The following is a 1,153,433-nucleotide window of genomic DNA, read 5'->3' on the forward strand; positions in this document are numbered from 1 at the left end:
AGGAATGTGACTGGTATAAAATCTGGACCGAAGGCCTTGCTTTATTAAGTAGTTCAAGCTGCTTTGCGACAGTGACGATATCTACTTCTATGCTTCTCATCTTGGCAGTTGTTCTTGATTGGAATTCAGGAATATATACTTCGTCTTCGAGGGTAGATTGAAGTCATCACTGACTATAACTGTAAGAGTGGGGTTCCTATTTGAAATGAGACTCAAGTTTTCTTCGAACTGTTCATCTACTATATTATCTGGGTCGGGGGGTCGGTAGAACTATCCAATTAATAGTTCAGTCCGATAGTCATATATAACCTCTATCAGTACTATTTTGCAATAACTATCTACTTCAATTTCATTATAAGGTAAACTAGTTATTACACAAATCAATACTCCTCCACCAACTGTATTTAATCCGTCCTTTCTGAACACTGTTATGTTGTTTGAAAAATTTCGGCTGAACCTATTTCCAGATTTCGCCAGCGTTCTGTACCTACAACTATTTGAGCTTCAGTGCTTTCTATTAGGGCTTTTAGCTCTGGTTCTTTCCGAACACAGCTACGACAGTTTAAAACTACTGCACTTTACGTGCCCCCTTTAAGATGTATGCCCTTTCTGTGGTTTCCTAGACCCTCTAACCTAAATGTTCGCCCAGTCCCTTCCACATATCCTCCGATACCCGTCTAGAAGTTTCCTGTGTGTCGTGGACTCCTGACGTGTTAAGCGGAATCCGGAAACTCACTACCCAAGGCGCAAGTCAATGAATCTGCAATCTACACGCTCACAGAGCCGCCTGAGCATCTGATTCAGACCCTCCATTCAGCTCTGCACAAAAGGACCACAGTCGGTTCTGCCGACGATGCTGCAGATGGTGCGCTCCGCCTTAATCTCTCATGCAACACTAGCAGTCTTTACAATTTCCGATAATCGCCCGAAACCAGAGAGAATCTCCTCCGATCCAAAGTGATAAACGTCATTGGTACCGACATGAGCCACCACCTGCAATTTGCTGCACCCTATACTATTCATCGCATCCGGAAGCACCCTTTCCACACCCGGAATGACTCCTCCCTCGGTATGCATACTGAGTGCACACTTGCTTCCTTCCCCTCCTCGGCACCCATGTTCCTAAGGAGCCCCATTACGCGCCTAACGTTGGAGCTCCCAATTACCAGCCAACCCAGTCTCTGTGAATGCCCAGACCTTGCGGGCCGAGAAGCTTCCTCTGGGACAGAGTGGACGACTGCATCTGGCTCAGCCACAGATAACACCCGAAACCTGTTCGTCAAATGAACCGGCGAGGCCCTATGATCGGCTCCTCGCAAAGTTTTCACTGCCTTCCAGACTCTGGAATGATCTCCCACTCGACCACGGGTGAAGGATCAACCTGAGTGCAGGCATTACAGCAGTGGACTGATCGGGGGACACATGGGACGTGCTTGACATTCCTCGCTTACTCAAGTCCGACATCCCACATTGATGCCACTTGGCAGCATCCTCAAGCTTTTTGATTGAAGCCAACAGAGCCTGAAGCTGTGAGCGGCGCGTCAACTCAGCTCGCATCTGTACACAGGAATCACAGTTCCTGGCCATTACTGAAGTCGCGAATGGTGTAGTCATCTCTGAACTGGCACCTGACCGTATTAAGAGAGGAAGGTACTTATCTGGTGCTCGAAGACGTCTGGCAGGGAGGTCAAGTAAAACCCAACCATCTAGGAACTGCTTGAGGGCGGGGCGTTCGGCCACAGCATAGAAGAGACACGTTACACGTGAAAGCTCCAGAAAGATGCCACTTATATCACATCTTGTTAGATTTTTAAGGTACATAAAATGAGGCTTAATGATAGTACAGATTGTGTTTCTATGTCTCTGTAACTGAACGATTAATAATTAATTAATACAATATTGAATAAATGAAAATTAGATCACAAATCTATGTTCAACTTATTATAGAGCAATTTGTATATGATACCCCTCTCCCCAGATCAGGTTTTCGCTGAAACTGGTTTTCTAAGACAATGTAGAGATAACCTGTGGCTAGGGGTAGCGTCTTTGATTCATTATCAAAACGTCTTCGGTCCCGGGTTCGATCCCCACCACGGCCTAAATTTTGATAAATAATCAGCATTGGCTAAGAAGTCAGCCTCATTCTGCAAACGGCCTTGTCAAAGAGGGCGGAGGAGCGGATAGAGGTTCAGGGCACTCTGTCCTAGGGGTGGGAAATTGCCCCTAAAGGCGGAAGAATCAGCAATTATCAACGACATGAGGATGCAGAACGCAATGGAAACCACTGCATTAAAGACACGTAACGTGTATCCACAGGACATGTGGCCGGTAGTTGAAGAAGTGTCATGACGATCTCTCCATTGGCAAAAGATTCCGTAATAGTCCCCCATTCGGATCTCCGGGAGGGGACTGCCAAGGGGGAGGTTACCATGAGAAAAAGAGTGAATAATCACCGAAAGGATAATGTTCTACGAGTCGGGGCGTGGAATGTCAGAAGCTTGAACGTGATAGGGAAACTAGAAAATATGAAAAGGGAAAAGCAAAGGCTCAATCTAGATATAGTAGGGGTCATTGAAGTGAAGTGGAAGGAAGACAAGGATTTCTGGTCAGATGAGTATCGGGTAATATCAACAGCAGTAGAAAATCGTATATCAGGTGTAGGAAGGTAGGGCAGAGGGTGTGTTATTGTCAACAGTTCAGTGACCGGGTTGTTCTAATCAGAATCGACAGCAGACCAACACCGACAACGATAGTTCAGGTATACATGCCGACGTCGCAAGCTGAAGATGAACAGATAGAGAAAGTGTATAAGGATATTGAAAGGGTAATCCCGTATGCAAAGGGGGACCAAAATCTAATAGTCATGGGCGACTGGAATGCAGTTGTAGGGGAAGGAGTAGAAGGAAAGGTTACAGGAGAATATGGGCTTGGGACAAGGAATGAAAGAGGAGAGAGACTAATTGAGTTCTGTAACAAGTTTCAGCTAGTAATAGCGAATACCCTGTTCAAGAATCACAAGAGGAGGAGGTATACTTGGAAAAGGCCAGGAGATAGGGGAAGATTTCAATTAGATTACATCATGGTCAGACAGAGATTCCGAAATCAGATACTGGATTGTAAGGCGTACCCAGGAGTAGATATAGACTCAGATCACAATATAGTAGTGATGAAGAGTAGGCTGAAGTTCAAGACATTAGTCAGGAAGAATCAATACGCTAAGAAGTGGGATACGGAAGTTCTAAGGAATGACGAAATACGTTTGACGTTCTCTAACGCTATTGATACAGCAGTAAGGAATAGCGCAGTAGGCAACACAGTTGAAGAGGAATGGACGTCTCTAAAAAGGACCATCACAGAAGTTGGGAAGGAAAACATAGGTACAAAGAAGGTAGCTGCGAAGAAACCATAGGTAACAGAAGAAGTACTTCAGTTGATTGATGAAAGTAGGAAGTACAAACATGTTTCGAGAAAATCAGGAATACAGAATTACAAGTCGCTGAGGAATGAAATAAATAGGAAGTGCAGGGAAGCTAAAACGAAATGGCTGCAGGAAAAATGTGAAGACATCGAAAAAGATATGGTTGTCGGAGGGACAAACTCAGCATACGGGAAAGTCAAAACAACCTTTGGTGACATTAAAAGCAACGGTGGTAACACTAAGAGAACAACCGGAATTCCATTGTTAAATGCAGAGGAGAGAGCAGATAGGTGGAAAGAATACATTGAAAGCCTCTATGAGGGTGAAGATTTGTCTGATGTGATAGAAGAAGAAACAGGAGTCGATTTAGAAGAGATAGGGGATCCAGTATTAGAATCGGAATTTAAAAGAGCTTTGGAGGACTTACGGTCAAATAAGGCAGAAGGGATAGATAACATTCCATCAGAATTTCTAAAATCATTAGGGGAAGTGGCAACAAAACGACTATTCACGTTGGTATGTAGAATATATGAGTCTGGCGACCTACCATCTGACTTTCGGAAAAGCATCATCCACACAATTCCGAAGACGGCAAGAGCTGGCAAGTGCGAGAATTATCGCACAATCAACTTAATAGCTCATGCATCGAAGCTGCTTACAAGAACAATATACAGAAAAATGGAAAAGAAAATTGAGAATGCGCTAGGTGACGATCAGTTTGGCTTTAGGAAACGTAAAGGCACGAGAGAGGCAATTCTGACGTTACGGCTATTAATGGAAGCAAGGCTAAAGAAAAATCAAAACACGTTCATAGGATTTGTCGACCTGGAAAAAGCGTTCGACAATATAAAATGGTGCAAGCTGTTCAAGATTCTGAAAAAAGTAGGGGTAAGCTATAGGGAGAGACGGGTGATATACAATATGTACAACAACCAAGAGGGAATAATAAGAGTGGACGATCAAGAACGAAGTGCTCGTATTAAGAAGGGAGTAAGACAAGGCTGTAGCCTTTCGCCCCTACTCTTCAATCTGTACATCGAGGAAGCAATGATGGAAATAAAAGAAAGGTTCAGGAGTGGAATTAAAATACAAGGTGAAAGGATATCAATGATACGATTCGCTGATGACATTGCTATCCTGAGTGAACGTGAAGAAGTATTAAATGATCTGCTGAACGGAATAAACAGTGTAATGAGTACACAGTATGGTTTGAGAGTAAATCAGAGAAAGACTAAGGTAATGAGAAGTAGTGGAAATAAGAACAGCGAGAAACTTAACATCAGGATCGATGGTCACGAAGTCAATGAAGTTAAAGAATTCTGCTACCTAGGCAGTAAAATAACCAATGACGGACGGAGCAAGGAGGACATCAAAAGGAGACTCGCTATGGCACAAAGGCTTTCCTGGCCAAGAGAAGTCTACTAATAACAAGTACCGGTTTTAATTTGAGGAAGAAATTTCTGAGAATGTACTTCTCGAGTACAGCATTGTATGGTAGTGAAACATGGACTGTGGGAAAACCGGATCAGAAGAGAATCGAAGCATTTGAGATGTGGTGCTATAGACGAATGTTGAAAATTAGGTGGACTGATAAGGTAAGGAATGAGGAGGTTCTACGCAGGATCGGAGAGGAAAGGAATATGTGGAAAACAGTGATACGGAGAAGGGACAGGATGATAGGACATCTGCTAAGACATGAGGGAATGACTTCCATGGTACTAGAGGGAACTGTAGAGGGTAAAAACTGTAGAGGAAAACAGAGATTAGAATACGTCAAGCAAATAATTGAGGACGTAGGTTGCAAGTGCTACTGTGAGATGAAGAGGTTAGCACAGGAAAGGAATTCGTGGCGGGCCGCATGAAACCAGTCAGTAGACTGATGAAAAAAAAAAAAAAAGGTCAATGTAAAGTCATAGAGGTTTAAGAACAGTTGGTAGATAAGTTTTGTAAAATTTATTGCTTATATCCCTTATGCAAGGATAGTAACACTTCTTTTACTCATTCTGACAGCACATTCTTTCCTTCCATGCTCATTTGTGATTACATGTCTGAACATCCAGCAGTTAATGTTTACATCTACATCTAGATCTATACTCTCCAATCCTCCAGACGATGTGTATGGAACGTGCTCCTGGTAAAACTGTTCCATTCGTAAACGACACGAGGGAAGAATGACTGTCGGTAAGTCTCCATATTAGCCCTAATTTTGTCGAATTTTCTCGTCATGGTCGTTTCGTGAGATGTATGTTGGAGGAAATATTGTGTTTTTCGACCGTTTTTGAATTTCAATAGTAAACCACGATGCGCAACTGATCTCTCGTGCAGCGTCTGCCACCGGAGTCTGTTGATCATTTCTGTGTCCTTATCCCAGGACGAAACGAGCCAATCTCCGTTGGATGTTGTCTATCTTTTCTAGAAATCCAGTCTGGTAAGGGGCCCAGACTGATGGGCAATACTTCGGAATAGATGGAACGAAAGTCTCGTAAGCCACTTCTTCCATGATTGAATTACATTTCGTTAAGATCCTTACAATGAAACTGATCCTGTGATCAATTTTTCTACAGTTACTTTTATATAGTCGTTATACTTAATGTCCCACCACACTGTTGCTCGTAGCTGTATTACGGTAGTTACTGTTTCCAGCCATTTGTCACTAGCAGTGTAGTTGTACAGTAGTGGATTTATTCTTCTGTGTGTCAGCAGTACGTTAAATTTATTTACGTTCCCGCCTGCCGGTTACTGCACCATGCACGAATCGTCTTCAGGTTTTCCTGCAGCTCGCTAGAGACTTACGACGTTACTACCTTCTTACAGACAACAGCATCACCTGATAACAGCCTCATGGAGCTCATGATGTTACCTACAAGATCAATCATACACATTGTAAACAGTAGCGGTCCTATCAAAAGTCTTTTGGTTGTCCTGAAATTACCTTTACATCTGTCGGTTCAACTGCGTAAAAACGACATGTCGTGGTCAGTCTGCAAGGAAGTCTAGAATCCAGTCGCAAATATGGTCCGCTACTCGGTTGCGAAGGACTGCTGTTTGCGGGATCGCTGTTGATTTTTATACAGGAGATTTTCGTTCTCCAAAACGTTATAATACGTGAGTGTAAAACATTTATATAATTCTACGACCCACTGACGTCAGCGATATGGGCTTAAGTGCACTCTCTTTACTACCATTCTTTAAAACGAGAATGGCCTGCGCTTTTTTCCGGTTTCTAGGCACCTTTCCTTCCTTTAATGATGTTTCGCATAATCTCTGTATGATCTTACAGGTACCTGATCGGTTTCAATAATCTCTGTATGATCTTACAGGTACCTGATCTGTTCCCGCATTCTTTCCACTACTCAGCGATTGTTGTTGCTTTTGTGTTCCGCGATCACTTATCTCAATGGCTGCCATTGCGGTGTTCGTGCGATGATTCAAACCATGTTACGATCTTCCGCAGTGAAATAACTTCAGAAAACCGAATTCAGTATTTCGGCTTTTTATCTCTCATCTACTGTTTCGGTGCCAGTATCGTCACAAGATGACTACATAGATTATTCTCGATCCGCTTACTGCACCCTGTACTCTTCTTCGCATCCGGAAGCACCCTTTCCACACACGGAATTACTCCCCCCTCGGTATTCACACTGACTGCACACTTGCTTCCTACACTGCAGCTCTGACCATACACAAATACAAGGCAATGCCATCATATGTATGTTTAATGCATTTTTTTTTTTGGGTCATCAGTCTACTGACTGGTTGGATGCGGCCCGCCACGAATTCCTTTCCTGTGCTAACCTCTTCATCTCACAGTAGCACTTGCAACCTACGTCCTCAATTATTTGCTTGACGTATTCCAATCTCTGTCTTCCTCTACAGTTTTTGCCCTCTACAGCTCCCTTCAACATTCGTCTATAGCACCACATCTCAAATTCTTCGATTTTCTTCTGTTCCGGTTTTCCCACAGTCCATGTTTCACTACCATACAATGCTGTACTCCAGACGTACATCCTCAGAAATTTCTTCCTCAAATTAAGGCCGGTATTTGATATTAGTAGACTTCTCTAGGCCAGAAATACCTTTTTTGCCATAGCGAGTCTGCTTTTGATGTCCTCCTTGCTCCGTCCGTCACTGGTTATTTTACTGCCTAGGTAGCAGAATTCCTGAACTTAACTGTCTTCGTTACCATCAATCCTGATGTTAAGTTTCTCGCTGTTCTCATTTCTACTACTTCTCATTACCTTCGTCTTTCTCTGATTTACTCTAAAACCATACTGTGTACTCATTACACTGTTCATTCCGTTCAGCAGATCACTTAATTCTTCTTCACTTTCACTCAGGATAGCAATGTCATCAGCGAATCGTATCATTGATATCCTTTCACCTTGTATTTTAATTCCACTCCTGAACCTTTCTTTTATTTCTATCAATGTTTCATCGATGTACACATTGAAGAGTAGGGGCGAAAGGCTACAGCCTTGTCTTACTCCCTTCTTAATACGAGCACTTCGTTCTTGATCGTCCACTCTTATTATTCCCTCTTGGTTGTTGTACATACTGTATATCACCCGTCTCTCCCTATAGCTTACCCCTACTTTTTTCAGAATCTTGAACAGCTTGCATCATTTTATATTGTCGAACGCTTTTTCCAGGTCGACAAATCCTATGAACGTGTCTTGATTTTTCTTTAGCCTTGCTTCCATTATTAGCCGTAACGTCAGAATTGCCTATCTCGTCCCTTTAATTTTCCTAAAGCCAAATTGATCGTCACCTAGCGCATTCTCAGTTTTCTTTTCCATTCTTCTGTATATTATTCTTGTAAGCAGCTTCGATGCATGAGTTGTCAAGTTGATTTTGAGATAATTCTCGCACTTGTCGTCTTCGGAATTGTGTGGATGATGCTTTTCCGAAAGTCAGATGGTATGTCGCCATACTCCTATATTCTACATACCAACGTGAATAGTCGTTTTGTTGCCACTTCCCCTAATGATTTTAGAAATTCTGATGGAATGTTATCTATCCCTTCTGCCTTATTTGACCGTAAGTCCTCCAAAGCTCTTTTAAATTCCGATTCTAATACTGGATCCCCTATCTCTTCTAAATCGACTCCTGTTTCTTCTTCTATCACATCAGACAAATCTTCACCCTCATAGAGGCTTTCAATGTATTCTTTCCACCTATCTGCTCTCTCCTCTGCATTTAACAATGGAATTCCGGTTGTTCTCTTAGTGTTACCACCGTTGCTTTTAATGTCACCAAAGGTTGTTTTGACTTTCCCGTATGCTGAGTTTGTCCCTCCGACAATCATATCTTTTTCAATGTCTTCACATTTTTCTTGCAGCCATTTCGTCTTAGCTTCCCTGCACTTCCTATTTATTTCATTCCTCAGCGACTTGTATTTCTGTATTCCTGATTTTCTCGGAACATGTTTGTACTTCCTACTTTCATCAATCAACTGAAATATTTCTTCTGTTACCCATGGTTTCTTCGCAGCTACCTTCTTTGTACCTATGTTTTCCTTCCCAACTTCTGTGATGGTCCTTTTTAGAGACGTCCATTCCTCTTCAACTGTGTTGCCTACTGCGCTATTCCTTATTGCTGTATCAATAGCCTTAGAGAACTTCAAACGTATTTCGTCATTCCTTAGAACTTCCGTATCCCACTTCTTAGCGTATTGATTCTTCCTGACTAATGTCTTGAACTTCAGCCTACTCTTCATCACTACTATATTGTGATCTGAGTCTATATCTACTCCTGGGTACGCCTTACAATCCAGTAGCTGAAACTTGTTACAGAACTCAATTAGTCTCTCTCCTCTTTCATTCCTTGTCACAAGCCCATATTCTCCTGTAACCTTTCCTTCTACTCCTTCCCCTACAACTGCATTCCAGTCGCCCATGACTATTAGATTTTCGTCCCCCTTTACATACTGGTTTACCCTTTCAATATCCTCATACACTTTCTCTATCTGTTCATCTTCAGCTTGCGACGTCGGCATGTATACCTGAAGTATCGTTGTCGGTGTTGGTCTGCTGTCGATTCTGATTAGAACTACCCGGTCACTGAACTGTTGACAATAACACACCCTCTGCCCTACCTTCCTACACCTGATATACGGTTTTCTACTGCTGTTGATATTACCCGATACTCATCTGACCAGAAATCCTTGTCTTCCTTCCACTTCACTTCCCTTCACTGACCACTACTATGTCTAGATTGAGCCTTTGCTTTTCCCTTCACAGATTTTCTAGTTTCCCTACCACGTTCAAGCTTCTGACATTCTACGCCCCGACTCATAGAACATTATCCTTTCGTTGATTATTCAATCTTTTTCTCATGGTATCTATTACGGAAAATTACAGATGTTACTTCCATTTCCTACAATGTAACATTTCTCACACAATTTACAATAAGAGGTACAAGAATATGCCAAATGTTTTTCGAAGTATCGACAATGTATCCCCATAGTGTTTTTCTAGTAGTATATAGACCCTTAGATCATTATGTTCCATCAGGATGCACACCTATATAATATGTACTGGAAAACTGCATGGATAGTAAATGAAAATGGAGTACGGAAATTCAAGAAGTATTTGTGAAGTACAGTTTCGGGAGATACACATCACAACCCTGATTTTAATAAAATATGTTTTACGGAAGTGCCAGACGATACTCTTAAAATTGTAGTCTTAAAATTATATCCTGTGCAAACTGATTAAGTGCCCATAAACCCTGTTTCTCTCAGCAAATGAGAATATTAAAAAAAGTAAGAAAACATTTACCTAGCGTTAAGGAATACAGTAGATGAAAGGATTAAATCACATAAACTGTACTACAAGCTTAACACAAAATTATCCGAAGATCAGAGCACATTTGTCTCCAGGGTATTTCAACAAACTAGATAATAATTGTTAAAACACTGTAAAACTTGGAAATTAAAGAACAAGCCAGATTATCGTAGCAATTCCATCAAAAGATAAACATCTAACTAATCAAAGATAGGTCGTATATAACATACACTTTTAATAATATTTTCCTGTTACTTGCAGATTACGTTGGTCAATATTTCTCTGCCAGGTACACTACAGATCCATGTAAAAGTGTTGCAAAGCAGGTTTTGATAAAATTCAACTACATCCTAGACCTCGGAAATAAGATTTCAGGCCATTAAGTAATCTAAAATTAGATATGCAAGTCACTGACGTGAAGTTAGTAAAACAATGAAAGTTAGTCAAATGGTCTTTGTAATATGTTATTTCTGCAAGGAATCTTTTCAGAATTGCTTTGTCCCAGACTGACATAAACATGTCGTTGTTAGCCCCTTCAGAAAAATGACGTAGAGAAATAATTGATAAGAACTGACTCACTGCTGTATAGCTATTATTTATGCAAACTATAGACAAACATCCTCAGTGGCCAACAGCACTATCTAAAAAAGGACTGTGAACTTAGTTTTTTGTCAACTGTTCCACCACCCATTTAATCGCTAACGTCCTGAGCTGTCACCAAACCCTATCTTAAAAACATAGTGCAAATCATGAATACAGTAGCAGAAGCAAAGTTACATCCGGAACGAACTGACAGTTGTAGAGAAAGGAGTTACATACGTGAGTACACATATTGATCAATTCAACAACCTGCAAGTACGTATTTGGGAAATGTACTGGAGGTTGCTACTGAATTAAACATCTTTCTGTTGTGCCATTCTCATACTCCACGGAGCAGTATCCAAACAGGAAGTTTGAAATTAAATCTTTTAGGTAACATAATCTTTTCTTATTAGGGCTATGAGTTACATAAGGTGTGTAGCTTCGATATCTATCCACTTTCATGAAACCCCCTTCTATTCTATTTGAGCAATGTAGTAAAATATATGCACAACAGGGTTCGAGCTTCACATTGATAATCTCGTGGTCTGCATAAAGAAAAGATGTATGTGAGGTATGCTACTCATAAATTCGTTATATTATGACTTAAGGCGTTTATTTCTTGGCTGCCGAAGGACAAACACCGGTTTAAATCAACATTAGAACGAAGAGTGTGTATAGGGGCAGCTTCTCTGTCGAAAACTGTCATTGTGGAATGGTGCATTCGAACCTGTGACCGTAGCAGCAGCGCGGTTCCGGACTGAAGCGCCTAGAGCCGCTCGGCCACAGCGGCCGGCTTGTTAGCAGGATATCTTAAACTGTGCGAGCCGATGGTGTTTCGGTCGCTATTCGACGCAAGATGCTGATTGATCTGAGAGAAAAGCCTCATCCATTATGGACGACAACAACAAGTTGGCGATTAATAATGCTGTTAGGGTGGACCGGCGCATAACCATTTGCGTGCTAGCGAAGGATCTCGACATCAGCTTTGGTAGCGTGCCACATTTTGTCTGGCTGGACTTAGGCTGCCGTAAGATGCGCAGCCAGTGGGTACGCTGGAAGTCGATTGCAGAACAAAAGGCAAACCAGATGTCTGTTGGCATGTCGCATCTGATGCGATTCAATGTTGAAGGCAATACGTTCCTCGAGCAAACTGCTGCAGACGACGAAACCTGGTGGCATCACTGGAAAAGTCGAAAGTTCCTACGGTGCAGTGGTGGCATCCATCCTCGTCCCAGTAAGTTTGAGAGACAGCCATCTGCTGGAAAGGTGATGCTCACCCTAGTCTTTGCTTACCGGAGCCCATTGCTCATTGATTTCGAGGAACCTAATGCCTTCATCACTGAGGAACATTACCACGCAACGCTAAAGGAATTACTGCGTGCAAATCAAGGCGAAACGTCTGGGAATACTGCGATGAGGGATGCGGCTTCTTCATGACAAGGCACGTCCACATATTGCAAACACTTTAAATGTCGAGTTGCGCCAGCTCGAGTGGAAGACAATTGATCACCCGCCCTTTAGTGTCCGGATCTCTCCCCATGTGAGATATGCTTTCGATCCTTTAAAAAAAATCCCTTGAAAAGCCGATAGTTACCGTTGGACGAGGATGGGCAGCAGGCAGCTAAGGACTTCTTCACACAGAAGGACAAGGTGTCTTACCAAACGTGTATCTTCAATCTGATGCGTCGATCGGATGATCGCCTCAACGCTCACGAAGATTTTGCCTGATTATCATACCAAACCTGGGCTGTACGGCTTTCGAATGTAAATATTTTGATCGCCTCTTACATAATTTCGGCATTTTCTGTGATGTTAACAATAACTTTTGAATATATGGACCACAAATTTATAAACAGGTAATTAACGTGTTGCGGCGCGAAGAAAAGTCCTCTTCCATGATCAGAAAATTACTTTGGTAATTCAGAGGAAAAGGTGACTGAGACATGCCACACTTCACACGAACAACTAATCGGAGTAATTAAGGATTCCTCTAACGTTCGGTGCTGAATACACTTTTTTGCAACGTATTTATATATGTTTCAAATCTCTTTATAGAGCCTCTCAAAAAATGTTGTATTTGCTCATAAAAAAGATATGTTAGAAGGATCTCCCCTCCCGTCAAGCGAATTGACGCAACGTTTAAGGCCGCTGGACACAATTTCAGTAGGAGCAGAATTTCCTAAATTCCTTTCTTTCTCAGTCTCTCCCAATCAGAACACGTACACCACATGTAATAATCTCGTTGTGAAGGTGACTGTGAATTCTAATTTTCCATTATAGCATCGAACCCTAACTTACCTCACAGTCTAGATCAGGAGCAGTCAACATCTTTCACCTGCTCCCCACTGTGTTATCTCTATCAGTTATAAAATCTTCTGTTCACCCAACAGTTTTACAATAACGATAATTTATAATGTAGGGAAGTAACATTCCTTCACAAATTTTTTAAAGACAAGTTAGAGCAAGTTAAAGTATATAATAACAATACTTTACGCCGAAATTTTACGAAAACCTAATGAAAATGTATTAAAATTGTTAATATTCTGTATCATGCCAATAAAATATGTTGTAGCTGTCAATGCCCATGCTCATTATGAAACGCTTCGTTTAAAATTCAGTGGTGTGTATGAAATTAGCTAAAAAAAAGTTCATACCAAAACAGACTAACTATGGACCCCAGATTGGTAACATTATTACTTAAAAGTATCTGTCATTATAACTACAGTTCTTGGATTTTTGTAGGTTCCACAATAGTTCATCAAATCAGTTGTTGGATTTCTTCAGGTTGTTACGAAAGTTACTGCTGCAAGAAGCTCTTACAGTTGGATGAAAGTAGCGCTCCTAGATACTCCTGACGGGATACGAAGAAAGGACTCCCGCGCGCCTGCGTGGGCAATGGTTGTGCTACCGGGCTCTATGGCTAAAAGGTGAATTACAGCTCTGCAGAGCTCTGCGGCAGGAATGTTGCCTGAAGGGAATGTCATGGGATATTCCAACGAGTTCCATCCCCAAACTGAGACGCAGTTGTAGGTTTCTGTAGTGTAGAATATACTTCTGTTTGTTCCCTAGTGTTGTCAGCAGCTGCAGGAAGGAACCATTTCGCAGGGCTTTGTGTTCTGAACACAATTACAAGTCACTGTGTGCGTCAAGCAGATGGATGGCATACTGTCTCCAGCATCTGCAGCTATATCATTGATCTTTTCCTCTGTACGGCGATTTCTCGTTTGGACAACCACTGAAGGCCTCCAAATGGTAACTTTGCTGCATAGCTTGCCCATAGCGGTTGTTTGCCCCACTAGTAAATGTTATAACTAAAATCGTCAGCTGGTTTACATTTCTCATCAGTCATTCACGGGTTCACCTTCGCATACGCGTGCACTCTCTGACAAAATACCCAGTGTATCTAGTGTTCAAATTACAGATCAACTTCACCACTGTTCAATGGTTTCATATTCACATTTGTTCTTCTTAAAATTGCTTTACACGATAGTCCTGGCACGATGTAGCAAGAGTTAGCATCCTGAGTATATATACCCAGGCATACTGCCCAGAAAATTTCGAAAATGTTTGAGAGCAAGTGTAAAATGTAGCACAGGTGTGGGCAATAGAGGTCCGCAGATAACATGCGGCTCGCTAGTGGTTTTTGTGCGGCCCCCCGCACCCCCGAAGGTTTCCACTAGGACGGCCACGTCAAAGCGCGTGTGTAGATACTATTCGCGCTCCCATCAACCACTGCGGGCGCCGAAAAGCACTGTGCGAAGTACTATTCGTGCAAAGTTGACGGCACGGTGGCTAGGAGCGCTATCACGTCGAGGCAGAGAAAATCCCTGACCCCGCCGTGAATCGAACCCGGGAACCGAACCGCCTGAAAAAAATATGAAGTCACTCATGAACGTCTGATCTTTAATGAAGAGTGGACAAACACACATGTATTTGTTGATACCGTGAATCAAGTGGTGTCTTCATGGTGTCCCTTCGAGATGTTTCATTGCTCACCTTCTTCGCTCGCCACGGTGCTGGGAGTTTGTACCGTTGTTGAACAGAGATGCCTAGGTAAATTTACCAAGTGGAGATGGTTGCCTTGTCTGTGACGACTCAGCCTTCCTTACTGCGTCCCAAAAAGGAAGCACGCGTTCTCCTCGGGATATCGACAACTCACAATTTGTAGGTAGCTGTCATCAGGTGTTGTCGGTAGAGGTAGACCAGAGCGTCTGAATTTTCGAATGACGTCGGTCGCCCTAGTGTATGGCAATGAGGCGGGTGATTCCTCGTACTGATAACGTCCTCTTGTCGTAGAGTGTAACAGGTTGTTATATTAAGGGAAGTGGTAGTCTGTGATATTTGCCTTAGAAAACACTTTTTCTGAGAACATGTATAAAGGTTTCTCTGGATTCCAAAGTTCATGTTATTATCAAGGTGTCACTCGGCACGGGCAAGAATTTCGGTGTCGAACGTTGGTTCGATAAGGTTTGTGTGCAGGTCTGGAGGCCTGATTTCGCAATAGTGTTGCTGCAGCTTGGTTTTTTGTTGATGGTGGTAGTGGTGGTAAGATCCTATGGGATCAAACTGATGAGGTCATCGGTCCCAAGGCGTACACACTATTTAATCTAACTTAAACTAACTTATACTAAGGACAACACACACACCTATGACTGAGGGAGAACTCCAAACGTCGACGGGGGGAACTGCGCGAATCGTGGCAAGCTGCCCGAGACCACGCGGCTACCCCGCGCGGCTGCTTATACTAAGTAGGGTAACAGTAGCCAAGGACGTTCGTGCACTGGCATCGCAGGAAGTTGGATGATGCGTCTAAGGAACATTTTAAGTTTAGGCTTGTAAGTTTTCGTTACTTGCATTGTTTGACTGTTACGATACTGTTGTTTCAAATACCTCAGAAATGCAGGATCTCAGCAAAGAATGACATCACTCTTAGCTCCTATTTCTTTTAAAGTACTTATTGTAAGAGAAGTTTTATTCAAAATTCGAACGTTATAAATTTTACGTTCTATATTCAAAGTTATTACTGTTGCTTACAACAACGCTTCTTCACATTCTCTAATTTGGTTAATGAATGCAAGAGTAGAGCCCAATTAGTTTTCGGATTATTCAGTATTAAGCCTCCTCATCTCAGTTGCCATTTAAAAGTTTTTTTAAAGATACCAAATCTGACTCACATGGCAACTCCCATTATAAACTTCTGATCTGTTGGTGCTTAGCATACATTCCTTGCACTTTGCAAGTTGTAGGTAAGTAATGGAAAAAAAGTAGCGTGTTTCATTTCAGCGTGTTCCAGAAAAATGCAACTGCACTGCAATAGCCTAATTACTCGTGGCCTCATAGGAAAGACAAGTGATTATTAGGGCCCAAATTAAACATTGTTTAGTGCACTTAACGAACAGTGATCGTCTATTCAGATTCCATTCTGCGGAATAATAGCTGGTTTCACACATTTTCTGATATCATTTACTTCTGTGATTCTGTAAATGTTTTGCACTGGAGATATAACTACATTATTTAGATTACATATAAAGTTTTTACTGTAATATAGTTATCACACGTGGTAGGTCAGATCGGTAGTGTTTGTAAGGATAGAAGACCATGTAAATAATCATGCACGTAGGTACTTAAAAGTAGAATCTTAATAAGCAGTAAAATTTATGCTTACATACAATTTCACCACACTACTTAGATAGTCACACAGATAGAAAAGTTGAAGTATAAATGTTGCACAAGTACTGTTCTTAAGAACATTTAAAAAAAGAGTGAAAAGTTAGAGAGCTATACAGGCAGCAAAGTTCAAATCTGAAAAGTTTCAAGTAAATGTGGATTCATTGTTTAAGATTTTCATAGCCTTTAGAACATGTTGACTGACTACTCAATATGCGTAAACCGTATTAGCCCACTAACAGTTGGAGAGAAAATGCGTTCTACTGAATACAAAGTCAAAAGGACAGTGCAAATATTTTTTTAGCCCTGTACCTCTTATTAAAATTGTCTTCTAAACCCATTTTGAAGTTCCCTATCACGTTTTTCTGTTTTTCTTTTATGGGTAATCGGAGAAACTACTGTAGGTATTTTGATATAGTTTTCATTAAAAGATATACTGATTCACGAGTATGGGTTGTGCATATAATTTACTTTTTATAGTGATCATCAGTATATATTATATATACTGATATCTGTTCTATATTTAATCAGCGTCTGCAGTGACATATCGTGGCAATGATGGGAGTTACGAGCTGGTCAGCTACGTGTTCTTTCGTGTTCATGTCATATTTTGAGAGTAGCCCTTATTGTAACTTGATGAAATTCGACTCATGATCTCTTACTATTTCAAATATAAATTGACAAAACAAAAGTTGTGTTAGTTTTTTTCAAACCCCAACCATTAAAACACGTTGAAAGCTACAACCAGTAACCTACATAAAAAATTTAGCAGTACCTGTATTCAGTTAAATTCGTGAAGCTGTCGCGCGAATTTACACTGTGTCATTTACAACTAACACATTTATCAACGTACTATGAACTATTCAGAACGCTTTGTTCTTCATCTATAATTTCTAACTTTATGTCGATTCATCCATAATCCATAGGTGTTCCGGATTTACGCTTCCCTTTTAGTTCTCACCCTTTCTACTCCTTTTGATAGATATATAGTCGCACTTGCTTGTGGCTACAACCTGCTTTGAAGATGAAGTGCGCACATCTCAGGATCACATGAATATTATTGCCTATTCTTAGAGTTACATGATAGCTACAAATATGTGAACCATTATATCCAGCTAATCTTCTGATGGTTGCCCTAGTGCTAGTTTACAGAAATGGGATGTCATTTTTGAGAAACCGGAGTTTCATATGAAATAAATTTTAGCCCGGAATAACTGAATCACATTCCCGGCTCCTGTATTCAGAAATCCATATCCATACATATAAAAAATTTTGTATGTGTATGTATGTACATATGTTCCACATCTCCCCTAAACCACTGGACCGATTTGAATCAAATTTGGCACACATGTATATTACTGTCAAGCATCAATCGTGGGGGTAAGTACAAGTTACCTATCATAGCTTAGGAGATATAACGTCATAAACAGTGAAATGTGTAAAAATCTGCCGCATTGTTCATGACACTGACATTTATTACTTCTCTGCCACCGATTCTATTCGCAACGTATTTCACAGACAATATCTGTAGGATGCCGCTAATGTACCTACACAAATACGTCATTGTATGACACATATTTTTAGAGGTATGAAGTCATGAACACTGAGGTACGTGAAAAATGAACCATTACGCATTAAGTTTTAAAACATTTATTATTTACTACCAAGACACTCCTACACTCGAGTCAACTTAAAGAGCTTTTGACAACTTTCAGCTGCGAAATGCAAACGGCTGTAGTCTCATCAATGGCGGCCTATAGAGCTATCAAAAGACACTTTTACAAAATCGCGTTGTAGACGCTGGAAGTACCACCACCTAGTGAACAGAAAGTAATTCTTAATTTCAAAGGTATGTTCACGAATACATTACAAAAACAGTTCATTTTTTGTTTCCATTTATAACAGAAAATTGGCAAAATAAGTCCCCGAGTAATGCTTCTTTTGCCAGCTGATTTTTCAAAAAAATTAAATCTAACTGCGCAAAAAGTGGACTCTTTGCACAGAATAAGACCTCTCTCGAAGTCGCAAGCTGGAAATTTATTTAGCCCAGAAGCTATACAACAGCGACGAAGAAATTAAACTAAAAACTCGTATCAGACATCTGAGTATTCCACACCGTTGTTTGATATTTATTCACTCATGAAACATTTTTCACAGATCCCAACACGAAGAAGAAACATGAATGCGAAACGACCCCGAGTATAAGCTGGCAGAAACAGAGGCATGCAAAAAGAAAAAAAAATAGTTGTCAAACGTCCAGTTAACGGCCATGTAACTGCCGCACGCTATTTATTTTTGCTAGGGTTACAAGTGAATATAATAAAATTATAAGCCGTCCTGTTACATAAAAAAGTGTGTTACTACAGAACTTTTACTGTATAGTCTCCATTCCTTTGTAAGAACTTGATTCATTTTATTTGACAATATGGCCGTCAACACGTAAGTAGTATTTTTTTTATTTTCACAAAAATTAAGGATTAAATGCAAATAATGACTGATATATATCATGCCGCAAAGAGAAATTTTCAATTTGTCATTGTAGGTAATACGCTAAATTGTAGAGGGACGATAAATAACGTGTTTGTCAAGTAAGAAATTGTGGCGATTCCAGTTGCACTCCATACCTCTGCATATAAGATCAGATGCACAACTTTAGACAAAGAGACGGAACCTGCGTGGATGGAGGTGTACTTAACAGATTTCATCAAAAGTAGGTTTTTATTACTAACTGCAGGTACTATAATACTGAAAATACACAGTGAATGTAAGGATTCCAATATCGGGGAGGAAGTGCCCGCCAAAAGTTATCTGATTTCCATAATATTACTATTGCACGCGTTAATTTTCTGGAGCGCGTTTAATTTAAGTTATTTACATTCTCTCAGAACAGCAGTCTTGAAGGTATACATATAAAACTAACACCTTTATGTACAAGTAAACACACTGAAATAAGAGACTTTCCGGACTGATACGTCGCATATGCATTTCTCGGTGTGACCGCCGGACAATATTGTTCAAGTCTCAGAATATAAGCAAATGTCCGACCTCTTCAAAAATGGTTCAATGGCTCTAAGCACTATGGGACTTAACATCTGAGGTCATCAGTCCCCTAGAACTTAGAACTACTTAAACCTAACTAACCTAAGGACATCACACACATCCATGCCCGAGGCAGGATTCGAAAATGCGACCGTAGCAGCAGCACCTAGAACCGCTCGGTCACAACGGCCGGGCCCGACCGTTTCAGGTAGTTACGAAAGTTACTGCGGTACATGCATGATACAATGCTGGCGTTGGAAGCCTTGTATTGAGCAGACATATCGCACTGCGGAAGAATGCTTTATTGAAAGTCATCGCCACACACGCCTGGGTTAATCTCACAAATCAGCAGTAGAGGAATACAGCCTGTACATGGGACATGGATGTATTGTGAGGAGACTGAAGTTTCGTCCTCAGTATCGTCGTTCTGGAATGTGTTATATCCATTCCTCGGACTAGCTCATCAACAGGTGTCAGATTTCAAATAAGCAGTGCCTTGAATCAAGCTTTGGAAGACATTAAATAAAAACTGCGATCTTGAGCCTTGTTTATTGTTACAGCAAATGATGTGGAGTGGAAGTTACATGAAATGAAATGGAAATTGGTTGGTATCAATGGTATATGAGATACGAGAGACACATCAACGACTGCCCGATCTGTGAGGTCCATAGCTTCAATACAGTATTTGGTTTACTTTTAATCTGCGAACGTGTAGGATCAAAATGTTTCAATTGATTTATGTTCCATTGTAGTATTCTAATCATAAACGAATAACCTACAAAAGCTACTATTCTATTTTGTATTAAAACCACCTGTGAGGAAGTAAACAAAACCGCACATTTTTGTCTATACAATTTTCGTTTAAAATTACATATAAAGATAAAGAATGTATTTGGAAGAAACGTTTGTCTGATGATTTAACACCCTCTATCATAGTTAAAACTGTGAAAAAGTTAATGAAAGCACATTTTCCTCAACACGGCGTTTTCTTTCTCAAACAACTCATATTTTTGTTAGTCGCAGTATTTTTATGTTTTCTGGTGTTGTCTTGGGATAACTGGAAATATTTGTCGAAAACCTCATGAGAGAATGAGTAGAGCTCCTCCCATCACTTCGGAGTTTCCTCGCAAGTCTTATAACGTACTGTCCACGACTTCGAGTAATTTTTATGTGGCATTTTGCATTCGTCCAGAAGATAATTTTAGTTTGCTTTGGAAGTTCACCCCGTCAAATGCTTTTGACATTTTACATACCGGGATTGTTGTTCGGCTATATTCAACGGTAGTTGTAGGGCGGAATGGGCAGTTCGTCTTCCTTCCATACGTTGGCTGCGATGCCGGATGATTTCAGTCAAAGTGCGATGTGTTGTTTAGCACGTACGAGTATTTCCGCCAGCAACAAATTTATTAGAAACGTTCTCCCGGTGCCGCCTGGTGCGTCCAAGTAAATAATTCCACCAGTTTTGTTGTCGACCCGGTCCACGATAACATTGCAAAGTTCCTTTTGATTGTCATTGAAGAGTGGTTTGTTGCGAGCAAAGTACTGAAGTAGTTCGCTGATGTTACAGCTTTTTTTCCTTGCAATTTCGAAGTTAAGCACACTGGTAGCATCTTTACGAGCTGCTTGCATCCCAAGTTGTACTAAGAGGTCTGGCTGTTTATTGCTAAACATGTATCGTAGAGGGTGGATGCTGTCCGCACACTAGCTCCCTGCATTGGTGAAGTTTCCCATGTACAATGGTCACTACTTCACAGGTAAACGCGCTTTGACGAAACTCGATGAGTCTATCAGTGGCAGGTAGTCAGCCGATCATCATCATCAAGGGTGGGTCGTGGTTTCTCTGAAACCTAAAAGCCCGTCATTCTCTATGGTTCAAGCTCCGCACAAAATGGCGGCATGACTGAATGCCTTGAGCTACTAAGCTCTATTATACCGGGTGATCAAAAAGTCATTATAAATTTGAAAACTTAATAAACTACGGAATAATGTAGATAGAGAGATAAAGATTGACACATATGGTTGGCATGACATGGGTTTTATTAGAACAAAAAAACAAAAAAACTAAGTTCACAAAAGGGATTCCGTTGACAAATGCGGCAGTGACGAGAATGATTTCTAAGTTCGAAGCCACTGGTTGTTTAGACGATAGACCCCATACTGGCCGACCGAGCACAAGGCGTAATGCTGCTGAGACAGTTGAGGAAGAAATGGAGACTGTAGCGGGTTCGCCTATGCACGGGGAAGTCAGCGCTCGTGCAGTCGCACGTCGCACCGGCATTCCGTACACTACTGTTTGGTTGGCACTGAGGCGTACCCTCATACGCTATCCGTACAAAACCATCGGCATCATGAACTGTTACCTGGCGATTTAGTGAAGCAGAGGGTATTGGCGGTGTCGGCGTTGCAAAAGATGGCGGAAGATGACGATTGGTTGAGTAACGTGTTGTGGACCGACGAAGCTCATTTTACGGTCCGAGGGTCTGTCAACGCCCCCAACTGCAGAGTTTGGGCTACCGAAAATCCTAGAACTATCGTGGAAACTCCATTGCAAGACGAGAAAGTCACGGTATGGACTGGATTTACCACATCTAATCTTATCGGGCCTTTTTTTTCTTCAAGGAAATGCGTGATTCTGGGTTTGTAACTGCTACCGTGAGGGGTGAGAGGTAAGCTGATATATTACAGAATCGCATTATCCCCAGCTTGGCTGATAAACACTTGCTGGAACGTACGATGTTTATGCAGGATGGCGCTACACCCAATATTGCTAGACGAGTGGAAGATCTATTGCGCGCGGGTTGTTTGTTTATGATCGTGTGCTCAGCCGCCACTTTCGTCATGCTTGGCCTCCCAGGTCTCCAGACCTCAGTCCGTGCGATTATTGGCTTTGTGGATACCTGAAGTCGCAAGCGTATAGTGATCGACCGACATCTCTAGGGATGCTGAAAGACAACCCCCGACTCCAATGCCTCACCATAACTCCGGACATGCTTTACAGTGCTGTTCACAACATTGTTTCTCGCGTACAGCTATTGTTGACGAAGGGTGGTGGACATATTGAGCATTTCCTGTAAATAACATCATCTTTGCTCTGTCTTACTTTGTTATGCTAATTATTGCTATTCTTACCAGATGAAGCCCCATCCGTCGGACATTTTTTGAACTTTTGTATTTTTTTGGTTCTAATAAAACCCCATGTCATTTCAAACATCTGTGTCAATTTGTACCTCCCTATCTACATTATTCCGTGATTTATTCAGTTTTCAAATTTATACAGACTTTTTGGTCACCCGGTACATGCTGAAGTTGCACGAGTCATGGAATAGCGACTAGCACATACAGCGATGGCTGTAGTAACGCGTACAAAAGGGGAGTGCATTGGCGGAGCTGTCATTTGTACTCAGGTGATTCATGTGGACAGGTCTTTGACGTGATTATGGCGGCATGACGAGAATTAACATACTTTGAACGCTGAATAATACTTCGAGCTACATGCATGGGACATTTCATTCCGGAAACTGTTCTGAAGTTCAGTATTCTGAGACCCACAGTGTTAAGAGTGTGCTAAGAATACTAAATTTCAGAATTATCCCTCAACACAGATAACGTAGTGGCCGACTGGCTTCACTTAACGATAGAGAGCAGTGGCGTTTGCCCGAAGTTGTCAGTGCTAACAGACAAGCAACCCTGCGTGAAATAACCGCAGAAATCATTGTGGGACGTAGAACGAACGCGTGCGCTAGGACCGCGTGGAGAAATTTTGCGTCAGTGGGCTGTGGCTGCACACGACCGATGTGAGTGCCTTTGCTAACAGCACGACGTCACCAGCAGCGGCTCTACTGGGCTAATGGCCGTGTTGGCAGGACCCTACACGACTCGAAAACAACTGCCTGGTCAGATTAATCCCGATTTTAGATGGTAAGAGCTGACCGTAAGGATGGAGTGCGGTGCAGGCCCCACGAAGGAATGGACCAAGGTTGTCAATAGCCACTGTGCAAGCTGGTGGTGGCTCAATAATCATGCGTGGTGTTTTTTCGTGGAGTGGACTGTGTCCTATGATCCAGCTTAGCCGTTTATTGAATGTAAACCGTTATGTTCGACTACGTGGTGACCATTTTCAGCCATTCGACGATGGAAGTTTTTTAAATTATTTTCATGACATTGCGCCATGTCACCAGACCCCAGTTGTTCACGGCTGGTTTGAGGGATCTTCTGGACAATTCGAGCCAATGATTTGGCCACCGAGATCACTCAACATGAATTCCATCAATCATTTATGGGACATAATCAAGAGGTCAGCTCGTGTAAAAAATCTTGAACCGGCAGCGCTCTTACAATGGATGACTATAGAGGCAGCATGGCTCAGTATTTCTGCAGGGGACTGCCAACAACTTGTTGAGCAGTCGAACTGCTGCAATATGCCAGACAAAAGGAGGTCCGACACGATGTTGGGAGATATCTCATGACTTTTGTCACCTTAGTGTACAGCCCTACTGGAGGAGGACTGCGAAATGCGCCTTTCGGCTCCTCTCTCTGGCTACAGTTTTCTGTTGTCCACACAGGCACTGGCGTTGCCCATGGGGCTTCATGTAAGGCGACTGAATAAGTTTGTTCCCTATTATGTGACCCGTCAGGTTTTCCTAGATCGCTCTGCTCCGAGAACAGGTTGCTAGACCTGGTTATAATTGCAACTTGTGAGTTTCTCGGTAGCATACGTGCAAGAGTTACAAACTATTACTTCAATCTCGGTCGGTCTCAGTGTGTTAGCTGTTCCATGCACTCGACTGTTGACTGGTGTCGCAAACCGACGTCTGGCCGGAGTGTTTCATCGCAATATCAACAGTACTGTCCAGTGATTATCAGATCGGCTGGGATGTCCTACACTGCCTGGCCACGGTAGCAATAAAACTTGAAAAAGTCACAGTTCAAGCGCCGAACTTTTCTGGGGTGCTGCACTAGGACTGTAAGTAAACAGTCAAAGCTTTTATATAGCTACCAACGAAAGCATTTAAATTTACTTTACACAAGCTTTAACGTAAATATTACCAAATTTAGTGAAAAACATTAGTGTAGATAACTTTATAAAATTTGAATATTTATAATTTCTGTCAATTCAGTACCAAATTTTTCGATTTGTATCAAATGAAAGCAAAAATTCACAAAAGTATTGCTTGCATAGAAATTAACTTGCACAAATTTATTGTATTATTTTCTGGAAATGGAGTGATCGGTGTCCAGTGGCATCGAAGGGTTCCCAGTATACAATAGGCTTGAATACATCACAGATGGTAGACGACTGATAACACATGCTGAAATTACATATGACTGGCGTATTTTTGTGTAAATTCCATTTCAAGAAGTTGATAATTTTCACAAAGATGTCGTCTTTTATTAAAAGTAAGTCCTTTCTGTGAATTTGGACAATGCCTCGTGAAGGGATAAGCCGGAGTAGCGATTTCAGTCATTAGGAGATGTCAATGTCTTGCAGCCTAACGGGTCTGAGCAGCCTTCCCGAAGCTGTGGAAGTGAACTTAGTTACGTTGGCTGCAAAAAGTGACACATGTCTGGACAGTGTGAGATGCTCTGCAGGCAACACAGGTAGTCAGCGGTTACTGCGGTCAGCCTGCTGCCTGCAGACTATACGGACGTGGGCGTCTCGTTGCAGTGGTTTACGTGCCTAAACCCTCAGTAGTTCTGAAAAGGCCGCCGTTTTTATCAAGCTAAAAATTTATTGCCTTGTTTTTCGTTAGTCGCGACAATGTGGTGTTTCGAAATTACGATGGTAATAAGTGAGTACGACTGTGTCCGGAGTGCAGACGCCTCTATGCTTCCATTAAGGTAATGTCCTACGTGTTACTACCAAGTTCATCACTAGACAGAACCTGAATCACTCAAATTCAGTTTTTCTTATTTACTTTTTATATTCGAATAGATTCAATTATTTCTTGGGTGTGATTTTCCCTTATTGACCGAGGGCTGCCTGCGGTTCCTTGAATAGTTGCTCTCCATCATTATCAGTGCTTCTCCATCTCACTTTAGTACCTTCTTACGTATTGCATGCGAGCTTTCATGGACTTGTATAGTTGAAACTTTCTGAAACTACACTCATGTTCATAAATTAAGGATAATGCTCAGCTGGCCGCGGTGGCCGTGCGGTTCTAGGCGCTTCAGTCCGGAGCCGCGCGACTGCTACGGTCGCAGGTTCGAATCCTTCCTCAGGCATGCATGTGTGTGATGTCCTTACGTTAGTTAGGTTTAGATAGTTCTAAGTTCTACGGGACTGATGACCTCAGATATTAAGTCTCACAGTGCTCAGAGCCATTTGAACCATTTTTGGTAATGGCGATACATGGTGAAACAACGCTCTGGTGGACGGCATGCGGGTTTAAATCACCTCTGGGCATGACCATGAGGTGCATTTGACCTGCGGTCGTCGCACAGTGGCGCTGTCAGCAGTCCACATACGCAGAGGTGCGTTGGTGCATGTCAGGAACGGTGCAGAGAGTAAGTGTGCAGACGATTTCAGTCATGCTAATGATAACCGCGTGTTGAAAATGGCTCAGAGAACACATATTGATGACATTATGAGGTGTAGAATGCTAGGGCCACCTGAGGCTGGTCAAACACAGCAGCCGGTCGCTGTGGCCGAGCGGTTTTAGTCACTTCAGTCTGGAACCGCGCGACCGCTATGGTCGTAGGTTCGAATCCTGCCTCTGGCATGGATGTGTGTAATGTCCTTAGGTTAGTTAGGTTTAAGTAGATCTACGTTCTAGGGAACTGATGACCTCAGATGTTAAGTTCCATAGTGCTTAGGACAATTTGAACCATTTTTGAAACACAGAAGGTCGTAGCACCGGCCCTCCGTGTGCCAAAAAGTGTAATCTCAAGATTACGGCAACGATTCCAGAAGACAGGAAACGTGTCTTGGCCCTACAGTACGGGTCGTCCACAGTGTACAACACCACAAGAAGACCGATAGCTCACCATCAGTGCCCGCAAACGGCCACGGAGTACTGCAGGTAGCGTTGCTCGGGACCTTACCGCAGCCAAGGGAACAGTTGTCTCCAGTCACACAGTCTGCAGACGACTGAACAGACATAGTTTATTAGCCCAGAGACCTGCAAGGTGCATGCCACCGTAAAGCCCGGTGTCATGAACACAGTACATGGTCATTGGAACAGCGGTCCCAGGTTAAGTTCACGGACGAGTCCAGGTATAGTCTGAACAGTGATTTTCGCAGGGTTTTCATCTGGCTTCAACCAGGACCCAGATACTAACCCCTTAATGTCCTTGAAAGGGACCCGTATTTAGGTCGTGGTTTGATGGTGTGGGGTGGGATAATGATTGGTGCACGTACACCCCCTGCATGTCTTTGACAGAGGAACTGTTACAGGTCAGGTGTATCGGGGCATTTTGCACCAGTATGTCCGCCTTTTCAGGGGTGCTCCTGATAGATGATAACGCACGGCTTTACCGAGCTGCCATTATGGAGGAGTACCATGAAACAGAAGATATCAGGCGAATGGAGTGGCCTGCCTGTTATAAACCCCATCGAGCACGTCTGGGATGCTCTCGGTCGACGTATCGCTGCACGACTTCAAACTTTTAGGACTCTCCGACGGGCACTGGTGCAAGAATAGGCGGCTATACCCCAGCAGCTGTTCGACCACCTGATCCAGAGTATGTTAACCTGTTGTGCTGACTGCGTACGTGTGTATGGTGATCGTATCCCATATTGTTGTTGAGGTACATGCGCGTTTTGTAGCACATGTATTTCGGGACGGTTTTCTCAACCAATACCATGGACTTACAGATCTGTGTCGTGTGTGTTCCATATGTGCCTATGCTATTAGGGCCAGTTTTGTGTAGTGCCCCGTTGTGTGGTACCACATTCTGCAATTGTCCTTAATTTATTAGCATCAGCGACGTATCTGTATAACTTAGTCTGTATTCGAGCAGAGTTGTCCTGTCTCCGCCTGTCCTTAATTTTAATCATCATCGGCCCTCATGACCATGATCAAGCGTGACGCCAAGGTGAATTGCGTCTACAGTAGGAGAAGAAGATGGTCGGGACAGCATGATGAGACAGTTGTGTACTCAGTGTAATCAGCGAAGAAAAAATTGAGAACGCATTTCCGAGAGTGACACATGCAAAGCAAAGATCTCGCATCTCTTCATTTTAACGACAGCGCACAGCAGGTCACATGATGCGCTGATGCGTCCTCTCTAACTTCTTTCCATTGCGTTCTTGCAGGAAAGGACATATTCAAACAGAAAGGGAAGAAACTTCTCAAGGAAAAAGGTTCTCATGTGACTCATTCTCTCGGGAGCCAGTAAGGAGCTATTAGTCAGCCAATGAAATTTAATTTCCTTATATCTGTATTTTTTATAGTATTTTGATGGCAGTCCCATGTACTTGATCATCTCAATATACTCTGATCTTCAGGCACCTGTTACGCGTGGCACATGAATCGCATGCCATAAGTGCCGTAACTGACCTTCCATGAAGGGAGGCATCTATAATGTGTCTACCCTTGATGGAACGACAGTTACCGCTCTTACAGAATTCAGTTCATTAAGTCCACCTAACAGCTACCTGACGATAAGACAATTCTCTTAAAATCTCGAAATCCCTTAACAAACACTTCTTACAGGAAATCGACTTCAAAACTGTGAAAACCCCCAGTCGCGTATAATTTCCTTTAATACACTACTGGCCATTAAAATTGCTACACCACGAAGCTCACGTGCTAAAGACGTCACATTTAACCGACAGGAAGAAGATGCTGTGATATGATTAGCTTTTCAGAGCATTCACGCAAGGTTGGCACCGGTAGCGAGACCTACAACGTGCTGACATGATGAAAGTTTCCAACCGATTTCTCATACATAAAGTGCAATTGACCGGCGTTGCCTGATTAAACGTTGTTGTGATGCCTCGTGTAAGGAGGAGAAATGGGTACCATTACGTCTCCGACTTCGATAAAGGTCGGATTGTAGCCTATCGCGATTGCGGTTTATCGTATCTCGACTTTGCTGCTCGCTTTGGTCGATGTCTAATGACTGTTAGCAAATATGGAATCGGTGGGTTCAGTAGGGTAATGCGGAACGCCGTGCTGGATCCCAACGGCCTCGTATCACTAGCAGTCGAGATGACAGGCATCTTATCCGCATGGCTGTAACGGATCGTGCAGCCACGTCTCGATCCCTGAGTCAACAGATGGGGACGTTTGCAAGACAACAACCATCTGCACGAACAGTTCGACGACGTTTGCAGCAGCATGGACTATCAGCTCCGAGACCATGGCTGCGGTTACGCTTGACGCTGCATCACAGACAGGAGAGCCCGCGATGGTGTACTCAGCGACGAACATGGCTGCACGAATGGCAAAACGTCATTTTTTCGAATGAATTCTGGTTCTGTTTACAGTGTCATGATGACCGCATCCGTGTTTGACGACATCGCGGTGAAGACATTGGAAGCGTGTATTCGTCATCGCCATACTGGCGTATCACCCGGCTTGATGGTATGGAGTGCCATTGGTTACACGTCTCGGTCACCTCTTGTTCGCATTGAAGGCATTTTGAACAGTGGACGTTACATTTCAGATGTGTTACTACCAGTGGCTCTAACCTTCATTCGATCCCTGCGAAACTCTCTATTTCAGCAAGATACTGCACGACCGCATGTTGAAGGTCCTGTACGGGCCTTTCTGGATACAGAAAACGTTCGACTCCTGCCCTGGCCAGCACATTCTCCAGATCTCTCATCAATTGAAAACGATTGGTCAATGGTGGGCAAGCAACTGGCTCGTCACAATACGCCAGTCACTACTACTGATGGACTGTAGTATCGTGTTAAAGCTGCACGGGTATCATTGCCTGTACACGCCGTCCAAGCTCTGTTTGACCCAATGCCCAGGAGTATCAAGGCCGTTATTACGGCCACAAGTGGTTGTTCTGGGTACTGATTTCTCAGGATGTATGCACCCAAATTACGTGAAAATGTAATTACATGTCAGTTCTAGTATATTTTTCCAATGGATACCCGTTTATCATCTGCATTTCTTCTTGGTGTAGTAATTTTAATGGCCAGTAGTGTATTTATACAGTGTGTCCAGACTCGTGGTAGTGTGATAAACCTTTTGCATTTCCTTTACGTTTTCGTCTTCTTTAAAGGTGAAGAGCTAAGATGAAGCGGTAGCCCATCACAGAGCCTATGCCTACCGTAATGTATTTTTTGAATTTCAGTTGATAAAAAACAGAGGATATTTTCTGGTACCAGTAGGAGGAAGGAAGGATTCGCACTCAGCTAGTGAACGAGTGAGAAGCACGTCATTTTTAGCGAGTAATTGTGGACCGCCATTTTGGGGTCGCTATTAATTAAGTGAGGAGTATGTATTTCATTTGTGCACCCTTTAGAAAAATACAGTATTGTTTTATTAATAGAAAGGTCGAATGAGTTGTTTATTCAAATAGTACAATAATTACAAGAACTGAAGCCCACGTGTACACTATGGAAAATTACGAAGATTCGATAAGCTTAATGGGAACACGGTCAAGACTTCATAGGTGAACACGGTGACCAAACGTAACATTATAAAGAATGGTAAGCACAAATCTACAACGGAGAAAGAAACCGCCCTGCAAAATACACTCCTGGAAATGGTGCGTCAGACCCACCATACTTGCTCCGGACACTGCGAGAGGGCTGTACAAGCAATGATCACACGCACAGCACAGCGGACACACCAGGAACCGCGGTGTTGGCCGTCGAATTGCGCTAGCTGCGCAGCATTTGTGCACCGCCGCCGTCAGTGTCAGCCACTTTCCCGTGGCATACGGAGCTCCATCGCAGTCTTTAACACTGGTAGCATGCCGCGACAGCGTGGACGTGAACCCTATGTGCAGTTGACGGACTTTGAGCGAGGGCGTATAGTGGGCATGCGGAAGGCCGGGTGGACGTACCGCCGAATTGGTCAACACGTGGGGCGTGAAGTCTCCACAGTACATCGATGTTGTCGCCAGTGGTCGGCGGAAGGTGCACGTGCCCTTCGACCTGGGACCGGACCGCAGCGACGCACGGATGCACGCCAAGACCGTAGGATCCTACGCAGTGCCGTAGGGGACCGCACCGCCACTTCCCAGCAAATTAGGGACACTGTTGCTCCTGGGGTATCGGCGAGGACCATTCGCAACCGTCTCCATGAAGCTGGGCTACGGTCCCGCACACCGTTAGGGCGTCTTCCGCTCACGCCCCAACATCGTGCAGCCCGCCTCCAGTGGTGTCGCGACAGGCGCGAATGGAAGGACGAATGGAGACGTGTCGTCTTCAGCGATGAGAGTCGCTTCTGCTTTGGTGCCAATGATGGTCGTATGCGTGTTTGGCGCCGTGCAGGTGAGCGCCACAATCAGGACTGCATACGACCGAGGCACACAGGGCCAACACCCAGCATCATGATGTGGGGAGCGATCTCCTACACTGGCCGTACACCTCTGGTGATAGTCGAGGGGACACTGAATAGTGCACGCTACATCCAAACCGTCATCGAACCCATCGTTCTACCATTCCTAGACCGGCAAGGGAACTTGCTGTTCCAACAGGACAATGCACGTCCGCATGTATCCCGTGCCACGCAACGTGCCCTAGAAGGTGTAAGTCAACTACCCTGGCCAGCAAGATCTCCGGATCTGTCCCCCATTGAGCATGTTTGGGACTGGATGAAGCGTCGTCTCACGCGGTCTGCACGTCCAGCACGAACGCTGGTCCATCTGAGGCGCCAGGTGGAAATGGCATGGCAAGCCGTTCCACAGGACTACATCCAGCATCTCTACGATGGTCTCCATGGGAGAATAGCAGCCTGCAGTGTTGCGAAAGGTGGATATACACTGTACTAGTGCCGACATTGTGCATGCTCTGTTGCCTGTGTCAATGTGCCTGTGGTTCTGTCAGTGTGATCATGTGATGTATCTGACCTCAGGAATGTGTCAATAAAGTTTCCCTTCCTGGGACAATGAATTCACGGTGTTCTTATTTCAATTTCCAGGAGTGTAATATGAACTAATACGAACTTATTTACAGGCATAGCTCAGCTTATTGTGCTTATCATTCATGCCGAAAAATTAATCTCATTAGTTGAATACATTTTAAAAAGCCACGCATTTAAACATTGTGTTATCATCTGTTCCATTATTTTATTATATTATAAAGTGGCGACAGGTGACAGGCACGATACGAAGTGGACTAAACTGTGAGTACTAGTATTGTTAGGAAAATGAATATACATGTATGTTAACAATATCTTTATATTCCATGTACGCTGATGATGTGACGGAGACGGTGATGTGATACTGAAGAAATACTATCAAAAGGAAATAATAAATAAATTAGAAGGAAGAAAGCGACAATACCAAGAGCACACAACAAAGTACAATAGAGGAAGTACCATTTACAAGACAACAACCAGGTAGGACCGCGCAATGCATATAGAGTATGCGTTCCCAGTAGACCTATTAGAAAATCCATTCACCTATTTCCTAAAATCCAGAACCTAAAGCTTCAGAGATTAACGCTATTGTAGTCAAATAGAGATAATGGTATTTCTTTATTAGTACGGAAAATATACTGATTGAAGAACAGTTGAGACTATAATTACATACAACTGTATATGCATTTTTTCGCGTGAGAAGTAGCGCGGAAGTAAAATCTTAAAAAGAGAAAATTTTTATTTTGATAACTGCAGTGGTATAAGGCTTTCTATAATGGAGGGTCAAAACGATAAGGAAATGTCATTCGAAAAGCAGAATGCCAGTGTAGTGGATGTTCATTTGCAAAATGCAACAATTAGTAGTTTAGAACCGTTTAGCGGTGATTATTTGGATGCTGGGCACGACATGCCATTGTTGCATTCGACGCTCGTGAATACAGAACATTTAATTACAAGCAATACGTTAATTACAGTAGACGTAACTAATGGCACCTCGAGGCAAGAGAATATTTTAAATGAGAGTACTACGCATAGTACGGACGCAGATGCTGACAGGCGTAGGCCGGAAGTGAATACGGAAGATATGCAAGCCTTATTTCGAGCCTTAACAGAATCCATACAAAAAAGCATGAATGCAATGAGCGCAGACATAAATTCAAAAATGTCAGGTTTAGAGACTAAAATGTCAAGTTTACAAACGATACAAGCAGACATGACTAATATGAAAGCAGACATGACCACAGTTAAGTCCGCGAGAAGGTCAATACAAACATGACACACATTTCAGACGAGGTAAAAAATTTGCGCTCAGAACTCAGTAGTCTGGACACGATGTTTACACAGCAGATTTCACAAATCTCCACGGAGGTGGATAGGAAAATTAATGAACAAATACAAATTTCGCTTCACGATATGGGTGAGAAATTAAATGGCATAATGGGCGAAAAATTTGAAACATTAACACACACGCATCGACAGGAACTATCCGGAATTAGAGAAACCCAAGAGAATTTACAGGCAATGCAGGTCAACTTAGACAATGTACAATCAGAAGTAGTGGAACTACATTCTTTCTGTGGCGACCTGCCAGAAAATGTACAAAAATTCACATTGGAGGTAGGACTACTGAAGTTAGAACACAAGAGGATCACCTCAGACATTGTGCAACTTTATGAATCGGTAAAGAGCAATGCAAAGGACGAAAATACAACTTTCGGAGAAAAATGAGTTCGCGAACAGCGTACCTATGTGGAAGCGGTAAAGGAAGTAATGGGGGACAAGGAAGAAGAAATCTTAAAACGCGTAGGACATGATATGAGACAGTTAGAACAACGGTTAAGAGACGAAATAGTTAACAAACAAAGTACGGTAATATCATCGCCGGGGGCGGTAACCGGAGCGCTAAACAGCCATCCGCCAGTGGGAGGAATCAGTGGCGCGGACAACAATGCCCAACCCACGCCGCGCGACCGCTTGTCGACGAGCGACTCGAGCAGCGGGCAAAACTTTGCTGAAACAAATATACCATCACCGCAGGGAAATGCTGTTCCGCCGTGCTGGACAGCGTTGTTAATGGATGAGAGCTTAATAAAACATCGACAGTTTCCCGTATTCTCAAATGAGAAAGAGCGAACGCACCCAGTAGTGTTTGTCCGGGCCTTTAGAAATGTACTGCCCAGGACTTGGACAGAAGCTCAAAAGATTAAGTATGTAGTAGGACACACCGAGGGTGATGCCCTTTTGTGGGCTACGGAGATGTCAGAACTTTGCGAGACATATGATCAGTTTGAGAATGCATTTTTAGATAAATACTGGTCAACAGCTATCCAGGAGAGGTTAAGGCGAGAGGTATTTAACCCAGTACCATATCATTCAAAATTCGGGAGGCTAAGAAGCTATTTTGAAAAATACCCAAACAAGACCCGTTACTGGAATAACCCGATATGTCATTTCGATGTACTGAAAATCTTAAAGAACAAGTTACTTGCAAATGTTAGGGAAAAATTAATAACTGTTCCCGAATATGATCTCGAGTATTTTCTTTCAGTGCTCGACTCAATAGATCTGATTCATGAGGATGGGCAAGCCACGCCTAGTTATCGTAACGGTAATGGGCACAACCTAAACGAGAAGATCTACGGTAACGGCAATGGCTTTGGAAATTATAACGGTCGTGTGCGTATGAATGAATGGCCATAGGTACGGTAATGGCCGAGACAATAGAAATTCGAGGGAAAACTTCGACAATAGGCGACACGGGAAATGCAAATTACGAGGAACGGAATATGCAACAGAGACATCCGAGAGATAACAGGCAGCCCGTACATTAAAATCGAAACAACCGGGACACGAACTGGCGAGCACGCGAACATACGGTAAACATAGTAGAAGTGACGGCAGAAAATGAAAAAATAGCTTTACCGGCCCCAGGAAATAATAATCGAGCGTGACTAGAGGAAAAAAGTAATGAACTGTCAGTGTGCCACAGTACTAATATGAGCGACTTAAACACTAAAACGAACAGGAACGGAAAGGAGGAAGCAGACACTGAAACAAACCTACACATAGAGTATATCCGGAATCTATTTTTAAGGTATGATAAGAACGCAGAAATGAAGGAAGACTTGTTTATCGAAGAAAAAGAAACAACACGCAAGGTAAGTGAAATTATTCAAACAACAATAAAGGTAAATGTGGGAAACATAGATGTACTAGTTGTTTTCGATACTGGCGCATCGACAGGCCTAATGTCTACTAGCTTGTTCAAAGAGATAGCGAGGGAAGTAAATGTTCCCACACTACCTGTAGAGAACTGTAAGTTCGTAACGGCGATGGGAAGTAAATCTAAAGTTATAAAATTACAGGCCAGCATACCCATTATCATATGTGGTGTAATTTTGCACTGTACTTTCTTGTTGGTAGACAAAACTTATAGTGAACTGTATACTTGGTATGGAGGTGTTCAGAAGATATAGGATAAAAATAGATATCGGCAGTGGGGAATGCCAATTTCATGTAGGGGAGGGCACACTGACTGTGGACTTAATAAGAACTACAATGACAAATCAGATTAGGCCGATACCAGACATTAATGTTAAACTTGTCTACCCTCAATCCTTAATGGCGAGTGAGATGGAACTTAATGACGCTGGTAGGGAGATCCTCGATGAACAAATAGTAGACAGTAAAGTAAGTAAATCCACTTGTCTTAACAATGAACAACGAAGTGAACTGACAAAATTACTCTTCAAATATCATAACATTTTTCGTAAACAACCTAGTGTTATTAAGGGATATGAGTATACAATTGAAGTATACCCGCATGAAACATATTGTAGAACGTCATATGGCACCCCTTGGGCAAAGAGAAAGGCAGTAAGAAGAGAAATAGAGCGTATGATTAGGTGAAGGGTTATTAAAACATCGCACTCACCTTACTGCAGTCCGATTCTCGCAGCTGGTAAAACTGATGGAACGGTGCTGTTGGTGTTAGACGAGAGGGAAATAAACAAAATCATCGTTTCTATAAGAACAAGGCCAGAGAATCTAGAAGAGCAGCTATTAAAGTTTCATGGCGTTAAGTATTTAACATCCCTTGATTTGAAAGCTTCGTACTGACAAATTTTATTACATGAAGAGAGTAGAAAGTATACAACTTTCATAAATGCCGGGAGGAGCTACCAGTTTAGGGTGCTGCCTTTCGGATTAAATGTATGCGCTGGTGTATTTATTGAAGCGTTAGACAGGGTACTTGGACCGGAACTGCTTAGCCAGGTTACACTCTACGTTGATGATCTATTAATTGCAACTCAAACATGGGATGAACAAGTAAGTATTTTGGAAAGGATTTTTCAAAAATTTTATGAATACAATGTCACAGTTAACTTTAAAAAGTCTGAATTCGGAAAGGAAAAAATAAAATTCTTAGGGCATATTATTTCACCAGTAGGAATTCTACCTGACCCCAGTAAATTAGATGCGATACGGAATTTCCCAACACCCTATACTAAGAAACAATTGAAAGGTTTTCTAGGAATGGCCTCGTTTTTCAGGAAGTTTCTGCCACAAAAATTGTTGAACAGTAGTTCACTATTAAACTTACTGCGTAAAAACGACAGTTGGGTGTGGACTAAAGAATGTGGAAATGATTTTCAGCAGATTAAGCAGGCGCTGATTAACGCGCCTATCCTGAAACACCCAAATATGGAATTGGATTTTTATTTAAGCACCGATGCTAGTTACCAGGGGCTCGGTGCGTGCCTGTTTCAAATAATAACAAAGGATGGTAAGGAAGAAGTAAATGTAATCAGTTTTGCCAGTAGGACCCTCACAGAATGTGAAATATCTTATTCCGTAACAGAGCTAGAAGTGTTAGCAGTAGTTCGGGCGTTTCGTAAATTTCAATATTACCTTTGGGGAAAACATACCAAAGTTTACTGTGGTCATCAAGCCTTGTCCTTTCCTCTGACGTGCAAGTTGTTACATAAGAGAATAGCGAGGTGGTGCATGTATGTCCAAGAGTTTGATTTTGAGATAGTATACATAAAAGGGGAACAGAATGTTTTGGCAGATGCACTATCACGCCTACCTCAAGGTCTTACCGATTTCCACGAGTTAGAGGAACAAACATCAGACTTCAAGGTGCTTTTAATAAATGATGGAGCTTTTAAACCATATTATATTAAAATGTGCAAAAACATGTAACGTTTATAGGAAGAAGACCCGAGATGGAGCAAGGTAAGGAAAAAATTGCAGGCTAGAACACACGAACGTTTAGAGCAGTATTACATTATACATAATGGCGTCCTCTTTCACAGAAGAGATCTACGAATGGATAAGTGGTGTGTGTGCATACCTCAGGAATATGTGGAAAACTTAATTCAACACACACACCGCACATAGGGGCACTATGGAGTGCTAAAGTGTGCCACCAAAATTTCTATCTATTGTTATTTCCCTAATATAACGCGACGTATAGAGCAAGTAATCAGACGCTGTGCGGTGTGCCAAAAGGTCAAACATCAGAATAGAACATGTCATAACGTACTACACCCAATAATACCAAAGCTACCAAGAGATCTTGTATTTATTGACGCCGCAGGACCTTATCCCCAAGCCCGCGGCGGAGTTAAATACATCGTAGCCCTGTATAATGTTTTTAGTAAGTATCTCCAGCTGTACGCAGTCAAACCAGTTAAGTCAGGGCCAATTATAAGGCGAATTCTGGAAGACTAAACACCACGCATTGGGAAACCCCAAGCAGTCCTAACTGATGCGCCTCAGATTTTACATGTGACCAATGGAAATCATTTTAAAAATCACAAAACATACGTCATATTTTAGTATCCAAGTGCCACCCGGAAGCAAGTCCCGTCGAACGGTGCTTCCGTGAATTTAATGGGTTTATCAGCACATATATGCCATAGAACCAAAGGAAATGGATAGAATACTTGGGTCCGTTTCAGGACATAGTAAATCACCTACCACACACATCAACAGGGCACACACGGGCCGAACTAATGTTTGAAAAGGTGGAGCTAGATGAATGTGCTAAACCGATACCCAAATTACGGCACAAAGACGTAGTCTTAGATGATAAAGTACGGCGAGCGCTAATAACACTGGAAGAGCAAGCTCAAATAAGGAAAGGAATTTACGACAGGAAATTGAAAAAACGTAACGGAATTCCAGATTGGACAGGAGGTACTACTAAGAACGCATCCGAAATTATCGAAAGTAAAGGCATTCAATAAAAAATGGCACTTGTTATATGTTAGTCCGTATATCATTGTTGACAAGCCACATCCGGGTTGCTACTTGATAGGAAATATAAAAAATGGTAAAATAAAAGGCATTTATCCACATAAAGATTTGCGGAAATTTATTAAATGAAAATTCAGATCTCATTCTGTCGTCTGTTGCATCAGTAAAAAGCAAAAAGGTAGGAGGTTTGTCGCTCTTTGACGAATAAACCGACTGGCGCTCGGTTCCTCTCCAGATAGGGGGTACAATATTTATATTTCTGGTGCCCTCTCCCTCTTCTACTATCCTGCTTAATCAATAAGGAATGTTCAATTTTCTTTTGCTATCTAACATTCTGAGAGAGATGCAGCCTAGTGAAAATAAATTTTCCTTGTATTTTGATATTGTACTTTCTTAAGACTTAATTCACAGCGCGCGAGCTTTAAGCGAGAGGCATGAGCGATGAGGTATACTGAGCCGTGCTGCCGCGCTTAAAGCAGAGCGTACTTTAACAATTATATACGAAGCGGCTAACAGCTGATCGTAGGGACCAAGTAGGCAAAAGGCAAGGTTGAGATCAGACCCTGTACGATGCGCAAAGACACACTGCGCACCGCGACGGAAACCATTCTAGAATTTAAGCGAATCGGCATCCGCACCGCTCAACCAGCTGGACAAAACGGAAGCGACACGAAGTGGGGTACCTTATCAGCTACTTACTCTGACGTAGAAGAGCAACACAAACTAAACGAATAGAGACATTTATTCCTAAGTCGGCGACTATACTGTAAAGAGCACTAATTTTAAGAGTATATCATTAAGTGAAGCGTATGCAGCTTTAAGAAAATGAGCGCGTTGACGCAAGTGAACTATAAGGAGAGTAGAATAAGCTAAATTTGTGAACTTAACACAATCCATTGAACGTACATAGTTATACTTATTTCTCAGTATTCAACGTAGAAGAAAATAAACACAGGAAATGACCTATCCGACTATATACAACAGGATTAAGAAAAGTTGAAAAAAGTAGTAACAACATGTACACTTGAAAGAACGCGATTAGCACATAACTTAAGAACTAAGCGACTTACATACAACACATAACTGAGCGACGATGTGAAAGGTAGAGTGAGATATGACCATAGAAAAATGCGTGTGACTGAGACGTAAACTATAAAATAACATATCGTACAAGATTTAGCGAGAGAAGCAGTTGTACACTTATAGAACTACACTTCTTTACAGACAACATTGGAAGTAGTGAGCTTAATGTACAGGGAGAATACATATCCACAAATTTGTTATTACAGTACTCACCTATGTTAGTTACTATTAATTACACGATACCTTACAGTATAAGCAGCAAAATAAAGCTGTAAACATGAACTGAACAACACGCGGCAGATAAGCTAAGTAAATACAAAAACCAACCAATACGCACACAGCGTAATTACATGAACTTAAAACAAAAGAACTGAGGTAAGTACTGTATGTTCACAAAAACGATATGAAGAAATAAATCAAATTTCACTGCTGGATCATATTTTGAAGTAGAGAGAGTGAAAGGTTTTATTAGATTCGATTGAAGGTATTAATTAGTTAATCCACGTTTGTGGTGATGTACCGTGCATGCAGTGAATCTAGGAAGAGAATGAAAGTATATTAGGGTAATACGAGTTTATTTACATTAGTGGGAAGAAATAAATAGGGCGGTGGGTCTAGTGTGAGAACCCTGTAGGTTGTACATGAGTATAAACGGCTATTTATGTGGAATATTTTCAATGAATAATTATATGGGTAAACATCGATGAATATGAAGATTAATATTACAAGGGTACCTACGAAAGGGCCACGAAGCCGACGTAAGAAAGAATACACTATATAGTTTTAAGTCTTAGAATGAATGGTTGTATGAGTGTGGAAAGCAAAGTATGATGATGCATGTACGGTAAGTAATTATGAAAACGAACATCACGAAGTAGCAGTGAGGAGTATAGAAGAAACAGTGAATCCGATAGTAACAATGGTACATGATAACATTTAAAACACACCACAGCACAGTGATTTGCTACACAGACATCAGAATGTAAAACAACCTCGTATGAAAAATATTTCCTTAGCGAATAACTGTTACAGCTAGAGAAACTATAAGGTTAATGTAATGGAAAATATGATACACGATTCGTATGAGGAATGAACACAAAATGCAGTGAAACAATGTTTTCTACGCTGAGTTCTTGACGCACGCAGGAGCGAAAGCATTATTTTAGCACATGCGCGTTCTTCTTCAGCGATAATGAATTATGAGTGGAGTTACACATGACAAAAATACGGTAAAATTATCGGTCACACTTCACAAAGGTAAACATGTACATATCGTCGAATCAATAAGGCAGAAATAGGGCTTGAAATATGTGTTCACGAATGTGGAATATTACTAAGATTAACAAGCAGTGGTGAAGTCAGGATTGTCAAGGGTTAAAACATCCTCCACACTCGCTCACAAACGAGCACTAATAAATATTATACATAGCATGAAGATTTATCAAATGCAAAGGATAGAATAAGTACACTAACGACGCACTACAAATAGAAATCCTAGAAGTAGCTAGATCTCTGAAGCACACCTTAGCGAATCTTGTTTCCCATGTAGTGAGTAGTGCTCGAACGTATTTTCTGTGTGTATTTGTGATGGTAAAAACGGGCAGGAGGTTGGGCCTGCAAGTCAAGAGAAAAGCAAAAATTCAGAACAAATGAGATTCCTTCTAATTTACTTATTAGTGTGTAAGATGGATGTTGCCTAACATGGAACCCATATAAGAAATGTGAATGTGACTTGTAGATTTGTGTGTCAACTTTACTATTGCCCATGTCGATGTCTATGAAAATATGTATGTAGTATTTTCTATTGTAGTTGTCGATGGAAAAACGCGCTGGAGATCCGTCCTGCAAGACAAGAATAGAAAATGCCAATATGCAGAATAAATGAAAGATACCTCCTGATTTACATATTAGTGTGTAAGAGGGTGCATGTCATGGAGTCCATATATGAAATTTGAATGAGAATTGTAAATTTATGTGTCAACTCTGTTATTGTCAATATTTATATCTATGTATGTACTATTATCAATTTTATGTGAGATTTTATACTTGAAGAACAACAACTTATGTATGTATGTGAAGTACAACGCGACGGACGAGTAAAATACTCGCACGTGTGAAGTGATACAAAAATATTAAGGCCTAATAATATTGAAAATAACGGCTCAGACGTAATATGAGTAAACGCTACAGTCTAGCAAAGTGAATACAGAGAGTATGATGCGTTTGCGACGGAGATATCAGAGGAAATCCGTATAACCACGAGTTGAGGTGTGTGAACCGCTGAACTACAATGCACGACGGAAGATAATGCCGTATCCTGCAGGGCGACTCTTACCTTCAATGTCACTGGCCGAAAACCCCGCCCAGGCGTGAGGTGAGGTATTGGTGTTCTTCGGGTTAGAGCGTTGGAGCTGAATCCGTCGTATCCAGTCTCCGGACTGGAGGGCATACACAACACCGACTTCGTGAGCCTGGAGCGACCTTATAGTGTGTGCGTTGGCAGTGCTGCTGCTAACGTGGCACTTGCGTCACTATGTCGGGCGCGTTAAACAATGAGCTGCTGCTGGCCATAAGTGCAGCGAACAATGAGATAACGTGTGCCGAAAGAACAGCTTCTCAGAATGGCTAATGAACCGAAAGCCAAGCAGAAACAATTATCAAAATACAGTGACAGGACAATTTAAGAAATGTAACATTTCTCCCCTGGTAATCCTGCTTAACACACGTAAGGAGAAATAAGAGACGACGACGTTAGCACGCCATGGACGTGCGATATGTAATATGAACGTATGTGAATGTAATTACGTGATATAAGTATATGTGAATGTATTTATATGTATGAATTTGTAATGGCCGAGAAAATGAGCTTTGTAGATATACTTGTAGTAGCATAAGGGTATTAAAACTGCATTGACGTGCACCAAATGACTGAACTATGAGCCCTAAGGTTAATAAGGCTACTGTATCCTGTATCCCTAAATAAAGAGACTTATTTCCGACATAATACAGTAGGGGGGCATTTGTGATAAACCTTTTGCATTTCCTTTATGTTTTCGTCTTCTTTAAAGGCAAAGAGCGAAGTTGAAGCGGTAGCCCATCATAGAGCCTATGCCTACCGTCATGTATTTTTTGACTTTCAGTTGTTAAGAGCAGAAGATTTTTTCTGGTACCAGTAGGAGGAAGGAAGGATTCGCGCTCAGCTAGTGAACAAGTGAGAAGCATGGCATTTTTAGCGAGTAATTATAAACCGCCATGTTTGGGTCGCTATAAATTAAGAGAGGAGTATGTACACTCCTGGAAAATGAAATAAGAACACCGTGAATTCATTGTCCCAGGAAGGGGAAACTTTATTGACACATTCCTGGGGTCGGATACATCACATCATCACACTGACAGAACCACAGGCACATAGACACAGGCAACAGAGCATGCACAATGTCGGCACTAGTACAGTGTATATCCACCTTTCGCAGCAATGCAGGCTGCTATTCTCCCATGGAGACCATCGTAGAGATGCTGGATGTAGTCCTGTGGAACGGCTTGCCATGCCATTCCCACCTGGAGCCTCAGTTGGACCAGCGTTCGTGCTGGACATGCAGACCGCGGGAGACGACGCTTCATCCAGTCCCAAACATGCTCAATGGGGGACAGATCCGGAGATCTTGCTGGCCAGGGTAGTTGACTTACAACATCTAGAGCACGTTGGGTGGCACATGATACATGCGGACGTGCATTGTCCTGTTGGAACAGCAAATTCCCTTGCCGGTCTAGGAATGGTAGAACGATGGGTTCGATGACGGTTTGGATGTAGCGTGCACTATTCAGTGTCCCCTCGACGATCACCAGAGGTGTACGGCAAGTGTAGGAGATAGCTCCCCACACCATGATGCCTTGTGTTGGCCCTGTGTGCCTCGGTCGTATGCAGTCCTGATTGTGGCGCTCACCTGCACGGCGCCAAACACGCATACGACCATCATTGGCACCAAGGCAGAAGCGACTCTCATCGCTGAAGACGACACGTCTCCATTCGTCCCTCCATTCACGCCTGTCGCGACACCACTGGAGGCGGGCTGCACGATGTTGGGGCGTGAGCGGAAGACGGCCTAACGGTGTGCGGGACCGTAGCCCAGGTTCATGGAGACGGTTGCGAATGGTCCTCGCCGATACCCCAGGAGCAACAGTGTCCCTAATTTGCTGGGAAGTGGCGGTGCGGTCCCCTACGGCACTGCGTAGGTTCCTACGGTCTTGGTGTGCATCCGTGCGTCGCTGCGGTCCTGTCCCAGGTCGACGGGCACGTGCACCTTCCGCCGACCACTGGCGACAACATCGATGTACTGTGGAGACCTCACGCCCCACGTGTTGAGCAATTCGGCGGTACGTCCACCCGGCCTCCTGCATGCCCACTATACGCCCTCGCTCCAAGTCCGTCAACTGCACATACGGTTCACGTCCACGCTGTCGCGGCATGCTACCAGTGTTAAAGACTGCGATGGAGCTCCGTATGCCACGGCAAAGTGGCTGACACTGACGGCGGCGGTGCACAAATGCTGCGCAGCTAGCGCCATTGGACGGCCAACACCGCGGTTCCTAGTGTGTCCGCTGTGCCGTGCGTGTGATCATTGCTTGTACAGCCCTCTCGCAGTGTCCAGAGCAAGTATGGTGGGTCTGACACACCGGTGTCAATGTCTTCTTTTTTCCATTTCCAGGAGTGTATTTCATATGTGCACCGTTTGGAAAAATACGGTATTGTTTTATTAACAGAAAGGTCATGTGAGTTGTTATTTCAAATAGTACAATAATTACAAGAACTGAAGCCCACCTGTGTACTTTGGAAAATTACGAAGATCCGATAAGCTTAATGGGAACATGGTCAAGACTTCAAAGGTAACACGGCGACCAAACGTAGTATTATAAAGAATGGGAAGCATAAATCTACAGCGGAGAAAGGAACTACTTCGCCCTGCAAAATAATATGAACTAATACGAACTTATTTCCAGGCATAGCTCAGCTTTTTGGGCTTGTCAGTCATGCCGAAAAATTAATCTCATTAATTCTATACATTTTTAAAAGCCACGCATTTCAACATTTTATTATCATCTATTCCATTATTTTATGATATTATAGTAGGACTGGTCACTCGTTGTAATTATGCCACTTACCGATTTATACTACGCTGCAGGCCCCACGGAACACTATTTTTTAATATCGGTTTCGCTCTCAAAAGCATCTTCAGAGACTTGTACGTCCAGCGCCAAAAGTCGACTGTCGCGCTGCTATACAATTTTATATCCTACGGTCACTGTTCCCCCTGCAGTGGATTCCTGTTCTCGCTGAAACTGACATTGATTGCAATTAATAATCGACAGCTTTAAGACTTATAAATATTCAGGAAGTAGCTATTTTTTTCCTTTGTTGTTATTTGAATTCCCCATCAGGGGCGGGCTGGCAGCAGCATAAGCGCTGCTCTTCAGACAAGAGATCAAAATAGAAAGGAAGAAATTTAAAACAATATACGGAAGAAAACATTGCGGAATATAGAAAATAAAAAAGCGGTACAGAAGATAGGAAAGTACTGAATGTGGTGACTGTAAATCGGAGATAAAATCTAAAAAAAAAGTAATTCACAGAAAAAGACAAACACTTGAGTGAAAGGCACCAGACAAAGTACGGCCGGAGCAGAAAAGTCATCAAACTAAATGAAACAGCAACGTGATGGAGGCGTAGCACAGACCAGCCTGGACGATAAACAGGTTGAGCACACAGTTAAAACTACAGCTCTTGACGCACAGGAGAACAGCACCAAACAGGACTCTGACGTAGCACACTGATGACAGGGAAAAAGTGGGGTAGAGGGGAGGAGACGGGCGCGGGCGCGTCGAAGAGGGCTACGGAGAGAAAGATGCGGGAGGGACACAGTTGTGGAGGGGGTACTGGGTCGCATGGTGAGGGGGGTGGGAGGAGGAAAATCCGCTCTGGGAGAAGGAGGGGAGAGAAAAAGGGGGACCCTGGGGAGGGGAGGGAGGGAACAAGGCCAGGTTACAGCTGGAAGGAAGGGCAGATGTTACGGCGAAATTCAACATCCGGGAGGGGGAGCGGCTGGAAATTGCCCTGATGAAGGAGATGGAGCAAGTAGCTGTCTTCACAAAAAGTTATTACTGCGTCGGTTTTTATGTTTTCCTTCGTTTCTTAGTTACTTCCAACTTCCTGGAGATGTCGTCAGTCCACGGAATTAAATAAAGGCTGGGCTGCTTTTTTCAGCCATACTCATTTCGCTTCCTCTTGTGAAGCTTCTTCAGTGCCTAGTAATACATGTTCCATTTATGATTGTAATAACTGCAATATACACGATCCAGTCACATTAACGTGACCACCACCTAAGTTCGACGTCTAGGTGCAGTAACCACTCACAAGCGTCAGATGGCACCTCTAGCACTGGAAGGTATATAAGGTGTGTCACATGGTCGTGGAAAACAGTTCATCCATCGTAATGCGGAAATGGAGCGATTTATCTCGCCTCCGAAAGGGGAAGATCATTAGTTTTCGGGTCAAGTGTGGATTCATTTCCGAAACCGCTGAATTTTTACATTGTTTTCGTGCCGCCGTGGTTAAAATATACTGAACAAGGCAGAATGGAGCTATCCAGAACTGGCGACGAGATAACTGCGGTGCATTCGGGCCCATAGACTGCAGAGATGAGTGATGGGTACGGAGATGTGTACGAATGAACAGATGTGCAACGTCTGAGCAGCTGACCATCCTGATGAACGAACAGGCTACCAACAGTGTCTCCTCAACGACTGTTCACCGACCATTGCTGTATATAGGCTTTCGCAACACGCGCTTGATTCATGCAACAATGTTGATTGCTGTTCTTCGGCGACGAAGGTTGGAATTTGCTCACTAATACTGCAACTGGAGGTCCAATGAGTTGCTTCAGGTGACCTTTTAAGATGAATCACATTTTATGCTTCATAGGACAGATGCCCGTTGGAGTGAACGGCGAGAAACGTCTGTAGGCATACATCTTGGCACAATCAACACAACTCTGCAACTATCTTTGGGGACCGTACTCACCCCCATGCCCGATGGCATCTACCAGCACGACAGTACAACGTGTCACACAGCTTCCAATATACCTGTTTGTTTCGAAGAGCACCACGGTGAGTTTACCGTATTCCCCTGGCTACCAATACCTCGGATTAATAGGCGATCTAGATTCTGCAGGGCCATCTCCATCAGTGTCTTCCCACCATGGATCCTCAATCGTGAGAAGTAGTGCCATTGAACACGGCACTAGAAATGGCTTGGCTCCAGATCCCTGTCGGAACGTTCCAGAAATTCATTGACTCTCTTCCTGTTCGTCTCGCAGCGGTTTGCTCTGCATAATGTGATTATTCAGGCTTCTGTCAAATGGTGACACTGATGTGATTGGACAGTGTATAATGAATACTATATTGTATTTTTTGCCATCCAGTTGTTGTCAGGCGATAAATAAGTTTTTGGAGCACAATTTTAGTAAGGTTAAGTTACTGTTTAGTTGCTATTTATGATATTGTGACCTTATTAATCCATATGTGTCGTTCTGGAGATGCACTTAGAAGCCCTCCTACACCAGGATGTCCGACTTTTAGCATTTTGCGAATACGTAGAAACTGAACAATACACTTTCGAGGTTTACTCTGTGTTGATAGTACACGGTTTCTGTATCTAGTGTTACCAAGCGTCGCTTCATATTTTTTGTTCGTCTTATGTTAATGTTGTGTCTGATGTAGTTTGATATTTATTTGTCCGTTATGTGCGTAGGTGTGCTATTGGGTACGTGATTTTTTTTATTGTTTGTGGTGGGAGGGTAATTTAAAATAACAAACAGAAACGCAAAGCTTTGAACATGGCTGCTTGGTTCAGTGACTGTTTAGAAGTTAAAATTGAAACAAATGAGCCTCAGTCACAATCTTTTTGTCTTATGTAACCAGGTTTCAATAATTCTAAGAGTGCCTTCATAAGAATTCGGACATTTAGAGTGGTCTATAACATATTACAAATTTATGGGAAGAAATTTTTTTGTATAAAAACGGTCTAAGTACTGACTAACAATACAAGACAGAGTCAGTACTTACATGTCATGTATAAAATAAATAACAGGCCAGACGGGCTTTAGTCACAAAATATTTAAAAGGAATGTATGAAGGTGAGCCTGTGGCTGTACAGGTATGAGGAGCCCTTAGAGGCTTGCCTTCACACATTTTGTGACTAAAGCCCTTCGCCTGTTATTTATGTTATACGTGACATGTAAGTACCGTCTCTGTCTTGTATTGTTAGTCAGTACTTACACCTTTTTCATATAAAAATTTGTTCCTTCCCTTAAATTTGTAATTATGTTATAGACCACTTTAAATGTCTAAATTCTGATGAAGGCACTCTTAGAAGTGTTGAAACCTGATTAATAAGACTAAAAGATTGTGACCGAGGGCTCATTTGTTTCAATTTTAACGAACAGAAATGCAGACGAACAAGACTGTGTAACAACTTACTCTCCCACTGCAGACACACAATGATCTTGTAACTGCAATTCCAATTCATCAGAGCTCCCCATACGTACCTGTCTTAGTAAAATTCTGATGTAGTTCGCTAATTACTGACAGAAAGATTTCATTAAATCTTTGTGCAACTCTACCGGATCATTAGCAGATCACACTTAAAACTTCCGGGTTGTTAGGTCATGGTCGATGTATAAAACTTCCTCCTAACAGTTCCTCTCCGACTGCGGAGACGTCTTCAGAGGTAAAGTTCCGAGAAAGCTTACAATGTATGATTAGCACTTCAACTTCCTCACACTTCCTGACACTGTTCATCTTTCACAGCAACCTATGTAGTTTTAATTTGGATCCCAGAGCTCTTTGTTCTCTGTGAATATTTGATGCTGTTGGCTTGTCTTATTTAATTATTTTGTAACTTAAAATTGTTCATAAAATATCATTCACAATCAAACTTTAGTAATGTGCCATAGATGTACAAAATATATCAAATAGTCCTTTTTCTTGTAAACCTGGGATTTCAATTTCAGGATGTTAGTTAACCCGGAAAAAGTATCATAATTCAAGAAAGAACAGGTTTTGTAGTGCAGTGACCGATAGTGAACATATTGCAGCAACAAAAGGACTGTTGTTGAATAGTAAATGATCAGTGTGTCATTGTATCAGAATGAGAATTTAAAAATGCTTAATAAACGTCATTCATACGAAATTTAAAGAGGGAGAACATACTGATTTATATCACACAACTTTATTTACAATATATTTATAAAATTCACATCAGAGATAAGAAATTTACATCTATATATTAATCTTGGTGTATTCACAGTATGAAATATGGACTTTACACAAATTAGACTCTGCGTGCTGAAAAACTGTAATAAATTATTTCTCATTAAAAACATCTTTACAGCAGATATACCAGATACGGAAAGGATGATTTGCGCTGCGACGCGAAGAGAAACGTACTTATTACAGCCGACACATTATTTCCGCTCTTAGCAAAGACACTGAAAATATTTCAGTTAGCTGCAGCATTTCAAGCCGTCTATGGTGGAAAACCCGAAGTAGCAGTAAATAAAGATGACGATGAAGAAGCTCGAATTTAAAAAGACAGAAATATAAAATCCACGGCACTCCCGTTTACGCCTAACATATGCTGCATGAATTACAGTTTCTACATTTTCTGTATCTTCCTTCGTTTTCTTGGTCTAGTTTTTTCCGTAAGGCATCTGAAACAGAAAACAAAACCGTCAGTTAAATTTTCAGGAACAACAATAATTTGCCACGATACAACTGTTATTTTCTGATAGTAATGCAATAAAAAGTACCTCGACACCTCTTTCATGTACATCACACACAATGTGTCACTCATTGCATGACAAAATATTTGCGCACGTGAAGTAAGTTTAGGCGACTTACCAGCAACACCTTTCTTATCAATCGCTGTCAAACTCTCGTAGAGTTCTTTGATGGGATTCACTTCAGGGCCAAGGCCATGCGCCCATATCAACATCATCCGGAAGCCATGTTCTTTGTAGCTGGACGGACCTGAATACATAACATATATTAAATTGACAGTTTGTTTGACTTATCGCTGTTTGTGGCTCTAAGATAAGAAATTTTAAGAAATAAGATAAGAGAAGATAAGAAAGATAAGAGTTGAAAAAAAGAAATTTTAAAACAATTATAAAAATGATGTAATAATGTACCAACGTCAACACTATGGTCTTATGTATTACTAAATGTATGTACCCTTAAATGATAATCTATTTAGACTTATGCAGAGCATAGAGAATTAGGCAAATAATGTCAGCAAGGAATTTTACAAACACGTTTCTTGTAGTGGCCATTTTCGCAGCAGCTGTATATAAATTGCAGTTGTTTATAAGAAAATGCGTTTTTTTGCACGCTACACATTCCAAAAATAACAAAAACACAGAATCTACCAAAAAGCAGGAATATACCAACTACAGTGCAACACATGTGATGGAAGGTATATAGCACAAACCAGCAGAACATTTGACACCCGGTACAAAGCATATCACAGCATGGGAATGTGGAACGAACCACTCAACTTTTGCAGAACATCTCAGAGAAAATAACCACAATCCTACTACAAGACAAAATGATATGAAAATAATTTGAATAAATAATGAAAGACATCTGATAAGATTACAGGAAAATTATCAAATATACAAAAAAAGGCTGAAAAGAAACAACTACTAAATGAACAAGTAAATATGACTAAAAACTCACTGTTTGCAGTGATTGACCATATAATAGACAGAAATCCCAACAAATGTTTACACATCTGATTCCTCTTACAAATATATACAAGAAAATATAGTAATAATAATAATAAAATTATTATTATCATTTTTAAGAATAAATTAATAAAAACAGTAATAAAATGAATTATTTAATTTATTAAAAAAAAAGAAATTTCTCTCCCTCTCTATTACACACACACACACACACACACACACACACACACACACATTCACTAAACAGTTGATTGCAGGAAGCTGATAATGTTGGTAACACTTAGAAAAACAAATGAAACTCTGTATTAAAAAGATGGCAGTTACAGTGATGTGCAACGTAAACAGTGAACTGAAATGAATCGTTAGATGTCCACCTGGTTGCCAGATCAGAAAAGGCAGTTAGCTTAGATATAGTGAATTAGAAGTCACCTGTAAGTACATTTCCATTGCATAAAAAAGTTAAAAAACTGTTTTTAAATCTATAACCTAGATTTGACACCATAACCTACGTGTAAAAACGGACAAATCAAGTAAAATATCAGAACATCCACTGAAGATGCCTTGTAAAAAAAGGTGCAACGCGTCTGGGTGCTTAAATAAGAGTAAAAATTTCGATGTGCAGCATGCAAGAAAGGCATTTTCTTTTAAACAACTGCAATTTATAATTTTAAAAAATGTTTTACAGACCATTTACTCTATTACGTAGCTTTTCGTCAACTATTAAGCACGTCATGTAAATGGGTTTAACGTGACAAAAGAATGACACACATTATCCGACTTCTAACTAAATCATTGAATCTAGTAATTTCATATTCCTTAACAATATTACTAGCAGTATAAGGGTTTGTCTTTCTTTTATTCAGTCGGTTAGGAAGCTCAATTGACCCATTAATGCTGCCGTAAATGACTCCTCACGCTTTCCTCATGTGATTAATGTTTGTCTCTCCCGTTTTGGGCAAAATATACAGCAAAGTATAGGCTCTGCACATTGCGCATCTCACTTTAGATCTGTTGTACAGTTTATTTTAGCTTCTGCTTTTTCAAATATTTTTATTTTTTAAATCGAGTTTTATGGGTAGTACGAGGAGCGTCCATCGAACTTTCAATATTCTTCAGAAGCACCACGTCGCAAATGCTTCGATTCTCTTCTGTTCCGGTTTTCCCACAGTCTATGTTTCGCTACCATTCAATGCTGTGCTCCAAACGTACATTCTGATAAATTTTTTCCTCCTATGTTTAATCCTAATAAACTTCTCTTGGTCAGGAATGTCCTTTCTGCCATTGCTAGTATGCTTTTTATGTCCTCCTTGCTCCGTCTGTCATGGGTTATTTTGCTGCCTAGGTAACAGGACTCCTCAGCTTTATCTACTCCGAGGTAACCAATTATGCTGTTAAGTTTGTAGCTGTTCTCATTTATACTACTTCTCAATACTTTCGTCTTTCTTGGATTTACTCTCTGCCCATATTCTGTTCTCATTAGACTGATCATTCCATTCAGAGGATCCTGTAATTCTTCTTCATTTTCACTCAAGATAGCAATGAAAGCAGCGAATCATATCATTGGCATCCCTTCATCTTGGATTTTATTTCCGCTCCTGTACTTACCTTTTATTTTCATCACTATTTCTTCGATATGTAGATTGAACAGTCTGCTTTACACCCTTTTTAATCCGAACACTTCGTTCTTGGTTTTCTTCTCTTACTATTCCTTCTTGGTTTTGGTACATGCTGTACATTACCCGACTCTTCACATAGCTTACCTCTACTTTCTTCAGAATTTCGAACAACTTGCATCATTTGACATTGTCGAACGCTGTTTCCAGGTCGACAAATAGTTGATTTTTCTTTAGCCTTGTTTCCATTATCAACCGCAAGGTCAGAATTGTCTCTCTGGTGCCTTTACCTTCCCTAAAGCCAAACTGGTCGGACATCTAACACATACTCAATTTTCTTCTCCATTCTTCTGCATATTGTTCTTGTCAGCACCTTGGATGCGTGAGCTGTTCAGCTGATTGTGCAATAATTCTCGCACTTTGTCAGCTCTTGCAGTCTTCGGAATTGTGTGGATGATATTTTTCCGGAAGTCCGATCGTATATCGCAAAACTCATACATACTCTTACATTCTACATACGATTTTCCCCTATGGAATTTTATCTATCTCTTCTGCACTGTTTTATCTCAAGTATTCCAAAGCTCTTTTAAATTCTGAGTCTAATACCGGATCCCTTGTCTCTTCTAAATTGGCTCCTGTTTCTTCTTCTTTCATATCAGACAAATCTTTCCCCTCATAGGGGCCTTCAATCGTGCTCTTTTCACCTATCCGCTCTCTCTTTTGCATTTTACCACCATTGGTTTTAATTTCACCGAACCTTGTCTTGACTTTTCTTGTGCTGAGTCAATACATCCAGGAAGCATATCTTTTCCGATTTCTTCATATTTCTCACCCAGTTATTTCGTTTTAGCTTCCCTGTACTTCCTATTTATGACATTCCTCAGCGACTTGTATTTCTGAAGTCCACAATTTCAGTGAACATTTTTCCACTTAAATTCTTTCATCGATCATCTGAAGTTACCTTCTTTGTACTATGTTTTAATTTCCATCTTCCGTGATTGTCCTTTTTGGAGATATACATTCCTCTTCAACTGTACTGCCTTCTGAGCTATTCCTTGTTGTAGTGCCTACAGTCTTAGAGAATTTCAACCATATCTCTTCATTGCTTAGTACTTCTGTATCCCACTTCTTTGCGTATTGATTCTTCCTGACTAACTTCAGTCTACTCTTCCTCATTACTACAATGTGGTCTGAGTCTATATCTGCTCCTGGATACACCTTACAATCTAGTTTCTGATTCCGCCATCTCTGACTGACAATAATGTAATCTAACTCAAATCGTTCCGCAATTCCCTGCCTTTTCCAAGCGTACCTCTTCCTCTTGTGATTCTTGAACAGAGTATTCGCCTTTACAAGCTGTAATTTATTACAGAAATCCATTGGTCTTTCTCCTCTCTCAATCCCAGTTCCAAGACCGTATTATCAAGTAACCCTTTCTTCTAATCCTTCCCCTACAGCCGCATTCCAGTCCCTCATGACTATTAGATTTTCATCTCCCTTTACGTACTGCATTACGCGTTTAATATCCTCATAAACTTCCTCTATCTCTTCGTCTTCAGCTGGCGACGTCGGCACGTCGGTGTCGGTATGCTGTCTATTCTGAAGAGAACAACCCCATTACTGTACTCTTGCAGTAGCTCACTCTGTGCCACACCTTCCTATTCGTAACGATTCCTACTCCCGTTATAGCATTTTCTGCTACCATATATATTACCCTATCCTCGTCTGACTGGAACACATCGTCTTCTTTCCATTTCACTTCACTGGTGACCACTGCTTCTACACTGAAACTCAACATTTCTCCTTTCAGATTTTCTAGCTTCGTTACCACGTTCAAATTTCTGACATTGCATGCCACGACTCGCAGAATGTTACCTTTTCGTCCGTCATCGAATTTTTTTCTTATGACCACCTCCCCCTTGGCAGTCCCTCCCGGAGATCCTGATGGGGGACTAGTCAGGAATCTTTGGCCGCTGGAGAAATCATGAGACTTTTCAATTACAGGCCACATTCCCTGTGACTACAGATTATGAGTGTTGAATGCAGTGTTTTCCATTACCATATGTATCCTCCTGCCGCTAATCATTGCTGATTCTTCGGCCTTTTAGGGGCAGTTTCCCACCAGAAGGGCAAGAGAGTACGCTAAACATCTGTCCGCTCCTCTTTGAAAAGACCGTTGGAAGAACGAGCGTGACTTCTTACGTCGGAGGTCTTCGGCCGCCAATGCTGTTGGTTTTTATTCAGAATTTAGGCAGAGGGGGGTTCGAACCTGGGACCGGGGACGTTTTGATTACTTACCAAAGACGCTTCTCCTAGGCCACAGGTGTGACATCTAAATTCTATGACTCTGTAACGAAACACAAGAAGAAAAAAGGAAGATTTTTAGTGTGACATCCCGTCGAAAACGGGATTATTTGAGACGAAGTGCAAGCTCGGATTAGGGAGGGATGGGGAAGGAAATGAGACGTCCTCTATGCAAAGGGCGATCCCAGTATTTGCCAGTAGAGGTTTAGGAAAATCACAGAAAAACCTAAGTCTGGATACCTAGGTAGTTATTAGAACTTCGTCCTCCAGAATAAGAGTCCAGTGCTGTAGCCACTTCACCACCTCGCTTTTTTTAACATTTTATCAAAATTGTTATTGTTTTCTTATATTTATTCCGCCTCCTGTAACAAGTAAATGACCTATGCTCCAGTTACTGCGCCAATGAAGGTGAGGTCCTTCGTTTAAATCTGAAGTAATGCCGGCATGTAAATGAGAGAGGATGTAAAACTCTTATTGTTATACAACAGAGTAGAGAGAAACTGAATCGACAACTGAATGTCATTGTATTTAAACGTTGTTAGAAAGCAGTAACACGCAAAGGCATTTCCTTAATACTTCGTGTTTATGAATTCAACAAAATGGTACATTAGCACAAAGTTTAAGGTATTTTCCATAAACGAATTAGAGATACTGCACAGAATAATGTACTTTTCAACAATTACACTCTACATTATTTCACAACTTGCAAACTAAGGATAATCTTTAAGACTTTCCAATCTAATGCTTCATTTGTTTTCCTTCTTTTGTCTTGCTTGCCTCTCTGTACCAGCGTTATTACATGTCTTTCGATATCGTTTATTAATTTTGCAAGAGCTCTCGGATTAGCTCCATGTTCCATCAACCGTACACAGAGCACCAGAGTGTTAGGATCGAGATCCGCACTCAACAGCTGTTTAAACTTCATGCACTTTATTTATCAAATATGGAGCCTGAAGAACTTTTCTCCATTTGGATTACCTGTTGCTAACATTTTTTGCCAGTTGTTTGCTACAAAATTCACACAGTACAATTTGACGCGAAATGACTCGATGCTTGGAACATTAAAGACCACTCATGTTTTATAACGGAATACTTTGAAAAAATCCCAATTTCTAAAGTTTTATTTCTCAGTGCTTTGATCATAGGAAGGGTTATGCTTTCATAGCACACTGTATTCTGCTTCATGCTGTAGCCAGTTTTGCGTATACACAGCTCGTCAGATAGCAAGAAGATTCACTGAATTAGTATGAAAATCTGTACATAGAAATTGACAGAAGAAACATTTGCTTAAAGCCAAGAACCGCGCCAAGAAACCATAGGTAAGACAAAAAGTTTCGAAGAAGTGGAAGAAAGAAGGAAATATGCAATTTCTACACTGAAAGTAGCAAAATATGGGGGTCCCCAATCAGCTCCAGAAGGAAGCTGACTGAGCTAGATCAGAATTGTTACAACAGTAATGTGTAGAAATGTAGCAACTAGAAAGATTGAGGAGGTACGATGTAATGTACCAGTGTAACCACACTTTATGTGGTTGGAGATTACTGTTTAGTTTTTACGAACAATTTCTTTACACTGAACAACTGTAGTAATATTTTAGTAATAAGAATAGGGCAGTTTCCAAAAATGATAAGGTTCAAATGAGCCGAATATGGAATATAAAACTCTTTGGAGGATTTTATAAGCCTACGTTAGCGTATTGTGAAGCTATTACCGTTATTACCATTACTACCGTTTCTGTTTCGACTACTTTTGCTATTAGGGTTACTGGTACTATTGATGGTATGCGGCTTGTCGTCAAATTTACACGCTCGTGTGAGCTATTTGTGTCTTGTGAAGCGAACGTTGAGAAAATATATTGCAGAAAAGTGTTTCATGATGTTTTAGTGCTCTGAGTGATTGGAAAATTAATGTTCGAAGACAGCGTCTCTGCTCAAGCGTATGCTTAAGTTCAGAAAGGAATTAATTCAATAAAATCTAAAGTTAAAGGCCTAGAGCAGACGATAAAGACAGTTTCAAATCAGGACCTTTTTTCTGAACAATAATGCGCAACTAAACGTCTGAGACGTACCACTTGACTCGCAGCAAGAGAATAATATCTCTGACCGCTGCCGTAAACGTTTCTAAGTAATTACAGAACAAGCCATTACAAGTTATTTAGTGTGAAATGTAAGTACTTTCCTAGACAATACTTTAAATAGAATGTGATTTATTGAAGAACTGTAGCTGTAACTAAGTAGTTAGCGAAACAACACATGCTCTACCAAGACAAACAATATTAACATACGTAAATGTGTGCTGTGAACAGGAAGGCAAACGACATAGGTTTCTCATTCAGATCATTAACTGACGCCCCTTACAAAAGGAACCATTAGTCGTTTAACGAACAGAGCCACTTCCTGCTATAATAACCAGTCCATCTTGTGTCTCTGGCATCCCAGTCAAGTTAGCTTGATGAAACTAACATTACGTTCACTGAGCCAAGTAGGAGGCCATTTGACCAGAAAGTAAGTAACCTGAACTTTAGGAAGGGGAAGGAGAACACTATGCGGATGACAGAAGATGAGAACGGTAATGAAACTGTATAAAATCAAGAAATGAGTGAATGGAAGAGGTACTTATGATAACTGTATGAGGCAAGAGGCCTTCTGGGTGCTTTGGATGTGGAGGGCAAAAAATAACTCTACAATGAGAGCACAGGATTTACGATCACTGCGCAAGAAGTTCAGACGACAGTTAAGGACATGAAATGGGCATAAGGGCGTTCCGGAAAACGAGCCGGAAGGGCGTTCCGGTACCTCCCAGGGTTTTTCTAACTCAAACAACAAGTCAGTACTGAAGATTTAAAATAGTACACGTGCATTAAATCCGGTCGTAAGTATAACTTCCCGATGAGCCAGCACCAATGAAGATGACAATGGATGAGCAACGTGTTGTGATGGGCTGTGGCGTGGAGCAAGGTACAGCGTGTGCACGCGCGAGCGATTGCGGGACACACACCGCAAGCAGGGCTTCGTGCCGAAGTTGTGATCGATACAAACCAGTGTAACCTTCGTGTCGACGTTCATCTTTTTACTGTGGCGTTTACGCTACATCCCTGCCCGTGTTTATTACACATTTGTTGCTAAGGTTTAAGGCACAGCATAGGAATATTTTTTTACGGGAGGCTAGCAAATACTGAGGATCACAAGGCAGAATCATCGAACGATGCGCCAGATAGTCAAACAGCGTGAGAACGGCCAGGTGAGTAAGAAGCGTATCTAACTGGAATAGTGGGAGATAGTGGTGATTCAGCTATAACTCCAGGCATCAAGAAACGAATCTTTTGTTATTTATATTTGCTGTTTGAATATGAATATAGAGCTCCAATCGTGCTGGGAACTTGTTAGTTATTATTTAAATATTACTCAGTTCACCAGGAAACGCTGCTTACTAGTTTCAGTTAGTCAGTGCTTATTGATGGGAAAGAAGGAACACTCTTAAGCGCGCTCTGAGAGGTATTTTTATTTAAATATCGACGAAATATCGATTTATCGATAGTATCGTCACTATCAGTAGTCTGGTTTAACTGTCGATAGTCCTATCGTTTATAATGTAATTCTTTTTGAATTTGCGCCTGAAAAATTGTCGGTTCCCGTTACCTCCATGGCGTTTAGAGTGCAGACTGAAAGTAGATTGAGTGGAGGTGTTTATTCAACAACAAACATGATGACCTCTTAGTCGGTCTAAGTTATTTATAAGCTAAGTTCTTAATAAATTGGTCGCTGTGGGGGAGGGGTCCTGAAAGAGGGAATTTTCTTGTTTATCTTTCAGAGATGAAAACTCACGTTTGTGCGCATGTTGTACGGATCAGATGCTTATGGTAAAACACACACACGTAAATAACATGCATTAGTGAATATGCATTAAACTGATTTCCATCTTGAAACGTGTGAGCTTGCTTACCTGTCGCAAGAAATACAAATATAATTAAAGCTGTTGTAATACAGCGCAGTTAGTAGAGGAAAGAATGACCTTTTGAAGATTTGTTAAGTGTTTCTGATTGTACAGTATAACGCATTTTAAAATAAATACAGTTATTGTCGTTATTAATTAAACACACCTGCTACATTCCTCTTCTTCTTCATTGTACTTTCAAGTGTTTTCAGTTGTACATGTTAATGTATAAAGTGATTCTCAAACACAAAACACTGACGTAGTCCTAATGCCCCTGCGTCACTGCTGCTTTTGCAGCAGGCACAACTATCATTCATATGTTGTTGTCGATTAGCGATGCTTGTTCCTTCAAGGGTACACCAGGTCCCGCAACACTGAGTGTAGTAAAAGCACAGCCCGTCAAGTGCCAAGTTTTTCCACTTGTATAGTGGCTGGACATAATCATCAAAGAATACAGTTGTATTTTCATGCTATCTTCTTTCACAGAATTGCAGAGCATATTGATAGGTAATTTGGGAGAATTGTGAATGTTTCAGTGGATGTGAGGCCAAACTGATATCTTCTTGCCAAGAGTTCACTGTGAATGTCAAGGAATGTATTAGCAAAACTTCAAATCCTGTAGATATTTCTTAAGCTCTGGCCCGCTACTGGTGAAACCCCTTGTTTGAAACTTGTGCAGTGGGTGAATAAGCTCACTATTATTATTATTTTTCTTTTTTTCGAGTTTACATCATTCTGCAGCCTGATTAATAGTTTTGCGAGCGTCACGAGAAGGAATTCTGCCTCTAAAGCTTCTAGCTCTATGGGGTATCGTAGGAGGTGACCTGAATGTGCCAACAATGGCTTCTTCCTCACTCATTTAGTTACTTAAACGCCACACAACAATAGGATTATTCTTCATCACGCAACCATATTGCCACAACTTTTAAATCGCTGTCGTGGGCAGCTGTGAGACAAACAGCACAGGAGCAAAGAAGTGTTGCAAATGATGCTGACATGAAACGGTCAATACTTTTTCCACGCAGCCGTTAGTCTCTGTTGGCTGAGGAAATTCCGGACTTCCAAGATTATTTTGTTTATGTAACAGGTGCGTAAACTGTAAAAATCAATCGTCTGTGTGGGATTTTTTCAAGGAAGTGTGGGGTATTAGTCAGTTTGTGAAGTATTCCTTCTGCATTAATGATTATGAACATGATCAGGGAATAGCACCAATTTAAGAGGCCGCTAAAAAAAGGGTAAGATGAAAGGTGAGGGATCAATTTGTGAACTAGATCAAGTGCCGGAGGTGCAACCAAAATAATCTAGAGTCTCTATAAAAATTATTTTTACAGAATTCTTATTCTACGATGCCAGTTGAAAGGTAAAAAAAAGAGCTTGATTCTCCTTATGCAAAAATGATTGCTATCCATATGCAACCGTACACAACTTCGGACCATCAAGGTTTGATAAAAAATTGTTTATGCCTTAGACAGCAGTATGAGTTTCCAGATAAAACCATACTTAAATATTTGCTGAACTCAAAACTATAGGAAGAGATAAACCATAAATTAGAGGAAGCCCGTACAGAATGTAATTTTTGTAGTGTTACAACGGATATGTAAAACGGCAACGTGAGTGAAGGCATAATGACATTGACTTGTCACTTTCTTATAGACGAAAAATTAGTTTCACCTGTATTAAAAGTGACAGAAACTGCAGGTCATCACTACGCAGAATCTATATACCCTATAACTCAGCACCGTAAGAGAGCTGTCACTTACACCGGGAAAAGTGTACGAATACTAGAAATGAAAGTTTGTAAGCTCGCATCCATAATTTTTAATGTATACCTGTAAAGCTTCCAGCTAGACAGCTGCTAGGTTCAAATTAATTTAGTTTGTTTCTGTTTCACTTAGAAAGAGACGTAGTGATATTGGAGAAGAAGTCGAGGGCTTTAGCAAATTAGTGATAAGGAATACGATCGCGGAGTTCTCTACACAAAGAACGCACTTCCTAACATGGCAGATCTTCTTCTGGCAGTGCGTGAGTAGATAAAATTGAAGATAGGGCTGTACCTCATTAAAAACGTAAGTCGATGGGATTCGTATGAAAATCCGTACTAAACAAACGCGATGACATTGTTCTTTGGCGGTCTCGTTCTGGGCGAGAACGACGCAAGGAGATTATCATGGCCAAATGCACTCTCAGAATTTCGAGAAGTGGTTTTCGGTGATGATGCTCTCAACCGTTTCGCCAAATTCTGTCACTATTATGGACAATGCCTCGTATCACTGTAGGCATGGGGACAAAACAACATCAGTATACTATCCATGGGTGGCGATGAAAGAATGGCTGCGGAAAAGGAAAGTTAAATGCAATGACAGCATCACAAGGGCTGAGCTGTATGCACTTGTGCAGGCGAGTGAACCGAGTGAAAAGATGTATGCAGGAGACAAACTGACTGAGAGTACAGGCCACACCGTAGTTCGCCTACCGCCGTACAATTTGCCACCCTAACGCAACTGAACTTGCATGGGCGAAATTTAAACTTTACATGAGGGAGCACAACGTCTCTGTCAACACGTCTGTAGCCAATCCCAAGAAACTGACACATGATGGCTTCAGTTCTGTCACTCTAAACGAATGGGAAGGCAGTGTAGAGAAGTTGAAGAGATGGAGCATGATCACGGGATGCGCGAGCGTGTGATGGATTGACGACATCATAATAAGTGTGAACGGCTCTAGTGAGGACTCGTCCACCAGAGACTCAGCGGAGCGTGAGAGTTCATCGCGGACTGACAAAGCTAATAATCAATCTTCACGTACTGACGCGGCAGAGAGTGAGTGAAAGTGAGTGCAATAAATAGTCAAACTGTTTCACGCAGTATGCAAATGTTGTATACGTATTTAATTACACTAGAAGTATGAATTAACAAACGCCATCAGTACACGAAGTATTTCGGACGCAGTGGGTCCATCATCAGGTGTAATTTGTCTTAATATATGCTTTATTTTTTCTATTGAATGGGGTGAAACGCATATTCCTGTCACGAAAAGGTTTTGTGTTAGGTTACAGATTTTGTAAGTCAGATGCGGAAAATATATGCGAAACAGTGGAAAAGGTGAACAGAGTAAACTTACGCTAGCTGATCAAAAGTATCCGGATACCTGGCTGAAAATGACTAACAAGTTCGTGGTGCCCTCCATCGGTAATGCTGGAGATCCATATGGTGTTGGCCCACACTTAACATTGATGACAGCTTCCAGTCTCGCAGGTATACGTTCAATCACGTGCTAGAATTTTTGTTGGGGAATGGCAGCCCATTATTCATGGTGTGTGGCACTGACGAGAGGTATCAACGTCGGTCGGTGAGGCCTGGCACGAAGTCGGCGTTCCAAAACTTCCCAAAAGTATTCTATAGAATTCAGGTCAGAACTCTGTGCAGGCCAATCCATTACAGAGATGTTATTGTTGTGTAGCCACGCCGCCACAGGCCGTGCATTATGACAAGGTGCTCGATCGTGTGGAAAGATGCAATCGCCATCCCCGAATTGCTCTTTAACAGTGGGAAGCAAGAAGGTACTTATCACTCCACACAACGTTCTTCACTATTCAATCGTCCAATGTTCACGCTCCTTACACATAGTGAGGCGTCTTTTGACATTTACGCGCGTGATGTGTGGCCTATGAGTAGCCACTCAACCGTGAAATTCAAGTTTTCTCACGTCCCACCTATCATAGTACTAGCAGTGAATCCTGGTGCAGTTTTGAATTCCTATGTGATGATCTGGATAGATGTCTGCCCATTACACGTTACGAGCCTCTTCAACTGTCGGCGGACTCTGTCACTCAAGAGACGATGTCGGCCTGTTCGCTTTGGTGCTGTAGGAGTCCCTTTACGTTTCCACTCCACTATCACATTGCAAACAGTGGACCTAGGGATAAGGAGTGTGGAAATCTTGCGTGCAGACATATGACACAAGTGACAACCAATCACCTGACCACGTTGAAAGTCCGTGAGTTCCGCGGAGCGTCCAATTCTGCTGTCTCACGATGTTACTGAGGTCGCTGGTATGGAGTACCTGGCAGTAGGTGGTAGCACAGTGCACTTAATATGAAAAACGTGTGTTTTTGAGGGTGTCCGAATACTATTGATTACATATTGTACCATATAATCCAAGAAAATCTCTCAAACATTTTCTACGTTTTAGTTACGAAATTCATAACCTAACACCAAATCTTTTCATGACAGGAATATGCATTTCACCTCTTTCATGAGAATAAAGCACGTATTAAGACAAATAATACCCGTACCACTAAGGCGCTACTATTGTGCTCTTACAGCCAAATAACAGTCCTCTCTCCTGAAGTCACACATGGTCGGCCCTGCCCTGGTCTTTGGGATACAGTTTTGGTATCAGGGTCCGAAAAGCAGCGTATACAACACGAAAAGTTGTGACCGAAGGCGTTTGTTAATTCAGATTTCCTTTTTTTTTTAAATACAGTCACGTTTGAATCTGCGAAATATGGATAAAATTTTAAAAAGATCTTACAACTTTAAACATAGCTGTGTGCAGCAATCCTGAAAATATTTTTTACAGGAAAGAAAGCCCACTGGTTGAAATGGATTTTGTAGTCGAATCGACCATGGTTTCGACTCCTAAACTAAGGGATTTAGGAGGTTGGGGATTCATGTTAATCAACTGCTTTTTGTGATAGGGTTTAAGTAGAAATTTTGTATTTTTAACGGAAAACTTAATTTCTTTTTGCAAAGACGGAGTCGGATATTCGTTTAGTTAGGAAATATGGTTTTCCTCGAAAAATTGTAAGGTTTTAATTACATATTCACTTTTACTGGTAACAATAAGCGAACTACCTTTGTCGGATTTTGTCACTAAGGCATCATTTTCTTTAAGCTTCTTATTAATAGCTGTAACTAATCTCCTCTCGTTGCTTACAGTATTTTGTACAGTGGTTAAATTTTTATTAATGATGTTACATACATCATAGGCTATTCTGGTTTGTCGTGAATTTTCGGCTTTAGTATAATCAACACCAGTTTTAAGCTCTACAATCAGATTTTCTATGACTTTTGTGCCTGCTACACACCCACAGTCTCAAAAACATGCCTTTTTTCATTCGTCCATACACAGAGCTGTTACCTGTTGATAACCTCAATGTTGAGATAAATTTGATTAAAACTATCGCAGTTAATAATGGATACGAACCCACGATAGTAGATGATATCTTCAAGCAGCAAACTAACACCAGAGTTACTACTCTCGGTTCCTAAAGTACCGAACAGCAAGAAAAGAAATATTTTTCCATTCCGTTTTTAGGGTCTATTTCTTACAGAATCCAGCACCTCCTTAAAAACAAATATAACTGCGATGTTACATTCTCCACTAATAATAACCTGAAAACCAATCTCCTTCACAACTGAAAATCAGTATGTTCCCCTTTGTCACATTCAGGAGTCTATAAAATCATTTGCGACGCATGTCCTTCATATTATATAGGACAAACAGTGCGAGCTTTTTCAGTCAGGTATAAAGAGCATCTACTGGGGAAAAAAGGCACTAACATTCATAATTCTGCTTTCGCTGATCATTTGCTGATCACAGGCCACAAACCTAAGGAATTAATGCAATTAATATTCTGTACACAGAGGAAAAAGGTCGTAGACTTGATATTCTTGAGGAAATGGAAATATTCAAACTCTTCTCTCTCAATGATAACCTCATTCTTAATGAACAGTTACAATTACGTAACAAGAATTTTTTCAATTGCTTCAAAACTTTACTGAAGTATCCTTAAAAGATATTTTTCATTTATGTCATTTTTCCTCGTGTTTTTTTCTGAAATGTTGTTTTCCTCCCTATACTCTCATTGTAGTTTAATCACTTACTGTATTTTACTGTAACAAATTACTGAAAAAAATTTCTTACTGCTTTTAAATTGTAACATATCTTTATACTATAAAATGTTTAAAAGTTGTAGATACATGTGCTATACAAACTGCTGTAACCTTTCTATTACGTAAAGCAGATTTCATCAATTTTCATCACTAGATGGCATGACACCTCATGTCCACATCGTAGTATAGCCGGCGCACGCGCCATCCAGTCTGATGCCACCTGTTTCAGTATACACAAGCAGCAATTAGCGGCAATCTTTAATTTTTAATTAGAAATGTGTTGGGTTGGGTTGTTTTGTGGAAGAGACCAAACAGAGAGGCCATCGGACTCATTGGACTAGGGAAGGAAGTCGGCCGTGCCTTTTCAAAGGAACCATCCCGGCATTTGCCTGGAGCGATTTAGGGAAATCACGGAAAACCTAAATCAGAATGGCCGGCCGGTATTGAAACGTCGTTCTCGCGAATGCGTGTCCAGTGTGCTAACCACAAGTAGAAATGACAGTAAAACTTTTACGTACGATGTTTTATTATGTGACGTGGCCTTTTTGGCGTTAAAATTGTATGACGATAACTGTTATGCTCAACTTCTTACGTATGTAAGTACATCTTTATATATGAATATTAATTATTACTGTCTTGTATTTTTCTTATTTATGACTAACTTTGTATCCCTCTTATTTAGATAATGCAAATTCTGATGAAGACTCCCTTAATTTAGGAGTCGAAACCATGGTCAATTCGACTACGGAATCCATTGCAACCAGTGGGCTGGCTTTACTATAAAAAAATTAATTACATTCGATTTCTACCGTAAATTGTGTTTATCTGTAATTTTATTTCATTTCTGCTAACTGTTATACACTTAGTTGCAATGGATGTCCTCTCTGGTTTCGGCATTCAGTATCACCCGGCTTCAGAAATGTTTTTGCTGAAGCGCGAAACACGGATGTAGACTGGCTGCCCTGCGAGAGGGTGGCGGGGCTTGTTCCTGCGCACCTCTCCTCTCTCCTCTACCTGCTATGGTCCTCGTTTGTTTACGCTCGCGGCCCACTGTCTCGAAATAGTGTCCGAGTATTGACTGCCGACAACCTCAGCGCTCTAGCATCGTGGCGTGTCAATAGAAATAAATGAGTAAGTAGTGTTTTAACATGAGCGTGTGTGCACTGTGCTTCCACGAATTCTTGTTTCTTCCGTGTTTTAATTTATTCCATAGATGCTCATCAACTGCACGCACTTTCTTTGTTAGCCAGACTTGTCAGAGGACACTGGGAGGATTGGAGTCACTTAAACATCACGTCATGTGGGTGGTGCAATATTGTCGTACATTACCAGCAGCTAAGCGTGATTTGTCGTACGTTGCGTCTGAGTCACTTAACCATCATGTCATGTGGGTGGTGCAATATTGTCGTACATTACCAGCAGCTAAGCGTGATTTGTCGTACGTTGCGTCTGAGTCACTTAACCATCATGTCATGTGGGTGGTGCAATATTGTCGTACATTACCAGCAGCTAAGCGTGATTTGTCGTACGTTGCGTCTGAGTCACTTAACCATCATGTCATGTGGGTGGTGCAATATTGTCGTACATTACCAGCAGCTAAGCGTGATTTGTCGTACGTTGCGTCTGAGTCACTTAACCATCATGTCATGTGGGTGGTGCAATATTGTCGTACATTACCAGCAGCTAAGCGTGATTTGTCGTACGTTGCGTCTGAGTCACTTAACCATCATGTCATGTGGGTGGTGCAATATTGTCGTACATTACCAGCAGCTAAGCGTGATTTGTCGTACGTTGCGTCTGAGTCACTTAACCATCATGTCATGTGGGTGGTGCAATATTGTCGTACATTACCAGCAGCTAAGCGTGATTTGTCGTACGTTGCGTCTGAGTCACTTAACCATCATGTCATGTGGGCGGTGCAATATTGTCGTACATTACCAGCAGCTAAGCGTGATTTGTCGTACGTTGCGTCTGAGTCACTTAACCATCATGTCATGTGGGTGGTGCAATATTGTCGTACATTACCAGCAGCTAAGCGTGATTTGTCGTACGTTGCGTCTGAGTCACTTAACCATCATGTCATGTGGGTGGTGCAATATTGTCGTACATTACCAGCAGCTAAGCGTGATTTGTCGTACGTTGCGTCTGAGTCACTTAACCATCATGTCATGTGGGTGGTGCAATATTGTCGTACATTACCAGCAGCTAAGCGTGATTTGTCGTACGTTGCGTCTGAGTCACTTAACCATCATGTCATGTGGGTGGTGCAATATTGTCGTACATTACCAGCAGCTAAGCGTGATTTGTCGTACGTTGCGTCTGAGTCACTTAACCATCATGTCATGTGGGTGGTGCAATATTGTCGTACATTACCAGCAGCTAAGCGTGATTTGTCGTACGTTGCGTCTGAGTCACTTAACCATCATGTCATGTGGGTGGTGCAATATTGTCGTACATTACCAGCAGCTAAGCGTGATTTGTCGTACGTTGCGTCTGAGTCACTTAACCATCATGTCATGTGGGTGGTGCAATATTGTCGTACATTACCAGCAGCTAAGCGTGATTTGTCGTACGTTGCGTCTGAGTCACTTAACCATCATGTCATGTGGGTGGTGCAATATTGTCGTACATTACCAGCAGCTAAGCGTGATTTGTCGTACGTTGCGTCTGAGTCACTTAACCATCATGTCATGTGGGTGGTGCAATATTGTCGTACATTACCAGCAGCTAAGCGTGATTTGTCGTACGTTGCGTCTGAGTCACTTAACCATCATGTCATGTGGGTGGTGCAATATTGTCGTACATTACCAGCAGCTAAGCGTGATTTGTCGTACGTTGCGTCTGAGTCACTTAACCATCATGTCATGTGGGTGGTGCAATATTGTCGTACATTACCAGCAGCTAAGCGTGATTTGTCGTACGTTGCGTCTGAGTCACTTAACCATCATGTCATGTGGGTGGTGCAATATTGTCGTACATTACCAGCAGCTAAGCGTGATTTGTCGTACGTTGCGTCTGAGTCACTTAACCATCATGTCATGTGGGTGGTGCAATATTGTCGTACATTACCAGCAGCTAAGCGTGATTTGTCGTACGTTGCGTCTGAGTCACTTAACCATCATGTCATGTGGGTGGTGCAATATTGTCGTACATTACCAGCAGCTAAGCGTGATTTGTCGTACGTTGCGTCTGAGTCACTTAACCATCATGTCATGTGGGTGGTGCAATATTGTCGTACATTACCAGCAGCTAAGCGTGATTTGTCGTACGTTGCGTCTGAGTCACTTAACCATCATGTCATGTGGGTGGTGCAATATTGTCGTACATTACCAGCAGCTAAGCGTGATTTGTCGTACGTTGCGTCTGAGTCACTTAACCATCATGTCATGTGGGTGGTGCAATATTGTCGTACATTACCAGCAGCTAAGCGTGATTTGTCCTACGTTGCGTCTGAGTCACTTAACCATCATGTCATGTGGGTGGTGCAATATTGTCGTACATTACCAGCAGCTAAGCGTGATTTGTCGTACGTTGCGTCTGAGTCACAAGGGCTAACGATGTAGGCGGCACACATTGAACCAGTATGTATCGAGCAGAACTATGAAACAAAGAGAGGCTACTACAGTGACACACGGCAGTACCTTTTTTACATTAAATTTTGTGGTTTAATTATTTGATTATAAAAAATATGCTTTAAAAACCAGAACTTCAGAACTACATTTTGAAAAAACTAATTGTAAATAATAAGTTTTATCACAAGTTTTCAAAATCGAAACTTGTAATTTTTTATGGCTGGGGATGGGTGAAGAGTGTGAGGGCGGTTTGGAGGTGGAGGGGCTGCAGACGGTTGTATGGTTGAAGAGGTGAGTTCCGGCACCTAAAATTTTAGAAATTAAACACTGGCAACAACTCGTGTAGGTGGGACTCAGACTATACTCATCAAAAGTTTAACTCAAAGAAACGTCGAAAAACTGAATTTCTGAAACCGCGTTTATAAGAAAGGGAAGTGGTCTTATGACATCACACAAAGAGTGATGGTGCCAATACCAAAGAAAACAAGTAGCACAAAAGTTACACAATGCAGGACAATAAGTCTGACATCCCATTCATCAAAAATTCTACTAAGAATAGCAAATAGACAACTGAAATCCAACGTTGAGAGAGAACTACACAAAAAACAGTGTGATTTCAGAAAGAGCGAATGAACAAGACTTGGTGTAAGACGCGTATACTTCTATTGTCAAACCACAATTTATGAAAGATGTTTATATTTTATTAATAGGATTAAGTAGGAATAAATAATATTTGTCATGTTGGAAATAATTGTGGTAGCAGGGAATGTCTGCACCAAAGTATTGTTGGCAGGAGAGCCCGCACATTGATATAATTTTAAAAAGGGCGGGAGAGACCGCGTATGGATACATTTAAAGAAAAGAGCGGGAAAGACCGCGCATTGATACATTTTATAATGGTAGCAGGGATTGTCTACACTAGAAAGCATTGTTGGCGGGAGAGACTGCACTTTAGCGTTCGTAGGAAGTCAGTAGTAAGCGAGACGTGAAGTGAGTCGGTAGCAGGTCTGAAGCGAGAGGTTGAGAGGAGCGGTGTGCGTGCCAGCCACAAGCTATGATTTACAACAGGTTATAAACGGATGCACAGACACATCAGCTACATATTGTCATAAGAGGAACTAATATTACTGAATTATCTTTTTGAGAAACTCACGACTACTGAAGGTATGTTTGCGCAATGCTAGTTGTAAGATTACTGTAAAAAGTAAGTCCCATTTGAACGTGTGTTAAATCATTTCATTCAGAATTTAATTAATTTTTGCCAGCAATATTGCATTACTGATTATAATCCGTCCCAAAAACCATCAACATAAAACTTTGCAAATTTTTATTGTTGTCAAGAAAAAGTTTAACTATTAACTACGTAACTTCAGTCAAATTAATTAAAGAATAACGTCAGCTTTGATAATAAATACAGCCACTTACTATGACAAACCACCAGCAGCTAACAGAGTATTGTAAAACAGAGTAAGTATATTCATGTCGCAGTTCGATGTAGCAGTCAGATGGCGATCCAGTAACAGTACAAAAGCTAAGGAACAGTTTTGGGTTGTTGCAAGTAACGACTGAGGACCACGACGACGACACATTCTATGTTTCGTCGCAATAATCAGAAAATCACTTTTAATAAGTAGCATTTAAATTTGTATGCGGAGATTGAGAAAGAGAATTAATTTGAAAGGGTAGATTTCATTTGTTATTATTAAGCAAGAGACAGAAATCCTAAGGGAAGACTGCGTAACAAAAGAGATATAGAGAAGACGGGAAGCTTTCAATAGAACTGAACAGGATATCTAGATAAAAGTAACGAAGTTTCTACAGTTCTTGTTGACTTGGAAAAAGCCTATGATAGACTTTGTATGTATGTATGTATTGAACTGGGGACCTAGAAACGACAAGAGGCTTCGTCCCTGCCGTAGCCCTCAGTGGTACACAACCCCACAGCAGGCTACAGCAGGCCACTCACCCCACCATCGTCCCACAGACCCCCTGGAAACGTCTCATTTCAGTAGAGTATAACCCCAATGTTTGCGTGTAAGAGTAATTATGGTGTACGCGTACGTGGAGACAGTGTTTGCGCGGAAATCGCCGACATAGTGTCACTGAGGTAGTTTAAAGGGAACCAGCCCGCATTCGGCGAGGCAGATGGAAAATCGCCTCAAAAACCATCCACAGACTTGTCAGCACTCCTGACTTCGACGCTAATCCGCAGGGCGGATTCGTGCCTTAGACCGGCACCCCTTCCCCATCGTGAAGCAGTGCGTTAGACCCCACGACTAGCCGGGCGGGCTTGACAGAGTTTAGCGAGTTAAAACGTTCAGATTTCCTGAAGGACATCGGAAGCAACTTCAGGAAAAGGGGGCTATTAAGCTATCTATACGTCACAAAAGAGAAAAAGTTAGAATAGGAGACGAGTTGACAGATGGAATTAAAACTGGTTAGGATTAGACAAAGCTGTCGTCTTTCACCTTCGCTTTTTAATATCTATGTAAATTATGTAGTTCAAAACTGCTACAAAAAAGAATGTGGTGTGACAAAAGGAGGAAGGAAATTAAAGTGTGTAAGGTTTGGTGATGACATAGTATTACTGTGCGAAAATGAAAAAGCAATTAACGACGTGTTAAAAGAACTGGACACCGACTGTGAGGAATATGGAGTGAAGAAAATGTGAAAAAAAACTAAGGCAAAGATTTGTACAAAGCAATGAAGAAAGAGCGAGGTTAAGAAATGTGATGGGTTAGTGAAACAACTTCAACTACCTAAGATGCAAAATTAAAAGTAACATGGCACGTAATCAATATAAATAATAAATATTTTGCCTATGCATATCCCTATAACTCCACAAACCCACCCACCAGCCCACTGGGGGTTACGTGATATGGTAGCCCTTCATCGCTACCACGAGCAAAGTTTCACTTCGGAAGTGCAGAGATTGGTTTCAAAGAGGTATCAAAAGAAGGCATTGCACCGATGGATTTCTTATGGGAAGTCTATGAAACCGTTGGGAATCGTGTGCAGAAGTGAACTGAGACTGGCCAGAATGTTCACGAATCATCTAGAATGTTCCAGACACAATGTCTTAGTATGTTCTGGAATGTTAGAGAATTTTCTAGAATTTTTCAGAGGTTCTAGAATGTTCCAAAATGTTCTTGAATGTTCTCGAATGTTGCACAGCCATGTTGTTGTGGGGATACGATTCAGCTGAGATGGGTGTGTATAGGTGACGATGATACGCACGCGTCAGTGTTAGATTATAGCGGATCAAGAAAAACAGAAAGTGAAATAAGGATGTGAAAATGTTACTGAATGTTTAGGGTGAATTTAAATTTTTCAGAGTGTTCTACAATGTTTCAGAATGTTCGAGAAAGTTCTGGAATGTTCCACAATCTTGCTGTGGTGGGGTTACGTTCCGGCTCCAATGCGTGTATTTAAGGGAAGACGATAAGCATGCCACAGTACATTTTTAGAAATCGATTACAGTGACCAAAGAAAAGTGAAAGTGAGAGGCAGAGAAACTAAATTAAGCGACAGTGAATTAAGTGCATGTTTACGGTGTTGTGGATTATTAATGTTTAAAGGATAACGAAAAGATTATATATTTCCAATAGTGAATTCAAAAGAAGGAAACAGAGCGAACAGCGAAGAAATGAAACAGATGAGGAAGAAGAGGTACATCTACCTCAATAACGGAAAAAGTCAACAGATTAAGGGAAAACTTTTCAGATGAACAACGAGATGAGATTACAGAAGACGATCGATAGTAACGTTCAGCAATGAGTTAAAGAGAAACTGCCGAAGATACAAGATAACGAAATTAACTAAGCATGGAAGAAAGCGATTAGAAGAACGTGAACAAAACATTAATACACAAGAAGTGAAGAACGTAAAAAGAAAAGATTCCATTGTCGCAGAAGAAGCATTATGTTATGATACCGCAAAAAGTACAGCAGACACAAAGACGTTGTCTATGGCAAAAATAGATCAACTGTGTCACTTCTGTACCGCCAAAAAATTCAGGAGTAGAGCACAATGAATGTGTTACATGAGTGGAAAAATTCCATTAATGCCACTGGATGTGTTTCTACCAGAATTGTTTCATTACATGACTGGACAATCTCTAGATTCATAAGCTTAACTTTCAAATTACATCATTTGGTGCTATTTCCATCAGGAGTGAAAAAGCCTGTCATAGAGTGGTCCCACTGTTACCAATGCGAAATGAAACCTATAATTTTTGTCAAGTGTATTTCATTGGTGACGGACGAGTGAAAGTCTATCAACTTTGGGCAAATTTAAATGGACTGAGATGGGAAATCACTGAAAAACTGCAGAGGATTTTTCATAAGTGCAATCAATTAGTTCACGTGCTTCAAACGGCATTATATCAAATGGCATCCGATGAGTATAAAGTTATGATTCGAGCTGCCAAAAGACCAGACGGAGAACACGGACTCCGATTCCAAGCACATCAAGTCAATTAAACTACTGTTGTCAGTGTGGAAAGCGAGCAAATACCAGTACGTCTTGTAGAACTGTTCAACGAAGAATGGAAGGGCTGCAGAGTATCACAGAATGCGATCGTTCTCACAGCAAACTTCAATATCTGTTAATTTTTATAAGAGGAGAAGGCGTTATTATTTCAATTTGAAACAAGTGAACCCAAACGAAGAAACAGAAACCAACAAAAAGTAACATAAAGCAATTTTATGCGTGTCGCGTAATTACCAGATACTACGAGGGATAAAATCATATTACCAGTTCCTGTCGTTTATTTCAACAGTTAAAAAATACACAAAAGAAGAGGCAGAACGAATGCTAAGTCGTACGACAGAACCAAAAGAAATATCGTCGAGGAAATTACAGTGATTTTAGAGATGTGATAATGTATGACGCCAACATTGGCAACATTGGAAGACTGGTGATTTTACTATCAGCTTACACAGGAAGTCCATAACACAGCACTAGTACTCACAACATGCCACCCCATGTAAGAAAACGGCGGCCCTGATATTTTCATAACGTTTACTAGAAATTTGCCATGGTCAGAGACCAAAGAAGATATGATTTATGGACAAGTTCTCTTGGCCGCTATGACATAACAACAGTTTTTCGACAGACACAAGTGATATTTATGTATGTCATCCCCAACAATAATATTTTTCGAAAACTTAGATAACAGATGCACACAATCCAATGGCTGAAATGAAGATACCTCATTCACACATAATAGTGAAAGTGATGATTCGTGGTCCATAAGGAATATTAAACATGAGTTCACCATGTATGAGTGAAAATAAGAGGACAACTGTGCCATGTTTCAATGAGACACAAACAGAAGAAGAGTCTACGGAAAATGATAGTTTCTCTACAAAAATAAGAATGGGGACCAAGCAAGAGATAGATGTAGATAACCACTGTGTGGTAAAATACAATCCTTCTCTTTCAAAAGTATTCCAAGCAGACGTCAATGGCGAGTACTGCAACTCAGTGAAAGCAATCAACTCTATGTGTAATTACGTTACCAACCAGAGAAAAAAGAAAAGAACTGCTGAAAGGTAAAATACTTTAAAGTCAGATGAGCACATGAATATACAAGTAATGAAGCTACTTGGCGAATGTTGGGATTCCTCATGGTGATCGAGATACAGCAGTTGTTCATTTGGCAGTGCATTTAGAAACTGGTCAACAGGAGAAACTGCAGTGAGAGTAGGCAGTGAACCACATGTGATAAAACGTTAACAGCACTATGCAAATGTACCATTATATCACGCACGGAATGCAACAACATGCACCTTTCAAGTAAGAAGAGAAGAAACTGTCGTCGAAGGTCACGAAGGAATCTTAAAACACGATGCATTGATAGAGTGTGCATAACGCATCCAAAACTGCAGTGTGCGTCCATCTCCGAAGACTATTGCTTGATATTCGCGGAAAAACATTTTTCACAGATTTGGAAATAAATCGAAGACATTTATGTAAAATGAACAGAGAAGCACATCAGCGTTTAGGATTACTGGAAAAAGATAAAGCAGTGCACTTCGAGAACCTGCATTGACAGCAACGACAGAAGGAATGGAGTAGTTGTTTGCGACAATATTGATCACGTGTATTTTCTAGTATTCAGTTATTTTATGGGAGAAAGTCAAAACAAGTATAAGCGATGATGTATCAGGTGTGACAGGCTCACATGGAATTAATTATCTATTTCGATAAAGAGATATTAAATGAAGAATTTATTGGTTTGGAAGATAAAATATTTGACAATAAACGATTAAAGTTCAGGTGAGCTTGGATTCTAGGTGCTACGAAGAGACAGAATCAATGCAGAGGATTCTGAGACATTCAAGAGAAAATTTTATAATGTTGAAGAATTATTGCCATACATCACTCTAAACAAATCTTGTTAATCGAAAATGAAAAGAGAGCTTATGATTTCGTCGTGGATCATGTAAACAGAGATACTGGTGGAGTAATGTATTGAGAGGCACCAGGAGACAACAAAAGACGTTTTTATACATTTAATATTGCCTGCAACTAAAAGAAAAAAACATTGGGTTTGCATTCGAATCATATGGAACTGCGGGAACGTTAATCAAAGGAGGACAAACTGCACATTCTACTTTAAACTGTCATTAAATGTTGCAGAAGAAGGATTTCTGGTCTGTAATGTATTAAGAAGATCTCGACAACGTCACGTTTTGAAGCAGTGTAGGGTAATCATTTGAGACGCATGTACAACAGCGCATAAAAGTCACTCGATGTATTAGATAGGACACTGCAAGATCTTCAGGGTAATTCGGAAGTAATGGAAGATGCATCTGTTATCATTTCCGCAGATTTTCGGCAAACGCTTCCAGTTATTCCAAAGCAATTTCAACAGATGAAACCAATGCGTGTATAAAGCAATCATTTTCTTAGCATCGAGTTTAGAAAGTGGAATTAAAAATGAATACGAGATTTCTGCATTCCAATTACCACCAACGAGACATTTTGCCGAAAAATTGTTACTTATTGGTGAAAGCAATCAAAATGGTTCAAATGGCTCTGAGCACTATGGACTTAACATATCAGATTATCAGTCCCCAAGAACTACTTAAAGCTAACTAACCTAAGGACATCACACAATCCAAGCCCGAGGCAGGATTCGAACCTGCGGTCGTAGCGGTCGCGCGATTCCAAACTGAAGCGCCTAGAATCGCTCGGCCACCGCGGATGGTGGTGAGAGCTATCACTGAGTTCCAGTGTAACTGGCCAAACTGAAGTTACAAGTGAGTTGTGAAATTTTTCCAAAAGTACAGATGAATTAACAGACAGAATTAATCCGAAAATTATTCAGCATTACATATATTCAAAATGGCTATCTGGCGAGGAAAGAATATATAAATCAACCGGGTCAGTGTTTGGTGGAAAAGAAAGTTTTGATTTTCCCCAAGGAATTTTGATTTCCATGTACGTGCCAGGTATGCTTTTCAATGATTAACGTCTACAAAAAGATAACGAATTGTTTCGTTGGCAAATTTAGATTCATCAAGTCAAATTTACGTAATTGGATAGTAATAACTTTGAAGCAGCTGATTACAATATAACTGGAGCAAAAGTAATGTCAGGAACAGATTAAGGAGAAGCAGTATTTATAGCATTTATTCAGAGGATTACACTAGTACCTACGAACTACTGTTTCGTTTCAAAAGACTGCGATGTCCAGTAAGATCAGCATTTAGGGTAATATAAATAAGAAACAAGGACAAACCAACGAAAACATAAAGTGGCATTACGTTGAGATACAGTGGTATTAATTTCAAAGAATCATGCTTTTATCACGGTCACAAATATCTGAAAAATATTGAATTTGCATATCTACTCGCCCAACAATGCAGCAAATGTAGTTCATAACCACTCACAGACGTTGGGGAGAAAAATATAGGTATAATGAATGTAACTTCGAAGTAACCATGAGTAATAGAAGAAATACATCAGTTAATCAACGAATGAAAGAGACACAAAAATGACAGCGGATATTCAAGAATTCACAAGTACAACTCACATGTGAAAGAAATAAACAGGAAGTACAGGGAAGCTAAGGCGAAATAGCTACATAAAAAAATTGATAAAATCGGAAAAGAAACGACTGTCCCAACGACTGACTCATCACATAAAAAAGTCAAAACAACCTTTGGCGATATTAAAAGCAAGGACGGTAACATTAAGAATGCAATGGGAATTCCACCGTTAAATGCAGAGGGGACAGTGGAAAGGCTTATATGAGGGGGAAGGTTTATCTAGAGATGTGATAGAAGGAGCAATACGAGTAGACGAGGAAGAGACAGGGGATCCAGTATTAGGATACAGAACTCAGAGAGGTATTGGAAGACTGAAATCAAATAAGGCAGAATGGATAGATAACATTAGACCAGAATTTCTAAAATCGTTGGGGAAGTGGTAATAGAACTATTATTCACTTTGGTGTGCAGAATGTGTGAGACTGGTGATATACTATGAGACTTTAGGAAAAATATCATCCACTCAATTCTCAAGGTTGCAAGGACCAATAAGTGAGAGAATTATCGCACCATCAGCTTCTCATGTTTCCAAACTGCTCTCAAGAATAATGTACAGAAGAATGGGAAAGAAAATTGAGGACCTGTTAGACAACGATCAGTTTGACTTTAGAAAAGGTAAAGGCACTAGACAGGCGATTCGTCGATCTGGGAAAAGCGTTCTACAATGTCAGATAGAGTAAGATGTTCAAATTTCTAAGGAAAGTAGGGGTACAGTATAGGGAGAGCCGGGTAATATACGACATTGGCAAGAGCCAAGAGGGATTAACAAGAGTGGAAGGAAAAGAAAGAAGTGTTAGGATTAAAAATGGGGTGAGACAGAGATGTAGTCTTCCGCCTCTAGGGTTCAGTCTGTATATCGAAGAAACAATGACGGAAATAGAAAAAAAGATTAAAGAGTGGGATTCAAATTCAACGTGGAAGACTATCAATAATATGGTTCGCTGATGACATTACTCTCTTTAGTGAAAGCGAAGAAATATTATAGGATTTCTTGAATGGAATGGAGAGTCTAGCGAGTTCAGAATATGGATTGAGAGTGAATCACAGAAAAGAGAAAGAAATGAGAAGTATAAGAAATGAGAACAGCGAGGAACTTAACATAAAAGTTGGAGATCATGAAGTAGGTGAACTTAAGGAATTCTTCTAGCTAGGCAGCAAAATAACGCATGAGAGACGGGTCAAGAAGGACACTAGCACTGGAAGAAAGGGCACTAGTATCAAATATGGGCCTTAATTTGAGTAAGAAATTTCTGAGAACGTACGGTTGGAGCACAGCATTGTATTGTAGTGAAACATGATCTGTGGGGGCACTGAAATGGAAGAGAATCGAAGCATTTAACATGCTGTGCTACAGAAGAATGTTGAAAAGTAGATGGCATGATAACGAGTAAGGAGGTTCTCCACAGGAGCGGCGAGGAAAGAAATATATGATAATCGGTTACAAGAAGAAGGATCAAAATGATTGGACGTGGTAGGACATCAGAGACAATCTTCCTTGATACTAGAGGGAGCTGTGGAGGGTATTAGCTGTAGAGGAAGACAGAGATTGGAATACACCCAGCAAATAATTGAGGACGTAAGTTGCAAGTGCTGCTCAGAGATGAAAAGGTTGGCACAGGAGAGGAATTCGAGACGTGTCACATCGAACAGGTTAAAGGCCGAGGACTCAAAAAAAAATGTAAAATGAGGAAAGTACTGTAAAATACTAAGTTAAGTAAGTATGAAATTAGGTGAAACAAGGCGGAGTTTCTTTTCACTGTTTTCACTGATTTAGTTTAACTTAATAATTTGTTTCTTCAACGGTTCATTTTTGAAATTCACACTTGATTGGAGGTGGCTAGCTTTGTCCGAGCAAAGCGAGGTTAACTCATGCTACAGTCATACAAACATTAAAGTGATATGGGATAAGTTTATAGTACATTCAAATCCAGTGTAGCAGATTAACGGTCGTAGCTGTTGTAGTTGTAGAGATATAAGTATGTGAAGTGGTCGCTATCATATCGTCTTGGTCCACAGCATATCTCCCATCACTTCTGCATAAATTTATACCTCAAAATACAAAATTCCTGGTTTATACGAGGGTCACTCCAAAAGAAATGCACACTATTTTTGTAAAAATACAGTTTTCATTCTGTATGTGTGAAAGTTTTACAGTGTGTAGATACATCCTTCCCGCTTGTTTTCAAACTTAGTTCAACCTGTTCCCGTGAGTGGCGCCGTCACAGCATGTCTTCAGGATGGATGCTACATTTCGCGTTCGTCAGAAGCAACGTGCTCTCATTGAATTCCTGTGCTGTGAAAACGAGACAGGTTGAAAAAGGTGTATGGAGATGCTGCTGTCTACAACAGTACAGTCAGTCGGTGGGCAAGCAGGTTACGTAATAAAAGCGGGCACAGCAATACTGAGGATTGTCCTCGCAGCGACAGGTCTCGTACTTCACACACTCCAGACAATGTGCAGAGAGGTAACGAATTTCTGACTGCTGACAGACGCATCACAGTGAACAAATTGTCACGCTACGTTGAGATAGGGGAAGGAAGTATCTGCACAATACTGAAAGTGTTGGTGTTAAAAAAGTTTAGCGCCGGGTGGGTTCCTAGGATGTTGAAAGTGGCTCACAAAGAAGCAAGAAAAACGGTATTCAGCGAACTTTCAGAACAGTACGAGAATGGTGGAGATGAATTTCTTGGAAGAATTGTGACAGGTGATGAAACATTGCTCCATCATTTTTCACCAGAGACGAAGAGGCAATCAATGGAATGGCGTTATGCAAATTCATCCAAGAAAAAAATTCAGTACCACATCTTCTGCTGGAAACGTTATGGCTACAGTGTTATTCGATTCCGAAAAACTCTTGCTTGTGGCCATCATGCCAAGTGGAATCACTATAAACTGTGATGTAAATGTGACGACAACGAAGAAACTTCAAGCTCGACTGAGCCGTTTTGTACTATATAGGCAAAAGCAGGATGTTTTGCTGTTGCACGACAATGCACGGCCACATGTCAGTCAAAAAACGATCACAAAACTCCGATGACAACACTGAAACACTGACCTGGCTCCACGTGATTATCATCTCTTTGGGAAACTGGAAGACTCTCTTTGTGGAACAAGGTTTGAAGATGAGTACTCCCTTGTGCACACTGCCAAACATTGGCTCCAACACAATGCTCCAGTATTTTACCGTGCGGGTATACAGGCGTAAGGCAGTTGAGATAAATGGAAATTATGTGGAGAACTGAAAGTATTGTTTCTGAAGGATGCATCTACAGACTGTAAAACTTTCAAACATGTAGAATAAAAGATGGAGTTTAAAAAAATAGTGTGCATTTCTTTTGGAGTGACCCTCGTATATAGTGTCCTCGAGGTATCGCGATATTCTTCAATGTTAATGATTGTTTTATAATGTTCTAAAATGTACTCTAATGTTCCACAATACTCCGGAGTTTTATACATTATCCTATAGTGTTCGTAAACGTTGTCGAATGTCCCTGAATGTTTTAGAAATTTCTGAAATATTTTACAAAGTTCCAAAGTTTTCTTTAGCAATTGAAAATATATTTGAAAGTTTTTGATTGTCCTAGAATGTTTAGAAAAATGAATAAGGTACTTCAAGAATATTTTATTTCGAATTGGGGTATTATTGAATATTTAAGTAGATGGAAGAGTATTTTTGAACACTCTAGACAATTTCTGAGTGCGAAATGCAATTTTCTCGGTGTGTATTTTGACGATGCTATGAATGTTTTGGAGTGATCTGAAATCTTCTTAGAAAAAATTGAAAGTAAATATCAAGCAAAGCGAATCTTTTTCAGTTAGTCAAGAAATAAAAACGATAGCTTTTGCAAAAGAAATTTTTTTTACACAAGGAGGAGTGTCTGCATTAGTGCATTAAAGAAACGCTTCAGGAAAAGGTAAATGAAGTATTTTGTACGTCCTGTTTCCTTGTATGGTGTCGAAACATGGATACTGCGGAGAAGGGAGGAGAAATTGTAAGAGGATTTTAAGACGTGGATCTGAAGAAGAATAAAAGGTGTGCAATGAACAGATAAAGTAAGGACTGAGATTTTATTTTACAGGGTGAGCGAGGAAAGATAGTTACGGAAAACAGTTAAGGGGAAGAAAAATATTACCTAGGACACTGGATGAGAAGAGACTGGGTAATAAAAGATGCAGTACAAGAAATGGTGACTGCAAAGAGGACCAGGGATAGAAGAAGCTGACAGATAAGTGACAACATCAAGATAAATGCATTTGAAACAAGTGGAAAGTATAGCAGATAACCAGGAGAACTGGAAGATGCCAGACTTGCTGCGACGGATCTGCCTAATGGGTAGAACACAACGCCATCATCATAATCTTCATAGTCAGTTGTGGTATTTGCATAAGTCAATTCATTGCCCACATTAAATTCGTTTACCTGTCAATGATGATGTCTTCGAGGATGATGCAGCCAAAATTTAGTAAGCATAATATAAAAAATCTTTACCGCCAGAAAACGCCCGTGATTTGAACGAGTGAGGTTTGGAAGTCCTAACATAGCTTTAGTGGCCATAGCCAAGCCCTCTGCCAGAGGCATCACCATGGCCCCAAGGTAGTCGCAGATATTATTGATACCCACAAGTGCAACCTAACGCTTCCGATGACCGCCCTAGTCCATACACTAGGATTGCAAATCACTTTAAGCAAAGTTTTGAACCTGTGAAGATGCCAACAATGGCCGCTTCTAGCAGATGTAAATGCACGCAGACGGCCGAACTCATGTCGGCCGGGGGAAGGGTGGAGGCTCAAAAGGCCTCATTTCCTGCACTCTTATAGATATCGTTCAATATTTTCCCAATATAGCAATGACCGATACTATAACAAACTTGATACAGTTATGAAATGACACTGGAATCTTTTTACTAAATGGCGAGTGAAGTGAGAAAATTATAAATTGCCATGTACATTTCTATATGTTTGTTCTCCCTTAGCTACTAAACAGGTTAACATATTTCTTTTTCTGGATGCTTTTGACTGAGGGCCTTAGCAGAATGGTTTCACATTATCGTGATTTGTTACAATGTTAGTCAGATCACTTAGAAAATTTCCACGGGTGAAGCTGTAAATTTATGTGGGTGGATCTCTAAATTGCCACGAGTAGAGAAGCCAAACAGAATATTATTGTGTGCCACCTGTTTCACATGTAGCAGGCTCGCCGATTTAACAGTATATACCGTATGTTACTGATATGGTGCTGATCTGAAGTATCTACTATTTCTATCAATTATTTCGAAAAATATGTCTCGTTGCAAACCTTGTTCACAGTACGAGCAGCACTTAGCGGCTCGCCATCTGACAACTGTTTATGAAGTCGCCTTTCCGGCTCAGATATTTTTTAATATGTGATTTGTAAGTACTGCATCTCTTCCAGTCAGTACAAACTTTAATTTTATTAATGTACTATATACTTAATATGTTTTAGAACAGTTAGTCTAATTCTGAAGACGACGCTCATAGTAGCGTCGAAACAAGGTCAATTTTGACTTAATATTTGTGACCGAAGGCTTATTTGTTCCAATATGTTCCAACAACTTTGTGTAACGAATGATTTGTCAATAATCATTGCGGGACTCACTTACGTTCCTTTATATTGTCCTGAAATTCTCTTGGACACTGAAACTGAGAAGATATTTTACTACTATAATTATTCTGGGGTGTTTCTTTGGCAATAAAATGACTTGTCATTTGCACTAATTTTGACTGAAACGATTTTGAACTCTTTTCGGAAAACAGTTTTCCTTCTGATACACAGTAAATTCGGCACCTATAGACATTACTTCAAAATGCCTCAGTTGGAACTATGTTGTGAGAGACGCTAAAATTTCATAATCTGTTTCCACAATTACTTTATACAGTTTTTGCACCCCTCGCATTTTTGCTGTATCTTTATTCTCAGACCTTTCATAATCCTGGTAACGAATTTCTGCGGTGCTGTAATTGAATTCTTGGTCGCGGGAGAAAAACCATAGTGAACATCCGAAAACGTTGGTGGTAGTATGAGGTACTCATGCAGTTGACAGGGTTGCTTCGGGTAAAGAGAGCTGTGGTGTCAGGATGTGCTGAAACTAAACCAGCGCTCCCGACATAGTACATTGCACGAATACCATTATTCAAGCACACTGGCGCATCACAAAAGGATGGCAGGATCCACAGCTATCGATGAGGATTGGAAGTGCCTGTGCCGTCCAAGACTGTTGGATAAAAAAGGACAGAGGGACGACATCACCGGTTGTCACCAAAAAAGGAAGGAATTGAGCTGCCTCTGCTGGCAAAGTTATGATGAATGTATTTTTTTTAGGATACTGATGATACTATTCTCCAGGATGTATTACAATCCGAAGGAAATCTTGCTCCAACACGACAATGCGCGTCGACAAACGTCTCACAATCCACGAACAATCGTCAAATTGGATTGGACATCACTGTCTCTGCTAAACTACAGCCCAAATATGGCGCACTCAAACATCCATTGGTTTGGACCACTTAAGTATTCTTTACGTGGGGCACAATTTTGAGGGTCATGAGAGCGTGACTCGTGCTGTGATGACTAGGAGCAGGGGGTCAAGTAGTTTTACGAACAGGGAGCAGGTGCTCTTCCTCATTGCTAGATGACGTAGAGCTCGATTGACTGATGTTGTCACCAAATGGTAACTCTAAAAATAAATATTTCTGAGAAAAAATTGTGATGTGTTATTTATTGAACGATCCTGGTAACTAGGGATGCCCCCCATGACTAGTTAAGTAAGTGAATTAATTTTATTAATTTTCTCGATTTAAAGAGATCTTTAATTAGTATTGATCAGCAAATAATTCCATTTCTCGATTGTATTACTGATGTTTACCGAAGGAACGCAGCGATTCATTCTGTTCCTTTTATTTGTTTCTATGCAAGTGGTTCCATTCGTTTTCGCTTAAAGATTCACCAGCAAAAAACAGTTATAATGTCACTTATCTTACAGGTGTTGAATCCCAATAATGCAATAATGTTATACAAAATTATTAAAAGAAATGATACCTAGTCTTTCACATAACTATACGAAAACAGCAACGTCCACAAGGTATCAAGATTCATAAGCCACGTAATATATGACAACTTGTACTACGTAATGTATAACAAGTTTTACTTCTTAGCCAGCAGCTGTGACAGCGAAACATGTGTGGAGCACGTATGAGTAACAATCCAGAGCTGAGGTGGATCAGATGAAACAAAACTGTCCCATGGCTACTTCAATGACACAGATATTTTTTAAAGGATGACTAGAAGGTACACAGATCCTGACAGATTTCTAGTTGACTTGTAAATCATCTTTTAGGAGTGGAGTGTTTACAGTATTCTGCGAAGTGGTTAAGAAGTTGTGAATTGTTCATCTGTTTGTAATGCATTGTGTTATTAATGATCAATACCATAGCACTGGGAGAAGAGACCCTCTCAGTTGCCAGTGGATATTATTCAGTATTTGCTATTGCCTGATGTCAAGGAATAAGGCGAACCCACGACAAGCACACAATTTGTCTACTTTCCTCTGAGGCCTCATTTCCTTAATGTGTGAGTAGGAGGTAGCTGGTGGTGGTAAGTTACCATGGGACGAAACTGCTGAGGTCATCGATCCCTAGGCTTACACACTACTTAATCTAACTTAAACTAACTTACGGTAAGGACAACACACACACTCATGCCCCTGGGAGGAGTCGAACCTCCGACGGGGGAAGCCGCACGGACCGTGGAAAGGTGTCTCAGACCGCACGGCTACCCGAGCGACACGTACAAGGTCGAAAGGCATCTAACCATTGTTGTTTCGTTTGAAACTTTAGCAACGTTTACTGACAGTACTTACTAAACAGTACCGTAAAAACAGTTAACTGCTCAACAACGTTTTTTCTTGTTTTTCTTTATATTATTTTCGATTTCTTTTTTCCAAAATCGCCCGTTCAGTAATTACCGTTGCTTTTCGTTGGGGGTAACTATGTCTCCTCTTTGCAAAATTAGATTTAAAATTTAAACCAATGACAGACAAACAATAGGAAATGCTCGTGTGTCCTGCGGTTATTGCGTGAGGGAGGAATACTTTATTTCCTCCTTCTGTATCATTCCTCACCCCGTGGCCATCAGTGCACTGAGAAACAGAATGCGCATAATTCATACAATTGTAGTTGCCCCAGTCTCTACAGGCAGCTTGAAGAGAACATCTTCTATAACATTAGACTCGAAAAATTGACGTACAAAAAAGGGTTGATTGTAATTTAAAGCCTCAGAGACGACCGGAACACTAAAGACAGAATCTCGAACTGGCGAAAGATGGAAAAAGAAACCGACCAGACCATCTTCAGAGGACTCATTCCGGAATCCGCCATCAAGGACAACTGGAGTATTTGTATTTGCTGACAATATCAAATTTTATTCTATCTGCTTAAAATACTCTGAATTCGATTTTTAAACGATGTACTGCACATTTTCGCATTGCGACTGCAACAGTATTAAATTCTCAGTTTTCCTCGTTGGTAATTGCAACGTACTAGTAGCGTTTTTCATGGATGGGTAGAAAACTGACAACTTTATTTCTGTTTTCAAGACTTTAATGCCAGTAATAAAATTACACTGTTTGCAAACCGTGTGAGACATTCTCTTGTTTTCTGTATTTGATTACAAGTAATGCATGCGATTCGTATTTAGAGAAGTATTCTTGCTTATGCCTGCTTTTTTGCATGAAAAGGCCTGTGGCTAACTGAAGTGTATTTTATAAACCGTGTGAATTGGGAAAAGAAACTGAAGAACTGTTTGCAGCCAATTGGAAACATCGTTCCAGCGTCTTAATCAGCAGAAGAACCTGATGTGATAAGACTGGAGATGCAGAGAACCAAAGCTAAAGTTACGTTCCTTCCCTCTGCAGTTACCCCTTAAAGAGAGAAGGTTAAGGAACATTTCTGAAATTATCGCCATAAGCAAACTGTCAGAGGTTCGCACTGCAAAAGATTCTCCAAAGGAAATGTTTCTCTAGAGTTTGAACGACATATCGATCTGGCTGCTCAGTTTATGTTTATTTTCCAGTGAATGTAAACACAATTACAAGTTTGATAACATTGGTGTTTACAGTGTGAACCTGATGTTAGTGCAAAGGCTGCGAGCCACTGCTAAAGGAAGAGCAGCAGGAACCGTGCTGTGCGGTGTAATTAATCTTCAAACTCTACCGCTCTGAAACTGAGGATTCAGATCATTACCTTCGCAAGGATCGGTAGAGGAAGCCGTCAAAGAAAATAACAGCTTCGTTTGAACTTAACAATAATTTTCGATGGTACTTGGCAGAAACGGGATCACGTCTCCAACAAATTTACAAATACGGCCAATGAAAAGGTGGTTGTTATGTTATCTATGTCAAAGCACTGCCGCTGTGATACTGTGTTAAATAATGAACTCAGTGAGTTAGTCTAATAATAGTGATGGTGTGCTACAGTACAAAAAATCTACGATCACTCATCTCAGTTGTATAATGTACTGTATATAAAATACTTGACTTTAATTTTAAAAAGTTCATATTCATCATTTGGACTTGCTGCTCTTGCTTTCTCTGTGTCTGCAGTTCAAATTTTTGCACATAAGGTCAGTCTGTTACGCAAAACACTGTTTTCTCATATGAGCCTAACATGTTTCAGTATCTCTGTGCCACCTTCTGTGCTTTTTATTAATTAAAATCTGTGATTTATGAAAATATGTTGAGTGACAACTAATCCTCGAAAATTGGGCCTACAGAAAAGTTTTCGTTTGTTTCGCGATACCTTAATTTTACATTATACGTTTCTGCAAGTCCATTTGTGCATTATCATGAACTAGTTGCCTGTCATCTGAAACCACACGACGTTAATGTGTACTAACGAATAACTTTACGTTTTAAAGTAATTTTATTGTGGCAAGACAATTAAACTAAGTTTTAAAAGTTATCTATATGGAAATACTGTTGAGGCAGAAGAAGTCGAATGTGAGGGGTATATAAGAAAAGGAATGGTAGCTACTCATAGATCACAAGGATTATGATAAAAAAAAACTTAGTAACGTAAAGATAATAGCTGGTAAAGGGATGTTGACTGATGCAGTTTAACAGTAGCACAAAACACCACAGACAAGGAGACGGTATTTCATTTATATTGTTTAATTGTGTCCTGCAAAAGTCCATCGGGAAATGGGTAAGAGCTCTACCAGTGAACACCACATCAAGGACGGGGATCAAAGGAGACAGTATAAGGATCCCATACCTGGCCTTTGGTGATGACCTGACTTTAGTAGCAGACGCCACGCCAGGGGATCCCATTCAATTCTAGGTACGGCCCATCTACTGGCGAGGAAACACGTTCACTGATTAATATCGGAAAGATCGAATTCTTTAGCAACATTAAAGACGCCAATAGAACCAATAGAGTTGATGCTACAAAGCATATGAAGAGAGCTGTAACCGTAACGTGTCTTCGAGAACGGATCTTAGTGCAATTGTAGCTCTAGAACACAGAAAGATCAAATTAGATGGGGCAAACTGTGCTCGCAGTAAAAGATACGCTTTGAAACATATATCTATGAATATCAATCTAAGACATAAAACAGTAGTCAGATCGTCAGTCCTCTATGCAACAGAATGCTTACTCCTAGCCAAGAAGATCGCAATAAGAATCTGCGAATTACAAGAATGCAAATATCTGGAAAAGATAGAATCCTACCATATATGAGAAAATGCTACAAACTTAATCGTGAACCAACCAACAGCAAGAAAACCTCACCAATACCATCAGAAGAAGACAACTGGCTTTCTGCATCTACCTGCTCAGAATGGAACTCCAACAGCTATAAGATCTTAAAATTAGCTCAAAAGGGTAAAGCCTGTGGCTCAAGTAAATAGAGAAATACCTTGCAGAACTTGCATTAGGTAAGACTCAATAACTAAAAAGGGATACTACTATTTAGCTATTGAAACCAGGCCGTTCCTAATAACCCTTGCGTAAGTTACCCACAGTGAGGATCGGAGGAGCGGAAAATAGAGCTCAGCAGGAAAATGAAGGAACACTAACAGAACAGGTTAACGTACTAATAAGAAGACAACTATTAAACTTCACCAAGAACACCAGAAGTGACAGACTACAGCAACACAACAAAAACGGAAGCACCGTGATTCACAGATAGCCCAAACAAGTTTTAAAAAATGCGTGAGAAAGCACAACACCGAATTGCGATCATCACCACAGTTTACCAGCAGCTGCAGAGCAAGCAATGAAACTAATCTTCGGAGGCCATTCTGCTGCAAAGCTCCAGAAAAAACGTGTTCATGAGAGAACGCAATATACACTCCTATGCCATCTGTGAAATTTGACTTCGTGTCGCCAAAACAAAGTTTTTGGGCAGTAAAGATTTTCATTTTGGTTTTTCTGTGGCATTTTTGAGCTAAGGTAACTTCATATAATTCCAGGTTATTGAAATGTTGTGATTCACTGTTGGCTGCCTAACGCTAAGCGCCATATCGGCTTTTCATCGTGTCTGGCTACACTCTCACAGGTTTACTGAAGAAAGCATGACAAATCAAAAGAGACGCTTTGAGAAGAGCTTAGGATGCATTTGAAGATGAAGACCACACTACGGAGCAGAGATGTCCCCCCCCCCCCCCTCAAACAAAAAAATTATCATAATTAGTGGTTTTTTTTAGGTTGCACAAAAGATAAAACAAAAATTTTACGGAGTATTTAAGCAAACAATCTACTTGCACTGAAACGGTACACCATACAATTACTGTCACCAGTGGAGAACACTTTGAAAGCAAATAAAGAAATTTATAGTTTCAATTTTGTTTATTTTATGGTACCATTAATCAGTCTCCTCTATAACAAAGTGAGTAATGATGAATAGAAGGTTAGAGGAGCTCTATTTAGGTAACTTCGAGTCTTCTAAACAATTTCATTCCATTTTGTATATTCGATGAAGTAGATATAGTGTCGTCCAAGGCAACTTCGTCAGAAACGACTACTGTTGAATCTCAAGCGTCGAGATTACATTTTGTCCGGTTTGTAATTCATTTATAGTGGTGTAAATCATATTAGGCTTGCTTCAGACTGTTCCAAGTCTACTAAAAAAAAATGGCTCTGAGCACTATGGGACTTAACATCTTAGGTCATCAATCCCCTATAACTTAGAACTACTTAAACCTAACTAACCTAAGGACATCACACACTTCCATGCCCGAGGCAGGATTCGAATCTGCGGCCGTAGCAGTCGCGCGGTTCCGGACTGCAGCGCCTAACCCGCGTGCTAGTCTACTGAATTGAGTAATTTAGGGTGTATGATGTACTACGGAAAATCCCATCCGGAAAAATTAAAAGTGATTATTACTGTATGAATTTCTTTTCTCTGTCATTACAGTTAAAAAGATATTATGTCCTTTGTGTGTTACGGGCACAAGATGATGGAAGCATGATATAGATTCTTTCTGTAAACTGTAAAAAATCCCAAGTAAATCCGTTACATAAAAAGAGTAAAAGAACGGACCTGCACAAATGCTAACCAATATCCTTAGGTTCGGTATGCTGCAAAATTCCTGAACATATTCTGTGTCAGAATACAATAAATTTTGTTGAGGTCGAAATCGTATTAGCACGATTTTAAAAGGCATCTCTCGTATGAAGCTCAGCTTGTCCTTTTCTCAAATGATAATGCTAATTATGGATGCAGTGCAACGGGTGGATTCCAATTTCCTAGATTTGTTAAAAGCATTTTACACGGTGCTCCACTGTGAACTATTACGAGCGTATGGAATGGGTTCTCAAATATGTGAGTGGCATAAAGGGTTCTTAAGTAATAGAAGCAAGTGGGCTGTCCTCTACGATGACTGTTCGTCAGCGACAAGAATGTCGTCAGGAATGCCCGAAGGACCGCTGTTATATGTTAAATGCATGAATGATCTGACGGACAGGGAGGAAAGCCGTCGGCGGTTGTTTGCTGATTACGCCGTGGTGTGCGGGAAGTTGTCGAATGAGTGAGTGTGGGAGGACACTAGGTGACTTAGACAAAACTTCTACTTAGTGTGATAAATGGCAGCCAGTTATAAATAAGGAACATTGTAAGGTAATGCGGGTAAGTAGGTAAAGGAAATCCGTGATGTCCGAATTCAGCGTTAGTAATCACATGCTTGAAAGAGTCACGTCGTTTAAATACACAGGTCTGCGACATGAAAAATGTTTCAAATTTATTAAGTGATTCTTATAGTGTTTTCAACACTAATTTCGGGTAAAATAGTGAAACATTCCATCGCGTACAGTTATTTCACAAACTGCTTGTCTTGTTCTAGCTTTTTTCGATATTTCAGCACTTTAGTGAGTTCACAAGACCTCTTCACTCTGTATTGTTCACGTGTTGTTGTTACTAGCGCTTTAAGTAGTGACTGTTTCCTTGTGTTGTGAAGTTGTTTTATTGACAATGGCTACCAAAGGATGTATAAACTCGCCAGGATCCTTCTGCTACATTTATGGTAACAATGCCGTTAAAAAGCGACAAAAAATTTCTCCGATTTTGTTGAAAAAGCATATTTCGCCTATTTCGGTATAAAGCTAGACGATCTAGATAAGCCTTGGGTCCCACACAAAGTTTGTTTAGTGTGTGTTGAAGAACTGAGGCAATGGTTTCAACGTAAAAAACAGTCCTTACGTTTTGGAATACCAATGGTTTGGAGGAAGCCCAAAAATCATAGTGATGACTGCTATTTTTGTTCTTGCAACGTACGAGGATTCAGTTTGAAAAACAAAAAGGATATTACCTACCCTAACATTCAATCAACCATTCGCTCTGTTCCTCATGGACCTGAAGTACCAATACCCTCTCCTCCAGATTCTTTGGATGATATAGGTGATCAAAAACCATTGGCTCAGCAAGGTGATAGTGAAGGAGACAGAGATTGCTACGATCCTGGCACAACCGATCACATTCGATTCTCACAATCTGAACTGAACGATTTAGTTAGAGACCAAGGCCTTTCTAAAGAATCGGCAGAGGTTTCAGGATCCAGATTGAAAGATAAGGGCTCCAGGTTCATTTTTTCTTGGTATCGATCGTGGGAAAGGAGTTTGTATCATTCTTCTCTCAAGAAGGCGACATGGTGTTTTTCAGTGATGTTCCTGGATTTATCGCACGTTTCAAAATAGAATGTGCTCCTGGTGAGTGGAGACTTTTTATTGATTCTTATACAAGAAGCCTTAAAGCAGTACTTCTACACAATGACAATAAGTATGCTTCTATACCAGTTGGACACTCGGTTCACTTAAAAGAATCTTTCGAAAACCTTCAACTGGTTTTAAGCAAACTCTGCTATTGAGACCGCAAATGGACACTATGTGGTGATTTAAAAGTGATTTAAATGCTGCTTGGTCAAAAAAGCCGCTATACAAAGTTCCCTTGCTTTCTCAGTGAATGGGACAGAAACCAACACTACAGATAGGGGTTAAAAATGTTGAGAGTAAAAGCCTTGTTGATCCCAAAAAGGTGCTACTTCCTCCACTTCACATTAAGTAGGGGCTGATGAAACAATTTGTTAAGGCATTGCCAAAGGAAGGGGAGTGTTTCAGATAACTTCGTGGAGAGTATCCTGGTTTATCCGAGGCAAAGGTAAAGCAAGGAATCTTTGTCGGACCATACGTCAGAAAACTAATGACAGATCCCAACTTTGTGGACAAAATGGTACCAAAAGAAAAGTCAGCATGGACATCTTTTAAATTAGTTGTTACCGGTTTCCTAGGAAGCAAAAGAGACTCAGACTACAAGACAATCGTCGCAGACATGCTCGACAACTTTAAGAGGTGGGCTGTAACATGAGCATCAAAGTTCATTTTCTCCAATCACGACTACTTTCCTGCAAACCTTGGTGATGTAAGTGAAGAGCAGGGCGAAAGATTCCACCAAGACATCAAAGAAATGGAAAGAAGACATCAAGGAAGACGGAACGCACACATGATAGTGGACTACTGCAGGATAATAAAAAGAGATGATCTTCAACGAGTCCACAGCCGGAAAAGCTTCGACAGAAAGCAAAAGCATTATTACAAGGACTTATGAGCTTAAATAGGAATGGAAGTGTGCTGGAAATGTAGTTTAGAACATGATTTACAAATAAAATAGTATTTTATGACGTTGAAAAAAATGTGATATATTGCTTAAATTTTCTTATCGTAACCAAAAATACTCCTTTTTTATGATAAAACCTGAATCTGATAGAAAAAAATAGATTGAAGTTTTGAAATCAGCGCTGAAAAGTACATAAAAGTCCTGTGATATCTGGGCGTAACGTTGCAAAGCGATATGAAATGGAACGAGTGTGTGAAGACAGCGGTAGGGAAAGTGAACGATCACTTCAGTACATTGGGGCTATTTTGGGAAAGTAGGTTCATCTGTAAAGGAGACCACATATAGGACGTTGGTGCGATCTTTTCTAGAGAAATGCTCAAGTGTTTGGGATCCGCATCAGACCAGATTAAAGGAAGACATTGAAACTATTCGGAGGCGGGCTGCTAGATTTTTTACCGGTAGTTTCGAAGAACGTGCTGGTATTACGGAGATGTTTGAAGAACTTCAATGGAAATCCCTGAAGGGGAGGGGACGTTCTTTTCAAAGAATGCTATTGAGAAAATTTAGAGGACCGGCATCGATACCGAGTTTAGGGCGATTTTACTGCCACAAACGTACATTTCGCGTAAGGATCATGATACGAGAAATTAGGGCTCATACGAAGTCATATAGACAGTCATGTTTCCCTTGCTCTATTCATGAGTGGGTACTTCCGCCACGCACCATACGGTGACTTACGGAGTTCTTGTGTGGCTGTAGATGGAGAACTGTATAACATGGTGGCTCATTTCTAATGGACCGCTGCAGGAAGCATACCATAACTCCATGCGCTCACAGGAAATCTACCTGATAGGCCACGTGGGACCTTCAGATACATATAACCACGGTGCAGCATGTGCACTACGTATATACCTTGCGAAAGCTGCTACCCACACAGTAAGGCGAGTTCAGGATGCTCTTCAGACTTTTCCAGGGTGGTGGATGGGTCAAGGAGCACTGTTACCGCTACCAACATTCTCGACCTTGCGTTTCTGAAGACTACTGAAGTGCAATTTGAAAAATTAGTTTAATCCCAAAAGAAATAATGTTGGATCGTGATATCCAGGGTCATACCAGAGAAATGGAGCGAATGTGAATAGAAGCTGAACTGGTAATAACAAAGGACAACGGGCTAAAGTGCTTTGCAAACCTGGGGTCCCCAAGACCTACGAGGGCTGGAACTTAAATAATGGCAAATATTTATTTACAGCTCATACAAAATAGATACGTGTTTCAAAGTTGTACTGACCTTCAAAGTAGTAACCAGCTTTGTGTAAAGCCCGTTGCCAGCGATGTGGAAGTCGTAGGATACTCTTAGCAGTGACAGTTGTGTTGGCAGTTCGAGAGGCGTTTCTGAAGACTACTGAAGTGCAATTTGAAAAATTAGTTTAATCCCAAAAGAAATAATGTTGGATCGTGATATCCAGGGTCATACCAGAGAAATGGAGCGAATGTGAATAGAAGCTGAACTGGTAATAACAAAGGACAACGGGCTAAAGTGCTTTGCAAACCTGGGGTCCCCAAGACCTACGAGGGCTGGAACTTAAATAATGGCAAATATTTATTTACAGCTCATACAAAATAGATACGTGTTTCAAAGTTGTACTGACCTTCAAAGTAGTAACCAGCTTTGTGTAAAGCCCGTTGCCAGCGATGTGGAAGTCGTAGGATACTCTTAGCAGTGACAGTTGTGTTGGCAGTTCGAGAGGCGTTTCTGAAGACTACTGAAGTGCAATTTGAAAAATTAGTTTAATCCCAAAAGAAATAATGTTGGATCGTGATATCCAGGGTCATACCAGAGAAATGGAGCGAATGTGAATAGAAGCTGAACTGGTAATAACAAAGGACAACGGGCTAAAGTGCTTTGCAAACCTGGGGTCCCCAAGACCTACGAGGGCTGGAACTTAAATAATGGCAAATATTTATTTACAGCTCATACAAAATAGATACGTGTTTCAAAGTTGTACTGACCTTCAAAGTAGTAACCAGCTTTGTGTAAAGCCCGTTGCCAGCGATGTGGAAGTCGTAGGATACTCTTAGCAGTGACAGTTGTGTTGGCAGTTCGAGAGGCGCGATCTATTGCCCGACGAATTTGTAGCAGCTCTGGAGCGAATGCCATGAAGCGTTTTCTTCAGTTTGGAATCCAAGTTGAACTCACGAGGGCGTAAGTCAGGGAAGTGCAGCAGGTGGTACAGCACTTAGCAGCCCAATCAGTCAAACACATCAGTAACAGCTTACACTGTACGTGCTTGAGCATTGTCCTGATGGTCAGGTCCTGCAGAAAGTGTCATCACTTCTGTCTCTAAGCTGGTCGTAGGTAGTGTTCCAAAAATGAACAGCACAGAGACAGACGTGATGACACATTCTACAAGATCTGACTATCATTTTGAAGGACAATGTTCAGGCACGTACAGTGCAAGCTGTTACTGACTTGTTTGACTGATGGGTCTGCTAAATGCTATACCACCTACTGCACTCCCTGTCTTAAGCCCTCGTAAGTTCAACTTCACGGCATTCGCTTCAGAACTGCTACAAATTTGTCGGGCCACTCGAACTGTCAACACAACTGGCACTGCTAATAGTATACTAAAACTTCCACATTTCTGGCAATGTGTTATGCACAATGTTGGTGACTACTTTGAATGTCAATAAAACTTTAAAACACGTATATATTTTGTACGAGCTGTAAATAAAAAGTTGGCACTCTTAAAGTTTCAACTCTCGTATTTGTGCTGGATGTATATTGAAGGGTCTCTGCATGAGCCTTTTCATGAATTTACCATATCACAAAGCTTCCTTTGTTCGCCTCTGGCACCTCAACTGACGGTGAAAGTGGTCTGTTACCCTAAATGTAAAGAAGAAAAGGAAAAAGACTGAGCAGCTGAGTGCGTTTGTTGTGGCCACACTATACTATCCGTATTTCGTTTTAACATTTCCTTAGGTTGTTCGTACTTGTCGGAGCCCTACACGCATGCTTGACACATTTTAGTGCCATATTTCAATGTATCTATTCCTTCCTCTTCTTTTACAATCAGTTGAATCTATGACTGAGAGTGTGCAAGGATTTCATTTGGGAGCTTAGTAATCAACCACTGTGTCAGAACAGACAGCTGTAGGAAACACGAACCAGGTAGCAAATAGGTTTCTGTTTGCCTTGTACGAACCTTTCGTATAGGTTGGCACGACAGTAGAGGTTCCTCTCACCACTTCCGTTCGTACGGGGAACGGTTTTTGTTTCAGGGCGAATGCACGTGGAGTGCTCCGTGGGACGCGAGACGAGTGAGGCCTACTGGCGGTAAGTGTGCCTTTTCGATGAGAAGTTAATGTTGTGTTTTGTGTAGGTTTTACAAAGCTACTCAAAGTAAACGATTCCTTAAATCGTTCATAGTTTATTATCGAGTGTGACAAATTTTACTAATTCGCGAGTGTTAAATGCCTTAAAATACAGGGAAGGTGTAGGCTATAGTTCAGTTGAACTGTGAATCAAACACGTGGGACCGTGTTGCGTTTATTGTGGTTCAGATCATTTTGTTTAGTATCCCTTTCGTGAGAGTATGTATATTGCGTATGATTTACGTGAGTTTATCACTGAATTTTGTGCAGGTCGTCTCACCTGATAACTTTCTTTGTGAGGACCACGTGGTCGTGTTCTAAAGAGAAAGTCTACAGTGCGAAGGCCACAGTGATCGAAGGCTGTAGAATATCTGAATTAATTGTGATTCTTATTTATGCTTCATTTTATAGTAATTCAGTTTAATAGAAATTTTATTCATTTATCCCGTATGTTAAAATCAAGGGAACAGCCCCTCTTGCTACCCACGTGTGCTATGGTGAAGGTTTTTATTTCTTTTCGACCCAGTTAGTCTCTCAAGTGCATGTGAGTGTAAGTGTTTATGAGTAAACCATCCTTTGATCATTCCTCTTCCATAGATTATCGACCTTGCAGGGGACTACAAATTACAGTTCTAGGTTAAATTAATATGCAGCGTAATAGACTACAGGCAATATTACTCATTATACATATTCATGGGTGTAATTAAATTTACTGATCTAATAAAAGTTCCTTCGCCAGAATTTTTGTTTGCCCTATCACTGCTAAAAATCCATGCTTCATCCAGCTCTGATGTACGGAACATCCTAGTGCATTTCGTTTGCGCGACAGTTGTATTGAGGCCATACTTTACTCCCCATATTCATATTAATTGTAAAGACACCCCTTAATTGTAAACATGCCTCTCAATACCTTTATTCTTGATTTCTAAGAGATTAAGTAGTTACATTGATGGAAAGGGACAGTGTTACACCATGAAGCCGTTGAGCGAACGCTGCCAAGTTGTACTCCAGTATTCCCATGCTAGTGGAACATGCTGATTAACATTTAATCATGTGGGCACCTTTTTTTCAACATTTTCAGTGCAGATAAAAGCCATAACTATAGATGAAAGTTGAAGACTGTCTGGCGTGTCTAACGTTACTGGAACATGTCAGAAAGAGATCATGACAAAATAATGATTCAAACGGCTCTGAGTACTATGGGACTTAACATCTGAGGTCATCAGTTCCCTAGAACTTAGAACTACTTAAACCTGACTATCCGCAGGACATCACACACATCCAAGCCCGAGGCAGGATTCAAAACTGCGACCGTACCGGTCGCTCGGAGATCATGACAGATACCCAGTGGTTGTACACGAGCAGGTTATCTCCATATTTCGAGCTTTAAGAAATATTGAACCATTGCCATGAGCGACTTATGTGTCGAGACGAGAGAATTGTATGAAAGCAAGTCCGAAAGAACAGAAACCACAAATTCAAACAACCTTCAGCGCAGATGCATATTTATATTCGACCTCCAGCAACAATCTAAAATCAGCGAGCATGGAGGACATGGACGTCGACCGCTTACAGGTGGCTCTAGGCGGGAGTGTTGGTTAGAGAGCCTGTATAGGGAGAGAGTGGCCAACCGGACGATACGGCGGCCATTTTTCTGCCAATCTGCAGGCGGGACTTCTGAATTGCCAGTAGTGGAGTATTCGCTCACCGAATCAAAAGCACAAGACAATATGACGAAATCATTCGTTAAATGCCTTTCTTTACAGCTATAATATACTCATAGTAGCCTACTACGTACAGCACAGGAAAATTTGATACAGTGGCTGTAAAAATTATTCGTTACTTGCATTTATCTCCTTTAAAGTTCGTTTACTAGACATATTGCTATGAAAGTAACGTAAATATAAAAATAGAGTGTATAGCATTTGTTTTGTAATGGAAGTGCAATTCCGCTAATGGTTTAACGTACCTGTATTACGTCAGATGAATGAAAGTCCTAAGCAGTTGTTTACTTGTGACATGCAAAAAGTGTAAGACGTATTAGTACTTCCTTGCCACGTTTTCACCCTTTTTGCATGTCACAAGTAAATAACTGCTTACGACTTTCGTTCACATATATACTGAATACCGCTCGTAGATAACAAAAGAAAAAGATTACAAAAATCAGGTAATGTTAAATGTAGGCTACTGTAATAACGACCAAATATAACAAGAAAACTACCGTATCCCTTCTACCCACAGTAAGTAGGCGTGTTAAAAACTGTCTTCAAGAGTACCTACAATTACTTACTATGAATAACGTTTCAGCAACCACGACAACTGCGGAAAACGTGCTTACAACTTGCCTGCGTCCCCAGTCAGGCAATAATACTGAAACCAAAATAATGCCCAGTGTTCTGATTCTGAACTAAATAAAGTTTGACGCTATGAAGTCGAATGAGCATGGCACAACAATTACAGGAACAGACATTGGCTTCATAAATGCTTGTGATGTTACATGCGAAATCAACCTTCGCCTCTATTGGAACAACCAAATGCAGCACAACCTGGCATCGCTTACGAACGTCTGCAGAACGAATTACAGATGTCAAAAACAATACTGCACAATTACTAACGTGTTTACTTCAAACATGTAGGCCTACCGACTTCATCACAAAACGCTAATTACGCACTAAAAACGATATACAACTAACTCCAACATGTATGCAGAACGCATAACAAGTCTCTCAATAATTCAAATACCTTTTAATCGTTTCCAAAAGTCCTCTGAACTTCAATTCAACTCAAAAGCACGGCGAACATAGGAAGCGCGAGAGTCGTTTAGCAGAACAATAGCGCCAAAGCTAATCAACCAATCACGGGCAACTTCACCTATGGCCACTCTCTCTGTATACAGGCTCTCTAGTGTTGGTCAGCTGGGGAAAGTGCCGAGATAGTCCATGAACACTGTGTCCGAGTGGCGCAGTGGCTAACGTAACTGCCTAGTATGCAGGTGATTCCAGACTCGAATCATGGTCCAGCACACATTTTCACTCATCGGCACTGATTCCGGCCAAAATCCCGATGCAGCTGGTATCATTAGTTTTCCTTTCCTTTCCTTACCATCTCGGGAATCTGAATGCCTAGAGGGTAGCCTACACCGGTTTAGCTGGTTTTCGAGCGAGCAGATGGGAGCGTATGGTACCCGCGCCCTACAGAGCAGTGATGCAGTGAGGATCATCTGACCAGACTGTTGTAACACTTTCCATCTTCTACTTGTGTAGTCCTGTCTTCCTCAGTTGCGTGTAATATAACGGTATATTGGTAATTTTTACTTACTGACCGTCTGACAGCAACTGAATAAAACACAATTTTAGTGCCATACGCGTTTCGCCTTTATTTTCTTCAAGGCATCGTCAATGGCTTGGAATATGTACATATGTTAGCTATTTAATTTACATTTTCGTCACTGTGCCCACTGAAACATATGACTGTAAAATAAGTAGAATGCCTGGTTAGATGTAAGAGAGGGCCTGATGGCCCTAATCTTGCCAGGTTAAATAAATAAATAAATAAATAAATATAGGTTATAAACAGTTCTGGTGGCTGGTATTTCCTATTAAGTAGTAATGTTTTTAACTGTACTTACAGGTTGAGTTGACAATTTCTTACATATTACGCTCCTGTTGCATTTTTGGTGTTGTTCTTCGTAATATGAATGCCAATTTGCTGTTTCTTCCCCACATTCTGCAGCACTATGAACTGAACGCTTGTTTCAATGCAACGTTTTTGTTTCTGTTGCCGACTGTCAAATGTTCCTGCCAAAGATCGAATGTTATTGCCAAACTTTCGAGTGTAATTATTGAAATATCTGTGATCTGTTCGTGTATGCATATGTGTGTACGTTTGTGTTTGTGTGTGTGTGTGTGTTTTGTTGTGATGTAATTTTTTGTTCTGTGTGTGTGTGTGTGTGTGTGTGTGTGTGTGTGTGTGTGTGTGTGTGTGTGTAGAGTTTTTTTTGTTTGATATTATCATTTCCTTTATTAAGTAGGGAGCCTGTGCTTATGTGTGTTTGTTCATTTATCACATGTTTGTTTTCTGCTATGGCTTTCCGGATGTGAAAGTTTTCTTGCGTTTGTATAAGATGTTTGTCATGGTTGCTTATTGTCATTATTTTCATTTCTTGTTCCATGTTTGTAGGATGATGTTTATGGTGTTTTAAATGCTCTGCAAACGTGAAATGATTTGTGTCATGCTGTGTGATGTATTGCAGTATACATATGCATGACATGCAGGAATTTTGAAACAAGATACAAAGAACAAATCAGATGTTAGAAGTATGAAAAAAACCATTGCACATTTGCAGAGCATTTGAAACACCATAACCATCATCCTCCAAACATCTGGACACACACACACACACACACACACACACACACACACACAGAGAGAGAGAGAGAGAGAGAGAGAGAGAGAGAGAGAGAGAGAGACAAACGCACACACTAACAGATCACAGATACTTCAATAATTACACTCGAAAGTTTGGCAATGACATTCGGTCTTTGGCAGGAACATTTGGCAGTCGGCAATAGAAACCAAAACATTACATTGAACAAGCGTTCAGTTCATAGTGCTGTGGAATGTGGGAAAAATTGGCATTCATAATAAGAAGAACAACACCAAAAATGCAAGAGGAGCGTTAATATGTAAGAAATTGTCAACGCAACCTGTAAGTACAGTTAAAAAAATAACTACTTAAAAGGAAATACCAGCCACCAGAACTATTTAAAACCGATAGGCACACGACAAAAATGTAAATTAAATAGCTAACATATGTACATATTGCAGGCCACTGAATGTAGAAAATAAAGGCGAAACGCGTATGGCACTAAAATTATGTTTTATTCAACTGCTGTCAGACAGTCCATACGTAAAAATTATCAATATACCGTAATAACACCTTCCAGTTCCGTCAGTGTAAGAAGGAAAGACCGCGTGCAGCGGCGCAGGCCTTACCGGTGTACTGGTGCTCGATGGCCTTGATCTGCTCGTCGGTGAAGGCCCAGTGGTGCGCGAGGCGCTTCCACTCTCCCGGAGCCAGCTGCTTGTAGGCCACCTTCCAGAGGACGGCGCGCAGGCGCTCGTTGCCCGTCGCGGCCTCCTCGCGGCTCAGCTGCCAGCGCCGCCGGCCGCGCCCCCCTCTCTCCGCGCCCTCGCCGTCCTCGTCGGCCGCGTCCTGTGCAACACGGCCACACTCGTTCCTCTCACTCGCCCATCGCAACGGGTAAGGCGGCTGCTGACAGTCGGGAGTATCACATTGCTTGACAACAACTGACACTTGCTGAGAAATAACGTTCTTGCTGTGGAACAACCAGACAATTACTATGGAGCACCTTGAGGCGTGGGAAAAATTGTTGTTTTGAAGAGTGTGCTCCAGCGCTTAGTGTGAAGTAGTCGCCCTCCGTTTTTGGCGGTGGCGCCGCTGTGGCAAGAGCATCTTTGGTGTCTCTCTCTGTTGGGAAAGGGGAAAGGTTGCCTGTTCACGTGTATTTAAGGGGCGCTTTGAGCTCGCCAGCGGCCGCGCCTGTATTCCCATGTCCCACCTGCTCTCCATCTCTCCACCCTCCTTACCCTCTCCCAAGGTGGCTTCCGCCAGCTCCCCCTCCCTGATGATGCCCTCCTCCCCTCTATCTACCCCTCCTACCAACTTTGATCTTCCCTCTCTTCCTGTGTATGTTCCTTCCGGTACCCTCCCCCCCTTCTCCCCCCCTTCTCTCCCCTCCCTCTCTCCCCACTCCTCCCCTGGGCTTCCCCTCCAGCCCTTCCTCCATCTTCTACTTCCATCTCCTCCGCCATTGGCATCCTTGCTCACTCCTCTCCCTCCCACTCCCCCTTCTTCCCCTCTTGGCAAGTCCCCAGACTCGTACACGCTCTGTGGACATTCGCGCGCCAGAGATCATACCCATCAGTTTCGCATGAGTGTGCCGTCGTTTTGTCTTTTTAGTGTCCGCCGTCACGCTCATACGTTCACCTGTGCCGTCGGATTCCTCAGTGTTATGTGCGCCGTGTGAACATGTTTTCATTGTCGTTATCGTCGAGCGTGAACGGCTCTGTGTTTTTTTGTATTTCTGTGTCCACTACTTTTTGCCTGTCACTATGTTTACTCTGGATCTCCATTCTGTCTTATATCATTGTCAACTCTATGGCTGAAGAGCGGTGTAGCATGCCGCTGACAGCCTACCTGATTGTACAGGTATGAAAATAACAATAAAGAAATAAAAACTCGCCAGCGGATCAATTGGTCAGCTGGGTCAGTCTGGGGCAATCGGTGTCTGTCTGTCGTCCGGAGTGCTGCTCGAGTTTCTTCAGGCAGTGGTCATTGACGGTTGTATCGATGGGCTGGTCGGTCGCGCACTGGCACATATGATGACTTGTCCGTCTTGAGCGTCGGCGCATGTGAGGTCGCCACGTCAGTCCAGTGGGCCTCGCAGTATAGCGAGGGGTAGTGGCTTCGCAGCCGACACGAGAGCAACAGGAGTCAACCCACGACATCGGTCTGGCCGGCGCGAGCTGCGACAACGTGAGACGGGAGATAGGCGCGCCTTCCTGCGCCTGTTGAAGCGGCTGGCAGTGGACGGTTCGGGAGAGCGTTTTGGGCGTGCTGCGCCAGGTCTACGCCAGACATCGCAGTTTATTAGAAATTAAGTGATTCGTGATACGTTGTTTCATTTACTTGTTAAATTCTATTTGTTTTCTTGGTCAGTCTCTCGTCCCCAGCTCGCTGCTCTGTCTCTCGTCCGCATTTGTTAGGCAGTTAGTGTCTGTCTGTCTGTCTGTCGGTATGCCGTACGATAATAGCTGCCTCTGTCATGTTTGTCGGATTCGGTGTTAACGAATTTATTGCTTAAGGTGTAAAGGCTAAATTCCTTAAATATGTTTTTATCTTGCCTATCATCTTGAGAGGCAGTATATGTGTAATGTAGAGCATGTTAGTATATTTTATGTAAGACTGCATTTCATGGGTTTTTATTTAAATGGTCATTTTAGTATGTAAAGTTGCCACCCTTCCATTGTAACAATTTTTTTTAATCATGTTGCACCTTTGGTGGCAAGTTATTTTTTTAATGTTAGTGTTTTGTACCATTTCCATCCCTCATATGGGGTGCATGTGCTTGTATGAGTTGGTAAAATTTTTAGTTCAAAGTAGAATGGTGTGTTGCAGATTTGCACCAGTGTAGTCTTTCAGATGTTGTGAGCGGTCGTGACTACGGCCGTGTCAAAAGGTAGCGACAAGGTTTTCAGCCCGAAAGCTCAGACTATCAAAATTGGTTCTTTCTGCCTCTGAATAAATTGTAAATTGATAATTACAGGGTGCTTTCTGATTATAATTTTAAATCTGTTTCAAAAAAAGGGGACTTTAAGGAATAAAATTTCCATTTGTTGAAAAAAATTTGTTTTCGTGAGTTACCCACTGGCAACTACTTCCACGCTCACATAGCGTGATTAAATGTCTTAATGTTCTTGATGAATCGCTAGTAAATAAAGAAAATTCTTAAGAAAAGGTTTTGAAAGTAAACCCACGATTCACACCTGACCAATGATAGTAAAAGGAACTGTAGCAGGCAGGATTAAATGCAGCAAAGCCTTTGCACGAAAGCTCTATATGGATTCGACTGATTACGCGGCACGACATTTGATAAAGGTTGTTGTGGAACCGACTACTGCGACATTCCGCATGGTACGACATTTCTGCAAGACATCTGAGTGCTCACGACCGTGTAAGTGCAGTTGGACCGCTAGAACGCGGTCAAAGAGTCATTACTATTGCCACGCTATGGAAGTTTGGAACAGTGGCATCTCGTGACTAAAAAAGACCGCTGAAGCTCTAAGTACTACGTGGAAGGATGTCGGTGATAGATGACGGGCCGCCACACTGCACGAGGATCCATACGTAGCCCTAGTGGCAAAAAGGAACAGATATCTGACTACCAAACAGGGCCTGGAACTGCTACCGGTGCTCGTACCTCTGCTAGAACTACACTGCTGTTCATTAACATTGCTACATCAAGAAGAAATGCAGATGATAAACAGGTGTTCATTGGACAAATACATTATACTAGACCGGACATGTGGTTACATTTTCACGCAATTTGGGTGCACAGATCCTGAGAAATCAGGACCCAGATCAACCACCTCTGACCGTAATAACGGCCTTGATACGCCTGGACATTGAGTCCAAGAGAGCTTGGATGGCGTGTACAGGTACATCTGCCCATGCAGCTTCAACATGATACCACAGTTCATCAACAGTTGTGACTGGCATATTGTGACGATCCAGTTGCTCGGTCACCATTGACCAGACGTTTTCAGTTGGTTAGAGATCTGGAGAAGGTGCTGGCCAGGGCAGCAGACGAACATTTTCTGTATCCAGAAAGGCCCGTACAGGACTTGCAACATTCAGTCGTGCATTATCCTGCAGAAATGAAGGGTCTCGAAGGGATCGGATGATGGTAGAGCCACGGGTCGTAACACATCTGAAATGTAACGTCCACTGTTCAAAGTGTCGTCAATGTGATCAAGAGGTGACCGAGACGTGTAACCAATGCCACCCCCTACCATCACGCCGGGCGATACGCCAGTATAGCGATGACGAATACACACTTCCACTACGCGTTCACTGCGATGTCGCCAAACACGGACGCGACCATCATGATTCTGTAAACAGAACCTGGATTCATCAGAAATAATGAGTATACAATCGCAGGCGTTCCTGTCTGTGATGCAGCGTCAAGGGTAACCGCAGCCACGGTCTCCGAGCTGATAGTCCGTGTGGCTGCAAACGTTTTCGAACTGTTCGTGCAGATGGTTGTTGTCTTACGAAAGTCGCCATCTGTTGACTCAGGGATCGAGACGTGGCTGCACGATCCGTTACAGCCAACGGATAAGATGCCTGTCATCTCGACTGCTAGTGATACGAGGCAGTTAGGATCCAGCACGGAAAGCCATATTACCTTCCTGAACCCAGCGATTCCATATTATGCTAACAGTCATTGGATCTTGAACAACGCGAGCAGCAATGTCGCGACAGGATAGACCGCAATCGTGATAGGCTCCAATCCGACCATGATCAAAGTCGGAAACGTGATGGTACGCATTTCTCCCGCTTACACGAGGCATCACAACAAAGTTTCACCAGGTAACGCCAGTCAACTGCTGTTGGTGCATGAGAAATCGGTTGGACACTTTCCTCATGTCAGCTCGTTGCATGTGTCGCCACCGGTGCCAACCAATGTTCTGAAAGGCTAATCATTTGTATATCGCATTTTCTTCCTGTCGGTTAAATTTCGCGTCTGGAACACGTCATCACGTGGTATAGCAATTTTAATGGCTAGTAATGTATTTCGGGGCGATTAAATCAGGTAAGTTTGTATGCTCGGAAGCTTGTTAAATACTTGGCTAGTGTAGTGAACGCACTGATTGGTGTGAACAATGGAGATCCAGAGTGATGTAAATGGAAATGAGCGTTGGGCGTCATTGGCCTGGAGGCCCCTTGCTGGGCAGGTCCGGCCATCTTGGTGCAGGTCTTATTACATTCGATGCCACATTGGGCGACACAGTCCATGAGCAGAGAAAATCCCCGACCCAGCCGGGAATCGAACTGGGCCGGTAGAACCGCAATCCGTCACGCTGACCACTCAGCTATCGGGGCAGACCCACCCAAAGTGATGTTCTCCGACGAATCCTGTTTCATTGCGACAGGTGATTCTGGCCACCAGTTAGTGTGGAGAGGCAGTTGAACACGTTACATAGCACAGAATACTCATGATCGTCATTGATACTGCCTAAGCGTTATGGTGTAGTCAGGCATTATGCACAAAGACCGAATACTGCTGCATCTTTTCCGCAAGGTACTGATACGTCGCACTGGTATTGCAGGGAGATTATTCGGATCATGTTGCGGGTGCAGTAGGTCCCGACTTTCTCTTTATGGACGACAATGCCAGCGCAGACAGAACCAGTGAGGTGTCACACACAGTGGAAAGTGAAGGTATTGAACGTTTGGAATGGCCTGGGTACTCCTCGGGCGTTAACCCTATAGGGAATGCTTTGGATACTTTTGGAAGAACTGTTTATCAAAGAACACCGCCCCTCTGAACTGCGAAAGTGCTGAAAACCGCTTTGGGAGAGGGGTGGGAGAGAATCCCCCAGGGACTCCTCAACAGTTTAGTAGCCTGCATGTATATTAGATGCAAAATAAACGTTAGAGCTCGAGGAAGGTATTTTTCTTACTGACAGTCCGATATCATCTTTTATGTTGGGTATCTGACCTGTGTCAAACATGAGCGTTATTTATTTCCGTTGTGCTGCATTCCTCCATGTGTTCAAATCTGTATTATTTTTCATTATAAACGCACTATTTCAACTCTATTACATATGTGCAATGTTTCAGTGTCGTTCACCATTACCTGCGATTATTTCTGTCCAACAGTTTTAATATGTCGTGGTTGTGAAATACTGCCAGGAATTACCTACAGAAGTATGGAAAGACGCAGCAGTTGATTTCAGGGAAGATCGGTTGTGGCTCTGGAAAATTGTTGGAACACGTGAGGCAGTGCTAACACTAAGGCTTATTCTAGAAGATAGACTGAAGCAGGGAAAATTCAGATCTATTGCATCTGTAGATAATTTGATAATGTTGGCTGGAATAACTTTCTAATTCTGAATGTAGAAGTGACAAATAACGAGAAACCAAAAGTTATCTACAAGTTGTGCACGATCCACACTACAGTTAGGAAGATAAAAGGAGACCGTAATTGAGAAAGGAATGACCCAGGGCTGTAGGCTATACCTGATGGTATTATTTCTGTATACCGTGTGTCTCAGGAGAAATTTTAAGCATTCGGGGATCTGGCAGGTACGATCACTCGATGTATAAAAGTACAGTAAACATGGGTTGAAATAGGTACCTTAAGAGCTAAGGGGAGTCCTTTATCTCCGATATTGTGAAACAAATGTCTTCTACTGCAAGCTCTTTGCTTCCTATATTTTGGGAGGTGGTAGGTAGTATTAGCTATGGGAAAAATCGGTCTGTTAAAACCGATACCGTTCTTTTAGTTATGCATAACCCTGCATTTTTCGGTATTTGTCTAGTCTCAGTTATAACGGTAGTTTGTAATTTTTTGCTAATAAACGAGTAAAAACTGAAATATCACTTATCCGTAGCAGCATTGCAAACATTTTTCATTTTTAAATCAATCTTTTTAAAAAGGAGTAATTTGTATTTGTAAAATTTGCAGTGGTTTGAAATATTGAGTTGTATTAGAAATTGGGAAATGCAATCAGTGATATTTTTAATGCCGACGAAACGAACGCCAAAGACATCCCATAAGAACTGGTACAGTATTGCTGAGACTGTAATGAACCTGTTGCCGTATTCGTGGGCAAGGTACAGGTTTACGCGCATTATGCAAGACGTGCCCCCACCTGTTTTATTTGGTAGTTTCTCGCTGTCATCGCCGGGCATCGGTTGTATTGCAGAATGGCACCAACTCTAGTCTGGAAATATTTTGAAGTAGTGACATAGCAGTGAAGTACAATGCGTTATCTGTTTTACAAAGTGAAAGATTTTTCTGTCATTTCTATGAAATAATAAAAGAGTAAGAGAATTGTGGTAACAGTAATAAATTAAAAACCAACAACAAATCATCCATACTATACATTAAAAACAGAAAGTAGCTCATCTGTTGCATGTCTCTACACAACATGCCTTTACCTGCCTGTAGCTCGTACAAAGAGACAAATTAATACGAAAAAAAGTTCGTCATGTCAGTTTTCACTCTTAACCACTGGCTATTCGTAATGCGCAAACAATGGTACGATCGCCGACAACAACAGGAGTTTTGAGCAGAATTTAAACAAATATTACAGTCAGTAGGTAATGTTTTGTATTATTCAAGATCGTATCACTTTTAGAGGTAAGCAGCGAACGTTCGACGGTGTAGGCTTTCTTTTAATTGCTCATTTGCCTTAGTATTTTGAGTCTACGTATCTTGAAACAGAGAGTGAAAACTGTAGTGTTTGTTCGACTTATAGGTTTATAACAGGAAATTATAGGAATAAAAAACCGGCAAACGGTTATTTCAAATAGCGGTTAAACTGAGCGATTTTAACAGCCAGGTTAAACTGGCGTGGAGAAAAGCTGGTATAATCGAAAATCGGCAGTTTCAGCGATAATTGACATCAGTAGGTGGTATGGACCAAAATAAGTAAAAAAAGCCCACTAAACATGGGTTCTAAATTGTATGTCCAAAGAGCTACAAGCAGTTGCTCATCTTTGCTACTGTCCATCACATCTCTTCTACTGAACAAGATCTCAGAGCTCTTAAGGCATGCATGTTGCAGTCCATGTTTAGTACACTTTTGTGCTTTGAATGATTGTTCTTGTCATATCCCTCAATATTGACCATTCCTCCTGGAACATCATATATTGGGCAAACAGTAAAGGAAACTAAGGAGAAATTTGCAGAGTGATAGAGTTCAAGAAGAAAAGATTTAAAAAATTAAGGTTTTCCGATTACTACATTATTCTTTGAAATTCACTAGAACATCTAGTTAATGTGTGGGTTAATGTTTCAAAAGGTGTCTTGGTATAAATATCAAACAAAGTAAAACAATAAGAAATAGAATGTAGTCGAATTAAACGAGACTATTCTGAGAATATTAGGTTAGAGTTGAGATACTAAAAGCAGGAGATGATCTTGGCATTTGAGCACGAAACTATCTGACTATTGTTGGTATGGAGAGTGTGTGGAGAGCTGAATTAAAAACCGGCCTTCGAACTGCAGACCGCGACAATAACAGAACACGTGCTAAACACTACACTTACATTCACTGCTCGTAACTCCACTACAGGATGGAGTTGGTCATTATCATAACCTCTAATTAGCAAAGGAAGAAAAGAATTTTTCAGAAACAAAGATGGAATATGAATAAGTTTTAGGAAGTCTCTTATGGAGGCATGTGCACAGCGGACGTGGACAGCAAACAGTTCAGGCAAGTCGAGAATATAAGCTTTTGTAATCTGGTCCTATGGAAGAGTGTTGAAGATTACATGAGTAGATAGAGTAACTAATGAAGAGGTGCTAAATCGAATGGCGGAGAAAAGAAATGTGTGGCACTATTTGAGTAAAAGATGGGATCAGTTGACAGAACACATTCTGAGGTGTCAAGGAATTGTCAGTTTGGTAATGAAAAAAAAATGGAAGTGGCGGGGGTTAAGAACTGTATAGAGAAAGATCATGATTTTAGTACAGGAAGCACGTTCAAAAGATACAGTTTGCAGTGGTGATGCAGAGGAGGCGGCACGTGCAAACGATACCCCAGCATGGAGAACTGAATTAATAACTTGTATTTGAACTGGAGACCACGACAGTAACAGAACACGTGCTAAACACTACACTTACATTCACTACTCGTAACTAGACTAGAGGACGGAGTTAGTCAATATCATACCCTCTAATTAGAAATTTAAAATAAACACCCACCAAATACGATGGAAAGCCCTCCCTGACAAAAAGAAGAACTTCAGTTGGGGCTCATGGTAGGCTAACAATAAACATAAATAGTGGTTTTTCGGGTTTTACACCATTTCACGCAACATTTCTTATGACAGGCCTTAATTTTAAACTAGCTGTCTTCTATACCAATGGAATCGTTTCCTCTCCGAATACCTTGTGCCATTGACGCTCCATGGCCCAAAGAAGGCATTGGCCCAATGGATGACGCAAAACGGTGCTCGATCCACAGCAGACACTTTTGTTTCTCAGTTGCAAGGAAATAGTCTGAACTGCAACCTTCTTTGGCTGGTCGAAATGTATAATTTCGTCTAACCAAGTAACAAAGTTAGGAGTCAAAACACTGTGCTCACATTTACGAAGTTTATACCATACTTTGTTGTAGGTGCTTTATCATGAAGGTTTTGTTCATGCGGTTCTCGTCGTACTCAGCTCTCAAGACACGTTTTTCTTCCTTCAGTTGCTTTCATTATCGCCTTATTAGCTACGACAAACATCTTCCAGCATTATGCCTAAGAGGCGAACTGTGTACGCTGCCGCAGTAAATTATCACGAGAAAGAAAAAAAAAAAACAGAGAACAAGAGCTAAATATACGCTTTAGAAAAAAGGTATGAGCTTATTTAATGAGCCACAAAAATACCAGTTTGTGGATTTTAGTTTAATTTGCAGCATAAAGCGTCGCAAGACGTCTGTGACCCTTACATGAATAACTGAGCAAGTCCTTATCACCGTTTTTGGCCGCTAGTAGCAGCAGTGCACTTGTCTGTGAAGTGTTCCACCGACGCTTTTCTGGCATGACCCGTCATCAAAACGTCAGAGAAAAACAGAATACCATGTATCGAGTGGATGGTATCTACCGGAAAATTGGAAGTAATTACGAGATGCTTACTTTCCTCTGGCTCAAGAGTCATTGACAAAAGTATTGTTTTCTTGTTGATGGATTATAAAGATAAAACACATTTTATGCCGTCAGATGATTAGTTGAACTGATGCCGAAGTTATTTTGCAGTTGTACTTGCCTTTCTCAGTCTCCTTAATGCAAGTGAGACCCACCTTCAGAAAACCATGTCGGTGTCTCCTATGTTTAACACCAGCCAGCTAAATGGCAGAAGGGAGGTAAGGAAATACGTAATATCATCATCTGACGACATTCTCTCCCTCCTCGTGCATGCGTGTTCACTCATTCGACAGAGAAACTTAATTTTAGACGTTACTGACCAAGATGAAAGAAATATAGCGCAATAAAACGATCACTTGAAAAGTGGGATGTAGAGAAAACTACTTGCGGCAATCCCGAAAAAATGATCAGCGATTTTTCATCCTTAGACTTGGCTGCCATCACCAAATCAGTGTAATTGGTGGTAGGTTTCATACCATTAAACATTAAATGAAGAACCAATCAGTTGAGTTACTCGGGAACTGTGAAAAACACATTAAACTAAAAGATATTATTTCTACTGGTCCCGAAACGATTCACTCTCGATATCATAAACCATATTTGTTAGCTGCTGCTAACCGTGGATCTATACTGATGGTCTAGGTTTACTTCACTGTAACAATCAAAATTTGAGACTTACACTCTCTGACTTGTACACTTAATGTACATTTTGGAAGAACATGATCGATAAGACCTTGTCATTAGTTCGAACCGAAACAATATGGCCACACTGCTCAATAATGAAAATGTTTCAGGCTCAAAGATAGCCTACTCTTACGTGTTTCCATCTGTTTAATTCAAAAATCACCATGACATATTACCTTTTGTTTTGAAGTTAAAATGACATGTCATTCTTTTCCACTTCAAAATTTTAGTTTGTGAGTAGTTATGGTTTTGGGGTTATCATAACTGTTAAATGACAAAATAAAACGTTCGCTAGCCGTTTGCAGGTTAAAAATGTTATTAATGCTACAGTGAGTGAGAGTTTCGTATTATTTGCCTAGTAATTAGTGTAGAGTAACCGGTTTCGAGTGCTTCTGCAATGTAAAGTTTCTTTAATCAAAACGCCACGAAAATAAGCAACTTCACTGCAAAAGTTTGTTACATTTGTGGCGAAATAACACGATCGTCACAGAAACGTAGTCTGACGCCACATTCAAAGACGGCGTACAAGCATTATTTTGGTATGAAGATAGGGGAACATGATAACTAACAGGCTCCTCACATTCATAGCAACTCTTGGTCAGCTATACCACGAGAATGGCTAAGAAATTAAAAAAAAAAAGGATGTTTGTCTTTTCTTGTGCCTATAGTTTGGCTGGAGCCTCCAAAGATACAAATAATAACTTCTTCTGTTTGACTCCACGCGTAAAGGCAGGATTGTCAATGAAGAAGAGAGGAGGGGTTTGGTATTGTTACGTTCTATCTGGTAGTCAATCCATTCCACGTTCAGTTGATTTACCAGTTCCAGAATGATAAGCTTCATGCAGAAGCTGAAGACGGTGTGGAAGCAGGAAAATCCGACGGGCCTCTCATATCCTACGCATCTGATTTTGACAAAATAAATGAATAAATAAATAAATAAAATAAACCTCGCAGACTGAGTCAATCAGAACTGATTTATCTCATTCGAGACCTTCATTTGGCGAAAGAGAAGACAGTGCTTCTATGGTGAGAACGTCAGTAATGGAATCTTCTCCAAAGTGATTCCCGGGTCTCACAATACAGACAATATCGTAGGGAATGATTCATTTGAGAAGGAAAACAGTTTTGGTGGTTCCAGTGATGTTAATGTTTTGATGAAATATTTGAGACTGAACAATGATCCAAATGACAGAAGACTATTCATAGACTTCTCAAAGCTTAGTTCGAAAGCTGCATTGCGTCACAGCGCGTAGTCTGAATGTACTGGTGCTCCAGAGCTAACTCGCACGAGGCAAGCCAAAAGAAGGCGACCTGATAAAGCCACCATATAATTCTGTTCCAACCCAACCAACTGCTAAACATTGATCCATCAGTTCAGAAACCTTAGAAAATATCAGTCACATAAAAACGTGATACGGATTCTCAGTGTTGTTGGCATATACAGTCAAAATGTATTGTATTCTCTCAACCCATTAGTGTATAATAGTGTATAATAGAAACATATTTCTTTGTCACAGTTGGTTTCCCAAAATCAAAAGCAGTATGATGAAGCGAAAGTAAAATTTAAAATAATTTTTTACTTTTGGGAAATGTAATTATGGGCTTTCGCAAGTCTTGGCAAGGTGCAGAGCCGGAGTCTCTTTCCCACCGTAATATGTCTTGGTGATGGTTGTGATGAGTGCTCGAGTAGCACTGTGTTGTGTTCCAGTCACTGCGATTTATTAAGTAAATGGAAGTAGCTAGGGTAATGCTCAGAGTCAGGATACGTCTTATCCCTCTCGAGTTGCTCCAAATTGTCCCTCAAACCTCAATCTTCCATCCCAGTGGGGCATATCCTCCGGCGAATATATATATTTGGGTGTAGTACTCAGTACACTGGTGAACTGTCTGATGATCGTAGACTGTTAGCCAAATATCATCGATGAAAATGTCTTTCGCCGCATGGACCGGTGTCAGGTGTCTGTGGGTCTAGCTCCATCTCCCAATCGTGCATTGTTAAGCTTGGTGATTACGAGTATAATTTATGTGTTTGAACTTGGGAACTACAGAAGGAGGTAGGAGAAAGATCCATGCACCAGATCAACGGATTAGAGAGAGAGACTCGGTACATTAATGTCAGTTCCGTTTCAGTTTCTATACAGAGAGAAACACAAGTAAGAAACCGCCTAAGGGATCTAAACGTCAAGTGTGAAATTAGCTGGACGATAGAGGTTCCTACGAGAAGAGAGACGGAAGTGCAAGTTTCCGCTACGGCCGGAGAGAGCGGCCTGCGAGCAGTGTGCAATACGTACGTTGGCCGGGTAGTCGAGCCGGGCGGTCTTGATGATCATGTCGACGATAGCGGTGAAACTGCCCCTCGCCGCGATATACAGCGGCGTCTTCCCACCCTGCAACACAGACGTCCACTGCTCACTGTGCGATCCGTCAAGGGCGGCGACGGCTTAGAGGCGCGGACCCACAGTAACGCAAAGTGTACAGTCAGCAGAGCGCGCAGTCACTGTACCCGGCATCCTCCAAGAGTTCGTAAGTAAAAAGTTTCAACGACCTCTTACATCTGACAATACCGAATTCCAAAATAAGGTAAACGCTGTATTTTTGGGGGTGCGCCGCTTATTTCTAGACGGCATTCAAAATTACACTAGTGGCCGTTAAAATTGCTACATCACGAAGATGACGTGCTACAGGCGTGAAATTTAACCAACAGGAAGAAGATGCTGTGATATGCAAATGATTAGCTTTTCAGAGCATTCGCACAAGGTTGGCGCCGGTGGCGACAACTATAATGTGCTGACATGGGTAAAGTTTCCAACCGATTTCTCATGCACAAACAGCAGTTGACCGGCACTGCCTGGTGAAACGTTGTTGTGGTGCCTGGTGTAATGAGGAGAAATGCATACCATCACGTTTTCGACTTTGATAAAGGTCGGATTGTAGCCTATCGCGATTGCGGTTAATCGTAACGCGACGCTGCTGCTACGTTGGTCGAGATCCAATGACTGCTAGCATCTTATCCGCATGCCTGTAACGGATCGTGCAGCCACGTCTCGATCTCTTAATCAACAGATGGGGACGTTTGTAAGACAACAACCATCTGCACGAACAGTTCTACGACGTTTGCAGCAGCATCGACTATCAGCTCGGAGATCATATATGCGGTTACCCTTGACGCTGCATCACAGACAGGAGCGCCTGCGATGGTGTACTCAACGACAAACCTGGGTGTACGAATGGCAAGACGTCATTTTTTCAGATGAATCCAGATTCTGTTTACAGCATCATGATGGTAGCATCCGTGTTTGGGTACATCGCAGTGTACGCACACTGGAAGCGTGTATTCGTCGTCGCCATACTGGCGTATCACCCGGCATGATGGAATGGAGTGCCATTGGTTACACGTCTCGGTCACATCTTGTTCTCACTGACGGCACTTTGAACAGTGGACGCTACATTTCGAATATGTTACGACCCGTGGCTCTACCCTTCATTCGATCCCTGCGAAACCCTACATTTCTGGAGGATAATGCACGACCGCATGTTGCAGGTCCTATACTGACCTTTCTATACAGAAAATGTTCGACTGCTGCTCTGGCCAGCTCAGTCTCCAGATCTTCTCACCAATTGAAAACGGTTGGTCAATGGTCGCCGAGCAGCTGGCTCATCACAATACGCCAGTCACTACTCTTGGTGAACTGTGGTATCGTGTTCAAGCTGCATGGGCAGCTGTACCTGTACACGCCATCCAAGCTCAATGCCCAGGCGTATCAAGGCCGTTATTACGGCCAGAGGTGGTTGGTCTGGGTACTGATATATCAGGATCTATGCACCCAAACTGCGTGAAAATGTAATCACGTGTCATTTCTAGTATAATGTATTTGTCCAATGAATATCCGTTTATTATCTGCATTTCTTCTTGGTGTAGCAATTTTAATGCCCAGTAGTGTATATTTCAGCGACCCGCTATGCTCAGATGAAACGCTGCGTTCTACCGTTCTGAACTATACCTGTAAGAGAGAGGGACCTCTTACTTGACAAAAGAAAACAGAGCACGTTCTACAGTCTGCGATAGTACGCTCGTACTGATGTAAATGTTTCACCGACCTATGATCAGTTTTTAACGAAGTGACAGGAAATAAATGAACAATACAGGCAGGTAGGTTAAGATATCGTTCTTACGCAGCCTATTGAATTTCTATTGTCTGACAAGTTGATGTTATTGCAATAACTACAAAATCAAGTCAAACTCAGAGAACTTCGCAATATGAGACCACTTATCAGTCTGACTTTCCTCCTCATTTGGCCTGGGTACATGCATTGATTCTGTTGGGAAGGGTGTCACTAGGCCACTGTATCCTTTCCTGAGGCAGCAACTGTTGTAACTGGTCCCTGGTACCTTGGATACCGCTGCTGGGACGGAGGTAGCATCCGATCTTGTTCCACACGTCTTCTGTCGAGGACAGATCAGGGAATTTTGCAGGCCATGGAAGGATCTCAACGTCACGCAGACGGTTCATAGAGACACGTGCCGTCTGTACACGAGCCTAGTCCTGTAGAAAGACGGCATCATGATACTGTCGCTTCATAGGCAGTACATGAAGACGCAGGATGTCTCTGACGTACCTTCCTGACGTCAATCATTACCAACCGTGACCTGACGTGTTAGCAGACGGGCCCCACGCTCTGACGACACCAGTAACACCGCTGTATGTCTTCAAAACACTTGAAAAATGGGACCTCTCTCCAAGTCATTGTCATACTCGCCGACGATGGTCATTCGGTGAAGTGCAGAGCTGTGACTCATTGCTGAACACAGTGCGACGCCTTTCATCAGTAGTCTATGATTCCCAGTGGTGGCACCACTCCAAACGTAGCCGTTTGTGTTATAGTGTTAATGATAGCCCACGCATGGAACTATAACTATCTGGTACGGCTGCTGCTGGTCTCCAACCAATAGTGCGGGATGACACGCAATGTTGCGGGAAATCCAATACTTGTTCTCGGATCGAAGGTGCAGATGTGAACGGAGAAAACGATGTACTTAGTACAAAATGCATCCGTCGTGCCTTCTCGTGGTCAGACGTCGATCGGAACGTTGACGAACAGTATGCCTGCTCTCACATTCCCGTGCAGGCAAGTATCAAGCCACATTCACACGGCACAATTCGACCAGCCAGCGGTGATCACCAACTCACGCGGTTCGCGCCTCTTACACACTGATGTCTCAAACGTCATGGGGTAGCGACATTCACGTGTACGGATGGCGGGAGTATAGCATAAGCAAGCAATACACTAAAGCGCTAAAGAAACGTACAGACCAACAAGTGCCTGACACAGTTGTTAGATCCGTTACCTCTGCTACAATGGGAGGTTATCAAGAATTATACGAGTTTGAATGTGGTGCCATAGTCGGCGCACGAGCGATGGGACACAGCATCTCCGAGGTAGCAATGAAGTAGTGATTTTCCCGTACGAGCACTTCATGAGTGTACCGTGAATATTAGAAATCCAGTAAAACATCAAATCTCCGACATCAATGTGGCCGGAAAAATATCCTGCAAGAACTGGACCAACGACGACTGAAGAGAATCGTTGAACGTTACAGAATTGCAACCCTCCAGTAAACTGCTGCTAATTTCAATGCTGGGCCATGAACAAGCATCAGCATGGGAGCCATTCGACGAAACATCATCGATATGGGCTTTCGGAGCCGATGACCCACTCGTCCACCCTTGATGACTGCACGATACAGAGCTTTACGCCTCGCCTGATCCCGTCATCAGCGACATTGGATTGTTGATGATTGGAAACATGTTGCAGGGTCGGACGAGTCTCTTTTCAAATTGTATCGAGCGGATGTACGTGAACGGGTATAGAGTCAACAGGGGACTGTTCAAACAGGAGGAGGCTCGGTAATGGTGTGGGGCGTGTGCAGTTGGAGTGATACGGGACCCGTGATACGTCTAGATGCGACTCTGACAGGTGACACATACGTAAGCATTCTGTCTGATCACCTGCATCCATTCATGATTTTTGTTCCTTCGGACGGACTTGGGCAATTCCAGCAGGACAATGAGACGCCCTACAGGTCCAGAATTGCTATCGAGTAGCTCCAGGAACGCGCTTCCGAGTTTAAACACTTCCGCTGGCCACAAAACTCCCCAGAGAAGAACGTTATTGATCTTGTATGGGATGGCTTGCAACGTGCAGGTCAGAAATACCCTCCCCCTTGTACTCTTACGGATTTATGGACGGCCCTGCAGGATTGTTGGTGTCAATTCTTTCCAGCACTACTTCAGACATTAGTCGAGTGCCTTTGGTATCAACAGGTGTCTATGCTGGGCTCGTGACCGTAACTTTGGACTCCAGAAGACTAGGAAGCCGTAGTCTAGTCAGGTTAGTCCCGATTTCGTTTGGTAAGAGTTGGTGGTAGGGATCGATAGCGGCGGATAGGGATCCATAGCGGCCACGGACGCCATTTGTCAACAAGGCATTCCGGAAGCTGGTGATGGATCCATATTGTTCTGGGCTATGTTTACATGGAGTGGACTGGGTCCTCTGGCCCACCTGTACCGATCATTGACTGGTAATTGTTATGTTCGGATACTTGCAGACCATTTGCAGCAATTCGAGACGTCATATCCCCAAACAAAGATTGCACTTTTATGGATGATATTTCGCCATGTCACCTGACTATAGTTGTTGGCAATTGGTTTAAAGAACTTTCTGGACAAATTGAGCGGATGATTTGGCCGCACAGATCACCAGACATGAATCACATCGAACATCTCCGGGGTACAACTGAAAGGTCAGTTCGCCCACAAAATTCTCATCCGAAACACTTTTATGTGCGGCTATAGAAGCACCTTAGCTCAATATTTCTGCAAGTGACTTACAACGACTTATCGAGCTGAAACCACGTCAAGCTGCTGCTCTATGCCAGGCAAAAGGAGGTCCAGCGCGCTATTAAGCTGTAGGTCATGACTTATGTCACTTCTACACTCCTGGAAATTGAAATAAGAACACCGTGAATTCATTGTCCCAGGAAGGGGACTCTTTATTGACACATTCCTGGGGTCAGATACATCACATGATCACACTGACAGAACCACAGGTACATAGACACAGGCAACAGAGCATGCACAATGTCGGCACTAGTACAGTGTATATCCACCTTTCGCAGCAATGCAGGCTGCTATTCTCCCATGGAGACGATCGTAGAGATGATGGATGTAGTCCTGTGGAACGGCTTGCCATGCCATTTCCACCTGGCGCCTCAGTTGGAGCAGCGTTCGTGCTGGACGTGCAGACCGCGTGAGACGACGCTTCATCCAGTCCCAACCACGCTCAATGGGGGGACAGATCCGGAGATCTTGCTGGCCAGGGTAGTTGACTTACACCTTCTAGAGCACGTTGGGTGGCACGGGATACATGCGGACGTGCATTGTCCTGTTGGAACAGCAAGTTCCCTTGCCGGTCTAGGAATGGTAGAACGATGGGTTCGATGACGGTTTGAATGTACCGTGCACTATTCATTGTCCCCTCGACGATCACCAGAGGTGAACGGCCAGTGTAGGAGATCGCTCCCCACACCATGATGCCGGGTGTTGGCCCTGTGTGCCTCGGTCGTATGCAGTCCTGATTGTGGCGCTCACCTCCACGGCGCCAAGCACGCATACGACCATCATTGGCACCAAGGCAGAAGCAACTCTCATCGCTGAAGACGACACGTCTCCATTCGTCCCTCCATTCACGCCTGTCTCGACACCACTGGAGGCGGGCTGCACGATGTTGGGGCGTGAGCGGAAGACGGCCTAACGGTGTGCGGGACCGTAGCCCAGCTTCATGGAGACGGTTGCGAATGGTACTCGCCGATACCCCAGGAGCAACAGTGTCCCTAGTTTGCTGGGAAGTGGCGGTGCGACGCTGCGTAGGATCCTACGGTCTTAGCGTGCATCCGTGCGTCGCTGCGGTCCGGTCCCAGGTCGACGGGCACGTGCACCTTCCGCCGACCACTGGCGACAACATCGATGTACTGTGGAGACCTCACGCCCCACGTGTTGAGCAATTCAGTGGTACGTCCACCCGGCCTCCCGCATGCCCACTATACGCCCTCGCTCAAAGTCCGTCAACTGCACATACGGTTCACGCCCACGCTGTCGCGGCATGCTACCAGTGTTAAAGACTGCGATGGAGCTCTGTATGCCACGCACTGGCTGACACTGACGGCGGCGGTGCACAAATGCTGCGCAGCTAGCGCCATTCGACGGCCAACACCGCGGTTCCTGGTGTGTCCGCTGTACCGTGCGTGTGATCATTGCTTGTACAGCCCTCTCGCAGTGTCCGGAGCAAGTACGGTGGGCACACCAGTGTCAATGTGTTCTTTTTTCCATTTCCAGGAGTGTATCAGGCCAGGTAGCAACAGTAAACACGAACAACACTAACGCACTGTGGTTTCCGTTCTATATGCCACAGGCAAATGTAAAACTAACCATTTACAAACCTGCTGTGGTACTGATAGCAACGATGCCACGGAATAGTTTCTCAAGCTGGCACTACGAGAGACACAGACGACAGCGCCCTCTAGTCGCTGCTGTCGAGGTCTACGAGCTCCGCCGGCCGCGGTGGTCTCGCGGTTCTAGGCGCGCAGTCCGGAACCGTGCGACTGCTACGGTCGCAGGTTCGAATCCTGCCTCGGGCATGGATGTGTGTGATGTCCTTAGGTTAGTTAGGTTTAAGTAGTTCTAAGTTCTAGGGGACTAATGACCACAGTAGTTGAGTCCCATAGTGCTCAGAGCCATTTGAACATTTCTACGAGCTCCGCGAATGATGCGGCCCATGTGATCAGGTGCAGCCAGCCAGGACACTTCGCTTCAGCATCGCACCTACGTACAGAGTTATATAATCGTTTATCACTTTGTTTTTGCACCAGTAAACCATTTTCTTGCAGTACCGACTTGTGTTATCTTCTTCCGTTCCTACCTGAGCGCCGCCTCCCAGGCGGGATACAAAACCCGCCTATGGAGCATGCATGTACGAGGGTGTGTCAAATGAAAACTTTAAATATTTTTAAATATTATTTATTGTGCAGAAGTGGTACAGATCTGTTTCACTTTTCAACGTAATCTCCCCCACGCTCAATCCAAGTCCTCCAGCGCTATCAAAGTGGATAAATTCTGTTAGAAAAAAATTCTTTTGGTAGTCTGCGCGAACACTCATGCACCGCGTGGCGTACCTCTTCATCAGAACGAAACTTCTTTCCTCCCATTGCTTCTTTGAGTGGTCAAAACATATGGAAATTAGTTGGGGCAAGGTCTGGTGAGTATGGTGGATGCAGAAGACACTCAAAATGAAGGTTTGTGATTGTTGCAACTGTTGTACCGGCAGTGTGTGGCCTTGCATTGTCATGTTGCAAAAGGACACTTGCTGACAGCAATCCACGTTGCTTTGATTTGATTGTTGGACACAAATGATTTTTTAGGAGATCTGTGTATGATGCACTGGTCACAGTGGTTTCTCTAGGCATGTAATGCTCCAAAATGACGACTTTTTCGTCCCAAAAGTGAGTGAGCGTAACCTTCCCTGCTGACAGTTCTGTTCGAAACTTCTTTGGTTTTGGTGATGAGGAATGGCGCCATTCCTTGCTCGCTCTCTTCGTTTACGGTTGGTGGAAGTGAATCCAGGTTTCATCCCCAGTAACGATTCTTGCAACTAAGCCATCAGTTTCTCGTTCAAAGAGCCGAAGAAGTTTTTCACAAGCATCAACACGTCGTTCTCTCATTTCAGGAGTCAGCTGCCGTGGCACCCATCGTGCAGACACTTTGTGAATCTGGAGCACATCATGCACAATGTGGTGTGCTGACCCATGACTAATCTGTAAACATGGTGCAATGTCATTCAGTGTCACTCGGCGGTTTTCCTTCACTATCGCTTCAACTGCTTCAATGTTCTGTGGAGTCACAAATCGTTGTGCCTGACCTGGACGAGGAGCATCTTCCACTGAAGTCAGACCATTTGTGAATTTCCTACTCCATTCGTAGACGTGCTTCTGTGACAAACATGCATCATTGTACTGAACCTTCAATCGTCGATGAAATTCACTATGCAAAAACCTAATAACAGAACGCTGTTCTTCCCTGGTGCAAATCGCAAGTGGGGTGGCCATCTTTATACTGATACTGCGACGGTATGTGTGCTGCCACCTACAGGCCATTCTGCACGCTGTTTGTAGCACACTTACCAACTTAAAGGATAACGGTGCGAAAATTCGATTTGTTATTACAAATTTAAGGTTTTAATTTGACTCACTCTCGTACGACTTTGCGTAAATGTGGACCTTCTTCTGGGAGCCTTCCTTTTTTTTATCGGGCAGTGAAGATTGGCCGATAATCTAATTAACAGAGACAATAGTGTTCTCCGGCGCTAGACTTAGAAACATGATTTACTACACATCTAGGAGTAATTGGCTTTTTCTCAAACGGTAAAGTGTTTCAGAAACGAATCTCCACAATAATAAAAGACTGTTGCTGAGATTTACCACATAAGGGCAGTTCAAGTATATGTGAAATGATTCGGAGGGCAGCACTAATGGGTATATTCTGCTAGTTCTTTCTTCGACTCATACAGGGCGATAACAAGGAAAATGTGCGGAACACTGTTTGCAGCGTTAGTGATGACGCCATGTAAGCTATAAAAATTTACGGTCCATATGATATGAGATGAACTTCTATACGGATAATTTCTGCAAGATGGAAGAAAAAATGGGGCCGCACATAAGTCTTAGCACTTACGGACCTTTCCTCATCTCATAACCTAGTGCTGCCTTAGCACTGACTCATGAGATGAGAAAAATGTCCATCAGAAAAAGTAAATGAAATCTCTTGCCTCCAAGATCGCTTCATCCTCCTCGCTGTGATTTTTAAAGGGTCACGTAGCTCAGATGATCCTCTCATATCGGAGGAGGGGTAGTAGCACACTGCTCTGCAGAGTTTCTACGTGTGTCTCAAAGTTTGATGAATCACGTCCGACGATGCATTGATGCTGACGGTGGCCATTTCCAGCACCCTCATTGTCGATGAATGACAATGTATCAGATTGCTGACAGAGGCAAATATTTTAACGTCCGTAGCTGCCGGATTATGAAACCAGCACTGGACTTTCTAATGCATTCATACATTTTTTGCTACAACACTGGAAAGATCCTTCGAAGAGGACTTCAGAGAGGAACTAGATCAAATAACAACGAGATAACAGCGCCGCAGACCACTGTCACGGCCTCTCAGGAGATAATTTCGCTCAGGCGCCTCTGATGCTGCAGGAAAAATGCAAGCAAACACGTTTCTTAGGTACGTTCAAGTGCACAAAATGTTGACCTTGGGCATGTCAGAAAGTGATTTTGGACAGGTTATACTGCACGTTGAATATCATCGCAACAAATCGACTGTTTACAGCATTTCATATTTTCGGGAATCGTCGGTATTTCCAAATTATTGCTTAAATTTCCACCTTTAGAGATGAAGTCTGGCGAGCAAAGAGGTCATTTTCTGTTTACCGAACGACCGACGCAGCGAACTTCAAATGTCTTGTAAGAGCTTCTATAATTAGAAATGTGATGGACATGCAACATGTTGGTCCCACGTAAATTACCCCGATCCAATAACCACGCCAGCACATGTTTTAGGAACGTCAGACAGCCCGGCCGTTTGGGGCTCCATAAACAACGATCAATGACGCGACTTTTCAAATGCACGGGTCACACCCTTGGCGGAAAAGGTCTTTGTTTACCCACATCTTTCACCTAACATAGAGTTTCACTTGACCGGCATTGCATATTGCGAGGAATGATTTGCCCATGGATCTCTAAAACAGTGATTCACCTGTAACCAAATTGTTGCAAGGCCAAGGTCGTTGTCTAGCCACTTCCCTCAGCTAGCGTGTATACTAAATTGACCGGTAGTGCATATTTAGAGGAATGATTTGTACATAGGTTTCTAGACGATGGTTCACCAGTAAACTAAGTTCTCCATGACCAAGGTCGTTGTATGCCCACTTCTCTCAGCTAGACTGGATATTCAATTCATTAGTGGTAAATACTGCATGAAAAGATTCCTTTTGCAAAATACAGGGTGATTCAAAAAGAATACCACAACTTTAGGAATTTAAAGCTCTGCAACGACAAAAGGCACAGCTAAGCACTATCTCTCGGCGAATTAAGGGAGCTATAAAGTTTCATTTAGTTGTACATTTGTTCGCTTGAGGCGCTGTTGACTAGGCGTCAGCGTCAGTTGATGCTAAGATGGCGACCTCTCAACAGAAAGCTTTTTGTGCTATTGAGCATGGCAGAAGTGAATCGACGACAGTTGTTCAGCGTGCATTTCGAACGAAGTATGGTGTTAAACTTCCTGACAGGTGGTGTATTAAACGTTGGTATAAACAGTTTACAGAGAATGGGTGTTTGTGCAAAGGGAAAAGTTCTGGACGGCCGAGAACGCATCCAGAAAAGCATTTGTTCGCAGCCCAGGAAAATCGACTCGCAGAGCAAGCAGAGAGCAGCAAATTCCACAATCAACTGTATGGAGAGTCCTACGAAAAAGGTTAGTTATGAAACCTTATCGTCTGAAATTGGTTCAAGCACTGTCTGCAGCTGATAAGATTAAAAGAATCGATTTCTGTGATTTTATCCTTGCTCAAATGGAAACAGATGAATCTTTCGTTTCAAAGATTGTGTTTAGTGATGAAGCAACTTTCCACACTAACGGGAAAGTCAACCGTCACAATGTCTGTATATGGGGCACTGAGAATCCGCGGGAAACAACTCAGTATGAACGTGACTCGCCTAAGGTGAACGTTTTCTGTGCCATTTCAGCCAATAAAGTTCTTTTTCTTCTTAGGTGCTACTGTAACTGGACTACAGTATCTGGAGATGTTAGAGAATTGGCTGTTCCCTCAGTTCGAACAAGAAGCACAACAATTCATATTTCAGCAGGATGGAGCGCCACCACATTGGCACTTATCTGTCGGTAACTACCTGAACGTCACCTACCCGAGGCGATGGAACGGCCGCCAGGCAGCCCGTGACAGAGCACTTCATCACTGGCCTCCAAGAAGCCCTGATCTTACCCCCTGCGATTTTTTCTTATGGGGGTATGTTAAGGATATGGCGTTTCGGCCACCTCTCCCAGCCACCATTCATGATTTGAAACGAGAAATAACAGCAGCTATCTTAACTGTTACGCCTGATATGCTACAGAGAGTGTGGAACGAGTTGGAGTATCGGGTTGATATTGCTCGAGTGTCTGGAGGGGGCCATATTGAACATCTCTGAACTTGTTTTTGAGTGAAAAAATACCTTTTTAAATACTCTTTGTAATGATGTATAACAGAAGGGTTTTATTATGTTTCTTTCATTAAATACACATTTTTAAAGTTGTGGTAATCTTTTTGAATCACCCTGTATTTTAATTAGGCTGAAATTAATGCTCAGATAAAAGCATTATGGACCGTTCGGATTCTACGTGTAAAAGCAGTCATGCTCGTTCAGATTTTATGCGCAAAAAGGGCTACCCTTAAATAACTTCGAACTGGAACGAAACTGATGGTTAAGATTTACTTCACGAGTGGTCGGACGTAGTTCTAAGATAAGTTTTAAGTGTTTGAAAGAAATCTTGCTTCAATAGGATTTTACATGAGAAGGACATATTTTTCTGGAAGGTTTTTGTACTTTAAACTTGTACGAATGGGTTCAAACTTTGCATGAAGGTAGATGACTGGATAAAGTTAAAAAGTAATTTTTTAATCCAATAATCTTTATCTGTTGTCGAGTACGAATGTTGAATTTCGAGCTACATGTACCATGTAAAATTAGTTTTTACGTGAACTGCACGAGCAGAAACGGTTTATTGTGAATCAGTTGACTAGAACAGCAGAGGAGAGCACGAGCAGAAACGGTTTAGTGTAAATCAGAAGACTAAAACATGCATTCTAACATTAAAATTTTATGCTCGATTTAAAAAATTCAGCTTCATTCGCATTTTACCTGGAAAAGCAAGTTTTTTCTGAGTTCTGTTACGCACGCCACTACTGTATTTCAGAACTGAGCGACTCTGTTCAAATTTTGTAAGAAAGTAGATAAATGCATGTAATTAATGGCCGTCCTATTGTTGTGGAAGCTTTATACGTTGACACGATATAGAAATTTGAATTAGCACATAAAATGCATGTAAAACAGGTTTCAAGCAAATTGCACGTGCTGAGATGGTTTAAAGTGATACACATGGTAAAAAAAAATATTATTACGATAATTATAAGAATAGGTTGCATAAATATCTCTTTCTTTTCGATTTACGTGCGAAAAATCATGCGCAAGCACATGAAATTGCTTTTCGTAGAAATGTGTTACTTTTAAGCGCTGCATTCGGATACAATTTAAAAAACTGATTATTACAGCTTGACTGTCGCTTCTTCGCTTATATTATAAAGATGGCTCAAAATCATCTAGAAATCTTTCAAAGTGCAAAACAATGCACATACCAAACCAGAATTATGGTCAGCCCTGAACAAAATTATATATTGTTTGATCGAGTATTTAAAGCATCAGCATTGACCGTGCAGGAAATTAAACGAAGTCGAAAATTACTGTTAAATAATTGTCAAAAGGAAGGTCACAGTATACCTAACCAATAATATTTTACAGCGTTTTCTTCAAAAACTACTATGCTACCTTTTAGAAAATTTATTTTTAGACAAAATAAGCTTAAATCAATCAATTCTCGTATGGGGTTGCAAAGCTGACAGTCTATTGCCAAGCATACATTGTTTCCCAGTTCTTCTGCATATTTCAGCCGATCATATTCCTACTTAACTCGAATTGGTTGTTGCAACATTCCGCTCCAAAATTATTCAGCTCAGTTTTTCTAGTTCGGCTTCTTAATTATCACTTTTTGTTGTTGCATACTTTAAACAAACAGTGAGAAGAATTTGGAGATTAAAGATAATTGCAAGATGTATGCTTTTCAATAGTGTACTATTTATTTGTGGGAATCGTTCAGATTGCGGTGTAGTAAGCTTTAATGTAAGTTTATCAACGTAACATGGTCGTATCCTAAGATTATCTACGTCATATAAGCTATTTACATACACTGTTACCATAAACTTCACACTGTATTCAATATTTCGTTTGGTACAATATTTACTTTTGCTGTTATTTTTTGTACTTTATTAAGTATATGTCATTTTTCATATTTTTATATATACATTCTTATGCGAACAAGAACGAAATTTATCCAACTATAAAACAAAAAACTAAAAAACGTAAAAACTTAAACAAAATTCTAAAAAATGAAAAATATAAAACAAAATAGGAAATAATAAAAATAAAAAATATGAAAAAATAATAATGTGAAACAAAAAGCATCCAGGTGGCATGTGACTTTGACCTAATGGTAATGCTTGCGTGCTATGATGACACAGCAGGCTGTACTGTAGAGGTTCAGCCATAGCAGGCAGGTAACTGTAAAGGAGTCAGACTAACGATGCCCAACTCAAGCTACATTGTTCGAAGGGCAATAAAATTAGAAGTATAGCTGACCTCTCGTCGCCCGAGTCGGTTGCCAAGATACGGCAGTCTAAGGCGGCGCTGCGCCACGCTTCCCTACCCCCAGGATAGGCTGCTGTGGTTTGACACTGATCTCTATCTTCTGTGGACAGCTTCCATCTCGCATCCAACCAAAGCTTCATTCAACATCCCCCTGCTAGATGCCAGCACAATGGAGAAAAATACTTTAAGAGGACTGTCCAATAACGAAGTCATTTTGGCACCAGTGATAAACTCTACCGTGGCCACACTTCACTATCGCATTTGTCATCTTCGTCTCATACAGGGTGTAAATTTTAAGTAGACAAACCAGAATAAATCGAAAAATAAGCTTGACACGAAAAAATGTGTAGAATCAAAAGTTGATTATTTTCGAGGGGGACATCTAAAAAATGGTTCAAATGGCTCTGAGCGCTATGGGACTTAACATCTATGGTCATCAGTCCCCTAGAACTACTTAAACCTAACTAACCTAAGGACAGCACACAACACCCACCCATCACGAGGCAGAGAAAATACCTGACCCCGCCGGGCATCGAACCCGGGAACCTGGGCGTGAGAAGCTAGAACGCTACCGCACGACCACGAGATTCGGGTAGGGAGACGCCTGCTGGAGCTACAATTAGCCCGCTACCCCAGCCCCCTGGCGGTGGGGCGGGAGGAAACTTGAAAATTTCAATTAGGAACCCCCATTCTTTATTGCAGAATCAGATTCTACGCAATTAACTACGTTCATTTTGTCTTAAACATTTGTTTTGATTCTTGGTAGTTGGCTCTGTAATTCAAGAAAATCCATGTTCTCATTTTTACTTGGAGAATGGTTACGGATAAACAAAAACTACTTATTTACTTCGTATATTTTGATTCGCTAAAACTAAAACTCTCTCCCTCTTCCCATAGGTTGGGTTTTGAGAGACAGGAATTAGAGTTTTACAAATTTTGACCCAAATATCCGAATCTGCGGGAAAAAATTTATATTTGTGTCAACATTTGTAAAACTCTAATTCCTCTCTCTCAAACACCACTCTATGGGGAGAGAAGGAGAGTTTTAGTTTTAGCGAATCAAAATTTATGGAGTAAATAAGTGTTTTTTATTCATCCGTAACCGTTCTGCATGAAAAAATGAGAACATGGGTTTTCTTGAATCACAGCGCCGAATACCAAGATTCAAAACAAAGAGAAAATGTACATCGTTTTTTATGTAGAATAGTTTTTAATGTAGAATGTGATTCTGCAATAAAAATGGGGTTTCCCATTTGAAATTTTCAAGTTGCCTCCCATCTCACCCCCCGGGGGATGAGGTGGCGGGCTAATTTAAGCACAAGCAGATGTCCCCCTGGAAAATAACTAATTTTGGATTCTACACAGAATTTCGTGTGAAGTTTGTTTTTCCAGTTATTCTGGTTTGTTCAAATGGCTCTAAGCGCTATGGAACTTAACATCTGAATTCATCAGTCCCAATCACCTAACTAACAACATAAGGACATCACACACATCAATGACCGAGGCAGGATTCGAACCTGCGGTCGTAGCAGCAGCGCGGCTCCGGACTGAAGAGCCTAGAACCGCTCGGCCACAGAGGCCAGTTATTCTGGTGTGTCAACTTAAAATTTACACCCGGTATACTGTAGCGTGATCTTACCTGACATCGAGTGCCTACATGATATATACGATTCAGGAACTATTTAATTTGAAATATGATGCATCTCCCATTGCTATGCAGCTCGTATTTAAAAAGAAAACCGTTGATGAGGGCATATAGAAGTTAGTTTATAAGCAAGTACATTACTTACATCTCACTCCGAAGATGTGCAGTCTTGCTGTTTAACGAGTTGTAGGCTAGAGCCTGTAGGTGACATGTGCACAGGGCTTGTGACTGTATTCCAGTTACACACAGGTCGACCTGAGAGTTACATTCATATACACCTCTGTGTTATAAATGCTATTGTACGCATTTGAAATGTTTTGCAACATTCTCGGTGATTCATGATTCAACACCACCATTCCATTAGACAGAAGCCCTCTCCAGCCCCAACCTATCGTTAGCAATGGTGACAGATACCGCAATGCGAGAAATAAACAGCTAAAACTACATTCATTCCTTAGGCGACTACTCAGTCGATTTACCTCTTCACTTAGCTAATCCATACGTGCGCCTCTTGTATTTCTGACAACATGAGCTTTACCCAGATTATGATATTGTCTCTACGAGGACTCCAACGAAATCAGATGCGTAACGTCTGCTTACCACCAGGTGATGCGTGGAGAGCGTACTGCAACCATTTAACCTCCATTCCAGCTCATTTCGAGTGGTAAGTAATTTGTAAGCATCGCTTGCAATCTGATATGGCCCGCTTTCTCAACTAGCAGTTTCTATTCTTTTTTTATAGCAGTTCTTTTGCCGTATCCTCCAGTTTGCGTACATGAACTTGCTTCCCTATTTGCTGCTCATAGCGTGCTATGTGATTGATATTGTGCAAACACTGACCAATCAAAATTTCAGCACGTGATCTAAAGTGTCCCACAAAAACATACGTTTTTCATTTTGGGTGCATTGTCTGCCATCTGCTGCCAGGTACTCCATATCAGCGACCTGAGAAGTCATTATATGTCGTGAGAGAGCAGAATGGGGCGCTCCGCTTACGGACTTCAATGGTTCAAATGGCTCTGAGCACTATGCGACTTAACTTCTGAGGTCATCAGTCGCCTAGAACTCACGGACTTCGATCGTGGTAAAGTGATGGGTTGTCACTTGTATGACACGTCGGTACGCGAGACTTCCACATTCCGGAACATCCCTAGGTCCACTGTTTCCGATATGACAGGGAAGTGAAAACGTGAAGGGACACGTACCGCACAAAAGCGTACAGGCCGACCTCGTCTCTTGACTGACACCGCCGACCATTGAAGAGGGTCGTAATGTGTAATAGGCAGACATCAATCCACACCATCACACAGGAATTCCAAACTGCATCAAGATCCACTGCAAGTACTATGGAAGTGAGGCGAGAGATGAGATCACTTGGATTTCATGGTCGAGCGGCTGCTCATAAGCCACACATCACGCCGGTAAATGCCAAACGACGCCTCGCTCGGTGTAAGGAGCGTGAACATTGGACAATTGAACAGTGGAAAAACCAGTGTGGAGTGATGAATCACGGTACGCAATGTGGCGATCTGATGGCAGGGTGTGGGTATGGGGAATGCCCGGTGAACGTCATTTGTCAGCGTGTGTAGTGACTACAATAAAATTCCGAGGGGGTGATATTATGGTGTGGTCATGTTTTTTCATAGGGGAGGGGGGGGGGGGGCGGCGGCTTTAGTCTCCTGTTGTTTTGCGTGACACTATCACAGCGCAGGCCTACACTGATGTTTTAAGCACCATCCCACTGTTGAAGAGCAATTCGGGGATGGAAACTGCATCTTTCAACACGATGGAGAAACTTTTCATAATGAAAGGCCTGTGGCGTAGTGGTTGCACGACAATAACATTCCTGTAATGTACTGGCCTGCGCAGAGTCCTCTTCTGAATCCCATAGAACACCTTTGGGATGTTTTGGAACGCCGACTTCGTGCGAGGCCTCACCGACCGACATCGATACGTCTTCTCAGTGCAGCACTCCGTGAAGAATGGACTGCCATTCCCCAAGAAACCTTTCAGCACCTGACTGAAATGGTTCAAATGGCTCTGAGCACTATGGGACTCAACTGCTGTGGTTATCAGTCCCCTAGAACTTAGAACTACTTAAACCTAACTAACCTAAGGACATCACACACATCCATGCCCGAGGCAGGATTCGAACCTGCGACCGTAGCAACCTGACTGAACGTATGACTGCAAGATTGGAAGCTGTCATCAAGGCTAAGGTGGTCCAACACCACACTGAATTCCTGCATTACCGATGGATCAACATCCAGACACATAATACTACATAAGCCGCGGTACGGTGGATGGTGGAGGGTATATCGTAAGACTATTATGGATTATCGATTTTCTTTCATATTCCACCCCCGAGTACTGATAGGGGAGAAATGATTGTCTATATACCTCCGTACGTACCCTAATCTTTGTTATTTTATTTTTATGACTCGTATCCCAGATGTACAATGAAGGTGACATGGCAGCCGCTTTAGTTTTAGTTTGTTTGAATATGTATTAATCTTCCTTAGACTAATGAAAAAACTTTTATTCTAGATAAAACTGGATTGTGATATCACACCCAGCAGCTCCCGTGAATATCTGTTCTTCTTCTTACAGCGCTAGACGAGGCCCTTCACCTCCCAAATGGTTCAAATGGCTCTGACCACTATGGGACTTAACATCTGAGGTCATCAGTCCTCTAGGCTTAGAACTACTTAAACCTAACTAACCTAAGAACATTACACACATCCATGCCCGAGGCAGGATTCGACTGTAGCAGCAGCGCGGTTCCGGACTGAAGCGCCTAGCACCGCTCGGTCACAGAGGTCGGCTTTTCAACTCGTATCACTGATTAATTTCGATGCCCTAATGCGCCCGACGTCGCTAAAATTTTCCGGAATATTATAAATTTAAAGATAAAGATATGGTATATACTAATAACTACCGCATTATTAGTGAACATAAAAAATAAGCAGGTGTACAGAGCGTAGTAAAAGTACAAAAAAAAAACATTTAATAGAATAATAACTTGCGTTAATGCAGAAAGCGCTCGTGATTGCTTACATACGGATCATAGTACGTTTGCCAATATGGTATAAGGACACCAAACACTAAGTGCGAGAACTGGAAAAGACGGAAAACTGATATATAGGAACAACTAAATTAATTGTTACTGTAGTCAAATGAGTAAAGCACTAGCTCACTGAATGATAACGTTCCGACTATGACAGTCGACAGATTCGCATCTGTATCTAAGTGAGAAAATCACTTATATGACAGAAACTGATGACAAAGCACTGCAATCATAGTAGACTGTGAGAAAACGTGGTCAGTTTGGGGGGGGGGGGGGGGGGAGGCGGGGCATTTTGATGGGGGAAGGGAGAGAAAGGTCTCAAACAGAAAGATGTAGGGGGACAAGGACATAAAGTGCCCGAAATCTGTAAAGAAATAACATTTCTTTTGTGCAACTGGTTTCTGATTTTTTTCAAGAACAAAAATTGGAAGGGATGCAGGATCAGATGTAGACCAGCCTCAGCTCTTCCTATAAAATTAAAATCAAAAAAACTAATATAAAACTATTAGCGGTGAGTAGGCAAACCAACGATGCTCTTTGCTCAGTAAACAGTGAGGCTGAAGCCTATCGAATTCTTCGCACGCCCAGCGATTAAAATTATATCATGATGAGGATCTAAGACAGACGTCGCGAACCGAATCCACCAGGCAAAGACTGTTTGTAACATGAGAATAAACCTTTTTACATTCACTGGAATAAACAAATATTTCAAGAAAGAAGTTTTAGTACCTGTGCTGTGTTGTTGTACAGAAGTGAAACATGGACAATCGGAGAAGCCAAAACAAATGAAGATGTGCTTACACCGTGGAGGAAGAGAATCTGTGTCTTCTTCAGAAGCTTATCTAACGTAGCAGCGATACGTAGGCCGGCCATCTGCTGAAACATTATAGCGTCGTTAAACATATGGGTCAATGGACAACTAATCGGAAGAACACAAGAGGTAGACCGAGGTTGCATATGTCTGTCATATCACGAAGGACAGCAGCAGCATCGTCCATACCGGCTTCAGGAGGAGGGCCAATGACAGAAAAGTTTGCCAAACTAGAGAGACCCAACCTGATGATCGAAGAGCTATTGAAAGGACCTAGGAGATACCGATGTAGGCCTAAAAAGGACGTTAGAAATATTTGTCTCTTCTTTTGCTTGATTAGCAAACCTATACATAAAATCTGAACCAAGTCTGAGACTGTCGAGTGAGCACACCTACACAACTTGATATCGTAGTGGTATGCAAACAAGGAAGTGTACCGACTGTAACATATTTTCCACTGAATCTTGGACGAAGCTTTGTACACACCTGAGCTTAAAAGGTTACGCGCAACGATTCTAGCCAATGGCTTCAGCCGTAAGTCGATAAACAAAGCCTTTTCGACGAACACAAGCACGAAAGATAAGCAAGAAATAGACAAACTGCTGCCAACAGTACGCTTACCTTATGTGAAAAACGTTACTGACCGAATAGGCAAACACCTTCGCCGCGTTGGGGTGCAGCCTGTCTTCTATAGTAGTCGTAGGATCCAGGACGTGCTAGGCTCCTCTAAGGACAAGGTGGATGCATTACACACCGTAGGCGTTTACAAGGTGGAATGCGAATGTAGAGAGGCATACATCGGCGAGCCTGGTAGGCCAATAGTAACGCGCATACGGGAACACGAGCGTTATATTCGTCTAGGGCAACACAACAAATCCTCAGTGGCAGAACATCACCAAGACTGCGGAAAAGAAATAAAATTCAGCGAAGCCTGTGTGTTGGCGAAGCAGGCCAAATATGACGAAACGCAAAATCAGAGAGGCCATCGAAATACGTAAACACCCTAATAACATGAACAGGGAGGATGGACTCAGGCTTGCCCCGTCTTGGCTGCCAGCAGTCAGAGCCCAACAGACCACACTGTCAACACGAGGCACGAGCGCTACCGGCGAGTAACTGCCGCGCGCGGGCGACGTCCAGCAGTTGGCAAACAGCAGCCAGCTTCTCATCCGACGTTCTCCCTCCACCGCAATGACCTATTAAAATATAGTTCCCTCTCCTTCATCCTTAAGTGACCAATGAAACTAACTACCATTTTAAAATTATGACGTAATGACATGCGCAGTGAACACTAACAACAAAATATAAAGGACACTGTTTAGATAGAACGCACCACTAGAGCCAGAAGAAGGCCGCTGCAACCGTGGCCGAAACGTTGGTTTTTCTCAAGCAGCGGTAGTTTTTTACATTATGACGCGGTACCAAACTTTTATGTCGACTGACTCTGGCCGCGGAAACCTACGCAATTCTTTTGGAAAATGCTTAGTTTGAAGCACAAATTACGAGAACATCCGTGGAGCCTCAGCGTCATCAGTTGCACGAATACTTTTAAAACGCATTCATCCCACGCCATCAAAAGAACGGCAGCGGCTTCGTCGGTAGTGTAGGCGCGCGCCGCCGGAGAGCGCTGGCGTCGCGGCGGCGCCCTCGCGGCTATTGTATCGGCAGCAAGTTTGGCTGTGTTTGCCCTCCTCGTTAGCGCTGCACGCCCACGCGCTGCGAGCCGTTGTATTTTTAACGTGCGCGCCGTTCCATCTGCCCACAACGGGCGCAGCGCCCGTGCGGGGGAGGGTTTTGACACACGCGCAGTCCGTGCTAAAGGGCGCCACCGAGGGAGAAAGTGTAAAGCGCTCGCTGCTTGTTTGTGGCCCACGGGCTGCGGTTGCAGGGCTTCACTGAGCTCCGGGACAAATGACGTCACGTCAGAGTTAGGAAAGCAACCGCTCTAGTACCAGGCGACGTTGAAAACTCTGGTAAAATATATCTTCTACGACTCTTCTCAAACTAAAATGGAGTATAAAAGGAAGAGACCTATGTATGTGCTTCATCGATCTAGAAAAGACATTTGACAATGTGGTTTCGGACAAGCTGGTGGCTATAATGAGGGAAAAGAGAATGGACTTATAAACTCATTATATTTTAATCAAAAAGTTTCAGTTAAAGTGAGAGGAGAAAGTACAGACTGGATCAGACTAGAAAAAGCAGTAAGACAAGAATGCTGTGTATCACCTACTCTTTTCAACCTCTACTTGGAAAATATGATTGACTAATGCTCATTAGATGGCAAAGGAGTAGAAATTAGAGGAAGAAGAGTAGAGTGTTTGAGGTTTGCTGATGACATAGTCCTTGTAGCCAGGGGGGAAAAAGAATTACAGGATTTGGTGGAGACCATTGCAACTAACGGAAAAAATATGGAATGAAAATTAACACAAATAAAACAAAATTATTGACACTATGGGGAAACAAGGAAGTAAAAATTATGGCAGAAATACTAGAACAGGTGCTACATTTTAAGTATCTTGGAAGCAGGATAGACACCGGCTGGAAGTGCACCATAGAAATTAAAAAACAAGAATAGCAGTGGCAAAAGAGGCGTTTTATAAGAAAACGAGAATTTTCTGCAGCGGTCTGGACAGGGAACTCAGAAAGAGACTCATAAAATGTCTTGTATGGAGTATTCCTCCATATGGCGCTGAAGCATGGACTATGAGGAAAAAAGACAGAGACAGGATGTAGGCTTTTGAGATCTGGACATGGCGGAGGATGGAATGAATAAGTTGGATGGACAGAGTAAAAAATGAAGAGATACAGACAGAAAAGACAGTTACTAGATGTAATAAAGAGAAGAAAAAGAAATTGGATTGAGCAAGTATTAAGAAAGAATGACGGACTGATAAAAACAGTTTTAGAAGCTTATGTAGAAGGGAAAAGGAAGCGAGGAAGGAAGAGATTCCAGATACTGGATGACATGATGGATGTTACAACATACAGCAGCCTTAACAAGGAAGCAATGGATCGCAGAAAATGGAGAGGCAAGGGACCTGCTAATATAGCAGATAACTGATGATGATGATACAGGGCCCAAGGATAACAGATCGCTTTGGGTGGGAAGACTTCTGTTAGAAACAAATTATTCGCTGAGTCTTTCCTTCAATGCGAAGTGCCCTTCAGTATTCGCCGGCCCGAGGACGACGAGATTTCACCGAAGCAGCAGGGTCTACTAACTAGCTGCGCTGCATACTACCTACTCCAGTAAATAAATAGAGGGATTTTCAACACGAAAATCTCATTGAGTGTCTCGCTGCGCAGAAAGATGTTTTAGAATTGAATCAGAATCTGTGATTTTGCTCTATCTACTCACCTTCCATACAGAGAAGCTGCTTTGGTTGTAGGCTACACACAAGGTACACACACGCCGCGGAATGCCGACGCCCTGTCATGTCTCAGAGGCAAACACAATGCGTAAGGATGCCTCGTGTCGGGAAACATTTTATATGGAACAACAGTTATCGCGCCCTGACTTTTCACTTCTAAACATTTGACGCAAAGAGTTAAAAACTCTCTACGTGCTAGGATTCTCAAACCGGTCTTCCATTAATACGTTTGGTACTCATTTCGGTGTGGTTCTACAGAAGAATGCTGAAGATTAGATGGGTAGATCACATAATTAATGAGGATGTATTGAATAGAATTGGGGAGGAGTTTTCGGCACAACTTGACTCGAAGAAGGGATCGGTTGATAGGACATGTTCTGAGGCATCAAGGGATCGCCAATTTAGTTATTGGAGGGCAGCGTGGAGGGTAACAATCGTTGAGGGAGACCAAGAAATGAATACACTAAGCAGATTCAGAAGGATGTAGGTACTGGGAGATGAAAAAGTTTGCACAGGATAGAGTAGCATGGAGAGCTGCATCAAACCAGTCTCAGGACTGAAGACAATAAAAACGGCAACAACTCATTTCACATGTCGTAGTAGCGGAATTCTTACTGAGCCGTGCGTGGTTTGGGTCATGCCGTTTATTACTCTCATATTGTTTTTGTGGATCTGTAGCCTGGTTTTTTCTTTTAATTCGATTTACTGGCGTCACTAGGTTGCTGGTTTGCTTTCCCGTGAGTGGCAGCAGCAGCACTTATCGATAAGTGCACTGTCGTACCATCTCTGGAGCTTCCGCTAGGATTTACAGGTCGTGGTTTGTCGGTAGTTCAGTCCGGACACAGCAGCAGTGGAGTCGGGGATGGACCATCAGTGGAGTCGGGGACAGAGCGCCAGTGAGATGCGGACAGCCAGTGCTAGCAGACTGCTGGCGACACACATGAACTGTCCGACGGAAGGAGATTGGAGCGGGATGAACGTTGGTTTGTCGTTTGGTTGGTCGTCTCATCGGGCGACGCAGACAGCATTCATCTGCTCAGTGGAAATCACCGCAGCCACACACGGTTCCACGTAAACACACTTGGTCTTTTTGCAGTTTCTGGGCCTCGTCAGTTCGTCTTCTTCCTGGACGTGGGTCGGTTCCTTCCTTGTGGAGAGATATCGTGGCCAATGGGCAAAAGTTACCTCTGTGTGGAAGGGTCCGAGCCAAGGTGCCCGGGTCGCTGTGCCTCCGAATTCCGAACGGACATCGAGTTAAGTCGGGTTGGAGGTGCAGTCAGCCCTGGACAGCCTAGACTCGCCCCACAGTTGCCGACACACGTAACTTGAGTGGGAACGACCTGGGTTGGTCGTTCGGTCGGTCGTGTCATCGGAAGACGAGTATTTGGTCGCCGACCCTTTGTGGAAACTCCCTGTGGGTAGAATTGATTCGTCCTTGTTGTTCCACAGTGATTGATTTCACGATTGTTCGAGTTCTTTTGCATGTGTGTTTACGTGGAACAGTGTGTAGCTTCGGTGATTTCCACTGAGCAGATGAATGCTGTCTGTGCTTCGGTTATTTCCACTGAGCAGATGAATGCTGTCTGTGTACTGGAGTAGTCAGTCGGTCGGTTGAAATAGAGCAGCGAGTGTGTCGGGCGGAAGCGAATTGATTAGGCTGTTGGTTGGTTCTTCAGCCGTCCCTAGCTCGTGTTGCCACCTGATTCTTTAGTGTTAGCTTGGCTGCCTGTCTCACCTAAACTATGCTTAGAGTTTCCTCCCCAGGCCGACCCTTGGAACACTTCTGAGCATCACTGTTTGTTGTTTGAGATTGTCGTTTTATTTAGTCGCAGGTACTGTGCCAGGTCTTCAGCCCTGTATTAATTGGTCTGTTCTATGTTTAGTGTATGGCCTTCAGCCGAACCCCCTGTCAAGTATTTTTGTTGCTCTGCATTTAGGCCAGCAGCCGCGTTTGTTTCAGAATCTGTGGCTTTAATATGTAAATCCTTGTCTGTAAATTTTGTCTTTAATTATCTTGAATTCTTGAAACGGCCTTCAACCGTGTTCCGCATATGTTTATCTTAAGGTTGTCTTTCATTATTTTTGAATAATTGTTTGGGGCTTCAGCCGACAAGATACTTCAAATTTTCTTAACTTATTTTTTCTGTTGTCTTGTGTAAAAGCTTTTATTGTGCTTTCAGCCGAAGAATTAATTTGAATTTTTCTTAACATAGCCTTTAGCCGAAATTTGGTAAATGTTTCTTGGCCTTCAAAGAATTTCCTTAGCTGGTCTAAAATATTATTTAGCCCTTTACCCGATAAGATATGGCAATTTTACTTCGGTAAGGCCTTCAGCCGTTTCTCGAATTCCTGATGTTTTATAAGCAATCATTTAAACTCGTTTTGGAAAAGTTAATTGGGCCCTCAGCCGTGATTTGATCTATGTTGTTTTAAAGAGAAAACTGTGCATTGATTTGAGGAATAATGTTGTGTGTTCTTGTACAACTAACAGTAATTGATGGTGGCCCCTTTCCACAACCCGATACGCTCTGTCCTGGGAATCCAGATTTCACTTACTGCTTCCAATATGAAAGTCTATTTTCTTCCTTGTAGTTTATTATGTTTCAGCTCTGAATTAATGTTAGAATCCTGACGATTAAAAAGGCAAAGTTAACAAACTGTATGTATACAACCTGTTAACTACAGAATTCCAGCATTATGAGGTGCAAAGAATGAACATTGCCAGTGAAAATGACAGGACATCAGGAAACAATGGTCATGTGAAACTCAACTCGCACTGTTCACAACTGATACCTGAAGAGATACTGATGTATGTAATCAAGCAGACTAATTATTTCTAGACTTTATAAAGCTTTAGATTCTGATTTATTCATGTATCACGATATTCCAGCCTACCCACATCCCAAGACTGTCCTTTAAAGCATTTACTATGTATTATTTTCATCCACGTACGTCTCGCGAAATGAAGATGGCGAGAAAATCAGACAAATTATGTTTCTGTTCATATGGAAGCTTACTGGCAGTTGCTCTTCCCATGCACCATTTCTGCATGGTTTAGAGCACGGGGATATAGTGTACATTAGAGAAGAAAGATTGTATTTCATTTATTTACTTTTTTCTGGCTACCTTTAACAATATCAGTACGAGATTCTGTCCATGTCCATTAAGTATTTGAGTTTGGCCTGTAAACTCAAGCTAATTTATTAATTTCTGAAAACATAGTACGTTCTGACCTATTGTGACGCAAATGTGTCGGAGCACCAAGGAAAGAAGTAGGTTAAAGTGGTGGCGCAAGAATCCCATGTGGTAGGTTCTGGATTTAGAAATATCTCTACTGGCGAGAAGCACCGGGAATAAGTTACAGAAGATTCCTCTCATGGGCATATACTCGGCACTTTAGTCGTAGACAGTACAACGGAGCATATTTTAATTTTTAATTGGACGGTTCATAAAGGAACTTTCATAAAGTCCACTGTGTCCTCCATCAGCAAATGCAGAGGATTAAGTTGATACAAGGTTCGATCAAAAAGTTTCCGTTGGATGGCCGTACAGTCCAGAATCGATATGCCAATCAGGCAAAATCGCCGTGAACACTGAGGCAACCATTCCAACAAGGCGCCCAGTTGAAGATACCCATTTGGTAGAACACCGTGTCCTACTGCTTGAAGAAGTCCATAAATGCCTGCTGCATATCCTCGTCGGACAGGGATCACCGACCCTTCAACCTCTTCTTTAAGGGACCGAAGGCGCGATAATCGCATGCGGAGAGACTATATGACGGATGCCTGAGTGCCTCGCCCTTGTTCGTAATCGATGAAGTTGGTCTCCCAGATCGACGTACTTCTCGTGTCGAATCGCGACAAGTAAGGAACTTGGTGCCCGATACACATTTTTCGTTCGCCTATGGATAACTGGCGGTTTTGTTCTTCGGCAGCCAAGAAATGAATAATAGTACTTTAGTCCTGTTTGGACGCATGTGGTAGAAACGTAGGCATAGTTAACTTTTCCGCATTTACGGCACATACGTCGTAAAGACACGATTGTAACACTAATTCCTTGCCTAAATCTCGGTGCTTATATATTATACGCTCAAAAGTAGGCACTTGGCGCGGAGCCTGATGGGAGCGACTGTATATGGGAAAAGCCTTTATTGTCGCTATCAGCCTGTAAACCGCGCCAAGTGTCAGCTTTGTCTACGGATACAATACCCACATCGAGGTCGTGCCACGTTGCGTATATGTACGCTGCAGCATCGCTCTCAGACGAAAATTCTTTCATCGCCCCATACAGAAACATACGTAAAGAGTGAAGACTACGTTAGCGGATAAAAGAGTAAAATACCAGACGTTCAGGGTGGCATATTATGCTTATAAACTGCTAACCAGAGTAATATCAAGATAAATTGTAAAGGTACTTAACAAAGAAAGGTTTAAGGGAACGGAATGTTATCACAGGAGAAATTTAGATTTTTGGTTCAGCCATGAGAAGAGTTATAGAAAAGAATGGAGGTATCTTCCGACCATCTGCGAACGACGAGAAAGCATTCAGTAGCTGAAACGTACCAGTAATAATTCTGGAGGATTTAGCTGTACTTCGTAGCATCTGGAGTTTAATATTAAGTTGGTAAGTAAGTTCAAATGGTCCAAATGGCTCTAAGAACTATGGGATTTAACTTCGGAGGTCATCAGTCCCCTAGAACTTAGAACTACTAAAACCTAACTAACCTAAGGACAACACACACATCCATGCCCGAGGCAGGATTCGAACCTGCGACCGTAGCTGTCGCGCGGTTCCAGACTGCAGCTCCTAGAACCGCTCGGTCACTACGGCCGGGTAAGTTAGTAAGGAGGAAGGTTATTGTAATGATCTAATGTTTTGTGTAGTATCAGTTGTTGCAGAACTGTTTCATATAATCAGGGCATTTTGACGTAACGGTCTGGTGGAGACAGTGCGGAAACCAAAGGCGTGGGCGCAGATGGCACGCCTATGGCTCCAGTTCAAAAGTTAACAGTTCCTGATCCCAGCAACACATCCTGTGCTGTTCGTAGTCTCACAGAGAGAATCAAATAACTATAGGAAGCAGAGTACCTCCCCTAAGAAAATCATAACAGTCAGTCTCATTGTTCCTAACATAGCCGACAACGACTGAAAGGTAGTGTATTCTCCTAGCTTCCGATTCATTTAGTATACTCAAAAGACTTGTGTTCACAATCACAGTGCTAAGTGAATTACCGATTGTGGTCTGCACATATTTAAGTTTTTTTTCGTGTGAATGACAACGTTGTCAAACGTCTTCGAATTTTCTGCTATTACAGGTCTTAAATTAACTGCTTTACACGCGTACTTAAGTTTGGAGCCTAATGTTTTTCAAGTGATGTATTTCTCACAAGTGCAATTTCTTGTTAGCCAATGCTACAGTTGTGTTATAAAGGACTTATTATTTTATCAAAATTGGGCATATATACCACTACGAAGTGTTCTGCAATTCTTGTTTCTAGAAAGTACACTTATTTTCAGTCTTTTTAATGTTACATAAGTGTGCAAAAATGAAAGTCGAAAGTAAGTTTCGCATGATGTGTTAGTGTCAGTAAGGTAGCTCGTTCAAACTTGGCCCAACTACCGTGTCTTGATTGCCTAACAATCTGATTTGAAATTTTCTTTTACGTCAAGCTCTTTATCGATACATACGAACAGCAGCAAGCAGAAATCACGTGATTTCTTTCTGCAAACTCTTATCAGCAGCAAGCAGAAATAGCACGACTTTTTCTTTAAAGTTCTGTGTGAACGTCACAGTAAATTCATTCAGTTGAAATATCTCGTACAGTGGAGACATATCCTTCTTCACGTAGTTTTAGTCTGCAAGTTCTAGTTACCTCTCTGTGAACTACAGTTGTTTGCTGAGATATTAAGTAGGTGATTAAAACGCCCCAGGATCATTGTTTCACAATCCAAGCTAAAACTTAGCAATTCGAAAATAAAGTCTCAAATTTCTGTGAAGAGTCTGCACCAGTTTCTCCGATTTCGATGCCAGTAGGCAAAACATGCATACGGAAATGTGTAAGAACAGCACGAAACTAGTTTTTTTCGTCCTCTACGTCACGCTGACCACTTCAGATATTAGCCAACGAAAAACTGTATGTAATAACTGTTTAAAATGTGCGCCAAGAGCGATACAAGAGTTGCGCTTGAAGACCCCTCTTTCTGCTCTTAAATAGGATTTCCGTTCTTGAATAGGGTTGTTAAACTTCCCTCGCATTTCTCTCTGACGCTACCAACTCTTTTTGCTTACTCCACTGACCACCGCGTACTTAGTGGACCTGGTGCTCTACTCAACAGATTGCAAGGCAAATCCTGGCCTGTAAGAGGAGGTGGATGATCCATGCTCGACTGTCTTACATAAATCTCGTACTTGTCCGTCTTTCTAGAGACGGAATAGCGCAGCCGAGATCCAGACTTTATTTCCTCCTTGGGATAAATTAACACTAAACAGTATTTGTGATTCACAGAATTTCTTATTCAGATTGAAAGGCATTTGAAGATTTTGTAAATGAATTATTTGATGGAGATGTTAGTCAATTGGAGCTCTCCGATGTTGGCGATGATGATGATGATAATATCTACACAGATCCAGATTACCCTTTTAACAGTAAACTAATAAATCTGACCAAGAGAAACTCGCCCTTCGTCCAGAAGCTTACGTCGACGCTCCATCTGTGACCGTCTCATGCACTGTGTGGCCACTGGTATCTTAGACTACGTCTGTTTCTCCTTCAGCTTCGTGAACATCGAAAATGGCTCTGAGCACTATGGGAATTAACATCTTAGGTCATCAGTCCCCTAGAACTTAGAACTACTTAAACCTAACTAACCTAAGGGCATCACACACATCCATGTCCGAGGCAGGATTCGAACCTGCGACCGTAGCAGTCCCGCTGTTCCCGACTGAAGCGCCTAGAACCGCTCGGCCACCGCGGCCGGCTTCGTGAACATCTTCTTCCTAATTATAAGTAACTACTTCTTAATTTTCAGAGTTTGTCTAATCTTCAACATTTTGCTGTAGCACCACATTTCAAAAAGATCTACTCATGTTTTAGAAACGAGGTTAAACGACACCACAAACTGCTTTTTAAATTATTCTTTGATGTGCGATTGTTCTTGGTCAAGGACAATTACTCAACAACTACTGTACAAAGGTGATCAATATAGAAGAAGAAATCCATTTATACTAGAACTTTCAAAAATGCTCTTCACGTGAAATTTCCTTGTATGTGCTTTTGTTCTGGAAAATGGTGCCGCCGCTGTGGCCGAGCGATTCTAGGTACTTCAGTCCGGAACCACGCGGCTGCTATGGTCGCAGGTTCGAATCCTGCCTCGGGTATGGATGTGTGTGATGTCCGTAGGTTAGTTAGGTTTAAGTAGTTCTAAGTTTAGGGGACTTTTGACCTCAGATGTTAAGTCCCATAGTGCTTAGAGCAATCTGAAGTGGATTTTTTATTTTTTATTTTTTTAAAAAATTTTATGTTTTAGATGGTCTGACCGAGAACGGTCACACATTAAAGAATAAATTGAACGGCATCTTACAGTATTATGTAATTTGTTCTCCAACGGTTACCAAACCTGTAGAACACCTTCAAGGAAACATATTTTTTTTTCTGAAATGTATTTCATCCACGTTTCATACTAGGCTAAATTCCAGACAAACACCTTCAGCAAAGAAATTTATATGCTGTGGTAGATAATGAATTCTGACAGCAGCAATCAAATCGTTTCTGAAAAAGATATTTATTTTATTTCTACTTCTACTATTACCACTTGTTTTGTTACACAAGTACGAGCAAAACTCGCTTAGTTATTACTTCCTTCAGAATCGCTGCTTTATTTCACCTACTTTTCATTACATTTGTTTTAATCGAATTGATGCTCACCTTATAACCTAGTTTCAAGATGTTATCCATCCCGTTCAACTGCTGTTCCAAATCTTTCACTGTTTCTGACAGAATTACATTGTCATCCTACAAATGCAGTCTGGTTGCTGCTGTGTCCGCCGTCAGTTATGGAACTAAGCTGTACCTACAGAGCTCGCCATTAGTGAGGCAGTCCAAGCGTAGCACCAGATCGTTAGGACCAGTCGCCACAAACGGTGGCGCATGTAACAGTAACCTCATTATCTTTCCGCTATGAGACTTACAAAAAGTCCGCTCTATCCGCTGACAGTTATGTCTGCCGCCACATGGAGCACTGACTACTAGGGACTACTGTTTCCATTCTGCCAAATAGTTTGCAAATGAAAATCATTCCACTGTTCGTGAGTAAACGCAGCCGCACTGATTCACTCGGCTATAAGTCGCAGTTGTGGCAGAGGATTAGTTGCCTAACACTTATCTATCAGTGGCACAGTTATAGTTCATCTGCTATCAACGAGTGATCATCGCATAGTCAACACCGAGTGTCGAAGTTTTTGTCATTATTTGAGCCAGAACTATAAATTCCCGCCAAAAGCAGACCACACTTAACAATTTCAGATTAGTAGCCAACGTTCACTGGGTTAGGTTTGACAGGTGTGCAGTACTCTTACTTCAATGTCACGACTTACCGTCAGACTGAAGCTAATTGTTTATGAACATATTATTTTAATAAATGACTTTTCATTATTAATGAGCTTCCCCCCATGAACCATGAACCTTGCCGTTGGTGGGGAGGCTTGAGTGCCTCAGCCATACAGATGGCCCTACCGTAGGTGCAACCACAACGGAGGGGTATCTGTTGAGAGGCCAGACAAATGTGTGGTTCCTAAAGACGGTCAGCAGCCTTTTCAGTAGTTGCAGGGGCAACAATCTGGATGATTGATTGATCGGGCCTTGTAACATTAACCAAAACGGCCTTGCTGTGCTGGAACTGCGAACGGCTGAAAGCAAGGGGAAACTACAGCCGTAATTTTTCCCGAGGGCATGCAGCTTTACTGTATGGTTAATAATGATGGCGTCCTCTTGGGTAAAATATTCCGGAGGTAAGATAGTCCCCCATTGCGATCTCCGGGCGTGGACTACTCGCGAGGACATCGTATCAGGAGAAAGAAAACTGGCATACTACGGATCGGAGAGTGGAATGTCACATCCGGGCAGGTAGGTTAGAAAATTTTAAAATGGAAATGGATAGGGTAATGCTAGATATAGTGGGAATTACTGAAATTCGATGGCAGAAGGAACAAGACTTCTGGTCAGGTGAATAGAGGGTTATAAATACAAAATCAAATAGGGGTAATGCAGGAGTAGGTTTAATCATGAATAAGAAATAGGAATGCGGATAAGCTACTACATAAGCATAGTGAACGCATTATTGTGGCCAAGACAGATACCAAGCGCATGCCTAGCACAGTAGTAGAAGTTCATATGCCAACTAGCTCCACAGAAGACGAAGAGAGTGATAAAATGTATGAGGATATAAAAGAAATTATTCAGATAGTGAAGGGAGACAAAAATTTAATAGTCATAGGTGAATGGAATTCGATAGCAGGAAAAGGAAGAGAAGGAAAAGTAGTAGGTGAGTATGGAATGGGGTTAAGGAATGAAAGAGGAAGCCGTCTGGTAGAATTTTGCACAGAGCATAACTTATTCATAGCTAACACTTGGTTAAAGAATCATGAAAGAAGTCTGTATACATTGAAGGGGCGTGAAGACACTAGAAGGTTTCAGATAGATTATATAATGGTAAGACAGAGATTTAGGAATCAGGTGTTAAGGGGCAGGTGTGGCCTCTGACCACAATCTATTGGTTATTAACTGTAGACTGAAAAAGGAAAAAACTGCGAAAAGTTGGGAATTTGAGGAGATGGGACCAGGATAAAATTACTAAACCAGAGGTTGTACAGTGTTTCGGGGAGAGCATGAGGGAACAACTGACAGTAACGGGGGAAAGCAATGCAGTAGAAGAAGAATGGGTAACTCTGAGGGATGAAGTAATGAAGGCAGCAGAGGATCAAGTAGGTAAATAGACGAGGCCTAGTAGAAATCCTTGGGTAACATAAGAAATACTGAATTTAATTGATGAAAGAAAATATAAAAGTGCAATAAATGAAGCAGGCAAAAAAGAATACAAATGTCTCAAAAATGAGATCGACAGGAAGTGCAAAATGGCTAAGCAGGGATGGCTAGAAGACAAATGTAAGGATGTAGAGGCATACATCACTAGGGGTAAGATAGATACTGCCTACAGTAAAATTAAAGAAACCTCTGGAGAAAAGAGAACCACTTGCATGAATATCAAGAGCTTAGATGGAAACCCAGTTCTAACCAAAGATGGGAAAGCAGAAAGGTAGAAGAAATATACAGAGGGACTATACAAGGGCGATGTACTTGAGGGCAATATAATGGAAATGGAATAGGACGTAGATGAAGATTAAAGGCATATATGATATATCGAAACAAGGCCCCGTGGGTAGAAAACGTTCCATTAGAGCTGCTGATAGCCTTTAGAGAGCCAGCCCTAACACAACTCTACCATCTGGTGAATAAAGATATATGAGACAGGCGAAATACCCTCAGACTTCAAGAAGAATATAATAATTCCAATCCCAAAGAAATCAGGTGTTGAGAGAGGTGAAAATTACCAAACTATCAGTTTAATAAGTCACGGCTGCAAAATACCAACACGAAAATTGTTTACAGACGAATGGAAAAACTAGTAGCAGCCGACCTCGGTGTTGATCAGTTTGGATTCCGCAGAAATGTTGGACCACGTAAGGCAATACTGACGTTACGACTTTCTTATAAGATAGATTAAGGAAAGGCAAACCTAAGTTTCTAGCATTTGTACACTTAGAAAAAGCTTTTGGAAATATTGACTGGAATGCTCTCTTTCAAATTCTGAAGGTGGCAGGAGTAAAATACAGGGAGCGAAAGGCTATTTACAATTTGTACAGAAACCAGATGGCAGTTATAAGAGTCGAGGAACATGAAAGGGAAGCAGTGGTTGGGAAGGGAGTGAGGCAGGGTTGTAACCTATCACCGATGTTATTTAGTCTGTATATTGAGCAAGCAGTAAAGAAAGCAAAAGGAATATTTGGAATAGGAAATAAAATCCATGGAGAAGAAATATAAACTTTGAGGTTCACCGATGACATTGTAATTCAGTCAGAGACAGCGAAGGACCGGGAAGAGCAGTTGAACGGAATGGGCAGTGTCCTGAAAGAAGGATTATAGATGAACATCAACAAAAGCAAAACGAGGATAATGGAATGTAGTCGAATTAAATCTGGTGATGCTGAGGGAATTATATTAGGAAATGAGTCCCTTAAAGTAGTAAAGGAGTTTTGGTATTTGCGGAGCAAAATAGCTGATGATGGTCGAATATGAGAGGATATAAAATGTAGACTGGCAATGGTAAGGAAAGCGTTTCTAAAGAAGATAAATTTTTTAACATCGAGTATAGATTTAAGTGTCAGGAAGTCGTTTCTGAAAGCATTTGTATGGAGAGTAGCCATGTATGGAAGTGAAACATGGACGATAAATATTTTAGGTAAGAAGAGAATAGAAGCTTTCGAAATGTGATGCTACAGATGAATGCTGAAGATTAGATGGGTAGATCAGAGAATAGAAGCTTTCGAAATGTGGCGCTACAGAAGAATGCTGAAGATTAGATGGGCAGATCACATAAATAATGAGGAGGTACTGAATAGAATTGGGGACAAACGACATGTGGCACAACTTGACTAGAAAAAGGAAACAGTTGGTAAGACATGTTCTCAGGCATCAATGGATCACCAGTCTTGTATTGGAGGGCAGTAGGGAGGTAAAAGTCGTAGAGTGAGACCAAGAGATAAATACACTAAACAGATTCAGAAGGATGTAGGCTGCAGCAGATGAAGAAGCTTCACAGGATAGAGTAGCATGGAGAACTGCATCAAACATTATCTGGACTGAAGACCACAACAACAACTATTAATGAGGGCGTTTACAATCTTATTTATTTTTTAGTTTATATTGTACCTTGATGAATCTAGTTGCAAGCATGTAAACACGCCATCTAAATATAGAAGTTACAGAAGATGGTCTGTGGTAAGACGTTCGCTTCCTCCAACCTTTATGTGGGGCGCGAAACTTAATTGGTAAATACAAAAGTTTTTGTACAAAATTCTATACAGCCTTTCGATCCATATATTTTACCCTTTCTGTTTTCAGAATTTCGAAGCAAACATGGATACCAACTGGCATATTGTTAAAAGCGTTCTCTATATCAACAATTCCTACAAATTTAGATTTGCCTTCCCTCAACCTGACTTCTATGATAAGTCATAGGAGCAACATTGCCTCGCGTGTTACTCCATTTCTATAGAACTCAAACTGATTCATGTCGTGGTCATTTCTACCCATTCTCTCCATTCTACTGTAAATAATTCGATAGGTAATCTATTTAATGGTACTCTATTTCACTGGCTAGTCTGTCTTTCGTCTTGAACATACCTGGAATAAAAAAGGAAATTTTGTTGGTACACATCTAATTCACTCTTCCATAATTATTGATCTGATCGTTGTTGCAACTCATGACAACACCAGAAGCATTTGAGGTCTCCGTGTATGGGTCACTGTGTTGCTCTCGTTTTTGATATTCACAGCAATTTATTCTTCTACTCATTGTATGCTGCAGGTTGATCAGAAACTGGCTGAGACCTCATCAAGCGCGGTCGTACAAGAGATGTGAACGTTTTTAGAGATCGCGTTGCGAGCACTGTTCTAGCTCTGAATTCGTTGCATTTATGGGTTCCGGCAAAAGTCTCATTCGCTGAAAGTAGCTCGTAAATCTAAACCTGTTTAATGTGCACGTTGCAGAGAAGAGCTGAGTGTGGTTGACTTTTGGTTTCACAGGAATACAATGCCACATGGAACCTAGTTTTAACAGCCTCTGGGTAATACCGGGCGGGCAGTATGTTCTTAACAAGGAATTTGTGACAACCTAACCACTACCTACGACTGTGCTATATTTTCTGAATGAAGCCAAATGAGTTTAGAAGATTTTGAATAATTTAATGGTAAACTGTATATATTTATTAAAGCTAAGTCAGTAAAAATGTGTGTCTCAGATCTGTAAAGTTGTCATTGCTTCTAGGAATGAAAGAGAATTTAGGTCATCTGGTAGATTACGCAAAGTAAAACGGTAGAAGTTCTCGACTCCTTTACTACACGGAGCGGAAAAAGTAAACGCATCCGAAGTTGATCTTTGTGGGTGCACTAACATATAGAAAACAGTATAGATCAAGGGTAAAACCGGAAACCACTCACAATTATACATCCTCGGGTAACAAGCTGTACTCATCCATCTATCTCTCTCAGCGCATAGATGTAGTGAAGTGGCTCGCATTTAATGTTAGTCTCCTTTCGCGCTGGGAAGATCTGCACGAACAGCTCAATCGACTGTCGGCCACCTGCACGGATTGTCGAAACAATAGAACTGGCCTGTATTTCGACCTGCATTTGTAAAACAGTGAGATCAGCGAGAAGAAACAGATTTTTGATAAATATAAATTTCACAAAAGCCAAGAGAATCCTTAAAAACCCCAAAAACATGATTGCTTCCCGCCGCTCCTCATGTTCTAGGCAGGACTGTTTATGACAATCTGGTTTCAGACAACAAGCTGTTTGTCGGCTTCGTCCCAGTTTGGAAATTTCTGTATTGTCATACTGTTAATGACACATATGGTGGATATTAGTATCATAGAGAATCAGGGAAACTCGACAAATCTACGATGGCCGACCCCTACTTCGTAAGGCCACGAGGTGATAGAGAGGAACGCCGACATCCTCATCTCTGCCTCCTGATTCTAGGAAGAAGTTATTATATACGCTTCCCTTATCGGCCCATCACCTGAGTTACGTACATACTAGATATAGTCTCGGAAACCTGTAGGAAGAGAAGCTTACCAGCTAAAATCACGTTGATGATCACGTGGATGATGAAACACAATATCCTTGTGTTGTTCTCAATGCATCAAGAAATGAATGATACTTTGCGTCATACAGTAAGTGAGAAGAGTAAATAAACTGTCAGCAAGTTTCATATCAGTGCACATTCCGCTGCAGAGTGATAATTTCATTCCGCAACTATTCCCCGGGCTGTGGTTAAGCCAGGTCACTCCAATATGCTTTCTTCCAGGAGTGCTTGGCCTACAAGTTTCGCAGGAGAACGTCTGTGAAACTTCCTGGTAGATTAAAACTGTGTGCCCTATCAAGACTCGAACTCGAGGACTTTGCTTTTCGCGGGCAATTGCTCTATCAACTGAACTGCCGAAGAAGCAAAAGTCGTGAGTTAGACTCTCAGACCGGCATACAGTGTTAATGTGCCAGGAAGATTCAATAACTTCGTGAGGCCCATTCCTAATGACAAATTTTGTGCAAGTCGTCAACGCGGATCCTGTCTGGTGGAGATGAAGAATGAAAACATGTGCGAGGAAACGTATGGTGTGTGCTGAGAGCCAAAGTCGGAGAGACTCGCTACGCCGCGCCACATACCTGCTCTCGCTGGTCGATGTTTGCGCCCGCGGCCAGGAGCAGCTTGCAGATCTCCGTGTAGCCCTGCTCGGCCGCGATGTGGATTGGCGACTGCAGTCTCTGTCAGGGAAACAAGCAACATTAGTAGCCTGCTGTGTCACATTGTCACACAGAAGACCCAAATAATGCAAGGAAAACATTACGGTAAGCCAAAGAACAGTATCGAAAGAAAATCTTAACAGAACAGCGAGAAGTGTATGAAAATATATTTAGTATATCAGCATTTGCACCAGTTTTATGGGGGATACTCATTTAGAACTGAAGTCCCCAATTTGGGTCGACCGAAGCGTCCGATTCCACCCGTCAGCTTTGACCCGTGACGTAAGGCTGTTGTGGTGCGTGACGTCACGTCGGCGCGGAATTTAGTTTGTGAGTGTGGATTGCTTGTAGGTGTCGTTTTGATGTGATCGGTGGTGCTCTCTGGTGGAGTGTAAGGTGATGGTTTTGTTTCAGTTTGCGAGTGTGGCGTCGTGTGTGAATTTTGGTAAATTGCTGTTTTTATGTCTTTGGTAGGTATGGATATGACTGACAGGGTCAACAGTTTTCGGTTGTCGGCTATGATGGAGGACAGTGCCTTGTCTCAAATAAAATTTTTTCAACTACTCGGATTTTTGGATGAAGTCGTGAAGTGTTCAGTATGTCGTGAAGAAATGAGGCTTACTTAAAGTTCCGGCGTCTCGGACCAGGGACGGCTGTATGTGGGGATGTCGGAAGGATAACAGGTCAAGGGAAGTGTTCGATCCCAATGTGTGGCTGAGAATGTTGGTGTCGGGATATGTTTTTGAGCTATATAGGTCAAGGGAAGTGTTAGATCCTAATTGATGGGATCGGGATCTGCTGTTGAGCTATATAGGTGAAGGGAAGTGTCCGATTCCAGATAATATTCTGTTTAGTGGTATTTGGGGAGTTTTGTGTACGCAACGACTTTATATGCGCCATATTGGAATCGTGGTTTATGGTCGTTTCAGCCAAATTTGTGACGTCATGAGTCAAAGCAGACGGGCGGGATCGGACGTTTTCGTATTTCCCACAATTTAAAGTGCTCTTCAGTCAAACTATGTTTACACAGACATGGTGTATATCTTTCAATATGAGAGAGAAACAATCCCTTTTTTATCTCTAAAATTCATTTAGAAATTCGATGTAGTCTTTTCTCATATCGATACTCATTGTCCAAAAAGTTTTCATTGAGTAGACTGCAATATTCTTCCAAAAGGAAGGTCTTCCATACCCTCACATACAATTTTCATAGCCCTTACATTGCTGTCAGATCATTTACCTGCAGTAAATTTCTCGTTAGGAAGGAATGGTATTAGATAAAGTAGGCAATGTTGATGTTTCTGCTATACTGCTCTGTTCAGAATGAGACACGGGTAAGGAGTGGATGAAATCTCCTATGGCACGAGTGGAATTGCTGCACGGTCGGCGTCAGCGTTAATGGAGTAATGGGTCGTGTCGCTCATAAATTACTGTGTGTAAAATACGTTGTACATGCGATGCCGATCACAGTGAACCAGTGGCGGCTGCTGTGGAAGAGCACAAGAGCATGTAAACTCCCTAACTTTCGACGCCTTGCGGTTTTATTGATTATTTTTCTTTGAATGATGTTAAACGTAACATAGATGCTACAATCTGAAACATATGGCATGCAAATCTACCGCACTACTGCTCCCCTACATTCCGTAAAACTTGGATTCCGGGCCGAGAGCACACCTTCAGTTGCGCACGTTTTAAGTAGCTTTTGCACATCAGCAACTCGCGTGACTTAACTGCCTTATGGGCCAAATACATAAGGATACAATGATCAACGGGCATGGTTCACGATGTACACAGGTAGGTCTTGCTACTCAACCAGAAGTTCATGTCAGTCCCACCAGTTGGTAGCACACTGTGGGACACTTTTATCCCCGTTCGCTGGGCATAAAGCCTGCTACATGATAGCACACTCTTCAGGTATGATAATTCATTCACTATATAATACAGGAAAATTGGATCGGATGTCAGTGTATGTGACAGTCGAACTGACAGTAAATCTGCCGGCCGCATTGGCGGAGCGGTTCTAGGCGCTTGTCTCAAACCGCGCGACCGTTACGGTCGCAGGTTCGAATCCTGCCTCGGGCATGGATGTGTGTGATGTCCTTAGGTTAATTAGGTCTAAGTAGTTCTACGTTCTAGGGCACTGATGACCTCAGATATTAAGTCCCCTAGTGCTCAGAGCCATTTGAACCATTTTTGAACAGTAAATCTACTTTGAAGGTTTCTGAATGAGTTATAGTATATTAAGTTACGAAATTTATCATATAGTAATCCATTTGAGGCGCTTAGAAACATAACGGCTTGAAGCACATCACCGTCGACTTTGAGATTGTAGCATTTATTCATATTTTGAAATCTGGTGATCTTACGGTGAGTCACGAATATCCGTACTGTAGGCCCACACTATGTACACGAAAATTCATGAAAAGCTGTATCACTGATTTCTCTGATATTTCGTTAAATGTGGTATCGCTGGCAGTGTGCTTTAGCCCCTTAAGGATCTCAGCGTCTCATTTGTATTCTAGTCAAGTGGCCATGTTGGTAAACATTACTACTTGAGTTTAATCATTTTCACAAATGACGTTTTTTGTTTGGAGTTGGTTGTTTACTGTGCAGGAATCGCATTTCGTGTGCAGTGTAAACATGAACTATGTTGAATCTATTGTAGATGCTAATGGTAAAGTAAATCTATGAGGACGGGCCGTGAGTGGTGGTTGGGTAGCTCAGTAGGTAGAGCAGTTGCCCACGAAAGGCGAAGGTTCCGAGTTCGAACTTCAGTCCGACACACAGCTATAATCTGCAACGAAATTTCATGTCAGCGCACACACCGCTGCAGAGGGAAAATCTCTTTCAGTGAACAGTAAAATAAGTTAGCAGAAAAGATAGCTGCAAAGGAACCAGGGCCTCCAAAAACATATCTTTGTCTGAGAGAATGACGAAATGACACAAGCGTGACTACAGGCGAACATTTAACGAGGAAGTGTCCTGTTAGCACAAGTTGTTGTGTGGGTGCAGCGTAAGAAAATCTTATTTTCAGCCTGGAAGTAAATCCGTGAACTACTGCATCTGTTAAGGATTTTGTACAGTTGTCCAAAAAAACTGGAAAAGCACAAGAACTTCCACTTACACAAAAATGCGAGTGGAGGGATTGCGAAAACTTGCACGTTATTTTGTAATTGCTATTATTATTTTTATTATTCTTATTTATGTTATTATTATCATTGATATTTGCTCTAGTTGTATATACTTGTTGATAAGCATGTTATACAGCAGATGCTGTTAACTTCACACTTTCAAATTTATCTGAATCTATAAAAATTTGTGAACAAATGTGTGAACACCTAGAATGTATTCTCACGAACCGCCACTACTGCGAACCAACGGCCACTAATTATTGTAACAGCGTGCGCCACACATTTACATCAGTGGATCGGATTGGGACTCACATGGAGAACAGGACAAGTGTCATAACCCGATTTCCCAGAAACTTCACTCAGTTGAAGATGGGTCAAAATAAGCGAAGACGTGTCTCGGCTTATCCGTAGATTCTCGACTGTTTCTGAGAAAACGACGATCAAAGATCGTGAGGTAATTTATGTGCCATTTAGAGGATAAATTCTTCAGAGCAAGTGGTAGAGCGGTAGTTAGTGTTGCGAAAAACTTTTCCGCCCCATGTTGGAAATCCGATTATTTCTTTAATTTCTGTTTATCTACCCATGTTCGTAGAAGATTACTACACAGATATTTTCCAGTGTATATTGAAATAATGCTGTCCCTATTCGTTTCATAACTGTATGTCTGCTGAATGAATTAAAAAAAATAAAAACAATAAATTAATGAGAAAACGATTTGGAATTCTTTATGGTGAAATTCCATTAGTGTATCTTCATTCAGACTCATATGAAAGCATGTTTTCAGTAAAGTGGTGGATGACGCGTTGTTTGCCGCGAAATTACTGCCGACGACTGAAAAAGGGTTCAAATGGCTCTGAGAACTATGGGACTTAACATCTGAGGTCATCAGTCCCCTAGAACGTGGAACTACTTTAATCTAACTAACCTAAGGACATCACACACACCCATGCCCTAGGCAGGATTCGAACCTGCGACCTTAGCGGTCGCGCGGTTCAAGACTGTAGCGCCTAGAACCGCTCGACCACCCCAGACGGCCGACGACTGAAATCTTCAGCAGTGTTGACGATGTATCTTTCCCAAGTGTGCCGCGCGGGGTAGCCGAACGGCTTAGATCGCTTTGCCATGGTTCGCGCGGCTGCCCCCGTCGGAGATTCGAGTCTTCCCTCTGGCATAGGTGTGTATGTTGTCCTTAGAGTAAGTTAGTATGTTAAACTGAGTAGTGTGTAAGCTGTGGGACCGATTATCTCAGTACTTCGATCCCAAAGACCTTACCACAAATTTCGAAATTTCCGGTTTCCTGAGTGAGATTCATACGAATAAACGCCACTGTCTCATACGCGCCTTCTTGCGATGCTCGTGGTGTTCGGAATTTCTGTTTCGAATGTTTTTACAATTGGTGTCATCCAAGAAAATGCACCAAATCTTCCTGAAGAATAACCATAAGAATAAAATACAGGAATTTATATAAAAATGAAATATTTTAAAAAGATTGTAACACCTGACTAATAAAACAAAAACAATAAACAGGTTTCGAACTTGGAGCGCTGAAGTGTGAAGCCACGGCGCTTGCTACAGTGCCACCACTTCTGCTGTACGATCTATCGGTTAAATGGTACATTAAGTACCTTGAAAACTTTGCCCGTCGTTTTCTCAGAAACGGTCGAATATCTACAGTTAAGCCGAGACACGTAGTTCATTTTAACCCCTCTTCCAGTGAGCGAAGATGCTGGGAAATCGGGTTATGGCACTTGCCGTGTTCTCCTCGTCAGCCACATACAGCAGCAGCCGACTCCACTGCGGTGTAGGGTTTCCCCTGCACTGCCTCATTTATGTGGCCATGTTGCCAAATCACTGCTATGGTGCAGTGCAACGTTGCCAAAATTCTTTCAGCATGCACTACCCTGCAACGATATTATTGCAGTTTCCTTCCCACTGCCACTGTCAGAAACCTGCCGTGACGGTATAGTGTCAGTAAGTGCTGACTAAAGAAAGCGCATCGTACTGTGAATAATTTCGAGACAATTGTGCAAATAAGATATTAAGTGTGTACTAGTAAAGTATCACCATAAAAACTCAGGATAAGCCAGAGGAAGCACCCACATTCCCAGGTGCAGTAATATTGTGATCGACCAATACAGGGTGTCCAAAATAAAAGAGATCCGTGATATACTGATCGTGATGACTGAAGCAGTCAGTGTATTGTTATTTCTTAACGCTAGGGCGGCGCTCAGCGCTCGAATGTGGTCACGTGATGTCAGGTGACGTCGAGTGCTGATGTAGTGATCAGAGGGGCGTTGTCAGTAGTCAGTTTCAAGCTTCTTGTGAATACAGTTCTGCAGAACGTGATTTTCAGTCGAACAAAGAATGTTTATTGTTGAATGTTTTTTAAGGACATAAATCGCTTAAGATGTTTAGTGAAAGGTTAACGATAAATAAACCAGAAACAGCTGCTCCTGAAGAAAGAGTTGTACAGAAATTGTTCTCTAAATTTAGACAAACATGTTTAGTCACTAACGCCTAACGTAGCAGTGTAAAGAAAGCTTGTCCGCCGAAATATTGTACGTGTTCAAAAGACTATCGTAAGAAGTCCGTCCACCTAGCTAAACATCAAACGAAAGTGAGGACAGAACATGTTGAAGTGTTAGTTGTGCGAGCATACAAAATAAGAGTCATGCAACCATTACAAAAAAAAAATGGTTCAAATGGCTCTGAGCACTATGGGACTCAACTGCTGTGGTCATTAGTCCCCTAGAACTTAGAACTACTTAAACCTAACTAACCTAAGGACATCACACACATCCATGCCCGAGGCAGGATTCGAACCTGCGACCGTAGCAGTCGCACGGTTCCGGACTGCGCGCCTAGAACCGCGAGACCACCGCGGCCGGCGCAACCATTACAACCTACAGATTACGCACAACGACGTCACTATTGCGAATGATTACTAATGCATGTCGCTGATCTGGATCCAAATCTTTACGTCAACTTAAACGAAGTATGGTGTCGCTTCAGCCAATATGTATCTTCTCAGAACACACGCTATTGGTAAGCAGACAATCCCAGGGTTTGCATTTTCTCGCCAACGAATTGTGCGGACCATTTTCTTTATAAACACTGTAAACTCTGAAATGCATGCAATGGAACTGTTGCAACCGTTCAGGCCGCAGCTAACGGACGAAGAACGATAATATGCATTTTTCCAGCAATATGGCGCTATGGCGCATACTTCACGGTTTTCGGTGTCGTACGTCCATGAAGCTTCAGGAAAATAACGTACAGTTTAGGAGGTTTATCGCCTTTCAGATCGCCCCATCTGTCTACTTGTGATTTTTGCTTCTGTGGTAATCTAAAGTCTACAGTAACAACATGCATGCAGTTGAAGGGTTGAAATCACACCGAATTAATTGGCATAAGTTTCCTGAAACATGTTGAGACATGCTAAGTTGCTATCGAAGGTTACAGTTAACATTATCAGTACCTCCTTTGAACTACTGAGCTACTGGATGATCAGTACGTTGTTTTAGATGACAGTAATGTATTCGAATTAAGTCGGGTGATGTTGAGGGAATTAGATTAAGAAATGAGACACTTAAAGTAGTATAGGAGTTTTGTTATTTGGGGAGCAAAATAACTGATGATGGTCGAAGTAGAGAGGATATCAGTTGTAGACTGGCATGGTAAGGAAAGCGTTTCTGAAGAAGAGAAATTTGTTATCATCGAGTATAGATTTAAGTGTCAGGAAGTCCTTTCTGAAAGTATTTGTATGGAGTGTAGCCATGTTGGAAGTGAAACATGAACGATAAATAGTTTGGACAAGAAAAGAATAGAAGCTTTCGAAATGTGGTGCTACAGAAGAATGCTGAAGATTAGATAGGTAGATCACATAACTAATGAGGAAGTATTGAATAGGATTGGGGAGAAGACAAGTTTGTGGAACAACTTCACAGAAGAAGGGATCGGTTGGTAGGACATGTTCTGAGGCATCAAGGCATCACCAATTTAGTACTGGAGGGCAGTGTGGAGGGTAAAAATCGTAGAGGGAGACCAACAGATGAATATACGAAGCAGATTTAGAAGGATGTAGGTTGCAGTAGGTACTGGGAGATGAAGAAGCTTGCACAGGATAGAGTAGCATGGAGAGCTGCATCAAACCAGTCTCAGGACTGAAGATAATAACAACAACAACAATTTACTACTCTGTATTCTGTATTTACAATAAACGAGTAAATCGTCTGTATGTTGTCTGTATGACATGAGTCCTCTTTTGTTTTGGCCCCGCTTTATCTGTACACACCTGTGTTTGTAAATATCTACTCACACACATACATGAGTTCTAATTATTAGTACCAAAAATTCTTAAGTTTTCTCATGGCCGAAACCACGTCACAGGACCTTCTCCTAATGGAATTTATTTATTTTGCTTTTGTATGTCAAGCCCGTAATTATCTGTTCTTAAATCCCAGTTGGTCCATATCACATGTATTGCATTCATATTCTCCAACTATTAAACCCCTGCATGGTAATCACCAAAATATTCCTCTTCCAATCTCAGTAAATTCTTGCCCTATCCAGTGCGACAGAATGAAACTGAGTGATGATGTACGCCCATTGAATTCATACCAACCATTGATTGTAGTTTCATTTCTAACGTGATGTGGTGGACGCACTTCTTGTCCTTAGGTATGAATCTGCGAAATTTGTTTTCTTTTTAAAACAGTGCAAACACTCACGTAGTTAATTCATTACTTAAAATATATTGTACCTAAGGTTCTGAAGTGCCTACAATACCCAGCGTTCTATACATCTTTAATTAACGACAGATATTTGCTATACTTCCACTTCGTCAGTGCTTTCAGCTGTAGTTGTCGTTAAGGGATGTCTCCCACATCTCTTGTCTTCAAAGTAAATATGCCCACTTTTTAACTCAGTTACCTGCTTGCTAACTGTTCAGCTGTTAGAAATGAAGGAGCAGCTTTTTACTTACAAATTTTCATGAGCTTCGGTTCATTTCTTTGGCAAAAATAGTACAAATCAAAGAATTTTGTGATGGCATGGCATATTACTTGATGAATTTCAACGGGACATACAAACCGCTACTACCCAAACTACCTGGATGAACAAAACTTCTTTCATATCATGCTGACATCTGATGTGCGTCAGTGCTAAAAAAGGCACCAACTTAACAAAAACTCAACCTGTGTCAGCGCCATTTTTGTGCTAGGTAGAGACAGTTTACGCTTTTACCGTCTCTGTTACATAAAGCATTTGCTACTTTCGGCCGCTCTGAAGACGAAACTGTAGAGAGATACTGATAACTGCAACCACAGTTACTTAATAAGGAAACTAAAATCAAATGCCCTTATACACGTCACGATTATTCAGAATGAACGGAAGTTTTAGAATTTTATACGTGGCTGAAGCAGCAACCATAGGATAAAATCTTGGTGAAGAAATAATAAACAGGCAATCATTTAGAAAATAGAAGTCTTATTGACACGTCTTGACCATGGCTTCAGCGTTTACAAAATGTCTTGTTCGAAAGGAAAATAGTGAGGACTGGGTTACATGTCATAGCGGAAGTACGCCGAAATATAGCCGAATGGCGTTAGTACAATCACCTCCGTTATATTAAAAACATGGTAGTCGTCTTTGAGCAGTACTTCACCAACGTACAGATAGTGCACTAAAATTAGCTGTTCGTTGGTGAAGTACTGCTCAAAAACGACAACCATCTTTTTAGACAACGGAGATGAAATTTTATATTTTAAGAACGCCATTCAGCTGTGTTTCGGTGTACCTCCGCTACTTGTGTTAGTAGATATATCCATTTTATGGTAAACAATTTTAATTAGATGAAAACCTAGTGTATGTGTTCGACGAAGGACTTCCTGATGAACTGAAAACTATTTGAAAAAAGAAATTTGGGAAACCAAAGTTTTCATTAATCATATTGTGCCCATTTAGTTGACTGCCAAAAAATATTTCTAGCTATAATGAGATTTACACTCTGCAGCGGAGTGTGCGCTGATATGAAACTTCCTGGCAGATTAAAACTGTGTGCCCGACCGAGACTCGAACTGGGGACCTTTGCCTTTAGCGGGCAAGTTTGGAAGGTAGTAGACGGATACTGGCAGAAGTAAAGCTGTGAGTACCGGATGTGAGTCGTGCTTCGGTAGCTCAGTTGGTAGAGCACTTGCCCGCGAAAGGCAAAGGTCCCGAGTTCGAGTCTCGGTCGGGCACACAGTTTTAATCTGCCAGGAAGTTTCATTTCTAGCTATAACCGACATATTCGGATTGAGAAGTTCAGCAACTGTATTAATATTTAAGATATTTATCATTTATTCTTCCGTCTGCGTTGAACATTTCTAATTGGATTATGTGTTTCGATCACTCAGGATCACCTTCAGGTCCAAGTAGTTGAGTTAGCACCAATTTTTGTCACGCAGAACTACGTATCATAGTACAGTGTTTTGACAGTGCGGTCAGTGTTTTAAAATATTGACTGCAATTGCAAGACACAGTATTCTGATATTTGGTTGTGAGTAGACAAGACGGGTTGCTAACGCTAGTGCTTATATCTGAAAATGATCGTATAATCTAATTATAAATGTGCAACTGTGACGGGGATGATAAATGAGAAATAAGTATTCCTAGCTCTTCGTACGTGTTCACTTCGTGCTCTTTATTCACGTTATGGCGTACGAAGAGACTTCAACAGTTAATTACACTTATCGTCCCTTTATAAGACCATTGCGCATCAAGAGTGGTGTACTTTCGGAGGAGAGTAGATATTCTGGGTTTCATGCAGTCTCACCTCTGTGGCGATACGGATAACAGGTGTTAGGGCTGTAGGCAGAATACCGATATATGGAAAAATTTTCCAATAAGCACTTTATGTATCGGTGATATATTTGCCCGATACATCGATATCGGAATGGCAATATCGAAAGTCGATATCTTTACTTTACATTTTTTTTCACAATTTTTGGCAAATATTTAAAGTGGTTCTTTTGAAAATGTAGTCTAACATAATTTTATTTTGACTTTGTCAAGGAGTCTACTACTTTTAGAGCTTCGGTCAGGTCCAGTCTTTCATTTTGACTGTGTGAAGCAAATATATGTGGCAGAAAAGATAATGTCCGATTACACAAGGGGAGGGGGCTGGGGGTAGCGATGTGAAAGGAATAACAAGAATTCCGTTGTGAAGAAACAGGACTGCTATTTTTTCACACCCTATTCTTGGAAAATAGCTGCTGAAAATTATGGACAAAAATCTAAATGACAAGACTGGTTTTTATTGTGTGCGCAGACGTGTAAGTGGGAACGCTGACGGAATTGGCGGTAGCGCTACCATCAGAAACAGCAATGTTTAGCTTCATCATGCAATTTCGACACTACAACTACTAGGTCGCTTGCGTTGGCAGAAATGAAAAAAAAAACATGGAAGCCGATATGAAGTGTTCCGGATAAATCCGATGTGACGAAACCGAATGACGGAACCGCTTGCATGGCTTGCCAGAGACGGATCAACGCATTATTGATTTGTTCAATTGGTGAAGTCTAACTCTTGAATAAATCAGCCAGTTTTTTTGAAATTTTAATCACTTGTTTGTCTTTATTTGTATATCACATCTTCCGATTTCCGTCCCACACGGATAATTCTTTGGAGGTGCGTTGTTTTTTTTTGTTTTGTTTTTGTTTGTTTGTTTGTTTGTGTGTGTGTGTGTGTGTGTGTGTGTGTGTGTTTCAAAAGCTTCGGCTCAGGACTTAAATCAGCTGGAATAACCTGATGGCGATGACTATGATGGTGATAATACTATCTTACTCCGTGAAAAACGAACGGTCCATCAGATTGCATGCCTGATAGTCTTTCAAACTTCATATTCTCTGGGAACCCAAGTAATTTGTCTTTCTATTAATTACCACTCCTATCTATTGATGACCGCTGCGTTACGACTCTGGCGCTTCCAGACTTTCTTCTCAAAGTCAGCTTTCGGATAGGGGAATACATTGCCTTATCTGCTTGTACCTCTATCACGGAAACGGTACGTTTCCCGAACTTAAGTTCCTATTCAACATTATATCGTCTCAGTTCCCAGTACAAGACGTCATAAAAGTAGGTGTAATTTAAGAACACACTGCACCTGATGCTAGTAATTACGTAGGATTTTTAATTGTGCGGTACGCTCCAGGATGTTATCACACAAACAAAACGTATATCCACGAAATTAATCCGGCGACTACAGTGAAATCTATAACAAAATTTCCAGAATCAGTGAATAGCAAAATTTCAAGAATCATTGAATATGTATGCTGGACTAAAACGAGAATTCTATTCTTTAGTTCTCGCAGTAATCATTTTATGAAAGTAGGAGTTGGATTCTAGCGGTTTAAATTTTTGAGTCGGTCAGTGGGAATGGGCAGCATGTCTCATTCGTTCAGGGTGAGCACCACAGAAGACACTTCTTTCTCCCCCACCAGTGCATCTGAAGCTCTGGCATCTGGAGCACTCTGCTTTCCTGTCGACAGACCGATTCGCTATATACACTTCCAATGAGTCTAAAGAAGTAGTATTAAATTATATTCGATGTTTTTCAAACTCCTTATACCGACCTGTATTGATACTATGAAAGTCTACAAAAATCTGAGTTCAATGTCTTCAGTTCATGCGGAGATATAAAATTTTACCTAAAAACCACAATACTGATACTACAAAAACTGACCTAGGGATTGTAATGTGTTCTTTTGTAATATGATTTGAAACTGTAACTAAAAAGATTAATTACATAGAAATTATTTTTCTAGATTTTTCTTCACTTCCGAAACGATAACTTGATGGCGTAATAGTAACGTTTTCAAAAATTATTTAATTATGTTTTGCTGTGTGAGTGTTTTGGAGAGAGTGAGAGGGTGCATGAAGGGCTTGCGTAAAGTGTGAATGTTTTATTTTGTTAAAAAATGTTGTAAAACATATCCCTGGGAAAGTTGTGCAAGTAGGAATCATGTCACGTATGCCAAGCGTACATGCTTTTGCATAAAAGCAGCCAGAAGAAAAGCTAAGCGTTAAAATCAATTGGTATTTCATCTCTGGGGATAATTTGTATTTTCTTTTATTTAACCGAAATTTGCTTTCGAACGCTCAGAATTTCTATTATGAATTTCTGTCGCCAATTCTTTCGGAACATTTGGGCGAGCACTTCTTTTTAAAAAAAACTACAGAACAACCTGACGTAGGACGTAAAAATCATTCGGGTCGGACTGGTAAACTTCCAGGTGCTTTCGTGTGAAAACTTTGTAGTAAAAACCGCAATTAACTTGCACCATTAACAGTTTTGACAATAAATACAGGCAATATAGCCTTTTACAACTTCATAAAGGCAATAAAACCTAATCAGTTGAACTTCAAATCTTTTCGCGCGAGTTGTTTAGAATCCGGCACGCCCGAAATTTTGTGAACTTTACAGATCCTTCCTCGAAGTTTGAGTTATATGACCTTTGCCTGATAGACATTGAGTCGAATTTTCTTCAACGCTGCTTTTTTTCGGTTGACGTAGTGCCTACCAACTCAGAGTTAAGGGGGTAGGCGTCAAGAAGCCTACTAAAGTAGATGGAACGAACTACCAGAGGTGACGAATGACGAACCCATGCCGCTGCTGCATCTAGTATAATGCTTTCACTTCACAGAATACATTTGTGACATGAAAATGTGACAACAGAACTGTAAGGAACTGGTGATCGTTTCATTATTGCACTGCACTGATTACCATAGGAGATAAAAATGAAAGGACCAAGTTGAAAGAAATATTACATACTGACATTAAATTTCCATTTAGCAGTATACAAGAGGTATGAGGCATACTATTAAATCGCACTAGAGACAATTTCTTAACCATTTTAAGATTCGGGTAATTACTTGCTACGTTTTGATGTTGACGTAGTGCATCGGTGAAACTGAGACTTGAATGCACGTACTTACCACGTTAAGCGCGTTAAGATCTGCACCCTTGCTGACGAGGAGTTGCACGTACTTACCACGTTAAGCGCGTTAAGATCTGCACCCTTGCTGACGAGGAGTTGCACGTACTTACCACGTTAAGCGCGTTAAGATCTGCACCCTTGCTGACGAGGAGTTGCACGTACTTACCACGTGAAGCGCGTTAAGATCTGCACCCTTGCTGACGAGGAGTTGCACGTACTTACCACGTTAAGCGCGTTAAGATCTGCACCCTTGCTGACGAGGAGTTGCACGTACTTACCACGTTAAGCGCGTTAAGATCTGCACCCTTGCTGACGAGGAGTTGCACGTACTTACCACGTTAAGCGCGTTAAGATCTGCACCCTTGCTGACGAGGAGTTGCACGTACTTACCACGTTAAGCGCGTTAAGATCTGCACCCTTGCTGACGAGGAGTTCGACGGTTTCCAGTTTGTTGGCTTGACACGCCATGTGCAGCGGCGTATTGCCATTCTGAAATCCACAGTTCCATCAAAATAAACATGTAACAGCACAAACATAATAACATATTAAAGGAAATAAAAAAGACACCATTGTCAAACATCCCTGTATGAACTTTTGCGGTTCAGGTCTTCCGAAAGAGAAGACGGATGACTTTACTAATTTGGCATTCTTAAATGTTATTAATATTAGTACTGAATTTTACTGATCAGTGATTATTCAAGAAATATTGTGGCAAATATTGTTCAATATAATCAGATGTAGTTATGAATCCATGCAGAGGCAGGGTCACTTATGAAACGATGTTGTTAAATAGTACATTATTTATAGCACCCATAACAGGTAATAGCAAGAGAAAAGTAAGTTCTTTTCTCAGTATGAGGTGTCTGGACGGGATAGTACCTCCAACCACCTCCACCAATATCGAGGTTTTGTGGAGATATTGGCGTTCCTATCAGCTTATGAATATTACAGCTTTAAGCCGTGAAAATATCGGGTTCTTAAAGATGCGGTTAAATAATGTGAAATCTGACATTATTACTTGGCCAGTATTTCCTAACGTATTGAAAAATTGCGAGACGCACTCCACGCAATAATGGAAGGAAAAGCGCAATTTCCGCTTCGCTCTTCCATATTCCTTGAGAGTGCAAGAAAAGTATAATCTGTTAGGCTCATGGTTCTGGTAGGCAGTTTCAAAGAAATTACAATAACAGAACACATGTACGGAATTTATTTGTAGCGAAGACAAGATCAGCAGAGGAAGAGTTATACCAACAAAAGAGTGGGAGCCACAGAAAGGTAATATTTGCATTTCAGACACACCGCAACTCAGTAACGGCACGTCCATGAAACCAATTGGTGCGTTGACTGCCATATATTTCATGGACGAAAACGACAGTTCACAAAACGATAAGTAGCAGGAGACGTTCTTGACAACATAAAACCATACTCTAAGGATATCGTGAGGCTGCAATGCTATTGATGGTGATCTGACCCCTCTGGAGTGTACTGCGACTGCAAATTATGCTCTGCTGTACAGCTTGGAATCACTAGGTACGGTTAACAACCATTCGAATCAAGTGCAACATTAAGACTTGGGTGACTAAAACAGGAAAAAGTCCATCTAAGGTCCACCAGTTCGGCAAAACCCTCGGTGCCAACCAAGAACCTGAGTTGAGCGTGTTACAAATGTGCCTGTCAGAAACTTGGCCACATATTGAGTCTCGGGGCTGCCCTAGGGCCATTTGCCAATTCTCATGTGTGTTTTCGTGCACTACAGCAGCCGCAAATCTGAATTTTCTTATAGGTACATTTGCAACATACTTAGCTAAGGTTGGTACCAAGGGTGCTCCCGTAATGGGAGGTCTTAGAGTGACTATTTACCGTTTTATTCACGCAAATCTTAATGTCACATCAGACTGTGGTAACGCCACAGGAGGGCGTGGAAATGTAGGGATGAGAAAGAATCTGAACCCTTTATTGCTTCGGATCACATTCAGATAACGTCGAATGGATTTTAGCAGTCCAGCAGTCCAGCCTAGTTTACAAGACGACACTAGGTTGCAGGCAACAGCGCTACCGGCCACTGCGCATGCGCGCCGCCCGTTTACGCAAGTTGTTGGTGAAACTAAACACATTCGGCGTGTTCCAACTTTGGTGACACATTTTGAAAATAAGAAAAGCTTAGACAAAAGCTATGTTGAGTATTAAACAAAGGAGCATAGATCGCCGTAACATCATAACTGAGAACAACGCAGTAACATAAGAATGAAACTCTTTAACTGTACTGAAGGATAATAGCAGCAATTGGTCAAACTAAGAAGCACACTGACACATATAAAAAAAAAATATTTCTTCACTAGAAGATTCCTTGCGACATCAAATACCGATAAGGAACTGAAAAGAAGTTTCGACAAATGTAGGTCTAGAGCAGTCCATATCATGGAAGTGACCACACTAAATACAAAGAAAACCAGGTGTATTTGCAGAGTTGTCAAAGAATATTAGAAATGAGGTACAAATGGTAATAAACGAAGCAGGTAAAAAAGTACGTCTACTGAAAACCTTTACCAGAGAAATTTGTATGTTACTTCATATATGCTGTTGGATTCAGGATTAATTTTACTTGGTGCAAGTAGATAGTGGAAATTTGTATGGTCAGGCTAAGACTAGAGTATGTAAACTAGATTATAGATATGCAGTAAACGGGTAGTGATAAAAACTGTAGAGAGGAATCGATGGCATCAAATAAATTGGAACACATATACATTATATCCTACATCTGAATCTAGTTTTGTAACTTGTGTAAGTCGAACGTGACTGACAGTTATGTAAGTATAAATAATTACACTGAGTAGTCTAGAAGATGCCGGTTTGGTTAAAATTAGACAATACATAACAATTGTATTTAAAATAACACTCATAGTAACATAAATAAAAGACAAGAGTTTCTGGGAAAAAACTTCAAAAGATATTACTTATGGACTGTGATGAATAGACAAAAGCCGGCCGGAGTGGCCGTGCGGTTATGGGCGCTACAGTCTGGAACCGAGCGACCGTTACGGTGGCAGGTTCGAATACTGCCTCGGGCATGGATGTGTGTGATGTTCTTAGGTTAGTTAGGTTTAATTAGTTCTAAGTTCTAGGCGACTGATGACCTCAGAAGTTAAGTCGCATAGTGCTCATACCATTTCGAATAGACAAAAAGTTCTCACTTACAATTGTAACACAGTGGGTTATACGTAAGCTAAGTTGTATATCAGTAAGTAAGAGGGGTATACTGACAATGAAAATGAAATAAGGACTACGTACATGTGAATTTCATTTACAAATATGAAGATGTACCAATCAGCGTCGGCAGAATCAATTAACGTATTCTTTTCATACTCTAGATAGGCCCGTTATTTGACGTGCACAGCCTTCATGCCACCAGTGTGCAAGTACGAAATTTGCAGCTCATCGACTTTCGCAGTATATGAATAAAACATCATTCTGTTTGCTCTATGTTATTAACCACATACATAATCTCCAAACATCTGTGAAGTGCTTGGAGAGGGAACTTGTCGGTTTTTCTTCCCGTTCCAACGACGTGCGGGAAGATTCACTGCTTCAATGTCTTTGTAGCTGTCATGTCTTCGAAGTCCCTGTAGGGACGAAGAGGGGGGTGGGGGAAAGGGGCTGAAATCTATTTCTAGGTTCTTTACCAGTTAGTGGATCTTGAAGCTACGTACTTCGGGATGATTGGCATCTCTTCCCAACCATTTTCCACTATAGCTTTCTCAGCGTTTCACTGTAGCTCTCCTGCAAGTCAGAACAAGTTTGTGAGCATTCGAGCTGCCCTTCTGTGCATACATACAACACCTCACGTTAGTCCAGATTCGTATAGGCCCCACACATTTGTGTTATATTCTAGGATATGTCGCACACGTTACTTGTTAAGTTGAAGTTTGAGTACGTTTTCCCAGTATCTTACTTATGGACCTCACGTCTGAGACAATTGTACTCGCAACTACAATGGTTGTGAGAACCGTGGATAATGTTGCTTGCTCTACACAGATCTGTTGTAAGCATACAGCATCATATACGATGCTGTAAGCTTACAGTTTATTCCCGCGATACAAGTAACAGAGGGAACTTCAAGATACTAAAGCCAGCGAAATCAGCTGATAGCTAAATCACGCCGGAAAGCAATTTATCTGAAGAAATACCACATAATATTACTTTTGTTAACACCAACTGAAATGTTATGGGGAAGTCAAGAAGTACTACATCCACCTGATTGCCTCGATCCATGGCTTCCAATATATCAAGTGAGAAAAACGCGAGTTGGGCTCTGGCTCATTCGATGTTTTCGGAATCCATTGTGCCTGGCATGGAGGAGGTGATTCTGTTCGAGCTACCTCATTACATATGAGGTCTGAATATCTTCTAAGGTTCTACCTCATTACATATAAGGTCTGAATATCTTCTAAGGTTCTACGAAAGGCGTTCAATTAGTAACGCAACATTTTTTTTTCTCAGATCATGTTGGATTTATTCAGGATTCCAACAAACAATATTATTCCCCACTCTTTTGGCTTAGAAACCCTATTTTTAACTTAATTTCCGTTCGGTTCGACGGCCATATCCACCTTTCTGCGAGGACCTGTATGCACACGTTGTATCACTCTGCTGGTCGGCCGGCCGGAATGGCCGAGCGGTTCTAGGCACTACAGTCTGGAACCGCGCCACCGCTACGGTCGCATGTTCGAATCCTGCCTCGGGCATGCATGTGTGTGATATCATTAGGTTATTTAGGTTTAACTAGTTCTAAGTTCTAGGGGACTGATGACCTCAGAAGTTAAGTTCCATAGTGCTCAGAGCCATTTTGAACCATTTTTTCTGCTGGTCTATGTCGCAGCCGACGTTGTCCTGCATCAATAACCTCCGCATAATCCAAATACTGTTTACCGCGCAGTACGTCCTTCGTTGGGCAAAAGATATGTAAGTCGGAAGATGCTAGATCTGGCCTGTAGAGTGGATGAGGAACCCTGCGTGCACAGTCCGCAGAGTACCCAAAATGGTGGCCTAGTGCGTCAGTACTACCAATAGAGACGTTCAGTTGAGCAACGGAGTATTTGATTGTGACCCGTCCACCGTCTCGAATGGTAGTGTCCACATGTTCGTTCCAACATTGCATGAGTCACAGCTGTGTGCAGCCGGCCGTCACGCGAGAGATCGAACAGGTTTGAGCGATCTTATTGCGATGATGAGAGAAACCTTGCCCAACGATTCATCGTGCTTCTGTTCACTGCGAAGTCTCCGTAGACATCCTGCAAGCGCCTATGAGTATCTGCATTCTACGGTTTACTGCAAAAGAAACTCAATGAAAGCTCTCTGCTTGAAACGCACCTACGCTAAAGACGACATTTTGAAGGCCAAGTATAGCGCTGTAATCTATCGGAACTTCATGAAGCTATAGGACCTAAGCACGAATATACAACAATGTCACACAACAAATTCTTCATTTCTTCCACCGAAATTGCCGGAGAAAGAAAATGATTTACATTACTTATTGAACGCCCCTCGTACAACACATTAATGTAAATGAGGATGGACAGTAATTTTTTTCGATAGCGTTTACTACCCTCTCTGTACATGGGTGTGAAGTGTGCTACTTTCCATTCGCTGGTCACTGTCGTATCGATTGATGTAAGGTAGACCATGGTTAAAATCCTTACGTAAGCTAACCGTCGGACAGGTGCTTACCTTTCCGTGGTGGTTGATGCAGCTGCCGTGCTGCAGGAGGGACTCAATGATGCCGCGACAGCCCAGGCTGGCCGCCACGTGCAGCGGGGTGAAGCCTTTCTGTAACACACCGACACCTCCATCACAAAGGGCAGCTTTCACTGGCTGGCCAGCTGAAGCTTGCAACTCAGTGATTCCCAGTCTTTCTGGGACGACCACATCCTTGTGCAATCAGATATAACCTGGCAGCATCCCCGCCTCGTACAACTCCTCAAACACCCCCCCCCCCCCCCCCCCCACCCACCACAATCCCCACTCCATTATCAACGTTATCACGGAACTAAAGTTCAGATTGAAAAATAATTTTCTTTTAATAATTCAATTTACACTACTGGCCATTAAAATTGCTACACCAAGAAGAAATGCAGTTGATAAACGGGTATTCATTGGACAAATATATTATACTAGAACTGACATGTGATTACATTTTCACGCAATTTGGGTGCATAGATCCTGAGACATCAGTACCCAGAACATCCACCTCTGGCCGTAATAACGGCAGTGATACTCCTGGGCATTGAGTCAATCAGAGCTTGTATGGCATGTACAGGTACAGTTGCCCATGCAGCTTCAACACGGTACCACAGTTCATCAAAAGTATTGTGACGAGCCATTTGCTCGGCCACCATTGACCAGACGTTTCCATTTGGTGAGAGATCTGGAGAATGTGCTGGTCAGGGCAGCAGTCAAACATTTTCAGTATCCAGAAAGGCCCGTTCAGGACCTGCAACATTCAGTCGTGCATTATCCTCCTGAAATGTCGGGTTTCGCAGGGATCGAATGAAGGTTAGAGCGACGGGTCCTAACACATCTGAAATGTAACGTCTACTGTTCAAAGTGCCGTCAATGCGAACAAGAGGTGACCGAGACGTGTAACCAATGGCACCCAATACCATCACGCTGGGTGACATGCCAGTATAGCGATGACGAATACACGCTTCCAATGTGCGTTCACCGCGATGTCGCCAAACACGGATGCGACCACCATGATGCTGTAAACAGAACTTTCGTGCCCCGAGGTTCGTCGTTGAGTACACCATCGCAGGCTCTCCTGTCTGTGATGCAGCGTCAAGGGTAACCGCAGCCTCAGTCTCCGAGCAGATAGTCCATGCTGCTGCAAACGTCGTCGTACTGTTCGTGCAGATGGTTGTTGTCTTGCAAACGTCCCCATGTGTTGATTCATGGAACGAGACGTGGCTACACGATCCGTTACAGCCATGCGGATAAGATGCCTGTCATCTCGACTGCTAGTTATACGTGGCCGCTGGGATCCAGCACGGCGTTCCGTATTATCCTCCTAAACCCACCGATTCCGTATTCTGCCAACAGTCATTGGATCTCGACCAACGCGAGCAGCAATGTCGCGATACGATAAACCGCAATCGCGATAGGCTACAATTCGACCTTCATCAAAGTCGGAAACGTGATGGTACGCATTTCTCCTCGTTACACGAGGCATCACAACCACGTTTCACCAGGCAACGCCGGTCAATTGCTCTTTGTGTATGAGAAATCGGTTGAAAACTTTCCTCATGTCAGCACGTTGTAGGTGTCGCCACGGGCGCCAGCTTTGTGTGAATGCTCAGAAAAGCTAATCATTTGCATATCACAGCATCTTCTCCCTGTCGGTTCATTGTCGCGTCTGTAGCACGTCATATTCGTGGTGTAGCAATTTTAATGGCCAGTAGTGTAGTTTTGGTTGGAATTTTATCAAACCTCGAACTGATGAATCAATCAGATAAATGGTAAAACTTATTTCCAACAACCTTCTTTCATAGAACGATGTAGCGATTGTCAGTCCATCGTGAGCGCTACCTACAGCGTGCGGCACGTAAAACCGGCCCGTAAAATCAATACATGATATGAAATGTAATGTTCTGAACCTTCACCGTATGTGTTGAAAGTATCCTCCGCCCACTTCAGCACGCATGTGACCACGCTTGAGGAGATTCATGCATATCTTTCACAGTTCTTGTGTTGTGATGCTGTTGATGACGTCCTGAACCCCGGTTCTTCAACAGTCCCCACAAGTAAAACTCAAAAGTGGACACGTCTGGTGACCGAGGAGGCCATAAACCTTTCCTGATTGTCCTGTCTGGTGTAAACATCTCATATACACGTAACTGACGCTCATCTTCTGTAAAGTTTGCATAAAACTCCTCCAGTATTCTGAAATACATGACACTGTTCACTGTCGTCTCAAAGAGTATGGGCTCCATAACGCGTGTGGCAGAAGCGGCACACCAAACATCAATCTTTTCGTCATACGAGGCTACCTGGTGGATCCCGTGTGGATTTTCTGTCGACCAGTACCGGCTGTCTATGTCGGCGGCGGCTGCGCGCTTTCTCCACGTACGCGTAGACCAAAATTACTCTACCACGAAAACATTGTGGTTACACTCGTCTGGTGTGAGACGCTCGCTGGGGGGCCCACTATGGGCCGAACCGCACAATAACTCTGGTTTCGGTGTGGGGCGGCGGTGGGGTGAGTGGACTGCTGCAGCCTGTTGTGGGGTGTGAACCACTGAGGGCTACTGCGGGGACGAAGCCTCTTCGTCGTTTCTGGGTCCCCAGTACAATGCAATACAATACAATACTGGCTGTTTTGAGAATTTATGTGCCAAAGCAGGTGTAACAACGCCTCGTCACTCAAGATGAATCTTAGTGGGTGCAAGACACAACTGGCAACATTTCTCAACAGCCACAAACAGAAATGCGCCCCCTTCTGCAAGTCAGGGTCCTTCAGTTCTTGCACAAAACATATCCGGTACGGTTTTAACTTCAGTCACCTTAAAACACGTCTGCATCTACTCTCACTCGCATGAACCTGTTGATTCAGTCTCCTGGTTGACGTACGAGGACGTCGCGTCATTATCTCCTGCACCTGCCTCTTCAATTTAGGTGTGCAGACAGGTGGTGGATTGTTCATGGGAGCATATTGAACCGATTCTCTACGCCGCCGTTTTCCAATCATTTCCTGTATGGTGTTTTTTGCTGGCACCTAACGTCCTGCAAGATTCTACTGAAACAAATTCCAAACGAACTAACCATTTCCACAGATTTTCCGACAGTGTGCGGAACTTTGTAAGGCGGTTGGCGTCGCAGCCAGTCAAATTAGTCGATATCAGTTGAGAAAAAGGCCTGGCTTTGTGAAGCCGGTTTAGTGTGAATTTGCTAACCGAAAGTTTTTCGTTTTCCATTATTACCGACGAACGCACTGGAGCATTATGGTTGCGTACGACGGGCCGGTTTTACGTGTTGGACCCTGTACAATTCTCAGAAAAAAGTTGACGATTAACATTGAGAGAAGACACTTGTTGCGAAACATGCTTCGTCCGCACCACTTCTCTCCATAGCGATACTTGCTTCACCCGAGTCCTGCACCGACATTTAAAACGAACCAAATTAAAATGTGTGCTCCACTAAGACCTTCTTCTTCTAAAGCACTTGACTGCTCGATTCCTTACTTCTGAAGTGGCACAAATAAGCAAACTTCAGGCTACCAATGGTTTGTATCTGATCATTGCCACTGATAATAGTAATAATAATCACAATTATAATGCGGTGTGCGCCCTATTGTAAGGCAGTAGACGTTATATAGTTATTATTGTGTTGTGCCGTCAATTATTTCATTGATTGTCGTTTATTGTTGGAAACTGAATAGTGAAGCAGTTATGGTCTACTGCGGGGACTATAAGAGGCAGTCAATAGAAAACGCGACAGACGGAGAAAGGTAAGTAAACTGTTTATTAATTCAAAAGAACTAGTACATAATACACTTTTCCCATGGTTAATGCATAATATGAGTGTCATTCAATAATTAAAGAGACAAATCGGTCTGGGAAAAAATGTTGGTTGGACAAGTTTGGTACTTTTATGCCTTTAACTTGGCATCACTGGGATGAGCCCTGATCAGCTGATGTATCAACATTGTTTTGTTTATAACCTCAAAAATAATTTCTAGATGGTGTGTCCGCTTGAAACGTCCACATTAGTTGAATAACGTTCTGCTATTCGGTTTTTATTTGCTAAAGGCGAGAAACCAGAGAATAAATACTGTAGAATGTCTAAAGTTTATGGTGAAGATTGCATGAATCGTGAAAATTTTTACAAGTGGGTAGAGCAGTTCAAAAATGGTCACGACTTAGTGCCGGCGAACACTGTTCTGGACGACCAGTTGCAGTTTCAACTCCCTCACTTGAAAGTCGATTTGACGACATTATAGACCGGCCGCGGTGGTCTCGCGGTTCTAGGCGCTCAGTCCGGAGCCGCGCGACTGCTACGGTCGCAGGTTCGAATCCTGCCTCGGGCATGGATGTGTGTGATATCTTTAGGTTATTTAGGTTTAAGTAGTTCTAAGTCTAGGGGACTGATGACCACAGATGTTAAGTCCCATAGTGCTCAGAGCCATTTGAACCATTTTTTTTTTTTTTTTGACGACATTATTCGTGCCGACTGTGGAAGTGATAGTTGCTAAGGCTCAAGTTAGTACTGGTACAGCTTATAACATCTATAACAAGTTGAAGTACCGCAAAACATGTGCAACATGGGTCTCAAAGGAGTTGACGCGACTACACAAGGTTCAAAATGGCTCTGAGAACTATGTGACGTAACTTATGAGGTCATTAGTCGCCTAGAACTTAGAACTACTCAAACCTACCTAACCTAGGGACATCATACACATCCATGCCCGAGGCAGGTTTCGAACCTGCGACCTTAGCGGTCGCGCGGTTCCATACTGTGGGGCCTAGAACCGTTCGGCCACCCGGCCGCCGACTACACAAGGGAACAAGGTTTAGAGTGAGTACAGAGCTAAAGGAATGTTCTGAAAGAGAAGGTGAGCACTTCAACAAAATTGTAACTTGTGAGGAAACTTGGGTTCACTGTTATGAGCCAGAATCAAGAAGACAAAACATGGAGTGGAAGCACACCGACTTTCCTGTCAAGAAAAAATTCAAAACCCAAGCACCAGCACGAAAAGTCATGTTGACGGTGTTTTGGGATGCTGAAGGTCCAGTTTTTCGTGATTATCTCGAAGAGCAGCATACGCTGAACAGTCAGTATTATTCGGATTTGATTTTAAACAAGGTGAAGCCAGCCATGAGAAAGAGACTTCGTGGATCTCCTAGGAGAGGTGTGATTCTCCAGCAAGACAACGCACGTCTTCATATTGCTCAACTAACCCATGAAACCACCGACAAAATGGACTGAGAAGTAGTGCCTCATCCCCGTTACAGTCCTGATTTAGCACCTAGTGGTTTCCATTTGTTTGGTGCACTAAAGGAGGCATTACGTGGGAAGAGGTTCCAGGACAACGAGGACGTCAAAAAGTTTGTGGGAAATTGGTTCAAACATGAAGATCCGGAATAAAAAACTTGTATCCCATTGGAACAAGTGGATAAATGTTCAAGGGGATTATGGTGACAAGTAGAAATAAACTCTTCTTTCTCCAGACCAATTTGTCTCTTTAATTAGTGAATGACCCTGCTACATAATACTGTAAGAAAAATGGTCATTGCCTTCCTGGAATAATATTCGTAGTTTCCTTCGGAACCACAATTGTACCCATGCCAGCACTTTTTCGCCCGAAGCAAATAGGCAACCACGAATACAGGGCATCAAAGGTATGTAAATCGCGTGGGGAGAGATCAAGGCTGTACGGAGAACGTGTAAGACCTTCCCAGCGAAGCTTCTGCAGCGTAGTCCAAACAACAGGCACACCAGCTCCGCAGAGGCCTGACGACCTCCTTCGGTGGCTGCAAGGGCATCCGCTGCTCATTGACTTTCTAGAACAAGGCATCACAATTAACGCACAAATGTACGTGGGCACTTTGCAAAACTGAAGCTTCCCATCAAGTCCAAACGTCCAGAAATGTTGAAAGACAGAATAATTCTGTTGCAGGATAACGCCCGCCCACATGCTGTCAAGGTTATTTCGATTACGTTGCAAAAATTTTGCTTGGAAGCCCTTACGCTTCATTTGTACAGTCCCTATCTCTCTCTCTGCGCTGTTTCCACAGTTTTGAAGCGCTGAAAAAATACTTTCGTGGGCATTGATTAACTTCGAATGAAAAGGTGCATCACTGGCTTCAATCGCGGTTCCATAGGCAAACGCAAACGTTTTTCCATGAAGCCACTGACCGCCATCACAGAGCGATGATGTTTGAAATTATAAACAGTTTACTGACTTTTTTGTCATGTGTCTCGTTTTCAGTTGACTGCCCCTTATTATCGAGAAAGCATTTCCATGAGATATTAAGTATATGGGACGTATTTTACAAGGTACGTGTGTAGTGGCTAGTCCATTTGTGGAAGATGTTGTTCATGCAGTAGTTGTAAGAGGTCCATGATTAAGCAATTTGTTGCTAGCGCACTCGAGCAGATGTAATTTCGATGAATTGCTCACGCGATGCCTGCGATATGTAAGCTGTAAGAGAATCTCAGACCAGAGAGCAGTGTTGTATGCAGTAGGAACTGTGTAGCAGTTATAGTAGTAGTAGCTATCAGTCTGGTGTATCGAGTCGGCTGGCCGGTCGTGGGAGCGATGGCGGTGCCTGAGCGTTGTAGGATAAGGCAAAAGCTGCCTCGCACATATGCACTATTGTTATATCAAGTCCCATGTAAATGCTTTTAAAAAGAAATCTCTTAGTAATAATATTTCTTATAAAAAATTAACTTTTGACAATCATTCATCTCAATTTAAAGAATTTATTAATTTCTCCAATTCATGGTCATCCCGATTATTGTAAAGAAAAATCGGTTGTTTCTTTTATACATGACAAATCAATCGGCCAGCATTGCACTGGGCTGTGCCAGAAAAATTTCTTGTAGGAGCAGATATATATGCGTTATCCGGCGTCCTTATTGATTTAAGAATTTTCAATTTATTCAGAATGATCTTTCAGGGCCATGACGCAGCACTGCTGACGTCCAAAATGTACCTCTTTAAATTCACAGTCAATTATTGAGAGGTTATAAATGAGCCACAACTTTATTGAGAGATTAGTCATTTTATTATTTGTAGGTTACGGAATTTGTCTGTTGGTAGATTACGCTGAATGTGAATGAATGCTTTAATACATAATTATATTTTTTCCTGTTGGGAGGTATTTTATTTTACTGTGGGGAGGTTATACTTTTTGTGGGGAGGCTACAGTTTCACAAGTTGTTACCTCCAACACACTGTCGTGCATTAATGCCGGCACTGTATATTATCCGTAATTCGAGGTAAACGGGGCAGGGACAACCTCGAACTATGTGGGAAAAGAAATACAGTGAAGTACCAAAGAAACTGGTATAGGCATGCGTATTCAAATACAGAGATATGTAAACAAGCAGAATACAGGGCTACGGTCGGTAACGCCTATGTAAGACAACATGTTCCTGCGCAGATGTTAGATCGGTTACTGCTGCTACAATGGCAAGTTATCATGATTTAAGTGAGTTTGAACGAGCATTTATAATCGGCGCACAAGTGGTGGGACACAGCATCACCGAGGTAGCGAGAAGTGGGGACTTTCCCTTTTGATTATTTCACGAGTGTACCGTGAATATCAGGTATCCAGTAAAACATCAAATCTCCGAACAACGAAAGATCATCGATATTGCCTTTCGGTGCCGAAAGCCCACTAGTGTACCTTGATGATTGCACTACACAAAGATTTACGCCTCGCCTGGGCCCGTCGACATCGGCATTGGACTGCTGATGATTGGAAAAGTGCTGCCTGATCGGATGGGTCTCGTTTCAAATTGTATAGTGCGAATGGACGTGTAAGGGTATGGAGACAACCTTATGAATCCATGGACCCTATGTGTCAGCAGGGGACTGCTCAAGCTAGTGGAGGATCTGGAATGGTGTGTGGCATATGTAGTTGGAGTGATATCGAACCCTTGATACGTCTACATACGATTGTGACAGGTGACACATTCGCAAGTATCCTGTCTGATCACCTGCATCCATTCATGTCCATTGTGCATTTCGACGGACTTGGGCTATTCCAGCAGGACAAAGCGACGCTCCACACGTCCAGAACTGCTACAGAGTGGCTCCAGGAAGACTATTTTTAGTTTAGACACCTCCGTTGGCCACAAAACTCCCCAGACATGAGCATTATTGAGCATATCTGGGATACCTTGCAACGTGCTGTTCAAAAGAGATTTCCATCCCCTCTTTTTCTTACGGATTTATGGACAGCCCTGCAAGATTCATGGCGTCAGTTCCCTCCACCACTACTTCAGACATTGGTTGAATCCATGCTACGTCGTGTTGCGACACTTCTCCATCCTCGCGGGGCCCTACATAATATTATGATATTAGGCAAGGGTACCAGTTTCTTTGGTTCCTCAGTGTGTAACGATGTTTATTACAATAAACCACACGAAGAACGTCTGACTCGCTTTTTTTTGGTGAGATTCCGACTTCTTTATAGTTTTACGGTTGAGAGATTCTTCAGAGCAAATATTTGAAGAAAACTGTTCCAATTGAAGTCGATTCCTGGGCCAGTCGCCAACAGTAACTTCGTCTACACCATTTTCGAGAGCTATTTTTTTCGTTGTTTTTCCTTTGTCAAGTAGTTTCAATGTTTCTGACTTAACATTAAAAGGCACAAATTTGCTTTTCTTTGTTTCAGCAGTCCTTTTTAGATGTATAAGCAAAACAGTCAACAAAGAAAGAGAAGCACAGCACTGTACTTTATCGATAATGACTAACCTAAACTCCACATTGAACAAAAGGTATGCTTATGTAAATAATTAAAGACCGAGGGAAGCGATTGTGTGGTGTCGTCGAACAGGTGATGTGCCTTCATTGCCTGGGGTAAAGGCATCGAGGCTCAGTAAGCTGTACAGTAGTTCTTATTTTTTAGTAGGCTCGGGTTTATGGGACACCCGTGATTTCGAGAATCAAAAAGTATAGACTCTAGTGTATTTGAAGAGAATGTTATTTATTGGTGACTTAGTTAATCAGTATTACAGTCGTACGAAGTAATGTTGATCTTTTAAAAATAATTGACTTTCCTTACTTGTTTTTACCCCTCAGAGAACTACATTTTACCCGTTGGAACGGTAGTTATCCCCAGACGGGGAACCACTGTATGTAACTGCACAGTGTCATCCATTGCAGTCAACGAACCCATATATGTTGGTCAGTTCTTCGTTATCAAACTGCTGTGTATTACCTTTAAGCTCAACTAACACAACTGCGAAGGCAAACCAGAAAGAGAACCGATCACTACTCAATGCAAGCTGGAGGGCAAAGAGTAAAGTGAGGATCGCTTTTGTCAGCATCAAGTACCGTGAGCGAATAGCACAATTTTCTTTCAAAATAAGCCAGTTTCTTTTGCACCCTTGTGTTGGTATTTTAACGCAACTACACTGCAGCCTGAAAGAAAAATTACCCAGACGGAGGAGGAAACGAAATGAAACTTGACGTGTTGGGAAGATATGTAACGTTACATCAGTGATTACAAAATCTAGTCAGATTTTCGAGGAACTTGGGAATACGAGTCCGCTTATCAGTATGACGTGGGACCGCTTCTGGTCTTGATGCGTGCACTGATTCGGTCGGGAAGGTTATTATAAAGTCGTTGTATCCTCTCCTGAGGCAAGATGGCCCACAACTGTTGTAACAGGTCCTTGACATACTGAATAATGGACTTGGGACAGAGTTGACGTTTGACCTGACCTCACAAATGTTCTGTCGGAAATAGATCTGAGGAGCTTCCTCGGCACAGGAGTACCTCAGCGATTCATACAGACACGTACTATGTACTGATGAGCATTGTCCTGTTGAAAATTGGCAGGAAGACACTGTAGCGTTAGAGGTAATATATTACAAGGCTGGATGTCCGTGACATACCGTTATTCCATCAGGATTCTGTCAGTCACTACCAGCCATGATCTGAATGTATACCCTAAGAGTCCCCACACCTTGCCTCCTGGAGTAACACCGCTTCTCCCTTACTCATATCGCCACTACATTCGGTAGTGCAGAGACGCGATTCATCGCTGAACACATTGCGATTCCATTCATCACCAGCCCATGCTCGAAACTCTGGTGACAATGCAGTAGTGTTAACTACAGCCTACACATGGAAGAAAAATTCCCCATTCTAGCTGTGGCCTCTTTCAACCTTTTTTCTGGTGTTGATAACGCTGCCTCAAATGAACATGCGGCATTTCAGTGGCCTTCTCAGTGATCACTCAACATAATAATACAACATAATAATATAATCACATTATGATGCTGTTCACAGTCCTCATACATTGTACCAAGAACAAAAGTAGCGCACTCCTGTGGCCGTACTAACTGTCATAGAGAATTACAGCTCTAATTATTTACATGCTCGCCGATGATGCGAATGTGTCATCCGAATATGTCTTCTGAGCGCTTCACACTTTTTTTTTATTGGATTTCAATTTCCCTCCGTCCCTCTCCGAGAAAATAAAATAAAACATAAAGAGAATAGAAACAAACAAGAAAAACAGGCGATAAAATTGTGACATTGTAAAAAACTTTAAAATGGCATTAAGTTGTGGAATTGAAAATATAAAAACACTGCGGTGACAATGCGGATGAAGACACACGAGAAGCAGACAGGCACAATTAAAAAAGCACAGTAACAGTCTGGTTTCTGTTCGCACAATATAAAAAACACAACTAGTGAGTGACAGTATAGCAGCTTAGCGGATGTCCGCAACAGTGAAAGGCGACACAACACGGAACACTCACTTATATCTGCACTATACAGGTGGCACGGTGACAGATGGGTGGGGGGGGGGAGGGTAGGGGGGAAGGACCCGGACCTACGAGGAGGAAAAGGAGGCAGGAGAGGAAAAGAAAAAAGGGGGGCCGATGGAGGGAGGGGACAGAGAAAAGGGGGGGCTGGGCAGACGTGAGAAGGAGTGGGAAAGGCAGTGGAGGGGAGCGCAGGAAGTGCTCAGGGGAGAGAGAGTAGGCAGAAAAAAAAGCAGGATTGAAGGGGGGAAGAGGGAGCGTGGGGAAAGGGCAGAGGGAAGGAGGGGGAGGTGAGGATCAGAGTTGATAGGTGGGATAAAGGGAGGGAGAGAGGGCATTATCTGGGAGGGGGAATTGACAGAACACGTTCTGTCTGGAAGTGTATGTTTTATCAAATCACTTCCCCCTACTTGGTTCGGTCACTGGGCATCTTCAAAGGACTGTCAGTACAAAGCAAAGAATTAGAAAACAGTCGTGGCTTAGACCAAAGTAAATTTACTATTTTCAAACATGCCATTAACCCGAATCTATGCAAGCTATCTCGTTGCAGATGCTGGTGCGAAGCTTAAGGGCAAACTGAAACAATAGGGCAAGCTGTATCCAACAATAAAATTATTTTCTACGCCAGATGGCTCTAGAGAACAAGCAACCATAGAAATGGCGGTCACATCAAGGTAAATTTACAACAGACGTTTAGTACACTCTTGACATGTCGACATCTCACATTGCGTGTGACAAGTAACCATTCATCCAGAGTAGATTAATGCAACAACTATAATGCTATGAATAATACAGTCCACAGACTATACCATAATTCCCATTTGTTGTCTCTCCAGTTCGATAATGAAATCGGTGCACTCTAATTTAAATAATAATCGTAATCTGACCAAGCAAAGTGCTTAAAATTTCACTATGATCGTGTTTATAATTATACAAAAAGACAGAACTAGTTACAAAATTTGAGTCTAGAACACGAAAAGCACCTCCTGACATAGAAATTCATAAATTCTGTTCTAGAGCAATGAACAGTATCATATCTAATATAAATCTGCGGAAAATGAAAACAGATACAGAAGAAATGGAAACAAATTCTGTAGATCAGTTGGGGCTTTCGGTGGGTGGTAACAGCAGAGATTGTAATCGTCCAAAAGTTCTGTCAAAATCGTTGACATCATCAGAAGTCTGCTAAAGGATATATCGTGTTACAAAAGGTGTACATCATTCACTTAACTTAATTTGAAAACAAAAGCTGAGGATCGTAAGCATATGAAACATTCTCATTTATATAGCAACTGGAATCCTAGTGGCATTCAGAAGAAAGACTGACGTTTTAAGATTGGGAACACCTACCTACAGTGTACAATTACCATGGAAGAAAACAACAAATAATATGTTAATTCAACTGAACCGGAAGATTAAGATGACGGTAGTGTCGGTGATCACAATAATGATAATGATAGCGATAGTAAATAATGAACAACATTAACATTTTGCAAGGTATGAAAAACCACCGAATAGCTTCAGTTTTCTTTGTTTTTTATTCTCAGACAAATTCCGGAAATATAGATTTCCGTTATCTTATGCTGCAAGGTGCACCAGAACTGGTTCATACGACATTTAAGAACCATCATACAGCATTGAAAAGGTTCCGAAACGTGTCTCTCAAAGAATTCAAAGAAAATTGTAGTTGTTCAATGGAATTTCTTCCCCTCCAAAATGCATTTTAAAGGCACAGATTCAATGCAAGCATCCAGCACATATTAATACATCGAAAATAATCTTACAAATTATACTCATTTCGAAACGATTGGTTATATGACTATATTAACATATTTATTACTCATCTACCTAAAGTTATACACTACAGAATTACTCAACTTTCATAACGCAAAATAAATCGAACTATTTCAGTTTTATAATAATCCCCTTCTCCATTCTTTCCTTTTTTTAAATCACAATTTCTACATGAATAGGTTATTATACTTGAAGACTTTTTTTCCTACCTAACCGAATGAAAATAATAAGTCAGTTTTCTCTATGACTCAGATAATGCTAACCTCACTTTAAAACCACGGTACATGTTTCGGACAAAAAAACGCAGAAAAATTGAACATAAACATAAAGAAATGCATCGCTGCTGACATGAGAGATTCCTATGTGGTAATACCTACGATCACAGGACCGCAATATTATGCTCATCTTAAAGATCACCACTTGCCGAGCAGCACTAGAAAGAGTTTGTTACCCCGGTTTATGCATTCTACATCAGTTGCAAGGACACTTGCAACGAAAATATGTGCCCAAACGTGGACATAAATGAAAGTTGCGGTCTTCTTCCAGTCTACAAGAAATGAGCTGTGTTTAGAGCGCCACAGTGTGTGTCTACGTTTCTTGTTAAACAATTGTATTTACAGCAATGGACGGCTGGCAAACAAGTGGACAGCTGATTAGGTAAGTAGGGATGTAACACTGAGCAGCTGACAAGCCTGCCCCATTGTGTTGACGTTCTGGTGTATGTTGCCTTCGCTTTCGACCGTCTGCTGTCCACAAACACTATTTACGCGTGAACATAATGGCGTACCATTCCCTCCTCACGTCGTCTTGAGCCAGAATAACGCAGCCTGTCTTAAGTCCAAAACTCGTGGATTCAAACACGGTCAGTGTTAGGTACCTGTCTCACGTGTTTACTGACGTTGGTGCCTCGCAAACAGCGTTAGGTTGGCTCATCTTCAGCTAGCGTAGATTTTTCTACTACTTTTCTAAATGAGTAATTTCGTAAGCGAAGTCAAGTAGCAAAAATCTTACGATGTTCATATACGTTGCACTGGACAGCTTAAAGGTCATATGGAATCCCACTGTGTTCTATAAAAAAATCTCAAACACGTTTCACTGTTAGCCGTATTCTTCGTTCGTGTCATCGTAAAGATTTGGAAGTTCTATTGAGGATAGCATATTATTAGCAATTAATCAAATAAATCAATCCGAAAGCACAGATGATTAATTTAGATTCAACGTGATCTTATAGTACACAAGTATACGAACATATCACATTCACTGGTCACTTGCTTTCCCTCGAAGTCCTTTGATGTTTGACATTAACACCAGAACTATATTCTTACATGTCAAAATTTGATGCTTGTATTAAGTTATTTGTTTGTTTTAGCGAAAAGAACTGTATCCCAGTCACAGACAATGGTATCTCTTCCTAAGACCTTCTATATTAAAGCACACTTTGGCGTATATGATACTGCTACATTTTTAGTTTTATGCTATGAACTTAACAATGTGTTTCATTTGCAATGCATCAAGATTTCCTATCGACAATTATTACTTGATTGTTCAAAGTTGCTTGGTTCATCCCCTTTCTTCCCGGATCCAAACACACACACACACACACACACACACACACACACACACACCGACTCACTCTGTTTCTCCCTAATGTATCTGCTATAGCATCTACTACTTCTTAATTATAACGTAACCAAATTTTTCAGAATATCATTTCTTAGTAACGCTGAAAATAACGATATATTGTGCAGGTGGTGCCTCACGGCTCTCAAATATTTGCAGAAAGCCGTATTTCAGAATTACGCAGGGCTGATAAAAAATAAATCTTTGTTAACTACAGAAACAGAGACAAAAATGAGCTGTGGAGTCAGTCCGCAGTGTGTACTGCATACAGGAAGATTAATAAACTATATCAATGCCCTTTACTGTTGAGTAGATAACATATTTCCTGTTTACGGAATCCACGTGGGGAAGTTTTTATTTTATTTGACGTTACAGTAATAAAGGTGCCATACACGCTGTTATAAAAATGTTTGTGACACCTGAAGCTGATCAGACGATCGACACCGGAGTTAGTACATATTTATTTGCCGACAGCCTTTGGTTATTCTGAAATATGTCTTCTTTCTCAAACTAATTGTATTGTCTCCAACAAGAATCATTTTGGTGGAAATTTCGAAATGAACTTTCATTTGAAAAGAGAAAATGTTGTGAGCTGTCTGCAGTGAAATTGGTGGGCGATGCGGACACAGAACAAAGAACGCTCCTATGGGCTCCCAAGGCTGTGTTTATACTGGGCACGGAAGCAAACAGGGTGTATTTTCCGCCCGTTTCAGAAATTACCTTACGGCGTAATTTTAACTCTTGGCCGAGAAGTCGTAAATAAAAGTTTCTTTTACCGTTAAGAGAGTTAGAGCGAAGAATTTTATATTTGCTTTAGTCAGATGAAGTAACAGTTTCTGTGTCTCAAATTCCTTCTCCTTTATCTGCTCGTTAATGTCACCTCTTTGAGTGTTTTTTACGTGTTTATTGAAATGTTCCTGACTCTTTTTTTTACGATAGGTGTGCTATAATATTTCTTGACTTTCACAACTCTTTTTAAAAACTGTAAACCTTCTTGTCAATGTCTTTTCAGTTTACTTTAGATAATTTTTGCGGCTGTCGAACTGTCCGAATCGAGTATGAGTGTTTTACATTGAGAACACGCTTTGTTGCGAAATAAACCTGACCTTGTACCTAATACGAATTCGCATCTCTTACACGTTTCAAATAGCAGAGCGAGGTGGCGCAGTAGTTACCACATTGGTATCGCATTCGGGGGAACTACGGTTCAAATCCGCGCCTGCCAATCCTCATTTAGATTTTCATCGTTTTTCCTAAATCGCTTCAGGCAAATGCTGGCACATTCCCTTTGACAGAATAAGATTGATTCCTATCCACGCTCTTGGAACAATCTGAACTGCTGCTTCACACATAATGACCTCAATGTCGACAGGACATTAAACCCTAATTTTCCTTCCTATTTTTTTTTACTTTTCAAATGTTACAGTTATTCAGTAAAAACTGGAAAATGTCAGTTTGAAATAATAACATTACAAGTCACATTACTTTGATTTATTGTCCATTTAGCACGTAACACACTTTCCTAACAATGCTTAAACTCATCCAGTTTCGTGATATTAACAGTTACGCTGGTCTCGCATTCATACAGAAATAACCATTGTTACGTTGCGTTTTCATATTATTTAAAGACGTGATCATTTAGTTTGTGGTATCAACATGTTCCTTCACGACACGTATTCATTTACAGACACGACACTGTTTCAACCATAAATCGCAACAGAATGAAAAATGCTCCTATAGCAGCACAAAAAAGGCGATTATGTCCTGGCAGACACAGGGATGTAAAGAGAGGGAACTATCTTTTCGACTTATCCGGCAGCTTCAGATACGTTTAAATCAAAACGTCTTGACATATTCGCCTATTTTTTACTGGTTAGTATTAGTGTCCACGTAATGTAATGTAATGTGTCGTTTCAAATGAAGTAACATTATACATTATGTCATGTCGCATAACGTGACATATGCAATCGCACATGGCATTTGTCATATCGTGCTGTATGACACAACTTGTCATTAACGTTTGGGGTGTATGCATCCCCAATCTGCGATACTTCCTATTATAGCTCCGCCCTTCTCATGGATACTTCCTACTGTATGTACGTCCCGCTCTCTAGAAGCAAATAAATTTGTTTCTATGTGTTCCCCTCACCTGCAGACAAAAGAGGGTCGATGTATGAGAGCCCACTGCTCTGGCGAAGTAAGGTTAGCTCCTAAAAAAGCACGAATATGTCAAAATTTATGGATTCAAATGTCTTTGAAGCTGTCCAGGACATATTCGGCTTACTGCTCTAGGATAGGAGCATTTGTCCTGCTGGTTACCAATTTTTACTCTTCCTTATTTTTGACATTGGACGGCCATAGCTTGATAAGAGTTATAAGAGTCGAGGGACATGAAAGGGAAGCAGTGGTTGGGAAGGGAGTGAGACAGAGTTGTAGCCTCTCCCCGATGTTGCTCAATCTGTATGTTGAGTAAGTAGTGAAGGAAACAAAATAAAAATTCGAAGTAGGTATTAAAATCCACGCAGAAGAAATAAAAACTTTAAGGTTCGCCGATGACATTGTAATTCTGTCAGAGACATCAAAGGACTTAGAAGAGCAGTTGAACGGAATGGACAGTGTCTTGAAAGGAGGAAATAAAATGAACATCAACAAAAGCAAAACGAAGATAATGGAATGTAGTCGAATTAAGTCAGGTGATGCTGAAGGAATTAGATTAGGAAATGAGGCACTTAAAGTAGTAAAGAAGTTTTGATATTTGTGGAGCAAAGTAACTGATGATGGTCGAAGTAGAGAAGATATAAAATGTAGACTGGCAGTGACAAGGGAAGTGTTTCTGAAGAAGAGAAATTTTTTAACATCGAGAATATTCTGAAAGTATTTGTAAAAAGTGTAGCCATGTATGGAAGTGAGACATGGACAATAAATAGTTTGGACAAGAAGAGAATAGAAGCTTCCGAAATGCGGTTCTACAGAAGAATGCTGAAAATTAGATGGGTAGATCATATAACTAATGAGGAGGTATTGAATAGAATTGGGGAGAAGAGGAGTTTGTGGCACAACGTGACTAGAAGTAAGCGATCGGTTGGTAGGACATGTTCTGAGGCATCAGGGGTCACCATTTTAGTACTGGAGGGCAGCGTTGAGGGTAAAATCGTAGAGGGATACCAAGAGATGAACACACTAAGCAGATTCAGAAGGATGTAGGCTGCAGTACGTATTGGGAGATGAAGAAGCTTGCACAGGATAGAGTAGCATGGAGAGCTGCATCAAACCAGTCTCAGGACTGACGACCACAACAACAACAACAACAGCTTGATAACCGATATGGATTTTTGTTGACTCGCGCGACAACTGATCCTGTAGAGTGTTTTTTTAATTATTATTATTACTTTCGAGCCATATTGCTTACGTCATAGCAGCGGACGAAGCTTTCACAAAACAACAGAACGACCATTAATTACATATATTTTTGCTACCTTCTTACAAAACGTGCACCGATTCGCACAAGTCTGAAACACAGAAGTGGCTTGCGTAATAAATGTCACAAAAAAGATCCAAATAAAGCAGGATTTTTCAAACGGTTAAAACACTATCACAGACGAAGTTCTGAGACATCGGTGAGCCAAATTTTATCTATCAAACTCACCCCAGTCAAGTGTTCAGACGGACTATTTTTGCACGCAAAATCCAAATGGTACTCTTACAAAAGATGTCTTTAACTGAGCATTAATTTCAGCCCAATGAAAAAATTTTCCAAAACAATTAATCGAATCGTACAATTTGCCTCGACGCAAGCCTCGGTTCGTTGTTCAAATTTTGCTTAATATCCCGTAACATGGTTACAGTAAAACAGATGTTCGAGTGGCTGTAGAAATAATCGCTAGTCCGAGTTAAACCAAAAACTTTTCACCCCATGTTCCTGGCTCAATTAGAACCGAGCATCAATGCCCCCGAGACCGCGATTCTGTCTGCTTCGCGCTGTGACGATGATTAATCCCGCTGGCCTTCCCGGAATATAACTGAAAAAGTTTTCTGCGACGACGCCACAAAACTCTTTTAATTATCTTCCTAAAAAAATTCTTCACACTAATTATCGCGTCGGAACTGCGCCAGACAGCACCTTCCGGGAGTTCAACAACAACTCCTCCACACACCAAGAAATCACGTGACCACTACTGCTGGGGCATCACTGTCATAATCAGCAACACAATACACTCTCAGAAAGTCGGCGCACTCGGCTTCGAAAAGTTCCAGAAGCCAGCGGTAAGAAAGGAATACAATGTGGATCATCATGACATGACAGCTTCATTCCATACAAGAATCCCTTCCCAGTGAGTGAAGTGACGCACCCAGTTTCAGATCCCCGCCGGTGGTCATCGTTCACATTTACAAACAAGATGTGGTCGTTTCTTTGTCCTATTGCGCCTATTCTGCGGTTCATACAACCTCAATATCGACCGCAAACGTCATCGCTTCTCTCGCCTTGGTCTTTAACATTTTCTTAATGCATATAACCTTCACATCACTTTTCCATCTTTCCTCTATACCTTCCGCTGTCAGAATCTCAAATTATGTGTGACTACACTGTTAACCATTTTCCACCTACAAATTGTTTCAGGAGAAATAAAAGTTTCGCTTTGTGAAGAGCAGTGTCACAATTATATTTATTACTATACTATATGTATTATTACCATTATTGCAGTAACAGCAGTAGACACGTAAAATGAGGTCCCTATGGTGGATTTCAAATTTTATCCCGAGCGGTTCCAGGCGCTTCAGTCTGGAAACGCATGTTAGAATCTTGCCTCGGGCATGGATGTGTGTGATGTCCTTAGGTTAGTTAGGTTTAAGTAGTTCTAAATTCTAGTGTACTGATGACCTCAGATGTTAAGTCCAATAGAGAGAAAAAAAAGTGTGATGCATTGATGGATAATTCGTGAAGGATCTCCAGTAGATTAGCTCCTGGAAGTTGTCAAATGAATACTTTATTAATGTCAGTAATTTTCAAGTGCACTCTAAGATCTTTCGGCACTGCTCCTAATTTACCCAGAACCACTGTGCCTTCTTTCGCTGGTTCACGCCACAGTCAATTCAGCTCGACTTTCGAGGAACACTGTCAAACAAGTTTTTCTAGTTATTTCTCGTCTATTCCGCCATCAGATGGGAGGGCACCGTTAATGTTGCAGAAGTACGCCTGCGTAGTTGACGGGCCAGTATATCTGACAACCACACAGAGGTCCTGAGGTCTATTTCCGACAATGGCACAGCTCTTTCGTTAACGAAAAGACTGCCAAGATCAGTCTCGTGAGGTCAGTGTTTGAAACATGTCTGAAACATAAAGGCTCTGAGACCTGGATAGTTCCCAACGGCCCATCCAAATAACGCCATTAGGCAGAATATGACACGACCTCCCGTCAGTATCGGTTGGTCCTCCGTACCTGATCGCAGATTTACATTGTTATGATCACTACTATTGTCAGTAGCAGTATTGGCAGCACAGCCATTAAGGCGTTTTTATGAAACAATTCCTCAGTTGCTCTTCAAATGTGTGTGAAATCTTATGGGACTTAACTGCTAAGGTCATCAATCCCTAAGCTTACACACTACTTAACCTAAATTATCCTAAGGACAAACACACACACCCATGCCCGAGGGAGGACTCGAACCTCCTCCGGGACCAGTCGCTTAGTCCATAACTGCAGCGCCTCAGACCGCTCGCCTAATCCCGCGCGGCCCTTCAGTTGTTGTGTACGGTATTCATTACATATGTTACTGGAAGAGAAGGCTCTAACGTCCTAACCTAGACAGCTAGGATAAATGGCTCAAGAAAACTGAAAAAAAACTAATGACATGCACGCGATATACACTGTCCTATCACAATTCTCAGCTGATGATGCTCTTCATGTTTATTTTACGAAAAACGCTCGCAATAAGATTCCAACGTACAGGTATGCTTAATTACATTATTAGCCACATATGATATAAAAATACTGAGCACTATCATTCAGGTCTTTGAATCATAGCAATGTAAATTCTGATTAACTGGACTGATGTTGATGATGACCATCAGTTCTGAATGGAATAAAGGTTTATTCATTTCATTCCCGTTACATGAAGAACATCTTAACGGTACTTGATGGTGTAACACTTTCCACTCCCGTTAGTATATTAGGGAAAAAGGCGAATGTCTTGGCACAAATTACCTCACGGTGAGAACCGTTTATTCATCTATCTGTTTGATTCTGTGATGATTCTCTTTATGCATCGTTCTGTGTAGCCGTGTAACTAGTAAAATGATGAAACTTCCTGGCAGATTAAAACTGTGTGCCCGACAGAGACTCGAACTCGGGACCTTTCCCTTTCGCGTACAAGTGCTCTACCAACTGAGCTACCGCCCAGTACTCACAGCTTTACTTCTGCCAGTATCCGTCTCCTACCTTCCAAACTTTACAGAAGCTCTTCTGCGAAACATGCAGAACTAGCACTCCTGAAAGAAAGGATACTGTGGAGACATGGCTTAGCCACAGTTTTAATCTGCCAGGAAGTTTCATATCAGCGTACACTCCGCTGCAGAGTGAAAATCTCATTCTGGAAACATCCCCCAGGCTGTGGCTAAGCCATGTCTCCACAGTATCCTTTCTTTCAGGAGTGCTAGTTCTGCATGTTTCGCAGAAGAGCTTCTGTAAAGTTTGGAAGGTAGGAGACGGATACTGGCGGAAGTAAAGCTGTGAGTACGGGGCGTGAGTCGTGCTTCGGTAGCTCAGTTGGTAGAGCACTTGCCCGCGAAGGGCAAAGGTCCCGAGTTCGAGTCTCGGTCGGGCACACAGTTTTAATCTGCCAGGAAGTTTCATATCAGCGCACACTCCGCTTCAGAGTGAAAATTTCGTTCTAGTAAAATGATGCTTACGAAATTCGAATGTTACATGAGAAATGTTTACACCACTAAACAGAGTGTAACATAAATCATTTGTTAGCAGAATAGCACCCAAAGGATATTTTCTCAAATTCGTAACCTTTTGTTTTCTAACAGAAATGCAAGGAGAAAATAACCCTTCGCAGGACGCTATTTTTTTCAAATTATGATTCCTCGATGGGTAGTGAGTAATAGCCCCAAACTGCACCACCAATTGACCGTTACATCAAGTATTGCTCCTGGTTGTCTTTTCTACTGTGTTCACCAGGACATCAGTACTGCCGCTGCCTAGAAAAATTTAACATATTGAAGCTGATGCTAGGAAAAAGTAAAGCGTAACTACAGTCAACAGACGCTACAACAGGGACGAGAAAGACCAGTAGCTGTACGAACGGTTTGTCCTGTACTGGAGCAGTGAAGGGTGGTTGACATGGGAGTACCTGATAAGAACGAGAACAGTAAATCTTTTTCGTTGATGGATAACTTATTCTCTTTGATCGGTCGCCATTCTGTCTGACGGCTTACTTTAAATACAAATCATGCTTATGTCGTAACAAAGTGTTTCATTAATTTTCCCATTTACTGTATACAATAGGATTTTTTATACTATATAATAAAAAGCATATTGCTCGAAAACTGTGGAGATACAAAAAAACAAGGCTAGATTTGGCTTCAGCTCAAAAAAGCTATAAAGAACAGCCATAAAAGCAAAAAAAAAGTTAAAAAAATTCGTTGGCCTGTGTTATCGTCGCAATTGTGTTTTCCTTTTTAATAGACGTCTGATTATAAGAGATGCACTGGCATTAAATAAACGTTTTCTCCATCGCAGAACGACAGGCCTACTGGAGGCACTGGAGGAATGCCTAGTCTGTGTGTGAGGTCACTGATGCAGCTGCGCCCTGACCAGGGCACGGCATTTGGAGCGCCGCTGTGCCACTATGCTCTTTCGGTGGCCCTCAAATTATCTTCTGTTGTTCAGTTGACTTTACATGCTTTTGTGTTTGCGATGGCCTGATGGTGGACCATCGCCTTGATCTGGGTGGGCGCTACTTGTCTCCCAGCTGGAAGGGGGTGGTATGCAACAGAAAAATCATGAGGCATGTGGCAGTAGCACTTGACCATTTGAAAAAGCCTGTGTCCCCCTGTAATTGGAGGGAGGGAGGGGTGGTGGAGGGGAACAGATGAGAGGAGGTAAGAGGGTCTTTAATTTTCGACAGTTTGTGTACATCAAGGACAATGCATATTTAACTACCGCCCCATCTGCAATCTTTGAGAACGACGACTTTCCCCAGTACATGTGTTGCATTATGAACTACTCATTACGAGTGCTGGTGTTTTTCACGACAATCTCGATGTGTAATTAGAACAGTTATGCATTTTTTCCATCAGCTGTGATAGAGTGTGTTGGCTTCAATTACCTGGGCTGCAGGGTGATTGTCAAACAGGCGTCTGTAGCATACTCCGACGTCAAATGGCGATTGATACAGACCTCACCTGATTGCTTACAGGTAACAAACTTATTAAACTCCTCTCTGTCCAACACCAGCATCTCGTCAGTGGAATATATTCCTCCCAAAAGAATAATGGTAGTACCTTCCGACCAGCCTTTTCCCGCCAGCTTGTAGGTAAAGGGTAGAGTTTGTGTGCATCTGCCACTAGTTTTGAGTGGCTCTGTGAAATTCTTTCCAAGTGGGTACCATCAGTTGTAAGGCGTCATGAATTTTTGAGCTGTATTGAGATTTTTGACTTTTACTTCAGGTTCCCAACTAAAATAAAGTGCACTGATCTATGTATCTATGTATTAAACCGGGGACCTAGAAATGACAGAGAGGCTTCATCCTGCAATACCCCTCAGTGGTTCACAACCCAACAACGGGCCACAGCAATCCACCCACCCCACCGCCGTCTCACACCAAACCCCGGGTTGTTGTGCAAGCCCCCAGTTGACCACCATGGAAACGTCCTATACCAGATGAGTGTAATCCCATATGTTTGCGTGGTAGAATAACTATGGTGTATGTGTACGTGGGAACGGTGTTTGCGCAGCAATCGCTAACACAGTGTAAATGAAGCGGAATAAGGCGAACCAACCCGCTTTCACCGAGGTAGATAGAAAACCGCCTTAAAAACCATCTACAGGCTGGCCGGCACACTGGACCTCGACACTAATACACCACCTAGATTTGTCCTGGGAACCGGCATGCCTTCCCGCTCGGGCAGCAGTGTGTTGGACCATGCGGCTATCCAGGCCGGCACACTAAACTACCCTCCTCCCCTGCATGTGGGCAGTTTCCATGTGTTGTTTTTGCTTTCTGTCCAGAAGACAAGGTTTCGAGTTGTGTAAAGGACACTGCCATGTTTAATTTCCCAAGAATTCCTGGGTGGGACGTCAGCACAGTCTGGGACAAAGAAAGTCCCACCAAAATTCGAAATTCCCGCGAAAATTCGGAATTTCTGCCAATAATATGGGAGTGGGAGTGGTAAGTTGAGGGGTGGGTGGGAGGGAGGATGCGGGGACACACGTGAAAGCTGAGGGAAACACATAATGTCATCCGGTGGTGGCCGTGGGCGTGGATGGGGGAGGGTAGTTAACTGATCAATTTAATTAAGTTGCATATCAATTTGATATCAAAATTGCATCCCGAGCCCCAGTATCCTAGTATCAACGCGACCTCTCCTTAGGCAAATGGGGCAGCAGTGGGGCCATTTGTGTAGGTGTCAACAATTTGTCGTCGACAGATTGGTTCAAAATGGTTCAAATGGCTCTGAGCACTATGGGACTTAACTTCTGAGGTCATCAGTCCCCTAGAACTAAGAACTACTTAAACATAACTAAGGACATCATGCTCGAGGCACGATTCAAACCTGCGACCGTAGCGGTCGCGTGTTTCCAGACTGACGAGCCTTGAACCGCTCGGCCACAAGGCCGACTGTATGTTTTAGAACCAGCGACTGTTTATTTAGTGTAAAAACATGAAAGTGTAACTGGTCACATTTTTGAAATAGTTATTTATTCATTCCATGAATCGGTTTTCTAACTTCGTCTTCAGATGGTTTTCCAAAAGTTACATAGCTATTTCAAGCATAATGCTTGGTGCTGGCTATGTGGCAAGAAGATAGAATATGCTTTAATGCCTCGCCATGCGAAAAACCGATTCATGGAATGAATAAGTAACTATTTCAGGAAAGTGACTGGTTGCAGTTTTATGTATTTACATATCGTTCCTTTTGTCTGTGAGGTCTTTCCATAGTTTTGTTAACTCAGTGGACCAAGAGCGTTTCTATTTCAGTGCACGGTTTGTCATGGGGATAGTTAATTATATGAATGCTGGGTGATGGATCGCCTGTCCTCAAGTGCGAATGCACAAATACACCTGACCTTATGTGAGAATATCTGAGTAGCGAACAAGAGTATAGTGGACAGAAATTAAGGAAACGTGGCGCTAGGTGGGAGTGTGGATCGGCCGTGAGACGTGCCCATAAAGTCTTTGGAGTGACAATAAAGCTGTGTCCTGGGTGGCGTAATGGTTACCATGCCTGCTTAGTAAGCAGTAGGTCCCGGGTCCGAATTCTGCTCCAGTGCACATTTTTGCTCGTCAACGCTGATTCCGCTTAATGTCTCGTTGGAACTCATAGAAGTGTTCCCCCTTTAATTTACATATGGATAGCTAATTGTTGTGCTTTGTCCATCAGGTCCGTCAGAATGTTTGCTTTGTGGTTCATGCTACCACTGACCGTATGGAGGGAACGTTCTTCAACCAGGTCCTTTAGCTTTTGCCAGTCATCCTTGTTTAGAATAAGTTATCGTTTTTGTCGGTGTGAAGTTCGTGTGTTTGTGTTTGCGTATATGTCAGTATGGGTTAGTATGGCGTTATAGTCACTGCGGCATTTTCTAGTCCTTCCCATTTGCTGAGGTACAAAATAGACGCCGCATTTGCTAGGGAGATGTCAGTACTGCAGGTTACTCCTGTGTTGTCGTGTATATAGGTGTTAGGCCTGCTTTGTTTAAACCAAAGAGGTAGCATTCATTTACTGTGTCAACTACGATTTGCCCCCAACTGTCTGTTCTGTCTGCGTGCCATAGCGTCGACCGTGCATTCATGTCACTCAGTATGTGTAATCTTTTGTCCATAGAAAATTTTGCTATATATCCTGTTTGGTCTGAAAAAGTTTTTATGTCATAATAATTCTATGTATGAACGGATGTGATAATCCAAAATTCTCGTCCATGGGTAATTTCAGCTGTGGCTGAATGTTCATTGCAAAGTGGTGTTATTTTTGTGACTGTTTAATTCATGTTCGCTATTACAATTGCAGCCTTGACATTTTGGGTCCCGGTAATTTTTATGATATGTTTGGGAAAGACTCTGCCTGTACTTCATTCAGACGTCTGCCCAGTTCTACTCCAACCAAAGTTTCTCTATTGTAGTTTAGGTGTATGATCTTCACTGTGAAGGCATTTAGGCATTGTCTCCTTATCGTAATAAACACGCTCATGTGTCCTTACGAGATCCTTATGAAGTTTATCTCCATTTAAGCCCTCACGTATTTGTGTACGTGTTTGCCCTAAGTGTCTGCAGAGCTCACGAAAATCGGTTGGCAGGTTATCTGTTCTACGTGTCGTTCTCTCTTAGGGTGAGCATACGTCCCGATTAATTGGGATTGTCCCGTTTTTTGAGGCTCAAAAATTTGTCCCGACTTTTTAAAAAAAAAAAAAAAACAAGCAATTTGTTCCGATTTTCAATGATTATTTTCAGACATTTACAAAGTGGTTAAAATATTTTCTGAGTGTCGATTTTATAAGCTATCAATTGAAACTGACACTATGAACGTTGGTACCCCCTTGATAATGTACAGCTTAAGCACTATAATTGTTGCAACTCTTACTTTCTTTGCTTTTGCTTGCCATTGTTGTCATCACTCAGTATCAGTTTCGTGAAGTGCTAGCACGTCGTGGCGATACCGAAACGAAAATCAAAGTTTTTGGAAGAGCATCAGAGGAAATTTCCTTGATTTACTGCTACAGACAATGACTGTTCAGCAAAATGTAAATTATGTAACTGTGCTGTATCCGTGTCTCATGGTGGTGCTGCAGATCTCAAGCATCATATAGATTCAGAGAAACACAGGGAGAATCTTCGATCGGCAGGTTCCTCGCAAAAAATGACGAGATATTTTGTAACTTCAAATACACAGGAACAGTAAAACGTAGCTGGAGCAAAAGGGATCCTGTCATTCCATGTTGTTAAACACCATAAAAGCTATCGTTCTAATGATTGCAGTGTTCAACTAAACAAAAAAATTCCTGATTCTAATATTGCAGAAAATGTTTAGTGTGTAAGAACAAAGTGTGAAGCAATTATCAACATTGTTATAGCTCCGCATTCCCGGAAACAGGTAATAGCTGTTGTAAACAGTGCAAAATACTTTTCAATATCTACTGATGCTAGCAACGATGGGCATCAGAAAATTTGTCCTGTGATAGTTCAGTATTTTTCTGTAAGGGAGGGTGGACTGTAGACGAAATTGCTTTATCCTGATGAATTGAAGAAATAAAAGTCCTAAACAATTTCCAATTATCTTTCTCATGTTATACAGTCATTCAGTATCATCTCAAAGTGTGTTGCATTTGGTGCAGACAATACTAACTGATATTTTGGGGGGTTAATGAAGAAAGAGAGTAATCATGTTTTCACACATCTGAAATAAATATTAACAAACTCTATCATTGTTGGCATAGGTTATCCAGCACATGTTGTTCATAACACACTTCATAGTGCTTGTGATGTTTTACCTGCTGACATTGACTGCATTGTCGTGAAATTGTACAACCATTTTCATATTTTTTTCTATTCATGTTTCAGAACTCACTGAATTCTGTGAATTTGTTGGTGTCACTTAAAAAATGTACTTTCCTTTTCCAAGACAAGGTGGCTTTCATTGTTGCCGGCCATAGAAAGGCTCTTGAAAATGTATGAACCTTTGAAATCTTACTTTTTGTCACAGTCTAACTCAAAGTGCCTTGCAATCTTAAAGAGTTTTCTCAGTGATCCTATAAATGAATGTTATTTACTTTTTATACATTCACAAATGAATGTTTTCCAACAATCCATTCTGAGCATTGCGAAACAGAATAATTCCATATCTGAAATATTAGCAGTCTTAAATAAAGCTCTGAAAAGTCTAAATTCAAGGAAACATGAACATTTTGTACTACTAAGTGTAAAAAGAAAGTGCTGAATGATTGTGATGACCAGTCTGTTAAGAAATTTGACATAGCAGTAGCAACGTTTTAAGATGCTTCAGTAGACCATTTATCCTCATGGTTACATGGAATAGCTGAGTTTTCTGTATTCTCATGGATTATGCTCACAGAACCACCAGAATGGTCAGTAGTTGAAAATACTTTAATGTATTTAAATGAAAAGGGCATTCTAGTAAATGACAGCCTCTTATAATATGATATAGTTCATATCCAGTCATTTGTAAAACAACAAGTGGAAACAGACAGCGAACAATGGAATCAGTTGATGGACACGAAAAATGGTGTAGGTTTTTCAGATCTTGCCAGTGTAATGAACAGTTCAGAGAATCGCTTAATATAGCGCAGTACTTATTTTCACTCCCTCCCCACAATGCAAATGTTGAAAGAGTTTTTATCTTACTATCGTCACAGTGGACAGATGGGAGGAATAGATTAACAGTGAGGAGCATTATGTGTATTTTACTGACCTGTTTAAACTTCAGTAAAAACAGTTGCATTGACTTCTATTCATACCTATTAGGCAAACCTGAGTTGCTGAATGAAATTTCATCTTCGAAGAAATAGGACTGTACTGTGGAATCCACAAAACCATAAATTCCTTGTGTTCACTAAGAACTTTTTTGTAGTGATTGTTACTGTATGTCTTTCTACATTCTGTGTTATAAATGTTAATTTCTTAATAAGTAAATTTATGAAAATTTGAAATGTACTTCTTTCCAGTCTTTCCATTCTTTGTTTGTTTTTGTACACACACGCACACACACACACACACACACACACACACACAAATATTAGTGAAGGCTATATTTGCAAAGGAAGAAGAAATGTCAGCATTAAAAGTGGTATTTAACGAGAAACAAAAATTGTCCCACTTTTTGGCCAAGAAAATGTATGAAAGTCCCACTTTTGTCCGAAGAAAATATGGTCACTCTATTCTCTCTGCCTGCTCCGTTGTTGAGAAACATATTTTTCCCCTCCGGGTCACTGAGGCGAATCACCAGACGGAGAGCAGTCTGAAAAATTTCCGAACCTACTTATGTGCAAGTTACTCTCAAGATCATCGTAATCAGTTACGTTGTTCTTGTGTTATTTGTGGCTTCTGTATGTGTCCTGTGATATATCACGACGTTTGTCTTCCTCCGCTAGGGTACACTGGGAGCTGTGTGTGGATGAAGTGTTACTAATCTTATTATTAGGCATATTGTTTGTATTTTGCATTAGCTTGCCCTATTTATGTTGTAGTAATACTGTTTGCCTACCTTATGGTTATTTGGCAGCTGAGTGCTTTCTTAGTGGTTATTCCCATGTTTGTCTGTGCTCTTTGTACTGCCACATAAAAAAACAATACATGCTTTATGTGCTGTCAGCATCTGCTAGAGTCATTTTCTGAATGTAATTTTAATTATGTGTTTTGATACAGTGAACTGTTCTCAGGTGTTGTATCTTTTTGTGTTCCTTGTGCTAATGTATCAATATTTCTATCTGCTCATTGTTTTTCGGTTTCGTGAGGTGTATGTGCGGGTATCATTGAGGTGCCCTACGACATCCTCTCGTGTTTGTTTTTTGACTGTTTCGTTACATTCCCCGCTGAAATGGTGGAAAACGTCGTCCTGAAGCTGCTCCAGTCGTAGCAGAAATCCTGTCTGGAAGATCGCCCACTGGAACATTTCGTGTTTTAATTGCCTTGCTACGTGGTTGTCAATAGCTTTCTGCACGCACATGTCGTCTACATAATCAGTGATGTTACAATATCTTTGCTGTATTGTGTCACATATTTGCAGCGATGAAAGATGATTAGTTTCTAGGTCTCTTAATTGTGTTAGACCCACGAGCTGTCGCCAGACAACCGCACACCACCAATATCTTGTTGCAGTTTATGCAGACATATGTTTGCGTCTGCATTTACTGTTTCTTTGCACATTTGTATCTACGTTTAAGGAGGGGGTTAATGTCAGATAGGTGTACCTGTAGTCAGTACTAATGAACTTTGTCGGTAACGTCAATTCGGTGCGCTTTATTTGAAATTAGATTAATTCATTTTTCGTTCCATAGACCCAAAAATAAGATGATTCTCGTGGATGAGAAACATGTTAGAAAGCTCTAACATGAAAAACGTAGAACATATTAATATAGTACTTCGCTGATCATTCGAGGGGAGACTGCAAAGCTACGTGAATACATTACAGTACACTGGAACTGCTAATATTTACAGAATTAACTGTCTGAATAAAACATAGTTATGCACCTTTAATAAATTTACCGTACACAAAATACCTAATCTTGACTGTTGTGACGAAGTCCTGTCACGACTGAAATCTAACACATACACGCATTTTAACTTAAGCTGGTCTAACAGTCCTTGGTAAGAAATTAATCTGTAGAGTAGAAGGAACTGCCTACCAAAAAGTCTTTCAAACTCTGTTAAAACTAATAATTTTCTCGTAATTCGGGGCCACAGTCATAAAATATTTCTTTAAAGACAGTACCGCCATTAGACTGTTGTTTATTTACAGTGCTACATTTACACTTACACAATCATGATTTCGGCTTCAAAGTGTCATTATCAAGTATTTTGTCAGTCTGAAGCCGAAATCATGATTTTGCAAGTGTGATTGTAACACTGTAAATAAAAAAAACAGTCTAATGGCGGTACTGACTTTAAAGGAATCTGTTAAAACTGCTTTATATGAAACCGCTTGTTGGTAGGAAAATCAGGCCTCCTGCCTTATCACATATCCTGTTTCTACATTGGCATTGAATGAATCCAATTGTAGATGGATTCTGACTTCTTGAGGTCTGGCTTCGCACATTTTTCACAAAGTAGTTGTTTATCGCAACGTTCTAGTGGATGACCTGTTGTTGTTGTTGTTGTATTCAGTCCTGAGACTGGTTTGATGCAGCTCTCCATGCTACTCTATCATGTGCAAGCTTCTTCATCTCCCAGTACTTACTGCAACCTACATCCTTCTGAATCTGCTTAGTGTATTCATCGGTTGGTCTCCCTCTACGATTTTGACCCTCCACGCTGCCCTGCAATGCTAAATTTGTGATCCCTTGATGCCTCAGAACATGCCCTACCAATCGGTCCCTTCTTCTTGTCAAGTTGTGCCACAAACTCCTCTTCTCGCCAATTCTGTTCAATACCTCCTCATTTGTTATGCGATCTACCCATCTAATCTTCAGCGTTCTTCTGTAGCACCACATTTCGAAAGCTTCTATTCTCTTCTTGTCCAAACTATTTATTGTCCATGTCTCACTTCCATACATGGCTACACTTTTTACAAATACTTTCAGAAACGACTTCCTGACACTTATATCTATTCTCGATGTTAAAAAATTCTCTTCTTTGAAACACTTTTCTTGTCATTGCCAGTCTACATTTTATATCTTCTCTACTTCGACCATCATCAGTTACTTTGCTCCACAAATATCAAAACTCCTTTACTACTTTAAGTGCCTCATTTCCTAATCTAATTCCTTAAGCATCACCTGACTTAATTCGACTACATTCCATTATCTTCGTTTTGCTTTTGTTGATGTTCATCTTATATCCTCCTTTCAAGACACTGTCCATTCCGTTCAACTGCTCCTCCAAGTCCTTTGCTTCCTCTGACAGAATTGCAATTTCAGCGCCGAACCTCAAAGTTTAATGATCTAGGCCCCAGAAACTGAAGCATTTCTGAACACTCACAAAATGTTTGATGTATAACGAGTCGAACTGAATATACACTCTTGCCCTTTGCAGCCTCAGAAGAAGAACCCTTAGCGTGACTTCCAGGATAGTATTAGTGTTTGTTTACCTTGTGGTCCTGTTTTGATCTTTAACTTCCTCGTAGAAATTTTTCTTAGGGATGCTTTCGCGTACGTTGATCTCATATAGTAGAGTAGCTGCTGTAATAAAGGTAGTAACTGTTGTATCCGCGTCCAGCAGCGAGGATGACGCAGAGATGTTTGATCTACCACTGGCTGAGGGCATGGGTATGGCCAGTACAGGATTTTATTGAGAGGCAGAGCCCGACAGAGGCCACTCGCAGCATTAGAAGCTGTTGCAGACGCAGACTGTAGTGGGCAAACTCTCTCGCGTGAGGCAATCAAGGAAGTCCGTCACAGTCTATGATGCCAGAGTAGTTCTCCCCGCTGTATGAAGTTTTTGGGTACGCATCGTACTAGGGTGTGAATAAGCTCACTGTAAACTTTGATTTGCTACTGTATTTCTTGTCCAACATGTCGTACCCTGGTGTTGATGGGCTTCGCTGCGTTTACGCAACGACTGGCTCGTAACTTCTCCTGTGAAGACGCTCGCACACCGTCTTGGGGCAGGTACGAACTCGGAACGTACGCTGCACATTCCACGGCTAATCCGTCGGCGTTTAGTTGTTTGTTGGACTCTCATTTGGTCTATGTAAAGGACAGTGCTTGTTTATGTCTTGCGGGACACAAAAGTGGTGGTTGTAATACGGATTTTAATATTTGTAATAGTTGTGTAGTAGTAGTAGAAAATGTAGATGTAGTCGTATCTGCAGGTTTCCCAGAGAGTGTAATTGGAATTGGGATTTCATACTTTTATTTCAGTATTCTCCTGTAATTTTAAAGTGCAATTCACTGTGGCATACATGCCGAGTAGTATCGTCGCTTCAGGAAAGACATGTTGCTAGGGAAATTGATGTGCTGACAACATGCCAACAATGTTCCTGTTCTAGTTAACCAATAGCAAAGCCTGAGAGAGAGATCACGTGATAACTGGTGGTCACCGCCTGGAGCGTCGAATTTTTTCCGACACCTTTTCCCGCGGAATTTGTTCCGACACAGAAATTAACATCTTCTTCTGACCACCAAAATTGTGTAACGGCCTCTCAGGCCGACCTGGATGTGCCCCCATATCTTCCGTCTACTCAGCACAGCGAGTATATTAACTTTCGACTGACTCTTTTATTCTAAAAACTCACTTCACTTCAGGTACCCACAACCTTACCAACCTGACCAGATGCCTTCCACATCAGTACACATAATAGTTCTAATAGCACTAATACCAGGAGGTGACAAAGAATATAATGAAACTAGTTAAAAGAAATAGAAGCAAGGAAAACTTATTCGTTATTATTGGTAACTGTACTGGGACACCTGAGAGTAGAAATTAAGCTGTAGCAGATTTGTATACGCAGTAGCGGTAAGCAACCATCTAAATCTTAGTTGCACAAACAAGAACAAATAATGAAAACTAATATCACAAGTATTGTATACACAAGAGAAATACTTTTGGATGTTAAACTTCATTATTATAGAACATTAAAACAATTGTATAATCGCAGTGCCTACAGGCGTATAAAATGTTCAAATAGTCCACAGGAACGCAACTGGATGACACCTCGACTACCGCCGATACTTGATAGAAGTACACCTCGTTTCTTCCAGGCACAAATGCAATGAGAGTGCTGTGCAAGGGAATTTACAACCACGGTATGTTGGGAATATGCGAAAAGACAACACATAAACAATGTTAACACTAGCGCCACGGTGTGTTCATTGTCTTTCCGCATATGCTACGCATTCTGAGGTTTTAGATTTACTTGCACAGGGCACTGTCTCACTGGATTTGTACCTTGAAAACAACAGGACGTACAACTATCTAATAACGGCGATTGCAATGCTGTAGCACAAGTTTCCAGTTAGTTGACTGAACTATACAACCAACGCGATGTTTCAATCGTATTTTTACTGGTCAACAGGGCAACAAAACAGCTACATTCTGGAGATGGCCTTCTCTATGCATGCCGTCTTGTTTCGGTCATCGTATTCACCTGAAAACCGAAGTTAGTCGGTATGCACTACAACACAAGAAAACAAAACGACGCACCACCAAGGATTGTCCACATGGGGATATACAGACAAATGATTTCAGTTGCAGAATAAATGGACAATTTATTGAAGAGAAACGCCTTCCCTAATTGAGCAAGTCTGTGACTCCATCCGTGACACTTAAGCAACCAGCTATTCTGCTTTGTAGTGATTCATAAATTTGTTGACTGTCCTCCTAAATTCTGCCCAATAGAGGCGCCAGAACGACTAAATCACGAGAGGAATTTGGTTGGAGGGCCCGCCCATAATGCTCAAACTTTCAGAAGTTGGGAAAGATTCGGTGACCTCATTGGCCTAGGCATGGTTTTGCGAGCGCGAAGAAAGCAGTACAATCTCTTGCCGTGCACAGGCTGACATTATCTTGCTCAAATCCATGCCCAGGACGGAGTGCCATGAAGGACAACAAAATGGGACGTAGAATACCGTCGATGCACCACTTTTCTGTAAGGGTGCCGCAGTTGTCTGCCGCTGTTGACTACCAAAGGGGTCCTGCTACGAAATCAAATAGCACCCTTTATCATCACTCCTGGTGTTGGGCCGTGTGATGGGCGACAGTCTAGTTGGTATCGCACCACTGTTCAGGGTGTTTCCACACACGTTTTCGCTGGTCACCGGAGCTCATTTCAAAGTGGAACCCATCAGCTGGACGTATGGGACTGACCCCCTGCAAACGTGGGTTTGGTGAGCAGAGGTCAATGGTACTCGGGGCAAAGAGGTGACGTGAGCACAATCCTCATTTTGTGAGCACCCTATTATTGGTCTTTGAGGTCACTCAAGCACCAGTTGCACGTCGGATCGATGATGATGCTGTACCTGTAGCTCAGAATCCCTGTCTGATCATTGATCAGTGCTCATGTTCCGTTATCTGCCTAATCGACCGCTTGTTTCTTGACGTTGTGTTCTGCCATGGCACAACCATTCCTGCCAGCATCGTCGAATAGTGGCATTGCTCAATTCAGATGTCGAGCGAATTGCAGATACTCACTCACCTTCATTGGGCCCGACAACACATCCTCTTTGAAATGTTGACGTATCTACACTGAAGGGCCAAAGAAACTGGTACACGTGCCTAATATCGTGTCAGGGGTCGCTCGAGGACACGGGAGTACCGCAACAAGAGTCGACTAATGTATGAATTAGTGCTGGAGGGAACTGACACCATGAATCCTGCAGGTTGTCCATAAATCCGTAAGAGTACAACGAGGTGGAGATCTCTTCTGAACAGTACCTTGCAAGGCATCCCAGATGTGCGCAGTAATGTTCATGACTGGGGAGTTCTGTGGCCAACCGAAGAGTTTACACTCAGAAGAGTGCTCGTGAGACACTGTATGGCAATTCTGGTCGTGAAGGGTGTCCCATTGTCCGGCTGTAATTCCCCAAGTCCGTCGGAATGCACAATGGACATGAATGGATGCAGATAATCACACAGAATGCTTACGCACGTGTCACCTGTCAGAGTCGTATCTAGTCGGATCGAGGGTTCCATATCACTCAAACTCCACACGCGCCACACCATTGCAGAGCCTCTACCAGACTGGTCCCCTTCTGACATGCAGGGTCATGAACTCATCAGGTTGTCTCCATATTCGTACACGTCCATCCGCTCGATACAATTTGAAACGAGACTCATCCAACCAGGCAACATGTTTAAACAATCATCAACAGTTTAATGTCGTGTTGACGGGCCCAGGCGAGGCGTATATCTTTTTGTCGTGCAGTCAGCAAGGGCACACGAATAGGTCTCCGGCTCCGAAAGTCCATATCGATGATGTTTCGTTGAAAGGTTCGCACGCTGACACAGTTTAGAAATATGCAGCAATTTGCGTAAGCGTTGCACTTCTGTCACCTTGAACGATTCTGTTCAGTCGTCGTTGGTCCTGTTCTTGCAGGATCTTTTTCCGACAGCGGTGAAGTCGGAGGTCTGATGTTTAAGCGGGCTCCTAGTATTCACGGTTCACTCGTGAAATGGCCTTATGGGAAAATCCACACCCCATCTCTATCTCGGAGATGCTGTATCTAATCGATCGTGCGCTGACTAAAACAGCACGTTCAAACTCACTTGAATCCTAATAACCTGCCATTGTAGCAATAGTAACAGGTCTAATAACTGCGCCAGACACTTATGGTCTTATATAGGCGTTGCCGAGGGCAGCGCCGTATTCTGCTTGTTTACATATCTCTGAATACGCATACCTATACCAGTTTATTTGGCTCTTCAGTGTACGTTATTCACGCGCCTGCGTGCGACGCATGGTTACTCTCCTTCTCAGTACACGGAATGAAATTCACAGAGACGTTATGCCCTGCTATTGGCCTGTGCCCTGAACGCTGACACAGTTTAGAAATGTGCAGCAATTTGCGCAAGCGTTGCACTTCTGTCACCTGTCCCGTTCTTGCAGGATGTTTTCCGACGGCAGTGATGTCGGAGGTCTGATGTTTCAGTGGGCAGGAGTGGACTGGAGCGCCTGCGATGGTGACTCAACGACGAACCTGGATGCACGAATGGGAAAACGTCATTCTTCCGGATGAATCCAGGTTCTGTTTACAGCATCATGATGGTCGCATCCGTGTTTGGCAACATCGCGGTGAACGCACATTGGAAGCGTGTATTTGTCATCGCCATACTGGCGTATCACCTGGTGTGATGGTATGGGGTGCCATTGGTTACACGTCTCGGTCACCTCTTGTTCACACTGATGGCTCTTTCATCTGCCCAGTAAATTTGTGCCGCAGCGTGACACATTCATCCATCGGCCGCCGAAGTTTAGACCTTTAAATTTTCTGTTGATACGGGTATCAAAATCATTTTGAGACCAAATTTTCTCATCAAATCTTCTTAATGTAGCGATGACCATCTCCAGAGCCATGGAATTTAATCCCCTGAAGGACAGTCGAAATGTCAACTATATAACAGTTTTATAGTATGTAATGTAGCGGCCTAAAAACTAAAACGATTTAGTCAATCTGGGCACTCGTCGTGGAAGACTTATATCTTAAACTCACACTGCTGGCCGTTAAAATTGCAACACCACGTAGATGACGTGCTACAGACTCGAAATTTAGCCAACAGGGAGAAGATGCTGTGATATACAAATGATTAGCTTTTCAGAGCATTCACACAAGGTTGGCGCCGGTGGCGACACCTACAACATGCTGACACGAGTAAAGTTTCCAACAGATTTCTCTACACAAACAACAGTTGACCGCCGTTGCCTGGTGAAACGCTGTTGTGATGCCTCGTGTAAGGAACAGAAATGCGAACCATAACGTTTGCGACTTTGATAAAGGTGGGACTGTAGCCTATCTCGATTGAGGTTTATCGTATCGCGACATTGCTGCTCGCGTTGGTAGAGATCGAATGACTGACAGCTGAATATGGAATCGGTGTATTCAGGAGGGTAATACGTAACTGCGTGCTGGATCCCAACGGCCTCGTATCACTAGCAGTCGAGATGACAGTCATCTTATTCGCATGGCTGTATCGGATCGTGCATCCACGTCTCGATCCCTGAATCAACAGATGGGGACGTTTACTAGAACAACCGTCTGCATGAACAGTTCAACGACGTTTGCAGCGGCATGGACTATCAGCTTAAAGACCATGGCTGCGGTTACCCTCGACGCTGCATCACAGACAGGAGCGCCTGCGATGGTGCACACTACGACGAACCTGGGTGCACGAAAGGCAAAACGTCATTTTTTTGGATGAATCCAAGATCTGTTTACAGCATCATGATGGTCGCATCCATGTTTGGCGACATCGCGGTGAACGCACATTGGAAGCGTGTATTCGTTATCGCCATACTGGCGTATTACCCGGCGTGATGGTATGGGGTGCCATTTTTTACACGTCTCGGTCACCTCTTGTTCGCATTGACGGCACTTTGAGCAGTGGACGTTACATTTCAGATGTGTTACGACCCGTGGCTCTACACTTCATTCGATCCCTGCGAAACCCTACATTTCAGCAGGATAATGCACGACTGCAGGTTGCAGGTCCTGTAAGGGCCTTTCTAGATACAGAGAATGTTCGACTGCTGCCCTGGCGAGCACATTCTCCAGATCTCTGACCAACTGAAAACGTCCGCTCCCTGGTGGCCGAGCAACTGGCTCATCACAATACGCCAGTCACTACTCTTGATGAACTGTGGTATCGTCTTGAAGCTCCATGGGCAGCTGTACCTGTACACGCCATCCAAGATCTGTCTGACTCAATGCCCAGGCGTAGCGAGGCCGTTATTGCGGCCAGAGGTGGTCGTTTTGGGTACTGATTTCTCAGGATCTATGCACCGAAATTGCGTGAAATAGTAATCACATGTCAGTTCCAGTATAACACGAGGGCTGTCCAGAAAGTAAGTTACGATCGGTCGAGAAATGGAAACGACTACGAAAATCCGATAAAGCTTTGCAAAGACGTGTTGGACAGTGTCTCTAGTATGACTCTAGGTAGAATTATGTCGCTCTTTTCACTGTTGAGATCTTAGTGAGCGCTTAAAGATGTTATAGAAAATAGTGTCTCCCGCCAAGTACGAGGGCCTGGTGAGAATTTTCCCCTGAAGCTATGCAGCCAAGATTACATAACAGTCTTGCGGTTTATTCTTCAAGACAATTCTCAGCCTCATTCTGCAGGGGCAATGAAGATGTTCCTGTATCGTTTCAATTGGAAATGTTTGGTTACCCACAATACAGCCTGTAATTGTATCCCACTGAGTTTCATCTCTGCTCAAACGAACCGCTGGCTATGAAGACAACATTTTGCGCAGACAACGAGCTTTAGGCCAGCGTAGAGAGTTGGCGGAAAGCACTGGCGGCTGCCTTCTATGATGAGGGTATTGGAAAGTTGGTACAACGCTACGACGAATGTCTGAGTCAGAACGGCGACTACGTAGAGAAGTAGCTGAAAGGTGTAGGTAACTGTTACAAATGAAACATTTCTGATTTTCACTGTGATTTTCATTTCGCGATCAATCGTAACTTACTTTCTGGACAGCCCTCGTATATTTGTCCAATCATCTGCATTTCTTCTTGGTGTAGCAATTTTAATGGGCAGTAGTGCAGTTCGAAATATTTTAAAAAATAGTGTTGTAATGATTCAGGTAACTGATGGGTGACAGGCCCTTGATCTTACAAAGAGAGTAGAGCAGAGAGTAGACGTAATGAAGTAGTGTGGGTAGCGGCGTGCCGCGGGCTGCGCGCCTACCTTGTTCTCGGGGTCGGTGAGGCAGCCGGCGTCGAGCAGCGCCTGCGCGGCGCGCGTCTGCTGGCCGTCGCAGGCGACGTGCAGCGGCGTGTTGCCGTCCTCGTCCTGCGCGTTCGTGTCGACGCCCAGCCGCACCAGCAGCTCCACCACGTCCAGGTGGCCGCGCTCGCACGCCACGTGCAGCGGCGTCTTGCCTTGCTGCCGGCACACGCGGCATCACACCACCGCACGTCTCAGAGGGCCGTAACTCACACTGTATCAACAGTAACATCTGCACCCGCATCCGTACTTTGCAAACTACCTGACAGAGGGTACTGTCACGGCTCACTCCCATAGTTTTTTTTTTGTATTCTCATATAAAAATATCCGGTGGATATAATTACAGTTCAGCTTCTCACAGGGGTCCAGTTTGGGCTGTGATTATAGAATGGCATCTGAACTTGGTAGATATTCTGACTCGCCAATGCGGAACCAATTTACGCTCGAAAAAAATTAGTTCCAGTTTTGGCCACCAGGTGCAAATATAAAAATGCCCTCTAGCTAGAGTAAGGTAACAGCAGAGCGCGAAGCGGGAATTTCAAAAGGAACGCGCTACACACAAGGAGGAAACGCAGAGAAGCAACCGTGACATTTCGTCACGGTTTACATCTGAAAAACTGAATTTCATCAGTTTCAGCGACCTGCAGATCCTGGCTCATTCATAATAGGCATTCTCGCTCACAGGGTATTGAGAAGCGATTTCTGTGATGAGCAGAACAGGGTCCAGAAACAACTAAGGGAATAAATGGAGCTGGTGAACGCATAAAGCACTATTTTGAATAGTCATTTCTGCACTTGTATTCACTATATTCATATTAATTAGAGCCTGAGCAAGCTTTCGGGCTAGAATGCGTCCAATAGACTTTAAGATGGGGTACCAGGTATCTGCAGTTCACAGTTCACCTACGATTTATAGATGATGTGAGATTCACAGAGATTGAGTTAACAATTTACGCAAATAATCACTTTTGGACAGATACAGATGCTGTAGGTATCGTGGGAGCAAGGCACAAGGTTTCATTTAATATGTCTGTAGACGGGAGTTGTGGATGTGAGACTCAATAGGCCATACACTTTACGAGATCAGTTCCCAGGTGCAGTATAGCAAGATACATCGCCTGTAGGGAACCTCACACAAGCTTTCTTTGCACCTGTAATCAATCATGACCCAAGAGAATACTTCTACGTGTTCAGAGTGACATACATTCACACGTGCATCATTAACCTCTTTGAAGCCGTATGCATGCCCTGAACAGTAATCCGATATCATATACAAATCTACAAATCACGAAACATGGTTCAAATAATCTAATTAACGTCAAACTTCGCATAGCATTTTGTAATTATGATAATTAACAACAGTTTGGAGTTCAGACGTTTAGCTTGAGTAACTTTTGGTATACACATTTACATACACTGTGCAACGGAATTAAAGATTCACTTTCTTCGAAACCTCGTAACTGTCCCTCATTTCGTAGCATAAGATTGCAAATTGTCTGTCACCCTTGGGCTCGACGAGGCTTCAAATATCAAAGCGTAAAAAAAGGTCAGAGCTCAGAATTCCATGTGATATGTTAATTGGACTAATGATATCACATTGGCATCAAATTTCACCGTAACTCTGCTCAGCGTCGTAATGGACGTTTCACACGATGGGAATGGCGTTACAGCCTCTCTTACCAACATATCACCCATCTTTTGACGGCTCTATAACGGAGGTCATAGCCGCCTTGGCTAGTGTTAAAAGAAGCGGTTTTCTTATGGGGTGACTAGGGAAACATTTTAGACACACCACCGTTGACAATCGATACGAAAGAGCCTCAGAGGTGGCATAATGGGCGTCTATGAAACCATCCTTTCCCTTGGGACATTGATGACCACATATCTGGTACTGAAAAACGACAGTCTGCAGTGTGATGAACAACAGGAAGACGTTCTTCATACTCTTCAATACTGCTGACATCTCCCTGTCTCTTCAACTCTTTTCTAAGGACAGTGTGGGCTAGCAACCCCACTGGATGTAATCTCTGCAATTTGGAGTGCAAGGCAACTACTATTTTTGCTATGGTGTACAGGGTGCATTGAAGAGGGGCCATTGAAAAACCATTCGACTAAATCTGAATGTCATGTGAAGCAGTACACGGCTCATATGTTTTTTCAGTGATCCTGTTTCACTCCCTCTTGTGGCGCGATAACGGTAGGGTGCAACATTGACACATGTGTGAGTAAAACAGCGAAGAGTTTCTTAGAGACCCCCCCCCTCCCCCTTGTTCTGCAACAACCTCAGTGGCACACATCCCCATTTACTGAAAATTTTAAAAAATTGTGCCTTTAGAAAGAAAACCGGTCAAATAGTGCTAGGCGCCTGCAGGTAGGCAACCACTTGATACCTCATCCTGCGCCAGTTGCCTTCTCTCCATACCTCTAGCACTACTTTGGAGGTTCTGAACGGCCTGTTACGTTTCCACCCTGTACTCTTAGAGCAAAACGTTCGGTCGCACTGCACTCTAAAGGGATGAGAACACGTTCAGTGGGGTTTCTAACCCATCATCTCCTTAGAGAAGCATTGAAGCATCAAGGGGACGTGACCAGTATCAAATTTTGTCAAGAACGTCTGGCTGTCGTTCGTCGCACTGCAAACTGTCGGTTTCGACCACGAACTGTGTGGGAGTCAACGTCCAAAGGAAAGAAGTGGTTTCATTTGAGCCCTTTAAGCCACTCCCTGAGACTTATTCGTGTCTTTGCTGAGCGTCGGTGTGTCTGAAATGTTGTCCTCGGTACGTCATAAGAAAAACGCGTGACTTCGACGCTAGACGTCGCGTTTCTAACTTCCACCGCAGGGGTGATACGTCGGTAAGACAGGTTTGACGACCTTCCTATCGTGTGACTCTTCCAACGGCGGCGTTGGGCAAAATCGTGATGAAATTTGGTGCCAATGCGACAACGTTAACCCACTTTACGCGTCACATGAACTTCAGCCTTTTTCCGCATGCGTCGACAACATGCTGTTTGAAGCGCCGAGGAGCCCGAAAGTGAGGTCGCAGGGTGTCACGCCTTTGTACCATCACATAGGAGGATCGTAGGTGCCTTGGAACCGAAAATCAAGCTTATGCATTGCAGTGGAAGACTTTAAGGGTTTCGAAAAAGTGATCCTTTACATCTGTTGTGTACTGTAGTGGAGCAGTCGTTGTCCACATCTTCTGCTGATATCTTGTCAGATTGGAATGAGGTTAGCGGACTGGCTTCGTAGGACTGAGATTAGAGGAGTGGGCTTAGAATTACAGGTGCTATGAGAAAGAGGTTAGAATAAGGAGTTTTTGACAGTGAGGTTAGATTAGCAGGATTAAAGGAGTGGAGTGAGTTTAGAGGAGTAAGACTAGAGGAATGAGATAGGGGAGGGAGAGTGAGGAAATGAATCTAGATGAGTGAGGCTACGGAGTGAAGTTAGGGGAGTGAGATCAGGAGCGACGGGTTAGGGGAGTGTGTTGGGGGTATGAATGTGATATGTCGGTAGGGGGAGTGTGTTAGGAGAATGAAGTTATGTAAATGAGGTTACGGTAGAGAGGCTAGGGGACCGGACCCACCTTGTCTCGGACGTCGGCACGCGCGCCCGCGGCCGCCAGCCTCTGGACGACGGCGGCGTGGCCACCCTGCGCCGCGTGGAACAGCGCCGTCTGCTGCTCGGCGTCCGTCGCGTCCAGCCGCACGTCTTCCAGCGTCTCCAGCAGCAGCTCCAGCACGTCCACGCGGTTGTTGCGCGCCGCGCACATCAGCAACGTGTACTGCTTCTGTAACGTGACATCGCGTCAACGACATACCAACCGTCACTTATTTTCTGCTGTTATGACATTCGGATATGTAATACTCAGAAAAATTCTGACACAAGCTGGAAAGCATTTTTTGTATACAAGCTATTCTATACGATGGTGCAAATTTACTCTTCATCGCCCCCCCCCCCCTCTCTCTCTCTCACTCTCTCTCTCTCTCTCTCTCTCTCTCTCTAGCGTGCGTGCGCGCGCGCACACACATACATCTACCCACACCCACCCACCCACCCACCCACATACACACACGCACACACGCACACACACACACACACACACACACACACACACACACACACACACAGACACACGTCTCATATGACGTTTTTGGTGTCATCATCATTCTGAATGATATGATGTCATCTGCCATGACTTCCTCTCCTGCGTCAACACTCCATTGTAGAGTGGTACTGATACCCAACGCTCTCAATTATCTCAATTATTTGTCGCATGTATTCCAACCATTTTCTTGCTCTACAGTTTTTTTAATTTTACAGCTCTCTCTGGTGACATCTGCGTTAGTCCCTAATATTTTAACGTATGTTCCAGTGTCTTGTTCCGTAGTATTTTTACGCCTTTTTTGTTTTATGAATTTGCTTTTTGGCAGGAGCTGGATATTTTTGCTTTGAATTATCCTTAGAACAGTAACTTCTTTTTCGGTCGTCCAGTGAGAAACTACTGACTTTCAATGCGTATTTTTGTCGAATTATTGGTCGTACTGACAGAATCTGGTAATACCATTGTTTGCATACTCGTAGCAGCAGCTTATAAATTACATCAGACATGCATTTGTATGTAGGCCTCGTATGTTGATGCACTCCATGCCTGCCACGCAGCAGCCAGTCACAATGGAGCCTGTAGATAACCTACCTCTGCTCTCCAATTACGCCATTTATGCATGTACGGGCAATCTTAATTATGCGCAATCAGTATTTTTCTTACGTGATTACGTGTTATAAGCTTTTTATTGTCCTAATAGGTTATAGGGTCATCCCTTGTCGCCCAAAGTTTGTTTCGACCAGCTCGATGAAAAGCTTCTTTCAAAACCTACAAAAGCGATATGGGCTTAAAGATGGAAATTCTTACGGCTTTCCTATTAGCCTTTTCATTGTAAGAGTGATTTCGTTGTTAAATGACTGTCACTACATGATCGTCCGTTTTTTTCTCCTCTCTGACGTTTCTGGAGAACCTACGCAAATAGAAACGTTATTCTGCTGTCGAAGATTTGTCAATTAATTTTGCACACAACGTTCGATAGACCAATTTAGACAAAGTTTCCACATCCTCTTCTATTACTCTCTCTCAAAAGATTACTAATTACCTTTTCGCTAAATGTGACTCATATATTCGTTGTACATCCCCCAGCACAAACCCATTTTAATCAGCTGAAAAGCACGCAGCACCATATTTAAATTTTTTGTTCTGCCATATAGTGCTCGTAAAATTCTACCGTTGTGTAGTTGTAACCGAACGACGGGTCATAAAGGAAAGTCCAATTCACAGCTGTAACAATTATAACGCTAACCAGAGGTTAGACTGCGGCATACAAGTTTCAGAACACGAATGAGGCAGCAGCTAAGTTGATTCGTGTGGCGATTCGGCCGCGCATTCCTGCTTGAACATAGTTTTACGTGTGTGCACTCTCAGCAGTTGCAATCTTATCGGTTGAGTCGCAGTTGAGACTCAGAAAATATTTCGTTCGTTGGTTGTCGAACTTTTTTTTTTCTTTTTTTTTTTTTGAGCGAATGTGTGGAGTTTAACTTACACTAATCACACTGGATCCTGAAATTAAATACGAGAGGCATTCAATTAGCTAAGCAACACGTTTCTTTCCTCGGCGAATTTCTCTTCAAAAAATGCAGAGGTTTTTGTCGGACATTGTGAAATTTTCCCCCTTCAGTTCCTGCAGTTTCATGAGGTTCCGACAGGTGTGGCGCTATATGTAGCGTATAAAATGCCGTCTGTAACGGAGATGGGTGCCAAGCAGAGGACTGTCATTGAGCTTCGTTGGACGGAAAGCAGAATGCAGTGAACAAAAGCACGATGAGTCGTTAGGCGAGGATATCGACGGTGAGGTGATCGACAGATCACAAACACATCACTGCACAACTGGACGTCTCTGTAGGTAGTGCTGACACACTCGTCCACCATTTCGGGTACTCAAAGGTGGGTGCCCCCTGGAAGACAATAAACAGCAACAAAGGACCATTTCCTTGCGCGTTATGAGACTAGTCGTATCGGTTTTTGGCGAACAACTCAACAGACGATGAAACAAAACGGCAATCCATATAGTGGCGTCACACCACCTCTCCTCCGAAGAAAAAGTTCATAGCTGCAACACCCGGTACAGTCAGGGCGACGTTCTTCTGGGACTCCGAAGGGGTTATTCTGTTTGATCTCCACCATTTAAGTGCTACTTATAAGTGTATTGTACTACTCTCAGTAAATTGAAGAAATGACTTCAGCCTGTTGGCATAAAAATTCAATCTCACTTCTCGTTTTCTACGACACGGCAATGCGTCGCACAAATCTGACCACCAGAGAGAAGTTCACTAAAACTCAACAGACTGTTGTTCCTCGTCCACCCTACAGCTCGGATATCACACCTTCCAATCTCCATCTGTTGGGGCCAGTGAAGAATGCACTCCGCGGGAAGCAGTACGTCGATGATGGTGAGGTTATTGATGCAGCAGGACGTTGGCTCCGACGTCAACCAGTAATGTGTCAAGACCAGGGCATACAGGCCCTCACAGTAAGATGGCGTAAGGCCATCGCATTCAACGTAGATTATGTTGAAAAATACGGTTTTGTAGCCCAAATAGTGGGGACTAATATGATGTACTGGAATGCTAGATACAACCAGTCTATTAAAAAAAAAATTGCATTACTTATTGAACTCTCCCCGTAATAGTGGCCACTCTGTGCTCCGTGAATATACCAGGGTCACTGCAAAAGAAATTCACACTATTTTTCTAAAAATCCTTCCCACTTGTTTTCAAACTTAGTCCAACCTGTTCCCGTGAGTGGCGCCGTCACAGCGTGTCTTCAAGATGGCTGCTACACTTGACGTTCGTCAGAAGCAGCGTGCTGTCATAGAATTCCTGTGCTGTGAAAACGAGACAGTGGGAAACATCCACAAGAGGTATATGGAGATGCTGCTGTCGATCACCGTACAGTTAGTCGGTAGGCAAGCAGGTTACGTGATGAAAGCGGGCACGGCAATATTGAGGATTATCCTCGCAGTGGCAGGCCTCGTACTGCACACACTCCAGACAATGTGAAGACAGTTAGGGAATTGGTGACTGCTGTCAGATCCATCACAGTGAACAAATTGTCACGCTACGTTGGGATAGGGGAAGGGAGTGTTTCTAGAATACTGAAAGTGTTGGCGTTAAAAAAGGTTTGTACCAGGTGGGTTCCCAGGAAGTTGACAGTGGCTGACAAAGAAACAAGAAAAACGGTATGCAGCGAACTTTTGGAACAGTACGAGAATGGCGGAGATGAATTTCTTGGAAGAATTGTGAAAGGTGGTGAAACATGGCTCCAAAATTTTTCACCAGAGATGAAGAGGCAATAAATGGAGTGGCATCATGCAAAATTACGCAAGAAAGAAAATTCAAAACCACACCTTCTGCTGGAAAAGTTATGGCTACGGTGTTTTTCGATTCCGAAGGACTCCTGCTTGGGGACATCATGCCAAGTGGAACCACCATAAAGTCTAATGCATATGTGACGACACTGAAGAAACTTCAAGCTCGACTGAGTCGTGTTCAACCACAACGGCAAAAGCAGTATGTTTTGCTGTTGCACGACAATGCACGGCCACATGTCAGTCAAAAAACCATGGAAGCGATCACAAAACTCCGATGGACAACAATGAAACACCCGCCTTACAGTTATGACCTGGCTCCATGTGACTATCATCTCTTAGGGACACTGGAAGACTCTCTTCGTGGAACAAAGTTTGAAGATGATGTCTCCCTTGTGCACGTCGCCAAACAGTAGCTCCAACAAGTGGATGCGGGATTTGACCGTGCGGGTATACTGATGCTGGTTCCAAGATGGCATAAGGCAGTTGAGAGGGATTGGAAATTTTGTGGAGAAATGAAAATGTTGTTCCGAAAGGATTTATCTACACACTGTAAAACTTCGAAACATGTAGAATAAAAGATGGATTATAAAAGAAATAGTGTGCATTTGCTTTGGAGTGACCCTCGTATAATGTATGTAGATGATTCTCTAAATAAAACTCACTAGTTTTAATACGAGCAATTTCGTCTCCACTAAAGCGATCTATAGTAGCTCATTACCCGCCTGAAGTTATACCATGCTCTTACAGCTATTCAGGTGGAGACTGCATGCTACTGCCGAAACGTCCCCTTAGAAAAATTATACATGACTGTGCTTAAACTTACGCACAATAGTTTTAGCGCAACGGAATCTGACTTTCTATAATCCATACAAAAGAGTGGCCCTGACTATCATTAACCTATACCTTTCACAAATCACTTACCTCACAAAAATCTTCGTTACTCAAGATACTGCAATACAGCGAGCGGCACTACTGCCAGCTAAATGAAAGATTCAAACTACTGAAGGTACTAACTACCGATAGGCATAGTTAGCAAATGAAAGATTTTAATAGGGAACAAACAATGTATTTACCTTAATAGTGTTCAAAAGTCATTATATATATGAATTTACTGTCTCTGTCCAGATCATACGCTCTCAAAATTCCGCCATCTCACTCCCCACATCCACCACTGCTGGCGTCTCACCTCCAACTGCGCAACGCTACGCACTGTTAACAGCCAACTGCCCAACACTACAATAGCCGACAACAATGCAAACCAGCCACAGACTGCATACAGCACAGCCAGTGATTTTCATACAGAGCGCTACGTGGCGTTACCAATATAAAAACCTAAGCAGCCTACTTACACTGCGAACTGACAGAGATGGGTGAGACCACCTCTCCTCCCTCGTGTTTTTATTTAATTCACTCATCAATACTACACTACCTACTTTAAATTTTAGACATTCGGTCATTAACCATTTTTTGACATCGCATTTGAGCAGGAACGTCACGCTGTTGAGGGGTAAGTGTTGAAGATAGCGTATGTATCCACCAGGAAAAGGCACTCGGTATCGACTCGCGTGACGCCGAGCGCAAATGCAGTTGGAGCGCGCTGGGAGTTGGAGGGACGGGCACGGGCACACGCGCCTGCCGCCCTGCCGTTCCTCATTTCGCGTCGCCTCATACCTCATACCTCATCCGTATGCTGTGCGGGGCCCGCGCCGCGCCGCTGCGCGCGGATGAGTTTGGTGCCGACCTGGGCGGCCGTAATGAGCGCTTCCGCCATCCCTCGATGCCGCACAGAAATGGTCCGGAACACGGCCGGTATTGAACGGTCCGCTGGCAGTTGCTTGCGTGCACAGAATAATTAGGCGGCGAGAGATCTGCGAGGCGCTGTGACATTCTATTAGCAGCAAGAAGGCTTTTAGGTCCTCATATTGGTAACACCTCACGCTAGACGTCCCATACGGAAATACCTACCCATTAACGTGCTATCTAAAAGAACGCACTTTAACGAATTTAGTACCAAAATGCACCTAGCATATCATTTAAATATTAGCTTGGTACATAAGTTCGTTGCGTTTTTGTTTCTCATGTCCGTATTCCGGGTGCTATGGGTTTATTTATTGACAGTCATTTCTTATTTGTAGTTGACTGTTGCTGTTTGAGTTTATAAATTGTTATTTTGTCATTTGGAGATAGTGTGTGGAGCTGTAGACCACAGAAGATGGAGCGCCAAGTGGAGAAATCGGAGCATTCTCTCCTGTTTAGTTGAATAGAGGGGTGCCAGCAGCAAAGGCAGCCAGAACGATTTGTGTCGTGTAAGAGGATAATGAAATTGGACAAAGCACGGGGAGAAAATGATTTTCTCGTTTTACGATGTATCGTTTTGACATACACGAATCCGCTGACGTGCACGAAACCATTCGAGGAGTTTTGTTGAATCCAATCATCTGCATCACTGTACTCGCAAACTGACAAACGTGATGAACTGTGATCATTCCACCATTATGCGACATCTGGATGCAATGGAAAAGTTCAAATGTGTGTGAAATCTTACGGGACTTAACTGCTAAGGTCGCCAGTCCCTAAGCTTACACACTACTTAACCTAAATTATCCTAAGGACAAACACACACACCCATCCCCGAGGGAGGACTCGAACCTCCGCCGGGACCAGCCGCACAGTCCATGACTGCAGCGCCTTAGACCGCTCGGCTACTTCCTTGCGGCCATGCAATGGAGAAGGTTGAAAAATCGGATTTATTTAGACCGCTCGCTCTAAGCGAAAATCACAAAAATCAGCGGGCGGCTATATGTGCATCTCTGCTTGTTCGTCATGAATTGACTTCGGAATGAAACCGACGACTCCTATCTCGCATCATTACTGGTGACGGGAAATAGTGTCTTTATGCTAAAGTAACGCATAGAAAGAAATGAATGACCCCGAGCAAAGCGGCAACTCTACGTACAAAGACCTGCGAACTTCCACAAAAGATAATGTTACGCATCTGCTGGAAAAGAGACGATGTGGTGTACTATGAATTGCTTCCCGAGGTGTATCCATCACAATTTAGACATCTTGAAGACGCAGTCCAAGAACAACAGCCGAGAAGACAGCGTAAAAAGATGCCACTCCTCCATAAAGCCTGCCCGAATTCTGCCACACTGACAAAAAACACTTTGCAGAGTTGGGTAGGGAAGTCAATCCGCACCCACCTTATTGACCTGATATTGCACGCCCAGATTCTTACGTTCTCCGCTCTCTATCGAGCAATCTTCAAGGAACTATCTTCCCGGATGAAAGTGCGCTGCAAACATGGCTCGACGAGTTCTCAAAAATCACATCATTTCAAAAGTCGCGGAATCGAAATATTATCCCAGCATTGTCAGACTGTAGTAAATAGTGAAGGAGAATATATTATATAAGTCTCTGTTGCGTATATTTGCTGTCTTCATTAAACTTACGGAAAAACGCTACAAACTTAGGCATCGACCTAATACACGCTGGTGTGTACTCTTCGGGAACAGCAGTCACAAAGCTGCTCAATTTCTTGTGTATTTTTAAGTCCACCATGAGTAATAGAGCGATTCACGCCAATGAATGAAGTGCCCGGAAGCTGTGCTGATAATATTTGAAAAAAAAATTGCAGAAAATTAGTACTCTCAGCTTCCGTAAGTTAACGTAAGTCCTCAAAAGAAAGACATTTCCCAAAGGAATGGCGTTCAGTTCACAACCAATTTTAGATCACGCACATAAATACACATATGCACCCATTTCAGAATGTGAGTCAGTTTCGCGACTTCCATGAAACGCTTCTTCAAGCCCAGGTCAACAATTTACGCTACATGCCGCACCTGTACTAAATGTCCCACCCACTTGATGCTGTGTTTCCCAGACTACGATCAGTTTCTGTAATAATGATCAGTACTGTAGCAACAGAGCTACTTATCTGTATGAGTTCCCTTCAAATTCTGAATCTTCTGAGTACTTCTCTGTGGCCTCTTACCACACGTTCATTACACGATGAGCCAGACCTTCGTCAGCCATGGAGCTATGCCAACTCACAAAGTCATTTTCATAGAAGTGAAATAAATATTTACGAATTTCGGTATGATCCCGTTATCTATAAAAACTAACAAAAAATGAGTAAATAATACGCCTGTAACATTGAAGTGTCTGTATAAACTGTTTTCGTCATCTTGTTTATTTTCAGTAATCATCCTACAAGTGCACTTCAGCAGAAATAATGTTAATATCTAAAAGGCTAACATTTTTACGTAATTTATGAAACAATATTATCTGCAACGTTCATTCTTCATTAGAAGAAGCATTTCTTAGCAGCTAATCAATAAAATTAAATATAACCAAGAACAGAATTAACAATAATCTATTTGATCACATGTACGGCGCAGAAGGAAACTAGGTGTAAATAAGCTCATAAACGATGTCGGTTTCATTTTATACTTCATAATGCAGGAAATGCTACTGTGGGTTGAACTTACTACCGTCGTATTTCAGAAGATACCGTAAGAGTAAATCCATAGGTGATAAGTGCTAGCTGAAAAAAAAAAAAATCTTGAGGATGGAAGCCTCACAGTCCATTGGTAGATATTCACACCATTACTCATTCGTTCGCCGACAACTCCAGCCTCTCGATTTAGAAACGTAAGAAAGGTATTCATGCTTGTGAGAGAAACTATTATGAATTAATATCAATAAAATCGCTTGTTTATACTAAATAACATAATAAACAGCCTTTAAGACAAGTGGTGTCTGTGGTTACAGTTGTCACTAGAAAGTTTAAGGTACTCATTACACTGAACTTCCTGTATATAGTAGTATTTAGCAATAATCCCCACATCGATCCTCGATTGTTTAAAGTTTCGGACTCCCATGCGTAAGACACCCGTTTCACTCAGCTCCATATTTATGACGCCATACTTTCTGAACTAACTGCCGCACGATGATATTTCCAGGTACATCCAGTCTTAAACATGTGCATACTGTCTGCAAAATGTATTACCAATGGAGTTAGTAACAGAGAAGTAAGAAATTAAAAAAAAATTCCCTGATACTGAAGGTTTATTGCACGAACAGCGAAAATATACTGACGGCAAACTTCTCTCCTTTCATTATTTTGTGGGGGTCTCGGAGAGGATAAGCTTTGAAATGTTTTGAAACGATGTGTAAAGTTGATGCTCTCACTCTAAAATACTTGAGTATAATGTGGGTAATTTGCAGGTTATGAGGTACGCTGCATCAAGACGATTGTCCGTTTTCAATTTTAAACTTTGTCTAATTGTGTTAAATCTTTAACGTAAGATTATGCCGCTTAATGAGTAGATTATGATAGGAATTTAAATATTTAAATTCTGTCGATGAATATGTGAAATGCTGAATATCAGATTTTTGTTGCTCTAGAAGCTATTAAGTAGGTAACCCGCAACTGAGATTGCATAACCGTTTAGCCGTTTAATAATACGAATTTCTACTCTAAATTCTGAAATTGTAAGGTTTTGCGGCATGACTTACCAACATGTATACAAAAACAGAAATCCTAGTTAATAACGGACAAGTTAAAATTAAAGGGATTTATTAGTAAAGAAAGAAAGAGACAGTTGAAAAGTAGTTTCCTCGATATGTCTAGAGATATTCCTGAAAATATTATGAAATGTATCTATTTCTTTTCTTCATTGTCGGACGTGCAGCATATATCACGTCACGGTAGCACATTGTGCAGAGAACTGGAAAACAGTTTGAAGTGTGATATTTTATTTTATTTTAGTATATATGCTTATTTCAGCTTTATTTCCTTCACCAGTATATCTACAAACAGCCGTATTTTTTATAATTTACATAATATACGATTTATAAAGCTTTTTTTTTACTTTTGATGTTGTACTCACGTCCTGACGTTGTAGCTGGACATAAGTCAACCTTGAGTAAAGCATTATTACTGCCTGTAATCGTTGGTTGTACTATTTTCTTCAGCTACACTTTAAAGTTGTGTGGTCTGCTGTTGCACGTATATTAGAATACGTTTTTTACTATCTGACAGTTGCAGAAAGACAAGTTTGACAGCTAGATCTTTACTCTAGTATAATTATGTTGCTATGGGTTGTGTCTCGGGTTGTGTCTCTATAGAATTGTTATTTTTGTGTTTGTAATTTCTGCGGTTTTGGTTATCCGTTCGTTTCATACGTTAGCATTAACTAGCGCTACTTGTATTATTCTAGCGTATAATAGTTTTTTTCCGTTATGGGTCACATCCGGTAAGACGACCGTTTGAACTCCCGTCCGACTATCCAGATTGAGGTTTCTCGTGATTCCGCTAAATCGTTCCAGGCAAATGCCGGGATGGTTCATTTGAAAAAAGGTAGGGCCGCTTTCCTACCCATCCTTTCACAAGCCGAGCTTCTGCTCCGTCTCGAACGATCCTGTTGTCGACGGGATATTAAATTCCAACCTTCCTTCCTTCCTTCGGTTATGGGTGTCGTACGTCTTTTGACTCATCACAATTCTGTGGGGCTTATATAGATTTTAAGATCACTGGAGGTAATACTGGTCACACCATTAAATGAGCAGTCTGGTTGCTTTGGTGCCCTGTAGGTCGTGTACACCTGACATAAGTGGTGGCGGTGTTGTGGTGTGTCTTCAGCAGTCGGTGGTAGTAAGCAGTACGCGCATTAAGATGTAGAGACGTGGAAGGGAGAACGATCATGTATGGCCGTAGTCCATAACCACACCGTGAACGAAGTTGCCCAATTTTTTTGATCAACGCCGGCTGGTCAAAGTGTCTGCAGGGAACGGTGTATCTCACTGAGCTACGTAACACAGTGTAACAACATTATTAGTTAAAAGATCTTTGCACACAGGGTTCTCAGACTTGAGATACGCCATATCTACGATAGTCAGATAGAAAATCGACAACAATTGGCCCTGTCTGTGACGTAGCTTCATCTAAAATTGTTTCCGAGCGAACACTCCGATGGGATCCGAATGCAATGTTATTTGGTGTTAGGTACTTCTTAAAAGGCCATTGCATACAGTGAAACAATAGGCTGCACATATTCATCAGACCAAACAACACGCAAACTTCGTAGTAGTCCAGCGTGGTGTGGTGTGGTGCAGAGAGACGTGATTGTCCTCATTTCATTCATTCAGGTAGCCATGAACTTCAAACATGATCCATCTTTCAGTATTTTTGGAGACCAAGTATTGCCGCGCATTCTACTTCATAATGTATGTGCTGTGGACACCACCACCAAGATGACAAAGGCCATGAACACGGGCATAACCGTACTGCATATTGTAAGGTGTCAGGTAAATCCAACACCTTCCATGAAAACCCTGACATAGTAAGCAAATCTACTAGCATGTCACATAGCTCCGAATAAATCGTGACATTACATTAACCAAAGTAATACAAGTAACGAGTGAGCAAATGGAATGCCACAGACTAACACAAGAATGCCTAAATGCATGTCGTACCTTCCCACCGTCAGGCAGACACAGTTCCGAGGGGAGAAACGAGGACAGAAGCCGAGAGCAGAACCGTGTTAAGCTAGAAGGCCCTACGATAAGGGACGGTCTGGACACCCACGCCGCCAGCCTACCTGTACAACTACCACCCCCCGCACGTTTTTGCGTGAGACTTTTTCGCGTCTCAGGTACGTCAAGGACCCCCCCCCCCCTCCCCAGCCCATGTTAAAATATAGAGCCCTCCAGAAGAACAGTATAGATCTTACGATAACGCTGCAGGTTTTAGCGTGAGACTTTTTAGCGTCTCTGTTACGTTGCAAACTTTAAAAACATTGCCCCACCACGAAAAGTATAACGTTTCTCATTGTATAGACAGAATTATTGTAGGCGGAGCTTAAGGTTATCATTGAGACCCTGATTGGTCAGATGAAAACACAGCCAGATAGTTCTTTAAACCAACTTCGGTAAATTGTAGTAAGGAGAAGTTAAGAGGAGAGTTAGTTCCGAGACGGCGAGCTGGATGGCTGGTGCGCCGGCCGCTCTCGCCGTGACGCTGCCTAAACACCGACAAGGTAATGAAAGCACGCGATGCCGCATTTTTGAGCGCATAAGGCTTCACTCAGAACTGCAGAAGACTCATCTATTACACCCCTTTTTGCGTAATACTAGTGTCGATCGTTAATTAAAACTCATGGTTTTCACATTTGCCACTTGAAGTAAAGATCTGAAACGCGATGATTTTTCTATTTATTGAGAAGCCACATCAGCCACTGTAATTTACGACAGGTTAGATTAGTAATTAAAGATAATTGAGGGTCACTGTAGACCATGTTGATAGTTTTCTCTTTTGTGAAACTTAATTTAAACATAGATTATAGATGTGATATGGCATAGGTCATCCTTCGATCCATTGTAGAACTTGGAAACCCATTCAGGGAATATTCGTTCACATTTTTGTTGAACGCAGTTTTTTTTTACCATCCTGTATTAAAACATCTCCTTTTATCAATAGTGCAATTTATAAACAATGTTTTGTGAGTAGAATAAAATTTCCAATGGTAAACTTAAATGCTTTTTCGACGTTATTTTACCAGGTAACTAAAAATAGGAAAGCCTTGAACCCCTTCCACTAAATTTAGTTAGTATTAAGATTCTTTTACAGGGAGTGCAGTGGAGCTGACGCTGAGATCATTAAGTATTTGGTTATATCATCTCTAGTCTCACTGAACTCTTCTGAATTCTACATGTCATGTGTGGTCTGGCGTCTCCTTACCAGCAACAGGTCCCAGGTTCAAACTAGTTAATTCCCTAAAAAACACGCTCAGAGTGTCGTTGTGCGAAAGTGGTAGGGAGACATGATATAGAACAATCAGACACCACCATGAATGTTTAGAATGTGTTTCTAGTTTGACGAATAATCAGACAACATATACCTCCTCGATAGGCCAGATTATTCTTCTTACGTTAAGCTAACATCGAATGTATTTCGCTGTTTGGCCTCAGCAGCAGATAGCTTTATGAGATCTTCTCGTTTATAACCAGAACTTCATTTAGAATCAGATACTCAAAGAAAAATGAGGCGAAATTTTACCGACACACACACACACACACACACACACACACACACACACACACACACACACACACACTACACCAGCCCAATATCGTGTGGAGTCCCCGCGAGCACGACGAAGTGACGCAACACCACGTGGCATGGACTCGACTTATGTCTGAAGTAGTGCTATAGGGAACTGACACTACGAATCATGCAGAGCTGTCCCTAAACCGTACGAGTACGAGGGGGTGGACGTCTCTTCTGAACAGGACATTGCAAGGCAACCCAGGTGTGCTTAAAATGTTCATGTATGGGGAGTCTGTAGCCCAGCGGAAAATTTTAAGCTCCGAAGAATGTTCATGGAGCCCTCCTGAACGTTTGGAGTGTCGCATTGTCATGCTGGAATTGCTCAAGGCCGTCGGAATGCACAATGCACATGAATGGATGCAGGTGATTCGACAGGATGTCTACTTAAGTGTCACCTGTCAGAGTCGTATCTAGACGTATCAGGGGTTCCATATCACTCAAACTGCACACGCCCCACACCATAGCAGAGCCTCTAGCAGATTGAACAGCCCCCTTCTGAAACGCAGGGTCCATGGACTCATCAGGTTGTTTCCCTGTCCGTACACGTCCATACGCTCTATACAATTTGAAATGAAATTCGTCCAACCAGGCAACATGTTTCCAGTCATCAACAGTCCAATGTCGGAGTTCACGGGCCCTGGCGAGGCGTAAAGCTTTGTGTCGTGCAGTCATGAAGGCTACACTAGTGGGTCTCCGAAAGCCCATATCGATTATGTTTGTTCGAAAGGTTCATACGCTGACACTTGTTGATGACCCAGCTTTGAAATCTGCAGCAAGTTTCGGAAGGGTTGTTTGTCACATTCAACGATTCTCTCCAGCCGTCGTTGGTTCCGATCTTGCAGGATCTTTTTCCGGCCGGAGTGATGTCGGAGATTTAATGTTTTAGCGGACTTCTGGTACTCACGGTACATTTATGAAATGGTCGTACGGGAAAACCCTCACTTCATCGCTACTTCGCGCGCCGACTTTAACACCACGTTGAAACTCACTTAAATCTTGATAACCTACCATTGTAGCAGCAGTAACCGATGTAACAACTACTCTAGACACTTGCTGTCTTGTACAGGCGTTGCCGACAGCAGCGCCATATCCTGCCTGTTTACATATCTCTGTATTTGAATACGCATGCCTAAACCACTTTCTTTGGTGCTTCTGTGTGTACGGTGGGCGGGTGGGCGCACTTGCCATCCTTAAAGTCTTTGTATTTATGAAGCTATGAGGTCTACACCAGTGGAAGAAGGCAGTCCGTCACTAACTGTACCTTTATTTTTCATTTTCGCAGAATGTGTCATTTAAAGAGACGTATCTGTATACTGAAGATGATGTTTATTTACATTTATGGATGGGCGGCACAGTTTCCGCCGTAACGGGCAGAGCAAAACAGCAGGCTTTAGGACAGTGTAGGCAAGTCGCATTATGGTATTAGAGCATTATGGCAGAAGCTGTGGTCCCGTTTCCATCATTTAAAGTATTCCAGAAAGTACAAGGAATAGAGCACTGAAATCAAGTCTGCCACTACTAACTGTACGTCTAGTTTTCATTTCGCTAGAAAAAAACATACATGTATCATTCAAAAAACGTAATCTTGAATTGAAAGTGATGCTCATTTTCTTGTAGGGACTGTACATTCCTCCCTTTGTCTGAGTCCCTGTCGTAAGTACATACCTGGCCAATTACATTTTTTACATTTTGTTTCATTTTGGGAATATATAATGTGGTTAAGTATGGTGGGACACCCAGTATATATATATACAGGGCGGTTGGAAACAGTCTGGAAAGCTTTTAAAGGTGTTGCAGAGGAGGTTGTGCTGAAAACAATATTGTTAGGAAATAGTTATTTACGTTGCACCGTTCAAATGGTTCAAATGGCTCTGAGCAATATGCGACTTAACTTCTGAGGTCATCAGTCGCCTAGAACTTAGAACTAATTAAACCTAACTAACCTAAGGACATCACACACATCCATGCCCGAGGCAGACTGTAGCGCCTAGAACCGCACTGCCATTCCGGCCGGCACGTTGCACCGTATCCGAGTTAATTAGCATTGTTGGTACCCAATGAGACTGCTGTGCGCACAAAAGGGATGGTGTAGCCAGATGTGTACTGAGTTTGGTTTCCTGATACCGAACGAGAGAGCGATACAAAAATTCGACACAGGACTGTAGTAAGGATCTAAACCGAGCCATAGGCTAGGGAGTTTCGTGGGCCATCATCTACTTTATGAGAACAACAGATTAATTGTACCTGGCGGGCCCCATGAATGTGGCACACAACCGCCTGATCGGTTAGCCTCAATACTAATTAACTCGGTAACTGCGCAGCGCACGTAATTTTGTTCTTAACAGTTATTTCCAATATCAACTTTCCTGGAACACCCTTAGAAGCTTTGAAGCCACCCCATATATCAACCATGGGTACAGACTACTGAGGCATATTGTTCAACGCCTGTTACAGTTGCGCGCAGTACAGAGGTTAAGAAACGTTAAAATGTCAAGCTATTACACCTGCAATAATAGTATGAAAGACAGGAGAAAATAGGTAACACACAGACTGTCCAAAATGTTCCGAGACTGATTTTATATCTTTATATAAGAATCGTCACTGCAGTTATTACTGCTGCAGCTTCAACTAACAACTACAATAAACAGATGTGCATTCGACCAATCAATCGTGAGCAGGCAGTGTTAATTAATGGATGTGCCACCGTAGTGTGTCATCGTTGTTATGTCCCGAATCGCAACGAACTGAATATCTTTCAATCATATGTTCTAAACATTGTTCAGAATGTTTTGAAGAAGAGAAATGTGTTTGCAAAGTTTGTTCAATCCACCTCGACTCCCGGACAAAAACAAGGACGCATGTGTGCCTGCCGCGACTTCATTGAAATTCAAAACGTGGACAATTCTTTTATGATAAAAATCATAAACGGTGATGAAACTTCATGCTGTTGATGTAAGCCTACCACCAAACAGCAAAGTGCAGAAATTCGCGTTAAGGGTCGACACTTCGACAACATAACCGAAGTTCAAGATAACGAGACACGCGGGTTGAACACAACGATGCAAGGAGGTACCTTTCTGACAGTTGCACATTGTTGGGCAAAAATTCTGTGTATTGTGCTCAAGTGGGTGGAGACTGTTAGAATACCTACTGCATTAACAGCAGTATTTTAACTTTTCTCTAGTTTTTACCATACAGTTTCGACACGTTTTGGACTGACGGGGTACATACACGCAGTAGAACATGAAGTAATTTGGTTTAACTATATGCTGCGCAATCAACGAATGGCAAAACTCGTGAGTGATACTTTATAAAGTGCAACTTTTAATGGGGACGGGGATTTCCAATGACCGCCTGGGATATTTTTGGACTTGGAGCCATAAGATTCCTCCAAAAGAGTCAACCCACAGTTTGGCTGAGATTACGGTAGATGAGGCATGGCGTAAGAGATGGGGTGAGAGGAATGCAGCAGACGAGGCAGTGCGAACCACTTCCGCGGGAAATTTCGCCTATTTAGTAGGAGGGTAATCTGACTGACTGTCTGTACAGAAGCCAGCGCCCCAAATTTGTTAGATTTATTAATTAATATTTCATAAAATATAACATTGATATTGTTGTCTGTCATGCCGAATAAACTTTTAATAGCAAGCTTTAATCCACTTATTTCAGACCTTATTTGATTACAGCTATGATTAAAATCAGAATAGCGACATTCTGATGTAGCACTTCGTGTACATTCGGCTCCCGCCAAAAGTGCGCTCCGAAGCGAAGTGACTCGGGCTGTCTAGTTCAGTCAGGAGCGGGGAGTTGAGTGGTAAGGTTTGCGCTACTAGCCGCTCGTTTAATCTCTCCAACCTACTCCGTATAATATAGTATTGAAAGGACGCATCTCTGCGTGCAAGCGAGAGAAGACTGCATCAACAGTGTATAATTTTTGTTAACACGTTTTTTACGCCACTTCGTGAAACAGGAGTGTGACAGATTCTAACAAGAAGTGTGGAACCGTAACATTGAAATCGAAAGAACGCAAAACTTCTCGTTATCACAAATAAAGCAGGAAAGCTACTGCCTTCTCTAATTTCTAACGAATAAGATTATTTAGTAGAGCAAAGAGCCTTAGTCACCTCACAAATTATTTTACATCCTCTCTCCAAGAAGAAAAACATCGCGATCTGAGTGCTACCTCTGTGCCGGAACACGTCATCTATACAAGACCTAACGTTAGTGAACTGTAACAGAACTTCTGCCTTCCACCCTGAAAATGCAAAACACAATTAGGCCCCTCTAGTATCCTGCTTTTACAGTGCAAATGGACACATTTACGTGTACAGGCAAATGCCGGGATGGTTCCTTTGAAAGGGCACGGCCGACTTCCTTCCCCGTCCTTTCCTAATCCGATGTGATTGATGACCTCGCTGTTTGGTTCCCTACCCCCCCCCCCCCCCCCCCCCCGCCACCACCACCAAAAAAAACCATTTACGTCTAATTCATGCGAGACCGTGAGGTAACGAGCATTTCACTCTCATTTAAGTTTATGGCTGAAAGAGTCAGCCTACACGAGTTGTGAAACGAACCCTGTCGTCGAGATCCGCTTGCCACAAAGGGTTCATATTCACCATGAGAAGAGGAAACTCACAGGCGTCTATTGTCTATTGAGGCCTAAGCGCTGTTGTATACAAAAACCTACGTCATAGGGAAACCCAGAAGAAGGCTTTTGTGCACAGGGATCCGTAGCAGTGTTAAATATGGCGTACCTGAGGTCGGTCATAAAGGGAAACATTTATGAAAAATATTTAATTGTGTAGTAATTCATGGAATCAAGCCACAGTAATTTTAATCTACCATCCTATTATTTATACTATTTAATTGTGTGGTAATACAGGGAATCAAGCCACATTAATGTTAATCTACCACCCTCCATAAATTTTCATGATGATCCCAATAAAACTTGAATATGGATCATATCTATAATAGTTTAGCCGGCCGGTATGACCGAGCGGTCCTAGGCGCTTCAGTCTGGAACCGCGCGACCGCTAATGTCGCAGGTTCGAATCCTGCCTCGAGCATGGATGTGTATGATGTTCTTGGGTTAGTTAGGTTTAAGTAGTTCTAAGTTGTAGAGGACTGATGACCTCAGATGTTACGTCCCATAGTGCTCAGAGTCATTTGAACCACTGTATAATAGTTTAGGATTTACTGTTAAAGTGAAATTAACAAGTTTCGTAACAAAGACCTGAATGCTGAAATCTGAACGCTTTGGTCGATATTAACGATCGACATTTCATATAGAAGCGCACCATTAAAATGACAAACGTTGTATATATCCACTCTGTAACTTTATTTGTTTAAAAGATATAGTAAATTTAAATTATCAGTATTTTCAGATAAGCATCAGATCATCATTTCCTCCACACGAAACACATAGAACGATGACAACATGACACCTTATTGAACCATTAGTTAATATAACATTTGTTGTAAAGTTTAGTGCATAATAGTTACTTTCGTTCTTTATCCATTTATCAGAAAGCACATTAGTGCAAGGCTACTGGCCGTGACATTCAAAGCCAAGAAGGAAATTGTATTGGTATTATGTAAAAGAATTTAACGTTTATTATGTAAAGGATATTAATGTTACTTTATTTAGAACGTGAAAGTGGTCAAGTTTTGATTATATAATATGCTAAAAAGAAAAATGTTATGGAATAAGCTGTAGCTAAACAGATTGGCGCCTTCAGGAAAGGGAACTGCCCTAGTAAGTTGAGTGACGATATTCGGCGCGCGGGAAAACGAGGCCGGAGACGGGCAGGGAGGGGCAGTTATGGTGTAAACACCAAAGGGAACATTTCTGGTAGAGACACGAAAGCGAACGGTCGATCTTTACGTAGCTAGGAAGTGAAACGACTAAGAAATTTTCGCGTTGTGTGGTATCGTGGGACTTTGTCTCTGAGCGGTGAGTAGCCGCGCGCCTGGTGTAAACTCCAACATTTCGCGAAGATGGCTCTGAGCACAATGGGACACAACTTCTGAGGTCATCAGTCCCCTACAACTTTGAACTACTTAAACCTAACTAACCTAAGGACGTCACACACATCGATGCCAGAGGTAGCATTCGAACCTGCGACCGTAGCGGTCGCTCGGTTCCAGACTGTAGCGCCTAGAACCGCACGTCCACTCCGGCTTCGCGAAGATAACGAGGTGGAATATTAGACTTGTGTTTCGCAATGACATTGTGTATGATCGAAATGTGTGAAATGGATATGCGCTCGAGTGCAATAGTAATTGTAAATACTACCACTTTCGCTATTAGTTTGCTTTACGAATAAACATTAGTCTAAGCAAATGGCAACTGTGTGCCCTGCATCATTTATGGGTTGTTTAATTTAGTTCCCGATATTATTATTACTGTTATTAAATGCCATGTTAACTTCGTATTTCACAAACTTGCCATCAGGCAGACAATTTAACCAGAGGGTAAATAGTGTCTAATTTAGGGCGAGTAATGCGACATCTGCGGTTCAAACCCTAGACGAGTTTGAGCCCGAACACCTTTGGGATGTTAACTCGCAAGGCAGAGAAACTGTACACCTGGCCAATACCATGTAGGGACCCCGCGAGCCCGCAGAAGTGTCGCAACACGACGTAGCATAGACTCGACTAATGTCTGAAGTAATGCTCGAAGGAGTTGACGCCATGAATCCTGCAGGGCTCTCTATCAAGCCGTACGACAGCACGTTGCGCGGCATCCGAGAAGGCTAAATAATGTTCATGTTTCGAGAGTTTAATGACCATCGGAAATGTGTGAACTCAGAAGAGTGTTCCTGGAGACACTCTACTGCAAGCTGGATGTGTCGGGTTGTCGCATTGTGCTGCTAGAATTGCCCTAGTCCGTCGGAATCCATGATGGACGTGAATGGATGCAGGTGATGAGACAGGATGCTTATGTACATGTCACCTATGAGAGTCGTATCTAGACGTATCAGGGGCCCCATTACAGACACTCCACCAGCTTGAACAGTTCCCTGCTGACCTACAGGGTCCATAGATTCATGAGGCTGTTTCCGTACCCGTACACATCCATCCACTCTATACAATTTGAAACGAGACTCGTCCAACCAGGAAACATGTTTCTAGTCATCAACAATCCAAAACCAGTGTTGAAGGGCCAAGGCGAGGTGTGTCTATGACAGTTTTTCTGAACCGCAATTTAACTCATTACGCTTTTGAGCGTGAATTGTTACATGTTTACATATTTTACAATGTCTTTCCCTCCAGGCATTGGTGAAGATCAGCAGCTGTATTAAATTCAGGTAATTTATTCACCATTTGGCAGTCCTTTTGACATCAGTCGTATTAGGTTCGGAAATATTACCTACTGGTGATACATGAAAATTTTTTCCGGAACGGGACTCGAACTCGGATTTTCCACTTGCATTATTTCCATACCTAATACAGCTAAGGTCACAAGAATCGGCAACTGCAGAATAAATTTCGTAACCTTATACATATTTTCTTACAGCAACTGATTTGTTCTCTTTCTCTCTTGTCACAGCTAACGTAATTTGGGGGTGCTGCTGTCACAATGTCGTCTATGAAGGAGAAAGCGCAATGCGTGAGTTTTGTCATTTCATGAAACACGGTCGCCAATTTCCGTTCAGCGACGGTTGCAAAGAGCCAATGGTCGAAATCCACCAGAGTTGAGCATTAGACGATGGTGTGGAAAGTTTAAAGGGACTCGCAGTGTTGGTGACACTGCCAGAAATTGTAGACCTGGAGTGAGTGATGAGACGCTGTTGATACCGTGCTTACAGAATTTCATTGCAATCCGCGGGAAGTGACACGTCATGTTCCCAGAAAAGCAGGCATACATCAGACAACTGTGGTGAAGATTTTACACAAACGGCTGCATTTCCAACCCGACAAAAGACAACTCCAGAAGGCTATGCAACCATTCTATAGACTCAGGAGTGCTGAGTTGGCTAGGAATGTGCTGGGGAAATGAGAATGTGTAGTGCAACTTATTGCACAACATAATTGTTCAACCGTTCCTTTTCATTGAGTCTACCATTACAGCAGCAGTTTACCTGGTCATGTAGGTACTTGGTGCTGCACCTCAGTTAGTGGAATTTCAAGCAAGGGCTGTGTTTCAACAAGATTATGCGCCATCCCACGGTGGTTATTTGTTCGCCATTTCTTGAATAAAGCCTTTACAGGCGGATGGATCGGTAGAGGCGGTCCAGCATCGTGGGCACCACGTTCGCCACACTTAATCTCTCTTAACTTTATTTTGTGAGGCTACGTTAAGGAGGAAGTGTTCCTCTGCCATTTCCTGATGTGCTAACTCTGCTGTAGAGGTGGTGGTGCAATACATTTTGACAAATACATGGAAAGAAATTGAGCGTCACACAGATTTTCTAAGGGCAACGAAAGGAGTACACATAGCAGTGTACCCATAGAAATGTGCATGAGTTAAGCTACCATTTGGAATAGTCGCATAGCTGTATCTAGTGAACGAGGCATGTTTAGGAAATATATGTATTAAATGTTTATATTTTTTAGCAAAAGTGGACTATTTTTCCATTTAATCGTCATCCTGTTCAGTGCATTCAGAGTCGTGGCATATGGTTCTTCACACCCTCCTCGAAAAACTCTCCCACAGGCTTCTTCCTTCAGAACACCTTTCTGGACCTGCTCATCAGCTGAAAATTTCATTCCGCTCATGTGTAAGAAGACGATAGTCTGAGGGCGCCATCTCAGGGGAAACTGGGGTGATTCAGAACATCGGAACCAAATGACAACAGCGGCACCTTGATGCCTACGGCTTTGTGAGAACGGGCGGTGTCATGCAACAAGTATACTCCTCGTCAGCATCCACTCCTTTTGTTTCGAATGCTCCTTTTGAGGTTCCTTAGCGACTCTGAATACCGCTACGCATTGACAGCCTTCCCATGAGGCAGATATTCGACAAACATGATGCCAAAAGCATTGGACCACAATTTTTTTGCCCGAAGCTATGCTTTTAATTTTTTGGCAGATGGAGAATTCGTGTGAACCCACGGTGACACTGTCTTTTTGTCTCTGGCGTGAAACGAGCCACCCTCATTTCTTCTTCATTCATAATAGAGCTCAGAAAACCCTTGATTTCCAATTCAAGTCGCTAAAAAACTCGCGGGCGTTATTGACCAGATTTTTCTTGTACTATTCTATCTGCTGTTTGGTGACCTATCTCACGCACAGTTTTCGGTACCCCTGTGTGTCTGTGAGTGTTTCGAATAAGAGAGTTCTGGAGAGTTCTACATCTACATCTACATTAATACTCCGCAAGCCAATCAACGGTGTGTGGCGGAGGGCACTTTACGTGCCACTGTCATTACCTTCCTTTCCTGTTCCGGTCGCGTATGGTTCGCGGAAAGAACGACTGCCTGAAAGCCTCCGTGCGCGCTCTAATCTCTCTAATTTTACATTCGTGATTTCCTCGGGAGGTATAAGTAGGGGGAAGCAATATATTCGATACCTCACCCAGAAACGCACCCTCTCGAAACCTGGCGAGCAAGCTACACCTCGATGCAGAGCGCCTCTCTTGCAGAGTCTGCCACTTAAGTTTGTTAAACATCTCCGTAACGCTATCACGGTTACCAGATAACCCTGTGACGAAACGCGCTGCTCCTCTTTGGATCATCTCTATCTCCTCAGTCAACCCGATCTGATACGGATTCCACACTGATGAGCAATACTCAAGTAAAGGTCGAACGAGTGTTTTGTATGCCACTTCCTTTATAGATGGACTACATTTTCTAAGGACTCTCCCAATGAATCTCAACCTGGTACCCGCCTTGCCAACAATTAATTTTACATGATCATTCCACTTCCAATCGTTCCGTAACGCATACTCCCAGATATTTTACAGAAGTAACTGCTACCAGTGTTTGTTCCGCTATCATATAATCATACAATAAAGGATCCTTCTTTCTACGTGTTCGGAATACATTCCATTTGTCTATGTTAAGGGTCAGTTTCCACTCCCTGCACCAAGTGCCTATCCGTTGCAGATCTTTCTGCATTTCGCTGCAGTTTTCTAATGCTGCAACTTCTCTGTATACTACATCATCATCCGCGAAAAGCAATGGTCCCCTAACACTCCCCTGTGGCACGCCAGAGGTTACTTTAACGTCTGTAGACGTCTCTCCATTGATAACAACACGCTGTGTTCTGTTTGCTAAAAACTCTTCAATCCAGCCAAACAGCTGGTCTGATATTTCGTAGGTTCTTGTGGGAACATTGCAGGACTTCCATCCACTGTCAATCGGCGGTCTTCACGAAAAGTTTACACGATTTCTTGCAGTCAAAATGGAAGGTCTTCTAATCCTCTGTTCGTCATGAACATTTGTTTAGCCCCACTAAACTCCCTTCACCATTTCAACACATTCCTGTTTTTCCTAACAATTTAGCCGTGAACCCTTTTGATTCGCGAAAAAATGTCGGTAAGTGATATTTCTTGCTCGGGTAGGATGCGGGTCACAGCACGTGGCTCGCAATTTGCGGGCTTTTTTACCGATATTTTTACGCGCTACTGGTCACTACATCGTATGTTTACGTACTACCTATCCTCTTTGGTCAGGGCATCCTCCGCCCCCCCCCCGCCCAAATCAAAAACAAAAGAAACACACCGCTTTATGGTCACAGTACATATTTTTCTTGAACATGTTCAAATGGTTCAAATGGCTCTGAGCACTATGGGACTTCACTTCTGAGGTCATCAGTCTCCTAGAAGTTAGAACTACTTAAACGTAACTAACCTAAGGACATCACACACATACATGCCCGAGCAGGATTCGAACATGCGACCGTAGCGGTGGCGCGGCTCCAGACTGTAGCGCTTAGACCCGCACGGCTACTCCGGCCAGCTCTTCAACATGTCTCGGAGTTCCTTAGACATACATTTTTGTAATCATAAAAAGACTTTGTGCACACTCTGGATTCCTGAACGAAGCTTAGATTCTGTAGTTGATGCGCTGCTCTCTTCTACGGGAATCGTGAAAAATCGTCCAATAATAGCGTAGAGCTTGAGGCGAAGAGTGATGGAAAGCGAGGGGGTTGGAGCGGTAAGGGGGGGGGGGGAGGGGAGGCAGCGGGAGAGGCGGAGTGAGGGAACCTGTCTGACGCCGTGACACCCCGCCTGGGCTGATAGCGGGCGCGACCTGGCGGCTGCCGCGTCCCATTCAGTGGCGTGGCGTCGGCGGCAGGTGGCGCAGCTCAGTGGAGTGGACCAGAATGTCAATACGGCGCGTGCTCCCATCCGCCAGGCGTCCACCATTCTGCGCCAGGCGGCCGCACAATGGCAGAGGCAATAGCACGCCCAGGTGCCCCACATTCAGCCGATGCGGCGCGGCCGTTCGCATTCACGCCCGTGTCGAGTGCCTTCACTCGCCGGATTTTCCCCGTCAGCACAATAAAACTCTACACCGGCTCTCGACCGATCACGAACGCTGTTCTGGCTTCTGGCAGCTCGAAAGGCGCCATGTCAACCGACATAAAGCCCTCGACAGCAGTCTGATACCGCTATTTGAAGCATATGTCATGCTAAACGAACAACACGAACACGAAATGCATCTCCAACGTGTCAGAAACAACGTTAGAGCCCGATGTACTTCTAACAAGGGAACCTCCCCACCGCACCCCCCTCAGATGCAGTTATAAGTTGGCACAGTGGTGAGGCCTTGAAAAACTGAACACAGATCAATCGAGAAAACAGGAAGAAGTTGTGTGGAACTATGAAAAAAAAATTAGTAAAATATACAAACTGAGTAGTCCATGCGCAAGACAGGCAACATCAAGGAAAACTTGACCTCAGGAGCGCCGTGGTCACGTGGTTAGCGAGAGCAGCTGCGGAACGAGAGGTGATAGGTTCAAGTCTTCCCTTGAGTTAAAAGTTTAATTTTTTATTTTCAGTTTATGTGACAAACTCTTATGCTTTCATCACTTTTTTGGGAGTGATTATGACATCCACAAGAAAACCTAAATCGGGTAAGGTAGAAGAGTCTTTTTACCCATCCGCCAAGTGCACAAGTTAGGTGGGTCGACAACGTATTCCCGTCATGTGACGCACATGCCGTCGCCAGTGTCGTATATAATTTATCAGACGTGTTCTCCTGTGGAGGAATCGGTTGACCTATGACCTTGCGATCAAATGTTTTCGGTCCCCATTGGAGAGGCACGCCCTTCCGTCTACTAAGGTGCGGTTTTGAGGTGCGGTCGCAAAACACAGACACTAAACTTATTGCAGTGAACAGAGACGTCAATGAACGAACGGACAGATCATAACTTTGCGAAAATAAAGAAAGTAAAATTTTCAATCGAGGGAATACTTGAACCAAGGAACTCTCGTTCCGCAGCTACTCACGCTAACCAGGGGACCATGGTGCTCCTGAAATCACGCTTTCCTTGATGTTGCCTATCTTGCGCATGGACTACTCAGTTTGTATATTTTACTAATTTTTTTCGTAGTTCCACACAACTTCTTCCTGTTTTCTCGATTGATCTATGTTCAGTTTTGCAAGGCATACCCACTGTGCCAAATTATAACTAAATCCGAGGGGGGTGCAATGGGGAGGTTCCCTCGTAAGTAGAGTGGTGGGTTGTTACTATCCACAATACATTGATTATCTTATGACATGATTGACTGGGTGACCCCATGGCGTAGATTCAGCTAATTGAATAGTCATCCGTCTCAGTGACAGCTTTCGTTCCTAAAGTGTGAGTTTCGTGTAGTAAGTGTATCTGCTTAGTTCAGGTGATCGTTGTGGTATCGATAGCCACGGCGTAGGTGCTAGTTCTTAGGTTGGCACTACGACCCTCGACCATAAATATAATAGACTGGCCCTGACGTCATTTTCGTGGCTTCAACATCTCTGGGCTAAAGTCACGTGAATGTTGGCAAAACATGGTTGTTTCGTGTTGCGCTTACGGCTGTACTCAGAGTTTTGTCGGGGGAAATGGCATTGCATTTCACGTCTGTTTCTATGATATGCAGATTCGTTTATAGAAATATGATGAAGTGACTTTTATATGTTTTTTTACACCTGAAATAGAGTATCACGTAAATTAAAGTGTTGAAAGTGATGCTTGTAAAGTCAGATTCATATTACATTTTGGAAAGTTTATGTGATAATTCGGTTACAGAAGTAAGTATAACTGTTTCTCGTTCCTACTCGTACTTTCCCTAAGGATGAAAACCGAAGGCAGCTTTGGACACAGGCCCTGAAACGGAAAAACTTTAAGCCATCTGCACATACGCGCCTTTTTGTATATAAAAGTGAGATTATAAGAAGGTAAGAGCACCTATAATCGACACATGAAGAGAATTGTTTTCTACCTTCTAATACTATTAAATAAATGTAGACTCCAAAATTATTTTCTGAAACTTCAGAGTCTCACCTTTCATCTAAAATATCTTTTTTTTAAACTGATAGTTTAAACTTTTGTAAAAATAGTAGGAACTGAACCTTTGAAGTGCACCTAAAATTGATACTCCAAAATGGACCTGCTCCTAAAGTCGACAATTTTGGCACCTATAGTTGACATAATTCCCATATCCCATTTTCTTTTATAAGTAACTAGAGCTCAAAACAAGGTGAATCCAAGGTTTAAGGTTTTGACACGAGCCCACTCTTACTGTTTAAAAGAATTTTAACGACATTTTACTTTAATTGATAGTTTATAGTAATTTCGTCCCGCTGCCCACCAGAGGGGCGTTCGATGTATTTGTTAGATTTTATAAATGGCACTGTGAACAAATCCAGGTCAAATGTATTTCTGACATAATTTTTCGCAAATAAAAAAGTAATTTTGGTAGGAAGCGTTCGACAGTCAATTGAGAAATATGGGTAAAATGCGATACAAACCTGGGATGGCAGACCGCTGATTTGAAATCCCGCCACGTTTTGCCAACAGTCACGTGGTTTATGTTGGAGCCACACCAGCCGTATAGCTTCTGCACAGCAAGGCCAGTCTACTAGAATCTATGGTCGAAGACTACCATACCGGCACAGACGACAGCGCCCTCTAGCCTGCACTGTGCAGCTCTACGAGAGACGCTCCAGTTTCAGCCCATTCGATTCCGAGTAAACGACCAAGCAACATTGTTTCTATTTCATAGTGGGTGAGCTACTACAGATTTTACCTTTGTAACTTGGTGTACAGCTTCGCACCTATGGGCTCCTCTCAGCAAAAGTTAAGTACAAGTTATTGTGTGGTGACATAGTAGAACCACTTTTAGTTGCAGTACCAAGTGTTCTACCTCACCTGCTCCTCCTAGCTTTCTACATTCGGCCTACACTTCAGTTTTCAGGAGCAGACCCACACGCCACTTACCAGGCGGAATACAAAAATCTTGATGAATGTGTGTACTGCGGTCTTACGTCTGTGTAGCCAACTCCTGTATGAAACATTTATTTATTAAATTCCGTTACCAAAAAAGACAAAACAAATATTCCAGAATTCGAACCAAGAACTGCCGCTGACATGAGTAAATTAGAAGTAGATATCTTCAGCGTAGCGAAGCAACTCAGACCACTTTATAAACAAGTATTCCAGTCAAGATTATATACCAGTTAAGATCTTTTCAGAGTATACTGGACAATATCTCCATACTTAGCACTCGCCGACCGCTGCGACCGAGCGATTCTAGGCGCTTCAGTCCGGAAGCGCGCTGCTGCTACGGTCGCAGGTTCGAATCCTGCCTCGGGCATGGATGTGTGTGATGTCCTTAAGTTAGTTAAGTTGTAAAGTTGTTACTTTATTTTATTCTGCAAGCGGTGCTGATATTCAAGACCATAAAAGTGGGTTAAAAGCTGTGAGCTATGTGGGGAAGTTAACCTTGCATTGCTGCGCAACTGTTTCACCAGGTATCCAGTCTAGCTTACCAAATTCCCAACCAGACTAACATTAATTATAGTCTTTCAATTGTCTTACGATAACCGATGATTTATATATATATATATATATATATATATATATATATATATATATATATATATATATATAAATAAAGAGAATTTAAATAAAAAGAAATTAATCAGTTTATATTTGGAAATTTATTTTAACATTGATCATTTAAATTTCAGCATATTAAACTTGATTCATAACTGCCTTATTTAGGATTGTGAAAATGTGGGATTGTAATCTTACGGAACACTTCAAATATGGAGCCAAGATTGGGAGACTGCATACAACACTGCATTCACAATATAACACACGAAGAACATTGAAACATATGCAAGAGGAAATTAACCACAACCAACCGATTCAATTTTCACCCAAAAAAGTTACGTTAGTAGAGTAAACCTGTCCGTCATGTAATTGCCACACACTGGTATACTAAATTCATACTAACTCTCTGTGAAATCTTCCCGAAAAGAATAGCTGAGGATTACTTTGATGATTACACCACTTGCTTCACGTGGTCAACTTGGTTTACACAAACAGTGTAACTCCACAATAATTTTGATAATTAAAATAAATTAGATCGAAAAGCAATTTACAAAAGAAAAACCTCGAACTAGTTACTATCGTCTTACTATTAACCTGATGAGTCAAACAATTGTATAAGCACGTGGTACTGGTCTCACAAAGTACACCCCACGTGGGTTGAACATAAAGAAAAGTTGCTATATTGAAAAATATTGTCAATACGAGGTGTTACAATCTCACGCACATTCGCATTTAAGATTGATGATCTTAATTAGAGTCACTCATGAACACGTGGTTCCACTTTACTCACAAAGTTGTGACAAAGCAACTACCGGAAGATATTCTGAACTTCACACTCGAATTACACTGCATTGCAATTTAAGATAACATTACATATTTTAGAGCTAAACCTGAAATAAAGGTAATTAAATTTTCAGTTAGGCTGAACTCAAGAAATCCATTGTCCTACAGACTTAGCAGACACGCCCTTAGCCGGAGATCTTACCACTTCAGACGCTCGCCGCGGACAGACTGGCCTGGGATCCTACCGAGCGTGCTTAACAGATACAAACGGAAGTGACCAGAGAGGCAGCTTCCTATACCAAAATGACAAGGGACAATACTCTGTTTTTTGAAAGCGTAGCTACCTGTTCCAACGTTGGTCCTACTGTTCTCTAGCAGACAGGCTTGTCTGCTACCATTAAGCATGCAACTAGAAATACCTTTGCTCATTCATCCTCTCACACAGAAGGGAAGGAGGTTATAAGTCTACTGACTGGTTTGATGCGGCCCGCCACGAATTCCTTTCCTGTGCTAACCTCTTCATCTCAGAGTAGCACTTGCAACCTACGTCCTCAGTTATTTGCTTGACGTATTCCAATCTCTGTCTTCCTCTACAGTTTTTGCCCTCTACAGCTCCCTCTAGTACCATGGAAGTCATTCCCTCATGTCTTAGCAGATGTCCTATCATCCTGTCCCTTCTCCTTATCAGAGTTTTCCACATATTCCTTTCCTCTCCGGTTCTGCGTAGAACCTCCTCATTCCTTACCTTATCAGTCCACCTAATCTTCAACATTCGTCTATAGCACCACATCTCAAATGCTTCGATTCTCTTCTGTTTCGGTTTTCCCACAGTCCATGTTTCACTACCATACATTGCAGTACTCAAGACGTACATCCTCACAAATTTCTTCCTCAAATTAAGGCCGGTATTTGATATTAGTAGTCTTCTCTTGGCCAGAAATGCCTTTTTTCCCATAGTGAGTCTGCTTTGATGTCCTCCTTGCTCCGTCAGTCATTGGTTATTTTACTGCCTATGCAGCAGAATTCCTTAACTTCATTGACTTCGTGACCATCAATCCTGATGTTAAGTTTCTCGCTGTTCTCATTTCTACTACTTGTCATTACCTTCGTCTTTCTCCGATTTACTCTCAAACCATACTGTGTACTCATTAGACTGTTCATTCTGTTCAGCAGATCGTTTAATTCTTCTTCACTTTCACTCAGGATAGCAATGTCATCAGCGAATCGTATCATTGATATCCTTTCACCTTGTATTTTAATTCCACCCCTGAACCTTTCTTTTATTTCCATCATTGCTTCCTCGATGTACAGATTGAAGAGTAGGGGCGAAAGGCTACAGCCTTGTCTTACACCCTTCTTAATACTAGCACTTCTTTCTTGATCATCCACTCTTATTATTCCCTCTTGGTTGTTGTACATATTGTATATGACCCGTCTCTCCCTATAATATTCTTTAGCCTTGCTTCCATTATTAGCCGTAACGTCAGAATTGCCTCTCTCGTGCCTTTACTTTTCCTAAAGCCAAACTGATCATCACCTTGCACAATATCAATTTTCTTTTCCATTGTTCTATATATTATTCTTGTAAGCAGCTTCGATGCATGAGCTGTTAAGCTGATTGTGCGATAATTCTCGCACTTGTCAGCTCTTGCCGTCTTCGGAATTGTGTGGATGATGCTTTTCCGAAAGTCAGATGGTTTGTCGCGAGACTCATTTATTCTACACACCAACGTGAATAGTCGTTTTGTTGCCACTTCCCCTAATTATTTTAGAAATTCTGATGGAATGTTATCTATCCCTTCTGCCTAATTTGACCGTAAGTCCTCCAAAGCTCTTTTAAATTCCGATTCTAATACTGGATCCCCTATCTCTTGTAAATCGACTCCTGTTTCTTCTTCTATCACAACAGACAAATGTTCACCCTCATAGAGGCTTTCAATGTATTCTTTCCACCTATCTGCTCTCTCCTCTGCATTTAACAATGGAATTCCCGTTGCACTCTTAACGTTACCAACGTTGCTTTTAATGTCACCAAAGGTCGTTTTGACTTTCCTGTATGCCGAGTCTGTCCTTCCGACAATCATATCTTTTTCGATGTCTTCACATTTTTCCTGCAGCCATTTCGTCTTAGCTTCCCTGCACTTCCTGTTTATTTCATTCCTCAGCGGCTTGTATTTCTGCATTCCTGATTTTCCCGGAACATGTTTGTACTTCCTCCTTTCATCAATCAACTGAAGTATTTCTTCTGTTACCCATGGTTTCTTCGCAGCTACCTTCTTTGTACCTATGTTTTCCTTCCCAACTTCTGTGATGGCCCTTTTTAGAGATGTCCATTCCTCTTCAACTGTGCTGCCTACTGCGCTATTCCATATTGCTGTATCTATAGCGTTAGAGAACTTCCAACGTATCTCGTCATTCCTTAGAACTTCCGTATCCCACTTCTTTGCGTATTGATTCTTCCTGACTAATGTCTTGAACTTCAGCCTACTCTTCATCACTACTATATTGTGATCTGAGTCTATATCTGCTCCTGGGTACGCCTTACAATCCAGTATCTGATTTCGGAATCTCTGTCTGACCATGATGTAATCTAATTGAAATCTTCCCGTATCTCCTGGCCTTTTTCAAGTATACCTCCTCCTCTTGTGATTCTTGATCAGGGTATTCGCTATTACTAGCTGAAACTTGTTACAGAACTCAATTAGTCTTTATTCTCTTTCATTCCTTGTCCCAAGTCCATATTCTCCTGTAACGTTTTTTTCTACTCCTTCTCCTACAACTGCTTCCAGTCACCCATCACTATTAGATTTTCGTCCCCCTTTACATACTGCATTACCCTTTCAATATCCTCATACACTTTCTCTATCAGTTCCTCTTCAGCTTGCGACATCGGCATGTATACCTGAACTATCGTTGTCGGTGTTGGTCTGCTGTCGATTCTGATTAGAACATCCCGGTCACTGAACTGTTCACAGTAACACACCCTCTACCCTACCTTCCTATTCATAACGAATCCTACACCTGTTATACCATTTTCTGCTGCTGTTGATATTACCCGATACTCATCTGACCAGAAATCCTTGTCTTCCTTCCACTTCACTTCACTGACCCCTACTATATCTAGATTGAGCCTTTGCATTTCCCTTTTCAGATTTTCTAGTTTCCCTACCACGTTCAAGCTTCTGACATTCCACGCCCCGATTCGTAGAACATTATCCTTTCGTTGATTATTCAATCTTTTTCTCACGGTAACCTCCCCCTTGGCAGTCCCCTCCCGGAGATCCGAATGGGGGACTATTCCGGAATCTTTTGCCAATGGAGAGATCATCATGACACTTCTTCAACTACAGGCCACATGTCCTGTGGATACACGCTACGTGTCTTTAATGCAGTGGTTTCCATTGCCTTCTGCATCCTCATGTTGTTGATCATTGCTGATTCTTCCGCCTTTAGGGGCAATTTCCCACCCCTAGGACAAGAGAGTGCCCTGAACCTCTATCCGCTCCTCCCCCCTCTTTGAAAAGGCCGTTGGCAGAATGAGGCTGACTTCTTATGCCGGAAGTCTTCGGCCGCCAATGCTGATTATTTATCAAAATTTAGGCAGTGGAGGGGATCGAACCCGGGACCGAAGACGTTTTGATTATTTATCAAAGACGCTACCCTTTTTTTTCTTTTTTTTAATCTCATTTTGTTCGTTATTGTTCGTTTCAATTGTTCGTGGCGGACATCACCTGACGCCCGATGGAGTTCGTTATTGATCCATTAACTCAGTTTTTTTATTACAGAGGGCAGCTAACCCTCTGACCGAACACGCTGAGCTACCGTGCCGGCATTCCTAGACCATGGCGTCTATCTTATCATATACAGTATATAATAGAAAGCGGATGTAGGTTTCGTATGAGACTGTGTGACATGAATTACATATAAACTGTGTTTTAATGTGTAGTAGTGTGACAGATCGTTCTTGTTTATGTGTAAAAGTAACACGTTTCACTGCTCAGTCTCCTCCCAGATAGAAACACCACAGTAAATTTAGAAGAGGAATTTATGCCGTAAATGAAAACAGATTTAAGAAATTAACATGAAAGGAATCCAACAGAAACCTGTCAAGGTTTAAGTAGTTCTAAGTCTAAGTCTGATGACCTCCGATGTTAAGTCCCATAGAGCCTAGAGCCATTTGAACTTAGAGCATACAACAGCTCACTCGGTGAAAGATCCGTACCCACAAACTGGAAAGTTGCACATATCACACCGGTCCTCGAGGAAGAAATTAGTAGTTATCAGATCAATTATAGACCCATATCACTGATGTCGGCCTGCAGAAGTATTTTGGAACATACGCTGTGTTCGAAAATTATGAATTACCTCGAATCAAACGATCTATTGACACACGGTCACCACTGACACAGAAAATATGATTCGTGTACAACACAACTCAATCGTTATTCTTATGAAATAATAAGCACTGTCAACAGAAAATCTCAAACTGATTGCATATTTATAGATTTCCAGAATATTATTCTTACTGTTCAGATTGTATGCCTATGGAATATCGCCTCAACTCTGAATCTGGATTCGTCATTTCCTTCCAGAAACGTCACAGTTCGAAGTAATCGACAGAAAGTGATTCAGTAGAACATAAGTGATATCTGGCATTTCCCAATGAACTGGAAAAGTGGCTGGTCCTTTGGGTTCGCCTTTGCCACAAAACTGATCAGTTGTGGACCACACGCAGACTAGAGCACTCGTGTCACATGAACGAGGCACAGTGATTACAAGTCAACGAACAGTATAGAGGATTGACAGTCGCGAAGTTTTGCATGCAGTGTTTTGAGATGAAGGAATTCTGCTCGTGTTGGAAACTTGTCTTCCTCATAGATAGCTAAGGCTGCTGTCGGGTACAGCGGCCGCCTCTGATAGCGGGACATCCACTTTATTACTGACGATTTAGACAACGCGAAGTGTTGAGCTAAGGTGTGCTGGGGCAATGTAGGAAGAGTTCTTTTCTTTTTTCAATATTTGTGGTAAGTTTCTATGGGACCAAACTGCTGAGGTCATCGGTCCCTAGGCTTACACACTTAAACTAACTTACGCTAAGGACAAAATACACACCCATGCCCGAGGGAGGATTCGAAACTCCAACGGGGGCAGCCGCGCGGCAAGGCGCCTAAGACCACGCGGCAACCCCGCTTGGCCAGGAAGAGTCTTCGTTACTGCTTCTTCCTCTGGGAGGAGCGACGTTGGACGGGCCATAATAGCAAGGGGTTTGCCTGTGCCCCGCAGGTACCCGTATTTCCCGGGGCATTTCTGTACAGAGGCTGGAGGCCGAGTTGTTAGGGCCTCTTTGTCGGATAGCGTCGGCAGGGGACCCTAGTAATTGACTGCTGCAGAGGAGTGAGTGCGCCTCAGGTTTCGCGGGTAGCCATAAGAGTGTTTTTCTTTGGCGTTTCTGAAAAAATCTTATCAGTCAGGTTAAGAAAACATTTTGCTTCAGACGCCATAATGAGCCAGCGAAGCTTGACGTCGGCCGCACAGGCTTTCCAAGAAGTACTGCATTTTTCGAGGGACATCTAGGCTTCTACGCCAGTGTTCCCACATGAACGATAAATCTACCAGTACGTCTCGAATAGGTGAGCTGATATCAGGCCGTTTTATCGTAGGGTGCCTGTTCGATTGCATAATAGAAAGAGGATAGGTGTAAAAGGATCTGCCCATGTGTTAAAAGCAGGTAGCATGTGGTATTAAAAAATATGCTATCGGCGAGAAACATCATCCAACACACCGTCATTGGTGGATTGAGCTTTTCGAAGGAGCTCCATATGGATCATATGGGTTTTCGGGAGAGTACTAAGGATGAGGAAGCCAGTGACTAGTGGAAAGGCCTAGGCAGAAGACAAATGTGGTCAGGCGGCCGGAGTAAGACAGAAATGTGAAGTGTTGTGAGGTAGCTGCATACACTTGGTGTTAGGTGCGAGCAGCTGTGGCCGATTGTCCGTTTGTTGTTGTGAGGCATATCTGAATTAATTTTCTGACTGTGCGCCTTGGTTCGCGTGGCATGGCAGTTTTGCATCTAGTTTAGAGCCGCAGTTCCAGGTCCTACATCATGCAGCGGGTGCTGCGGTTCTTCAGCCGAGACCCCACTGTGGCGCGTAGTTCACCGCTTTGCAGACTCCCCATGGTGTGCAGTAAGCATTGCGATCCTCCAGCTTGAAAGCAACACTGGATGCAAATTGTTCACAGCGTACAGTGTTCACCCCTGCAAACAGCAGCAGTCACAACTCTATACATACACGGCGCATTAGTTTGTATTTCGCCGTTCACTGTCTGTCAGTCCAGTCAATCGTAGTCAGATAGTATTATTCATATCGAAGGTGGTCCGCAGCTCGTGGTCTAGCTCGCACGGTAGCTCAGCGTGTTCGGTCGTGAACGGATGAACGATGAACTTGAATAAGCATAAATCTCGTCAATGAAGGCATCTCCTTGTTCGGGTTGCTGATTCACGCAACACATCTCGCGGTCAAAAGCGACAGTGCGCAGTGCTGGATGTGTGAGAATCAACTGTGCCACTACTGACACCTGGCGGATTGTTCTGTAAGGACGTCGTGGGCCTGCAGCCACACCGAACCTGATCGCAGTCCTTCGGAGTGCAGAGCTCGCGCAGTGATTGCTTTGGTATCTTGGGTGGGACCGTAGGGGACAGTTCAGAACCATTCGATTCAATTAGAACGTGATCTGAAGCAGCAAAGAGTGTTTACAGCGCAACTCAGTGCCTCATAATTTTTCTGTTAGTTAATTACATAATTTTGAAATAATTTCATTCATATGTATGTACTTCATTAAGTCTGTCACTATCCACTATTTAAAAATTGTAATATGATTACGAAGATGCTATTGCATAATAATCTAGTGATAACTCTGTAGTAGAAACGCTGCTGAAGTCAGGGACGTTCGTATTGTACAACATGCAAAAAATCTGCTTCAAAATTGGCAATACCATTGTTCGACACGATCGTGAGCAGGACTGTTGCGGAGAGGGAGTTGGAAGTCTTCTGCGGTGAAGTATGAATGCAGAGCGGCAGTGCTCAAGGCTATAATGAATGTTTTCGAAATGTTGTTTTAAGCATGACAAGGCATGTGGACTGATGAGCAAGCACATATCTGTGCACAGTACAAAGCATAAATCAGGAATTTGTAACCTAAAAAGAGTAGTGTGTGACCAAAATTATTAAAAGTTTCTCGTTCTTCCAGAATAGCCTACTGCCAATAATGGACGTTATAAAATGCATTACTTTGCACCATCTGTAAATTCATCACAAACTAAGATCAAGCTAGCTTTCCAGTTATGTACACGGTGTGAACACAGAAATGATTTTTTTAATTGAACTATAAATAATATCAATACTACTGATTACCCATATTTATTAGCTGTCAGCAGGGTTCTATCATAACTGAAAGAGATAAAGTTATTTCAGTGGAGAGAAAACTAATTACGTTTGCAGTTAACTTGAAGCAATTAGTAATATTTAATGTTCTTCGGGCATTTTAGTGGTGCTACTAAATTCAATTAGTAACTCAGTGAAGGTAATACAAATTCAAAGTTATGGCAAGTAATTGACAAAGTAAATTGAACATTCGATTTTGAGTAAAGTGATTTTTATAATTTTTATTGTGTGTTTGCAAATCTTTAGTGTTTATGACATTGCAAAGTTGTCGCCAAGGAAACTATTACGAACTTTTCTGAAGTAACTTCTATTACTAAACAGTGACTGTTCGTGGGTATTTGCTTCACAAAACCTGACGACAGATAGCACTACAGTGACGTCATTCAATACATCTCGCATGATGTGGTGCTAGGAAGTAACCGTCGTTTATTTTTTAATTACAGGTAATGGCAATATTTTCTTAATTAACATAAAATCATTTTATCATTCGTTGTTTTTCATTTAAATTCCCACGTGTGCAGTTTCGTCCCACTACTGAATTCGTATAACTTTGAAATTAGTACGAGACTTCATGTCAGTTCAGATATTAAACATTATTAACTTTTGCTCGATTTTAAGCTGTGGCAGTAATTTATTAATCAGCAATCCAGAATGTATTAACAATTTCAGTTACTTACTCAAAATTATAGGTACCTACAGCAAACCATATAACTTCTTACAATATTTAAGTTTCGTTCGTTGTCGTATTTGGAAAACAGCTGTGCGATATAACGTTCGGTTATACCCGTGACTGCAACTCTTCCGGTTAGCATTATTCTTCAGAATCGATGCCATTCCTGTTAAATAAAGAACATCACAACGGGAGAATTGACTCATAACTGCAGAGGAACGAACCGCCAGATCACACCTAACGACGAAGATTTGGGAACGAAACAAAACTGTTGACTCCTAAGTTACAAACTTCTTCACTGCAGATTCTGCTGCATAATGCTTGATTCTAATGCTGCAATGTAGACGTAAACTGTGTAAATAAACAAATAATAAATCAGGAACATTAAGTAACACGAGTCCTTAAAAAACTGATTAAGGGAGAGTGTAGGCGAGTTACATGTCCTAAGATGCAACAAATCCACTAACGAGACTGCCTATACTACGCTTGTCCGTCATCTGTTACGAGTATCTCTGTACGGTATAGCATCCTTACAGAGAAATATGATTATCGTAATAAAATAAAAGAAATTCGATCTCGCACGGGAAGTTTTCAGTGTTCGTTTACCCGCGCGTTGGTCGAGAGTGGAACGGTAGGGAAATATTGTGAAAGTGGTTCAATGAACCTTTTGCCAGAGACTTACGCGTGAATTGCAGAGCAGTGATGTAGATGTATATGCAGATGAAATCTGGCAGCGCTGTCCGGAATATGCGAGGAGCGTTCGGCTTGACAAGACCGACGAGTCTAGAGTGGCAGAGCACAGCATCAATGGAGGACAAATGCGTGGCTTTGAACAGACAAAGCACTTGGCCGCGCCATTGGTTTCGGAAATTCCGACAGCAAAGCCGCAGTAAGAATATAAGACGAACATTTCAACGGAGAGGGCGGTTTCCAGCTGAGCTCTGCATCTGATGTGGCGCTAGGAAAAATATACCAGGAACGTACTGATGCGAAAGAAGCGAACACAAAGGACGCATGAATCCCCTCCACCCCACAATTCCGCAGCACTTCACATGATCGGAAGCTCGAGATTAGCCCGTCCATTGGGCCAGCGGTGGGCAGCCTGCTTATAAAGGAAGAAATAGGACACGAGCCCGAGTGGTCCGAACGCAAGGAAAATTGTAAAATACCACACAAACTGGAACAGATACAAAGAAATAGTCGACCATTAAATAGAAGATTACGCGCCAGACATGCCCCGCAAACGAGACATAGACAAGGACATACAAGAATTCACCCGAACGGTGACCCCCTGCAATGAAATAGCTACGGTGAAAATAATAATTGACCCAAGAGGAAACGACGTCACACCAGACCTTGCTCAGCTAATTGCAGATTAAAAACGCGCGAGAAGGATCTGGCAGCAATTCAGGGATTCCCAAGCCAAAAGAAACATGGAGCAGATGGCTAGAGAGATCCGCCACCGACTCCAGCTGGTAGAAAACGCATGCTAGGAACAAGGTCTAGCAGAAGCTGGAGGAAACCCACAGCATTTTTGTCAAAAAGCTAAGGCCAGGAGACAATACAGGAAGGCTAACACTCCTCTCCGTGGGGAAAACGGCATCGTTTACCCCCCAGAAGAAAAGGCAGACGCCATGGCAAACACGTTAGAGCGCCACTTCCAAGAAAATATCGCAGAGGACTACGAAGGCGAACTCGAGCAGAACGAACGGAAAGTGCGTCGATAACTACGACGTAAATTTCAAGGAAAACCGCACAAAACCTTCGAAGTAGTCAGCGAGCACACAGTGGGCGCTCTTGTCAGGCGAATCGGCAACGCTAAAGCCCCAGATCCAGATCGTATGAAGCTCTTTTCCCTCAAAAAATGTCCCACAGTCGGCCATATCTCACCTCATAGCCATCCTCAACAACAACCTATAGCTAAATTATTCCTCTTCATTCTGGTAGGCTGCAAAAGCTAATATAAATTCCCAAACAAAACATAGACAATCTGAGTGTTGAGCTGCATAAGGTACCCTTTCTGTGCAGCGACCGTGGAATATAAAATTATAAAGAATGTAGCAACTAGTCGCGGAAACATAATTTATTTATCTTGTTGGAAATGGTTTTCGACTTATATCAGTCATCATCGGTGCTAAAACAAATACAAGAGACAGGGCATAAACAATAATAAGATTCTGGGAGTACAAACAGGGATATGGAGCCGTGCAGGCTCCAGTGCAGTGGCAGCTGCGCCAGGTTTCTCCGTGACACGAATAGCCCGAGGAGGTCCCACAGATTCTCGACTGTGTATAAATGTGGAGAATTTGGTGAGCAGTGGGATATAGGTAATTCACCCTGGCACCCTTTGAACCACGCGCATACACTGCGAGCTGTGTGACACGTTGTTTTGTCATACTTTTAATTCCTGTCGTACTGAGGAAAAGCAGGCTGCATATATCGACGAGATCACGCAGGCAATGTCACGAAAGGATTTCCTAGAGCATAAGACTGCCTCCTCTGGCCTGAACCCTTCCGACGATGGTTTCATGGGATTGCTTTGAGACGTTTCACGCCGTACACGCCATATCCATCTGTCCGATGGAGCATGAAAAGTGTTTCGTCCGAAAAGGCCACGTGTCACTTCTCAGTGGACGTATAGTTGCGGTATTAGCCTGCAAATTACAACCCTCGTCGCCGATGAACAGCAGTTAGCGAGAGTGCATGAACCAGATGCCTGATGTGGTGACCCATACGCAGAAATGTCCGTTGAACGTTTTTTGAGGAGGCACTGCTGGTAGCCCCTTGGTTTATCTGAGAGCATGGTTCCTCAACAGTCCCACATCTATTCGCGTCTACACATCCCTGACACCCATGGTCCTTGGTGCACCACTGTTACCTCGGCGCACAGTATACTTTAACCACTGCGGCATGTGGGCAGTTTACTGCCTTGGTCACTTAAGAAAAGCTTCCACCCTTGGGCTGAAAGCCAGTGATCGTGCCCTTTAAGACGTCAAATAATTAGCTCCGTTTCCGTATTACGACGACGACTGCAATATTGTCCACGCTCTCCCCCCCCCCCCCCCCCCCCCGGCGCTCTTTATGTTGACTTCACTGCTAGTGCTGCCAACTGACATCTGTGAGTGATCATTGCACATTGATATCCAACATAGGTGGTGGTCACATTAATGTGACTGAACCGTGTAGTTCCGTTACTTGCTGTCTCATACATCTCTTCGTTCACTCTTGCCGTTAGTGTGATGCGGTACGAATCGTGAAACTGAATTTGTCCATTTCTTGAAAGATTTGTCGCTACTAGACGCGTTATCATAAGCTGGCAAATCATCTGAAATTCAAATTCTCCTGACGAAACAGAACAGTCATTCACTACGATAGCTCGCTGACACCTCTTCCGAGTGACTCCTACCGCCCGAGTCGTTAGACACATGGCAAAACCCGCCCACAGTTGTTGTCAGAGATGCAGCTTTATTTATTCTAAAAAGTCGTCGCTATTGGCAGGTTCGATACACATATCTATATACGGAGGAGCTCTGAGAAAAGCAACGCTTGAATCATTTCTCCCGCCGCCACCCAAGTACTGCCATTGAAAATTTCCTTCTCGAACAGTATTCGAACCAGCTTGCCCGGAGTCGAGTGCCACACGAGAGACACCCGTTAGCGACCTCGGCTGCAGTGGCGTGTACGCACATTGGAGTAAAACTTGGTTAAATTGTCTCCAAGAAACGACATGCTACTGCTGAATAACTCCAACTGTAGCCTTGATAATCGCCTCACGCCGAAGTGGAAGAGAGTCCACAGGTTTCGTGAGGTATGCGATACACAACTGAAACGCCAGTCATTGACGTTTAGATCCCGCACAGCTAAGAAACTGGGAGAAAATACTGTAGATTCCTACATTTCACCCGTTGCTCCTAAGTAGACTCAGATATTTTCTGTGAGATGAAGACGAGATTATTTAGAGAGACGGATCGTGGTGCGATGCGTTTGCTGAACGTGAAACCACACTTAAGCATGCAGCCCTTGGATTACAGCTGAATTTGTTTTGCAGGACGGAAGGGTCTACGGCGTTTTCGTCATGAATATATAGAAGAAAGTGCAGTACACTATAAGACAAAAAGGGTCGCACAAAGAAGGAGTTATCCGAATGTGAAGGAAATCGGTAGATGTGATGGTCGTAAACAGACAAAAAAATGATTACAATTTCGAGAAAATTCGACGATTTATTCAAGAGAAATAGCTTTACAAACTGAGCAAGTCAGTAACCCACCTCTGGCCCTTCTGTAAACAGATTGATTGATAGAGTTGTTGGATGCCCTCTTGAGGGATGTTGTGCCAGTTTCTGTCCAATTGGAGTGTTAAATCGTCAAAATGCCGAGCTCTGGAGGGCCCTACTCATAATTCTCGAAACGTTCTTAGTTGGGGAGAGGTCCGGTGACCCTGCTGGCCAAAGTAGGGTCAGGCAAGCACGGAGGCAAGCAGTTTGAAACTCTCGCCGTGTGCAGGTGGTAATTATATTGCTGAATTATAAGCCCAGGATGGCTTGCCTTGAAGGGCAAGAGAATATCTCAATGATCAGAATATTTCTATGACCAGACTGTAATTCCCTTCAGTGATGAGCCCCGCTTCCAATTGAGCCCCATTCAGGGAGTAAAGACAGAATTTGGCACGATATCCCTCAGGAGGACAACCAACAATTCTACCAATCAATGCCAAGCCGAATAACTGCTTGCGTAAGGACCAGGGATAGAGGCCAGGAGTATACAAACGCATTATTGACTTGCTAGATTCGTAAACTGCTTTTTCCTGTATAAATCACTCTTTTTTTAAAAAAATTGAAATCACTCGTTTGTATGTGCATGTACATCACACCTCCCTATTTCCGTCCCACGCATGAATCCAGCGTGGTGGGATTTTTTTTAATATATATATCTTGGTTCATATTCACGGTAACATGAATGAGGGGGCATTATTCATGATACGAAAAACATCACAGAACATCTCCGTCCTTAAGGGGATTCACCGGTCTCGCAGACTGTTTTTTATGCCCATGTTCAGATCTTTTTTCTGCAAAAAAAATTTTTCATACAGTTCTTTATAAACAAAGTACGTATTTTCAGTGTTATGGAAATAATTTTTAGACTGTAAATTGATGAGCCCTTGCATCTCAAAACGGCGGCCAATATACCTGTGCGCGGATGGTTTACTCAATTGAAGAACGAAGTATACGCCAAAATTAAACATACATTATGTGAAATAAGCTCTCTATGGCGTGAACCTAGAAAACCAGATTTTGTAAAGTGCATTTCAAAATGGGGGCCACTTGGAAACACAGGTAGTGAATACTGTCATATTTTGTTGACTTTAAATGTAAATGATTAACAGAGATATTGAAAAATGTATTATTTTTTTGACGCTCGCGACGAAATTACAATGGCTATTGCATTAAATCCAAAATGGCATCCAATTTTACTGAGCAATATTTTTGAATCATGCGAACCAGTTCAGTAAACGTTGTCTTGAGAAATACGCTTTTAATGTTCTGAGTTAGATTTTTGTGTATCCTTATTTACAATTTTTCAACTTGGATGAATGTGCAATTCCTGTTCCACAAGGTAAACTTTCTTCTTCTTCGAAGATATTTTCTAGAGCGCACGTCTCCCTAGCCGCAATTCTAGACTTGCTGCTGCTCTTTAACGATCGCTGGTCCGAACGCTTGAGGCATTTCGCCCCGCTTTTCGTGGTGAAGAGCAAGCCCAGGTACCGATTACGACTCTCATGACTTTCATGTTACGCAGTACATCCATAAATCCGACATTACAAATGAGGCGCACCCTGTTGTTAAGAAATTTCGGTGACTCTTACACTATAAGACATGTATTTTGGACCGTTAGTCCAAATTAATGAATTCAGTGCTTCTGTGTTGTTACGCATATAGTTTCCATGGTATCTCTGCATCAGACTGTTGTCGGTCATATGTGTGTACACATGAGCAATAGATTCTGGGCTTGTTTCCATTTACACCGACTTTCAGGACAGTAATCGTGCTGCGGTTTGTAATTCGTTGTACTGCTATGAAGAAGAATCATCATAGCAGCTTCTTTCCACGTCACTTATGTCGAAAGCATATACTTGAGACATTTACTCGACAAGTACAACACTCATTAGTATCTATACAACGCCGCGCGGAGTGGCCGTGAGGTTTAAGGCGCCACGTCACTGATTGCGCGGCCCCTCCCGCCGTAGGTTCGAGTCCTCCCTCGGGCATGGGTGTGTGTGTTGTTCTTAGCAAAAGTTAGTTTAAGTAGTGTATAAGTCTAGGACCGATGACCTGAGCAGTTTGGTCCGTTTGGAATTCACACACATTTGAACATTTTTAGTGTCTATACAACACCTATAGTATAGTATCTATACAACACTATACAGTATATAATATAACGCCTATAAGGATATTATCTTCGACCTAGACTGTTACAATAATTTCCCAGACGCCCAAGCGCCGAGAGGAGCTACAATTGACGTATATGTACTTCCATTGAAACTTGATTTTAAGATATAAAGAATAATTTTCCGACAAAATCCTTTTGAGCCAATATTCTTAAGACTACATGTAGACAAAATACGCAAGAAGAAAACGATTTTTTGAAACCATGAAACCGGATAACCCCCTTAGATATAGGCTCCACACACTGGGGGCGAAACACATTGGGATATCCCGTTCCGTTCGGTGCTGAGGGGCTGTTCCATTACAGTTGGAGAGCCTCTGCAATGGTATTCGAGTTTAAGGAGAACCAAGTGGGCTGAGACGTGAATAGCAATTTGTACTGAGGAGGGAGGCGTACTACAGCTGTCCACGTAGTTGTGCAAAACCGCTGTGCCAGGGAGGTATAATGGTTCAAATGGTTCAAATGGCTCTGAGCACTATGGGACTTAACAGCTGTGGTCATCAGTCCCCTAGAACTTAGAACTAATTAAACCTAACTAAACTAAGGACATCACATACATCCATGCCCGCGGCAGGATTCGAACCTGCGACCGTAGCAGTCGCACAGCTCCGGACTGCGCGCCTAGAACCGCGAGACCACCGCGGCCGGCGGAGGTATAATGGTTAGTGTTTTTACCTAATGAGTGGGAGTTCTGGATTCGAATCCCAGCGTTAGTACAAATTTTTATTTGTCGCCTTAATCAGCATATACATATCATATGTGAACCTTTGCAAGTCAAAATCGTTTTCATCCTTTTGATTCCCTCGTTAAGCTCATCGTAATACATATAATCATATAAGCGATAATGCACTCGTAGTCCATACTGGGTGTAGAACCTCAGATGCAAACAACACAACAACAAATGTTGAGAAATACTGGAAGAGGAGAAGCAGCACAACATCTAACTAAGAGTTGGCAACATTTTGTATCGTTCCACAGCCAATGAGCCTCAGTCATGGTTCAAATGGTTCAAATGGCTCTGAGCACTATGGGACTTAACATCTGAGGTCATCAGTCCCTTACAACTTAGATCTACTTAAACCTAACTAACGTAAGGACATCACACACATCCATGCCCGAGGCAGGATTCGAACCTGCGACCGTCGCAGTCGCGCGGTTCCGGACTGAAGCGCCTAGAACCGCTCAACCACCGCGGCCGGCCCTCAGTCATGTGCATGAACCGTGAATAACAGGTTATACTGCTTATGTTCCTCAACTACAAAACAGTCCTCATCGTGTGATTTATCGTCCTTCAATTTGTCAGCGAAGTCCTTAAAGTCTGTTGTAATTGACAATGCTATGACAAGGACTTGCTCGTACCTGTTGTTCAGCGAGGACTATTATGTAGCTTATCTGGACGGAAATGACAAAGACAGCTTCATCAGTTTAGAAAATATTCAGATCACTCTTGAAAGATAGAGTGCTCTCCATTATTATAGCATACAAATTTTGTTTAGCGAAAAGGATATCAAGTTACACAGCCGTATCTTTCTTAGACGCCACGGTGTATTTTTTTGTACCTCTGTCTGCCTGGGTAGTTGAGAAATGACTGCACCACGTCGCTACGCAAACAGAGCCCTCAGAGTATGGTGATCAATGAACTGCCCGCCCTCTTAGCCTCTGGTGGCACACGTCATTAGTCCGCTCTCCTGTCGTGGCTGCCTAATACGAAATCGATACCCGGCCATTATGCGGTGCCAGTCTGCGTCCTCTACCCTTACCTTGTTTCCTCCTCGCTCTCCCCCACCCCCAGTGCTAACTGGTGCTATTAGCTCATGACGGAGGGTTGTGAGGCCTTCGATTACTTTTTTATGGAGATGAGTCACGAATTTATTTTATTTCTTACTGAATTGATACCGCCCAACATGTCAGCTAGTTTCCTGGGTGAAACGTGTGATGGATGGGGTGGCAGTTCCTTGACCTACAACCAAATATACAAGGTGATTTTTCTAAATGGGGATAAAACTACTGAAAGAATAAGGTTCAATAACGAGCAAAGAAGCTCACATGCGAGAAAATGCGTCTGTCTGTGCTACAGGGTATTTATTAATTCATGTCTTCTGCACAGTACAATCCAGTTCACGGCATTCTGTGATAAGAGTCCGTAAGAAGTGGGTGTTTGAATGTACTGCCACGGGCCTCTAACCACGTGTGAACTCGGCATACCACTGACTGACGCTTTCTTTCAAATGTGATATTCTGAAAATGAATGGCGTCACAGGCAGCATGAATGCGTTGCTCTATAGTCTGAACGTACGGGTTGGGCTCTGCATACACTTCTTATCAGGTGCTCTCACAAGTAGAAATCTAGAGGGTTGAGGTCGAACGAGCGAGCGAGCGGACCATGCGATTGGACCACCTCGTTCGTTCCATAGGGGTAGCTGTCTTTCAGATACCTCCGCACGGAAATGTGAAAGTGACCTGGAGCACCATCAAGTAGAAGCTTCACTACCCATCGAACCAGCAGAGAGACGTCTTCCAACAGAGGAGGCCAGATGATTCGCACAGGTGCAGATGTGTCTCTCCTATGAGGCATTGGGGACGGATGACTGGTCTCACGAGGCAGTGCCAATAATCCCCTCTCACATACTGAGGCTGAATGGGTGCCGGTGGTTCGCTGCCACCACAGCATGAGGGCTCTCCGTAAGCAACAGGTGGATGCTATGAATATTGGAGCGCACTGTGGGGCCAGCCATGAGACGGACCGGACGCGGGAGCACAGCAGCTCGCAGATTTGGTGAGATAGAAATTAGGTAATATGGCTAAAAATTCACCACAGGGTATAGTCATAGTACGCATTGAGCATACCTTCATCGGTACAGGTCACGGTTTTAATTTATTTGCAATAGTTTTCTCTGAAATGTGTTTGTGAAATTTTGCTTTGTGGTAGTGAGCATGCAACAGGAACCATCAGTTCATGTAGCTATTTCCCGAGTTATAAGCTTCACTTTTAGCTCAATGAGTGCAGCTTGCGTATCAGATGGTAGTTCGAGAAATTTCTGTCGCGAAATTTAATTATTTTTTGTACTTTCTTTCTGAGTTCAGATCGCACTTCATTTTGGTGCCAATAGTGCATCATTTTTGCCCAGAATCTTTTCTCTGATAGAGGTTATCTACCTTCAGCAGTGCCCTACCTTAAATTTTTAGTGGTGTAATTCATGCATAACGATAAGTGAGTCTTAAAGAATGAATGAAGATTTTCCCGCTAAAGACGGTGTGGCCCACTTATGTATTTTTTATGTTATTATGAAATTATGTTTCAGATATTTTTGTGTTATTATGAAATTATGTGTCATATATGAAATTATTCGTATAGTGTTTTCGTTTTGTAATTGTCCTATCCATGAGAGGTAACGCTGATTCAAACATAAGTTCTATAACTAAAGAAAAATTGTAATGTATCGGCTTCTAAAGTTTTGATCAAAGTAGAAAATAAATCTTTTAAGTGAGAGTCAGCATTTCAGTTAAGGAATATTCCCCCAGTCACCTGACACATGAAATGGGAAGGATGTATCATATTCAGTTCGATTTTCTAAAGTTAATGAAAGACAGAAATAATCTGCAATTTGAATTTTGATAGGCTACCAGCTGCTACAGGACGGCTATGAGTTCAAACACCCCAGAACGTATTATCTTAAAGAAACTCGCACCAGTTTCCGTTGCTCATACTTCAAAAAATAATTAATTTGTTTATCAAGTTAATCAAATAAGGGTCACAATATTGACACCTTTTGTTATGGGCCTGGTATATTAGCAGCCAGGACGCAAAATCGAGCACAATTCTCTAAGGTAACGCGATATGGTCACACAGGTTCAATATAAATTAAAAATATATAAAGAACCAGCATACAGCCAACCAACAGTCATATAGAAAGGTAGCCTCATCAGCAAACAGACAGGATTTCAGAAATTCCATATTTATGGTGGCCTGTGCCACGAACCAGCGACAAACCTGTCGACCTGGATTAATGGGGCCCGAACGCGTTGTATGTGATAGGGGATGGTTCAAATGGTTCAAATGGCTCTGAGCACTATGGGACTTCAGATCTGAGGTCATCAGTCCCCTAGAACTTAGAACTAATTAAACCTAGCTAACCTAAGGACATCACACACATCCATACCCGAAGCAGGATTCGAACCTGCGACAGTGCGGTCGCGCGGTTCCAGACTGTAGCGCGTAGAACAGCTCGGCCACCTCGGCTGGCAGTGATAGGGGAAGTGCCGGTTGTCGTGGAGAATCGTGCACAAGGTCGTCTGGCGCATCCAAAACTAGTCCTAATGATAAATTTGTAAAAATTATCACCTGAGAAGGAGTGATATGGACATATAGGAAATTAAATCTTAGAGTTTCTTCTTCATGAAAATCGATCCATGACGGCGACCACGGCGAAAAATAAAAAAAAAAAATGTAAAAATCTATAGATCGGATCGAAAAATGTTAAATGAGGAAGTTGTAGGGTTTAAAAAATCTATCGACTGCTTTTTTATAAGTATCAGTTGCTTTCTGAAGTTTCGACCATTAAAAAATCGGTTTCTGTATAACTTGTTTCCACTTGTTTGAAAAATTCAAAAATACTACTTACTTTTCGAGAGATCGAGTAAAAGAAAATGCTCCCGAACATGCCACGAACGCCCAACGGTACCGACCGGCTGCCGTGTCATCCTCATCAGTCCACAGGCGGCACTGGATGTGGATACGGAGGGGCATGTGGTCAGCACGCTGCTCACCCGGCCGTATGCCAGTTTCAGAGACCGGAGCCGCTACTTCTCAGTCAAGTAGCTCCTCAGTTTACCGCACAAGGGGGTGCACCCCGCTTGCCTACGGTGCTCGGCAAATCGGATGGTCACCCATCCAAGTGATAATCCAGCCCGACAGCGCTTAACTACGGTGATCTGACGGGAACCGTTGTTGCCACTGCCGCAAGGCCGTTGGCGATTTTTTAAAAAGAGACTCGATTATCGGCTAGATCTTGTCAGCGGATGGCCCTACAGTAACGGTTTTGGACTTATTTTCATCCCAAAGAATTGTCCTATAATGCTATTAAATTTTATTAATTAGTTTGAAAAACTTGCTACTTTGTCGGGCTCGTTGTTTTTAACTAACTTAATTTTTTTCAATAAGAAATACAAGGATATATTTTATTCGTTTTTGGTAATAGCATCTGAGCAGAGAAGGGAAGCATGCAAACGCGCAGTGCGTCAGCTGGAGCCATCGGAGGAGTGGGGGAACCGGCTTCCGGTCGCGCCGAAAACTGATCGTAAAATGTCAGCGCTTCCATAATCTTTGATATCTGAGTTTTTGCATCAAGTACAAAAATGGATTTGTAGTTACTATATGGTGGATTGACGAGATCAACATGAATGTTATAGTAAGACGCAAAGTAGCTCCAGAAATAGGTAACATTTATTTAATTTACATTTTGTTAACGTCGTTTTAAAATTTGGATTATGGCATCATTGTTTTTCATGCAATATTTTCAATATTAACCTCCCTCAAGAGCATCACTGAAATATGTTAGTTGCGTCAACTAAAAAAATCTTTTCACGGTTTCAGAATTTTTTTTAAATTAATGAAAATATTTTAGAAATTTCTTTTTATTAAAGGTTATTTTCATAAAATACAAAATGAGATGGTTAATTAAAAACAACACCCCCAACAAAAATGAAAGTTTTGACTCTGTCAATAAACTCGTAAAAGTAATTTAAAAGTGTTGTAGCACAACTCCTTGCGAAGAAAATAAGCCTAAAACCGGTATTGCAGCGATAGACAGTTATCGAGAGCACGTTTTTTCCAAACAATCGATAAAATTTGAAAACTAATATCTTTAAAAATTTTTCGCGGAAGTACTTTTGGACTTACCACGAGCTAAACGTACAGTAAACAGCAGGTGTTGGAGAATGGACTGCAAATCAATACCGACAACAATAGTTCACGTATACATGCCGACATCGCAAGCAGAAGATGCAGAGGTACAGAAACTATATGAGGATACTGAACGCGCAATACAGTTCGTATAGGAAGATGAAAATCTAGTAGTCCTGCGGGACTGGAATGCGGGTGTAGGGGATGGAGTAGAAGAACCGGTTACGTGAGAATGTAGGCTTGGTAGTCGGAACGACAGAGAAGTAAGTTTCAGTTTTGCAATAAATTCTAGCTAGTAATAACGAATACTCTATTCAAGAACAACAAGAGGAGGAGCTATACTTGGAAAAGCCCGGGAGATACGGGAAGATTCCAGTTAGATTACATCATGGTCAAGCAGAGATTCCGAAATCAGATATTTGATTCCAAGGCGTATCCAGAAGCTGATTCTCAGATCTTAATTTAGTGACGATGGAGAGTAAGCTGAAGTTAAAGAGACCATTCAGGAATTATTAATGGAAGAAGAAGTTGGGTAAGGAAATAGTAAGGAATAAAGAGATATGCTAGAAATTCGCAGAGGCTATAGATGCTGCAACATGAGTAGCTAAATAGGCAGTTCGTTTAAAGAGGAATGCACATTCATAAAAAGGGGAATCACGAAAACTGGAGACAAACATAAATGCAAAGAAGTTAACTGCGAAGAAATAATAAGTAACAGAATAAATATTTCAGCCGATCGACGAGAGAAGGAAGTAGAAAATTATTCATGGAGATTCAGGAATACAGAAATTTCTCATGTAGCATTTTTCGATCGAAGCTATGTTTCTTTTTTTTTTCCTATTTAAGCAAAACGTTTTGGAACTTTTCGGGTCTTTTCGGCCATGTTCGTCATCTTGGATCGAGTTTCATGAAAAAGAAACCTCGTTGTAATTTGATTTCCTATATTCTCGTACTGTTTTTCAGATAACAATTTTTGTAATCACTTGTCCGTAATGTTTGGACTATACTGGAGTGTGTTAATGGAGGGGTTGTATTCTATAGTGTTCAACGCATGTGCATCCAAGACCTTCACGCTCACCTTGCTCACAGATTTTTGAAGTGACTAGCAAAGCGTTGCAACACAGCAATGTTAGAAGGTAGACGTGGTGTTTTCGGTTGGCCAGACTTTTCCTTACGCACAGTCACATATTGAACAGTACCGTCGGCTTCAAATTTATCCCGAACGATAATATTTTGTACACGTTCGCGGCTCAGCTCCGTACACATTACGCCATTGCCGTAAAACCTCCATCATATTTTCGTACATCCAGTACCACTTCAATACTGCCTGGTGTTGCTCAAACTACAGTCTTCCTTCATACATTACTGCAGTGTCATCTGCTGGAAAACGCGAACCAGATCTGTTGAGAAAGGTATGGACTACGATACCGCACAAAACAACAACGATACGTCGTTTTGTTCCAAAGATATTAACTATGAAAGAGTGTCTACATTTTTCTGGACCCCTCCGTATGTGTATATGCAACGTTTTGTTCATACAATAGTGTCGATATCTAAAGAATTATTGGAGGACAGATTGAGAATTCATCGTAGATGAAATGTTTGATTTGTGGAAGAAAATAATATGAGTAGTGATTTGTGGCCAAGAGCACGTACACATTAATGTTGGAACTACCACGTCTTAACGATCTTAAAACTAAAGAAGTGTTGCTCTGGTAGCCAATCCAGTGCTTAGTGATGGGAACCACTATTTAGAACAGGGATAGAAACTTGGACCACTGTTTACAAGCAACCATTTCTCCCTATGTTAAGGCATGCGTATGACTAACCTAAAGTAGTCATGCAAAAATCGATGCTCTAAATTGTTTCCTCTGTGATGCTGAGACTTGTCTGTTTTTTAAGCGTTTTCATTTTGCTCAAATTATAAATTTTTTTCCTGTAGGTTGAAATACTTATATTTTCCGTACTCTGCACCAATAAACAATAACCTGCCCAGCTTAAGTGAATAAGCTGTGCAGCAAACTCTTTGCTTGATCACTGTTACAGTTTTAGGTCTTTGACGAGTCAGTTTGCTCACATCCACTAGAAGTCATGTGGGCTTCCTTGTTTGATGGGGTTCAACCATTCGGTCTGTATGTTCCATTTGGTTACTTGGATGGAGAAGTCGAAGAGGCGTTGCTCTGTGTTCTGACGTGGAGCCGAAAGCTGCCGTTGTTCGATGGATGTTGATACTGTTGAGCAGATACTACAAGGCAATGGGTGAAACCATTACAACTTCTTTGCAGTGTGGTTAGTTTGACAGTACTTAATGAAGATTTTTCTGGCATCTGTTCACGTGCTTCTGCGAAGTGAAGTAGCGGCTCTTATGTTGCTACTGCATAACTGTTTGGAAGCTAGTTATTGCATCTCTCATACATGATTATCCTTTGTGGCATTATAAATTTAAAACGATTACTGTCTCCTAAAGTATAAAGATAAGTTTTCTCAATAAATTAAAATTGTTTGTTACGAAGAACTTGAATCTGTGCTTGTACAGTCAAATTCTGGAACTGTAAATTAAAATATCCCTACGGTGCTGTAAAGTTATCCCTTTGTATTTACTGATAATATACCACTTTTTTATTTACTTCTCTCGGTTTCATTTATAAACGAACCTTGTCATACCTCTGTATTTCGGCCTCTTGAGTCGACCACGTTGTTGGGCCGCCGTCGTGTTACGTTATGTTAGCGAGCTTCCTGACTTACCAGCATTCTGACGAATAGGGTTCAGGTGATGAGCTGTCACTAAGCAATATTAATAACAAGCAATCGTTCTCTGCAAGCTATTAGGTACAGGTGGTGAGAAAGGTACTCGAACGTGTGGTGAAATTCTGCTTTTCATTGAGTATTGGAGTACCTGAATTTAAATACAGTTACGGTGTTAAGTATAAGAGAGATCACGCTTTAGAATCTCATGATTAACGGCCTTCTTACGCGTACACAGTCGGGGAGACAGCCCCATCGCATAGCTCGACGCTCTAATCTGAAGGCTAACACATGTTAATGCAACCCATTGCCTTACCGAACTAATATGTTCACTGTGTAATATGCAAATATTAGATACTCACATCCATTTCTTTTCATTGTGCTAAACTTATGGAAGTATGTTTGTTGCTTGACTACTTTCTATTCAGTTCACAAAAGAGATCGTGTTTCTAATTTATTTATGGGTCATTAGAATTATACATTCTGCATGTCTTGAAAGTCTCATGGTAAATTATCATTAGTTTGGGAGCAGTATAGGGTTTTGTGACACACACGAACACAAACACATATTTCGACACGAAGAGCGACCTGTATTTGTGGTTCGTATTTGCTAAGTTTAATATAGAACTAGAATACTCCTGTTCAACTGCTTGCTTAAGATGCTTTCGGAGAATTGAATTAAAAGGACGTTATAGTAAATTTAGGATTTCTCGCAAATATTACGACACTTGCAAAACTTGCAACCCGGAGAAGATATATGAGCCGTAAATGATCTTTGTCCTATAGTTTCGTACATGATCACATAGAGATGCGGACGAAAACAGCCCCTTACATGAATTCTGACTATGAGTGTAGTGTGTGGTAATTCCTACACGTCGGGACGTGGACGCAAAGAAGGCCTGTTTAAGTTCCTAGTGCATATTTCTATAAGGGGTTGATAAGTAAGTCCACATAGGAGCAATAATGCTTGATGGATGAACTTGATAGAAAAATTGCTGATGAAGCATACCAAGAAATTTGGGTATATGGTTGTGGTGTACGCTAGGAATGTATTGGTTTCTGTATTTCAAAGAAGCCATATATACTACTCTCAATGGTTTTGCTGGTAAATCCGTAATGAAATGTGGACTCCAACGATTCCTGAAGCAGTGCAGTGATAGGTTTCTGTAGCTGCACTGTAGCATTGCCTTTCGGATAACGCAGGAGTCAAGATCAAATATTGCATTCAGTTGAGTTGTACGCCTCATGTGCGTTAAGCGTCCTCTACACAGTTCAATACCGATGGCTGACAGACTTTCGTTCCCATGGTAGCGACTGAAAGTAAGCGTTGAGTGGGCCTTTGCGAGGAGCCTGCACGAAACCAATAATGTGAAAGCGGCGCGTTCACGGTTCACAGAAAGGAATCGAGAGAGCCTGAAGTGCGGTGGCTGAGCGCCCTCAGAATAAGGTTTGAAACTGAACGTGAAGGTCCATCTTCTACACTAATGCGTGACAGTGATGTAATTATTATTGCTTGTAAGCTGCTCGATGACGCGGAAAACAAGAAGGATGTAAGCACATTGTCTACAACCAAAGATTCGATAACGGAGAGTTTTATTTTCTCTTTCCATATCTGATGTAAGGTAACATAAAGTTCTTTTAGTATCATGTTAGCATGATATTTAGTATCGTATCACTGAATTACTAATTCAGAACTATATTCACGACAAGTTTACTGCTCTTCTTGACTTTTTTGTGATCGAACTAGGCAAAATAATACGATTCGGAAAGGCTGTTCGACCACAGGAAAGAATATTACTTACTTTGGAGTACACTTATTCTTTAAATCAATCACTCTATTTTACTTTACATGAAACATTACAAGGACTTTTATCGTAAATGAGTACGCCGCACTTTCCGATACAGCTGCCGCTACAGAATTTTTTTTTTCTTGAGGATTGTAGGAGTTTTCTAAAAATGCTCATTCTCTTTATCTCTTGCAGTTACCACGTCAAGCGCCTTTCTTTTTGTAACAACCTGATCTCCCAATCACAAGGTTTTGGCCGACTATACCATATGATGAAGTCTGTTACATATTTGCCAATTTTAGCTGTTTTATCTCCAATATTATTTTTACTCTCTTAATATTCTCGAAGAACAGCAGCTTCGAATGGTTCTCCCTTGCCATGTTTATCCCTCAGCACGCATTTTCCAGAGGGTTATTCATAAGTACCTCTGAGGGTTCATAAGATTACTGCGCTAAAACTACTAGACAAACAGAAAAATGATACGTATCTACACCTACATTTACGTGTCCACTCCACGTCACTTTTAAGTGCTGGGAGAGCGTTTATCGAACCAGCTTCAAACAATTTATCTCATTCAATCCCGAACAGCGCACGGAATAAACGAACGCTTAGATCTTTCCATGTGATTTCTGATTGCTCTTATTTCATTACGGTTATTATTTTTCCGTATGTAAGTGGGAATCAATATGTATTTAGCGTTCCGAGGAGAAAGCTCAAGAACTAAATTTCGCGACAAGACCTCGCTAAAACGAAGAACGCTTTTATTTTAATTATTGCCACCACTACTCTCGAATCATATCCATGACACTCTCCCCTATTTCGCGATAGGACAAATGATCAGCCATTCCTTGAAGTGTTGTGATGCCATCCATCAATCATATTCCGTAAGAATTCTTGAAACGTAGGTTGTCTGAGAAATAATTGTTAAGGAAAACTTCCACACGTTACGCCATTTCCAAGTAAATTAGAATTAAAGTGATTTTGTATTTCGACGTAACTGCCACCAAGGAGTGTGACTGAATGAAATTTCTAATGTTTTTCTGACACCACGAGCTGTCGACAAGGCACAGCCACTAAAATTATGATATTTTTAAAAGGTTACATAAGTAATTTCGGCTCACTGATTCTCCATTTTTAAGTGTAGTCACAAACCTGGAAAACTGCATTAATAATTGCAACCACACTTTTTTCAAATATTGCGAAAAATACACTAAAACCTTTAAACTGAAGCAAAGACAGCACGTACGTGTGACAGGTTCTCATAATTTTGGTTGATCAGTCATTTCACATCTGCACTGCATTACGGTGTGTAATGACTGATCAATAAAAATTTTCATGACGTCTTATGACCCGTTTCTGCGGCCTTTGCTTCATTTCACTGGTTTTAATGTATTTCTAGCAATATTTGAAAGAGGTGTGGTTGCAATTAGTAATGCAGTTTTCCAGGTTTGTGATTACACTTGAAAATGGAGAATCAGTGTATCGAAAGTAGTTATGTAACCTTGTAAAAACTTCGTTGATTTAGTGATCGTTTTGGTGCCAAATAAATATGTTAGGAGTAAAGTGAAACAAATAGGCTGTTGTGCGCGCAAATTCAAGCAGCGTATCAGACACATTTTGTGTCTGTTGTTCTCATTGCTTAGATGATAGCGCAAGAGGTTGTTCAGCCTTGGCCGCGCGGGATTAACCGAGTGGTCCCAGGTGCTGCAGTCATGGACTGTGCGGCTGCTCCCGGCGGAAGTTCGAGTCCTCCCTCGGGCATGGGTGTGTGTTTGTTCTTAGGATAATTTAGGTGAAGTAGTGTGTAAGCTTAGGTACTGCTGACCTTAGCAGTTAAGTCCCATAAGGTTTCACACACATCTGAACATTTTTTAGTTCAGCCTTTAGCTAGGATTCGTTCCTCATTACCGTCCCACGTCAAATTTTGGAATCCCCCTTTTGTTCGGTTTAATGATCCAAACGAAGAAAACGTTTGGCAGACTTTACCTGTGATGATGATGGTGATGATGATGTTTGGCTTGTGGGCGCTCAACTGTGCAGTCATCAGCGCCCATATGAAGTACCAATTGTTTTTACACTTACATTTTTTACATAGTCCAATCTAGCCACTGGCACGAATGGTGATGATGGTGAAGTGATGAGGACATTACACACACACAATCCCCGGGCAGAGAAAATCAGCAACCCGGCCGGGAATCGAACCCGGGACCCCTTGATCCAATGGGAGCAACGCTATTCACTAGACCACGAGCTGCGGACAGACACCATCTGCGATGGGTCCCTTGAATTTGCTCCCGCAACTTCCTGATTGCCTAATTTCACTATTCTAATTAACTATTACTTCTCAGCACAACATATCCTGCAGTACCGTCATAAGCTTCTCAAACGTTTCTGAACACTCTGTATTCTTAGTAAACGCAGTCAAGCCCGCAGGGAACAAATTAACCATTAGGAATTTCTGAACATATGAACCTCCACAGCTGACGTCTTGTTTGATTTTTTTCTCGTTTCATTCTGAGGAGGCGAGCATTTTCAGTTATTCGCCTTCGTGACTGCGACAGATTAATGTTTTAACGATCCGTTCAGGGCTTTTTCACGTACGATGCACTGAACGTGTAGGATTAATCACGCAGGTTATTTCTTTTGTTCTTCACGACGAGACCACGTATCAGGCAATCGAGTTTAAATTTAATCCTGATACTGAAACGCATCAACGTCAGATTGAAGCATAAATACTTTTGGACGGCACCATAAGCGCAAACAATATACATTAAAAGGCTACTGGGAATAATGCGACCTTCAGAAATGACAGTACCGATAAATCGATTTATTGCTAGGTTCACACATCACACAGCAGAATCTTCAGAAGTTCATTGTCTTGAATGGGACACGTGAAACATGGCTATGCATAAATACGCGACGTCATGGTTTTAAGTACAAAGCAATGTCTCTGTCACTGAATCCCACACTTGCTGTAATGCGTGAGACGTCTTTTCTAAGTGTCATTAACTCAGTCAGAATGAGTACATCCACTATCATGGAAGGACAAGTACCTTGTTTGCTTACAAAGATTACAAGTTGAGTATTTGTGGAAACAGGGCTGAATGAAAGTGTTCTGCAGCAGCAGATGTTCCGCAATCGCTACAGTGTTTTCTGTTTCTCTGTCCGGAAACGCCATCAATAAAACCTGTGTTGTTGCAGCCTAATGGAAATTCAATACGAAGATATTAGCGTTCTCCTGCAACACGTGCTCATTGTGAATTTAGGAGCCATTCGCATTCAGTGAGCAGAGCTGAAATCTGGTACCCGTTCTGCTTCCAGATGCACATCTTATTACTTGATGGGTCTGTACCACAACTTCTTGCGATTACATTAAGAGATCCTTGTTTATGGAATACTGGAATATTTCCATAAATTATCAAAGAATTTTATTCAATTTTCAAATACATTTGTCTATCATGAACGCTGAGGACACTTCTATAGCAACACACAAAGTGTTGATGTTATTGTGTCATCTTCCTGTCAGTGAGGCAGCGCGTTGAGCATACATACACCTAGGTGTAATCTGACCTTATCGTCAGAATGTGATAATGAGATTCTCTTATAATAAGCATATCATGTACGCATTTAAAAATATTTCCAAGTATTTATATTAGACGTCGGGATTCCCCTCAGCTTAGAAAATATCGCACCCCGGCAAGAAAAGTAGGAAAAAAATTATTTTATTTTATGTCACTAAAAAAAAAAAATTGAAGTGCCTCAACATACCGAAAAGAATCACATTTCTATCTCGCAATTTATTCACTTCATGGCAGTTGTATTAGTTTTATTGAAGGATATTTCATGAATCACCACGGCAAGAACAGATTCGCTTCAGCGTTGCTACTGGCGTGTGTGCCTGGATCGTTGAAGAAGAGCAACACATTCTGAATTGTGTCACTTTTTGTGTGTAGGATAAGTTGAATGAATTTTTTAATATCACTGATTCTTACAATGTATATGTGTATACAGCGTCTGTATATTATATTACATTTCATGCATGTCTGAAGGTACAGGGACCGTTTTCACAATTATAGCTGTTGTAAATATTAGAAAAGATAATGCGTTGCAGCGAACAAGAAATGGAAATTTCTGCTATAAAGGAAGCTCATATTTATGCCATTCCCTGGCGAAAAGTATTGCTGCGTTATATAAATCCATTTGTAATTCTTTATTTTCGTAAATTGTACCTGATTAATTTTCCTTATTAAATTGTATTAATTTTCATAAATTATAATTTTACATTTTCTGTTTTCTAATAAAACTACTGCTAATTTTGATTGACGGAGTTTCGAATGTCGTATTATAAGAAGTATTCAAACGAAACCCGGTAACAAGTTAAAGTAACGGTAATGATTTTATTAACTCAAAGATGTAGTTACACAGAGTACACATACTCAAAAATAGTCACCAAAACGCTTGGCACATTTATCCCACTGCAACACTAGCCGGTCATTTCCACCCTTGAAGAAGCCAGTAGGCTGCTGTCGGATCCATTCCTGGACCCAGCCACACACTTCGTCGTCCGTTGCGAATCGATGTCCGCGAATAGCTCGTTTTAGGGGTTCAAACACGTGAAAGTCACGCCGTGAAAGGTCGTGGGCCCCACTGGTAAAAAAAGGACATCCTGACATTACGAAAACTGGTGTGCACGGCCTATGATTTCTTCGGAGATGGTGACGACGCATGTTTCCGCTGCTTGCTATGACGCTTGCTTTCCGTTTCAAAATGGTGACACTTTTTCGTCACCTGTGACCATACGCGACAGAAATCGAACCCGGGACCCCTTGATCCAGCGGCAGCAACGCTATTCACTAGACCACGAGCTGCGGACAGACACCATCTGTGATGGGTCGCTTTAATTTGCTCCCGCAACGTCCTGATTGGCTAATTTCACTATTCTAATTAACTATTACTTCTCAGCACAACATATCCTGCAGTACCGTCATAAGCTTCTCAAACATTTCTGAACACTCTGTATTCTTAGTAAACGCAGTCAAGCCCGCAGGGAAAAAAGTAACCATTAGGAATGTCTGAACATATAAACCTTCACAGCTTGCGTCTTGTTAGATTTATTTCTCGTTTGATTCTGAGGAGGTGAGCATTTTCAGTTATTCGCCTTCGTGACAGCGACAGGCTAATGTTTTAACGATCCGTTCAGGGCTTTTTCACGTACGATGCACTGGAAGTGTAGGATTAATCACACAGGTTATTTCTTTTGTTCTTCGCGACGACGCCACGTATCAGGCAATCGAGTTAAATTTAATCCTGATACTGAAACGCATCAACGTCAGATTGAAGCATAAATACTTTTGGACGACAACTCCCCACGACAGCGTTGCAGACGACTCAAAGATTCGAGTATTGCGCTGTTCGGGGGTCAGTTGGAGGGGAACAGATTTTTTGAACGTTCAAGTGTTGATGCATTATGGTGTGGGCGGTGCCAACGCTAATACCCAGTAACCGATGGATCTCGCCCACGGCGATTCTGCGGTTTTCCAAGAATATGGCATTTACTTCAGCAACCATTTTCCGTGTCATGACACGATGAGCCTGTCCAGGACGAGCATCGTCTTCCAGTGACTCGCGCCTCTCAAGGAATCGCTTGAAAATGGTTCAAACGGCTCTGAGCACTATGGGACTTAACTTCTGAGGTCGTAAGTCCCCTAGAACTTAGAACTACTTAAACCTAACTAACCTACGGACAGCATACACATCCATGCCCGAGGCAAGATTCGAGCCTGCGACCGTAGCAGTCGCGCGATTCTGGACTGAAGCGCCTAGTCCGGCCGAGGTGGCTGAGCGGTTCTAGGCGCTACAGTGTGGAACCGCTTGACCGCTACGGTCGCAGGTTCGAATCTCGCCTCGGGGATGGATGTGTGTGATGTCCTTGGGTTTCTTCGGTTTAAGTAGTTCTAAGTTCTAGGGGACTGATGACCTCAGATGTTAGTGCTCAGAGCCATTTGAACCATTTTTGAAGTGCCTAGAACCGCTCGGCCACCGTGGCCGGCATGCAGCCTTCATCCGTCGATATATTTCATGGCCTCCAACTCCCTACGCAGCCCAAAATCGATTCACTCCTCGTTGTTCCTGCTTACTCGCCTGCATATTTGGTAGTGGAAGATAACTTGTGTGACCACCTTCTATTCGGCGTGAAACCACACTGGCGCTGTGCAACATCAAACGGGGCGCTCACGTGTCTCTCTACCAATAGATGGCGCCACCATACCAGCAGTTACGTGGTGCCACCTCGCGTGTATGGCAGGTTTCATTTGAATGAACCTTATATATTACGGTAAGTAAAAACAAAATATTATTTGGGGTGGAAAAGTGGCAGTAGTACAACATGAGGTGAATTAGCAAAAAGAAAACAGTTTTTAGAAAAGCAAGAAAAGTGACAATTCAAAAAACTACCTAATAACTACCTGATAACAAATGGCTCTGAGTGCTATGGGACTTAACATTTCTGGTCATTAGTCCCCTAAAATTACTTAAACGTAACTAACCTAAGGACATCACAGTCATCCATGCCCGAGGCAGAATTCGAACCTGCGACCGTAGCAGTTGCGCTGTTCCGGACTGAGTGCCTTAACCGCGAGACCACCGCGGCCGGCACCTGATAACATCTCGCAATGGACGAGAAACGAACTACATGTCAGTATTACTATCATATAGAGTATAAAGTAATTTACTGTCAAAAATACTTCAAATTTAAAGGAAGTTTACATTATTTCAATAGAAGTTTTCTAGATTTATTTCAGTCGATTTTTCTCAAACGTCATATTTTTGAGTTATGACACTGCTCTTGCCGGGGTGCGTGCTAATCTCCGAACACTGGTTCCTAACTCTAAACTCAACAATAAGGAAAATTGAGATTTTCCACACTTATCTAGTTGGATACTGAAAACCGTCAATCATTTACCGTCGTATGTAACTGAAAATTATGAAATTATGAAGGGAACATTGATGCATATGACAGATTACTGTCTGCACTGCGGATGGTTGGGTACCATGGGTAATGTTCTAATTTTTGGACAAATAAACAAAAGGCAAAGGTGTAAAACAATCACAAAATGCTCCTTACTAAATTACAGAGGTGAGGAAGGAAAAATGCTAAGAGTAGGAATGCTGCTACATAAAAAGCCACAGAAAAGACATAGAATAAAAGGCGATGCAAGTAAGGAAGCTGATTCAGTAAAACTGAAACTGGATGCCTGAAACACAGATTCGTACGTAATTGTCCGAGGACACAGAAAATTCCATAAAGATAAGGTTGGAAACTTTCTAAGCGTCGTGGTATACAATAATGTTAAAAGTTAATGTAGCGTAAACAGTACGAAACGAAGAAGAACTCCGAAATTTATGCGAGAAGGCTAGAATACGGGCAATCACTATTCAGAGAATAGCTTGGTTAATGGTCATGTGCTGCAGAATGCAGTGACATCGTATTTGGTACCGGGAAAAGCAGCAGAATAAAAAAAAAAACTGTACTGCTCAGGCAAATATTGTACTAAAACAGTTGTCCAAGGTGCTAGACGAAGTACTAATATGGAGAAAAGTTTGTTAGCACACGTAAGGATGAGATGACATCACACTAGTCAAAAGGTCCTGAACTCGGTAAAAGTGTTCTGCATCTCCACGTTGCAGCAGGCACTGACTTTAGGCTTAGGAATGACAATGGCCCTCCGAATAGGACCGATCGCCTCGCGGAGAAACTTAAAACGGAGAACATCGAACAAATGGAGTACCTGCTCGTTCGCTAGCCCTGATTTCCGACGTTCGTTGAATATTCTCATGAGACGGTTTGCATTGACTGTCTGCCATCTTTCTTTGAAAGAGAAGTGGGGAATGGAACAAAGTGCTTCCAGAATTTTTGGACCACTCAAACAGCTGTTCTTCAGCCCTGGTGCCCACTGTAGATGTAATTGTTTTTGATCTGTTGGGAATGGTAAGACATTGGGAATGGTTGCTGTCATACACTGAGGTTACAGAAGTCAGGCGACAGCAATAGCACGGCGGTAGTACCACATACATAAGTTATAAAAGGTCAGTCCATTGGCGGAGCTGTCATTTGCACACAAGTGATTCATGTGAAAAGGCATCGCCATGCTTATGGCCGCACTTGGGAATTAACAGACTTTTAACGTGGAATGGTAGTTGGATCTAGACGCATGGGACATACCATTTCGAAAATTGTTAGGGAATTAAATATTCCAATACCCACAGTGATAAAAGTGTGCTGAGAATATAGAATTTCAGGCATTACCTCTTAACACGATCAACGCGTTGGCCGACGGCCTTCGCATAATTGCAGAGGGCAGCGGCGTTTCCGTAGAATTTTCAGTGCTAACAGACAAGCAATACTATGTGCGATAACCGCATATATGAGTCCCGGGGAGTGCGGCGAAATTAAGCGTTAATGGGCTATGGCAGCAGACGATCGACGCGAGTGCTTTTGTTAACAGAACAGCATGGCCTACAGTGCCTCTCCTGGGCTTGTGACCATATTGGTTCGACTCTAGACGACTGGAAGACCATGGCCTGGAAAGATGAGTTCCGATTTCAGTTGGTAAGAGCTGATGATAGGGCTAGAGTGTGGCAGAGACTCCACGAAGCCGTAGAAACAAGTTGTCAACAGTGCACTGTGCTAGCTGGTAGTGGCTCCAAATTGGTGTTAACTGTATTTTCATGGAATGGACTGGATACTCTGGTCCAACTGAACCGATCATGGCCGGTTACTTGGAGCCATTTGAAGCCATTCACGGCCTTCATTGTCATGGATGATAATGCCCCCTGTCATCGGGCGCCAGTTGTTCGCGATTGGTTTGAAGAACAATTTGAACAATTCGAACAAATGATTCGGCCACCCAGATAGCCAGACATGAAACACAGCGAGCATTTATGGACATAACTTAGAGGCCAGTTCGTGCTCAAAATATTGCACCGCAAACACTTCGCAATTATCGACAGCTATGAAGGCAGTAGGGCTCTAAATATCTACAGGAGACTTCCAACGACTTGTTGAGTCGACGTCACCTAGAGTTCACATCGAGTTGTCGCACTAAGGCTCGATAAAGGAGCCCGAGTGTGTTAGGAGGTATCCCATGACTTTTGTCACCTCGGTAGATTTCTAGTCCGTTCTGTCCTGTTTTTCTCGTGGTAGAGAAGTCATATCTCACCACTGAAGTAAATTTTCCTAGATGTTCTACTGCTCTGTGTCGTGTAACAACAGCGATGTCAACAGAAGAACACACGATGTGCATTTCTTCTGTTTCAGTAACTTGTCGATCGTTTTCAAGCGGTGGATACGATTCAGACAGCTGAGCTTCAGTTATCCATACAGAATGCAGTTGCTTTGCACACATGATACTTCGCAAATAGGTGACGCAGATGAACACGTAGGATCTGTCGTCTTAGACTCACGAATGACGTTAGACAGTGTACCACAATATTGCCTGTTAACGAAGGTGAAACGCACCCAGTGTCACAGCTATGTTATTGTGTCTATCAACAGTGGATTAATAGAATATAGGACAAAGAAGAGAAAATAATATCGAGTTTGCCTCAAGTAAGCGTAAGAGTACGACCAGTGATTTCTTAGGTTAACTGGCTGGCTCTGAGCACTATGGGACTTAACTTCTGAGGTCATCAGTCCCCTAGAACTTAGAACTGCTTAAACCTATCTAACCTAAGGACATCACACACATCCATGCGCGAGGCAGGATGCGAACCTGCGACCGTAGCGGTAGCGCGGTTCCAGACTATGGCGCGTAGAACCGGCCGGCCTCATACGTTGACTGCTGATGGTGCTGTTGTTTACAGAAAAGTGTAACCAGTTTACGAATCCAAGGAAATACAGACCAAGATATAGGCCTACGTTACTACTTTAGGAGTACCGAAAAATAGCTCTTCTTAGACAGAGAGAAAGCATTGATGATGCTCGTACGAAATTATGTACTCGAATACGATACAGTATGACTGTTTGTTTATCTAGAGTTAGAAATGTGAACCATTATGGAATGGGACGAAAGCGCGAATACAGCACTACAGGAGAAGTAAGATATGTGGCAAGGATTCTGGAAGAGTGCAGTTCATGTGTTAAGGAAATCACGTTTATATAGGATCATAATGCGGCCTACACCAATCACGCGTCAGAGTTTGGAGTCGTTATTATTCAGCCCGTGAAAGGTAAGTCGCCACTCAGAGCTATGAACGAGTCTCGAGCAGGGGGAAAGCTGGAAGAAAAATATAACATTAGCTCAAGTGTTAGCCTCGATAGCTGCGAGGTCAGCGCGGCGGATTGCTAACCGAAAGGCCATGTATTCCTTTCCCGGCCAATCGGAGATTTTCTCCGCACGGGGACATGTATTGTGTCGTCCTTATGTACGTATCGTCATATCTGACATTCCGCTGTCTTGATGGTTGAATGGATACGTCCAGAAAGGCATTGCTGAGAATGTGTTTTATGGGTGGGTACAGTACAGAAACAGGATGGGACACATACTTTGTTACAGACTTAACATTATTTTTACCGAAACATTAGACAATTCTTAGGGATCCAAACGACTGCCACTCAACAGTCGTTATTGTTTTGCCGAAACGTCAGAAAGTGTCTCTGGGAACTAAACAGCTGGTGCTACTCAACAGGTATTCTTTTGAAGCACGGAAGCTTCAATCGATATATGAAATTATCATGGCCTTTCAGGGTATTAGGAGGGAAAAAGATTGAATAATCAACGAAAGGATAATGTTTTACGAGTCGGGGCGTGGAATGTCAGAAGCTTGAACGTGGTAGGGAAATTAGAAAATCTGAAAAGGGAAATGCAAAGGCTCAATCTAGATACAGTAGGGGTCAGTGAAGTGAAGTGGAAGGAAGACAAGGATTTCTGGTCAGATCAGTATCGGGTAATATCAACAGCAGCAGAAAATGGTATAACAGGTGTAGGATTCGTTATGAATAGGAAGGTACGGCAGAGGGTGTGTTACTGTAAACAATTCAGTGACCGGGTTGTTCTAATCAGAATCGACAGCAGACCAACACCGACAACGATAGTTCAGGTATACATGCCGACGTCGCAAGCTGAAGATGAACAGATAGAGAAAGTGTATGAGGATATTGATAGGGTAATGCAGTATGTAAGGGGGACGAAAATCTAATAGTCATGGGCGACTGGAATGCGGTTGTAGGGGAAGGCGTAGAAGAAAAGGTTACAGGAGAATATGGGCTTGGGACAAGGAATGAAAGAGGAGAAAGATTAATTGAGTTCTGTAACAAGTTTCAGCTAGTAATAGCGAATACCCTGTTCAAGAATCACAAGAGGAGGAGGTATACTTGGAAAAGGCCGGGAGATACGGGAAGATTTCAATTAGATTACATCATGGTCAGACAGAGATTCCGAAGTCAGATACTGGATTGTAAGGCGTACCCAGGAGCAGATATAGACTCAGATCACAATATAGTAGTGATGAAGAGTAGGCTTAAGTTCAAGACATTAGTCAGGAAGAATCAATACGCAAAGAAGTGGGATACGGAAGTTCTAAGGAATGACGAGATACGTTTGAAGTTCTCTAAAGCTATAGATACAGCAATAAGGAAAAGCGCAGTAGGCAACACAGTTGAAGAGGAATGGACGTCTCTAAAAAGGGCCATCAGAGAAGTTGGGAAGGAAAACATAGGTACAAAGAAGGTAGCTGCGAAGAAACCATGGGTAACAGAAGAAATACTTCAGTTGATTGATGAAAGGAGGAAGAACAAACATGTTCCGGGAAAATCAGGAATACAGAAATACAAGTCGCTGAGGAATGAAATAAATAGGAAGTGCAGGGAAGCTAACCGAAATGGTTGCAGGATAAATGTGAAGACATCGAAAGAGATATGATTGTCGAAAGGACAGATTCAGCATACAGGAAAGTCAAAACAACCTTTGGTGGCATTAAAAGCAACGTTGGTAACATTAAGAGTGCAACGGGAATTCCACTGTTAAATGCAGAGGAGAGAGCAGATAGGTGGAAAGAATACATTGAAAGCCTCTATGCGAGTGAAGATTTGTCTGATGTGTTAGAAGAAGAAACAGGAGTCGATTTAGAAGAGATAGGGGATCCAGTATTAGAATCGGAATTTAAAAGACCTTTGGAGGACTTACGGTCAAATAAGGCAGAAGAGATAGATAACATTCCATCAGAATTTCTAAAATCATTAGGGGATGTGGCAACAAAACGACTATTCACGTTGGTGTGTAGAATATATGAGTCTGGCGACATACCATCTGACTTTCGGAAAAGCATCATCCACACAATTCCGAAGACGGCAAGAGCTGACAAGTGCGAGAATTATCGCACAATCAGCTTAACAGCTCATGCATCGAAGCTGCTTACAAGAATAATATACAGAAGAATGGAAAAGAAAATTGAGAATGCGCTAGGTGACGATCAGTTTGGCTTTAGGAAAAGTAAAGGCACGAGAGTGGCAGTTCTGACGTTACGGCTCATAATGGAAGCAAGGCTAAAGAAAAATCAAGACACGTTCATAGGATTTGTCGATCTGGAAAAAGCGTTCGACAACATAAAATGGTGCTAGCTGTTCGAGATCCTGAAAAAAGTAGGGGTAAGCTATAGGGAGAGACGGGTCATATACAATATGTACAACAACAATCAAGAACGAAATGCTCGTATTAAGAAGGGAGTAAGACAAGGCTGTAGCCTTTCGCTCCTACTCTTCAATCTGTACATTGAGGAAGCAATGATGGAAATAAAACAAAGGTTCAGGAGCGGAATTAAAATAGAAGGTGAAAGGATGTCAATGATGCGATTCGCTGATGACATTACTATCCTGAAGGAAAGTGAAGAATAATTAAATGATCTGCTGAGCGGAATGAACAGTCTAATGAGTACCCAGTATGGTTTGAGAGTAAATCGGAGAAAGACGAAGGTAATGAGAAGTAGTAGAAAGTAGAACAGCGAGAAACTTAACATCAGGATTGATGGTCACGAAGTCAATGAAGTTAAGGAATTCCGCTACGTAGGCAGTAAAATAACCAATGACGGACGGAGCAAGGAGGACATCAAAAGCAGACTCGCTATGGCAAAAAAGGCATTTCTGGCCAAGAGAAGTCTACTAATATCAAATACCGGCCTTAATTTGAGGAAGAAATTTGTGAGGATGTACGTCTGGAGTACAACATTGTGTGGTAGTGAAACATGGACTGTGGGAAAACCGGAACAGAAGAGAATCGAAGCATTTGAGATGTGGTGCTATAGACGAATGTTGAAAATTAGGTGGACTGATAAGGTAAGATAAGAGGAAAGGATTATGTGGAAAACACTGATAAGGAGAAGAGACAGGATGATAGGACATCTGGTAAGACATGAGGGAATGACTCCCTTGGTACTAGAGGGAGCTGTAGAGGGCGAAAACTGTAGAGGAAGACAGAGATTGGAATACGTCAAGCAAAAATGACCGAAAAAAAATGTCCTTACTATTCAGTGACGCGATGTGAAGATAACACTGTTTTACATGTCTTTGTTGGTGTAGTATACTCGAAAAAATACAGGCGGTGCATGCCGCCACATGTTTTTCACACTCATGCTCTGCATCTTTGCACGTTAAGATCTTTCTGGAGCGTGTTTCCTTGATGTGATTTATGGTGGGGTCGGGGAGTGGGTGGCGAATATGGGGGGGGGGGGGGGGGGGGAAGAAGGGACCTGAAAATGCCTGCTGATAACTCGTAAACTATCGAACGAAATCGAGTGTGTTATGTACCACTAAACGGACCGATTTCTCAGCTTTCCATTGGTATACAATTAGTTAGGCCATCTGTTACCAGGGAAGAAGAAACACTAAGCAGAAACTATGGCGGTGAGCCGATGGATTAATAGCTTCGCCCTGCTGTTCATCGCGCTGCGAACTGTCGATTCAGAAATGTGGGGGAATCAAAGTCCCAACGAAAGGTGGGGTTTCATTGAAGCACTGTGTCCGAAATGTTATCCAGGGCCACTCAGCGTGATTTCAAGGCTGGGCGTCGCGGTTGATGTCTTTCGCAGAGGCGTCAAAAAAAGGCGTGAAATGTGGGTAGGAAAGGGACCGGCGACCTTCCCACTATGTGACACGCTGTGGCACTGGGCAGACTTGCGAGAACCTTGTGCGACTGTGACGTAACTGACCCACCTTATACGTCACATGAACTTCTGAGCTCTGGCTTTTTTTGTCGACTCCTTGTAGTCTGAAGCATCACCAAGCCCAAGGGTGACGTCGCAGGACACCACGCTTTCGCATCATTACATAGGAATATCGTAGACATCTCTGAGACAAATTTCAAACTTCTGCGTTGCAATGGGGGTCAATTATTGGGTTTCCAAGTAGTGACCATTTAATTGTGTTATGCAGTGTATTAAGATGCGGCACCTTTAGCAAAAGAAAAATACCAACAAGCGCAAAGAAGTTAGACCATTCCAAATAAGGCATCCCACCTCTCTGTGTCGATCAGCTAAACATGCCATACAAGTTTAAGTAAGTAGTAATACAGGGTGAGCACAAAGTCTTGACCTGATTATAAAAAAATATAACAGAATAACCGTTTGACATAATAAGTTGCATTTGATGCCGTTACATAGGTTAGTGTTACTAGTTATTGTGACCAATAAATGGCGCTAGTGCTCCACAACACCGACGCCGTCTGTTAGGTCACTTCAGTTGCTGGAGAAATGGCATCGAATCAGGAGAAAGCGCAATATGTGCCTTGGTTAACGAAATGAAATCACCCATCAGTGTTCAGTGTAAATTTCGGGCTTCTAATGGACGCAGCCCCCCCCCCCCCCCTCTGGCGTTAAATCAATAAAGCGATGGTATGCAAAGTATAAAGAAACAGGCAAAGTCGAAGATCATCCTCGAAGTGGCAGGCCTCGTGTGAGCGATGCAACTGCTAATCGTGTTCGGCAATCGTTTTAACGGAGTCCGTGTAAATCAACTCGTCAAGCGTCACGTGAACTTCAAATACTGCAAGCAATGGTGATGAAGATTCTTCATGAAAGGCTTAGGTTGCATGCTTACAAAGTGCAAATTGTGCAGGCCTTGCAAACGAATGATTTTCTGACACGTGCTGAGTTTGCAACTGAGATTCTCAACAGGATCGATGGCACTAACGATTACTTAAATCGCATATGCTTTACCGATGAATCCATCTTTCTTGTCAGTCCAATGGTAAATAGGCATAATGTCTGTATATGGCGTTCAGAGTCTCCTTATGTTGCCCAGTTACAGCGGGACATCGAAAAAGTGAATGTTTGGTGCGGCGTCAAGCATAACAAGGTTTTGAACCGTTTCTCTTCGCGGATTACTTAGACGTTTTGCAACAGTTTATTTGCCCACAGTTAGAAGAATATCAACCACGGATAATTTTCCAGGAAGATAGAACAACCCCCCCCCCCCCCCCCCCCCCCCGCCCAACTGGGCTTTGATAGTGCGTGATTTCCTGGGTGAAACATTTATGGATCGGTGGATTGTAAGGAACCGTGCAACACCCTGGCCACCCCGCTCTCCAGACATGAAGCCCCTTGACTTTTTTTCTGAGGCTATATCAAGGACAGAGTCGCCGTCTCACCTGTTGCTGACGTCGACGAACTGAAGGCTAGGCTACAAGCTGCTGCGGGTACTGTGACAGAACACATGTTACAAAACACCTGGCGGGAACTGGAATTCTGTCTCGACATTCTCCGAGCTACCAAGGGAGCACACGTTGAGGTTTACTAACGTAAGTGGGCTTAAAAAAAACTAGTAACACTATCCTATGTAACGACATCAAATGTAAATTATTATGTCAAACGGTTATCCTGTAATAAATTGCTATAATCAGGGCAAGACTGCATTTTATTGAAGCACTTGGAGTCACTTAAAGTTGCTTAAACTGTGTCAGAAATACACCTCTTCCTTTTGTTCCAGGGCACTCGTCGAGCATTCATTCTTAAAATTTGCTCCCACTTAATCGTATTTCTTAACTACAGCAAGTGCACTGATTTTCTACAAAGCAGCAGAAAATTGGTCTCAGTTAAGTAGAAACCCTCGTTATAAATCCGAAAAGGGAAAAACTACACTTGTTCCGATCAGAGAATTTTATTTACTTGTGTTGCACACATAGGGCTTCGTGTTCTCCATGTCAAATATGAGCACTAATATTCGGTTAAGCATGTTGCTGTTGGCTGATATCTGCACGTGGGATATGAATATTAATGTACGTTCTACGTGGTAATAAGCTGTGCCTGATAACGGTGTCAGAGGTACCCGCCAGAGATGGTTCCTCAATATTCATAAGCAACACGCAGTCTGCTCGAGATACCCGCAGCTATCATTATCTGCTGTTTAGTGGTCGATAAAGGGATGCCAGGCTGAAACGCACAGTGTATATGGTAGAACAAAGCGTATGTGCGATCGAACGATATGACGTTATTAATCATGTCTAATCGTGAATTTGCTATTTATACAGAGGTCATAAGGTAAAGTGGCAAATGAGTAACGCAACTGATGTTAATGCAAAACAGTGAGATTACTGTGCCATAGATGCTTTATCTTAAACCGTAGTTATCGTATGCGAGCACTCAAGTGCGCAGTTCGCACTATTTTCAGTGTCGCGTAATAGCGCTTTGCAGAACCAACAATTTTCCTTTGTGGAGCGCCATCTTACAGGACGTTTCTAAACATTGATAACAAACGTTGAGGAGTGATCTTAATTCTGTCGTTTACTGAACAAAATACGAGTTTACAGTGTACCGGATGACATTTGTAACTGCGTTCAAGATTTCCTAGAAGATTGTTGTTAACGGGAAAATATTTGATTACACACAAAAGAAAAGTCGGGAGTATTGCATGTGACAATGTTTACAATATATATACGGTGTTAAAAGAATGTCACGTATTCCTGCAAGGGGTAGTAGCGGTTAAAACTAGAAGTTCCTTTTCATAATGATAGTCTGGAAATAAATACTTGAAATATGGGCCAATCCATTCTGCCTGTTACGCTAATCAGACACTATAGGCTGTGCTGCGTGTTGTTAACACGCACCCCGAAACTTGCTTCAGCCCTTTTTCACAGGGGATCATGCACTCTTTCAAACACACCTGGCTCTATTAAGACTGCGTCACTTGCATTCATCACACGCCGCTGTAAAGTCTGCACATTGTCGGTGGGCTGGATTCACACACTAACGCATTTAAATGTCCTCATATCCAGAAAGCCAACTGATTCAGGTCCACTGAAAGGAGAAGCCATGCTACTGGACGTCCTCGCCCACGAAACGTTACTGTCCCACGCACCGTAGAAAATGCGGTGGTGCACCTTCGTGCGTGAACCACACTTGTTTCTCTGGGAGGCTAACGTTCTCCAATGAGGCTGGTAATTTATTGAACAGAAATCGATATTACAATGCACCTGTTAATCTGTTTGCTAATGTGTATGCCTCTAAGGCTGTCATTGACAGTTCCTGCTGATACGTTGGTACTGAATCTATTCAGAAGGCTCACCTCAATCATATCCTTGCAGATGTGCACCTTCCCGCACTTGAGTAGTTTCGTTATTTACTGTGCCGTCTCTAGTGATCCCACCTCATCTGTAAATAAAATGATATCTGTGAAGTGCGGGTCGTCAACGGCCCATGTTGTAACAGGTATTGATTTCCAGTCGTATAGCTAATATTTTTCCTCTATTTTTGAGGAAAATTACCTCCTGTAGGAGTAAGTGACACATTTTTTTGAAACATCCAGTATAAAGTATCTAGCTAATAGTGTCGGAAGCTATGTGAGATATATCGCGCAATTTAAAAATTTCATAAACATTTTGTCAATGGTCGTTCAACATTTGGCGCAGAATAAGCACTCAAAAGGTTCCATGGACAACAGCTTGAGAATTCTTCATAATTAAAGTAAGTGATTACTACTTAATACCCTTTAGGAGACTGAATTTACGCCCACCTTAAAAATAAAGCATTATTGTTATTGAATGAACAGCTTGCCTTTAGAGAAAGATGCTTCTTTGGATTTTTGACGATTTACTGTAAGACTGCTGCAGACCTCTATTTATACTTTTATAATAAAGAAATCACGAGCTCCATAAAGTATCACATGCCATTGGTACCAACTATACTAGTTAAGAGTATTGTGGCTGTACATACTCGAATTGTCTTACCATAGTTATACCCATAAATGTTGACTCAAATCCTCTCTCTTTTAATCCAATATTCTAGGATTTTAATAATTGTAACATAAATAAGCCTACCAGATGATTCCAGAAACTGTTTTCTATAGCAATCACTCATTCTCTGAATGATGTAACTGACGCGTATTTTACATATACCATATGTGCTTCTTTTATTTACACGATTTTCTGTCGTCAGCTAACGTGGTAACCAAATTTATATTTTTTGGAGTGTCGTACTTCACGTTGTTTCACACAGTATTTATTTACAAGACCAATGTACTATTACTTTAAAGGAAATATTTCGTTAGTGGTAAATAGTAAGTAGAAACTTCCGAGAGAGAATTTGTCCAGTTTTATAACCAGGTACTTTGACATTAGGGTACAAACCATGAGAGTGATCGCTTAAGCGGGTTATTCTGACCAGTGGAGGCCGAACTGTGGCAGTCGGTTTCTTCTCTACTATTGTGTCTCAAAGCTGAAACACGACGATCGACTTGCAAGCCATCGGACAGAGACTGCCTCCTCAGGGTTTCGTCCACTGCAAAGGTGTCTGCGTGGGCCTCGCTGGAATGCCACTGTCGACACCAGCTAGCCACTGCAATGGTAATCTAATACAGCCATCTCCGCTGTGACTACTTTCAACGAGTACATACAAACCTCAATACAGGGCAATCTACACACAAAAAGGATCAAAATATATCTGTTATTTAGTTTCTTTGCTTTGAATGAATTAGAATTTGTTGTGAACCTTTATGTACGTAATTCTTGTATATATGTATGTATCTATTTGTCTTGTAAATACGCCATTAAACGTAGCATATCTCTCGTAAGAAACACATGACTGGTTGTCAATGATCTAACGCTGTATATGAGTGGCGGAAAAAAAATTGGTTCAGAAACTTATAGGTGACCCAGAACGTAAATAAGTATAACGTAGAGTGCATAAATAGCCGAAGAGGTCAATTAAAGGCCTATTACAGTAGTGCCGATAAATCACTGCCAAGAGAAATAACATTTTGGAAAATCTTGCGTATTGCGCATGCGCGACGGTTACAGTGGCGTTATCAAGCTGAAATTGATGTCAGTTGTGTGTGAGACTTGAGGCGTGACGTTTGTATATGTGTTTGCTGGTTCGCGTGGCCATCTCTTGATTAATTAAGTTTTAAAATGAAAGCTGAAAGAGAGTCAGACCGGATTACAGATAGTGACCAGCATTCCTACATCAAATTCGAACCGCTACATGGAAAAACCCAAAGGAAATTTGCAACGTTTTGAGAGGAGTGTGTGGGAATAGTGTAGTGGAACGTAGCACAATATCACGGTGGTATGCTCGTTTCCGTGAAGATCCAATAAGCACTGAGGATAATCCAAGAAGTGGAAGGCCATCAACTGCAACAGACTACACCTCTCAGGTTGTTGTTAATGACATTTTGGGAGCGGATCGACGAACAACATGTAGGAAAATTGTATATGAGGCCAGAATGTCTGTCACTTCAGTTTACAGAAACATAACAGAAAATTTAAAGATGATAAAAGTTGCTACCAGATGGCTGCCACATGATATGGATGAAGAGCAGAAAGCACGTCGCAATAGAATTGCTTCGACGTTATCGAGCAGAAGGACAACAGTTTCTGAAAAAGATTGTTGCCCTTGATGGGGCCCGGACACGAGACTTGTAGCCAGAACTGAAGTCTCAATCATTACAATAGAAAAGTTCTGACTCTTCACACTCGAAAAATTCCGCCGCTAACAATCAAAGGTACAACTGATGACTATCTTAGCGTATGGCGTAAATCGGGTCACAGCTATAAATGCAGTGCCCTAGTGACGTCTGTAACAGGCGCGTACTATATTTCTGCAAAATGATCTGCGCCCGAAAATTCGTCAAAGAAGGCCTGGCGTGCTTGCAACTGGTGTACTCACTTTGCACAATGCAAGACCCTAGATTGCCCTACGAGTGAGAGAAACGCTCGACCAATGCGGATGAGAAAATACTCCCCCATCCGCCATACAGTCCTGCTATGAGTCCACCAGATTTCGATTTGTTTCCCAAATTGAAGGAGCAACTCTGTGAGAAACGTTTTGATACAACTGATGAAGCTTCCATTGAGGTGATCCAAATAACCAGACAGCTCGACAATGAAGGTGCCCTACCCGGAATATAGAAGTCACCAAAACGTTGGGTAGCTACCAAAATTAAGACCGGAGGCTATATTGAACATTTTCTAAAATATTTTCTTCAGTTCCACCTTACAGCGTGCAGAACTTTTGAAATGGCTTTCGCGGTTGTAGGAAATGCAGAAGACAGGCTGAGACTTACTGGCAAAATCTAAGGAAAATGTAATTCATCTACGAAAAAAGTGGCGCTTTTGGCCGTTTATTGATAAATGCTTCTTAGCCTCAGACCCTTACAAAGTAGGCTTAATTGAGGAGATAGAGAAGATCATAAAGAGAGCTATACATCTCGTATAGTAAGACCGTTACAGAGATGCTCATCAGACTCCAATAACAGTCCCTGCAGAAGAAGAGTTGTGCATTGTGAAGAAGTTTACTACTGAAAGTCTCCAAGAGAGGACGGGCTGTAATACCACTTCCTCCTGCGTACGTCTCTTGAAATGTCCACAACGAGACAATCAGTGAAATTAGAGTTCATACATAGCTCCCACACACCATTCCTGAATGGAACAGGATTTAGAGGGAGGTTATATTGAAACCAGAAACTCCCTCCACCACATACCATTAGGTGGCGTGTGGAGTAAAGATGTGAATCAAACAATAAAAGCGTATATTCTGCATGGTTTATGCTCCGTTTCAAGAAAAGCTAGTTTTTCACGTATCTCAATCTCAATGCCCTCATATTTCCCAAGTACCGTGTGTGGCATACAATAATAAGAGTACAATTATGCGAGTTGCTTCAGTGATATATGTGGGTTTTGCTTGCAAATATAATTGCTAATAAAGTTCATAGCAAAGAAATGATACACTGAAATGTACTGCCTGATGCCGAAGTTTTACTACGTGAATAGCCAAATAGTAGCAATTGATACAAATTTTTTGTTATTTACTGGCGAGGGCCAGTGAGGAGAAGTTTCTAAAAGATCTGACTACATGTACAAAATTTGTTGGAAGCCGCTATGTGCTCTCATCCTTAAATACTGAATCAATATAGTCTACGTAATTTGTGCGCCGTCGGTTACTCTGCCTCCAGACATATACAAGGTTTTTAACTTCAATAACTGACTTATTGTGTTCCAACTTCAATATAAATTTTAAATTTGGTCTATTATCATATGAGATACAGAATATCAAATTTTTGTTGCTCCTGGAAGCAGTCAGATAGGAACCAGCTAGTGGGTCGGGTGACCGTAGCCGGTAAGTAAAACTGATTGTGAAAGTTTCCCTGTATCTTCACAGAATATTCGTATTTCTTTTCCATGGTAAAAAGTGCACTTTCGAAAGGAAGCACAAGTCCCTACATTACAGGACTTGACACTGATAATGCTATCTCGATACAGGATAACTGCAACGGTTTCAATTTGCTCCTACCACACATCAGTGAAATATATTGCGACAATTTGTGCTATTTCTAGTTCACTTTCTCTGGCTTCCCATGTGGGAACACTATCCGAGCGAAGTCTCCCAGCATCGTCGCACATCGATTCTGGGAAGAATACATCAAACAGCAGATGTAACAGAGGCTTTAGCAAGTCTGCCTTACGCACGAGTAGGAACAGTGAGACACGACTTCTCGCTTTTACATTCCGTTTCTCATTTAATTTTCCAAGTAACGATTCATCGAGTCAAACAACCGTGTTTGGCTCTATATTCTATTTCTATTCCCATTACTGTTGTGTTGTGTTACGAAACAGGACTGAGATCATAAACAAGGGCCTCAATCTTTCCGATGTAAGATCGTCTAATGCCTCACACATCTACAGAAGTACACAACAACTTACGAAAAAACAATAACAATACTCGCCCCATTAATTGTTAGTACTTTTCCTTCATACGTTTCACATATGGCTCAAAGCGGCGTCTGATTTCACATATTTTACATAAGGAACGAATTAAACATGCCACACATATTGGACAAGGTTTCGAGATTGCAGCTGGATGACGTCGACTTCTTCCCTCGATATTTCGGCTGTCAACCATGCAACCATCTTCAGGTGAGCGTTTTGCTCTGTAGATTGATAGTTCACGTCGCTATACTGAAAATTTGCGAGGGGGCGGTTGCGCAGAGGCAGCCGCTGCTTGAGCAACGTTTGTTGAGTTTCGTGCCTTCTTCGTGTATTGCTTCACCTATGCCTCAAAAGTGCGTGCGTAATGGTGATACTAAATACGCGATCTCTGTCTGAATGCGGGCTCGCGGAGCTAAGATTCAGACGTCAAATTAATAAAATTAACTACCGTTAGAAGTGTCATTAGTCATGTTTCCATTCTGTAGATATTACACAAATCACTGGGTCCCACACCTTATACAGTTGAAAACCGCCAACAGTATTAATCAGATCTTCCGTCAAAAGAATATCTACTGACTCCTTAATTACTGAATCCCCGAAGGGTCTCGTCGAGGGCAAGATTTTCGTGGCAGAATAACCAGGAAATACTTTGAGGAGAGAGCACCTGATTCGGCACAACTTACACCAAAACTCTTTTAACGGTATGTAGATGATACTTCTGCAGTTTGACCCCATGGTGAAGAAGAACCATCACGCTTTCTGCAGCAGCTGAATTGTCACGAGAATATAAAATTTAAGATGGAAGTTGAGAAGGACGGCTTCCTGCCGTTTTTGGATGTGATGGTCTGTCACAATATCGATGGATCACTCGAGTATTCCGTTTATCGTAAGCCCAAATATACAGACCCGTATTTGCAAGCATATAGCCACCATCCATCACAATCTATGGCCGTACTTCGAACATTGGTGCACCGGGTACATGTTGAGTCCATTGTGTCTGATGGTATGGAAATGCCGTGTGGCTAGGGACTCCCGTCGGGTAGATCGTTCGCCTGGTGCAAGTCTTTCGAGTTGACGTCACTGCGGCGACTTGCGTGTCGATGGGGATGAAATGATGATGATTAGGACAACACAAAACCCAGTCACTGAGTGGGAATCGAACCCAGGCCGTTACGTATAACATTCCGTCACTGGCCACTCAGCTACCAGGGGCTCACTGTCTGATGGTGGAAGCTTTCCGAAGGCTGCCTCCATGGATGATCTCTATGGATAATCTCCACATCAGATCAGAACCACTCACAAAATCAAAAGGAGAAGGAGCGGTTCAAGTCCAGGGTGTTCCTCCCTTACACCGGCAATATTTCGACTGAATTAGATAGAATCTTAAGGAAATGTCATGCCAAAGTAATCTTCCGCCCACCTGCAAAGAATAGTGCTCTTCTCGGTTCGGCAGAGGATGACCCGGGTTTGCCGAGAGCTAGAATCTACAGAATACTTTGCCAGTGTGGCAAAGTCTACGTTGGGCAGACAACGCGTACAGTTCGCGAAGGGTGCTTTGAACATGATCGCCACATCTGTCTTTCACAGCCGTGTAAATTAGCTATAAGCCGAGCATTGTATGTCCCAGGACATTCCAACGATTATTCTTTTCGGTATAAAATTAGCGAGGTGAACTAGCAGTCTCTAGTGTTAAACAATCACTTGAAAATAGCTCAATGGTTATCAGCTGAAATATCGTGGCAAGAAGTCGTCATCTGGCTGCAACCCCGAAACTTCATGGAATACAGTTTACGCCGGTAAATTTCACATATCATATAATGGACATGATCAGTAAACATTTTAGACATTCCACACATTGCTTTTACGTAGAGGAGATAGTATACACACGCTGAAATCTATCAGACTAACTTGAAGCGTCCAGTGCTCCTTGTAAAGCACAAAGCATTTTAGCGATTTCTCGGCTATTTTGGCGCCGTAACTCACCTTGTTGACGGCGACGAGGCTGGCGCCGCAGTTGATGAGCATCTGGACGGCGTCCCTGTGGCCGTGCCACGCCGCCATCAGGATGGGCCGCATGCCGTACTGCAGACACAAAAGCACCTCGTCACCTGTCGTTCTGCCCTACACGTCAGCTCTTATTTTATTTTGCTTTTGGCTCAGTGATTTACGAATTTTCTTGAAATTTACAATGTAAGGATTCACGTACACTGATGGAAACAAATGGCAGCGCCAAGGACTTGTGCAACATAAACGAGAGTTGGTAGACATGTTGTGAGTGTGTGGGTTTTGTTTTGTCAAGTTGCGCAATGGATTGATCCAAGAAGTACCCTTTGGCTCCTGCAAGAAACAATTTCCCCCTCACACTACTACAGAAGTCATACACAGGCTCCTAATATATCAACAAAAACTGCTTGAAAAACATTCCGCAACAAATATCTTCTGGAGTCGACGGCTGTAAGGAAAAGACACAAAAGTATTCTATATTCTTACATAACTACTGGAATAGTTGCATATGGGAATATTGCTAGTTAGCGTAAGAACAACATTAAACGAACGAAAAATATTATTGATTACAAAAAATTCTGAGAAATTTAGTGAAACTTTTTCTTATAAAATGATAATAAATTTCTGGGTTCTTTTCGGAACATTAGATTGCCTCTTATGGATGCGAATGCTATTATTTTACAAAGTATAGAAAGGTTCTTTTCTCACTTTTCTTTAAGAAAGTTATTTACTAGGCAGAATGGCTGAGAACCGCGCCTACAAATGTTGAATGACTTTTCCAGGTTCGGTCAAATCTATCCGATGAGAAATGTTGTGGGGTGTACTGTTACGGAGGACAGATGGGGCTCGCATACGCTGTGGCGCACAATACTGTGAGCTGCGACGACTGTTGCCTGCATTGCTCGCTGCTGACAGATAACACAACTATCTCTTTCTATCTGGATTGACCTTCGCCTAGCAAAGTCTCCCTACGCCTTGATGAAGTCAAGGACTCATATCCACCCATAGTCTTACTATTGGCATGGTACACCGGTCAGATAACCAGTCCACCACTATGCCACTCAATACTCGCTGGCAGGCGTGTAACTAGTACTCTGTCCATGTTCACACCGCAACAATAAGTGTGGCGGCCAACACAGTGAACAACGCTTAATCGCGAGCGACTCAATACAGAGTGTCACTCCGATTCGCTAATGACAGAGGTGTTCTCCCAGTGAAGTACTGAGGAGAGACTTTGTTCCTCGCTCTTTGCATACACGTATGAGCGCACTCGCTCTGATTACATGTTCCCACTCCAAGAGCGACAACGGAACGGCCCCTTTTTCTGGAAAAGTTGCAAGGGTATACCATTCGCTACCTTCCCTCACTCCTCTCACTCTTTGCATCAGAAATATTCCGCCAATCAGCGTTGCTCTTTTAAACGGGAGAATGACGTTTTGTTTGAGTCGACCAATGCGGAAATCTGTAGGAAATCTGTAGCACATCCGTTAGGTGTATACTGTTCTCCTGTGAGAAATCCGTAACCACGCGGTCGGTCAGTGAAAAAAATGCATCTTCTGAGCGCTCCCGGACAATGTAGGAGAATTTGCTTTTAAGTCAAACATGGGCAAAAGCTGTCCTGTCTCTGGGCGGTCGCTTTGGCCGAAATAGGTATGTTGTTGACCCACCCCTCTGAATGGACGGTCTTCCCAGCGGGCTGGTTTCCTCTTTAGAACCAAAATTCGTGTGGCCATCACGTTGTGTACGCCAGCCTCGACTTTTTCAATCTCAGTGCGCACTTGCGATTTACTTATCAGATTTGCATATCGCTTACATGAATTCAGACAAAAGTAACTCTACCTTATCGACTTTGAGTTCGAATGTAGCGTCTTGATGTGCAGAATACGATTGTGAGGATGGAACAAGTGCCCGCATCTCGTGGTCGTGCAGTAGCGTTCTCGCTTCCCACGCCCGGGTTCCCGGGTTCGATTCCCGGCGGGGTCAGGGATTTTTCTCTGCCTGGTGATGGTTGGGTGTTGTGTGATGTCGTTAGGTTAGTTAGGTTTAGGTAGTTCTAAGTTCTAGGGGACTGATGACCATAGATGTTAAGTCCCATAGTGCTCAGAGCCATTTGAACCATTTTTTTGATGGAACAAGTAAGAAATGAAGGTCAGGAGACGACGCCACCTTACAGTGTTTCAACTGCTGAAAGGTGATATCTATTCAGATAGCGCCACTATCAGTATGAAATCAGGTTTGCTTTAGATACCCGTTGTAACGCCCGTTAGTTGTAGTTACCCTTCAGATTGGACGCAGTGAGTTGACGCCAGTAGAGAATCTCTTTCAATCGCCAAAGACGCCTTTAACAACGACCTCATTGAGCTTCAACGAGGTCTTGTAACTGGACTACGAGAAGCTTGATGTTCCTTTTGCGATATTGCAGAAATACTTGGCAGGAACATAGCCACTGTTCATGACTGCTTGCAGCGGTGCTGTCGAGAATGTACTGCCACCAGAAGACCAGGCTCCAGACGGTCACATGGCATTATCGAGAGGGAAGACCATCGTGTTCGATATATGGCTCTGGCGCATCGTACTGCTTCTGCAGCAGCAATCTGGGCAGCAGTTGGCAACACAGCGAGACAAATAACTGTTACAAATCGATTATTTCAAGGATAGCTCCGAGCCACATGCCCTGAAGCATTCATTCCACTTATCACAAACCACCGCCATTTGCGATTTCAATGGTGTCAAGCGGAAGATCATTGGAGGGAAAAGTTGAAGTCTGTTTTGTTTTCTGATGAAAGCTGGGTCTAACGCTGTGCCGAGGATGGCCGTGTGTTGGTCAGATGGAGGACAGTTGAGGCTCTGTAACCAAGCTGTAGACTCGGGTGGGATTTCGTAGGATTGCAGGAACACTCTCGTGGTTATCCCACGCACCCTGGCTAGAAAACTGTACGTCAGTCTGGTGATTAGACTGTTCATGGATGGCAGCATTCCAGGGGCTGTTTCCCAACAGGGTAGCGCTCGCCCAAATATCGCTGTTGTAACTCAACATGGTCTACAGAGTGCCAAGATGTTGCCTGCTCGACCACCATATCTGTCCCCAGTCGAGCACATATGGGACACCATTAGATGACAACTCCAGTGTCGTTCCCAAACAGCATTAGTACATATCGATCAGAATTAACAGGCATGGTACCGCATCCCAGAAAGTGACATTCGATACATGTACAAGACAATGCATGAACTCTTTGCATGCTTGCATTAAACATTTTGGCTGTTTAACCGGTTATTAATGTATCAGCATTTCACATTTTCATTGTGGCTACTTACATTAATCTACGATCTTCCAATATTAAGCATTTAAAAATATGTTACCTAAACAAATGTATTGTCGAAATTTCATTACTCTACATTAATAATTTTTTGTTGTTGCGACTTTTTCCGTCATTGTATATGACTCGTAACGCAGTTTCCTGCACTTCACAGATACATTTAACACACATCTGTGTGGTTCCGCGGGGTGGGGCTGTTACTCGTGGAGGAAGAAAACTCATTCCCATCAAGTGGCTGAACCATCCTCTTGGCGTCTCTCATCCAACAATGTCATACGATTCCTTCCATTACCATGGAAAGTTTGGTATTGTGCAAGGATATTTTATGATTGTACCCGTTCGTTTCGTTTAGACAGTTGACTATTTGATAGCCGGCCGCGGTGGCCGAGAGGTTCTAGGCGCTTCAGTCCGGAACCGCGCAACCGTTACGGTCGCAGGTTCGAATCCTGCCTCGGGCGTGGGTATGTGTGATGTCCTTAGGTTAGTTAGTTTTAAGTAGTTCTAAGTTCTAGGGAACTGATGGCCTCAGAAGTTAAGTCCCATAGTGCTCAGAGCCATTTTAACCAATTGACTGTTTGCTTCGAGTACTTACTAGTTATTTCAGCAAATGCTATTCCATGTCCATGCTGTAGTCCCTGCCATTCCACCCCGATTTGATGTGTCAGACGTGAGAGGATAAAATACGGGCCTCAGTCCCTTAAAATGAAACATTTTGGTGGAGGGAGACAACTCTGACAGAAAAACAGGGAGGTGAGTATGCCGCATAGTTGCAGTCCACCTACGAACTGTCGCAATTATGAAGTAGCATTCCATACCAGAGGGAATCCCTTTGTACTCTCATAGTCTTCACGATGAAATCTTAAAATACTCGAACAATATTTGCGCCTAAAGGCTGTATTCGATCGTTTGGCTATTTCGGTGGTGAGTAAGTTTCTTGTCCACAACTGGTCCCATTTCTCCTGCAGTTGGAGCGCTGCTATGGTCGCAGATACTAAACTGTACGTGGGTACGTCAGCGCACTGTTGTGTCCTACGTACAGAAGATATAAAATGATCTGTGATGTGCTCCTTGGCATGTGGAATTTCTGTGCAGCACTGATAGGGAAGGAAGGCAATGGCTTGACGGTATTTGGCCCAAAATATCAGTTGAAAAAATGGTATTTACAAGGCAAACATAAAACAATTGCTTACAGGGTAAGGTATCTAAGCCAGGCCACCCCAGAATCAGTAAATATATGATGTGCGATTTTCATAAAGATAATGTGGTAAATCTTCTGGCATTCGCAAGTAGTTTTTAATGTTATGCCACGTACCTAGTTTTTCTCTGGAGTAACCATATGTTTTTTTTTCTGTACCATAGAGGCCTTCGAGAGACTTCAGTGACTTAACAAGTGTGCAACCCGATGAAATAGAAACAATATAAAAGTGCTGCAAGCAACTACCCTTTCGCGAGGAGAAGAGGGCTCACCAAATGTCTGCCGTACTGAACCAAATGTAAACAGACACGAAACTCTGGTTCGATTCGAGGGTTTATCATTATGACTGTCATTTCAAGAGCTCAAAATATTGTCTTTGTGTACTAGCTGATGCTATGCAGCGATTCCCGACGGAAAAAACTACACGTTGAATTTCATCCGCACCGGTTGGTATTTCTCATGCCGTCTGGAATCGTTGGAGTTTCCTTTTCTCTTATTTTTCCAATATATGGGAGTCCAGGGATGTTAAGTTTTGTGACCTTACAGGCTACTTTGAGTTTCCTGAACGAACGATGGAACATGCACATGATTTCTAATCGATGCTCCAATCATAAGCAAAACCTAGAAAAGTCACATCACTTTGAAGTTTTCATACAGATTGTTCAGGGAAGTGTAAAGCACAAAGGCAGTCTTGTGAATGAATCGAGCATTGTGATTGGCTATTATGAAATCTACTGATAAAGCCAGTGTGGAAGCAGCACCAGCCTCTTCTTTTTTTCTGCAAATGGAGCTTTCCGAGCCAAAAACTATGTTACACAGATTCCCATACTGCATCGACAATTAAACCCTGCAAAGTGCACTAGATATCCTCAAATATGGAAAGACTCTTACTCCATTACACTGCTCTCCCACTGATGATAGGAGCTTGAATATTAGAGCATGAAATCGATCTCCAAACCTGCCGTATATCACTGCCTACTGTTTTGATGTAGTACACATGCAAATCGTATAGTCTGCCATACAAAATCATCCCTTTTACATCACTTGTACATATACCACCAAGACAGACAGCACTGTATATACCCCTTACAGCACTAGATATTTCCCTGCCAGGTCGGCGGTCATCCAAGCCTGACGGGTGACCAGAATGCCCTCAATGGACCTAAGTCACACTCAGAACTCGTCTACAAGTTTTGGCTTGCTTCCCCTCAGCAGTAACGCGTTACTGTTTCTGGTCCCGATCTGATTGCTAGCTTGTATTTCTACACCCATCTCGGGACTCTGGGATTACAAGAACCGATGTATTTTCGCATGGTTTGCGATAATAATATACCATTTTCGAGGTATTTCTCGATATTAAGCACACGGCAGCATCCTACCGATCGCTGACGGAACATAATTCCCAAGATATAGACTGGAAATTATTTCTCTACGAACCCAAAACTTCATCGAGGTAGAATGTGCTCTGTACCACTGATTAACTGGAAACTTATCCCATGTGAGAGGACCTTTATGTGAAAAAAATTGACAAAAAAAATAGATGCAACTGATTTTTCCGCTCACTAATACTGATGTTGGTGATGTAACAGATTCCAAATCATCCCTATAACTTACAAAGAAACGTTTTTCTCATGTCTAGAGAACCAGCAAACGTGTCTTTCACCTGACAGCTGCACACACCACAATCCATGTTCCCTCAACTAAATAAAGGCGTGAAATGTGCAGAAGCAATGAACAGAACCATTCACATGGGTGGGAATAACGACCCAGCGCAAACACACGTCCATATTGAATCTTCTCAAATATCCATGGATTCGCGAAGGCTATCCAAAACGTTCTAAGGTCTCTAATCTGACGTCTAGAGAACGACATCGTTAACTCAGCTACATTCCTATGATCCAAAAGGCCTCTCAATTCAGACAGATCCCAATGATAATCAGAAACGTGAGTTAGGCCTCCGACATACCATGCATAGACAGAATCATCCTAGAAAACCGGTCACATATATGTTTTATCATTGTACTTACAATTAAATGTTACGGTCACAGTCACAACTGAATGAAATTCGACAATGAGCGAAGTATCAGAAATAATCCTTGTTGAAGGCTGTGTCTCTGGAAATAGAAATATCTGTACCATTCTCATGACTTGACTGTGGAATACTGTGTTAACAGTGCTATCATAGTATTCGACAGTCATCTCCTTTGCACATGTCGAAACACAAACACATACTGTGTAAGCCTGATACTTGAGGTGAACCCATCACACATCCCCTACTACTATTAAGTATAAAACTTGACCAATCAATGATTCCACACGATACAACATAATGATGAGAGAAAATCAGCCGTGGGTGGACATGTCTCATAAGTTTTTCTTGCGAGTGTTACCACTGTGTCTTAGAAAAAGAGGCGTAATCTGCCATATTTTTAAAAAACTCGTTCGCAACAAATACAGTATGTTGCTGCCACAAGTGATCTTCGCTCTACAGGTGCACACAAAAATCCGTGTTAGAAGCTATACTGGCTTTATAAATCGATGTATGGCATTACCTACGAATCACGTGGTTTTTCCAGACAAATACCGATACGGTGATCATAGGAATGTAAATTATTAGACCAGCAGTCTGGTTACATGTAACCGACGATGCAATATCGTCATAAAAACGATTATTTGTGAAGGTGTTTCGGCTAAGGAACGTGATATGAAACAGCTATCTGCAACTCCCTCAAGCCACAAGATATTTCTCATATATGTGTAATATATTCCATCTCGATACCATGTCAGAGGTTCTGCGCTATATCCACTGAGTTATATGCGATGACTGGTTGAGAAGGATCACAAATAATAGTGGATGGTGCGCTGATTGAAGTCGCAAGAAATGTTCACTAGCTTTTCAGATCTCTAATGTTACACTATCAACAAGATATGATGTCTGTGTGTTGGATCGTATGGAGAAGTCCTATAATGATTGCAGTCACTAGTAAATCGTTTTTCTGGCACTCACATATCTCGAAACGACCACTGGCTACTGCGACATCAGCTGATGACGCGAGTACCAGTATCCAAAATGGTGGGAAACAGTGTCTTCACCACAAGATGTGGACCTAGTACACAGTACCACTCATCCGTGACATAAACCAAGAAGGCTGCCATGACATAAACTGATGACACAAGTACCACTACCCAAGATGGGCTGGCTGGAATGGCCGAGCAGTTCTAGGCTCTACGGTCTGGAACCGCATGACCGCTACAGTTAGTTCTAAGTTTTAGGGGACTGATGGCCTCAGAAGTAGTACCATAGTGCTCAGAGCCATTTGAACCATTTGAACCGAAGATGGTGGGAAGCAGAGTGTTCATCATGAGGTCCAAGTGGCCTAGTACACAGTACCACCACCAGAGCCCTCTGTCATCCTTTCCATGATGTAATTCAACATGACGGTCTGGGGTGGGGAAAATGACAGGAAAATAGATCAATTGGGCTACCCCCACTGACCGAACCCCCTCCCCCATAAAATTGCAGGAAGTTCAAATTCAATCAGGACAAGGCAGCGTCTACTAATGTAAGAAAAATGGCGGAAAAGAAAGGGCACTTGGACTACCTCTACTAAAGTAAGTCACCCGAGCACCACCTCTTCCTAGAAAATGGCTAGGGAGAGCTCTACATTTGCTAGCATTAGTCTTTAGTCTTTTTGCATGCACTACCCTGTATTTAAACAATTTGATGCAGCCCAGCCATCCATTTTGTTCACCATGAGGTCTAAGAGCCCAACAGACCTAATACACAGTACCACCACCAGATGGCGCTGTGATCCCTGACGTAATTAAGATGGCTATCATGAGGTCAGCTGATGACACAAGTACCATTATCCAAGATGGCAGGAAACAGTGTGTTCGCCACAAAGCCCAGGTCAAGTACACAGCACCACCACCAGAGCACCGTCATCCATTATGTGATGTAATCAAAGATGACAGTCTGGGTGGGGGGTATGGGTGGGTGGGGGGAAAGGACTCGGCCTGTGATGGATATAAGTGTTTATTTTGCAGGCAGTGTCTCCACCACAAGATCTAGAGTCCAAGCGACGTAGGACACATTACTATCACCAGAGGGTGCTGTCATCCCTTGTGTGATGTAATCTATGATAGTGGTCCGGAGGGGGAAAATGGTGCGAAAATGACTCAGCCTATGCTGTGCTGCTGGAGAGAGTAGGGAAGGCGTGTGCTTTATTTATTTTATATCAATTTATTTGGGTTTGGATTTTGAAAGATAGTAGTATATTTCGACATAAAAGTTTTCTAGGTACGGTAACTCATCTTAATGTAAAAACTATTGCTGCTGGAGAAAAACCAACGTTTTGGCCATGATTGCAGTGGCCTTCTTCTGGGTCTAATGGTGCATTCCAGCTGTGCAGTGTCCTTTATGTTTTTTGTTAGTGTTCACTGCGTTTCATGGTCAGCTTTTACTTGAAATCACTATTTACTAACGTGCCAGGAGATGAAACTATCTGCATCCTTCAGGAGCATGTCCCGCCAGACATATGCGAGCTGGTAGAGTTGTGCCTGACTTCATCATACTTCAAATGGCAAAGAAAATACTACGAGCAGACAGACGGCGTAGCAATGAGGTGTCCCCTATCTCCGCTGGTACCGACATATTCATGAAAGCCTTTGAAGCAACAGCCCTTGGTTCAGCACCCTTACACCTACGTTGCTGGTTCAGACACATGGACGACATGTTCGCTATATGGCCTCATGGTGAAATGGAGTTACACAAGTTTCACGAATATTTGAACAATAAGCACGGGAAGATAGAGTTCACGCTGGAAGTAGAAAAGAATGGTGTTATCCCATTTCTAGACGTCGAAGTGTACAGGAGAACGGAGGGTTCACTGGGTCGAAGAGTATATCACTAGCCTACACATACAGACAGGTATCTGCATGCCCAATCCTACCACCACCCAGCGAAGAAGAACTCTGTCATCCGTTCTTTGGCAATCCATGCGCAGTGCCTAAGTGATGGTCAAAGCATCGCACCTGAGATTGAAAGGTTACGCACAACGTTTCTAGCCAAAGGCTACAGCCATAAGTCGATAAACACAGCCTTGTCGACGAACACAAGCAAGAAAGTAAAGCAAGAAATAGACAAACTGCAGCCAACAGTGCGATTACCTTATGTGAAGAACGTTACTGACCGAATAGGCAAACAACTTCGCCGTTTTGGGTTGCAGCCTGTCTTCTATAGTGGTCGTAGGATTCAGGATGTGCTAGGCTCCAGGTGGATGCATTAAAAGGACAAGGTGTTTGCATTACACTCTGCAGGCGTCTACAAGGCTGAATGTGAATGTGGAGAGGCATACATCGGCAAAACTGGTAGGCCAATGGCAACGCAGGTTCGGGAACATGAGATTTATATTCGTCTAGGTCAACACAACAAATCCGCAGTGGCAGAACACCAGCGAGACTGCGGAAAAGACATAAAATTCTGCGAAGCCTGTGTGTTGGCCAAGCTGCCAATTATGACGAAACGCAAAATCAGAGAGGCCATCGAAATACTTAAACACCCTAACAACATGAACAGGGAGGTTGGACTCAGGCTTGCCCCATCTTGGCTGCCAGCAATCAGAGCTCAACAGACCACACTGTCAACACGAGGAACGAGCACCACCGGCGAGTAACTGCCGACGCGCGGCCGACGTCCAGCAGTTGGTAGACAACAGCAAGCTTCTGATTCGACGGTGACCGCCAATCATGCTACGTAACCAAGAGCCAATAGATAACAGAGGTCACGTTCTCCATCCACCGCAATAACGTATTAAAATAAAGTTCCCTCACCTTCTTCCTCAAGGGACCAATGAAACTAAATACCTTTTTAAAATTATGATTTAATGGCAAGCGCAGGGTGCACTAACAACAAAATATATAGGACACTTCACAGCTAGAACGCACCATTAGGTCCAGAAGAAGGCCACTGCAATCGTGGCCGAAACGTTGGTTTTTCTCCTGCAGCAGTAGTTTTTACATTATGACGCAGTACCATACCCGGAAAACTTTTATACCGACTGACTCTGGTAACGGAAACCTACGCAATTATTGTAGTATATTTATCACACTGTTACAAAACACGCGCTCTGACGTATTTGGTGTCATGCCACACAGCCCACAGACCCGTAAACTACTTCTAAATAACGCTCTGCAGACACGCAAACAACTCCTAAAGTACCGAAGTAATTTCACTACAGACATGAAAAGTCCTCCTAAATAATGCGGTACACTAATGTGTAGACCCACTCAGTACTTATAAACTGTCCAAATAACACATAGTGCAGCCTACAGACCTGCTCGCAAAATAATGTAACAGAGACATGCAGGCACCACCCGCCAGCCCAGTTTGCTGGGTCGCAAAGAAGGTTACTACACATCTTCCCTGAAGTGGAGATCCACCGGCATTCTCAAACCATGCACAGGTGCCCGCAAACATGAGGTGGCGACATCCCTTTCATACTTGACTCCTGAGAAACTCCTCTCAAAATATGTGATCAGCTAGACACCGTTGCTGAAGTAACTGGATGGGAGCGAAGACCTATTTGCAGAGCATAGACGCTCCAAGAGTGCACGTACATCCATCCAACCATGAGCCACCACAAGACAGAAGTCAGTGCGAGCCACGACTCTCATGCTGCTGCTACCTGCAGTGGGAAAGTGAAAGTTGCTTCTATTTTCGGGTATTCAGTTAAAGTTCTCTGAGTGTTATACATATGTCACACAACTCCAACATGCACTCACACCAGTCCCATATGGGAGACACCTCTGGGCAGCATGTGTATTTTACGATTGATGATATGCTCATGTAGTGTGTACCCAAACTAGATACACATACTACAAACCGAAGCAGATCTGCATCCATCACATCTATCTCCCCAACATGCTGTCATCGTTATTCTGTACCATACAACAGAAAAAAATTACGAGCTATAAAAGCTCCACTAAGTGCTTCCGATACAGAACTCCCCTAGGCGCCGTTGCTGGAGCGATGATGCATAGCTGTGATGTGGGCCCGGCACAAAGAGAGAATTGTTGCAATTCTTCCCAGAATGGCATTCCTAACGGTACACCCCGTCCATCATCGAATTTACCTGTCAAACTGCTGATAGTGCCGATGCGAGACGATCCTTTTTAATACACAGCTTTTGATCCGTTGCAGAAGTAAGTTTATGGTTTCATCACCCATACTGCAGGAGGCTGGCCGTATCCTACAGACTATACCTTTAGTCACAAGAGACGCTCCCTGTGACACTGTGCCATTGTTTTCTAACACTCTTCGAACACTGCCACACATTTTGTTTTTCTGCCACAACTTTGAGGTCTGTATCTGGTCCTAAATTGGCCTATAAGACGCTATTATCCTCAGCCTGCCACAGAAAACTAGACATTGTACAATTTAAATCATATTGTTACTGTGGCTACCGTAACACGCCACAAACACTGTATGATTTTAAATAAAAGAGAGTTAGAACATAAGCAAATTGGGGGAGTTTTGCAGCTTTGTGGATGGTTTCCAAACTACAATCCGAAAGTGGGTCAAAATGGTTCAAATGGCTCTGAGCACTATGGGACTTAACATATATGGTCATCAGTCCTCTAGAACGTAGAACTACTTAAACCTAACTAACCTAAGGACATCACACACATCCATGCCCGAGGCAGGATTCGAACCTGCGACCGTAGCAGTCGCGCGGCTCCGGACTGAGCGCCTAGAACCTCTAGACCACCGCGGCTGGCCTCCGAAAGCGATTCACGAGCTTTACATTTAAATTTATCTGTCATAGTCATGGAATAGCTGATGACTCTACGTTCCATTTCGACTGATTCAACATATTGTAGTCAGGTACGCGGTCACTATTTCGGTGCTGTCCAACCCAGAAGCTGTTGTCCATCCACCAAAACTCTTTCTCAATCATTATGTGGTCACCAACAGCATGCAGTGGGCAGATTGGGTAGGAAAGACATCAGCGATGTACTCTAACAATAGGCATCAAAGTTGAGAGTGCGAACAATTTTAGCAATTTTAGAGTAATTTCAACACTAACCAATGATGTGACAGCATGTTTCCCAGTTTCATTATCATAGTTAAACCACCCCTTCTCCACTTTGCTAGTATCATTGTGAATGTGGAAAGATGACTCTGCAGGATGTCCATTCACTGTTAATTCTCGAACACATACAACATCTCAGTATATCAGACACCTCCAGGATACTGCTTAATTTACGATCTGTCTCCGTGTATAGGAGTCACAGAGGATTCTCACTGTCTTGGGGTAGAATTAGATAGTGAGAGACCCTCCTCAAACTGTCATTGACTAATCCACCCTGCAGCACCATTACCGATTCAATCTGCAACCGACCAGAAGTAGGCCGCAACACATCACGTCTCGTGACTGAACGGAGCTTTCCTAGTACTCATCCATCCAAGTGCACAAGATTACTCGAGATGCGCTGTTAATATTCCAAAGCAAGAAATACATTGCAAGCGGGTGACGTAGATGCTTCTTCCCAGTTTCTCTACGACAAAATATATTATCGAATGGTGATACGAGAAAACTACTTCCCTAAAACATACTAGTACAATATAGCTTTCTGGAGATGTATAGCACCCAATGTTCACATCCGATCACAGCTCGGAATTTATACTATGCCTGCATCAGCCCTATATAAAAAGACCGTTAGTAACAGCGAATACCTCTTACAAGGAAACAGATAAGCGCATAGCAGCAGCATCCGACAAGTGATAATTACAAGTCATTCCGCCGCTATCTCTGCAAACAGCACATCTGTCAGGCAAATGTATACATGAGGATTATAGTAACTCACAGTCACCTATCGATAACTTAGTTATGAACCAGAAGACTCGATTTTACACCCAAGATGCGACGAGGGGTTGGAGTTCAATGCATAAATCAAAGTTAGTTTAAAGGATAGTGCCATGTTTCATCACACATGAGATGGAAGTCCTCTGATGACCAACAAGTTTGCCATTAACGAGTGCAAGTAGACAGTGATTGAAATCACATGCAGAAGAAGAACCATGGATCTTGCCGTTGGTGGGGAGGCTTGCGTGCCTCAGCGAGATGACCGTACCGTAGGTGCAACCACAACGGAGGGGTATCTGCTGAGAGGCCAGACAAGCGTGAGGTTCCTGAAGAGGGGCAGCAGCCTTTTCAGTAGTTGCAGGGGCACAAGTCTGGATGATTGACTGATCTGGCCTTGTAACACTAACCAAAACGGCCTTGCTGTGCTGGTACTGCGAACGGCTGAAAGCAAGGGGAAACTACAGCCGTAATTTTTCCCGAGGGCATGCAGATTTACCGTATGGTTAAGTGATGATGGCGTCCTCTGGCTTAAAATATTCCGGAGGTAAAATAGTCACCCATTCGGATCTCCCGGCGGAGACTACTCAAGAGGACGTCGTTATCAGGAGAACGAAAACTGGCGTTCTACGGATTGTAGCGTGGAATGTCGGGTCCCTTAATCGGGCAGGTAGCTTAGAAAACTTAAAAAGGGGAATGGATAGGTTACATTAAGATATCGTGGGAGTTAGTGAAGTTCGGTGGCGGGAGGAACAAGACTTCTGGTCAGGTGAATACAAGGTTATAAATACAAAATCAAATAGGGGTGATGCAGGAGTAGGTTTAAAAATGGATTAAAAAATAGGATTTTGGGTAAGCTACTACAAACAGCATAGTGAACGCATTATTGTGGCCAACGTAGACACGAAGACCACGCCTACTACAGTAGTACAAGTTTATATGCCAACTAGCTCGGCAGATGACGAAGAAATTGATGAAATGTATGATGAAATAAAAGAAATTATTCAGATAGTGAAGGGAGACGAAAGTTTAATAGTCATCGGTGACGGGAATTCGGTGGTAGGAAAAGGGAGAGAAGGAAACGTAGTAGGTGAATATGGATTGGGGGAGAGAAATGAAAGAGGAAGCCGCCTGATAGAATTTTGCACAGAGCACAACTTAATTATAGCTAACACTTGGTTCAAAAATCATAAAAGAAGGTTGTATACATGGAAGAAGCCTGGAGATACTAACAGGTTTCAGACAGATTACATAATGGTAAGACAGAGACGTAGAAACCAGGTTTTAAATTGTAAAACATTTCCAGGGCAGATGTGGACTCTGATCAAAAAGGTGGGAATTTAAGGAGATGGGACCTGGAAAAACTGAAAGAACCAGGGGTTGTACAGAATTTCAGAGAGAGCATAAGGGAACAATTGACTGGAATAGGGCAAAGAAATAAAGTAGAAGAAGAACGGGTAGCTTTCAGAGATGAAGTAGTGAAGGCAGCAGAGGACCTAGTAGGTAAAAAGACGAGGGTTACTAGAAATACTTGGGTAACAGAAAAAATACTGAATTTAATTGACGAAAGGAGAAAATATAAAAATGCAGTAAATGAGGCAGGCAAAAAGGAATACAAACGTCTCAAAAACGAGATCGTCAGGAAGTGCAAAATGGCTAAGCAGGGATGGGTAGAGGACAAATGTAAGGATGTAGAGGGTTATCTCACTAAGGGTAAGATAGAAACTGCCTATAGGAAAAGTAAAGAGACGTTTGGAGAAAAAAGAACCACTTGTATGAATATCAAGAGCTCAGATGAAAACCCATTTCTAAGCAAAGAAGGGAAAGCAGAAAGGTGGAGGGTGTATATAGAGGGCCTATACAAGGGCAATGTACTTGAGGACAATATTATGGAAATGGAAGAGGATATAGATGAAGATGAAATGGGAGATACGATACTGCGTGAATAGTTTGACCCAGCCCTGAAAGACCTGAGTCGAAACAAGGCTAAGGGAGTAGACAACATTCCATTAGAACTACTGACGGCTTTGGGAGAGCCAGTACTGACAAAACTCTGCCATCTGGTGAGCAAGATGTATGAGACAGGCGAAATACCGTCACACTTCAAGAAGAATATAATAATTGCAAACCCAAAGAAAGCAGGTGTTGACAGATGCGAAAATTACCGAACTATCAGTTTAATAAGTCACAGCTGCAAAATACTAACACGAATTCTTTATAGACGAAAGGAAGAACTGGTAGAATCCGACCTCGGGAGGGATCAGTTTGGATTACGTAGAAATGCTGGATCACGTGAGACAATACTGGCCCTACGACTTATGTTAGAAGCTAGATTAAGGAAAGGCAAACCTACGTTTCTAGCATTTGTAGACTTAGAGAAAGCTTTTGACAATGTTGACTGGAATACTATCTTTCAAATTCTGAAGGTGGCAGGGGTAAAATACTGGGAGCGAAAGGCTATTTACAATTTGTACAGTAACGAGATGGCAGTTACAAGAGTCGAGGGGCACGAAAGGGAAGCAGTGGTTGGGAAGGGAGTGAGACAGGGTTGTAGCCTATCCCCAATGTTATTCAATCTGTATATTGAGCAAGCAGTGAAGGAAACAAAAGACAAATTCGAAGTAGGTATTAAAATCCATGGAGAAGAAATAAAAATTTGAGGTTCGCCGATGACATTGTAATTCTGTCAGAGACAGCAAAGGACTTGGAAGAGCAGTTGAACAGAATGGACAGTTTCCTGAAAGGAGGGTATAAGATGAACATTAACAAAAGCAAAACGAGGTTAATGGAATGTATTCGAATTAAATCGGATGATACTGAGGGAATGAGATTAGGAAATGAGACACTTAAAGTAGTAAAGGAGTTTTGGTATTTGGGGAGCAAAATAACTGATGATGGTCGAAGTAGAGAGGATATCAAATGTAGACTGACAATGGAAAGGAAAGCATTTCTGAAGAAGACAAATTTGTTATCATCGAGTATTGATTTAAGTGTCAGGAAGTCGTTTCTGAAAGTATTTGTATGGAGCGTAGCCATGTATGGAAGTGAATATAGACGATAAATAGTTTGGACAAGAAGAGAATAGAAGCTTTCGAAATGTGGTGCTACAGAAGAATGCTGAAGATTAGATGGGTAGATCATATAACTAATGAGGAAGTATTGAATAGGATTGGGGAGAAGAGAACATTGTGACACAACTTAACTAGAAGAAGGAATCGATTGGTAGGACATGTTCTGAGGCATCAAGGGGTCACCAATTTAGTATTGGAGGGCAGCGTGGAGGGTAAAAATCGTAGAGGGAGACCAAGAGATGAATACACTAAACAGATTCAGAAGGATGTAGGTTGCAGTAGATACTGGGACATGAAGAAGCTTGCACAGGATAGAATAGCATGGAGAGCTGCATCAAACCAGTCTCAGGACTGAAGACCACAACAACAACAACAACAACAACAGAAGACGTGGTTGTATACCAGTCGTATGCTGGTTAGGTCACGTGGCTGATGCAAACTGACAAAACAGTGGAAAAATTGACATGTAGCACCTTTTCCCTCTATAGAAAGCATGATCAGTCTACCCCGTCCACTCACTGTTATCCTTTAACGCAGATGCATGTAAGTTTAGAGGCGGATGGTTCTCTGCTTCTAGGAAAGTGTCAAATACAGCAGTAACTCAGGTGTACCACTGGTACCGCAATAGACATACAGTATAATGCTAGCTCGATGGAGAAAAAATTTACAGCTCTGATACGTTCACTTCCATGTCGACATTTTCTCGGATTGCTATTGCTGGCACATACTTTTCCCCACGCAAACCAGCAGATACATAAGTACTTCCTCAATTTCCCTGGATTCTGTGTATATACCGTGAATTTATACCTACTCCCTGGCAGTTTTCTCAGTCTGTCGATTTTTTTGTGTCAGTTCTATACATGCAATCATGACCTAACCTCTGGTTCCATGTTCTAAAACTGCTTGTAAATGTAGCACAGCTGACAATACCTAAGCCAAATGCGCTCATTTGGGGGCACAAAACACTGTATTCGATTGTATCCAGTCACCTCCACATTAGGAGAGGGTTTGTTCTTTTTTTCTGTATGACTGTGTATATGCATGTGTCTCAGAAGGCTCTGAGGACCTGCAGGAGATCCAAGTTAGCGTTCAAAGGTGGATCTGCCCCACTTTATATCTTGAGCAACGTTGGGATGCAGATCCACAATATACCACATTCAAGTTAGAATTCAAGTGTGGATCTGCCATGGACTATATATCCGGACTGATGTTCGTGGGTGTATCCCCCACACGTCACATCTGTGATAGGGTTCGCAGGTGCACCAACCACGCATTACGCCCAAGCACGTATTCTGTGTTCAAAGTTTGGTCCACCAGTGGAAGGGACTGGGTCCTGGGAGACGTTCTTGATGTTGTTTGAGTGTGTGCAGAGCGTTATTTAGAAGTAGTTTACAGGTCTGTGAACTGTGTGCCGTGACACCAAACATGTCAGAGTGCGTGTTTGGTTTCAGTGTGATAAATATAGTATTATCTTTCATAATCCATACCTAAATAAATTGTTCCAAAATAAATGAAGTACACTCAGTCCTTACTCTCTCCAGCAGAACAGCGCAGGCTGAGTAATTTTCGTGCCATTTTCCCCCTCCGAACCACCATCATAGATTACATCACAGGAGGGATGACAGCACCTTCTTGTGGTAGTCATATGTACTGGATCATTTGGACTCTAGAGCTTGTGGTGGAGACACTGCCTGCACAGGCAGAGTACTTTTCCCCCCATTTCCCCCACCCAGAACGTCATCTTGGATTACATCACAGAACTAATGACTGCGCTCTCTGGTGGTGGTGCTGTGTACTAGACCCAGGCTTCATGGCGAACACACTGTTTCCCGCCACCTTGGATAGCTGTACTTGTGTCATCAGTTGATGTCATGGTAGCCATCCTGAATTATGTCAGAGATGAGAGCGCCCTCCGGCAGTGGTACTGTTTGCTTGAGTCTACACCTCATGGTGAAGAAACTGTTTCCTGCTATCTCGGATAATGGTACTCTCAAAAGCAGCTGACGTCACAGTGGCCATCTTGGATTACATCATGGATGAGAGCACCGTCTGGTAGCAGTACTAGGTCAGTTGGAGTCCGGACATCGTGGCAAACTTCCTGGATGGTGGTACTGCCTCTAACTGCTTAAATAGAGACTGTTGCATGCAAAATAATAAACACTTATGTCCAGCACAGGTCGAGTCCCCCTCTCACTATTTCCTAGAATGAGGTGGTGGTCAGGTGACTCAAGTTAGTGGAGGCAGTCCAAGCGCCCTTTCATTCGCTCCATTTTCTTAGGTTAGGTGGTGGTGTGATGCATAATCCCAATGGAATTTGAATTTCCCGCCATTTTCTGAGGAAAGGGAGGTGAGGTGGTTTTGGTTAGTGAGGTAGCCCAATTAACCTATCTTCCCATCAAAATTCAAACTTCCTGCCAAAATCCGCCATTGTGGTTGATGTCATCAGATGATGTCACGGCCGCTGTCTTGTGTGGCGTCATCGCCACGGTCTTGGATAATAGTACTTTGGGGTAGAACTGGCCTTGCGCCAATACTCCCATATCATTCCAACTGCACACACCCCACATCGTTACGGAGCCTGAACCAGCTTGAAAAGTACCCTACAGACATGCAGGGTCATTGGATTCATGAGGTTCTTTCCATACCCATACACGTCCATTGGCTCGGTACAATTTGAAACGAGACTCGTCCAAACAAGGTAAGATGTTTCCAGTCATCAACAATCCAATGTCGGTGACGATGGGTCAAGGCGAGGCTTAAAGCTTTGTGTTGTGCAGTCATCAAGGATACACGATTGGGCCTTTGAGTCCGGAAGCCCATATCGATGAAATTTCGTTGAATGTTTCACGCACTGAAACCTGCCGTTATTTGCCAAAGGGTTGCACTTCTGCCACGATTCTCTTCAGTTGTCATTGGTCACATTCTTACAGGCTGTTTTTCCGGCCGCAGCGTTGTCGGAGATTTGATGTTTTACCTGATTCCTGATATTCACGGTACATTCGTGAAATGGTCGTACGGGAAAATCCCCATTTGTTCCCTATCTCGCAGACGCTGGATCCCATAGCTCGTGCGCCGACCAAAACACCACGTTCAAACTTGATAACCTGGCATTGTATCAGCAGTAGCCTAAGAACTGCGTCAGACACTTGTCTTATATAGGGGTTACCGACCGTATTCCGCCTGTTTACATATCTTTGTATTTGAATACGCATGCGTATATCAGTTTCTTTGGCGCCTCAGTATACATTGCGAATGCCTTGTCTTCACTGACTCAGACATGTACGTACCGATATGGAGCGATGAAAGGAATCCCTCAGAAATTAGAACTGACTTGTAATTTGTTAATTAGAGGCACAAAATACTGCATTTTGTTCACACGCTGTTCAAGATGTGGGGTGATCTGATTACATCTTCAGTGGTCTGACAGCCTACTGAGCAGGAAATCAACAAGTATGTGTGGTTCTTAGATGTGAACCAATGTCCTAAAACTTAGAAATTGATACGCCAGTAAACAACATCATAAAAGTGTAACGCTGTACGCCAACAATTAAAGCGGAAAAGAACATAATTAGGCGCCGTTACCACATCTAGACCTAACTGCAGTAACTCTAAAGAAAATATAATTTATTTCTGAAACATAGATTACAATCGCGTGTACCATATGGCCATAAATTTCTAAACGAGCTAGGCTGCCTAACATTACGTTTTATCCCATTCAGATCTAAAACAGAAAGGGGCCGGTACAGATGAGTCGATAACCGCCAGAATTATATATCACACAATTTCCTGCTGCTTTCGTTCTCTATCAGTACTCGTAAACACGCAAAACCGCGTGTAACGATGTCCATCATGTCTCAGTAAAGGTCAGTTTCATAAAGGCCGTACTCGTGAAAACGACGGAAGAATTGCCACTGCATAGTAAATTACACCACTCTGTGAATTAGTAGACGCGGCAGGCTGAAACACGTTAGATCCTGTACTTCAAACACGATACGACTGAAGACAGGAGTTGCGTGCTAATCATTGTTCAAATAGAGATCTGTCGCGCTTTAAAGTTTATCGGGGAAATTTAAAAACATAGCACAGTTTATAACCAAGCGAATGTTGCCATATGTGGAGCACGTCCTACAGTTTTGGGGATGAAATTATTTACATGTATGGAGCCAATGATCGGAAATACATGCACTCTAAGACAAAAAAAGAGAAAAGTCGCTCACGCAGTATGGAAATCGATAGATGTGATAGGCATGTACAGACAAATAAATGATTCCATTTTCAGAAAAACTGGGTGATTTATTCAAGACAAAGAGTTTCATATGTTGATCAAGTCAATAACGTGTCGATCCAAGGGATGTCGTTGCAAATTCTTTCTGATTGGCACATTACATAGCCAAAATCCTGAGCTGGTTGGAGGGCCCTACCCATAAGCCTCCAAACTTTCTCAACTGGGGAGAGATCTGGCGAACTCGATGGCCAAGGCAGGAATTTAAAAGCACGAAGACATGTAGTGTAGGCTCTCAACGTGTGCTGGCGTGCATTATCTTACTGAAATTTAGTTCCAGGGTGGTTTTAAATGAAGGGCGACCAAACGGAGCGTAGAATATCGTCGACTTACCCATGGGCTGTAAGGGTGCCACGGATTACAACGAAAGGTGTCGTGTTATGAAATGAAATGGCACACCAGACTACCACTCCTAGTTGTGGGGTCGTATGGCGGGCGAAACATCTTCGGGCTGGAGTCTCATTGAGTGGTATTTGCCTTGAAGGATGAGTCTCGCTCCGAAATGAGCCGCCATGATCACCAAAGGTTTCTGGGGTTGCCGCTGACTGTGGTGGGATACCGACGTGACTATTGCCAGCCATATGGCTCGACATTCAGGAATGATAGTCTGGGGTGCCACTTCTTTTCATAGCAGGAACCCACTGGTCGTCATTCGTGACTAACGTACAGCACAGTGGTACGTCGACGTTATTCTCCATCCCAAGCAATCGTGGGCGAACATTTAAGCAAGATAATTCCCGTCCGCGCAGGGAGAGAGTTTGTTCTCCCTGTCTTCGTGCTTGAAAAACCTTCTGGTCGGATCCTTCCCCAGTTGAAAACCTCTGGAAAATTATGGGCAGGGTCCTCCAACCGTCTCGGCATTTTGACTATCAAAGATGCCAGTTGTCCACAGTTTGGCACAATAACCAACAACGCTATTAATCAGTGCTATGCCGAATAACTGCTTGATAAGGACCAGAGGTGAAACGACGCGTTGTTGACTTCCTCAAATTTTGAAGCTATTGCTCTCGAATAAATCATCCAGTATTTGTGAAATTGTAATGATCTGTATGTACGTGACATCTACTGATTTCCGCCCCATTCTAATAATCTCTTCGTAGTGCGTGCTTTCCTTTTTGTTTTTTTTTTTTGTCTTAGAGTGTACGTGCAGAACGTCCTACAGCATTGGGGTGAAATTATATAGATTTAAATATCTAGAACCAATGATAGGAAATAAATATTTCAGGAGGGTACGAATGTGTTCAGCTCTAGGGTAAACAACAGCTTAACTCTTAAACTCTAAATTATGTCTCAGAAATGGCCCTTTTTCTGAGGAAAGTACTCAGGGGTTGGTCAAGTTCGAGTACCTCGGGTCCCATACAAATAAATACATACTATTAAAATAAGTGTACAATGTGTGTGCTGCTAAAAATCAGAAACTAGTCCCGCTACGATCAAGGGAGTTACATGATATTGTAGCCCTCTACCCCCATTCTTGAAGCAAAATCCCGTTTTTACCTGAACGGCACACTTACGAAGATATAAGGACTGGGACGATTCGGCCCCTAGAAATTTGTAGAACATTCCAGAACGCTGGACAGTATTCGAGATTCCAGAACATTGAAGAGAATTCTAGAGCATTACACAACCTTTCAGAATGTTCCGGAATGTTCCACAATGATTTGGGATATTCCGGAATATTCGGGAATAGTCTGGAGTTTCAGGAAGATTCCAGAATATTCAGAAATATCTCAGATCATTGTGGAACAGAACGCTCTCGAATGTTGTGGAATGTTCTGGAACATTGTGCATCATTCGTAGCCTTTTGGTTCTAGAATTGGTCACTGGTGGGTCTTCCCATTGGAAGGAGTATATAAAGCAAGACCCGTCATGGCTTCGAATGTCTGTTTCTTTTAAGTGACGAAAGGAGGAACCAAGAAAGTAGTGCAGTGAGTGAATAAAAACAAACAGTGATGTGTGAGTAGTCAAAGTGATTTAGTGACTGAATATAAAACGAAAATAAAGTACCAAGGAGTGTAAAGAGTACTTAGTGTATTTGATAGTAAAAAGATGATTTGATGTATGTTTTAGACACTGCCCAGCCATTAGAGAGGAGGAGATCTGGCTACTTCTGAAGCAAAACAGCGAAAGGAAAAAGAACAGTGAATAAACGAAACAGATGAAGAGGGTGAAGCACGTTCAAGTTCCCGACGAACGAGAATGAGCACAATGAGAAGCACAAAAATCGAAGAACAACGACATGAACGGAATGAAGAATTGCGACATGATCTGATAATACAAAAGTGCGAACTCAAATCGGCCACGAAAATATCAGGCTATGAGAAGCGCGGACGAGGACAAGTAAACAGTACCACTTAACAAGTGAAGCATTCCACTACGACCCGACGAAAGAATATAACAAACACCAACACGTCGTAACTGGAAAAAATGGATAACATCTGTCAGTTTTGCAAAGCGAAGAGGTTCAGTGGAGAAACACCAGGATTCTGTTGAAAAAATGGAAAAACTCGATTACCAACATAGGTAGAACGTCCGCAGGAATATTTACATTACATGACCTGTCAAACACCAGAATGAAAACAAATTCTTTAAAATATAAAAAAAGTGTAACACCTGCTTCCAAATTCTTTCCTTCACTGTCGCTTCGACCTGTACAGACAGAGACGAAATCGATTACGTTTTTTCCATCCAAGGACAAATCTGTCACAACATGAGATCATTACTACCACTGCCCAACGAAGACCATAAATTTCTGCAAGTATATTTAATCGGAAATAAAGGAACAGGAATCGACCAACGATGCACAGATATCAATGGACTGAGTCGAGAAGTAGTTTGAGATATACGGAGGATCTTACACGAATGATACAATCAACTGATTCACGATATTCAAAACTGCACTAGACCGAATGATTTCTAAACAGTGTAAAGCTATAATTCGAACCAACAAAAGACAGTATGGAGAATACGAACGTCGATTTAATGCACCTCAGATAGGCGACGTCGCCATTATAATTGTGGACAGTGAAAACACAAGCCGTGACATAACTGTAAAAGGAAGAAGAGAAGGACTACGACGCATTGCAGAGACACACCATTCATATGATACCCTCCAGTATCCATTAGTATTTGTGCACAGAAAGGACGGATATGATTTTAATGTGAAACAAATCCAAACAGGTGCAGAAACAAACAAAAAAGCTTTTCGGAGGAGTTCTATGCTTACCGCTTAATGATCAGAGACACATACTATCGCGTTCTCGACACTCGCCGTTTGTTCCAACAATTCCTGATAGATATGTTTGCAAAAACAGAAGCAGGATGGATGGTTTACATAAGACTGAATCAGAAGAAACCACACACAGAAGAATGCATCGACCTTCAAGACGCAGTCATATATGGAGGAAACATTGACGGCATTGGAACAATTGTAATCTTAGCCTCATACGTAGGAAGTCCGAGACACATGCGCGAATGTCCGCAAGACGCCATGACCCCCATAAGAAAATATGGACGACCTGACCTATTCATAAAGTTCCCATGCAACTCGTGGTGGCCAGAAATCAAAGAACAACGAAGATACAGACAAGCCCCCATGCATCGACAGGACATAATAGCCCGAGTTTTCCGACAAAAACAAATGAGATTTATTGAAGTCGTAAGAAAATACATCTTTGGAACCGTTAGACGTCGGATGGGCACAATCGAATGGCAAAAACGAAGACTGCCTCGGTCACACAATATCGAATGGCTACACGACGGAATTCATCCCCCGGGTATCGAGAAAATCACTCCAGCTGAATTTCCCAGTCCACAAGAAGATTCAAACCTGTACAACATAATAGTGAAAAACACGATTCATGGACCATATGGACCATTAAACCCCAATGTTGAGTGTTTATGGAAAAAGTTCAGGGCAATCGTAAAATGCGTTTTAGACAGGTACGTGCCGAGTAAAGCTGTGAGGGACGGGAAAAACACACCGTGGTTCAACAACAAAGTTAGGAAACTACTGCGAAAGAAAAGAGAGCTTCACTGCAAATTTAAACGCAGCCAAAACCTCTAAGACAAACAGAAGCTAAACGATGTCAAAGTTAGCGTAAGAAGGCCTCTGCGTGAATCGTTCAGTGAATTCGAAAGTAAAATTCTACGTACCGACTTGACAGAAAATCCTAGGAAGTTCTGGTCTTACGTTACATCAGTAAATGGATCGAAACAGCATATCCAGACACTCTGGGATGGTAATGGCATTGAAACAGAGGGTGACACGCTTAAACCTGAAATACTAAACACCAATTTCCAAAGCTGTTTCACAGAGGAAGCCCGCATTGCAGTTCCTTCTCTAAATACTTGCACGGACGAAAAAATGGCTGACATCGAATTAAGTGTCTAAGGAACAGAAAAGCAACTGAAATCACTCAACAGAAGAAACTCTACGGAACCTGATGGGATTCCAATTAGATTCTACACAGAGTACGCGAAAGAACTTGCCCCCATTCTAACAGCCGTGTATCGTAAGTCTCTAGAGGAGCGGAAGGTTCCAAATGATTGGAAAAGAGCACAGGTAGTCCCAGTCTTCAAGAAAGGTCGTCGAGCAGATGCTCAAAACTGTAGGCCTGTATCTCTGGCATCAATCTGTTGTAGAATTTTTGCTCGCGTATCATGTCATTTCTGGAAACCCAGAATCTACTCTGTAGGAATCAACAAAGATTCCGGAAACAGCAATCATGTGAGACCCAACTCGCTTTATTTGTTCGTGAGACCCAGAAAATATTAGATGCAGGCTCCCAGATAGATGCCATTTTCCTTGACTTCCGGAAGGCGTTCGATACAGTTCCGCACTGTCGACTGATAAACAAAGCAAGAGCCTACGGAATATCAGAGCAGCTGTGTAGGTGGATTGAAGAGTTTTTAGCAAACAGAACACAGCATGTTGTTCTCAATAGAGAGACATCTACAGGAGTTAAAGTAACCTCTACGTGCCACAGGGGAGTGTTATGGGACCATTGCTTTTCACAATGTATATAAATGACCTAGCAGATAGTGTCGGAAGTTCTATGCGGCTTTTCACGGATGATGCTGTAGTATACAGAGAAGTTGCAGCATTAGAAAACTGCAGCGAAATGCAGGAAAATATGCAGCGGATAGGCACTTGGTGCAGGGAGTGGCAACTGACCCTTAACATAGACAAATGTAATGTATTGCGAACAAATAGAAAGAAGGATCCTTTATTGTATGATTATAAGATAGCGGAACAAACACTGGTAGCAGTTACTTCTGTAAAATATCTGGGAGTATGCGTGCGGAACGATTTGAAGTGGAATGATCAGATAATATTAATTGTTGGTAAGGCGGGTACCAGGTTGAGATTCATTGAGAGAGTCCTTAGAAAATGTAGTACATGTAGTCCATCAACAAAGCAGGTGTTTTACAAAACACTCGTTCGACCTATACTTGAGTATTGGTCATCTGTGTGGGATCTGTACCAGGTCGGGTTGACGGAGGAGGTGGAGAAGATCCAAATAAGAGCGGCACATTTCGTCACAGGGTTATATGGTAAGCGTGATAGCGCTACGGAGATGTTTAGGAAACTCAAATGGCAGACTTTGCAAGAGAAGCGCTCAGCATCGCGGTTTAGCTTGCTGTCCAGGTTTCGAGAGGGTGCGTTTCTGGATGAGGTATCGAATATATTGCTTCCCCCTACTTATACCTCCCGAGGAGATCACGAATGTAAAATTAGAGGGATTCGAGCGCGCACTGAGGCTTTCAGGCAGTCGTTCTTCCCGCGAACCATACGCGACTGGAACAGGAAAGGGAGGTAATGACAGTGGCACGTAAAGTGCCCTCCGCCACACAGCGTTGGGTGGCTTGCGGAGTATAATTGCGGTTGTAGATGTAGAATTCACCATGTATGAGTGAATGAAAACGTACAAAAAATACACAACACCATACTTGGACGACACACAAACCGGAGCTGGGGGCTATCCCAAAAACAGAAATCACCCAAAAGCAGTAGATTCGCACCAAAAATACGAATACGAAGCAGTGACTAACTGGAATTAGATAATCAATGGGTAGTATCATATAACATACTAATTGCCAAAGTGTTCCAAGCACACATAAATGTAGATTACTGCTACTTACTTAAATCCATCAAATATATATGCAAGTGTGTGAACAAAGGCAGTGACATGGCAGTATTTCAAACAGCCAAAAACAGCGAACGCAAAACAGAAACGACGAGATCCTCATGTACCAAGTAAGAAGCTGCTTCAACAGTAGCGAAGCAGCATTCGAATTTTTTGGTTTTCCCATACACGAACGCGAACCAATTGTGCAAATTCTACCAGTACATTTGGAGAATGGATAGAGAGCTTACTTCACGAATGACACATCCAGAAAAACTGCAAGCTAACTGTCTCATCCCGCATCTTGTGGTCGTGCGGTAGCGTTCTCACTTCCCACGCCCGGGTTCCCGGGTTCGATTTCCGGCGGGGTCAGGGATTTTCTCTGCCTCGTGGTGGCTGGGTGTTGTGTGATGTCCTTAGGTTAGTTAGGTTTAAGTAGTTCTAAGTTCTAGGGGACTAATGACCATAGATGTTAAGTCCCATAGTGCTCAGAGCCATTTTTTTAACTATCTCAGGACACAACATTAACAGCTTTTTATCAACGACGCTAAACGGATCCATTCGTGGAAACACTATACGTTGACGTCCTTACCTATGATACGTGGAACATAACAAGTAAAACCCTTCAACGCCGGAAACAGGAAATTCTAGTAAAAGATCATACAGCAGACATGAACACTGGCGCACTAGGCCGAGTATACAACGTATATCCGAACAACACCGAATGTTTCTGTGCCCGGATGTTGCTACACGGGGACCAACGAGTTTCACACATCTCAAGACTATTAACGGTTATGTATGTCAGACGTACAGAGGAACATGCCAACACGTAGGACTACTGGAAAACGACAACCACAGGAAATTAACAATATGAGAAGCCTCACTCATGCCTCAGATGAACAAATGGGAGACTTAGTTGCCAGCATTCTAACAACATGCAACCCATTGAATCCAAAAGAGATATGGGATTCCTTCAAAGAGAGTATGAGTGATGACATCCTGTATCAAATCCGACAAGCTCATCCTGAACTGACCATCGAATTCAAGGACGACATCTTCAATGAAAGACTTATTACCCTAGGAGATAAATGTCTAGCAATAATCAGCTGGACCTTAGTACAACTTGGGATGCATGCACCACGAAAAGATACTAAGAGTGCGCTCAACTTAGAAATTACAAAAAAAAAGCTACTTCAACCACTACTTTAGTACATTGCTCAGAACAAACCACTTCTCATTGACAGTCAAAAGGAAATTTACAGCGTTATCATGGACAGGATCGACAACAACACTGGCGGAATTATTTACTTGGACACATTAGGAGGCACCGGGAAAACGTTTCTAATAAATCTACTGCAGGTGGAAATACGTGCTAAACAGCTCGTCTCACTTCCACAGGCATCATCCGACACTGAAGCCACACTTACGAAAGGAGGGCGAACTGCCCATTGCGCCCGACAAATTCCGTTGAATATACCTAAAGAACAATCCCGGTTATGTAAAATCTTAGGGGCATCCGGACTGGGTGAACTTTTAAAGCAAACTAAAATTATCTTCTGGAACGAATGCATAATGGCGCTTAAAAATATCTCCCAAGGCCATGGACTCAACACTACAAGACTTGCGCGAAAATTCTGAGGTGGTGAGAGGGGCTCTATTCATACTCTATGGTGATTTTCGACAAACACTTCCAGTTATCCCCACGCCAACACCAGCAGGTGAGATCAATGCATGCTTAAAAAAAAAAAAAAAAAAAAAAAAAAAAAAAAAAAAAAAAGTCACAACTCTGGCCACAAATTCAAATACTGCCACTAACAATAACTATGAGAGTTGAACTATCGAAAGGTGAAACAACAGCACACTTTGCCCAACAACTTAGACAAATAGGCGAAGGAACATATCCTACTGACCGGACTACTGACCTTATTAAACTCAACATAATTTCTGCAACATAGCCCTGATGAAAACGAACTCATCGATCAAATTTATCGAAGCATTGTTCACAATTATACAAATCCGGACTGGTTATTTGAAAGTGCAGTTTAGGCAACGTAAAGTAATATCGTCCACGATATCAATTTTAATATTCAAAAGAAAATCCTCGATGCAAAGAGAATATACAAATCGATCGCCACGAACGTCAAAGCTGAAAATGTGTGAACGTTTATACAGAATTTCTAAACTCTCTGGAAAAACCAAGAACGCCATTACATTGCATTAGGCGTAAAATTGAATCTCCGATCATACTACTCAGAAATCTCAACTCACCAAAACTATGTAATGAAACAAGGATGATCCTCAGCTGTCGAATAATATCATCGAAGACGAAATTGTGACTTGAAAGTACAAAGGACACACGCTATTTATTGCCAGAATATCACTGATCTCTACTTTACTGCCATTCCGATTTAAAAGACTGGAATTTCCAGTCAAATTAGCCTATAGTTTTGGAATTAACAATGTGCAAGCACAAATTTTTAAAATGCAACATTTTAAGCGGCATCAACCTCAAAGATTCCTGCATTTTTCGCGGTGAACTACACGTAGCAGGCTCTCGAGTAGTAGATTTGAAAAATTTGCACACATATACCCCGGGTAACAAAATGAAACATGTTGTTTATAAAAAAATATTGTAAATCCTTGTAATATGTTTCCAATATTTTTTTTATTTCTTATACTTTAAAGTTTATCCTTTTATTGCAACTACCAAACAATCTCATATCAACTCCCGAGAGAAGCCAGGTACCACAGCTAGAGTAATTATATTTTCGTGGTTGTCAGATACGGTCTGAAAAACTTGTAAGGGTATGGCAGGGTAGACTGTGCTGAGGATTAATCGTTCAGAATACATTTGTTTATATTGTGCCGATTCTGAATTAATTAGCACTGACGTTAGCCAATCAAGTCGTTGTGTACCCAAATTACAGCAGCCCGCCGGAGTCAGTGTCGCCAAAGGTATCCTTTGTTTTGTTTCTTAAAATGAAACATGAGGGCGATAGGAAAACTGGCCACGAGACGGTACTGTGGATCGAACACGAGCCAAAGGTTGAGCAGTCTCGTGCGCTATCATCTAAGCTATGAGAGCGACTGACACTAATTGTGTCTGGCGAGCCACTGACATTTGTGCGCGCTAGGGCTTGATTGCCTGAATTCAATTTTAATTAACTCGTAATCGGCGAACCGCAAACTACGCTGCAATACCCTGACAAGCTCTTCAGACTTTTTCTGATCACCCACTATAGGTAGTTCACGCATCCCGGGAATCAAGAATCTCGACGATTTTTGCGGTTTCGATATCGATACCGGCAAGATATTGGTCACAAGAATTGCAAGACTTTCCAGAATTTTTTTGATTTTAAGTTTAAAATTTAAAGGGGTCTAACAGACGGACGGAGAGACAGAGTGATAACAAGTGACAAAAATATTTTTCTATGTTATATAATTACAAACTAACATTTTTCTCTTTATTTGTGCTGTGAAACCTGGCTTCTTGCCTAATTTCATGATTCTAGATAATCGGGAAGTTCCATACAGGTTTTGATGAGTGAGTTTATGAGTGTCAAAGTATATAACGTAAGTAGCCGTATCTTTTGAGTGCATTAACTTAGAAGCTAACGTTTTTTACACCTTCAAGGGACAGTAGTTCTTAGTATGTGACGTATATTTGAATATGCTACGACTGTCTGTTTCTGAGAAAAAGGGCTCTTAACAGACAGTCGGACAAAAAAGTGATCCTGTAATGGTTCCGTTTTTACCGACAGTTGTATGTAACTGTCAAAATAATTTTTTGAGTGAAAGCGTTATTTTCATACTTCTCGTTTATTTAATTCACGTGGTCGATGTTCAAATTATATAACTCCATTTTGAGATTTGCTGTGACAGTCCAACTCACGCGGAACACTGAAGTACATAGGTGTCTAGTGATTCAAAGTGTAACCACATCGAGGATCAGAAGTGGTACAGTAAGCAAGAAAAATGCCTGTCCTCGTGTGCGCACAGTACAAAGACGAAAAATAGTGTTAGTCAAGTTAATGATTGCTCAGTGAAAAAGTAAGCTACGACACGACTAGAGCACCTTTGAGTTTCGATTTAGTTATGTTCTGGATAACTTTATAAACCTCAGTGTTTCGGCTGAGTTGGGCTGTCACAAGTACGTCAGAAGTTGAAATCGGAGAATTCTGAAAACAATCATTTGAATTAAGTATAAACAAAAAAACAGCTCACTTGTTATTTACTAACTGAATATTAACCACTACTCATCAGTGGGTCTTTATTATAAAGTAGGGGGGGGGGGGGGCTTTCAATAAGTAGTGAAACGTATTTTTTCCTTGTCAATTTCCGTTGAAAAGGCGCGGAATTGTTTCTAGACATCGTGGAATATTCCCGCTTCACGAAGTTTCGATAGGTGGAGGCACTACACTTAGCTTCAAATTGGCATCCGTAATGGAGGTGGCTTCCAAGTACGGAGCTGTCATTGATTTTGTTTTGTAGGAATATCACAGCACCGCAGATATTCATAGGCGCTTGCAGTATGTCTACGCAGACCTGGCAGTAAGTCGATGTCGAGGCATCACTCATCATCTCAATAAGATCGCGCAAATCTGTCCAGTCTCCCGCATGCTGGCCGGCTATAAACAGCTGCGACTCCTGAAATTCTGGAACGTACGGACTCTCTCATTCGAGGTGATCGACGGATCAGAATCTGACACCGTATTATGAAACAGGATGTCTCTGTTGGTAGTGCTGACACACTTATCCAACTATTGGAGTACTCAAGTGTGTGTGACCGTCAGTTTTCTCGCCGCTTAAAAGAAGACCATAAAGAGCAACGAAGGACCTTCTGTTGCTTGCGCGTTACGAGGCTGACCATGACAATTTTTCGTCTAATAACGTCACAGGCGATGAAGAATGGGTTCCTGACTTCGAAAAGGAAACAAAATCGCACTCCACGGAGTTGCGTCACACCACCTACTCTCTGATGAAAAATTTTGAAACCGCACCATCAGGCGGTAAAGCCATGGCAGGGTCTTCTGGGACTCTGAAAGGGTATTCTGTTTGATGTGCTCCATCATGGCGTAACTATCAACTAGGAAGTCTATTGTGCTACCCTGAGGAGACTGAATAAATGATTTCAGCGTGTTTGTCGCCACAAAAGTGCAATCTCCTACTTCTCCGTGACAACGCAAGGCCACTCAGAAGTCTGCGCAGCGGAGAGCAGCTGTCAAAACTTCAATACTTTCAGCATTTCGCGGCCCTGTCAGCAACTGTATGGATATTAAATTCAAAATTAACAGCCTCAGTTGCGGAGTTACCTAGATTTACCTAGGTTTCAATTGGGATAACCCAACCTTCTTCAGAATTACACTTACTAATGTTTGTCCATAATGGACATTGTCAAACTAAAATTACAAATACACCAAGTGTCGTCATATTTTAAAAACTTAACTGAAGCTGCCTTAGCCCCACTTCCCGACAGCGATGCTGCAGCCAATAGTGTTGTACTGGAACTCGAGTCCCAGTACAACACTCGTGGCTGCCGTATCGCGCTCGGGAAGTGGGGCTGAGGCAGCTTCAGTTAAGTTTTTAAAATATGACGACACTTGGTGTATTTGTAATTTTAGTTTGACAATGTCCATTATGGACAAACATTAGTAAGTGTAATTCTGAAGAAGGTTGGGTTATCCCAATTGAAACCTAGGTAAATCTAGGTAACTCCGCAACTGAGGCTGTTAATTTTGAATTTACTGTCAAAACTTCATTGGACTGTTCTTCGTTATCCATCGTACAGCCTGGATCTCGCAACTTCCGTCTGTTTGACCCACTGAAGGACGCATTCCACAGGAAGCAGTACGTAGATGGAAATGGAAATGAGTTTTTGGCCTCATTGGCCGGGAGGCCCCTAGCGGGGCAGGTCCAGCCGCCTTGGTGCAGGTCTTATTACATTCGACGCCACATTGGGCGACTTGCGCGCCGAATGAGGATGAAATGATGATGAAGACAACACAACACCCAGTCCCTGAGTGGAGAAAATCTCCGACCCAGCCAGGAATCGAACCCGGGCCTGTAGGACGGCAATCCTGACCACTCAGCTATCGGGACAGACTAGTACGTAGATGATGGGGAGGTTACTGGTACAGCAAGACGTTGTCTGCGACGTCGACCAGTATAGTGGTATCATGCGAGCATACAAGACCTGCCAGTGAGGTGCCGTAAGGCCTGTCGCATTGAAAGGAGATTATGTTGAAAAATAGCGTTTGGTAGCCCGACGTGAGGCGAGTAATATGGTGTATTGTAATGCTGAATAAAAGCAACCTGCTTTCATAAAAAAGTGCGTCACATTACTTGCTCACCACCCCTAGTTTAGGACCATGTACGATATTTATAAATTTGACCTTGCAGGTTTCGGGAACCTTCGAGTAAGTGGCTGTAAAACAAGTGGGTGACAAATATACACTGGGGTCTTAAGAGTAAATATACAAGGCACTGACTAGCAACGCGCTGATTGGTTGAGCCCACTGAGTTTAATATCTAAAACGGCTTGGCAGATGATGTACGTGTGTACAAGAGAGACGTACCTTGTCTCGAGCCTCTATGTCACACTTGGCGGCGATGAGCATCTCCATGATCTCCGTGTTGCCTCGGGAGGCCGCCCAGTGGATGGGAGCCCGACCATACTGCAACAGACAAGGCACAGACACCTTAAGAGACAGACACAAAATCACGCAATTTTTTTCTTTCTCTTTTTTAAAAATGAGATACATTCTATATCAAGTACAGTGTTTCTCAAAAAGATTGATCCGAATTCACAAAACTATACCATCTACATACAAGGGGATGGAACTTCGAGGTAAATTTTTACTTATACATAGGAGTACAAAACCCCAAGAGAACAATCCGATCTTTTTTGTACAGGGTGTTCCATTTATCTGATGACCGCACGCGTCACCGGGTTGTGTTTGCCAGGCATCAGAACCGAGCAGGCTGTTCGAACGGGTCCCGTTGCCAAACAACCCACCTTTTCAGCCAGCGTCATTCGAACTATGAAATAAACATCACGTGTGTATGAGTGACGTCTTTGAGAGCAACAGTGGCAATACCGAATCATTCCGTTCCACAAGGAGTGTTTTTTTTACGATACGAACTTCTTGCACCTCTACACAAAGAGCTGTTAACTTATGTGTGCTAAGACCCCTCTAAGTAACAGTAGCGTCATGTCTTAAAACTGTCGATCCTGCACACAGATGTAGATTTTCCGAGTGGGTTTTGAAACCAGTGAAATAGATTCTTACCTCATTCTGTCTTCAGATGTGGTTCGGTTCCATTTACACGCCGATGGAGTGCCGATAGAGTGCCTATAAATCTGTTTTGCTTCATGGGGAACCCATTCACGTTCAGAAAACAGGAGTGTGGTGGATAGTTAGCGGTGACAGAGCAATAGGTCCAATTTTTTTATGTCACAGTTAACAGTGAAATATATGTGCAAAACATTTTGCATTTTGCATTTGTTTATAATAAAATGAGTGAAGAGAATGAAACTTAGTATTTTTTTCTGCAGTATTCGGCAAGGTCAATGTTTTTTTGCCCGTAATTCACCGAATATTCCATGACAGAATCATTAGCAACAATATCTGACTTAACATAATCCCAGTTTAGCCCCATGCGATTTACATTACTGACCATTAAAATTGATTCACCAAGAAGAAATGCAGATGATAAGCGGGTATTCATTGGACAAGTATATTATACTAGAACTGACATGTGATTACATTTTCACGCAATTTGGGTGCATAGATCCTGAGAAATCAGTACCCAGAACAACCAATTCTGGTCGTAATAACGGCCTTGATACGCCTCGGCATTGAGTCAATCAGAGCTTGGATGGCGTGCACAGGTACAGCTGCCCATGGAGCTGCAACACGATACCACAGTTAATCAAAAGTAGTGACTAGCGTATTGTGACGAGCCAGGTGCTCGGCCACTATTGAAGAACCTTTTCAATTGGTGATAGATCTGGAGAATGTGCTCGCCAGGGCAGCAGTCGAACATTTTCTGTATCCAGAAAGGCCAGTAAAGGACATGCAACATGCCGTCGTGCATTATCCTGCTGAAATGTAGGGTTTCGCAGGGATCGAATGAAGGATAGAGCCACGGGTCGTAACACATCTGAAACGTAACGTCCACTGTTCAAAGTAGCGTCAATGCGAACAAGAGGTTACCGAGACGTGTAACTAATACCATACCATCACGCCGGGTTATGCGCCAGTATGACGGTGACGAATACACGCTTCCAATGTGCGTTCACCGCAATGTCGCCAAACACGGTTGAAACCATCATGATGCTGTAAAGAGAACCTGGATTTTTCTGAAAAAATGACGTTTTGCCATTCGTGCACAAAGGTTCGTCATTGAGTACACCATCGCAGGCGCTCTTGTCTGTGATGCAGCGTCAAAGGTAACCACAGCCATGGTCTCCGACCTGATAGTCCATGATGCTGCAAAGGTCGTCGAACTCCTCGTGCAGATGGTTGTTGCCTTGCAAACGTCCCCATCTGTTGACTCAGGGCTCGAGACGTGGCTCCACGATCCGTTACAGCCATGCGGATAAGATGCGTGTCATCTCGACTGATAGTGATAAGAGGCCGTTGGGATCCAGCACAGCGTTCCGTATTACCCTCATGAACCCACCGATTCCATATTTTGCTAAGTCATTGGATCTCGAGCAACGCAAGCAGCAATGTCGTGATACTACAAACCGAAATCGCGATAGGCTACAATCCGACCTTTATCAAAGTCGGAAACGTGATGGTACGCATTTCTCCTCCTTACACGAGGCATCACAACAACGTTTCACCAGGCAACGCCGGTCAACGGATGTTTGTGTATGAGAAATCGGTTGGAAACTTTCCTCACGTCAGCGCGTTGTAAGTATCTCCACCGGCGCCATCCTTGTGTGAATGCTCTGAAAACCTAATCATTTGCATATCATAGCATCTTCTTACTGTCGGTTAAATTTCGCGTCTGTAGCAAGTCATCTTCGTGGTGTAGCAATTTTAATGGCCAGTAGCGTACGTATGTGGGGAGAACTAAAAGATGAAGTGTACGCGACTTTACGTGACATCAAGGACAATATCTGCGAGTCAATTTCTTCACCTTCTCAAAGAGAATTACACGCTTTGGTGCGTAATTTCTTGAGAAAAAGTCAGAAATGTTACGCAAACAATGGCAGACAGTTCCAGCATCTCCTTTCATGCCGTGGGTGAGTAGAAAATTTATCTGCATACTTATAAATTTGGTCCTGTGGCAATAGACGGCCTCCGCATCACCGGGCCAGGGAGCTCTCCTATCTCACCATCTACAATTACATTTAGGATCGAAGTTTTTAGTTGTTGCCGGCCGCTGTGACCGAGAGGTTCTAGGCTCTTCAGCCCGTAACCGCGCTGCTGTTACTGTCGCAGGTTCGAACCCTTCCTGTGGCATGGGTGTGTGTGATGTTCTTAGGTTAGTTAAGTTTAAGTAGTTCTACATCTAGGGGACTGATGACCTCAGATGTTACGTCCCGTAGTGCTTAGAGCCATCTGAACCAACTGAATTTTTTAGTCGTTTTTCACAAAAAAATAATTAAATGAGCGTATGACATTGTTGGCCAGGAGGCCCCATCCGGGTAAGTTCACCAGCCGAGTGCATGTTTCAGTCGACGCAACATTGGGCGACTTGCGCGCCGATGATGAGGAGGAAACAATGATGAGGACAACACATTACTCAGTCCACGAGCGGAGAAAATCACCAACCCGGCCGGGAATCAAACCCGGGCCCCTGCATGGGAGGCAAGCACGTTACCACTCAGCTAATCGGGCGTTCTGCTTTTCACAAATCTTCAGTCTGACCTACAATAGCTTCAAGATAAACTTTCAGGCTATATACTAACTCGTTTCGTACTTTTAACATGTCTGGAGCTAATACATTCACTGCAATTGCTATATCACTGTTCAGCCACAACTTTTGAAAGAGAAGGGACATTGACGGGATTCTTCCCAAGCCCCCACAAAAACGATTACATATCTCACATACGCACGCCCCTTATTCAACGCTGAGGCAGCTCATTAAAAAAATGCGCTTACGTGCAAGTGCCAATTTGTATTGCTTCATCTTGTTGAAAAGTTCGGCATGTCCTCGCAATGGCGGAAGAAGTCAGATCCCAAAAATATCCAGGCATGTGGTTCTTGTAATCAGCCGAACCTGCTGCACCAGAAGAACCCCTACTTGTACTCTAACTGCATGAATCGGCAACTTAGGAATGGGGAAAAAGTTGGTATTTTGTTTCGATGCCTTCATTAAAATTCACTCCAACATTCTCTCTTCACATAGTAGATATAGCCCCGTGAATGTGCATGAATCTTTTGGAAACATCCTGTATTCCATTGATAATATCGGTTTCGGCCCAATAAGACCATCTTCAGATGAAAAATATTCCGATTACGAGTGATGTCACCAGCATCAGCTGACACGACATCAAGTTGTCCTGCTCTGACAGTTACAATGTGGGCCAAAACACTACGACCAATTCCCACATGGTGGCGTTTCCAACACGTGACACAGTAAGAATTATATATAATAGGAGTAGAAACGCATAGAGTATCATTCATACGGGTTACAATAGGGCATTGCAGTGAGAGAAGCGACTGACAAACGGCATATTTTTATGGCCCAGCACTTGGGAACAAGCATATCCGAAATGGCGGAGCTTGTCAACTGTTCGGATGCTACGGTCGTTAACATTGATGGAAAGTCGTTGAAGGTTGATGGGGAACTATCAGTACACGACAGGCTCTCGGATATTCACGACTGATCACAGAACGTGGAGGTCAGAGACTGACTCTGACTGTAAAGCAGGATAGGCATTGATTTGCGGTAGATCTGATGACAAAGTACTATACTTCTGCAGGCACAAGTGCTTCGCAGCGCACTGATCAGAACATACTCTTGAACGTGTGCCTTCACATCCGACGAAACGTTGGTGTTCCCAGTTTGGAACAAAAACATCATCGTCTACAGCTGTAGTGGACACGGGATAACCGAGATTGGACTGGGTGTGAATGGAGATGTTGCGCCTGATCGGATGAATCACGTTTCCTGTAACTTCAAGTCGATGGTCACGTACACAGGCTGGAATCTAAGCGAACGGTTGCTCGTAAAGTGCGCCGCGCCATGGGCGACAGGGGACATTCATCTGGGCTTCCATGGGACCCGTGGTATTAATCGAACACGTCATCAAAGCTGTGGGCTACGTCAAAATCATTGAGAGCCACTTGTTTGCTTCATGACTGATGTCTTCCCCATCGGCGCCAGCATTTTCTACCTGGTAACTGTCCTTGTCACAAAGCCAGACTCATGCTGCACTGGTTTCGGGAGTATGACAGTGAATTCACGGTGATATATGAGCTACTATATTCACGTGATCTGTAACTAAATTCACATGATCTGAAACCAATTGAACATACGTCTACGCCATTGTGCCTCATATGCGCCCCCACTTACCACTGACACATAATTTACGAGATCTGCGTTACGCTGACGCAGATTTATGGTGATACGTAACTCCAGAAGACCAGTCGAAGACTCGCCAAATCCATGCCACACAGAGTAGCTAATGTGTTGCATTATAGAGGTGGAAAAACGCTACAAAGCAGGTAGGCATAATGTTTTGTCTCACCAGTGTATTCTACTCTGCATATTTTCATTCTGCGGATTACCTATTCCAAACTGGACCGCTCATATCGGTAAATCAAATAATCTACACAGTACTTCGTTTAGTAATTCACAAGACAAGCTACCTTTTTCCCAGGCGCCACTCAGCTCTGTACAAACGTTACTTAACGTTTGCCCCCAATTCACTCGTGTGGTAGTGATACTCACTTTAATATTCAAAGTCACAACTGTATTGCTTGAAACATCCCCTTAGAAATATTTATCATTTACTGTACTGGTTATGCCCTTACGTTATTTTATTTTCAAACAGCTGAGCAGAACTGAACGTCCTCAGACACTACCCTCTTTACTTATTCTGATCAGTACTAAACTGACACAATATTTTTAGCGCAACGCAATCTGACTTTCAATAATCCTTACAAAAGAATGGCCGTGACTAACAATAATCTGTACCTATCATGAATCACTTTTTTTTTTTTTTTGTGTCATCAGTCAACTGACTGGTTTGATGCGGCCCGCCACGCATTCCTTTCCTGTGCTAACCTCTTTATCTCAAAGTAGCACTTGCAACCTACGTCCTCAATTATTTGCTTGACGTATTCCAATCTCTGTCTTCCTCTACAGTTTTTGCCCTCTACAGTTCCCTCTAATACCATGGAAGTCATTCCCTCATGTCTTAGCAGATGTCCTATCATCCTGTCCCTTCTCCTTATCAATGTTTCCCACATATTCCTTTCCTCTCCGATTCTGCGTAGAACCTCCTCATTCCTTACTTTATCAGTCCACCTAATTTTCAACATTCGTGTACAGCACCACATCTCAAATGCTTCGATTCTCTTCTGTTCCAGTTTCCCCACAGTCCATGTTTCACTACCATACAATGCTGTACTCCAGACGTACATCCTCAGAAATTTCTTCCTCAAATTAAGGCCGGTATTTGATATTAGTAGACTTCTCTTGGCCAGAAATGCCTTTTTTGCCATAGCGAGTCTGCTTTTGATGTCTTCCTTGCTCCGTCCGTCATTGGTTATTTTACTGCCTAGGTACCAGAATTCCTTAACTTCATTGACCGTGACCATCAATCCTAATGTTAAGTTTCTCTCTGTTCTCATTTCTGCTACTTCTCACTACCTTCGTCTTTCTCCGATTTGCTCTCAAACCATACTCTGCACTCATTAAACTGCTCATTCCGTTCAGCAGATCATTTAATTCTTCTTCACTTTCACTCAGGATAGCAATGTCATCAGCGAATCGTATCATTGATATTCTTTCACCTTGTACTTTAATTCCACTCCTGAACTTTTCTTTTATTTCCATCATTGCTTCCTCGATGTACTGATTGAAGAGTAGGGGCGAAAGGCTACAGCCTTGTCTTACACCCTTCTTAATACGAGCACTTCGTTCTTGATCGTCCACTCTTATTATTCCCTCTTAGTTGTTGTACATATTGTATATGACCCGTCTCTCCCTATAGCTTACCCCTACTTTTTTCAGTATCTCGAACAGCTTGCACCATTTTATATTGTCGAACGCTTTTTCCAGGTCGACAAATCCTATGAACGTGTCTTGAATTTTCTTTAGCCTTGCTTCCATTATTAGCCGTAACGTCAGAATTGCCTCTCTCGTGCCTTTACTTTTCCTAAAGCCAAACTGATCGTCACCTAGCGCATTTTCAATTTCCTTTTCCATTCTTCTGAATATTATTCTTGTAAGCAGCTTCGATGCATGAGCTGTTAAACTGATTGTGCGATAATTCTCGCACTTGCCAGCTCTTGCCGTCTTCGGAATTGTGTGGATGATGCTTTTCCGAAAGTCAGATGGTATGTCGCCAGACTCATATATTCTACTAACCAACGTGAATAGTCGTTTTGTTGCCACTTCCCCTAATGATTTTAGAAATTCTAATGGAATGTTATCTATCCCTTCTGCCTTATATGACCGGAAGTCCTCCAAAGCTCTTTTAAATTCCGATTCTAATACTGGATCCCCTATCTCTTCTAAATATACTCCTGTTTCTTCTTCTATCACATCAAACAAATCTTCACCCTCATAGAGGCTTTCAATGTATTCTTTCCACCTATCTGCTCTCTCCTCTGCATTTAACAGTGGAATTCCTGTTGCACTCTTAATGTTACCACCGTTGCTTTTAATGTCACCAAAGTTTGTTTTGACTTTTCTGTACGCTGAGTCTGTCTTTCCGACAATCATATCTTTTTCGATGTCTTCACATTTTTCCTGCAGCCATTTTGTCTTAGCTTCCCTGCACTTCCTATTTATTTCATTCCTCAGCGACTTGTATTTCTGTATTCCTGATTTTCCCGGAACAAGTTTGTACTTCCTCCTTTCATCAATCAACTGAGGTATTTCTTCTGTTACCCATGGTTTCTTCGAAGCTACCTTCTTTGTACCTATGTTTTCCTTCCCAACTTCTGTAATTGCCCTTTTTAGAGACGTCCATTCCTCTTCAACTGTACTGCCCATTGAGCTATTTCTTATTGCTGTATCTATAGCGTTAGAGAACTTCAAATACATCTCGTCATTCCTTAGATCTTCCGTATCCCACTTCTTTGCGCATTGATTCTTCCTGACTAATGTCTTGAACTTCAACCTACTCTTCATCACTACTGTATTATGATCAGAGTCAATATCTGCTCCTCGGTACGCCTTACAATCCAGTATCTGATTTCGGAATCTCTGTCTGACCATGATGTAATCTAATTGAAATCTTCCCGTATCTCCCGGCCTTTTCCAAGTATATATCCTCCTCTTGTGATTCTTGACCAGGGTATTCGCTATTACTAGCTGAAACTTGTTACAGAATTCAATTAGTCTTTCTCCTCTTTCATTCCTTGTCCCAAGCCCATACTCTCCTGTAACCTTTTCTTCTACTACTTCCCCTACAACTGCATTCCAGTCGCCCATGACTATTAGATTTTCGTCCCCCTTTAAATACTGCATTACCCTTTCAATATCCTCATACACTTTCTCTATCTGTTCATCTTCAGCTTGCCACGTCGGCATGTATACCTGAACTATCGTTGTCGGTGTTGCTCTGCTGTCGATTCTGATTAGAACAACCCGGTCACTGAACTGTTCACAGTAACACACCCTCTGCCCTACCTTCCTATTCATAACGAATCCTACACCTGTTATACCATTTTCTGCTGCTGTTGATATTACCCGATACTCATCTGACCAGAAATCCTTGTCTTCCTTCCACTTCACTTCACTGACCCCTACTATATCTAGATTGAGCCTTTGCATTTCCCTTTTCAGATTTTCTGGTTTCCCTACCACGTTCAAGCTTCTGACATTCCACGTCCCGACTCGTAGAACGTTATCCTTTCGTTGATTATTTAATCTTTTTCTCATGGTAACCTCCCCCTGGGCAGTCCCTTCCCGGAGATCCGAATGGGGGACTATTCCGGAATCTTTTGCCAATGGAGAGATCTTCATGACACTTCTTCAACTACAGGCCACATGTCCTGTGGATACACGTTACGTGTCTTTAATGCAGTGGTTTCCATTGCCTTCTGCATCCTCATGTCGTTGATCATTGCTGATTCTTCCGCCTTTAGGGGCAATTTCCCACCCCTAGCACAAGAGAGTGCCCAGAACCTCTATCCGCTCCTCCGCCCTCTTTGACAAGGCCGTTGGCAGAATGAGGCTGACTTCTTATACCCGAAGTTTTCGGCCGCACGTGTTGATTATTTATCAAAATTTAGGCCGTGGCGAGGATCGAACCCGGGACCGAAGACGTTTTGATTATGAATCAAACACGCTACGGCCTTTTTTTTTTAATCTCATTTTTGTTCTCTTGTGTTCGTTGCATCTGCTCGGGGCGGACGTCGTAAGACATCGATTTATGTTCGTTGTTGATCGATTGACTCAGTTTTTTTATTACAGAGGGCACGTACCCTCTGACCGAACACGCTGAGCTACCGTGCCGGCTATCCCTAGACCACGGGTACACTTACGAATCACTTACCTCACAAAAAATCTTCTTTACTCAAACAACTGCAATACAGCGAGCGCCAATATACACTCCTGGAAATTGAAATAAGAACATCGTGAATTCATTGTCCCAGGAAGGGGAAACTTTATTGACACATTCCTGGGGTCAGATACCTCACATGATCACACTGACAGAACCACAGGTACATAGACACAGGCAACAGAGCATGCACAATGTCGGCACTAGTACAGTGTATATCCACCTTTCGCAGCAATGAAGGCTGCTATTCTCCCATGGACCCGATCATAGAGATGCTGGATGTAGTCCTGTGGAACGGCTTGCCATGCCATTTCCACCTGGCGCCTCAGTTGGACCAGCGTTCGTGCTGGACGTGCAGACCGCGTGAGACGACGCTTCATCCAGTCCCAAACATGCTCAATGGGGGACAGATCCGGAGACTTTGCTCGCCAGAGTAGTTCTAGAGCACGCTGGGTGGCACGGGATACATGCGGACGTGCATTGTCCTGTTGGAACAGCAAGTTCCCTTGCCGGTCTAGGAATGGTAGAACGATGGGTTCGATAACGGTTTGGATGTACCGTGCACTATTCAGTGTCCCCTCGACGATCACCAGAGGTGTACGGCCAGTGTAGGAGATCGCTCCCCACACCATAATGCCGGGTGTTGGTCCTGTGTTCCTCGGTCGTATGCAGTCCTGATTGTGGCGCTCACCTGCACGGCGCCAAACACGCATACGACCATCATTGGCACCAAGGCAGAAGCGACTCTCATCGCTGAAGACGACACGTCTCCATTCGTCCCTCCATTCACGCCTGTCGCGACACCACTGGAGGCGGGCTGCATGATGTTGGGGCTTGAGCGGAAGACGGCCTAACGGTGTGCGGGACCGTAGCCCAGCTTCATGGAGACGGTTGCGAATGGTCCTCGCCGATACCCCAGGAGCAACAGTGTCCCTAATTTGCTGGGAAGTGGCGGTGCGGTCCCCTACGGCACTGCGTAACATCCTACGGTCTTGGCGTGCATCCGTGCGTCGCTGCGGTCCGGTCCCAGGTCGACGGGCACGTGCACCTTCCGCCGACCACTGGCGACAACATCGATGTACTGTGGAGACCTCACGCCCCACGTGTTGAGCAATTCGGCGGGACGTCCACCCGGCCTCCCGCATGCCCACTATACGCCCTCGCTCAAAGTTCGTCAACTGCACATACGGTTCACGTCCACGCTGTCGCGGCATGCTACCAGTGTTAAAGACTGCGATGGAGCTCCGTATGCCACGGCAAACTGGCTGACACTGACGGCGGCGGTGCACAAATGCTGCGCAGCTGGCGCCATTCGACGGCCAACACCGCGGTTCCTGGTGTGTCCGCTGTGCCGTGCGTGTGATCATTGCTTGTACAGCCCTCTCGCAGTGTCCGGAGCAAGTATGGTGGGTCTGACACACCGGTGTCAATGTGTTCTTTTTTCCATTTCCAGGAGGGTACATACATCCAGTGTTACAAACTTCGTTTTTTTGAAGGACACACGTCCAGATCGTCCGCTCTCGAAATAAAATAATAAATCGCAAAACAGAAATTCATGAAACGTCGCTTTAATATTTCGTCAAACTCACATGAAACATCTTTCTTTATTCATAAACAACTTTTGCATTTATTAATAATAACAGGAAACTCTTGCCTGTGATCATGATAAAGGACGTTCTGTTGAGTGCCAAATAACTATATATGATGTTTGAGCGTGTGAACTGTACTTGCATCAAAAGTAATTGATTTGGTTACATAAAAACGAAGAGGTTGATCATAAAGTACCATTTTTGTATTCTAATGCTATAAGGCACACAATGGATTAACGTGGAAGATACGTGTGAGACAAACAACCAGACAAACAAAAAAGCAAAGAAGTCTTCGGCTCTCAGTTTCTCTCTGGCACATTCGTGTTTCTTTCCCTACCAATGCTACTAACACTACCGGTAATCCTACCATTTACTATGTTACTTATGTAGTGTACCAGAACTACCGAATCACAGTGTTAGTAGAGCGCAGCTATAATCATAAACTGAAAACTTATCCAATCTGCCGCAGATACCATATAACACCCGATGTGGAGGATGATTACAGTCAGTTTCGCTAGGAAGAACTTCCCTAAGATTAACGCACAGTTTAAATAAATTTATGGTTCGTTATCTCTCTCCACGCCGATTCATTACTCTGTGGATAAGGTGCTCCATTTTCGCAACCGCAGAGCGCTGGTATAATTATCTGCTTCTCATAACTATTCCCGTGAGTTGCAAGTTCACTCTTTACTACCACCAAATGGTGCTCGCAGATTAGCGACCTTCATCTGAGACTCTAGAAGCCAAGGGGTATAAGCAAGAAAATGTTAGTTTTGAGTAAATGATTTCAATTTTGAGGCAATTCAGTAAATTCCATGAACAACTTCAGGAAAAAATAATTATTTGCACATTTTTGAGACTTTATTGCCTACCTTATCTAGAACAATCAATGCTGAATTTTTCCAGTTAGAATTCTTTTATAAATAATTAAAAATCATGTATCACAGCGACGTTAATAGGATCACTTCAATGGCAGGCAGTAACTTGCTACTTGCGGTGAGCACGACTGGGTGTGCTCAGTGCCTGTTTCTAAAATCCTGCCATGTTCATTTTCCGAGTAACGATTAACTTCTTCATGATTCTGATTAACTGGCTGCAGTGTTCTTGTAGCTTCATGGTATGGAAGTCTCTAGTAAAATGAATCATGTGCTGGTGGCACAAAGGGAAGTTGAGTATGTATATCTCTGTTTTTCAGATATGTTACCTCCCATTTTTCGTTATCTAGTTCTAGAGCAGGGAATACTTAATATTTCTGCCACAACGATGTACTTTCTTATGATTAAGCTTTTGAATCTCTTCAAATTCCTCTTCAAGAGATACTTAGTAAAACAAGATGAAGAGTGACTCTTTTTGAAAATGCATTTACCACATTTTTCTAAAACGTTTCACTACGTGTTTGAAATAATGCTTGAGTCCACTTGGTGTGATAAAATCATCGTCAATCATCTCGACTACCTTAAATTTCCTGCTGGCCTTTAAATGAACAATACCCGCTAATCAGGTACAAAAATCCAATGATTTTTTCCTGGCAACTTTCTTAATAATTTCTAAACCTTGGTCGCATTCCATATAGGAATGTCTAGAAATTATGAATTTGTGATCCACAGTTTCATTGTGTGTGATTTTGGAAACGTAATGCCAGAACTTTACTATAAATTTATTTTTACATTGACACCCAGCATTGTCACTAAAAGCTGTGATGCGTTTAACTGACGTGGGCAATAGTGTAAAAGACATGAAGCAATTTCTTGCCATTCACTAGCGAGATGACTCTCATGTCATACGTACATTTTGCTACTTGTCATATTCTGAACATTCTTTTGCATTATTTTTTCCCTCTCTAGCTACATGTGCCTTACGAAAATACAATTCTATTTCAAGGAACAGAGTCTGAACATTTTTGGTCTCCATGAAGTATCTATCAAATTCTACAACCTGTCACACGTCACAAACACCAGCACAATGTGTATAGAAACCCAGATTGAAGCCCGTACTGAACATAAATGTATAGTTGTCCTTTTTAACAGGTGGTAAATTATTATAGTGCACAAATCTCTTTATAGAGTTTAGTCATAGTCCACAGATGAGAACATGTTTTTATAGTTTAAAACCATCTATAACATTGACGAAATGCGTAGGAAACAAAATAATAACGATAAACCAAGAAAAACCAATATAAAAATCTAAATTAAACTACTTTTCTTAAAGATTCAGCCAGGAAAATCAAAAACTGGTAGCAGTCTCTTGGTAGCCAAGAGATACAAGTGCACTTCTACACTTTGAATTCAAAAGAAAATATGAACTGTCTTAGCAGTATTCTTTTCAACCACTAGAAGTCAGCACCAGGTTGCTTCTTACTTGTATTTATTGGCCACCTAGACTTAGGTCTGTTTCAACTATGGAAAACTACACTTGCCTCCAAAATTAAATTTTTTTCTTATACTCCTTAACTCTCATTTCAAATTTTACTTGGGCTTAAAATACAGCTGAGAAATGTGTAATCCAACGAGAATTTCCCACCCAACGTGGTGTGTCAAAGCACGGCAGTTTATTTTCCCGTGTGCAAACATGCAGAAACAAAGGTGAAGGGAAAAAAGCAATATACGGAGATCTGCCGTTAGTCGTTATTGCAGGGTACCATTCGTGAGAGTAACAGGTCAGGAGGGGACGGCGTGGGTGGAGATCAGGTAGTGGGGTGGAAAGGGCGGGAATGCGGGAGTGGATAACAGCGATGTAACTTCGTGACACCGTGTGACGTACCGGGAAGCGGTCACGGAAGCTTGCAGTACGCCGGCAACGATCTTGCCGACTAGGTTTTCCAGGTAGGGCGCACAAAATGGTGACATAAAATCTACGTAGCAGGTTGGCAAATACTGTATATACAGTGTGGTTAAATGTGTCTCATAACTTTGGACAAATAGGAAGAAATAGAGGAAATATTTGAAAAAACTTTTAAATATGGTTTTGGAGATAAAAGGAGAAAATTGAATAGATTGAATGAGTAGGAAATTATGATGTGTTTGAAAGAGGAAAAGAAAAAGATTGTTCAAAGCCATGTTGAAAGAGGAAACAAAGCTGCGTTGGACACACTGTCTGACTATTCATTTATACAATAAAATATGGAGTTCGGAGGTACCAATATGTTTAATTCTCAGAACCTGCAAAGTGAAGATTTGGTACAGTTTGTGGCATTCCAGGCTGTGATCGTGACACTATTCCCTACAGTAAATATCAAAGAATTTGGCAAGAAGCCACAAGTGCAACTAATACCTTCTGAGCTGCGACGAATCTGCTGTAGGGAGGTTTTATGTTCGGCTACTCTTAGCTTTTAAGCGGTTTCTATGAAAATAACACAATTAACCTCGTTATGAACGTTACAATTTACGTACATTTCATACTGTACGACACATTTAATTTGTAAATAAACATAAAGACCCAGATTGCTGACAATTGGGGTTTCTGTGCATTATAGGAACTTGAATGAACTCAATCTTTTGTGGTTATCAACTAAATGGTACTCCCACTCCGTAAACACTTTCATTAAGTGGTGCTAAAATCCAACTCTCAATCGTGACTTGATTCGTAGAGTAATATGGCTGAAAAGTAACAACATTCAGTGTTTAACTAAACTGTTATTGACGTCTGTCCTATAAAGTAAAACCACTGTAGAATTTGACTTATGAAATTGTGAGTGTATATACCTCTAAGAAAATACAAAATTGAGCTGTACTAACATGTTTCTGTTGCGATCTTCAGTTGGAAGACCGGATGTACGTAGCTGTCAACACCTGTCCGTTCTGTGCACGCCTCTTCATCTCTGCATGATTATCGCAACCCACAATGATCTTATTTTGCTTACTGTAGAGATGTCTTGGCCTCCTTCCACAGACTCATCTAGTCTTTAGCAAAATTCTGCAGCATCTCTTTCAAAACCTATTCTCTTGTTATTTGACCTGTTTATCATAAACGTTTAATCAACTTGTACAGCAGAACTCAAGGCAAACATCTTCAGGGAAGAAATAATAACATTTAAATTTATTTTCCAAGTTAATATATTTCTCTTTAGGAGAAATGCTCTTCATTTCACTGTCAGACTGCGTTTTATACGCCTTGTAATTCGGCAATCTTCTGTTTATTAGCTGCACAAAGAAGGAAACTCGTCTACTGAATTCATTGTCGCATTTGCTAATCTAATTCCCTCTACATACCCCGATTTATTTCGCCTACGTTGCATTACACATACACTATGTGATCAAAAGTATCCGGACTGGCTGAAAATTGCAAGTTCGTGGCTCCCTCCATCGGTTATGCTGGAATTCAGTATGGTGTTGGCTCACCCTTAGCCTTGATGACAGCTTCCACTCTTGCAGGCGTACCTTCAATCAGGTACTGGAAGCTTTCTTGGGGAATGGCAGCCCATTTTTCACTGCGTGCTGCACTGAGAAGAGGTATCGATGTCGATAGGTGAGGCCTGGCACGTTCCAAAACATCCCAAAGGTGTTCTATGGCATTCAGGTCAGGATTCTGGGCAGGCCAGTCCATTAAAGGAATATTACTGTCGTGCAACCACTCCGCCGACGGCAGTGTATTATGAACAGGTGCTCGATCGTGTTAAAAGATGCATTGCCCATCCACGAATTGCTCTTTAACAGTGGGAAGCAAGAAAGTGCTTAAAACATCAATGTAGGCCTGTGCTATGATAGTGCCACGCAAAACAACAAGGGGTGCAAGCCCCCCTCAATAGAAAACACGAGCACACTATAACATCACCGCCTTCGAATTTTCCGTTAGCACTACAAACTCTGGCAGATGACGTTCACCGCGCGTTCCCCATACCCTCAACCTGCCACAGGATCGCCACATTGTTTACCGTGATTCGTCACTTAAGAAAACGTTTTTCCATTGTTCAATCGTCCAATGTTTACACTCCTTACACCAAGCGTGGCGTCGTTTGGCATTTACCAGCGTGGTGTGTGGCTTATGAGCAGCCGCTCGACCACTAAATGCAAGTTTTCTCACCTCCCGCCTAACTTTCATAGTACTTGCAGTAGATCCTGACGTAGTTTAGAATTCCTGTGTGATGGTCTGTGCAGATGTCTGCCTATTACACATTAGGACCCTCTTCAACTGTCGGCGGTCTCTGTCAGTCAACAAACCAAGTCGGCCTTTGCGCTTTAGTGCTGTACGTGTCCCCTCACATTCCCACTTCACTATCACATCCGAGACAGTGGAGCTAGGTATGTTGAGGAGTCTGTAAATGTGTACAGACGTATGACGCAAGTGACACCCAATTACCTGACCACGTCCGAAGACCGTGAGTTCCGTGGAGCCTCCCATTCTGCTCTCTCACGATTTCTAATGACTACTGAGGTAGCTGATATGGAGTACCTGGCAGTACGTGACAGCAGATTGCACCTAATATGAAAAAAAATATGTTTGGAGGGGTGTTCGGATACTTTTGATCACATGGTGTATCTTACTTTGTTCATGGCCTGCTTACAACCTTTTTTCAAGACACTAACTATTCCGTTCAATAACTGCCCCACGTTCACTGGCGTCTTTGACGCAATTACACTGACGTCAGCAAACCTTAAAATTTTAATTAATTCTTCCTGAACTTTCCTTTCGTTTATATTTTTGTCCTTTGTTTTCCGCTTAAGTTTGCTCAATACACACATTGCATAATGCTAGGAATAGGTTACAAACCGGTCTCACTCTCTTCCAAACTGTCGCTTTCTTTTCATGTTACTCGACTCTGTAGATAACGTTTGGCTCTCTTACTTTTATTCCTGGCACCTGCAAAATTTTAAAGAGTGTATTATAGTCACCGTTGTTATAAGTTTGTTGTAAATTTAGCAATACTGTACATGGATTAGTCTTACTTCGTTTGTTAAATGTGAGTCATAAGGTCAATACCGCCTCACGTGTTTATACATTTCTCCAGATCCCACACTGAACCTCACCGGAGCTGGCTTTCAGCTTTTCCATTTTTCTGTTCATAATTCGTTGGTATATTGCAATCATTATGGCTCAGTAGAATTCACAACTGTCAGCTAATATATGCTTTAGAAATGAACTTATAAAATGTTTCTTTAAGGCTGAGGCTATTTCGCCTGTCTCAGTATCTTGTGTAATTCACGAAATAGTTTTGTCGTGGCTGGCCCTCCCATACCTCTCAATAATTATGAGAGAACGCTGTACGCTCTAGAGGCCTTTTTTCACTTGCGTCTTTAAGTTGTCTGTCACAGTCTTCCAACAATATATCTCCCATCTCATCTCAATTTTTTTTCTCTTCTCTTTTTGTGAAGCGTCTAGATGGCAACTCCTAAATAAAAGGTGCGTGTGGAAAGTAGGATGAATGGCTTCAGAAAATAAAGGAAATGAGAGTTACAAACAAAATACCCTTACTGGCCCACAAAGTAATCACCATTAGGTAGTGGTCGAGCGGTTCAAGGCGCTGCGGTTTGGAACCGCGCTACTGCTGCAGTCGCAGGTTCGAATCCTGCCTCGGGCATGGATGTTTGTGATGTCCTTAGGTTAGTTAGGTTTAAGTAGTTCTAAGTTCTAGGGGACTGATAACCTCAGAAGTTAAGTCCCATCGTGCTCGGAGCCATTTGAACCATTAGGTACAACACACTTCTGACACCGATTGTAAAGCTGTTGGAAACTATCAGTAAACGCTTCTTGTGCCGCCTCTCTAAGCACTGTGGTCACGTGTTGTTGGATATCCGCGTTATTACAGTCGATGATCTGAGAGCACACGACATTCGGTGTCGTAGTGCCAATCTTCTTCCCCACCTCTCTCGGTCGGAAATTCATGATGGATCTAGTCTTACCTGTCAACAAAGGTAATAGACATCGTCATAGCCTTGCATATTGTTAGGAGACTTTACCTGAGAGACGGTGAAGACCATGAACACCATGCCATCGACTGTCGCTTGGTCTCCTGATCGTATTGGCAGCACCAGATCTCATCTCGTGTAAATATGCTAATATCCAATAACTCCTGATCACTGTGCTTCGATCGATTACAGAAGAAGCGTTGTTGACAATTCCAACAGCTCTAAAATCGTTGTTAGAAGTGTGTTGTAACTAACGAAGAGTACTTTGAGTGTCTGCAAAGGTCTTTCTTTCGAAACTCTTGTTACCTTTTTTTTTCCAAAGACCGTTAGCTGAACTTAACAGGGGCACCTTCTAGTTCCTTTATTTATTCAGATGAGCTTGAAAATGATGTGAGATATGCAAAATTCCTATGGTATTAGGCTTCCCTTTGGCTTGTTTCATATTCCATATAAAAATGCTATGTCTTTTAAATGATATCTAAAGCAAACCAATACGCATCCCGACCATTTAAGCATTGTATTCCATTTAACCACCTGTTGAGCAAATGGCACAGGCGAATTACTGTCGGACTGGAAGAGGACTGTAATGATTCCAGTTCCAAAGCAAGGAGGTGCCGACAAGTTAATGGTTTAATAAGTTATGGCTGCAAAATAAAGACATGAAATATTTGCAGAACACTGGAGAAACTGGTACAAGCCGACCTCATGGAAGTTACGTTTGGATATCGGATAAGTGTAGAAACACACGAGGCAAAACTAACTGTTCGACTTATGTTAGAAGATACGTTAAATAAACGCAAACTTAGCACAATACCATTTGTACGCTTAGAGAAATCAGTAATCAGAGTTTCTTGGAATACGCACTTTAAAATACTGATTACAGCAGAGACAAAATATGGAGAAAGAAAGGTTATTTACAACATCTACAGAAATCAGACAGCTGTTCTAAGAGTCGTACGGCATGAAAGCAAAGCAGTGGTTTAGAAGGTAGTTAGACAGTTTTGTAGCCTATACCTGTTTTTCTTATTCTGTAAGTTGAGCATGTACTAATGTAAATAAAAGACAAATTTGGAGAAGGAAAGTAAGTTGAGGGAGAGGATATAAGACTTTGAGGTTTGAAGATGACACAGTGATTAGAGACAGCAATGGACTTGGAAGAATAGTTTAGCGGAATGGACAGTGTCCTGAAATAAGGATATAAGATGAGCACCAACAAAAGCAAAACAAAGGTAATGGAATGTAGTCGGAATAAATCAGGTGATGCTGAGGGAATCAGATTGGGAAAATAGACACTAAAATTACTAGAGGAATTTTGCTATTTGAGCAGCAAAATAACTGGCAGAGGTCGAAGTAGAGAGGATATAAAATGCTAACTGGCTGTAGCAAGTTTCTCAAAAAGATGAGTTCGTTAACATCTAATATACACTCATGTTCAGAAAAAAACAGAACACCTTGAACTACTAGATATAGGACGTTCATATTCACAGTACATGTACATTAGTATATTCTGCAGCAAGGATTAGCATTTGAACATGTCGACCCACGGTTTGATGGCTAACATCGATATCGTGGCGCAATACCACCTACCGGTAAAATGTGCCTGCGGCTCTCGTTGTCGCTATAAACGGAAGGTAATGGAACAGTGTGACTTGAGCAGACGTGCAGGATGCCTCGCAGATCAATGTGCGAACCGTACCCTCAAATCAGTGAGCCGGCCGTGGTGGCCGTGCGGTTCTAGGCGCTTCGGTCCGGAACCGCGTGGCCGCTACGGTCGCAGGTTCGAATCCTGTCTCGTGCATGGATGTGTGTGATATTATTGGGTTAGTTAGGTTTAAGTAGTTCTAAGTTATACGGGCCTGATGACCTCAGAGGTTGAGTCCCATAGTGCTCAGAGCCATTTGAACCAAATCAGTGAGTTTGAAAGAGGACACATTATTGGCACGAGAGAATGTGATGTATTCATTCGGGAAACTGCTGCTCGCGTAGGACGAAGTATTTCGGTAGAGCAACTGGTGTGTGCAGAATGGTTCACGGAAGTCCGTATAATACGACGTGATGGGCCGGGTCACGCCACCCATACCAAGAAGATCAACATTTCATCCGAACGGCATTGCAGGACATATGAGTTCTCTTTGACTCTGGCGCAACAGTGTAACACATCATACGCTATGGGGGGTGGCAGTCTGTCACCATTTACTGATGGGTTGCGTGCGCGTCGTCCACTCCTCCCCCTATCTTTGAAGAATGTTCAGGAACATGATAGATGTCACTGTGGACAGGAATGGCATCATATAGTGCTTTCGGATGAATCCAGGTTCTGTTTGTTTGAATATGATGGCCGCATTTTGGTTCGCCGCGGACAGAGAGAGCGGCATCACAGTGGCTGCTTTCACACAGGACTTACCGGCCTTATGGTGTGGGGTCCTATTGGGCACAACCACAAATCACTGTTGGTGTATGTCTAGGGCGCTATGATGAGTGTGACCTACGTGAATGACATCCTGCGACCCTCGCAATAACCTTTTGGCAATACGTCTCAGACACCATTTTTCACAGTGCAATACCAAAGGCTGCAGCAGGAACACGTGCCTTCTTGGTGTCAGGGTGTCAGCCTTTTTCCGTGGCCCGCCAGATCACCAGACTTCTCACCAATCGAAAATGTGTAGGGTATGCTGAAATGACAGGTGAAGTGCTGTAACCCAACGCCAACCACCATAGAAGAACTTTGGAACCAGTTCAATGCAGCGTCGATGCCATCAGCATGAAACAAGTGATCAGAGCTCATGGCGGACCCTGTGCTTACTAGGCATGCTGAACTGAGGTGCCTGAAATGCTAATCATTTTTGCAGAAGATAGTAACGCCCTATCTTTAGTCGTTAAAGACGTTCAGTTTTTCCTGAACACGAGTGTACATTTGTCAGGAAGTATTTTCTGAAGATACTTGACTGGAGTGTAGCTGCGTACTCAAGTAAAACATAGACAAACAGAGAACAGAACCTTTTGAAATGTGGTGCTACAGCAGAATTCTGAAGATTAAATGCGTTACTAATGAAAAGGTCCTAAATGGGTGCAACTGAGGACAAAAGAAATGTATGGTAAAACTTGAGCTACAGAAGGGATCGTTCGATAGGTCACATTCTGAGACATCAAGGAATCATCAGCTTAGTACAAGAGAAAAGTGTAGGGGATAAAAATTATATAGCGAGGCCAGGAGATGAACACAGTAAGCAGGTTCAAATGTACAAGCAAATATGTCGTCTGCAGTATTTATTCCGAGATGAAGAGACTTGCACGGCATAAAGCAGTATGGAGAGCTGCATCATACCCCTCTGCTTACTGAAGACCACAGAACCATCATCACCTTTAAAGGCTATTATCTCAGTATTTATATGGATTAGAGAACCAACAGATAATACATTAGTTTTTTTTTTTAAAAAAAAGTTCTCATATTACTCAGTGGTGCTGTAAAATATGGTCTAATTTTTTGGAGTCCTAGAAGGATTACTTACATACCATTTATTTTCCAAGAAATTGTCCTCCTTAACATTTGCTTTTCTGGGAAGATAGGAGGCTACCATTCTCAATATAGTTACTCTTACCAACAGACTAACATATCGACTCTATTTTGACAAACTTTACGAGTTAGAATCTTGTTGGCCATATAATGAAGGTATAAGTAACCTAACGAGCACATTCCTAATGTTTTTACCTTGCATCTAAATCGGAAAAAGTGAACACCTGTCCAGTTCGAGCTGACACAATGTGTTTTGATGTTATTTAGGGACTGCGTGGGTTATTTTGGCTAGACAGTTTACACGCGCTATTCTCGATGCATTTTGAACAGGAAAACAACTGCAATAAACGTGACGTAAACGGAAAGAATCTTGAGTGGCCGAAGTGATTTTGATGAGAGGCGACAATTTTCGTTATGTGGACAGCAGTTATTCGTCGCTAGACATAAGCATTTCTTACGTATTTGTCAGTTATATGAGACTTCTACAGATCACCGCTCTCAGTTAAGCGATTCCTCCTGGAAAGAGTTACGAATTCTTGTGCGAAGTCTACCATGCCCTCGACGACTCGGCAGCTGAACCAGCGATTGCAGATAGAGGAGCACCTCGCCTGTTGAGAAATGCGTGACTCAGCAACCGGTGGGCATTCGTTCGGCTGCCACACCTTACCACTGGCGGCTGCCATCTGGACTGCTGACGTCATGCTCTATGGGACTGACGCGTGAACCTCCAGTTTCCGTCGCCACTCTGGTATCGCTCTTCTGTCCGCTAAGCTAGATAAACGTTCTCTTTTTACAAGTCACCTACAGTCATGGTTTGTGCCTTGTCATCAGTGTCCGGCCTGTGTGGCCGTGCGGTTCTAGGCGCTTCAGTCTGGAACCGCGTGACCGCTACGGTCGCAGGCTCGAATCCTGCCTCGGGCATGGAAGTGTGTGATGTCCTTAGGTTAGTTAGATTTAAGTAGTTCTAAGTTCTAAGGGACTGATGACCAGAGATGTCAAGTCCCACAGTGCTCAGAGCCATTTGAACCATTTGTCATCAGTGCATAATCAGAAGTGCTGCATAGCATACTGTTGGTACGCATTCTCTGTCTTAAGTTACGGAATAATTTTTGTGATCAGAAACAGTAACTGTGGCCACAATATTCATATTACATAACATTTTTGTGAAGAAATGGCGGACTGTGAAAGTCCAATTGTAAAACTGACAATGGAAATTGCATCATCTAAACAAATCAACCGTTCCATTACGCACATTAAGAAAACCCACAGGGATTATCATACTAACAGATTTATTGATGACCTCGGAAGAAGAGTGAGACTTAGCATACACGTACAGAAATAAATTAAAGAAAAACCTCAGTATTTTCTATCGCAGAATCAAATACAATGAAATACAAGAGATAACTAAAATCAACCGATTTAAGGAATTAGTTAACTAGTATCTCTTCAGGAATACATAGAGTACGAGACTGCTTAAATCTCAGAGAGAAGTGGGTGGAAAAACAGTGTGAGGTAATAAGGGAACACACCAATTCGTAAACCCACGTAACTACCAAAATAAAAGGCGATAACAAAATAATATCTGACAGACAAACACACATATACACTCAGAGTAAGACAGAAAAGAGAGAGAGAAGTTAGGACATATCACACACATAGACACATGAGGGATAAATAAAAACACACAGACGATTAGCCGACGCTGCCCCAGCCACAAGAGCAGAACAAAAGACGATCGCATTTGACGTAATGAAAATAACGCACACGAGGTGAATGTGTATAGATTAAAACATTACAACGCAAAAATGTCATGTCAACGCAATGCAATGTGCTAAAAATCGAACCGACTGCTTCTGAAGCGAGCGCCAGTGTACATGCGTACATTATCGATCAGTGGCAAGTAGGAGGGGTAGATAGACAAATAAAGAAAGTAATGTAGAGGCAGAGACACCACTATAATAATAAAATTATCGAGAGGGGCGTGTATGAAAAGAGTGTAGTGCCTGAAGAGATGCCAGTAAACAACGTAACATGAGATTTGAAATTAACTAGGCCAGCAAGTAATTACATGTCTCCACGACTGGTCTACTGTTTATTGATGTCAAAATTTTGTAGGTTTAATATCACTTTAAAAGGATGTCTGGACATATAAAAAACTAAATAATGTCACCCGATAGTTGTATGATGCACTACCTTAATGTTTCCCCCACCAGGTGCACTGACTCAGATAACACTAATTTCTACATCAATCTGAGGATGAGCGATAACTGAAGCATAACCTCGAGTTACATTTACTAGTGTTGTACAAAGCAGTATACTAGAGCGACCATATGTAAGTAGGCTGTTTACGTTTTCTTATTGGTAACGCCACGTAGCGCTCTGTATGAAAAATCACTGGCTGTGCTGTGCGCAGTCTGTGGCTGGTTTGCATTGTTGTCTGCCATTGTAGTGTTGGGCAGCGGCAGCTGGATGCTAACAGCGCGTAGCGTTGCGCAGTTGGAGGTGAGCCGCCAGCAGTGGTGGACGTGGGGAGAGAGATGGCGGAGTTTTGAAATTTGTAAGAATTGGTGTCACGAACTGATATATATATATTATGACTATTAAGGCAAATACATTGTTTGTTCTCTATTAAAATCTATCATTTGATAACTGTGCCTATCAGTAGTTAGTGACTTCTGTAGTTTGAATCTTTTAGTTAGCTGGCAGTACTGGCGCTCGCTGTATTGCAGTAGTTCGAGTACTGAAGATTTTTGTAAGGTAAGTGATTTGTGAAAGGTATAGGTTAATGTTAGTCAGGGCCATTCTTTCGTAGGGATTTTTGAAAGTCAGATTGCGTTGCGCTAAAAACTATTGTGTGTCAGTTTAAGCACATTCGTGTATAATTGTTCAAAGAGGACGTTTCACATAAGCACAGTCTTGTACAATTTTTCTAAGGGGACGTTTCATACATAGTAGTTTGCGATAAGCACAATGGGTAGGGCTGTGGATTCATTCTTGAATTCGTCGTCCGGTAACTCAAATTTAGGTGGCAAAAAGCTTTCAGCTGATTCATCGCCTGTTGATCAACTAGATAATGATCCCAACGACCAGAACTAGTTTGTAATAAACAATGTTAGCCACATTTTTAGGGTCGAAGATGTAATAAAAAAACTACTATCGGTTTATCTTCCAGTGAACAATGCATTATGGAACACATTGTTTCATTTGTCTGTTCCTATATCATGGATCATATTTTATTTTCAATTCATAATGTTCGGTGATTTTGTTACATGTGGACAACCTACAGGAAACGATTCCTCAGAGAACAGAGAGTAAAAATGTCATAAGTACTTACGACTGGAAATACATGGTGACAGTGCAACAGGGTATTTAGTAATTCATCATACAGTACAGTACAGTGCACGACAAACTGTGGTGAGAGCGAATGTGTGTGTGAATTCCTAAGGGACCAACCTGCTGAAGTCATCGGTCCCTACACTTACACGCTACATAAACTAAATTTTGCTAGGAGCAATACACACACCCATGCCCGAGGGAGGACTCGAAGCTCCGGTGGGAGGAACCGCGCAAAAGTGACATGGCGGCTGTAACCGCGCGGCCACTCCGCACGTTAGAATGTTCCATTCCGCAACCGAATTACGTCACAGGCAGCAAGAATGGTTTGATTCTGTGTCTGTACGTACGGTATGTGCTCCGCAGTTACGAATTCTTCCAGCTACTTCCACAGGTAGAAAGTTGAAGGGATAAGGTCCACAACAGGGCAGGCCATGCGACTGCACCTCCTCGTCCGATTCATCGGCCGTGTGATACATTGGGACAATGTGGGAACGAGCTGGAGCACCATCAAGTGGAAGCCACACCACCAACGTCCCATCTTCCTGAAGGGAGGCTGCGTCACCCGAGAAATTGCAGATATGCCTCGTCTGTGAGGCGTTTGATTTGTTAGCGTGAGTGTTTATTAACTTTAACATATACACCGACGGAAAAAATTGCAACACCAGAAATAATTCATCTACATGACTACTCTGCAATTCACATTTAAGTGCTTGGCAGAGGGTTCATCGAACCACAATCATACTATCTCTCTACTATTCCACTCCCGAACAGCGAGCGGGAAAAACGAACACCTAAACCTTTCTGTTCGAGCTCTGATTTCTCTTATTTTATTTTGATGATCATTCCTACCTATGTAGGTTGGGCTCACCAAAATATTTTCGCGTTCGGAAGAGAAAGTTGGTGACTGAAATTTCGTAAAAAGGTCTCGCCGCGACGAAAAACGTCTATGCTGTAATGACTTCCATCCCAACTCGTGTATCATATCTGCCACACTCTCTCCCCTATAACGTGATAATACAAAACGAGCTGCCCTTTTTTGCACCCTTGCGATGTCCTCCGTCAATTCCACCTGGTAAGGATCCCACACCGCGCAGCAATATTCTAACAGAGGACGAACGAGTGCAGTGTAAGCTGTCTCTTTAGTGGACTTGTTGCATCTTCTATGTGTCCTGCGAATGAAACGCAACCTTTGGCTCGCCTTCCCGACAATATTATCTATGTGGTCCTTCCAACTGAAGTTGCTCGTAATTTTAACACCCAGGTACTTAGTTGAATTGACAGCCTTGAGAATTGTACTATTTATCGAGTAATCGAATTCCAACGGATTTCTTTTGGAACTCATGTGGATAATCTCACACTTTTCGGTATTTAGCGTCAACTACCACCTGACACACCATACAGCAATGTTTTCTAAATCGCTTTGCAACTGATACTGGTCTTCGGATGACCTTACTAGACGATAAATTACAGCATCATCTGCGAACAATCTAAGAGAACTGCTGAGATTGTCACCCAGGTCATTTATATAGATCAGGAACAGCAGAGGTCCCAGGACGCTTCCCTGGGGAACACCTGATATCACTTCAGTTTTACTCGATGATTTGCCGTCTATTACTACGAACTGCGACCTTCCTGACAGGAAATCACGAATCCAGTCGCACAACTGAGATGATAACCCATAGCTCCGCAGCTTGATTAGAAGTCGCTTATGAGGAACGGTGTCAAAAGCTTTCCGGAAATCTAGAAATACGGAATCAACTTGAGATCCCCTGTCGATAGCGGCCATTACTTCGTGCGAATAAAGAGCTAGCTGCGTTGCACAAGAGCGATGTTTTCTGAAGCCATGCTGATTACGTGTCAATAGATCGTTCCCCTCGAGGTGATTCATAATGTTTGAATACAGTATATGCTCCAAAACCCTACTGCAAACCGACGTCAATGATATAGGTCTGTAGTTAAATGGATTACTCCTACTACCCTTCTTGAACACTGGTGCGACCTGCGCAATTTTCCAATCTGTAGGTACATATATATCGGTGAGCGAGCGGTTGTATATGAGTGCTAAGTAGGGAGCTATAGTATCAGCGTAATCTGAAAGGAACCTAATTAATGTAGAGTAAAGTAATTTCGGGAATACGTTTGTCTATGTAACATACTGATGTGATTAATATTATAGGATGACAGGTTAATGTAACTGGGAGATAAGCCATTGCGAATGTGAAATACTGGTACATTAATAATCGATATAACTGCCAAAATGTTGAATTCAGGCGTTGTACATGCATGTATTGTATCGTACAGGTGCCAGATGTCAGTTTGTGGAGTGGAGTATCGTGCCTGTTGCACTTGAGCGGTCAACATAGGGACCGTTAGTGCTCGTTGTGAATGACGCTGGCGTTCTCGTCCGATGATGTCCCATATGTGTTCGACTGAAGAGAGCTGGTGATCGAGCAGGACTAGGCAACATGTCGACACTCTGTAGAGCATGTCGATTTCCAAAAGTGGTATGCGGACGAGCGTTATCCTGCTGGAAAACATCCCATGAAATGTTATTCATGAAAGACGGCACGACATGTCGAATCACCAGATTGACGTATAATATTGCAGTCGGGGTGCGTGGGATAACCACGAGAATGCTCCTGCTGTCATACGAAAGCGTCCCTCAGAGCGTAACTCCAGCTGCATCTCCAGTGTGTCTAGGACGCAAACAGGTTGGCTAGAGGCCCTCACCGACACCAAGGCGGATCTCGTTTTCATCAGAAAATGCAACAGACCCGCAATGAGCTCTCGCTTGACGCCAATAAAGTCGCAAACGGCCATGTTTTGTGGTCGGTTGAACACACGCTACATGGCATTTGGCTCTAATCTGCCTTTGAAGTAATCGATTTGTAACAGTTGATTGTGTCACTGTGATGCCAACCGCTGCTCAAATTTCCGCTGCAGACGCAGTAAGTCGCACCACACCCATATGCTGAACACGATGGACTTCCCTCTCGGTAGTGTCACGTGACCATCCGAAACCCGGTCTTCTTGCGACTGCACATTCTCGTCACCATCACTGCCAGTAATCTTTTACTCTGACAAGTCTTCCTGTGGTATCGCAAAAGGAACATCCAACTTCTCGTAGCCCTGTCACACGACATCGTTCAAACCCAATGAGGTTTGGATAATGGCCTTTCTGTCACCTTAGAGGCATTCCTGACTAACATTAACTCAAAGCGGCCCCAATTTGAATCCTCACAGTGGTGCTACTACCACCAGACATGCGGCTGCTGCGACATTTGAACAGACATCATCTTTCAGATACAGGAACACGCCTAACAACTTTCGTTTGTGTCGCACAACTCCTTCTTGGCGTTGCGATTTTTTTTCCTGTCAGTGTACAGTTCTGTTAATGTACATTTGAAAAGTGATATCACGTAATTGATTTTCTGTGTCTTTAAATTTTGTAATATAAATATATTATATTGTTTCATGAAATTTTAATTACTTCTGTCATCCAAAAATTTTAATCAAACCATGATTTTATTATTTTAAAAATAAAGAAAGACTTGCTACAGAGGTTACTGACGTGCATTTCTCCTTTTCTGGCTTTGATAAATATGCTGTATGAAACTAATTCCTCAATGCTTTGTTGAAACTGATGTTTAGTTTTGACTTCTGTTAGAAAAACTGCAGATTTCTGAGTTTAATACAGGAACGGTATTATAGGTATGTTTTAGCTGTGACGTTGAGATAGAGCGTTGTCCGTGTTGAGAATTTCCAAAACACAACCCGCTACTTCATTAATATTAGGAGTACGAGGAGCTGAGAGAAGGAAACCGAAATAGCAACCAGTACACATGAAAACTGATCTGCACACTGATTTGTTGTTCATAATTAAACAGTGTTATCCACTATGACTTAATCCTCGTGAGTCTTGCCAGTTAAGAACTTTAATTTCTTCTTTCACACATGCTTCTCCCTTCAGAAACTCAGTTCTTCAACACTTACCTAAAAATGACGCATACGTCATGCTTGTGTCCGTAAATAGGTAATACCACACGTATATTCCTGACCACTAACACTGCTCTTCTAATCAGATAATATGTAGGTTACTTGAGAGCCTATAAATCTGTGGAGCTGACAGAACAGACTATTAAAAAATTTCAGCTCCTTTCATGAAATTTTCAATATGGGACCTAAAACAGCTGTTTTTCAGTACTGCATACGCCGCCGCTGGCGGTCGACAGGAATTTGTGGCGTCATTAAGAAGTGCTGAGCCATCTTAATGGTTTTCACTTTTAGCGAATTTGTTGCTCAAACAAATAATTTCTAAAGGACTTAAATATTCAGCTGTCATTAGCCAACAGTTTTACTGAAAACACCTTCAGCTAAGGTACCTAACTGCTCAACGCTTTAAAAAATTGGTGTGCTAAAAATATTGGCGGGTCCTTAATCTGCAGAGCAGGCTTTACTATGCATTGACTACCGAAAATTCACTTGTATTTTAATTATTTCTGTACGTTTCCTGGCCGTAGGCATAAATGCTATCGCTTGTACCGTATTTAGTTCCTAGTGGTGACTGACATTATGCACAGTCTTTTTTCATGTTGTTGTTGTTGTTGTTGTTGTTGTTGTAGTCTTCAGTCGTGAGACTGGTTTGCTGCAACTCTCCATGCTACTCTATCATGTGCAAGCTTCTTCAGCTCCCAGTACTTACTGCAACCTACATCCTTCTGAATCTGCTTAGTATATTCGTTTCTTGGTCTCCCTATACGATTTTTACCCACCACGCTGCCCTCCAATGCTAAATTTGTAATCGCCTCATGCTTCACAACATGTCCTACCAACCGGTAGCTTCTTCTTGTCAAGTTCTGCCACAAAAACCTCTTCTCCGCAATTCTATTCAATACCTCCTCATTGGTTATGTGATCTACCCAACTAATCTTCAGCATTCTTCTGTAGCACCACATTTCGAACGCTTCTATTCTCTTCTTGTCCAAACTATTTATCGTCCGTGTTTCACTTCCACACATGACTACACTGCATACAGATACTTTCAGAAACGAATTCCTGACACTTAAATTTATACTCGATGTTAACAAATTTCTCTTCTTCAGAAACGCTTTCCTTGCCATTGACAGTTTACATTTTATACCCTCTCTACTTCGACCATCATCAGTTATTTTTCTCCACAAATAGCAAAACTCCTTCACTACTTTAAGTGTCTCATTTCCTAATCTAATACCCTCAGCATCACCCGATTTAATTCGACTACATTCCATTATCCTCGTTTTGCTTTTGTTGATGTACATCTTATATCCTCCTTTCAAGACACTGTCCATTCCGTTCAACAGCTCTTCCAAGTCCTTTGCTGTCTCTGACAGAATTACAATGTCATCGGCGAACATAAAAGTTTTTATTTCTTCTCCCTGAATTTTAATACCTACTCCGAATTTTTCTTTTGTTTCCTTTCCTGCTTGTTCAGCATACAGATTGAATAGCGTCGGGGATAGGCTATAACCCTGTCTCACTCCCTTGGCAACCACTCCTTCCTTTTCGTGCCCTTCGACTCTTACAACTGCCGTCTGGTTTCTATACAAATTGTAAATAGTCTTTCGCTCCCTGTATTTTACCCCAGCCACCTTCAGAATTTCAACGAGGGTATTCTACTCAAAAACTTTCTGTAAGTCTACAAATACTAGAAACGTAGGTTTACCTTTTCTTAATATCCATCTACATCTACATCTACATCTACATGACTAGTCTGCAATTCACATTCAAGTGCTTGGCAGAGGTTACATCGGACCACAATCATACTATCTCTGTACCATTCCACTCCCAAACAGCGCGCGGGAAAAACGAACACCTAAACCTTTCTGTTCGAGCTCTGATTTCTCTTATTTTATTTTGATCATCATTCCTAAGTATGTAGGTTGGGCTCAACAAAATATTTTCGCATCCGGAAGAGAAAGTTGGTGACGGAAATTTCGTAAATAGATCTCGCCGCGACGAAAAACGTCTTCGCTTTAATGACTTCCATCCCAACTCGCGTATCATATCTGCCATACTCTCTCTCCTATTACGTGATAATACAAAACGAGCTGCCCTTTTTTGCACCCTTTCGATGTCCTCCGTCAATCCCACCTCATAAGGATCCCACATCGCGCAGCAATATTCTAACAGAGGACGAACGAGTGTAGTGTAAGCTGTCTCTCTAGTGGACTTGTTGCATCTTTTAAGTGTCCTGCCAATGAAACGCATCCTTTGGCTCGCCTTCCCCACAATATTATCTATGTGGGCTTTCCAACAGAAGTTGTTCGTAATTTTAACACCCAGGTACTTAGTTGAATTGATAGCATTGAGAATTGTACTATTTATCGAGTAATCGAATTCGAACGGATTTCTTTTGGAACTCATGTGGACCACCTCACACTCTTCGTTATTTAGCGTCAACTTCCACCTGCCACACCATGCAACAATCTTTTCTAAATCGCTTTGCAACTGATACTGGTCTTTAGATGACCTTACTAGGCGATAAATTACAGCATCATCTGCGAACAACCTAAGAGAACTGCTCAGATTGTCACCCAGGTCATTTATATAGATCAGGAACAGCAAAGGTCCCAGGACGCTTCCTTGGGGAACACCTGATATGACTTCAGTTTTATTCGATGATTTGCCGTCTATTACTACGAACTGCGAGGCTCCTGACAGGAAATCACGAATCCAGCCGGTGGTTCATAATGTTTGAATACAGCATATGCTCCAAAACCTTACTGCAAACCGACGTCAATGATAGGTTCTAAGATAATTCGTAGGGGCAGTATTGCCTCACGTGTTCCGTTATTTCTACGGAATCCAAACTGTTCTTCACCGAGGTAGACTTCTATCAGTTTTTCCATTCACGTAAAGAATTCGCGTTATTATTTTGCAGCCGTGACTTATTAAACTGATAGTTCGGTAATTTTCACATCTGTCAACACCTGCTATTTTTGGGATTGAAATTATTATATTCTTCTTGATGTCTGAGGGTATTTCACCTATCTCATGCATTTTTCTCACCAGATGGTAAACTTTTGTCAGGACTGGCTCTCTAAACACCGTCAGTAGTTCTAATGGACTCTTGTCTACTCCCGGGGCCTTGTTTCGACTCAGGTCTTTCAGTGCTCTGTCGAACTCTTCACGCAGTATTATATCTCCCGTTTCATCCTGGTCTACATCCTTTTCCGTTTCCATAATATTGCCCTCAAGTACATCGCCCTTGTATAGACCCTCTATATACTCCTTCCACCTTTCTGCTTTCCCTTCTTTGCTTAGAACTGGGTTTCCATCTGATATATTGTTTGATGAATTTTTAATTACTTTTCTCATCCAAAAATTTCAATCAAATCATGATTCTTTTATTTTAAAAATGAAATAAGACTTGCTACAGAGGTTTCTCATTATCGTTTCTCGTTTTCTGGTATCGATAAATATGCTTCATGAAACTAACCCCTCAATGCGTTCTTGAAAATGGCGTTCAGTTTTTACTTTTGTTAGAAAAACTGTAGTTTTTTAGTTTAATAGAGAACCGGTATTACACGTAAGCTTTAACTGTGACGTTGAGACAGAGCGTGGTCAGTGTTGAGAATCTCCAAAACAGAGCCCGCTACTTCATTAATATTAGGAGTACAAGAACTGAGAGAAGGAAACCGAAATAGCAACCAGTACATATAAAAACTTATCTCCATAGTGCTTTGTCGTTCATAATTAGTGTTATTCACTTTGATTTAATCCTCGTGAACCTTGGCGGTTACAAACATTAATTTCTTCTTTCACACATATCTTTTCGTTCAGAAACGCAATTCTTCAACACAATTCGTCAAAAATGACGCATACGTATGCAGGTTACTTGAGAGCCTATAAATCTGTGGAGCGGACTGAGAACAGACTATTAAAAAATTTCAGCTCCTTTCATGGGATTTTCAATATGGGAATTTTAACAGTTGTTTTTCAGTACTGCATACGCCACCGCTGGCAGTCGACAGAAATTTATGGCGTCATTAAGAATTGCTGAGCCATCTTAATGGTTTTCTCTTTGAGCGAATTTGTAACTCAAATAAATGATTTCTAAGGGACTTAAGCATTCAGCTGTAATTAGCCAACAGTTTTACTGAAAATACCTTCAGCTAAGGTACCTAACTGTTCAACGCTTCAAAAAAATAAAGTGCTAAAAATATTGGCAGGCTTTACTACACATAGATTATCGAAAATTCATTGGTATTTAAATTAGTTCTTAAAGTTCCTTGGCCGTGGACACGAATGCTACCGCTTGTGCCGTATTTAGTTCCTAATGGTGACTGAATTTATGTGCATTCTTTTTTCATAGCGATCCAACAATAAGTGAAAAATTTAGGCCCATATTTGATTGTGTATAATACTACTCAATTTATTACACAAGTCATAATCATTCCTCATTTTATTATAACGGGTAAAATGTATTTAAAAAACGAAGCTTGTTACTAGTCATTAAGCAGAATAATGTTTTGTGCATGTATGTGGTTTACTGAGTACTCTACTATTGGCACTTCTTCGAAATAGAAAAACGATCGGCTTACATGGATCACGAAGCTGACTACAAATCCTAGGCCCACTAGCTGCATATTAAACTTACCAGGTAATTCCATGAAAACAGGCCTCTTCTTGTACCCATCAGTCCTCTGTAATGAGCTCTTAGCTCAATCCGTAAGGCCGTCGAACGAGAAAAATTTATCACCATTTCCGTACTTATGCATACCAACAGTGTTTATGAAAGTAATTAGAGCTAAGCCCGTGGCTGCTAATTATCCACAAGAGGACATTAGTCTCTTCGCAACGTGACCACGTCATCAAGTCTGACAAAGTATATAATGGACATGTGATGCATCAGATTGTTAGTGAGCACTGCCAAAGACCACAGGCAGCGCCGCGTGCTCCCATTGGCTGCATTGTGAGCCCTCAATAGTTCCAAAGGAATATCACTGTAGATCTGTGAGTCACTGGAAAATCAAGCTGTGAAAAACTGGTTTGGTACTGGTCCAGTGTAGAGCACAATGGAAACATGAGGGGAAACATACGCGTCGGCAACGTGTAGCCACACCAAGACAGAACTGCCCTCTTGCACACCAGTCACATCTATTCCCTTTGCATGTTCAGCTGAAATCAACGCTGAAACAGTGGACTCACTAAAACATCTAGTGTCATCCTGCTGCGGTGGTTGGAGAACAGTCGATTTTCAAGTCGATCATACGTCCATAATTCATGTAGAATGCTAATGACTACTCCTTTATTTGTCCCACGTGGGATGTGAAGTGGTGCTTCGATGGTATCGGCAGAATGTTCATTTCTCGTAAATGTGTACCGAAATCGGTAGCATTGTTATCACTGTGTTCCAAAACGCTTTGTGTTATTACAGGCGCGCTCAAATTAAGTAGAAACGACTCCGGCGTAGGGTGGAGTGGCATATGCAGATTTCTCGCTCTCTCCCACTTTCCCTTTCTAGTGTAATATGGTTCTTATTCCACGATCATTACGATCTCTGCTATCGTAAATTTTAATGACCATTTCCCAGCCGCAACCGTTATTGGCCGGCTGCTTCTGTGAGACAACAATTTATCTCCAATTCTCTCCATCTGTTGACGGACAGAGATAGAAGATACATTAAATCTATTCGCACTTGCGAATACCAACAACCATCAGTTGCATAAGGCAATGACGCAATGAAAATTTGTGCAGGACCGGGAGCTACACCCGCTTTACACGAGCAGTCGCCTCAACTGCTTCGGCTACCAGTGTACGAATCTGCCAGACCCAATTTTCCACATGTCGTCATTCTGTCTCGTAACCTGTACTTTATTTATTTATTTATTGTTCTGTGGGACCAAATTAAGGAGAAGTGTCCATGGTCATGGAACGAGTGCGCTCATACACACATTACGTAACTCCCATACAGAGGGAGGGCACTTGACTGAAACTCACTCCTTGGTATCGGAGGATAAATATTATATTGCAGGGCCTGTGTTGTTAAGAAAAACAATGCAATGTTCCTTTGGACATGCACATACTTCTTGGCAAGTTTATTCACACTCTGTATTTCTGAAATTTAGCTGGCAGAGGCACTTCATAAAGATTTTTTTGAAGAAAATTAGAAGTTGTTGAGGCTATCTGAATGGTGAAGTAATGATAAACAAGTTGTGATAATGATGCCCTAGTGTGAACTACATGCTGGTGTTCAGTCGAATATTCAAAGAATCTGTGCTTCGAAACAGTAAACGTCTGATTAGAAGCTCTCTTGATGTTCAACTGAAACAGCTTTTATAGGTGGGATGAGAAATCTAAAAACAGATCTTCTATAACACCAACCACTGCGAACCTCTTGGATGTGTTTCACAAGCCAGAGTCTGTGTGCTGTTTTGCATAATGACAAGGAGAGGTCTGGAAACGTCTGGTTGCCCATATACTAGATGGTTGACGAGACTATTCCTTGTGTTATTTAAAAATGGTTCAATTGACAGGGCCGGCCGGTGTGGCCGAGCGGTTCCAGGCGCTACAGTCTGGAACCGCGCGACCGCTACGGTCGCAGGTCCGAATCCTGCTTCGGGCATGCATATGTGTGATGTCTTCAGGTTAGTTAGGTTTAAGTATTTCTAAGTTCTAGGGGGCTAATGTCCTCAGAAGTTAATTCCCATAGTGCTCAGAGCCATTTCTGTTGACAGGTCTCATTCCTGAGTCAAAAAATTGTGCAATTCTAAAACCAATGCAATGCTAATAAAACCTTATTTTCTGCCAAAAGTTGGATGTACCTGTTTATTCCACCCTTTCCTTCAATTACAGTCAATACAGACTTACGATCAGTGAATAATAATGGTCAGTGGAGAACTGAGGACAATGGATAATGAAGGTCAAAGTAAAATCATGGTTGGCAGAGAATTATCGTCATTGGAGAACTGTGGTCAATGGATAATGATGCTGGGGAGTTATGATCAATGGTGAATAAAGGTCAGTGTGTAATGATGATCAATGGAGATTTGTGGGGTAGCAGTTACTATCAGTGGAGTAAATGACTGCCAGTGGTGAATTATGATTAATGGAAACTTATGCCCCCCCCCCCCCCCCCCCATGAACCATGGACCTTGCCGTTGGTGTGCAGGCTTGCGTGCCTCAGCGATACAGATAGCCGTACCGTAGGTGCAACCACAACGGAGGGGTATCTGTTGAGAGGCCAGACAAGCGTGAGGTTCCTGAAGAGGGGCAGCAGCCTTTAAGTAGTTGCAGGGGCACAAGTCTGGATGATTGACTGATCTGGCCTTGTAACAATAACCAAAACGGCCGTGCTGTGCTGGTACTGCGAACGGCTGAAAGCAAGGGGAAACTACGGCCGTAATTTTTCCCGAGGGCATGCAGCTTTACTGTATGATTAAATGATGATGGCGTCCTCTTGGATAAAATATTCCGGAGGTAAAATAGTCCCCCATTCGGATCTCCGGGCGGGGACTACTCAAGAGGATGTCGTTATCAGCAGAAAGAAAACTGGCATTCTACGGATCGGAGCGTGGAATGTCAGATTCCTTAATCGGGCATGTAGGTTAGAAAATTTAAAAAGGGAAATGGATAGGTTAAAGTTAGATATAGTGGGAATTAGTGAATTTCGGTGGCAGGAGGAACAAGACTTCTGGTCAGGTGATTACAGGGTTATAAACACAAAATCAAATAGGGGTAATGCAGGAGTAGGTTTAATAATGAATAGGAAAATAGGAATGCGGGTAAGCTGCTACAAACAGCATAGTGAACGCATTATTGTGGCTAAGACAGATACGAAGCCCACACCTACTACAGTAGTACAAGTTTATATGCCAACTAGCTCTGCAGATGACGAAGAAATTGAAGAAATGTATGATGAAATAAAAGAAATTATTCAGATAGTAAAGGGTGATGAAAATTTAATAGTTATGGGTGACTGGAATTCGGCAGTAGGGAAAGGGAGAGAAGGAAACGTAGTAGGTGAATATGGATTGGGGCTAAGAAATGAAAGAGGAAGCCGCCTGGTAGAATTTTGCACAGAGCACAACTTAATCATAGCTAATACTTGGTTTAAGAATCATGAAAGAAGGTTGTGTACATGGAAGAACCCTGGAGATACTAAAAGGTATCAGATAGATTATATAATGGTAAGACAGAGATTTAGAAACCAGGTTTTAAATTATAAGACATTTCCAGGGGCAGATGTGGACTCTGACCACAATCTGTTAGTTATGACCTGTAGATTAAAACTGAAGAAACTGCAAAAAGGAGGGAACTTAAGGAGATATTACCTGGATAACCTGAAAGAACCAGAGGTTGTACAGAGTTTCAGGGAGAGGGTAAGGGAGCAATTGACAGGAATGGGGGAAAGAAATACGGTAGAAGAAGAATGGGTAGCTTTGAGGGATGAAGTAGTGAAGGCAGCAGAGGATCAAGTGGGTAAAAAGACGAAGGCTAGAAGAAATCCTTGAAGAAATATTGAATTTTATTGATGAAAGGAGAAAATATAAAATTCCAGTAAATGAAGCAGACAAAAAGGAACACAGACGTCTCAAAAATGAGATCGACAGGAAGTGCAAAGTGGCTAAGCAGGGATGGCTAGAGGGCAAATGTAAGGATCTAGAGGCTTATCTCACTAGGGGGGTAAAATAGATACAGCCTACAGGAAAATTAAAGAGACCTTTGGAGATAAGAGAACCACTTGTATGAACATCAAGAGCTCAGATGGAAATCCAGTTCTAAGCAAAGAAGGGAAAGCAGGAAGGTGGAAAGAGTATATAGAGGGTCTATACAAGGGCGATGTACTTGAGGACAATATTGTGGAAATGGAAGAGGACGTTGATGAAGATGAAATGGGAGGTACGATACTGCGTGAAGAGTTTGACAGAGCACTGAAAGACCTGAGTCGAAACAAGGCCCCCGGAGTAGATAACATTCCATTGGAACTACTGACGGCCTTGGGAGAGCCAGTCCAGACAAAACTCTACCGTCTGGTGAGCAAGATGTATGAGACAGGTGAAATACCCTCAGACTTCAAGATGAAAATAATAATTCCAATCCCAAAGAAAGCAGGTGTTGACACATGAGAAAGTTACAGAACTATCAGTTAAATAAGTCACAGCTGCAAAATACTAACGCGAATTCTTTACAGACGAATGGAAAAACTAGTAGAAGCCGACCTCGGGGAAGATCAGTTTGGATTCCGTAGAAATGTTGGAACACGTGAGGCAATACTCTCCCTACGACTTATCTTAGAAGCTAGATTAAGGAAGGGCAAACCTACGTTTCTAGCATTTGTAGACTTAGAGAAAGCTTTTGACAATGTTGATTGGAATACTCTCTTTCAAATTCTGAAGGTAGCAGGGATAAAATACAGGGAGCGTAAGGCTATTTACAATTTGTACAGAAACCAGATGGCAGTTATAAGAGTCGAGGGACATGGAAGGGAAGCAGTGGTTGGGAAGGGAGTGAGACAGGGTTAGTGAAGGAAACAATAGAAAAAATTCGGACTAGGTATTAACATCCATGGAGAAGAAATAAAAACATTTAGGTTTGCCGATGACATCGTAATTCTGTCAGAGACAGCAAAGGACTTGGGAGAGCAGTTGAACGGAATCGAGAGTCTCTTGAAAGGAGGATATAAGATGAACATCAACAAAAGCAAAATGAGGATAATGGAATGTAGTCGAATAAAGTCTAGTGATGCTGAGGGAATTAGATTAGGAAATGAGACACTTAAAGTAGTAAAGGAGTTTTGCTATTTGTGGAGCAAAATAACTGATGATGGTCGAAGTAGAGAGGATATAAGATGTAGACTGGCAATGGCAAGGAAAGCGTTTCTGAAGAAGAGTAATTTGTTAACATCGAGTATAGATTTAAGTGCCAGGAAGACATTTCTGAAAGTATTTGTATGGAGTGTAGCCTTGTATGGAAGTGAAACATGGACGATAATTAGTTTGGACAAGAAGAGAATAGAAGCTTTCGAAATGTGGTGCTACAGAAGAATGCTGAAGATTAGATGGGTAGATCACATAACTAATGAGGAAGTATAGAATAGAATTGGGGAGAAGAGAAGTTTGTGGCACAACTAGACCAGAAGAAGGGATCGGTTGGTAGGACATGTTCTGAGGCATCGAGGGATCATCAATTTAGTATTAGAGTGCAGCGTGGAGGGTAAAAATCGTAGAGGGAGACCAAGAGATGACTACACTAAGCAGATTCAGAAGGATGTAGGTTGCAGTAGGTACTGGGAGATGAAGAAGTTTGCACAAGATAGAGTAGCATGGAGAACTGCATCAAACCAGTCTCAGGACTGAAGACCACAACAACAACATGGTATGTCACGACAAGTGTATAAAAAAATTCGTAATATATTTGTTTTTCTCATTTTCAGGGCAAGTTGATATACTATTGAGGTAAGTTGATACAATTTTGGCACAAGTTGATTTATTTTTTGGAGAGGCTGATACACTTTTGGGACAGCTGATACTGTTTACATTTCTGAGGTAAGTTGATTCATATATGATCCCAGGTGATGCATTTTTGGGGTGTAAGTCGATACATTTTTCTTGTGAGTTGATTCATTTGTGCGGAAAGTTGACACATTTTTGGGAATAAGATGATACAGTGTCAGGTCAAACAGAAAAGATTTAGAGGTGAGTTGATAAATTCTTGTTGGAGCAGTTGATATATTTTAGGGAGGCAAGTTGCTACATATTCAGGTCAAGCACAAAGATATTTACAGAGCAAGTTGGCACAAATGACAAGTGCACACAACACCAAAAAAATACACACATTGTTTATACATCTGCTTCATCATAATCTGTCTGATTTATACACGACAGTAAATCAAATCTCTCTCCCTGTAAAACTCATTTTAACGAGTCAACAACATTATAATATATATTACAGACGAATTCATTTTCCCTCAAGTTTCCACTGTGCAACAGCAGAAAAATGAAAACATATTTTTACTGTGCTGGTGGTAGGCATTTTGATCATATTGGTATGATAAATGCAATTCTAGATGGTTTTGTGATGTCACTGTTTACTATGGTATTTCTGAGCATACTTTAGGCTGTGAGACACATCTGCAGTGCTGTTATAGATGAATATCATGTTGTAAATAAGTTAGCTGCGTGTATTTTAATAAGTTGTAAACACAATTTGTCTGCAGAAGTGTTTAATTTGGAGATCCAGCTTCCTTGTAAGATGTAATATGTAATGTCGTGTGACGAGGGCCTCCCGTCGGGTAGACCGTTCGCCTGGTGCAAGTCTTTCGATTTGACGCCACTTCGGCGACTTGAGCGTCGATGGGGATGAAATTATAATGATTAGGACAGCACAACACCCAGCGGAGAAAATCTCCAACCCAGCCGGGAATCGAACCCGGGCCCTTTGGATTGACAGTCTGTCGCGCTGACCACTCAGCTACAGAGGGCGGACTCCTTGTAAGATGTCACAGAACTATTGAACTTTTCGTTGTAGAGTCTAGTGTTGGATGTGAGACTAACAATGTTAATTTTTGGTGCATTTTAGTCTGCAACGTAAACCAGCAGTAGTGCTCATGTGCATGTTTTTGCTATTTATTTTAATGTACTTAGATTAATATTAAGGATGGTGCCAAGATTGAACTACAGCGCTCGACTAAACTATAATTACTTTCACTAATTCAAGTAGGTAAGACGCTTGTATTTTAAAAATTTAGAAGTGAAAATATTTAGTTTGAGGATCCATAGAGATTCTGAAGTGTAGTACAGCAATCAAACTTTCACAGTTAATGAGTCATTCTTAGCGTTAAGGCTCAGTGGTGCCAACAAGCAATCTGTGTGAATGTTAGTAAGTAATATGGACAATTTAGACTGGGCAATATTTAACTGGAAGGTTGATTGTGCTTCAAAAGTGTGCAAAATCGCAATTATTTTAAAAATATTAACTTGTCTCATATTTTCATAGAAATCTTTAATTATTCTTGTGTAGCATAATAAGAACTTAAGCAAAATATATTTTAATCACATTTACAGACAGTCTTGATGTGGAAATACTTAAGAAGGACTACTGTATTCCAAAGTGTGCGAAATCTTATGTATTACAGTAAATAATACAACCTTATTTTGCTCATTTTTTCGTAGATGCTTGTAATCTACTTACACATTATGCTAAGAAACCTGCACGTGTGTGCATCTTTTTGTGCTCAATAAATGATAAATAATTTTAGCACAGAATATATTTTCGATATATCCTTCCTGTCTTCATCTTCGTAGATGTAACATGTCAGCGTCTTTCGTTGTATTTTTATGTGTGTATACGCGTAAGCAAAGCAGTTAATCTACACTTCAGGAGATTTCTTTCTGCCTAAACTAGTTTTGCTGTTAAAGTGGTAGAAATATCTTCATTCCTTGTAAAATTCATGTCTGTCTATGTTATTTGTGTGAGTGTGATACTTTACCTCACATAATATTATTGCATTCTTCTGTTGTTTAGTGATTGATTACAGAAAATATAGTCTGCATACGGTTTATAGAGTCTTAATTACGACTGGTAAACATTTTAGACAGCAATAATTGCGGTTGCAGCAGTTTGTTTCACATTTACATTCGACTAGGTCCAATCATTTGTAATAACTGCCAATCAGGATTATTAATTATATAGTTTTCTGGTGATAGATAACCTTCATCTAACCCTAAATTATTGGAGAAATATCTTAATTATCTTTAGAATGCCTGCATGTTGTGTTTTTGCCTAGTCTATTTATCTTTGATACGTTTGTATTGGCTTTATACACCTATCTTTAAGCGTCAAATGAAGGGTGTAGGAAAACACAATGGTAACCCATTCTATCTGTGAATTGAGATACTCCATTGGAAAAGTTTAGAAAAACATTTCATTCATTTTATTATTTATGAAACTGACAGTCACTGTACAACATCTTCAGCACACAAATCAATGGAAAATATACAAACTTTGAGTTAATAATGTCCAAAACCCTATCGTTTCCTAGCAGTGGCGAACCTATTATGTGTCATACCATTGTTTTCCTGCTACAACCACAGGACAACTGAAAATTCTCACATTTCGTCAGCAGATGCATCTAAATACTCATTCTCATTTGTAGATATTTTCTTGGTTTTTATTGCGTTTTAGAATTTGTGGTAAATAGGTGGAATCCAGCTCAGTGCAGATATGAGGTTTTGCTTCTTCTTCGAGTCAGTTGGAACCGACCTGGAATACCTCTAAGGTTGCAGGGCGACCTCATTTGTGTAAAATGACTTTATGCCAGTCTTCCCCATGCAATGTATTTGATATGAACAAGATTCCTGGGTCATCTGCATCGAGAAGGAGTCGCACAGCCTTTCACAATAACACCTTGTGCCCTTCTAGTGAGATATTCTTTTGCCTAAATGTAGATCTTATGTCACTCATGCATACAAAATTTTCTGATGAGATAACATGGACGCAAAAATGGTCGCCTTTGGCCACACTTCTTCTTGTCCTCCCAGTCTTGAGTGCATATGCAAAATGCATAGGTCGGCGAACATACTGCTCCACATCAGCATAACATCGATCGCTTGGTAACATGGAATATCCAGGAAGTGGGAAGTGGTGCTCAGTGGTGGAAAATCTTCCTTTTGCAGTAAGCAGCATCCAAACAAACACAATGTTCCAGTTCTTTTTGTCCAGAGTAGTTGTCTGAAATTGCACTCAGCTTATTCCCTGGTATACTATGATCTTCAAAATACTTCAGTAAGCAGCTGCCTAAATCCTCTGTACCCCTTGTACTGCCGTTTCATCCCGAACAAAGAAATGACCTGGTGCGGTATTACTGGGATGAATGCTGAAGTTATATGTCCACAGTTTCCTCATATAGAACATTGGACCTGTAGAGAGTTCAGGAGTGGGCAATGCCTGTTGTAGATCGAAAGTTATTACATGAATATTTTTATCAAAAACTGCCTTCTGTGTTTGTACTTTCACATTATCTTGACCTGCCTGGGCATTTATGAGATGTAACTCCTTCTGCATATTTATTTCTCTTAATTTTTCCAGGTCTTTTTTTGCTTCTGTCAGTCGAATTTCATTTGTATCGTATGTTGTGCAAGTATTTGATTCTGGCAGTTTGAATAAAACACTGAAATCTTGAATGAAAATGCGATAATACTTATCAGAAGACACAGGCTTCGCTTTGATATCAGGACAGTTTTCATCTTTATAATGGTTGTAGCAACTTTATATGGAATATTCCATCGACACACAAAACTTTTCAGCATTACCTTTTCTCCTGTAATGACTTTTGTGTTTTGGAATACCTTCTATATGTTTTTTGACTAATTCCTCTAAGGAGGCATGTACTCTATTTTGTGTTTGCCCCTTCTATCTTTTGGTAGAGTAGTAGCCGCTGTTCGTATTTTGGATTTTATGTTTTCTTCTCTACCTCTGTTGTGCTGCAAACCATGGATGCTTAAAAATAAATGTTCAAATGTGTGCAAAATCGTATCGGACTTAACTGCTAAGGCTATCAGTCCCTAAGATTACACGCTACTTAACCTAAATTATCGTAAGGACAAACACACACACACCCATGCCCGAGGGAGGATTCGAACCTCCGCCGGGACCAGCCTCACAGTCCACGACTGCCGCGCCCCAAACCGCTCGGTTAATCCCTCGCGGCTGTGCTGAAAACTGCAGCTTCACAGTCATCAGTGCTTCTGCCATCTTCTATAACACAGTATCATACAGTATTGTTACAGCTGCGAATTTCATTGCCTGTATATCTTCTTTGTATGGGTTCTCTCAGCATGGAACCCAGCAAACAAACTTTTTGTCTACTGAAGTCCCCAATGTTCCAGAATGGCTCTGTATGAGCTTCTCCCCAATCCGTTCATAACACTTTTTAGAGCATTTACAGGAAGCTCCGACTAAACTTCTCGCCTGGAACATGTATCTTATTTTGTAGTATATTCAAGTCCTCTATTCCTTGCAAGTTTCTTCTTTTGTTGTTTGTTCAGTAGTTTTTTTTTTCTTTTCTCGATGGTTTCAATGTGACATCTTCGTTCCCAGGGTCTGTTCTGTTTCAGTCCTCTTCATTCTATTAAAAATATTTTTGTGTGGATAGTGTAATATTAAAGACGTGCTGTTAACCAATGAAATGGTACCCTCATCAACAATAAGATGAATAAAATGGTAACCCACAAATAAGAGACTATTTCTTTTTGTAAACATCCCATGATTTACAGATGACAATGTAGTTTCATTAAAAGACGTGTTGGCTATCTTCGTATCAATATCTTGTAAAAAGGTTAATACGAAAATAAAACACGTACTTTGACTAGCTAGTACAAAGATAATGGTTACTACCAAATAACAATATGATGTGGAAAACAAAAATTGCTTCCATCTCCTTGTTTAAATTAAGATCTGGATCATTAACCTGATCATCAATACAGTCAGAAACACTGGAATCACCATACAATTCACTTACAATTACAAATATCACAGCTTCCCTCACTGCTACCTGGTGCTGTCTCCATTTTGAATTTGTGGGTTACCATTGTTTCTCACCAGCGTATGTGGGTTCCCACAGAAGCAAATGAACATCGTACTGCCATCTACCATCAATAAGATGACCTTGTTACACCACCTAGCGTTGATCAGGGTTACCATGGAGATACTGTACTTGGTTTGAAAAATTGAAATTTGAGTGTTTCCATTGTCTTTCCCTGTATCCTTCAAATGTGCGTTATTTTCCTTAAGCCATATATGTTTGAGCATGGATGCAACACATTTTAGAGTTCACATTTATGTTTTAGACACCAATTTGACAAATATTTGTTGAAAATAACATCGTTATAGTTGACGTAAACATTGGTACACTCTAACATTCTGCGTGGTGTCTGTTGTTCTATGTCGTGTCTCTGGGCCACTTTCGCGCAACGACGCTCTGAGCGTGTTTTTTAGGGAATTGACTAGTTTGAACCTGGCATCTGTTGCTGGTAAGGAGACGCTAGACCACACATGACGTGTAGATTTCAGAAGAGTTCAGTGAGACTAGCGATGATATAACCAAATACTTAATGACTTCAGCGTCAGCTCCACTGCACTTCCTGTAAAGAATCTTAATACTAACTAAATTTAGTGGGAAGGGTTCAATGCTTTCCTATTTTTAGTTAGCTGGTAAAACAACGTCGAAAAATCAGTTAAGTTTACCATTGGAAATTTTATTCTACTCACAAAACATTGTTTATAAATTGCACTATTGATAAAAGGAAATGTTTTAATACAGGATGATAATAACCAACTTCGTTCAACAAAAATGTGAACGAATATTCCCTGAATGGGCTTCCAAGTTCTACAATGGATCGAAGGATGACCTATGCCATGTCACAAGTATAATCTAGGTTTAAATTAAGTTTCACAAAAGAGAAAACTATCAAAATGGTCTACAGTGACCCTCAATTATTTTTAATTACTTATCTAACTTGGCTGATGTGGCTTCTCAATAATTATATAACAGAAAAATCATCACGTTTCAGATTTTAACTTACGTAGCAAATGTGAACACCATGAGCTTCAACTGACGATCGACACTAGTATTACATACAAAGGGGATGTAACAGATGAGACTTCTGCAGTTCTGAGTGAAGCCTTATGCGCTCAAAAATGCAGCATCGCATGCGTTCAGTACCTTGTCTGTGTTCGTCAGGGGGCGGCGGTCGGCGCAGCCCCACACAGCTCGCCGTCTCGGAAGCAACTCCCTCCTAACTTCTCCTTACTACAATTTACCGAAGTTGGTTTAAAAAAAAACTATCTTGCTGTGTTTTCATCTGACCAATCAGGGTCTCAATGTTAACTTTAAGCTCCACCTACAAAAATTCTCTCTATCCAATGAGAAACGTTATACTTTTCATGGTGGGGCAATGTTTTAAAAGTTTGCAACGTAACAGAGACGCGAAAAAGTCTCACACTAAAACTTGCAGCTGGTGTGGCCCTTTCAGTGTTAGCGTAAGATCTATACTGTTCTTATGGAGGGTTCTATCTTCTAACAGGGCCTGGGGGGTGGTCCTGGCGGTTACTTTTCGTGTTGTGGCAATGTTTTCAACGTTTGCAACGTAACAGAGACGCGAAAAAGTCTCACGCTAAAACTTACTGCTGGTGTGGCACTTTTAGTGTTATCTTAAGATCTATACTATTCTTCTGGAGGGTTCTAGCTTTTAACATGGGCTGGGGGGGGGGGTGGTCCTGATTGTTATCTGGCGACGTGGGTAGGGCCTTCTAGCTAGCTTAACACGCTTCTGCTCTCGGCTTCTGTTCTCGTTTCTCCCCTCGGGACTGCGTCTGTCTCACAGTGGGAAGGTATGACATGTATTTAGGCACTCTTGTGTTAGTCTGTAGTATTCCATTTGCTCACTCGTTACTCATATTACTTTGGTTAATTTAATGTCACGATTTATTCGGAGCTATTTGACATACTACTGGATTTGCTTATCATGTCAGGGTTTTCATGGAAGGTGTTTGATTTGCCTGACACCTTACAACACTATGTGTAAACAAAGAACATCTGTACGTTAGTGACGCACTTTTGCAGTCACTTTAAACTTGTGAGGTATATGGTAATTTTCAACAGGCACCACAGTGTGGTACATAATTAACTCGAGCCTCTGTTGTGTCTTCCACCATGGCACAACAATCGAAATCTGAATGATTACTAGTGCAGCCATCTATTGGCGAAGACATGCAACAACGAGTACAAATCAGCTGTTTATTTTATTTCATGTATGACAGATCATGTTTGACAAACACATGTTATAAATTCGTCAGTTTATTTGTATAAGCCAATGTTGGTTTTTAACTATTTATGGAGAGAATATCTTACACTTATTCTAACAATCCATAGCAAATGATATAGATCTCCCAGTGAAATTCACAGATACAACTGGCGAGCTAGTCCTTAATTGAGTTTTTGTTAAAATTAATGAAAACTTGTTTGACAATATTTTCAGTGTTCTTGTGTATGTTTGTGTCAATGGAATTCAGAAGAAAATATTTTACATGAATATCTTTGATTTTTGTGCCTGTGAAGGCAATAACATCTCTGAATGGGTCTTTCTTCCACATGATTTTCATATGGTGATTAGCTGCAAAGAAGATGGAGTTGGGGGTAAAGGGCGGTGTGGCTTGTGTTTTTGTTTTTATTTCTAGCACTGCTTTTTGATTTTTGATTGATGGTTTCATTTTAATACGGCGCTATAATTGGCAGCAGAAGGATGCGGGTGAAATGTGGGTAGGAGGCAGATGAGGAGGAGGAGTAGGGAATAGATGATGAAAGGAGTGAGAGGGGGCGTCGTTTGATGATATTATGCGACTGCTGCACGAACATGTGGCAGAAACGTGAACTGTGTCCCAGGGACCCCATAGACGTGTTATTTACGTACCTGTATCCTGTATTTGTTTATTTCTAGTCTCTCCTCAGAAACACATTTACACTAAACTGTTCCGTATAGCAGAAACGTTCCTGTGGAATGACCACTAATCACTTACCTTTTCAAATAAGAGATGTCTGTTGATATAGTGCTAATGCCTCTTTTCTTACATTTATATTACTTAATACACGTGACACTTTTTTTGTACTCGGTGTTACTTCATTATTCTCCACATTTTCGTTAGAGAATAATTTAATTATAGTTACCATTACTGATAGTGATAGTTTCATTCACAGCGAAATATTGTACGTCATGTCCAATTCATCTCTTTTTCCCTAAAATATCTATTGTCACAATGATGATAATTTTGTTTTCACGTTGAGTAATAGTGGTAACGTCGTAATAACAAAGATTATGGAAATATATTTATCACTGTTTACGGGCTCCCTGCTAATATTCGCTATTGTTAAAAACGTCAGTGATATGTTCAACGTACGAAAAGATGTGTGAGATAATACACCTAAACAGGACACCATTTACGATAACCGACTACTGGAAGACAATTGAAAAATAATGCAAAGCTGAGAAGAGTTTTAATCTTCTCTGAAACGTGTTCTCAATTCTAAGATAAGTGATACTGTTTATCAATTAACAAACTTCCTTCATGTTTGCTTAATAGCGTTCTGCATGCAATATGCGTCGTTCGGGAGCAGTTTCCATGACTGAGGACGAAACTTTTAAACAAAATTCACTGCACAGTTCCAAAAAATATAAAAACAGTCTAGCGTCCGGTTGATCAGTGTTTCAAAGTTACTTTATATACTGATACGAGCAGCTGTCTTTACTCTGTACGAGCGAAAATTTCTGTTTTGCAATATACACACTGTCAACACTGCCTAAAGCAATAATGCGCGCAGAGCCGGAAATCTGCCTTATGAAAGAGTTATTAAATTTGTGTGCAGCGAAGACGGTCGGCGCCGGAGGCATTAGCGGAGAACGCAGCCGTACGTGCGTAAATATTCATTACGGCGGGCGGATCTCAAAATAGCCTGAGCGTAGCTAACCCTCTGCGGCGGTAAGAATTTGCATTTCCTTCCTGGGCGAGTGTGTCGGCTCCAGCGAGTGTAAACTTAAACAAATGGCGGAGACGCCAGAAACGCTAGTGGACACGCGACTATTCCCCAGAGCTGCGTTTTAATGTTCACACTTATCGTCTACAACATAAAAGCTACTTTTGTCATCGCTACAGGAAATTAAAATGAACAGCTATTTAAGAAACGTAGCAGTTCACAGTTTTGAAGGGGGTGGTAATGGATATGTAACTATGATCCCTACTGACAGATAAATTACTAATAAAAAATTTCTTGCAAAATTTGCTGCTCGTAATTTGTAAAAGGACGCGTACTTTCTAACCCTTTGCTGAAAACTGGTACCATATTTTCTCGTTGTGTGTAGGTATTGAATTTCTTTCAGAGCCTCTGAAATCCCGGTCCTGGCGTAACTTCCAATCCTGGTGGACCCGTGGGGCATCCTAGGATTTTCAGGGATCTCGTCGCTTGTGTGCGTTGCTTTCGGTGCTCTGCTTTGGTGCCCTGGATGGTCACAGCGGGGCTCTCGCTTTGACGAGGGATAGCAAGCTGATCCGGAGTCCATGTTCTTTGACGGATAAACGCGGTTTTATAACTCTTCGTCACGTAGCGATTCATGAGTATCAAACGACACACACACACACACACACACACACACACACACACACACACACACACACGCGCGCAAACACACACACACACACACACACACGTAAATAAGTGTGTGTGTGTGTGTGTGTGTGTGTGTGTGTGTGTGTGTGTGTGTGTATGTACTGATGTATGTATGGAAACCTGGTCGATTGTGTGGATTTGTTCAAATAGATATTCAAACATCCCTACCGTCACTTCGGATGCAAGATGTATCAGAAAAAAAACTCAGTAACAGCTATGTTAGTTACAGATGGATCTTGTACGTATAAACATACTAACAGAAGAAGTACTATAGGGATAAGACGTGCCTATTTCATCAAAAGGTAAAGTTCTGACAACAAGGGGCTTATGTAAAAATCGTCATTACATACATAAATAGGTTAGAGTGTGGTAACTGCGACAGTTTTCGATGAAAAAATTTAATTCACAGTTTAATCGTATAATTAAAACTCAGTCTTAAATAATATTTTATTGTAATTACTCAATTAGGACGGTGACATAATAAATATTACATGCACCCACGAGTCACTGTCGTGAGATACAAGAAAAATATGATGTCGATACGAGTGTTGCAAAGGCAGACTTGTGAGCTATTCAATCAACATGTGATGGCTTTTTAAGAATCCACTGATATTGTCTAAGTTCAAATTATAAATGAATATCAGTCCCTACGGTAAAGAGCCATGGAATACGTTCGTTGTTGTGAATATGAGGTAACAGAGGTTTTGGAACGACGTATTCCTCTTTAATGGTAGTATACGAAGGTGCACATGCGCGATTTGTTCAAAATGTAAATGAACGTGCTGTTTATCTACTTCTTTTAATGAAGTGGCACAGCAAAGTGCTACTAGTTTCACATGGGCAATGTTTCGTTTCCGATGTATTGTTATTTGAGTGTGAGACATAATAAAATTCCCTTCTTTTATTGTACAGATATCTTACATTAGTAACAGTGGAACGTGCGACTTTAGTTTACAAGTGGGAAAAAGTATATAGTACCGTCTTAAATTTCCAAGCACGCTTACGCAGATGAAGTTCGATGTCGTACTATGATTATTTCTCCCGAATAAATAATGGAAATAGATCGCCTGAGGATGAACCAGAAAGTCCTTCGATTTCAAATGGTGGCGTTCACACTTTAAAAAAATCAAGCATATGGCACACACTAATCGTCGACTGTGATAGAACTTGCAGATGCCGCCGTCGTTTTACGAGAAAAAACTAGGAAGGAGACAGATTTAGCGTTTGTAAAGAACTGACAGAAAAACTTGACAATGACGAAACATTTTTGAGAAGGATCATCAAGAAATACAGTGAAGGAAAGAAACGCAACCCTAAAAAAATATAAATGTAGATACTTTTATCCAGATGTGATACTGAAGTGATTAACATTGCAAGATCACAGATCAATGTCAGCGCGGGACAAGCTACTGCAAATGTGAAATGCTGATACATTACTAATCGGTTTAACCATCAGAATGTTCGATCCAAGCATGCAAATGTATATGCATCGCGTTAAACAGGTGCCAGATGTCAATTTGTGTAATGTAGCACCGTGCCTGTCACACCTGGTCGGTCAGTACACGAAAGGTTGATGCTGTTTGTGGATAAGGCTAGAGTTGTCGTCCTATGATGTCCCACATGTTTTCGAATGGAGACAGATCTGGTGATGGAGAAGGCTAAGGCGACATGTCGACACTCTGTCGAGCGCGTTGGGTTACAACAGCGGTGTGTGAGTGAGCGTTATCCGGTTGGTAATCACCCCTTATAATGTTATTCAAATTGGTTCAAATGGGTCTGAGCACTATGGGACTTAACATCTCAGGTCATCAGTCCCCTAGAACTTAAAACTATTTAAACCTAACTAACCTAAGAACATCACATTCATCCATGCCCGAGGCAGGATTCGAATCTGCGACGGTAGCGGTAGCGCGGTTCCGGACTGAAGCGCCTAGAACCACTCGGCCACATCGGCCGGCCGAAATGTTATTCATGAATGATAGCACAATAGGTCGAATCACCAGACTGACTACAAATTTGAAGCCAGGGTGTGACTGGCACCGAGGCGGAACCAGGTTTCATCAGAAAATACAACAGACCTCCGCCGTGCCCACCAATGAACTATCGCTTGATCTCACTGAAGTCACAAATGGCGGTGGTTTGGGGTCAGTGCAGTGCACGCTACAGTGCTACTGACTCAGAGCTGTTCTTGAAGTTACAGGTTGATATCTGTTCGTAGTGTCACTGTGATACAAACTGCTGCTCACATTGCCGGTGTAGGTGCAGTACGATGCGCCAGAGCCATCGGCCGAACGCGATAGTCTTCTCTTTCGGTAGTGCCAAGTGGCCGTCCGGAGCCCGGTCTCCTTGTGGCCGTACTGTCTCGAGACCACCAATGCCAGTAATCTTATACGGTGGATACATTCCTGACAAGTCTTTCTGCAATATAACGGAAGGCACATCGAGTTTCTTGAAGCCCTGTTACACGACCTCTTCAAATTCCGCCAGGTGGTTCTTGATGGCGACTTTGTCGACTTACAGATATTATTGACTAACATCAAGTCCAATGTCATGTTCTTTATAGCTTGAATTTAAATTAAATGTAATTTGCATCCTCCTATTGGTGCTACTAGCGCCACTGTTGTGCAACAGCTGCGAAACTAAATTAGCCGTTATCTTTCAGGTGTAGATGCACGCCTACCAACTTTCGTTAATGTCGCACAACTCCATCTTGGTGATGCGACTTTTTACTGTCAGTGTATTTTTTAAATACAAAATAAAAATATCTGCTGACAGCAATCCGTTTAGACATCATTCATCATTTTAAGAATTTCCCACGGACGCTGAAGGACATATGCACAGAAACCTCGTAGAACCACTTGGCTCAGAGGAGAGGAATACTTCACGAGATAAAGACTAAACGTCTGTAAATTTAAAAAGTAACATTATAAAAAGTTCGGCATTTTCCCTACAGAGATTGTACGGTGATGTTATGTTCAGTTTAAAGTTCAATTAATTTCTAGTAATAGCGACATCTGTCAGACACATATCAAAAAAATGTGAATACGTATGGTTCTGTTATTGAGTGTGGCATTCATGAGCGTGCGTATAACATTTGCCGGGATCCTTTCACAAATACTCGTATAATTTACTATATAATCAGGGGATTTCAAAATGAATATATCGATTACAAACCACTTGAACTATTAATTGGATTGTGATACATCGACGAGAATTGGCGGTAATGTAAAATAGTGTTCACAGCTTTGATCATGTCGAAAGCGCAGTGACCAGGAAGCTGGAGCATACATAAGTGAATAGTTCTGTGTCGTAAATGCAAATGGCATATTCCGTACGGCAGACATTCTTTGTCTTAGAATTTAATCACTGACTTTCTGTCATCAACAAACTCTTACCTGTACATGTTTAACCAATGAATCATGGAACAGCTTCATAAGGATTCCGTAGATTACATTTTTTAACCAAATGTATCTCCCCCCCCCCCATCCCATATCTGCGAAACAATGTTCGCACACTTTTAAATCAATGTCTCCCAAGCTATTGGATCGGTTGTACTGGATGTGACTACACAGTGTTCTTCTACTGGTCACTTAGATCTACGGTCCTCACACCCGATACTGACGTCCAAGGATTTCTTTTTGTAGGGTCATATCACAGACTTTGTCAAAACACGCGCTCACGTCGGTGGTTCCAAAAAGATCGTGAAATAAATTATCGCTTAGATGTTGTCAGTGTGACCAAGGAGAGCCATATAAAACAACTACAAACATAGTAAACTTTTGAACCATCTTTTATGTTCTCTGTAATTCTCATTAATTAAATTCTTAATCGCTACATTAATTTTGAATTTCCATGCATCACATTTAGATGGCACAAATTAAATTCGCGTCTAGTGGTAACGGTATTTTGTAAAGCGTGTAGTGCTGTCAAATAGTGTGAATATCGTAAGTATTACTGTTAACCGAATGAACCCTGGAATGTCAAGGTTAGTTTCCCACAGCGAGCTTGTCGGACAAGGGTGCCGTGGACTGAAAAGTTCTCATATGAAAACAAAGTGGACAGCAAGTCAACACTATAGGGAAAAAGACCGTAGAAGTACCCGCGAGCTGCAGAAGCTCCCTCCAGTGTGGAACCGAGGTAGACGTAGACCATTGTGGCCGTGCAGACAAGAAAGCAGCGATCCACACGACGGTCAATAGCACTATCTTGTACATGTTAGCCGCTTCAGGTGACCATTTTCTGTTGATTTACACCATACACGCGTAATGTTGTAGCAGCGGCTCTCTTTAGTGATCTCGTCTCCACGGGACGTTAAAATTCAAATCCATTTTTTTTATTTTTATTTTTTTTGTGAGATGACGAGTCGGTACCCACAGTAAGATCATTCTACCCCCGTCACTCTCGCTCAATACATCCAATGCGAAGTGCGTAGGACATCAATTTGTATCACATGTCAGAATCTTTTTCTCAAGGTTTCTTCCCGTTTCTTTCACGTAAATTGGGTGGCAAGAAATGTTTCTTAAAATATCCTGTGGACATTAACACCACGACTGAAATGAGCACGTGACCCTCGGCACTGTACGTTGGCGCAGTGGCACAGCGTTGCATCATCTGATAAATCCCGATACGTTCTTCATCACGCCGATGGGTGGGCGCGAATCCGTCGTCTTCCAGGCGAACAGCTCATTGATACGTGCTCTGCGGGACGGACACAAGCTGGTGGCAGCTCCATTATGCCGCTATCGACAGGGGATCTCAAGTTCATTCCGTACTTCTAGATTTCCGGAAAGCCTTTGACACCGTTCCTCACAAGGTACTTCTAAGCAAGCTGCGGGCTTACGGGGTATCCTCTCAGTTTTGCGACTGGATTCGTGATTTCCTGCCAGGAAGGTCACCGTTCGTAGTAAATCATCGAGTAAAACTGAAGTGATATTAGGTGTTCTCCAGGGAAGCGTCCTGAGACCTCTGCTGTTCCTGATCTATATAAGTGACCTGGGTGACAATATGAGCAGTTCTCTTAGGTTGTTCGCAGATGATGCTGTAATTTACCGACTAGTAAGGTCATCCGAAGACCAGTATCAGTTGCAAAGCGATTTAGAAAAGATTTCTGTATGGTGTGGCAGGTGGCAGTTGACGCTAAATAACGAAAAGTGTGAGGTGATCCACATGAGTTCCAAAAGAAATCCTTTGGAATTCGATTACTCGATAAATAGTACAATTCTCAATTCAACTAAGTACCTGGGTGTTAAAATTACGAACAACTTCAGTTGGAAGGACCACATAGATAATATTGTTGGGAAGGCGAGCCAAAGGTTGCGTTTCATTGGCAGGACACTTAGAAGATGCAACAAGTCCACTAAAGAGACGGCTTACACTATACTCGTTCGTCCTCTGTTAGAATATTGCTGCGCGGTGTAGGATCCTTACCAGGTGGGAATGACGGAGGACGTCGAAAGGATGCAAAAAAGAGCAGCGCGTTTTGTATTATCTCGTAATAGGGGAGAGAGTGTGGCTGATATGATACGCGAGTTGGAATGCAAGTCATTAAATCAAAGACGTTTTTCGTCGCGGCGAGATCTATTTACGAAATTTCAGTCACCAACTTGTTGAGCCCAACCTACATAGGTAGGAATGATCATCGAAATAGAATAAGAGAAATCAGAGCTCGAACAGAAAGGTTTAGGTGTTCGTTTTTCCCGCGCTCTGTTTGGGAGTGGAATGGTAGAGAGATAGTATGACTGTAGTTCGATGAACCCTCTGCCAAGCACTTAAATGTGAATTGCAGAGTAATCATGTAGATGTAGATGTGAAAGATTCACGTGGGCAGTAGAACGTCCAATGAAGTTCATTCAAGGAACCGCTACGGCCAAGGAGAATTGTACGCTGGTTGTACACCACGGAAACCCCACATGACGATCATGATTCCCGACAGCAAGATAATGGGCCATGTCACAAGGCCAGGAGTTGCTCGATGTGTTGACCCCCGAACTTTGTCACCTCAGTTTATACCATCAAACGGTTCAAATGGGTCTGAGAACTATGGGACTTAACTGCTGAGGTCATCAGTCCCCTAGAACGTAGAACTACTTTAACATAACTAACCTAAGGACATCACTCACATCCGTGCCCGAGGCAGGATTCGAACCTGCGCCCGTAGCGGTCGCGCGGTTCCAGACTGTAGCGCCTAGAACCGCTCGGCCACGCCGGCCGGCGTTTATACCATCACACAATAATTGCCTGTGATATTATGACCTTCAGTGTGACCGTGGGAAGATAGGTTAATTTATGCAAACTACGTCGTTGATTACTCATTTAATACACGCGAGTCAAATTAATTTCTCTGGGAGGCTAGTTGAGCGTGGGCGCGAAATTATGGAGGCGTGCGGATGCGGCTACAGCATAATGCCTCCTTGTCCCGTGGGAAATTGGCGACACAGGACTGCAGGTATTTCTGCTCAAGAAGAGGCGTACCCCGTCCAGAACAGCTGCAACCCCGCTTTCAGTTGAGCCACAGCCATGTTATGTAGAAGGAATTCCTCTTCTCGTAGAAAGATATCGACCAACACAGTTTTAATTAGACGAATTGAAGACAGCGAGATATCGTCTCTGTGTCTTGTAAGGCCTTTGAAACCATTCCCGTGGCGTCCAGTTCCGTACCTCTGCCAACACTGACACCGGAAAATACAGTACGCAGTATGGATTGTTACAGCGTTGTTACCCTACAAACACAGAAAGCGAGTAACTTCTTTTAATCAATGAGCTACGGTTTGTTATTCTAGCTGAGTGCTACGTTAATGTTGCTTGGGGACTTCATTGTATTCCAAGAGACAAAACATGTACCTGAAAACTAGCAAATATGAATTACGTAATTCTATTTTTTCGAGTTATTATTTAAAACCTTATGATTACCCTCCTAGAGGCTCAGTGCTTTATGATTACTCTCCTAGTGGCTCAGTGAGGTTCAGCTATTCTTGTAGTATGCGGAACAAGTGCTCTTTTGGTGAGAAGTAGAAAGTGAGTGCGAACTCAGACAAAAGATTACGGTAAGTTGATGCTTTTAGTCGATCCTCAGTGAGTGCCCAAGCAGAACAAATGATAGAGTGCTGCAAGATTGTTGTAACTTGTCGCATGAAACAGTCTTTCATATAAACAGTCTTAGCCACAAAATCCTTGACATCTGAAATGCTACGACTGTATAAGCTCAGTTGTAACGACATCGAAAGCTGGCTTCTGTTGAATGACAGCACATTATAAAATACAACGTTTCGAACACAAGTTTCATTCGAAACGCTTCCACCACTTAGGTTTTTTCCCCCAATTTGTGGGACCTGCATTTTGTTGAATGAACTAGAGGTATCGACCAAATGCAAAAATGAACAAATCCGTATAGCGCGACAGTCTGTGCGTCGCTCAAGAGGAATGCTTACAAGGGGCAGGTCTGACATAGGGATCACCGATTTTGATCAAGCTTAGAAAGGACGAACTATACCGAAAATAAAGAGACACGATTTCGGCTTTTTGCCAGACACCACTTACTTTTTGAAAAAAATGGAGGTCCCAATTGATGACGAAAAATCATATTTTAAATGCTGAGCCGGCCCCTGTGACTGAGAGGCTCTAGGCGCTTCAGTCCGGAACCGTGCTGCTACCGTCGCAGATTCGAATCCTGACTCGGGCATGGATCTGTGCCCTTGGGTTAGTTAGGTTTAAGTAGTTCTAAGTGTAGGGAACCGATGACATCAGATGTTAAGTCCCATAGTGCTTAGAGCCATTTGAACCATCTTTCAATGCTGCACTTCGAAAGATCGTCTAAAAACAAACATTTTGTATTGGTGTAATATGGGGTTCAAAGTTAATAGTATTCTAATTATTAACATTTGGTGTTTTCATGCTGTAGTCAGGGTACCCATCATTCTACACATCTGTTAGAGCAAGGACGGTGATCGAACTTTTACGAATTATAATCAAGTATGATTCTTCAGTTTCTCCCGGCGTATTTTCCTCTAACAGTCCACGGGTATACTGGCGGTTCATAGTGTCCAACGGGCATAACATTTCGGCGATCAGATGTGTCGCCATCGTCAGGTGCGCTGACGAACTGGGCTCCTGAGTGGGGGGCGGCCGATTTAAATCCCCTCCCCCCGCGGACCGCTCTCTTCACCGTCCGCGCGCGCGTGCCGGCGGTCGCGAAGACGTGGGGATCGGAATCTGTCGTAGCGTCGATGTGCTTGCTACGTCCGCCCTGGTCGCCAGTTCGTACTTCTTGCCGAGAGTCTTCTTAATTACATTCAATGCCAGGTCCCAAGCCTTGCTGAGATTGTAGCCGCAATCTCGCTTGATAAGATCTTCTCTGGTGCGAATTTCGATAGCCTCGATAGACTGTAATATCCTAATAAGTCGGCGGTAGCAGAGCACTGTTTGTCCGAGAAACACGAGATGGATTATGAGCGTACCGAGATCCTGGCCCAGACGTCTAAATATTGGGACAGCGTTATAAGGGAGGCTACCGAAATTGGCACCAGAGAAGATCTTATTAACCGAGATTGCGGCAACAATCTCAGCAAGGCTTGGGACCCGGCATTGAATGTAATTAAGAAGCCTCGCAGCAAGAAGTACGAACTGGCGACCAGCGCGGACGTAGTAAGCACATCGACGCTACGACAGATTCCGACGACCACGTCATCGCGACCGCCGGCGCGCGGCGCGGACGGCGAATAGAGCGGCCCGCGGGGGGAGGGGATTTAAATCGACCGCTCGCCCTCAGGAGCTCAGTTATTACCACACACGAGTCGCTGAGATGTGCAGCCGCGAGAAGGACGTACCTGCGCTTGCTAGCGACGCGAAGGGTGTTGCAGATCGCCGTCCGGCCGCGCTTGCGCCGTCGGCGGCCCCAAATGGCCCCCCACCTACGACGACCAGTGCTATGGCTATGGATTTGATGGACACAGCTCTGGAAACTTTGAAGACAGCGCTATCTGCTCCGGTCACCGATTCTGAAGATAAGAGCTCCACCGCCCCTCAGTCACGCGGACGAAGCGGGTAACAGAAGAGGAGGGCAACTGCCGCGATGTCTGCTGTTCGCAGCTCACCGATCGAGAAGAGGGCCAAGCAAGATTTCGCCCCTGACGCTGATGGTTTTGCCCCTGGCCGGCGAACTGCAAGACGACTGCAATCATCGGCGACGCTTCCAACTGCCGTCGCCAACTCATTCGACGCGCTCGCTGACGCGCCAGACCAGCTGCCGCGCGATCCTACGCCGAAGAAAGACTCCCATCTTCCGCCGGTGGTCCTCCAGTTTCGGCCGCCCTATGGGGAACTGCAGAAATTGTTGCGCAGCTGTACAACGGCCGTGTACACCGTGAAGCCTGCCGGACGTGACCTGTACAGGGCTACACTCCGCACTGCTGACGATTATCGCCAGGTCACTCAGGCGGCGTTTGAGCGTGGTATCCCGTTCTATACCCACGCTTCCGCGCCTGACAAGGTCTAGAAGATTGTAATCTGGGACCTCCCATTCAACATGGAAGCCGATCACCTGCATAGTGAACTCGCTGACCCGGGCTTCTACATACAGGCAGTCGTGAAGACGAAGTGGCCTAAATCACTCGATGATATGCCGCTCTTCCTGGTCGTCTGCTCCGACGCTGTGGAGAACCGCAAACACTAGCAATTGACGCGGGTCGCCGACGTTCCGGTTCAGACCGAAGATCTTCACTCCCGGAGAGGCCCTGTGCAGTGCTTTCGCTGCCAGGGGATCAATCACGTCGCGCGCCACTGCTCCATGCCGGACAGATGGGACAGATGTGTTAAATTCGCCGGCGCCCATGCAGGAAGTGCGTGCCCCCGTCCGCCCACCGAGAAGCCGACATGTGCACTCTGTGGCGGTGCTCACGTGGCCAGCTATCATGGGTGTGAGGTGTGGAAGCGTGCCATCGCTCGCCAACGTGGCCAAACACCAGCGCCACGTCCGAAGAAGTCAGCAACGAAACGGCCTGGCGTCTCTTTCGCGGCGGTAACGTCAGGGGCGCCCTACCTGGTCCCTGCTGCGTCGGCTGCTCCTGCTCCTGCCGCGTCCGAGGCCGTGTCGACACCTGAGGCTCCTGCGCCTCCACCACAGCTGCTAGTGGCGGACCCGGGTACTACCTCTCCCGGGACGTCAGACGGACCGCGCCCCGCACATCGCCGGCGCGGGGGTCTGCGCCCCGTGGGTACCAAGCGCTCAGCACCGTCAGTCGAGCAGCCCCAGGTGGACTCTCACAGCGAGTCAGTCACGCCTCCCCCTTCCAGCGACGGGGGCCGCGACGGCTGCCTCCACCGATGACTTGGCCAACCTCGTCGCACAGCTCACTGCCCTTGTGACCAATGCAACGAAGTTGTTTGAAGTCCTGTCGCAGCAACTCACCGCTGCAGTGCCGATGGCCTCTTTGGCCCCGACCGCTGTCACCACTCACCAGCTGCACCATGGGCAGCGTTAGAGGGCTCACGGTCGTCGCGTGGAATGCCAACAGTGTCCACACTCAAGCTAGCGAACGTCGCCTATTTCTTCGAGATGAAGCCTTCGACGTCTGCCTTATCAACGAAACCCTCATGAAGCCTGGGGTCGACGTCAGGGCGGCCAACTACTCCAGCTATCGCACCGATCGACTGACGGCGGTTGGTGGGACAGCCGTATACGTCCGCAATGGCATTCGTCATCACGTGATACGACTTCCACCACTGGCAACCCTGGAGGCCACTGGTGTCGTCGTTCACTCTTTGGCGGGCGCCATCACGTTCGTCGCTGATATCGACCGCCGTCTCGTCCACTGGACCCTGCTGACATCGATGCTCTGCTCTCCTTGAGGGGGCGGGTGTTCGTCGCTGGGGACTTCAATAGTAAACATGTCTTCTGGAACTCCAGGATCACCAATGCGGCTGGCCGCTGGCCGCTGGCCGCTGCCTGCTCCGGGTAGCGGAACGTCACCATGCGCTTGTGGTGGGGCCGTACGACCCGACAACTTTCCCTGCCCGTGGCCTCCCGGGTATAATCGGCATCGCGGTCGTCAAGGGCATCCCTCATCAGATCGCCGCCACGACGAGGACGGCACTGTCTTCTGATCATGTCCCAGTGGTTTTTGATATCGACGTAGACGCCCTCCAACAGCCCTGGCATCGACTGGGGCAGGTTTCAAGCAGCTGTGACGGACTCACTCGCCACCGCGCCGCCCCCTGCGGACGCTGGAGCGGACGCAGCACTTCTGCACTTTGCGGCAACCACGATCGACGCTGCCATTATAGCAACGCCGCCCCGACCTCGCACTCCGCCTGACTACTTCCGCCAGCTGCAGCCGGACATCCTTGCGGCCATCACTGAGAAGAACCGGGTCTACTGGGAGTGGCAGCGGACAAGAAATGCCGACACCAAGCGCTTCCTCAACAGGATGCGGCGGGACATCCGGGTCGCCATTGATAACCATCGCAATCGCGACTGGAATAACGAGATCGCCACCCTCTGTCTTGACGACGGCACGGCCTGGCAGACGACGAAGCGTTTCCTACGCCGCACGCAACGTATCCCTCCGCTGCTGGTCCAAGGTCATGCTGTCTGCGAACCAGCTGCGAAGGCTGATGATCTCGCAGACGTCTTTGAGGCTACGTTTACGCCGATCGAAGACCCGACCGACGCTGTCCACGACGACCTGGTTGCTGACCGGCTCCCACGCTACTTGGAGGCACGCGACGACGATGACGTCATTGAAGAGACGACGGCGGAGGAAGTGTCGTCCATCCTGCATGCCCTTAACACCAGGAAAGCTGTGGGCCCAGACGAAGTTTCCAACGCCCTACTCCAGAAGTTGCCGCCGGTTGCTGTCACTCATCTCGCCGACGTCTTTAATGTAATCCTCCGGTCCTGCAGCTTTCCTCAGTCCTGGAAGTATGCAGAGATCGTGGCGATTCCGAAGATGGGGAAGGATCTGCTTCAGCCTGCGAACTACAGACCTATTAGTTTACTGCCAGCCGTCTCCAAGGTCTTTGAAAGGGTGTACATCAAGGCGGCTGCAGCGCCACGTTGACGAGGAAGGCCTCCTGCCCGAAAAACAGTTCGGCTTTCGCAGGGGCCACTCGGCAGTTCCCCAACTCCTACGGCTAGTGGAAGATGCGTTCGTCGCCCTCGAGCAGCGCAAATACTTCGGCGCGGTGTTCCTGGACGTGTCGCGTGCTTTCGACAGTGTGTGGCACCACGGCCTCTTGTTCAGACTTTTTGAACTTGGGGTCCCGACGTCGCGCATCCGTCTCATCCGTTCCTATCTTGCCGATAGAACCTTCCATGTGCGGGCCGCGCATGGCTTGTCCTCCGTCCGCCGCATCAACGCCGGTGTGCCACAGGGCTCGGTCTTGGGACCACTCCTGTACTCGCTGTACACTTCTGATGCGCCTCACCCTGTACGCGGATGACACGGCTTTATATACGTGGAGCCTCAATACCGCCGTCATGCGCCGCTGTCTGCAGCTCGCCGTTGACACCCTTGCAGCCTGGGCCGTCAAGTGGCGTCTACAATTCAATGGGGCCAAGACGCAGTTCCTGATCGTCGCCAGGCGACTCGTTCCTGCAGGTCTGCAACCGCTCACCATCGGTGGCAGCCCTGTCGCGTGGCGTCCAACGGCCCATTACCTCGGCGTCACCATCGACCGCCGAGTCACGTGGGTTCCGCACATCCGCGAAGTGAAGGCCAAAGTGCGGAACCGGCTCCGCCTCCTGTACCCGGTGCTGAACCTCGGCTCCCAACTACCACCGCGGCTGGGCATCAACCTCTACAAGGCGCTGCTCCGCCCTGTACTCCAATACGCCGCTGTCGTCTGGGGGAATGCCGCCGACACGAACCTGAAGAAGCTGGAGACACTGCAGAATCGCATCCTTCGGCTGGCCTTGCACCTTGTAAGTAGGTTGTTTAGGTTTTTTTTTATTGGTAACGTCATGTAGCGCTCTGTATGAAGATCACTGGCTGTGCTGTGTGCAGTCTGTGGCTGGTTGGCATTGTTGTAATACTCGCCATTGTAGTGTTGGACAGCTGGATGCTAACAGCGCGTAGCGTTGCGCAGTTGGAGGTGAGCCGCCAGCAGTGGTGGACGTGGGGAGAGAGATGGCAGAGTTTTGAAATTTGTCAGAATTGATGTCATGAACTGATATATATATATTATGACTATTAAGGTAAATACATTGTTTGTTCTCTATTAAAATCTTTCATTTGCTGACTCTGCTTATCAGTAGTTAGTACCTTCAGAAGTTTGAATCTTTTATTTAGCTGGCAGTAGTGGCGCTCGCTGTATTGCAGTAGCTTGATTAATGAAGATTTTTGTGAATTAAGTGATTTGTGAAACGTATAGGTTAATGTTAGTCAGGGCCATTCTTTCGTAGGGATTTTTGGAAGTCAGATTGCGTTGCGCCAAAAATATTGTGTTTCAGTTTAAGCACAGTCTTGTATAATTTTTCTAAGGGGACGTTTCAACCTGCCTTACGATTTCCCCACCGCTCATCTTCACAACATCGCGGAAGTACCTCTGCTCCGTGACCTCTTCCAGGCGATCGTGCTGGCCGGTCACACAACGCCCAAATCCGGACGCTGGGCCGCAAACTGCCGCGCAGCGTCAACACCCGCTGGCCACACCTGCTCGCTGCATAGCTAGCACTGCAGAACTGTGCTGAGGAGACACCCAAGAATCTACACGTGAAGACGCATTACGTCAGCATGCATGGGAGGCAAAGCAATAACTGCTACGAACTCCATCACACATCGGAGGACAAGTTATCTCCGTGCAGATCCACGCGAGGAGCTCCGTTCGTCAGCGCACCCGACAATGGCGACATGTCTGATCGCCGAAATATTGTGCCCGTTGGATACTATGAACCGCCAGTATACCCGCGGACTGTTCGAGCTATAATCAAGTAATTAAAAAAATTAATAAATAAAAATTGTAGCACCAATGATCCTATCGCCATGAGAGACTTTTGGGAATAGTTAGGGGAAAACATGAAGAGTGATAGTTCATTTTTATATGGTAGGCTGTGCCAAGTAGTGCATTTTATTTCAAGATTGAATTTAATTAGATAAGTAAGAAAATATAAAAAAAATAAAGCGGCCATGGCAGTCGACTACAGGGCTTTTGGTCCACGTTCGACTGCTTTTTTAATTCAATACTTTTTCGGTGTATCTGATAATCGACATAGGTTTCTTTGCCTTTTTGTATAATTAAAATATGGGGAGGTGTGATTAATAATCAAATAAGTAGGTATAATACACTAACAGCTATTTTCGTTGAGCTACAAAGTACAAAAATAGACCTAAAACATGTTGCTTAATCGTAAATGATTGTCTATTCTTGAGTGCTCTCACCAGCAGTGTAGTGAAACTTCTTATAGAAGTAGGCAAAACATAAAAATTCCACACACCATGCGCAATACAAGAACTAAATATCGCTACATTGACATATTTCCAAGTATATTGTTCGTGGTAAACATAGCTGATTCACGTTGCTGAAAGCAGACCTGTCAGATACCACTTTGGATGAATACCATGCGTTTAAAAGCATATAGACAGGCGCGGACAAATCGTTACAGAACAATGCCTGAATTTTGATAGCATCCGCTCGATTTTTTAATTCTCTTCTCTGCTGTGATACATTTAGACGATCTTTCGAAGTACAGCACTGGAAATACGATTTGCCACCATCAACTTTGACCTAGATTTTTTAAAAATTTGGGAGTGTTTCAATCGAAACACGTATCACTTTATTTTAAACATAGCCTTGAAAAGCTTGATCAGAAACCCGGTTCCCTGGACGTTAGACCCTCCCCTTGTTAGCCACCTTATCAGTTGAGGACATTAAGTCTTAAAATGAGTCCGTGATCATATTTTGGCACTCTTATTTTATAGGTCCCCCTTGATCACACAAACTTTTACACTTCACTATTACCGGTTTCGCTACTGCCATCTTCAGGTCATAAAATATTCTGATGTACCCAAGCTATAGTGCCCTCTGCTGGTCTCAGTTTCTATGTACTCATATAAATACCAGACGCATTCTCAACATCACCAGCACTTACTGTATACCTCCATGTTTAGTTTGACGTTGATACTATATCAGAATATTCTATGATCTTAAGGTGGAAGTAGCCGAAAACGGTAATAGTGAAGTGTAAATGTTTGTACGATCAGGACGGACTTGTTTACCAATTCTTTCCGTAGGACACCACTTCGGCGATTGCCTGCTCTTAACCCATATATGCTCACACGGTCGACGACGGACCTGCTGCGACATGAAAAAGCCAACATATAATTCTCACTGGTCAGGTCAGAAGAAGGCGTGCGCTTTGCAGAAATAAATCTGTCAATATGTTTCGCAAATCTAAGATAAATTTGCATCACAAACACTTCTAAAATGAAAGCTGCCGACAGGCGTTGATATACATCAACGGGGACAGTTGGAAATATGTGCCCCGTCCAGGACTTGACCCCGGGATCTCCTGCTTACATGGCAGACGCTCCATCCATCTGAGCCACCGATGGCACAGAGGATAGTGCGACTGCAGTGATTTATCCCTTGCACGCTCCCCGTGAGACCGACATTCCAAACTTCATGCCCACACACTACATTCGTTGTGCCTCTGCCCATTACACTCATTACTCGCAGCAGACAATTTACTTAGTCTCGTAAGAGTTCGGACAGTTCGTGTGCATCCTCACAGAAGAAGGTCAATGGCCGGTTAGCCTTAACTATATGAAGATGGTACCTGTTCTTTCGGACATGTCTGATACCACCTTCATTATACTTCTAAGAGTTTCATGTTCTATGTTCCTTGCCTGCCTAATAAAAGTATGATTACTTAATAGTTCGTAGCTTGTAATAATGCACACTGGTTATCAGAGTTTTAATACACTGTTTAGAGTAAAATATGTATTACTTTGAGTCTTCCTGTTCCACAGCAATGTACGATATTTTGTGCCCATCCGGGGTCACTGTCGACGCTCTGCAAAAACCTCCTTTCAGGACTGACAACTTAAAAATTACTGTTACAGCTATCGTCTATGGGCACTAATAAATGACGTATGTGAATATCATAAAACTCCATGTCAAAAGAAAAGTTCTGGGAATATATACTTTAAACTATCACAGTAATCCAACTGGGGGAACGAGAACAACAGTTTAAACTGAAATACGAATCCCGTGTCGTTTCTGGAATATCTTCACATCATTGAGATATGGAGGTTGGTGTAAGGGCTGTAAAATTATCGTGTCTGACTGGAATCATATTCCGTGACCTTGCAATCTCTAGGCCCACCCTTTATTACTGCATGCTCGACTATATGCAGAGAAAATGGTGTTAGACTTCAAGCTCTGAAAGTTAGTCTTTGGTTTTGAAACAGAATTAGGCAGTCAAGTTAGGCTGTAACAAAATAGCATGAATATGGAGGCTGTTCACTGAAGTTTACTTCCGCACTGTGTAGTGTACTTCGCAGCAAATCCGGATTAGCTGTCGCTAATTACAAAAAAATCGTGGGATTCGGAAGTAAGCTACGGCATTGTGATTCCATCCGTCATACACAGCTGAAAAATATATTCAACTCCCTCGTGTAAATCTAAATTTTACAAATCCCTTGCATTGTGAACGCATTTCCCCGGTATTTCCTGCCATCTCGGGAAGGATGCGTGCATGAATAGCAGAACGGAAAGAGAGGCGTTTCCTACCTCCACTGTGAAACAACTCAGGCGTCACTTATCTGACGGCCGGGAAAAATTGTTTTTAAAAAAAGGAGAAAACACTCGCAACAGCAAACCAATCCTGTGCGCTAATACTGTCTGGAGATTAGGCATCTCACGCAGTATGGGAAAAAATTCGAAGCCTAGCAACATATTTCAAACTCAGCGGGCCTCGTGAATGAAATGTACACTGAGGTAACAAAAGACGTGGGGTGGCGACATATACATGGCGGTAGTACCACATACACAATATATAAAAAGGCATCGCATTGGCAGCACTGTCACTGGTACTGAGGGTGATTCATATGAAAAGGATTGCACGACGGCAATTAACTGACTTTGAACGCGGAATGGTAGAGAGAGATACGTGAGACATTTCATTCGAATATCGTTAGCGACTTCTATATACCGAGATCAACAGTGTCAAGAGTGTACCGAAGAACACCTAATTCCAAGCGTTATCTCTCACCATAGACAAAGCCTTGACTTAACAACTGAGAGCAGCGGTGTCTGTGCTAAGAGGCAAGCAACACTGCGTGAAATGAATGAGAGACCGTTAGGACAGTGCGGCGGAATTAGCAGTTAACGGGCTGTGGCAGCAGACGGCCGACGCGAGTGCCTTTGCTTATAGAACGACTTTGCCTGGACCGGCCGGTGTGGCCGTGCGGTTCTAGGAGCTTCAGTCTGGAACCGCGTGACCGCTCCGGTCGCAGATTCGAATCCTCCCTCGGGCGTGGATGTGTGTGATGTCCTTAGGTTAGTTAGGTTTAAGTAGTTCTAAGTTCGAGTGGTCCGATGACCACAGATGTTAAGTCCCATAGTGCTCAGAGCCATTTGCACCATTTAACCGACTTCGCTGGAGCGCCTCTCCTGGGCTGGTGACCATATCGGTTAGACTCTACATGACTGGAAAACCATGCCCTGTTCAGACGGGTCCCCACTTAAGTTTGTGAGAGCTGATGGTACGGTTCGAGTGTAGCACTCACCCCACGAAGCCACAGACACAAGTTTTCAATAAAACACCGTGCAAGCTGGTGGCTGCTCCATAATGGCGTCGGCTGCACTGGATCGTGTGGTCAAATTGAACCTATCAGTGACAAGAAACGGCAATGTTCGGCTACGTGGAGACCATAATCAGCCATAAAAGTACTTCATGTTGCTAAACAACAAAGGTACCTTCGTGAATGACAATCCGCCATGTCACTGGGCCACACATGTTCGCGATTGGTTTTTAAGAACCTTCTGGATAATTCCAGCCAATGATTTGGCTACCCAGATCGCCCGACATGAATTCCATCGAACATTTTTGGGACGTAAGCGTGAGGCTAGTTCCTACACAAAATCCTGTACCGTAACGCTTCCGAAATTATGGACGGTTACAAATGCACCATGGCTCAACATTTCTACTGTAGACTTCCAACGACTTGTTGAGTCCATACCATGTCGAGTTGCTGCCAATTAGGCCCAAACGATATTAGGAGTTATCCCACGACTTTTGTCAACTTAGCGTAAATTTTATATATCTTTCAAGAATACTGTTTACTTTTGAGTTTACCAGTATGTGAATGTGTTTTGAGACTGAACACAACAACGTTGATTTCACAATATAAATTGGCAAGATAACCATAAACAATTTTGATATCAACGATCATTTGAATAGCGGAGTTGTTCTCCACGAGCGAAGAGATACCTTGAAAAACTATTGTGCTATCACGAATCTTAACCCTAGATGTTTTAAAATAAATTTACTGATGAAAGTGAATCTGATGTTAGCCATGAGGTGTGGAAGTAATAGCTTACGGAACTTCCTCCGCCAAACCATGCATCAAAGTCTTCTCTGTAGCACTGCATGATTCAGTAGTTGATTATTTTTGACTGAGTGGATCACAAGAAAGTAATGAATGACGAAATCAGGGTAATTAAGAACTCACTGATCCTGTTATCCACAAAAACAATAACGAACTGAGATGTAGAACATACACAAACTGAAAACTAACTAAAAAAATACTACACACACACACACACACACACACACACACACACACACACACACACACACACACGGAGAGAGAGATAGCGATAGAGAGAGAGAGAGAGAGAGAGAGAGAGAGAGAGAGAGAGAGAGAGAGAGAGGGAGGGAGGGGGGGAGAGCAAAAAATATATAAGTAACTTAGAAACAGTGATCAGTGGAAGTGAGGTGTTAAGTTGAAATGTGTTGATAAAAGGCTGAAAATCGTTCGCGGAGTATCCAACTCCAGGTCGGCAAATATGCACTAATAAGATCACAAAACATAAGCAGAAACAACTTTTATATAGTAACAAGTCTGTAATTTATATTGGGTTGATGTTTAAGCTCATAGTGTTTTTGCATAATTTCAATCAACACAACAGACACATGTAATAGAGACTTTAATCATCAACAATACCGGGTGCACATGAAGTCTAGGAACACTTTCAATTATTTATTGCACAAGAACCAAATATTGTACAGATATCATACATATGTCATTTTGAAGAGAAACCCTCCATGTGTGCCGCCACAGCGTAGTTCGTGGGTACCTGAACACGGAGCTGCCGCATCGATGGATCGGCAGTGCTACAGAAAGCGACAGCTGTTTCATGAAATGGCCTCCCTGACCACCATCTCACTCCGTGTGCCTCCTCCTTTCTGTGGGGACATATTAAAGATCTGGTGTATGTACCGCCTCTACCTTGTCATGTAGCAGAGCTCCGGAAGAGAATACGGGAAGCGACGGCCACAGTCGACGATGCCATACGTGCCCTTAGCGTTAGGATTTCACCCGGAACAAGTCCCGCCCATTCACCCCCTCTCCCCCCCCCCCCCCCCCCCCCACCATGGCTATCCGTAGTGTAAGGCCCTCCCCTAAACAGCCGCCAGTTCCGCAAACTGGGAGGCTACAACAAAGTTGTTATCGTCACAGTCCAACACACGTTACACTGTGATGAAATTCAGTAATGATAAGAAATTTAAGTTGTTCCAGATGGTAATATAACATGAATTTGCATTACTAAAGAAATAAAATTTTTTATAGAGAATTGATAGCATCGCCGGTAATAGAAAACAAAAAATTAACGTGATGTTATTTAAATGCAATAAGGACAAATTTTCATTAAGTAATTCACTTATTATAATACGTTTACTTGAGGGTAACAGCAGAGCAAACATACAATGCGAAAACAATGGTCTTGAATCTGTCACGTCGGTAGTAAAGCCACGGATGCAGGCGACTAACTCTGTTGTCTAAAATCAACGTTATATAGAAATAAGGCAAGGTCGTTTTGTTTATGTAGGCCCTCATAGTAACTCGCGAAAATTAAAGAATATAAGAATGCCATAAAGTAGAAATGCCTAACTAAAGCAGTACGATATTTGCTTATATGACATATTTCGTTAGTATTTGCATGGGTAATGAGTGAATTTTAGCTTGTAAATTCTTCCAATGCCATACCTGCGCTTTATAAACGAGGTTATAAAAAGAATTGTCGATGTTTCTGTGTGATTAATGTACTACATGCTGTTCCAAACGTCTCAGGGAAATAATCTGTCGTTATTATTTGTCCTGTCTATTTTTAACAAAAGATTTATTAATTTTGTAAATTTCATTCAAACAATTTTTAAATAATGATGGTGTGTATGTTTGTCACAGATCAATTACAGAGGAATTTAATGCTGCACTGTTTCACAGCTCTAAAACGTTCTTCTTGCTGTGCTAGCTCTCCTTCCACCCCTAAAACTTTTCAACAAAACTATCCAGCGAATAACACGCGAAAACAGCCTGGATCGATCTAGCAAGAACAAAGTAATTTTGATGCCCTCTGGAATTATAGTGAACACTGATGCCTGTTTCGCGTATACTATCTGAGTTCTGAAAGTTAAGTGTCAAGTATACTGCGGTTCCTCTTTCTCCAAAAAAACTATTATTTGAGGGTTGGTTTTTCCTGTTGTAGCTTTGGGCGCATTTCCTCACATAGAAGTATGTTTCTTCATAGACTATTCATATGAATACTGAGTTCTCGTACTTAAAGAATTCAGTGCTAAATTGTTTTCTCTTATGTTTGCTGTGGAAGTACCTGGCACAGCTAAGGCCGAGTGTCAAAGTTTTTTTGTAACGTGTCTTTTAACTATGTGGCAAAATTTAAGATCTACCAAGATATTAATTTAACATTCACTCCGAGCGGGTGCAGCTGAACGCATTAAACCACGTGGGTCAACTGAAACGATGCCCAGGCGCCGAACAAAGACCGGGGAAGACCCGGGGTGAGTGGGCGGGACTTGTTCCTGGTGAAATCCTGGCGCTAACGATTCCTCGAGGCCATGCTGGGACGGGTATGCCAAGAATTCGATTACGGTATTGACACCTGTCGGTGTGACATCTGTACAATGTTTAGTTCTTGAGCAATAAATAACTGAAAGTGTTTCTAGACTTCATGTGCACTCTGTACAGTCTCCTTCACTCTTTACAACAGTCTGCCATCGCTGGAGTAACGTTTAGATTCCGCAACTGAATATATCACGCGGTTCTGAGACGAAGAACTGGTCGACCCATGTTTGGAGTGCATTTCCATCCGGAAAGGAAGTGCCTTGAAGGATGTTCGATAGTGAGCGGAAGAGGTGAAAATATGAAGGCGTGAGATCCGGTGAATAAGGTCAGTGCGGAATGACTTCCCAATCCAACTACTGCTTAGTTTTTTTTTTGTGGGTGTGGCAGAATGGCGGCAGGTGTTATTGTGGAGTAGCATCAGTTCGTGAAGCCTTCCTGGTAGTCGTTCTTGGACTGCGTCTACAATACCTCTTCTCAGTTGTTGACAATAAATGTCAGCAGTGATGGTTAAACTTCGGGGAGCAATTCGTAGTACACCACATCGTCGCTGATCCACCAGATGCATAACATAACCTTTTGTGGATACGTGCAGGCGTTACTACGGGGGGTTGCTGCTCTGTTTGGGCTCAACCATTCTTTTCTTTGGCTTATGTTAGCATAATGAGACCATTGCTCGTCACCAGTAACGATGCTGCATAGGAATGGCCGGTGTTGTTCACGAGCGAAACCATGGCGAGCAAGCAGATCCGCACATGTGGCCATTAATTAATTTTTATGATTTTGGGTTACAGTGTAGGATACCCATACATCCGATTTTTGAACCTTCCTCACTGCATGGAAATGTCGCACGATAGTGAACTTTCACAGTCCGTAACATTTGCCAGTTCTCAAGTAAACTAATGTGGACAATTGTTGGTTAATTCATTTAAACGATCTGCTTCAAATCTTGAATATCTCCCTGAACGTGGAGAGTTAACAGTGTTAAAACGAACCTCCTCAAAACGAGAAAACCATTTTCTTGCCGTACTCTGTTCAAAGGCATTATTCTCACATACAGTGCAATTTTTTCTGGCTGCTGTCTTCCCTCTATTAAACACCTACAGAATATGTCGGAAATGTTCCTATTTCTTCATTTAACACTCCATTTTCTAACGTCTACAGATACACTCACTATCTCCAAGTGACAAAATGACAATAAGCAAACTTAAATAGCAAGAGTGAGCTACAAATAAAAAACATTAATCGGTAAATTAACCCATAACAACCGGAATGCCAACATGCAAAACAAAACTGTTACTAACTCATGCACCAACCCACTATAACGCAATTATTACATACAAAAGCAAACTGCAATACAGAAGCTTCACAAATAAAGGGAAGCGAACCGGGTGTGGCACTAACAAAACATCCCTTTATTTAGTTGCATTATATCAATCACAACTCAAAAGCGTACGAGTAGAAGCAACCAAGGAATGACATAAAAGCTGAAGAAATGAAGATCATAAAATGGTTTAGATCTTATATAGAGTTATTAAAAATTTATTCTTGTTGTACGTTGCTGTAGATGTAATGCTGGTTAACTGTCTCCTATCTTTAGCACGTACACTTTCATGAAATATTGGTTGACTTGGTAACGTTTACACCACTGCCCTTTTTACAATGATCCCTCACCACAAAAATATTTAAATTTTAACTGTGAAGCGTTCAGAATTGCGGATATCAGCGTACGCACTAATTTTCTGTGCCCAACATAATAAACTGAAGTGAGGAATCCAATGCACAAATCTTCGTTTCTGTACAATAAGCAAATTTTTTTTATGTGTGTTATGCGCTTACACGAACTGCAAGTACGTATTTGCTGACACACAGCGCAGACACATTCGGACCATCCTATAACGTTTTAAGATCGATTGTTGATGCAAAAGAAATTCTGTCTGAAATAAGAAAAAAAGCTAACTCCCTTCTTTCGTAATTTACGGTTCTCAGAAGGCTGGTTAGTGCCCCGAGGAAGACAGTTTATATCTCCAGCTGCATTAATTGCGTTGGTTAGAAGGAATACTCCAAGTTAATTACGACACTCCAGAGCTTATCAACCTCATTTAGTGACCTATTAAAGTCGATATTCGCTATACTTTTTTAAGGGCGCTAAAGCGGTGAACTGGAGTGTTATCTCCTATTTTATTATATTATTTAACTGACACTGCAAGAAATATTCTGAAGTTGTAATACGCTCCAAAGATTCTCACGTTACTTCTTACATTCTACAGAAGACGGTAAAATTAATATTCTTCAATGTACCATCTGAGACATAATAAAGTAACATCACAAATTAAAAGGCTACTAGGGTACGCTTAGACTAATTTCATTTTTTAAAATCTATCTTGAAAGATAATCACTACTTTACTGTACTCTGTCCTGGTGGAAAGTAACCTCGAAAATTAGTTTCCTTTCACTGTACGGGTTTCTACACTACTGGCCATTAAAACTGCTACACCAAGAATAAATGCAGATGATAAACGGGTATTCCTTGGAGAAATATATTCTACCAGAAATGACATGTGATTACATTTTCACGCAATTTGGGTGCATAGATCCTGCGAAATCAGTACCCAGAATAACCACCTCTGGCCGTAATAACGGCCTTGATACGCCTAGGCATTGAGTCAAACAGAGCTTGGATGACGTGTACAGGTACAGCTGTCAGTGTAGCTTCAACACGAAACCACAGTTCATCAAGAGTAGTGACTGGTGTATTGTGACGAGCCAGTTGCTCGGCCACCAATGACCAGACGTTTTCAATTGGTGAGAGATCTGGAGAATATGCTGGCCAGGGCAGCAGTCCAACATTTTCTGTATCCAGAAAGGCCCGTACAGGACGTGCAACATGCGGTCGTGCATTATCCTGCGGAAACCTAGGGTTTCGCAGGGATCGAATGAAGGGTAGAGCCACGGGTCGAAACACATTCCATTGTTCAAAGTACCGTCAATGCGAACAAGAGGTGACCGAGACGTGCAACTAATGGCACACCATACCATCACGCCGGTTGATACGCCAGTATGGCTATGGCGAATAGACGCTTCCAATGTGCGTTCACCGCGATGTCGCCAAACACGGATGCGACAATCATGATGCTGTAAACAGAACCTGGATTCATCCGAAAAAACGACGTTTTGCCATTCGTGCACCCAGGTTCGTCGTTGAGTACACCATCGCAGGCGCTCCTGTCTGTGATGCAGCGTCAAGGATAACCGCACCCATGGTCTCCGAGCTGATAGTCCATGCTACTGCAAACGACGTCGAAATGTTCGTGCAGATGGTTGTTGTCTAGCAAACGTCCCATCTGTTGACTCAGGGATCGAGACAAGGCTGCACGATCCGTTACAGCCATGCGGATAAGATGCCTGTCATCTCGACTGCTAGTTATACGAGGCCGTTGGGATCCAACACGGCGGTCCCTATCACCCTCCTGAACCCACCGATTCCATACTCTGCTAACAGTCATTGGATCTCGACCAACGCGAGCAGTAGTGTCGCGAGACGATAAACCGCTATCGCGATAGGCTAAAATCCGACCTTTATCAAAGTCGGGAACGTGATGGTACGCATTTCTGCCCCATACGGGAGGCATCACAACAACGTTTCACCAGGCAACGCCGGTCAACTGCTGTGTGTGTATGAGAAATCGGTTGCAAACTTCCCTCATGTCAGAACGTTGTAGGAATCGCCACTGGCGCCAACTTTGTGTGAATGCTCTGAAAAGCTAATCATTTGCATATCACAGCATCTTCTTCCTTTCGGTTAAATTTCGCGTCTGTAGCACGTCATCTTCGTGGTGTAGAAATTTTAAGGCCAGTAGTGTAAAAAGCACCGTTACTGGACTGCTGCCAATTTCAACACGAAGCGAGTGAGGATATCCCTGTGAAAACCAGTCCCATAATACCGTGATGTGCGACGATCAGAAATTCAACTCCGGGAAAAAAAAGAGCACACTTCGAAATATTACTTCGAATTTGATCTGATGACGGCATCTGTCACCTGGGGGATAGTAGATTGTATTGACGATGGTTTCAAAGCCGTCCACCCACAGATAGCGTAGAAGCTTAGCTGCCAGAACCCCATCTCTCTCCTATGCTTAAACAGATGCAAGGAGGCAACCATGCCACGGTGATGCACTCGTGCCTCCTACAGCCAACTGGGCGAGTTTGAAAGGGGTCAAATTGTGGCCTTCCGAGTAGCGCGATGGGTCCTTTCGAAGATCTGTCACACAGATTGGAAGTACTGTGTCAGCTGTGCAAAGATGCTGGTATCAGGGGTCACGTGAACATTCACACTCGCGTAGACGTGGTTTTGCACGTCCACTCAGCCCAGACGCCCGCCGAGATCGTAGTATTGTGAGGGCAGCAGCAGCAGGTCGTACAACTACCACAGTATAGATAAAAGTGTTTGCGAGCCCAGACGCTTCAACACGAACTGTTCCGAACGGGTTATTAGTAGCGTAACTACGGGTACGCTCGCCTCTAGCCCCTCTCCAACATCATCGATGTTCATGGCTCGACTCTTGCCGTCAGAGGATCACTTGGAAGGTGAAATGGCGCGCCGTGTTCTTCGGTGTTAAAGCAGATTCTGTTTGCACGCAAGTGTTGGTCATTTGTGCATATGACGTAGATCTGGTGGGCTCTATCTCGTAGCGTGCATTCGTCCAGGACACACTGGTCCCATCTTATGGTCTGGGGTGGAATGAGCTATAAGCCTCGTTCACATTTGGTGTTCTGGAGGGGACGCTAACAAGCGCTCGCTACGTTATCATGTTGTTAGACCCGTTCTTTTACTAATCATGCAACGAGACGGTGACGTGTTGCTCCAACAGATATAACTGTTGCAGAACTACATGAACAGGTCGAACAGGAGTGGAATAATGTATCCCAGTGCAGCATTCGCCATCTGTAGGACCGACTAGACGCCACAGTCAGCGCTTGCATAGCCTCCTGTGGAGACTACCCCACTTACTAATATGGGTGTTAACAACTTGAATACAAAGTATTAGTTTTCTACAATAATATTTACTTAATAGGTCGTTACGAACCGGCTTTCGTCTTCCTGTGCCATGGTCAGATAACTTAATTTCTAAACAAATAGTCCACAGAACACCAGCGAGAATCCATAGCTGTACAAAGATTGCTGTACAAAATATGTGACACTTTATAACTATATCGACACAAAACGCAAACATAATGTAATATCTAAAGTGACTCTGAAAAAATAAATCTACGGTACATTCAAATATTAAAATTAGGTGAAAGTATAACCCAAAAAGGCTACTGTGTGATATAGAAAAATTGAGGAATGTGATGAACGGACTGAATAAAGGGAGGGGGAAAAGAAGTCTATGCAATGTGGGTCTGGAACAGCTATAACAAACTTATTATCTAATTGTGTTATAAATAATAACTGCTTGCAGCCAGTTATTATTTCTCTCATCATTAGATAATAACTGTGTTGTAACTGTTCAACTGCACACTCATTTAATTCAAAAAAATGTTCAAATGTGTGTGAAACCTTATGGGGTTCACCTGCTAAGGTCATGAGTCCCTACACACACACACACACACACACACACACACACACACACACACACACATGCCCGAGGGAGGACTCGAACCTCCGCCAGTATCAGACTCGTTTCGTTATTCTAATCGATTTACAGTGGTGATTGCTATAGTATAGCGTGAATTTCAACTCGGAGTGTTCCACAAGGGAACTTACCGTCATATCCGACAATATCACGGACTTTATATCCTTCGTACTATGATGATGATAATGATTATATTTGGTTTGTGGGGGCGCTCAACTGCGCTGTCATCAAAATCTTTTCACAATGCAGTCTTCGCCACTTTTCCCGAAAGATGGTGAAACGATGAAGATAACACCAATCCCCAGTCCGTGGGCGGAGAAAACTCCCGACCTAGTCGGGAATCGAACCTGGGACTACGTGACCCACAGGTAGCAACGCTAGCTACTATACCACTTTTGTACGAGTACTGTCGCTCTCTCACGACATTTTTCCATTGACGCCGCAATGTTCTTGGTACATTGCAATGTTCTTGCTACATTGCATACTTCCTAACCAAGGACTGGTGGACTACCGCCTAGAAGGCAATACAAGCAACGACATACTATCCTTGGACATGTGATCATAATGTCGCCAATTTCCCCAGCTGTTATGGCCAGTAGATGAATCCTGATGTCGACTTTGCTATTCAAGCAGCTCGTCATTTGACCTCACGAGGCTAAGTGGTCGTTCTAGACCTCGCTGATTAGGAGAAAATGTGAGGAGACACGGCGAAACCAACTTGAGTTTTTCTGCACCGAGGACATCGATACTAACCATTCGGTTTCGGAGGCGACAATATAATGACGCTTTACTTAATCTACTTATATCATTTATAATAACAATTTTAGAATAATTATTTCTTCTTCTTTTCCGTAGTGTTTTAACTCATTCACTTTGGGGTCCGCTTTTTGTGGACTTGTCTTGTCGTTATTTAAGTTTGTAGCCCGGTGCCCTTCTCGACGCAGCAGTCGTAAAGATAACCTAGGGAGGGAAGTGTGCTTCATCTCTATGAAAAGTTTAAAATTTATTTCTGTCTATTATCTTGTTTTAATTATTTGTTTACCGTATCGTGTTTGGTGGGGAGTACTCTGGGGACAAGCTCAGCAGTAACTAAAAAATAAAAAACATAAATATCTACAACAAGTTTAAATTCGGAGCACACTTCTATGAAACTCCCTCGTTTAGTATCCGTTTCCTTATACAAGGGGTGTTCAATAGTAATACAGAACGTTCTTTTTACGGCCAGTTTCGGTTTAAAAATGCCGAATTTGTTGTGGGATGCCGCTTCCACCCCTATAGTATCATGGTTGTCGGCGCTTTACGTAGGCCTTAAACTGGCGTCTGTAACGGAGGTGTGTCCCAAGCAGAGAGTTGTTATCGAGTTTCTCTTGACGGAAAATCAGATATTAATAGGCACTTGCATAATTTCTACGCCCTACAGAGACCTCACAGTGAACAAAAGCACGGCGAGTCCTTGGGCGAGGCGTCTGTCATCATCGCAACAACGTCTCGGAAACCTGTCTGATCTCCCACGTGCCGGCCGGCCGTATACAGCCGTGACTCCTGCAATGTTGGGACGTGGGAACACTCTCATTCCAGGTCATCGACGGATCACAATTAAAAACCTCGCTGCACAACTGGATGTCTCTCTTGGCAGTGCTGAAACACTCGTACACCATTTGGAGTATTCAAAAGGTTGTGCCCGTTGGGTTCCTCGCTGCAATGTAGGACAATATGTGCGGTATTGTTTGTGTATGACAATTTCTTGTCAAACATTGTGAAAGGCGATGAAGCACCGGTTCATCACTTCGAGCAGGAAACAAAACGGCAATTGATGGAATTGTGCCACACCATCTCTCCCTCCAAGAAGAGCTGATAAAGTCATGGCGATCGTCTTCTAGGACTCTGAACTATTCGCGCCCAATAGGAGCTAACAAAACTTCAATAGAACCTTCTTCATACATCGTACAGTCCTGATCTCACACATTTTAATTCCCATCTGATAAGACCACTGAAGAACAAGTAGATAATGGGAAGATTATTGATGCAACAAGACGCTGGCTCCGACTTTGACCGGTAGATGCGGGCATACAGGCCTTCCCAGTAGATGGTGCCATAAGCCTGCCGCATTGAACGTAGCTTATGTTGAGAAATAGGGCTTTTTAGCCAAAACAGTGAGGAAAAATACGGTAGATTGGCGTCGTGAATAAGATCAACCCGCTTTCAGACAAAAAACTATGCTGCATTTCTTATTGAACGCCTCTCTTATTAATTCAAAACTTTTCGTAATATTTCCTGTAATTTCTCCGGTACACTCGAGTTGAGCAGTGACTCAATTGACAATTTGTTTATTATTCCCGTCTAATCGCCCTCGACGTTTTAATAGAACTGAGCCGCAGAGATCGTAGAGATGTCCTAATTACTGCAGGGCAGGATGGGGCAGGATATGCAAGCGTGTTCAGGTTGGGCATGGCAATTACAGCTTGCGGTCTTCACTGTATACCGTGCCTTTTTTAAAATTAATACTGTCTAGCGATAGAGCACGGCGATCATCGTTTCGTTGTACAATTACATACTTTCTATTTAATGTACAAGGCGTTGATGAATGATTCCTGGGTTTTAACGCTTTATAATATTTATTACATTAAACTTACAGTTATAAATGATAAGTCATATGAATGAGCAACTCAAACAGTTTTACCAAGAACCTTATAAATGATCAATGTGAACACCATTTGTCAGATGGCACACATCAAGTCTATAGCCGAGTTCTTCCCAACGTTGATAAGTGTGTCTTCAGTGATTGTACCAACCACTACTTCAATCCGGTTTCTTAATTCAGGGACGTCTGCTGGTAGGAGAGGCGCGTACACACGATCCTTGATGAAGCCCAAAGGATAAAATCGCATGCCAGCTGTTGCTACAATCACTGAAGACACACTTATCAACGTCTCGAAAGAACTCGGCTATAGAATTGATGTGTGCCGAGTGACAAATGGTGCTCTCATTGAACATTTATAAGGTTCTTGATAAAACTGATTGAGTTGGTCTGTCATTTGACATATCATTTATCACTGTAAGTCTTGTATAATAAATATTATAAAGCATTAAAACCCCGATATTCATTCATAAACACCCTGTATTATTTGGTGAGATATCTTAGAGAGATGATCATGTGAAAGGGTCGCCATTTATTGAAGTGGTTTGCCGCACTCCATCAGAGGAGCCGAGTGCGGCGGCCCAGTTAACAGCAGGTAAGGGAGCTAGACAAGTGCTTAATGAGGCAGGGCGAAGGCTCTCGTTAGTTGGTACATTTGTGTCACCCCGGCGAATGCAGTGACCTCTCATTACGGGGACACAGTTGTACCAGCTCTGTTTTGTGCCTCCGTTCTCACATTCGTCGTAGTTGTTGTGGTCTTCAAGACGAAGACAGCTTGGGTACAGTTCTCAGCACTTGTACAAGTCACTTCATCTCTGCTTAGCTACATCAACCTACATCCATTGAAATCTAGCCCCGGGTATCCTCAACATACTTACCTACTTTAAAAATTAGATTTTTCTTGATCCCTTAGTATATGACCTCTCAACAGTTTCCTTCGTTCGATGAACTTGAATGATAATGATATTTTGTCCGGCACTCGATTCAGTACCTCTTGCTTTTAATCACCCTAGCATTCAGATCTTTAGCATTGGTCTGTGGTATCAGAATCGATTCTCTGCTTGTTTTTACTGTTGTCGACCACGATTCACTTACACTGAAGCGTCAAAGAAACTGGTATAGGAATGCGCATTCAAATATATAGATATGTAAACAGGCAGAATACGACGCTGCGGTCGGCAACACCTACATAAGATAGCAAGTGTCTGTCGCAATTGTTAGACCGAATACTGCTGCTACAATGGCAGGTTATTAAGATTTGGGTGTAATTGAACGTGGTGTTATTGTCGGCGCGCTAGCGATGGGACACAGTATCTCAGAGGCAACAAAAAAGTACGACGATTTCACGAGTGTACCGTGAATATGAGGAATCCGGTAAACCATCAAATCTCCGACATCGCTGTGGCCGGAAAATGATGATTCAAGAATGGGACCAATGATGACTGAAGAGAATAGTTCAGCGTGGTAGAGGTGCAACGCTTTCGCAAATTCTTGCAGATTTCAATGCTGGACCATCAAACAAGTGTCAGCGTGCGAATCATTCAACGTAACATCATTGATATGGGCTTTTGGAACCGAAGGGACACTCGTAAACCTTTGATGACTGCGCGACACAAAGGTTAACGCCTCGCCTGGGACCGTCAACCCCGACATTGGACTGTTGATGGCTGGAACCATGTTGCCCGGTCGGACGAGTCTCGTTTCTAATTGCATAGAGAGGATGGACGTGTACGTGTATGGAGACAACCTTATGAATCGATGGACCATGCAGGTCAGCAAGGGGCTGTTCAAACTGGTGGAGGCTCTGTAATGGTTTGGGATGTGTGCGGTTGGAGTGATATGATGCTGTGGTATACCGAGAGGTGGTAACAATGGAAAATTGTACTGAAATGCAGGAGGATCTGCAGCGAATTGACGCATGGTGCAGGGAATGGCAACTGAATCTCAATGTAGACAAGTGTAAAGCGCTGCGAATACATAGTAAGAAAGATCCTTATCATTTAGCTGCAATATAGCAGGTCAGCAACTGGAAGCAGTTAATTCCATAAATTATCTGGGATTACGCATTAGGAGTGATTTAAAATGGAATGATCATATAAAGTTGATTGCCGGTAGAGCGGATACCAGAATGAGATTCATTGGAAGAATCCGAAGGAAATGCAATCCTACAACAAAGGAAGTAGGTTACAGTACGCTCGTTCGCCCACTGCTTGACTACTGCTCAGCAGTGTGGGATCCATATGAGATAAGGTTGATAGAAGAGATCCAACGGAGAGCAGCGCGCTTCGTTACAGGATCATTTAGTAATCACGAAAGCGTTACGATGTTGATAGATAAACTACAGTTGAAGACACTGCAGGAGAGACGCTCAGTAGCTCGGTACGGGCTTTTGCTGGAGTTTCGAGAACATACCTTCATCGAGGAGTCAAGCAGTATATTGCTCCCTCCTACGTATATCTCGCGAAGAGACCATGAGGATACAATCAGAGAGATTAGAGCCCACACAGAGGCATACCGACAATCCTTCTTTCCACGAACAATACGAGACTGGAATAGAAGGGAGAACCGATAGAGGTACTCAAGGTACCCTCCGCCACGCACCGTCAGGTGGATTGCAGAGTATAGATGTAGATGTAGATAGATGTAGAAATGGGACCCATGATACGTCTAGATACACGTCTGACAGGTGACATGTACGTAAGCATCCTGTCTGATCACCTGCATCCATTCATGTCCATTGTGCATTCTGACGGGGTTCGGCAATTCTAGCAGGACAATGCGATACCCCACACGTACAGAATTTCTCCACGAATATTCTTCTGAGTTTAAACACTTCCGCTGGGCACCAGACTCTCCAGACACGAACATTATTAAGCATATCTGAGATGCCTTGCAACGTGTTGTGCAGAAGAGATCTCCACCCCCTCGTACTCTTCAATAATTATGGACAGTGCTGCAGGATTCATGGTGTCAGTTGTCTCCAGCACTACTTCAGACATTAGTCGAGTCTATGCCACGCCGTGTTGCGACACTTCTGCGTGCTCGAAGAGCCCCAAACGATATTAGGCAGGTGTACCAGTTTCTATGGCTTTTCAGTGAATATAAGCCAACACTGTAGGTATATATCTGCAGAAAAAACTTCCTCACACTTTTATTTACTGTATCACTTAAATAAAACAGTATATTTTCCATCTTTTGCAAACTGAGTGTTTATTTTGTTTTCATGGCAAATGTTGCACTTACCTATATTGGGTATTATCAGGGGCCTATAAGATGATGAAAATTTATTAATTATACGTATTTCATTACGAAGTATAAAGCTTTTCTTTGCAGCACATTTAAATTAACTGTTTACAATTATAAGGTTGTGATTCATCACGTACTTCAATTTTTTCTGTTCCTTTAGTATGTGTATTGGTTGCCCTGTTGACATTTGATGCACACGGTGCATGTTGACAGTTCGTAGCATGTCATAGTTCCAACATGCTACTGCAAGCGGGTGTAAAATGAATGTGCGCAACGGAAATACTGAACGCGAAAATGAAGATTTGGGCCTGTTTGACTACCCCCTGAAGCATATCTTAGGATCTCTTAATGTTGATTACCTCCTTCTTGGTCTTTAACATACAAATTACAACATAAACATAAATGAATGATTAAGGGAACTCGTTACTACCAAATGATAAATGCTGTTTGTGGTTATGCATTTATTGTAGATCAAAACCCCTTTAAATTAGAAATGTTTATAAATCAATGTCCAATGGACATAAAGAGATACAAATGAATTTCCTAACTAATACGGTTGATAAATTGCCCAAATCTGCCCCCTTTTACGGCTAAGCGGTCTAATATAAATAGACTAACGCGAGACGATTGTCATAATCTATTTACCAAACACTAGAAAACACTACTTTCAAAGATGATCTACAGTGGTGTGGAACCTCAGTGGAAATAAAATTTACGTTCTCACAGCTGTTAAGCTTTATAGCCCTAATAAGCAGAAGCAATTAACTATATCACCGTACATACTGCGTCCGGTGCGTCGGAGTGATGGTTCTCGTACACGTCTGCGACGACGGAAGTACTTCGGCCACAAAATATAAAGACCAAAAAAACTCATTTAAACACTAGGACGGCAAAAGACAGTCCGCTGACTAGTATAATCTAACACCGTCTTCTCCTCTCTGTGTTCTACCTACGGGAAACGCGAACTCTGAGCCAGAAGGACGAAGTTCAGATAACGTCTCAACGTTAGTATAGGTAGAAGTAGTGCTCTCAACCACTGAATGCTACGTACTCATTGACGACTCCTAACCGGGATGTGAGGTTCAGAATCGTGTAAGTTCGCTACAGCACAGTACCCAACCATTCTAACTATAAAATCTCCTTAGAGCAAAGACAGCAAGTCCGTCTGTACCAACGAAAGCTGATACTGAGCAACTGTCAAACTCGGACGCTCAAAACGGAAGGACATCTTCTCTCCATCGCTGCCTTCCCATCATAACTCGGCTCCCCTCCCTCGAAACACAGAAGGCGAATCTCGAAAGCACGGAATATTCTCCCTCCCTAGAGATTCTTCCGAACGCAGACCAACCATCTTTTAGTCTTTTGTCGTCCAGTGCGGAAAGTTTGCGAGGAAATACCTGTAATCATACAATGGTATGCTTCTCAGAGTGACAATCCTCGGGAAAAACCAAGCCTGCGATTTGCGAGGAAACGCTTCCTCGTTCCTCTCAGCTGCGTCCAAGATTTTCAGAGTTTCCAAAGTATTATCCGCTTATCCTTCCGGGCCCGCTACAATACCGTCAGGCCATCGCTGTATTGTTCTTCAGCTCGCAAGTGCCCAGACCGTCCATCCTGGCACTTCTTGGTGAAACAGGACCAACACACCTCTGCGGGCTTTTCCACCTAGGGCTTGAGTTACGCCTTCCGTTTCATTCCCACTGGCGTTCTAACCTCTACTAGTATAGGCAATCATTCATTACGCCATTTTGATAATACAGACACTCTGTCACCTTTCATGCAATAAGCACTAACAATTATTTACAAGGTGTACGTGAAAATGTTACTCTTCTTTAAATATTCATGTATACGACGTACCACCTACCAAATAATAGGTAATTCCGGTTATAAATCACGGCAAAGTATGTAGATGAGTGCTTGTAAGGTGCGAAATTATAGCCACCTTACACAGTTTTGCACTTCTCCTTATATAACCATTCTTGCTGCACAGTGCACATTAACTTGTTTGGTTACTGTAGGATATTGCCTAGAGGGTCGTGTGAATTGTAGAAGGTAAGAGTGGAGTGGGGGTGTTCGGCTGAGGAATGGTAGCACTGTGTATGTGTGGTTTTTTTCTCATTATTTTTCCAATTTTTAAATAAATTTCAGAAAGATTTTCAGTATTTTGTCAAGTTCTGAATTAGTGAAAATACTGTTCTATAGTTATTCTTTTTTTGTACGTTCAGTTTTAAAACGCGGATAATATCTGCTGTCATCTGCATGACAAACATAATTCAAACTGGAAGTGAGCAAGAATGGCTGCGATTACACTGCGCAACGGAATTAAAGACTCAATTTTTCGAAAGTCGGTTGTTGTCTCCTACTGCCACGCATATGTGTGAAATTTGCCTCAAATGTACCTACTCCCTTCCTCTGTAAAGGTGCAAAAGCGTGTCGTACTATAACGTCACCCTCGGGCTCGACGGCGCTTCTAACCACAAGGTATCGTCACACCCATAAAAAGTCCATGTGACGTGTAAAGTGCGTTAATGACGTCATATTGGCACCAAATTTCACCACAGTTCTGCCCGCCGTCACCGTCGACGTGTCGACAGTGGAAAGGTCGTCACAGCCCCTCTTACTCATATTTCGCCCTTCTTTTGGCTCATCTAGGGTCGAGATCAGAACGCGCTTTCTTATGGGTGGACTACGGAAACATTTCAGATACTCCTCCGCTCAGAATCGGCACGAGAATGGTTCAGGGGCTGGCGTAAAGGAAGTCAGTAAAACTATCCATTCCCTTGGTGGTAGAATGGTTTCCACATATTTCGCCGTCGACAAGACAGTTTGTAATATGATGAGCAAGACGTTCTCGACAATTGATACTCCTGATACATTCATCAAACTTAAATCCCTCCGAAGGACATCGTGGGCTAGTACTCCAATTGAAAATGATCTCACTTTTTTGGAGTGGAGAGTGACCTCAATCTTTGCTCTGGTGTGCAAGGTGCGACCACGAGGGTCTGTTTTCCTCGGCCACTCACAACAAAACCACGTGATTTCAACGCTGGGAGTCGCTGTTCTCTGTTACATTGCAGAGTCGTCAAATGAAGAGGTGATATATGGGTAAGAGGGGCTGTGACGACCTTCCCATCGTGTCACACGTCGACGGTGTTGTTGGAAAGAACTGTGGTGAAGTTTGGTGCCACTTTGACGTCATTAACACACTTTTCACGTAACATTGACTGGTGAGATCCGGCCTGTTTTTCGCATGTTACGACACCTTGCTGTTTGAAACATCGGCGAGCCCAAGTGTGAAGTCACAGGGCGCTCCCCTTTCCTGCCATTACAGAGGAAGGTTGTAGGCAGCTTTCAGCAAAATTTCAAACTTATGTGTCTCGGTGGGAAACAGTTATGGGCTTTGCGCCCTGTAGCAGCAACATACTTAAATTTACATTTTATTGCACACTCATTTAATTGTAACACTCGTCTGGAAAACATTGAGACACATGGAATAGAATTGCGAACTCTATCAATTGTTTGCATGCAGGAAGAAAAAGCTTTTATCTCTCACTTAGGATCACTCAGTGCCATGCAGAAAGGCCTACGCCCCAGCAGGCTCAGAACTTACCACTCACGTACACGAGGTTCACCGCCGTTCTCCTCAAGCGCCAAGCAGCTCTACTGCATTACACCACCCGCAGGTCTTTTAGCCAGTCCGAGTAGAATATACGAGGTGTTATCCAAAATTTTCGGGACTGGTCCTACCATGTGTTGAAAACCTTACCTTTGGACTAATAGTGACCATCACTCTCGAAGTAGTTCCCATCTGCACGTACAAACCAGTCCCAGCGCTTCTGCCACTGGTCAAACGTTTTCTGGAAGTCCTTTTTATTCGAGGGTGTTTATCACCACCAGCGATGCTTCTCGAATCCTCTCTAGGGTATCGAACCGAAGGTCTTTCAACTTGAGTTTCAGTTTTGGGAATAGCGCGAAGTCGCAAGCTGCCAAATCTGGCGAGTACAGTGGTTGGGGTACAACCGCCATGTTGTTTTTTGCCAAAAAGGTCCTGCTGAGCAAGGATGTGTGACAGGGCGCGTTGTCGTGATGCAGCAGCCAGTTCCTTGGGTGGGACGTATACTTTGTGGACAATTCCCTTGGTATCAAGGAAAACGATGATCATGCTTTTCACTTTTCTCTTCACCTGTCTCGCTTTTTTGGGTCTTGGAGAGCCCAGGCTCTTCCACTGGGACGATTGTTGCTTTGTCTCTGGGTCATAAAAGTAAATCCAGCTCTCGTCGCCAGTGATAACCCATACCAAGAAGGTTGGATCATCAGATGCGGTGTCGTGAAGGTCCGTGCACACTTCAACACGCTGTGCCTTCTGATCGGCAGTCAACATCCTTGGTACTTGTTGAAGTTTGGCAACAATGTCTGGCGTTGTGCGCCTAAAGGCCCTTCCAGTGTGAGCATCATCTTCGCCTTCTGTACGGCCGGCCCTGAACCGAGCATTCCACTCAAACACACATGTACGGCTCATGCTCTGTCCCCCAAATACTTGTTGAATCATTGCAAGGATCTCCGTAGCACTTTCCCCGAGATTCGCACAGAATTTTATACACACGTGCTGTTCTGATCCATCGTAAAATCGCCTCACACCAAACACAGAGTATTACAGAAGTTACTGTTGATGTACCACATCTCTGAGCTGAAGGCGACTCCGCACACTGACTCATCAGATATGCAGCTCTCGTCACCAAACGGTGCAAAGATCTACTACTCCTACTTTCGAGATGGCAGCACCAGTCCCGAAAATTTTGGATTCCACCTCGTAGGTGAGCGCCGCCGGGAATTACATGTTACAAGCTCTCTGCTTCCCTACCCTTATACCTGCTAATGCTGGTAAATATGTGAACAGGTAACTGCTGAATAATTTGTAATCTATGTTTATGTGTGGTAGTTCAGCAAACAGTGATGCCACTTATAAATACTGTGACGAGGTACATGAATAAAGGTAGTTTCAATCCGTCTGTAGCGTACAGTGACCTACCACAATAAACCCATAACACGAAGCATATCATAAACAGTCTCCAAAACGAATAATTCAATCCAAAATAACATACAAATAACGAAATCCGAAGGATACCAGCAGCCTGGTTTCAACCAGCTGAGATGCAGGGACTGCGACTAAATCTACATCTGGGTGACAGGCAGATCGTTTGATAAAAGATTTAAAAAGCACGTCCGACCATGGAAATACAGTACGTACTATTGCTACCCAACATTTTCAGTCCACCTTAAACAGGAATATCACTGGCCAAGCATAATAAGAAAAGACATGAGCATAATGAAAATCCATAAAATCAGACGTCTGACGACTTTTCAATAAAACTAGCGAATACAGAAAACAGTGACATACAATAAAGACCTTCTTCATGACCAGGTAAATATTGCAAGAAAAGGGAGGGAGTAATAATAGAGTTTAACGTCCCGTCGACAACGGCGTCTTAGAAACGGATCAGAAGCTCGGATTACGAAAGGATGGACGAGGAAATCTGTCGTGCCCTTTTCAAAGAATCATGCCGGAATTTGCCTGGAGCCGTTTAGGAAAATAGCGGAAAACCTAAAACCGGAGGGTCGAATGGGGATTTGAACCGTCTTCCTCCCGAATGCAAGCCTAGTGATAGATATTGGGAACCGGTCGCTAGACAAAATCATTCAACAAACCACGTACAAAATAAAAACTTTTCCACATCCCTCTATCTCTGTCTGTCTCTCCCTTCCTCTTTCCGTCTTTCTCTCTCTCTCTCTCTCTCTCTCTCTCTCTCTCTCTGTCTGTCTGTCTCGCTCTCGCTCTCTCACTGCCCTTTTTCTCCGTCTCACACCAGCTCACTGTTCCTTCCTCTACTAGATCTTCTGCAACTCCTTCAATTCACTTGCATATTAAATGAACGCATAGAAGATAATGAAACGACGAAATACGCGTATGACATGCCACACATGAAGCGAACATTTTTAGATAAAATGAAAACCAAAACTAGCGGGTGAGTTGGCAAAATAATTCACGCAAAGACACGTTTAGCCAGAATTATTCAGAGAACGCAGAGGTGCTATATCATGTCATGTTACTGAACGATGCGTGGTGCTACAAAGCAGTCTGGAATTAGGCAAAACACAGTAGTATCAAATGAGGAAATATCTCCGAAATGTGTAAGCGAAAGGAGCTTTCTTTGTGCGACAATCGATCAAAAAATAGAGTAACTAAACTCACACCTCAGTGACTTTGGTAACGAACTTGGATCAAGAAAGCAATCAAAATAGTAAATAAGATCTAGAAAGGAAGCCAAATAGGAAATATGTTCCTTTACAAATGTTATATATCAATTAATCGAAACGCGTTTTGTGAAAAATAAACACATTTTGTTGTTGTTGCAGAGACGTATTTAAAACACACTCAGTAATCTCCATATTTAGCTGCGTCAGCAAATACATGCAATGAAAGCTGCACAGGTCTTCCCAACATGAACAAAATCTGTTGTTAGACAATTGACTGTAATGTCGCGGCCGAGACAGCCTTCACACTTGAGAAGTCGGCTATGAGTGAATGAAACTGTCGGTGAACGCAGTATCTAGCATACGAGCCGTATCTGCAACACCACCCCCGTCGACATATGGCTATCGGTGGACGCCGATATGTGCTCTGAATCTTTATCAGAAACGCAACGTGCTGGTTACAGAGACAGGGAGATATGCCAGAACAGAACAGAATAAACGCACCACAATGACTGGCAAACGAACCTGGTTAAGAGCTTTCTCGCACGTAAAGATAAAGAACAGCTGATTCCGCACCTCCTTTAAATAAATACTGAAAACATTTACCATAATAATGTACAGATAAAACGATATTTTACGTTTGTGGAAAAGGAGACGGCATCCGTCTACCATGGAAACATAAAAGCAACTGCAAACCGGGGGTGACCATACTTAGTACTTCCTGCTATAGATGGGAAGAAAGCCGATGGACCACTATAAGACGAAGTAGATGCTTTATTCATCGATGACTATGGGAAAGATTATCCCGGTGGAATCTTTTATAAAGCTGAATGGAGCATTCCCATTGGAATTCTGAAGTGATCAGAGGTAAAACAGTGGGAGCTGAAGTTTATGTACAATTCGCACAGAAACAAGATTGCAGATATACGAGTCGACGGGTGAGAAAGGAATACAGAAATTTAGAGATAAAGAAATGGGAGAGTATTTGTGTATCCCCCATTTTATTCAGTCAATACATTAAGCATGCACAACAGGAGGTTTTGAGTTAGCGACTTTTTCGGTAATCAGAATGCCTTCGGTCCGAGGTTCGAACCTCGCAACTAATTAAATTTTGAATAAAACTCATAAAAATTGATGGCCGAGGACTTCCCGCTTAAGAAATCACTTTCAATCAGCCAACGGCCTTGCCAAAGAGGCTGGAGGAGCGGATGGACATTCTGGACACTCTCTTTCCCTTGGGATGCGAATCTGGCCCTAAGGGCGAATGAATCAGCAGAGATCAACGGCATGAGATTCAGATGGCTATGGAAACAACTGCATTAAAGGCACAATGAGTACCCACAGGACTTGTGGCCTGTAATCGAAAAAGCGTCATGATCATCTGTTTAAATGGTTCAAATGGCTTTGAGCACTATGGAACTTAACATTTGAGGTCATCAGTCCTCTAGTCTGAGAACTACTTAAACCTAACTAACCTAAGGACATCATACACATCCATACGCGAGGCAGGATTCAAACCTGTGGCCGTAGCAGCAGCGCAATTCCGGATTGAAGCTCCTAGAACCGCTCGGCCACAGCGACCGACTTCAAAATTATCCATACATCTCTCATTGTATAAGTTTCCCCTATTTTACTCAATAGTTATGTAATGATCTGTTTGAAACTCTCACCAACGGTCGATTGCTTCAAGTCGGAGGGGTCATACACTGAAGGGAAAAAAATCACAACACTAAGAAAGGGTCTTGCGCCATAAACGAAGTTACTAGGCGTGTTGCTACATCTGAAAGTTGCTGTCCATTAAAATGTCGTGCCAGTAGCCTAAGAGTGCTGGTAGTGGACCATGCTGTAATGATCGTCAGCGTTAGTTGACTTTAAGATTGCTTGTAGTGAGCTGATGTTAATCAAGAGTGCCTTTAAGGCCAAAAAGACGCCGTTGTCAGCATCTCACTGAGTGTGACAGACGTTGCGCAATAGGGCTACGAGAAGCTGGAGACTCCTTGTGCAATATTGCTGAAATACTTGGGAGGATTGCAAAACCGACACCTGGCACATATACAACACAATGGATGCATTTTTGCATGATTACATTGAACACTCTTTCGGCTACACCTGTTATTACTTTATCAGAATTTCACATTAGCAATTTCTTATCTCGCGCTTTCATTAACCTGCAATCTTGCAATGTTGATCGCTTAAACGTGTTACCCGAACAAATGTATTCCCGAAATTTCATTACTCTACATTAATTATTTCTTTGGTATTGCGCGATTTTTATCCGTAAGTATATATACTCATTTTCCTGCTTTTCTGTAATTTATTGTGTTAATCTGTAGTTCACAACCAATAAGTTATAGTCAGAATCCACATCTACTCCTAGATGTATTTTTGGAGTAAAACCTAGTTTCTTAATCTCATTCTCTCTAAGGCGTATACAGCCGCCTTTCGCGATTATAAAACCAAATGTTAGCTACGATTAAGTTTGCACTCTGCGCAAAATTCAACTAGTCTGCATCATCTTCTTTCTACTCTCTTTCCTACTACCGAATTCTGATCAACTACAACAATTAAATTTTTATTTCTCTTAACGCTCTGAATAATTTCTTCTATTTCATCATATATTCTTTCTCCTCTTCATCGGTTATGGTCCTAGTCGGCTTATACGCTTGTACTACTGTTGTGGGTGTTGGATTTGTGACTATCGTCGCCACAATAATACTTCATTATGCTGTTCATAGTTGATGACCGACATCCCTATTTTTATATTCATTATTAGAGTATTTTTCCGAAGACACGTGATACCTCTCAGGTCTGGGGCTATGTAAATACTTGACAAGAAATGCGCAAAGAACGCCCAGAATGCGCAAATTTCAAGAAAATTCTGACAAATACAAATCTGGACCTAAACTTTAAAGTACGATTTGTAAGATGCTACATCTGGTGGTGTACTTCTACAGATTATGAATAATGGACAGTAAATATGTCAACAGCAAAGAAAAGAATAGTCTTTAAAACGTGGATTTATCGCAGGATGCAAAAATAACTAACACCGATGTATTTTTACGAATATACCAACAGCGAAAAGGTTTAAGAAACAAGAAAACTGCAAACCCGTGACATGTCTTGGGGAACATCAAATTTGTCGTTCCACAACTGATACTAGAAAGTAAGATCGATGGTCAAGGGAAGGGCGAACGTCGTTCGCAGGAGAGCTTCTGTAAAGTGTGGAAGGTAGGAGACGAGGTACTGGCAGAAGTAAAGCTGTGAGGACGGGGCGTGAGTCGTGCTTGGGTAGCTCAGTTGGTAGAGCGCTTGCCAGCGAAAAGCAAAGGTCCCGAGTTCAAGTCTCGGCCCGGCACATACTTTTAATCTGCCAGGAAGTTTCAATCAGCATCGAAATTAGGCAGTCAGGCCATTGCGCGCGCTAACTGAAGAGGCCCGCCAGAGACGGTGTCGCCAGACCTGTGCTTCATGTAGTTTCCTAAAACCGAACCAGACAGTGATTTTAAAAAAAAAGTGGACAAGGTACGGTAGATCGAGAGCCAAAGGTTGAGCAGTCTCCAGAGCTATCAGCTACTCTATGAGGACAACTGGCACTAATAGCGTCTGACGGACCACTGTAATCTACGCTCTGATTGGCTTCCATCAATGATAATTAACTCTGAAACGGAGCTACGTATCGAATTTTTTTCTTGACAATTATTTCTCAACACAACCTATCTTGCAAACACTCTGAGAAGCTAAACAGACTGTTTCTGACCATCTTGCAGAAAGTTCAATGGTGACCTATTGTTAATTCCTTGATTTGGGGCATGCAGCCCTGCGAGTAAAAATTCTTTCGCTGATATCTGGGCCGTGTATCATGCGCCCATCCTCGTAGTAAATCTACCCTTGCAATGAGCACAAGGGTGGGCGAAAGATATGCGGCAGAATTACCTGTGGAAAAATTGGCATTTGTGCAGATGCATGCGCGATATTTAAAAGGTCACTCATTACCACATAAAAATCAGATACTGTATATCAAGAGCTAGTTGGTTCTTCGTAATATTATTCAAGTGTCGCAGGACTGTCTCAGAAAGATTAAATATACCCAGAGGAAAGACGCTCTAATAAAAAGCACTGTACGTCATATTTGATTCTATTTTATTGCTAAACCTCCGACAACTGACGGAACATATTACTTTAATACCAGCACCGCGTGTAGTGATCGTTAAAAAATTAGAGCTGTTTACGATTACAGATTAAACCTGAGGTTCAATATCCATACTATTACCTTACTTTCTGAGCAGTATATTTGGCTGTTCAATGGCAGGAGATTTACATGGAAAAATAATGAAATGTGCACTAAAATTACTCTACTATAACAAACTGTTTTAAATTCAGCGGTAATGAAAAAATTTCAATTACATCTTGCTCTTTCTTGTAACTATCGTTGCACACTATTTTGAGCAAAAGCGGTGTACGATATAGGTTGATTTGGAAGTAATGAGATGAGGGTCGCAAAACTCACGTTGTTCCTCGAGTTGACGTCGAGTGGCTCCTTGAGTACTTTGCGGACTCCTTCAGCGTCGTTCTTGATCACCGCCTCGTGCAGCATCAGCTCGTTCTTCAGCACTGAAATCAAAAAGGCGACCAGTGTTGGAGCATGTCTTATCTCGAGGTACCGTTCATTAAGTCAGTCGTACGTGTTAAAATACTGCATTCAGATAAAAGGTACCATCTCACTAGGTAGAGACAATATATGCAACTGAAGAAAGCCTTCTGTACCAGACTTATTCACTGGGGCATTGAATTTCAGAATCAACTAAAGCGTAGTATCCTATAGCAATATTTCAATGATTCACAACTGGACTCTGTTAGCACGTACAACTGCGGGAATGTGAAATGGAATGATCACTCACACTCGATCGCAGATAAAGCGCATCACATTTATAGGACACTGGGAAAATCGAGTTTTTGATTCATTATCTCGTTTCAGTCATATGGTTCACATAAGCGGAAGTATAGGTGGAACCCAGTTTCAAAAATTTTCAACTAAAAGAGGGATTGTCAACCATCGTGCTATTAGAGAAACAGTTCACGAAAGTCTAGGGTTCGTCAAAAAGTTTTTGTGTTTCGTCAATTGATATACAATCCTAAGTCACCTAATTATAAGACGAATGCTTTCTTCCAGGGGAGCTAATCCAGCAAGGTATGCAGCAAATTATTTATGAATTTATTCCTGTAAACATGTGTGTCCTTAATAAATGAATCGTGCAGTTAGAGTCCAGTGCTGATTTAGAGAATCGAAGATATGTTCTAAGGCGCTGCAGTCATGGACTGTGCGGCTAGTCCCGGCGGAGGTTTGAGTCCTCACTCGAGCATGGGTGTGTCCGTGTGTTTGTCTTTCGGATCATTTAGGTTAAGCAGTGTGTAAGCTTAGGGACTGATGACCTTAGCAGTTAAGTCCCATAAGATTTCACACACATTTCAACATTTTTTGTAAGAGGGGAACACCTTAATCACGTTTTCGATACAAGGATACCGACTAGCTGACTAGGATATGTTCCAGTGGCTATGATGGGACCTAATCGACATACTAACTGGTATCATTGGGAACTGGAATTACTGAAACATGGGCGAAAACTGATGCGAGCACTGCTGGGCCATGATTGGCTGTGTTTATATCTCTCGACATACAGGCAGGGTCCTGGTAGGTTACTATAGCTTACCACGCATGGTGTTATTTGATTCCATTTTGACAATATGGAGCTCCTGCAATATCAGTATTGACTAGCGAGTGAAAGAATGTTTGGACCAGTGTACTGGGGGAACTGAAGCAATGGTTTTAGGCCATGGGATACGCAAAGTTTCGTGCCTGCACCTTGCCTCGCTAGCTTGATCGTTGTACAGTAGTTACCTGGACCACAGAAGTCCAAAGGTTTGTAATTTCTATTTATTCACGAATATTAATCAGCGTAACTGTGCGCGCCGAATATGAGTTATTGGAGGTAGATGAGCGGTTAAATAGCTTCAAACCGTATACAGTAAGATTTATCAGAGATGTAGCGAAAGTACTATGGGCCCAATATAACTTGGCTCTTTTCTCGTAGTGAAGGAATATGTGGAAATCAGATGACTTCGGGCCAGTATTGAAAGTTTTCGCCCACTGCCAGCGTTACCTGTTAAATAATACAACAGGCCTTCGGTGCCGGCAGAAATTTTTCAGGAAGATTCAAAAATTACCATTTTCTTTTTCATTAATTGGGTGAGCTTGAAAACGTGTCGTGTCCCAAGAACCATATCTGACATTATTTTCAAGTTATATTACTCTGATAGGTATCTAACCGGTAAGCGTATTTCAATAGTATATCCAAAGTACATATTTTTATAATATTAATATATGTTTGTCACCTTTTTGGTTCTACAGTCTGAAATTACAACTTCACATAATTAGATTTAAAAACGTAAACGAGCTTATATTGTCTTCACAGACTGGGGAAAAGCATCTGATGTTATCTGGGAAGAGATGTATGAAATGCTGTAGAAAACAGGTCTAAAACACAAAGGCATTCATGTGATACTCAGCTCCTATAAGAACAAAGTGGTTGTGATTAGGAATTTTCATGAGGGACAAGAAGCAAAACTTACAAACGGCGTGAGATAGGGGTGTGATCTCTCCTCTTTCATTCAATGCTTCCATCCTGGAAACTACAGACCAAATTCGCGAAACTGCTGATGCGGGGATCAAAATAAATGGATAAAAGACAGACATTTTGCATTACGCAGATAATATTGTTGTGGTCACGGAGACGAAACAAGATCTAGAGATGATCCTCAGCACAATGGAAAGCATTTTCTGTAATCATTGTTGTAAGGGAATAGATAGGTGAAAGACTAAAGTTATGGAATGCAGAACTGAAGAAAAATGTGAACCTCCAAGAAGAGACATTGGAAGAATTAGAAGTAACACATGAATGATATAAGCTGGAAGGAAATTGTGAGTAGACAATTGCAGGCCAAAATCGCATTTAATTTGAGAAATAACTTATTCACCGACCAGAACACCAGTCTCGGAATAATGAAGTGTATCATGAAAGCATTTTTTTGGAGTGTGAAACTCGGATAATATCAAAACATGAGACAAGGCGGATAAAACGTTGGAGATTTCGTGCTACGGAGGGTGATGAACATCAGCAGGAGAGACTGAATTACCTGTCAGCAGTGTAGAAGAAAACTGATTTCTGTTGAGTCACATCCAATCGGGAAGACACAGACTCATAGGACACATTTTAAGATCCAACAACACCACTGAAACTATAGCTCTGTTTGAGGGAAGGACTTGCCGAGAACGACCAGGGATATCGTACATGCATCAAATTATGAATGGTGTGGGACGCACTACATCTGCAGCAATGAAGAGAAAGGAGGACGGAAGAGGGCCTTGGGGTACTGCTGCATGCCAAACTCAGGACTAAACACGAAGAGAAGATAATTAAATCCAAGGTATCCATTACGTTACAAAATAAAGTTAGCAACTATTTTCAAAAATAATTTACTCACACTTCAATAATGTTAGGCTGAACTCACAACTGAAAACCAGAAATGTGAAGAAGAAAGTCCAAGTGATTGTGAAAATCCTGTTGGACTTCAACACAAAGGCCAGATGAATACCTCTTGAAGCGCCTTAACAAGGAAAAATCTTTTCAGTTGGTTTATTCAAACATGACGCGATCTACAACAAATTGTTTGTGTATAATACTTCACATTAACGATGTTTTGCACGTTCTACTTTGTTGTATCATGATTCGTATTTACGATGTAGACTTGCAGAACCGAAATTAAACATAACGTATTTGGAATGGGACACATCTTTCTGTTGGTTAGGTACAGTTTAGCCCAGGGACAATATAAGACTAGATGAAAGTGCGAAATCTCCGAAAACCAGCCTTAAATCGACCTGTAGAACCAACTACTTGCAGCCTAGGAGAGTACCAACGTAACCCTCGTCTCTTCAGTTTATCTGATTGCTGTGCAGCACGACAACTGGAATACACAATTCGTAGGTTTTGAGACTGCATACGTCACTGTGTTGCATACATAGATTTTGGGACTTTCTGGGGAATCCTGGAGAGCACATTTTAACTACCTTGAAATTTTACACTTCTCTTCCTCTTTTCTAGTAAGGAAAATGATTTTTTTCTGTTATCGACTGATGTACGTGAAATTCAGTACAGATATAGATGCCTACAATATAGCTTGGCTGTATTCTGTAGCTTATACTAAAGTAGCTCTGTCGTGTGCATCTGAATGCAGGATCAAAAAAATTATTCAAATGGCTCTGAGCACTATGGGACTTAACATCTGAGGTCATCAGTCCGCTAGAACTTAGAACTACTTAACCCTAACTAACCTAAGGACATCACAAACATCCATGCCCGAGGCAGGATTCGAACCTGTGATGGAATCCGCGCACCAGTGCGTTGTGTTGGCTTTTTCTGTTGCTAGGTAATGGTTGAATAAGGAAACGGCCGACAAAAGTTGATGACATTATTTATACATGGTTCTGGAAGGCTTCTTATGAGTCTTGGCAGCACATCTGCGGTGGAAGTGCTGCAGCCGGCCGCGGTGGCGGAGCGGTTCTAGGCGCTGCAGTCCGGAACCGCGCGACTGCTACGGTCGCAGGTTCGAATCCTGCCTCGGGCATGGATGTGTGCGATGTCCTTAGGTTAGTTAGGTTTAAATAGTTCTACGTTCTAGGGGACTGATGACGTCAGATGGTAAGTCCCATAGTGCTCAGAGCCATTTAAACCATTTTGAAGTGCTACACTGGCAAGGAATTTCCCGTGAACAGATTGAGAACAAGGAAATACGAATATGTACCGGTACACTACCGGTCAAAAGTTTTCGGTCACCCATAAGAAAAGTTATACACTTAATTTCAGTGTACAAACACATATATGGTTTAGATTTTTACGTCTACAAAGTATTCACCCTTTGACCTCAAAACAGCTGCACAAATTTTTGGAATTCTGGAGACAAGGTTTTGTCTAGTCCAACGCATCTCTAAATTATTCAACAGATCTTTAACTTTCGATGACCTCAGTTTTCTGACCCATCTGTCCAGTACTTCGTATAAGAGATCAAGAGGGTTTAAGTCAGGTGACTGACTTGGCCGACTCATATTCTTCAGTTCTCCACATTTCTCTTATCTGTTGGTGAACCGTAGCGAGTTGGCGCTAGTGTAATTTTGTTCATGTATCGTTGAGATCGATTGTGGTTCAGCTAAGCTATCTTTGGTTTTCGCGTGACTTATCTTCCGGGTTGGCGGGCGAAGCAATTTGGTTGTTAGCCTCCGACGGGTAACCCTCGAGATCTCGTGACATTCGCTGGGAGACGAGTGTCAACGGCTGCCGAACGAGCGTGATCACCCTTATATGTTGTGGTGTGAAACTGGTCGGGAGTTTTGGCGACATGGGCAGCTTGGAGATAGACGTTCTGTGACTTCTCTGGGAACACAATTTGAAGTGAAGCGGCGAAGCTGTCGAACGCGCTCCTTCGTATTGTGTACGTGATATGAAGTAAGTGGTCGTAACTGTGTTTTGTTGACCGACGCACTCAGAGGCATTTAAATTTTATTATTATGTTGAGACTTTCATAGTCGAACTTTAAGATGGTGTGGAAGAGTTCAGTTGGCCTAGTTTAAGCGGTGGCCGTTATTTGAAAGCTTCCTCGGGAGTTTTACTAGTGCTCTGTGTTTCTTGTAATCAAATGATTTTATGTTGGCGTTTTCAAAGCCTGCACTCTGTTAATACACTTGTCCATGCGTAAAATGCTTAAGTTCAAAGTTGTGAATTTGTCAGTAGTGTAACACGTTCCTTAGATACATCGAGTCAAAGGTTCTGCCGAGTGTTTCTATGTTTCAGAGTTATTGGACTGTCTTTGTGATTCGCGCAAAAACCTTTGATTGTGCCAGCGCCTTGGCGGGGAGTGGAATGTCATCCGCGCTCAAGGCCTGGCAGTGTCTAAGAACCTGGTCACTACCTGGAGTTGTTCACATACAGCCTTCCAACGTTTAGTATTTATCTTCCTTCCACCAAGCAGTGTTAAGCTGGTAGATGTATAAATATATACTGTAAGTAACCTGTTCTTATACGAACCTATTTCCTTAAATATTAGCGACTGGCAACTGGCTAAACTTTAAATTGCATAGCACTTACGAGTTCCTTGCGCAGCTCTTTCTAGTAGCTCTTTATTAACACGTCTGAGCACGTGAACATTCATTTTTAAAGATCAGTGTTTCTGCTGTAGTTTTTTATGTAAGTGGTTCTATCATGTTATGTAATTGGATCATAGCTTGGCATTAGTGCTGAAGTGTCATTAAGTTACCCTTTATTGGTAACTACACTCCTGGAAATGGAAAAAAGAACACATTGACACCTGTGTGTCAGACCTACCATACTTGCTCCGGACACTGCGAGAGGGCTGTACAAGCAATGATCACACGCAGGGCACAGCAGACGCACCAGGAACCGCGGTGTTGGCCGTCGAATGGCGCTAGCTGCGCAGCATTTGTACATTTGTACACCGCCGCCGTCAGTGTCAGCCAGTTTGCTGTGGCATACGGAGCTCCATCGCAGTCTTTAACACTGGTAGCATGCCGCGACAGCGTGGACGTGAACCGTATGTGCAGTTGACGGACTTTGAGCGAAGGCGTATAGTGGGCATGCGGGAGGCCGGTTGGACGTACCGCCGAATTGCTCAACACGTGGGGCGTGAGGTCTCCACAGTACATCGATGTTGTCGCCAGTGCTCGGCGGAAGGTGCACGTGCCCGTCGACCTGGGACCGGACCGCAGCGACGCACGGATGCACGCCAAGAACGTAGGATCCTACGCAGTGCCGTAGGGGACCGCACCGCCACTTCCCAGCAAATTAGGGACACTGTTGCTCCTGGGGTATCGGCAAGGACCATTCGCAACCGTCTCCATGAAGCTGGGCTACGGTCCCGCACACCGTTAGGCCGTCTTCCGCTCACGCCCCAACATCGTGCAGCCCGCCTCCAGTGGTGTCGCGACAGGCGTGAATGGAGGGACGAATGGAGACGTGTCGTCTTCAGCGATGAGAGTCGCTTCTGCCTTGGTGCCAATGATGGTCGTATGCGTGTTTGGCGCCGTGCAGGTGAGCGCCACAATCAGGACTGCATACGACCGAGGCACACAGGGCCAACACCCGGCATCATGGTGTGGGGAGCGATCTCCTACACTGGCCGTACACCTCTGGTGATCGTCGAGGGGACACTGAATAGTGCACGGTACATCCAAACTGTCATCGAACCCATCGTTCTACCATTCCTAGACCGGCAAGGAAACTTGCTGTTCCAACAGGACAATGCACGTCCGCATGTATCCCGTGCCACCCAACGTGCTCTAGAAGGTGTAAGTCAACTACCCTGGCCAGCAAGATCTCCGGATCTGTCCCCCATTGAGCATGTTTGGGACTGGATGAAGCGTCGTCTCACGCGGTCTGCACGTCCAGCACGAACGCTGGTCCAACTGAGGCGCCAGGTGGAAATCCTATATGGAAGTTTGAATTTCTGAAGTTTGTCAGTATCTCTGTTTTCTTAATAAGGGAAAATAAAGGGACGGGTATTAGTGCCCGGCAGCGTTAAGTTTGTGATTGACCTTTTAATAAGTGCTTCTTTAACTGATTGAAACAGTAAGTTTATAAAGGTATTTTAATGAATATTGTTAAGTATGGCCATCTTAATGTAATAACTGGTTTTAAGGAGTTTGAAGAAGTGGCTATGTGAAGTAATTGATAATTGCTATGCTTAGGGTTTCTATAAATGCCTGACACATTAAGTTTTTATAACTTTGTCTTAACGGACTGTTCATTTGAGTACTAAGTACGTTGGGTTTCTAAATGTATTTGCACACCTTAAGCTACTGACTTGTCCACAATTTGTAATCCTCAAATGCCTTAAAAGGCGTAATGTCAATAAATTACCTTAATTATAAATTGTGAGTACCAACCTTCCATCCCGCTTCCTCTTATATGGTGGGTGAGTATGGTACAAATAGGGATCCACGTACCAGTTGTCATGCCGTCTGCACAATTTGGAAGCACGTTTAGGGTGGTTGCCCTGCTGTGGAACAAACCCGTACTAATAAATCTCTTCAAGATGGGACTGTACAGTTGGTCGGGGTCATGTGATATCCTTCTTTCTTTAATATTCCATTAATTCTTACTATATCACAGACTTCACCACTCGCAAGAAAAACCCAAAGCATGACCGACCCCCACCCATCCCTCCCCCTCCCACCCATGCTTCACCGTTGGTATCACATACTGATTCTCCACACGTTCTCCACTAACAAACATTCAACGATGGCTTCCAAATACGTCAAACTTAAATTCGTCCATGAGTAACACTTTGGACCAGTGCTGCACGCTCCAGTTTTTACGCTGTTGTGCCCACTGCAATCGTTTCACTTTACTTTGTTAGCGTAGTAATAGTTTTTTTTCCGACTATTCTCCCTTTAAACCGTTTTCACGGAGACGTCGTTGCATTGTTGAGAGACAGATTGGAACTGCTCGAGTACAGTTTTACTTCCTCGTGAATTTCAGGTTTAGAGGCAGCGACTTTGAATAGTAATCAGGTCCCTGATTCGAACCTCGCCACAGCATAAATTCCGAGTAAGACTCATTATCAATGGCGGCCAATGATTTCCGGTATGATTTCCTCATTCTGCCAGAGTCCTTGTCAAATATGGGAGCAGGTGGACTGAGGTTCAAAGAGCTGTATTCCCCTTTGGGTAGGAAGCTGCACCTAAAAGGCGGAAGAAATAGCAATAAACAATGTCATGAGGATGTAAAGGCATTAGAAACCACTGCATTAAAGACACAGCACGTGTATCCACATAACATATTGCCTGTAATCGAAAAAGGATCCATTGGCAAAAGATTCCGGAATAGTCCCCTACTCAGATCTCCGGCAGAAGACTGCCAAGGGGTAGGTGACCATGAAAAAAAGATTGAATAACCAAGGAAAGGGTAACGTTCTAAGAGCTTGACGCGGAGTATCAGGAGTCGGGAAGCTAGAAAATCTGCGAAATAGTAAGGATCAGTCTTCATATAGTGGAGGCCAGTGAATTGAAATGGAACGGAACAGAGGAGAAGGAAGGGTTAATGGCAATGTGGTCTTGGTAGCAGAAACCAGAGAGGAGAAAGACTAATTGAGTTCCGCGTAAAATATCAGTCAATAACAGCGAAGAATCTGTTCCAGAATCACAAGAAAGGAGGTATACTTCGAAAAGGTCGGGGGGAATGGTAACATTTCAGTTATATTGCATCGTAGTCAGGCAGAGATTCCGAAATCAGATGTTGGGTTATAGGACATTTTTAGGAGCAGATATAGACTTTTAGTAATATAAAGAGTAGGCCGAAGTTTAAGAGGCTGCTGAGGAAGAACCAATGCGCAAGGAAGAAGGGATACGGATCTACTAAGGAACGACGAGACACGCTTGCAGTTATCTTAAGCTATAGATACTGCATTAATGAATAGCTCGGTAGGCCTTTCAGTTGAAGAGGAAGGACATCTCAAAAAATGGCAATCACAGACGTTGGGAAGAAAACCGTAGGTTCGATTAAACCAGTGATAACACATTAAATACTTCAGCTGATCGACGAATGAAGGAGATAGAAAAAAGTTCAGGGAACTTCAGGAATACAGAAATACAAGTAACTTAGGAATGTAATAAATAGGAAGTGCAGGAAAATAAGGCAAAATGGCTGCATGAAAAATGTGAAGATACTGAGAAAGAAATGATTGTGGGAAGGACGGACTCGACATACATAAAAACCAAAACACCCTTCGGTGAAATTTAAATCAAGGGTGGTAACATTAAGAGGGTATGGAAATTCCACTGTTGAATACAGAGGAGAGAGCGGAAGAGTGGAAAGAGTACATTGAAGGCCTCTACGAGAGGGAAGAATTGTCTGATGACGTGATAGAAGAAACGAGAACCTACAAGGAAGGAATAGGGGTCCAGTATTAAAATCGGCACATAAAATAGCTTTGGATGACTTAAGATCAAATAAGACAGAAGGGATAGATAACATTCCATTGGTATTTGTAAAATCACTGGGGGAGGTGGTAACTAAACGATTATTCACGTTGCTGTACCATATGACTTCCGGAGAAACATCATCCACATATTCCTGAAGAATGTAGAAGGCGGAAAGTGCGGTAATTATCGTACAATCAGCTTAACAGCTCATGCAGCCAAGTTGCTGACAAGAATTATACACTCCTGGAAATTGAAATAAGAACACCGTGAATTCCTTGTCCCAGGAAGGGGAAACTTTATTGACACATTCCTGGGGTCAGATACATCACATGATCACACTGACAGAACCACAGGCACATAGACACAGGCAATAGAGCATGCACAATGTCGGCACTAGCACAGTGTATATCCACCTTTCGCAGCAATGCAGGCTGCTATTCTCCCATGGAGACGATCGTAGAGATGCTGGATGAGTCGACGCTTCATCCAATCCCAAACATGCTCAATGGGGGACAGATCCGGAGATCTTGCTGGCCAGGGTAGTTGACTTACACCTTCTAGAGCACGTTGGGTGGCACGGGATATATGCGGACGTGCATTGTCCTGTTGGAACAGCAAGTTCCCTTGCCGGTCTAGGAATGGTAGAACGATGGGTTCGATGACGGTTTGGATGTACCGTGCACTATTCAGTGTCCCGTCGACGATCATCAGAGGTGTACAGCCAGTGTAGGAGATCGCTCGCCACATCATGATGCAGGGTGTTGGCCCTGTGTGCCTCGGTCGTATGCAGTCCTGATTGTGGCGCTCACCTGCACGGCGTCAAACACGCATACGACCATCATTGGCACCAAGGCAGAAGCGACTCTCATCGCTGAAGACGACACGTCTCCATTCGTCCCTCCATTCACGCCTGTCGCGACACCACTGGAGGCGGGCTGCACGATGTTGGGTCGTGAGTGGAAGACGGCCTAACGGTGTGCGGGACCGTAGCCCAGCTTCGTGGAGATGGTTGCGAATGGTCCTCGCCGGTACCCCAGGAGCAACAGTGTCCCTAATTTGCTTGGAAGTGGCGGTGCGGTCCCCTACGGCACTGCGTAGGATCCTACGGTCTTGGCGTGCATCAGTGCGTCGCTGCGGTCCGGTCCCGGGTCGACGGGCACGTGCACCTTCCGCCGACCACTGGCGACAACATCGATGTACTGTGGAGACCTCACGCCCCACGTGTTGAGCAATTCGGCGGTACGTCCACCTGGCCTCCCGCATGCCCACTATACGCCCTCGCTCAAAGTCCGTCAACTGCACATACGGTTCACGTCCACGCTGTCGCGGCATGCTACCAGTGTTAAAGACTGCGATGGAGATCCGTATGCCACGGCTTACTGGCTGACACTGACGGCGGCGGTGCACAAATGCTGCGCAGCTAGCGCCACTCGACGACCAACACCGCGGTTCCTGGTGTGTCCGGTGTGCCGTGCGTGTGATCATTGCTTGTACAGCCCTCTCGCAGTGTCCGGAGCAAGTGTGGTGGGTCTGACACACCGGTGTCAATGTGTTCTTTTTTTCCATTTCCAGGAGTGTACAAAAGAATGGAAAAGAAAATTGAAGACCTGCTATATGACGATCAGTATGGCTTTAGGAAAGGGGAAGATACCAGAGAGATTGTTCTGACTTTTGCGGTTGATAATGGAAGCAAGACTAAACAAAAATCCAGACACGCTCATTGTATCTGTCGACTTGGAAAAAGCGTTCTACAATGTAAGGCGGTGCTAGATGATCAAAATTCTGAGAAAAATACACAAGAAGCAAGGTAGAACAGTAAGAATGGAAGATAAACAAGTGCTCTGATCAAAAAGGATATAGCAGAAATTCAGTCTCTCGAACCTACTGTTGAGCCTACTAATCGAAGAAGCAATAGGGAAATGTAAGAAAGATTCAAGACTGGAATCAAAATTCAGAGTGAATGATATCAATGGTGAGATTCGCTGATGACATTGCAGTTCTCAGTGAAAGTGAAGATAAATTACAGGATGTGCTGAATGGATTTATGGCGCTTAAGTGCTTAGGCTCCACAGCTTCATTTGCAAAAGCGCCAGTTACGTTGTACCTATACTACAGAACGAAATGGAACTAACGTCAAGACGAAACATTTATGGCAGAGAAATAGAGGGGTTCGACAAAAATATGGAAAACAGCGAGAAATGCGTACATGAACGTAAATGAAAGTGCGCTGTTGTAATTGGCCAAGAACTAAATACATTGCAAGTGTCACCCGTCGTGAGAAGAAAGATCTTTGCAGATCAGTTAATTATTCTGACCTAAGTGAATTCGAACTTGGGAAATTTGTGGGAGCTACAGAAACCAAGAGAGACGGAGTGTTTAATGTTACAAGAGGCACCGTATCGTGTATTTATTACTCTTAGAGGGAAAGCGGAAAAATATCATCCCCTAAATCAGAACGCGGACGATATGTGTGTTGAGTGGCCTTGACAAACGGTCACTGAACAGCATTGAGACAAAAAATAAGACGACGACGGCTGCAAAGATCACTGCAGGACTGAATCTCGCTCTCGCGAATCTTGTCGGCACCAAAACAATTCGGAGGGGGCTCCATAAACATGGAACTGCAGGACGAGCTAGAATAGCAACACCACTGATAATGATGCAAATTTCTCTATAAGGTACCGAAGCCATGAAACCTGGGCTGTGGGGAAATGGAAGGAAATCATTTGGTCGAATGCACGAAAGGCAAGTGCCCCGAGTTCGAGTCTCGGCCCGGCACACAGTTTTACTCTGCCAGGTAGTTTCACATCAGCCCACACTCCGCTGCGGACTGAAAATGTCATTCTGGAAACTTTCCCCAGGCTATGGCTAACCCATATCTGCGAAATATCCTCTCGTCCAGGAGTGCTAGATCTGCAAGTTTCGCAGGATAGCTTCTGTGAAGTTTGGAAGCTAGGAGACGTGGCACAGGCGGGACTGAAGATGTGAGGACGCGTCGTGAGTCGTGCTTAGGCGGCTCAGTCGGTAGAGCACTGGCCCACGAAAGATGAAGGCCCCGAGTTCGAGTCTCCGTCCGGCACACAGTTGTAAACTGCCGGGAAGTTTCGTATCAGTGCACCCTCTGCTGCAGAGGGAAAATTTCATTCTCGAATGAGTCTTGTTTCACAGTTTCCAGCTCTGGCCAAAATTTACGTACCAAGAGTGAAACGTAATGGAGGTCTGGTCCTTTTTGTGGACAGCCTTATCACGATATTCCACAAGTCCCATGGTTACTGTGCAACGTCGCCTTGCATCATGTGACCATTTTGGCTGATCAGATCCATGCCATGCTACAACTTTTGTTCCCCAGAGCTACTGTTGTGTTCCCCAAGATGACAAGACAACTATTCACATAGCTCGAATAGCCCAATACTGGTTTTTTGAGCACGAGAATGAATTGTCGCTTCTCCACTGGAGACCAAATCACCAGAACTCAGTGTCATTAAGGCCTGGTGATCTGCTTCGAAGATGTACTGTCACTATTTTGTGGGAAAAATGGTATAAGTTTCCTTGAAAAATGGGTTTCCCACGTGGTGTTAGGCCTGGTAATGCATCATGTTTTTTGTGTTTCCATACTTTCGTTCAGTTTCTTTAAAGCAGGGAGGAAGTAGATATGTAAGTTCTATTGTAAACAACACAATTAAACACTGAAGAAATCTCAGACAGAATACCACGACTTGTATTGTAAATAAACAAATAATATTACACAGAAATAACTGAAACTCCTCACCAACATGCTTTCTTCTTCGAAGTGTTGCAAAAACTAGTAAATGACGGAAAATCTCACTACAGGATAGCAATACGAGACTTAAATGCAAAAGTAGGGCAAACCTAAAGGAATATGTTTTAGACCGGATTTCTGGGTGTTCGTGAATCACACGACACACGTAAGTATAATTTTTGATGAAGACCAACATGTAGCAGTTTGACAGCTTATTTGAAAATGTTTTGTAAATCAATTAAAACAATGTGTAATAAACAAATCTAAATAAGGACTGCAATTAATAACAATGAAAATTGGAACCAGTTGCTTAGATTTGTATTTATGAATTCTGCTAACGACGGCTGGGCGGATGATAAGGGAAATACACAGAAAATAAGTATAATTTGGATAGCTTTTGCTAAACGAAACAATTTTCTGAACTAATTTTAGGATTTTTTTTATATAGGAAGCTACGAATCACTGCTGTTTACTACCTTTCACATGTGGCAGTGAATATGGACTCTTAATGTGCAAATTAGTTTTGAAACATTATGGTTTCTCGATGAGCAATGAAGAGATAGGGAAGTATGTTGTACCTTGTAACACTGTTTGCAAATTCGTCGGTATCCAGTCCTGTTATGGAAGTTTCATGTATTTTTTATTCTATTTAGAAATGATACGATTTACACACATAAGTGAGCTGTAATCTTTTTTCTGAAGTTAAAAATATTGCCCGGAAGAAGTAAGGTTTTACTATTGTAAAAGCTTGTTCCAAAATTGTCATATAACAACGAGTAAATATTTTTATCATATTTGAAAGTGTTTTAAACTTTAAAATCAGGTAAATAGTCACTGAACAACGAGTGGTGCCGCCAGACCGTGACGGGGCCCATTACAATATAATCCACACTAATACAAAAAGGCCTTCAGGCATGACCCCAGTTCCCAGAACTCCTGACTGTGGGTGTTATATCACAGACACAGTCCCTTTTGACTGTTCAGAGACGTCACTAAACGAGCCAGAACACGTAACAACCATACATGAGCAGCGCCTACTACACGGAGGGGGTTCGATAGCCGATCAGTTCCAGTCATTCCCCTGTAGTTAAACCATGCCTAGACGGCCAATACTGTGGTCCGTTCGCGTCTGCATTGTTACTTTGTGCCAGGAAGAACTCTCAACAAGGAAAGTGTCCTGGCGTCTCGGAGTGAACCAAAGCGATGTTATTCGGACATGGAGGAGATACAGAGAGTGTCGATAACTTGTCTCGCTCAGGTCGCCCAAGGGCTACTACTACAGTGGACGACCACTACCTATGGATTATGGCTCGGAGTAACCGTGACAGCGACGCCACCATGTTGAATAATGCTTTTTGTGCAGCCACAGGACATCGTGTTACGACCCAAACTGTGTGCAATAGACTGGACGATGCGCAACTTCACTCGCATGGAGGGGTCTATGTTTACAACTACGGCACCATGCAGCGCCGTACAGATGGGCCCAGAAACATGCCGAATTAACCGCTCGGGATTGGCATCGCCTTCTCTTCACCGATAAGTGTCGCATTTGCCTTCAACCAGACAATCGTCGGAGACGTGTTTGGAGCCAACCGGGTCAGTGTGAACGCCTTAGACACTCAGAACAGCGAGTGCAGTTATTTGGAGGTTCCCTGCTGTTTGGGGTGGCATAATGTGGGGCCGACGTACGTCACTGGTACAAAACGTGAAAGCCATCCTCCGACGGATAATGCAACCATATTCGCATAATATTGCGAGGCAATCGCCTTCATGGACGACGTCAGTGGCGCCTTTGACAACCTGTGGTGGGCTTGACTCTTCTCCTGCTTGCGAGAGAAAGTGTTACCAGAGCCACTATACGATTGTCTGAGGAGCTATTGTGAGGGAAACGAGGTTTGGGTATCGTTCCCTAGCAGGTGTATTAGTAAAAGGATAACGATGTCAGCAGGGCTCTGTCCTGAGACCACTCTTTTGTGAGATTAATATGGAGCCATTGTTCGACAGTCTACAACGTAGAGACGAAGTGCTACATGTGATAGCCTACGCAGACGACGTACTCCTGTTGGTTAGCGACCGCATCCGCGAGGACCTAAGATAGAGCTGGCAGTGTCTTTATTATCAGATTGGTGCCGAAAATCCAAAATTGAGATTGCCCTAAACATATAAATCTATCTGTTACTAAACGGACACTTAATCAGAAATGCAACAGTAGTAATCAATGGCTCACCAATTCTTCGGGGTCGTGAGACACGATACCTGGGGCTCCTCGATGATGAACTTCACCACACACATCGAGACTGTGACACAGAGATCGCTAGAAGTACTTAATTATCTCATCGGAATCGTACATAAGAGATTACATCTCCCGACGAATCTAATTAAACTATATTACAATAGTACTCTCACTTACATCGTGAGTTTCAGTCAAAGGATCACGAAGGTCATGTTTGGCATGACTGGGCGAACAGCGCAACGGAACACGCTATTATGTTCAACTGGGCGTGCAGGACAAGTCCGGGAGAGTCCTTGCTAGCGTTCATAGTATCTTTACCCACTCGACATCATAGTGCGAGACCAAGCAGCTTGGTACTGGATGTAGAGGGGCAGAATTCAAAAGGCAGCAGAAATTTTGGGGGGTTCAAGTAGGAAACAAAATTGCGGTTAGAAGGCGAGTGGACGACCTGTGGCATGAGACCTGGGAGACAGACAAGACAGGAAGAAGATGATGTGATATGCAAATGAATAGCTTTTCAGAGCATACACACAAGGTTGGCGCCGGTGGTGACACCTACAACGTGCTGACATGAGGAAAGTCTACAATCGTTTTCTCATACACAAACAGTAGTTGACTGGCGTTGCCTGGTGAAACGTTGTTGTTGTGATGCCTCGTGTAAGGAGAAGAATGCGTATCCTCACGTTTACGACTTTGATAAAGGTCGGATTGTAGCCTGTCGCGATTGAGGTTTATCGTATCGCGACATTGCTGCTCATGTTGGACGAGATTCCAATGGCTGTTATAAGAAGATGGAAACGGTGGGTTCAAGAGGGTTATTCGGAACGCCGTGCTGGATCCCAAGGGCCTAGTATAACTAGCAGTCGAGATGACAGACATCGTATCTACATGGCTGTAACGTATCGTGCAGCCACGTCTCGATCCCTGAGTCAACAGATGGGAACGTTTGCAAGACGACAACCATCTGCACGAACGGTTCGACGACGTTTGCAGCAGCATGGACCATCAGCTCGGAGACCATGCCTGCGGTTACCCTTGACGCTGCGTCAGAGACAGGAGCGCCTGCGATGTTGTACTCAACAACGAACCTGGGTGCACGAATGGCAAAACATCATTTTTTCGGATGAATTCAGGTTCTATTTACAGCATCATGATGGTCGCATCCGTGTTTGGCGACATCGCGATGAACGCACATTGGAAGCGTGTATATCAATTATTTCCAAACATTATGGATCGGATGTAGCTTAAGTACTTCCAACACAATGGATGTGTGTTGCACTTTTTCACGGAACATTGGCCCTACCCCACCCATCTGTGCCGGTTTGGGAAGCGGCTGCGCCCTGGTGTGACTATGGAGACTTGGAGGCCAGTTCGTATCATATGGTCTATGAGTGCCCCGTACCCGACGACGTGGCAGCTAATCCGAGGCGTCAATTAATGAACCATGACACCTTTGACCTGATCAGACATCAAAAGACCTCCGAAAATCTTGGAAGCCTGTCCAACGGGGTATCAGCTAGGACTGTGAAGAGTTACTTGAGATCTACATCTACATCCATACTCCGCAAAGCCACCTGCCTGACCGTGTGTGGCGGAGGGTACTTTGAGTACCTCTATCGGTTCTACCTTCTATTCCAGTCTCATATTGTTCGTGGGAAGAAAGACTGTCCGTATGCCTCTGTGTGGGCTCTAATCTCTCTGATTTTATCCTCATGGTCTCTTCGCGATATATACGTAGGAGAGAGCAATATACTGCTTGACTCCTCGGTGAATGTATGTTCTCGAAACTTCAACAAAAGCCCGTGCCGAGCTACTGAGCGACTCTCCTGCAAAGTCTTCCACTGGAGTTATCTATCATATCCGTAACGCTTTCGCGATTACTAAATGATCCCGTAACGAAGCGCGCTGCTCTACTTTGGACCTTCTCTATCTCTTCTATTAACCCTATCTGGTAAGGATCCCACACTGCTCAGCAGTATTCAAGCAGTGGGCGAACAAGTGGACTGTAACCTACTTCCTTTGTTTTCGGATTGCACTTCCTTAGGATTCTTCCAATGAATCTCAATTGGCATCTGCTTTACCGACGATCAACTTTATGCTCATTCCATTTTAAATCACTCCTAAAGCCTACTCCCAGATAATAACTGCTTGCGGTTGCTGACCTGGTGTATTGTAGATACATGATAAAGGATTTTTCTTTCTATGCTTTCGTAGCACATTACACATGTCTACATTGAGATTCAATTGCCATTCCCTGCACCATGCGTAAATTCGTAGCAGATCCTCCTGCATTTCAGTACAATTTTCCATTGTTACAACCTCTCGATATACTACAGCATAATCCGCAAAAAGCCTCAGTGAACTTCCGATGTTATCCACAAGGTAATTTATGTATATTGTGAATAGCAATGGTCTTACGACTCTCCCCTGCGGCACACCTGAAATCACTCTTACTTCGGAAGAGTTCTCTCCATTGAGAATGACATTCTGCATTCTGTTATCTAGGAACTCTACAATCCAATCACACAATTGGTCTGATAGTCCATATGCTCTTACATTGTTCATTAAACGACTGTGGGGAACTGTATCGACACCTTGCGGAAGTTAAGAAACGCGGCATCTACCTGGGAACCCGTGTCTATTGCCCTCTGAGTCTCGTGGACGAATAGCGTGAGCTGGATTTCACACGAACTTCTTTTTCGAAACTCATGCTGATTCCTACTTCTAGTCGCCAGAAAAGTCTTTATACTACAACATAATAAGTGTTCCAAAATGCTACAACTGATCGACTATAGGTCTATAGTTCTGCTCTTCGATGTCCCTTCTTGAAAACGAGGATGACCTGTGCTCTTTTCCAATCCTTTGGTACGCTACGCTCTTCTAGAGACCTACGGTACACCGCTTTAAGAAGGGGGACAAGATATAACAATGAACAGCAGAAAATGGAAAGTAAAGCACCCGCGCACTTGCCCTGTACCGCAGCCCTGGACGATCGCCGTTACTGTCAGAATCCGCCACGTCACGGACTAGGAGAGAGGGGCGTTTACAAGTGAGAAGGATACTGCACCAGTCTTTTCAGTTGTAGAAACAGATTAGTTACAGTAGGAATAGTCATTTGAAAGCACTAGCTGGTATCCTACAGCGAAAGTTAAGTTTACAGGGACACTGGGGTTAGTTTGGCGGACACGGCCAGAATAGTAGTTTCGTAGTTTTCTGTCACATCTGTAACGCTGCAGGTAGTATAGACAGTAAAAATGGTCAATTTATAGCTTTCAGTAGAGTCAATAGTACAGTAAATGTAGCTTGCCCGTTGGAATCAACCGTAAGAACACTACTAGACATTAGCTAAACTTTGAATAATATTGTAACTGTAGGAACCAATAAAAGTTAGGTAGTGGCTTATCATTGTATCAGTGCCTTATCATTGTATAAGTAACACTGTTACGAATAAAGAATTGTTTAAAAATTAAAGAAAAATATATTTAAAAAAGAGCTGAACCGACTTTGATGAAACCTGGTTTGACGATAGCTTCAACGCAGAGGAACGACATAGGCTACTTTAGAAAGTGTGTAGTACAACATATTCATTGATTTGAAGAATATATTGCGAAGTGCGAGATATGGGACAATAATTACTCTTTAAAAAAACTATCTGCTCTTTGAATGTAGAACTTTATCATGTATGTGAAAATGCGTTTATTGTTTGATATATTCTACATAATACGATTCAACATAATAAATTCAACGCTTATACAATTTACTCCGTGTTTAATCACTACTTCCATACAAATAACAACCACATGCGCTTCGCATTTTAGCCGCTGAGCATATGGGTTCCTTATAGCTTCTAAGTTGCACTGGTGTTTGCGAAAACAGATCGTGGTCATGTGGTTAATTTTAGAGAAGCCCTGGTTCGATTCCAGAACGGGTCGGTTTTTTCTCCGATCGCGACCGGACGTGTGTGTTGTGCTGATCATCGTTTTATCATCATCGACGTGCAAGTCGCCGAAGTGGTGTCAAATAAAAAGACCTGCAAGAAGATCCAGAACATCGCGACCAGGATCTCCCGAAAAATAAAGCCATACGCACATTTCATTTCATTTTACCTATATGCTTGGCTACCGGCGGGTAACAGCTAAAATATACACTACTGGCCATTTAAAATACCTACACCACGAAGATGACGTGCTACAGACGCGAAATTTGACCGACAGGAAGAAGATGGTTGGTAGGTGGTTAGTGTTGACAGGAAGAAGATGATGTGATATGCAAATGATTAGCTTTTCAGAGCATACACACAAGGTTGGCGCCGGTGGTGACACCTACAACGTGCTGACATGAGGAAGTCTCCAATCGTTTTCTCATACACAAACAGTAGTTGACTGGCGTTGCCTGGTGAAACGTTGTTGTTGTGATGCCTCGTGTAAGGAGAAGAATGCGTATCCTCCCGTTTACGACTTTGATAAAGGTCGGATTGTACCTGTCGCGATTGCGGTTTATCGTATCGCGACATTGCTGCTCATGATGGACAAGATTCCAATGGCTGTTATCAGAATATGGAAACGGTGGGTTCAAGAGGGTTATTCGGAACGCCGTGCTAGATCCCAACGGCCTCGTATAACTAGCAGTCGAGATGACAGGCATCGTATCTACATGGCTGTAACGTATCGTGCAGCCACGTCTCGATCCCTGAGTCAACAGATGGGGACGTTTTCAAGACGACAACCATCTGCACGAACGGTTCGACGACGTTTGCAGCAGCATGGACTATCAGCTCGGAGACCATGGCTGCGTTTACCCTTGATGCTGCGTCAGAGACAGGAGCGCCTGCGATGGTGTACTCAACAACGAACCTGGGTGCACGAATGGCAAAACATCATTTTTTCGGATGAATTCAGGTTCTATTTACAGCATCATGATGGTCGCATCCGTGTTTGGTGACATCGCGGTGAACGCACATTGGAAGCGTGTATACGTCATCGCCATACTGGCGTATCACACGGAGTGATGGTATGGGGTGCCATTGGTTACACGTCGTGGTCAGCTCTTGTTCGCATTGACGGGACTTTGAACAGTGGACGTAACATTTAAGATGTGTTACGACCCGTGGCTCTACCCTTCATTCGATCCCTGTGAAACCCTACATTTCAGCAGGACAATGCACGACCGCATGTTGCAGGTCCTGTATGGGCCTTTTTGGATTCAGAAAATGTTCGACTGCTGCCCTGGCCAGCACATTCTCCAGACCTCTCACCAATTGAAAACGTCTGGTCAATAGTGGGCGAGCAACTGACTTGTCACAATACGCCAGTCAATACTCTTGATGAACTGTGGTATCGTGTTGAACCTGCATGGGCAGCTGTACCTGTACACGTCATCCAAGCCCTGTTTGACTCAATGTCCAGGCGTATCGAGGCCGTTATACGGCCAGAGGTGGTTGTTCTGGGTACCGATTTCATAGGATCTATGCACCAAAACTGCGTAAAAATGTAATCATATGTCAGTTCTAGTATAATATATTTGTTCAATGAGTACCCGTTTCTTATCTGCATTTCTTCTTGGTGCAGCAATTTTAATGACCAGTAGTGTAGTTTCTCTGGTTTATAACCATCATCAGAAACGTGTGATACAGAAGAACAAACAGTTATGTGTACATCAATTTCTACAAAACTTGAGCTGCATATACAGGCTGGTCCATTGATAGTACCGGGCCAAATATCTCACGAAATAAGAGTCAAACGAAAAAACTCCGATGAACGAAAATCGTCTAGCGTGAAGGAAGAAACCACATGGCGCTATGGTTGTCCCGCTAGATGATGCTGCCATAGGTCAAAAGGATATCAACTGCGCTTTTTTAAACAGGAACTCCCATTTTTTATTACTTATTCGTGTAGCACGTAAAGAAATATGAATGTTTTAGTTTGACCACATTTTCAGCTTTGTGGTAGATGGCGCGGTAAAAGCCACAAACGGTCCCGAGTTCGAGTCTCGGTCCGACACACAGTTTTAATCTGCCTGGAAGTTACATATCAGCGCACACTCCGCTGCAGAGTGAAAATCTCATTCTAGTCACAAAAGTATAAGTACGTAGTTGCACGTAACATTCCGCCAGTGCGGACGGTATTTGCTTCGTTATATATTACCCGTGTTAAAATGGACCGTTTACCAATTGCGGAAAAGGTCGATATCGTGTTGACGTATGGCTATTGTTATCAAAATGCCCATCTGGCGTGTGCTATGTATACTGCTCGGTATCTTGGATGACATCATCCAAGTGTCCGGACTGTTCATCGGATAGTTACGTTATTTAAGGAAACAGGAAGTGTTCAGTCATATGTGAAACGTCAACCACGACCTGCAACAAATGATGATGCCCAAGTAGGTCTTTTAGCTGCTGTCGCGGCTAATACGCACATCAGTAACACACAAATTGCGCTAGAATCTGGAATGTCAAAAGCGTCTGTGTTGAGAATGCTACATCAACATCGATTGCACCCGTACCATATTTCTGTGAACCAGGAATTGCATGGCGACGACTTTGAACGTCGTGTACAGTTCTGCCACTGGGCACAAGGGAAATTACGGGACGATGACAGATTTTTTTGCACGCGTTCTATCTAGCGACGAAACGTCATTCACCAACAGCGGTAACGTAAACCGCCATAATATGCACTACTGGGCAACGGAAAATCCACGATGACTGCGACAAGTGGAACATCAGCGACCTTGGCGGGTTAATGTATGGTGCGGCATTATGGGAGGAAGGATAATTGGCCCCCATTTTGTCGGTGACAATCTAAATGGTGCAATGTATGCTGATTTCCTACGTAATGTTCTAGCGATGTTACTACAAGATATTTCACTGCATGACAGAATGGCGATGTACTTCCGAAGTGCGGCACATAGCTCGCGTGCGGTTGAAGCGGTATTGAATAGCATATTTCACGACAGGAGGATTGGTCGTCGAAGCATGGCCCGCACGTTCACCTGATCTGACGTCCCCGGATTTCCTTCCGTGGGGAAAGTTGAAGGATATTTGCTGTCGTGATCCACCGACAACGCCTTACAACATACGTCAGTGCATTGGCAATGCAAGTGCGAATATTACGGAAGGCGAACTACTCGCTGTTGAGAGGAATGTCATTAGACGTTTTGCCAAATGCATTGAGGTTGACAGACATCATTTTGAGCATTTATTGCTTTAATGTGGTATTTATAGGTAATCACGCTGTAACAGCACGCGTTCTCCTAAAAATCATAAGTTCACAAAATGTTGAAACGTAAATACGTTCTATATTTTAATTTAAAAAACCTACCTGTTACCACCTGTTCGTCTAAAATTGTGAGCCATATGTTTGTGACTATTACAGCGCCATCTATCATAAGACGAAAAAGTGGTCCAACTAAAACATTCATAATTCTTTAAGTACTATACGAATATGTAATAAAAATGCTGGTTCCTATTTTTTAAAAAACGCAGTTGATATCCGCCCGACCTATGGCATCGTAGGAGAGAAATTTGTTAACATCGAGTATAGGTTGACTGTTAGGAAGTGTTCTCTGAATGTATTTGCAAGGAGAATAACGATGTATGGAGGTGAAACATGGACCATAAACAGTTTAGATAAAAAAATTATAGATGCTTTCGAAATGTGGTGCTACAGAAAAATGCCGAAGATGAGGTGGGTCGATCACGTAATTAATGAGAAAGTACTAAACAGAATTGGGGAGACATAAAAAATGTAGCACAACTCTACCAAAAGAAGGCATCGATTGATACGATACGTTCTGACTCATGAAGGGGTCAAAAATTTAATATTGGAATGAAGTGTGGTTGGTAAAAATCGTATAAAGAGACGAAGAGGCGAAAACCGCTAGCAGATTGAGAAAGGTGTAAGTTACAGTGGTTATTCGGAACCGGCCGGTGTGGCCGTGCGGTTCTAGGTGCTTCGGTCTGGAACCGCGTGATCGCTACGGTCGCAGGTTCGAATCCTGCCTCGGGCACGGATGTGTGTGATGTCCTTAGGTTAGTTAGGTTTAAGTAGTTCTAAGTTCTAGGGGACTGATGACCTCAGGTGTCAAGTCCCATAGTGCTCAGAGCCATTTGAACCATTTTTTTGGTTATTCGGAGACGAAAGGGCTCACACACCATGGAGAGCTGCATCAAACCAATCTTTGGACTGCAGAAAAAGACAGTAATAAAAAAATTAAAGAAAAGTTTGATCTACATTGCTGATTTCATTGTCATACTTATGTATATGTTAACTATGTTATCATCCGAACTTTACTACTGAAAGTCGTGCTAAATACAAAGCGATTTCCAATAAGCCATTTTTAATTTTGCAGCAGTGGATCCATTACAGAACGGGAGGTGACAGCTAATATTCTTAATAAAGCAATGTTGTAAGGAGTGTGCCCCATTGTTGTGATAATATGGACAACCTCACAAAACTGAGCAAATTGTCTTCACCCGGAAAGTACACTAGGAGTAAATATGTTTTCATTCACTCTGGCTCAGTGTAAGAACAATGAACGTTAAAATCTACCAGTGCTCGCAGATAGCAAACGTCGTTAGTGAGGAAGAGTTAGTAACAATAACGGTATTCCTATCTCAGATCTTTTAATCGAATGACGCTGTTGTCAGTCAGCTAACGAAATTTGTCTTTTCGTAAATGAGTCGCACTACTTAGAACAGAAGCATAAAGCTAATAAGTCATGATTTCTCAAATTCGTTGAAAATGAATGATGACATACACTACTGGCCATTAAAATTCTTACACCACGAAGATGACGTGAGACAGATGCGAAATTTAACCCACAGGAAGAAGATGCTGTGATATGCAAATGATTAGTTTTTAAGAGCATTCACACAAGGTTGGCGCTGGTGCGACACCTACAACGTGCTGACATGATGAATGTTTCCAACTGGTTTCTCATACACAAACAGCAGTTGACCGGCACTGCATGGTGAAACGTTGTTGTGATTGCTCGTGTAAGGAGGAGAAATGCGTACCATCACGTTTCCGACTTCCATAAAGTTAGGATTGTAGCCTATCGCGATTGCGGTTTATCGTATCGTGACATTCCTGTTCGCGTTGGTCGAGATCCTACGACTGTTAGCAGAATATAGAATCGGTGGGTTCAGGAGGGTAATACAGAACGTCATGCTGGACCCCAACGGCTTCGTCTTGCTAGCAGTCGAGATGACAGGCATCTTATCCGCATGGCTGTAACGGATCGTGCAGCCACGTCTCGATCCCTGAGTCAACAGATGGGGACGTTTGCAAGACAACAACCATCTGCACGAGCAGTTCGACGACGTTCGCAGCAGCATGGACTATCAGTTCGGAGACCATGGCTGCAGTTACCCTTGACGCTGCATCACAGACAGGAGCGCCTGTGATGGTGTACTCAACGACGAACGTGGGTGCACGAATGGCAAAACATAATTTTTTCGCATGAATCCAGGTTCTGTTTAGAGCATCATGATGGTCGCATCCGTGTTTGACGACATCGCGGTGAACGCACAATGGAAGCGTGTATTCGTCATAGCCATACTGGCGTATCACCCGGCGTAATGGTATGGGGTGCCATTTTTTACACGTCTCGGTCACCTCTTGTTCGCATTAACGGCACTTTGAACAGTCGACGTTACATTTAAGATGTGTTACGTCCCGTGGCTATACCCTTCATTCGATCCCTGCGAAACCCTACATTTCAGCAGGATAATGCACGACCGCATGTTGCAGGCCCTGTACGGGCCTTTCTGGATACAGAAAATGTTCGACTGGCGCTGGCCAGAACGTTCTCCAGATCTCTCACCAATTTAAAACGTCTGGTCAATGGTGGACGAGCAACTGGCTTGTCACTATACGCAAGACACTACTCTTGATGAACTGTGGTATCGTGTTAAAGCTGCATGGACAGCTGTACCTGTACACACGATCCAAGGTGTGTTTGACTCAATGCCCAGGCGTATCAAGGCCGTTATTACGGCTAGAGGTGGTAGTTCTGGGTACTGATTTCTCAGGATCTAGGCACCCAAATTGCGTGAAAATGCAATCATATGTTAGTTCTAGTATAATATATTTGTCCAATGATTACCCGTTTATCTGCATTTGTTCTTGGTGTAGCAATTTTTACGGCCAGCAGTGTATATTCTAGACTGCGATGAACGGTTTTGAAAATGTTGCAAATATTGGCAACAGAGCGCTTAATATTACTATTCTTCCGGTTCTAAAAAGAAAGAGGAAAATATCAGAATAAAAATACGTGTCTTATCAGCATATACGAATCTGGATGCAGTAAAAGGACCAACACTGATTTGTATTAGTATACGATTATTTCAGTAACTAGTAGTTATCAAGGAATGACGGCTGGTCCCGATGTTGCAGGTAAACAAGAAACTATGGAAAACAACTGCCAGAGCCAGGGAAAGGCTACCGGAACAGCTAATTATCTTGGCATTAGAAGCAACTAGTATCATGAAAAATCGTAGGAACAAATGAAAAATAGAATGATATGGAGATTTGCGTGTCAATGCGTATGTAGACGTGAAATAAAGAACACAAAATAAATACTCATGGAACACACCCTCTAACCAGCCGGAAGCAGAAAAATGATAAGTAAAATGGAGTACAACAAATCGATCTCAGTGATAAGTCAGAACATCGTTTATGTAAATTTGTCAACCTAAAGAGGAAATAAAAACAAAAAAGAAAAATAGCCATAGTATCATTTTTGCCCTTCGTGATTTCCAGTGATGTAAGACAAATGGGGAAAGGTACTTCATCAGTTAGGCGTCTATGGAAGAAAATTTTACTTGCATTCACTTTTCACTAAAAGCAAACAGTATTTTGCTAGATACAGTGCATGTGTGATTACGTACAGGGTGTTTTTTATTAAAATTTAAAAAACCTCACAGCAGCCTAAATGACGCTGAGAAAAATAATTTAGTGTAAGACACATGGGGTCGCAAACGTCCGGAAATATTCCAAAACGTAGGAGACAAGTGCTCAGCATTTCACGGTAACGGGTGACATACCTTACTGCACGTGTAGTGATTGGCGTTTTCCATAGTGCTCTCGCTAGTAGGGTCAGTGCTACACATCGGTACCGTAGGCTATACTGTTTTCGTAAATGTAAACCAATTTATCGTAATCTTGTACTACTACCACAAGCGCTACCGTGTCACATCATATAATGCAGGAGCGAAAGCGACTAGCCTAGCGAAAGCGAAGCGACGTTCAGCACTGTCCCCTGCTGGCGAGGGTAGGATCGACAAGCCCTCAATTGCTGCACATGAAATGAAGTGCCTCATCTGTTGACGTCTTGTTCCACAGGTGCCGGCTGTTCTCAGCATATTTGCCCGACATATGCAGCCCCATGTGTCTTATATTAAATTCCTTGTCTCACCGTTATCTTCATCGCTTCGGGGTGTATTCAACGTTTGTATGAATCTCCCTGGCTATCTGTACTCTCTTCTCTAGCAACATCAATGTATAAAACGTTAATACTAATACATTGTTTTACATGTACTTACCTCCATAGCGCCTTCATAAAGAACTGGTTTTATGTATATAGACTGAAGCGTCGAGGGGAAGTTTACATAAGCCAGGTATCGTAACCGAATGTCCTGCTTAGTTTTTTTCTTTTTCATTGTTTTTTTATTATTTTTTTGGGAATATGTATCCGTTGCATCTTGGAATAACCGTGCACTGGACTCGCATTCGGGAGGACGACGGTTCAATCCCGTCTTCGGCCATCCTCATTTAGGTTTTCCGTGATTTCCCTAAATCGCATCAGGCAAATGCTGAGATGGTTCCTTTGAAAGGGCACGGCCGATTTCCTTCCCCGTCCTTCCCTCACCCGAACTTGCGCTAGGTTTCTAATGACCTCGTTGTCGACGGGACGTTAAACACTAATCTCCTCCTCCAATAACCGTGCATGGTAGCACAATTTTGTATCTTTCTTCTGGTGAGTAGAAAAGGGATTCAAATAAGGAAAGGGAAATAACCACCGCCGTTTTTGCCGTCCGTAAAAGAAAACAAATCGTCACTTCAGGTCGTGGCCGATATTTAATTCTACTCCCAGTACGTCTGACCGGGAACTGTGAGGGGGCGAGGAAGGGTAAAGGGGAGGAAACCGCTGAGGAGCCATAAATTTAAACCCGGATAGGTTCACATTAGGTTTCAGCTTCCCACGGCTTGGATGTTCCAGCTACGAGGCGGATCATTAAAGGTTCAAATGGTTCAAATGGCTCTGAGTACTATGGGACTTAACTACTGTGGTCATCAGTCCCCTAGAACTTAGAACTACTTAAACCTAACTAACCTAAGGACATCACACACATCCATGCCCGAGGCAGAATTCGAACCTGCGACCATAGCAGTCGCGCGGTTCCGGACTGCGCGCCTAGAACCGCTAGACCACCGCGGCCGGCTCATTAAAGGTTTTAAAAGATTTGCTGATAGCGTGGGTTGCGTGTTACGACTCTCTGTCGTTCGTTGACATAATTCCAATATCCTAGCACTGACTTATGGTCAGAGTTAAAAAGATAACGGATCGTGTGGCGACAGATCTAGTTCAAAGGGTGAGTTTAGCTGGTGGGGAAAAAAGTCCCCTTTGGGAAAGAAGTGTGTAGATGTCGATCTGAGCAGGTGTTTGGCGTGTAAGAAACGCAAAAGTACGCCGCACAAGCGTCCTGACATTGGAAACCTGTGGTCGTCTGTGTCATCCACTCCACAGTTGGTGGAGAGGGTCGAGTCAGCTAGATGAATACGATGCAGTCAATGTCGGTTAATTTGTTTGCCATTCGCTATGATGTATCACGCTGATTGGACGTCGGATTTGAGAAAGGTGCCTTGGACAGCTTTCTACATGTGCCACTTAACATATTGTGGATGCTAAATTTCGATGGGATTGGGCGGGCGGTATTGTTGTAACTCATTGTAAACTGTTTTCACCTGATACAAATGTGTAAGTGGTATATACCAGTAGACATAACTGAAGTCCAGGAAAAATAGTCGGATATGATAAAAGGGCGGTGGAATGGTTGATACCAAAACTGGGACGCAAAGTCTTGGAATAGGTGTCCAGTGGGGCTCTGTGGGCAACGATGAGTTGGGAGGTGCCGTGGAAGTGCAGGAGAGTCATATTGTACTTTGAATAACATCCCAGGAGAGTTGGGACCGGTAGTAACTGAGCCATGTGTAATGCACGGGACGCATGATAGTTGTCCACTTATTGCCCGCGTTGGGTAGTGTCGAGGGTTCGTAGCCAGTGAGCTGTATTGCTCTGACGGTCTGTAGCAAACGCCTGCAGTTAATAAATGCTGAGCGACGGAGATTGGCCGTGAATTCACTGCCGAGGCATCGAACGTTGGCGGCGACGAGAAGGGGGCGACGCTTCTCTCGGGGCGGCCCTCACCAATGAGCAAGACCTTGGATTTGCCCACGTTGAGGGAGCTTCGCCGTAAGTCACCACGCATGTCGGGGCAATTCAAACTTCATACTTACTGTGCAGATAAAGGACTAGGTCGTCTGCAAAAGCTATGCAACAGAAACGGTGCCCATGCAACGCCATACCTGCCAAACGTAGGTGCAGTCCTGGAGCAGGGGATCCAAAGCGAAAGCATACAAAATCGTGGGAAGGAGGCAGCCTTGCCGGACAGATCGTGCTACGATGAGCGGCGCTGTGAGGCGGCCGTTGTACACAATTTTGGAGGTCGCGCCGCTCAAAAGGTGCAAAACTATCATGTCAATATTGATGGAGAAACCAATATGCTGAAGCACTGTCGGCAGATAGGAGTGGTCAACATGTTCGAACCCTGGCTAAAGTCCAGCGATGCCAAGGCAACAGGGTGACGTTTGTGACAAGCAGATGTCTCGGTAACAGCAAAGGGCATATGGGTATTGTGGCCACCTAGGGAAGTCTGGTCGCAGTATGAGGCGAAGCATGCGACCATCTAGAGTCGCGATGCCAGCAGACACGACGTGATTCCTTCATCTTCGGAATCAAATCAAAGTCACAAGGACTTAAGTCAACTGCGACCAGAATTGCGAAAGAAGCGGCGACACTCTCTGCGCGACCCACCCATCATTTTGCACGACAATGAGCGGGCGCATACAGCGCAATGTGTGTTTGCTCCATTCGGTTGATGGGACTGGGAAGTACTGTACCATCCACCATACTCCCCGGATTTAAATCGTGGTGACTTTGATTTGATTTAGAAGGAATCACTTCGTGGCATTCGCTTCAGAACTGTTCCAGACTTTCGACAGGCAGTAGACTGCTCCATTCGCACCATCAACAGAACAGGCACTGCTAAAGGTATACTACGCCTTCCACATCGCTGGCAATTGGTTCTACACAACGCTGGTGACTACTATGAAGGACAGTAACAGGTGCAAACATGTAACTCTTTTGTATCGATTTTGAACAAATACTTGCCAGTATTTACGTTCCAGCTGACGTATCAATGAATAAAAACAGTACACCAATCAAGAGATATTATTCCGGACAGTTTGCACACGCTTGATGAAACTGTGTCCACACCGCGATTTTGTACACGTCATTGTGGCAACGCCTCGTCATAGCTCTGTAGTCGATTACTGTTTTCACCTATAGCTGTTTGCGCTTCGAGTTAAAAGTTGTCAAAAGCGCTGTCAGGTGTCAGGAATTTACTTGATTTGACTGTAGGAGTGTCTTAATAGTAGATAATAAACGTATTAAAGTATCACAACGTCATTTTTTCACGTATCCCAGTGTTCATGACGTCATATCTGATGTAATATTTATCTTACAATGATATACACTCCTGGAAATGGAAAAAAGAACACATTGACACCGGTTTGTCAGACCCACCATACTTGCTCCGGACACTGCGAGAGGGCTGTACAAGCAATGATCACACGCACGGCACAGCGGACACACCAGGAACCGCGGTGTTGGCCGTCGAATGGCGCTAGCTGCGCAGCATATGTGCACCGCCGCCGTCAGTGTCAGCCAGTATGCCGTGGCATACGGAGCTCCATCGCAGTCTTTAACACTGGTAGCATGCAGCGACAGCGTGGACGTGAACCGTATGTGCAGTTGACGGGCTTTGAGCGAGGGCGTATAGTGGGCATGCGGGAGGCCGGGTGGACGTACCGCCGAATTGCTCAACACGTGGGGCGTGAGGTCTCCACATTACATCGATGTTGTCGTCAGTGGTCGGCGGAAGGTGCACGTGCCCGTCGACCTGGGACCGGACCGCAGCGACGCACGGATGCACGCCAAGACCGTAGGATCCTACGCAGTGCCGTAGGGGACCGCACCGCCACTTCCCTGCAAATTAGGGACACTGTTGCTCCTGGGGTATCGGCGAGGACCATTCGCAACCCTCTCCATGAAGCTGGGCTACGGTCCCGCACACCGTTAGGCCGTCTTCCGCTCACGCTCCAACATCGTGCAGCCCGCCTCCAGTGGTGTCGCGACAGGCGTGAATGGAGGGACGAATGGAGACGTGTCGTCTTCAGCGATGAGAGTCGCTTCTGCCTTGGTGCCAATGATGGTCGTATACGTGTTTGGCGCCGTGCAGGTGAGAGCCACAATTAGGACTGCATACGACCGAGACACACAGGGCCAACACCCGGCATCATGGTGTGGGGAGCGATCTCCTACACTGGCCGTACACCTCTGGTGATCGTCGAGGGGACACTGAATAGTGCACGGTACATCCAAATCGTCATCGAACCCATCGTTCTACCATTCCTAGACCGGCAAGGGAACTTGCTGTTCCAACAGGACAATGCACGTCCACATGTATCCCGTGCCACCCAACGTGCTCTAGAAGGTGTAAGTCAACTACCCTGGCCAGCAAGATCTCCGGATCTGTCCCCCATTGAGCATGTTTGGGACTGGATGAATCGTCGACTCACGCGGTCTGCACGTCCAGCACGAACGCTGGTCCAACTGAGGCGCCAGGTGGAAATGGCATGGCAAGCCGTTCCACAGGACTACATCCAGCATCTCTACGATCGTCTCCATGGGAGAATAGCAGCCTGCATTGCTGCGAAAGGTGGATATACACTGTACTAGTGCCGACATTGTGCATGCTCTGTTGCCTGTGTCTATGTGCCTGTGGTTCTGTCAGTGTGATCATGTGATGTATCTGACACCAGGAATGTGTCAATGAAGTTTCCCCTTCCGGGACAATGAATTCACGGTGCTCTTATTTCGATTTCCAGGAGTGTATTTGTGGAGGTAGACTGGATGGCAATAAGTCGTCTCTTTATGATGTCATGTCTCCTGAACTGTAAGCAGTACCATGATATAACTTTTTGCATCTAGAAGCATATGTGGACACTGCCTGTGAAATTTATTGTGAATACAGTTAGTAGCACGGAAGTAATAATTTTAAACGTCACATAACGTTGTAGATTTTCACGCGTCTTACTTTGTATGGCGTCGTATCTCGTGAACTAGGATAGGTAGATGGTTATTCCGGCCACAGCGATTGTTGCCTGCCGGTAAGGGATTTCTGTGTCGAGTTTGGTTGAAGCCGGTCAAGCGGTTTAGGAGGAGACTTGGAACATACACACTCACATACATGCATACGTAGGCCCCTACACATATTTTTATAATGTTTTGGGTATAGGAATTTTTTATTGCACATGTTCTTTGCAAAGTTGAATGCCCTTTGCATTTTCAGGCTCTCTTTCGGTTAGCTGCTTTACCCAGAGAGTTTGGCTGGATTATTTCCCCCAAGTATTTGAATTCTGGAACTCTGGTACAGGACAGCCAGCCAGTCTGGGAATAGTTACGATTTTTAATCAGTATTGTATTTCAATTTTTTTCCAGTGAGTGTTTTCAGCACTCAGCCATTGTAACCTCACTGAAGTCTACGTAGCAAACCAGCCTGCTTTTCAGAACACAAGCAGTTCATTCCAGTAATGAATGCAGACAGGGTACGCTTCGCACGCTACCACATTTAACCAACACAAGGCGTGAGGACAAGGAGTGCTATAGACGCGAAATTTAAGCCACAGGAAGAGGACGCTGTGATATGAAAATGATTAGCTTTTCAGAGCATTCACACAACATGCTGACATGAGATAAGTTTCCAACCGATTTCTCATACACAAATCAGTTGGTTCAGGAGCGTAATCGTGCTGGATCCCGACGGCCTCGTATCCTAAGCAGTCGAGATGACAGGCAACTTATCCGCATGGCTGTAACGGATCGTGCTGCCACGTCTCGATCCCTGAGTCAACAGATGGGGAAGTTAGCGAAACAACAACCATCTGCACGAACAGTTCGACGACGTTTGCAGCAGCATGGACTATCATCTCGGAGCTCATGACTGCGGTTACCCTTGACGCTGCATCACATAGAGAAGCACCTGCGGTGGTGTACTCAACGACGAACCTGGGTGCACGAATGGCAAAACGTCATTTTTTCGGATGAATCCAGGTTCTGGTTGCAGCATCATGATGGTCGCATCCGTGTTTGGCGATATCGCGGTGAACGCACATTGGAAGCGAGTATTCGTCATCGCCATACTGGCGTATCACCCGGCGTGATAGTATGGGGTGCCATTGGTTACACGTCTCGGTCACCTCTTGTTCGCACTAACGGCACATTGAACAGTGGACTTTACATTTCAGATGTGTTACGACCCGTGGCCCTACACTTCATTCGTTCCCTGCCAAACCCTACATTTCAGCAGGATAATACACGACTGTATGTTGCAGGTCCTGTATGGGCCTTTCTGGATACAGAAAATTTTCGACTGCTGCCCTGGCCAGCACATTTTCTAGTTCTCTCACCAATTTAAAACGTCTGGTCAATGGTGGCCGAGCAACTTGCTCGTCACAATACGCTAATCACTACTCTGATGAACTGTGGTATCGTGTTGAAGGTGCATAGGCAGCTGTACCTGTACACGCTATCCAAGCTCTGTTTGACTCAATGCCCAGGCGTATCAAGGCCGTTATTACGGCCGGAGGTGTTGTTCTGGGAACCGATTTCTCAGGATCTATGCACCCAAATTGCGTGGAAATGTAATCACATGTCAGTTCTGGTATAATATATTTGTCCAATGAATACCCGTTTATCATCTGCATTTCTTCTTGGTGTAGCTATTTTAATGGCCAGTAGTGTACTAAAGTACTCGTTCTGTCTCTAGCCGTTGAATGTGTTGTGTTTTTTCTGAACGTGAGCGGAAGAGCAGATAGTGAGAGAGGGGTGCTAGATCCGCGAGCGGTCTTGAAGTAGCTTGCAAGGCACAGAGAAAAAATTACAGAGGGTGATGAACGGTGAAATATGATTTGGTAAAGGATAATTTCGGAAGTGAAGATGTGCAGGTACAGTTGTTGCGGCAATGCTTGTTTGCGCGGAGTTATGACGTGCTTGAACAACTAACGGTTTTAATGGAATTTCTCTTTGTTGGTTTTGGTTAGGTAGTCCGTTGTTCAGACGAAGTATGTTATCAGTTCACATGACTTGTATCCAGAGGTTATAGATTTTTTCACTCCTTTACCATTTTAGAAATTATTTACTTGAACAGTATATTTTTCCATAAAAGATAAATTTTTGTAATTTTGATAGTAATAAACAATGAGTTTCAGTTTTCGCAATACTGTTTTGTTAAGTTGAATTACTTTCACCCTCATTTAGCAAATTCAAATTCCCCACATTGCACTTTGCGGAACAAAGTGGGTGAAGCATGAGCTCGTTAGAATAACTGCATGTTCTTGCGTTGTATTGCACACGGCTCTCTCTCTCCTATTTAGCGCTCTTCCTGCTGCGCTGTGTATTTTATGGTATTCACTCTGAGCAGTACCAAGCTTCCGTTGCCTCAGGTAAGCTACGTGAAATTTGTTAGCTCCAGTTTTGTGTTACAGGTTACAGTTGCATCATTCAGTTAGCTTTGCTTTTCAAAATTCAATATCGGGTCGGTTTACGCAAAGTTCAGTTAAAACTTCATTTCACATGCAGACTGTGTTATTTCACAGTCCAGTGTCACTTTCGCGTTTGCAGTATTCGGTGTTCGTAATTTGTTTAGTCAGATAGCGCAGATAAATTTACAGGGAATTTTTGTAGAAGCATTTGGTGATTTATTCCTTGAGAATCTCATTAGTAGTTTTACGGAACATTTTTCATCCTGTTAGCTGTGTGTTTTGGAATTACAAGCCACGTATTGTGACGTCTCGTGTTGCATCACTTCACTGTACTGCACAACAGATTTTCACAGGACGGCTTATTTAATCACGTTGACAAGGTTAGTCAAAAACACAGGTTAAATTTGGCCGACTCATTTTATTATATAGTGTTTTCGTAATAAAACCACTTGCATTGCTCAAGACAATACAGACAAACGAATTAACAAAGAACAGCAATTAACTTTACTCTAGTTATAGTTCAGAAGATTAAAAACGAAAAGTTTCGACCTGTCCCTGCCGTCAGCCCCCGTGACCGGCGACCAGCAGAAATTGTCGTGAACCGCCTTCTCTCGGTCAATCCTTCCTTTATTTCACCACCGCCTCTCCCTATAGTCATTCTTTACTCCCACCGCGGGTGAGTCCATTTGCATTTAGAGTACCGAGAATGTAGTCACAGTTTACTTTATTCTACCACCTCCTTTCCGACGTCCATCCACTCCGTTTCTTTCCATATTTTGATTCCATACATTTTCGCACATCCTTAACGTTGATCATGAACATAATATTTTAGAACAAAATTTTAAATCCAGTTTTTTCTGTTACTTCTTGGACATTGCTTATATGACTCGTCGTATCTAGTAGGTTCACTCCTACAACAAAAGCTAAACATACTGTTTCAAGGTCCTCTGGTTTTCGTCCTAGATCCACGTTATTTGTTCCCTCTTCTTCCGTTCCTTTTCTCCATTCTCGTACTACTTTCTTCAAAATGCATTTGAAAAATAACTGCGATGGTCTATCCTCCTAATTCTCGCCTGTTTTAATTTTGGAAGTTTCTGATAATTCACCTAAAAATGTAACTTAGAAAGACGTATTAATCAAAGACTAGCGGTTGCCATCGTTTTATATGCAGCTCTAAATTCTTCCGTTGTGACTGACAATTTCCAATTTTTCACAAACACAACTTTTATTCAGGTAAGTTCACAAGGTTGATGACTGAACAACAAACAATAAGGTAACAATAACGATGCCAGTAAAAGTCTCTTAATTGAGACAAACAAAAGTTCACTTCTAATTTCCTACAAAAGTTCGTGGTAACACACACACACTTGCAAGAGTCCAATTGAAAGACCAAGACGTAATCTTCAGCTGTCGAAGTACACGAGGTCGGCATCCATAGTTAACTGAACTTTGGTGCTAGTTCTAGCCCCTAAATAGCTGTCTCCAGCCAATCAGGTTATGGCGTAGCGATAGTTCCTGCATGCCGTGGCTCGAGCTCCGCCTGCAGGATGTAGTGCTCGGGATGTCTGTTTCCATTACCTTGTATGTAAATAGCTAGTGTTTACCATGGTGCTTTTGGTACGCCTTGGACATAGACAACGCCGTCCTCTGTGGTGTAATATGGGATGCCGGTCCTCAGGGGCTACCTTGACTCCGGCATAACATCTTCTAAGACTCTGAATAGTGTATCTCTATAGGCTGTTTTAAAATCAACGAATGATGCATAAAGAGTTTGGGCTGGAAGTCTCTTGTACCTGGGTAAGAGATTTAGGTTTAATACCTCCTGATATGGTGCCAAATCGTGTCCAGTTGGCGAGTTCGATCGGCAAACTCCCGAGCTGGTAGGAAGGCTCTGCCCATAATGCCGTAAACGTTCTCAACTGAGGAGAGATCCTGCACCCTTTCTGGCCAAGATGGAGTTTGGAAGGCACGGAGAAACTACCGCCGCGTCCAGAGGGGCATTATCTTGACGAAATGTAGGCCAAGGATAGCTGACCATGAAAGGCAACAAAACGGGGCGTAGAATGCCGTCGACACACCGTTTTACTGCAAGGCTATAGGGAGTGAAAACCAAAGGGGCCCAGCTATGAAAAGAAATGGCACCCCAGAGTACCACTTGTGGTTGTCGAGCCGTATGGCGGGAAACTGTCAGGAGTGTATCCCACACCTGTCCGAGGCGTCTCCAGACACGTCTTCGCTAGTCATCCTGGCTCAGTTGGAAGCGGGAGTCTCACTGCAGACAATTCTACTCCAGTGAATGAGTCCAAGCCAACGATGTCACTGGGGACGCATCGGACAGCAGTGGGATACCACCCTGACAGTCGCCATTTATACAGCACAACAGCTGGGAGTGATGTTGTACAGTGCCATTTTTTTAAAATAGTACAACGCCTTTGGTTGTCATCCGTGACACTCTTTAGAGCACAGCGGTACGTTAACAATAGTTTACGCCCAGTTTTTTCCCCTTCGTAGCAAGTTACCATGGGTTTACATTTCAGCAACATAATGTCCGCACTTACACAGCAGGAGTTTATAGTACTTTCTTCGTGCTTGCCCAACCCTACCTTGGTCAGCAAGGTCTCACATCCCCAAATGAGAACGTCTGGAGCATTATGGTCTGGGCCCTCCAACTATCTCGGGATTTTGACGATCTAAACCGCCAACTGGATAGAATGTGGCGCAATGTCCCTCAGGAGGATGTTGTGTCTGACAGTTCGCAATTTTTCCCAAATACAACTTTTATTTATTTTAAGTTTACAAGGAGGATGGCTGAACAACAAAAGAAAGGTAACAATAACAATGGCAGTAAGAGCCTGCTAATTGAGGCAACCAAAAGTTCACTTCTCATTTTCCAGAAAGGCTCGTTGTAACACACACATTAGTCCATTTCAGAGACGAAGACGTTATCTTCAGCGTTCGAAGTCCACGAGGTCGCCATCCAGAGTGAACTGAAATTCAGGGCTGGTTCTAGCCCGTAAATAGCTGTCTCCAGCCAGTCAGGTTCTGGCCTGGTGATACTTCCTGCAGGCCGTGGCTCGACCTCCCCCTGCAGGAAGTAGTGCTCGGAATGTCTGTTTCCATTATCTTGTATGTAAATAGTCAGTATTTACCATGGTGCTTTAGGTACGCCTTGAACATAAAGAATCCCGTCCTCTGTGGTGTAATATTGGTTGCCGGCCCTCAGGGGCTACCTTGTTGGCTCTGGCGTAACACAGGACATCAAAAAACCCTGACAATAATTGCCAAGCCGAATACTGCTTGCAAAAGAGCCAGAGGTGGGCCATCTCGGTGTTGACTTGTTCAATTTGTGGAGCACTTTACCTTGAATAAATGATCCAAGTTTTCCGAAACTGTAATCATTTGGCCGGCTGGGGTGGCCGAGAGGTTCTAGGCGCTACAGTGTGGAACCACGCGACCGCTACAGTCGTAGGTTCGAATCCTGCCTCGGGTATGGATGTGTGTGATGTCCTTAGGTTATTTAGGTTTAAGTAGTTCTAAGTTCTAGGGGACTGATGACCTCAGAGCCATTTGAACCATTTTGTAATCATTTGTTGTCCGTACGTTGTAATGGGACAAAATCCTCTTCTAGCATTACTTTTCATCAACAGTAATTGTCGATACCAGTATTATTTTTAGAATTTTGGACAGGTCAATATTATCTCAGTTGCTTTTCTTAAACTTTCATATAATTTTATATACAGTATGCTATATTTCAAGCTACAATATATGAAAAGGAATTACTTTATAAAATATTTTAGTTTCGATATTATAATCGATAAGTACTAGTTCTGAATGTGCAGTTAAAATTAGGGACCGATGACCATAGCAGTCTGGTCCCTTTAATCCCCAAAACCAACCAGTTAAAATTATTTTTCTTAGAAACATTTCAAATTACGAAATATTTGCATACTTAAAATTTCTATCGTTTATTGCCGAATCCTGTACTGCTTGCTAGGTTTATTTCTGGATTCATTTATGAAATAATAATCGAAATTAGTAATGTAACGAAAGCTAGTAGGAATTCATTTGTTAAGAAAAATTGTAAATTGTTTGGAATATTGTTTTTTCCGCAGAGTGAGAGAGTCATAAGCTTGCCTCTGATGTGATCGGACATATTTTTGTAGAATAGGGGCGAACAATGTAATTTTGGCTTTGTTATAGTGAAAAGTCAAATGACTGTATGATATACAAAAATGTGAGAAAATATATTTACGTAAGAAAAATTCTGTAACGACAATTTTCAAATTGTTTTGTGGGGCGGGCAACCACTGCCAAACCTCGACATTTTTCAAAGAAAATTCCGCACTGGCTGTATGAATGATTTTTATTAAATCTGCGGCCTGTTTCGCTCCACTTATCGGTGCATCCTCAGGCAATCTGAACAAAAAGTATTATAAAAAGAGATCATATAAACTATTCGATCCTCCAATTTTGAGGTGTAAATTAAACTTTTAAATAGCCAGTTTTTACAATGAAACAAGAAAGTACCCACATACGCTGTTTATAACATAGTAACGTTGAACATTGCCTTGTAGCCGCTCCCCACCGTTTACGTTCAATACACCGTCATCTGGTGAAAGCGGTAGTTAATATTTAAAAATCTTTTTAAATTTTTTTTTTACGTGATGGGAGCAGCTATGACCTAGAAATTATAAAATTCGATGCTGATAAAACTTCCCTAAACACGAACGACGAAGAGCGGAACATTAGCATGAACAAACAGCGGAATTAGGGCCGTGTAAACATATCTGAACTTACCGTGCAAGTTGAGAGGAGCGGCACGGCAGCGGAGACGGCCTGACCGACTGGCCGAAACGCGGAAAAAGCAATCACACAGTGGCGCGGGAATCACCAGAGGCCGGATGACGTGTACAAGGTGTGATGAGTGGGGGGTGCTGAACATTTGATAAACACCTCCTTATGTCTATTGTTTGAATACAAATACCATACTAGGTGACCAACATAAGAAATGGGCAATTAGTCAAAAATATAAGTATAGTAAATGTGGTTCTGAATGCGTGAGGCTCGGAGTAGGCCTAAAAATATATTGGAAAGAACCTACTAACAAGTAAGCTATAAGGGTAAGGCTACCTGTTTAAGTAATCAAAATTTTCTAAAAGACCCCTGTGCCTTAGATCGGTCTGGACATTAAGTGAGGAGCAAGGGGATTTTTCAGATCACTGAAGATTTCAACCTCTTCCAAAAGATTAAGGTTGTTGCCCTTACTTTCCAAGTGTAACACCCGCATGTTGTTCTGGATACCGGTGATATGGTGACCAGTTTCACGCAAATGCGCACCTACGGCTGATTTCGAGCCTGGATCGCTGATGTGCTCCTTAAAGTAGGTCTCAAAAATTCTTCCTGTCTTACCTATGTACACCGCATCACGATCATCACATGCGATATTATATACCCTGGACGACTTGAACCTATTCCATGTTGCAGCCTCCTTGTGCCTGAACTTCTGCCCATTGTTTTTAGGAATATAAAATGCTGGATTTTTAAATTTTAACTATCGCTTTCACCAGATAACGGTATATCGGACGTGAATGGTGAGGAGTGGCTACAGGGCAATGTTCAACGTTATTATGTTATAAATAGCGTATGTGGGTAGTTTCTTGTTTCATCCAAAAAACTGGCTATTTAAACGTTTAATTTTCACCTCAAAATTGGGGGATCGAATAGTTTATATGATCTCTTATTATAAGACTTTTTGTACAGATTGTCTGAGTATGCACCGGTAAGTGGTGCGAAACCGTTCGCAAATTTAATAAAAATCATTCATACAGGCAGTGCGGAAATTTCTTTGAAAAAAATCTTCAAATTTATTTAGTTCAAACCAACCGTGAAGACCTGATGTAAGCTTTTCAGTTTCAAGAATCAGACCCCTAGACAAGAAGGACTGGAGCCATCTCAACACGACAAGCTAAGTAAACTTGAATGTTTATTCTAATCTTCGCTCGTCTCGAAATTTCCTTAGACTTTGCTTATTAATTGCTTGGACTCGGAATTGTTTATGTGGACAATAGCTGGAAAAAGGAAGGTAGGGGGAGATTACAACATATACATTTGTTTGGATAATTTCTTTGTGGTGCGTTCTCTCTCTCTTTTTTTGTATATATCTTGTATTCGCTGTCGAATGTAATATCCCTTGTGCTTTCATTACACCCGGTTAAATGCACAGCAGAGGAGGAATAATTTAGGCACTTTATCAGCACTCCCTCGCCGGGCTGTTATTAACTTCTCTTTTTGCGCCCTCAGGATGAAAGCGAGAGCGGCAGAGTTTGATTCTGCCCACCTGAGCGCAGTAAGAGGCGGCGAGGCCTCGGGCGAGCGCCACAAGAGGCCCGCCAGCGCCGAGGGGCCATTGTTTCGGCCGCTCTCATTGTCGGCCGCGTTCCAGACTTGTTTGTACACCGGCAGCGGTGCAGCGGAGTGCAGCAACAGGGCTGTGGACTTCGGCAGCCAAGAGGCAGGGACGCCTGAATAGCTGCTGCGCCGTGGCTGCATTGTTCCGACCCGCTGTCGCTGTTAACACTCATTTAATTTGTTACACGGCAAACACCGGATTGAATTATGTAGCGCTGCAGAGTTTCGCGAGGGTTACGGCCCAACTAGAAAACTTATAATTCCTCACTTTACGGGCACTTTAAAATTCCATCAGGCAAGTTGTGCACATCCGCGTGTAAGTCCTGAAGAGAAGTAAATCGTGAAAGGTCGTCAGAGTTCCGCTGTCGAGAGCGACGTGAATGACTTGTGCATATTGCTGAGGCTGACACTAAAGCCCATATGAACAATATAGGTTGCTGCATGCGGAATAATCATTGAAAAGCAATTTCGTAACTGGAGATAGAAGGAATACTGTAGCTTAACTTTCCGTAACCATCATTATCTATATTTGCATGATTAGAACAACCTTGTGTTTTGTCTTCTTTTCCTTATGCAGTTTCGGCTGTGAAGTCATTTTCAAGTGTGTTGTATAAGTAGGGTTCCGACCTTTCCTTGAGCAAAGAAAGTACATTGGTTATTAAAAGTAGGAAAAAGTACATTGTAGCAAACTAAAATGTTATTTTATTTAAACAGGTATTGACTTTTGCTTTCAGCAGTATGTAACAAATAATTGTCGCTTCCAAACACCTCCACAACGTCTATTTGTCTGTATTTGAGATAAATAAATAATTCATCTTTTATCACATTCAGACAACTTTTTTGCGTCCTGCAACTTAACATAGGGCATATTAAAAGATGCGTTATAAGCATGGTGGTCGGAAGATGAGTACCATGTGAGTGTATTTTGTTAGTTAAATTACGCTCGAAAATGCTTCGTCTGCGTGCTAGCGTCTCTGAAACGTGGAGTAGGCCATAGGCAGTTTCCTTACTAGGTGAGGAGTAAAGGAGACAATATACGTTAGTGTCACTAAACACCAGTTCGGTTAACTTACAGAAGGTGCTCCATATGACCACCGTTTGGACACCAACTTTGGCAACAGATTGATTTGACGTGGAGACCCAATAGTTTGGCTCCCTCGCTCAGTGCACCTGATATCACTGGATTTTCATTTCTAGGGTACATGAAACGCTTCTGTAAGAAGCACCTGTGGAGCAACAGCAGGATATTGTGGCACAAATACAAGTAGCAGCGGAATCATCCGCTATAAGCCCGGAATCTTTCCAAAAGTTCCGCAAGACATCATCAGGGGATACAAAAAAATGTATTGAAGTTGGTCACGGTTATACTGACCACTTTCTGTAAGTGAATTATACTCGTGTTTCCTGTCAGCAAAGTACAATGTCACCTTTCCTCCTTGCCTAGCTTGTATGGTCCAAATAGTCCAGTCCCCCTCCATATAAGACACAGGCACGCAAACGAAGCGTTTTTGAACATAAGTTTATTCGCAAAATATGCTCTCATGGTACCCATCTACCAACCACAACGCCATGTAACACACCTTTTGATACATTCTGTATGTCTCATGAAAAGACTCTCTGTGAACGCTTTGGCGAAATCAGTAATAGAAATCAAATTAATTTCTACGAATTTGTAGAACCATCATTTGTCTTATTAAACATTTGTTGCCATTTTTGTATTATTGATAATTCTGTAAAATCTTATATAAGTTCAAAAATGCAGTCCCCCCCTAAGCATCATCAGTAGAGACCGGATTATTTGCATTTGCATATTGCATACGCATTTGCACATATGGCTCCTTTTCACCTATTATTGCGTATTTTAACTAAAAACTAGTGAGAGCGCATATTTTCTCTGTGTGTTTACAATATTTTAAAAATTTAGACTGCTGGTCTCTAGCTCGATCTAGTTTTTCTGTCTCACAGACTGACCGTGACCTAGAACTGCGTGCAATCGCTAACCAATACCCACTGCCCAGGAGCAGGAAGAGGCAGACGGAGTCAAAAATATTATATAAATTAAAATGTAAGGTGTGAAATTTTTATATCTGTAATATACATAATAGGTGGAATTAAATAGGTCTATTACCCCAGCCAACCAGTCATACATATTTGGTAGAAAATTTCGTCCCCTTCAAATGTATAACATTGGATTAAATGGTACCTAAATTTGAAGAAGTATTTTTGAAAAAAATGCATTAATTACTTTCTAATTTTTTAATAGCCCGAAGCAGGTACAAAATTTTTCGAAATACTTCTAATTTGTTTAGAAAGTGTGTTTCATTATCTGATTTCAACAAAAAATGTGTGGAATATATAAATTACAAACAATGCCAGAAAGAAATAGATGTTGATTTTTACATAATATTGAGCCAGAAAAGTACCCTGCGTTCTTAAAAAGCCTAAAAATCAGGGTTTCGCGCGGAATGAATCTGTTCAGCTAATGAATAAAATTATTCTAGTGAAGTCCTCATTGCCAGAGGTATTCCCAAGAAAACTGAAATAAAAGTTTGGAAACATTTTAAACAATAATGCAGGCTTGGAACCCTTGTGCCAAATTCATAGATTTGTTAATGGGGCAGGTGAACATTTACCACAAACAATAAGTGCCAGCGTAGCACCCAAATTCAAATACTGCCCAGTTACCTCAGTTGACACAAATATTCCTTTTCTGATTATAAAAATGTTTTGAGTGACTGAAGACACAGTCTTACTACTGAACATTTGGAACAGTACTTGGTCATTAATGTTTACAGTAATAGAAAAATATAAAATAAATTGTAAATGATGCTTTTGTCCTATGGTATAAATGAAAAATTAATGCTATTAAAAATTCACAATTGTATGTTTTTTTAAAGTAAAATAAGCATGCCCCTCTGTATGCGATGTATGTCGAAGATTGTCTCCTACATATCGATTGTTTTTCTATGACTCACTCGCATCGCTTCCTCTTGTTATCGAGAACAAAAGCAAAGAAGGTACAACACGGTATGCGTCACCATTCAGCAATTTTTTAGAAAATAATGCCAAAGAGACCCCCTTCCTACCCCTACCCGAAAGTATTCAGGAAACGATATCAGCGTTCGAAATGTACAGATTTTTCGCGTGGCCGGCGCTCTTCTTCGTAACCAATATGCACTGGTTCGACTTTGAGATAGAGTGCATGCAGTAACTTGATGTGCCTTTGTTATTTTATCTTGCGTATTTCGACACTTTTCATGCGTTTTCAAACTTTTTCATGCATATTTGCATCCATATTTTAAGGTTCTTTTATGCATATAATCAGGCCTCTAACTATCAGTATCTGAATTGAGTTTTTGGAACTATAAATTTTCAGAGACTTTAACAAAATGGTCAGAATCACACTGCTTTTTTAATGCATTGACAATGTTGGAATTTAAAGACGGATTAAGTTCATAAACTAGTGCTCAGTTTTTAGTTTAGTTACCCTGCCGAACCGTTATACACAAAATACGATCAACTTTTGTAATCCTTTTATGATGAACGTAAAATGAATCCTAGAAAAAATGAGACTGTGTGAAATAAAGTTTTTTTTACATACTGGTGTTTCAACATTCTCATAAATTATAATGGACAGTTTCCCAAAATAACGTACAATATTTTATTATACATTACAGGTGGCAAACCTAGTTACAACCTGGGAAATGTACGTCTTTGAGCTACAGTCCAGAATATTTGTAGACATATATCCAAGAAAGGCCAAGATTCCAAAATTATCATTACTGTTATGTCTGATCCAATGAATTTGAAAATGACGTGCCAGAATAAGTAAATATTATGGAGGTACACAAAACCTATTGTACTTAAAATTGGTGTAAGTAGGCTGATTACGTTTTCTTATTGGTAAAGCCACGTAGCGCTCTGTATGAAAATCACTGGCTGTGCTGTGTCCAGTCTGTGGCTAACTGCATTGTTGTCTGCCATTGTAGTGTTGGGAAGCTGGATGTTAACAGCGAGTAGCGTTGCGCAGTTGGAGGTGAGCCGCCAGTAGTGGTGGATGTGGGGAAGTGACATGGCGGATTTTTGAGAGTGGATGATCTGGACGTGTGTCCATCAGAAACAGTACATTTGTAAGAATGGATGTCAAGAACTGCTATACATATTATGACTTTTGAACACTACTAAGCTGGCAGTAGTGGCGCTCGCTGTATTGCAGTACTTCGAGTAACGAAAATTTTTGTGAGGTAAGTGATTTGTGAAAGGTATAGGTTAATGTCAGTCAGGGTCATTCTTTTGTAGGGATTATTGAAAGTCAGACTGAGTTGCACTGAAAATATTGTGTGTCAGTTTAAGCACACTCATGTATAATTTTTCTAAGGGAGCGTTTCATATGTCGACCCTTAGCCGAGGATACCTCACTAGAATCTTCTGATTTTTTCTTGTAGTTTGTGTAATTAGTGTAGCTTTTGTTTATTGCGAGCACGTAATTGTAGAGAGAATCTCCTTTGTAGTTACAGTCTTTCATTGTTGCACAGTAAAACAGTCGTGGCTTACATGTAGATTTGCACCAAGTATTTCGCAGCTGCGCTTGCAATTAACTGGATATTATTTTCAGTGCTATGTTAATGTGTTTTCTTATTTTGCTCTTCAAATTGTGCTTTTCTGCGTTATCGTGTGAAATATTGTGACAATAATGGCGTGTGAAAAACGTAACACTATGCTCCAAAGTAGACTGAGAAATAATAGTGAGGACGAGCATAGCTTATCAGCACCACTGTGTAATGAATTAACAGACATTCGTAGTAGTAATTTGGTAATTGTGCGTAGGGAAATGAAGCGGGTGTCAAATAATGCTGTAGACAATGAAACAAGTACTGAACAGGGAATCATTATCGATCAATGGGTCAGCAACAGCTCGCCTCAGGAAATCGAAATGACAGAACACAATATTGCAAATACTGTAGACTCAGGTTCTGGGTCCTCACCGTTTTCTAAAATGAGTCAAGACACATTTTCTGCTCGTCAAAATGTGAATGTTGCCGGAGCAAATGCACTGCCGAAAAGCATAGAGGAACAGATTCCAGACACTAATACATTCTTATTGCAATTAATGCAACAAATAACAAAAATCAGAGACAAACACAGCAACAGTTAGACACAATGGAACAAAATCTTCAAAAGTTAGACACAATGAAACAAAATCAGAGACAAACACAGCAAGAGCTTCAAAAGTTACACACAATGGAACAAAATCTTCGGAAGTTAGACACCACGCTTGAACAAACACGTGAAGATTTAACTACTGAGTTACATAAAATCGAATCGAAATGTCAAAAAGTCTGTAATGACGTAAAAACACAAATTTGTGAGCATTTCCAACCTATTTTTTTCGCGTCATGAAAATGCATTACAAAATCACGAAGCAGCCATAAAGGAACTGCAAGCTATTGTTCATGAAAATCCCGACACCTTGCAAGCTAAAATTAACTCATTTGCATCTACCGATTCGGTTATGCAACTTTCAAAATCTCTGGAAAACTTAAAGGACACAGTAGATACTCTGAAAATTGGTTCAGAAACACACTTGGAGGAAATTAGTTCATTATCAGATAAAGTAGTTGAACTTTCGGATCAGCTAAATAATTTATCTACGAAGGTAGATGATAATCTAAATGAGACAAATCCGTTAGTCCTTATTTACAAAGAAGAGTGCAAACAAATTAGGAAATTCAAACAAAATCAGAATCAAATTAATACGCAACACCAAAAAATATCCGGGAAGTACAAGGTCAGTTGACACAGGTAATACAAGAATTACATATTTTAGAGGACACTCAAGCTCCAATACGGGAAGAGGGACATAGAAATACGGAACGGCCACTAAATAATAACATAGCACATTGCGGAAATTATGAAAGAAATTGGCAAGGTGCACCGAATTTTGAGATGGAACCGCCGACACGACGTAACAACGACCGATATGCGACTCGCCGACACGATGATTTTGCCGATAAGCTGTTCATTACTACACGTAAATTCAAAATATTTAATTATTCTGGCAACGACATTAATCCACAAACGTGGCTTCATCAGTTCCTTCATTGTTTCCCTCCCAACTGGTCATTAGAGCACAGATTAGAATCTATGTGTGGCTATTTAGAGAATGAACCATCTGTAAGAATGCGATCTGTCATTCACGATTGCCACAGTGAAGGAGAATTTTATCATGCCTTCCTCTCAGCATATTGGTCTCAAGCTACACAAGACCGAGTAAAACATAGCATCATAGTGATGAAACATTTCGAACAATCTGAATTCTCCAGTCTTGTGAAACATTTTGAATACTTGTTGGACAAGAGTCAGTACCTGTCAAACCCCTACAGCCCCTCAGAACTCATCCGCATTTGCGTAATCAAATTACCTGAACATTTACGACATATTATTTTAGCAGGACGTTGTAAAGACGACATTGAAGCTTTTCAGGGACTCTTACAAGAATTAGAAATTGACAATGACAATCGCGGAACGCGAAAACAGGAACAGAACAATTACAGATCACATCCGTCTCAATTCCGCGATGAAAGAAATAATAACTGGACATGACAAGGCTATTCTCACAACACAAATAGTGACCAAAACAGACACCACCCGTATGACAACCGATGACAGAGTAGTAATAATTACAGGGAAAGATCACCTCTCCACAGGAGTGACTACGACAGAGACAATCAGAGAAAGACACAATATGGGAACCAAAATAATTATTATCAAGGGAGACAGAATAACTTCAGACGCAACGGTCCAGCGCGCAGTTACGATTCAGGGAGACATTCACCACCACGTGACCGACAAGAAAGAAACTATGGAATCTACAGACAAAACGACAGACCGGAATTCCATCAGAACTGGCGAGCTTCAAACAGGGCAGGGCCTTCTCGTCAAGGTGAATTTGTAGAAGTTAGGTCTCCTAATCTCAATAACGACGCACGCCAACAAAGAGATAGGCACCCAGGTGCACCGGCTGGCTCAGAGAGAAATAACATACGTTAGCCTCGAGAAAAATTCCAATATTATTCACCGACGTATGCATCATAATTGTTTTCAAGTTGAAACTCTGCGTTCTAGGAAGAGTAAAGTTTACACCACATTTCACATGTAAAACCGTTTATTGAGAGATAATCTGCTTTTTAACTTAGTGTTTGCTATAAAACTTTTCACTGCACGTTACTAGTCCTCTTTGTCACACTTAGAAACTCTTAACATGCAACTATGTTTTAAAATGAACTATCCAGTCTAGAACATAGGGAACATATTTAGACAAGTAATTACGAATGCGTTGTTATAGTGAACAGACGACACAGTGTTGTTATTTGTACATTCTTGCTTGTTAGTTGCACGATTACGTAACGACAATCTGGCTTACATACTTAGAACATATACAGGTACTGCTAATGAGATTTTAATGCAACATTTTGGTTTACTTGAAAATACACTCTTTATTTGAAGTACTTTCTGTGGGATTAAAGATGACTTAGCATTTGGTTTCTTTGACAGCTACACGATTATATCACAACGCCACTAATGTGTGACACAATTTGCGTTGTTGCTTTTGCAGTGTATCTATTTTTCTAAACTCTTCTGGAAAGTAAAACGTGTTTTAGTAGTAACTTTTATGGTATAGCTACAATGGGACAGCCTTTTTCTTAGCACAGCAATACGTTACATTATAGTACTTTATTGATCATGGTAAGGTACGTAATAACTACGATATCTATACGCAAAGCATTTCACTTTCGTTTATGATGAGGTAAGTACATTGACTTCAGCAGAACTTTGCTTACAGAGGATAACACTATCCTCTTCAACACTGTTATATCCACGATGCTGCATTGATTTGCCAGAAGCAGCCAGACAGATACCAAAAGAGGAGGAAACAGAAGAGGAAGAAATGTAAGTAGCAGAGGAAGAAAAAGCAGAAAATGCAAGTCCATCAGCTGCTGCTAGAGATCACCCACCTGCATCACATACAGTGAATGGAGATGCTACTCACGAGGAGAACAAAGATGTAGAACCAAAATCAGAAGATGGAGAAGAAGCAAAGGAAAATGGTGCAGAAGAAGACAGAAATGACATCAGTGCCCAAAACAATTTGTAAAATTTTTTGTGGGGAGCATGGGGGCTATGCAAGTAGGCTGTTCACGTTTTATTATTGTTAACGCCACGTAGTGCTCTGTATGAAAATCACTGGCTGTGCTGTGTGCAGTCTGTGGCTACCTTGCATTGTTGTCTGCCATTGGAGTGTTTGGCAGCTGGATGATAACAGCGCGTAGCGTTGCGCAATTGGAGGTGAGCTGCCAGTAGTGCTGGATGTGGGGAAGTGACATGGCGGATTTTTGAGAGTGGATGATCTGGACGTGTGTCCATCAGAAACAGTACATTTGCAAGAATGGATGTCATGAACTGCTATATATATATTATGACATTTGAACACTATTAAGCTGGCAGTAGCGGCGCTCGCTGTATTGCAGTAGTTCGAGTAACGAAAATTTTTGTGAGTTAAGTGATTTGTGAAAGGTATAGGTTAATGTTAGTCAGGGTCATTCTTTTGTAGGGATTATTGAAAGTCAGACTGCGTTGCGCTAAAAATATTGTGTGTCAGTTTAAGCACACTCCTGTATAATTTTTCTAAGGAAACGTTTCATTGGTTATAGATGTCCTATCAATATTTTTGAATGTAGATTTCTTCATTTCACTAGCATCATTCATTAAGGTACACGAAGGGCTACTTTCTATGTTATTAGTATGACTGCGGACGCCACCTTTCAGTTTGATATAATGATCCAAAAATTAGCTGCATCCAATGACTACGAAAATAAAGTTGAGAATTACAAAGAGTATTTTATTCATAACAATAATGTTAGATTGGCCCTGGACCAAATTCCTTAAAGGAGATCAGTCAAATCATCCAAGAAATTTGGCGGAGAGATAAAATTCCAGAGGATTGGAAATGTCCGCTCATTCATCAATTGCACAAAAATGTAGATAGATCTTATGTAAAGAACTAGAGAGGCATTTGACTTCTGCCAGTCACTTACAAAATTTTATCGGTGTGCCTTCTAAAGAGAGCACAAGATCAGCTGCAACACACAATTTCAGATTACCAAACAGGCTTTCAGGTCCAAACCAAAAGTCTGCACATTTTTTGATTTTAAAATAGCATACGATTCTATAGATAGACAATCCCTATGCAGAATCCTAGAAGAACATAGAGTAGACACCGATACACTAAAACTGATCGAACAAAAACTGTCTGAATGCAAATCAAAAATTAAATTCATAGATGAAATTTCGGAACCATTCTTAGTTAAAACAGGAGTGAGACATGGACATAGGATCCCGCCACTATTATTCAAGCTAGTATTAGACAAAGTAATGAAACAATGGGAAATGGAACTAACAAAACAAAACTTTTGGAGCCAATCGAACTAGGAAGAGGTGAAGGAAAATTGAACGTTCCATGCTTAGCATTTGCAGATGACTTGGCGATACTAAACAACAGTGAAGAAACAGCAGTGAAACAAACTGAGACCCTCAAAGAATCTGCTTAGAAGTTTGGCCTGAAAATCTCCTTTGCGAAGACTGAATTCATGTGTTCCAAGCTAGATATTCCGAAACATAAAACAAATTATGATGAAATCAACATAGTCAAACACTTACCTCAGTGAAATTACTGAACCAACAGGACTTGAAAAAATAGCACAAATAGCAGTTTGCAGAAAATCAAGAAAGTGTTCGAGCTCGTTTCAGATTTGTATAACAAAACATGCCTGTCAAAAAGCACCTAAATCAGATATTACTGCACACTAATGAAACGGACAGTCACATGTGCAAGTGAAACACTCTCATTGCATCGAAAACTAGATTTACAAGTATTTAAGAAAGTAGAGAGAATTATTATTAGAAACGTTTTGGGGTCACGATACACAAAAGATGGACACAGACTGCAAACCATCGAGACAACAGAAAAAGTATCAGACCTCGAAATAGATATCAGAAAGAGATAAATGAAGTTCTATGTACACCTAGACAGATTACCAGGAAACAGACTAAGTAAACATCTATTGGACTATGTGACATCCCTTAAAGTATCAATACCTCGGGAAACTGAAGTTATGAAGGATTTGACAAAAGCAACAATTGACGTAACCAACACAACATACAGGGATACATTCAGAAGCAAAATCGAGAAGTGGAAGTTTATTAAACAGACGGAACCAAAACCATTGCCGCGCGGAGTGGCCGTGTGGTCTGGGGTGCCATGTTACGGATTGCGCTGCTTCTCCCGCCGGAGGTTCCAGTCCTCCCTCTGGCGTGTATGGGTGTGTTGGTCTTAGTATAAGTTAGCTTAAGTAGTGTGTAAGTCTAAGGACTGATGACCTCAGCAGTTTTGTCTCTTAGGAATTCACACACATTTGAACATTTGAACCAAAACTATTCCGACCAAAGAGGAGTGAAGAAAGAATGAAGGCCTATGAGGAGTAAATGAAGGAATATTGGGAACATAGGAAGAACCCTGAGGAACACTGAAAAAAAAAAAAACAAATAATCATATGGCATTGTTGGCTGGGAGGTCCCATTCGGGTTTGGCCACCAAGTGCAAGTCTTATTTCAGTCGGCACTACATTGTGACATTCGGCAGATGATGGGGATGAAATGATGATAAGATCTACACAACACCCAGTCTATGAGCGGAGAAAATCTCCAACCCAGCGAGGAATCGAACCCCGGCCCAGTGTATGATAGGCAAGCACATTACGACCCTGCTAAGAAGGTGGACAGTAAGACTGAAAATATTCTGCTTATCGTGCTCTAATGGGGTTATTTGCTAATAATAATAGTGTCATATCTACATTTGGGAAGAAACATAATGTAGAATTTCAACAAATATAACTACAAAACATATTACTGAGCCATACTTTACAAAGTAGAGATAAAAGCAATAAACTGAAGAAAAGAAATTGACTTTGATGCCATTCAGAACACTGTTTGCTTACCAATCTCCACATCGTAATATTTTAATTTCTTGAATTTTTTCCATGTTTTGTACTTTTCAATTGTAAGACGTCGTGGTCTCCTGACCTTCACATCAAGACGCTTCATTCGAACCTAAAGTCGATATGATAAAGTCAATGTTGTATGAATTCATGTAAACGATTTGCAGATAACAAGTGCACACCGGGGTTGAAATACTCGAGGCTGGCGTACACACATACATTCCAGGCACGACGGACACAGGAGCTTTTAGTTCGAGAGCGGCAGATCACTCACCGGGAGGCCGGTCCCTTCAGAGAACGAATCAACCACAGCCGCCCATGGAGCAGACAGCATGTGCCCGAGTGAAAGGGGGAACGATCCCGTGTTTGGCTTAAAAGCAAATTCCGCTACATTGTGAGGGAGCGTCCAACCTACGCATTCTTTACACATAGCATGCAGTTTCAGAGATTTTCACAGGGAGACAGCAAACGCCAAACGCCAATACTACATATTTCAGGATTGGTCACATTAAACGAAACCACATTCTCCCGTTTTAGAAGAGCAATGCTGATTGGCAGACGATATTTCTGACGCCCTGAGCTGAAGGAGTAATGAAGAGACCGAAAGATACACCCCTTCACGTCAGGCGTGAGAGGCGCCGATGCGTTGTCGCTCTTGGAGCGAGGAACAAGTCTCTCCTCAGCACTTCACTGAGAGAGCACCTCTGTCGAGAGCGAATCGAAGTACGACTCTATACTGAAACCTTGCGATTAAGCGTTGTTCACTGTGTTGGCTGACACACTTATTGTGCGGTGTGAACGGACAGAGTTATAGTTAAACGCCTGCGAGCGATTTTTTGAGTGGCATCGTGGTGGACTGGTTATCTGACAGGTGTACCATGCCAGTAGTTAGACAGAAGCGAATAGGAATCCATGACTTCATCAAGGCGTAGGGAGAGTTTGATAGGCGAAGGTCAATCCAGATAGAGCGAGAGTTATCTTATTTGTTAGCAGTGAGCAGCTTACGGTAATGTGCGCTACAGCTATTGCAAGTCCCATATTACCTCCACAACAGTACACTTCATTGCATTTCACACGCGACAGCCTCGACCATACCTAGCAACACTCTAAAGGATAATTATTCAATTCCAATAGGCGCACCTCTCAACCATTCTGCCAAGTCAATAACAATCTTAAACATTATATAGAAGTTTCATTAGCGAATCCTATCCTTGCGAGGTAACTTCACATTCCAAAAAGAACCAGGATATAACTTGTTCAATTCATATCTAAAAGTGTCATTGTGAGTTCTCAGAATTTTTGCAAAATAAATAATAATTTTCCTTAGTTTTATGTTTTTCTTACACTAACTAGCACTACTCCAGTACCCAAGTATCTCACTAGTTTCATAAGATATTTTGTGAATTTTTGTGTCATTTCCTTAGAGCGGACGACTCCAGAAGATATTTATTGCTGAAAGTTTTTCAGGCATTTCTCTTTAGAGCGTTAGGAGCGCCTGTCTGACTTCTGTAGTAGTGCGGGGGTGGAAATTGCATCTTGTAGGATCGTCAGGGTAAAGGGTACATCTCATATTAATCCGTTGTGCAGAATAACATAATAGCAGATCAACCCCATTCTCACACAATGACGACATGTTTTTGTAAGTTATATTTACTTATTTTCATGTGTAAACTGCGTCATAAGATATCACATATCAATAACACCCCACGGGAGTCAAATTTGAAAAAGGAATTGTAAGTTTGCGCGAGACATCGACAGCAGTAGTACGGGATCCTGCCGACCCAATGGTCCACGCCAGCTGAGCCACGGCTCCCTATTTTCTTGTGTAAACTGCGTCATAAGATATCACATATCAATAAAACCCCACGGGAGTCAAATTTGAAAAAGGAATTGTAAGTTTGCGCGAGACACCGACAGCAGTCATACGGGATCCTGCCGACCCAATGGTCCACTCCAGCTGAGCCACGGCTCCAGTGGCCCTGGAGTATGACCTCCCTCTGCTGCTGCAACACAGCATGGCCGGCAGCAGGCAGACAGACCACTAGCGCTCGGAGACGCTTTGCTACGGCACCATTGATTGCGTTTAGTTCAGAGGTGTCATCCTTGTTGACATCGATAGCTGGACTTCTTGCTGCATTATTTGTAATGAATCTTCGTATGTTTGGAGAAATACAAGTAAATCTTCTGTTAAATTTTCCGCTAATAATTTATGTTCTTGTTCAACTCTCCTACGACGACAGTTGTTGCTTAACTCTGTAGCCCACATCTCCATACTGTTGTGTTACGAAGTTGTACATAACATATCCCAGGCTCATCATTCAACTAGAAGACTGTAAATCTTCCAAAATTACTTTCAAATTAGCTTGCAGTACGGACGAGCACATAACATAGTAGCCTACGACCCGAACAAGACGATTTCGCCTTCCCAGCTTATTATGGAGCCCTGCCATTTGGACTGCGGAGTTCCTATATTTCTGATTAGGCCCACATGTTACGTTTCAGAAATGGAGAAGGTACCTTGACCTTAGGAACCCACGCTTTTTTTCTACCCTTCTCTCGTAGAAATTGTCTCTTTCTACTTGTAGCATTTGGTTCTATTGGTGAAGCACAGACTAGCGCACCTATAGTATAGCAATAAATTCTTGCAGGGTATGGTGAAGTTCCTCAGCCATATAAAATTAATTGCAGACTCATCCTACCATCTCACATGTTGTATCCCAACGGACAAAATGTACCTGCTCTTTTATTTATGTCGTGCACTATGGGGAGCGGGTGCCCTCGTGGCATATGCGAATGGTTGTCTGCAACTGTACCCTTGTATTGCCGGTGAGGGAGGAAGGAGATGTCTTGCCAATAGGTAACGGACGCTGCTTTAGGTGTGAGACTGGCCCTTTCCATAGGGGCTTGCATTAGCAAGCGAGAGACGAGAGACGAGACACTGGGCAGTATTTCCATTAAGTTCTGTAACGGTTTGCATCACTTTTCATTGTTGGGCAGTTCCGGTCTATTGTCGAATGAAGGAAACGGCAAATTTCTCGTGAATACCGTGACATGCTAACAGAGGCAAGCTATAATGTGATTACGAAAGCCACAGTATTCTCTTCAAGCTTGGACGGACGCCAACGGCTGCAGTCAAAACTTATGTTGGTCGTACATGGTTAAAATCCAGTGTGTGGCCAGCCTTTGAAACACGCTACACAGCACCAAGTGTTCCTTGAATAGCTGTGAAGTAAGATACTAGTTGCATGTATGAGGATGCTTCCATACTCATTTGTACTGTGACAGTCATAGAGCTGTTTATAATATGGCTGTCATCCGTCTCTATTTATCGGGACAGTGACCATTACAGACCCTCTTCTCGCAAAAACCTTACAAGTCGCAATTTTGTTCAGATTTTGCCAAATAATGTTACCAACTTGACTCAAGCACTGAAGTAACGCCATCTGTTAGGGCAACACATAAATGCAGCCTCATTTCATTTTATTTATGTCAACAAGTTTATGTGGACAGCGTCGTCTAACAGATGGCGTTGCATGTTGCGGATCCTGTATCGACGATACAAGAACTTTGGAAATTTGTGGTAATTTCCTATGGGACCTAACTGCTGAGGTCATCGGTCCCTAGACTTACACACTACTTAATCTAACTTAAACTTACTTACGCTAAGAACAACATACACACCCATGCCCGAAGGACGACTCGAATCTCCGACGGGAGGAATCCGCGTGAACCGTGGTAAGGTGCCCTGAACCACATGGCTATGCCTGTGGGGTGACGATGCAAAAACTTCATAGATCTACAGCCATCATTAAAGAAAATAACAAGCTTCTCCGGTAGTACGGAGCTGGAACTATTTAAGCAGCACCACGCAGAAGAATCAGTTACTATTTGAATCGTGATCTGTTAAAACGAAGCTTTCTAATCATAAACGAACAACGAGTGCACGTTAGTGATGTTTGAAGCTTTTACAGCGGGTATATGATGTGTGTAGGGTATAGTGACGCGTATGTCGATGACTGAAGTGTTATTGTCGACTGTTTACCGTCTAATAAACTTATCATAGCTCACGTACGATGCGTGTTTTGCGAGATATTTAGTTATTCTATATCTCACTAGGGGTAAAATAAATAATGCTTACAGGAAAATTAAAGAGACCTTTGGAGAAAGGAGAACCACTTGCATGAATATCAAGAGCTTTGATGGAAACCCAGTTCTAAGCAAAGAAGGGAAAGCAGAAAGGTCGAAGGAGTGTATAGACGGTCTATACAAGGGCGAAGTACTTGAGGACAATATTATCGAAATGAAAGAGGATGTAAATGAATATGAAATGGGAGATACGATACTGCGTAAAGAGTTTTACAGAGCACTGAAAGACCTGAGTCGAAACAAGGCCCCCGGAGTAGACAACATTCCATTAGAACTACTGAGAGCCTTGGGAGAGCCAGTCCTGACCAAACTCTACCATCTGGTGAGCAAGATGTATGAGACAGGCGAAATACCCTCAGACTTCAAGAAGAACATAATAATTCCAATCCCAAAGAAAGCAGGTGTTGACAGATGTGAAAATTACCGAACTATCAGTTTAATATGTCACAGCTGCAAAATACTAACGCGAATTCTTTACAGACGAATGGAAAAACTGGTAGAAGCCAACCTTGGGGAAGATAAGTTTGGATTCCATAGCAATATTAGAACACGTGAGGCAATACTGACCCTACGACTTATCTTAGAAGAAAGATTAAGGAAAGGCAAACCTACGTTTCTAGCATTTGTAGACTTAGAGAAAGGTTTTGACAATGTTGATTGGAATACTCTCTTTCAAATTCTGAAGGTGGCAGGGCTAAAATACAAGGAGCGAAAGGCTATTTACAATTTGTACAGAAAGCAGATGGCAGTTATAAGAGTCGAGTGGTATGAAAGGGAAGCTGTGGTTGGGAAGGGAGTGAGACAGTGTTGTAGACTATCCCCGATGTTAGTCAATCTGTATATTCAGCAAGCAACAAAGGAAACAAAAGAAAAGTTCGGAGTAGGTATTAAAATCCATGGAGAAGAAATAAAAACTTTGAGGTTCGCCGATGACATTGTAATTCTGTCAGAGACAGCAAAGGACTTGGAAGAGCAGCTGATCGGAATGGACAGTGTTTTGAAAAGAGGGTACAAGATGGCAAGATGGACATTAACAAAAGGAAAACGAGGATAGTGGAATGTAGTTGAATTAAGTCGGGTGATGCTGAGGGAATTAGATTAGGAAATGAGACACTTAAAGTAGTAAAAGAGTTTTGCTACTTGGGGAGCAAAATAACTGACGATGGTCGAAGTAGAGAGGATATAAAATGTAGACTAGCAATGGCAAGGAAAGCGTTTCTGAAGGTGAAAAATTTGTTAACATCGAGTATAGATTTAAATGTCAGGAAGTCGTTTCTGAAAGTACTTGTATGGAGTGTTTCCATGTATGAAAGTGAAACGTGGACAATAAACGTTTTAGACAGGAAGAGAATAGAAGCTTTCGAAATGTGGTGCTGCAGAGGAATGCTGAAGATTAGATGGGTAGATCACATAACTAATGAGGTATTGAATAGAATTGGGGAGAAGAGGAACTTGTGGCACAACTTGACTAGAAGAAGGGATCGGTTGGTAGGACATGTTCTGAGACATCGAGGGTCATCAATTTAGTATTGGAGGGCAGCGTGGAGGGTGAAAATCGTAGGAGACCAAGAGTTGAATACACTAAGCATATTCAGAAGGATGTAGACCGCAGTAGGTACTGGGAGATGAAGAAGCTTGCACACGATAGAACAGCATGGAGAGCTGCATCAAACCAGTCTTGGGACTGAAGACCACAACAACAACAACAAATTAAAACCAATGGCCTATATATACCAATTTTTGGCAATATTGTTGCATTCCTGAGAGCGATATAAGTAAATACAAGAATATGAACTGGGGCGAGCACAGACACATAAAGCAGTCCTGCTTCCTCTCGCTAAGTGCGTGGATGGAAGTGGAAGCACAGTATTACAGGTTGTTAATACAGGCTATTACAGGAACTTAAGAAAAAGAATCGAAAACTTTGAGAGCTGGTATTTGGTAGTATTCATAGGAAAAAGAGGAACATGGTTCTGCAAAAGCATTATGTCGTAGATGAGAACATTTGTGCATGGGATAGGCTGAAAGACGTATAGTTGAGATTACGAACACAGTAGTTACATATATGTGCGGTCAGCAAGGTTAACAAAGTGTTTTGATATCTTTCCGTACCATATTGCTTTACGTACACTTTATTCTGGTCGTGAGGTAGTTTGCACTCTGGTCGAGCCATGTTAGTCATGTTAACGTGAGTTATTACTCACTACTCTTGGTCTGTATCGTTGTGTGCTAAATATTAATTAAAATTACTTCACTTTTATATTTAATGTTAAATGTGAAAATTTGTGGTATGGTCCTATGGGACCAAACTGCTGAGGTCATCGGACCATAGGATTACACACTACTTGATCTAACTTAAACTAACTTACGCTAAGGACAACGGACACACCCATGCCCGAGGGAGGACTCGAACTTCCGACGGGGGGAGCCACCTACTGGGCTGTTTGAACGTATAAATGATAAAGTACACTTTATTTTCACTTTCCCACCAGTTGCTGGCAATGGAAGGCACTTACTTGAAAGCGATGTTGCTCAAGCGATCTCTGGTTCTGGTACAACAAATGGAAAAGCTTGTGAGCCCATGCCCTCTAAACAGAAAAAGTACCGTTAAAAGCTGCTTTGCTAATTTTTCCTCCGTCTTAGGAACTTCTTGTTCTATTTATCATATTCATGATGAATGTTACTGATGTGGGATGCGTTAACAAAATACCTGGAAGACATGTGTACACTATATGATTAAAAGCATCCAGTGGACATTAAGATGGGGTTTGTCCACCTTTCTCCTTTATGGTGGCTTAAACTCTGCTGGAGAATCTTTCACTCAGGTTTCTTAGTGTCTGTTCACTCTTCCCGAAGAGCCTTAGAAGGCAGTGCAGTTGTATTGGGCCCAGGTCGGCACTCTGGACACGTCAGTCCATTTCAGGAATGATGTTGTCCACAAACCATTGCTCATGGTGTTGCTTTCTGACTGTGTGCGTTGTGATCCTGATATAAAGAATCATCATCTCCCAACTGCTCCTCCTCTGTAGGCAGTACACGGTGCTGTAAAATGTGTTCATACCGTTTTGCATTTATCGTTTTCTTAGCCACAATATAAGGTGAGCACACCATCACCACCGACACCACAGCGCAATTTCCTCCGAACTTCATTGTTCCTACTGCATACGATGGCAAGTAACGTATTCCAGACATTCGCCAAACCCAAACCCTTCCATCGAATTGCCGCACATTATAGCTTGACTCATCACTCCAAATCACTGGTGACTGTCTGACAACCACTGCCCACAATGGTCGACGGTCCTTGCCCGTCAGTACATGAGGTCCGCTTCAGAAGGGCTGAAGTACTCCTGTTTTATTTGTCACTCAGGTGACATCCAACGATTAGTTCACGTCCGAAGTCACTGAGCTCCCTTGAACGCTCCCTTTTGCTGTTACCACTTCTTTATGGACAACACAATAATACTCCCCGCCTTCCTTATACTAGCTGGTCCACCTCTCATGGCATCTAGTGGTCAATTCCGCATTACACTGTGTTGTCCAGATACTTTTCATCAGGTATTATATACATCCAAAAAATATGGAAAAAATATTTATATGAAGTGCGACAATAAAGTAATGAGACTGATTTTCTGTGCAAGGTGTGGCAACCCTGCAGGGTTGCTTAGGCACAATACATTTGACCTTGGTCTATAAGCTGCTTCTAGTCCAAGCAGCACATCGATGCAACTGCTCAGTCGTGAGTTGTGCTGTAGTAAATTAAAATGTGTCTCTCGTCACAGAAATGGAACTGCATAATATTTCTTAACGGTATGCCATTTCTTTTTGCATTAAATTGGGTGAAAACACGACGAAAACTGATAGTAAGCTTCAGAAGGCTTTTGGAAAGGAGGTTATGTCAAGAGCTCAAGTTTTTTGTTGGCATAAAATGTTTAGTGAAGTCAGAACGAATGTTGAAGATCAAGAACGCAGTGGACGACCATCAACCTCAAGGGATGGATGTCCACTTCGCCAGGATGCGTGAACTCGTACGATCTGATCGAAGATTACCCGTGAAAATGATTTGAAGAACCGAACATCAATCGAGAAATGGTTTGTCAAATAATAATTTAAGATCTTGGTATGAGGAAGATTGTGCAAAAATGGTCCCCAAAAATCTCATACCACAACAGCGAGAAATACGGGAAAATGTGGCAGCCAAACTGTTAGAGCAATCGGAAATCAATCCAGAATTGTTGAGCAGTGTTATCACTGGTGATGAAAGTTGGTTTTTTCAGTAAGATCCAGAAACAAAATAAGCTCTCATGTCTAAGTCAAAACTGAAGTGCATGCTTGTGTTCAACTTTGATTCCAAGGGAATTGTTCATAAGAAGTGGGTGCCTCCTGGACAAACAATTAACCAATATTACTACAAAGAAATTTTAGAAAGACTTCGTAAAAGAGTTAGTCGTGTCCATGCCATCATTGCTGATAATTGAATTCTGCCATCCCGTATTGCTCTGTCAGTATACCAATTTTTAACCTCAAAACAAATTTCAGTACCACCACAGGCACCTTATACACGAGATATCACTCCGCGCGACTTATTTCTATTACCAAGAGTAAAAACGGCGGTCAAGGGACACTATTTTCAAATAAATGGTTCAAATAGCTCCGAGCACTATGGGACTTAACATCTGAGGTCATCAGTCCCCTAGAACTTAGAACTACTTAAATCTAGCTAACCTAAGGACATCACACACGTCCATGCCCAAGGCAGGATTCGAAACTGCGACCGTAGCGGTCGCGCGGTTCCAGGCTGGAGCGCCTAGAGCCGCTCGGCCACACCGGCCGGCACACCATTTTCAAACAACACAAGATGTCCAAAAGCTGTGACGATGGTCTTGGAGGATATTGCAGAAGATGAGTTCCAGAAATGTTACCATCAATGACAGAAGCGCTGGTAAAAATTTGTGCAGTCAGAAGGAAATTTATTTGAAGGAGACGACAATAAACTTGACTAAAACGGTAAGCATTTTTTTTTTCACATCAGTCTCATTACTTTATTGTCGCACCTTGTATAGCTACATGCTGGCCATTTAGAGGTATTTACTGTACGAGTGACCATACAAAAATTCTTCTGTAGTATACAAGAAGTGTTAAAGAGAAACACCTTTGAACTATATTTAAAAGCACTTTTAATATCACTGAGAAATATTGATTTTCGTAGGGAGATTGCCGAAGAGTTTTACAACAGCATTTTTCACCTCTTTCTGTGCTAAAGATTGATTCATTAACAGTTTACTGTAGATAATTTTTCGTTCTGGTATTGTGCTCGTGAATATTTCCGTTACTCTCAAATACAGATAGATTGTAGATGACAAATTCCATAAGTTATTAAATGTACTCTGTGGCTGTAGTTAATACTCCCACCTGTTTAAGAGATACCTGCAGGATGTGCATGTATCAACCCCACACATAATTTCGTTTGTGTAACAAATACTGCCTAAGTGAGGAGGAGCTACCCTAGAATACTAACCCATTAAACATCAGGGAATGAAAGGATGTAAAATAGGTTTGCCATATGTCTAAAGCTGATAATTATTTTTACTGCAAAAACAGGCGTACCTAAACGTTTTAGGTCTACTTCACCGGTTTTCCAGTTTGAGTGGGGTACTGATGACCTTAGGTGTTTAGTCCCCCTTAAACATCCCAACAACCACCACCACCACCAGTTTGAGTTTTCGTTAATATGCACACTTCAGAAGCTAGAATTCTCTATCCTGTTTATTGTATCTTGTTGGTATACAAGATTAATAGTATGCCGCATATTTTTGACTTTACAAATATGATGAGCTCTATTTTTTTCTAAATTTAAAGCTATACCATTTAAGAAAAACCAGATAGTAACATTTACAAGAATAACATTTACTGTTTTCTTTGTTGATGTTTCTTTGCTCTGCTTCACAATAATGCTTGTATCACCTGCAAACAGGACTAATTCTGCCATTGAGCAAGAGCAGGTTTGGTCCAAAGATTGAGACTTGTGGGATGCTCAGTGTAATCTCTCACCACGCAGATACTATGACACCGCTTTCTGTATTACTCGAACAACCGGGGTAACTATCTGCGTTCTGCTTCTTAAAAACGAACTAAACCGGGCATGTCATGGACTACGTATTTCATAGAAATTACACTTGTCTAATAGAATATCATGACTGACACAATAAAATGCCTTTGATAAGTCACGAAAAACTCCAGTCAGAGACATTTAGTCATTTAAAGCTTTTATTTTATTCTCTAGCTTCTTGGAAGTATTCTTTGCAAGGCTTCACCATCCTGCACACTTTAGATGGCGAGCCTGTGCACCATTGGGATGATGAAGAGCAAGGCTATTCGAACCGCAGAACTCCAGCGGTCTACCTAATGCTCAGACTATAGTGCAGCTCAGTATTGTGATCAGGAAAGACATCAAACTCCCAATACTGACCTTGCTGACATGGCACTATTGCAACGTCTGTGCTCAAACTTCTTTCAGCCACTCTTACCAGCAAGAATTTAGATATTAGAAAGTATGCAGAACTATTGTTTGTTGCACTTATTGCTTCATCGAGTACCTCCACCAATCACAATATTCGACAGCTTTAACACCCTATATACAGGGTGTCTCAAGCCTTTTGGGTCAAATTGAAGCAGATGATAGTGGGTCCAAAACCGATTATGTTGAGACCGGGAGCCAATTGTCGGAAATGGATATTTACTGTGTCATGCACATACACAGCGTACACTGTATAACAACAAAGTACCGCACAGGAATTTTCCAAGTGATGATCGCCACTCTCAATTCATGCATGACAGAGGTATACGGAGTTCTGCCGCACTCTCTCAAAGATCCCTGGTGTCTGTTGCACCACGAAACAAGCAGCTTTGACCCTAGCAAGCAGGTCTTCATGCCTTTCTACTGGGGATTTCATACACCAACGTCTTTATATAATCCCAGAGAAGGAAGTTCTAACGTGTGAGATCCGGCGATCGCACTGCTCATGGCACAGGACCTGCCCTTCGAATCCAGTGATGAGAGTACACGTTGTACAGGTACGGACATTAAAACCAGGGTTGGCTGGTGCTCCGTCGTGTGGAAACCACATCCTTTAATGGACAGCAAAGGGTAGAGTCCCAAAGAACTGTGAAGCACATCTCGAGGAATACCAGGTAACAATCTCAATATGTTGACAGAGAATAGTTGCAGGTGGCCACCTATGCGGGTGATGTGGTGATTGTCCTCTCTCCAGACATGGAAATACCTGCATTGAGACTGGCGGTCGCCGCATTAAACAATTATTACGAGCTACGTTGTTACAAGGGGTGATTTTTAATTAAGGTCCGTTTTGTTGTAGACACTAGTAGTTCCTCCGCATACGGCAACGAGCGCATGCGTCGTGTACCGTCATGCTTCGGGTACAACGGCGCTCAGTTTCAGCCCTGTAGCTAACCTATGCGGTTCTGTTTTGTGCTTTCAAAATGTTTAAGACTGTCAACTCGCCCGCCGCGTGTGTGGTTCGATTAGTGATACTGTTTTTGTCAGCAAGAAAACTATCTGCTACAGAAATTCATCGACAGATTTGCGAAGTGTACAGTGATACTGTTATGAGTGAAAGCAAATTGCGTAGGTGGGTATGAGAATTTAAAGATGGCCGTGACAACATCCATGATGAGGACTGCTCTAGTCGCCCTTATTTGATTACAGACGATTTGATGTCTTCAGTTGAAGCGAGGATTCGTGAGAATAGGCGCTTCACAATAACAGGTCTCTCAAACGAATTTCCTGACGTGTCGATATCAGTGCTTTACAACACTGTTTCTCAATACCTAATGTTTAGGAAACTGTGCTCCCGTTGGGTCCCGAAACTCCTAACAGAGGACCACAAAAAACCATAGATTTGAGTGTGCGATGCAGTTCTTGACTCGTTATCGTGAAAAGGTGACGGATTCTTTAGTCAGATTATAACTGGAGACGAAATACGGGTTTCGCTTATCACGCCCGAATCGAAGAAACAGAGCATTGAACCGAGACATATACACTCGCCTGTAAAGGTGAAGGCCAAACAGATTGTGTGTCCCAGCGCAAGATCATGGGGTCGGTGTTTTGGATAGGCATGGTGTTTTGTTGGTCGACTTCATGCAGCGAAGAACTATTATCAATGCAGAAGCATACTGCCAACCCCTGAGAAAGCTACGCAGAGCAATTCAAAACAAAAGATGCAGCAGGATGCTGACAAAGGGAATTGCTCTTCTCCATGACAGTGCAAGACCTTACACTGCAGTTCAGACCCGCGATTTACTGGACATTTTTGGCTGGGAAGTTTTAGACTACCCACCCTAAAGTCCTGATCTTGCGCCGAGCGATTACCATCTGTTCCTCCCACCTCAAACAACACCTCAGTGGCAACCGTTACAAGGATGATGATGAGGTGAAAACGGCAGTGGACTCTTGGTTATCAGAGCAGACGGTACGTTTTTATGAAGAGGGTATGGTTGGCTCTGAGCACTATGGGACTTAACTTCTGAGGTCATCAGTCCTCTAGAACTACCTAAACCAAACTAACCTAAGGACATCCCACACATTCATGCCCGAGGCAGGATTCGAACCTTAGACTGTAGCCGTCGCACGGTTCCAGACTGTAGCGCCTAGAACGGCTCGGCCACCCCGGCCGGCAGGGTATGGTAAAATTGGTTGAGAGGTATGATACGTGTTTGAGCAAACTTGGCAACTAAGTAGAAAAACAGGGTGAAGTATGTACCTTCTGAAGGTAACTTTACTTTTTTTGAAGTAACCTTTCTTTGTGTAACAATTTGTCCATTTTATTTGCTTTTGCACAGGCCTGCTGCAGCATCCAAACTGCTGTCGAGATTGTACTACTGTAGTAACTGATGATCCATGTAATTTGCCAGCTGAAGATGGGTGCAAACCCGAAATGCATATTGGCGTAAATAAAAAAACGATTTAAAAAGTGGCTGGTTGCCGTAATTTTTCAGTGAAATTTCTTTCTGTACTTTTGTTCAAACGGACCTTACTCTTTTTTTTTAAAAAAATGGAAAAAAACGCCTTGTATTATGCTGTGTACGGTTCTTATGTCCATAACACAAAATAAAACTATTCCGGAAAAGGGGTTCACGTACTTTAAGATATGCAGTCCAAATTATGCCACACACATATGTGACAGAAGATATAAGTTGGGTTGCCTAACTTACGGTGCATGAATTATTTCCCCGCACAGTTTCATTTTGCTCATCCTGTAATACACGGCAGTGTAACCTGGTGACTTATCTGTGTTTATGCTCGAAAAACGAGGAGAAGTGGTAGCAACAGGGCATACTCCAGTAGTCTTACTTTTGTTTGACAATACACCTTGAGCACCATCATCTGGCCTGTATTTATCAATAGAGTAATGTGTATGAATCGTCTAAAGCAACCACTGGCCATTTTAATTCCTAATCCTCAAAATTTCGTACTAATACAACGCAGTTTGCTATTTTTGAAACTATGACGTCTCCTTCGTAAGAGGTAGCTCACTTATTGTGGCACATTTTAAAAATGTGTTTCATAGAGTGAAAAATTTCTGTATTGAATGCATTTTCTTGTACGTAGCTTAAGGTACCAGGTATCTCTAGACTGGTATGGTGTACATTTTGGGATCAATATTAGTGGAATAGTAATTTTGCTTTTGTCGGAGTCGAACTCTGTTGGTATTTGTGATTGAAAATAAGGGAGAAGGCAGCTGAAGCAATAACAGTAAGACGCTGGTTCATGGTTGTAAAATTAATCTATGAAAAGTCTACATTGCAGAATGTTAGTGACATTAGTTTCCCCGCGATTTATTTGGACGTTATATGCATCTGTGACAAGGACTTTTTTATATGATGTTCATGGTGAGAGAACAATTTATTCCCGGTGTTTCCGGGTTGACCATCACTCCAAAAATTATTATGAGTAACGTAATAGACAAATTTGTACGCTCCTGCTGCCTATTAAGATCAAACCAAATGTATCTCACTTCCATGTCATCCAATTCTTAATCAGCGTAATGAAGGCGGTTATCAGCTCTGCTGTTAAAAGTAATTACGATAACATCAAGACTGCAATGGGAATTCCAGTGCTGAACGCAGAGAAGGGAGCGGATAAGTAGGACTTGTCTGATGGTCTAATAGACAAAGAAACTGGTTTCCATACACAAGACATGTGGGATCCCGTATTAGTGTTAAATTTTCAAAGAGCCCTGGAAGACTTCAGATCAGGTAAGACAGAAGGAATAGATAAAATACGTCGTAATTCCTAAAATCATTAGTGGAAGTTGTTGCTACTCGCCATATAGCGGAGATGCTGAGCCGCAGATGGACACAGCAAAAAGACTGTCAGAAAATGAGCTTTCGGCCAACATGAACTTCGTCGGAGATAGAACACACACACACACACACACACACACACACACACACACACACACAAGACTGCAATCTCTGGCAGCTAAAGCCACACCCATTCCATCCTGGATTTTACGCTGTTAGATTATTCAAGCTGGTGTGTGGACCCTATGAGATCGGCAATGTACCATCAAATTTTTGGAAAAACATCATAGCCATAATTCCGGAGACAGAAATGGCAGATAAGTCCGAAAGCTACCGCACAATCAGTTCGACAGCTCATGCTGACAGTAATAACATACAGAATCATTGGAAAGAAAACTGAAGATCTGTTAGACAATGATTTTAGGAAAAATAAAGCCCCCAAAGAGGCAGTTCGTACTCTGTGCTTGATAATGAAAGCAAGAGTCAATAAAAATCAAGGCACGCTCATAGGATCTGTAGACCTAGATAAAGCATACGTCAGTACGCAATGTTACAGAGCGTTGTATGACGGCGAAATGTGGATTCTGGGAAACCGACACAGAAGAAGATCGAAGCATTTTTGATGTGGTGGCTACAGAAGGACATTGTAAATTAGGTGAAATCATAAGGTAAGGAATGAGGAAGTTCTCTGAGCTATCCGCAGAAACGGAGACGAAAGGAACACGTGAAGAATGCTGCCATGAAGAAGAGACAGTATGATGGAATGTGTTTTAAGACAACAGGGAATTGCTTCCGTTGTATTAGACGGAGATATAAAGAGTAAATACTGTAGGAGAAGGCAGCGATTGGAGTACATACAACAAATAGTTGAGAACTAATATACAAGATGTTGGCATGACGGGAATCCGTAGCGGACCGCATCAAACCAGTCAGAAAGCTGATGACTCAGAAAAAATATCACACGACCTTGTCACGTTACACAACTGCAATACTGCGATAATTTTAGCAGATAGGAACTAGTATCATATCTTCCGGTATTTCTTGAATGAATATTTACAGGATGATCGATTTTAAGTTGAAAAAACTTACACCGTAAATCACATCACCAATCGCTTCGTTCTCCGATCACAATTCCCGACCACACATCCTCCCCTGAACAAAGTTTTTGTGCTAGCCTTGGTTGACAATTCTTTGTGTTGTTCATATCATTGCATGAATTTTTGCCTAATATAATGCAGTTATCCATACTGTCAATCTCATATTTGTCGCCTTAACTTTCCTGCTTTTCCTTTTCTTTGGGATAAGTAATTCTGTTTTCAATCACTTCAACATCGTGTCTCTCCTACAGCAGTTTGCATGGTTTCAATTTTATCAGCTTCGAATGTTCCAAGTACATTAATTTTTTTCATCCCTTCGCTAAAAATTAATTTCAAGTTCAAATCTAGGGAGATTTATTTTCCAGCTGTTATCGTGGAATGGAAGAACGCCAACAAGTGACTAAAATCATTTTATTAATAACTTTAGAAAACAATCTGTTGAAAGTAATCGGCGAAGAACGCCAGAACCACCCCAGCTTCGCGTTCCGGGGAATGCAGTACCCGGGAGACTAATTATAACGCGGTGGAGAGGCGAAATAGTGGTTTAAAAGGCGCGGCATCCTGAAAGCGCCTTTGTCCCGAAAGAAAGGGAGACAATTTTAAAATTGTATCAGTTTGTCTTTGCACTGTGTTCGTTCTAAACCAGCATGTTTATATTTGCGCCAACGTATGGTTATCTACATAAAAAGAAATGTCCAGTCTGACCAACTGACTCACCAAAACACTAAGGATAGAAACTTGAAATTTGGTGAGGGTGATGATTTTATATTTTAGGCATCGTTTAAGAGGGGTTTTTCAAAATTCGCATCCTAAGGGAGTGAAATAAGGGACGAAAGGTTTTTTGAAAAATATGTTTGTTAAGGCAATTTTGAAACTACACTTATGAAAACTGGCATTTGGTTTCTTTTTCAGAAACTAAAAAAAAATGTTTTTCTCCATTTTAGAACATTCTGTCCATTAAGAGGGAAAAATAGGAATTGAAAATTGTATGAAAATAGTTCATTCTGAAACCATTTTAAAGCTAAATCTTTGATCAGTTGTGATTCGTTTCTCGGTCACAAATCAAAAAATTCATCCCCGGAGGGGGTGATACAGAAGATGCAAGCTTTATGGAAACTTTCATTACGAAGGCATTTTTTAGGCTTAATCTATGAAAATTTCTATTTGGCTTCTCTGACGAATTTTTTTTTCAAACCCTGTTTCAGTGATTTTGGGAATTCAGCCCCTAAGGAGGTAAATAAGGGATGAAAATTTGTATCAAAGTATTTCATCATATTAAAACTTTCTTAAAGCTAACTCTATGAAAACTGATATGTAACTTCCCGCTTATAAATAATGAGGTATGTGTTACGGGATGAACGTTTCAATTGGAATATCGCAGAAAGAACTAAAAACAGAATTAAGGAAAATCTCCGACTCTACCTACCACAAAAGCTTTTTCGTCAGAAATGAAGGGTATAGTCAAAATAATGTGAACAATGGTAGTAATGGGATGGCTGTGTTTGGCGGTCACCAACGCAGATAAGGCACGTGTCGCGTAGGACTGCGCGAGTTCAGTACGGACTGGGCATCAGTGCACGTAGTTTAATAGTACTGCACACTTCGTATTTGCATTCAGAGATCGAGGTCGACGAGCAATGAAAGACCTAACAGAGTTCCAAAGAGGGCAGATTGTGGGGGCCTGATCAGCTGGAGCGTCAGTAGCCAAGATAGCCAACTTACTGAATGTTTCAAGAGCAACTGTTTCAACAATCACGACAGCCTACACAAGACATGGAAAGACATCATCGTGTAAACCTAATAGCGAGCGTAAATCAAATCTAAATGAGGGAGAACGTCGTACACTAACACGAATAGTGTCATTAACAACACAAAACTACGGCGGTTAAAGTGACTGCGGAACTCAATAGCCTTCTTCGAGGCCCCGTATCTATCGTCACCGTTCGCCGAGAACTCAATAAAGCGAATACTCATAGACGAGCTGCTATACAGAAACCATTAGTGACGACGACCAACGCAAAGAAGCGCAAAACATGGTGTCAGGAGCATAAATCCTGGACGGATGACAAGTGGAAACACGTTTTCGATATTTCCAACATCGGGCATTGTTTACGTCTGGAGAATGCAAAAAGAAGTCTGCAATTATGATTGCTTGATTCCAACAGTTAAGCATGGAGGTGTAAATGCGATGGTGTGGGCAGCCATATCATGGTATTCTGCTGGTCCCATCATTTCTCTCCAATTCCGTGTTACAGCCAATGATTGAGTGAACATTTCGGGTGATCAGGTGCACCCCACGATTCAATTGTTGTTCCTCAACAATGATGACATATTTCAGGACGAGAATGCACCCACTCAGACAGCCACGACAGTACAATCGTAGTATGAGGAGCATGCAACTGAACTGTAGTGTCTTCCCTGGCCAGCACAGTCCCCAGGCATGGACATTATCGAGCCATTGTGGGCGGTACTAATCAGATTTCCACCACCCTCGTCACTGCAGCAGTTAGAAGATGTTCTGATCGAGGAATGGCATAACATTCCACTGGAGATTATACAGTCATTATATGCTAGTATTCTAACAAGAATCGCAGCTGTATTAAGGGCAAATGGGGGTCCAACCGCTTATTAATAAACCATTAACAAGTAAGAACATGTGTTCACATTATTTTGCATATCCTCTGTACGTTCGGAAAAGACCATTCTTTTATGGCTTAATTAGCGTGAAAATTTTAGAAGGAGTAGGAAATTGCAAAGTAAATCAAAGAAAGCTATTTGTCAGAACTGCATAGAAAAAGAAGCAGCTCTTTAGTACCTTAATTTTCAGTAGGTATAATACTTGTTAAATGATTATTATTTGATGAATGGTATCTAGAAAGTGATTTTGCAAACAGACTCTGGGGAAGCTACTCTGCAGTCTATTGTAAGTTACGTGTGCCACAAAATTTTGCTGGGTCACCATTTAGTTGGATTGAAATTGGGAAATTTAATATAAGAACTGAATTAATCACTAAATCGGCAAGCATACCTAGCGTGTTCATATTAATAAAAAGGTTCTAGTCAATATGTGGAATGGGTAAATGGAAACAATTTACGTAGAAACGTTAAATCAAGTAATTCGCAGAAAGCAGGAGCTTAAGCCTCAACAAAATGGATAAGACACTTAGACAAAAGTCTACATATATAAGGGCTGCCTTTTGCGCTTCAGGAATTGGACAAACAGTAGTCACAGTGTAACAAGGTTTATTAAAATAAAACATCATATTAAAAATTCACCAAGTAATTGTAAAATATAATCAGTCATTGTCTGTTATTTAATTAATTAACTCACTTATATTATTATTATATTGAGTGCTGAAGTACTTTGAGGTGATAAATGTAAAGGAATTCTTAGACCTGCGTGGGAAGAGTTCACTAAAACATACATGATTTAGACACATAAGAATAGAGATGAAAAGAATTTGGCCCATCAAAATAAGTCAAAGACTCAGATGGTTCAAATGGCTATGAGCACTATGGGACTCAACTGCTGTGGTCATTAGTCCCCTAGAACTTAGAACTACTTAAACCTAACTAACCTAAGGACATCACACACATCCATGCCCGAGGCAGGATTCGAACCTTCGACCGTAGCAGTCGCACGGTTCCGGACTGCGCGCCTAGAACCGCGAGACCACCGCGGCCGGCGACTCAGATGTTCATCCCTATTACTATGATTGAATTATTGTCAATACGAACACTATGGAACACTTTCCAACAAAGACGTTTATTTGAATCAGCTTGCACAAGAAACTAAGGTATGCTGGCGTGAAACACCTGCAAATGCCGTAAATGTTTATGAACGAAGTCAAATTACTCGTTAAAACTTCAAGAATACAAATGTAAACCCTATAGACACAAATATCAATAAAATGTAACGCAGACTTAAGAATAAAACTTATTCGAGGTGGTACTGAAACTGCACACGGTGAAATTTCCACTACACTGAAGAACTTCGTACAACCATGTGTTCTGCATACACAAAAGGACCGGAAAAACTTCTAAAGGCAGAAAATATACTCATGACTACACTACCGAAATCGAAAATGAACTAGCAGATCAGACGTGTACGTCAGTTGAAATAACTACACGGCACGACACATTAATACACTCACCAGCGCCAAGCCGCTCTTCATTAATCAACGATTCAGTCCCGAATGCCGAGAGCACGCTCTCCCTGTAACGAGCTCCCCCCACACAGCCGGAAGGGACCAGAGGGGTCCTATCCGTCCCCAGCTTGACTACTTTCGAATGACCACCGAAAAGATATAAATCTCTCTGCCTTGTCTGAGACAGTTACGTTGGCTACACTGTTGCTACCACAGCAGACAGTCAGCTGCCGTACTGCTACCATGTATAAGACAAATTCAACGTACGCGCTCACTCACTCATTCGTACAAAGGATATAGAGAGGAAGGGAAATTTGTAGGCTCCAACTTCATGTAATATACATAGGATTAGGTAGTTGCAAGTAGGCTGTTTAGGTTTTTGTGTTGGTAACGTCACGTAGCGCTCTGTATGAAAATCGCTGACTGTGCTGTGTGCAGTCTGTGGCTGGTTTGCATTGTGGGAATATTTGCTATTGCGTACAGAGCGTAGCGTTGCGCAGTTGGAGGTGAGCCGTCAGCAGTGGTGGTATTTGAATTACGTAACCAGTACGGCACCTCAACTCAACCTCTCGACACCAGCAGTATTCTACTATGTTTCTGTAAAGTAGTTAACATATTTCTGACACAACATTCAGATTTGATTTCGTTAATGTAGAGGTACTTTAATACATCGATATGTTTATCTTGCAATGATATTATTCTTATGTGCATTCTTTCTTTTGTCACTATGAGCTTTGACGTACTTGTAACTCTGATTTTTGGGCGCGTAAGCGATTTTTTAGCTAGTTAGAGATTTAGAGAGTGAGACCTTGAAAAAGTCAAGTCTTGGACGTCATATTGGAAAGACGCATATTGTAGCCAGTTTATAAAATGTGAAATTTAACAGTGAGGAAGATGTTTTCAAGTATGTTTTGTATTGTGAAGTGTTGTTTTGTGTGATACGTGATATTGCAGCAAAAGTAATAAAAAAGAAGTGTAACTTAAATTCAGAGGGCTGCTACCTTTTTTACATCACCATTGTCCTGAAAATGTGCAATCTTCAAGAATGGTTTGTGAAGCGCATCTACAAAACTTTTGAATATCGCATAATAAAACCTAGACCTCTTTGCATCCGAGCTTGGAATCATCACCACCTAGATTTTGACGATTGAGCCATGATTTTACAACGAGACCAGCGTGGGAAACACGAAAAGATGAGGGCCTAGTTTATTCATTATTACATGAAATTACTTTATTAACTGCGCTCTAATGACACCTGCCACATAATAACTTTGTTGTTGCCCGAAAATGAAGTATTTAGCAGTGTGAGCAACACCAAAATCATTATTAAATTTTGACCTTTGTTGTGGTAGGATTGTTAGAGAAGAGAGATGGCAGAGTTTTGAGAGGGACGATCTGGACGTGTATCCGTCATAAAAACGAAATTTGTAAGACTGGATGTCATGAATATATATATATATATATATATATATATATATATATATATATATATATATATATATATGACTTTTGAACACTATTAAGGTAAATACATTGTTTGTTCTCTATCAAAATCTTTCATTTGCCAACCATGCCTATCCATAGTTAGTGCCTTCAGTAGTTAGAATCCTTTATTTGGCTGACAGTATTGGCGCTCGCGGTATTGCAGTAGTTCGGGTAACGAAAATTTTTGTGAGGTAAGTCATTCATGAAAGGTATAGGTTATTGTTAGTCACAGCCATTCCTTTGTAGGGATTATTGAAAGTCAGACTGCGTTGCGCTAAAAATATTGTGTGTCATATTATTGAGAATCAGAGTAAGTAAAGAGAAAAATGTCTGACTACGTTGAGTTCTGCTCAGCTGTTTGAAAATCAAATAATGTAAGAGGTTTATTAGCACAGTATTTCACAAATTTTTCAAAGGGGGTGTTTCATAGTTACTGAAAAATTAATACTTAAAGGTAGTTCTATACCACGAAATTGGGACACACATAAAGTAAAAAAACTAAATTACAAATGATTGAGTGTGACAGCACGAAATACAAGTTAAATAATATGAATCGAATCTAACAGAGACGTTCCGATGTTTACAAAATTATTTTTGCTATAATTACTACGCAAACGGTAGCGAAGAAAGAAGCAGGCGCTAAGCTAGTCGTTAAGGGTTTTTAAATGCTGTGAGGAAGTTACTACTACAAGGTGCGTTGCTATCATACTATAAAAAGAATATGTATAGTGTTTTGCTCCCAGCTGTCAGGCGTTTCCTTGTTGGCGTTTAAGTGATGTAATTTATTTTCAACCAATCCAGTTTAATGTCCTATTTAAAAAAATGCTATATCGAGCTTAGACAGTTATTTTCGCTTCGACATATCATTCAGGATTCTTTGGTTTTGTTACCGACGCCCGTAACGGTGGAAGATTGTTTTAGGCACTCCTAAGGGACATTTAGGGCCCCACATTATGTTTATGCGGTAACTTATATTTTCCATTGCATTTTTATTTTAGACCTCTTATAGCGGTAGCTCACATTAACAAAATTACATGAACCTTAGCGCTCAGATTTGGAGGTAAAACGTAAGATACTTTTAATTAAATTCGACCTTCTTTTTATGTTCTGGAACGGGGAGGGGCCAGAAGCTTTAACATTTTGTTTGCACATTTCGTCGCGTTTTCCGTGTGACCTTTCGCTGTTTGCTCCTTCTCATAAATTAATTTTGTTAAGTGCAAGTTCTCACTATCCGGATTGCTGGAGCGTTGGTGTACCTAGTCAAGCGGCTGAGTTAGTTCCCGCTACTGCCAGTTATATGGTTCGCTTTGCCGAGTATTACGTCTGTCAGCGGAAAAATTATCGGAGCACAAAAAAGGCGATTATGCTCCTCTTCAAAGTGAAAGACTCTGACTGGAAAGAGTTGTACCAGCTGCCCATTCTATCTTTCTCAGACTTTTAAAATTTTTTCCACAAATCTTGACATGCGACCATTTTGGCGCTTTTTTAAACATGCAACTCACCTCTCACTCCCACCCGCTCACACCCACTATTCCATCGCTGTAAAAAGTCGACCATACCCACCCGCTCCCACTTGCCCATTCTCATTCGATCTCTCAGTCCAACTTATTGTCATTATCTCTTCGTACCTCTCTGTCATTGTCTCCTATATATCAGCAACAATTACCTTCGTTCTATTGTATTACTACTGTCTCCTCTCAGTGTCACTGCCTGCCTCTTGCTCTCCCACGCTATTACTATCTGATTCATTTCTTTCCACTGCCACTGTCTTTTTCATTGTTGTCATTGTCTTAGACTCTCTCTCACATTATCGCTGGCTGTCACCGAATTCCGTATTCTCCTTCTCTTTATTCTTCTCTCACTGGCATTGTCACCTTCGCTATTTTTCTGGCACTGCCCTCTCGCTGTTAACTATGTCCCACTGTCACTGTGTCCCTCTCTTTCTCTCACACTGCCATTGCCTACTTCACTCTTTCTACACTACAACCACTGTCTGTTATCATTCAGCATTTTATTACTATTCAGTTTTTTCCCACTCAAAATAAAAATCAGGAATATGCCAAAATTATTGGGAAAATATTTCAAGGTGCTAAGGAAGATAGAATGAGGCAGCTGGTGCTCCACATTTTAGTAATTCCTTCAAAAAGGAAAAAAAATCATGTATTTTGTGCTCCACTAGGAGCATTTTACCATTGGTTCCTTTCTTTCCCCTGCTAAAAAAGAATAACTTTATGAGCCAGTAAAATTTAGATAGTTTACTTATGTGAAATTAAAATAACGCAAAATTAATTTTATATCTCACATCTGATTTTATGTGTACAAAAATTTTTCTGATGTTCCCAGACCCCTTCTGATGATGAGGGAGACAAATCGCACAGACTTAACGGCTTATTTCTCCTTTTTCTTTCCTTATTGTATTTCGATTCCCCCTGAAGTGGGCGGGCTGGCAGCAGCTTATTCCGCTGCTCTGCAGCATACTGACTTTTTAAAACGTAAGAAAGAAGATCAGAAACAATAAAAGCAGGTGATACAACGGTGACGGAAATTGTAAAACGGCGGAAAATTGTGGAAAGTTAAAACATAAAGCAAAGGGTTGGCAAAGCTGATAAAATACACAGGAAGCAGACAGGGAACATAGTAGACAGACAATTAAAAAACATGGCGACAGTCTGGTTTCTGTTCGCAAGACATATAAGAATCACACCCAGCGACAGTATGATGGCCGTTCGCAACACTTCGGAGAAGACACACGACACTGAACACTCACTGTAAACACTGTAGTAAAATGTCGGCACAAGAATAGCACACCACAGCCGAGGGCAGATGGGGGGAGGGGTCCTGGGCAGATGGGGGAGAAAACAAGGAGGGAGGAGAGGAAAATCAAAAGGGGGGGGGGTACCAAAGGAGGGAGAGGACTCATAACGGGGGCCGGGGCAGTTCAGACACGAGAGGGAATGGAAATGCAAAAGAACGGGGGTGAGAAGGGGGGCAGAGAGAGCGTAGGTGGAGAAAAAAAGAGGATGGAAGTGGGGAGAGGGAGCCCAGGAAAAGGACAGAGGAAAGGAGGGGGACTGAGGATCAAAGTTGATACTAGGGATAAATGGAGGGAGAGACGGCATCATCCAGGAGGGGGGGTTGATGGAAGCCACCTTGGGAAAGGAGATGATAGGTGTAGAGATGGAGGGTAGGGAAGACATAACATTGAAGACGTGGCAGGGGGTGGGGATAGGAGAGGAGAGGAGCAACCAGGGGGTGAGGGGGATCAAGGCGGCGTGAGGTGTAGAGTATGCGAATATGTTTGAGGAATAGGAGCAGATGGGGGAAAGGAATGACATCATAGAGGATCTGCGTGGGGTATGGGAGGTGTGTACTGAAGTCGAGGCGGAGTGCATGACGCTCAAGGATCTGGAGGGACTTATAGAATGGGTGGGGCAGATACCCAGGTGGGAGTAGCATAACAGAGGATGGGACGGATTAAGGATTTGTAGTTGTGGAGGATGGTAAAGGGTGCAAACCCCATGTCTGGCCAGAGAGGAGTTTAAAGAGTTGGAGGCGGTTATTTGCTTTGGCTTGGATGGAGCAGAGATGAGGGATCCAGGTGAGTGGACGGTCTATTTCTCCTTGTTGCAACACTTTATAAACTACGTTTTCGCCTCACACCACATTCTACGTGTAGATTGCGGGTAAATTTGAAACAAAGTATCTCAGAAAAAGACCAAGATATGAAAAAAATTTTCATGGTCCTTAGACATTATGAAATTAGGAATATATCGTAAAAACTAAAGCCATTTGCTGTGCATAGCCTTTTTGAAATCAACAGCTAGGTTTTGGTACCCAAGTAACATCTCTATGGTTTTTTTCGATAACGGATATACGAGGACGGTTTGAAAAGTTCTCGGAATCACCACGAGAGATCAGCGCTGGCGCAACGAGTTGTTAAAGTGATATTCACTGGACATTTGCCTTGAAACACGTGCCATGTCAGCACTCTTGGAAGAGAGCTGTGTCAGTGACGCGGCTCTGTTGATGTTCCCGCATAGTGATTTGCAAAAATAGAAAAAAAACGAGATTTAAGTAACGATTACCACGACTCTTGCCACGCGCCCACACACATGTGTCGTCGCCATGGCAATATTACACGAACTAAGGTATGAATTGTGGACACGCCCGCCTCCTTCACATGATATGACTCTGTCAGACTTCTGTCTAAAAGTGAAAATATTTCTTGGTTGACATTGATGTACTTCAGACGAAGAATTGATAGCCGGAGTTGACAACAATGTTGCAGGCCTCGAGGAAAATCATTTTCGAGATGGGATCAAGGCACTGGAAGATAGTTGGGCCAAGTGAATTATTCTACATAGAGACTAATTGAAATACAAAAAAAGTTTCAGTGATATAAGTAGTTATTTTCTAATCCATTCCGGGAACTTTTTAAGTCACTCTCATATATATTTAAAACCGAGAGGATGGCAGTTCTAGATAGATAATTCGATATTAACCGATAAAATTTGAGCAGCTTGGTGCGTTTAATTGTTTAGATGTTCATTGTTGACGAAGACAAAACGCTGAAAAATTCTTTTTTCGTGTTTTCTCGGCAACAGCACATGAACTAAGTCTAATAGTTCCAAAAGGGCAACAGTTGACCATGTCTAATTTAAAAATAATGCCTCAGTTTACTCCGTTTGCCTAAGCTGGAGAAAGGCTGTAACGTTCACATTTTGACCCTGTGCTGTTGGATAGTTACACTAATATGATTCTTCTTTGCGTATACAAATGGTCCCCACCCCACGGGCTATCCAAAGCATTTTCTGTCTCCAACAGACAGGAAAGTTATCGTTTTTATGCGCTTCGTCTTCATCATCATCATCATTATCATCATCATCATCATTTAAGACTGATTATGCCTTTCAGCGTTCAGTCTGGAGCATAGTCCCCGTTATAAAATTCCTCCATGATCCCCTATTCAGTGCTAACATTGGTGCCTCTTCTGATGTTAAGTCTATTACTTCAAAATCATTCTTAACCGAATCCAGGTACCTTCTCCTTGGTCTACCCCGACTCCTCCTACCCTCTATTGGTGAACCCATGAGTCTCTTGGGTAACCTTGCTTCTCCCATGTGTGTAACATGACCCCACCATCTAGGCCTGCTCGCCCTGACTGCTACATCTATGGAGTTCATTCCCAGTTTTTCTTTGATTTCCTCATTGTTCCCATCTACTAGTACCTGCAATCATCCTAGCTACTTTCATATCCGTAACCTGAACCTTATTGATAAGGAAACGTGTATCCACCCAGCTTTCGCTCCCATACAACAATGTTAGTCGAAATATTGAACGGTGTACAGATAACTTAGTCTTGGTACTGACTTCCTTCTTGCAGAAGAGAGTAGATCGTAGCTAAGCGCTCACTGCATTAGCTTTGCTACACCTCGCTTCCAGTTCTTTCACTATGTTGCCATCCTGTAAGAATATGCATCCCAAGTACTTGAATCCGACCACCTGTCCTAACTTTGTTCCTCATATTTTGCACTCAATCCGTTTATATTTCTTTCCCACTGACATTACTTTCGTTTTGGAGATGATAATCTTCATACCATAGTCCTTACAATTGTGATCTAGCTCTGAAATATTACTTTGCAAACTTTGAATCGAATCAGCCATGGTAACTAAGTCCTCCGCATATGCGAGACTGCTTATTTTGTGTTCACATATCTTAATCTCACCCAGCCAGTCTATTGTTTTCAACGTATGATCCATAAATAATATGAACAACAATGGAGACAGGTTGCAGCCTTTTCTTGCCCCTAGAACTACTCTGAACCGTGAACTCAATTTACCGTCAACTCTAACTGATCCCTGAGTATCTATGTAAAGACCTTTAAAAACTTTTGCAAGCAATTAAAAGTCTTTACATGGATAGTCAGGCAGCAGTTAGAGTAGACGGTAAATTGAGTTCACGGTTCAGAGTAGTTTCAGGGGCAAGAAAAGGCTGCAACCTGTATCCACTGTTGTTCACATTAGTTATGGATCATACGTTGAAAACAATATACTGGCTTGGTGAGATTAAGATATGTGAATACAAAATAAGCAGTGTCGCATATGCGGAGGACTTGGTTGTGATGGCAGCTTCGATTGAAAGTTGCAAAGTAATATTTCAGAGCTAGATCACAAATGTAAGGATTATGGTATGATGATTAGCATCTCCAAAACGAAAGTAATGTCAGTGGGAAAGAGATATAAATGGATTGAGCGCCAAATAGGAGGAACAAAGTTAGAACAGGTGCGCTTCGTTTTGGAAGATATTGGTAGAATATTCTGGTGCTGGCGTTCCGATGCACTCTTAGACGTAGACGCGTGTGTACTGACCTCTGGCGCTGACGTGCGACAGCGCCTCTTCTGCGTCCGCCATGGTGGCGTGGTCGCGGGTAACAGACGGCGGCGGCAACTGTGACGGCGGTCAGGGGTGCGCCGGCCATCTCAGGGGAGCGCCGGGGCTGGCCGCGGTGACCAGTGGCTGGCGGCGGCGGAGACGGGGGCGAGGTTGCGTGACGTCAGTGGCAGAGGGCACCGCAGCGCGCGGTTGCAGGCGGCGGGCGGTGCCGAGGCCATGCTCCCAGGCTGTCCCCACAGCAGTCACTGCAACAACAAGAGAACCTCAGCTGGCACTCTCTGAATCTGTGCTAACATGCTGTTTTTTCTGCAATTGTATATAATTTCTGAATTAATACAAAATAGAGGTTACGCCGAAGAGCCAAAGAAATTGCTACAACTGCCCAATATCATGTAGGGCCCTCGCGAGCATGTACAAGTGCCGCAGCAGGACGTGGCATGGACTTGACTAATGTCTGAAGTATCGCTGGAGGGAGCTGACACTATGAATCCTGCAGGGTTGTCCATAAATCCGTAAGAATACGAGGGGTGGAGTCTCTTCTGGACAGCATGGTGCAAGGCATCCCAGATATACTCAATAATGTTCATGTCTGGGAAGTCTGGTGGCCAGCAGAAGTGTTTAAACTTAGAAGAGTCTTTCTGGGACCACTCTGTATCGATTCTGTATGTATGAAATGTCGCATCGTCCTATTGGAATGGCCCAAGTCGGTCGGAATGCACAATGGACTTGAATGGATGCAGGTGATCACACAGGATACTTACGTACATGTCACCTGTCAGAAGTACATCTGGACGTATTAGGGATCTCATATCACTCCAATTACACACGCTTCCACGAGCTTTAGAAGTCCCATGCTGACACGCAAGGTCCATGGGTTCATAAGTTTCAAATGATTCAAAGGCTCTGAGGACTATGGGACTTAACTTCTAAGGTCATCAGTCCCCTAGAACATAGAACTACTTAAACCGAACTAACCTAAGGACATCACACACATCGCTGCCGGAGGCAGGATTCGAACCTGCGACCGTAGCGGTCTCGCGGTTCCAGACTGTAGCGCCTAGAACAGCTTGGCCATCCCGGCCGGCGGTTCGTAAGTCTGTCTCTGTACCTATACATGTCCATCCTCTCGATACCATTTAAAACGAGACTCGTCCGATCAGGCAACATGTTTCCAGTCATCAACAGACCAATGACGGTGATGACGGGCCCAGGCGAGGCGTAAAGATTTGTGCCGCCCAGTGATCAAGTGTATACGAGTGGGCCTTCGGCTTTCGAAGCCTATATCGACGATGTTTCGTTGAATGGTTCTCACGCTGACACTTGTTGATGGCGTAACATTGAAATCTGCAACAATTTGTGGAACGGTTGTACTTTTGTCACACTGAACGACTCTCTTCAGCCATCGTTGGACTCATTCTTGGAGGATCTTTTTCCGGCTGCAGCGATGTCGGATTCCTGATCCTCACGGTACAGTCGTGAAATGGTCGTACAGGAAAATCACCACTTCATCGCTACCTCGGAGATGCTGTGTCCCATCGTTCGTGCGTCGACTGTAACACCACGTTCAGACTCACTTAAATCTTGATAACCTGCCATTGTAGCAACAGTAACCGACCTGATAACTGCGCCAGACATTGTTGTCTTATGTACACGTTGGTGACTGCTGAGCTGTATTCTGCCTGTTTACATATCTCTGTATTCGAATACACATGTCTACACCAGTTGTTATTAAAGGATTGATACAACAAAGCCGCATAATAGCTGTGGATAAAGATTGAGTAGTGCAGAGAATATTATATGGTAGGGTGTCTACATGCAAATGCCAACACATTCCTTCCCAATCATATTAATGCACATTTTCTTTAGTGGCAGCAACTGAGACTGAAGTCAAGATGTCCTTCTGCAGCAGTCGCCAACAAACTCAGCAACTTCAGCATCAGTTATCATTGGACATCACTTAGCTAGGATGTCACGAAACTTACAACGTACCTATATTTCCTCTCCCCAGAAGACAGTGGTGCAACACCAGGACGATTTGTACAAAATATGGTATCTGAAACAAGAGCCCGACTCAGTGAGGAGCTTCAGAATGCCCCTGATACAACTGATGTCGAGCTGGAGTGTAAGCGATTGGTCATTTGGCTCTGGTTTGTCTGGAAACCTCTACATCTACATCTACATCCATACTCCGCAAGCCACCTGACGGTGTGTGGCGGAGGGTACCCTGAGTACCTCTATCGGTTCTCCCTTCTATTCCAGTCTGGTATTGTACGTGGAAAGAAGGATTGTCGGTATGCTTCTGTGTGGGCTCTAATCTCTCTGATTTTATCCTCATGGTCTCTTCGCGAGATATACGTAGGAGGGAGCAATATACTGCTTGACTCTTCGGTGAAGGTATGTTCTCGAAACTTTAACAAAAGCCCGTACCGAGCTACTGAGCGTCTCTCCTGCAGAGTCTTCCACTGGAGTTTATCTATCATCTCCGTAACGCTTTCGCAATTACTAAATGATCCTGTAACGAAGCGCGCTGCTCTCCGTTGGATCTTCTCTATCCCTTCTATCAACACTACCTGGTGCGGATCCCACACTGCTGAGCAGTATTCAAGCATTGGGCGAACAAGCGTACTGTAACCTACTTCCTTTGTTGTCGGATTGCATTTCCTTAGGATTCTTCCAATGAATCTCAGTCTGGCATCTGCTTTACCGACGATCAACTTTATATGATCATTCCATTTTAAATCACTCCTAATGAGTACTCCCAGATAATTTATGGAATTAACTGCTTCCAGTTGCTAACCTGCTATTTTGTAGCTAAATGATAAGGGACCTATCTTTCTATGTATTCGCATCACATTACACTTGTCTACATTGAGATTCAATTGCCATTCCGTGCACCATGCGTCAATTCGCTGCAGATCCTCCTGCATATCAGTACAATTTTCCATTGTTGCAACCTCTCGATACACCACAGCATCATCTGCAAAAAGCCTCAGTGAACTTCCGATGTCATCCACCAGGTCATTTATGTATATTGTGAATAGCAACGGTCCTATGACACTCCCCTGCGGCACACCTGAAATCACTCTTACTTCGGAAGACTTCTCTCCATTGAGAATGACATGCTGCGTTCTGTTATCTAGGAACTCCTCAATCCAATCACACAATTTATCTGATAGTCCGTATGCTCTTACTTTGTTCATTAAACGACTGCCGGGAACTGTGTCAAACGCCTTGCGGAAGTCCAGAAACTCGGCATCTACCTGTGAACCCGTGTCTAAGGCCCTCTGAGTCTCGTGGACGAATAGCGCGAGCTGGGTTTCACACGACCGCCTTTTTCGAAACCCATGCTGATTCGTACAGAGTAGATTTCTAGTCTCCAGAAAAGTCATTATACTCGAACATAATACGTGTTCCAAAATTCTACAACTGATCGACGTTAGAGATATAGGTCTATAGTTCTGCACATCTGTTCGACGTCCCTTCTTGAAAACGGGAATGACCTGTGCCCTTTTCCAATCCTTTGGAACGCTTCGCTCTTCTAGAGACCTACAGTACACCGCTGCAAGAAGGGGGGCAAGTTCCTTCGCGTACTCTGTGTAAAATCGAACTGGTATTCCATCAGGACCAGCGGCCTTTCCTCTTTTGAGCGATCTTAATTGTTTCTCTATCCCTCTGTCGTCTACTTCGATATCTACCATTTTGTCAACTGTGCGACAATCTAGAGAAGGAAGCACAGTGCAGTCTTCCTCTGTGAAACAGCTTTGGAAGAAGACATTTAGTAATTCGGCCTTTAGTCTGTCATCCTCTGTTTCAGTACCATTTTGGTCACAGAGTGTCTGGACATTTTGTTTTGATCCACCTACCGCTTTGACATAGGACCAAAATTTCTTACGATTTTCTGCCAAATCAGTACATAGAACTTTACTTTCGAATTCATTGAAAGCCTCTCGCATAGCCCTCCTCACACTGCATTTCGCTTCGCGTAATTTTTGTTTGTCTGCAAGGCTTTGGCTATGTTTATGTTTGCTGTGAAGTTCCCTTTGCTTCCGCAGCAGTTTTCTAACTCGGTTGTTGTACCACGATGGCTCTTTCCCATCTCTTACGATCTTGCTTTGCACATACTCATCTAACGCATATTGTACCATGGTTTTGAACTTTGTCCACTGATCCTCAACACTATCTGCACTTGAGACAAAACTTTTGTGTTGAGCCGTCAGGTACTCTGTAATCTGCTTTTTGTCACTTTTGCTAAACAGAAAAATCTTCCTACCTTTTTTAATATTTCTATTTACGGCTGAAATTATCGATGCAGTAACCGCTTTATGATCGCTGATTCCCTGTTCTGCATTAACTGATTCAAATAGTTCGGGTCTGTTTGTCACCAGAAGGTCTAATATGTTATCGCCACGAGTCGGTTTTCTGTTTAACTGCTCAAGGTAGTTTTCAGATAAAGCAATTAAAAATATTTCACTGGATTCTTTGTCCCTCCCACCCGTTATGAACGTTTGGGTCTCCCAGTCTGTATTCGGCAAATTAAAATCTCCACCCAGAACTATAACATGGTGGGGAAATCTACTCGAAATATTTTCCAAATTATTCTTCAGGTGCTGAGCCACAACAGCTGCTGAGCCCGGGGGCCTATAGAGACATCCAATCACCATGTCTGAGCCTGCTTTAACCGTGACCTTCACCCAAATCATTTCACAATTCGAATCTCCGTCAATTTCCTTCGATACTATTGCACTTCTTATCGCTATAAACACGCCTCCCCCTTCACTGTCCAGCCTATCTCTGCGGTATACATTCCAATCCGAGTTTAGTATTTCATTACTGTTTACGTCTGGTTTCAGCCAACTTTCTGTTCCTAGTACTATATGGGCGTTGTGACCGTTTATTAATGAGAGCAGTTCTGGGACCTTTCTATAGACGCTCCTGCAGTTTACTATTAGCACTTTAATATTGTTATTCCTTGTTGCATTTTGCCTACTCCTGCCTTGCCGCGTCTCAAGAGGCGTCTTGTCGGGCCTAGGGAGGTGTGTTACAAGACATCCACAGCCTCACCATCAAAATGTTGGGATGGCTGGGCCATACTTTCCTGCCTTTGTGATAAAAAAAGGAAAAGTGTAGTGCAAAAAATACATATCAGTTATTTTGCCAAAATGTGTGTAAGTTCATATACATGTGTGTGTGTGTGTGCGAATGAACAGATGAACAGATAGGTAGGACGTTTTAGGACACGAGCGTGATGGCAGCAGAGCTAGGAAATGGTAGGTTGTAACCTTAATTTTGACAAGATATAGGTAAAATAGGGTATGGGTGGAAAGATGGGTACTTTTAATTGTAACTTCATGGTTGCCATTACACATGGAACAGATTGAATAAATGTGCAATTTTTTTTTTTTTTTTACAATCACTTCCATTACATTTCAAGGAGAATTTTACTGGCAGATTGTGGCTTATAAAGTATTTGTGTTAGAAACCGTCATTCCACAACAGAAGTGTGTTTTTGTACTTGTTTATCTCTTGCTCCATTGCGACTAGTTTTGCCTTTGCATCCTCACTTCCAGGTGTTTCAGCACAGTCTCCAAGTGGGACTTTGCAAATCAAATGGCTCTGAGCACTATGGGACTCAACTGCTGTGGTCATCAGTCCCCTAGAACTTAGAACTACTTAAACCTAACTAACCTAAGGACATCACACACATCCACGCCCCAGGCAGGATTCGAACCTGCGACCGTAGCAGTCGCACGATTCCGGACTGCGCGCCTAGAACCGCGAGACCACCGGGGCCGGCAGGACTTTGCAAGTAGCCAAGTTATACGAATGTGGGCAGCAGTCACAGTCCTACAGTTAGATGCTCTAATAATGCTGCCACAAGCGGTTGTGAGGCTGACAGAAAACCAGCAATAACGCATTCCCACATTGGTGGTGTACTGTACTGCTACGTTGTGTAGAACAATACGGCTTGTTTCCATAGCTGGGTACATGAAAGGTGTCTGTCTCCTTTGACACACCTAGTGATAGTATAAATATTCCATGTATGAGCCTATAACCTATAGACTAAAGGGAATTACAACATTTTTTAAAAAATTTTACCAAACCGTATATTATAAAATATCGGTATTGCCATGATGGAAAAAGCTTCTGATTTGAAACTACAAAACTGAGAGTTAATTAATATGTGTCAAATAGTAATTGGAATATGATACAAATAATGTTTATAAAATATGAGTGACAGTAATTGCTGTATCCCCACGCGGAGTGGCGATGTGGCTAGAGGCACCATGTCACGAATTGCATGGCCCCTCCCGCCGGAGGTTCGAGTCCTCCCTCCGTCAAGAGTGTGTGTGTTGTTCTTAGCTTAAGTTAGCTTAAGTAGTGTGTAAATCTAGAGACCGATGACCTCAGCAGTTTGGTCCCTTAGGAATTCACACACGTTTGGAAATTTGAAATGCTGTGTCAGGGGACGTCCCCTACTCTGCCAGCAAGCCAGCAACCCACATTACAGAGGAGATATGCAGTCAACCAGAGACACTAAGACTACCACGTTTTGTCGGTCACCAGACGGCCGCCAGAGGTCGCTGGCCCAATGGACCTTTTCCTTGCGTGGTCCAAATGACTCTAAACAAGAGCAGCTGTATCCTGGCTTTGGGGCTGTATGTATGACTGCGAATGGTCCGTGAGCAATGGTCCACTCTGAGTGGGCGTTCTGGGCAGGCATCCGGATGCAGTCACATTCCATCAATCAGAGTATCACTTTGTAGCTGCGAAAACAATGACACCGAGTTTCAGGCAAGTGCTTCTGTGAGTGGACTTGTAAGAAATTTGTTTTCATTTGCGATACACAGAACTTGAATATCTCTTCGTACTAAAACTTCAGTACTGGATTGTCCTTCAGAAAGTTTAGCTTGAATTGGGTCAGAGTTCTCAACAACTATACTTGTGACTGTCCTTTTGGGCCTTCAGCCTCTTCTTGCATAGTGCTTTGTGAACTAACTAGTTAGTAACATGTTAACAGCGCGGTTGTTTTCTTCTGCCTAAGGACTATATGTTTATTCTTTCTTGTCTCTGGCTACACTGAGACTTTGCTAGCCCCTTTTGGTCTCCAATTGTGGGATCTTGTGTGCGAAGGCTATAGCTAAGAGCCTTGTTTACTTACTTGAGAAATCACCACCCTTCGTCACAGTAACTGTTTAACGTCAACTTCAGAAGCTTTTGTTTTATTTGATTCTGGTTACGAACTGACCACAACATGAGATTACTGTGGTAACTGTGTCTATATAAACTTGAGGTTCTTTACATAGCTGGTCCTCCTTTCCTTGATCACCTGTAGCGAATATTTTAGTAGCACTTTCAAACGTTCAATCACGAAAGCCAGAGACATAAATTATGTTTCCCTTCGGCGCCATTTTGGATGATCTTGACGTGCCTAGCGGCGTGTCCAGTAGGGTTTAGGCAGGGAGGACAGAGAGCGTGTGGAAGTGTTGTTAATGCCTGGAGATGTTAATTTAAAAATGTGCTTAATGGCAGGTCGAAACGTTTACAAAATGGTGTGCTATAAACTTTCACAATTATAAGGCATCTCTGAAATTCATTTGACGCGGACAAACAAAGAACCAAAGTAGTTGGACCACTGCTCGATTTGGGACGATGGCTGTGGAAAGCATCGAAGGGAGCCGTAGTAATTAACAATGTCAGACACGTGGAGAAGCCTGTGCTGGATTGGTTGCCACCACAACTTACGACATCGCATCAACTGCAAAGCAAGAAGTTTACTGTATGTTGTAGTTAGCCATGCACAGAGAATTACAGTCATCTCAATGCATGTGTTCCACACTGCTTTCTATAAACGATATAGTTTTTTACATTCTCAGAAGTACTAAATTTAATTTCTGCCTATATATATTTACTGCTCCTATTCCTTTTGTCAGATTTTAAATAATGATTTTTGTTATAACTACGATTTAGTAAAATGCACTTATATAATACCACAATGTCTCATAATCGTACAAATAACAAGGTGCTTACAGGCGATATCTGTCCAAACTGTATGTGAATTAGTATTAGTCACGCTGTTTCCCAGTGTAGTAACGGTCCATGTGGTTAAATGATAGTTCTAATTCTATTGCAACTAACAGTTTGTTACGACAGCTGAAGCTTACCACATGTTTCGCAGCTAAAATCACGTGACGAGTTCAGACTTCGCAGGCGCACACAGACACGTTTTCGAAGGTAAGAGTTTAAAAGCAGAGCTTTGGCACACGTAGTTCATTATAAAAATTTTCACTACACGTGGCATTTATATACGATATTAACAGACTAAACAAAATGTAGACAAGGTCACACTTGTCATAGCAAAGCAATATTAAGTTACGGTTACAACAGTTTCGGTTACTCGTGATTTGTTGTTACAGTAAATGACAGATTACTAGTTACATGTTGTATAGAGTTCGGTTATACGTTGGCAAAATTATTCGGCATCCTTCTGTTCACCGGCATAGTCTTCTGGTCAGTCACCAGTCGAATCCCCGGCTAAAGTGCGCGTCCTTTATGAAGGAGGCCGAGTTTAGGTTCGTTCTGCACATCTGACGTCACAAAACACATTCAGCCAATGAACAGAGAACGACGTTTCCAGAGCTCGACTGCAGTGCAGAGCATGGACGAATGAAATCAGTTTTAGAAACAATCAATCATAAATAAAGTAATAGAACAAAAGCTATGTCTTGATAGCAGACTTCCTGTTATAGAAAGTTTGGAAAAAGCATTTTTTATTGGAGTTGCTTCATATTCTATTAATTAATTAAGCCAAACAAGCAAATCGGCTCCAAATCCAGGCGATAGCAAGGAAAGGTGTTTGTATCATACTCACGACCCGCATTTTCGCAATAAAGAACAGCAATAATTGTTTATTTCCTGTTGTACTTCGACGGAACATGAGTAATTCATAGTCATATCAACAGTGTTTGTCGGTATTTTGCGTGCCGTGTTAGAATCCTCGAGGAGATGCGCTGTATAACGAGCTATGCTAGCGTAGTGGTTAAGGTGTTGGGCTGCTAAGTGGAAGGTTGTGAGTTCGAGCCTTGTGCGGTGGTTTGTTGGTTTGTGGGATTAAAAGGACCAGACTGCTACGGTCATCGGTCCCATCCTGCGGTGCTTTTAATGTTTTCTTCATTTAAAAACAATATCGAAGTGCCTTAATTCATGAATTTTATTCGTTTGAATGTAATTTTTTGAAATTTCTAGAGCTTTGTCTCTACATTATCCCTTTCGCTGCTACAGAGACGTGCTCCCCGCATTCCGCGCTGTGCGTGATTTCGTCATCACTGCACTACTCGCCTGTGCAGACCCGTGGTGTGTCGACTGCTATGACACACTTATTCGATTTCACAAAAACTATTTGGCCCAAAAATTTGATTTTTACACATCTTCTGGAGTGATACCTTCCCCCTATAAATGACTTAATTTTGTCTCGATGTGCAACGCAGATGAGAATGAAGTGTGGACAAGATACCTAAGTTTCATATAAAATTTACTATATAACAATATCTCATTTAATTTAAGTACCAGATAGGTGTCGTATGTAATACTGAGAAATGTTCCATATTTCGCGACTGTAATAAAAGTTTTATTTACAACGGGCGCGTTTGGCCTTATTTTAAAGCACTTCAGTCAGTCAAAAGGAAATAAACAAAATACATCGAAACAAATTAAGTCATTTATGGGGGGAAGGTATCAGTCAAGAAGATATGTAAAAATCAAATTTTTTGTCCAAATAGTTTTTGTGAAATCGAATGATAAGTGTGTCAAAGCAGTCGAACACCACGTCTCTGCACAGGGACAAAAACGCGCACAGCGCGCAATGCGGGCAGCACGTCTGTGTAGCAGCGAAAGGGTTAATGCGGCCGTGGTGGGTTTATCTCATAAACTGCGCGCTCCCCCCTAAACGTAAGTTTGTGAACTGTACTATACTATGGCGCTGCTTCTCTTGGAGCGAGCGTCGTTTGCAACTGGCAACGCAGCTATGTCCGGCGTCTGGATGGGCCTGCGCGAGCAGCCAAGATAAAAGAATTGAACTATAGTCCATACCAGCTTTCAACAACCAGTGGTCTTTACAATGACAGCCAGTGCTCACTGCTCATGACACTCCCGTAGCGCTCCGAGTGTCCTGAACTCATTTCAGACAGCCCGAGCGCCTTCACTCAGCCGCTACTGTGTCGATGTTTGCAGTCATCAGTCAATAAAACGAATACAAAGTGCTCCTGCATTCCTAACACAGCGTTTGCTGCGGTACTGGAGGATGCATTTCACACACTGCAGTTAAGTCTGAGGTGACCATACGTAATTATTGCTGCCATCAACGAAACCACCAGGCTAGAATCCTTGTCACTCACGGTCACAACCAGTCTAAAAATGATTCGGACTTCATATCGTTTCAGGATTTGGTGAGAGTGATAAAAATTGGGAGGAGCATAATTTCACGCAACATGGGCAAGTGTAAGGATGAGACAGATACGGTTATATAAGTGTGAATGGCGATTAGGGGATTTAATCCTCATGTTTGACCAGTTAAATGATCTGGACTATTGCAGGATTTCTTCCGGAAAGTTAGCATGTAACAGTTTCAGGTTAATGTTGGTCCAAAGTTAATCCCATTTATTTTAGCGATTTAGCTTAGGGGATGGAACAGTCGCGGATTTTGGGGAAAGTTCTGGGATGGAATACTTGCATGGTTTTTCACGTAATTATTGCCTGGGTTTTAGCAGGATCGATGAGAACTTATTCACTTGTTGAACCAGTAATTGCAGCTGGACAGGTAATTGAGACAAATCAAAGGTAGAAGGGCGGCTTTAGCTACACAGGCGGGGCCGGCTGGGATGTCGGCTGTGTATTTATCAAATGTATCCTTATGCTACGCTAATAGTTGGCTGGAAAATACAGGATTAACAGTTGTTGATTGTTGTGTAAGAGGGGTGGTTAGGTGAATTTAATTTTTTAGAAAAGCGTACCAGACGAATTTCATGAATGAAAGACACGATTTGTGTTTTATGTCCCTGCCAGCTACGGATGTCGATAACAATAATGTTTCGCAACTCCGCCCCGGGCAGCAATATGTTTGCATCGTTCCCACCAGCCACACCACCCACCCATGGAGCAAACCACGTGACGACGAGGTAGGTGCCCAAGGAACGAAGCTGAGGCACACCTCGTCATCTTTCTGATCCCCTAAGATCGGTAGCGGCCGTAGCTACTCAGCACATGTACAGCAACTCACTGTATTCACTCTGTACTATCGTCAACAAATACACTTAGGCGTATACTAGTCTTTCATAAATATTTATCCAAGAATTACATTAAAAATAGATCGAAAATAATCTCAACCCAAAATAATCTCAAATAGGTGTCTCACTTCCCCACCGCCAGCTCGCTTTGTATTTCAATGAACAGACTATGTCACTTCCGTCGGTCAGAACTTGAACATCCCACTCCACGTACAAATGAATATAAAAGAAAAGAAAAAGAAATAAAGAGAAACTGGATCAGATTACATTGGCCAGACTTTCATGAATATGTACCGTCATATGTATCGTCCCTCTGACTAATTTCAGCAGGCAAAATGAACGACCACTTTATTGTACGTCTTCGGCCAGACTAGGCCGCTCTCAAAGGTGTCCTCGTTCTTCAGTTATTTCACAAATAACTGAATGGAGATATATACAGACATTTCCATGAGTTCCGATTTTAGGCTGACAATTTATTATCAACTAGCTGGGGGTTACCCAGGTGTTTACTTACAGTTCTGCCGGTACCACGCAGCGTCTGACCAGTCGCTTAACGTTAATGACGTCATATCTCCTGAACTATCCGTCGGACAATGACATAATTTTGCATGTACAGTCAGTGGTGTAGCTGCATACAATCTACACAATTTGTCGCGAATATATTTAGTAGTAAATAAATAGTAGATGGTAACGTCATGCCCCTTGCGGTACTTTTACTACAAGAATAGCGGAAAAATAGTAATAGATACACATTTTTCCTTTCATTAGTCTGTAGGGGTTGTCAGCTAGAAACATTTCGTAAATGCTTCAAATTATATCTAAAGTTTGTTGCATGTCGCATTAAGCTCTCATTCTCAAATATTGGATGAATAAAATCTGGGAAATCAGGCCTCACGGATTACGCTTCTTTTTTATCCCCACCCCCACTCCTATAATGAGTAGGTGACTCTTACCCGCACAGTGATTGTTGCCTGACAGTAAAATATATCTATACCGATTTGGTTGAAATCGGTCCGGTGATTTTGGAGAAGATGTGGAACACATACAAACGCTTACATACATAAATACACACTATTTTATAATATGGATGGATAAAAGATAACTTCGCAGGGAATTAGAAATACCTCTCGCTGCTTTTTGTATCTGGCTGAATAAACTTTTACACGACATCCCAACTTCTCCACTTCTTGACTCAAACGACGTATCATGTAGGGTGGACAGCGCCTTACACTATTATTTGCTCATGTTGTTATTTACGGGAAAGTGTTCTCGTTGAGCGACTGTATAGGAATTCTGAATGAGCAGGACAGAATTTATTTGTGGTATTACGAATGGCACCCTGGTTTAAAAAAATCCTTCCCTTTTGACCTGAAACAGAAATATGAACAAACGCTTGTACTTTCAAATGTTGAGTACAGTGGTGTTTTTCTGCAAGTTCTTTCTCAGAAATACTCCTGGCGTTTACAACTAGTGATGAACATCTACGTGGGTCAAATCTGAGACGATCATCTTTTTCGCCATATTCTACCACTGCACCAGCTCCAGCTATCTTGGCTACGTGGATACAACCGCAAAGATTTCCGCACTCTCTCTCTCTCTCTCTCTCTCTCTCTCTCTCTCCCCTGCCGTTTTGTCAACAAACAGAATCCCTCATGTCTCCCCTCTATCTTAACAATATTGTGCGAAAAACGCTCATCCCACCGGAGAACAATTCTTTGTGCCCCAAGCAAAATCCTTTCCGTCCCATTTCATCGCTCAGTCGTCTTCTCTGAATACTTTCCAGTACCACGGATCTGACTCAGGAACAACCACCTTCATTGTAACTTCTAACAACAGCAAATGACATGTTTATTAGAAAAGCAATAATGTGTATATTGGTCCTGTACGCACCAGTTATCCCGATAAAAAAAAAATATCCTTTTTTTCCACGAGCTGTTCCTCATTTCCCAGAGCCCTTAGCTGAAATATTCTGTCTAAAGAGCTCTTCCTCAGAGTTCGCTGTCAGAGAATATAGCTTTTGTACAATCAAAAATACATTTTGTGTCGGCCACTATCTTTATTATTATCATTATTAGCAGCAGCATACTTATTGTACTACAAGTTATTATAATAGTAGTTGTGTTAGTAGTAATTATACTGTCAGTATTTTTATTCACAGTCGCATTAAGTGCACTCAAATAATTGTTAACTCGTGTACTACCATTTTATTATTGTTTGTCATATTAAAATTACTGTACTACTTATTATGTAAAATCATGTGGGAGAGGTTAATAGAGTTTCTGTTTTGTACCTTGATACTACCAGTTTCGCAAACAGAATCTATCACAATTCAAACTGAGCTTCAGTAACGTGCTGTAGGGAATCGCTTTAAGGGCACAAAGGAAGGACACTTTATGTTATTTACAGCAGTTTGGGTGCTGTATAATAATTTTACAGCTCTCGCATAACGCCTCTACGTGGGACGTACGCTTACGCCTATTAAAATCAGCTGAGCGCAGTCTGCTCCAGTGCGTGGGACCCATACCAAACAGAACTAATATAAGGAAGAGCAGCACGAAATTGTCAGATTCAAAGGAAAGCGTAACGGAAATGCTGAAACGCACAATGCCTGGCAACGTATCGCCTAATGTATAACTAGAGTGGTTTCATGCACCTCTATAGTGGTAATACAGTTGATCGATATACAGGGTGGTCCATTGATAGTGACCGGGCTTAATATTGCACGAAATGATCATCAAACGAAAAAACTAAAAAGAAGGAAACTCGAGTAGCCTGAAGGGGGAAACCAGATGGCGCTATGGTTGGCCCGCTAGATGGCGCTACCATAGGTCAAACGGGTATCAATTGTGTTTTTTTATTGCATATTCGTGTAGTACGTAAAGAAATATGAATGTTTCAGTTGGACCACTTTTCTTGTTTTGTGATAGACGGCGCTGTAATAGTCACAAACGTATATGTACGTGGTATCACGTAACATTCCACCAATGCTGACGGTATTTGCTTCGTGATACATTACCCGTGTTAAAATAGACCGTTTACCAATTGCGGGAAAGGTCGATATCGTGTTGATGTATGGCTATTGTGATCAAAATGCCCAACGGGCGTGTGCTATGTATGCTGCTCGGTATCCTGGACAACATCATCCAAGTGTCCGGACCGTTCGCCGGATAATTACGTTATTTAAAGAAACAGGAAGTATTCAGCCACTTGTGAAATTTGAACCACGACCTGCAACAAATGATGATGTCCAAGTAGGTGTTTCAGCTGCTGTCGCAGCTGATCCGCACATCAGTACCTGACATATTGCGCGAGAATCAGGAATCTGATAAACGTCGGTGTTGAGAATGCTACATCAACATCGATTGCACCCGTACCATATCTCTGTGCAGCAGGAACTGCATGGTGACGACTTTGAAAGTCGTGTACAGTTCTGCCACTGGCCACAAGAGAAATTACGGGACGATGACAGACTTTTTGCACGCGTTCTATTTAGCGCCGAAGCGTCATTCACACACAGCGGTAACGTAAACCAGCATAATATGCACTATTGGGCAAGGGAAAATCCACGATGGCTGCGAGAAGTGGAACATCAGCGACTTTGGCGGGTTAATGTGTGGTGCGGCATTATGGGAGGTTCCCGGCGGGGTCCAGGATTTTCTCTGCCTCGTGATGACTGGTTATTGTGTGATGTCCTTAGGTTAGTTAGGTTTACGAAGTTCTAAGTTCTAGGGGACTGATGACCAGAGATGTTAAGTCCCATAGTGCTCAGAGCCATTTGAACCATTTGAGAATTATGGGAGGAAGGATAATTGGCCCCCATTGTATCGATGACAATCTAAATGGTGCAATGTATGCTGATTTCCTAGGTAATGTTCTACCGATGTTACTGCGTTTCACTGTTTGACAGAATGGCGATGTACTTTCAACATGATGGATGTCCGGCAACTATCTCGCGTGCGGTTGAAGCGGCATTGAATAGCATATTTCATGACAGGTGGATTGGTCGTCGAAGCACCATACCATGGCCCGCACGTTCACCGGATGAGACGTCCCCGGATTTCTGTCTGTGGGGAAGGTTGTAGGATATTTGCTATCGTGAACCACCGACAACGCCTGACAACGTGTGTCAGTGCATTGTCAATGAATGTGCAAACATTACGGAAGGCGAACTACTCGCTGTTGAAAGGAATGTCGTTACATGTATTGCCAAATGCATAGAGATTGACGGACATCATTTTGAGCATTTATTGCATTAATGTGGTACTTACAGGTAATCACACTGTAACAGCATGCGTTATCAGAAATGATAAGTTCACAAAGGTACATATATCGCATTGGAACAGCCGAAATAAAATGTTCAAGCGAATTACGTTCTGTATTTTAATTTAAAAAACCTACCTGTTACCGACAGTTTGTGATTATTACAGCGCCATCTATCACAAGGAGGAAAAAGTGATCCAACTGAAACGTTCGTATTTATTTACTTACTACACGAAAATGTAATAAAAATAAGGGCTCCTATTTTAAAAACGCAGTTGATATCTGTTTGACCTAAGACAGAGCCATCTATCGGGCCAATCACAGCGCCATCTGGTTTCCCCCTTCAAGCTAGACATGTTTCGTTCCTTGTAGTTTTTTCGTTAGACGCTTATTTCGTGAGATATTTGGCCCGGTCACAATCAATGGAACACCCTGTAGAGGAAGGTCAGGCATAATAGTACGTGCAGGTTTGCCAGCTATTTTAATTTGTGAGCCTGTACAATGCTGCAGTCGTACAAGAAAATGCATAAAGGTGTCACTCAAAACCCCCTCAGAATCGTCTGTTGTAGGAGTCCGGATATTACGCCGCCTCCCATATCTGAGGAAACTTCCCATCACATGTAATTATTACCAATCTACATATTAAGCTAAGTTTTTCTAACTTAATTGTGTTGATAGACTTTTTAGTATGCGACAAATTCCCACGTCGATGAATGCTTCATCGCAGGCCGTCGCTAACTGACATCAACTTTTGTGGAACAGCATCAAGGCGAGTACAATGGCTTGTCAGTGGCCAACATACCCGCCTAGCGAAATACCCACATGTTTCAAGAGGAATATAATAATCGCAATTCTAAAGGAATCAGGTACTGACAAGTATGAATTTTACCGAAATATCTCTCTAATAAGTCATAGATGGAAAATACTATCACCAAACTTTACAGAAGAGTGGAACAACGCAGAAGGAAACCTCGGGGAAGATCAGTTTGGATTCCGGAGAAAAGTTGGAACATGCGAGGCTGTACTGACCCTATGACATCCCTCAATAGACAGGTTAATTAAAGTCAGGCATACGTTTATAGCATTTGAAAACCTAGAGAAAGCTTTTGACAATATTAAGTGGAGTACTATCTTTGAAACTGTGAAGGTAGCAGGGGTAACATACGTAACGAAAGGTTATTTACAACTTTTACAGGTTGTTGGAGATAAGATTTTTCGGCGTTACAGTTAAAATATTAGCGCTGCGCAACATTTGAACTGGCATAGAGGATCCAATTATCAACATAATTTTAATAAGGAAACGAGAACGGCCATACAGGTGTGAAATACTGGTTTCAAGAAAAGATTTCCAACCTTAGGGTTGTGTTAAAGAGCACAATATAACCCTTTTGGACCCATGAACATAGGGCTGTTTTTGGAGAGAAGGAAATTGACAGTTTGTGCCAAACTGCGCCTAAAATTTGTTACTTACTTTACCTTACTTTTTCTCAGTATTAAAAGTGATTTTCTCTTTAAGTTATTTCATTTAAATAATTTTTTGCTCTCAACATGAAATTTCCACTGCAATTCCATACTACTGTATAAAGACAAGGTGTAGATTAACATAGTTACCAAAAATCTCCGAAAGTTCTTCATATTTTTACATGATGCTTTAACAAATGTTCGAACGGCCACAGGCATTACATTTTATAAACTCTCGGGAGGTTCCTGACCGATTTAGTTCAAATTTTTATGTGATACTGCAATGAACGTGCGGACAGACTTATTTTGGACTACATATTTGTTTTAAATGTTTACGGCATAAGTTTAATGTTGGCACCAAAAATCTAGTAAAGCTAGTGACCGATCTACTTCAAACGTTTACACAATGCTATAAGCGCTGCGACGGACATAGCCTACATATATAAAGAGGAAACGTTGGTTACAAAAAATTTCGAAAATTTCGCGATCGATCTACTGCAGATTTTTACACGTTACTGTAATAAACTTTCGGACAGACATAGGCTGTAGATTGGATTGTTAGAAGAATATATTAAAAAGATTTGAAGTAAAACTTCAAATTGTTTCACGATACCCTACTGACATTCAGACGAACAAAAGCCATATATATGTTTTTAAACAATATCGCACAGATTTTCTGTTAAAACCGATTGCGAGAAGTAAATGCTGTCATGTGAAAATATGCTGCTCCATTTTCTTTCTCGCAGTTTAAACTTAGATATCGGGGCACTTAAGCCATTAGACAAATTGTATTTTCCACATATATTCTTTCTTCCTGTATATGATTTTAAACAGAAGTTGTATAATAATTTGTGCTGTTTAGTTTTCTTCGTTGCAGACAGGATTAACAGGAAAGTAGTATGTTGAATTTATGGATTGTCTACACGTGATTAGAACACCAGTGTAGAATCGGATACGTCCGAAACTCTGCAATTGTACCGATTCATAAATTAAAACTATGAGAAATCTCTCGTGTACGCTTTATATTAATGATAACAACCGATCTACCCTTTGATGTTAAGTAACTTCATTTTCGAATCGAGGTTTCGTTTGCAACAACAATACACAAGGCTCAAGGAAGACGTGGGTATGTAGGGGGAAAATGGATAAAGATAGGGGGATAGAGTAGATGGACAGAGATTGGGATAAGGAGGAGGTGTAGAGAGATGTGGGAAGAAGGGAAGAGGAGGAGATTGACGAATAGAGGAGTTGGAGAAGTTGGTCAGAGAGAAGGAGAGGCGGAGATTAGGATGTATATACAATTCCAATACATATCTAGCAAATGCGAAGCATTGATTGTTTCGCTACTAAGTTATATTTTCTCTCAGTACAATTAGGTATTATTAAAACTGATTTTAGCAGTTTACTTAGCGGTTCTCAGCTTTGTGTTCATTAAATGCTACTTGGGTATTTTTCGGATTGTCCTTTACTTATATGCGTTACTGTTGTGCAACAAGAATTGAAAAATAAATCAAGTAGATAGGAGGATAGTCTGATTGGATTTTCCAGAGTTTGCAGTTTCTACATCGACTAAAACGTACCTGCAAACATTGCCAAACCTCAATATGGCCATAGTGCCCGCCTTTCCCTGCAAAAGACGGACGCTTAAACTGTTGTTTGATCTAAACTGCTAGTTTTAATAAAGAAACCACCAACAACTGTTTTGCCTCATCATTATTTTTCGAAACATAAAGTCTTTGCAATAAAGGAATAAGCCAAACTTACAGCGTAGAGGTTACGCTTACTTAATACATATGTACGTCGAAGAAATACTTCATCGTCATGATATCACTTTTAGGATTTAGAGCGTGGAGTTAGACCTAATCTTCATACCTGATGTTTTGTCTGCAACTACGGGAGGCTTTATCGGCGCCGTGTAGCAAGATGGTTCAATTCTTCGACGATTTATATGTCTTTCAATGTTGGAAGAACTTTGAGAGAAAATATTTTGTTCAACTTCTGTTGATGATTACGCTGCAGTCACTAACACATAATCAAGCCTCTTCACCAAGGCTTACGAATATACTGATATACACCTGATACAGATCAGGATATTTAGAGAATCACCCGTGACAATTTGAGAACCTGCTGAATTTTGATTTATATTTTGTTCTCCATCGTGATTATTATTTGAAGAAATTTCATTCATTTATGTGTATGGTGTAAAAAACGCTGTTTTTAGTATTTATTTACAGATGGTCGTTATTGAATGATTTTGTATCACTTATTGTACTAAAATATATGTAGGTGAAATGGTAACCTAAAAAACAAAACAAAAAAGATAGAAAGTTTAATATTTCTGATGAGAGATGGAATTACACAAGATGGCCAAAGAATGCCTAGACGATTTCTTAAAAAAGGGCTTGGACAATTTCTTGCCACATCTTATGCAGCACACGTTGGTCGTTCGTTGACGAAACCTTAAACCACAATCGTCAATCTTTCAGGGAACGCAATAATTGAGGCAAATGCAGACCATGTGTACTCAACTTATTGGCGCTAGTCGGTCCACGTACACCCGTGGAACTCATTACAGTAGGTGCCGCGCGGGTGATTATACCACGCACCGAGGTAGCTCATTACAGGAGCGTGTATCAGCGCGGGCGCATAATCCTGCAATCAGCATCACACGCTCCGCTAACGAATGATAATCACGCTCTGGTATGATCAATAATGCAGGAGTCGCATACGGACATCCAAGTGTACTGCACCTCTGCTCATTAAGCAATATGGTTCACGTTACTACGATCTTCGAAATTGTTTCCCAGTCAGTGTAATATGTTGATTGTGTCCATACAACAGAGGACTTTATTAGGGAACGGAACACAGTTAAAGCTTTACTTCGAATTGCACCAGCTGTATTAGTAAGTAATTCATATTCTCAGCTGAATAACACGTTCCTGTTCAGCAGACATTTGCGAATTTAAAAACATCCTTGTACAGTTGCTATAAATTATTCGTGTTTATTTCACTGTAATATCTCGGAAAATAATAAAATAATTACAGCAAACTATCAATGAATGTAACTGCAAACATCCTGGTAAACTATACTATGAACACTTGCCATGAAAATCACCTTATAGCATTCTTACGATTGCATAATAAACGCAAAGAGCGCAAAATGAGAAACTATATTTTAAGCTGTATTTCAAGTAACAGGATTCGAATAAGCAACGTATAGGAAAGATGCAGAACATCAGTGTGTTACTGTTCGTTGTGAGCGTCTGCAGATGATTACGTAACGATCGGAACTATCAAAGTTCCTGTTATTATTGTGTAAAGAATTATTTTATGGAGATAGGAACCGTATGAAGGAAAGAGTTTTTAATGTGTTTCTTTAGTTAATGTTTTTGGGCCATCCTGGAGTAGCAATTATGTTTTTGTCCACATTATTACTTTCTGCGCATTTTTGTAACTCATTTTCATGGCAAACCGTCAAATATTCATTAAGACGTATTCACCTATGCCACTCGAATTCGGAACACGTCCTTCACAGTTTGTGATCTTTTGGGCTTGCTCCGTCATCAGTTTATATCTAATAGAACGGCTAATACGTTTATTGTATTTCATATAAGTTACTTCTGAACAATACGATACCGTTTACAATCACAAACACTTTCATTAATGAAATAACATTTTACGACAGATATGTCGATGACACAATAATGCTTATAGATGGAAACAGTCAGAACATTGAACATATACAAATGAAATTCTGCATCTCGACTTGACCTTAAGTGATATTAACAGTACTCATAAATTTGAAATATACCGAAAGCCACCAAGAACTGACAACATTATCGGTGTATAATTCCTGTCTCCCAAAATCACACAAATATACATCCTTTCACACCATGAGCAATAGAACCTGCCTCTAGAACAGAACGTTGTGCAAAAAGAAATTAGAATCCAGCAACACATGACATGAGAGAACGAATACCATCTACAAATAACCACAGACTTGCATAACAAACAGACAAACTCCCACGATTTACTTCACCTAACAGAATAACATTTATCAGAAAAACACGAACAAAACAGAACATTACATGTGTAACCATTACATACCTGGGAAGCATATCAAAGAAAATTAACGTAGTACTGAAAAATACCAACACACGTTTTGCTTACAAAACAAGACATAACACAAAAATAAAAGTACAGTCATGCAGCTGGAAACCGCTGATATACTCAAACCTCGTTTTATATAAAATTCACTGCAAGGACTGTGAAAAATACTACATAGAACAGAGAGGCAGCAACTTCGCCACTATATATTGAGAACATGTTGGATTAAGTGACAATAGCCCACCATCTTTTTCCACAATATAAAAAATTAAAGCCACTCAACACACCCATTGAAAAGCGCTATCGATATTTTACACATTCACAAACACCGAAAGGATCGGTAATTAATGTATTGGAGGAAATGTGGAGATATTTGCGCACAAGAAATTATCGACATTTAATCCTCAACGAACAAATTGACCTAAAATACGAACACTTCATCAAAAATTTTATTGACATTATCCACCAAGATCCCAGACGAAACATAATACAACCAGAGGCAAAATGTAGCTTGAATAAAACAACAAAAGCAATATCCATTTAGTATAATCCAACAACATCGCTGATTGAATTGTCAACAAGAGGATGTAACTATACAATATTGATGATCGTCTGACATAACTGATGTCAGCCAGCCAGAGTGGCCGAGCGGTTCTAGGCGCTACAGTCCGGAACCGCGCGACAGCTACGGTCGCAGTTTCGAATCCTGCCTCGGGCATGGATGTGTGTCATGTCCTTGGGTTAGTTAGGTTTCAGTAGTTCTAAGTTCTAGGGGACTGATGACCACAGCAGTTAAGTCAGTGCTCAGAGCCATTTGAACCATTTGAACTTATGTCACGAATTTCATTTGGAAACTAACTTTATTTCAAACCACAGCTAATGAAGTGTCAGAATGTAACACACAACTGATTACTATTACGGTAACAGAGAAAGAATATGGTAAGGAAACCAATAAACAACAACAGAAATCACAAAATCGCTTATCATCTGTTGCAACTGCTGTCACTAAATGTCAATTACGGTCTAAGATTTATTTCTGACCACTACTAAAAGGAAATACTACAGAACTGATTACTAGTGTACATTAATGTAAAATATAATCAGTATCAAACAAACAGCAACGGAAACAAAGATGTTAGTGCTATATTGATGAAATAAACCTATAGTTAAAACAAAAATAATATTCAGAGCAGCGTAACTGGTTATATAAATCTATTATGTACTGGAATGACATCCTTTACAGATAGCCTGACGCTCCCATCTTGTTTTGAGTCACTGTGTTCGAGGTTGCTCACGCCTACTTCTACCGTTGTACTCCTATTTAATGTGACTGGTCAGAATATTCGTCGCTATTTTGCCGTCAAGTAAAAACTTGGTTGGCTAAAATTTTTTACCACCAGCCTCAGTCTCAAAGTTCGAGAAATATTCCAAATCTCTTTACAGAGTTCATCGAGCAAGAACATTGTAAGTGCAAAGCGTTCTAAGTGAAGAATCACACATTTGTCAGAAGAATTTTAAAAAAATGTATCTCTATTCGTACAAAACTTGTTTGAATCCAAAAACTCAAGAAGGCATTCTGATACGATAGAATTATGCTGCTTACTTCATCACTGCGAAAAATAATGGGGTAGAAAGTAAACAACTTATTAAGGAACGTTCTAAGTGTCACACAGGCAAGTGACTGGTTATAAGCCTCAGTTAGAAAGTATTCGTTCCTGGAGCCTATTAAAGCAGAGGACTCCGTTCTGTTTGCGATAATACAAGTATAGAAACAGAACACTAGTGTTGTTACTAGTCGAACTAATCTCAATAGAAGCTATGTGAATTTCTTCTCACACAACAAAATTAAGTTCATTAAAAAATATTCCTCAGTATTGACTTTTCTCTCGTACGCAACTCCATTCTTGGTATCACATATTGGGAAGTTTATGGTAAAACTCCCTGTGCTGTTGAGGAAGAAGTGGTAACATCATCAACAGGTCTGTGTTTTGCATCCTATAAACGAGCTCACTTTATGATGAAGTATAGCTTGGGTTACAACTGCCCTACATTTCCTCTTTTGAATACATTGACATCTTTACATTTTTCTGTTTCACAGTAAGAATGTTTAAAAGATGTTTATGAGACACTTTGATCATACTGAATTTGGAGATCTAAGAAGCCTGCAATGACAACGATATTTCAGACGGGTCTCTAAAATCTATGAAATCAGTTGTATGCACTGGAACTACATGGAACTGGTTGACAGCTTCAAGTGAATGTTATTCATAGTGGATGCTGTTGAACTCCGTGATTATTCCTTTAAAGGATGTAGAAAAAATTCCGCTAGCAATCACAATAAAATATTATTTATTCGTCACACGTCCAGTTTCGGGTTTGTGCCCGTAATCAAGTGTTTATATATTGATGTACATGATTATATTACTGGAGATCATCTTTATTGTGACTAGTAGCGGAAATTTTTGTACACCATTCATACACTATATGATCAAAAGTATCCGGACACCTGTCTGAAAATGACATACAAGTTCGTGGCACCCTCCATCGGTAATGCTGGAATTCAATATTCTGTTGGCCAACCCATAGCCTTGATGACAACTTCCACTCCCGCAGGCATACGTTCAATCAGGTGCTGGAAGGTATGTTGGGGAATGGTAGCCCATTCTTCAAGGAGTTCTGCACTGAGGAGAGGTAGCGATTTCGGTCGGTGAGGCCTGGCATGGATAAGGGTTTCCAAAACATCCCAGAGGTGTTCTATAGGATCAGGTCAGGACTATGTGCGTGCCAGTCCATTCAGGTATGTTATTGTCAGGTAACCACTCCGCCACAGGCCGTGCATTATGAACAGGTGCTCGATCGTGTTGAAAGAAGCAATCGCCATCCCCGAATTTCTCTTCAACAGTTGGAAGCAAAAGATGCTTAAAGCATCCATGTAGGCCTGTGCTGTGATAGTGCCACGCAAAACAACAAGGATTCCAAGAACCTCCATGAATAACACGACCACACCATAACACCACCGCCTCCGAATTTTACTGTTGGCACTACACACGCTGGCAGATGAAATGGCTCTGAGCACTATGGGACTTAACATCTATGGTCATCAGTCCCCTAGAACTTAGAACTACTTAAACCTAACTAACCTAAGGACATCACACACATCCATACCCGAGGCAGGATTCGAACCTGCGACCGTAGCAGTCGCGTTGTTCCGGACTGAGCGCCTTAACCGCGAGACCACCGCGGCCGGCGCTGGCAGATGACATTCACCGGGCACTCGCCATACCCACGCCCTGCCATCGGATCGCCGCACTGTGTACCGTGATTCGTCACTCTACACAACGTTTTTACACTGTTCAGTCGCTCCTTACACCAAGAGAGGCGTCGTTTGGCATTTACCTGCGTGATGTGTGGCTTGTAAGTAGCCGCTTGGCCATGAAATCCAAGTTTTCTCACCTTTCGCCTAAGTGTCATAGTACTTGCAATGGATCCTGATGCAGTTTGGAATTCTTGTGTGATGGTCTGGATAGATGACTGCCTATTACACATTACGACCCTTTCTAGCTGTCGACGGTTTCTGTCAGTCAATGGACGAGGTCGGCCTGTACGATTTTGATGTTTCTCTTCGCGTTTACACTTCACAAACACATCGGAAACAGTGGACATAGGGATGTTTAGGAAAGTGGAAATCTCGCGTAAAGACGTATGATACAAGTGACACGCTGCCTATCACCTGACCATGTTCGAAGTCCGTGAGTTCTGTGGAGCTCCCCATTCTGCTCTCTCACGTTTTTAATTGGCCACTGAGGTCGCTGATATGGAGTACCTGGCAGTAGGTGGCAGCACAATCCCCCTAATATGAAAAACGTATGTTTTGGGGGTGTCCGGATACTTTTGATCACATACTCGTAGTGTAGCTGTAGCTCATTCAGAAATAGTGTGTAAATATTGCGAAACAAAGACTCTGACGCGTGGCACTTATATCTCATGAGGAAAGCAACACTTGGCACAGATACCATGGACCTTCTGGTAATGGGTATTTGAAATATTACCTCCATCATTTGACACTTATAATAAGTATAGGAGCTTGCAATAGAGTAGCGAGAACACAACAGAACTGAAAATGCGTTTATGGAAAAAATTGCCCGAAGAATACTTTCCATTTACACTCTTCATTTGACACTACTGAAGGCGATTCTGCCATAGGATATGGACGGTAAGGTCTGTGGTCACCTGGAAGCTGTAGAGTGTGAGCCAGAGCGAGGTTTCACCCTGGGCTTTCCGTCTCATCGTGGTCGTGCGGTAGCGTTCTCGCTTCCCACACCCGGGTTCCTGGGTTCGATTCCCGGCGGTGTCAGGGATTTTTTCTGCCTCGTGATGAATGGGTGTTGTGTGATGTCCTTACGTTAGTTAGGTTTAAGTAGTTCTAAGTTCTAGGGGACTGATGACCATAGATGTTAAGTCCCATAGTGCTCAGAGCCATTTGAACCACTTGAACAAGAACAGATGACAGTCGCAAACACTACACGGTCACGCTGAAATGGCGTCTATTACAGAAGCTTCCATTAGACTTCGACTCAAATAAATAAATAATGATATGTATGTGCTCCAAGAAAAAAGAAAATCGGTGCAAAATTTGACCGAGTGCTGGAAATAGTTTACGCAACATTTACAACATAATTTTAGCGAAAACGTTCAAACCCAAGCATTCTACAGAAGTTACATAACGTTTTATGAGGTAATCCTACAGTCAATGGGGACTGACTTCTATGTACACGAATAATTTATTACAAAATTAACGAGAAAAAATTTTTCGTATCAGCTTACTGATCTGCTGGGTTTTAATATCTGAAACGACTTATCTAGTACATCGTTCGATGCACAGAGCGATTAAAGCATATATTTGGAAGATCCTGCGGCTGGCTAGTATGTGGAAGTCTGAGTTAATTTGCGTCGTTTTAAAACTCCTTTCCTGATGTTGCCTGGGGTTGATAAAAATTCGCGAACCAACTAACAGCTAACCATAATAACCAAAATGAAGTTTCTGAGAAGAATCAAGACCTGTAGCATATTTTATGACATTCGGAATGAAGACATCAGAAGAGAATTTAAGATGTTCTCACTACTAGAAAATGTCAAAAAATATAGGTGAAAATACATGAAACATATCCTTCGAAAGGGAAACGAGGGACTGCCAGAAGAAGGAACTGAATACCTACCGTTAGGAAAAGATGTTTGCGAAGACCAAGAAAAAGGTGGACTGAAGGGTCTGAACAGCCCCTCCAAAACTGACCTATGGTGACGATTACAGTACTGCTGACTAAGGTACACGAAAGGAGATTTCACGGGCTTTGCTTATACGTTACAGGTAAAGCTGTCATCAACTTAAAAGCTGCTTTGAACGGTGCTCTGCCAGGGATAAACCCATTCGAGATGAAATCCTTTGCCTTTCTGTGACCTTTAAACTGACTTATTCAGCCAATAATAGGGGATCTCCAGTATAACATTGATACCGAACCAGAGTACAATTTGGCATTTTTCACATTTACAAACATTGTCAGACGCAAAAGAACTGAAAAGGCACAGATAAAATTCCTACAACGGACCGGAGATCGAAACCTACATATTTAGATCCTTAGCAATTAATCACTGAACCAGCGTGAAACATTATTAAGGATTTTTGATTACCGTCGCTAAGTTAACTGCTATGTTAGAAACATTCGAAAGAACTCACACGTAATTTTCAACAGTACTAAAATCGAAAATATTAAAAGGTCTAGTGAGTATCCAGCGTTACGCAGGTGGGTATTTATTCTAATCTTCAATTAGTCCATCTCCTCCTTTCACTCTCTCTCTCTCTCTCTCTCTGTCCATCTCCTCCTTCCATTGTCTCTGTCCATCCTATCCTTCGCCTCCTTTCTGCCCATTTACTCCTTCCCCATCTCCACCGCCTTCCTTTATGTGCCCACCTCTTCCTCTCCCCTCTATCTGTTCATCTCCTCCTCTTTACGTTCATTTCTTCCTCCGCTCTGTCTGTTCATTTCCTCCTCCTCTTCTCTCCAAGTTCAAAATGGTTGAAATGGCTCTGAGCATTATGGAACTTAACATCTGAGGTCATCAGTCCCCTAGAACTTAGAACTACTTAAACCTAACTCACCTAAGAACATCACACACATCCACGCCCGAGGCAGGATTCGAACCTGGGACCGTAGCAGTTGATCGGTTCCGGACTGAAGCGCCTAGAACCGCTCGGCCATCTGTTTCTGCCGCTGTCCGTCCATCTCCTCGTCTCTTCTTTCCCTGACCATCTACTCCTCTCCCCTCTCTCTGTCCATTCTCTTCCCTCTGTCGATTTCTCCCTTTCCTATCTCTATCCATCTCCTCTTCCTTCTCCTCCTATTTTTTTCTGTCTCTTCCTTCCCTCTCCCTGAATGTCCATCTCCTCGTCCCTCCTTCTCTCTCGACGTCATCACCCGCGTCTTTGTCGGAAGGTGGTGGTTCTTACCCCTACAGTATTTTTTTTCAAACTGTAACTAATAAATTTACCAAATTTGACTGAAATCGTTCGAGGGTCTTAAGATGAACTTTTTAACCGTGGCTTTGCCCATATACACACATAATGTATTTTAGAAATATTTAAAATATTTAACGTCAATTTGAACACATACTGGAGAAGACAGCAATGGTTCTTGACTACTAAACATGTGTAGCAATTGGATATACATTCTAATCTCCTTCACCCACCTCCCCCTCTGTCCATCTCCTCATATCCCCTCTGTCTGTTTATCTCCTTGTCCCCCTCTTTCTGCATCACCTCCTCGTTTTGTCTTTGTCCGTTTCGCACTACCTTCTGTTTCTCTGCACGTCTTCCTTCCTCCTCGCTTTGTACATTTCCCCCTCCCCGTCTATATACCCATTTCCTCTCCCCCCCCCCCCCCCCCTGTTGCTGACTTTGAGTCTTGTTTTCGTTATTGCTAACGAATTCTTGATTGGGAATTGAAGTCGCTTAAAATGGGTAACCAGTTACTGCCCGCCATCCATGTTGAATACGTATTGGTCTCACCGCGGACATCTAGTACTCAGCCACACACAATTGATATCATCAAAGTGTACGGGCCTGAAGATGGCGTTGACGTAGCGTCGGAACTAGTCGCCATATAGATATGAAATCATAAGTACAGCTGGAGGAGTTTTACTTTTAACAAAAATTGTATCAGCTTATGTCCTACCATCATCCTATTTAACTATAGATGTACGAAGATTGAAATGGGTAAATCTGCTTCGATCGTTAATATATAGTGTCTGAGATTCCATTCCTGCTGCTGGATCTGTGAAGTTATTAGTTTCAATAACTGTATTTCACATAGTTTCAATCCGTGAACAGGTAGGATTACGAAGTTTTGAACGATTCAGATTCCGTAATATTACTCTAATCATAAGCCCATAAGCCATAAAAACTACTTTCCTGTTTTCTGTTAAAACTGAGAGCGAGAAAGAAAATAAAACAGCAAATAGTTGTGTGTACAATTTTTGTTTAAAATTATGTATAATGAGAAAGGATATACAGGGTACGGCCAAACTTTCACGAAAGATTCCTCACACACAAATAAAGAAAAGATGTTATGTGGACATGTGTCCGGAAATGCTTAATTTCCATGTTAGAGCTCATTTTAGTTTCGTTCCACCTACGCTCAATGGAGCACGTTATCATGATTTCATATGGGATACCCTACCTGTGCTGCTAGAACATGTGCCTTTACAAGTACGACACAACATGTGGTTCATACACGATGGAGCTCGTGCACATTTCAGTCGAAGTGTTCGTACGCTTCTCAACAACAGATTCGGTGACCGATGGATTGGTAGAGGCGGACCAATTCCATGGCCCCCACGGTCTCCCGACCTCAACCCTGTTGAGTTTCATTCATGGGGGCATTTGAAAGCTCTTGTCTACGCAACCCCGGTACCAAATGTAGAGACACTTCGTGCTCGTAATGTAGACGGCTGTCATACAATACGCCATTGTCCAGGGCTGCATCAGCGCATCAGGGATTCCATGCGACGGAGGGTGGATGCATGTATCCTCGCTAACGGAGAACACACCGAGCGAGGTGGCGCAGTGGTTAGCACACTGGACTCGCATTCCGGAGGACGACGGTTCAATCCCGTCTCCGGCCATCCTGATTTAGGTTTTCCGTGATTTCCCTAAATCGTTTCAGGCAAATGCCGGGATGGTTCCTTTGAAAGGGCACGGCCGATTTCCTTCCCAATCCTTCCCTAACCCGAGCTTGCGCTCCGTCTCTAATGACCTCGTTGTCGACGGGACGTTAAACACTAATCGCCACCGCCGCCACGGAGAACATTTTGAACATTTCCTGTAACAAAGTGTTTGAAGTCACGCTGGTACGTTCTGTTGCTGTGTGTTTCCATTCCAGTGTTTTTAAGAGAAGTAATGAAATGACTCTAACATGGAAAGTAAGCCTTTCCGGACACATGTCCACCTAGCATATTTTCTTTCCTTATGTGTGAGGAATGTTTGCTGAAAATTTGGCCGTACCTTTTTGTAACACCCTATATATGTGAGAAACAATTTGTCTAAGAGTTTAGCTGCGCTGCTTTGATAGTTAAAACTGTCTACGAGAAAGAAACCGAAACCGCACGTTTTCACTACACAGTATACCACAGCATATTCTTTCTCGCAGTTTGTTTAGAAGAAAACTTTTACACAGTTCTTTCAAGAAGTAGCATATCATATGCCCGTCTGAAAGTTTATTAGAATACTATATACAAATCTGAAGTGAATCAGTCGAGAACTTTGCGAGGTTTTTGGTAACAACAGTTTCGTATTATATAACGATCAGTAATTTTTCGAGATTACTGAGAACAACGTTAAATATCGACCTGTTTTTACATAGCACTATAGATTGTAAATATATGTTTCTATACCACATACATTAAATATATGTAACCTAGGTCCATTCCAAAGTGTATTAGTTACATGTAAAAATCTGAAGTAAAACGGTCAGGAACTTTTCCAGATTTTCGGTGCGAACGTTAAACAGTGACCTGTTTTTATGTAGTAACATAGATAACGAAAAGGTTTCCACTGACCCAATGAAGAGACTGTCCACTTAGGCGTCCAGTGGGTAACAACATGTTCTGCGAGCCACCAGCGTGAAAGCATTTCACGCCCTGCTGCCGAAGAGCGCTACGGGTCGTCGCCAGAACACTGTAGCCCCGCGGGGCTATCAACGCGCGAACGGGCCCGCCAGTTAACGAGACAATGATGGCGGCGCAGCCGTGTCGCGACACGACCGCCACTACCGCCGCGGTGTGACTGCTGTGCGTGCGTGGGTGCTGTGGCGGGGGCAGGAGGTGGGGGGCGGGAAGGGCTGGGGTGGGTTCTGGAGGCTGAGGCTGGAGGCTGGAGGCGGCTGATAGCCCGCTAATCGCGCTGCCTGCGACAGCGCAGTCCGTCCGCTGCCCTAAAATTAGACGTCGGGCAGGCGACGTCGCAGCGGCCTGGCCAGCCTTCTAAGTGGCTGCTGACAGCACAAAGCCACGCCGTCTCCTGTGTCCTCGCGTGTCCCAACATCTACAAACGACGCCTTGTCTCTCTGTTCTGTCGTGCAAGAAAAAAACGTACGAGTTGAGATAGCGCTCTGAAGGTTCCGCACAACTTCATTATGTAGTGCGACTGGATTCGTGATTTCCTGTCAGGAAGTTCGCAATTCGAGTTCCAAAAGAAATCCGTTGGAATTCTATTACCCGATAAATAGTACAATTCCCAAGGCTGTCAATTGAACTAAGTACATGGGCGTTAAAATTACGAAAAACTTCATTTGGAAAGACCACATAGATAATATTGTTGGGAAGGCGAGCCGATTGCGTTTCATTTGCAGGACACTTAGAAGATGCAACAACTCCACTAAAGAGACGGCTTAAACTACACTCGTTCGCCCTCTGTTAGAATACTGCTGCGCGGTGTGGGATCCTTACCAGGTGGGATTGATGGAGGACATCGAAAGGGTGCAAAAAAGGGCAGCTCGTTTTGTATTATCACGTAATAGGGGACAGAGTGTGGCAGATATGAAACGCGAGTTGGGATGGCAGTCATTAAAGCGAAGACGTTTTTCGTCGCGGCGAGATCTATTTACGAAATTTCAGTTACCAACTTTCTCTTCCGACTGCGAAAATATTTTGTTGATCCCAACCTTCATAGGTAGGAATAATCATCAAAATAAGATAAGAGAAATCAGAGCTCGAACAGAATGGTTTAGGTGTTCGTTTTTCCCACGCGCTGTTCGGGAGTGAAATGGTAGATAGTATGATTGTGGTTCGATGAACCCTCTGCCAAGCACTTAAATGTGAATTGTAGAGTAATCATGTAGATGTAGATGTAGAAATTTCGTGTGGCTCAAACGGTATGGTGCTTGTGTCTTTACCGGCAGCCCGTTCCCTGACGTATTTGTCCCTAACCTACCCCAATTGGTTCAAATGGCTCTGAGTACTACGGGACTTTACTTCTGAGGTCATCAGTCCCCTACAACTCAGAACTACTTAAACTTAACCAACCTAAGGACATCACACACACCCATGCCCGACGCAGGATCGAACCTGCGACCGTAGCGGTCACGCTGTTCCAGACTGTAGCGCCTAGAACTGCTCGGCCCCTACCCCATGTATCGAGGCGGAAACAAGAATCAACAATTCGACGTGAAATCCAAACGACGCGTTCTTTCTGGCGACTCCTCATATCGTCGGCATTTGAAGGCTAAGTTGATACGAAGACTGAAAACGGCTCACCGCGAAGGAATTAGTCAAATGATTAACTTTCATGGAAATCAAATGATTTATTAAGAGAAAGAGTTTGACAAATTGAGCAATTCAGTATCGAGAAAGTCCACCTATGTCCTTTATGCAGGCCTTATGCTGCTTGGTGATGATTGATAGAACTGTTGGAAGACCTCCTGTGGGATATCTGGCCAATATGTGTCCAGTTGGCGTATTAGATCGTCAAAATCCAGATCTCTGTAATAAATGCAGCTAACGTTCTCAACTTTGGGGAGATCAGTCGATCTTGTTGGCCAAGGCGGGGTGTGCCAAAAGCACTAAGACAAGCAATATAAACTCTCGCTGTTTGCGAGTGGGCGTTACCTTGCTCAAAAGTAAGACTAGTATGGCTTGCCAAGGAAGGCAACAAAACGGGGAGTAGAATATCGTCGAATATCGCTGGGCTGTAAAGTTGTCACGGATGCGGATGCTATAAAAAGAAATGTCACCCCTGGACAATCACTTCCGGTTGTTGAGCCTTATGGCGGGCAGCAGTCACGTTGGTATCCCTTTGCTATCCCCGACGACTCCATACACGTCTTTGGTGGTCAGCAGGGCTCAGATCGAAGTGGCACTCATCACGGAAGACAATTCTCCTCCTGTCAATCTGATTCCAGGCCGAAGACGTGTATGGAGACTGTCGCCCGCCATATGGCCCGATAGGGAGGAGTAACTGTCTAGGGGTGCCATTTCTTTTGTTCATAACGTGATCCCTTTGGTCATCATCTATGGCGCCCTTTTGCTTAGAGGCACGTCGATGTTATTCTACGCCGTTTTGTTTTCCTTAATGACAATCCATCTTTAGCTTACATTTCAACAATATATTGCTCACTTCCACATAGAGAGAGTTTCAACTCCTTGTCTTCGTTTTTGTCAAACCCTACTTTGGCCAGCAAGATCGACGGATGTCTCCACAGTTTATAAAGTGTGCAGTATTGATTGCAGGACCCTCCAGCCAGATATTGAGTTTCACGATCTGATATTCCAACTGGGCTGAATATGGCACATTATCCCGCAGGAGGACATTCGTGAGTTCTACCAATCAACGCTAAGCCGAATAACTGTTTGCGTGAGAGCCAGACAGTGACTAAAGTGTCATAGACTTGCTCAATTTCTGAACCTCCTTCTCTTGAATAAATCATTCAGTTGTTCTGAAAGTGTAATAATTTTTTTGTCGCTACATATACATAATATCTACCGATTTTCGTCCCATTTGGATAATCGCTTCGTGGTGCGTTTTTTTTTTTTTTTTTTTTTTTTTTTTGTTTTTACTTACAACTTAGAGCGTAGTTAATCCACAGGTCTTGGTTGATAGAATTTCCGAGTATCAAAAAATGTGACGTAAAAGGAATTATCTTTTGACTACATCGACTCAGACCTTTTTTCACACCTAGAAGGGATCGTAGGTGTTACGTATAACATGAATTTTAACTTTATGTCTCTATACGTTCGTGAGAAAATGTAATATTAACGTTTCGATGGACAGACAGGCAGACATATAGACAGACGAACGGACAAGATGGTAGTCCTATAATTAAGTGTTCCGTTTTTATTGTTTGAAGTACTGAACCTTAAGAAGGGTACATACATGATGTCAGGCGTTTATCATCAGCAATGTGAAAGTTGCCTAAAATTATCTGGCAACGGATCGAGCTCTCTTTCCAACGAGGGTCACTCCGAAACTAATTCCTGCCATTTATTTTCAAGTCATTTAAGCTCATAGGTCAAAATAGTCATTCTCTTAATAGAGAACAGTGGTCGCTTTGGAGCGCTGCAGATATGTCGAGCTTGTACTAGGCATCATATCACTCTCCTTCTTTTTTTTTTTTTTCTTTGGTCATCAGTCGACTGACTGGTTTGATGCGGCCCGCCAGGAATTCCTCCCCTGTGCTAACCTCTTCACCTCAGAGTAGCACTTGCAACCTACTTCCTCAATTATTTGCTTGACGTATTCCAATCTCTGTCTTCCTCTACAGTTTTTGCCCTCTACAGCTCCCTCTAGTACCATGGAAGTCATTCCCTCATGTCTTAGCAGATGTCCTATCATCCTGTCCGTTCTCCTTATCAGTGTTTTCCACATGTTCCTTTCCTCTCCGATTCTGCGTAGAATCTCCTCATTCCTTACCTTATCAGTCCACCTAATTTTCAACATTCGTCTATAGCACCACATCTCAAATGCTTCGATTCTCTTCTGTTCCGGTTTTCCCACAGTCCATGTTTCACTACTATACAATGCTGTACTCCAGACGTACATCCTCACAAATTTCTTCCTCAAATTAAGGCCAGTATTTGATATTAGTAGACTTCTCTTGGCCAGAAATGCCTTTTTTGCGATAGCGAGTGTGCTTTCGATGTGCTCCTTGCTCCGCCCGTCATTGGTTATTTTACTGCCTAGGTTGCAGAATTCCTTAACTGCATTGACTTCGTGACCATCAATCCTGATGTTAAGTTTCTCGCTGTTCTCATTTCTACTACTTCTCATTACCTTCGTCTTTCTCCGATTTACTCTCAAACCATACTGTGTACTCATTAGACTGTTCATTCCGTTCAGCAGATCATTTAATTCTTCTTCACTTTCACTCAGGATAGCAATGTCATCAGCGAATCGTATCATTGATATCCTATCACCTTTTATTTTAATTCCGCTCCTGAACCTTTCTTTTATTTCCATCATTTCTTCCTCGATGTACAGATTGAAGAGTAGGGGCGAAAGGCCACAGCTTTTTCTTACAACCTTCTTAATACGGGCACTTCGTTCTTGATCGTCCACTCTTATTATTCCCTCTTGGTTGTTGTACATATTGTATTTGACCCGTCTCTCCCTATAGCTTACCCCTACTTTTTTCAGATTCTTGAACAGCTTGCACCATTTTATGTTGTCGAACGCTTTTTCCAGGTCGACAAATCCTATGAACGTGTCTTGATTTTTCTTTAGCCTTGCTTCCATTATTAGCCGTAACGTCAGAATTGCCTCTCTCGTGCCTTTCCTTTTCCTAAAGTCAAACTGATCGTCACCTAGCGCATTTTCAATTTTCTTTTCCATTCTTCTGTATATTATTCTTGTAAGCAGCTTCGATGCATGAGCTGTTAAGCTGATTGTGCGATAATTCTCGCACTTGTCAGCTCTTGCCGTCTTCGGAATTGTGTGGATGATGCTTTTTCGAAAGTCAGATGGTATGTCGCCAGACTCATATATTCTACACACCAACGTGAATAGTCGTTTTGTTGCCACTTCCCCTAATGATTTTAGAAATTCTGATGGAATGTTATCTATTCCTTCTGCCCTATTTGACCTTACGTCCTCCAAAGCTCTTTTAAATTCCGATTCTAATACTGGATCCCCTATCTTTTCTAAATCGACTCCTGTTTCTTCTTCTATCACATCAGACAAATCTTCACCCTCATAGAGGCTTTCAATGTATTCTTTCCACCTATCTGCTCTCTCGTCTGAATTTAACAGTGGAATTCCCGTTGCACTCTTAATGTTACCACCGTTGCTTTTAATGTCACCAAAGGTTGTTTTGACTTTCCTGTATGCTGAATCTGTCCTTCCGACAATCATATCTTTTTCGATGTCTTCACATCTTTTCCTGCAGCCATTTCGTCTTAGCTCCCCTGCACTTCCTATTTATTTCATTCCGCAGCGACTTGTAATTCTGTATTCCTGATTTTCCCGGAACATGTTTGTACTTCCTCCTTTCATCAATCAACTGAAGTATTTCTTCTGTTACCCATGGTTTCTTCGCAGCTACCTTCTTTGTACCTACGTTTTCCTCCTTCCCACCTTCTGTGATGGCCCTTTTTAGAGACGTCCACTCCTCTTCAACTGTGTTGCCTACTGCGCTATTCCTTATAGCTCTTCATGTGTGACGTAATTCATGGCACCGCAGTCATTTCAATGGGACAGTCGGCTATTTGGGTCAACAAAGTGATACAGGTGAAATTTTACGCCAACTCTGAAAGCTGTGAAAGTTGCCTGGTATTCCTGGAAACTACCTGGTCCCTAAGTCATAGATTACTTGTCCCCGAAATTTCCCAAGTTTCACTGGAAACGCTCCACATGCCCGTAGTAGGATTTAGAGTCCGGTACCTACTACAAGGACATGGCTCCTAACAGCACACGAAATCCACCGCAGTATGGCAAATAACTCAGAAACTGTACATTACCTCTCTGGAGGCGTGTTATGTGGCCCCGAAAGGTCCCAGTTACGAAAAACCTCGAGGGCATTGCCTAATGAGGCAATACAATTAGTGGAAGGCGAAGTTCAGGACGGAGGATAGTTATTCACTTAAAAGAGAACAGCCATAAAAAGTATGTCTTTCGCATCAGGACTTGGGATCAATCATTCAGATTAGGGGAACATGAAGTAGGAAATTTATTTTAGTTTTCGCCTTGACAAAGTTTTCTTCTTTCTTCTACATGTACCAAGATGACAAATGTGTTCGAAGTGCTGCACGCATACGTTTCTGTTTTTGACAAACGCTCAGGCACCCTACCGCACCTGGCCCACCAGATACCAGATCTTAATCTGTAAAATAGTGAGCAGTTATCTGAAACAGCGGGTGAAACGTAGCCGTCACCATCTCCGCAAACTTACAGCGTTACATCATCTAATCACCACTGTCTTCTGCAATGGCACCCCTGAATACACTGAGGAGAGAAAAGTTACGAGGCAGCGGTATCCACATATACAGGTAGTGGCAGTATCGCCTACGCAAGGTATAGTAGGGCAGTACATTGGAGGAGGTGTCATTTGTGCTCAGGTGATTCATGTCATAAGGTATCCGACGTGAACATGGCTGCACGACGGGAACTAACAGACTTTGGACTTGGAATGGTAGTTGGAGCTAGAGGCATGGGGTATTCCATTTTGGAAGTCGTTAAGAAATTCAATATCCCGAGATCCACGACGCAATAGTGTGTGATGAAAACGACGGCCTTCACTGAGCGACCGGAAGCACTGGCGCTGACGTAGAGGTGTTAGTGCTAACAGACAAGCAACACTGCGGGAAATAAACGTTGAAATCAAAATGGTCCTACGACGAATATATCCGTTAGGACAGCGAGGCGAAATTTGGCGTTATTGGGCTGTGGCAGCAGACGATCGTAGTGAGTAGCTTTGCTAACAGCACGACATCGCCTGCAGCGCCTCTCCTGGGCTCGTCACCACATCGGTTGGACCCTACATGACTGGATAATCGTGGCCTGGTCAGATGATTCCCGATTTCGGTTGTGATGGTAGGGTTCGAACGAGATCCCACGAAGTCACTCACCCAAGGTGGGAGCAAGGCACTATGCAAAGTTCAAATGGTTCAAATGGCTCTAAGCACTATGGGACATAACATCTGAGGTCATCAGTTCCCTAGACATAGAACTACTTAAACCTAACTAACCTAAGGACATCACACACATCCAATCCCAAGGCAGGATTCGAACCTGCGACCGTAGGAGCAGCGCAGTTCTAGACTGAAGAGTCTAGAACCATTCGGCCACAACGACAGGCCTACTGTGCAAGCTGGTGGTGGTTCCATAATGGTGTGTGCTCTGTTCACATGGAATGGACTATGTCTTCTGCTCCAACTCAGTCGATCATTCACTGGAAGTTATTATGTTCGGTTACTTGGAGACCATCTGGAGCCATTCATGGACTTCATGTTCCGAAACAAAGATGATATTTTTATGGATGACAATCCGACCACAGTTGTTCGAGGCTGGTTTGAAGAACATTCTGCACAGTTCGAGCGAATAATTTGGCCACCCAGATCGTCCATTGTGAATTCCATAGAACATTTATGGGACATAATCGAGAAGTCAATTCGTGCACAAAATCCTTCACCGGCAACACTTTCACAGTTATGGACCGTTCGTTGTAGAGGCAGCATAGCTCAATATTTAAGCAGGGCACATTCCGCGGTTCCTGAGTCCGTGCCAAGTCGACTTGCTGCACTCCTCCGGGGGAAAGGAGGTCAGACGCGGTATTATTGAGGTATTCCATGACCTTTGCCACCTCAGTGTATATTTGTGTTTGCTTACTGTCCTCCTCGTCGAACTTAGACCATTTTAAACGCTACTGATATCTCTGCGCATTATTAGTGTCATGCCTCTTGGGGTGACTAATTGTTTTGCCCGGTTTGCTTACAAAGATAGAGTAAGCACATTAACCCAGTAAAACAGCACAAGATTTCATTTACGTACTGCCAGTTTCCCAATCAGTGACCACCAGTCGTTATAAGCTTTTTCCAAAAATGAAAAAGAGCCTACATGCAGTGTTCCTGAAAGCTGGAACTGTAGCTATTGTCCTAGAGGTTTGACGACATCTGAGTCCCCAGAATTTTGACCATGTTTCCAGACGCCCGGTGAGATGAAAGTCTCAAAGATAAAGTCTCAAGATCATAAAACATTAGGTGGCTCCATCCAAATCTGGTAATGAGTTCCGCGATCATAAATCTGCGACAGGTCCTGGAATTACCGTGTTTGTCTTAAAAATTAAAGACGGCGGATGGCGGGAATATTTGAAAATTATTATGCACCGTGCGCGGTACCACTGGCGGGAAAAACCACACTGAAATAAGTACAGCAGTTTTTTCCAATGCTCGCTATGATTGAATGAATCCACCGCAGTTTTCCACAGTGGTACTTCTGAAAAATATTTTAAGAATACATAGCCACTGATTTTCTAGCGTCATGTCCAAATATGTTCAATTAACTATAGTATTTCCACAACTATCTTTACCTAAACTGAGTGTAATGTTCACAATTATTCTGTCATTTACTAAAATTTATGTAAGCACTCTCTCTCTCTCTCTCTCTCTCTCTCTCTCTCTCTCTCTCTGTCTGTCTCTCTCTCATACACAACCACATACATACACACACACACACACACACACACACACACACACACAAGCTGCTTCAGGTCAACTGATGCCACATTCACATTTATACAAGAATTATTTAAATAGCGTTATTTGCAGTATTTTGATGTACCTCACAGAGTGCTCAAAAGTATCCCAAGGCTATGAATTACTTTTTTGCGCTATATGAAAAATATTATCTGGAAAATTACGTAAACCATATAAATTGCAATATTTCAGAGTACTTTACAGGGTGCTCAGAAGATCTCAAAGCTCGCGAGTTTTGTTTTACACCTCAGTCAACCAAAAATTTACATAAAGGGTGTAAATGGTTGTATTTTAATGTATGTGACATGACGATCAAAAGCATCTGATCGCTACGAATTATTTGAGCTGTGTTCTAAAGGATTTATCGAAAAGTTACATAAAGTACCACTTTCGAATGTGCAGAGAATAATTTCTTTCACCTTATAATACCTCCATGGTATCAGCCTTGCAAGTATAAGAAGAGGAGAATTCATAACGTTTCTCCGTTATAGATATTCGACGATCACCGCGTTTAGCTAGATCATATAGATGCCAATCTTTTTTCTTTTCTTCCGAGGTTCGTCACAGTCGCGATAATAGTCATTTCTTTCTGGCCGATGACTGTTATCGTAACTGTGAGGCATGTTAGAAGCAAATTTAATTTTGGACACTGTAAGCATGTTCTGCATTATATGCGGCTTGTGGAATATCATAAAGCGTGACTTAGAATTCAACCGTCAAGATTTCGGAGGTTATTTAAGTATATTTCTGCGTAAGGGCCCACGGTCTCGATAACTGGTTACAGCGTAATTACATTTCGTTACATTTATCACCCCTCCTATCTTCGCACTTGTGTTACACTGAAAATTTCTGGGCAAAAGTGCAAATGCCGACGGCGTACGCTGTGTATCATGTTTGGAAATAAACTCCTTTCAATCGCTCGCGGTACTTGCTATTGACAACAGTAATGGTTACTTCACTCGTCGCTCTCAAAGACTGCATTGATCAGCGCTGGGATCTCTTTCGGGTTTGTTTATCTGACAGAGTTAGTTGCGCGTTAACGGTGATACAGAGCACTGTGGATAGCTTTACACGCGTTGAGTTCGCAGATCGGAATCTCGTGCGTGGCTGAATGCAACACAGAGCGGCGCAGCGACGCAACATTGAGCTGTTCCCGTAGCGGCGACCAACAAATCACCGCACGAAGGCATGCTTTCGCGGCGACATCCATTAATATAATATTTTCCTGTATGAAACCGCGTCAGGTGGTTAACAGCCCACGAGCTATCGGCATAGATCCCCTTTTACATTATCTCCACCATGTAAAAAATACGATGACGTCAAGATATGTTTAAATAATTCCACGATGGTGTCGTCAAAGAGCCGGGACAAGAAGTCTATAGAGTCTGTAATGCAAGCAGACGTTAATACACTACTGGCCATTAAAAATGCTACGCCAAGAAGAAATGCAGGTGATAAACGGGTATTCATACACTCCTGGAAATGGAAAAAAGAACACTGACACCGGTGTGTCAGACCCACCACACTTGCTGCGGACTCTGCGAGAGGGCATACTGACAGAACCAAAGGCACATAGACACAGGCAACAGAGCATGCACAATGTCGGCACTAGTACAGTGTATATCCACCTTTCGCAGCAATGCAAGCTGCTATTCTCCCATGGAGACGACCGTAGAGATGCTGGATGTAGTCCTGTGGAACGGCTTGCCATGCCGTTTCCACCTGGCGCCTCAGTTGGACCAGCGTTCGTGCTGGACGTGCAGACCGCGTGAGACGACGCTTCATCCAGTCCCAAACATGCTCAATGGGGGACAGATCCGGAGATCTTGCTGACCAGGGTAGTTGACTTACACCTTCTAGAGCACGTTGGGTGGCACAGGATACATGCGGACGTGCATTGTCCTGTTGGAACAGCAAGTTCCCTTGCCGGTCTAGGAATGGTAGAACGACGGTTTGGATGTACCGTGCACTATTCAGTGTCCCCTCGACGATCACCAGAGGTGTACGGCCAGTGTAGGAGATCGCTCCCCACACCATGATGCCGGGTGTTGGCCCTGTGTGCCTCGGTCGTATGCAGTCCTGTTTGTGGCGCTCACCTGCACGGCGCCAAACACGTATACGACCATCATTGGCACCAAGGCAGAAGCGACTCTCATCGCTGAAGACGACACGTCTCCATTCGTCCCTCCATTGACGCCTGTCGCGACACCACTGGAGGCGGGCTGCACGATGTTGGGGCGTGAGCGCAAGGCGGCCTAACGGTGTGCGGGACCGTAGCCCAGCTTAATGGAGACAGTTGCGAATGGTCCTCGCCGATACCCCAGGAGCAACAGTGTCCCTAATTTGCAGGGAAGTGGCGGTGCGGTCCCCTACGGCACTGCGTAGGATCCTACGGTCTTGGCGTACATCCGTGCGTCGCTGCGGTCCGGTCCCAGGTCGACGGGCACGTGCACCTTCCGCCGACCACTGGCGACAACATCGATGTACTGTGGAGACCCTACGCCCCACGTGTTGAGCAATTCGGCGGTACGTCCACCCGGCCTCCCGCATTCCCACTATACTCCCTCCCTCAAAGTCCGTCAACTGCACATACGGTTCACGTCCACGCTGTCGCGGCATGCTACCAGTGTTAAAGACTGCGATGGAGCTCCGTATGCCACGGCAAACTGGCTGACACTGACGGCGGTGGTGTACAAATGCTGCTCAGCTAGCGCCATTCGACGGCCAACACCGCGGTTCCTGGTGTGTCCGCTGTGCCGTGCGTGTGATCATTGCTTGTACAGCCCTCTCGCAGTGTCCGGAGCAAGTATGGTGGGTCTGACACACCGGTGTCAATGTGTTCTTTTTTCCATTTCCAGGAGTGTATTTCAGTGCCAATATCCAGGCTATCAACGACAAGTTACATTAGCCGTGCGCCACCTTGCCTCAGGATAGGAACTAATGTTTGTTTGACGCTGTTCTAAACTGACTCACTGCATGTATCCAGGTCAGAGGGAGAGGGCTCCTTCTTTGGAAATTTTCTAATCACAGAAAAACCATTGTATAACCTCTCAACCCGGGGAATTTCATTTCGTTTCTTCTTTCCGTTCTACATCCTTAACTTCTTTGTCCAGGCGGACTATTTTTATGGCAACAGTCTAGTTGATTTACTGCCAGCGTTCACATCACAAACAGGAAAGAAATCCTTGTTGGTCCATCATGGTCAGGGGACATCGGCTGGTTAAGTAATTGCCAGTGTCAATGAAATTTAGCAACAGTCTTGTATCTTAAGGTGATATTTTACTTTATTTTCAAGGCTACCAGTTTCAGCATTTCATTACGGCATCAGGGATGGAGAGGTGCTTATCCTGAAGCTGGCATAATGAAATGCTGGAACTGGTAATCTTCAAAATAAAATAAAATAACATATTAGGTTACAGGGCTGTTGGTGATTTTCATTGACTTCGACAACAGGAAAGCGGGTTGAGAATAGCAGTCATTGATTCCTTATATCCTCTACGAGATGCATAATGAAGATTATCACGTATCCGAATGACAATCTGTTATCACAGAGGGGCCTGAAGGTGGTGTAATGGAACACAAAGGTACACTACTGGCCATTAAAATTGCTACACGAAGAAGATATGCAGATGATAAACGGGTATTCATTGGACGAATATATTATACTAGAACTGTCATGTTATTATATTTTCACGCAATTTGGGTGCATAGACCCTGAGAAATCAGTACCCAGGACAACCACCTCTGGCCATATTAACGGCCTTGATACGCCTGGGCATGGAGTCAGACAGATCTTGGACGGCGTGTACAGTTACAGCCTCCCATGCAGCTTCAACACGATACCACAGTTCATCAAGAGTAGTGACTGGCGTATTGTGACGAGCCAGTTGCTCGGCCACCAGTGACCCGACGGTTTCAATTGGTGAGAGACCTGGAGAATGTGCTCGCCAGGGCAGCAGTCGAACATTTTCTGTATCGATAAAGGCCCGAACGGGACCTGCAACATGCGGTCGTGCATTATCCTGCTGAAATTTAGGGTTTCGTAAGGATCGAATGAAGGGTGGAGCCACGGGTCGTAACACATCTGAAATGTAGCGTCCACTGTTCAAAGTGCCGTCAATGCTAACAAGAGGTGACCGAGACGTGTAACCAATGGCAGCCCAGCCCACCACGCCGGGTGATACGTCAGTAAGGCGATGACGAATATACGCTTCCAATGTGCGTTCACAGCGATGTCACCAAACACGGATGCGACAATCATGATGTTGTAAACAGAACCTGGATTCATCCGAAAAAATGACGTTTTGCCATCCGTGCACCCGGTTTCGTCGTTGAGTACACCATCGCAGGCGCTCCTGTCTGTGATGCAGCGTCAAGGGTAACCGCAGCCATGGTCTCCGAACTGATAGTCCATGCTGCTGGAAACGTCGTCGAACTGTTCGTTCATATGGTTGTTGTCTTGCAAACGTCCCCATCTGTTGACTCAGGGATCGAGACGTGTCTGCACGATCCGTTGCAGCCATGCGGATAAGATGCCAGTCATCTCGACTGCTAGTGATACAAGGGGATCCAGCACGGCGTTCCGTGTTACCCTCCCGAACACACCGATTCCGTATTCTGTTAACAGTCATTGGATCTCGACCAACGCGAGCAGCAATGTCGCGATACGATAAACCGCAATCGCGATAGGCTACAATCCGACATTTATCAAAGTCGGAAGCGTGATGGTACGCATTTCTCCTCCTAACACGAGGCATCACAACAACGTTTCACCAGGCAACGCCGATCAACTGCTGTTTTTGTATGAGAAATTGGTTGGGTACTTTGATCATGTCAGCACCTTGTAGGTGTCGCCACCAGCGCCAACCTTGTGTGAATGCTCTGAAAAGCTAATCATTTGCACATCACAGCATCTTCTTCCTGTCGGTTATATTTCTCATCTCTAGCACGACATCTTCGTGGTGTAGCAATTTTAATGGCCATTAGTGTAGATAATACATACAACTGAATGTATCATTTCCTTACATACAGGTTTTTGTGAACTATTTTGTCTGACATACGTGCGCGAGGAGAATACCGTGAAGAGGGAGGAGCGGCTGGGACCGTCGACCGCTTTTCCTTGGCGTGGGGCCATCAAGCGTCATTCCCGCCTATCTGCGACTGGTGGGCTATTACGCCTGTCCCGGGTTTTTGCAGACGGCTTTTCGCTTTCTAGCCACCGCTTCTGCCAGTGCTCTCGCCCGCGGATAGGTGTGACATACGACCCGTGGCAACGTATTTCCCTTGCTCTATCTCCCGTAGGACATCAAGTGTTAAACAGCGCGTTCATTCATCATGATATTCAGGTAGAGCTCATTGTTCCTTGCTATGAAACATTCCTGCTTTCTTCTTTTACACAAAGGTAACCTTGATGTTTTGTTCCACCACTGCATTACCAGTAGTTCGCGCACACTTGTTATATTACAGGTAGGCAATTGGTTGGGGCAGATCACGTACGTTAACCTCAATGTGGCTGTTTAAGGCTATATAAGTATATCCCCAAATCCGAGAAAGGAATAAAAGTATAAATCAAACGTAGTCGAATTTGTTTAAACCCTACCGACGAAATGTTGTAACAGGTAATTCTGATTCAATCCGTCTGGAACACAGCATAATGACAGTGAAACGTGGTGTGTGCTGACACCGACAAAGAAGGAACTGGAAGAATTTGGTGTTACAAATTAATGTCAGAAATTAACTGGCGTTAGAAATCAGTCTTCCTCGCCGACTGCCATGGTAACAACACATGTCATATTACACCGACCCTTCTTCTGAAATATCTTCCTCGTTTAAATATCTGAGCGTAGCGCGGCAAAGCGATGTGAAATGGAATAAACATGTGAGAACTGTGGTAGGGAAGACGAATAGTTGACTTTGTTGTTACTGATAGAAGTCTGGTTCATTTGAAAAGGAGACAGCAAATAGAACGCTGGTACAACCTGTTCTTCAGTAATGCTCGAGTGTTTGGAATCCGTATCGGTTCGGATTAAAGGAAGACATCGAACCAACTCAGGGGCGGGCTGCCAAATTTATTACCGGTTAGTTCCGGCAACACGTGAGTGTTATGGAGATGGTTCGGCAACTCAAACGAGAATCCCTGGTGCAAAGGTGACGTTCTTCTCTAGGAATACAATGGAGAAAATTTGGACAATCGACATTTGAAGCTGGATGTAGAACGATTCTACTGCCGCCAACGTACATTGCTCTTGAAGATCACGAAGATAACATACGAGAGATTAGGACTCATACGGAGGCGTATAGACAGTCGTTTTTCCCTCGCTCTATATGCGGTTGGGACGGGAAAGGTAATGGTTATCAGTGGTACAGGGTACCCTTCGCCATCACGCCATATGTTGGCTTGTTGAGGACCTAACTAGATGTAGACGTAGAATATTCACAATACGGAGGTATGTGAAATCACAGATGGGGAGGACGGGGGGAGTGAGAAAACCACAGAAAAGATTTTTCAGAAGAAGGGTCGGTTTGATATGACATCTGTTGTCATTGCAATCAAAGGGAGAGACGGATTGCTCATTTTCAGTGGTAAACAATAAGTATTATATGTGAAACATGTTATGGAGGATACTGATTGTAGCAGACACATAAAATTGACAAGATTAATATAATATAGAAGAGAAACATCGTTGATTTACGAAAAGAAAACGCAATAATTGTAAATGGGTCCCCTGGAACAGCACTTGTATAATCCAGTACGAATTATAACCTCACTTTTAACGATGAACCTAAACATCGGTTTTATAGTTCTAATCGTAGTCTGCAAAGAAATACACATAATTAACTTTCAAAGAAAGTACTACAACAGTTCGTAACCGTAACGAAAATTCTACCACTGTCGTAGGCAACACACGTGGGTCGAAGCCTTCCGCAAATTCCAAAACCCCATAAGTCTAATCTCCTCTGAAGTCTTCAGATCTAGAAGAAAAAAGCCAACAGTCACATTTTCGGGTCTCATAACGTTAAATTCCTGCAAAATTCTGTGCGTAAGTGTTCAAAACAAAAATAATCCAGACATCGATTAAACATGCCCGGTTGTATAAGCCAACTTAAGAGGAACTTAAAAATAGATGTGCTCTAAAGAATAAATAAATAGGAATGACAAATAACGAAACGTCCTAGAAACGCTTGTTGTGTAAATACAAAAACATTTAACTCCGTTACCTGATTACAGTTCCTACTGTAAATCTGTAGGTTTTAATTCTTAAACAGGCAAATAAACTACACACATTAAGAAAACTGTCAAGGTTCGGTCAGATATATGGGTAATTCAGCAAATAACTGGAAAATAAGGTAGTTAAAATTCCCTAATATAACTTCAGATACAACATGGAAACTCGACTCAGAATGTAAAAAGGAGGGTACACACTTCATACTTACTTTGAATTAACGTTGTTCGTCTGCTGCTAAATCTTCCGGACTCACAGATACTGAATCTTATTAGTTTCGGCACTGCATTGAAAACTGCAATGACAAGGTTAAACTAGTGAAATATATTTTTTGTCTGGTTGTGAATATAGTGTCGAAAGCAAGGTCGTCCTTCGGTGTCTATTGTTTGGATGACTCTGATAAGTTCTTGCACTGGTGGGTGTTCTGTTCGTGCTGCAAAGGATGAAACGAAGGCAGACACTAAAAGACGTTGAAAGTCGGTACCGGCACATACCCTACAACTAAAAGTGTATATGCAGACTGAAGCGACGAATGAAAATTTGTACCAAGGCCCGGGGTTCGCACCCGCATCTTGTGCTTACTAGGGAGTTGCGCTAACCATTATGCTACCCTGGATGAGTGCCTTCGCACAACAGCATGGTCTACTCTATCACGCCTCTCTTTCAATACAGGTTCCCACTCACGCCTCACCCAACTCAGCTACTTAAAATTGCTACACCAAGAAGAAATGCAGATAATAAACGGGTATTCAGAGGACAAATATATTATACTAGAACTTATCTGTTATTATATTTTCACGCAATTTGGGTGCAGAGACCCTGAGAAATCAGTACCCAGAACAACCACCTCTGGCCGTAATAACGGACTTGATACGCCTGGGCATTGAGTCAAACAGAGCTTGGATGGCGTGTGCAGGTACAGCTGTCCATGCAGCTTCAACACGAAACCACAGTTCATCAAGAGTAGTGACTGGCGTGTTGTGACGCCCCAGTTGCTCGACCACCATTGAGCCGACGTTTTCAATTGGTGAGAGATCTGGAAATGTGCTGGCCAGGGCGGCAGTCGTTCATTTTCTGTATCCAAAAAAGCACGAACAGGAAATATAAGATGCGGTCGTGAATTATCCTGCGGAAATGTGGGGTTTCCCAGTGGTCGAATGAAGGGTAGAGCCACGGGTCGGTAACACATCTGAAATGTAATGTCCACTGTTCAAAGTGCCGTCAATGTGAACAAGAGGTGACCGACACGTGTAAGCAATGGCACCCCATACCATCATGCCGAGTGATATGCTAGTATGGCGATGATGAATACACGCTTCCAATGTGCGTTCACCGCGATGTCGCCAACACGGATGCGACCATCATAATGCTGTAAACAGAATGTGGGTTCATCCGAAAAAATGAAACTTTTGCCATCCGTGCACCCAGGTTCGTCGTTGAGTACACCATCGCAGGCGCTCCTGTCTGTGTTGCAGCGCCAAGGGTAGCAGCAGCCATGGTCTGTGTGTGTGTGTGTGTGTGTGTGTGTGTGTGTGTGTGTGTGTGTGTGTGTGTGTTTGGGGTTTACGGGCACTAAACAGCGTGGTCATCAGCGCCCTACCCATGGTCTCTGAGCTGATAGTCCATGCTGCTGCAAACGTCTTCGAAGTGTTCGTGCAGATGGTTGTTGTCTTGCAAACGTCCCCATCTGTTGACTCAGGGATCGAGACGTGTCTGCACGATCCGTTACAGCAATGCAGATAAGATGCCTGTCATCTCCATTGCTAGTGATACGAGGCCGCTGGGATCCAGCACGAGGTTCCGTATTACCCTTCTGAGCCGAGTGATTCCATATTCTGCTAACAGTCACTGGATCTCGACCAACGCGAGCAGCAATGCCGCGATGCGATAAACCGCAATCGCGATAGGCTACAATACGACCTTTATCAAAGTCGTAAATGTGATGGTATGCATTTCTCCTCCTTACATGAGGCATCACAACAACGTTACACCAGGCGACGCCGGTCAACTGCTGTATGAGAAATCGGTTGGAAACTTTCCTCATATCAGCACGTTGTAGGTGTCGCCACCGGCGCCAACCTTGTGTGAGTGCTGTGTAAGGCCAATCAGTTGCATATCACAGAATCTTCTTCCTGTCAGTTAAACTTCTGGTCTGTAGCACCTCATCTTCATGGTGTAGCAATTTTAATGGCCAGTAGTGTATCACATAGCACCAGTGTGTCGTCGAGCTTAAACACCCCTATCCGTCGGGCAAATCACCATCAACAGAGTAACACATGCCCTCATGTCCTTAGAAACTTGGATATTAGCCCAGGACATTAGAGCAAAGTCAAAGTGAGAGATTTGTAAGCCATCACGTTTCTTCCCCTTAGCAGCCAGGTCAAAGCGATTCAAATGTCTCCCGTATTCGAGCCGGTTACCTGTGCGCTGAACGCCTTTTTTGTAGCGTGTATAAACAACTGGCTACGGAGGTGGCTACCTCGAGAAATCATAATTTGGACATTGCGTCAGGTAATAATTCCACAACAATGGAAAATACAGAGTGAGAACTATTGAACAATATGTAATAAAATCGTCATAACATCAGAATGGTTTGCGTTAGGATGTTTAAACTGCACGGCTGGCCGCTGAGCTTCACGGAAATTACTATGGTTTGATTTATTGACGAATCCCACTTTCATAAGCGAAATTGGCTCATCTGCGGGACTGAGAATCCGCATTTCGCGATGGAGAAGTCTCTTCTCCCTCAACGGGTTTAGTGAGTAATGCCCTGTCACGGAATAATCGGTGCGATATTCCACGAAGGCACAGTGACTGCCGAAGGGTATGTGAAGATTTTGGAAGATGGTTTCGTCAACATTACCCAATGTGACCCTGATTTCGACAATACGTGGTTCATGCAATACGTAATTCGACCCCATAGAAGCAGGAGAATGTTGGATGTCCTGGAGGAGTTCTTTGGGGACAGTATTATGGCACCATGGTACCAAGAGCCCACTGGCATGGGTCTCCAAATCTGAAAAAAATGCGACTCCTTTTTGTGGGGCTATATTAAAGACAAAGTGTACAGCAACGAGCCTAAAACCATTGCTGAGCCAAAAACAGCCATTCATGAGATCATCGACAGCATCGACGTTCCGACACTTCAGCGGGTCATGTAGAATTTCGTTATTCGTCTGCGCCAAATAATCGCGCCAGTGATGGTAGGAATATCGAACATGTCATACCCTAAATCCGAACATCTGTAGTGACGTTTAAATGTAGAATAAAGTGTGTGCTCGCCGTAGTTTGTAACTAATTTACATTTTTCTTCATATGTTCATGAATTTTCACCCTGTAGCAATTGTCTTTCGACGTAGTACAGAGCACAAAGGAAGCGTTTTGTGAATGGACTTCCATTTGAGCAGTGTCTTGAATGATGATTTACAAGAAGCTGAAGCAGTTCATAAAAGCGAAAAGAGGTGGGTGTTAAGTTACGATTTGTGTTAATCGCGATTCCCGGAGTATCTACTGACAGACTGTGTTCCATCAGGGGTCAAATGAGCTGCATAGTCTGCAGATAAATCTGTATCCAAAATTCTGCTTGCGAGATAACCCTGAGAATCGTAAACATGGAAAGAGTTAAGAGATGATGGAGGGAACTAATTTGTCGCTCTTAATTATATCTCGAGCAGTAACAGTAAAATTGAAAAGAAGAAAGAAAACACGTGGTTCAGAGCGCCGCGCTAGTGGGAATCGCCATGACACAGCGTAAAAAATGTTTCCGGTGATAACGGGAGAGGCAGCGGCGGGAACAATACCGCTGTGGCCGACGCTGCGACCCGAGATTGAAGTGCGTTGGCCACGGTTGCGTGGGACGTGCCGCAGAGCGAAGAGAAGGACCTGTGGAGGGAGGAGGAGGGGGGGAGGAGGGAGGAGCTGCCGTCACAGGATTCCCAGGGGTCAGAAAGGAGGACGCCGTGGCAACCAAAACAACGCACCCTCGCTCCACAGTATTGCGAGTAACGTATTCTGTGATTCGAAACCTGCCTCATGGTATGTTCGTATTATTACGATCGTGAGTTTAAAGCTAATGTGTGGCGGTTAAATGAACTGGATGCAATGGTAAGTTTTGATATTCCTAGTATTGAAGCCGCCACTTTATACCTCAAGTTTTGTGGTTGTGGTCTTTAGAAGACTAGTTTCACGCAGCTCTCCACGCCTGTTCATCCCATGAAATCCACTTTATCTCAACTTAATTATTTTAATCTGCATTCGCTCGAATTTATCTGCTGGAGTCGTGCTTTAAAATTTTTACTTCTTCACATCCTTCCATTATCAATCTGACAATTGTTTGATGCCTTACGTTGCGTTCTATCAATCGAACCCTCCTGCTGGTCAAGTGCTGGCTCGTGTTCCCTTTCCCTTTAGTGCTTCCTGATTAGTTATCCAACCTATTCATCTGATCTCAGTATTCCACTACGTAACCACATTTCTAGAGCTTCTTTTCTCTTCTTCTACAAACAGCCCCGTGTTCTCTTTCATAAAAGGCTACATTTCAGACCAATATCTTCCGACATGACTTACTAACACTTAAATTTGTATTCGACGTGAATAACTTTCTCTCCCTCAGAACTTTTTTCTGGCCAGCGCCCTTAAGCAGTAGCATACTCTTTACTTCCGCTGCCGACTTTTATTTTCCAGCTGAAATACCCAGACTCTTACGCTATCATTAGTGTCCCGTTTCTTTGTCTAATTGCCTAATTGAAAAAATTCGTTTACATTCCATAATTGCTATTTTACTTTTTCTGTAATTCATGTTGCAGAGAATAGAGATGACTTTCAGATGGGAGTCTCTGAGGTGCAGCAGAAAACCACAGAAATTAATCTAAAATTCTCTGTAGATAAAATTAAAGTCTAGGCATCAATCAGTAACATCGAAAACAGACTTGACTAATAAAATCTTGGAGCAGGTTGAATATTTTAAGTATGTAGGATGCGACTTCATATACGAATACCACCATAAAGTGGTCCAAAAATGAAATTTACTTCCACATGTAGAAGGACTGTAAAAACTTTGTCAGTAAAGAAAACCAGCTGATGTTTTATAAAACAATAGTAGTGTATCACATAGCACCAGTGGTGTCGTCGAGCTTAAGCATCCCTATCCGTCGGGCAGATCACCATCAGCAGAGTAACACATGCCCTCATGTCCTTAGAAACTTGGATTTTAGCCCAGGACATTAGAGCAAAGTCAACCTGACAGATTTGTAATCCATCATGTTTCTTTCCCTTAGCAGCCAGGTCATAGCAATTCCAATTTCTTCCATCACCCGTATTCGAGCCGGTTACCTGTGCGCTGAACGCTGTTTTTGTAGCGTGTATAAAGAACTGGCTACGGGGGAGCCTCCCTCGAGAAATCATAATTTGGACATTGTGTCAGGTAATAATTCCACAACAATTCCAATTTCTTCCATCACCCGTATTCGAGCCGGTTACCTGTGCGCTGAACGCTGTTTTTGTAGCGTGTATAAACAACTGGCTACGGAGGCGGCTCCCTCGAAAAATCATAATTTGGACATTGCGTCAGGTAATAATTCCACAACAATGGAAAATACAGAGTGAGAATTATTGAACAATATGTATCAAAATCGTCATAACATCAGAATGGTTTGCGTTAGGATGTTTAAACTGCACGGCTGCCGCGGAGCATGACGGGAATTACTATGGTTTGATTTATTGACGAATCCCACTTTCATAAGCGAAATTGGCTGATCTGCGGGACTGAGAATCCGCATTTCGCGATGGAGAAATCTCTTCTCTCTCAATGGGCTTAGTGAGTAATTCCCTGTCACGGAATAATCGGTGCGGTATTCCACAAAGGCACAGTGACTGCCGAAGGGTATATGAAGATTTTGGAAGATGGTTTCATCCCCATTACCCAATGTGACCCTGATTTCGACAATACGTTGTTCATGCAAGACGTAATTCGACCCCATAGAAGCAGGAGAATGTTGGATGTCCTGGAGGAGCACTTTGGGGACCGTATTATGGCACCATTGTACCAAGAGGCCACTGGCATGGGTCTCCAAATCTGAAAAAAAATGCGACTCCTTTTTGTGGGGCTATATTAAAGACAAAGTGTACAGCAACGAGCCTAAAACCATTGCTGAGCCAAAAACAGCCATTCATGAGATCATCGACAGCATCGACGTTCCGACACTTCAGCGGGTCATGTAGAATTTCGTTATTCGTCTGCGCCAAATAATCGCGCCAGTGATGGTAGGAATATCGAACATGTCATACCCTAAATCCGAACATCTGTAGTGACGTTTAAATGTAGAATAAAGTGTGTGCTCGCCGTAGTTTGCAACTAATTTACGTTTTTCTTCATTTGTTCATGAATTTTCACCCTGTAGCAATTGTCTTTGATGTAGTACAGAGCACAAAGGAAGCGTTTTGTGAATGGATTTCCATTTGAGCAGTGTCTTGAATGATGATTTACAAGAAGCTGAAGCAGTTCATAAAAGCGAAAAGAGGTGGGTGTTAAGTTACGATTTGTGTTAATCGCGATTCCCGGAGTATCTACTGACAGACTGTGTTCCATCAGGGGTCAAATGAGCTGCATAGTCTGCAGATAAATCTGTATCCAAAATTCTGCTTGCGAGATAACCCTGAGAATCGTAAACGTGGAAGAGTTAAGAGATGATGGAGGGAACTAATTTGTCGCTCTTAATTATATCTCGAGCAGTAACAGTAAAATTGAAAAGAAGAAAGAAAACACGTGGTTCAGAGCGCCGCGCTAGTGGGAATCGCCATGACACAGCGTAAAAAATGTTTCCGGTGATAACGGGAGAGGCAGCGGCGGGAACAATACCGCTGTGGCCGACGCTGCGACCCGAGATTGAAGTGCGTTGGCCACGGTTGCGTGGGACGTGCCGCAGAGCGAAGAGAAGGACCTGTGGAGGGAGGAGGAGGGGGGGAGGAGGGAGGAGCTGCCGTCACAGGATTCCCAGGGGTCAGAAAGGAGGACGCCGTGGCAACCAAAACAACGCACCCTCGCTCCACAGCATTGCGAGTAACGTTCTCTGTGATTCGAAACCTGCCTCATGGTATGTTCGTTTTATTACGATCGTGAGTTTAAAGCTAATGTGTGGCGGTTAAATGAACTGGATGCAATGGTAAGTTTTGATGTTCCTAGTAGTGAAGCCGCCACTTTATACCTCAAGTTTTGTGGTTGTGGTCTTTAGAAGACTAGTTTCACGCAGCTCTCCACGCCTGTTCATCCCATGAAATCCACTTTATCTCAACTTAATTATTTTAATCTGCATTCGCTCGAATTTATCTGCTGGAGTCGTGCTTTAAAATTTTTACTTCTTCACATCCTTCCATTATCAAACTGACAATTGTTTGATGCCTTACGTTGCGTTCTATCAATCGAACCCTCCTGCTGGTCAAGTGCTGGCTCGTGTTCCCTTTCCCTTTAGTGCTTCCTGATTAGTTATCCAACCTATTCATCTGATCTCAGTATTCCACTACGTAACCACATTTCTAGAGCTTCTTTTCTCTTCTTCTACAAACAGCCCCGTGTTCTCTTTCATAAAAGGCTACATTTCAGACCAATATCTTCCGACATGACTTACTAACACTTAAATTTGTATTCGACGTGAATAACTTTCTCTCCCTCAGAACTTTTTTCTGGCCAGCGCCCTTAAGCAGTAGCATACTCTTTACTTCCGCTGCCGACTTTTATTTTCCAGCTGAAATACCCAGACTCTTACGCTATCATTAGTGTCCCGTTTCTTTGTCTAATTGCCTAATTGAAAAAATTCGTTTACATTCCATAATTGCTATTTTACTTTTTCTGTAATTCATGTTGCAGAGAATAGAGATGACTTTCAGATGGGAGTCTCTGAGGTGCAGCAGAAAACCACAGAAATTAATCTAAAATTCTCTGTAGATAAAATTAAAGTCTAGGCATCAATCAGTAACATCGAAAACAGATTTGACTAATAAAATCTTGGAGCAGGTTGAATATTTTAAGTATGTAGGATGCGACTTCATATACGAATACCACCATAAAGTGGTCCAAAAATGAAATTTACTTCCACATGTAGAAGGACTGTAAAAACTTTGTCAGTAAAGAAAACCAGCTGATGTTTTATAAAACAATAGCAGCACCACGCCTTATTTATAGAAAGTAATTGTGGACGACAACAAGGCACTAAGAAATAGAACAGAAGCTTCATATTTGTAAGAAAACAGACTTGACTAATAAAATCTTGGAGCAGGTTGAATATTTTAAGTATGTAGGATGCGACTTCATATATGAATACAACCATGAAGTGGTCCAAAAATGAAATTTACTTCCACATGTAGAAAGACTGTAAAAACTTTGTCAGTAAAGAAAACCAGCTGAAGTGTTATAAAACAATAGCAGCACCACGCCTTATTTATAGAAAGTAATTGTGGATGACAACAAGGCACTGTGAAGTAGAACAGAAGCTTGAGATTTGTAAGAAGAGAGGAATGATGTATAACAGAAGATCATGAAAGAAATGAAAAAGTAAGAATATCCGCCCTAAGAAAAAAATAATAATAGAAAATGGAAGAAATATGTAGACCACGTAGGTGGTAAAGGACCTCCAGTAAAGGCTCTCAGTTATAAATGCAATGGAAGAAGAAATATGCTAAGGTCTTACAAGAAATGGAGTACATTAACAGGCAATTTGCCTAATATATGACGTGAAGAAGACGAAGAAGGTGATTCATCTTGCAACCTCTGTTCAAGAAACTGTCCACTCCATTCTACTGACCGGCCAGGTCCTTTACCGACTCGACAGATTCACAGCTTTAGCAACCAAACTGAAAATTTTTATTTTGTTCTACGAACTTTAATTACCTTTCTTTCTACTTGGTTTCCTTTACTGCTTGCACAATATACGAGGGCTATTCGGAAAGTAAGGAAGGATAGGTCGCGATATGGAAACCACATTGAAAGTCAAAACTGTTTTATTTGCAACAGGTAGCCATAACTTCCAGCTACTTATCACCATAGTCGCCGATCCGACTTAGGCGTTTGTCGTTGCGTTGTTCGAACTTTCAGTACCAGTGCTTTCCGCCAACTGTCTACGCTGGCCTACAGCTCGTTTTCTGTGCCAGAATGTTGTCTTCATAGCCAGCAGTTCAAGTGAGGAGAGATGAAACTCAGAGGAAGACAATTACAAGGTGTATTGTGGGTAATCAATCATTTCCAATTGAAAAAGATGCAGGATCATCTTCATTGCCCCTGCAGAATGCGGCTCAGAATTGTCTTTAAGAAGAAAAGGCACAACAGTTATGTAATGTGGGCTGCATAGCTTCAGGCGAAATTTCACACCAGGCCCTCGTACTTGACGGGAGACGCTTTTGTTCTACGTATCTTTATGTGGTCCCTGTGTGATCAGAACTAAAATGAACGACGTAACGCGATCGACGGGTATACTACAGACACTGCCCAACACACCTGTGCAAAACTTCATCGGATTTTCACTGAGGTTTCCATTTCGCGACCTATCGGTCCTTACTTTCCGAACAATCATCGTAATTTCGAATAACATCAGGGAGAGGTTACTATCCTCTGCCACTCCTTCACAGCTTCATCTTCCTTTTCATGCTCTTCGACTCTTTTCAACTCCTGTCTGGTTTTTGTGCTACTGCTATTAAGTAGTAATTCACTTTTCTCCAAATAGATTTGAGTTTTCATAGTTATCTGGCAGACGTTACAGCTAAAAGTGTTGTAAACTACGTTCCATGATTACAGGGTATGCCAAATTTATAGTTAACAATGCTGAAACGACTGGGCTTTTACGCTGAGTTGACTGGCATACTCAAAAAATAAAGGAGGTTGACGAGGGTATAATGTTCTGTCGATAAAGAGGTCATTAGAGACGGATGACAAGCTCGGATTGGGGTTTGATGCCCTTTCAAAGGTACTATTCCGGCATTTCCCTCAAGAAATTTAGAAAAACCGCGAAAAAGCTGAATCCGGATGACCAGACAGATACTTGAAATACAATCCTTCAAAAATGCATGTGACGTTTTAATACTTTAAACTAGTGGAAAATTGTTTAATAGCCATCGAGTCTTTAAACAAGAGTCGTTTAATAAGTAATTCAACAGTTTCTGTTCTGAAAGCAGGTTGGTTTTATGTGTGTGTGAAATCTTATGGGACTTAACTGCTAAGATCATGAGTCCCTAAGCTTACACACTACTTAACCTAAATCATCCTAAAAGCTTACACACTACTTAACCTAAATTATCCTAAGGACAAACGCACACACCCATGCCCGAGGGAGGACTTGAACCTCCGCCGGGACCAGCCGCACAGTCCATAACTGCAGCGCCCAAGTCCGTTCCGCTAATTCCGCGCGGCGTTGGTATTATTCACGATTCATATACACCGTATTATTCCCCACTATTTTGGCTGTGGAACACTATCTTTCAACATAATCTCCGTTCAATGCAACACCATTACTCCACCTTAGTAGGATAGTCTGTACGTCTGCATGGTACTACTCTGCCGATTGCTATCGGAACCAACATCTTACTGCATTAATAACATCCCCATTATGCCCGTACTGCTTCCCGTGAAGTACATCCGTCATTGGGCCAGATCTATGTGATCGTTCCAATTCAGGTTATTTGTAATTGTAATTCCTAAGTATTTGGTTGAATTTACAGCCCTCAGATTTGTGTGACTTATCGCGTAATCTAAATTTAGCTGATTTCTTTAAGTACTCTATGTGAATAACTTCGCACATTTCTTTATTCGGGGTCAATTATCACTTTTCGCACCATACAGATATCTTATCTAAATATGCACACTGAGAAGTGTCGGTAGAAATTCTGTAGGCGCGTATGAATATCTACGACGTACTGGTTTTCTGCAAAAAAAAAAAAAAATCAATGACAGCTTTCTGCTCGGAACGTACCTCTGTTACAGATGCTATTTTGAACGCTATGTACTCGTTTAGCTCCACCACCCATCGGAACTTCATGAAACTTTGGGGCTGATACAAAAATATTCCAACATGTCCCACAGTAAATTATTTAACTGAAAAAGTATGGTTTTTGTGAAAATTTTTGTGTGGTAAAGGCCACGGACATACGTAATCGAACACTTTCTGTATTCACATTTCAGGTTTTCAAGATTGCCGTGAAACACGTACACATCGAGGCAAAACACAGCGAATTGAGTGTAAAACGTTGCTTGAAGTTTTCCAAATTCAAACCGTCTTGTATTTACAGTTGCATGGAACACAGTGGCGAAATATTTTTGAGTTTTCGTGACAAATGACTGTGAATACATGTTCTGGCCCTTTTCTGATTGATAATGAATTGGAACGTTAGTCTGTGCACGTGGAATTTCGGTTTGCAGAGAACCTATATTCTTAAGGTAAGAGGACAAGCTAGAAAAACGCAGTTCGTTTCACTCCCTGAGTGAGTCACTCTCATGTCTCAGGTGACAAACGGCTTGTCTCGGGGGGAGCCTCAAGATTCTCCGTGCTCTGCGTGATAGCCCGCCAAAAAGCTTATCCGATTTACATAATACCATTATGGAAATGAACAAAAGAAAATGCGATGTTGCGAAGATTGTCACAAATTGAACCCAAATAGAGAAGCCACAACGTGTTGGCTTTGCATTTGGGTAAAGTAATATTGCTGACCTGTACGCAATACAAAGTACCAGATTAGAATGGTAGCTATGATCTATGGAGGAATGTTGCCTATGCAGATGAAAGTTATTAGCTGCCTTCTCTAAAACTACATTGGGCCGATATTTATTAGGAAACATACTGGGGGGGGGGGGGAGGGGGTATAAATATAGTGTCTCATATGGTATAGGATACAATTTGGCATCAAAACTGCTTCCAATCGTTCCGTAATGGAGAGATACAGGTCCTATATAGTTTTCAGGGGAATTTTATTCCATTCATCCTGCATAATTGTGGCAAGCTCAGGTAACGATGGAAATTGATGGCGATGACTCAGCACAAAGGCTCAATAACATTGGTATCTGGTGAGTGTGCTGGCCAGAGAAGATGCGACAACTCATATATATGCTCACATAAGAAGTCCTGGATCATACGAGCTATGCGAACTGGGGCTTGTCTGCTTGGAACCCAGCATCCACATTAAGAAACAAGCATTGCACCATGGGATGGACCTGAACATTCAAAATGGTCACATAAACCTTGGCGGTAATGCCACCTTGCAGAATAATCATGGGGCCCAAACATTAGTACTATATGGCATACCAAATCATCACAGAACCCCATGTTTACTCGTGTGGTCTATGTTCGGATAGGCGTTGTAGATGGTATGAAGCAAGAATCATCTAACCAGAGGACTTCCTTCCAGTTCTCCTTAGTCCGGAGATTTATGACACCGGCACTACGTTTTCCTTTTATGGACATTTGGATCGCTGATGAGTGGGTTTGGAATTCCAACTTGCCCTCCAGTTCCATGGTTATGGAGCTCTCCTCGTGTGATTTTGGTGCTGACAAGAGTTTGCGAGTGCGACATTCACTTCTGATGAGACTTTTACAGCTGCCCTATCCTTCGTATTCCTCATAGTCCTCTTTAATGAACGTCTGTCACCAACACTCAACACACACTTCCGTTGGAGTTGTGACTTATCAGATGATGATTTTTTCCGTTTTCACTCTATAGTTTATACGGCCCCCTGAAACACCAACACTTCGGCTACCTATGGAAGTACCCACCAGATGAGCACCATCAGTTTGTCCACGTTCAAATTCGCTTAGTTCCTAGATAATGCACTCAAAACTACATTTTTCTGACCACAATTGACTCTTGAAACGAACCGAGTATATTTCACAGATGTCGTTTGTGGGCGAATGCAACAGTGCAACCTGCAGAATTGGCTAGCATCTGCATTTTGTTCAGTCATGCATTTCTTGGGGTGTTTCCATATTTTTGTCCAACGCTTGTAATTATTTGCTGCATCAAACACCATCAACAGGAACATTGGCACTCACGTGCTGAAATTTCGACTGTGCTACAACATCTAAATTACAGATTTCCAGACGGCATAACGATAATTTTACTGTCTGTAAACATATAGGTAGCATATCAAAGGTTGTTAGCATTTTTCCATTGAATTCTTTATAAACAAAAAGCCTCGTTTTGATTGTGGGAACTAATAGAACGATGTCAGTATTGTGGTGAAAACGCTGAAATAATCTCTGTAGACGTTATGTAGGTAGATGCAATGTCAGTATTATAGTGAAAACGTTGCAATAATCTCTATAGACGTTATGTAGACAGATGCAATACAGAAACACAAACTATTTCACTTATTGCAATATGATCCATGTTCATTCTCGAAGATTACGGAGAGCCTGGCAGCCACAAGTCCGCTGGCTGTAACTTTTGATAAGTTGTAGCTTGCAGCTGTTCATATTAGGTTCTTAATGAAGTTGTGCAACCACTGTTTATATGTAGCTTTTTTTTTTTAAACTTCATGGCGTAGTACAACTGTATGCGGGACCGAAAACTTGAACTCGGGACCTTTTCCCTTTGTGGGCAGGTGCTCTACCATCAGAGCTACCCAAGCATTGTTAACGACCCGTCCTGACAGCTTCCATTCTGTCAGTGCCATGTCTCCCACCTTCCAAACTTGACAGAAGCTCTTCTGCGAAGAGTCTGACACACAGTTTTAATCAGCCAGGAAGTTTTATATCAGCGCACACTCCGCTGCAGAGTGAAAAATCTCATTCTGTAGTTTTTTGTTTATGTTCCAATAAATAAATAAATACGCAGCGTTACTATGACCTCGGGATATGTCGTATGTAGCTTTCGTTTATGTTGAACATTCGTGTAGTTTCTGTCAGCCCAAAATACGAGTACTTCGGAATATACCCCATTTTTGCTATGGGTTGATAGTGTGGAATATCGTTTAGATATCTAGAAATAGAGATTCCACCTTTTAAGTCTTGTGCACTATATGCAAAACGTATTTGATAAAACTCAATGATGGTTAGCTCTCACAATTTTCCACTCCTGGGTTGGTTCAAATGGCTCTGAGCACTATGGAACTTAACCTCTGTTGTCATCAGTCCCCTAGAACTTAGAACTACTTAAACCTAACTAGCCTAAGGACATCACACACATACATGCCCGAGGCAGGATTCGAACCTGCGACCGTAGCAGTCGCACGGTTCCGGACTGAGTGCCTAGAACCGCTAGACCACCGCGGCCGGCTCCACTCCTCGAATTGATCATTTGTCTCGTGGTCATACTAAAGAGTCTGCCTACACTATGCGGCTCGAAATTTTGGGAAATCGTTAGGGAATTCAATAGTCTGAATCCCACAGTGTCAACGGCGTGCCGAAAATACCAAATTTTATGCATTGCCTCTCACCACGGACAACTCTGTGGTCGACGGCCTTTGCTTAACGGCCGAGAGCAGCGGCGTTGGCGTTGAGTGTCAGTGCAAACAGACAAGCAACACTTCTGGCGAATACTTAGTATAGTAGAACACTCAGTACAATGTTGTTAATTGAAACTGAACTACACTTCTTGAACAATCACAATATACACACAAAAACAAATAACTTGTAGACGACCATTCATCAAAAGCGTCGGTGAGGCCCGTCGGAGCTGGTCCTAGCTCCACGAGGAACTTGCTTTACTGCTGCTGCGCTGGTCGTATGAAGCAAGTGGAGGCCGGCGGAGTACTCCAACTTTTCCTGTATCTGTGAGGCATTCTCTGCAGAAAAAGGTTCGCCTTAGTCTCTAGCAAGTTCTGTTTGTTTTGAAGAATTGTTTTCCTCTTGGTTGCGCCTGGAAGTGGTTGTGTAAGTCATATGGTACACAGGGGTGTCTTGAGTGTAGTCTGCCTGGCAGGGCCCGTCTGTGGCAACTTCGTGAAAGAATCGGCAGAAATCGATGTGGGACGTTCAACGAACGTATCCGTTATGGCAGAGTGGCGAAATTTGGAGTCATTCGGCTATGACAGCGAACTACTGACGCCAGCTCCTTCGCTGACAGCATGACATCGCCTGCAGTGCCTCTTCTGGCCTCGTGACCACGTCTGCTGGTCAGATGAGTCCAGGTGTCAGTTGGTAAGAGATAATGCTAGGTTTCGAGTGTAGCACAGATCCCCTGAACCACGGACCCAGGTTATCATAAAGACGCTGTATATGTTGGGGATGGTTCCATAATGGCGTGGGCTGTGTTTACACGGAATGGACTGGGTCCTCTGGTTCAACTGAAGCTATCATTTATTGGAATCGGTTATGTTCGGCTACTTAGAGACCACTGCAGTGATTCACGGATTTCATGTTTCCATACAACGATGGATGAAAATCCGCCATGCCACCAGCCCACAATTGTTTGGATGTGGTTTGAAGAACATTGTGAACAGTTCGAGCGAATGACCTGGTCACACACTTCCCCTTACATAAATCACATCGAACATTTAAGATGTAGTTGTTATGGTCTTCCGTCCTGAGATTGGTTTGATGCAGCTCTCCATGCTACTCTATCCTGTGCAAGCTTCTTCATCTCCCAGTACGTACTGCAGTATACATCCTTCTGAATCTGCTTAGTGTATTCATCTCTTGGTCCCCCTTTACGATTTTTACCCTTCACGCTGCCCTCCAATACTAAATTGGTGGTCCCTTGATGCCTCAGAACATGTCCTACCAACTGATCCCTTCTTCTAGTCAAGTTGTGCCACAAACTCCTCTTCTCCCCAATCCTATTCAATATCTCTTCATTAGTTTTGTGGTCTACCCATCTAATCTTCAGCATTCTTCTGTAGCACCACATTTCGAAAGCTTCTATTCTCTTCATGTCTAAACTATTTATCGTCCATACATGGCTACACTCCATACAAATACTTTCAGAACTGACACTCAAATCTATACTCGATGTTGACAAATTTCTCTTCTTCGGACACGCTTTCCTCGCCATTGCCAGTCCACATTTTATAACCTCTCTACTTCCACAATCATCAGTTGTTTTGCTCCCCAAATAGCAAATCTTCTTTTCTAAAAGTGTCTCATTTCCTAACATTTATGGTACAAAATTGAAAGATCAGTTCATGCCCAAAATCCTACACCGGCAACACTTTCGCGATTGGGGACGGCTATACAAGCAACATGGCCCAGTATTATTGCAGGAGACTTCGAATGACTTGTTGAGTGGATGCCATGTCGAATTACTGTACTACGCCTGGCAAAAGAAGGTCGACACTATACTGGGAGGCATTCCATGACTTTTCTCACCTCAGTGTATTCGTTAGTATTATGCCCAGGCGTAAAGAAAATGTAACGAAATATCGTCTGTCTCCCGTGGGTTTTCTTTCACAGCACGCATGAGCAACTTCAGCACATGGTGGACCGTCCGTTTGGGTTTCGGAATAATGTAGAATGTCACCAGGTATTTCTGACCCTACAACGCCTTTTAGAAGACGGTTAGAAGAAAGAAAACACAACATTCATACCTGTAGGTTAAAAAACCTCTTTTGACAACACTGACTGAAATTCCCTGAAATTCTGAGTTTTATCATCGATTAAATACAGAGAGCGGAGGTTATCCACAACTAGCATAAAACTCGATTGCAGTTATAACAAAGAGAAACTGCACGAAGGGTTTGAGAGAGGGATGCGGCCTATCCCTCATGTGAATAAATGCGTACGTAGAGCCTGCAGTAAACGGAACGTATGGAAATTTCGGAAAAAATAATTAAATTTCAGGAAGAAGACATTGTAATACTGTCACAGACGGCAAAGGATGATTAACTGAACGTAACAAGATAGTGTCTTTAAAAGTGATTTTACAGTGAATGTTAACAAAGGCAGTAGTGAAGCCGGGATAGTTGAATGCGCTCGAATCAAATCAAGTAATGCTGAAGCATTTAGATTAGGACATGACACACTGAAATTAGCAGATGGGTGTCGCTATTTGCGCAAAAATGTAAGGATGTCGGCCGAAGTGAAGAGGACATAAAATGCAGACTGGTAATAGCGAGGAAATTCGGTAACTGGGTGTATTAAAACGGTATGGACATACTTTTATGAAACTTTCCTCGCAAATAGATGAATAAAATATGTTATATGGACGTGCGTCTGGAAATGTTTCATTTGTGTGTCTGAACCCTACGTAACCAAATTAATGATAGGAAACAGAAACAGGATGTACTAACATTACATGAAATGTTTTATTACATGAATTGTCCAAAATACCCTCCTCGTTACGTTTGGTTAGAATGTACCGGGTGATCAAAAAGCCAGTGTAAATTTGAAAACTGAATAAATCACGGAATAATGTAGAATGACATGGGGTTTTATTAGAACCAAAAAAATACAAAAGTAGAAAAATGTCCGACAGATGGTGCTTCATGTGATGAGAATAGCAATAAATAGCATAACAAAGTAAGACAAAGCAAAGATGATGTTCTTTACAAGAAATGCTCAATATGTCCACCACCATTCCTCAACAATAGCTGTAGTCGAGGAATAATGTGAGCAGCACTGTAAAGCATGTCCGGAGTTATGGTGAGGCACTGGCATCGGATGATGTCTTTCAGCATCCCTAGAGATGTCGGTCGATCACGATGCACTTGCGACTTCAGGTAACCCCAAAGCCAATAATCGCACGGACTAAGGTCTGGGTATCTGGGAGACCAAGCATGACGAATGTGGCGGCTGAGCACACGACCATCACCAAACGATGCGCGCAAGAGATCTTTTACACGTCTAGCAATATAGGGTGGAGCGCCATCCTGCATAAACATCGCATGTTCCAGCAGGCGTTTATAAACCAGGCTGGGGATGATGCGATTCTGTAACATATTGGCGTACCGATCACCCGTCACAGTAGCGGTTGCTGACGTTTTGCTGTCCAGCACCATCTGTCGGACATTTTGTGAACTTTTTTTTTTTAGTTCTAATAAAACCCCATGTCATTCCAAGCATGTGTGTTAATTTTTTCTCTATCTACATTATTCCGTGGTTTATTAAGTTTTCAAATTTATACTGACATTTTGATCACCCTGTACAGTAAGCTGTAATTCTTAAGTTCATCGCCAGTGTTTGTTGTTCCAGTTCGAATGCAGGTAATGTTGTCCTACTAGCATCATCACGTAGCGTGAATTATTTAGTGTTGATCACGGACTGTGGAAGCACGTAGCATCAAATGTTTGGAATTCATCACGGGATTGGTTAACTGGTGCAGTTCAATGGAAGCATACCCGATTGTCGAGCTGTAGATGACCATTTTCTGTATGGATTAGCAGATGTTACTGACCATGGCGCTCAAATGATTGAAGCGATTGATCGACGTCCTAGGGAACATGGGACATTTAAGCCTACTGCTCCAGACTGTGGGAGGCCTAGAAATCCAAGGACACCACAACTGGAGTAGGAACTTGTTCGTGCAGTTAACGCCAACCACAGTGCCAGCGTAAGAAAATTAACTGCAACAAGTAGTTTTGACTGTAAGACTATTCTGGAGAGTGCTACTTGAGAACCTGCTACAGTCGTACCGTGTACCACGTAGCCAAGTGGTTATTTTGGACGTTTCATGCGGGGAAAGGTTTCACGTAATGCTGGCTCGTTCTGTTTTAGTGTCTCCCACGATTAATGTGATTATAAACAGAAGTCGAAAATGAGCTCTCACTGGGAAACAAAGCGTTCACGGATCCATCAGCATATAAAATATCATCTTTCTCTACGGGTGAGGAATGCTTCCTGAAAGTTTGGCCATAATATATCGTTACACCCTATATTTAAGTGTAAGTCTTTTCGGGAAATATTTGTGAGGAGGGGAGACTCATAAAGAAGTGAAAAGTGAACGATAAAAAGCACACACAGGGGAAAGTGTGGGGGACGAAATCGTAGAGACAGACCAGTGCTTGCACACCGTTGACAAGTTCGCGTGCTTGCGGATTGCAGTGGTTATGCTGACAGGAAGAAACTTCCACATGACAGAACAGCGTGGAGAGCTGCATCACACCAAACTTCGGACTGAAGACAAAAAGAAACGCTCTTGAAAAATTTTACATTTATGAAAGGAAGTTTCGTATTGCACATTCCCAAATATCTGTCTATTTACAAATAACGTCCGGGAATTCAGCCAGGTAACACTTTCAGCCACCGCCGATATTTCGACGGGAGAACACCCCGCCATTTTGAAGGCAAACTGCAACGGACAGGCCCCGTACATGCAAATTTAAAACCTCGGCTCTCGGACCGAAGCAGGAAAGACAACACACACACACTGAACACTAGTGCCACCAAAGATGACCAAAGTCAGAGCTATCGATAGTGAGACTATGAATTCGCAGGTGAGGTAGCATTGACTCTGGCCTTCTGTTTTTTGACAAGGGAGACAGCCGGATTCCAAACAGAGTTTAAACAGAAACCTCCATCCCTGTTAACGACGTTGCTCGCTAATTTAATCTCAATGCCTCCCTAATAACACTGTCCCAACAGCTGGACTTGTATGCCAATATCTCGGTGTTATTATATAACATGGGGTGACCAGTATCCAAGCAATGTTCGGCAATAGCAGATCTACTTAGCTGCTGTAATCGTGTGTGCCGTTTATGTTCAGTACATCGGTCCTCCACTGTCCTGATAGTTTGACCAATATATGCCTCGCTGCAGCTACAAGGAGTACGATATACACCCGCCTTACGCAGTCCAAGATCATCCTTAACGGAACTCAAAAGCGCTCTAATTTGAGATGGAGGTCGGAAAACACATACCACATCGTATTTCCGAAAAATACAACCGATCTTGTTGGACGTGTTTCCTACGTAAGGCAAAAAGGCAGTACACTTAGGTGTTGACTCAAAATTATCAATCACAGTTGGTCGATAACGGAACGCACGTTCAATGTGTCTATCACTATAACCATTTTGACGAAATGTAACTTCAAGATGGGATAGCTCAGCTGGCAAAGTCTCAGCGTCAGAAACGACATGTGCCCTGTGTACCAAGGTACAATGTACCCCTTCACGCTGAGCCGGATAGTGACAAATATTAGCCTGTAAGTACAAGTCGGTGTGAGTACGTTTCCTGTAGACTGCATGCCCCAATGATCCATCATCCTTCCTCCTAACCAACACGTCAAGAAGGGGAAGGCAACAATCCTCTTCCACCTCCATCGTAAAACGAATGTTCGGGTGGATCGAGTTCAGATGTTCTAGAAAGACATTCAAATTCTCCCTACCATGAGGCCAAACAACGAAGGTATCGTCAAAGTATCTAAAGAAACACGCGGGTTTCAAAGGCGCCGACTCCAATGCACGTTCCTTGAAGTCTCCCGCCGAAATATCGGCGGTCGCTGAAAGTGTTATCTGGCTGAATTCCCTGAAGTTATTTGAAAGTTGTATACGCCAGGAGAAACTGAGGTCTCACAGCTGTCTATTTTTGTTACTGCGTAGAAAAGTACGATTAGCATTTGCCAAGTGAAACAGTTTGCTTCGCTAACAAACATACAGACTGAAATCTGTGAAACTTTTCCGGGTAGTTCAGTGACGTAACTGTACCGGAGGTGCCCCGTCGCTTCTTGAAACTAATATTTCACCATCGTTTCCGCTGTTAATTGCATAAAACGTCCACTTACAGTAACAGTTATGAGATTACGTGAAGGCTATAAATCAAATTAAAAATTATTGGCGTGGTGCCATCAGGGAAACGGCCAGATCGCTTCGTAAATTCGAGGCCTGATGTAGGCAGGAAATTCCCGCATAATTGAGAGGCGCACATTAATAACGTTTCGCGGTTGGAGCACCGTTAATCATGGGAACGGCGACGTGCAGCCATTTTTTCAATTTTTTTCCTTTTTGCGGTGTTGTGTTTGACTGGTTGCATGTGCGTCCCGCCGTAGAACCATATCCTGTCTAGCGGCGGTCGCGTATCGCGTTCATTTTCAGCTCTAGTCTGAATGCGAGCTTCAGACGACCTCACGGGACCGCATTACGCCGGTGACGGAAGCGAAACGCTAATGGAGTTCCGCGGTGGGTGGAATATTAATGTCAGACGTCTACCTGAGCTTAGGCTCAAAGCATTAGGCCAGAACACGTCCCATCCTTCTGACATATGGTTGTGCATCCATATTTCCTTCCATATCAGGCTATCAGTTTGAATGACGAGTATGTTCTAGTGTGCACAAGCGTTAATATGGAGAGCGGTGTAGTATAGGATTATTTCAACGTCCAGGTCTTAAAGATTCGCATCGTCGCTTGTGTAGCCTTAAGTAGGGCAGTCTGTAAGACAATTGGAACGGATGACCTAAATTTCTATAGGGCAAATGACCGCGCAGTTAAGTGGTGACCTAATCTCGTTATGAACTTGTGTTGGTTAACACTGACTAATCCCACACTAGGAATTCTGAGGCAAAATCTTGAAATTAAATTTATTGTTTAACTCCAAAACAATAAAACTGGAATTATATTTTTGTCCTGTACCATTACTCAAACATGCAAAAACCAGGATCACAAAAACTGAATAAACGTAATTTTCTGGCATTAAATATGTTTGCCACAAATGCAGAGCTACAATGTACACTCCTGGAAATGGAAAAAAGAACACATTGACACCGGTGTGTCAGACCCACCATACTTGCTCCGGACACTGCGAGAGGGCTGTACAAGCAATGATCACACGCACGGCACAGCGGACACACCAGGAACCGCGGTGTTGGCCGTCGAATGGCGCTAGCTGCGCAGCATTTGTGCACCGCCGCCGTCAGTGTCAGCTAGTTTGCCGTGGCATACGGAGCTCCATCGCAGTCTTTAACACTGGTAGCATGCCGCGACAGCGTGGACGTGAACCGTATGTGCAGCTGACGGACTTTGAGCGAGGGCGTATAGTGGACCTGCGGGAGGCCGGGTGGACGTACCGCCGAATTGCTCAACACGTGGGGCGTGAGGTCTCAACAGTACATCGATGTTGTCGCCAGTGGTCGGCGGAAGGTGCACGTGCCCGTCGACCTGTGACCGGACCGCAGCGACGCACGGATGCACGCCAAGACCGTATGATCCTACGCAGTGCCGTAGGGGACCGCACCGCCACTTTCCAGCAATTTAGGGACACTGTTGCTCCTGGGGTATCGGCGAGGACCATTCGCAACCGTCTCCATGAAGCTGGGCTACGGTCCCGCACACCGTTAGGCCGTCTTCCGCTCACGCCCCAACATCGTGCAGCCCGCCTCCAGCGGTGTCGCGACAGGCGTGAATGGAGGGACGAATGGAGACGTGTCGTCTTCAGCGATGAGAGTCGCTTCTGCCTTGGTGCCAATGATGGTCGTATGCGTGTTTGGCGCCGTGCAGGTGAGCGCCACAATCAGGACTGCATACGACCGAGGCACACAGGGCCAACACCCGGTATCATGGTGTGGGGAGCGATCTCCTACAGTGGCCGTACACCTCTGGTGATCGTCGAGGGGACACTGAATAGTGCACGGTACATCCAATCCGTCATGGAACCCATCGTTCTACCATTCCTAGACCGGCAAGGGAACTTGCTGTTCCAACAGGACAATGCACGTCCGCATGTATCCCGTGCCACCCAACGTGCTCTAGAAGGTGTAAGTCAACTACCCTGGCCAGCAAGATCTCCGGATCTGTTCCCCATTGAGCATGTTTGGGACTGGATGAAGTGTCGTCTGACGCGGTCTGCACGTCCAGCACGAACGCTGGTCCAACTGAGGCGCCAGGTGGAAATGGCATGGTAAGCCGTTCCACAGGACTACATCCAGCATCTCTACGATCGTCTCCATGGGAGAATAGCAGCCTGCATTGCTGCGAAAGGTGGATATACACTGTACTAGTGCCGACATTGTGCATGCTCTGTTGCCTGTGTCTATGTGCCTGTGGTTCTGTCAGTGTGATCATGTGATGTATCTGACCCCAGGAATGTGTCAATAAAGTTTCCCTTTCCTAGGACAATGAATTCACGGTGTTCTTATTTCAATTTCCAGGAGTGCACTTGAACCGTTACACTTCGGATGCGATGTAACAAATACGTCCGAAAAGACCGCGCGCAGATCCCGCGGTTTGTGGGAGTCTTGGTGCTCGGTTCCTATTTAACTAGGAAAATGGAGTAACCGGTTTCTGCTTTAGCTCGGACCAGCGGCCAATCGTATGACAGTTTGAATATCTGTCTTACTGTAGCTACGTTACAGTACATTAGATTAATTTTGAATGACCAACCGGAGCAGACGAACAGGCAAAATTGCGCGAATCGATTAATTCTTTTTGCAAAAGATTTTAATTGGGCTGAAATTAATGATCAGATAATGGCATCATTTGTGCCTACACTGTCCGGATGTTACGTGCAAAAGCAGTCACCATTAAATAACTCCATACTGGGGCGAGACTGATGGTTCAAATTTGGTCCACCAGTGTATCGGATCTTAGTCTAACATAAAATTTTGCTACGTTTGGGTTTTACGTGAAGAAACAAGTTTGTCTGGGAGCTTTTTGAAGCGCGCCACTTCTGTACGTTAAACTTGTACGGATCGGTTAAAACTTAGCACAAAGGTAGATAAATGGATAAAATCGAAACTAATTTCTTTTGCCCGGTAATTTTCATCCGTTTTCGAAATATGACGGTGTTAAATCGAGCTGAATGCAGTATGTAAAATTATTTATTACGTTAACTGAATGCTCACAAATGGCTTACACTGAATCATATAAATAAAAAATGAATTATTACGTTGAAATGGAAAACGCGATTTTAAAAAATCTAGCTTCATTACGATTTTACGCGCAAGAAACATGTTTCTGTGAGTTTTTCGTATGCACGTCACTTCTGTGTTTAGACTTGTGCGAATTACTTAAAATTTTTGCACAGAGTAGACAATGACATACAATTAATGGTCGTCCTGTTGTTGTGGTCAAGCTTATGATAGATGCAACATAGTTCCGAAGACAATAAAAAAACCTTTCAGGATCAATATTTGCCATATTTAAAAACAAATTTTCGATTTTTTACGCTATGGTGGACTACTGTAAAAAAAGGGTGGAGTAGAAGTTGGGAACCAAAATGAAAAATGCACCTGTCGTAGTGCAAAAAATGAGAGATGTGTCCTGGACAGAGTTAAGTTAGGGATTTAAGAGAAGGGAACTATCTTTTTCGACTTAACATGTTTAACCTGTGTGTGAATTCCTAAGGGACCAAACTGCTGAGGCCATCGGTCCCTAACTTACACATTACGTAAACCAACTTACACTAACTTACGTTAAGGAAAACACACACACCCGAGTGAGGACTCGAACCTCCGGTGGGAGGGGCCGGACAATCCGTGACATGGCGCCTAGCTTTTCGACTAATCTGGCAGCTTCAAAGACATTTAAATTAAAACATCCAGATAAGTCGTAAATCTAGTTCTCTTCTTTTATGTCCCTCGTCTTTTCTGTGCTTCGATGACGAGCCTTTTTCACTCTGGTAAAAAGTGTACATGCATCCAGACGTGCACTTAGTTATTCGAAATACACTGAGGTACTAAACAGACACAACTTTTATAATACTATAAACAAACCATCCCTAGAAACGTGTGCGGCACCTGTCGCACATGAACATCATGCGGTCGCTGGTTCTAGACAAATCAGAAAAAAGCACATCTATGATGGATTCTCGGGGGCGGCATATAATGGCCGGTTCTAAATCTGTTCTTTTTTGGCATACTTATTTATTTATTACTTGAGTGATCAGAATCTGCGAATCTTAGCATATACAGTGAAAAAACGGGAGCACGTGTGACTACGTTTTCTAAATAGCAGAAAAATTGTGGGAGGAAGGTGGTACAAAAATTACAATTACGTATCGGTACTACTGTTACAATAACAGTGTTGTTGGAAATCGTCTAATTACAGTCTCACTACAAGAACAACACTTATTTTAAAAAGAAAACAGGTACTACATTATTTTTGCAACTGAGAATGTGATCGCACTAAAATATGTTTCAAAAATACCCGTTTTATCGGCGCCCAATCACGCTGCAATTTTCCAAGATAGTGTGGTGATGATGACCGCATTTCTGGCATCTGACGCTTCTGCGCTGGAAATGCCTCCAGATCCGATTGCCATCTATTGAGGGTATTGACAAGCCTCCTGTACTCTCGCAGTCGTCTTTGTGAGCTTCAACTTGTGGGACTGCAGATCAAGAGTATGGGCTGACGTAATGACTAATTACTGTATTCGTCTGTACAATGTCCTACACCGTGAAGTGAAGAGGGATCTGTTGAATGGAATGAACACTGTAATGAGTACAGAACATGAATTGAGAGTGACACGGGGAAAGACAAAGGTAATGAGAAGTAGCATGAATGAGAATAGCCAGAAACATAACATCAAAATAGGTGGTCATGATGCAGACGAAGTTAAGGAGTTCCACTATCTTGGAAGCAAAATAATTCTTGGCGAACGAAGCAAGTAGCGCATAACAAAATCAAACTAGTAGAATCAAAGAGCGCATTCATGCCAAAGACAAGTCTACTGGTACCAAACATAGGCGTGAATTTGAAATACTTGAGAACATATGTTCCAAGCACAGTAGTATATGGTGTTGAATCACTGACTGTGGGAAATTCGGACCAGAAGAGAATCGAAATGTTTGACATGTGGTACTACAGAAGGATGTTGAAAATTAGGTGATCTGATAAGGAATGAGGATGTTCTCCGCAGAACCAGCGAAGAAAGAAACGTATGGAAAACACCGGCAAGAAGAGGGGACTGGATGATAGGACACATGTTAACTCATCAGGAGGTAACTTCCACAGCGCTAGAGGGAACTCCAGAGGGTAAAAACTATAGGGGAAAACAGATATTGGGATACGTCATGCAATTAATTTAGGGCTTAGGGTGCCTGTGGTGCTTTGAGATGAAGACGTTGGGGCAGGAGAGGAATTCGTGGGTTCCCGCATCATAACAGTCAGAAGACTGAAAAAAAAAAAAACTCTGTGACACCCGTGAAACAGTTCCAGTTGGAGTGTTACGACACAGTTCAAGATTTCTTCACGTCGAAGCACAGTCCTTGTAATGTGCAGTCCTGATAACGTGCACACATATTGGCTTACCAGTGACCCGCCAATTTGCGTACGCTGCACACGACCAAACTGTCTATTTCATCCATGCATACTGCAGAGAGCACAGTTCAGTGTTTACTGAGTACCAGTCTTCGTCTTCCTGCAGTTCATACGATATAATGCTCTTGGTCATTCCAATGTTCTATCCGCGTCTATATGCGCGAAAATGGTGCCCCAGCCAAGCCACAACAGTCTGCGTCTTCCTCGTCACCGTCCAACCTCCCGATTGTTCAGTCTCGACATTGGGTGTCAATAGATTGAAATATTAGAATAACATAAATGTTTCGATGTATCTACATACATCTTCGCTATAAGATAAACAGAACAATTTGAGATAAAAATACAACTAGGATATCAAAAAGACGGTATTTCAACTTTTTAATACCCGAATCATATTACCCCGGTGTATTCCCATCGTGTAATCACCAGTCTCAGTAAGTTTGCATACAAACTTTTCCCGTAGATTAGGCTCTTGCGCAAAATGGGATCTTGACGTTTCCTTCTACCCATTTTTGTAATTTCTCGGCCGGCCGCGGTGGCCGTGCGGTTCTGGCTCTGCAGTCCGGAACCGCGGGACTGCTACGGTCGCAGGTTCGAACCCTGCCTCGGGCATGGATGTTTGTGATGTCCTTAGGTTAGTTAGGTTTAAGTAGTTCTAAGTTCTAGGGGACTTATGACCTAAGATGTTGTGTCCCATAGTGTACAGAGCCATGTGAACCATCTTTTTCGTAATTTCTCGCATCTTACATAATCTGAAGATGCCTATGACAGGCAAAACGCGTTACTGAAATTTGAAAATAAAAACCTTCGCAACCAGGATTGTATTTTTATCTCAGATCTTACACTGGTTGTTGTATCAGCCGCAATTATGGAAGGAAGAAATTTTAAATAGAAACATTTGTGTTACGTAACACTTAAATGTATGACATTTCTTACTAAGCGTTATGAGTAAAACAAAATAATAAAAAATATTTATACATGCTGTCTAGAGCAATACATCACAAGACATCAATGTGAATATTGAACACCGCAGTGTCTTACAACCCATCGTGCTGTACGAGATGATATGCCCGTATCATCCTCTGGCCTTTGACTTTCTTTACTCTGGCACGAAAGGGCGATTGATGGTTAACGTCTGCTCTCGGTGCAGTTTGGCGTTGTGTACATCAACAGATCGTCCACTTTGGATTCATACTCGACAACTGGACTCTGAGATACCGAGCTGCGTATTGTCAACACAAAAGTGACGTCGTTACAAAATATTCTGTGTGGCGGATCCCCAGCTAAACGAGCGCTGTGTAAATTAAGGCCCTACTCTGGACCATTTACAAATCCACTACATTAACGTCATAGACAGAGGACAGTCTCCAAGACGGAAAGTAGTCAATCGAAACGTAAAAATGAATTTTAACTTTCATTAATAACCTCTCCCATGGCAGAAAGTCTAAGAAAAACGTAGTTTAAATTCTCCATGCACGTTGCAGCGTGCTCTACTACTGCAGATAGTAGGTGGTAATAACAGCAGCTCCTGTTACAACTACAATGAATTGAAGATAACATCATTTTCAAGTAAAATCAAGTACTTAACGTATTCAGCGTCATCGTGTTCTTGATGACAACTGAAAACAGCTTTTCACGAGGCAAAAATCAGCCGTGTTTTTAAATTAAAAATACAAGGTGAACATTAATAAAACAAACTGCAGGGACGGGTACCGGACTGGAAACGGTGAAAAAAAGGTCCTATGAATATGTGACGGTGTGCGTGAAACAAAAAATCGCCCAGGAACACAGTACAGAGCTGCATCGCATCCACGTCACAACAGATGTTCAAAGTGGCCCCCACGGGACTGCAGGAGATAGGGATAGTAGCCGATTTCATGCAGGATACGAATAATCGAACCTTGGCTTACACCATGCTGGCAGGCCACTTGCCGGTACTTGTACTAGGGTTCGTCTCAACAGAACCCGGTAATGCAAATAGGGTGTAGGCACCGTACGTCGCCCCCCTGCACGTTCGTCTGTCGGAAAGGACCCATGATCACACAAGAGCCCGAAAAGGCCTAGAAATCTTGTGCGATGTTGTTGGTGTCTGTGAGGGTACTTATTTAGATTTAGCCGTGCTGCTTCTCGACCACTTCCATATGCTTGGTCGTACACAAACACCATGTCGGCTTGTTCCCGACATGAATATTGGACCATTCTGCTGCTTACAACACGCTGCGTCGATCACACAGCTAGCAACACAGAAGGGGCACAAGGCACGTGGTCAGAGGTACTGTCATTCGTCCACGCCGTCTACCGTGGCAACGATGCGTTTCCGAACACATGTCATTCGACCTTTTTTTTTACTTCATTTCCAATCAGAAATGTGTCCCTATATTTGTCACTTTCATGTTCAACCTGATTGTAACTGGATAACATTCAATGATAATCTCCTTCGTACAGGGTTACAATTATTGAACTGTATGAAATAAAATCGTCGTAACTTCTGAACAGTCTGCGTTACGACGTTCAAACTGAACGGTTGGCTGCGGGGAACGATGGGAATTAATGCGTGCTGTATGGTTTTATTTAGCGTCGAAGACCATTTGCATTTGGATGGATTCGTCAATAAGTAAAACCGGATCATTTGGGGGACTGGGAACCTGCATTCCGCGATCGAGAAGTCTCTTCACCATCTACGGGTGACTGTATGATGTGCAATGTCCAGTCACGGAATGTTCGGTGCGACATTCCTTGATGGCACGGTGACTACCGAACGGCACGTGAAAGTTTTGGTAGATGATTTCATCCCCATTATTCAAAGTGACCCTGGTTTAGTATGGTTCATACAAGGCGGAGCTTACACCGTCGAAGTACGAGAGTGTTTGATGTCCTTGCCGAGCACTCTGAGAACCGCATTCTGGCTCCGGGATACCCAGAGGCCACTGGCAAGAGCCTCGATTGGGTGCAATATTCTCCGGATTAGAACACATGCGACTCTTATTTGTGGGGCTATGTTAAAGACAAGGTTAACAGCAATAGCCCCAAAACCATTGCTGTGCTGGAAACATCAATTCAGGAGGTCATCGACACATCGATGTTTCGACACTTTAGCGTGTCATGCAGAATTTCGCTATGCGTCTGCGCCACAAATGGTTCAAATGGCTCTGAGCACTATGGGACTTAACATCTTAGGTCATCAGTCCCCTAAAACTTAGAACTACATAAACCTAACTAACCTAAGGACATCACACAACACCCAGCCATCACGAGGCAGAGAAAATCCCTGACCCCGCCGGGAATCGAACCTGGGTTTGCGCCACATCATCGCCAATAATAGAGACCATGTCATAACTAAATCCGAATATCTGTAGTGCACACGTGGAATAAAGTGTGTGCACGCCGTAGATTGTAACTAATTTACGTTTTCCTTCATACAGTTCAATAATTGTATTCTAGTATCCATCTGGAATATCCGCTCCCTTCCCTACCTTTCGGTTCCTTCCATCGCCAAGTTAATCATATCTACACACCAAACCATAGATTAATTCGCCCTCTTTTGCGTTAAGAGTTTTTCATATACATCTATCGCCTTCTATTCCTTTTGGTAAATCTCCATATCACATCCTGACAATCCACTTACGTTCCATAATAAATAAGTAAATAGAACAAGTTCAAGGCAAAATGGTCAGTTGGTCCCGAACATACCTGTTCGCTTGTTTCTTCCTTCTTGTTCTCTATGTTGCGGACTACAGCATCGCAGTCTTCAAATGGTTCAAATGGCTCTGAGCACTATGTCACTTAACATCTGCGGTCATCAGTCTCCCAAAACTTAGAAGTTCTTAAACCTAACTAACCTAAGGACATCACACACATCCATGCCGGAGGCAGTATTCGACCCTTCAACCGTAGCAGTCGCTCGCTTCGGGATTGAAGCGCCTAGAACCGCTTGGCCACAACGGCCGGCTCGCAATCTTCATTCCAGTGGCACATCCATATCATTCACGGTAAATGATAACAGCCAAACAGTTCCAGGATGAAGATTTATTGAAATCCTTGACTACGTTTTCACTGTGTCTAAATATACCTTCTTCAGTTCACAGAGTAAGTACTGATAGTATGCCGTGTCCTCATAGAACATCTCTTCATAATTATGATCTACAGATGGAGGTGATACTTTAATTTTAACTGCTGACGACGCCTTTGGCACGATTGTTTTGGGCATCTCCATTGCCGGGTGTGATTTTAGTGTATTTTTGCTTCTGATGAAGGTATATTTAGATATATCGAAACCGTGATCAAAGATTTCAGTAAATCTTTATCCTGCAACTGTTTGGCTGTTATCGTTTACCGTGAAGATCTACAACAGTTGCTGCTTCAGCCATGTTTAAAATTATTATTAATTCTGTCTGTTCAGCTACGCTGGAGGTGCGGCACAGAGATTTTACGATGCAGCAAACCGTGTGGTACTCGACTGCGTGTTGTTGAAGTCTTTCGTTTACGACCGTTATCAAAGGTACGGTACCGAGCTACATCACAGTAATATTCTTAGCGTATATTATAATGTCGTACCTACAGCATATCATCAGGATATATGGCACGATGTTTTCTGACTTGGAAATAGTACTGTTGCAATAATTTTGGTTTTCGAAGCTATGTCAATGAATCTACCGTAGTTGACTGGTTATACGTTACACAACACCAGAAACCAACCTGAAACAAGTAATGCTGCAATATGAGACTAATAGCTGAGGCGGAATTTTTCATACTGTCTTTACATAAACTATGAAAAAAAGTGTTGGCAGAGCTTTCTTTCTATGCTCATGACACATAACGGAACGAAAATTCCTGCTCGTCTCGTTGGCTGTGGGTGGGTACTCCGGCCGTGGAACCGAGCACTGGGATGAGTGAGCAGAAGCTTTACTATTGCGTTATTCACCGCGCTAAACTGTTCCCTCTACACCAGAGGCGTACGAGGTTGACACAAGCCCGTAACAAAGGCGGCAAAGCAGCAGTAGCAGCGGCAGTGGGGTCTCAGGCAAACACGCACTCTCTCACCGCAGACGCGCCCACACACTGGAGTGTAAACACTTCGCAGCGGGGGGCCCTTTCGATTTGTTCCGGCACACACAGTGCCGAGGCAACTATTCAGCTGTTGACTGTGCAGAGAAGGTCACTAATTACGGCATTTGTCTCGCCCGGCTGAACACGTGAATCCAGCTACATGCACTCGGTGGCGGAAGTACGTTCACGAGCCTGCCATTTGGTGCTCGCAAACGGCAACTGTAACGAAACAGAAATAAAATGCTGCAGGTGTCAATCACAACAGTTTTATAACGTCTTAAAAATCAATCTGCAACTAACAAGTGAAACTCCCCATTGCTCTCCCCATCATATTTAGAGGTAAAATGGCACAGTGGAGAGACCCTAAAAAACTTAACACATATCATACATGAAGACAGGAAGACGGTGTACTGAAGTGTGCAAAACGAAGCAAAATCGAAACAGTGAACGACCCAAGCTCAAGATGTGCAACATAAAATGAATTTCAAACATCACGAAGTCGTGGTTCTGTAGTCACAGTGTTGGACTCTGAAGGGAGAGATTCGTAGTCAAATCCGTCTCGTCACGCAAAATCATGGAAATTTGTTGTAAGTTCCTTTGTGTTCAAACTGCTGAAGTCATCGGTCCCTAGGACCTCCAGCGGGGGCACACAACAACCTCCGATGGGGACACACAAAATTATGAAATGTCCATGCGGTCATTGAAGTGTCTGTTCCACTGTGTTCAGATTTGCGTCTATGTTGGGTTGTAATGTCCATTTGCAACTGCTAGGTGTAATGAAGGACCTCCAGACGACGTACCTCCTGAATGAGATTTTCACTCTGCAGAGGAGTGTGCGCTGACATAAAACTTCCTGGCAGATTAAAACTGTGTGCCGGACTGAAACTCGAACTCTGGACCTTTGCCTTTCGCGGGCAAGTGCTCTACCATCTGGGCTACCCAAGCCCGACTCACGGCCTGTCCACAAAGCTTTATTTCTGCCAGTATCTCGTCTCCTACCTTCCAAAATTTACAGAAGCTCTCCTGCTACCTTGCAGAACTAGCACTCCTGAAAGAAAGGATATTCCGGAGACATGGCTTAGCCACAGCCTGGGTAATATTTCTAGAATGGATTGTATCAGGAGAGTTTCTGTAAAGTTTGGAAGGAAGGAGACGAGATACTGGCAGAAATACCGCTGTGAGGGAGGGGCGTGAGTCGTGCTTGGGTAGCTCAGTTGATGGAGCACTTGCCCGCGAAAGTCAAAGGGCGCGAGTTCGAGTCTCGGTCCGGCACACTGTTTTAATCGGCCAGGAAGTTTCACACGTACCTCCTGTTTGTTCTAACCAAGTACCACATGTTATGACTCTTGGGTTCCGTTTTAGAAGTGTTGACTTTTGAATTCCTTTGTTATGACATAGTTCACACCAGTTTATTTGTTGTTTCCATTCGTGTGAGGGATCTATGGGTCATCTTCCCTGCTCTCACTATTCATCATAATTACTTGCAAATGTACCACATGACTAATATTCTGTAAACACTGTATAGCACGACAACCGACAAAACTACAGAAGGAGAACAGAAACGTCAAATACCGGACGGAAAACCCATAATTTTTTGTAAAGAAAGAAAATGGTACATGAGGCAGATTTCAACAAAGACCCCCCGCTTTGCAGTCTAACACCGTCACCCCACAACCACGACGCCGTTATGTTTGCAATCCGGCTCATGTTGCACACTTTGAGTTTGGACCGTTCACTGTTTCGATTTTGCCTTTCCTTTACAGTTCAGTATACCTTCTTGCTGTTTTCATACTTCATGTGTGTACTGTTTTTGATTGGCTATCCTCTGGGCCATTTTACCACTGCATGTGTGGGGCTTTCAGTGGGGAGTTTCTCTTGTAAGAAACTGGGGCATGGTGTTCTTCCTTCTTTACACATTACCTGGATTGTAGCACTTTATGTGACATCGATGTCTTCTTCTGCTTGAAAGTGTTGTTCTCATTTGCCCCAACTTCCGAGAATCATATTTTACTCATCTGTCACTCGCAAGCAAACTTAGCTGTATGTCTGCGGCTACTCGTCGATTATCCGTGTAGTCGTTTCTGCAACTACTTCATTGGTTTGTCTTACCAAAGATCTTTGAGGTGAGAACTGTCTCGGCGAATGAGGATGGAAGGCGATGATACTGACAACTTCGTTGAAAAAAACAAAGCTTTCTTTCGGAATTAATTTGCTGAATGCGAAATCATCGACATAAGTTGTATTAGTTATACACCTACTATCCGATAGTGACATATGAAAATCTGTGCTGAACCGGAACTCAAACCTGCCACAAATTTTCGTATGTCACTGCAGGATAGTGGAGGTATTCAATCGCGCCGAGTGTTAACTCTGTTTGCGCATTTAATATACCTAACACACCTGATGTCAATGAAAACAGTCAGCGAATTAATTTCGAATTACTTCGTTCAGCTGGGGTTCACCAACAGTGTCTATTGTTTCACACTTGCATGTAAGTAAAACAAATGGTTTTTTCGTCCGATTCTATTCGATTCTGTTTTGGCGTTCGTAGTGTGCATTTGCTTAGACGTGATTATATGCATGTCTCCTATGATTTATACTGCAGCTGAATACACTGCGACATGTCGAAACATGCCCCAACAGAATATCCTTTAATTTTACCTGATAAGAGGCAGTGCAGGTATTTAAAAAATATTGAAAACTGCCAGATCCGTAGCACACCTGGCGGCTGGAGGCATCTACACCCCTACCGGAGCTGTAGCAGACTGCCCGTGCGCAACGTGGCATCCTCACATCCTTGGTTGACGGCGCATCTGTTAAACAGATAACATCTTTCGGCGAGATCGTAAATTTCAGAGCGAATTTTGGTTTTTAATGATATTTTCTCTGGAACGAAAGCCTGCAGTTCACTCAAATTTGCATCTCATTTTAAATCCAAAATAATTACTAGTCGCTATTGCGGTAGTGTGTAAACAGTGGAGATGTAATTAATATTCATTGTGTTTAATGCTTAACGTTAAGCAGTGTGCAAATCCAGTTGTTCTGCGTGAAATATGATTGTGAACAGTGTATATGTAAGAAAAACTTGCATGACGTAATACATACACGCATACACGCCAAAATGAAACACGCTAAACTGTGGAAGAAAAGCCATATCAAAGGTTTAGTGTACATGGTGGCTACAAAGTTCTGCCCCTCCCCCAGTAATAACCAACATAAACCCTAAATTTGAATAAATAGATGAACAACATTTCTTTAGAAAGTTTTATTGCGATGTGAACCATGTCGAGCTGCTTGCGATTGGCAGTGCACTGTTACCGATGGATATCAATGACGCAGGGCCCTCTGAATCGCAGCTCAGATGAACATTGCTAAGTTCAAGTCCCCTTTGACCTGGTGAAGCAGTTTCAAGAAATCATACAGTATGGAAAGTCACAAAGCAACGAAGTTTACTTCAAGTAAAAGGTGCTGTTAATTCTTCGCTGACGTGACAATTAAGCACACTCTTACCCACACATCTGCTATGTCTAACGCTCACCACTCAGGTTTCGTGAAAAACTGCGACCAAACCACACTTTACCATTTTGAGGCGAAAAGCGAGAGAGTCGGTTGTGCAAACGATTAATGCTATGACACATTCATATAGACCAATGACAGTGGTAAGTATGAGTGGATTGCTGTTTCCGCAGCTTTATATCTGTCTTCAAGGACCTTAACGTATATTAGGATCAAAAAACATGAACGCACTGTTCAGTGGCAAAACTCTCATAATCGACCTATCGAAATCTGGAAAAATAGGAAAGAATAATTTTTAACATTTCATTTGAAACTGTTTCTAACCAGTTTCATAAATTAATTCATTGTGTTTGTTGGACTCTTGGCCTCGATATAACGATAACTCTGTCTTTGGATGACGACGATAACACTGTTAATATAATTCAGATTCCACCTGGGACAATCAGTGTAACTCTTGATAAAGAATTTTTTTCGTGTGATGAAAGTACTTTTAAAGAAACGTCGGACAATATAATTTTTGACAGCTCTACGTCGTTTGAGGTTGAGCAGGAGAACAGTATTCTTAAGTTTCAATCATTTGTGAATTATCAGTCTGCGTTGGCACATTTTATCGCTCGGTATGTAGTGCAATAAACAGAATGATGATCTGGACAATTTCTTACTCCACCGCAATTCTTTCGAAATAAAACTAATAATCACTGTGATGCGCCCAAAAATATAAATTCTTTTTTCATCAGGTGTGTCTGTGGTAAGAAAAATGGCCTTTCGCAATTGCGGAACGAAGTTTGATTGTTACGAAAATATACGTTATTCAAAAATTGTCTTAAAAACTGTGCGACATGATCTGTTATAAAGTGATGTATGTGCAAGAAATATTGTATTTTAGTAAATTAAAGTCAGCATTGATGGAAGTCGTCTGTAGTGTAACATCAAACACTACCTTCATTTATTTTCCCCTGCGCCTCACCTTTGTAACAATTACGTGCGCAACAGTTTAGCTGTCGATATGAACCGCCCATTATTCAGAACATTAAAGATAGGTGACAGTTTTTGTACGGTTTATTAGAGGGTTCAAATTCGCTTGTGTCACTCCGGATATTAGCTCCATGCATCCCTGTGTCACGGCCCATTGCGCGCTAGACGATGTCATAAATCATTGTTCATGCAACAAAAACGCGTAACCTAATAATTAAAAAAAGTACTTACTGTGGGCCTTAGCAGCTAAAATTGTAACAGCATATTTCTTTCGTTATGTTCCCTTATGAGAAGGAATGCGAGTGATGTATGAAATCAGCTTTGGGTCCTATGTGTCAGATTCTCCTGGGAATTGCATATGCAGTTCTCTATGCGTCTGCTCCGAAAGCCGAGATAACATTTTCGTTAGCGACTAATTCTGGATGAGAAGATTCCGTTTCTACGGTAGTAGCATGAATAGCGAAGGGGGACTAGTGGTTACGACTAATATGGGGCAGTTTAGTGCTATCTTTATATGGAGTATTTCATTCGTAATCGGCTTGAGCAAACAGGTTTTTCAGTCGCCTAAGGTTTCGTCCATTTTATTGGTTTCACTAACATTCTTTATATAGAGGTGTGTGGGTGCCCTATGATTTTTGTGATATTAACTTTGATGCTGCTTGCTAAAGTGTTTGTATCTTATGGGTTTTAAACCAATAGATATCGCTAAACTTCTGGTATTCATTTACGTCATTCCCTCATCAGATTAACAACAAAAACACAAATTTTCCATAAAGTTTGTCTTTGAAGTATATGATGCTAGCTGCACTTAAGTAGCGTAATTAATGTAATGTAATTTTCTTAATAATTAATTTCTCAACATAAAACTTATCAACAGTAAAAGATTTCATGCAGTATCCTAGTAGACTTATTTCAGTTTGTAGAAGGTCAAAAAGGTCAAGAAATTCCGACCAGCAGTAGTAGTGCCGTGTTCGATGCATTGTTTTAGAAGTACCTAGCGTTGTCAGCTTCTCTATGGAAAAGTGTTCTGGATTATTAGAAGATCCAAGCATGCTCCTTTCATTTCCTTTAGATATAAGGTGTAATACAGGAAATGTTTAGGGGATAGCCTTTTAGTTTCTGCGATAGGACTCTAACGTAAAATATTGCTCCAGGTGTTAATAACCAGCGTGTACATGTTAGGGTTCCTTCGGGTTAGGTTGCTGATCAGTAATTAGTGTTCTGCTTTTGAATTTCCTCCTCAGCTGTAACGAGAATCCTGTGAAAGGCGTCAGCAACAAATACGTATGAGGTTTCGTAATAATGCTTAGGATCGCTGTAGCTATATCTCAGTTTTAAGTGCGGTACCTCCAGGCGTTTCATCCATGTGTACAAATTAAGACAGCTACAATCTTCCTTTTTTCCTCCGTTTTGCTTGCTTTGTCAAAAAACGCACGCTCCCCATGCAAAATATCTGAGTTACGTATCGCGGCTACAACTAGTAACCTGTCGAGTGAAACCCGTATATCTATGATTAGCGCCAAAAAGACAATAACACAGCATTCTTAGGGTTGTCGCGCTGTCCGTCTCTGCAAACAACGAAACAAACGTGTCAAATTCAAACAGACGCAAAATCCCCAATATTGACGATCTTTTACACAAGCTCGAAATTTAGCGCGGACCTCAATGCGAGATGCTTATAACAGTTTCCACAACGAAACTTTGTCTCGAAACCTGGCAGAAAATCCAAAGAGATTCTAGTCGTATGTGAAGTATGTTAGCGGCAAGATACAATCAATGCCTTCTTTGCGCGATAGCAATGAAGATAGTATCGAAGACAGTCCTGCCAAAGCACAGTTATTAAACACAACCTCCCGAATTGCCTTCACGAAAGAAGACGAAGTAAATAGTATAGAATTCGGATCGAGAACAGCTGTCAACATGAGTAACGTAGAAGTAAATATCGTCGGAATACTGAAGCAACTTATATCACTTAATAAAAGCAAGTCTTCTTGTCAAAACTGTATACCAATTAGGTTCCTTTCGGAGTATGCTGATGCATTAGCTCCACACTTAATAATCATATACAACCGTTCGCTCGACGAAAGATACGTACCCAAAGACTGGAAAGTTGCACAGGTCACACCAATAGTCTAGAAATGTAGTATTAGTAATTCACCAAATTACAGCCCCATATCGTTAACGTCGATATGCAGCAGGATTTTGGAACATATATTGTGTTCAAACGTTATGAATTTCCACGAAGAAAACTGTCTATTGACACACAGTCAACATGGGATTAAATCGTTCATTTATTCATGGGATTAAGAAACATCGTTCCTATGAAACACAACTAGCTCTCTATGCACATGAAGTGTTGAGTGCTATTGAAAAGGAATTTTAGATCGATTCCCTATTTATGGATTTCCAGAAGGGTTTTTACACTATACCACACAAGCGGGTTGTAGTGAAATTGCGTGCGTATGGAATATGTGATTGGATTTGTGATTTCCTGTCAGAGAGGTCACAGTTCGTAGTAATTGATGCAAAGTCATCGAGTAGATCAGAAGTGATTTCTGACGTTCCCCAAGGTAGTGTTATAGGCCCTTTGATGTCCCTTACCTATATAAACGATTTGGGAGACATTCTGAGCAGCCGTCTTAGGATGTTTGCAGATGACGCTGCCGTTTATCGGCTAATAAAGTCATCAGAAGGTCAAAACAAATTGCAAAACGATTTAGAAAAGATATATGAATGGTGCGAAAAGTGACAGTTAACCCTAAATAACAAAAAGTGTGCTAGAAGTAATTCGTTAAACTTCGGTTACACGATAAATCAGTCAAATCTAAAAGCCGTAAATTCAACTAAACACCTAAGCATTACTATTACGAACAACTTAAACTGTAAGGAACACATAGAATATGTTGTGGGGAAAGCCAACGAAAGACTGCGTTTTATTGGAAAGACACTTAGAAAATGTAACAGTCTACTAAGGAGACTGCCTACACTACGGTTGTCCGTCCTCTTTTAGAATACTGCTGGGTGGTGTGGGATTCTCACCAGATAGGACTGACGGAGTACATCGAAAAAGATCAAAGAAGGGCAGCACTTTTGTATTATCGCGAAATATCGGAGAGAGTGTCGCAGAATGATACAGAATTTGGGCTGGATGTCATTAAAAGAAAGGGGTTTTTCGTTGCGACGGAATCTTCCCAGGAAATTCCAATCATCAACTTTCTCCTCCGAATGCGAAAATATTTTGTTGACACCGACCTACATAGAGAGAAATGCTCATCGCGATAAAATAATGGCAATCAGAGCTCATACGGAAACATAAAGGAGTTAGTTTTTTCCGCGGGCTATACGGAATTGGAATAATAGAGAATTGTGAAGGTGGTTCGATGAACCCTCTCCCAGGCACTTAAATGTGATTTGCAGAGTATCCATGTAGATGTAGATGGTGTTCTGTTCCATTCCGTCCAGTGTAAGCGCTTACTCACAACTACACGCGAGCGGTAGTGAACACCGGCGAATGCTTTGCGATTGCTGGTTCTTTTGTGTTTACTTCGTTTTGCTCTCACGTGAACCAGGATTATGGCTAAAGTACAACGCTTACAATTGGCAGCGCTAGATAGCGCAAGAGGCTGTTGGCGGTAAGGAGGCTACGTGACCGAAAACAATTGAAATCTGTTGGGCTGACGCAACACTGAGACGTTACCGTAGCGACGTGTATAAAAACGCGTTATGTGATCGGCTGTGGAGCACGTGGGAAGCAGCCGTGACCATCCAACGTTAACGGTCAGGGGTGTCCTTCACCGTGCAGAGTTCAGACCCCATCTTCGGCAATAGCGGGTAGCTGTGGACTTGCGGATCGCAGCGTTAAAAGATAAGTACAACCAACATTGAGACGCAATTGATATGTTGTATGACTGATTCTAATGCCATAAGCAGTCCGGAAGTTTTTGTGGTTCATTGAGGTTGATAAATGCGACAGATAGTCGAAATTCAGTAGAGAAAATACAGCGTGGTAATCCTTATGCAGTTATTAACTTTGTTGCTACTTTATCTAGACGACTTGGAGTTAAAGGTTTCATAAATAAAACGTTTGTGATAATTAAAACCCTCACGAACTTGGGAGGAATAAGTGCAGTCATGAATAATTAATTTGGTGGGCTTAAGAGTGAGTTAAATGAACTTGAAAATAAAGTAGTGGATCTGCATGAGAAATTCACAGAACGTATAAATTTGTTAGAGGGAATTAAATTGGGTTTTGTGAAGTGTATGCTAAATTAGCAAAGAAGATTAAGCTGTGGAAAAAGGACTTGAGGGAACTAATAGATGGACAAAGGATGACATGCTTGTAACGAGAAGGGATTTTATATCAGTTCACATTGTGCCAGTTGAGGAAATGACGGATTGTACTGTAAATTGAAAGGCATGTAGAAGGGGAGAGGAAATGGTGACAAAATCAAATCACAGAGCGTAAAGACATGATAAATAAGATGGCAGTCGGGCAGAAGGATGTAACGTTAAGTTTTTATATGACTAAGTACTGAATACAAGAACGTATTTACGGGACAAAAGGTATCATGTAGACGACTTTTTGGCTCCGTCGAAACATATTTTTATTGCAAGTGTGTTACTACTAAAACCATTTCAGTAAAACGTAATTTGGGTGTCTCTGCTCAATCGTATATGTATAAAAATTCAGCTTCTCTTAAAGGCTTTGCCGTTTTTAAATCAGCGATAATCGGAAAATACTAGAAGCAAGTGAAACAAATACAACACAGAACAAATTTTTGGAATGGACTTGCATCATAACGGAGGAGGGGCAACATCAACAATTTTCACCAAAACGAACTGCATAACTTACTTAGACCGTTTCGTGTGCTAATCACGATCTCAACTTTAAAGAAGCACCTATCCTAGAATATTTAGCGTGAACTGTTACACAGTCAGAATGTTTCTCCAGAAACATGATTTCTTCGACAAAATGGACCTGACACTTTGGTGCAAGCGAGAGATACTAATTTAAGATATAATCAAAACAGAAATGGGAGATAAGATAGTTTCCGCGTTAATGGTTGCAGTTCGAGGGAAAATGCACTTCAAGGAGGAAAATTAAATAATATAAATAACAGCAGTAGGGGAGATTTTGAATGACGGTGGAAGACTATCGGAAGCAGTGACATTCAGACAGGTCCCAGAGTCTATGTGCTGGAGAAACTAGTCGAACATCGAACTGACTCTGCTTAGAAGTTCGGAATTTATCGTAGTAAAGGAGCAGATGCTTTACGAAAATTAATTACAGTGTGGCACACGAAATGTGTCACTATTTGTTTTGTACATCATTTATGAGTCTCACGAGATGTCTCTTTGAGCATCTCAAATGCAGTAGCAGCAGAGCTGGGAGAAATGAGTAAGTAACGAAATTATGCGCTGTTCATGATACCGTCACTAACAGAGTAAGAGTTTACAGCATGGTCGACAGTGGACGACTAACAACGTAGCAGCGATCGGTAGTTGACTTATTTTTGTCACGAAACTAAAAATCGTGTTGCGACTCAGAGACGGTTTTGACAGCAATTAAAACATTCAGAGGCTGTAGGATCAGTTTTGTATGAGAAGGATCAATACTGGAAGCGAAGCGACGTCGGTCGGTGTTTGTTTGTTCGCCGGAGGATATTGTAGCGGTACACGTTACCCAAAAGAGAAACGCCAGCAAGTCTAGCAGAGAGGTTGCAGTGCAACTGGGCTTATCCAGACGCTCCGTTCAATAGATGTACCCGTACGAAATGACCTCCGCTCAGTAGCTCACCGAAGAACACAAGCGTCAGTGCCTACTGTTTTCTCGCTGGGCGGCGGATGGGGAACAAGCTCTCAGCAACGTTTGACTTTCAGCCGGGGTGCATTTTTATTTAGCGGGTGTGGTTAACAAACAAAACTCACGAGTGACTCATGAACGATATCATGCTCCAGGGACTACTGTGTGGTTCGCAATTTCCAATCACCGACTAATTCGACATTTGTCTTTGAAGAAAAAATGAACAGTGCGTACCAGCTAACCGTGCTTCATTCGACAGCTTTTTGCTATGCGTTTCCCTTCAGCACGCAGTGGTTCATGCAAGAGGAATCAAGACCACATACTGAGATTTCCAAGTAGTTCCAATTCCGGACAATTTGGCGCCCCGATAGTCCAGACCTCATGCGTGTGAGTTCTTTCTTTAGGGGTACGTAAAGGAAACATTGTTCCCGAAACGTCCACACGATTTAATTGAGATCAGACGCCTTATTCCTCAAAACGTGCACTGAAATCACGGAAGACATGAGCCCGGCCGTGGTGGCCGAGCGGTTCTAGGCGCTACAGTCTGGAACCGCGCGACCGCTGCGGTCGCAGGTCCGAATCCTGCCTCGGGAATGGATGTGTGAGATGTCCTTAGGTTAGTTAGGTTTGCGTAGTTCTACGTTCTAGGGGACTGATGACCTTAGAAGTTAAGTTCCATAGTGCTCAGAGCCATTTGAACCATTTTGAATACATGAGCCGTAGGGTTATCGATGCATCAGTGTCGTGTGGTAGATACTCTAAGCATGTGCTGTGTTAGAAAAATTCTCCAAAGAATGTTTTCCGCGATAGTATGTGTTTGAGTTTCTCTTGACAGTAAAGGGGTTATTCATAAACAAAATGGTGTCACATTTTCTGCACCACCCTGTGTAATAGAAAAATTAAGGACGACTGACAGGATCTAACAAGGGGACCCTCCATGCTGTAAATCCGGTTTTTTAGCGACGGGCTTTGGGTTTTGAGAAACTCGATTTTGAAGTTCATTGCGTGATATGTATACCCGTAACATTACATGTATTCCGTGCAAGTCAGTGCAATGCAGCGGTAAAGGTTCATGGCTACCGCGCTGGAGGTACCGTGTTCGATTCCTGATCGCGTACATTTGTCTTTTTTTTTCAAAATCGTCTCGAAATTTTCAATTTTATTTCAAAGAATATCAATAAACAGTGCAAGGTGTGCCACATTATAATGATATATTCATTTATTAATTTTTTCTGTCATACAATATTACAAAATACTATTTTCCATTCCAAATTGATTGATGTGCCAGATCAATATTGTGGGTGATACATATCATAGAAACAACCAAAGCACGAATTTAGAAGCACAACGCTCAGTTTATGAAAGCAACCGTCGTGCAAGCGCACGATTTGTTCATGAGCGATACCGGGAAAAACAATTATTTTGCATTCAAAAAGATTTCTCTTTCAACCGCTAATTTCGGTGCAAACCATGCTTTCAAAATTAGGTGCGCTGAATTGATATAGGATTAGCGAATGTAATTTTATCGATTCTTCCCTAGAAGCGGACTCTCTATTGTTTTTCATCAAGTCGGGAGCAATCTGAGTAATTTTCGTGAAGATTTTCACCTGTCGGTAAAAACAAACATCGCAGCGCTGGCAATAAGGGGTGCACTTTGGTGGGACCACTTTTAGGGTGCATGTGCTCGCTTTCCTTTCATCAGTGAATAGATGAGGGTATAAAGTTTAATCGGTTTTCCCTCCCCACGAATCGATAATGTACAAAAAAAAAAAAAAAAATTCTGGCCCACGTACGGAAGAATTATAGAACGCCAAAATTCTTCGTACAGCAGTTTCGTGAACTTCCCGAATTTCGTGCAGGACACGGCTACATTTCTGTATTTCCCAATTAATTCGTCTACTCGTTTTTGAAAGTTAGGACCAAATTATCCGGACATTCTTGCATAATAAAGAAACATATGGAAGCAGGATTCGAACACGGTACCTCCAAAGCGATAGCCGTGAACCTTTATCGCTGCGCTACGCTGACTTGCTAGGAATACATGTAGTGTTACTGGTATACAAAACACGCAATGAACTTCCAAACCGATTTTCTTGAAAACCAAGGCCCTTCGCTGAAAAACCGGATAGCTAGTTACTCAGGGTAAGTGCCTCTATAACATATTTAAAGCGCATCAAAATCCATAATTTGCGGCATGAATGGTCCCCTTGTAGTTATGATTACTGTGGAGGCGGTTTTAAATAATTGCCGGCTGTGCCGGCCGCGGTGGTCTCGCGGTTCTAGGCGCGCAGTCCGGAACCGTGTAACTGCTACGGTCGCAGGTTCGAATCCTGCCTCGGGCATGGATGTGTGTGATGTCCTTAGGCTAGTTAGGTTTAAGTAGCTCTAAGTTCTAGGGGACTGATAACCTCAGCAGTTATGTCCCATAGTGCTCATAGCCATTTGAACCATTGGAACAATCATAAAGATGCGTTTTATGCTGTGTTACACCCATATAGACTAAGCGATAATGCGGGACAACAGCTTTACCGGCGCATTTAACTTGGACAGCGATAACTAGCCAGCTGGTCCAACTAAGCTGCAATGATATGAGAGCAGTTGCATTCAGACGTAAAAAGAGACGAGCAGAGAAACAATACAGATTCGCATGTCATTTAATTCTTAAAGACAATGAAATAATATTCGACGAAACTCCAGCACTACCGCACGCTTCTTCGGTGGTCAGACGGAAAGAATAAAATGCTCTAGTTCTCACCTACCGCTGTATTCTAATTACAAACAAGAGTGATAAAATTTCTAGCTTAGGCACAGCGTACGTTTTCTGAGCGAGCTATGTGTTAAAGCCACTGAAAATATTAATTACAGTCAGGCCTCTGGTAATCTCTTAGCTCCTCCCATATCCGAAGCCGAGAAATACATTTCATTTCTGGAACCGCGTTGATAACGAGTCGATCAAAGACAGAATTCACGGAGCTGCGCAGGCAACGCATTTTCTGCCCTTCTTTTATGACGTGCCATTCTATATCCGGCCGGCGTTCGGCAGTGACATTTTAAATAGCCGCAAGCGTTAGTTTTAGTACGTGTAGTGGCTTAACAGTCTCGCAATTTCTCACAACGAATTCGCTGACTTGGCTCCAGATCAGCTCTGTTGGGTTCGTGTGGTAATGGTATAACTGCAAATGTAAAAATGCAGCATTTGTTAGTGTCATCAATTCTGTGATAATGATTGTTTTTCATGTCTGTACGACACTTATCACTCTTGGTCGTGTGGCACTACAACTGTCGCATAAAACAATGGACATAGTCCAAATAAAGAGTATTTGGTTTCTCATTTTTGCCATAGAAAATTAAACTGTTATATTATATTAATTATATTAATTATCAGGGATATGACAGTAACGATCATCCGAAGCAAAAATGAATAGTAAATATGGGCTCTAAAGTGCATACTCTCAGAACTGTGAGCACTTCTTCGTTTTCGATACTATGAAACAAATCTGTTTTGCTGAGAGTTCTTTCTGTTCCATAGTTTTCGAGAATTTAGCATGGATCAAAACAGAAAAAGTCCATGAAAATGGACTCCAAAATGCGTGCCTTAAGAAGTGTGAGCACTTGTTCAATAGAAGAGAACTGCTTCACGATAGCGAAGATGAACAAGAGCTCATAGGTCTTTAGGTATGAACCCTCGAGCTCATGTGAGACCTGCATTTCTCCTGGTGTATACAACTTTCAAATAAGTTCCAGGAATTCAGCTAGGTAACACTTTCAGCAACCACGAACTCATGGTAACTGGTAATTTTGTTCTTGTTGTGTACTAGAACTTCTCAAAGTATGGAATACAAAATGCTTGCAGTAGAAGAGGTCCACTGTCGGAGGCATCAGAACGTTTTTTGATTATAACTTTGTTTCATAGTATCGAAGATGAAGAAGTGCTCATAGCTCTTAAGGTATGCACTTCGAATAATGGTTGCAGTCATATCACTGAATATTGACCATTCCTCCTGGGTCCCATGTCTAGAGGTAAATGAAGGTACGGATGTAGAGACGGAGTTACAGGAAGAGTGTTGAGAGAGTGTTTAAGAAATCGCAACTGTTTGACGTGCTGACAACGGCTGGCACATAAAATAAAAGGAAGAAGCAATGAAAACGTACTATCAAGCACTAACAAGAAGAAAATCAAACAAGATTACAGATGGGGTGGGACAGTCAGAAAACGAATGAGAGGCGGTACACAAGACGGAGGTGATGCCAAACACCGAATGAAAACAATGCTGAACAAAGAGAAGAAAAGTGGCCTCAGGAAGGAATTGTGAAACCAAATCAGCTCTCGGATCCAGGAGAAACAATATTTAACGTAAACACACTATGTTGAGAATTTATCAATACGTGGCAATGCAAAAACTATCAAAATATAAAATTAACAATGCCCTTTTAAAGACATTTTTGTCTACATTTAAGACATCCACGTCATCGTGTTAACGTTGAAATCAGATTGGATTTAGATGATGTCACTGATGTTTGCATTTATGTTCTGAAACGTATGAAATAATCCTCATGGTATTGTCCAGTGTAATTTCGTGGAATTCAATGTCTGAATTTTAATAAAAGCAATTTAGGCACTTTAATGGTATCAGAGTTTGTAACTGAATGCTATTAGATATTTCATTATTAAGTTATACAACGTAATATCTAGACCAACATAAAACAGGTGCATATATTACAGTTACTACTACAAAGAGCTCTTTAGGGATTTTTAATTGTGAGCTTAGTGTACAGTAATACATAACCTGACTCTGAATTTCTCTATGTTTTGACTTTGAGATAACCGTAGAACATCAGAGACAACAAGTCTGCAAATAATTATACTACATGTTAATCGCAAACAGTACATGTTTTAAGAATGTAAACCTATATATTTTTCGATCGACTCAAGTAAATATTTATAAGAAATCGTTGAAGAATTGCAACTACGACAAGCTTACAGTTCTAGGCTTGACAAAGATATCCGTTAAGACGCTCGCACAACTTCATCCGTAGCAGACGAATTGTGATTGATGGACAAGGAGGAAGAGATATGAGGGGATGGGGGGGGGGGGGGGTAGAGCTTGAAACGGTCGATACAGCTAGTCGTGGGTTAAGTACTTTGTTCTACCGAATAGAACGTAGGAAATGAAACTCTCCAATGATAAACTCTCCTTCTCAAGAGAACGCTTTTTGTTCGAAACTAAGCCAGAACAACGCCCGCACTGTTTGATGTGGCAGAGAAAGGTGCAAAAATTTCGACAATAGGACTCAGGCATTCTCCTGCTAAGAGGTGCCTAAACTGCGGCACAGTTGCACCAACATGCAACAAGTCTTCGTTCGACACAAAATAAATAAATAAATAAATAAATAAAAAATAAAAAAATTAAAAAAATCGTCTTGAACGTGTGTTGAGTTTATTACATCAGTTCTATAAATGCCGTTACCGTTCATAACATCTTAAGGTTCTTTTGCACGGCTTATTTGCACAGTGCCTGCCGGTGATCCGAATCTAGATTCCCGCCGGATGGACGATGTTTTCCTAATAAATAATTCACGAAGACTGTATTTGTCAAACAACCCATACAGTATCGTCTCCTGCGGAAATCAGCTATTACCTGGCGATAAACAAATTTTCTGTGGCTTGCCGATTCGCAACCCTTTGCCGGAAAGATTTTTCTTACTATTGGAATTTGGCCAACACCGGCAAAGGATCAAAGAAGGTAGTGTGTACGTCGTAGAGACATTACGGTTTATCAACGTAGGGCCACAATTCCTGCTTTATAGGTACTGCCTTTTCCACGGCATGGCTGCTAATACAGACAACCTCAAATACGACCAGATAGTATGAATATGTCAAGCTGCGTTTTCCCTAGCACGTAATCGACGATGTTTTGACCTAACCGGATAATATTTTTTTTTGGTTTATAGCTCACGAGTTATGACATTGACTTTTTTTTAACGAAACTAAATACTTATTCATTACATCTGAAGTGTTCAGCCGCATATATTCCGCTTCTTCCTCAAATATTTTGGCTGTACCGAACGAGGTGACGCAGTGATTACCACACTGGACTCACATCCTGGAGGGCGACGGTTCACACCCGTGTCCAGTCATCCATATTTCCTTAAATTGCTCCAGTCATATCCCGGAATATTTCCTTCAAAAGGGCAAGATATAATCTGAGCTTCTGCTCCAACGACCTTGATGTCGACGGGATGTTAAATCCAATCTTCCTTCCTTTTATTTCTTCGGCTGCATATCGTTCAGTCATCTTCATAATGAGCCCAAAAGAATGACTCTCCAGCACTCGCTTTGTCCTTTTAAGCTCGCGGGCCATGCGTGCATGCGGCCACAGACACACAGGCGCTAGAGACGTTGTTCGGCGACACAGTAGTACAATGTACAGTCGTGCTCAAAAGTATCAGAACGACCTGAATTGCATTTCGCCTGATTCGCATGCAACCCACATAACGCAGCTGTCTAGCAGCTCCTCTAATCGCTCCTTGGTACAGTCGTTTGACTATTGAAAATGGCTCCAATAAGTCACCACTAGAAAACTCGACTCTGTATCGCAGTAACTCAAGATGTATAGTAATACCACGATACTACAAATATCAGGGACAGCTTATCACAGATAAGACTGTCGTTAAGTCTTGTAAGCTCTCATTTATTGCAATAAATGACATACCTGAAATGTTACCACTCTCATTATTACGTCAGATAGGTAACGCACCTTGTAAGTTCATCGTTTTCACTACTTTTAGATTCAAACACCTAGCAGCCGGCAATAAAAACCAATGCCCAATGTTTAACATTTGATTTTCTTAGTTAACAATCTGATTACGTGTTGGGTTCGTACCTCCGTCACAGAACTTCACATTGATCTTTACATGCATAGACACTTTGTTAATTCTGAATGGAGGTATACCAGACATCTTTCGTGGTTAGTTAACAGGGATGAAAGGGTCTTGATAGAAGTCCCGGTTTATTACAAAAACTGTCGACTTTTATTTTCAAGTTTAGACTTGGTTACTGATATTGGCGAAAATTTCGGTAATTCATGACTCTTCAGGGCTAGTCAGCAATATGATATGATTAGATTAGATGAGATTAATACTTGTTCCATGGATCATGAACATGACATTTTGTAATGATGGGGAATGTGTTATTTTCATGAAATATTTCTTTACAAAAATTTTCTATCTCACTCACTTTATCTTTATTTTTGTCTCTCTCTCTCTCTCTCTCTCTCTCTTCTTCTCTCTCTCTCTCTCTCTCTCTCTCTCTCTCTCTCTCTCTCTCTCTCTCTCTCTCTCTCTCTCTCTCTCACACACACACACACACACACACACACACACACACACACACACACACGCACACACACACACACACATACTTTTTTTAAAATTTGTTTGGGGTGCTCGACTATCGGCGAGGTACGAAAACGTCCGTGAATGAGTTTCTTAGTTTTGAGTACAGTTACGAAAGAAATATAAAAACAACGATGAGAGTTACTGATTTATGATGCTTAGTTTGCAGTCAGTTCTGAGTATTATTTGTAACTACGCTCCACTCCCTAAACCTGGTTACAGAAATACGAATCAGACGCGTTAGTATCCAGGCCGTAGCAGCCGCGTCTTTCAGAGGCCAGCTATGGTCACTTCCCAGCCTACTGTTGGGTCACATCGGTTCGTCTTCTTCCTGCTAGTACTGTAACTGAGATTTGGCAACAAGGCGAAGTATATTTGGCAGCTCTGTGATCGACGAGTTACTTCCTAGTGTGCACGGAATTAAGCCTCAAAGTTCACTTGATTTTTCCTGTCATTTCCATTGAATAATCTGAGTTATTATCGCTTGAGGTGTAACAAAAGATTGTACCGTTTTGAGCCCAGGAAAGTCGTTGCATGTGGAAATCATAACTAGACTCGTCCTTTAAATACCTGTTTACGACTTCTAGCCACTATTGGCCTCGTAAGAGGATTGCAGAACACATACGTCTTTGTTAGCTCTGTGGTGACGTGCTGACCTCTAAAGAAGCGTCTGTTCGGGTTTGTGGTTCCATTCTCGCTGAAAGTAACGTTTTTATTCCTTCTCTGAAAGAGCTACCGGCAGTCAGATCAAACATCGATAAGAAAATCGCAAGAAAATACTTTCAGCTCATAGTGCAATGGTGAAAAACTTTCAATGCTGCACAACAGTTAACGCATCGTTCCGCTGCTGAGAAGCAAATTTTGGGTCTCTAGGAGTATGTAACTTTATTTATGAAATGCCACATTTGCAGTTTCGTAAGGTTTCTTTTAGTGCTGTTAAAACGATACTAAACATGAGACAGAAATTAGTCATCAACGATATATGCGAATTCCCTGATGTTATCTCTGACAGTCTGACAATGCACATGCAGTTTATTGATTACATGCATATAGAAAACTTGTTCTGAGTTAAAGTTGTCAAACAAGGCTTGAAGAAGAATAAAATGCCACTTCCAGACGGCAGCTAAAGTAGAAAATATTTTTCAGACTATTTTGACACGATGCGCTCTCCCCATACGTAATACAAAAGGTTCAAGATGCATCTGCTGCCTGGCAGTCTATTAAACCTGGAAAGAACACAATGTTTCAGAATTAGCCCTTTTTCCACATGCGGCTATTTTGGGTTGAGAAGTGAAGGGAATTTTGTTCAAAGTTCCATTAAATAAATAACTTCAGCAGACAGCAGAATTGCGTTGTAAAAAATGTAGCAGTGAATGCAATAGAACTCGCGACATCTTAGCTATGGTGCGCGACAGTTACCGAGACGCTGCTAGCTTTCATCTAGCTTGAGCGCCTCCAGAAGTCAAGAACTGTTCCTCCAGAACTTCCCCATTCCACAGTGCTGTGAGAGAATCCATATGGCGGGATCTAGGCTTCTGAGAGACAGACAGTTACAGCTTTTCTTTTGCACTGCAGGACGTTTTCAACAAACAGATAGCGCAGTAGAGTAGCTCAACTGGAAAGGAACACTTCCTATTTAAATTTCTGCATCCTGCACAGTTGGAAGTTCTGTGTAGGTGGCAGTTACGTGATTTAATTTTGGTGATTACAAAATAGAGTCGAATGTATGCACTGGGTAGCCGAGGCAGCTAGTTCATGGAGATTCGGTCAACCAAGTAAATGAATGTAATGAACATGCTGCAAACCACTACAGGGAGCCTGTGTGTCAGAATTCTTATCGAGTGTGCCGCAACGGTGTTATAATAGAAAATGGGTCATACAGAAGAGGCGTTGGTGGTCTGTTGGATTGGTGATAAGTTCCTATGATGATGGTCTGGGTTCGATTCAAGCTTCTGCCAATGATTTTTAATAGGGAGAGACTGATTCTAATGTCTTCTGGCTACGCCAAGCGAAGAAGGTATAATGGCATTGTGGTCTGAAATCCACATTAAACATGATATTCCTTCTGCACCAAGTAGACGTAAGGCTGAAACACAATACAGTCAGGAGTGACGAAATGTGGGAACTCCATCACCAGTAACCTTTCTTATACTAGTTATTTATTTCTAGTTACGAAGCGAACGCTATGTAGGGTCACAGGACCCTTATTCCATCTTTTATTTGAGCTTGTGTATGTCGATGCCAGACGGTGTGGCCGTGCGGGTCTAGGCGCTTCAGTCTGGAACCGCGTAACCGCTACGGTTGGAGGTTCTAATCCTGCCTCGGGCATGGATGGGTGTGATGTCCTTAGGTTAGTTAGGATTAAGTAGTTCTAAGTTCTAGGGGACTGACGACGACAGATGTTGTCCCATAGTGCTCAGAGCCAATTGAACCATTTTTTGAAAATTGGTTCTGAACTTGGAATGCAACTCAGTCCGCCCTTAACGCGGAATCTGATGCCTTCGTAACAACACAGCTCGACTACATATCGCGCGTGAATGGGTTCGAATGCTGGCCCAGCACTAAAGCTTTCATTATGTATTATCAGGCACTAGCATGAGATTACCTGTCTGCTGGTGGATAATAATTTTGACTTTTAATGAGTTTTCATTCGTTGTTAACGCTAACGATATCTGTCAGTTTTGACTCCCAGTGAGACACAGGACTATTTGAGAGATCACTGTAAGTTCAAAGATGTTATTCCAAGTTGCTGGTGGAGAAAAATTCGGTAGCTAGCGTCTCTTTGTGTGCAGTCAACAACGGTATATGTGGGGTTCGATTCCCAGTCAGCACTGAACACTTCGTCATATTATTTCTAGCTCAAACATGCTCACATGTTACTGCTGATGTAACAAACTCATATTTAACTTTCGTTTTCTCTAGAATATAACAGCGATACGTTCCGGGTTGGATTACTGGGAAGCAAAAAAATAATGTTTCGTATCGTCATTTCAGTTAAAACATCTACCTACTATCGAAAAAATACGATATTTCACAGTTGATTGTGCTTCGATAACAATCTGATTAGGTTCTGGGCTCGAATCCCTGCCCACCACAAAGTTGTACCTCACGGCATTTCAAGTAAGTTACCTGTGAAGAAGCAATATCTAACATCTCTCGTAGTTCGTTAACAGCGACAATAGATGCACGGTAGGAATTCGTGTCCGTTAAAAATGTTTACGTTATGTAATTTAAAGTTCATATTTGCTAACTTATACTGTCTAAAATCGAGGTATATCACTCTCTGTATTCCTAGTCAGGAATGACTCTTAGTTTCCGTCAGTGACGAAATCTTAGTCTGCGTGACCTGGGTTTGAATCCATATGCAGAACGAGACGGTTAGTTGTGTCATTTGAAGTTCATACATATTCTAAACTAGCTACTCGTGAATAACTTAAATTTATAATGTCATTTTGTGTTGAATAACAAGCACTTTGAAGACTAAATCATGAATACGACGAACTTACTAGGTGCATTAGCTACCTGACGTAATAATGAGAGTGGTAACATTTCAGGTATGTCAGGTATGTCATTTATTGCAATAAATGTGAGCTTACAAGCCTTAAGGACAGTCATATCTGTGATAAAGTGTTCCCTGATATTTTTAGTATCGTGGTATGACTTTACAGTTTGAGCTATTGCGTTACAGAGCCGAATTTTCTGGGGGTTACTTTTTGGAGCAATTTTCAATAGTCAAGCGACTGTGCCAAGGAGCGATTAGAGGACCTGCTAGACATCTGCGTTATGCTGGTTGCATGAGAATCAGGCGAAATGCAATTCAGGTAGTTCGGATACCTTTGAGCACGACTGTACATGAATTATATCCGTGACTGCGCAGTCGATAGACGCTGGGATCTCGATGTATCATTCTGATCTGCACTGTCACGACATCATTTTTTAAGTTTATAACAGAATCAGCCGGATTCCAAGACTTATGTAAGTTGAATCCGCTATCTCGATTAATCAAATACGTCACCATGCGAATTTCAATTGGCTCTTTCACCACCCAGGTCCATAAATATGATGCAGACGCTAAAATTCAATGCTTTCGGACTACATAGAGTGACCAGTATGAATACTGTGTTCTGGCACCGCCGATTAATTTGGCTGTAAGAGGCAGTGTATCTGATGCGTTCCACACATCGGTCATGTGAATGTTATTGGCTCTGACTCTGTCGTTCGTTCCTTCACGCACATTAAAATGTTTGCCTGCTTTTTACTCAAAACTGAATGTACTGTCCTCTGTTATAATAAGGTTGAACCGAAATTCCTATTGTTCGCAACAGTGCACACATTCACACAAAGACAAAAGTAATTGGCGTTCACTGTGAGGAAATTAAATCGAAACTAATGCTCAAAAACCACTACCTAAATCAAACTGTACATTGGCCCCCCTCCCCCCCCCCCCAAAAAAAAGAAAAGTGAACACTCAAATTACGTAGCAACACCATGCAACACACAATGTTCACTAGCCAATGAAAAATATAAATTACAAAGAAGTTGCTTAGAATTTGCGCACTGGAAACGTCAGATGAGAAATGAAAGAAATATTAAAATAGGAGAAGGATCTTACCTGAAAAATTACAGCATAATCAGCAGGAACAGCACAACATGAAGAAATTGCGCCAGCTAAAATATGCTAAAGTAGAACTAAACCTCTGGGAGAAAGCGTGCGGTGATTTTCTCGTATTAAAAAAATCTTGTCACTTCAATTGAAAATACTAATCCGTTCATTAGAATGACAATTCTGTGTTTTAAACTGTTATTTCACAAGAACTTAAAACTCACAGAAAATCAAGAACATTACTTTCTTCACAAAAGTCTTACAACGCAATGTTTTTACGATTGCAAACTCAAATGAATTAAACTCTATTGGCCTAACGGAGGTAGAGAGGCAGACTGTTCTGTTACAAGAATCACTGCCATTATCAGTACGCGCCAGCAAAAATTATTATCTTAAAACCATATCTGTAGTGAAAATCCATTCTCTCTGTTCCATAAACGCTGAGTCTGTCTATCCTTACATCAGATTACTAATTCCTAACAATTCTCTTCACCAAAATCCTCCTCCAGTATGCACTACATTTTCTCTGCCTCGTGATGACTGGGTGTTGTGTGATGTCCTTGGGTTAATTAGGTTTAAGTAGTTCTAAGTTTAGGGGACTGATGACCATAGATATTTAGTCCCATAGTGCACAGGGCTATTTGAACCATTTTATGCACTACGCTAAAAGTTATGCCAGCTTACGCCAACTCCAATATTTGACTCTTCTCTATCCTAGAACTGAGCCATAGGTACACAAGTTCAGAGATACTGCTGTCACTGTCGTAAATCAACTATTCCACTGATGTCACACACAACTGTCACTCTCGTAATTTGAAATTTCCACTCATTCTGAAACTATCCGCAAATAAATGTCCAGGCCACCTGTATATATCCGCCATGTCCACCTTTCACATGAAATGTACAAGTCATCTGTCCGGTGTATGAGAGGGCACACTCGCAAGGGATCTTGCAAACACCTGCCTTCCGGAGCGTCAACGAAACCCAACAGTGCAGCTGTCTTCGGTTGAAGATGATAAACACTTTTACTTTTTGCTTGTTGTGGATCCGTCCTATTTTTGACGATAGTCTTCCCATGTATGCCAGTAAATACAAAGATTTAAAACTCTTTATGTCTTCTTCTGCACTGCTTATGAGTAACCTTGGTTTCATTCATAGCGCCTTGTGAATGTGCTGCAGAGAATACCTGTTGGCTTCAAAAACTCTGTATAAGTGAAGGAGGTCGTCCTGCGGACCGTTCTTGTCAGCAATAATGTGTGCTCTGTGAAGTTCTGAAAACACTGATCGTTTCTGAAGAACGGTGGCAGCTATTTGCGCGTAAATATGAACCTGTATGCCTCGGTTTCCGATGTTCTGTATATCCCATAGTGCCATCATCTTTGGGCCGAACCAAGCCATCTAAAAATGGAATGCATCTCTTCTTTTCAATTTCCATCGTAAAATGGATTTGTGCATGGATGAAATTTAAATGGTTTAAAAGTTCTTGTAATTTATCTTCACGCAAGTATGTCATCGACAGATCTCCAAAGCACTGTGGGGTTTAAGACAGCATATCCCAGCGCCTTTTCCTCAAAGTCCTCCATAAATAAATTGGCCACCATGGACAACGAGGGCCTAGCCATGGCGACACTTTCTAAATAGTACGTCGTGGTCTTTACATATCTGAACAAAGCTGAAATATCTTAATCAGAACTTCTACCAATAAATGACAAGGATTCTGAAAGCGGAACCTTTGTGAATTAACCGCAGGTACATCCACCTCTTACAACGAAATAAATCGCCTGTGCCAGAACACTATATTCATACTAGTTACTCCATGTTGCACACAAAGTCGAGATTTTAGCGTCTAAATCATCTTCCTGGGACGCGGCGGTGAATGAAGCAACTGGAATTCGCTTGGCGCCGAATTTGATTAACAGAGACAGCGTCTTCAGCTTGGATAAGTCAAGGAACCCGGCGCTTTCTGTAATAAACTTAAAATGACGTCGCGACACTCCAGCACAGAATGATACATCGAAGTCCCCGCGTGGATCGACTGCGCAGCCACAGATATAGTTATGTACATTGTACTATTTTGCCGCTAGTCAATATCTCTAGAGCCTTTGTATCTTTGGCAAAGCTTAACGTGGAGCGGTCTGCGAGTTTAAAAGGGGGGGAGCGATTACTGGAGACCACTCAGCTATTCCGTCGTCCACACTTACATCTCTCCATATACAACCAACCCATCCCTCTAACAAAGAAAAGTTCTTACGACTAACTCCCGAAAGAAAACCAACATGGAACGCACATCTCCTTACGATCCAACACAAAGCCCGAAACAGACTAAAACTACTAAAATTACTATGTGCCTAATGTATCTGTGCGTAGGTGCTTAACATTAAGAGTTCATGGGGTCAAGAGGTTAGCGTTCGAGCCTCGTAAGACGAACGTTTATGAGGCAACGGTTCGACTCCTGCTCAGACATAACTTTTAATCTATATTTTTTCATCACTAGTCATATTATTTAATTTATATGTCATTTTAGAAGAAACATAATTTTAAAAAACGCGTGTATTTGCATGAAATTATAGTGAATTCCATGTTATTTTACTGCTTACTATTTTTAATTAAATTTAGTTACTAAGACAAACATGTTTATAACTATCCTCAAGTGAACGAAGAAACACATAGTTTTCGTGAAAATGTGTGCCCGTCGTGATTTGCGAAATCCCTTATATTTGCAAAGGTACCCGGAAGCAATTTGTACCTCGACAATTCGAGGTGGAGACACAGAGGCAGGCCCCATTTGGCTGTAAACCTGCGTAGTTGTGAAGAGTTGCTAATGTAGCAAGAACGAGGAACGTGGTGCAAATTTTTTTTAATATCACAGATTTTACACCTATACTACAAAATGACATTGACTCCTTGTTTTTCGACTACTACAGATAATGACTGTCATGACGATTCGAGCCGTCGCCTCGTCCACGACCCATCTGCAAAGCGCGAACGCTAACCGCTTTTTTTATCAGATTGCCTTGGTATTTTCATGAAAATCAAACAACCATGGTCAAATCATCATTTAATATCGGTTGCAAAAAGAAACCGCTTGACCCCACTGACTTCTTACGGCTTATACCGTTGTACAGATACTTCAGTTACATAATATACGCGTGAAACTACTCTTGCAATTGCATCTTACTACGTGCACATCACATCGTTTTAATGGTTTACTAAAGGTGTACATAAGATAGCTCGATACTAGTCAACGATCGGTTTCCGAGAAGGTGATAAATATGCCTGTGCAAAAATCGTATCTCATGTGAGGACGTAACAGTTTGGTGAAGAAAAATTGCCTCGGCTGACCTACTTGTGCAATGTTGTGTTACTCCCAGATTAGTCTCCAATCGGTTTTTGAGGTGGCAACACCCGAACTTGTGTGTGAAGTGCGACTCCACGACAAGGCAGAATTAATTGTTAAAGTTGCCTCGGAAAAGGTATTTGTGCGATATCGTGTGGATTCTAAGATCGTGTGAACCATTTTGTGAGTATGGCGGTGCTCGGGAGCTAATGACTAATGACAGGGAATCGTCTTACGAATATGAACGATACAGTGGCTCTAGAATCTGTTTTACTAATTTTGCAGTTGGGTAAATAAAACAAAATTAGTTGGGATCGTAACATTTTACAATTCTCATTATGCTTAAGCATTTAAACCTACCCATTTGCGACATTGTTACGTTTTGTTAGTTGTACACGCATTACAGTTCGCGACCGAGGAAAAGAAACGAATCGGAGGAACGTCTACAAAATGTGAGGTAAGCAAACTGGCTACAAGTCAGTTACGAGAAGTGGGCGGCTGAGGAATTGGACTTACATAGGTAAACAATACGTAGTATCATCGTGCGTGCCCCTGTACCTATTGTGGCAGAGGATATTTCGAACATTCATTCTCCTGTCTGCTGGTATAGCGTTACACCTGGCATCCTTTGTGTGGGGAAAAGTATCTTTAAAAAGCAATTAATTTAAATGGGAGCATTAAACCCTCAGGATAGTGTAACACAGCCAGCTGTGAGCAGGCAAAGCTAAGTAATGGACTTGAGGTCGTAATGTGCCAAGAATGTTGTCACAAAAGGCAATGCTGATCAGTCTCTCTAAATTTAGTGTTCAAGATATTTCTCGGAATGTTTAGAAGAAAAAAAAAACATAGTGTGCTAAGTTTGTCCCACCCAGCTTGACTTGCGAACAATAAACAGCAGTGAGCTCGCATCTCGTGGTCGTGCGGTAGCCTTCTCGCTTCCCTCGCCTTGGTTCCCGGGTTCGATTCCCGGCGGGGTCAGGGATTTTCTCTGCCTCGTGATGGCTGGGTGTTGTGTGATGTCCTTAGGTTAGTTAGGTCTAAGTAGTTCTAAGTTCTAGGGGACTGCTGACCATAGATGTTAAGTCTCATAGTGCTCAGAGCCATTTGAACCAAACAGCAGTGAGTGGATGCTTACTGCAACTTTAATGAAATTAAAACGTGAACAATACTTTTTTGGAAAATATCGCCACAGGTCATGACACTTGGTGCTATCAATACGAACATGCGACCAATCGACAAAGCACAGAAATCCTCATGAAGTGTCAACGCTTTGACGACATAACAGATATTCAAACCAAGGTAAAGCGCAAGCTGAATAAGACGCCAAAGAAGGACTTTTCTAACAGTTTCACATGGCTGTACGGTCGTTCTGTGCGTTGTTTTCAACTGGGGAGAGACAATGTAGAACGCCCGAAACATTAAAACCACCATCTTAACTTTTATCTACACTCATGCTCATAAATTAAAGATAATACTGATACATGGTGAAACAACGCTCTGGTGGGCGGTTTCCGAGTTTTAATCATCTCAGGGTATGACGATGCGGTGCATTTGACCTGCGGTCGTCGCACGGTGGCGCTGGCAGCAGTCCGCTTATGCAGAGGTGTGTTGGTGCATGTCAGAGTACAGTGCAACGAGTAAGTGTGCAGATCTTTTCAGACGTGCTAATGGAGGCTGTGTGTTGAAAATGGCTCAAAGAACACATATTGATGACGTTATGAGGGGGTAGAATACTAGGGCGACTAGAGGCTGGTCAAACACAGCAGACCGTAGCACGGGCCCTCCGTGTGCCACAAAGTGTGATCTCAATATTATGGCAATGATTCCAGCAGACAGGAAACGTGTCCAGGCGCTACAGTACAGGGTGTCCACAGTGTACAACACCACCTGAAGACCGATATCTCTCCATCAGTGCCCGCAGACGGCCACGGAGTACTGCAGGTAGCCTTGCTCGGGACATTACCGCAGCCACTGGAACAGTTGTCTCCAGACACACGGTATACAGACGACTCAACAGACATGTTTTATTCGCCTGGAGACCTGCAAGGTGCATTCGACTGACCTCTGGTCACAGGAGAGCCCATAAATCCTGGTGTCAAGAACACAGTACATGGTCATTGGGACAGTGGTCCCAGGTTATGTTCACGGACGACTCCAGCTATTGTCTGAACAATGATTCTCACCGTGTTTTCATCTGGCGTGAACCAGGAACGAGATACCAACCCCTTAGTGTCCTTGAAAGGGACTTGTATGGAGGTAGTGGTTTGATGGTGTAGGGTGCGATTATGACTGATGCACGTACGCCCCTGCAAGTTTCTGACAGACGAACTGTAACAGGTCAGGTGTATCGGGACGTCGTTTTGTACCAGTATGTCCGCATTTTCGGGGCGCAGTGCGTCCAAACTTACTCCTGATGGATGATAACGCACGGCCCCACCGAGTTTCCATCGTGGAGAAGTACCTTGAAACAGAAGACATCAGGCGAATTTAGTGGCCTGCCTGTTCTCGAGACCTGAACCCCATCTAGCACGTCTGGGATGCTCTCGGTCTCGCATTTCTGCACGCCTTCAAACCCCTACGACACTTCAGAAGCTCCGACAGGCACTGGTGCAAGAATGGGAGGCTATACCCCAGCAGCTGCTCGACCACCTGATCCAGAGAATGCCAACCCGTTGTGCGGCCTGTGTACGTCTGCATGGTGATCATGTCCCATACTGATGTCGGGGTACTTGCACAGGAAACAGTGGCGTTTCGTAGCACATGTGTTTCCGAACAGTTTTCTCAACTTATCACCAATACCGTGGACTTACAGATCTGTGTCGAGTGTGTTCCCTATGTGCCTATACCATGTCCAGTTTTGTGTAATGCCACGTTGGATGGCACCACATTCTGCAATTATCCTTAATTTATGACCATGAGTGTATTTCTTATTAATCCACTCTCGAAACTTTGTGGACTGGCGCGATGTGTTGAAAGGTATTCTGATCATGGTCACCCGCGCTATCTGAGTGTGCAAAAAATTTTATAAGCTGTTAACTTCTAGTATTGTGGTAAATAAAATATACCCACTAAAGAGAACAGTAGTTGATGAGAGAAATATAACTAATAGTTAAGGAGCAACAAGAAACAATCGATACGTCACTATGGGGCAGTTTGAATGTACCAATGCCATCACCCAAAGAAGAGTTCTGGGAGTACTACATTCCGACGCATTTTGTCCTTTCCACATTCTCTTCATTAAATGCTTCATGGCAATGGTTTCTGAATGGTGTCTACTAAAACTGTACTGGGATGTGACCTTTTCATATTGGATTGGTGTATGGTTCAAATGGCTCTGAGCACTATGGCACATCTGAGGTCTTCAGTCCCCGAGACTTAGAACTACTTACACGTAACTAACTCAAGGACATCACACACATGCATGCCCAAGCCAGGATTCGAACCAGCGACCGTAGCGGTCGTGCGGTTCCGGACAGAAGCGCCTAGAACCGCTGTGTCACAGCGGCCGGCTGGATTGGTGTATATGAGTTCGTAGTGTTTTTGCATAATTTTAATAAACGCAACAGACAGAGATACCGCAGACGTAACTCATCAGTAATATATTATCCTTCACTATTTACAACAGTCTATTGACGCAGGACACTGGACTCGCATTCGGGAAGACGACGGTTCAATCCCGTCTCCAGCTATCCTGATTTAGGTTTTCCGTGATTTCCCTAAATCGTTTCAGGCAAATGCCGGGATGGTTCCTTTGAAAGGGCACGTCCGATTTCCTTCCCCATCCTTCCCTAACCCGAGCTTGCGCTCCGTCTCTAATGACGGTCTCTATTAACGGTGGGATAACGCATGTAGAAATGACGTGATCTTGAAGCGAGAAATTCGACGAGCCCTGTTCTGCCATCCGGAAAGGAAGTTCCTTGAAGGTTGTTCGATAGAGAGCAGAATAGGTGAAAATCTGAGGTTGTAAGATCAGGTGAATAAGGTGGGTGCGGAATGATTTCACAACCCAACTATTGTATACTGTTTTTGTCACTCTGGCAGGATGCAGGCGGGCATTATCGTGGAGCAACATCACTTCACGCACTCATTGTTCTCGGACTGACAAGAAAAAAACACAGTTTCTCGTCACCAGCAACGATAGAGGATATGAATGGTCGGTTTTGCTCAAGAGCCAACTGACGACGAGCAAGGAGGGATGCACAGGTTGTCACCCGCTGCTTTTTGTGATTTTGGCTTAGAGCATGCGGTACCCATACATCTGAGTTTTTAATCTTCCCCGCTGGATGCAAATGTCGCAAGATAATGAAATGATCATAGTTCATCACATTCGCCATTTCTCGAGTAGAATAACTTGGATAATTGAGGATTAATACGTCCAAACGATCTTCATAGCTTTCCTACACACTTCCTGAACGTGGAGAGTCACTAATACCAAAACGACCCTACTTAAAATAAGACATGAATCTAGACAGAAAAATATGTTGAAATGTTACGATTTCTTCTCTTGTCACTCCATTTTCTAGCGTACACAGCTCCACTCACTATCTCCAAATGAGAGAATGGCAACATGTAGACTCATATAGCAACAGTGAAGTACAAACAAAAAATAACCATCGACAAATAAACCGATAGCAACAGTAGTACGAACATCCAGTAAAAACGCTACCAACTTATGCGTCAATCTAGTAAAAGATTTTATTTACAAATGAAGCATTGTCCAGAACCCATGGGAAAATCAATCCTCAGTATATGCGCTACTGCTTAGTTAAAAATTCAGATAGGCTGAAGGCAGTGGGAAACAATATTCCTGGTCTTTCAAGGTGTGCTGCGGGCTTTTTACGGATCTCATCCTCGGGCCCTGTTTTACTGACTAAAATGAAATAGCTACACGTCTCTACAGTCCTGAACAGGCATGCTGTTGCAATTATAGGAAGACATCCCACTGGACATGAGACAGTCCATCTTGTACCAATCTGCTGGATGTTCCACACACTCCGGACCGACAGTTGCAGGCCTTCTATCCTGAGCATTTGCTTGTGGTTGGATCGGTTGTTCGGGAAACACAAAATGACATGAACGCTCATCAAACTTAACACCCATGGATTTTTATCTTTGGGAAAATTAAAAGAAATGAAAGATGTGCAATGAGATATCGACGACTACCGAAACCATGAAATGCCATGTTCTGTGAGGTGTCCAGATGAAATTCAGCGTGCAGATTGATCTGTCCTAAATCACTTTATACCATGTATCTGTGAAGAAAGTCAACATTTTGAACACTTGATGCGACAGTCACAACAATAAAGGCAAATATAGTACCCAAATTATGTGTTTATTCGAATTTGGTACAGCAGGGCACATATTTGTCAGACGTCCGCTCCTGACTGCGTGACAGTATTTGATGGCTCCGTCATTTCTTTACTTGATCAAATCCCTCACATGTGCGGTAGATGTAAATGTAAATTCCTGTGTCGTTAGAGTCCTCTTTGAAGGACCTACCCAGTGTCACAAAAAATGTATATTTGGAATTTTCTGGAAGATTAAAACTGTGTGCCGGACCCAGACTCGAACACGGGACGTTTGATTTTCTCAGGCAACTGCTCTTACAGTGTGCTTGCATTAAAATTAGTCGCTGTCATAATTGCGTAGCTATAAACATTAAAGCATTACTTCCATTTGTCAGAAATATAGCCACATTCTCGGCCACAGCTTAGCGAAAAAGAGGTACTTCGATATATTTACTGGTTCACTGGAATGCGCAGGAACAGTCCGACACATCACATGTGAGTACCGCAGTCAAATAAACATTGCGCAATATCCCTTCGCGTAATGCTAAGTCTCGTTTGAAGCTTATAAATGAGGAAGTACATTTTAAAAATGCACGGTTATTCCCATGGGTAATGACACCCACACAATTTCTCTGCTAATTGATATTGTGTTATTCTCATAGATTTCTTCTGTTTCGTCGTCTTGCATGTCGACGTCTACCTATTGCGTCGTCACGGTGTTTATGACCATGTGTTTCGCAGTCTACGCAAGTCTCTCTTTCCTTCAACGCAAATCTCTCTTTCCTTCAGTGTTATAAGCGATGATTTTCCTGAGTAAACTTTCAGCTGTCTTCCTGTTCGTACAGTGCCCCCTCCCCCACCTGCCATCTTTCTTTTCGGCTTTATTCTCTTTAACACTACTTGTAATTAGATTCCTTCCAGAGCAATCTCTAATTAATCTCATTTCTGCTGATGGTATTCTGCTGCCATCTTTCCTTTCTTAACGAAATGTCGCTCTCATACGACAGCAACGAAGCCGAGTTATTCTAATAAAATTTGATTTTTCATATGGTTTGCAGTCTTGTTGTTTTTTTCTGTCCATTGTGCGAAATGTTCATCAAAATATTTGCTGCTTTCCGTCTACGTCATTAACATAGCCATAACTAGTGTCCCAGTCCTGATACTTAAACCGTAAAAAAGGCTATTAGAGGTTGACGTTCTGTCGACAGGGAGGCCATTAGAGACGGAACACAAGCTCGGATTAAGGAAGGATGAGGAAGGATATCGTCCGTTCCCTTTTCAGATGAACCACCCCAGCATTTACCCTAAGCGATTTACGGATATCACGGGAAACCTAAATCTGAACAGGGATTTAACCGTCGTCCTCCCGAATGCCAGTCTAGTGTGCCAACCACGTACCACGCCGATCGGTGTTAAAAACGTGTTCTCTTCTCATTGATTGCGGTCTTTAACTATACTTAGTTTATTTCCGCTAAAACGAGTAACTGTTGTCTTACGTATGGAAATAGTGAGAGCCAGTCGGTGTGGTCGAGCGGTTCTAGGCGCTACAGTCTGGAACCGCTGTCGCGTGCCTCGGACATTGATGTGTGTAATGTCCTTAGGTTAGTTAGGTTTAAGTAGTTCTAAGTTGTAGGGGATCAACTTCAGACGTTAAGTCCCATAGTGCTCAGAGCCATTTGAACCAAATTTTGAGTACATACTGCCCAAATTTAGTTTAGCCGATGTTTTGCCATTTCCTGCCCATCTTCACTTTTTTGTATTGTTACTTTGTCATCTATAAGCAATTCTGCACTGATATTTGAGGGTTTATCTGAATTTATTCGTGTATTATCCTCCAATTTCCACTTTCTAAAGAGATATCTATTATAAATGATAGAAATGTGTGCGTTTCATTTCTTACTGGTTTTTATCACGTCTACCATTACCTCTCCTGTATTTATTACCACATTAAGTCTTATCAAGTGCACGTTATATTACAGTGGCGTGAACTGTATCCCTTCGTGGTTAGATACTGCGCACTTGGTGGAATAATGTCCTGGGGTGAGTCACCTACATGGAATAATGTGCTTGGGTACACGTCCGTAAGAAATAAATTCTTCATTGCTCTGAAATGCAGTTTAAGAATAATACGTTACACTCACCCACAATCCCCTTGCAGACATCTTTTTAAGGATGTTCGGTACTTTGACTACTGTTCACAGTATATCTATTCCCACATAAAGTTTTTTTTGTTTGTAAATATACCACTTCAGTTCAAAAGGAACAATGATATACATACATAGTACCAGAAGGAAAAATTACGTCCATGACTCCACATTAAGGTTGTCTTTAGCACAAAAAGGAGTGCACAATGCCGCAACAAAAAGTTTAGATCACTTACCTACTGATATAAAACATCTGACAAACAACAAAGTAAAATTTGAAAACAAATTGAAAAAGTTTCCCCTCCACAACTTCTTCTGTTCCATAATTAAACTTGTAGGAGTTACTCACTCACTTATGTATATTCAACATGTAGCCATATTTACAAATTTAGTTGCTATGTGAATGTAAAATGACTCTTTCCGCTTCATTGTGAATTTTCCAGCAAAATTGTCCATGGAACAAGAAAATAACAAACTAATTTAGCTTTCAACAGGTCGTATAGCATCATTTCCATCAAAATATACAGTTCTCGTGGTATTTCTCGATTACTGATGCGGTTTCGTGCACTTCAGAGTAATCAACTATGTTAAGATGTGTTACTCAGGCAGGTGATGATAAACCTGCTTTAGTAATCACTCTAATAACTTTATCGGGGAGATGGTTGTACGCATACCATTAGGAACATAGTCTCGTGAAAGACGTTGTATGTTTGTTAAATGAAAAATCCTATGTGCGATATCAATCTTGACCTGGGTACTACGGACCCTTGTCACATTTCTGAATTGTGTAAATGGCAGCATAAACACGTATGTGAAGAATCAGATAATAAACGTCCATGAATATCTCTGCTGTTGTTTCTCAGAAACAGTGGAAATTTTGTTCCTGGGCTTACTAGGAGCAACTGCCACAGAGTGAATTCAAAACTACAATAACACCATGAGAACTGTTTATCAGCTAAGAAGGTTACATTTGTATTATATTGAATTTCAGCACACTGTTACTACTGAACAATGTGTGACTTTAACTTTCAATTTTTTGTCTTTACACCAGACATTGATCAGGCTTCATCTTCAGAAAGTCTCTTCACATTTACAAACCCGCCGCAACATACATCCATTGGAATCGGTTTGTTCTATTAATACTTTAGAATCCCTCTAAAAATTTTACCCCCCCACACTTTCTGCTATTACTAAATTAATAAAGTTATGTCTCAGGATGTGTGAAGTAAAGTTGTACTGTAAAGGTCTTTTATACCCGATTCGATTTAGGACTTCTTTAATAGTCATTGAATATACCTACCTAATCTCTCAGACTCTCTCTAGCTTTTACTACTTACCATCAGTTTCACTTCCACATGCCGCTACAAACACATACTTCCATAAAACATGTGTTAACACGTTGTTGCTTTTCATACGATTTCCTTCTTATTCTCTGTATCCATTTTATACCCCCTTTACTTCTAACACCGTCAGTTTTTTCCGTCCAAACAGTAAAACTCGCCAACTACTTTTAGCGTATCATTTCCTAGTCTAAAAAACCATCTATAACTGTACCCAATTCGATTATACGTCGTTGACCCCATTTTACTCTTATTAATTATTACCTTATAACCTCTTTTGAAAGACAGTATTTGTTTCATTAACTGACTTTAGCAGCCCTTTGGTGTCCCTTACAGCATCAACTGGTAATCAAAATGTAAAATGCTTCTTTTCTCTCCCCTAAATGTAATTAATTTTGCTAATTTCTACTGTGTTTGTTGCTTACTTCATGTAAGATTGAATATTGTGGAACATAATGTGTAGCTTAGCTCTGAGCACTATGCGTCTTAACTTCTGAGGTCATCAGTCGCCTAGAACTTAGAACTAATTAAACCTAACTAACCTAAGAACATCACGTACATCCATGCCCGAGGCAGGATTCGAACCTGCGACCGTAGCGGTCGCTCGGTTCCAGACTGTAGCGCCTAGAACCGCACGGCCACTCCGGCCGGCCATAATGAGTAGCTATACCTCATTTTGTTCTCAGTTAATGCCTCTCTTCCATGCCCTTTGTTCAAGTATGTTTTCTATACAAACTGTGGAATATCATAAGCTCCCGGTATATTACCCATGATAACTTCAAGCTTCCAGTGATTGTATTCCTATCAATGTTGAGAACAGCTTTTTCTATATTTACGAATGTTAAAAGAAACGGTTTTCTTGCTTCCTAGGGAAGTCCCACCTATCGTCTCCATATCATAATTAACGAAGTGTGGTTGTAGTCCATATTTCTTCCTGGGAACATTTGTGTTTAAAACCTGGTTTCCTAATATCTAGTTCATTATGTAGCCCCTGCAACACCTTCCAGTGTCTCCTGGCTACTTCTAATTACGCGACGTTATTCCAGCATCTTTAAACTAAGTGTTTGAATGAATTAAATTGTGTTTTGGGCAAAATTCCACCTGAAGCGTTTCCGTCAGTCCTTTCCATGTTCTCCAACTATAGCCCCTTCTCTTCCTTTACCCATTATCGAATTCCAGTCTCCCACAACAATTCGTTTTTTTCTCCTTTGACTCACAGAATCCTTGTTTTTATCTCATACAAGATTTCTTTTCATCGTCTGAAAACCTGAATCATTCAGTGTACTTACGATACACACATAAAAACTATACGCTTGGACTTCTGGAAGTTCTGAGTGGTGATACGAAACATTAGAAGCTAATACCATGAGTATTTTGTATCTATTAGATATTTAATTTTTGGTACTTTATAGTTTCAGTAGGAATCTGGTATAGTTGTAGTGCAAGTCATATACATATTTAAAAATGTTATCACAAAGACAAAGTCCTACGCCTTGATTATTTCGAGAAAGGAGTATTTTCATCTGCGAAATAGTATAGTTTGCTTACTCATTGCCTAAATTGTGTTTACATTCCATTTTGTAGGCGGTCAATTTGTTCTTTATTCGCCGGCCGCAGAAAAAGCTTTTACCGTGTTGCATACCTACCTCATGAATCTTTCACCATGTCACTCCGTCACTATTTGTAGGCCCATTTTTGTGCTTGCTGGTTTCCAAGGTAACACTCACGTCAGTATGCCCATTAAAGAAGCGAGTAAATGAACTTGCCTGTCCAAACAACAGCTCCGGCCGGATGTTTATGCTTCCCGGGAGAGTTTCCATCGATTCGTCTCGGTTTTCAGCCTGCTTTTCTCCCCTCCTACTTTCTCATCAGCTCGTTCTCCGATATTAAAGAATAACAGGTGCTAACTGACACAGTGTGCGGCATGTAAAAGGCTTCAGCAACATTGGAAACTGAGGTTTTTTTTTAACTCGTCAGACTGTAAATTAATCGAATACGTAATTACAATAAATTTGTGCTTTCCAGCTACTGTATGGTTCACCTTGTCCCTTAAAATTTCTTTCCAATAATGTTAGGTGGTGTCTGGAAAATATTTTGTAAATGGCATCATAACAGAAACGAAAGAAAACAAAGTACGTAACCCTATTTACCTTCATTCGGCGTAAGACTGCTTTCGAAGCTGTTATCGAAACTGACGTGGGAATCTATTGGAGGAGTACTGCTGTCACACGTCTTTGTATATCGGAGGAAATGTGACGCGAACAGCTTTGAACTCCAATGGTGACGGTTGTTTACCTTACTCCACGTGGGAGCTGTTAGCACTTGTTGGAGTAAGGTAACTCATGTCAATGAAATTTAGAATGTTGCCAACTCCATGACCTTCCGCGCATCAGCGTATTTGAGCAGCACACGAAAGCATCTGGTAACGCTGTTGATGTTGTGGTTGTTGTTTTTGTCGTTATCATCAAAGAGTAATTTTATGCATCTCTTCAGTCTGGTCTATCCTGCACAAACCGCTCAACCTCTGCATAATTACTGAAACCTACACTTGTACTGGAACACGCTTGCTGCTATCAAGAATTAGTCTCCCTCTAAAATATCCCCCCACCACCTCCCTACAGCACTATTATCAAACAAACTTGATTGGTGCATCAGGCTACCACAGTGTAATCTATCTCCTCTTTTAGTCCAATTTTGACATGAAGCTCTTTTCTCCTCCGTTAGATTGAGTGTCTCTTCATTAATTGCTCTATCTACCCGTAGAATCTCTACCATTCTACAATATCGTCATGAGTTCCCCATTAAAGTGAGATGCGATCGTTCTTGCTCTTTGTAAAGGGTGAACCAGAGCTCCACCGACAATATTTCGAAGGCTCTTCATGGGTATAATCTGAGTATTTCGGCATAAGGGACCTGTTGTATCTGGTGGCTCGTTACAGAATAATTGCACTTCATTTGATTTCTTGCCCTTATTTATTTTTATGTCTGTACTGCACTGAATATGTCTACGTAACACTGAAAACGTGTCTCTTGTGTAGGAACATTTGTTCCATTCACCCATGTTACTTGTTGTTGACAACAGTAAAATCCACTGTATTCTTCGAACTCGAAATTCCATGCAGTACTGCTCGATCCTGTCTCGTTCTTTTTTTTTTTTTTTTTGGTCAGGCTGAGTTAGTTGTTTGTTAACAGTGATATACAGCAGTCCTGACAGATTTACGCATGGAGAGTTTACCGGAATGCAACCTCTGTGTGCATTTACTGACTGCAAGGGAAGAGCGGCAGTGCATAACTATGAATGATTTTCCGGTTCCCTGACTGATGTTAACTGGCCCTAACAAAATTTTCATGACTGAGGTTGCAGCCGGATGCTGTGACCTAGCGGTTCTAGGCGCTTCAGTCGGGAACCGCGCGACCGCTACGGTCGCAGGTTCGAATCCTGCCTCGGGCATGGATGTTTGTGGTGTCCTTAGGTTCGTTAGGTTTAAGTAGTTATCAGTTCTAGGGGACTGATGACATCAGATGTTAAGCCCCATGGCGTTCAGAGCCATTTGAACCATCTAAACTTAACTTGCGACAGTGGAAACTTGGTATCGCTCGAAAGTGGTGAATGTTAACAAGTAGCACATCGAAAGAAAATAAACATTGCCCAAGAGCAATGTAAGGAAGTGAATCTATTTTAAGGACATCATTTTTTACTTTGTACGAATGTGTTCCGCTAAGTGTAAGTTGGCGAAACACGATTACAAAAGAAATTTTCTTGAGGAGACGGTGGAAGTAATTCAGCTTACTGACTAATGTAGAAAAAACTAGCGTTCAAAAATGTATTGTGAAACTGTGATTCCTTAACAATAACAATAATCTTAACAAACCTTAATTTCCTATAAAAATAGCATTCTTCCTCGTAATTGGTTATTGAAATGGTAAAAGACGGGTGAATCTATAACTATGATTGCAAAACATGTGAGGAGATAGCTATTTTTAATGCAGCCTTCTTCTGAAAGCAGGTGCGTACTTATGAATAACCTTAGAGACAAGTGATTTAACGCGTAGGCGAGAATCTATATACAACAGTTTGTTGATGGTGGTATAAAGAACGAAAAGTGTCGTCGTTAGGTGATCGTAGGAGAATACACGACGACTTACGTGGAATTTCTATTTCCTCTAACGAATGGCAGCTCGCTCTATATGTGGAGATTGACGGATGTGGCAAAAGCCATGCGACACCTCCTAATACCATGTCGGACCTCCTTTCACCCGACCTAGAGCAGCAGCTCAACTTTGCATGGACTCAGTAAGTCGCCGAAAGTCCCTTGACGAAATATTGAGCCACACTGCCTACATAGCGGACCATAGTTTTAAAGGCGCTGCCACTGCAGGATTTTTGTCCGAACTGACGTCCGATAATGTTCCATATATGTTTGATGGGATTCATGTTTGGCTAACTGGTGGACAAATCATTCACCTGAACTGTTCACAACGTTCTTCAAACCAGTCGCGAATAGTTGTGGCCCCGTGACATTTCGCATTGTAATCCATAAAAATTCCGTTGTTGTTTGGCAATATGAAGTCCATGAAAGGTTCTAAATGGTCTCCAAGAGGCCGAACGTAGCCATAGTCAACGATCGATTCAACTGGACCAGAGGACCCAATCCATTCCACATACACTACTGGCCATTACAATTGTTAAACCACGAAGATGACGTGCTACAGATGCGAATTTTAACCGACAGGAAGAAGATACTGTGATATGCAAATGATTAGCTTTTCAGAGCAATCACACAAGGCTGGCACCGGTGGCGACACCTACAATGTGCTGACATGAGCAAAGTTTCCAACCGATTTCTCATACAAAAACAGCAGTTGACCGGCGTTGCCTGGTGAAACGTTGTTGTGATGCCTCGTGTAAGGAGGAGAAATGCGTAGCATCACGTTTCTGACTTTGATAAAGATCGAATTGTAGCCTATCGCGATTGTGGTTTATCGTATCCTGACGTTGCTGTTCGCGTTGGTCGAGATCCAGTGACTGTTAGCAGAATATGGAATCGGTGGTTCGGGAGGTTAACACGGAACGCCGTGCTGGAGCCCAAGGGCCTCGTATCACTATCAGTCTAGACGACAAGCATCTTATCCGCATGGCTGTAACGGATCGCGCAGCCACGTCTCGATCCCTGAGTCAACAGATTGGGACGTTTGCAAGACATCAACCATCCGCACGAACAGTTCGACGACGTTTGGAGCAGCATGGACTATCAGCTCGGAGACCAGGGCTGCGGTTACCCGTGACGCTGCATCACAGACAGGAGGGGGTCAGAGATTTTTCTGCCTCGTGATGATTGGGTGTTGTGCAATGTCCTTAGGTTAATAAGTTTTAAGTAGTTCTAAGTTCTAGGGGACTGATGACCATAGCTGTTAAGTCCCATAGTGCTCGTAGCCATTTGAACCATTTTGAACAGACAGGAGAGCCTGCGATGGTGTACTCAGTGACAAATCTGAGGGCACGAATGGCAAAACGTCATTTTTTTGGATGAATCCAAGTTCGTTTACAGCATCATGATGGTCACATCTATGTTTGGCGACATCGTGGTGAACGCACATTGGAAGCGTGTATTTGTCATCGCCATACTGGCGTATCACCCGGCGTGATGTTATGCGATGCCACCGGTTACACGTCTCGGTCACCTCTTGTTCACATTGACGACACTTTGAACAGTGGACGTTACATTTCAGATGTGTTACGTCCCGTGGCTCCAAAAACGTCTGGTCAGTGGTGGCCGAGCCACTGGCTGGTCACCATACGCCAGGTACTATTCTTGATGAATTGTTGTATCGTGTTACAGCTGAATGGGCAGCTGTACGTTTACACGCCAATCCAAGCTCTGTTTGACTCAATGCCCAGGCGTATGAAGGCCGTTATTACGGCCAGAGGTGGTTGTTCTGGATACTGATTTCTCAGGATCTATGCACCCAAATTGCGTGAAAATGTAATCACATATCAGTTCTAGTATAATATATTTGTATAATGAATACCCGTTTATCATCTGCATTTCTTCTTGGTGTAGAAATTTTATTGGCCAGTAGCGTAAACACATCCCACACCACCATGGAGCCACCGGCAGCTTGCACAGTGGCTTGTTGACAATTTAGATCCATATTTTGATGGGATGTGCTCCACGCTAAGCAGCGCGGAGTGGCCGTGTGCGGTTTGAGGCGCCATGTCACCGACTGCGCGCCTTCTCCCGCCGGAGGTTCGAGTCCCCCTGCGGGCATGGGTGGGTGTGTTATTCTTAGCATAAGTTAGTTGATGTTCGTTTAAGTAGTGTGTAAGACTAGGGACCGATGACCTCAGCAGTTGGGTCCCTTAGATATTCAAACACATTTTTGCGCCACACTCCATCTTTTGCAAGCAATTAAAGGTCTTTACATGGATAGTCAGGCAGCAGTTAAAGTTGACGGTAAATTGAGTTCATGGTTCAGAGTAGTTTCAGAGGTAAGACAAGGTTGCAACCTGTCTCCACTGTTGTTAATATTATTTATGGATCATATGTTGAAAACAATAGACTGGCTGGGTGCGATTAAGATATGTGAACATAAAATAAGCAGTCTCGCATATGCGGATGACTTAGTTGTGATGGCAGATTCGATTGAAAGTTTGCAAAGTAATATTTCAGAGCTAGATCAGAAATGAAAGGCTATGGTATGAAGATTAGCATCTCCAAAACGAAAGTAATGTCAGTGGACAGAGATATAAACGGAATGAGTGCCAAATAGGAGAAACAAAGTTAGAACATGTGGACGGTTTTAAGTACTTAGGATGCATATTCTCACAGGATGGCAACATAGTGAAAGAACTGGAAGCGAGGTGTAGCAAAGCTAATGCAGTGAGCGCTCAACTACGATCTATTCTCTTGTGCAAAAAGGAAGTCAGTACCAATACTAAGTTATCTGTGCACCGTTCAATCTTTCGACCAACTTTGTTGTATGGGAGCGAAAGCTGGGTCGATTCAGGTTACCTTATCAATAAGGCTGAGGTTACGGATATGAAAGTAGCTAGGGTGATTGCAGATACTGGTAGATGGGAACAATGGCAGGAGGGTGTCCACAATGAGGAAATCAAAGAAAAACTGGGAATGGACTCTATAGATGTAGCAGTCAGGGCGAACACGCTTAGATGGTGGGGTCATGTTACACGCATGCGAGAAGCAAGGTTACCCAAGACACTCAAGGGTTCAGCAGTAGAGGGTAGGAGGAGTCGGGGTAGACCAAGGAGAAGGTACTTGTATTCGGTTAAGAATGATTTTGAAGTAATGGGCTTAACATCAGAAGAGGCACCAATGTTAGCACTGAATAGGGGATCATGGAGGAATTTTATAAGGGGGACTATGCTCCAGACTGAAGGCTGAAAGGCATAATCAGTCTTAAATGATGATGATGACTCGAACTCTACCATACGGTCACTGACTGAAATCTGTACTCATCTGACATCAGGAGAGGTATTTAAGGCTATGTCGTGCTGTTAACAAAGGCACTCGCGTTGGTAGTCTGCTGTCATATCCCGTTAACGCCGAATTTCGCCACACGTCCCACATTGATTTCTGCTGCTATTTTGCCCAGTGTTGCTTTTCTACTAGCGCTGTACACTCCACTCTGATGCTGCTGCTCTCGGTAGTTAAGTGAAGGCCGTTGTCCATGGTGAGAGGTAATACATGAAAAGTGGTATTCTCGGCACACACTTGTCGCTGTGGGTCTCGGACCTTTGAATTCCCAAACAGTTTCAAAAAGTGGGAGTGTTCCATGCGTCTAGCTCGAACTACGATTTGGCGTTCAAAGTCTGTTAATTCTCGTCATATGGCCATAACCTCGTCGGAATTCTTTTAATGTGAATCACCTGGGTACAATCGACAGCTCTACCAATGAACTACACTTATGTTTTGTATACGCAATACAAACGCCATTTACAGGGTGTAAATTTTAAGTTGACAAACCAGAATAACTGGAAAAATAATCTTCACACGAAAAAATGTGTAGACTCCAAAGCTGACTATTTTCGAGGGGGACATTTGCAAAACTCTAATTCCTCTCTCTCACCCCACCCTATAGGGAGAGGGAGAGTTTTACATTCAGCAAATCAAAATTAACGAACTAAATAAGTATTTTTTATTTATCCTTATCCATTTTCCACGCAAAAATGAGAACTACCAAGAATCAAAACAGGTGTTTAAGACAATATGTACGCAATTTTTATGTAGAATATTATACTTCCATAAAAAGGGGGGGGGTGGATTTGAAATGTTAAAGTTGCGTCCCGGCCCACCCCTAGGAGGCTCGGGTGGCGGGCTAATTTTAGCACCAGCAGCTGTCCCCCTCGAAAATAATCAACTTGGGATTCTACACATTTTTTCGTGTGAAGCTTACTTTTCGAGTTATTCTCGTTTCTCCACTTAAAATTTACACCCTGTATATACGTTGAAATCGCTGTCCCATGACTTACGTCACCTCACTGTATACGAGTTAATGCAGATGAATATTAAAACTAATCACGTCTATTAAATATCTGCCGTATTGTTTCTAAGTGGCGTGAAATGGAACGAGCACTAAGGGTGGTTGTAGAATGACCAATGGTTGAATTCAATTTACTGGGCGGTTTCTTGGAAACTATACTTCATCTGTAAAGGAGATCGCGTACAGAAAACATTTGGGACTTGTTTTTGAGTACTGCTTCGACTGTTTGAGATCGCCACCATTTCGGATTAAAGGAAGGCATCGAAGCAGTTCAGTGGCGTTTTGCTAGATTTGTTACCTGTGGGTCCGACCAAAACGCAAGTATCACAGAAATGCTCTGCGAGTCCCTGCAGTGAATTAGTCGTTTTTTTTTCGTGAAACATGTTGAGGAAGTTTAGAAAACTGGCATCTGCGACTGCAGAGCAATACTACTGCCACGAATACCTCGCGTAAAGGCCGCGAAGACAAGTGAGGTGAAACAGGTCTCGTACGACATCATAATGACATTGCTAGTGGAACACGAAAGCGAATGACTACCGTTGGTTCAAAGTTACCTTTGCGGTGCATTGTATTGTGGCTTGTGGAGAGTGTCTGTTGATGTAGGTTTTCTTTGTAGTTTCGGACAAGACTTCTTAATAATTTTATATTCCATATAAACAAATATTTCCATACAAGAAACCTTTTATTAATATTGCCAGTCAACATCTTACATCCAGTTTACTTCCGTCAATACTCTTCTACTGTTGTCAGTGTCTCATTTCTTTCAACATCACCCGACGTAATTAGAGTAACGTTAATAACCAACAAATCTATCGGTAGGAGACTCGAGATAGTTTCCATTTATTTATGTTTTTTTTTTTTTTTTTAGTCGCATCGGACGTGGAGCATCACCAGCAATTACCTCTACGTCCAGAAATCGTTTTGTGAACATGTTTTCTCCTCACGGCTTCTGTTCAATAGATTTGCACAAAAACTAGATTGACTGATTCTCGCAACTTGTAAGCCAAACTGATGTTTCCGTATCGCAGCAAGACAATTGTTACCCATTCAGTACGCACGACTGGCTCCACCGAATAAATCTGTTTAAATTTAATATGTTTGGTTTCACGCATATTGGCATGCTATCATATTCAAATACTTCTACTTCTTATTCTGCTTGTCCATAAATAGGTATTGGCGACCACACGTTGCATGTTTGTTCTATGAACCATATATGTAGCTGTTTAGAAGCGTCTCATTAGCTGAAATATTTAGGTACACTTTGTAAATAAATTCTCTCAAGTATTCAACCGGAGTACGATACAGACGTTCTAGAAATTACCACTAAATCTGAAATTTCCTCACTCCTATAATACATTTTCATATACGCTCATCGCTCAAAAACTGTACATTAAAAAATATTGTACAGAGAACTAATGAAAGACACAAACTAAGTAAGTAAGTTTGCAAGCTGAGGAAACAAGTATGAATGTCATAAAGTGGTTGAATACGCATACGCGTAATAAAATATGGCATTAAACTACTTTACAGCTAATCTCATTACGGAGGCAGAACTGCGGCATCCAACTAACATATCGTTTGCAGAAAAAAACAATCGTGTGATTCGTAATACACTTGTGCGCTTCTTTGGATCGTTCTCCGACAATAGTGTAAGAAATATACATCAGTATCTCACCTTGAAAATAAGATATTTTCTCTTGATAATATTTGAGACTGATAAGTTATTGAGTGTGCTAGAAAAGGTGCTGCAGTTCATCTCATTATTTGTGAATAGACTTAGACGTGCAAATGTGGATATTATAGTCGTGGAAAACTGCAGGCTAATAAGCGATTACCATACATTGTAATTGGTGACGTAAAATTCCGAACAATCCTTATCCACAATTACATCAGTAGGGCAAGAACAAGAAAATAGTGAAGCAGCTACCCTCACAAATCTAGGGCCTGCTCCTAGTTCATCTGCAGTCAGTACGTTAGTTCATAGTGAAAGTTTCTTCCGGGGTCTGCCACTGTAAGCCTGACTTATCCCTTGGTTATGATCAATGGATTTTTATATCTTCCTTGAAGTCTTTCCTAGGGTTCGAAAATAGCTGTAGCCGCCATGCGGGTCATAATATTCATAGATGAGACTGCACAAAACAATGCAATGTGAGTGAGGGTGCCGTCACTTTGTCACTAAAACAGACCGCCTGGCGTCTCAGATGCTATACCGTGGTCATTATAAGAATAAACTTGAGGTACATATTACACCATGTATTCTTTCGCGTTTGCTTGAATCTCATTGATTTAGTTTCACTAGGAGCTGAAGTGAAGCTGTGTCCAGTACAGTGAAGTACGATCATAAGGATACGTCTTATGTTGTGTAACGCGCACATAGAGTGAGCGAAAATACGGAAAAGACCTTCATCGGCGTAATTAACTGGCGCAGCACGGGCCAACCAGCTGCTCCAGTTAACCTGCAACGATGTGAGCAGTTGAAGTTCAGACGTAAAGAGAGACGAACAGAGAAAAAATACAGCTCGAATATCGTTAAACGTTTCGAGAGTGTGAAATAATATTAATCAAAACTCCAGCACTACCGCACGCTCCTTAGATGATCAGACGGAAAGCATAAAATGCTCTCGTTGTCACCTATCATAGTATTCTAATTGCAAACAGAAGTGATGAAAATTCCTAATTCAAACATAGGGTAAGTTTTCTGTGCGAGCTATGTGTGATGCAAAAGCATACTACAGGGATTTCGAGGTATTGTTGAATACTGAAGCCACTGAAGGTATTAATGATAAACAGTCACCCGGTAATCTCTTAGCTCCTTCCTTATCAGATCAGAGAAATATATTTCAGTTCTGGAACTGTCATCTGCCACGTTGGTAACGAGTCGATCAACAACAAAGTCCTGAAGCGCCACATTTTCTCCCCTTATAACGTGCCGTTCTATACCACGCCAGCGTTCGGCACTGACACTTGAAAAAGCTGGATGCGTTAGTTCCAGTACGTCCGGCAGCTTAACAGCCTCGTAATTTTTGGTGACAAATCCCTTGACTTGGCTCCAGATCTCATATTGACGTGATACAGTGGAAAAGGCAAAAGCGCAACAATTGTATGGTATGCTCGATGCTGTGAAGAAGATTGTTTTTCATGTTTCTACAGCACTTAAATCACTCTCGCTTCGTGTTACACTACATCTGTCGTATAAAACAATGGATGTAATCCAAATAAAGAGTATTTGTTTTTTTCATTTTTGACCTAAAATTAAATTGTTGTGTTTACTTAATTTGAGCAACCTTTACCAACAATTTTTCATAAAATATCGACAGTCAACAATTTATATTTGAAATGAAAACTGGAATTTCGCGTGCAATATACCGGGTGATCAAAAAGTCAGTATAAATTTGAAAACTGAATCAATCATGGAATAATGTAGATAGAGAGGTACAAATTGACTCACATGCTTGGAATGATATGGGGTTTTATTAGAACAAAAAAAAAATACAAAAGTTCAAAAAATGTCCGACGGACGGCGCTTCATCTGATCAGAGTAGCAATAATTAGCACGACAAAGTAAGATGGTTCAAATGGCTCTAAGCACTATGGGACTCAACTGTTGTGGTCATTAGTCCCCTAGAACTTAGAACTACTTAAACCTAACTAATCTAAGGGCATCACACACAACCATGCCAGAGGCAGGATTCGAACCTGCGACCGTAGCAGTCGCACGGTTCCGGACTGCGCGCCTAGAACCGCGAGACCATCGCGGCCGGCACAAAGTAAGACAAAGCAAAGATGATGTTCTTTACAGGAAATGCTCAATATGTCCACCATCATTCCTCAACAATAGCTGTAGTCGAGGAATAATGTTGTGAACAGCACTGTAAAGCATGTCCGGAGTTATGGTGAGGCATTGGCGTCGCATGTTGTCTATCAGCATCTCTAGAGATGTCAGTCGATCACGATACACTTGCGACTTCAGGTAACGTCAAAGCCAATAATCGCACGGACTGAGGTCTGGGGACCTGGCTGGCCAAGCATGACGAAAGTGGCGGCTGACCACACGATCATCACCAAACGACGCACGCAAGAGATCTTTCACGCGGCCATTTTGTGAACTTTTTTTGTTCTAATAAAATCCCATGTCATTCCAAGCATGTGTGTCAATTTTTATTTCTCTGTCTACATTATTCCATGGTTTATTAAGTTTTCAAATTTATGCTGACTTTTTTATCACCCGGTATAATTAGAAACAAGAAGACGTGCATATTTCATAAAGAATGATGATAAATTTTACATTTGTTAGATGTAGGTGTTTCAATTTGAACGAAAAAAAGGGGCTCCGCTATACATGCGGTATGTATGTGTATCTCAACTGTAGCAAATGCAGCCCCTCGGGAAACTTCAAAGTCGATTTTTTTCTGCAAATTTATGAAAAACTTTAAGAACAATATATTTTTCGGCACTTTTTAACATGTTCCACACGCTTGTTCCAGTACGGAACAGGAAGCACCCTCAGCCATTTACATACTGCGTATTAACAGAGTGACAATCAGAGCACAACAGTACAGAGATTGCGAGTGAACACAATTTTTGAAATAAAATCTACATAGCTGAAGCTTGATTTAGAAGAACTTTGATAGCTGTTAATACATTAAAATATTTGAAGCTTCACTTAACGTAACGTAGTAATACTACATTTAATAAGATATCTAGTATAAGTAGGGCCCACAGCCAAGAGCGTAACAACACCAGTGTGCATGTGCTAAGGCTTTCGATCAATGATATCGTTTGTGTTTGTTTACGTCAGGTTTATTCTTATGATGAATACAGTATAGACTACAAGCTCGGATTCGGGAGATAGACTGAGTTCACTAACCTCATTCTTGTGGAGGCGGGAAATCAAGCTGGCAGAACGACAGAATGAGTGCACAAGACACGAGCTGTAACATCTCAGAATGAATGTACCTCGCACAACATTGGTACTGGTTGTTCTCACCTATTAGTATCACCTATAGGGTGTTTCAAAAATGACCGGTATATTTAAAACGGCAATACAAACTAAACGAGCAGCGATAGAAATACACCGTTTGTTGCAATATGCTTGGGACAACTGTACATTTTCAGGCAGACAAACTTTCGAAATTACAGTAGTTACAATTGTCACCAACAGATGGCGCTGCGGTCTGGGAAACTCTATAGTACGATATTTTCCACATATCCACCATGCGTAGCAATAATATGGCGTAGTCTCTGAATGAAATTACCCGAAACCTTTGACAACGTGTCTGGAGGAATGGCTTCACATGCAGATGAGATGTACTGCTTCAGCTGTTCAATTGTTTCTGGATTCTGGCGGTACACCTGGTCTTCCAAGTGCCCCCACAGAAAGAAGTCACAGGGGTTCATGTCTGGCGAATAGGGAGGCCAATCCACGCCGCCTCCTGTATGTTTCGGATAGCCCAAAGCAATCTCAAGATCATCGAAATATTCATTCAGGAAATTAAAGACGTCGGCCGTGCGATGTGGCCGGGCATCATCTTGCATAAACCACGAGGTGTTCGCAGTGTCGTCTAAGGCAGTTTGTACCGCCACAAATTCACGAAGAATGTCCAGATAGCGTGATGCAGTAATCGTTTCGGATCTGAAAAATGGGCCAATGATTCCTTTGGAAGAAATGGCGGCCCAGACCAGTACTTTTTGAGGATGCAGGGACGATGGGACTGCAATATGGGGCTTTTCGGTTCCCCATATGCGCCAGTTCGGTTTGTTGACGAAGCCGTCCAGGTAAAAATAAGCTTCGTCATTAAACCAAATGCTGTCCACATGCATATCGCCGTCATCAATCCTGTGCACTATATCGTTAGCGAATGTCTCTCGTGCAGCAATGGTAGCGGCGCTGAGGGGTTGCCGCGTTTGAATTTTGTATGGATAGAAGTGTAAACTCTGGCGCATGAGATGATACGTGGACGTTGGTGTCATTTGAACCGCAGCCGCAACATGGCGAACGGAAACCCGAGGCCGCTGTTGGATCACCTGCTGCACTAGCTGCGCATTGCTCTCTGTGGTTGCCGTAAGCGGTCGCCCTACCTTTCCAGCATGTTCATCTGTCACGTTCCCAGTCCGTTGAAATTTTTCAAACAGATCCTTTATTGTATCGCTTTTCGGTCCTTTGGTTACAGTAAACCTCCGTTGAAAACTTCGTCTTGTTGCAACAACACTGTGTTCTAGGCAGTGGAATTCCAACACCAGAAAAATCCTCTTGTTCTAAGGAATAAAGCATGTTGTCCACAGCACACTTGCACGTTGTGAACAGCACACGCTTACAGCAGAAAGACGACGTACAGAATGGCGCACCCACAGACTGTGTTGTCTTCTATATCTATCACATCACTTGCAGCGCCATCTGTTGTTGAAAATTGTAACTACTGTAATTTCGAAAGTTTGTCCGCCTGAAAATGTACTGTTGTCCCAAGTATATTGCAACAAACGGTGTATTTCTATCGCTGCTCGTTTAGTTTTTATTGCCGTTTCAAATATACCGGTCATTTTTGAAACACCCTGTATTAGCAGAACACCAAGAAAACATTTCCTGTTTAATATCAATTTCATATTACTTCTTTATATTGAAGATGATCGAAATACTCAAAAAGATACGTGTACACTGTAGAGAAATAGGGGTTGTATGTAACATGTGGGAGAATCGAGATGGAACAAAAAAAAAAAAATGGTTCAAATGGCTCTGAGCACTATGCGACTTAACTTCTGAGGTCAAGAGTCGCCTAGAACTTAGAAGTAATTAAACTTAACTATCCCAAGGACATCACACAACACCCATGCCCGAGTCAGGATTCGAACTTGCGACTGTAGGGGTCGCTCGGCTCGAGACTGCAGCGCCTAGAGCCGCACGTCACTCCGGCCGGCGGGATGGAACAGTAAGAGCAGCAAATCAAGAGAAGTGGACAGATTAAAGCCTCGTTTGCCACCCACGCAGTCTTCTTCCTCTATTGCTCAACACGTCTGTCTCAGAAGCAACAAAGGATGATAAGGTTCCCTCATGACACTGGTATCTTCTGTTAAACTGAGGGATATTTATGGGAATTACTGAACTGATGAACAGGCTGCTGAGTATACAATATGGAGTGAGAGTAAAGCAAAGAATTGCGGAAATACGAGGGTGAGTCACATGAAAACCTTAAATTTATTTAAAATATTATTTATTGTGCAGAAGTGGTACAAAGCTGTATCACATTTCAGAATTATCTCCCCCACGCTCAATGCAAGTCCTCCAGCGCTTACAAGGTGCATAAATTCCTTTAGAAAAAAATTCTTTTGGTAGTCCGCGCAACAACTCATGCACAGCGTGGCGTACCTCTTCTTCAGAACGGAACTTCTTTCCGCCCATTGCGTCTTTGAGTGGTCCAGACACATGGAAAATCACCTGGGGCAAGGTCTGGTTAGTATGGTGGATGACAAAGACACTCAAAATGCAAGTCTGTGATTGTTGCACATCACGCACAATGTGGTGTGCTGACCCATGACTAATCTGTAAACGTGCTGCAATGTCATTCAGTGTCACACGGCGGTATTCCTTCACTGTGGCTTCAATTGCTGCAATGTTGTGTGTAGTCACAACTCGTTGTGCCTGACCTGAAGAGGAACATCTTCCACTGAGGTCACACCATTTGCGAACTTCCTATTCCATTCGTAGACTTGCTGCTGTGACAAACATGCATCACCGTAATGAACCTTCATTCGTCGATGAATTTCAATAGGTTTCACACCTTCACTACGCAAAAACCGAATAACAGATCGCTGTTCTTTCCTGGTGTAAATCTCAAGTGCGGCGGTCATCTTTATACTGATACTGCTACGGTGTGTGTGCATCTGCACTATGCTGCCACCTACAGGCCATTCTGCATGCTGTTTGTAACACGCTTTCCAACTTACAGGATAACGGTGCGAAATTTCGATTTGTTATTACAAATTTAAGGTTTTCATTTGATTCACCCTCGTATTTAAAAGAGAAACGAAATTAACAGGCTATTAATACCAAGGGATCACCAATTTAGTATTGGAGGACAGCGTGGAGGGTAAAAATCGTAGAGGGAGGCCAAGAGATGAATACACTAAGCAGATTCAGAGGGATGTAGGTTGCAGTAGTTCCTGGGAGATGAAGAAGCTTGCACAGGATAGAGTAGCATGGAGAGCTCCATCAAACCAGTCTCAGGACTGAAGACCACAACAACATTAATATAAATATTTGTGGTTATGTAGTAAATATGGTGAAGTATTGTGGAACGTTGTTACTGAATGCTACAAAAAGTTCACTGACATTACAGGTTATGAAAGCGAACTCTCAGTTCCTCTTCGATTAATTCCATTAAGACAAATATAAGTAGTTCCGATACAATAAAATACAATCAATAATTTTCATTAAGGTTGTGTTGCAAAGTACACTTAACTTTGGTACAGTTTGATACATTGCACTTCATGTTCTAGACCAAATCCAATGCAGTCTAAATAACTTTGTTGTCTACTGGCAGTCTATGATATTATTACTGTTAACTGAATGTAATTCTTGCAGACCCTCATGCTTCCCCTATTACTCCATAAACAGCTTCCGCAGCTCGTGGCCGTGCGGTAGCGTTCTCGCTTCCCGCGCCCGGGTACCCGGGTTCGATTCCCGTCGGGGTCAGGGATTTTCTCTGCCTCGTGATGACTGGGTGTTGTGTGCTGTCCTTAGGTTAATTAGGTTTAAGTAGTTCTAAGTTCTAGGGGACTGATGACCATAGATGTTAAGTCCCATAGTGCTCAGAGCCATTTGACCTATAAACAACGATCGCTAAGTCTGAGACTGGCCTTCTCAGCGAACTTGTGGAACTGGCTGTCTAGAGTAATTGCAGCAAATATACTGCGCTTCTTGCTTGTAGGCGATGAACGGAATCGCTTGACTGCTGGATCGGGACTGTCAGCAGAAGGTTTTTCATGTCCGCCAGTATTGGTGCAAGGCCCAAGCAGAGCAGTCCCCAGTTGAAAGCGCTCTCTTTGGCAGCTGGCAACACTATCGCAGACTACGTGAAGATAGACGTGGCGCGGAAGCAGGAAGTGAGGCGAATTTGTGAGAGCCACCTGGAGGCTGGTGGTCAGAAGTACAGACTGCTCCTCAGATGTGAGCAGCGCCAGGCGAGTAGTTGCGCCTGTGTGGTGGCGGCCTCTAGTGGTATTTCTCGTGTGGCCTTAAGCCTGGTACACAACATGAATGTCCGCCCCCGGTAGCAGCGTGGTCAGCGACACAGAATGTCAGTCCTAAGGGCCCGGATTCGATTCCCGGAGATTTTCTCCGATAGAGGGACTGGGCGTTGTGTTGTCCTAATCATCATCATTTCATCCCCATCGATGCGCAAGTCGCCGAAGTGACGTCAAATCCAACGGTCCAACGGTCCACCTGACAGGAGGCCCCAGTCACACGACATTTACATTCTTTACAACATGAAAGAACATTGCTAATCTGGAAGTACAGTAATGAATGACGTACAGAGCAAGTAGGGCATAATAAAACAACTCGTTCAGACAAAGAGGGCATCTTTCATTCGTGGAACACTTGTAGCATCAAACACATGACATAAGTTCTATAGTTATGAGGAGGTACTCCAATATACTTCTGTAGCACCACGTTTCGAAAGCTTTCATTATTTTTTGTCTTAACTGTTTATCGTCCATGTTTCACTTCCATACATGGCAACATTTCATGCAAATACGTTCATAAAAGACTTCTTAACACTTAAATCTATATTCGATGTTAAAAATGTTCTCTTCTTCAGAAATTCTTTTCTTGTCACTGCCAATCTTAGATTTATATGCTCTCTACTTCCATCATCATCAGGTATATTGCTGCCTAAGTAGCAAAACGCATCTACTACTTTTTCTCGGTTGCTAAGCTATTTCCCCTCAACAGCACCCGATTTAGTTCGAACACATTCCATTACCCTTCTTTTGCTTTTGTTGATATTCATGTTATATTTCCCTTTCAACACACTGTCCATTTCATTCAACTGCTCTTCCATGTCCTTTGCTGTCTCTGACAGAATTACAATGTCATCAGCGAACCTTGACTTTAATTCCTCCTCCATAGTCGGCTGTTGTGGCCTAGCGGTTCTAGGCAGTTCAGTCTGGAACCGTGCGACCGCTGCGTCGCAGGTTCGAATCCTGCCTTGGGCATGGATATGCGTGATGTCCTTAGGTTAGTTCGGTTTAAGTAGTTCTAAGTTCTAGGGGACTGATGACCTGAGAAGTTAAGTCCCATTGTGCTCAGAGCCATTTGAACCATTTGTTTGAGATGTGGTGTTACGTTAGGAACCTCAAAATTAAGGGTAATAATATAGGACACAATTAATATAAAAAACAGATAGCTCCTCCACAAATACGACGAGTGCAGAAATGCGTGGGAAATATCGCATACGGAGAGGATCATTGGACTTGCATTAACACATAGCAGAATAACATACGTCCTACTAAGTGAGTGTGGAGGGAGCACAAATTGTAGAATATAACAAAGATTTAAACAGTTCGTGAAAATGGTTTACCACCGATTGCAGGTAACCGAAAAAAATTCAAATTCAAAGCCATCAAGAGATGCTGATGTAATAAATATTTTTAACAGATGGGTTCGATCTTATGGTCAAAACCATCAGGTAGCACAAAATTATTTGCAGTAGCCTATGTATTATCATTCTTATTGTGGCTTCAGATACAGCAAGAACCATCCCGCACCGCTGTCGGTAATGGTAAAATGTATTTTACTAACATGCATTGTTTGAATAACTACACTGAAGCGCCAAAGAAATTGGTATAGGCATGCGTATTCAAATACATAGATCTGTAAACAGGTAGAATACGGCGCTACAGTCGGCAAACTCGTATATATAACATGAAGTGTCTGGCGCAGTTGTTAGATCTGTTACTGCTGCTACAACGTCAGGTTACCAAGATTTAAGTAAGTTTGAACGTAGTGCTATAGTCGGCGCACGAGCGATGGGACACAGTATCTCCAAGGCAGCGATGAACTGGGGATTTTCTCGTGCGGCTGTTCACAAGTGTACCGTGAATTTAAGGAATACGGTAAAACATCAGTTCTTCGACATTGCTGATTCTGGAGAAAGATTCTCCAAGATCTGGGCCAATGACCACTGAAGGGAATCGCACAGCATGATAGAAGTGCAACCCAACTGCAAATTGCTGCGCATTTCAGTACTAGGCCATCAACAAGTGTCGGCTTGCGAACTATTCAACGAAACATCGATATGGGCTTTCGGAGCCGAAGGCCCACTCGTGTATCCTTGATGACTGCACGAAACAAAGCTTTGCGTCTCGCCAGGGCCCGCCAACAGGGACACGGGTGTGGAGACAACGTCATGAATCCATGGACTCTGCATGTCAAGCTATTCAAGCTGTTGGAGGCTCTGTAAAAGTGTAGGGCGTGTGCAGTTTGACTGATACGAAACATCTGGATACATCTCTGATAGGTGACATGTACGAGAGCATCCTGTCTGATCACCTGCATCCATTCATGTCTATTGTGCCTTCCGACGGACTTCGGCAATTCCAGCAGGACAATGCGACGTCCATCACGTCCAGAATTGCTACAGAGTGGCCCCAGGAACATTCTTTTGAGTTTAAACACTTCCGGTGGCCACCAAACTCCCCAAACATGAACATTATTGGGCATATCTTGGATGCCTTGCAACGTGCTGTTCAGATGAGCTCTCCACCCCCTCGTATTCTTAAGGATTTATGAAAGGCCCTGCAAGATTGACGGCGTCATTTCTCTCTAGCACTACTTCAGACAGTTGTCGAGTCCATACCACGTTGTGTTGCGGCGTATCTGCGTGCTCACGGGAAGCTACACGATATTATGCAGGTGTACCAGTTTCTTTAACTCTTCAGTGTATATGTGACACTTCTCTTAGTAAGCTTTGAGGTAAGAGATTCAGCTGATTAAAACGAAGAGGGAGAGAAGATTAAGGGTTACTGCCCGATCGACAACGAGGTCATTAGAGACACAGCTCGATTTCGGACTGGTGAAGACAATCGTCATACCCTTATACATGGGACTAGAACGAAAATTAATCCATTTTCCTAGTAGTGAGCGACCTCCTTTGGTCATTTCCTAAGACTCATACTATGCTCCAGTATAGAAAATTACTTACGTTCATCAGTCTTTTTGCCACGTTCAGTACAAGAGGACACTGAAAGTTTCTACTGTCTTCCCTTTTTTATGTTGTAACTACAAATCTACAGATACCCACGCATTTTCCTTCTGTTGTATTAGGCTGGACTGCTACTGACAACAGAGAAGAAGACCACAGACGTGGGATATCGCAGAAGATAGCGCGCATCCAGAGCTGCGGCAGTCGACCGTGAATATCCTTTAGTTGTCGAGCTCAGCGAAGCGGAGCCCTTACACGGTACCTCTCCACTAAAGCCCACTCGACACAGAAGCGAAAGCAAGAGAACGTGCTACAGCGAACAAGGATTTTCTCTGCTGTAAACGATACGCGCGCGTCAGCAAACGGCATTCGGTCGCATACGGTTCGATTTAGGTTGTGTTCGCTCGTGTTTCAATGGTTGTCTATCTTTTATTGAACCATCAAAAGAAGTTCGAGTCCTCTCCGATGGCAGCACAGCAATGTTTCTTCTGCTATTGTTTCCACTTTTGTTGTTGCTGACGTTAGTTGTGAGCGATAGAGTGGTTCCAAGAGAATGTAATGCAGCTCACAGGAGAATATGGGTACAATACGTGCTTCTGGGAGCTACGAGATCCACAGCAGAAATGCCAAATGAAAAAATACTGGCAGAAGATTGCTGAAGCACTCAAAAGGTCCTTTTGGGACATAAGAAATACGATAAATTCATTAGATGTTTGTATCAGGCAGGAACGGCATGAATCAAAACTGGCTCTATAGCTCTCTTTATCAAAAAAGAAAAGCAGAATAAATTTCCTTTGAAGTAAACACGGGTGCATGTAAACCTGTTATGCTGATTAAAATTAGAAATACACGAAAATTTTGATTATTTTCGTTGCTTAACTGCATGGTATCTGTAATTAAATGGCTGATGTGTCACTGTTATATTAGAGATTTTTTAGGATAAATAAAAATGGTTAGCCCGGGATTAGGCTATCTGCTCTGCTACCAGCTACTGGTATATTGCAAATTTTATCAAGTAGCCTACGTGAGAAGTCGTTTGTATACTTCACATTCAATTATTCAGAATTTATTGGCAATATCTCACTTATACGTACTTCAATGAAATCTTTGAAGTGCTTCCGATATGTCACTGTAGACATCAGGCACTATCTGATGCACATAAAGTTTCTGTAATGATGTTACAGACTTTCAAGGATGATACAGACGCGTAAATGCATGAAACTGAGGTAAGGGACATTGGTCCGGAAACGACAGAGTGGAAAGTTATAAACAAAAAATTATTGACATCTCTGCGAGTGGAGTATTATGTTACGATACTGTTGTTGCTAACATTGTGGGATAGGCAACTTTCAGAAGAGATAGTATGGAACGAAACAAGTAAAATATGTCTTGTAAATATTGGCTCTAAAATGCAAATCTTGAGATCTTCAGAGTTCTGAGTACGTGTTCCTCTTCGCTACTGTGGAACTCCACTTCGTGCTGAACAAGTGTCCATACGTCTTGAGGTATGATTTTACACTCCATATTCACTAGACTTTTTTTCTTCTTTTGATTGGTACTACCTCCTCCAAAAACATATAAATCAGAGAGCTTGCATTAGAAGAGATGTGTTTCATAATATCGAATATAAACAAGTGCTCATAGGTCTTAAGCTATGTATTTTAAACCTCACGTTTAGTAGACATTTTTACTCTTGTTTTGTTACGTACTACCATCTTTGAAAGTTGCCTGCCCTACATCTTAACAACAACAGTACCGGTACATGTATTCCTCTGTCAGAGGTATCAGAACGATTTCCACTTATAACTTTAGAATTAGTCGTTTCCCGATACGGCTCCTTTATCTCAGATCGATATATTTACCCTTCTCCATCATCCACGAAATTTTGAAATATCACCATGGAATTACCCTGTATAGCATATGCCGGGATTCGAAACATATGTAAATATTTCTCGTTTGTAAAAAACAGATTGTTAATGCTAGCCTTTCTTCAGGTTACGTTGGTCGTCTATAATTAGAATTTTTGCTTTAAATGCACTCCTGAATTGTAATGCGAAACCAGAGAAAAGTGCCAACCGACTTATGTGCAAAGAGTACTAAGGAAAGGTGGATCTTCAGTTCAGTGTTACGTGCATTACATCAACATCTAGCTTTACATCTACGTAGATACTGCGTGTGCCACCGTACTGTGCGTGGCGCAGGGACCTTGTACCACCAATAGTCATTTCCTTTTCTGTTCCACTCGCAAATACAGCGACGGAAAAACGACTGTGTGTATGCTTCCGTATCAGCCCCAATTTTTCCTATCTTGTCTCCGCGATCCTTATGTACACTGTATGTTGGTGCCAGTAGAATCATTCGGCAGTCAGCTTCAATAATGTTTCACGAAAAGAAACTAGCCTTCCCTTCAGGGATTTCCATTTCAGTTCGCGAAGCATCTGCGTCACACTTACGTGCTATTCGCACCTACCGATAACAAAACCAGCAGCCCGCCTCTGAATTGCTTCGACGTTTTCCTTCAATCCAACCTGGTACAGATCCCAAACACTCAAGCGGTACTCAAGATAGCATCCAACATGCGGTTTACTTTGCAGGTAAACTACTCTTTCCTAAATTTCTGCCTTATCAACGGTAGGCCCATATATTTAAAGGACTTGACTGAGTCAAGCAGGATATTAGTAATAATGTGTCCGAACATTACCCATTTGTTCTTCCTACACATCCTCATCAACTTACATCTTTCCACACTTAAGGCTAGCTACAATTCATCACGTCAACTGGAAATTTTGTCTAAATCGGATTGTATCTCCCTACAGCTACACAACTTCGACACCTTAACGTATACCACGGCGTCATCGGCAAGCGACCGCAGACTGCTGCCCACCCTGTCCACCAAACCGTCTATGTATATAGAGAACAACAGCGGTCCTATCACACTTCCCTGGGTCACGCCTGAGGATACCCATGTCTCTGGTGAACAGTCGCCGTCGAGGACAACATACAAACTGGGTTCTACTGCGTAAGAAATCTTCGAGCCACTCACATGTCTGTGAACTTATTCCACATGCTCGTACCTTTGTTAACAGCCTGCAATGGGGCACAGTGTCAACCGCTTGCGGAAATATAGAAACATAGTATCTGCCTGTTGCCCTTCATCCGTAGTTCACCGCGGGTGATGCTTGAACATAAGCTCAAGAAAGCTCGTTATATTCGGACTGAGAATATGTTCAAGGGTTCTGCAGCAAACAGATGTTAGGGACATTGGCCTGCAATTTTGCGGGTCAATTCTTTTACCCTTCTTATATACCGGAATCACCAGCTTTTTTTTTTTTTTTTTTTGCCGAAGTGGTATTCCATCCCGACCTGGTTATTTATTTGTTTTCTAATCTTTCAGTTGTTTCTCTACGCCGGGTATGGTTATTACTGTGTCGTCCATACGGAAATCTGTCCGATGGTCAAATGACAGTATGTTTATACGATTCTCCTGTGTGAACGATTTTCTTGAACGTGAAATTCAAAACTTCGGCTTTCATTTTACTATCTTCGACTGCCAGCTGGAGACTGAATCGAAGTCTTAGACCAGCTGAGCGATTTTGCCTCCACGTATTTCAAGTTTAGATACAATGTAAGACACCAGATTGTTCCTTTCCTGCGCCATGTTGCGCACTTTGTCGAAAACAGTAAGTTCAACTTGCAAAATAATCCTATCAGAATAACAGAGTTTTTCATCGCGATTCTATTTATATGTATAATCAGTACCAAAAGACTAGTTGCGAACGGAGTAATGCACCCGTGACAGACTCCAATGAACATGCCTACACATACCGAATTTTCTCATTGTAAACCTCTAAACCAGTGTGGCAGACATATAGTATACACAAACGATGAATATGCGGATATATTTCTGGTCCTTGGTGCATCTCATAACCAGGCGGGTGTTGCCTTTCACGAATATGCTGCTTGATATCCTCGTCGACGCCATTTAGATAAAAATGTATTTCTTCATCTGAAGCTGCGTCTTCAGGGGTCAGGTTTCCACCCTCCACCATAGCGTGACAGAGGACGTCCACGGACTCGCCGCACTCCAGCTACTGAGAGAGCTATTTTAGAGGTAATACACCAAGAATCTCAGCGAAGTGCACGTTGTGTAGCAAGGCAGCTGCGTGTATCGCAACGCACGCTCGTTAACGTGCTGCCCGAGGATGGGCTCCTCCTCTATCATTATGATTTCACCGAACACATGTATTCTGCAGATGGCCATTAGCGGATTCAATTTTGCGAGTGGTTCCAACAACAACAGGAAGCCAACGATGACTTCGTGAACTATGTAATACAGTCGGATGAAGCAGCATTAACTCGTGAGGGTGTCTTCAATATGCACAATGTCCACCATCGGTGTAAGGTTAATCCGCACGTCACCTGCGACCGTGGATGTCAAGTTCGCTTTGGTATGTCTGGGCCGGAACATTGGGCGACAGGTGTTTGGGCCGCTACATGTTGCCTGACAGGTTAACTGCATGAAGGTATCACGCACTCCTCTCAAACTATCTGCATGATGCGCTATAAAATATTCCACTACATATTCAGTAGAGGATATGGTTCCAACATGATACGTCTCCACACTCTCAAATTAATGTGCGACAGGATTTGGACAGGATATTTCCAGGGATATTGTTCGGACATGGAGGTCCAGTTGTGTGGCCACCACATTCACCTGACCTATATCCGCTGGATTTTTTCTTGTGGGGACACCTGAGGGACACCTGTGTACTCCACTCCTCCGACGAATGTGGAAGAATTGGTAGCGCGTGTTCATGCTGCTCCTGTTACCGTGGACACAACTTTGCTGCGAAGGGTCCAGAGCTGTATGGTCCGGCGCGTTGTGCAATGTTTGGACGTGCAGGAATGTCGCTTTGAGCATCTGTTGTTCTGAGGACAACGTATGCTATTGTGAAGGTCATGTGGACATTATTATTGTCACTGGTTGCTAATGTGCGACATCTGAGCACTCATATTAGATGTAGCTTAAACGACAATTAGATGTTATGTTATTATACTATGCTATCATCTTTAGCACCTCTAAATTGCTTTTTTGCTTTGTAGTTACTCTGTCCTATGACAGGTCATCAGTGTCAACTGTCTGTTTCTTATTTGTCTAACCACATATTTGTTATGTTCAGCATTACAACATTACATCAGTATTTACGTCATTTGCAGACTAATAACTATAGCTTTTACAAGTGTCATGTTTTTACATTGGGTAATACCTCCAAGTACATGTGTCAAGAGCATGCTTTTAATGCTTCTTTCCCCCTGAGCAGCAGGTCAGGTATTGAAGTATGGGCACTTGGAAACAAACCGAAGTGTCTATACTGACAGATGCTGTCCACTTAGTGGTGCATTCACAACTGTAGAGAAAATGACAAACAGTAAATTATGTGTCATGTTATTGGGAAGACTGTTCACTGTTCGACACAGAGAAAAACAACCAACCCACTGATGTATAGATTGAATATATTAAGTTACAACACATAAAGACATATGTTGTTATACCGTATACAGGGGACATATATAAGATTAGGAACATATTGCTTTATCATGATTAATTTAGCTAGCATGGCTAAGAAAAATTGAGAGACATGCGTCAGTTTAGGCAAGCCAGGCGATGTAACATCAGAGACTGTTACCATACGCCACAATCATGCTGAGGGACCAGAAGCATAATACCACTGACGCATCAGTGGTGCAACTGACCTGATTGCTTCTCATTTGAGCCACAGATCTGTTACGACTTACGTGACAGAAACTAAGGCTTTAGAAAAACAAGGGTGTCCCAAGCCCAATTAAATACTCCTTAATTCTGGACACAGGTGTGGCAGCCTGCCAGCTACCAGTACTGTGAGGAGACCTACTGTTTTTGTTTTTTGTGGTTATTAGCGCCTAGCGAGGGACTGTGGTTCCATGAGTCTGGATGGATCAACAAGTCAACACCTCTGGACTCTGTTGCTACTGATTGCAGCCATGCTACTCACTCTATGTCCAGGACTCTGGAATCTGCATCTTTCCCTCTTTGGCCTACATTTTGAGCCCAGGTGGGAAATCTTCTTGATTCCAGACCCACCTTGTCTGAGCAAACACTGTGGCTGCTGTTAGAGGTCTCATCCTCAGTGACTCTGTACGCCTTGGTGTGCCCGTCGTGCACAGTCTCTAGCCTGCATTGAGGTCCCGCTGCACACTGCTGCGGTCAGCGTTCTCGATAGGTCACTTTCATCATCACTCCATCAGCTGCATGACGCAGCAAGCCGCAGGGCTGCCGGATGATTGCACCTCTTCACCAGGCCACCTACCACTTACATCCCAGAGGACGCTGACTTCTCTGAATATTGTCACTACTGTTGTAGGATGCATTTGCATAATTTAACGATGGTATTTTCAAGTCGACATCTTGAACGAGGTATCCACTCACCACTCCATTAGTACCCCACCCAGGCTGGTGAACTACTGGAATCCTGACAGCTGCCAGCCTACTTCAACCACCCAACATCGAGGCTTGCCACCTCAGCCTCTATGACATGTTAGATTAACAAACTCTTCACTGCAACAACAGACAGGTCTAACAATGTGAACTGCACTCACATGTGTAAAGTGTGAGAAACAACTGTTGATCATAGGCTATGCTCGGGTCGATGTTCATATAAACAACAACATGTATGAACAAATGCGACAAACTGTAACAGCCTAGATTTGACAGAGGCTGACTGTGTGACTGAAATCGGAGAAATTGCGAATTTGTAACATTTTCAAGATTCGTAAGTTCTGTTTTGCAGCCCAATAACCTCTTTCTGGGCATATTCCACAGCCTCCTTTCCCGAGGCAATGAACTTTTTCCTTGCATCTGCCCCTCCTATTACATCTGATCTTATTCTGACGACTATATATCACTTCAAGATTCTCTCCTCTTTTCCATGTGTATATTTTTCTCGCCTATAACATACATCTCGTCTGATCTCAGTCCTAGCGAGCACCTTGCAGAATCGTATATTTTTTGCGACCTACCCTCGTACACTAAAATCCGCACATACCAACACAGTATTTCCATTGCCACCACACTCTTCAAAACATCGCATGACTCTCCTACTCCCAACTTGTTAGTTCAGTTCAGCTGCTGTTCAAATGCGCTATGGGACTTAACATCTGACGTCATCATTCCCTTGACTTAGAACTCCTTAAATATAACTAACCTAAGGACATCACACACATCCACGCCCGAGGCAGGAGTCTAACCTGCGACCGTAGCAGCAGCGCGGTTCCGGACTGAAGCACAAGAACTGCTCGGCCACAGTGGCCGGTATTATAAAGAATTTTATGAACATTTTTGTTTTTAAAATTCAACATCCATTTTCCATCAGTGTACAACTGTCATCCATAAAAATTATAAATTATAGTCCCTCAACGCATTTCTCTGTCTGTATGTAAAGGTTAATCTCCAGAACTACTGTAGAGATTTTCATTCTGTTTTCACTGACACTTCACGAGGAAAATTTGTGTATATAGTTCATTACCGCCAAGGCAAACAAATCGCCTAGCCCTAGATACATAGTGCTGCCTGTGCGGAGCCGAAACTAGCTGCTATTTTTATACAATTTCTAAGAACTCTTGTAGTGTTTTATTGTAAATGTACCAATGACAATCTGCCCTCACTCATTAGGGTGAGGTAATGGAATTATAATAAAGGAAAAAGAAATACAATTAAAAATCGATCAGCTGCACCTGTGGTGTTACTCGCAGTTAAACAGTTTTTTTTATAAAGAATTGTTAATGCTGAAACTCACTATCCACTCTTATGCACCATTGTAAATGATATATCTTGGATACCAAATTTTGATAGGATGAGTGAAGCTGACGGAATTCCAATCGTTCACAACTTAAATTACACAATCCAAATGATAAACATTAAGCCTCCTGAATCACTGAGATCCAGAAGGAAAAGAAATTTATAAATAAATAAATAAATAAATAAATAAATAAAATTAAAATCATTCAAATCCAAACAGAAAACCCAAGTCAGTTTTTACGAATCCCTATAACATCATAGTGCAAATACTTGCAAAACATTCTGCATGCTCCGAAATATTTTGATGCGCATATATTATATTGTTAGGGAGTTTTATGATGATTTTATGCTGCAGGAATATTTCTGCTGTCCTAGATTTAGGTACGTACTTATTTCATATGTTAAAACAGTTAAAAATAATCTAAACGATTTTAAGACATTAATTTGATAGTCCTCCCCCCATGAACCATGGACCTTGCAGTTGGTGGGGAGGCTTGCGTGCCTCAGCGACACAGATAGCCGTACCGTAGGTTCAACCACAACAGAGGGTTATCTGTTGTGGTTCCTGAAGAGGGGCAGCAGCCTTTTCAGTAGTTGCAGGGGCAAAAGTCTGGATGACTGACTGATCTCGCCTTGTAACAATAACCAAAACGGCCTTGCTGTGCTGGTACTGCGAACGGCTGAAAGCAAGGGGAAACTACGGCCGTAATTTTTCCCGAGGGCATGCAGCTTTACTGTATGATTAAATAATGATGGCGTCCTCTTGGGTAAAATATTCCGGAGGTAAAATAGTCCCCCGGGCGGGGACTACTCAAGAGGATGTCGTTATCAGGAGAAAGAAAACTGGCATTCTACGGATCGGAGCGTGGAATGTCAGATCTCTTAATCGGGCAGGTAGATTAGAAATTTGAAAAAGGGAAATGGATAGGTTAAAGTTAGATATAGTGGGAATTAGTGAAGTTCGGTGGCAGGAGGAACAAGACTTCTGGTCAGGTGACTACAGGGTTATAAACACAAAATCAAATAGGGGTAATGCAGGAGTAGGTTTAATAATGAATAGGAAAATAGGAATTCGGGTAAGCTACTACAAACAGCATAGTGAACGCATTATTGTGGCCAAGATAGATACGAAGCCCACACCTACTACAGTAGTACAAGTTTATATGCCAACTAGCTCTGCAGATGACGAAGAAATTGGTGAAATGTATGATCAAATAAAAGAAATTATTCAGATAGTGAAGGGAGACGAAAATTTAATAGTCATGGGTGACTGGAATTCGGTAGTAGGAAAAGGGAGAGAAGGAAACATAGTAGGTGAATATGGATTGGGGCAAATAAATGAAAGAGGAAGCCGCCTGGTAGAATTTTGCACAGAGCACAACTTAATCATAGGTAACACTTGGTTCAAGAATCATAGAAGCAGGCTGTTAACATGGAAGAAGCCTCGAGATACTGACAGGTTTCAGATAGATTACATAATGGTAAGACAGAGATTTAGGAACCAGGTTTTAAATTGTAAGACATTTCCAGGGGCAGATGTGGACTCTGACCACAATCTATTGGTTATGACCTGTAGATTAAAACTGGAGAAACTGCAAAAAGGTGGAAATTTAAGGAGATAGGACCTGGATAAACTGAAAGAACCAGAGGTAGCTTTGAGGAATGAAGTAGTGAAGGCAGCAGAGGATCAAGTAGGTAAAAAGACGAGGGCTAGAAGAAATCCTTGGGTAACAGAAGAAATATTGAATTTAATTCATGAAAGGAGAAAATATAAAAATGCACTAAATGAAGCAGGCAAAAAGGAATACAGACGTCTCAAAAATGAGATCGGCAAGAAGGGCAAAATGGCTAAGCAGGGATGGCTAGAGGACAAATGTAAGGATTTAGAGGGTTGTCTCACTAGGGGTAAGGTAGATACTGCCCACAGGAAAATTAAAGAGACCTTTGGAGATAAGAGAACCACTTCTATGAACATCAAGAGCTCAGATGGAAACCCAGTTCTAAGCAAAGAAGGGAAAGCAGAAAGGTGGAAGGAGAATATAGAGGGTCTATACAAGGGCGATGTACTTGAGGACAATATTATGGAAATGGAAGAGGATGTAGATGAAGATGAAATGGGAGATACGATACTGCGTGCAGAGTTTGACAGAGCACTGAAAGACCTGAGTCGAAACAAGGCCCCCGGAGTAGACAACATTCCATTGGAACTACTGACGGCCTTGGGAGAGCCAGTCCTGACAAAACTCTACCATCTGGTGAGCAAGATGTATGAGACAGGTGAAATACCCTCAGACTTCATGAAGAATATAATAATTCCAATCTCAAAGAAAGCAGGTGTTTACAGATGTGAAAATTACCGAACTATCAGTTTAATAAGTCACACCTGCAGAATACTTACGCGAATTCTTTACAGAAGAGTGGTAAAACTAGTAGAATCCGACCTCAGGGAAGATCAGTTTGGATTACGTAGAAATGCTGGAACACGTGAGGCAATACTAACTCTACGACTTATCTTAGAAACTAGATTAAGGAAGGGCAAACCTACGTTTCTAGAATTTGTAGACTTAGACAAAGCTTTTGATAATGTTGACTGGAATACTCTCTTTCATATTCTGAAGGTGGCAGGGGTAAAATACAGGGAGCGAAAGGCTATTTGCAATTTGTACGGAAACCAGATGGCAGTTATAAGGGTCGAGAGACATGAAAAGGAAGCAGTGGTTGGGAAGGGAGTGAGACAGGGTTGTAGCCTCTCCCCGATGTTATTCAATCTGTATATTGAGCAAACAGTGAAGGAAACAAAAGAAAAGTTCGGAGTAGATTTTAAAATCCATGGAGAAGAAATAAAAACTTTGAGGTTCGCCGATGACATTGTAATTCTGTCAGAGACAGCAAAGGACTTGGAAGAGCAGTTGAAAGGAATGGATAGTATCTTGAAAGGAGGATATAAGATGAACATCAACAAAAGCAAAACGAGGATAATGGAATGTAGTCAAATTAAGTCGGGTGCTATTGAGGGTATTAGATTAGGAAATGAGACACTTAAAGTAGTAAAGGAGTTTTGCTATTTGGGGAGCAAAATAACTGATGATGGTTGAAGTAGAGAGGATATAAAATGTAGACTGGCAATGACAAGGAAAGCGTTTCTGAAGAAGAGAAATTTGTTAACATCGTGTATAGATTTAAGTGCGAGGAAGACCTTTCTGAAAGTATTTGTATGGAGTGTAGCCATTTATGGAAGTGAAACATGGACGATAAATAGTTTGGACAAGAAGAGAATAGAAGCTTTCGAAATGTGGTGCTACAGAAGAATGCTGAATATTAGATGGGTAGATCACATAACTAATGAGGAAGTATTGAATAGGATTGGGGAGAAGAGAAGTTTGTGGCATAACTTGACCAGAAGAAGGGATCGGTTGGTAGGACATCTTCTGAGGCACCAATTTAGTATTGGAGGGCAGCGTGGAGGGTAAAAATCGTACAGTGAGTCCAAGAGATGACTACACTACGCAGATTCAGAAGGATGTAGGTTGCAGTGGGTACTGGGAGATGAAGAGGCTTGCACTGGATAGAGTAGCATGGAGAGCTGCATCAAACCAGTCTCAGGACTGAAGACCACAACAACAACAACAATTTGATAGTTAACTTTCACGGACGATATTTTGATCACATTACCCATCCTGGGGGAATATTAATCATGTTGATCATCACACTTGGAACACTGATTTTTTTGGAAGAAAAGGTAGCCTATGCCTTAACTGAGGGTATAATGTATCTCCATCCCAAAGTTTGTCCTAGTCCGTCCAGTCGCCTCAGAGTGAAGGAATAACTAACATACTAACTAGACGAAGAACGGAAGTAAGCAGCCTATAGTTGGGTACAGCGCAGTTTATATATATTTTTATACGTGCAACAACTTCATCTGCCCTGAAGTGTGTGCCTCTTAACAGCGGCAGCACTAGCATATCATAGTCAAATCCAGCCTCACTAGAAACCCAACACGTTCTACATATAAAAGCATGACGTCTCTCTGTCATACAATATTTAAATAACACCATTGTTGTGAATCTTCAAGCGTCTTAGCTGCAATAAGATACGCTTAGCGGCTACTATGCAACGGGGTGGTGTGGAAGTAGAGATTAAACAATTTGAGGATTGTATGAGCATTGTATTCATTACTTTCAATCGTATCTTGAAGGGCATAATAAACAGTAAAAGCATTTTCACAAATACTATACAACTCAAAAGTCAAAGAGTAGATAGCTTTTTCCTAATAGTAATTATTTTTCCCCATTTCTCGTTATATTCATCAAATCAATAAATCTCTTGTACTACACACTTCTGAACGTAGCCTACGTGTTAATTCAGGACATAAGCTAATTCAATGTCAAATGTCTTCCAAATTCGTCCAGCCGTTTCAGTGTGAAGGAGTAATAAAACTACTCACACACAGACTTTCGCATTTATAGCACACTCACGGAAAAACAATTCGTCACACCAAGAAGAAGTAGTGCGATATACACGAAAGTCGGTAGGTGTGTTTCTACAACTGAAAGATGATGTCGGTTCAAATTTCGCGTCAGTCGCCTAATACTGGCCATAGTAGCGCCACTCTGAGGGTGCAAATCCAGATTGACTTAAGTACACGCTATAACGGTCATTAGCGTTAGTTACCTTCGAGACTGGACTCGGTGAGTTGATGTTGGCCTCAAGGCGACAAAAGTGCAGTTATCAGCACCTCACTGAGTTCCAGTGCGGTCGTGTACATGGGATACGAGTAGCCGGATGTTCCTTCTGCGATATTGCAAATAGACTTGATAGGAATTGAGCCACTGTGCATCATAGTCGGCAGCGGTGGTTACGAGAATGTAAGGTCGTAAGAAGAGCGTGTTCCGGACAGCCAGGTGGAACTACCGAAAGGGAAGATCATCGTCTTCAGCACATGACTCTGGCATATCGTACTGCATCTACATCAGCAGTTTGAGCAGCAGATAGCACCGCAGTGACAAATCGGTTACTTCAAGGACAGCTCCGAGCCAGACTCCCTGGGCGTACTTTCCGCTGACCCCAAACCACCACCAGTTGGAACTTCAGTGCTGTCAAGAGGGAGGTCATTGGAGGGCAGAGTGGAGATCTGTCGTGTTTTCTCATGAGAGCTGGTTAAGCATCGGTGCCAGTGATGGCCGTGAGTTGGTAGAAGGAGATCAGTTCAGGACCTGTAACCAACTTAACTTTGTGTCTGGACCTACTTATGAAGGTATGGTCTGCGGTGAGGGTTCGTTTGGTACCAGGAGCACTTTCGTGCTTATCCCACGCACCGTGATTGCATATTTGTGCGTTGAGATACTATTCATGAAGAGCATTCCAAGGGGTGTTTTACAACAGGATAACGCACGCTCACATACCACTGTTGAAACCCAAAATGCTCAACAGAGTTTCGACATTTTGTCTTTAACTGTTCGATCGCCAAATATGTCTCCAATCGAGCACATATAGAACATCACCGGACGATAATAACAACTTCATCCACAAACAGCATCAAGCGACCCTGTTTGACTGACCAAATGCTCCAGGCATGGAACTATTAGAGTTGGGCAAAGTCGTTCATCCTTGAGAATTAGTTCACTGGTGATCGCTCTTTGCCGGGAACCGTTCATTTTCACTCGTTCACCGTTCATTGTACTTGGTATATGTTTCTTATGAAACATTGAAAATTAGTAGCGTAGTTGACTGAAGATGGAAGGCGCCAAGAGGGCGCACTTGCCTCCCCCCTCGAGTACAGAGTTTTTATTCATAACAGAATTCTCACACACTTGTAATTTTCGTGATCCTGCAAAACATCTCGTTTAACCAACTGTAGCGTTATGTGACTGATCGCAGTGAAATAGTATAAGGTGGCGCACGAAAAACCCGCCCCGAGTACAGACTAATCTCCAAATACGCACGATTTTTTGACCGCTGCGAGTAGAATAGATAAAAACGTAGTAATTAGGCAGTGGAGAAATAATAAATAAGATAATGCAACCAACGTCGAAACAATAGATGATGATTGGTGGACGATAATGAGCAGTCTAGTACTCGGGGCCGATTTTTCGTGCGCCACCCTGTACCACTGAATTTTGTAGGTGTTATCATATTCTCTTTACAAAATGTGACAGCATACACTCGATTACGAAGCGAGGGCTTCAATCGGTTGTAATTAGATCTGTCTTCGATAGCAATGAACATGCTCTTTTACCTTGGATCAAAAAAGACGGAAAATGGCTACTCGTGTGTGCTATGCCGACGTCCTTTGCATGTGTAATAATAAAAAAATATTGCATTTTTACAAGTATTTCTTCTGCTGTTTATCGAAATAGTGAAGTAAGCTGATACGCCAATTTGTTATCTGAAAATACATTTTAATTACCGATCGTGGACGCTGCATAGAATACGAAAAGAACCAGAAGTTCAGAGTTCAAAAAAGGTTTGAAATAGATCTAGAATGGGCCTGTGAAGCGAACGAAAGGAAACGAATAACAACAACTCGATACTGAACTGTGAGCAGTCGGCAGTGGAATTGTAACGAGTGGCCAAACAAAAAAGGACGAGTCCATCCGAACGAGACCGAGACCGAGACAGGCGGGATATGGACCGAGGTTGGAACGAGACCGGCCGATGTGCCGATGCGGGAACGAGACCGACCGTTTCCCTTTCCCGGGAACTATAAGTAGAAAGCCGCGAAGTGAATTTTGAAAGGCAGTTCCTTAGAATTCTTTCCTCACTCGTTCCGTTCATCTTGGTGACCCACTCCCTTGGAGCCGTTAGTTCGCGAACGACCCATCTCTAGGAACTACATCCCACAAACTAACACGCGGAACCGGTAAAACACAAGCCATGAACGTTTGCGTGCTGGCATTTAATATTCTGCCGATTACGCCGGTTACTTATGTATTCGCATTTCACATTTGTAATAGCGTATCTTGCGTGTACATTAAACTTTCATCTTGCAGTGTTTAAATACACTACTGGTCATTAAAATTGCTACACCTAGAAGAAATGCAGATGATAAACGGGTATTCATTGCACAAATACATTATACTAGAACTGACATGTGATTACATTTTCAGGCAATTTGGGTGCATAGAGCCTGAGAAATCAGAACAACCGCCTCTGGCCGTAATAACAGCCTTGATACGTCTGGACATTGAGTCAAAGAAGGCTTGGACGGCGCGTACAGGTACAGCTGCCCATACATCTTCAACATGATACCACAATTCATCAAGAGTAGTGAATGGCGTATTGTGACGAACCGGTTGCTTGGCCACCATTGACCAGACGTTTTCAGTTGATGAAAGATCTGGAAAATGTGCTGGCCAGGGCAGCAGTCGAACATTTTCTGTATCCAGAAACATCCGTACAGGACCTGCAACATACGATCGTGCATTATGCTGCTGAAATGTAGGGCTTCGCAGGGATCGAATGAAGGGTAGAGCCACGGGTCGTAACACATCTGAAATGTAACGTTCACTGTTCAAAGTACGGTCAGTGCGAACAAGAGATGACCGAGACGTGTAACCAATGACACTCCATACCATCGCGTCGGGTGATACGCCAGTATGGCGATGACGAATACTCGCTTCACCGTGATGTTGCCAAACACGGATGCGACCACCATGATGCTGTAAACAGAAACTGAATTCATCACAAAAAATGACGTTTTGCCATTCGTGCACCCAGGTTCGCCGTTGAGTAAACCATCGCAGGCGCTCCTGCCTGTGATGAAGCGTCAAGGGTAACAACAGCCATGGTCTCCGAGCTGATAGTCCATGCTGCTGGAAACGTCGTCGAACTGTTCGTGCAGATGGTTGTTGTCTAGCTAACGTCCCCATCTGTTGACTCAGGGATCGAGACGTGGGTGCACGATCCGTTACAGCCATGCGGATAAGATGCCTGTCATCTCGACTGCTAGTGATACGAGGCCGTTGGGATCTAGAACGGCGGTCCCGTATTACCCTCCTGAACCCACCGATTCCATATTCTGCTAACAGTCATTGGATCTAGACCAACATGAGCAGCAATGTCGCGATACGATAAACCGCAATCGTGATAGAATACAATCCGACCTCTATCAAAGTCGGAAACGTAACTGTACGCATTTCTCTTCCTTACACGAGGCATCACAACAACGTTTCATCAGGCAACTCCGGTCGACTGTTGTTTGTGTATGAGAAATCGGTTGGAAACTTTCCTCATGTCAGCACGTTGTAGGTGTCGCCACCGGCGCCAACCTTGTGTGACTGGTCCGAAAAGCTAATGATTTGCATATCACAGCATCTTCTTCCAGTCGGTTAAACTACGCGTCTGCAGCACTTCATCTTCGTGGTGTAGCAATTTTAATGGTCAGTGGTGTACATATGTTGCTTCCTAGGAGAAACGTGTTGTGTTTTGTACATCGGGTACACCACATTATGGACTGTCACTCTAAAGGCGGCGGACAGCTCGTTGGTATTTTACTGCAAAATGGGGCATGGCAAGCGCAGGACCATCACCTCTACTCCTTCACAGAGTGGCTTGTTTCCTGGTTTGCTGTAGACGTAGTTAACACTTGGGGGTTGCGCGCGTCACGTCAAGCGCAATGCATAGCGGGCTGGCGTGCGTGTTTCCGTAGCGACGTTAATATTGACACGGCGCAGGCGGTGGCACGGTTCCGGCACTGCGTGTTGAGTCCCGAGGGAGTGTAGGGGCGTCGGCGGTCGAACGTGGCCGGCGGTGGGCCGCGTGTTGCATACGGCCGTTACCCGCGGGTCGCACACGCCAGTGGCGTGTCGCCTTACTGCGGTGCGGTGAAAAACTCACGGCCTCTTCCCTTCCAACAACTACACCGTTGAAAGCACACCGCAGCTGTTGGAGAGATTGCGAGATTTTCGCCATGGACTCAAAAGTTCCGGGACAGCACTACGTAATACGAAATGGATGACTAGATAATAGGCGGACGAGGAAGTGTAGAGGGAAGTGGGAAGTTTTTTGATGTCAGTAGACAAGCAGTAAGAGCAGAATCAAAAAATGGCTCTAAGTACTATGGGACTTATCTGAGGTCATCATTCCCCTAGACTAAGAATTACTTAAACCTAACTTTTCATATGGTTCAAATGGCTCTGAGTACTATGGGACTTAAACATCTATGGTCATCAGGCCCCTAGAACTTAGAACTACTTAAACCTAACTAACCCAAGGACTTCACACAACACCCAGCCATCACGAGGCAGAGAAAATCCTTGACCCCGCCGGAAATCGAATCCGGGAACCCGGGCGTGGGAAGCGAGAACGCTACCGCACGACCACGAGACGCGGGCAAACCTATCTTAAGGTGGGTAGGACGTCAAACGGGACGACTTGGAGCAGGAGAGAGACCACAGGAACTTTTAATTTCCACTGTCTATACTTTTAAAAATAAATTCATAAAACTTTGTCAGAATGACCAGAAAGGATTCAGGATTTACACTTATAGTAGTGGAACTTCCAAATTATTAGAAAATAATTTATTTTTTTACATTTGTATTTCACCTTTTGTTCACTTACCATTGGCTGCATTTGTTGCTTTAAGTACATTTTTCTTCATAACTAAGGGAGATTTTTCGATGAATTTTGCACAGCATACAAACCATACTTATAGGTGTATGAAACTCTCGAATTTTCCAAAAATATTAAAAACTTTGGTTAAAATTGAGATAATTAACTATAAAATTTGCGTTTTTTCTAAACATGAGGTTTAAAATGAAAGAGCACAATCATTTTTTCATAACTTAAATAGTCTCTAGACTTTCATACACCTGGAAGTATGGTTTGTATGCTGTGCAAAATTCATCGAAGAATCTTTCTTATGAAGAAACGTGTACCTATAACAACAAACGCAGCCAATAGAAGTGAAAAAATCATGAACTTTCGCATGGAAAAAAAAAATATTTTCTTGTTTGTTTGAACTTCCACTGCTATGATTGTGAATCCTGAATCCTTCCTGGTCATGCTAACAAAGTTTTATGAATTTATTCGTGAAGGTATAGACCGTGAAAAATAAAATGTCCACCGGTGTCCCTTCTGCTCCAAGACGGCCGTTTGACGTCCTACCCTCCTTAAGGACATCACACACATCCATTCCCGAGGCAGGATTCGAATCTGTAGCCGTAGTAGTAGCGCTGTTCTGCACTGAAGCGCCCAGAACCGCTCTGCCACAGCGACCGGCTTAAGAGCAGAATTGGCGGGTCATAAGAGTTGACTGACTTCGAACGTGGCCTAGTGATTCGATGTCACCTAAGTAATAGATCCATCCGGGACATTTCAGCACTTCTAAACCTGCACAAGTCGGCTGTTGGTGATGTGTTTGTGAAGTGGAAACGCGAAAGAGTAATCACAGATGAACAAAGACCGGGCAGACATCACGTACTGACGGCAGAAGAAGCGTCGACCGTTGCTGGTTGGTTTCATGAAATCCGTGGAAAAGTTGACTCGTGAGTGGTTCAAATGGCTCTGAGCACTATGCGACTTAACTTCTGAGATTAGCAGTCACCTAGAACTTAGACCTAATTAAACCTAACTAACCAAAGGACATCACACTCATCCACGCCCGAGGCAGGATTCGAACCTGCGACCGTAGCGGTCGCTCGGCTCCAGACTGTAGCGCCTAGAACCGCACGGCCACTCCGGCCGGCTGACACGTGAGTTCCAAAAGGCTATCCTCAGTGCAGTTAACACAGTTACTGTGCGTAGGGAGTTACCGAGAATGGAGTACAGTGGTCGAACATTTCCACATAAACCACACATTTCTGTAGTCAATAATAAGCGACGCTTTGGGTGATGTAAAGAGTGATAACACTGTCAACTGATGACCAGGAACTGCTGATTTGGGGACGATTAATCGCGCTATGCGCTGTGGCAATTCCACTGAAGGGTTTGTGTTCGGCGGATGCCTGCCATCATGTGCAGTGATAAAACAAGTATGAAGTTGATGGTGTTTCGGTATGGGAGTTATTTTTCCTGTTTAGGATTTGGTTCCCTTATTGTGATTTGGAACATGCTGAATGGGGAAGGATATATACAAAGATTGCAGCATTGGATGTTGCATATCGTACAAGAACAATTTGCAGATTAGCGTGACAATGCATCCTATCATAGAACAGCATCTATGAGGCAATGATTTGTGGGCAACAATATGCACCGAGCGAGGTGGCACAGTAGGCAGCACACTGGACTCGCATTCAGGAGGACGATGGTTCAATCCCGCGTCCGGCCATCCTGATTTAGGTTTTCTGTGATTTCCCTAAAGCGCTTCACCCAAATTCTGGGATGGTTCCTTCGAAAAGGCGTGGCCTCCTTCCCTCCCAATCCATCCCGAATCCGATAGGACCGATGACCTCGCTGTACGGTGCCCTCCCCCCAACTAACCAATAACATTTGTGAAATGGAGCGGTCTGTCCAGAGTCCCGACTTGAACCCAATGGAGCGCCTTTGGCATGAGTTACAACGTCGACCTCGCTTCAGAATCTAGCGTCGTCATAAGCCACTCATTCCCGTAGTGAGCGCTAAGCGCCGCTTTAGGTGATGCAAAGAACGGCGCCATTGGGCAGTGGATGACTATAAATGAATGATTTGGAGTGATTAATCGTGCTATGCTCTGTGGCAATCCGATGGATGGGTTTGGGTCTGGCGAATGCCTGGTGAACCTTACCGGTAGTCACGTGCATTTTCGACTTCCGAGGAAGAATCGGGTGAGTGCCCATCACAGAAATTCAGACACCTCATTGATATGTGTTCCCAGAAGAGTTCCAGCCACCATAAGGGCGGAAGACAGACACAACCCACATAAATGTGCACTAATAGGTGTCCAAATACTTTAATCACATAACGCATACACCTTTACACAAACTTTGGAAGAAACAGCTTACAGGTGGAGATTGAGACGATGGGGGAGGGGAGGTGGAATATGGGTAATGAGGTCCCTCCCTCTTTTCCACCCAACTACATTTGACTAAATCGGTTACTTTCTTCCATGCATCCATTTCTATATTTCTCAGCTATCTGTGTTTTATTTGCCGAACATATAGAATGCCCAACAAATCTACTAAAGGGACAATATCGTTGCGCTGTATGGGTTCCATACACTACTGGATTGATGAAGGACAATGAAAGAGTTTAAAGAAGGGCACTCGTTTCTACTATCGTGGAAGAGGGGAGAGGATATGATTAATATGGGGTGACAAACATTAAAACAAAGGCGTTTTTCTTAGCGGTGATATCTCTTCACGAAATTAGTCACCACTTTCTCCTCAACGAATGACAATTTGTTTTTTAACTCCTACCTACTTAGGGAAGAATTATATCCATGGTAAAGTAAAAAAATATTCACATCCCGAAATGAAAGGTGTAAGCATGGATTGTTCCCACGTGCTGTTCGAAAGGGGAACGGTAGGAAAATAAACTGAAAATACCCAGCACAACTGGGTCTTGTAATAGTTCCATTCAAAAATAACCACCACCCGGGTTAAGACGTTTATCCCTCTGGGAGACGACACGATCAGTTCCTGTTTCGTAGAATGCGGTCGGCTGCTGACGGGGCCAAAAGCGCATCCAATCTTGTACATCCTCGTCCGACTGAAGCCGACGTTCGCGCATGCCTTTCTTCAGTTCACCAAAAGTGAAAATCACACGTTAAAGGGTCAGAGCTGTACAGAAGTAGCTGCAGTGTTTCCCCACTAAATCACTGAAGCGAAGCCTTTGTCGATTGGCAGCGTCGGGGCGGGCGTTTTTGTACACCAGGATGATTCCGTCCGACAGCTTTGCACTACGTTTTGATTTTATAACGCATCGTAGTTCCGACAAAGTATCTTTATAGCGCTGCGCATTGATAGTGGTTCCACGTTAGACGAACGCGACGAGCAGAGGGCCCCTGCTGTCGAAAAAGGTCATCGTGACCTTTTAGGAACTTCTGGGAACAGCTTTGGGTTTCTTTGGCTGGGGAGAAGTGGAATGTCTCCACTGCTGGCTTTGCCTTTTGTCCTCGGGCTTTTGACTGCCCGTTACAGTATGAACGCTTCGTGTTTCTACAGTAGCAGTCTATGGACACAGGAGACCTTCCAGTAAATACCTGTAATAGACGGGCTTTCGACCCTACCACGGCAGAGAATGCATCAGCCTGATAAAAGATGCTATCCACAGGCTGACCATTCTTGGAGCCACCAGGTAATGCAAGACGCTTCGCGAGTCTCCAGGTACAACCGACGGACCACAATAAGCTCATTGAGGTAAGAGAGAAGAGCCAAGGCACTCCGCACAGTAGGAAAAAAAATACAAATAAAAATAAGACTCATTTTCCTCATCTCAGGCTGAAATGACTGAAAAATGTTGAAATGTGTGTGAAATCTTATGGGACTTAACTGCTAAGATCATCAGTCCCTAAATTATCCTAAGGACAAACACACACACCCATGCCCGAGGGAGGACTCGAACCTCCGCCGGGACCAGACGCCCAGTCCATGACCGCAGGGCCTCAGACCACTCGGCTAATCCCGCACCGCTGAAATGACTGAAGAAAACAGCATTCCCTCGATTTACACACACCAAGTCTTTAATCACAATCCTCAGGCCTGACTTCACGGAAATAGTGCAACACTGACACTGGCTGTAAAATTTTCGTCCATCGACTCGATTCTAAGTCGTGTAAATTATAACGTCGTGTATGTTCTGCGAGTTTGTAACTGTAACAGTTCATAAATCAACTGCAACACATGTACTTCTTAAATATGCCGACTAATAGTTTTCAAACTATGCAGCACTTTGAAATGAAATTTCTTGTATGTTACATTAAAATGATGAAAAGTGTACTGATGTACACAACTTATTGTTATTATATTGACACATTTAATATATACTGTGTCACAAACTAAGTGTACAAAATTTTAGAGTTTTTAGAGGACATAAAAAGAACCACTTTTCTCATATGACGAAAATGTTGCAGTTCCAGTAGGGGTTTATGAAGGTTTTGACGCTACTTATATTCAGAGACTGTGTTCAAACTGCTGTGTCATTAATATATTTTTAGAGATTTTGATGACCTATCTACTCTTTGTTTCATTTTTTGTGAGGGGAAGGGGGTGAGGGAGGGGAGATGGAAGTGTTTGGTGTACTCGTCACTGACGGAGCAGCTTGTTTTGAGCTTGTTAGACAAGCACTGGACGCAGATATCAATTATAGTTAATGTAAAAGGTCAAAACTCTGAACAGTACCTCTGAGACAATATTCATCACGCGACATTTGAACACCATCTTTGCTTTGTACACCATTGGTGTCAAAAGTTGCCTTCGTAGCCAAGGTCACTGACGCACGACTGGGTGGTCGCGCTCGACTCGGAAGTAAGCTGGTTTGAATCTCGTTGGTGGTGATGGATGACATTTTTACTGCCACCATTTCGCCGGCAAGACCAGGAAAGGTGGTAGCGTAATGCTGCTGCTCGTCAGTCTTTGTGCAAACATCATGGATGAAATTCCGTACCTCTCCGCAGTGAAGACATACGACACAACTCTCACATACGTCGAAGGAAATGAACCAATATACTCTAAGGAATAACATCATTTCCGCTAGGCGGCTGCACCCATCCCGAAGGATGTCCCAACTAAAACTGCCATAAGAAATTTACACTTTCCTTACTAGCGTCAGAATCATCATGGATCCCTAGTGGGGAACTACCAGCGATATTATTGTCACTTGAAAAAAGTATTTATTCTCATCTCCTCTAAACACTTTAAATTTTTATCTGTAGTTTTTTGACATCACTTGTCAGGTTAAAAGTAGGGATTACGGCAGCTTACATTTGTAAGTTGGTGTGGAGAGGTGTCAAGGGTCGTCGGGTGGGAGGGGGCGAGGGAGAGGGGGAGCCTTGGGGAGTAACTAACATACTCTGGACCTCCGCCTCCCCCATTCACAGAACGTAATTCCGGATTCGCGCCTGATACAGCTATACAAAGAAGAATACAATAACATTTTTTGTGCAGGTGAAGCTTCATAGCTCGTGTATATTTGAATTTCTAATCTCCGTTAATTTTTGGTTACCCTCAGGTATCATCACGTTATCTTCAGAAGGTGGTATGACCACGTTACTACCGTAGCTACGAAGAAACCGGTAGTTAATATATTTTTTTTTTTGATCAGTAGTTCTTGACTATTCAAGTTTGTCTTTTAGCAAATGATTAACATTAATTTCTTGTGCTATTGTTTTATTTTTCAGTTAGAAGATTTATTTCATACAGCTATCAACAGTAGGCTACAGGATGCAAATTTCTTAGTCTCCATATAGCTTCTCGAACCCACATCTATTTGTCGTGTGCACCTATCACTTCTGTTTGACATAAAGCGAATGTCTCTCCGATTTGATTCAGTACCTCTTTATTAGATGCCTGATCCACTCAGACAATATTTAGCAACCTTCTGTATCTCCTCATTTGAGAAGTCTCTGTCTCGTCATTTGAGAGGTCTCTTTTTGTCTGCATTGTTAATAGTCCCAGTTTCACTTTCATACAACACTACACTCTCGGCTAATTACTTCAGAAAATATTTACTTATATTCTGTGTTAAGATTTTTTTGTTTTCCGAAAAAACTTTTCTTGCCATTGGTAAACTATATTTGACATACTATGATTTTTCCCTGTGAGTTCCTTTCCTGCCCAAATGGCAAAATTTTGGTGTTTCATTTTTAATCAGATTCTCCCTGCATTTTTTATTTTTATTTTTGCTGCATAAACTTCAATTCCCTTCCTAAATTTTCCTTGCTTGCTCGCTGTACAGATTGAATAGCATAGTGAACAGTGTAGAACTCTTTCTTACTTCCTTCTCAACTAATGCTTACTTTTCGTGTCCTTCAGCCATTACAACTATAATCTGGTTTCTGTACCTGTTATCTTAAAATATCAAAGAATGTATGTCAGTGAACATTGTTAAAATCTTTCTCTACATCTGTAAAAGGTACGAATATGTGTTTATCTCCATTATATCTCTTTTATAAGATAAGCGACGGCAGCAGTATTGCTTCCCCAGTTCCCATTTCTCAGGAAAGCAGACTAATTTTCCGCCACGTTGGCTTCTGCCAGTCTCTCTGTTTTTGTGTAAACATTTCGTGTTGGTTTTGCATCCATGTTGTATTACACTGACGATTTATAATATTCACTAGTTCTGCCCCCATCTTCAACTGAATTGGGAAACAAATGCCTTCGAATAATTGTAGTTCCCCCTTTATTTCTCACTGAGTACCTATACACCACAATAAACAGTGTTAACACTGACACTCAAGACCGAATGCACATTTTAATTCCCTGCTTCGTTTCATTCTTTCAGTTTTTCTTGTTAAAGGAGTAGGCTTATGTTCGAGAAATACAGCAGCTGTATATGACGTAAAGCTTCCTTCAGAGCTGTGAGAAAATGTATGTCGTCATAAACGATCTCCACCGTTAGAGAGCATCTACATTGGTTGTTCACGGCGTAACACGGTACGTGTAGTTTTGGGCAGTGATTGACTGTATCCACAGTAAATCACTACAACCTATCATTCGAGATGTGAAGAAGGCTTTGAATTGACGAAATCGCTTATGTTCACCTACATCATTTCGATTTCAGAATGGCACAATCATCTTTTTCTGCTCTCATCTCGTTTTCTTCTGTACTATATTTGAAAATGTGTGACAGTTACAATTATGTAAGTAAGATGGTTACTATCAGATTAAACTTTAATACTTCCTCTGACAAACTGTCTCGAATAAGATTACTTAGGTTTGCACTGTAACCTTTACAGTTCTTGAGTGAAGGGCTTCAACGTTATAACCTGGCGATATCAAACAAATAAATAACACAATAAATAAGGCTCCCTCCGTTGTTCACCAGAATCGTCTTGAAATATGAATTGTGGTGTAGATGCAAAAGCTTAGATTTCAAGGAACTCGAATGAAAATAATGTGGGTAGCTACTATGTAGTACAGAAAACGATTCAACGGAAACTAGTCTTTTTGTTGACAAATAGATGATAAAGCTAGGATGGTGTAAAGATTCGCTACTAAAACATACTGTGCATGTGGGTTTATAACTGCAACGAAACAAACGTTGGTTTTCGGTAGAAAAAACTACCCTATCACACACACAAATTTAATTAGTGTTGAATATTATCTGTATTAAACTCTTATCTTCGTCCAATCACCGTTTTCTCAACAGACATTCTACCGGCGTGTTGTATTTTATTTCTAGTATTAAAACAGAGTGAGGGAAGACGAAGGCTGGCCGCAAAGAAAATTAGACACAAAATTAAAGATATAGGACAGAATACAAAATAATACACTTATTACAATTCTGATGAAGCCTGGATAAACCGCAGAGATAAAAGGATTATCCGCAATTTGTAGCGAAAGTAGGTTGAAAAAACGAAGAGTCCAAAAATTTGAGAGGGAGTAGTCGTTGAGAAGGGCGTGGAACAAGGTTGTAGCCCATCTGCGATATGGTTTAACCTGTGCATTAAGCAAACAGTAAAGAAAACCATTGATAAATATGGAAAGAAGATTAAAGTGCAGGGATAAAATATAAAAACTTAGCGGTTTGACAATGACACAGTTTTCAGGGACAGCACAGGAATTCAAAGGTCTGTTGAACAGAATAGACAGTTGCTTGGTAAGTAATAAAAAGACAATTAACGACAAAACTAGAGAAAGAGGAATAGGAAGTAGTCGAATTACATCAAAGTTGTGGCAATTAGATTAGGAAACGAGGCACTAAAACTAGAACATTCATGGATTTTGCTAGTTGTTCGGCAAAATAAGTGACACTGGCAGAAATAAAGATGATGTAAAACGGAGATGCAGTAACACGAAGAGCTTCACTGAAAACAAGAAATTCGACAACGTCGAACACATATCTAAATGTAAGGGAATCTTTTCCTGAAGGCATTCATCTGGATTGTAGTCTTGTACAGAAGTGAAACGTGGAGGGTAATCAGTTCATACACGAAAACAATTGGAACTTGTGAAACGTGTTGCTACAAAGGAATATTGAAGATTTGGTGGATAAATCTCGTAAGTATAAATATTCAACCGAATTAGGGAAAAATAAATTTGTGGCACAGTTCTTGTGAAAGAAGGGATCGATTGCATAGAAGACATCTAAAGGCATACAAGAATGGTCAGTTTGAAAGTAGAGGCTAGCGTGAGGGGTAGTTCAGTAGGAAATTGGATCGCAGAAGTTATGCAGAGATGAAGCAGCTTGCGTAGGATAGACCCGCATGAAGATCTACATCGGCCAGACATCTGAGTAAAGAGAATACATCCTACAGTAAGGTAACAGAAGTCTTGGGACAGCGATATGCACATATACAGCTGGCGGTAGTATCGCGTACAGAAGGTATAAAGGGCATTGCATTCGCGAAGATATCATTTGTACTCAAGTGATCCATGTGAAAATGTTTCCAACCCGATTATGGCCGCACGATGGGCATTAACAGACTTTGAACGCGGAAATCGTTAGGGAATTCAATATACCGATATCCACAGTGTCAAGAGTGTGCTGAGAATACCAGTTCAGGCATTGCCTCACGTCATGGAAAACGCAGTGACCAAAGACCTTCATTTAAGGACCGAGAGCAGCGGCATTTGCGTAGAGTTGTCGGTGCCAAGAAACAACATTGCGTGACATAACGCTAGGAATCAACGGGGAATGTACGAAGAACGTATCCGTTAGGATTGTGCTGCGAAATGTGGTCTCATTGGGCTACGGTACAAATGACCGGCGCAAGTGCCATTGCTAATCGCACATCTCTTCTCCTTTGTACTCAAATGGTTCAAATGGCTGTGAGCACTATGGGACTGAGGTCATCAGTCCCCTAGAACGTAGAACTACTTAAACCTAACTAACCTAGGGACAACCATGCCTGAAGCCGGATTCGAATCTGTAACCGTAGCAGTTGCGCAGTTCCTGACTGAAGCACCTATAACAGCTCGGCCACCGCGGCCGGCTCATTTGTACTGACTGGGTTGGTCGGATCCTAGAAGACTGGAAAACCATCGACGTGTCAGGTGAGACCTGGTCGGAGTTGGTAAGAGTTGTTGGTAGGGTTCGACTGCGGCACAGATCCCACGAAGCCAAGGACCGAAGCTGCCAACAAGGCACTGTGCAAGATGGTGCCGGCTCCGTAATGGCGCGGGTTGTTTTTACATGGAATTGACTGGATCCTCTGGTTCCACTGACCCAATCAATGACTGAAAACGGTTATGTTCGGCTACTTGAAGACCATCTGCTGCCATTCTCGGTTTTCTTGTTCCCAACCAACGATGAAATTTTTATGGATTAAAGAGAGGCACTTCACTGGATCACAGCTGTTCGCAATTGATTTGAAGAACACTCTAGGCAACTCTAGCGAGCGATTTGACCACCTAGGTATACCGAAATAAGTCCCATCGAACATTTATGGGAGATAATGGAAGGATCAGATAGTACACAAAGTCATGCGCCAGCAACACCTTCGGAATTGCGGATGGCTATAGGGGCAGCATGGCCCCAAATTGTTGCAAGGGACTCCCTACGACTTGTTGAGTCTATGTCATTGCGAGTTAATGCACCATGCTGACAAAGTAAGGTGCGACGCGATATTAGGTGGTTTCCTAAGTAACTTCAGTGCAAAGAGGACCTGGATATAAAAAGTGGTATTTCGTTGCATGAACGTGTCCAGAGAGAAAGCAAATGAAGATGCGAAGAAGTCGTGCGAAAATTTCTCATTTTTCAGTCGTTCGAGTAGCAGAACATCTGGCAGAGAAACGTTTTGCACGTAAAATAGATGTCGCCCAGAACTCTCTATTTCGAGGCGGAGTCGTTCTTTGGCCCTGTCATGCCTCAACGCGGCCCAGTAGTCAACACACAACGCTACTCGTCTGGAATGGCGGAAGTTTTACAATAGTGTGAGTGTGTAGCACCGTGGGTCTCATTTCCTCGCCTCCACTTCCCTCCCTCCCGGGAGGAAGCTGCGGCCGTGGTAGATCTGCAGGCGTGGTGTGATCGTTATCTGCGGCCTCGGCAATAATTCAGGCGAATGGCAGCCGCGAGGTTTTTCATTATTCACTCTCGCCGCCGAGGAGTCGCGGCGGTCCCAGAGGACGGACGCTGCCAAATCCAGGCCGACCTGGCCAGCGGCTACCTGGCCCTGACCGAGGAGCACGTGTGAGACGCAATCCAGCCACCAGAGATCATTAATCAATTACGCTTTACTGATTTGAAAAATTGCACCACGCACAGAAGCAGAAGGACGAAATTAACTTGTTCACCTTTGCTGAAATTTGTCTATGTACGCTAACCCATCAAAAGAATTCGGACAGTCCTATGTAATGCGGAAACGACCACTTGATGCCACGATAGGCGGACCAGTCTGCATAAAAGGAGGCGGGATGTATAATGTTATCAGTAAAGAAGCAGTAACATTAGAATGGATTGGTCAGGAGAGCTACCTGATTTCGAACCTGACCTAACCATTAGATGTCACCTTAGTAACAAATCCGTCAGCGAAATAGCAACACTTTAAGAGTTGCCGAGGTCGGTTGTTTGCGATGTGACTGTCAAGTGGAAACGCGAAGGAACAACCACACCTGCACTAACACCACATAGATCTCATGGGGCAAGTACCGTCAAGCAGTGAGGAGGGTGGTTGTAAAAGAATCACATGAAAACAAGGGAAGGAATTAGGGCTGTATATAAAATGCCGATACGTCTATACACCGATTTTTTTCTATTCTGGAAATTCTATTACGATTTCAAATGAACAATTTCAAATATTTACCGAAAATTGCGACAAAATACAACATAAAATAAAAATAAAAATACCGCCTATATATGTACAGGGTGGTCCGTTCCTAGTGACCGGGCCAAATATCTCACGAAATAAGCATCAAACGAAAAAAACTACAAAGAACGAAACTCGTCTAACTTGAACGGGGAAACCAGATGGCGTTATGGTTGGCCCGCTAGATAGCGCTGCCATGGGTCAAATGGATGTCAACTGCATTGAGGTCGACGACATCATTTTGAGCATTTATTGCATTAATGATAAGTTCACAAAGGTACACGTATCACATTGGAACAACCGAAATACAATGTTTAAACGTACCTACGTTCTGTATTTTAATTTAAAAAAACCTACCTGGTACCAACAGTTATAATAAAATTGTGAGTCATTTGTTTGTGATTATTACAGCTCCACCTATCACAAAGTGAAAAAAGTGATCCAACTAAAACATTCATATTTGTTTACATACTACACGAATATGTAATAAAAATGGGGGTTCCTATTTTAAAAAACGCAGTTGATATCGGTTTGACCTATGGCAGCACCATCTAGCGCGCCAACCATAGCTTTATCTGGTTTCCCCCTTCTAGCTAGGCAAGTTTCATTCTTTGTAGTTTTTTCATTTGACGCTTATTTCGTGAGATATTTGGCCCGGTCACAATCAATGGACCCCCTGTATACAGGCGATATTTTTCCACGATATATCGATATTGGAATGGTAACAACGATATTTTTATTTTATGATATATTTTTTCGCAATCTTCGGTAAATATTTGAAATTGTTCATTTGAAATCGTAACAGAAGATAATTTTTCTTTCACTGTGTGAAGGAATCTTACTACTTTTTGAGCTTTCATCAGGTCCAGTCCTCTTTGACTGTGAAGCAAGTGCAGATGGCACAAAGAAGAAAGCCACTGCACTTGGGAGGGTGGGCGAGGGGGTCGTGGCTCTGTGAATGGAATAACAGCATTTCCGATGTGAAGAAATAGCACACCAGTTGCGTTAAAAACAATTGTTAATGCAACTACTGTGCTATTTCTTCACATTAGCACTCTTCAAAAACAGTTGCTGAAAATGCTGTACAAAAATCTAAATGGTCTTTGCGGTGGGCGGAGACGTGTGAGGGAAAATGCTGACGTAATTGGCGGTAGGTGCTGCCAACAGAAACTGCAACGTTCAACTTTACCACCCAGTTTTGACACTGCAACTGTTAAGTCGCTGGCGTCGGCAGAAATGGAAGGACACGATGTCGACGTGATGTTTTCTGGACAAATCCGCTTTGTGGCGAAACCGAACGGTGGAACCATCGGACACCTTTTATCGTGCCACTTACACGCACTTACCATTATTAGCAATGTGATTACTGTCAAGAGTTAACGTGCATAATTTTCCTTTCAACTCTTACTCTATAGGTGACAGGCAGGCCGCTCGCTATATGTAGCAATAAATCAGTACTTAATTATACAGCTCTAAAACTGGCAGTATATTTACAATGTGCAATCCATATCTCATTAACCGATAAATCAATATTTTTCCCGACGATACATCGATACTGTTTCTCCACAATCACTTTTTAAATATCGATGTATGTGATTCCCGATAACTGGAAACGAATGATTTGGCGTCTAAATCACGCTGTATTCTGTGACAATTCAATTGATGGGTTTGGTTTTCGTGAATGCCTGGAGGACGTTATCTGCCATAGCTTGGAAGGACGGAGGAAGTGGAATTACAGTATGAGTGTGCTTTTCAGGGTTAATATGTGCTCCTCTCATAGCGCTTAAGAAAACGCTGAGTGCGTACATAGAGTAACGTTTCCTAGACGATTACTGATGGTATCAGTAAGACAGTGCACCCTGCCATAAAGCAGCAGCTATGAGGCAATCGTTCGTGGGCCACAACATTCCCGAAATCGACAGTCCAGCACAGAGTCCCAACGTGGACCTTGTGGAACACGTTCGAGATAATTTAGGACGTCGACTTTGTTCCACTTGCAATTGCGAGGTTAAGGTTGTTCCACTTAAAGAAAATATACACCTACACAAATATTTCGCGAACAACCCTACGGTGCGTGGCGGAGGGTACCCTGTACCGCTGCTAGTCATTTCCTTTTTTGTTCCACTTGCAGACAGAGTGAGGGAAAAACTCTGTCTATATGCTTCCATATGAGCCCTAATTTCTCGTATCTTATCTTCGTGACCCTTACGTGCAGTGCATGTTGGCGGCACAGTAGAATCGTTTGGCAGTCACCGTGAAATGAGAGTTCTCTCAATTTTCTCAATAGTATTTCTCGAAAAGAAAGTCGTCTTCCCTTCAGGGATTCCCATTTGAGATCCCGAAACATCTCCGTAACACTTAAAGTGTTGTTCGAACCTAGCAGTAATAAATCCAGCACCCCTTCTCTGAATAGCTTCGATGTCTTCCTTCAATCCGACCTGGTATGCAACTCCAATACTGGAGCAGTACTAAAGAACAGGTCGCAGCACCGTGCTATATGCGGTCTCCTTTACAGCTGAACAGTTCTTTCCTAAAATTTCCACTATAGACCGAAGTCGACTATCCGCCCTCTCTGCCACAGTTCTCACGTGCTCGTTTCATCTCATATCGTGTTACAGCGTTACGCCCAGATATTTAAACGAATTGACTGTGTCAAGCAGGACACTAGTAATAATGATCCGAACATTACAGGTTTCATCTTCCTACTCATCCGCATTTACTTAAATTTTTCATCATTTAGAGCTATCTCCCATTCATCACACCAACTGGAAATTATGTAGACTCCAGTTGTGGTGATCTTTTTCCGCAGCAGGAACGCACGCCTTCCCTGTAAGAGAACGCACAATATTCACTGAAGAGCCAAAGAAACTAATACACCTGCCTAATATCGTGTAGGACCCGCGCGAGTGCAAACCAATGCCGCAGTACGATATGGCATGGACTCCACTAATGTCTGAAGGAGTGCTGGAGAGAAGTGACACCATTAATCCTGCAGGGCTGCCCAGAAATCTATAAGAATACGAGGGGGTGGCGATTTCTTGTGAACAGCACGTTGCAAGGCACTCAGACATGCTCAATAATGTTCATGCCTGGGGAGTTTGGTGGCCAGCGGAAGTGTTTAAACTCAGAAGAGTGTTCCCGGAGACACTCTGTACCAATTCGTGACCTGTGGAGTGTCGTATTGTCATGCTGGAATTGCCCAAGTCCGTCGGAATGCACAATGGACATGAATGGATGCAGGTGTTCACGCAGGATGCGTAATTAAGTGTCACTTGTGAGAGTCGTATCTAGACGTATCAGGGGTACCGTATCGCTACAGCTCCACACGCCCCACGTCATTACTTTGACTCCACGTTTGAACACTCTCCTGCTGACATGCAGGATCCATCTGGTCAAATTGTATCGAGCGGATGGACTTGTATGGATATGCAGAGAACCACATCTACATCTACATCTCCATCTGCATACATACTTTGCAATCCATCATACGGTTCTCGGTGGAGGGTACCTCGAACCACAACTTGCATCATCGCTCTCTGTTCTACTCCCACACAGAATGAGGGAAAATGACTGCGTATATGTCTCTGTACGGGCCCTACTATCTCTTATCTCATCTTTGTGGTCTTTCCGCGAATTGTAAGTTGTCAACAGTAAAATTGTACTGCAGTCAGCCTCAAATGCAGTACAATTTTATTGCCGCCAACTTACATTTTGCTTATTTCAACTGTGTTACACAGCTTCATTGAAATGTGTAAATGTATGTAATAACATAAGTGTTTGATATCCTGTGCTTTAATTTTTAGAACAAGCGTTAAGTGGATTATACATAGGACTTTAGCTACAAATAAAAAGAACCAGTGAAGACTAATTTGTCTTAAGAAACAATTTTCCTTAGTCTTTTTTAAAGAACTAAGCCGATAATATGTTCGTATTATTTTACGAATGATTTTTAACCAACTCAGAAATGTATACTTACATAGCAGTGCTTATACCCACGTATGATATACGTGATTGACAACCGCTTTCAAAGGAGCAGTAACAACAGATAGGAACGATGAGTTTGTACGAGCACATCCTTAACTACAAGTCAATAAATTTTCGCATTAGCTTCATCCTATGTCTTGAGCAGATTAGTACAAGTGCTCAAGACTGCTAGCAACAACACAGTCTCCATCCTATATTGAAGGATTTTTTCCTGGCCAGTCTATCTAATACCGGAGAATACATGAGGTAGACTTAATTGTGTTGTGGTTATCAGCCCCGCATCTATGATATTTCCGAACCGGGGCAAAACCGTGACAGTGGCGCCAACCCATTGAGCGTTTGAGATTGGAGGCCAAAAATTAGAAAAAAATGTTTTTAAAAATATGTTCATTTTGTAGCACATATATTTCTGAAGAGTTTGATATAAAAACATATATATGTTCTAGAAAATGTAAGATGTGTTATCGGTCTTAAGTGTGTCAGAGTGCAGTGCTACGCCCATTCACACAGCATTCTTCTACCGCAAATCATTGTATTTCGCTCTGTGGAATTCCAACGTATATATTTTGTAATGGAAGTCATCAACTTATATTCAGGACTATGGTAATTAAAATGTCCTGTGGTGCATCTCTGGGCCTCAGTCGGACGGTCTGACATCCTACTCCGCTTAAAAAAGGACTCGCTGTTAATGCTTGGTGGAATTATTTGTGACCGAGAGAATAAGGACTCTTCAGAAAATTTACATTGCCTATTAGCAACAAACTTTCTCTACTGTGTGACATAAAATTAAATATAGGAAATATAAAACCAGGAAAGATAAGAGAGAAGCAAGACAGTACACATTTCTTCAGTCCTTAGGTCCCAGCGCTTTTCTTTTCTCTAATATTGTTACAGCTTTACACGACGTGCTTTCCTTCCTGCGAAACAATCTATTACCTCAAAGTTCGTCAAACATTTTGCTATACAAAAAATCAAATTATCGTTGTCTCATACTGAAAAACTTGTTAATACGAATAGTACCCACGAGTGGTGTGGTTTCCCGATTTCATTACGTCTGTTTTGTCAGTGTCTCCGAAACGAAAGGAAATAGGCGTTTCTAATGTTGGAGCACACGACGATAAAGTGAGACTGTTCTGAGACAAATTGCCATTTATATGTACCTCATTTACATAAATAACACCACGGAACATAATTCACGAAATACCAATATCGAACGCCTGTTATGCCCATTGCAAGCAAAATGTTTTATGTTAGGAAATAGTTTCACTTTCATTCATACGCTCCAGTTTCTCCAGCATGAGATCGAAATGTAGCAGTACGAAATTTTTATATAAATTTGGAATCATCATATTCTTCCATATAATTAGTGTAATGGCCCCGTTTCTTTTCCTTCCTTATTCTAACAAACAACCCTGTCATCACTTATTCAGCGACTATTTCTGCCATTGACAAAACCTATTTTTCAGTTAACTTCACTAACCCTGCCAGAACCCGGTCAGCCGTTGTCACGTGTTCGTACGACGAGTACTCCGCGTTGGTCCTAGAATAAAACTTAAGCGGCTGCCAACCGGGGACTCTCGTACGACTGGCAGTGTAGCGATCTTACAAACATTTTCTGTCAAAATTTCATTTTCTTGGACACACCAAGAAGGTAAAATGTAACCTTTCTTACGTCTTATTCCTGTTAGTTGTTTATTTCCACTCTGGTTATCTCAATCTAAGGATTCCACTAGTAATTATTATAACGCTGGTCATTCGCTCACCGAATCAACGACAGAAACAAACAGCAATTGGCATTCACCTGCTCGGATTTATTCGACTCAGCTCGTATAGCCCCGTCACCTTTTGTTTGTGGGAAAGTTTTTATTTCTAGACGGGACGGGGTTTACCCTGAAAGAGACATAACGTATACTATGTACGCATCCATCAATCAACTCATGATTAGTTCAGAAATCAACTTTTAGAATGCGTTCAAAAATGTTCAAAACCCAAGAGGGATGCGTGTCAAAATCATATAAATAATCGATAGAACAACATGCACTGGATGATAGGCGCTTTGTGAAACAAAGTTTTTTCCTTCAATAATATGAATTTGGCGGTCCCTGAAATTGCCGCCCAGGGCAGATACCCCGGTCTGCTCCCCCTCCCCCCCCCCCCCCATCCCCCTCTCCCGTCGATCCGGGCCTGATGATAATGCAATTCTCTGAAACTAATTCAGCTAAATATGAGATCGCTATTTGATGTAATATGTTTTAGCTTTTAGCGGATGGTGCTGTAGTATACAGGGAATTTGCAGCATTAGAAAATTGCAGCGATATGCAGAAAGATCTGCTGCGAATAGGCACTTTGTGCAGGGAGTGGCAATTGACCCTTAAAATAGACAAATGTAATGTATTGCGAATACATAGAAAGAAGGATCCTTTACTGTAGGATTACATGATAGCGGAACAAAAACTGGTAATAGTTACGTCTGTAAAATATCTGGGAATATGCGTGCGGAACGATTTGAAGTGGAATGATCATATAAAATTGCTTGTTGGTAAGGCGGGTACCAGGTTGAGATTCATTGGGAGAGTCCTTAGAAAATGTAGTCCATCAACAAAGGAGGTGGCTTACAAAACACTCGTTCGACCTATACTTGAGTATTGCTCATCAGTGTGGGGTCCGTACCAGGTAGGGTTGACAGAGGAGGTAGAGAAGATCCAAAGAAGAGTGGCGCGTTTCGTCACAGATGTTTAGCAAAGTGGCAGACTCTGCAAGAGAGGTGCTCTGCATCGCGGTGTAGCTTGCTGTCCAGGTTTCGAGAGGGTGCTTCTCTGGATGAGGTATCAAATATATTGCTTCCCCCTACTTATACCTCCCGAGGATATTACGAATGTAAAATTAGAGAGATTCGAGCGCGCATGGAGGCTTTTCGGCAGTCGTTCTTCCCGCGAACCATACGCGACTGGAACAGGAAAGGGAGGTAGTGACAGTGGCACGTGAAGTGCCCTCTGCCACACACAGTTGGGTGGCTTGCGGAGTATAAATGTAGATGTAGAAAGTCACGTAAAGTGCATTACGGTGTACAAAATGTATTCAGGTAAAGAAAAATACAGATTGCTTTTCTATCGTCCACACATACGTCACTGTAATAGAATGTTGAGGTTGTTACATTTTGCACTTTTCTTGCCTGTTATTTCGATTAGAAAAATGTAATAGGTTCTGTCCCAAGCAGACTTCACAGTCCGTGGCCAGGCGAGTCATCATGTTACCAGGGAAATTCCGCTGTCAGGACAGGTGTACTTCTAAGACGACGGGTCCAAGACACCCGACCAGAGCAATAGCGAGCGAAGTTACCTCATGATGCACTGTCTCGGATCCACTACATGCCCAGAAGCAGCGCCTTGTCGTAATAAAATAAGGAAGACCGAGTATAAATAAGAGCTGCGATGTCCTAGCGGCAACTGTCATCGACTGCTGCCATTGCCGAGAATTGCTCCACTTCAGCCATCGTCCTGATGTCGATCATCTAATCTCGATTACAACGAGCCACCGCTTCCGTCTGCTGTTGGTCTACGGACCACGCCTATACATGACGCTTCGGTGCCTTAAAGGACGTCAGCTGGCTGTAGACTCCTTCCAGATGTCATCAATGACATTTGAACGCCTCAGAACGGAACCCCGGTTTGCTGACTGCATTTGGCGCATCACACACCTTGACCTACTACTGCCGACTGCTGCCTGTCAGGCACTTAGTTACCTAGCTGTCAGCAGAATGCCACAGATTGTAACCGTCTCGCAAGGCTGCTGATGAAGCGATTCTTGCAAGGCCGCCTTGCTGCCTGCTGTAGTCCTTAACCTGCCAGCGTACCGACTTGTTTTATGCTAACAGGGCCTCTATCTATTAGGTACTTCGTTATCTTGCTGTCAGCAGAATGCCTGACACAGTGACGCGCTAGCAAGGCTTCTGACGCAGCGACTCTAACGAGGTCGCCTTGCTGCGTTCTGGCGTACGCGCTGTGTCAGCTCACCACCTTGTGTTACGCTGACACGGGCTCTGCCTACTGGGGTCGGTGCACACAATAGAGACACCGCGTGCTGCTACTTTACGAGTTCTTGCTAAGTAAAATTCTTCTTTTGCTACTGTCTTTATTCCGCATTGTGCGCAGGGTCGGTAGGGTTAAGTACGGAATTGGCGTGGTTAATTTTGAGGGGTGGCTGGATGCCCTACCTGCCACCACCCCATACCCCCCCAGGACGGAAGTAGTGTACACCAGCTGTCTGCCCCTAGTGTAAATCGTGAAATAGTGTGAATGCGTTTCAAATGTCTGAGGGGCGTGTAACTGAGGAGGGACGTGGGGACCAGCCCGGTATTCAGCTAGTAGGATGTAGAAAACCGCCTAACAACCACATCCAGGCTGGTCGGCACACCGGCCGTCGTCGTTAATCCGCCGGACGGATTCGATCTGGGGACCGGAGCGCCTACCCGAGTCCAGGAAGCAGCGCGTTAGCGCTCTCGGCTACCCTGGCGGGTTTTTTGCTAAGTGAAATATGATGTTTACATTGCCGCATTTCTGATTCAGTGGCCACCAGCGAGCTGATGATTCTTGCCCATCTCCCTGCTCACTTTCCTGAGCAGTCCTCCCGACGTTTTATGGCATTACTGGCTACTACCTATAATAACTGGCGCCACAAGTGTGCCAGCCACAACAATGGTTGTACTGCACTGTATTCTTATTACTGGTATTGGTATATTTATTCCGTCAGCTCATAATTCCATGTTGTATTATTCTGTTTGTTTGCTTTCAGCGGATTTTGAGTTTGAGTCACTGACGTAAACCTAACAAAATGGATAATGTAAATGTAAATCAGCAAGGAAAGAAATATATTTTAATAGGAACTTCTCCTATATTGACAACTGAGATATAAGAGGAAATTACTGCAGCTGTGAATAAGAGAAGCCGTTAGTCGATAGTGGACGTAGCATATTGTATCATTAATATTCACTGTTGGGAAACAAACAATCCTTCAACAAAATCTTTTATTTGTCTGCATAGGTTAAATAAATACTTGTAAGTTACTCTCAAGACACTGTAATGAAGTGTGAGTTTTCTAATTTTCAGGGTGAATGGTAAATCACTTTTTCACTTAGCATTGGGTCCGCCCTCGGTAGCTGAGTGGCCGGCGCAACAGACTGTCAATCCTATGGGTCAGGGTTAAATTCCCGGTTGCGTTGGAGGTTTTCTCCGCTCAGTGGCTGGGTTTTGTGTCGTCCTAATCATCATCATTTCATCCCCATAGACGCGCAAGTAGCCGAAGCGGCGTAAAATCGAAATACTTGCACCCGGCGAACGGTCTACCCGACTGGAGGCCTTAGTCACACGACTTAGTATAGGCACTCGACTATTCCCGTCATTTCATATTCGAAGCGTTGGGAAACGTTACTCGAACAGAAGAGTGACTCTGTATGTTGCTCAACTTCAATTAGTGCTTAATGAAGCTGTCCAAAATTCAGGCTGCTGATTCCTACAGTAAAGAGTATGGGCTCACTGATATGTTTGCTTTGGTCTGACTCCACGTGAAACATTCATGGTCAGACTTTGTAAGCACCTCATTTGTGTCACCTAGAGCAAACCTCTGAAGTTCGGGAAGTTCATCACGTAGATGGTCCAGAAATACATCGAAGTGATTTTTTTCTAATCTTTGTGAAAATGCGGATATTAATGTTCTTGATTGGCACAGAAAATGAGCTAATGACAGTCGTAAACAGCAAGACTTCAATGCTTATTCGAAGGAGTCTTCACGCTCCAAACACTCTGCTGGTGGTTTGTCGAAAGTCGTTGATCTTTCTGGAGAGCAACGCTCCGATGGTTCATGGGATATGTGGCACGGGTAATCACCATAATCTCCAGCGCCTCTCTACTTCTGGTGCTTCTTTGTTTTACATGTAAAGCGAGGTAAATTAATCGTCAGATGATATGTAATGAGAATCTAATTACAAATACGTTATTAACACACGTATGAAAATTCGATTATGATGTCTGCTCGGAAATAGTATCACTTGACCGGTAATATCCCTAGGTAGACTGTGCCGTGCCTTACGTCAAGAAATAAGCAACAGTCAATCTTCAGCAGTTGATGGTAACAAGATTATGGTTCAATTTAAATTCTGAAAATACGCACTTGGACACCAGTTCACAAAGCACAGGAAATTTCAGTTCTTAGTCACGAATTACGATAAAAGCTTTCCATGCAATAATTTGCATTAAACGATCTGTATTTTAGCATCTTTATTGAAGCATATTGTTGTACTTAGAGAACCTAGAGAGCCTTGCTTGCTATCAGTTATAAGCGAATATTTGAAACAGCTTTTCCCTTCTCGTGTAGTTGCTTAAATTCGGAAACTCGTATCGGTGTCAACCACGGAAATCAAACACTTGATGAACTCCCCCCCCCCCCCCCCCCCGCCCGCCCCATTCTGTAACAAGGTTAATTAGTTATATCTTTATTAGATTCATAGCCCAGACAAAGAGAAATAAATTTTGGTATATTATTAACTCAACGCCACAGGTTGTTCGGAAGTTCGCACTTCATTAGCTGGTATTGATTCAGAAGCAAATGTAGCGCGAAGCTTGAAGCCAATCCTATTAGCGAGCAAATTCAGAGACGGCGAGATGAACAAACACGGACAATAATTGCCAATCAGGGCGAGGTTGTCTCTCTCCGGTATTCGCACGGACTGCACTGTACACAGAACTGTCTGTTAAGGATAACAATGGTGCACTTCTCTGTATATTGCATTCCGAACACCGGACACAGACTATGTCTCTCGTATGCACCTACGTAGATGCGATTCACTGAAAAAGCGCGTCATGTAAAATAGTGACATTCGATGTCACCATGTAAGAAATTTATCGCTGCCCACAAAGATATTTAGGTCTCAGCTCCGGTAATTAACTACATCGCAGTTGGAGCTACAAGAACTTCAAGAAATATGCTACGAAAAATGCTCACAGCTGATCCATCTAGTTACGAACTTCGAGAACAGAAACTAGTACACTAGCACTAGCTCTTCTTCAATTCCTAATTTTCATTGCTAAGAACATCTACATTATGTGATCAAAAATATCCGGACATCCGCAAGTGCATTGTGCTGCCTGGTACTCCATATCAGAGATCCCAGTAGTCATTAGACAGCGAGAGAGAGCCTAATGTGGCACTCCGTGGAACTCACTGACAGTCTGTTGACTGACAGAGACCGCCAACAGTTGAAGAGGGTAATTCACAACTGCATCAGGACCCACTGCAAGTACACTCCTGGAAATGGAAAAAGGAACACATTGACACCGTTGTGTCAGACCCACTATACTTGCTCCGGACACTGCGAGAGGGCTGTACAAGCAATGATCACACGCACGGCACAGCGGACACACCAGGAACCGCGGTGTCGGCCGTCGAATGGCGCTAGCTGCGCAGCATTTGTGCACCGCCGCCGTCAATGTCAGCCATTTTGCCGTGGCATACGGAGCTCCATCGCAGTCTTTAACACTGGTAGCATGCCGCGACAGCGTGGACGTGAACCGTATGTGCAGTTGACGGACTTTGAGCGAGGGCGTATAGTGGGCATGCGGGAGGCCGGGTGGACGTACCGCCGAATTGCTCAACACGTGGGGCGTGAGGTCTCCACAGTACATCGGTGTTGTCGCCAGTGGTCGGCGGAAGGTGCACGTGCCCGTCGACCTGGGACCGGACCGCAGCGACGCTCGGATGCACGCCATGACCGTAGGATCCTACGCAGTGCCGTAGGGGACCGCACCGCCACTTCCCAGCAAATTAGGGACACTGTTGCTCCTGCGGTATCGGCGAGGACCATTCGCAACCGTCTCCATGAAGCTGGGCTACGGTCCCGCACACCGTTAGGCCGTCTTCCCCTCACGCCCCAACATTGTGCAGCTCGCCTCCAGTGGTGTCGCGACAGGCGTGAATGGAGGGACGAATGGAGACTTGTCGTCTTCAGCGATGAGAGTCGCTTCTGCCTTGGTGCCACTGATGGTCGTATGCGTGTTTGGCGCCGTGCAGGTGAGCGCCACAATCAGGACTGCATACGACCGAGGCACACAGGGCCAACACCCGGCATCATGGTGTAGGGAACGATCTCATACACTGGCCGTACACCTCTGGTGATCGTCGAGGGGCCGGCCGCGGTGGTCTCGCGGTTCTAGGCGCGCAGTCCGGAACCGTGCGACTGCTACGGTCGCAGGTTCGAATCCTGCCTCGGGCATGGATGTGTGTGATGTCCTTAGGTTAGTTAGGTTTAAGTAGTTCTAAGTTCTAGGGGACTGATGACCACAGCAGTTGAGTCCCATAGTGCTCAGAGCCATTTGATCGTCGAGGGGACACTGAATAGTGCACGGTACATCCAAACCGTCATCGAACCATCGTTCTACCATTCCTAGACCGGCAAGGGAACTTGCTGTTCCAATAGGACAATGCACGACCGCATGTATCCCGTGCCACCCAACGTGCCCTAGAAGGTGTAAGTCAACTACCCTGGCCAGCAAGATCTCCGGATCTGTCCCCCATTGAGCACGTTTGGGACTGGATGAAGCGTCGTCTCACGCGGTCTGCACGTCCAGCACGAACGCTGGTCCAACTGAGGCGCCAGGTGGAAATGGCATGGCAAGCCGTTCCACAGGACTACATCCAGCATCTCTACGATCGTCTCCATGGGAGAATAGCAGCCTGCATTGCTGCGAAAGGTGGATATGCACTGTACTAGTGCCGTCATTGTGCATGCTCTGTTGCCTGTGTCTATGTGCCTGTGATTCTGTCAGTGTGATCATGTGATGTATCTGACCCCAGGAGTGTGTCAATAAAGTTTCCCCTTCCTGGGACAATGAATTCACGGTGTTCTTATTTCAATTTCCAGGAGTGTACTATGACAGTTAGGCGGGAGGTGAGACAATTTGGATTTCATGGTCGAGCGTCTGCCCATAAGCCGCACATCACGCCGGTAAATGCCGAACGACACATTGCTTGGTGTAAGGAGCGTAAACAATGGACGATTGAACAGTGGAAAAACGTTGAGTGGAGTGACGAATCACGGTACACAATGGGCTAGCACCCCTTGTTGTTTTGAGTGGTAGTATCACAGCACAGGCATACTGGGTGATTAAAAAGTCAGTATAAATTTGAAAACTTAATAAACCACGGAATAATGTAAATAGACATGTAAAAATTAACACACATGCTTGAAATGACATGGGGTTTTATTAGAGCAAAAAGAAAAATACCCCATATTGCTAGACGCGTAAAAGACCTCTTGCGCGCGTCGTTTGGTGATGATCGTGTGCTCAGCTGCCACATTCGTCATGCTTGGTCTCCCAGGTACCCAGACCTTAGTCCGTGCGATTATTGGCTTTGGGGTTACCTGAAGTCGCGAGTGTATCGTGATCGACCGACATCTATAGGGATGCTGAAAGACAGCATCCGACGCCAATGCCTCACCATAATTCCGGATATGCTTTACAGCGATGCTCACAGCATTATTCCTCGACTACAGCTATGTTGAGGAATGATGGTGGACATACTGAGAATTTCCTGTAAAGAACATCAGCTTTGCTTTGTCTTACTTTGTTATGCTAATTATTGCTATTCTGATCAGATGAAGTGCCATCTGTCGGACATTTTTTGAACGTTTGTATTTTTTTGGTTGTAATAAAACCCCAAGTCATTCCAAGCATGCGTGTCAATTTGTATCTCTCTATCTACATTATTCCGTGATTTATTGAGTTTTCAAATTTATACTGACTTTTTAATCACCCGGTACATTAATATTTTAAGCACCTTCTTGCTTTGCACTGTTGAAGTTCAATTCGCGGATGGAGATTGCATCTTTCAACACGATCTAGCACCTGTTCATAATGCACGGGTTGTAGCGGAGTGGATACAAGACAATAACATCCCTGTAGTGGACTGGTCTGCACAGAATCCTGACCTGAATCCTATAGAACACCTTTGGGATGTTTTTGAACGCCGACTTCGTGCCAGGCCTCACCGACCGACATCGATACCTCTCCTCAGCGCAGCACTCCGTGGAGAATGGACTGCCATTTCCCAAGAAATCATCCAGCACCTGATTGAACGTATGCCTGCGAGAGTGGAAGCTGTCATCAAGGCTAAGGGTAGGCCAACACCATATTAAATTCCAGCATTACCGATGGAGAGCGCCACGAACTTGTAAGTCATTTTCAGCCAGGTTTCCTGATACTTTTGATTACTTAGTGTACATCTACGTCATATTCCTCAAGCAGCCTGACGGTATGTGGCAGAGGGTACTTCTGGTCCCAGTAACTGATGACCGTTAACCTGTTCCAGTCGCGAGGTGCGCGTCGGAAGAACGACTGTCGGTAACTCTTTGTATTGGCTTTAATTTTTCGAATTTTCTCGTTGTGGCCGTTACTTGAGATGTATGTGGAAGAAAGTAAGATGTTGTCCGACTCCTCCTGGAACGTGCTCTCTCGAAATTTCAGTAGCAAACCTATCCATGATACACAACACCTCTCTTGTAATGTCTGCCTGTGGAGATTGCTGAGAATCTCTGTAACGCTCTCGCACCTACTAAACGACCTCGTGACGAAATGTGCTGCTCTTAGTTGAATCTTTTCTATCGCTTCTGACAGTCCTACCTGGTAAGGGTCTCATACTGATCAGCAGTACTCAAGAATCGCTCGAACAAGCGCGCTATACGGCATTTCCTTCGTGGATGAGTTACATTTTCTTAAGATTCTTCCTACGAATCTCAATATAGCATCTGCTGTTCCTGACATTTGTTTCATGTGGTCAATCTACTTAAGGCCACTCTGGACAGTTCTCCTAGATATTGTACAGTAGAATCTGTTTCCAGCAGCTTTTCGGCAATGGTGTAGTTGTACAGGAGTGGCTTTCTTTTCCTGTGTATGCATTCATTCACGTCCAGGGTCAAATGCCAGAGCCTGAACCAATCATCAATCATCTGCAGGTCATTATGTGAATCTGGCATTACTATTTACTTGTAGAGAACCGGATCACTAGCGAACAGTCTTAAACAGCTTCCGACGCTTTCTGTTAGATAGTTTATACTATATATTGTAAAGAATAAACGGTCGTAAGACAGTTCTTTACGGTACTCCGTCGATTTTGATCCGTTAAGAGCGACGTGTTGAGTTCTATCTGAAAGGAAGTGTTGAATCCAGACGCAAATGTGGTCAGGTACCTGATAAGTCAAGTTTTTTCACACTAAACGGCAGTGCGGGACCGTGCCAAATGCCTTCCTGAAGTCAAGGAACACGGCATCAACCTGAGCGTCATTGTCTACAGCGCTATGGATAGCATGGAAGATGACTGAGAGCTGAGTGTTCGCAAGATCTCTGTTTGCGGAATGCATGCTGATTTTTATGGAGGAGATTTTCGTTCTCCAGAAAAGTCATAATTCTTGAACGTAAAACACGTTCCAAAACTCTACAAAAAATAGAGGTCAACGATATAGGTCTACATTTGTGTGCCTCTGTCCTATGACCCTTTTTGAAAACTGGAATGACTTATGCTTTTTCCAATCGTTATGTAACCTTGTTAGCTCAGTGCTCTACGACAAACTGCTGGTAGAAGACGAGAAAGTTCTATCGGGTAATCTTTGTAGAATCTTACAGGACTGTCATGTCCGCCCCCGGTAGCTGAGTGGTCAGCGCGACGGTTTGTCAATCCTAAGGGCCCGGGTTCGATTCCCGGCTAGGTCGGAGATTTTCTTTGCTCAGGGACTGCGTGTGGTGTTGTCCTAATAATCATCATTTCATCGACGCGCAAGTAGCCGGTGTGACGTCAAATCGAAAGACTTGCACCAGGCGAGCGGTCTACCCGACGGGAGGCCCTCGTCACACGGCAATATATATATAGGATTGTAACCTCGTCCTGATGCTTTTCCACTCCTAAGCGATTGTATTTGTTTTTGTATTCCGCGATCTGTTATTCAATATCTGCCATTTCGACGTTCGTACCAGTATTGGAAGGTGGGGCTTTGTTACGATCTTCCGCGGTGAAATAATATCAGATGACGGAATTCAGTATTTTGGCCTGCTCTCTGTTGTCTTCCGTTTCAGTGCCAGTACGGTTTCTGAGTGAATGAATGGATGATTTTGAAACGCTTACTAATTTTACCTAAGACAAAAACACCTTAGCGTCTTCACTCAGATCGAGTGACGAAATTTTACTTTCAAAATCATTGAACTCTTCTGTAATTGCTGTTCTTACGCTCATTTTCCCTTCGTTCAGGTTTCGTTCGTCAGCTAGGATTATCTTAACAAATTTGACATATACTAATAGGTCTTCATTTCTATACGTATTGTTCAGGTAAGAGTTTTTGAGTTGATCTGATGCCGTCTTATATTGATTTGTTTTCTCTGCCAATTTCTGCATTCTACTAAACTTGCTACACTGAATGTCGCCATTGCCACACACTTGAAAACTTCAGTGTCGTTTGGTGACCTCACAGACTTTCAGCAAACGTAATTTCACTATGCTCATCTCGGCTGTAACCTAGAGTAGTACAAGCGTTTCCGACCTACAATGAGAAAGCTCTCTGCTTCGGAAAAGAATTTATTTCGGTTTTCAAATAATTTAATTTTTCCTTTTCCCACCTAAAAGCTGTAACTGCATTACCTTTCATTCCTCAACAAGTCGCGAAGATATTTTTCAAAACTAGTGTCGTTTGACGTCCTACGAAAATCGAGGGAAGAAGTAGCTGATCTCCGTAATATCTGTGGTATGAATCACGATGGGGGATAGATACTTGGCGTCTGAGCGTAAGCGGCGCCCACAGAATGGGGAACGCCGGTTATTGGAAAACACGGCGTGGCTGGCGCCTGCATATTCCTGCCTCTCGTGTTCTGCAGAGCAGGCCGCAGGTGCCTCCGTTCTCTCGTGAAGTCCCCCCTCCTTCCCCCCTTCTCCTCCCTCCTGTCTCATATTATCAGCCAGATATTGGGTTGCGCTCTCACAACGGAAGTTCAGGAAGCTAGAGGAAAGGCATCCATTTCACAGATTTATTTCTTTTTAAATTATGTTCCACCTAAATTAAAAAAGCTCCTTCGAATCGATACGGCATTTTTACAGCACAGAACTTTTTAGCGTCTAATATTGTACTCTCTTATTTTAACTGACTTTGTTTCTTCTACACTTACGCTTATGTGGCACGTTATTATTTATTTGAGAACGCACATCAGTTTCTAGCGATTTAGAAAAAGAAATAATCGACCATACATTCAGAATCAGTATAGGATTGCAAAAGGCCTATAACCATTTAACGCTGGTTGGATGTCATTAAAGGCAAAGGCCTTGCCGTAGTGGTAACACTAGTTCACGTCAATCACTGAAGTTCATTACTGTCTGGCTGGGCTAGCACTTGGATGGGTGACCGTCCAGGTCTGGCTGACTCTGATCACTACAGGACTCAACTTCTGACGTCATCAGTCCCCTAGAACTTAGAACTACTTAAACGTAACTAGCCTAAGGACATCACACACATCCATGCCCGAGGCAGGATTCGAACCTGCGATTGTAGCGGTCGCGCGGTTCCAGACTGTAGCGCCTAGAACCGCTCGGCCAACCGTCCAGGTCTGCTCAGTGCTCTTGGCAAGCGAGGTGCTCTCAGACCTTGCAAGGTCAGTTGAGGAACTACCTGACTGAGAAGTAACGGCTCCGGTCACGAAAACTGGCAATGTCCAGGATGGCGGTGTGCTGGCCACATCCCCTCCACTTCCGACACGGTCATGTTGCAAAATCACCTTTTCATGTCTATCGTTGTGCTGTGGCCGTTTGTCTTTCAGTGCTCGGCTCAAACACATCAATTACTTTCAATAACGATCTCCTGTGATTGTTCCCGTCGGTTGCAGTGGCATCGAAAGCCTTCCCTCTTTTACAACCATGGCGATCTTCAAAGTGATAATCACCGTTCTTGAAGCAAGGAAACCATTTTCGCCAAAGTTCTCTCACTAACAGGCGACTCATCATAGATCTTACCCAGATTTTTATGAGCCTCATCCACAGATTTATTCATATCTTCTATATTCGGGGCGCGTGAGAGCCAACGCTCTTACTGTTTCGGCGTGACTCGATCCTTCCCAACAGTAGGGGAGACCAGGTCTAGTTGATACAGGGTCAAGTTGATACAGGCCCAATAACTTCCAAAAGCGAAGACGCTTGCAAACGGGAACGGGAGTGAGTGGGGGGGAGGGGGGGGGGGGGGACGACACTGATCGACATTCAGTAATCACGCATGTGTCGGAAGTGAAGGTTGCTTGTCGCTGTGTTTTATGAATAAAAACAGTTTTTTTCCAGCTGAAAGTAAAGTTTTACTAGATACTTTCATCTTTTATTTTAGCGTTATTCGTGAGCTAGTTGAACAATCAAACATATCACATTGTTTCATGGTTTGGAGGAAGAATATTAACTTTGAAGAGTAATATTAACTGCTACCTGTTCCTCGTATATTTTAGTTTAGTATAATGGCATCGTTTGGGTCAAGTTGATACGCTCCTTTTGGGTCGAGTTGATATGGTGTATCAACTTAACCCAGAAGTATTTTCTTACGTGGTTTTTTTTATTTCAGAAATGCCGGGGAATTATAAGAAGAACACTGAATGGGGTGAAATATCTATTGATATACACATCAAAAAAGTTTTACATCACCCCGGTTCCCAGAACTCCTGAAAATAGACGTTGAATGTGGATATTGTGTCACAGACACAGTCCCTTTGACTGTTCAGAGACATCATGAAACCTGCCCAAAGATGTAAACAACCACGCATTAGCAGCGCATATTAGACTGAGGTGTCCGACAGCCGATCAGTTCCAGTCATTCCACCAGGAAGGAGGTACATGGCTCGTGTTGTCTGTAGTTCAACCATCTGTAGACGATCAATACCGACGCTCGATCGTGATACTTTACAACTGTGGATGGCACGGCAGTCGTTCTGTACCGTTGGGCCGTCCCGGGCCATTTCTGACAGACGGCTATAATTTAAATGTAGCTACTCACGAAGATCCAGTGTGGGCTGTGCTTATCGTATGACACCGGAGTTTGGCAGATGCTATAATATGGAATCGATTCACAACCGAAACGAAATTAGTTCCAATTTTGGCAACCAAGTGCAATCTGGCGCTATAATTCCAAGAAAGACGTAGAGACAGGTTTCCATGTAGAATTGTAGAATTGGTTAGGAACGGGACTTGGACGGAAACGGTCAAACAAGTGAGGAAGGAAGAGTGTTGACTTTATTGTTAACCATCACTTACACAATTTGTTCAGTATGAGCACTGGGGTCGTTGACGAGATGCTGCATTCTTAAAACGACGTCTTAACAGCTACTCGCAGTAGTTCCGGTGTAATCTGAACTGGTAAGAGACCGAACGTTTCCCTGGGACACGCGTTCTATTAGATATCCCGAGAGTAAAAATCACATGGATTCAGGTCAGGTTATCTTGCAGACGATGTTAATGGAAAGCCTCTTGAGATAACACATTCGTGCAAGGCTGCATTAAGTATATCTTTCACTGAGCGGACGACGTGAGGTGTTGTCACACCTTACATCAATACAGTGGTTCGCACACAGCTGCGCTCTTCCAAAGCAGCAATCACATGCTGCACAAGGTGGTCTCGATAACGCACAGACATTACGGCAGACCAGACAGGCCCTCTAGGTGTATTCTCTCCAAAGAAGAACGCACCGAGGGTGAAGGTACTTGTGAACCCTGAAATAGACACATAGGGTGAGTGATATGGCTCTTAGTGAGCAACTCTACCCCAGATTGGGCAGTTCTGTGTATTTACTGCACCTTGTAGTGAAAAAGGTGCTTCATTACTCCGTAGAATATTGGCCGGCCACACATGTCATCAAGTTTCATGCGTGCCAGAAACCAAGGAGCAAATTCAGAACGTTGTTGTGTATCATGAAGTTGCAGTTGCTGCACCGTCTGGATCTTGTGTGAATACTAGTGAAGAATATACCACAAGACTTCCCGTACTAAAAAGTTTTCGTTGGTACTGAGCAACAGTCATGCAGCATTTTTTGAAAGAATAAACCACACTTGAATTAATAGAATTGTTCTTTTCTTCTGTACTATCAGAGTTCGGCTTTTATGCCATCATTGAGTACAGTACTTTTAGCTTTGTACTCCGTAATGGCGTAAAATCCGAAGTCTAGTTGGCACAGGAAGAAAATACAGTAATATAGAGTGAAAGGTGATTTATTCTTTCAAAAAAAGAAAAAAAAACTACCCGTAGTGTTGACCATGGGATGAAGAATTGTCCTGACGCTGGTTTCACACTATGACGCAGAGAGATACAATACTTTAAATTCAGTGCCAAAGATTAAATTGAGATGAATGTAGAGAATAATCTCTTTAATGTCCACATCTGATTAACTTTTGATTCGTACTCCACGAGGGAGCTAAAAACTCTTGCTTGTTACCTTGTATGTGACGGAAGCGTTTTTCTTTTCAAGTGTACTGCAAGGCAGCCATATTGTCAGTATTAATGATTTGCGCGACGAGCGGGACACGCGTTGCACGGTAGGTTACAGCAACAGCAACTTGTCAATAACGTCCTCCGGAATAGAAAGCCTTTCTGTTCCAGGTGCACAACAAGCTCACTCCTATGTTCGAATTTCGTTATCATCTTCTTGAAACCATTCACTGGTATCGGGTCACTCCTCAGTCCTTCCAGTCAGCAATAGCCTCTCAAAGCAACGTTGTAGTTGCTACCGTTCATGTAAAACAGTTTCACTAAGAGCGCATGGTATTTCTTCTCCATAGCCATGCTGCTCACTCACGTTATTGCTTGTCAGATGACTGCGTGGATGTCGTAATGTGATACGAACAGTGTGCTGCCGCAGATTTGCACCTGGTGGCCACAATCTTAACTAATTTTTTTCCAGTGAAAGTCTGTTCCGCTTTAAACTACGAGTATCTATCAAGTCTCGTTACCGTACGATAATTACAGCCCACACTGGACCTCCGTAAGTAGCTACACTTTGATTGTAACCACCCTGTACAGCCGGCCGTTGTGACCGAGTCGTTCTACGCGATTCAGTCCGGAACCACGCTGCTCCGGTCGCAGTTTCGAATCCTGCCTCGGGCATGAATGTGTGTGATGTCCTTAGGTTGGTTAGGCTTAAGTAGTTCTAAGTTCTAGGGGACTGATGACCTCAGATGTTAGGTCCCATAGTGCTAAGAGCCATTTGAACCAAGCCACCTCACACATAGTGATACATCGATACACATTACAGAGACAGTAAAAAAAAAAATGGTTCAAATGGCTCTGAGCATTATGGGACTTAACTTCTGAGGTCATAAGTCCCCTAGAACTTAGAACTACTTAAACCTAACTAATCTAAGGACATCACACACATCCATGCCCGAGGCAGGATTCGAATCTGCGGCCGTAGCGGTCGCGCGGTTCCAGACTGTAGCGCCTAGAACTGCTCGGGCAGTCCGGCCGGCCAGAGACAGTAAAAAAATGTTCAAATTATGTTTTAGATACTTCAAAGATGTTCCATATTACATATGTTGCTCACACTGACCACTTCTATGAGATATTCCATTTTACGCCCAAATCAACATGACTCACCGAAAATTGAAGTGTACTATGCAATGACAGCACAAGAACTGCGCGGTTCAGCACATTTGAGTTAACAAATTTTTTTCGATAGAGGAGCCACATACACAGAGTCTTTCATGTAAGAAATCCATGGGTGTCGTGTCCAGAGGCCATGGTGAACAACAACAGAACAACCATTGTGTCTTGGGATAGTGGATGATAGACAGAATCTGAAAGCCTTTTTCTTAATCATATTTGTCAATATAATTCTTTCATCTGGATTATTCCTCCTACTACAACTAATATCTGAAGGCATCGTCCACCCTCAGCTGAAAAGTGTATCCGCACGGCATATATTGCTTGCTGTCTTAAGGGTAATGAAAGGGCTTTTCCTAATTCCACTGTCACATAACATTAATACTACGAAATAGCAATTTTCAGCAGCCAAGTGGGAGAACAGGGAGTTGGAGAAATCATGTATGAGCTAAAAACAGTATAAATACTGTTCACTGAACACATGCGAGTTTAACGTTTAGATATTACGAGTTCGTACACGGTTATTACTCAGGTTCGTAAAACAGACTCGGTGCGAAGTGTGTTACACACTAGTTATGAAATACATATGAATTAATTCCCGTGAACTTAATGCGTCTTAGTGTAGAGTGGGAGCCAAAACACATTTAACTCAAGTATTTCATATAATATTACAGTATGACATCAGCCATGGCTCAAGAACCTCCTGTAAATGATTGTTGCATGTTTAGCTCACGGAAGGAAAACGAATCGTACAGTTTTAGTGTCCACATGGCCCATACCAAAATAACATTAGGCGAATTACGCTGATGTTCCATTGCCAACGAAGGCTTTTCTGTATCCTACAGGTATAACGTTTCACCAGTTAAGCTTGCGAAGTGTGTGGAATAGTGTCTCATCGTAGAAAACGATATGTGCTGCAAATATTTCTTTGGCCATGGCTTCCAGCATTGCCCTAGGCTTTACCTTGAGAATGCCGCCACCAACAGACTCCACTGACGTGGCCAGCAACGCTGTTAATGACAGCAGTCCATCTCAACTATCAACTTGTACAAGCTCATCGGAAAAAATTAATTACCCCTTAAAAGAACACACTAGTCACTTAGCAATGCTGTAGATGGTGAAGAATCTGTACCAGGTGATCATGTGACATTTCACCGCTCACTAAAGTCAGGAGAGTGAAGTGGTGTGTAACTACCAGTCGGTTGCACAGAATCAGTGCAGTAACATGGGTCGTCATGGAGTTGTGGTACGAATTTTTATTTCTGTTCTCAATACCGGTTGATGTATTACATGTAATGCAGATTACTCAGTCGACTTCCCCTCTTCGCCTACCCAAGTTGCAGCCCTCTGCCAGTAGAAGGCTCCAAATTGTAGCGTGTAACATCGCGGTGTGTAACAAAACTGAAATCTAATACAAAAAAAGACGCACAACGAACTGATTATCCGAATGGGACGGAAATGAGCAGACGAGATGTACACGTTAAGATAAATAATTACAGTTTCAGATTAAATTGATGAATTATTCAAGAGAAAGATCTTCACAAACTGGGCAGGTTATCAATGGGTTGGCCCACCCCTGACCCTTTTTACAAGCAGTTATTCGTCTTGGTGTTGATTGACAGAGTTTTTGAGTGTCGTCCTGAGAGATATCGTATCACGTTTAGTCAAGGTGGCTCGTTATATCGTCAAAATGCCGATCTGATTAGAGGGCCCTGACAGTAATGCTCCGAACATTCTCAACTGGGGAGAGATCAGGTGACCTTACTGACCAAGGAAACCTTAGGCAAGCACGAATATAAGCAGTATATACTCTCGCCGTGTGCGGGCAGGAGTTATGTTGCTGAAATGTAAGCCCAGAATGGCTTGCCATAAAGGGCAGAAAAACAGGGAGTACAATTTCGACGAGTGGCTGTGATGTGAGGGTGCCGTGGACGACAACCAAAGGGACGCTGCTAAGGAAAGAAATGATGCAATCACAGACCATCATTCCTGACTATTGGGCGATATGGTGGCTGGTAGTCAGTTTGGTATCCCCTGCTGTTCGGGGCATCTCCAGATACGTCTTCGCAGATCATTAAGGCTCAGTTCGAAGCGGAACTCATTACTGGAGGAAAATCTACTCCAGTCAATGAGATTCCCGGTCGTAGCCGTGCCTGGAGACGAATCGGACGGCGGTAGGGTGCCAACCTGATTGGTGGTCTGGGGTGCCATTTCTTTTCTTTAGAGGACCCCCTTGCTTGTCATCTGCGGCACCCTTACAGCACAGCGATAAGTTGATGACACTCTACGCGGCGTTTTGTTGCCCTTCACGGACAGCTATCTTGGGCATGCATTTCAGCAAGATAATGCTCGCCTGCGCACGGCGATAGTTTCTACTGCTTGCCTAAACCTACCTCGGGCAGCAAGGTCACCGAATCTCTCCTCAGCTGAGGACGTTTGGAGCTTTATTGCCAGGGTTCTGCAACGAGCTCGGGGTTTTGACGATCTAATGCGCTAGTTGGACTGAACTTTGCACAGTATCCGTCAGGGGGCCATCCAACTACGTTATTAATAAACGCCAAGCTCGCATATGGGAGAGAGGTGGACCAAAGCGTTATTGACTGGCTCAGTTTGGGAAGATATTTTCTTGAACAAATCATCCAATTTTTCTGAAACTATAATCATTTATTTGTCTGTGCTTGTACATCACATCTACCGATTCCCGTATCTTTCGTGGTTCGTTCTTTACTTTACTTTTTATTCATTTATTTATTTTTTGAACGGATATCGGTTCGTGAGAAACTGCATGGGAAGAAGTAACACATAGTGATGGAACATACGTGAATCACATTCGCTTTGCTAATGTCTATGATGTAAATAAATTTCAACAACTAAAGCTCACACTTACTAATGCATCGATGTGCAATCTCCACATCCCTGTACGTGTTAACTTTGACTTTCTACAATCAGTTGATGTTGCATTTGGAGCTACTGAAGACACCGTCGCATTATTTTAGAACACTACGCAGAGACCTGTTATAAGAAAATGAAATTTCAGCCAGATTTCTGAATAAGTATATATTTTTTGTTTCATTTTCTTTGGTGAGGAATGTGCAAAACACTAGCACAGAAGGCTGCCAGATTAATGGGTATACACATATTGAATAATATGTCGTAAGATATGTTTCATTAATAACAGGTGGAGCTTAAGATTGATTTCAAGAACTCTCTTTTGGACGCGTCCTATCACGTCACTAATGAACATCTAGATAGAAACTATTAAAATTAATATTTTAGTTGCCTTTAATATTAATATCAGCGCCTTAACAGACTAATGTTTCAAAGTATTCAGTCGTTTCATTGTGTTGTATGTGAATAAAATGTCCATCCTTGGTGTCTTTGCGTCTCCAGAGATCCTTCTCTAGAGAATCCATGGAGTACGATTAATATAATGTAACATGTTACATGCAATGTACATCAAGAGAAATAAACGAAAGAGAAAAATTGTCCCACGATTCTAACGTAACAACAGTATACATTGATAAGCACGAACATTACATCACCTGCTTAATGGCGAATTGGTCCACCTTTCGCATTCAGTTATCAGTTATTATAGACATGTTGCATTTTATATACGCTCTTGATGTTAACGTGACATCCGTTAGTCATTCACAAGAGTGGAAGAGGTCTAGAAATTGGTTAATTCATAATGCAGCGGGCTATGTATAGATTTGTTTTCTTTAAGGTCTTACTGGGAATAACCGCATCTGCTGATGAAGGAAGAAGTTTCGAAATTGATCATGGTATTGCAAAATGGAGACCATTTAACTGTTATCTTAGGGAAAATACAGTTTTTCTGTTAAATAAATATGTTTTGATTGTATGTTATACAGTTCTCTCAGTCTGTCCTTGTAGCCCCCTCCCCCCATCCGCATACACACACACAAAAGCACACATGCAGTGACGGTTGGTCCAGGCAGAGTGTTAGATCGTATTTCATTCGGCCAGCTCACTGTGTGACACGCTCCCGGAGATAGCGGGGATTTTTCTGCTGGCGCAGTTCTTATGGAAGCGCTGGGGCGGAAAGGGAGAGCAATCGATGCCTCCACTTGAGCCGCCGTCTGCTGTCAACACGAAACTGCTGGCTCACGGAACGGAGACCCGCGTTTCGCACCTGTTTTGTCACTGGAGAGGAAGAGAAAAGGGCGGTTCGCTCCGAAACCAAGGAGACATGACTACATTTGGCTCACGCCGCACCTACGGAATTGAAAAAGACACACTACAGAGTTCCAGTGTACGTTTTTCTACGAAATAGTCAATGGTGACTCAGGAACAACGAAGCAGGAGAGGTGCTGTGGCATATGGGAATGTTGCCTAAGATAGAAAGGCTACATTTGGCTGGAAATTTAATATAAGGGCGGTAACTTTATTGGAATCAAAAGCTCGCCTTCACTGGACTGAGTGCTGTATTTGAGTTGGTATGGCGTATTAATTCGTTATGCAAAATGTAGGCTACCTCACAGTCGGCAGTAAATTTGGCCACCACTTTCACCCTGGGCTGCGCTGATATCACAACGGACTTATTACAGCAGAAATCGCACAGGTGTGACTAAGAGACTATTCACTATAGGGGATAGTGGTGAACCTGGAGGATAGTGAACATAGAGGTAACTGATGTTCCATGGTCGGTGTTTCAACCAAGTGGCATTTGTTTAGAATCACATGATGGAATGTGCACTGGAAATTGCAATAAGCAGTTTCCGGCGTTCTATATTGTTTTCTTTGTAGTGAGACATGAGCGTGTATTCGATGCAGCGTTTGTAAATTTTAAGAGTTCTACATATTTAAGTGCTGTAAAACGTATTTATTTTCAGTTTTTCAGATACAGGGTTTTGTGGTGAGCAAAATTATTCCGTACAGTTTTAAAATAAGTTACATAACATGTGGATGGTTAAGACATACTTCCTCTCTCGTGCTTCATTTTGTACCTTGGAACGGGAGGAGGTATTCTTCCCAAGAGCACGTGATATTTGCAAACGAACAGGGTTTCTGTAATGTTTTAACAACTTTCCTACCTTGTGTTAGTAGCTAGTAATTCCTATGCCAAAATGCTTTTAACTTGTAACAAGTTTTTTGACTACACTTCTTCTTAATTTGATTTCAGTTACTCATTATTGGTGTGAAGAAGAATAACTTGATGTAACACATAGAGTATTAATTACAATGCTGTTAACTTTTAAATCTGATTACTACGTTTGTTCTTAGGTACATGATCATGTTGTACTTTGGAACAGATTTTTACATTTGGAAAAACCTTTGTAATCCGGAGTAATTTTTGTAATTTTAGAAAAAAGGCTGCAGCACTTATACAGCGCATGCTATAATTTCAAAACGGAATAATAAAAAATATTAACTTGTATTACAGACCAAAGTCTATGATGAGTTCCAGGGTAGAACACTCTCCAACACTCTGCGGGTGTCGGTCGGGTTGTTGCGACAACGAACCTCTCTTGTCTCTTCGCGTTGTTCGTTCGAAATGTGGCGCTAATTGTCTGTAATAGAAGTCATGACACAAGCGTGTAACTACTGGCCGTGTGGGCTGTAATGCAAACGGAAGGAAATCGTTGACGGGATTCCGAACTATTTAATCTCTGATGCGTTTCTAAAATTACCCGAGGTACCTTAGCATTAGCGAGCCTCATGTTTTGGGTCCGTCTGAATACTGAAGATAAATCATGTGGACGATGGCAGAATTTATATCTTCAGGCTTCAGACAGTTAATTATACTGTAACCCGTAACCTTTTCTGAGATATCTAAAACACGTGGAGATGTCTCAGAGGCTCCTCAATCCGGTCCCTTTACACAGAAAATGCGTTTAATCAAATTAAAATCTCTTATACAGTCGTGGAAGTGCAGTGTTTCAGTAACCAAGAGTTCAACGAAATTAGCCACAGGCCTATGAATCAAAAAATTAAAATTTTCCTGAAACTGATGAGTTAATTTATGCAGTAAAATCAATTTTTTTCTGGCCAACTGAAACTACCAACGGTTCGACCCAGCAGAGGAATGGTGTGGCTGAATCAGTTTTCGTGATCACCAATTAATTAATTCAAAAAACTCACAACTGGCTGAAATCTGTAGGCGTTAGCAGCCATTAGATTCAGATTCAAGCTGCAGTCATCCCGATGCATAGGGACACCATTCACCCACATTCGAGGAAATGCGAAACTATGACGGGTTCGCCAGTCTGAACGGCAGGAGGCTGAGCTGCCCCACAGGCCAAAGGCGGCAGGAACTGTTTTCACTATCAGTTCCAGTCAGGTTGGCTTCAGGAAAACTATACTATCGGAGGGCGTTTCCTTCCGTGCTGCGTCTGAGTTGACAAAAGCACGGACAGAATATCTCAGAGCTGCACTCGGTTGTTGCAGTTTTCTGTCGTTTTCATTTCGTTATTACTAGCAGTACGGAAGTTATAGCTATTTTACTGCACAAGTGTTGGCTTCCATCACTTTGGACGCAGCCATGTGCAGAATTAGTCAGCTGTAGGGAGATCGTTTGTTTCAACCACAGTTCTTATGCAATTACACTTTTTCCAAAGTAATCAGCTGGCGTTACAGTGTCATGTTACTGCGGTTACTCATCATGGCTAACAACTAGGTTTCGCGAATTTCATATCCCATAATTCATCCCAGTTTACCTGTTATCATTCTCCTCGGGACTGGAGAACTTATCGTTATGTCTAGCGTTTTTCTCATTGTCTTTCCATTATCTACAGTAAGACTGCAGCTTGGCGTATAACGCAGAATTGTGGGTTAGATAAAGTACAGCTGAAACGTCAAGACTACATATCATTTATCATGTTTTTATACATCTGATTTATTTACAGTTCACTTTCGTTACTGGTTTGTAGGTTCCTTTTGTCCTGATCATCAGTCAAGTTATAAATCCAAGCAACAGGAAAACTCTTGATTTAGGGGAAGGAGGGTGATGTCTCCACGGCCCAGAGTACAGAAGATTGGCCGCCGAGGGTGTATTTATCCACTGGTAGGAAAAACGTTAAGAGGAGTACATCTCATTTCCTCCTAATCAGTCTAATCTAAAACCGCTAAAATGCATGGCGCCGCTGTTAAAAGCAGTCCGCCTCCTATCTGAACGCGAATGCAATATTCCTACTTCTGTACTAAACAACTACAATGGAAATGAAAATGAGCGTTTGGCGTCAATGGCCGGGAAGCCCTTTACAGGACAGGTCCGGCCGCCTTGGTACAGGTCTTATTACATTCGACGCCACATTGGGCGACCTGCGCGCCGGATGGGGGTGAAATGACGGCGAAGACAACACAACACCCAGTCCCTGAGCGGAGAAAATCCCCGACCCAGCCGCGAATCGAACCCGGGCCCGTAGGACGGCAATCCGTCAAGCTGACCACTCAGCTATCGGGGCGGACAACAGCTACAATACTGGACAGTTTAATGCAATAATGGATTGTAAGCATTCTTCTGTCAGCATTTTGGTTTATTTCATAAGTGAAGTTAGACGTTTCCGTTTGCGGTCTGCAAAATGGCTCTAGGCAGCAGAAAGATTTTCAAATGAGGACACATATGTGAAAAAGGTTAGATTAAGGAAATTCTTGAAGTTTTTTAGGTGAAGTATCCGGATAGAGGACCACCACAAAGAGAGCAATACAGAGTTTGCATAAAAATGGGGGCACCTCCGGACCTGTGCAAAATGTAAAAGGACGGAGAATTCATTCAGTTCGCACATCAGAAGTTATCGCACACATTCGTCGAAGAATTATTCAGAGCCCAACATGTCTACGGGTAAATTGGCCCGACAGGAGCAAGTAAATGGGAAGAGCTGCCAGCGGATATTGGAAGGTCTCAATCTGAAGCCACATCGTGTGACGGTTGTTCAGCGGTTGAGGGAGGATGACAGTCAGAAACGTGTAGATTACTGAATGAGGCTTTTGAATAATATCAACGATGATTTTTTAGGCCCCTTCCATTACATCATGAATGATGAAGCATGATTTCGTATTTCCGGCCACGTGCATTCACAAAACACGGGGTGCTGGGCAACTGAGAACCCTAACGTTGTCTGTCAGCAATCTCTCCATGATGAAAGAACCGGCGTTTGGTACGGTGTAATTCGAACGCGCATCATTTTTGTGACACTAGCCCCAACACGGTAGCATATACGCAAACCTCGCTTACACAAGACAATAGATACGTTGTTGCAGCATTTAAGTGTCGAATAGTTTTGAGGGAGTTCGCGAAGGTCGTCGTCGGGGGAGCGAGGGCAACCCATCGTTGAGTGTGGACGTTTGATTTACAGTGGTAGTCGATAGTGTTAGTTAATGCTTTCCTGAGGCTCCTCTTGTAGACAGAAATGGGTAGAAGTTAAACGACATGGACAGAACTAAGGAAATATTTTAGTTTACCGCAGTCAAAAATAATGTTTCAGTCTGATAGTTCGAGGCATAATCGTGACTTATAATAGACTGTTGTGTGTGATGAGTTGAGCGTAATCTACCATGAAACTATAAATCATCACTATTTCTACGTCACTTGGATTTCTAAATTATGAATTAGTGCCTTTTATGAATCATTTCTTGTTTAAATATCGCGGCGACAAAAGTAAATCGGAGAAATATGATAAAGACAACACCGGGTGATACCTGTAGGTAAGGGTCAGTAGCACAAAGCCACTGCTACAATCAGAATTAATTATAAATTAGGACATTTGTTAAAGGATATCTTATAATGCGGCAAGCGACAACGGAGCAACAGGATATCACTATAGCATAGAGTAGGACCTTGTAAGTATATCTGGAGGTCATGGGCATCGAAAAGATACTTACAGAAGAATCAAGCCGACAATATCTCATTCACATACAATAACAACTACAGCAGGCAAAGAACTGGCCCCTCTGGCACTCTCAAAGGACATGCTTCCAAGAAAAGTTTCAATTTCAGCAGAGAAGACGCTGCTACCCGTTTCTCAAGCAGTTTAGGAAACACTGCCCAGCACAGTCTGTGAATTTTTGTTGTTGCATTTTTCCGATCAAGATGTCAAAACAGATTGTATCAACTACTTTTCAAACTGTACTATTGTAACTCTGTGGACATTCTAGTCATATACAAATTAATTGAAGGAAAGTAGTGTGTAGTATGATGTACTGATGAACGTTGCATTCGAGTAAGTAGTCATGTTCATGCGTAACATGTTAGCATAAAAACGATTCAACGGGAGCATTTATGACTCACAGAACCAAGTACAGGGAATATTTGAAGAAATTTAAAGCTTTCTGCAGGATCCGAATCAGAACCAGATCTCTGCCTCCCGAAATTCAATTTCAAAACTCCACAGATCGCCACAATGGGAGCCTGACGTCTTCTAGTATGGTTCAAATGGCTCTGAGCACTATGGGACTCAACTGCTGTGGTCATCAGTCCCCTAGAACTTAGAACTACTTAAACCCAACTAACCTAAGGACATCACACACATCCACGCCCGAGGCAGTATTCGAACCTGCGACCGTAGCAGTCGCACGGTTCCGGACTGAGCGCCTATAACTGCGAGACCACCGCGGCCGGCTTCTTCTAGTATCGAGCGTTATTGGTTAATGACTGTGCGTTCCTCAATTGTAAATCATCACTAATATTAATGAAATTGGAAATTATAAAATTATGAAGCAATTTAAAGCATATTCACTCGTTAATCTACATACACTGTCGTCAAGGAAGTTTCAATGTGGAGCGCAACTGGCTAACTGGCTAAGCACTAGTCGCATTACAATTGTAACCCATCATTAATCTTCAAGAAATTAGAAATTGTATGATTATCAAGAAATCACTGATCTACGGCAGCTGCCATTTACATAAGATCAAGTACTAATATAAGAAACTGAAGCTGGAGTCTAGATTAGTATATCACTTATACCGAATACGTACAGAATGCAATTTTAAAATACCATTACATAAAACGAGAGTTATGACCTCTAAATGTAAATACCTAATACGGTGGTAAAAACCTCTTAACAGGGAAATAACTCAAGAGCTATCACATTTTTAGTACCGGAGCTGCGACAAAAGTTAATTATGAAACTGACGTATATGATAATCTTTATCAATATCTGAAACAATTAACGGAACATTTAACTGCAAAACCTGAAAAGATCAGAAAATTTAATTTTATAAAACAATAGCAAAATCATTTATATTGTATGGAAGTGAGAGTTGTATGAATAAAGAGAAACATGACAGGAGACATGATATTCTTGAGGATAATATATTGTTGAAAACAATGCTAAGGGGTCAATTTTCCAGCCAGAGAAAACTAAACAGTAGGCTACTAGAAAGAGCATACAGACATGATAATTTCAATGAACAGAAATTGACAGATTTTAGCTTATCGTAGCTGCGTTGTCGTGATAACAAATTTAAGATCCTACTGGAATAAAATATTATGCGTATGTCTGTACACACACAGAAGAGGAATTTACGTAGACAAGAGTAAAGTGAAAAATTAAACAGTGAAAGACGGATGGAACCAACTAGTATCACCATAGTGATACTCTATAATATTAATTTGAAGACCTAAAATGCGTATTTATGCCAACTTCAGGACAAAATTGTGCCATTTAATGTGACTTTCGCTTGTCAAAATAACATGAGGTCCTCCCGTATTCACTAAGAGTCGCACAGTTAATGAGTGCAGCATGCAGTAAAGGCCGAGAGCACTTCCCGGAAGGGTTTATGACAGCAAAATAAGCTCCTCTGTGAACTCTGTGCTCTCAGCAGACCTCAAACCGAAAACTCTCGCACAATTTTTTGCCGAGCACTCAGCGCAAAAGCGAGGCAAATCCGCTTACCCATGAATTTTTCGACGCCGAACAGAAGCCGATTTTTGCGCTAACGAAAAGAAAGCTATATTTTATGCATTTATATGTTTGCAGGTTCTTAAAACAAGAGGATAAAAAAAGAGTATAACTGAAGTACTTATTGCATTTCTTAGCTCTAGGAAACTCTCTTATAATAAAGTTTTTTTCCACGCTAATCGTCGTAACGGGAAATATGTGTTACACACGAAGAATACTTGTTTTGATGATCTGTTTATTTTTCGTCCGTTTCCTGCATTCAGTTGATAGTTTGTTTAGGACGAAAAGCGTTATCAAAAGTAAGTTCTTTGAACATTGTTCTCGTAGTGGCAATAGTTATTAAAGGGAACCCTGCAGTACCAACTTTGATACAATTTAAGAATCTTCTGTGCAGAAATCATCGCTGAAGATGTAAATAATACTAAAAGATACAACTGGTCCTGACGTTCGCATGGAAGGGGAACTTCGAATAAGTATCACAAGACGACACTATATGAATGTAGTTCTTATTCCATCCCTCTTCCACTGTTTATTTTTACATTTTATTTTTGTGTATGTAAATTCCCCTTGCTCACGCGAGCGCGCCAGTTTGTGTGGGTATGTAAGTGTGTACGAGGGTTTGAGTGTGCATATGCGGTGTGCACGCGCGCGCGCGTGTGTGTGTGTGTGTGTGTGTGTGTGTTTGTTTGTGTGAATTTGTTTACATCCAGATGCACAAATAGAAAAAAAATATAGTACTTTTAAATGTGTTCTTACATTTGCAATCATAACAGAGATACGTCTGTAGGAAAAAAAGATATTAAATTTTAATACTTCTTGCATTTGTTATCATGACAATTAAGCATCAATAAGGAAATATCCATTCATTTTTGTTCAATTAAATTAACATTTCTGTATGTCTGTTCTAGTAGCCAACTATTTAGTTTTTCTGTATCTTTACCACTTTTTTCGACAGAACGCAAGAGCCAATAGATGAAATTACAGATTCGTACAAATCTGCAGACGACAAACATTCTATGCCCTTTTTTGTTTTTTGTTGATACGTGTTCTGAAATAATTAATACTATATTCATCTTATGAATATTGCAGTTCTTCTTTTTCTGTGCTTGCTAAGAAACCTGGAGAGGAATTCCACATTATGCAAGACACTGTGTAATTTTCTTTTCACCCAGACATGTTTCAGCAGTCTTCAGTGGTTTTATTTGTTTATTTTTCCTACCAAACTGCTGTTACACGTTAACCCTTTAAGGAATATTTGGTAAACATATTTACACTTGTAAAATTTTCGATTATTGTCAAATATCTTGTATTGGTTTGCATACAGTATTCAGGTGAGACTTCTATCATTGAGTCGAAGCATTCTATGTTGTTTATTTGCGGCATTTCTTGAGGTTCTAGTTCTATTGTAAATTTGGAAATAAAGTGAATGTATGTGCTTGTTTATATACCTCATGTGAAGTTACTTGATGCTTATGCTAATAGCACTAGGTCTACTACTCAGTCTACAACTTTACATATGCAAACAGTAAAACATCATTTTATTTTTCTGTTTATTATCCATTTACGACCAAGGATCACTTTATATCGTGTCAGTTAGTGCGTTACTTACTGAACGACAAACAGCTTACCTGAAGAGTCCCAAACATAACGATAATGGTGTCAGACAGGACAATACAGAATATCACAACGGAACCTGAGAACACCAAAAAGCAACAATAGAGACTGAAGATACCAGAATTCAATGCCCACCTACCACGAGAACTAGTCGCTGAGAATATATAACAGACTCTCAAACAAAACAAAACCACCATGATGGAAGACTCAATGATAACAGAAGACTAAATCTACAGAACGCTACAGAAAAAATTAACACAAAAAATGCCATTAGCACAAAACCTGTCAAGGGAAACTTAATTGTACTCATGAAAGAATATGAATACATTGAAAAAACACTGAAATTCGTCCATAGCAGGAATATCACAGAATTAACAAATGTTCCTACAAGTTGGTACAAAAGAAAACTTCAAAAACTCTCAAAAACACAGAAACAATTTTCACAGACACGTAGTGTAAAACAATGATAAAATCCGAAGGCCCCCACTCTAAAATCATTGACTAAAATTCACAGACCAACTATCCCTATAAGCTATCTGGTTAACTTTACCAAAGCACCAACAAACTCCCTTCACACAGACCGTCTCACTACTACAGACAATATAAAAACACTCTGAAAGTAGAAGTCTGAAAAACTCAAATGACTTAATAGAAAAAATAAGAAATGAAAACATACCAAGTACAGCAATAGTAATTTCATTTGACATAATTTCCATGTACACACACATTTCAACAGAAGAACCCAGCAAGATCATAGAAGCTACTAGAAAATATACCCACAACCAACATACAAGAAATATCAGCCATAATCAAGCACATTATAGCGGAAGCTACCTCACATTCAACAGCAAATTTTACTGCGAACAGGAAGGACTACCTACGGGATCCCAAATCAGTGGCCTCTGAATTGACATTTTCATCAGTCTGATAACAATTGAAATCTTTGACAAAACAGTAATACCACAGCAGTACCAAATAAAATATTGGAATAGATGTGCAAAAGATATAATTTGCCTGATAGATGAATCACAATCTCGTACTAAAGAACTTCATAAGGAGATAAACACCATCCACCCACAAATACATTTCACCTTTGAAGCATATACAGATGAAAAACCCAGTTTCTTAGATCTCACTGTATACAAGGGAAACAACAGACATGATTTCACAATTTATATATAACATACAATCATCATAACCAATCCAATCACCCAATAACTTATACAGAAGCCAGCTAGAGATATTTACTACACAGACTGAACGAAACACCCATGAACAAACATGATAACAAAGAAGGACTGAACAAAATAAAACTAACTGCACAGGATAATGGGTGTGATACAAAGAATGTAAATTAAATAAACAACAAACTACAAAAACAGGCACACATAATCACAAAACATTCACACATAGACACAACTCACAACAAATGAGCAGACTGTAAGGATCAAATGACACTTAATAACTTACAACAAGGTCTCACAAAGGTTGGGCAATACACTAAAGAGAAAAGGACTCAACATAGCACACAGACCCAGCAACACGACACAGATCACACCTGGAAGAAATACAACCGACACTAACAATTACAACCAGTCTGGTACATATCAACTAACTTGCAACTGCTGTCTATCTTTGTATGTGGTTCAAACATGAGGGTATTTTAAAACTAGGTATACAGAACATCTTAGAGCACTGGAAGGAAATAGCCAACAGTCAAAATTTGTAGATCACCTAATAGCACAGAATCATCACCCACAGAACACAGAAAACGACTTAAAAGTCATTAAAGCTACTAACAGAAATTAACAATAGAAGAAACATATCACATCCGAAAAACAGTAGAACAATGAAAGAAAATGTTAAACTAATACATAACCCTGTTCAATAAAACCCTGTTTTCCACAATAGAAGAACTATATAAATAACACCCACCCCAGAACGGCATATGATCATACTCTAAAATTAAATTCCCTTCTCCCCAAGCTGCACACAATTTACTCCGCATTCCCATCCACAACTTTCTCACTCCCGACGCCAAATCTCTCTCTCTCTTTTCCCCTGTCTCCCTCCCTCCCTGTCTTGAATACACACAGACACAGACACACACACACACACACACACACACACACACACACACACACACACACACACACAAATTATATTCAGATCCGCGTGCCACATACCAAACAAACATACCACGAAAAAAATGAACACTACACGACCAAAATAACACGTAATGAAGGCGACAACTCTGTGCTTGGCGAATAAATCATAGAAAATACATGTGTATCAACAAATGCACAAGAAATAATCGTGTTACCTCGGCACAAAGAAAGTAGAAGCACCACAACATCACTAAGTGTAACTAATAAGCAAAATAGCTTGTTACATACTGATTCTCAGTCGTAAATGCATAATAAACGGAGAAATATATTAACGTTTTGCTGTTCGCAAACGGCAAGCTGTACATTTTGTAGTAGACGTAGAGTTAGTTGCATAAACATCCAGTAGCTCCATGTGAAAAACGTAAACAAATGCATAATTCACTTTATTTTCAAACTTACTATAACACTAGAGTCTTTACATATATATTTTAAATTAACAACATAGATAGCTCTAAGTCAGTGGTACACGTCTGTATTCTGCACTATATGCAAACGAATGTAAAATATTCTACCATAATTTGAAATTTCATAAACGTAAAGATCTTTACCAAAGGTTTCTTTAAAGATTAACATGCAACAACAACTTAGCACAAGGAACATAAAAATAGAAGTGGCTGACGAGAGCACAAAAAGTGCTGCAACATGTCTGGGTGAAAAAGAAACTACAAAACTGTCTTGAATAAGGCGGAACTTCTCTTCAGTTTCATTAATCTACTTTTCCAATGCTACATGCTGTAAGTGAAACAGTAGTTAGAGCAGCTGATGTAAGTCGGTGGGTCTGTACGAAAGGGAAGTTTCTTCCCTCTCTCGTAAAAGCTACGAACAGAATATCAAAGAATACAAACAAGAATCTTGCTACAGGCTGTCTTACATAGATTAAAACAGTAACTGATGAATGCTAGTAGAGGGCAAGAGTTAAAACCAAATTTCAGTTCATGTGCTTACACAGCAGCTTCGGCGTTTGAAAACTATGGAACATTATGATATTCCCATGGTAACCATCGGTCTCAAACAGTGTTTATAGGTACGAAACTACTTGCTAAATATGAAGACACACTGAAACTTTCATCTTGTTCTTCTTCTTCAGTTCGAGGTTTAGGCGTTTTCCTTTGCCGTGAACATCATCTCCTCGGTCTTCCTTGCCGATCGAGGTGGATTCGCATTCGGGAGGACAACGGTTCAAATCTGAGGCCATCTGAATTTAGGCTTTCCATGATTTCCCTAAATCGCTCCAGGCAAATGCCACAATGGTTCCTTTGAAAAGGCACAGCCGATTTCCTTAACCATCCATGACACAGCCCGAGCTTGTGCTCCCTCTCTAATGACATCGTTGTCGACGGGACGTTAAACCTAACTTTCCTCCCTGTTTCCTTCGGTCTTCCTTGATTTCTTCTCCCTTTAGGTATTTAACTGATGGTTCTGAGAGGTGATCTTGGGCAACTTGTCCTATTAATGTGTTCATTCTATTTCTTTCTGATTTTATGGATTTTATTTCCCAGTTGATAGATGTTCCATTCATTTTAAAGTCATCGTTTTTACTTTTGTCTAATATTTTATATTTTTGTCTAATATATTTCAGCCCCTTACTGCTTTGATAAATATCATTTACGCTGTATGTATTCTACTCTCTTGTTGTTCATACGTATACAATGATTCATTTCTATACAGCAACGTAAAATCGTCCACGTTTTTAATGAAATTTTAGTCATTCCTGTTTCCGTGTTTTGTTATTCAGATACCGAATTACTGTATTCTACACTCCTGGAAATTGAAATAAGAACACCGTGAATTCATTGTCCCAGGAAGGGGAAACTTTATTCACACATTGCTGGGGTCAGATACATCACATGATCACACTGGCAGAACCACAGGCACATAGACACAGGCAACAGAGCATGCACAATGACGGCACTAGTACAGTGTATATCCACCTTTCGCAGCAATGCAGGCTGCTATTGTCCCATGGAGACGATCGTAGAGATGCTGGATGTAGTCCTGTGGAACGGCTTGCCATGCCATTTCCATCTGGCGCCTCAGTTGGACCAGCGTTCGTGCTGGACGTGCAGACCGCGTGAGACGACGCTTCATCCAGTCCGAAACATGCTCAATGGGGGACAGATCCGGAGATCTTGCTGGTCAGGGTAGTTGACTTATACCTTCTACAGCACGTTGGGTGGCACGGGATACATGCGGACGTGCATTGTCCTGTTGGAACAGCAAGTTCCCCTGCCGGTGTAGGAATGTTAGAACGATGGGTTCGATGACGGTTTGGATGTACCGTGCAGTATTCAGTGTCCCCTCGACGATCACCAGAGGTGTACGGCCAGTGTAGGAGATCGCTCCCCACACCATGATGCCGAGTGTTAGCCCTGTGTGCCTCGGTCGTATGCAGTCCTGATTGTGGCGCTCACCTGCACGGCGCCAAACACGCATACGACCATCATTGGCACCAAGGCAGAAGCGACTCTCATCGCTGAAGACGACACGTCTCCATTCGTCCCTCCATTCACGCCTGTCGCGACACCACTGGAGGCGGGCTGCACGATGTTGGGGCGTGAGCGGAAGACGGCCTAACGGTGTGCGGGACCGTAGCCCAGCTTCATGGAGACGGTTGCGAATGGTCCTCGCCGATACCCCAGGAGCAACAATGTCCCTAATTTGCTGGGAAGTGGTGGTGCGGTCCCCTACGGCACGGCGTAGGATCCTACGGTCATGGCGTGCATCCGAGCGTCGCTGCGGTCCGGTCCCAGGTCGTCGGGCACGTGCACCTTCCGCCGACCACTGGCGACAACATCGATGTACTGTGGAGACCTCACGCCCCACGTGTTGAGCAATTCGGCGGTACGTCCACCCGGCCTCCCGCATGCCCACTATACGCCCTCGCTCAAAGTCCGTCAACTGCACATACGGTTCACGTCCACGCTGTCGCGGCATGCTACCAGTGTTAAAGACTGCGATGGAGCTCCGTATGCCACGGCAAACTGGCTGACACTGACGGCGGCGGTGCACACATGCTGCGCAGCTAGCGCCATTCGACGGCCAACACCACGGTTCCTGGTGTGTCCGCTGTGCCGTGCGTGTGATTATTGCTTGTACAGCCCTCTCGCAGTGTCCGGAGCAAGTATGGTGGGTCTGACACACCGGTGTCAATGTGTTCTTTTTTCCATTTCCAGGAGTGTATATATATAAGGATATTGCTAGTTTCTTCTCTGTGTGTCTATCACTTTCTTATGGTATATCACTTCAAAGATAGTTAAATTATTTATACTGTTGTAATATTTCATAATGAACAAAAAACGACATCTTTTGGAGTATTTCTCATAAAAGCCAGGGTTTTAATTTTTTGCTGATATCTTTAGATTATGCTAATGGAGAAATCCGGCGAAGCCCAGGTATATATATTTATAGCCGTGCACCCACACGATATGTAGCACTGTGCTTAATGTCTATTACGTCATATCTCCTGAATTCTGAATTGAGAAGCATATTAAGATAATGCGTACAAAATTTATTGAGAATAGATTTAGTAGCCAAGTAGTAATAAATTTAAACGTCATGCATGATGTGGCAGTTTTTCACGAGTCTCATTGTTTATGACATCATATCTCCTGAATTATGTGTCGCACAATGATATAATTTTGGACTTTCATTCAGTGGTAGACATGCATACTATCCGTTCAAAGTGTCGCTAATACAGTTAGTAGTAAGGAAGAAATAAATTATAATGTCATTCCTCATGCAGTACTTTTACTGTATGAACAGCGCAAACGTATGAACGATAAACCTTCTTTCTTTCTTCATTTTATTGAGGTTGCCAGAGAGAAAAAATTTCATAAGTGTTTGAAATTATGTGTATTCTTTGGTGCAACACATCAAGTGCAGTCATTCTCTATTAATGGATTTAAACAATTTCGGAACTAAAGAGTCGCGCTGTACTCTTTTCTTTCTCCCCCACCCCAACTCTTTTATAGGTAGTTGGTTCTTAATCCCACAGAGATTGCTACCTGACATTAAGGTATATGTGTAGAAGTTTGGTTGAAATCGGCACAGTGGTCTACGAGGAGAGGTGAAACATTAACCCAAACTAACACATACTTTCGTACATCCATTTTTATAATGTGAATGGATTCCTTACGTATTCTATCCAAAAAATATTCAATTTTTACGTCCCTTCGTTCTTGGACTAAAGTAAAGCATTGCCTGCATATAATAAAACGAATAAAATACGTCGTCCGACCAAATAGTTCCGAGGCTTATTTAATTCGGCTTTCGAACGAAAAGAAACGATGCATGGACACTTGACGTGACTGAAATAAAAAGGCTGACAATTCATTTCCGGGAAATATTATTACGGGTGACGAGACTTCGTGATGTCAATACGAAACTACCACAAAACGACAAAGTGAAGAATGATTCTTTGATGGACCTCTATGACTGAAAAATCTGCGAATGTTACGCGCGAGTTGAACAACAACCTAAAGAAGGATTTTTCGGACAATTTCATGTGGTTGTATGAGCGTTCTGTGTACTCTAAACAAGTGCGGGAAGAGTATGTAGATTTTTTAATAAGCCAGTCCGGAAACGTCTTGGACTGACGGTGAATTGCCTATCCTCCGAAATACTTGGATTCACGTATTGCAGCATATAAATATGTGTTAAAAAGTGCGGGGTATAATAAAAAAGCTCATTTGAAGCAGGAAAGTTCTTGCGGTTATATGCCCTAGTCCGAATAATTTCAGAGATCAAACACATTAAATGCACATTTGTTTCTGGGCTAGTTGAGCTCAAGTATCTGTCTTACCCGCCCAGCCTCTTTGACGTTTTATTCTAGCCCAAACTGCCTCGTTGCCTTCAACCAGTTTGCCAGGGATGTCTTTCCGCAAACAAATCGTCCCGTTGAACGCCTTGTTGTCCATGGTGTGTTGTGAGTGAAGTAGAGGGAGGGACTGGCTGTGTGTCAGAGATAATCATCGGTTAATTCTGCGTCTACACGCGCTGGCTAAAATGCCACTCACCCTCATTAATGCAGATATGGCCTATGTTTACGACTTCTGCGTGCTGCGTGGGTGGTACTTCTGCTGCTGTCAACAATAGAGTCCGCGCTTGCTGACGTGTTGCATTTCTAATCGTAGAATGTTTACCAAAGTTTCCTGTGCATTTTAATTGATAATTCGTGAAACGCATGTTGTAATAATTACTAACTGTTGTACTTGAGCACACGTTTAAACGTCGCAATGTATTGAATAATACAGAAAATCAATAACAATTTATATTAAACGTGTTCCAGTTCTGAAATCATTTAGAATAGGGCATAGATCCATACGATGTCTTTTTCTTCGACTGATTCATATCCCTAAATATTAAACATTCCTCTTAAGAAACCCTGTTTGAGCTGCCTTAATTTACCATTCATATCTAGTATGGTCGAGGTTTTTCAACTTTAAATGTTATTTATTATCAGAACGAATAGTTACTACTGCGGCTATGTTGTAAGGACGCAAAAAAAAAAAAAAATGGAACCAAATTGTACCCATACAGCAGAAATCAATCTGCACCACATCGACACTTCGAGGGCAAAATTAATTATATTCACAACAGTAAATTGCTGATTCTATAAAGAATCGAACTCCTGTGTATAGATCAGCTTCAAAACTTCTGATTATTCTGTAAACTATTTGATGTGTTAAATATTTGACGTTGAGCATGTAGGCGAGAAAAAAAAATATGGAAAAGGTTTGGAAATATTTTTAAAGTTTGTTGGAAGGTTATCAAACATCGAGTGAGTATAGTTCGCGTAACATGCGCTCTGCTTTACGCAAAAGTTTATATGTCACTCATCTCAATGTTTATGACGTCATATTTCCTCAACTATTTGTCGTACAGTGATAATTCACTCGTACATTCAGAGATATGTGTGGATACTGTCTGTAAAAGGGGTTGTGAACAGAGTTAGTAGTAAAAGCTAACTGGTAATGTCTCATGCTGGAGTCTTACTTCATGAACAGCTAAAATCCAGTAAGCTTCAAACGTTTTTCCGGAGATGGGGTGTGGGGGCGGGCGGGCAGGGAGGCGCAATCAGGGAGAAAATGTTTGTTTGAAACTACGCGCACTTAAGTCACTTTATGCTCTCATTCTCAAATATTTTACAAATATGGTTCCTCAAAACAGACACAGTTTCCAACTTTCTTGTGTCTTAAACCTGTAAGATAAGACTATACGGCTTAGTGATTAGATTAGGACAGCGTTACAGATTTTTTCAGGTTGTTCAATAATTGTATGCAATACTGAAAATCAAATTTTTATTGCCCCCGGAAGCCGTTAGATAGGCAACGTGCAACTGTGACGGCCTGACCGTGCACCAGGTTCAAAACGGCTCTGAGCACTATGCGACTTAACTTTTGAGGTCATCAGTCACCTAGAACTTGGAACTACTTAAACCTAACTAACCTAAGAACATCACACACATCCATGCTCGAGGCAGGATTCGAAACTGCGACTGTAGCGGTCGCTCCGCTCCAGACAGTAGCGCCTAGAACCGCACGGCCACTCCGGCCCGCCGTGCGCCAGGTCGGTCGTTTAGTAATGCAGAGGGCTGTTCGAAAAGAAAGGTCCGATCACACACGAAATGGAAACCACAGTGAAAATCCAATGAAGCTTTGCACAGGTTTGTTGGGCAGTGTCTCTTGTATGCCTGTCGATCACGTCACGTCGCTCTTTTCTGTTCTGAGCGCACAATGAGCACGTAAATATGCCTAACAAATGGTGCCTCCCGCCTGGTGTGAGAGATTTCACCTGCCCTCATTGCGGCCCATATAATGGGCTTCCTTCTTCATTAGGAGTCTCGGCCGCACTCTGCAGGGGCAATGAAGATGCTCTTGCAGCATTTTCGATGAGTAGTGTTTTATCACTCACAATACAGCCCTTAATTGGGTTATCTTGAGTTTCATCTCTGCCCACTTGAACCCTTGGCTATGGAGACAACATTTTGTTACGGAAAACTAGCGGCAGACCAGCTCAGAGAAGTCGCGGAAAGCACAGGCGGCTGCCTTTTATGTCGAAGGTACGGCAAAGTTGATACATCCCTACGGCAAATGTCTTAAGTCGGAGCGGCGACTGTCTAGATAAATAAATGGAAGGTTTAGCAATCTGTTCCAAATAAAAAGTATTGATTTTCACAGTGGTTTCCAATTCGCGATGGATCGGATCTTACTTTCCGAACAGTCCTCGTAAGACACACAGCAAGTCTCTCTGGCGCCACTATCCAACGTAGGCGCTGTGCGACAGTAATGTTGCGCTGTCGATTGCTGAAGGCTGTTCGCTGACGTCGCTTGTGACCGGCTTGTGGAAGTTCGTATTGCTCTTTCCCTCTAATATGTAACATTACAGTCTACAGTACAAACCGCTGCATAATACTATGTAGTTCACCAATTGGCCCTGTTCTGACATCCACCGATCCTGACAGTTAACGAAATGAAGAGAAAGTGGTATAAGTCAATGGCTGTTTTGAAGACGTTCCCGAATCACATAACATTAATGGAATCGTTTCTTCTTCATCATGTTTGTTTACGACAGATACGGTTCAAATGGCTCTGAGAACTATGGGACTTAACTTCTAAGGTCATCAGTCCCCTAGAACTTAGAACTAAGTAAACCTAACTAACCTACGGACATCACACACACCCATGCCCGAGGCAGGATTCGAACCTGCGACCATAGCGGTCGCGTGGTTCCAGACTGTAGCGCCTAGAACCGCTCGGCCACCACGTTCCGCTTACGACAGATATGTACTGGAATTTCAGTGTGATCTAATGTTTCAAACATCCTTCTCTCTCCCTCTTCTAGAAATTTTTCTTTAGAACACCCTTTCTTTCACGAAGTTTCTTGGTACCCAGTAAAGATGTTTTTCCAAATTCCTGTCGTTTGCAGTAATTTTCTCTCCTGTAGACCTCAGATTGTGGTTCATTGGTTAGTCTTCCAGCTTCCATATCGCAGGGTTCCAATTTTAGTTCCCGCCTGGCTCAGAGACTTTCTTCTCTCGGGGGACGGCGTGTTTGTGATGTGCTAATCATTTCATTGACGCAGTGTGGCAAAATGGCGTCAAATAGAAAGACTTGTATCAGGTGACCGAACAATACCGGGCTGGATCTCCAGGTCAATAATGTCATACAATCATTTCATTCGTGTCTCATCTCCTGTTTATAGAAGTTCCTTCTCCTTCCGCAATATGTCAGTGAGTACTTTTCATTTGACGAACATTCCTTCACGATACCACGTTCCAAACATTATCTCAGCATATTTGCTATTTGTGTGTACTCGATTCGCTGTCACTTGGTAATACACTCCAGAAACCTCGGGCAAACACTTCCTAGGTTCTAAGGGAATTCGGTTTCTTTGCTATGAACAAAGTTTGCACTCTTTTAAAACCTTCTTTAAATATATAGTCTTCTACTATCTGGTTGGCGCGCGTATAGCGAATACAAGTAACAAAACAGCACGAAGAACCTGAAGAGAACGACAGGATCAGCCGTCGAAATAACATGCATGAAAATGGAAACACCAACTAACTGAACATCCTAAAGTACGCAGTTATTCCTTTTCTCCTAAAGTCTTGCATTTACGATCACAAAATTTCTACGGCGCCAAAAGTACGAGGTTCGTTGTTAAGTAACGCAATACATTTTCCTTTCTCGGCCAGTTTCAGGTTAAAACATGCGGAATTTGTTTTGGGCACTGTGGAATATTCCAGCTTCAGCCCCTATAGCTTCATGAAGTTCCCTTAGGTGGCGACGCTATACGAACGTCTGTCGCGAAGATGCGGTCCCATCAGAGAAATGTCATTCAGTTTCTTTTGGCGGGACAGCAGAGCATCGCAGCTATTCACAGGTGCCTGCAGAATGTCTAAAGAGATCTGGCATTGAACAAAAGGACGATGAGTGGTTCGGCGAGGAGTCTGTCATCATCGCAGTAAATTCGTGCGATCTTGTCTGATCTCCCGCGCGCCAGCCGGCTGCAGACAGCTCTGCTACCCGCAGGAAATCGAAGAAACGACTTTAGCATGTTCGTTGCCACAAAAATGCAATCGAACTTCTCCATTAAAACGCTAGCCCTCACACAAGTTTGCGCACCCGAGGGAAGATCACAAAACATCATTGGACTGTTCTTCCTCATCCACCCCAAAGCCCGGATCTTGCACCTTTCCGACTTCCATTAGTTTGCCGCAATTAAGGATGAGCTCCACGGGAAGCAGAACGTGGATAATGGGGAGGCTGTTGATGAGCAAATTCTGGCTCCAACGTAGACCAGTAGAGTAGTACCATGCGGGCATACGGGGCCCTCCCAGTAACGAGACGTAAAGCCATTGCACTGAATGGTGATTACGTTGAAATATAGTGTTCTGTAGCCAAAAGATTTGCGAATAATATGGTGTATTGGTATCCTGAATAAAACCAGAAAATGTGTTGTGTCACTTACTGTACGGCCCCCGTATTTCACGTATTTCAAGGTCTTCCCTTCCAATAATATTTTGAAGGAACTTTCGTATTGCGACCGATGGCCTTTGTAGTCTGGTCCCTTCACCCCCCCCCCCCCCCCCCCCCACACACACACACACACAAACCAACAAAGCAACCAACCAACATTGGTATTTATTACTTCTTGTCACTTCCACCTTTCCTTTCATCCCCATTCTGTACTCTTTTCCTACTTCTACGACCCTCTCCATCAGAAACTTAGTTCTTCCTCCGATTCAGCCGACACTGTAACTTTCTTCATCTTTCCTCTTCCAGCAATTGCGACTATTTCTTTTTCTAATGCTATAACTGTCAGTTTCTCAGCATAATCACTGGCAATCGCTATTGGAAAAAATAGAATTTAGTCACCGGCAAAACAATGACAATGAGTGTTTAGCTAAAAGACGATTATATCGAGAAGGAAGTATTGTTTATGTCTGAGGAACAGTATTTTCACTCACTCCCTGAAAAAACGTCCTCTACACCTTCACCACAGTAACTTTATACTCGTGGTAGAAAACTCGGTGAGTATTCTCTTCTCAACAGTAGCAGGTATGGTGTATTTCTTTAGCCAGTATAAACTGAAACTATTAACAAGTAATCCTTTTGCCTAAAATCACTGATTTTGTTTTTTAGGTGCGATCCGGCCACCATTACGTTTTAAATACATGGATATATCACGTGATTCTAGTTCTTACCTAAAACCATATATCCGTTTATCTATGATGTCACCTCGAATTCTCGTTATCTGGCAAATAATTAAAATTGTTGTACAGATAAACGAATTTAGCCTTCACGTAGCCTTAATATTGTGTGGCAGTTTGATGATAAAAGACAACAGTAAGACAAATAAGTCTTTGAAAGGATGCTGTATTTATCGAAGTCATTTGATGCACTCGGTGAGAACTATATCGTGCGATGCAGGAGGTCACGCCCAGATAGCACCACAGTGCAACAGTGCCGCATCGTAGGTCGTACCTGATGGACATGGGACAGAATGATAACGAATGATATGGGAATTTTGCGGAAGTACTGAGGTAACTGAAAATTTAGGAAGTAATGCTGAGGTACAAGCTAGGTGTGATTACTGAACTCGAAAACTGACAAACAATTTTGATATTTAAGAAATTATTGAGCATAGAAATGTGGTGGGATCTATGGTAATATTGTGTGGCAACAGCTGGTGCCGTAAAACACAGTGGAAATAATAAGTAAAAACTCAAAAGGAGTAGTTGTAGGTCTTGTGTTATACACACGTGTAGCAGAATACTTGTTCAAAGCAGGAGGCACATTATTAAATCGTTTCAGGATAAAGAATCTGGAATTTCAATGATCAAGATTAAATTCGAAGCGCGGGATTAGCCGAGCGGTCCGAGTCGCTGCAGTCATGGACTGTGAGGGTGGTCCCGGCGGAGGTTCGAGTCCTCCCTCGGGCATGGGTGTGTTTATTTGTCCTTAGCATAATTTAAGTTAAGTAGCGTGTAAGCGTAGGAACGGATGACCTTAGCAGTTAAGTCCCATAAGATTTCACACACATTTGAACATTTTTTGAAGAAGATTAAATTCTGCATTGTCGAAGATTCTCTCACTAACATTTCACTGCAGACAGATTACACGATGTGAACAGGTATAAGGTACGTAGCGCAAGTGAACGTTTAAAAAATAACGCTTGAAGTTTCAATAACAAGAATCCGGTAGGTGTAGAGTAAAAATTTTCAAGGTCTTGGTGACAACTTTCTACGATTCCCGTATTTGGACTTAACAGCGTTTTCGTCTCCCTTTCTGCTGCTTTCCCTCGCCGTACAAACGCCACGCTCTTCGGAGATAGTGACTGTGCTGCACAATCCGGCAGCCCTGACAAGATGCCGCCGGCACCATTCGGAGACGTGAGGTTTCACTCTGTTTGACAGCTATCGACCGTGTTTGGGACGAGGTGGGACGTTGTCTCCTCTGCCGTCGAGCCTTTGCACAGGGGCTGCGTGCCGGCACTTCAGGCGACGTTTGGGACCGAGCGCTACCTGTTAGCGCTCGTGATGGGGTCGCAAGTCGAATGTTTACCCGCCAGTCAACTCGGCTGTGGCGTCATGTGACAGTAGCAGACACAGCATCTTGGACTACTTTGTATCCCTATTACATTAAACTACACATTCACCAAGTGCACTTATAAAAAGCTCCAGGGTCTCGTGGAATCGATATCAGGTTCTATACAAAACGTCCGGTTGAGTTTGCCTCTCTTTTATCTGCAGTGTGCCGTAAATGCCCTCTAACGAAAGCCTTTGGCCGATAGCTGGAAGAAAACACAGGTAACACCCGTCTAAAAGCAGCGCTGTAGAGGTTTCTCACAGAACTACCGTCCATTATCCTTGACGTTCATTTGTTTTAGAATCTTAGAACACATTTTGAGAACAAACGTAACGAGGTACCTTGAATAGAACAACCTCCACCTCGTCAAACAGTAAGGATTCCGGAAACACCGATCATGTGGAACCCAACTCGTACTTTTCTCAAATAATACCCTGAAGCCAAGGCAGTCTGGTGGATGTAGTATTATACGATTTCTAAGAACCTTGTGACTCAGTACCACATCTACGGTTATTATCAGAAGTATGATGTATGAGATATCAACTGAAATTTGTGGACTTTTTTTGCTAAGAAGGACGCAGTATGTTTGCTTGGATCCAGAGTCAACCACAGATGTAGAAAGACCTTCGGGTGCGCCCCAGGGAAGCGTGTTGGAACCCTCGCTTTGCATGTTACCTTGCACGCAATTTAAATAATAGAGACTTTTCGCACATTATGCATTTATCTATAACGAAGTAATGTCTGAAGACAGCTGAACAAATGGCAGTGTTACCTTGACACTATTTTCAAAGTGCTGGTAAGACTGACAACCTTAGAAAAATGTAAAATTGTGCACTTCACAAAACTAAAGTGTATACTGAACTACACGGGACACCAAAAATAAAGCATCACTACTAAAGTGTGTACTGAACTACACTGGACACCAAAAATAAAGCATCACTTTTTCGAAAGCCCATAACTGTCTACCACTGCCACACATAAGCCTGAAATTTGGCTGAAAGATACGTACAATCTTACTCTGTAGTGGTGCAAAAGCGTGGTCACCTGCGACGTCACTTTCCCACTCGTCCGCAGCTTGTGGGCCAGTGGCTAGCGTTGCTACTTCTGGATCACGAGGTCTCGGGTTCGATTGCCGGCCGGGTTGGGGATTTTCTCTGCTCGGGGACTGGATGTTTGTGTTGTCCTCATCATTTCACCATCATCATCTTTCTTGACATTGGCTGGACTGGACTGCGTAAAAATTGGACTGTGAAATAATTGGGACTCTGTACGGGCGCTGATGATCGCGCAGCTGAGCACCCAACAAACCAAACATCACCGTCACTCTCCGGCTCAACGCCAAACAGTGTGGTGTCGGCACATGAGGAAAAAAGCTACAGCTAGAAAGTTTATGTGACGTGTAAAGTGGGTTAAGGGTGTCTCACTGACACTTAATTTCGTCGCAATCCGGCCCATTGCCACCATAGACGTGTAACACGATGGTAAGGTCTTCACAGCCCTTCTTACCCACATTCCACCCCTTCGTTTGATAGCTCTCAGATGCATGTCAGAATCGCGATGCCCAGCATTAGAATCACGCAGTTTTCTAATGAATGACCGTGAAAAATATTTCAGACTCACCGCCACTCGGAATCGACAAGAAAAGACATTAAGTGGGGGGGGGGGGGGGGGGGGTCATAAAAGACTTAGTGAACTACCTCTTGTTTTGATTCGCACACAGATCGCGGTCCAATACGAAAGCATGCAGTGCGATAAGCAACGGGAAGATGTTTTTGACCGTCTTATTGATATCTCCCAGACGCTTAATCCCTTTTCTATGGACATCGCCGTCTAGCGACCCTATTGAACATGATCTCATTCTTTTCGAGTGAAGTACGGATGCAGTTTTTTCTCTGGTGTACAGGGTTGAGCTACTAGAGAACGTTCAAAACCACTGGAAGAAATTTGAACTGTACCTGAAGCAGCGAAGAGGTCTTATGCTTTTCAGTTCTCTTGTTTCACGCCTCCTGTAGCGTGATCACAGAGGGTTGGGACATTGATATATGCATGAATAAAACGGCAGAGCATTCCTCTAATACCCACCAGTTCGACGATAACTTAGGTGGCACCCACCCCCATTTATTAAGAATTTTAAAAATATGTCTTTGCAGAGAAATTCTTCGAAGTTGTGCTACATACCTGCAGGTAGGCAACCACTTGATACACCGTCAGTGCAGCTGCCCTTCTGGAGATACCTATCACAGCTTCGAAGATTTTCTCTGTGTAAATGAGGGATGCTGGGGTTCCACTGAGGTTACTGGCATATAGAGGAATCTTCCAGGGAACCTTTTTACCCATGTGTCACTCTCACAGCCTTTGTGATCACGCCACAGGAGGGCGTGGAACAGGGGCATTGAAAAAGCGTAAGAACACTTTGCTGCTTCGAACCACGTTCAGATTTCTTTGAATGGTTTTGAAAGGTCGCTAGTTGTTCTACCTGTACACCAAAGTAAAAATTACGATCTTACTGCTCTCCAGGGATGTGAGATCACGTTCAGTCCGTCAGTACGTTTGGTACAACACTATGTTCTTAGAGACGTTTGAAGCATCAGGGAGATGTCAGTAGTATCAAAGATTAACAAGAACGTCTTCCAGGTGCACTGTCTTTTTCGAGGGCAAAATGTTTGAGAATCCACATCGCAAGAAAAGGCGTGGTGTTATTTACGGCCTTTTGCGCCACACACTGAGGCCTTTTCGTGTCGATTCTGAGCGCAGTATGTATAAAATGGTTTCCGCGGCCACTCAAAAGGAAACTACTTCATCTCAACGCTGGGCGTCACGGTTCTGACGTTCATCGCAGAGGCGTCGAAAGAAGGGGTGAAATGTGAGTAAGAGGGGCTGTGACGACCTTCGTATCGTGTGAAACGTCCACGGCGGCGTTGTGCAGAATTATGATGACATTTGGTGCCTGTGTGACATCATTAACCCACTTTTCTTCGTATGTATCGACACCTTCCCATTTGAACCGCTGTTGAGTCGGGGGTGGCGTCGCAGGGCACCACGCTTTTGTACCATTAGAGAGCAGCATAAACACCTTTCGACTTCAGTTAATTGCTGGATGTAATCCAACCCTTCTCTACCTCTGGAGTTTTTACCATATGGAGCTTCCTCTAGTACCATGGAAGTTGTTGCTTGATGTCTCAACAGATTTCCTCTTCTCCTGTCCTTTCTTCTTGCCAGTGTTTTCCATGTGTCCTTTCTCGCCGATTCTGCGGAGTACTTCTTCATTCCTTCTCTTATCAGTGAAGGTAATTTTCCACATCTTCCCTAGCACCATTTTTCAGACGCTTCGATTCTCTTATGTCCTGGTTGTCCCAATGTCCATGGTTCATTGCCACACAATGCTCAGTTCAAACATACATTCTCAGAAATATGTTCCTCAAATTAAGTTCTATGTTTGATTCTAGCAGACTTCTGTTGCCCAGGAACGCCATTTTTACCAATCATAGTCTGGTTTTTACGTTCTCATTGCTCCGTTCGTCATGGGTTTTTTTGTTGCTTAGATAGCAGACTTACTTAACTTCATCTCCTTCACGATCACAAATTCAAACATTCGGTTTTTCAGTATTCTCATTTGTGATACTTCTCATTAGTTTCGTCTTTCTTCGATTTACTCTCAATCTGTACTCAATAGACTGTTCGTTCCATTCAACACATCCTCTAATTCTTCTTTACTTTCACTGAGGATATTAATGTCATCAGCGAATCTTCTCATTAAAATTCTTTCACCTGGAATATAAATTCGACGCTCGAACCTTTCTATTATCTCAGTCATTGATTCTACAATGGATAGATTACACAGCTGGGGCGAAATACTATACTTCGTTCTTGGTCTTCCATTCTTACTGACCCTTTTTTGTTCTTGTACATATTCCATATTACCCGTCTCTCACGATAGCTCACTACTATTTTTCTCAGAATTTCGAACATCTTGCCTCGTTTCACATTGTCGACCGCTTTTTATAGCTCGTCAGATCCTATGAAGGCGTCTTGATTCTTCAGTCTTGCTTCGATTTTCAAGCGCAACGTCAGAACTGCCTCTCCAGTGTTTTTACCATTGCTAAAGCCAAACTGGTCGTCATCTAACAGATCCTCAGTTTTCTTTTCTACTCTTCTATATGTTGTTCTTTTCAGCAGCTTGAATGTTTGAGCTGTTAAGCTGATTATGCGATAGTTATTGCACTTATCCGCCCTTAAAGAGTTTCGTGAGTAAGTCAATGGAACCACTAAGTTGTGCCATAGTAGAAATGGGAGACCTCAACCTGCTACTGAACTCTAAAAGTGCGAGAGGACAAATGACAAACTAGAGTTAAACATGTACAGAGTGATATGTACCAAGTTGACTCTTCTCTAGAACAACTTCTTATAAAACAGCGTTTACGTTTTGTAGATGAGGGAGGATCTTTGATATAAGGAACTAATTGTTAGAAGCGAATATTTATTTTGTTGTTGTAGAGAACACTTTAAAACTCTAAACTCTAGACAGCAACTGTTCAAAGTAACGTCATGCAGTCAGGTGAAGCTGAAGGGTGCTTACTGACGTAACGTGTCCCACACAATCCACATAACCTTCTCAGATTCTCCTGTGCGAGGTGCTCTCTGTCGACAAGCTTCGACTGGCAGCTCTCTGTGTCTTCGAAGGCCCAGTTTCTCGCAATCTTCTGTTCCTGGTAATAAATATCTACTACTCACGGTGATGCCCATTGCGAAACATGTCTGTCTACAGTCGGTCGGTTACCGGGAATTACAAATGTTGCTCCACACATAAATACAGGTCTGCTAATTCCTTTAACGAATAGCGCTCCATCTTAAATAATCAGTCTGGAATACAACAGTAGACACATAACATACAACTCTTCATTATTTTTGAAAGAAGTCCCATCATTGTCAATGTAGCAGATCGCTGTTTGTTATGAAACAAAAGCAGTCCATAAACTCGTCCACAACTCCATTATTCATTCCACGCCTCATAACACCTGTAATGTTAGCTTTCCATCAACCGTGCTTTATCTCAAAATACATAGCTCACGATCTTCTATCGTACGTATAACTTTATACGGAAGGTTGGCCTCACCGTTTACAAATAATTTAATTTCTGTTATTATCCTTTGAGTTGAATGTCAGCATTCTATGTTCTACCGTACACACTCAGGGAACACTGTGGTACTTGCTAACATTTCACAGCTAAATGCTGTAAAAGACACCTTGGTAGCCGTTGATTGTAAAATTACACTACTGGCCATTAAAATTGCTACACCAAGAAGAGATGCAGATGATAAACGGGTATTCATTGGACAAATATATTATGCTAGAACTGACATGTGATTACATTTTCACGCAATTTGAGTGCTTAGATCCTCAGAAATCAGTACCCCTAATAACGGCCTTGATACGCCTGGTCATTGAGTCAAACAGAGCTTGGATGGCGTGTACAGGTACAGCTGCCCATGCAGCTTCAACACGATGCCACAGTTCATCACGAGTGGTGACTAGCGTGTTGTGAAGAGCGAGTTGCTCGGCCACCATTGGCCAGACCTTTTCAATTGGTGAGACATCTGGATAGTGTGCTGGCCAGGGCAGCAGTCGAACATATTATGTATCCAGAAAGCCCCATCAGGACCTGCAACATGCGGTCGTGCTTTATCCTGCTGAAATGTAGGGTTTCGCAGGGATCGAATGAAGGGTAGAGCAACGGGTCGTAACACATGAAATGTAACGTCCACTGTTCAAAGTGCCTTCAATGCGAAAAAGAGGTGACCGATACGTATAACCAATGGCACCGCATACCATCACGCCGGGTGATACGTCAGTATAGCGATGACGAATACACTCTTCCAATGTGCGTTCACCGCGATATCGCCAAACACGGATGCGACCATCATGATGATGTAAACAGAACCTGGATTCATCCGGAAAAATGACGTTTTGCCATTCGTGCACCCAGATTCGTCGTTGAGTACACCATCGCGGGAGCTCGTGTCTGTGATGCAGCGTCAAGGGTAACAGAAGGCATTGTCTCCGAGCTGATAGTCCATGCTGCAGCAAACGTCGTCGAACTGTTCCTGCACATGATTATTGTCTTCAAACGTCCTCATCTGGTGGCCCAGGGATCGAGATGTGGCTGCACGACCCGTTACAGCCATACGGATACGATGCCTGTCATCTCGACTGCTAGTGACACGAGGCCGTTGGGATCCAGCACGGCGTTCCGTATTACGCTCCTCAACCCACGGATTCCATATTCAGCTAACAGTCATTGGATATCGACCAACCCGAACAGAAATGTCGCTATACGATAAACCGCAATCGTGATAGGCTACAGTCTGATCTTTATCAAAGTCGGAAACGTGATGGTACGCATTTCTCCTCTTTACACGAGGCATCATAACAACGTTTGACGAGGCAACGCCGCTCAACTGCTGTTTGTGTATAAGAAATCGGTTGGAAATTTTCCTCATGTAAGCACATTGTAGGTGTCACCACCGGCACCAACCTTGTGTGAATGCTCTGAGAGCCTAATCATTTGCATACCACAGCATCTTCTTCCTGTCGGTTAAATTTCGCGTCTGTAGCACGTCATCTTCTTGGTGTAGAAATTTTAATTGCCAGTAGTGTATTTATCTGAGTTACCAACAAACGCAATTTCGGTCATATGGCCTGTGTCAAGTGAAAAGAATTGTGTTTTGGCACATGTAAAAACCATATAGTTATTGTTGTTAACATCTTTCTTATGAATAACATCAAATCACAACTCGTGCTCACTGTATGCATAACAGCTTGCGAGCAGCACTTCTATGTTTGTGAACTGTTCACTCATCGTACGGAAAGGGTACAGTGAGCAAACCAATGGAACCATCAGTGAACTGTGTATGATTTACGCCATTTTCAAGATGCACCTAGCCTTCGTCTAATCTAGATACTGTCTTACAGTTAAAGATAACACATTAATTTCACGATCACATCGATATAAATCAGATTTTTATGCCAAAGCACCATCATTTCCACTTGATAGTGGCCATATGACCGTAATTGCAACAGTGTATTTTTCAAACAGAATTTTACAGTCAAATGCGACCATGACCTCTTTTACAAATATTTGCGTGACTATGAAACCAATTTATATTTCCTTGATATTAGGGTTGACCATAACAAACAATATTAGCAACAGCATCTAAGTAAGTGGTAGCGTATGAACATTAATGGAACAGTTTATGCCTCTTTGTAGAGAAATTACGTCCCAATATCCCGTAGCCGATTGTCTGATGCAAGTTCCTGGCTAATAAACAACTAAAGAAAAGAGAAATGACGAAAATTTAATTTGAGACGAGGCGTCTAGTTTCCTTTGATGACAACCTGTCGCAGCTTATTCTCTTCTGATGCCACGCGCCATTGTGGCCTGGGAGTTAAATGAATCCGTGCGGCTTTGTAGTCGCTTGGCCGGTGGCTTAACTTCTCTCCGCTGGACCGCCTTCCACCAAGCCTATATTGCTGCTCGGACAGCTCATACAGCTACACTGTAATGCCAGCAGGAGGCTGCCGCGTGAGAAAAATATAAAGGTTGTTACACTTGTTTCCGTGTCTCGACCTATGTTGTGGGCAGACTAGGGTTGATGTCTGGTCATTTGTAAAAGCTGCTTCATATCATACCGTTATATTAACATTGTCTTAGAAATTCTGGAGCAATACAACTCATTGAACAATTTTTTGACGCTACTAACTGTTCCTGTCCAGGTATTTCTATGGCTCAGTCTGGTTAAATGGAAAAGAAAGAAAAGACAAAGCACACGACTCTGTTATGTATGAGACTTCATTCCCCTGTCTCTGTCCACCTTCTCCTCCCCAACTCTTTTTTCATCTCCTACTCCCCCTTTTCTCTATCTTCATCACATCTTGCCTCTCTGCTTCTGTCCGTCTTCTCAGAGATGCTGTGTCTCATCGCTCGAGCACCGACCATAACACCACGTTCGCACTCACTTAAATATTGAGAACCTACCATTGTAGCAGCCGTAACCGAAGTAACAGCTGCACCAGACATTTGTTGTCTTATATAGGCGTTGCCGATCGCAGTGCTGTGTGCTACCTATTTACATATCTCTGTATTTGAATACGCATGCCTGTACCAGTTTCTTTGGCTCTTCAACGTATGTTTATATATTGTATGTGGCGCTCTAGTGGGTACATAAAAATACGGACCTGTTCGAATGCAACACTGTGTCTATGTTTCAGTGCAAACAGTAACTATCTTTCGGTAATGTATGATTCTCAACAAACAAATATTTTTATTTTTATTTGTATAGGCAGTGGATCGTTTTCGATTTAGCTTTTATTTATTTGTTATTTATGTTCGCCCTTTGGTTGGACTGCATACTCTTTTTCAGCCTTTTATTTGCAAATAAGAAGCAACATAATATTTCAAGTCAATAAAGGAGTGATGGTATACGAGGCGTGATACTAATATTGTACGTTTTTGTCATTGACTGTAATGGAGGCTCTGTCTGCTGTTCCTTTTAGGCAAGAAATTGATATGCAGAGGTGACGTAGAAGAAAGTAGCGAAGAGAAGTGTAAGTTGTAGCACTTCTGATGTTTTATTTATCAGACCGGAACAGAAAGCTACAAAATAATTTAAACAACGCCATTTTCAACGGAAGGCTGTTGTTTTCAATCCTGATTAAAGAATGAAAATTCTGAAAACAATAAACACACTACACTTAATTTTCTAAGCCTATGCAAGTGACACAAAAGAGGAATCTGGATTTGTGTTATTCATGTAAACCATATCCTTGTGCTTAAAAATGTGTGCTAGTCTAAGAAAATGTTGCGTATATTAGTTCTTACATCAATATTTGGAGGCATTGTTGTAAAATTTTTTCACTCCTTTCCCTACACTATTGTCATGGTGTGGCTCTCCCTCTGTTAGATACCACACCAACCTGTTTCATTCCCTTGAGTGTTAGAACCTTTTGAGTCACATATCACCGTCCGGTATTTAATTGTTTTCTGCTTATTACTCAGATAATTTTGAAGAGAGTACATGGCATACTAACTCAGGAAGAAGGTTTCACATTCTCTTGTTAGAAAAGAGCGGGTCCAGGTGTCAATCCCATGATGTGACTTGATCGCAGGAGGTAAGCCACAGAGACTCTAGACAATGGAGTGGATCCCCAGGGCATTGCAATTTACGAAAGTCGGCTCCAGTATCCCCCTGTTCCGCGCTTTGTAGGCAGATACGGTTTTGTCCTCTGAGAGCCATCTTCCGCTAAGCCACTGCAGGTCTCTAGTGTATCTTCGAGCGTTACGAATTGACCAACCTGTATGCAGAACTGAGAAAGAGTCACCATGGCTCTCCTTGGCCATCGTGAGAAAACCGTACTCAAAAATGGCAAATTTCTGCGGGGCCTCCTATATCCACGTAAATAGAGCACCATGTCGGTAGTCACGTTGGATGTGGGTCTGAGTTATCTCTTCCACGTGGAGTTTTCTGAAAAGTGCGAAGTTAGGGTTAGAGGAGACTAATTTTGGACACTTGTTCTCCTGCCGTGATGGGAGGAGAGACTGCTGGTCCTGGCGCCAAGTGGTGCACAAGCTTGCTGACGTCAATTAGGGTAATCATCAATTCTACAGCGATCGTCACGGTCTGGTGCATAAATTTTTCTCAATGGTTTTCTCTATTTCAGGTTTGCCACTCTTGAGAAAACTGACCAAGCTTCCTTCATTTCATCTAGAACCAATCTACGTTAAGAGTATATTCGGGCTTTACATACTGTCGTCGGCAGACTCCCACTCGACGTATCCATACTGTCTTCCTTCCGTCTCACGGCGTATTAATTCAGAATTTCTGTCTCAATGTCAAAACTATCCTTGTTCTCCCCATCTTTACGTATTTTTGGTTTCTTTCCTCCAGGTAGCTCCCCAGTTTTTCTCTCTTTCCTCCGGAACAGTCTCCAGATTTGTTTCCTTGTCTACTGGTGCCATACATTTCTATTAAGCGTTATTACTCACATTCGACAGAAACTTTTCGAGGAAATTACTTATCATCGTATTAATTAGACTGACATTTCCGAAATACCAAATATTCATTACTATATCAATTATTATTATTATTATTATTATTATTATTATTATTATTATTATTACCACCTTTATTTCTTACAGCGGAGATAAAATTCTTATCAACTCTAGGTTACTACTCGCTTCCTCAGGAATTGGCCTGGTGACTTAAGTGATTTCACAAAATACGGGCGCTTCTAAACAGAACCACATATTCTATTTCGCTGTCTTTTCTGCATCTTGGGACCCTAGATAGAATGTTCTTCAGGTCATGTGGTACTGATACCAGGGTGCTAATGATGAAGGGGTGAAATGTGATTTAACGTTGACCATTCGACTGACCTCGATACTCAGATCCTTAGAATTCAATTTCTTATGAACCATCTTCATTAATGATTGCATCACGTTGTACTGAAACATCATTGAAGAGGTCTGATCTTTCATGTGACTCACATACAACTATAACAGGATTTTCAGCGGCAGTCGTTCGATCGGTATGTACTAACTGATCGTACAGAATAGTTCTATATCCAGCTGTTCAAAAATGGTTCAAATGGCTCTGAGCACTATGGGACTTAACATCTGAGGTCATCAGTCCCCTAGAACTTAGAACTACTTAAACCTAACTAACCTAAGGACATCACACACATCCATGCCCGAGGCAGGATTCTAACCTGCTGCCGTAGCAGTCGCGCGATTCCAGACTGAAGGGCCTAAAACCGTCCGGCCACCGCGGCCGGCCATCCAGCTGTTGTGGACGCTTCAGGTATGTGGTCATGACATTTTCTGAAGCGATCTATTACTTTCAGGGCTCTGCATGTTCGCCACATAAGGTGTGAAACACCTTATTGTCTCTCTTTAGTTATTCTTTCTTAACAAAGAGAGCCTGATATAATGCGGTTCGTGGTCTCAGAGTGCATCCCGTAAGTTATATACGTTTCGATGAATGGTTTTCACTACAGCTTTTCTATAGACTTTCGCCCTCAAATTCTTGCATTGAAATTCAGTACCTTAGACGTCTTGAGTGCCCTTCAGTCAGTATCACCCTTACACCCGGCATTCAAGCAAGTAGATCCTTACATGCTATATCGTCTATCTTGAGTCATACGATGGTAGGAACTAGCCTGGGTCAACTGTACAGACAGTGAGTTGCACCCAAAGTACGTGACTGTGGCTCGCCTTCTTACAACGCTTCACAGATGAATGACCCTTCTTTTCGGACAAGTCACCGCCCTAAGATTCAGATTCCTTTCATAGCGAGCGTACCTTCTGCTAGATGCGGAACGGTCGTGGTGCACAAGTTTGAGTAGATCACATTTTAGGTGATGGCATTTTATGGTTAGATGAGACGTCAGAGACTAGATTTCCAGTTGACACTCCCTCTACTTTATCAGGAGATGACACGAACGTGGTACAACTTACTTTTTAACTCTCTAAATCAGTTTCCTAAATTATTTCAGTTTGTGTTATCCGTGTGACTGGTCTATGCAGTCGTTACATTAGACTTTCTTCCCTATTGCTTACTCATTTTAAGGTAACTTTAGAACAGTGAATAGGGTAACAGATTTTACACTTCGACTGTGAAGGCGAATATGCATGAAAATGAAAGAGAGGGAGTGTGACTAACTAATGAAGTACTTGTATAAAAGTTTCGTATGTTTTAACAACGTTCCTCTGGGTTTAGCAGGAGCCCAAAATCCACGTCAGATTAATTATTAAGAATTCATCAGCACTTTAGACCGTATTGATTATTAAGTATTCCTCATCAGTTTAGGATGTATACCAGTTTAATAATTATACATTTTAGAATTTGATACTGCTCGTTGGCACTTTTTAAACAACAAAAACGTCCTATCATTCAATTGCCCTTCAATCCTTCATCTTACACGTCAACTTGTTTTAAGAGTCAAAGCTGTCATCAACAGCTTCCCTACAGTTATCACACCAGTAAGAGAAATTACGGCGGTCAAAATGCAAAACCTAAACTCACCGGAAAAAGTCGTAGTCACCACTTAAAGGACACTCTGGTCGCTTTGGATATCTGAACATATGTAGAAATGCCACCAAGTGATTTATGTCACGGCAGTAAAGTGGTGTGTGTGGCTGTATGTAATTAATTCAGTAAAATGATTTGACGTTACAGCTATTGTGCATGAAATGCCCCTAATCGCACCGCTGTTGAATTTGTGCAATTTGTTGGCGTACGTTGCGACTCAATCTCGCACGTCGTACCACACCTATCCGTCGGCAATGTAGCGAACGACCAAAGCCGCAAGGACCACGTTATCCAGTCAATAGACAGCTGCCCGCGCGGCGCGAAAATCGGAGTGTGGTATCACATACACCCTGGTTATAAATAAAGTGCAGCCACTCATGCAGGTTCAGTGTGGGCTTCAACTATCATACGACAGTGAGACTTGATAGGTTGCTAACGTGTTAGTTCGGAACCGATTTACGCTGGAAGAACAACTAGTTCCTGTTTTGGTCACCAGTTGCAAATCTGGCTCTGTAAACTGTTTATGTGACTGTGTGACATACACGCTGTCACTTCACAATACTGACGACTTGCCTGTTACTGTAACTGTCTACAGAGCGCGTACCGAGGGTAATGCTAGTACTCGTAAAGTGTGACGAGATTTTTCGACCACATGGTTAACAGTGCGAAAAGTCTTGCGGTCTATTTTACAGAGATACCCGTTCAAGAATAGACGGTGCAGCAACTGAAATCTCATGATACGTAGCAACGTCCAGAGTTTGCTCTTCGCTTTCTGGCACGGGGTATATTCTGTGCAGTGACGATACACATTTTACACTACAGGGTGCAGTGAATATACAGAACTGCAGAATATGGAGTACTGTGTTATGCAGGAAGGGTCATTGCACTCGGCGTATGTGACTATACGCTGGGTCATTAAAGAGAATACACCCAGAGGGCTTGTCAAGAACACCGTGACGTCTGTACGTTTTCGAGACCTCCTAATACAGCATGTGATTCCTGCTTTGGAAGAGCGCAGCTGTGTGGACACCACGGTTTTCTCTCAATATGCGGCAACACCTCATGTTGCTCGCCCAATCAAAGACCTACTTAACGCTACCTTCCAAGAACATGTTATTCTAGAGGCTTTCCATATGCATGGCCTGCAACATCACCTGATCTGATACCATGTGACTCTTCGCTCTTGGGGATACTTAAAAGAACGCGCCAACCAGGGACACATTCGGTGTCCTACCTGATATGAAGGCCGGTATACAGGAATACATTGCCCAGATATCATTGGAACTGCCACAAGCAATTGTTGATCATATAGTTTATTCGATGCAGCATCTCGTCAGAGTTTCCAGTGCTCCTATTGGATAAGTTGTGTAAACGGGGACTAATAATAAAATCAACATTTTGCCTTTCTCGCTTGCTTGATGTTTTCTGCCCACATTCTGTTCCTAATCCGTTACATTTGGAAACATTTCTATACGTCTTCCTTGCATTCACTAGGCTAAATTTGCACCTGGTGGCCAAAATTGGGACTAATTGTTTTTCAAGAGTAGATACTTTCACATTAACGTGTTAGAATATCTGCCAAGTTTCGCTGCTACACGATGGTTACAGCTCACACTGATCCTTCGTGAGTAACTGCACATTAATTATAACCAGCCGGAGTATGTGATAGCGGTTATTTAGCTTAGTTTTCTACAAACCAATAAAGGTGAAGTGTATACTATTGTGAACACGGCCTACCCATCGTGTATACAAGAAAAAGTCGACAAGAGTGCCGTAAAAAACCTTAAGCGGTAAGAACTACAGACGAATCAGAATGAGATTTTCACTCTGCAGCGGAGTGTGCGCTAATATGAAACTTCCTGGAAGATTAAAACTGTGTGTCCGACCGAGACTCGAACTCGGGACCTTTGCCTTTCGCGGGCAAGTGCTCTTTTAGAGACGAATCAGTTTCAAAAGCAACAAAAAATTCCTGTCTTATTGAAAAATAGCTCTAAGCACTACGGCACTTAACATATGAAGTCATCAGTCCCCTAGACTTAGAACTACTTAAACCTAACTAACCTAAGAACATCACACACATTCATGCCCGAGGGAGGATTCAAACCTGTGACTGTAGCAGCAGCGCGGTTCCGGACTGAAGCGCCTAGAACCGCTCAGTCACACAGGCCGGCAAAAACAGTATTCCATGGTCGTTTCCCAACTGGGTAACGCTAGCCCTCATACCGCTGTTGTAACCCAACATTTTCTACAGAGTGTCGACACGTTGCGTTGGCCTTCTCGATCACCAGATCTGTCACTAATCGAGCATAATGGTACATCATCGGACGACAACTCCAGCGTCATTCCCTGTATTGACCGACCAATTGCACAGACATGGAACTTCATCCCACAAACTGATATCCGGCACCTCTCCAACATAATGGGTGCACGTTTGTGTGCTTGGATTCAACTTTCTGGTGGTTACACAGGCTACTAATGTACCAGATATTCACATCTGCAATGGCTTACCTAGCGCTTCCAGTAACCTGTTATCTTGCAATCTTCATCACTTATATATGATACTTAGACAAATGTTTTTCAGAAATTTCGTTACTCGATATTAATTAAGTTTTGGCTGGTTTTCACCGTTAATGGTGAGGAAGTATAGACAGCTACGTCTAATTCATTTCATGAAGTACTTAACAGTTATTTTGGGGAGTTTTTCTGCATGTATGACAGTTCATCAATCGTTCATTACGGACTGTCTTACCAACATATTCCCTTATTACTGTATCATCAGACAGTTCCTGTACGTAACAGTAAAATTCAACAGATTTCAACTTCCATGCCTTCGATAATCATATGACACTGCTTACTTCTCATTCGGCGAGATGTAGTATCAGACAGTTCATCTTAAACGACAACAATTGTCTGGAATGGGAATCACACAGCAATGAGACAAGATGTTGAGGAAAGCATTTGACCTTTTGTTGGAAGCTCGAAATCAATTTACGCATCCGGCGTGTGGAGTAGGTCGATACTTCTTGACGCTAAAATGACATAGGTTCTTTCTGATATCTGATGTAACGATAATCCTTTTCCTGATGTATCATCTTCGAATGGGATAGGTAAGGCGGTGAGGTGGCGTTGGGGGAGGACTGTACACGCTCCGCCACATATCGCACGTGGCTTTGGAAGGTCTCTATACAGACGTAGAAGCACGCACACAGACTAAATAGGGACCAGCCGAGCAGACATTTTGGCGCGTACTGCTAAACGGGCGGCCGGTCCACCTGGGAGCTTCGTCGCTAATGAACTGTGTTTGCTGCGAATTACGCCTCCATTCAGCAGTAATTGCGATCTCATCAAACCATAAAGCCAGACTCCTGCTGCAACGGAAAACAGGGTAGAGCAGCTATATTACGTACGTGCAGAAGGCTCCCTGTTGAGAACACGGTCCACAAAAATGTCACCGACTGAACACATGGAGGGTACGGTCGATTCGTTCTGGTGTCTCCGAGAGACGCTCCGCAGCCAGCAGCAATGGGACGCGTAATCTTAGTAAAGCCTCCTTAGAAGCTATGGTCCTTCAAGTGAAGTCATGATGTCTGATATTCTATTACCGAAAGTGATTTTTTTCCGGACTTCCAGACTCACGTTCAAAAGAACTAGGGGAACATGGGTATCAACGTTTGGTATGTTAAATCTATCTCAACACAGCCCGTACCTCTAGTCTTATTGCATGGCTTGAAATCTTCGCTTTAAATGAAGGTGATAATTAAAATCATTCACCATATATTGGGTGTGTTATGCATTACCGTGCCAGGTGACTTCTCAGAAGGAAGTGAGTACTTGTGTCCTAGTGTTCTCTAGTGAGCTACACACATGTTAGTTGCTATTTGTGGGCATTGTATTCAGCCAAGCACATGCAGTGAGACATCTTAATATGGTAGAAGTTGGAAGGGCGATCTGATTACCCAAGAACGATGGACTTGGGACCGTGTTTTTGCACGTGCCATTTCCTCTCTATGTTTCATCCATACACTGAGAACACGCTTCAGGGAGACTGGTTGCTAGACAAGACGAGTTGCACAAGCTCGCTGACTCATTACAGCCCCACGTGAAGTCCGATATCTGGCCATCTCTGAAGTGCTGCGTCGTATGGATAAGGCTAGAACACTGCAAGATGATCTCAGAAGTACCACTGGAGCCGCTGTGTCTGATCAGACTGTAATGAACGGGTTACAAGAAAGGACCTTTTGACCCAGTCGTACTTTTCGAGTACCCCATTTGACACGACAACATCCTGCAGCTCGCCGTTCTCCTGTCAACTGGCAACTTCGTCGAAGGTGAGACGTGTTATTAACGAACGAGTCCTGATATCCCCTGACGCAAGGTGATGCCATGTTTGTCTGCAGAGGCCCGCGATGAGCGGTACCCGCAAAATGGTGTCCAGAAATTGGACTGGTTTCCAAGGATCTTTGATGTCGTTTGATGCCTCGGTGTTCACAGCCATACATATTTTGCTGTTGCCCATGGTCGCCCGAAGCCAGGCAGAGCAATGAATACGTGGTGTTGGAGCATGTGGTAGCTGCTGCATACGGTGCTATTCCTGAATTCCTCAAAATACCAGAGCCTATGTGGCACATGTCGCCAGGGCTGTCTTGCGAAGCCTGGACGATGAAGTAATGAAATGGCCACCGGTGAGACCCTACTTAAACCCCACAGTACATATGTGGGACATGTTTGGCAGTTGTTTTCGTGGTTATCCTGCTTCGCCACAGGCTCTGTAAAAACTTTTAGGGGGTGTCACTGAGGAATGGAAATAGATGCAACAGGATGTCTTCCGCACACGTACACGGAGCTTGACACGTACGTCTCAGGTAGTAATAAAAGGTCACGGAGGACATATACCTTACTGAACCTTTTAAAGACCAATGAAAAGCACCCAAGACAACGGATGAATGATTGTTTCCACTTTATTTTCGACACCTGTCGGACATTTCAGTTGTTGCTATGTAAATGACCGAGGATGTAATGATGTTTTATTGTGTAATTAGTTTGTGAAAGGTAAAGATATAATTTAGTAATGTACCCAGTCCCGTATTGAACGGGAATATTGAGTAACTCCACATGTTCATTTTCTCTGAAATTGAGCTACCCATGATTTCGTACATTAGACATATAAGCCGATCATAACATCTACACCCCGTATGTTCCGGAATTTTCTGTGTTGCTATGTAACCATTGTAACACCTAAATTGAAGAGAAAGCCCAAATCTACAAAAGATATGCCCTTTCTCGAAATTTGATTTGTCAACATTGTTTCAAACAAAGGGTGTAACCTATAGTGGGCTCTACACTTTGGTTTTATCGACTTCTATCGGTTTTGTTGATAAAATGTCAGACGTTGGTGAGCTAGTGACCAATGACAGGAAATAATTAAGAAAAGGAAGAATACAGTGGAATTCCCTAAATTTAAAACCATTAAATGAGCGAGAATAAAAACTGAACCTCATATAATTCGGAAAAGTGATAGAGTGCAGCCAAAACAACATGGTTATGACTAGAATTTAGTATCGCTTCAGAATTAACGTTCAATTATCACTGCTTCAAGGGCAGCAACAGCTGAGATAATAGTGGAGAAGGATGGTGCTGATAAATTGCTCAAGAAATTACATGCAGTTAAAAAGGAAACAGAAACTGTTTCTGTCATTGCAGACCCCTCGTTTGATGTTACGCAGAATGTGCAGTTACATCAGATACCAATACAAGACATGTTTTAGTTGCGTCAGCTTTCAGTAAATGTCTTCAACGTGGATTACTTACTAAGTAGAAACGACAGGTTTTACCATATCACGGAGCAACAGCACAAAGGAGCCCAATGAAGCCTGTTCATTTCCTTTTAGTCATATAAATAAAAATGTTGGACAACATGCTAAACACTTTCGCTTGTTCTTCGACTCCTTTGGAGGCCAAAATAAAAACCATTCAATGGTGAGATTGTGTTTACTGCTTGAGACACAGGGAAGATTTCAGTTCGTCACCCATTATTTTCCAATAAGGGTTAGTCTTACTTCCGTATGATAGTGATTTCAACACCATAAGAAATAACATTGGGAAGATGGATAAGACATATTTTCTGGAAGAGTATTAATAGTAAGAATCCACGCAAATATGAAATTTGAAGTAAAAATACCAAAGGCGGAAGAGGTACTAAATTTTAAGGAATGGTGGCCGAAGTTCTACAGGAAGAACGCTATTTCGTTGAAGCTCGTGGAATGGCTACACAAAGAAGTAGCAAACAGGACTGTCATGTAAAGCAATTCATGCAGTTCTGCTGTTCACGTGGAAGCCTTGGTATTGTTAAAGTTAGGCCATTCACTGATGGAGCATATTAGCACACATTCTAGGTGGTTGTTCCGCTTGTACTTCCAGAAAGCTATGCCTATTATGATCATCTACCATTCCCACAAAAAGAAGAAATCATATAGGACTTCTATTCTGACATATGCAATAGGCAAACGTGTGTTAAAGAATGAACCATGCGTGGAGTATAATGCCAAAGAGAATGGAAAATAGGCGTAACTTGTTTGATTTTTGTCCATATTAGCAAATAAAGTGTGAGAAAAGTAGTGAATTATGCTTATTTATTACAAAATATTGAGAAAGCTCTCATGTTAGCTGCACAAATTTTAACTCAACGTCAAGAAAACGTATCAGGATTGTTTACATTGTATTGGAGCTTTACCTTAATTTAAACGAAAAATCAGAAGAAAACCGCAATTTCAGAATAATTTTTAGATCTGCAAAATTTTTTGTATTTCCTGAAAAGTTTTGTTTTGTGGACATGTGGGGTTTTTCAGTACTCCTAGTCAATTGTTGCTCGATGGAGAACGTCAGACGCCAAAGTCATATTCCCCTAATTCTTTTGAGTTTCGTACTTTTCCACCGCGAAAAGGTTTTTTCTAAATGCGATTCTAGAAACATTATTTAACTTAAAATACATTACATTGCTTCTTTTGGGAGAGCTACCTTGTGAAATTGCCTGAAATTGATATCAATATGAAGTGGATAGTTTTTGTTTAGATGTATCGCAACATTCCAACATACCGTCACTCAACACAGAAAAGGGGTATGCTGTAGACACATTGCTTCTGTTGTTATTTCCTCTTTTGGTTTCATCGATCTTCTGAGTGGTTTCGTACGGCTCGCTCCTGTGCCAACCATGTCGTCTCTTACACCTATCGCTCTCAATTATTTGTTGTAAATATTCCAGACTCTGGCTTCCACTACACTTTTTGCCCTGCAAGACTTCCTTTAGAACCATAGAAGTGATTCCATGATGCTTTAACACACGTCCGAAAGCCCATTCGGTCACGAAAACTGACAACGGCCGGGGAAGCGGGTTGCTAACCACATGACCCTCTACATCCACATCGAGTGACGCGTTTCGGCTGATCACACAGCAGTCGATCTAGACAATTGGGCCTTCCGAGACTTGTTCGGACGGAGTTCAATACAAATTTCCCTCTTCTAATGAATGTATTCTGTACATTTCTTTCCTTGACGATTCTACGGAGAAACTCCTCATCATTTCTCATCTTATCAGTATACTTCATTTCCGGCTTCCTCCAGCAACACCACATCTCAAACTCTTCATTTCACTTCGTTCCTCGTTTTCTCACAGCCCCTAATTCACATCTGTACAGGGCTATGTTTCTTACGTTCAGTCTTAGAAGTTAAGACGTGTGCCTTATACTGGTAAACTTCTTGTCGCGAGGAATACTGTCTTTACCTGCACTAGTCTGCTTCATGTATCTATTTTACTTCTCCCGTCATGACTTACTTTACTTCCAAGGTACAGAATTCCTTCACTTCATCTACTATGGCTCCTCAGTTTTGATGTCAAGTTTCTCGCTAATCTCGTTTCTGCTACTACTCGTTATTTTGTTCTGTCTTTGATTTACTCTCAATTAATATTTTGTGGGCACTAGTGTGTCTATTCCATTTAACACATTTTATAATCCTTAATTTCATCGACAATAACAATGTAATCTACAAATCTACCCTGAACTTAATTCCACTCTTGTATCTTTCTTTTATTTCATTCATTGGTTCTTCAATCTAAAGACTGAACGATAGCGGTGAAAGGCCGCATCCTTCTCTTTTCTCTCTTGGTCGTTATAAATTTACCCTTTTAATAACTAAAATGATCATGGAAATGATTTAAACCAATAACTTTGTTTTATAATAATATAACAACGTTTCTTTTTGGCAAAGAGAAAAAAATTTCAGATACGCTTTCAATTTCATTTTGTCATTTTTGGAGTGCCTTATAAGCTTGATTTTTCAAATTTATTACTGCAGTTCGATTCCACAAATAATATACCGCTATGTGCACTTTGCAAAACTGTACCTAGACTACTACGTGTTCTTCGAAAGTACACCACTATTTGCTCGTCAAGCACATGAAAGAAGTGACTTCGGTAATTCATTACAGAATCTAAGTACAATGTCTCCGCCAGCTGTTTGAACGTCACACTGAATTGATGTCGCCGCCAGCTGTTTGAACGTCACACTGAATTGCTGCTCCACAGTTACTGCCGTACTTCCACACACCTCTTTACTAAAAAATCAGTGATCTAAAACAATCAATAGAAAACATTAATATTCCTCTCATACACTTGTGTTGGTGGAACCAATTAATAATGCAAGAATAATGTCGCTACATCCCTCTTTTTAAGTGATGTTTGGGAACGCTATGGCCAGTTGGAATAGTAGATGATTACTGGTACTTACAGATGTGGTTCCGAAGTATTTCATTCAATGCGTATTTGGTCCGAGTGCTTATCTCACAGACTGACTGCCACTTACACGTATATGTCAGTTTAAGGTGGTAGCCGATGAATCTTGTACCGCATGTTTCTAGTCGCTGGGGAACTGATACCTCCTGTGGAGCGGTAAAGTCGCTCTAGGCAGTTTGGGCAAGTGATCGGGCGTAGTTGCGTTGACATAACGTCCTAAGACAATGCTGCCAGAAAAATCTAGCTCCAGCATCGGAGCAATAACTTACATACAGCAGACGCTGTTGCAAAAGTCAGCAGGTCCTATCTGTCAGCCAAGAGCACAGAAACACCTGCCGACTAACACTCTTGCAGTATGTAACAACTACACTAAGGCCTGCATTACACTCTAAAAGGAATTTGTCAAAAATCTTTTGTAAGATACGTTTTACTCTTGTAAGATATTTTACTGTGCGCTGGGAGACGACCAACACATCGTTTATAAAAGCTAGAAAATGGTTCAAATGGCTCTAAGCGCTATGGGACTTAACATCAGAGGTCATCAGTTCCCTAGAGCTTAGAACTACTTAAACCTAACTAACCCATGGACATCACATACATCCATGTCCGAGGCAGGATTCGAACCTGCGACCATAGCAGCAGTGCGGTTCCGGACTGAATGCCTAGAACCGCTTGCCCACAGCGGCCGGCTTATAAAAGTTAGACCATAGTCCTAGCTTTTACGGAAGATCGGTCACAGCCGTTTAAAAGTAGTATAGGAGCCCAACTGTGTTCCAGGTAATATCTCGCAGTGAGCATTCATCAAGAAGCATATAAATTAATTTCTCTTGCGTCAGTGAAACGCGACGAAATAAGAAACACAGCATATAGCCGAGTTGACATCAAGGCATAGAAAGGGCTGAAAAAATACGAGCGTAATAATTCTAATAATCCCCTCTGCTGATAGAATTAATTCTTGAAGTGTGGCATTAACAGTATGGCATTTGGTGGTGCAACGAACTTCTTAGCCATTCATATAATTTGGACAATGTATTTCCCAGATGAAAATACAAGTGACGGGCCAGTTAATTTATTTGCAAAAAGCAAATAAATAAATAGAGAGGAACCAAAAGTAACTGTGAACTGTTTTGCTCTAAGGACTTGGGACGCTTATTAATGCCCATCTTCGCACATTGATGAATATCTTACTGCGCGGTAAATACTATTAATAACAGCCTAGGCGTACGAACTAAGCCAGACGATCGACTATTGTTATTGGTGTAACGATGATAACGGGTAATAAGTTGAAAATGGCCATACAGGTCGTCCAGGCCACTTGATTTTTTGGGAGAGGAATTTATTGTATTCCTATAGTTCTTACAAGTAAAGCGGTAACTCTCAAAATACTATTTGTGATTTTATTTGACTAATTACTTGGAATTTCTGGCTCACATCGTTTCTCAGAAACGCCGCAGTAAATGGAGGTGTTGCCCCAAACATTACATTCATTGGATAGCCAAAGACATGTACTTTTTCCTTGATTGTTTGCCGTATAATTTCAAATCTGAAGTATGTTGACTCAATTTCAGCTGCATGAAGACAAACGAAACCCACGTTAGTAAAACTAGTAAGATTATCAGACTTTTGGAAAGTAAGTATTACAAGACATGTTGCGAGACAGTGTCGACGGAGACTGAACGAACGAAGCGTTCAAATGGTTCAAATGGCTCTGAGCACTATGGAACTTAACATCTATGGTCATCAGTCACCTAGAACTTAGAAATACTTAAACCTAACTAACCTAAGGACATCACACAACACCCAGCCATCACGAGGCAGAGAAAATCCCTGACCCTGCCGGGAATCGAACCCGGGAGTGGGAAGCGAGAACGCTACCGCACGACCACGAGGTGGGCGGGAACGAAGCGAAAAGAGGAAAATTGACGTGAAATCCCCACTGAAACAGCATCAAAATTAGTCTGATGTTTGCCTAAGGAGAAGATAGCGTCAACTCGCTCCCTTGTCGATCTATCCCCGTATGTACTGATGCCCATATTTCCATACTCGGTGGCGTCACTGCATAGGATCCCCAGTCCTCGTATGTATAATTTGGCCCTCTAGGTGTCCTGTAAGATACGATAAACTTTTTCAGAACCTCTTTGAAATATTCTTGCAGGACATACGTTTCAACATAATTACGTTCCGTCTTGTGAGCCGTATCGCATGACAACAGACGAGCGCAGTATAAAATTTCTGCCCAAATATTTCTCCATATTTTCTATCATTTGGCGCAAGTCAAGAACACACTCAACGCTTTTGTTTTTTATCGAAATTAGACAACAGATGCAGATTTAAAGAATAATTTATTAATGGAGCTCTCATGCGATCGATTTTAAGTGACTATTTTTCCCTGCAGCGTATTTATCATTATTCACAAAAATAATGGGACTTAATTATTGAAGCTGACGCTCAAAATATATGAGGCAGGCGAAGTACCCTCAGACTAAAAGAAGATGTAATGACCCAGATTCCGAAAAAGGGAAATCAAAACAAATGTGTATCTACTGAAACACCAGTTAAACACGTGATCGTAGCAAAATAATGACACGAATTATTTACAGAAGAACTGGTAGAAGATAATCTCGTGGAAGATCAGTTTTGGTACAGTAGAAATATAGGCATACACCATACAATACTGATTCTATGATTCCTAGAATACACGAACTTCAAAAGTACTAGAGTTATTTGTATGGGCATTTGCCCATGTTATACATACATGTATGTTTGTTATTTTGACATGGTTCTTACACTTTCAGAATAACACTTTGATTGGAAAACAGGCTCCGGCTCAAAAGTACTCATTAAGTAAATAAAAGTGAAATTTGTAACTTTGCCTGTTTCTTCGTTGTACTCTAGAATACACTTTGAAGAAAGGGCAGCCTACGTGTATAACATTAAGGTTTTGACACTACAATATTTACTGTAATTTACGCTTCATAATTTTGAATCTAGTAGGGATAAAATACAGGTAACAGAAGGTTATTTATAACTTCTTTGAACTGAAGCACATGAAAAACAAGTAGTGGTCATGCAGCGAATTAGATATTGTTGTAGCTTACCTCCAACGTTATTCAATCAGTATACTGAATAAGCAAGTAAAAGCAGCCAAGTAGAAATGTGGAAAGAGAGTTAAAGTTCACAGAGAAGACAAAAAGCTTTTGAGTATAGCCGATGACATTTTTTCTGTCAGAGATGGTAAAGGATTTGGAGGAGCAGTTGAAATGAACACAGTGTCGTAGAAAGAAATTATATGATGAATATCAACAAAAGTGAAACAAGGACATTGGGGTGTAGACTAATTAAATCAGGCGAAACTGCGTGAATTAGACTGGAAATGAGACAGTATAAACAGCAGAGGAGTTTTGCTATTTGGGCAGAAAAATAATTGTCTATGATCGAAGTAGATAGGATATAAAATGAAAACGAACAAAAGGAAGGAAAGCATTTCTCAGAAAGAGAGGTTTTTTAATTGTAGTACAATTTAAAGTATTAGGAAATGTTTACAGAAGGTATTTGTCTGGAATTTAGACTCGTAAGGATATGAGACGTGTACGATAAGCAGCTGAAACAAGAAGAGAAGAGAAGAAGAAGAGAAGAGGAAGAGAAGAGAAGAGAAGAGAAGAGAAGAGAAGAGAAGAGAAGAGAAGAGAAGAGAAGAGAAGAGAAGAGAAGAGAAGAGAAGAGAAGAGAAGAGAAGAGAAGAGAAGAGAAGAGAAGAGAAGAGAAGAGAAGAGAAGAGAAGAGAAGAGAAGAGAAGAGAAGCTTCTCAAATGTGATGCTACAGAAGGGTGCCGAAGTTTTGATGGGTAGATTGCAAAACTAATCCGCTGTACATACGAGCAATAGTGTTATTTTGGGAAGGCACAGGCTTGAATACGGATGCTATTTTGGGAAAGTTTCATTTCCGCGTACTTTTCTGAAAATATATTGTTATCACAGATATTATTGCATTTGGGATACAACTCCTCACTTCGGTAATGTTCAGTTTCATTACTGTGAAACCCCAGAGGGGCTTTGCAACTGAGTTATTAGTAAAGTATACTTTTTCGTGGACAATTGCACCTTTCCTTCTCGACGAATGAGGGTTATCTGAATTTGTCCAGTATGGCTACGACGACGATTCTTGTAACGTTTAGTGTTATGCTTCTATCTACGACCACGATGTAAGAGAGAAGTCATTTACCGGCAAGTAGCCTTCTCTTCTACAACAGCACAAAGCCGCTGATCTGAATGTTCCCAAATGAAAGTTGAAAACCCCCAGTAGACATTTGCATTTTAACCCACGACTTTCACGTGGAGTCTGTTATTAAGCAAGCTGTATGCCATCGTCGCTGCTCCACTATATTCAAATTATGGTGATGTAAATATCGTTTGGTTGCACATGACAAGCTACCTGTAACCATTAACACACAATTGATCCAGAAAATTCATTCACGCCAAATGTAAAGGTATCTACAAAGAGAAACGATCTGCTGTTTGAACTAAAGATGCACATAATTATATAATCATTTAACAAAAATGCTCACATTGCAGAACAAATAAAAAAGAAAACCCACTGATGATGGCACAGTGGTGCCGAAGGATGTTTAGGTACTAAGAAAAACCGCTGTTTTGTATAATTGGCGGGCCTCACACCCAACGATGTAAATATCTTTAGTATCCGGGCTCGACCGAACTACATTCGAGTCAAGCGCCGACGCACAAATTTTGTTATCTCGGCCAAGGATACCTGTTTCAATCAAACACCGTACTTTGTTTTATGAAAAAATGTAGACAGTGGTCTAAAATGAGACAGTCATAGGTAAATCTATATTAATATCTCGAAAAATGATTTCCTTGCTTTGGAAGAGAGACATATTTCTTACTAGTTAAAATGATGTATCTAATTGTTCTTACTCATCAAAGCAATTACTTAAATACTCTATCAAATATGGAAGAGTTATGATTTCGGGCTTTGCATGAAATATAAACGACGACTAGATAACCTTCACAGACTTAAATATAGCTGCGACAGTCATTACTGCATTGTGTTTTTGTCATCTTGATCTCGTCACAAGTGGATGAGCGAAGCCTGGTTCAGACTTCTGAGAAGTTTCCTAAGATTTTAAAATAGCTTTGAAACGAAAATGTATAGGTGCATCACTTGACCTAGTTCTTTGTGTATTTTTGTGTCATTAATCATTACTTTTGTTGGTGGTGCCTATTCTACACAGTGGTAACAAGAGCCGTGGGATAGAGATATGCACATATACAGACGCTGGTAGTATAACGTGCACAAGGTATAAAAGGACAGGGCATTTGGGGGGGGGGGGGGGCTGATGTTTTAAATAATGTGATTCATGTGAAAAGTTTTCCGACGTGACTGTGAACGCACGACTGGAGCTGACAGACTTTATACGTGGAATGGTAGTTGGAGCTAGACGCACAGGACATTCCATTTCGGAAATTGGAAGGGAATTCAGTATTCCGAGTTCCGCAGTGTCAAGATGTGCAGAGAATACCAAATTTCAGGCATTACCTCTGACCACGGACAACGCACTTAACGAACGAGAGCAGCAGCGTTTGCATACAGTTGACAGCGCTAACAGACAAGCAACATGGCTTGAAACAACGGCAGAAATCAATGTGTGACGTGCGAAGAACGTTTCCATTACGACAGTGCGGCGAAGTTTGGCGTTAATGGACTCTAGCACCAGACCATCGACGCGAATGACGTTGTTAACATCACGTCATACGCTCCAGCGCCTCTCCTGGGCTCTTGACCATATGGGCTGGAACCTGAAAAAGCGTGGACTGGTCCTATGGGTATTGATTTCAGCTGGTGAGAGCTGATGGTATGGTTCGAGTGTGGCCCACGGCACAGGAAGCCATGGACCCACGTTCTCAACAAGGCACTGCTGATGGCTCCATAATGGTGTGGGCTGTGTTCACATGGATCATTTTCACCAATTCATGGACTTCATGTTCGCAAACGGCTGGAGGGGCCGCACAATCCGTGACATGGCGCCCTAAGCCGCGTGGCCACTCCGCGCGGCTGTAGCGGCTATATATAAACTGCAGTTGTTAGTACCAAAACATCTTTTTGCATGCTGCACACGAATTTTTATTTATACATCCAGAAGCGTTTCGTCTGTAGACCTCAAAAGGCGTCCTCAGTGGATGTCCTCGACAATTACACAGGTTTTTCGTTTTCGCGTACTGGTATTAGCATTGAGATTTAAGAAAGTGCACTTCGTTTTATGACGAAATGGATAGTCTCACAGTTACCGTGCGATTCACTGCTTGAAAATCATCCAATTTTAGATACTGGGAAAAACTGCATTATATTCTAGTAAACAATAATGTGTTTCTGTTTCAACAATTAGCAATTCAACGTGTAGAGCATCGTCAAATTTACGGCACGGTAACCCACTTATCACAACTTTTATTACAAGTTCCTCGTTTTCATGATAATGTAATCACAATGAGACTGCTGTTGACCATGCACTTTCAGGTAAGAATTCTTCAGGGCGTTATGTTGTTATGGCAGGCTTCAGCTGAAGCCTGACTTCATGCAGTACTTCACGCTAGCCTATCCAATGCAAGTTTTCATCTCTGCAGTGTTGTCGAAACCTAGACCTGCTTACTGCATTTTAGACTTTGCCTCATACTACTGCTTTTACCCCTCCCCATTCTCTCGATTACTGCAATTATCAATTATATTCCTTCGTGTTACAGGATGTGTAGTTTCACTTTATCCCAATATTATTTTGTAACACCACTTTTCAAACGGAATGGATTGTGTCTTGAAAGGAGGATATAAGATGAACATCAACAAAAGCAAAACAAGGATAATGGAATGTAGTCGAATTAAGTCGGGTTATGCTGAGGGAATTAGATTTGGAAATGAGACACTTAAAGTAGTAAAGGAGTTCTGCTATTTGGGGAGCAAAATAACAGATGATGGTCGAATTAGGAAGGATATAAAATTTAGACGCAATGGCAAGGAAAGCATTTCTGAAGAAGAGAAATTTGTTAACATCGAGTATAGATTTAAGTGTCAGGAAGTCGTTTCTGAAAGTACTTGAATGGAATGTAGCCATGTATGGAAGTGAAACATGGACGATAAATAGTTTGGACAAGAAGACAATAGAAGCTTTCGAAATGTGGTGCTACAGAAGAATGCTGAAGATTAGATGGGTAGACCACATAACTAATGAGGAAGTATTGAATAGGATTGGGGAGAAGAGAAGTTTGTGGCACAACTTGACTAGAAGAAGGGATCGGTTGGTAGGACTTGTTCTGAGGCATCAAGGGATCACCAGTTTAGTATTGGAGGACAGCGTGGAGGGTAAAAATCGTAGAGGGAGACCAAGAGATGAACACACTAAGCAGATTCAGAAGGATGTAGGTTGCAGTAGGTACTGGGAGATGAAGAAGCTTGCACAGGATAGAGTAGCATGGAGAGCTGCATCAAACCAGTCTCAGGAATGAAGACCACAACCACAACAACTTTTCAAAACTCATTGAATCTTTTCGTGTCTATAGTGCTTGTAGTCTATGTTTCATTTCTATATTACACTACACTCCAGACACATATTATCAGAAACGATTAGCTAGTATCCCAGTTGTACGTACATTGATGAATTGCAACGTGACTAACAGCCTGTTGGTCCACATTTTGAACTTAATAAAGCAACGTCTATGCTCTGCATGGATTCATGAAATCGTGGTAGGTTTCTAGAGGTATTGTGAGAATGTTTTGTCCTAGTATTTGAGACATTTATTGTTAGTTTATTGATTAACATCATAACAGGTTACGTATTACGTTACTGTCGCTACCGTTGGTTTAGTGAAGTCTAGCACTTTACATTTATCCTTGGTGTGGCTTTGTTTTCGCTTCGTACACGCTTTTTGTATGGCACAGCAGTGGCAGTATGTAGTTGGCAAGAGTCTCTCGTTGATCGTCCGCGCTCGCTAATGCATTTTCGGGCTAATTAGCCGCTCCGCGCTCAGACAGTCTAAAGTTTCAGGATAATGCAATTAACGTTGTACTGTGTCATACAGGACGTTGATGGGTGTATCTAATTTGTTTGAAATAAGTCATGATTTCAACTGAACTCCTCATTGCCAACTTCCTAAAGTTACCAGAAAAAGGAAATAAATTATTCGGTCCTTGGAGTACAGAGATGTATGGAGGGGTAATGTTTAATATAAGGCACCACCAAGATACCGACTTATGTATAATGATAGTTACAAGAATTCGCAAAAAAATAAAAAATAAAAATAAAAATTGCAAAAGTGGATGTAGACACTCAGCGGCGACATGCAGTGAGGATACGTTAATGCAGTTTTTACGAAGCATGAAAGCAAATTAGTTCCAAACAGTTAGATGATAATAGCAAAAAACTGAGCTCAGATTCCAATAAAAAACTCGTTGATAAAAAATAAAATTTGAACAATAAGTACTATGAGGTCCAACTAAACTCACAATAGGTTTTGTTAAACAAGTTTTACTGGACAGTGCAGTTGTGCCAAACAATCATACCAAGAAAATTAAAATTTGGTCATTAAAATACTGTTTGGTGTACAACAGCAACACTCCAATTTAGAATCGAAAGTACAGAACTGGAAGAGACAAAGAAGGATTTAAAAATCTGCACCGCTACTCTTCATATGAACTTAATCTTACAAGAAATAGAAACGCTAGGCAAGAAAACCTTATTGCAAGTTGTTGTACAAATATCAATGTTGGAAAGAGGCTCAGGCAAGTACAATTTAAGGAATTTGACCCTAATCAACAAAACAATACTGATCCTGTTGATTCCATGAAACAGTTTAAAGTTGTTTTAGCGCAAATTCTGAATGAATCGGCAATAACGATAGGTGTGTATGTCACATTAGTGCAGATGCTATAACATGTAGAACATGTTCAACCATGTATCTGATCAGACTTCAAAAATGTGGTTCTTCACAAGTATTGGTCGCGAGAAAAACAGTGAAACATTAAAGGGAAACTGTTTTCGATGCACAAAAAATGTTTCAAATGGCTCTGAGCACTATGGGAGTTAACATCTGAGCTCATCAGTCCCCTAGAACTTAGAACTACTTAAACCTAACTAACCTAAGGACATCACACTTACATCCATCCCCGAGGCAGGATTCGAACCTGTGACCATAGCGGTCGCGCGGATCCAGACTGAAGCGTCTAGAATCGCTTGGCCACTGCGGCCGGCTTTTCCATGCACAATTACGATCTCAACTACGATCGATGTGTAACTTCGTTCAAAACCACTATAAAGGGATCACTCCGTCAGCAATAATGATCTCATTATTATATTGATTAAATATTTATTGTGAAGAGTGAGTGGAGAGTTAGCTTTTCAAACATTCGATGGTTTCAACGAGTTATTACGATTCATTTAGAAGACTGAGACAATAAAGGATCACCAGTTGAATCAGAACAAGGCAGAAGACTTCACTATCAACATTTTGAACAACGAGAAGCACCGCTTCAAGATAATCACGCAGTCAACAAAATGATAATCAACCACAGTACAACCACGCACGAAGAGATAACCAATCGCGGAACTATGCGCACAATGATAATTGCTTTAGAAACGACTAGAGATGATAAAACGATTTTGAATGATGGAACCAATACGCAGCACAAGGCAGAAGATTTTGGGATCGTTTGCCTCTCCGAGATAGGAACGACAGACATCGACAAACAAGCGAACTCTGGTAAATTAAATTTAGTTTGAGACAAGAACCGCTCCGGAACATCAAGGCTGAACTACTATGAGATGAAGGACAAATAAAAGTTTATTCCATCATTGCAATGATTCAACTTAATGTAAAAGGTTGTAAGACTGCAGCCATCCTGGAGTCTGAAAGATAAACACTGCTATACCCAAAAATTTTAATGAATAGCTTCTTGATGCAGAAGAGATGCTTAAACTTCGTGTAAATAGTGTGCATAAAGTTACAGCAATTGGTTGTAAAACTCGCGCAATTACTGCGCAAGTGCTCATTAGGTATAAGATTTCCGAAATATACTTTTGAATTGACTGTAATAATTATTAATTCTTTAAGTGTGGGTTAAATTTTTAGAAATGCTTAGTTGACTAAAAGAAAATGTGGATTTGATTTTGGGAGAGGATATTTAAGCATTTGTGATAATAAAGAACTGGAGTTTCGTTTCGTTGAACTAGTTGCAGAAGAAGAAGCAGACGAAGAAGAAGAAGATTCTACAGGTTTAGAAGTAACTATTACACTAGCCAACAAAAATACAATTTTTGGAATGTTCCCTGCACTTCATGAGTCAATTACAACTAATTTTGGATCGAGAAAAACGAATATATCAATGAAAAATTTTCCTTAGCTCTAGTTTCTATAATACACACTAAGTAGAAGAATTTCATACTAACGCATTAAGAGAAAAGGTACACTGCAATTGCATATGCTGTCGACATTGAAAGTGTATTTGAAGTTTCGCAATTAGTAGTTACATTTTAAGAGTTCTAAATTGCTGGAAAAATAGCTCGCAGATGGTTGGGTCTGAAGAGAATCATGTGATGGCTGCATGAGATCGTCTTTAGCTTGCCTCTTGTAACGGAGTTCAGGAGCATCCCTACACAAAGACCAGCAGTTATCTGCAAGCACTGCTTCATTCCAATAGCCCTGATATCTTTGTTCCATAACATTAATGTCCTGATGGAATAGTTCTTCATGTTCATTACAGACAGCTCCACAACTAGGAGCGAAAAAGTCTAGGTGGGAGTGGAAAACATGGATTTTAAGGGACATGTTGCATCCAAGGTTATGGTATTTTTGCAGAAGCATTGTCACCAACTGAGTGTAGTTATCATTTATTTTGTTGCTTAAAAATCCACGAACAACTCCCTTGAAGGTTTCCCAAGCTTCCTTTTCTTTAGGCTCCAAAACTTGGTCAAATGCAGGATCCTTTACAAGTTCTCCAATGTGTGGCCCGATAAAAATAACTACCTTAACTTTTGCACCACTTAATTTTGGAAGTTTCTCTCTTATGTAGTTAAAAGACCGTCCTTCTTGGTTCATACCTCTGAAAAATTTTTTCACCAAACTCAGGTTGATATGCAGCGGAGGAAGAAGAACATCGTTTGGGGTCCACGAAATGCTCAGCAAAGACATTATTCTCGCTGGGGTTAAGATTTCTTGCAGGACAGTCTGCTTTAACATTTCCTATCCCTACTGACCTACATACATAAGAAGCAGCACTGTTTTGTCTACCCCAGTTGCATTCCTAAAAGTATCGCAATGAGGTTTAAATCACTACAGATTTTTCCATTTGTGTTAATGATATTTGACTGAGTCCAAGAGTGCTGTCATAATTGCACGTGTCCTTCATGAGAACTGCATGACCAGTGGAACAGAAGGAAGACTGTTGCCATTATGAGGTAATACAGCTTTCAAACTAAGCTTGGAGGAGTCTATGAATAGCGTCTATTCAGTTTTATCATGGTTCAGATTCGAAGATTTCATCAATCCATTAATGTCGCAGCAAACAACAAGATTGTTTTTTCCTCCAAAAAGGAATTAATTCCATGCTTCGTTTTCTGTAATGTAAACTGTGATGTCACTTTCGAAAAGATTTCATTGGTGCAGTCGAGATCCAAGAATTCTGCCTTTTCCTCTGACAGGTCAATGTCTCTCATGAGGTGATTCAATTCCGCTTCACTCAGTCCGTGCGACTTATCTTTTCCCTCAAAATCAGGGTCATTCGATGTGGAAGGCTTGTTTGGTTCTTCTTCTTTTCCACACTGTCTCCATTTTCTACTTCAAACACACAATTTCCGGGCTTTAATTACTGCAGAAAGGCACAGCAACAGTATCTATAGTCATGACTTACAAACAGCTTAAGAGTGTTTGTGTTTTGTTATTGGACACATGTTCCAACCCTGAAAACAAAATTTTCACGAAACTGAAAATGTTGACTATGAAACGAAATGCTACTTATCTCCAAAATCTCCAATGCAAGAGGTAATCTGTCATTCTTATGATGTTTTTCTAATTCAGCATATGGAAGTACATTGGAATTAACTATTTTTGAGCCCAAAACATTTTCATTATTGGCCAGTGTTATTAAAAAGGACGTAGATGTTGGGACTAAAGTGACAGTTTACATGAAAGATAACTATCCCAGAGTAAGGAAGGAAGAAATTCTGGAAGTCATGCAACATTTAGGGCAGAATTGTAAGAAGTTCAATGTATGTACGTATAGGTAATTTAAGTAAATCGGGACTGATGAAAGGATATCAATGTCAAATCAAGGTGCGACAACTCAGATCATTCAAAATGAATGTAGTATAATGTGCCACTAGATTGAAGGGAAACTGATGAAAAGGAGTTGGAATATATTATAGACAATGGCGTAATTGAGAGATTAGACAGCGAGTGTTGCAATCTTATACATACAGTAATGTAAAGGATGGCTTAGTCACACTGGGTTTGTTCACCAAACTTGTCAATTGCATCATTATGCTTCAGAGAGCTCAGACAAAAAATACAGACGAGAATTTGTAGAAATTCAGTAGTGCTTGATTTCTTAATAGTGTGGATACGGTAAGTGGTTACTGGCAGTTGAAGGAGGAGGAAGCAAAACGAAAGTTCACCACATTGTTGTACGATCGATGTTCTTTCCACTTTAAACGGATTCCGTCCAGTTAAAACAGTTTCTTAGCAGCATTTATTTTCGAGCTTTGGATGAGATTCAGTAGGAGAAACTTCTGCAGAACGCTGCGGTATCCATGAATGATATTTTAATTGTGTCTTTGTCGCAGTACGAGTGCATAGAGATGCTGGATAAAGTTTTGACTACTTTTAAATGTATTACAGACACTGTCAGCCTGCAGAAATCGGAATTCCTGAGGAAGAAGGTACACTTTTAGGGCATTTGATCTCATCAGCAGGAATTTAATCAGATTCAAAGAAATTAGAAGCAATTCAAAATTTTTTAGTACCATCCTGTAAAAAACAACTTTATCCACATCTTGGCTTCTGTGGATACTACCAATGTTTTCTTAAAGACATTGCCTTGCTGCAATTAATCAAGTTATATTAACTTTGGATATGGGAAATTGATCAACAGAAAGCGTCTGATGCATTCAAGAAACAACTCTTAGAAGTTGTGCCACTGCAGCCACTTGATATTATTATCTTGGGACTGACACTAACGAAATTAGGCTTGGAGCCGTTTATATCAAATCTTCAGTGAAATTGGTTAGAGGGACATTGCCCAGTCGTGTTCGCAAGTAGAGTTTTAGCAGTGTGGGATTGGACATATAGTGTATCTGAGTGCACAGCACTTGCAACTGTTTGGGGCTCTGACTGTTTCTGCTATTTTCTGCCAAAAAGGCACACCAAAGTACGAACACAACATAGGGCATTATTCTTTATCCTTCAGCGAAGATTAAAACATAATCGACTTGCTAGATGAGCTCTCACTTTCCAAGATTTAAATTTTGAGATCCAATATATTCCTGGCGAAACAAATGTGGTATCTGTTACTTTGTCACAGTTTCCACAACATTTAAAAGATGTCTGCACCATGACCCCACATGGAAGACAGGTCAAGATGAATTTGATAAGAGACGTGGATAGAAAGTCCTAAATTCACATATTTCTACGTAATATCCAGGCAGAGCACAATGTGGATGATATATCAAAAATGATGACAACAATGTATCAAGATGAAGAAGACTAAATTTCGGCAGTATTATTTATTTCAAAGTGACGTCTTATACCGCAGTACCAACTCAGTAACATGGAGACTTTGTTTATCGAAACATAGTACTGAAGATCTACTTAAATACATAGTTACCAGTTTCACAAATTTTGATCCAAAGTAATGCTTACAAAAATTTTAGAAGCAGGTGTTCTTTGCTAACATGTCTCAGTGAGTACGAAGAACTATAAAAGGAAGCGACTTACGTCAGCATACCAAAGTCTATGCAATGCAAAATAAAGAAATAATGCACAATATCATCCCATACACAGCATGCAAAGTCATCGTTTTGACCTCTGGGACCACTTCCGAAATATCGTGGAAGTTTCTCACAGATCTCAGTAGTGGTGGAACTATAATCAAAACTTGACTTCTTTCTGTTGAGGTAAGCTAGCAGCAAAATTATAATTAAAATTAAAGGCAGATTATTTCCTGATTTACGTTAGGCCCGAGGCATCGTGTTGGATAATGGGCCGCAATTTTGTTCTCGTCGAACTAAACCGTTTAAGAGGGGTTAATGCGTCGCATTCCTATGTCTATTATTTCCAAGCACCTGATCTAGCCGAATGTCTAATTCAGGAACTAGGGAGACTGCTCGAAGCATACTGTTGAAGAGACATAAGTTAACTGATTTTGAAGACGTGATGAACAGTTTAGCTCATGATCATACTGATTTGCCAGGCTAAAAGCCTGACAACATATTCTTTTCGACTATCGATTTTCCGTCACGAATGATGTTGACCACTGGAGAAAGGCAGCAAACAGCAATACAGCAGATGGAGAAGATGACACTTGTTTGGAAATTAAAAGTCAACAGCTTAGTCAAACCCATTATATGCAAAGTAAGAGATTATATACTAATACGATCGTATTTGAAACCTACAAAGGCAAGGGATGAAAAAAAGAAATTACTGTTGTGGCTCTTCAAGCTTTCAAAAATGTTCATAAGTGTGAATTCAAATGGTTCAAATGGCTCTGAGCACTATGGGACTTAACTTCTGAGGTCATCAGTCTCCTAGAACTTAGAACTATTTAAACCTAACTAACCTAAGGACATCACACACATCCATGCCCGAGGCAGGATTCGAACCTGCCACAGTAGCGGTCGCGCAGTTCCAGACTGTAGTGCCTAGAGCTTCTCGGCCGCTCAAGTCGGCTGTGTGTGAATTCCTATGGGACTAAGCTGCTGAGGTCAACGGTCCCTAGGTTTACACACTACTTAAACTGAGTTATGCTAAGAACAACAGACACACCCATGTCCGAGGGAGGACTCGAACTTCCAGCCGGAGGGACCGCGCAATCCGTGACATGGCGCATCAAACCGCGCGGCCACTCCGGGCGGCGCAAGCTTTCACGGTGTATATGTTGTAAACAGTCTTCACGCGTTTGCCGCCAGATTACGTTGTGCAAATTCCACAATATTTCCTCGGAGCAACAAGACATTTCTGCATTGTTATTTGGGCCCGTTTAGAAAATCAAAGATAGATGGTGGGAAGTTCCTATGCGACGAAACTGCTCAGGTCATCGGTCCCTATGCTTACACACTACTTAAGCTAACTTAAACTAATTTACGCTAAGGACAACACAGACACAGAACCGTGGCAAGGCGCCTGAGACCACGCAGCTTCTCCGCTCTGCTCGAAAGATAGCACATCCAAATGCTTTCCAGTTTGAGAGGCTTAATAGCAAAAAAAGTATTTTGTATTTCATCATGTGGAGAACACTAAATTGTACCACTAAATGAAAGAGAAAAAATATGAATGTGTTGTGTTGTAGGAATTAAATTTTTATATTGTGCATTGATTAGGATTTGACGGATGTTTGGATGTCTCTCCTGGTGATGCAGTATAAGAAACGGGTTGAACATGCCACTTGGGATTAGGTTAATGAACTGTACATTAGTGTCCGTGAACTAGTGTGTAAATATTTTTGTGTACACAGAGATTCTCTTAGGAATGACAAATATGTAGTAGATTGTGTGATGGCGTACGTAAAAACACATCTTTGTAGTGTCTCAAACGAATTTGCTTGTGATTTTTACTCACGTGTTTTATGATGTAGCACCGCGAGTTCCGTTTCTGAATGATGCTGGCATATGCTCATTCTCTGCTTTCCGAAGCACCAGCAAGCAATATCATATCATTTTCACGTAAGAGCCTGACAGCGTGGTGGCTCACAGGAATATTACTACATCACTGCATGTGATACCAGTAATTGGGGCACCCATCACTGAGTGGCGCTGCCAGTCTATGCACGGACTAGGCTGTGTAGCTTTTTGCCTGCTGCAAGCAATGTGGAAGTGGTTGGTTCGTTAACACAGCCACGTGATGCGGTGCGAGTGTTCGCCTATGTGTGAAGACGGAAGTGCCAGTTTTTTACAAAGCAGAATACTCAAGAGTGTAGCGGGTGATTAAGATTCAGTAGTGCAACGCAAAGCGTGTATGCATCGGAATATTCGAAATTCTGAGGTTATTACGTACGAATATGTACACTGATCAGCCAGAATATTAGGACCTTCGAACTACTATCGATATAAGCCCGTGCAGGCGATACTAGCGTCACTTGGCGAGGAATGACTGCTAGTCAGACACAACCCACGGTGCAAAGCAGTGAGCGTGCTGTCCGTGTCTAGAATGGGGAAGGCGCGCTATCTATCTGACTGAGGGCAGATTTTCATGGGCCGACCGCTCGGCACCAACATTTCGTAAACTGCAAGACTTATCGAGCCTTAGGAAAGTGCTGTGATGAGTCTCTTCAACATGTGGTGAAACCAAGGTGAAACCATGTCCAGACGCCGTGTAGTTGGGCGGCCATAGGATGGGCAGACTAGACTGGTAACAGGACAGGTGGTGAATTGTGGGGGAACTAATGTCTACTTTAATTATGGGCAGAGTACAAGTATGCCCGAGCACACAATGTACCGAGGACTGCTGATGATGGACCACGGCAGATGACAACCCATACATGTGACAATGTTAACACCACAACATAGGCAACTACGAGTACAACTGAAATGGGCTCGTGACCATCGGCCCTGGACGTCGGCACAGTCGCAGAGTGCTGCATGGTCTGATGAATCCCAATTCCTCCTTCATCATGCCAGTGGGAGGGCGCGAATCCGTCATATTCCAGGGGAAACAGCTTCTTGACACCTGTACTGTGGGACGGCGACAAGGTGGCCGTGGCGGCTCCATTATGTTCTGGGGATCATTCACGTGGTGATTCATGGGTCCAGTGAAGCTGGTACAAGGCACCGTGACGTCCAAGGAGTACCGTACACTGGTTGCAGTCCACATGCATCCCTTCATAGCGATCATGTTCCCCGACGGCAGTAGCACTTCTCAGCTAGATAATGCACGTGTCACAATGCCAGCAGTGTGATGTAGAGATTCGAGGAACACAGTGGCGAGTTCCATTTGGTGTGCTGGCCTCACAACACCCCAGATCTCAGGCCTATCGGGCACATCTGGGATGTAATTGAAAGTGTGTAGGGAAGCAGCCTGCTCACGTCGTATAACATTCACATCAGTCTTTCAGTTGTGTGCTTGCCAGTCCGCTGTAACTAGCTGTGACATCATAAATGTTGCGCAATACTTTAAAAATCAAGTAACTTTTCTAGTATGACAGGAGCAATACTAAATCAATATGTGTTGAATATCAGTTCAGTAACTTTAACCATTTTCGAAATTTGGACGTTTTTCTGTAAAAATCATTGGCACAACAGAAAAGAGCTAGAATCTTAAAACTTTATATTTAGATTCATTTTTCATAATAATTTAGTAGAAACGGTATTCTGGATATCACAAATTAAAATTTTTGTTGAAATTCACGATTTCCTGGTTTTTGTCTTAAAAATTAAGGAAGCAAGAAAGATTAAGTAGGCGAATAAATAAAACTAGGATGTTTAAATTTAAGTAACAGGGAGATCAGCTATACTCATAAAGATGTGAGAAGTTTCAACTGAATAACTATAAAACTATAGCTATAGCGCATCTCCAAAGAGCAAGTTCAGAGCTCGTCTACTGCGTGTAGTGTAATTAAATTAATTATCTCGCCCTAAATATTGGACTTAGCCACGTCAGACTTTTATTATGTTTACTTACCTGTGTGCTGATTGCACATTTAAATTGAGAGCTTCATCGGCCATCAGCAAAGGTAGCAATGATTTATTCGATAACTTAAAGTGATGCATTACTAGCCCAGCGGCTAGTCGGGAGAGCGGACTTGATCAGGCGTTCCCTTAGTCGTCCGCACCGCGACTTTATATATAAGAACGCTGCGCAAGAAAAGAAAGGCCCTAGTTCTCTCCTGATGCTGATTAGCGGACCACCTTTGCCGCGAGTCGCGTCGCGTCGGTATCATTGCTATAAACAGCCTCGGATGCCGTAATAAGTTACTCAGAATACACGTAACCATGAAATCGTTTTCGACAGAAGTGTTAATTCTGGGAGGATTTTAATGATCGATCTTCAGTTTGCGTATGTCGTATTTTCACGTGCCGCCGCGAGACAGACATTCTACCATTATTTAGCGTGGCGTTTGATGACCATTTACATAAAATTATGGCGAGCATTCACTTAAACATTTAGTTTGAACAGTTATAGTTGCAACAGTGCATTAAACTTTGAACTACTCTGGTTGTTGAATTGTATGGATTCTTTTTGGTCTGTGACTTTCAGAATATAGTAATCATTTTAGAGAAAATGGTTTTTGATTATGAATCCCAGACAATCTCCTAATTCCTCAGAGGTATAAGTTGTACCTATAAATGTATTTCTCAGATGAAGTGGGCACTAGGAATTCTAATTACAGGCACCACATTTTGCTGATCACTTTCTGGTTGGGGGGAGGGTGGGTTGGGTTCTTTGGGGAAGGAGACCAGACAGCGAGGTCATCGGTCTCATCGGATTAGGGAAGGATGGGGAAGGAAGTCGTCCGTGCCCTTTCAAAGGAACCATCCCGGCATTTGCCTGGAGCGATTTAGGGAAATCACGGAAAACCTAAATCAGAATGGCCGGACACGGGATTGAACTGTCGTCTTCCCGAATGCGAATCCAGTGTCTAACCACTTCGCCACCTCGCTCGGTCACTTTCTGGTTGCCAATATTGTAGTTAGAGAGTCAGTGTTGAGAACAGCAAACAACAACAGCATAAATAATAGGAACAATTAATAACAATCCATTCCACTCGCCACCCCACACCTGGCGTCAGAGCTCATCACCCCTCTTGCCGGAATTAACGGTAATGGAGCGACCTGTGTGTGCAGATGTGGTGCCAACCCCTCCAGCAACGTACCAAGTCCTCATTGCTTCAAAACGCGTCGCCGCTGTTATTCGTGCCGAAGTTGGACATACCAGCTATTGGGTAGGTGGTAATAATGTCCTGGCTGATCAGTGTACTTAAACTGTGTCCAACAAATCTAGATCCGACAATTCTATTTAATTTCTTCATTTATGGTTCTCTAACTACCTTTTTATGTGGTTTACTTGGAAATATTATACGAAGACCTTGGATTTACACAGTGGCAAGAGACAATCGATGAGAATTAGGATTATTTCATGTAACCGATGGTAAGTAATGTGCTTTATTCGTATTAGTTACAACACCCATAAATGGCGGCTCAATCTGTAATTCAGACTCTCAGCAATGGCAGGTGGGTCAAAATGTGTGCATGTAAACACTGGTAAGTGCCTTAAACATGGCTCCTGGTAGCAGCAATGCGTATGGTGTTCTTGCTAAGAAAATGCTTTTCAGGTATGATTTCTACAAATCTGAGGAAAACTACAACTCAGAAAAAGAACTTGAACATGTTCACGAATGGGTACATTCTCCTAAAGTTTTTGCTAAAAGGGCAAATGTGAATAATTATGTCGATCAAACAGTCGACAGGTACATTGTGGGTCCATATTGTCCAACGGGCACAATATTTCGGCCACCAAAGAGGTCACCATCGCCACATGCGTTGACAAAACTGAATTCGTGAGGGAGCGCAGTCGACTTATATTCGCTCCTACCACCAGCCGTTCCCTTCACAGTCCTTCTTGCCAAACTGATACAGAATCTGACATATCAGACCTTGATTTTCAGAAGGCCAGGACATATTAAATTTCGTGCCTGTGGGGTAAGACATACATTGGACAAACAGAGCATACCATCTAACATCAATGGCGCGAACTCCAGCGACTAGCAATGGATCCCCGACCATGCCAGGATCTTAACTCAAACTTCCTAGTTCTGCAACAATTTTGTTAGAGAAGCCATCGAAATTCGCACTAGGGATAATCCTTTCAATCGGGCATGCGGGTATAATCTCAGCAAGGCTCGGCAATCATCACCGAATGTAATTTAGAAAATGTTGAGCAAGCATAGCGATATGGAGACCATGTGGACAGAGAAACTACTCTGATGCTTCCACAGGCGCCGACGCAAGCTTCTCTGCTACTGCCTATGCACACCCTGGGAGGCGGCGGGGGAGGGATGGGCCGATGGGAGGGGGGGGGGGGTCGGACCCCGGATAGAACGGCTTGCACTGGGAGGTAATACAAGTCGACCACGCGGCCTGCGAAGCTCTGCTCGTCGACGCATTTGACAATGGCGACATGTTTCGTCATAGACATGTTGTACCCACTAGACACAGTCTGGCACTACACATGTGGTCTTTTCCATCAATAGATACCCCAGGAGAAAGTGAAGAATTTCAATGTTAAGCAGTGCCATTTACCAATGTTTACGTGAATTTTCGAGACAGTGTGATGGCAGAAAAGTTATATGCAATCCTTCACCTCATAGGCCGTTTTAAAGTTTTCATACTACACTGAAGAGCAAAAGAAACTGGTACACCAGTCTAATATTGTGTTGGGCTCTTGCGAGCATACACAAGGGCAACAAAAGTACGTGGCATAGACTCGACTGATGTCTAAAGTAGTAATGGAGGGAACTGACACAGTTAATCCTGCAGGACTGTCTGTAAATCCGTAAGAGTACGAAGGGGTGGAGACCTCTTCTGAAGACCAAATTGGAAGGCAGCTCAGTTATGCTCAGTAATGTTCAATTCTGCGGAATCTGGTGGCCAGCGGAAGTGTTTAAACACAGAAGAGTATTCCTGGAGCAACTCTGTAGCAATTCTGGACGTATGGGATGTCGCGTTGTCCTCCTGGAAGTGCCCACGTCCGTCTAAATGCACAATGGACATGAATGGATGCAGGTGATCAGACAGGTCGCTTACGTACTTGTCACCTGTCTGAGAAGTATTTAGAAGTGTCTGGGGTCCCATATCTCTTCAACTGCTCCTCAGTAAAGAGCCTCAACCAGCTTGAACAGTCTATTGCTTACACGCTGGGTCGATGGATTCATGAGGTTGTCTCCATATCCCTAGACGTCCATCTGCTCTATACAATTTGAAACGCGACTCATCCGACCATGCAACATTTTTCCAGTCATCAACAGTGGACTGTCGGTGTTGACGGGCCCAGGCAGACGTAAAGCTTTGAGTCGTGGAGTCATCAAGAGTACACGAGTGGGCCTTCGGCTCCGAAAGCCCATATCGATGATATTTTGTTGAATAGTTCGCAAGCTGATTCTTGTGGATAGTACAGCATTGAAATCTGCAGCACTTCTGTCACGTCGAATGATTCTCTTCAGTTGTTATTGCTCCCCTTTATGCAGGATCGTTTTCCTGTCATAGCGACGTCGGAGATTGATGTTTTATTGTTCTCCTGATATTCACGGTGCACTCGTGAAATGGTCGTACGGGAAACTCCCCACTACGTCGCTACCTCGGAGATGCTGTGTCTCATCGCTCGTGCGCCGACAATAACACCAAGTTCAAACTCTCTTAAATCTTGATAACCTGCTGTTGTAGCATCAGTAACCGATCTAACAACTATGCCGGACACTTGTTGTCTTCTATAGGCGTTGCCGACCGCAGCGGCGTATTCTGCTTGTTCACATATCTTTCTATTTTCTTTGACGCTTCAGTGTACTTTGTTTCAGAATTTGTTGATGCAAATCTTAGTATCATAAACTGAGACAGTTAGCATTTTTGAGAGGTTTTATATTAATGATCGTTAACACATCCAGCAAGTAAACAATTGTAAGCCAATGGTAACTCATGTGAATCCTTTCAGACTCTTTGGCTACAATTGTGTACCCTAATGTTTGCTGTTCATTAGCTGCAACAGAAGTAGTCTTCCTAAAGGGAAACTTCAGGTACGCATTTGAGAATATTCAATTATTTCAGCATGCAAATGTGTTGCTATCTGTTGAGCATAACTATAAACATTTCAACAAGAGAATGTAGCAGTACGCAACAGTTTTCGGCCGACCGAATAAACAGGAGTGGTTGGTTAGATATATTCCATTGTATAACTACCTATTATTACTGGTATTTTCATGATAATTATTGAATGCTTAGCTAATTTATTACAACAGTGAATGTTTAAAAATTAATTATTTTAGTCCACAGCAAGAATAAGTGTAAAAAATTTGTTCTGAAAATTGGTACTTATACGCGTAAAAATTTTACATCTAAAACCATTAAAATATCACCCGATACTTCTTAAGTAATAGACTTCTTAAGTAATAGAACCCATTACGTTGTCCTCGATGGTCAGTGTTCATCGGAGTTGAGGGTATCATCTGGAGTGCCCCAGGGAAGTGTGGTAGGTCCGCTGTTGTTTTCTATCTACATAAATGATCTTTTGGATAGGGTGGATAGCAATGTGCGACTGTTTGCTGTTGATACTGTGATGTACGGAAAGGTGTCGTCGTTGAGTGACTGTAGGAGGATACAAGATGACTTGGACAGGATTTGTGATTGGTGTAAGGAATGGCAGCTAACTCTAAATATAGATAAATGTACATTAATGCAGATGAATAGGAAAAAATGTCCCGTAATGTTTGAATACTCCATTAGTAGTGTAGCACTTGACACAGTCACGTCGATTAAATATTTGGGCGTAACATTGCAGAGCGATATGAAGTGGGACAAGCATGTAATGGCAGTTGTGAGGAAGGCGGATAGTCGTCTTACGTTCGTTGGTAGAATTTTGGGAAGATGTGGTTCATCTGTAAAGGAGACCGCTTATCAAACACTAATACGACCTATTGTTGAGTACTGTTCGAGTGTTTGGGATCCCTATCAGGTCGGAATGAGGGAGAACATAAAAGCAATTCAGAGGCAGGCTGCTATATTTGCTACTGGTAGGTGTGATCATCATGCGAGTGTTACGGAAATGCTTCAGGAAATCGTGTGGGAATCTCTAGAGGAAAGTAGGCGTTCTTTTCGTGAATCGCTACTGAGGAAATTTAGAAAACCAGCATTTGAGGCTGACTGCAGTACAATTTTACTGCCGCCAACTTATATTTCGCGGAAAGACGACAAAGATAAGATAAGAGAGATTAGGGCTGGTACAGAGGCATATAGGCAGTCATTTTTCCCTCGTTCTGTTTGGGAGTGGAACAGGGAGAGAAGATGCTAGTCGTGGTACCCTCCGCCACGCACCGTATGGTGGATTGCGGAGTATGTATGTAGATGTATATGTAGAGAACATTAGAGCGTTCTTACATCACATAGACCAGTCCTTCTGAAGAAGATATGTTTAGTAATATCGAAACCTAGGTCAAGGGCTAATGAATCTTTATTGGGAACTGGTTGGCTGATTTCTTCAACCTCTTCAAGTTTATGCACTTGCTGATTTCAGCCATATTTAAAATTTTGAAATCTGTCATTGAGTTTCCTTTGATAGAAAACTAGAGCATCGCCGCTTGCAGAATGGCTACGCAGACTTGGCTCTGGACAAAAGCACGGTGAGTCGTCGAGCGAGGTGTCCGTCATCAGTTCAACAAAGTCACGCAAACCTGCCCGATCTCCAGCGTGCGAGCCTCCCACACACACCTGTGACGACAGCAGTGCTGGAAGGTGCAGATTCTCCCACTCGAGGTGATCGACGGATCACAACCAAACACCTCGCTGTGAGGCGTGTCACACCACCGACTCCACGCAGCAGTAGATGGTGCTGACACACTCGTCCACCAGTTGGGGCACTCAAGGGGGTGTCCTAGCTGGGTTCGTCGTCTCCAAGCAAAAGACCATATAAAGCAACCAAGGATGATCTATGTGGAATCGCTTGCACGTTGCATGTTTAATACTGATAAATTTTTGTCGAACATCGCCACAGGTGATGAAATATAGGTTCATCACTTCGAACCGGAAACAAAGCTGCAATCCGTTGAGTGGCGCCACATACCCTTCTTCTGAAGAAGAAGTTCAGAGCTGCACCCTCAGCCAATAAAGTCATGGCGGCGGTCTCTAGGGACTCTGAAGGAGTTATTATGCTTGACGCCCTCCCTCTTAGCGCAACGATGAACTCTGAATTGTATTGTGCTACTTTCAGAAAACTGAAGAAATGGCTTCAGCGTGTTTGTCGTCACAAAAACGCGAAGGTATTTCTCCTTCTTCATGACAGCAGAAGGCCTCACACAAATCTGCACACCTGAGAGGAGCTCTAGAAACTTCATTGGACTGTTCTCCCTCATACACACTACAGCTCGAATCTCGCACCTTCCGACTTTCATCTATTTGGACCAATGAAGGGTGTATTCTGTGGGAAGCAATACGGCTGACGGGGAGGTTACTGATGCAGCAAGACGTTGGCTGCGACGTCGAACAATCGAGTGATACTATGCAGGCATACTGGCCCTCACAGTAATGTGGCGCAAGGCCGGCAAATTGATAGAGATTATATTGAAAAATAGTGTTTTGTGGCCAACAGAGTGGTGAATAATATGGTGTGTTGGAATCCTGAATGAAACCAACTTGCTTTCAGAAGAAAATGTGTAGCATTACTTACTTAACGCCCGTCATACATCGTCGTCAGGGCTGCCACTGATCACCGCCTACCGTACTTTACACAGTGGGGAGGTGTACGACCACCACGTTCTGTGATGGTGCATGTCACATTGTCACCTACGTGTTGCTCCATTATCCTTCAAGCATCTTCCACCAATGGTCATAACATTGGCACGGAAACCGAGGTGTCGGGCCATAACAATCAGCCGTTTGCTAAAGTCGCTTATGTAACTGTGTTTCTCCATTTTAGGTCACAGTGATTCCATTTTCGACCTAGCTTTCTCCGGTTGTATACTACTCTGTCGCACTAAGACGCCAGTACGCCGCAATGAAGCATTCAGTCTTGCGTTAGGGAATGTTGATAATATTTTCGGTAATCAATTTTTTTTAATGTTACGATATAGTCTGCATTCTATATCCTCTTTCCTTCTATTAAGCGAAGTGTTGCTATTTTTGTAAACCCTCGTCACCAGTTTGCTGTGGAGGCCGAGTTGTCAATGTTGTTACGGTAGGCCGACTTTGTGAGTTTGTGAAACGGCTTCTGCCGCAGTACACCATTAACACAATTTGTCCCTGCCACTATCACACAGTTATGCCTCAGGGTCAGGTAACAGGATAGGCGAACGAAGGTTCTACTACCTACAACACGCCAACAAATTTCTAAAGAAGTCACACAAATGAATTAATAGGTGTACTTATCTTTATGAATGGTTGAATAATGAAGTCTGCAACACTGCTTGTAATATAACACAGAAAAGGCCCTCAATGGCTAAGTGCAAATAATCGTATATAAACTTCACAATACATAGCAAATGCAATTTACAACACTGTCTGTTCGGTGCTAAGAGTTCAATAAACGATGTTCCCTGTCTAAGTCAGTCCTAGACGATGATCTATATCCAAGTGGTCCAGAGCTGCTCTTCTATCTTCCGAGTAGGCCTCTGTCTGGTGTCGCCCGACGGATTGTGACGGATTGTACTCGGCTATGGCACTGGCACCAGTTCGCACATTTGCGCCTGTGGTGCTTTCTGTCTGGCTGTGTTTTGTTCGGACGACACAGCAGCTGTGCTAAGGCTCTTGACTTGTATTCGGTAAGGCGACACTTTAAACCCCCTCCATCCATCCAGATATAGATTTTCTGTAATTTCCATAAATCACTTAAGGCAATTACCGGGATGATTACTTTGATACAGCTCAACTGAATTGGATGCTGTTCCTTTTCCTTATCAAATATCTGCCCGTTACCACGATGCTAAAATCTTTTCCTCTTGCCTTTCTTTCCCTTCTGCTACCGTCAAGTATTCAGCTGCCGTACAGCAAAATACTTATACTACTTTCAGCGTCTCGTTCCGTAATTTAATTACCCAGCATCATCTAATTTAATTCGACCACACTCCGGTACCCTCGTTACATACATCATCATCATCATCATCATCATCATCATAAACAGCCAATTGGGTCACTTGGCGATGTGGTCTATTTGAGTCGGTGTGCAACGTAGCATTCCTGCGTGTTCTTCCATTTCTACTGAATTTTCTCATTATGAGAAAATGTTTCTTCCATTTCCGCCGCTCCAATTCAGCACCTGCTGTCTTTCCTAAGTCTCTGTAGCATCTGTCCGGCGGTCTGTCCCTTGGTGTATTTTGGTAAACTGGGATTCAGTCTAGCAGTTGTTTTGACCACCTGCTAATCCTTTATTCGAGTGACACGACTAGCCTACTGCCATTTCAAGGTATCCATTATTTCCATTACGTCCCTGACATTTGTTAATACGTCTGATAGCAAGTGCTTTCTTTCTGTCTCTCTTTCTGTAGCCCAACATCGATCCTTCCATTCCTCTCTGGACTACTATTAGTTTTCTGACAGTGAGTTGATAAATGTCCATGTCTCGCAGCCATAAGTCATTACTGGCAGCATAGAGTGGTCAAAAACAATTTTCTATAGCTTATCTGACGTCATAGACTTCAAAGCTGAGGAGTAGCTTCCATACGGCTGCCAGGATAATTTATTACGTCGAAATATTTTTGGTTATATATCTCCTTTCATATTTAGCAGTTGACCCAGATAGATACAGACTATTCTGTGACCGTTTGCAGTAGCGTACTTCCAACAGGTATATTTCTCACCATGGGATTGGTTTTGACACATTTCATTTTTATACCAGCTTCAGAAAAGATTAACGCAAGATCACTAACCGGTATTTGAAGTTCTTCTATTAAGGGGGAATGTTATGGATTTTGGTCCAAAAAGGTCGATTTTCAAAAATATTATTTTCTTGATCTACGGTAATCTACGCATTTCAATCTACACTCCTGGAAATTGAAATAAGAACACCGTGAATTCATTGTCCCAGGAAGGGGAAACTTTATTGACACATTCCTGGGGTCAGATACATCACATGATCACACTGACAGAACCACAGGCACATAGACACAGGCAACAGAGCATGCACAATGTCGGCACTAGTACAGTGTATATCCACCTTTCGCAGCAATGCAGGCTGCTATTCTCCCATGGAGACGATCGTAGAGATGCTGGTTGTAGTCCTGTGGAACGGCTTGCCATGACATTTCCACCTGGCGCCTCAGTTGGACCAGCGTTTGTGCTGGACGTGCAGACCGCGTGAGACGACGCTACATCCAGACCCAAACATGCTCAATGGGGGACAGATCCGGAGATCTTGCTGGCCAGGGTAGTTGACTTACACCTTCTAGAGCACGTTGGGTGGCACGGGATACATGCGGACGTGCATTGTCCTGTTGGAACAGCAAGTTCCCTTGCCGGTCTAGGAATGGTAGAACAATGGGTTCGATGACGGTTTGGATGTACCGTGCACTATTCAGTGTCCCCTCGACGATCACCAGAGGTGTACGGCCAGTGTAGGAGATCGCTCCCCACACCATGATGCCGGGTGTTGGCTCTGTGTGCCTCGGTCGTATGCAGTCCTGATTGTGGCGCTCACCTGCACGGCGCCAAACACGCATACGACCGTCATTGGCACCAAGGCAGAAGCGACTGTCATCGCTGAAGACGACACGTCTCCATTCGGCCCTCCATTCACGCCTGTCGCGACACCACTGGAGGCGGGCTGCACGATGTTGGGGCGTGAGCGGAAGACGGCCTAACGGTGTGCGGAACCGTAGCCCAGCTTCATGGAGACGGTTGCGAATGGTCCTCGCCAATACCCCAGGAGCAACAGTGTCCCTAATTTGCTGGGAAGTGGCGGTGCGGTCCCCTACGGCACTGCATAGGATCCTACAGTCTTGGCGTGCATCCGTGCGTCGCTGAGGTCCGGTCCCAGGTCGACGGGCACGTGCACCTTCCGCCGACCACTGGCGACAACATCGATGTACTGTGGAGACCTCACGCCCCACGTGTTGAGCAATTCCGCGGTACGTCCACCCGGCCTCCCGCATGCCCACTATACGCACTCGCTCAAAGTCCGTCAACTGCACATACTGTTCACGTCCACGCTGTCGCGGCATACTACCAGTGTTAAAGACTGCGATGGAGCTCCGTATGCCACGGCAAACTGGCTGACACTGACGGCGGCGGTGCACAAATGCTGCGCAGCTAGCGCCATTCGACGGCCAACACCGCGGTTCCTGGTGTGTCCGCTGTGCCGTGCGTGTGATCATTGCTTGTACAGCCTTCTCGCAGTGTCCAGAGCAAGTATGGTGGGTCTGACACACTGGTGTCAATGTGTTCTTTTTTCCATTTCCAGGAGTGTATGTTGTGCGTGAATTTTATCGTGACAGCCGCCTTAGAAATGCATTTAAACTGTTAAACTGATTAACTCTGCACTGGCGGCCACTCCCACCTTTTCCTACATTGGGAAACTGCTTGCGTCAGCGGAATTTTTCTCAGTGTGATGGCTATTTTCTTTAGATATATTTGGCCGACATCTATATCTCTGGTTGACATGTATATTTTTGTCTGAAAACTTTCTTCCGTATGATTTATATACGGTGTGACAATAATAACACATGTCAGTAGGTGGAAGATGGAAAAGGCAGGCATACTATGAAAGTAATTGATTCTCTTCAGTTACTTTATGGGAGAACTCTCAGGAAAACCACACATAATGTAGAGGCAATGAGGCGTGCTGTGTGGGCAATTTCTTTCCACAAACTATCCTCTGACCAAACACCAGTGCACAGTCTGTGTCAGAAAGACGATTGGTGTAAGTTGAACAACAGAAATGGGACGTATTCACAAAATACTCATTACCAGAATCTTTTATGAATGCAGTTAAGCCCACATTCAGGTTTCTCACAAACCCTGATTTATTGAGGACGTGACTTCACGCAAAAACACAAAATGCAAATGAGAGTCTCAATAATTTGGATTATATGCTCAAAAACGATATTCTGTGGAACTGAAGTACTCAAAATAGGTGTCTATGATGCAGTTTTATGTTACAATAACGGAAATAATGGCAAATTGATGTGTTTAAAAGAGTTGGTATAGAAAGGAAATTGGAAATTTGTGGTAATATCTTATGGGATCAAACTGCTGAGGTCATCGGTCCCTAAGCTTACACACTACTTAATCTAACCTAAACTAACAAACGCTAAGGAGAACAAACACACCCATGCCCGAGGGAGGATTCGAACCTCCGACGGGGGGAACAGCGCGGACGGTGACAACGCACCCGAGACCGCGCGGTTACCCCGCACAGCGGTAGAGATCCTGGTGTGTTTACAACAAAAGCATTTTACACCATCTACGAGAGCAGGGTCAAGAAACCTAACAGATTAGTGTCTTACCTGCAAATACAGGCCAGACAGATTCGAAGAGGGGATGAGAGAAACAAGGAGGATGAGGAGTATCAGTATGGAGGAATTTAAAATTGAGCTACTTATTACATGCAGAAATATGAGAAGAAAATCTTTGAACCTCATTTTCTCTGTTTTATAGTTTTTACGTTATTAGAAGCCTTTCATCAAAAATTATATTCGCTAATACTACAAAATTTTCAGTAACTGTTCGCTACGTGTTGCTGTCTCCCTGGAACTAAAAAATACGAAATCTTGAAATTATATTCTGACTTTAAGTTGATTGTATGTAGAAAAAAATTAATTTTTGGATGTGCACAATTAAAAACTCCGTTAAAGATACAATTTGTGTTCCTGTAGTTCAGTGATCGTATAACTTTCTCAGGACGTATTTCTGGTAAAATACTAACCCTGATTATTTTATTATATTTTTCATTAAAACACAGCTCTTTTATTTCACACATGCAAAATTTTACATTTGTACATTAATAAATATGACTTTTATGATTTTTTAAATTAATGTTTACTTTTTCCGTTGCATCCCCACTTCATCTCTTTCCTAGAATTTGGATTCACTTTGTTTTCCAATCCAATTTAGTCATTCCTTTGTCGAGGACTGTTGGAAATAGTTTCAGAGGTATAGAGCCACCTTGTTTCATACCCTAATCGAGGTTAAATTCATTGGTTTCTTCAGCTACACTCCCAAACGCTCTGGAGACTTCGCATATGTTTTATAAGACTTCAGTGTAGGCCTGTCCTTTTACTTGCTTTATGTAAGCCTCAAACACATATCGGTGGCTGATCGTATAGAATGTCTTTTCCAAAATCTTCGAAGGCAAGGTGAAGAGATAGTTGGTACTCGTATGTTCTTCTAATTATTTCGAATAGAACGAGGATCAACTGTACTAAACCCTGTGCGGAAAACAGCTTGCTCAATATACTGGGCAGGGTACACATAAACTACGAAATACACATTAACTCCTCATCTGATGATGATGCACTTTTTATAGATAAACATTAACAGAGGAGTCGCCAAACACACATAGGGGGTGGCTGCGGTATAGCTGACGCCAGAAACCATCAACCTGATGAGCATCGATTGTAATAGTTACACAACATGATATGCTGGTATTAGCAATTAACTTTGCGTAGAAATAAAACGGCTATTGTTAACTGAACAATCAGACAGAGCTATTTAAGTATCACCACCTGAAAACATAACCTTCCGAAAACTTGACTGCTTTTGATTCACACTTAGGTTTATTAAAAAAAAATCCCGCAATTCAATATATTGAATACGTACATTAACTTATAATAACATGTCGATAACATCGCATTAAACAAAGCGAGAAAATCACATTTGTGCAACATCTTACCAAAGCAGTATTCCTCTTTACCGTTTTTGATTCAGAGTGAAGCAATAATTCAGGCTGAAAAATTATTAGCAACAAAAAAAAAGACTGTCTGAAAGCAGTTACAGACAGTTTTCACAGCACAGAATACTGACGTAAGCACACATATGAAAGACAATTTAATGTCTCTCAAGCGTACTAAAGGCAAACAATGAGCGATTTATTTCTCGTGCAGGTAAAGAAGCCTACCAACTGAAATGTCATACAGAACTCATTTAAGGCACAATGTCAGGTCTATCTTCTCCTGAAAAACACTGCCAGCTTGCCTTGACCAACAAGGAGAACGGAACATTACGATTAAAAAAGGCACCGCAATAAGCACCACCTGCAGTTGTTTTCCGTAACAAAAGGATAGAGTTGAATAGCCTATGTAGCATCTAGAATAGTCTTACGACTCTAACAATAAAATAAAATACTATATTGAAGACAATACTATCTAAAAATATGAGATAACCCTAACACCTTCTAGTCCATCTAAATGAAAAAGTGGGAGAAAAAAAATAAGCTTCCGATTCAAGAGCTGTAATCATCGAGACCCTGAATGTGGTTGCAAGTACCTTCATCCACAATTTACGCTTATGCTATTTAAACAATAGTTTATTTATTTTTTAGTGCTTTAGATCGCTATATGTATATATTCATGCAACAAAAAGAGCAAGGAATTTCGGAAAATCGTACACCAGTCTCACGCAAAGCGCTAACACCAATTTCGTAACATTAAACTGTGTGAATATTCTACAAAATATTAGATTGTGTTCGCCTTAGTTATTGTTGGTTACTGAGATTTTATAGAACTAATGGAGTGGTTTTACGTGAACTCTTGTAATGTACGCGGATACTTGTGTGAGTTTACCCGATGATTGGAGCATGATCTTCTGAAATTCAAACGGTTCTTAAAGTGGACAGTATTAGTTAACATTATGGTTGAGGTTGACTGAAACAACTATCAAAACTGGTAACAGCCACGACTTCGTACGCAGCGAAATGTATGTAAATAAAGTTGTCGATAGGCTTAGATGTGACATGTTATTGTGGGCTACCTATTAAGTGAATCTACTGAATACTCATTCAACGATTAAAGACGAAACATGTACAAAATAATAAAATTTGTGTCAATAACTGCGATATGACACCAGCGCCGAATAAGTAAGAGATACGTTTGTCCAGTAATATAAATGACGCTAACTACTTGGGTAGAGGTTAAATACCGATTCAGATAGGGCACATGTCAGTTCTTGCTCACACGAGAAGAAATACAAAGCTGCGAACAGTGTTTTTTCATAGCGAGACAGTACAATTACTGATAGGGCCTGTCTGAGATTTTGTACGGAAATGCATGGAGTTTCGTACGAAAATCTGAGGTTAAAAATAGGAGTACACGAGTCAACGCCTAACCTACATTAAACGATTTCCGAGAATATTTCAAGAAAAGTAAGAAAGACACTGGGAAAGCGGCAGAATACATAATAATCGTTACTGTTAAGGTATTTGTACAACCTAAGTTAAAGCCAACAGTTGTTTAAAATCATTATTTATTTGAAGATTCTGATGAACTGCAACTGGTGCATCTAGAGACACAATTTTCTTTTGTGACTTAATTTTAGGAAGAAAATTACTATTTTATTTTATGATAAAAGGAGGCTTGCAAATATGTAAGTTCAGAATGTTGATAACTCTGGAAATATCTTTTTTTTGTCTTACTACATTCTCTTGTCACTGCATGCGTTATTTGCTCACCTCTTATCCTTCATCTGTGCGGCTGTATAGATGTGTGTAATTATGTAAATTATTGTTTTGGAGAATAATTATGAAAACGATCAATTAGGCATATTGTATTGTGGTTATTTACTTCTTAGTGTTGGGTATTTTAACAGCTCATACTTTAGAAGTGTCGGTGAATTTTTTTGATAAGAAGAATTAGCTGGCCTGGACTTAATCTGTTTAGCTGCCATAATGGCTCTTTCACTGAAATGAGTAACAGCTGCAGTAATTATACAGAACCCGTTTGTTCTTTTCTTTTTTAATCACGAAGTCTGATGCGACAGTGTTAACTAAACTGGCACACATAAAATATTCAAAATTAGCGGTCCCAAAATAATTAAGCAAGCCAGCTACTTCTAAAATACAATATTTCGTGCTCTTCATTTACAACTTGATGCGCGTAGACAATGTAACATTTATCTTACATACAACAGCAGAGAAATTTGATAAAAGGTGGATACTTCTCTTTTATTTGATGCTCATACTCTATCACTAACAATAAACAACATATACAAAGTAATTCTTCATACCTGTTGTAACATAAGACGAGATGCATTAATGATTTATCTCGTGTTTATAATACGAGAGACTATACAGCTACTTAAAGGATCAGTACAGTAGAGAGCAAAAAAGACTCAATTTTTTAATTATAAAAACTAGTGCTAGAGTGTGTAGTGTAAAGACAAACTTCCTGGTTCAAAATACAGGTATAGCAAGAAAGTTATGATGAAATGCGGAAAAAAAACGAAAAACGGCAGAAAAAATATTAAGCGTTGCAGCAAGTGTAGTGTACAGTATAAATGCCAATACTTGCTAAAGTTCATTACTTGTTTAAATTGAGATGATAAAGGTACTGTAAAAAATTAGCAGCGTACCGTGAAGTATAAGAGATAGACATGGTAAAATCGGACTCCTTGCGACTGTTAAAGATCCAGGTTAACATCGTAAATGACGCTTAGTTATCCAGTGATGAACAGTATTCGTATTTGTGACATGAATGGCAAGTAAGTAGATTTTTGCGATGAGACAAATTTTGAGAGCTCAAGTATTCAAGATCTGTAGGAATATGCACTTTATGAAACATATTCATACATAAAATAATAAAACGGAAGTAGTCGTAGAACAAAGGAGTGAGAATATGTTTCGCCAAGAAAATTATTTCTAGATCGCACTACATAAAACTAGACAATAGAACTGGAAAAGTAGGGGATAGAAATGTTACATGTTACTAATATGTGCAAAGTGCAGTTCAAATAAATATAACAAATTGAAAAATTTTGTTGCTTAACGTTCACTTCGCTGGGGACCATTTAGTAAACTTCAGCCCAAATTGAGAAGAAATATAATTAATTACATTTGTCAACGGCTATTTTATTTCCACACTTAATGAATAAAGATCATGTTTACGTATAAATATCACTTAACAACAGTGGCATTATTTGTTACAAGAAACGAGAACACAAATATTGAGGGTAGTCTATTTTATGAGAAAGACATTATACAGGATGAAACGCTTATATCCGCTCGTCCACACCGGCCGGCTTCACTCTTCAGTTGTAATACCTGTTTCCCATTCACTTTTAGTTGTACGTCTTGACCCAGCATAGTACTTGTTTACTAATGGAAAGATAAACACGGCGTGAGTACACTGCAGCGCCTCAGGTTTATCAACAACAATATCCCAATCGTCGTACCATCATTCCACGTTTACTGCTACCTGTCAGTGTTTGCGAGAGACCGGGCCATTTAGTAGATTACGTGGTCAGGGACAAACGCTCACAGTATGAACATTTGCTATTTGAGGAAGTTGACTGCAGCATTCGGAGCAAGATCCTTCTGTCGGCACTCACGCCAACTGAGTGTAACATAGGGATTAATTAGACGAGCGTAAGAAACGTCCTTCATGAACAATTATTACACTTATTTCACGTACAGCGTGTGCACGATCTGGAACTTTAAAGATTACCCAATCAGAGCCCAGTTTACGTAGTGGTACCCTGAACAGTGTGAGATGCATCCTTTCATTCCATCCTCTATGTTGTTGACAGAAGAAGCAACGTTCGGGCATGATGAGATCTTCAACATCAATAACTCACATGACTGATGTGAGTGTGATACACATGTCATATTTACTCGCGCTCATTAGGTGCGATTCTACATGAGACTGTATGAGAAGTTCTTGTTGTCTACATCTCCTACCAAGGCCATTAAATGGCACGCATTATTACAGTATCAACGCCAGAGCTTTAGCACAATTGTTGGATGATGTGGCGCTCACTACAAGGCAGCGCATGAGGCTCTAGAATGACGAGGCGCCGGCACATCTCAGAGGTTTCCCAATACGTCGATTCTTGATCCGACAGTTTCAATAAAACTTGATTGGCAGAGCTGGTCCTGTATCATTGCCTACTCGATTCCCTGATTTATCCCCTCTGGGCTCCTGAGGTCTTCTCTATATGGCGAGAGATGCTCAGCCTTCTTTACAAAATCCATGTAGAGTCAGAAGAGGATCTGGTTTCCCGGATATTAGCAGCATCAGGAGAAATTAAGGACACTGCTGAGAACTTTGACAGTGATAGATAGAATATGACCCGCCAGTGTAACGTTTGTGCACAAGTCAGTGGACGAATTATTCAATCTGTGCTGAAATTGAAGTAATTGTGTAGTTTTTAATGTTGTTGTCTCTTGGTAATTAACAGATAAGAATTGTGTTGTTACTTTTTGCCTGTTGTAAGTAAGATCTGATATCCTCTTAGAAAGGTGCCTCACAGAAGAACGTCTTAGAAAAAAATGTATCCAATGTCCTATGCAAGGTAATTAATTTTTTTCCAGAGAAAACTTCCTCCACCGGTTTAAAAACGCTTACACGAGAATATGACGCTGGGAAAAAACATTATTTTTTTATATCCCGTGATACCTCCCAGAGTTTGTGAGTTCAAATAATTTTCACAAGCTAGAAAAACATAACGAAAAACGCCAGAGCATTGTATGCATGCAAGTAAAAGTTGGCGTTGAGATTCCAAGAGACTCTATTCAATGAAAAATCTGATAAAAGGTGAGAATAATAGAGAAAGAGTTTTAATTATGAAGATAATAGTGGTTTCATATCTTAACTAGTTTTACTCGTTCACTGAGAGATGTCGTAAGAAAGTACAGGTTGATGTGCGGCATGTGTCAGTACGTTATAGCATAACATACACATATACCGATTTTGTGTAGGCGGTGCGCCACAGCTTGTAAATAGTTAAGGGACATCATGATCACCATGAGAAGCTGATAGTTTAATAAAGCTGATAGTTCAATAAAAACGTTGTACCAATTTAGAGCACAGTGTGCACCATCGGTACATGATAACAGTCAAAGTTTACGGGGAGTTGATAATTTTCTGCGTGATTGGAAAAAGTAGTCATAATATTTTTAATTCAAACAGCAGTTTCTCTGTTCATCATAACGTTTACTGAACATAAATGAAGAACCTGAACACAAACCCCACTGAAAAAATTTCAGAGTTTTCAGAGATATTTTCTGCGTATTTTTGTAGAAGGGATCCGTGTTCTCGTTACATGTGGCTTGTCATAAATTAATGTGTAATTATGGTTTATTCAGTTTATTATCCCAATTATCATTGTTTTTGTGAAAATACATACGCAAAGGGGAATTTTGTAACATGCAATCGCCAAAACGTACAACACAAAACAAAGAGTAATGAAGCTATCCCCAGAGGCGAAAGTATTGTGATATGGTTGCCGTCGCTGCGGGAGGAGCTTAACATTTACTGAGTCCGTACACGAGGCGCATATTGACCGACTCTTCGTTAGTAAACCTGTCCATACCGCCGTGTATCACCGTTAACACATCCAAAAAAGAGGCAGAAGTGAGCGATACTGAATAGAAAGTTAAAGGGTATAGGGAAGAGCGCATTGTTGTTGTCGACAGTAAGTACCATGAGTGATTGTACAATTTTGTTTCCAAACAAGACATACAGGGCTACAACATACATTTGCAGTGCTGCGCTGAGATTTTCAGTACAGTTACACATACAGATATAAATGAGGTTACCAAATCAAACGAAATGCTACCCCGTAACGACCTACGGGAGATCACGGTTCACATTACGTCAAAATTCTCAGAAAATATCCTTGTACAGCCTTCAAACCGTAGTCGTCTTCCGTATGTATCGCATGCGAATTTTGGTTTGGGAAAATATCCCATAGAGAATATCTCAATTTATTACAAATTAATAGAAACCAGTAGGTAGTGATATTAACCCACTTGTGCAAGTGGAGTTGTTTTTTTTTTCTCTTTGTGGTGATATGGTGGAAAATGGTAAGTGTCAACAAAACCTTCGTATATTATTATGTATTACCCGATAAAGCGGACCGTGGATACGACCGTAGAAGAAGGTAACTTGGTCACATAATTACGTTAAACGATAATCGAGTTCAAAGTATTGCGCATTGTTACATCGCAATGGGAGAGTGGAAAACGATCACGGAAAATGGCGTCACTGGCAGTCACGATGGCTTACAGTTAACGTTATTCGATTTGTTGACTATAAGAAAGAGAAAGGAATGACAGTGGTTGCGATGGAGAAAGTGACGGAATGTGCAAACAAAATGTTACACTTGAATAAGTCTATGGGTTGCAAGTTACAGAAATAGGAACACAATGCTGAACGAACAATCACACTGTAAATATCCGAAAGACGATATCAATACATGTGCTGTTGTGCAACAATTTCTGCGATTTTATGAACAGCAGAAGGAAATGAAAATTTTGTGAAGATTTCACAGCTTCTCTTGCACAGTCAAATTATATAAGGCTTGCAAGGAAAATCTGAGGAAAATTGTTTGGTCCATGGGATTTGATTCTAGAAGATATCAGAGTAAATGGGTCCTCATCTGCGAACGATACGTCATAGTTTTAGGAAAGGTATACTACATTGGAGTAGTACGGAAAAAGAAGGAAAAATGAAAGTGGCCACTGTTTCCTTCAGACGGAACGTGAAATGATATGTTTAATACGAGTTAAATCGGGCGATGTTGAAGGGATTAGATTAGAAAGTGAGACGCCAAGAGCCGTAGATCAGTTTTTCTATTTGGACAGCAAAAGAAGTTTATGAAATGCACACTGTGAACAGAATGAGAAACGTTTCGGAAAAAACTGGAATTTGTTAATATTGAACATAAATTTATGTGTTAGGAAGTCATTTCTGAAGGTATTTTGGTGAAATCTAGCCTGATATGGATTTGAAATGTAACCAACAAAATGCTCGTACATAAGGAAATTCTAAGATTTAAAATGTGATTCTACATAAGAATGCTAAAGATTAGAAGGGGAGGTATAATAAGTAAGGAACAGGTAGTTAGTCGAATTCCTGGAGAAGAGCTGCATGACACTTGGTGATTAACCATAAAACACTAAAGGAGTGAAAATGTTTCATTCCGACAAAACCACAGTAATGGCACTACTCGAGATTTATTCAAAGGAAGTCGTAATCTCTAGATTACACATTAAATAATTACAATTATTTGAGATCCAATGGCATATTACATACCAAATTAAGTAGAAAATGTTCTATTTGACGCTCTGATCCAGTCCTAAATTTTTCGTGGGATAGTGATCTGGGATTAAGGCACATCCCGAGGCTACTAGGAGCTGTCAGTGCGGTGATAGAGGGAAAATTGGAGGATAAAAACTGTAGAGGGAGACCAGAGCTCGAACATCATCCATAGGTTCAAATGGAGGTAGGTTGCAGTAAGTAGGAAAAGATGAAGAGGCTTGCACGGAGTAGGCTTGGGTTGTTGAGCTGAAGACCACAACAGCAAGAACAACAATGCTGTTCATAAATATTGTCGAAGTGGTTGCACTTAAGGACTATTGTCAAAAGAGAGTGCCAGTCAACGTTTATTTGTGCTGGTAAGCAGGGCACAGACGTATAGACGTGTATCGTGTGACAGCTGTGCAACTATTAAGAGTAGCAGCAGACCACGACATTACTGTATTTGGCCTCCCGTGTGTGTTATCGGAAAGATTCTGTGACGTCAAAGTAAACAAGTACAGTGCTGACAGAGGAAAACGCATCGCGTTGTAGATGTTTTGATGAGAACTGTTCATGTAGTGTGGTTCATCGTGTTCTCATGAAACATCACGACAAAACTCACCTAAACCCAACCGACGTGCCTTCACCGCCAGGTGCAATAATATTGTGGTCCACTAGTGAGTATGCTGATGGTAATTCCTCTATATCTTTGCTAATTTGTAAACACGACAGCGAGGTCGCATTGACTAGATCTTCAGTTTTTCCCTGGATATTGACTACGTCTTCAGTTTTTTTCCTGAGTAATACCGAAACAGTTTTACAAAGATACAAAGAAGACACACAACAGGAGTTGTGGTTGATAATGGCAAAACGTATAGGTAGAAAAAGACATTTCCGTCTTTCACATTAGCTGCGTTATGATCAGAGTCATTTGTTTTTACACTGTCAACTGTCGGCAGCGATATACCACTTCTATGTCACTCCTCCTGTGATTTGCATTGTGTATTACAAAATCCCCGTATTTTACAATGTTGGCCCTGTGGTGGTGTACACACTGTTATGCCTGTCGTGTTCATCTGCAATTGCTCTTGTAGTAAACAAGAACGAGAACAACGTTCGCATTCTTGCACCAATACGGTAACTCTACTACTATATTGCAAACGTTATTAAATACACAAAACATACCTGAGCAATATATCGTAAGTTTTACGTTTAGCTACGTATGACAGTGTGACAGTAGTGTTATTCAGTAGGTTAAGGAGAGTCAAATCTTATTGTCGTTCGAGTTTACTACGCCAGTTACTAAGTGTGAATGTGGCGCACGATGTATTCGCTAAAAAAGTGAGTTTATACCATTTAAGTATATCAGAAAAACAGGTGCTTTGGAACATCGCTGAAATCAGCTGATGCAAGGAAAGTACATGACTGTGTGCATAACTGGGCCAACGGTGATAATGGGGTTACAGTGTAATATTGGACCACCACTGAAATCTTGGTTGTGTTGACAGATTGATGCGAAGCGTAGCCCGAGGACTAGGTTAGTCTGGAATATGATAATTTGTTGCTGATTTGGTGAATTCAGACGATGCTGAATGCTACATAATGGTTGTGGAAACAGATTGAGCTGTGCCGTAGCCTAATGTTTACGTTCGTGCCATATTTAATGCACTTTGCCATTTAAACCCCACCTTTCGTTGTCAAAACTAAAACTGCCAAGTAGATTCAGAAAAAGTATCTTAGATTATGGACAATTCTCCAGCGAACCTTTGATGCATATTACTAATACACATCGTGCACAAACCAAAGAAAAAGGGTCTGCTACGTAAGTTTCGTCGATAATGGAATAGTGTGTTTTGGTAAATTTTCTTGCTTTGGCATTTGACACGAAAAAAAAAAACAACGTAGGAACTATTCTCTACCACGCACCGCACATTGATTTGCAGAAGACGAAGTACTCGGGTGAATGGACGGGAAGACAATGACGTGTGTGTGCGACGTACCTGCCGGTTTGCGTGAGTGGTCTGCGAGTGCTGGGGGCGGCCTATTCGACGGCGGCAGGTGGCGAGTGGTGCGTGGCGGGTTGCCTGTGGCAGGCGCTGTCGAGAGCCGCGGACTGCGAGTCGCGACGCACGGCCGACTGCGAGCACGTGAGGCGCGGCGAGGCTGCCGCCACGGCCACGGCACAGCACGGAGCGCGCGCCTGCGCACGCCGCCTCCAGGTCGATAGGCTTCATTTGACGAGGGCGGGCTGCCTAGGGAGGGCTCTGCCCGAGAGGCGTCGAGCGCCTCGCGCACCACGGCCCGTTTCTTTCGCTCTCCGCTTTTGTTTTAGCTGGCGCCGTCTTTTATCGCGGGAACCTACCGGCGCGTGGATCGCCTGAATGTGGGACAGTCTTGTCAGATGCTGGAAGGCTTACGCGCGGCCGCTTGGGTCGGCCTTTCTGCTTCATTTGTATTAGTGCCTTATATTAGGTTAATTCTCAATCATTACAATGATACGCGAATGTATGCTTCCTGGGCGAATTTCACTGTTGAAATCTTCTCGGGTTTCAGCCGATTCGTGACGTCATGTTTTCACTATGTCTGGACGAGGTTTTTTATTCGTCATCTTCAGGCGAAATGTTCCTTCCTTTTATAGCTGCTGGAGCACACACACCACAGGCGAGAGCCAAACGGTTCGGACATCTTCCGGGGCTACGCGACTGACCCACTCACTGGGCTCCCGCAGAGAAGTCTGCGGTCGACCAGATAGAAAGGATGGATCTGGAGATTAACTGTACGCTTCGCCTGAAGATCATGAGTGGGAATCTCGTCGAAACCTTGAGGCAAAATATCGCAATTTCACTGTTAACGTGAGCAGATTTATCATAGACGGATGATGATTAAATGCCACAAAGTTCATCACTAGAAGACAGCAAAATTTGAAATATAAGTTTGTGAAAACAACATCAGCCAGATATAAATAATCCTTAGGACTACAATTTACGAGAAGTCGATGATTAAGCTAACAGCCTTAGGACCAGCGTCACCCTATCTCCCTTTTTTAAGTCAGTTTTCAGTTACTTCTTTCATGCGTTCTTCATCTGTTCTCATCATGAGATAGTCTTTCCATTTCAACTTAATTACCACACTGGGTGGGCAAAATAGAACTTGCTCATAAAATATTTCATGTCCCTTAAGATAGATAACCACACTTAACATCGTCTGGTAGGGACGAGGATGGTGTAAGGGGGTTTGGTATCTTAAAGTAGATGAAATAATTTTCAGGCAATTTTTATTATGTCCGCTGTGCATAATCCGACTCCTTTTCTGTTGAAAACTACGTTCCCCTACTGAGTATTAAGTACATCGGACAAAAATTAATTACATACAGGAGAAATGACGCTATTATTGTATAACACCTCCTGCAGCCTTCATAACCGTCGCACATTGGTGAGGAAGAGAGTCCACAAATCTCTTAACCTATGCTATATCCAGCTGAAGCCAGTGAAGAATGATCCCGAAAATTTTCGATGTAAGAGGTATACAGCCAAGAGGCTGCGTAAGTTTAATGTGAAAATCTTGACAAGGTTTCGATACCACTAAGTGTGTCTCCTTCTGAAGGGGGTCACGAAAATTGCATGACGTCAAAATTGTAAAACTCATATAATTTATGTGACTTCCTTCTGAAGAAGATATCTTAGAGGTATCGAAACTACGTAAAATTTTAGGTGGTTGAAATGGCTCTACGCACTATGGGACTTAAAATCTGAGATCACCAGTCCCCTAGACTTAGAAATAATTAAATCTAACTAATCTAAGGACATCACACACATCGATGCCTGAGGCAGGATTCGAACCTGCGACCGTAGCAGCAGCGCGGTTCCGGACTGAAGCACCTATTACCGCTCGGCCACAGCGGCCGGCCCAAATTTTATATTAAAGTTCTGCATCTGGTAGGCTGTATACTTTATTTATTGAATATTTCTTTACGGTAGCTGGTGTCAGCCGTATTTAAAATTGTGAGAGCCACAAAAGTTATCATTTGTGGCAGTGATGATTGCTACGTTTCACCTAACATTCTAAATAGCACCAGACATTTTCTAAGCTGCAAGCTTTCATGAATTTAAGTGGTGTGGGTGGCCCTCAACTTCGTACCCTTTGACTCAGTATTGCAATATTAAAAGTTTTGGCTGGTTTCGTTGTCTAAGGGCTGGGATATGTCGTTGCTGCATTATATGCCAAATACTAGTGAGTATACAGTATACGATAAGAATCCCCACAAGAATCGAATGGTCGAAGGTTTCTATCACTCGGCAATTGGGAATTATGAATGTAACATATAAATTTATAAATGAAAGATTGCAATTAAATAAAATCTGCAGGTACTATCTTAACGACATTAAATGACGAGTACGATAGTAGAAGTACTTTTGAGAATGCGGTATATTTCTGCAAAACACTGAAACGTCCCCTTAGAAAAATTAATGAATTACTGTGCTGATAAACCTCTTACATTATTTGATTTTCAAAACAGCTGAGCAGAACTGAACGTAATCAGACATTTCGCTCTTTACCCATTCTGATCAACACTAAACTGACAGCCAATATTTTTAGAACAACACAATCTGAGTTTCAAAAATCCCTACAAAAGAATGGCCCTGACTAACAGTAACCTATACCTTTCATGAATGACTTACCTCACAAAAATCTTCGTTACTCAAACTACTGCAATACATCGAGCGCCAATACTGCCAGCTAAATAAAAGACTCTAACTACTGATAGGCATAGTTAGCAAATGAAAGATTTTGATAAAGAACAAACAATGTATTTACCTTAACAGTGTTCAAAAGTCATTATATACATGTATATAAGTTCATGACTTCTAGTCTTACAAATTTACTGTCTCTGATGGACACACGGACACACGTCCATATCATCAGCTCTCAAAACTCCGCGATCTCTCTCCCCACATCCACCACTGCTGTCGACCCACCTCCAACTGCGCAACGCTACGCGCTGTTAACAGCCAACTGCCCAACACCACAATAGCAAATTCCAACAATGCAAACCAGCTACAGACTACACACAGCACAGTCAGTGATTTTCATACAGAGCGCTACGTGACGTTACTAATATAAAAACCTAAATAGCCTACTTACAACCCTTATTGGTGTAGATGGTCCAGCAATCAAATAAAATATAAGTTGAATAACAGGGAAACAATAGATTCCTACTTCACATAATTAGTTATGAACAACAACTTGGCTCGCGAGTTATTCACTTCTGAACACACACTACGCCTTCACTGCAGTAGCTACGGAAACCGCACAAAAGCACAGGTCAGCACACAGAGATATTTCTGTCCTCCTTGACCACGCGCAAACTGCTCCACTTTTCAAGCCTTTCCGCCGACCGTCCGTCCGTCACAGTGTCACGTCCAGCACCTCCCGTGTCCTGCACCTTCCTCCAGTGTCCTCTCGTGTGCTGTGCAACTGTCCCTCACGCCGTATTGTTCAGAACTCCACGTGTCCTCTCCAGAAACGATGCTCCTGCCAGAACTCCATACGTCTCTCTTAGTAACGAGAGCTGTGATTGCCTCGAGCGCTCCCTCCATGTCTCCAAGCCAGCGTACAACCACAAACGTATTGAAAAACATGTGAAACACTGGATTTAAATTTAAAGAACTTGAAATTAAATAAATATTCCTACCGCTGGACTATAAACATGCTGTAACACACATTATTAGATACATAAAAAATTAAATAAACATATATCAAAGGAATAGCAAAAAAGTTAGGCCAGTAGCGTAATGTCCCTGTGTTTTCTAAAACCCAGTAAAGATTTAACCAATTTCTTCATAAATAGTATATATCGGATAGAAACAAAGACATAGATGAATAAATATATTTATAAGCATGCTGCTACCGTTTCTTTGTGTAACTGTGGAGTACTAATGGCCTGACGCCATCGATAGTAATCGGCCACTTTGACCTCCAATAACACATGTACTATTTAAGTTATATGAGTGTAATTCATAGCAATTTAGGTTTACACTAATAGGTTTCTAAAGACATGTAGATCGTCGAAATCGGATGAGCCGTTTAGAGATTGGAAATTCGGTTTTTTGTATAATTTATCATCAGATACCAAACTTTAAAGTAATAAATATATTGAAAATCTGTTTCCTCCATCAGAATCGTCGTGCAAATAATGGTAATCTACAAGTTTCTTTCCGAGGTATGATTATTCATCTAGCTACCATTAATTTCTATACAAACTGTGAAAGGTCTGCTATTATGGTTTCTTAAAGTCCGCTATCTTTGGCACTCCCAGCATAGACATCTCCTTCATCGACACAAAGCACCGTCCTTGTCAGAGCGTCAACATGGAATTCCCAGCCACACGATCAGGCTGGACCCCTCTTACTTCGGCCAACGTTCGGCACTTATTATTGAACAGTATTGAGCAGTATTTATAGCCTGTGCTAAAAGAATAAGAAGATAAACAGAATGTGGTTATAGCTCACTCTTAGAGATCCAAATGATTAAGTAGCCGCCGGCCGCGGTGGTCTCGCGGTTCTAGGCGCGCAGTCCGGAACCGTGCGACTGCTACGGTCGCAGGTTCGAATCCTGCCTCGGGCATGGATGTGTGTGATGTTCTTAGGTTAGTTAGGTTTAAGTAGTTCTAAGTTCTAGGGGACTAATGACCACAGCAGTTGAGTCCCATAGTGCTCAGAGCCATTTGATTAAGTAGCCCATTTCCCTATATGAAACGTCAACAATTTCCGTCTTAAAAATAAAATTGAAAAAAAAAAAAAACGCGTTTTCGAGAGCTCCTGCAGTTCGTCGAAGTTTATAACATGCATCTCATGAATGAAAATGTTTCGTATAGGTGCTACAGTCTAAAAATATTACGGCGGGGATCTTTCATCTCTGTCTACCGTTGTTGAGGATTTGATCGCAGATAAAGACTTGTGACAAGCACGATTATGAAGATTGATGCTGCTAGTTAAATTCCCAGTAATTTAAGTTGTGCTCTCAGATTCCTGTCTAACCGCATAATCGGAAATGACTACATATTCGGAAAAAATGGTGAATTATTTCTGACAAGAAAAAATATAAAGGTCGCTGTCGTTTGTTTCACTCACAGCAATTTCATCTCCAACAATTTCATATTTCGTATTTTAAACCCACAAAAATCACAAAATCATTACTGAGGAAGTGCGCTCTTACATGTAAGTAATATTGCAGAAAAATCTTAACTTACACAAATAACAATGTCTCAGAATGTGTTGCATATATGAAGTGGAAAAAAAAGATTTGTGCCCATCCATGTGCGAACCCGTGGCTTCACGCGCGCTAACCACTTTTTTTTTTTTAATCTCATTTGTTCGTTGTATCTGCTCGGGGCGGACGTCGAAAGACACCCATTTCAGTTCGTTGTTGATCCATTAACTCAGTTTTTTTATTACAGAGGGCAGCTAACCCTCTCACCGAACACGCTGAGCTACCGTGCCGGCATACCACTTGGCTACGCTAAACAACTGTGCGTCCCTGAATTCTGGTACTGTTGCGGAGGAACGTAGGCTGACTGTTGCGAAACGATGCTGCGTAAGTCAGATATGTGTAAGAGTTTAGCCGGCCGGTGTGGCCGTGCGTTTCTAGGCACTTCAGTCTGGAACCGCGTGACCGATATGGTCGCAGGTTCGAATCCTGCCTCGGGCATGTATGTGTGTGATGTCTTTAGGTTAGTTAGGTTTAAGTAGTTCTAAGTTCTAGGGACTGATGACCACAGATGTTAAGTCCCATAGTGCTCAGAGCCATTTGAACCATTTTTTTGTAATAGTTTGGAAGGTTTCTAGTATCAGACTTCACATAATCGCTTTCCATTGTTACTTGAAAGTTGTAAAAACATTTCAATATAAACCATTTGTGGGAAAGAGTACACAGTCACTAGTAACGTCACTTCACACTCATGTAATATACGTAAGCAGAGCCAATGTCTTGCTATTTAATGATCTGTACACTCTTATTTGCGTTAAAATAACTCGTATTTTGAGAGAATATTGACCGAAAACGTTTTCTGTCTGGATGTAATCAGTCACAGTAACAACCTAACCTAACCATATTTCTAACAAAAGAAAATAGTCTACTATGTACTCACTTTCCTCTGGTTCAAATGGCTCTGAGCACTATGGGACTTAACATCTATGGCCATCAGCCCCCTAGAACTTAGAACTACTTAAACCTAACTAACCTAAGGACATCACACAACACCCAACCATCACGAGGCAGAAATGGTGTCATCTGGTGATTCTTTAGTAACACGATCACTAAATCCAAAGCTAAAACCGCTAAATATGTTTAAAATAACAAATTATAGGTGTACATAAACCACAGCTCACCGACTGACAGGGCCGCATCGAAATTCAAAATATCTCGGTACAATTATCGTAAAATCGGTGGGAGGTCTCAGAAGCTTACTGAATAGGATATTTCGATAAAAAACAGAAAATGACTTCACTACCGAAACGAACCCACTACACCGATTGATATGAACGATACAGAATAGGGCCCCAGCCAGGCAGGCCAATCCCACCGAGTGACCCATGCGGCAACGCCAACTCCGAACTTAGGATATTTTCAGGGCGCCACAATTCGCCTGTTGCCTAACAAAGCGAAGAAGGTCATGCGATTTAGCGGACCAGTTGAGGTGCAGAGTATTTCTTAAACCATGAAAGTACGCAAGCAGCCCTATGAATACAGCTGTTGACATCTTGGACGATAGAAGTGTCCGAAGCCCACTGATAGTGAATATATAGAATAAAGGGCTACACTGTCACCGAGAACGTTGAAATAAACATTCATGTTCACGGTCACCTGTGTGAATGGCCCCAAGTCATTGTTGGTAAATAGATCCAACGAATAGCAAAATCGTATCCTGGCTGAACTATACTGCCCTCGCACACTATGGGTTAAACATCTCAGAGTTTTGTATCTTCTGGAAATGAGCAAACTCAGACTCTTTGGGGCACATGGCCCAGCTCCAATCGGTGCGGTGTTGATAAACTCACCGTTGAACGCCAGTACACCTCAAAAACAGCAACAATAACAAACCAATAAGCTACTGCCCAGTTTCTTTGCTGTTTGATCCATTCAAGGCGTACAGCTTTCTTTGATGCTCTGAGCAATGGCTTTTTGAGTGGTATACGACTACAAATGTCCATTTCATGTCAGTTCCCTTCGTAATCTAAGAAGTATCTGCATTTACCGACAGCAGAAGTTCCTGTTGCGTTCGAAACCGACTGTCATTTCAAATACAAGACGTTATAGTCTCCCTCCTTTAGTATCTTTATACGACCCCTGCTTTTACACTGAGTTACAAGGCTGCCAAAGGTACAACAACAGTTCATGTCAGTTTATTTGCGGTGTGATCACAGGCACGTTCAAACACTAGAGCTCGTTTCTGCCGTTCCAAAACGTCTCCAATTCAAACCATCTTACTGCGTTGATTCCGTACAACAGCCTTTTACATACAATCACATCACTGTCTTGACTTGCAACAGCCGTGGAGAGACACATGGGCACCAGTTACCAGTCCTACACCATCTTCAATGATTACCGTTGCAAAATATTGTGGAAAAATTCTTAAAAGTGAATTTTGGTGGTATTTAATGATGTTAATGCACCAAACTTAGTGTCTGGGCCCTCAAGGATGACACAGAAACTGAAGCTGAGAAAGCAAAGCAAAATCAGAAATGTTCTACTTTGTTCACAAATGTTCCTTCACCAAGGAAGATACAGAAGTACAGCCCCAGTTTAACTCTGGCACCATTGCAAATATGAGTGATATAAAAGGGATGGGTAAATATATGGAAGAAAACATAGGAAAACCGTTGGCATTAAAAACAGCTTCCAGCCGTCTAGAAACGAATAAATACAGGTACTAATTGGTTTTCAAGAGTATTTTATACTGTTTATCCGGTAAAATACAGGAAAGTTCAGGTAACGATGGTGGAAGTAGATAGGATCATGCACCCTTCTCTCAGGCTCAGTAATACTGAGATCTGGTAACTGCAGTGGTCATAGGAGATCCTGCAATTCATCCAGGTGCTCCCAACACCAGTCCTGGACAATGCGACTTGTCGCCTTCGAGCAGCGCTTCACCATACAGCACCCAACATTGTATCGTGGTACAGACCTGATGAGCCAAAACGGCCACATAACCCTTGGCAGTAATGCCTCCTTGCAGAGTAACCATGGGGCCCCTAGAATACCACGATATGATTGCCCAAACCATCACCGAACCCGCCCTATGTTTCAGTCTTGAGACGTAAACTCGGCCAGGGGGTAAACAGTACGAAACAAGATTCATCCGACCAAATGAATTCTTCCATTGCTCCACTGCCCGGGTTTGAATGGCTCCGGCACAACGTTACCCTGTTACGGGCATTTGCATCACTAATGATTCGTTTTTGAATTCCATCTCAATCTACAACTTCTGGTTACGAAGCTTTATTGGTGTTGTTTTGGTGCTGACAGGTTTCGCGGGAGCGACATTCAGTTTTGCGGTGACTTCTGCCGCTGTCCTCCCCTTATGTTTCGTTACTGGCCCCTTCAATGACTGTCCGTAACGATCACTCAACACACATATCCGAACGCGATGTGACTTGCAGGGTGATGTTTTTCGCTTTCCGTGTATGCAGTGGAAATCTTCGATACGATGCATCTTGAAACACTAAACACTTCCGATACCTTGGGAAACACCCACTCGCAATTACGCAGGACACTGTTGTGACCACGACGGACACTTACAACTTACTGAGGGCATTCAGACGTGCCGTTCGTGGTCCAACACAACAGCTCTATCTGGAGCCTTGGTTAGCATCTGTATATATTGTCAAGCATGCATTTCCCTCTGTGTTTCCATATTTTTGTCCACCCCCTGTAGTATGTTAGGGTCAATGGCTTTGAGAAATAGCCAAAATCAATAAAATTACATAAGGATTCAGAACCGATGAAATCCCTTTTCGATTACGTATGGAACAGTGAGCTGAGGTGCCTCTCACTTTAACCAAAATATAGCGTAGTTCCATTGAGAAAAAAACTGTACCCTGTGATGCCCAGGTCACACCAGTCAAAAAGAAGGTAATAGAAAATATTCCACAAAACTACTGACCAGTCTCAAAGATTTCCACATCTTGTAGAACACTAGTACAGATGCTCAGCTCAAACATAATCAAGTATCTCGAACAGAACCAAGTAGTACGGATTCCGAAAACATCGATCATGAGGATCCCAATTTGCGCTTTCCTCGCATGGCATCCCGAAAGACATAGATCCAAAGCACTCAGCTGGATGCAATATTTTTCGTATTTAGAAATGAGCTTGACTCAATACCACGCCAACGCTTATTAACAAAAGTAACGTCATATAGGGAATCGCACGAAATTTGTGCTTGGCTTAGGATTTCTAGGTAGGGCGGCCGCAGTATGTTATCTGGGATGAAGAGTCATCGGTAGAAGCAGAAGTAGTTTCAGGCGTGTCCCAAGAAGAATGTTGGGGCCCTTGCTGCTCATGTTGTATATTAAATGTTGTATTTTAATGACTTGCCAGTCAATATCAAACGAAATCGTAGATTTTTCATATGACGCAGTTATCTGTGTTGAAGTACTGACCGAAGCAATCTGCAAAAATATTCATTCGGATCTCGGTAAGATTTGAAAATCATTTAAAAACTGGCAACTAGGTGTAAATGTACTGAAATGTGATACTATGCATTTCACCAAACGAAAAAAAAAATCTTATGAGTACAATATCAGTGTATAGCAACTGGAATCAGTCATACAAAAACCTGGATGTAACAATTTGGAGAGATTTAGTAAACTGTTCAAGTTTGGGGGAACCGCACCAAACAGAACTAACAGGGGACACTGAGCATATCCAAAGTAGGGCAGCACGAATGGTCACAGGTTTGTTTGACTCACACTACTATGCCACGGAAATGTCGAAAATCTGAATTTCCGTACATTTGAGTTAGAAGCAAATTTCCCAGCGAAAAACTACTTAAACGTTTCAAGAAACGATATTAAGTGAAGAACCTGCAGGAATTCCTTAGCCTCCTACGCATCGCTCCCTCAGATAACGTCATGACAAAGATAGACTAATTACAGAACTCACAGAGGTGTTCCTTCCTGCCAGCCGTGGTGGCCGAGCGGTTCTAGGTGCTTCAGGCCGGAACAGCGCGACTGCTACTGTCGCAGGGTCGAGTCCTGCCTCGGGCATGGATGTGTGTAATGTCCTGTGATTAGTTAAGTTTAAGTAGTTCTATGTCTAGGGGACTGATGACCTCAAATGTTGAGTACCATAGTGCTCAGAGCCATTTGAACCATTTGAACCAAACAGTAAACATTCCTGATTTTCAAACGTCTGTTTTGCTTACTGACGAGGCTACCTTCGCAGGGGAAGGAATATTCGACAGCCACAACAGCTATGTCTAGGAGCTGTAAAATCGTAAGGCAACTCTTATGTTCCACCATCAACAGAGGTTTATCATAAATGTGTGACCTGCTGTTGTTCAGGCTCATCTGAGTGAACCGTATCTTCTGCTTAATACGGTCGCTGGAGAAAATCATTATATCTTTTCGCTTGAAGTACCTCCGGAAATGTTGCACCATGTCTCGTTAGCAGTAAAGCAAACGATTTTATGGCTCTATTATGACGGGACCCCATCCCTCTTTGCTGTTGATGTCAGATAAAATGAAGACAATAGCTTTCCCAGTAGTGGTATTGGGAGCCCGTATCTTGTCCGCCACGTTCTCCCGACCTCACTCTTGCTTATGTCTTTTAGTGGAGGTGTATAAAGCGTAAAAAGAGAGACAGACATTCCAGAAGAGCTGGTTGCCCGTTTGGTTCAATCTCCAGCCATTATTCCTAAAGCACCTGGTTCTTTTCAGCGCGTTAGGGAACCGTTAGTATGCAGATACCAGTTGCGCATTAATTAAAATGTAGGACATTTTCAGTAGAATCTCTGAAACTATATTCATCACACTGCTGGTTGAACGCCTTCCCTAAACATCACTTTCGTCAAAAACCTTCTTGAACCCACTGGGCCGCGCAGGATTAGCCGAGCGGTCTTGAGCGCTGCAGTCATGGACTGCGCAGGTGGTCACGGCGGAGGTTCGAGTCCTCCCTCGGGCAAGGGTGTGTGTGTTTGTCCTTTGGATACTGTAGGTTAAGTAGTGTTTAAGCTTAGGGACTGATGACCTTAGCAGTTAAGTCCCATAAAACTTCACACACGTTTGAATATATTTTTTTTTTTTTTTTTTAGCTCACTGGAGGAAACGGTACGCCTGTGATGTTTGTGTTTCATAAGAAATATTTCTTTTCATCTCGTTCACAAAAAATAAAATGTTATATACATATATCTTTTAACATGCTGTACATTATCTTTCCACCCCCACACGGACAATGGACCTTATCGATCAGGTTGGCTTTAGTGCCCTTCCATTACAGATAACCGTACTTTGGGGGAAATCACATTGGAGAAGTATCTAGGCGCTTCAGTTCGGCGCCGCGCAGCTGCTACGGTCGCAGGTTCGATTTCTGACTCGGGCATGGATATGTGTGATGTCCTTAGGTAAGTTAGGTTTAAGTAGTTCTAAGTTCTAGGGTACTGATGACCTTATATGTTAGGTCCCATAGTTTCTACAGTCATTTGAACCATTTTTGAGAAGCATCTATGGTGAGGATAGGCGAACACCTCGATCTTCAAATTACGGCAATAGACTTTCCAGTAGATTCAGGAGCACTAGTGTAGTTGATTAGTTGATCTCGTCTGATAGCATCAGCCAACATGAGACTTCTAACTGTGTGGCATTTCCAGGGGCAGAGGTGGACATCAACTATAAATTATTAAATAATAACTGTAGATTAAAGCTGAAGGTACTGCAAAAGCACAGGAAATAAGCCAGACGGGACTTTAATAAACTGGCTGGGGTAAGTTGAAGGAACTGTATGTGGCTGAGAGTTTCAGAGGGAGCATCATGTAAAGATTCACTGAACCAGCGTAAAGGAATTCCATAGGAGACGAATTTGAAGTTTTGTGAGATCAAATAGGGAAGGCAGCAGACGATTCCGTAGATAAAAAGACCTGTGCTAGTACAAATTCTAGATATGACCTGAGATACTGAATTTAAATGAAGAGAGGAAAAAATATAAAAATGCAGAGCTTGAAGCTAACAAAAGACAACAAAAACCTCTAAAAATGAGACTGACAGAAAGTGCAAGCAGAAATGTTGGAGGTCAAATGAAAGGCTGTACAAGCATGCATAGCCAGAAGAAACACAGAATGAACACTCTTGGTTCGGGGCAAAGTACTAGGGTCTGTTACTTAAGGAGTCTCTGAGAACTTATTCGTTATGATCGGATATTCGCCACCTATCTGCATTTTCTGGAAATCTGTGAATGTGGAATCTGCCTGTTGCTATTCACCCATGGTTCGCTGGATTTCGTAGGAGGAAAGCGCAAGCTGAGCTACGTACGAGCGATATTTCCTAAATCTGTGCTGACTCATTGACAAAAAATTTGATACCTCAAGGGAATTTATTACATTAGAACTCAGAATATGGTCAAGAATTCTGCAGTACATCGCTATTTACAGTATCGGCCTGTAATATTGCGGGTGCCTTCGCTTACCTCCTGACACTAGTATAAGAACAGTAAAGACTGATTTGTGACAGTGTTAACGCCATCATTCACAAAATTTTGGCTAAGCCGAAGGTTTTCGCCACATTTTGTGTCGCAAAACGTGAGTGACGAGGAGAAAGCAAAAGGAGTGGAAGTTGCAGGATATTTCCTTGACGTATGTTACTGAGATCCATTTTTTTCGTAAAACCATCACTTCAATAGACGAGATCTTTTAAATAATTTCGATCAAAAGTTGGCATGACAATCAGTGGAATGTACTAAAGCAAGACCGCGTGAAACGCCTGTTTACCTACAATGAACTGATTCACTGCGAATTCGTATATGGTGTTTAAACTACCAACGCCGATTACTAGGAGGCAGATTTTAAATGTTGTTTGCGTGCTCAGAGCGTACTACTCACATCTGGGACTTGCAGGCATCTTTTAGTTCTCCCATCTCAAACTTGAAAAACACGCTTCTTCGAAATATAACGCCACATATGTGGTTCATTATCTGCTGTTACCGAACATTCATCCTGGACTGTCAATGGTCGTTCTTATCGTCTCGAAAAGCTAAAGTTACGTAATTCGTTTTTTATTTCCTGTTGGTGAATTTCTGGTGTTCTGGCACACAAAAATTTCACAAAGTCGTAGAGCAAATGGAACTGATATCGACGTTCAATATTGCTGACAACATAGTAATTCACACTGGAAGTTAGGCATTCCAGAGGGAACTAACGAACAGCTCATTTTTCACAGAACGTGGGTTAGGATTAAACGAGATAAACACGAATTGCTGAGATACTACAAAATAAGTAGCATCATGGGTCACACCAAAATTTCGAAATAATGTAACTGAAACAATTAAGCCATGGGACAGAATTACTGAAGAAAGTCGTACATAGTCTAACTTCAGAAGGAGGTTAATGCTGTTGGATAAAGCTGTCGCTAACAATCATAAAATTACTGATAGCAAAACAACTGGTGATAGACTAGGTAGACGAAAAGCGAACTGTATGTTACGCTGTTTCTCCATGACGGGATGTAGTGGCAGGTAGCAAGGTAGAGCTGGCTTTGGCAGCAGCAATAGCAAGTAACAGAATACACAGGGTGAATCAGAACTCCACGGACAAACTTTCAGAGATGGCAGTGTGGACCAAAACAAGAAAAAATCCAGAAAGCATGAATTCTAAAATGCATGCCTTAAGACCTATGAGGACTTGTTCATCTTCGCTACTGTGTCAGCATATCATCTCTTCTGCTGAAAGTTACTTGCTTTCGATTCTTTGAGAGGTAACAGGAAGAACCAAAACAAGAAAAAAATTTTGAGTAAATATGTGTTCAAAACTGAATACCGTTAGAGCTGTGAGTACTTGTTCATCTTTGGCACTCTGAAACATATCCCTTTTACTGAAGAAGTGCTTATGGACCTTAAGGTATGCCTTTATGGCCCATATTTATTAGTCAATTTTTTCTTGTTTTGGCCCATACTACCACAACTGAAAGTTTGTCGGTGGAGATAGGCTTCATCGTATATGAAGCAGATTATTGACAACAATAGGCATGTGTTACAGAAAACTTGTAGATAATATTGAGTTGATATGCTGCATCTAATATATAAAACTAAATATTTGTTTGTTTGTTAATTTGTCTGCTCTGCTTTCCTATGTCACACATCTGATGGTGATGAAACCTTAGTGAGCTGTGGGATGCTTGCCCTCGAAAATTCTGTGGGGACAAGAAGCACTTAGGGCCCGCAGGGGTAGGAATGCAGAATTAACTCAGGAATGCCTGTGGCAGTTTCAGCCATATTTTGTATATACATAAATCATTATTTGTATAATAATTTTTACATAAATACTGCAAGATAAAATATCTCAACGACCTTCAAGGGTGAGAATATGTGAGATGTAAAAATATTCGATGACGACCGATATTAGTGGCAGCTCCGCAGTTTTCGGGGTCAGGGTGACGTTTTACCCCGACATTTGGGGGCAGGGTGTGGGGTGGAAATACAGTGACTTTATCATCATATCTGTCCAGCACGTGAATGAATTTCTGCGAAAATTGACACACATGTCATCTGCTATCTGAAAAAAATATTTATGACACCTCTAGCACCTTAAGGATCAGGGTTTGTGGTGAAAAAGTGCGACATAAAAGCATTTCTCAGGAATGCTTGGAAAATTTCAACCAAATTTGGTGTGCATATGACCATAAAAACATCGTGGAAGTAAGATACCTTTGCTGTGCCACGGGCGTTTTTAAGGATGAGAAGAGCGGCATGTAGAAACGTCCGAAAACTACCTTTTGGTATTTGTTTCCTGTATTTGGTTGACTCTGAATATTTTAAAAGTATGATACGCCATCTGTCTCTTATTTGATTTCTTCGCCCCATCAGCCACTTTGTGAGAAAAAGCACTATGGCGACTCAATAATTTTGGCAGCATGTTTTGGGACCGAAGATCATGCCACGCTGCTCAACACCTCAGAAACGCTTAACGCCCTCTGTAGAGTGGCACGGTGCAAAGCAGCGGAGAATCTGAGACCTGCCAGCTTCAGTCCTCGTCTGCGGAACGAAAATCACTTAGTGGCTGAATATTATTTGCACCTGTTTCGTCAGAATTTAGGTGAAACTTCAGGATGAATTTAGCTACAGATGCGGATGAAATATGGTATAAATATGTGTGAAACGTGTTAAACGCACGTGAAACGTATATGCGAGTGAATTATGTAACACATGCGTACGCAGGTGAAGCAGGTGGCAGAAAGTTAGTAAAATGTAAATTTTCATCAGGACGTATCGCAGCACAGGCCTGTTATATGAGTTTTCTGTGTTCCTTTGTAGACCTCTTGTTTCAATTATCGCTAATCCCATTCAGCATGCGCGATATTACGTATTTCCCGAACGACCGATCAAGCAGCCTCCACGTGCTTTCATTCACTGAGGGCTGTAATCTCTGTGCAGAATGGTAGAGCTATCTGTGGTGTTGGTGCTATACACATGTTCAATGGGACATCTTCTAATAAGTATGTCAGCATATCCGTTTCGAACTGTACATTATTGTGGCTGTTTTGGTTCAAATTTCTCTGAGCACTATAGGACTTAACTTCTGAGGTTATCAGTCCCCTAGAGAGAACTACTTAAACCTAACTAACCTAAGGACATCACACACATACATGCACGAGGCAGAATTCGAACCTGCGACCGTAACAGTCGCGCGGTTCCAGACTGTAGCGCCAAGAACCGCTTGGCCACTCCGGCCAGCGTAGCTATTTTGATTCCCATCAATAAAACAAGAACGAACCGAGCGATACTCGAAAATCCCACGCCAATGTGGCCGTATCTAGATAGTTATTCACAGACTTGATCCAGTCACCTTCGTGTTTGAAGTAGGAGGTAGTGCATGTGGCAAATTCTGATTTGTCCATGGTTTGTAAGCGAAGGCTCACTCGTAAACAAAATGTTGGATAGGAACACCGCATAGCTATTTATTTCTCGTAGACATCATGAGTAGAAGTGTAGTAACTTTAGAAAGTCACTGCTATGACGCTGTTAATGGAGCGAAATGTGGAAGGGATGTAATACGTTGGAGTACAGCGCACGCAGAACACTCATTAGCCGATACCGCGCACATTCAAAGTGCATTGTCATGACACGTTGATTGTGTGCTACCAATGTATGAATGTTATTTGCATTACTCTCATCCGTTGCTTTTCTTTATCATTGGTGTATTTTAGTCTTCCCACCTCTGCTTCACTGAATACTTTTAAAATGTTGGCAAAGATAGGTACTTTTCAATATACGAGCGCACCACAAGTCCAACTGTTCGGACTTTCGCCATGAAAGGGAACCATATTCACTTTTTCGACTAGTATTCATTGTGGAAACCTGAGTCATTCCACGAGCATGTTGTGTGGGCACATACCGGTGGGCCACAAGAATACGTGTGAGTACCCGAACCGTATCAGTGATACACATGTGCTTACATCTGGAACATTATGGGGGACAATTGCAGCTCTTATATCTTGTTAGTGTTTTGCGTTGAACTCGTATTGGAAAGGTCTTCCAGAACAAAGTAAAATCTATACAGTTCCATTGACAAAACGATGGCGTCATAATTCCGGAGTTATAAATGTTAAAATTAATAGTATACGTTAGGAAACGTGGCACAATGTCTGCTATAAATAAGATAAAATCAATTCTTGGTATATTTTACTGCTCTGGGTACATCTAGGGTTGCCAGTATTAGCAGCATATGATACAAAGAGAATAAAGACATTAGCTGCTGTTAGGCATTGAGATACATCACTGGGGAAAGTTGAAAATTTATGCCAGATCGGGACTCAGATTTGGATTCTTCTATTTCACGCGAATGGTCGCCTTGACCGCCTCGGCCATCCGATCACTGTCCCTGACCGACTCAGATTTCCAACTTATCCAAACATTACTGAGCCAGACGCCCTGTAGCGCGTATTCCATTGACTCCAACCTCCACCATTTGTGACGTCCATGGTGTTAAGCGAGGGTTCATTGAAGGGCAAAGTAGAGGTCTCTTGTGTTTTCTCATGAATGCTGGTTTTGCCTCGGTGGCACTAATGGCCGTGTGTTGGTTAGGAGGTCAGTTGAGGTCGTGCAACCAGCCTGTCCGCGTCCTAGATACACTGGACCCACACTTGGGAGTTACGCTCTAGGGTGCGATGTCGTATGACAGCAGTCTGGTAATTCGACCTGTTGTGTTGCCATTCATAAACATCATTGCGGTGAGCGTTTTCCCACTGGATAACTTTCGTCCACATACCGCTGTTGTAACTCAACATTGTCTACAGACTGTCGATACGTTGCCTTGGTCTGCTCGACCACCAGATCTGTCTTTAATCGAGCACATGTGGGACATAATCGGACGATAGCTCCAGCGTCATTCACGAACAGAATTAACCGTCCCTGTATTGCTCGACTAAGAGCAACAGGCATGGAACTCCATCCCACAAACTGACACCCGGGACCCGTCCAACACAATTACATTGAATATTCTGGCGGTTATATCGGTTATTAATATACCAGCGTTCTCATTTTCAATGGCTTACCTCAAGGTTACGATAACCTGTGGTTTTGCAAAGTGAATCACTTACATATGTTACCTAGCCAAATGTATTCTCTAAATTTCATTACTCTATATTAACTACTTTTTGGTGTTACGACTTTTTTCCGACACTATATAACTAGGCGAGATGGCCCAGTGATGCCTTCAGTGCAGGTACACAAATCGCTGCGAATAGTGAGCGTAATGGGCAGGGTCACTACATGAGGATGTGTGGATCATTATATCAGGAGTGTATGGATCACTATATCAGGAGTGTGTGGATAAGTTGCAAATTTGAGTCGGTCATTACATTGACCGAGGCGGTCAAGGCAACCGTTCCAACCGTTAAATTGCCCTGTTCCCGTCTGTCTCTGTCTCAGGTGCGGCTTTCTGCTTATAGTTCCCGGGAACGGGAAACGGTCGGTCTCGTTCCAGCAACCGTAATTCGGCCGGTCTCGTTCCAGCCTCGATCCCGTTCCCGTCTGTCTCGGCCGGCTGCTCGTAGTTAGTTCAATATCGAGTTGTTGTTCGTTTCGTTCGATGCACACGCCCATTCTAGATCTATTTCAAACCTTTTTTGAACTTTGAACTACCGGTAATTAAAATGTATTTTATAATTACCTAAATTACATAAAAATCACGTGGCATGTAATACGTACATCTTTTCAGGTGGCAAAATAGCATATGAGCTTACTTAACTATTTCAATAAACAGCAGAAGAAATACTTGTAAAAAGGCAAGACTTTTTATTATTACGCATGCAAAGGAAGTCGGCACGGCACACACGAGTGGCCGTTTTCGGCCTTTTTTTGATTCAAGGTAAAAAAAGCATGTTCATTGTATTGAAAGGGAGACCGACTTACAACTCGTGCGTAACTGGCGAGCAGTCTGTACTCGGGGGCGGTTTCTCGTGAAGCACCTTATATTACTTCGCTGCGATCAGCCACTTAACGCTACAATTGGCTAAACGAGAGGTTTTGCAAAATCAGAAAAATTACAAGTGTGTGAGAATTCTGTTATGAATAAGAACTCTGTCCTCCAGGGGAGAGGCAAGTGCCTCTTTTGGCGTCTTCCATTTTTAGTCATATATGCTATTAATTTTCAGTTTTTCATAACAACCATATACCAAGCACAAATGGAGGGTGAACGAGTGAAAATGAACGGTTCCCAAAAAGAGCGATCAACAGTGAACTAGTTGGATCATAATCGTATATGGCTGCAGGATCAAGAATGGTGTTCGTTCTTTGGGACACACCACATACGTATTAGCCGCATCAGCCTGACTCAAAGATCGCTGCATGGCTATACCGAATGCCGTTGACGCATCCTGAGACATTTTTCGAATCAGACTAATGACAAAAATAAACAAAAGTCACACTGAAAAACGAGCCTCACTGTGTTAATGTCTAAACTGAGATGGGACGTCAATGGTCATAATCCACAGTTTGACAGAATTCAGACGCCGGCCGGTGTGAAGGGCGGTTCTAGGCACTTCAGTCTGGAACCGCGCGACCACTACGGTCGCAGGGTCGAATCGTGCCTCGGGCATGGATGTGTGTGATGTCCTTAGGTTAGTTAAGTTTAAGTAGTTCTAAGTTATAGGGGACTGATGACCTCAGAAGGTAAGTCCCATAGTGCTCAGAGCCATTTGAAACATATTTGAGAATTCAGACTTTGTCCTTAGGAATAACAATCTACGTTCACTGAGACGTGTTTGAGACTAGTGCCAGTTCGCAGCTTCCCTTACAACCAGAAGCAGCCAGTGACGTCAAACGTGCAGGAGTGCGAAGTGAGACTAAAGTCGACGGGTGACTCAGAGGAGTCTGTAGCGCCGTTTAGCATCGTGGCCAGTCTCGTGTTATTGGAAGGGAGCGCCGGCGGGTTTAAGGAGTACCGGGAGTTTACTCGCAGCTGTCCGTCGTTAATGCGTGTGTGGCAAACAGAGGCCGCTAACCGTGATGTCAGACCTTTGTTACTCCGCCAACTCCGCGCACAGCAGGACGCATCACGGCATTATGTGGCTCTGCGATCTGCCCGCTAAACAGAGACACATCACGTGACTAGCTGGGGCTCCTACACATTACCTCGGGAAACTTTTTATTTTGTCCGTCTTAGCTGTACTAATGTATAGCTTATTACAGCAGTGGTTACCGGTTTCTGGCTGACTCGTTCATTCTCAAACCACACACCTGAAACTTCGAAGTGTATATCGTACAGAAAATATTTACATAGAATATGCATGTTAATATTACGAGCGCTTGTATAATTATAGATATACCTTCTTATTAACCTATCTAGTTACACAACAGTGCGCCAAACGTACGAATTTCCTCATACAAGGAAGTCTACTGTTCCACTTGAAGGAAACAAACAAACCGACAAATATAAAATTTACGCTACTGGCCATTAAAATTGCTACACCAAGAAGAAATGTAGATGATAAAAGGGTATTCATTGGATAAACATATTATACTAGAACTGACATGTGTTTACATTATCACGCAATTTGTGTGCATAAATCCTGAGAAACCAGTACCCAGAACAACTACCTCTGGCCGTAATAAAGGCCTTGATACACCTGGGCATTGAGTCAGACAGAGCTTGGACGGCGTGTACAGGCACAGCTGCCCATACAGCTTCAACACGATACCACAGTTCATCAAGAGTAGTGACTAGCGTATAGTGACGAGCCAGTTGCTCGGCCACCATTGACCAGACATTTTCAATTGGTGAGAGATCTGGAGAATGTGATGGCCAGGGCTGCAGTCGAACATTTTCTGTATCCAGAAAGGCCTGTACAGGACCTGCAACTTGCGGTCGTACATTATCCTGCTGAAATGTAGGGTTTCGCAGGGAGCGAATGAAGGGTAGAGCCACGGGTCGTAACACATCTGAAATGTGAGGTCCACTGTTGAAAGTGCCGTCAATGCGAGAAAGAGGTGACCGAGACGTGTAACCAATGGTACCCAATAACATCACGCCGGGTGATACGCCAGTATGACGATGACGAATACACGCTTCCAATGTGCGTTCACAGCGATGTCGCCAAACGGATGCGACCATCATGATGCTGTAAACAGAACCTGGATTCATCAGATAAAATGACGTTTTGCCATTCGTGCACCCAGGTTCGACGTTGAGTACATCATCGCAAGAGCTTCTGTCTGTGCTGTAGCTTCAAGGGTAACCGCAGCTGCGGTCTCCGAGCTGATAATCCATGCTGCTGCAAACGTCAAACTGTTCGTGCAGATGGTTGTTGTCTTGCAAACGTCCCCATCTATTGACTCAAGGATCGAGATGTGGCTACACGATCCGTTACAGCCATGCGGATAAGATGCCTGTCATCTCGACTGCTAGTTGGGATCCAGCACGGCGTTCCGTAGTACCCTCCTGAACCCACCGATACCATATTCTGCCAACAGTCATTGGATCTCGACCAACGCGAGCAACAATGTCGCGATACGATAAACCGCAATCGCGATAGGCTACAATGCGACCTTTATCAAAGTCGGAAGCGTGATGGTACGCATTTCTCCCCCTTACATGAGGCATCACAACAACGTTTCACCAGGCAACGCCGGTCAACTGCTGTTTATGGGAAATCGGTTGGGAACTTTCCTCCTGTCAGCACGTTGTCGGTGTCGCCACCGACACCAACCTCGTGTGAATGCTCTGAAAGTCTAATCATTTGCATATCACAGCATATTTTTCCTGTCGGTTAAATTTCGCGTTTGTAGCACGTCATATTCGCGGTGTAGCAATTTTAAAGGCCAGTAGTGTAGTAATCAACAGGACATCTCTTCCGGTGACGCCCTCATACATATGCGCATGAGCTTTAGGCTGCCTAATAGTTTACTGGTGTGCTACCACACCCATTCTCATTTATTAATAGCATTCTTATAACCCAGGAAATATTAGCTTTTCACTACATCAGATGTTAACAATCCCTTTGAAAATAACCTCGGATGTAAATTATTCAAAGCCAGGAGGCGACGAGTAGGGCAATCCTTCTCCAAATACAACCCTGTATTCTCATTCAAAGGTAAAAATTATCGACCTCTCTCTTTAAATACATATATAATACCAAAGCTGTTACATTCCATACACGAAATCGAAGCTAAAATCCAAAATTTCCATTTGTATTATATGTCTCTCATACACTGTCCGTAGAAATAAGATAACATAAGGCGAAAGACATAAAAAAGTTTCATCCTTTTCTTTATTTCCATTATTTGTGTAACCTTTGGTAACAATGCTCCAGTGATGCAAGTAATTAGCAATACCCAGCACCATACTAAGAATGATCCGACATTATTATTACCCTTGGCGCGAAAACCGCATTCTAAGCCAAACCCTTACTTGTACGTTGATCTTAGATGTGTGAAATCTTAGGTAAAGTATTAGATAAAACTGACATTAGTACATCATTTTATAGGGTTTATATTCGACTAGGAGCTGTTAAAAACAACAAGTGTCATCACGAAGCGTGCAGATAAAGTCGTCCTACACGTTTGAATTAACGTAGCAAGCGAGCACGCACACACGCAGCATACGCAGGCTAATAATATAACACCATTTACCTTTCACTCTGAAATATATCAAATTTTCTTCAAAATTATCAGTTATAGTCCCGCCATTGTGAATCAATATGCCTTGAATGAAGCTGTCACGCCCTTACAGGTATCCTAACACGATGCGGAAGACCAAAAATGATACAAAATTGTGGAATTACTGGAACCAAGAAAAGTAGGGATCGCCTTTACTAAGAGCCATATTATTTGAAATTATAGCCTGTAGTTTAACAACTTTGGAACACTAACGTAGTAACACTAGTTAAGCTGCTAGGTTTCCAAATTTATGAGAAGAGAGGGGGACAGGTGGGTAGTTACATTCTAGATTTGACAGAACAACGAAGACATAATATTAATAAAGGAGCTTATGACAACAAATCAGATGAAGAGCATAAAAAATAGAGAGAACTTAAATTAAGCTTAACAGTTCCCGTCTCCGTAAGAAGAGCTTAGCATTTTATGGAAATGAATCATGTACCGAAGGAAGACCGTAAAGGAAAAGAATCGAAGTGTTTGAGATGTGAAGAGTTAAGTCGACTGATGAGATAAGAAATGACGAGCTGTTCACAGAGTCGTTAAGGAAAGAAACTTTGGAAAACTTCGGATAAAAGAAAAGGCTTGATGACACAACATGTGCCAGAATGTCAAGGATCACTTCCATGATAATAAAAGCACAGCAAGGAAACAGAGATTAGAATACATCCAACACATAATTGTGGAATTAGGCTTGAAATATATTCTGATACAGACAGATTGGTACAGGGAAGAAAGTCGAGGCGTGGTGCATCAAATTAACCAACTGAAGAGCCTGAAGGAAAAAAAGTTCTTTAGTAATTGTATTACTGTCCTCCTAGCTAACAATCAACAGGCACTGATGCTGCAGATACTCTAAAGTGACCTTCAGTTCTGAAGGAAGAAGTACTGAATGCCTTAAATCATACAAGATCTGTAATAGCATTTGGACCAGAAGTAGTGGACACAGACATTCTCAAACTCATCGCCTTAGACACCACTCCCACGGTCCTGAAGTGGTTCAATCGTAATTTATAACACTAAAAACACGTAAAGAAATACTGAGTTCTACTTCTGTAAAACTGCGCAAGAAGTCTAATGTTGAACACTACAGTGACTACAGGTTAGTCACTATAACGTGTATAGTCTGAAAATGTTCTCGAGAATACTGCATACTTGGTTATGGAGGGAGATGGATGCAAACATCAGCGAAACATAATTTGATTTGATGAAATGATTCGGGAGAAAGATAGCCTTGTTTCTATTTAGGTTACTCTACTACACAAATTATTTGAAGTCATTTGATAATGTTAAAAATTTCATCTTTATTAATCAATATAAACTCATAGAGCTAAACAGTAAAAGCATCAACATACGGAAAAATTTACTGGATTGAAAGACTAACAACAAGGTTGGAGATATCGTTTTCGCTGACATCCAATAAAAGGTGTCATGCAAGAAAGTATATTATTTGTTGATGTAGCAGCATATATGAAGTTTAACAGTATAACTTGACGCTGTCAAAGGGATAAGAATAAAAGGGACAAGTTCAAACAGGTTCCATTTCGCAGATAACACTTGTACGTGGCCTGTGCTTGGTTAAAACCCTGAGTACATACAGAACGGCTACGGAAAATTTCCCTGATTAAAATTCCCCTTTTGTTCCTGCGAGTACTGACCCATTAAAGTACTATCTACTATGATATGACTTCATTTCAGGAACAAGTTAACACGAGTACCACTTATTTCGCTCAGTTATCAATTATGGCTTAAGCAATATTTAAATTCAAATTAATGATCGAGTTTGGTTTGGGTTGGGATGTTTGGGAGAGGAGACCAGACAGTGACGTCATGGGTCTCATTGGATTAGGGAAGGACGGGGAAGGAAGTTGACCATGCCCTTTCAAAGAAACCATTCCGGCATTTGCCTGGAGCAATTTACGGAAACAACGGAAAACTTGAATCAGGATGGCCGGACGCGGGATTGAACCGTCGTCCTACAGAATGCGAGTCCAGTGTGCCAGCCACTGCGCCACCTCGCTCGGTAATGACCGAGTTTCCTAGTAACAGAAATATTATTTGACTTTCAGAATGATTCATACCCTCCATCTTACGAGCATAACATGTATAATGAGCATGTTTGGCTCGTAATTGTAATTTAAGCAATTCTCTTCAAAAGAAAAAAATGTTCAAATTAGTGTGAAATCTTATGGGACTTAACATGCCCGAGGGAGGACTCGAACCTCCGCCGGGACCAGCCGTGTTCAAAGGAAAATGAAAATACTGAATAACACTGTATAGAACTTAAGGTATCATTTACTGCTCCTGGACGAAAACTCACTTTCTGAAACGTGGAATAATCACACGAAAAATACTGCTAGCTGTCTTGGGCTGAATAAATGCATGCATCTAGACCACTATAACGCAAACGCTTCGGGCACAAAGTACTCATGAAAGCTTAGAAAAAACAGGGAATAGTTGGATGAGTGTAGGTCGGATTTATTTAGCTCGCTAATAAATCAAATGCATAGCAAAAAGAAAACGAATTCTGGCAACATTAATAGGAGTTAGATGCCCCACAGTATCACTCTGAATGGGTCAGTACAGACGCGAACAACTTCTGATACGCAAGGCAGCGCACTGCAGGATATATTTACTGACTTTTCGTCCCCCGTGACCAGCTGTGACCTAGCTGTGCAGTGTAACAAATATTTTATCTCTAAATGTTTCTCAGATGACTGAATATTCTTATACAACAGAGGTGGCCAGGTAAGTGGTTCACTGTCCTACTTTCACTATCAGCGGACACAAAAACGGGTAAATTTCTATTATATGTGTCTCTGCACACAATGCCCAGTTTACAAGTCCACTGTGTAGACGCATTCCTTCAGATTGTCCCCTCGGCCCAGGCTTCTGCTGGCGTCACAGCAGGTAACAAGGCATTGTTCTGCTGAAGTGCTGCCCTGTCTACCCTGTACGACTGTGGGCCTGTCTGGCAAGATTTAATAAGTGGTGGGCTCGCCGCAAATTGCTTTTGTCCCAACAAGCCGTTTCTACGAGCTAAGAATCATAAATATACATCATACTTTTAGTGCCCTACCAAGCTACATCTATGTCTGCTCAGGCTGTTAACTTTCTAGAGTCTCTCTCAAGGTTTATCAAGTTTTTATTAAATTCTTTAATAATTTTCCGTATGCGAAAAATAGGTGAGAGAGTAACTTGTCCTGTCTCAACAGACCTCTTCAATGGTAGTCTCTCACGATCAATGGACGCACATTTCCGTGTACACAATGACTAAGTAAATGATGTCTTGCCATTTTCTTTGTATGCTGTATTAATACGGCGATGCAGGGCCTTTTGAAACAGCAGGCACTTAGACTCACTTAGATACGGAAGCAACCATCACTGAAACACAAACATTTTGCTGACTTTCGAATTCATTTAACTCCGACGTAACGCACTCACAGATACACAGATCACTGTTTCTGACCACGACTTACACTTGCCATGTATTGAGGACATTGTGCAAGTTCCATTTGTGGAAAAATACAACAGATCAACCTGCAGGCTTGGCTAGCATTCGTGTCTTATGGTGTTCCCATGTTTTTGCCAAACCCATTAACAACAAAGAAAAAACAAAATCAAATTCACAGAATAGTATTAACAAAAAACTGGAGTCATGGTCAGGAGATATGAACTAGAATTGGCACTGAACTGCTGACAAAAATCACAACAAACGCATGAAAGCAACGTATTTTGGGCGCACTTCCCGAAACAGCGAATAACGCTTCATTCGGTTCATTATGGAAGACAAGACAGAACCGAAACGTGAACCTGCGAAAGACCTTTATCCTCTTTCAGCAGCAGTGTATGGTAGATCGTTATAGGAATGGAGTGTTGCAAGTGATCCTAAATATCCGAAGAACACTTTCGTTTTCAAGAAAGCTGGTAGGAGACATGCTGACAACTATAGTCCTATGTCACTGGCGTCATTTAGTCATAGAATTCTGAAAGACTTATGCTTGTGTATGACAGGATTGCAATCCTTGCCTAGGTTAGTCAACTTTTTGTGTCTTCCTTCCTTTGTCCATGGTAACAAAATTTCTTCTCTTCGTCTACCTCATGGTCCCCATTTTTGATTTTAATTTTATCCCTATTCCCATGTCTGTTATTCGTCATTGCTTTCGTCATTCTTCGGTTTACCGTCAGTCCACGGTGTACGTTCCTTAGACTTTTCGTTCCATTAACTATTTCCTTCAGAACTTTCTTACGATAATTGAGGAGAGCAACTTCATTAGCGAATTCTGTCTCCCGAATATTTCATTTACATTCCTTGATGTATAAATTGAACGAGGAGGTACCTTGTGAAGTGTGCATGTTATCTTCGCTATTACAGAACTGTTAACTTCTTACATTTATATATCGATACCCACATATCTGAGAACGAGCCATGTCGATCCGCGATATTTGGTTGTGTTGTTACACCGTCACTGCCTGACAGCGCGTACGGAGACAGCATTGTTAGTAGTCGAGGTGTGTTGTGCAGCAGACGTGGAATTAACTGCTAAATATTGAATATAAATTTGCTGGAAATTATTATATACATGCTGATGAGAGTATTTATGGATTTTGGAAAGAGTTTTGTAAGGAATTGTGATGAAAGGTAAATTCGCAACTTTGCATACTAGCTCATAGTTAGCACTCTGTTGTAAAATGAACTGTCGTACCGAGATTTGGTTGAAGAATTTATCTCATGGATTGCTCCAGCTAGAGAAGTCAGTTCTCATCATCCACATATACTTTTTTTTGGGTAGGTGATTCTTTTGTATGAAGTAAATTTTTGATTAATCAGTCAGTTACAATTGCTTCTAAAACCAGTCATTTTTGCAGAAAGTCGCTATTGTTCACGATCTTTAAAGTGAAGTTATGAAGTAATTCTTTACTATGAAATTGGCTTAGAAAAATTATTTGTAGAGCATCATCACTCAAAACTATTCCCATGCAAACAATTCTGTGTTGTTTGTGTCCACGTTGCAAGTAGCAGCATAAAGGTTTTTGAATATCATTTTTAGTTTACCAATTTAATTTAGTTTTTTTGCAGCGCTGCTTGCTGTGCTCTACTTTCGAGAGACTTTTACTGTACCGAGGTAAGCACTAGAATATTCAGAGATATAATCATACAGTTAAATAATACACACAGAACAATGTCATTACAAAGTTAATCAGCGATATGGTCATATACTTTGTATTTGGTTTGGAAGGTATTTTCTTGTTATATAAAGCACGTTTCTGTGACCAGTGAGATATAACCGCGTATGATACTTTTTCGGATCCTGAGTTTTGCTTTGCAAGTTAACTGCTTAAATTAGCAGTGGAATTTTAATAAAGTAATCTGGTAAATTATTCAGACAAAATTTAGTAGTTCATTTAATGTGTAATTTTTATTGGTTTTATTGCAGTCTTCTGTCAGGTGGTGAGGATCCCAGCAGCCATACACCTTTGAGTATCCCAACTGGTGGTTGAGTACGCCAGAGCTACCAACAAAGACGTCCAGTTGTGCAACGAGGTGTGTGGTTGCGATTCTTCTGTCACCTCGAATGAGAGTGTCCACACGTTCCAACATTGCAGCAGTCACAGCTGAGTGCGGCCGCCCAGCACGCAAGAGATCGGACAGGTTTGCGCGACCTTGTTGCGACTACGACAGACGTCTCGCTCAACGACTCACCGTGCTTATGTTCAACTTTAGGTCTCCGTAGACATTCTGCAAGCGCCTGTGAATACCTGGGATGCTCTGGTTTTCCACCAAAAGAAACTCAATGACAGCTCTCTGCTTGGAACGCACTTTCCTTAGAGAAGAAATCTGGAAGGCTATGTATAGCACCGCCACCTATCGGAACTGCCAGAAACTATATGGGCTTTCTATTATTCTCGTGTCAGAAACATAAAGGAACATATATATACACTACTGGCTATTAAAATTGCTACACCACGAAGATGACGTGCTACAGACGCGAAATTTAACCGACAAGAAGAATGTGCTGTGATATGCAAATGATTAGCTTTTCAGAGCATTCACACAGGGCTGGGGCCGGTGGCGACACCTACAATGTGCTGACATGAGGAAAGTTTCCAACCGATTTCTTTTACACAAACAGCAGTTGACCGACGTTGCCTGGTGAAACGTGTTGTAATGCCTCATGTAAAGAGGAGAAATGCATACCGTCACGTCGGATTGTGGCCTATCGCGGTTGCGGTTTATCGTATCGCGACATTGCTGCTCGCGTTGGTCGAGATCCACTGACTGTTCGCAGAATATGGAATCGGTGGGTTCAGTAGGGTAATACGGAACGGCGTGCTGGATCCCAACGGCCTCGTATCACTAGCAGTTGAGATGACAGGCATTTTATCCGCATGGCTGTAACGGATCGTGCAGCCACGTATCGAGCCCTGAGTCAACCGATGGGCACGTTTGGAAGACAACAACCATCTGCACGAACAGTTCGACGACGTTTGCAGCAGCTTGGACTATCAGCTCGGAGACCATTGCTGTGGTTACCCTTGACGCTGCATCACAGACAGGAGCGCCTGTGATTGTGTTCTCAACGACAAATCTGGGTGCACAAATGGCAAAACGTAATTTTTTTGGATGAATCCAGGTTCTGTGTACAGCATCATGATGGTCGCATCCGATTGGCGACATCGCTGTGAGCGAACATTGGAAGCGTGTATTCGTCATCGCCATACTGGCGTATCACCCCGCGTGATGTTATTGGGTACCATCGGTTACACGTCTCAGTCACCTCTTTTTCGCATTGACGGCACTTTGAACAGTGGACGTTACATTTCAGATATGTTACAACCCGTGTCTCTACGCTTCATTCGATCCCTGCGGAACCCTACATTTCAGGAGAATAATGCACGACCGCATGTCGCAGGTCCTGTACGGGCCTTTCTGGATACAGAAAATGTTGGACTGCTGCCCTGACCAGCACATTCTCCAAACAAATTGTTCAAATGGCTCTGAGCACTATGGGACTTAACATCTGAGGTCATCAGTCCCCTAGAACTTAGAACTTCTTAAACCTAACTAAACTAAGGACATCACACACATCCATGCCCGAGGCAGGATTCGAACCTGCGACCGTAGCAGTCTCGCGGTTCCGGACTGAGCGCCTAGAACCGCGAGACCACCGCGCACATTCTCCAGATCTCTCACCAATTGAAAACGTGTGGTCAATGGTGGCCGAGCAACTGGCTCGTCACGCCAGTCACTACTCTTGATGAACTGTGGTATCGTGTTGAAGCTGCAAGTGCAGCTGTGCCTGTACACGCCATCCAAGCACTGTTTGACTCAATGCCCAGGGGTATCAAGGCCGTTTTACGGCCGGCGGTGGTTGTACTGGGTACTGATTTCTCAGGATCTATGCACCCTAATTGCGTGAAAATGTAATCACATGTAAGTTATAGTATAATGTATTTCTCCAATGAATACCCGTATATCATTTGTATTTATTTTTGATGTAGCACTTTTAAAGGCTAGTAGTGTACAATTCTTTTGTCAGAAAAATACAGGTACATGTAAATACATTTCACACAGTTATGATTAAATTATCTTTGACCAAAACATTGCCACTTCCAGTGCATTTTCTGTTGCTTGTAGAAGATCATCATCTGTACAGGAGACTAGGCACAATCGACACTATATGAGCTGAAGTGGGAATATTCCACACAAAAACATTTGCATTTATTTCAGCCGAAACTGGCCGAGAAAAAATATTTTGGATTATTTACTGGACGCTCCTAGTATTTTTGTTCTTATGGATTAGTTAGATTTGTTCGATGACGAGCTAAAAAAATTGTGTTTAACTATCGCAAAGCTATTTTAAGAGTGCAATGTGCTTAATGAACAATCCGATTGTAATGTTTCTTTGAGGCTATTGTTTCATAAATCCGTAGGACTGAATCACTCACCTAGTACGTACTTGAAAACGCCATTGCTATCTGCAGGACGGCAACACACCATTCATACTGAAATTGTCCGTAGGCGATCGGCATTCTGTGGCAGAAGCCGTGAAACAGGTTATTCCGCCTTGCGTGCCAGACGCAGCCGAGCAACAGGTCCATGTTTTATGGAAGCGGCTACCCACGGTCGCAGCCAGCTAAGACCGATCGCTTATGTAGCTTCAGAGGGGGGCCATTTCGAAGCACAAACATCCAACGGCCCAACTGAGAGTCGTAACAGTCGCCTACAGGAGTGGCTTGTTTATTAATTATCACCAAAAGCATATTTATATCATTCTATTACAGTACCAGCGACTCGGCATGTAAATAGTAAGTGGATGTACGTCCTAATCGCCGTCTCATCCCTCTCTCCACCCATCTTCTCCTAATCCTTCTCTTCCTCAAATGGTTCAAATGGCTCTAAACACTATGGGACTTAACATCTGAGGTCATCAGTCCCCTACACTTAGAAGTACTTAAACCTAACTTACCTAAGGACATCACACACATCCATGTCCGAGGCAGCATTAGAAGCTTCAACCGTAGCAGCAGCGATGTTCCGGACTGAAGCACCTACAACCGCTCGGCCACAGCAGTCGGCCTTCTCTTCCTCCATGTCCTCCTCCTCCCCTCTTACCTCTCTCCATCAACTGCCACCCACTCCCTTCGAGTCTAATTTATTGTTATTGCAAAAGATACCTTGTTTGGGAACTTAAGTCGCTTAAAATGTGTGGGTAAATCGGCTGGAATCACTGGAATACGTGATATGAGGGAAGTATCTGAAGGTGTTGGATCTGTAAGGATAGAGAGTTCAATGACTATATTTCCCACAGTTCTATCCAATGAATTGGTAGGATTAAAAAGATAGCCATAATTGCAACTTTTCTGTTTTCTGTTAAAACAGACTTCGAGGAAAAAACAAAACAACACCGTGTTGTGACATGATTTTTGTCTAAAATTATAGATAAGAAAAAAATAATATCTCATCCTTTAAATGTTTTGCTATCGTAGTTAAGGCCAACTACGAGAAAGAAAATGACAGTCCACATTTTCACAGCAAAGTATTATTATTATACAGGGTGAGTCACTAACTTTTGCCATCTAGAATAACTCAGAAACTGTGATAGTAGCTAAAATGTTTGTGGGGAAAATGTTTCATAGGACAACGGCGGCCGTAATTTGACGTTGATTTTTTGTTGCTAGGTGGGGTATCGTTGAGATATGAAGGTCAATTATATTGTTTTAAATGGGATACTGTAGTGTGGTACTTATTTTCTGATAGCAGCTATCGAGACGAATCCAGTGATGTGTAACAGTAAGGTATTTGAAGGTCAACGAAGGTCAAAATGATTGCATGAACGTCCATTTACAGAAGGTGTTCGAAGTGATTACCGTTGGTATCATTGTAGTGCTGCTATCTTCTTATCGTGAATTGAGTGGTTTCCCTTATCACTTCAGCACTTATCTAAGTACAAGCTCAGTCAATTCTCTCTCATATATCGTGCAAATAGTAAATATTTACTGAATACGGCGTCTCCGTCTAACGTGCCATTGACATGTAAACACCGTTCAACGTTTTCGCAATACAGCACTAATAGGAGCAGTAACACTAGTATCGCAGATCAAGCGAATGTGAATGATGTATTACGTTGACGAACAAGTCGATATGCTTCCCATTTATAGAGAATACCGGCGAAATTCAGTGAAAGCTAGAGACTTACACGCTATCTTCAACGTACGCACCCTAAACGTCGTTCACTTTAATAGGTGTATGATAAATTGAGAACAACTGGATCCTTAACGCATCGGAAACATATCCGGTAAAGGAATGTTACGAACGTTGAAACAGAAAAAGGTAGTCTTGCCTCTGTCGTTTGAGATCCTTGTGTTAGTTCGTGTCAAATTGCAAGGGAATCTGTAATCAGCCAGAGTAGTGTTGTTCGTGTTCTGCATCGCCATAGCCGGCTGTGGTGGCCGAGCGTTTCGAGGCGCTACAGTTTGGAACCGCGCGACCGCTACGGTCGCAGGTTCGAATCCTGCCTCGGGCGTGGGTGTATGTGATGTCCTTAGATTAGTTAGGTTTAAGTAGTTCTAAGTTCTAGGGGATTGATGACCTCAGAAGTTAAGGCCCATAGTGCTCAGAGCCATCTGAACCATTTTTGCATCGCCATAAATATCATCTCTGTCATGTCAGTCTCCACGAAGAATTAACTGGCACGGACTGTATGCGTCGCATTGAATTTTGCGGATGGGCTCAACTTCAAATTCAAAGCGAAGACGCATTTATTAATTTGATTTTATTTACTTACGAGGATACATTCACGAACCTTGGAAATGTTAATTTGCATAACATGCATTATTGAGCAACTGAAAATCCATGTTGGCTGCAGCAAGTTGCACACCAAAAACAGTGCTCGGTGAATGTATAGTGTGGGATTCAGGAGGAGAAAATTATAGGTCCCTCTTTCATCGAAGGAAATCTTAATGGTAGGAAGTACATAACATTCCTGGAAGAAACATTAGATATGTTATTGGAAGAAATACCTTTAGGAACAAGGAACACAATATGGTATCAGTACCGTTGATGCCAAGCACATTTTTGGGTGACGGCTAGAAATGAGTTGAAGAGAAAATTCCCAAATCGTTGGATTGGAGGCGGAGGAGATGCGTAGTGGCCGACTCGTTCGCCAGACTTGACGCCTCTGGATTTTTTCTTCTGGGGATTCGTAAAAGACATTGTTTATAAAGGCTTTCCAACTACATCTGAAGGTTTGCGAGAGAAAATTGTCAGAGCATGTGCTTCGATAAGTGCCGAAGTGATAAGGAATACCACTCAATCCATGATAAAATGATTACAGCACTGCATTAATACCAATGGTCATCACTTCGAACATCTTCTGTAAATGGACGTTCATGAGACATTTGTGACCTTCATTGACCTTAAAAGACCTTACTGTTACACTTCATTGGATTCGTCTCGATAGCCGCTATCAGAAAATAAGTACCAAACTACAGTATCCCATTTAAAAAAATAAAGTTGGCCTTCATATCTCCGAAACGACCCCACCTATCAACATAAAACAAGTCATATTCTGGCCCTCGTCGTCCTGTACAACTTTTGTCCCATGAACTTTTAGCTCCTATCATACTTTCGGAGTTACTCTCGGTAGCAATAGTTAGTGACTCATCCTGTAGAATTGTTCAGTGTTATGAAACCAACAGGGTAAAACGTTTTGAAAGCTTTCGGTGACAACATTAGACAACGAACTGCTCATACAGTGGCATAGAATACAGATACACAACATATTTATGTACCACGCAGATAAAAAAAAAATGTGTAGCCGATGTCCACCCCAACGACTTTTATTAGAGTACTAGCACCAGCTTCTACGCTCACCTAGTCTGTAGGTTCTAGACATACCATTCTTTTAAACAAATTTTTATGTTATTCACAAACAGCAACACCTTCTAATCTTTTCAAACTAACTAAGGCCATAGAACCATGGCTGAAATGTTGTGTGGTGTGGTTGATACTTGTGAGGGTACTTGCTTCAGTGTAGCTGTGCTGCCTCTCGACCGTTTCCATCTGCTTGGCCGTACACAAACAGCATCTCGGCTTGCTTCTAACATAAAGACCGGACGATTCTGCGGCTTACAGTACACTGCGACAATCACCCAGCTTGCAACACACAAGCAACACGTGGGCCGTGGACAGAGGAAATTTTGTCGTCGGCACCATCTACTGGACAAAACTACAGTTTCAGATACATGTTGATAGGCCTTTTCTTTCTCTGTTTTCAGTCAGGAATCTGCCCGTGCAGTTTGTCGGTTTTGTTAATGTTCAGCCGTCATATATAAATTCCCATGAAATATTAAACCCTTTGTAAAGAAAAAAGAAACTTACATTATATCTAAAACGACGGTTTCATGTGATCGTGCGCAATATTTTTCTGTATAAAGTTGGTTAATTAACGGGAAGCATAACGTAAAGAAATTTCAAAAGAACAACAAAAGTCATGCTGAATTATAATAGAGGTCTTTGTACCGTTGGTGATCTAGTAGATCTTATAATTAAATGTTTCTCTCAGACATTTAAGTGTGCTTTAATTATCTACAATAATGATCGAAGCAGACGAAACGAATTCAAGTTTTTGCTACGGCCAGGACTCGAACCCGGGTCTTCTCACATTCTAGTCACAAATGCTAACTATTTCACTACCTCAGTACGATGGTCAACATTGCTACACGAACTACCTGAGCTGAGTGCCGTACCTAACAAAACCTTCAATTCATTTTTACCTTATACAGGGTGGTCCATTAATCGTGACCGGGCCATATATCTCACGAAATAAGGGTCAAACGAAAAAACTACAAAGAACGAAACTCGTCTAGCTTGAAGTGGGAAACCAGATGGCTCTATGGTTGGCCCGCTACATGGCGCTGCCATAGGGCAAACGGATATGAACTGAGTTTTCTTTTTTTAAATAGGAACCCCCATTTTTAATTACATATTCGTGTAGTACCTAAAGAAATAAGAATGTTTTAGTTGAATCATTTTTCGCTTTGTGATAGATGGCGCTGTACTAGTCACAAACATATGGCTCACAATTTTAGACGAACAGTAGGTAACAGGTAGGTTTTTTTAAATTAAAGTACGGAACGTAGGTACGTTTGAACATTTTATTTTGGTTGTTCCAATGTGATACCTTTGTGAACTAATTATTTCTTGGACGCATGCTGTTACAGCGTGACTACCTGTAAATACCACATTAATCCAATAAATGCTCAAAATGATATTCGTCAACCTCGATGCTTTTGGCAATACGTATAATGACATTGCTCTCAACATTCGGTAGTTCGCCTTCCGTAATGTTCGCACATGCATTAACAATGCGCTTACGCATGTTGTCAGGTTCAAATGGTTCTGATCACTATGGGACTTAACATCTATGGTCATCAGTCTCCTAGAACTTAGAACCACTTAAACCTAACCTAACCTAAGGACAACACACAACACCCAGTCATCACGAGGCAGAGAAAATCTCTGACCCCGCCGGGAATCGAACCCGGGAACCTGGGCGCGAGAACGCTACCGCACGACCACGAGCTGCGGACTGTTGTTAGGCGTTGACTGTCGATCACGATAGCAAACATCCTTCAACTTTCTCTACAGAAAGGAATCCAGGGACGTCAGATCCGGGGAACGCGCAGGCCATGGTACTGTGCTTCGACGACCAATCCACCTGTCATGAAATATGCTATCAATACCGCTTCAACTGCACGCGAGCTATGTGCCGGACATCCATTATGTTGGAAGTACATCGCCATTCTGTCACGCAGTGAAACATCTTGTAGTAACACCGGTAGAACATTATGTAGGAAATCAGCATACATTGCACCATTTAGATTGCCATCGATAAAATAAGGGCCAATTATTCTTCCTCCTATAATGCCGCAGCATAAATTAACCCGCCAAGGTCGCTGATGTTCCACTTATCGCAGCCATCGTGGATTTTCCGTTGCCCAGTAGTGCATATTATGCCGGTTTACGTGACCGCTGTTGGTGAATGACGCTTCGTCCCTAAATAGAACGAGTGCAAAAAATCTGTCATCGACCCGTAATTTCTCTTGTGCCCATTGGCAGAATTGTATACGACGTTCAAAGTCGTCGACATGCAATTCCTGGTGCATAGAAATATGGCGCGGGTGCAATCGATGTCGATGTAGCATTCTCAACACCGACGTTCTTGAGATTCCCGACTCTCGCGCAGTTTGTCTGCTACTGATGTGCTGATTAACCGCGACAGTAGCTGAAACACATGCTTGGGCATCATCATTTGTTGCAGGTCGTGGCCGACGTTTGACTCGTGGCTGAACACTTTCTGTTTCCTTAAATCACGTAACTATCCGGCGAACGGTCCGGACACTTGAATGATGTCGTCCAGGATACCGAGCAGCATACATTGCACACGCCCGTTGGGTATTTTGATCACAATAGCCATACATCAACACGGTATCGTCCTTTTACGCAATTGGTAAACGGTCCATTTTAACACGGGTAATGTATCACGAAACAAATACCGTCCGCGCTGGAGGAATGTTACGTGATACCACATTACTGTATGTTTGTGACTGTTATAGCGCCATCTATCACAACTAAAACATTCATGTTTATTTACCTATTACATGAATATATAATGAAAAATGGGAGTTCCTATATAAAAAATGCAGTTGATATGTGTTTGACCGCGTCCTTGTACAATTGGTGATCGCATAATTAAATAATACAGGTGACCTTAATAGAGTGTCCCAGTTTCACTGGTATGTTTCGTTAAGCTGTTTACAACCACCCATACATAAAATGGAAGGTAAGGTAATGTAGTTTCTCTTGTGTATTTTTCATATGTTATACGGCACGTATCCAACCTATAATCCTAGTCATAACACATTCTGGTTAACATTCCGGAGGAATGTAAGTAATAGTGTCTTAGGTTCTGTGTTTCAAATCTGGAAAATCATTAGTCAATGACGGAGCGTAGACACGTTCTGTTTTAAACGCTCAGATCGAAGAATCGCTTGGAGTGAGATCAGGTGAATGGAGAGGCCAGCGGGAAAGAGCTCCGTCGTATTCATTACGATCAATCCAATGGTCAGGCACTTCGAACTTCAACCGCTCTCGTACAGATAGATGGCAATGTGAAGGTGCTCCATCTTGTTGCAAATAAAGTTTTCAGTTTCACGCTCTAATTGTGGAAAGAACCATTCTTGCAACTTATCCAAATAAGCCACCTCTATTAACGGTAGCTTCAGCGAAAAAAAGAGTGGCTGTACACACGACGCCGGGAGACAGCGCATGCTCAAATGGTTCAAATGGCTGTGAGCAGTATCGGACTTATCATCTGAGGTCATCAGTCCCCTAGAACTTAGAACTGCTTAATCCTAACTAACCGAAGGACGCCACACACATCCATGCCCGAGGCACAATTCGAACAACCGACCGTAGCAGCAGCGCGGTTCCGGACTCAAGCGCCTAGAACCGCTCGGCCACAGGGGCCGGCACACGATAATGAAGCTCCTGTCGTGAAATACTTCACTTACGACCGTAACCACAGATATGTAGCTTCAAAGCATGTGCGGACTGTAACATTTATGAATGCGTGTGTCACGTTCTCTTAAAGCTTATTGTCGTCTTTGGTAACTAAAGTTCAAAAAAACCTACTTTACAAACATTCTTAAGGCTACGAAGGTAGGATGCTCTAGCGCAGTGCCTTCTTTTCCTTCTCTCTCTCTATTACACACACACACACACTCACACACGTTCACTTCGAATTGACAATACCATCCGCAGATGTTTTTGCCGCATGGGGGATAACAAAATTTGAACGAAACGCACGTTGAACTGAAATTTCAGATTCACTCTTTGAAAACTGCAGAGTACGAAACGCTTTACGCTCAAGAGCCGTCGTTTTCCGTATATTGCGTGTGAGCATTGCATGTGGGAAAATAAGAAAGCAGTAATCGCGCATGTACATATCTAAAACTTTTTGACTTACTCTTTAATTATAATCTTGAACCAACAAGGTACAACGCCTACAGTTATTACTGTTAAAATTAATAAATGTGACATTATTTGACGGGCACCCTGTATTGACGTTACTTAATGGGCACCTTGTATTACAAGGAGCGTTCAATGAATAATGTAACAGACTTTTTGTACAAGCAGGTTGAATGTATTCAGGATTCCTAACGCTATATTATGCTCTGCTCTTTTGGCTACAAAACTCTATTTTACAACATAGTCGCCCTTCAGCACGACGGCTTTACGGCAGCTTTACTGGGACGGCTTGCAGTCGTCGACGTCGGCATTAACAACCTCCCATCGTCCACATACCATTTGCCGTGTAGTGCTGTAGGGTGATCAGCTCCACTTGGGTGTGCAGACTTGTTGAGGCCTTGCGTTGTCATCGTGGAGGACGACTTCGACCTACACGCTGAAGTCGTTTCTTCAATTTCCTTAGGATAGCACAATACACTTCCGAATTGATCATTGTACCATGAGGGAGGTCATCAAATAGAAAAGTCGGCGATAAACCCAGTGGACACCCAACTTTTCAATACCCCCTCACTGATGGCCGAGTGTGTCAGCACTACCAACATAGACCTCCAGTTGAGCATCGTGGTGTTTGTGATTGTTCGGTTTCTCCAGCGTATTTGTTGGTCGAACAGTCCACGGGTGAACTGGCAGTCATAACCTCCAACGGGCACTACGAACCGGTAGTACAGCAATTGTAATCTGTCGAACACTTCGAACGAGGGCGTCCGCGCATTCCAGTATTGCAGGAGTCAGCCGGCCGTCACGGGGGAGATGTTACAGATTTGCGCGACCTTGTGCCGGTGATGCCTCGCCCAACTACTCACTGTTCACTGCCAGATCTTCGTAGACATTCTACTAGCATCTATGAATATCTGTGTAGCTCCGGCCTTTCGGCAAAAGAAACTAAAACACAGCTCTCTGCTTGGAACGCACTGCCATTAGAACGCTGCCGCATCTGGGAACTTCTTGAAACAATAGGGGCTGAAGTAGGAATATTCCACAATGTCCCACTATAAATACCGCATTTTTTCAACCTAAAATGACCGAGAAAAAATATGATTCATTAGTTATTGAACGCCGGGCGAAGTGGGCGCGTGCTTTGAGACACCATGTCACGAATTGCTCAGGCCCTCCCGCCGGAGGTTCGAGTCCTCCCTCGGGCATGGGTGTGTATGTATTGTTCTCAGCATAAATTAGTTAGATTAAATAGTGTGTAAGTGTAGGGACCGACGACCTCAGCAGTTTGGTCCCTTAGGAATTCACACCCATTTGAACATCTGAACTTATTGAATGCCCCTCGTACTATGCTACTATGACGGCATAATAACACGCGTCTAGCTGACCGCTGCTTGGTTCCCTTTGACAAAAGTCATAGAGAAAAAGATACTTGAACCTTAAAAGAATGCGGTTATTATCTATTGAGACAAACGCATTTCGTCGCAGATAAGCGTTTATATTGATTTCTTCATAAATTTCCTCGCTTTTTCACACACGGATGAACAAAAAGGAGGAATGGATAGATTAATCTTTGAGAATGTTCTAAAAGAAATTCCTTTTTATAAGGTTCAAATTCTCTTACAATATTATTCTGATATACAATCTGAAAGCTACAACTTATCCTTCAGGAAAACGTGTATTTAGTTAATGCCTGTTAACTGATTTCGGCTTTAAATCATTTTCTGGTAAACGTATGCGTGTCTACTACGTACTTCGTGTCATTTATGTGACAAACTATCTTGTACCACGCATATGATAGTATCTACATTAACAACTGACTTATCCAATAATCGGTTAGCTAATAAATAAAAACAAAATTTGCCAAGATAAACCTTCCGCGTCTTTCACAAAATTCTTGGTTGTTTACCTAACATAAAATTAATTACTTTTTTATCAAAGAGGCCGTAATGAAAGAATAAAAAGCCTTAGGCTGTTCCTTTGTGTTAACACGTACGGCTAATGCTAAAGGAATTACGTACTATTAATTCTTATATTTGCAAATCATGTGCACTTAATGAAAATTTGTCACAAGCTGTAACTATGTGCCAGAACGGGATTGGCATCTAGATCCATGCCTTTTGTTGACGGTGCATTACCATGGTAACTTGGAAATTACTGGCGGCAACTACTGACCAGCTAAAACTCTGAATTTGTCAATGACGTATGCTCGAATAGATACACATCAAAATAGTTTTGCATCACCCCGGTTCCCAGAACTCCTGAAGGTACAAGTTGACTGTGGATATTGTATCACAGACAAAGTCACTTTGACTGTTCAGAGATGTCACTATTCCCGCCCTCAAATGTACCCATAGATGAGCAGCGACTATTAGACAAAGGGGGTCTGAGAGCCGATCAGTTCGTCATTCTACCGGGAAGGAGGCATACGGCTCGTGTTGTCTGTAGTCGAACCATGCCTGTACAGTGACTACCGCTATTCGATAGCGTCCGCATTGTTACTTTGTCCACGAAGGGCTCTCAACAATAAAAGTGCCCAGGAATCTCGGAGCGAACCAAAGCGATGATTTTCGGACGTCGAGGAGATACAGAGAGACATGAACTGTTGATGACATGCCTCGCACTGGCCGCCCAAGGGCTACTACTGCAGTGGACGACCGCTACCTGTGGATTATGGCTCGGAGGAACCCTCACAGCAACGCCACCATGTTGAATTATGCATTTCGTGCAGCCACAGGACGTCGTGTTACGACTCAAACTGTGCGCAATAGGCTGCATGATGCGCAACTTCACTCCTGACGTCCATGGCGAGGTCCATCTTTGCCACCACGACATAGTGCAGCGCGGTACAGGTGGACCCAAAAACAAAAAAATGTTCAAATGGCTCTGAGCACTATGGGACTCAACTGCTGTGGTCATCAGTCCCCTAGAACTTAGAACTACTTAAACCTAACTAACCTAAGGACATCACACACATCCATGCCCGAGGCAGGATTCGAACCTGCGACCGTAGCAGTCGCACGGTTCCGGACTGCGCGCCTAGAACCGCGAGACCACCGCTGCCGGCAGGTGGACCCAACAACATGCCGAATGGACTCTTCACTGAAGAGTGTCGCACATGACTTCAACCAGAGAATCGTCGGTGACTTGCTTGGAGGCAGCCCCGTCAGGCTCAACGCCTTAGACACACTATCCAGCTAGTGCAGCAAGGTGGAGGTTCCCTGCTGTTTTGGGGTGGCACTTTTTACGCCGCTGATGGTCATGGAAGGCGCCGTAACGGCTGTACGATACGTGAATGTCATCCTCCAGCCGACAGTGCAACCATATCGTCAGTATATTGGCCAGGTATTCGTCTTTATGGGCGACAATTCGCCCACCAATCATGCACATCTTGTGCATGACTTCCTTCAGGATAACGATATCGCTCGACTAGAGTGGCCAGCATGTTCTCCAGACTTGAACTCTATCGATCATGCCTGGTTTAGATTGAAATGGGCTGTTTATGAACGACGTGACCCACCAACCACTCTGAGCGATCTGCGTCGAACTGCCGGTGAGGAGTGGTTCAATCTGAACCTACAGTGCTTTGATGAACTTGTGGATAGTATGCCCGACGAATACAGGCATGCATGAATGCAAGAGGATACGCTTCTGGTTATTAGAGGTACCGGTGCTTACAGCAATGTGAACTACTACCTCTGAAGGTCTCGCTGTATAGTGGTACAACATGTAATGTGTGGTTTTCATGAGCAATAAAAAGGCCGGAATGATGTTTAGGTTGATCTCTATTCAAGTTCAGAACCTCTCGGAAGCGAGGTAATAATAAATTTTTTTGATGTGTATAGTAACTGACAAAGCACTGACGGTAAAAAGCAGTGTTCTTAGTGCAAATCTCAGTACAGCATCTAGTTTTAATTAGTAATAAAATGTTCATCGCTACCTGTATTCCGTGTAGAAGTAAAACGTGCCACTACATGTGTAATTTGAAGCGACAGGAAGTCCATGAGATACATCAGCAGACTGGCTAGCTAGCGGTCGGAAATTCGAAAGAAACATTACATTCTATACGAGATTAGTAGGAGACATTTATTAAACACTTTGAAGCAGACATACATTAGGATAACGAGTAGCGTATCTTTATGAAAAATGTATTACTTTATTTTTCTTGTTCTGACGAATAGTTAATTTCATCTCGCACTGGAAAATGTTTGCTTTTTGATCATTTGTGATTTAAATGTCTCTGTTCGGGCCCATGATTCCTGCGTCGCGTAACCATGCTCAATTTACCTGTTTGTCGCGTCTGATAATTCTTTTAAATTTTCGTTACGGGGTTGGCACTAATGTCTGAACTATTATCTGTATGCAGTTTTTGCTTGGATGGCATCAGCAGTTTTTGATGTGTGCAGCTGAATTACGAGAACTAAATATTGCCATCGTTTTCTATTTTTCTTTCTTTTTGAAACGTGTAAAGTTAAAAAAGCGTTGGACTGCAATTTCAGTAGCTTCCAGCCGTTGTGGAATTCTATAAGTCTGCTGCACATTGTTTTACCAGTTTCTTCGTTTATTTTAATCGATTTAGGTTGCCTAGGGAGCGCGTATACTGGGTGAGTCACCTAACGTTACCGCTGGATATATTTCGTACACCACATAAAACACTGACGAATCGATTCCACAGACCGAACGTGAGGAGAGGGGCTAGTGTAATTGTTTAACACAAACCATACAAAAATGCACGGAAGTATGTTTTTAACACAAACCTACGTTTTTTAAAATGGAACCACGTTAGTTTTGTTAGCACATCTGAACATATAGACAAATACGTAATCAGTGCCGTTTGTTCGATTGTAAAATGTTAATTACATCCGGAGATATTGTAACCTAAAGTTGACGCTTGAGTACCACTCCTCCGCTGTTCGATCGTTTGTATCGGGGAGCACCGAATTACCTAGGGATCCATAGGGAACGGTGATGGACCTTAGGTTCAGAAGAGACTTGAACAGCACCTTACGTCCACATGCTAACACCTCTTTATTGGTCTTTTTCACTGACGGACATATACATTACCATGAGGGGTAAGGTACACGTACACACGTGGTTTCCGTTTTCAATTACGGCGTGGAATAGAGTGTGGTCCCCACATGTCAGGCCAATAGATGTTCAATGTGGTGGCTATCATTTGCTGCACACAATTGCAATCTCTGGCGTAATGAGTGTCGTACACGTTGTTTATTCTTCATTAATTTTTAAACATATTTTCATGGTGGTTTCATTTAGCTTATAGAACAGCGTTTCAATTTCATCACTGTTACTTCCTATTGAGCTACGTCATCTGTATAAGTGCAGTATACTTGTTTGTTTGTCTGTGATATTTTCATCTGTTATTCGTTTGGTGTCTCTTAATACATTTTTCATGACAAGGTTGAAGATAATTGGGGACAGAGCATCACCTTGCTTCAGTCCTGTTTCGTTCAAAAAAAAGTGCGATACCGAGCCACAATATGTCACCCTGCTTACTGCCTTCTCCACATATATTTTGACCAAGCTGATGAGTTTGTTGGCCTTGTGCCATGATTTCCTACATCGTTCCTTTGTGCACCGAATCGTAGACCTTATGGGAAATCTATGAGCAGATAATAGAAGAACCCGTATTTCCCGCTTATCGCGAGTGATCGCCTTACAGTTTGGCTATCCGTGTACGAGTCGTTGCCGGACCCAAACTTCCACATGTCGTCAACCATACGTCTACGAGGTGTACTCACACATCCACTATGTGTATTCCTGTACATATCAGACATTATGCATGAAAGTCGCATGCCCGATATCGACAGATAAATGTTGTAATTGGAAATTTGTGGTAAGGACTATGGGACCAAACTGCTGAGGTCATCGGTCCCTAGTCTTATGCACTACTTAATCTAACTTAAAATAACTTATGCTAAGAACAACACATATACCCATGCCCGAGGGAGTACTCGAAACTCCAACGGGATAAATATAATATTGCAGTGCCTGTGTTATTCTGATGACGATGCAGTGCGACGACCACAGCTGTTACGAAACACAGCAGATGAAATCGCAATTGCGAATGATGATTACCATCAGCTGTAGAATGGAATGACTACAATGAAAATCGTAGACTTATGGTTGACGGTATACGGACAAATTTGACCGTAAAATGCAGGGTGTTGCAGGATGAATGGTCAATATTCAGGGATGTGACATAACTATCATTAGTAACAAAAAACATTCTAGTTAACAAGGGTGCGAAAATTCATATCGTAACAGCTATGAGCACTTCATCTTCGATGCTGTGAAACAAATGTCTGCTACTGCAAATGGTTCAAATGGCTCTGAGCACTATGGGACTTAACATCTATGGTCATCAGTCCCCTAGAACTTAGAATTACTTAAACCTAACAAACCTAAGGACATCACAAAACTCCCAGTCATCACGAGACAGAGAACATCCCTGTCCCCGCCGGGAATCGAACCCGGGAACCCGGGCGCGGGAAGCGAGAACGCTACCACACGACCATGAGCTGCGGACTCTTCTACTGCAAGCTCTTTCTTGTCCGTATTTGTAGAGGCGGTTTTATGGACTAAAACAAGAAAAAATGTTCTTAAAGATAGGCTCAAATGTGCGTACCTTAAGGGAAATTAGCACTTGTTCAACTAATAAGGTGGCAGAATAAATGGTCAGATTCCCGCCTCACATGAGACCTTTATAAATCGCAATGAGAAGGTGAAGATGACACCTAACGTAAATCGACAGTTATGAGAACATTTGCCTATCGATATGTAATGCAAATAGGGATGACAGTCAATCGACGGTAATTAACACACTATTACTACACATTGCATGTGTTTGAGCCGAAGGTAGAACAGGGAACGCGAGACGAGTCGCTTTTATTTTTAAAAAGACAGCTCCACAACAGCGTAGCGAAGCCGCGCTGTGGGAGTTATGCCAGCAACCACTTAAAGGGCTGGCAGAAAGGAGGACAGGAACGCCGGGCCTGGTGATTCAAGCTGGAGGGCTGCCTGTAGCGAGGGCATCGGTACGACGCAGAGACGAAATTGATGTGGACACTACGTTTACAGCGGCTGCACTCCAGCTAAAATCAGCTGTAGCAACGTTTAGCTCCAACTGTGGAGAAACGAGTCAGCCAAATTAGTTTATTGTTCATGTGAGAACTGAGAGGGCACTATAATATGCATGCTGCTCCAATCAGGTGCATGTATATCACCACGTAATACGACTAGGGCTGAGTACATGTTTTCTCGCATAACGAGAAACATAGGGAAAGTTTCTGTTGGGAAGTTCAGTATAGGCCAGATTACTTTTGTAGGAGAGAGCGGCGTTTCAGACAGCAGCTCATCGCAGCTAAGGTAAATACCGCGTGCAGAAGTGTAAGCTTTGTTGGTTTATCAGCTTGCGTCCATTGTAAACTTGAGTGTCCTTGGGTAATCTTGCGCTCAGATTTGTCACTTGACTAACTATCCACAGTTGACTTGATTGCCATCCTAAATAGTACCGAACTTTAAACCGGAATCAGACGATTTTGGTAGTACTAACCAACATCATAAAATATGTGTATGAGCAATTTTGTAAAGAAAGATCCAATTAAACTTTCACAATACTGTGCTTAAGATTAATGTTCTTTCAGAGAGTTAATATTTAACATTGTTTTGTATAAACTTATTTCACTTTTTGGTGCTGGCGATATGCGTTATCCATTGCGCTGTTTTTATGTTGTCGAGTTGAAAACTGTGTGAAAAGCTGTAATTTGGTGAGAAATATTGCGTCATTAAACTTGTCATTTCACTTCACACAGTTGTTTTCAATTCAAGAGTAAGCAGTAACAAAACCCCTGAAACCTTACAAGATGATCAGTACTCACAAATCAAATTTCATGACCAGTAGGACGAACACCAAGCAGAAAACATACTTCCTGTAATACCAGTATTCCACATATCTCGATGCTGCACAGAAGTACTTCTTTGAAGAACCTAGTTTAAAAGACTGCAGTCGACATGCATGCGACCCTGGTTATTGGAACTGTCCCCGCCACTGTAAAAGCTTCCCATACCACTGGAATGCTAAGTTTCCAATGGTCTTTGTCGCCTATATTATATAATTATCAGAGACAAATAAAACAGTGAGCATTCATTGAGAGTTTACCCTCTTGACTCTCTTGTGTATTTAGAGGACAACCACTAGATATGTGATTTAACGAGCGACTAATGTTTATGCTAGTAGTGGCAGTGGTCAGCCATCATACCGGAGTCTTGGTCATAGCGTCATTTAGAGCAACAGATTTTCTGTTAATAATGCATCGAATGAATGATCTATGTGTGTACCTTTGATTTGTGCAATGGTATCAATACAGTGACCAGCTATATGCGAGACGCGGTCTTTCACAATATCGCAGCTGTTTTCAAATCACAGAGAAAATTTTGACTCCAGTGTTTCGTTGTTCAAGGTGCGGCACGTAGACCCGGTCCGTCGCACGCAACGATAATGTTACAGTGAGTGCGGGCGCGTCATTAATAATGAAAAGCGAGAAACGCTGTCCAAACAGTCGCGCACGATCTAGTTTCTCTGATGTACCGACACTGCGCGGAACTTTGTTGTTGTGTAAGGCCGCTGCAGTCACAGTCAGTGAAACTTGTCGAAACCAAGTGACAAAAAGGCTTCGTTGTGTGAAGCCGGGTTAGTGTGAGTGTTTGATAATGCAGTATTCGCTATCCGAGCATGTTACAGTTGTTGAAGCGTACATTCGCACTGGATCTTAAGGAAATATGTAAATGTTGTGTGTCTAGGGCCTCCCGTCGGGTAGACCGTTCGCCGGGTGAAAGTCTTTCGATTTGACGCCACTTCGGCAGCTTGCGCGACGATGGGGATGCAATGATGATGATTAGGGCAACACAACACCCAGTCCCTGAGCGGAGAAAATCTCCATCCCACTCGGGACTGACATTCTATTGCACTGACCACTCAGCTACTGGGGGCGGAGTGGATCTAAAGTGAAAACAAAGAACTTGTTTCAGGTGAAATTTGCAGGAAGTTATGTGCCAGCAGAAGGCACCCTACAGGAATTGATTGAAAAATAATGGCGTACAGGACCGCCTCAAAATGGCCACCACCTGTCTGCTCAACAAAATTAAAGAGGCAGGTGCAGGAGAGAATGACAGGAAGTCCCCGTGAGCCAACCAGGAGATTGGGTCAACAGGTTCAGGTGAGTGAGAGAAGATGCAGACGTGTTTCAAGGGGACTGAAGTTAAAACCGTACCGGATAAGTTTTGTGCAAGAACTGAAGGAGCCTGACCTGCAGAAGGGAGTGCATTTCTGTTCATGGCTGTTAAGAAATGTTGCCAGTGGTGGACCAACCAAGACTCATAATGTGTGACGAGGCGTGGTTCCACCTCTCTGGGACCCTAAATTCCCAAAACAACCGGTACTGGTCGACGGAAAATCCACACGCGATCCACCAACCTTCGCTGGACGAGAAGGTTGGTGCTTGGTGTGCGATTACGTAGACCCGCGTTACGGGGCTCATATTCTTTGAGACGACAGTTACGTATATTTGGGAATCCTGGAGGAGATTTATTCAAACTTGACGGAAGAGGTGTGTCAGTTATGTTAAATGCCAGTTTTAGGTGCTGTGCTAAAATTTTGTCATTATTGCATATCATTAGCTTATGGATTCACAAGGAACGCGTAATGGCTTGGCGGGAATAAAATGGTTACTGACTAGGATTCACAAGGACCATCTTCTTAGATCACTGATATTCATTTGTTATTCCCACATTCGCATATCCCTAAAACAATCTATTTCATACATTATTTACTAGTACCGAGCTGGCATAACTGTTCGTTAACGTTACAGTTCCACTTTAGATATGTTGATATACCATGCTCTCATAATATCATAGCATGCAGTGCACATATCCGAGTTCATTTAGGATGTCCATACTGTACGTGTTTAGTTAATCTAGTTATTGAAACACACACTGCCCCAGCGTTCATACTCATGCAGCGAAGTAATAAAATTCTAATCGACTGCCTACCACGAAATCTGTACCTCAGTACCTTAAATGAAAAACTAATCTAAAGTCGTATTAAATCAATAGAAATCAATCTGAAGTTATTTATTTTACTGCAACCAATCTCCAAAAATATTGAGTATCTACCTGTACTGTTTCCCCACAATTAACTGTAATCCCAGTACACAAGTTACGTGCCTAAATTTGTATCGAAAATGGCAACTTATTTACGTACAGTATCCACTGGTGCTCTGCATTTCTTCGTGCTAACCATAATGTCCCATGATCAGACTTACTCCACACGCTCAGTATTCCACACATGATATTTTTCCTTATAAAGATTTAATCCCCGGAGCGATCATGCGCATAATCTAGTACAAAGCAATCCTCTTGGAACCGTTGGACAAATGGCTAATGCACTGGCCCTTATCTTTCCCACAGAGCATAGAGGTATAAGCTTCACACGATATCACTCATCTAAATTAGCTTTATCATATGGATTTCCTCCTCAAACAAGTAGGAGTGGTGACTATACATGTTGAATCCACCACGTATATGCTGAAGAAAAAGCCTACCTCTAATCTCAAATGAGTATCACACGCAAATATACGTACAGGACACACGCAATCTTGGAATTAAAGTACGCCTGGTCTATTTTATCTGTACACCTCACTGCAACGGAAGCTGTATGTAAATTTACTCACTCATGAAAAAGCGCTTGACCTAATCAAAAATCTTCACACAGCTTTCTTAAATAATCTCAGCTAAGAAACTAACAACGTATAATATTTAATTTACATCTAACACACGAAGTTACATTATTTTCTAAACACATCCAACAAAGACAGACCGTTGGTCTGTAACGAAGAATCCTTACGCTTCTAGACTTACGTGCCTAAAACTGCATCAAGATTTCGAAAAATCTCCCCCCATCAGTTTGTCGTCGTTGTCGTCCAGAAAATAGGAAACATTACTGATAAATACAGGCTTAAGTGCTACGCCTGCATACCAGTCTGCAGAAGAATATTCGAAGCACACTACAAAGTGTACCGTTCAGGTCAGGAACCAATGCAAGCGTGCCAGAATATGGCTACCAGAAAAGACACCCGCATCCCTACCTACATTGACCAACAACACGCCAAATTCTCCACTACTTTGGAATAGCTGCCTTCTTTGATTTACTTTAGACGAGCAAGCGAGTGGTCAAGGATTGCCAGTAATTACAGATGCACTGTCTGTGGTGTCCTGCTCCCGTCTCCATCATGCAGACACACACACACACACACACGCGCGCGCGCGCGCGCGCACACACACACACACACATACATACATACACACACACCATCTCATCGTAAATAAATTGTAAAGCAGTACAAATGAGGAGATAAGAATCAGTTGGGATAGACTGTGCACATTCCAATCGCCCTTTTCTACTTCCAGTATCGGTAACCAAGTGTTAAATAAGAATGCCAAAATCATGTTTCGACAAGGACAACGATACAAATATGTATGTGACGGGCGAAACTGTAGCCTCCCAACCAGACATAGTGCTGAAAAAAGTGTAAAAGTTTTTATTTATTTTCGTTCAGGGTGTTTGTGTTAATAATGATGTTTTTTTTTTGTATCTTTCTGTTGTCTGTCGAGAATGTTGTGAACGTTCCTTTATGTATTATCAACTATGAGTACCTCCTGTCCCACTAGCAGAGGCATTGCATGTCTTATTCGATTGCGAGCCATTGGTGACAGTGCGTATTCTGGAACAGAGTCGTTAAATAGTGCCTCTAATTATTCTTTGAAAGTTAATCGTTAAAATTCCCATCTCGCTGGTGTGTTGCAGTGCTTTACGTCTGAAATATTATCTCTCAATGCTCTGGACTAGCGGCATACTTATAATCGGCTTTGCTTGTGAGCATCTCTAAGCTCGACAACGTTAATCTGGTAGTACAAGTTGTTACAATAATACGTATGATGCCAAATAAGTACTAATTTTAGAAATGACACCTGTGTCCTGGAATATGCGCATACCTTTTACATTAATGAGGGACTGTAGTGGAATTATACTGTCTCTCGTACAGATTAGAAACCGTGCCTTGCAAGTGTTCATCCATTGCACGCTTCTGATGGAAATTGGTATCATCACCTACTGCAGAACAGATCAGTATTAACATGTAGTTAAGAGAAATACTGCCATTCCGAGCCAAGAACCTTCTGCATCATCATAGAATAATGACTGTTGTGTGTAACTACCTTGCCGGCCGGTGTGGCCGAGCGGTTCTAGGCGCTTCAGTCTGGAACCGAGCTGCCGCTACTGTCGCAGTTTCGAATCTTGCCTCGAGCATGGATGTGTGTGATGTCCTTAGGTTTAAGTAGTTCTACGTCTAGAGGACTGATGACGTCAGATGTTAAGTCCCATAGTGCTCAGAGCCATTTGAACCTTTTATTACTACCTTGTTTTGACGTGATGTTTTACAACAATATTGCAGAGACATGTTTCGTGACATGCCTTTCTGCTCTACTACCGTACGTTTGCATTACTCGGAAAAAGGAGAGTAATAGCTGCGTGATTACCCATGAATGAAAGTGTGTAATATATTAAGCTCGTTTAAGTAAATTTTTCGTTATTAAGGAAATCACCCATAATGACTCGAGTGGTGTCAGAGTTCTTGAACGAACAAGGAAGTGTGAACCAAATTAGAAAACTGCTAGTTACGTGGTCGAATATCAATGCAGATGATCGAAATTCAGTGTTGTTGTGTCTTTATCATAATGTCATTCACTCCTGGGTACGTCATTTTCTGCTAAAAACAAAAGACAATGTCACCTCAATCTAACATCCTTCTAAGTTACGAGGTTTCCTGAGTCTACATCTACATGACTTCTCTGGAATTCACATTTAAGATTTAAGTACCTACAGAAGGTTCAGCATACCTCTTTCACACTATTTTTTCCAACGTTCTGCTTCGTAAGAGCCCACAGGAAAAATTAACAGTTAAATCCATCTGTGTCAGCTCTGATTTGTCTTATTTTGTTATATGATCATTCCTCGAAGGTGAGGGCCAACAAAATATTTTCGAAATCAGAGGAGTCCGTTGGAGATTGCAATTTCGTGAAAATATACCACCGGAATGAAAACCGCCTTTGCCGTAACGATTGCCAGCCGAAGCCGCGTATCGTATCCGTGACTCTCTCCCCTATTTCGCGATAATGCAAAACGAGCTGCTCTTTTAATAAGTTTTTCGATGTTCTCCGTCAATCACAAATTCCTTGGTTGTATAAAGAGCTGCTAACTCTACCAGCAGAGAAAATTAGGGACTTACTGGCAATGCGTAAATACCTGGAAGTACAAGGCAGCGAATTTTATGTAAACCTACCTTCCGAGTAAACATTCCAATGTATTTTTCTTCTGTTTAACTTCTTCTTTGTTACTGTTTCTTGTCCTGTATAAAAGTAGTATTTTACTTAGGTTCAGTAAATACATTGTATTATGTTAGTATGTCAGATAATATATTCTGTTGATACTTTCCATTATTTATGCCACTGTAAGAGAAAATATTTTTTTTTTGTATAAAACTTAACTCCACAAGTATTTCTGCAGAATATGCAACTCTCCTACACGGAAATCCACATAAAAATCAAGATGAACTACTAAACATTGTAAGATATACTAAATACATGTTTCTGCCCAATAATACATTCTATATAACTTGATTGCATACAATAAGACGTATAACTAGATAGTAGCAAGGAAAAGAACAATTATTTTATTTTCCAAAAATTATGAAAGTGTGATATACCGCTTTCTTTGAGGGACTCTCGAGTTGCTGACTGGAAGCGTGAAGTGTACCACAGCGAATAGCAGTCTCACCTCAAACGGTGATCGTCGTTGGGTACAGCATCAGTCCAATGAGGCATTTAAGCCACAGTGTGTTGAAGGTGTGATTTTGGCTACAATTTCATTTGTGACGTTTTGATCGTTGGTCAGGATGTTTATTTGACCATTCACGGTGACCAAGCGTTGCCCTCTCCGCTAGTTCTAGACCACGAGTAACAACGGCCGTGTTTTCGGTGCTCTCTGCATACATCCCTGGTGTGATGAAAACCCTGGCTCCTGTTAAACCTCGGCTGCCTCTCTAAAATGTCTTAGGAGAGCGCATTTCTCCAGCCTGTACTGTATAGCTGAACATGATTATTAGCTTAATTAGGGAACTCCTAAACTGCTCTTTTCTAGAAACGTCCTCCATTTGACTTACGAACGTTCGCTAAGGTCGACCGCTCCCAACTCTCCCAACCACACTCGTCTTGCGCACTTGTATCGTCTATGTCCTTTGGTTCATCTTATCTATGTGTCGAAAGCGTCTTAACATACCTTTTTCAGTACTCTAAAACCCTCTGTAAAATGAACGTTACACACTTTAAGTAAAATTTTAAGTCTTAAACTCTAGGTGTGTTGACTAAAACGTATCGCACTTAATAACGGATCAAGCTAGAAAACTGATAAAATTTAAATTATACATTATCCATGAAATTAAATCGTGACAATGACTGACAGACTCTAATGCGAACAATGACCATGTATCCCCTTGGAAACTTCGTGTAAATCAAGTTTATATGATGCTTGAAAGAACAGCACACGCTAGTTTCTTCATCTGGTTACATGAGCCGTGAATACTATTTCGGTAGTTGACTTTTTAACACCTACCTGGTCCTTCAAAGCAAACTACTTGTGCTGTGAACTAAGTTCACATTTGTTTTTTTCCAAAATTTCTATTTCAGAATAGACATCAAATATTTCGAGCTTCACAATTCTTTGCTTTTCATATCACACTGCAATTGTATTTCAAAGTTGGCAATAACATTAAAGGAAGAAAAAAATTAGTTCTCTTATGGTAGCATTAAGAAATTTTGTTAACTAAATCTATTGCTTTGCTCTTTCTCAATTTATGAAACGTGTTGAGGAAAGCTTCCATCACATTTAAAACTGTTGTTCTGAAACAGCGGATATTAATATCAACATTATTTCTTCTGGTGATGTTTCAACAGGCTTGTAAAACCAACCCAGCCAGGTGGTGCGGTGTTCAGCGCAGCAGCCACGCATTCGGGAAGACGACGTTTCAATTCCGCGTCCGGCCATCTAGATCTACGTTTTGCGTGATTTCCTTAAATCACTTCAGGCAGATGCCAGGATAATTCCTTAGTAAAAGGGCGCTGCCGATTTCCTTTCCTATCATTTCTTAATCAGAGTTCGCACTCTTATAACCTCCCACTACATTTCCGCCTAATTAGAAATTTAAATGTCCCGTGTACCTAAAGTTCTTTGTTGCGCGGTAAAAGGTATCTACTCCGAAGAAGAAAGGAAATCCGTGAAATGCAGGAAAAATTATAACCGAATCGCCCGTGCTTTGACATGCAGCAATGACGACAAGAAGTAAAAATTCAGTTCAGGTTGGCTGGATGAAATTGCAGTAGTTAGTTACATTTGGGAATTGCTGTGAGTTAGGTTAATGAATTAAAGAAAATTACGTCCGCCAACTCACTATGTGAGCAAAATTACTGTCAATATAATCACTGCCTATTAATTGTTGAAAACCTATGTGAAATGTTTGGTTTCATCGCAAGGCGAAAACAACAGAAAAATTGTCAATACCGCTGGTGCGTGATTTCCCATGGATATGTCACTGTGACGAAATACTTTTCAATTAAGTAGAAGCTCTTTGAAATCGATTAATAATAGTCAAAGAACAAAAAAATCCCATCAGTACTAAATGCTTACGAAACACAAAAATTCGTGAGTCACTCTCTGTAATGCTTACTGTCTTAAATTTCATTGAAAAAGTTATTTATGTTTATTTATTGCTGAAAGCTGTTTACTTAAAGCTGTTTACTGAAAGCTGCTTACTTAAAATTTATGTTAATGATACATCAACATTAATAATGTCCTGCTATCTAGAATTACGTAATTTGCAAAGACAAAATTTCGACTGTTAAAGAGTGTCAAATTTCGTGATATGTTTTTAAGGGCTCATTGGTTTCTTCTATTACCATTCTTTAGCGATTACTGCTAATCACTATGTGCAAATACTACTATCATTTGGTCAAGACGTTAACACACGCCATTTCTGTGTGGCTGCAGTCCTGCAGATATAGAAACTTGATTTTATCATGAAACGTACAACAAAAATATTTTTTACTTCATTTTGCTTTTTTAACCCTGTCTTTCATATTGCTGTTTACTAGACTGAGTGAAATGCGTTAATTATAGTTTTGCAAGTTATTGTAATTTTAATTACTATTATTTCTTTAATAAAAACACTATAATAGTTTCTCAACCATCACTAATGGATAGGGTGAATCTTACTTACGTATACTCTCTTACGGAAAAGTGAAGGTCAACACTTTGATATAACTCGGTATTATTCAAACGCAAAATGAGCTACAACACTGACTAGCCGTATCCAAACATGACCAAGGACTTATCTGGATCCGTATTCAGGTTGGGATGTCGTCGGTGCAGCGTAAGGCATTGTGCGTTGGCAATGTGTGGCACAAGCTCCTCTTCTCGTAGCTCCGTAACAAACGAAACTGCGCCTACAGTACCTTCATGTTAATTTTCATCCCAGAGCGGTAGTTCTACTGTGCACATTTTATGCCATGTATTCCGCCCGTCCACACCGAATGTAAGCCGAGCCATTACACACTTGATCACCACTGTTTTACGACAATTCATCAACAAAAGGTCGCAATGCTACTCGCCTCAGCTGTCTCAACACGATCGTATTTTCTCCCCTGCACTGAATAACTGCTGGCGCGCTTGCGAGCCCAGCGATAATTCAGCTGCAGGTTAGCTATACTCTCTGACAATATCGTGTTGTCCTAACTAAGCCAGCGTGTCTAATTACCCTAGCTTACAACTAACATTTATTTAATTTTGCAATGGGGAAACATTTTATTTCATCATACAAAATTAGTACACTTATTTATTCACAGAAAAATACATCGAAAAGTAGAACTACAAGGAAAAATAATGGTAGAAAGCAGAGTTGTCCTTACACTCTCTTTGTAATGACTGTGCTGTTGACGGAACTATAAATTATAATCTTCCTTTCTTCCTTCCTTCCTTGGGAAACGAATCGAAGTTTCTATTTCAAGATCTTAAAAAAAGAGATAATTTGCTCTACTACTGAAAAGATGGTGTTCCTTTCCCCCATAGTTTACGAGTTAGGTTATTTAGATGAGATATCATGTTTATAGTTTTCGGATACACTGATCTTTCGTTAGTTCTGGATAGTTGTAATTAACCCATCCGTAAATGTTCCACAATTATTCTTCATAATAATGTTGTTACGTTATGTTACTTCATGTTGTAGTAATTATTTCCTAGGTTAAGAATAGGATTCAGTGCACTGTTATAGTAATTGGTACTTAATTTTTATGAAGGCTTCATTGTCTGGATGACATCTCCTGCTGCGTAATATTCGATAAAATGAGGTCCTAGGTTTTGTGTATTAACTGTATCTGGAGAATTAACCATTTCAGTTTACCGCAGCCATTTATTTTTGTCTTGTTGTTTGCGCAGCCATATTTTCACAAATACTGCATCAACTTCGAAAACAGCATCTAGAAAATTTTCCTTGCTCACACAATCCACAGGCTTTCATAAACAAACTGCCCAATCCTAAGTTCAGAGCAACTTGATCAACTCTAAAAATACAAGCCCCACTCCGACGCCCTGTACGCCAAATCTGGAGAAATATTAGATGATATCGGACATTGTTCATTACCTGAGCAGAAGTTCATTATATAGTGAAGATCCTTCTCATGGATAAATATTTTTATTTCTGTCAGCAAGAAAGGGAAACATCTCAAAACGTGTCCTCTTGATAACAGATCTTCCCTGTTATGCAGCAGAAGATCTGCGTACGGATTTTAACTACAAATCGGAAATTTCACGCACTGGTCGCGAAGCTTCAACCGCACTTACGTACGCACTCGCACGAGGAATTTTGTGGAAGAGCCGCACGCAAGGAAGTAAAGTCACCTAAGCGGCTCGTGAATCGAGGTTTCCTGACCACTGCCATAGAAAATGTCTCGGATCGACTGGAACAGCAGATGACGCGTAGCAGACAATATCCCCGCAGTTTGGTAGGATGATGGAATCTGATGATGAACGAGCGTCTTGATTTGGGTACGACTTATCTCAAGACACGCGTGGACTCACTTCCACCCCGAAATATACCCATTATGAAGGCTGAGGGTGGTGTTACATGCTAGTAACTATCTGTCTCCTAGGATTAATGAATATCTTACTTCACTTTTGTTTTTTTTTCGGTCTTTACTCTCGCTTCACGTCAACACAAACAAAATTATTTCATCGCAGAAGGTCCGTATCCCAGCGATGTCCAGGAATTGTCGGACACAGTAAAGTCGCGTCGCCTTGGTTACCTTCTAAAAGTGCCATATTTCCGTTGACGTATGACGGAGAATTTGTAACAATTTTTACGTTTTGTGCATCTCTTGAACAAGATGGGGTCATGGTGCATTCTTATGTTCTGCTATTCTACCAATGCCGTGATAAATAAGTGACTGTGTTACAATTCTTATTTCTTCCTCATTTACAGCGTATTTACATGCTGAACAAAAATGGTTCAAATGGCTCTGAGCACTATGGGACCTAATATCTGAGGTCATCAGCCCCTAGAACTTAGAACTACTTAAACCTAACTAACCTAAGGACACCATACACATCCATGTCCGAGGCAGGATTCGAACTTGCGACTGCAGCGGTGGCGCGGTTCCACACTAAAGCGTCTAGAAACGTTCGGCCGTACCGGCCGGCACATGCTGAACAGATCAGCTGTAAAAGCAAATATGATGCTTATGTTCTTCCAACTTCTATTCCATCATTCGTTTGTCCAGTGTACACGCGAAAGGAGCTAGCGGTTGTCAAATTTTTGAACTGCACGCAGGAGCTCATATATCCTGATAGTCATTTAAAATACATGAACTGTGTTGTGTTTCTCTGAAACGTGACCTGTTGAAGTAGATGCCGTATGGATATATAGATCTAAATATGCTATCGTTATTTGAACCCTTCATATAGTGAGATATTCGAGATTTGATCATTTGTGCGTCTTAAACGAATTAATAGAGGAGGTAGTGGCTTTGTTAAATGCATGGATTACTTCTGTGTCCCGTATACTCCAATAGGTTTAGTAAAACCCAAACAATTTCGAGATGTGTTAATGAATTATGAACATTGCTTGTAGTGTTATATTCATAAATATTAATCATAGAGAACTGGTTGGTGCTGAGTTGCATATTCTTTCGTCGATGAATAAGTGGAACCTATAAATACTGAGGAAAGAGTAAAGTTAATTTAATGGCAAAGAGATAATCGGGGTCAGATGCTATGCAGTTCAGTCTCCGGTGGTTTGTAAGTGACAAACTTTCATACAGTCTCGTATCAAATGACTGCTCAAGGTTGAGGTGACCACAGCCTGTTCAGTGTTTTACAACACACCCATTGTTTTAACAAGTATGTGACTCGAGTGTGGTTGTAACGAAAAAATCGTACACGCGAGGGATGTGAAAGGAGTTGTGTAAGTCTGTCACACATTGCAAAAGTTCTCTGCGGACTCCTGCCTGGTATCTCTCAAAGGGGTCCCTTTCGCAGCACATGATAACAATAGGACGTCGCCTTGTTGAGATGTTGTCGCGTCGTTAAGTTAAAATTGTAGGTAAGTGAGGAGGTAATCTGCAGTAATGAGCATATCATGTGTTCTAAGGGGTCCCACGTTTTATTACGGTTTGTAAGTGCTGCCACAATGCCATTTCAAACAAAATTATATTTGTACTCTTTGATTACAGTCACTCTATGACTTTCTGGTAAATTACAATAATTATGCCGAACCACACTATACAGTATAAGGTACGGTTAAAAAGCTTCTGTTTGAAGGCGTCACTGTAGCATACACCCAACGCAGCGCGACTTCGATGCGGGTATATAAGCACCAATATACAAGTAAGGGATTAGTGTGGTATTCGTTTCTTTCCGACGTGAATTTGGTAAATGTGTGAACGTGAAATATGGCGACGTTATTACTAAATACGACGAAACAGGTGCTGTTATTTTTTCCATGGTTGCCAAAGGACAAACACCAGTATGCATCCATCGGGAAATGAAGAATGTGTCTGGGACAGCGCGTCTGGCAAAAACCATTGTTGTGGAATGCTGCGTCTAATTCATGATAACACACATCCCTATATCACAAATGTCGTAACGCAGAACTTATGATAACTCATGCGGGAGACATTCGAGCACCTGCCCTATAATCTTCATCTCTTCCCATGCGATTATCACGCCTTTGGTCCCATAGAAAAGGCCTTGAAGGGTCAACGATTCCTGTCGGAAAAGAATGTACAGAACTCAGTTGCGGACTTCTCGCGGCGTACACGGTGTTTTACCAAATGGGTACCATCAACCTGATGCGTCTGTGCTATGATTGCCTCAGCGTTCAAGAACTTTTTCCTGAAACTTCTTGGCAGACTAAAACCGTGTGACGGACCAAGACTCGAACTCTGGATCTTTGTCTTTCGCGGGCAAGACCTCTGCCATCTGAGGTACCCAAGCACGACTCACCACACGTCCTCACAGTTTCAATTCTTCCAGTAACTCGTCTCCTACTTTTCAAACTTCACAAAAGCTCTTCTGCGGACCTTGCAGAACTAGCACTTCTGGAAGAGAGGACATCGCGGAGACACGGCTTCGCTCTTTCCTGAAAGAGATTTTCACTCCGCATCCCACTGTGCGCTGATAAGAAACTTCCTGGCAGATTACAACTGTGTGTCGTACCGAGACTAGAACTCGGGACCTTTGCGTTTCGCAGGCAAGTGCTCTACCGTCTGAGCTACCCAAGCACGACTCACGACCCGCCCTACTCTGAAAGTAGGAGACGAGGTACTGGCAGAATTGAAACTGTGAGGACGGGCCGTGAGTCGTGCTTGGGTAGCTCAGATGGTAGAGCACTTGCCTTCGAAAGGCAAAGGTCCAGACTTCGAGTCTCGGTTCGGCACACAGTTTTAATCTGCCAGGAAGTTCCATATGAGCACACACTTCATTGACTTCACTGCAGAGTGAAAATCTTATTCTGGAAACAGTTTTGCCTGCTTGCAATACCGATTCCGGAATATGTGGCCCAAAAACAGACCCTTTTCGATCGCTCTGCGCAATCGTACTTCGATATGCTTTGTCAAAACTTACTACGCGTGGCTGCGATTTCGGCGGTCGCATTTGCGTCCGATGTTTGACACGTTTAATAATGTGACTTTCAATAACAATCGGCCGTTACCAACACAGTACGTTAGAGTGGTTGTAGATAAGACGAATGTTCGACTTTGTTTTGTTGGGCGAATTTTGGGGAAGTGTAGCTAGTTCTTAAGGGAGACAGCGTATAGAACGATAGTGCGACAAATTCTTGAGCACTGGTTGAGTGTTTTGGATCCCCATCAGGTCACCATGGATGCAATTCAGAGGTGTGCTACTAGATTTGTTACCGTTAGTTTCGATCAGCACGCATGTATTACGTAGATGCTTAGTGAACTCAAATGGGGATCCCTGGAGGGAAGAAAGAAAGCAAAAAAGATTCTACTGCCGCCAACGTACTTTTCGCGTAAGGGCCACGAAGACAGGATGCGAGAAATTAGGACTCGTACGGAAACTTTTAGAAAATCGTTTTTCTCTCGCTCTGTTTTTGAGGGGAACGGGGAAGGGAATGACCAGTAGTGGTACAAGGTACTCTCCGCTATGCACTGTGCGATACTTTACTAAGTATGTATGTAGCTGCACATCCCAACTGTTTATTTTGGCAGTCCCCAGATATTATTTTTATTAAACAATTAACATTATTTTACAACAGTTAACATGAGAAACCACCAATAAGACTGTCCACTATGGCCCCGCTAGCAGAATGGCTCTACCAGCAAAGAAAACAAAGTTTCTGTTGACACAAGGGAGCTTCTGGCTCGAGGGGTTTGGCCAATCCTTCTATATATGAAACAGTGGAGCCTTGATTAGCCAATCGCTTTTGAGAACGTTGTTTCCTGATAGGTGACGCCATGACACGTCAGCAAACATTCACTCTGGAACCACCACGTGCCCTTATGTCCAGACTATAGGTCCTGTGACACTGCACCCTGTTACAAATATTCAACAGCCATTTTAACATAACTGTTAGGCTGTGCCGAGCCGTACTGTCTATTATCCATTTCCTACGCTTCAAATTACCTTCCGACGTGTGTAGCCCTGTCAGCGGTACATGACTCCACTCTCGAAGCATGTAGCGTAACCAACAGCACTACAATGTCACCGTTTAGAATCAAACACGTTAATAGCAAGGTACAGAGATATGGAAAAGTATGTGAGTTAATTAGGCTATATTTCAGGATAGGGTACCTCTTGCGACACACTGAGTCTTCACATGGGGAATGTTGACAAGATCTCAAAATGGGGCATTTTGAGTTAGAGTCCCCTCTATACCTGTCAGCGTCATTCCAGCGTGGATCACACAGAAATCCGAATGCAGCCCATGTACACCTGTTTGATCATTCATATCACAATGCTGCAGACTTGTGTGCGTAACACGGCAATGAGCCACATCAGTCTCCGAATTCTGTCACGTTAATTTGATGAAAGCTTTATAGATTTTACATTTACCAGATCACCACCTAGCATGTTAACACGTCTCCAACTTATGTTCACCAGATATAGGAGACGAAAAGGTGTCTCAGATTAGCAACGCCACGCCAAAAATATTTACCATCAAGACAAAACCACATTGTAAGGAAATACTGTCTGTAATACAGCAGTGCAATAATAATTATTATTCTTTACTCATCCTAAAATATTACCCGAAGGTAAATACCGTGTATATACCCGTATTAATTATTAGAAGAGAATTGTGTACACAAGCCGTACTGCTTTCTACAGCGCTTGGATAGCACTTTATAAAAACGAAAAAGGTGACATTTGGGTCTTTAATGTATACTGAAACCTTCAATTAACATTAGTCATCTGAATAATGTTGTACACCAATAATACATTAAATTATCTCAAGTGAACACGCAAATCTGATGCAGACAATGAAAATTTAATGATCAAATGGTTTTGACATGTTAGTTGTTGTCGTTTGGAACGCCTTCCTCATACCGCGTGATTCAAAAAGCAATAACAGATTTCCATCGTTTATTACAAGCTGTCAAAGATAGAAACACATTGTACATCTTAGTGGATACAGAAAAGTTTGAAGTTTTAACACAGCTGCGCTGGTGTTCGTTTCTAGCAATGTGGCGACTACTCCACAAGAGAAATCGTTTTGCGTGTTGAGATTTGCGAAGTCAATCCATTATTCGAGTGTAAAGAGCATTCCGCTCTCCATTTAGCAAGAAGCCACTTCTGCACAAGCAATTTTATGACTGGCATACAAAATCATTAGAAGTTAATTGCATATGCAAAAGGGATGTTCGGACACGCACGTCGGATGAAAATGTCGAACATATCCGAGATCCGTTCACGGGGAGACCTCTGAAGTCCACAAACTAGCTGGCAAGGAACTTCAACTTGTCAAACAACTGTGTGGCGTGTTCTGAAACGACGCCGGCGTATGAAGCCTTACAAGTTGCAGTTACTACAGCAACTGCTTCCTGGCGACTATAACAGAATGTTGGAATTTCGCATTTCGGTTCTCCTGAGTATTTCGGTGGATACTTTCTTCGAACAACTCCTCTTTTCGGACAAATCAACGTTTCATCTATCGGCTAAAGCAAATCGACACATTATAAGAATTTTGGGGTTACAAAATCCTGGCGTCGTCGTCGAACGTAAAGGAGGCTCACCGTAAATGAATGTGTTTTGTGTTGTTTCTGTTCACAAAGTTTACAGATCTTTCTTGTTTGCTGAGGAGACTGACAGGGCTGTAATACCTGGACATGCTGCAAAACTGATTGTCCCCTCAACTTCAAGAAGATTCCAATGATGTCATTTGTATGCATGACGGCACCTTGAGGTGCGGCATTATCTTAACAAACACCATTCAACAAAGTTGGTTTGGAAGAAGTGGACAACAATATCTTGTCCATTGCTATTGGCCTCCCAGGTCACCAGGGGGGGGGGGGGGGGACATAAAAGACAAAATCTTTGCCCCACCAGTGGCAGCTACTCTTCAAGAGCAGAGAAATCGAGTTGTTGAAAAGGTCGATTCAATAAACAGGGAACTGTTAATTCGTGTGTGGAATGCACTATCGTTTTGAAGTTTGTCGAGCAACGCATGGTGCTTATGTTTAGAGCATGGTGTAATGTCCGTGCGAACATTAAACGTTGAACGTTTAGCTCTATCCAGTGACATTTGGAATGTTTTTCTGTCTTTCATAGTTCTTGTGTAATAAACAACTGAAATCTGTTCTGTATTTCTTGAATCGCTCTGTATAACCAATAGATATATTCTTCTGAGAGGCTTTTCCCGTAAAATTAACAGCGGCGTCTTCCGTTTACTCTTAGTTTATAAAAATATGTAATACCCGAGAACACTTGTGTACTCTTTCAATGTATAGTTTTAGCTACGAAACTTGTTGGATGTAAACAAAATATTGTGACTATAGGCGGCGTATTGCTAGAAAAAATGACAACTTACGTGGAAGTCGGAAGCTCGAGATGTCATGTTTTGCAGGGGATTTTTCTGGTGCTGGCGCACAGCCAGAATTTGCACCAGGCTTCTAGACGGAAATACGTGTGTTAAAAATTTACTCTACTCGAATGGACCAGTGGCAGCTCTGCATGAGGAGTAGCTTAAATATTTGAAGAATGCTATCCTCGACATTTCTCATCCTCTTTTGATCCCAACAGAAATTTCTGTCCTTTCTGTGGGATTAGCACGGTTAGCCAGCGAATTACATGTCTGGTGCTAAAAAATTGGAAAGATCAAAATGCTTCTCCGACTCTCGAAGCGTCGTGTGAAAGGAGTAATTTTCCGAACTTCATCACAACCCTGTTACGAAGCTCACCCTTTCACAGTTTTGCAAACTGAGATGTGCCTTAGCTATTTGTTTCGTAATTTGTCGTTTGCTGCTGTTGAAATAACGGCAGCACAGCTATATCCCAAGGCGAATGACGCGTCGGATCAGTGAGAAAGAATTATAATCGGGCATTTCGAAGATTACAAGACATTCGATTTTGCATGAACTTTAAGTTACGAAAACGATATGTCTCCGAATCATTCCGCACAGCACGACAGGACTGAAAAATAAGTTCATGTTAGCTGGTGTAAAAAAAAATAGACAAAAATTCGAAGGAGAAAATGCAGAATATGTTTACAACAACATAACAGGAAATGAAACTCAGATACATTCATACTAGCGGGAACCATAGCAGAAACAAACTGTTTGCATCTTCAGAGCTGTACCGGAACCAGAAAATGCGATTAAACCGCGAAGCACTTTCAAGTAAACGAACGCTAGTTTTGTCGATTACAGTGCAGTGCAGTGCTGTGAAGATCCGCCTTACGATTACCGTTTTTCACAAAGAGACGGTCCCTATTTCGTTCGTCGTGATTCAGACTTGTTTGCGCTCACTGCAAACGGCTACGCCATCCAATCACTGTGTCACATGAAGGCACGTTGATGCAATACACGTTCACCAAATTGGGGTGAAGATGGAGCATTGTTCTTCTTGAAATGCGGACAACAAATTACCACATTTAAAACGGAAATTCGATCAAAATTTATTTCTTTGGACTACATTATTTGGATCTTAATAAAATATGAATATTCGTTGCTCAGTGGTAAATTTCAACGAACATTACTTACATTTGTAAATTTTTGTTTGTGCAAAGGTGGTTTTTAGGCGAATTCTGTAATAATGAACAAATTTTGTGAGACAATTAACATCGTGTCTATGTTCAGCTTGAGTGTGAGATTTGCAAAGTAACATTGTGAAAAACAAGTTTACACATCCAGCTAATTATATTAATGATAAATATGTTCAATAAATTCATTGTGAATTTAAAATACGTGCTTCAATTTAATATTTTGTTTTAAAAGTAAGGTAACCGCCTCAATAGTGCATTTGAACTGTGTTTATGTGACCATAGATTAGTAACCGTAACTCCAGAATGTTGATTTTTGGTTTTATCCTTTGGAAACGCCGATTTTATTCGCATTAACTGCCAATTCAGAACTACAAGAGTATGAGTATGGCACTGAACTAAGCTAACACAATTACTCATTTCTGGGTAAGAAAATTTAGCATTTATCAAGATACCTATCCCCCAAGATATAGCCCACACTTTGAACAAACTTCGCTTTGCTGACTGCCTTATTATATATCACGTCTTTGCAAATGGGAAAGTAGATGACAATTAACCTAATGTACATTTGTGTTCACGTGTCTGTCGTTCTATAGAATAAAATAACCAGCTGTATCAGGTGGAGTGGTGAAGAAAAATGACTGTAGATAACTATTGGTCAATGTACGTTTAACAAAAATGTATACAAAAATTGGAAGGTATAAGTATGTACAACCCAAAAGAATGACGCGAGGGTAAGTACACAAGAACTTTATTATGAGCTGTATGACATAGAAAGAAATATTTCTTTTTTTTAAGCGGTGCTGTATATTCCCAAACAGTAGATTTCTGCACATCGTAATGGCACCTAATGAGGAGAACGTTCCGAATTCAAACGAAAGTCACTGATTTTTACAGTTTTGCAAGTTCAGTCAAAAAAGGACTGCCAGTGATTACGCTAGACATATAGATGTACATAAATATAAACATAGTTGCGTAATTGTTGATCCACAATTAACTTCAGCGTAGCAATAACAAAATTAAGCAAATCAGTAGATGATACAACTGTGTAAATAGGAAACAATGCTCACAAAGACATTTATTATTAATTACTTATATGCCAGCACCCAACATTAACGAAAGCAACGAAGCAGGAAAATACACGTTAAAAGTAAGATTGCCAAAATGTATCAGATATGTGCACCACCTAGTGCATGACAATAAGTAAAAGGCCGCGCGGGATTAGCCTAGCGGTCTAAGGCGCTACTGTCATGGACTGTGTGGCTGGTCCTGGCGGAGGTTCGAATCCTCCCTCGGGCATGGGTATGTGTGTTTGTCCTTAGGATAATTTAGGTTAAGTTGTGTCTAAGCCTAGGGACTGATGACCTTAGCAGTTAAGTCCCATAAGATTTCAAACACACACAATAACTAAGAAAATATCTCACCACATTTCAACTTCAACAAGGAAAGGAAAAACGTTATGAACAATATAACGAAGTCTGGCCTTAAAGCTCTAGGACAAGAACGAGACGCTACAAAAATTAACAAAAGAAAAAATAAGAAGCCGATCTAATACAGTTACAGTATCCAATAAATGAAAATTCTGTTACCTACCGAAAACAATTTTAAGAGGTGGTCAAAAAGTTTTCGTTTGAGGGTGTTACTGCAACTTACAGGCGACTCCGATGCGGGTATGTAAGTGTCGACATGTAGGCAATGGATCAGTGTGATGGTCGTTTCTCTGTGGCCTGCGTGTAGTAAATGCGGAAATGTGAGCAATGGCGATGTTATTACCGAATGTGTTCAAACAGCACCAACGTGCTGTTATTCTTTTCTTGGCTGCCGGAGGACGAACACCAGTTGACCTCCATCGGAGAGCGAAGAATATATATACAGCACCATGCATGTCGAAAACCACCAGTTTGGAACGATGCGGCAAGTGTTGCTGCTGCTACATGATAACTTTACGTCTCCACATCGCAAATGCCGAAACACCGAAGTTAAGCCAAGTGAGGTGGGAGACGCTCAAGCAACCAGCCTGTAATCTTGATCTCTTCCCATACGGCTATCACGCCTTCGGTCTCATAAACAAGAACTTGAGTAGTCGATGATTCCTGTCGGGAGAGGATGTGCCACAGGCAGTTACGGACTTCTTCACATAGGAGGACACGTTGTTTCATCATAAGGCTACATTGGAACTGATCCATCGGTGGGACGATTATCTCAATGCCCAATGCAATCGGTATGCAGCTTCCCTTATTCGTATCACACTTGCCCACCATATCTTAGATACCATAAAAGAGGAAGCGGGATGGAATCACGGTTGGTAGTCACAATTTATAATTAAGACAGTTTATTTATATTACGCCTTTTAAGGAATTTGGCAATTACAAATTTTATACGAGCCACTAGACAAAGCTTTGTCAATACAATTAGGAAGCTAACGTACTCAGTACTCAAACAAACAGTCCCTTCAGAGAAAGTTACAAAATACTTCATGTGCCTGTCATTTCTAGAAACCTTAAGCACATCAATTATCAGTTACTTCATATAGCCACTTCAGCAAACTCCTTAAAACCAGTTATTACATTAAGATGGCCACACTTTAAAAAATTCTTCACTAAAATGACCTTGTAACTTACTATTTCAATCAGTTAAAGAAGCACTTGTTAAAAGGTCACTTACAAACTTAACGTTGTCTGGCACTAATACCCCTCGCTTTATTTTCCCTTATTAAGAAAACAGAATTACTGACAAACTTCAGAATTTCAAACTCCCATATAGGATTTCCCTCAAAATACATATAATGAAAACAGTTACCAATAGAGGATGAGTTAATGACACTTCCACTCTAGTGGCAAGCTAAGATCCAATTCATAACACGACAGAACCACTTACATAAAAAACTAAAACAGAAACACTAATCATTAAAAATGAATGTTCAAGTGCTCATACGGGTTAATAAAAGAGTACTAGAAAGAGCTGAGCATGGAACTAAGTCGATGCTATGCAGTTTAAGGTTTAGCCAGTTGCCAGACGCTAACATTTAAGGAAAAAGGTTTGTATAAGAACAGGTTACATACAATATGTATTTGTATATCTACCAGCTTAACCCGCCTTGCCGGAAGGAAAATAAAGACTAAACATTGTAAGGCGGTATGTGAACAACTCCCGGTTGTGGCCAGGTTCTTAAACACAGCCAGGCCTAGATCTCCGATGACATTTCACTCACCGCCAAGGCGCTGGCACAATCAAAGGTTTTTGCGCGAATCACGAAAATTCCAATAACTCTGAAACACAGAAACACTCGGCGGAACCTTTGAATCGATATTTGGGTAAGCATGTAAAGGAACACGTTACACTACTGACGAATTCGCAACTTTGACCTTAAGCATTTTACACATGGACAACTGTATTAATAGAGTGCAGTCTTTGAAAACGCCAACATAAATTCATTTAATTACAAGAAACATAGAACACTAGTAAAACTTCTGAGAAAGTTTTCAAATAACGCTTACCATTTAACTAGGCCAAATGAACTCTTCCACACCATCTTCATTTTCGACTGTGAAAGTCTCACCACAATAATAAAATTTAAATGTCTCTGAGTGCGTTGATCAACAAAACACAATTACGACCACTTACTCATATCACGTACACAATACGAATGAGAGGGTTCCACAGCTTCCCCACTTCAAATTTTGTTCCCAGCGAAGTCACAGAACTTGTATCTCCAAGCTGCCCACGTCACCAAAACCCCCGACCAACTTCACACCATAACATATAACGGTAATCACGCTTCGGCAGCCGTTGACACTCGTCTCCCAGCGAATGTCACGAGATCACGACGGTTACCCCTCGAATGCTCACAACCGACTCGCTCCGCCGGCCAACCCGGAAGACAAGACACGTGAAAAGCAATGATAGCTTAACTCAACCACAATCTATCTCAACGATACATGAACAAAATAACACTGGCGCCAGCTCGCCATGGCTCAGCAATATTTAATAAGTATAACTGAAAGTATGTACGAGAAAATGCTTATCAGAATGAATTAATGGCAGAAGAAAACACCTACGCTTTTAAGACCAGTTGTGTTACTTCTTGCTCTTCAGAAATTACCAATGCCAGCGGAGTCACGATGACCTACTACGACGACTGCGGGTAATGGAAGTTTCAGAGGAGCACAGAATGAATGTCTCTGCAACACGAAACAGCGGTGATTGCATTCAGAGGCAGTGAACCAGTCTGGCCAATAAAGTTGTTAACAACGTATCAGTGGAACAAATAAACAAGTTCTTATACCTTGGCTGCGAACCACCTATACATAAAAACATGGAATCGCCTCGAAGCTACGCTTTTAAGTTATGTGCCACAGTCTAAAGGACCTTTCGGAAAAGCAGACGGGAGCCACATCTAAAATTCTATAGCGTAACGACAGCGCTTAAGTTGGTTTATGGAAGTGGACGCAAAAGAAACAAAGACACGGAGAGTGGGAACAGCAGAAACGAGATTTCTTATTGCCATGGAGGAACGTACCTTACTGGATATGATCGAGAGTGCTGACAAGAGAAGAAAAAATATATTTAATTTTAACGAAGAATAAATAAACAAAATGGGAAAGAACATGCAAAACGTTTGGATGGTTGCCGAGTTCTAAAAATACTGCTAAGCTGCAAGGAGAAACAAGAGACGTGGTACGTTGAACTAGGGGATAAAATATAGCTGTACCTTTTAAGGACGAACAAACCAAGAGTGGCTATTACTGAGTTGTAGCACACTCATATGAGTTTGATCCAGGGTAATAAAGAAAAGGAATGAGGTTATCTCTTCCGCAAGGACACATACTATTATGGCTGCCTTGCACTTAAGCTTACAAGCAGACATTAACGTCTGCAGCTTTGTCGTTTCGTGTAACATCGGCTGCCAAATATGAATTTTAATAAGTGTTTGTTAACGCACTGTTGGTTGCCGTTCGGTTGTTGTGGGCGGAAAATCGGATATCGTGGCATGCGAGTGGTGGCAGATTATATCTAATCGGTTACCAAGTGGCACGAAAGGCTTTTCGGTCCACTCTTGCTAGAACAGCTTTCTCAGTGTCTGTGAAATGTGCTGCGCTATGGAAATAATTGCTTCAGACCATTGAAAACATAATTTGATTTAGTTTAGTGTAATCATTTTTTTTAAATGGGTGAAAGTGGCAAACTACGTTACAGATCTTTATGAAAGGTAATAGTAGGTAATACAACGTTAATTAATGGCGAAAACAGACAGGAGAGATAACTACAGTTTTTGCACGAATTTTCTCTATTTTATCGGCGAGAAAACGCAACTATGCTGAAGAGCCAAAGAAACTGGTACACTTGCCTAACACAGTGTCAGGCTTCCAGGAGTACGCAAAAGTGCCGCAACACGACATCGCATGGACTCGACTGATTCTGATGTAGTGCTGGAGGAAGGGACATCATAAATCCTGCAGGGTTGTCCATAAATCCATAACAGTACGAGGAGTGGAGACCTCAACAGCGCGTTGCAAGGCATCCCAGATACGCTCAATAACAACCATGTTTGGGGACTTTGGTGGCCAGTGGAAGTGTTTAACCTCAGAAGAGTTCTGGAGCCACTCTGTAGCAGTTCTGGACGTGTGGGGTGTGCCCCATTGTCCTTCCGGAATTGCTCAAGTCTGTCGGAATGCACAATGGACATATGTGGATGCCGGTGATCAGACAGGATGCTTACGTACGTCTCACCAGACCGAGTCGTATCTAGACGTATCAGGGGCGCCGTATCCCTTCAGGTGCACACGCCCCACCCATTACAGAGCCTCCACCAACTTGAATAGTCCCCCAGCTGACATGCAGGGTCCATGGGTTCATGAGGTTGTCTCCATACCCATACAGATCCATTCGCTTGATACAGTTTTACATTTTGAAATGCGACTCGTCTGAACAGGCAACATGTTTCCAGTCATCAGTAGTCCAATGTCGATGTTGACGGTCCCAGGCGAGGCGTAAAGCTTTGTGTCGTGCAGTCCTCAAGGGTATACTAGTGGGCCATCGGCTCCGAAAGCCCATATCGATGATGTTTCGTTGAATGGTTCGCACGCTGACACTTGATGATGGCCCAGCATTGTAATCTGCAGCAATTTGGGGGAGGGTTACACTTCTGGCACGTTGAACGATTCTCTTCAATCGTCGTTGGTCCCACTCTTGCAGGGTCTTTTTCCGGCTGCAGCGATATGGGAGATTTGATGCTGTCCCGGATTCTTGATATTCAAGGTACACTTTTTTTTATATATAATCCAATGTGGAGTCGAGGTAGCAGTTGTCGTTATACTGGTTATCACTGTTAGCATTCAACTGCGATTCTTATACATATATTTTAACAACGCATTTCAAGAGACAATGCTCTCATCGTCAGGTTGTAAAGTCAATGTCATGAAAGTAAACGGATTAAAAAGACAAAATACCATCACAAATAGTTGGAAAGTCCATAGGGTAAAACAGAATTAAAAGTATATTGGACTGTGGGTCCTCGTCTTACACTGAAGTTGTTGACACAAGTCGATGGCCGTCCCATAGCTACTAAATATGCTGTCGCACTGCGCCGGCTCGGGAGCTGTTGTGGACTGACGTGCCTAGGTGTTGTGGCGTGGTTACAGCCGTGTGCTTGACGGTAACGCTATGCTATTGGGCGCCTGATTTCCTTATTGCATTGGTCTGCCATCATTAACCTCTCGCAACTCCGTCAGTGACATGCTACAAGTTTAAAGCCGCATACCTACCGTAAAATAATTCAGAAAACCCACTAAAAAACCTCATTTCTTTAAAATTATCTCGTTCATTTAGAATATTGCATTGTTTCTTTTCGTGGATAGCTATCTCGAATTCCTCTAGTAAATCAAGTTTCCTCCCTTCCTTTTCTACATGCAATATTTCTACGTTGTCTTCTATGCTATTAAGGGGATGGCCTGTTTCATATATATGGTTCGCAGGAGCTGATTTGTCAAAATTTGGTTCACAAATGGGGTTCACACCTGAGCCTCAGGACGTGCGCTACCAGCGCATGTTGGGTGTTTCAAGCGTCAACTTCGCGTCTTAATATCTCGGCATGTAATGGGAATATTGCGATGCAATCAACGCCATTGTGTGTGTGCTTTGTCATGCTATGGACTGCTCAAGAAAAAATATAGGAGGTCCATTTAAAAGAACATAAGTTTGTGTTAAAAAACACATATGCTTTCGTTTTAGAATGTTTCCAAATATGTACATTCATGGGCCCCAGCCCTACATTGATACCGGTGAAAGTCGTTTTCCAATACCTGTTATTGTTCCAGAGATATTTTGGCTGGACAAGATAGCTGGGACACCCTGTATAATGAATTCTGAACACTATTGAGGTAAATACATTGTTTGTTCTCTATCAAAATCTTTCATTTGCTAACTATGCTTATCGGTAGTTAGTGACTTCCGTAGTTTGAATCTTTTACTTAGCTGGCTGTAGTGGCCCTCTCTGTATTTCAGTAGTTCGAGTAACGAAGATTTTTGTGAGGTAAATGATTCATGAAGGGTATAGGTTATTGTTAGTCAGGGCCATTCCTTTGCAGGAATTATTGAAAGTCAGACTGCGTTGCGCCAAAAATATTGTGTGTCAGTTTAGTGATGATCAGAATAAGCAAAGAGAGAACTTTCTGACTACGTTAAGCTTTGCTCAGCTATTTGAAAATCAAATAACGCAATAGCTTTTCCAGCACTGTCATTCTTTACATTCAAAAGGGAAGTTTCAAGTTCAGACAATCTGTGTTCTAAGAAAACTGGGCTACTACTTTGCTGCCACAGTCGTTTACCTGGCAATGGGACCAGAATGAAGAAGAGAGACATTAGGGCACGCACATATGCGTACGGGATAGATTATTTCCCCTCGCTCAGTATGCCAGTGGAGCGGGACCGTTCATCGCTGATATTGCTACTTATTACCTCCAGCAGTCTACTGAACAGTGCTTTGTCGATTATATCTGTCGGAAGACTTATGACTCAAAATAAATAAATACAGAATAGACTTATGATTCAAAATAAATAAATACGGAATCCAAGACAGGTGTTGAGTTTGAGCTTCACACCTGCAACTGGCCTGGGACTGTGCGATAAGTTCAGTTCACAGATGGAGTCCAGGGATGGAGTACAGACCAGTTGTTTACTTATTACGCACTACGCAGTGCAAGGGAAATCCTGTCTACTTTTTACATGAAGAATATTGCAGTTAAAAAATCGGAAGACATGACAAGAAATCCTTTGTTGAGGAGGGAATAATGTAGGCTGGAGCCACTACCGATGTTATTTAACCTGTATATTGAGTAAGCAGTAAAAGAAACAAAGGAGAAATTTGGAAAGTGAATTAAACTTCAGAAAGAAGAAATAAAAATTTTGCGGTTTGCCGATGACATCGTAATTCTATCAGGACATTATAAAATGAAGATCAACAACACAAGAATAATGGAATTTTGTTTAATTATGTGAGTTGATGGTGCGGGAATTAAATTAGTAAATGAGACATTGAAATTAGTAGGTAAATTTCGCCATTTGAGCAACCAAAAAACTGATGATAGCAACATTAGAAAGGATGTATGAGATTTCGATAAAGTAGTAGCAACACTGTGTAACATGAAGGGTGTGCGTCAAATAGTATGTATGCTGAAAGTCAGTTAAAGAGGGCTGTGAGGAGCGACAGCTGTGTTTGAATCATTGGCAGTGCGTACTGTCTGAAAGTGGGGGAGGTTAGTTCAAGCGCCGTAACAGTGTAGGAAGCCTACTACTGCAGTTTCTGGGAATCTCTTCTCCAAAATGAAGGAACTCCCTCGTGGCACTCGCTACGCTTGGAGAGAAAACATCATCCAAGCCATTAGGCCGTCCCTGCGAGACATCGATAGTGATGGATGCGCTGACGGGATACGATGCCCTCCACCTGTGTGGCGGAAGGTGATCGAGGAACAGGGCGACTATATTCAGGGCACGTAATATGGTGAACGTGCGTAATAAGGACTGGTGTGAAGTGTAATACTGTTGCCAATACTTTTTATCCAACCTCTGTAAACTACAGACCGGGAATAGCAAAAAAAGCATTTCTGAAATAGAAGAACTGTTTAACAGCTGATAAAAACTGAACTGTTTCGAAGAGTTTTCTGAAGGCGTTGGTGTTGAGGTAGCCTTGTACAGAAGACGAACATGGTAGATAAGTAAGTCACACAAGAAGTGAATAGAAATATTTGAAATGTGGAGTTAAAGAAGAGTGCTGAAGATTAGAGGGGTAGATTATCGTGAGGAGTTGCGAAATCTGATGTGGGAGAAAACAGATTCACGGTAAAACTTAAGAAGCGCTCGGTTGACAGGACACTTCCTGTGGCGTCAATGAACTACCAATTTAGTGATGGAGGGAAAAGTTGGGAGCAAAAATTGAAGAGGGAGACCTCGGCGTTAATGTAGTAAACAGGTTCAAATGGATGTGAGTTGCAATAATTATTCATAGATGAAATAACTTGTACAGGCTAGACTAGCGTGAAGAACTGCATTCAACCAGTCTCTGAATGGAAGGAGACAACAACGGTTGCGAAGTCCCCTTTTCAGCACTTCATCGACCATAGATGTGGCCTGAGCGGCAGAATCGATTATAAGTATGGGCGCACGGAGCGCAGTAGCAGTTGCCCTTGCACTCTGTCGTAGGTAGGATGTAAGACTTAAAGCCGGTGGCTAACTGTGAGAATTTAGTTGTAGGTCTACGAACGAATGATATTGTTTATATTCACAGAGAGCCAGTGTAAAGGGTGTTATTAATTTGCAAGATTTCAGGAATTCAAGTGATACTGATCATTAACAAATACTGAGCATTGACCAGGACAATTATAGAACAGTGATGAATTTATACTGTAACTCAAAGGTAAAGCAGTTCAAACAAGTTTGTAAGGTAACGAAATTTTGTATATTTACACTTCTGGAAATGGAAAAAAGAACACATTGACACCGGTCTGTCAGACCCACCATACTTGCTCCGGACACTGCGAGAGGGCTGTACAAGCAATGATCACACGCCCGGCACAGCGGACACACCAGGAACCGCGGTGTTGGCCGTCGAATAGCACTAGCTGCGCAGCATTTGTGCACCGCCGCTGTCAGTGTCAGCCAGTTTGCCGTGGCATACGGAGCTCCATCGCAGTCTTTAACACTGGTAGCATGCCGCGACAGCGTGGACGTGAACCGTATGTGCAGTTGACGGACTTTGAGCGAGGGCGTATAGTGGGCATGCGGGAGGCCGGGTGGACGTACCGCCGAATTGCTCAACACGTGGGGCGTGAGGTCTCCACAGTACATCGATGTTGTCGCCAGTGGTCGGCGGAAGGTGCACCTGCCCGTCGGCCTGGGACCGGACCGCAGTGACGCACGGATGCACGCCAAGACCGTAGGATCCTACGCAGTGTCGTAGGGGACCGCAACGCCACTTCCCCGCTCACGCCCCAACATCGTGCAGCCCGCCTCCAGTGGTGTCGCGACAGGCGTGAATGGAAGGACGAATGGAGACGTGGCGTCTTCAGCGATGAGAGTCGCTTCTGCCTTGGTGCCAATGATGGTCGTATGCGTGTTTGGCGCCGTGCAGGTGAGCGCCACAATCAGGACTGCATACGACCGAGGCACACAGGGCCAACACCCGGCATCATGGTGTGGGGAGCGATCTCCTACACTGGCCGTACACCTCTGGTGATCGTTGAGGGGACACTGAATAGTGCAAGGTATATCCAAACCGTCATTCTACCCATCTTTGTACCATTCCTAGACCGGCAAGGGAACTTGCTGTTCCAACAGGACAATGCACGTCCGCATGTATCCCGTGGCATCCAACGTGCTCTAGAAGGTGGAAGTCAACTACCCTGGCCAGCAAGATCTCCGGATCTGTCCCCCATTGAGCATGTTTGGGACTGGATGAAGCGTCGTCTCACGCGGTCTGCACGTCCACCACGAACGCTGGTCCAACTGAGGCGCCAGGTGGAAATGGCATGGCAAGCCGTTCCACAGGACTACATCCAGCATCTCTACGATCGTCTCCATGGGAGAATAGCAGCCTGCATTGCTGCGAAAGGTGGATATACACTGTACTAGTGCCGACATTGTGCATGCTCTGTTGCCTGTGTTTATGTGCCTGTGGTTCTGTCAGTGTGATCATGTGATGTATCTGACCCCAGTAATGTGTCAATAAAGTTTCCCCTTCCTGGGACAATGAATTCACGGTGTTCTTATTTCAATTTCCAGGAGTGCAGTTTTAGGTGTGTAGCAACGCAATGTGGATTTCCCTAATTTTTAGAGTTCTGACCCCTGAATCTGGGAACCAAGTATTTTCCATCAGATTTAATGTATAGGTCGATTATTTATACTCGATTTGTAATATTTTGTATGTTTTGTTTTCCTGATACAGAGGAGTCAAATTTTGGAATCTATTTTTTCAAACGACGTCAGACTTTTTCTCATGCAACTCTCCGCGTGTCCTTAATTACGTCAGTAAGAGAGAATTGTAGAACAGTTGAGAAGTTAAGTGATTTTGAAGGTAATGTTAAATGTTCCATATCAGATTTTGTGTAGGTGAAACCTTATTTTGTATACAATTTTCAACTGATGCTTTCGGTCTTAGCATATCCCCTTAGCAGTGCATCATCCTTTTCCATATCGTGTTTATTTAAATCTAATGAATATTTTGTAAAGAAATGATTTTTCATTCAGAATCAGAAAAATATTGATGTGCTACAATCAGAAAACTATTAATGTTTGTAACATCTTCAGCACAGGGAGCATTGCACAGCGCTGAGTCAATATCCAACATTTTCACTGAACATATACAAGCATATTCATTTATCAGCGAATCTAGTGATATTATTTGTACGAAGTTATTTTATGGCCGACATTGCACTCCGCCGTGCCAAGATTGAATATTTTCTACGCTTGATGTGGAGAGAACAGAATACCAAGATTACATCCGTGGCGACTCTAGAACTAAGGAGCACAGGGAATTTTATCATTTTATTGTACAAGGCCATATAATTCGGTACTCACGAGTCGAAGTAAATTTTAGAAGGATTGATTTCATTATGAACATTGCTTATGGGTTTTCCACATTAAGTTCTTCAATTTTTTTTCTTGGGTTACATTAAAACTAATTAAGTACGCCATTTGCTCAACACCACATAGTAAATTTTCGTAAGACGAACATTACGCATTGCATATTCATTGGAAAACAAAAACAAGAAAACTAATATATATAAGAAAGTTACACCCTTTTCAGATTCTCAAGTTTCCGTATCACGTTCAAGGTTCTGGCATTCCACGCCCCTACTCGTAGAATGTTATCGTTTCGTTGATTATTCAGTCTTTTACTCGTAGTCACGTCCCCCTTGGCAGTCCCCTCCCGGAGATCCGAGTGGATGATTGTTCCAGAATCTTTTGCTAATGGAGAGATCATCATGACGCTTTTTCAATTACAGGATATACGTTATGTGTCTTTAGTGCAGTGGTTTCCGTTCCCTTCTGTGTCCTCATGCCGTTGGTCATTGCTGAGTCTTCCGACTTTAGGGGCAATTTCCCACCCCCTAGGACAAGAGAGTGCATTGAACCTCCGCTCCTCCGCCACCAATGCTAATTTTTAATCAAAATCCAAGCAGTGGCGGGATTCGAACCCGGGACCGAGGACGTTTGGATTACTATTCAGAGAGGCTAACCCCTCCTTCTATTTTTATTTATTGGTCTGGCTGGATGTCACATCACATCCGTTTAAATACTTATTTTTTCTTATTTTTTCAGAGGGCCGCCTGCTCTCTGACCGAACGCGCTCAGCTACGGTGCCGCCGTTGACAAAGCGAAAGCACGTCAACTTAGCACTTGACCGCGGCTGAATCCAATGAAGCAGTAATGTACAGGGTAGACTAGCGTGAAGAACTGCTTTCAGCCAATCTTCGAACGGAAGACGACAACAACAATAACGGTCACTGTTTCATAAAAACGTTGGAAACACCCTGTGCAGCGAAATCTCCTTTCCAGCACTTCATCGACGCTGCGGGCCCCTGCGTTCAGGGAGACCTGTTGGCATTAATTCAAAGCAAAGCACGCCGTGTGTGGCTGCCCACCTTAGGCCACGGCCAACACGTCCGGGGCAAGCAGCACAATGGGCTGCCGCACAGCGCATGCGCAACGGCTGACTGCATTAACGTCACCATGGAGACGGCTGCTGCGCCGACATTAATACGTCCGGTCAGAATACATCTGAATGCCGCGGGCTATTACCCAGCCGCCACCGCTGCAATGCCGCTAGGCCTTTCACGGCACCGTAACCTGAATACACACCGCACACCATTAATACTTGTAGAGCAAGCTTGTCGTACATACGACCGCTTTCAGTAGCATGCTTATCTAAGCACGTAATAGACGTGAAGGATACTGCGTACACATCAAGCTCAGCGATGGATCGTTGCATGTACACACGTATATAAGAAACTGAAGTGCTGACAAATCAGAAACTTCGATAAGATGTTGAAACGAATCTTTTTATTTCTGATTTAATTTTTCTTCTTCAAATATTACTAAAAGCTTTGTTTGTTCTATTGGCTACACCCGCTGAAATGGGAAGAGTGAATTACGTAAGATGGGAAAACGTTTCACGTATTTTAGTCTGAATCTTCATCTGTGCTCGGTGAAGTGAAGGGTGCTTCTGGTACTACCACGGTTTTCTCCATTTTCCTGTTCCATTCGTGAAAGTGCGTGGGAAGAACGACTGACGGTAAGTCCCCGAAAGTGTTCTAATGCATGTGATTTTTTCGTCGTGGTCATTTCACAGGACATACGTGGCGGGAAATAATATGTACCTGACTATACCTGACTATTCTACGAATGTACGCTCTTGATATTCTAATAATGTCCGTCTCCTCCGCAAACGGCTTTCTTTCATTGTCTACCATATCATCTCGTTGAGCACATCTGTAAAGCTGCGGCGTTTACTAAACAATCCTCTGGTGAAACGTGCCACATCTTTTCTACTTCTTATATTTATCCGACAATGTAAGGGCCCCAGACTAATGAAGGATAGGGGTAGTTGTGGTGAAGTGGCAACTCTAAGGCAAACTAAAATTTTAACTTGTGTGACGTCGCTGCAAATGTTACGTTATATAAAAAAAAATTACATATATATTTTACATATTTTTATTTTTAATTTATCAGCATGAATTTGTCTTTTGTTTGAGCGTGACTCATTCTCTCAGGGATATTATGTTTTCTTATCACTTTTACTTACGTGCATAAGTAAACATGAAACGGGTTCTTGAAGGGCCGCAGTTATTCATGTACCAACTTTAGATTTTTAACGTGGTGACTAAAATATAGTTGCCGTTAACTGAATTGAATGTAATTTTGTTAATTTCTATTTATTGTTTGCAAAGCAAGGCTGGAGAAAGTTTCGATTGTTCCCTTGGAGCGGCCAAGATAAAACTTACTGAACTCATGGAATCTATACAATTTAAAAAATGAACTTTAACGTAAATTAATTATCTGTTGCAATTTAAAAAGGTTCTTATAATGAAATCTCTCACATTTACAGTTACTGTTAACACTTTGAAAAATAAATTAATACTTCGGCATGTAATGGCCGACCAGAAGCTGCGTCGGAAGATGAGCTTCGCGTAGCGAAAATTACTGAAAAAATACTTATTAAAAATAGTTAGCCACTGCCAGCATTAGAGGTGACAACTGTTACAAAGAAATTCATTTTGTGATAATAATAACAATTTTATTTTAGCAGAAATATGAATAACTTATATAAAATATGTGTAGCCGATCAATGACTGCCTTCCTTACAGCGAAACAAAACAGTCTATGTCCCATACAATACGTCCTTCCTCCTCGGCAGTACAATCGCGTCTCTTTCGATCCTTTTTTATTTTCATAGACATTAAATAAAGGTGATAATCTTAAATTATCGCTGCAAATCAGTTGTTTCAAGAACATTAACTATATCTTTTACACTAATTATATTCATACAATACTTCAACTGCAGTTTACAACCGATAGAAATGTCAATATTTATGCGACGTACCGTCACACTTGCCATGGTTATCTGTAAGCGCTTGCCTTTTATGCATTACACTGAGATAAGAAATTATGGGATAGCGATGTGCACATATATAGATGGCAGTAGTGTCGCATACACAGGGTGTAAAGGACGGTGCATTAGTGGAGCTGTCATTCGCACTCAGGTGATTCATATGGGAAGGTTCCCGACGTGTTAGTGGCCCCACGACGGGAAATAACAGACTTTGAATACGGTACAGTAACTGGAGCTGGACGCATGGGACATCCCATTTCGGGAATCACTGGGAAATTCAACTCCGCGAATTCTATGGTTTCGACGCGGGAGCCTTTGCTAACAGCTCGACATCGCCTTCGGCGCCTCTCCTGAGCTCGTGACCATATCGGTTGGGACCTAGATGACTGGAAAACAACCGTGGCCTGGTCAGCTGAGTCCCGATTTCAGTTGATAAGACCTGGTGATACGGTTCGAATGTGGCGCAGACCATACGAAGCCTTGGACCCAAGTTGTCAACAAGGCACTGTGCAAGCTGATGGTGGTCCATAATGTTGTGGGCTGTGTTTACGTGGAATGAACTTGGTCCTATGGTCCAACTGAACTAATCAGTGATTGGAAATGGGTACTTTCGCCTACTTGGAGACAATATGCAAACATTCATGGAACTCAAATTCCCAAACATCGATGGAGCATAATCCGCCTTGTAGCAACGGTCAGTGAATAGTTTAAAGAGCATTCTGGACAATTGGAGCGGATGATTTGGCCACTCATATCACCAGACTGGGCCCTATCGAACATTTACGGGACCTAATAGAGAGATTAATTCGTGCACAAAATTCTGCACCGGCAACACTTTCGCCTTATACACGGCTATTGAGAAAGCGTGACTCAATATTTCTTTAGCGGACTTCTAACAACTTGTTCAGTTGATGCCATATTGAGCTGCTTCGCTACGCCGGGCAAAACGAGGTCCGACACTATATCAGAAGGTATGTCATCTCTTTTGCCACCTCAGTTTATAACGTATTGCACTAGGTATTTGCAAGTAAAATATGTGTAATGAATAGGACCTATATCCATTTTTCTCAAGCCTTACATAGAGGTCACTTTTCCAAATCTAGCGGGGTAAAGAGGACATTGTGGACATAAATAGTCACAGCAAACCTCTTTCACCTAAAGTAACTCCACCGCCTTGGCGTCTTCGTTTAACTGCAAACCCTTTGCTGTTCTTGGCCTTCTTGTTCTTGTTGTTTATCGTACACACTCTATAAGCTTCCCCGAATCTTTTTAGCATGCACCCCATTTCTATTTTTCTAAAATTCTTTTTAATGCATTGCACGGAACGTCGAAAGCATCATTCCTTGGAGCCTCAATTGCATTTTGCATTACAGCTGGTTTCCATGTTTCTTGCTGTGGTTTCTGGCTCGTGTTTTCTAGGAATCTTAATGCCATAGTATTTCAAACAATACCAGCTCCTTGCTGAAGACGGTTTTTAATGGGATGAAAATCAACAGAAAGTCGTTTTAAACATTAATTAATTAATGGATTAATTAAAAAACAATGGGCTAGAATGAAACATGATAATTTTGTTTATAATAGGATTTAGAAGTCAGTCCGTAGTATTATGTGTGATTAGTACAAGCAATGAACACTTTTTTGGGTAAACAAATCAGAAACGAACCTTTGGGAAAGTGGATACCTTCGGCACTTTTTCTAGTGAGAAGTGTGGCCTCTTGTCGTGATTGGGCTACAGTTATGGTTGTTCACAGATAGAATTATCAAATACAAAAAATGTTCGACTGTGTGTGAATTCCTAAGGGACCAAACTGCTGAGGTCATTGGTCCATAGACCTACACACTGACGTGCTTAGGTTAGTAAGGTTTAAGTAGTTGTAGGTCTAGGGGACTGATGACCTCAGATGTTAAGTCCGATAGTGCTTTCTGAAACAATGGTCATTTCTCTTGTAATTCCTTGTCTGGCTGGTTCTCTTGGTGTGTTTCGACGCCGAATCCTAGGTCGGGCTCTTCCATTTCGCACTTCGTCAGATATGATAACCACACCAAAAACAACACACATAAAACCACGGTAACGAAACACGCATTTTTCGGACACAGATCTAACCAAATGCTACTGCATGCATCCTTTCGCACAAGACAGGATTCAGCGCCCCATATTGAGTTATTACCACCGCAGAGATCGGCGTACAGTATACATGCTTCATACGACTTTGCATGAGAGCCAACTTTTTGAACACAGCAGATCATCGTTGCAACTGGTTGTGTAGAAAAATGAGTATAACGACAATTGTCGAAGTGATGGGGTAGCACAGTGGTTGCGGTAGATACCTAAAACGCAGAAGATCGTGGGCTCTAATCTCATTAGTCAACGCAAACTTTTTTAATTTGTAACACATAATAAAAATGACTTTGATTATTATTATTTTCAATGATTTGGTTTAAATTTTTTATTTTTAATCTTTTTCACACCATTTTCATCATCAGATTGAGATTTCCACTTGGTCTTATTTTTTCTTCCCATCATTCATATTCATTTTGAAATGTGCATATGTCGCCAATAATCTGTAGCCGAGTGCCAACCAGGACTTCTCATCGGCTAGCACCGCGTCGCTATTGGAATCAGTGTGAGGATAGTCTTAGGTAAACGAAGAAAGCGAGAATTATAGTTCGCTGTTAGTACTGAAACTGAAATTTTTCTGTCTTTAGTTTGGCCGTAGAGCTCGGCTTTAATTGCCGTGAGCAAAGCGAGCGTGTTTAGTAGTCGTGCGGCATGTTGTGGACAGCTGTTTTATCGGATACATGCATATCACGAAGTTGTGGTCAGGTAAGGAAACGAGTATTAAAGCGGGGTTATAAAAAGCGCTGTCTGCTGCAGTTCAGCCATTGGTCACTTAAAATTAGTTGTTGCCAGAGCATCTCGCGTTGCAGCCACACCTGCCCGGCAGATGCTTCCGAAATTGCCCCGTCTTACATGATCAGCACTTAGCACTAACGGAATGACCCACTGCCGGCACGCGATGTGACAACACTGTAGTGGCAAGTGTAATTGCTTCTCGACATCTTGAAGAGTTATTAAAGACAAAAATATGCAATAGCCACTTCTCCCTGCTGGCCACTGTACCCCATATTTCTCTTCAGAAGAATCTATATTACAACAACTTTATAACACCGGGATGAATTACATTTCCTTGCAATTTCCTCAATGAGTCTTACCCTGGCACCTGCTTTTCCTTCAATAAGTCTCGTGTGGTCAACCCATTATAGGTCGCTATGAATGGTTGCTCCCAGGTATTAATGTTTCCGGTGACTTTTCGGCAATAGCATAATCGAACAGAAGTTGGTTTCTTCGTTCACTCATGCACAGTGCGTTACATTTATTTATGTTCCAAGTCAACTGCTAGTTCTTACACCAGTCTTCGATCCCTCGCAGGTATTCCTGCTTATTGTTGCAGTATTCTAGACCCTCAACCATCCGTTATACAGGCACCGACATTGTCTGCGAACAGCCTCATGGAGTTTCCGCCGTTACCCGGTAGAATAAGATGCTGTCTGAACGAAAAAATAAAGCACACACAAGGACATCAGGAGACGAAATGAAGCTTCAGAGGTTGAGCCAGTATGTGCTGTTACTTCAGTGACTACAAAACCAAGTTAAATGTACGAAGAACACTTATAATATGACGCTGCACCCGCTCTCACCTGGGTGTACACATTTAATCGGTCTGAGAAGGGTGTTGTAACGTCGTGTACCTTGACCCGGTGCGAGCACTTAGAACTTTTGTAACTTGTTGGATACTGGGAATGGGATACAATCGGCCCCCGAGCTTGTCCCACACAGTTTCTATGGGGGACAAATTGTGGGGAGGTTGCTCACCATGGGAGTGCTTCAGTGCCATGCAGACAGTTCTTAGAGAGGTGTGCCATGCGTGGACGAGTATTTTCGTGTTTAAATACAGAGGGGTCCAGAAAAATGTTAACACTCTTTGACACTCAGTGTTAAAAGAACAAAATGACATACCACTACAATTCTTGCAAGGGGAGAAGGTTATTTAAGTGTTCAAAGTGACCCCCATTATCATATGAATAACGTCGATGCTGCTGAATTGTTGACTGAACTATGACTGTTAGTAATGGGGATGTGACAGCCACACAGGATGCCTCAATGGTTTATTGCAGCTTGTTCCGTGTAGCTGGCTTTGGTTGAAAAACTACATTTTTCAAGGTCTCCCATAGGCAGAAGTCAAGAGTGTAAGGTCTCAAGACTGTGGTGGGCACTCAACAGCTCCTTTTTATCTCATCCATCGTCGAGGAAGATTTTCAGCAACGTAGGTTCAGATGTCTCTGCGGTAGTGAGGTGGAGCGCCATCTTCTTGTGGGTAACTTTCATTTCCAAACACCTCTCGGATGACATGTACAATCGATGTTTACAGCATATGAAGTGTAGCAAAACCACAATTTAAGATGGGAAAAGGCCTGTTGACATTAAGTTACTCTACGAGAGGTAGCGAAATAGAATGGAGGCTGCAGGGCCATAGACGCACTGAAAAAAGTAAACGATACAGTTTGCATGGCGCAAGTTACAGGCAGAAGGGGCCCACTGGCCCAACCCAGGTGTTATGAGTACATGACTCAGAGCAGCGTGTTAGCAATACAGAGGCGCACAGCCACATATAAATAGGCGCCAGTTCACTAACAAGGCATTCAAGTATCACAGCTCTTCTAGACGGCGGGATGTGTCACACCATGCAGCAGCAGATGGGGCATCAGCGTTCCAGTCCATTGCAGGTGACTGGTTCGACCCTCTGAGGCCAATGTGGGGTCCACAGCCAGCCAGCAGTCGGCCACACCACAGCTCGCTACTGCAGGCAGTCTTGTTGGCTCCCAACACACGCCGGAGGCATCCCAAAGCGAGGGCCGAAAATTTGGACACCGGATCGTGGGCGCTTGTGCTCGCTGCGATCTTAGCCACACTTGTGAGGAAGCATGTCTCAGGCTACCTTGCAGCTCCCTCACACGCAGTGCTGAGGCGCCAAGACAGAGACAACTGAGTCGACTGACAGCACAGCCTAACGTCATCACAATGCTGTGGCTGTACAAGGTCGACACACAGCATTCCACTGCATGTGTCGCTGGGCAGCCATACCGCGCCAAGCCGTTTTCCAGACAGTGAAGTGGTGTCCTCAGCATTGTGGGACCCAGTGGTGCAGACCAAGAGGAATGGGGGCGCAGTGGCTCCAAATAATAAATCACTTGGGAAACTCGGACGAGTTTTAATACAGCACGTCCTGACAGCCCATCCTCGTCTAACATCGATCTTCATTTGGTGTCAGAATAGCAGGCATCGTATCTACAGTACGACATTCGAGCTCACTGCCTGCATTACAATCACAAAATGTGGTGAGTGTTGATAAATTTTTCTTTTCGAGTGTCGGACATTTTCTTTCTTTCTTTCTTTTTTGTTTGTAGTTTGCGTATGGCTCCTGGCAGGCCATTTTAGATGTTTTGAGAAGGCATATTTTTTTGTCAGAATAAGTGTTCGTCTGTTTGGGGGAGTAAGATAATGTTTATCGTGGTATTTGATTACTTTTGTTCTGCTGTATGATAATACTGAGTAGAATGATACGGAGCTGTAGGAAGTCAGATTATTCTTGTCCTTAAGTGTTTTGTTTCAGGACTAACAGGGAACGAAAGCAACACAACGGCACAGTCAGGGACACAAGGTGTGTCGGAACCAGAAACAGTACGTATTTTTTGGAAAAGATAGCGCAATTGACAGCGGAAAATACACATTTGTGAAGTGAATTAACAGCCAGAAGTGAGTGGGAAACTGCATCAGATCAGTCGTTTCTGCCTAGGGTGCCACAGCAGGAGATTGAAGAAGCCACCGTGAGACTGATTATTCCATTTACTGGCAAGGCATCTCAGGATGTGCGTTCGTTTGTGGAGGACTTAGAAACTTCAGCTGTGATGAATGATTTGTCTGATGAACAGTTGTTACTTGTAGCCAACATTAGATTAAGGGGTGAAGTGAAGACATAAGTGAGGTGTTCTGAGGCATTAAGGAAGGTGGGACAGTTTAAGCCGTAGAAGGAGGGGCTTTTACAGAGGTATAAGTAACAGAATAGCGCTCGGTACTTCAGGGAACGTTTGAGTGCAATGACGAAGAGACAGGGGAAGATGGTAGAGGCATCTCAGGACAGGATAAGAGAAATTAACGAGAATACTTACGAGTTGGGTCAGAGCGACGAAGCAAATGGTGTTCTGTTGCAGGAGGCCGAACAAGGGCACTATGTATTTTTGAGGGGGTTACCGGCATATATGCTAAGGAAAGTGCTTGAAGGGACACTGAAAGATTTGTATTCGGTGATTCAGCTGGCAATTCAACGTGAGGAAATAGACATGGCAACGAGGGTACATGATAGACAAACAGTGTTTACAGTGGGTATAAAATTTAATAAGTGTGGTCATACGGGACACTTGCAAAGGCAATGTACCCAGTCACTGAGGTATAGAGGAAGGGGTGGAAATCAGCAGCATAGAGGATGTAGAAGTGGAATTAGTAGAGGTGCACAATCATGAACTGGCAGAGGAGGCCCAAGATCCACCTAAGGGAGCTCCCGTTTAATTTCAGTGTTATAAATACGTATCTAGAGGTGGAATAGTAGTAGCAAGCTGTTTTGAGCAGGGAGTATTTGCTGAAGTGAAACGTCAATTTCAGAAGTCATGCAATTTAATGTTACATAGCCACAGCTGTACTGGCCAGAAGCTACTTTAGGCAGAATCAGACCTTGTTAAATCAAACCCTGGAGTCAGGTCTGTTGAGATCCATAAAACAAGTTCATTTCAGAGCAAGAGGGGTGCGTATCAGCCGAACACCTTCTGCAGCATGTCGCTCAATATAGGGAAAGGCAACGACAAGTAACGGTCGTTTTGAGAATCTCTGTCCCAACTAACATCACAATTTTAATTTCGTAGTGTGTTGTTTTCATTCTGATCAGGCGGAGAGTCAATTCCAACTGATGGTAGTCCAAATCCCAGTGGATTGTATACTGAGGACATAAGATGGGTAGATAATCGGTTGATTGAGCATTACGTGAAGTGGTCATTCAGTAAGGAATTTTTACTTTTTGTCTCATGTCATATGTTTAAGAGGACTAGACCACATCTAATATTTCTAATAGTAGTAGTAAATATGTCCTAAGTACATGTTGACCCCAAAAAGTTTGAGTAGTTAGAGTCAACCCGGGGCCTGGGTCTTTCGAAAGGGGGTAATAATGTAGTGGCACCACTGTTTAAGGTGGGAAAAGGTTACCTTCGGTGCAATATTTCAGAGTGCACAAGTTACAGCCAGGTGCGGACCTGTTGACAGTAAGTTACGCTACCAGCGGTTATGAAGTAGAATGGAGGTCACAGTTCTGTAGACCCACTGAAAAGAGTAAATGCAGTGGCGTGCATGGCGCAAGTTACAGGCAAAAGAGTCCCACTGGCCCAAACCATGTGTTCCGAGTACATGACTCAGAGCAGAGCATAAAGGAAACAGAAGTGCACAGCCACGTATAAATAGGAGCTAGTTCACTAACAAGGCAATCAAGTGTGACAGCTCTCCTGGACGGCAGGGCACTTCACACCACCAGTTACACGCAGCAGCCGATAGGGCGCCAGCTTTTCAGTCCACAGTAGGTCACTGCTTTGACCCTCTGAGGCCAACGCGGGGTACGCAGCCAGCCAGTGGCGGGCCACGCCACGGCTCGCTACTGCAGGCCATCTCGTTGGCTCCCAACACACACTGGCGGCATCCCGAGGGGAGGGCCACAGACACCGGATCATGGGCGCTAGTTGTAGCCGTGATCTTAGCCCCGCTGCCGAGGAAGCACGCCACCTTGCAGTTCCCACATGGGTGGCACTAAACTGGCAGGGACAGAGACTGCTGAGTCGACTGCTGACGCAGCCTGATGTCATCACAACTCTGCAGGCATTCAAGGCCGACACACACCAGTGCACCTCATGAATCGCTGAGGCAGCCATTCTGCCCCAAGCCACTTCGCAGACAGCGAAGCGGAGTCCTCAGCATTGTGGGACCCGGTGACACAGACCGAGAGGAACGGGGGCAATGTAGCTGGAAATAATAATTCACCTGGGAAACTCGCACGAGTTTTGATATGGCACATCCTGACAGCCCATCCAACATTCCTCTACATAAGATACACGCCACTAGTTTTAGTACCTTCAAAGAAGAGTGGGCCAATAAAACCGTGTGATGACAGAGCACACCATACTCTATCACCTGGTAGATTAACATATTTGTCCATGTGAACACGAGGGTTTTCAGGAACCCAGATGTGCGCCTCGTCAGGCCAGATAACCATCCCTGTAAACCATTCACTCTCGGAAAGCTTGCTTTCAAACCACTCGTAGTACTGCATCCTTCTATCCGAGTAGTCCTCCTTCATAACATGCAGTGATCTTGCAATGTACACTTTCCAGTTTGCAGCCTTCAGAGTTCATCGTATGCTTGATATGCTAACTCCACTTTCACGTGCTCACTGATTCAAAGATTTATGAGGTGATCTAGTAAAATGTTGCAACTCAGCACCGCTGGAAGCTGGATTTGTTGATGGTTTTGTTTGGCCAAAATTATTCTTACGTACATCCTGAACAGTACTGTCGGCTTTAAATTTGTTCTGAATACAAAAATTTGTTGTATGTGTTGGTGGCTGACTTTGGTTCACATTACGCCATTGCCGTTGCACCTCCATCATATTTTCGTACTTCCAGTACCACTTGAATACGGCCTTGGGTTGCTCAAAGGACAATCTTACTTCAGTCGTTGCTGCACTGTCATCTGTTGGAAAACGCGCCAAGCAACATCTGTTGAGGAAACAAGGGACTATGCTACCGCACAAAACTGCAACCGTTTTGTTCCAAAGATATTAACAATCAAAGAGTGTCTACATTTTTCTGAACCCCTCCGTGTGTTACAACGTAGCAGGCAACTCATGAGGACGCAAGGTGCCCGTGACGCACCGTTGTGCCGTCAGATTAATTACTACCAGTCGTAAGATGAAGTCATACCCAGTGGCTCCCCGCATCATGATGGCCGGAAGTGCCTCTCCAAAGCATTAGAAGAATGGGACCTCTACCCAAGTCGCCGCCATACTCGTCGGCGACGCTCACCTGGGGTAGTACAGAACCGCAATTCAAGGCTGAAAACAGTGTGACGTCATGCACCAGAGTCCATGCCTCTCGTTCATGTCACCACTTCGAATGAAGCCGTCTGTGTTGTGACGTTAATGACAGCCTCAGTAGTGGTCGGTAACTGATGAGTTGGCTACTGCTAGCCTCCTAGCAATGATGTGGGATGCGACAGAATGTTGCAGGAATAAAGGAATTGTTCTCGTATGGCAGACGTAAATGTAAGGGGGTTACGGTGCTTTTACTTGTCAAACATAGTCGAACAGAACCTTGACGAGCAGTGTGTCTCTTTTCACGTTCCTATAAATCCCATCATCCAGCCAGTGTTGTAATATTTCTGGTTCAGTCAGCCATCATATTAGGCTCCAAGAAGTTATTCCCAGAGCAGTGGAGATGCAAGAAGCATATAGGTGACGAAATGGTATCTGCGACAGATGTTAGACTCGGTACCATTCCCGTGAGAAAGACAGCCTGCATAATGCTACTGCTCTGTGATTGGTTGCTGTGTTCGGAGGAAGGGCGCCAAAACGTTAAAGTACAGTTATTATTATTAGTTAAACTGCTCATTGGAATGACTTCACTTTTTAATATAAATATCTCTCAACAGCTGACTATCAACCAGTCATTTTAGAATTATTAAAAACATCTTAAATAAAAAACAAAAGTCTGACGAAATTGCAGACGAAGTACTTCGGAAGCGTTCGGGTCACGCCTTTTCTAGTATGGCGCGCGAAGTGTTTCGGGCTGTTCGTCTTTCTGGATTAGGCAGTCGAGAAGAACAGACGTGTTGTCTGTCATAGAATGTGTTTTCAGTTTTTATTTAAGTTCTTTTTCGTAACTCTGGATTAGGCAGTCGAGATGTACAGTCATGTTGTCTATGGCAGGATGTGTTTGCCAGTGCTCAGTATTAAAAGATTCACTCCGGTAGTCATGAGGCACAGAGACGTGCCACAAATAGTGTAAAGATACATTTTCGTAAACATTGTGTTTCATCATGTACTTTGCTGTATCAGAAGGTATTGTATTAAGATCATGTAGTCTTCTCGTGTGGCTATATTAAAATATGCGAGTGGCATCCCAAAGAAGTGATACATTGTTTCGGAACAGAACCTTGCTAAAAGTCAGTTTCAGCCTCAAGTGACAGAGCCTACGACCTGTTTGCTGCGCTGGGGACATCAACTTGAAGACAGCAGGTTAGTCAACTATAACAGAACCTTCGTATTCCACACAGTGCAGTGGAAACATCTAGGCGCCTCACGTGTACTGCATGCACAGAACAAATGTGCTCAGTGACACGTCATCTGCAGTAATGCAGGGGACGTAAAGGAGGAAGATCGTTATTAACACAAACAATCAGTTCATTCTTCCTTTCTTGCCGTACTGTCACATCCGAATGATCCACAAATCCAGATACTGCACGATTCGACCGGCTGACGAAATGGAGACCCACAATGAGCCCTCTTTCATACTCTGTCGGTGCTGATAACTCTGTCTCACAGCGGGGCATTGCATCGTTGGTTCCTTTATACTGACCACCAATTATCTGATGCTGTTTGTGAACCATGTGTGCCGTACGAGGCCTGGTAAAAATACGAAACACGAACAAGTCATCCACTGTGGGGGCTGTTCGACCTGTCACAGAGAGTTGTCACTCTAATTACATTTCCGCCGATGGTGTGTCTGTGTACGAAGTTACATTGACATTGACGCATATGTCTTCTTGGTGCTTCAATTTCTTTGTAAGGCAGTGTATATTGTAAACAGTGAAGGCCCTATAACTCTCTAGTGGTGTTACCCGAAACTGCCTTAACAGACGTCGATTTATTTCAGTTAAGAAGATGTGTTTAGTTCTTTCTAAGATATTCTGAATCCAGACACAAATCTGGACAAGTACTCATGTCTCACATTGTGTTCGCCAAGCGACAATGGCGAACTAAATCGAATGCGTAGTGGAAGATGAATTCCTGAATGTCCAGTCGTTTTGATTTATTCTCTTCCAACTTTTCTTCTGCCTTATGTGTATTTAATGCATTTATAATAAAATACAAGTATAATCTAAGACTTTTAATCAGAAATAATCAAAAACTTTTACATCAGAAATTAACTTAATACACGCAGTGTAGAAGAAAAGTTAGACGAAAATAAAAATATGTGAAAAGAACGTATACTGAAAGATCAAAAACCACGCAAAGCCACACGTCACAGTAAATGTTGAGAATGGTGTTTCTTTAAGATGACATTATGAAAACACAGCTTAATGATGACTTAAACATTGACGAAGAAGACCAGTGAATGCTTCAATTACACAAAGGATAAGGTACTCATTAGCAACAGGAACGTTATCCCACATAGCATACACCTGTAGGAAAGTTAATGTTGGATGTGATCACCGACATATCAAAGAAAGAGAGAAGTTGCGATGTCCGATGACAGGAATTCAAGATCATGTGTACAGAAAGCATCCTGATTAATAGAAAACTTTATTTCTCAAATGAAAAGAAACTTAACTTCTTGATTGCTGTACATTCTTTGACACCTTTATACAAGGGTTGGAACTTTAATAGTGGCAACTATTTATTTACAGCTCGTTCAAAATAGATACGTGTTTCAAAGTTTTACTGACCTTCAAAATAGTCACCAGCATTGTGTATAACCCGTTGCCAGCGATGTGGTAGTCGTAGGATACTCCTAGCAGTGCCAGTTGTGTTGACAGTTCGAGCGGCGCGGTATATTGCCCGAAGTATTTGTATCAGTCCTGAAGCGAATGCCGTGAAGTGTTTCCTTCAGTCTAGAAATCGAGTTGAACTCACGAGGGCTTAGGTCAGGGGAGTGCAGTAGGTGGTATAGGACTTAGCAGCCCCATCAGTCAAACAAATCAGCTTACACTGTACGTGCTTGGGCATTGTCCTGCCAAATGATGGTCAGGTCCTACAGAAAGTGTCATCACTTCTGTCTCTATGCTTTTCATTTTTGGAACACAACCTGCGACCAGCTTAGAGACAGAAGTGATGACACTTTCCACCTAACGGTGGAATGTGCCTGCGGCTCTCGTCGCTATGAATCGAAGGTAATAGACGAGTGCGTCTTGAGCAAACGTGCAGGATGCCTCGCAGACTTATGCGTGAAACGAACCATGAAATTAGTGAGTTTGAAAGAAGGTGCATTATTGGTATCAAAGAATATGGTGTATCCACTTCTCGACCTACCTTTGACGAATGTGCAGAAACCTGCTTGGTGGCAATGGTGTGTGGAACGACGTTTCTGGGGACAGGAATGGCATTAGATAGTGATTTCGGTGCAATCCAGGTTCTGTCTGTTTGACGGATGGCTTCAGATAGTGTTTTCGGAGGAATCCAGGTTCTAATATTTTGAAGAATTAGCCTCAGTTCCGCAAATTTTCTGGTCTTCGCCAGGTTTCGGCTAAATTAATCTAGCCTTCTTGAGAAGCATAAAATTACTATAACATGCCAGATTGAGGCACAGGCAACATTAAAATTAAAACTTATAGTATCGTGGTACCATGTCGAATTAATAGTGCTTAACTCAAGTCCAGCCTTGGCATCTCTTCTTCACGCGGTCGGTTTGCAGTGGCTGTTCAGTGGAATATATCAAAATGGTTCAAATGGCTCTAAGCACTGTGGGACTTAACATCTGAGGTCATCAGTCCCCTAGAACTTAGAACTACTTAAACCTAACTCACCTAAGGACATCACACACATCCATGCCCGAGACAAGATTCGAACCTGCGACCGTATCAGCAGCGCGGTTCAGGACTGAAGCGCCTAGAACCGCTCCGCCACAGCAGCAGGTTGGAATTTATCGAAACGCTTAGTAGGCCAGTGGAAGGACAGAGCTTTAATATTTATTTCTATTATGTTGTTGGTGTTTAATGAACATGCATTATGTACTTGGTACAACAAACGATTCAAATAAATTGATGTGTGTACGTGGTCCATAGCAGGTGATAACAAATCATAATGAAACATCTTGATAAATGTGCGGTGCTCCGCTAGTTGTTAGAGTCCGGATGAATTATAAATCTATTTAGTGAAAATTCCCAAGTACAACCCAAGAGCGGCGGACGGTAATCGAAGCCACAGCTTGGCTTGAAATGGAAATTGGTGGTAAGGTCTTATGGGACCAAACTGCGGAGGTCATCAGTCCCTAAGCTTACTCACTACTTAATCTAGTATGAACCAACTTACGCTAAGGACGACACACATACCTGTGCCCGACGGAGGATTCGAAGCTCCGACTGGGGGAGCCACGCGGACCGTGACAAGGCGCTTGAGACAGCGCGGCGCTTGGTGTGAGCAATCCTCGAAATACTAAGTGTTATACCGGGCTGTATGTCAATTCTGTCGTTCCACTTGTAAAGTTCCTGCGCCACAAATAAGTCGGCGCCAGTGGTACACGCCAATCGTCATTGTATTCTTCAAAATTTGAATGATTGCCTGTTGCTTATTCTCTCTCACATATCTAAAATCTCATCACAGTCTGTTTATCCACCTTCGTACAGCTTGACAAAGAGAATGCTCTCTTCCTACAGCAGACAACGTCTGCACTCCTAGTGGTGATCTACAATGACAGACGAATCTTTTCCTTATACGCCTAGTTCAACTCCATACATAAATTTTTTGATATTTCATAGCTAAGTGAAGGTTATTTTTGAGTAGCTCTGTGGCATCAGTTGCCATTTCATTACAGGTAAGTCATTATCCACAGAATTACTTGTCTGACAGAGTTGAATAAGCAGCATAGAGAAATATATTTGGCTAAACACCAGGAAAAGGAAGTACGGCAGTCATAGTGCTACAGCCGGGGCCGTGAGATATATAGGTCCCACAAAGAACTTGTGACGTCACACATGTCGGATTGCCCGCCAGACTTGGCGAATGCTAGGCACCGTGAAGGGTTCATGGGAAATCAATATGAAAACGAAAAAGCACCCACTAACAGTCTTACCTTTGTCGAGCGTTATCGAGAGCTTGCATGCATTTAAACGAGCAGGCAAGAACTGATAAACTCGTCTGAAATAGTCACTCGCTCCCCGCGACAGATGGCTGCTGGCACTCGTAAGATGTGCACCGCTTAGTGCTGTGACTTTCACGCCACGGCCTGCCGTTGTCGTGGGCTTCATTTTCAGGCATGTGACGTCGCTGGCCACTTTATACGCCACTGGCCACCATATCAAAAGGCCTCTGTGGTGGGCAGCTTGATTCAGTTACCCGCTCACCCTGATATAGTCTATCAGAGCTGGTGGGAGGCGAAGCACGCCGCTGCGGAGAGCCCTTTACCCAATCTGAATTTTATGCTAAGGTGTAGAAGTATTGCTACTATTTATTTCCGAGGATTTCATGCAATTTCTTGGTCAACAGAATACATATTTAAATCATAGATAGATAGCTAAAATTCTTTCCAGGATTAAATTGGCCTTACTTATTGATTTTTGATTAATTATTTCTTCATGGCAATGACGTGAAGGGATAATTCACTATATTATTGCATTGTTCATTTCTTCTATGCAAGAATATAGAGGGAAAAATGCTGAATTATCAGCGAAAAATAAATGAATCAGACCTAATACGACAATAGCACGACATAACTGTCGTAGTAAGGTTACAGTATGCTTACACATAACCGTTACCGAACAGGAGTGAATGCAGCATATCCTGTAAAAACAGGCTTACCGCTGGCGCTTGCAACTAATTGATTTTCCTATCCAGGTATCTTGGGAGAAGAGACTGGAGTGGAGAAACGATAGTTCTAAGCAACAATATATTCTCTGCTACAAATGATTCCGCCGACAGAACAAACTCCATATCCGGACATTTTGCTTATGCTCCCTGTGTTTTGGAGGAAAGAATAACAGCACACAATTACCACAGTATTTTATAAGATAAGTTAATCAAGCAATTGGAGAACTGTCTGTTTTCGTCAAGGAGTCCAATGCGGTCTAAGTATTAATAAAATAGTCGCCATTTTTCCACAAATATGGGATTAGATGTAATGAGCGCTTTGCTTAATCGGTGCATTAGTAGTGGTATTTCCATTATCAGACCTTCAGTATAGAAAGACCCAAGGCAGATAGATTTTTCTTCTTTGGGATGGATGGAAAAAGTATTCTGCATACGAGCAAGCACGAGGAATTTCATGGCCGTTGCTCTACTCATAAAGGTACCTGGAGATGCGTCAAGACATCCAATAGGACATAATCTTCTCGTGGTACAAATACTATTTAAGGTGAAGCTGAACTGTTGAAAAATTCGATGTGAACTTTTTGAATTTCTTAGGAACTGTGGCGAATTTATTTTCAACTATCACAAATGTACTGTCAACTGTTACAAAATTACTGTGATCTGTCTGAAGAACGGCAACCTGGCCCATAAATGATAATAACGGATACTGCATGGGGGCATAATTAAATAAAATGCTAATAATTTTATTTTTACTCGCTGTTTGTCCGGCTGGCCCTGAATTATATTAGTACGCAATCTGACTGCATAGAATAACAACAAAGAATGCAAGGAAATTTCCGTTAATCCAATTAATTAGTTAAGTCCCCAGCAACTATAAAAGCTACGAAACAAGAAAGCATAAGTGTAACTGTTCTGTGTGTGGAAGTGTGATTCAACGTACACATCTGGCACGGTTCTTCCTCAATACGACAAGATGCTTTAAACGACATTTACAATGAAGTAATAAAAAAAACAGAAATACTATGATTGCACATAGAAACCAGAATTACACTCTAATACATGAACACAAGCCAGAGGCTTTGTTGCCTGAACCTGTGACCGAGAGGCATTGTTATTTAGGAAATTTGAAATACAAAACTTTTTTCTATTACCTCATATATATTGACGCAAAATGCACTCTGATCATTACAACATCCCCAATCGAACAGCATCGGCTGTCTAGCCCATCAGAACAACTGCACACGACATGCTCACAACTAGTACTGCCACTACGCCTACCTCAGAACTACAACTGCCGACAGCAACTTCTGAACAAGCACTGCCAGTGGAAGCGGCTGAAAAAACTCTTTGTCGCAATCTCTGGCTCTGTGACTCAGTGTAGCCACCTTTTATATGCCCCTCCTCCACGGGCTAGAATTTGGTGGTATTTTTGCCAGCATTCGTGGTGAAAATACCACCAAATTCGTCCAAAAAAATACAAACAAAAACAAAATATAATATTAAATAAGTAAATACCACTTTTGGCTTTGCACTGACCCTTCAATGACCTAATATATAAAATACAGTAAGGAATACAAATGCTTGCATACTTGTGATTTTACATAATAGTTTACACGAGTATCATGTGGTTAAACAATTCAATCAATAGCATCAAAATGACGAATAGGTGCAGGTAAGAGTCTCATAACATTTCATAAACAATAAACACAAAATAAAGTTTATACAAATATTCACATCAAATCCCTTCAATAGTTCAATAAACAAGTAGGACTCCTCAGAGTAGTTGACAGTTCCAGCAGTAACACCCAGCAATGGTCAACAGGTGCAAATAGCAGTCTCTTAACATTTCATCAGCAGTAATTAAACAGCTACAACAGTGGCACCCAGAAATGGAGAGCAGGTGCACATAACATCAAGTGACATTATCTCAATAGAAGCAGTCCAATCAGTGGCACCCAGCAATGTTAAGCAGGTGCAGACACCAACAAGTGACATCATTTCCGTAGAAGCAGTCCATCAGTGGCACCCAGTAACGTTGAACAGGTGCAGACAACAACAAGTGCCTTCATTTCAGTAGACGCAGTTCCATTAGTGGCACCCAGCAATGTTGACAGGTGCAGAGACCAATAAGTGACATTATTTCAGTCGAAGCAGTTCCATCAATGGCACCCAGCAATGTTGAGCTGGTGCAGTTAGTCCATAACATTCACCATCACTAATTAAACAATTCATCAGAGTTCATCAGCAGAAATTAAACATTTCCAAGTGGCACCCACCAATGTTGAACAAGTGCAGGTAACAGCCCATAATATTTACTATTAGTAATTAGACAGTTCAGTGTTAATTAGCACAAATTAAACATTTCCAAGTGGCACCCACCAATGTTAATACGTGTAAGCACGAACAACAGTTTGAATGCACACACAATTGCTTTTACAAAATTATGATCAATGCTCTTACACTAAACATACAAATTATAGTAAACACACAAATGTTATCAGATAATTGTCATATTAACTATTACAAATACACAAATAACAGTAATCCTATAAAATTTATGGGTGTCAGTGCAAGCCACAACAAACAAGTAAAATAATATTTAGGAGATAGGTCGGTACCAATTATTTGGAATTAGGAAAGGAACACACAAAACACACTCACTCATCTTTCATCTACATTTAAGTACTACTGTGTAACTGAATAGTGTTATCTGTGTAAATGCAATTCTGTCAAAATTTGATGCTGAATATGTGTATCAAGTAGTAGTGGTACAGTGTATAACAGTCAATAATAGTTAGTCAATGTCATAGTCATCATGTCAAGACCAATGTTTGCCAAGCCAACCTTTTCTGAACAACTGTCAGTGTGCTCCTTTCTCCAAAAAAAAAAAAGTATATACTGCTCATTGATTTAACAAAGTGTGTGTGTGTAGACAATCTTCTAGTGTTCTAGTCTGCCATCTTCATCCTCCTTGGTCCATATAAACCAACAAAAAAAAAGCTACTCACTTACTTTACCTCTTATCCACCAAAACTCCAATAGTCATCAGCATCACATAATCTTAATACTTCAATAATACCTCTTCAATACGTCGATACATATAAACCTTATCACCAATATCATTTACCTTACCTCTTATCCACCAAAACTCCAATAATCATCAACATTACACAATCTCAATACTTCAATAATACCTCTTCAATATGTCGATACATATATACCTTGTCGCCAATATCATTTGACTTCCATAACAACTCTTTCCTCTAGTCAGTCTCTTCAAACAAGTACACATAAAATCCTAGTGCAAACTTCAATTCATCATCCCATACAATCCGAAGACACAATGTCCACACAAAGCCTCTGTGTAATCCATCTGACCCAAATCTTCCACTCATTACGAATTATAAAATACATTTTGGTTACCTTGTCCATCGTTAAATAAAAGAAACGAATACATGGCCTCTAATAGCCTTTAATTTGAATAACTTTCAGTAAGAAAGTACGAGTACGGAGTGTGAATGATCGTAATATTTCACAGTGTGTACACCAAGAATCATGGCAAAACAGAAGCAAACATGTGGAGTATTTTATCTTTTTTTTGTCTCAAGTGTCACATGCTATTTCAATTGTTCACGAAGAATGCAGTGTAATAACTGTCAATGGTCTAAACCTAGTGTTTGTATTTCATGTCGTTAGCTTCCTTTCTATTAGCATAAATTTATACAGCTTTCATAAAACCTCCAGCTCATGTGACTTCCATGAAGTCTCTTGTACCAATGTCGTTCGCAGAATTATAGCAGTTCATTTTCTTATCTTAAAATGTAAAGCACTGAGCGTAAGCAAAGCATGCAATAGCGAGTAAATATACCAGTAGAGAACAGAATGTCAACAAGTGGATGTAGCACAATCCCTACAACGAGGCTCTGCCAAGCGAACAATCTATAATTAATACCTATAATTAAGACCTAAATTCCATGTTCGTACACAGTACATCAGCATTTCTATATACCAAATTAAAGAGTAGTTATGACAACAAAACAGAAATGTGTAAATATGTAATCCATACGCAAAGAAGCAAATATATAACTTACATAAAAACAGGTCATTAGCATCATATTAGCATAAGCAAATAAATGTTCATATGTAATCTTAATAAGTAAATATGAAGGCGCAAGCAGATAAATCACAAATTTAAAGAAATAAGCACAGTAGGCACATAATAAAAAAATGTGACATCAGTAAAAAAGCAGTGCAGCCACTCGATGCATAATTATCAACCCAGTTCATTAATCAATCATTGTCAAAATCAGTGAATAGGAAGTATGAATCACGTAATCGCGAGCAGCAAATTACGTCTAAAGTACGTACCTAAGTGGAAATATGTTTCCTGAAAAATAAACTCAATTAATAGTTACGTTTTTAGTTTTTTACTTTTTTCTTCGAAATTACATTCTTCCTGAAATTTTCTCGATAGCAAGTCCTCTTAACGTCAGACACACACAGAATTTACCTGAAGTTCTTAAATATTTTATACAACTGTGTCCTGAAAAAGACTGAACGTTAATAACATAATTTATCAAGTCACTATAGCTTTATACTGAATTTATTCGGAGAAATTAGACTGCATTTGTTTACGGCTGACAGTGCATTAGCACTGAGCGCTCGATCAGCTGTATGTACGCGTGACGTAAGAAGTAATTGTTTGCCGTCAACGACTGAATTGTGCGGCGCGCAGACTTGACTGTTGCTTTGAGTATGTGCCGCCGCCGGAACACGGCGCGGTATCCTTGTACTCTCCGTGTGTTTAAGTATAATTGTTAGTTTCTCAAAAGTATGTCATTCCACAAAAATTTTAACGTTCGATATATGACGTATTCCCTTAGAGGGCCGAGATTTAAGAGTTTCTATTGCGACACTGTTATCATGAATAATTTTGCGAATTCTATATAGACCGTTATAAAGCAGAAAAAATTTGCGACACAAGCCTTTTCCTTCGTGAGACAAACAATGAGACTTAATTAACACCTTTTTAACAACTGACAAGGTTTATAAACGACCAGGACGTTTAGCTGATTTCTCTCTTCTAGCAGCCGCAGATGCAATATTTTGTAGAGCCAGACGACAGCTTCAGAATGCCGCAGTTTCCGGGTAAGCGGAAAAGGACGATTTCAGAAATGCGATTTGTCGGTGTTTCATTTTTTAATATCAATATAGACGGTAAAGTAGTTGAATCATTAGGGAGTTCAGTCAGAATGTTTTGAAAAATATGAAGATACTGATCCCACGTTCTATGATTCTGATGACAATAAAGTCGACACAATTTATTGATTTCCTTCATCCATCTCTCTGAAGCGTTAGATTGAGGATGAAAAAGTGAAATGAAAATTGGTTTAATCTTACGACGCCGTAGAGTACGAAGCCAAATTTTAGAGCGAAACTATGATCCATTATCTGATATAACCTTATCAACATGTCCCACTTCTTTAAGAAAATGTTTGATGAAAGCATTACATACTGAACGAGCTGTTGCTTTGCGTAAAGGTGTAAAACACACGTATTTTGATGTCGGTTCCACCGCTACCAAAATGTACGCAAAACCATTAGTAGAACGAACCACTGGACCGAACAAATCTCCTTTAATTTCGCTGGAATGATAGGAAACAACGGTGCTCTGTGAGAAATAGTTGGCGGCTTAGCCTTTTGACATAACTTGCATTTGGCAAGAACAGCTCGAATACGTTTTTCCATATTACTGAAGTAGCAATTTTCTCGTAATTTATGAAAGCATTTTCTGGGACCAAAGTGTGTATAACTGAAATGTGTATACCAAATCAATTTATTAACCCACTCATCAGGAATGCAAACTAACCAAACAGAGTTGTCGACCGATTTTCGTTTAAAAAGAATATCATTGCGAACTAAATAATACTGTCTAATCAGGAATGCAAACTAACCAAACAGAGTTGTCGACCGATTTTCGTTTAAAAAGAATATCATTGCGAACTAAATAATACTGTCTAATCGCAACGTTTTCCTTCCTTCTCCACTTCTCCTTAATGTCCTTCCAGATTGGACCCTTGTTTTGCTCCTTAGCGATGTCCTGGAGCGAAGACGAAATAAAATTTTCAAACGCAACACCTTGAATATACATCAAACAATAATTGTTTTCTTGCAGTCCTTCTGAGCACTTTGTTTCAAACCCATAGGTGCACGTGATAAAGCATCAGCAATAATATTTGAAAATCCCTGTATGTAAACAATACTAAAATCAAGATTTCTGTAGATACAGCGTCCACCGTGACAATCTTCCATGTATTAATTTTGCTGACATAAGAAATTCCAGAGCTCGATGATCGGTGCAAACCTTAGTATGTCTGTCATTCAAAACGATGCGAAATGTCGTGAAAGCCCAAACAACAGCCAAGGCTTCAAGTTCCGTAATCGAATAATTCTTTTCTGATTTAGAGAGAACACGACTTCCAAATGCAATAGTTTTCTGTACTACAACGCCGTTTTCTTCTATCTCTTGAAATAAGTGTCCACCTAGGCCTTTGTATGATGACTCCGTTGCCAAATAAAAATCTTTAGATAAATCCGGATGTGAAAGAAGTGGAGCAGCAACTAAAGCATCCCGAAGTCGTTCAAATTCGGATTGCGCTTCCTCATCCCAACACCAATTAGAATTCTTTCCAGATAGTTCACATAAACGAGGTGTGACCAAATTGTCCAATCTAACAAAGCGTCTAAGAAAATTACAGGCACCAAGGAAATTATAAACATCACGTTTTGTAGTAGGAACAGCATAATTACGAATAGCGTCTAGTTTTTCTGGATCAGGAAGAATACCTTCTGTAGAAATAATATGACCAAGAAATTTCACCTGAGAACGACCAAATTCAGATTTTTTCAAGTTCACTGTAATGCCAACTCTTGCAAAAATACGTATTAATGAATCCAAAAATTTATTGTGCTCACTCCAAGAGCGTTTAGCAATAAGAATATCGTCAACATATGAAGTAATATTGATACGAAGTAACCAGGTAAAATTTCGTTTAAACCACGAACGAATGCTGCTGAAGATACAGTAAGTCCAAACAGTAATTTCCGAAATCACTTTTGGGTAAAATATTCATATCCGGTTATTCTTTACCGAATATCTAGATAGATTGATAGCTGAAGAGTTGTTTTGATAGATACAAAGAATAGTAAAAGAGTAGGCAGAGGTGCAGAAACTAAAAGGAAAGTAGCACCACTACAGCTCGGGGCCCTGTGCACGCTACGGCACATATTCACTTAGTGTAGCGAATCCCCTGAGGACTTAAAATAGCCGCACATAAATTCCAGTTTGTGACTTAGTGGCCAATTTGGTGGAAGTGCGTACATAAACTGATCTTACCATGAACATGGATGTATGTCATTCTTAGAATTGCGAAAGATCTTAAATTTCCGAACAGTTAAAAAGCGTTTATCGACAACATTTTCGCCTCGTTGCGACAAAGACCTGCCGCGTCTGTCCCAGTCCCAATGTCGATTATTGTCAAGTTTGCGCGCCTGGCGCTCTCTTGTTGCTTCTCGTAAATGAAATAAGTTATTTTCTTCAAAGCCCTCTGCTATCTGTGATTCCAAATTTCCTCTACTGTCTTTGCCTACGATGTCGGTTTCAATTTGTTTGACTTGCTTTCGTAACGCCTCAAATTCCCTTTTAACGCATTCGTCAAATTTTCACTGATTTTATACATGTTGATTTATGTTCTGGTACTCTTCGGTTTCTGCAAATGACAATGGAGATGTATCATCTGAATCTCTGTCCCCATTTAAACTAAGACTTGTCAATTTATCTGTAATCTCCTAAACTCTTTCCGATAAGTCACCTATTTGTTCTTTCTGTTTATTTACGTCTTCGTGTGGCGACTCGGGTTTCAGTATTAACACATTTAGCAGTTACCTGTTCATACTGGTGTGTTAGATTATTTATTCTGTCATTTGGTACGGATTCCTCGATTCTTTCAAATATTTCTTCCCTATCGTGCGCACGTTGTAAATTTAACTCTGAAAATTTTTGTACTATCACGCGATCTCTTTCTTCCTGTTCTCTATCCTGTTCCTTTTGTCTGATTTCTACTGAAATTAACCTAATATTGTGAGCATTCAAAATCGGTTGTACTTCCTCTCTAATTTCTTTCTTTAATTCATCTTTCATGTTTTTGGAACATGTCCCTATTCGTGAGTCTAACCGTGTTTCCATTGTTCCCATATCAATTTTAATTGTTCCTATTTGTGATCCCACTGTTTGTAATGCAGATCCTAACTGTGATCCCAGTGAGTCTAACCGTGTTTCCAGTGATCCCAGTGAGTCTAACCGTGTTTCCATTGTTCCCATATCAGTTTCTAACCGTGTTGCCACTGTTTTTAATTCAGATCACAAATTTAATATTGCACTCATCAACTGCTGCATATTAACTGGTTCGAAATTCTTTATGCCCCTAACATTTCCCGCAAAGCCAACTTCCTTCGTCATACCTGCAAAGCTATCTCTGTTCGATACTATTCCAGAATCTTCTGTCGTTAATCTCGAATTCTGAACATTTTTTGATTGTGAAAAATTTTGAACTGGTTCTGGACTATTTTCCCGACTTATTAAATTGTTCTCTACTTCATTATTCATCATACTGTTCTCATGTTTTGGCGAGTTCGCCATGTTAACAATTTCGTCATTCTCGCTATCCATCATTTTTGCCTTTTTCATCGATCGCATAATCATTTACAAAACAAACAAAACTCGTCACAATACGAAAATTACACAGAATACAACACTTTATCACCAACAATACCATTCGCACGAAATGCTTCCCGACAAACACGCCAAATGAACAATTAAAATCTTCATAGTTGCACAAAATAATCAAACCCGCATAAAAGACATAAAAATTAAATTCTGCCAAAATACCATTAAAAGATTGACAAGACAACTACAAATGTTCAGTTACCAAATCTTCATATGCAATATAGACGACAATTACAAAACTACAAATTACTACAACAATACTACTGTCTGCTATTTTTACTATCAAAAGATTTCCAAGGGACTATCCGAAGCAGCGGTCGCCACGTGCAAGAGGGCTTAATTAAATAAAATGCTAATAATAATTTTAATTTTAGTCGCTGTTTGTCCCGTTACGCAATCTCGTAACCGGGTGGCACTGAATAATATTAGTACGCAATCTGACTGCATAGAATAACAACAAAGAATGAAAGGAAATTTCCGTTAACACAATAAATTAATTAAGTCCCCAGAAACTATAAAAGCTACGAAACAAGAAAGCATAAGTGTAGCTGTTCTTTCTGTGGAAGTGTGATTCAGCGTACACATCTGGCACGGTTCTTCCTCAATACGACAAGATGCTTTAAACGACATTTACAATGAAGTAATTAAAAGAACAGAAATACTATGATTGCACATAGAAACCAGAATTACACTCTAATACATGAACACAAGCCAGATGCTTTGTTGACTGAAGCTGTGACCGAGAGGCATTGTTATTTAGGAAATTTGAAATACAAAAATTTTTTGTATTACCTCATATATATTGACGAAAAATACACTCTGATCATTACAACATCCCCAATCGAACAGCATCGGTTGTCTAGCCCATCAGAACAACTGCACACGACATGCTCACAACTAGTACTGCAACTACGCCTACCTCAGAACTACAACTGCCCACAGCAACTTCTGAACAAGCACTGCCAGTGGAGACGGCTGAATAAAACTCTTTGGCGCAATCTCTGGCTCTGAGACTCAGTGTAGCCACCTTTCAAACCTGACAACAAACAAAAAACCAATATTTATAATTGATAAATATTTTCAACCATTATCTAAGGCATCATTCAAAATGTACAGTACGTGTCTAAACAAAACTTTTGTGCTTCTAATTATCATCTCTGTCATATCTCGGTGTACTGACTTATCCTCTTGACACATCCATTAATCTTTGCCTTAACCCATGAAAATGGCTCTGAGACATTACATGGTACATCCTTGGCAATATTCGATACGTTAAACATAGTACAGTATAACATTTACAGGAACCTAACTCAAGCTGGATATAATTATATGAAAACAAACGGCTAACGTTTTAACTCTAACTCTTATTTATTGTCACTATGATAAAGTTCATTAATGTGGCGTCCAAAGCCCACTATAGTTAAAGACATAACGTAAGTCCTGCGATAGAAATAAGGCGTGTTTATTTAAAAACAATGGGGTGGACCTGTAAAATATGTGATAACTACTGTTGAGGAGAGAACTTAAATGCAAAAGGAATTGTCATTAGCTCTGACACTAGCCATTCAGCAGCGAATTGTAAAAACATATTGGAAGGCGTCATGCATTTACCAAATTAGTCTTTATATTCAGAATAGGACGTTACCACACTACATTTAAAATCATCATAAAGTAAAAAATATATAGCTGAAGTTTTATGAAGCAATTCCTAGAGCTCAGTTATGTAGCTTGACAATCTCTAAGATGTTCGAGTTATGAATCAAAACCTTCTGTCCAGTAAGTATTTTGAAACATTGTAGACTTGTAGTTAAGACAAAGAAAAATGTTGTTCGAACGAAAGGAGATTGTACATGAATGCGTGTCGTTTTAGGTTAAGGAATTGCTGCTTATAACAAGAGTTGTATATGGTTCCCTTCACAAAGCCGTCAAAAGTTTATGTTCGAATGCATGTTCACTTGTTATCAAAATGAGAGCCAGTATGTATGGACTTTTATCCACACACAGCAGCTTAAACAGAATTCCGCTACATGATACCTGACACCAAAAAATTATTTCGAAAATAACTCAATGAAGAATTACGGTAACACACACACACACACACACACACACACACACACACACACACACACACAGAGAGAGAGAGAGAGAGAGAGAGAGAGAGAGAGAGAGAGTTTTGTTGATTTTTCGGCAGGAAATTTAATCGTTGGGTGCAACAAAAAGAAATAAATCGGAAAGCACCTACAGATGAGAGGCACAAGATGGCGGCTTGCTAGACAGGATACTAACGGCGATGATTTACGATTTCATTCTTCTAATCTGTGTAAGCGTACCGCATGCATAATCTCTACGAATATTTGTGCACCTACCGAACGTCTCCATTCTGTTGAACAATGCCACAAGGAGCACACCAGACTTAATGGCAGTATCTTACGGAATATTCCCCAACCGCTTATGTCAGTCACTCTTTCTTTCCCTAAGCTGCTGGGGAAGAGTCGTAGTTAATATTGGACAATGGTGTGACATCTGTTGACCGGAAACGTTACACAGTCCATTCGTCTGGCCTTATTAACGAACTTCTGGTTCAAATGGCTCTGAGCACTATGGGACTTAACTGCTGAGGTCATCAGTCTCCTAGAACTTAGAACTACTACATAAACCTAACTAAGCTAAGGACATCACACACATCCATGCCCGAGGCAGGATTCGAACCTGCCACCGTAGCGGTCGCGCGTAACGAACTTCTGTCGATGGAACGTCGTTCCTTCTCCAGTATTCAAAACGGCTATGGACCAGGTTCCACCAAGGTGTTGCAGATCAATGGCTTCGTAAGACAAATTGGTAACATGGTTTAATTTAAATTCCTACACACACCATTTATTCTAGCTCAGGCAGTTGACAGAATGTGCTATGCCTGATTGTAGCATATATATCAGATCATGTGGTTTTTGTGGAACACTTTTTTTCGCATCTGTAAGCCCTCATAAGGTTTCGGTATGTGATCGATAAAAGCTGTTTATCGTTGTTGCAGGATATTTTCGAGAAATAAAGGTAATTTGTGTTTGTTTTTACTAATATTGAAAGACAATTTGTTTACAGTATTCTGTAATTTGCTAATATACCTCGCGCTATCGACAAAGTGGTTGTTTATCCCCTCTGAGTCTACATTCGGTAACGACCTATACTTTTCGTTCACGCTAGCGACTGCAAGAGAAAGAAGACAGAGAAGAAAAAACAATGAATAATGACAAAGATGACGCAGGTCCAGTGAGGAACATCGAAATCTTTGCCACGATTCACAACAAAGATTTTCATGCATCTACCACAGATGATAAATGAAACCCTGAAAAGTCATTTCAGGTGGCGGTTGCATTGATGTAAGGCTCTGACGGTAGTGTAGCACGCTAAATGCAAAATAGATCGGTGTTTCATAGAAAAAAAGGAACTTTTCTTGCAGTTCCATCAAAATAGCAGAGCTGCGAAAAATTTTATGATCGTATTTTCAGATATACTAAGAGAATAACATTTTGTGGTACTTTCACAAATATATTCGTTTCTTTCAGTTGTCAATTTATAAAAAAATTCATCAAAGAACTCCCTGAAAGCATCTTATTACTTGGATAAAAAGATATTAAAAGTTAATTTGTGATATTTGCTACGTGCCCTTAAGTGCTGGCGAACCATTACAATTTTTAAATGTACTATTTTAGCCTTACTTTGTCCTGGAACAATACACTGACCAATTTAAGCTTTTAACTCACAGGACGTGATCTCACGGCTGCGAAGATTAAAGGTCTTGCAGAATGAGTTCCCATATTTGCCTAGTATTCCAACGAAGACCATATAAGGCCGGATACAAAATTTACTTCTTATTTTTAGTATAACGGAGAGTACCTTAGATCTCCCTTTACGTGAGCCTCGCTTCCCTTCAGCAAATTCATTTATGCTGAAGTACACTTAATTACAATGTTTATCGCTTAGTTTGGGAAGATAATATAGTTCAAACGATATGGGAGTGAACACTTACATTGTCTTGAGTGCAACGTTCTTGTAGCTGACATTAAAATTATTGTATTTTGTATATATAATACTATATCAAGACCCTGAGTCCAAAGCGGATACATACAATTTTGATATTTGTGATACAGGTACATGTCTCATAAATCAAATTATCGATTTATTGATCTCTTAAATACTTCATTTTCAGCCATGTTTCAGGCGAACGTTGAATCAGTAACGCTCTTCCTCAGGACGAATTTTGAATTTCACGTTACTGCTTTCCACAAACCATTGATAGTGTTATACTTGATAAACTCTGACATTCTCACATACACCTCTCGTCACAGTAGTCCTCATAATCACCACGTAACTCTAATCTGTACTGACACTTGCTTCGGTGTGTGAGTGCCTAATAAACAAAATGTACATATGCTCAACATATTTCTGCTGTTACATTCCAACAAATTATTTTTGGATCGATTAGTTTTCTTGGTTTCCCGTTACATTTTCTTAATTGTATTTTAGTATGACACCTACATAATTTATAATTTATTATTTTGTCGCTTCTTTTACAGATAATTTTCTGGACACGAAACTATTTAGTATTACCATTCACAGCGTTTTTACAACGTCGCAATGCACACAGTAGAACAATGAAAGTTCTTTCAAACATGAGAAGTGTATTTTTGTTTAGTTATTTACATGGATATCGTCAATTTTGCAATTATGGCAGTCTTTTTCAGTGAAAATTTGTCTTCATGCTGTTTTACGGCACATAGTTATGCAGTGGACTTTCGCAACTTGATTTGTTTGTGTTTTTACATTTGGTAAAATAATGAATGGTGTCATTACAACGAACGTGTTTCCTTTACGCCAGGTCGATCTGCTGTAATGGTGAAAGCAGTTGTCTAAGTATGAATCACTAACATCGATTCCTTAGAGTTCGTCTCCAAAAGTACCAACCTCGCGGAGTGTCCGCGTAGGGTCCATGTCAGGGACTGCGCCCCCCTTCCCTCCGGAGGTTCGAGTCCTCCTTCGGGCATTTCGGGCATGGGTTTGTGTGTGTGTGTGTGTGTGTGTGTGTGTGTGTGTTGTTCATAGCATAAGTTAGTTTAATTAGTGTGTTAGTCTAGGGAACGATGACATCAGCACATTTTTTTCGAAAGTGCGAATACGTGATACTGAACGTACACTTGAATTTTTTCTGCTTGTTCAATAAAATTCAGAGTTTGAGAAACAATTACAGTTCTCGTTTCCGTCACTGCTTCTCGTTGTTTCCGATACCTGCAGTTTAGCATCTCTTCCGAGCGGAAATATTTTTCGACGTATCTGCAGCGCCAGCGTCGCATGAGGCCTGGAGCGAACACTGCGTGCAGACCGACGATAAAGAAGGAGTCGATCGCCTAGTTTATACTTTGTGTGCTTGAAATACCCGACGCGAGTTCTGACGTCAGCCGACCCTGCAGCGTTTCTTTTACGATGCAAAATGAACTGGTTTCTACCAAAATAAGAAGGCGCGAATGTAAAGACGGCATACTGGCTGTGGTGAAACATACGGCTGTATCCGAAGGACTTTCAGCAGACGTTGTAGCGCGTTCCTACGCAGTGATCACTAATATAAAATTGAACTTACAATGCAAATAATTTCTATACTTGCGCACGTTCACTGCTTGCTTGTTCAGTTTTTCTATGTTGCCACAGGCATATGACCTCTCCCGACCCCGCAAAGCTACAAACAAATAATAACAGTGTGTAGATCTGATAATGAGTGCCAGACGATTCGAACCCGCTCATGGCAAACAAAAATTGATCCATCATAGAACATAGTACATATAGAAAAAAGTTCAGTACCATGTGGATTCTAGTTGACATAACTCAAAGCATTCTCCCGATTTGGTATGGAAAGTGATGAAACCGGAGACTGTCGTGATGCTGTCGTGACTTATGTCATGGTAACAGTCCACCGCGACAGTAGTCCGACTTGACGGAGGTCACGACGGTAACTGCTAGGTACAGGTTCGCATAGAAGAATGCCAGTTCCAGGGACACAGAGTCGAGTGAAATGCAGCATCGGAGGAGGCGAACGCTCCGAGGGTGACGGCTGTAAGGTCTGTTTGTCCCATAGATGTGCCGCTGGACGCAGCTGGTATAAGTCTCGAAGCACGAGCTTGTGCTGCCTGCTTGCAGTCGAGAAGCGTCTTAAACAGGTGGCAGGTGGGAGGATTTCTGCGCGGTGTTTGGTGAGCATCTGATCCACGGGTGCATCGTAGTGCTACAAATGCAGCGCCGTCGTCGTTAGTGCTCGCGCTGATTCTGAGCAAGGTCTCTGAGTAAGGTTGATTCTGAGCTTCTATTAACACCTGTTGGAGGTTGGCTTGTTTAATGACGTGCTTGTATTTGACGGTTGTACTGTTGCCAAACACGCGGTGCGCTTTTAGTGCTCGGCGTGGGTACTAAACTCACGCTCATAAATAAGGGATAATGCTGATAGATGATGAAACAACTCTCTGCTGGAAGTATGCAGGCGTTTTCAGACGTGTTATTTGTTACTGTGTGTTGAAAATTTCTCAAAGAACACATATTGATGACGTTATGAGGGGTAGCATACTAGGGTGACTGGAGGCTGGTCAAACACAGCAGGTGGTAGCACGGGCCCTCCGTGTGCCACAAAGTGTGATCTCAAGATTGTGGCAGCGATTCCAGCAGACAGGAAACGTGTCCAGGTGCTACAGTGTGGGACGTCCACAGTGTACAACTCCACAAGAAGACCGATATCTCACCATTAGTGCCCGCAGACGGCCACGGAGTACTGCAGGTAGCCTTGCTCGGGAACTTACCACAGCCACTGGAACGGTTGTCTCTAGACACAAAGTCTACAGACGACTGAACAGATATGGTTTATTCACCTTGAGACGTGGAAGGTGCATTCCACTGACCCCTGGCCACAGGAGAGCCCGTAAATCCTGATGTCAAGAACACAGTACATGGTCGTAGGAACAGTGGTCCCAGGTTATGTTGACGGACGAGTCCAGATATAGTCTGAACAGTGATTCTCGCCGGGTTTTCATCTGGCGTCAACCAGGAATCAGATATCAACCTCTTAATGTCCTTGAAAGGGATCTGTATGGAGGTCGTGGTTTGATGGTGTGTGGTGGGGTTATGATTGGTGCACGTACACCCCTCCACGTCAGATGTATCGGGGCGCCATTTTCCGCCAGTATGACAGCCTTTTCAGGGTAGCAGTGGGTCCCACCTTCCTCCTGATGGATGATAACGTATGGCCGCACAGAGGAGGAGTACGTTGAAACAGAAGATAGGCGAATGGAACGGCCTACCTGCCCTGCAGACCTAAACCCCATAGAGCACTTCTGGGATGCTCTCGGTCGACGTATCGCTGCACGTCTTCAAACTCCTACGACACTTCAGGAACTCCGACAGGCATCGGTGCAATAATGGGAGGCTATGCCCCAGCAGATGGTCGACCACCTGATCCAAAGTATGCCAACCAGTTGTGCGGCCTGTGCACGTGTGCATGGTGATCATATCCCATATTGATGTCGGGGTACATGCACAGGAAGCAGTGGCATTTCGTAGCACATATGTTTTGGGACGGTTTTCTGAACTTCCCACCAATTTCGTTTATTTAGAGACCTGTGTCCTGTGTGTTCCCTATGTGCCTATGCTATTAGCACCAGTTTTGCGTAGGGCCACGTTGGAGGCAGAAGTGGTCGGAGTATGGCTATATACAGTTTCTATCATACAAAGCGAGGAAAATAAAATTGGACCGAAGAACATAGTACCACGGTACAAAAAATCACAGCAGAGGTAAGAATATACAGTGCTTTCCTAACTATAGAAGATGTTGAAAATGACCACCATTCCTCTCTTGGAAATTCTGGTCCGTGGTGAGCAAGCTGCTGAAGGCGGATCGAATCTAAACTGCTGAAACTGCTACTATGTCGTCCGCAATGTTCTGCTGCAGTTCCAGAAGATTCTGGGGGATTTGCGATGCATCTTAGACTTGACGGCTCCCCACACTACGTTATCGCACCCTGGGTGACCTGGGTGGCCAGCTACGGCCGCGACCAGATTGCAAGTCCAGGTGGAGTATTTATCCACATAATTCACGTGATACGCCGGTTTCTTGCGACATGTATCGGGTTGGTTTTGGTAGGACTCTGAAGCATTTTCTGGTGAACGGCAGCCACATTTTCTGTTATGCAGGCACGTTTCGGAATGTTTTTTGACTTGTTCAAAGCAGATCTTGTCTGACACCATTATCGGACTAATGAGGACTGAGCGTTGCATGGTCCTCTTTGATGGCACTTTGATACAGTTAAACTTCTGTACAAAAAAATGGTTGATATGGCTCTGAGTACTATGGGACTTAACATCCGAGGTCATCAGTCCCTTAGAACTTAGAACTACTTAAACCTAACTAACCTAAGGACATCACACACATCCATGCCCTAGGCAGGATTCGAACCTGCGACCGTAGCAGTCGCGCGGTTCCGGACTGAAGGGCCTAGAACCGCTCGGCCACTACAGCCGGCTTTCTGTACAAACAAGTGACCAACTGTGTCCACGAGTTTGTTGTCGCGTAACTTTCCACAACGGACACCTGCTCCTTCACAGTGACTACCATCGTCCCCTTTTAACTTCTCCACTCACTCTGACACTGCCCGCACTACCTTCTGAACCGTTGTGGATCACGTGGCTGGCGTACACGTGATGAGAGCGCCACGGTCTGTGATTATATCCATTCAATTACGTCCAGCGAAGCGGGGTAGCCGCGCGGTCTGGGGCGCGTTGTCACGGTCCGTGCCGCTCCCCACGTTGGAGTTTCGAGTCCTCCTTCGGGCATGGGTGTGTGTGTTGTCCATAGCGTAAGTTAATTTAAGTTAGATTAAGTAGTGTGCAGGCTTAGTGGCCGATGACCTCAGCAGTTTGGTCCCATAAGACCTTACCACAAATTCATCAGGTTACTTTCTATTCACTAAGCTGTTGCAGTCAGCGACTGTTATATTGACTTTATTGTGCAGAAGCTAGCCATTCTCAATGCACTATTATTTTCGCTCAGTGCATGTAATACCGTGTTGGTGGGGCTTCATCCACACTTCAATGAGAATGGCTAGCTTCTAGCCGAAATCTAGATCTGCACAATAAAATTTAAAAAGGACGGCTGATCGCTGCAGTCTGCAGGGTGAAAAGTATTTAAACCGACAAACTCTGGGAGGTTGCAGGGGACAGCGGAACAAATATTTTTCCCTAATATCATTTTTTCCTATGAGGATTATTTAAACCTGTGGAGGCCGTATTACGCTCTTCAGCTGTAGGCAACTGCTGTCTACCAGTCTAGTAGTGCATTGTCTCTGTTTACTAATGGAGCGATACATCTGAAGTGAGTACACTTATATTGTTGGTGCACACTATGTACCACACCACAACGGACGAGCTGCCCATCGGGTTTATCAACAATATCCTAATCGCCGTATCCCTCATCATACGACCTTTACTGCTGTGTACCAACGTCTGCGTGAGACCGAATCATTTAGCAGATTACCTGGACAGGGACGCTGTCGCACGGTAAGAACGCTGCAATTTGAGGAAGCTGTCTTGCAGTATGTGGAGCGGTATCCTTCAATCAGCACTCATGCAATTGCACGTAACTTAGGTACGAATCAGACGAATGTAAGAACAGTCCTTATAGAACAATTGTTACGTCAATATCACTTATAGCGTGTACACAACCGGGTACCAGTTGGTTCTCACCCACAGCACAGTTTTCGCAGTGGTACCTGGAACAGTGTGAAATGCATCCTACATTTCCATCCTCTGTATTGCTTACCGATGAAGCAACGTTCGGGCGTGATGGAGTCTTCAACATGCACAATTCGCTTGTTTGAAGTGAGGATAACATACATGCCACAGTTACTAGCGCTCATCAAGTGCGGTTCTTCGTTAATGTGTGGGTTGGTGTTGTTGGGACTGTTTAATTGGGTCGTATCTGCTACCTAGGCCATTAAATGGCAGGCACTATTACAATTTTCTCCCCAGAGCATTGCCAGAATTGCTGGAAGACCTCCTTCACCCTACAACACAACGCATGTGGTTCCAACATAGCTGGGCGCCGGCACATTTCAGTAGTCGTGTGCATCGATTCCTGGACCGACGGTTCCCAGAAACGTGGATTGGCAGAGATGGTCCTGTATCATGGCCTGCTCGATCCTCAGATATGTCCCCTCTGGACTTTTTTGTGTAGGGAGAGATGCGCAACCCTGTTTACGCAACTCCTGTTGCATCAGAAGGGGACGTGGTTGCCCGGATAGCACCAGCAGCAGCAACAATTCAGGATACTCCTGGGCTTTTTGCCCCTGTCAGACAGAACATGATCCGACGGTGTAACCTTTGTTTACGTGTCAATGGAGGCGTTTCTGAAAATCTACTGTAATTGAAATTGGGTTGTGTTAATGTGTTGTCTCTTGGTCATAATAAATGGAAAAGTGTATGTTGGTTTCATTAATCTGCCGCCAGAGAAATCTTCCTCTACGGGTTTAAATACTCCTCATAGGAGAAAAAGACATTAGGGAAAAATATTTGTTTTGATGTCCCTTACAACCTCTCAGAGTTTGGCGGTTTAAATACTTTTCAACCTGTATAATTTGCAATTTACCACAAATTTCCAATTTCCAATCACGTCCAGTCTTATCCCCTCGTCCGCGCCATTCTTATTTGCCCCAAACTGTAGATGCCCCCCGGCGTATAACGGAACGTATGGGGCGAAATTACCGATCGGCTGAAAGCAGATCATCAAGAATTCTATCCGTTTTCATAAAAGATGTTCGACTGTATTAAGGGTAAAACTGTGCAAGATAAAAATCGAAGAAATGTGGTACCACACGTATAACAAAACGCTTTCCATAAATATCTGTCGAATGGAATACGTAGCACTTATGATACTGTACCCGCACTGCGAAGAAGCCAGCCGGAGTTATGTGTTTCGTGGTTTGCCTAAAATAACTTGAGGCGAATGCTCCATCTCGAGTGTCACCATCGTCAAAAAGGTATCAACATTGACAACCTCTATCTAATTTTTTTTTAATTATTAAACTATTCCTTGTTCACAGTTAACCGAAATTGACAGAAAAGTTTCGGAGAACCCATTACTGATATTCGAAGGTTCATAGAGCTTCAGCCATTGGCGCTTGTGTGCTAGAGACTTACGGCTATTACGCTATTTTCATGGAGTGCTGGCCCTGTCGCTGGGACCGGCGGCAAGTTTTAATTACGGGCGGTGTCGACAGGGGAGTCTGCGATGTTAGCGGCTTCTGTCATACACAGGATCGCTCCCGTGTGAGGTGGGCAAACCGCAAACGCCATGACTGCCGCTTGGCAAGCTTAAGCCTTAGACACGTTTGTAGAGCAATACTTTCCTCGCCCTAGCGAGGTCGCAATTTCACTGCGGTTCACGTGCGTGAGGGGGTGTAATAGCGTGCGGGGTGTCAGGATAGCAAAGCTATTAACTGTAGACGTACAATTCTACCTGGTCATGAATATAATCTAGACAATCTACAGGGTAAACCCGTAAACACCGGGCTAGTTTTGGAGACTGTTCAGGTATACTTATGGGAATTTACATGTGAGGGACACATGATTTCAAGTGGTTCATTACGGAGTAGTATTGCAACTACGACTTTTTAGGTTTGTGATCCCAGTTACCTTTTTCCTGTGGAAGTATCTTCATGCAGTTTTTTTATTCGTGTCAGAAGCACCATGGATACAGGAACATAAAAGAAATGAATACCACACAGAAAAAAATTATATATATATATATATACATATGTGTGCACAGAAACAAAATGTTATAGGCATTTGGCCCATAAGCGGGCTGCGTCGACAGCATTTGGGGTTGCCAACATCAGATCCTCTAAAGTGTAGTGTGAAGGACATTCAGGGCAGTTATACAATCCTGGAAATTGAAATAAGAACACCGTGAATTCATTGTCCCAGGAAGGGGAAACTTTATTGACACATTCCTGGGGTCAGATACATCACATGATCACACTGACAGAACCACACGCACATAGACACAGGCAACAGAGCATGCACAATGTCGGCACTAGTACAGTGTATATCCACCTCTCGCAGCAATGCAGGCTGCTATTCTCCCATGGAGACGATCGTAGAGATGCTGGATGTAGTCCTGTGGAACGGCTTGCCATGCCATTACCACCTGGCGCCTGAGTTGGACCAGCGTTAGTGCTCGACGTGCAGACCGCGTGAGACGACGCTTCATCCAGTCCCAAACATGCTCAATGGGGGACAGATCCGGAGATCTTGCTGGCCAGGGTAGTTGACTTACACCTTCTAGAGCACGTTGGGTGGCACGGGATACATGCGGACGTGCATTGTCCTGTTGGAACAGCAAGTTCCCTTTCCGGTCTAGGAATGGTAGAACGATGGGTTCGATGACGGTTTGGATGTACCGTGCACTATTCAGTGTCCCCTCGACGATCACCAGAGGTGTACGGCCAGTGTAGGAGATCGCTCCCCACACCATGATGCCGGGTGTTGGCCATGTGTGCCTCGGTCGTATGCAGTACTGATTATGGCGCTCACCTGCACGGCGCCAAACACGCATACGGCCATCATTGGCACCAAGGCAGAAGCGACTCTCATCGCTGAAGACGACACGTCTCCATTCGTCCCTCCATTCACGCCTGTCACGACACCACTGGAGGCGGGCTGCACGATGTTGGGGCGTGAGCGGAAGGCGGCCTAACGGTGTGCGGGACCGTAGCCCAGCTTCATGGAGACGGTTGCGAATGGTCCTCGCCGTTACCCCAGGAGCAACAGTGTCCCTAATTAGCTGGGAAGTGGCGGTGCGGTCCCCTAAGGCACTGCGTAGGATCCTACGGTCTTGGCGTTCATCTGTGCGTCGCTGCGGTCCGGTCCCAGGTCGACGGGTACGTGCACCTTCCGCCGACCACTGGCGACAACATCGATGTACTGTGGAGACCTCACGCCCCACGTGTTGAGCAATTCGGCGGTACGTCCACCCGGCCTCCCGCATGCCCACTATACGCCCTCGCTAAAAGTCCGTCAACTGCACATACGGTTCACGTCCACGCTGTCGCGGCATGCTACCAGTGTTAAAGACTGCGATGGAGCTCCGTATGCCACGGCAAACTGGCTGACACTGACGGCGGCGGTGCACAAATGCTGCGCAGCTAGCGCCATTCGACGGCCAACACCGCGGTTCCTGGTGTGTCCGCTGTGCCGTGCGTGTGATCATTGCTTGTACAGCCCTCTCGCAGTGTCCGGAGCAAGTATGGTGGGTCTGACACACCGGTGTCAATGTGTTCTTTTTTCCATTTCCAGGAGTTTACATGTGCTGGGTCGTCTGCACCTCTCCACAGTCGCAGAGATTAGATGTAGTAGAATATCCCCACTTCAGAAGGTTATCTCTTGACCGTGCAGTGTTGTTGCGTAGCCTGTTTAGTGATCTCCAGACCACCCAGTCCTCATCGTAACCTGGTGCCAATTCTTCCTTTGGTTCCATCCAGTGCCCTTCTCCCGACCGCTTCCATCTCTCCACCCTAGATCCAGGTTGGTCGCTAAAATCTTCGGTTGCTCTGAGAAAACTGCGTCTAGATTTCAAGCGTTTGGTGGCTGGCTGAGTTTTGTGGAGGAGGTGGCTCTCTGCCATCTCAGCCCTCGCTCTTTCACTATAGGCTGCAGTTTTTCTTCGCACTGCAGGAGGTGCAAACCCAGCAAGATGGTAGATCTTGTCTGTTGGCGTCGGTTTTAGACATCCAGCGACGAGCCTGCAGGTCTCGTTCAGAGCAATGTCGACCTGTTTAGCGTGGGTAGAGTTGTACCAGACACTGCTTGCATATTCGCCTGCTGGGAAGCAAACTGCTAGTGCTGTGGTCCTCACTACCTCTGGCTTTGCGCCCCAGGAGGAGTTCGTAATTTTCCGAAGAATATTATTTCTGCCGCTCACCTTCATTTTGGTGTTAATACAGTGCTGTTTATACGTCAGAGCCCTGTCTAGGGTTACTACTAGGTATATGGGGTTAACGCAGTTATCGAGGAGTGTGTCCTTCCAGAAGACACGCAGCTTACGGGATGCCTGCTTGTTACGGAGATGGAAGGCGCAAACTTGAGTTTTGCTAGGGTTAGGCTTGAGTTGACTGTCGGCGTAGTACTGACAGAGCATGTCTAGCGCATCCGTGAGCTTTGTCTCAACATCCTCAAAGGAGTCACCCTGTACGGCCATAGCACGGTCATCGGCGTAGATATAGTTTTCCGTACCAGCTGGCAGTGGTTGATGATTGGTGTATATGTTAAAAAGTAAGGGTGCCAGTACGCTGCCCTCAGGGAGACCATTTATCTGGGCCCGCCACCTGCTATGCGTCCCTTGGAACTCCACAGAGAACCTACGGTTCTCTAACAGACTTCTAACTGTGGATGTGAATTTAAAGTCCCTGGTAATGGCATACAGCTTCTTCATTAGCAGACGTTAGTTGACGGTGTCATACGCGGATGTCAAGTCTATAAAGGGGACACCGGTTATTTTCCGGTTCTCATAGCCGTCTTCAATTAGCTGCGTGAAGTTAATTACCTGAGATGTAGCGCTTTTCCCTGCGCGGAAACCTGCTTGTTGGGGGATTAGGTAGGGTTCTATGGCCCTGGAGATGCGATCCTGGAGTATTCTTTCAAAGATTTTAAAGATATGGCAGAGAAGTGATACGGGTCGAAAATTCCTGGGGTCTTCAGCATTTTTGCCTGGTTTTAAAATGGCAATAACTTTACCCTTCCTCCAGATTGTGGGAATCTGACAAGTTTCCATGCAATTGTTAAACAGTTTCAGTAGCCATTGTTTAACGTTGGGACCAAAGTGTTTAATCTGTTCAACAAAAATCCCGTCCAGGTCCGGGGCCTTCCTTAGCTTGCATTTCGCAATGACTTTGTCCAGATCTGCCACTGTGAGAGGGGTGGTCAGAGTTGGATTTTCTTGGTGTTCTATACTGTCTATTTTGGTCTCCGACTTCCTGATTTTGGTGTCGGGTTTCCTATTCTTGAGAAGCTGGTGGGCTATTTGGTCGGCTGTGACGGGAGCATGTCCTGGAGAGAAATTCGGGTCATTGTTGAGCCGTTTAAGGAGTGTCCAGGCTTTCTGACTGCTCCTTTTCATGTCCAGTTCCTCTATTGTCCTCAGCCATTTCTCTCTCCTGGTGTTAGCTAGTGACTCGGTTAGCTGCTCGCCCGCACTGATAGTTTCCATGGATAGACGGTTTGCGTCAAACAGTGTCAGGTATTGCTGCAACTGGTCCTCTAATTCTGGCGTAAGGCCTTCAACATAATTGCTTCTGCATCCTCTAGGGATCAATTGCTTGGAACACCACTGCACAGCCTTCACGAAATTGTCATAGAATCTTGGTTCAGGTGGTAGGTTGTTTACAGAATCTTCAATGAGGTTTTGCTTTCTTAAAATTGTACCTACGGTGAAAAGGTACGCTATGGGGTTTAACAACAGGTGTGATTTGGCACATTATTTGACGGTGCTGGGTGTTTGGTATTGGTGAGCAAACTCCTTTTGAACATTCATGCAGTAAAAACCTATAACATTCGATTTTCACAACGTAGAAAAAGAAAGACAGGTTAGTGAAGCAAGCCTCGGACGTAAATGGAATATGATGTTGTTGCCATCGCCGCGTTAACAGTTGAGTATAGCACCGTTTTGCCACTTTCCATTATATGCATTGAAAGCATATAAGAGATGCATATCGGCCAACACACCTGAGTTAAAAGTACCAAAAACTGCTTTGTAACTCTGTTTATGTACAACTAGTACTGTCGGAAAACAAACTCAGCACGTAACTGATAAACAAATTCGAGAGCCGAGAGTACACTGGACAACAGCGTTGTCAGTAGCAAGTAGCGTGAGTGATTGGAACAGCTCTGTTTCCGAACAAGACAAACAGAGCACAGCGTCAATATTTCCATTGTTGCGCAGATATTTTTAGTGTAGAACAAATACAAATTTTAACCGGGCAAGACATCAAACGAAATGAAAGCCCGCGGAAGCTGTGTGTGCCTTATGCCAATATACGCAGAAAATAGAAGTGACCAATATTCGAAATTTTGTCGGCGTTCTGCTTCAACCTTTGTGATGCCAGAGATAAAGAGAAATCATAAAATTTTCTTCAGCTTCCAGCCGGATACTTTAACTTCTGGCGATTTCTTCTAGGTCACTGTTGGGTGGCAACTGCTTGCCCTGTCGTTCACGTCCCAATCCTCATCATGTTGCACTGCAGGTTGTGACGTCACTGGCACGTGTTCATTATCGAATAAAGGCCGAGTCACACGAGACGTCAACCGGAGCGAGCAGGCCACGTCACCGTCAAATAGCGAAGTGTTAGCAGTGGACCATACAGCCACGGCGAAGATACGGATTTTTTTCGTGATAGAAAACATTGGAGTATAGTGCCGGTATAAGGAACTATTAATTTTAAAGTTTATTAATGCCCAAAGCAAACTTCGTAACGCTTGTTGTTGATCAATTTTCCATGGTAAATTGCTGAGAAATGAAGAAAAAAAGCGTTTCAGAAAATGGAAACATGTTATTTGTACCGAAAGTATATACATACAAACACACGGAATAATCAGAATGAGATTTTCACTCTGCAGCGGAGTGTACGCTGATATGAAACTTCCTGGCAGATTAAAACTGTGTGCCCGACCGAGACTCGAACTCGGGACCTTTGCCTTTCGCGGGCAAGGGCTCTACCATCTGAGCTACCGCAGCACGACTCACGCCCGGTACTCACAGAAGGTAGGAGACGAGGTACTGGCAGAAGTAAGCTGTGAGTACCGGGCGTGAGTCGTGCTTCGATAGCTCAGATGGTAGAGCACTTGCCCGCGAAAGGCAAAGGTCTCGAGTTTGAGTCTCGGTTGGGCACACAGTTTTAATCTGCCAGGAAGTTTCACACGGAATAACATTTATAAAGGAAAAAATACACTAATGATCAAAAGTATAGGTATATCTGGTGCCCTCCATCGGTAATGCTGGAATTCAGTATGGTGTTGGCCCACCCTTAGTCTTGATGACAGCTTCTACTCTCGCAGGCATACGTTCAATGAGGTGCTAGAAGGTCTGTTGGGGAATGGCAGGCCATTCTTCACGGAATGTTGCACTGAGGAGAGGTATCGATGTCGGTCGGTGATGCCTGGCACGAATTCCGCGTTCCTACGCATCCCAGAGGCACTATGCCGTGCAGTTTTCTGCTGAGTGCGACTGGCCGTTCCTTGCAACTCCCTTACAAGTATGTTGTTCTGACCAGCGTGTCGCCGCACTGCTGCACGCAACCTCTCATTACTTCTTATTACTTTTGCTAAAAGACTGGGTAACGACACTATACTGACCCCCCCCCCCCCCCGTCCCTCATGAAGACCTATTCCTCAGATCTTGTTTCAGTCCAGTACTCTACCTTTAATCTATAATTTCACAGGAACTCGAACTACCCCTGGATTGTATTTTCACACATATCGTCATTTGAAACACACAAGAGCAAGGCAGAGCAAAATCAAAATTCCTCTAATGGCCATTAAAATTGCTACACCAAGAAGAAATGCAGATGATAAACGGGTATTCATTGGACAAATATACTAGAACTGACATGTGATCACATTTTCACGCAGTTTGGGTGCATAGATCCTGAGAAATCAGTACTCAGAACAACCACCTCTGGCCGTAATAACGGCCTTGATACACCTGGGCAGTCAGTCAACAGAGCTTGGATGGCGTGTACAAGTACAGCTGCCCATGCAGCTTCAACACGATACCACAGTTCATCAAGAGTAGTGACTGGCGTATTGTGACGAGCCAGTTGCTCGGTCACCATTGACCAGACGTTTTCAATTGGTGAGACATGTGGAAAATGTGCTGGCCAGCGCAGCAGTCGAACATTTAGTGTATCCAGAACATTCGGTGGTGCATTATCCTGCTGAAATGTAGGGTTTCTCAGGGATCGAATGATGGTTAGAGCCACGGATCGTAGCACATCTGAAATGTAACGTGCACTGTTCAAAGTGCCGTCAATGTGAACCAGAGGTGACCGAGACGTGAATACGCCAGTATGGCGATGACGAATACATGCGTCCAATCTGCGTTCACCGCGATGTCGCCAAACATGGATGCGACCATCATAATGCTGTAAACAGAACCTGGATTCATCCGAAAAGAATGACTTTTTGCCATTCGTGCACCCAGGTTCGTCGTTGAGTACACCATCGCATTGTCTCTGTGATGGCAGCGTCAAGGGTAACCGCATCCGTGGTCTCCGAGCTGACAGTCCATGCTGCTGCAAACGTCGTCGAACTGTTCGTGCAGTTGGTTGTTGTCTTGCAAACGTCCCCAGCTGTTGACTCAGTGATCGAGACGTGGCTGCACGATCCGTTACAGCCATGCGGATAAGATGCCTGTCATCTCGACTGCTAGTAATACGAGGCCGTTGGGATCAATCACGGCGTTTTGTATTACCCTCCTGAATCCACCGATTCAATATTCTGCTATCAGTCAGTGGATCTCGACCAACGTGAGCAGCAATGTCGCTATACGGTAAACCGCAATCGCGTTAGGCTACAATGCGACCTTTATCGAAGTGGGAAACGTGATGGTACGCATTTCCCCTCCTTACACGAGGCATCACAACAATGTTTCACCAGGAACGCCGCACAACTGCTGTTTGTGTATGAGAAATCGGTTGGAAATTTTTCTCACGTCAGCACTTTGTAGGTGTCGACACCGGCGGCAACCTTTTGTGAATGTTCTGAAAAGCTAATCATTTGTATATCACAGCATCTTCTTCCTGGTGCCAAAATGCTTAATAGTGATCCGCCTCTTCTGTGCTGCTATTATCCGACTTACTGAACGGTCCAAGCTTGGTTCCTAGGTGTCGTCGAGGAAGATAAAATTTTGTTTGGACAACATCTCTAAAGGTTCGTCTTAACTAATGTCATAACAGCTGGTAAATGAAACGTGGCACCCTTAATATCACACATTGTCAGTCCCATTGATCAACAGTCCACTACCTCACACCTCTATAAGTCTTCCCCTCCGTATGACTTCCTTGCTCATAGCAACTAGCTACCACTACTACGCTTTGTAGTACAATGAATATATGCAATATAAATTCGCTCTCTGAAGATACTGTTCTAATCCGATAACCTCTGTTTGGCATGGGCGTCCCTCTGCATTTCCTCTTAACAACTGCATGATGTGTGCGCTTCCACGAGTTGTGATCTCACGATTGGGGCATACGGTGACTCGGACATCGCTGAGGCTCACCCTCGATCATCATTATATTCTGATCATAGTTGAGGCTCTTACATAATTCATGACTGTCGCAGCAAGCTGTCGAAGCGTGCATGTCTTCTTCAACATACATTGTCCTAGTTCACAATCTGCGTGGAATGCCACTTGTAAGATGTCAGACAGATCCAACACCTTCCATGAAACCCCTGACATGATAAGCAAATCCAGTAGTATGTCACATAGCTCCGAATAAATCGTGACATTAAATTAACCAAAGTAATACGAGTAACGAGTGAGCAAATGGAATACCATAGACTAACACAAGAATGCCTAAATGCATGTCGTACCTTCCCACCGTGCGACAGACGCAGTTCCGAGGGGAAAAACGAGAACAGAAGCCGAGAGCAGAACCGTGTTAAGCTAGAAGGCCCTACTATAAGGGACTGACTGGACACCCACGTCGCCAGCTGACCTCTTGGACTACGCCAGCTGCAAGTTTTAGCGTGAGACTTTTTCGCGTCTCTGTTACGTCAAGGACCACCCCCCAGTTCATGTTAAAAGCTAGAGCCCTCCAGAAAAACAATACAGATCTTACGATAACACAAAAAGGGTCACACCACCCGCAAGTTTTAGCGTGAGACTTTTTCGCGTCTCTGTTACGTTGCAGACTTTAAAAACATTACCCCACAACGAAAAGTATAACGTTTCTCATTGGATACACAGAATTTTTGTAGGCGGAACTTAAGGTTAACATTGAGACCCTGATTGGTCAGATGAAAACAGAGCCAGATAGTTTTTTTTATAAAACCAACTTCGGTAAATGGTAGTAATGAGAAGTTAGGAGACGTTAGTTAGTTCCGAGGCGGCGAGCTGGATGGCTGCTGCGCCGGCCGCTGCCCCCCTGAAGCTGCCCAACCAACGACAAGGTAATGAACGTACGCGATGCCGCATAACAGTGCATAAAGCTGCACTCACAACTGCAGAAGTCTCATCTGTTACACCCCCTTTTTGGTAACACTAGTGTCGATCGTCAATTAAAGCTCATGGTGTTCACATTTGCCACCTGAAGTAAAAATCTGAAACGCGATGATTTCTCTGTTATATAATTATTGAGAAGCCACATCAGCCACTGTAATTTACGACAAGTTAGATAAGTAATTAAAGATAATAGAGGGTCACTGTAGACCATTGTCGTGGTTTTCTCTTTTGTGAAACTTAATTTAAACCTAGATTATAGATGTGATATGGCATAGGTCATCCTTCAATCCACTGTAGAACTTGGAAACCCATTCCAGTGAATACTCGTTCACATTTTCGTTGAACGCAGTTGATTTTTACCAACCTGTATTAAAACACTTCCTTTTTATCAATAGTGCAATTTATAAACAATGTTTTGTGAGTAGAATAAAATTTCCAATGGTAAACGTAACTGCTTTTTCGACGTTATTTTACCAGCTAACTAAAAATAGGAAAGCCTTGAACCCCTTTCACTAAATTTAGTTAGTATTAAGATTCTTTTACAGGGAGTGCAGTGGAGCTGAGCCTGAGATCATAAAGTATTTGGTTATATCATCGCTAGTCTCACTGAACTCTTCTGAATTCTACATGTCATGTGTGGTCTGGCGTCTCCTTACCAGCAACAGGTCCCAGGTTCAAACTAGTCAGTTCCCTAAAAAACACGCTCAGAGCGTCGTTGCGCGTAAGTGGAGGGAGACACGATATAGAACAAACAGACACCACCATGAATGTTATAAAATGGCGATTCTGCCAGGATGGTAAAATGCCATGATTGAAGGTCGACCACATGCCTAACTAGGTCAGAAAAATACCTGCTGAAAAATTTTCGTAGTAAAAATTTTTTCTTAATGTTATACATAGTCGAAAACAGTAGCTGCAGCGATAGATAGTAAGAAAGTATTCAATAAATAGTGAGACATTGTAGCAGAAACAACAGCATAATTAAGTTATGAATTTTAATATTGTTAGAATTAAGTTTTCTCTCCAATGCAATCACACAGGTGGCGGATACATCGTTGACAAGTTATTTCTGACCCAACAAGTAAGTGAATTGATTGTCAAGTCGTGTGAACAAAAAGTTTATGAAACGCGTGAGATCGTATGAGCGCATGTTGACGCGAAGAAGGGCGCGTGAATTGCTTTTAAAAGAGAAAATAAGGGATTCGGAAAGATTAGCAATGGCAGATCGAGACCTTGACCGAATTGAGGTAGAGACCCAGCATGAAAATGGACAGAGAATAGAGGACAGTACAACGGACGATGCAGTATCGCGAGAAGTAGGACAGATAACGCAGGATAACGAGGATAATGTACGCCAAGGCACAGAAAATCTAGGTCAGCATACGACAGAGGAGCAGGAAATTAGAGAGACAGTCGATGATTATTCTGACTTGCGTCTTGAATACGTAGAACCTATAGTACAAGTAATCAGAGCTCCCTCACCACAGAGTACAAGGAATGCGAGCGGAAACGTGTCACAGCCCAATTCAATGCTACCGGTTGCAAATCAACAATTGGGCGAAAACACAGAGCGTAGGACGTCGGAAGAAAACGCAATAGGACCCACCAATCTGGCAGAATTATTACAATTAATGACGGAAACCATGACAAGACAAAATAAGAAAATTGCGATCCAAATTAAAATTTAGAATGCAGAAGTGACGAAATGACGAAACAAAATGCAGAAACCACGAGACAAATGCGTGCGATTAAAGAACAAAACAAAAAAATTCAGTTACACCTAAGTCATATTGAAGGCGAGGCAAAAGAATCTCGAGAAGTGATAGGAAACTTAATAACAGGTCACAATCAATTGAGAACAGACATTGACAAGGTACAAGCGGACGTACAAACATTGCGTTATGACACTCAGGACGAGATCAAAACATCACGTAACAACATCCAGGGAGAAGTCAAGAATCTAGAGAAACAGATAAAATTAATTACTAGACAAGCAGCAGGTACAGCGAGCGAAATTGTTGAAAACAGTGTGTTACACAAACGTATCACAAAAGCAGCGCTGAAAAAAATATGCTACCCGCATAGTCAAAATAGAAGTGCAAACGAAGCGAAAATTTCAGAAATTGCGAACATAGATGATGCAAACCATTGAAGACCGTAGTGTACAGGATCGAACAAGCACAGAGTCTGCAACCATATCCGTATCTGTAACAGCACCGGAAAAACAAGCAATTAACGATGATATTACGCATTTCCGATTCCAATCACAGGCGGAAAGTAACATACGTGAAATCAGACAGCCTGCACAGCAACAAACACGTTTCTAAATTCTTGATGAACAAACGTCATCACAAACACATGCGAAACCACAAATGTATGCTTCAAGACAGTTTGGATCGTGCAATGAAGCAGCAAGGTTAGCCAGACAAGATACCCAACCTATACGTGACAATGGAAAGCCAGGTCACGAAGAGTACAGTGCAATGCATTCAGCTACAAGTTCACAACCGATGGAAGAAAATTATTGCGTACCACTCCAACGATACTACGCAAGGGTAGGCGAAAGCTACAGTGGACAATATCCAATGGATCTACCACAACCGGAAAGAACGACGGGAGAAATGATCAGAAACAAAAGTGGCGAAGAATCACAAATTTCATATGGAACTATGACGAAGTACGACAACGATCATTTCCTAACAGTCAGAAAATTTCAACAATTTCGAGAAGGAAACTCATTACATCCACGAACTTTTATTGATCAATTCAGAGTAGGATTACCAGAACACTGGACGCTAGCACACAAATTAGACTTTATATGTGCACACGTGTCAGGAACAGTCGCAGAAACCATGCAGAATGTTGCAGCGACATGCCGATCGTAGGAAGATTTCAGAGAGAAGTTTCTCTCACGATATTAGTGCAGCGAAGCACAGAACAGAGTGAAGTACGAATCATTACAGAACCCATATTTTGAAAATTCAGGAGAGAAGAGTCCCGTGAAATTTTTCGAATTAATGGCAAAGAAAAATCAATGCTTAGATGCACCATACAGTGACGGAGAGTTGATTAAATTATGCGCGATGAAGCTACCATTGAAATACCAGCAATCATTAGTAGAGCGCGGAGGCATTACACATTGGGCTGTATTATGCTGAGGTAACGTTCCCACTCGCTTTAATACCTCTCCCAGCTTCTCCAGTGCCTTAGTATTTGCTCGCTGATCGCTTCTCCACATTTCCCTCATCGTTCTTGCACATTCTCAGACCTACTCCAATTCCTGCCTCCTTTCTTTCTAATCATGTCGAATGGTAACGGCATCTTCTCCTCACACACCACCTCGAATGGCGAAAACATTATGGCTCACGTAAATTCTCAGGAACATATATTTAGTCACCATTTAAAACTAAATTAATCTTCCAACTGAAATGATCGTCTACTCACCTGATACGTTCTTCCCTTCTCTTCACAGGACCGTCAGATTCAACTACAGTAATGGTAGTCAGATGTCTGGGAGGAACAGGTAAAGTATCCACAAACCTTCTCCTCTGCTTTCCACTTACGTCTTTCTGGGGTAGTGACAATACAATACAAAGAACTGCTGTTGTATAGCACAGAATATAATTGAAATAAATACACAATGACACGAAAGGAAATGACCCATTTACTCAAAGACATTAATTACAAGTCACAGAAATTTATAATGATGCCCTGGACCCTATAGTCGGCTAGACATTGCTTACAATAGGGAGTGTGATCACCTCGAACGGCGATGCATGCTGTGCGACATGTTCCCATGCTAGCCAAGAGGCTGGTAAGAAGTTATTGTAGTAGGGCGTTCCATTGCTCCACCAGCCCTGTTTAAACCTGCTGGATGGTCGTTCCTGCACGCGGGCGTCATGCAGTACGCATCTCCCCCAAAAAAATCCGCCCTTGTTCGATGGGATTTAAGTCGGGGTAATGGGCAGGCCGGTCCACTAGCCGAATATCTTCTCGTTCTGAGAGCTCCTCCAGCTGTGCTGCTCGATGCGGTGGGGCATTGTCCATAAAAATGAAGTCATGGTCCAATGCATCCCCTGAAAAGACGTAGGGACGGAGTAAATCATCGCAGTAGTGTTGAGCGTTGAATGTATCGTTTTCAATGACTTGCCGGTCAGTACGCCCGTGTAAGAGTGTAGCTCCCCATACCATAACATCTAGAATATAACTTAACTGACGTCTATTTAGCTGATTCAGTGCCTGCGTAAATTAAATGGAAACCATGCGAAATGTTCATACGTGGAATTGATATGAATAGTAACACAATTAACAGACCTCAGAAGATCGAAATAAGACTCAAAAGCTTGTGCAACAACTACCCCTGCTATACAGCTGTATCAGTGTTGACAGTCGTTAACATCTCTGTATTTGTCATATCATTAAAAATAGTGCGTGGCCACGCCACACAACGGAACCTGGTCACAATGCAGCAATCGTCCTAGAAATCCAGCTAATTCTATTCATTATATAAGGGTCACCTAGCCATAGGAAAGTTGCAGAAAATTTAATCAAGTGAACAACTGACAATTAATAGTACAGTACAGTGACCCGAATATTGATGGAAATTAAAACAAAATGACTCGAAATTCTGTGGGACCCACATTCATTTGGAAGAGTGCAAGAAGCGAGATGTACGCTGTGACGGTACACACCCCGTTACTGGATAAATAGGTATAGTATGCAATGATTGCTTTGTAGAGAGCGAGCGCGTTACATGGTGCGCGATTCGCAACGGTCGGTGGGATGGTCTCCGCCGCTGGGCGGCCACGTGGCCTGGAGCTTGGGGCATTGTTTGGTTTTTCGCGTATTACGCGAAAACTATGTAACTTACGGTGAAGAGCGATGCGGCTGTGGATTGTGGCCACCAATATGCATCTTCTGAAAGATCGATCTTTATTTAAAGTCACGAGACGCAACAGTTATAGTAACCTCAAAATTGGTTAGTATCACAAATACTGAAAGATTAATAAAAATAGTAAATAATAACTTACAGGGATGAGCGAGCACTCATTAAAAACGCTTCGTCATACCGGATCGAATGCCGTAGTCATATGTTAAGATTCATATATAATTATGCCAGTAAAGAGGAATAAACAAAGTTTGAGGGAAAATTGTTTTTAAATTGAACAGAAAATTCATGACGTAAAGAACGGCACTATATAATACTTTGGTTAGCATCACACGTATTTTAAACGGAGGTCTTGGTGTGAGTTCCTGAACTCCATCAATAGGTCCACATCTTCCAGCAAAGTATGGGAAGCCATTAGGAGGATGTCAAGGCGATACTCTCTACCGCCAATAGCAGCTATACGTGAGCGGGGATGTCTCTTAACATCTCCAAGAGACATCGCCCGGGCGTTCGCAGAATCTTTTCAATCTATTACGGCCGATTCTAGCCAGGACCCAGAATTTCTTCGCTATCGGGGTACACAGGAGAGGGCTGGTTTTGATTTCCGTTCAAACAACACTGAGGTATAGAATCAGCCTTTCTCTTTGTGGGAGTTGGACTCTGCACTGTCAGTATCTCGGGATACTGCGCCTGGTCCAGACCTGATATCGTATAGCACGCTGCAGCAGTTGGATCTGCGGTCAAAGGAAGTCCTGCTTCAACTTTTTAATGAAATTTGGAAGACAGGTGACTTTCCTAGTTCGTGGAAAGAATCGATTTTAATTCCACTTTTAAAACCAGGGAAGCATCGGACCGAACCTAGTAGCTATCGTAGCATTAGTCTCACGAGCTGCGTAGGAAAGACATTTGAGCGTATGGTCAATAGGCGCCTGGTGTGGATTCTCGAATCCAGATCCTTACTTAACCGCTGCCAGTGTGGGTTCAGGAGGTATCATTCCACCCTAGATAACCTGATCCTACTCGAAACAGCGATACAAGATGCTTTCCTACGTAAGAAACACCTTATCGGAGTTTTCTTCGACCTGGAGAAGGCGTACGATACTACCTGGAGGCATAACATTTTGCAGCAGCTTTATGAGTGGGGTTTCCGTGGGCGTTTACCCACAATCATCAGATCCTTTCTCTCTGACAGATATTTTAGGTATAAGTTTGGGAATGTCCTGTCTGCCCGTTTTAAGCAGGAGAACGGTGTCTGTCAAGGCAGTGTCCTCAGTGTGACAGCTTTCGCAATTAGCAATCAATAGTATGGCACGACGGCCCGTACAATGCTCCTTGTTTGTGGACGATTTCTCCATTTTCTGTGCGTCTTCCTCCCTTACAACTGCTACACGCCAATTACAGCTGACACTCGTGCGATTGGAGGAATGGTCTAAGACCACAGGCTTTAAATTCTCTTTGGAGAAGACTGTTTGTGTAGATTTTAACAGTTCCCATTCTATTTTTAATCTCCCTGTTTTAAAACTAGGAGACACTGTTCTCCCCTTTATGGGAAAAGTGAAATACCTCGGGCTTCTTTTTGATGAGAAGCTTACATGGTTGCCACACTTAAAGGATCTAAAAGCCCGCTGTTTCAAGACTTTAAACGTCCTTAAATGCGTCAGTCATAGATCCTGGGGCGCTGACAGGGCACATCTACTCCAACTTTATAAGGCCTTTGTGCGACCTCGACTGGAATACGGATGTCAAGCTTATGGCTCTGCACGACCTTCCTACCTCAAAATGTTGGATGTGACTCACCATGAGGGTGTTAGGCTTTCAACCGGGGCTTATCGCACGAGTCCTGTTGCTAGTCTGTGTCGAGGCGGGCGAGCCTCCCCTGTCCATTCGGCGTCTTCTCCTCATGGCACGGCAAGCGTACAGGGCCAAGTCCACTCCTCTTTCGTTGGCGTCCAACACTTTTACCCAGCCGGCACTGGAACGTCTCTTCCGCCACCGTCCGAAGGCAACAAAGCCATTTGGCATCCGTTCAAAGGAGAGTCTCGAGTCAGTACACCTGGAGGGCATTACGGTCCTCCGCCAGTGATGGAGTAGGGGATCTCCCTGGCTCCTACAAAGGCCAAGATTAATTCTTGATCTGGCTTCTTACAAGAAGTATTGTACCCCGGACCACTTTTTAAAAATTTAACTATCTGAGATTTTAGAACGCCATTCAGATTTTATTGCTTTTTACACGGATGGGTCTAAACAGGGGGATTTTATGAGCTGCTCTGCTGTGTTTCCCGATACTGTCCGTAGGATAGGGCTCCCAGAGCAGTTCTCAGTTTACTATGCAGAACTGTTCATCATTCTGCAAGCATTAGAGCATATGCGCCGACACCGTGGCACGAAATTCATAATCTGCTCCGATTCCAAAAGTGCTCTACACGCTCTTGAACAGATGTACCCAGCCGATCGGATGGTGCAAGAAGTGCAGGACGCACTCCTTCTCTTGCAACAGCAGGGTAAGGATATAATTTTCTGCTTGGTTCCAGGGCACATAGGAATTCCTGGAAATGAACTTGCAGATGCTGCTGCCAAGGAGGCTTGCTCCATCACATCTCCTGCTCGCTGTTCCGTCCCCCTGCGGGCAATAACATCTTTCGTGACTCGAAAGGTTATGCGTTGGTGGGAGGCTCAGTGGCTGGACGTGAGAGACAATAAGTTGCGAGCGGTGAAGGATTCCGACCTACCGTGGCTCACCTCCTTCCGACAACGACGAGCTGAGGAAGTAGCCCTTACACGGCTTAGAATAGAACATTGTCCTTTGACACATGGTTTTCTGTTAAGTCGTGAGGAGCCACCAACGTGTCAGACATGTGAGACACAGCAGTCGATACGACATATTTTAACTGAGTGTGTTTTATATGCGGGTTTGAGGGAAGATTTCAGTTTCCCACCAGACCTGCCCTCTCTTTTAACTAATAATGAGGCGAGTGTCGCTAGAGTTTTACGCTTTTGTGTGATGTCTGGACTTCTTCCCAAAATATTGGGATTGCGGTCTTAATGTGCTGAACAGTGGTTTGGTCACCCGTTTTTTATAAGTGGTCACTCAGCCGCCGTTACTTATTTTTACCTGTTTTGTACTGCTCTTTTATTTCTAGTTTTATCTACCTGTTTTGATTTGCTGTGTCCAATCTTGCAATTTGAACATTACCATTTCTCGCAAAGATCGGCTCTGAATTGATCTTTTGGGAAAGGGCTCTGATAACCTTGTTGTTGTGCGCCCTAAAACACTAATCATCATCATCAACACGTATTTTAAACTAGTTAAGTTATACTATACACTTAACTTGCAATAGTTTTGATTGTTTGAAAATTATTATTAACATTTATCGCCAATAATTAATTCATTATTATACATATGAAGATTTTGAGCAGCGCAATGTTTAGATCGCTATAGATTACGTCTAAAAACGGTACTACATGCTGTCCTATGTTAAAACTTCGCAGCACAGATGTCAACAAACAAATTGCGCTAAGCGGCCAAATTTTGCAAAAACTAAAACTTGATTTATGGGCGATAGAATAATCCTAGAAATTAATGTAACATAGTAAATAAGACGTACTTTTTAGCGCGGTTCCTATGGTGTACGTATTTCTGTCGAGAGCTGTATGTATCAAAATTTGTACCCTTAACTCGTGAGATTGGTACTTAAATAACCAGTGTGGTGGATATCCGAGCCTATATAAGCGAGTGGCCATCTTGGCCAGGTCAGTCGCTGGTCAGTCGTTTTGGAGGATGGGTGGCGAGCAAACCCGACTTAAGGGTGGCCCATGTGATCGTTTGAGAATTCTACTTCACGTCGATTTATTTCGACAATGAGTATTGTTTAATAGTGCAAGTGTGCAAGCATATTGTTGTGTTACTAGAGGAGGCCGAAATGCACGCGTTTTAGCTCACGCAGGCTGGCGTGAGGAGGGAAAAACTATACTGCCTTGAGGTCAGGAACATGACAAGGAATTAGAATTCAGAAAGCGGACGTAATTAGTGTGATACTTAACTTTAATCCATTAATGATGAACGTCGCTCTTGACGGTACATGATTCACAACATTATCGGTTCAGGATACATAGTAACTGAATATGGCGCCTTGCTAGGTCGTAGCAAATGACGTAGCTGAAGGCTATGCTAAACTGCCGTCTCTGTAAATGAGAGCGTATGTAGTCAGTGAATCATCGCTAGCAAAGGCGGCTGTACCACTGGGGCGAGTACTAGGAAGTCTATCTAAACTAGACCTGCCGTGTGGCGACATTCGGTCTGCAAATCACTGATAGTGGCGACACGTGGGTCCGACGTGTACTAACGGACCGCGGCCGATTTAAAGGCTACCACCTAGCAAATCAACCCCCCCCCCCCCCCTCCCCATGAACCATGGTCCTTGCCGTTGGTGGGGAGGCTTGCGTGCCTCAGCGATACAGATGGCCGTACCGTAGGTGCAACCACAACGGAGGGGTATCTGTTGAGAGGCCAGACAAACGTGTGGTTCCTGAAGAGGGGCAGCAGCCTTTTCAGTTGTTGCACGGGCAACAGTCTGGATGATTGACTGATCTGGCCTTGCAACATTAACCAAAACGGCCTTGCTGTGCTGGTACTGCGAACGGCTGAAAGCAAGGGGAAACTACAGCCGTAATTTTTCCCGAGGACATGCAGCTTTACTGTATGATTAAATGATGATGGCGTCCTCTTGGGTAAAATATTCCGGAGGTAAAATAGTCCCCCATTCGGATCTTCGGGCGGGGACTACTCAAGAGGATGTCGTTATCAGGGGAAAGAAAACTGGCGTTCTACGGATCGGAGCGTGGAATGTCAGATCCATTAATCGGGCAGGTAGGTTAGAAAACTTCAAAAGGGCAATGGATAGGTTAAAGTTAGATATAGTGGGAATTAGTGAAGTTCGGTGGCAGGAGGAACAAGACTTCTGGTCAGGTGACTACAGGGTTATACACACAAAATCAAATAGGGGTAATGCAGGAGTAGGTTTAATAATGAAGAGGAAAATAGGAATGCGGGTAAGCTACTACAAACAGCATAGTGAACGCATTATTGTGGCCAAGATAGATACGAAGCCCACACCTACTACAGTAGTACAAGTTTATATGCCAACTAGCTCAGCAGATGACGAAGAAATTGAAGAAATGTACGATGAAATAAAAGAAATTATTCAGATAGTGAAGGGAGACGAAAATTTAATAGTAATGGGTTACTGGAATTCGAGTGTAGGAAAAGGGAGAGAAGGAAACATAGTAGGTGAATATGGATTGGGGCTAAGAAATGAAAGAGGAAGCCGCCTAGTAGAATTTTGCACAGAGCACAATTTAATCACAGCTAAAACTTGGTTTAAGAATCATGAAAGAAGGTTGTATACATGGAAGAATCCTGGAGATACTAAAAGGTATCAGATAGATTATATAATGGCAAGACAGAGATTTAGGAACCAGGTTTTAAATTGTAAGACATTTCCAGGGGCAGATGTGGACTCTGACCACAATCTATTGGTAATGACCTGTAGATTAAAACTGAAGAAACTGCAAAAAGGTGGGAATTTAAGGAGATGAGACCTGGATAAACAGAAAGAACCAGAGGTTGTACAGTGTCTCAGGGAGAGCATAAGGGAACAATTGACAGGAATAGGGGAAAGAAATACAGTAGAAGAAGAATGGGTAGCTCTGAGGGATGAAGTAGTGAAGGCAGCAGAGGATCAAGTAGGTAAAAAGACGAGGGCTGCTAGAAATCCTTGGGTAACAGAAGAAATATTGAATTTAATTGATGAAAAGAGAAAATATAAAATGCAGTAAATGAAGCAGGCAAAAAGGAATACAAACGTCTCAAAAATGAGATCGACAGGAAGTGCAAAATGGCTAAACAGGGATGGCTAGAGGACAAATGTAAGGATGTAGAAGCTTATCTCACTAGGAGTAAGATAGATACTGCCTACAGGAAAATTAAAGAGACCTTTGGAGAGAAGAGAACCACGTGTCTGAATATCAAGAGCTCAGATGGCAACCCAGTTCTAAGCATAAAAGGGAAAGCGGAAAGGTGGAAGGAGTATATAGAGGGTTTATGCAAGGGCGATGTACTTGAGGACAATATTATGGAAATGGAAGAGGATGTAGATGAAGACGAAATGGGAGATACGATACTGCGTGAAGAGTTTGACAGAACACTGAAAGACCTGAGTCGAAACAAGGCCCCCGGGGTAGACAACATTCCATTAGAACTACTGATGGCCTTGGGAGAGCCAGTCATGAGAAAACTATACCATCTGGTGAACAAGATGTATGAAACAGGCGAAATACCCTCAGACTTCAAGAAGAATATAATAATTCCAATCCCAAAGAAAGCAGGTGCTGACAGATGTGAAAATTACCGAACTATCAGTTTAATAAGTCACAGCTGCAAAATACTTACGCGAATTCTTTACAGACGAATTGAAAAACTGGCAGAAGTCGACCTTGGGTAAGATCAGTTTGGATTACGTAGAAATGTTGGAACACGTGAGGCAATACTGACCTTACGACTTATCTTAGAAGAAAGATTAAGGAAAGGCAAAACTACTTTTCTAACATTTGAGGACTTGAGAAAGCTTTTGACAATGCTGACTGGAATACTCTCTTTCTAATACAGGGAGCGAAAGGCTATTTACAATTTGTGCAGAAACCAGATGGCAGTCATAAGAGTCGAGGGGTATGAAAGGGAAGCAGTGGTTGGGAAAGGAGTGAGACAGGGTTGTAGCCTCTCCCCGATGTTATTCAATCTGTATATTGAGCAAGCAGTAAAGGAAACAAAATAAAAATTTGGAGTAGGTATTAAAATTCATGGAGAAAAAGTAAAAACTTTGAGGTTCGCCGATGACATTGTAATTCTGTCAGATACGGCAAAGGACTTGGAAGAGCAGTTGAACGGAAAGGACAGTGTCTTGAAAGGAGGATATAAGATGAACATCAACAAAAGCAAAACGAGGATAATGGAATGTAGTCAAATTAAATCGGGTGATGCTGAGGGAATTAGATTAGGAAATGAGACACTGAAAATAGTAAAGGAGTTTTGCTATTTAGGAAGTAAAATAACTGATGATGGTTGAAGTAGAGAGGATATAAAATGTAGACTGGCAATGGCAAGGAAAGCATTTCTGAAGAAGAGAAATTTGTTAACATCGAATATAGATTTATGTATCAGGAAGTCGTTTCTGTAAGTATTTGTTTGGAGTGTAGCCATGTATGGAAGTGAAACATGGACGATAACTGGTTTGGACAAGAAAAGAATAGAAGCTTTCGAAATGTGGTGCTACAGAATAATACTGAAGATAAGGTGGATAGATCACGTAACTAATGAGGAGGTATTGAATAGGATTGGGGAGAAGAGAAGTTTGTGGCATAACTTGACTAGAAGAAGGGATCGGTTGGTAGGACATGTATTGAGGCATCAAGGGATCGAAAATTTTAACATTGAAGGGCAGCGTGGAGGGTAAAAATCGTAGAGGGAGACCTAGAGATGAGTACACTAAGCAGATTCAGAAGGATGTAGGTTGCAGTAGGTACTGGGAGATGAAGCAGCTTGCACAGGATAGAGTAGCATGGAGAGCTGCATCAAACCAGTCTCAGGACTGAAGACAACAACAACGACCTAGCAAATGTGGTGTCTGGCGGTGACACCACACATATATCTAGTGAACTCGAAGTGCTACAATTATTTGTATGAGTACGATTTACGAGGTGCGAGGTGTACAACATCGTAAGTGAACATGTGGCAAACTGTGATTTCGCGTCAAAACTGTTAGAACAAAGAGGACAGTGGGACTCGTGGTTCTGTTCGAATTATTTGAATAATTTTCGTTTATAGCAGCCTACATTACTGCTATTGGGGGGTTGGAGTCAAAGTATTATTAAAGCAAAAGTGTAAACCGTCTCGCCAGTGCTATTTTCATTGCGTGAAAGAAAAGGACATCGCCAATAAATAGTGATTGATCTGCGTCGTGAAAAACTGATTTTGCTATAATAAACACCTAATTTTTGTTCCCCAGCATAAACTGTACTTATGTCTGAGTGAATAAGTAATTCAAAAACTATAACAAATCCGCGGGTGTGGAAGTGTACTAATGCTCCAAGTGTGGAAATCGTCCTCTGAGACTTACGTATCAAAATTTGCAATAAAATTTTTTTAACCGCAATTTGTATGTGCACATTCGTGTGAACGCTGTAACCGCACATTTTCTTTTATTTACCGCCCCGTCGCAACGCTAATCAGCCAAAGCATTATGACCATTGCCCATCGTGACGTTGGATGCCGCCTGGTCGCGTTTCGAGTACATGACACGGTAACAAAAGTATGTGAGCGCAGCAGAGATGGTCGATCATATAGGCTGCAAATGGGGACATCCATTGTGATACGCGACTTGCAGCTTATTATTACGCATCGAGCGAGTATCTCGAAACCGGCGAAGCTGATCATATGTTCACATGCTACCGGGTGTGAACATCCACGGATAGATGCAGAAGGACAGTGAAACTACAACTAGGCGTTAAATGGTTGGACGTTCACGCTCTTCACAGAATGTGGGGTTCAGAGGGTTGTGTGCTTTTTAAGGCAGGATATATGGCGATCTGTGGCGCGACTGCTACGGTCGCAGGTTCGAATCCTGCCTCGGGCATGGATGTGTGTGTGATGTCCTTAGGTTAGTTAGGTTTAAATAGTTCTAAGTTCTAGGGGACTAATGACCACCGCAGTTGAGTCCCATAGTGCTCAGAGCCATTTGAACCATTTTTTGATCTGTGGCATCTCTGCCGAAGAAGCACAATGCTGGTGCACGCATAAGTGTTCCGGAGCATACTTTCCATTGCATATTATTGAGCATTGAGTTCCGCAGCAGATCACCCCTACTTCTGCACATTTTGAACAAACGACATGGTCGATTAGATTGCAGTGGGCACGGGACCATCGGGATTCGATCGTCGATCAACGGAAACGTATAGGCTCTTCGGGAGAATTACACATTTGCTGCACTCGGTCGATGGTCATCTCCATAAACTCCGTCATCGAGATGAACGGCGGCTCGAAACGTTCAGCGCGTAACTAACACTGGCTGGTGGGAGCAGTATTATGCGATGGGAGACATTCTCCTTCGTTAGCATGAGACCTGTGATAGTAATAGAAGACACGCTGACAGCTGCGAACCACCTGCAACCCTTCATGCTTGATGTGCTCTCCGACGGCGATATCATCTTTCAGCAGCATAATTGTGTCTCGGTACCAGAACCGTGCTACATTGTTTTAAGGAGCATTATAGTGAACTCAAGTTGATGTCTCGTCGACCAAATTCGCCTAATGTAAATTCCGAGGAACCCATCTACGTCGCTAACGGGAGTCATCACCGCTTGCGCAAATCCGCGAACCGTTATTTACGAGAATTACATGACCTGCCGGTGGACATCTAACGCCGCATACCTCCACAAACCTACCAACCAACTGACGGATCTATGATACGCAGAATCAGATGTGTATTTTGTTCCAAAGACAGACAAGTAGGTAGTCATAATGCTTTGGCTCATCAGTGTATAAGACTTCACATTTGGGCAAAAGCGTCATAAACAATACAAATATTCAAAATAGATAAATGAATATAAAACCTGCAAAACTGAGTTAGTTAAACACGAACCACCTCGAAGATGGATTGCCTTAACTCCTCAGCATAACATATTTATTTCAAGCACAGTACGAGAGGACGACGCTCAGAAGTAGAGAACAGCTGGGAAGGGAATCCTCTGTCTTCGAGAAAGCTCTCCCCAGAACCCAGAACTCTCTTTATTCCCAAGATAAATTTGGAAGGGATGTTGAAAGCTAATGCCAATCTGGCGAAAGAATATGTTCGCTCTTCTACATAAAGGCAGGGGAAAGCAACAGAAACTTCCCATTCAACCATGCTAAAGTCATCATTGTGATCCATAAGCTTGGTACTGGTTTAGTACAGTGTCTCTCCATTGCTAAGCACCGACTGCACCGTGGCTGGAGGCTGGGGCGTCGTCACTTTGGATTGGACAGTTCGTTATGTTTGCACGGAAGCAACAAACTTTCACACGCCAGGAAAACACCGAGAGGCATCCTCCGCTTTGATGTGCATAGAGAAAAGACAATTTCATGCACATGCACCCTCAGGGGAAAGCTGTAGCGTCCAGCGGCGGTAGTGCCTGTGCGAGCGGATTATCGCCTACAGTTGTCCATGATAAACTGTAAGCTTTCTATAAAAACTGTCTATATGTGTCAATAGTGAATATTTTGTTTGCCGAAACTTTCTCTTCTTTTAACTTGTACTTTACATGTTTCTGACTCTTGGTCGACCCTGTGTTGTGCATGTGAACGGTATCGTGAAACGTGTCCCGAAAAAAAAACTTTAAACTTAAATAAATGTCGAATTTCAAATAATGAAAATGAATCTAATTAACTGCGACAGAAACTGTGTACTCAATGAAAACTATGTAACTGAAACGCAATACCAAAGTCCATTACGAAAGTTGCGTGATATGAAGTGCAACGTTTGACTTGAAATAACCTCAAAAATAAATTAGTGCATTGTTGTTGTTGTTGTTGTTGTTGTTGTAGTCTTCAGTCCTGAGACTGGATTGATGCAGCTGCCCATGCTAATCTATCCTGTGCAAGCTCCTTCATCTCCCAGTACTTACTGTAACCTACATTCTTCTGAATCTGTTTAGTGTATTCACCTCTTGGTCTCCCTCCACGATTTTTACCCTCCACGCTGCCCTCCAATGCTAAATTTGTGATCCGTTGATGCCTAAGGACATGTCCTACCAACCGATCCCTTCTTCTAGTCAAGTTGTGCCACAAACTTCTTTTCTCCCCAATTCTATTCAATACCTCCTCATTAGTTGCGTGATCATTCTTCTGTAGCACCACATTTCGAAATCTTCTATTCTCTTTTCGTCTAAACTATTTATTGTCCTTGTTTCACGTCCATACATGGCTACACTCCACACAAATACTTTCAGAAACGACTTCCTGACACTTAAATCTATACTCGATGTTAACAAATTTCTCTTCTTCAGTAACGATTTCCTTGCCATTGACAGTCTACATTTTATATCCTCTCTACTTCGACTATCATCAGTTATTTTGCTCCCCAAATAGCAAAACTACTTTACTACTTTAAGTGTCTCATTTCCTAATCTAATTCCCTCAGCATCACCTGACTTAATTCGACTACATTTCATTATCCTCGTTTTGCTTTTGTTGATATTCTTCTTATATCCTCCTTTAAAGTCACTATCCATTCCGTTCTACTGCTCTTCCAAGTCCTTTGCTGTCTCTGACAGAATTACAGTGTCATCAGCAAACCTCAAAGTTTTTATTTCTTCTCCCTGGATTTTAATACCCACTCCGAAGTTTTCTTTTGTTTTCTTTACTGCTTGCTCAATATACAGATTGAATAACATCGGGGAGAGGCTACAACCATGTCTCACTCCCTTCCCAACCACTGCTTCCCTTTCATGCCCCTCGACTCTTATAACTGCCATCTGGTTTCTGTACAAATTGTAAATAGCCTTTCGCTCCCTGTATTTGAAAGAGAGTATTCCAGTCAGCATTGTCAAAAGCTTTCTCAAGTCTACAAATGCTAGAAACGTAGTTTTGCCTTTCCTTAATCTTTCTTCTAAGATAAGTCGTAAGATCAGTATTGCCTCACGTGTTCCAACATTTCTACGTAATCCAAACTGATCTTCCCCAAGGTCGACTTCTGCCAGTTTTTCCATTCGCTTGTAAATAATTCGTGATGGTATTTTGCATCTGTGACTTATTAAACTGATAGTTCGGTAATTTTCGCATCTGTCAAAACCTGTTTTCTATAGGATTGGTATTATTATATTCTTCTTGAAGTCTATCTCGTACATCTTGCTCACCAGATGGTAGAGTTTTTTCAGGACTCGCTCTCCCAAGGCCGTCAGTAGTTCTAATGGAATGTTGTCTACTCCCGGGGCCTTGTTTCGACTCAGGTCTTTCAGCGCTCTGTCAAACTCTTCTTGCAGTATTGTATCTTAATCTACATCCTCTTCCATTTCCATAATAGTGTCCTCGAGTACATCGCCCTTGTATAGACCCTCTATATACCCCTTCCACCTTTCTACTTTCCCCTCTTTGCTTGGAACTGGGTTTCCATCTGAGCTCTTGATATTCATGGAAGTGGCTCTCTTTTCTCCAAATGTCTCTTTAATTTTCCTGTGGGCTGTATCTATCTTACCCCTAGTGAGATAAGCCTCCACGTCCTTACATTTGTCCACTATCCATGCATCCTTAGCCATTTTGCACTTCCTGTCGATATCATTTTTGAGACGTTTGTATTCCTTTTTGCCTGCTTCAATTACTGCAATTTTATATTTTCTCCTTTCATCAATTAAATTCAATATTTCTTCTGTTACCCAAGGATTTCTACTAGCCCTCGTCTTTTTACCTACTTGATCCTCTGCTGCCTTCACGACTTCATCTCTCAGAGCTACCCATTCGTCTTCTACTGTACGAGGTGCATTCAAGTTTTAAGGCCTCCGATTTTTTTTCTAATTAAGTACTCACCCGAAATCGATGAAACTGGCATTACTTCTCGACGTAATCGCCCTGCAGAAGTACACATTTTTCACAACGCTGACGCCATGATGCCATGGCTGCGGCGTAGGCTTCTCTAGGAGTCTGTTTTGGCCACTGGAAAGTCGCTGAGGCAATAGCAGCACGGCTGGTGAATATGCGGCCAAGGAGAGTGTCTATCATTGTTGGAAAAAGCCAAAAGTCACTAGGAGCCAGGTCAGGTGAATAGGGAGCATGAGGAATCACTTCAAAGTTGTTATCACGAAGAAACTGTTGCGTAACGTTATCTCGATGTGCGGGTGCGTTGTCTTGGTGAATCAGCACACGCGCAGCCCTTCCCGGACGTTTCTGTTGCAGTGCAGGAAGGAATATGTTCTTCAAAATATTTTCGTAGGACGCATCTGTTGCCGTAGTGCCCTTTGGAACGCAATGGGTAAGGATTACGCCCTCGCTGTCACAGGACATGGACACCATAATTTTTTCAGCACTGGCGGTTACCCGAAATTTTTTTGGTGGCGGTGAATCTGTGTGCTTCCATTGAGCTGACTGGCTCTTTGTTTCTGGATTGAAAAATGGCATCCACGTCTCATCCATTGTCACAACCGACGAAAAGAAAGTCCCATTCATGCTGTCGTTGCTTGGCAACATGCCACCCGAGCAGCCATGTGGTCGTCCGTCAGCATTCGTGGAACCCACCTGTATGACACTTTTCGCATTTTCAGGTCGTCATGCAGGATTGTGTGCACAGAACCCACAGTAATGCCAACTCTGAAGGCGATCTTTTAACAGTCATTCGGCGATCCACCAAAACAATTCTCTCCAGTTTCTCGATCATGTCGTCAGACCGGCTTGTGCGAGCCCGAGGTTGTTTCGGTTTGTTGTCACACGATGTTCTGCCTTCATTAAACTGTCGCATCCACGAACGCACTTTCGACACATCCATAAGTCCATCACCACATGTCTCCTTCAACTGTCGATGAATTTCAGTTGGTTTCAAACCACGCAAAATCAGGAAACGAATGATTGCACGCTGTTCAAGTAAGGAAATCGTCGCCATTTTAAGTATTTAAAACAGTTCTCATTCTCGTCGCTGGCGGTAAAGTACCATCTGCCGTACGGTGCTGCCATCTCTGGGACGTATTGACAATGATCGCGGCCTCATTTTAACACAATGCGCATGTTTTGTCTCTTTCCAGTCTGGAGAAAAAAAAATCGGAGGCCTTAGAACTTGAATGCACCTCGTATTTCTTTCCCCCATTCCTGCCAATTGTTCCCTTATGCTCTCCCTGAAACTCTGTACAACCTCTGGTTTAGTCAGTTTATCTAGGTCCCATCTCCTTAAATTCCCACCTTTTTTTTTCTTCAGTTTTAATCTACAGTTCATAACCAATAGATTGTGGTCAGAGTTCACATCTGCCCCTGGAAATGTCCTACAGTTTAAAACCTGGTTCCTAAATCTCTGTCTTACCATCATATAATCTATCTGATACCTTTTAGTATCTCCAGGATTCTTCCATGTATACAACCTTCTTTTATGATTCTTCAACCAAGTGTTAGTTATGATTAAGTTATTCTCTGTGCAAAATTCTAACAGACGGTTTCCTCTTTCATTTCTTAGCCCCAATCCATACTCACCTACTACGTTTCCTTCTCTCCCTTATCCTACTGTCGAATTCCAGTCACCCATGACTATTAAATTTTCGTCTCCCTTCACTACCTCAATAATTTATTTTATTTCATCATACATTTCTTCAATTTCTTCGTAATCTGCAGAGCTAGTTGGCATATAAACTTGTACTACTGTAGTAGGCATGGGCTTGGCCACTATAATACGTTCACTATGCTGTTTGTAGTAGCTTACCCGCTCTACTATTTTTTATTCATTATTAAACCTACTCCTGCATTACCCCTATTTGATTTTGTATTTATAACCCTGTATTTACCTGACCAGAAGTCTTGTTCCTCCTGCCACCGAACTTCACCAATTCCCACTATATCTAACTTTAACCTATTCATTTCTCTTTTTAAATTTTCTAACCTACGTGCCCATTAAGGGATCTGACATTCCACGTTCCGATCCGTAGAATGCCAGTTTTCTTTCTCCTGATAACTACGTCCTCTTGAGTGTCCCCGCCTGGTGATCCGAATGGGGGACTATTTTACTTCCGGAATATTTTACCCAAGAGGACACCATCATCATTTAACCGTTAGTGCACTACTCTGAAAAAATGTATGAAATTACCATTACTATTCACAGAAATTTAATTTGCTTCCTTATCACAACACCTGATAATTCTGACTACGTACTGTTTCCTCATAAGAATGCAAGATTAGATCCGACTTGCAATAAAAGTGACTTGCCTCTCGCTCAGCATTCTGTTTTGTGTCTGATGTTCTCGAAAGCAAATACATGTCAGGAGGTGCAGTAGTTAAAGAAAAATAATCCTCTCTATTACAGAGAATTACTGGCAGCTCAATCGATTGCGTAATTTGTGACATAATGAAAACAAAGGTATCATAGTAATAGTAATCGTAAACATTATAAGTTATCTGAGGGACAAAGATTTCATTTTGTTAATACTTCTGGCAAACAAACATCTTTTTCTTGCTTATCCGTGGGTTACATTTAAAAATTCTTCCGAAATTCTTCTCCATTAGAAGAAAGAATGAAATAGCTTAATAAAGGAGTTTTCACCTTCATAATAAAGTCTTTCAGATAGTTTATCCCTGATTCACAAATAACGGGTCTCATTCTCTGAAAAACTTAAACTTGTTGCTAATATGCCTCAAATAATAATGCCCCAGCGCTACACAACTGACTGACTAGCAACTGAACCACGAAATCAAGGATCTTATTTCACTACTCGAGCAGTGCGCTCGTTCATCTTTGTCCCTGTACAGTAAAGGTGAATTATCTACAATAGCAGAAAACGTATAAAATCCTTAGAACACATTTCTGGAAAGAGGAGCATTTCTGCGGAAACTGGCGGCCACCCAGAAGACACCCGTTCCCTGCTATTGAGACATCGCGAAAAGCTTTCTGCCGATCTTAGGGTACTGCTGAGCTCATGACGTAGTCGTGACAGAGCTGAAACGAAATCGCAATGCGATATTTGATCTTGGTGTCACAAACTGGGCCACCGACATGATCATATTCGATAATGTTCCTGCGTGCGAAATGGGTTCCCATCCCTCGCTATATTAGTGTACGTCCAGTATCACGACTCAGACTGGATCTCCTCCTATTTGCGAAGAGCGCCCGTCTCCACTCCACGTTGTTCCCGTCCCGTCCCTATGCTCTTGGCACCACCGCAAACCGTGCCGCCGATGTGCGAGTGACAACGAAACACACTCGTTCTGGTGGTCGATCAAAGAGACCAGTGGTCAACCATATGCTTTCCGGTGTGCAATGGTGCCTGCGATTCAGAACACTCAACATATACAGGAGACACAGATAAAAACTATACGAAACCGCTAGGGTCGCAGGTTCGAATTCTGCCTCGGGGATGGATGTGTGTGATGTCCTTAGGTTAGTTAGGTTTAAGTAGTTCTACGTTCTAGGGGACTGATGACCTCAGAAGTTAAGTCCCATAGTGCTCAGAGCCATTTGAACGAACTGCACTTTTTCCTAAAATAAATATTTAACATTCTGGTATTTTGTTTATACTTTATGTTATTAGCTATTTTTATCTGCATTCGAATTAGCTTTCCTTTTACAATAAACTTACTTAACATATTATGATACCAAATTCATCGTCAACTGGATTCACACTGACTTAAAACTTTCTTACACTAGTACGTACAGCGTTCATCTGTAGGACAATGATTTATTTATTTACTTTAGATCACATTCACGCGTCACGCATCATCCACACTACTGAAAGCATATATAAAATTGAACAAACATAAATAAACACAAAAGCCTTCAAGAAATAAAAAGATCAATTCACAAAATCATTGTCTTGACCTGTTTCTTGAATGTCTCTGTCACTACTGGGCCCTGGTGATCAAAATTCTTAACTACATTATAGTTATTTCAGTTAAGTTCTGTCCGCTACTGTCCTTCAGCAGATGAAAATTACAACCGCGTACTGGACTTCACCTGCTTCAGACCATCTGTCACTGTGCGCGCGTTACTCTTTCTCCCGATATATAGACAGTAGCGATATAAGGCGCCACGCCACAGCTTGGCCCTCCATGTAAATTTATGAATATTTTTAAGGGGAAAAACTAGTTGTTATTCTAACGTTATTAAAAGCAAAAAGATCTGTTGACTAATCTCCGTTGTAGTTTTTAGTATGTGCCCCACTATCCCTTTAATGGTAGATTTACCTATCCTTGAACTGAAATCCCCATCAATTAACAAATATTCTGTTTTAGGTATTACATTAATCGTCGTCGGCATGCGTTTCAGGGTGCGTTTCATATCTTTACTCATGCTCTGGAGCATATATACCAAATATATTCACCAGCTTTCTCAATATCTTTCAGTTTACATGTATCAGTTTTCCATTTACGAATAACTCTCCTTGGAACCATTTTCTGTTGGTGCTTTTAATCATAACTGCAACACTTGCTCTTGCCCATTCAGTTCTACTTGCTCCAAACATTGTTTCTGATATTATAGCTACATAAAATTTTAGCAGTATTAGTTCCTCATCTTTAGCGCTCGTCCCTTTATATTAAATGAGGCTACTTTCATAATTTCCCAATCCTTTTATTCTTAAAACCTTTAGTCGCTTTGGCCGTCATCAATGGAACAATCCAATTTTCTGTTTTATTTTTGTGAGTAATGTTACGATTACCCAGTTACAGGATGTCAATCTGTAACTAGGGTACCTAAGTGGTGGGGCTACCTCCTTTAGGTACTCCAGCATATCTATTTTTCTTACGGGTAGCTTTCCTTAAATGGTAGCAATCACTATGGATACGGATCCATCTCTCCACGTTTTGTAGTGTGTTCTTCTCTGTTCTTCATCAAGGCTGTCTCCTGAAACAGAGTAGTCCTCCCTATGGCTAAGAGCAACCTCCCCTCCCCCTCCCCGCCCCACCCTCTCCAGCTAAAGTTAATGCTACCTAACATTCTCAACTGCTCTTCGCCTGATTCCTGCCCAAGAGACCCGCCTGGCTAGGGTGATCCTGACAGGCGTTCAACCTACGTCCAGCATAGCTATCTGGACCACAGAACGGTGTACAATTGTACTCTCAACGGTATGGTGGCAGTCATCATAGATGAACTTCCTGAAGTATTAATTTCAGTCGTTCATTCTTCGGAAGATATGGTGCAACAGCACTGAAGGTACCTAGAGCCGTCCTAGTTCATATATATGAGTTTCATACTTCAGTATTCTCGAACATAATCGTTTCGGTGGTCCAGATGTTAGGGTGTAAGGAGGCATAATGTGACATCTGCGTAATTACTTCCAAACCTTTGAACACGAGACGTTGAACGATCAACGTTATTGTAACAAAATGGTTCAACTGGCTCTGAGCACTATGGGACTTAAATTCTGAAGTCATCAGTCCCCTAGAACTTAGAACTACTTAAACCTAACTAACCTAAGGACATCACACACATCCATGCCCGAGGCAGGATTCGAACCTGCGACCGTAGCGGTCGCATGGTTCCAGACTGTAGCGCCTAGATCCGCTCGGCCATCACGGCCGGCGTTATTGTAACACTGCACTCCTCCCCCATGTACGCCTTTTCAGGGATGTTTCAGCCTTAACATTATTTTTACGGATAAAAATACGCGACCGTATGGCCTGCCCTTTCCTGTGGTTTGTAACCCGTGGAAGACGCGTGTGGCGCGTTGAGAAGATGTAATGCATTACGTCTGCATGTAACAACCATCATCCAGCAGCTGTCAACTGCACTAATGGACGCTCGAAGGCCCTACCACAAGAACTCTTTACAGATCTGTTGGTCACCATGGGAGCACTTTGCAGAGCAGACACTGCCATCTGGGGTGATAACACACGCTAATGAGAACAGTTTCCTGCCGTTTGAAATGTGCACGGGATCATCACAAATTGCGGTATTTCCTCTGAATAAAAGTGTCATTTCTGTTCGTCACATTGCATACTTCTTTCAGTTACCTTCTATATTATACAGCAGCAGTTCTGACTGCCTACAGTCCAAGTTTCAGCTAGCTGTTGCTTGGTAGCAGCGCTTCGTGTCGAAGTTGCATTCGCCCTTACCTTTTGCTCACCATTGTGCATATACCAATGGTTAACCTCTGGATTTGCCATTGATAACTGTTTTTTTTCTGATTCACTGGTAAGAATGTTTATAAACCCATACATTCCTGTGTCCACCTGTGGGACTGAATTCACTTTCAGGTCGCTTGTCGGGCGAGTAGGTCGCGTACTGCTTTCGCCTTTACCGTAGCGCTGCCAGTGCTTGCATTGTTTTCCTTTAGAGCTACTGTATGTGTATGTCTGTGGGCGTCAAATCGTCGTTTGCTAGAAGCGGTTATAGTTACCTTTCTGACTTCCATTATTTTTTCCTTGCTCCCCAAAACTATTCCATGAAAGGGTACTGTAAGTTTCAGTTTCAGCAGGTCTACGAGTGATATTCATCCTGGGTCCTTGGAGATTCATGACTGGCGTGTTGACACTACAGAAGAGACTATGCGATTGACAGATATACCAGTGTCAGGATATTTACTCTTCCATCTGAAGTTGATGACGATTTCCTTAAGGAAGTATTGCACTCATATAGGGAAAAATGGAGTATATGACAGAAACTCTGGACCCCTCAATAGCGAATACAGTGCTATAGCGGCATTCGTTGGGTGGAAATGTGCGTAAAACGGGATATACGCCCTCACATACAGGTAAGTCTGTACCGTGCTCATATCAGTTATACAGAACAATTAGGGACCTGCTGTCTCTGTAACGAAAGTGGTCATATCTTACGGAGAATCAACGGTAGCCGCTGCCTGAAGATTTTCGAGATATTCCGCCGTTACATTCACGCTGTGACACTGCACTGTAGTTGCCACACCGCTGGCACTTACAATTGAAACAAGTGTCGACGGATGTTCCTCCTTCCCACTCAACTGGAACGATCCAGGCGGAGGACGCTTCTCCCCATTCCCCCATTCAAAGTCTGAGTCTTCTGATGGGAATGCTGTAAAAGATAAGACTGGTTCTGTAACACCCTCTGTGACAGCACTGGGATCGATAACTGTCCTTCGGAGTCTCCTGATGATAGTATCGTTCCCGACTCTGTAGAGTGTCGACAGACTCGCTCACCACACCAAGGCCCACATATTGTTTACATGCTGAAACTATGCAATACGTCCCTAATGACAGTTTCACGGACGACATTGCTGTGTAGGTAATACTGGCTAGTAGCTCATATGTTATTCTGTCTGCTTCCTCTTTAGTCAGTCAACCGGATGCACAAAGCCAATATCTAGTAGCATGGGGCACGGAGATTCCCTCCTCAACTTCAGGCCTGAGATCACCCACATCACTGCGTGCAGAGGCTGTGTTGCGGCGAACCCGCAGTAAACAACGTTCTCGGCCAGAGCGTGCGGTGATTGGGAAAAAAGATGAAGCATAAAGAATCTGAAGAATCTGAAGATAGGCACACAAGCCTCATACCATCCGCTTAGCCCGTGGACTCCGCCATGGATTACGATGTGCAACATTGGCGACAGTATTTGTTCGTGACTACAAAATGTTCCTGTGGATAACGGATGCAGGAATATACCGTTCTTAATCTGAACGTAAACAGAATCGGTTATGAACTCTGTTTCGCAGTGTTGCTCCAATTTATATATGATCCAAGTGCTGACGTCGTATTTTTGAACGAAGTGTTGTTTGATGAATTCTCTCTTCCTCGGTTTTCTACGTTTTTTGATGTCCTGCCTGAACATTCTACTGCAACTGCGTTGTTTTACAGGGAGGGTTAAATGATGCCTAATATGGACATACTTCAGCACGTTCGGGGCACTGGCTGTACCTCTTAGGTCTTAATTTAGTTCTTCTTTTTGCTCCATCCGAGTTTCCCCATTATTCTGATCGTTCGCGTGTTTACAAGGAAGAAATTGTACATTTATTCCGTAAAATTTCGCAGAGAGTTTTTTTAGGAGATTATTTTAACTGTGTATGACCCATTTCAATTTGAGCCGGAAACTAAATGATTTAGTGAGCTCATTCCAATTACGCGATGCATCGATGTGCAAATATTATACTCTCGTCAAGTATACATACCTTATAGCTACCCACAAAAGCAGGCCTGCCCGATCTTCTTTTTCTGTTTCATTTTGTAGGCAACCATTGGTGGTAGATGTTATGCCCACTAGCTTCACTGAAGACGGTGCCGTAACTGTGACATTCAATCACATGTGACAACCAGTGCACCTCTATCATTCTTCTCGGATGCTGGACATATTACATTACGGGGATACTTCCTTCGATGGTGCTATTAACAAAGTATGGGATCGCCATCTTCGATCCAAAGATTAATACAATCCTGGAAATGGAAAAAAGAACACATTGACACCGGTGTGTCAGACCCACCATACTTGCTCCGGACACTGTGAGAGGGCTGTACAAGCAATGATCACACGCACGGCACAGCGGACACACCAGGAACAGCGGTGTTGGCTGTCGAATGGCGCTAGCTGCGCAGCATTTGTGCACCGCCGCCGTCAGTGTCAGCCAGTTTGCCGTGGCATACGGAGCTCCATCGCAGTCTTTAACACTGGTAGCATGCCGCCACAGCGTGGACGTGAACCGTATGTGCAGGTGACGGACTTTGAGCGAGGGCGTATAGTGGGCATGCGGGAGGCCGGGTGGACGTACCGCCGAATTGCTCAACACGTGGGGCGTGCGGTCTCCACAGTACATCGATGTTGTCGCCAGTGGTCGGCGGAAGGTGCACGTGCCCGTCGACCTGGGACTGGACCGCAGCGACGCACGGATGCACGCCAAGACCGTAGGATCCTACGCAGTGCCGTAGGGGACCGCACCGCCACTTCCCAGCAACTTAGGGACACTGTTGCTCCTGGGGTATCGGCGAGGACCATTCGCAACCGTCTCCATGAAGCTGGGCTACGGTCCCGCACACCGTTAGGCTGTCTTCCGCTCACGCCCCAACATCGTGCAGCCCGCCTCCAGTGGTGTCGCGACAAGCGTGAATGGAGGGACGAATGGAGACGTGTCGTCTTCAGCGATGAGAGTCGCTTCTGCCTTGGTGCCAATGATGGTCGTATGCGTGTTTGGCGCCGTGCAGGTGAGCGCCACAATCAGGACTGCATACGACCGAGGCACACAGGGCCAACACCCGGCATCATGGTGTGGGGAGCGATCTCCTACACTGGCCGTACACCTCTGGTGATCGTCGAGGGGACACTGAATAGTGCACGGTACATTCAAACCGTCATCGAACCCATCGTTCTACCATTCCTAGACCGGCAAGGGAACTTGCTGTTCCAACAGGACAATGCACGTCCGCCTGTATCCCGTGCCACCCAACGTGCTCTAGAAGGTGTAAGTCAACTACCCTGGCCAGCAAGATCTCCGGATCTGTCCCCCATTGAGCATGTCTGCACGTCCAGCACGAACGCTGGTCCAACTGTGGCGCCAGGTAGAAAAGGCATGGTAGCACCTCTTCGATCGCGTCCATAGGAGAATAGCAGCCTGCATTGCTGCGAAAGGTGGATACACACTGTACTAGTGCCGACATTGTGCATGCTCTGTTGCCTGTGTCTATGTGCCTGTGGTTCTGTCAGTGTGATCATGTGATGTATCTGACGCCAGGAATGTGTCAATAAAGTTTCCCCTTCCTGGGACAATGAATTCACGGTGCTCTTATTTCAATTTCCAGGAGTGTATCACTTGTGGGGTGGTGGATAGGAAATGCAGAACTGCAGCTCTGAACGGCGTTAATGCAATCAGTGCCGCAAGGACAAGTGAAATCCGGAAATCCTCGAGTGTTACTATGCCATTTCACGAAATCTTTACAACGTCCACCAAGCTCCCATGCGGGTTACACACTTCCGGCTTAAACGACAGGAAGTGGAAGAGCTTAGGATGAAGTCAAATCCACGTTCCTTGCTTTAAGTTGAGTTAACATCTTTGTAGATCTGTTTTTGTTTCGAGCACGTTGTAAACACATGTCTGTCACGACTCTTACAAAAGATGGGCACGTGCTGACGTTACAGCGTGACATACCGAGTACGATATACGAAAACGTTTCTGATCTTTATGCAACGTCTGCTTTAGATATTATGTTATCTGATGATTTTACCTCTTCTCTGCATTATTTAGTCACTTTCTCATTAAATGCTGAATGTTTAGGTGCTTTTCACCGAGATGATATCTATGAATTTATTATTCGTTCATCCTTGCGTATATCACCAGGGTTGGATGGGCTTTCTAAGGAAGTTCGAGTGGACTTTTGTCCATTTATAGGAGACATTAGCAAAATCGTCTTCATCCCGAAAACATCTGGACGTTCAGACACTGACAAATTCCGCCATTTAATGCTCCTTAATCTTGATTGACATATTTTGGCGAGGGCAATAAACAGCCGTCCGTTGATCTTGCATGCGAAAAGTCCTTGCAATTCACCAAAGTCGTCTTTCTGGTAGCACGACCCTGACCCCTGTCGGAGAATGGCGATATTTCATGTCGGTGACTGCCACCACTTCTGTTCCTGGCATCTTCCTTTTTACTGATTTCAATAAAACGTTTGACTGAAGAAGTCACAGTTTCTTGTAGTGGGCATTGGAAGCTGTCGGTTTTCATGACGAAATGCGTCATACGTTGCTCAGTCTTTTTACAAGCATCCACGCGTCTGTGACCGAGATTGGCCAACTAACTCCCCAAATCATAATCCGTCGGGGTATCCCACAAGGGAGCCCCCACTCCATGTCACTGTTGTGTTATTTCTGGATCCCTTACTTCGCCTTATTGCTGCTCAGCTACGTAGCTGGATGATGCTAGGAGACCAGTTTCCGGTGCGAGCATATGCGAAATATGTCGTAGTCTTCATTCGTAATTAAGATGAAATTTCCCGCCCAAGAAAAGCTTGGATGCCTTTTGTCATCTTTCTGGAGTTCGCATTAACGAAGGGAATTGCAGGCTGTTGAATTTACGGGAATTTGCGGAAGCCGTGATCCCATGGACCATGGCGGTGATCCCTATATATAGTTAGCTTGCCTCATGTAAATGGCTGTTCTCAATTGGGGATCAGTCACGGACAAAATACAAGGGGGGATTCTCGAACATGAGCGCCGCTCTTTTACATTACTTCAAAAAGTCCAGATGTCAGATACATTTGTTTTGTGCATAGCGTATTATCTCGAACATTTTTTTCCGTTCCCAACGATGACAAGCCATAAACTAAAGAAATTATCTGGACGTTTCTTTTGGAAGAAGCACCTTTTACGAATACTGTGAGGAGTGATGGCAAGGCTCCATCTCCTGGGAGGGTTGCGAGGTGAAGGCTTCGGTATTATTTATCTGGCGCACTATCTTAACATGCACTCATTAAATCATATCTCGACTGTTTATTTGTCTATGGCCTGTTAATTTACCTCTCCCGATCAATGTTGCCGGAAGAATTCCAAAGAGAACAAATTAGCAAAAACAGCATTAACAAAGAGACCATGCAGCAGACGCTGCGAAGTTGCGGCTCCGATTCCATCGTTCGTGCTTTAGTTCAGAGACACTCTTCCTTGTTGACACTGAGAGAGGCACTCCATTTCATTTCTTGCTACATTATTTGTAATTGGTCTTCGTACACTTGGAGAAATAAAAGTTAGGTAAATTTTCTGTTTACTGTGTTAACTTCTCTTCCTGACCAGCTTCCCTACGACGACACTCGGTGCATCTGTCTGTAGAGCACCTCTCCTTACCGTTGTGTACGGAGTCGTACGTAAGAGTTTTGTGACCGAATACTTGCCTGTCGTGGAGGTGACTGGAACTGAATTCCCGACTGTGGCAAATTTTTAAACAATAGTGTTCGTCCCTTGAGAATTTTGGTGAAGCATGAAATATATAAAGCTGAAAAACAAAGAAATATTGGTAGCGCTCGAGACTGGTAGTCACTGGTTCGTGTTTGAACAATTCTCGTGTATCCGACCGGGTAGCGTCGTAATTTCTCCACAATATTTCGGCAGACCTACACGCTGCCATCTTCAGGTGGTTCCTGACAAATGGAAATACTGTCAAGAAACTTCGACCACGAGCGGCTGCACCGCCACGGCTGTATGGGCGACCAGAGGTCCACAAGCATGGGACACCTATGTGTCCAATAGTCAGCAACATAGGGGCAGCAACCTATGAACTTGCCCAACACCTGACGGGTCTCGTTAGTCCATTTGTGGGAAAATGGGAACACCACATCCGCAATTCCATCCACTTTGTGCAACGTATACAAGAACTTCGGCTCCAGGATAGCGACGTGTTAGTGAGCTTCGACGTAGTGTCCCTCTTTACTAGGGTACCACTGAAAGACTCCATCGATCTGATAAGGAAGAAATTCGACAACAACCTAACAAGGCTCTTCGAGTTCGTGCTCACCTCAACATACTTCCTGTTTGACGGAAATTATTATGAACAGATAGACGCCGTCGCCATTGGATGCCCGCTTTCACCGGTTGTAGCCTACTTTTTTATGGAGGATTTCGAGGAGAAGGCACTAAAACAAGCTAAACAAAAACCAACTTGTTTATTCCGACACGTGGTTGACACGTTCGTTGTTTGGCCACATGGACGGGACAGCCTAAATGAATTTCTCGAACACCTCAACTCGCTGTTCTCCAACATACAGTTCAAGATGTAGGTGGAGCAGGATGGTGCCCTACCGTTTCTTGACGTCCTGGTGAAACGGAAACCTGACGGCAAGCTGGGACACAGCGTATACAGAAAACGTACACACACAGATTTGTACCTGAATGCCTTCAGTAACCACCACAACTCCCAGCGTGAAGGCAGTTTGAGCACACTTGTTCACACGGCACGATCGATCTGAGGTCAGGAGAGCCTTCCAGCAGAACTACAGCACCTCGAGAAAACATTTCGCGAAAATGGGTACATCCAGAAGCAAATTAGACACGCACTCAGCCAGATTGCGCCTAGAGAACAAGAAGAAGCAACAGAAGAACGTAAGTCATTGGCCCACATCCCGTTTGTCGGAAACACCTCAAGAAAAATCGGTAGAATCCTGGGGAACCACAATATGAAATTTGTATTCCGACCCCCTGCAAAAACCTTGACCTACTGGGTTCAGTGAAAGACGACCTAGACCTTCGGAAACCAGGCGATTATCAAATTCGCTTTGCGGAAAATCATACATTGGGGAGACAGTCCGCACTGTAGAAGAGAGGTGCCGCGAACACAAGCGCAATACCGAATTACACCAGGCCTCTAAATTAGCTGTGGCTGACCGTTCTATAGAGACTGGCCATACTATGAGTTATGAAGAAGCAAAAATACTCTGTCGATCCTCCTACTTCTGGGCCTATGTTACTAAAGAGGCCATTGAAGTACGACTGCAGGACGATCTAATTAATACAGGCAGCACCCTTCAACTTAGTCAGGCTTGGAACCCTGCAGTCAGCCTGGAGAGAAAGATGCGGTCCCAGAGATCGAGTACCGCCTCTGACGGCGGCACCAAGGAGACTGCAGACCACAGTTCAGACCCAGGCGCCGCTTCCCCCACCACCTCCAGTAGCCGCCGCGCCGGCCGCACCGAAGACACCAGGAGAGGAACAGTGGAGGGAGTATAAATAGGGCGCCGCGAGAAACATCACTGCACCCCTCTGCGTGGAAACACGCGGAGGTCGTGGCAATCCTGAAATCTGGCAAGGACCCACGCCAGGCATCGAGCTACCGACGCATCAGCCTACTCCCGTCCCTCTCGAAAGTTTTCGAGAGGCTGTACGCGAGAAGACTGATGCGACACGTCACCCAGGAGGGCATCATCCTGGACGAGCAGTTCGGATTCCGAGAAGAGCATGCCACTTCCCACCAGCTGTTGCGGGTGGTAGAACCGGCCATGAGGGCACTGAAAACAAGGGAATTCCTTGGCGCAGTGTTCCTCGACGTCTCCCGAGCGTTCGACTCGTTGTGGCACGACGGTCTCGAGTTCAAACTCTTTGAACAAGGGATACTGACGTCTCACATGACGTTGCTGCGGTCGTACCTGTCCGAACGAACCTTCCACGTGAGGGCTGACGACGGTACGTCCACAGACCGGCAAATACGTGCAGGGGTGCCGCAGGGGTCGGTTCTCGGCCCCTCGCTGTACTCCCTGTACACTGCAGACTCGCCAAAAGTGGCAGGAGTCGAACTGGCGCTGTATGCTGATGATACAGCCCTGTTCACGCGCAGCATGAATGCCCAGGTGCTGAGAAACCGCCTCCAACGCGGGTGCGACACCTTGGGCTTATGGGCAACAAAGTGGCGGTTGACATTCAACGCCACAAAGAGCCTGGCAGTCGTCTTCACTCGAAGACTTCTGCCACCAGGGCTTACGCCGCTCGAAATCCTGGGAGAACCTATCCCATGGAGTGGGACGGCGAAATACCTAGGGGTTACCCTAGACCGCAGGCTCACCTGGAAGCATCACATCCGTGATGTGAAAGGGAGAGCAATCGGACGTCTCCGCGCCCTGTATCCACTGCTAAACCCGCAGTCGACATTGCCACCGCAACACGGCATCACGCTTTACCTAACATTGGTTAGCCCACTGTTAGAGTATGCGGCCGTGGTCTGGGGGAAAGCCGCAGATGCTCTGCAACGGATACAGAACCGCGCCCTGAAGACTGCTATGCATCTTCCGAGGCGCTTTTCGACGCGCCAATTCCACGAGGACACCGGAATCCTGCCTCTTCGAGAAAGGTTCCGTGCCAGTGCCAGGAAGTTCTACGAGAGGACGGAACATTCCCGCAACCGGCTCATCCGTGGACTGGGCCAACAACCACATCACAGGCCAACCACGCGTTGGCCTGACCTGCTGAGGGATTAAGTTTTACTAATCCCTCAACAGAGTGTGTCTTTCTCTTTTTCAGGTAAAACCAGACAGGACCATTCGACTAGACTGTTAATATATATTTCTCTCCCCTACAGGAACTGCAGGAACGACATATGTATGTCTATACTGCACCACCTCGAGCCAAGGACAGGCTCATCATTCCAGCGTCAGCGTCAGCGTCAACATCACTGCGTTCGTCACTAACCACCTGAAGATGGCAGCGTGTACGTCTGCCGGATTATTGTGAAGAAATTACGACGCTACCCCGTCGGATACCCGAGAACTGTTCAAATTGGAAATACGTCGTAAAAACTTGAGATCGCACACTGGTTCGAGTCTCGTATTGGCGACCATGTTTTTTTCACTTATTTTATTGTTTTCGAATATCTACATGGTTTCAACATAAAATTCATCGATTATATGCAAATTAAAAATTACGCAAATTGCATGTGAGTTGAGGGGAAGCGCAATAGCAGTGGACGATTTGCACAGAATGTCCATCTCCATAGCTGAGTGGTCATTGTGGACAGCTGCCGTGCACAGGAGCCGGGGGTTGGTTCCCGATACTGCAAATGATTTTTCTTTGGTGGGAGGAATGGTACGAGGTGCACTCAGTTCAGTGATGCCAACTGAGGAGCTGCGTGACGTAGTAGTAGCGGCTGCACGGTCTGAAAAATCTGAAAAATCGGCAGTGAGGGCGATGTTCTGTCTATACGCTTCTCCTTACCGAACCCGCATGACGCGGCAAGGCAGAGGGTGACACGTCGGCCGGTAGACGTCCCTCGGGCCTTCGCAGCCTGCTGGAGGACCTTGTACAGAATGTTCTATGCCATGACAGTTATTGTTCTCTGCGTTTTTTTCGACGTATATAACATTGGCTCGTGTAAGACCACATCTCTCGCATAAAAGAATGATTTTTTTTTTTTTTTTTTGAATCGTCAGTCTTTCGACTGGTTTGATGCGGCCCACCACAAACTCCTGTCCTGTGTCAGCCCTTTCAACTCAGAGTAGCACATCCAACCAAAGTCCTTAATTATTTCCTGGATGTATTATAAAAAACAATCTCTACCTTCCTCTGTAGGTTTTACCCTCTGCACGTCCCTCTAGTACCATGGAAGTCATTCCCTCATGTCTTAACAGATGTCCTATCGTCCTGTACCTTCTTCTCCTCAGTGTTTTCCACATATTCCTTTACTTGCGATTCTGCGTGGAACCTCCTCATTGCTTGCCTTACCAGTCCACCTAATTTTCAACATTCGTCTACAGCACCAAATCTAAACTGCTTCGATTTCTTCTGCTCCCCTATTCACACAGTCCATGTTTCACTACCATACAATGCTATGCTCCAAACGTACATTTTCAGACATATCTTCCTCTAACTAAAGACTATGTTTGATACTAAGAGATTACTCTTGGTTATGAATGCCCTTTTTGCCAGTACTTGTCTGCTTTTGATGTCCTCCTTCCTCCGTCCGTCATTGGTTATTTTGTTGCCTTGGTAGCAAAATTCCTTACTTTGTGACCATTAATCGTAATGTTAAGTTTCTCGCTGTTCTCATTTCTGCTACTTTTTATTGCTTTCGTCTTTCTTCGATTTGCTCTCAACCCATTTTCTGATCTCATTAGACTGTTGATTCCATTCAGCAGATCATCTAATTCTTCTTCACTTTCACTCAGCATAGAAATGTCATCACCGAAGCGTATCATTTATATCTTTTTACCTTCAATTTTATTCACACTCCTGAACCATTCTTTTATTTCCGCCATTTCTTTCTCGGTGTATGGATTAAGCAGTAGGGGCGAAAGGCTACATCCCTGTATTATACCCTTTTTAATCTGAGCACATCGTTATTGGTCATCCACTTCTATTATTCCCTCTTCGCTCTTGTACATATTGAACATTATCCCTCTCTCCCTGTAGCTTATATTTTTCACAGAATTTCGAACATCTCGCACCATGTTACATCGACGAACATTTTTTCTAGGTCGATAAATCCTATGAACGTGTCTTAATATTTCTTTACTCTTGCCTCCACTATCAAGTGCAACGTCAGAATTGCCTCTCTGGTGCCTTTACCTTTCCTAAAGCTAAACTGATCGTCATCTAACACTTCTTCACTTTTGTTTTCCATTCTTCAACTTGGATAAACGAGCTGTTAAGCTAATTATGCGACAATTCTAGCACTTATCAGCTCTTGCAGACTTCGGAACTGTATGGATGATATTTTTCCGAAAGTCAGCTGGTATTTCGCCAGACTCATCTTTCTACACACCAACGTGAATAATCATCTTGTTGCCACTTTCCCAATGATTTTATGAATTCTGTTGGAATGTTGTCTACTGCTACAGTCTTATGTGATCTTAGGTCTCCCAAAGATCTTGTAAATTCTGATTCTAATCATGGATCCCCTATCTCTTCTAAATCGACTCCTGTTTCTTCTCCTATCACATCAGACAAATCTTGGCGCTCATAGAGGTCTTCAGTGTACATTTTCCATTCATCCGCTCTCTCCTCCGCATTAACAGTGGAATCCCTGTTGCACTCTTAATGCTACCGCCCTTGCTTTTGATTTCAACGAATGTTCTTTTAGCTTTCGTAAATGCTGAGTCAGCCCTTTCCATGTCTCCATATTTTTCCTGCGGCCATTTCGTCTTAGCTTCCCTGCACTTACTGTTTATTCCGATCCTAAGTGACTTGTATTTCCGTATTCCTGAATTTTCCTGAACATTTTTTGTATTTTCTTCTTTTTCCGGTCCACTGAACCATTTCTTCTGTTACCGAAGGCTTCTTCACAGTTACCATCTTTGTGCGTATGTCTTTCTTTCCAACTTCAGTAATTGCTCTTTTTAGAGATGTCCATTCGTCGTAACCTTGCGTACTGATTCTTCCTGACTGATCTCTAAAACCTTAGCCTACTCATCATCACTACTGAATTGTGATCGGAGGCTATATCTGCTCCTGGGCGCGTCTTACAAGCCAGTATCTGATTCCCGAATCTCTACTTAACCGTGATGTAATCTAAATAAAATCTTCCTCTATCACCTGACCTTTTCTAACTATACCTCCTTCTTTTGTGATTTTTGAACGGATTACTCGCTATTCCTAGCTGATATTTATTACAGAATTCAATAAGTCTGTCTCCTTTCGCATTCCTTGTACGAATCCAGTATTCTGCTGTAACGTTTTTTGCTACACCTTCCCCTACAGCAGCATTAAAGTCCCATATGACTATTACCTTTTCACCTCCCTTTACGTGCTGTAGTACCCTTTCAATAACTGAGACGCCCTGCTAAACCCGCAGGACAGGACAGGACAGGTAGTTTAAATTGTGTAATTGGCCCAAAATAAGCGGCCGTCAGTTACACTCCAACATACAACTTTATTTATTTGACCAAACAAGAGCCAAGAAAATTTTAAAAAAAAGCACAGTATTAATTTTAGGAACTTAATAACCTGCAAACAGTCTGAGACCTTAAGCGCAAAACAACTATATTTTAAAAACCGGCTGAAGGCTCATCACTTAAGACTCCAACCAAAATAAATTTTTAAAACCCCAAAGGCCTTACCTTAAAACAGTTCTTTAACTAGGCTGAAGGCCCAAACAATCTGACACGTCAAGAGCTAAACAGCTTTAATTCAAAATCGGGTGAAGGCCCATCACTTAAGACTCAACAAAATTAAATCTTTTATAAAAAGGCCCAAGTCCTTACCTAAACAGTTCTTTAAATTAGGCTGAAGGCCCAAACAATCTTACGCCTTAAGGGCAAAACTGCCTTTATTTAAAAATCGGATAGGAGCCATGCAAATAAAAAAAACAAGAAAAAATAAGAAAAGGCAGTACACCCAACAGTGCTCAGAAGTTTCCGAGGGTCGCCCTGGAATGCAAACACTAACACTCAGAATAGACAGACAGTCGGCCCAACTATGCTCGATCAGACGACAACACAACCGACAGACAGTCAACGGACCCACCGACAAGATGACTTCGGCTCCACTCCACCAGCACACAACAGGGAGTTCAATGCAACAACGCAGAAGGTATTCGCGCCCACAAACAATTATACATTCAGTTGTCAAACTACACGCCGTGTTGAACAGCGATAACACGATGAGAAAAATGCACTGCTTGAATTTGCGTCAACGGCCAGGGCAGGTAACAGGAACGTTAAGGGCCACAAGGCAGAAGATTCTGCTGGTGCACTTCAATTCAATATAACAAGTACAGTTAAACTCCACCGGCTAAAATTTGCCAACTTTAAAACACACGTTTCTCGCAGGAATGTCCCAACAGCCGACAACGAAATCCAAACGACACAGTGAGGACAGTTGTGACTTTCTGGTAGATTAAGTAAAAACTTTCTTGTTCAGGATCGGTGGGCCAGGGACGTCGTAGCAATAGGAACAGCACCACACACTCCGATCGCGCGTGGACGCCGCCAGCAGCCTTGGCCAAACTACGCGCCGCGTAGATTTCCTCACCGCTCCACACCAACCGACCAACTGACCAGGCCCGGAAACGGTGAAAGGACAAAGTAAACGTCGGCCGATGAGACGACCTACCGAACGACCAACCAACGGTCGTCCCTCTCCAATCTCCCTCCGTCGGACAGCGGTCGGCGAGCACTGGCTGTCGGCGCCTCACCGGCGCGCCGTCCCCCAACTTCATTGCTGCCGCGTCGTGACTGCACTGCTGGTCCGTCCCGAACCGACTGCCAGACACACGACGACCCGGAAATACCATCGGTCTCTCCAGAGATGGTACGACAGTGCACTTATCGATACGCGCTGCTGCTGCAGCTCACGGGCGAGTAAGGCAGGAAGTTAGTGACGCCAGTAAATGGAATACAAAAATGAGGAGGCAGTACCGTAATTTTCATTTCCCTTTTCAGATTTTCTAGCTTCCCTACCATGTTCAAGCTTCAGACATCTACATCTACATCTACATGACTACTCTGCAATTCACATTTAAGTGCTTGGCAGAGGGTTCATCGAACCACAATCATACTATCTCTCTACTATTCCACTCCCGAACAGCGAGCGGGAAAAACGAACACCTAAACCTTTCTGTTCGAGCTCTGATTTCTCTTATTTTATTTTGATGATCATTCCTACCTATGTAGGTTGGGCTCAACAAAATATTTTCGCATTCGGAAGGGAAAGTTGACTCGTAGATTGTTATCCTTTCGTTGGTTATTCAACCTTTTTCTCCAGGACAACCGAATGTGGGAGTTAGCCAGAATCTTTTGCCTATGAAGAGATCATCATGATACTTTTTCATCATGACGCTTTTTCAATTACAGGCCACATTTCCTGTGGATACATGTTATCTGTCTTTAATGGAGTGGTTTCCATCGCTTCCTGCATCCTCACGCCGTTGACAATGGTTGATTCTTCCGCCTTTAGGGCAGTTTCCCATCCCAAGGACAAGAGAGTGCCCTGAACCTCTGTCCGCTCCTCTGTCCTCTTTGACAAGGCCGTTTGCAGAATGAGGGTGCCTTCGTATTGAGGGAGACTTTGGCCGGCAATGTTGATAATTAAAGAAAATTTCAGTGGTGGCTGGTTTTGAACCCGGGATTGACGACGTTTTGATGAATAATCAAAGCCATTACACCTAGCCGACGGGTTGTAGTACGCTTCCGAAACGTGTTGCAAATGTCCTGGCTTGGATCCAGTAGTAGCAATTAAGAAGGGTCTGGATCCTTGTGCTGCCGAGTGATTTGTGGATAGGGACGACCATTCCTCCGCAAAGGCGGGTGGAAGTGGCGCATTTAGGGCCATCACTTTGCGGTACATGGCAGTCCATGGAAGAGTCACGAGATCTTTAAATACCTGATAGAACTCTGGCATAAACTCGTTGGGCCCCGGTGACTTGTTCGATACCACCTTACCGTGGGCTTCCACTACGTCGTCCTCTGTGACTTCCCTGTTTACACTCGCTCGGCCGTTGCGTCAAGGCACGCGGATAAGATTCGCTGGACATCATGTAAGGCTGGCTCGTCATGTTCCGCTTCGTCACAGAAGTGACCGTATAGTTCCACAACGGTGATGGCAATTTCTTTTTGCGATGTCGTACAGCGACCATTCGGAAGTACGTACGCCTGTATTAAGGCTCTGCGGCGACGTCGTTTTCCTGTGACAACGTGATAAGTCGAAGGCGATTCTCCACGAACTCGTTGAAAGGTTCTTGGGCGGACTGTGACCTCACCCAGATAGCGTTGCGTTATGGAAATTACTTTTTCTAGTTTTATGACAGCATTCCGATATCGTAAGGGCGCTTGTACAGAGAGCGTTGTGAAATAAAATTTCATCGCGTGGCGCCTCGACATCGCCTGCTCCATTCTGCAGCCAGTCAAAGCTCGGCGAAATGCGGACTTAACGAATTCCAACCACTGCCGTCAACGGATATATCGAGAGACGTCGTTTACATATGTGCCAAGTTTATTGGATTATACTTCTCCACTTAGGTTCCCTTATATGGGCACTATTCAGTTCCCAAGCACCGCAAACCCTCCACAGCCTCTGATGTCGTAAGAAGATCGTTCATATGTATGTCGTGTGATCTTAGAAGGCGAAGGATCATAATTCCGAATCGAGGATGGCAGATTCGAGATAACGTGTGACATGAATTCGAGCGAGGAGACTTGAAGAATGACTTGGAACGTATATATAACGGCGTCTGTCGCCCAGTATCGTCTCCCATGCATCGATCCTACACCAGCTGCCGCAGCTCCTGACATGAATTACAACTTGGGCACTGATCGTTTTGTGCGGGCACGCACGGCGCCTCCGAATATGTTCTTAGCGGCCAAAGAATAGTGGAGAAATCTCCTCTGCCTGACATCGGAAACGATGGTGCCTTCTGTCCTACCCCGACGGGCACAGATATTAGTAATCCGTACTCCTAGCTCTGTTAGCGCCAGTCCTCACGATAACGGGAGGCACACCACATCCTCGGGTACTATCCCTTCGACCAACTGAGCGGGGTGGCGCAGTGGTTAGACACTGGACTAGCATTCGGGAGGACGACGATTCAATCACAGGGCCAGCCATCCTGATTTAGGTTTGCCGTGATTTCCCTAAATCGCTCCAGGCAAATGCCGGGATGGTTCGTTTCAAAAGGCACAGCCGACTTCCTTAGCCGTCCTTCCCTAATCCGATGAGACCGATGACCTCGCTGTCTCGTCTCCTTTCCCAGACTACCCAACTATGCCTTCGAGCAGAAGTATCGCTGTTCAGCTGCCGTGATCTGCAGAGGGTGTAATGTATGTATCGTTCGCACAGAGACCGGAAAAACCATGTCCCGTAGTAATTGCAACTTGAATAGCGTGCTAATTGTGTCAATTAATAGAGACTGTTCGATATGCCTGCCGCTATATATCATTGCGTAAAGCGCGTATGAACGCTTAAGATAACTTCTGTGCTATTGGCCGGCGTCATAGTGTCTGCTAGACAGAGTGATTCTTCTGCATGCCTAACATCTGATGCACGCCGCACCCGCCTTTGTGGCTGCGTCGTCGATCTGTGGACCAGTATCACAATCATCGGCCCAGTTTCTTTGCTGAAGGTCCATCTCTCGGTTTGACTCTTCCTCCGGGCAGATCAAACGCAAAGGTGTTTGTGCGATGGATGTAGGGTATGCGACGGGTGGATCGCCATGCGGTGGTTCTGCAGTCAGCCGTTACCTCATGCTATTAGCTTCAAATTGCTGTAAGAGAGGAAGAACCTCACTTTACGCATTTGGATTCACCGTGTAGTTACACTTCTGGCCATTATAATTGGTACACCAAGTTGAAATGCAGATGATAAACGGGTATTCATAGGGCAAATATATTGTACTAGAACTGACATCTGATATATTTTCCCGCAGTTTCGGTGCTTAGATCCTGAGAAATCAGTACCCAGAACAACCACCTCTGGCCGTAATAACGGCCTTGATACGCCTGTGCATTAAGTCAAATAGAGCTTGGATGGCGTTTACAGGTACAGACAGCTGCCCATGCAGCTTCAACGCGGTACCACAGTTCAACAAGAGTAGTTACTGGCGTATTGTGACGAGCTAATTGCTCGCCCACCATTGATCAGACGTTTTCAATTGATGAGAGATCTGAAGTATGTGCTGGCCAGGGCAGCAGTCGAACATTTTCTGTTTCCAAAGAGGCCCTTACAGGACCTGCAACATGCGGTCGTGCGTTATCCTGCTGAAATGTAGCGTTTCGCAGGGATCGAATGACGGGTACAGCCACGAGTCGCAACACATCTGAAATGTAACGTCCACTGTTCAAAGTGCATTCAATGCGAACAAGAGGTGACGGAGACGTGTAACCACTGGAACCCCATACCATCACGCCGGGTGATACGCCAGCATCGCGATAACGAATACACGCTTCAAATGTGCGTTCACCGCGACGTCGCCAAACACGGATGCGACCATCATGATGCTGTAAACAAATCCGAAAAACGACGTTATGCCTTTCGTGCACCCAGGTTCGTCGTTGAGTACACCATCGCAGGCGCTTGTCTCCGTGATGCAGCGTCAAGGGTAACCGCAGCCATGGTCTGTGAGCTGATAGTCCATGATGCTGCAAACGTCGTCCAACTGTTCCTGCAGATGGTTGTTGTCATGGAAACGTCCCCATCTGTTGACTCAGGGATCGAGACTTGGCTGCACGATCCCTTGCAGCCATGCGGATAAGATGCCTGTCATCTCGACTGCTAGTGATACGAGGCCATTGGGATCCAGCACGGCGTTCCGTACTACCCTCCTGAATCCACCGATTCCATATTCCGCTAACAGTGATTGGATATCGACCAACGCGAGCAGCACTGTCGCGATATGATAAACCGCAATCGCGATAGGCTACAATCCGACCTTCATCAAAGTCGGAAACGTGATGGTACGCATTTCTCTTCCTTACACGAGTCATCACAACAACGTTTCACCAGTCAACGCCGTCCAACTGCTGTTTGTGTATGATAAATCGGTTGGAAACTTTCCTCATGTCAGCACGTTGTAGGTGTCGCCACCGGCGCCAATCTTGTGTGAATGCTCTGGAAAGCTAATCATTTGCATATGACAGGATGCTCTTCCTGTCGGTTAGATGTCGCGTCTGTAGCACGTCATCTTCGTGCTGTAGCAATTTTAATGGCCAGTAGTGTATGTGCAACTCCGTCTGCCATGGAGTTCAATAAGCAGGTGTCCGACGGCGCTAGCGGTCGTTGCTTGCGACGCTTCGTCGATCGTTGTTTGCGCGTGTGCGCCTTCGTGTCCGAGAGCGGAAGTGACTCCCGGCGTTCAAGGATGCAAGAGAGACGATCAGTAGCTCGGTACGGGCTTTTGTTGAAGTTTCGAGAACATATCTTCACCGAGGAGTCAAGCAGTATACTGCTCCCTCCTACGTATATCTCGCGAAGAGACCATGAGGATAAAATCAGAGAGATTAGAGGCCACACAGAGGCATACCGACAATACTTCTTTCCTATACGAGACTAGAATTGAAGGGAGAACCGATAGAGGTACTCAAGGTACCCTCCGCCACCCTCCGGTGGCTTGCGGTGTATGGATGTAGATGTATATGTAGATGAAAGCAGCTGTCAGCATCACCATGGGATCAATTTACATCCCCCTATCAATTCTCCCCGTCGTTCAACAGCGTCGCTGGCGCCAGAGTAGCGGAGTGTACGTTGTTTGGTCCAGGATGATGGCCTCTTCGGTGAGTTACTGCTGCAAACTGTCATGAGGTGGATCTGGACATTGTTTGGGATGGCGTCTGTTCCTTCGCCAGAAGGACGTGCTCTTCCTTCCCGCATCCGAGCATGTTTTGTGTTTTTCCATCGTAAATGACTATTTCTCTGCATTCGCCGATGAACAAGTAGGAGGGTACATGCTACGCCAGTTCTATTCTGAACTGGGTAGATTGTGAAGTTCTACCATTTTTCCTCCACGTGACCAAGCACTATTCAACACTGGTATAGTGCACCTATCACTAAGTCAGACGGAACCTCGAAGGAAGTTCGAAGATGTGTATGCTTCGTAATCTCAGTCCTGCATGACCAGGAGTTACCTCGCCGGCATGTCTGTCGGAGTGACAAAATTCTGAGACACCGTTTAGTATCTCGAATGATTTTGTCACATGCTCCATTATCAATTAGTTTTACGTAAACGACACTACTCAATATGGAAAGGTGTATTCGAATAAGTTCGTTGTAATCAAGTTCGTCTCATAGGAACCGCCCAATTTCATAGGCCTTACAACGCGCATACTCGTTCGAGTCGACTTTCGGTATGCATGTGTCATTCTATATCGGTTGCCTCAAAACTTGCAATAACACCAGAAAGGTAAGCAACCACGAGGGCATGAACTTCCGCGGCAAGGAAGTAAACACACGTCCATGCTACAGCACCACCGAAGACAGACCGCTACTCAGTTACGAAGGCGGACTCTGGTGAGGTTTACGACACAACAGTGAAACGTGACGTGAGGCCGTTCAGGCAGCCATATCGTAGTATTCCATGGGCCCCATAGCTACCTTGGAATGTTGCATTGCTGCCAAGGATTATGTGACTATTGTGGCTGATCAGATCCATCCCATGGTAGAATGTTTGGTCCCCAGTTGAGATGCCGTGTTTGAAGGAGACAGGTCGAAGTTCACACAGACCGCATGGTCCAGGACTGGTTTTGTGATCACGAGGATGAATGTTCACATCTCCTTTGACAACCAGTCACCAGATCCCAATATTATTGAGACTTTGTGGTGTACTTTCGGAAGAATGCTGAGAGATCGCTATACGTATCCATCATCTTTACCTGAACTTGTTGCTATTTTGTTGGAAGGAATGGTACAAGATTCCCTTTCAGACCATATAGGACCCATATGTACCCATTCTGAGGCGACTAGAAGCTGTTTGAGTGCCAACGCCTTTCCTTTCCCATACCGTATTAGGCATAGCAGTGTGTTTTGTTTGTGGTGTTTTCATATTTTTGTCCGCCCACTGTATTTTTCGCCTCATACAAACGCTCCTAGAACATGCACCTTTGTTTAAAAATTTGCATTGGCAGCGAACTGAGCCCGGGCCTTCCACTTGGTGGGCAAGCAGTGTACTGCAGAACCACGTGACCCATCGGAAAGTTGTATTACACTGTGGCGAAGCTCGGAAAACTTCGAACTTGGTCATCCCGGTTCTTTATAGAGTTGCATGGGACGGCATTATGTGATTGATATTTGAATTTCGCTCTTCACCTAATATAAATACAAAAAATAAATAATTCGTTTGCGGTTTGATCCCCCTTGGAAGTAAGTTACATGGTTGCTAATCTTAATTGGAAATAACGAATACGGGACGGTATTCTGGTTGACCGACTGTTTTCGCTGAGGTGACTACTTCGCTAGTCCGAAATTTCATCAACAGACTATTTTTCGTGAAATTTATTAACAAGAAAAAGCAAACAATCTTTGTCGACAATACAGTGCATCGGCGCCGAGTCCTAATGACGCATAGCGGACCATGAAATCACAGAAAACGTGTAGGGAGCTTTGATGCCGTTTTGCATTACGTTTAAATGTATGAGAAAAACTGAAACCGTTAGCTGTGTCATTTAGTTTTATATTCCACCACAAAGTGTTTCGAGCACTTCTCTCCGCTTCAGATGGATCACTCTATGGGGTAAGAATTTTACTTGCTGGTTGCAGCCAGTTGTAAGTACTGAACTCCATTTCACTACAAATAAGTCAAAATGTCTCACTTGTTATAGTTATATGGCACTTAAATCATACGTTTTAAATAACTATAATGCTACATGAAAGATGTTTCAACAAAAGGAACTCTGAGGCTCGTTGTAGATACACATTTTCATCATTAAATAGCACAAAAGTGTGAAACAATAACAGAGGTAATCTACAGATTATGCAACTGACAACTTTCTAAAACACTTTGAATAAAAATTATTGAACAGTAGCTTGCCGCGTTTACAAGACATTAACTTCTACGAGCGATATGTAGACGATACATGATTAATAACAGAGGGAGAAGACAGTCAAGAAATGTATGCGCTAATGAAGCATTCAACTGGATGTTCATCCACTTTCAGTCTACATGTTTGTATCAATGGCAGAATTCAATAGGTCTTCTTGAGCTCAACATATCGAGAAAAAACAGTGAACAATGTTTTTAGCATCTACAGAAAACATTGTACTACAGATGTAGATATTCATTTTTCTTCATGTCCCTCCAAACAAAAGTATGTTGCATACAACTAAAAATCGTTTTCTTCTTACATTTAATAAGTGTAAGGAAGTTGACATAGGAACTAATAGAAACAAAAAGGCACAACAACAAGGACAGTATTAGTTCCTTATTTCGTTGACATACCATAGAAAACTGCTACTGCTTTGACACGTTACAATGTAAGAATTCCTTTTTCCACCAGAAATAAAAGATGTACAAGGCTGTCATACAACATAAAAGTCAAGAAAGACAAATTTTACAACTCGTAAAACTATAAAAATAAATTGGAACGAGGGTCCAGCACAGTATGTGGGTCAAACCAGAGACAGCTTCTAATCTGAATTTAAGGCTCCCATAAATCCATTTGCCATGCCACTCCCAATAAATCTGCCGTAGCTACTGACATGGCATGATTGTGACACCACAAATGATCAATTAATAATACTTCATAAATTAAACGAAGTCCACAAAATGAACCTCTGCGAAGTACTGAAAATTTTTATTCACTACAGAAAATGCGGGCAGAACAAACCCAGTAATAGTGGTAATGCACTCCTTTAGAAGTATCTCAAGCATACCAGATGATACACGGTACCTATCATTACCTTTTGTTTTCTAGTGAGCTAAATAACAGAAACTTAAGTTAAACTTCCAAGTCACTAATACAACTGATTATAAATAAACATGCCTAAATTCATGTTTATACATTTTTACGTACTAATAATTCCATTAAGCGAGAAGTTGTATCGATTTAAACGTTTATCACCCAAATTGAGCCCCTTAGGCACTGAATCCTCTGACCCTGTTCAAAACTGATAACTTTGGTCCCTGTGCACGTAACAAACAAATAGAGTTGTCTTACCTCTAAAGCAGCATTGGTGGAACGTGATATATTCTGGTCTCTCATCAAAAATAAATATGCTAGCTACAGGCTCAGTGGTGTGCAATGCTGACCGTAATACTTTGGAATGTACACTAAATTCTTTTGGCTGATAAATGAAAACATTTAAGAAAAATTCAACATGTTTGAAGAGCAAATGACCTGGAGAGGGAAGCAGTAATGATTGTGGTGATTCACTAACACAGAGGTTTTTTGAAAATTACTTTGTAAGTTTAGTTTGGCTCTTCAATAACATTTGACAACTGATGTTACATTGTTAAAAAAAAAGAATATACTATATTTACTAACTGACCCACAAACATTCAGATTTTTAAAGCAAGTGTTATCTAACTTCACTAATCCAGCATAAATGTAAACCATTAAATAACATGTAGCTCTGTTAACAAATCTTAGAAGTATTACAAAAGTAATATATCTAACTAGCCTTTTTATCAACCAGTTTACGTACAACTTATCTATACTAACGCACTGGCGAAACAAAAATCATAATTACTTTTCATCTTTACCTTTCTTGCATGAAGACTTCTGCTTCTATGTTATCGTAGTTCCTACATTAATCTAACACTTGGTGGCTTCACAGAGCACAGCACCACAACTGCCTACACCATCCTCTTTCACTCACAGACAGCTATGTACAATCGTGCGCGTAGCGCTCTCACACTCCAACGCTACTGTCTCAGACCAGAAGCAGTATCTTTGGCTCTGCGGTCGTGCACAGTCATCGATCCGCATTATAAAGCCCATTAAAGACACACATCGTTTACATAATCATGTACTAGTTTCATTTTAGTTTACATTAATAGGATTATCGTATTCGGGTGCCACATACAAGTGTGCCCCAGTAGACTCCTTTCAAGGTTATCTGTATCTTTTTTTCGTATTATAAGTTCCTATTCTTTCTTCGACTTATAAGGCACTGTATTTCTATATCTGTTCAATCCCCGGACTGTTAGTGCTATTTCATGTTTGTGTACCATTTATTGATGAAAATGTATATTTGTAACGACCCTCAGAATAATTTCTACTGGAAGGACTTGTAAGTAATTTTATTATTACAGTTTATTATTTCAGTGCCCTATTACGCTAGAAAGTGAAAAAGTATGTTTTAAACGTAGTAAAAGTAATTTCAAAACAGCCATCTGGCTAAATCCACGTAACCAAATTCTAATAGAATATTATGATCCATCGGAAGATAAGTGTGTAAACCGTCGAAACCCGTCGTGGAAGAAAATAAGTGACTGACATAGGTAATTGTTTTACTTTTATGTATTATCCAGTGGTCATTTCCAGAAGATAGTCCAACATGGACGACATGAAGATACGTACAACGTGGTGTAATAAAATAAAATCACGTCACACTTATTCATGAGAGGTTCGAAAATATACACAGTGTCATGGCACTCGGCTATTATTTTCTGTGTTTCGTAGCCACTATAAAATTACGCACACATAACAGTAAAAAAAGTTAATATTTTCAGTTCAAAACTGAAAGCGGGTAACTTATGCCCTGGACGATTTCTCGCCAAATTCGAACACGTTCTCCACCCCGAAGGATCTTGTCGTCGACGCAACGTTACGCTGCAATTAATCTACACTCCTGGAAATTGAAATAAGAACACCGTGAATTCATTGTCCCGGGAAGGGGAAACTTTATTGACACACTCCTGGGGTCAGATACATCACATGATCACACTGACAGAACCACAGGCACATAGACACAGGCAACAGAGCATGCACAATGTCGACACTAGTACAGTGTATATCCACCTTTCGCAGCAATGCAGGCTGCTATTCTCCCATGGAGACGATCGTAGAGAAGCTGGATGTAGTCCTGTGGAACGGCTTGCCATGCCATTTCCACCTGGCGCCTCAGTTGGACCAGCGTTGGTGCTGGACGTGCAGACCGCGTGAGACGACGCTTCATCCAGTCCCAAACATGCTCAATGGGGGACAGATCCGAAGATCTTGCTGCCCAGGGTAGTTGACTTACACCTTCTAGAGCACGTTGGGTGGCACTGGATACATGCGGACGTGCATTGTCCTGTTGGAACAGCAAATTCCCTTGCCGGTCTAGGAATGGTAGAACGATGGGTTCGATGACGGTTTGGATGTACCGTGCAGTATTCAGTGTCCCCTCGACGATCACCAGAGGTGTACGGCCAGTGTAGGAGATCGCTCCCCACACCATGATGCCGGATGTTGGCCCTGTGTGCCTCGGTCGTATGCAGTCCTGATTGTGGCGCTCACCTGCACGGCGCCAAACACGCATACGACCATCATTGGCACCAAGGCAGAAGCGACTCTCATCGCTGAAGACGACACGTCTCCATTCGTCCCTTCATTCACGCCTGTCGCGACACCACTGGAGGCGAGCTGCACGATGTTGGGGCGTGAGCGGAAGACGGCCTAACGGTGAGCGGGACCGTAGCCCAGCTTCATGGAGACGGTTGCAAATGGTCCTCGCTGATACCCCAGGAGCAACAGTGTCCCTAAATTGCTGGGAAGTGGCGGTGCGGTCCCCTACGGCACTGCGTAGGATCCTACGGTCTTGGCGTGCATCCGTGCGTCGCTGCGGTCCGGTCCCAGGTCGACCACTGGCGACAACATCGATGTACTGTGGAGACCTCACGCCCCACGTGTTGAGCAATTCGGCGGTACGTCCACCCGGCCTCCCGCATGCCCACTATACGCCCTCGCTCAAAGTCCGTCAACTGCACATACGGTTCACGTCCACGCTGTCGCGGCATGCTACCAGTGTTAAAGACTGCGATGGAGCTCCGTATGCCACGGCAAACTGGCTGACACTGACGGCGGCGGTGAACAAATGCTGCGCAGCTAGCGCCATTCGACGGCCAACACCGCGGTTCCTGGTGTGTCTGCTGTGCCGTGCGTGTGATCATTGCTTGTACAGCCCTCTCGCAGTGTCCGGAGCAAGTGTGGTGGGTCTGTCACACCGGTGTCAATGTGTTCTTTTTTCCATTTCCAGGAGTGTATCTTCCCTTTGTGTGTATAGCACCGATTATCGACAGTCGGGGAGAACCGTATTTTTTTGCAACCACGAACCTTCTTCGTGCTGAATCGGTGCTTACATGCCCATGAGCATCAGATATCGAAGATCTGAAAACAGGCCATCTCACAATGAGTTTGGCCTGCCTCCTTCCTCCCAATACTTCTCATTAGTAGTCATTTCGCTAATCTGTATCTCGACCCCAATTCAGCCAAGTTAGCTATCCTACCAGTGTTTCATCACCCTTATACACTGTGCTAATTGCCTTCTACAAACCTGTACTGGTGGTTATGTGCTGTATACAGACGGTGTCAGTGCCAGTGCCAATGATTTGTATATGGCTGTTTTCTGCAGCACTGCTGTAGAGGATTTGACGCAACTTTCGCGTCAGATTAGCTTGTTTTTCACCCTCTGTCTTCTACTCTTTTAATTTTTATCAAGGAGGTCCAGGGTAAACTGGAGCTTCACCAATCAAATTTCGGACGTAATTATGGAATATTTTTTGAGTATTCTCGTTTAAGGGATGTGTGGTCTCCGGTGATTCGACACAGAGAATTGCAGTTCTGCTAGGTTCTGCGTCTGTTTTTTCTCTTTCGCTTGCTTTAATTGTTTGTTAACAGTGATACATAGCAATTCGGAGACGTTTACTGATGGCCAGTTTTGTCAAAATGCGCCTCGTGTGTGGCTTCATTTCCCGGGTTCAGTTCCCGGCGGGGTCAGGGATTTTCTCTGGCTTGTGATGGCTGGGTGTTGTGTGTTGTCCTTAGGTTAGTTAGGTTTAAGTAGTTCTAAGTTCTAGGGGACTGATGACCATAGATGTTAAGTCCCATAGTGCTCAGAGCCATTTGAACCTTTTTTTTTTTTTGTGGTTTCATTGAATGCAATAGAAGAGTGCAATAAAAACGCTTTGTCGAAACGTTTTCCCATCGAGGCAAATCCTGTACACCAATTTTGCATGTGTTTGTGGGTTGTTTTACTCTGTGTTTTGCCTTGTCATGTTACCGGTTTTTTCACTGTTGGGATTACAGATAGTTGGTGTGACAAACTAAATTAATACAATTACATCATTACTTTGAAATGTGTCTCCGGAGATCGCTGGCGCTTGTACCAGAAGACTCAGGAAGTGTCCCTTAACAACCTCTGCAATTTTGTTAGCTGAGCTCCGGTTGACCCTGCATAACTACAGTGATGGAAAGGTTGGCTTATATCGCTTACTTCTCCAAAATCTAACATCACGGAGATGAGTTCCGACTTTGTTAAAGGTGCCGTTCCACGTGGAGGACTATGCATGTATCATTACTGAACGTAAGCTAGTGACAGTGGTTATGCTTTTAGCAACGGTACCAGCTTAACGACCGTACCCAAACGTGCGTGTGGAGACGTGGGTGCGTGTAGCACGCAAGTCCAGTCGTATTTCCTGACTCCGCGCCACGGACAAGAGTAGGGCATAAGGTGGGGTCGTTATAGGGCCAGCAAATTACGTTATCACGGCCTTACGACGTAATATGGTATATATGCAAATAATCACAAAGCGTCTTTTCTGTAAAAGAAACCAATGATTATCACATTAATTTATCAGCGATAATGGCGGCTGAGCTGAGTGACTGTGCATAAAATCACTTGAAGACATACAGCAATCAGCCATTTCTTATACAGCTATAATCATGCCAGAAAGAGTTTCGGATTTTCACCCATCCTCAGGTGGCGTTTTCATCAGTACTGTACTTTTGTCCGGTGAATTTTTAACGTTGCAGCTACCTTTTATTCTGTAAATTGTAGGTTCCTTTTTCCGCATTTATATGCGTGGAAAATACTCACTTATAGCTTCACGTATACATTGATGCAGTGCAGGATTCGTCATCTATGCTACGCATGTAACTGCGAAGAAAGTACTTGCACGTTACAGAATAAAAGGCAGTGCTCAATATGCAGTCGTGAAGAACGTTGTACTGATGAAGATATTCGCCAGTTGAAGATGGGTGAAAATCCGGAACTGCTATTGGCATCAATAAAACCTTACAAACAATGACTGCTTTATTTTTTCAAGTGAGCAAGAATCATAATCTGCAAATCCTTGTCAACACATACGCAATTATTTGCCCCAAGTGCCTCAGTTAGGACAATACATAAATCTTCAATATTGTAAAATAACCACGTATACTACCTAAGAAATTGTCGAGCCTAATTCCATGATAACCATTCTGTATAAACACATGCGACCCTTAGCCGCTATATTTGCTTTCCATGATGTTGTTCACGTAGGTGAGAGAAGGAAAATTGAGGAATTTTAAAAAAATCATTCAGGCATTTACCTGATGCGATTCGGAGAAATCCCGATGACTAGCGTTTGAACCTCTGCAGAGGTTGTAGTTCGTTGCAATGAAGTATATGTTTATTTCATGACCTTCACTACAGCATTCTTTGGGCTTCGAGTAATTTTCATAAGAGTACTGTGTAACCTGCCAAAGGTACGTCACCGGTTAAAAGTTTTCGATCACTTGTCGCAACTACGGTTTCGTGGTCAAAACAGGGATTTCGTTTAGAACATTGTCTCACCTCCCCGTTCTGTTAAGGCAAAGACTAAGCAATCCTGTTGTGTATTTCACTGGTTGTTAACATAGAGGGGCTCTGATGAGTATCCGAAACAACACTGACCTGCCTTTATGCAACAAGATTCCATTCGAATAGACCTCATTCCTTCAGCTGCCTGCGTAGGAATCATTTCGCTTTAGTTTACAGTACATTGTCTGCATTGTGTTCGTATATCCGATCAGGTTTATACCATGTTACCTACTAATGCGACGGAAGCAAGAGACCGGAATTTTAAAATGTGCTGTAATCGTAGCTCTGCGTCAGGAAGACTATTCTAGTATGGCAACAGCAACCAAATGCGGCGTAGTTCAATCAACAGTTGTGTAGAGCCGATCAAGCAAACTGATGCCACTGCAACTGTTTCGCCATCTGGAAGACCCAGAGTAATATCATACAGGGAAGATCAGTTCAAAAATGGTTCAAATGGCTCTGGGCACTATGGGACTTAACATCTATGGTCATCAGTCCCCTAACTAACCTAAGGACATCACACAACACCCAGCCATCACGAGGTAGAAAAAATCCCTGACCCCGCCGGGAATCGAACCCGGGAACCCGGGTGTAGTAAGCGAGAACGCTACCGCACGACCACGAGGTGCGGGCGTAGATCAGGAGTCGTACTGCATCTGAGATTCGCGAGGAAGTAAATATTGTGCGAATGGCTCCAGTCTCTGTGTCAACAGTGAAACGCTGTCTTCGTGAGCAATGTTTAAAAGGGTGTGTAGCTGCCAAGAAACTTCTATTACGCAAATAAAATTTGGTGAAATTTACGGTACGGTACGGTAATATATAAATGGAGCGTGCAGCGATATTCCATGTTGTTATTCACGCACGAATCTTAGTTTGAAGCATTTGGAAGTCATCTTCGAAGTGTTGGTCGTCGACTTCGTGGGAAAGGTATGAAGGGTCAGTGTGTGACGTCAACGGTGAAGTGTGGTGGAGGTAAGGTTATGGTGTGTGGATGTGTTGTAGGTGATAAAGTTGTTGGCTCTGAGAAGTATAGGACTTAACATCTGTGGTCATCAGTCAACTAGAACTTAGAACTACTTACACCTAACTAACCTAAGGACATCACACACATCCATGCCCGAAGCAGGATTCGAACCTGCGACCATAGCGGTCACGCGGTTCCAGACTGAAGCGCCTGGAACCGCACGGCCACACCGGCCGGCAATAAAGTTATTTATCTAATGAATCTTAATGGAACATTAAAGAAGGAAGGATATCACTGGATAGTGATCAACAATGCAATTCCATCTACCAAGAGGCTCATTAGTCGCGGATCTGTTCTGGAGCAGGGCAATGATCTCAGACATGCTTCTAAATTGTGCGGAAGATGTGTCAATTGAAAAGATAACTGTGGGGAAATGGAGAATATAATTTGACGAAGTCAGTCACCTGATTTAAATCCCATTACACTCGTATGAAATGAACTTGTAGGGAGGTCAGAAGAGTGTAGTCATCTAATTTTCAAGATATATGCAATGATCTACTCACGTGCTGGACTGCGGTATCTGCAAAAACACTAAAAAATGTTTCCTCCAGAAGCCAAGAGTTTATGTAGCTCTTCTGACAGTAAAGAGCAGATGATCTGAAGAGACTAAGATATAAATAGTATTGCGATGTTCTTAATAAGAGAAATTGTTTATTTTGTCGGTCTATTTAGCTTTTACAATGTGTTTCCTCATTCAAATAAAATATATAGATTTTAGAAGAAAACTTTTGACCAGTAGTGCACATACTTGGGTTACAACCTAAGCGTTCGCCTAGTAAAACACAGATAAAGTGTAGCGGGATGCCCGGATTTTTAAATAAAAGAACGTAGCACCGATTGGTGATTAAAAATTATGGATTGCTTTTTAAACCTATAAAGACCTAGGCTGTAAAAAAGGGACAAGTTGGTTCATTTGAGAAATTGCACACTAGCCTCATAAAAATATGAGAAATAAGATATTTACGATATATTTCTAAAGTCGTGAACTTTATCCAAAATTTTATTGCTAAAAATACATGAATGGACACTCAAAGTTCTTTACTTGCAAAGTGAGTACACCTCACGTAGGTTAGCATTGACTTACAACTGTTTACTTTCTGGGAAAGTTAACGAAATATCCTGTGAAACCTCTCAAAAATACAAATTTAAAACTCGAAATTGTTTCAGTTTGATATTAAGGTTTGAATGTTTGCAGTAATAAAGTATAACAAAACTAAACGCCCGAACAGGCCCAGCGGTACCGACCGGCCGCTGTGTCATCCTCAGCCCACCGACGTCACCGGATGCCCATATGGAGGGCCATGTGGTCGACACAGCGTTCTCTCGGCCGTGTGTCTGTTTACGAGACCGGAGCCGCTACATCTCAATCAAGTAGCTGCTCAGTTTGCCTCACAAGGGCTGAGTGCATGCTGTTTGGCAGCAGCGCCCAGCAGACCGGATGGTCGCCCTTCCAAGCGCTAGCCCAGCCCGACAGAATAAACAAACTCAGAAATTAATTTTGATCCTGTTCATTGCAAAATTAATTTCATTGTGGCCTTATTACAGAATGTAAACAATCTTAAGGATGGGCCTTACCATTTATGACGTCACACAGTCACGGAAATACAGGTAAACTATGGTAAGGGACAAAACATTAGTTTCTTGCTCAAATAATGATTCACATTGTGATTAGCAACACTTTTGAAGCACCTTTGTGTTCAGGAACATATTCAGGATCTTTACCTGAGCGGTAGTTATCCACATCATCCTGAGATTCCTACAAATCGACCTGAAAAGCGTTTTCCTCTCACGAACATCACACAGGTTGCTACTACTGGCAGCAGTCTTTTTGGCACATACCTTTGTTTACATGCACACATCTTGTAGAAGTTGCCATTAGTGAGAATTTGAGAACACAGTGGAGCATTCATTTCCAAGGGTATTGTGGGACTATGAAGTACTACGAATAATAGACATTACTTACCATATTTTACATGCAATAACCCTGTTTTGGTCGACCCCTTGCCAGTGTTGCCAGACGAGGTTTTAAAATATTAATATAAAGTAGAACTCATTGTGTAAAATTTATACGTGTACATAACTGTGAAGACTTGCTGAGAAATCGCATGTTGACTTCTGTCTCTGGAACCGCGCGACCGCTGCGGTCGAAGGTTCGAATTCTGCCTCGGCCATGGATGTGTGTGATGTCCTTAGGTTAGTTAGGTTTAAGTAGTTCTACGTTCTAGGGGACTGATGACCTCAGAAGTCAAGTCCCATAGTGCTCAGAGCCATTTGAACCATTTCTTTTTACTTCTGTCTCGGGTGCTTCGGCTGACATTTGTTTGATAATTTTTTCTGACATTTCGCCAGCACGAGTGGCTGTCATTGCCCTAGCTTCACCCTCCATTGCTGATGGTGGACCAGTCAGCCACGAACAATTGAGAGTGAAGCTTTGACAATGGCAGCCACTCGTGCTGGCGGAACGTCAGAAAAAAATTATCAAATGTATGTAGTCGAAGTACCCGACAGAGAAGCCAACTGACAATTTGTCATTTGTACGTGTGTCATTCCTCCTCCCATTAACCATGGACCTTGACGTTGGTGATGAGGCTTGCGTGCCTCAACGATACAGATAGCCGTACCGTAGGTGCAACCACAACGGAGGGCTATCTGTTGAGAGGCGAGGCAAACGTGTGGTTCCTGAACAGGAGCAGCAGTCTTTTCAGTAGCTGCAGGGGCAACAGTCTAGATGATTGACTGATCTGGCCTTGTAACATTAACCAAAACGGCCATGCTGTGCTGCTACTGCGAACGGCTGAAAGAAAGGGGAAACTACAGCCGTAATTTTTCCCGAGGGCATGCAGCTTTTCTGTATGGTTAAATGATGATGGCGTCCTCTTGGGTAAAATATTCCGCAGATAAAATAGTCCCCCATTCGGATCTCCGGGCGGGGACTACTCAAGAGGCGTCGTTATCAGTAGAAAGAAAACTGGCATTCTACGGATCAGAGCATGGAATGTCAGATCCCTTAATCGGGCAGGTAGGTTAGAAAATTTAAAAAGAGAAATGGATAGGTTAAAGTTAGATATAGTGGGAATTAGCAAAGTTCGGTGGCAGGAGGAACAGGACTTCTGGTCAGGAGAATACAGGTTTATAAATACAAAATGAAATAGGGTAATGCAGGTGTAGGTTTAATAATGAATAAAAAAAGGATTGCGGGTAAGCTACTACAAACAGCATAGTGAACGTATTATAGTGGCCAAGATAGACACGAAGCCCATGCCAACTACAGTAGTACAAGTTTATATGCCAACTAGCTCTGCAGACGACGAAGAAATTGAAGAAATGTATGATGAGGTAAAAGAAATTATTCAGGTACTGAAGGGAGACGAAAATTAAATAGTCATGGGTGACTGGAATTCGACATAAGGAAAAGGGAGAGAAGGAAACATAGTAGGTGAATATGGATTGGGGCTGAGAAATGAAAGAGGAACCGTTTGTTACAATTTTGCACAGAGCATAGCTTAATCATACCTAACACTTGGTTCAAGAATCATAAAATAAGGTTGTATACATGGAAGAATCCTGGAGATACTAAAAGGTATCAGATAGATTATATAATGTTATGGCAGAGATTTAGGAACCAGGTTTTAAATTGTAGGACATTTCTGGGAATTTAAGGAGATGGGACCTGGATAAACTGACTAATCCAGAGGTTGTACAGAGTTTCAGGCACAGCATAAGGGAACAATTGACAGGAATGGGGGAAATAAATACAGTAGTAGACGCATGGGTAGCTCTGAGGGATGAAGTAGTGAAGGCAGCAGAGGACCAAGTAGATAAAAAGACGAGGGCTAGTAGAAATCCTTGGGTAACAGAAGAAATATTGAATTTAATTGATGAAAGGAGAAAATATAAAAATGCAGTAAATGAAGTAGGCAAAAAGGAATACAAACGAGATCGACAGGAAGTGCAAAATGACTAAGCAGGCATGTCTAGAGGACAAATGTAAGGATGTAGAGGCTTATCTCACTAGGGGTAAGATAGATACAGCCTACAGGAAATTTAAAGAGACCTTTGGAGAAAAGAGAGCCTCTTGTATGAATATCAAGAGCTCAGATGGAAACCCAGTTCTCAGGAAAGAGGGGAAAGCAGAAAGGTGGAAGGAGTATATAGAAGGTCAATACAAGAGCGATGTACTTGAGGACAATATTATGGAAATGGAAGAGGATGTAGATGAAGATGAGATGGGAGATACGATACTGCCTGAAGAGTTTGACAGAGCACTGAAAGACCTGAGTCGAAACAAGGCCCCGGGAGTAGACAACATTCCATTAGAACTACTGACGGCCTTGGGAGAGCCAGTCCTGACAAAACTCTACCATATAGTGAGCAAGATGTACGAGACAGGCGAAATACCCTCAGACTTCAAGAAGAATATAATAATTCCAATCCAAAGGAAAGCAGGTGTTGACAGATGTGAAAATTACTGAACTATCAGTCGCAGCTGCAAAATACTAACACGAATTATTTACAGACGAATGGAAAAACAGGCAGAAGCCGACTTCAGGAAAGATCAGTTTGGATTCCGCAGAAATGTTGGAACACGAGAGGTAATACTAACCTTACGACTTATCTTAAAAGAAAGATTAAGGAAAGGCAAACCTACGTTTCTAGTATTTGCAGACTTAGAGAAAGCTTTTGACAATGTTGACTGGAATAATCTCTTTCAAATTCTAGAAGTGGCAGGGCTAAAATACAGGGAGCAAAAGGCTATTTACAATTTGTACAATTTATGAGAGTTGAGGGGCACGAAAGGGAAGCAGTGGTTGGGAAGGGAGTGAGACAGGGTTGTAGCCTCTCCCCGATGTTATTCAATCTGTATACTGAGCAAACAGTATGTAATTATGTAATAGGCGTATTTAAACTGTTTTAGCATGTAATTATCTGAACGGTTTCTTATTTAAATTGTTTTGTTAATTAAATTGCATTGTGTATTATTGAGAAAGAGCGGGAAACCGCGCATAGATACATTTTGAGAAAGAGCGGGAAACAGCGCGCAGTACGATTTCGTCTGCCGCCTTTATACGAGGCATGAATACTATTCTACCACAAGATCTGAAAAACAAAATTACTACATATGTCGATGACATTTTAATTGCAGCAGAAAACTGGGAACAACACAATCATACTCTTCAACAATTACTGAATACATTCGAGCAGAATGGTATAACTATAAACTTGCGTAAATCTGAATTTGGTAAAGCGTCAATAAAATTTCTAGGGCACATTATCTCACAAACAGGTATCGCACCAGACCCTGACAAATTGCAAGCACTGAAAGACATCGACGTGCCAACAAACAAAAAGGAACTTCGGAGCTTTTTAGGTCTTATCAATTATTTTAGAAAATTTATCCACTACAAAGCATTAGACACGCCCTTGCTATACCAGCTTACAAGTAAAAACACACTTTGGTCATGGAATGAAGACGTTGAAGCTGAATTCGAGAACTTGAAAGAAGCATTATTAAAAGCACCTTTGTTATCACACCCTGACCCAACACAAAACTTTTCCGTTGCAACAGATAGTTCAACCACAGCACTAGGAGTACATATTTTCCAAGAAATAAAGGAAGAAGATAAGACAGTCGTGAAACACATTGCTTTTGCAAGCAGGATACTTTCTCCAGCAGAGCGCAATTATTCTGTAACAGAATTAGAGACACTATGTGTAATTTACGCTTTTAAGCGATTCCGTCATTTTCTATATGGCCGACATACAAGAATATATACCGATCACCGAGCAATCCAGTTTTTATTGTCAGCAAAACTTACGCACGATAGATTAAGCCGCTGGAAATTATACTTACAAGAGTTTGATTTTACCATTATACACATTCCAGGCACGCAGAATACTGTTGCCGACGCATTGTCGAGGTCCATTCACAATAAACGCATGGAGAAAGAAAATACCTTTTGCTACAACAACCATAGTATTATGTATATTAAACAAGTAGCTTTCGAAAACTTTATATCAGCAGCATTACAGGATATAGAGAGAGAACAGCAGAAAGATGAAACACTGAAAGAGATTGTAACGCTTTGGAAAGACAGAAGTAACGCTAAAGTCAGACTTCATTACACTGTACATCAAAATATACTCTTTATTCGATCATACCGAGACGGTAATAATTGGCTTTTATGCATTCCGGAAGGGATCGTAAATAAACTGATATGGTATACACATCTAAGTTATGGACACTACGGAGCGAGGAAATGCTTTCTGATTCTGCGACAAAATTGCCACTTTAATAACATGGAAAAACACATAAGAAAAGTAATAGCATCATGCAAGATATGTCAAAAAGCTAAATCATCAACAGTGTCACACATTCCACCATTGTATCCCATCATACCGGTTAAGTTAAGACACATGGCAGCAGTGGATCTTTTCGGTCCAATCCCCAGAACAAATAATGGTTATAGTTATATTTTTGTAGCTGTAGAACTAACATCCAAATTTGTAACATTTTCTCCACTAAGGAAAGCAACAGCAAGAACAGTATCAAGAGCGTTTGTAAGAGATTTTCTATCAGTAGTAGGACGTGTACAGAAGGTTATTTCGGATAACGGTCCGCAGTTTAGGTCAGACGTATGGAAGAAAATGTTAGAAAGTAAGAACATAACACCTATTTACATATCAAGATATCACAGTTCTTCCAACCCATCAGAAAGAATAATGAAAGAGATCGGGAAGTTATGCAGAATTTATTGTCATAAAAGACATACAACATGGGATAAATATATTTTACAGTTTCAAGAAGTGATAAATGCAATACCCAATGAATCTACGATGCTATCACCAACCGTAATACTGACAAATAAAGACCCACCGAACAAAATTACCGAACTAATTACATTTCCTAAGACGCGTAGGCTTCGACATTGTGAAATAATAGACACAGCATTAGCAAACACTAAAAGAGCTGCAGATCGGCGGAAGAAAAAACAGAAGCAGGTTAGTCGACTACAGAAGTACGAGATTGGCGACAAAGTACTGATTCGCACTCATTTTCTTTCCAACAAAGGTAAGCACAGATGCCGTAAATTCGAACTTCTGTATGCAGGCCCTTACAGAGTTCGTAATATTCCACACGCTAATGTAGTGCATGTGGAAACGCTACATAAGAAGAAATCATTAGGGAATCATCATGTATCCAACGTGAAACATTTCTTGACTTAAATTTTTGCATTTCAGCTGACGAAAGGACGGCGTGACACGTAAGTATGCAACAATGGTAATTTCAGCGCGCTTCAGTAACAAACAAAGCCGCGACACGCAGCGGGCCGCTAATATTTCACCGTACCTTAAAGAACACAGCAGTACTTAATGATGCTACGCCAGCCAAGACAAATAAAAACACGAGAAACATTTCCTAACTTAAAGAGAACATGCAGACAACGACACGACGTATGAATTTGTGCACTGAGAGCTCATAAATGAAAGAAATTTTTTTTATAACGTGACATAATTACTTAAGAAAATGTCGATTTTTGCAATAGCTAAACTGATAATATAGATCGTTCATTAATCAATTATTTTAGTGGTAACATTAACATGTACTCTTTATTCCAGAATGCAGCATTGTTGTCACACGTCATCAAAATGAAACGTAGTTTTAGTTAGAATAAGGATGTGAATCTTTAGGTCACGCAGATAGCTGACGCTAATTGTCATTACAGAAATTTTATAGGTCATGCCAGGAGCGGACGAGAAGTACCAGAAGATGTTTATTGAAGTCATGCCGTGCACTGACGATAATTAATACTGAATGTTTTATAATAAGTCATGCCGTGCGCTGACGTTAATTAATGCTGAATGTTTATAACAGGTTATGCAGAGAGTTGACACAGATGCAGAAGAAGAATGTGTATGTTATGTTAGTATATAAGAAATGTATAATGTTAAGAAATAATTTTGCTAGCATGTGACACATTGCAACACTATGGATGGGGACCACACATTACAATGTCTAACCAGAATAATGTTTACCTTAATTTTCAGCTGCAAAAGAATACTTTAAATAATTTTATGACAGTAATTTTATTGTATATTATGACCTGACATTTGACGACTCATAACTGACGACTACACCCCTGAATGGAAGATAAAATTTTAGGACAGTAAGTCAAGAAATGCATTGTCAACAAAATTTATAATTAATGATGTCAGAAACTAAGATATGTAAATACAGAATAAGTAATAATGTACTTGTCTATAACAAATCTGTATACTATCAAATACTGAATAAGTAGGAACTTTTATGTCTTTTATATATGGGAATAATTTTCTGGAAGAATTCTTAAATTAAAACTACATATTGTTACAAATTACGACACAACATATTTTGTCATAGGGAAAATTATTTGGTAGTCAAATTATGGTACCAACAATGTCCGTGAACCCATTGCCAAAACAATTTTACCCGTACCTTAATTCCTGTGCATCCCCATGGTTATTGAGCACAGAATCAGTGAATTGTGAAACACGTGACTTCAACCAATGATGTTCTCGACGAGGTGTTTGCATACCTAGATGCACACCACAGCCCGATGTATGTCAATTGGTGCCTGCATACCTAGATACACACCACAGTATGATGTACGACAATAGGTGTTTGCATACCAAGATGCACACCACCAACCTTAATGGACCATTGGAGATGGAACTTAATCCTGATGTGGCTGCGGCAACTCAGGCTATTCGACGACATACTTAGTGTTTGGGTACACTAAAACTATGGAGCAAGGCGATGATGGAACCACATGGCGAAACCTGGTGTTGTGCTATGTGAGGGAAAGGAACAGACTTTTGAGTGCATTCACAGACAGTTGCCAGTGCTTTGACCATGCTATCCAATTCCTTTTGTACCTTCCTTAATTGTGGTACTAAGAGATGCCAATTTGAATTAAATGTTTCATAATGTAAACTTTCAATTGCTTCATATGATCTGTATATTGATTTTCACATTTACTCTTATTCTTGTTGTTAAATTTAAGGGAACCAAATTTTACTTGATGTACAATTCCTACTAAAACCCTTTCTATTTACATATTCTCTTTATTAGAGATAGACAAATCATTTCGTATGACAGCATTTGTGTATACACTTTGTTCAAACTATTTTCTATAATCAAATTTTATACTTATGTTGAGTCCATATGACTCAACAACGTAGTAAAATTTTAAGAAAGCCGAGTAGCGGCATATGTAATTATGTAATAGGCGTATTTAAACTGTTTTAGCATGTAATTATCTGAACTGTTTCTTATTTAAATTGTTTTGTTAATTAAATTGCATTGTGTATTATTGAGAAAGAGCGGGAAACCGCGCATAGATACATTTTGAGAAAGAGCGGGAAACAGCGCGCAGTAATACATCTGTAATGGTAGCAGGGATTGTCTGCACCAAAAACCATTGTTGGCGGCGAGACCGCACTTTTGTAGCATTGAGCGTTGGAAGCGAGCAGTTGCGAGTAAGATGTGAGACGAGGCAGTCGTAGCTAGCGAGACATGAGAGGAGGTCGCTGTAAGCGAGGTATGAATTAACACTTTGAAAGAAGCGGTGTGCTCGCCAGCCACTCGCTATATGTAGCGCAATGCTAGTTTTTAAAAATTTTTGTAAAGAACTATGCCCCTTGTAATTGTTTGTCAAGATCGTTCTCAGAATATAGTTATGTAATTTTGATGGAAAATTAGGTATGTAGCGCAACGCTACTTTTTAAGAATTTTTGTAAACAACTATACCCCTTGTAATTGTTTGTCAAGATCGTTCTCAGAATATAGTTAACTTCTACCAGATTAAATGCATTAAGAATTTTCTATCCCAAAATCATTCACGTAAATGCTTTACGGAATTTATTGTTATCTTAAAAGAAAAGTCTAAACTGAGCTTCAGCTTTTATCAAATCTAAATTAACTTCAACTTAAAGAATTCCAGTCACAAAGTATTATGAAACTCCACCAGCAGCTTATAATTATGTTAAAGAGAAGTAAGTATATTCATTCCACAGTTTGCTGTAGCAGTCAGATGGCGATCCAGTATAAATAATTAAAGGTAAGAATCAGTCTTAATAATTTCAGGTAACGACTGAGGGCCACGGCGACAACACATTTTATGTTTCGTCGTAATAATCAGCAGGTAGTCTTGACAGAGCAGCAGTTAAAAGATTTTAAGAGACGCAGCGTTCAGTCAGCAAGCAAACGTTCATCCAATATTAGACGGGAAGGTTTCAAGTAAAGGAAACAAAAGAAGAATTTGGAGTAGGTATTAAAATTCAGGGAGAAGAAATAAAAACTTTGAGGTTCGCCGATGACGTTGTAATTCTGTCAGAGACAGCAAAGGACTTGGTAGATCAGTTGAACAGAATGGACAGAGTCTTGAAAGGAGGAGATAAGATGAAAATCAACAAAAACAAAACGAGGATAATGGAATGTAGTCAAATTAAGTCGGGTGATGCTGAGGGAATTAGATTAGGAAATGAGACACTTCAAGTAGTAAAGGAGTTTTGCTATTTGGGGAGCAAAATAACTGATGATGGTCGAAGTAGAGAGGATATAAAATGTAGACTGGCAATGGCAAGGAAAGCGTTTCTGAAGAAGAGAAATTTGTTAACATCGAGTATAGATTTAAATGTCAGGAAGTCTTTTCTGAAAGTATTTGTATGGAGTGTAGCCATGTATGGAAGTGAAACATGGAAAATAAATAGTTTGGACAAGAAGAGAATAGAAGCTTTCGAAATGTGGTGCTACAGAAGAATGTTGAAGATTAGGTGGGTAGATCACGTAACTAATGAGGAGGTATTGAATAGGAGTGGGGAGAAGAGAAGTTTGTGGCACAACTTGACTATAAGAATGGATCTGTTGGTAGGACATGTCCTGAGACATCAAGGGATCACAAATTTAGCATTGGAAGGCAGCGTGGAGGGTAAAGATCGTAGAGGGTGACCAAGAGATGAATACTCTAAGCAGATGCAGAAGGATGTAGGTTGCAGTATGTGCTGGGAGATGAAGGAGCTTGCACAGGATAGATTAGCACGGAAAACTGCATCAAACCAGTCTCAGGACTGAAGACCACAACAACAACAACGTGTGTCATAATGTTCGTAAAAGATGCCATTTGATGCACTTGAAAATCCTGAAATTCTGAGTAATTTAAAAATACTACATATAGCAGTTAAAGGATTAAAGCAATTTCCCTAACATTCTTGCTAGTATTTTCTGATGTGTTTTGATGTCTCTTTTTCTTTTTTGGGTGGTTTCATTCCCTGCCGGCTCCCACTTGTCTAATAGCAGATTAAGATTTCTCTTAATCTGGCTGTTTGCGGTATATTTGAGACCGCTGGATACTAGTTTACCACTCGCGGGTCACGTCTGTATGTCGGTGTTATGTAATTTGTTTCAAGAGTCCGTTCACTAACATGAAGCAATAGATACGAGTTTTCAATTTTTTTCATTTTGAGAAAGTCATACTTCATAACTTTGTAATGTCAATATTTTTTGTTACATTTGCGACTTCCAAGTCACCAAATATATGGTACGTCGTTTCGTTTCCGAACTCAGCCGCGCGGGATTAGCTGAGTGGTGTTAGTTCCGCTTCGGACGCTACAGCGACCGGACGTGTCGGCTCTTCCGCGTAGTCGTAGCGCCGCAAGCCGTGTTTATAGGAACTCTTGGATTGTGACCTGTAATATTGTCAGTGCTTCTTCACTACCGTCGTACACAGGCTTCTTAATTCACTCGTATAGTGCAGTTATGGCTCCCAGTGTACCTAGTAAGAATACCCTGTGTTTTGCATTTGAGAAATCTTCCAGGAATGTGCAACCGAGTTCTCTAGAAATCCATGGCTGGATAGTAGATATTATTGGCATCACGTCCGACCAAGTCCACACAGCATATTATGACATGGCGAAGTTTCTAGACCAGATACAACTGGAGAAATATTTGGTGAGTACTGGCGGGAAGCAGAGTTCTGACATCGTGATCAGTCGGTGAGTACAGTTTCAAAATAACTAACGCTGACATTGACTATAAACAAGTGCGAGTGTTCAGTTTGCCACCTGACGTTGAGAATTGTTTTTTTTTAGAGATGTCCTCTCCAAATACGGTGACATCCGACAGATTAGAAACGAAAAATGGTCGAGCCGTCACAAACTCCAATGTAATAGTGGCTCTGAGCACTATGCCACTTAACGTCTGAGGTCATCAGTCACCTAGAACTTAGAACTAATTAAACCTAACTAACCTAAGGACATCACACACATCCATGCCCGAGGCAGGATTCGAACCTGCGACAGTTGCGGTCGCTCGGTTCCAGACTGTACCGCCTAGAACCGCACGGCCACTCCGGCCGGCTGTGATAGTGGGGTTCGCTCAGTTGACATGGTCGTGAAAGTCAATATCCCATCCCATATAATAGTTTGTTGTTATAAGGCTCGTGTCATTTACGATGGACTATTAGGCACTTGTTTTATCTGTAACACGAGTGGCCATTTACTAGATGATTGCCCATGGCGCGTTGTCGTACTTCGAAACAATCTGAAACAACGACAGAGATTAACATTGGCTGTTGTTCTAACTCAAAATCAGACGGCTTCTGTGATTGACTCACAACCAAGTGCATCTGTGTCAGAGGACAACGATCTCGGTAACGGCACCTTCCCACCCTTACCTCAGAAACCCGTGGCCAGTCAACCCCTAGCAGCCGGTGTTGCTTAATCTGTCAGTAACAAACGACGCCGTACTAGTGACGATACTGATTCCTGTGACCAGGGCGTAAAAAAAAAACCTTTCAACACTATCATTTTTCCCCTAACAACAAAATTCGTTTACTTTTTTTTATATCTCATTCCCTAGACTGTTCACGCAAGTCAGACAAGCATTACTGATCCGGTATTATCCATGTTCGGAAACTGGAGGTTGGACTTTCAAAAGTAAAACCCAATCTTAAGGGGAATCAAATACGTAAACTGCAACTTTCAACTTCAGAAATTCATAGATAAGAAACATCAATTCACATCACACTTTGAAGATACGAACATGACCGACTAATAAGCCTCAGTTTTTGTTCAAATGGTTCAAATGGCTCTGAGCACTATGGGACTCAACATCTGAGGTCATCAGTCCCCTAGAACTTAGAACTACGTAAACCTAACTAACCTAAGGACATCACACACCTCCATGGCCGAGGCAAGATTCGAACCTGCGACCGTAGCGGTCGCGCGATTGCAAACTGTAGCGGCTAGAATCAGTTTTTGTTCAGGGGACACTCATTTAGTCGACATAGTGTCTCAGTTGCGAATGAGCCAAAGGAATATGAAGTGAGAATCTCCGTCTTGGATGATGGCTCTTCACAGAGTTCTGGAACTGTCTGTCTGACTCCACACCTGCAACTCTGTTTAGGCTGATCTACTCTGAGTAACCTCCAAATAAATAAATGCAGTAGCCAATGTAAAATTCCGCAGCCTACTTAATGCTAAGGTTTCAGCAACTGATGTATCACCTGGAATCTCTCGATGCAGGCAATGGGCTGTATGTGGAAACAACCTACATGGCGTTCTCACTTTGTCGGGAGAGTCTTATCCATATCGTAGTCGCGTGATACACCAAAATATTGCGCTTTTCAGACATCAACGCTTTGTTTCATAGCGGTTGTGCAATTTTCGCTCGGGAGCGAGAACTTTTTATTTATTTCTAAGGATCTGAATTCCTGTACCAGGCCTTTTGCGATATTTTCCGAACGAATCGTCGAAATAAAAAAAATATAGAGAATACAAGTAACGAAGGTAATACAAATACAAAAAAAGTTAAGCACTCAAAGCGAAGATGCTAATGGGTAAACGTTTTAAGTCGTTTCCTATGTTTAGCTAACCCCGTGCTTGAAGCGAAAATTGTTTTAATAATAACGAATTTGTGGGACGCTTCTCAAAACTGTTGAACATCACACAATCTAAACCAGGTATCCATATTTTAATTACCTGCATTGAAGCGATAATCATATAGCAACGAAGTAACTTCGATAACTTCTTCCTTCAAGCAGAGCGGAGCGTAAACACAAGGATGAAAGAAAAAAAGAAAAGGAACAGAAGAGTGAGGAGCATAATTAGAAACTGTGTGCCTGATAAGCACACGATCGTCTGCACGTATCCATATTTCAGTTACCCACACTTGCGCGACATTCTAATAGACACAAGAGAAATAACTTCCGTAAATTCTTTCTCCAGATACAAAGGAGTCTAGACGCAAGAAACAGAGGAGCAAGAAACAGAAGAGTAAGCAGTTTCCATCTTCTGCGTAATTAGAAGTTGTTTACTTTTCTGGCTTCTCTCGCAAATCAACGACCTCCTTTCCCCCGCGGCTCTGATTGCTTTGCTGTTCGTAATGCGAAGAAACTTTAGAGATCCCTCCCTTTCCTCCGAACAACAGCGATCTCTTCGTTCATCTCCCCCTACTTTCCTCACACCCGGGCGGCTAGTGTAAGCTCTTATCTTTTCCCCGGGCTTCATGCATTACAATACGGGACATGAATAGCGGCACATGTTGTGTGGAATACTATCAGCCTCCTATGGGAACGCAATACTATTGATCTGTTGAACGTGGTTCATTGTGTGACGAGTTTTACGGGGTATAACAGTAACATTTTCTCATTCCATTCTATTGTGTGATGCTACGCAGAATGAATGTTCGTCTCTACCGCTCAGTAAAAGCTCTGATTTCTCTAATTTTGCGAACGACCTCGTCGTGGTTGGGTTGTTATCTACTGTCGTTCCTTCGGTTTAATTTACTATCGTGGTTATTAGGCGAGATGAATGTTGGAGAACATGATGTGTTTCGTTATGATGCTCCGTCTTAGTTACCAGCTTACATTCCTAATTCCTACGGCCTGACTCATTCACGGTATTGCAGTCAAAACTAAATTATTATTTTTCAGTATTCTTTATAGACTGAATTGGTTGGCTCTGAGCACTATGGGACTTTACTGCTGAGGTCACAAACTCCAATGTAATAGTGGCTCTGAGCACTATGCCACTTAACGTCTGAGGTCATCAGTCGCCTAGAACTTAGAACTAATTAAACCTAACTAACCTAAGGACATCACACACATCCATGCCCGAGTCAGGATTCGAACCTGCAACCGTAGAGGTCGCACGGTTCCAGACTGTAGCGACTAGAACCGCTCGGCTACTCCGGCCGGCAAGCTGAATGGGTTAAAAAAGTGTATAGCATATTTAATCTTCTTTTCGTTAAACCACTCCTAATGGTTTCTTATCATTATTGACATGGAACATAATTACACAATTATTTAATTTCTTCCGCATTGTAACTGCAAGGGTGTAAACTGGACTACTAGCAACTTACGTTCACTTACTGCAGGCTACACTGCAATGAAGGCGCAAATTCTACATTCATGTTGGCACATTACCATGTGTACTTAATGTATGACTCTCATTGAAATTGCTTAATCTCACTGCCGACTCATTACACTTAAGGAGGTTCACAACAGCGTGTATGAATGAAATATGAAATTACTGACCCGAAAGGACGTCTCTGAACGAGTTGATTTTTTTCAGTTGTTCAGTTGTTGTATTTAGTGCAATTGGAAGAGAAATTTTATTAATAGTGCATAGTATTCTCTCCAAGTTCCTTAGGTAATTTGTGGGGATTTGGTTGACTTTATTCGTGCTGCCCTGTATTTACTCGTGTCACCAGGATGAGAATTCGACCACATATACTTCACATGTGTAGGCCGACTATCTGTGGTAAAGCAGCTAAGGATGGCTGTATCAGTCAAGTTGCGTTGGTAACTGCTACTGCTTGTCATAATTAGTACTGGCAGTGCGTATCAGAGCAGGTGACCCCGTAAGTGTAAAATTTCTGGTTCGGCATCACAGATTTTTAATAGCAAATCAGCAGGTAATGTTCTATTTCAGACTTACCGAGTCACCACGTCAGTTGCGGGTTTCACTTTAGTCATCGCTCCTTACTCAGTGCTATTTTCTGTTTGACGTATGTGGTGCACATCAGTATTGCCAGTTTGGGGAGGACAAAACAGCCATTTATCGTTCCATATTCGGTAGTTGACTTTACATTAAGGTACCGCTCAATCCTGCCAAATTTGAATCAACGCAAAGTCCTCAAGATGGCAGAGTTTTACAGAGGCTCGACGAAAGATCTGTACTTAAAGACTGGAAAGCTCCACAGGTCATACCGGTACTCAAATAAGGAAATAGTTGAAATCCGCTGAAATACGGACCCATATCACTGACGTCGATCTGCAGTAGGATTTTGGAACATTCGTTGTGTTCGAACATTACGAATTACCTTGAACAAAACGATCTATTGACACATAGTCTGCAAGTATTCAAAAAATATTGTTTTTGTGCAAAACAACTAGCTCTTTCCTCTCATGGAGTTGTGACTGCTATAAACAGAGGATCTCAAATAGTTTCCATATTTCTGTATTTCCAGAATCCTTTGATACCATTCTTCACCAGCGGCTTCTAAACAAATTGCGTGCCTGTGGAGTATGATATCACTTGTGCTACTCGATTTGTAATTTCCTCTCACCAAGACCATAATTCGCAATAACTGACGGATAGTCATCGAGTAAAACAGAAGAGGTTTCTGGCGTACCTCACAGGAGCGTTATAGGCCTCTGAATGTAAATACGAAGTGTGCACTTCTCGTAAACAACTTCCACTGATGCCTAGACTGTACTGAACACGCACAGTCCAGGGCGACAAGTACATTACCTGCATTGTTGACCGCCAAACACAACCACCCCATTACTACCACTGTTCACATTATTTTGCCTATCTGCTGTATATTTCACTACGAAATACAGTGTGAGTCTTCTAAAAAAAGTTCTTGAATTGTGCTTTTCAACGTCTGGTCACCCAAACGTCATCATAACTGGTTTCGACTTACGACCAAGTCGTCATCACATGATCTGTGTAAACGCTGGAGAATCCTAAATTCCTACGAAACCAAATGATGAAATCAACTTAACACGCATTTGAAATCGCTACATAGTAACTCGTCGGAATTCAACTGAACAGGCCTGAAGAGGCTCTCATTGTCTGATCATGTATGCGCTCTCAGAACGGAAAAAATGTTGAAATGTGTGTGAAATCCTACGGGTCTTAACTGCTAAGGTCATCAGTCCCTAAGCTTACACACTACTTAACCTATCCTAAGGACAAACACACACACCTATGCCCGAGGGAGGACTCGATCCTCCGCCGGGGTCAGCCGCACAGTCCATGACTGCAGCGCCTTAGACCGTTTTTTTTTTCTTTATTAAAACAACCATATAAGCACATAAGCACAAAAACAAAATAATGAAGTGCTGTAACTGTTTCAACTCGAATTGTATCCTATAATAGACTGAAGAACACATTTCAGTATAGTGCTATATAGTGCCATTCGTAAGCTTACATGACAGAACGAAAATATTAAACTGACAATAGTATCTTCAGTCGAGACAGAGACATAGAGCCAAAACGCAAACATATTAAAGAGAATTACAATATATGTATACTTATATATATATATATATATATATATATATATATATATATATATATATATATATATATGTGTGTGTGTGTGTGTGTGTGTGTATAATTGACTGTCTTAACTAGAATTGCAGTTTTGTCAATTGATTCACAACCGTCCAAACTCTTCACAGAAAGTCATTTGAAGCATACGAACGGATAACAAAGACATGCACAGGCAACATACATTAATGAAAACGTCATACTGAAGTTAATAACACCATTGAGAAGTCGGTTGCACTCCTAGGAACAGATGTAGCCCCTTAATCGTTGTGTATTTCGTTCGCTACATGGTCTTGTATGTGATTTGTGTCCTTACCGGCGTCGAGAATTACCCTACGCCTTGTTTTTCAAAAATTATGTCTAACATGTTAGCAAACATCTCCCTGAAATTTGGGTAACGTGGCGTTCTCATATAAGCCTCGAAGCTAATGAGATTGTCTCTACTATTGTGGATAATGATGTATGTCACAAACTGTCCTAACAGCCACATCACAGTGTTGTTCTTGGTAGCGGGAAAATGTTTCGTGTCCGGCCAGAGCAGGATGTCGGTGCAGTGGCTGGCTGGGCTGCTGCGGGTAATCAGGCCCCGCCTCTGCTGCACCCATTTCCAGTTAATGAGATGACCGCCACAACTGAAGCGATGGCGTAAGGTGTCGACCAGACCACAGCGGACGCATTTATCACTGTCACATAAGTCGATTCTATGCAATCTTTCATTAGTGGATGTAACGTCGTTTACCACTTTATACCATGTGGACGCCACCACAGCAGTGTGGACGGTTAAACTTATGTTGTCCCAAACTGCCTTCCAATGAACACTCGCATATTTAAGTTCAATGGGAGGTGCCCATCTTTTTAATAACAGGTGCGTCATCGGTAAACCCTGCGTGAAAAAACTGCTTGGCATGTCGTAGTTTGTAGTGCATTTTACCCACATCAATGGGTGGGTGCATAAAAAATGGTTCAAATGGCTCTGAGCACTATGGGATTTAATATCTGTGGTCATCAGTCCCCAAGAACTTAGAACTACTTAAAACTAACTATCCTGAGGACATGACACACATCCATGCCCGAGGCAGGATTCGAACCTGCGACCGTAGCGGTCACGCTGTTCCAGACTGAAGCGGCTAGAACAGCACGGCCACACTGGCCGGCCGGTGGGTGCATATCGGTGGGTTGTAAGGTTCGGAAGAGCCCACTGGTTACGCTCAGAGGTTCATTGTCCAACAAGTGGGTGATTCGTTTAATATATAACGCAGTACACGTTCGGTTAATGTCAGGCACGTTGAGTCCACCGGTCTGTCTGGAAGACGTCATCGTTGTGTATTTCACTTTGATCAGATGCCCTTGCCAGATAAATCTATTAGAGAGTTTCATCACGTGTTTGGGCTGCATCTTGGGGACTGGAAATAGTTGGGCCATATAGAACGCTTTACCGAATATATAACTGCTGAGGAGTAGTATGCGAAGGAGAATGTCAACGGACCGCCAGTTGTTTTTATAGATGGCACCTTGCCTTTTATTGGTGACCTGCTTCCAATTTTTTGCATTCATTTTTTAGCGGGCATTTGTCGATAATCATCCCCAGAGTGATGTGGGCTTTGACACGCGTCGCCCAAGGTGTAATAACTGCGTCGAATCCTCGAATGTTGACAAAGGTGCAGTTATCGGCGTTGATTGTAGCACTGGAAGCACGACAGTACTAGTCTACCGCGGTCTTGAGGGTTGATACGTCTCCGTCGTTGCACAGTAACACTCCGACGTCGTCGGCGTAAGCACGAACCACGAAGGACGTCCCGGCGATCGAAAGGTTTGCACGTTTGGCATGAATAGAGCGTAAGAGCGGCTCGAGCCACAAACAGATATCATGGAGAGAGGGCACCCCTGCGGCACTCCTCTTTGGACCTCGATGGATTGAGTAAAGCCAGCCGAGGTGGTCTAGCGGTTCTAGGCACTCAGTCCGGAACCGCGCGACTGCTACGGTCGCAGGTTCGATTCCTGCCTCGGGCATGGATGTGTGTGATGTCCTTAGGTTAGTTAGGTTTAAGTAGTTCTAAGTTCTAGGGACTGATGACCACAGATGTTAAGTCCCATAGTGCTCAGAGCCATTTGAACCCTTTGATTTGGTTGAGTGAGCTGTCCATTTACGCTAACTCTGGTTGTAATGCCCGTGACGAAATGTTGCACGACAGTAATAACCCGTTGATCAAAACCACACCGCAGCAGCAGCTGTAGGAGGTGCTCGTGGCGGACGCGATCATATGCCTTGCAAAAGTCGATAAACAGCAATGCGAGATTAACGTTAGTGACTGACGCTATGGCTACTACATCTCTATATTCCGAAAGGGGCGTCATAATAGTGCGACGAGGGAAGCATGATTGATGGTTGTGAATCATTTGCTTCATTAATGGAGACAATCTGTCGTTGAGTGCTCTGGCAAAGGTTTTGTAATCAACATTGAGTAAAGTAATCGGCCGGAAGATTTCTAAGGTTTTTCGGTGTTTGCTTTTTGGTATCAATATAATTCGACCTTCCTTCATTTCGGCAGGCACGTCACTCCCTCACATCACTTCATTGAGAACATCTGTAAATGCGTGTCCGATTATGGGCCAGAAACGCACATAAAACTCCCGAGGCAAACCATCAGGGTCAGGGGATTTATTCGATGTCGAGACAGAATTCAATTCAAGGACTTCGTCTGGAGCAAAATCGTGTACAACCGCCGAGTTCTCCGCAGGCGTGACTACGGGGGGCATAGCAAGCACGATATCACCGCCGTCATTACCATATGTATCGCATTGCGAGTACAGATCCGTGAAGTACCGGCAAACTGCAGTAAGAATATCACTCTGTCGGGTCAAACGGAGTCCATCATCTGTGTCCAGCTCCCCGATAAAAGCTCGCTTTCGATGGGCACGATGTTTTATGAGGTGATACATCGATGCAAGTTCATCTCCTTGAAGCGATTTTGCTTTAGATCTGATCTTCACTCCTTCAAGCTGCGTTCGCTTTATGCCTATAAGTTTCGCCTTCATTTGATCGTCGTCAGCTGCGTGTTGGTTGGTGACGTACTCGCATACAACTCTCGCAGAACTGTCTGGTAAAAATCAATAGTGCGTTTGACATCTTGCGCCCGTTGCCAACTGTAGTTTCTTAAGGATAATCTTAAGGATAATCCGTTTGACCACAACATTTTACCAGGCTATCTTGCTCGGATATCTGCTGCATTGCTTGAGACAATCCGCCCATGTCGTGGAGATGGCATCTTGTAGCGCGGCATCGGCGAGAATAGAAACATTTAGGCTCCACGGAATCCTATGCCATTTAGTATGCTGTTTGGCCAGATTTATCGTGACACAGAGGGCGCAGTGGTCGGGGAAACTAGCCGGAATGACATCGGCGTCTAGAATATGTTGGCAAATGTTCTCAGAGATGTACATATGGTCTAGACGGCTACATGCGGTGGTGGTCAGGTATGTGTACTTTACCAGGGTAGGAAATTTTAGTTCACACGCATCCTTCAGCTGCAGGCGAAGCACAAGATCATGTAGTTACCTACAATAATTAAAGTTTGGCGATTGGTCTTTCCTATGGATCACACAGTTAAAATCACCACTAATTATCAACTGGGTTGGGTTGCGGCATAACAAGTAGATGATGTCTTGTTTAAAGAAGTTATCTCTTTCTGATTTTAGGGTCGTTCCAGATGGAACATAGATATTGACGAGGTGGACGTCAAAAGTTTGGCAAGCTGTGCCTCTACCGGAGTCCAACATTTCGATATTGCTCACTGTTATTCCGTCTCGTGATACAATGGCCGTACCTGCACCCCCGTCCGCCGCGGTGTTTATGATTGTTGCAAACCCTGATACATGAAAACTTAAAATAGACACTTCCTGTAACAGAACTATATCAGCTTCGGACTCATAGATAAACTGCCGTAGCATTGCTAATTTTAAATCTGTCCTAACTCTGTTAATGTTCAGGGACAAAAACTTTTAACCTTGACTCATGATCATCAGAGACTTGTCGGTGATGGGACGCGTAGGAAGCCCAGTCCATCTCACCGTCGGACTTCGAACCTACATCCTCAGGTTCTGTACCAGTTTTTTGCGCTAACTCTACTTTTTGAGTTACTTACAGCTACGGAGTCCTTTAGTTTAACTTTATATTGCCGTCGCACAGTCGTCCGAAGTGTCATAGAAGACAGCGTAGTCGGCGAGTGATGGCTGTAAGCAGTATGTGAAAGTCCTTGCTTCGGAACGGGTGACGGCAAATACGGAGACGCGGCTTCAGTAGACTCACTGTGTTTGTTGGGAGCCGCTCTGGCTGTTTGTATACAGCTTTCCGGTTCCTCGCGTTGTTTGGAAGCAGTTTCGAGGTGGCGGCTGTTTATGTTATGCTCTACACCGCGTGCATCATCCGCTGTGTTTACGAGTTGCAGTTGACTGATTGTCACCTCTTGTGTGTTGACCACCTGTGGCGAGTCGGAGAAGGGCAATAGGAGGAATTTTTTTTTAAATGATTTTAATGTCGAATGTAAATTTTAGTGTTACAAATACTTTTCTGAAAGCAATGATCTGAAGTAGTGTCTTACGTGGAAACAAAATGTGTACCACAAATATCACAGGCTAGAAAAAAGTAGATGTTTTTGATGCATTGGTATCAAAGAATAATGGTGAAGATTAGGTGAGATCGGGTTACTGATGAAGAGATACTGATTTCAGCTGGCGAGAATAGAAATTTGTGGTAACGACGGCTAAACAGCTGTTGATTGAACACATCCTGAGGTATTGAATACCAGTTTATATGGCGATGGAGGGGAGTCCTATAGCTACATGCAACCAGTCTTAAGACTAAGGACTACAGCAGCAACTGCTGTGTGCTTTCCAATCAGTATTTCTCAGATCAACAAGTATTACTCTACCTCGGATTACCTCTGCTGCATTCAGTCTGGATATCAGCTCGTGGCTGTACGATAGAGTAACTACAAATCACTACTTCTGACTCAAGTAAAAAGAAAATGTATGGACAAAGTGTAGCGTAGAATTCAAATTAACGACTGTAAAATTATCTTTCGTGTCCGTACAAGGCTTGATAATACTGCAAACCATCACTGTCCGCACGAACGTTAAGTATGTGGTCCAAGTGTCACTTCACCAGCCGGGAGCTGACTCCCAAAACATAGAATGAAACTCGACGTGCGAGTCAGTTTAAAGGGGACCAGAGCCGGCCGGAGTGGCCGTGCGGTTCTAGGCGCTACGGTCGCAGGTTCGAATCCTGCCTCGGGCATGGATGTGTGTGATGTCCTTAGGTTAGTGAGGTTTAATTAGTTCTAAGTTCTAAACGACTGATGACTTCAGAAGATAAGTCGGTATAGTGCTCAGAGCCATTTGAACCAATGGGGACCAGAGAGTCGGAACACTGTGCAGAGGTGGAGCACGGAGGAAAACACAACACGAGACCAGCACGAATGACTGACAGCTGAGCACATGGACACACAGCAGTGCATGAGGCGAAGACCATTTGCCGCCAACAGGTGAACACCTGAGCCAGTGGCTGCGCCCTCACGGGCTCTCTCCGTGACGGTGTTCTGTACTATTGTACTGCGATAACCACACCAGCTCATATGTACCCATCTCGATGTCCACTGGCGGGAATAATACATCCTTCGTCCCTGAAAAGGTTACATAGGGCCAGAAATGACACAATTTGTAACGTGACCCCCACTGCAAAGCTGGAGAGGGTAAGAGATTCCGCATCAGCATATAGACAACCGAAGGGAACAACACTATCCCAGCTTACTCCGCTGAAAGGGTGGAAGAACTGGTGGGGTGGGATAACAGTTGGTTCACTGGTAATTGTGGGCGTTAGGACTCTGTCACTGGTGAGCAGGGAAGAAAAGGCAGTAGTTCAAATTTCATGAGCTCGCCAATGGTAGGCATTGGAGCTAGCCCCACTGTCGCCCAAATTGTGGTCCTAGGTGTAATGGTGGAAGGTGCTACAACTGGGAATCTCTCGTCGGAGCAGTGCCGTGACTGACCCCATAGTCCAGTTGACTTGGAGACTGCAGCATAAAAGGTCCGAAAGGCCATGGTCTTTGGCTGCATCCATGACTGATCGAAGGGAAAACTTATGTGGCTGTGCAACCTGATTTTGAACACAGGCTTTGCAACCCCATACAAGATGTTCTTTATCACAGTCGATTGCAGACCATTAAACGTGACCATATGTGACAGCTTTCATATGAGTAGCACCACATTGTGATGTATGCAGCAGTTGCAGCATGTAAGGACATAAGCTGGATGAATGATTACTTGAGAACTTTGAGTAAAGAACGAAAAAGGAAACCATTGGCTTGTGGTCCCATACAAGGAAAGGTGTTCTTCCAACTGTAAGTAACAACATTGCACCGTGGAAAGCATCTTTTATTGACTGTTCACTGCCATCCGGGACTGCAGCAACGCCATACTGGAATATATCATAGGACAGTGCTAAAGGTACACCTGGCATAAAAGAAGCCAAACAGGGAGCAGCGCTCAAACACTGCTTGATAGAAAGGAAAGCCCTTTGACAGCCAGCAAACCATACAAATTTGCTACCCCCTTTCGCGAAGACGATTAACAGGGTAGCAGATGTGTGGCCTGGGGTATAAACTTGCCCAGTTCTAGGCGCTCAGTCCGGAACTGCGGGACTGCTGCGGTCGCAGGTTCGAATCCTGCCTCGGGCATGGATGTCCTTAGGTTAGTTAGGTTTAAGTAGTTTTAAGTTCTAGGGGACTAATGACCTAAGATGAAAAGTCCCATAGTGCTCAGAGCCATTTGAACCATAAACTTGCCCAAAAACGACTGGAGCTCCTTTAAATTCTTGAGCACCGGCCATTCTGCAGGAGGCACTGATCTATTCTCACGGAGCCCGAGTCCCAAATGTCATACAGGTAGCTTACAGAACAAGGGATGTCCTGAATCATTTGTTCCAGATATCGTGATAAATTCCATATGAAAACCAATTTCAGAAGCAAATGAAACTAATGAAGGCCAAAGGGAGCGTAGAGCACTAAGAAACTCCGGGAAACGGCGTCCAGCGGCAATTACAGGTATGCGTCGTGCAAGTCGATTCGTGAAAAATGCTGGCACCCTCTCAGTTTTGCCAGCAACTTCTCCGCCCGAAGTATGGAATACGTGTCAGTGACACACTGCACGGTACCGGTCTGTTAAAAATCGCCGCTAGGACACACAGCACAGCTGACTTTTGAATCGACACGAAATTGTTCGAAGAAACACCCCATGGTCCCACCCCTACTCCAAATCTCACTTCACCTTGTCACGGTTGACGAACGAAATGGGGGAGGAGATGTTTCCGACAACATTTAGATGAATTTTATATAATGTAGGTATACGAATTGAATGAAAAAAGACAGAAGCGATCCATAGAATACTTAACCACCATTCTGCAACGGTGCCGATTAAACGACGGATCCGGTTTACAAAAAAAAGTCGTCGGTTTACTAAATAAATTTCCTTGGAAAACTTCTAAGTCAATTTTCTCCGTAAACTTGTGAAGAACATTATAACAACTTATTTCTTGCTATTTTTAACGGTGTTCCACGTGAGTGTCTCGCTACGGAGTAGGAAACACTGTCATCAACTTTCAGAGTGCGTATTAATAGCGTGATAATCAGAGCACAACTAGTGTTTACAGAGATGCAACTGTACACGACCTTCTAAAATAAAAGCTACATAACTAAAGTATGAGAAAACGTTGATGAATGCTAATACATAATAATATGTTAAAGTTTTATTGCATGTAGTGATAAGTCATTCAATACATAATTAGGACCTACTTCCTACAGCGTAACTACACCACAGCGCTACGGCTACTGACATGTCGTCGCATTTGTGTTTATCCTTATGCTGAACGTAGTATCGTAGCAGTAAGTTTGTATAGCAATAAAACGCAACATACGCACTCTTCTATCAAAAGGAGAGATAAGCTGAAGGCCTTTATTGTACACGTAATAGTAATGATGAAGATCTTCGTCATCAGTTACACAACGTACAACGCGATTTGATTTCCCGTGGGCCCTGCAAGCAACCAATCATTCTCGAAGTGTGGCTGACAAGCTGACTAGTATGATGTCACAGGTTAGTTGAAGGGTCTGTATATCTCGTTGGACCCCCTGTGATTCAAGTGACGTGTCAACTCTGGAGCCGATCAGTGTTATGTATGTGGCGACAACACTGTGAAGTGAGTTGGTAGAGCTCTGTGATTAATACAAAAGGCCTTGGATGGTAGAAGGATCGTTTGGCTCCCCGATACTGAGATTCTTCTAGCTAACGGTGAGATTGCTTATGCCTAGAAAATTATGAGTTTGGGAGTCTGGTTCCGTCTGTGTGCTCGGTTAATGTTTTACCCTATAATTTTGCAGGCGTTAGTGCCCGGTGAACTTGAATCAAGTTTGCTCTTTGCCATTTTGGTATTTACGCTGTGGCCTCTTGCATGCGACAGTGAAACTTTCGATATATTTTGCTATGGCCAATCTATGGGCCGCGACATTTGAGTATTTCTGTTCAGTATAAATTGCAGTTTGGGACGGCTGCTATTTATTGTGTATTCGATGCACTGTGTTTCAGTTAGAGCTCTAAATTCTAGTACATTTTATTGTTATCAGTATATGAGAAGATATTAGAATAATTTGTAAAGGTTATATTGGATGAGGATGGAAACTGTCAAGATGTGCCGTATTAAAATTCGTCCGAGTTTCCCAAGTGACTTATTATTTCCAGCTACAGCGCCCCCATTCCTCTCGGTCTGTGTCGCGGGATCCTGCAGTGCTGAGGACACCACTTCGCTGTCTGCCAAACGGCTTGGCATGGAATGGCTGCACTAGAGATCTGTTCAGTGCCCTGCGGTGTGTCTCCCTTGTACGGCCGCAGAGTTGTTACGATGGCAGGATGCATCTGCAGTCGACTCAGTGGTCTTCGCCCCTGTTGCCTCAGCGCCACCCACGGAAGCTGCAAGACGGCCCACAGGGTGCTTCCTCGCTGGTGTGGCTAAGATTACAGCGACAACAAGCACCCACAGTCCGGCATCCGAATCTGCGGCCCTCACCTCGGGATGCCTCCAGCATACGTTGGGAGCCATCAAGACTGCCCACAGTAGTGAGCTGTGGCGTTGCCCGCCGCTGGCTGGCTGTGGACCCCATATTGGCCTCAGAGGGTCAAACCAGCGATCTGCCATGGACTGTAACACTGGCGCCCCATCTGCTGCTGTGTGTAGCCCACAATCCAGGAGAGCTGTCACACTTGAATGCCTTGTAAGTGAACCGGTGCCTATCTATACGCAGCTGTGCGCCTCTGTTTTGCTAACGTGCCGCTCCGAGTCATGGACTGAAAACACCTGAGCTCAGCCAGTGGGCCCCTTCTGCCTGTAACTTGCGCCATGCAGATTACTGCATTTTCTTTTTTCAGCAGTTCTACGGTCCTGTGGCCTCCATTCTACTTTGCAAAAGCTGGTAAGTGTAACTTACTACCAACTTCCCCCACTCCCCAATGGCTGTAAGTTGTGAGCTCAGAAATATTGCACTGTAGCTAACCTTTTCCCAACTCAAACGGTGATGCCGCTATAAATTGGCTCAAAATGATTCAAATGGCTCTGAGCACTATACGACTTAACTTCTGAGGTCATCAGTCGCCTAGAACTTAGAACTACTTAAACCTAACTAACCTAAGGACATCACACACATCCATGCTCAAGGCAGGATTCGAACCTACGACCGTAGCGGTCGCTCGGCTCTAGACTATAGCGTCTCGAACCGCACGGCCACACCGGCAGGCCCCTGTAAATTGCTGTTCTGTGTTAACTGCAGATTGGCTAGTTGTGAGGTGTGTACTAACATACCGTGTTTCTGTTAGCGATCTACCCTCTGAAGTACTTTATATTTTAGTGGGCTGTAGTATTTGAATGATTTGTTATAAGGCAACAACTGCTTCGACCAGTTGATATTTTTGTTGTTGTTGTTTTTGTATACTAATTCCCAGTATTCCAGTCAGTGACTTACATTCTGTTGTAGATCTCCTTAATTATATGTGCAGGGTTTGTCAGCTTAGCGTCATCAAGCACATTTTCTCTGGTGTTTCGCAGATACCTGTAGTTTAATTTTTTTCATTGTATAGCTAGAGTCATCCCAAACAGATAGTGCTAATTACCACATTCATGCAATGGGCACTGTCGAAGGAAAGTGAGCGTCAGTTTCCCATTACAACCTGACTGATTTTCAAAGCAGCATTATATGTGCCCATTAATAGATCGATCTCAGTTTGATCTACTTCGATATAGGTTTTATCAATATGTATTATCAGGGATAGAAAAACTCGAAGAATAACCAGTATTGCCCTGGCCCACGCTCACTACTACCGCCAAGCATGTAGCGCTACTGAGTTACTGCTGATTGCTGTTCATTCTTCGTTTTTCAGTGTCTCCTGTTAATACTTACCGATAAAACAAATATAAGGTCACACTAACTTGGAAGCACTCCATCGAATGCGAGCGTAAAATTCAAATTCAAACATAATTTTGTGTCAGAATATAAAGAGTCTTTGTTGCGAAATTGTGGTTAACTTTTTTGGGATATCATCAGATTGTGTATAAAAACAGAAACCAATATCTGTGTACACGCAAAATGGACACTGTGCAGCATGCAGCTCTTACCGCATTTATTTGGTAACCCTGAACCTATTTTGTACTGCTGTGGCGAAGTCAGTTGATGTGCTCAAGGAAATATGCGAAAGTCGTTGAATTTTTCCACAAACTTTCTTTACCTTCTTGATGACACACCGGCGGTTTTCTTTCAAAGAGATCCACCTTGCATTTTATGCTTCTCTGACAAATGGATTACAATTCTACATCTACATTTATACACCGCAAGTCACCCAACGGTGTGTGGCGGAGGGCACTTTTGTGCCACAGTCATTACTTCCCGTTCCTGTTCCAGTCGCGTATCGTTCGCGGGAAGAACGACTGCCGCAAAGCCTCCGTGCGCGCTCGAATCTCTCTAATTTTACATTCGTGATCTTCTCGGAAAGTATAAGCAGTATATTCGGTACCTCATCCAGAAACGCACCGTCTCGAAACCTGGACGGCAAGCTACACCGCGATGCAGAGTGACTCTCTTGCAGAGTCTGCCACTTGAGTTTGCTAAACATCTCCGTAATGCTATCACGCTTACCAAATAACGCTGTGACGAAACGCGCCGCTCTTCTTTGGATCTTCTCTATCTCCTCTGTCAACCAGACCTGATACGGATCCCACACTGATGAGCAATACTCAAGTATAGGTCGAACGAGTGTTTTGTAAGACACTTCCTTTGTTGATGGACTAAATTTTCTAAGGACTCTCCCAATGAATCTCACCCTAGCACCCGCCTTGCCAACAATTAATTTTATATGATCATTCCACTTCAAATATATATCACAGATATTTTACAGAAGTAACTGCTACCAGTGTTTGTTCTGCTATCATATAATCATACAATAAAAGATCCTTCTTTCTATGTATTCGTAATACATTACATTTGACTATGTTAAGGGCTAGTTGCCACTTCGTGCACCAAGTGCCTATCCGCTGCAGATCTTCCAGCATTTCGGTGCAATTTTCTAATGCTGCAACTTCTCTGTATACTACAGCATCATCCGCGAAAAGCCGCATGGAACTTCCGACACTATCTACTAGGTCATTTGTATATACTTTGAAAAGCAATGGTCCCATAACACTCCCGTGTGGCATCCCAGAGGTTACTTTAACGTCTGTAGACGTCTCTACATTGAGAACAACATCCTGTGTTCTGTTTGATAAAAATTCTTCAATCCAGCCACACAGTTGGTCTGATATTCCGTAGGCGTCTATTTTCCATTTTATATGGCCGTACGACGGGTGGGTTACATATCCATCTACTTTTACGTAAGTATCTGTTACTTTCAGTTGATTTTACCTGCGTAGTTGTGCAAGATAGACCATGCCTCTTTCTCTATTTGTTACCAGTTTCTTGTTTTTATAGTCGATCTGATGATATGCCAAACCGTTAAAAACTCCATTGATATTAAATAATTTCGCGACCAAGGCTGTTTTTATTCTTAAATAATTCGAAACCTGTTCCTGTAGCACCCTGCATCGCACCACTATGGACTGGAATAATTTTAAATAACTTGGAGCTGTCCCTGAGCAGATCTCAGAGCAACAGCTGGGCGTCACGCACGCCGCACCGCCACCTCTGCGCCTCGTTCCGCAGAGCAAACAGCTGCAGCGCAACAGATAAGGGCTTAGCCCTGCAGGGCCGACCCCAAGATCCGGCCAGCTACACGGCGCACGTCTCGGGTCGCACACGCGTGCGAGGTTAAACTCGGCGTGCGCCGGCTCTGTTGCTAGGGGTACGGGTCCCACTAATCCCCTTCTAGCACTGTTTGCTCTGCACAAGTCGTGTGACCCCAGATAGCTGTCAGAATGTACCAGACTCTTTCATTGAATTTAGAAATGGCATGATCACATAGTCTATGGTTAGAAACGCAACATTACTGAAGACATTGCATTATATAACACAATATAGAGCGGATTTCAGTCGATGATGTCAGTATAGAGGCAAGGATTAGTCATCATAGCATCATTCACGAAGGCTAGGAGTGTTTCTACTAGAAGCAGCAAATAAACTGTTCTCAGCACCTCAGACGGTGAAGTCATTTAGTTCTAGTAAGATGGACGCAGAGGAATTATGTAGAAAGTTTAATCAGATCGTAAATCGTGGTCAGAAGAGCTACATGCCTACTAAGTGGATTAAGGATGGAAACGACGCTCCATGGTTTTATAACGAAATTCGGAAAAGGATGAAGAAGCAGAGGCAGTTGCACTCGGGATTAAAAATGATGATGTTTGGTTTGTGCTGCGCTCAACTTTGCTGTCATCAGCGCCCGTACAAATTCCCAATCTGTACACAGTCCAGTCCAGCCGCTTTCTTGAATGACGATGGACTGATGGGGACAACACAAACACCCAGTCCGTGACAGAGAAAATTCCCACTCTGACCGGGAATCGAACCCGAGACCACGTGAATGAGAGGCAACAAAGCTAGCCATCTTTTTTTATTTTCGTTTCATATACTTTACTGCGTTTGGAAATTGGTGGACATCACAAGACATCCGTTCAAGTTGATCGTTGATTCCTTGACTCAGTTTTTTTTTTTTTTTTTTTTTTTTTTTAATTACAGAGAGCACGCAGCATCTGACCGAACAAGCTGAGCGACCGTGCCCGCTACACTAGACCACGTGTTGCAGACAGGGATTCAAAAGAGAATGTACAAATGACGACAAGCAAAGGTTAGTGATTCCTGCGTTTGTGAAAATATACCGGGTGATCAAAAAGTCTGTTAAATTTGAAAACTAAATAAATCACGGAATAATGAAGACAGAGAGGTACAAATTGACACACATGCTTGGAATGACATGGAGTTTTATTAGAACCAAAAAATACAAAAGTTCAAGAAATGTCCGACAGATGGCGCTTCATCTGATCAGAATAGCAATAATTAGCATAACAAAGTAAGACAAAGCAAAGATGATGTTCTTTACAGGAAAAGGTCAATATGTCCAGCATCATTCCTTAACAATAGCTGTAGTCGAGGAATAATATTGTGAACAGCATTGTAAAGCATATCCGGAGTTATGGTGAGGCATTGGCGTCGGATGTTGTGTTTCAGCATCCCCAGAGATGTCGGTCGATCACGATACACTTGCGATTTCAGGTAACCCCAAAGCCAATAATCGCACGGAATGAGGGCTGGGGACCATCACCAAACGACGTGCGCAAGAGATCTTTTGGTTTTTTTGGTTCTGATAAAACCGATATCATTCCAAGCATGTTTGTTAATTTTTACCTCTCTATCTACATTATTCTGTGGTTTATTAAGTTTTCAAATTTATACTGACTTTTTGATGACCCGGTATATGGGCGAAGCATAGAACAACTACCAACGTTGTGCCTTAGCAAGAGATCTGGCAGAGAACCCAACAAACTTCCGGTCCTATGTAAAGTCGCTAAGCGTGTTTATGTCTTCCATCCAGTCCGCTGTTCACCAACCTGGTGTGGCAGTTGAAGACAGCAAATCGAAAACCGAATTTTCTAAATTATCTCTCAAGAAATCGTTCACACAGCAGAATCTTGCAAACGTACCGTCATTTGAGCATCGGACAGACTCTCGTATGTACGATAAGTAATAAACGCCTCTGGCTTAGAGAAACAGCTGAAAGATTTGAAACAAAATAAATCACCAGGTCCGTATGGAATCCCAATTCGGTTTTACGAAGAGTACATTACGGCATTGACCCCTTACCTAGCCTGCGTTTATCACGAATCTCTCGCTCAGCACAAAGTCCCAAGTGACTGGAAAAAAGTTCACGTGACTTCTGCATATTACAAAAGCACGCACCCCCAAACTTACAAATATCGTTAACAACAGTATGCTGCAGAATTCTAGAACATATTCTCAGAATATAACAGATATTCTTGAGATCTAAGAGGTTAAGTCCATGAATCAGCACGGTTTTAGAAATCATCGCTTTTTATGAAGCTCAGCTTAACCTTTTTTTTATTAATAGTATACTGCAGACTGGATGATGGGCAACAGACAGATTCCATATTCTTAGATTTCCGAAAATCGTTTGATACGGTACCCGACCGCCGACTGTTAAGGAAGGTACGGCCATACGAATACGGAATATATTCCCAGATGTGTGAGTGGCTCAAGGTTTCTTAAGTAATAGAACCCATTATGTTTTCCTCGACAACGAATGTTCACCAAGCCCTGTACACACGAGGACACATCTTGCGCCACTAATAGTGCAATAAGATGGTACAATTTCCTGTTCCAAGAGCTGGCACGCCAACTGGTAGCTGCGTTTGTGCACGCAGTGAATGCAAATGGCGCAACATTATTTTAGAAAATGACTGATGACGAACTGAAAGTGGCATTCAGAATACCTGTAAGCAAGGTATCCTCAATTATTTTTGAAACTTGTGATGCAATGCTTGAAGCATTCATACATTACGTTTATTTTATTAAATTTCGTGAGATCATGACCAAAATTCACTACTGGTCATTAGAATTACTACACCAAGAAGAAATGCAGATAACAAACGGGTATTCATTGGACACATATATTATATTAGAACCAACATTTGGTTACATTTTCACGCTATTTGGGTGCATAGGTCCTGAGAAATCAGTACCCAAATCAACCACCTCTGGCCGTAATAACAGCCTTGATACGCCTGGGTATTGAGTCAAACAGAACTTGGATGGCGTATACAGGTACAGCTGCCCATGCAGCTTCAACACGATACCACAGTTCATCAAGAGTAGTGACTGGCGTATTGTGACGAGCCAGTTGCTCGTCCACCATTGACCAGACGTTTTCAATTGGTGAGAGATCTGTAGAATGTACTGGCCAGGGCAGAAGCCGAACATTTTCTGTGTCCAGAAAGGTCCGTACAGGACCTGCAACATGCGGTCGTGCATTATCCTGCTGAAATGTAGGGTTTCGCAGGGATCGATACGTGGCTGCCCGATCCGTTACAGCCATGCGGATAAGATGCCTGTCATCTCGATTGCTAGTGATACGAAGCCGTTGGGATCCAGCACGGCGTTCCGTATTACCCTCGTGAACCCACCGATTCCATATTCTCATAACAGTCATTGGATCTCGACCAACGCGAGCAGCATGGTCGCGATACGATAAACTGCAATCGCAATAGGCTACATCCGAACTTTACCAAAGTCGGAAACGTGATGGTACGCATTTCTCCTCCTTAGACGAGGCATCAAAACAATGTTTCACCAGGCAACGCCAGCAAACTCCTGCTTGTGTGTGAGAAATCGATTGGAAACTTTCCTCATGTCAGCTCCCTAAATCGCTCCAGGCAAATGCCGGGATGGTTCCTTTGAAAGGGCACGGCCGACTTCCTTCCCGATCTTTCCCTAATCCAATGAGACCGATGACCTCGCTGTTTGGTTTCTTAACCCAAAACAACCCAACCAACCTCATGTCAGCACGTTGTAGGTGTCGCCACCGGCGCAAAACTTGTGTGAATACTCTGAAAAGCTAATCATTTGCATATCACAGCATCTTCTTCCTGTCGGTTAAATTTCGCGTCTGTAGCACGTCATCTTCGTGTTGTACCAATTTTAATGGCCAGTAGTCTAACTCAATGTCATAACACATTTCAGTACGCTGAAAAGTGCAGTAAAGGAACCATTTTTGTTCATATGTGTAACTCTCAGCAAGAAACATAATTCGGGGTTGGACTGTGTTTTGTATGCCTCTGCCATAACTTTTTGATTAAGTTTTATTTGTTACGTTTAGTTAGTTACAAACCCATAGCATTCTCCTTATTCTGCTAAATTCATTAGAAATAGCAAAATATTCTTTAGATAGGCTTTCTTAACAATTTCCAGAAAGTATTTTGGGGGAAGGATGTATCTCTCATCCAATCCTCAGCTATGTCCAGCTGTTTCCAGATATTATAACACATTTTTTTAGTGTGGCCATTATATTCAAAATGCATCCCAACATGGCAAAATTTTATGTTAAGAATTGAACGTAACAATTTGTAGGCCAAAACTCTTTCTCCCATACATGCGGAATTTTCAGACCAAATCAGTATACTTCATAATTCATCATTTTCAGTTGTTAGGGGAAAATGTTCAGACTGTGAGGTCATAGTCATTTTTCAGTTCATGGGTATGAAAGTCACACTGACATATTCACATCGCATTTTCTGTCTTTGAGATGCCATTGACAGAAAATGAATGGAAATGTGTATCAAAACAGTGCCAAGAAATGTGGAACTTTCTAAATTGTCTTTTGCTTTAGACGGGATGCATGTGGGATTCCGACCACCAAGATGTATGGCGTCATACTACCACAATTACAAAGAAGGTAACAGCAATGTGTTACTGGCACTTGATGCACAGTATAAGTTTACATGTGTGGATTTAGGCTGCAATGGGAGTATCAGTGATGGATGAGTGTTCCAGAAGTCCACTCTGTGAATTTCTTAGTGCCTTTTGTAGTCGTATATGATGATGATTTTCCTTTATCCCAGCATATAATGAAGCCATATAAGGGAAATCTCCTGCAGGAACAGAAAATATTTAATTACCGTTTGAGCAGGGCAAGAAGAACTTCTGAAAATGCTTTTGGAAAACTGAGCAATAGCTTCACAATTCTCCTAAAGAAAATGGAGCTATCTATTGAAATTGTGGAGAAAATCACAGTGTCTACTTGTGTGCTACATGAATTTTTACTGGACATATTTGGGGAGGGTTATGTTGGACTACTGGAAAAGAAAGAAGACACAAATCATTGCGTTATTAGTCCAGGAGAATGGCAGTAAAATCATCTTGGGGGGGGGGGGGCGTACAGGAAGATTAGGTCAATACAGGTCAGTTAAAGAAGCTAGGAAAGCAATGGACACTCTTCAGGAATATTTCAACAGTACTGGGTTTGTACAGTGGCAGTGAGAATCTGTAAAAAGTTTTCAGTACTGATACAGTACCAAACATTGAAAAGGAGTAATGTAAATTATGATTGAAAAGTTAATAAAGCATCTTAATCGGTATTAGCAAAAAAACATTTAATTTTAATTTGCTATAATTACAATCCACATTCAAGGTAAAGCACTGTATTCAATTTGTATTTTATAGATACTATTCAATAACATTTTAATGAAAATAAACAAATAAATAATCTTGTTACTCAAAATAAAGAAGTAAACAGTCTTGTTACTAAAAACAAACAAATAAACAATGTTGTTACTCATTATTGCCCAGCCCTACGTCTTGTGCAGCACAAAGCATGTTAAATATAGCTTTCATCACCAGAACTTTGCTTTTTATATGCTTCAGAGAGGCAGTTAGATATGAACCAAAGACTTCAACATCACTTTGAAACAGTTTTTGGTTTATTTGTGCTGGTCAGTATATTGTCCACCCTTTTCAAAATTGAATTTTCTACTTAATTGCAAAGCACTCTACCTTCTTGTCCACATGCACTGCTGTGTGACGATGACGATAATGATGTTGATGATAATGATGATGATAATGATGATGATGATAAGGATGATGATGATAATGATGATGATGATAATGATGCTTGAAATGGCTGGCCATCTTCTGCAACTTCACATTCCTCTATGATTAAGAAATCCTCATTTACATCAATGGGAAACTCTGGTATCTCACTGACAAGTCAGTCATCCTGAAAAATGATTATAGCAATTGTAAACAGCTTGCAGTGTGTGCTTTATACTTTTTGTGATAGGATATTTATGGCCAGTACGAGATCATGGACTACGAACACAGCTGCACAACGTATTTAATTTTAAGTTACAAATGAAAAAAATATGAACACTAGTGGGGTTCAAACCCACAGTCTTTGAATTGTAAACTTAACGCATCGGGCAACTGAACTATCGATGTACATTGCATATTTGTGAGTATAATGTATTTTGAGAAATCCGCCAAGGCAAACTAGTTATCAGGTTAGTGTTTCTCATTTACAGTACTAACTCTAGAGAAAACTGAAAATAAGAAATTGCTTACTGTGACGTTACTTTTTTTACTATTGTCCACGCTTTCTTGTGCGAATTCTGCGTTGTAAGCTACTTTCCTCGCTTGAACGTGGTCTCGCAAAAACATAAGTTTCTTAAAATACCACAGCGTGGGTACTTACACGTCAGTAGATCGCATACCACTCGTCGAAGCTTTTATTTCATGAAGTTCTGACACAAACGTCGTGCGTAAACTTTTCATTTTCTCTATGATTTCAGCATCAGACCGAAACTCTAACCTCCTGTTTTGTCGAGTGAGTAAATCCTAGTGTGTTTGTTATGATACATTGGTGATTTTGTGTCATAAAGACATTTTTCGTGTCTGTATGCCTCAATAAGAATTTCTATAACTTCCTTATATCACTCCATTATCACAAAGTGCATTACCGACAGCAAAAACAGACGTATGCACTCAAATTGCAGCCATATGGCACGGAATGTAGCTTGTTTGCTTGAGTGCCATTTACTAGCAGTGCGGTGGCAAGCCACTAGATGGCACGCAAGGTAGCCGTTCACACTAAGTAATTTACTCGCTGCGCCAGTCATAGAGAAAGAAATGTCTCCGTCTGTATAGGGCTTCAGAGACAAGGGTATCGTCAGCAGTGCCCCAGTGAAGTGTGATAGGGCCACTGTTGTTCTCCATAAACAACAACGATCTGGCGAACAGAGTCTGCGGTTATTTGCTGATGATGCTTTGGTGTATGGGAAAGTGCTGAAGATGAGTGACTCAAGGATGATACAAGAAGACTCAGAAAAAGTTTCTAGTTGATCTAATGAATGGCAACTGTCTCTAAACGGAGGAAAATGTAACCTAATGAGGATGGGTAGGGAAAAGAAACCCATAACGACAGGATACAGCCTTTACAAATTATACGAGAAGCAGAATGCAACGATGGTGCAGTGAGTCGTTTAACACTCAGTATATGAAGAGTGAAGTCCACGTCGGAGGTGGTTCAAGTGTTGAAGGTGTTCTCCGTATCATACCTTGGCACATTCTTTGAGGTTACCGCGAATGTGAAAAGAGATTTTGGTTTCACAGTTCTCGGTGACCAAGTGCTGCCCTTTCTTCTACACACTAACCCTTAACGTCCTGCCGCGTAGGGTAGCCGCGCGGTCAGGCGCCTTGTCACTGATCGCGTGGCTTTCCCCCCGTCGGAGGTTCGAGTCCCCTTTAGGGCATGGGTATGTGTGTGTGTTGTCCTTAGCATATGTTAGTTTAAGTAACGTGTAAGCTTAGAGACCCATGACCTCAGCAGTTTGGCCCCATGAGACCTTACCACAAATTACCAGATTTCCTTAACATCTTCGGTGCGGCCTCATAGACTGCTGACATTTATTGTTACTCTGTTGCTAATGCATGATGCCGCCGTATGCCGTAGTTTCCTTTTTCAGAAGTAACTAGAATGTGACGTGGACCCATACTGTTACTGTTTCTTTCGTGTTAGATGTCTCTGAGATCGCACCTGGGGCTTCGCGTTATGGATTCAGTAACCGGGTCATTGTCTGCTGACTTTGAGGCTACTGTTTTAAAATGGTTTCAGGACAGTTTAGAGAGTGATATCGGATGAAACAGGGTCAACGAAATTGAAAATGAACATAATTCAGAATAAAAACAGTACGAAAAAGGGATATATATATATATATATATATATATATATATATATATATATATATATATATATGCACTTATGAATTCCTCGGAAGACTTAGGTGTTCAGAGTGATGAAATCAGAAATATAGAGACTGCATTTTTGGCTAAAGGTTTTGCTGCAAACATGGCTGGTCGTCGAAGCCTCTTCCAACGATGCTCAATAGCATCATTTTTCCTCATGTTGGACAATAGTGGGTTGAGTGCGTTCATTCTTCACAATTAATTCACTTATTATACCAGGTGAGCCGCTTTAATTCGTTGAACAAGTTTGAAACTCCACTGGCAACGCTACAGATAAAAAGCGAGTCTGTTGACTCAACAACAATCACATACACTGTGATCCTCGTGCAAGTAATCACCGTGTTTTGGGTATAGCAGAACAAAGAGTAAAAGTCATTGTAGAAATTTTAGAAAAACGCGAGACATGCTCCACCTGTGATCAAAAAGAGAAGAGAGACGGCTTATATTTGTCATTGTACCCCGATGCCAATCTAACTTGATTTCTTTACAGACCGGAAAACTCAAGGAGCTCACAGATGAACTAAGTAGACAAAAATTTTTAATAACAGGGATCCAAGAAATGGGAAACACCATAGAGGACCCATTCGAATTACAAGGATACAGAATTTATAATGGGAAACCAGGACCTAGGGCAATGAAACAATGTCCCCAGTTCAGAACAGGGTTTTTAGTAAACATAAAAATAATTGATTCAGTAACTGATTTCCAAGCAGTATCACCAAGAATAGCGACTCTAAGCTTTAAAACAATGAATAAAACCTATACAATAATAAACGCTCTTGCTCCAACAAACGAAAAATAATGTCTCACAAAAACAAAGGAACAAGTAGAGGTAGAGGTAGATACATTTTGGGACCTTCTAGAACAAACTGTGAACAGAGTAATTAAAAAGAATGTAAAAATCTTATTGGGTGATTTCAATGCTCAGTTGTGAAAAGAAAGGAAATATAAAGATAAATTGAAAAATGGAGTCCACATAAATTTACGAACAAAAACGGTCAAAGACTTGTAGAACTCTGCAGAGAACACAACCTAATATCTAAATCAACATACTTTCAGAGGAAGCCAAGTAAACTTAAAACATGGAAACATCTAGACTGGAGGAAGGGGGAGTGACAGCAAGACCATGTCTGTATGGACAAAAATTTTCATAAGGAGATCTACAATGTTAAAGTACTGAGAGTAGACACAGGCTCAGACCATTATATAGTTAAAATAAAAATCAAATTCACTCCGTTAAAGAAGACGACTGGAAAAACTAATAAAATGAAAGGGAGGTTGGACCCACATCAGCTAATTAAAAATAATAAATACCAACAAATAACACAAACCATCAAATTAACAGATGAACTAGAACAACTAGTGCCTAATCTTCAAAAAGAAGCAGAGAATCTAGCTCCCTTGAACCCCTGAAGGAAACATGCCTGGTGGACATCAGAATGTGACAAATTCCATGAATATAGACACCAAGCATGGTTAAAGTTTCAAACACATGAAACTAAATATAATGCCATCAAAGTAAGACATGAAAGAAAAAAATTCACACAAAATGTTAGAAGAATCAAGAGAGGATTCCATAAAGATATTATAAACTCTATAGAAGGTAATTATCATAAAACCAACTCCAGGAACTACTATAAAATCTTTAGGAAACAACTACAACAATATGAGGCCCCTACACTAATACTGAAAGATGAAGATGGAAGAATGGCACACAGTAACAAGGAAAATGCAGAAATCATGGCAAAAGCATTTAACAAAATTCTGAATTGCGAGGAACCCAAAGAACTCTTACAAATCAACATAAATACTCCGATAAAAACCAAACCTAACGAACTAGACCTTCCAACTTTCCAAGAAGTAGAAAAAATTCTTAAAGAACAAAAAAATTATGAGGCATGTGGAGAAGATCAAGTTTTTGTTGAAATGTGGAAATATGCAAGTGACACAGTCAAGACCTCCTTACACATGACTCTAACAAAAATTGGGTTTCCGAACAATTCCCCGAACATTAGACCACAGCTATCGTCCACCCACTACACAAAAAGGGAGATAAGAGCAACCCAAACAACTACAGAGGAATCTCTCTCCCAGATTGCACATACCAAATTCTATCCAAGATCCTATATGAAAGAATCAAGGAGCAATTAGAACAGGAGTTAGAGGAATATCAGGATGGTTTCAGACTGTGGAGAAGCTGGGCAGAGCAGATAATTAGTTTAAAATTGATTATGGCATACTACAAGAAACGGAACAAACCTAAGGCAATAACATTAGTACATTTTAAGAAGGCATATGACTGCCTCCACAGACCTTCAGTATTAAAAATTTTTAGAAATCTAGAACTCCATCCAAAACTAATCAAAATAATACAACTCACTCTAACCAACACCAAATCAAAAGTGAAGTTTAGAGGAGAAATTTCGGAACCATTCCTCATAAAAACAGGCTTAAGACAAGGTGACTGCCTATCACCATTACTCTTCAACTGTGCCCTGGAATACATAATGAGAGAATGGTACAAGGACAATCCAAAGATGATAAGAATTGGAAGTGCAAAAGATTATATTAGCTTAAACTGCTTGTGATTCGCTGATGATCTTGCTCTCCTAGCCAACACCGTTCAAGAAGACAGGCAACAAGTGAAAGCACTACAAGAAATAGTATAGAAAGTAGGCCTTAGAATATCATTTGAAAAAACGGAGATTATGCTAACTGATCCACCACTTGCAAACAAAATTACTATAGGAGAACAGGAAATCCAAATTGTCGATAAATTTTAATATTTAGGCGAAATAATAACATACAATCTTAATGAGAAGCCATCATGGCAGAATAGATTTAAAAAAAACTAAACTACGCAAATTACATTACCAAAACTACATACAACAAAAAAAATCCTATCTATAGATGCAAAATTAAAACACTATAAAACAGTTACACAACCAGAAATAACGTATGCAGCTGAAACTATCTTCAAAACAACTAATACAGCAGAAATTGACAGAATACTAAAAATAGAAAAAAGAATAATTAGGACATGTATAAATAAACAGTATAAAATAAATGGACATTGGAGAGTAGCATCACATGAAACAGTATATAAGAAAATAGAACCAGTCATGAGCACGATCAGGAAGAAACGCATCTCATTCTTTGGAAATCTTATGAGAACTCCAGAAAACAGAATTAGTAAAAAAATAATACAAAAATTGTGGGATAGTTACTACGACATTAAATGGATCACAGAAATTAAGGAAGATATAAAAGAACTACAAATTACAGTAGATGACCTAAAAAACAAGACAGAGAAAACCAGAAGACTGCAAGACCTGCAAACCAGACTACAAATGAAAATCAATAAAAGGAGTACAAGAAGAGTGGTCTCAAATGAAGAAAGAAAGAAAATAACTGAAAGAATGAAGAAATATTGGGCAGACAGAAAGGCAAAACACCTTTCATACAAGAATAAACGCTAATAACTATATTACTTAATTATCATACTAAGTTATTATTGAGCCAAATTGTATCCCTGTGTAACAACTTGTTTTTAACTTTGTATTTTTGACTAGAGTGGTCCAATGAAGGCCATAAAATAAATAGTAAAAAAAATAAACTGATAGTTTGGCAATTTTCACATCTGTCAACACCTGCTTTCTTTGGGATTGGAATTAATATAACCTTCTTGAAGTCTGAGGGTATTTCGCCTGTCTGATACATCTTGCTCACTAGATGGTAGAGTTTTGTCAGGACTGGCTCTCCCAAGGCCGTCAGTAGTTCTAACGGAATATTGTCTACTTCCGGGGCCTTGTTTCGACTCAGGTCTTTCAGCGCTCTGTCAAACTCTTCACGCAGTATCGTATCTCCCATTTCATCTTCTACATCCTCTTCCATTACTATAATATTGTCGTCGAGCACATCGCCCTTGTATTGACCCTCTACATACTCCTTCCACCTTTCTACTTTCCCTTCTTTTCTTGCAACTGGGTTTCCATTTCAGCTATCCCTTAGAGTCTTCAGCCAAAAGTAGGTACATCATCCCCACGTGGATTCAAAATTTCAGCTACCCACCTTCTATTAAATTTACCTCACGTTCCCTTCTTATGTCTTGGAATATGGCAAAAAACTTCCTTGTTCTAAGCGCCATTCATTCCATTGGATACATATCCTGCCCGCAGTATTTCAGTGTTACCTCAGTCAAAGTTAGCTCTAATAATTACACGACTATTACAAAGATGCAACAATATAACTGCTTATAAAAACTGATCTTTATTCACTACACTGTTCCGGCATTTATCGACATTGTCAAGTAACTCTAGACTGATCTGACGTCCGCATAATGTCGTTGGAGAACTTTTTTTGTAACTGTACTTGACAGTGGGGACAAATGCCGAAACAGTGTCGTGAATAAAGATCAGTTATTATAAGCAGCTAGTTTGGTGTATCTTTCTAATAGTCTTCTGGCTCTAAAGAACAAAAATTATTGACAAAATTACTTCATCCACTACATTGCCTTTCCTTATCCACTACTTTTTCTTTGCTTCTTCTCGTTCATTGCAATATGCGTCTCTGTGTTTCCCAAAATCAAACTTCCTATCTTTGAATCCCAGTAGTACTAAGAGTTAATATCTCACTGCCGCAAGTCAACACTGTATCACACAGTAATTGTGACTTACCGTTTCAGACACATCAGTTTAATAATATTGAAAACTCTACTTCGTTTATCGAATGCTGTGTAGGCAATTTTTACTTGTCTGCTCAATTCTTTTGCTATCCATCCAGTCAGGTTCTTAACTTTCCCCATATAGAATAACCTAACACCTGGTTCTATGAATTCATTGTCAGATTCTAAATTTTTTAAAGTCTTTTTTTTTATATTTTTAGTATTATTGTCATTGTTTTACAAGTCTACTTTTCAACGTCCTCTGTTACCTTCTTAGACTAGCTATTGAAGCTTATCTGTGTTAAAGGTAAAGATTTCTTTCGAATCATCGGCCTCCCGACTGGTTTTATGCGGCCCGCCACGAATTCCTCTCCTGTGCCTCTTAATCTGAAAGTGGCTGTTGTAACTTACGTATTTAGTTATCTTCTGAAAGTATTTCAATCGCTGTCTTCCTCTACAGTTTTTACCCTCTGTATTTCCCTCTCATACCAAGAAAGTCGTTCTCTGATGCCTTAACAGATGTGATTCTTGTCAGTGCTATCATATATTCCTTTCCTTGCCAATTCTGCGCGGAACTACCTCATTTCTTACCTTATCAATCCTCAACATTCGTCCGTACCATCACATCTGAAATGCTTCGATTCTCTGCTGTTGTGGTTTTCCTACAGTTCATGTTTCACTGCCTTACAGTGCTGTGCTCCAAACGTACATTCTCAGAAAATTCTTCCTCAAGTCAAGAAATGTGTTTGATACTGGCAGACTTCTCTGGGCCAGGAATTCATTTATCGCCAGTGTTGGTCTGCTTTTTATGTACTCCCTGCTTAATCTGTCACACGTTATTCTGCTACGTAGGTAGCAGAATTCCTTAATTTGGTCTACTTCTTGATCCTCAATTTTGATAAGTTTCTCGCTGTTATCAATTTTGCTGTCGCCTTTCTTCGATTTACCCTCAATCCATATTCTGTATTCATTAGTCTGTTCATTCCATTCAACACATCTTGCAATTCTTCTTCACTTTTGCTCAGGATAGAACGTCATTAGCGAATCTTATCATTGATATCATTTCATGCCGAATTTTAATCCCACTCTTTCTTTTATTTCCTTCATTGCTTGTTCGACGTACAGACTGAACAGCAGGGAGGAAAGAATACATTCTTGTATCACACCCTCTTTATTCCGAGAACTTCGTTCTTGGTCTTCCAGTCTTATTTTTCAATCTGTGTTCTTGTAAATATTGTGTATTAGCCGTCTTTCCCTATTGCTTACCCCATTTTTCTCAGAATTTCGAACATCTTGCCCCGTTTTACATTGTCGATCGCATTTTCCCGGTCAACAATTCACACGAACGTATTTCGATTTTTCTGCAGTCTTGCTTCTGTTATCAACTGCGACGTCAGAACTGCTTCTCTGGTGACTTTACGTTTCATAAAGCCAAACTGATCGTCACCTAGTTTCTTCTGCTATCACGTCATCAAACAAGTTTTCGCTCCGTAGAAACCGTCATTGTACTCCTTCCATCTATCCACTGTTAATGTTGCCGCCCTTGCGTTTTAATTTCACCGAAAGTTGAATTGATTTTTTTATATGATGAATCCAGCCTTCTGAAAATCATTTCTTTTTCGATTTCTTCACATTTTTCATGCAGACACTTTTCCTTAGCTTCTCTGCACTTCCTAATTATTTGGTTCCTAATTGTTTATATTTCTGTATTCTTGAATTTTCCTGAACATTTTTGTATTTCCTTTATTCGTCGACCAGCTGAAGCATTTAATATTTTATTCATGGTTTCTTCACAGTTTCCTTCCTTGTAACCGTGGTTTTCTTTCCAGCTCCAGTTGATTCCCCTCTTTATAGATGTTCATCCCTCTTCAACTGTACTACCTGCTGAGCTGTTCCTTATCACTGTGTCTATAAAGGCTCTCTTGATTCCGTATTAATTCCGTATTTCACTTGTTTGCGCACTGGTTCTTCCTGACTTGTCTCTCTAACTGCACCGTAATCTTCATCATCACTAAATCGTGATTGAGTCAGCATCCAGAAATGTCAAAATAACATTTCGTCTACTTAAAAGAAAAGGTGACGACATTAAGAATGCAATGGGTATTCCACCAGTAAATGCAGAGAGACGGCGGAGAGGGGGAAAGGGTACATTGAAGACCTCTATGTTGAAGAACAGTTGTCTGCTGTGATAGAAGAAGAAAAGCAGTCAATATAGAAGATATAGGGAATCCAGCAATAGTATTATAATTTAAGAGCATTGGAGGGCTTGAGATCAAATAAGGCAGAAGGACTAGATAACATTCCATTAAAATTTCTAAAGTCATTTGGGAATGTGGCAACAAAACGATTACTGAGGTTGGTGTGTAGGATCTATGAGTCTGGCAAGATACCATCTAACTTCTGGAGAAAATTTCATCCCCTCAATTCCGAAGACAAGTGCTGGCAAGTGCGACAATTATGCACAATCCGCTTAACAGCTCATGCATCCAAGTTGCTTGCAAGAATAACATGTACAACAAAGGGAAATAAAATTAAGGATATGTTAGACGACGATCAGTTTGGCTTTAAGAAAGGCAAAGGCTCCAGAGAGCCAATTCTTACACTGCTGTTGATAATGGAACCAAGACTGAAGAAAAATCAGGACAAATTTGTCGACATTGAGATAGCGTTCGATAGTGTGAAATGCTACAAGACTTTAAAAATTGTGAGAAAAATAGGGGTAAGCTGTGGGATTAAATTGGTAATGTACCATATGTACAAGAACAAAGTGGAGACAACAATAGTTGAAGATCAAAAATGAAATGTTTGGATTGAAAGTGATATTAGGCAGGAACGTAGTTGTTCGTCCCATCTGTTCATTCTATACATCGAAGAAACAAGAAGGGAAATAAATGAGAGGTTCCAGAACAGAATTAAAATTCAACGTGAATAATATTCTATGATAACATTCCTATCCTCAGTGAAAGTGAAGAATTACATTTTCTGCTGAAAGGAATTAAGATTCTAATGAATACAGAATATGTATTCAGAATAAATCGAAGAATGGCGAAAGCAATGAGAAGTTGCAGAAACGAGACCAGCAACAAATTTAACATCAGAATTGATCGCTAACAGATGATATCATGAAATCATGTTTCTTTTTTTTTTTTTTTTAAGCCGTTTCCGAAAGGTTTGATACGGCCCGTCTCGTTCCTCTCCTCACAACTCAGAGTAGAACCTGCCACCTACGTTCTCAATTATTTGCTGGATGTATTCTAATCTCTCTCTGCCTCTACAGTTTTTACCCCCCCCCCCCCTCCCCCCCCGTATTCCCCTATATTACCATGTAAATTATTTCCTGATGTCTTAACAGATGTGCTATCATCCTGTTCCTTCTCTTGGTCAGCGTTCTCCACGTTTTCCTTCCCCCTTAGTTTCTGCGCAGAACCTCCTCAATCCGAATCTTTTCAGTCCTCCTAATGTCCAACATTCCTCTGTAGCACAAAATCTCTTCTGATCTGGGTTTCCTACAGTCCATGTTTCACCACCACACAATGGTGTTCACCAGATACTGCGATAATGAATAGCTCATTAGGTAGCTGAGTTGAAGAGGAATGGGCTTCCCTGAAGATGGCAATCACGGAAGGTTGGAAGAAAAACATAGGTACAAGGAAGATGACTGCGAAGAAACTGTGGGTAACAGAATAAATACTTCATTAAGTCGACAAAAGAAGAAAGTACAAAAACGTTCAGGAATACAGAAATTAGAGTTACTTAGGAATGAAATGAAAATGAACTTGAGGAAAGCTGAGAGGATATCACTGCATGAAAAATGTGATGGAATCTAGAAAGAAAAGATTATCTGAATTGGATGAAATGGAATGAAAGATTTCTGAGAAAGTGAAAGTAGTTATTCATACTTACTCTCTGTTCTGTAAATTCTGTATTGCATTAATTTGCACGGTTTAGTGGCTCCAATAAAAGGATTAAACTGTTGTTTTCGAGTCGTGTCGTCCTGCTGGTTTTATTGTACTTCAAATGAGATCTCGCTTTCTGACTCATTACTCACTCCATTGTTAGGAAGCAAGAAGATGAGAGAGGAGGTAATCCTTTGGCGGCTTCCTGGAGCGGGCTGAAGCCTTTTGTCTGCTTCTAGCCATTGTCTTCGATTGGCTAATGGTCGCCACGCCTTACGGTCATGTCTTTGCTCACGGCTTCTCGCAGAAGCGCGCCGCAGATCCCGCTGTACCGCAGTGAGGCAGCTCAGCCACAGCCAGCGGAAGCGAGCGTACTTATTACGGATTACCGCGACGAAAAGTGGGTGGACGAGAGGAGAGGAAAGTTTGCTAGCACCCGTTACTGCCGGATAATTAATCGCCCTTCCGTCGAAGGCCACTGCTTTGCAACTTCCACTTTTCTTTTGCATCAAATATATTTTACTCTACGGACATAAATGTTTCGATAATGACAGCACATATTAAGTTTTGTCCCATTTTCTTGAGGACGTTATCACTACAGCGGGTAATTTATTCATGAATAACTACAAAGACAGGAGGAATACTGATTTGTTTCATTGTTCTTAGCCTTCTCGCATGGCAGTCTTCACGAATACCTTTCACAACATGAAACAATTTCATGACGAAATACTTTCTTAAAACTATACGTAAGGAAAACATGGCAATACCAAAAAAAAAAAAATGTAGAGTAATGAAATTTTGCGAATACATTTGTATAGACATATCTAACTGAATAATATCGTAAGATCCCAGGTCAATGTAAGCTCGAGATAAGCCCTTCCAAATGTGAAATGCTGATACATTAATAACCGGTGTAAGCGCGAGATCTAATGTATTGCTATTACATAGAAAGAAGGATCATTTATTCTATGATTATATGATAGCGGAACAAACACTGGCAGCAGTTACTTCTGTAAAATATCTGGGACTATGCGTGCGGAACGATTTGAAGTGGAATGATCATATAAAATTAATTGTTGGTAATGCGGGTGCCAGGTTGAGATTCATTGGGAGACTCCTTAGAAAATGTAGTCCGTCAACAAAGGAGGTTGCTTACAAAACCCTTATCAGTGTGGGATCCGTATCAGGTCGGGTTGACAGAGGAGATAGAGAAGACCCCAGGAAGAGCGGCACGTTTCGTCTCAAGGTTATTTGGTAAACGTGATAGCGTTACGGAGATGTTTAGCAAACTCTAGTGGCAGACTCTGCAAGAGAGGGGGCTCTGCATCGCGTTGTAGCTTGCTGTCCAGGTTTCGAAAGGGTGCATTTCTGGATGAGATATCGAATATATGGCTTCTCCCTACTTATACCTCCCGAGGCGATCACGAATGTAAAATTAGAGAGATTCGAGCGAGCACGGAAGCTTTCCGGCAGTCGTTCTTCCCACGAACCATACGCGACTGGAACAGGAAGGGGAGGTAATGACAGTGGCACGTAAAGTGCCCTCCGTCACACACCGTTGGGTGGGTTGCGGAGTATAAATGTAGATGTAGATCATTGAATGCAAGGATACAAACATAAATACATCGTGCTTTACATGTGCCGGATGCCAGTTTGTGGGATTGAGTTCCATGCCTGTTCAATTTGATCGGTCGACTCAGAGTGTTATGTATCAGGCGGAACTATGCGACCCAGGAAAAAGGGTGACCCGGATGAGTCACGCAATTTGACTCTTAGTCTGATCACAAGGGGTGGCCATTATTTCACGCGTTAATGACGTAGGCTGACGTGAGGATCAATGAACTATATTTGACGGGATGCACCTGGAACATCTTAGGTGATTAGATGTTAGTAGACAGGAATACAATTAAATACTTAGCTTTAATTCATCATCAGCGATGAACGTCGATCTTGACTTTGTACAATAATATTTACAAGTGCAGCTATAGACTGAACTGCGAATACTGCTTTACAATTCTGATTACTTCACACATATAGATCAATTGCCAACGCATAAACTGTAAGTGGCCCTGGCCAGGTACTAGCTACTGACCTAGCTGAAGGCTATGCTAACTAGCGTCTCTGCACACGAGATCTCTGAAGATGTAACAGGTGAACCATTCCTATTAAAGTCTGCAGTAGAACTGGCCAGTGCGCTAGCTTGTTTCGTATGACCAGCCGAGTGGCGGCCAGCGGTCTGCTAGCGTCGACAGTGGCGACTCGCGGGTCCCATGTCTACTGACGGGCCGCGGCCGATTTGAAGCCTACAACCTACCAAGTGTAGTGCCTTGTGGTGACACCACACAGAGACGATGAACTTTGTTTGTGGATGACGACAGAGTCTTCGTCCGATGGTGTACCTAAAGCATTCAATTGGAGACATACGGTGATCGAGCAGAACCAAGCTACATGTCGGTAATCTGTAGGGCAGGTTAGGTTGAAACAGCGGTATGTGGGCGAGTGTTATCATTTTGGAAAACACCTTCTGGAATGCTGTTCATGAACGGCAGAAAAAAAAGGTTGAATCGTCAGGACAACAGCTCTAACTGAAGTACAAATCTGCAGTCATGGTGAGTAGGAGAACAGAAAGAGCGCTCCAGTTGTCATACGAAATAGCACCCCAGACCATAACTCTAGGTGTAGTTCTAGTGTGTTTACCTCGGAAACAGGTTGTTTGCAGGCCGTCAACTGGCCTCCTTCTAACCAACAAACGGCCATCACTGGAACAGAGGCGGAGCTGGCTTTCATCAGAAAACACAACAGATCCATTCCATGCCCTCCAATGAGCTCTCGCTTGACTCCACGGAAGTCGCAAATGGAACTGTCCTTGAAATAACCGATTTGTAACAGTTCTTTGTGCCACTGTGGTGTCAATTGCTTCTCAGATTGTTGCTGCACGTGGAATACGATGCGGCGAACCGTCGATCTGCCCTCACGGTAGAGCCACGTGGCCATCCAGAGCCCGCTCTTCTTGTCACCGTAGATTCCCGTGACCACCGCTGCCATTAATCATATGCAGTGGCTATATATATTCTTGCCAAGTCCTTCTCCAAGGAGAAGGAGAGTTCTTGTACCCTATTACGCGATTTCATTCAATCTGAGTGAGGTGTTAATAATTGGGTTCAAATGGCTCTTAGCACTATGGGACTTAACATCTGAGGTCATCAGTCCCCTAGAACGTAGAACTACTTAAACAAAAATGGTTCAAATGGCTCTGAGCACTATGGGACTTAACATCTGAGGTCATCAGTCCCCTAGAACTTAGACCTACTTAAACCTAACTAACCTAAGGACATCACACACACACCAATGCCCGAGGCAGGATTCGAACCTGCGACCGTAGCGGTCGCGTGGTTCCAGACTGTAGTGCCTAGAACAGCTCGGCCACCGCGGCCGGCGATAGCTGGGTCTATGTTGCCTTAAGGGGGGGGACGTTTATGAAACTGACCAAATATTTCAGCTTTCGATTTATTTTTACCACTCATGGACAACAAGTTCCCAAAGTTTCAATGTTTAAATCACCTCCGAAGTGCCTGAAAATTAATTAAAAGTTCGACTCGGCCTCCCAGCCACGCCCACGTTTTGAAACAGCACTTCAATACCAGCTCAGTGAACAACGATTCTGTGTATTACTTTAACCCAAACGTGTGCGGGATACATCTAGAAGGCCGTGATACATACTCTTTGGTTTTCTAGATCATCTCTGGCCGATCCTGCACTTCTCAAAAAGTGTGCTCATGGCAAAACCCAAAATCCAAATGAGTTTCTAAATTAACTTATATGGAAACGATGCCCTAAAAAAACATTTTCATCTGCTACAGTTACCAGAATTGCAACTTACGATGCAGTTATTGTATTTAATGATGCGAACGTCGGGAGGATGAAGGTATTAGAAGGAATGGGTTTCAAGATAGGAAAATTTACTCAAGACATCCTGAGAAAAGTAGATTTACAGCGCGTCTCCGCAGCTGAAAAGTCAGTTGAAGACCTGGTAAAGGAAAGAAGCCTTGAATGGAAAGATGACCCAGAGTACAAATGTGGCGAATTCCGAAGAAGTGGTATAAGGAAAAAAGTTAGGATGAATTTTAAACTGCATTTCCTGATTTCCTGAAAAGTTTGTATTTTAAAGTTTATGAACCTTTTCCTAAGATTCTATGAATGCTGGAATTATGAAATTTGGACACATATTTCTGTAAACCTAATAAACGTTTTCTCAAGAGGAAATTTTGAAATATCAGGTCTGAAGATGGTTCTGAATGAACCGAAAGCGGTCATATGAATAAAAAATTTGCAATCAAGACGGTTTTTAAGTAACATTATAAAATCACTGATTGCTGTTATCCCATAAGACATTATGTCTGTTTTTGCAAAATTTTGCATGAATTTAAAATTGTACTTGTGGAATTACAATTAAAAATTATGAAAATTCTCCTATTTGACCTACTCCAGAAACCTCATGAGGGAAGCTTACAACATATAAAGGGATGAAACAAAGAAGTTTTTGTGGAAATCTCTTGAATACTTCAAATTTAATTCAGAAAAAAATTGAATATATACAAGCAAAGGATTTTATATGTTAATGTGTAAAGCGTCGCAAAAACTTTCATTGCCATATCTTCAAAACAGTGGATTTGGTGCGTTTTTGAAGTAGCGTGTTGTTTTTCATCAAAAGTTTTTTGTTAAAGGCATTCTTAAATAGCAGCAACCTACCACGTGCAATCTCATAGGAAACTAACGCTCACGACGTTTAAGTGCGTATTTAAAGCAAAACCTGATTTGCATCCTCGTAGCGACGCGAAATTTGAATGGTCATCATGTTTCAGATGACATCATGTTTCAGATGTAGAACCACGCCTACCAACATTCATTTATGTTGCAAGTGGTTTTTCCAATCAGTGCATTTGCCTGCAATCCAGATCGTAAAACAGGATGCTTAGAACCAGCACATTTTCAGTATTACAGTCCAACAGTTGATAACTGCTCGAACTTATTACAGAATTTACATGTACTTGTACATTTACTCCGCAAGCCAACTTGAAGTGTGTGGCAGATAGTACTTCGTGTACCTCTGTCACATCCCCCTTACCTATTCCAGTCATGAGTAGTTCGCGGGAAGAACGATTGTTGGTAAGCTTTCGTGTTGTCTCCATTCTCTCTATTTTTATCGTCATGGGCATGTCGCGGGATATACGTAGGAGGAAGCAATATTTTCGTTGGCTCGTCTAGGAACGTACAATCTCGGAACTGTAACACTAAACCACACGTGATATATAACGCCTCTCTTGCAGTGTCTGCGACTGGAGTTGGTTGATCATCTCTGTGAAGCTTTCGTGCTTAAAAAATGAATCTGTAACGAAAGTTGAAGGTCTTCTTTGGATCTTTTCTGGTACGGATCCCATACTAACGAGCAGTATTGAAGTCGAATGACTGTTTTGTAAGCTACTTCCTTTGTTGATGGACTACTTTTCCTCAGAATTCTTCCAATGCGTGACTAGGCCTCCCATCGGGTAGACCGTTCGCCGGGTGCAAGTCTTTCGATTTGACTTGCGAATCGATGGGGATGAAAGATGATTCTTAGGACAACACAACACCCAGTCCCTGAGGGGAGAAAATCTCCGACCCAACCGGGAACCGAACCCGGGCCCATACGATGGATATTCTGTCGCACTGACCACTCAGCTACCGGGGGCGGAATTCTTGCAACGAATCTCAGTCTGCCATCTGACTTATTTGTGATTAATTTTATGTGGTCTTTAAACTTCAGTTACCCCTAGGTATTTTATATAAGTAACTGGTTACAATTGTTATTCTGCAGTTGTGTTGTCATACAACAAAGCGCCTTTCTGTCTATGTGTTCGCAATACGTTACACTTACCTTCAGCGTCAGTGGCCACTTCCTGCACCAAACTTCGATCTTCTGCAGATCTTCCTGCATTTCAGTGAGATTTTGTAGCGTAGCGACCTCTCTACATGCAACAGCATCACCCGCGAAAACTATCATTGAACCTGAGTTTGTCTGTTACGTTATATACATACACTGTAAAAAGCAATGGTCCTACAACGCTCTCCTGGGGCAGGCACTAAGCTACTTTTACGGCTGAAGACATCTCTCCATTTACGATGAAATGCTGTGGTCTCTATGCTAGAAACTCTTGAGTCCAAACACACAGTTGTCTGGTATTCCGTACACCTATATCTTGTTCATGAGGCGGCCTTCCGGAAGTAAAGCTTCCACTATCTAACTACCGTTTCGTGGACTAACAGAGCGAGTTGGGTTTCACATTATCTTTGTTTTCGTAAACTACATTGGTTCCTATAGTGCAGATTTTCCAATAGAGGATATCTAGATTAGATTTATCTTGCTTCTTTACCTTGCTTATTTTTTATTATCAACTGATTACTCAGATACCATAATCTGGCACCTACTTTAATGCGTTTGACCTGCTGTTTTACAATGTTATTCCCAGCTGGACACACGTGGCAAAGGCTAAAACGTTCTATTATACTTTTCACTTGAGCAAAGCTGGTACAAATTCTGATCATTTCTTTTTAGCAATGTAATCTTACGATGTAGCAAAATTTCATTCTGATGAAGATACCCCTTGTAGGTGTCGAAAGGTAGGTCAATGTACCCACCAGTTACGTGCAGACGGTTGGCTGTATAATACTATGTTGAAACTAGTGTACTTATGCTGAGTAACAGCCAAGTTCAAAACTGTAACGTGTAACAGTTATTCTTGGTCGTTTTAATCTAAGCCTCATTTTAATTTTATTGATGACCTTTTTTAGGTCAATATTTTATTCTAAATCCTTTTTGGTACATTCGTGTGTCCTTAGTCCTTGGCTATAGAGATTGTCATAGCTTTAATGGATTTTAATGACACTCCTCTCTTATATTTTCTGAGAATCCACTGATGTCTGTACATTTTTGCGCCTTAAGACCATTATCAACATTATTTTTATGTCCAAATAGCCGTATTAGTTGGTTTTCATTTCAGTTTTCAGCATTTTGTGCCTGAAGATGAAACTATGTAGCTTCATATCGATTCCAATTAAAATGTTGAGCGATGTGTTCAGCTGTCTGGAAGAAAAATAAAAAAATTATAAAAAAGGAATAAATAGCAATGTTCTATCACTTGGTGATATGTGGACATCAAGTGGCATTCGGTTTCTTTCAAGTTAAAGCTACAGAACTGACGAGGTGATTTCGCCATCTATGATCTGTTTTATCCAGAAGCTTTCATTACACTAGCAGTTGGCTGCGCAAATTAGTGGACTTGGGGACAAGTACTACTAAAGGTGAAGAGGATGGCACAAGAGAGAAATTCGTAAAAAAAAGGTGATATTTTCTCCTCTTCAACGACGGTGATATTCCTTGCTTGTTATCTCATCGCCTGCACGTAATCAGGGAAAAAGTACGGTATCATGTAGGGTAGACTAACGTCTCTTGAGGAACCATATGTTCGTTTTATGCTATCATCGGCGTGAAAGTAAATCATTCGACTCTACCTCTCTCTGCATTTATTTTATACACTCCATGTAATGGTATTACAGGGTCGTGCAATTTCTTACTCTACAGTGTGATCTTACTGATATGGTTTCAACCTTAACGCATGTGGAAGATCTGGGACGTTGGGCCAAGGTTCAAATCGGTAAAAAGTGTATAGTGAAGTCTGTTACGTCTTGGGAAATCATATTACTAATCCTGTACCACACATTTATTCTCTGTAAGTAAATCTTGCGATATACGTCCTCGCATAACATTGGAAGAAAATATTGCACGGATCTGTAAGAGTGTCACAGTTTCATTCGTAATAATTATAGTCAAGAAAATATACATATGGTGGTCTAAGTTCAATACACACCCTGAGATAGGCCACATGTTCTTTTAACCAGAAGAACAAGTGGAAGCAAACAAAAGAAAACAAAAATAATTTCTACATAGTTACCGTGGAGCAATTACACGGTGGGCAAAATGAAACTGGTCCGGAAAATTCCGTCTTGTGACACCATTAACGAAGAGGACCTTCATTTGTAATTCTTCTTTTACTGGTGCCTTTATCCCACAGTTTTCGCAGGTTGGTACGGTTACGATCTGATGTAGCATGGTTAATTGAAGGGGTGGCCGGATGACTTTCCTGCCACCCCCTGTACCCCACAGGACGGAAACAGTGTTCCCCAGCTGTCTGTGTCTATTGTAAATCATGAAATAGTGCGAATGTGTTTCAGTTGTCTGTGACGCGTGTAAATGAGGCGGGATGTGGGGACCAGCCAGGTATTCACCTAGTGGAATGTGGAAAATCGCTTAAAAACAACATCCAGGCTGGCGAGCACACTGGCCCCCATCGTTAATTCGCCAGGCAGATTCAATCCGAGGCTGGCGCGTCTACCCGAGTCCAAGGAGCAGCGCATTAGCACTCTCGGCTAACCTGGTGGGTAAGGGGACTTTCATTTGTATTTTTACAAATTTACGACTGTTTAGAGTTACAGCGCCCAGACAAACGTTTGCGTATGGAGGTATGCTGGCGGTTTGGGAGTGCAGTCGTGTCACGAGTTTTGAATTCTCAAGTTTCCATTGCTTAGATGGAGCGTGCTTTAGTCTCTCAGGGTACGTGAACTCAGAGAAGATGCGCCATTACGCTTCAGAAAAACACCGTCAGTACTTTTAAGAGCCGTTGCATTACCTCAACATTGGTGTTTGGTGCGCAGTATCTGATGCTTGCATCGTAACATGATTCACGAAACAGTTAGTGCTAACCAGTACATTCAGAAACTGTTTACTCCATTATGTGGATCACCTCACAGAAGATTAACGACTGTCTTGATACATTCAGCAAGGCGCTGCAACAGCACACAGTGCCTCGACTGCCTTGTCACGAGTGCACCTGGTGTTTGGTGAGGAAAGGACAATAAGCAGAGGTACTACAATGTCCTGGCCACCTCTATCGCCTTATCTCCCTCCGTACGAGCTACAGCAGAAAACCTCAGCATCATCATAATCAGTAACATCATACTCAAACCAGTGCAAAAGTAATTAAATGCCACAAAAAATTAAGAAATCTTACCGCTTCAAATACTCTAACACTTACTCTGACAACAAAAATGCAATGCCCATGCAAAACATCTACAATGGCCTGACATGGGCCATATTCAAAAACACAAAACGGCAAGAAAACGTCCAATACCTAAAAGAAAACTGCTCAAAACTCTCCAGATCTTGTGAATGTAATGCGGTGGGCTTGAACGTCGTACTGGACAGACAATGTACACTATTCTGACACCAAATGTAGTTGCATCTTCTGCCACCGAATGTATCAGCCTGACAAAATGTAGCGGTAAGAGGTAGAAGGCACCGTATTAAGACTCATCCGAGGTTTCCAAGTGACTTATTATTTCCAATTTCAGTGTCGCGTTCCCCTCGGTCAGCGTCACTGGATCTTGCGTTGCTGAGGACACCACTTCTCTGTCTGCAAAATGGCTTGGCGCAGAATGGCTGCCTCAGCGACCCGTGCACGCACTGTGTGTCGGTCTTGTATGCCAGCAGTCAGAATGTCGGCAGTCGACTTAGCGATCTGCATCTATCCTCAACGGCGTAGCTAAGACCGTGGCGACAACAAGCGCCTGCGATCCGGCATCTGAATCTGCGGCCCTCATCTTGGGATGCCTCCTGTGTGTGTTGGAAGCCAGTGCGACTGCCTGTAGTAGCGAACCTTGGTGTGGCGTGCTGCTGGCTGGCTATGGACCCCATGTCAGCCTCAGAGGTTCGAACCAGCTATCTGCCACCGCGGCCGGCTGCGTCACGTACTCATAACACGCTAGGTGGGCCAGTGGGCCTCTTCTGCCTGTGATTTACGACATGCAAAACTGCTGCGTATACTATTTCAGCAATCTGATGGCCCTATGGTCTCTATTCAACTTCACAACTGATGGTATGCGTAACTCACTGAAATCCGGCCCGCACCTGGCTGTAACTTGTGCTCAGAATATTGCACAAAACTAACTTTCCCTATACTAAATGGTCGTACCGCTACACTATATAGAGAAAAATAATTTGCCGTGTGTACGAAAGATCATCACTAAGAACGGCTGGACCAATATGATGTGTTCAGTATCGTGAGGACAAAGATTTGTATGAAAGAATTTTTTTGAAAACTCACCGGAAAAGTCGGAAATTAAAACCAGTTGCGGAAGATCGTGACTTGAAAATTGCTTGACTGATTTGTTTAATTTTTTTCTGTCCATAATTGTGGATGGTAATAGTGTTTTTACTATGAAAAAGGAAATAAAAGAAATTGTCTTCAGTTTGACAGTTCTGCTGTCACTTGTTTTCATAACGTAAAAATCAGTTTTACGGTAATCGTTGTTATCGAAATCTCGAAAACATGGAGACGGGGGAGGAGGGGATGTACAGAGCTACTGAGAAGATGGACAGAGAGAGGTGGGAAAGGAATTTAGGATGTATATGTAATTCTCATACCTATTTAGCTATTGTGAAGCATCGCCGGGTTCACTAGGATTTCTATAAATATACAAAATTACATGTTTGTCGATCAGATACTCTACGCTGAATAAGCACTTGAAGTTGTCAATCCAACAAGATTATTGATTGATTCTATATGAAATAAAATTTGATTTCTGTAAATCAAAATATGCAATATTAGTATGTTAAAATCAACTCTCCAGTTGCGGTTACGTCCAGCTGTAAAATGTAGTCTTGTCCCAGCCCTTCCAACAGCTTTTTTTTTCTCTAACTTCTTATAAAACAGCGGAGCAACCGTTACAGAAAAGTGCAGCCCACTGAGAAGGTATGGCTTCTTTAGTCAATAAGGCTCGGTTTTGTAAGTTTTCATCACTTTCTCCTGAACTCAGTGTTCCAGATGCAGCACGTAGCAGAGACTATGCGACTCCTAACAGCATCTAAAGAGATAAGGAGAGAATTTCTCGTGACGGCAAGCAAATGGGATGGCGTTCTTTTCATTTTCCATAATCTTGTGCTTTATAATTAATAAAATAGACGGTAAGTAGGAAAATATTAAAGCGCTTCACCGCGGTCGCTCATTAGACAGGAACGGCACTGGTCGTATGTCATCCTTATCATGTATTATCTCTTCCGTGTCTGATATTCAATGAAGGGTAACACACTAGCCTTCATAACCGTACCGCTTCATTTTTCTCCCCCTTATTTTCATCCTAGCTATTGGGACAACGCGTGCTTATTTGCTGTCCTGGCAATTTTTCAAGTAATATATCATAAAAAAACTAATTCTCCTTTCTGCAACCCTGAATGAGAAAAAATTCAACTTCACGGGCAACGTGCAGGCACAAGACTAATAGTACTGCACGTGAAAAACACTTAGCTGTTACATCAATATAAGTTACATACTCCCATGTTACAAAATAAATGCCACGTGCTTTATTCCGCGGTTAGAGAAAGTAATAAAACTGAGTCTGATGAGTCTTGACACCCTCTGCCAACTGCCGACACGATTTCTATAGTTTTCTGTGGAAAAGAACGCCACAGAAACTACAATGTTTCTTCTAAAGATAAGTACAATAGACAAAAATAGCTTTCATATTCAGAGGCAACATAAACGCAACAGTGGCTACTTTCGAAAGAAAACAGGGAATGCGTGAGTTGTCACAAAGTTTGCGTCCCCTCTTCCGCCTCGCCTTGTCCAACGGCCAGCTAACCTGGCACAGCGTTGACGCCCCGCGGACGTGCCGCCCTGTGTGGCCGCACGTTTCCCCCGTGCCTTCTGCTGGCCCTAGCGTGGAGATCCTACAGTCCTTTACTCATAGCCATTGCTATTTCTCATTCACTTGTTTAGTTATTGGCGTCGCAGTGGCAGAGCACATTTAATACGCCCACATATTGATCCCAGCTGTGATTCTCATACTAGTTAACACACTGCGAAGCGCCAGAGACGCTGGTATAGGCATGCGTCTCCAAATACAGAGATATACACTACTGGTCATTAAAATTGCTACACCAAGAAGTAATGTAGGCGATAAACGAGAATTCATTGGACAAATATATTATACTAGAACTGACATGTGATTACATTTTCACGCAATTTGGGTGCGTACAACCTGAGAAATCAGTACCCAGAACAACCACCTCTGGCCGTAATAACGGCCTTGATACGCCTGGGCATTGAGTCAAACAGAGCTGGGATGGAGTGTACAGTTACAGCTGCCCATACAGCTTCAACACGATACCACAGTTCATCAAGTGTAGTGACTGGCGTATTGTGACAAGCCAGTTGCTCGGCAACCATTGACCAGACGTTTTCAAGTGGTGAGAGATCTGTAGAATGTGCTGGTCAGGGCAGCAGACGAACATTTTCTGTATCCAGAAAGGCCCGTACACGACCTGCAACAATCGGTCGTGCATTGTCCTGCTTAAATCTAGGGTTTCGCAGGGATCGAATAAAGGGTAGAGCCACGGGTTGTAACGCAGCTGAAATGTAACGTCCACTGTTCGAAGTGCCGTCAGTGCGTACAAGAGGAGACAGAGACGTGTAACCAATGGCACCCCATACCATCACCGCCGGGTGATAGTGATACGCCAGTATGGCGATGACGAATACACGCTTCCAATGTGAATTCACCGCGAAGTCGCCAAACACGGATGCGACCATCATGATGCTTTAAACATAACCTGGATTCATACGAAACGATGAGGTTTTGCCATTTGTGCACCCCGGTTCGTCGTCGAGTACACCATCGCAGGAGCTCCATCTGTGATGTAGCGTCAAGAGTAACCGCATCCATGGTCTTGAGCTGATAGTCCATGCTGCTGCAAACGTCGTCGAGTTGTTCGTGCAGATGGTTGTTGTCTAACAAACGTCCCCACCTCTTGACTCAGGGATCGAGACGTGGCTGCATGATCCGTTACAGGCATCCGGATAAGATGCCTGTCACCTCGATTGCTAGTGATACGAGGCCTTTGGGATACAGCACGGCGTTCCGTATTACCCTCCTGAACCCATCGATATCATATTCTGCTAACAGTCATTGGATCTCGACCAACGCGAGCAGCAATGTCGCGATACGATAAACCGCAATCACAATAGGCTACAATCTGACCTTTATCAAAGTCGGAAACGTGATGGTACGCATTTCCCCTCCTTACACGAGCCATCACAACAACGTTTCACCAGGCAACGCCTTCCAACTACTGTTTGTATATGAGAAATCGATTGGAAACTTTCCTCGTGTCAGCACGTTGTAGGTGTCGCCACCGGCGCCAACCTTGTGTGAATGCTCTGAAAAACTAATCATTTGCATCTCACAGCATCTTCTTCCTGTTGGGTTAAATTTCACGTCTGTAGCACATCATCTTCGTGGTGTAGCAATTTTAATGTCCATTATTCTATATACAGGCAGAATACGGCGCTGCCGTCGGCAGCGCCTGTATAAGACAACAAGTGTCTGGCACAGATGTTAGATCAGTTACTGCTGCTACAATGGCAGGGCATCAAAATTTAAGTGAATCGGCCCGCGAGCGATGGGACATAGCATCTCCGTGGTAGCGATGAAGTGGGGACTTTCCCGTAAGACCATTTCACGAGTGTACCGTGAATATCAGGAATCTGATAAAACATCAAATCTCTGACTTCGCCGTGGCAGGAAAAAGATCCTGCAAGCACGGAACCAACGACGACTGAAGAGAACCGTTCAACGCGACAGATGTGTAACAATTCCTAAAGTTGCTGCAGATTTCAATGCTGATCCATCAACAAGTGTCAGCGTGCGAACCATTCAATGAATCATCAACATGGATTTTCAGAGCCGAAGAACCGGTCGTGTACCCTTGGTGAGTGCACGACACAAAGCTTTACGTCTCGCCTGGACTCGTCAACATTGACAAGAAGTATTGATGACTGGAAACATGTTCACTGGTTGGACGAATCTTGTTTAATATTGTATCGAGCTAATGGACGTTTCCGGGTGTAGAGACTACTCTATAAATCCATGGACCCTGCATCTCAGCAGGGGACTGCTCAAGCTGATGGAGGCTCTGTAATAGTGTGGGGCGTGTGCTGTTTGAGTGATATGGGACCCTTGACACCTCCAGGTACGACTCTGACAGGTGAAGGTAGGTAAGTATCCTGTCTGGTCACCTGCATCTGTTCATGTCCATTGTGCATTCCGACGGGCTTGGGCAATTCCAGCAGCACAACGCGACACCTCACATGTCTAGAATAGCAGCAGAGTGGCTCCAGGAGCACTCTTCTGTGTTTAAACACTTTCGTTGGCCATCAAACTCTTCAGACATGAACATTATTGAGCATGTCTAGGATGCCTTGCAACGCGCTGTACAGGAGAGATCTCTGTCCCCTCGTGGTCTTACGCATTTATAGACAGCTCTGCAGATTTCATGGTGTCAGTTCCCTCCAACACTACTTCAGACATAAGTTGAGTCCCTGTCTCGTCTTGTTGCGGCACATCTGCGTGAACGCGGGGATCCTAGACGATATTAGGTAGGTGTGGAGGTTACTTTGGCTCTTCAGTGTAAATACAAAGGCTGCCGCCTGCTACACACTACAACAGTGATAACCCTCCTTTGTTATCATAAATTCCAACAAATCGAATGCCTTTTAACAGTTAGTCAGTCAACAACAGATTAAGGAAGAATGCTGTAATTATGCAATGTGCGTGCATTCTTCGTCGATTCGTCATATAAAAAGAAGTGTTAGTGCCAAAATACTTTCCTTCTTTTTCTAATAAAAGGCAGTATATTGAGAAAGACATAGGTGATTGTGAGTCTGTTGAAAAGAATGCTGGTGAATGAGATGGTCAACTGCTTTCTGTATCTTCAGTTATTCTTCCTCAGTCTTGAACGGAAAATGTACTACTTTAGATCCATTCTTCAGACGTAGTCCTAAACAAAGTGTTCTACTGGCGATTAGGTACCAGCAAAAATGGGAGTGTAGGTACAGTTGGTTGAACTCTGAATGCGATTCGGGTGGCGCTTTATACGAATTGCGTGAAGTGCATTCCAAATTAGATATGAAAGCTGTATAAGAAGCTGGAGAAGTATTCATAAATGTGCCTTTCACTAAATTTAGAAAAGGTGCTGGAAGTACAGGAAAAATGCAGATAAAGTCAGAAAAAAACATGCAAAAGCCATTGCACTTGGAAAGGGAAAATGCTCCAAATAATGCATAGATAATTCAAATGAAATTGGAAAAATGTTACATCGCCAAACAGTATTTTCTTCAGTTCGAAGTGTATTTTGCCTTAGCAATTCCGTCTCTAATGACCTCGTTGTCAACGGGACGTTAAACACTAATCTCCTCCTCCGCCTTAGCACGGAACAAATACTCAACACAATAAAATATCAACCTTTAATTCGTAAGACAATACTGAAAAGAGATAGAAATCCTGAAAAGTTGGTCAAATTCTAGAGAGAAATGTCCACTAATATTATCAAATATACTACTTTAAAACTATGAAATTGCGTTATTGAGTTTTTATACAATCAAGATGAAACAGTTCTCCAAGATAAATACTTTTCTTTAATAGCAGACGAATCTAGAAGAGTCTCTAACCAATGTGAACTGTCTTTGCTAATACGGTTATGTTGTGCTATTTCCGTCCTTTAAAGTGAATGAAAGGTTTTCAGTCTGGTTGAATTGGGCTATAGCTGAATCTATATTTACAGCAGCTGATTGTCAACTAAGGAAACGAAAATGTTCTTAGGGTAAATTAGTAACAGTTGTCCTTTGATGGTGCTGCTAATTTTGGTGCTTCTGTCTCTGGGGTCCGCGGTTGGTTATGACAGGTAAAGAGACACGAGTTGCCGTATATTCACTGCAGAGCACATGTTTTGTCACTTGGTGCCACCAGCTGCAGGAATAAACATCCTATAATAAAACGCAGAATGCATATTGTTAGACACATTTATACACTTTTCATGCTTCTCTTACACGAGGAAATGTTTGCACGAAGTTCATTGTGCTTTACAACAATCTGTTTTAATAATACCTGAAGTTATTGAAAGGCGCTGGTTGACTACCTATCATGCTATATTACTATGCTAGAAGCCTATTATGAGGGCACGCGAATATATACCCAAAGACGGTGCGGATTTAGCAACTATGGGGGGAGGAATATTGATCGAAATGATGAGTTACAATTTCATTGTAGGTTTAGTGATTTTGTACACTAGATTAAATACCGTCTCAGACTTATATAATGTTTTGCACAAAGAGATCACTCAAAATTTCACAACTCGCTGTGCTTGTTCCTGGGGCTTTGGAGCTTACAAGACACATCGACTGCCTATACCGCGAAAATGAAACGTTAAATAATATTAAGTAAATACCAGTGGATGTAACAGACGTTAAAAGTGTGGTGTCACCGCCAGACACCACACTTGCTAGGTAGTAGCCTTTAAATCGGTCGCGGTCTGGTAGTATACGTCGGACCCGCGTGACGCCACTATCAGTGATTGCAGACCGAGCGCCGCCACACGGCAGGTCTAGAGAGACTTCCCAGTTGTACAGCCGACTTTGCTAGCGATGGTTCACTGACTTCTACGCTCTCATTTGCCGATATGATAGTTAGCATAGCCACGAGCTACGTCCGTTTTTCTCAATTCTAATTCACTTGTCATGTTCCAGACCTCACGCCAGCCTGCGTGAGCTGAAACGCGTGCATTTCGGCCTCCTTTACCAACCCTGGTTGGCTCTCCTGCCAACCACAACAAAAAGTGTGCTTTTCACGGAGGACACGAAAGAGACTACGAAAAACGTAAGGAAATTTGTGAGAAATGTAATTAATGAAACTGAGCAATGTTTCAATGACAAGGCTATGAAAGTGATAGAACTAAGTGCGTACTTTGAAAGTTCTAAAATATTTCAAGAATTTAGTGATAAAGATTGTAAGTAACTGTGCGTGATGTTAGGTCTTAAAAGTGATGGCGCTGCTATTGCAGGGAAAAGCTTGCATTCTTTTAAGTAAGTTGCTCGTAATAAATCAGAAGATTCTTCTGATGTTGTTTCTATTATCGTAAGGGCCGACATCGACTATGAAGCATAAGCACACTCAGCGAATGTGTGCTGCGTATTCCCGTTTCCATTTCCAATGTAGGAAGGTAATTCAGCACAGCGAATCAGTTGAAGACAACATTAGGAAGTAGTATGAGTCAGGATATGTTTCAAGCTTGCGTCAAGTTGTCAAACGAGATAGAGGAGGAACCCACAGAAACTTTCGTTGATGATATCATCAACAGATATGCTGTAAAAAAGCCTCGGCGCATTATTCTGCTATAAAAGCAAGTTATTACACGTAGGAGTATTATTTCATTGGTTCTCATAATTTTATTCCTTATGATAATTAACTTATACTACACGTACGTGATACTTACACATAATTTAATTACGAGCTCTGTTCATAAAATTCCCGAACATTCGTAATTTCGCTCCAATGGTGTGTTTGAGCGAAATGTGTTTGACATCACTGCATACGCCTAAGTTTCATGTGTAACTGACGCAAGGTCCATTGTTATGCGTCTGTTAGTTGTTGAAACGTGGGACTTAGGGAAAGCAGGTAGATATGTGAACGGGACCTAATCAGTAACCGCTGCTTACATAGTAAACACATACACTATATTTAAGGAAATAATTTTTTAAAAACAATCGTTTAAGAAAAATTGACTGTAACACAAGCTACACTTATGGCCGAAGGCCTTATTAAGAAAGAACTCAAATTATTTGTCGGCTGAAGGCCACGAGCAATACTTTAGAACAATTAACGGCTGAAGGTCTGAATTACAAATAAGGAAAACAGTTACACATTAAAAATAATTTTTTAAACAGTCACTAAAAAGTGACTGTAGCACATGCTACACTGACAACTGAAGGCCTTGTTAAGAAGAATTCAAATTATTTGTCGGCTGAAGGCCACAAGCAATAGGAATATTTTAAACAAAATATTATTTTTAAGCAATTGACACAATCACACCAAATAAAGAAGGGAGTGATCCACAAACAGTGCTTCAAGGATCGACCTGAGAAAAGTCCCTACATCTGCGTAAGACAGGCAGCCAAGAGTTATGCTCACCTAACAGGATGGCAACTCAAACAAGGGACTGTTTCAACGCCGATCAACGCTCTTGCCAAATCCACCTAACGTGTGATAACCAGTACAACAACGGAATAATTCAAGCGACGACGAAGTGACAGACAGCACTGCGTCTTCAGAATCCGGTGTTTAAAACATCGAAAGGCAGAAGGAATCACTACAACCAAGGTAGACAAAAGAAACCACAATCCACACCCCAATCAAGGAGGCTGGCGAACTACATATCATGCCCGACAGCATCGGCAAGATGAGGAAAAGTACACTGTCGCCACAAAAATATGGTAACCTCCAGGGCAGGTAACTGGGGCGTTAGCGGCCACTAGGCAGTAAAATACCGCTGGTTGCATTTCAGTAATAACACAAAATTCAAAAACTAATAATAGGCAGCAGAAGACGTGTAATAGATTCCACCAACTTGACACACTCCACTTGCTCCTGCTTGTCTCACGACGACCCAGCGCGCAGAAACGGACGAACAAACAGCGTGATCTTCAGATGGTTGAAGTTTCACTACTGGATTAATGTCCACTGGGTGCCGTGGACAACGAGGTTGTGGCCCTCGCGACTAGAGCCCCTCGATCCCGCAATGCCTGCCTGCTGCCAGCAGTCCGGGCATATCCGCGTCCTGCCGGACCTCTCTGCTGCTCCGTCCTAACCAAACTACCGACACTCTGATCCGGAAAACACTTCAAGTCCTTCAAAAGATAGTACGGGTACTAGCTATCGATAGACGCTGCTGCTTCCACATGCCGATGGACAACGGTAGCAAACGTAGTGGCCCCATATACAGAAGAAGAAAACGAGACGCCACTGTCACTATAAGGCGATGCCAACCTTCCGACGGCACCAACGCGATCCGCACACGGCTCAGTTGTGTCGCATAGTTTGCGAATATCTAGATGGCAGCATTAGAGGAACAACGCATGTGCATTAAATTTTGCATGAAACTCGACCACACCTTTACAGACACACACAAAATGATGTACGAAACCTACGATGATTAGAGCTTAAGCCGTACTCGGTGTTGAAAATGGCTGGAAATTGTAACATTTCCATTGGATCATGTCGTGAAATCCTGACACAGCATTCTGGAACGCATCGCTGCCATCAAGTTTGTTCCACGGTTCAGGAGTCAGGATCAGAAAGAGTTTCGCATCACAATCTGTGAAGAGCATTTGGATCATGCAAATGAGAACGAGATGTTCCTTGAGAGAACCATAACTGGTGATAAGACGTCAGTCTACGGCTACAATGTTGAGACCAAGGTTCAATCTTCACAATGGGTCAGGAAAAGTTCTCCAAGACACGTTCATCCCTTTTGGTACGTGGCTACTGCAAAAAAAAAAAAAAAAAAAAAATCACTGTGCTATCTCACCTGTACTCTGCAGACCTGGCACCTTTTGACTTTTTTTTATTTAAGAAGTTGAAAATCCCTTTGAAAGGACGAAGATTTGCAACGATAGACGAGATAAAAGAAAAGTCGCATATGGCGCTTCGCGCGATCCAGCAGGAGGGGTACCAAGACTGCTTCCGGAGTGGAAACGGCGTTGGTAACGATGTATCGATTGTGGAGCAGAGAGTTTCAAAGGAGACCATTCTCAGTAAATAAAAAGTAAGTGTAGATGAAATCGCTACTGAATGAGAGAGTATATGTAGTATGTATCTGGTATTCCCCGAAACATGTTGCTCAATAAATAATACAGTAGTAACAAATTTTGTGACTGGTAGCGGTTATTTAAATAAACTTTTTCATAATTTTGATACAGTCACGGTCGAAATATAGTCATAATGGCTTTAAATTGTTTTATACCAACAAGCGAAGTTGTTCGAGTATTTCAGGCATACAAAAACATTAAAATGAAAATATGTTTTTGTAAGGCCCTTGAGCCTGAAGATGGGGTATTCCCCGAAACATGTTGCTCAATAAATAACACAGTAGTAACAAATTTTGTGAATGGTAGCGGTTATTTAAATAAACTTTTTCATAATTTTGATACGGTCACGGTCGAAATATAGTCATAATGGCTTTAAATTGTTTTATACCAACAAGCCAAGTTGTTCGAGTATTTCAGGCATACAAAAACATTAAAATGAAAATATGTTTTTGTAAGGCCCTTGAGCCTGAAGATGGGGTATTCCCCGAAATACACTCCTGGAAATGGAAAAAAGAACACATTGACACCGGTGTGTCACACCCACCATACTAGCTCCAGACACTGCGAGAGGGCTGTACAAGCAATGATCACACGCACGGCACAGCGGACACACCAGGAACCGCGGTGTTGGCCGACGAATGGCGCTAGCTGCGCAGCATTTGTGCACCGCCGCCGTCAGTGTCAGCCAGTTTGCCGTGGCATACGGAGCTCCATCGCAGTCTATAACACTGGTAGCATGCCGCGACAGCGTGGACGTGAACCGTATGTGCAGTTGACGGACTTTGAGCGAGGGCGTATAGTGGGCATGCGGGACGCCGGGTGGACGTACCGCCGAATTGCTCAACACGTGGGGCGTGAGGTCTCCACAGTACATCGATGTTGTCGCCAGTGGTCGGCGGAAGGTGCACGTGTCCGTCGACCTGGGACCGGACCGCAGCGACGCACGGATGCACGCCAAGACCGTAGGATCCTACGCAGTGCCGTAGGGGACCGCACCGCCACTTCCCAGCAAATTAGGGACACTGTTGCTCCTGGGGTATCGGCGAGGACCATTCGCAACCGTCTCCATGAAGCTGGGCTACGGTCCCGCACACCGTTTGGCCGTCTTCTGCTCACGCCCCAACATCGTGCAGCCCGCCTCCAGTGGTATCGCGACAGGCGTGAATGGAGGGACGAATGGAGACGTGTCGTCTTCAGCGATGAGAGTCGCTTCTGCCTTAGTGCCAATGATGGTCGTATGCGCGTTTGGCGCCGTGCAGGTGAGCGCCACAATCAGGACTGCATACGACCGAGGCACACAGGGCCAACACCCGGCATCATGGTGTGGGGAGCGATCTCCTACACTGGCCATACACTTCTGGTGATCGTCGAGGGGACACTGAATAGTGCACGGTACATCCAAACCGTCATCGAACCCATCGTCCTACCATTCCTAGACCGGCAAGGGAACTTGCTGTTCCAACAGGACAATGCACGTCCGCATGTATCCCGTGCCACCCAACGTGCTCTAGAAGGTGTAAGTCAACTACCCTGGCCAGAAAGATCTCCGGATCTGTCCACCATTGAGCATGTTTGGGACTGGATGAAGCGTCGTCTCACGCGGTCTGCACGTTCAGCTCGAACGCTGGTCCAACTGAGGCGCCAGGTGGAAATGGCATGGCAAGCCGTTCCACAGGACTACATCCAGCTTCTCTACGATCGTCTCCATGGGAGAATAGCAGCCTGCATTGCTGCGAAAGGTGGATATACACTGTACTAGTGCCGACATTGTGCATGCTCTGTTGCCTGTGTCTATGTGCCTGTAGTTCTGTCAGTGTGATCATGTGATGTATCTGACCCCAGGAATGTGTCAATAAAGTTTCCCCTTCCTGGGACAATGAATTCACGGTGTTCTTATTTCAATTTCCAGGAGTGTATGTTGCTCAATAAATAATACAGTAGTAACAAATTTTGTGACTGGTAGCGGTTATTTAAATAAACTTTTTCATAGTATGTATCTACTCTAGATAGGGGTATGTTCCAAACCAACTGCTGTGGTTCACGGAGCTATGGCACAAGCCAAGGAGATCCAATTCCACTCTATATGATCCGGTTGGTGGTTGACATCCAGTTACATTTATACAATCGTCTCAGTAGCGAAAAGCCTAAAGGATGGTCTGTCGGAAGAAAAGTAGTGTTTGTTGAACGGTATTTACGAGTTGATGCCGCTGACAATTTGTCACGTGATAATTGTAAGACATTTGATGTATTTCGATGAGCTTTTCATAATCGATTCTATTCAGAATCACTCCTGAGTAAATTAAGTTAAAAAATTTTGGGTCCCAGGGAATATAGTCCCAAATACAGTGCCTCAGACTTTATTTCGAGACGTATGTGAATTTATCGAAGTACTTCAGTGATCTTTTAACCCCTCGCAATTATATAGGTTTGTCAGGTACTGTGAGCCTACCATATGAAAATTTCGTAGTCTAGTAGGGTACTTCATATTTAAAAATTTTGGATAAAATATGTATTATATTTAATGATTTTTTGTGACAGATTGTGTAACTGTTTTAAATTTTCCAGTACAACTTAACCCAAAAATGTAGATCTTAGTAGTGCATGTTCCCAACAAATTTCATATTCATATTTTTATGTTCAGAACCCTTCTTAGGCATCTATATAACTTTAAGAACTATGTTGAGAATGAAATTTAACTACAGTTAACGAAATATGTACTTTTCAAATTTTTTGTGATAGTGATGAAGTAACTTTCCACTCGCTGTAAAGACCATGGAAAATGTGTTGGCGTTGCTAGGATTGTGCTAAAAGACATTTTCATGTTCTTTCCCTGCTTATACATCAGTACAAAGTTTGTTGTTAATAAAAGTTAAGCACATTTAACGAAATTTGTTTTCTATAGTTTTTATTTTCTGGTCGGCACAGAGTATACCCCCCCTCCCCCCACTTCATTTGTGTTACGCACTACGGGAAATGTGCTTTAAGTGCTCCATTTAAGTTCTCAACATCTTACATACACTTTCATAAATGCTGTTCTCAATAAGAGGGGAGCGTATTGGCGAAATGTTTCATGATGTGTAAGGTTGTTCTTCACGTCTTAGGTCAACTAAATCATTAACTGTGGCAAAACTTGTGGAACGAAGACTTCGACGCGTGGTACCTGCTACTCCAGAAGAAACCACTACACAACAGAGCGCAACAAACAATGGCTCCAAGCACTTTGGAACTTAACATCTGAGGTCATCAGTCCCCTAGACTTAGAACCACTTGATCCTAACCAACTTAAGGACATCACAATCATCCATGCCTGAGGCTGGATTCGAACCTACGACAGTAGCAGCAGTGCGGTTCCGGAGTGAAGTGGCAATTACCGCTCGGCCACATTGATCACCCATAGCATTATGACCGGCGACCTGCTATCGATATAAGCCCATCCACGCGATAGCAGCGTCACCTTGAGAGGAATGACTAATGCTCACACACACGCACGATGCATGTAATATTAATGAGCGTGCTGTTCCTGTGTAGAATGTGGACGACACGCGATCTATCAGAGTTTCACTGCGGGCAGGTTGTCATCACCCAGAGGCTCGGCATGACCATTTCTGAAACTGCGCAACTTGTCGGGTGATCGAGGAGCGCCTTGGTGAGTTTTTTCAACACGTGGCGAAGCCAAGTTGAAGCCACGTCCAGACATCGTGGGGTTGGGCGCCCACCGCTCATTACGGATGTCGGAAGTCGTAGGTCAGGTGGCGAACTGTAGCGGAACTAACATCAGACTTCAATTCTGGGCAGATGAAATGTGTATCTAAACGTACAGTGTTCCGAACACTCCTAACGATGGGGGTTCGTTGCCGACGACCCATGCGTGTGCCAATGTTAAAACCACAACATCGGCAGTTACGACTGTAATGAGCACGTGACCATGGACGCTGACCACGTGACCACTGGACGCTGGCGCAGTGGCAGTGCCTGGCGTAGTCTGATGAATGCCGATACCTTCTTCATCATGCAGATGGAAAGGCGCGAATTCGTCGCCATCCATGGTAACAGCTCCTTGACACCTGTACTGCGGGAAGGAGACGGCGTCTCCTCCATTATCTTCTGGGAATATTGACGTGGGTATTCATGGGTCCAATGGACCCCTTGCAAGGAGTATCGTATACCGGTTGCAGACCAGATACACCCTTCCACCACGGTCATGTTTCCGGACGACAGTGGTGTTCTTCAAGAAGATAATGCGCCATATCGCAGGGCCGTGTGTGTCATGGAGTGGTTCGAGGAACGCAGTGGCGAGACCCAGTTGATGTGCTGGTCCCCCAACTGTCCGACTGAAGACATGTGGGATGTGATTGAACGTGGCGCCAGAGCGCATCGCCTCCGCCCCAGAATTCAAGGCAATTAAGTGACTTGTGTGTGCAGATGTGATGCCAGCTCCCTTCAGCGAACTACGAAGGCCTCGTTGCTTCAGTTCCACGAAGTGTCACCGCCGTTATTCGTGCCAAAGGAGGAAAAACCGGCTATCTGAGAGCACAACTGCTCTGAAAAGGCATTTCGTGAAAAAATGCTACCTAGAGTATTTGACATTTCCACTCATCAGTTAAATAAATTTTGGTAAAATTTCGTTCCTAGTCGTCTTGAGACTGCGTCACGCAAAGCTGTCTCTTGATTCGTGTGATCATCCTCACTCTTCTAATACTTTCTTATTCTATATACATCTGGAGTTTTCCAAAGTCTTGAACGTCGTTTCAGCTGAGACAGAGATATTTGTCTGAGTAGTGAATGTCAGCAACAGAACCCCGCTGCCATCAGTTATGGTCCATTCTCCATTTTTCCATTGTTTCTGTTCCCAAAAGGACTTGTATTGCAACTGGTGGGGGAACACTGCGGCAGACGTGCCATTAGACGATTGGGGTAAACTGAAACTTACATTCTTTCAGAAGGCGCCTGTAATCTGACAGTGATCTCCATTCGGCAGCGTGCTAAATGTTTTCGTAGCCGCTCCGTATGTTCCTTTCTTCTGCTATACTCATGTGTAAGGAAACGTCGCCTGCATTGAGAGAGGGACGTTAGTACCGATGAAAGCGTTTATGGCGGACACGACGCTTGTGTCCCATATTTACTGCCGCAAGAAAACGGTTCATCTCTCAGCTCAGCGATATTCCAAGACATGAATCGCTCGGTTTCTTTTCTCGGAGTAGTTTTCCTTGGTGATCGTTTTATGGGATATTCATCATGGCTCTGCAATCCGGACACATCCTAGACCAAGAAACATAAAAATACGACAAACAGAGTCTGAATTTAGAAGGGTGTCGACAAGGCGAAGAACCAAAGATCTTTTCGAGAATAACTCAACTGGCAGTTTTTTCTTTGTTTTTCAGTGAAGCCGCAGAGAATCTTCATAGCTCATTCGGTCCAAGTTCCACTCGCCTTAACCCTTTCAGAGTCCCGTTTGAAGTCACCTAGGATTTTCTCATTTTATGGTGTATGTACAGTAGCTACATCTGTAGCCACACCTAAGTCTCCAGTAGTCACTGCCTGTTTCGAATCTTAGCATTTAGACGAGCAAACCTAAGAGCCATTTTCGTATGCACTGCACGATTGTCTTTGTTTTCAAATTGTAATTGAATTTGTTTCTACAAGGCATGTTTTCCGCATGTTTTGCATACAGTAAGCTATCTTGTTCAAATTTATACTCAACGTATTGCAAGGATAATTAAATTTATGTATTTATTTTCATAAATATTGTGACAGTTCCTTTTGAAACCTCTGAAGCTGTAGTTGCAACATGAGTAGCTCTCACAGGTTGTTGTATAACCAATTTCACATGATGTACTCTCGCAGAATAAAGGAAATAGAAATTCTAGCTCACTTCTTCTGATACCGACTGAAACTGACAACGGCAGTGAAAGTGGAGCTGGTGTGTTCACGGAAGACAGTAATCTCGATTTTGTAACGAAAAATTCGATGTTGTCTTCCAGTATCAGTGAGTCAGAGCAAAGAACCATTGGCATAAAAAAAATTAAAAACTGTTGTTCCAGTTGGAAACCATACAACAGAAGTAATTCATATACGAGTGCGTGACACCTGAAGGCATTGTGAACACTATAGCACAATGAAGGAATATCACAGAAGCAGATGGAAGTGTGCTCTCTGTCAATAGGCCTATGCCTAACTGTAGAAACGGACTGAATTTTACCTTATCACGAAAACTAACGACATTTCATTCACAGCGGCTCCAATTGGAACCACCCTCTGTTTGTTCAATTAATGTAATTAACACTTGCTATTCACATTGTTATTTGTCAATGTATGTCAAATAATCTGATAAAAACAAGAAAATTAATAAAAACATTTAATATTTCGTGTCTCAAAGGGCTAACGTGTTGTGGACAATGTGGCCAAACCGAAATGACGATATCGGTGTTTGTGCAGACAAATTGTACACGATGTACCATGAGTAATGCTCAGTGTTTGTGGAAAGGAACGCCCATCTGAGGCAAAGAATTTCTTATGGAAAAACGCTCTATACCGAATGGTTTTCGAGGTAGAACGCATTTAACTTACATTTGTTTTTGGGTTAGTGGTGCGCTCAGGATATCTTCCGGCCATCACACTAGCCCGTTGAACGGGCGGTTGAGCATGGTGGATTGCGAATGAAATAGTAGGGTGCACTGAAAGGGCATCAAAGAGAAGCATCATTTAACTGTGTTTGTCCACGTGCTGGCTAAAATGCCACAGATCCACACTAATGAAAAATATACATATATGGTGTACGTTAACAGTTTCTGCTGATGTCGAAGAATGCAGTCAGCGCTTTCCGACACGTCGAATTCCTGATAGTAGAGTGTTTAACAGAGCTCCCATTTTTCTTTTGAACGTGTAGTTCAACAACCTGTGTAGGAAGAGCAACACAGTGATAAAATGGTGCAACGTAGTCCTACTAATAGAGATGCAAGAACTTGTACCCATTTTACATATGGAGTGTCCACAATCATCACATTGACGACAACGCCATACAAATTAAATTTTGTGACTGGTCAAATGGCAATCTCGTTTGCTTCCATTACTATTATTCACTAAAAAAGCCACGTTTACTCGTAATGGAATCAACAACACACGTAATAGTTATCTAGGGTCGCAAAAAGTACACACGCTATAGCGCAAACCTATTATCAAGTTAGTTTTTAGATCAATGTTTGGTGCGACATGATCGGTAGTACGTTGATAAGCCCAGTCTCTTTAGAAGTGCGAATTAAGGGACAGAATTACTTGAATTTTTAGGAAAATTCGTTTGTCGAACATCTTGTGGACGTTCCTTTGGTCACGCGGACTGCCGTACTTCCAACATGACAAAGCCCCTTCACATTTTAACACACACTTAAGAGAAGATCTCATCCTAATCGCTGGATTGCTCGCGGCTGTACAATTAACTGTCCACTAAGATCGCCAGACCTTACGTCATTAGATCTTTGTTTATACGATTGGATGAAATCTGAAGTGTACAAACGAAAAGTGAATATGCGAGATGAACCACATCACGGATGCTGCTGCCTATATTAGGGAACGTGAAGAGGCGCTCAGACAAGCAATTTCACGTGTTATCCCAGGAGTGCACAAATAAACCATAGTTCACGTTGGGATATTCGCACATTTGTTGGTAACAGTGCAATAACTATAACGTGACGTTCACGATAAAGCTTAGAGAGGAATTTCTTACACGAATTTTCATTTGATATTTTGTAAAACCCATCTAGTTACGTTGACTAACGTTATACACGTGTAACCCTGAAAATGCATTAAATAAATGAAATAACAAATACTGATGTACATTAAATGTGTTCTACTTCCGAAGCCATTTGAAGTAGGGCGTATGACCACTGACGTTTTTTCCTTAAAATGATCGAATTTAAAGGAAATCGTTACATGAGATTTGACTCATTTCGAACAGCACCAAGAGGGTCATTGAACTTACTTCATCTTTTTTTTATCAGTTTTCTCACTGTTTTAATGCGGCCCGCCCCGAATTCCTCTCCTGAGCTAACCTCTTCATCTCAGAGTAGCACTTGCAACCTACGTCCACAATTATTTGCTGGATGTATTCCAATCTCTGTCTTCCTCTACAGTTTTTGCCCTCTACAGCTCCCTCTACTACCATGGAAGTCATTCCCTCCTGCCTTAACAGATTTCATTCTGTCCCTTCTCCTCGTCACTGTTTTCCACATATCCCTTTCCTCTCCGATTGTGAGCAGAACCTCCTCATTCCCTATTTTATCAGTCTACCTAATTTTCAACATTAGTCTCCAGCACCACATCTCATATGCTTCGATTATATTCTGTTCCTGTTTTCTCATACTCCTTATTTCACTACCATCCAATGCTGCGCTCCAAACGTACATTCTCAGAAATTTCTGCATTCTCAGGAATTTCTTCCTCAAATTAAGGCCTATGGTTGATAGTAGTAGACTTCTCTTGTCCATGAATGCCTTTTTTGCCACTGCTAGTCTGCTTCTGATGTCCTTGTTCTATCCGCCACTGGTTATTTTGTCGCCTACGAAGCAGAATTCCTTAACTTCTTTATGACCATCAATCCTGATCTTAAGTTCCTCGCTGTTCTCATTTTTATTGCTTCTCATTACTTTCGCCTTTCATCGATTTACTCTCAATCCATACTCTGTACTCATTAGACTGTTCATTCCATTCTGCAGATCACGTAATTCTTCTTCATTTTGACTAAGGATGGCAATGTCATCAGCGAATCGTATCATTGATATCCTTTCACCTTGAATTTTAAGTCGCCTCCTGAACCTTTATTTTTTCCCAAGTACAGATTGAACAGTAGGAGTAAAAGACTACATCCTTGTCTTACACCCTTTTTAATAGTATCACTTCGTTCTTGGTCGTCAACTCTTATTATTCCCTCTTGGCTGTCGTACGTATTGTACGAGGGTCACTCCAAAAGAAATGCACGCTTTTTTTTAATCCATCTTTTATTCTACATGTTTGAAAGTTTTACAGTGTGTAGATACATTCTTTAGGAACAATAGTTATATTTCTCCACATAATTTCCATCCGTTTCAAATGCCTCACGCCATCTTGAAACCATTGCCTGTATCCACGACGGTAAAATTCTGGACCGACCTTTTGGAGCCACTATTTGGCAGCGTGCACAAGGGAATCATTATCTTCAAACCTTGTTCCACAAAGAGTGTCTTTCAGTTTCCCAAAGAGGTGATAGTCACATAGAGCCAGGTCAGGACTGTAAGGCGGGTGTTTCAGAGTTGTCCATCCGGGTTTTGTGATAGCTTCCATGGTTTTTTGACTGACATGTGGCCATGCATTGTCGTGCAACAGCAAAACATCCTGCTTTTGCCGATGTGGTCGAACACGATTCAGTCGAGCTTGAAGTTTCCTCAGCGTCGTCACATATGAATCAAAATTTATGGTTGTTCCACTTGGCATGATCTCCACAAGAAAGAGTCTTTCGGAATCGAAAAACACCTTAGCTATAACTTTTCCAGCAGAAGCTGTGGTTTAAAATTTTTTTTTTTTCTTGGGTGAATTTGCATGATGCCACTCCATTGATTGCCCCTTCAACTCTGGTGAAAAATGACGGAGCTATGTTTCATCACCTCTCACAATTCTTCCAAGAAATTCATGTCCACCATTCTCGTACTGTTCCAAAAGTTTGCTGCATACCGTTTTTCTTGTTTGTTCGTGAGCCTTTGTCAAAATTCTGGGAACCCACCTGGCAACAAACCTTTTTAACGCCAACACTTTCAGAATTCTGCAAACACTTCATTCCCCTATCCCAACGTAGCGTAACAATTCGTTCGCTGTGATGCGTCTGTTGGCAGTCACCAATTCGTTAACTTTCTGCACATTGTCTGGAGTGTGTGCAGTACGAGGCCTGCCGCTGCGAGGACAATCCTCAATTTTGCCGAGCCCGCTTTCATCATGTAACCAGCTTGACCATCGACTAATTGTACTGCGCCGACAGCAGAATCTCCATACACCTGTTTCAACCTCTTGTGGATGTTTGCCACTGTCTCGTTTTGACAGCGCAGGAATTCTATGACAGCACGTTTCTTCTAACGAACGTCAAGTGTAGCAGCAATCTTGAAGACATGCTGTGATGGCATCACTCACAGGAACAGGTTGACCGAAGTTTGAAAACAAGCGGGAATGATGTATGTACACAATGTAAAACTTTCACACATTCATAATGAAAACTGTATTTTTGCAAAAATAGTGTGCATTTCTTTTGGAGTGGCCGTCGTATATGACCTGTCTCTCCCTATAGCTTACCCCTACTTCACTCAGAATTTCAGTCACAGTTCTTTGAATACTACCCATGATCCAAAGAACTGTGACTGACGCTCGAACAACAGGGAACTGACATGCACTGAGACTAGAAAATAGGCACTAGCCGAAATCTGGATTTACCAAACAAAACCTGCAAAAAAATAAAGCACGACTGATTGCTGCACTCTATAATTTATAAATCATATAACAGTTTCTGAGGGCGCCCACGTTCCTAATGGAAGGTAAGCTGATGAAAATATATTTTATTGTCGAGAGCAGCTGGATGTTCCGGTTTACAACAAGCTGTAGTAGCGTGTACTCACCTTTATTGCGTAAGATTAATGCCATATTTTATGTAAAACTAATAGCATCTACAGTTTATAGGCAACAATATAACAATCAACAGAAAAAGAGATTTCTAACTTACCCAGTAGCATTACCAGACCAAGCCCAGATAGAAGAAAAGGAAACAAAATATGTACTTCATTGCGTCGGTCCTAGTGACGTGCCCTGCATCCATTCGCTAACACGTATACCCATGTACAGTTAAGCTCGTAGGTGCGGATCATTCCATATCTTACGAGGCCACAGAGTGTTTCTGTCACAGAGTTACAGGTCTAATGTTTTAGCTAGGATCGTTAGGTATTAACTCTACTAAACTGAGTACAAACGCCTCTATTATTTTGTATGTTGAATCACGAAGGTCGGAAGCTACTTCGAGTCATTTACGACGGGTGTTCGACAAGTAATGTAATACTTTTTTTTATGAAAGCAGGTGGATTTATTCAGGATTCCAATACACCATATTATTCCCCACTCCTCTGGCTACGAAACACTACTTTTAAATTCTACCTCCGTTCAATGTGACAGCCTTACGCCACCTTACTGGAAGGGCCTGTATGCCTCCATGGTACCAACCAGTGGTCGACGTCGGAGCAAACATCGTGCTTCATCAATAACCTTCCCATCATCCACGTACTGCTTCCCACGCAGTGCATTCTTCATTGACCCAGACAGATGGAAATCGGAAGGCGCGAGATGAGGGTGGTAGGGTGGATGAGGAAGAACAGTCCAGTACAGTTTTTTAAGTTGCTCTCGGGTGCGCAGACTAAGGTGAAGACTTGCGTTCTCATGGAGAAGGAGAGGATCCTTTGCAGTTTAATGGCGACGAAGTCTGTCTTCAGTTTCCTAAGCGTAGCACAGTACATTTCATAGTGGATCGTTGCACCATGAGGAAGGACATCAAACATAATAACCCCTTCAAAGTCTCAGAAAACGGCCGCCTTTTTAACATTTTAATGTTCAGATGATAAGTTGCCGTCTCTTTATCTAAGAACAGATGATGAATGCAACTAGCCGCTATCTCTGTGTAATGTCCTGTCTGTATAGACGTGTATCTGTTGCCTTTAAGATCCCTTCACCTTCACACATAAATCTATACATTAAAGTAAGGCCCTCCCAGTTCTTGGCTGATCCGTGATAAGACTAATGGAGTATTATTAGTATTATCTCTACTTTCATTCGCTCTCTCTCTTTCTCTCCTTTATGTACAGTTTTTAATATAATATTTCATTACGTGAACTCAGGATCTTTGGTGGACTCCTTCGTCTTGGTAATCAGCGGCTGGCTTGCTGTAAGAGATCTTTACATTTATTATTATTGTTAAACATTGCAGTCAGTCGGGAGAAACAATCGTTTGGACAATTTGCCTTTTACGAAAGATTGCGAATTCCAGATGTGTACGAAGCCTTTTTGGACGATTTAACACAGGATCAGTTATTGCAGGCTCTCTTCGACACAGCTGAAACTTCCCCACTAATTAAAGGGCCAACGTGATCATCAAATGATTCAGAAAAGACTCATTCGTTCATTCACTCCAGAGCAAAAATGTCACAAACCTTAATTATGAAGGAAATTGTCTATTAAATCCATCTCCATTACATGTCCAGATCTCCGATGATTCCACACCTTAATTATTTTCCTTTTACTCTTCAAACAAACCGCTACGACACAAACGTTAATTGGCTCGCTTTAGCGAGAAGGAAAGCAGAATATGTATCTCTCAGAAACACGCCAATCCCTCAACAGATACTCCAGAATCTGTCCTAGTCACCACTCCCACAACCATGGAGAATGCATATATGCATCTCTGTTATTTCAAAGAATAAACGCACTAGAAAATACTTTGGCGTCGTCGAGCTGTCGCCGTATATATTACGAGAAAATCAAATCGGATAAGTCTTCTAAAGTGAATGAATGTGGATGGTTTGATTGAAAATGATTATTGGTGCGTGGTAGAGGGTATTTTCTGTGGGGACATTACACCTTGACTGCTGGCTGAGGGTGCGTGCGGCTTTGAATTTTTTCTCCGGAGGAGAGGTGGTATGACCCCACTCCATGGATTGTGGTTTTGTTTCCAGTTCGATGTGCTGTACCCATGTTTCATTGCCTGTGACGATGTTCGTCAAAAATAGTCATGATCAGCCTCGTAACGCGCAAGGATTTCTCTTTATGGTCCTCTGTTAGGCGGCGAAGGACCCAGCGGGCACACGCCTATAAACACCTCAGTTAGTGGACAAATGGTGACAGCACTCTCGACAGAGATGTCCAGTTGAACAGCGAAGTGTTTGATTGTTATCCGCCGATCACCTCGAATGAGAGTGTCCGCACGTTCCAACATTGTAGAAGTCACAGCTGTGTGCGGCCGGCCAGCACGACGGAGATCAGACGAATTTTTGCGACCTTATGTCGATGATGACAAACCCCCGCTCAACCACTCACTGCTATGACTCCGTAGACATTCTGCAAGCAACACCTTCGATGCTCCGCCAAAATAACCTCGATGACAGTCCTCCGCTTGGAACGTACCTTCGTTACAGACGCCTTTTGAAGCCTGCGTATATCGCCGCAACATACTGGACCTTCGTGACACTTGTAAGGGGTTCACCACCCTGCTATAGGAAATTCAATTTCGATGTATTGCAAACGCACTGCCTGCAACAGAAAATATCTTTGCTGCAATAGAGTCGCAGGTCACAGCAGTCTCGGCAGTTGTTGCAGTCGCTCGCTGCTACAGAGCAGTTGTAGTCTGTAGCTGGTACAGCGCAGTTCATAGCCATGTATTGTAAGGTAAATTTCATTATTTTTACTGGCATGCGCGTACTTAAGTTACTTGTCTGAGATGTTAATATGAATTTGTTTCAATCTTTTTGTGATTTGTCAGCACCAGTTGACCCAGATTTGTAATATTCAATTTTTCATATAATGGATTGCAGATCTTTATCAACAATGCAAAATATTTTCAGAATATAATTTTTATCAGTCAACAAAAAGAGGAAGGAATAATTTTGCCTCAAGTTATTACCAGTCCCGATGCATCATTTACTTAAATTTAAACATTTCAGAAATTTTTTCAGATCATAGTCATGTGTTCTTTAGTAAACAGGCGACCAGCTGTGCAGCTGTGTCAGTAAGCAAAGTCAGTTTTTCTAATGATTCAGATTTCAGACAAATGTTGTGTAGTATTAGTAGATATGCCAGCATTTCACTAAGCTGTGGCATTCACGAGCCGATATATAAACAGCGTTATCCGACGACACCATCATGAGGTAAAAAATTTTCCGATTGATTTCACAGGGCCATGGCGTAGCGCTGATTACGTCAAAATTTACCAGTTTTCATGAGTTAAGATATTTTAAAAAAATATTATTTTTATTATTTTATACGGGAAGGTTACACACTATAGTGGCTAAAAGGGGAATATTCCACGATGTCCCACAGCAAATTAAATAATTTTTTCAGCCGAAATCTGCCGAGAAAAGAAATGTGTTAAATTATTCGTTGAAGGCCCTTTGTGATGATAAATTCGCTACTAATCACACATTTTAATTTAATTATGTCCCCACTCTAAATTACGCTTCAGAGATTCACAACATACAAAATCTCTGCTTTATGGGAAGGTCGCTTTCATTTCTCTCTTAAAATAGCAATCGCAGCAAATTGTGGGGTAACAAGCAAGTGTGCACCAAATTAATTGTATCCATCAGCGTAGCGAATAGTGGCAACACATTTCAAAACCACTGCTTAAATATCCTCAAAGATAATTTCTCCAAAACAATCAACTGAATCCTGCACTTTCACTTGTTCACCACAGTGCATTATTTTGTCATAAGCAGTTATAGGGAAACAGAGCAACTATTGTTTGATCTCACAGAATAGTAATCAACTCCAATTCCTGCTCGAGAAATTAATATTCCATGTTTTTACATTTGTTTCCGTCTCGTAAATCACCTTCAATATAATCTTGCAGTGTCAACAGCAATATACAATTACGAGTGCATAGTATTTTCATACAAAGAAACTCATATTTTGTTTACGATGATGTGCCAAATAGGCCATTCGGTACATTTTAAAAGAGCAGAGCTGGTAAAATGAATTTCTTTCCTCTCCTAGCTTTCCAACATCTCAGTGTTCCGATCCCTCTTCTGAGATTCCCTTCACGTGTGCGCATGTAGCTGAACAGACACTTACGACACCAGGATGTACGTGAACTACATGTCAACAAATGAGTCGGAAAGTCTATTTGGTAATAAGTAAGAGGAAAATGCTGCTGCCTAATTACCCAAGAGTTTTTACTTCGCTATGCAAAGGTAACAAAACTTCGTCATTAGTATTTTTTTTTTCAGTCTTCAGAATGAAGACAGGTTTGAGGCAGTCCTTCACGACAGCCTTTCCTACGTAAGAGTTTTAACCCCTACATAACTACTGCATCCTCTATCCATTTGAACTTGATTGCTGTATTTCCGTCGTGGTCTCCCTACAAAATCTCTGTTCCGCTATGAAACTGACATTTCTGTGGCGCCTCAAGAAGTGTCCTATCAACTGATCCATTCTTTTAATCATGCTGTGCCATAAATTTCTTTTTTCCCTATGGTATTCAGTAATTCTTCTTCATATATTTTCTTCATCGGTTATTTTCTCCAGCATTTCTACTGATCTACTCATCTACCTCACGCGTTCTTCTATATCATCACATTTCAGAACCTTCTACTCTCCTCTTGTCTGAACTGCTTATCGTCCACGGTTCACTCACGTACACAGGTAAACTCCAGAGAAACACCTTCTGAAAACATTTTTTACGAAGTTGTTTCAGAAAATGTTTTTGTTGCTGTTGTCGATCTAGATTTTATCATTATCCCTACTTCGATCACAATCTGTTATTCTAATGCCTAAATATAAAAACTCTTCAATTGTTTTGAGTTTCTCATTTTTAATTTAATTCCCCCATCATAACCCGATTTAATGCATCAGTCCAGTAGCCTTGTTTTACTTTTGTTGTCGTTCATGTTGATGTTTTCAAGACACAGTCCTTCCTGTCCATTTACTCTTGAAAGTCCTGCGAACTCTCTCATAGAAGTACAGTGTCTTCTGTGCACGTCAAAGACTTTATTTTTTGTCCCTGATTTTCAGCTCTCTTTCTAATTTTCTATATGTTTCTTTTCTTTGCTTTCTCAACTTAGAGATTGCATAACATCAGCAACAGGCTACAACTCAGTCTCACTTCCTTCTCCATACTACTGCTTCCTTTTGAAGTCCTTATCTGTAACGTGTTTTCTGTACAAATTGAGATATACGTATCGCTCGTTTATTTTATCCGTCCTAACGTTACCATTTCAAAATGGACAGGCCAGTCGGAAATGTCAAAAGCTTTCTGTAAATCTACAATTCAGAGAGACGTAGGTGCCTTTCTTCAATCGGTCTTATCAGATAAGCGATAGGTTCAGCATTGCATTACGTGTTCTACTTTGCGAAGCAAGACGCTAAGGAGGAGACACGTTGACGGAAATAGGAAGTCTTATACCACGAACTTCTTGATTGAACGCTACCACACTTATACTACAATTTTCCTGTAACTGGCAGATGTATTAATTAATATTTCATCCTTACGCTAGCTACTCTTATGTATTTTCAGTTGAAATATGTCAATAGATAATCAACCAGTCCAAAACATAAATAAATCAAAGTAAGACACTGATGAAAGATATTTATAAGCTAATAAATATGTAAATAACAATTATAGTATGTAAGAAAAATGTTTGGTAAAATTTATTTAAGTTCTTTGCATATCGATGGTGACAGTGAAGTATCCTCACCAAGCTCTTTGTTGGCGGGAGAGCCCGCGCATTGATACATGGGAAGCGTGGCGAGAAGCGCGCAGCACTGCAGACAGAACACTCTGGAGTCAACCTCTGTGCAGTGAAGTTGAGTGTAGACAGAGCGGTGTGCCCGTCCGCCATCAGCTGTATATTACTTGAAAAATACTATAATTATATAATTGGTAATTATTCATGAATTATTACAAATCTACGTCATGAAAACATCAAAGGTATTTAAGCGCTAACTGCATATTGCAAGTCCGTTTTTCATTTTTGATCTGTTTTATGTAAACGATCCCCAAACTGAAGTTTTCTAAGTTGAAACATTATAAAGAGTTAAAAATTTATATTCAATCATTTTCAGAATAGATCATTTTATCCCAGTCAATATCGTATTATTTTTCATTGAATCCTGTAATCTGAGGATTTAACTTTTGTTGAGTTTTATCAAATGTTTTATTTAATAATGACAATGAATTTTGCACCTGTAACTTCAGTCAAAAAAAGGAAATGAATAATAAGTATAATTTTAGCTCCCACATTTGCAATCCTAGTAAATGAATGACAATCCTAATAATTATCAACAATAGATCAGAGTGAGTATATTCAGACACGCAGTGAGATGGCGTTATCCAGGGGCGACCCAGTGAAATAAAAGTTAAGGAAAATATATGTGTATGTTTTCAGTTTCACTGCATAGACAACCAGTACTAAGGGCCTCAGCGTAAGCTTATGTCTGCACGTCGAAATAATCTTTTTTCATTCAGTCACATTAATATTGTTACCAATAAAGGCACAAGACGTACAACATTGTGTACGCTAAAGACTATCAGATCACACACGTTGTCAAAAACAAGTCCAGACAGGAAAGCTGCAAGGCACAAAAAGTTCAATTCTCTTCCTCTCTTTCATTAGACGGATAGTAAGTTAAGTTATTTTATTCTAAACGCATTAAGTCCAATCATTATTTTTTTTGTGTATTCGACGGGAAGGTTCCAAAGTACACAAGAAAGCTAAAGAGGAAGACTAGTGCGGATGTATACATTGAGGTGACAAAAGTCATGGGATATCGATTTGCACATACACAGATGGCAATAGTGTGGGGTACACAAGGTATAAAAGGGCAGTGCATTGGATGAGCTGTCATCTGATGGTTCATGTGAGAAAACATGATTTTGTCCGCACGACGGGAATTAATTCAGCATCCCATTGCGTCAAGAGTGTGCCAAATTTCAGGCATTACCTCTCACCACAGAAAACTCGGTGGCGGACGGCCTTCACGGAACGGCCGAGAGCGCCAGCACTTGCGTAGAGTTGTCAGTGCTAACACACAAGCAACACTGCGTGAAATAACCTCATGAATCAATGTGGAACCTACGATAGACGTATCCGTTAGGACAGTGCGGCGAAATCGGTACCGACGGGGTGTGGCAGCAGACGACCAACGCCAGTGCCTTTGCTTAATAGCAGGATATATCGCCTTCAGCGCCTTTCCTGGGATAATGTCCATATAGGTCGGACCCTAGTGGACTGGACAACAGTAACCTGGCCAGATGAGTGCCGATTTCAATTGATAAGAGCTGATGGTAGGGTCTGAATGTGGTTCAGGCTCTACAAAGCCACGGACCCAGGTTGTCAACAGGGCACTTTGCAAGCTGGTGGTGGCTCCGTAATGATGTGGGCTGTGTTAACGTGGAATGCACTGTGTCCTCTGGTCAAACTGAAGCGGTAATTGACTTGAAATGGTTATCTTCGGCTGCTTGGAGTCCATCTGCAGCCATTCATGGACTTCACGTTCCCAGATAACGACGAAATATTTATGAGTGAGCATGCTCCATGTCACTTGGCAACAATTATTCGCAGTTGCTTTTAAGAACATTCTGGAAAATCGAGCAAATCGATTTGGCCACCCAGATTTCCCGACATGAGTTCCATCAATCTTTTAGAGGATATTCTCGAAGATCCAGTTCGTGTACAAAACCGTGCACCGGCGACACTTTCACAATTATGGACGGCTATAGCGGCAGCATGACTCAAAGTTTCTGCAGGGGAATTCATTCCATGCAATGTTGAGTTGTTGCAGTAAGCCGAGCAGTAGGAGATCTGACACGAAATTAGGAAGTGTCCCATGACTTTGGTTACCTAAGTGTAATGGCTGTTAGGCATGTCTAACGTTATTGGAAATCTCCAGGTGGACTGTTCTTAACTGACATGGGGGCATCTTACCAACATATTGTGCAGACAGTTGGCTGCAGTGACATCGCTACTGAACAAGTTGTGACGAAATGGACTCAGGAATACACTGTGGCAAGAATATCGGATACTGGTTCTAGCAGGAGGACAACATGAGGAAATCATGGCAGGATTGTTCGACTAGCTCTTTCAAATGCACGGATGACGACAGATGAAATGAGGGCAGATGTTTGCGGCAGAGTTTTTGTTGTTGTTGTTGTTGTGGTCTTCAGTCCTGAGACCGGTTTGATGCAGCTCTCCATGCTACTCTATCCTGTGCAAGCTTCTTCATCTCCCAGTTCTTACTCCAACCTGCATCCTTCAGAATCTGCTTAGTGTATTCATCTATTGGTCTCCCTCTACGATTTTTACCCTCCACGCTGCCCTCCAATGCTAAATTTGTGATCCCTTGATGCCTCAAAACATGTCCTACCAACCGGTCCCTTCTTTTTGTCAAGTTGTGCCACTAACTCCTCTTCTCCCCAATTCTATTCAATACCTCCTCATTAGTTATGTGATCAACCCATCTAATCTTCAGCATTCTTCGGTAGCACCACATTTCGAAATCTTCTATTCTCTTCTTGTCCAAACTAGTTATCGTCCATGTTTCACTTCCATACATGGCTACGCTTCAGAAACGACTTCCTGACACTTAAATCTATACTCTTCTTCAGAAACGCTTTCCTGCCATTGCCAGTCTACATTTTATATCCTCTCTACTTCGACCATCATCAGTTATTTTACTCCCAAAATAGCAAAACTCCTTTACTACTTTAAGTGTCTCATTTCCTAATCTAATTCCCTCAGCATCACCCGATTTAATTTGACTTCATTCCATTATCCTCGTTTTGCTTTTGTTGATGTTCATCTTATATCTTCCTTTCAAGACACTGTCCATTCCGTTCAACTGCTCTTCCACGTCCTTTGCTGTCTCTGACATAATTACAATGTCATCGGCGAACCTCAAAGTTTTTATTTCTTCTCCATGAATTTCAATACCCACTCCGAATTTTTCTTTTGTTTCCTTTACTGCTTGTTCAATATACAGATTGAATAACATCGGGGACATGCTACAACCCTGTCTCACTCCTTTCCCAACCACTGCCTGCCTTTCATGCCCCTCGACTCTTATAACTGCCATCTGGTTTCTGTACAAATTCTAAATAGCCTTTCGCTCCGTGTATTTTACCCCTGCCACCTTCAGAATTTGAAAGAGAGTATTCCAGTTAACATTGTCAAAAGCTTTCTCTAAGTCTACAAATGCTAGAAACATAGGTTTGCCTTTTCTTAATCTTTCTTCTAAGATAAGTCGTAAAGTTAGTATTGCCTCACGTGTTCCAACATTTCTACGGAATCCAAACTGATCTTCCCCAAGGTCCGCTTCTACCAGTTTTTCCATTCGTCTCTAAAGAATTCGCGTTAGTATTTTGCAGCTGTGACTTATTAAACTGTTAGTTCGGTAATTTTCACATCTGTCAACACCTGCTTTCTTTGGCATTGGAATTATTATATTCTTCCTGAAGTCTGAGGGTATTTCCCCTATCTCATACATCTTACTCACCAGATGGTAGAGTTTTGTCATGACTGGCTCTCTCGAGGCCGTCAGTAGTTCTAATGGAATGTTGTCTTTTCCCGGGGCCTTGTTTCGCCTCAGGTCTTTCAGTGCCCGGTCAAACTCTTCACGCAGTATCTTATCTCCCATTTCGTCTTCATCAACATCCTGTTCCATTTCCATAATATTGTCCTCAAGTACATCGCCCATGTATAAACCCTCTATATACTCCTTCTGCGGCAGAGTGTCACCAGGAAATGTAGGGAACGGAGTAGTGAGTGCTGGGCTGACACCTCGAATTGCCATGGGCCGTTTACTGACACTATACCGCAAACAACAGAGGTTAACAGAGGCAATATTTCTTATTAAAGTCAAAAAATGGCTCTGAGCACTATGGGACTCAACTGCTGTGGTCATCAGTCCCCTAGAACTTAGAACTACTTAAACCTAACTAACCTAAGGACATCACACACATCCATGCCCGAGGCAGGATTTGAACCTGCGACCGCAGCAGTCACACGGTTCCTGACAGCGCGCCTAGAACCGCAAGACCACCGCGGCCGGCTATTAAAGTCAGTGGCACGTCAAGAAACACACTTTAGCAATCACCGCCAATGGACTGTCGACAGACTCGTTTACTGGATCGTCTTTGCTTCTGTCGGCGTATACTCTCGCTAGAGTCGGTGTCCGCTCCCGGCAGCTGCTTGGTCAGTGCGACAGAATGTCAATCCTAAGGGCCCGAATTCTATTCCCGGTTTGGTCGGAGTTTTTCTCCACTCAGGGACTGAGTTTCGTGTGGCCCTAAGCATCATCGTCTCATCCTCATCGACGCGCAAGTCGCCGAAGTGGCGTGAAGTCGAAAGACTCCCACCCGGCGAACGGTCTACCGACGGCAGGCCCTACTCACACGACATTTACACTACAGTCGGTTTTCGGTAATTATTGTGGTACATCCTGTATATCAGTTACACGAAAGCAAGTGGAAATTCTGCAGTTCTAACGATGTAAGAGGGAACCATAAAAACAAGAGCAAATGTAGTTGGCGTGTCCTTTCCTTTAAAAAAAGAATGTGGTAAGATCTTATGGGACCAAACTGCAGACGTCATCCGTCCCTATGCTTACACGCTACTTAATCTAACTTAAACTAGCTTACACTAATGACGACACACACCCCCACGCCCATGGGAGGACCCGAACCTCCGACGGGGGAAGCCGCGCGGAACGTGATAAGGCGCCCTAGACCGCTCGGCTACCCCAGAAAACATCTGGCAAGTTTAATAAAGATCGATGGCTGGCGATATTACCGGAAAGGTGATGGAGAAAAAGGAGGTCTGTAACAGAAGGCATATGAGCGACAAGACTGATGATGGGAGTAGATATTTGAGAGTGAGGGCAAACGCACTGAAAGCAGCAATTATTTAAAAATATGCTATGTGTGACTTTAAATGTGAAACAGTTATTAAATGCATAGGGAGTGCAAAGTGTAAACAATCGTGGAAGGTGGTAGAACAACTATGAACAAATGACAGAAGTAATATGGACTTACAGGTGATATATAAACGAAGGTTTTCGCGCCCATTGCCACTGTCAATAAAATTTTTCTGGGTTTGTGACCGCATAGTCAACATGTAAAACTGCCAATGTTTCGGTCACTGTTGCAAGTGACCTTCTTCAGGGTGTTTTTGGTTACTGCTGAATGAGAAAACTTTGTTCCTTATATACCTGAAGAGGTGGCTCTTATCTAATTCTGATAGGTCACTTGCAACAGTGAACGACACGTCGGCAGTTTTACATATTGACAATGCGGTCACAAACCAAGAAAAATTTTATTTACTGGTGACATACGTAGATCAATGGTTCCCAATCTAGGCATAATTACCCCATGAGGGGTAAAATGAAATTTTCTGAGGGGTAAAAACTAAACGATTCGATTCTGCTTCAGTCACGAAACTAAATCATTTTGAGATGATCATTATTATTATTACAGTTTTCTAAGACTGTGACGTAGATTACATGAGTTATCAATAACTACTTTTTCTCAATTAGTAGCATTAATGTAGTGCAGGTTACAGGTTCCATACATAGCCCACCCAATTCAAACGTACGTTGCGCTTTGTCCCGTACATCGCTGACGATAAAAGTGAGACATATACGTAACGAATGCAAAATATCTGAAGAAAATTCCAAGTTGTAGGTAGTACCATTAGTGTTCCAGATATTGATTCATTATTCGCCTCAAAACAAATGAATTAACTGAAAGCACGACCCAGTAGTAATTACGTAAGGACTACTGTGCTGTCCACAATATTATTGTTACTATTATTAGAGTGGCTGCGGTCAAAGCGTTAGCAGCCAGAGTTCGTCCAACTTCTGCCAGTTCAGAAGTAAGGAGTGCAGCAACGAAGTGATTTACGAATGGGAAGTGTAGTGCACACATCTGAATTTGTTTGATTTTAAAGTGTGTAGGTCAAGCAAGTGCTGCAATGGAGAGGAGTAATGCAGCTATGTAAGTAGGTTTTGTAACAAGGGTGCACCCTCACTGTGGATAGGTAGCTATCTTTTCTAAGAAGGAGTTGTGGGTAGCACTTGGAATGCAGTAAGAATTTTTTGGCTATTCATTGTAACACACAAATTCACACACACACACATATATATATATATATATATATATATATATATATATATATATATATATATATATATATTCACTAATTATCTAATTATCCCTCATCTCACTCATCTTTCATAATTTTATAATTTTAAAAGTATTCCAAGGAAAATCTTTCATTCTACAGTTTAGTTAGGTGCTGAAGTTGGTGATAATGTGGAGGACGGGGTGAGGGGAAAGGGGGGAGGGGAAGATACTAGCTAATGTCTGATTGCACTCAGCGGTAATGGTCTAAGAAAGGTTTGGGACCATTGATCCATACAGGTAGAAGGCATACTATGAAGAATTGTTTAAAGGAGATCGATCGGTGTTTTAGAATGTATGCTTCTTTACAGGGAGTGACACAGAAAGACAAGAGATAACAACAGCAAAATTACTAGATACAGTTCGACAATTCAAAAATGTCAAATGCACGAGGACCTGCAGATACAAAGAATTTTTGCAAGACATGCAAGAGATAACAAATAAAATACCAGAAAGACATCTTAAAATTGTATTAGGAGACTTCATGCATAAATAGACAATGAGAAGAAGCACAAGCAAATCACAGGTCCATGCACAGAACAGAAACGCACCAACAAGAATTGGGAACATCTTGTACTTTACTGTCAAAATTTTATCTTAAAAATTATGTCAACCGATTTTCAAAAGCTAAAACGAAAACTTACATGGAAAACTCCCAAAAATGTATATGGAGAATTTCAAATAAATCATGTAGCCATCAAAATAAAAAAAAGAAAACAACATTCTGAATGTGAGAATACACAGAGGATTCTAGGAATCCGACAATCACTTGCTACAAGTGAAAATTAGGCTACTGTCAAGAAACAGAAAGACAACACTGCAAACAATTATAAGACCGGATCCAGAATACTTGAAGATAAGCAAGCACAAAATTATTAAAGAAATTAATCAAAGTTCAACTGAAAATTGGAAAATCCTCGTGAAGACAATTCAGAATGCAATGAGTTAGGGTCAACCTCCCAGGACACGGAAGCATATATGGTAGAATGCAGCATGTGAACAGATATCAGTAAACTCCAGAAACACTCAAGGAAAGAAGTGAAAAGGACATACGACAAAAATAAAATGCAATCGAGGAAGACTTCAAGAGAAATAACACGAGAAATTTCAACAGAATTTACAGAGAACATATGAAGGGTTATCAGCCTCCAAATATTTGATCCAGAGAACAGACGGATGTCTCGAAACAAATAGTGAAGAAAACTGGAAAACTCTTCAAAATTGTTTTGATGAACTCCTTAGTTGCGAGAAGCCTAAAGAAAATTACTTTTCGCTAAAACAGTGTCAAACACAGATTCAAAGACGCCTTCAGTAACAGACGGGATTATAAAACAACTAAAAAACCGAGTCCCAGGAGAAGACGGCATAATTTCAGAGTTCTGAAGACCCAAAGACCAAACCGTCATTAAAAATCTATTAAATTCTTACAGAAATACGAAATAGAGAGAAAATTTCACATGTACATTGATTCATCCACTCCCAAAAATGGAGACAAGGCAGACCCTAATAACAACAGAGGTATCTCATTATTACCGGACACCTACAAAATTCTCTCCGTTACTAAAGAGACTAGAACCATAAGCTGATGCAAAGGTAGAGGAATACTAAGCACGCTTCAGAAAAGGAAGGTCGTGTATTGAAGAGATTTGGAATCTGCAAACGCTCATGAAGGTCAGACAGACGAACGTCAGTATAGACACATTCGTGGACTTTAAGAAACCCTATGGCTCCATAGACAGGCAGATTCTCTTTGATATATTAGAAGAATATTAAACAGGTAGAAAAACTAGGACATTTATATAAGAGACACTTACAGACACAACATCCAAAATAAAATTAATGGGAGAAATCTCAAACCCATTCGAAGCACAGGGGTCGGTCAAGGAGATGGTCTCATTGCGGTTATTCACCATTGTCTTGGACAAAATTATCAAACAATGTAAAGAAAAAGTAAAAGTAATTCAGTTAGGAAGAAAATGCAAACAAGCCGATCGTAAAATGCCTGGCATTTGGAGATGACCTTGCAATACTCAGAAACAATAGGCAAAAAATACAAGAAGCACTGGAAAACTTACATGAAGTCTCTGCGAAATCAGGTCTACAGATGTTGAATGAGAAGACGCAATACATGGAAAGAAAGAACAACAATCACCCCACGTACACATAATACAGAAAGGTTAACAGAATGGAAAAATTCAAATATCTTGAGGAATATCTACAAATAAGGAGGATCAAACAAGGTACCCAACATGCATAAACCGGAAAAACTTCAGAAAGACACAAATTAACATGGACGAACTACAATAAAAGAAATATTTCGAGACATGTTACATGCAGGTACTACAGTACAGTTGTACTACCAGAAGCACTCGATGCATTAGAAACGACAACTATCTGAACATCAGGAGTCACAGAGACAGAGAAAAAAAATCTATGGAAACGTACATATCATACTTAGAATGAACAACAACAGCAACAGACTCACAAAGCGGGTTTTTGATATAGTAAATAGTTCAACCAAAAAAACTTTTCGAAATTTGTAGTAAGTTCCCCATAGGAACTTACCACAATCTAATCTAACTTAAGCTAACTTACACTAAGGACAAAACACACACACACACACACACACACACACACACACACACACACACACACACACACACACACACACACACACACACATGCCCCAGGGAGGATCAGAACCCCCGACAGGGTGAACCACGCGAACCGAGACAAGACACCTCAGATCGCGCGGCTACCCCGCGCGGGAATCAAAAAAAGTAATTGGTTTCAAGAAATAGGAGAAGATCTAAAACAAGGGAGAAACACTATTGAAATGACAAATGGAATAGAAAAATTTAGAAACATAATTACGAACACGAAATTCGAAGTAAAGAAAAGGAAGGAAACAGACAAAATATGAACAGAGCTAAGGAAACAGGAACACAGCCAAAGAAAGAAGAGGTTTTAGGAAGAGAAGAATAAGGAAGAAACAAGAAAAACATGAATAATCGTGTAACATTCAAGTTAATCATTGTCCTGGATGCAAAGACTGACTGCACAAATTATCGAGGCATCATAGTTCTCAGTTATATCGAGACTATATGGTAAAATCATGAAAACTAGAACTGAGGCAGAAACTGAAGTATAAGCAAAAGTGGCTTTCGGGCAGGCAGGTCTTGTTGTCGATAATATCTGCAGCTTTAGCCATATGACTGCCAGGAGAATGGCACATAACGTGGAGACACACTTTGTAAGTAGGTTGTTTAGGTTTTTTTATTGGTAACGCCACATAGCGCTCTGTATGAAAAATCACTGGCTATGCTGTGTGCAGTCAGTGGCTGGTTGGCATTGTTGTAATACTTGCCATTGTAGTGTTGGGCGGCTGGATGTTAACAGCGCCTAGCGTTGCGCAGTTGGAGGTGAGCCACCAGCAGTGGTGGACGTGGGGAGAGAGATGGCGGAGTTTTGAAATTTGTAAGACTTGATGTCATGAACTGCTATATATATTATGACTATTAAGGTAAATACATTGCTTGTTCTGTATTAAAATCTTTCATTTGCTAACTATGCCTATCAGTAGTTAGTGCCTTCAGTAGTTCGAATCTTTTATTTAGCTGGCAGTAGTGGCGCTCGCTGTATTGCAGTAGCTTGAGTAACGAAGATTTTTGTGAGGTAAGTGATTTGTGAAAGGTATAGGTTAATGTTAGTCAGGGCCATTCTTATTAGGGATTTTTGAAACTCAGATTGCGTTTCGCTAAAACTATTGTGTGTCAGTTTAAGCACAGTCGTGTATAATTATTCTAAGGGGACGTTTCATATGTCGACCCTTAGCCGAGGATACCTCACTGGAATCTTCTGATTTTTTTCTTGTAGTTTGTGTAGTTAGTGTAGCCTTTGTTTTTTGCTAGCGCGTAATCATAGAGAAAATTTTCTTTGTAGTTGCAGTCTTTCATTGTTGTATAGTAAAACAGTTGTGGCATGCATGTAGTTTTGCACGAAGTATTTCGCAGCTATACTTGCAATTAACTAGATATTATTTTCAGTGCTAAATTAATGTGTTCTCTTATTTTGCTCTTGAAATTGTGTTTTTCTGTGTTGCCGTGTGAAATATTGTGACAATAATGGCGTGTGAAGAACGTAACACTAGGTTCCAAAGTAAACTGAGAAATAATAGTGACGACGAGCGTAGCTTACCAGCACCACTGTGTAATCAATTAACAGACATTCTAAGTAGTAATTTGGTAACCATGCATAGGAAAATGGAGCGGGCGTCAAATAATGGTGTAGACAGTGAAACCGGTAGTGAACAGGAAAGCATTATCGATCGATCAGTCGGCAACAGCTCGCCTCAGGAATCGGGAATGACAGGACACAATCTTGCAAATACTGCTTATTCAAGTTTTGGGTCCTCAGCGTTTTCTAAAATAAGTCAAGACACATTTTCTTCTTGTGAAAATGTGAATGTTGCCGGTGAAACTTCACTGCCGAAAAGCACTGAGGAACATGTTTCAGACACCAGTGCGCCGTTATTACAGTTAATGCAACAAATGGGACAAAGGCTACATAAATTAGGCACAGCGCTTGAACAAAATCAGAAACAAATGGGACAAAATCTTCAAAAGTTAGACGCAATGGAACAAAAGCTTCAAAAGTTAGACTCAGTGGAACATACGCTTGAACAAACACGTGAAGATTTAACTACTGAATTACATAAAATCGAATCGAAACGTCAAAAAGTCTGTAATGACGTAAAAACACAAATTTGTGAGCATTTCCAACCTATTTTTTCTCGGGGTGAAAATGCATTACAGAATCACGAAGCAGCCATGAAAGAACTGCAAACTATTGTTCATGAAAATCATGAGACCTTGCAAGCTAAAATTGACTCAGTTGCGTCTACTGATTCTGTTACGCAACTTGCAAAGACTCAAGAAAACTTAAAGGACACAGTAGATACTCTGAAAATTGGTTCAGAAAGACACATGGAGGACATTAGTTCATTATCAGAGAAAGTAGTTGAACTTTCGGATCAGCTAAATAATTTATCTATGAAGGTAGATGATAATCTGAATGACACAAAACCGGTAGTCTTTAATGACACAGAAGAGTTCGAACAAATTAGGAAATTCAAACAAAATCAGAATCAAATTAATACGCAACACCAAAGAGAAATCCGGGAAGTACAAGATCAGCTGACACAGGTAATACAAGAATTATGTATTTCAGAGGACACTCGCACTCCAATACGGGAAGAGGGACATAAAAATACGGAACTGCCACAAAATAATAACACAGGGCACTTTGGAGATTATGAAAGACATTGGCAAAGTACACCGAATTTTGAGATGGAACCGCCGAAACGACGTAACAATGACCGACATGCGACTCGCCGACATGATGATTTTGACTATAAGCTGTTCATTACTACACGTAAATTCAAAACATTTAAAAATTCTGGCAACGACATTCATCCACAAGCGTGGCTTCATCAATTCTCTCATTGTTTCCCTCCCCCCCCCCCCAACTGGTCATTAGAGCACAGATTAGAATGAACCAGCTGTAAGAATGCGATCGGTCATTCACGATTGCCACAGTGAAGGAGAATTTTACCATGCCTTCCTCTCAGCATATTGCTCTCAAGCTACACAAGACCGAGTAAAACATGGCATCATAATGATGAAACATTTCGAGCAATCTGCATTTTCCAGTCTTGTGAAATATTTTGAAGACATGTTGCACAAGAATCAGTATCTTTCAAACCCATACAGCCCCCCAGAACTCATCCGCATTTGCTTAATCAAATTGCCTGAACGTTTACGACATATTATTTTGGCAGGCCGTTGCAAAGACGACACTGCAGCTTTTCAGGGACTCTCACAAGAATTAGAAATTGACACTGACAATCGCGGAACGCGAAAACAGGAACATAACAATTACAGGTCACATCCGTCGCAATTCCGCGATGAAAGAAATAATAACTGGACACGACAAGGCTATTCTCACAACACAAATCGTGACCAAAACCGACACCACCCGTATGACAACCGTTGGCAGAGTAGTAATAATTACAGGGAAAGATCACCTCTCCGCAGTAGTGAATATCACAGAGACAATCAGAGAAACAGACAATATGGGAACAAAAATAATTATTAATAAGGGAGACAAAATAACTTCAGACGCAACGGTCCACCACGTAGTTACGATTCAGGGAGAAATTCTCCACCACATGCCCGCAAACAAGAAACTATGTAAACTACCGACAGAACGACAGACCTGAATTCCATCAGAACTGGCGAGCTTCAAACAGGGCAGGACCTTCTCGTCAAGGAGAATTTGTAGAAGTTGGGTCTCCTAATCCCAATAACGGAGCGCGCCAACAAAGAGACAATGACTCGCGCCGCAGGCAGCTGCGTGCGCCGGCTGGCTCAGAGAAAAATAACATAGACGCTAACCTTGAGAAAAATTCCACTATTCTTTACCGACGTATACCGCATGATAATTGCGTTCAAATTAACTCTGAGCATTAGGAAGAGTAAAGGATTGTACTACATTTCACACGTAAAACCGTTTATTGAAAGATAATCTGCTTTTTAACTTTGTCTTTGCCATAAAGCTGTTCACTTCACATTACCAGTATGCTTTGTCAGACTTATAAACTGTTAATATGCAACAATGTTTGAAGTTTACTATCCAGTCTAGAACCTACGGAACATACTTAGACAGTATTTACGAGCGCATTGTTATAGTGAACAGACGTCACTGTGTTATTGTGTGTGTACATTCTTGCTTGTTAGTTGCACGATTACGTAACGACTATAAGGCGTACATACTTAGAACATTTACCAGTACTGCTAATGAGATTTTAATGCAAAATTTTGGTTTACTTGAAAATACATTCTTTATTTGAAGTACATTCTGTGAGATTAAAGATGACTTAGCATTTGGTTTCTTTGATAGTTACACGATTAGATCACGACGCTACTAATGTGTGACACAATTTACATTGTGCTTTTGCGGTGTATCTGTTTTATATCTGCACAGTTTTTCTGAATTCTTCTGGAAAGGAAAACATGTTTTAGTAGTAACTTTGTGGTATAGCTACAATGAGACAGCCTTTTCTGTAGCACAACAATACGTTATAATACAGTACTTTCTTGATCACGGCATTAAGCGTAATAACTAAGATATCTATATGCAAAGCATTTTACTTTCGTTTATCATGAGGTAAGTACATTGACTTCTGCAGAACTTAGCTTTCGGAGGACGATAACTACGACACTTCCACAGAGATTATCTTACAACAAGACGCACAGTTTAGCGCTACAGTACAGGTATTTGAGTGATTAGTTTTGTAATTAAAACATTTATTTTTAAAGATATTTGAAGTACAATCATACAAAGGTTTTCTGTGATACATTTAATTCCATTGATGTAAAACCTGAGGATATAATTACATTAATCCTCAGGGGGGGTACACGCTTACTTTGTGTACCATGTGAAAAGCCGCCGACCTAGAGGCATAGGAGCCGTAGCTAATATGGTATCTGCTTATACAACTTTATACGTCGGTACCATATTTCTCTAACACAGAATTACACGGCTATCTGATCATTTAACTGAGAGACAAACATTTTTTTCCTACATCAGTGACAGATGTTTACGTAATTACACGGTTGGATTACTTCACACTTATGAAATTGTATTTTGTCTGTACTTTGTGTAATGTTCTTATCTTTTCGGAACCATTGTGATACTATGAGAGCTTTGAATGATGTATTTGGTATGGGATCATGATTTTTAAAGTATGACACTTTTAACATGAGCAGAGAATTTTATTTAGGTTTTGAAATTATTGGAGGAAGCTATGACGATTTTGAGAGTTGACTGAGGTGTTATGATGTTATTATTACGATGACTATGTGTATTATGCTGTTGCGGTATGTTTATGATCAATAAGCTGATGCTATATGTGTTATTTGATTATGCTACATATCTGTTATGATGAAATATTGAAGAAGTGTTGACGAATAAGGTGAGGAATAATGAGTAGTGGTTAGGGACTCTGGTTTGTGAAAAAGGTTGTTGGAAACCAAAAATTGTATTTTAAGAGCTATGAAATGTATGGAAATGCGTGAATGTATTACAATGCCGACAAAAATTTTTTGGACACTGTTATATCAATAGGATTTTGTTCTTACAGATGTGTGTCAACAGATATATTAAATAATCATTTTATGATCCACATTCTTCGAAAAAGGAGCACTTGGAAAGGAAAGAACAATAAGAAAGGATTAATAACAGTTACTGCATACTTAATTTTCTTTTCAACTACTTGGTAATATCTTTTGTAGAATTAGTTTTGTGGTGCAGCACTTTAATGACATAGAAATTAATATGTGAATAGACATTTCCCTTTTCTGCATTGTTGTCTTTGCTGTAATATTTTTTCTGCTTGAGCTTTGTCATGTTTAGATATAAGTTATTGCATGTGCTGCTGCTGTTTGCCAGGCATAGTGTTACTGAATTTCACTTTGTATTACTCTGTTAAGCCAGTTTTACTACTCATTTATTTTTCTTGTTGCTGTTCATTGCTTCATATTAGTTGTAATGTTGCACTTGCTTTGCTAAGTCCTATATTGCTGCCTTTTTTGCCAATTTGCATTTTTTTGTCATTGCTGTATGTGTTAATTGTTTTGTGCTGCTGCATTGCGTCATCCCTTAGTTTAGCATTTGAGCTCAGTAGATTTAGGTTAGCTTATGAGGGTTATACTATTTAAGAGAATGAGTTACGATGAATTGGAAGAAATGCATTGAGAAGTTATACGAAAGAAGTACAGAAAGCAGGTATAGATAGGACTTTTTGGGAATAATGATGAATGAAGGGAGATCTCCAAGAAGTAAAGAAAGTTTTGTTTGGAAAATACTGCAGTAAAACAAACCCTGTCATTTCCTTTTGTCTTCTTCTGCAACGTGTTTGTGTATCCTTGTGTATTTGTTTTCTTCCTGTCTTTATGTGTTTAGCTGATGAGAGTTATGTTGTAGAATTTTTCAAATAATATGTTATTTACTTTGTAAAGATGTTTAGACATTATTTATCTGTTCTGTTTTGTTGCACATGGGTGAAGCTGATGTTTCAAAAGATTTTCTGATCTTTTATTTATGTACTTCTGTCATAATTTTTGCAACACTGATATATCGTCTGAAAACCTGTATCATTCAGTGTACTTACGATACACACATAAAAACTATACGCTTGGACTTCTCGAAGTTCTGAGTGGTGATACGAAACATTAGAAGCTAATACCATGAGTATTTTGTATCTATTAGATATTTAATTTTTGGTACTTTATAGTTTCAGTGGGAATCTGGTATAGTTGTAGTGCAAGTCATATACACTCCTGGAAATGGAAAAAAGAACACATTGACACCGGTGTGTCAGACCCACCATACTTGCTCCGGACACTGCGAGAGGGCTGTACAAGCAATGATCACACGCACGGCACAGCGGACACACCAGGAACCCTGGTGTTGGCCGTCGAATGGCGCTAGCTGCGCAACATTTGTGCACCGCCGCCGTCAGTGTCAGCCAGTTTGCCGTGGCATTCGGAGCTCCATCGCAGTCTTTACACTGGTAGCATGCTGCGACAACGTGGACGTGAACCGTATGTGCAGTTGACGGACTTTGAGCGAGGGCGTATAGTGGGCATGCGGGAGGCCAGGTGGACGTACCGCCGAATTGCTCAACATGTGGGGCGTGAGGTCTCCACAGTACATCGATGTTGTCGCCAGTGGTCGGCGGAAGGTGCACGTGCCAGTCGACCTGGGACCGGACCGCAGCGACGCACGGATGCACGCCAAGACCGTAGGATCCTACACAGTGCCGTAGGGGACTGCACCGCCACTTCCCACCAAATTAGGGACACTGTTGCTCCTGGGGTATCGGCGAGGACCATTCGCAACCGTCTCCATGAAGCTGGGCTACGGTCCCGCACACCGTTAGGCCGTCTTCCGCTCACGCCCTAACATCGTGCAGCCCGCCTCCAGTGGTGTCGCGACAGGCGTGAATGGAGGGACGAATGGAGACGTGTCGTCTTCAGCGATGAGAGTCGCTTCTGCCTTGGTGCCAATGATGGTCGTATGCGTGTATGGCGCCGTGCAGGTGAGCGCCACAATCAGGACTGCATACGACCGAGGCACACAGGGCCAACACCCGGCATCATGGTGTGGGGAACGATCTCCTACACTGGCCGTACACCTCTGGTGATCGTCGAGGGGACACTGAATAGTGCACGCTACATCCAAATCGTCATCGAACCCATCGTTCTACCATTCCTAGACCGGCAAGGGAACTTGCTGTTCCAACAGGACAATGCACGTCCGCATGTATCCCGTGCCACCCAACGTGCTCTAGAAGGTGTAAGTCAACTACCCTGGCCAGCAAGATCTCGGGATCTGTCCCCCATTGAGCATGTTTGGGACTGGATGAAGCGTCGTCTAACGCAGTCTGCACGTCCAGCACCAACGCTGGTCCAACTGAGGCGCCAGGTGTAAATGGCATGGCAAGCCGTTCCACAGGACTACATCCAGCATCTCTACGATCGTCTCCATGGGAGAATAGCAGCCTGCATTGCTGCGAAAGGTGGATATCCATTGTACTAGTGCCGACATTGTGCATGCTCTGTTGCCTGTGTCTATGTGTCTGTAGTTCTGTCAGTGTGATCATGTGATGTATCTGACCCCAGGAATGTGTCAACAAAGTTTCCCCTTCCTGGGACAATGAATTCACGGTGTTCTTATTTCAATTTCCAGGAGTGTATTTACTGAAATTAAATGATGAGAAACATTTTATATCTATTGTCTTTCTAGCTGAGAGATTGCTCATTTTGTTTAATATCCAGTTTCTATCTGCACTGCAAATTGGCTAAAACGAAATTTAATAGATGTACTAATATCACTATTTTCTATCTACAGACCCAGTAAAGAATCATTTTATGATGTACTTTCTTAGAAAAGAGAGCACAAATAGACATTTCCCTTCACAGGAAATGCAATTTTTTTTTTTTTTTTACGATTTGGTAACTTATCTGCTAGCGTACGTTCTCGTGATGCATCACTCTAGTGTTAAGATGTGACATAGGTATTAAACATTTTTACTGTAATATTTTTTCTGCTTCAGCTTTGTCATGTTTAGATATATAAGTTATTGCATTTGCTGCTGCTGTTTGGCAGGCATAGTGCCACTAAATTACACTTTGTATTACTCTGTTAAGCTAGTTTTACTACTGATTTATTTTTCTTGTTGCTGCACATTGGTTCATATCAGTTGTAATGTTGCATTGCTTGATAATTTAGATTTACTGTAGCTTGCTTTGCCAATTGCCATTTTTTTATCATTGCTGTTTGTGTTAATTGTTTTGTGCTGCTGCATTGCCTCGTCCCTTAGTTTAGCATCTGAGCTCAATAGGTTTAAGTTAGCTTAAGAGGGGGTAGACTATATAAGACACTAAATATGATGAGTTGGAAGAAAAGCATTGAGAAGCTATAAGAAATGGTTTAGCCAAAAAAGTAGTGTACAGTGGAGAAAAACTATTTTTGAAAGAGGATGTGAACAGAATACAGAAAGCATGCTTGGATAGGATTTTTTTGGCTGGAGCAAATGGTGAAATAAGAGGGACGATCTATGGAATGAAGTTTTGGGTTGGACTGCAGCACCAAATGTTACCCTGAAAACAAACCCTGTCCTTCCCTTTTGTGTTATCCCACTACGTGTTTGTGTACCCTTGTGTACTTTTGTCCTGTCTCTATGTAGTGTTTCATAGAATTTTTTCTATTCTAATACTAAGCTACATTCATTATGATGAGGAATACTGTTATCTTCAAATATAATTTGCATTAATAACATGTTATTTACTTCGTAAAGACGTTTACACATTATTTATTCTGTTCTGTTTTGTTGCTAATATGTGAAGTTTATGTTTTAAAAGTTTATCTGATCTTTATGTATGTACTTATGTCATAATTTTTGTAACACTGATGTATATGTATATTTCTATTCTTTTGTAAAGCCTGTATTACTACAAATATTATCTGTATTGTTATGTTTTTTAATGATGTATTTTGTACCTTTGTTATTGTGTTCTTATGTTATAAAATTGTAATTGACACCAGTTCATCAGATTAAGTAACTTGTAAGTTACATTTCACTGCACACATTTCTGTTGGCCATAGTATGTGGACAATATGTGAGAAGCAGGGACTGATAGTGTTTGCACGTGTGTTAATAATTCAGCAAGGGACTGGATAACAGCATTGCTGGTTCTAAGGACATTTCAAACAAATTCTTTGTGAGTGGACAAGTGGTGGTTTATGGACTTGCTGTATTCTCTGCAAGACTCTTCAATGGTGATTGCGCACCTGCACAGTTTCAACAGATGGCTGCTGGCCATCTCTACAAGGACTACAGTGGGTCTAAACCTTTGATGACCCACCAATACCATTATTTCTACAAGGACTGCAGTGTGCCTGCACCTCTGGTGGCCCACCAATAGTAATCTCTACCAGGACTACAGTGGGTCTGCTCTGTGATGACCTACCTACCGATAGTCTTCAACGTTGACTGACTCTGCTGTGGCCCATTACCTGTCTGCATGTCAAGAGTCAGCACTGTCTTTCCATTGGAAGGACAACACTACTTCTTCAAGACTGCATAGAAATCCACTACTTCCAAGTGCTATTTCTTTTATTGGTCAGACTTTGAGAAAAACACTGCAATTTTACTGTGATGAATGATCAGGACTGTCTTTATGGACTGTGAGAAAATTTTAGCTTTTGACCAACATTGTATCAATAAGTGTGTGCATTTGATATCTTTGTTATTGTAATTATGAAAAATTTTATCAAATCATTATTGGCCAATGCCCAAAACAATTTGTAAAATTTTTTGTGGGGAGCATGGGGGCTATGTAAGTAGGCTGTTCAGGTTTTTTTATTGATAACGCCACATAGCACTCTGTATGAAAAATCACAGGCTGTGCTGTGTGCAGTCAGTGGCTGGTTGGCATTGTTGTAATACTCGCCATTGTAGTGTTGGGCGACTGGATGTTAATAGCGCGTAGTGTTGCGCAGTTGGAGGTGAGCCGCCAGCAGTGGTGGACGTGGGGAGAGAGATGGCGGACTTTTGAAATTTGTAAGACTGGATGTCATAAACTGCTATATATATTATGATTATTAAGGTAAATACATTGTTTGTTCTGTATTAAAATCTTTCATTTGCTAACTATGCCTATCAATAGTTAGTGCCTTCAGTAGTTTGAATCTTTTATTTATCTGGCAGTAGTGGCGCTCGCTGTATTGCAGTAGCTTGAGTAACGAAGATTTTTGTGAGGTAAGTGATTTGTGAAAGGTATAGGTTAATGTTAGTCAAGGCCATTCTTTTTAGGGATTTTTGAAAGTCAGATTGCGTTTCGCTAAAAATATTGTGTGTCAGTTTAAGCACAGTCGTGTATAATTTTTCTAAGGGGACGTTTCAACTTGGTTTTTACAGACTTGGAGATGGCCTGTTACGGTGTAGCCCTTTCTAGACTGAGGGAGGCAATAAATAGCCCAAACATTCAAAAAGTTATTTGCAAGCAGTTAGAAATCTGTGTTCAGATAATACTCGTCGTGTTAAAGTTGGGACGCCACTGTTACAGAAACGTGTGTTTAACAGAGGTCTGAGGCAAGAATGCTGCTTAGCGCCTACCCTCTTTAAAATATTTTAGAACGAAGCACTGAAAAAGTGGAAAAGTGCGTGCCAAAACATACGAATTAGGTAGATAATGACATCCTTTTCTCCCCAAAATATCACCGGCAGACGCATCACCTTCACTGAGTAAGAAGAGGAATGTAAGCCTAATTAATGAAGTGAAGAAGAAGAAGAAGAAGAAGAAGAAATGAGAGATAGGTTACAAATATATTTCGTCATATCGAAGTACCAAGCAAAGAAGTGAAAGCTTAAAGGTGGAATGAACATGTTATAGAACTATCAAAGATAAATGATTCTGAAGGTGCAATTACGTAAAGGGAAGAAAAGTTAAAGAAAGATAAGATGAGAGACATAATACTAAAAGTCAAAGTATAAATCGTGGGCTAAATGACATTACGTCAGAATTATTAACATCTATGGGAGAGCCAGGCATGACAATACGTTTCGAAAAGGAACCGAAATACCGTAGACTTCAAGAAGAATAATAATTCCAGCTCGAAAAAAAGGTATGTAAGAATATTAGCGAACTATCGTGTTAACAGGGTGTGGTTGCGAAATACTGACACTAATTATTCACAGAAGAATAAACAAACTGGCAAAAGTCGACCTCCGATGAGATAAGTTTGGGTCGGGGGAGTTTATGAGCTCAAGTGGGCTGTGTACATCCGGAAAAGAAATTGACGAAGCTCAACTTTGCAAGTCGCAGTCACACACCTCAGCTGTGGTATCGGTGTTCTGTGCGAAAGCAACAGCCATTGTTTTAATAGTGTTCGTGTCTCCAGTACTTTCATGCTTTCTGGAGTTTAAGCGAGTAATATGTTCGTTTACTGTTATATTTAAATTTAATTTGTGTTTCATCAACATCTACATACATACTCTGCAATCTACCATACGGTGGGTGGCGGAGGGTACCTCGTACCACAACTTGCATCTTCTCTCCCTGTTCGACTCCCAAACAGAACGAGGAAGAAATGACTGCCTATATGCCTCTGTACAAGCCCTAATCTCTCTTATCTTATCTTTGGGGTCCTTCCGCGAAATATAAGTTGGCGGCAGTAAAATTGTACTACAGTCAGCCTCAAATGCTGGTTCTCTAAATTTCCTCAGTAGCGATTCACGAAAAGAAGGCCTCCTTTCCTCTAGAGACTCCCACCCGAGTTCCTGACACATTTGCGTAACACTCGCGTGATGATCAAACGTACCAGTAACAAATCTAGCAGCCCGCATCTGAATTGCTTCTATGTCCTCCCTCAATCCGACCTGATAGGGATCCCAAACGGTCGAGCAGTACTCAAGAATAGGTCGTAGTAGTATTTTAAAAGCGGTCTCCTTTACAGATGAACTACATCTTCCCAAAATTCTACCAATTAACCGAAGACGACTATCCGCCTTCCCCACAACTGCCATTATATGATTGTCCCACTTCATATCGCTCTTCAATTTTGCGCCCAATTATTTAATAGACGTGACTGTGTCAAGCACTACACTACTAATGGAGTATTCAAACATTACGGGATTCTTTTTCCTATTCATCTGCATTAATTTACATTTATCTATATTTAGAGTTAACTGCCATTTTTTACACCAATCACAAATCCTGTCCAAGTCAAATGTTTCTCATGACTTGAAGTTCATTTCACAATGCAGAATTGAAAACGTCAAGAAGACAATGTTTTCAGAAACGTGTTAACTTGTGATAATTGCATGCACCATACTTGCGAGTACTGCTGAGGTTAGGAGGTACTTGTCAACACTGATTAGAATCAAAACACTATACAAAATACCCTCAACGAGACGAAGTGGAATCTCTTAAAATGGTGACAATAGACAAGGTCATTGTTCAAAGTACACCGAAATTTAATGAAAAGGTAACTGACTTGTTTTATTCAAATGAAGGCACAAGACTGGTCTGAAATATTTATCCCTATAGGACAACTATCCAAGGAGTTCCACCCAATAATATCCAAACAGCAGACTCTATACACAGTTTATTAAATTGCCAATACTAAACTCTTTTAAATAACAACAATTTCATATAACTTACAAAACTTAACAAACGGTTAAAGAGTGAGCTTTAAAAACAATAACGGCGGCTTGCCACCATAAAATCAAGAACCTTTTACAATAGTGCTTTTAGAGTTCACCCAAAAGACAAAATCCAACAGTAAGTTAACTTGGCATTACAATTTAAAATGATTTATATAAAAAACCTTTAGAAAGATAATGGCGCTTGGCACCATAAAATGGAAGAACCACAACACACAACCAATAAATATAACAACAAAATCATACTTTGATACAACCAAAGGGTGAGGGCAAGTCCCAACACAATCACAGACGAGCGAGCTCACAACACTTCGGAGCCTGCCCACCAGAAACGGTCCTCGAAATAAACCCCTGAGAGCTCCCCGACATACCTCCCACAACTGCCAATCACTCACGCACCTTGGTTATGTTCTGTAACACACGACAGATAATATCAACACAAGGTAAAATTCAAAAATAACATCCCGACAGCACATGATAACAACGGCGCCGTTAACTCGGGGGCTCTTAATAAGTGCCGGAAGCCAACACACACAACTCTCAAACAATCTCGCTTCCCTAAACGAAACAATAAAAGCCAAGCACACATGAATAGTCTAACCACAGTCTTAAAAGTGCTTTAACGACACCAAACGCGACTATTCCAGTAATTTAATTATAACACAGTAAAAAAATACAGAACATACCACTAAATGCTGTTACACAACCAAATTGGCGAGATCGTGTTGTCCAGGTAGCAGAAGACCACATATACCAAGCAGCAGTAATTCACTATGTATATACTGTACAAACCGCCCTCCTTAGGCAGACTTTACCTAACATATCGACTGCCAAATGTACCATACACGAACGCAACTCCGGGCAGGACTCCAGTTGAGCAAATAAATTAGTACCAACAAATATCGTAACGAGCCACGCACACACAGGAAAAGGTTCCAACAACACCGTCCCACATCAGACAAGTTCAGAAACCGCTGCTGGAGCTTCCAGGGGAAAATCTGAAGAGACAACCGAGGTCACACCCAAACCTGGCAGACGACTCCAAAATACAGCAGCTAGTTGTCTCCGGGCCAGAGTATCACAGGACCCCACCGGACCTCCACATCAGACAGGCAGGAAGAACAAGTACGCCGACCCCAATTAATCACCACCGCATGGCCAGCACAGCGGCGAGTCGCCTCCGCCCCAGACCACTCTGCTCATATTGCGAGGCATAACAACCTTAGCGCTAGTCACTAGCAGGTCAGGCAGAGCGAACTTTTGTTCAAGAGCAGTAGGCCGTACATGTGAATTTTTCCTGCTGAAAAAGACGTTATTGTAGGCCTGTTAACTTAATTATTAGTTGCAATTACAGTGAAACTGTACGAGTGTGTCAAATGATCGTTCTAACTAAAATCTTCCACACCCCTGGATTCTCATGGAGGCTCCCGATTCTCAAAAGCCTTCACTCCAACAGGTTCACGACATGCAGTTCAAGTTACGGAACAAGCGCCCCTGTCGTACAGTCTACTTGTCTTTCGGGAATGAGTAGCCGTTTGGTGCGACCGAGCATCCTCTCCTCGATTCTGGATGGTGCTGTGCAAAGATAATGATCGTGAGACGGGGATGCTAACGCCTGTCTGCCTTAAACCTTCAGGGACAAGCCAGCCCGCAATCTCGCAGGTAAGCCACGAGCGGATCATAGGCAGCTGGTGATTTCCGACGAGCCGGTGGCCAGGAGCCAGCGTCATCGCGCGCTCTGCGCAATAATTCACGCGCGCGTCGGGCGTCCACAGGCATCGGCGGCGTCCATTATTCAGGTCTGCACTGTACGTTGGGGAGGGGTGGTGGGTGGGGGCGGTGATGGGGGGGGGGGGAGGAGGCTGCGCCTGCCAGATGCTTGTGAGGCTCTGCTTCCCTGCAGTGGAGCAGCGCTCGATACCCGATATTCGCTACGTTAGCTCCGCTCCCACGCAATATACGGCGCAGCATACATCACCACTGTTGTTCGTAGGCTGCTTTTCAGGCGGTCGGAAGTGGCTCCTTGGTTATGTAAGAATAGCGGGGGAACGAGGGACTATGATCTTATCAACTTACTGGTTTTATCATTTTTAAATTCTAATATTTTAAATTGGGCTTGGGCGTGACAGCTGTAGATGTCATTTGAAAATAAGATAAAAATTACTGTTACCAGTCGTCTTTGCTGGGCATCTCATTTCGCATTTTGTAGGATTACCACCATCATCAGGTGGATTTACTTCAGTTGGTGCTTCACAGGAATTACTGTACGTGTTGTGTCAGGACTACCTGTGGGGAAGCTCAGAACCGGCTGTCTTAATAAACATCGAAGTGAGCAGACTATTTATCTTCATTATAATTTTATTTTGTGAAATCTTATGGGACTTAACTGCTAAGGTCATTATTCCCTAAGCTTACACACTACTTAACCTAAATTATCCTAGGCACAGACACACACACCAATGCCCGAGGGAGGACTCGTTACCTCCGCCGGGACCAGCCGCACAGTCCATGATCGCTCGGATAATACGGAGCGGCCTCATTATAATTACAAACGTCCTGAGGCAATATGTCTTCCATTATGACAGGTGATTTGAACAGGATGGCCGAGAAGTTCCACTACCCCGTAAAATGGAATACTAATTCATTTGATTTCTTTTACCACAAGTACTAACTCAGATATTATGTGTCCATTACACGGGTATGTTCCTCATAATGCTCTAAATACGTTCCCATACCCCTACACGCTCTTCTTCACATACAGTTCAGCATGTCTGGTGTTATAGTGCTAAATGCATCCTCAACAGCGTTGCGCAATCCTTCGTTTGTGGCATAACGAGGTATTGATTTTTTTTATTCATTTTCTTTTTTTCATGAGACTGGTTTGAAGTCGCCCGCCACCAATTCCTCTCCTGTGACAATCTCTTGGTCTCAGAGAGGCACTTGCATCCTACGTCCTCAATTATTTCCTGGATGTATTCCAATCTCTGTACTGCTCTACAGCCTTTGCCCTCCATAGCTCCCTCTAATACTATGGAATCATGCCCTGATGTAATAACAAAGTTCTGTCATCCTGTCCCTTTTCCTTGCCAATGTTTTCCACATATTCCTTTCCTCTCCGATTCTGCGCAGAACATCTTCATTCGCCGGCTGCGGTGGTCTAGCGGTTCTAGACGCTCAGTCCGGAACCGCGCGACTGCAACGGTCGCAGGTTCGAATCCTGCCTCGGGCATGGATATGTGTGACGTCCTTAGGTTAGTTAGGTTTAAGTAGTTCTAAGTTCTAGGGGACTGATACCACAGATGTTAAGTCCCATAGTGCTCAGAGCCATTTGAACCATTTCTTACCTTATCAGTCCACCTAATTTTCGACATTAGTCTGTAACACCACATCTACCATACAGTGCGTGCTCCAAACGTATATTCTCAGAAATTTCTTCCTCAAATTGAGGCCTATGTTTGATACCAGTAGACCTCTCTTGGCCAGTAATGCCCTCTTTGGGAGTGGTAGTCTAATTTGATGTCTTCCTTGCTCCGTCCATCATTAGTTATTTTGCTGTCCAGGTAGTAGTATTCCTTAACTTCATCTACTTCGTGACCATCACGCCTAGTGTTTCTCGCCGTTCTCATTTCTGCGACTTGATATTGCTTTCGTCTTTCTTCGATTTACTCTTATTACACATTGTGTTGCCATTAAACTGTTCATTCCATTCAGCAGATCATTTAATTCTTCTTCACTTTCACTCAGGATAGCAATGTCATCAGCGAACAGCGAATCGTACCATTGATATCTTTTCACCTTGAATTTTAATTCCACTCATGAACCTTCCTTTTATTTCCATCATTGCCTCTATAATGTACAAACTGAACAGTAGGGGCGAAAGACTACATCTCTGTCTTACACCGTTTTTAATCCGAACACTTCGTTCTTCGTCATCCACAGTTATTATTCCTTCTTGGCTTTTGTACGAACTGTATATTATCCGTCTCTCCCTATAGTGAAGTAAAAGTTTCTCAGCATCCCGAACATCTTGCACCATTTTACATTGTCGAACGCTTTTTAGAGGTTGACAAATCCTACGAACTCATCTGGATTTTTCTTTAGTCTTGCTTCCATTATGAACCGAAACTTCAAAATTGCCTCTCTCGTCCCTTCACCTTTCCTAAAGGCAAACTGATCGTCATCTAACACATCCTCAGTTTTCTTTTCCATTCTTCTGTATATTATTCTTGTAAGTAACTTTGATGCATGAGCTGTTAAGCTGACTGACTTACACCTTTTCAGGTCTTGCAGTCTTCATAATTGTGTGGATGATGTTTTTCCGGAAGTCAGATGGTATATCGTCATACTCATACATTCTATATAACAAAGTGAATAGTCTTTTTGTTGCCATTTCCCCCAACGATTTTAAAAATTCTGATGAAATCTTATCCACCCCTTCTGCCTTACTTGATCTTAAGTCCTCCACAGCTCTCTTACATTCTGATTCTAATACTGGTTCCCTATCTCTTCTAAATCGACTCCCTTTTCTTCTTTTATCACATCAGACAAATCTTCTCCCTCATAGAGACCTTCAATGTACTCTTTCCATCATTTGCTCTATTCTCTGCATTTAGCAGTGGCATTTCGGTTACCACCCTCGCGTTCATTTCTCCCCATAACGAATTGTCAGATGTGGTGAGGTCGGGACTTTTTGGCGGCCATTTCAAGGGAACTCGTGTTACTGATATACCACTACTTACGCACCGACCTGGGAAGTGTTCATTTAGGAGCTCACGAACTGCAAAAGCGTAGCGAGGAGGCCCTCTGTCTTGCTGCAACCATTTGCGTTCTGTGAGGACCCTTTCCTCAAGCTGAGGTATTAACCATGTTTGTAACACGTGTAAGTAAACTGCGCCATTCACAGTCCCTTCAGAACAGTACGATCCAAGCAGATGTTATGATGTCATCACTGCCATATCACTGCGTGAGGCGCGTTCCTTTGTAACTGTACTGTATAGTCAGGATTCTTTTCTGTCCAAACGGCAATATTTCTAGCACGTGAGCTACGATTAATATCATTTTCATCTGGAAACATAACCTTGTCACCGTTCACTGCATTTGGAAATTGTGTCAACGAAGCGCTCATTCCTGTCTGTATCCGTTAACTCTGTTACGAACGCTATACGAAAAGGTCCAATGTTTAGGTCTTTTTTCATGCTATATCGCAGAGTTGTCCTCGATATACAGTGTTCCGAAGCACGTTTACGTGGAGATAGTTCAATCGAAACAGAAACTCCAGGACATGTTTTTTTCTTCTGTCTGCTTGCTCCCACTCGGCGGCTTGTCTTTAACACTGTCAAAAGCAAAAACACGTGTCCCCCGAACCAGAAGTGTGGCCTTTCACGGTGGAGCCTTATTAAATCCTTCCTGGAATGTTGCCATAATCTGTATCATTGTCTGCCTTTTTTGGTGTCGTTCGTGGAGCCACACACTTGTCAGTAAGCGCTCCTCAGTAGTGTAACTACGACTGCTCAAATCTTCCATGGCTACAAATTAAAATTTTACTGAGACTACGAAAGCAGGTAAACTTTAATTCCAACAATTGATAACATTTGATGCTAAAGAGGGGTTATGGGGTATGGGGACTTCTCGCCCACCATCAACTTACGACTTTTGTGAGCCACCTGTGGCCAACAGAAGACAAAACAAAGTTAGCATAAGGCTCAAATTTATGTGCGTGCACTGACTGCAGGTGGGCAATAGGATAGGTGTAAACATATGTCAATGGTCACTTTAGCCTGTCTTGATGAGTTACTTCACGTATAAAATGAAGGTAAGGAGAGTATTTTTTATGTTACTTGTTGTTACTATTTTGTGGTCAAAACGTTCTAGATAGCTCATTGCAGTTTCTTTATTTATTACGACGTTCTGACCACTGCCATCTCCAGATATAAGTAAGCTGAGTACTCGTAACAGAAGATTCCGTGTCTGAATTGACTCTCTTATAATTCACTCTCTTATAATAGTACTGGACGGAACCTTCTTTTATACGTGCTAAGTTTTTTCATACTTGATAATGGCAGTACCTTTATCTAGTGACTAGCTAATATACGAAACCATATAGAATACTGTAATTTGTTTGTGCCACATAATCACAGAAGTAAGACTTATTCTTGTTCACATGTATCAGTGATGTAGTACAATGTGAAATGATGCTGGAAGCTTAAGATTTGCGCTTGAAAATGAGCCAAGGTTGAAAGTGACCTATTGGACAAACAATAAAAACACTACATCCTATTTGGACCACGCTTTCATTCTCCAAACACATAGAAGCTGTGGACCCACACAAAACCAAAATTTTGAAAACTTTGTGTAAGACTTTCTCAGGCCATGATACGGGAATAAAGTGTCATTTCATTATATACCATATCGCTGTAGGATACAAGTCGAAACACCAAAAAATAATTAATGTAGAGCAAGGAAATATTGTGAATTCATTTGTCTAGGCAACATATTTAAGTGATTCCCATTGCAGGATCACAGGTTAAAGTAACTACGAGATAAGTCATTGCAAATGTGAAATGCTGATTCATTAATAGCTAGTGAAACCACCAGAATGTTTTCCTTGCCTCTTGCACTTGGTCGGTCAGTACGGACACGATTAATGCTGTTTGTGGAATGCGCTAAAATTGTCGTCCGATGATGTCTCATATGTGTTCGATTGGAGACTGATCTGGTGATCGAGCAGGCCAACGCATGTCGACACCTTCTGTAGAGTGTTTGGTTACGACAGTGGTAAGAGGGTGAGCATTATCCTGTTGGAAGACACCTCCCAGAACCCTGTTAATGAATGCAAGAACAACAGGTAAATCACACATCAACTCATACAGTGCCGCAGTGTTGGTGGGTAGGTAACCAAGAGATTCCGGCTGTCATATGAAATCGCACCCCAGATCGTAACTTCAGTTGTAGCTCCCGTGTTACTAGCACGCAGACAGGTTATTGCAGAATCTCAACTGGCCTGCCTCTAATTGGCGGACGACCATCCCTGGCACCTAGGCAGAACCAACTTTCATCGGAAAACACAACATACCTCCACCCTATCCTCCAACGAACTCTCACTTGAAATTACTGAAGTCACAAATGGCGGTGCTTTGTGATCGTTGGAATCCACTTCGCAGGGTGTCTGTCTCGACACTGTCCGAGAATTAACCGACTTGTAACAGTTCGTTGTACAACTTTAGTGCCAACTGCTGCTCAAATTGCTGATGAAGATGCAGTGCGATGCGCCAGAGATATAGGCCGAACACGGTGGTCTTCCCTCCCGGTAGTGCCACGTGTCCATGTGGAGTCCAATCTTTTTGCGACAGTACATTCTCGTGACCACCGTTGCCAACAATTATGTACAATGGTTAAATTTCTGCCGAGTCTTTCTAAAGTATGGCAGAAGGGACGTCCAGCTTCCCGGAGCCCTACTACAACCTCGTTCAAACTCAATGAGGTGCTGACAAAGGCGTTTTTGTCGCCTTAAAGGCGACTGACAGCAACTCACCATGTCCAGTCTCAGAGGTAACTAACGCTCACGACCGTTACAGCGTGTATTTAAAGCAAACCTGATTTGCATCCTCATAGGAGCGATAGTAGTTCTACTCTTGCACAGCTGGCAAGAAATGGGAATAGACATTATTTTCTGTATATAAATATGCCTACAAACTTTTGTCCGTTGTGGCAGAGCGGTTCTACGTGCTTCAGTTCGGAACCACGCGCCTGCTACGGTCGCAGTTTCGAATGCTGCCTCGGGCATGGATGTATGTGATATCCTTATGTTAGTTAGATTTACGTAGTTCTAAGTCTAGGGGACAGATGACCTCAGATGTTAAGTCCCACAGTGCTTAGAGCCATTTGAAACATTTTTTGAAACTTTCGTTAAAGTCGCACAACAACTGCTTTGTGTTGCAATTCTTTTTTCCCTTCATTGCATTTTACCGACATGTGAGCGTTACAACCTGTCACTCACTTTTCCTTTACAAAACTACCTATGTTCACATTTTAAATGCTGACAAGCTTATATTTCAGACTGTTATACATATTTTACTTGATGCGCCATCTGTCATGTTGTACCTGCTAGTAACGCTTTTAATGTAAGATGTTCTTAGGTCCATTATGTTAAATTATAAACATTATTGCCTCATGGTATATCATGTTCTTTCTTGTCAATATGTCTTTCTTTTAACAAAGCAAACACATAGTCACTTTTAAGAACATATCTTTACGTTTCCCCTTAAATATGGGAAAAAGTATGTATGTGTGCCATGTGGCAAAGCAACTTATTGTAATAACTATTCATAGTCTGAGGTACGCTCTCTGAAGTCATCAAATGTCGCTTCCTAACTGATGCAAAACTTGTTCGTGAGACATATGTAGATTTTCAGTGATCATTACGCTAAGGCTGCTTTTCGAAGTGGCATATGTGCCACCACCATAGAAAGTTATTTACAAGTTAGTTCTAGTAAGACTTTCCATCAGCTACGGGGATTGGAACTTAAATAGTGGCAACTATTTATTCACAACCGATAGAAAAGAGTTACATGTTTGCACCTCTTACTATCCTTCAAAGTAGTCACCAGCGTTGTGTAGAACCCATTGCCAGCGATGTTGATGGCGTAGTATACCGTTAGCAGAGCCTGTTCTGTCGATGGTACGAACTGAGCGGTCTACTGCCTGTCGAATCTCTGGAACAGTTCTGAAGCGAATGCCACGAAGTGGTTCCTTCATCTTCGGAATCAAATCAGAGTAACAAGGACTAAAGTCAGGGGATTATTGTGGATGGTACAATACTTCGCAGTCCCATGGACAGATCAGAGCAGCCACGGCTTGCGCTGTGTGCGCCCTCACATTGTCGTGCAAAATGATGGATGGGTTGCGCAGTTTCGATTATATGTTGGTTGGTTGGTTGGGGGAAGAGACCAAACAGCGAGGTTATCGGTCTCATAGTATTAGGTAAGGATGGGAAAGGAAGTCGGCCGTGCCCTTTCAAAGGAACAATCCCGGCATTTGCCTGGAGCGATGTAGGAAGATCACGGAAAACCAAATCAGGATGGCCGGACGCTGGATTGAACCGTCGTCCTTCCGAATAGTTTCGATTAGAGATTTAGAATGAAATGAGATGGAATGAGTTTAGAAAAGAGTATGAAGAGGAATGAAGGTAATATTTTTTTTATTTAGTGGCACTGCAGTCGCGCCTATTTAGAATAATACTCCATTCATGGGTGCAGATGTGCACCCGATCAGCAGTTCCTCGATTAGTATTTCTAGGCGAATGTCAGGCCGTGGGCATGAGCTTGCCAACGGCCACAGTTCACAGTTCAACACTGAGGTCGAGACATCTCTCTCCACAAAGTCATTACCAGTGAAATCAGTATACCAGTATACAACGACAGTGGAATGCTTTAGGGGGGGGGGGGGGGGGGGTATATGGTATCGCTAGCAACAGACACAACCCTGGGCACGTCAATTCCAGTCATCACCAGAGCCAGTGTCGTAGCATCCCGGCTGCCAAACAACGGCCTCTACACTGACACGCCTCCCTGCTTGTTGTATTTAGGATTCGATTTGCATCCCTAACCGTATGGGTACTGAGAAACACACAGTAACAGTTAGTTAAGGAGCTCCTTCATCACTGGCTGTAGATGATGGGGTAGACAATTTGGTTTATGGTACATGGGTGATTATTTCCATTTGGGAACGACCCATGAGTATTACACAGATCCTCAAATTCTAACAAGAAGTTTTCCACCACTAATATCTCTGTTCCGCTTTCTTTTACACTGCAGTTAGCTGGCAGATTCGTCCTATCCTAATCAACTTGATCTAACACATCACAATTAGCAACCTTCAGACAAATCTAAGTCTTCAGTCCAAAAATTATCGGTGCTGACGGCCATTACGTGCTCACCATCTATCTCACGTACATACACAGTACTCCTACACACAAAACACCATGCATCGCGTAATTCCTCATTCTCTCCCAGTGGTTCATCCTTACATAAGACATCTACCAGCAGATTTGTTCCCACACTCACCTCAAGCGGTTTCCCTGTACCTTGAAATACTGTAACAGGCAGATTGATCCTTTGCATCCTTGTACATAGTTCAGCTAGATAACCATTTGCGAAAAATGATAATTGCAGTAGTATGATACTGACAACGACTTTCCACAGATGAAACAATATCCCATCGAGTTCCGAAATATGCTGCCCATGTTTAATCTTGGCGATTTGCTTGTTTAGGAAATCTGACCCTAATATATCGCAGTAACCATTGCCTGTATGAGGCAAAGCTTCCATACATTCCGAGAAATGTCTTGCTCCGACTTAAAACATATCACAGAATCCAGCGAATGCACTCGATTACCCCCTACAACATATAAATTATGCCCTAGAGGGTTTAACCACGTCATTCCATTGAGTTATCAACTTAATACAGATGGGTGCACATCTGTGTCCAACAAAAACTCATGCTATTTAAGCAACATTTCGCCTCCGTACATGTTTCAGTTGTGCCAAAATTCACTGGGAGTACCGTTCGGGAGTTCCTGGACTTCGTCTGTCGTTTCATGCTTGGCTATTCCCATTCCTTCCCACACTCCCTTCAAGCGATTTTCCTGTACCACCTTATCACACCCTCTTTTTGCGTACAATCCCATTACCAGTGATCTAGTTCTCCACGTTGCCTGCTCTGTGGCTGACAGCAGTGTCGATATATGTGATCAGAATGTCCATAAAAGTGACATTTGATGTCAGCGGTAAAAATGCTTCTTGTAGCACACAACAGGGTTAGTGCATCTATCTCTTCTAAGGGTTTTGACATTCTCATGGCTCCAGCGAAGTTCATAAGAAATTCACTACTTTATTTTCTTGATACATTGGGTCGTTACCCTACAAAACGCATCTTAACGGCATTTTCACTGTTTCTTGCAGAAGGATCCTGTTTGTGTCATTACTTTCCATTAACTCATGGGTATTGACATTGAATTCCCTTGTCCCATTCACGAAACTTTCAATCGATCCGTTCTGTCTCTGTGACGCACAATTTAGGGGCTATTGCTAATCGCTACAAGTATATTGCGTTATATAACGTTAAGCCTTTCCTCAGCGTTTCTATTGTTTCAGCGCAGACTGGAACAGGCATATTGAGGGCTTGTTATTTGTATTTCTGGAAATGTACATACTTTGGACGTCTCAAATGCTAAGCGACAATTTTGAATCCCTTATTATTCGCGTCCACTCTTTGATCAGAATAGCTGTGTCTCTCGCTGATCATGATGATGATGATATTTAGTCTGTGGGGTGCTCAATTGCGCGGTCATCAGCGCCCGTACAAATTCGCAGTTTTTACACAGTTGAATCTAGCCACTGTCACGAATGATGATGATGAAGACAATCACCGAGTCTCCGGGCAGAGAATATCCTCGACCCGGCCGCCGATGGAACACGGGACCCTGTGATCCAGAGGCAGGAACACTGCTCACTAGCCCACGAGATGCGGACAGCTGCGTCGCTGGAAGAAGTTGCTTGTTTTGCCATCACTTTTTGGCAGCGAGGAGCGCGGGAGTTCTGTCGTTAGAAGAGTAGTTAGGCAGACGTTGAGCAGAGGACTCGTGGCAATGGGAACAGGGAGTTAGTGGCGTCATGTTTAAGTAAAATGGCTTGTGTCTGAACATTGTGAAACAGAGGAGAGAGAGTTTCGATTAGAGATTTAGAATGAAATGACATGGAATGGGATTAGAAAAGAGTATGAAGAGGAATGAAGGTAATTGTTTTTATTTAGTGGCACTGCAGTAATTTTCACTGTAAGGTATTTTTCACCTGTAGTACTTGTCTAACATTTGTGAGAGTGAGAGTTTGATATCAATGTTGCCTTTTGTCAATGCTAATGAAAGCTGTAACATGAATTTCATACATGTAATAATACATCAGAAAATTTAAAAAACATTTTGTTAAAGAAGTGTTTCACTTAAGAGCATCGTCCACATCCGCGATCCAAGTCATTGTTATTTAAAGAGTGTCTCACTCAATGGTGAGTGCAAAATAGTTTACTTGTGGTCTGGAGCTAAGCAACGGTAGTTAGAAAGTTGTAGCTGGCGCACAGAGAGCAGGAAGCACCGAGTTTTCAAGCAATTACATTATGAAGTAAGATATTTTCATTCCGGGATCAGGATCAGTTTGGTACGAAAATTGTCAATGCCCAGGGACCATTTCATTAACAGCTTTATTAGGCAGATCAGAAAGGCACAGGGGCCACTTTGTTTAATTAAAGAGATTAGTAGCAAAGAACATTTTTAGAAAGATTATAAAACAGGCCCATATTCATGTTGCATTCTCGCTGTCAGATATACGTATCTGGTTTCACTCGCAGTTGTAAATGTTTAACGTCGCGTAAAGCTAACAACAGCAAAGCTACAAGTAATCGACAGGTAATGTTACAGATGTAGTGTGCGACAATTTGAGCTGATTGGGCAGCTATTCGGATTGTGACCTCCATACAATTGTATGCTCATACTAACCAGTCTGACTGAGCTGAGAAAGTTAAAGATGAATTTCTTCCCTTAACCTGTGTATCACGGAGACGATTTCCTTGCGTACATCAATATATTAAAAAATTATCCCAAACACTTGCTGATATCCTTCATAAAGTTCTTTTTATACTTCTGTAAATATTGGACCACATGTAATTCAAAGTATAGCTTTTTATTTATTCAAGTTTGAAGAAGATGGAATGTCCTTAAAAAACTGTTCTTGATGTTCAAATTAATTCTTTCTGGTAATTTAGACAGTAACACAATGTTGTGATGTATTTGTTTTTCTTTAACACCAGCATAAATGCAATGATAAAACTGTTTTTGGTTAAATCATTTCATGTATAACTGTGTGCATGCTTAGTACATGAAGCTGATATGTATTTGGAATGTGCAACGTTGTTCCTTAAATAATTTCAGGTTCGAGTCATGGCTATACACATATTTTCACTTGTTGCCACTGAAATTGTTTCAACACCCTATTGCGGCTAATGTAGGAAATTATGTTTCGTCATAATGTAATAATGGTTTCTTCAAAAACGATTGTAAAGCAGTCCTCACTAAATGGTGTACAAACTCTTTTCATAGCTATATTAATCACAGAAATATCGGAATCAACATCCTTTTTCAAATGGAAGACTAGAAACGTCGGCTGTTAGTATCGTACAACGAAAAGAGACGACTTTAACGGAGTTTCTCTCTTGTGATTGCTATAATTTACCTGTTTTGAACGCGAAACCGAATGCTGGAATATGCAGCAGTTTGTGTTGTTATAGGAATCTGCCGTTATCAGGCCGATGAGGCGATCCAGGTTGACTTGCCTAAGAGGTTCTACATATAAAAGCGGAATAACGGAGAAAAATTGATTCTAAAACTGATGCTAATCACATTTGGCTGCATGTGACAGATCGGACATACCAGCTGGAAGGCGAAGTATGTATCATCAAAGGATACTACACAAACTGATCATGCTTCTGTCACAGACTGGAAAGAAATGTGCATTTAAGAAATAGAACAGCATTGTGAATTTGGGTAAAGAGATAGAAAGATTATTAAATAATAATTCAAAGTCATGACTTTAACGTCAAGGTAAGCAGTTATCAATCGAAAATTACTTCACAAACAGCAACAAAAAGAAAACCACATTATAACGTGGTCATGTTTCCTTCCTTAAAATTCGATTTATTTTATCAGATTTTCTAAATGCCCACTGTCTACTTCAATACACGTTTGCATTCGCTGCTATAAGGACTTGTGGAGAGAGGCACTCACAGTTTCTCTGCAGCTGACATGTGGATTAGGGTGAACAGCTGCCACAACATCTACTTTTAATCGCCCGTCCGTTGCAGTCTTACTCCTTACCGCCTGCGCACTGTTTCAGTACCCTTAGAAAAACAATTTTTTACATATTTGCTGAATTATTGTTCTCTCAGGACCAGAGTCCAATCCAGCATTTTGGCCGAGAGAAGGGCATCGCGGGCTGACCTCACATAAATTTTGTATAGCCCTGACATCTCCAAATTCGCTGGAGTAAACGAAGGTGTTTTCTCTAATTGTGCTACTGTATAAAGTTCGTTACCAAAAATCGCGAGAAGTTCGTGACCGATTTACTTCAGATTTTTGCGTGGTGTTGCAATAAATACTTGGATGATCACAGACTGTGCATTATTAGTACATACAGTATATAAATATATAGGCCTATAATATACAAATATATACAATATACAGGTCGACTTTTTTTCCACCGTGTACAGAATCTTGGAATTGATCGATGAGAGAATATGGAACAAAAATGTTCCAGAAACTATTTATTCAATCATACTTTGTTACAGAGACTGCTGTCTGTTGTTGTTGTTGTGGTCTTCAGTCCTGAGACTGGTTTGATGCAGCTCTCCATGCTATTCTATCCTGTGCAAGCTTCTTCATCTGCCAGACATCAGGGAATAATTTACATAATAATATAGGGGAATACAGGGGGTAAAAACTGTAGAGGCAGACAGAGATTGGAATACATCCAGCAAATAATTGGCAGGTGCTACTCTCAGTTGTGAGGAGAGGAACGAGACGGGCCGTACCAAACCTTTCGGAAACGACTTCGAAAAAAAAAATAAAGAAACATGATTTCATGATATCATCTGTTAGTGATCAATTCTGATGTTAAATTTGTTGCTGGTCTCGTTTCTGCAACTTCTCATTACTTTCGCCATTCTTCGATTTATTCTGAATACATATTCTGTATTCATTAGAATCTTCATTCCTTTCAGCAGAAAATGTAATTCTTCACTTTCACTGAGGATAGCAATGTTATCAGGGAATATTATTATTGATATGCTTTCACGGTGAATTTTAATTCTGTTCTTGAACCTCTCATTTATTTCCCTTCTTGTTTCTTCGATGTATAGAATGAACAGATGGGACGAACAACTACGTTCCTGCCTAATATCACTTTCAGTCCAAACATTTCATTTTTGATGTTCCACGATTATTGTCTCCTTTTTGTTCTTGTACATATGGTACATTACCAGTTTTACCCCACAGCTTACCCCTATTTTTCTCACAATTTTTAAAGTCTTGTAGCATTTCACACTTGTTGTTGTTGTTGTTGTTGTTGTTGTGGTCTTCAGTTCTGAGACTGGTTTGATGCAGCTCTCCATGCCACTCTATCCTGTGCAAGCTTCTTCATCTCCCAGTGCCTACTGCAACCTACATCCTTGTGAATCTGCTTAGTGTATTCATCTCTTAGTCTCCCTCTACGATTTTTACCCTCCACGCTGCCCTCCAATACTAAATTGGTGATCCCTTGATGCCTCAGAACATGTCCTACCAACCGATCCCATCTTCTAGTCAAGTTGTGCCACAAACTCCTCTTCTCCCCAATCATATTCAATACCTCCTCATTAGTTATGTGATCTACCCATCTTATCTTCAGCATTCTTCTGTAGCACCATATTTCGAAAGCTTCTATTCTCTTCTTGTCGAAACTATTTATCGTCCATATTCACTTCCATACATGGCTACACTCCATACAAATACTTCCAGAAACGGCTTCCTGACACTTAAATCTACACTCGATGTTAACAAATTTCTCTTCTTCAGAAACGCTTTCCTTGCCATTGCCAGTCTGCATTTTATATCCTCTCTACTTCGACCATCATCAATTATTTTGCTATACCATGGAGCCACTGTTACAGTATGAATGGTGTCCTCTTAGAGGGTGGTACAGTTGCTCATACGTCATGTCCTAGCGCCATGTGCTGCCATGGTAATTGGTAATGTTGTGCTCGATTCACTTCTCTTACTAACTCTATACAGCGTTGTACATGATGGTTCCATATTCGAATCGAGAGCTTGCCGACATGGTGTTTATTTACGGAAAGGCAAATGGCAACTGGCGGCGGGTAGGAAGGTTGTATCAGGAGGCCTATCCTCGCCGAAAACAATCACAGCATTCTATGTCTGTCTGAGATATTGTCGTTTCAGGAAGCGGGAAATCATCAAGGACATACCCAAAATGTTCGGATACCAGACTGGAGGGGAATGCAATTAATACAGATGGAAGCGACGGCTGTGTCAGTACCAGGCTGTTGGCCCGCCAGTACAGGGTAACTAAGACGACCGCGTGGAACATTCTCCACGACAACTGTTACTACCCTGATCACTAACAGGGTGTCGAAAGCTTACTAACGACAGACTTTCTTCATCGGGAGCAGTTTTGTCTGTTTTCTTCATAAGGCAGACGTGACTCTGGGATTTGTGTCATCCATCCAATCCATAGATGTGGCTACCCTTACGCAGAGTGGTACCTTCAATTTTCATAACAGTCATCTGCGGGATAGTATGCAGAACCGTCAGGGTATGATGGCACCTTATCATTAGCTTCGGTGCAGCCTTATTTTGGGACCAGTTTTTCTTCCACGTCGCCCAACCGGCCGGAACTATCGGCGTTTCTTGCGGGTGACTTTGCCTCCCCTGCTGGAAGAAATGCCACTGATGATTCGAAGGGTTATGTGGCTGCTACATGATTGTGCTCCAGCCCACCTCGCCGTTAACATCCGGACGCGTCTCACTCGTGTCTTCACTGGTCGATGGATCGGACGACGGGGTCCAGTTGCATGGTCTGCTCGTTCACCAGATCTCAACATATGCGGTTTCTGGTTATGGGGCCATCTCAAATTTATCGTGTATGCACGAGAGCAGCGTATTGAAGCTGGTTTTGACACTGTTCCGAAGCAACCTGCCCGATGCGAACGGTGAGACACAACATGCTACGCCGCGTACAACATGCGTTGAAATGCATGGAAACTATTTTCAGCACATAATGTAACTGTGGCCGCATGGTACAGCGCGCGTATTAGGCTGCAGTCGCTGTAACGGTGTATGACTGAATAAACGGCCTCTAGCATGGAAACCATGCATTTCGGGACATATGTTCATTAGACCTTTTTGTTCCGTATCCTCTCATCGAACAATCCCTAGAGTTTGTAAACGATGGAAAAAATCACTCTGGATAAAGAGGAAATCTCGAAAATTTCTCGACCTGTTTTCGTCAAATTTTTACACTGACTGCACTCTAGTAATCTTTCAGACGAAAGCAGGCTACAGGTGGAGACGGAGGAGATACAAGTATGATGCTATCAGCAGAAATTTCTGTTTCCTTATGAAAAAGCAAATTTGCTACTTTTATCTGTGCAGCTAATATAAAAAGGGACTTCAACTCGTTTAGTGTGGACGTTTCCACAATTCGTCTGCGTGAAAACTGACTTACAATATCTTCAATGGGTTTTGAAATAAATGAGTTGAACAACTTAGCTGAATTAAATGTATTTATCCATAATGGATGCAGCTGAACTCCGTGGCTGTTCTTTAATAACGCGTAGAATAATAACCGCTTCTTTCACAACAGAAGGTTTACACTCGACCAATTTCCGGCTTGTGCCCATCAACAGATGGTTTACATTCATGTACGGTTCCATGCTCAGTGTTGGAGAGAACTGTTCAAATGAAAAACAAATGGCTAATGATCACACCGCAGGCACAATAGGAGCACTTCGAAGTGGCTATGCGAAATGTGTTGTAAACTTTTGTAGTACGTCACGGCGGAGGTTCGAGTTCTCCGTCGGGCATGGGTGTGTGTGATTGCCCTTAGGATAATTTAAGTTAATTAGTGTGTAAGCTTAGGGACTGATAACCTTAGCAGTTAAGTCCCATAAGATTTCACACGCATTTTTTGCAGTACCTGTCGCTTACCCATTTTCAAGTGCGCTATTTGTTTCTATTTAATCATCAGTTATTTGTTTTTAATTTAGACAGTGATTTCCAGCACTTTGGAAACATGTACGTGAATGTAAACCACCTGAAGATGGACACAAGTCGGAAAGAGGACATGAGTTAATAAAATTACTTTCTACCGTGGCTGGTAGCAGTTTCTACACCCTTAGCTGGATTACGTTGCGTACATAGAAGCAGAATCATTTCTGCCCAATGCTCTTGGTCGCGTAAAAGAAATGCTGGAAATGCGTAGTCGAAACGTTTCACAGCGAGCGACTAGCATGTTCTGCCCACGAGAAGTGACATCGATCGAAAGTTGGCGGCTCGCCAAAGCGGCCGACTTTCCCCGCCAGCACCCGTTAAAAGGGTGCGCTCATCAATTAGTTCGGGCTTTTAGGCTCTAATTATTCTATCACGTGAAATAATTAGATTTCCTCTAACAAGTTCCTTTGGCGTAAGAAGTAATTTTGTAACCCACGTCTAGCTCTGGCGGCTTCATCGTTTGAAGGCTATTTCGCAGCTTCTAAGGTACGGTTATTTCTGGGTCGCTATTTTCTGACCTTCTCCTAAAATGTGTGCTACAGTGTCACTATAGATTGCAATCAGGTATGTAGACAGAAATACTAAGACGAAAAATGCACATACATTTTGTCAGATTCCTTGACGCGTAACCCAACGTACCTATCCTTAACGTGAAGAGCCAGAATCTTCTTTTATAGATTCAAAATCGTAAGTACATCAGTCTATAATTCCTACGGCGATGATCACGTCTATTACACTAATGTTTACAAACAGGTAATTAGTACGGATATATGTGGACCTTGAGGTTCTTATTTCGTCTGAAAGTAAAAGTGCTCACAGTACAGATGAACTGATCGTAAGTTTCTTCATTCGCAATTTAGTAAATACGGCACTCAACAGTTATTATAAACACCGGAATCGCTCTTCTAAACCTAAACCACACATTTTAACGGATACACCTCAAAATGGTTCAAATGGCTCTAAGCAGTATAGGGCTTAACATCTGAGGTCATCAGTCCCCTAGGCTTAGAACTACTTAAACTTATCGAAACTAAGGACAGCACACACATCCAGGCCCGAGGCAGGATTCAAACCTGTGACCGTAGCAGCAGCGCGGTTCCGGACTGAAGCGCCTAGAACCGCTCGGACACAACGGCCGGCAAATTAAATTTGCGGCAAGCGCTGTGGGGCCAATCTGCGGGCGTCATCGGTTCCTAGGCTTACACACTACTTAACCTAACTTACGCTGCGCGAACCGTGGTTATATGCGTTAAGTCTTGGTTGAACAAATATAAATTTTAACCTAACGTGTACCGAGGCTAAACTGAACCAAGACAGAGGCAAGATTAGCACTGAATGCAGTCGGTAACAAGCCTGAGTGAAAAATGAAAGAAGCGTAACTGAAATGGCGTGTGGTGCGGCCCTATTTAGACTGTTCAGTTTCTTTAATTTATAATAGTTTATAAATTCCATAGGTAAGAACCTTCGCCTTTCACTGGCTGACAAGAGTGTTATTATATTTGTTTATATATTATTTCTCATGAGCAGCATATATTAAAAAATACTGTACTGATTTGTGGTTACGGACTTGTGAATCCCGGTTCCATGACCATGGGGGCAGTCTTGCATTCTGAAATACAGCTATCCAAAATCCAGTAATTTTAAATTAGGGGAATTTGCTCATAATATGACTGTCATTTTATTCAGAAAAATCAGATGATCAAAAGTATCTAAACATATTCCGGAAATTTACAATATTTGGCTATAATTGGCACAGAAAGTTTGGATCAGGTGAAACTTTTAACAGTATCTGTTAAATGAATTACGTTTCGGAAAACGTAGAAACGAAGATATATTACTAAAACAATGAAAGGTAGCCACTTAATTTGAAAGATTTTTCCCTGTGAGTAGATGTACGAAAGTTTATGCTTCCAATAAATTTTGATTGCCATCCTTCCTGACAAAACTAATATTCTTATTACAACCAGAGCAACAAACTGAATGGCCTGAATAATGAAGTTTCTGTGTGTGGCGGGTGGGGGCAGGGGGAGGGGGAATTTTTCTTCATAGTTTTGAAAATAAGCAAATGTGCTTAATGTCAGAATCTTGAAAAGAAATTTAACGAAAGTATTATGTAGACCTAACACATGAAGTAGGAGCGCATACGAAGTAGGATGGTAGGAGCCCACATGCTTTGTCACTCCCTCTTTTAAGTTAACGTACATTGTGCATGATTTTCTTGTGAATACATGAATAAATTACCTTTCTGAATGATTTGAAAAATATCCATTCTACTGCTGGTTCACCAACTCCGTTGGACACGAAAGAGTCTTCGGCAGCAACACTGCTTTGTTTATGGAAACATACGTAAGAATATGGCAAAGTCGTGAATAGAATCGGTATTCCAAGACTGATGCTATAAATTCTATTGTAAAAACTTCTTTCAGGCAGTTGCATTGTCGTGGTGAAAAATGATAGCTTTCTCTTACAATGAAGTCCACCTTTTCTGACCATTCCCGACACCAAATCATAAACTGATGATCGATACCAGGTCTAGGTTGTGACCCCCAAGTACAGATGCATCTGTTTATCATAGAGTTGATCCTGAAACCTTTCATAATATTCACCACTTATTGCAGCGACCTTTGCAACGTAATCAGTATAAAGAATCATTTTTTTCATTTTACAACCACATCAGAGTCCAACAGCAGATCCTAATTTCTTATTTGTAGTGAAGGAGGTTTCCTATTCATTGTTGTTGATACAGTTTTTGTTTCGGGGGCGTAGTGAAGGATTTGTCTCTGATCTAGCGTAGCATATTGACCCATAAAACCAGCTGCAGTCTTACTCAAACCCCTGTGGCATTAAATATTTCATATATTTTATCACTTACTGATCGCCCAGCACCATTGTTTGCCCTTTACACAGATTTTCACCTGTAGTTGCAGGTTTTGGACGTCCTTCGTATATATAATCTTCATGGTCTTTTAGGCAATGCCACGAATCAACATTTCATTTTTTAACTGTAGAAGGAGATGTAGCAGATTACTTACAAATGTTTCTTAATTTAAGTTGCGACCTAGTACGTTACGAAAAAAAATCGTGATGTATGAGTCAATTAGTGTTTATGAAATAAAGGATACTGTTATCTCCGACACAGAAATTTTCAAACAAGTGAAATAAGACTGAATTAACGTGGGAAAAGTATACAAACAACTTAAAACGTACACCTCAAATTAAGGAAGGTTCTGTGGTATCAAACAGTAAACAGATTTCAGTTGTAGACTCCGTGGTATACGGACCTACCTTATTCAGTGCCTAACAAAAAACGTTAAGCACCCAGTAGACAAAGTCGGATACCAACGTAACTACGTACACGTACACAACACCGTCAGATATGTAAATGGCTAGTGGTGCAAGTCTCTAACAGGTAGAACGCCCACCAAAGTGCATTTCTGTTGTTCCTGTTTACTAAATCCAGTAGGGTATAAAACTGGGGGAGGAAGGGGGGGGCAGGTGTAGAGTGATCATTGTGAAGAACACAGAAATGCAGCGTATGTCTGTGACAGCGTTGCCAGCACCTGGTGGAGTCTGAAAGGAGCCTCATTGTTGGTCTCTGTTTCGCCGTGTAGTCGAATCGAGCAATATCCAGGTCTGAGGGAATTTGCATGTAACAGTGGCCTGATGGGAACGTCAGATCAGACAGAATAGTGGTTCCAGTGTTAGGCTCATGCCAGTGGCCTCTGAGTACCCCAGACCAAGAATTCCGGTCTCCAAAGTGCTCCTCCAGGATATCAAACACTCTCCTACTTCGATTGTGTCGAGCTACGTCTTGCATGAACCACATCTTGTAGACGTCTGGATCACTTTGAATAATGGGGATGAAATCATGTCCCAAAACCTTCACATATTGTTCGGTATTCATCGTGCCATCAAGGAATAGCGCATCGATTATTCAGTGACTGGACACTATACACCACACAGTCACCAGTTCAAGGTGAAGAGACTTCTCGATTGGAAAATGCCGTTTCTCAGACACCCAAATGCGCCAGTTTTGCTTATTGACGAACCCATCCCAATGAAAGTGGAGTTGTTGAAGTTTTCCCGGCGTATCGAATATTGCACAAGATTTCGGGATTGCAGCCGGATCTCGTCGACTTCTTTCCACGATATTTCGGCTGACAACCTTACAGCCATCTTCAGGCGAGTGTTTGGCACTGGAGATTGCTAGTGCATGTCGCTCTATTTATACGTAAGAGTGCCGCAAGACGCGCATGCGCAAGTTACCGTTGCATGCGCGCCACCTGTAGAGGGCCTTGGAATCGACAGGTTGGCGCGCATGCAACGGTAACTTGCGCACGCTCGTCTTGCGGCACTTTTACGTATAAATAGAGCGACCTGCACTACCAGTCTCCAGTGTCAAACACTCGCCTGAAGATGGCTGTAAGGTTGTCAGCCGAAATATCGTGGAAAGAAGTCGACGAGATCCGGCTGCAATCCAGAAATCTTGTAGAATAAAGTGGACTTCGTCGATAAGGCAAACCATAGATCCTAACGCGAACCGTTCAGAGGTTATCCGTGTCTGCTTTCCGAAAACACGTAACAGACCCTCTGCAGTACTCTTTTGAAGCCAATATCATTGTTCGGGAACTAGCAGCTGCCAGGTAAGGGAATTACCATCACATGCACAGGCTGTCTTAATGCCACAACACCAACGGCTGCGGTTGGAGTGGTAATGTGATCGCGACTCATGGACTTGGGATGAATGATGTCGCTTAGTGTTTAGCGATGGATCGCGGTTCTGCACTACCCTGGACAAACTGCGTCGGCAGTATGGCGGCGACCTGTCTCCTACCTGCAATGTTTTTTGAGAGGCCCAGTTGTGTTAATCCTGGGGTGATGGTGTCGGGAGCCATCGCATATGACTTCATCCCACAGCCGGTAGTGACTGAGGAAACTCTGACGTCACAACGGTACGTCGTGGGCATCGTGCGGCCTCGTGTGTTACTTCTCATACGACATTATAGCGGTGCCATTTTCCAACACGACAATGCTCGTCCACATGTGGCACGTGTCTGTATGGAGTGACTGCGTGATGTCGAGGTACTTACGGGGCTAGCAGTATCAACTGTTCTGTCACCGATAGAATGTGTGTAGGACCAGGTCGAACGTCAACTCCGTCCCACTGACTATATCCAGGATATCGAGGGCAAGTTTCAACAGTTGTAAGTCTGCTTGCCTCACGAGAGGAATAAACGGCTCTCTGATGTCGTTGCCAACTGAATCAACATATACGATATTGCAGTCCCATTGTTATTCCCACTACGATGCGCTGAAGCGACCACAGCGGTTACGAAACACATCAAATTTCACAATTGCTAATAACGACTGCCAGCAGCTGTAAGCGAGGAATCCGGTTTCGACTCCCGTTCCGGCAGAAATTTTGACTGTTGTCACCCCATTCGACAGCTGATGGTAGTCCTTATTCCCAACTGTGAATTCATTTGTTGTGTTTCGTAACGGCTGTGGTTGCCGCAGTCCATTGTAATCAGAAGAACACTGGCACTTCAATATCGTATGTATCTGCCGATATCGTGAAAGCGACTTTCAAGTACAACGTTTGACCTGTACAGGAATATGCACAATGGATGTACGAGTACAGGTCGTAGACGCATGGTTGACGACTTATGGAAGTTTGGGTAGGGCAGTTAGTTGTGCACGTTTAGACAACTGACAATGCGACCGCCCACGGTAAGTGGGAAATCCGGGTTCGAGTTCCGGTCTGCCACAAATTTTCACTCTCGTCATTCCACTCTGCAGCTGATGGTGGTCCTTATTCGCAATTGCGAATTTATTTGATGTGAATAAATACATGGATCAAGACCCGAGGAGGTACAATGTAATACTGACAGATTAACATATTGCTAAGTTCCTCTTCGATATCACCCGACTTTGTAATGACTCATAAATATACCCTCGAAAAACGTGAAGTTTCATTTAGTTTCCTCCTCCCCTTCCAAAGGCTTCATTTTTTTATATCACGTAGTATACGTTTTTCCGTTCACTGACTGCAAAAACCAACAGCTCATTCCAATGTTCAGTATACTGTCTTTCGCATCATATAAATAAATATATGATAACATCCTGAACAGTGCAATCGATTGTCGATTCTTGCAATTGGTGGCTGCTCGAAAATGTATACGCTGCAAGAAAAAAAAGTCAAGGAACCTTTCTGTAACTTTTGAAGTACTAATCTGTGAACTGGAGATAATCGCTTGAGCCGGCCAGGGTTTCTGAGCGGTTCTGCCGGCACGGTAGCTCAGCGTGTTCGGTCAGAGGGTTAGCTGCCCTCAGTAAGAAAAAAAAAACTGAGTTAATGGATCAACGACGAACTGAAACGGGTGTCTTGCGACGTCCGCGCCGAGCAGATGAAACGAACAAAATGAGAATTAAAAAAAAAAAGAGGTTCTAGGTGCTACAGTCTGGAATCGCGCTACCACTACGGTCGCAGGTTCGAATCCTGCCTCATGCATGGATGTGTATGATATCCTTAGGTTAGTTAGATTTAGTAGTTCTAAGTTCTATGGGACTGACGACCTCAGAAGCTAAGTCCCATAGTGCTCAGAGCCATTTGAACCATTTTGAATAGTCGCTTGAACGAACCTCACTGGGTGTGAGTAAACATACATTAGAGCAGCTTTCAGTGTTTACATGATGCCGTTCTTTAAATACACTGATGCTGCGCAGCACTGTTTACTTAAAGTAACCAACAAATGACTGATTTCCTTAACGATCGCTATCTATGAAGCGTTCGAACAGTAAACCTAATTTCATTCCATTCTTTTGACATTTGAATGCAGAATGTACGGAGCGAAAAGTATCCTATTAATAATAATTGTTAAGCAGTTAAGGAAATTTTCTTTTCACTCAAGCTACCATAACATTCATCGTCCTCACGGATCTGTTCACCTGCAAGATGGAATGATCGGAGTTTACGTCATCGTAAAGCCCAACACATTATTCACCATCGTTTGATATAGAAAGCACTACAGGTTGGTCGTTTATCTCTTCTGACTATAAGTTCCTGAACGAAAAACGATTTCCTCCACCTGAATACCTTTATCAGTTTATGGTAGGTCGTCTGTAAAACTTGCGAATAGGAGATGACACTGTGAGATAAGGCAGTGTGGCGTTAAGGCGGCACGGGCAAGCTGACGTCGCCCACGCAGTATGGATTGCAGCAGACTGCTTGGCTGGCGCTCCCTGAAGTGGGCCTCACATTAATCCACATCCACGTCACAGCGGCGCCGACTGGTGACGCGTTGCGGCCGTCCCTTAATGCGTTTCAATCAATTATTCACGGCACACTTTACGCTGGCGGAATACAGCGGGAACCGTTAATGGGATCTGTCCTTCCACACAGTAATGACGGATGGCGGCTGTCGGTTCGCGGTGTGAATATGTTGTCAAGTAAACAATATACCTTAGTGCTTACTTTCATTCCACGATGCTGTATGGTATCGTATCATATTTTGGTGTTTGTCTCCAATTGAAACGAAAGGTTTCAGAAGCAAAAAATGTGTAGTACGCATTACTTGTGGTGAGAATTCACGAAATTCGTATAGAAACCTCTTAAAGAACTGAGTATACTTAGTAAGCTTAACAGTACATTTGTTCCTTAATGAAATTTCTCATAAATAATATTGTCCCGTATTGGGCTCATCTTATGCGTTAGTTTAAACCTTGGTTCCTATTCTGTGTTTGGTTTCTCGCTATTATTACAATTACGCTGTTGTTCGCTCTCTCCGAGACAGGCAGGTGTGTATCGAGAATCGCACCTTGTACTATCTTTGGTCTGGTGCTTATAGTTTCCAGCTGTGCTGTGTGCGAGCAGGCGGTCGGTTGGCGTGGAGCAGCGAGGAAATCTCCGCTATGCGCCGTTTGGCCGGGCCCGCTGGCGGTCTCTACGCAATGTCTGAGTGTGTGTCTATGAGGTTGGTGGCTCACCGACCCTGGACACGAAAGGTGAGTTTGGATTTAATTTATCAGCAAGTCGAGACTGTTCACACTGTGCCATCTGGTTGTCGTTGTTGGCTGTTGGGACATTCCTGCGAGGAACAACGTGTGTGTTCGAGTTGGCGAAGGTTTAGCCACCGTCAGGTGGAGTCTAACTGTATTTGGTTATTTGCAATTGAAGTGCACCCGCGGACTTTTCTGCCTTGTGGCCGTTAACGTTCCATTTACCTGCCCTGGCCGTTGACGTAAATTCAGGCAGTGTCCTTTCCTCACCGTGTTGTCGGTGTCCAGCACAGTGTGTTCTTTGACAGCTTAATGTATGCTTGGTTGTGGGCGTCCATGCTTGCATCGAACTCCCGGTTATGTGCTGGTTGAGTGGAGCGCAAGTTACCTTGTCGTTGGGTTCGTTGATGTCTGTTGGTTGGGTTGTCGTCGGATCGAGAATGTTTCGGCCGACTGCCTGTGTCACCTAACTGATCGTTAGTATTTCAAGTGCAGCCCGACCCCTGAAACTTGTGAGCGCCGTTAGGTGCACTGCCTTTTCTTATTTTCTGTTGTGAGTATTTGCATGGCTCATAGCCGATGGTTTTGAATTAAAGTTGAATTTTTACTGATGTTTTACGTCATGGGCCTTCAGCCTTTTTAAAATTAAAGTTCCCTGCTTGCCAAGTGTTAGATTGTTTGGGCCTTCAACCTGATTAATATATTGCTTAGAGATAAAGCCTTGGGTTTTCTGCCTACTAAAAATTATTTTCGATATGTTTTATGTCATGGGGCCTTCAGCCATTTTTAAAGTAAGGATCTTTCTCTTTCGAGCACCAGACGGTTTCAGGCCTTCAGCCTAATTTAAGATAAGGGTTTGTTGTTTAATTTTTTTTATCTTGAGTTTTAAGTCATGGGGCGTTCAGCCGTTTTTAAATTAAGGATCTTTGTCTTTCGAGCATCACACTGTTTGGGACTTTCAACCTAATTAAAGATAAGACCTTCTGCCCTGTACATCCAGAAGATCTCCTCAAAAGAGATCAATGGAACTAAGTGCTTAAATAAGGAGTTATGTAAATTGCGGGTGGAGAGGCAGAGGGGAGAAAGGAAAGGAGAGGAAAGGAACTATCGATGTCAGTTGCATCGCGACTTCGTTAAGTATCAGCGGCGACAAAGTGAAAATTTGTGCCGAATCGGGTTTCGAGCGTCGGATCTCTCGCTTATTAAGCAGTTACGCTAACGACTGTACCCCTCCTCGCCCCCCCCCCCCCCCCCCCACTGTTTGTCGTACCTGCACGGACTGTCTCGGAACGCTTCCTGGCCCAGCCACATTCCGAGACAGTTACTATAAACACTGCATCTGCGTGGCCCAATAGATAACGCAACTGATTAGTAAACAGAAGATCAAAAGTTCGTATTCCTTTTCGGCATACATTTTCAGTCGTCGCTGCTGATTGTGCATAAAGTCGCGATGCAGTAGACATCAATAGTTCCTTTACTTCCACTCTCCCTCTCCATCTTCAGTTTACATAATACGTATCACAGTAGCTAATTCCGCATGGCGTCTGTTCTTTCGAACACATCTGGAAGAACAGGCACAAGTCATATAAATAACAAGCATTACAGATTCTTGTGTAAGTTCATAGAATTAGGAGAACTAAACCAAACTAGATCCGAACAGGGCTCCGAAGACCCTAACCGTACTGACCCACCGCTGTCCAATCCTCGGCCTATAAGCGTTACTGGATGTTTATATGGAGGGGTGTGTGGTCGGCACACCGCTCTCCCAGTCTCAATCAAGTAACTCCTCAGTTTGCCACACAAGGGATGAGTGCAACCAGATGCCAACAGCGTTCGGCAAAACCGGATGATTACCCATCCAATGCTAGCCGAGCCCGAAAGCGCTAAACTTGGGTGATATGTCGGGAATAGGTGTAACCACTGCGGTGAGACCGCTGACACATAGAATTAGAAGAAATTGCTTATAATTACCTCTAATGAAGCCACTGGAGTAAAGAAGGAATGTAACAACTTACAAAAATGTCTTTTCTGTTTTCTCACAAGTGTTTATGCAAACTTAATTTCCCACATTCGTGAAATAGTGCTACCTGCCTTATGAGGACAACCCCAGCTTATCTCAGCGTAGCTCACTTATGATAAGGCCATTAACTCAGTTGTGATTTTGTTATATATGTCCTCATTGTATAAAGAGGAAGCAAAGTGCCAAGTCGACATGAAGAGCATTTTCTTTCATACGAATTTTTGAAGTATTATCGCAAGCGTTTCGTTGATAGGCACTGGCTAAAACAAACTTCACATAAGCTCCTTCCTTAATACCACGTAATGCCAAATCATATTGATCCTAACTTGCGTATTTATAACGTGTCTCATCCTTCACTTTCAGAAGGTAAGACACGGAAGAGCAATCACAACAACGAAATAAGACACTGCTTATCTTATGTGTTGGGTCTCAGTTAATGAATCGGTAAGTATGTAAGGTGTCAGGCAAATCCAACACCTTCCATGAAAACCATGACATGATAAGCAAATCCATTAGTATGTCACATAGCTCCGAATACATCGTGACATTAAATTAACAAAAGTAATACGAGTAACGAGTGAGCAAATGGAATACCACAGACTAACACAAGAACGCCTAAATGCATGTCATACCTTCCCACCGTGAGACAGACGCAGTTCCGAGGGGAGAAACGAGAACAGAAGCCGAGAGCAGAACCGTGTTAAGCTGGAAGGCTCTACGATAAGGGATGGACACCCACGTCGCCAGCTAACCGCTAGGACCACCCCCCAGCCCATGTTAAAAGCTAGAGCCCTCCAGAAAAACGGTATAGATCTTACAATAACACAAAAAGAGCCACCCCAACCGCAAGTTTCAGAGTGAGACTTTTTCGCGTCTCTGTCACGTTAGGACCACCCCCCAGCCCATGTTAAAAAAGATAGAGCCCTCCAGAAGAACAGTATCTTACGATAACGCTAAAAGGACCACACCAGCTGCAGGTTTTAGCGTGAGACTTTTTCACGTCTCTGTTACGTAGCAAACTTTAAAAACAATGCCCCACCACGAAAAGTATAACGTTTCTCATTGGATAGACAGAATTTTTGTAGGCGGAGCTTAAGGTTAACATTGGGACCCTGATTGGTCAGATGAAAACACAGCCAGATAGTTTTTTTTAAACCAACTTCGGTAAATTGTAGTAAGAAGAAGTCAGGAGAGAGTTGCTTCCGAGATGGCGAGGTGAACGGAGCTGTGCTGCCCGCCGCCCCCCTGACGAACACTGACAAGGTAATAAACGCACGCGATGCAGCATAACAGCGCATAAAGCTTCACTCAAAACTACAGAAGTCTTATCTGTTACACGCCCTTTTTTGCGTAATACTAGTGTCGAACGTCAATTAAAGCTCATAGTATTCACATTTGCCACTTTAAGTAAAAATTTGAAACGCGATGATTTTTCTATTATATAGTTATTGAGAAGCCACGTCCTTCGATTTTTTGTTGAGCGCAGTTGGTTTTTACCATCCTGTATTAAAACATTTCCTTTTATCAATATCGCATTCAGGAGGACGATGGTTCAATCCCGTCTCCAGCCATCCTGATTTAGGTTTTCCGTGATTTCCCTAAATCGTTTCAGGCAAATGCCGGGATGGTTCCTTTGAAAAGGGCTCGGCCGATTTCCTTCCCCATCCTTCCCTAACCCGAGCTTGCCCTCCGTCTCTAATGACCTCGTTGTCGACGGGACGTTAAACAACTCTAACCTAACCTTTTATCAATCGCGCAAATTATAAACGATGTTTTGTGAGTAGAATAAAATTTCCAATGGTAAACTTAACTGCCTTTTCGACGTTATTTTACCAGCTAACTAAAAATAGGAAAGCCTTGAACCCCTTCCACTAAATTTAGTTAGTATTAAGATTCTTTTACAGGGAGTGCAGTGGAGCTGACGCTGAAATCATTAAGTACTTGGTTATATCATCGCTTGTGTCACTGAACTCTTCTGAACTCTACCTGTCATGTGTGGCGTGGCGTCTCCTTACCAGCAACAGGTCCCAGGTTCAAACTAGTCAATTCCGTAAAAATCACGCTCAGAGCGTCGTTGCGAGAAAGTGGTAGGGAGACACGATATAGAACAAACAGACACCACGCAGTTAGAAGTATCTTCGACCGATTGCACCAAATACAACACTGATGCTCTGCACACTGCTGCAATGTACATCGGCGAAGCTGGCGGGTTAGTGGCAACGCGCATATGGGAGCATGAACGAGACATTCAATTTGTACAGTACCACAAATCTGCGGGTGTCGAACGTCAGGGGAAGAGTGCGACGAGAAAATGAAATTCTGTGAACCTAATGTCGCTGCCTAGCAACCAGGCATGATGAGAATGGTCACTGAAATATGAAAACAGTCGAATAATATGAACTGGCTAACTGTCTTGCCACAGTTGTAACACTGGTTCCAGTCAGATCACCGAATTTAAGAACTGTTGGCCTTTGCTAGCACTCGGAAGGGTGACCGTCCGGGTCTGCAAACGCTTTTGGCGAGAGTGTACACTTGGCCCTTGTGAGAGAAATTGAGGAGCTACTTTACCAAGAAGGAGCGACTCCAGTCTCGTAAAACTACAACGGTAGGGAGTGCGGTGTGTTTACCACATGGCTCGTCATATCTGCGTTCAGTGACGCCTATAGTCTGAGGATGATACGGCGGTCGATCGGAGCCGTAGGGCCTTCAAGGCCTGTTCGGATAGAGTTTAGTTTTAACGAAAAGAGAGGATGGCCCTAGGTTTGCACCTTACTGGCTGTCAATCACCACAGCCTAACAGACCGCATAATTAATTTGAGACGCGAACGCTACCGTTGATGCCAATGCGCGACGCATTTCCCGCACGCAGTAAACGGGCTCCACATCAGATTTTACAATGGCTGCCAGTCATCACAGGTATTGCAGGGGGAAATATATAGCAGACCATCACTCCTCCCACCACAGGAATCCAATCTATTAAGCGTTAGATCTTATTTTCTACTATATGATGAAAATCACCCAAGTTTTTCTGCTTGATCACAATGATGTTACTCCGTCAGTTATCGGAGAGAAGGTGAGCGCCCATTACTACTCAGAAAATAATACTACTCGAACTTGAATAGAATGACTGGATTGTGATATCAAGCAAATACAATACACACATCTGTGACATGAAATACATCCCAGCCATTCACAGCAGATAAACTTAAGCAAGAAATGGCGATGTCCAAAATTACGCTTACAAATATAACATCACAGTGTCTCAACCTGCTAGGCTTAGTCAGATTACAAAATTATGACATTATACACTCAGTATAGAACAAAGCTACTAAAAGAGTTACTAAATGTCAATACATTTACTCTGTATGACGCAATTATACTACTGCTATTCAAATTAAAAATAAATGTCTTGACTATTAACAATGTAGTAATTTGACAAACTGAATTATGTAAATCAGGCACAGTTTCTGAAGACTGGGCGTTTGAGCAACTCAATAAATGAATTAAAATTTCCCCAGGGCAATAATAAATAAAATAATACTGTCCCAGTAACACAAAGCTTGGTGGGAACAAGAAGATCTCAAACAGCTCACAATATGAGGTCTCTTGATCATAAAAATACAATAACTGTAAAATTTACAAAAAATCTAGAAAACAGAACAATATAATACAGACAATAAAACAGAAAGCAGCCCTTAGATTTAACTGAGCTTTCATACTTCTGCACTTAAACTAATTGCTTTTTATACTACCCACTCCCTTGACCAGCTACTCACTATTAACAGCACTGGTACGATCCAATTAAAATTACAATTCCCTGTACAGCAACACATCGAATTTTGCCTTGTGTATAGCGTAATTATGCCACACGAGATTAACAAAACTCTCATTCTAGACGCTACAGTCTGGAACCGCGAGAAAGCTACGGTCGCAGGTTCGAATCCTGCCTCGGGCATGGATGTGTGTGATGTCCTTAGATTAGTTAGGTTTACGTACTTCTAAGTTATAGGGGACTGATGACCTCTGAAGTTGAGTCCCATAGTGCTCAGAGCCATTCTCATTTCGAGAAAACAAACACACGTCCAGCATGCAAGAAAACACAGTAACCTCAACACACCACTTTGTGCACACGGTCCTTCCGTCTGGAATGTGACTGAGAAATCATTGCGCCAGTGAATACCGCAGAGCATATATATCTTCGGAGTGAGCATGGTCTGCCGCGCCTGTCATTACCAAGAAACATGGCTAGTTCTGCGATTTTGAGACAACACGGAATGTCTAAAATTTTCGGTAATAGCGAAACTTGAATACTACACGTATTCACCGCGTTTTGTATTCGTTTCTGCTCTTTTGAGTTTTAGTAACAGCTATGTTGCAGTACTGTCGTTGCTATGGAGGAAAGGAGAAGTATATGGAAGTTACTTTTCGAGGGTATGTACAAAAAATGGCTAACTGAAAACTGAAATGAGCGTTTGGCGTCATTGGCCGAGAGGTCCCTTGCGGGGCAGGTCAGGCCGCCTTGGTGCAGGACTTGTTACATTCGACGCCACATTGGGTGACCTGCACGCAGGATGGGGATGAAGACAGCACAACACACAGTCCCTGAGCGGAGAAAATCCCCGACCCAGCCGGGAATCGAACCCGGGCCCCAAGGACGGCAATCCGTCACGCTGACATCTTCCTCTTTCTTTTTCATGGTTCGTTGTATTTCGTCGTAGCGGACGTCACATGACACCCGTTGAAGTTCGTTTTTGATTTTTTCACTTAGGTTTTTTTTTATTACAGAGGCCAACAAGCTCTCTTACCGAACACACTGAGCGACCGTGTCGGCGCCACTCAGCTATCGGGGTGGACAATGGATAACTGTAAAGGTCATATTCATATTTGTCACTTTATACGTTGAAAATATCGAAAAACAGTATTGTATGTACAATTTCTGCTATTTTATGGCCATGTGTTTACGAGTCAAGTGCTAGATAAATTTGCAAGCGTGTTTGAGTAAACTGCGTCACTCAATACACACAGGAGTTATGTTCATATGCAGGTAACATTTATACATCCCCGTCTGATTAATTTTCTCCGAATTATGAAGGGTTTCAAACCTTAGTTGTATATAAGTAGTTATGTATGAGACAATACCCTAATCAGTGTCATTGTAACATAATTAATTAGAACAGGTACGGCAATATCAATCAGTGTAATAGAAAACCTAAAAAAATTGTAAGCTGTCACTTCTTCTGTTACTCCAAAATTCGAGTACTGATGTTGTATTTTTTATTTTATGTGTGTGGTGTATGGTTTTAATTCTCTGATAAAATGGCTAGCCGCGCGGGATTAGCCGAGCGGTCATAGACTGCGCGGCTGGTCCCTGCGGGGGTTCGAATCCTCCCTCAGGCATGGGTGTGTGTGTTTGTCCTTACGATAATTTAGGTTAAGTAGTGTGTAAGCTTAGGGACTGATAACCTTAGCAGTTAAGTCACATAAGATTTCACACACGTTACATTACACTATAAAGTGGCGAACAAATGTTACGTATTTTTTTTATTTTTGTATTAAAATCAGCATTTTCAATAAAGAAAAATTTTAAATAATAAGGGGCAAGGAGGTGGTGGAAATCGCTTACCGTATTTACTGTATCATTTTCGTAGTTCCAAACTCTTCGTTTTCTCGTATCACTTCTGGCCGTCTACAGTGTCATTGTAATGTAATTAATGAGAGCAGCGGTTCGACAGTGTGCATAAGTGCATTAGAAAAAGTACAAAACAAATACTGTTGGCTGTGACTTCTTACCCCATTGCCGGAAAAACCTAAATAAAGTGAAAGCTGAGCTATGATATTGTGGCGAAAATAATCAGTTCCATTGCTTCACGTCTTTAAGCCTGCTTTAGTTCCTGCCATCAAATTGTTAAGATGTCTGTAAAACGTTTATACAAACTTTCACGGTACCTCTGAAGGTGATCTGTCTCTAACAGCGGAGTATACACTGAGCTCTATAGGTCTAAAATGCACCGTCCCAAAAACACGAAATTAGAGATGTTGCAGATAATGCGTGCATCCGAATGCTCACACCTCAAATTTAGTAGTCTATGGTGCACGCCTCTTCTGACGCTCACTGTACACTAAACACAGCTTGAATGAACTCAAGCGATCAATCTTCCACTGTCGGGCACTGAAGCTCATTGCTGGTGCTCCTCTCATAGTACGGAATCCCCGGTCTGCATATCCTTTGGAGTTACCGCCATTTCACCCAGAAGAGACTCCAGCCGCCGTCCTGAATTGTTTTTGCGTCCCCACTGGTCAGCCATGCCCCACGTCAACCGTTTGTGGAGTAGCAGACCCGACTGCTCGCCACACCAGCCCTGTCCACCGACTGACTGTTAACTCGCTTCGTAATTGTACCTCCAACTGGCGCCAGTGTGATGCCTTGGGCCGTCTGCTCGAGTCTGCCAACGCTCCCACACCGGCCCTTTGCCAAATGTACACGTCACCAAAACAAGGTTACTTAGAAGCTTTGTGAGACTTCGCAGCAGGACATCAAGCGACGAAGTATACAATACCGCCAAAACAGAACCTCTATAAAACTAAGACCAGGGCACGGAAGACATATCCTGCAAACAAGACTGGACATGAACGACTACCTATCCACCACGAGACAGATCACCAGAAAACCCAAACAGAAATAAATACGTCCTAACCGGACCATGGCTCAGAAAATCACCAAAATACACCCAGATCTCGCCCCAACAATGACATCTCTCACCCAGACCATTAACAAACCTCATCACCTGGATGAAAGACAGAATCCGAGGGCAGAGCAGATATATGGATAGCATAAGCATACAGATTGTAGTAACTAGCCTCTGGACGTAGCAGAGGAAAATGATCATATGTACAACATAAGATTCACAACCCACAGTTGGTAGAACAAATGTAGCAGATAAATAATCAGATTAACTAAAATAATTATAGCAAACAGCCTCTGCACACAGCAGAGGTACACGTACATAAATAGAATACAAGACCCACAAAAACGAAAGGTAAAGAAAAAAACCCACCAGATAACAGTTACATTAATTACAAAAACTTAAGCAACCACCTCAGCACAAAGCAGAGGAAATCATAAATTTTCTAGATAGAGACTATACAAACCTGTCAAAATTAGTTACAATCTAAGTATTACAAACTGTAATTAAAAGAGAATAAAACATGCAAGTTAAAATAATGTTATAAATGAATATTAAATTGTAAAACTGTAAAAAATAAAGGAATACATGTATAACTTGAATAGCTGAATAGAGCAACAAGATGCTCCCAATGAGTCAGCCCTACCCACTCAGGGAAACGGAAAGCAAAAAAGAAAGCACGACTTGTGAGCCACTCGCACCGCCACGGCTACTAGCGGAAGCTCCCCTTGGAGTCGCCACACATCCCCCTGTGCTGCCCACCCTTCAAGTCCAGAGCAATTCATCAACCTCGACCTCTGCCCCCACCTTGCTGCGCCTCTCTTTGACTGCCGGCGACGCCGCAGACTTCCCGACCTCTCCTCTGCTGTCACGGCACTCGCTTCTGCGAGATGTTTCCTTTAGAGTGCGGAGCAAGTGGCTGCCCTCCCATGTTTCGCTCCAAAGAGCTCGCCTACCTGCGGCGCTAGTAGCAGTACAAACGCCTCCGACCCCGGCCCCTGGTTAAAGACGTTGCCTGCGGCGCGGGCAGCAAATCAAACGTGCCACGTGTTTTATATTCCCCCACAGAACTAGCTGCCACCGCTCCAGCAAAAGCGTGCTACACCGACTGCAAACAGCGGCAATAACACCAGACAACGTTAACATGAAAAGTCACAGCGAAACATGCCATGCCGACATAAACGCAACAGAAGGAAAGAAAGTAATATAGCAGTAGTAATAATAATAACTTATTGGATCCCTGTGTGTATATGCGTTGAATCAAAATGAGGTGAATTTTCTGGAAGATGTACTACTGCGAATAAATATGTGGCTAGCCTAACATATCTCAGGTACTGTATTTAATGAATGTAGCTGTAAACTGATCCAACTGCATAGTGTGTGTGTGTGTGTGTGTGTGTGTGTGTGTGTGTGTAGATACGTTCCATTTTTCCTCCTAAAACATGGTATCGATTTAAACCAAACTTGGTATACATAACACTAATGGTCTAGAAATCAATACTGTTGTGATAAGAACTACCTAGATCCTACTGGCGTGGGTGTGACATGAGAAGTGGTGAGAAAAAATGGGGAGCAAAAGATGGAATGAGAGAGGGAGGAGAAGGACATGGGCAGAGGGTAGAGGAAAGGAGTATAAGGGCAGAGAATGGGGAGGGGGAGAAATAGGCAGGTAGCAGGCGATGAATATGAACAGAGGGAGAAGTGGGGAAAGATGGACACAGAGAGAGGGGAGAAGGAGATGGACAGTGAGAGAAAGGAGGAGGAAATGGACAGAAAGAGGGGGGGGGGGAAGAGATGATGGAGAGATAGAAAGAGAAGAAGAGATGCACAGATGGAAGTGGGAATATGGGGTAGGTGTGGAAGGCAAGTGGATGAAGGGTAGGAGTAGTTAGCAGGTGAAAAGGGAAGAGGGAGTTAGAAAGCAGGTGGAAAAGTGAGAGGCTGTGAGATGAAAGATGGAGAGTGTATAACGAGGTAGGTGGAAAAAGGACGAACTCTTACGAGCCAGGTGGAAGTGAGTAATGTTGTGAGGATGTGTGTGCAAGGTGAAATCAATAAATACGAAAACGAAGCCGAGTACTGAGCTGATCTATACATCACATCTGTCAACTATATGTAAGGTGGCCCAAAAGACACTACCTATATTAAAATGTAGGTAATCTCGTATGTTTGCGGTAATTGCAGATAAAATCTCGTATGTTTGTGATAACTGTAGATGCAATCATAATCACAGATCGAAATATTCCGATGTTTGATGATTAAACAAACGGTTTCATATCTGCTTTCCAATCGCACACCGTCGCAGTGAGACAAAAACAAATTAGGAATACAAGGTTTACATTTTTTTTTAGTGGGTCTGATAACCTGGATCAGCTGTAGGACAATAGTCTCGTCTTGAGATAATAAATATAATTGAGCGTAATAAACCATTTACTTATTCTATGATCACGACATATATTATTTTAAAATGACAGAGAACAAGCTTTCGCCGAAATTGCTACCAGACAATGATCTCAAAGTCCCTTACAATATTGGTAAACTAAGTGCTCTAGAGCGATTTTCTACCCGTCTCAGTGTCGCCACAAACACATGTACGGCGAACATTCCATGCAAAAAACATATAGCCATATCACACACAGCGGGTACATTAACACCATGGAGAGATAACTCATCTACGTCAGTGACTATTTGGGAAACTTTAAAAGCTTTCCTAATGTGTGCAGCTCGCAAAAGTAAATTGAACGAGTCCAAGAACCATAAAACAACAGAAGTAATCAGTCAAACCCTGCAAGTGGCGATCCGCTTGGAAAGTGGATAGCACTAATGTGAAACGCGACACTTACTCAAAACTCGACAAATGTCGGCCTCAATTGGCGTCAAGACTAGAAGTCTCCCTCCATCTGCTGGAGGGCCGCTAGTCTCTCTCTCTCCGCGGAAGTACTGCAATGCCCCAGCAATCTTCCCCACAAGCGCCGCCAATTCTCCCCTCTAAAACGTACTTTTGACATTTAGGAGAACTCTACATGGAGGGGAGGACCCCCAGCCACTGCGACCGTGCCAAGAGAGAATTTCGCTTTATTTACATTAGTACAAGGGAATCCTGCATGAATTTTCTAGTCTTGGCTTATGGAATGCATCTCAACATGAAAGAGGCGGCTGATAGCCATGTTACGCTCGTTGGTCGAGTCCTTCATGCCTACCGGTGACGTCAGGTAACATTCAGTCGATTGCATAACAAGATTTTGATGGAAAGTGGTCGAGTGGAGCCAGAGCTGCGCATTCTTAGATTTGCGTACAGGGAGGTGAATCTGCAACGCACAATTACACTTTAAGACCTGCAGTGGGCTTAGCAGCATCTGCCTTCAATGGAGCAAACCTCATTCGCCACCAGGTCGTGGGACAGGGGCTTATTGCAAGCGATTCCACGAGATTCAGCGTTCTGGGGACACATTTCCCTTCTCTAGAGCCTCTGACCTGTGGTCGAGATGGCCTGCTCTTTTATTAACAAGACAATTTGACGGCTTCTTCTTCTGTCAGCAAGCGTTGTATTCTTCACAGAAAGACCCAATAAATGAACAGAATAATAATGAAATATCGGTCAGTGATACGTGACAATCGCGTCACAATTTATTGTGAACTGTACCACACATTTAATGTGACATAAACAATAATGCTTAGATGTGAATGTCTTGAAAACAAGTATTTTGCAGTTGATACTTCGTAAAATGCATGTTGCAAACATAGCTGACATTGTACTCAATAATACAGAAAATAAATAACGCTCTACATGAAATGTATTTTATCTCGGAAACCTTTCGGATTAGAGCATATGTCGCTATCAATTTTTGTCCTTCAAATGATAATTGGTGTCATGTCCCTGAATACTGACGATTCTTTATGATGCACCCTGTGTGTACGATACACTTATATGTGAGAAGCCATGGATAAAAGGTTGGTGTATACACAAATGGATATGTGTGGGGGCGTTGAATAAGTAATACAACAACATTTTTCCTGAAATCACGTTATTTTTATACAGGACACCAATATACCATAATTTTCCCCACTTATTTAGCTACGAAACCATACTTTTAATCTCCATTCTATGCGACGACCTTGCGCCATCTTATTTAGAGGGCCGATATGCCCTCTTGGACCATATTACTGCTCAATATTGGAGCCAATGTTTTACTGCATCCATGTGCTGCTTCCCGCCGAGTGCATCCTTCATTGGGCCAGACTGATGGAAGTCGGAAAGTGCGAGATCCCGGCTGTAGTGTGGATGACGAACAGTAGTCCAATGAAGTTATGTGAACTCCTCTCAGGTGCGCAGACTTATACGAGGCCTTACGTTGTCACGGTGAAGGAGAAGCTTGTTTACATTTTTGTTCTGACGAAAACACTACAGTCGTTTCTTCAACTTCCTAAGGGTAGCACAGCAGACCTCAGAGTTGGTTGTTGCACATGCCGAGGGACATCAAACAAAACACCATCGCCACGACTTTACCAGCTGAGGGTGCGGCTTTGAACTTTTCCTTCAGAGAAGATGTGGTTGCGGCGCCACTCCATGGACTGCCGTTTTGTTTCCATTGCGAAGTGATGAACCCATGTTTCGTTGCCTGCGACGAAGTTCGACAAAAAATTGTCACGATCAACCTCGTAATGCTAAACTAGTTGCGCAAAAATGGTCCTTAGTTGCTGTTTATGGCCTTCCGTTAAGCAGTTAGGAATCCAGTGGGCAGAGGCCTTCGAGTATCCCAACTGGTGGACGCGTGTGTCAGCACTACCAACAGAGAGGTCCAACTGAGCAGCGAGGTGTTTGACTCCGATCTGTCGTTCATCTCGAATGAGTGTGTCCAGACGTTCCGAGATGTAGATGTAGATACAGGAATCACAGCTGTGTGCTGCCTGCTGGCATACAGGTGATTGGACAGGTTTGTGCGATGTCGTTATGACGATGACAGACGCCTCGCCCAACGACTTACCGTGTTTTCGTTCACTACCAGGTCAGGCTGCAAGAGCCTATGAATATCTTTTATACGCTATTTTTCTGAGAAAAGAACCTCAATGACAGCTGTCTGGTTGGAACCCACCTCCGTTAGAGAAGCTAATTTGAAGGCTACGTGTATTACTGCCACTTATCGGACCATCATGAAACTGTAGGGGCTAAAGAGGTTATATTCCACGATGTTCCTCAACGAAACCTACATTTTTTTCAAGTGAAACTGGTCGAGGAAAATAGTGTTGCATTACTTATTGAATGGTCCTCATGTATGTGTGTGTGCGTGTGTGTGTGTGTGTGTGTGTGTGTGTGTGTGTGTGTGTGTGTGTGTGTGTGAGTATGTGGGTACGTATTTCCACATTTACTTCTAATTCCTTGGATCGAATTCAACCAAACTTGGTACAAATCACACTCATTGTCCGGAAAGAAATTGTGCAGGAGTAAGAACAATCTGGCTCTCATTAGTGTGGGGGTGACTTGGCGGCCAGAAGGGTGACTAGGAATAGAAACAAAGAGTTTGGAAGATGAAACGGACAGTTAGAGAAGGAGAAGAATGAGATGGTGCATAGGCAGGGGAGGAGATGGGCAGAGGAAGGGGGACGGAGGAAATGTTCAGAGAAGGAGGTGGTCTGAGAGAGGTGTGTAGGTTGGGAAGGCTACAGGGGAGAGGAGGATGAGATGGACAGAGGTGAGAGAAGGATATCAGCAGAGGGAGAATCGGGAGAAGCAGGCAACTCGGACTCGAACACAGAATGTCCTGCTTACATGGCAGACGCTCTATCCATTTGAACCACCGAAGGCACAGAGGATAGTGCCTTCGGTGGCTCATATGGATAGAACGAGTGCCATGTAAGCAGGAGATCCTGTGTTCGAGTGCTGGTTGAGGCACACCTTTTCAACATGTCCCCAAAGATGTAAACCATCGCCTGTTTGCAGCTATGGTGTCTATTTAATTATCATTTCATTCTAGAGAAGCTGCACGGTCATCAATGGTACCTGTTCTTTCGGGGACAGATCCTACCTTAATATATAGTTTAAATGGTTCATTTACTGAGCTGTCTCTCTCAGAATCACCCAATCTGTTTCGACTTCATTCCATTACCCTTGTTTTTCTTTCATTAATATTCATCTTGTACCCTCCTTTCAAGACGCTACCCATTCGATTCAACTGCTCGTACAAATTCTTTATAGACTCTGACAAAATTAAAGTATCATTGGCAAACCTCAAATCCTTAATTTCTTCTGGTTGATCTTTAATTTCTTCTCCAAATTTTTCTTTAGTTTCCTGTAATGCTTGCGCAATGTACATATTGAATAACACTGGAGATAGGCTACAATCCTGTCTCATTCCCCTCTCAACCACTGCGTCCCTTTCATACCCTCAGATCTTAGAAGTGCCATCTGATTTCTGCAGAAGTTGTAAATAGCCTTTCGCTCACTGTATTTACCCGTCCGACCTTCAAAATTTCAAAGAGGTACTCTAATAAACATAGCGAAAGGCTTTCTCTAAGTCTCCAAAGCTATAAATACTGTGAAGGCCTCGTCGTTACGGCTGTGCTGAGGTGCTACTACTGTTACGGTAGGCCGACTTTGTGAGTTCGTGAACGGCAGTGCACCGCTAAGACAGTTTATCCCTGCCAGTATTACACAGCTATGCCCCAAGGTCAGGTAACAGGATAGGAGAACACTACAACAAATTAGTAACACAAATGAGTTAAAAGTTTTACTATCTTTGTGACTAGTTGAATAATCAAGTCTGCAACACTGCTTGTAATATTGCACAAAAAAGGCCCTCAATGGATAAGTGTTCTGGCGTACCCACAAGCGCCGGAACGAAGATGAAGAACGCAAGAGAAGAGAAGGCAGTGAAACGACGTCGGCCAATGATGCGCTGATTAGGATAGCACCACGACAGGAGCGGCATCTACAAGAGGAGAATATAAGCGCCGCTCCTGCCAGCCTCGCCCGCTTAGTATTAGCAAAGTATTCGGACAAATGGTTCTAAGCACTAAGCACTAAGCATCTGACGCCATCAGTCCCCTAACTAACACACAATTGGGACACACAATTCGGACAAACCAAGCAGACAACGCCACAATAGCAGTTATCAGTGATCCATAAACTGTGTGTCGAACTTGCATAAACGTTGTGTATGATGCATGTTGCCCATCACTCGCGACACCATTGTAAATTTTTTGTATTGTCAATCTTCTTATTTTTAATAAAAATTATTGATGTTATTTGCTTGAATTGTTGAATAGTATTCCGAGAACGCAGCATCCTTTAGGCACCCTATACGAGACGTGTGGGCAAGACCCCACATCTAGCGGCCACGGAATTTTCGTTTCCGTCTTTTTGTTGGCGCCTTACTTCTCTCTTGTCTTTCCTTTGCAGGGGCGCTTCTTTGCTTTAACAGTTTCTTGTCGTTTTTGCTAATCAGTGTTTTCAGGTGGGCGTTGCAGAAATTTTCTTATCTTGAGTCCTAATTTTTCTTGCTAGCCTTGTCTTCTTTTTGCATTTGTGTCTTCCCACCCCACCAGTCTCGCCCCCTGCTCAGGCGCCACAACCGCAAGCCTTAAATTCCACGTAGCTAATGCAGATGTTTCAGTCCAGACTCAACAAATCTCCACGTTACTCAACACTGTGCAGCAGCTACTGGCCGCGCTCTCGCCGGAAGAAGCACCGTCTACTACAGCTGCTATATCACCTTTTCGACAGTTTTGTGAAAAAGAAGGGCTCTAGTGGTTGTCACAATTTTAAGCCAACATCATCGCCCACAATATACCAGGTACTGTGACACTTCCATATCTGTTATCCACAGTAGGAACTGCAGTGTTCCGCTTCATCACCAAACTTTTCTCTAACGGCCTTCCGAGTGAAGTTGCTTACGACGACGGACGTGGTAGCGTCACAAGCTCACTATTATGACCAACAGTTGAATGTGGTAGCAGCCAACACCGTGTTACTAGAGGAGGCCGAAAGGCACGCGTTTTAGCTCACGCAGGCTGGCGTGAGGTCTAGAACAGGACAAGGAAATTAGATTTCAGGAAAACTGACGTAGCTGGTGGAATGCTTAACTTTAATCCATTAATGATGAACGTCGCTCTTGACCGTACATAGTTCACAATGTCAATAGTAACTGATAATGGCGCCTTCATAGATCGTAGCAAATGACGTAGCTGAAGGCTACGCTAAACTATCTTCTCGGCAATTGAGAACGTAAGTAGGCAGCGAACCATCTCTAGCAAAGTCGGCTGTACAACTGGGGCGAGTGCTAGGAAGTCTCTCTAGACCTGCCGTGTGGCGGCGCTCGGTCTGCAATCACTGATAGTGGCGACACGCAGGTCCGACGCATACTACCGAACCGCGGCTGATTTAAAGGCTACGACCTAGCAAGTGTGGTGTCTGGCGGTGACACTACAATTTTCAAGGTATGACAGTGAAATGCAAATTCAAATGTGCTTGCGGTGCTTTATATATATTCAGATGTTACGTTACGTGATGCGGTCGTGCACAGTGAATCTGATGTGAAACTCAGAGAACAGATTTTGAAACAGTCCAATCCATCATTTCAACAGGTAGTGCAAATATTAGATCAGTACTTCTGTGCCCTCCCACCTGATAAATTTCAGCAGCCAGCTATCTGTTGGGCCGCGCGGGAGTAGCCGAGTGGTCTGAGGCGCTCCAGTCATGGACTGTACAGCTGGTCTCGGCGGAGGTTCCAATCGTCTTCGGGCATGGGTGTGTGTGTTTCTCCTTAGGATAATTTAGGTTAAGTAGTGTGTAAGCTTAGGGACTGATGACCTTAGCAGTTAAGTCCCACAAAATTTAACACACACACACACACACACACACACACACACACACACACACACACACACACACACACATTCAGTCTGTTGGGTTGAGTCCCTTGCTTGCCACGCCGAGTAAACAACGCTCCACGCTGCATAAGCAGTTAGCTAAACAGGCGGCTACATGGGCGAACAGAAATAAGCGTTAGCCCCTCCCAACAGGAACAGTGTTAAGCTTGTGGCAGAAACGGACATGTGCAATCCGTGTTTGCAGTGGAACAAGCATAAGAATTAGGCCCACTCATAAAAATCTGTTCACAAAGCCCGTGTCATTAATGCAGTATATTCCAAGTCTGCAACTAGCAAGCTAGCAGTTTTGTTAGTGAAACATCAAACTAACCTTTTGTTCATTTACTTATTTGTGGGAAACATGCGAAATTTCAGACGGACACTGGTGCCTCTGTCACATTGCTAAATTGTCACATATATGAACTGTTAGACTTCCCTCGCCTGTCTAAAACTAGCATGCAACTGACAGATTATAATGAACATTCCCATTATCGGAACATGTACATTTCCTGCTACGTATCGCTCGCATACGCAGACAGTGGCTTTTACAGTGCTACAATTACGTGAATGTGAGAACATATTTGGTCTTGATTCTAGCCATTTTTCTTTCTTTAACATTCAGGGCAATGTGATGTTTGTGTCTGCATTCAATGCAAAAGACAGTGTAGCTAGCAGCTTACAGAAATAATTCCCGGAACTATTTTTGAAAGTTTGGACAAAGCCAACAATTTTGTTGCACATATTAATCTGAAAGACAAAGCTCAGCCGAAATTTTGCCGGGTCAGAACCGTTCCCATTGCATTACGGGAAAAAGTCGCTGCTGAACATACAGAACTGCAAGGTAGCGGAGTTATGGCGCCCATATCAGCTAGCCAATGGGCAAGTCCACCTTCAGGTCGCATTCGCCTCTTTGTTGTCTTTAAGTCTCCAGTCAACGCAAAACCTGTGATTCATACTTATCTATTGCCTCTCCCAGAGGATCTCTTGCACAAATTAGGCGCTGGACGCTTCTTTTCAAAAACTGATTTGTGTAACACATATCTTCAAATACTGCTCGATGAAGAATCTCAAAGTGTGGGTAGTATATACTCATCTGGGATTGCTTAAATATTTGAATTTGCCTTTTGGCATTGCTTCCACTCCCGACATTGTCCAACAGTATTTGGAGCAGCTGACTGCAAAACTGCCAGACTGTTCAAACTATTTGGATGATACTGTCATAGCAGGTCGTACACCTGAAGAACATATTACAAATTAGCGTGCTTTGTTTCGCGTGTTATACGATACAAGACTAAAGTGTAGACTACACAAGTGTGATTTTTTAAACCTGAGTTGCAGTATCTTGGTCAGGTCATAAACAGTCAAGGGGTACACACCTTTCAGTCGCATTTGTTAGCCATACGAGATCTGCCAGTTCCTCGCAATATCATACGAGTAGAGTTGCAGTCAGTTGGGGGAAAATGAATTATTATATTCGGTTCACACCGAATGCTGCACAAATCGCAGCTCCATTGCATCACTTTTCTTTTTTTTTTAAGAAAAGCTACTTTGTTGGGACAGATGAGTGCCAAGTAGCTTTACAAAAACTTAAGGATGAATTGCTCAGTGATCGATGCTTAGTTCACTTTGATTCTGAGAAACCGGTTGTGTTGCAAGTTGACGCTTCCTCTTACGGAATCGGTGCAGTGCTTTCCCTCAGAATTGGCGATAAAGACAGACCTATTGCTTTAGCGTCAAAAGTTTTGTCCAAAGCTCAGTGTAACTATTCTCAAATTGAGAAACAAGCTGCGTGTGATGTCATCAAATTCCACCATTATTTGTATGGCATAAAATTCTACTTAGTAACGGCTCAGAAGCCTTTGCAGTCCTTTTTTCATCTGAAGAAACTGGTTCCTGTACGAACTGGCCCAAAATTGCAAAGATGGGCTCTGTTGTTATGTCAGTACCAGTACGAGATTGTGAATCGTTCGACAGAATAACATGGTAATGCGGACGCGCTTTCACCCCTTCCGATTGGCCCTGACACAGACTTTAACGCTTTTGCTGCATCTTGTTGTCACATCGATGCTCAGGATTGTGAATTGCTTCAGTCTCTTCCGCTGAACTATAAGAAAATTGCACAAGCCACGGAAGCTGATTCAGATTTGAACATTTTGCTAACATATATTTGCACATCTTGGTCTCACTCACTGAATAACATAACTCTGTAGTGCACCGATACTTCGCCCGTCGGCATAGCCTCGCTGTGCAGAAAGATGTGATTCTTGTTCAAAATGAGAATGGACAGTCACGTGTGTTGATCCCTAAAGCTTTGCAAAAGAAATGTTGAGTTACCTCACCAAGGATACTGGAGGATTGTTCGTACGAAACAGTTAGTGCGTCGTCACTGTACTTGGCAGGATGTGGACACCCAAATGGAATAGATGACTTCACAGTATCATGCATCTACGGAAAACCAGTCCGCTCCGCCACAAAAATTCTCTGCTTGGCCTAAGTCGCAATAACCATGGCAACGTGCGCTCATAGACTTTGCTGGAACTTTTTCGAACACTCGTTGGTTGATTGTGGTTGACTCGTATAGCAAGTTTCCTTTTTCTGCCCCAATGAACTCGACAACGTCACGTAATACAATTCAGTTGTTGTCAGCCATTTTTTGCCTAGAAGGCTTACCTGAAGTAATAATGTCAAACAAAAACCCTCAGTACACGTCACGAATTTGAAACATTCTGAGAGCGGAGTGGGATACAGCATCTAACTTGTGCACAGTTACATCCACAGTCAGACGGCGAACCGGAACGTTTTGTCTGAACACTCAAGCAGCAGATGGCCATACTTCGCTCCGCACACACCAGGGATCAAGCATTGCAAACTGTTTCTCGCCTCGTATCGTTCGCACCGATATGATGGACCACCGCCGCCGGAATTGCTTCGTGGTCGCCACCATCGCACACTGCTCCGCCTGCTCCACCCACCTCAGCAAGTATCGCTTCGCGCCACATGATGCTGTGTTTTCAGGGATTTTAGCGGCAGCATACGGTGGGCGCGAGGCGAGGTCGTCCGGCAACTTGGCGCTTGCATGTATCTTCCTTCAGGTCCAGACGATTTGCAGCGATACCATTAAAATCAGCTTCGCCTCTGTCAGGTACACGATGATCTTTCAGTTTCTCTTCCCCCAGATTCACGGGTCCAGAGGACAGCGCGGCCTCAGCAGCCGCCAGAAGCTGTCATCACGACACCGCGGGACGACCCCATGGAGACGGAGCCTTCACCTCCTCGCCCACATTCCTGCATCCCCCGCCGTGGTCACACTCCATACACGATGATGGTTCGTCGCTTGGGGGTGATATTCTGGCGTAACCACAAGCGCCGAAACGAAGATGCGTAATGTAAGACCAGAGAAAGCGTCGAGGAAACGTCTGCCAATGTTGTGCGCGGAATTGCACCGCGCCACGTCAAGAGCGACACCTGCAAGAAGTGAATATAAGCGCCGCTCCTGCCAGAGTGGCCGCTCAGATCGCCTCAGAGTACTGACATCAGTGGAATGTATTTGTGGAGCGTGCTACAAGAACAGCTAGTTGTAATCCTTATCAGCTACTTGTCTGGACTTTTGACTATAGCGATGACTATTACTGTTCGCAACACCGATGTAACTCCAAAGCTATGTCAAAACTGTATTATGGAAATAAAACTGCTAATGTTATTTGTTTGAATTTCGAGAACGCAACATTCTCAGGCACCCTATAAGCAACGAGTGGGAAAGAACCCTCAAAAACAGTTCCAATACAGTTGCAAGACTGGTAGTGTCCTTAAAGACGTTATGGAAACACTTTCTGTAATTCATTCAAGGCAACAATTAATTCTCCAGACCTTGCATTGTCTTTAGCGCTAGTGAACGTAGGAACCTGCACTGTGTTTTTTGTCAGAATTTCTCTTCTACAGTGCGATTTTCTTTTAAAATCCAACCGCATCAAATCAGAAATAAGTTGTTTCTCACCTTTCAGTGTCTTACAATGGACAGCGTGAAATCAAGTCCACTTAAAGTGCGTCTCTGCAACCCATCCGTACCCTTCGTTGAATTCCGTCGAAAAGTGAAGAAACAAAGTGGAATAATGCATTCGACTTCAGAGATTAAATTCAGTTTCTTCACCTGCTCCATGGCCGGCCGCGGTGGTCTCGCGGTTCTAGGCGGGCAGTCTGGAACCGTGCGACTGCTACGGTCGCAGGTTCGAATCCTGCCTCGGGCATGGATGTGTGTGATGTCCTTAGGTTAGTCAGGTTTAAGTAGTTCTAAGTTCTAGGGGACTGATGACCACAGCAGTTGAGTCCCATAGTGCTCAGAGCCATTTGAACCTGCTCCATGTCTGCAGATTTAAAACAAAGTGCTCTTCGGTGTACAGAGTAATGAACCCTGTCTCTCGATCATTGTAAATTTCGGTGTTTTATTGTCAAGTAGGTCTTTTCGTTCTTTCTGCATGGTGTTGTAACGTCGTTTCACTGCAGATCTGCAGTACATGTCCATTATTCACCTGTTTACCTGTACAATAGATACTGAGAATTCCCATCCCTCTCTTCCGCCATTCACATTTTTAAAGGTTTTATGACGACAGATTGCTAGACTGTCTCTTTTTGTGCACACAGCCACTGGACCTGTGATGAACCGTCACAACAAACACAAATACCGAAAGGTAAACAGCGCTGTCACTACGATTCCCCCGAAATGGAGAGGGTCGTGTTAGCCCGAAAACGCCGCACCGCAAAGCTAATTGAAATGTCGCGTTGAAGAGCCCTGGAAGCGCGTAGCCGGTCCGCTTAGTCCACACGCACCTGCGGTGTCCGAATGAGAGCGCATACACGCCCGCAAGTGTTGGCGGAAATTGCCGACAATTGCCGATGATAATGACAGCCGCATGAGCGCACGTGAGACAAAAAAAAAGATCAGCGCACTATATGGTGGCCGATGCCCTATGATCAATATTTTCCGAAGCTCTGGGTGAGTTTATTCGTTTGTTCGGAAGGGGAAGCCGACAGTGTTTGCCAACTTTCGGCAAGTTGGCTGCGCGCTGGTATGAGAGAATGGAGGCGCCATGATACCTATCTCAAACGATTTTACAGAAACTTTTCAGTTAAAAAAGTCGTTTTTGCACTACTTAGTGCTTTTGTGAACTTCATGAAGACGTGACCACCATTTCGCTAACGGTCATAGTTATTGTGATGATTGCACTCGAGTAACACACTACGCGAAATTCGAAAAAGTTTGCAGTGAAAATTAGGGGTCGCTATGATTTTGCATTTGGTAACTGTTAATAATACGTTGCTATGTATGAAATTTAGCTAACATAGTGAACTTTTTTTTTGGACTTGGGTGAAAGTACTTACGTCACCAATCTCAGGAAAAATAATTTTATGTAGCACACTCAATTTCAACCGCGAGCATCAGAGATAGGCAGTCCCCATATTTCATAAACGGTTTGCGAAATCGAAAGGAGATTTTGGCAACTGATAAGTCAAAGAACAGAATATTTCGCCATGTGGTTCTTATGCAAAACTTCATTATCTACCGTGTTATTCCACAAACTACAGACTTTTTCCATGAATGAACGTAATTTTTAACGATCGTCGATAGCTAGTGAATTGAGAAGATCAGTGAGTGTTGGAACAACGTAAGTGAAGACATTACATGTTTATTTTTCTACTGAGGATATGATTTTTCATAAGTTGTTAACTTTAATTTTCCGCATCTCTTGAAACTTAACCCACTGATTAAGAATTCCCTCGCATTTGTGCTTCGTGCGTTAAGGAACTGACATTATGAGAACTCCACCGTGTTTTAGCGAAAGAAGCAAATTTGAGATGAGAAGAGAGATGTAGGTTTTACACTAAATTGGTCGCTCATGACGCTTCTCTTGAATTTACAAATGGTTAACAAGCCAGGCGAAAATAAATCATTGCTTTTGTTGCATTTTTAGCGCAATTGTTTTTAGATAATTACCAGAGCAGAGGAGACAGATGTTTATGAATGATCATCATGCAAATAATGGTCGTGGAGGGACTCCACTTAATATTTTTTTTTTTTAATGTGAGAGTAGGCTCCAGTGTAAAACGGCGCTTCCCCTCCAGGCCCCAGCGCTCGACGTTTCTCCCTGCCCGCAACACCAACCGCTATCGCTCTCCCCACGCTTGCTCCGTCGATTGCACTGCTACCGGCCATGTTATTCTACGAGCTCTTTTTTTCTTTTCTCCTACCGTGGCCAAACTGCTGGCACAACTGCGTGAGGGCTTGCCCACAGCAATGCAGATTTCATGATCCTGCACCCAGTGGCACATACGCTGCGAATTTGCAATGTCCACACGCGCGATGCACTTCGCTTTGCACCAAGCTCGGGCGAAATCTATGCGAATGACGAATAACGAATATAGATTCAAATAATTGTTCTTTATTCGAGAATAACAAATACTATTTGAAACCTTATTCACTTACAAGAATAAATCACTATTTCGTCATCTGTGAATAAAAAGTATTAAAGATAATAGTAAAGCTGATATCCATTGCCACTTACTGCACCCGTTCTTTATCATTCTTTAAAATAACGTGTTTTTTGTTTGTTTTAAATTAGTTTACAGGAGAATTCTTCTTCTGGAACGACTCATCAGGAACTTTATTTGATTTACAGAGAAAATAATTTCTGCACATGCAATGCACTCCTGATTCTGCTATACTCATGACTACTGTTGGACTTTCAACCCACAATCTTCTTCAGCAAAAACTGAGAAATCATCAATTCTACTGCAAATAATTCCTTGTGAATCCATTTCATTTGTCAGATCACTTCCAAATAAATTTTTTTTTTTAAGTAATAATGTCATTCGAAACTCGTTACCCGATTTCTTTGAGATGTCTATCTCTACTACGTATGTAAAGTTTGCCGTGAGCCCTCTTGCTTACGGACAGGTACGCAGCTAAACAACTTGTTTTTAAACCGTGGGCAAAACCTAGCATAATACATCCAGTTGGTGTAGAAACGCGAGAAGCGTCTTCCAGTTCTCTCGTGACACTTCCACGATGCAAAAATTGGAAGTGTTCTGAAATATTGCGAGCTCTTTTATATACGCGAACAAAATGTCTCTTCCGAAATATTTCAGGTGCCGTGCCGCTAACGAAGCGATTGCCTTTGGTGACATCTTTTGCTATAACGACTGCGCGAATCGACGGTATTTTGAAAGGAAAGAAAGAGCAGCAGATGCTGCTGACGACTCTCCCTCGAGCGCTTCCGATGAGTTCTTGAGCTCTTATTCGTCGTGGCATTCAGGCCGTCAAGGGTGCTGTCGATTGTTGCACACGAATGCGAAATACCTGCATTGTGCGTTTCCGCAAAGTGATTTTTACGCCACAATGGCGATCGTCCTACAAATTGTATCAGATGTGGAGGGCAGAACGTAGCAATTTCCGTCGTGTAGCGGTTATAACGTCTGCCTAACACGCAGAAGGTCCCCTGTTCGATTGCGGGTGGAAACACGTTTTCGTCGCGCTCAGCAAGACACTTTCTATGATCTTTACTGTGACTATTTAAATCAACTTCAAACGTTCCACCAGCAGCTTGCACATGGCTCAAATGAAACAGGAAACTGTTTCAGAACTGGTTGTCAGATTTAGCGCTGACTTGGAGGCCTGGAAATGCGCGAAACAGCCGCCGCCAAGGCAGCAGCCTTTTCAGTAGTTGCAAGGGCAATAGTCTGGATGATTGACTGATCTGGCCTTGTAACAATAACCAAAACGGCCTTGCTGTGCTGGCACTGCGAACGGCTGAAAGCAAGAGGAAACTACGGCCGTAATTTTTCCCGAGGGCATGCAGCTTTACTGTATGATTAAATGATGATGGTGTCCTCTTGGGTAAAATATTCCGGAGGTAAAATAGTCCCCCATTCGGATCTTCGGGCGGGGACTACTCAAGAGGATGTCGTTATTAGGAAAAAGAAAACTGGTGTTCTATGGATCGGAGCGTGGAATGTCAGATCCCTTAATCGGGCAGGTAGGTTAGAAAATTTAAAAAGGGAAATGGGTAGGTTAAAGTTAGATATAGTGGGAATGAGTGACGTTCGGTGCAGGAGGAACAAGACTTTTGGTCAGGTGACTACAGGGTTATAAACACAAAATCAAATAGGGGTAATGCAGGTTTAATAACGAGTAGGAAAATAGGAATGCGGGTAAGCTACTACACACAGCATAGTGAACGCATTATTTTGGCCAAGATAGATACGAAGCTCACACCTACTACAATAGTACACGTTTATATGCCAACTAGCTCTGCAGATGACGAAGAAATTGAGGAAATGTATGATGAAATAAAAGAAATTATTCAGATAGTGAAGGGAGGTGAAAATTTAATAGTCATGGGTGACTGAAATTCGAGTGTAGGAAAAGGGAGAGAAGGAAACATAGTAGGTGGATATGGATTGGGACTAAGAAATGAAAGAGGAAGCCGCTTGGTAGAATTTTGCACAGAGCACAGCTTAATCATAGCTAACACTTGGTTTAAGAATCACGAAAGAAGTTTGTATACATGGAAGAACCCTGGAGATACTAAAAGGTATCAGATAGATTATATAATGGTAAGACAGAGATTTAGGAACCAGGTTTTAAATTGTAAGACATTTCCAGGGGCAGATGTGGACTCTGACCACAATCTATTGGTTATGACCTGTAGATTAAAACTGAAGAAACTGCAAAAAAGGTGGGAATTTAAGGAGATGGGACCTGGATAAACTGAAAGAACCAGAGGTTGTACAGAATTTCAGGAAGAGCATAAGGGAACAATTGACAGGAATGGGGGAAAGAAATACAGCAGAAGAGGAGTGCGTAGCTTTGAGGGATGAAGTAGTGAAGGCAGCAGAGGATCAAGTAGGTAAAAAGACGAGGGCTAGTAGAAACCCTTGGGTAACAGAATTAATATTGAATTTAATTGATGAAAGGAGAAAATATAAAAATGCAGTAAATGAAGTAGGCAAAAAGGAATACAAACGTCTCAAAAATGAAGTCGACAGGAAGTGCAAAATAGCTAAGCAGGGATGACTAGAGGACAAATGTAAGGATGTAAAGGCTTATCTCACTAGGGGTAAGATAGATACTGCCTACAGGAAACTTAAAGAGACCTTTTGAGATAAGAGAACCACTTGTATGAACATCAAGAGCTCAGATGGAAACCCAGTTCTAAGCAAAGAAGGGAAAGCAGAAAGTTGGAAGGAGTATATAGAGGGTCTATACAAGGGCGATGTACTTGAGGACAATATTATGGAAATGGAAGAGGATGTAGATGAAATGGGAGATACGATACTGCGTGAAGAGTTTGACAGGGCACTGAAAGACGTGAGTCGAAACAAGGCCCCCGGAGTAGACAACATTCCATTGGAACTACTGACGGCCTTGGGAGAGCCAGTCCTGACAAAACTCTACCATCTGGTGAGCAAGATGTATGAATCAGGCGAAATACCCTCAGACTTCAAGAAGAATATAATAATTCCAATCCCAAAGAAAGCAGTTGTTGACAGATAATTACCGAACAATCAGTTTAATAAGCCTCAACTGCAAAATACTAACAAGAATTCTTTACAGACGAATGGAAAAACTACTAGAAGCTGACCTCGGGGAAGATCAGTTTGGATTCCGTAGAAATACTGGAACACGTGAGGCAATACTGACCTTAAACATCATCTTAGAAGCACGATTAAGCAAAGGCATACCTAAGTTTCTAACATTTGTAGACTATAAGAAAGCTTTTGACAATGTTGACTGGAATATTCTCTTTCAAATTCTAAAGGTGGCAGGGGTAAAATACAGGGAGCGAAAGGCTATTTGCAATTTGTACAGAAACCAGATGGCAGTTATAAGAGTCGAGGGACATGAAAGGGAAGCATTGGTTGGTAAGGGAGTGAGACAGGGTTGTAGCCTCCCACCGATGTTATTCATCTGTATATTGAGCAAGCAGTAAAGGAAAAAAAAAGAAAAATTCGTAGTAGGTATTAAAATCCATGGAGAAGAAACAAAAATTTTGAGGTTCGCCGATGACATTGTAATTCTGTCAGAGACAGCAAAGGACTTGGAAGAGCAGTTGAATGGAATGGACAGTGTCTTTAGAGGAGTATATAGGATGAACATCAACAAAAGCAAAACTAGGATAATGGAATGTAGTCGAATTAAGTCGCGTGATGCTGAGGGAATTAGATTAGGAAATGAGACACTTAAAGTAGTAAAGGAGTTTTCCTATTTGGGGAGCAAAATAACTGATGATGGTCGAAGTAGAGAGGATATAAAATGTAGACTGGCAATGGCAAGGAAGGCGTTTCTGAAGAAGAGAAATTTGTTAACATCGAGTATAGATTTAAGTGTCAGGAAGACTTTTCTGATGGTATTTGTATGGAGAGTAGCCATGTATGGAAGTGAAACATGGACGACAAATAGTTTGGACAAGAAGACAATAGAAGCTTCCGAAATGTGCTGCTACAGAAGAATGCTGAAGATTAGGTGGGTAGATCACATAACTAATGAGGAGGTATTGAATAGAATTGGGGAGAAGAGGAGCTTGTGTCACAACTTTACTAGAAGAAGGGATCGGTTGGTAGGACATGTTCTGAGACATCGAGGGGTCACCAATTTAGTATTGGAGGGCAGCGTGGAGGGTAAAAATCGTAGAGGGAGACCAAGAGATGAATACACTAAGCAGATTCGGAAGGATGTAGGTTGCAGTAGGTACTGGGAGATGAAGAAGCTTGCACAGGATAGAATAGCATGGAGAGCTGCATCAAACCAGTCTTAGGACTGAAGACCACAACAACAACAACAAGGTCTACAGAATTTCATATACGCATGTCGGATCGAAAGACTGTTCCATATTCCAACAGCAAGCTTCATCAGAGTTAATCCTAAAACACTTTTGATGATTTCCGACATCCGGCAGCATTCTATAAACGTTTCAGAAAACCTTACATTAAAAGTATGGTGAAAATGAAACGATAGTATGGCACTGATGTCTAGGAGTCCCCAGATGGTGACGACGGGCTGCCGAGTTGCTAGTCGTTTCAGTTGACGCCACACTGAGCGACTTGCGTGTCTGTGATGATGAGGACAATGCAACCCACAGTCACCGAGAGAGAGAAAAATCCATCCTGTGCAGAGATCGAACCCGGTGCCGCTGGGTGGCAGTTAGACATCCTGACGAGAACTCTCCTCATGTTAATCGTTAGCAACCACTGAGTTCTTGCTTGGTTCTCTCAATTTGTAGCAATACAAACACGAACGGATTACGTAATTATATCAAGCAGACATGTATGGCCGATAGCGTTGGAAATCTAAGCCGACTGAGAGTTTTTGTCGCTGGATTCTCATCATTAGCTGCTTGCGTGGAGTACATGTGATGTTAGCATTGAGGGGGGTGGGGGGAGACGTATTGACACATGCAGAGAGAATTGGATGGGGTGAAGGCGTTATTGTAGGGCTGTAACACACGACGTTGATTGGTTGCTTTAGGGTAGTGCGTGTCATTGGATTAAACGGCGAGGTCGTCAGTCCCGCTAATACAAGACACATCCAGGTTGTGGCAATCCAGGTTGTGGCAACCAATACAACTATGCCGTGCATCATATCCGTCGCACTGGCCCACAGTGATTCCTGGATGCCAAGTGTGAGCAACCAGAGACCCTATAGCCAACACCTGCACCTAACCTTGTGCATGCGCAAAACCTCTAGGTAGTTAGCACGCGCTCCGTCACCGCTGGTTTTTGGTGCGCCAGCGTGGTCGTATCGCTGGAGATGCCAAGTTACAAACGTTGTCGTCTTAGGTTCCTGGCTACCGCTCCCTCAAATATAGCGACGTATTCGTAATTAAACAGACAAATATTTGTCACAAGCGAAGAATTACAAATGTCATTGCTGCTCGTTCCACTTGCAGCAACTTAAGCTGTACTCCTGGTTCCTGCCTAACCACACCCTCAGAAATTGCTACATGTTCGGAAAAAAGGCCAGGTGTTTATGACAAGTACAAATAAATGTCAATGCTGGTTCCAGAATTCGCTACAAACTCGAAGATGAAAAAGGGAAAAAAAATAGCGTACCAGTGCACGAATCCTCTTACTTTAGCTCCGTAATTTGACACCTCTAACCACAGAACCAGACTTAATAATGTCAATTGGGCACAGTATTATTATTCTACAAGCCCTTCTTCCCTTTGGATGCGAATGCAATATTTCGACTTCTGAAGTAAACAGCGACAACAATGGACAGTTTTATGCAATAATCGATTGTTAGCAATCTTCTATTGACATTTCCCTTAAACGTTTTGTCTTTGAGGTCTTCAAAATGACTTTCTCGATAGATGAAAGAATTTAAATTGTTAAAGCATGTGTGAAAATCGTTTCGATTAAGGAAACTCGCGAAATTTTCGGGGACAAGTATCCGGATAGAGAACTACCAACAAAGAGAGTAATAGATATGTACTAAACGTGATGCCCCTTCGAATCTGTGCAAAATGTAAAACGACAAAGTATTCCTTAAGTTCGCACACCAGAAGCTACTGCAGACATTCATAGAATAATTATTCAAAGCCCAACGAAGTCACGTAAATTGGTCCGACAGATGCATGTAATTACAAAGAGTTACCAACGGTTATTGAAAAAAAGTCCTAACTTGAAGCCATATGGTGTGATGGTTGTGCAGCAGTTACGGGAAGATGACAGAAACGTGTGGATTACTGCACGTGGCTTTTCAGTAACATCAGTAATGGTTTGTTAGACTTGTCCATTACATAGTGGTGAAACATGGTTTCATCTTTCCAGTCACGGGAATTCACAGAACAGGACCTGGGGAAGAAGGAATTCAAACATTGTGTGTTAGCAACCACTCAGTGATGAAAAAAGTCGGCATTTGATGCGGTGAAGAGGAACGGCAAAATTGGACCGATATTATTTAACACTACCATCAACACGGTTGCATGTATGGAAATTTTTGATACATTTTGAGCTCAACTCACTGAATATGAAGTAAATACTGCTTCTTCCAGCAAATTGGGGCAGCGTATCACACGTCTAAGGTATACCTGGAATCAGTCCATGATGTCTTCACTGAGGAACGAACTGTCAGCAAACATTTATGACCACCACGTTCGTCAGATCTAACCACAACAAATTTTTTTTCCTGTGGGGACGCTTGAAGAGCAAGGTCTTTGAAACAAATCCACATACAATACAGGAATTGTATCTGAGTGTATCTGTACCATAGGTACAGCTGTTTATTCATGTTGCAGGGGGTCACTTTCAAATTCTACCATAAATGTGTTTTTCTCTGTATTTTTCATTGTAAATAAATGGTAAGTTCGTTTCAGCTCTAAGTTTCTATAATATCATTGCTTTTTTATTTATGGGCTACTTTTATCTGCGCTACGCTTTATTATTATTCTTATTTCGATTTGCTGAAAGCTTTTACCCGCAATGCGTCATGAACTAACGTGTAAGTACAAGAAATTCTACCGAATTTCTATCAATCCGCGCACATCTGATTATGATAAATCTTCAGTGCGGCAAAAGCAGCTATGAGGTGAGCGTGCTAGCTACCGACAAGCTTTGCGCATGCGCAACGTGAGTTGCGGGAGCTGGCTGTTGAGTTGTGAGCAGGCTCTGTCGTGGAAAACGTATGTGGCTGCCTCCAGCCTCCCTCCACTTGTCGAAGCAACCAGACCTTGCTTGCATCCTGAAACAAATTTCAAGATTACTTTCGACAGCTTGTAGGACACGGAGAATTTCCAGTTCTGCAGGGACGTACAATATGTCTTCAAATTTATAGTCATCTCTTTCTAGTACATTATTTTGTAAAATAGAGCATTCATTTATTATGGCAATTGCAAATTCTGCTCGAAAATCCATTGAGCAATGGAAAGCTCTCCATTCACCATTTATTTGCCAGAGTGCCAAAACTGCACTTGAACTGAATGACCTTTTCAGTCCAAACCTGCACGGGTTTCGAAAACATCGATCTTGGATGGAGAGTCGTCATCAGGTGTAGAGGTACCTTCGGGTGTGCCCCAGAGAAGTATGTTGGGACCCTTGCTGTTCCTGTTGTATGTTAATGACCTTGCCTACGATGTTAATAGTAAATCAGGCTTTTTGCATATGATAGCCGTTATCTATAATGAAATACTATCTGAAAGAAGCTGCATAAATGTTCAGTCAGACCTTGATAAGATTACAAAGTAGTGCAGAGATTGGCAACTTGCTCTAAATGTTCAAAAATGTAAAATTTTTCACTTCATTAAACGAAAAACCGTAATATCTTCTACGAATATCAATAAGCCACTGTTACAATTGGTCAATTTATACAAATACTTGGGTGTAACACTTTGTTGGGATATGAAATGGTACTATCACATAGGTTCATTCATGGGTAAAGCAGGTAGTAGTCTTCGGTTTGTTGGTAGAATAGTGGAGAAGTGGAATCAGTTCACAGAAGTCATTAGTAATAAATCACTCATGTGACCCTTCCTAGAATATTGCTGAACTGTGTGGGACCCGTACCAGATAGGACTAACAGGGGAAACAGAACGTATACAGAGAAGGGCAACACGAATGGTCACAGATTTGTTTAGTCCGTGGGAGATACTGAAGGAACTGAACTGGAAGACTCTTGAAGATAGATGTAAACTATTATAGAAGTTCAGGAATCGGCTTTAAATGTTTAAAATTTTAGACAACATAGTTGTTTGGAGATAAACAGCATTTAATTTACTTATAATCAATTATTCAAAATAACAGTCACAATCGCATTATTTATTTTGCCTCCAACCGGTTTCAACCCGCGATGGGGTCATCTTCATGGGCAATTTACACCATTTGGTCGTTCGCTGGAGTCGTCACCCTGCCTGTGCAAGGTTGGTAACTATCGCGGGTGGAAACCGGTTGGCGGCAAAATGAATAATGCGATTGTGACTGTCATTTTGAATAATTGATTTAAATGTTTACTCTAGGAATATACTACAGTCCCCTACCTATCGCTCGCATGGGGATCGTGAGGAGAAGATTAGAATAATTACTGCACAGAGGCATCAAAACAATCATTCTTCCCGTGCACCATACGTGAATAAAACAGGAAGAAACGCTTATAACTGGTACGATGGGACGTACCCTCTGCCGTGCACATTACCGTGGTTTGCAGAGTTTAGATGTAGATGTAGATGAATTCTAGAAACCACCCAGTCAGATACGGTCAGTAAGTAAAGGTTATTTTATTGTGTATTAAAGTTTTTCCTCCAAAAGGTCGCATTAAATTTTCAAATATACCAAATGTCTCGTCTCCGACCATGAGACATATCATCGGTATTTCATAGTCTGATGTGGGAATTTTCTCCGATATTCGTAACTAAAGAGTTATTCATGCTAAACTGAGTGTTTAAAAATTGATTCACTACATTTCCCGTAAGCTCCAACATATATATATATATATATATATATATATATATATATATATATATATATATATATATATAAGTGATTTTGGGTAATCCATAGTTCATAAAGCAACAACGACGAAAATATAACTTTTATAATTATAGTAAGTACGTTTATTATGACTGAAAAGCACAACATATTCCACTGACATCTCTCGGTTGATCAGTCACAGCGGACCGTCAGCTGGCTGCTCAACATTGCTCCTGCCTAATGCGTTTTTGCTCAAACTGCTGAGGCCATCCGCCTATAAGAGTTTTGATGTTCTGTTTGTAAATTAAGTAAAGTTGTGCTCAACTTGAAGGCTAGTTTCGGCACTGTAGTACTTTACTTGGCATAGTGATGAGCCCTTGACCTCCTCCCACCTGCTGCGCGGGGTAGCCGTTCGGTCTAAGGCTCCTTGCCACGGTTCACTCGCCCCCCCCCCCCCCCCCCCCCCCGTCGGAAGTTCAAGTCCTCCCTTGGGCATGGGTGTGTGTGTTGCCCATAGTGTTAGTTTAAGTAGTATGTAAGTTAGATTAAGTAGCATGACCTCAGCAGTTTGGTCCCATAGAACTTACCACAAATCTACAAACTTTTTTCCACTCACCTCTGAACATAATTATACACCCAGTTAGAGTGGAGTCTACATTTCAATACGTACTCAGAAATACGACGCAACCAAACGTGGCATTACTGTCATTGTTATAGGTGAAAGAAGCTATAATCAACAATCATAATGCCAACCGGGAATCTATCCCTAAGCCTATATTTAGAAGCCTGGAACTTAAGTCATAAACCACAAAGGCATATTTCTGGACAACACTTAAATAAGTTATCAAACAGAAACTGCCTTGAGCCAAGGGTACAAATACAAATTCCATACAAGAAGTAAACAAAGAAAATATGATGGCATTATATGTTATCCGTTATTTAATTTACATATAATGCGTTGGCGAATAAATTTGTTTGAACGATCTGATCTACTTATTCGAATAATTACCCAGACAGAAATATTTTCGAATAATACCCACTTCTTTTTGCCTTTACACCTCAAGCTTCCTTTCTCTTTTCACATTATCAGTTATTAAGGGTCTTACTAGTTCATTAGTTCGATTTTTTCACGAAAGCCTACGGTATAGCTGGAGTGACGTTTTTTTGTTATTTACGTAGCTGACAATTGTAGTGTGCTGTTACACTACTCAATATCAACCTTTCTAATTGTTTCTCCTCAAAATTTGTATAAACGTCAGCGCAATTTTAGCACTTGATTGAAAGAGAGCTTTATTTCATCATCTATTATTTCACAGAAATGCACAGTTCCACAGCTGAAACAATGTCCTTCAATTCATTCAATATTATGTTATCACTTTAACTTTCGCTATATTGTGGTAACATTTGGTGAATTTCAAGAATACAGCACACACCTTCTTCACAGAAAACTTTGTAAATCGCCAACTAAAAAGAAATTCTAAATACATTTCAACGTTTGTCGGGCCCATTAGTGCTGTTACGCTGTGTCGAAGCTTTGTAGACCAAGGCTTCTCATACACGGAAGATCGCGCTCCTGCAAAGCGAGGTGTAGAGAGTGTTTGCACGTTGCATCGTTCCAACTCGGCGTAAGTTGTCTCAGCTCGGCTTCCGCGGTGAAGCCGATCTAGTCCGCTGGCGAGTGCGTTTCTAGGCGCCTTATTCAACCCTGAAATAGATAAGCGCAAGACAGTTAACAGAATAATGGAATTCTGAATTGCATTCAGAAAAATATAGTGAAATCATAGGCGACACCACGGAGGAAGAAGTAAGGAATCTGAACTCTTATAAAAGAGAATTCTGCATCTACAAAAGAGGTTTATGGTAGTACTTTAGGATGTTTATTTTGTTTAAAATCTCAGATTTCATTTTCTTTTTTCGCTTGAATCATTCCTAACACAAGAAGGTGAAGTGAGCTGCGAAAAAACTATTACAACTAGTTATAAAGTTGCTCTGCGTTTAGCAAGAGCTGGGAAGCCGTTTATGGCAGGGTATTAATAAAGAATATTTTGTAGACGTAGCAGAGACAATGAATCCCACATTAGCTCCTGTATACAGCAGAATACCACTTTCTAGTATGACAACATCTCGGCAAGCAGTGTCATTGTCTGCAATACGCATGAACAATTGGCAGTGCAAATTTAAAACCTCTTAGCGCACTCCATCTCACTTGATGAGTTCCTTGATATTAGAAACAGGCCTCAGTTAGCCACTTCTTTGCGTGACGTGGACAGCGACCTACATATAACGCAAGAGCTACTGGATATGATTTCGATAATGTCACTGTTACAGGTGCGGATATTGTTTTGAAGCGATCGAAATGGCAGCTGAGACCATAGGATTCACTTGGGAAAAACTGTTTTCCGTAACCGCAAACGAGGCGCCAGCAGTTCGTAATAAAGTTATAGAGTTTATTGGCGTACTGCGGAAAAAGCTTAACATGTCGAGTTAAACTTCCGTTCATTTTTTGCACATCAACAAGCTCTTTGTGCAAAAGTTATCGGTCTTATAGATGTGACGAACGAACTGATCCGTGTCCTGAACTATATTCGTTCTCACGGCTTCATTTATCATCAGTTCAAAGAATTTTGTATTTCATTTGAAGAGGAGTATCAAGGTATACCAACACTACCACCCTGAGGTACATTGGTTGAGCAAAGAAAGAGAAGTTTCCTGAGTTTTTCGACTAAACCACGCCGTGGCTTAATTTTTGGAGACTAAGGACGCCCGGAACAACTTTTGTATGGTCCTTAATGTGTAGCTGATTGTGTGTCTCGATAGCTGAGTGGTGCCGGCACGGTAGCTCAGCGTGTTCGGTAAAAAGACTGATTGTCCTCTGTTATAAAAAAAACTGAGCTAAGAAATCAACGATCAACTTGAACGGATGTCATGTGCCGTCCTCCCAGACCAAAGGACACGAGCAACAGAGAAAAAAGAAACCTTGTCAGCGTGGCCGAATGCTGTGCAAAGGGGCCAGGGTTTGATTCCCGGTTGGGTCGGAGATTTTCTCCGCTCAGGGGCTGAGTGCTGTCTTCATCGTCATATCATCCCCATAGACACGCAAGTCACCTAAGTGGCGTGAACTAGAAAGACTTGCAGCAGGCGACCGGTCTACTAGTAGTCATTATGATTCCAAGTAATAATAACTGTGGGATCCTGCCCACTCGTCTAACATACGGTGCTCAGGAAGCTATTTCTCTGATAGCTAGACAACATTCAACCAAATCTTATTAATGGAATGTATTACAGTAAAGTGACAGTACTAAATTTCGCCTTGTTTACAGTGAGATGTCGCAACTAATTGGCGACGTGCAAATAATCAATATGGTTCAAATGGCTCTGAACACTATGGGACTTAATTTCTGAGAACTTAGAACTACGTAAACCTAACTAACCTAAGTACATCACATACATCCATGCCAGAGGCAGGATTCGAATCTGCGACCGTAGCGGTCGCGCGGCTCCAGACTGTAGCGCCTAGAACCACTCTGGTACTCCGGCCGGCTCAGTGTCCTTCGCTATATACAGTTTCCATTCAAGCAATTAATAACAGATCACACAAGGTCCTAAGTCACTACTCGTCTTCTAGTGCGGCTCTTCTAGTGCACCCGAGGCTTGGCGGAGCGAAGCTGGTATTCTCTTCTGGCCGCTCCTGTCGTCCTAGACAGCCTGCTATTGTCTGACGTCGTATCACAGCCTTCTCTGCGGTGTCATTCAGGCGGACGTATTGGCGCTTGATGTTACGCCGGAAGAATAATAATCTCATTATCTCATATTAATTATACGGCAAAATAAAGGCTTTACAACGTAAACTTCGGCGTGTCATAAAGAGCCTTTCAGAGAAAATACATTAAATATATTCAGAATTACGACAATGGACAACCGTCAGCTGTAGAATGGGATGATGACAGTGAAAAGTTGTTACGGACTAGGACTTAAATCGGTATTACCCGCTAATTGCGAACGGTCGCATTACCATTTAACTATCCGCTCACGACTCGCAGCCACACTCAAACTTCCACATGGTGTAAACCATGCGTCTACAACCTGTACTCGTTCATCCATTTTGTGTATTCCCGTACACATGATGCATTTACTTCAGAATCGCTTGCCCATGTTGACGGGCAAGTACGATATTGTAGTGCCTGTGGTGTTCTGAATTACGATGCGAAGTCTAGGAACTTTGCATCATAATTCAGAATAACGCAGGCACTCCAATATCGCATTTCAGAGAAGAGTACGCAACGCGTTCCGGAGCTACGTAAACGATATAGAAATTGCACCTTTAATAAGGTATCCGGATTTTTAAAAGTGCTTTATTCAAAACTCGTTTTGTTTGACAGAATATGCCGGAAGGAGGGCACTCTGAAAAATACGCAATTCCGAACATATCCTTTCCTGAATGGAGTCCCACAGGTCCGAGATTCGAACTCGAGTTTCGGTGTGGTGCACGGTTTTAATCTGGTAGGAAGTTTCATATCAGCGCACACTCCGCTGCAGAGTGAAAATCTCATTCTGGAAACATCCCCCAGGCTGTGGCTAAGCCATGTCTCCTCAATACCCTTTCTTCCAGGAGTACTAGTTCTGCGAGGTTCGCGGAAGGGCTACTGTGAAGCCTGGAAAGTAGGAGACGAGGTACTGACAGAATTAAAGCTGTGAGGACGGGTTAGGAGTCGTGCTTGGGTAGCTCAATTGGTAGAGCACTTGCCCGCGAAAGGCAAAGGTCCTGAGATCGAGTCTCGGTCTGGCACACAGTTTTATTCTGCCAGGAATGACCTGTTCCGGATGTATGAGAGAGGGGCACCTCCGATCCGAATGCACCTAACGCCAGATCGCGCAACTGCCACTGAGGACTGGCGCCACCGCTACAGCCGACACTACTTTCCGTGACTTACGTTGCCACCCCACGACTGCTGTCTCTTCACCACAGCATCCGACACCTCCTGAAAACCCAACGCAGCATCCTTCAATGCGGCGGAAGATGACGCGTCTGTTCTATGTGCGACGGGCTCCACTTCGATAGCACCGCCTCCGTCGACAGATGACAATGTCAATGACGAAAAAATTTTGACAGACTAGTTCATCGTGCCAACTGTGGCCTTTCTTGGTGTAGCGTCGTGAGTTCCTGCCTTCATCAGACAAAGGAGGACATAGCAGAAAGCAACGATCCCTAAAGTGGCGTAAGTGGAACAACTTCAGAATAGGTTGAGGACCAGCCGCCGGAGGACGAGGACTCCACGTACCAAGACGATGCTCCCACAGAGGCAACCACGGCCGGCCTGTGTGTGGCGACACAGAAAGGGATCGAGGAGGTTCGCAGGGACCTACAGCTGGACAATTAGACATCGATATGCGAAACGGAAGCTGCCCTCCACGCCTACCTGCCACAGTGCAGGAACCCAGCCAGTGTACTCATCCCCCCCCCCCCCCCCCCCCTCCTCGCATTCCCACACCTCCCTGTGGGGGAGACGATAGCAGATGGTCTTGCTCTGCGTTTAACGGCATGGAGGGGGTGGGGGTGGAGGGGCAGGATAGTGAAGTCATGCAAGTTATACCGACACTGCACGCGCCGTTGGTGCCGGGACTTCAGGAATAGTTCCGGCCGAGGTGCTGGGGGTGGCCAGAGATAACTAAGCAGCTTGACACTCAATCGACATTGCCGACCTAATGAATACCTTGGTACCTGCAGTTCGAGGACAGGCTTATCGTATCGCTACAATTAACCTCAATACGACTGGATCAACAGCAAAGATACGTCTGACAACTGCTTATTTGCTTCTGTCTCGGGTTCTTCGGCCGACGTTCGTGTGATGATTTTGCTGACGTTTCGCCAGCACGAGTGGCTGGCATTGTCAAAGCTTCACCCTCCATTGCCGGAGGTGAACTGGAGCCGGGCTCGCGGCCGCAGACTATATGTACCTTGCGCGCCAACGTCCGAGGGCTTCTCCGCGGTCATTTCCGCGGTCATTTCCGGTGCGTTTCTCCTCTTGCTACCTGCTACGGTCGTTCTCTGCAGTACGGGAAGCCAGGAGCCGTTTACCTTAAGGCTTTCTTCTTTCTTGTTGAAGCTGTTCCCGTGTTTGTGTATTTCTACAGCTTCTCTGTACAAGCGGGTGTGATAGTGCTTCTCTACAGCCAGAACTTCCGTGTCGGTGAATTTTATTACATGTACCTGGTCGTTCTCACTCAGTGCGTGTTCTGCCACGGCCGATTTTTCCACCTGTCCCAACCTGCAATGTCGCTTATGTTCTTTGATCCTGGTGTTGATTGATCTTCCAGTCATTCCGACATAAACTTTCCCGCATGTGCATGGTAAGCGGTATATTCCTGACATTGCAAGTGGGTCCCTTTTATCCTTTGCCGATCTAAGACATTCTTTGATCTTCCTTGTCGGTTTGAAAATTGTCTTTACGCCGTGCTTGTGTAATATACGGCAGATTCTGTCCGTCACTCTGGGAATGTATGGCAGAAAGGCCTTACCCGACATTTCTTTTTCTGGTTTCTTACTTCGCCGGTGGTTTGGCTCTGTTACACTTCTAATATCATTTGTGGAGTACCCATTGCTCCTCAGAACACTTTCCAGGTGTTGCATTTCGCGTTTAAGGTGCTGCGGCTCACATATTCGTGCTGCTCGCGTTACGAGCGTCTGAATCATGCCTCTTTTCTGGCTCGGGTGGTGGTTTGACAGTTTGTGCAGATATCGGTCCGTGTGCGTCGGTTTTCGGTACACGCTATGTCCCAGGTTTTGGCCATCCCTTGTGACCAGCACATCTAGAAATGGTAGTTTTTTGTCCTTTTCCACTTCCATGGTAAATTTTATGTTGGCGTGGAGGTTGTTCAAGTGTCTTAGGAAGTCACCGAGCTGTTCTTCACCATGGCTCCACACGACGAAAGTATCATCGACGTACCTGTACCACACCTTAGGTTTACAAGTCGCCGAGTCCAGTGCCTGTGCTTCGAAATGTTCCATGAAGAAGTTGGCCACCACTGGACTAAGAGGACTACCCATGGCAACGCCTTCCAGCTGTTCGTAGAAATTGCCATTCCACGTGAAATAGCTCGTGGTGAGACAGGCATGGAAGAGCTTCATGATGTCTTGCGGGAAAATGGAACCGATGTGCTCCAGAGCGTCACTGAGTGGCACTTTCGTAAACAAAGAAACAATATCAAAGCTGACCAGGATGTCGTTTGGTGCAAGTTTTAGTTTCTTCAGCTTCTCGATGAAATGTCCTGAGTCCTTTACGTACGTGTCGGTCTTCCCCACGTGCGGCTGGAGCAGAGAGGCCAAGTGTTTTGCCAGTTTATATGTCGGTGAGCCAGGAGCGCTAACAATCGGTCTTAATGGAACGTTGTTCTTATGGATCTTAGGTAATCCATACAGGCGAGGTGGTAGGGCTTCTGTGTTGCGCAGGTATCTCTGTATGTCCTCCGGAACAGAAGATGCCTTGATTAACCGATTCGTATTCCGTGTGATACGCTGCGTCGGATCTGCGCTTAGTTTTCGGTACGTCGTCGGATCTAATAGGTCTCGGATCTTTTGTTCATAATCTTCGGTCTTCATTACGACGGTCGCGTTCCCCTTATCGGCAGGCAGTACCAATATACTCTTGTCAGCGTTAAGATTCTTAATAGCTTGTACTTCTTCTTTCTTCAGATTGCATGCTGGTGGTTTAGCTCGGCGCAGTATCCTGGCTGTTTCAGTGCGTATTTCCTCTGCCCTTTCACAAGGAAGGGTCCGAATGGCCGCTTCGGTGTTAGCAATGATGTCCTCCACAGGTATAGTTCTTGGGATGACAGCGAAATTCCCTCCTTTTTGAAGAACGGATACTTCCTCTTCGGTCAATTGTCGTTCAGTGAGGTTGACCACAGTGCGTGACATGTCGGGAATCGCCTTGTCAGTCTTCTTCCGGAATCCTTCAAACTTTTTCTTCTGTCGCTCTGTGCAGCGCTCGAGTTCATTCTGCATGCTCCTGTAAGTGATGCTGTCGATCTTGTCCCAGTCGTCTCGATGCATTCTGCTACTTAGTTGGTAGAACATGTCCAAAAGTTCCTGGTCCGTTTTTGCCAAGTTTCTCCGTATTGTGTGAATTCGCTCACGAAGAAAAGCTCGTTCCATTCTGTTGTAGATACGATGAGCTTGGGCGGTGGTGAATAGGCGCTTACATTTCAAGAACTTCGGTGTAGCATCTTCATCTCTGCACCGCGAAAGGAAGGCGAGAGAGGACATCAATCGCGCTTTCTTCTTCCGTTGTTGGTCAAGGCGTCGGTACAATCTGCAAATTTCCTCCCCGTAGAGGCGCAATACAAAATTGTTAAGACTTTCGTGGCCACTTGTTGACAAACTGCTTATTTGCTTCTGTCTCGGGTTCTTCGGCCGACGTTCGTGTGATGATTTTGCTGACGTTTCGCCAGCACGAGTGGCTGGCATTGTCAAAGCTTCACCCTCCATTGCCGGAGGTGAACTGGAGCCGGGCTCGCGGCCGCAGACTATATGTACCTTGCGCGCCAACGTCCGAGGGCTTCTCCGCGGTCATTTCCGCGGTCATTTCCGGTGCGTTTCTCCTCTTGCTACCTGCTACGGTCGTTCTCTGCAGTACGGGAAGCCAGGAGCCGTTTACCTTAAGGCTTTCTTCTTTCTTGTTGAAGCTGTTCCCGTGTTTGTGTATTTCTACAGCTTCTCTGTACAAGCGGGTGTGATAGTGCTTCTCTACAGCCAGAACTTCCGTGTCGGTGAATTTTATTACATGTACCTGGTCGGTCTCACTCAGTGCGTGTTCTGCCACGGCCGATTTTTCCACCTGTCCCAACCTGCAATGTCGCTTATGTTCTTTGATCCTGGTGTTGATTGATCTTCCAGTCATTCCGACATAAACTTTCCCGCATGTGCATGGTAAGCGGTATATTCCTGACATTGCAAGTGGGTCCCTTTTATCCTTTGCCGATCTAAGACATTCTTTGATCTTCCTTGTCGGTTTGAAAATTGTCTTTACGCCGTGCTTGTGTAATATACGGCCGATTCTGTCCGTCACTCTGGGAATGTATGGCAGAAAGGCCGTACCCGACATTTCTTTTTCTGGTTTCTTACTTCGCCGGTGGTTTGGCTCTGTTACACTTCTAATATCATTTGTGGAGTACCCATTGCTCCTCAGAACACTTTCCAGGTGTTGCATTTCGCGTTTAAGGTGCTGCGGCTCACATATTCGTGCTGCTCGCGTTACGAGCGTCTGAATCATGCCTCTTTTCTGGCTCGGGTGGTGGTTTGACAGTTTGTGCAGATATCGGTCCGTGTGCGTCGGTTTTCGGTACACGCTATGTCCCAGGTTTTGGCCATCCCTTGTGACCAGCACATCTAGAAATGGTAGTTTTTTGTCCTTTTCCACTTCCATGGTAAATTTTATGTTGGCGTGGAGGTTGTTCAAGTGTCTTAGGAAGTCACCGAGCTGTTCTTCACCATGGCTCCACACGACGAAAGTATCATCGACGTACCTGTACCACACCTTAGGTTTACAAGTCGCCGAGTCCAGTGCCTGTGCTTCGAAATGTTCCATGAAGAAGTTGGCCACCACTGGACTAAAAGGACTACCCATGGCAACGCCTTCCAGCTGTTCGTAGAAATTGCCATTCCACGTGAAATAGCTCGTGGTGAGACAGGCATGGAAGAGCTTCATGATGTCTTGCGGGAAAATGGAACCGATGTGCTCCAGAGCGTCACTGAGTGGCACTTTCGTAAACAAAGAAACAATATCAAAGCTGACCAGGATGTCGTTTGGTGCAAGTTTTAGTTTCTTCAGCTTCTCGATGAAATGTCCTGAGTCCTTTACGTACGTGTCGGTCTTCCCCACGTGCGGCTGGAGCAGAGAGGCCAAGTGTTTTGCCAGTTTATATGTCGGTGAGCCAGGAGCGCTAACAATCGGTCTTAATGGAACGTTGTTCTTATGGATCTTAGGTAATCCATACAGGCGAGGTGGTAGGGCTTCTGTGTTGCGCAGGTATCTCTGTATGTCCTCCGGAACAGAAGATGCCTTGATTAACCGATTCGTATTCCGTGTGATACGCTGCGTCGGATCTGCGCTTAGTTTTCGGTACGTCGTCGGATCTAATAGGTCTCGGATCTTTTGTTCATAATCTTCGGTCTTCATTACGACGGTCGCGTTCCCCTTATCGGCAGGCAGTACCAATATACTCTTGTCAGCGTTAAGATTCTTAATAGCTTGTACTTCTTCTTTCTTCAGATTGCATGCTGGTGGTTTAGCTCGGCGCAGTATCCTGGCTGTTTCAGTGCGTATTTCCTCTGCCCTTTCACAAGGAAGGGTCCGAATGGCCGCTTCGGTGTTAGCAATGATGTCCTCCACAGGTATAGTTCTTGGGATGACAGCGAAATTCCCTCCTTTTTGAAGAACGGATACTTCCTCTTCGGTCAATTGTCGTTCAGTGAGGTTGACCACAGTGCGTGACATGTCGGGAATCGCCTTGTCAGTCTTCTTCCGGAATCCTTCAAACTTTTTCTTCTGTCGCTCTGTGCAGCGCTCGAGTTCATTCTGCATGCTCCTGTAAGTGATGCTGTCGATCTTGTCCCAGTCGTCTCGATGCATTCTGCTACTTAGTTGGTAGAACATGTCCAAAAGTTCCTGATCCGTTTTTGCCAAGTTTCTCCGTATTGTGTGAATTCGCTCACGAAGAAAAGCTCGTTCCATTCTGTTGTAGATACGATGAGCTTGGGCGGTGGTGAATAGGCGCTTACATTTCAAGAACTTCGGTGTAGCATCTTCATCTCTGCACCGCGAAAGGAAGGCGAGAGAGGACATCAATCGCGCTTTCTTCTTCCGTTGTTGGTCAAGGCGTCGGTACAATCTGCAAATTTCCTCCCCGTAGAGGCGCAATACAAAATTGTTAAGACTTTCGTGGCCACTTGTTGACAAACTGCTTATTTGCTTCTGTCTCGGGTTCTTCGGCCGACGTTCGTGTGATGATTTTGCTGACGTTTCGCCAGCACGAGTGGCTGGCATTGTCAAAGCTTCACCCTCCATTGCCGGAGGTGAACTGGAGCCGGGCTCGCGGCCGCAGACTATATGTACCTTGCGCGCCAACGTCCGAGGGCTTCTCCGCGGTCATTTCCGCGGTCATTTCCGGTGCGTTTCTCCTCTTGCTCTGCAGTACGGGAAGCCAGGAGCCGTTTACCTTAAGGCTTTCTTCTTTCTTGTTGAAGCTGTTCCCGTGTTTGTGTATTTCTACAGCTTCTCTGTACAAGCGGGTGTGATAGTGCTTCTCTACAGCCAGAACTTCCGTGTCGGTGAATTTTATTACATGTACCTGGTCGGTCTCACTCAGTGCGTGTTCTGCCACGGCCGATTTTTCCACCTGTCCCAACCTGCAATGTCGCTTATGTTCTTTGATCCTGGTGTTGATTGATCTTCCAGTCATTCCGACATAAACTTTCCCGCATGTGCATGGTAAGCGGTATATTCCTGACATTGCAAGTGGGTCCCTTTTATCCTTTGCCGATCTAAGACATTCTTTGATCTTCCTTGTCGGTTTGAAAATTGTCTTTACGCCGTGCTTGTGTAATATACGGCCGATTCTGTCCGTCACTCTGGGAATGTATGGCAGAAAGGCCGTACCCGACATTTCTTTTTCTGGTTTCTTACTTCGCCGGTGGTTTGGCTCTGTTACACTTCTAATATCATTTGTGGAGTACCCATTGCTCCTCAGAACACTTTCCAGGTGTTGCATTTCGCGTTTAAGGTGCTGCGGCTCACATATTCGTGCTGCTCGCGTTACGAGCGTCTGAATCATGCCTCTTTTCTGGCTCGGGTGGTGGTTTGACAGTTTGTGCAGATATCGGTCCGTGTGCGTCGGTTTTCGGTACACGCTATGTCCCAGGTTTTGGCCATCCCTTGTGACCAGCACATCTAGAAATGGTAGTTTTTTGTCCTTTTCCACTTCCATGGTAAATTTTATGTTGGCGTGGAGGTTGTTCAAGTGTCTTAGGAAGTCACCGAGCTGTTCTTCACCATGGCTCCACACGACGAAAGTATCATCGACGTACCTGTACCACACCTTAGGTTTACAAGTCGCCGAGTCCAGTGCCTGTGCTTCGAAATGTTCCATGAAGAAGTTGGCCACCACTGGACTAAAAGGACTACCCATGGCAACGCCTTCCAGCTGTTCGTAGAAATTACCATTCCACGTGAAATAGCTCGTGGTGAGACAGGCATGGAAGAGCTTCATGATGTCTTGCGGGAAAATGGAACCGATGTGCTCCAGAGCGTCACTGAGTGGCACTTTCGTAAACAAAGAAACAATATCAAAGCTGACCAGGATGTCGTTTGGTGCAAGTTTTAGTTTCTTCAGCTTCTCGATGAAATGTCCTGAGTCCTTTACGTACGTGTCGGTCTTCCCCACGTGCGGCTGGAGCAGAGAGGCCAAGTGTTTTGCCAGTTTATATGTCGGTGAGCCAGGAGCGCTAACAATCGGTCTTAATGGAACGTTGTTCTTATGGATCTTAGGTAATCCATACAGGCGAGGTGGTAGGGCTTCTGTGTTGCGCAGGTATCTCTGTATGTCCTCCGGAACAGAAGATGCCTTGATTAACCGATTCGTATTCCGTGTGATACGCTGCGTCGGATCTGCGCTTAGTTTTCGGTACGTCGTCGGATCTAATAGGTCTCGGATCTTTTGTTCATAATCTTCGGTCTTCATTACGACGGTCGCGTTCCCCTTATCGGCAGGCAGTACCAATATACTCTTGTCAGCGTTAAGATTCTTAATAGCTTGTACTTCTTCTTTCTTCAGATTGCATGCTGGTGGTTTAGCTCGGCGCAGTATCCTGGCTGTTTCAGTGCGTATTTCCTCTGCCCTTTCACAAGGAAGGGTCCGAATGGCCGCTTCGGTGTTAGCAATGATGTCCTCCACAGGTATAGTTCTTGGGATGACAGCGAAATTCCCTCCTTTTTGAAGAACGGATACTTCCTCTTCGGTCAATTGTCGTTCAGTGAGGTTGACCACAGTGCGTGACATGTCGGGAATCGCCTTGTCAGTCTTCTTCCGGAATCCTTCAAACTTTTTCTTCTGTCGCTCTGTGCAGCGCTCGAGTTCATTCTGCATGCTCCTGTAAGTGATGCTGTCGATCTTGTCCCAGTCGTCTCGATGCATTCTGCTACTTAGTTGGTAGAACATGTCCAAAAGTTCCTGATCCGTTTTTGCCAAGTTTCTCCGTATTGTGTGAATTCGCTCACGAAGAAAAGCTCGTTCCATTCTGTTGTAGATACGATGAGCTTGGGCGGTGGTGAATAGGCGCTTACATTTCAAGAACTTCGGTGTAGCATCTTCATCTCTGCACCGCGAAAGGAAGGCGAGAGAGGACATCAATCGCGCTTTCTTCTTCCGTTGTTGGTCAAGGCGTCGGTACAATCTGCAAATTTCCTCCCCGTAGAGGCGCAATACAAAATTGTTAAGACTTTCGTGGCCACTTGTTGACAAACTGCTTATTTGCTTCTGTCTCGTGTTCTTCGGCCGACGGTCGTGTGATGATTTTGCTGACGTTTTGCCAGCACGAGTGGCTGGCATTGTCAAAGCTTCACCCTCCATTGCCGGAGGTGAACTGGAGCCGGGCTCGCGGCCGCAGACTATATGTACCTTGCGCGCCAACGTCCGAGGGCTTCTCCGCGGTCATTTCCGCGGTCATTTCCGGTGCGTTTCTCCTCTTGCTACCTGCTACGGTCGTTCTCTGCAGTACGGGAAGCCAGGAGCCGTTTACCTTAAGGCTTTCTTCTTTCTTGTTGAAGCTGTTCCCGTGTTTGTGTATTTCTACAGCTTCTCTGTACAAGCGGGTGTGATAGTGCTTCTCTACAGCCAGAACTTCCGTGTCGGTGAATTTTATTACATGTACCTGGTCGGTCTCACTCAGTGCGTGTTCTGCCACGGCCGATTTTTCCACCTGTCCCAACCTGCAATGTCGCTTATGTTCTTTGATCCTGGTGTTGATTGATCTTCCAGTCATTCCGACATAAACTTTCCCGCATGTGCATGGTAAGCGGTATATTCCTGACATTGCAAGTGGGTCCCTTTTAGCCTTTGCCGATCTAAGACATTCTTTGATCTTCCTTGTCGGTTTGAAAATTGTCTTTACGCCGTGCTTGTGTAATATACGGCCGATTCTGTCCGTCACTCTGGGAATGTATGGCAGAAAGGCCGTACCCGACATTTCTTTTTCTGGTTTCTTACTTCGCCGGTGGTTTGGCTCTGTTACACTTCTAATATCATTTGTGGAGTACCCATTGCTCCTCAGAACACTTTCCAGGTGTTGCATTTCGCGTTTAAGGTGCTGCGGCTCACATATTCGTGCTGCTCGCGTTACGAGCGTCTGAATCATGCCTCTTTTCTGGCTCGGGTGGTGGTTTGACAGTTTGTGCAGATATCGGTCCGTGTGCGTCGGTTTTCGGTACACGCTATGTCCCAGGTTTTGGCCATCCCTTGTGACCAGCACATCTAGAAATGGTAGTTTTTTGTCCTTTTCCACTTCCATGGTAAATTTTATGTTGGCGTGGAGGTTGTTCAAGTGTCTTAGGAAGTCACCGAGCTGTTCTTCACCATGGCTCCACACGACGAAAGTATCATCGACGTACCTGTACCACACCTTAGGTTTACAAGTCGCCGAGTCCAGTGCCTGTGCTTCGAAATGTTCCATGAAGAAGTTGGCCACCACTGGACTAAAAGGACTACCCATGGCAACGCCTTCCAGCTGTTCGTAGAAATTACCATTCCACGTGAAATAGCTCGTGGTGAGACAGGCATGGAAGAGCTTCATGATGTCTTGCGGGAAAATGGAACCGATGTGCTCCAGAGCGTCACTGAGTGGCACTTTCGTAAACAAAGAAACAATATCAAAGCTGACCAGGATGTCGTTTGGTGCAAGTTTTAGTTTCTTCAGCTTCTCGATGAAATGTCCTGAGTCCTTTACGTACGTGTCGGTCTTCCCCACGTGCGGCTGGAGCAGAGAGGCCAAGTGTTTTGCCAGTTTATATGTCGGTGAGCCAGGAGCGCTAACAATCGGTCTTAATGGAACGTTGTTCTTATGGATCTTAGGTAATCCATACAGGCGAGGTGGTAGGGCTTCTGTGTTGCGCAGGTATCTCTGTATGTCCTCCGGAACAGAAGATGCCTTGATTAACCGATTCGTATTCCGTGTGATACGCTGCGTCGGATCTGCGCTTAGTTTTCGGTACGTCGTCGGATCTAATAGGTCTCGGATCTTTTGTTCATAATCTTCGGTCTTCATTACGACGGTCGCGTTCCCCTTATCGGCAGGCAGTACCAATATACTCTTGTCAGCGTTAAGATTCTTAATAGCTTGTACTTCTTCTTTCTTCAGATTGCATGCTGGTGGTTTAGCTCGGCGCAGTATCCTGGCTGTTTCAGTGCGTATTTCCTCTGCCCTTTCACAAGGAAGGGTCCGAATGGCCGCTTCGGTGTTAGCAATGATGTCCTCCACAGGTATAGTTCTTGGGATGACAGCGAAATTCCCTCCTTTTTGAAGAACGGATACTTCCTCTTCGGTCAATTGTCGTTCAGTGAGGTTGACCACAGTGCGTGACATGTCGGGAATCGCCTTGTCAGTCTTCTTCCGGAATCCTTCAAACTTTTTCTTCTGTCGCTCTGTGCAGCGCTCGAGTTCATTCTGCATGCTCCTGTAATTGATGCTGTCGATCTTGTCCCAGTCGTCTCGATGCATTCTGCTACTTAGTTGGTAGAACATGTCCAAAAGTTCCTGATCCGTTTTTGCCAAGTTTCTCCGTATTGTGTGAATTCGCTCACGAAGAAAAGCTCGTTCCATTCTGTTGTAGATACGATGAGCTTGGGCGGTGGTGAATAGGCGCTTACATTTCAAGAACTTCGGTGTAGCATCTTCATCTCTGCACCGCGAAAGGAAGGCGAGAGAGGACATCAATCGCGCTTTCTTCTTCCGTTGTTGGTCAAGGCGTCGGTACAATCTGCAAGCTATTAAGAATCTTAACGCTGACAAGGGTATATTGGTACTGCCTGCCGATAAGGGGAACGCGACCGTCGTAATGAAGACCGAAGATTATGAACAAAAGATCCGAGACCTATTAGATCCGACGACGTACCGAAAACTAAGCGCAGATCCGACGCAGCGTATCACACGGAATACGAATCGGTTAATCAAGGCATCTTCTGTTCCGGAGGACATACAGAGATACCTGCGCAACACAGAAGCCCTACCACCTCGCCTGTATGGATTACCTAAGATCCATAAGAACAACGTTCCATTAAGACCGATTGTTAGCGCTCCTGGCTCACCGACATATAAACTGGCAAAACACTTGGCCTCTCTGCTCCAGCCGCACGTGGGGAAGACCGACACGTACGTAAAGGACTCAGGACATTTCATCGAGAAGCTGAAGAAACTAAAACTTGCACCAAACGACATCCTGGTCAGCTTTGATATTGTTTCTTTGTTTACGAAAGTGCCACTCAGTGACGCTCTGGAGCACATCGGTTCCATTTTCCCGCAAGACATCATGAAGCTCTTCCATGCCTGTCTCACCACGAGCTATTTCACGTGGAATGGCAATTTCTACGAACAGCTGGAAGGCGTTGCCATGGGTAGTCCTTTTAGTCCAGTGGTGGCCAACTTCTTCATGGAACATTTCGAAGCACAGGCACTGGACTCGGCGACTTGTAAACCTAAGGTGTGGTACAGGTACGTCGATGATACTTTCGTCGTGTGGAGCCATGGTGAAGAACAGCTCGGTGACTTCCTAAGACACTTGAACAACCTCCACGCCAACATAAAATTTACCATGGAAGTGGAAAAGGACAAAAAACTACCATTTCTAGATGTGCTGGTCACAAGGGATGGCCAAAACCTGGGACATAGCGTGTACCGAAAACCGACGCACACGGACCGATATCTGCACAAACTGTCAAACCACCACCCGAGCCAGAAAAGAGGCATGATTCAGACGCTCGTAACGCGAGCAGCACGAATATGTGAGCCGCAGCACCTTAAACGCGAAATGCAACACCTGGAAAGTGTTCTGAGGAGCAATGGGTACTCCACAAATGATATTAGAAGTGTAACAGAGCCAAACCACCGGCGAAGTAAGAAACCAGAAAAAGAAATGTCGGGTACGGCCTTTCTGCCATACATTCCCAGAGTGACGGACAGAATCGGCCGTATATTACACAAGCACGGCGTAAAGACAATTTTCAAACCGACAAGGAAGATCAAAGAATGTCTTAGATCGGCAAAGGATAAAAGGGACCCACTTGCAATGTCAGGAATATACCGCTTACCATGCACATGCGGGAAAGTTTATGTCGGAATGACTGGAAGATCAATCAACACCAGGATCAAAGAACATAAGCGACATTGCAGGTTGGGACAGGTGGAAAAATCGGCCGTGGCAGAACACGCACTGAGTGAGACCGACCAGGTACATGTAATAAAATTCACCGACACGGAAGTTCTGGCTGTAGAGAAGCACTATCACACCCGCTTGTACAGAGAAGCTGTAGAAATACACAAACACGGGAACAGCTTCAACAAGAAAGAAGAAAGCCTTAAGGTAAACGGCTCCTGGCTTCCCGTACTGCAGAGCAAGAGGAGAAACGCACCGGAAATGACCGCGGAAATGACCGCGGAGAAGCCCTCGGACGTTGGCGCGCAAGGTACATATAGTCTGCGGCCGCGAGCCCGGCTCCAGTTCACCTCCGGCAATGGAGGGTGAAGCTTTGACAATGCCAGCCACTCGTGCTGGCGAAACGTCAGCAAAATCATCACACGAACGTCGGCCGAAGAACCCGAGACAGAAGCAAATAAGCAGTTTGTCAACAAGTGGCCACGAAAGTCTTAACAATTTTGTATTGCGCCTCTACGGGGAGGAAATTTGCAGATTGTACCGACGCCTTGACCAACAACGGAAGAAGAAAGCGCGATTGATGTCCTCTCTCGCCTTCCTTTCGCGGTGCAGAGATGAAGATGCTACACCGAAGTTCTTGAAATGTAAGCGCCTATTCACCACCGCCCAAGCTCATCGTATCTACAACAGAATGGAACGAGCTTTTCTTCGTGAGCGAATTCACACAATACGGAGAAACTTGGCAAAAACGGATCAGGAACTTTTGGACATGTTCTACCAACTAAGTAGCAGAATGCATCGAGACGACTGGGACAAGATCGACAGCATCAATTACAGGAGCATGCAGAATGAACTCGAGCGCTGCACAGAGCGACAGAAGAAAAAGTTTGAAGGATTCCGGAAGAAGACTGACAAGGCGATTCCCGACATGTCACGCACTGTGGTCAACCTCACTGAACGACAATTGACCGAAGAGGAAGTATCCGTTCTTCAAAAAGGAGGGAATTTCGCTGTCATCCCAAGAACTATACCTGTGGAGGACATCATTGCTAACACCGAAGCGGCCATTCGGACCCTTCCTTGTGAAAGGGCAGAGGAAATACGCACTGAAACAGCCAGGATACTGCGCCGAGCTAAACCACCAGCATGCAATCTGAAGAAAGAAGAAGTACAAGCTATTAAGAATCTTAACGCTGACAAGAGTATATTGGTACTGCCTGCCGATAAGGGGAACGCGACCGTCGTAATGAAGACCGAAGATTATGAACAAAAGATCCGAGACCTATTAGATCCGACGACGTACCGAAAACTAAGCGCAGATCCGACGCAGCGTATCACACGGAATACGAATCGGTTAATCAAGGCATCTTCTGTTCCGGAGGACATACAGAGATACCTGCGCAACACAGAAGCCCTACCACCTCGCCTGTATGGATTACCTAAGATCCATAAGAACAACGTTCCATTAAGACCGATTGTTAGCGCTCCTGGCTCACCGACATATAAACTGGCAAAACACTTGGCCTCTCTGCTCCAGCCGCACGTGGGGAAGACCGACACGTACGTAAAGGACTCAGGACATTTCATCGAGAAGCTGAAGAAACTAAAACTTGCACCAAACGACATCCTGGTCAGCTTTGATATTGTTTCTTTGTTTACGAAAGTGCCACTCAGTGACGCTCTGGAGCACATCGGTTCCATTTTCCCGCAAGACATCATGAAGCTCTTCCATGCCTGTCTCACCACGAGCTATTTCACGTGGAATGGCAATTTCTACGAACAGCTGGAAGGCGTTGCCATGGGTAGTCCTTTTAGTCCAGTGGTGGCCAACTTCTTCATGGAACATTTCGAAGCACAGGCACTGGACTCGGCGACTTGTAAACCTAAGGTGTGGTACAGGTACGTCGATGATACTTTCGTCGTGTGGAGCCATGGTGAAGAACAGCTCGGTGACTTCCTAAGACACTTGAACAACCTCCACGCCAACATAAAATTTACCATGGAAGTGGAAAAGGACAAAAAACTACCATTTCTAGATGTGCTGGTCACAAGGGATGGCCAAAACCTGGGACATAGCGTGTACCGAAAACCGACGCACACGGACCGATATCTGCACAAACTGTCAAACCACCACCCGAGCCAGAAAAGAGGCATGATTCAGACGCTCGTAACGCGAGCAGCACGAATATGTGAGCCGCAGCACCTTAAACGCGAAATGCAACACCTGGAAAGTGTTCTGAGGAGCAATGGGTACTCCACAAATGATATTAGAAGTGTAACAGAGCCAAACCACCGGCGAAGTAAGAAACCAGAAAAAGAAATGTCGGGTACGGCCTTTCTGCCATACATTCCCAGAGTGACGGACAGAATCTGCCGTATATTACACAAGCACGGCGTAAAGACAATTTTCAAACCGACAAGGAAGATCAAAGACTGTCTTATATCGGCAAAGGATAAAAGGGACCCACTTGCAATGTCAGGAATATACCGCTTACCATGCACATGCGGGAAAGTTTATGTCGGAATGACTGGAAGATCAATCAACACCAGGATCAAAGAACATAAGCGACATTGCAGGTTGGGACAGGTGGAAAAATCGGCCGTGGCAGAACACGCACTGAGTGAGACCGACCAGGTACATGTAATAAAATTCACCGACACGGAAGTTCTGGCTGTAGAGAAGCACTATCACACCCGCTTGTACAGAGAAGCTGTAGAAATACACAAACACGGGAACAGCTTCAACAAGAAAGAAGAAAGCCTTAAGGTAAACGGCTCCTGGCTTCCCGTACTGCAGAGAACGACCGTAGCAGGTAGCAAGAGGAGAAACGCACCGGAAATGACCGCGGAAATGACCGCGGAGAAGCCCTCGGACGTTGGCGCGCAAGGTACATATAGTCTGCGGCCGCGAGCCCGGCTCCAGTTCACCTCCGGCAATGGAGGGTGAAGCTTTGACAATGCCAGCCACTCGTGCTGGCGAAACGTCAGCAAAATCATCACACGAACGTCGGCCGAAGAACCCGAGACAGAAGCAAATAAGCAGTTTGTCAACAAGTGGCCACGAAAGTCTTAACAATTTTGTATTGCGCCTCTACGGGGAGGAAATTTGCAGATTGTACCGACGCCTTGACCAACAACGGAAGAAGAAAGCGCGATTGATGTCCTCTCTCGCCTTCCTTTCGCGGTGCAGAGATGAAGATGCTACACCGAAGTTCTTGAAATGTAAGCGCCTATTCACCACCGCCCAAGCTCATCGTATCTACAACAGAATGGAACGAGCTTTTCTTCGTGAGCGATTTCACACAATACGGAGAAACTTGGCAAAAACGGATCAGGAACTTTTGGACATGTTCTACCAACTAAGTAGCAGAATGCATCGAGACGACTGGGACAAGATCGACAGCATCAATTACAGGAGCATGCAGAATGAACTCGAGCGCTGCACAGAGCGACAGAAGAAAAAGTTTGAAGGATTCCGGAAGAAGACTGACAAGGCGATTCCCGACATGTCACGCACTGTGGTCAACCTCACTGAACGACAATTGACCGAAGAGGAAGTATCCGTTCTTCAAAAAGGAGGGAATTTCGCTGTCATCCCAAGAACTATACCTGTGGAGGACATCATTGCTAACACCGAAGCGGCCATTCGGACCCTTCCTTGTGAAAGGGCAGAGGAAATACGCACTGAAACAGCCAGGATACTGCGCCGAGCTAAACCACCAGCATGCAATCTGAAGAAAGAAGAAGTACAAGCTATTAAGAATCTTAACGCTGACAAGAGTATATTGGTACTGCCTGCCGATAAGGGGAACGCGACCGTCGTAATGAAGACCGAAGATTATGAACAAAAGATCCGAGACCTATTAGATCCGATGACGTACCGAAAACTAAGCGCAGATCCGACGCAGCGTATCACACGGAATACGAATCGGTTAATCAAGGCATCTTCTGTTCCGGAGGACATACAGAGATACCTGCGCAACACAGAAGCCCTACCACCTCGCCTGTATGGATTACCTAAGATCCATAAGAACAACGTTCCATTAAGACCGATTGTTAGCGCTCCTGGCTCACCGACATATAAACTGGCAAAACACTTGGCCTCTCTGCTCCAGCCGCACGTGGGGAAGACCGACACGTACGTAAAGGACTCAGGACATTTCATCGAGAAGCTGAAGAAACTAAAACTTGCACCAAACGACACCCTGGTCAGCTTTGATATTGTTTCTTTGTTTACGAAAGTGCCACTCAGTGACGCTCTGGAGCACATCGGTTCCATTTTCCCGCAAGACATCATGAAGCTCTTCCATGCCTGTCTCACCACGAGCTATTTCACGTGGAATGGCAATTTCTACGAACAGCTGGAAGGCGTTGCCATGGGTAGTCCTTTTAGTCCAGTGGTGGCCAACTTCTTCATGGAACATTTCGAAGCACAGGCACTGGACTCGGCGACTTGTAAACCTAAGGTGTGGTACAGGTACGTCGATGATACTTTCGTCGTGTGGAGCCATGGTGAAGAACAGCTCGGTGACTTCCTAAGACACTTGAACAACCTCCACGCCAACATAAAATTTACCATGGAAGTGGAAAAGGACAAAAAACTACCATTTCTAGATGTGCTGGTCACAAGGGATGGCCAAAACCTGGGACATAGCGTGTACCGAAAACCGACGCACACGGACCGATATCTGCACAAACTGTCAAACCACCACCCGAGCCAGAAAAGAGGCATGATTCAGACGCTCGTAACGCGAGCAGCACGAATATGTGAGCCGCAGCACCTTAAACGCGAAATGCAACACCTGGAAAGTGTTCTGAGGAGCAATGGGTACTCCACAAATGATATTAGAAGTGTAACAGAGCCAAACCACCGGCGAAGTAAGAAACCAGAAAAAGAAATGTCGGGTACGGCCTTTCTGCCATACATTCCCAGAGTGACGGACAGAATCTGCCGTATATTACACAAGCACGGCGTAAAGACAATTTTCAAACCGACAAGGAAGATCAAAGAATGTCTTATATCGGCAAAGGATAAAAGGGACCCACTTGCAATGTCAGGAATATACCGCTTACCATGCACATGCGGGAAAGTTTATGTCGGAATGACTGGAAGATCAATCAACACCAGGATCAAAGAACATAAGCGACATTGCAGGTTGGGACAGGTGGAAAAATCGGCCGTGGCAGAACACGCACTGAGTGAGACCGACCAGGTACATGTAATAAAATTCACCGACACGGAAGTTCTGGCTGTAGAGAAGCACTATCACACCCGCTTGTACAGAGAAGCTGTAGAAATACACAAACACGGGAACAGCTTCAACAAGAAAGAAGAAAGCCTTAAGGTAAACGGCTCCTGGCTTCCCGTACTGCAGAGAACGACCGTAGCAGGTAGCAAGAGGAGAAACGCACCGGAAATGACCGCGGAAATGACCGCGGAGAAGCCCTCGGACGTTGGCGCGCAAGGTACATATAGTCTGCGGCCGCGAGCCCGGCTCCAGTTCACCTCCGGCAATGGAGGGTGAAGCTTTGACAATGCCAGCCACTCGTGCTGGCGAAACGTCAGCAAAATCATCACACGAACGTCGGCCGAAGAACCCGAGACAGAAGCAAATAAGCAGTTTGTCAACAAGTGGCCACGAAAGTCTTAACAATTTTGTAAAGATACGTCTGTTGTGAGAGATGCTTGGTGAGTCGGATATTGAGTTTGCTTTATTACGTCCCTCCCTTGCTTCTATGGTTTGTGACGTATATGACACCGAACGATCAGACTGTCAGCAGTACCGTTATATTAGTGGGCGACGGTATTCCCGTCGCACATGCCACTTACTTCCACTCAGCCAGAGGGCTCGCGATCATATCATGGCGACGGGTACACGTATTATTAACGCGTATGCTCCATCGGGATCCTACAAAAGCCGCGAATGATCGCAGTTCTACTCAGAGGAAATCATCCACCCCCCCCCCCCCCCCCCTCTTTCTTGGTCGCTGGGGCCAATGTATCATCGGCGGGGATTTTAACTGCGAGCTCCACCCCAAAGACTGGGTCCCAAACTTTCCGATTACTAAAAAGCATCGGATGTTGGTGCGAAACCTTCATCTCATCGATATCTTAGAGAAAGTGCAACGTCGCCGCTCGAGACACACCACTATCCCATATACTCTAAATTGGTGTATGGTGGTCCCCTGCCAGTCCTTCATTCAGTTAGCAAAGGATGCCCACTATCCATGATTTTTACGTGAGAACATTGGAAAAGCCCAAAGGAGGGCTGAAACTCAAACTTTCGGGGATTACGTTGAGAGGCAACATCTACCACTCCAGAGCATATGCTGATGACCTTCTACTGATGGTTCGACCAAGTGAAGAGGTGCCCTCCATGTTTGAATGGATCAAGCGATAAAAACTGGCGGCGAGAAGCCACGTGAATGTAGCCAAGTCAGCGGCAGTTCATATTGGGTCTCCAAGAGGACTACGTGGCTCCCTTTACACAGGTGGATGCGATCAGATACTTGGGCATTACATTTACACAAGATGTGCTTCGCATGGCTACCATGAACTTTAGACGTCTGGCGCAGGTAATACGCACAGAAGTCTACCAGAACCTACTTCGACGCATGGGCCTCATACCGTGTGTCCAGTATCTTAGGCTTCACATGGTGACCAAGTTGATACACATGTTCCAGTTTCCCCTACCACTGAGAGTGATGGCACGCAAACTACAGTCACCATTTGGATATCACCTTACTACTGGATTCCTATTTAAAGTCCGCTAAACTGCCCCTACACTCCCTCCATGCGAAGGTGGACTGGGACTTATAAATGTATGAGCATGGGCTGAGGCCTCATATTTGTGCACAACGACGAATCTGTGGATCTGTCAACATATTTCACTTATGGGCAGTCTGTTGGAGGAAATGATGCTGGCATCCATTCTTCCACTTGTTCCAATTGTGCACATCGCTCCCTCTCTTTTCCACATCTGGGCATTCATACTACGAGGGTGAGTCAAATGAAATCCTTAAATTTTTTAAAAAATATTATTTATTGTGCAGAAGTGATACAAAGCTGTATCCCTTTTCAACATAATCTCCACCACGCTCAATGCAAGTCCTCTTGTGCTTACAAAGTGCATAAATTCCTTTCGAAAAAAATTCTTTTGGTAGTCCGCGCAACCACTCGTGCACCGCGTAGCATACCTCTTCATCAGACAGGAACTTCTTTCCTCCCATTGCGTCTTTGAGTGGTCCAAACATATGGAAATCAGTTGGGGCAAGGTCTGGTTAGTATGGTGAATGAGGAAGACACTCAAATTAGGTCTGTGATTGTTGAAACAAGTCAATATCTGTTATCATAACGGTTGCTGAATCAAAAAATGATGTCTGTTATTTTGGACATGTCGGAAAGAACAGTCGCTACATAAATAAATAAATAATAGGCCAAGTGCGAAAATACTGGCGAGATATTGATACCGCAAATTCCAAGACCATATCAAATTCTTTACAGCAGTTCTTCAGACGAAGCTGGACATGCAAATAGAAGCGAGCAGGAGATTCCAGTTTATTTATGTAGATATAGAAGATTTAATAAAATATTTTATTTATTTACTAAAACACGATTATAACTTACATTTCATGTTTGCATGCAGTAAGGGTCGTCTGTTATGCTTTTGACAGATAATGATTGCAATGTATGTCCCAAGGGTAAAAAGATATTATTCTGTGAGATAATTACAGTTTAACGATTTTCAGATATTTTACTTTGCTTGTACTGTGAAACCCGGCTTAGTACCCTGTTTCTTGCCAAATTACATGATGCAGTGTCAACAGGAGATACTCTGCAGGTATTGATGAGTGAGTTTTCGAGTATCAAAATATGTTACACAAATGGCCGTATCTTTTACTTAGTTGATTTGGAAGCTCTAAAATTTTTACAACGCCAAGGGACCACAGAACTTAGTATGTGACATAAATCTGAAGTGTATCCATCAACCTGTTAGGGAGAGAAAGAGGACTTAGCTGACAGACAGACAGACATAAGGTGATCACCTACCTGATAGCCTGTATGTCCATCTTTGGCAAAGGTAGCAGTGACGAGTCGAAGTCGCAGGAGGGTCTTACCACCACATCTCCACACCAAGTCATCTAATTCTCTTAAATTCTGGGGAGGGGGCGATGAACTCTAGCGGCACATTCAGTCACATCCCAGATGTGTTCGATTGGGTTCAGCTGTGACGGCATGAGGGGCCAGCACATCGCTGTGTTCCTCTAATCATTACATCACACCCCTGCCCTTCTGACATGGCTGTATGTAATCTGCGACCAGTGTACGATACTCCTTGACTGCCCAGGTGCTTTGCACGAGCTCCAATCGACGCATGGATTTCCAAATGAACGTTCCCCAGAGCGTAATGGAGCCGCCTCCAGCTTTTCTCCTTGTGATGTTATTTCCGCCGCAGTTCACTGCCTGTCCTGTTTTACCAGTCAGCCCAGCCTACGACGTCCGACATCTGTACTGAGGGATGCCCCCCCACATTCCCATTACGTTTGGACGTGGTTTCGCATTGATTTCACAAAGTGTTGAAGACACCACAGCATTCTTCAAGCACTCGACAAATGGTGCAGTTTCCGAAATGTTCGTGCCGAACGTCTACGCCATCACAATCTGCCCTCTATCAAACACAGATAGATCGCTCGCATTCCCCAGTTTACATACGAACTAATGTCCCAAGCCTGTGTCAGACTAGCAGTCATTTCTCGCCAGGTGACGCTGCTATCGCCTGGACTGGTTTATACTGATAGTAGGTCGATGATCATAATTTTCTGTCTGTTCAGTGTACGTACTGGCGGACAACGATATGATCTTATAAGGGTTATCTTTTTACAGATTGAGGCACCGAAGCCTAAAAAAGGAGAACATATGAGAGAGATTTTTTTTCACGGGTAATCCTGTCCCACCGAACTAGACTCTCGGCCCATTGTTCATAAACATTTGGCAATGGCAAAGGAAACAGAGGTGAAGATTTCGAAAAGCTCGAGAAAGGTGGAGTGAGGGACGCAAGCGTAAGGGAAGAGAAAGACAGCACTAAAGCGCAAAGTGGTGGAGCGGAGCTTTCCACCGTCGTCAACACAGCAAAGTCGTCTCGTGCACTCTGCACCACACCATACTCTGGTGCAAACACCTTCAGACGTCTTGACTGAAGAGTCTATGTTTCCTTATCCGCTCACTCGGTGAGTGAGCGCCGCGTGATACCGAGTGACTGAACTGCCAGCCACGTGTGTCCGCGTCCGCGTGCATAGCGAGTGATGTAGACGAAGGCTACGCACGCGGATGCACTGCTGTACGACATGCTGTACCGAATACTTCCGGGAAGGAACCAGCAGAGCTGAGACTGACTGAGGCTTGACCCGCCGTTAGACACGCCTTGACTGGCACTGCTGTAAGGATTCCATTTTTACTGATCCAGGTACAGAAAAGGGTTATAGTAACTAATTAGCCACGTACAGATTTTCTACTTTGCTTGAACTGTGAAACTTTTCTTCCTGTCAAATTTCATGATTCTAAGGCAACGGGAAACACGTTATAGGTTTTGATGAATGCGTTTTCGAATATCAAAATATGTGACACAAATGGTCATACGTTTTGATTGCATTGACTTAGAAGCTTACACTTCTTACAGCCCCAAGGGACCATGGACCTTAGTATGTGACACGAATTTGACTTTTATACTATAAACTGTCCCAAAGAAACTGGGTCTTAACTGATGGTCAAACAAACAGACTGATAAAATAAGAAAAACGTTTCTTTGTGTGATATAATTACAGATTAACTATTTTCTAATTTCTTCCTCTACTTGTACTCTAAGACTTCGCTTCTTCGCAAATTTCATGATTAAAGGTCAACAGGAAGCACACTATATTGAAAAGTTTCGTTTAAAGTAATTCTTTTCATTTGATTTGAAACTTCGTACTGACTTGGTAGGCTGGTTGTAACTTTGCTATTGTTTAGCTTTGTATGACTTTGTGCGTTTACAACTGTGAGAGAAACCAAATACATCTGCTTGCAAGAATGCAACATGAAACTGGCTCTGTTTTATAATATTCCTAAGAAAATGTGCAAACTGGTTAAATTCTGAACTTAACTATTCATCATCATCATCATCATTTAAGACTGATTATGCCTTTCAGCGTTCAGTCTGGAGCATAGCCCCCTTATAAAATTCCTCCATGATCCCCTATTCAGTGCTAACATTGGTGCCTCTTCTGATGTTAAACCTTCTACTTCAAAATCGTTCATAACCTAATCCAGGTACCTTCTCCTTGGTCTGCCCCGACTCCTCCTACCCTCTACTGCTGAAACCAAGAGTCTCTTGGGTAACCTTGCTTCTCCCTTGCGTGTAACATGACCCCACTATCTAAGCCTGTTCATCCCGACTGCTACATCAGTCAGTGTGCTCCCTGCCACCGTTGGATATGTAGCTACAGCAGCAAGTCGTATACTCCTAGGTCACTCATTTGTTACATATTTTAATTCTTAATTTCTTTGCGTGTTTTTGGTACCTGCATGGTTAAATTCATAAATTTCGGGCGTATTATAGTATTTGAGAGTTGTAGCATCGCGTTTCAGTACCTGAATTGTGTAAAATCGCGTAGTCTCCTACCGCCGCCGAGCAGTGTCAGCAGTGCGCAAGTAGCAGCATTACTGCATTTTCTAGGCAATCTTGTATTTTAATAACCGCTTAAATTTTGTGTTGATTTGTTTGCGCTCTCTGTAGATTAGCTCAGACGTTCTTTGCACAACAGTTTTTAGCATGGATAGGGACTGCAACTGCTGTGTTCGGATGCAGGCTGAGTTGGCATCCCTTCGCTCCCAGCTTCAGTCTGTGTTGGCTTCGGTCACACAGCTTGAGGCTGTTGCCAATGGGCATCTCTGTGGTGCTCCGGATGGGGGTTTGTCGGGGACGGCCAGCTCGTCCCACGCATCCCCTGATCGGACTAAGACTGTGTTTGCCCGGGATACTGCCCGTATTGAGGCCGATCCCTCACCTGTGGTAGAGTGGGAGGTCGTCTCAAGGTGTGGCAGGGGGCGAAAGACATTCCGGAGGACTGAACGGAAGGCCTCTCCGGTTTGTCTGACGAATCGGTTTCAGGCTCTGTCTGAGGCTGATACTGATCTCCGGCCTGACATGGCTGCTTGTCCTATTCCAGAGGTTGCCCCTCACTCTGCAAGATCCAGGCGCTCGCAGAGGGTGGGCTTACTGGTAGTTGGGAGCTCCAACGTCAGGCGCGTAGTGGGGCCCCTTAGGGATATGGCAGCAAGAGAGGGGAAGAAAACCAATGCGCACTCCGTGTGCATACCGGGGGGAGTCATTCCAGATGTGGAAAGGGTCCTTCCGGATGCCATGAAGGATACAGGGTGCACCCATCTGCACGTGGTCGCTCATATCGGCACCAATGATGTGTGTCGCTATGGATCGGAGGAAATCCTCTCTGGCTTTCGGCGGCTATCTGATTTGGTGAAGACTGCCAGTCTCGCTAGTGGGATGAAAGCAGAGCTCACCATCTGCAGCATCGTCGAGCCGAGTGGAGGGTTTGAATCAGAGGCTGAGACGGTTCTGCGACCATGTGGACTGCTGATTCCTCGACTTGCGCCATAGGGTGGTAGGGTTTCGGGTTCCGCTGGATAGGTCAGGAGTCCACTACACGCAACAAGCGGCTGCACGGGTAGCAGGGGTTGTGTGGTGTGGGCTGGGCGGTTTTTTAGGTTAGATGGCCTCGGGCAAGTACAGAAAGGGCAACAGCCTCAACGGGTGCGGGGCAAAGTCAGGACATGCGGGGACCAAGCAGCAGTCGGTATTGTAATTGTAAACTGTCGAAGCTGCGTTGGTAAAGTACCGGAACTTCAAGCGCTGTTAGAAAGCATCGAAGCTGAAATCGTTATAGGTACAGAAAGCTGTCTGAAGCCAGAGATAAATTCTGCCGAAATTTTTACAAAGGTACAGAAGGTGTTTAGAAAGGATAGATTGCATGCAACCGGTGGTAGAGTGTTCGTCGCTGTTAGTAGTAGTTTATCCTGTAGTGAAGTAGAAGTGGATAGTTCCTGTGAATTATTATGGGTGGAGGTTACACTCAACAACCGAGCTAGTTTAATAACTGGGCTCCTTTTACCGACCTCCCGACTCAGCAGCATTAGTGGCAGAACATGTTATAGTCTTAGGTGGAGATTTCAATTTACCAGATATAGACTGGGACACTCAGATGTTTAGGACAGGTGGTAGGGATAGAGCATCGAGCGACATTATACTGAGTGCACTATCCGAAAATTACCTCGAGCAATTAAATAGAGAACCGAAAATTACCTCGAGCAATTAAACAGAGAAACGACTCGTGGAGATAACATCTTGGACCTACTGATAACAAACAGACCCGAACTTTTCGACTCTGTATGGCAGAACAGGGAATCAGTGATCATAAGGCCTTTGCAGCATCCCTGAATATGGAAGTTAATAGGAATATAAAAAAAGGGAGGAAGGTTTATCTGTTTAGCAAGAGTAATAGAAGGCAGATTTCAGACTGCCTAACAGATGAAAACGAAAATTTATGTTCCGACACTGACAATGTTGAGTGTTTATGGAAAAAGTTCAAGGCAATCGTAAAATGCGTTTTAGACAGGTACGTGACGAGTAAAACTGTGAGGGATGGAAAAAACCCACCGTGGTTCAACAACAAAGTTAGCAAACTACTCCGGAACCGCGCGTCTGCTACGGTCGCAGGTTCGAATCCTGCCTCAGGCATGGGTGTGTGTCATGTCCTTAGGTTAGTTAGGTTTAAGCAGTTCTAAGTTCTAGGGGACTGATGACCACAGTAGTTAAGTCCCATAGTGCTCAGAGCCATTTGAACTCCCCCATTTAGCAAATTATTGCGAAAGCAAAGAGAGCTTCACTCCAAGTTTAAAAGCAGTCATACAAACAGAAGCTAAACGATGTCAAAGTTAGCGTAAGGATGGCTATGCGTGAAGCGTTCAGTGAATTCGAAAGTAAAATTCTATGTACCGACTTGACAGAAAATCCTAGGAAGTTCTGGTTTTACGTTAAATCAGTAAGTGGCTCGAAACAGCATATCCAGACACTCCGGGATGATGATGGCTTTGAAACAGAGGATGACACGCGTAAAGCTGAAATACTAAATTCCTTTTTTCAAAGCTGTTTCACAGTGGTAGACCGCACTGCAGTTCCTTCTCTAAATCCTCGCACAAACGAAAAAATGGCCGACATCGAAATAAGTGTCCAAGGAATAGAAAAGCAACTGGAATCACTCAACAGAGGGATACCAATTCAGATTCTACACAGAGTACGCGAAAGAACTTGCCCCCCTTCTAACAGCCGTGTACCGCAAGTCTCTAGAGGAACGGAAGGTACCAAATGATTGGAAAAGACCACAGGTAGCCCCAGTCTTCAAGAAGGGTCGTCGAGCAGATGCGCAAAACTGTAGACCTCTACCTTTGAAGTCGATCTGTTGTAGAATTTTAGAACATGTTTTTTGCTCGAGTATCATGTCGTTTTTGGAAACCCAGAATCTAATCTGTAGGAATCAACATGGATTCCGGAAACAGCGATCGTGTGAGACCCAACTCGCTTTATTTGTGCATGAGACCCAGAAAACATTAGATACAGGCTCCCAGGTAGATGCTTTCTTGACTTCCGGAATGCGTTCGATAGAGTTCCGCACTGTCGCCTGATAAACAAAGTAAGAGCCTACGGAATATCACACCAGCTGTGTGGCTGGATTGAAGAGTTTTTAGCAAACAGAGCACAGCATGTTGTTATCAATAGAGAGACGTCTACAGACGTTAAAGTAACCTCTGGTGTGCCACAGGGGAGTGTTATGGGACAATATATATAAATGACCTAGTAGATAGTGTCGGAAGTTCCATGCGGCTTTTCGCGGATGATGCTGTAGTATACAGAGAAGTTGCAGCATTAGAAAATTGTAGCGAAATGCAGGAAGATCTGCAGCGGATAGGCACTTGGTGCAGGGAGTGGCAACTGACTCTTAACATAGACAAATGTAATGTATTGTGAATACATAGAAAGAAGGATCCTTTATTGTATGATTATATGATAGCGGAACAAATACTGGTAGCAGCTACTTCTGTAAAATATCTGGGAGTATGCGTGATGAATGATATGAAGTGGAATGATCATATAAAATTAATTGTTGGTAAGGCGGGTACCAGGTTGAGATTCATTGGGAGAATCCTTAGAAAATGTAGTCCATCAACAAAGGACGTGGCTTACAAAACACTCGTTCGACCTATACTTGAGTATTGCTCATCAGTGTGGGATCCGTACCAGGTCGGGTTGACGACGGAGATAGTGAAGATCCAAAGAAGAGCGGCGCGTTTCGTCACAGGGTTATTTGGTAACCGTGATAGCGTTACGCAGATGTTTAACAAGCTTAAGTGGCAAACTCTGCAAGAGAGGCGCTCTGCATCGCGGTGTAGCTTGCTCACCAGGTTTCGAGATGGTGCGTTTCTGGATGAGGTATCGAATATATTGCTTCCCCCTACTTATACCTCCCGAGGAGATCACGAATGTAAAATTAGAGAGATTAGAGCGCACACGGAGGCTTTCAGACAGTCGTTCTTCCCGCGAACCATACGAGACTGGAACAGGAAAGAGAGGTAATGACAGTGGCACGTAAAGTGCCCTCCGCCACACACCGTCGAGTGGCTTGCGGAGTATAAATGTACATGTAGATGTAGAGTTCTTTCCCAGTTTTTCTTTGATTTCCTCATTGTGGACACCCTCTTGCCATTGTTCCCATCTGCTAGTACCTACAATCATCCTAGCTACTTTCATATCCGTAACCTCAACCTTGTTGATAAGGTAAACTGAATCCACCCAGCTATCGCTCCCATACAACAAAGTTGGTCGAAAGATTGAACGGTGCACGGATAAATTAGTCTTGGTACTGACTTCCTTCTTGCAGAAGAGAGTAAATCGTAGATGAGCGCTCACTGCGTTAACTTTGCTACACCTGGCTTCCAGTTCTTTCACTATGTTGCCATCCTGAGAGAATATGCATCCTAAGTACTTGAATTTGTTCACCTGTTATAACTATGTTCCTCCTATTTGGCTCTCAATCCCTTTATATTTCTTTCCCACTGACATTACTTTCGTTTTGGAGATGCTAGCCGGCCGCGGTGGTCTAGCGGTTAAGGCGCTCAGTCCGTAATCGCGCGACTGCTACGGTCGCAGGTTCGAACCCTGCCTCGGGCATGGATGTGTGTGATGTCCTTAGGTTGGTTATGTTCAAATAGTTCTGAGTTCTAGGGGACTGATGAGCACACAGTTAAGTCCCATAGTGCTCAGAGCCATTTTTGGAGATGCTAATCTTCATACCATAGTCCCTACATTTCTGATCTAGCTCTGAAATATTACTTTGCAAACTTTCAATCGAATATGCCATCACAACTAAGTCATCCGCATATGCAAGACTGCTTGTTTTGTGTTCACATATCTTGATCTCACCCAGTCAGTCTATTGTTTTCAACATATGATCCATAAATAATATGAACAACAATGGAGACAGGTTGCAGCCTTGTCTTACCCCTGAAACCACTCTGAACCATGAACTCAATTTACCGTCAGCTCTAACTACTGCCTGACTATCCATGTAAAGACCTTTAATTGCTTGCAAAACTTTGCCTCCTATTCCATAATCTCGTAGAACAGACAATAACTTCCTCCTACGAATCCGGTCATATGCCTTTTCTAGATCTATAAAGCATAGATACAGTTCCCTGTTCCACTTATAACACTTCTCCATTATTTATCGTAAGCTAAAGATCTGGTCCTGACAACCTCTAAGAGGCCTAAACCCACACTGATTTTCATCCAATTGGTCCTCAACATACTCACACTTTACTTTCAACAATACCTAAGAAGATTTTACCCACAACGCTGATTAAAGAGATACCTCTGTAGTTGTTACAACCTTTTCTGTTTCCATGTTTAAAGATTGGTGTGATTAATGCTTTTGTCCAGTCTGATGGAACCTATCCCGACTCCCAGGCCAATTCAATTATCCTGTGTAGCCATTTAAGACCTGACGTTCCACTGTATTTGATGAATTCCGACTTAATTTCATCCACCCCAGCTGCTTTATTGCACTGCAATCAATTGACCATTTTCTCCACTTCCTCAAATGTGATCCATTTTGCATCATCATTCCTATCCCATTCTACCTCGAAATCTGAAACATTAATGATCGTATTTTCACCTACATTGAGTTGCTCTTCAAAATATTCTCTCCATCTGCCCAACGCATCCAAAAGATTCACCAGCAGTTTTCCTGACCTGTCCAAAATACTGGTCATTCCCTTCTTACCACTCTTTCGAATACTGTTAATTATACACCAGAATGATTTTCCAGCAGCTTGACCCATAGTCTCCAACCTGTTTCTCAAAACTCAAGTCTTCCCAAGGTTTCTTCTTCGATGCTGCAATTATCTGTTTGGCTTTGTTTCTTTCTTCAACATAACTTTCTCTGTCTACCTGAGTTCTAGTATGTAGGCATTTCTGATACGCCTTCTTTTTCCTTTTATAGGCTGCCTTGACTGTGTCATTCCACCAAGCTGTTTGCTTCATCCTACTTTTACACACAACTGTTCCAAGACATTCTTTAGCCACTTCTTGTACTGTGTCCCTGTACCTTGTCCATTCATTTTCCAATGACTGTAATTGACTACATTCAACTAACTGGTGCCTTTCTGAGATTGCTGTTATGTAATTGTGCCTGATTTCCTTATCATGAAGTTTCTCCACTCTTATCCTCCTACATATGAACCTGACCTCCTGAACTTTCGGCCTCACAATCCCAATTTCACTCAGACTAAATAATGATCAGTGCCATCAAATAATCCCCTGAATATACGTGTGTCCCTCACAGCCTTCCTGAATTCCTGATCTGTTATTATATAGTCAATGACAGATCTGGTTCCCCTGCCTTCCCAAGTTTACCGGTGAATGTTCTTATGTTTAAAAAAGGAGTTTGTGATTACTAAGCCCATCCTGGCACAGAAATCCAAGAGTTGTTTCCCGTTCCTGTTGGCCTCCATATCCTCTCCAAATTTACCCTTAACCTTTTCATACCCTTTTGTTCGATTTCCAATCCTGGCATTAAAATCACCCATGAGCAGAACACTGTCCTTGTCCTTTACTCTAACAACTACATCACTGAGTGCCTCATAAAAACTATCCATTTTATCTTGATCTGTCCCTTCACAATGCGAATATACTGACACAATCCTAATTTTCTTGCTAGACACTGTCAAATCTATCCAAATCAGTCGTTCGTTTACATACCTTACTGCAACTACGCTGGGTTCCATTTCTTTCCTGATGTAAAGCACTACACCCCACTGTGCTATTCCTGCTTTGACTCCTGACAGGTAGACCTTGTATTCTCCCACTTCCTCTTCTTTCTCACCCCTTACCCGAATGTCACTAACAGCTAAAACGTCTAGCCCCATCTTACTTGCAGCCTCTGCCAGCTCTACCTTCTTCCCAGGGTAGCCCCCATTGATATTAATAGCTCCCCATCTCATTATTATTTGTTTGCCAATCCCTACTTTAGGAGTTCCTGGTTTTTCAGTTAGAGGTGGGACTCCGTCGCCTCCAAAGGTCCGAGGCATTTTGCTCTGATTGTTGCCAGCATCATATTTAAAGTATCGGAGAAGCAGGTTGCTAGCCTTACTTGCCCCGAGTCCCTTTGAGTTTTACCCCTAACGGTTGAGGGACTAACCGGTGGATTTGGTAGTCTTTGCCGTATGAGCACAAAGGTGACCATGACTCAGAATATGTCCGAGATGCCCATCCTTATTCCAAACTAACTGGTATCCCGACTGTCAGGACCACTTACTTGGCCACTCATACGTTGCCCGTGGTTCATAAACTAGGACATGACTACAGGAACCCACACCATGAACCACTTACTATTAACTATTAACTATTAATATATTTAATTAAAGAAAGTGGTTCCTGTTCGTAAATGCTCTGCCTAACAATGGTGTTCATGATGTGGCCCTCGTCCGTTGATAGTTTTCGTAGCAAACAGACACTGGAATGAAAATATCTTACCTCGTAATGTGATTGATTGGAAATACGATCCTTTCTGCTCTCTATGCGCCAGCTGCAAATTCGAACTTAAATAGCTCAGATCGTAATGTAATTCTCCAGACAGCAAGTAGACTATTTTACACATCATTGAGTGAGACAGTCCTTCAGATAAAAAGACTTGGTTCAAGGACATGGATAAAGATCTTAGGTGAAATATTTCTTTAAAAAGTGTGTTTAAATTATCGTATGTATTATTTTGATATGAAATTCATGTTACAACACTCATCAACATTGACTAAGGGCAACATTGATAATAAATTCTAACTCTCACTAATGTTGGACAAGTCATTAATCAACGTAAAAAATATATTACAGTGAAAATTACTCCATCTTTAACGAAAATTCTCAAGTTCTCTGATAAGGATGTCTCATTCAACAATGAATCCTAACTACGGAGCTGCAGCGCTAGTAAATAATAATATTACCTTCATTTCTCTTAGTACTCTTTTCAACCTAAATCGCTAACCTATTCCACTCGTCTGTTTCACAATATCCTAATAAAAATTAATTTACTTATACACAGATGCACTTAAATTGACGTCTACACTGGCACGAGTCCTCTGTTCGACATCTGCCTCACTACTCATACGACAGAGCTCCAGCTCTCCTCGGCGCTCAGCAGCGATAACTAAAGCAAGCACATCTTCCAGCGACACAGCTACTCTGACCAAAGACTCCGCTCGAAAATCAAGCGATTGAGAAATGTCGCTTAGCGTCTGATGCATCCATAGTACATACTGAAATCTGGTTTCGCAGGACAGAGCCGGTCGGTTTGTGGAAAGGGGTCCAAATTAGTTGCTGTTACTTGCACAAACATACAAACATTATTTTGCTAAAAAAAAATGTTCAGATGTGTGTGAAGTCTGCTACGGTCATCAGTCCCTAAGCTTACACACTACTTAACCTAAATTATCCTAAAGACAAACGCAGACACACCCATGCCCGAGGGAGGACTCGAACCTCCGCCAGGATCAGCCGCACACTCCATGACTGCTGGGCCTGAGACCGCTCGGCTAATCCCGCGCTTTTGCTAAAACAATTAATCACACATGCCCTTAAAAAGATTAAAAACAATAAGGCTGACAGCCCGAACACAAGTTATTGAAACTGCTTTAAGAAATACATGCGGCTGAAGGTCATACTTAAAAAAAATTACGTAAATACTCGGCCGAAGGCCACACACTAGACATAGAAGTGAGGCTTAAGGCCTGGATAATAAGAATTTCCAATAGAGAAGAAAATTTTAAAGGTTTTAACAAGTGAAATTTCTAATTTTAATTTAAGGCTGCTTAAGGCCTTAAAAGTATTTGACATGAAAGCTCGTCTGAAGGCCACGTACTGAACATAGTACAACTCAAGCCTTAAGGCCTGGATAACAAGGATTTGCAATAGAGGAAAAGTCTCCTTTTTTAAAAAAAAATGAGCTTTAAAGAAATCAATCTTGAAACATTAATCCAAGTCGGCTGAAGGCCTTATTTTAAAATTAAAACAAACTAAATCAATGGGCGGCTGAAGGTCTCGCCCAGTACTTGAGATAAAATCACAATCTAAAAACAACAGAACAATGGTACGTAGAAGTGTTCCAAGGATCGGCCTAAGGAGGTAACTCTAACATGTGTTTAGGTGAGACGGGCACCCAAAGTAAGATTAAATAATCGGACGGCAACACGACCCAGGCACGGCTGAAGGACCGACCACCAAACTAATAAAAGCCCCTCTACCCGACCAATGGCACGACAACGGAAAATGTCAGCGAGGACGAAGATACCAGCAGTTCTACGTCTTCAAAATGGGCGTTTAAATACAGCCAGGGCACAATAACTACTCAAAAATATAAATAAACACCAAAGGCCGGACAGCATCAAAACGATGGGGAAACACACACTCGCTGCTCTGACCCAACGGACCGTTTGCCTACTCCAGTACGCAGGCAGTATTGATAACTGCTCAGTGCAAATCACAGAAGCTACACACAGTTCCACGTAAATACTTGCACCAAGAACTCCGACAATTCTAAAACCAATCACTGTGGAACCACAAGGAGAAATCACAAGTCACACACACACAGAGTTTCCACAAGCGGTCGGCGACCAAATACACGTCATCCGATGAGACGACTGACCGACCGAACAACCGAGGTCGTCCTCACTCAAGTTATGTGTGTCGGCAACGGTCGGGCGAGTAATGGCTGTCCGGAGGTCACTGCAGCTCCATCCCGACTCTCTTGATGTCCGTTCGGAACTCGGAGACACGCCGACCCGGGCACACTGGCTCGGACCCAACCATGCTGAGGGAACAACTGCCCACTGGCCACCCGACATCACTGCACAGGGAAGGAACAGACCCACGTCCGGCAAGATGACCAACTGACGAGGCCTACAAACGGTCAAAAGACCAAATACATGTCATCCGATGACCGACCTAACGACCAACCAAAGGTAGTTTCCGCACCAGTCTCCTTCCGTCGGACGTGTGCGAACGCCATGTACTGTGACTCCCAGTTTGTGCATGTGTGTCGCAAGCGGTCGGCGAGTACTGGCTGTCCGGACCTCAGTGGAGGTGCATTCCGGCTGAACTCTCGACACACGCCGACCTGGAAATAATAACGGTCGCTTCAAAGATAATACGACCGTGCTCTTATCGATAAGCGCTGCTGCTACCACTCACGGGTAGCAAGCCAGCAACTTATTGACGCCAACAAATTGAATAAGTAATGAGACGGCAGTACCGCAAAGACAAGATGTAAAAACAATAAATTGTACGTACACGAGTCGCACACGGCTCACGTACAATCAAATCACAAACTCCCAATGGACTTGTTTCTACAGGTTTTAATATGTGAGTTTTTGAGTACTAAAATATGTGTCATAAATGGCCGTATCTTTAAACTGGTGTGACTTAGGAGCTTAAAATTCTTACACCGCCGACGGACTGTAGAACATAACAGGTGACATAAGTTGGAACATGATGTGTCTCTTCGTTCCTGAGAAAAAGTATCTTTAACTTTCCGACAGTGAGACGGACAACAAAGCGATCCTAGAAGAGTTCCATTTTACAGACTGACGTACGAACCTTTAAAAACGACCATTATGTTTTTCTGACTAAAAGGAGTATTGAGCTTTATGGGAAGCTTGACAAATTAAAACATAAGAGTGCCTTTGTGAAACCAGAAACTAACGAGAAAGCAGTTAGTAATGAGAGTTTAATATCTGGCGATAATGCTGGGTATGAATTAGTTTCCATGCCACACTAAGTGAATGTGTGCTCTACGAAAGTAAAAGAGTGTGCAAGTAACAACTTAGGTGATACTGATTTTGATGCAGTAGCATGTACTCCAGTCTGTAAACAGGTTCCATTCCGGAGAATGACTGTGAATCTGAGATATGACCTGTCGGACACTAAACGATGATAACTACTACAGGTACGATGACGGTGACTGAAAAGCCAACACCAGCACCCAACAGCAGTCGCCGAGTAACACCACAACACAAAGTCAACGGTATGAGGCTGTATGATAACTGAACTAACACGGCCTACCCTTGCATGACCTCTCACAATCAGCAACAAAACCTCTACTGCTCTTACAACCCGACCCAACTATAGCTGAGGTTTTATTCCCTTGGCTCTTGGCTTGTCGATTTTTTCCTCCCTGGGCTTCAAGTCGCTACCCTTAGTTCAACTTTCGACCCAATCTATTTCCAGATGAGCGCATATTAATGGCTAACCTTAACCAGACGTACGCGAACATCGCAGTACATACATCCTGAGAGAACTCACTTTAGTGAAAACCAACAGTTATGCAGAGAAGGCAATAGACCTTTTGTGTTGTCCATCATGCCGGTGTGGGCGTGAAGGGGCTCCACCTCTTTCTTTCTTTCTGGAGACCGGATGTCCCTAAGGAGGGATTAGGTTGGAACCAGTCTCTGTTGTGTGCGACGAACTGTACCTGAGATGCTCAGCAAAACGACGTCGTACGGAGGGAAGCGAGCATCAGACTGAAGTTTAGATACCGCATCACATTTAGAATGAAAGAGCACTTATTCAGGAAAGTGACGAAGGAAGCTAGCCACTCTGAAGAATGAAGTTTGGCAATGTTACCGCTCCATACACATCTTTTGGATTTGCAGCTCTTGTATTTCTTCCGTGTTTGCAGTTAAAATTATTGGACATAGATTCCGCCTTCTATGCAGAACACTGTTTTTTATTGTAACCCAAACATGATGCAGTACCTCTGTGCCATCATCAGTGGCTTGGACTTCCGCCATGCTGAATGTTATGGTTTTCCGGATATGGTATTTGGCGACCACTAGTAACTTAGGCTTCCACGACTGACATATTTCTGCGGCAGCTGCACTGACGCCATCGGCTGCCGGTGCTAACACGTGCTTTTCTGTCTCCAGACCTGGCAGTTCTTGAACTCAGCGCACCGCCGGCCACCACCTCTACAAATCACATCCTGGCGACAATGTGGCATCTTTTCCTGACCTACGAACGGCTGATTCCTCCGCCGCTGTTTGAGGCAACTCCCTATTCCAACAGTCCATCGAGTACAGAAAGAAGTAGCAAATATTTTAATACCCATGAGGCACAATTTGTTTTAGTTTCCTGTAGCCCGTAAATTCACCTGGAAAAATAATTCATCAGTATTCGTTCACGAACGCTATGTACTGTGATTTCAGATTTGTTCTAAATAACAGGAAATATTTCTAGAACATGTAACATTCTAATTTGTAACTGGCGCAAGGATGTTTGGGACAAAAGATTTTCCGCGACATTCTGATCAGAAATTTTGAACCTCTATATATGTCACTGTCTATATAAATTAACGTACTGTGTTTATTTTTAATTTTTATTTCACAACTTTCATTGTGATGATCTTTCAGATTTAGATAGTGTCGTTGACCATAAGCAGATTCAAATGGTCCAAATGGCTCTAAGCACTATGGGACTTAACATCTGAGGTCATCAGTCCCCTAGATTTAGAACTAAGTAAACCCAACTAACCTAAGGACATCACACACATTCATGCTCGAGGCAGGATTCGAACTTGCGACCGCAGCAGCCGCGTGGTTCCGGACTGAAGTGCCTAGAACCGCTGGGCCACCACCGCCGGCTCTCCACAAGCAGATATTTACGAATTAAGCTTTGTTGTCTATATGTGACAAAGTCTTGATGTTTTAAGCAAGGGCCGGCCGTGGTGGCCGAGCGGTTCTAGGGACTACAGTCTGGAACTGCGAAACCGCTACGGTCGCAGGTTCGAATCCTGCCTCGGGCGTGGATGTGTGTGATGTTCTTAGGTTAGTTAGGTTTAAGTAGTTCTAAGGGACTGTTGACTTCAGAAGTTAAGTCCCATACTGATCAGAGCCATTTGAACCATTTTTAAAGCAAGGACTCAGTAAACAAAGCTTAAATCAATATCGCCTCATCATAATCTGAGGAACGTGAATTCAGACAATTATACTTCCAAGTCTACATTATATGTGCCGACTGACAATAATTAACTGCCTCATCTTATTCCAAACTAAAATTGGATTTACGGAAGGGCGGAAATTCAGTGCCATTTTTATGATTTTTTTGATTCATTGATATAAATTATCGTCTCTAGCGACATTTCACCGTACTAACGCACTGATGTTCACTATGTGTTGGTTCTTCGAGTTAGATCTCTACAAAAATAGATAATAAGTTGAAGCGTAAATAAGGATAAGTGGAGATTGTAGATGGGGTTTTGATATGATGCTACAAGATACTTGGAAGACATATCATACTTCCAAAGTAGTTTCCAGTACATCACTGTCGAAAGTGTCTTCCTGTCTTTGTGAAATTGTAAGTATCGAATAACCAGAAACTACACACAACAGTTTTAATAGCTAATCACTTTATCCTTTTGAACTTACCTAACTTTTTGGCTGCACTATCAGATCTAAAGCTGAGTATCTCGTGTATGAAAATGTAATGAACTGTATATGTTATCCTGAGCTATCTTATTGTGACAAAGTTCCTAGTTCGACTCCCAGCATGTAACACAGTTATAACCGTTTAGGACACACTTAAATTTTCTTGTGAGTCATTCAACTTTTTATCGGTAGCTTTGAAAGGAATCTTCCTACTAAATCAATTCCATTGTACTTGCTGGTAGTATAATCTCTATGTTGTGATAAGAAATAGAGCATATTCAACGGTATAACTATTTTCTACCAGATCAAAACGACGAAAAGTATACCATGTTTTGACACATGGGACGATAAAAGTCTATGAGAAATATTTTGACAAAATTTTGCACAAACAGTTTTGCTTTCACTATAGCTGTTGTTACCACTGCATAGAGGTCACTAAGTAAACAGATAAGGAGGAGGTGGAAATAAAAGACGGGTGTGGTGGATGTATAGGTCTACATTATTTATCAACAGACACTATTTCCAATGCAGCGAACGGTAGTCCGTACTGCAGTATGTATACCGTGTCATAACTGAATACCAAAGCAGCTCCGTTTCAGTGTTTCGTGACGGACAGGAAAGTGAGTACCTGTTACTATTTGAATGTCAGGAACGTATCTTGGCTGGAATTCATTAACCCAGTGGGGACTCATATGACAGCTATGAACGTGCCGTGGTAACTGAGCAGTGGCATGAGAAGTATATCTAGCAGAATGCTTCAATTATGTAAACGGAAACAGCACTTTTCACAACGCGCGCGTGTTATTTCGCGAAGAGAGAGACAAAGATTCAGAGAGAAAGAGACGCCTCACGTTATACTCCTTTTGCTGGGGCAGCATTTCGATTAACATTCTACCCAGGTGCCGTCTCCCGAGAATTCTGCACCCTGTGGCAGATTTATTTCTGAGGCGTACTTGTGGCACCCCGGGAGCTTTTTATAGGTCCCGCGGGAAATCAGGTAAATCCCACCACACGCAGCAGGTAATGCCAGGAGGAGATGAAAACGCGAGAATATCATCAGTACCAACGGGTGCTGGCTCTGCGTAATTCTTCATGTATACAAACCCTTTATAACAACTGAGAACACAATTATGGCGTATTACGTGGGCAGTTACAAATCTGGCAATTAGAGTGATATTACATCGAGTATTACATCCGAAGAACACTGCAGAATTGCCGAGATTTAAGGAGGCATCAGATTGGCTCTGAGCACTATGGGACATCCATGCCCGAGACAGGATTCGAACCTGGGACCGTAGCGGTCGCGCGGTTCCAGACTGTAGCGCCTAGAACCGCTCGGCCACTCCGGCCGACCGCATCAGATTGGTAGGCTCCTTTAACAGAGAGTACAGACCAGACATATAACTGTGTTACACGTGTCACTGCATTTCATTCCATTGACATAGCATGATGGAAATAGGATTTTACCTACTTTACAAATAACTTCTTCTTGGATACTGATTTTTAAAGACCATCCTCTACATCAGAGAGTCTGAGGCAAAAATAAAAGGAAGGCTCAGGTTCGAGATTTAAAATCAGGGTGAAACGATATCAACAAAATTCGCTTATGACATAGCCATTTTCAGTGAGAACGAGGAAGAATTACAGAGCACAATGAATGGACTGAACAATGCTGACCAAGGATAAACCGAAGAAAGACGAAAGTAATGAGGAACAGCAGAAATTAGATTAGTGCGAAACTTAGTATCAAAAAAGCAGACTAGAATAGGAAAAGAAAGTATTCCTGCCAAAAGAAGACTACTTGCATAAAACGTCGGCCTTAATTTGAGGAAGAACTTACCGAGAATGTACGTTTTGAGCACAGCATTGAATGGAAGCCAATCCCAGACTGGGGGAAAACTGGAAAGGAAAAGAGATGTGGTGCTTTAGAAGACTTGAAAATTCGCTGAAATTAAAAGACAACAAATTAATGAAGAGGTTCCGCACGACTCGGCGGAAGGAGAATTACTAAATTGACGACTTCTTGTAGCCCCTGAGTTTCTTTTCTCTCATTCAGTTCAGCACCTCATCATTAGATACCTAATCTTCAGCATTCTCCAGTGCGAGTTTCACAGGCTTCAGTTCCGTTACTGACTGAAAGGTTTATTGTCTGCGTTTCACTTTTGTGCAAGACTACACATCAGGCAAAAGCCTTCTGAAAAGACTTCCTAAAACTTAATTCTATTTTCCGTCTTAACAAATTTCTCGTTTCCCAAAGCACTTGCCTTGCTATTACCAGTCTGCTATCTATGTCATCTCCACTTCGGCCATCATCACTTATTCTGCTGCTCAGACAGCAAAAGTTATCGATTACATTTAGTATCTCATTTCCTAACGAAATTCCCTCAGCATCTGTTGATTTAATTCGACCACATTCCATTAATCTTGTTTTACTTTTGTCGATATTCGTCATATAACCTCCTGTTCCTTCAATTTGCTCTAACATGTCCATTGCCGTCTCTGACAATTACAATTTCATGGTCAGACCTCTAAATCTTTTATGTTACCCTTCATATTAAATACTTTTTCCAAATTGTCCTTGGTTGTTTATAGCTTGCTGAGTGTACAGATTGGTGACATAGAGGGATTGTCGATAACCCTGTCTCATTACCATTTCAATTGGGCCCTGTTTTTCATGTCCTTCTTGCAACCTCTGACCGGATTATACACAGTAGCAGGGAATCGTTCGCTCCCTGTGCGTAATCTTTTCTACCTTTAATATGGTCTCACTCATTTCTCTCAGGATTTAGAGATTTTGCTGGTACATTGAACTGGTATTTCTAAAAAAATCTGTGTACAATGCGTAAACCAATCACCTATTAATATCAATTCGCACAGGCCATGCGAACGTTACAACATCGGTTCTGACCGAGTTAGTTTGACTACTTCCGCAACTGTTACTCGTGCCATATAAGCGCTCTGTCGCCTTGAGTCGGGAGTAGGTTGCCAGTCTGGCACTTGCTTTAATAATGTTGATTAGTGTGGTTATCGCTGTTTTATGTGGAGTGAAGCAAAACTAGGAGTAATAGACAAAACAAGGTAGAAGACGATACGTAAATGATACATTTGCCAAGTTGACTGGAAGCAATCCTACATTCAGCATGGCTGGCTAGTTTGTAAACCGGCATACATATTCTCTTTTGTGGACTAATTCACAATCAGTAACTGGTGTCAAAGTACTATATGTCTGTGGGCGGAAACAGGTATGCATCCCCAGTCATACTGAATTTTTTCAGCCATTTGCAAAACGTCGAGTTACAATAATCTTTTACCTGTTATCTGTTCGCAAGTTGTCTACAACACACGTAATTAGGGTGAATAATCAAACACTTTCGAATACATTAACTGATGAGGACAAAATTTTTGAACACACAATCTCCTTCTCTTCCTCCTTCTCCTCCTCCACTTCACTGACATCTTCAACGAAATCTTACTCCCTCTTTATTAAAAATGTTACAAAAGTGCTCCAATCGGAAAAGATGAAATTGCAGCTATTGATTCACGCCCTTTGTCCTAAGCAAATAGTGCCCTTAAAACTGATATTTCATCGGACTAGTAAGCCCGATTCAAGCATAATGCGCATGTTTGCAAAGGAAGGCAAGAGAGCCGGCCGTTGTGGCCGAGCGGTTCTATGCGCTACAGTCTGGAACTTCGCGACCGCTACGGTCACAGGTTCGAATCGTGCGTCGGGCATGGATGTGTGTGATGTCCTTAGGTTAGTTAGGTTCAAATAGTTCTAAGTTCTAGGGGACTGCTGAACTCAGCAGTTGAGTCCCATAGTGCTAAGAGCCATCTGACCCATTTGAAGACAAGAGGAAGCACATTTCCACTCCTAGAACCTGATAGTACAGATTTTATACTTCTCTTTAAGTTTCAGTAATGATTGTTTGCGATCCTACTAAATTGCAGAATTATCGTTATCATGATAGGAAATATTGTGTTCTTTTGACTTGATTTCTGTTTCTCAACTTTGACAACAATTAATATTTCCTGTGAATAACTCGAATGCCATGGCTTTAATCATAGAAATGAAGTAATTTCAGAGCCCTGAATCTAAATTGTAGTTTTCATATTCATATCAATAAAATAGGTATATGTTCTTAGTATTTGCGAATAAAATATGCACACAATTTTGGTGCTCAAGTATTACATCTGAAAACATTAATACTACTTGTGTAATTCTAGGCAAAATTCATATCACTACATAAAAAGTAGCGATTTAAGAATCTTACATTACCTTTAAAAAATTTCTACTGAAGCTGATGATGACATATGTCCAAGACAGCGAAAACGATTTCCAAAATTTTTATCTGGTCTTCCACCAGCTGTTTTGCACTGAAACGTGGTGTGTGAGCATGATATTTTACTTCTGATTATAATGTGATCTACAGTTACGATATGGCCCCTGTCGACTTCGTATCATTTTTCTTTGTTACTAATTTGCTTCATTATTTAGTATTTAATGTTGAACAAGTTTGTTCTGGCTTATCTGCTATTTTAGTACGAAAAAAAGTAATAATTTCCGTAGTGAAGGCAATCTTTGTAGTGAGGTTAGCGTCCAATAGTAAGAATCGACTGTAGATAACAATGGGCGTTGGACTTCACCGGCGTCATGTTGCAGCAGTCATTGCGTATTTTACCGTTATGCTCAAAGCAATTTGTTTTTCGTTACTGTAAGTGGAATTTTATAGTTCCAAATGTTACTAAGTAATTAATAACTGCTACTAGTGTGAAGAGAAATTTATACCCGGCCGGCGTGGCCGAGCGGTTTTAGGCGCTTCAGTCTGGAACCGCGCGACCGCTACGGTCGTAGGTTCGAACCCTGCCTCGGGCATGGATGTGTGTGATGTCTTTAGATTAGTTAAGTTTAAGTAGTTCTAAGTTCTAAGGGACTGATGACCTCAGATGTCAAGTCCCATAGTGCTCAGAGCCATTTTTGAAATTTATATTTTCCTCTTTGCTGCATGGTAACGTAATTTAATTTGCATCTTTGCCCGCTTACGTATATTATTACAGCATACGTTTAAGCGTGTCAACTGCTGACGTACACTCATAGTACCTAAATCAAGAGGAAATTTTCCTGAAGTGGCTGAGTGAATAAGGTGAAGTGATTAATGACGCATTCCTGTGCTGTTGGTGAGAAAAAGTGTTCAAATGGCTCTAACCAGTATGGTACCTTACATGTGAGGTCATCAGTCCCCTACACTTAGAACTTCTTAAACCCAATTAACCTAAGAACATCACACACACACCCAAGCCCGAGGTAGTATTCGAACCTGCGACCATAGCAGCAGCGCGGTTCCGGACTGAAGCACCTACAAACGCTCGACCACCGCGGCCAGCTGTTGGTGAGATGCCCATAGTAGTACAACAGTGGGATTTGTAGTGAAATTTTGATATCAAACTGACATACAAAGTAATTAAATTGATCAACTAATCAGCACCGTCCACACCCATCCACGCTCCAAACCACACCCAGTCCCGCCCCCAACCGTGCCCACCGCCTCCCCCGGATGACGTCATGTGTTTTCTCAGCTGCACGTGTGTCCCAGCCCCACCTCCCTCCTCCCCGAACCTAACCTATTGGCGGGAATTTCGAATTTTGGTGGGAAATTTCGAATTTTGGTGGGAATTTTGAATTTTGGTGGGAATTTCGAATTTTGATGAGAAAATCAAATTCTGGCAGAGGTGTAAGGCACCATATTTATTCTTTTTGGCGGGAAATATGTTCAACTGATGAGATGCTGGTGTCGGACAGAGAGAAAATTAAAAAGTGTATTACCTATAAGCATACAGTATCGATCGCTATTTGACATCAGAGTTCCCTACAGACGCCTGCTCAAAAACCACCTACAGCCCAGGTAACCAACTCCAATATACGATACCACAACTGATGGAAAAAATGCGTCACAGTTTTAATTAAACTTGGAAATTGTTGTGAATAAAACCAGCAGTTGTAATGTATGGGCCATAATTCAGCAAATGCACTGGAGAAAATCGTCATCCTGAAAAGCTGCAGGGTGATCGATGGTTGAATGTACGTTCTTCCCGATGTACAATCACAAACTGCTGAAAACAAAGGCCTTCTCACTTCCCGTCTCGCCTCCCCCTCACCCCTCCTCTACGCTGTGCCAAGGGTCTCACCCCCCACCCCCCACCCCCCACCCCTACAATCCCCGCTGCTCGTACTTTGCCTGTTTTTCGAGGGTATGACTGCAGACCCCACGAGGATCTCCGCATTCACCAGCGATATGTGGCATGACTTTGATGTGGCAAAGGAATTTTACAGGCATAGACCCGCCTATCTGGAGAACGGTACAGTTGGTCCACAAAACTAGGCTTTCCAGCATTTGGCTGCTGCCTTAAGGCGGCGATCCTACGCCAGCACAGTAGGAGATAAAAGGACGACCATCTCAAGTGCAACTTGCTCATCTAAAATACAGTGACAGGGTCCCCACACGCCGCCCCCCACCAACCCCTGGACAGAGAGCAGCTGTGTCCGTTGTCCGCCACAGCAGACACCCCCTCCCCTCCTCCCGACCCATTGCCTACAGCAGCCGGCCGTTCGACGATGGAAAACAATTGTATTTGACTTTTTTACGTAAATCAACTGCGCTAGCAATTCTTAAGTATAGTTCTACTGTCTGGGCTCAGTACCAAGAAGCTATTGGTAAGAGAGAACACAAACACATGCACTTAAAACACGCTATAATGTTAGATTGTTGCAGTTTCCGACCTATTAGCTGTATGGAATGCAATGCCGTTACAGTCCCAATGTAAGAAATATATCCAACGCATGACATACTTTCTCCTTGCAGGTTTCTATACGATAAACTATGGTGATAAACTGTAAAATGAAAAACTACTTCCTTAAAACATCGATTTATTGTGATAAATAGCGTTCCAAAGGTCTATAGCCGCCACTATTCACATCCGATCACGGTTCAGAAATTATACTATGCTCGCATAAGTATTATATAAAATGATCGTTTCACATGTGAAATTATACGTCAGTCCGCCACTAACTCCGTAAACAGGACATTTGTCAAGCAGATGTATACACGGGGATTGTAGTATCTCACAAACACCTGCCGCTAACTTAGAATCATCGTAGATATGAAACTAAAGACTCGATTTTATTCAAAAGATGCAGTAGGGGAATGGAGTACGTCGCATAAATCTTCGTTCGCCTAGAGGAATTTGTCCAAACAGGATAAAACCCCTCTGATGACCGAGAGGTTTTCCGTTAACGATCGCAAGTAGGCAGTGCTCTTTGTCACACACAGAACACGCAGTTGTATGCGAGTCAAACGCCGGTCAGACTTAAACTGGAAAGCTCTCACGGACTAAGCTGCAGGGAGGGGAAATGCAGAGGGATTGTCTTCGTGTATGAGATCCTTAGCAGATAAGTTCGACAAAAATAAGGTTACTCGTTTTCAGATATGAGAGTGGCACGTATATGATTCACCAGTGGCTGTAATCATTATAAGACGTCTCTACAGGATCCAACACAAATATGTGGTTGAATGGATAGACTTTATTCCAAATTCTATAAGACACCTCTACAGGATCCAACGCAAGCATGTGGTTGAATGGATAGACTTTATTCCAAATTGCTGACAGCATTTCTGCCTGAAAGTGTAACACTATCAGCGACCGTGTGTGCCTGTAGACTCAAGACGGCATTTTATGCAGATTGATGGAAACATAGGCGTTATGATCGTGTTTTTAAACAGCCTGGTCTGTAGGCGAAATGTATGTTGTGGGTTTTAGAAGCCCTCTGTTGTAGACTTCACACACCGTTTCTCAGTAGCGTTCCTCGATAAGAGCATCGTGTTCCTTCCGTGGATTCCCCATTGCCCTACTTGCGAGTGTAATCCGACTGCTGAAAAAAAAAAATTACTTGCCATACAAAGTGACTCTCACGATAAATTTAATTAATTAGCCTATCAAATTCATATCAATTGCGTGCCGCCGGAGGGCACCATGCATGATTCTTGACAAGCCTCTTTTTTTTCATTGAGGAGATATCTTTTAAAGAAATTTCAGTCTCTCACCTGCACAGGGCGAGACAGGCTCTCAAGGTTTGGAACGTAAACGCTAGTATGATGTATCATCGCACTGGTAAAAGGAGCCCTGTCATAGTGTAGAAAGCAGCTACGTTCTCTTGGATTATAGCTTCTTGTTGTGACACGTAAATTAATGGCGTTTTTTCATACACGCGTGCCAATGGTGAGAAAGATTGTTTGAAATGTCTGAGAAGCTCTCAGGTCGTGTACTTTGTTTAACAAGCTGGAAAAAATTGCTTAATATAATTTTATTTTCTTTGGATTTTAAATTCTCGCTTCTTCTTTACTCTAATGACGGTTTCGAAATAACGAGGACATTCTGCGGTGATCGGTAGTCTTCGCATGAAAATAGTCGAAGTTTTTTTTCCTGATTTTAGGCAGGGTGGGCATGTCTCTGCTGATCATTTGTGATCAGTGACAAATACACTTCGCTGGACGTCACAAAATTATGAGATTGTGGAATTCTTCTCCCACTTCGCATTACGCTTGGGTCAGTCGATAGAAATTAATTTTGATTCATCGCGCTTTACTCCAAGCAAACGCAATTTATTACCAGTGCCTGTTAGGAGAGTCGTGTATTGTGATGTTTGAAGGTCGTGAGTTAAAATAAATTTGTGGTAATCGACTGCATCTGTTCTCAATCAAGTAGTTAAAATCCCAAGTCACTTTCTTAATTTATCTTATGTTCAACATTTGCAGCTGGTGTTCAATAGCTGAATATAACATCAATGTGCAGCCTTTCTCAATTAAAAGGAATCAATTCTGAATCAATTAATGTCGACACTGCCACCGCAGTTCAATCAAGAGTCACAAGGCCTCATTACTTTCTTTGCTTTATCAGGCATTGCGGCAGTTTTGCACTCTCTGTTGATCTGTTAGTCAATTACCTGGGATGAACACACGCAAAAACCAGATAAGTGATGAGTGCTGTGTTACAGCATATCTTCAGAAATAAAATCGGTTCACGCTTGGCAGTGCACGGTACCAATATACACTCCTGGAAATTGAAATAAGAACACCGTGAATTCATTGTCCCAGGAAGGGGAAACTTTATTGACACATTCCTGGGGTCAGATACATCACATGATCACACTGACAGAACCACAGGCACATAGACACAGGCAACAGAGCATGCACAATGTCGGCACTAGTACAGTGTATATCCACCTTTCGCAGCAGTGCAGGCGGCTATTCTCCCATGGAGACGATCGCAGAGATGCTGGATGTAGTCCTGTGGAACGGCTTGCCATGCCATTTCCACCTGGCGCCTCAGTTGGACCAGCGTTCGTGCTGGACGTGCAGACCGCGTGACACGACGCTTCATCCAGTCCCAAACATGGTCAATGGGGGACAGATCCGGAGATCTTGCTGGCCAGGGTAGTTGACTTACACCTTCTAGAGCACGTTGGGTGGCACGTCTAGGAATGGTAGAACGATGGGTTCGATGACGGTTTGGATGTACCGTGCACTATTCAGTGTCCCCTCGACGATCACCAGAGGTGTACGGCCAGTGTAGGAGATCGCTCCCCACACCATGATGCCGGGTGTTGGCCCTGTGTGCCTCGGTCGTATGCAGTCCTGATTGTGGCGCTCATCTGCACGGTGCCAAACACGCATACGACCATCATTGGCACCAAGGAAGAAGCGACTCTCATCGCTGAAGACGACACGTCTCCATTCGTCCCTCCATTCACGCCTGTCGCGACACCACTGGAGGCGGGCTGCACGATGTTGGGGCGTGAGCGGAAGACGGCCTAACGGTGTGCGGGACCGTAGCCCAGCTTCATGGAGACGGTTGAGAATGGCCTTCGCCGATACCCCAGGAGCAACAGTGTCCCTAATTTGCTGGGAAGTGGCGGTGCGGTCCCCTACGGCACTGCGTAGGATCCTACGGTCTTGGCGTGCATCCGTGCGTCGCTGCGGTCCGGTCCCAGGTCGACGGGCACGTGCACCTTCCGCCGACTACTGGCGACAACATCGATGTACTGTGGAGACCTCACGCCCCACGTGTTGAGCAATTCGGCGGTACGTCCACCCGGCCTCCCGCATGCCCACTATACGCCCTCGCTCAAAGTCCGTCAACTGCACATACGGTTCACGTCCACGCGGTCGCGGCATGCTACCAGTGTTAAAGACTGCGATGGAGCTCCGTATGCCACGGCAAACTGGCTGACACTGACGGCGGCGGTGCACAAATGCTTCGCAGCTAGCGCCATTCGACGGCCAACACCGCGGTTCCTGGCGTGTCCACTGTGCCGTGCATGTGATCATTGCTTGTACAGCCCTCTCGCAGTGTCCGGAGCAAGTATGGTGGGTCTGACACACCGGTGTCAATGTGTTTTTTTCCATTTCCAGGAGTGTATTACAAAAAGCCACGTGTCATATTTCGGATTCTATTGACAAGAGAGATGAGGTATAGTGACCTATTGTGTACCTGTCGGGAAAATTGGCATACTTTAGGTATCATACAGTACAGTATCGACATTTCAACATTACTCACTTTCCCAACCAAATTAAACTGAGAAAATCGCTTGGCTTTCCTGCATTAGGTGTAGCCTAGGGTGGATCTCAGTTGGCTTGAAAAATAACCATTTGTTTGTCGGCGGGTCCTGAGAAAATCCAAAAAACCCATTATTTTTGGGTATGAGAAATATCAGCTATGGGGATGGCCACGTCTGTCAATTTCCGATCACTGCAGAATGTCGAAAATTTTGCCACATGTTCTTAAAGTGATATTCTCAGGAAACGTAGGCACCTTTTTCGATATCATTATCTGTTGCCAAGATTCTTTGGCTCAAATTTGTAGTACTTCTGCAGTAAAATGTGCTCATAATATTCGGTCTGATGCGTAAACGTAATTTTAACAAATGTGGACATATGGCAAGGAGTCTAAGGGCCTCGCAAGGATTCCGAGGTCACTAAACTATTTTTCTCGTCAGCACTTTTCACCATTAAAATTTTATGGCGTGCTATCAATGCCTATACAAATATGACCAAAGTAAGAAAGAAATGGGTTAAAAGGGGTCTTAAAATAACTAAAAAGAACGAAAAGTTACTGTGAAAAATTATGTAAAACTGGAAAAACCGCAAATTCCGTAAACTATTTCTAATAATTTTTCACTCGTTTATGATACAAATAATAAACCAGGCGTTTCTGATGAAATGCGATCGATGAACGAAGTAGTGAGAGAAACACAAAGCAAACGATTTTGTATCACCACTAGTCTGTTTATATCTGTCGACATATATAAATGTGTTGAAGTATAAAAATAAATTGTCAATTCTTTACTGGTCTATAGAATTCGTTTTATGTAGGCTGCATACGCTGGAGCACAAAGTGGCTAATGTAGCCCCCTTCAAGAGAGTCTGAACAGAGAATTTGGAAATCATCTAGCTCAATCCTCATTCTGCCTTACTCACCAAGCGAACAGCAGAGATACAGTGACGGTGGAAAAGAGAGAAGAGTGGGGGGGAAAGAGGGAGAAGAGAGCGATGGTCATACAGAGAGATAGTGTCGGAGAAAGAGAAAGAGTTGGATTCAGACAATAGCACTGGCAGCCAAAGAGAGAGGATACATTGATGGTCAGTGAGAGACAGTGGCAGTAAAAGATTAAGAGAGATACATGGCGCTAGTAGTGTCAGGAAAACAGACAGGTGACAATGGAAATCAAAAAGAGAGGTAGATGGGCACCATACATACGTTCAGGAGATCTGGACCCTCGCA

The 1,153,433-nt window shown here is 42.5% G+C and overlaps 1 protein-coding gene and 1 non-coding gene across 7 annotated transcripts; one reads left to right on the plus strand and one right to left on the minus strand.

The window, feature by feature from the left end:
• Window positions 1-48,089: 48,089 nt before the first annotated feature.
• LOC126281896 (ankyrin repeat and death domain-containing protein 1A-like) lies at window positions 48,090-761,377 on the minus strand. Of its 6 annotated transcripts, none has more exons than XM_049981214.1 (15): window positions 761,142-761,288; window positions 491,303-491,572; window positions 411,859-411,962; window positions 319,901-319,999; window positions 286,448-286,546; window positions 208,577-208,780; window positions 204,954-205,151; window positions 166,532-166,630; window positions 161,198-161,296; window positions 147,621-147,719; window positions 110,925-111,020; window positions 104,961-105,032; window positions 98,493-98,712; window positions 48,780-48,908; window positions 48,090-48,589 (listed from the first exon to the last, which is right to left on the minus strand). In XM_049981214.1, exons 2-15 carry the CDS (start codon window positions 491,343-491,345, stop codon window positions 48,507-48,509), a joined length of 1,644 nt encoding a protein of 547 aa, XP_049837171.1. In that variant the 5' UTR covers window positions 491,346-491,572; window positions 761,142-761,288; the 3' UTR covers window positions 48,090-48,506. The 6 variants fall into 6 exon arrangements, with proteins under 6 accessions (XP_049837171.1, XP_049837172.1, XP_049837173.1 ...); XM_049981215.1 differs by lacking the exon at window positions 761,142-761,288 and adding an exon at window positions 521,543-521,770; XM_049981216.1 differs by lacking the exon at window positions 104,961-105,032 and having other exon boundaries at window positions 761,142-761,377.
• Window positions 520,537-520,609, plus strand: Trnaa-cgc (transfer RNA alanine (anticodon CGC)). The gene has a single exon. It is a non-coding gene; the product is annotated as a tRNA-Ala (tRNA).
• Window positions 761,378-1,153,433: the final 392,056 nt, after the last annotated feature.

Source organism: Schistocerca gregaria, chromosome 7 (genome assembly GCF_023897955.1).
Source record: "Schistocerca gregaria isolate iqSchGreg1 chromosome 7, iqSchGreg1.2, whole genome shotgun sequence".
Taxonomy (NCBI): Eukaryota; Metazoa; Arthropoda; class Insecta; order Orthoptera; family Acrididae; genus Schistocerca; species Schistocerca gregaria.

Coding starts and splice junctions, on each gene's coding strand:
- LOC126281896 (XM_049981214.1), bottom strand. CDS start 491,345: ATGGCGGACGCAGAAGAGGCGCTGTCGCACGTCAGCGCCAGAG. Junction 161,297..166,531: donor GCATCAACCACCACGGAAAG/GTAAGCACCTGT, acceptor TGTGGATTTCAG/AATGGCAATACGCCGCTGCA. Junction 98,713..104,960: donor GAAACTACCAAATAAAACAG/GTGGGGGCACGT, acceptor CGTGTTGCACAG/GACGCGGCCGACGAGGACGG.